The sequence below is a fragment of the Pristis pectinata genome, chromosome 5, assembly GCF_009764475.1.
Source record: "Pristis pectinata isolate sPriPec2 chromosome 5, sPriPec2.1.pri, whole genome shotgun sequence".
NCBI lineage: Eukaryota > Metazoa > Chordata > Chondrichthyes > Rhinopristiformes > Pristidae > Pristis > Pristis pectinata.
This window is the reverse complement of record NC_067409.1, coordinates 68,896,914-70,050,346: the sequence shown is the minus strand read 5'-3', so window position 1 is coordinate 70,050,346 and position 1,153,433 is coordinate 68,896,914. Positions and strand designations below refer to the sequence as shown.

At 43.1% G+C, this 1,153,433-nt stretch overlaps 7 protein-coding genes across 17 annotated transcripts in view; 4 read left to right on the top strand and 3 right to left on the bottom strand.

Annotated features, from left to right (window-relative positions):
• Positions 1-18,611: 18,611 nt before the first annotated feature.
• ccka (cholecystokinin a) lies at positions 18,612-29,393 on the top strand. The gene is given in 3 exon segments (XM_052015444.1): positions 18,612-18,694; positions 18,696-18,853; positions 29,023-29,393. Coding segments are annotated over 3 exon segments (357 nt in total). The 3' UTR covers positions 29,139-29,393.
• Positions 29,394-63,944: 34,551 nt separating this feature from the next.
• trak1a (trafficking protein, kinesin binding 1a) lies at positions 63,945-279,975 on the bottom strand. Of its 2 annotated transcripts, XM_052015442.1 has the most exons (17): positions 279,832-279,975; positions 201,785-202,083; positions 173,081-173,275; positions 105,868-105,944; positions 99,642-99,758; positions 96,860-96,960; positions 95,557-95,665; positions 94,315-94,393; positions 88,895-89,025; positions 86,597-86,671; positions 85,856-85,993; positions 84,172-84,248; positions 80,398-80,637; positions 78,966-79,285; positions 74,789-75,115; positions 71,910-72,012; positions 63,945-65,932 (listed from the first exon to the last, which is right to left on the bottom strand). In XM_052015442.1, exons 3-17 carry the CDS (start codon positions 173,082-173,084, stop codon positions 65,137-65,139), a joined length of 2,694 nt encoding a protein of 897 aa, XP_051871402.1. In that variant the 5' UTR covers positions 173,085-173,275; positions 201,785-202,083; positions 279,832-279,975; the 3' UTR covers positions 63,945-65,136. The 2 variants fall into 2 exon arrangements, with proteins under 2 accessions (XP_051871402.1, XP_051871403.1); XM_052015443.1 differs by lacking the exons at positions 173,081-173,275; positions 201,785-202,083; positions 279,832-279,975 and adding an exon at positions 137,191-137,279 and having other exon boundaries at positions 74,900-75,115.
• A 34,127-nt stretch (positions 279,976-314,102) lies between these two features.
• Positions 314,103-841,486, top strand: ulk4 (unc-51 like kinase 4). 2 transcript variants are annotated; one of them, XM_052015441.1, is made up of 37 exons: positions 314,103-314,171; positions 322,862-323,022; positions 323,252-323,351; positions 331,054-331,193; positions 331,787-331,946; positions 340,379-340,480; positions 341,400-341,480; positions 344,599-344,674; positions 346,110-346,211; positions 361,708-361,826; positions 369,551-369,620; positions 377,875-377,968; positions 394,434-394,511; positions 397,851-397,911; positions 410,274-410,455; positions 413,785-413,831; positions 428,820-428,898; positions 473,578-473,685; positions 481,440-481,523; positions 500,483-500,644; positions 505,669-505,851; positions 518,872-518,999; positions 548,804-548,928; positions 573,784-573,905; positions 585,881-585,937; positions 603,796-603,847; positions 605,270-605,364; positions 629,825-629,876; positions 629,988-630,132; positions 639,032-639,124; positions 671,201-671,249; positions 725,651-725,756; positions 758,406-758,572; positions 770,444-770,542; positions 777,447-777,632; positions 836,376-836,464; positions 840,731-841,486. In XM_052015441.1, the coding sequence occupies exons 2-37, from the start codon at positions 322,885-322,887 to the stop codon at positions 840,792-840,794; spliced, it is 3,795 nt and encodes a 1,264-aa protein (XP_051871401.1). In that variant the 5' UTR covers positions 314,103-314,171; positions 322,862-322,884; the 3' UTR covers positions 840,795-841,486. The 2 variants fall into 2 exon arrangements, with proteins under 2 accessions (XP_051871401.1, XP_051871400.1); XM_052015440.1 differs by having other exon boundaries at positions 361,705-361,826.
• Positions 841,487-862,299: 20,813 nt separating this feature from the next.
• On the bottom strand, positions 862,300-909,986 carry LOC127570271 (catenin beta-1). 9 transcript variants are annotated; one of them, XM_052015646.1, is made up of 17 exons: positions 903,044-903,108; positions 900,053-900,121; positions 878,431-878,485; positions 875,494-875,721; positions 874,988-875,241; positions 874,021-874,259; positions 873,405-873,606; positions 873,184-873,328; positions 872,996-873,099; positions 872,329-872,667; positions 870,866-871,024; positions 870,662-870,781; positions 869,112-869,262; positions 866,732-866,853; positions 864,583-864,643; positions 863,299-863,525; positions 862,300-863,169 (listed from the first exon to the last, which is right to left on the bottom strand). In XM_052015646.1, exons 3-16 carry the CDS (start codon positions 878,441-878,443, stop codon positions 863,317-863,319), a joined length of 2,346 nt encoding a protein of 781 aa, XP_051871606.1. In that variant the 5' UTR covers positions 878,444-878,485; positions 900,053-900,121; positions 903,044-903,108; the 3' UTR covers positions 862,300-863,169; positions 863,299-863,316. The 9 variants fall into 9 exon arrangements, with proteins under 9 accessions (XP_051871606.1, XP_051871600.1, XP_051871601.1 ...); XM_052015640.1 differs by having other exon boundaries at positions 875,494-875,724; positions 903,044-903,092; XM_052015641.1 differs by lacking the exons at positions 900,053-900,121; positions 903,044-903,108 and adding an exon at positions 909,793-909,986 and having other exon boundaries at positions 875,494-875,724.
• A 106,725-nt stretch (positions 909,987-1,016,711) lies between these two features.
• Positions 1,016,712-1,040,637, bottom strand: kiaa1143 (KIAA1143 ortholog). The gene is made up of 3 exons (XM_052015650.1): positions 1,040,362-1,040,637; positions 1,030,789-1,030,933; positions 1,016,712-1,021,508 (listed from the first exon to the last, which is right to left on the bottom strand). The coding sequence occupies exons 1-3, from the start codon at positions 1,040,464-1,040,466 to the stop codon at positions 1,021,297-1,021,299; spliced, it is 462 nt and encodes a 153-aa protein (XP_051871610.1). The 5' UTR covers positions 1,040,467-1,040,637; the 3' UTR covers positions 1,016,712-1,021,296.
• Positions 1,040,638-1,040,657: 20 nt separating this feature from the next.
• kif15 (kinesin family member 15) lies at positions 1,040,658-1,141,553 on the top strand. Its single transcript, XM_052015649.1, has 35 exons — positions 1,040,658-1,040,788; positions 1,041,927-1,041,963; positions 1,045,934-1,046,120; positions 1,059,085-1,059,161; positions 1,066,054-1,066,091; positions 1,069,431-1,069,531; positions 1,069,922-1,070,101; positions 1,070,708-1,070,917; positions 1,073,951-1,074,076; positions 1,077,282-1,077,404; positions 1,078,072-1,078,195; positions 1,079,770-1,079,870; positions 1,082,804-1,083,013; positions 1,084,910-1,085,087; positions 1,085,306-1,085,447; positions 1,089,847-1,089,988; positions 1,090,515-1,090,706; positions 1,094,118-1,094,225; positions 1,096,400-1,096,505; positions 1,096,800-1,096,965; positions 1,098,275-1,098,434; positions 1,099,569-1,099,654; positions 1,100,229-1,100,307; positions 1,101,475-1,101,561; positions 1,101,968-1,102,072; positions 1,107,918-1,108,040; positions 1,110,224-1,110,370; positions 1,113,201-1,113,299; positions 1,114,790-1,114,948; positions 1,123,510-1,123,607; positions 1,127,947-1,128,010; positions 1,131,659-1,131,696; positions 1,134,156-1,134,321; positions 1,139,332-1,139,463; positions 1,140,190-1,141,553. Exons 1-35 carry the CDS (start codon positions 1,040,728-1,040,730, stop codon positions 1,140,256-1,140,258), a joined length of 4,221 nt encoding a protein of 1,406 aa, XP_051871609.1. The 5' UTR covers positions 1,040,658-1,040,727; the 3' UTR covers positions 1,140,259-1,141,553.
• Positions 1,141,554-1,147,465: 5,912 nt separating this feature from the next.
• The window catches only part of LOC127570145 (transmembrane protein 42-like), a 12,625-nt gene continuing 6,657 nt past the window's right edge, over positions 1,147,466-1,153,433 (top strand). The window contains exons 1-2 of the mRNA XM_052015382.1: positions 1,147,466-1,147,613; positions 1,150,081-1,150,224. Of these exons, the coding sequence (XP_051871342.1) occupies positions 1,147,512-1,147,613; positions 1,150,081-1,150,224 (246 nt within the window). The 5' untranslated portion in view covers positions 1,147,466-1,147,511. The remainder of the gene's footprint in view (positions 1,147,614-1,150,080; positions 1,150,225-1,153,433) is intronic.

Genomic DNA, 1,153,433 nt, shown 5'->3' with positions numbered 1-1,153,433 from the left:
CCCATATCCCTCTAAACCCTTCCTATCCACATATTTGTTCAAATGAAACTCCTTCAAGAAAGGACTGCACTGACTTAAGTTGAACTACAATCTCATAATATGAACTATATAAAAGAGGGTTTTTCTTCATAATCACACTACTCACCTCAAGTTCCACATCCTCCCTCTCCAGAATTCTCCTTTGAATGTAATAGTAACTGTCTTATATAAATGGCTTCTGGTTTAGTTTCAAGTACAAGTAGAAATATTTTCTCTAAAATACAGCACTGATACAGGCCCTTCAGCCCAACCAGTCCATGCCGACCACAGTGCCCAACCAGCTAGTCCCAATTTCCTGTGTTTGGCTCATATCCCTCCAAGCCCTGCCCCTCCATGTACCTATCCAAGCGTTTCTTAAATGATACTATTTTACCCACCTCAACCACTTCTTCTGGCAGCTCATTCCATATACTCACCACCTTCTGCATGAAAAAGTTACCCCTCAGGTCCCTTTTAAATCTTTCCCCTCTCACCCTAAATCCATGCTCTCTGGTTTTGGACTCCCCTACCCTGGAGAAAAGACTGTTACCATCCACCTTACCTATGCCTCTCATCATTTTAAACACTTCTACAAGGTCTCCCCTCATTCTCCTACACTCCAAGGAATAAAGACCTAGTCTGGCCAACCTTTCCTTATAAATCAGACCCTCCAGTCCTGGCAACATCCTTGTAAACCTTTTCTGCACTCTTTCCAGTTTAACCACATCTTTTCTATAACAGAGTGACCAAAACTGTACCACAGAACTCCAAGTGTGGCCTCACCATCAACTTATACAACTGCAACATAATGGCCCAACTCCGATACTCAGTGCCCCGATTGATGAAGGCCAATGTGCTAAACTCCTTTTTCATCACCCTGTCTACCTGTGACGCCACTTTCAATGAACTATGCACTTGTACTCCTAGGTCCCTCTGTTCCATTACACTTCCTAGTGCCCTATTATTCATAGTAAAAGTCCTACACTAGTTTGACTTTCCAAAATTCATCACCTCACACTTATCTGTATTGAAATCCATTTGTCACTCCTCGGCCTAATTCCCTAACTGATCAAGGTCCCCCTGTAGTCTACAATAACCTTCTTCATCATCAAAAACACCTCCTAATTTCATGTCATCTACAAATTTACCAATCCAGCCTTGTGTATTTACATCCAAATCATTTATACAAATAATAAATAACAAGGGTCCCAGCACTGAGCCCTGTGGCACACCACTAGTCATTGGCCTCTTTTTCAAAACAAAAACAACCTTCAACCATCACCCTCTGCTTCCTATCTCTGAGCCAATTTTGAATCCACCTAACTAGCTCTCCCTGGATTCGATGGGACCTAACCTTACAGACCAGCCCGCCATGTGGGACCTTGTCGAAGGCCTTGCTAAAGTCTATATAGACAACGTGAACTGCCCTACCCTCATCTACCCTTTTGGTTATCTCTTCAAAAAGCTCTGAAAGTTTCATCAAGCATGACTTTCCATGCAAAAAGCTATGCTGACTCCTCCTAATCAAACTCTGTCTATCCAAATGCTGGTAGATCCTGTCCCTCAAAGTTCCCTCTGGTAACTTCCCTACCACTGATGTCAGGCTGACTGGCCTGTAATTCCCTGGTTTGTTCTTGTTACCCTTCTTAAACAACAGAACAACATAAGCCAACTTCCGGTCTTTGGGAACTTCACTAGTAGCTAACAGTGAAGCAAATATCTCCACAAGGGCCTCCGCAATTTCTTCCCTAGCCTTCCTCAAAAGTCCAAGGATGCACTTGGTCAGGTCCTGGGGATTCATCCACCTAAAGTGTGCTCCTTCCTGGTAATACGAACGTCCTCCAAAACATCTCTACTCGTTTTCCTTACTTCTTGAGCAACCATGATTTTCTCCTCAGTAAATGCAGAGGAGAAATACTCATTAAAAAATCCCACCCATCTCCTGCAGCTCAAGACATAGGCGGCCCTGCTGATCTCTAAGGGGACCTACCCTCTCCCTGGCTACCCTTTTAATCTTAGTATCTATAAGAGCCTCTTGGGATTTTCCTTAATCTTACCTGCCAGATCCACCTCATACTCCCTCTTTGCCCTCCTGATTTCCCACTTAAGTGTATTCTTAATCTTGGTATTGAAAAGCTTGTCTTACAAACCGATCGTACAGGTCAATTCATTACACAGTGCAGTTACATTGAGTCAGTACAGAGTGCATTGATGTAGTACAGGTAAAAACAAAGTGTCACAGCTACAGAGAAAGTGCAGTGTAATGAGGTGCGAGGTCACAACAAGGTAGATTGTGAGGTCGTAGTCCATCTCATTGTATAAGGGAACTGTTCAATAGTCTCATCACTGTGGGGTAGAAGCTGTCCTTAAGTCTTCAGGCTCCTGTATCTTCTCCCCAATGGAAGAGGAGAGAAGAGAGAATGTCCTGGGTGGGTGGGGTCTTTGATTACACTGGCTGCTTCACCAAGACAACAAGAGGTCCAAGGAGGGGAGGCTGGTGTCTGTAATACACTGGGCTGAGTCCACAACTCTCTGCAGTTTCTTGCAGTCCTGGGTAGAGCAGTTGCTGTACCAAGCCGTGATACATCCAGATAGGATGCTTTCTATGGTGCATCTGTAAAAGTTGGTGAGAATCAAAGGGGACAAACCAAATCTCTTTAGCCTCCTGAGGAAGTAGAGGTGCTGGTGAGCTTTCTTGGCCTTGGCTTCTACATTATTTGACCAGGACAGGCTGTTGGTGATGTTCACTCCCAGGAACTTGAAGCTCTCAACACTCTTGACCTCAGCACCATTGACGTAGACAGGTGCATGTACACCTATCTTTTTATAGTCATCAAGGGATTCACTCGTCCCTGAACTCCCAGACCCAATTTATGTTTCCTTCTTTTTCTTGACCAGAGTTTCAATATCTCTTATCAGCCAGGGTTCCCTAAACTTGCCACTTTTACCCTTCACTCTAACAGAAACATGCTGCCCCTGGACTCTTGATATCACACTCTTAAAGGCCTCCCACTTGTCATTTGCTCCTTTCCCTTCAAATAGACTCACCCAATGACCTCTGCTAGATCCTGCCTAATTCCCCCAAAAGTAGTCCTGCTCCAGATTAGAACCCAAACCTGTGGGCCTGTCCTATCCTTTTCCATCACTATCTTAAAACAAATGGAATTATGGTCATTAGAGCCAAATTGCTCCCTGACTACCAATTATTTACTATCAAAATTTAAAAGTTCTCTATTTGCTCATTGCTCAGCCTTTACACAAGAGAGCCCAAGATCTTCACATTTTCCTAGCAGTATTAACTTCACAACTCTGCTCCCTTCCTTAAAGTTCCATTCAATTTGTCAGCATAAATCCAAACATAAACACTCTCCTAATCAGCAGAATTAGGCAGGGTAATTGATCACTGGTTGAGTGGGACAGAAGCATCAACCGGCACCGAGAGAAAAGAGTGGGATTACCATGAAATAAACTTGTTGAGTTGATGGCTTTGTTCTTACACTTTAATTGGCTTCAATTGACTGCTTCAATCTACTTGGTACATGGGAGTATTAACCAGCAGTTAATTGCAGCTCCACAGCTGTTGTTGCTCAACTGTAATTGATAGAATTCAGATTAGTTTAACCTAAATTTAAAGGCATTGAAGGAGAAACACAATAACGTTTGGTTTCAAAGGACGGCTGTTGTTCTTATGTGACCTATAGGGGCCTGAGGTTCTAGGCACAAACAGAAGCAATTGGTAGAAAGTCACGATTCTGGGGCTGCTGAGGGCGTGGAGAGACACACATGAAATGCTGGAGGAACTCAGTGGCAGCATCTATGGAAGAACTGTTCATTGCCCTCCATAGATGCTGTCTGACCCACTGAGTTCCTCCAGCATTTTGTGTGTTACTGCAGATTCCAGCATCTGCAGTCTCTTATGTCTCCAGGGTGTGCTGAGAGCCTGGGGTGGAGACTACTTGCAGACACTGCCAACCAGCAAGAAATAGATACGTTGGCATAAAGTCTGGACATAAGGGACATAGGTGTAATTCCATGCTCTTCAGATCTATTCCAATTCCAGACACGTTACATTGATATCTTTATAGGAATTGGATGGAAACTGCAGGGTATGTAGAGATTCAGAACTCCTGGACTAAAAAAGCACAGCAACATTTCTCAGTGGGGATTTCCTTATTCATTTTCAGGATCTGGGCATCACTGGCAAAGCCAGCATTTATTGCCCATCCCAAATTTTCCTTGTGGATCCACTTGTTTGCAGTGCTGCAGTCCTTCAGTGCTGTTGGGGAGGGACTTCCTGGATTTAGACCCAATGACAAAGAAGGACAGGTGTGTGCCTTGAAGAAGAATCTGCAGGTGATGGTGTTCCCATCCACCTGCTACCCTTGTCCTTCTTGGTGGCGGAGGTGTTTGTGGTTCATGAACAGAGTAGTTCAAGCTCAGCTCTTTCCCTAAACCTCGAGATCAGAAACCTTCCAAAATCAAATTTTCTGGCCTATTGGAAAATTGGGGCTGTCTTTCTATGCAGCTCAGAAAACTGACGAAAGGAATCTCAAATCTTCACCAGAAGGAGCCTTTGAACCAGAGAAGATTGCTTGCTTCTCAAATTGACTTTGATTTTACAAACCTTATTTACTTACCATGTAACTGAGTCGTTGAGATCAAGAAAATTCCAGATCTGATCCCTAGACTGTCCAAAGTTGATGAGGTTGAGCTGTGGGGACAATCTAAAGTCTGGACAATGGATGTGAAAAACAGTGGATCTCCCTCTTCAGATTAGCTCATAGTGCACTGACATTACTGCTGCAATTTTTGGGATTTATTTTTAGATTCAATTAGATTCAAGGTAACATCTATTACTGAATATTAAAAGTACAACCATAACTACATGAGTTAGAAGATACAAAGTTCACGGAGGGTGACTGATGCACCCCATCAAGGAGTCAATGCTTTCTGTAAAAGGGAGGGGCAGATGAATGCAGGTGATCTAAATCCAGTGACTTACCCTGGAACGTAACCTCGACAAAGTTACATTCCAGGGTAAGTCACTGGATTCAAATGGTGTACACTACAACTCCACCAATGATGCAAGCAGAGTAGTGGCAGACTAATTGGATTATTCCAAACAAGTCAATAAACATCTGTGCATTAGATGCACTAACTCACATCTGTTAGTTTGTAATTTGTTTAATTCCACTTGTAACATTCTGCCAATTGTAAATTCATTCTTCTTTCACGATTCAATTAAACTTAACTCAAGGGATCTATTCGTGACCACCACAAGCCACACTGTGTACAGGTATACAGGTTATAAGCACAACCAATTCATTAAGTTGTATGCACTGCAAAGAAGTATTACTGAACAAAGACAAGAGTCACAGTCTGTCCCTCAAATTCTCGACAGCTCTTCCCCATGTGTCTGTCTCTCTTCTCCTCCTGCTGAGTCCTGTTTTCCACAGGTTCTCTTCATCCTGTTGGCTCCCCCTCTCATCACATATTTTTATATGTCCTTTCTCTTTGATTTTATGCAGTAAGTAATAACCTCCTGTGCTGTTTCACCCATCATCATTTGTCATCCTTAACAATCCAACCCCCTATCTTCTCCCACATACATACCTATGCGTTTTCGTATCATTTCTCTTGCACCCTGGGACCAATGTTTTTCTCACTCCAGTACACTTTCTTGCAGATGTTTCAAACCTGCTGCCATTTTCTGTCCTCAACAGCCATCCGTCATTAGCACATCCTTATTGATTTAATTAACATTCTATTTTGAGAATCATCCCTTATTAGTGCATCCCTTGCAGCTTTAATTATTGTTTATCCCTGGTTATTGGTCTGTTTCAAACTTACCACCATTCTGCCTCATCCTGCAGTTGGTATCCTGACCTTTAATGTCCATGGTCCTACTCCAACACATTCTCTGCAGCTAGCATACTTTTGAGTTAAATGACCACCATGCTTTCCTTCCACGTTAATGTGAGTTCTTTTGAAACATTGCTGTACAAGAATAATGATTGTAAGGCTTAGATATGTCAAAAATGTTGCACTGTTTATTTAAGCTACATTTTCAAACATGATAAATCAATACATTAAATTGCATTCCATTTAAATAATACATAGCAGTTATTTGAAATTCACTTTGACAAGATTGAAATGCATTTAAAGTGAATAGTTATATTTTACTCCATTTTTGCCATTCCTCATTTTGTTTACCTTTCAATTGATTCACATATAGTTTATAAGCTCTAAATCCTTCACATATACCATCTGCTCTTTGTAAAGATCTTCTGAAATGATTATTGTAATTGCCGTAAGTACAAGGCATGACATTATTAAGGTAATTATTGATTGCATGCTCTTTTTCCATGCAGCGTTATTAACTAATTGATGGTTGAGATCACACAGTAAGTGCTATTTGGAAGAAACTGAAGAAACACCAACATTTATATAATGGCAAATAAAAGGTGATCTCCTGATCTAACAGCAACAATGAGACCCAGGATATGTATGTTTACAATATTATTGTCATGTCTCTGAAAGAACTGTTTGCACTTTCACAAACTGCATCTAAGTTAATCTTTCATTTCCATTATGACACTTGTATGTAATTGCTGCAGTTTTCTTGATCAAGAACCATGCCAAATTAGATTGGGATGAACATTTATCGCTCTCGCATCCTGGCATCCTGTCCTGAGTGATACCAATACAAAGCCGGGCCCACAATACTAACTGGCATTAAATCAACAGATTCACTTACCACAGGGTTAAGTGGTGTGGGAAATTAAAATAGTACAATAATTGATAGTAATAAGTGGTCAAAGTTACATCCTAAATCACCCCAGCACTAACAGAGAAAAATATTTCCCAATGACAAAATGCCTCAGTTTAATCAGAAGCAGTCACCAAAGGACAGTGCATTCAAACACCAAACACACCTAATCTATTCCAAATAAATGATCATATTCTCTAATACAAGCACCAAGTTTGGCATGGCAGTCAGCACAAGATCAAGATCATCATGTCACTGGACACAAATGTCCTACCTCAAATCTCTATCCATAATGGAACTCCAGACAAAATGGACAATTCGGTTCTCTACTCATACCAGATCACTTAGCCTTGATGTGGAAACAGACAAACCCTCGATCAACTTTAGCAAATGTAACTCATGTCTGGAACCCTAATAGCTATTAAGTGTCCTTAGTACCATTCCTTAAGGCTGTGAAAGGTGGGACACACACACCAGGCAGAAATGGAAACTGATCTGCTCAGGAAAATCTGAATGGAAATCACATGGAATCAACAGGTCACTGACAACAAGATCCTTGGGAGGAAAGACCCAGTTGAAGCAGACCAGGCTGGACCCTTGCAGGCTATGCTGGCTGGAACACATGAACATGTTCCTCAAAATCAACTGGCTCAAGCTGTGCTCTGTGGTCAACTCTAAACAGAGGAAAACTAAAACTCTGAAAGAGCAGCAAGATCAAATGAGTGCTCAAGACATTCCCACTGACAGAACTGTGCACTCAGACTGGACATGGAGAGCTGAGGCTGGTGCAAGCAATGCAAGAGCCAACAAGGGGCCCGGGAGGAATCCCACAGCTGAGATGGAAAGCAGAATGTCCTACAGCCGGCATCTTGCAAGTGGACTGATAGCAACTGTGGGAAGATTTGCTACTTGTGCTTCTGGCATGTCTCCCCATCACTGCCAAGCAACAAAGTCCAACTTCCCTTATCGCATTTCCATTCATCTTTCAAGATGAAGGACAGCTTTCAAACTTGGTATTCAGTATGTGTTTAAAGGAACCTAAAGAGTACCTTATAAAACATTGTTACTTGAACACATGGAATAATGATGGAGCTTTGGAGAAGAAACAAATTGTTGCAATGGGATTGCAACAGCTGGTTCTTGCAACATCAGAAGGAAGTTTCATTAGAAAACACAGGAAACCGTGTCCATTGATAAATGATTGGAATTATACACTGAGAAAAAGAAAAACTAAACATTTGTGTAATTTAAAATATGACTCTGCTGCAATGGTAAAATTAATGTACTAAGGTCTTCTCTTACTATTTAATCCTTGTTTCCTTCTCCCACCACAGTGGGGGCTGGGATTGAATGCAGAGCCCACAAGTTAAAAATATTTCTGATTTAAATCTTTTTTGCCATGAAAGTGTCGAAGAGATCAACATCCTAACTGGAGTGCTTGTCAACTCTGTGCGTGCTTTCTCCACATTCTACTGAATCATATCGTGCTATCAGATCTGCGGTGCTTGAAAGGCAGATTTTAAAAAAGTGTTTATCAGATTCATCATAAAAATTAAAAGCAATGTTCAGCTGTTGAAAGGCAAGGCTAATTGTCTGTTAAGGAAAGTATCTCCTGTTAGTGCAGTTGGAAAGATAAAGGCGCAGAACCTGCAGCACAACTGAACAAGTCTGTATCAAGGTTTCAATCACTGCAGAAGGTATCCAGACTAATATAACCTGACACTTGATCTATTCATCTACCTCCTCTCTGACTGATAGAGTAATAAAGCCATAATATTTGGGAGCGGTTCCTTACGGTTATGCTAATACATGGAAAATATATAACCTACTGCTGCCGGTGTAATGTTAAACCATTTAATGTGATCCTCGTAAACAACATCCTGACAAAGATATGTCAAAGTATCAAATTAGTTGTTCTGATTCAATGCAGAATTTATTTTTTGGAATTTGTTGCTTTTATTTCAGATTTCCAGAATCAACATTTTGTTTTATTATTAAAATAAATCTTTGTTTACTCTCAACACTCTGACATATTGCTCCAAGTAAATGTTCCTGAACGCATGATCCTCACTCAGCTCTGCACCAGAATTGTTACTCTCCTTTATTCAACTGACCCCTTCGATAGGTTTAGTTCCATAAACCCAAGGCTGTCCCTGCCCTAACTCACACTGTCCCCTGTACCTCCCACAGTTTGATGACTTACATTGGTTCCACCTGAAACAGCAGTTTGTTTTTTAAATTCTAACCCCTCCCACCCATCTCTGCAATTTCCTGAAGCCTTGAACCCACTGAGATCTGGGCACATCACCAATTCTGACTTCTTAACCATCCCCAAATGTAACTGCTCCACCACTGGTAGTGGTACCTTCATCTGCCTTAACCTGAAAATCTTCCCACCTCTCCACCTTTCCTTTCTTTACGTTGGTCTTCTTTGACCAAGCTCCTGGTCATCTACCCTAATATGTAGCTTTGTGTCAGTGGGCCGAATCTTCCTCATTCCTGGTGAAGATGCCCTTCAAGGTCAATGCTCTCTGAGTCGGTGCCTGCCCGTTCCACATACCCACCACCATCTGTGTGAAAAAGTTGCCCCTCAAACCTCCTTTAAATCTTTCCCCTCTCGACTTAAAGCTATGTCCTCTACTTTTAGACTCCCTACCCTTGAAAAAAGACTCTCCCCATCTATCCTCTCATAATTTTATAAACCACGATAAGGATGCCCCTCAGCCTCCTGTGCTCCAGTGAGAACAATCCCAATTTATTCAATCTCTCCTTGTAACTAAAGCTCTTCATTCCAGGCAACAACCTGGTGAATCTCTTCTGCACTCTCTCTATTGCTACCACATCCTTCCAGCAGTGCGGTGACCAGAACTGCACACAATATTCCAAGTTTGGCCTAATTAATGTTTGGTATGGCTACAACATGATGTCCCATATCTTATACTTAATGCCCCTTTTATGAAGGAAAGCAAGCTAAGCATCTTATTCACTACACTATCCACCTATATCGTCGCTTTCAGGAAGCTGTGGACTTGCACCACAAGGTCCCTCCGTACATCAATGCCTCTATGGTCACTGCCACTTGTTGTATATATCTGGCCAGTATTAAATGACCAAAATAATTAAAGTGTGGTTGAGATAATTGGTCAGATAATTGACTGGTTTAATTGAGCATTGCCTTCAAAGAGCCAATGGGGATCCCCAGGCACCATCTTATCATGTGGGATACACACCCCAGGAGATATTAGGATTTCAACAAGTGGTGATGTACCCCAAATTTAAACACTGAAATATCACATAGCAGCCAAGTTATTCAGTTGAAGTTGGGGTGAGTGCACCATCACTTTGGATATCAGATATCTTCCCCCAGTGGTGAGTTGACTGGGATGAGGCAACTGTCCCCAGGAAAAGAGGGTACACAAGGACACCCATTCCCCAGGGCAGGGTATACACAGGGAGACCCAGTCCCCAGGGGAGGGTGTACACAGGGAGACCCATTCCCCAGGGGAGGGTATAAACCCATTCCCCAGGGCAGTGTGAACACAGGAGCCCCATTCCCCAGGACAGGGTGTACACAGGGACACTCATTCCCCAGGACAGGGTGTACACAGGGGTCCCATTCTGTAGGACAAGGTGTACACAGGGAGACCCATTCCCCAGGGGAGGGTGTAAACAGGGAGACCCATTCCCCAGGACAGGGTGTACACAGGGAGACCCATTCCCCAGGACAGGGTGTACACAGGGGTCCCATTCTATAGGACAGGGTTGACACAGGGAGACCTATTCCCCAGGGTAGGGTGTACAGCTTCGCCCTCTGGAGGGAGAGGTCCTTGCGACAGGGTCGGGTGTTGTGGGGGCGGTGTGGACAAGAGCAGCCGCAGCTTCCGGAGCGCCCTGACCGGTTGAAGCAGCGGTGTCTGCGTACGAGGATATCAATAGCGAGACTTCTCGCAGCGGTGTCTCAGTTAAAAGGAAGACTTGAATTTCACTTTGTCCCAGAGCACTTTGCAGCCAGCCAAATATCCATGCGTAGGACCAGATAATGTATGCACAGCAAGATCCCGCAGGCTTTAGCGCGGTCGTGACCACATAGTCTGCTTGCATGGTATTGTTTGGGGATGAGGAGGTTCCTGGGGAGAACTCACCTGCTCTGTTTCAAGGAAGTACTTGGAGTTTTATTTTACATTCACCCCGGTGAGCAGGTCCATCTGAAGGACAACACCCCGGACAGTCGCTCCCTCGGCATGAATCTTTGCGGTGGAGGCTCTGGAGTGGGATTCGAACCTTCGACCTTCGGTAGCAGTGCCGACTGAACCGCAGCTGGCACCTTCGGCAGCCTCTAGTCTCCTCCGGGACAATATGTGCTCAGATACCCCACGGAGCCCTCCCCGTGCAGCCGCTAGCTACTAGAAGCCCTGGGTGTTGGTATTGGCATTGATTTATTATTGTCTAAATCACTGGACTGATGCAGTAAAAAACTTTTGTTTGCGTGCCATCCAAATAAAGCATGCCATACATAAGTATATCGAGGTAGTAAATGGGAAAACAGTGGGGAGTGCGTATCTGTACAATGACCAGTCCTTCTGCCAACTACCGTCCTCGACTTGGCCACAAGTTTATTGCCCTGTATCAGAATAGGAACAAAGTCAGGTCCAACCTCTGCTGGGAGATAGTTGGTCGCACGATAAAGGAGGCATCTGACCGTGGGCGGCTGCCTGCTCCTCCCTCTGGTATCAGCCCTCGCCACCGCCCCACCTTGCCCAACTCCACCACGTCAGAGCCCGCCAACGTCGCTCCCCTTATAAATCGAGCTCCGGCAACACACAGCGCGTCTGCGGGCTCCACCGACAACTGGCTGATTGTACAAGGTCTGGGACCTCCGACACCAGCGGGTAAGACCCCTCTACTCTTCCCTCTTTCTGACATTTGTGTGTCTTTTCCAGGAGCTTAAAAATATCTCCCATCTTATTGCAAGAGAGGTGCTATCCTGTACGGGGAATGGTAGGTCGGTGTCCCAGTTACACTGATCTGTCCTAGGGAGGAGACTTCCCCCTTTTGCCTTCATTCGTCCTGTCGCATATTGCAAGGCACGGTCAGAATTACATCCTACAGAGGATGGACTGGTGTCCTGGCGCTCAGGGTGACTTGTTAGACACAGCTCCCACCCAGCCTCCAAAATAGCGGAATCTCCACTTAAAGCGATTCACTTCCAGCGGGAGAGGCGAAACTGGATTTTTTCCGTGAGTATTACACGTGGATTTAAGGACAGTTTATTTAGCATGGGGCCGATTCGCATTTTTTGATAATTCTGACAAGAAAAAGAAAAGGTTTCAAAGGTGAACGGGTTGGAATGGCAACGCGAATTGAGAAAGTTATTTTGGGGATTTGAGCGATCAAACCCCTGGCCGCGCCTGCTCGCCTTCACCAGTTCTGGTGCCTCCTGTCTGCCCTTTCTCCCCTTTCATTGGTGTTGGGGCAGAGCTTGGTGAACGGTGGCGGGGTCGGAGATGTGCACCGGACCAAATGTACAAAAGCAGGGGCTGGGATGAAGCAGCAGGTCAACGACCTTTCATCGGAACTGGTGAGTGCAGCTGTTTGGGACCCTGAGGGTTGGGTGGGTGGGTAGCAAGGGTGGCTCCAGCTTGCCCGTCTCTAGTAGGGAGCGTGCCACAAAAGTGGCCTTCGTTAGTCAGGGCGGCACCCTCTTACTGGTCGGGAGGTGGACCCTACTGGTCGGGAGGTGAACCTACTGGGCAGGAAGTGGACCCTCCAGCTGGTCAAGAGGTGGACCCCACTGGCTAGACAGTGGATGGTCCTGCTGGTGTGGTGGATTCTACTGGTCAGGAGGAGGACTCTGTTGGTCAAGACGTCGGCCCTACTGGTCAAGGGGTGGGCTATCCAGGTCCCATCTTCTGACCAGGATTTTCTGCCATTACCCGTACATTTTCCCAGTGGTGTTTCGACAACTTGACAGGAAATTAGTAAACTCATCGAGCCAAACGGCACCGAAAGAGCCGCTTCAGCCCATTGTATCTGTTGATCCCAGAATTCTACTTCAGGTTTATGTCACTGACTGAATTTAAAATGCCCTGCAGTTCCTGCCTCAGAATTGGCAGTGCAGATCTCTGGATCACTGGCCCAATGACAGACACTCTGCTACACCACCGCTCCTCACTACAATAAACCGTGGGTTGCAGAGCTCTGGGGTGTAGTGTACAGTTACGTGGAAACTCACTCATCAAATGCACACGGCAAACGAATGTGAAGCTTGGGGGACGTTAGTTCCTGGTAACCTCACGGGCAACGTATCGAATCCTGCTCCTACCTCGGCTGATGCTGAGTCCGGATGATCCACCCACACTAATCGGAGTGCCCGTGAGCTTTTGTAGCAAGTGTAAACTACAAAGATCACATTGGTTGCAATGTGTGCGGTTTTTGTTCGCTCTCCGTCTGATCCAATTAATGTTTTATGCGTATTTGCCAAATAAAGTTTTTAAAATCAGTGTGCTCCTGAGCGGACAATATTTCAACAAATCGGCAGTAGAAAATGTTTTTAATTCACCGTGTACTATTGAATCATCGGGAGGTCTTGCTGGCTTTTCAAACCAGCTTGACCACTGTCGACAGCAGCTGGACTCCCCAAGTGAAAGTGGACCTGGTCAATCAACTAGCGACAATTCACGCCACTCAGCCCCTTTCCATCTTTACTGTAAAATTAGACAGGCAAAACTACACAATGTGTAGAAAGTAGGAAATGCTGATCATGGACGCTCACAGGAGGTACGGGACAGGGTTTATTTCAAACCTTGGCAAGTCTGGATTGCAATTTTGTAAAGGAAGACTTATTAATGTAGGAATAACCTGCACATCATATATCTTCATCAAGATCTGATACTGAATATATTTCAGTACTGGTGCATCTCGGCGCTAGAACTACTGGACGTTTGCATCGGTACCACCGTACCTCTGTACTATAACCACTGTACCTCTGCACTTGAACCACGGTACCTCGGTACTGGTACTAGTGCCCCTCTGCACCGGTACTACTGTGCCTCTGCAATATTACTACTGGACTTCTGCACTGGTACTATTGCACTCATTATATTTAAGAGTAAGAGACGTGTGATGTCTTTGTCCTGGCTATAGTATCAGCATCTCAACGGTCAACAGAAATTAATGTGTAAGCCTATCACAGAAAGGTGTAAGAACAATAGGGTTACAATAGTGGGGGATTTTAACTTTCCCAGTATTGATTGGGATTGCCTTAGTGCAAGGGGCTTAGATAGGGCAAAATATATTCAGGATGTCCAAGAAAGTTTTTTGAGACAATATGTAGAGTCCTACCAGAGACAGGACAGTACCCAACCTTATCTTAGAAAATGAAACTGGGCAGGTGGTGGAGATGTTGGTGGGGACACTTTGGAAGCAGGGATCATTATTCTGTAAGTTTCAAGGTAGTAATGGAAAGAGATAAAGTTGGTCCTCAAGTCATCCTAAACTGGGGGAAGATTAATTTTATAAGCGTTAGAATGGACCTGGCAAAAGTAGATTGGGAGCAAATGTAAAATGAATCTGACAAGTGGGAGTCATTTTTTTAAAAAGAGTAAGAGTTCAGGAACAGCATTTTCTGGTAATGGTGAAAGGAAAAGATGGCAAGATTAGGGAACCCTGGATGACAAAGAATATTGAAGGCTTGATCAGTAATAAAAAGCTTAAGACAGGTATAGATGGAATAGAGTGAGTCTCGAGGAATAGAACAGTACAGCATAGGAACAGGCCCTTCAGCCCACAATGTCTGTGCTGAATACAGTGCCAAATTAAACTAATCCATTCTGCCTGTACAAGATCCATATCCCTCCATTCCCTGCATATTCTTGTGCCTGTCTAAATGCCCCTTAAAGGTTACTACCATTTCTGCTTCCACCACTAACCCTGGGTGGTAGAGGGTGGAGGAGAGAACTTAAAAAATAAATTAGGAGGGCAAAAAGGTGCCATGAAATATCCTTGGTTAGTAACATTAAGGATCTTATTTGTCCAAAGACATCCTATAAGTAAATCAGGAGTGAGGGGTTAGCCGGGGAAAGGGTTGGTCCCCTTAGGGTCCAAAGTGGTAATCTGCTTTTTTTTTGAGCCAGGGATGTGGGAAAGATCCTAAATGAATTCTTCTCATCTGTATCCACCAAGGAGGAGGGCGTGGAGAATCGTGAGTTCAGAGAGAGATACATTGATAGACTGGTACATTATTAAGAAGATGGAAGTGTTAGATGGGATAGAATGTATAAGGGTGGATAAACCTCCAGGGTTAAAACATCTATCCCAGTTTGCTATGGGAAACAATGGAGGAGATAGCTGGGGTCCTGTCAGTGACTTTTCTGTCTTCATTAGCCACAGGTGAGGTGCCAGAAGACTAGAGGATAGTGAATGTTGTTCCTTAATTTAAGAAGGACAGCAGGGATAAGCCAGGTAACTACAGGCCAGTGAGCCTTGCGTCAGTGGTAGGGACATTATTGGAGAAAATTCGAAGGATCTATGTACATTCGGAGAGGCAGGGACTGATCAGGGATCGTCAGTATGACTTTGTGTTGGGGGGGGGGGAATTCTGTCTCGCTAATTTGATTGAGTCTGTTGAGGAGGTAACTAAGAGGATTGATGAAGGAAGGGCGGTAAACGTTGTCTATATGGACTTCAGCAAGGCATTTGACAAGGTCCTACATGGTGGGCTGGTCCAGAAAGTTAGAGTATATGGGATCCAAAGCGAGCTGGCTAATTGGATCCAAAATTGGCTTGGTGATAGGAGGCAGAGGGTAGTGATTGGATATCCATGACCAATGATGTTCCACGGATCTCAGTGCTGGGACCTTTGTTGTTCGTTGCTGGGACCCTTGCTCTTAATAACATACGTTAATGATTTGAATGTGGATGTAGGAAGCACAATCATTAGGTTCACAGAAGGCACAAAAATTGGTGGAATTGTTGATAGTGTGGAAGTTAGTCTGAGGATACAGTGTGATATTGATGTAATGGTGAAATGGGCTGAGAAATGTCAGATGGAGATTCATCCAGATAAATGTGAGGTGATACATGAGGCAAGAACATACACCATGAATGGTAGGGTTCTCAAGAGTATTGAGGAATAGAGGGATCTTGGTGTGGAAGTCTAAAGATCCTTGGAAGTGGCAGTACAGCTAGATAACATGGTTAAGAAGGTATCTGGGGATTCTGGCCTTCAATATATGGGGCAGAGAGCTTTATAGAACTTTATAAAATATTGGTTGGACCTCAGCTGGAGTATTTTTTGCAATTCTAGTCACCACATTAGTAAGGATATGGTAATGCTGGAGGGGGTGGAGAGGAGATTCACCAGGATGTTGCCTGGGATGGAGTGCTTCACTTATGAGGAGAGACTGGAGAGGTTGGGTCTGTCTTCCCTGGAGTGGAGGATGTTAAGAGGGGACAAGATTGAGGAATATAAAATTCTGACAGATATAGATGGGGTAGACTGCAGGAAACTTTTCCCCGTATCAGAAGTACATTAAACTAGAGATTTAGGATAAGGTATAAGGGATTTAGAGGGGATCTGAGGAGGACCTTTCTCATCCAGTGAGTGGTGAGTACCTGGAACATACTGCCAGAGAAAGTGGTGGAAGCAGAGTCACTGGCAGCATTTGAGGTGTCTGGACGAGCACTTGAATTACCCAAGCATAGAAGACTATGGATCAAGTGCTGGAAGATGGATGCCCATTGGTCGGTGTGGACTTGGTGGGCTGAATGGCCTGTTTCCCTCCTGTATGACTCTGTGGTCTGATAGAGATATATAAAATCATGATTATGACAGGGTAGATAGTCAGAATCTTTTTCCCCGTAGTAGAGGTACCAAAAACAAAAGGGCATAGGTTTAAGATGAGAGGAAGGAGTTTTAAAGGGAATCCAAGGCGAAAGTTTTTTGTACGCGGAGAGTGGTTGATATGTGGAACTCGCCTCCAGAGGAGGTGTTGGAATCAGATACAATCACTATGTTTAACACACACTTAAACAGGCAAGGTGTAGAAAAATACAGACTATTATGGCCGAATAGGATTAGTGTAGATGGGCAAAAAGATTGGCATGGATATGGTGGGCTGAAAGGCCCTTTCCTGTGCTCTACAACCTATGGCACCTCTGCACCAGTACTGCTGTATCTCAGCACCAGTACCAGTGCACCAGTACTACTGCACGTCTGCACTGCAACCTATTTGCATTTGACACCTCTACTCTTGGGATGCTCAGGGCTGACATGCTTTGCTCAACTTGTTACAATCCCGAGAGCTGCTATTCCTGGATGAGGGAAAAGAGATTGAAACATGCAGTAACTGTTACCTAACTCGAGCAGACCTGCATGGTAGGGTCACCAACTAAAACTAAGTCAAACTGATAGACGCAGGCAGCTGCTCGTCAAATCTTGCCAAAATCATTGGAATACCAAAACGTGGATCCAGCTGTAAAAGAACATTTTCAAATTATGATTCAGATTTTAAGAATGGATCCACATTTCAGTTTATAGAAAATGGAACTCTGATCTGTAGTCAGGGGGCATTACTTGTATCAAGTGTAATAGAGTTATCCAATCATTCGAATTTACTGCTCTAACGGTTCTGACTACATGCAGTATTATGGTTAGTCTTGCTCTCTCGTTGGTCATCAATGCTCCTCTTTAGTTTGGTTTAAGACTCATGACTGAGACACGAGAGTCTACAAATGCTGGAATCTGGAGCAACACACACAAAATGCTGGAGGAACTCAGCAGGTCAGGCAGCATCTACAGAGGGAAATAAACAGTCGACATTTCAGGTGGAGACCCTTCATCAGGACCGGAAAGGAGGAGGGCAGAAGCCTGAATAAAAAGGTAGAGGGAGGGGGAGGAGCACAAGCTGGCTGACTCTGGGTGAGAGGAGGAAGGTAGGTGGGTGGGGGAGGGGGATGAAAGGGAAGGACTTCCAGGTGAGGCAGGGCTTCACCTGTGAATCTGAGGGTGTCATTTATTGCATCTGGTGTGGCCTCCTGTACATGGGTGAGACCCGACGCAGATTGGGTGACTGCTTCATCAAACACCTTTGCTCCATCCACTACAACAGCCAGGATCTCCCGGTGGCCAGCCAGTTCAATTCCACTTCCCATTCCCATACTCATGTCTATCCATGGCCTCCTCTACTGCCATGTTGAAGCCAGATGCAGGTTGGAGGAACAACACCTCATATTCCATCTTGATAGCCTAAAGTCTGAAAGCATCAACATTGATTTCTGTAACTTCCAGTAACCCATCCCCTCTGTTTTTCCTCCCCCCCCCTTTGTTTTCCCTTTTCCTGTGGCCCCCTCACCCCTTCTCTTTCCCTTTCCCTGCCCTCATACCTGCTCATACCTCCCTCTGGTTCCCCACCTCCTTCCCTTTATTCCACGATCTACTGTCCTCTTCTATCAGATTCCATCTTCTTCAGACCTTTGCCTCTTTCACCTATCACCTCCCAGCTTCTCACATCATTCCCACATCTCCCCCTCCCCCTGCCCGTACCTCCCTCTGGTTCCCTACCTTCCCCCTCTCACCTGGACTCACCTATCACCTACCAGCCTGTGCTCCTCCCCCTCCCTCCCACCTTCTTATTCTGGCTTCTGCCCTCTTCCTTTCCACTCCTAATGAAGCGCCTTGACCCAAAACATCGACTGTTTATTTCTCTCCATAGATGCTGCCTGACCTGCTGAATTCCTCCAGCATTTTGTGCGTGTTGCTTGAAGACTCATGACTGCCTAACAGAGGTTTTACTAGCTCTTGTTTGTGTTTCCTTTTATTCCAGCTATGAACAACGGGATCTGTGTGTGTGCGTTTCTGACTGTTCTGTCCTTGGGCTGCCTTGGTCGGCTCAGCAGTGGGACTGATGTTGGCCCCCCCCAGCAGTGAGCTGCAGCAGAGTGCACCCATGCACCAGAGGCAGATTCGACAAGCTTACTTCACTGGTCAGGTAAAACCAGTCCAGAGCAGTGAGCAAAGAGCCAGCTTGGGAACCTTGCTCACAAGATACCTTGAGAGAGTCAGGACTGGTGAGTACAACAATTCAACCATAAACAATGGCGGACTTAATGATTCAACCATTTCTGCCATTTGTTGCTGAGTACTGGAGTTTAATAGGTGAATTATTGAATTTTTGTAGATTTAATTCTCTAGATCAGTAGATGAGGAAAGCAGACACAAGAGACTACAGATGCTGGAATCTGGAGCAGAAAAACAATCTGCTGGAGGAACTCAGTGGGTCAAGCAGCATCTGTGGGGTGAAGTGCATAGACAACTTTTCACGTTGAGTCCCTTCATCTGGACTGAAAGATAAGAGGGGAAATGGCCAGTATAAAAAGGTGAAGGGGTGGAGCAAGAGCTGGCAGGTGATAGGTGGATCCAGGTGAGCTGGGGTGATGGGCAGATGGAGGAGGGGAGAGTGGCAATAGTAACAGAGGCCAGGAGGTGATCGGTGGAGGTGGCAAAGGGCTGCAGATGATGGGATCTGAGAGTAGGCACGTGGAGCTTGGAATCAAAGGAGAGAGGTGGGTAGGGCAGATGGGGGGAGGGTACCTAGTGGGAGGAGTGTGTGAGTGATGGGCAGCTCGCGCGGGGGGAGGAGGGGGAAGAGACAGGGTGATGAGGGAACAGGATAAGGAAGGCAGGTTGATAGAACAACATAGTTCCACTATTCCCAATCACAGAATCCCGCTCTAAGCAATCCTAGTGCTTCTGTTCATCTATGTGAAATTTATTGAGGAGCTCGGACATCATCTCCTAGGTTACACTTACTTGAAAGGAGAGGACTTGAAGTACAAACGTCACAGCTGTAACTTAATTGCTTGTTGTTGCTCGGCCCTTCAAATTTAGTTATTTTTTAAGCCTTATGTTCACAAAACATGGTGTCAAACTGTGATTGTAGGAAGTATGATTAATAAGTTTGCAAATGACATGAAAATCACTGGTGTTGCTGATAATGAGGAGGGTAGTCTTAAGCTACAGAATGATGTTGCTCAGCTCATATATTTGGCAGAGCAATGGCAGATGGAATTTAATCCTGAGAAGTGTCAGGCGATCCATTTTGGGAGGTCCAATGAGGATAGGAATTACCCAGTGTATGGTCGGGCCTCAGGGAGTATTGAGGAACAATGGGACCTCGGTGTATAAACCCAAAGATCCCTGAAGGTGGCAGCACAGGTAGATAGGGTGGTGAAGAAGGCATATGGGAAGCTTGCCTTCGTTAGCTGGGAGCATAGAATATAAGAGTAGGGAAGTTTTGGTACAAGTTTATAAAATATTGGTTAGGCCACAGCTGGAATATCGTGTCCAGTTCTGGTCACCACACTATGGGAAGGATGTGATTGCACTGGAGAGGGTGCAGAGGATGTTGCCTGGGACGGACTGTTTCAGTTATTGGGAGAGACCAGATAGGCTGAGTTTGTTTTCCTTGGAGCAGAGGAGGCCGAGGGGTGACCTGAAGGGGTGAACATTATGAAGTCATAGACAGGATAGACTGTCAGAATCTTTTCCCCACAGTGAGGGTGTCTAAGACAGGGGATCCTTGGGTTTAAGTTGAACAGAAAGAGCTTTAGAGAGGATTTGCGGAAGGTTTTTCTCACAAAGAGGATGGTTGCGATGCTGAGCACACAGCCCGAGAAGGCGATAGGGGCAGGTAATCTCACACTGGGCATAGAAGGCAGCAGACCAAGTGGTGATAAATGGGCTTAGTATAGATGGGTACCTGATGATGGGCATGGACATGGTGGGCCAAAGGACCTTTTCTGTCCTATCACTCTTATAACATAAACAGAAGAGGACATAATTGATCCAGACCCTGACATCTGCTCCACCATTCAATAAGACGTTGGCTGATCTTTTACCTCAGGACCACAACCCTGCACTAACCCATTATCTCATCATTCAACTTAGCCAAAAATCTATACTTCACTGTCTTGAACATACTCAGTGACTGAGATTCCAAAGATACACCAGCCACTGGGTGAAAGGCCTTCTTCTATCTCTGTCCATTATAATGGCTGACTGTGACCCTGGTTCCAGCCAGTGGAAACAACAACTCCACATACACTCTATTAAGCCCCATAGAATTTTGTACATTGCTGAGAGATCATGGACTTGTATTGTACATTGTGTTATGTTGTACATTGTACATGTACCTCTGCTGCACCCGTACTTACTTTGCTTCTTCCCTTATCCTCAGTTATTCCTTGTTCATCCTTGGAGTCTGCTGAGTGTTGTCCACGTTATCTTTAGTTCTATTCTCACCCCTCAAAGTCACCTTTAATCTATTAACATTGGCGAACTCATAATGTCACGTGACTAGGATTCACAGCAACTGATCTTGTTTACCTTCTCTCCCTTCATGGATTGCTGTACACAGTCAAACTAGGGTTGTTTTCTCTGGAGTGACAGAAGCTGAGGGGAGATCAGATAGAAGTTTATAAAATTATGAGAGGCATAGATAGGGTAGACAGCCAGTATCTTTTTCCCAAGGTCGAAATGTCTAATATTAGAGGGCATGCATTTAAGGTGGGATGGGGTAAGTTCAAAGATGTGCAGGGCAAGTTTTTTTCCATACACACAGAGCGGTGGGTGCCTGGAATGCACTGCCAAGGTGGTGGTGGTGGAGGCAGATACAATAGAGGTGTTTAAGATACTCTTAGATAGGCACATGACTGTGCCGAGAATGGAGGGGTATGGGCATGATGTAGGCAGAAGGGATTAATTTAGTTGGGCATTTAATTACTAGTTTAATTAGTTCAGTACAACATCATGGGCCAAAGGGCCTGTTCCTGCGTTGTACTGTTCTATGTTCAGTTTAAAAGGAAAAGAAAAGCATACAAAAGGTACAGAGATCTAGGTAATGTTAGAGATCTGGAAGAGTACAAGGCTAGAAGGAAGGAAGGAAGAAAGAGATTAGGAGAGCCAGAAGGGGCCATGAGAAGACCTTGGTGGGCAGGATTAAGGAAAACCCCAAGGCGTTCTACAAGTATGTGAAGAGTAAGAAGATGAGATGCGAAAGGATAGGGCCTATCAAGTGCAGCAGTGGGAAAGCGTGTATGGATCTGGAAGAAATAGCAGAAGTACTTAATGAATACTTTACGTCAGTATTCACTACGGAAAAGGATCTAGGGCATTGTAGTGGGGACATGCAGTGGCCTGAAAAGCTTGAGCATGTAGATATTAGAAAAGAGGTGGTGCTGAAATTTTTGGAAAGCATCAAGTTAGATAAGTCGCCGGGACCGGATGGGATGTACCACAGGTTGCTGTGGGAGGCGAGGGAGGAGATTGCGGAGCCTCTGACGATGATCTTTGCGTCGTCGATGGAGATGGGAGAGGTTCTGGAAGATTGGAGGGTTGCGGATGTTGTTCCCTTATTCAAGAAGGGGAGTAGGGATAGCCCAGGGAATTATAGACCAGTGAGTCTTACCTCAGTGGTTGGTAAGCTGATGGAGAAGATCCTGAGAGGCAGAATTTATGAACATTTGGAGAGGTATAATATGATTAGGAATAGTCAGCATGGCTTTGTCAAAGGCAGGTCCTGCCTTACGAGCCTGATTGAATTTTTTGAGGATGTGACTAAACACATCGATGAAGGGAGAGCAGTAGATGTAGTGTATATGGATTTCAGCAAGGCATTTGATAAGGTACCCCATGCAAGGCTTATGGAGAAGGTGAGGAGACATGGGATCCAAGGGGACATTGCATTCTGGATCCAGAACTGGTTGGCCCACAGAAGGCAAAGGGTGGTTGTTGAAGGGTCGTATTCTGAATGGAGGTCGATGACCAGTGGTGTACCTCGGGTCTGTACTAGGACCCTGACTCTTCGTGATTTTTATAAACGACCTGGATGAGGAAGTGGAGGGGTGGGTTAGTAAGTTTGCAGATGACACGAAGGTTGGGGGTGTTGTGGATGGTTTGGAGGGCTGTCAGAGGTTACAGAGGGACATAGATAGGATGCAAAGTTGGGCTGAGAAGTGGCAGATGCGGTTCAACCCAGATAAGTGTGAAGTGGTTCATTGTGGTAGGTCAAAAATGTTGGCGGAATATAGTATTAATGGTAGGACTCTTGGCAGTGTGGAAGATCAGAGGGATCTTGGGGTCCGAGTCCATAGGACGCTCAAAGCAGCTGCGCAGGTTGACTCTGTGGTTAAGAAGGCATATGATGTATTGTCCTTCATCAATCGTGGAATTGAATTTAGGAGTCAAGAGGTATTGTTGCAGCTATATAGGTCCCTGGTCAGACCCCACTTGGAGTATTGTGCTCAGTTCTGGTCGCCTCACTACAGGAAAGATGTGGAAGCCATAGAGAGGGTGCAGAGGAGATTTACACGGACGCTGCCTGGAATGCGGAGCATGCCTTATGAAAGCAGGCTGAGGGAACTCGGCCTTTTCTCCTTGGAGAGATGGAGGATGAGGGGGGACCTGATAGAGGTGTATAAGATGATGAGAGGTATTGATCGGGTAGATAGTCAGAGGGTTTTCCCCAGGGCTGAAATGGTGGCCACAAGACGACATAGGTTTAAGGTGCTGGGGAGTAGATATAGAGGAGATGTCAGGGGTAAGTTTTTTACTTGGAGAGTGGTGAGTGCGTGGAATGGGCTGCCGGAAACGGTGGTGGAGGTGGATATGATAGGGTCTTTCAAGAGACTGTTAGATAGGTACATGGAGCTGAATAAAATAAAGGACTATGGGTAAGCCTAGTAATTTCTAGGGTAGGGACATGTTCGGCACAGCTTCATGGGCCGAAGGGCCTGAAATGTGCTGTAGTTTTTCTATGTTTCTACTTGTAGGTGAACTCAGATATTCAAAACAACCATTGGGATCTTGTTGCTTGTGGAATTTTATTCTGGCACATCATGGCTCCTACAAACTGCTTTCACCAAATTGTCTAATGAATTCTTCAGTTTCCTGCTCCCCTATTATACTCTCTCAGGAGATATCCAATATTTTTCTCTTCAGAATTTTCCATTCCAAAGGGAAATCTTGGATGTCTCAGAAGGAGCATCTACCAATAAAATGATGCAGGCAGGAGCTATAACTGCAAGTGCTGATGGGTTAGGCATCACCCACGCTGGGAATTTCCTGGTTAGGAGAGATGTCTGTGGGGGAGGGGTTTTAACCATCTTGGACTGTAGACCAGGTCTTGACCAAAGTTGAAGAGCCATGATCCATATGTTGACAATACCCTAGAACTACAGAAGTTTACAGGCAAGAAGGTATCTGCTTGGACCCTTGCAGCCATGTAATGTCCAAAGGTTGAATTTCAGCAGAGACCGATGAATCTCAAGATGATGTGTGGGAGTACACAGCATACACGTTGGAAACCCAAAGCCGAATTTGGTTAATTATGATGGGGTAAACGCTTTATGCATCAACTTTAACCATGATTATAATAGAGTGGAGCAATTTGGAGCGGATGATGCAATGTTGGAGGAAAACAATCCGAATGTTACATGCTGGTATTATTGCTCTGGTACAATGTGTCAGTTGTGTGATCACAACCTTGAAGGAAACACCAAAGTGAACTTTCTCTTCACCCCTGGTCTTCCATTGCCCCAAGTTGTTTGTTTCATGGGATTTAGGGAGACAGATAACTGCTCACTGCTGGAACTATACAACATAAATATCATAGGATTCACATTTTGTGTGTGTGTTTATCCTAAAAATGACAACTGAACATTTTCTGGAATTTACAAACACTTTCCCCCATACCTCTGCCCTCCAAAGCATTCCAAAAAGCCAGGATGATCACATAGACTAGGGTTGCACTCCCTGGAACTTGCAGGTGATCTGATGGAGATTTCCAAGATTCCAAGGGCAGCCAGTAGAATGGAAACAATTCAGAAAGCTGGACTAAGTGGACAAAATCTAAAATTGAGTGGCAGGTCATTCAGGAGCAGGGTTTGGAAACACTGCTAAACATTGAGGGTTAGGGCAGACAGAGTGAGCAAAAATTTGGACTTGTTCCCAAGTCAGTTGTTAACTCTATATCTGATAGATTTTTGTTAACCAAAGGTACAAAGAGATTTGTGTTAAAGGAGGACATGAACACAGACAGACATGATCTCATTGAATGGTAGTACAGACTCGAAGGGCTGAATGCTCCCCCTTCCCCCCCCCCCCACTGTTCCACTGCCAAACTGCTTGATGCATCAGATTAATTTGATTCATTTGCGCTGAGTGGTTTGTGATTTGGCTTCAAACTTGGGCGTCAGAGCCAACACACTATGGAGCCAATTGGGGAGGGGGTTTCTGACGGATCACTAGCAATGTTGTACAGAGGCTGGAGGAACTGGAAGTCTCATACACTTAGCTCCTTTTCTGTGTATTTTTAGCATAGAACATAGAACATGACAGCACAGTACAGGCCCTTTGGCCCACAATATTGTGCACTTTAAGGGACACATTTTGCAGCCCCCACCCCCCGCCCACTCCTTTCCCCCTCAATGAATGCTGGCTGTCAAACTGGTAACTTCCAAGTGTACAGACCATGAGGCATCAGCCTTCAGGCTTAAAGCAAAAGTCCCCAACCCCAAATACGCCCCTGCTGGTGCTGGGCTCAGTTTGTCCAGCCTACAACAGTCTAACCAGTCATTCTTTAAGAGACTGTTGGGTGCCAGGATTTAAGGTGGAGCTGGGTGAAGTGTAGCAAGTGCCCCTCCTGAGCTCCCAACAGTCCAGTGGGCTCAAGTTTGCATCACTCTCACACCCACTGCTCTTCCACCCTCTGGCCCTCATAACCCCCCACCCCCACCCCACTTCACCTGACGGAACTGAGCGGAACAGTGGTCACCTACATCTCCCAACCTGCACCCACAGAGAGGTATCACAAGGTAGACCAGCATTCCTGTCTCCTGACACCTTGCAAGAAAGGATCTCTGCATTCTGCCTCTGCAACAGAATAGCCATGAAAATAGATTTACAAGCGGATGTTTCTAAAGCAAATTAAAATGCCGATCATGAATCCTACACCATTTTCAAGGTTTATGTGCCATGATACATCTCTCCCATTAGAAGGACGGAAGAGCTGCTTTGTGCCTGTGGGAAGGTAGTTCATAAGGAAATTGCAGTCATACCATCTGTTTAGAAAAAAGTAATTTTCGTTTAATTCTTTAGTAAATCATGAATGCGTTTAACTCAAATGACAAGACAGTACTAATCCACCTGGGAATTATGGTAGCATTCCAGCTGGAACCTATATAGAGTAATTAGATACTCTCTGCCCTGAGAGTGCTGTGAACATATGAATCAGAAGCAGGAGGATATGATGGAACTTCAACTCTGCATTACCTCCCACCCCTGGTAACCTTTCACCCCTGGTTTAACAAGAAACCATCTCACGCCACCTTAAAAATATCCAAGGACTCTGCTCCATCGCCTCTTGAGGAAGAGAGTTACAAAGACTCTCCATCCCCCAAGAGAGAAAATTTTTCCTCATCTGTCTTAAATGGGCAGCCCCTTAGAACTTTTGTTCCCTCAGTCATAGTGTACTGAACCCTAATGCAGTGGCTCAGTTGGTAGAGTTTCTACTTCACAATGCCAGAGGCCTGGGTTCGATCCTGAACTTGGGTGCTGTCTGTGTGGAGTTTGCATGTTTTCCCAGTGACCAGGTGGGTTCCCCCGGGTTCTCTGGTTTCCTCCCACATCCCAAAGACATGCGGGTTAGTAGGTTGGGAGATACAGGAGACTGTAGGTGCTGGAATCTGGAGCAACACAAAATGCGCTGGAGGAACTCAGCAAGTCAGGCAGCATCTATAGAGGGAAATGGACAGTCAACGTTTCGGGTTGAGACCAGATGAAGGGTTTTGATCTGAAACGTTGACTGTCCATTTCCCTCCATAGATGCTGCCTGACCCACTGAGTTCCTCCAGCACTTCTTGTGTTGCTCCGGGTTGGTAGGTTAATTGGCCACTGTAAGTTATCCCCATTGTGTAGGTGAATCAAAGAGCTGATAGGCCTTTGATACAGAATAAGTGGGGGAATGGAACTGATGGGAATACTCTGAGGGTTGGCACCTACTTAATGGGCCAAATGGCCTCCTTTCCTGCTGTAAGGAAATGTGTTCTTCAAAATCCACAAAAATATCAATTTTAAAGAATAACTATTTTTTAAAAATATAATTAACATGTTTAGAAATTCCTTTGTTTTTGGAATGTCTGGCAGCCTGTTTGGGTAAACTGTGATTACCTTCATTCAAACTTGCATAATGATTCCAGGCAAAATCTGTAGCATTGAGCTAAAAGCAGTTACTTCTCAAGAACCCTTGTTTTTACAGGCACTGGGTTGCTACTGAATAGAGAAGTGGGATCAGACCTAAGGAGTGAGCATGCTGAATATATTCATTAGTTATTTGAGCATTGAAGAATGAAGGAGAGTGCAATTTCTAATCTTTCTCAAAATAAACTTTTGCTTATCGTTCAAAAGCAAAATACTGAAGATGCTAGAAATCTGTGAATATAAAGAGAAAGTGTTGGAAATGTTCAACAGGTCAGACAGTATCTGTGCAGAGAGAAACAGAATTAACATTTCAGATCAATGTCCATTCTGATCGGAGTTCTGCTGAAAGGTCATGAAATATTAACCCTGTTTCTCTCTCTACAGATGCTGCCTGACCCACCGTGTTTCCAGCATTTTCTGTTTTAACTGCTCATCATTATTTGATCTACAGAAAATAAAATAGAAACTTAATTGCCCAATCTTTGGTATTTTCCATTGGAAACAAATGTTTTGAAAATTTGTGCATATTAATTTGTACAGACATTTGCAAAGGCCTAGTTTCTCCTACAATACATCATTGCAAACAGCTGATCTATCTTCCAATGTCAGCCTTGAAGACAGTTGACATCTCCATGCTTAAAAATTTGGAGTCTTATTATAAGAGCGTACAAAATGGGCCGTTCAGCACGCACCACTAGTCAATAAGATCATGGCTGATCTTGACCTCACCAGCAAGTTCCTGAACTAACCCCTTACCCTTTGATTCCCTTAATGTCCAAAAAAATATTGATTTCTGTCTCAAATATTCTCAGGGATTGAGCCTCCATAACTCTCTGGGTAGAGAATTCCAAAGTTTCACCATCTTCCTACTAAAGACATTTCATCTCATCTCAGTCCTGAATGGCTTCCCCTTTATTTTGAGACTTGACCCCGGTTCTAGACACCCTTATCAAGGGAAACTATCTATTGATACCATAATTCTGTATAACATAGAAGGAGGCTATTTCAGTCCCTTAAGTCTATACCAGCTCATAGACTAACTCCATTCTCCTCTAATCTTCCCTGTAACCTACTTTCCCCACATTCCCAACAACTCCCCCCACTATTAACAACCTACATGCTAGGGGCAATTTACGGCAGCCAATTAACCTACCAAACCGCATGTCTTTGGGATGTGGGAGGAAACCTGAGCATCCTACGGAAACCCATGTGGTCACAGGGAGAACATGAAAACTCCACACAGACAAACCTTGCAAGGATTTTGAATGTTTCATGAGGACAACCTCTCATCCTTCTAAACTCAAGAGAGTGCATGGGTTCAGACTGCTTAATCTCCCCTCACAGGTCAAACCTGACATCCTTGGAATCAATTTGGAGAAACTTTGTGGCACTCCATCCATCTCGAGTTTACCCTGCCTTAGGTCAAGGGGACAGACCTGTGCACAATACTCCAGGTACAGTCTCATGTCAGGGGCCTATATAATGCAGTAAGACCTCTCTACTCAAATCCTCTTGCAATAAAGGTCAATATCAAAGTTGTCTGGCTAATTGTTTGCTGTACCTGGATGTTAACTTTAAGTAATTTAGTACAAAAACCACCAACGTTTTCAATCCCTTACCAATTAAAATATACACCACCTCTACTTTCTATCAGAGCTAATGACCTCACATTAATCCAGTTTAGGGTTCTTCCACAGAATTAGTTTGAACTTTTGATTTTCTTACCCACAGTCCTTATGACTTCTTACTGAGACCATCTCTTTGAGACAAGCTACAAGAAGTTGAATTCAACACTAACTAAGTTAGACCCCCCCAAAATTCCTTCAGGCAATGGTTTCCCCTGCCTCATGGGAAAGTTAGTTGAGCATGTGTAAACCTCCAGTCCCATCACTCTTTCAATATTTGATCCCGACAATAACTGAAGCAAGTTTAGAGTAAGTACAATGTCCTGCATATGTAACACTGCCTTTGTCTTTGTCAGGTTCTCTGGGAGGCCTGCAGAACCTGGATCCATCCCACAGAATAACTGATAGGGATTACATGGGATGGATGGATTTTGGTCGACGCAGTGCTGAAGAATATGAATATTCATCATAAAATATAACTATAACCCAAACATGTTTCAAATTCTGTACAGAAGATTTAATTTGTGTCTTGAAAATTAATGTTTAAAATTCTATTTATTATGGTAACTATTGTGAATTTGTTTGTAAGATTGTATGATGCAATTATACATAGGATTTTGCAGAATTGTCTTTAGTTCTGACCAGTTTCTTATGAACACTAATGATACAAGGCTCAAATCATTCGAACCTTCATCTGTCAATGTTTAGTACGTCTCAATAAAAGAAGCAAAACAGAAACTATCTGTAAAGTTTTGGTAATCTATCATGAACAATGACTTTTGTTACTCGTGGGGTAAGGCGCTGAGCAGTGCAGTGGTGGGTGCTGCTGCTGCTGCCTCTCAGCTGCAGGGACCGGTTCGATCCTGACCTCTGATTCAGTCTGTGCAGAGTTTGCACATTCTCCTTGTGGCTGCAGGAGTTACCCCTGTGCATTGGTTCCCTCCCATCTCACAAAGTTGTGCCAGTAGGTCCACTGGCCACTGTAAATTGCCTGCAGTGTAGGAGGGCGGCAAGAGAATCAAAGGGGAGTTGATGAGCGTGTGATAGAGAATACACTACAGGGAGACAAGAGGAGGGGACTGATGGGGATGCTCTTCTGGAGTTTCTTATATTTTGTTACAACGTAGTCATAGAGTTGTACAGCACAGAAGCAGACCCCTCGGCCCACCACGTCCACACTGACCATTGTACCTATCTATGCTAATCCCATTTACCTACATTTGGCCCGTAGCCATCTATGCCTTGGCGATTCAAGTGCTCGTCCAGATGCTTCTTAAATGTTGTGAGAGTCTCTGCCCCCCTCAGGCAGTGTGTTCCAGATTCTAACCACCTTGTGTGTGTGGAAAAAAATCCCCCTCAGATCCCCTCTAACCCTTAAACTTATATCCTCTTGTTTTAGACAGCCTAACCATGGGAAGAGGAATCTACCCTATCTATCCCCCTCATAATGTTGTAGACCTCTATCAGATCATCTCTCAGCCTCCTTCGCTCCTGGGAAAACAAGCCCAGTCCATCCACCCTTATAACTGAAATGCACCAATCCAGGCAACATCCTGGTGGATCTCCTCTGCACCTTCTCCAGCACAACCACATCCTTCCTACAGTGTGGTGACCAGAACTGCACAGAATACTCCAGATGTGGCCTAAACAATGTTTTATAAAGTTGTAATGTGACATCCCTGCTCTTATGTTCTCTGCCTCGGTCAATGAAGGCAATGATGGACGGCACAGTAGCGTAGCAGTTAGCGCGATGCTATTACAGCACCAGCGATCGGGGTTCGATTCCCGTCACTGTCTGTAAGGAGTTTGTACGTTCTCCCGTGTCTGCGTGGGTTTCCTCCAGGTGCTCCGGTTTCCTTCCACGTTCTAAAGACGTACGGGTAGGTTAATATGGGGGTTTAAAATGGGCAGCGTGGACTCGTTGGGCCGGAAGGGCCTGTTACCACGCTGTAAATAAAATATTAAATATTAAAAAAAAACATTCCATATGCCTTCTTCACCACCTTATTCACCTGTGCTGCCACCTTCAAGGATCTACGGACTTGTACCCCAAGGGTTCTTTGTTCATTAACACTCCCTAGGGCCCAGAATGCATCACATCTCACTTGCCAGGATTAAGTTCCACCTGCCATTGCCGTACCCAACTCTTGAGCTGATCTATATCATGCTGTAGCCTAAGATAATCCTCCTCACTATCTAAATTACAACAAATTTTGTGTCATCTGCAAAATATTAATCATACTTCATTCACATTCAAGTTGTTAATGCATATTGCAACCATCAAAGGTCACAGACTTTCAGAAAAGCAACGTTCTGCCACCACCCTCTGCCTCCTATGACCGAGCAAATTTTCGATCCTATTTAGAGACACAAGAGACTGCAGATGCTGGAATCTGGAGCAACAAACAACGTGCTGGAGGAACTCAGCGGTTCATGCAGCATCTGTGGAGGGAAAGAAATTATCAACGTTTCAGGTTGAAATCTTGCATCAGGACTCAATGCAGGATCCTGATCAATCAGTTCTGGAGCAGGGTTTCGACCTGAAATGTTGACAATCTCTTTCCTTTCACAGATGCTGCTTGACCCGCTGAGTTCCTCCAGCACATTGTTTGTTGGATCCAATTTGCCAGCCTGCCCTGGGATCCTTACTATGGGCTATATCCATGGGCTATAACCTTCTGGAGCAGACTACCATGTGCAACCTTGTCAAATGCCTTTCTAAAGTCCATGCAGACAACATCTACCGCACTCCTCTCATCAATGTATTTAGTTACCTCTTCTAAAAGTTCAATCCAAGTAGTAAGACACAACCATGCTCACTATCCCTAATCATCCCTGCCTTTCCAATTGTAGGTAAATCTTGTCCCTTGGAATTTTTTCCAATCATACCTCACCTGTGGCTAGCAGTGATGCAAAAATCTCCATCAAGGACCCAGCTATCTCTTCCTTTGCCTCCCATAAGAACCTCGGATACATCTCAACCACCCCTGGGGATTTATCCATCTTTATGCATTCCAAGGCATCCAGCACCTCCCTCCTTAATGCTAATATACTCTAGAACATCACCGTCTCTCTCCCTGATCTCTCCATCCAGCATACCTTTCTCAGAATACAGATAGGTAGTTCTGATTCAAAACCTCACCCACATCCCCTGTCTCCACACACAGTCCCCCCTTTAGTCCCAGCAGACCCACCCTTTCCCTGGCTAGCCCCTTACTCCTAATGTGCTTGTAAAATGCCTTGGGATTTTATTTTTTTATTATTCATCCCAGGGATGTGGCTTTCACAGGCTGAGACAGCATTTAATTGCCCATCCCCAGTTGCCCTTGAGAAGATGGTGGAGAGCTGCCTTCTTGAACCGCTGCAGTCCTTGAGGTGTGGTATACAGACAATGCTGTTAAGGAGAGAGTTCCAGCAGTGGTGAGGGAACAGTGATATATTTCAAAGTCAGTTTGGTATGTGGCTTGGAGGGCAACTTCCAAATTCTCCTCAATCTTGTCTGCCTGTGATATTTCAAAGCTCCTCTTTGCCCTCCTAATTTCTTTTTTAAGTACTCTCCATAATCAAGTGTATCTCCTGTTTTCAGTCACCCCTACCTGATTTATGCTTCCTTCTTCTCCTTCATCAAGCTTGAAAAACTTTCCGAGATGCATTTTCAAATTCCTCCCCATCTCAGCTCCTTGCGCTAAGGCAGTCCCAGCAATGTTGGGTGAGTTAAAATCCCCCACAACTATAATCCTATGCTATACACAGTCCCTTCTGTGATTTGTCTACATATGTGCTCCTCTATCTCCCACTGACTGTTGGATGGCCAGTAGTACAACTCCAGCCAAGTGATAGCCCCTTTCTTTCTTTTACAATCTTTTTATTAGTTTTCAAATTAATACAGATTGATATATAGCATCAATATTTATACATGTAATACAAAGAGATCAGGATAACAATCATAGCATATATAATCATAAAGAACAATAAAATATAAAAAAAATCTGTAGATCCAACAATCTCTTAGTAAATGAATATAATATAAAAGAAAGGAAAGAAAAAGATTTATTATATAAATTTTAAAAAACCCAAATCAATAAAAAAAATTATAAACAATATAAACTAAACAAAAAAAAACTTTTTAAAAGAAAAACAAACAACAAAAAAAAAGAAGAAAAAAAAACTGGGCTAAAATTTCTCAGTAGAAACAGAGCAATATTATGTCGTCGAGTCCGTTCCTCCAAGTTGGAAAGTTATGGAAAGGGGATCTACATCATGTGAAAATATTGAATAAATGGACTCCAAATATCTTCAAATTTAAGCGAAGGATCAACAGTACCACTCCTAATTTTTTCCAAGTTTAAACATGATATAGTTTGAGAATATAGCCCCTTTCTTATTTCTAAGTTCTACCACATGGCTTCATTGGAAGAGCGCCTTCCAAGGCATCAAAGTCAAAGTCGAGTTTTTATTGTCATTTGCACAAGTACATGTATGCACAGGTGCAATAAAAAGCTTACTAGCAGCAGCAGCACAGGCACATAGTATCATGTAAGCAGCATTCACAAGAAAAACAAATTATATGCAAACTTTTTACAAGAAAAAACACAATTAGAACAAAAACAAAACGAAGTCTATTTTAGTGCAAAGTGATCAAAGTAGTCATAGTGTTGTTAAACTGTAGTGGTGGGTTGTTCCAGTTGGTTCAAGAACCAAATAGTTGAAGGGAAGTAGCTGTTCTTGAACCCAGTGGTGTGGGACTTCAGGCTTCTGTACCTCCTTGTCCGATGGTAGCTGCCTCACATCATCCCTGAATACTGCAGCGATGTCCTCCCTGATCGATATTGTGATGACTCTTCCTCTATTACTTCCCAAAACTTTTGTCTCACCTGAAACATCTGTACCCTGGAACATTGAGCTACCAGTCCTGCCCTGCTTTCAATCACATTTCTGAGATTGTAGTAATATATTTCCCTGTGTTGAGTAATGCTCTAAGTTCATCACTCTTACCCATCAGGATCCTTGCACTAAAATAAATGCAATTTAACCTGTCCACCTTATCATGCCCCCATCTCCTCTTCCTACTGTACTGGCTTGGTTTATACTCTATATTTGACTCCAACTCCCCACCCGCTGTATGACTGCTCTGTGTCCCATCCCCCTGCCAAATTAGTTTAAACCTCCCCAACAGCATGAGCAAACCTCTCTGGTTCCCTTCCAGTTCAGGTGCAACCTGTTTGTACAAGTCCTACATTCATCAGAAGCAGACCCAATGATCCAAGTATGTAAAGCCCTCTCTACTACACCAACCCTTCAACCACACATTCAACTGACTTATCCTCCTATTTCTATACTCACTAGCACGTGGCACTGGGAGTAACCCAGAGATTACAAGCTTGGAGGTCGTATTCTTCAACATTCTATCTAACTCACTGACAGATTCTCATCCTCTTACCACCTATGTTACAAGGCCTGAGTTACAAGGAGAGGTTGTGTAGACTAGGACTTCATTCCCTGGAATGTAGGAGATTGTGGGGTGATCTGACAATGGTATATAAGATCATGAGGGACATAGACAGGATGAAAGCACATAGTCTTTTTCCCAGGGAGGGAGTGCTAAAAACAAGAGGGCATAGGTTTAAAGATCAGAGGCAAGAGATTTAAAAGGGACATCAGGAGCAGCTTCTTCACGCAAAGGGTGGTGCATATTTGGAATGAGCTGCCAGAAATAGTGGTTGAGGCAGGCACATTAGCAACATTTAAAAGCCATCTAAATAAATACATGAATAGGAAGGGTTTAGAGGGCTATGGGCCAGACACGGACAGATGGGACTAGCTTGCTGGGCAACACAGTCGGCATGGACGTCTTAGACCGAAGGCCCTGTTTCCATGCTGTATGACTTTATGACTCTATGTTGTTAGTACCAGCATGTACCACGACTGCTGGCTGATCACCCTGCCCCTTTCAGAGTGCCCTGCAGCCACTCTGAGACATCCGTGACCTTGGCACCAGGGAGGCACAGACCATTTTGGAGTCTCGTTCATGGCCACAGAAATGCCTGTTTACTCCCCCCACCACTGTAGCTCATGAGGTGTATAGAATCACAAGGTGCATAGAATCATGAGGAGTATAGATAGCGGGAATGTGCAGAGTCTTTTTCCCAGGGTCAGGGAATCAAGAACCAGAGGGCATAGGTTTAAGGTGAGACGGGAGAGATTTAATGGGAACTTGAGGAGCAACTTTTTGTTTTACACAAAGGGTAGTATGTGTGTGGAAAGAGCTGCCAGAGGAAGTGGTTGAGGCAGGTACAAGAACAACTTTTAGAAGAAGTTGGACAGGTACATGGATAGGAGAGGTTTGGAAGTTATGGGCCAAATGTCTCCCTGGTGCCAGGGTCAGGGATGTCTCAGAGAGGCTGCAGAGCACTCTGAAAGGGGAAGGTGATCAGCCAGCAGTCATGGTACATGTTGGTACAAACAATAAGAGGGATGAGAACCTGCAAAGTGAATTTAGGGAGTTAGACACACTACCTGCCCTCTGCTCTTCCTGGTGGTCACCCATCACCTTTCTGCCTGCACCTGTGGTATGACCCGCTTACTAAACATGCTCTCCACTGGGTTCTCAGCATCATGGATTTTCTACATTGAGTCCATCCACAGCTCCAGCTGTGCGATGTGGTCAGTCAGGAGCTGCAGCCGGACACACTTCCTGCACATATGGTCACCAGGGACAGTGGGAATGTCCCTGATTGCCCACATGTTGTAGGGGGAGCATTCCACAGGCAAGAGTTCTCCTGCTGTACCATTTAGTTACCTATGCTGGTGACTTTCACCATTAACAACTGCACTAGTGACCTTTCTCTGCTTTAAGCATTAACTACAATCTGAAGTCCTGAAAGAGTTAACGAAAGGAGGAAAATACTACCTGCACTGATACTCACCAATCAGCCGCCATGTGTCACTTTCTGACCAGTGACATCACTCCGAGTTCCACAGACGTTCTCACGAGGCAAAGTGTGTTTGCCTGGCACTCTCTTTAAACCTTCCTGCTGCGGTCTGTTCTCTCCCACTATAGTCGCTCCCACTCTCTGACATAGAAAGAAGCCATTCAGCCCATCAACCTGCTCTGAGCAATATCGTCAGTCCCTTCTCCCCACTTATCCCCTGCAACCTAGCACAGAATTATACAATGGTGACAGTACAGGAGGAAGCCATTCAGCCCATTGTGCTTCTGCTAGCACTCTACCAAAACAACTCAATAGTTCCATAGCCCAACCCTTTCTCTGCACCCTTGCAAATGTTTCCTCACATTTATCCAACTACCTCTGGAAGACCACCATCCAACTTATCGGTAGGCAGTGCATTTCAGACTATGACCTCGCACACTGCTCATAAAACATTTTTCCTCGTATCACTCCTAATTCTTTTCACTTTGTTTTTTACCCGTGACGTTGGTCATCAACACCTCCACCAATGGGAACATCTCCCACTCTGTCCATTGTGTCCAGGCCACTCATCATCTTATACACTGCCAGCAAATCTCCCCTCGAAAGAAAACAGCCCCAGTCTCGCTAATCTAACCTTGAAACTACAGTCTCACATCCCAGGAACCATTCTCGTAAATCTCATCACCCTTTCTAACACCTTCACAACCTTCTTATAATGGGGCGACCAGAATTGAGCAGAGTACTCCAGCTGAGGCTTGACCAGTGTTCATAACTTGCCTGCTTTTGTACTCTGCACCTCTATTGATAAAGCTCAGGATTGTTACTAACTGCTCTCACAACCTGCCCTGCCACTTTCAATGGCTTGTGCATGCATACCCCACATCTCACTGCTCCTGCAACACCTTGGAACAGTATCCTTTATTCTACATTACCTCCACTCGTTCTTCCTACCAAAGTGCATCATCTCACGGTTCTCTGTATTAAACGTCATCTGCCATGTGTCTGCCCATCCACCAGCATGTCCATATCCTGCTGCAATCTATCACTATTTCACATTTCACAGTACCGCCAAGCTTTGGGTCATTTGCAAACTTAGAAATTGTGGCTTGCTCCTGCAAGTCTGGGTCATTAACATTGATCAAAAAAAGTAACGTTCCTAACACTGATCCTTGGAGAATGCCATTATTCACCTTCCTCCAGTCTGAAAGACAACTATTCACCACAATCTTCTGTTGCTTTTACTTAGCCAACTTTGTACCATTTATGGCACATATTTTAACTTTGTTGATATGCCTGTAATGCGTCATTTATCAAGAGTCTTTTGGATGTCCATGTATACCACGTTGACTGAATTATTCGCATCATCCCCTCAAATTTAAACATGATCTGCCCTTAGCAAATCCACATTGGTTTGCCTTAATTCATCCATTTTCCTCCAGCTGGCTATTAATCCTGTTCCACATCAATGATTCAAAATGCTTTCCTACAAACTACCCTGACTGATTGCACCATGGTCTGGTACGGCAATCCATATGCAAAGGAATGTAAGAAGCTGCAGAGAGTAGTGGACTCTGCCCGATACATCACGGGCACATCCCTCCCCACCATCTGCAGTATCTACATGAAGCACTACCTCAAGAAGGCAACATCCATCATCAAAGATCTCCACCATCCAGGCCATGCCATCTTCTCACAGCTACCATCGGGCAGGAGGTACAGAAGCCTGAAGTCCCACACCACAGGTTCTAGAACAGCCACTTCCCTTCAACCATTTGGTTCTTGAACCAACCGGCACAACCCTAATCATTGCAGTTTAGCAACACGATGACTACTTTGATCAATTTGCACTAAAATGGAGTGTTTCTTTTTGTTCTAATTGTATTCTTTCTTGTAAAAATTGTGTATGATTTATTTAATTTATGCTTTTTCTTGTGCATGCTGCTTATTTGGTGCTATGTGCCTGTGATGCTGCTGCAAGTAAGTTTTTCATTGCACCTGTGCATACACATACTTGTGCATATGACAATAAACTTGACTTTGACTGAGATTAAATTGACCAACCTTTAGTTACAGGACTCACCCTTCCTCCTTTTATTGAACATTATTCCCCACTCTCTTGCACCACCCTATATCCAAAAGATGTTGGAAGGTTATGGCCAGAGCCCCTGCGATTTCCTCCTGTAATTCCCTCAAAGTCCAAGGATGCATCTTATCTGGTCCTGGTGACTTATCTACTTTAAGTTCAGCTAATGTTTCTAATTTCTCTGTGCTATCAGTACTTATTCTCTCTCACATACTCAATAGCCCCCTTCTTGTCATAATTCGTAAATATTCAAAGAATTAAACACTGGAGGATAAGAACATAATAAATAGGAGCAGGAATAGGTCATTTGCTCTTTGAGCCAAATCTACTGTTTAACAAAATCATGGCTGATTTTTCACCTTCATTTTCCTGCCCTCTTCTCATGTCCCTTTATTCCTCTAATACTGGAAATCCATTGGGTTATTTTCTATGCTGTCAATGCCTGACCTCCATGATTCTCTGGAGCAGAGAATTAAAAGATTTGATAGAAGTATATATCATTACAACTCATCAAGCCCCGGGGATTTATCTGCAAAGATGTCTAATACCTCCTTTTTACTGTTAACGTGCTCTAGAGTTTCACAATCCTAAATGAAACCTCCAACTACAATGCCTTTCTCTTTGGTGAATACAATTGAAAAGTTTTCATTTAAGACCTTGCCCATATCCTCTGGCTCTAAACACAGATTGCCCCTTTGGTCCCTAATGGACCCCACTCTTTCCCTGGTTACACTCTTGTTCTGAATATACTCAGAAAATGCCTTTGGATTTTCCTTAATCTTATCTGCCAGCGATATTTTGTGGCCCCTTTTTGTCCTTCTAACAACTTTATTAAGCACTCCCCAAACTCCTGAAGGCTGCTCCTCTGTTTTCAGCACTCTGTACTTAACATGCACTTCCTTTTTTCCCCTCAATCAAAAGGTTGACATCCCTTGAGATCCAGTGTTCCCTGAACTTGCTGTCCTTACCTTTCACCCTTTATGGGAACACATTGGCCCTGAACTCTCACTACTTTACCTTTAAAAGACTCCCACTGTAGATTTATCCACAAGTAGCTGTTCCCAGTCTACTTTTGCCAGGTCCTGTCTAATGATATTGAAATCGGCCTTTCCCCAATTCAGACACTAAATTTCCGGACTATCCCTAACCCTTTCCATAACTACTTTGAAACTTACCAAGTTACGCATCCATTCTCACAGTGCTCACCCACTCACACTTCATCCACCGGCCCTGCTTCACTCCCAAAGATACTATAGAACAGTCCAGCACAGGAACAGACCCTTCAGCCCACGACGTTGTGCCCAAATAATTAAGCTAATGATGCCTGATTAAACTGATCCATTCTGCCAGCACATGGTCCATATCCCTCCATTCTCTGCATATTCATGTGCCAATCTAAGAGCATCTTAAACTCTTCCATCATATCCGCCTTCACCACCACCCCGGCAGTGCATTCCAGGCATCAATCACTCTCTGTGTAAAAAGAAAATTTGCCCTGCACACCTCCTGTGGAACACCTCTAGTCATAGACCTCCAGTCAGAATAAGATCCATCGACCACCACCCTCTGCCTTCTATGGGCAAGCCAACTCTGAATCCAAACAGCCAAGTCACCATGGATCCCATGTATCTTATTCTTCTGGATGAGCCTACCATGAGGTACCTTGCCAAATGCCTTACTAAAACCCATGTAGACAACCATTTAGATTAGGTCTAGCACTGCACATATAGTTGGTCATACTTAGCACTGGGAGTAACATGGAGATTCCTACTGTTGAGGTCCTGCTTTTAGCCTCTTTCCCCCTTCTATCTCTGACATCGGTACCAGTGCGGACCACACCTTGTGGTCTTTCATTCTCCCCTTTCAGGATGGTCTGAAGCCACTCAGTGACACCATTGGGCCTGAGAGGCAACACACTACCCTGGAGTCTCATCTATAACCATAGACACACCTGCCTGTTCCCCTAACCCAGAGCTCAACTTGATTAAACTGATCCATTCATTGTCTGGGTCATGAATCATGGAGAGATACAGAAGGGAAAAAGGTCTATCGAGTCCATACTGACCATCAATCACCTGTCTACACCAATCCTACATTAATCCCATATTCATTCTTCCCACCTTCCCATTAACTCCTCCGCCCCAGGTTCTACCACTTACCTACGCACTAGGGGAAATTTACAGTGGCCAATTAACCTACCAACCCACACGTCTTTGGGATGTGGGAAGAAACTGAAGAACCTGGGGGAAACTCACGTGGTCACAGGGAGAACGTGCAAACTCCACACAGGCAGCACCTGAGGTCAGGATCAAACCCGGGTGTGGTGAGGCAGTGGCTCTACCAGCTGTGCCATTGTGCCACCCATTGGGAGTGCCCTCAACTTTACACGTGGCACGGGATGCACAATCCACTCAGCTCGGATGCCCTGATCTGTCTCACCATTATAAAGTACAACCTCAGAAATACTCACCAATCAGCTCCCTGCCTTCCATCAACATAACCTTTGAACTGTGCCATCACCCTTACAAGCCAATGCAGCTGCTGCATTGCTTCCATCTCACTGAAAGCCCCTTATACATGGAGGACTCGGCACTGAAAAACAGCAAATCCAAGGGGTACTTTTTCTGCAAAAAAAGATCCATCTTACTTCACACCTTCAATTATCTGGGAAGTTGAGGAGCATGCACATTACACAGTTTTATTACACCGAACGATTAATCAACAGTGACAGGCAAATTCCAAGTGGATAGAAATCTGAGATAGAGTGAGGTCAGATCTTGACAGTAAGCAAAGAAAATGAAGCACATAGTCAGGATACTGCCAAGAAATCCAAGTGAAGATACAACTAGTTCAAAGCCTTCTGGAAGCTGAACTGGAAGAAGTGAGCACCACACTGCCCCCCTGGATTCAAAGTTTCCACTTCATACCCAGGACATTCCCCACCATGTTGTGTGGCACATCAAGCATACAAGCAGACTCAGACAGATCTGGCAGCTCAAAAATGGGCATCCATGAGGTGCCGTAGATCTGCAGAGCAACAGAAATGTTCACCCCCACAATCTGCATATCCCTGACTACACCATTACTATCAGGTCTGGTTCAATGAGGACTGCAGGAAGGAGAAATCCCAGAGCATACTGAAAAATGAGATGCAAACCTGGAGAATCTACAACACAAAACCAGCACACAACATACAGAACTGAATGATCTTACATCCAATGGATCAGATCAATGCTCTGTGGTCCTAACACCTCTGGTGGAGACTGGCGGTGCACAATTAAAAAGCTAACAGGAGGAGGTTCCAGGAACATCCACAGCCACAGTGGTGGCAAGGTCCAGCATGCTAGAGACAAGGCTGAAACATTCACAACACTTTCAGCCAAAGCATCAACTGGATGAACCACCTCGGTCCTGTACAGGTTGTATCTCTAGGTTGCATCTGTTTTCCCTGAAGCGAAGGAGCCTGAGAGATGACAAGATAAAGGTTTATAAAATTATGAGAGACATAGATAGGGTTGATAGCCAGAGTCATTTTCCCATGGTAGAAGTGCCTAAAACTAGAGGGCATAGGTTTAAGGTGAGAGGGAGGAGGTTTAAAGGGGATCAGAAGAGAAAATGTTTCATAGAAGGAGTAGCTGGTATCTAGAATGAGCTGTCAGAGGAAGTGGTAAACCACATTTCTGAGGCATCTGGATAGGTACTTGAATGAGCAAGGCTTAGGGGGATATGGAATTATTGCGGGCAAGTGGTATACATAGGATAGATAGGCACGATGGTCAGCATTGATATAGTGGGCCGAATGGCCTGTTTCTATGATGTACGTGGTTGGACTCAGTCCTCATTCAAAGGAAGACAGTTGTGGTTGCTAGAGTTCAATCATCCCAGCCCCAGGACATCACTGCAGGAGTTCCTCAGGGCGGTGTCTGAGGACCAACCATCTTCAGCTGCTTCATCAGTGACCTTCCTTCCATCACAAGGTCAGAGGTGCAGATGTTCACTGATATTTGCACAATATTCAATTCCACTCACCACTCCTCAGCACGTGAAGCAGCCTATGCCTGCACGCAGCGAGATCCAGACAACATTCAGACATCGGCTAATAACATTCACATGACAAAAATGCTCACCTCCAGGCAGACAGAGTCTAACCACGTAGTCTTGACATTCAATGCCATTACCATCACCGAGTCCCCAGCATCGATATCTAAGAGGTCATCATTGACCAGAAATTCCACTGGACCTGCCACAGAAATAACCTGGCTACAAGAGCGGGTCAGAGGCTGGGCAGCCTGTATGTAGTGACTCATCTCCTGACACTCCAACATCTTTCCGCCATCGACAAGACATGTCAGGAGTTTGATGGAACACTCTTACACCTGCCTGGATGAACAGGGCCCCAGTAACTATCAAGAAGTTCCAAGCACCATCCAGACCAAAGCAGCTTGCCTAATTGGCTTCATGTCAACCACCCAAACAATTCATTCCCTCCAACTGTGGTGGGCATCATCCATAAGATGAATAGCAGTTACTCGTTCTGGCTACTCCAACAGCACCTCTCAGACTATGATCGCTACAACAAAGAGGAAAAGTGCAACAAGTGCAAGTAGTGACGCTCCCTCGAGTGATTACAGCAAAACTCCACAGACCAATTGCTGGTAAATGGGAGGTGAGTTATTGACAACTGCCTGTTTCTGTGCGGTATAACTATGACAATGAAATCTCAATGGAATAAGCTCCAAAATGTTCTTTCCTTCTGTACTGTAAAATTATTAAATAGTACCGTAGTTGTGCAATGTGTTGCTGAGTGCTAAGAACATGTCACCGAGTATAAAACAAGATGCTAGACAGTGTTACACCAAACATCCAGATTGAAAGCTTCAGCTTTTGCACTATCTGCACACAGAGAGCTGTCTATCCCAGCTGAGTTCACTGACATATCCTTCCAGAGGCAGGAACTTCTGCTCTAACATGTAGTAAAGGGTGATGGGGCTCCTACCCTGGGTTGCTGAGCAGCAAATCCCACACTCTGAATAAGCATGGACAAGCAGTGCGTGGAATGGGCTGCCGGAAACGGTGGTGGAGGCTAATACGATAGGGTCTTCCAAAAGACTGTTAGATAGGTATATGGAGCTGAGTAAAATAGAGGTCCATGGGTAAGCCTAGTAATTTCTAGGGTAGGGACATGTTCAGCACAGCTTTGTGGGCCGAAGGGTCTGAATTGTGCTGTAATTGTTCTATGTTCTATGTTCTATCAGCAGCAGCTCTAACTGCAATGTCTGCATTCATTGCTCATTCATTCAGTTGGTGTTCATGGGTCCAGACCCCTGGGCTCATCCTCCTCTCCCACACCATTCCGATGCAGCTCAGTGTACTGTCAAGAAATAGCTCCTCATCCACTATTTAGGCACATTCCAGTCTCTGGACCTTCACCAATCTGAGATGGTTCTACTTTTCCTACCTACACCTCCTCCAGACTCAGTTGTTGTTCTTTAACTTGCCTTGTTTCCTTTTCTCCCTTGTCCCTTTTGTCTTTTAATCAAGCCTATTCTCCATTCGCCTCAAAATCTTAAACTTGTCTTCAACTGCTCCTGATTCTGATCAAAGGCATCACCCTAAGATGTTAGAGGCATAAGAGACTGCAGATGCTGGAACCTGGAGCAGCAAATAAGATGCTGGAGGAACTCAGCAGGTCAGGCAGCTCCTATTGGAGCGAAATGGACAGTTGAGGTTTCGGGTTGAGATCTTACATTGGGATGTTAACTGTCCTTCTTTCCACCTGTTTACAATATTTCCAGGATCCACAGTATTCTTCTTTCATGATATCCTCAGCTGATTCTGTGCTTGCTGCAGTTGGACAGCACTGATGTGACCACTGTGTAAGGCCCTTGACATAGAAACATAGAAAAAAGCCTGTGAGGTCCAATAGGAAATGCCAAACTGGATCCAAAGCTGACTCAGTGACAGACAGCAAAGGGAGGGTTGTTGCCGGATGTTTTAGTTCCTGGAGCGCCGTGTGCAGTGGGTGCATCAGGGGTCAGCATTCAGCCAGAAGAGTGGCATAGCTGGTAGAGCCGCTGTCTCACAACAAGAGGGATGGGACTGGATTCTTAATGTTCCAGGGTTTTGATGTTTTAGAAAAGATAGAGAGGGAGGTAAAAGCAAGGCGGGAGGGGGTAGGAGGAGTTGCACTATTAATCATAGACAATATCACAGCAGCACTCAGAGGGGACATAATGGAGGGTTGATCCACTGAGATGCAATAGTATTGGTATTGGTTTATGATTGTCACGTACTGAGGTACAGTGAAAAACTTGTCTTGCATACCATTCGTTCAGATCAATTCATTACACAGTGCATTGAGGTAGTATAGGGTAAAAACAATAACGGAATACAGAGTAAAGTGTCACAGCCACAGGGAAGTGCATTGCAGGTAGACAATAAGGTGCAAGGTCATAACAAGGTAGATTATGGGGTCAAAAGCCCATCTCATCGTATAAGGAAACCATTCAATTGTCTTATCACAGTGGGATAGAAGCTGTCCTTGAGCCTGGTGGTATGTGCCCTCAGGCTCCTGTATCACCTACCTGATGGGAGAGGGGAGAAGAGAGAATGACCCGGGTCGGTGGGGTCTTTGATTATGCTGGCTGCTTCACCAAGGCAGCGAGAGGTATAGACAGAGTCCATGGAGGGGAGGCTGGTTTCCATGATGTGCTGGACTGTGTCCACAACTCTCTGCAGTTTCTTGTGGTCTCAGGCAGAGCATTTGCCATACCAAGCCGTGATGCTTTGTATGGTGCATCGATTAAAGTTGGTGAGGGTCAAAGGGGACATGCCAAATTTCTTTTGCCTCCTGAGGAAGTAGAGGCGCTGGTGAGCTTCTTTGACCATGGCATCTACGTGGTTGGACCAGGACAGGCTATTGGTGATATTCACTCCTGGGAACTTGAAGCTCTCAACCCTCTCGACCTCAGCACCCTTGATGTAGGCGATGGATGTACACCACCCCCTTTCCTGAAGTCAATGACCAGCTCTTTTGTTTTGCTGACATTGAGGGAAAGTTTGTTGTCATGACACATGTCACTAAGCTCTCTATCTCCTTCCTGTACTCTGACTCATCATTATTTGAGATACGGCCCACTATGGTGGTATCATCTGCAAACTTGTAGATGGAGTTAGAGCAGAATCTGGCCATGCAGTCATGAGTATATAGGGAGTAGAGTAGAGGGCTGAGGACGCAGCCTTGTGGGGCACCAGTGTTGAGAATAATCGTGCTGGAGGTGTTGTTGCCTATCCTCACTGATTGCGGTCTGTTGGTCAGAAAGTCAAGGATCCAGTTGCAGGTAGAACCCATAAATGAGAAAGCTGCAATCACTCTGATGGGATTATACTACAGACCCCCCAGTAGCACCAGGATATTGAGGAAAAGACATGCAGGCAGATTAGGGAAAGGTGTAAAAACAACAGGGTTGTTGTCATGGGTGACCTCAACTTCCCCAATACAGACTGGGACCTCCTTAGTGCAAAAGGTTGAGATGGGGCAGAATTTGTTAGGTGCATCCAGGAGGGTTGTTTAAATCAGTATGTAGATGGTCCAGCGAGAGGAGGGACCATACTGGACCTGGTGTTGGGAAATGAGCCTGGCCAGGTGTTGTGAGAGAAGGTTATTTTGGGTCTCAAAGGTAGAGGACTCTGGACACAGTCTTTGGCGTTCTTTAAAAATGATTTAATCACAAAGACAAACGTGGGAACAGAATGAATGGGAACGGATGCACACTCGCACACGGGTGATCGCAAAACATGGGGGAAATCGCAACAGGGATGAGGTGTGCGCGCGCACGCACGCGCACACACACACACATGACGAACTGGTTACAAATGATCAGGGAAAACACAATACTATGCCTGACCACCCTGATTCTGGATGAGCATTGGCTCTATGCTACCGGGAATCTACTCAGGATGTTCCTAACCCCTGTGGAAGTGCACACTCTTACCAATGGTCCCTTCGGCGTGGTTTCGATTCCTGCAGCAATCAAAAGGGAAAGAATCACACACATGGGCATTCTTTATGGTGCTGGAGAGCTGGGTAGAGCCAGTTCAGGTAATTCAACAGGTCCAGTAGGTCATGGCCAGGTACAAAAGGTGTGTACAGGAACCAATGGTCAAGAATGTGTACTAATGGATGGGTGAAGCCAGACCTTGTTTGATAGTGGTGTCACTTTCGACCAGTGCTCAATGGTGTCATGTGACAGCCATGACCTTTCACACTACACCAGGTGAACAAGGTGGGAAAACATTTAGGGAATAGTAACCACAACTCCTTAAGTTTTAAGATAACGATAGATAAGGACAAGTATGGACATTGTAGGAGAGCATTAAACTGAAGCAGGGCAAATTACAAGAGTATTAGGCAGGAACTAGGGAGAGTTAATTGGGAACAACTATTTTTGGGCAAGTCCACATCTGACATGTGGAGGGTGCTTAAGACCAACTGCACAGAATACAGGACAGGTATGTTCCAGTAAGAAGGAAGGACAGGGATGGGAACCTTGGATGTTGAGAGAGGTGGTGAATTGAGTCAAGAAGAAAAAGGAAGTGTATTTAAGGTTTAGGAAGCTAAAATCAAATGGAACCCTTGAGGATTATAAACTAGCTAAAAAAGAACTCAGGAAGGGAATTAGAGGAGAGACAGAAGGGGCCATGAAAAGTCCTTGGCAAATAGGATTAAAGAGAATCCCAATGCAAGAGAAAGGGTAGAACCACTTTAGTATAAAGGAGGGAACATGTACTTGGAGGCGCAGGACATGGGCGGGGTTCTAAATGAATACTTTGCGTCAGTATTTAGCAAGGAGGACATGGAGGATTGTGAGTTCAGTGTAGAGTGTGCTAGTATACGAGGGTATGTTGAGATAAAGAAAGAGGTAGTGTTGGGTCTCTTAAAGAACATTAAGGTGGATAAGTCCCCAGAGCCAGATGGGATATACCCAGGTTATTGAGAGAGGCAAGAGATGAGATTGCTGGGGCCTTGACCAAGATCTTTGTGTCCTCTCTAGCCACAGGTGAGGTCCTGGAGGACTGGCAAGTAGCTAATGTTGTTCCATTATTTTAGAAGGGGAAATAAGGGTAATTTTGGAAACTATAGGCCAGTGAATCTCACGTCAGTAGTAGGGAAGCTATTGGAGCATTTGGAAAACCGTGGCCTAACTAAGAACAGTCAGCATGGTTTTGTGCAGGGCAAATCGTGTCTTACCAACGATTGAGTTTTTCGACGAGGTGTTGAAGATGACTGATGAAGATAGAGCTGTGGATGTTGAATTTTAGTAAGGCATTTAACAAGGTCCCTCATGGTAGGCTGATCCAGAAGATTAAGATGCATGGGATCCACAGTGAATTAACCATTCAAATTCAGAATTATCTCGCCCATAGGAGACAGAGGGTAGTGGTCGATGGAACTTATTCTGGCTGGAGGTCTGTGACTAGTGGTGTTCCGCAGGGATCTGTACTGGGAACTCTGCTGTTTGTGATATGACCTGGATGAAAATGTAGATGGGTGGATTAGTAAATTTGAAGATGATACAAAGATTGGTGGCATTGTGGATAGTGTAGAAGATTGCCAAAGGATACAGGGGGATATAGACCAGTAGCAGATGTGGGCGGAGAGATGGCAGATGGAGTTTAATCCGGCAAAGTGTGAGGTGTTGCACTTTGGGAGGACAAATATAAAGAGACAGTACTTTGTTAATGGCAAGATCCTTAATAGTGTTGATGTACAGAGGGATCTTGGGGTGCAAGTTCATAGCTCATGTATGGCATACTTGCCTTTATTAGTCAAGGCATTGAGTTCAAGAGTCGGGAAGTTATGTTGCAGCTTTATAAAATTCTGGTGAGGCCACATCTGGAGTATTGCATTCAATTCTGGTCGCCCAATTATAGAAAGGATGTTGAGGCTTTGGAGAGGGTGCAGAGAGGTTACCAGGATGCTGCCTGGATTAAATTGCATGTACTATAAGGAGAGGTTGGACAAACATGGGTTGTTTTCTCTGGAGCGGTGGAGGCTGAGGGGAGACCTGACAGGTTTATAAGATTTATGAGAGGCATAGATAGAGTGGACAGCTGATACCTTTCTCCCAGGCTCAAAATGTCTAATACTAGAGGGGATGCATTTGAAGTGAAAGGGGATAAGTTCAAAGAATGTGTGCGAAACACAATTAATTTTTTTGCACATGGTGGGTGCCTGGAATGCCCTGCCAGAGGTGGTAATGCAGCCAAATATGATAGAGGCATTTAAGAGTCTCTCGGGCACATGAAAGTGCAGAGAGTGGAGGGATATGGACACTGTGTAGTCAGAAGGGATTAGTTTAGTTAGGCATTTAATTACTAGTTTAATTATTTTAGTACAACATTGTGGGCAGAAGGACCTATTTCTATGTTCTAACTCCAAAGACCAGGGTTCAATCCTGACCTCAGGTATTGTGTCTGGTGTTTGCACATTGTCCCTGTGACCATGTGGGTTTCCACCGGGTGCTCCAGTTTCCTCCCACATCCCAAATATATGCGGGTTGGTAGGTTAATTGGCCACTGTAAATTACTCCTTGTGTGTAGGGCGGTGGTAGTTGATGGGAATAGAGCATAGAACATAGAACAGTACAGCACAGGAACAGACCCTTTGGCCCACAATGTCTGCGCTGAACATGATTCTGAATTAAACTAATTCTCTTCTGCCTGTACATAATCCATATCCCTCCATTCCCTGCGTATTCCTGCCTCTATCTAACTGCCTGTTAAACACCACTATTGTATCTGCTTCCACCACCACCCCGGCAGCCTGTTCCAGGCACCCACCACTCTCTGTGTAAAAACAAAACTTGCTCCGCCATCACCTTTCAACTTTCCTCCTCTCACCTTAAATAAATGCGCTCTAGTACTTAACATTTCTACTCTGGGTAAAAGAGTCGGACCCTACCTATGTCTTTCATAATCTTATAAATTTCTATCAGGTCGCCCCTCAGCCTCCTCCACTCCAGAGAAAATAAGCCAAGTTTGTCCAACCTCTCCTTATACACATGCCCTCTAATCAAGGCAACATCCTGGTAAACCTCTTCTGCACCCTCTCCAAAGCCTCCACATCCTTCCTGTAATAGGGTGACCAGAAATGCACACAATACTCCTAAGTGCAGCCTAACCGAAGTTTTAACTAGCTGCAGCATGACTTCCTGACTCTTGAACTCCATACCCCAACCAATAAAGGCAAGCATGCCATGCACCTTTTTTGCCACCCTATCTACTTGTTTGGCTGCTTTCGGTGAGCTATGGAATTGGACCCCAAGATCCCTCTGATAATCAATGCTGTTAAGGATCCTGCCATTAACTATATACTTTCCCTTTACGTTTGACCTCCCAAAGTGCAACACCTCACACTTGCCCGGATTAAACTCCGTCTGCCATTTCTCCACCCATATTTGTAACTGGTCTATATTCTGCTGTATCCTTTGACAGTTCTCTACACTGTCCACAACTCCACCAATCTTTGTGTCGTCTCAACCAAAAACATTGACAATTCCTTCCCCCCCCCCCCACAGATACTGCTCGACCCGCTGAGTTCCTCCAGCATATTGTTTGTTGCTCCGTATTCCAGCATCTGCAGTCGCTTTGTGTCTCCATATAGACTTGTTAATTGGAAGGATTAACAGGCAATTGGGCAGAAATATATTCCCCCTCTTGAGGGTGGTGGGGGTCTGGAACTCTCAGCCTGAGAGAGTGGGAGAGGCAAGAGACCCTCTTCACATTTGAACAATACTTGGATAAGCACCTGAAGAGTTATGACCAACAGGGCTGGGAAGTGCAATTTGCCTGAAGAGCCCTGATTTGGTCGGTAGGGACACAATGAGCCAAATGACCTCCGTCTTTCCTGTGAATTTCTGCACAGGCCATCCCCAGGAGCAAACTGGTTCTGCTGTTTTTACAGATGTCCATAAATCAGAAAATACACAAAAGTTATGCAATATGGTAACCATAACTCCTCAGTATTGTAATGAATGGCATCAAAAGCACACAACACTGAGAAGAAAGAATAATTACTAAAAGTGAAGAGCAAGAAAGGAAACAAGTTCTGCCGTTCATAGGAATGAACGTATGTGTGTACATAGGATTTTTGAATGTAATAGTATTATGGGAGCTTGTTCATATCTACGGGGTTCTGTAAGTCGGACGTTCCTAACCCAAGATGGCCTGTAATTCTATGATTTTCTTTCCAACAGTGGCCGATAGAACCTCAAATGAAACTGGCCTGGAGACTCCTGCTGGTGATGGACACCCTGAGTACTGGTGCTCATCAGCACATAACCGAGTTACATTCAACTGCTAAATGTGGTCAAACAGTGATCATTAAAATTATCCATCTGCAATTTCAACTAGTATATCTCTTCACAGCTGCTGTCTGACCTGCTGTGTTTTCAGCATTTTCTGTTTTTATTTCAGATTTCCGTCATCTGCAGTTCTTTTTCTGATTTTCTATTAACATACCATTCTTCCTGTAATACAGAAATTTTATAAAAATTTCCCATCATTTCCTTTGTTGAATCAGCAATGAAGATAGAACAACTTTTGCAATGATCCCAGGTGATCTCATGCTAGTCAGCTGGGTCGAGTTTTGGTTTGAACTTGGTCAAAGTTGGGAATAGTGTTCCAATGCAACAATTACTTCAGTCAGCATCACACCTTTTCAAATGGTTAAAACATCCCAAGACATTTCATTGGAGCATTAAAGAGAGGTAGGGAGGGGAGAGACCTTGGAGGGATGTAAAATAAAGGAGACAATTTAAAATCAAGCTGCTACTGAAGCAGGAGCCAGTTTTGGTCAATGAGCAAGGGTGAGGGGCAGATGGGATGACGTAGAATTGCATAAAGTTCTGTCATCTGTGTGCAACAGAACAGTTACAAAAGCCACTGCCTCACAGCTCCAGTGACCCGGGTTCAATCCTGATGACCGGTGCTGTCTGTGTGGAGTTTGCATGTTCTCCCTGTGACTGCATGGGTTCCCCCAGGTGCTCCAGTTTCCACCTACCTGCCAAAGACACGTGGGTTGGTAGGTTGATTGGCCACTGTAAATTGCCCCGAGTGTGTAGGTGAGAGGTAGAATTTGGGGGGAGTTGATGGGAGAAATATAAAGGGATTATTGTAAATGGGTGCTCGATGGTCAGCATGGACCAGGTGGGCCAAAGGGCCTGCTTGCATGCTGTATGACTCTGTGAATTCACACAGATAAAGTTGCAGACCAATTATCTTATTTTTGTGAATAACCTGCTGCTGTGAAAATAGCAAACGTGTTAACCTTGGAGGTTGGTAACAGATGCCTGGTGATAGAGTGCACTCTGCTGGCTTCCTCACCAGCACTGCATCTCAGTGAAGTTCACTGAGTCAAGTGCATCTTTGTAATTAACTGTTCAACTTTAAAATAATCAGTCCTAAACCTGGAAAAGAAACATTTTATGTGGCAATAATATCAACAGGAGTTTGATACCAACAGAGTTGGCAATGTTAAAATGTTAACTCCACCTGTTAAATTATTTTGGGGATCAGGGATGGGTGAGGATCTCTTTGTTACTGGATGCAGCAAACAGACACAAGGTGCAGTGTGGACTGAATCCTGTCCTGTTTCTTATTATTGTTCTATCAAATTAATCCCACAAATTATCGTTGACCACAGCTCAACTGGCAGCATGCTCGACTCTGAGCTGGAGGTTTAACTCCAGTGCAGTACTGAGGGATTGCAGCAGAACTGGAGTGCTGCATTTCAGAGGACACATTTGCTTCTCAAATCAACATAAAAGTTCCACAGTACAAATTCATTGAAAAGCAGAAACGTTATTCTGGTGTCCATGTCGATTCTTACTGCACTACTATTTGTGGAATCTTGCCATGCTGATTTTGCAGCATTACTGCATTGTCACACCTCCCATGTTACATACTTCACAGTGTTGTGATAGGGACTACAGAAATGCAAGATTTTCTTTAAGTGGAAAATGTAATTTACGGCTGCTGCATTTTGCTTTTGCAACTAGGTGGCACTGTACTGATCCAAATTTCAGAAAGCTTTTGATTCAGTCCCACATGAGGTTAATTTGTAAAATTAAAACACAGGGGATTGGGGACAATACACTGCATAGACTGAGAACTGGTTGATAGACAGGAGGCAGAGAATAGGAACATACAGGTCTATTTCCGGGTGACAGGCAGAGATGAGTGGGTGCCACAGGGGTCGGAGTTTGGGTCCCAGCTCTTCATAAAGTGTACTAATGGTTTGGAAGAGGGAAGCTGCTTGTTACATCTCCAGGTTTGCAGATGTCGCAATGCTAGAGGGAAATACAAGCTGTGAGGAGGATGCAAAGAGGTTCCAATGTGATTTAGACAAGTTGGGTTAGTGGACGAGTGCATGGCAGCTGGTTTAATGTGGATAAATATGAGCTGTTTATCATATACATTAATGATCTGGATAAATGATCCACGAAGGTGGCACCAATGTTATTGGTATAGTGGACATTGAAGAAGGTTGTCTAAGGTTGCAACAGGATAGAAATCAAATGGTAAAATGGGCAAAGGAATGGTAGGTAGAATTTACTGAGACCATTGAACCATTGAACCACAGAACAATACAGCACAAAACAGGCCTTTCGGCCCACCATATTGTGCCGACCTTTAAACCACGCCTAAGACTATCTAACCACTTCCTCCCACATATAGTGTAGTGGTTAGCGCGACGCTATTACAGCGCCAGCAAATGGGGTTCAATTCCCGTTGCTGCCTGTAAGGAGTTTGTACGTTCTCCCCGTGTCTGCGTGGGTTTCCTTTGGGTGCTCCGGTTTCCTCCCCCATTTCAAAGATGTATAGGTTAGGAAGTTGTGGGCATGCTATACTGGCTCTGGAAGCGTGATGATACTTGCGGGCTGCCCCCAGAACACTCTACGCAAAAGATGCATTTCTCTGTGTGTTTCGATGTACATATTACTAATAAAGATATCTTGTTTGGTGAGAGCTCATTTGGAGTTTTGGGTGCCTGATGTGACGTGGTGGTCTGCTTCTGTGCTTTATGACCATGAATTGTACATTTGTTGCATCAAATGATGGCCATTGCCTGTCCATGGCCTTTAATATCACTTCCCGACCCACTACACGCAATAAGGTTCTCACGGTTTCATAGTTCCCTTTGTTTAGATCAAAAACTTTGATTTCAGGTTGAATGACATCACTTTAAAACATAATGTAAAATTTTATCTTTCCCAGCTGCCCCATCACAAGATTATTAATTAGGTCTTTCTTATTGGCTGGAAATGAACCTAAAAATAGCCTTTTCTCCAGATGGCTCCTCACCCTAGTGATCCAGACATCCACTGGTGTCATTTCTTGGTTTTCTTACTCTGAAGATTCAATATAAACCTAACATAATGGATTTGTACATGACCAAAACGCAGATAGGCGTTTCTGTGGCCGCAGTCAAGACTCCAGGATGGTGTGTTGCCTCTTTGGTGCCAGGGTCAAGGACGTCCCGCAGCGGATATAAGACATTCTGAGAGGGGAGGGTGAGCATCCAGAGGTCGTGGCCCATAGAGGTAGCAATGACATAGGCAGGAATCGGGGTGAGGTCCTGCAAAGTGATTTTAGGGAGCTAGGTAGGAAGTTAAAAAGCAGGACTTCCAGGGTTGTAATCTCAGGATTACTGCCCATTCCACGTGCTAGTGAGGTGAGAAATAGATGCACAGTGCAGTTCAATACGTGGCCAAGGAGCTGGTGCAGGAGGGAGGGCTTCAGAATTATGGATCATTGGGCTCTCTTCCAGGGCAGGTGGGACCTGTACAAACAAGACAGTTTGCATCTGAACTGGAGGGGAACCAATATCCTGGCTGGGAAGTTTGCTGGTGCTATGCAGGAGGTTTTAAACTAGAGTGGCCGGGGGATGGGAACCATAGCAGCAGGGCAACAGGTGGTAGGGAAAGATGGTGTGACAAGCGAGACTGAAAGGAAGGACAGAAAGGGACAGGCTAATAAACAGGGAGGGACTGATGGGCTGAAATGTGTTTATTTCAGTGCTAGGAGTATTGTGGGTGAGGAGGATGAAGTTGGAGCCTGGTTCAATACATGGAATTACAATGATGTTGTTGCCATTACAGAGACCTGGTTGTGTGAGGGACAGGACTGGCAGCTCAACGTTCCTGGGTTTCGTTGTTTTAGATGTGAAAGGGTATTAAAGAGTTGGAGGGGTTGCACTACTGATAAGCGAGAATGTCACAGCAGTACTCAGAGAGGACACACTGGAGGGCTCATCCACAGAGGCAATTTGGGTGTGGCTCAGAAATAGGATAGGTGCAATTACGCTGATGGGATTATACTGCAGGCCCCCCAGTAGCCACCGAGAGGTGAAGGAAGAGATATGTAGACAGATTATGGAAAGGTACAGAAACAACAGGGTTGTCATAGTGACCACAACTCATTATGTTTTAAGATAGTTATAAGGATAAAATTGGATCTTGCGGGAAGATACTAAATTGGGGGAGGACAAATTACAACAGGATAAGACAGGAGCTAAGGGGCATTGACTGGGAGCAGCTGCTGTCTGACAAGTCCACGTCTGACGTGTGGGAGTTGTTTAAAGACCAGCTGATCAGAGTTCAGGATCGGCATGTTCCGGTAAGGAGTAAGGACAAGGATGGTAAGGTAAGGGAACCTTGGATGACCCAAGAGGTCCTAAGCTTAGTCAGGAAGAAAAAGGAAGCATACGCAAGGTTTAGGTAGTTAAAATCAGACTGGGCCCTTGTGGAATATAAAGATAGCAGGAAAGTGCTCAAACAAGCAATTAGGAAGCCCAAAAGGAGCCATGAAATGTCCTTGGGATTATCCTTGATCCTGCTCACAAAGGCATTTTATACTTGAATTAAGAAAAAGTTAATAACAAAGGTGATGGTAGGTCCACTCAAGGATAAAGAAGGGAATTTGTGCTTGGAGTTAGAGCAATTGGCTGAGGTGCTAAATGAGTACTTTGCATTGGTATTTACTGAGGAGAAGAAATTGGAGGACAGTGAAAACAGAGTGGAGCTTGCTAATGTGATGGGACATTTTGAGATTGAGGAGGAGGTAGTGCTGGGTCTTCTGAAAAGCAAGAAGGTGGATTAGTCCCCAGGGCCTGATGGCTATATCCCAGAACATTGAAAGAATCAAGTGAGGAAATTGCCGTGGCTTTGACAAGGATCTTTGTGTCCTCACTAGCAACAAGCAAGGTCCCGGTGGACTGGGGAGTGCCAAATGTTGTGCCTTTGTTCAAGAAGGGAAATAGGGATAATCCAGGTAACTATAGGCCAGTGAGCCTCGTGTTAGTGGTAGGGAAGCGATTAGAAAGGAGACTGAGGGATAGGATTTATGCCCATTTGGAAAGACATGGCCTGCTTAGGAACAGTCAGCATTGCTTTGTGCAGGACAGGTCATGCCTTAGAAACTTGATTGAGTTTTTTTCGGGGAGTGCTTGTTAAGGGTAAGGTTGTGGACGTTATCTACATGAATTTTGATAAGGTCCTTTATGGTAGGTTGATTTGGAAGATAAAGATGCATGGGATCCAGGGTGAATTGCAAGTTTGGATTTGGAACTGGCTTGCTCATAGAAGACAGAGAGTAGGGGTGGAAGGCTGTTATTCTGGCTGGAGGTCCATGACCAGTGGAGTTCTGCAAGAATTGGTGCTGGGACTTCTGTTGTTTGTGATATATAGCAATGATTTGGATGAAAATGTAGATGGGTGGATTAGCAAGTTTGCAGATGACACCAAAATTGGTGAAGTTGTGGACAATGTAAAGGACCATCAAAGAATACAGCGGGATATAGATCAGTCACAGATATGGGCAAAGAAGTGGCAGATGGAGTTTAATCCAGGTAAGTGTGAAGTGTTGCAGTTTAGGAGGTCAAATGACAGGAGAAAGTACACAGTTAATGGTAGGCCCCTTAATAGCATTGATGTACAGAGGGATCTTGGGGTCTAGGTCCATAGTTCATAGTTCACAGTTCACAGTTCACAGAAAGTGGACAAGATGGTGAAGACATGTGGAATGTCTGCCTTCATTAGTAGGGGTGTTGCGTATAAAAGTAAGGACGTCATGCTGCAGCCATATAAAACTCTAATCAGACCACACTTGGAGTATTTTGTGCAGTTCTGGTCATCCTTACAGTGGATGTGAACAAGAGGACTACATTACTGGCCATAGGGTAGGCCCTCCTGAAACCAATTAACCACTGTCTCTCCTGACAAGGACATCCTTATTCGCATTACATCCTTCCAGTCCAGTTCTTCAGCCATTGGGCTTCTGCTGGGAATCAATAAGTGGCACTTCCTCTCACAACCTCAGACTTTCTGTTCTAATTTGGGGATTATTTATGGCTCAGTTTGTAAGGCTAGGCATTTTCATTACCAGTCCCAAACATTTGGTAGTGTTGATGCTTGCTTAGAAGGACCACAGATCTCTAATTTTATATTATCTTAATAATTAGAGAGCTGACAAATGTTAACTTGTCCAAGTGCGGGGCAGTGGTCACCTGTGATAGTGGCTGCTTCAAACCATTCACTGATTGCAGATGTTGTTACTCTCTTGTTGGTCAAATGTCCTCTACTCACCATTCTTCAATAGGTCATATCAGGCAGGGCTTTATGCACATCTTGATACAAGTAACCCACGCAGACAAAGAAAATCACAATGCCATAGGGTCATAGATAGAGTCAGAGTTGTACAGCACAGAAACAGGCCATTTGTCCCACCACATCCATGCTGACCTTTTTGCCCATCTACACTAATCCTATTTGCCTGCATCAGGTCCAAATCCTTCTACACCTTGCCTATTTAAGATCTGTCAAAATGTATCTTAAATGTAGTGATTGTATTCAACTCCACCACTTCTGGCAGCACATTCCAGATATCAATCACTGTGTAAAAAAAAATTACCCCTCAAATCCCCATTGAAACTCCTTCCTCTCACCTTAAACCTATGCCCTCTTGTTTTTGATACCCCACCATGGGAAAAGATTCCGACAATGGACTCTATCTATGGCTCTCATAATCTTAAATACCTCTGTCTGGTCACCCCTCCGTCTCCTTCACTCCAGGGAAAACAAACACAGCTGATCTAATCTCTCCCCATAACTAAAGTCCTCCACTCCGGCCAACAGCCTGGTGAATCTCCCCTGCACTCCCTCCAGTACAACAAAATTCTTCCTAGAGTTTGATGACCAGAATTGCACACAATGCTCCAAGTGCAGCCTAACTAATGTTTTGTAAAGCTGAAACATTAAGTCCCAACCTATGAAGGCAAGCATGCCACATGCCTTCTTTACCACCCTATCTACCTGTATTGCCACTTTCAGGGAACTATGGAATTGAACCCCAGGTCTCTCTGTACATCAATATTCTTTAATGCCCTACCATTTACTGCATATGTCTTACCCGACTTTGACATCCAAAATGCATCACCTTACACATCAGGATTAAATTCCATTTGGCAACACCCTGCTTAACTTTCCATCTGAGCTACATCCTGCCGTAGCCTTAGACAACCTTCCTCACTATCCACAACACCACCAACTTTTGTGCCATCCACAGACTTATTAATCATACCTCCTACATTCACATCCAAGTTGTTAACATATATATCAAACAACAAAAGTTCCGGCACTGATCCCTGCAGTATGCCATTCATCACTGACCTCCAATTAAAAAAGCATCCTTTCACCACAACCCTCTGCTTCCTCTTGCACTACCACGGACTTGTCTCTGTTTTTTTGCACTAATGTCTTGTTTTGCAGTTTTTTTCGTTCACTGTCTAGTATAATTTATACTCTGTGTGATGTCTAATCTAGATACCTGTGATGCTGCTGCAAGCAAGTTTTTCATTGTACCTCACCGTGTGTACATGACAATAAACTTGACTTAACTTGCTTCCTAGCACCAAGCCAATTTTGGATCCAATTAGCCAGCTCACCTTGCATCTTATGTGCCTTAACCTTCTGGACCAGCCTACAATGTGGGACCTGGTCAAATGCTTTACTGAAGTCCACATAGACAACCTCTACTGCCCTTCCTTCCTCAGTCTTTTAGGTTTCTTTGTCATAAAACTCAGACAAATTAGTGATACAGGATTTCCCCTGCACAAACCCATACTGACCGTCCCTGCCTTTCCAAATGTACATAAATCCTATCCCTTAGATTTTATCCAATAATTTCCCTCACACTGACACAAGGCTCACCGGTCTGTAGTTACCTGGCTTATCCCTGCTGCCCTCCTTTAATAAAGGAACAACATTAACTATCCTCCAGTCTTCTGATACCTCACCTGTGGCTAACAAAAACGCAAAAATCTCTATCAGAGCCCCAGTTATCTTCTCCCTCATTTTCCATAGCAACCTGGGAATGTCATCAAGTCCTGGGAACTTATAAATCCTTATGCATCCCAAAACATTTAACACCTCCACCTCCTAAATACCAACCTGCTTCAGATCATCTACGTACCCCTCTCTGAATTCACTCTCCTCCATGTCCTTCTCCTTGGTGAATACAGTCACAAAATATTCATTTAGGTCTTTGCCCATAGCCCTTCAACATGTAGATTACCCTTTTGGTCCCAAATGGAACCCACTTGTTCCTAATATACTTATGGAATATCTTGGGATTCTCCATCATCTTACTTGCCGAGGATATTTCCTGGCCGCTTTTCATCCTCCTAATCTCTTCCTTACGTTCTCTTTTACACACTTTTTATTCCTCAAGAGGCTCCCTCACCTCCAGATGCCTATACTTGTGACACATTTCCTTTTATTCCCTGATCAAACTTTTAATAACCTTTGTCATCCAAGGTTCCCTAATCTTGCTATCTTTACCTTTCATCCTTACTGGAACATGCTGCCCCTGAACTATTACAAACTCTCTTTCAAAAGACTCCCACTTGTCAACCGTCATTTTACTAGCAAGCATCTGCTCCTAACCTAGTCATAGAATCATACAGTATGGAAGGCCATTCCGCCCAATTCATCCACACTGACCAGTGGGCCCCCTTCTGTATTAAGCCCACCTCCCAGCTTTTGGTCCATACCCCTCTATGCTCAAGGGATTCAAGTGCTCATCTAGACAAATGCCATCAGGGAACCAGCTTTAATCACTCTCTTGGGCAGTGTATTCCAGGTACTCAGCACTCTTGGAGTGAAGATGGTCCCCCTCCTATCACCCCTGAATATCTTCCCCCTTACCCTACATCTCGATACTCTAGTTTCATCTCCCTTTGAGACAGGAGAAAGCTTCCTGCGGTCTATTCCATCCATCTATACCGCTCAATTTTATATACTTCAATCATGTCCCCTTTTAATCTCCAAACAGACCCAGCCTCTCCGGGTTCTCCTCATAACTGAACTGTTCCACCTCAGGCAACATTCTGGTGAATCTCCTCTGCACCCTCTCCAGCACCATCACATCCGTCCTATGGTGCGGTGACCAGAACTGTATGCAGTACTTCTGCTGAGGTCTCTCCAAAGTTTTATAAAGTTGGATATAACCTTGGTGGTATGGTATTCAATGTCCTAATGAAGATCAGTCTCCCATATGCCTTCCTAATCATGTTATCTACCTGTGTTGCCACCTTCAAGGATCCATGGATGTACTCCAAGGTCACTCTGTTCCTCAATATTTCCCTACCATTCATGATGCATGTTCTACATAACCATAGAATAGGCATTGCATCTACATTTTTCAGGTCCTCTCTTGCACTATTGAAATCAGCCTCCACTCAATTCAAGACCTTAACTTGAGGACCAACCTTATCCCTTTCCATAACTACTTTGAAGTTTATAGAATCATGGTCACTGTTCCCAAAATGTTCCCCCACCAACACTTCCACCACTTGCCCAATTTCCTAAGGTGTAATATTGTCTCAAAAAACTCCCTTGGACCCACTTACCAAATTCTGCCCCATCTAAGCCCCTAACACTAAAGCAATCCCAGTCAATGTTGGAAAAGTTAAAATCTCCCACTGCTATAACCTACTGCTCTTAAATCTTTCTGTGATTTGCTGACATATCTGCTCCTCTAATTCCCACTATTGGGAGACCTATAGTATAACCCCAGCAAAGTGATTGCCCCTTTCTTATTCCTAGTTCTACCCATATTGCCTCATTGGATGATCCCACCAGAATATCTTCTCAAAGTACTGCCATGATGTTCTCCTTAATCAGTTGCACAATTCCCCCTCCTCATTTGCATCTCTGTCACATCTGAAATGTCTACACTCTGCACATTAAACTGCCAGTGTTACCCTTCCCTCAACTACATTTCCTCATTATAATAATGGGTTTTAAAGATTTTTCAGTGTTTTTTTTAATTAAACATTTCCATCTCATGGGTGACTGTTGTAATGCATTATCTTTCCTTAGCATTCAACTGTCTCAAACCTAAATCCAATTTCTCTTTATGTGCAACTTTCATGTGTCTTGGGTTCTCATGTTTATGGACATGTTCTGACCCTAACTCAATTATTTCAACATCAGTTTCTCGGTGGGATTATTGTTGGTGTCTTTGTGATTTAAACAGTTCTCTCTCTCTCTCTCTCCCCTCTGCCATATTTCACAAAGTGGTCAAGTAATTGAGAGTATCTGGGATCTATTTTTCAGTTCATTGGGCATTACGAAATGCATGTTGCCTCACTTGCAACCAATCACATTTACACACACTGTGGTGGCCTAATATTATCCCACAAGTGCCATCCAGGGTGAGCCAACTTTTGACTTTCTGGTGATCTTCAACAGAGCACCATGAGCCTGAAGATCTCAGCTTTTCTCCATGTGTCAGGTGGTAGTCAAGTTATCAGATGCAGTTCCTGTAAAATGCTCATAAGGGCCCAAACCATTCTGCATACAAAAAATTAGCTAAATATTAACTACACCTCTCCTGCCTTAAACTTCAAATCCAGAGTGGAAGCTGTTTGAAAATTATAAATAAATTGATACCATTCAAATAAAATTTTGGAAAACTTCCCATTTGGCATAATAACTTGTCTGTTTATGATTGAACTGTCCAACCCTATGTCAATTCTAAACACCGACAGTCCAATCCTGTCTCTTCTAAAATATCCTAATGTAGGATGTTGTTGTAGTAGAGGCAGGTACAATAATGACAGTTAAAAGGACATCTGTATAAGTACATGGATAGGAAAGGTTTAGAGGCATATGGGCCAAATGGGACTAGCTCAGTTTGGCAATAAGGTTGGCACAGATGGGTTGGGCTGAAGGGCCTGTTTCCACAATGTATGACTCCATTCCTTACCCATAACTTTTCACATCCCCAGTCTCACACCCTGGTACCAATATTTCTTTACCCCAGTGCCACATGTTCATAGATGTTTCTATCTTTCCACTCTTCTTTGTCCCTCGATATCCTGGCCCCACATTTGTTTCAACAACCATCCCTCATTAGCACATTCCTTGATGATTTAATTAACATTGTTTTGAAATAAATGCACATTTATTGCATTTCTAATTATAGCTTGGTCGCTGATTATTTGTTTTCAACCTGTCACCATTCTGCTTCTCCCCGTAATTGTTACCCCAACCTTTAGAATCTGCAGGCTTAAACCACATTCCGGCTCCAGCACATTCTCTGCAAGTTTTTTTTGTCTTAATTGGACATCATGCTTTGCTTCCCAACCTTGCCTTATGAGTTAATTATATATTGTAGCTGCTTTAACAGATTTTTGAAATATTGCTCCATAATAATATTGATTAAATGATTTAAATACACCTAAAACATTTCAAGTTAAGCTTACTGTATATATTTAAAACATTACACTTTAAGCTACGTCTTACATTGTGACCCAGACACCTACAGAAGTGACTCAGACCTGTGCAACCTCACCCTCTTTAAGTGAAGGGTGTGGTAACTCAGCCGTGTGTACTACTGGGGGTCACGCCTACCGTGAGGGTAAGAACTTCAAAGCTCCCCAGTTTCTCCAGGTTTCCCAGGGCGAGAAAGGGCCACCAGTTTGCCCAAACTTCTTCAGCACCCACAACAGGAAACAAAACACTCAGGGGGGAGAACTTCGACAATATGCACTGAATGTATAATAGAGATACATGCATTTTGTACTTTGTGAAACTCCATTCCATTGACATCAGTAATGCCAACTTTCAGAAGCAGAGCACAGCATTCACGAGCAAAAGTAGAAAAGTGAGGCTAGTGTACGATTTGGAGAGAAACCTGCAGGTGGTGGTGTTCTCCTGTGCCTGCTGCTCTCATCCTTCTTGGTTGTAGTGGTCAAAGATTATAGAAGTGCTGTCAGAGTAGCCTGGGTGAGTAACTGCAGTGCATTTTGTACATGGTGCACACTGCAACCAATGTGCACCGTTCTTGGGGGAAATGAATGTTCAGGGTGGTGACTAGGGTGCCGATCAAGTTGAATGCCCTGTCCTGGATGGAGCTGAGATTCTGGAGAGCTGTACTCACCCAGGCAAGTGTCCAGATTCACTCCATCACACCCCTGGCTTGTGCCTTGTGGTTGGTGAAAGGCTTGTAGAGGGAGGCAGTCACTTACTGCAGAATACTCTGTTCCTGTAACCACAATACTCATCTTTGCCATTCCTGCTGGTATTGATATTCTATCTGGTAAAACATTTCTTCTGGAGCATCAGGCAACTAAAATGTAAACTGACTTCATAAATTGTCATCAAAACTGCAATGTGTATAATTATACATCAAAGTATTTAATAACTATAAACATGTGTTAATTGCACAATGACTTTGTAAAGTATGCAAGTATACAGCACAACTTCATAAAATGCTACTGTTTTGGCTCGATAATCCAAATTTTAAAAAAGTGTTTTACCCAAACAATTGAGGAATTCACTAAAATGTCAAGACTGACAATTCAACACATTGTGAAACACATCACAGAGCATCGTAGACCTGCATTCATCGCTTCCCTGATTTAGCAGACCCCTTTTTTTTAAGCAGACCCCTTCTTCGACCTTAACTTGTTTCTGCATTGCATCCCCTCTCCTTGCTCTTGCTTCCACATGCTGTTCCAGGGCTCTGTGCCCACCTGCACCTTTTGAAAAAAAAAGAGTTGCCAATATTCATCTCGCAAACATCACATTGCTGTTCAAGGATGCTCAAATACAAATTAGCTGACAAGTTTCACATTCATACACACAAAGCATCCTCAGTGCTCTCTGCCCTTTTTGGAGGAAAGTGAAGACTGAGGGTCAGTCATGATACGACAATAGTCAGGCAAGTAAGGGGCAGAATAGCCTCCTCCCGTTTCTATTTTAATCACTTCAGTATTTTCAATAACTCAGTTTTCAGTTCCTGTTGTAGGAAGCATTGGCTGCTTATTGATTTCCAATATATTAAATGTTTTGAATAGAGTTAGAGTCACTCAGCACAGAAACAGGCGCTTCGGCCCACCATGTCCATGCTGACCATCAGGTACCTATTTATACTAATCTCATTTCCCAGCACTGGGTCCATAGTCTACTGTGCCTTGGTGATTCAAGTGCTTGTCTTGATTCTTCTTAAATTCTCTGCCTCCAACACCGCCTCAGGCAGTGTGTTCCAGACTGCAAACACTCTATGGGTGAAAAAATTCCTCCTCAAATCCCCTCTAAGCCTCTTACTCCTCACCCATGTCCTCTACTTTTAGATACTGCTGCCATGCTAAAATCCCACTCTCTCCTCATTTCCTGTGCCCTTAAAATATCTTACCCTGTCTAAACACCATTCTCCTCACTCCCAACACCCTCTACTATCACACCCAGTCCAATCCCACTCTCCCCTCCTTCCCTTCAATATCTTAATTTAATCAAATATACAGCATTGCATTGAATGTACAGCATTGCAACAAGCCAGTCAGTCCAAGCCATTTCATCGAGAACCTTTTGAATATCTCACATCTTTCCTCATTTAACCCTCTATCTCCTTCTCCCTCGACTGCATATCTGGTCTCCCATTAAATATATCTAGACTAATCATTACAACTCCTTCCTCAACAATCCACAATGTTAACACTCTCTGACCAAAGTTATTCCAAAACCCTTTTTGATTTCTTTATGATCTTTTTAGATGGTCACCAGTTTCACTCTTCTCCAAGTGGAATTCTCTGTGCCCATCATTTAACCATGCTCAAATCTTTTTTGCACCTTCTTCAATGAGAATCAAAGATCACTCTTACTTGTATTTCAGTGGAAAATTAGCATACAGCCAGGTAGTTTACACCGATTTATTTCAACTTTTCAGTAGACAAACAGGTGTTGTAACTTCTCATACATTATATCCCAATCTCGTAAGTGTTGAAGTGTTATTATGTCTGAGCGTATACCCTGATTAGTGGAGAAATTCCCCTTCAAGTTGCATGTTTGCTGTTGGCATTTCTCTTTCTTCAATAGACTGATTGGTACACAATGTACAGAACCACTTGTTATCCCTATACATTCACAAATGATCTGTCCTCCGTGTTAACAGTAACTTATATTACCAGCAATGTGAAAACACATTGTATAAAACTGAAACAAAATTTCAGTATTTACTTAAAAACTTTGCACAATATGAAATAATGAGGCATTTAAAACCCATGCAGTTCTTGTCAGTTTCAAAGACGTACACCATAGATGGAGGTTGAGACATCAGTCCCTTCAGTCTGCAAGATGTAAAAAGGAGTCTGCAGATGGTGCATGATGTGCGTGCTGGAAACGTATCTATAACTAACAGTGCTGATGAGAATGTGTTTTTTTTAAAGAAGGTACCCACCACGCCCCTGTGCATCTATTCAAGTAAATATACAAGTCACACAAACACTGGGTTTTGTAATATTTACGAGCGCTAATCTTACTCCATTGCTCACATCTACAGACTATCATTGCTACCATCCTTCGAACTAGGAACTCAGGGTACTGGGAAATGAGGCTGGCAAAACAACATTTCAAGTTAATAGCAAAACCATATGCTTTAAAAATGAAACGAGTTAATCTCTCCTTAAAATACAGTGCATCAGTTAAAACTATCTTCTCCGTTTTGCCAAACGTCCATAACAGCTACACAACAATTACATCACTATGAGCAGCTTCGATAGCACAAAGCAGCTCCAATTCTCTGATTGTACTGCATGGCCAAGTTGTTATAGTTGTACAGTGCAAAATTTGATTAACCTGCCTTGATTAAAAAGTTTTCTGAAAATATCCACTTCAATGTGAGTGTATGTTTTAAACCAGAGTACTTCCTTAATATATACATATGTATAGATAGGACCTTAAATTAAATTATATGCTTACACTGAATTTAGGGCCATAAATCTATGTACATATTATACAAAGTTTGTTCTAATCCTAAGAGGCACTAAGTCAATGTATCAAACACTGAAAGTGAATATATCAGTAGTTGCTCAATACTACAGTTAACCTTCATTGCAGGTCAGTCTGATTGGGTAACTTGGCTCCCATTAGAATTCCTGAAGTCATTGAGGCAGGTCCTTTCATTTGCATGCTGGCTCCCACCATGGTGGGAAAGCTACGGTTCCGCCGGATGCCAGTGTTCAGTTGGAGTCCTCCGATTGCACCTCGGACCACTTGCGAGCCTAACGCAAGGCTGTCACCAACCAGAGTGCCCTGGGCAAAAGCAGTCATCGACCCTTGGCCCCTATTGAGAAGGGGTCCCTTATCCTCACTCATTGAGGAATCTTGCATGGGCGTTACCCCTGGCTGCACGACTTTGGCAATTCCGAGCCTCTTCACCTTGTCGACCAAGTTGATTCTAGAGATGCTCACGTCTGTCTGGCTCTCAGTGTGCTTTGTTAACTTGTCACCTCTCATCTCCTTCAGCATAGAACTGGCTGGCTTGGAGGCCAGGAAAGTGTCATAGTGGCTGGAAGGGCCTTTGAATTCAGGTGATGGGCACAGGGGATGCAATGGTGAATTGGGAGGGGTGGATGGTATAACTGTTGGCTTGGGAGTGTAGAGGTTAGAACTGGTGCCGAGTCCCATTCTGCCCCAGCTGTATGGGTTGTACACAGCTGCCGAGATACCTCGCTCCTTCAGCAACCTCACCAGCCCCAGGGAGGTGCTCATCGTGGTTGTTGCTTCCCGTAGGTTAGTGAAGGATTCTGCCAAGCTCAATCGACGGGGAGTGCACGGGGTGCCAACTGGAGTTGATTTCAGGTTACCCAAATTCCCACAGGCCGGGGCAGGTACAGAGCCAAGGCTGGGGACAGAGAGAACAGAATCTTAAACATCACTGAAACAAGCAGTTAAAAAAAAGGCAGTTCCTATAACACGAATTGTTCAACACAAGCATCTCACACCGAGTGTTTTTTTTTAAAATAGCTGTGTAGGGCTTTTAAAAATCCTCAGAACTAAATGTAGAAATCATCTCAGAAAAGCAGATACATCTCAAACTACACACAGCAAAACTGTTCAAAGAATTACCTGTAACATGGGCTTGCTTCACTCTGAAGGGAATAATTACAAGGCTGTGCGCTTCTGACAAACAGATGTTAGCAACCACAGTGTGTAACGACACAAGAAAGCAAGTCACAGAGTTGCAAAGGCAACATTCAATGTGGTGAATTCGCAGCCTCAGAAAGTGTCAAGTGGAGGGAAGATGAATTTGAGAGAGAAGTATAATCAAAGAAAACTAATCAGGATCAATTTTTAGACATTGCCACAGCTCATGTTAAGTATTAGCTGCAATTGAGGAGTCTTGGCTGTTGAGTCACTGAGGGGTGATAGGATGCAAAATCCTTGGATGGTGGGAAAAAATGGGAGTGCAGGCAGAAAAAAAAATCAGAAGGAAACAAACACTGGCTCAGCAAGACACACAAAAGAACGTTTAATTTTGTCATTGGTGTTTGGGCAATGAATTTTACTTCAGTATTCAAACAACTGAAGGATGATCATCGATGAGGTGTCTGCTGCTTCGGAAGGTTTATGAAAAGCAAAAGAAAGCACTCTTTCACTAACCAATGAACCTTCCTAAAACTTGCTGAATATATGTCTCTTTGCACAAAGTTTGCAACTTTACCAACACAATACCTGTTGGACTGACTGATGTCATTCTTCAACTGGATATGCAACCCATCAGAAAAATAAAAGACAAACAATGTTGTGAGCTTATTATACTTTCTGCTGTCAAAATGAGAATCAACAAATAGACTGGCATTTTAGGCTTTGGGGAATTCCACGGTGATTAAAGAATAGAATCAATGATCTTTAGAAATGTGATCTTTAGAAATGAGCTGAAGGGCTTTACTCCATGCTTCCACTCCTGATATAAACAATCCAATATGAATGATTGATCACAGAATTGTTTCACAAGATTAATATTGCTGGTTAGCACATATACAACGTAGCTAGATTACTATCTTCACCGCTATTTTAAATCTGAATTTGTCATTTTAACTTAGCAATGTTTCACTGATTTAAATTGAAGGAAAGATTTGGGGGCAATGCCAATTTGTAGGTGTTACTACAACTCGAGGTAAGAATAAACTACAACTTAAGTAACCTTTAACTAAAAGAGAAATCAGATTGACAGAGCACTCACAGACTGGAGGAAGGTGGCAGTAATTGTCACAACTAGACGGCTTGGGGTGCTTTGAAAATGAGAATGAGAGTGAGTGGGAGAGTTTTGAGCACCAAGATGCCAACTAGAACAAATAAAGAACAAGCACAAGTACATTTCACCGTGGTGTTAGCAGCTGCACAATTCATGATTACAAAAGACTGACTGGCAGATAATCATCAATTGTAGGTTAATCCAGAATTCCAAGTATTAAAACAAAATCACCCACAAAAAGTACCCCTATGCATAGTGTAGATGTGCTCTATAACAGATGCAAATCCTTTGCAACAAATTCTAATTTAGCAAGCCTCATTTTATTACTTCGACTAGCCTCTTACCAATAATACTACCAGATAAAGTGGCATGGGGTTCATGGATCTGAGGCATACATGGTACAGATAAACCTCTATTGTTGTTAGCTCTAAGCTGGTGGACAAATCATACCACACAGTGGTTATGTCACTGGACTAGTAACCCTGGGGCCCCGGAATATTAACCAGAGAGAAGAATTCAAATCTCTCCACTGCAACTGTGGAATGTACAACCAGTTAACAAAATATATCAGGAATAAAAAGCTAGTCTCAGTAATTGCAATCAGGAAACAACCAAATTGTTGTAAAGCCCTATCTAGTTTATTAACGTCCTTCAGAGGAGGAGGAAGTCTGCTGACCTTATTACCCTGCCCTATACTGCCTGTGACTCCACATTCAGCAATCTGGTTGACATCTAACGAACACCTGTACCATCCCAAAGGAATTAAGTATGTTGCTAAATAACTTTTAATTAAGACCTTCTGGCTGAACAGTAGAAAATATTAAGATAACTATGATTCAGGACTTAAATTTCTTTAAAAAAATGCACAAGAAAATAAAACTGAAATGAAAAAAAAGATACCTTGAGTTCACTGTCAATACTGTCAGAATTATGAATATTCCAACAGTAATTATTTCCACTTGCTTACTGTGCTACTGCAAACCACAAGGAGAAAGAATGATTAAAACTTAAGTTGTAACCCCAAAAAATAAAGCAAAAATAAATTGAAAATCTGATTTCTTCACTTCCAATATAATTTTTCATTATTAGTGATGAGAAAAATCTTTTATTGAACAAATAAACACAAGTTTTTAAGGTTTTTGAACTCCGAATTCATCCAAAAGCAATGAAGTATCTGAGCAGAGGAATGGAACTTTTGGAATTTGCTGTTGGTGTTAGCATCAAGCATTATAGAACTAATAATCCAGAGGCAGAAGTTCAAATCCCACCCTAGAAACTGGGGAAACTTAAATACAGTTTCTTAAGAGGAATAATTTAGAAAAGGTTGTACCAGGAACAGTAGTTGGAGCTTGGTGATATGATGTCATGACAACAACCTTTCCCTCAATGTCAGCAAAACAAAAGAACTGGTCATGGACTTCAGGAAGGGGGGCGGTGCACATGCTCCTGTTTACATCAACGGTGCTGAGGTCGAGAGGGTTGAGAGCTTCAAGTTCCCAGGAGTGAACATCACCAATAGTCTGTCCTAGTCCAACCATCCAGATGCCACAGCCAAGAAAGCTCACCATCACCTCTACTTCCTCAGGAGGATAAAGAAATTTGGCATATCCCCTTTGACCCTCACCAATTTTTAATCGATGCACCATAGAAAGCATCTTATCCAGATGCTTCAGGGCTTGGTATGCCAAATGTTCTACCCGTGACCACGAGAAAACTGCAGAGAGTTGTGGACACAGGTCAGCACATCACGGAAACCCAGCCTCTCCTCCATGGACTCTGTCTATACTTCTCGCTGCCTCGATAAAGCAGCCAGCATAATCAAAGACCCCACCCACCCGGGACATTCTCTCTTCATCCACCTCCCATCGAGCAGAAGAAACAAAAACTTTAAAGTACATACCACCAGGCTCAATGACAGTTTCTGTCCCGCTGATATAAGACTATTGAACGGTTCTCTAGTACGATCAGATGGATTCTTGACCTCAAAATCTACCTTGTTATGACCTTGCACCTTATTGTCTTCCTGCACTGCACTTTCCCTGTGACTGTAACACCTTATTCTGCAGTCTGTTATTGTTTTACCTTGCATTACCTCAATGCACTGTTGTAATGAATTCATCTGTATGAATGGTATGCAAGACGAGTTTTTCATTGTTCCTCAGTGCATGTGACAATAATAAACCAATTTACCAGTTTAGTAACCACAAAACCAGCTGTGTGCCATTAAAAAAAATCCCACTTGATTCATGAATATCTTCCAGAGACAATAACATGGTCTGGCCCATGTGACCCTTAGCTGTACCTTAAAATCACCCAGTAAGCCACTTGATGAGAAGGCAGCTCACAACTACCTTCCTGAAGAATGTTACTGACAGGCAATAAATGCTGGCTTTGTCACAAAGTCCTTGTTAGGTATGCAAGGTAAAACCAATTCTATTCTAGAACAATGTCCTTTAATCCTCTGGTCAAGCGGATACCTCCCTATCTTAGATTGATATTTGAAATTGTATCTGCTGCTTCTCTGGGAAAGACTTCTAAACTTGCACCATCTTCTGAGAAGACATTTCCTAACCTCTCATGAATGCTGGTTCATATTCAAGCAACCTCGTGGAAAAAAATCTACCAGTGTCAATATCAATTTAAAACAAAATTTACATTTGGAAGTTGAACTGGGTGGGAAAATTCATTGGGCAAGGACAAATCATGGTCTACAATCCATGACAGTACTATATGCTTTTCTAGAAAGGTACTGTTGTTGTTTCCAAATGTTAAAACATCAATTTCATGAAATTTTACATCTACAAACAGAAATTCCCAGCAAGGCAAGTCCATTCTTTGCCAATTAACGGAACTTGATTGGCATCTGGTTGGGGGTGAACAGGCAACCAGAAAAACCAGCTGCTGGAGAAACTCAGCAGGTCAGGCAGTCCAGATAAAAGGTTGCGACCCGAAACATCAACTGCCCATTTCCCTCCACAGATGCTGCCTGACCTGCTGAGTTCCTCCAGCATCTTGTTTTTTTTGGCTCCAGATTCCAACATCTGCAGTCTCTGGTCTCCAATCAGAAAGATCAATCTGAGCAAGACGACCAACCAATCCACATGGGTCTTATGCTTCCAGGGTTTAATTGGTGTTCCATCAGACTGTGGGCTAACAAATCAGGAGCAATGAGTATTCTGGGGTTCTGCACCATCATTGGCTTCAAGGATTAGGGAATATTTCCATGGAGTTTTTCTGCAGAATATTAAATAGCTATGGTAGAATCCACAACTGGGTGTCTGTAGTCTGTGCAAGAACAGGCCGGATGAGGTGAAGATCTTTTCCCTGTGGCATTGCTTTCTTATGTTTTACCTTAATTAAAATTAGTTTAATTAATTAGTGGAAAACAGCACACAAGTAACAGATTATTGCAAGTAATTGCAAATTATCCACAACAGACAACATCCATCACCTGGATACTCTGTTAACCAGGTACTTGTAAAACTAGCTCAGCAGAGAGCAACATTCCAGGTCACAATGGAAGGAGATTCATGGCCCAATTCTTCTAGTTTCTTACAGCCAATGATTTTCAGACATTGTCTCCAAATGCACAAACGGACAATAAAACAGAACTATGTTGAACGGCAGGCAACTACTGTTAGATGGAAAGGATTAGAGATGTAGCTGAACACAATTTGGTTAAGTGTGCTAAACCATTCACATTCCAGCATTCCACTGATCTAGTCCGACCGGGCCAGCTTTGGTCACTGGCTGGTACCTCACCCCACTGGTCAATCTTTGCCCTAAAATTCCTCAAGCACGATGACAAACTGCAATTCCGTCATCCACATTCTCTGACCTGTGGGAAACCATTTGCTATTAAGAGCTGTTCACTGCATTTTGCATCAATCCATTGTGTGGTCAAAGACAAAAACAAATTTAATCTGAAGCAAGGGCCAGGTTTTTTTCCATCTTGTTCTACAACAAAATCAAAAGTACAATTTGAAAAAAAAATCTTCATCGTGGTTTTCAACCGAGATTCTGAACGTAATGTAAACTTTGCAATGTATTAACTACAGATGACTGAAGCAATAATAAATGGGCCTGTTCTTTAGAATTCAATTCTGGGCTTAAAATGTCCATATAGTCCTTCAAAAAAAAACCTTACAAAAGTTTTGAAAGTTCTCTTCCTCCCTTGTTTTTGCACCAAAACGACTTAGAAGCAACAATAATTAATGACGTTTTACTCATCTGCACCGAAGTAATCAGAATTCAAAATGGACAGATTTTCGATATGAATGGTATCACGAGTAATGAAGTTAGATCTGGATAGTGGCACTGAGGTAAAAAACGAAAATCAGCCATGATCTTACTGAGCCAAATTACCTACTCCTGCTTTTATTTCTTACGTTCTTACATTCACCTTATTGTTCCTCATTCCGCCCTACTTGGCTCCTTGATTTTTTTTACTTGACCAATGGTAACAACCTTACACGAGGGAGACAAGAAATTATAATGCTGTGGCATCTCTAAGTCACTGCAAAATGGCAAAATTAAATTGTTCCACTCCAAGGGAAGTGAGAAAGGAAAAGACTGACACTGGCTCGTCGCTCTGCTGCTATGTCGAGAACGAGCCCACACTTACCTTGAAGTGACTTGTGCGAGTTCATCGGAGGGGTGAAGGATGCGGCAGGTGGTGAAGGTGAAGGTGGAGCTGGTGTGTGACATACATTTACCGGGATAGTGAACTGAAGGAAAAGGAGAGAGAGAAAAGAACAGCAAAAAACACACACATCAGCAGCAATTGCAGCAATTTGGAAAAGCCAAGAATCAATTATTGATAAAGTGTGACACCAGATTATCCGACCCTTTCCAATTCCAGTCACAGTTCCTGTGCCAAGTGTAAATGTCTGGTAATTCTTATACCACGTTAATACTGGATTTTTTCAACCTTATAGTTTTTCCTGCAGGATCTAAGATCTGCTTAGGTTGGAAAGGGTGGGGAGCAATTTTAAATTTCATCTTGTTTCTATAACATGTCAAACAGGCATGAAACAGCAGGAAAGACCGATTGGTGCACTTGAAACAGGCGGTAGCTGATTAAATTATACCCTGATTACATTAGTTCACTTGGGATCTGATAGACCTTGTGCTCAGGTTACTTCAGAGGCATACTGAAAAAAAGCCAAGACTATAGAGAGCTCCAGTGTCCCAGCACAGAAGAGACAGAACTTCCCCAAAAACACACACCCAAGTGTTGACAGACAGTGAAAAGGGATGGAAGAGAGTGTGCATTAAATGGAAAAACACAGAAAGATGGTGAAAAAACATTGGGGAAGGAAGGACAGTGATATTGAAATGTTGTGGACAGGTATTAATAATAACCAAAGACTAATGCTATGTTGGCTCTTATATCAACAGGATTAGAAGTGCAATGGCGCAGGGAGTAAGCTCCAGTAACACACAGATCTGGGTGGCCCAACCCCACAGCATCTCTCAGCCTCAACCCTGGAGCACTGGGAGCAGCTCTGGGTCCCACTCCTGGAACATCGGACACTGCTCTGAGACTGTACATGTACAGAATGATACCTGGAACCCATGCATTAATTGCAAAGAGAAATTACACAAGCTAGGAATTTATGTTAAGGATTAATTTGATCTAGGTTTTCATGGTATTCAGATGAACTGTTCAGAGAGAACCAGTTTCTGCTGGATGGGAAGACTGGGACCAGAGAGGCAGTCGAAGTGTTGGAGCCAGACCCTCAGGAATGTAGTTCAGAAACTTCTGACACACAGTGGGTGGTAGAGGTTCAGAACTCTCTTTCATAAAAGCCAACTAATGTCAGTTAATTATAAATCTAAATCTGAGATTAGCGGGTTTTAATTAACCAGAATTGGTCAGATACCATCTCACCAAATAGTGGAACAGACTCTAGGGGCTGAATGGCCTTCTCCTGTTCCTCACCCACACTGGAACTTGTTATAACATTATAATAGCTATGAGTTTCTGCTCATTTACAGGATCAAATCAAACTGTTTTTTAAGTAGAGAAGTTCACTTTCTTGATAAATGCCTTTGAATTGTGGTACTGAAGGACTTCAAGGGAGGGGAAATGATAGCTATTCCTTAATTAGAAATCATTCCATTTTAATCTGCTTTTAAATACTGCAGATTTGTCTTGCCAATTTATTTAAAAGCCTTTCTTCCAAATATAGTTTGAACATCCACAGGGTTGAATCTGGCTAAAGAGCTTTTAAGAAACATATTTTACAAAAAATAGTTTATCATTTGCCAAACCAGCCTGTCAACCACGAATGCTTCCAAATCCCACAGGTAATTTTAATGAAAATACATCAAGTACAAAAAAAATGAATCCAGTGTCATTTAAGAAAAAACACACTGAAGAAATCTGCAAATCAGAAAATGTTCAAGGTAATTAAGCTTTACAACAGATGAGAAACAAGCAATCATCTTGAAACTGGGAAAAATTAACAGTGCTCCCTGACTCAACAATCCAAACTAACTCACAATACACAAACTGTAATGCATAGAAACTCTTAAGTTTATATTTTAAAGAAAAACTGGAGGTTGAACTGAAATGCATACATTTTTGACAGATTCTCCCCATTGAGTCCACTTTTACTGACAGAGTTAGTGGGAGGAATTATTCTTCAAGAGGAGAAATTTAACCTGTCAGCCTTCTTTCACCCATTAATTTACCACCCCTTCCTGGTCTGAAGGCAAACTCCAGCACTGGTCTTGATTCCACAGTTGCTGATCAGAGTAATGCAAGTCAGCGTGTGGCTGAATTATATAGCCCAGATATAATTCCTGGATATGTTAATCTTCCTTAGAGCAGCATTGGGAAGATCCCCAAGCTGTGCAAGGGATAGAGTGGGGAAAGAAGTGTGTCAGGGTCATGCCCTGATCACCACTGGGAAAGCTGCAGTGTCACATGCCAATAATAACCATCGCATGCACTGAGAGACATTAAATCCATAGAGCAATGCAGCCACTCAAAGTCAATGCGTTGAGGTTATCAGAGGGCATTTTCTTTTCAGTGAGCATGGAGATGCAAGCTTGCCTCAGTAGTTTCAAGCACCATCTGGTCTCCAAGCAGATACACCTTCTAATTCAAATTTACCACATTTCCAACTCACAATTCACAACTGCTCATTCCTGCCTGAAGCTACCCGTGAGTGAAAACACAACCAACAACATACCAACCCACCCCATAGTGAAAAACTAACCTGATTAAAAAAGGTAGAGGCAGAAAATAAAGGTGAAAGGTAAATAAATTTGTGTTTCAGAAGTGGCCCGAATGAGAACTTTAAATAAGAAAGGTGGGGTGAGGTTTCCAGTTGAAACATGGTTTCTCGGTAACATTTCTGCTTAAATCAGAAACAAGTCTGACAACAGGTCATTTAACAAGACATGACAGTGGATCAGATATAATTCAATGTGAACCAAACATTTAGCGTCCTGTCAAATGGAAATCTCACGTGACAGGAGATGCTGCCTCACCAGAAGCCTCATCACCTTCGGCTGACTCCTGCGGCTCCGCTGCATTTGGTTGACACTGCATCACTAACGTCTCGCTGCGTGATACTGGCACTTTTGCATTCGACCTCTCACCTGAGGTCTCCCTGTGCTGCACCGGGGTTGAGGTAGCGAGACCCCGGAAAGGACGGGTGCCTGGCTCGTCTTCCTCATAGTCTGTCAAATGGTACACTTGCTCAGTGTCCAGCTCCAGTGGTCTGAAGCCCTTGGTGACAACACCTGGCCGGGGGTCCAAAATCCCACCCAGGTTTGGCTGGGCCAGTTGCTGCCAATGGTGCAAGGTTGCTGAACCTGTTAACATAAATACATCAAACACAATGTCATAGGAGGTGGCTGTTAAAAAATTAATTGCAAATCAATAGCATAATTAATCTATTAATAATTGAAGGCAGTGATAGTTAGCAATGCAATGGTGACATCATGCGTTCAGACTAATTGTACTTGAAACACCTTAATTCTCAAGTACAGCACAGTTTTCATTTCATTCAGAGTCTGGGCATTACCCATTCTTTGTTGTCCTCGAGAAGGTGGGGTGAGCTGCCTTGAGTTGTTGCAGTGCTCCCAATGAGCTGTTTATTTTTGGATGTACTGGTTGAGTTACAATGGGTCATTACAGAAGGCAGTTAAAATTTAAGTATGTTGTGTGGGTTGTGGTTAAAATGTAGGGAAGATTGGGCAAATAATCTTTCCCTAAATAACACCAGTGAACCAGATGGATTTTGGTGACAATCAGTGGTTCTACAGTCACTTCTTTTGACACTAGCTGTTCATTCCAGATTGAACCAACCCATTACATTTCACTAAAACAGAACAGAAAACAAACACTTAAGTCTGTGCCACCCTTGCAGTGAAATTCCATAACCTAAAATAGTACACCATCCAAATATTTTCAACCTATAAAGGTGCCAGTCTCAAGTGACATGTTAGAGATGACAAGACTCACTTCAGTTCAGTAATTTACATATTCCATTTTTAATTTTTCACTGACACATGCTCATCAATTCCTCTTTGGTCAAATGCCTTGACGAGATGACATTTTAGATTTACCCTTTTCAGAGTAAAATTAGTTCAAACCATTGATTATATTTCAATGTTAACAATTAAACATGTAAAGAAATGTGTAAATCAAATTAAGGTAACACTTTCCTTTGCAAACAGAAGTCTTCAACCCCTTAAAACCCTACCATTAGAATCTGTTTCAGGCATTTGTCCATCTCCGGATACAGCAGGCACATAATGCACAAATCCAAAAAGAATATTAATCTGCCCTCTTCCTTACCCCATTGCCCAGCTTTTTCTACTCTTATCATGGTGACTCTAATTGCAGTGTCCTTCCCCACAAGTCCCTAAAGAAATGCTGGTGTTTCACTCAAATGGGCAACTCTTGGATGTGAGCCTCAACATTTCCACAGAAAGCCACAGGCCAGCAATGGGGAGTAGGAACCCCTTGCTCATAAAGGTACACAAATTGTAGCACTTTGATTTCTGCCATGGCACAGCGGGGACAAGTTGGGATAAAACAGGGAAAGGACTCCTGGCTTTAATGCTGGCGTGGGTTGATGCATATCAAAGCAATGCACTTAGGACAATGGGAGCTTCCCAAAATCTCTTTACAAAATTCAACCAATTTACACATTAGTAGTGGGCAACAACGAGACTTATATTGTAATTGTACCTGAAGAATGTTGCAACTGTCAAAAGAAAGACAACGTTATATAAACAGAAATCTAGAAGCAGTCACCAACCATCAAAATATCACTACTATACTTTGCACCATTGTTACTTTGGTGCTTGACGCAATATTTATTGTTGTAATTATTATTACCATGTACAATGTTTACTCTGTGAGATTCATGCAAGGAATTTCATTGCATCCTGGTGTTTGTGGCAATAAACCAATCTGAATCTAATAGAAAATAGTATTTTGCCAATTGTTGCCATTTACAAATTAGCTCCCAGTTATCAGAATTCATGCTCAAATGTTCCATTGCAAAGGAAATTCAGTCATCCAAGATTACATAGGTTGCATAAACAATTACTTAGTTTTCTTTTAAATAAATGAACACAAGCTGGTGGTATTAAAGTACACCTCGGGGGAAATCTGTCATCCACTTTCACCATCATACCAAAATGACAAGTGGTGTCAATAGCAAAACTACTGCTCAAGATTCAACTCAGCTAAGCAAAGCTGGTCTCACTTACAAAACGAAGTACAATGGATGCTGAGAATTTGAAGTAAAAAGAGAAAATGACGACTTGAAATGCTGACTCTGTTTCTCTCTGCACAGATGCTGCCTGACCTGCTGAGTATTTCCAACATTTTCTGTTTCTATTTCAGAGGTCTTTTTTTTTGTTGCTCCTATAATTAGTTCACAAACTGATCCAGCTCTCAGCAAGTCTAACTTTGCATCCCATTTACACAGATCTGAATCACTAAAGGACATGTGGTCTTCTAACCCAAGGCAAAAATCCTACAATTCCCATTGATAATGAGGAAAATCTAGATGAAGAACTTAACTTCAGGAGAAGTGGACTTACTTCCCGAGAAACACCATCCTAACCCCGCACAAAAAAAAACTAAACAGCATGATTAAAAAACCCGGCTACAGGAAGCCCAATTAAATGCACCCATACTGAAATCTTGCTCTCTCTCTCTCACACACGCACACACACACACAGACACTCAAGAAAAACAGTGGATGTCCTATAACAGACACTCTATTCTGAGCACTGCCACAGGAAAAGATGCCAGTGATAGAAGAAATTATTTAAAGATGTTCTCAAAGGCCCCCTCAGAAAATGCAGTAAATTCACTAACTCCTGGGAATCGCTAGCTACTCATTGGTCAAAGTGGAAGAAACGATTGGGACTACACTAACTAGGTGTTGGGAGGACACAGAAGCCCAGTGTAATAGTAGAAGGAATGCACCACGTCATAAACAATCCACCCACCTACTTCAAGTATTTCTCACCCCAGTTGTGACAGGTCCCACAATGGTCTCATCAGCCACCTGGGAACCCATGATAACTGTCCAATGTTATGGAAGTGCTGAAATAAAGTTGCCAACATGGCTGTTCAAGTTAAACAAAAAGTTAACGTCAAAATGAGCACTGGGGCATTTGAGAACGGAAAGATTTAAAAAGGGACCTGAGGGCTAACTTCTTCACGCAGTGGGTGGTGATTATATGGAATGAGCTGACAGAGAAAGTAGTTGAGACAGGTACAATAACAACACTTAAAAGACATTTGGATAAGTACACAAATAGGAAAGGTTTAGGAGGGGTATGGGTCAAACATGGGCAAGTGGGACTAGCTTAGGTGGGCACCTTGGTCAGCATGGACCAGTTGGGCCAAAGGGCCTGTTTCCATGCTGTATTACTCTACAACTCTATGACATGCCAGAGCAGTTCATTATTTATCCAGCTCACTAACCTCAGTTGCATATCTTGGTTTTGCAATGTAATTTTAATAAAGAATGAAAACTTCACTCAAAGTTTACAACCAGAAGCAGCAGAAGCCAGTGATAGAAGACAAAACAAACGGAAAGGAAGAATGAAAATCTGAGATAGAAACCAAAGCAGAAGCAGAAATGAAAAGGAAATCTTTATTTGAAACAAGAACGATGAATTAGGGATATCATGTTTCACAAATGAAAGGTAGTTGAAAAAGTTGAAGCAAGTTAAACAAGGTTGTTTCTCTAATAATATTAAAGATAGTTTTGAATTAAATAAACTGAATTAGTAAGATGCAAAAAGGAAATTAAATTGAAAAAAATGGTATGGACTGAGATGCAGAATATTCCTTCGTACTTCACCCATCAAGGACTAAATTTATGAACACGTTAGTTTGTTAATCAAGACTAGTGAGGAGCCCAGAAGAAGCACAACTGGTATTTTAACCAGCGTAGCAAATGAAAATTTTATTAACATGACAATTTTAATTCCCTGCCCCACTATGATACAACTTAACATGAAGAGTCAAAGGCAGGTTTATGTCAGAGGACCTCAAACCAGCACCGGGGCTGGCTATCTCTGAAATAGAAGGAATATTTGGTGCATAGGGCTCCTGACTTTTTATGGTGCATGAGAGACCAGAGAGAGTCAAAGACGAGGACATAAAGAGGACGTTGCCTCGCATCACCTTCCAAGGGCTTTACAATTTGTAGTTTCTCTGGCAGGTATGAGCGACTGCAGAAGGACATTCCTGAAAAGCCAGTGAAATCGGAGATTCCAGAGAGGTTGGTGCCCAAGGACATAATGCTTTCCGTGGGTGTGGCAGAGCCACCTGACAGTTCCCCCTTCTCTGCCAGCTCCTGCAACTTCCTCTCGCGTTCATCCTCAAAAAACTTCCTTTCACACAGGTAGTTCTCCCTGCGGAGGGACAGGCGCCGGAGAGCCGCTTGCAGATCCCTGGAGCCCGGCGTTCCTGGCTGGCCCAGCTTCTTGTGGCCATCCTTGTCCCTGCAAATGGAAGAATAAAGCAAAACCACCAGAGTCAGTATTTCTGCAGGCAGCCAAGCCAGCATCTGCTGGAAGAACCAGGCCCGTTGTTGGAACTCTATACTGTCAGAGGGGCTACCATTTGGATAAGATGCTAAAAGCAAAACACAACCTGCCTAATAGATCTATCTAAAGCATTGTTTTGGAGGGAATTAGGGGCTTGTCCTGGCTCCATTTAACCCTCAAGCAGCATTTCTAAATGCAGATTGTGTACGGACAGGAGGAATCCCAAGGAACAATGGAATTCATTCAACAGCAGCTATCCCAGTCCGGCACTGCACTGGGAAAACCGCGTGGTCCTTGGATGCCTAACAACAGGCACCACTAGTACAACCAAGATCTGCAACCATCAGGAGCATGTTATAGGGAATGCCATCAGCCCTTGCGCCCGACACAGAAATGCTTGAGGTGCCAGGGCGACTCCTATTAATGCAGAACAAACCTGAAATGTCATCAAGTTTCACTCTCAGAAGCAACATCAATTTGTCAGTGGCATTAACATAGTGTGGTGCAATGGAATCTTTGGGGAGGTATCAGTAATGGTGCCATGAAACCGCTGGATTGTCATAATAAACATCATCCTTCAACATCCTTCAGGGGTTTAAACCTGCCAACCTTGCATGCATCCCGTAAATGAATAAATGAAAAAATATCTTCTGGAACAAATAGTAATCTGGTTCTTTCTTCAAAATGATTTGAACAGAAACGATAACATCAAGGTCAGAGCTCAGTTGGATATATTACCTTACAGCACAGCAGTTGGCCTCTTGCCTCTCAGATAATTCCCTGCAGTTCCATCCCCCCACAGTTCCTTGTAAACTATTCTCTTTCACACTTCCATCAACTGCCATCTAATTCTCCCACCACCCACGCAGTAAAGGTAATTTACAGCAGCTAATTAACTTATCAACCCTCACGTCTGTGTGAAGTGGAAGGGAACTAGAACACCCAGAAGAAACCCACACAGTCACAGTGCAAATTCCACACAGACATCACCCAAGGTCAGGATTGAACCGGGGTTGCTGGAGCTGTGAGGCAGCAGCACCACCTGCTGCACCAGTGTGCCCTCTTACCCCATATCAGATGATTCAGTTTCCAGAATGATGCTGTTGGTCTTGTTGTCAATGACAATGTTGGTGACGTCACCTCCATAGTAGCTGGACCGCGGTGTGCTGACACAGCTGGAGAAACCAGAGTTCATCCTTGAGGACTGGTTCGATCCTGGGATGTTCATTGGCGATGGACCTTGCGACCTCTGCTTTACAACCTGGTTCACTGAGCGCACAGTCTCAAACACTCGCTTCTGCTGATGCCTGGAGGAAAGGGTCAAGAATCTCACTTTTTCAAATACCGGTAACAGATGGATATAATGGCAAGATTTGCATCAAGATAGGCCAGTCATCAAGATAATTTTACTCCAATATTTCAATAATATCATTACATGAACCCGGGTACATTAGGAACACAAGAGCTGGAGGCCACCACTCTGCCTAACGCACCAACTCTGACATTCATCAGAATCACACCTGATCTTCTAACACTGGGCCATTTTCTTGCACTCTCTCTCAATTCCATTAAATATCCCAAGATCTAGTGATCTCTGATTTGAATGAGTTCAATCGCTGAACCTCCACAGTTCTCTGGGGCAGAGAATTCCAAAGATTCCCTACCCTCTTTGCGAAAAAAAATATCCTCATCTCAGTCCTAATGGCCAACCCTTTATTCTCAAACTACTCTCCCAGTCCTAAACTCTTCAGTCAGTACTTTGCAATGTCCTAAGATCATCAAAAGCATTATATATTAATCCTTTATGATTTATTAATGACTTAGATGAGGGGGTGGAAGGGTAGGTTAGCAAGTTTGCAGATGACACAAAGATCGGTGCTGTTGTGGATAGTGTGGAGAGCTTACGGAGGGATATTGATAGGATGCAGAGCTGGGCTGACAGGTGGCAGATGGAGTTCAATCCAGAGAAGTGTGAGGTAGTCCACTTTGAAAGGACAAACTCCAAGGCGGAATACAAGGTAAATGGCAGGATTCTGGGCAGTGTGGAGGAGCAGAGGGATCTGGGGGTTCATATCCACAGATCACTGAAAGTCGCCTCACACGTAGACAGGGTAGTTAAGAAAGCTTATGGGATGTTAGCTTTCATAAGTCGTGGGATCGAGTTTAAAAGCCGCAAAGTAATGATGCAGCTTTACAAAACTCTGGTTAGGCCACACTTGGAGTACTGTGTCCCGTTCTGGTCGCCTCATTATAGGAAGGATGTGGAGGCGTTGGAAAGGGTGCAGAGGAGATTTACCAAGATGCTGCCTGGATTAGAGAGTATGGATTATGAGGAGAGACTAAAGGAGGTCGGGCTATACTCATTGGAGAGAAGGAGGATGAGGGGAGACATGATAGAGGTATACAAGATATTAAGAGGAATAGATACAGTGGACAGGGCTCTTTCCCAGGGCACCAATGCTCAAAACAAGAGGACATGGCTTTAAGGTAATGGGTGGGAAGTTCAAGGGAGATGTCAGAGGGATGTTTTTCACCCAGAGAGTGGTTGGTGCATGGAATGCGCTGCCTGGGGTGGTGGTGGAGGCTGATACATTGGTCAAGTTCAAGAGATTGTTAGATAAGCATATGGAGGAATTTAAGATAGAGGGATATGTGGGAGGAAGGGGTTAGATAGTCTTAGGTGTGGTTTGAAGGGCGGCACAACATGGTGAGCCGAAGGGCCTGTATTGTTCTATGGTTCTAATTTTGTTTCTTAGTATAAAAAGGGGCAGAAACTGCACAAACAGTTTTTAAATGCAAAGCCAGACATAAAAATTATAATAAAAGTAATACAGTTGCACCCCTCACACACAGACTTCAGTAACAACGTTAAAGTCATGAATATGAACAATTACATCAAAAGCAGTTCACTTCAATATTTCCAGAACATAACCATGCATCTGTTATATTTAAAGCCTAACATATTTTAATTACTCTCACTGGTTTAAACAACAGTTTTATTCATCACATAGTAAAGGGATTTAAGAAACTCAACCAAATCAGATCTGTCAGAGACATCAAATTCTACTTCATTAAATATTTCAGTTGAGCTTTTTATTCTTGAATAATGCACCAAACCCCATTCTTTCCCACTCTGTGTATTATGTAGACTGGACAAGTTGTAGAAAGCTCCTGGCTAGTATTAATGAAAATTAGTGACCCAAGTTAGTAGAGTCACATACACAGTTCATCTTTCTTCCATATACACTTTTATTTCTAACTAAAAATGACAAACAACATCTGGAACTCTTTTACAATGCTTCTAAAAACAGACCAAAATGGCTTTGTTGATATTAGAAACTGCTCCAGGCTGTGTTCAATGCATTTCCTCTTCTAGCCACACAAAAGATTCTGTTTTGTAGCAGAGAAAATGAAGGCTGAGTTTTATCTACCTGTTTGCCATCACCCGAGCTTTCGCTCCAATAATGCCGCATTCTTGTTTTTGTATCTCTCCTGCACTCCCCTCTATCCTCCAAATCTGCACCCTCCTCCTGTCCTACAAGCCTTCTAGATCTCTGCACTATTCTGAATCTGGCCTACTGCTCTCTCTCCACACAATCACTGCACTGGCAGACATGCATTGGTCTGACACTCACCAAAAAACTCTCTACTTCCATCTTTACACCTCTCTCTTTGTTAAGGGTTTGATTATCTACTGTGATGTGTCTTCCTGTGTTAACATTTTTGTCTGATATCAAAATGTCTTGGCTCATGTCATGAAAGGGGAAGTGATGGCTGTAATTATGCTCTGGAGATGAACAATGGTTTGGTTTGAATCTTCAGGCATTTTTATACTCAGATATCCACTATGCAAATGCAACAATTCTGAAGCCAACCTCAAACGCAACCAGTGTAATGGTGCACAGGACTTAGATTTGGAAGTGTTCGTAACACAGTTTGGTGGCACAGGAAAAACAGGTGGGTGGAGTTTTAGCTTTGGGGGTAATCGGGGATCCAGCCCATGATACAACAAAAACTGCTGATCTCCTCAATATTCTGTTTATCAGTTACACCATGGCTGAGTACAGAGCTTTCCATGAACAAGTGCAATCAGGAAGTACTATAAAACATCACAAAGAGAAAAGTTCCTTTTTTAAAATACCCTGTAATATATTTTAGAACTTGTATCATATTGTAGTTGAATACAATTCGACAATGCACAGAACCATTTTTGGCTTACTGGGGTACAACAGGCAGATTCTTAGTATATTTAAAATATATTCCATTTAAAACTTCATTTTGGTTGATCAAATGGAAATGTAAAGAAAATTAGCATTGGTCTAACATTGTTAGTGGTGGGTTTTGCATTATTTCAATACACATTTTGACAACATCGGCCCAAACTCTTAAGACATCAGCAGTTCTCCAATTCTGGGTTCCAGATCATCCTCGAGTTAGCTGGTCCACAAATGGCATCCTTGCCTTCCGCTGTCAAGACCCCAAGCTCTGGAGTCCTCTCCCTTTAGACATTGCTGGAATCCCTGACCAATCCTCTGCACTCAGCATCAACATTTGTTTGATAACAGCCCTGTGAAGCTCCTTGGGCATTTTGGCCATACTAACGGTGATGTTTTAATGGAACCTTGTATTAAATTCAAATATTAAGTGAATGTTTTAATTCAAGCTTCCCTATTTAAGGATTGTTTTAAAAATCTAAGGTGTTAAGCAAACATATAAAAGCACTCTCAACCACTAACAAATCCAAGAAATAGTATTAAACAAAAAAATTTCACAAGAGTGGCTTACAATAAACCCAGCATTTGACAATGATACAAGTTAGACCTGGCATTTACAGGACCTACTTCTGTTCCTGGGCAGGTGTTAGATCCATCTGGAGCTCTTTACGCATTGACCCTTCAATTTCAGCTGCTAAAGAATCCTGGTTAAAACAAAACAAGAAAAAAAATATCACTTTCCAGCAAGCACCAGTTACAAATGTTCCACTTACCTTGGGCAAACAGCGGTTCCTGGGCTAACTTCCTTTGCGTTCTTCAGAAACTGACAATGAAAACTGGGGAGTCCAGTTCATCTCTTTCCCTAGAGGCCCACTCTCAGACACCTTGAACAAAGGCTCCTGGCCCTGCAAGGATGTTATTACAAGTCTTAAGGTTCAGGGAATTCTGATGCAGTGCAGGGACCATGGAGTTTGTTGCAATGGTTGAAGGGTGTTTTGATAACTGATGACTGTTACCAATGGATTTCCATCGGGTTCCATACACAGTGGGTCAGTTATTGCGATGTTTATTAATGATGTAGATCTAAATGCAGGAGGAGGTACAATAAAAGAGCTTGCAAATGATACAAAACTGGCTGTGGTTGACAGTGAGGGGGAGAGCTTTAGATTGTGGGAAGATATAGATGGTCTGGTCAATTGGGCAGAGAAAGGTAAATAACCCGGAGAAGTGTGAGGTGATGCAGTTTTGAGAGGTGCAATAAAACAATATTGAGTGGAGGAACCAAGTGACTTCGAGGTATATGTCCACTGATCTTTGAAGGTAGGAGGACAAGAAGATATTCTATCTTTTATATTCTATCGTTCCTTCATTAGGTCAAGTATAGAATGTAAGCGCAGGGAGGTTATGCTGGAACTGTATACAGCACAGGTTCAACCGCAGCTTGAGTGCTCTGTACAGTTCTAGTTACTACTTTACAGGAGAGCTGTGTTTACACGGGAGAGGGTGCAGAGGAGATCTGCACAGATGTTGATAGGAATGGAAAATTGAAACAAAGACATAAGATTGAATAGAATAGGGGTTGTGGCTTGAGACCAGGAGGCTGAAGGGAGACTTAACTGAGATGTATAATATGATGGGGAACCAAGACAGAGGGAATTTTTTTCTCTGAGAGAGGGGTGAAAGTCAGGGGTGGAGGTTTAAAAGTAATTGGGAGAAGGACTGGAGGGGAGATGAGGATAACTTGACTCATCGCACCAACCACCTGCCACCCCCCACCCCCCCTTCCCAGCCCAAAGAGGTTGGTTAGGGTCTGGGATGTGTACGTGCCCTGACCTGCAAGGCTGATCCACTGCTGTAAGGGAAGATCAGGTTAGTTGGATCTTTTTCAACCAACACAGATATTGACAGGTTGAATAGCTGTCTTCTCCGTGTTGTAAATTTTCAATGATTCAACAATTCTAAACTTTGCACGACATTAGTACAATCCAAATACCAGAGATGTGATCCTGCTCACACACCGACCTGCCTCAATCATCTGATGTTGTTACAATACTGTGGAATTTGCTACATCATGTTTGAAGACGGTGTCCATTTAAGAAACTTGTGTTACCTAGAGGCTCCTGAACACAAAGTTGATTTAAACTCTTAATTCTTTACATAGTGCTGGACTAAACTTTGGATAGGACACTCAAAGGCAGCACAAGGGAGCATCAGACAAATGTGTGAATAACCAGCCTGCAGGTGTGCCACTAACACACAGAGCATGTTTGTGTGGGTGGATATGGTGCAGCTTTGTGATAGTTTGTTTTACCAAAGGGAAGAGGCCAAGAGAGTGGTAGCGGCGCGGTGTGCTGTTCGGCATGGTTTTATTTCGCAGGTTCTTGATTTCCTCTTGTGCTTCATGCAGCATTTCCATACATTCTGCATATTTATCCTCCAGCTCCCGCAGCTGCAGACAAAAACATACATATCCTCAAGATACACCATCATCAGGAAAAACTCATAGCTTGGCCATCATGCACTTCAAGAATTAAACAGAACTCTTCAGCAATATCATGTTTTGGGGGCACTCTTACTTTGCCAGCCAGGTGGATGAAAAAGGTCATTTGGCCCTTGGAGCAGTTCTGATACTCAAGACCAAACTCAATTGTTGCCCTTTGATTGCAGTTTCCCAACAAATATCCGCAGCTTCAAATCTACTTTCCCACTCAGTATCCTTGGCCTCAATGCCAATTTTCCCATCTGGATTCCCCTTTGCTCAATTCCAAAAATTGAGCCCCTGAGCATCTCTATTGTAGGATTTCAAAGATTCACAGCTGAGTAATTTTTCACCTTGGTCCTCAATGGATTAACCTTTATCCCTGTCATCTCCCTGAGAACATAACCTGTCACCATCACTCATGTTAAGCCATCTCCAAACTACACGGATCTGCTCCCAGCATTAAATTGGATGGTTACCACCTCTCCAACTATTCTCCACTCTTTTACCATAGGTACATCAATGATTAAACTGCTTCATGGAGTTAGGGTCCAGTGACAGACCAGAACTTACCTCGGCTGTGAGCTGTCGTTGGGCATCTTTAGCTGCACTGAGATGTTGAGTAAGTTCTTCATTTTCCACTCCATACTGCAAGAAAAGACAAACCATTTAACAATTTCATCAGGTTTAAAACAGCAGGTTTTAGTTAACCTGCTCCTCCAAACTCAAACCTGCACGTTTTTTCTCTACTTTCAATGCATTATTCCTTTAGAATGTATTACAGGTGAGTTATAGGGGATGGAAGGTGATCAGAGATGAACGGTGAACAGGGAGTTTTGAGGCTGTGATGGTGGAACCCCTCCCATGCACGTATGATTATTTTGGTGAAGACACGGAGACAGGACTCTCTCTGCCCCCTTCAAATCCAGTCTCAGAGAAGTACAACTAATTCACTTAAGCATCACAACTGCCCCCTCCCATCACCCTTGCTGTTATATTAAATCCAACCAGTTAATACCAACTGATGGAATTACAGCAAGTTCTATGTCATGGCTTTGCATATTTCTATATTTCCTTAGGATTATAGGAGGAGGCCATTCTGCCCATCACTGATTCTCCCCACATTCCTATCAACTCCCCCAGATTTTTACCATATCCCTACAATATAGGGGTGATATACAATGGCCACTTAATGTACTGACCCACACACCTTTAGCACAAGGGGGGAAACTGGAACACCCAGAGGAAACCCACATGGTCACATTGTCATGAGCCATTAATTCTTTCTCCTGGAAGGCAACTTTGAAAGCTACAATTTATATTTTTATTGCTCAAAAACATAATTTGATAACAGATTCAACACATAAACTATCTTGTCTGATCGGGCATCTTCCCAAAGGTAAAGCAAATTCATCCTGCTGCAGGAAAAAATGACATAATACTTTCAGTAACAGAAGACAAATATGCTATCACCTCTATGCCAAGGGGAAAAATTCAGTTTAACAGCATTACTGATTTTTAGTGTCCTGTACTCATACAACTCCCATTCTCTCAGCAACCTCTGTTGAAGGTGGGACTGATTGTTATGGACAAGCTCTCTGTGACAGCATTTGATGGTAATCAGGATTCATTACTCAATTTTCTGTCACTGGCCAGAAATTACAATGACAGGTACAGTGTTAACCATAATTATATTGTGAAACTGACAGCAACTTTGGGATTTCTGCACATGCATGGTTTAAAGCAGATATCCTGAAGGCAGTGTCAATAATTTAGTGTTCCTCCACAGGCAGGGCTGTTTGGAGCCTTCACAATTGGAATTAAAGCTTGAACTGATTCAAGTCACCTCACTGTAAAATGCCCTGGGAGTACAACATCATGGTGCATGAGATACAAGCAAACTTTTAATAGTATATAAAGTTATATTTACTGCTTAGCAAACTTTAGTGGCCTAAATAAGGCTAATTTCATATGCAAATTCCAATTCTCACATAACATTGCTATTTTGGCTTCCAACTTCACTTTATGTGCATATTATAAACACTATTTCATGCTCTATTTAAAATATTCATTAATAAATAATTGGTGTTTCTTTTCTGGGTTGCTCCTGGAAATCTCAAAGTGATTGGCTCCTCAGCCCACCAATGACGTTACTACTACTGGGCACCTGACAGCAACCAGTGTGAGATGTCACTGCCAGAGAGACCACTGGATTTTTGTGGGAAACTTTCTCTAAGCATCAATGAGCATAACTGCTCTGAGCAAAATTCCTCACCAATAATTGACAACTGCCTGGTTCCAATCACCACCACTTTCAGAGCTCTCACCTTGGGTGTCAAGACCCCAGTAGCCCAGGAGGCACCACCCACCCACCCTCCCCCAAAGATGATAGTGCCCTACAGTATACAGTGTTCAATACAAAGAAATAACCCTTCAGTTTCAGTACTGCAAGTGCTACAAACCAAGATCTGGACATTAGGATTAGTCCAAAGAGTACATTTTTAGCCAGCATTCATAAAATGGGCCAAATGCCTATTTCTGAACTGCACATTTCAATGATTCACATATCTTAAATATGAAATCAGGGTTCTACTCACAGAGAAGACCCATAAGCCAGCCATGACTGGAAAGAAAGAAGTAATGTATTGTCACTCACTGGAGCAACAATCTGCTGGAGGAACTCAGTGGCTCCAGCAGTGGCGGGGTGGGGGGTGCAATGGACAGTCGATGTTTTGAGTCCAAACCCTTGGACCCAAAATGTCAACGATTCTTTTCCTCCCACAGATGCTGCCTGAGCCACTGAGTTCCTCCAGCAGGTTGTTGCTCCAGATTCCAGTATCTGCAGTCTCCTGTGTCTCTACTGTCACTCACTGCCTTAGTCTTCCTCTGCAGGTCGACGATTTGAGAGAGCAGATGCGTAATTTCTTCTTGCTGCCGTGCTGCATCTTCCGTCTTCTTCGCCAGTTCCTCAGCCAAGTTAACCAGTTGAATATTTGCATCTCCTGGAGAATTAGAAGGGGAAGGAAAGGTTAATTGTAAATGTTAATTGTCTCTGTCAATGAGTTTGACACAGACAGGAATCTGGTGAGAATAATGAAAAGCACACTACAGATAAAAATCCCAAGGTGTTTGGGAAGCCACCACCTGCCTGTCCATTCCAACCCCAGCAACAGTCTGCCCCAAACCTCCGCAGAAGCCATCCACATCATGCAGGAAGAGAAGGGAAGTGCTTCACTTTGCAATGGGAAGAACACTTTGATTACTTCACTGTTAACCATCCAAAAGAAAACAAAGCTGAAAAGAAGTTTGAACTTCAGCAATGTGCAGCCATCAAAAATGTGTCATGCTAATCTTCTCAAATAGGAACACGAGTGAATTTTTTATAAAAACTTTATGGTAACAGGCCCTTCCGGCCCAGAGAGTCCACACCGCCCATTTAAACCCATGTTAACCTGCCAGTATGTCTTTGGAATGTGGGAGGAAACTGAAGCACCCAGAGGAAACCTACACAGACACAGGGAGAACGTACAAACTCCTTACAGACAGCGACGGGAGTTGAACCCCAATCACTGGCGCTGTAATAGTGTCATGCTAACTGCTACACTACCATGCCGCCCACTTGGCATTAACCAACACACCCACAGTGGAGTCTCCATTAGCCTCCCCAGTCCCAGGGAATGCAATGTGATGGTGATCGTTAAAGTAAGCAAAAAGGATCACAAATGTCAGGTTATGGAGAAAAAAAATCAATTTACAGACAACCATGTACCAAGCCAATTAAACCCAGGATTCTCGATACATTGGGCATGGCAAGTCTATCATCTCAGCTCAGGTTCTCCACACCCAGTTCCACTCACTGCAGCAGATTAGAACATGCAGAGGGAATAGAACAGGAGGTTGATTCTCACAAGGGAACTGTGCCAGCACCAGGATTGTCCTAATGGTCTCCTTCAGTGTCTTTATGACACTGAAGGAAACCATTAGGACAATCACGTCCATGCTGGCTATCCACTTAAGAGTCACAGAATCATATAGTACAGAAACAGGGCCCTTGGCCTAACTGGTCCATGCCAACCAAGATTCCCATCTAAGCTAGTCCCACACCTGTGTTTGGCCCAATTCCCTCTAAACCTTTCCTATCCATGTAACTGCCCAAGTGCCTTTTAAGTGTTGTTAACATACCTGCCTCAACCACTTCCATGTACTGACCACCCTCTGGGTGAAAAAGTTGCCTCTCAGGTTCCTATTAAACCTCTCTCCTTTAACCTATGCTCTCTAGTTCTTGATTTCCCAACCCTGGGAAAAAGACCCTGCGCATTCACCCTATCTATGCCCCTCATGATTTTATACACCTCCATAACATCACCCCTCATTCTCCCATGCTCTAATGAAAAGTGTCCCAACTTGCTCTAGCTCTCTCCAGAATCTAGTCCCTTGAGTCCCAACACCTTGTAAATCTCCTTTGCACTCTTTCCAGCTTAATAGCATGGTGACCAAAACTGAACGTAATATTCCAAATGCGGCCTCACCAACATCTTATATAAAATTGCAACATACACTTTCTCTCTCACATGACCATCAACATGATTCTCCCACCATCCACCTGCATTAGGGTCCATTTACAGCAGCCAATTTACCATCCTTGGGATGTGGGAAGAAACTGAAGCACCTGGATGAAACCCATGCAGTCACAGGGAGAACGTGCAAGGTCCATACAGACAGCACCAGAAGTCAGGATTGAACCCAGGTGGTGTGAGGCAGCAGCTCCACCAACTGTGCCAACGTTCCACCCAATATATTGTTTTGCTCATCATTCTTCTATGTCAAGGCAAATGACAGGCTTCCCTTCAGAGAAAGTGCAGCGCCATCACAAATTCTGAATTTGCAAATGTTATAATGGACCCCATATCACAATACAATGCATATTGGAGAACCAATTCATATTTTGCAAAGATAAAAGGAGCATTTTTGTTGTTAGACTAAGAGAATGTTACATCAGATTAAACAAGATATCAACCATCTGGTCTAACCAATCTATGCTGCATCTGTGCTCCTCTAAAACTACCAGAGAGACCCTCTATTCCCTCTGCCAACCGCACCCCATCACCCTTGCCACCACCCCATGTGCTTGCCCAGGTTCTCCTTAAATGCATCAATACTATTCATTTCTACCTCCCCATGTGAGGAAATTCCACATTGTCACTGCTCTTTGGGTAAAGGAGCTTCTCCCGAATTCTTTGTTGGATTTGTTGATTGTCTGATATGGATTGCCTCTGCTTAAACCATTCCTTGTCAGTGGAAATGGTCTCTCTTCCCTAGATCCTTTAAAAAAGCACTGATGCAATCCATCCAGGCTGGAGCATGAACATAAAACAATACAGCACAGGAACAGGCCCTATGGCCCATGATATCTGTGCCAACCACAATGCCAATTTAACCTGCACATCTGCCTGTTAATTTGTCTGTCTAAATATCTCCTAAATAGAAATTTATTTACTTTTCTATTTTAAAGTGATTTATCACATTACTCATGTCGTCATCCAAATTTCCATCACCTGAAGCCATTTCTGCCATCTCTCTGACATTCCCTGTGACACTGTCCTGTCCCTTTCCATCATTCTGTGGTTTTATCCTGTCTCTTAGTGGCCTCAATCCCATCCCAATCTTCCCTTCATATAGATCTATCGATAAAATACTGTATTGTTTTATGTTCCCCAATGATTTAATTTCATCAGTAAGGATGGGAAACAACACCTCCGGCACGATTATTCTCAAAACTGGTGCCCCACAAAGCTGCATCTTCAGCCCCCTTCTCTACTCCCTATATACTCATGACTGCATGGCCAGATTTTGCTCTAACGTCACCTACAAGTTTGCAGATGATACCACCGTAGTCAGCCGTATCTCAAATAGCGGTGAGTTGGAGTACAGGAAGGAGATAGAGAGCTTAGTGACATGGTGTCATGACAACCTTTCCCTCAATGTCAGCAAAACAAGAGAGCTGGTCATTGACTTCACGAAGGGGGGATGATGCACATGCACCTGTCTACATCAATGGTGCTGAGGTCAAGAGGGTTGAGAGCTTCAAGTTTCTAGGAGTGAACATCACTAATAGCCTGTCCTGGTCCAACCACGTAGACGCCACAGCCAAGAAAGCTCACCACAGCACCTCTACTTCCTCAGGAGACTTAAGAAATTTGGCATGTCCCCCTTGACACTCACCAACCTTTATCAATGCACCATAGAAAGTATCCTATCAAGATACATCACAGCTTAGTATTGCAACTGCTCTGCCCAGGACTGCAAGAAATTGCAGTGAGTTGTGGACACAGCTCAGCACATCACGGAAACCAGCCTCCGCTCCATGGACTCTATCTATACTTCTCGCTGCCTCAGTAAAGCAGCCAGAATAATCAAAGACCCCACCCACCCGGGACATTCTCTCTTCTCCCCTCTCCCATTAGACAGAAGATACAAAAGCCTGAAATCACATACCACCAGGCTCAAGGACAGCTTCTCTCCTACTGTTATAAGACTATGGAACGGTTCCTTAGTATAATAAGATGGACTCCTGACCTCACAATCTACCTCATTATGACCTTGCATCTTATTGTGTACCTGCAGCTGCACTTTCTCTGTAGCTGTGACACTTTACTCTGCATTCTGTATTGTTTTACCTTGTACTACCTCATTGCACTGTGTAATGAATTGATCTGTATGAACGGTATGCAAGACAAGTATTTCACTGTACCTCGGTACAAGTGACAATAATAAACCAATTCCAATTTCATAGTTCAATTCTGGGTTTTTCTTTACTTCTTTCCTAATCCTTTCTTCTAAAAATTTAAATAATTGAAAATAAATAAAAATAAAATTGAATTGTTTTTAAAACATTGAAGCTATTTAAAATTTATGAAGCTGCTCTCAAATGAAAACATACGTATGCATGGAAACAAAGGAAGGTAAAGAAAAAGCTTATCTAATCATCCTTTTACAATGCAGGTCGTTGACCACTTCAACTGCATGGAGCCACGCAGGCTGTGTCAGTCAGTGCTCAGGGCCGGTTACAAGGTGCACTTGTTACCTTAGCTCAGCAACTGCAGGAGGGGGGGTAGGGGGTGGAGTGGGAGGGGTGCCAGAGTCTGTGAACAGCTCCAGAGCACCTTATAGTTCACTGACTGCTTGTGGATTTCTTTTGAGCTGCTGAAGTGTTCTGAGACATTTTATTACCCCCAAGTAATTCATGTCATCACTGCTGCTACATGGTACAGACACTGTAGGACGTCCTCTCCTATCACCCAGATTCCAAAGCAAACACTAAATGTTTGTGAAATTTTATCTCTCCTTTGTTCTCAACTTTTATCTGAACCCAAATGTTCTGGGTTCAAGTCTGAGTGCAGACCAACAAGGAAAACCAATCCAAGAAATTCAGTGGGCTGATTTCTGGAACGAGGAGGTTGTCCTATCACTAGCACCTCTACTCTTTGGAATTTAAAAGAATTACGGGTGGTCTTATTGAAACATGCAAAACCTGAGGGGGAAGAACACAGCAGATAGCGAAATGTTTCCATGTGGGAGGAATTCAAACAAGGGGACATATTTATAAGATAAGGATATAGTCATTTAAAATAGAGGTGCAAGGAACTGCTCAGAGAGTGGCGAATTCTCTACCCCAGGGGTTGTGGAGGCTAGTTCAGTGAGGATTCAGAGTAAGCAGATAATTTTTTGAACAATCAGGAAAATGAAGGCGATGGGGACTGGCACAGAAGAGGTAGATCAGCCAAGATCATAATGATGGTGGGGCAGGCTTGAGGTGCCGAGTGGTCTACTCCGGCTCCTGTGTTCTCGTGCAGTGCTGAGGTGTGCTGTAGCTTCAGAGAAGCTGTGTAGCAGATGAGGCATCAAACAGAAGCCCTGTCTGCTGTAACAACTGTACACAAAGGATCCTATAGAACTGTCATAAAGCAGGGGGTCTCCCCAGAGTCATGGCTAAGCAACATCATGAAAACAGATGATCAGCCTGCATCTGAGAGACTTGATGCACTGTGCATTTACCAAATGTACTATTCAGGGAAGTGAAGGCTTCAGGATCTCCTGGGATCATGATCAATGCGAGAGAAATACAAGTCTTTCTTATCTGTTGCAATCATTTTAACCGCCTGCCCTAAAGTCAATGGTGCTACTAGCTTTGGAAAAAGATGCATTTAATAACATGTAATACTCAAGAGAGAATGATTACTTCCGTTTAGAATTATTAACCTTACAAGATCATTGGGCTAATTATAACATACTTAGCTCCTTCACACAGTCATTCACAAGTTGCTGTTCCTTCTCTTCATACGAAATCGTTTCAGTCTGCAGATGGCATGTCTGAGGAACCAGATAAAATGCGTTACATTACAAACAGGTAATACTGCCATAAACACCCACTTAAGACTAGAACACAACTCAAACAAACTATGGCCACTTTACATTGCCAAGGGGTGAAGGAAATTAACATTAGGGGAGAGGGCCGGGGGTCTGAGCTCAGCCACGGGTCTTGGGCAGTACGACCGCTGGGTCTGGAGAGGGGGCAGTGGGAGGGCGACTGCGGAGGGTCACTGAAGAGGATGAGTGTCAGTGATCAGTGGGCAGAGAGAATGAATGGCTGGAGATCCAGGGAGGTTGTGGGTGGGGTTCAAGGACAGAACAAGGGAACCATGAGGACAATAAAGAAGGTGAGTGAATGGGAGGGAGATGAGGAGGGGGTGGTTAGAAGAAGGGTTTGGAGAAACCGAGGGGATGAGAAGACTGGCTGAGTAAGAATTGTTGGTATGATCATGTGCGGTCAAAGGGCACGTGTACATACTTGCACATATTGGGTCTGTACGTCATTGGACCGTCCTCACTCACATTAAAAGAACATGCACAGGCACCTTCCATTCCTCAGCACTGGGGTGGCAGCAAGTCAGCCTCAACCCTGAGGAATTGCCCAAGGGGTTCCCAGCACTGAACAGAACCAAACACAAGGTTGGGGAACAGCACCTCACCCCCTAACCAGGAACAGTATAGCCCTCCTCACACAACAGTGAAATCAAGAGGTTCAAGTGATGTTTCTGCTACTTCCATCCACACCTCCTCTGGACCACCTCCTCCTCGTCACTCCTCCCATTACCACCTATATTTCCATTGGAGCATTAGTTCTTTCACCATTCAAACTCTCCTCCCTCCACCCACTGCAAACTCAATTTTGTTCCATCTTCTTTCTCCACTTTTCCTGTAACTCAAATCTTGTTTAAACTTTGGCAGCTATAATGAGATCACCCACTGAAATGATAATCATCTCTCCCTCCACACATACACAGCCTGACTCACCACAGAGACCCTACATTTTCTATGTTTATTTCAGATCTGAATATGCATTGATATATGTGGTCCCACGGATTCAATGAACACCCAGAAAGCAGAGCACAATGGGGAGAATTTAACAAGTGAAATGCTTATACTCTGATTTTTAACAGTAACCTAAAGCTAGAAACTAATTTTTTTCCCACCTCTGTTCTTAAAACAACATTTTCCTCTTCCAAATCCTTCAGCTTCTTTTGAAGGGAATCCAGGTGAAAGTAATTTTGTACAGATGGAGCAGATTCATTCCGTCGCAACCTGGGGACAGTCAAATCAAACTCTGAGAACTGAGACCGTCTGAGCTCATGTCTTATAACCAAGACTTTTATTCATGTACAGAATGAGACCTCCCACAATGGAAACTGTGATTAAGTTTCTAAGTATCAGTCAGGCAGAGACAACCAATGGCAAGATTTTTAATTTTCCATGAGCAGCCAATTCAACTGCTCCCCCTGTGGAAACAACCATTTATGCACCTTGTAAAGATTCATGATCTAATAGAAGATATCACTGGCAAGGCCAGCATTTATTGCACATCCCTGACTGCTCTTGAGAAAATGGTGGTGAGCTGCCTTCTTGAACCACTGCAGTCCTTTTGGTGAAGGTGCTGTTGGGGAGCGAGTTCCAGGATTTAGACCCAGCAACACTGAAGCACCAGTGATATATTTCCAAATCGGGATGGTGCACAACTTGGAGGAGAACTCATGGGTGGTGGTGTACTCATGCACTGCTGCCCTTGTCATTGAGTGGTAGAAACCATGGGGTGATGCTATTGAAGCCACCTTTGCATCAGTTTTTTTTTGTTAAAACACTGCTACTGTATGGCTATCCCTGCTGTTTTATGTGCAGTACAACTAGATATCCACTGTCATTTTACATTTGGAGTTGCTCCATTCTCCTCTCCCTAGAGTAAGGCACAGGTGCTTCATTATTGCAATGGTCCTTTTCAATTTACTCATGACAAGGCCAGCATTTATTTCCTATCCCCAAACAGCCCACGAGAAGGCGGTAGGTGAGCCACCTGCTGCAGACCTTCTGAGAATGTTTGCCAGGGATTTCAAGTCCAGTGCCTTGGTGGCTCTCAGGTGGTCAGTCTGATTTTATTCTTATTACATCTCAACATAGCATTGTGTATGAGGTGAGTTGTTTGTGAGACCATTTCAGAATGTATTTAAAAATCAATCACATCGTGAGGGGTCTGGAGTTGCAAATAGGCCAGAGATAGTGAAATCTACCGATCCTTCCCTGTGAGACAAGAGTCAATCAGATGGGATTTCACCAACTATCAGCTGTAGGTTTGGGCCATTACCAAGACCAGCTATTCATTCAGATTTTTTTTTAATTACTTGATACCCTAAACTGCCCCAGTGGGATTTGATCCCATCAGACCTTTGGATTATTATTCTAGCATTCCCACTACCCCATGGTTGCCCGATGGATTAGAATACTCACGGTGTGGAGGAGGTCGAATCACTCTCACTTTCTTCTGCTGCGTTGGTATAGAACTGCAGTAACTCGTCTTTCATGGACAACTCATGACGTAGCTGAGAAACCTGGTGGGTGAGGTCAGGGTGAGAGGAGGGGCAGGGGGAAATGAACAATGAGAACAGAGAGGAAACATGGAGCAAAGTGCCACAGGTGGCCCCCAACTAAGATGCTGTGACTTGTTTATCTATTCACAGACACAACCTGCATTTCTGGCATTTACTCCAGGAAGCTCTGGGCATGTTTATAAATTCAGCATTACTGGTCTTAATACCAGGTTAAACTACATAATTGACAGCCATTCCAACCCAAGTGGAAAGGAAGTCGAGGGTAGTGATGAAGAAAGAGACCAGTGTTTATAGAATGCTTTATAATCCAAATTGTGACAATTGAAGGAGGAATCATTGTAGCACTTGGATCTGAGACAGAGTGGAGCACCACTCCATCAGCGTTAAACCTGCTTCAACAAGCACTCTTCAGTGCTAATCACACATCATCAGGCAGATCTATAAAGTACTGCTCACAATTGCTGAGATTGTTCTGCTGTTTTATCCAGGTTGTATAAATAGGATGCTCTGAGATTAAAAGCAACACAAACTTGTTAAACAATACTGGTCCCCGCGTGATGATTAATTAACAGGTTAGATCTTGCAGGCTAATGTGGAGGATAAGAACATAATCACTGGCATTGAACCACTAACACAGCAGTACATCTGGGACTTCCACATACAGACCATCACAGTTCCCAGACCAAGGACAGATGGCACCACATCTGTCAGTACACTCAACCACTGGACTCCACAATTGCAGAGTTCAATCCGGTTGAGATTCCCCAATACTTAGAAGGGGAATGGCCTCTCTAATCCTGTGCCAAGCTAGGCCTGGTGCAGAGCCTGAAGCCAAGTGACTCCATTGGGGATTGTAGAGCCATGGTTATGAGACAGAGGGGAAGGCACCCTCCTTGCTTCCACAGCTCAAATGTTCTTAATGAGGGCTTTTATGCATTTTTGTCTTTCATATGTTTGATAAGTTAACAACTCACTTCTTTAAAATTAGTTATTACATTTTTAGTGATTTAAAAGTTCCTGATGTTGGAGACATTTAAAAACCACTCAACGGCCATCAGAGCATTACAGCCAGAGAAATATAAAGGGCTGTTATTTCTCCAGGGTACCTCAGCCCAATCTGTATTTCTCTCCCTCGCAGTGTTGCTCCCAGAACATCTCCTTTCCATTTCGTCAGAGTCTTTGCAGACACTCCCACTTATAGGCACCTCCAGTGCCAGTATCTCAGCTGTACTACCATGTTTAATTCACTCACTACCTTGCAGTAAAGTAAATGTGTGGGCAGCTCCTACCAATGGGCACAAACAGCCAACACTGCAACCCCTGGTCTCAGAAAAAACTCACAGTGGTCCATGGCAGTCACAAAGACACCAGGAGGTTCACATATCTCCAGCACCTACCACTTCACAAAACTGCAGATGCTGCAAATCTGAGTGCAGGGTGTTCAACCCAAATGTTAATTCTGCTGCTTTTCCACAAATGCTGACTGACCTGCCAGATGTTTTTAACATTCCCTGTGGCTACTGTAGATATTGCTATCTTCTTTTCACATACAGCCACATTGCTTGATTCTCTATCCTTCCTTGGATCATGACAATATCACATGCTAGCATGAAACAAACTGCTGGAGGAACTGAATTGGTCAGGCAGCATCTTTAGGTCGAGACCCTGCATCAGGACTGAGTGTGTAGAGAGGAGATAGCCAGCAGAAGGAGGGGAGGGAGGGGGAGGCAGAAACTTGCAGGTGACAGGTGGAAAGGAGAGGACCAGGGGAACACTATCCCTGTTCTATCTGGGGGTGAGAGCAGAAGTGCAGGAAGTGGAGGAGATGAGAGTGAGGTCTCCATCAACAGCAGTGGAGGGGAAGCCACATTTCCCAAAAAAAGGATGGGAGGAGGTGTGGTTGAGGTAGATGTGGGAGTCCATGGGCGTACAGTAAATATCAGTGGATAGTTATCTCCAGAGATGGATACAGAGAGATCCAGAAAAGGCAGAAGTGTCAGAAATGGTCCAAGTGAAATTGAGGCTGGGGTGGAAGTTCATAGCAAAGGTGATAAAATTTACGAGTTCTGCATGAGTGCAGTTGTTGATGCAGTGGAAAGAGCATTGGGGAGGGGTGCCAGAGAAGATTTCGAACAAGGACTGTTCCACGTAGCCAATTAAAAGACAGGTGTAATTAGGATCGATCCCATGCGAGTGCCCATAGCTACAACTTTGATCTGTAGAAAGTACATCATGTGCTCTTAGGAACAGCTCCACCAGTTCCATGTACAGAGCACATGGCTGTGATCACTCATACTTTGCCAGTTCACAACATAAGCAGCACATCCCTCCAACTCCTGCTCTATCTACAAAGCACTGCTCACTTTTCCTTCACATTTGCTTCCTACCTGGCTACTTCCTCAGCCGCAACATCCCAATCTCACCACTCAGCATCAATAAGCTCCTTCCCCATACTGCTGGTTAATAAGGAACACCAGCAGGATAAAGCTTTGGTCAAACGTGCTTTATTGACAGTGAACTGATACAACAAGGTATCCAAAGTCAGAAAACACTGTGCAGATAGTTGTTAAAAAAGTACACTCACACCTAATAGATATAAACCCCTCACTGAATGAAGACGTCTGCTCCATCCATTAACCTTTTTCTAAGCAGCCAATGGATATGAAACTCAAGCAACTCACCTCCTCTCTGGCGTGCTCCACCTGCTCTTCAAGGTGCTCATTTTTCTCAGTTAGTGTCTTGTTCTTCTTTAGCAACGACTGGCCAATTCGTGCTGCCAATTCCAGGTCCCGTTCTTTCTGTGCAAGGGATGGAAAGAAGCACTTTATGAGATTGTAACAGAAGATCAAAGAGGAGGGAAAAAACAAACTGAAGCAAGAATAGTTCCATCCAACCCCTCCAGACTGCTGTTCAGTGATTGTTGGGCTGGATCATGTCCAATCTGGACTCTGCCTGCAGTCCCCACCTCCCCCACCAAGCCCAGACCTTTCCCCACAGCCTCACTTAACCTCTCCTGGCTCCATGGAAATGCCTGATCCACAGGTCTGAATTCCACAGCCATCCCAAGAAGCAGAGCCTGTTGCCAGTGGTGAACAGTTCTTAGATGGCAGACCCTAAAGCCCCACCCCCTGACGACCTTTTGACAGCTCAACACTGCCAAAGGGCTTGTTAACTTTTAGAACTCCGAAAATCAGAGACATTTAAAAGCATTTAGAAAATCGTTAAATTAAAAATTATCTAAAGCCACACAGCACATTACATTGGCCAAAGTTCCACTACGTGCAAAACTTCTCCTTGGTTACCAATTTATTGTTTTCTGGTGTTAGTCACAGATTGGCCCTTGAGTAAAAGATTAATGGTGTTCCCCTGTCTCAGTTACCCAAGTCATTAATTAGCTCAGTCAAAGCAAACAGCATTTCTCAGCTGTGTATCGAAGCAAAAACTCAGTTGGGGAGAATGTATCAGGCCAGATACCAAATTCTGGGACAGAGCTATTCATTTATCAGTCTTAACATTTAACTGTGTAAATACGTGCAATAGCTTTCTGATTCACTCCGTATAAAGTTTTCAGGGGGTGGGAGCAGGCAGAGAGGGCAAGTGAGGTGTGGTTGAGTGGAAAGAACAAGGCAGCCTTTCCCATACATAACTTTTCCACCTACAGGTCCTGAGAGAGTCCTGCGCCAAATGTCTCTGGAACAATGCCTCTAAGAGACCACGAAATAAAAGCAGAAAATGTAGGAAACACTCAGTTGGTCAGGCAGCATCTGTGGAAAGAGAAACAGTTAAATTTTCAAGTCAAAGATCCTTCATCGGATCTGGGATAAGCTACAGAGAAGGTGGAGGAGGGTTGGGAATCTCTGATATGGTGAGACCAGTGCTACCTTGGTAGTATGCTGGTCATAAAGCCATCTGGTTGATAGATTTATGGGGGCACTTAGACAGAGGGATAAACAAAGGGATCACTCCCCATCTCATGGTATTTTCCCAGCAACCACAGGAGATGCAACACCTGCCTTCTTACCTTCCCACCATCCAGGAACCGGAGCAATCTTACCAGGTGAAGCAGTGATTCACCTGCACTTCTCCCAATCCACTGCATTCCACTGGATGTTCACAATGTGATCTCTTCTGCAGTGGGGAAACCACAGGCAGATTGGGTGACTGCATTCAACAGCTATAGGTAACTCACTCTGTGTCAGATACTGGTCAGTTCTACTGTAGATTATCCATCTGTAATATTAACCCAGCAGCCATATAAAACATTGGTTAGGCTGTATTTGTGTGCAGTTCTGGTTGCTACATTACAGGAACGACGTGGAGGCTTGGAAGAGGGTGCAGAAGAGGTTCACCAGGATGCTGCCTGGATTAGAGAGTGTTAGCTATAAGGAGAAGTTGGACAAACTTGGATTGTTTTCTCTGGAGCATTGGAGGCTGAGAGGAGATGATAGAAATATATGAAATTATGAGAGGCATAGATGGGATAGATAGTCAGAGTATTAATCCCCAGGATAGAAATGTCAAATACTAGAGGACAAAGCTCTAAGGTGAGAGGGGGAAAGTTTAAAAGGAGATATGTGGGCATTAATTTTACACAAAGAGTGGTAGGTGCGTGGAACAGGCTGCCAGGGGAGGTGATGGAAGCAGATATGATAGTGGTATTTAAGAGGCATTTAGACAGGCATATGAACATGCAGGGAATGGAGGGATATGGATCATGTGCTGGCAGATTGGTTTAATTTAATTTGCCATCATGGTCGGCGTAGGCATCATGGGCCGAAGGGCCTTTTCCTGTGCTGTATTATTCTATGATCTTTCCACAAACGCTACCTGACCTGTTTAGCACTTCCTGCATTCTCCCTCTGGTTTCAGATTTCAGCAATAGTTCTGACCTGCATTTTACAGCTTTAACACATCCCTTTGTTTGATTGTTTACACTCTCCCTCTCTATCTGCCCTCATTAATCAATTAAACCAGACTCAAACATTGGGATCACCCCAGCAACCATGGCCTCTCCCTAATCAGAGATATTCCCCACCCTCTGTGCAATTTAGAACAAACATGTTTTTTCTCTTTCCCAGTTCTGATGAAGGATCTTCAACCTGACGCATTAACTGTTCTTTTCTCCACAGACGCTGCCTGTCCTGCTGAGTATTTCTTGCATTTTCTGTTTCTTCAGTTTTCACCTACAATGACTGAGGAGGTGTGATGAGCACAGAGCAATGCTGGCCTGCGGCTGATCTACAAATTAATTAAAGCTTGTGTTGGGGCAATCCTCCTACTGGGACATCCTGGGAACCAACAGAGTCCTTCCTGGTAAGGCAGTGAGACCTGCCCACAATACCCAAGGTATAATGGTCAAATCTTTGTTACTATGGATAGCTCCTTGCTCCCTGGCCAAGTGCCCAATCTTTATGGGAGAGCTCAGACAGCAAGAACTAGCAGGTGACTCAAGGGTGGAATTCATCCTAATCAAAGTCCACCCCATCCTTCCTGTATCCACAGCTCCCAGCTGTTGACAGTCAGGATCAGAGGCCATGGCTCACTGTCTCCTCTGCAAACCAGGCACCAAATGGCCAACTTCATGTGGCAATGCTGATGAAAAGTCATCATCCTGAGACATTAGCTGTCCTTTCTCTCCACAGACACTCCCTGGTCTGCTGAGTGTTTCTAGTAATTTCTGCTTTTATTTCAGGTCCAGCATCTGCTGCATTTCACCTGTCAGTGCGCTGGGCAAGATGTACAGCTGGACTCGTGGGCTTATCTAAGTAAGGCAATTGGTCTATGAACTCCCCGAGCCAGAATCATGGGAGATCTAGGCAGATGGTGGAAGTACTCAGATACTCACAGATGTGGCAGCACCCGTGGACAGAGAAACAATTAATGTCTGATGTCAAAACTAATTCATCAGGCAAGCATCTTTGGCCTATCTAATTCACTTCTTCCCAAGTTGTCAGCTTTGAGTGAAACCACTGCACACAACACTACATGTTGAACACAACAAAAGACAGCTGGGGGCATCATCACACCAGGGTGCTGCAGAATCATGTTTGCAGAATCACTCAGCTCCATACACTGATCTGAACACAGGTGCAAGAGCATCATCTGCTGCCTTGCTCAGCGAAAGGACAGTGAAGGCCAAATCCCCAGGAGTTACGAAGGATCATGTCCTCAGCCATAACCTTTCATGAGCTCAGAAGTAGAGCCACTGCTGAGAGGGTGACATCCAGCTTCATTCATCACTCCTCTTCCAGCAGTGATGTGCAGACAGCATTTGAATAAGGGTCCACATAGAACCACAAATCTACCCAAAAATTACAACATGAATTCTCTCAATGATGCTACATGCCTATGCGATTTAAAAATTATTTTTTTTCTTTTACATTTTAGGTTAACATGTTGAGATCTGTGTTAACCTGAACAGTCTTGTTAATTTCTAAAAATTAGAATGAAACAAAAGTAACTCTCTCACCCAGTGACAGGGTCCGAGGACTTGGAAAAGGGAACATTCCATGAACTGGTGAGATTTTGTCTCTATTTTATCAATAACATTACCCATAGATTCAAATAGTCACTGCTGAAATGTTACCAGTACATAAACCAAAAAAGCAACAGAAATACTTAACTGCAAGTTATTGAGAAATAAAGAGGGATAATTAAAGGCATCTCTGTTGGTAAAGTGCAAGGTGACGGGGAATAAGAAAACCCTGTGCTTTGCGAGTACCTGCTTCAGCCAAACGGCTAACTTCATCAGGTTACTTCATTCTGAGTTACCTGCTAGGTCCTCACAGACAGTTGCAGAACTGCAGTCAAATCCCACAATGACTAATGAAGCTTTCAAGCTCAAACTATGCAACAGAATGCACAACTGCTGCACTGGTGCTTGCATCATGAATCCTACTTGGCTAATACCATGCTTTATTACAGGCTACCTTATTCTGGATGGTTTGTTCTCTGTTATGTGCACAGACACAGTAGAAGTTCACTATCTGTTTTACAGGTCAGTGTGATAGTAACCCTATTGTGCCCCACAGATCTGTCAAAGCCCAAAACTGAAGCAAGCAACCCACCCCCCTGTACATATGTAAGGATGATGTAAACTTTTAACCATCCACCCCAGCCACTCCAAGTCGAGACTCCCATCTGTGTCCAGATGAAGAGTCTTAACCCGAAACGTCAAATGTCCATCTCCCTCCACAGATGCTGCCTGACCTGCTGAATTCCTCCAGCATTTTGTGCATTGTCCCATCTGTTCTTGCTGCATGCCAGTGAGTTACAGATAACCTGACCCAGTTTCGGCCCCGCTCTCCCATCCCATTAACAGGCCTCCAGTATCTCCTCTTACACTCTGCTCTTCCTTCTCACCTGTGCATGCCCAGATCCCTTCACCAGGTCTGACCAGCCTCAAGGTCCACGAGCAAGAACTTGGGTTTAAAATTAGTACTGAGCATAACCAAGAAATCAACAGCAGTCCTTAAATGGGCCTTAAACCTGGGCCTCCATACCTCCCTCTGCAATTGGATCTTCGACTTCCGCATCAGGAGACCAGTCAGTGCGGAACTGTAATAATATCTCCTCCTTGCTGACAATCAACACAGGTGCACTTCAAGCATGCCCGCTTAGCCCACTGCTCTATTCTCTCTACACTCTTGACTGTGTGGCTAAGCGTAGCTCAAATGCCATCTATGTTTGCCGATAACACCACTGTTTTTGGTAGAATCTCAGATGACGACAAGCAGGCATACAGGAGTGAGATAAATCGACTGGTTGAGTGGTGTCACAACAACAACCACGCACTCAATGTCAGCAAGACCAAGGAATTGATTGTGGACTTCAGGAAGGGGAAGTCAGGAGAACACACACCAGTCCTCATTGAGGGTGAGCAGCTTCAAGTTCCTGGCCATCAACATCTCAGAGGATCTGTCCTAGGCACAACACATTGATGCAATCACAGAGAATATATGCCAGTGGCTCCACTTCGTTCAGAGTTTGAGGAGATTCAATGTGTCACCAAAGACTTGTACAAATTTCTATAGATGTATGGTGGAGAGCATTCTAACTGGTTGCATCACAGCCTGGTATGGAGGCTCCAATGCACAGGATTGCAAGAGGCTGCAGAGGGTTGTAGACTCAGCCAGCTCCATCACGGGCACAACTCTACCCACCATCAAGGTGCCTCAAGAAGGTGGCATCCATCACTAAGGACTCTCACCATCTGGAAAATGCCCTCTTCTCATTACTATCATACCCTCTTCTCATTTCTATCATTGGGGAGGAAGTACAGGAGCGTGAAGACCCACACTCAACAATTCAGAAACAAGCTCTTCCCCTCTGCTATCAGATTTCTGCATGGCCGGCGAACCCATGAGCAATACCCTGTTATTCCTTTTTTTTTGCACTATTTATGTTTGTAATTTATAGTAATTTTATGTCTTTGCATTGTACTGCTGCCACAAAACAGCAAATTTCACATCATCTAAGTCAGTGATAATAAATCAGATTCTGATTCTAAAACCGACTTGTATTTTTGCTATTAGTGCAATCTATAAAAGTGGCCAGAGGGGCAGGTTTTAACAAGGAATAGAGTGTCTTCTGCAATCACAAATCATTTACTAAAGAAAGGGAAAGAGATGTAGGAAAGAATACAACGGCAATGCTAAGAGACTACTCATTACACACTGGACCATGTGCAATGTATGTATACAATTCAGCATTACTACTGCGTTTGATTGTCATTGAGAACATCTTGGTTTGGAGACTGAAGTCCCAGAACACAAACATATCTTTGCAAATTTTTTAAAAAATGAGATGTAATTGTTGATCACTAAATCTGCAACTTGCAACACAACACAGCAGTAACCAATCATAACAACACTTCAGTTATCCAAGAAGTTTTTAAAAACCACTTGCCTCTTCAAGCAGACGTGTGACAGCATCTATATCATTGTATGTTTTAGTCATCTGGCCCACTCGTTCTGCGCACAGGACTGCAAAGGAGAGACATTGAAAGTTAGCCATGACACCATGTACAGAACTTGCTCGCATTCACTGTTACAGGTTCAAAGGGCAGAGGCTTAATTGTATTCAACTATTGAACTAAACTGAAGTAAACAAAATGAATCATTCAAAGATTATTTCAGAACAAAACAAATACATGTAATAAATTCATTACAAAGTGGGTCGTTTGCTCCAGTGGAAAGGAAGTAAATACCACTGGTTCATTCAGCCAATGGAGCAGAGTCTGCCAGACTCCAGACGTCCAACTGCAGCCAAGAAAAACAGGGCTGTTTGCTTGCAGCAGGCAACACAACTCCAATGAACCAATTTGATTTTAACCCTGGATTCTGTCAGTGCAGAGTTTGCACATTTTCCGTAACCATACAAGTTTCCTCTGGGTGCCCCAGTTTCCTCCCACTGGACTCCCCGATGTTTCAGTAATGCTCCTGGTAGCTGGGAGTGGGCAAGACGCAACAATTTCAACATGGAGGTAAGAGAAAGGGAACAAAGGTGGCTGCTGTAAGGAGACTTTATAAAATAATATTGGATACTTTTCCTGCCGTTTTAGTCAGTCATACAATAGGGAAACAGGCCCTTTAGGCTGCTAAATTCATGGCAACCATCAAACACCCACTTACACTAATCCTACACTAATGCCAGTTTATTCACCCCATGTTCACATTAACTCCACCACTCATCTACACACTTGGGACAATTTACAGCAGCCAATTAACCTATCAACCTACATATCTTGTAATGGGAGGAAATCAGAGCACATGGGGAAACCCCCACAGTCTCGAGAGTGTGTGCAAACTCCACAAAGGCAGCAGCAGAGTTCAGGATCGAACCCGGGCCTGTGGAGCTGTGAGGCAGCGGCTCTACCAGCTGCACCAACATGCAGCCCAGGGCAACCAGCTTTCCAGTATGGACAAGATGGGTCAAACATCCTCCTCATATGCCTGGAAGTTTTATGATTACAAGAAGATCAAAGGACATCAATTAACTCTCTTTCAAATTCCTACTAAAATAGCACAAAAACAAATGACTTTCATGAAGTACCAATGGCTGGAAACTGAAAATACAAAATGCTGGAAACACACTCAGCAGGTAAGGCAACATCTGAGGATGGAGAAACAGAGTTAATGCTTCAGGTCGAAGACCCTTCATCAGAGCCAGGAATGTGAGTAAGCATGTTACAGGAAATGGGGGTGGAGGGAAAGAGGGATGGATAGGATGAAGGGAATATCCCTGATCGACTGAGGTAGATGAAGCCACACAGATGATAGTTAATAAAGAAAATAAAAAAAAGGGACAGGTAAAAGCTGTGAAAATAGTGCAGTAGGACATGTGAATGGAGAGAGAAAAACTGCCAATATCACAGATTGAAGACCCATAACAGAACTGGCCAGTTTTGATACAGAGAGAACGAGTTACCTGAAATGGCTGAATTTGATGTTGAACCTGGAAGGCTGCAATGTGCCCACAGAAGTTGAGGTGCTGGGCTTCATTATAACAAGAGGATGCAGGAGGACATGTACAGACAGACAGTCAGAGTGTGAGGAGGTTGGAGAATTAAAGTGACTCTATCCTTATCCCATCCTCTGCAACTTAAAGTGAATTTGCATCCTCTCTTTCCCAATTCTGATGAAGGGTCTTCAACCTGAAACATTGAATGTTTTTCTTTCCACTGATGCTGCCTGATCTGCTGAGTGTTCCCAGCATGTTTTTATAACAATCAAATATTCCATTTTATAACAATGGCTGTCGCAACAAATTAATAGATTTGTGAGAGCATTAAAACCCTGCCTTCTAAAATTAAAACTGTGTCAAGCTGAACTCTCCTGTTCTACTCAGATGAACCGGCTATGACAAGGCAATTCCATTTTTCTCTGACCTACATGCATTCTACCTCAGAATACTGTGTGAAACTAGGTCACAAAATATCCGTATTAGGAACCTTCTTATTCAAACACAAGGAGCCACACTACCCTTCAATTAGAAGATGTAGATATCTCTCCAATTTCATCATTCCTTCAAACAGCGACCAACACACACTAATCTCAGACATGAGGACTATTATTGAAATTGGTCTGCAATTCAGCCATAAATAAATGTGGAAAAATGAGCTTTTAATTTGACTGACTAAACATATGATCATGAATTAGGAACAGGGGTGGATCACCTGGTCCCTGCAGCTTGTAAGATCATGGACTGTCTGACAGAAACCTCAACTAGGCAGTCCTGTCTACCCCCAGTGCACAAAGAGATGAAAGGTTAACACAAATCTATGAATTCTGCTTTAAATATACTCAAAGACTTATCTTCACAAAAGCCAGTGAAAGTAGAGCTCCAAAGGCTCATGACACTCAGAGAAAATGTTTCTTCTTACCTATATTAAATAGATGATCTCTTACTTCTAAACAATGACTCCTGGTTCTGGATTCTCCCACAAGAGGAAACATCCTCACAAAAGCTTTTCTTTTGTTTCAACCCAGTTCCTTTTCACCCATCCAAACTCCAACAAAAATAATCGTTCTCTGTCCAACACTTCATGAGACAACCCACCCATTCCAGATATCGGTCCAGGAAACGTTCTCTGAACTGCTTCCAACACCTCAATAAAAAGAGGCCAATACTGCACACACACAACTCCAGATATCATCTCACCAACGTGCCATATAACCAAAGCATAACCTCTCCTCTTTTGCATTCAATTACCCAGGATCAAATGATAACATCCCATCAGCTTTGGTAGTTACTTGCTGCACCTACATTCTTACCTTTTACAAATCATGCACCTTCTGCATCTCAGAGTTCTGCAATCTCTATTTCAATTTATCTATTTTTCCTGTCAAATCCACATTATACTCCATTTGCCAGATCTATATCCCTTTGTAGCCTCCTTGTTTTCTCTTCACAACTTTGGTTCCTGTCCATCTTGGTGTTATCAGCAAATGAAGCAATCAAACCTTTGGTGCCTTCATCCAAGTCACTTACATAAATTGTAAAAGCAGCAACCTCTGTGACACACTACTCGTTGCATCTTGCCAACCAGCAGAAGACCCATTTATGCCTACTCTCCATTTCCTGTTAATCACCATTTCTCCATCCACACCAATGTGTGACCTCCGACACCATGAGCACTTATTTGATGTTACATCTTATCATAACCCTTCTGGAAATCCAAGTATAGCACATCCACTGGTTCCCCTTTATCCATGGCACAAATTACTTCAAAGGTTAACCTTTGAATTGCACAATTCAGCAAGTCACAAAGAGACCCCTGTGTATTTCAGGAGGAAACAAAGATGGGCTGCTTGAAGGAAATAAAATTGGACTGAGATTGGAGGAGATAAAATTGGACATTTGCACAGAACAGCCACATAAGACTTTGAAAGAGCAGCTTATCCAAAAAGGTGGGCAAATTAGTAACCAACTGCAAGCCAGATTTTAACACTTTGTGAAAAGCTAAGGAAGTTCTCACCTGCCAAATGGATACACTGCACTACAAAACCCTTGCTCGGAAGTAGAGGCAAGGGTACCATGCAGCACCTCCAGCTCACCCCACTGTTCAATCCTGCATCTCAACTTCACTGGTCCACCCAATCCCCATAAATACCCAATAAGATGCCAAAATCCACCAGTCTCAGACTGACAGTGACAGTCTCACAGCTATCTGCAGGGCAGAATTACGAAGGTTCATAAATCCCTACATACCGGATATTTCCCCACCACCACCATAATGGGGTCACCTCTTCCCTTGAAATCATAGCCCCGAATTCTATGCTCTCCAGCCAAGGGACATCCACCCTCCCCATCCCCCTCAGAATTTTGTAAATTTCAATGATATTCTCTCTCACTCCCTGAAACTCTGACTATGGGCCAGCCTTTTTTATTCTCCCCTTAAAAGGGCAATCTCCTTTCCCAAGAAATGATCCAGTGAAGCCAAGCAGCACTGACGCCAAGAACAGAAAAATGGACACCCAAGTGAGATATCACTGAGGTCTGCGATAACTGCAGAATTCTTTATTTTTGTATTCAGCTCCTCACAATAAAGGAGACTGCATTGTACTTGTATGTTTAGCTTCTGTACCTCATGTACTTCAATCCATCTGTAAACCAACAGTTACTAATTTCTCAGTTTAAACTATTTTGGCTTTTTATTTATTCTGCCAGAGTGAATGAGCTCACATTTTTCCACATTATGTCCATCTGCATCTTCTGGCCTTCCTGCATAACCTGGTGATGTCTCTATACATCCTCCTCATAGGGCACATTTCACATCAACAGCAAACTTAGATACAGCACACTAGACACACGGACAGGCAGGAAATGGAGGGACATTGACCACATGCAGGCAGACGGGATCAGTTTGGGTTGGCCAGTCTGAGACTGAGACTGATGAACTCTGGCATCTTATGGCAGTTGGATATTTTGGGGATCAGGTGGACCAGTGAAGCTGAGGGGCAGGATTGAACAGTGGAGCCAATAACTTCGTTAGGAGTTTGAGGACATTCGGAATGTCATCAAAGACTCTTACAAATTTCTTCAGAGGTACAGTGGAGAGCATTCAGACTGGTTGCATCACAGTCTGGAATGAAGCCTCCAATGCACAGGATCGCAAGAGGTTGCAGAGGGTCGTAGGCTCAGCAAACTCTCCCATGAGCACAACTTTCCCCACCATCAAGGACATATTCAAGAGGCGGTATGTCAAGAAGGCAGCATCCATCACTAAGGACCATCACCATCCTGGACATGCCCTCTTCTCGTTACTACCATCGGGGAGGAGGTATAGGAGCCTGAAGACCCACACTCAATGATTCAGGAATAGCTTCTTTCCCTCCGCCATCAGATTTTTGAATGGTCCATTAACTCATGAACACTACCTCATTATTGCTTTCCCCCCCACTCTTTTTGTAATTTTTGTCTTTGCCGCAAGACAACAAATTTCACAACATATAATAAGTTTCACATCATACAATCAGTGATAATAAATCTGATTCCAATTCTGATTCTGGAATCATGGTTGGCCCTGACATCATGGTTGGTACAGACATCATGGGCCAAAGGGCTTGTTCCTGTGCTACACTGTTCTATGTGGAACAAGATTATGTTAAAATTCCACTGCAAAGGTTAAAAGGCCAAAACATTTTTTCTATCTGTCACTTACATCCAAATAAAGCAGGTGATAAGATCATTTCCAGCTTTAAATTCTCTCTTTTCTATTAGGTGGTGTGAATCAAGAATCACTCTCCCTGAACACCTGAAAGAGAAGCCAGCCTGCTTCACCACAGTCATGACAGATCCACTTCCTCAATTCTATTTTCCCACCTAATCCCAACATGCCTTATTTTAGCATCCAGAATACTAATTATTTGTGGGCAATAATAATCTCACACTATAGAAATTTACAAGCATCTGCAAACCAGGTGATTTCAGGTGATATGGATTACAAGAGGACTTCATTGGCATCCATATCATCAGTGGAAATGTTCCTTCATAAGTCTGAGGGTAACAGTGGTGCAAAGCACAATGCTGTAAATGAAGTGTGACTCAGGAGATCTAAACAAGATTCATTCAAAATCTCTTTTTCACCTTCTCATAAGTTTATAGAACTTACAAAATTAAATCAGCCCTCTCCTCCAAATGTAGTGGATTGAAGCTGTATTGAGAGCATTCAGGAACCCAAACTTTAATTCATTCATTCATCCTTAACATTCATTTTCATCCTAAAGAAGCCACTTAAAACCTACCTCTTAGAGTTATAAAGTCATAGACAGGTACAGCACAGAAACAGGCCCTTCGGCCCACAGAGACCATGCCGTCAGCCATCCATTTATCCTAATCCCATTTTATTCTCTTCACGTTCCCATCAACTCCCCCCAGATTCTCTCCCCTCACCTAAGCACTAGGGGCAATTTCACACTGGTCAGTTCACCTACCAACCAGCACATCATTGGGACATGGGAGGAAACTGGAGAACCCAGAGTAAACCAACACAGTCACAGGGAGAACCTGCAAACCCCACACAGACAGCACCTAAGATCAGGATTGAACCCGGGTCTCAGGAGCTGTGAGGCAGCAGCTGTATTGCCACTGTTCAGCTAAAATAAGCTTCTAATCACTGCCCAATCTTTATACAACATCTCTGTGAAGTGACCTTCTCTCTCAAGCTGCTCTCTAGACATTTCTTTGATGGTTGTTTCTGGACCAGTGACAGGCATACAACTCGACATCTCTTGGAAAGACACACTAGTGCAGCCAGACTTGAAGAGAGACTATTAACACCTGCCCGTTTGGGTTAGGCTACCTTCTCTGTACAGGCATTGGAGTGAGGCAACGAGTGGGAGGGTGGGGAATGGCAACCAGGAAGTCAAGTCACACAACAAAACAGGAGAATGAAGGTAGTGTTTCAATAACACTCCTTCACAAAGCAACACTCTTCACAAGGAATATGCACCACAGACTTCTGGCAGCTCCAAGATAATAAACAATAACTTTTTGGACAGCCTTTAATGGGAAGTAGAGGTTATGTTACAGCTTAGTGGCACTTGCTATCAAAGGTCTTTGATTATGCTGCTGTAAGCAAGTTATTCATTGCACCTGTACCTCACAGTACTTGTGCTCATGGCAACAAACTCGACTTGACTTGCACCCACACTTAATTCCTCCCCATTTAGCAAATATCCTATTTATATTATCTTTTATATCTTTCATAAAAATAATCCTAGATTGTACTCTAGATTTCATCTTCTTGCCCACTCACTCAACCTGCCTTTGTTCTTCTGCAAATCTCTGTACCCTGCTCACAGTTCACTCCCTCACCAGCTTTGTTCACCAACATACCTGGTTACACACAGCCCCCGTTTACAAGTCATTACTAAGGATTTTATTTCATACTTTGAAAAAGCTGCTGAAAATCAGGAGACAAAGAATAAATGGTCAACAGCTCTCACATAACAGCCGATTCATTACTGACATCTACCCTGGCCAGGGAAAGAGCAAATCAGACAATGAAACCAGTTGGGAATGGATCGAATTTCTAAAAAAAAACATCTTCTGAAATTGGCTCAGACCCCAGCAGGCAGCTAGAATCATGTCAATTACAGCTTTAATAAAAGCTGTACATGGAAGCTCATACCTGGCCTGGGTTGAGAGATTCGGTCCAAATGGCTTCTAACAATATTGTTTGGAACATAAATATCACATGCAAAAGGCCCATGATATTCAAACTGCAGTACAACATCCAAATAAGCAGAAGCCTTTTGCAGCTGAATCAGATGAGAACAAAGCAAAGATTTGTTTGTTAATCTGCAATCTTCACGGTTTGGGGTGGGGAGAGGGAAAGGGGAGGAAGCTGTGGCTTTGTTTCACTTGGCTTGGCCTCTTCGACTGATTAATGCACGATCCATCTGTGATCAGCCTCAGAGGCAGCACTGTGCAGGATAAATCACAAAGACTTTCCACTTTCCTGAAGACAAAAAGACTGCAACAATAAATTGCATTTATGTAGTCTCTTTAGTGTAATAAACCTCCCATTTATCAAACAGCATTCTAAACCAAGCCACAAGGAGATGCCCGATACTCCTGACTTCGAAGTCTCTACTGAAAAATATATTAGAGGTGAACGTGGGGGGTGGTAAACTGCCCCCTACCACATACTAAACACACAATGTATGATGTGTGCTTATGTCTAAATTTTGGAAACACAGACTTCAACTGAACTCAATGTCAGAATTGGAGTTCAGCTCACGTACAGAACTTGTTTGCATATTTTGCACGTATGATGTAATCATACTTGTTCCCTTCCAATTTTGCTCCTCAGCAGTCAATGTTGGTTCTATTTACTTGCATGGATGATGTTTATGCACAGTAAGCAGTAACAGGTAGGTCAGATAATTTCTCCTGCAGGCTGTCACTCCTGCAAGATGATACGATACGTGTGACCAGCGAGGCCGGAATACTAGTCTGGCCTGGAGTAACGGCTCAGTGTGGGGTGGATAGGCCCCAGTGAAACGAACTTGGGCTTTCTCCATCCATTTTCACAGAATTATACCACACTGATGCCAAAACTTCTCAATGAAGGTTAAACATATCAATCAGGAGCAGGAGTAAGCCACATGGACGCTCAAGACTGTGCCGCCATTTAATATGAACATGGATAATTTGACTGTAAACTCAACTTTGCAGGCATGTCTACTCATGACAACCTTTCACACTTCCCCTTTCTAATATGGAATACATCTCTGTCTTAGAAATATTCAAAGGCTTGCTTCCATTGTCCTTTGAGGAAAAGCTTAACAAAGACTTATGACCCTCAGAGAGAAAATTGTGCCTCATCCTACTCCCTATTTTTAAAATAGTGACCCCAAGTTTTAGATTCACAAGAAACCCCCTCAAATACATCTCTATCAAATCCCTTCTCACACTTCTAGACTCCAGTGGATACAAGCACAGCCTGTCCAAATGTTGTTGATAAAACAAGCCATCCATTCCAGATATTAATCTGATGCACCTACTTGGAACCTTGGAAGCTTAAGGAGACTCAGCATATCACCAAATACTCGAACAAACTTCCACAGATATACTGCTGAAAGTATCCTGACTGGTTGCATTATGGCTTGGCACAGCAATTTCAGCACACAGGGAAGCAAGAGGCGGCAGAGAATAGTGGACACAGCCTGACTCATCAGGTGCACAGCCCTCCCCACCACTGACAGCATTACAGGAGGCACTGCCTCAATAAGATAGCATCAATCATCAAGGATCCCTACCATCTGGGACATGCCATTTCCTCACAGCTATCATTGGGCAACAAGTGCAGAAGCCTGAAGTCCCATACCACCACATTCAGGAATAGCTACTTCCCCTTCAACCACCGGGTTCTTGAACCAACCTGCACAACTCTAATCCTACCCGAATAACACAACACTACAGACCACCTCTTGCACTACCATGGACTTATCTCTGATTGTGCAAAACATTGTGTTTTTTGCACTAGTCTTTTTCTTCACTGTCTTGTATGATTTATGTATAATTTATGTTCTGTGTGTTGTCTGTACCTATGTGCCTGTGATGCTGCTGCGTTTTTCATTGTACCTGTACCTCACCGCACTTGTGCACATGACAATAAACTTAACTTGCTGCTAACACATCAATACCCTTAAATTAGCAGACCAGTACCAAATATGTACACCAGTTATGGTCTCAACAATGCCTTATGCAAGTTAATTTTCTTGCAACAAAATACAACATTGTTAATTTTCTTAGTAGTTGCCAACTAGCCTTTTTAAGTTATGCACAATGGCCATAGAGTCGTACAGCACAGAAACAGTCCCTTCAGCCCATCATGTCCATACTACCTGTTTGCACCCATCTACATTAATCCAATTTACCAAAATTAGGTCTGTAGCTTTCTAAGCATTGGTGACTCAAGTACTCATCTAGATGCTTCTTTATATTGCGAGAGTATCTACCTCCATCACCTTTCAGGCAGCACATTTCTGACTCCAACCACCCTCTGTATAAAAAAAAATTCCTCTCAGATCCCCTCTAAACTACCTCCCTCTCACCTTAAACCCATGCCTCTCATCCTTGACAACCCCATGATGGGAAAGATTTTTTCTGTCTACCATGTCTATTCTCCTCATAATGTTCTGCACCTCTAATCATGTCACTCCTCAGCCTCCTCCACTCCAGGGAAAACAAACCCAGTCCATCCAGCCTCTCATTACAGAAATGCTCCAATCCAGGAAACATCCTGGTGAATCTCCTCTGCACTCTCTGCAGCACAAGCACGTCCTTCCTATACTGTGGTGACCAGAACTGCACACAATACTCCAGGTGTGGCCTAACCAATGTTTTATAAAGCTGTAACACGACATCTCAGCTCTTATATTCTGAGCCATAGCAAATGAAGGAAATCATCCCATTTTCGTCTCCATCACCACCTTATCCAGCTGTGCTACCACTTTCAGGGATCTATGTACATGTATCCAAAGGTCCCTCCGTTTATCAACATTCACTAGGGCCCTACCATTTACTGTGTGTGTCCTACCCGTGTTTGACTTCCCAAAATGGATTACCTCACATCTGTCAGGATTAAATTCCACCTGCCAATGCTCCGCCCAACTTTCCATCTGGTCAAATCCTGCTGTAACCTTAGCCACCTTCCTTGTTATCCACAATGCCACCAAATGTGTCATCTGCAAACTTACTAATCAAAGCTCCTACATTCACATCCAGGTCATTTATATATATATATATATATATATATATATATATATATATATATATATATATATATACACACACACATATATATATATATATATATATATACACACACACATATATATATATACACACACATATATATATATATATATATATATATATATATATATATATATATATATATATATATATATATATATACACACACACACATATATATATATATATACATATATACATACACACACACACACACACACACACACACATATACATCACACCAGCACCAATCCCTGCAGTACACCACTGGTCACAGACTTCTAATCAAGAAAGCATCCTTCCACCACTATCGTCTGACCCCTATCACCAAGCCAATGTTGGATCCAAAGTATGATAATCAGATGCTTCTGTATCAGAGCATTGCAATCTCTCTCCCTTTTTTTGGCCAAGATCATTTCCCACATTATATCCATTTGCCTGAGCTTTGCCCACACTTAACCAATGTATGTACCTTTGTAACTGTCTTATGTCCTCCTGTACAAATTCTCCATCAACCCATGTGTCATCAGCAAATTTAGCAACCATAACTTTGTTGCATTCATCCAAGTCATTTGTAGAAATGGTAAAAGGATGGGACCCCAGCACTGATCCCTGTAGCACACCATTTGTTACAGCTTGCCTACCTTTCTGCCTACTCATTCTTCTGTTGGTCAGCCAATCTTCTATCTGTGCCAATACATTTCACCAGGAACTTTTATTTTCCACATTAACCTTTGATGCTGCAACTTATCAAATGCCTATTGGAAATATAAGCATAGTACATCCACCAGTTCCTCTTTATCCAAGGCACACGTCTTTCCTCAAGGAACTCCAATAAACTCCAAGACTTAAGCCCTCACAAACCTGATCTTTTCATCCCCAAAATGCTGGAACTAAAATTCACAGCTCACTAAGCTGTAGATTCGTCGTCAATTCATTATTTAACATCCAACATCAGGATGAATGAATAGGGAAAAATGTGGTGATAACGGAGTTGGATCACAGACAGGCACGACTTCGTTGAATGGTAGAACAAACTTGAGGGGCTAAATGATTTATTCCTGTTCCCAAGTTCTCTGCAACTCCAATCTCATGTCTGACTACTTGGCCAATATACTGTACACACACATATACATACACATGGCCATTTTCAGAGAAATGTTTTCACAGTTAAGTCCCTTGAGATGCATGTTTCAGCTTAGTTGTCCCTAAAAGCTATTATAGGGATGGGAAATTAATGCTGATCACATCAGCAGTATCTACAAACAATAATGACAGTGCACAGCACCCTGAAATTGGCAATCCAAATGTAATAAATCACCACTCCTTCAGTGCAGCCAACACTAATTGCTGGAGGGGATTCAGAGAGACAGGATCTATCTGCATCTGGAAAGGCAAGGACTGATTAGGGATGGTTAGTATGGCTTTGTGTATGGAAAATCATGCCTTATTATATCTGTTTCAGGTTTTCTTTGATGAGGTGATCAAGAGGATAACAAGGGCAGGGTGGTAGCAATTGTCTACATGGACTTTAGCAAGGCTTTTGACAAGTTCCCACATGGTAGGCAAGTCCAGAAGGTTAGATCACATTGGATCCAGGATGAGCTCACCAACTAGATACAAAATTGGCTTGGTGGTAGGAGTCAGAGGGTGGTAGTGGAGGGTTGTTTTTCAGATTGGAGGCCTGTCACCAGTGGCATGCCACAGGGATCTATGTTGGTCCTCTGTTGTTTATCATATATAGCAAAGATTTGGATGAGAATGTAAGGGGCAAGATTGGTAAGTTTGCAGATGACACCAAAACTGGTGGTGTGGTGAACAGTGAAGAAGGTTGTCTAAGATTACAACAGGATCCAGATCAAATGAGAAAGTGAGCAAAGGAATGGCAGATGGAATTTAACTCAGACAAGTGCAAAGTGATGCATTTTGGAAAGTTAAATTAGGGCAGGACATACACAGTAAATGACAGGACCCTGGGGAGTGTTATACAACAGAGAGATCGAGGGGTACAAGTACACAGTTCCCCGAAAGTGCCGACACAGGTAGACAAAATGGTGAAGGTGTAGGGCATGCTTGTCTTCATCAGTTGGGGCCTCATGTTACAGCTGTACAGGACATCGGTGAGACCGTTCTTGGAGTACTGTGTGCAGTTCTAGTCACCTAGCTATAAGTTACGAGAGGGTGCAGAAAAGATTCACAAGCATGTTGCCAGGACTGGTTAAGAAGAATATGGGCCAAATGTGAGAAGAAGGTATTAGCTCAGGTAGTCAACTTGGTTGGCATGGATGATTTGGGCTGAGGGGCTTGTTTCTGTACTGTATGGCTCTATGGAAATACATAAACCGTGATTAGCAATTACTTACCAACAATCACGGAGTTTCCATTTTTTCTGTCTTGGTCTGGTTTAGCTAACATCAACTCCTTCAATGTGACAAAAGATCCCAAGCTATCTCACTGGAGGACAATCAAATTAAGTTGGAACAGGACCGTAAGGAAATGCAGAAATGGATGACCCAAAGCTTGGTCAAACAGGTGGCTGTTAGGATTGTCAAGAGGCTTCAGTATGGAGTACCTGAGCCGAGAATTTTAAAATGGAGGCGTTGTTTGGTTGGAATGTAAATCTGTAACAACTAGAACTCAGAATGCAAAACCCACTGATAATATCCTAAAGATGAGGAATGGCATTGTCGTGGCATTTTATTGGATCTATGGAATCATAATACAGGTAAATAAAGAAAATTTCCTCAAATGCAAGAACAAGTGTTCATCCTTGTACTGCTATTTCACTTTTATGGTCTGTCAGCACACTTACATCTTCTAGGCAATCAGAAATCACACCAAACTTTGAGTGTGCCTTTGAACCAAGTTGATAGCCAACAACTTCCTCGGTTCAGGCTTCTACTGCCAGCAGCAATCAGATCGGGAAATTGATGAGTCTCAAACAGGCACCATGGCACTATAAAATTAACACAGCCTTTCACAGCCAGCAAGCACTAAAATCTCAAAGAGCTGCCTGTCATGAAGTATTTCACTGGCTAATTATTCACTGTTTTACTTTGCTCATTTTCATACCAGCCTCATTTTATTAATTGGACTGGCTGGTGGTTCAGCTGCAATGAATGGCCAAAGATTACTTCAAATGCAAACAGACAGAACAAGAGAAATCTCAGTGACAGACACTGGGGATTAACGTCATTTTGTTACATGCTCCCTACCTGCACCTTTTAAGTTCAGTGCAACTTGATGCATTACAGCCCATTAAATTGCAATCACCACCATCATGTATCTCAACAGCCATCTCAAACTCAAAGCAGTGCAAATTCTTACTTCAATGATAACAGGCAAAATCAGTTGACGCCCATTGAAAACAAGATTTTCAGATTAATTTTCCATCACTACATAGATTGACATTATGAAGCAGATTATGTCACTGCACCAGTCATCAAATCAATACACCACAGGAGGCCAATCAGACCACTGAGCTTGTGCCAGAATTCACATACCACGGCAAACAAATAAAACCTGGTAGGTTAACAACATTTACACCTTGATGTGAAACAAACTAGGACCAGTCTTAAACTGAGAGATTTTCTTAACTTCCCATTATAAATACAAGCACATTATGTCCATCTACAATGTTTACTACATGTACATAAATACATACACACGGAGTAATCTGATGACTCCCACCAGCCATAAATTATTCCAACAGTGATGACTCAGTTGATCTTAGACCAAAGTACAACTTCCTGACTGTGTTCGCCAACACATTCACTTCTCCACGATATAAACCTGTACTTGTGAAGCAAGCCTAAATTAATTGGCACCGCAACCAACAAAACCACCCCAAACAATATTAAAGCTAGCTGTGGCAGAAACTGAAGACTTTCCAGTTACACAGAGAGTGAACTTGTTTCAATTTGGTGGCAGGCATCAACACCTCAAATCACTGAAAGAGACAAGCAGCCAAAGGCTTGAAAAAATTATAAATCAATAATTTATAAAGTCATAGAGCATTCCAGAATAATTCTACGAATGTTATCCCACTCTGCTGGTATTGGACAAGCAGCATGCAATTACTGTCAGTTCTCCACTCTTTCTACATAACCCTGCAAACATTTCTCTGCCCAAGTCTACATCAGTTCCTTTTTGAAAATACCTTTTGTAGTCTGTGCACTCTCAATGCCTGCTGACTGCAGGAGACTCGAGAAGCAGAAAAGGCAGAGAATCACAGAGAATCCAAAGATCTGGCAATTAAATAACAGCCATCGTCTTTCTATCAGTTTCATTTTGAATAACTGTCTGTAATATACGGTAGCCACAGTTTAAACTTCCCGGCCATTTTACAAGTAATCAACTAGACTCATAAAATTCAAGTTTTATTCATACTGGTCAAATGCACTTCTACATGAAAGACTCTTCATGGTATTTTTACATTATATTCCAAGTCCAGGTGAAGTCCAACTTTTAAATATCTCCAAAATCTAAATGTCTTCCTGATAGAAGTTTACAAAATTATGAGAAGCGTAAAACAGAGTAGACAGCTGGTATCTTTCTCTCAGGGTCGAAATGTCTAATACTGCAAGGCATTCATTTAAGGCGAGGGGGGTAAGTTCAAAGGAGATGTGCGAGGCAAGTGGTGGGTGCCTGGAACACGTTGTTGGGGGGTGGTGGTGGAAGAAGCAGATTAAGAGGCAGAGGTGTTTAAGGGGCTCTTAGATCGGCACATGAATATGCTGAGAATGGAGGGATATGGACTATGTGTAGGCTGAAGGGATTAGGTATCATTAACTTAATTAGTTCAGCACAATGTCATGGGCTGAAGAGCCTGTTCCTGTACTGTTTTAAGCGTGAAACACTGTCCACAGGTTAGGCAAGAAACGGCTTCATGCATTTCGGACTGCATTTTCCAGCTAATTTCACTCCCTCAAACCTCAGTCCACCATCTACAAACTGGACAGCGACAATTTTCCAACAGCACCTGCCAAACTCACGACCTCTAATCCACTGTAACACACAACCAGTAGGCGCATGGGAGCACCATTACCTGCAGGTTCCCCTCTCAGGCCACACCTGGAACACCACCACCAGTGCTTCATCGTCACTAAATTCTAAGTGCAGCCACTCCCTCCACAACAGCAACATGGAGACACCTTCACCAGAAGGACTACAGCAGTTCAAGACTACTCACCCCAAGTATGGACTGTAAACACTGGCCTTGTCAGCAAGTATGCTGTATCATCCTCAAGTACAGAATGATTAAAAAGAATTTTAAAGTTGCTTTTTGAATAAGGTGGAAAGATGATGCAAGACCAAAAGGGTAGATGCGTTCATGGAGATTGAGTAAATCGTTAAATCCTTGTCCCTAATCAAATTTTCCAAATCACAGAAATAGCCTTGAGCTTTCAAAGAATTTAAAATAACTTGTGTTATGAAGCTTTATGAACCTGTGCCGCTGTAATTGAACACTTCCAATGGCTTTTTTTGGTTCCTTCCATGTTGTTTACCAAATGATTTACAGCACAGATACCAGGCACGAGGGCCTCTGGTTTTCGAGTGGGATCATCGAGAGTGGAACTGTTCTTGCTGGAATGGAAAGTGTACAGCAGATATTTAACAGAGGGTCTCAAACATCACAAGGGGCTTCAAGTAACAGAGAGAAATGGTTTTCATTGTCAGAAGGCGAGGAGCCAGAGGACACAGACTGAAGATAATTGGCAAGAAGAAGTCAAGAGATGAAGGAAAAAATTAAGTGTGCACAGCAAGTTGATTGGGAGTGCCGAGCTTGTGTGAGGGGATAGGAGCAGATTGTTAAACGCTAGAAAAGAAATGCAGGAGCCTGGGGAAAGAGAAAGGACTGAAACAAACTATAGAGTTCCTTCAGAGAGTGGGCATGGGGATGCTGCACTGTACGATTCCAAGATCACTCAAGGTCAATACTGTGGCTTGCAGCAAAATGTACAATCAGGATGAAAATAAGGTACATCTCCAACACTTTCGTCTCTTCAGTAATCTACCTTCTGGCCCCGAGTAGTATAACCACAAGGAACAGTAAAATGATAGGGTTGCATTTGCAAAATAAACAGAGAAAAAATGCTGGAAAAACTCAGCTGGTCAGGCAGCGTTTGCATTAAGAGAAGTGGAGCTCACGTTTCAGGCCAGAAACCCTGCATTAGAATTGGGATCGAGAGATAAAAAGGGTAATTTTACTTTGCAGAGAAGGTGACAGAAGTGATGGACAGGTCAAAAAGAATATCTGTGATAGAATGAGGCCATCAAATGGATTAATGGGGGCAATTTGAGGGTGATTATGCTTCCTTGTCTGTGTTACGTATTGTTAATAGCCAGACTGTGGGACATGCCCAGCATGTTAGGTTTTACTGGTGGAGAGGTCACAAACTGACACAGAAATCACCCACAGCAGAAGTGGCCAGTTCTGATACAGAGAAAACAAGTCACCTAGCCTAGAAGGCTGTAACATGCCCAGGCAGAAGTTGAGGTGCTGTTCATCAACCTTACATTGGGGCTCACTGTAACAGTGAAGGAGGGCACAGACTAATTCGTCAGATTGTGAGTGGGATGGTGAATTCAAGTGACAGGCAACAGGAAGAATACGGAGGAGACAAAGGAGCTTGATGAGGATAAGGCAGTGGACATTATCTACATGGACTATAGAAAGGCATTTGATAAGGTCCCTCATGGTAGGTTGATTCAGAAGGTAAAGATGCAGGGGATCCAGGGTGAATTGCAAGTTTGGATCGGAACTGGCTTGTCCATAGAAGACAGAGAGTAGGGGTGGAAGGCTGTCGTTCTGGCTGGAGGTCCGTGACCAGTGGTGTTCTGCAAGGATCGGGGCTGGGACCTCTGCTGTTTGTGATGCAGATCGATGACTTAGATGAAAATGTAGAGGGGTAGATTAGCAAGTTTGCGGATGACACCAAGATTGGCGGAGTTGTGGACAGTGTAAAGGACCATCAAAGAATACAGCAGGATATAGATCAGTTACAGATATGGGCAAAGAAGTGGCAGATGGAGTTTAATCCAGGTAAGTATGAAGTGTTGTGCTTTGGGAGATCAAATGTAAGGAGAAAGAATACAGATAATGGTAAACCCTTTAAAAGCATTGAAGTACAGAGAGATCTTGGATTCCAGGTCCATAGTTCACTGAAAGTGGCTATGCAAGTGGATAAAGTGGTAAAGGCGGCGTATGAAATGCTTGCCTTCATTGGTAGGGGTGTTGAGTATATTGCTATTGGTTTATTATTGTCACTTATACCGAAGTACAGTGAAAAGTTTGTCTTACAAACCGATCATACAGGTCAATTCATTACACAGTGCAGTTACACTGAGTCAGTACAGAGTGCATTGATGTAGTACAAGTAAAAACAGTAACAGTACAGAGTAAAGTGTCACAGCTACAGAAAGTGCAGTGCAATAAGGTGCGAAGTCACAACAAGGTAGACTGTGAGGTCATAGTCCATCTCATTGTATAAGGGAACTGTTCAATAGTCTTATCACAGTGGGGTAGAAGCTGTCCTTAAGTCTGGTGGTATGTGCCCTCAGGCTCCTGTATCTTCTACCCGATGGAAGAGGGGAGAAGAGAGAATGTCCCAGGTGGGTGGGGTCTTTGATTATGCTGGCTGCTTCACCAAGACAGCGAGAGGTAAAGACAGGGTCCAAGGAGGGGAGGCTGGTGTTCGCAATTCACTGGACTGCATCCACAACTCTCTGCAGTTTCTTGTGGTCCTGGGCAGAACAGTTGCCGTACCAAGCCGTGATACATCCAGATAAGATGCTTTCTATGGTGCATCTGTAAAAGTTGGTGAGAGTCAAAGGGGACAAACCAAATTTCTTTAGCCTCCTGAGGAAGTAGAGGCACTGGTGAGCTTTCTTGGCCGTGGCTTCTACATGATTTGACCAGGACAGACTGTTGCTGTTCACTCCCAGGAACTTGAAGCTCTCAACCCTCTCGACCTCAGTACCATTGATGTAGACAGGTGCATGTACACCGCCCCCTTTCCTGAAGTCAATGACCAGCTCTTTTGTTTTGTTGATGTTGAGGGCAAGGTTGTTGTCATGACACCATTCCACTAAGCTCTAAAGGTAAGGAAGTCATGCCGCAGTGATATAAAACCTCAGTCAGACCAAACTCAGAGTACTGTGTGTAGTTCTGGTCGCCCCATTATAAGAAGGATGTGGAGACTGTATAAAAGGTGCAGAAAAGGTTTACCAGGATGCTGCCTGGATTACAGGGTATGAGCTATATGGAAAGGTTGGACAAACATGGGTTGTTCACCCTAGAGCGTCAGAGGCTGAGGAGGGACCTGAAAAAGGTTTTTAAAATTATGATAGATAGAGTAGACAGTCAGAAGCTTTTCTCCAGGATATAAATATCAAACACCACAGGACATGCTTTTAAGGTGAGAGGGGGGAAGTTTAAAGGTGACATGAGGGGCAAGTTTTTTTAAGCAGAGGTGCCTGGAATGGGTTACCAGGGATAGTAGTGGAAGCAGGCAGTTTGGTGGAGCTTAAGAGGCTTTTAGATGGACACATAAACATGAAGGGAATGGAGGAATATGGATGATAAACAGAGGACATTTAGTATAAATTGGCATCAAGATCAACACATCATGGGCCGAATGGCCTGTCCAGTGCTGTACTGTTTTATGTTCTGGGAAGCTCAGGGTCACCTCTGTGGACTGAACGCAGGTGCTTACCCGATCTGTGTTTGGTTTCTCCAACATAGAGGAAACCACCTTGAGTTTCTCATCTCTCTGGATATCATAAGTGTTTTACAGCCAATAAAATGTAATCACTTCATATATGGGAAATGTGAAACACTGTCAGAGAGAAACAGGGACAGACCCTGCAACGTACTGGGTCTATGCTGATTATCAGGTGCCCATTTTTACACCAATCTTCCCCTATTTTATTCTCCCCACATTCCCACAACCTTCCTGCAAATTCCACCTCCACACCAGGGGCTATTTACAGTGACCAATTAACATCAACACATTAGCAAACCAGAGCACCCGGAAAGAACCAACACGGTCACAGGGAGAACATGCAAACTTCACACAACACCCGAGGTCAGGGTCGAACCCAGGATGCTGGAGCTGCTGCCTCACAGCTCTCTCAGCTACACTACTGTGTCACCCACTGCGCACAGCAAGCTCCCACAAACAGCAGTCCAATGATGAGCAGGTAACCAGAAAGGGCAGACAGGACATATCACCGATGAGACATTAGGTCTCACAAGGTAGCATCTCCTCGGGTCACTGGAATGGGGCTTAAGCCTACAAACCATTCGCCTCAAGAAACAACACACTGAGCTGTGACTAACACCTAAAGAACCGCCCTCAGACAGTACCGCAGGAGCAGGTGAAGATGCATGCTACGCCAGTGCATCCACATTCAAGCGCTGTTGCTGGTGTGGTTATACAGCATGAAAACAGGCCCTTCAGCCTAGCTCGTCCATGCTAACCAAGATGCCCATCCAAGCTAGTTCCACGTACTCGCATTTGGCCCATATCCCTCTAAATCTTTCCTATCCACATACTTGTCCAAATGTCTTTTAAATGTTGTTATTGTACTTGCCTCAACCACTTCCCCTGGCAGCTCATTCTACATACCCACCATGCTCTGTGTGAAGCTGCCGCCTTCAAGTCCCTTTTAAATCTTTCTCCTCTCACTATGCCCTCTAGTTTGTGATCCCTTTTCACTGGAAAAAAGACTGGGTGCATTCACCCTATCTGTGCCCTGCATGATTTTATACACCTCTATAATGTCACCCCTCACTCTCCTACACTCCAAGGAATAAAGTCCTAGCATGCATGACCTCTCCCTATAACTCAGACCCTCGAGTCCTGGCAACATTCTCGTAAATCTTCTCTACACTCTTTCCAGTTTAACCACATCTTTACTATAACAGGGTGACCAAAACTGTATACTATCCTCCAGGTGTAGCCTCACCAATGTCTTGTTCAACAGCTACCACACAAACTTCCTTCTGCCCCACGTATTGAATCCACCTTAGTGTCTGAACACTGGAACCAAACATACAGCTATACCTTTCCCTTGGCATTCACAATGTTCTGTGTTCCACTAAGGCCAGCTCTTGTAATCATGATCAATGAACACACAGTGCCAGAAAATCCACACAAATTGGGAGTATTCAGTAGGATTATAAGATTTAAAGCAGATATGCTCCCAGACCTAACCAGTACTCACCTTGAAACAAAACCCACCAAGGTTATTCTTTTCTTTAAACAAACAAAAGGTAGATATTTATTCCCACACCTGACACAGCATTTTATTTTCCTTAGTGTTCCCAGACTGGAGTTGATGGATGCAATGCTATTTGTAAGTTTTTCAATCACAATTAGCATTAAGACTCAGTATTCCAATCTAAAAGTTATGTAATGCTAGCTGGGTTCCTGGATTGTGTGTTCCAATATTAGAATCATGATCTTAAACCAGTTGTTGCATTCACATCAACAAAAAGTCTGCTGAAAACAAAGGCTCAAAGGTTACAGGTGGTCTCGGATTTCTAAAAGGCAGTTCCCACCCCATCAAGGCCCCAGTGCTTTACTGCAGATTAAGAATTTCTTCAAGGGTAGTCAGTGCTCTGCTCCTGTATTTTATGGTCTAAAATGTAGCAGTCAATTTAATCAGAGCAAGCTCCCTCACAGTGATGTGACAATGACCTGTCTTTCTGATATCCTTAATAGAGGATAAAGAGTGGCCTCAGGATAACAGAGAGCTCTCTCCAAAATTGTCCCATGAGAATTATGCTGACCAAAGAAAGGTTACGCCTTGATTTCAGAAGGCCACATCTTCGACTGTGCACCTCCATGCTCAGAGTGTTGAACTTGAAACCTTACTCAGCAGCAACAGAGTGCTACTCACTGGTCTGGGTGCCATGGACTGCACAACCCATCACATTGTTTATTTCTTTTCTGCTGGTGAGCAGGCCATACATTAGTCATGACACTTGAAAAGTACTTCACTGGTTGTGAGATCACTTGGGACATTCTCAGGTAGTAAAAGAAGCAAGCAAAAGGCAAGTCTTCCTTTTAGTGTTGCTGCTGGGATTTCCTCTCAGTATACTTATCCTGACAAATTGAGGTATTTTGCTGCAAAGTTCTGTGTCATCAAACACACACCAAAAAATACACTGCATTTTCAAATGTTCAGGTAGTGCCAGTTCTGAATCTGAACAGTATTTTAGAAACACTCCCAAATGAGCAACCAGCATTACTGAACAATGCCACAACTTGCATGTAGTAATCAACAGAAAGGTACAGCTTCTATTAATGGGACGATAAAGGGCTACAGTGGAATGAATAGTGACTGCATTATCAAATGAGTAGCGAGTTCAAATCCCACCCAATGAAACTCCCGAGTTAAATTTGGATGAAAGCTTGGTAACTCACGATGACCATAAAGTTGCTGAATTATTGTTTATAAACTGCTCCGGTTCACGATCAGCGTAAAATAAATCCGCTGCCTTCTCTATCTGGCCAATATTTGACTCTAGACGACGTGTTTGACACTTGTCTGTTCCCCTGGAAATGGACCAGCAACCCACTCAGTTCAAAGCAAAGAGGCTTTGAAATATTAATATTGAGGCTGTTTCAGTGACCACCCCCCCCCCCCCCACACACACACACAGGTGAATGAATAGGAAAACACAAAACAAAATTAAAAAACTACAGATGCTGAAATCTGAAATAAAACCAGAAAATGCTGGTAACAGCCAGCAGGTCAGGTAGGATCTATGGAGGGAGAAGCAGAGTTAATGCTTCAGGTCTGAGACCTTTCACCAGAACTGGGAAAGTGAGAAAACAAGTTATTCTTCAACTTAAGGGTGTGGGAGAAATGGATAGGACAAATGGAATCTCTCCAACAGGGCGAGGCTAGTCGTGATCATCTGTTGATAAAGTCATCTGCCTGGTAGATTAATGAGGGCAGTTAGAGGGAGAAAGCAAAGGGACACTTTCAAGCTGTGAGTGGCGATCAGAGTTGTAGGATCACGCAGTAGCAGCAGAGAGAGAAAAACAGAGGTGCACGATCTGCAACAGAACTGGCCAATTTTGATACAAACAGAGAAAGCAAGGTGCCTAAAGCAGTTGAATTTGATATCGAGTACTGCAGACTGCAACGTGCCCAGGTGAAAGATGAAGCAGCTGAGTACTAGAGGCTACGGAAAGGTCAGAGTGGGAGTGGAATGGTGAATTAAGGTGACATTAATAGGAAGTTCAGGGCTGCCCCTGGGGACTGAACACAGCTGTTCTGCGCAGCAATCAACCAATCTGTGTTTTGTTTCTCCAGTGTTCAGGAGGCCACACTGTGTACACCAAATGCAGTACACTGGATTGAAAGAAGTGCAAGTGAATCAGTGCTTCACCTGAACAATAATACCCAAAGGATATAAAAATCAAAGCTTGCTATTTGCATCAGAAATACACATTTTATTATCTGGGTGGAGGTGGTGGTGACCGGAGAGAGAGTTTAGTCATTTTTTTTACATCAATCCTACTCTATCCTATTTTATTATTGAGTCATACAGCATGGAAACACGCCCTTCAGCCCAAAACACATCCAGACCAACCAAGGTGCCTATCTAAGCTAGTCCCATTTGCTTGGGATTGACCCATATCCCTCTAAACCTTTCCCATCCATGTACCTTTCCAAATATCTTTTAAATGTCATTATACCTGCCTCAACACTTCATCTAGCAGCTCGTTCCATATACCCACCACCCTCCGAGTGAAGAAGTTGCCCCTCAGGTCCCTATTAACTCTTTCCCCTCTCACATTAAACCTATGCCCCCTAGTTTGTAACAAAAATATTTATGATTGCTGAAAGCAAATTCACCCATAAGAGACACAAAACACTGCAGATGCTGGAATCTGAAGCAACAATCTGCTCGATGAACTCAACAGGTTGAGTAGCATCTCTGGGAGGAAAGGAATTGCCAATGTTTCCCGATGCAGGATTCCTTTCCCTCCACAGATGCTGGTCAACCCAGAGTTCCTCCAGCAGATTGTTTGTGGCTTTACCCATAACGAAAGGCGTCTTGGGGGACATCGTACAATCCTCCTCCTCTCTACAGTTCAAGTTCATTGATGTCAAAGGCATACATACACAGGGTACAAATGCCATGAAAATTAGCTCTTTGCAGCAGTAGCACAGTACATTACAAGGGCAAACATGAGCAACATACAAAACGCTGGAGGAACTCAAGAGGGTCAGGCAGTATCTATAGAGGGAAATGGACAGTCGACGTTTGGGGTCGAAGCCCTTCATCCGGACCAATGACATTCCAGCATCAGCAGTCTCTTGTGTCTCCATAAGTTAACATCAACTTAAATTGACATAAATTATACATAACTGGCAGGTGTGCAAAATAAACAACAAAATAAACATAACGACACTAGTGCAAGATTGAGAAAAATAAAAAAAATATAGTCCAAGGAGTCTGATCTGGAGAAATGCGAGCTTCAAAGGCAAAGCAGACGAAACAGAAGAGAGTGGAGGGAGCCCAGTGCACAGATACCTTCCTCCAGCAGCAGCCACTGCGCGTTCTGGTGACCCTCGAGGCTGCAGCCTTGCTCCGGCTCAGTGTCCGCACCGCTGCCGCTCTCCAGACTGTCCTCGGGACACGCTTCCCTCACCGCCGCCATGCTCGGGCGCTATGGGAGGCTGCCCGGCTGGGAGCCGTGCTGCCATGCCACGAACCCGCCCGGGACTGGCGGCCGGCAGCGCGCTGCACGCCCGTCCGGCAGCACGGAGCCCATGTCGAGGGAACGCCCGGCGGCCAGGTGTCCGGGCACGGCAGGTGACAGGTGGGGCCCGGGCCAGCTCACTGACGGCCCGGGGGCCGCCGCCAGCTCCCCCACCTAATGCACCACTTTATGAAGAAATGGACCTCCGGCAAATCCCCAATAAATAACAACAACTTGCAACTGCAGAACGTGGCTTTCTAAAACGCCGCGTTATCCTGTGCAGTGCTGCAGAACGAGATATATCACAAGTCACCCCTGCGATTGCAGGTGATTGGCACCGCCCGAATGCCATGGCAACCTCCCGGGACACGTCAATCAAAGGAGCAAACTCACCGATCCGCTGAGGCGACAGTGCAGCAACCTCCCGTCTGAGGCAGATAAAAGATTTGACGATTAACCGTAACAATTTTTGTAATGAGGGATTCTGTTCTCCCAGACATAATATAATGACTTATTGTTGATAAACTAATTTAGTATTGCAAGATCAAAAATTTAAAGAAACAGAAAATGCTGGAAACATTCAGGTCAGTCTGCATCTGTGGGAAGAGAAACAAGGTCAAAATTTCAGGTCGAAAACCTTTTGTCAGAAACGGGAAGAAAAGAAGCTTGTTAAGCTGCAGGGAGGGTTGGGGAGGGGATGTCTCTGAAAGGGTAAAACTGGGGAGACCATGGGGATAGCTGTAAACAAGGTTATCTGGTTAATGAGTGAATGGCAATAAGAGGCTGATAAGATCTTACATCGAGATGTACATGGAGACACACAGTGAAATGCACCTTTTGCGTAGTGTTCTGGGGGGCAGCCCGCAAGTGTCGCCACGCTTCCGGCGCCAACATAGCATGCCCACAACTTCCTAACCTGTACATCTTTGGAATGTGGGAGGAAACTGGAGCATCCGGAGGAAACCCACGCAGACACGGGGAGAATGTACAAACTCCTTACAGACAGCAGCGGGAATTGAACCTGGGTCACTGGCGCTGTAAAGTGTTACGCTAACCGCTACACTACCATAAGCAGAAGAATATGGGAGTTGTGAAAGGTTAGAGCAGGAAGACATACCTGGCAGGTCAGGGTGGTCAAGTCCTCCAACTCCCATAGAAAGAGTGGATCTCCTTAAGGGCCAAAGGGGGAATCTTTGTGTGGAGACAGGGGATGTGGGCGAGGTCCTAAATGAAAACTTCTCATCTGTAGTTACAAAGGAGAAGGATATGGAGGATAGAGAGTTCAGGGAGGGGTAACAAGCATAATCTGAAGCAGGTCAGCATTAGGAAGATGGAGGTGTTGGCTGTCATGGGACGTACAAGTGTTGATAAGTCCCCAGGGCCAGATAAGATCTATCCTAGGATGCTATGGGAAGCGAGGGAGGAGATAACTGGGCCCAGATGGAGGATTTTTGCACCTTTGTTAGTCACAGGCCAGGTACCAGAAGATTGGAGGATATCTAATGGTGTTCCTTTATTTAAGGAGAGCAGTTAACTACAGACCAGTGAGCCTTACATCAGTTATTGGAGAAAATTCTTAGGACAGGATTTATATTCAGTTGGAAAGGCAGAGGCTGATTAGGGATAGTCAACATGGCTTTGTGCAGGGGAAATCCTGTCTCATTAATTCCATTTAATTTTTTTGAGGAGATAACAAAGTAGATTGATGTAGGCAGGGTGGTAGATCTTGTCTACATAGACTTCAGTAAGGCATTTGACAAGGTCCTGCATTGGTAGGCTGTTCCAGAAGATACACACAGAGCATCGTTGGTGTCTGGAATGTGCTGCCAGAGGAGGTGTAGAATCAGATACAATCACTACGTTTAAGAGCCATTTAGACAAACACTTAAATAGGCAAGGTATAGAAGGATACGGTCCTAATGCGGTGAGCAGCACCCATTTCTGTGTTCTATTTCTATATGATTCAATAACAACTCTTTTACCACTGAGGAGACCAAGAGCAACAAGCACATGGGAAAACCATGAACCACAGGTAATGCAGGCAAAAGAGAATAGTGTAGATGGGCCGAAAGATCCGCATGAACGTAATGGGCCGAAGGGTCCATTTCTGTGCTGTACAATGCTTTGACTCTTAAGTTTAAAGCACATAGAATCCAATGCGAGCTGGCTAATTGGATTCAAGATTGGCTTGGTAACAGGAGGCACTGGTTAGGCTACAGTTACAGTATTGTGTGCAGTTCTGGTGGCCACATTTTAGGAAGGATGCAAGTGTACTGGAGAGAGTGCAGAGGAGATTCACCAGGATGTTGCCTGGATTGGAGGACTTTAGTTATGGGGAGAGATTGGACAGACTGGGCTTGTTTTCCCTGGACTGGAGGTGGCTGAGGGATGACCTGATGCATAAAATTATGAGAGGCATAGGTGGGGTTTGATGGTCGGAATCTCTATTCCATGGTATGGGAATTTTAAAAAAAAGACAAAATGGCAACGGCTTAAGGTGATAGGAAGGAGTTTTAAAAGAGAATTTGAGAATTTTTTTTCTTCAAAACAGAGAGTGGTTGATATCTGGAACATGCTGCCAGGGGAGCTGGTGGAATCAGATATAATCACTACGTTCAAGAGGCATTTTGACAGATATTTAAATAGGCATGGCACAGAAGGATACAGACAATGTGAGCAAGTGGGATTGGTGTGGATGGGCAAAAGGTCAGCATGGACGTGGTGGGCCGAAGGGCCTGTTACTGTGCAGTACAACTATGACTCTTTTTCCAGCATCTGCAGTATTTTGTTTTTACTTCGTGATTCAACATCATTGCCTTTAATGCTCTTAAATTTAAATTTTTAAATTTTATTTACAGCGTGGTAACAGGCCCTTCCGGCCCAATGAGTCCGTGCCACCCATTTTAAACCCCAAATTAACCTACCCGTACATCTTTAGAATGTGGGAGGAAACCAGAGCACCCGGCGGAAACCCACGCAGACACGGGAGAACGTACAAACTCCTTACAGACAGCAACGGGAATCGAACCCTGATTGCTGGCGCTGTAATAGCGTCGCGCTAACCACTACGCTACAGTGCCACCCAAAAATCCTCTTTTTCCTCTCCAAAAATCCCTGAAAGTGATGTGGCCTCCCAACTCTTAAATAGTCTTCTCTGGACCTCCAATCAGGCATCTGTCCCTGCTACAGGACCTGTCCAATCAGGGCTGTGCCCCTGCCATGGGATCTGGCCAATCAAGAATCCACCAGGGGATCCATCCAATCAGGATTCTGCCTCTGCTGCAAGATTCATCCAATCAGAATTCTGCCCCTACCATAGGGCTGGAACAGCTCTTTATCAATGTCACTCGTGTGACAAAAGTAATCCACCCTTTCTTGTCCTTCCGCACTCCAAGCTTCCCCAACATTTGTCCACCATCGCAGCTGGCTGGGAAACCCCACAGCCAGTTCTGTTCTTATCCATCCAGGTAAAGCCAAAGAACGACCAACAGTAGCTCCCCATCCTGCTCCAGACTGTCCCTTCAGAAGATCCCCAAAGAACATATCTAATCCTATCTCTGACCCACGACAACATGAAAACAAAGCATTGGTTTCCACATAAATGACATTCACCACACACCTCTCTTCACACCTCTATAGTCACAGATATCGATGGCCAAGTACTCAGCATTGGTAATGCCATTGAACATCAAGCGCAGGTAGTTAGACTCTCCCTTTTTGGAGGTGCTCATTTCATAACAAAAAGATTGTGATGCGACACTTGATTGCCAGAAAACAAAGTCAGGATTAAATTGGTCAATTTTGGATCGATTGTAACTAGTGGAGTACCTCAGTGCTGGGGCCTGAACTATTTACAATCTATATTTATTTTACCACTTTGATGGAGGGATCAAGTGTACTGTAGCAAAATTTGCTAATGATACAAAGATAGGTAGTTTGCAAGTTGTAAAGAGGGCACAGAGAGTCTGGAGAGAGATTATAGACAGGTTAAGCAGATGGGGAAGACAATGTGGGAAAGTGCTTTTCCACTTTAGAAGGAAGAATGAAAAAGTGAATCATTATTTAAATGGAGTGAGACTTTGCACGACCTTAGTTTTGGGGAGAGATGGGATAGGCTTGACTTGTTTTCCTGAAGTGAAGGAGACTGAGGGGTGACTGGATGGAAGTATAAAAGATTATAGGAGGCATAGACAGAGTAGATAGTCAGAATCTTTTCCCCATGCTAGGGTATCGAAAACAAGGGGGCATAAGTTTAAGGTGAGAGAAAGGAGTTTTAAAAGGGGATCAGAGGGGTGAATTTTTCTTTTACACAGAGAGTGGTTGATATCTGGAACGCGCTGCCAGAGGAGGTGGTGGAATCAGATACAGTCACTGTTTTAAGAGGCATTTACACAGATATTTAAATAGGTGAGGCACAGAAGGACACAGTCCTAACGAGGGCAAACAGGATTAGGGTCGATGGGCAAAACGGTCGGCATTGACATGGTGGGCCAAAGGGGCCCTTTCTGTGTTCTATTTCTCTATGACTCTATAACACCTACCAAAGCCAATGTGTTGACCACTGAAGAGGACGAGGGCAGCAAGCACACGGGAAAACCACAACCCGCAGGTTCCCTCCAAGTCAACCCCACCATCCCTGGAACCAGTGTCGTACATGTTCATTGCACTCCCACTGTGGCAAGTATAACCTTTTTGTAGGTGATGAGACCAAACCTGTTCACAATACTCCAGGTGCACTCTCACCAAGGGCCTGTATAATTGCGGTAAGATATCTTCAATCCTGCGTTCAAATCCTCTTGTAACATACCATTTGCTCTTCTAGTTACTCACTTTACCTGCATGTTGACCTTCAGTAACTTCAAGAAACAATGCAAAGAGCAAACACATCACAGACAAAACTTAATCATCCCAGGGCAGCAGCAACACAGTTGCAGAGCCATTGCCTCACAGCTCCAGTGACCCAATCCTGACCTTTGGCTCTGCTTATATGGAGCTTACACATTCTCCGTAAATGTATGGGCTTCATCCAGGTACTTGAGTCTTGTCCCACATCCCAAAATTGTGTGAGTTGCTAGGTTATTTGACTACTGTAAATTTCCCCCAGTAAGGGGCAGGATCTGTGGGGAGCTGATGGTAATGTGCATGTGCATACAATGGGATGCTTGTCAGGTTGGCGTAAATGGATATTTAATGGTTGATGCAGACATGATGGGCTGGGGGCCTTTTTCCATTCTGTGAGACTCCATGACTTTAATGCAATGCCACACCAAAACCTTAAATGCTAACATTGGAACACGGAATAAGGTGCATCCCACCAACTACTGGAAGACTGGTCTCTATTCCTAACCAGAGCCATTCACTTGACTTTGTGAAGGGTTAGTCTAATGAGAAAGTTCACTCTTTATGAACTTTACAACTTTCCAACAATTCCATTGGTAATTTAGAGTTGAAATATAAAACCAGATAATCAACCTTTCCTTTCTCTGCATTGATTTCTCTCACTTCCGATAACCCCACCCTTCCTTTCTCTTTTCCCCCCACCCCTCTGTCTTCCCTTTTCCTATGGCTCCCTTCCTCTGCCTTGATGACCTGCCCATCTCCTCTCCACCCCCATCCTTGATTCTATGGTCCACTGCCCTCTCCTACTGGATTCTTCCTCCTCCAGCCCTTTGCATCTTCTACCTATCACCTCTCAGCTTATTACATCTTCTTCCCCTCCCCCACCCACTACCTTCCTCCTCTAACTTGGACTCACCCATCACCTGAACTCACTTATCCCCTGCCTGCGTGTGCTCCTCCTTCTCTCCCCACCTTCTTATTCTGGCTTCTGCCCTCTTCCTTTCCAGTCCTGAAGAAGGGTCTTGGCCCGAAACATCGACTGTTTCCTGATGCTACCTGATCTGTTGAGTTCCTCCAGCACTTTTTGTGTATTGCTCCAGATTCCAGCACCTGCAGAATTTCTTGTGTCTCCTAATCAACTAATAAAATGGAATTAATTTTAAAGTCTCAGAGTATAATGCAGGCCTGTTGTAGGTTCTATAATCACCCAGCAAACTGGGTCTTTTCTGTCGCCTCTTCATAAACTGAAGTGTATTGGACAGGTGCGGTTATAGCTTTGCATATAAGCCATTGGTAAATTCGATGCATATCAGGTATATCAACATCAGGATGCATGTTTTAAGATCACAATTTGTTCAAATAATTAAGCATTATAATGCAAGAAGCAATCTCAACTATGCTTTAAAATCATTGTGTTTTTCCCTTAAAAAGGCAAAACAGCATTGTGTTGGACAAAATTAATACCCATACAGTCCACAATAATGATCCAGCAACAAGGTGTCCCACAAAACAGTTTAGAAAGACATTTGTGTCCTTACACCCGAACACCCTGGATAACGTCACACGAAAAAGTGTTGCATCAGAACCAGGCAGAATGTTGGGAACAGGTCGATGATTAAAATTCTGAGGTTCCACCATTCTGTCATTTTCCCTCATTACACCACCAATATATTAATCACGCAAGGAGATCAAATCACAATCAAATTGCAAAAGAAAACCTCAGTTTAATTTCACTTGAGGTATTCTGTTGGTTAATTGCAGTTCCTGTATAATACGTTACAGCATTTTTATAAAAAGATCTTTACGCACATTATGCACATGGTAATTTGCACAGGCCAATAAAATACTTACTGAAAGAAAATAATATAAAGTATATTTTCAGTGCCATGACACAATGAAAATATCCTTGTTCTGAAGTGCTTCTGGGTTTTGTAGGACAGTGCATTCTGAGCCTCTTTGTATTTATACAATTTGTGTTTATGGTTGTTTTATTTAATTAAATCAAGATGAGAGATTTCTTTTCTGGGAAATGGTGTCTACATGGCCTAATTTATATTATTTTGCCTTCTTTTATTCTGCATCTTGCTCTGTTCTCATGAACATATCTCATATTATTCAAGTCTTTGAAATTCTGCTCCCTATTTCAGTAACCATATTGCAGACAAAAAAAAACACACTATAATCTTTGGCACAAATGCCACTAATTCTCACCGCCACACAGGCATCTGCTGAGCCTGACGCCCTGTTAAAACTGCTTTGCCTGCTGACATTCAGCATCACCAATAAATACAGCAGCCTCCTCACTGCACTGAACGCAGCTGTGTGAGACTCCCTTCTCCTACACCCATTGCAGCTTTTAATGGAATCGGAGCAAACACAAAAGCATAATTACCATCAGCACACTCTTCATAGTACCAGTCAAGCTCGTAATAGTCCTCCTTCACAAACCTCTGCATGCTCAATGCCCTTCAAGAGAGGTCCAGCTATTTTACATGCTGAAGCAAAGAGAGGCAGAACCAGGCCAGTCTGCCAGTGCTACGCAGGGAGGGAGCGAGGAGGGAACAGGAGATGCCAAGTGATCGGCACATAGTCAAATAGTACTGGGAGGGAGGGAGGGAGGGAGGGGGAGAGAGAGAGGGAGGGAGGGAAGGAGGGAGGGAGGGAAGGAGGGAGGGAGGGAAGGAGGGAGGGAGGGAAGGAGGGAGGGAGGGAAGGAGGGAGGGAGGGAAGGAGGGAGGGAGGGAAGGAGGGAGGGAGGGAAGGAGGGAGGGAGGGAAGGAGGGAGGGAGGGAAGGAGGGAGGGAGGGAAGGAGGGAGGGAGGGAAGGAGGGAGGGAGGGAAGGAGGGAGGGAGGGAAGGAGGGAGGGAGGGAAGGAGGGAGGGAGGGACGGAGGGAGGGAGGGAGGGAGGGAGGGAAGGAGGGAGGGAGGGAAGGAGGGAGGGAAGGAGGGAGGGAGGGAAGGAGGGAGGGAGGGAAGGAGGGAGGGAGGGAAGGAGGGAGGGAGGGAAGGAGGGAGGGAAAGAAAGAGGGAGAGAGGGGGAGGGAGGGAGAGAGGGGGAGGGAGGGAGAGAGGGATTCAGGCAGATTTTAGACAGGGAGGGAGGGGGAAGAAGAATTGCATTTGTCTGTCAGGAACTCCAGCCACAGTCTATGCAGTGAATGGCTTTAATTGAGGGGCACGGGTAGGATTCTGAGAGACATCCTATCAGCTTGAATCAGTCCGCTTCATCCTGCCTGCGTCAGAGACACACACCACTGCTGAGCTGTAACTGCCTGGCTGAGAGCAAGCCATCTCATTTGTAGCCGGTTGCCACAGAGACCTGTGCAGAGATGCTGCAGGGGAAGTGTAGACATCTTCCTCTGCCTTTACAGAGTGCGAGGCAAGAGCTGGGAAATTCAATAAACGTATTAAAAGATACACCTTTACACAACTTCTCTTGTGCGTGTAAATGAAATGCCAGCACTGAGGGTCATTGAAAACAGAGAGAACAATACAATTTTCTTCCTTCACATTCACGTGCAGTCTTGAAGCCCATGTGAGCTGGAATTTTTTTTATTTACAGCGTGGTTACAGGCCCTTCCAGCCCAACGAGTCCGCGCTGGCCATTTTTTTTTAAACCCAAATTAACCTACCCGTACATCTTTTTGGAATGTGGGAGGAAACCGGAGCACCTGGAGGAAACCCACGCAGACACGGGAGAATGTACAAACTCCTTACAGACAGCGATGGGAATCGAACCCCGATCGCTCACGCTGTAATAGCGTCACGCTAACCTCTCTCTAATTCTCTCTCATATTTACACGTGCTCAACAATCCTATACATTACGTTAATAGTACTGCTGCACAACTTCCCAGACCCGTACTGTGATGTGGATTCCAACCATTAACTTCCCATTATTCAGCAAGGTCCCTGACCTGGAACATTAACTCCCTGACCAGCTGGGTATTTCCAGCATTCTGTCCTTATTTCATATTTCCAGTACCTTGCGTTTATGCTGCACTTCAACTCTATGGAAACAATTGAGAATGCAGTGATACAGGTGCTAATCAAGCTCTCCCCTAGCAGTTAAAGTGTAGAGCAGAAATCTGACTTTTACCGGCACTGTTAGGATAGTTTTTTGTTGCCTGCAATACCCCCCTCCCAACATTCAATCCCGAGCTGCCCTTGAAGCGGTGCAGGTGAGCTGCCTTCTTGAACCACTGCAGTTGTTCTGGTGAAGGTGCTCCCTTTTGTCCTTGCTTTTCTGGTGGTGGTGCTGTTGGAGTAGACCGGGTGAGTAACTGCAGTGCATTTTGTAGCAGGTGCATGCTGCAGCCACTGTACATTGACAGTTTGGGGGGGAATGAATATTTAGGGCAGTGGATGAGGGTGCAGATCAAGCAGGCTGCCTTGTCCTGGATGGTTTCAAGTTAAAGCGTTGTTGGCATGCCCTCATCCAGGCAAATGGAGAATATTTCATCAGGCTCTCCCTTGTGCTTTGTAGATAATGGAAAGACCTTGGGTTGTGAGGAGGTGAGTCACTCACCACTGGATACCCACCCAGCCCCTGACCTGCTTGTGTATCCACAGTATTTATGTGACCAGTTCAATGGAGTTTCAGGTCAATGATGACCACCCACCCCACCAACCCAGTTATTGACAGGTCAGGCACACATCATTGACTTAAATTCAGTCTGCTGGTTAAGTTTCTTAGCATTATCCTCAGTGTGGGTGCATCTTTGGGGTTGCATCCCAGTCTATACATTAAGAAAAGGTTAACTATGGCTGATAGAAGATGTGAAGGATCGCTGAGACCTTCTGTGGTAGAAAACCCATCGTCCTGAAGGGGCTGGGGTCCATGAAATGGGTGACAGTTAAACGGTCCCAACTATTGCTCATTCCAATACGTCCAGTGTTTCCTGTTGGATAACACACTGACGGACTGGGTGAATAGCAATGGGGACAGACGGTCTGACCAGGTGGTAAGCAGAGAACAGGGCAGCTGCAGATAAATATTGATGACATCGGGACCATCCTTACACCCAGGAAGCTCCAAATACTGGCTGGAGGCAGCAAGAAAGGACACCTTCAGCTGGTCTAACCAACAAACAGCAAAGACCACAGCCCTGGGGCCACAGTAGCACTCAGTGCCTGAGAGGGAAATAATAGCACTTTGAGAGCTGGGCGGGGTACTGATTTGGAGCAATGCTGTGGTGGTCCAGACCAACAAATGCAGTTCCAAGGGAGATTCTTCTGACTACATAAATGAGGAAAATTAGCTGCTGGTAAAGCTATGGCAGGAGCAAACTATCACACATATGGTAGAAGGCAAAGGGGAGATGTGATTCAATATACTTCACAACAGTTAAATCTGAAATTGTTCCTTGTGGGGAAAAGAAAACTGGCATTGATATACATGTACAAAAGTGGCAGTAAAAAGAAGAATAGGAAATCTGAAAAGTTCCAATTAAAAGCCAAGCTGAAAGAAGAAACAAATCAAAATAGATTCTGAGTTTCATGAGGAGAATGCATTTCAAGGAAAAGATCTGATCTTAACTGAATGCAGGTTACAGATTGTGCATCATTTCAAATACTGAGTGCAATTTTGGGCACTGTGTTATTCAGTGTTTTGAAGTATTAGAAAAGGCACTACAAAGATTAATTGAAAAAAGGATGTACAGGCCACCCCCAGGAACAAACAGGTTCCGATTTTACAGACATCCACAAGTCAATTTTATCAACGTCAAAAAATGCTGAAAAGTCACTCAATATGGTAACCATACCTCCACAGTATTGTAATGAATGGCATCAAAAGCACACGAGACTGAAAAAGAAAGAACAATTACAAAGGGGGAGGTGGAGGCGGAGAGAACTGGTTCTGCCATTTGTAGGAATGAACTATGCACGTACATCAGACTTTTGAATTTAATAATATTACAGGAGCTCGTTCATATATAGGAGTGTCCCAAGTTGGGCTTTCATAAACGGGGGCAGCCTGTAGTTATGGTGAGACACACTGGCAAGTTAATTGGCTGATCTAAGTTACCCCATGGTATTGGCAAATTGTAAAGGGACCAAAAGGGAGTTGATGGAAATCTGGGAGAGAATCGGTTTCAAGGAAATAAGTAGGGGAATGGGGCAGATGTGACCCAATTGGCTGAAGGATTTCAGCAGGGAGGAAATAAAGGAGCAACACTGATGGTACAAGTGACTGGGTGGCAGCAATACTGCATGCACATCGCTCACATCTGGAAGAAGCCAGAGGTAGAAACAGCTGATCATTCAGTGAGCTGCCAAGAGGCCCACTCGTGCTCTCAGGTTCTGCTCCCTGCTCTGTCAGCAGGAAACCAATGCTTCACAAGGGACTGCCTCCCACTCTCACTTAGGAGCTGCCTCTTCACTTCACAGCACTGCAGGTACCAAATGACACAAAAGGCAGACTTGAATTTCCATAATGCCTTTCAGCACGTCTCTGAGCACTTTAAGGCCAATGACGAACTTTGGTTCCGTGGCCACAGTGGTAATGTAGAATACAATCAATGCAACTAATGCATAATGGCTCGTGCAACCAATGTAACATCCCAACATGCTCCTGGTAGCATTGTCATGAATGAAACGTGACTCCTTTGGTGCTGGCAGAGCCAATATTCATTGCCTTTCCTAATTCCCCTTAAATTGCTGGTGAATCAATGCAGCCCCCAGTGCTCTTAGGGAGGGAGTTCCAGGGATTAGACCCAATGACATCGAAGGACCGGTGATCTATTTCCAAATCAGAATGATGAGAGTCTTGGTGGGAAACCTGCAGGCAAGTGGTGTTCCTATGTTCTTCTATGTGGCAGAGGGTGTGGGCTTGGGAGGTGCTGTCTGAATAGCCTGGACGAGTTTCTGCAGTGTATTTTGCAGAAGGTGCTTGGGGCAGAGACTTGACGTCAATGGTGAAGGGAATGACTACGGATGGGATGTGCCTACACAGGATACTCAGTCCTTGGATTGCACTGAAGTCTGACATTCCATCTCCATCAACCCAACTTTTCTGCCTAGGATGACATACAGCCTCATACCTAGACTCACTGTCCCTACTGATGAATAAAAACTCAAGGTGGAACCAAGAGCAACAACTCTCGTCTCGAGGGAAGCACCAACTGAACATAAGAAATAAGAGCAGGAGTAGGCCATCTGGCCCATCAAATCTGCTCCGCCATCCAGTAAGATCATGGCTGATCTGGCCGTGGACACAGATCCACCTACCTGCCTTTCCCCATAACCCTTCATTCCCCTACTATGCAAAAATCCATTTAACTGTGTCTTAAATATATTTAATGAGGTACCCTCCACTGCCTCCCTGGGCAGAGAATTCTACAATTCACTACTCTGGGAAAAGCAGTTCCTCCTCATCTGTCCTAAATCTACTCCCCTGAATCTTGAGGCTATATCCCCTAGTTCTAGTCTCATCTACCAGTGGAAATAACCTTCCTGCCTCTATCTTATCTATCCCTTTCATAATTTTATGTTTCTATAAGATCTCCTCTTCTTCTGAATTCCAGTGAGTATAGTCACAGGCAACTCAATCTCTCCTCATAGGCTAATCCCCTCTTCTTCGGAATCAACATAGTGAACCGCCTCAAGCCTGTACATCTTTCCTCAAGTAAGGAGACCTGAACTGCATGCAGTACGCCAGGTGCAACCTCACCAGTACCTGTACAGTTGCAGCATAACCTCCCTGCTCTTAAATTCAATCCCTCTACCAATGAAGGCCAGCTTTCCAATTGCCTTCTTGATAACCTGTTGCACCTGCAAACCAACCTTTTGCAATTTATGCACAAGCACTCCCAAGTCCTTCTACACAACAGCTTGTTTCAATCCTTCACCAGTTAAATGATAATCTCATCTTCTATATTTCCTTCCAAAGTGGATGACCTCACACTTACTAACATTGTACTCCATCTGCCAGACCCTTGCCCACTCACTTAACCTATCTATATCTCTCTGCAGACTCTCCACATGTTCTATGTTCTTTGTTGCTTTTTAAAGTTTTCCCAATCTTCCAGTTTCCCACTACTCTTAGCGACATTGTATGCATGAGCTTTTAGCTTGATGCCTTCTTTTATTTCCTTAGTTATCCAAGGCTGGCTCTCCCCACCCTTACTATCCTTGCTTTTAACTGGAATATACTTTTGTTGAGCACCATGAAAAATCTCTTTGAAAGTCTTCCACTGTTCCTCAACTGTCCCACCATATAGCCTGTGTTCCCAGTCTACGCCAGCCAACTCCTCCCTCATTTAGGCTTAATACACTGGTTTTAGATTGAACTATTGCACCCTCCATCTGTATGAGCAATTTAATCATACTATGGTCACTCTTTCCAAGAGGATCCATAACTAGTTAGTTAATTTTACCTGTCTCATTGCACAGGGCCAGGTCTAAATTAGCATTTTCCCCAATAGGTTCACTAACACGCTGTTCAAGAAAGCTATCACAAATGCATTCTAATGAAGTCCTCCTCAAGCCTCGACCAACTTGATTCGCCCAATCTATGTGCAAGTCAAAGTCCCCCATGACAACTCCCGCTCCATTCTTACATGCATCAAATATTTCTTGGTTTATTGCCTGTGCCACTGTAATGTTATTATTCGGTGGCCTATAGACAACTCCCACCAGTGACTTTTCCCTTTACTATTCCTAATCTCTACCCAGGTGGACTCAACATTCTGCTGCTTCAATCCAGCTGACTGGGACGTTGTGTGGCCACGGGGCCAGGCCTATCCTTCACAACAGCAGAGACAGATACAACCTCGGTACATAGTGACACTTGGTGCCCACGTACTTGGGTTCCACGCACAGCCTGATGCAGCCACAGACGAAGGTGGTCATCAGGATGAGGGCGACATTGGGGACACCTTTACCCCCATTGTCCAGGGACTTGTGCATGGTGACCCGTCGGCCCCACTCCATCTTGGATCCCCAGGTGAACCGGAAGACGGCACGGGTGATTTCCAAGCCAGAGGAGGGAGGAACAGGCCACACCTGCGCCAAGTACAGCAGCCCTGAGAGCACCTCACACCTGATGACTAAGTTCTTCCCAGTTATCGATAGGGAGCACCGTTCCCACAGTCCCAGTTTCTGCTTCATCTTCCCAATCCGCTCCCGCCAATTTTTGTTGCACGCCCTGGCCCCTCCGAACCAGATCCCCAGCACCTTCAGGTAGTCAGGCCTGACGGTGAAGGGGACGTTGGATCGGTCAGGCCAGTTGCCAAAAAGCATGGCCTCGCTCTTCGCGCGATTAACTCTGGCCCCTGATGCTAACTCAAACTGGTCGCAGATGCTGATCAATCTGCGAACTGACCTTGGGTCCGAGCAGAAGCTGGCGACGTCGTCCATGTACAGGGACCTGTCTCTGCTGTTGTGAAGGATAGACCTGGCCCCATGGCCACACAACATCCCAGTCAGCTGGACGCTGCCGCACTACCTGTCCTTCGTGGAAAAGTTCTTCCAGACCAACACCTTTAACCACAATTCCATCAGGCAGTGGTCAGCACGGAATGTCCTGCAGACACTGCAGGAGAAGGACTCAATGGATACTGTGGGGTGGTTCTCTGAGCAGACTGTCCAGACCATCTGGCAGAATGCCTCATCGCCAGAACTCACCAAGCACCAAGACCGCGCTTGGCTGGCGGTGAGAGGGGCCCTCCCAGTCAGATCCTTCCTGTACGGTCGGAACCTCATTCCCAGCACACGCTGCCCCCGGGAGGATTGCTCTGGGGACGAGACAGTTGCCCACCTCTTTGCAGGCTGCGGGTTTGCAAGGAGGGTGTGGCGAAAGATGCAAGGGTCCTTGTCACGGTTCACCCCAGCAGCTGCATAACAGAGGATTCTCTGATCTACGGGCTGTTCCCGGGGACACACAGAGACGGACATCAACTGCTGCTGGAAGGTCATCAACTCGGTGAAAGACGCCCTTTGGTCGGCCTGAAACTTGGTCTTCCAGCACTGCGAGATGTCCGCAGGGGAGCTCTGCCACTCTTTTTTTTGTGCTCCTGTGCGGCAGACCAACTCACGGTGCCATGATCCTGGCTACTGCTGCTTTCCCCTGATGAGCCATCTGCCCCAACAGTCTCTAAAGCAGTATATCTGTTTTGAAGGAGATGACCACAGGGGACTCCTGCACTACCTTCCTGCTACTGCTCTGTCTGTTGGTCACCCATTCCCTACCTTTCCCTCGGCCCTTAATCTGCGGTGTGACCAACTCACTAATTGTGCTATTCACAATATTCTCAGTATTGCGGATGCTCCAAAGTAAATCCATGCGCAGCTCCAGTGCTGTCATGTGGTCTGACAGGAGCTGCAGCTGAACACACTTCCTCAACACGTAGTCATCAGGGACACTGGCAGCCTCCCCAAGTTCCCACATTGCGCAGGAGGAGCACAACACGTGTCTGAGCTCACCTGCCATGACTAAAAAGCTCTGAGGGAAGTTAGAGACAAAAGAAGAATAAGAACCTACCCTCACCTTAACTTAGTTTTGCTTGCCCTGAAGCCTGGCATTCACTGACGCCCATTGGACCATGTTGTCAGAAACATTGCCAAAACAGTCACCTCCCCCACTAAAGAAGCAGTGGGATCCAACCAGCTGCTCACTGCTACCCTGTCAAAGGGACCTGTCTCCACAGCGAAATACATCACATACCTAAGTTAGGAATGCAAGTGGTAGATGACTACAGCCATGGTTGCATCAGTCAACTTGAGTTGTACTTAATTTACTCAAACACCAACTGCCCTGAAAATGTTAGCCTTTACTACAACAACAAAATAGGGAGACAAAATTAATTTTTCCTTCAATACTGAAAGACTCTCCAATGAAATCTACAATTCCGACTGCCTTTTAGAGAAACAAGCATAAGCTCCTGTTGTACAGATCCACAGCAGAGTGAAATATCCTGGGGCACTTCAAACCAGACCAACACCTGACCACACTACAGCACAGTACAAGCCCTTCAGCCCACAATGTTGTGCCGACATTTTATCCTGCTCTAAGATCTATCTAACCCTTCCCTCCCACATAGCCCCCTATTTTTCAATCATTCATGTGTCTACCTAAGAGTCTCTTAAATGTCCTAAATGTATCTGCCCCCACAACCTCTGCCAGCAGTGCATTCCACGCACCTACCACTCTCTGTGTAAAAAAACTTACCCCTGACATCCCCCTTATACCTTCCTCCAATCACCTAAAAATTATGTCCCCTCATGTTAGCCATCGTCGCACTGGCAAAAATTTTCTGACTGTCCACTCGATCTATGCCTCTTATCATCTAGTACACCTCTATCAAGTCAACTCTCATCCTCCTTCTCTCCGAAGAAGCCCTAGCCCGCTCAACCTATCCTCATGAGACATGCTCTCCAATCCAGGCAACATCCTGGTAAATCTCCTCTGCACCCTCTCTAAAGCTTCCACATCCTTTCTATAATGAGGCGACCAGAACTGAACACGATACTCCAGGTGTGGTCTAACCAGAGTTCTATACAGCTGCAACATCACCTCGCGGCTCTTGAACTCAATACCTTGACTAATGAAGGCCAACATTCCATACGCCTTCTTAACAACCCTATCAACCTGTGTGGCAACCTTCGGGATCTGTAGACGTGGACTCCAAGATCCCTCTGTTCCTCCACACTGCTAAGAGTCCTACCATTAACCTTGTATTCTGCCTTTGAATTCGATCTCCCGAAGTGTATCACTTCACACTTGCTGACTGTCCCTTATCAGCTCATGCTTCTCCAAATGCCTATAAATTCTGTCTCTAAGAATCTTCTCCAATAATTTGCCCACCACTGAAGTAAGACTCATTGGTCTATAATTCCCAGGATTATCTCTACTCCCTTTCTTAAACAAAGGAACAACATTTGCCACCCTCCAATCATCCGGCACTACTCCTGTGGCCAGTGAGGACACAAAGATCATCATCAAACGCGCAGCAATCTCTTCCCTTGCTTCTCTTAACAACCTTGGATATATCCCATCTGGCCCCGGTGACTTATCTATCCTAATGTTTTTCAATAGTTCCAGCACATCCTCTTTCCTCACATCGACGTGCACTAGCATATCAGTCTGTCGTACACCATTGTCACAAATGTCAAGGTCTCTCTCTCTCTCTCTGGTGAATACTGAAGCAAAGTATTCATTAAGGACACCCCCTACCTCTTCCAACTCCAGGCACGTGTTTCCTCTTTTATCCCTGATCAGTCCTCTGACTCTAGTCATCCTCCTATTCATCACCTATGTGTAGGACGCCTTGGGGTTTTCCTTAATCCTACTCACCAATGCCTTCCCATGCCCCCTTCTAGCTCTCCTAAGTCCATTCTTAAGCTCCCTCCTGGCTACCTTGTCACTCTCCAGAGCCCTGTCTGATCCATGCTTTCTAAACCTTAGGTAAGCTTCTTTCTTCCTCTTGACAAGATATTCTCCATCTCGTGTCAACCATCTACCATCCTTACCCTGCCTCAATGGGACAAACTTATCGATAGCCCCATGCAAGAAATCCTTAAACAACCTCCACATTTCTGCTGTGCACTTCCCCAATAACATCTGTTCCCAATTTAAGCTCCCAAGTTCCTGCCTAATAGCATCATAATTCCCCCTCCCCCAGTTAAAGACTTTCTCATATCGTCTGCTCCTATCCCTCTCCAAGGCTATGGTAAAGGTCAAGGAGTTATGGTCACTATCTCCAAAATGCTCTCCCACCGAGAGATCTGAAACCTAATCAGGCTCATTGCCTAGTACCAGGTCCAGTATGGCCTCTCCTCTAGTCAGCCTATCCATATATTGTGTCAGGAATCCTTCCTGTACACACTGAACAAACTCTGCCCCATTTATCCCCTTTACACTAAGGAGGTGCCAATCAATATTAGGGAAGTTGAAATCACCCATGACAATAACCCTGTTATTTTTGTACCTCTCCAAAATCTGCCTCCCAATCTGCTCCTCAGCATCTCTACTGCTATTGGGGGGTCTGTAGAATACTCCCAATAGATGATCGCTCCCTTTCTGTTTCTGACTTCCACCCACACTGACTCAGTGGACGATTCCTCCAGGACATCCTCCCTTTCTACAGCTGTGACACTGTCCCTGATCAGCAAAGCCACTCCCCCATCTCTTTTCCCTCCGCCCCTGTCCCTTTTGAAACATCTAAACCCCGGAATATTCAGCAGCTATTCCTGCCCCTGTGACAGCCAAGTCTCTGTAATGGCCACCATGTCATAGTTCCACATACTTACCCATGCTCTAAGTTCATCACCCTTGTTCCTGATACTTCTCGCATTAGAGTAGACACACTTCAGCCCATCTAACTGACTGCAATTTTGCCCTTTCAACTGCCTATCCTTCCTCACAGTCCTTCTACACTCTGCTCTGACCCATCACTCCGGTTCCCATCCCCCTGCCAAACTAGTTTAAATCCTCCCCAACAGTTCTAGCAAACCTGCCTGCAAGAATATTGGTCCCCCTCCAGTTCAGGTGTAACCTGTCCCTTTTGTACAGGTCATACCTTCCCCAGAAGAGATCCCAATGATCAATAAACCTGAAACCCTGCCCCCTGCACCAATTTCTCAGCCACACATTCATCTGCCAAATCATCCTATTCTTATCCTCATTGGTGCATGGCACAGGCAGCAATCCAGAGATTACTACCCTTGAGGTCCTGCTTTTCAGCTTCCTACCTAACTCCTTATATTCCCTCTTCAGGACCTTCTCTTTTCCTACCTATGTCATTGGTACCAATATGTACCATCACCTCTGGCTGTTCACTGTCCCCCTTCAGAATGCTGTGGATCCAATCCAAGGCGTCCCTGACCCTGGCACCAGGGAGGCAACATACCATCTGGGAGTCTCTTTCACATCCACAGAATCTTCTGTCTGGCCCCTTTACTATGGAATCCCCTATCACTACTGCTCTCCTCTTCTCCCCCTTCCCTTCTGTACCACATGACCAGGCTCAGTGGTAGTGCAGGTAGGTCTGGTAGGTCGTCCCCCCCAACAGTATCCAAAGCAGTATACCTGTTATTGAGGGGAACAGCCACAGGGGTACTCTGCACTACCTGCCTATTCTCCATCCTTCTCCTGACGGTACTCTGCTACCTGCCTCCTGCAGCCTCAGAGTGACTGCCTCCCTGCAGCTCTTGTCTATGTACTCCTCGGTATCCCGTAGGAGCTGAAGGTCATCCAGCTGCAGCTCCAGTTCCCTAACACTGTCTGTAAGGAGCTGCAGCTGGATGCACCTCGATGCACCTCATGCAGATGTAGTTATCAGGGAGACTGGATGTCTCCCAGAACTCCCACATCTCACAAGCTGAACACATCACTGACCCTGGAGCCATTCTCACTACTCTGCACTACAGGGAACACCAATTCAGAGTGAGAGGGAGGGAGGGAAGGGAGGGAGGGAAGGGAGGGAGGGAGGGAGGGAAGGGAGGGAGGGAGGGAAGGGAGGGAGGGAAGGAAGGGAGGGAAGGAAGGGAGGGAAGGAGGGAAGGGAGGGAGGAAGACACACTTACCGGAGACTTACCTTTGCCTCTTCTCACTGAAGCCTCTTGAACCAAAGCCTCAGCTCCCCACTCTAACACCAGCCCACTCACACAATGGCCGTTCCCAAAATGGCCGCTCCGCTTATACTTGCCTTCCCTTTATTTGCTGCTGTTGATAAGCCAATCAGCAGGTAATAATTTGCGAATGTGCCTCATTTAGACTCATGCAAGATGAAACTCACCAGCTCAGGCACAGGGACTCTTTACCTCTTTTCAAGCATCCCACCCAAATGATCAACTACTTGCAAATACTTGTTTGAGGTGGTGGTTTTATGGAGTACCTTTAAGGAGGAAGCAGGAAGCAGGAAGGAGGATTCCTGAGTTTCCCGATAGAAGGTCAGTCACCATGGATGGATTAACTTTGGCAATGATCAACAGCAGAGATCCTGGCAGGTGCTGAAGGCTGGCAACAACAATACAAGCAGGGAGAGCGAGACCATGAAAGTGATTGCAAAACAGGGAAGGTAATTTTAAAACTGAGTAGTTGCTTAAATAGTTGCCAATGTAGAAAATGTGAAATTTAAATAAAGCAAGTAGAGTAAATTCTGAGAATGCACTATCCCTATGTTTGGAAATCCTGGTGGTCTGAGATTTGTCTCACTCATCAGTCTGGAATGTGAGCCAGGGGTCAGAGTGCAAGCGGGGTTTGTGGCCGGAGCTGGGAGTCCACAGTGTGGGACAGGGGTGCACTTGGAGCCAGGATTGGGGTCTGGAACACCAGGGGTCAGGAATGGGGTCATGTGACCAGAGGCAGGACTGGGGAATTTGTACATCTCCTGCACCCTTTAAACTCACCGGTCCACTGGGAAATTTATTATACTGCAGCGTGACATGTAAAAAAAAGTGAAATAAAGGATTGTTGGTGTTTTACTGGAGTCCAATAACATCAATAGTCTGGACAATCTGCCAGTCCAACACCAAAGTCCCAAGGGTGCCAGATTTTCAGAGTTTTATTCTATTGACCACGAGCCCAGAACAGAATGAATGAGATATGACCTCGATGTGTCTCCTTGGTAAATGCCACACCTCAAATCATTGAATGCCATTGACAGAGCTCTCTGTTACCAGGCACACAAAGAACCAGATAAATTAATTTGAGTGAGAGCCAATAAGAGCAGCACCCATGGTGTAGTTCCTCATACTTTCATTACAGTCACACCCTATTAAGGGTAATTTTCCATTTACAGCAATTACTTGATCAATAACCTTAATGCTTCATGTGATCACACAAAATGGTCAACAGCTGAAGATTTAGTTGCCCATTGTGCTTGCATCACATATTCCTGAACACAAACATAACATCAACTGAAATTTAATTAAACACCACCAGATGAAATATATTCAATGATATTGCACTGACCTACTTTAAAGTCCTCATGCTTGTATGCAAATCCTTTCACAGGCTTGGTCCCCCACCCTTAACCTTTTGCACTTTTCAATTCAAGCAACTCTTCCAATTCTGATCTCTTGATCATCCGTGAATTTAATCTCTCCAGTGCCTTCAGCTGTCTTAGCCTGAAGCTGCAAATTCATCAGTCAGAATATTGAAATACAAGAGTTTGGACACCATGCTATAGCTGTTCAAGACATTGGCTAGGCTACATTTGGAATACTATGTGCAGTTCTGGTCACAGAGCTATAGAACCATAGAACCATACAGCACAAAACAGACCCTTCGGCCCACCATGTTGTGCCGTCCATCAGACCACCCTCACACTACCTAACCCCTTCCTCCTGCATATCCCTCTATCTCACATTCCTCCATATGCCTATCCAACAAGCTCTTGAACCTGTTCAATGTATCTGCCTCCACCACCACCCCAGGCAGTGCATTCCATGCACCAACCACTCTCTGGGTGAAAAACCTCCCTCTGACATCTCCCCTGAACCTCCCACCCATAACCTTAAAGCCATGCCCTCTCGTCTTGAGCATTGGTGCCCTGGGAAGGAGGCGCTGACTGTCTACTCTATCTATTCCTCTCAATATTTTATATACCTCTATCATGTCTCCTCTCATCCTCCTCCTTTCCAGTGAATAAAGCCCTAGCACCTTAAACCTCTCCTCATATTCAATACTCTCCAATCCAGGCAGCATCCTGGTAAATCTCCTCTGCACCCTCTCCAATGCCTCCACATCCTTCCTATAACGAGGCAATCAGAACTGAACACAGTACTCTAAGTGTGGCCTAACTAGAGCTTTGTAAAGCTGCATCATCACCTCGCGGCTCTTAAACTCAATCCCACGATTTATGAAAGCCAACATCCCATTGGCCTTCTTAACTGCTCTTTCCACCTGTGAGGCAACTTTCAATTAACTGTGAATATGAACCCCCAGATCCCTCTGCTCCTCCACACTGCCAAGTACCTTGCCATTCACCCAGTACTCTGCCCTGGAGTTTGTCCTTCCAAAGTGTACCACCTCACACTTCTCCGGATTGAACTCCATCTGCCACTTGTCAGCCCAGCTCTGCATCCTATCAATATCCCTCTGTAAGCTCCAACAGCCCTCCACACTATCCACAACACCGCCTATCTTAGTGTCGTCCGCAAACTTACTAACCCAGCCCTCCACCCCCTCATCTAAGTCATCTATAAATATCACAAAAAGTAGAGGTCCCAGAACCGATCCCTGCGGGACACCACTAGTCACTGCCTTCCAATCCGAGGGCACTCCTTCCACCACAACCCTCTGCTTTCGATATGCAAGCCAATTCCTTATCCACACAGCCAAGCTTCCTTGGATCCCTTGGCCTCTGACCTTCTGAAGAAGCCTACCATGAGGAACCTTATCAAACGCCTTACTAAAATCCATGTAAACCACATCCACCGCACTGCCCTCATCAATCTTCCTGGTCACCTCCTCAAAGAACTCTATCAGGCTTGTGAGGCAAGATCTTCCCTTCACAAAGCCATGCTGGCTGTCCCTAAGCAGTCCATGATTCTCAAGGTGTTCATAAATCCTATCCCTTAGAATCCTTTCTAACAGCTTACCCACCACAGATGTGATTCTCTGGCCTATCCCTATTACCTTTTTTGAACAAGGGGACAACATTCGCAACCCTCCAATCCTCCGGCACCACCCCCGTAGACAACGAGGACTCAAAGATCCTTACCAGTGGTTCAGCAATCTCCTCCCTAGCCTCTCGAAGCAGCCTGGGGAAAATCCCGTCAGGCCCCGGAGATTTATCTGTCTTAATATTATTTAACAACTTCAACACATCCTCTCTCTTGATATCTACAACCTCGAGAACATTACCCCTACCAGCACTCCCTTCCGCATCATCAAGACCTCTCTCCCTGGTGAATACCGAAGAGAAGTACTCATTGAGAACTTCTCCCACTTCCGCCGCCTCCAGGCAAATTCTCCCACCTTTGTCCTTAATCGGACCTACCTTCACCCTAGCCATCCTCCTACCCTTCACGTACTTGAAAAAGGCCTTGGGATTTTCCTTAACCCTACTAGCCAAAGCCTTTTCATGTCCCCTTCTAGCTCTCCTCAGCCCTTTCTTAAGTTCCTTCCTTGCTACCCTATATTCCTCACGGGTCCTGTCTGAACCTTGCTGCTTATACCTCACGTATGCTACCTTCTTCTCCCTAACAAGTCGTTCCACCTCTCTCATCACCCACAGTTCCTTCACCCTGCCATTCCATCTCTGCCTCACCGGGACATATTTATCCCTAACATCCTGCATAAGATCCCTGAACATCGACCACATCTCCATGGTACATTTTCCTTCAAAAAGGACATCCCAATTTACACTCCCAAGTTCTCTCCTTATAGCCTCGTAGTTCGCCCTTCCCCAATTGAAAAACCTCTTGTCCTCTCTGCACCTGTCCCTGTCCATGACAATTTTAAAGGTTTGGAGCAATGGTCACTGTCCCCCAAATGCTCACCCACCAATAGATCCTTCACCTGTCCCAGTTCATTTCCTAAAACTAGATCTAACATGGCATTCCCTCTAGTCGGCCTGTCGACATACTGCGTCAGGAATCCCTCCTGGACACACTTAACCAATTCCGTCCCATCTATACCTTTGGCACTAAGCAGGTTCCAGTCTATATTTGGGAAGTTGAAGTCTCCCATTATAACAACCCTGTTATTTCTGCTTCTCTCCAAACACTGCCTGCCAATCTGCTCCTCTATATCTCTACTGCTACCGGGGGGCCTATAGAATACTCCTAGTAGAGTAACTGCTCCTTTCTTGTTCCTTAATTCTTAATTAAGGATGTCTTTAAACTGGAGAGGGTGCAAAAAAAGATTCATGAGGATGTTACCGGGACTGGAGGGCTTGGGTTACAAGGAAAGACTGGATAGGCTGGGACATGTTTTCCCCTGGAATGTAGGAGGCTGAGGGGTGCCCTTATGGAGGTTTATAAAATCATGAGGGGCATAGATAGGGTGAATAGCCAAAGTCTTTTCCCCAGGGCAGAGGAGTCTGAAACTAGAGAGCACGAGTTTAAAAGTGAGAGGGGAAAGATTTAGAAAGGGACCCAATGGGCAAGTTTTTCCTATGCAGAGGGTGGAGAGTATATGGAACGAGCTGCCAGAGGATGTCGTAGAGGTGGGTACAATTTCGACATTTAAAAGGCATTTGGACAGTCACAGGGATAAGGAAAGGTTTAGAGGGATATGGTCAGCATGGATGTTGGGCTGACGGGCCTGTTTCCATGATGTATAACTCAAATCCCCTCACTAAACCTCCCTTTCTGCCTTTACAATATTCCTTAAAACTGCTTTGATTACCTTTTGATTATGTGCATCATCTCTTTAACCTCAATGTTTGATCCCACTCCTTGAGAGCAGCTAAGCAGTTGTTTTACATTAAAGTGCTACAGTCACACTGCTGTGGATCATTTCCAAAAGCAAACATTTCCATATTTATCTGACATGCAGGTTTCTACATGTCACAATTCTATGTGTATTGCATTTCTAATTCTTTGAAAGGAACACTTTCAAAGCAAATTTTTGACCACTCACATGAGTAAGTTTGCAGGAGGACATGGTTATGGGGTTTCAGAACTGGCTAAACAAAGGAGAGCAGATGAGCATTACTGATAGTGAAAGGACTGGATTACAAAAACAGGACAAAGAACCTACAGAGAAGCAACCTTTTCAGTCTATTTCTATTCCAACCCAAATTATTTTGCAGACATAATGGAAGCTAGGAGTCACTGTACACACATCTAGCTCGGTGTTTCACACATTACAGCAACCACACATCACAGGTACTTGGTTGGATCTGACTTGCTTTGGGCATTGTGAAAGATGCTGACCGCACAAATACAAATCAATCTTTCGACTGCTGTACATGAGGGGAGAATCTACAGCAAGAGAGAGGGGTGAAAACAATTCAATGTACAGACATACACCATGACATCAAGATCGGCCAAATGGAAGATGATGAAAATAAAAGCAACGGCAAATACTGGAAATCTGAAGTAAGAACAAAAAATAAATACTGGAAAGTGGAAAGTTAATGTTTCCAATCCAGGACCCTCCAACAGAACTGGAGAAAAAGATGGAACACATACCATTTTCCTGTTTAAGCTCTGCAGGTTACTCAACTTTTACCGCTTCAAACGCTTCTGATTTAAATCTGTAGGATCTTTGCTAACAAACTATTTGAGAGGAATCAAAAACCTGCAGATGCCGGAAATCCAAAACAAAAACAGAAAATCATGGCTGTACTCAGGTCAGGCAGCATCTGCAGAGTGAGAAATAGCAGCAACATTTCAGATCTACAAGACCATTCACTGGAAGAGAGGTGCAATTTCTGATGATATCTGGGTAACAACGGCTAACACAGAACACACAATCCATCACAATAAGAGCTTTGCTCTTGAAAATTAACTTAACACCTCAATATCTTATAACTACAGACACATGGGAAGCTTCCCTTTTATTTGAAGGATCAAGTGCGACAGTAAACTCTATGCCCTAAACCAGAGGCAGAACTGATCACAAAGGAAGTATCCTCCAGTCAACACCTTCAGATTTCCATCAGCGTACCACTTCCATCAAAGTACAAGGCCAGAAGGTGCTTGACTTCATTATTATTACTCTGCTGCATCACCTGAAAGTTTACACCGATGGTCATGGTGTAATGATTACACAATTATTCTGCGTTAGACAAACTAGTGTGAGCAGGCACTTCTAATTTGAAATTACTTAATGAGGAAAGGTAAAACAATATATGTCCATGTTATATGTCCCACCAGGGTCACTTTTCCCTGGATTAGAACCCAAGCAATAGAAGCAGGAATGGGCCTTTCAGCACTTGTGCTCGTTTTCCCATTTAATATCATAGCTGATCTTTTCCCTCGGCACTACATACCTGCACCAACCTCACAACCCTCGATTCTATTAATATCCAAAACTCTACCCAGCTCAGGTTCTGAAAGGAAACCCATGAGGCATCAAATCAGCCTTCCTACATTACTTCACATGCTCTTTGTGAGAAAGATCTTACATTTCTACAGCATCTTTACCATCTTTCAGGGTGAAGTGCACAGCCACTGATATAAGTGCAGGAAGGGGCGTCAGCCATTACTGCACAGTAAGCTCCCACAGACTGTAATGCTGGGATTAACATGTTTTTAAATGCTGATGACGGGGGGTAGGGAAACGGTAAATCTCCCTGCTCATTTTGCAGCAGTTTTGTGGGATCTTTCACACTTCTGTGAGTGCACATCAGGCCTCCCACATAAATACAAGTCCTTGGGGGCACATACATTCACTGTTAATCAGACTATCTCACACTGCACTGAAACATGGGAGATACCTTGAAAATCTGTGCCCTCAAATGTGGGCCCACTCACCTGTGCTTCACCGGAAGTAAATGAAAGTGGAGGAAAGCAAATGAGACAGGTGATGCTGCAGACGTTGAGTAACTCACCAACAGAATGTTGCCTGTTACACAAAGTGTTTGAGGATGTTCCCTTTCTTTTCCTGACCTCGGGAATCGAGGATGACTCACTTTCATGAGCTGAGGGAGCTGATGAGGATGACATGGGACCTGCAGACTCTGTCTCAGGATGAGAAAATGGGACGTGGTGTGCTGTCTGTGCCTGGCCACTGGTTATTCCCATCATGGATATCTGAGGGTCTCAGTGCCTTGATGTGTGCTCCTTTCAAGTTGCTCAACCACTGATTTCAAAAGAAATTAAGATAGTTTTAGATCCTAGGAGGAAAAACACAAAAAGGCCAGAAAAAATAGCAAACCAGAGAATTGGAAGCAATTGAGCAAAGGAAGACTAAGTGATTGATTCGGAAGGGGAAGTATGAAAGTAAACTTGCAGACAACATAGAAACTGACTGTACAAGCTTCTGTAAACATATAAAGAGTGAAAGATTGTAGATCCCTTACAGTCAAAAACAGAGGAAAAACGTCCAAGAAATAAAAAAAAAACAAACTACTGGAGGAACTCAGCAGGTCAGGCAGCATCTGTGGAGGAAAATGGACAGTCGACGTTTCAGGTCGAGACCCTTCATATGGACTGGAGACGCTGCAGATGCTGGACCTGGAGCAAATCTGGTGATCCAGATTCCAGCATCTACATCCTCTTCTGTCTGCACTTCCCAGAAATGTTGGGGAACACAGGCTCTAGTGACCGGGGGGGGGGGGGGGGGGGGGGGGGGGGTGGTGGCGGGGTGGTGGAATGAATGCAATCAGTATTGCTAGGGAAATGTTATGAGGGAAATTGTAGGAATTAATGACTGAAATCTCTGGAGCCCAGTAGTCTATATCCCAGAGTACTGAAAGAAATGGCCCTGGAAATAATGAATGTATTGGGATATCTAACATTCTTTAGATTCTGGAATAGTTCCAACAGATTGGAGGGTGCTAACATAACTCCAATATTTTAAAGGAGTAGAGAGAAACAGGGAACTATAGACTGGTTGGCCTGATATCAGTGGTGGGGAAAATGTTCAAATTTTCATTATCAAAAAAATCAAATAAAAGATGTACCAGAGCACTGGGAGAAAAACAATAACAGACAACGTCAACATGGATTCATGAAAGGAAATCATGCTCGAGAAGTTCATTGGAATTTTTTGAGAATGTTATTAACAGAATAGATTAAGTGCATGTGGTGTATTTGGATTTTTGATAAGGTTCCACATATGAGATTAGCATTCGGAGATAAGGCACATGGAAGTGAGGGTAAGGTGCTGCTATGGATAGAGAACTGGTTGGCAGATTATCTGACTGGCGATCAACTGGGAGAGGAGGAGGTACAATAAGACCTGGGTGTCCTTGTGCACCTATCACTGAAGGTGAGCATGTAGGTACAGCAGGTGACTAAGAAGGGAAACTGTTCACTGGCCTTCATAGTGAGAGGATTCAAGTACAAGAGGACGGGGGTGTTATGCTGCAGTTGTCCAGGGCCTTGGTGATACTGCACCTTGAGCACGATGTGCAGTTTTGGTCTCCTTATCTGAGAAAGGTTGGTCATGCAATGGAGGGAATTCAGTGAAGTTTCAGCAGGCTGATCCCTTGGGATGGGATGGCAGGACTGACATAGGGAGAGAGATTGGGTCAATTATGCTTATATTCACTAGAATTTAGAAGACTGGAAAGGGATCTCAAAAAACCGACAAAATTCTTACAGGACTGGACGGATGAGATGCAGGAAGGATGTTCTCAGTGGTTGGGCAGTCCAGGACCAGAGGACAGTCTAAGGATAAGGGGTGGGCCATTTAAAGCTGAGATGAGAAACCAGAGAGTGGTGGACCTGTGGAATTCCCCACCAGAAAGGAGTTGAAGCCAAATCATTGCATTTATTCAAAGAGGTGGATATCATTCTTTTGGCTAGAAGGATCACGGGATACGGAGAGAAAGCTGGAACAGGGCACTGAATCTGGATGATCAGTCATCATCATATTGAACGGTGGAGCAGGATCAAAGGGCCAAATAGCAGGCTTCTGATCCTGTTTCCATGTTTCTCTATCAAGCCACAGATAATGCACCAGGAACATGAGGCGAGGTGGGGAGGGGTGTGTAATGGGGCCCACTCGAGGCGAGGTGGAGAGGGGTGTGTAACAGGGCCCACTGGAGGCGAGGTGGAGAGGGGTGTGTAACAGGGCCCACTCGAGGTAAGTGAAGAACCTGCTGGTGCCCAGGTGCTGGCACATATCTGCACAAACACAGACACACAATTCCTGTACACCGACTGCAGCAGCTCAGGAAGGTCACTCACAACTCAAGACTTGAATGTCTACAGATCCTTTCACACCTTTTTCAGGAGGTCCCAGAGCACTGGGGTACTGTGAAGGGCTATCAGTGTGGTACTGCAGAGTAAACCGACAGTTTACAGCCTGGTGAAAGCAACAACCAACTGACTGAAAGGTAACTACTGTCCTCGACATCACAGATAACTCACTAGATTTGCTTTGGAGAACAGTCATAGACCTTTCCAATCAGCTGAGGGGGGTAATGAGGTCTGGGTCTATCTGCAGGGCAGCACTGATGGTGATAGTGTAGCACTCTCTCAGTAGAGCAGTGGGCCATCAGTGTGGCTTGGTGTGCTCAAGCTTCTGGAGAGGCTCTGAACCCACACTCAGAGGTGCATTCACCCAACAAACAAGTTATAGCCACCACTGCCCGGGGCAGGAAGATTCAAAGTGATTGGTGGAAAGATTGGAGGGGAGATGAGGAAAGCATTCCCAACCACCCCCCGCCAACCCCTGCACCACCAATAGTGGTCACAGGGACCAGCCCAGGAGACTCTCCCAACCGGCAAGGACACAAAGTTCCAAGTGGTCTCCTTCGGCGTTTTTCTGATTCTAAAAGCTGAAGGCGATTTAGTGCTTTAATAAGTACAATTTCCTGAATGACATCTGATCACTGTTGGTCGTTAGCAGCACAGAGGGCAGCAGCCAGCAGGGTAAATATCCTACACTTTTAAACCCAGCCACATACATTGGCTAGTTTTCCCTAATTTTTTGTGCTGCTGACCTGGACCCCGAAGTTTTCAGATTAACCAAATCGGGTGAAACCAGCAGAGAAAACGATCAGAAAGTTTGTCCAGTGAAAGCATTGGGCCATGAATGATCGGATAATCATTTCTTCTCTCCAGTCTTGGGACATGCTGACCATTATTCTCATTCCGAAAGGTTGGTGGGATGTGGACTCCTTTGGGTTTGGATCATCCACTTGTGAAGTTCAATGGGGGCTTTCATCAACCAATGTGATCCCTGTACTGCTCATCAACAGCTCCCATTCAAAACACCAGCCATACTGAGTACTGAGCCACTCAGTTTATTCAACGCAAATACAAAGTCTCTTCGATGAAGGGAAACACTGGCTATGTGACAACAGTAATTCTAAAGAGCTGATCAACTGTTAATCTAGCCAGTGGAAGTGCAGGCTGGAGTTTGGAAGGACACAAAATCCATTTGAAGGGGAATACCTGGAGTAGCCAGTAATAGCCCTCAACAGCCTTAAATACCAAAGCTTAAACATGAACAAATGCAAATGAACACTCTCCCAAATAAGCTCAGAATTTTGCATTGCAAAACTAATAATCCATTCACTAACTTCCTTATCACTGCAAATTCAATGCAACTGCCAGGGCTCAGCTGCAAAACATATTTCCAGGCAATGGCCACATTCACCATGCCCCATTTGCCCCAGCCCACCCATCGTCAGCACTCACTGGTGGACCCTCCGCACCAAGTCTTGGCCCATTCATTGATGGATTCCACCCGGTTCCTCTCACACCAGTGCTGTCAGCAACATTCCTCCCTACAGAGAATGCAACAATGATCCACTTTAGCATTGATTCCATTCCCAGTCATTCCAGGGAAGATATTCTGCATAGCATGCAAGGTACCAACGTGGAGGAAAACTTGCCCTCTCCCCACACTCGTGGATGCACTCTTATCACACATGGCCATAGAAACACAGTTTGCACCTTGCCCCTTTCTATCAACTGCATATAGACCAAGGAGTGGCAAATAGAATTTAACTCTGATAAGTGCAAAGTGTTACATTTTGAGAAGTTAAACCAGGGCAGGACTTACAGAGTGAATGGCTGGGTCCTGGAGAGTGTTGTTGAACTGAGAGACTGAAGGATACAGGTACATAGTTCCCTGAAAGTGGTGACACAGGTAGATAGGGTGGTGAAGAAAGCATTTGGCACACTTGCCTTCAAGGGTCAGGGCACTGAGTACAAGAGTTGGGACATCATGTTACAGCTGTACAAGTTAATGGCCAGACCTCACTTGGAGTATTGTGCACAATCGTGGTCTAGGAAAGATGGCATTAAGCTGAAAAGCATGTAGAAAAGATTCATGAGGACGTTACTGGGACTGGAGGGCTTGAGTTATAAGCAGATACTGCATAGGCTGTTTTCCCTGGAGCCTTGGAGGATGAGGGGTTAACTTACAGAGGTTTATAAAATCATGAGGGGCCTAGATAAGGTGAACGGTCACAGTCGATTTCCCAGAGTAGGGAAGTCTAAAACTAGAGGGCATAGGTTTAAGGCAAGAGAGGAAAGACCTAAGGAGCAACTTTTTCTCCCCACACAGAGGGTGGATGGCATGTGGTATGAGCTGTCAGAGGCAGTGGCACAGGTGGGTACAATTACAACATTTAAAAGACATTTGGGCAGGTACATGGATAGGAAAGATTTAGAGGTACAGGGGCCAAATGCAGGAAAATGGGACTCGGTCAGGTTGGCAACTTGGTTGGCATGGACGAGATGGGCCAAATGGCCAATTTCTGGAGTGTACAACTCTAATACTTAAATTTTACTCTTTTGTCAAGGGGCTATCACATGAAAGCTGGAGCAGTTTACAGTCTTCTTTGGTTGAATGTAGTTACCAGTTCACTGTAGAATGAGACTGCAGTTCCTAGACATCAATCACCTTAAAGCTCGCTTCTTTGTTTGTGAACCAGCTCAGATTGATATCCGTTTTTTAAAATTACAATATAATATCTCAATTAGCAAGTATCTCCTTTGCACATGAATTTTTCTACTGTCTAACTAAACACAGACCAAAGTGCTCTTAATTTGCACAACAGGATCAAGCAATAACATAGAGGTGCACAAACCATTTGATGTGCAGTAACCCTCAGGGTGACAGACAAAGCGAAGGACAGTGGGATGAACTGCGAAAAATAGTTTCCTGTAAATTTCTGTACAAGAGCACTCACTCCACTAATAAAATATCTGCAACATTTTTACAACATGATCTCATATCCAATTTGTATAGAATTTCCATTACCCTTGTCGTTACACCTAGAATCAAAAGTTGTCAAGCCTACACACACCCTGTAAACTACATTTTCAAACCTTGGACTCCCTGTAAAAGGTTCAAAGCATTGAAACTTTTACAAGGCAAAACTTTTATGTACTCAAATGACTCTCAACCTACACAAGTAAACAAACACTCTGGAATATTTTCCTAGCAAAAGATCACAAAGAAACAAACCGTGTATCACATTTACACATTTGTCAAGGAAATATGCAATAGATTATGAGAGATTATTCCCTTTTAAATCCCATGTGCAGAAGTAACTCTCCGCAGATTACTTCAATAAGAAAGATGGCGAGGCACAGTGGCTCAGCAATTAGCAATGCTGTGATCTGGGTTTGATCCTGACCTCTGGCATTGTCTGCATGGAGTATGCACATTCTCCATGACTGTGGGTGGGTTTCCTCTGGGTGCTCCAGTTTCCTTCCACATCCCAAAGGCAAGCAGCTTGGTAGGCTGATCAGCCGCTGTAAATTGGCCCCTAGCATGTAGGTGAGGGGGAGAATCCAGTGGGAATTGATGGACATGGGAGAGAGAAAGGGGAGAACAGGGGAAAGTAATGGGGCAATTGGATGGGAATTCTCTGAAAGCTAACAAAGAATTGATGAGCTGAATGGCATCCTTCCTGATTAGGAACAAAATATTACTTTTTTTTGAATTTGGAACAATCTGCCAGATTTTGTCATTAAAGCAAAGTACATGCATTACTTTTAGAGAATTTGAAGAAAGCTTGATAAATGGAACTTAAATTATTTAGGATCGGGGTGGAAATGTACAAGATAGGATTCACAGAGGAAAACAGAAAAAATGCCAGCTTAGCTTTGATCAGTTTATCTCATTGTGTGAAAAGTAGGGGAGGTGAGTTATGGCAATTTGAAGTCCAAATTTTTTCCCTAAAGTCTTTTCACACACACAGCAGCAAGCAGCTTCAATGTAAGCTCTGGTCTGAAATTCCCATAAACTGCAAAACACACATTGGCTGTAAGTAAATCAGTAAGCCCTGGAAACACTCGGACAAAAGGGTATCTGATCTGAAATGTTAACAGTTTCTCTCTCCACCAATGCTGCCTGACTTGCTGAGTGTGTCTAGCAATTTTTTTGTTTTTATTTCAGATTTCCAGCATCTGCAAGTTTTTTGATTTCCAAATTGGCCCCAACACTCGTTAACAGAACTGAATATTCGAACAACTATTCTATGACAGCTTTTATGCTCATGACTTCTAAAAGTGCATTCCCACTAGTTAAGCAGATTGGAATAACACACAGTTAATTTATGCAGATCAAGCCCCCACCAAAATGGGAGTGACCAGATATTCATTATTCTTTCTTGTTTGGTGACTGACCTGTTGACCTGAGATTGTGGAGAAGTCCTTTGCACTCCACAAGGTCATAGAATATACAGCACACAGACAGGCCCTTCAGCCCATCATGTCCATGAAAACCACACAGTACCCAATGATACTATTCCATTCCACACCTTGGTGATTCAAGTGCATATCCAGATGTTGTATCTAAATGTTGTGGGAATATCTGCCTCCACCACTATCTCAGGCAATTCATATCAGATTCCAGTCACCCTCTGGGTGATAAAATACTTCCTCTTAGCTGTAACTTGTGCCCTCTGACTTTAGATACCTCTGCAATGGGGAAAAGGTATCCTTTTAACATCTCATCTGAGAAGTGGCACTGCTGGCAATGCTGCCTCCCTCTGGTACCTGCACCCAAGCCTCCAGAGAGAGGCTCAAACCATCACCTCTGATTCGGAAGTAACATTGCTACCACACGTTACAGAGTGTGCACACACATATAGTACTGCAATAGCTGTCACCACACATGCCTGTTGGATGTTATCAGCTCATGTAATAATAAAAACTATGTGAATACTAAATAAATATATACATAACTAATATGTAACTAAATAAATGTTATAATCTTGGTGCCAAAATTAGTTTACTTATACATGTCTCTTTGGTTTCCAACGATTATTGGAAAACAAATTCTTGTCCTTCAATTGTGTCACTGGGGAAGCTGATAGGATCAGCAGTTTATTGATGCACACTCCCCTTATGCTGGTTGTAACACCTATAAAACAAACTGGGTGATTTATACAAGTGTAGTTCCCTTCTCCCACGTCCATTTATCACCTGGCGTCCTGGCCTCAACACCAACGCAAACTACCTGGTCATTACCATGAGGGAGCTTGCTGTGCAAAAACTGGCTGTTGCATTGGCTGTAAAGCAACTTCCTGAAGATGCACAAGTCACTTTGTAAATATTCCAACCTGGCATTTCTAAACATCCATAGTCACCGAACTCATGCTGTAATGCCCTGAAAGACACCTTTGAAAGCACTCAGCAGCAGAAAATCCATCTTGTGTTACAGAGTGAAAGAAAAATAAATTTTTATTTGGCTACATAAAAAGGACAAAGATCATTAACACAAAGAGATCAAACAAAATCTCCTGCTAAATAATGGCCCTGAAGAATAATATTCTTATCATCCGTTACAAGTCCATATTTACACAACCTTCCTGTGAGAAGTGTGAGAGGTGGACACAAAGATGGAGGTGGCACCACTGTATTTCTTGCTCCAGGATGTAAAACAATAAAATATCTTAAGCCCAAAATCTCAGACAAATCTTCTTCTATTCCTGCTTGGTTCACAATTCAATCACCCGTACCTATCTTGTCTGAATCTGAAACTTCTTAACATCAGATATTCTGATAAGTTTTACTTTTTCACTTCGGTACTTCCAGAAAAAAAATCAAAGTTTTCTGCAAAGAGCCCTTGATGGTACATACAGCAGACAGACCTCAGTGCATTGAGTGATGAGGGGTCCATCACATCTCCCAGCAGATAACGCTGACACTTTCTTCTAGTGTCAGCTGTGACTCAGTGAGCACACTCCCATCTCAGACTTAAGCACAAGTCTGGTCAATTCAGGTGCAGTACTGAGGGAGCCCAGCACGGGAGCAGGGATCATCTTTCAGACAAGGTATTAAAATTATGCCCAGACGATCCACCGGAGACAAGGACAGGGAGATCAAACTGTTTCATGTGTTCTGGAAAACAGCTCCTTAATCATTTGTGTTACAAAGGTTGAACTCTTCACAATTCAAAACAAGTAATAGTTTGCTAATTAACATACCTTTTGTTTTGTTTTACTGCAGCCAATTTATAATCAATAAATATGGATTTTAATTATTGAACACACGTACTATAATCAAACATACCCAAACTCCTTGTGAACACAATGCTGCTTCAGAATGAGATGGCAATTGGTTAACACTTGAAGTTTAACACACTCATTGCACAGTTTAGCCCCAAGGAACCAAAAGTCAAGTTGGAAAAACAGATCTTCACTGCTTTGGGTCATCTCACAGTGCTTGACAACCAAAGAGGCACTTGGCAGTGCAGTGATAAATGAAACAGGACAGACAATGTGCTCACAGTCAGCTCACAAACAGAAAGGTGATATGATGAGGCACCTTGTCTTGGAGATGTGCATTGAGGGATAAATATCTCCCAGATATTGTAACGGGGTGTTCGTCTGCCCACTGAGACACAGACTAGGGTTAATTTTAATGACAACACCCCCTACCATGTCGGGTTCCCTCAGCGATGCACCAGGGTATACCGGACTGAGGTGAGAATGGAGCAAATTAACCACAGATGACACTAGATTTGCTTTTTTTTTGAGGTGTTCATTTAAAAAAAAGAGCTTTACAGCAATGTCAATAGTTTGGTTTTCTTGGGTTAGGGTATCGAGACCAAAGGGTCACAGAATAAAGGGTCTGCCATTCAGGACACAGATGAGAAGACATTTCTTCAAACAATGGGAAGTGAATCATTGACATTCAATTGGTGGAAGCTCAGTCACTGAGAATATTCAAACCTGACATCAATAGAGTATTGGATATTAAGGGAATTAAGGGATATGGGATTAGTTTGGCAAAGTGATGCTGAGGTAGAAGGTGTTATTAAATAGTGTAGCAGGTGTGAGGGGTGAAATAAAATGGGTTAGTATAGGATTGGTGTCAATAGGTGCATAATGGCCAGTGTGGACAGTGGGCCGAAGGGCCTGTTTCCGTGTTGTATCTCCCTATGGTCCTTGCTTTTACTTTTGTTCTTAATCATAATCACTGCTCTAGAATCCGCATTTCATTGAATGGGGCATACAAGCCCATCACATGAACAGACAGACTAAGAGGGCCAAGTCCATAGTTCCCTAAAAGTGACAACACAGGTGGATAGGGTGGTGAAGGAGGTATATGGCCTGCTTGCCTTCATAGGTCAGGACAGAGAATAAAAAAAGTTGGGAGGTTATATTGTAACTTTACAAAACACCGGTTAGACCACACATGGAGCATTATGTGCAGTTCTAGTCACCATCTATAGGACGGGTGTCATTGCGCTGGAGTGAGTGCAGAGGAGATTCATCAGGATGTTTCTGGTTTGAAGGACTTTAGTTAAGAGGAGAGAGTGGGTAGGCTGGAACTGTTTTCGCTGAAGTGAAAGAGGCTGAGGGGTAACCTGGTGGAAGTATACAAGATTATGAGAGGCAGAGGTAGGGTTGATGGTCAGAATCTTTTTCTCGTGGCAGGAGTATCAAGGAGGGCATAGGTTTAAGGTAAGAGGAAGGGAGTTTTAAAGGGGATCCGAGGGATAAGTTTTTCCACCCAGAGGTGTGTTGATGTGGAGTCGGAGTCTGTTTCTGTGCTGCACAACTCTGTGACTTGAGGACTCTATGACATCAATGCTACAATATGGCACTGGTCTGGTCTTGCCTGCTGTCACAATGGGAAACATTCACTGTCGTCACTCAGGGAATCAGCAGCAACTTTCAGTGCTCCCAGGCGCAAGATTAGAAACAGAAATTGAGGTTGCTGGCAGCAATACCATGCACCCTTACCAGGTATGTTGTATCTACAGTCAGCAAAGAGGCAATGATTTGATGCAAACTGCATTCTTTACACAAACTATTCTCTCTGCTAAAACCATGGCAATATTAAGCCTGTGAATGAAATGTAACAATGTTTACAAAATCATACTACACCACAACTATTGAAAAACCTCTCTGACCCTGATAATCTTCCCATGATTATTTCAAAACTTCCATGTTTCTTCTAACAGGTTTACAAAAATTGTATGCCTCAACTTTCAGATCAATTGCTGATAAAGGATTTTAAAAAACCTCAAAGTTAGAAAAGTTTTTTGTCCCTGGTTTGCAGACCATGAGAATTCTTCATTTGGATTGGCTGTTCAGCTTGCTGGAGGACATACAGTAGCTACTCCTAGTTGCCCCTTTCGTCTACAGAGGCTGTGGGAAGCAGTGTTGGGAAAGCACAACCCCACTTCATCTTTGCAAATGGCTTTCTTTGAGATCAGCATTTAGTGCAACCCCTTCACCACAGACCTCAGCTAAAGCTTACTGGGAATACTGGATATTCACCTCTACTCCATGTCACTGTGTGTGCCATTGGACTGCCTCCTCAGACAGCAAGTCACACACAAGCCACAGCTTCAGTTATTGAAAGATCAGACAGTTGCCAAGGAAATTTAATCCTCCTGCTCCCAATTTCAATTTCGAGTCCCATTCTTGCACATTCCTGCAAATTGTTCCCTTTTCAAGTATTTATTGTTTATTGTTCAATGTCAAGTTTATTGCCATGTGTACAAGTACAGTGAGGTTCAGGTACAATGAAAAACTTGCTTGCAGTAGCATTACAGGTACGTAGGTACAGGCGTCAGTGAATTTGCCTGCAGCCCTCCAAAGAGCCCATACCAAGTCATATTGCTGATAAAATAGTCATCTTCTTTTCAGCTCCTTTGTCAATAATCTTAAATCTATGTACCAACATGAACTTAGTTTATGCAAAAGTAGAGAGAATTATGGAGAATGGGAACACTATTTTAGAAATCTGTTGTCGAAAAGAGGCATTTCAAACTCCTGTCCATCATAGATCAACAATATACTCTCAACAGAGAGTAAGTCTTGGAATAAGATTCCCTCCTTCTTCAGTGCAGGATGCCGAAGATTTGTTTTCAATGGCACTGCTTTCTGAAGTGTAGTCCCTATTGTAAATGGGAAAAAGATTAGCCAACTTACTTATGGTACACTCCCACAACCAGGAATGTACAAATAACCAGTGTGCTTCAGCAACTTTGTTAAGGATAAATAATTTGAAAGGACACCCAATCTGAGTATTCCTTCCGAGAGACTTTTTCTGTCCTCAACTAATAGAGGGGACTGAGCTAAATGTGCCCACCTTCTTTCTACGGGAGCTGACAACGAACAGTTTAGATTGGTTGAGCATGAAATGGAAGTTAAGTGAATGAATGAACAACACTAATTGCACGGGGAACAGACTTCCCCATCAATTGATTGCTCTGTGGCGTAGTTTTCTGGTGAATATCCTTTAGCATCTACTGTTTTACAGCAGTGATACCAAACTTTTCAACACTTAACAATGATTAAAATAACTTATTCCTATGCCTTAATTTCCTGATATAACCATTGACTGCTGCCTCCAGTGTTAGGAATCCTGGAATGTACATCCTGAGCTGAATCCACTGAGAGTCCAGCCTCTCTTGCAGCTATCCCACATCACAAAGATTTCATAAGACTCACAGCCTACATGTTATCTACAGCTCAGTGAGTTTCACTTTCCCATTCAAGTCAGCCTGGTATGGAGGCTTTGATGCACAGGATTGCAAGAGGCTGCAGAGGGTTGTAGTCTCAGCCAGCTCCATGACTGGCACAACCCTCCCCACCATCGAGGACATCTTCAAGAGGCAGTGCCCTCACCACCCAGGACATGCCCTCTTCTCGTTACTACCATCAGGGAGGATGTACAGGAGCCTTAAGACCCACACTCAACAATTCAGAAATAACTTCTTCTCCTCAGCCATCAGATTTCTGAATGGTCCATGAATGCTACCTCATTATTCCTTTTTTTTTGCACTATTTATTTCTTATTTTATTGCAATTTTGTGTATTTGCACTGTACTGCTGCTGCAAAGACAACAAATTTCACATCATAAGCCAGTGATAGTAGTCTGATTCTGAATTACTTATGGCATTTATTAAGGCTCCTATCATCAACATCCTGTGGGTCATTATTGACCAGAAACTCAACTGAGCCATCAAAATAAATACAAGAACAGGTCAGAATTAGCCATTAACTTATCTCTTGACACCCCAAACCCTTCCCTTTGAGGCACAAGTCAGAAGTGTGATAGAATACCCTTCAATTCTCCAAATGGGTGCATTTTAACAATTCTCAACAAACTCATCCATAGCAATAGCAACTCATTTGATTGTCACCCCACTAATCACCCTAAACGTTCCTTCCACCATCAGCACTCAATGGCTACAGTGTGTACAATCTACAAAATGCACTGCAGTTACTCACAACACCTCCCAAGCAGATGACCGCCACGAAGGGCGGCAGACACAAGGCAACACCACCACCTGCAGGTTTACCTCCAAATCACACATTGCCCTGACCCGGAAATATATCACCACTGCATCTAAATCCTGGAACTCCCTATCCAACAGCACTCTGAGAGCACCTTCACCAGAAAGGCTGCAGTGATTCGAGTCACTGGCTCTCATGAACAATTAGGGATGGACAACAAATTCTGGCCTCACCAACAATGTCCAGACGCCAAAAGCAATTAATTAAAATTTGTTGAGAATTCAAGCCCTACTCCAGGGACCTCAATGTGCGACCCAGATGAGCAGTCCAGTGCACGAGTAACTGAGTTCTGATCTTTGGTATTGTTGTCCTTCTGGTGAGATGTTTAACCATGTTCTAAAGTTGCTTGGACACTACACTAGATTTCCCACATTAAGTCAGTGGCTACGCTTCAAACATCCTTCATGGAATATCTGAATTGGAGAAGATACAATGTATATGCCTTCAGTAGATAGTGAATGTTAACATCCTCAACTGTGGCACAGCTGAGATGACTGTCCCCACCACTCACTTTTCCAATTACAAGTGCTCAATAATGGTCAGGATTCTGAAGCTATGGATTATATTTTGCTCAACATTCTCTGCATGTTGAGGCACGGTTTCAGCCAACCCTACCGTACTAGTCAAGCTAAAATAGAACAATTACCTTTCCTAGTGTGAGAAGTGTGGCGGCTAACTGGATCACTGTCGAATCATTTGGCCATTTGGTAGGAGGCACTGCTCTGTCATTTAACAATTTTTTTCTTCAAGTCAGGAATGTGCTCATGAAATATGGGTGAAAGCTGGTTCAACAGTAACATTCAAATGAGAACTGGATAAACAGGTGAAGGGAGAACAATGAAAGGCACAAAGTGAAAGAGCCGGGAGTCATGGGAATATGTGGAAATTTCCAGGACACAGGCAGGATAAGTGGTCTTTCTCGGTGGAATGAAATTAAGCAAAAAAAGCCAATTTGTGGATTCAAAGGAGGAAGACATCTGAGATTAAACATTTTTACTTTCAGTAGCAAGAGGGGATATTTTTGGTAAAAAAAACGTAGGATGAGATACACTTCAGAAGAACACCGAACTTATTGGCTCACTCATGGACAGATCATGGATTGAAACCGTGAACAATCGTTTAGATATTGACAACAATTAAAGGTTTCCAAGCATTAACAGCATCCCTGTTAGGACACGAGCAGAGTGCAGAGCAGAACTTAAGTGAAATATCACAGCTGGCAGTTTTCAGTGAATCCTTCCTCAAGTCCAAGCAGATTAATTTTACACTGTTGCTGAGTCTCTCCTGTTTACAGCATGGGCAAATTTCTGAGCTACACATGCAGTCACTGCCAAGTAACAGGTCTGAATTTAGTGGTTTTGCAAAGCACTGAGTCCAGCCACAGAATGAATGAATAGGCAATGGCCATTTACACCAGCTATCTCAAGAACAGAGGGCAGCATTGTCATATTCCCCTAGTGACTCTGTTGCTGCATTCAGAACAGCTGCCTTTCACACCCTGAAATGTAACAGGGTGCTGTGTGCCAGGATGTGCAAATTAACATGAGCAAAACAGGTTGAGAAAGTGATAGTTGTACAGCACTGAAACAGACCCTTCAGCCCACAAAGTACCCAGTGTGAATGATGCACATGGGATATTCAGAGCAGGCTGCAGGTCAGTCAAGGCATTCTGTTGTATAACCAAATGACGACACCTACAAGTGTCCAATGAACCAGATGAAAACAAGCATTATTTCCAATGTAAAGCATCCCCTTTACAATTAATCTAATAAGTAATTTATTCCATGACTACTGACAGCAACTACAGCACATGATCAGCAGTTATTGTAAATCTGTTGGAATCCTGCCAGTGTCAACCTCCATTCCAGAGTCCAGAGTCCACAACATGGAGTGACCAGCCTGTGCATCTCCAGCCCCCAACTACAAGTTTACTTCCCCTTTAAGTAGTTTAGAAGCCTTTAATTGTGCATCTTCTGCCTGTGGAGAGTTTGTTTCATCAGAATCAAAGGGAGCTTAAGTGTAGGAAATGTTAACCACTGTTTCTCTCTCTCCACAGCTGCTGCCTGGCCCCTTGAGCATTTCCGGCTTCCCTTTATAATTCAGATTTCCAGCAAGAACAATGTTTTGTTTTTTTGTGGTTTCTCTGTCTTTGAAGTGGTCACTCGATTCTTTTTTTTTACACACACATTTCCTTAATGACACAAAAGGAGGCCATTTGGTTCCAAATAGACAGCACCTGAGGTCAGGATTGAACCTGGGTCCCTGGAGCTGAGCAGCAGTCACACTATCTAATGTATCACTATGTTTACTTTCTTACTTTTGCATTTCTACCGATACTCTTGCGACCTTTCAGTTTCCTGTTCCACACCAGTGCCACGTCCAAAACCAGCTCTCCACAAAAGCTGACCCAGACTTTCAAGCTTTCTTCAATATTTAAACATCAAGCTTCAGCACAAAACACTAAACGCATTCTGATCAGCAGAAATGTATGTGAAATTAAATCTTGGAGCAGAGTGGTTGCAGAGCAGGAAAAACTAACCTGACATCGCAGAGGCGTTCGGACAACGACTTGAATTGGTACATGCACACACATCATCAGGGGCTGTCCCACACACAGAGTCTGCAGTCTTCAATGTCTCAGGGTCAGATCCCCAGAAACATTCCCAGATAAGCCCACTAACACAGAAAACTACCAAGCCACAAATCAATGACACTCTTCATTCAACAGCCTTCATATTAAACATTGGTAAGCAATGATTAAATGGATTCAAAGCTCAATACCATGACACAAGCTGCATGAAAAATGTTGCAGCTAGTTGCACCTCATCTCTGTTCCCAAGCAAGATTTTTCTTCAAGAACTTAGTTAATGCAAAATTAAATAGAAAGGAGAAAATGAACAGCTGAATGGTTCAAAATGTTGATGATCAAGGCAATGCTGCCCCCCATTGTCGAGAGGGCATGTTTGCAGCTGGAACCAGAGGCATCCACTGCAGGGAAATATAACCCCTGGCCTGTCAACCAAGCCTTTATTCACTGCAGGTGGGTTCAATCACTTCATGTAAAGAACTGCCAGACCCAAAGGATATACTGTTTACTCCAAAGGAAACTAATATCAGCAGCTCTAAAAATCACTACACTTTTTTTTAAAAGAACTGACCAGTGAAAGGAAATTTTAAACAAGTTGAACCATTGGTAATATCACTAATGTTTTCTATATTAGCATCTAATGCTCACAATTTGTAGAAAACAGCAGCATTTTCAAATAAGCAAAACCTGACATTTTCGCTATTTTCTAGAAAAGGAAAAGAAAAATGTTATAATTTATTGGAGGGCTGGTATAGTCTCACAGCACCTGGGTTCAATCCAGTTTGCCATCAGTGCTCTCGTTTCTTCCCACATCCCAAAGACGTGCAAGTTGATGGGTTAACTGGCCACTATAAATTGCCCCCAGTGTTGGAGAATGGGGAAGTTGATGGGCATGAGACAGAATGGGCTACAGTTACACAAGTGGGGTGGGGGGGGGGTGAAAGGATATTGGATTGACAAACTAAACTGCCTCCTCCCATTTGTGAAAAATAGAAGATCCATTTTGTAAATGCATTACTGCATTAGAATCTTCAAGATTTTACCCAAGGGTGGAGTGAAATTATTAATGATACTTTTCAGGAAAATAAATGGTTAGCTTCCACTCCCATCTTGATATTTGCTGTCTTATAATATGCAGTTTATCAAGCCCTACTGAGGTCAACTTCAGAGACAGAATATCTGATGAACAACATATACAAAACTGCATTGATGAATATCTGATGAACAACATATACAAAACTGCATTGATATTTGATTTACATGTTCAGCACTCCCCTGCCAACTTTCCGTCTGGTTCCCAAGAATTAATAGGCTCCACAGTTCTGCAACTTCATTTAAATCATTCCCAGATCTTACCCAGCCAAAAGGTAAATACCATCAACTATCTCAGACTTACGCATGTATTTTAGTGTTTCTTCTATTTGTTCATTGGTGAGGTCAATATTAACATCTGGAGATATGAGGGGAGTATGAAGCCAGTCGTCATAATCATAACCGTAAATTGTGTCAGCTCTTAGCTTGTAATGAGGCAGCTGTTCTTCCAGGAGACTGATGATTTCAACTTCCGGAAGGTCAGTACTGTTGCACACATCTGACGGAGAAAGCAAAAGGATAGTGTTATTCCAGGAGACTTCAGAACTAACCTCGGGTTAGGGTTAGCAGCAGCCCACTCTGCCCGAGTCTGCTTTGGCATTTCCCCAGCTGCCAGCAGTGAAGCCCCAGTGTTTGCTGTTGACTTCGAAGGAAGCTGCTCTGTGGTCCCACCACCTCTCTCCTGAGGTAGTTAATGTCAGGCACCAGTCACTGGGGTCCTCAAGCTGCCTAAACAGCCAAATACATTGAAGAATTCCCACAGCAAACAAATCAGGGAGGAAAAAAAAAAGAAACATTTAATTAATATTTTACAGAGTGTAAATTACAGATGGGAACATACGTAAATATACAGTATCTAAATACAGTTGAAATATACTTCACGTGACCCATGAAAAAACAGGGGAACTGGGCATCAAAGGACGCCCTACAAATCACATCTGTTAGCAGCTGCTTTTGTGGTTTTACCACAAGAGCAGCTTCAATAATACAGAATAAGAGAAGCTGGTGAGACCAAAAGCCAATAAATGCCAAGGACCCAATGCTCTACATCCCAGGGTTTTGAAAGAGGTGGTTACAGTGACAGTGAACACAGGTTTTCAGGTTCAAAAATACAACAAATTCTGGAATTTTTCTTGCAGATCAAAGGGTTACATTTGCCACCCTCTAATTTCAAAAAGGAGGGAGAGAAAACAGGGAAATACCCACCTGTCAGCCTAACATTCATGATGGGGAAGGTGCTGGAGTCTACAGTGAAGGATGCAATAACATATCACAAGAAGAATTGCAAGATCAAGCACAGTCAACATGGATCTTTGACCTGTCCTGGGCCCAGCACATAGGAAGGCACATTACTTTCTTCGAAGGTTATGGAGGTTTGGTGTGTCACCGAACACTCCAACAAAGTTCTACAGATGTACTGTGAAAGTATCCTGACGGATTGCATCATGGTCTGGTACGGCAATTCAAATGCACAGGAATGCAAGAAACTACAGAGAGTAGTGGACTCGGCCCAATCACGGGCTCATCCCTCCCCACCATCGGTAGTATCTACATGAGGCGCTGCCTCAAGAAGGCAATACCTATCATCAAAGATCCCCACCATCCGGGCTATGCTATCTTCTCACAGCTACCATCGGGTAGGAGGTACAGAAGCCTGAAGTCCCACACCACCAGGTTCAAGAACAGTTACTTCCCTTCAACCATCCAGTTCTTGAACCAACCAGCACAACCCTAATCACTACCTCAGTATAGCAACACTAAGACCACTTGGATCACTCTGCACCACAATGGACTTTGTTTTGTTGTTCTTTCTTGTAAAAATTGTCTGTAATTTATGTTTAATTTATGCTTATCTTGTGAATGCTGCTGATCTGATGCTATATACCTGTGATACTGCTGCAAGTTCTTCATTGTACCTGTTCATACACGTACTTTTGCATATGACAATAAACTCGACTTTGACATCATGCATTTGGATGTTTGAAAGGCTTTCAATAAGGTCTCACAAGGGAGATTAATCAACAAGGTTATAGCACGTGGAACTGGGATAATATATCAGCATGGATTGAGAACTGGTTATTGGATAGAAAGGAAAGAGATGGAACAGACAGGTCTTTCTTAGGCTGTCAGGCTGTGACTAGTGGGGCACCACAGGGATCAATGCTTGGGGCCCAGATATTCACAATCTGTATCAACGATGTGGCTGAGAGGGCCAGACTTCATATTTCTGGGTGTACCAATGATAAACAAGGTGGGATTGAGAGTCCAGAAGCAGTAAAAAGGCTTCAAAGGGATGTGGACAAGCTGAGGGACTGGGAAAAAACATGGGCGATAGAACATAATGTGGGAAATGTGAAGGTGTGAACTTTGGCGCACAAAAGCAAAGCACGGGGTTTTTATAATGGTGAGATTGGGTAATGTTGATGTTGAGAAATTGAATGCCATCTTCCAAAATATCAGGTTCCAGAACCCTTCCCACCAATTGAAAGGCAGCAAATGTAACTGTACTAGAAATGCAAGGTGCAAACAAACAGAACCATAGACCAATTGATCTGACAGCAACAGTAGGAAATTACTCAAAAGGAACCAGAAACAGGCACTTGGAAAATAGTACGTGATTGGGCAGAGTCAACATAGATTTATGAGGGGATCAATGGAACAGAAAGCTAAGTTATTGCCTCACAGCTCCAGTGACCTGGGTTCAATCTTGGCCTTGGGTGCTGTGTGGAGTTTGCATGTTCTCCCTGTGACCGTGTGGGTTTCCCCCAGGTGCTCTGGTTTCCTCCCACATTCCAAAGGTGTGTGGGTTGGTAGGTTAATTAGCCGCTGTAACTTGCCCCCAGTGTGTCGGTGTATGGTTAAAAACAAAATGGGATGAGTGTAGGATTGGTGTAGATCAGTGCTTGATGGTTGGCACAGATTCAGTAGCCCACAGGGCAAGTTTCTGTGCTGTATGACTCTATGAAAGGGAAATCACATTCCATAAATCTGTTGGAATTTTGAGCCAATTGATGTGGGGTACTGGGACTTTCAGAGGCCTTCAATACCACATGGTGTAAATAAACAAAGTTAGAGTACAAAGGCATGGACTGAGGGTTGGGTAACAAACAGCAAACACTGTTGATGCAAAGCCAGCTGAGCTGTGAGAAAGATGCAGAGAGAAGCTTCAAAGGCACAAAGAGGAAAAGGGAATGGATGAGGACTTGTAGGTGACGTACAAGGTGGAAGAATGCGAGGTTGTCCACTTCGTAAGAGAAAATAGGAAAGTTACTTTTTCAATAATGAGAGATTAAAAGAGATTAAAATTACTGAAAACCAACATACAGGTTCAGCAAGCAGCTAGGGGGGCAAACAGTGAGGTGTCCTTTGTTGCAAGGGGATTTAATTACAAGAATAGAGATACGGAGAGATTAAAGCAGAATAGGGCTGTACTCTCCAGAGTTTAGAAGAATGAAAAGGTGATCAAAATTCTTAGACTTGACAGGTCACATGCAGGGACGATCTTTCCCCCTGGCTGGGTGTCTAGAACCAAGGATCACAATGTCAAACAGGGGGTGATTATTCAGGACAGATGAGAAGAAATTCCTTCACCAGAGATTGGTGAATCTTTGGAATCCTCAGCCCAGTGGGGCTGTGGAACTGAGTGTAGTCAAGACAGACATTGACAATAAGGTAATAAGGGGATAGGCAGATCAGGCATGAATGGAGTTAGGGTGCAGAATCAGCCATGATCGAACTGAGTAATGCAGCAGGCACAAGGGCCCGAATGACTTAATCCCTGTGTTCTTTTACTCTTATCAGTTGGCCATTATTGGATGGTGGAGCAGGTATAAAGGGCTGAATGACAACGTGGCCCTATTCCATTCCCACGATGCATGTATCCCCAGACTCCCTTCATGACAAAAAACCTATAGGCCTTTGCCCTGAAAATCATCATCTTCTCGGACACTCCAGTGGGATTGAGGATGACTTGCGTCCACACCAATTCTATGGTTTCTGAGGTGATTAATTTGGGAACCATAGACTGCCAAAGGTGGGGCAGGAGATACCTACAACTGGTGCATAGTTTGGGAAGGGGTGCTGAAAAGGAGAGATGCCATTAAGCTGGAAGGAGTGCAGAGGAGATTTACAAGGACATTGCCAGGACTCGAGAGGCATAGACAGAGTCAATGTGCACAAAAGTTGGGGAAAATCAAGAACTACAGGGCATAGGTTTAAGGTGAGAGGGTGGAGATTTAATAGGACCCTGAGGGGAAACTCTTTTCTTTTTACCCAGAAGGTGGTCTGTATATGGAATGAGATGCCAGAGGAAGTGGCTGAGGCAAGTATATTAACAACATTTAAAAGGTACTTGGGCAGGTACATGGATAGTAAGGTTTTGAGGGATATAGGCCATATGCAGGCAATTCGGACTATCTCAGATGGGAATCTTGGTCAGTATGGACCAGTTGGAACGAAGGGTCTGCTGTATGGCTCTAGGTGCACAAAAGGGGATACACCCAGGGTGGACTAGTAGGAGTGGGAAAGGAACACTGCTACTTCCTTGAATGTGGATTTTGTATAAAGTGTTGGTGGTATCTCTCCAGTGGTTTGAGATGCCTGCTGTGGGTAGTCTCGGAATCAGAAGCAGACAGGAGGGATGGAATCACTGCTGGCCAGTAAACTGTGAGCTTTGTACCGTCTGAACTGTGATCTGCCAACAACCACTTTTCTTCAGATGACTAAAGGATGTTTAGTCATCGAGTACATTGAAGGCTCTTTGATCCTGAGGTAGCTGTTTGGAGATACAAAACTTTGGAATTCTTAGATAGAAAGAAATTTTTCTTCATCTCAGTCTGAAATGGAGCGTCCCTTATCCTGGGGACCAAACAACCTTGGTGATGAAGGTGAAGGTGCGGAATATCAAGAGTGCAGTTGGAGCCATCAGATCAACATCTCAACATCTTCCATCTAAGACCTCCTGAGCATTAAATGAAAACAGCATTATTGATTCCAGCAACTGCAACACATTATATGTCAAAATGCCCCAGATGGAGGTCGTCTGCTCAGGGTGGCAATGCCTTAAAGACCAGATTGCACTATCAAGCTTGAGATCAAATTGGTGACATGTCCAAAAAACATTTCAAAAAAGGAACAAAAATACTTGTTTGAAGAACACCATGATGCTGGAGGAACTCAGCAGACCAGGCAGCATCCATGGAGAAAAGCAGGCGGTCAACATTTCGGGTCAGGACCCTTCTTCGGGACTGTTGTCTGAACCTGCTGAGTTCCTCCAACATCTTAGTGTTTTTCATTTAGATTCCATCATCTGCAGTCCTTTGTTTCTCTAAGAGTACTTGTTTGGCTTTTTGCCAGACTGAGTGAAGCATTAGAATGCCCCTAGGTATCACTGATTGAAGCAAAGTGTGTAAATTCACTGCACTTTATCAGGAGAAGAGCAAACTAAGGGGATGTCCTGTTAAGCATGTTCAGGGAAGACCAACGCAAAGACAGTTTAGAGATCTTGTCCACGTGCCCAACAGCAGCTCAACTTATTTCAGCAGGCACAGCACTGGGAGCTGATACCACAAGCTGCAAATAGCACACATTGGAATCTGAAGCAAGAGTACCAGATGAAGGGTACACATGTTGGGCTCAAACTGCCATCGGGAGCCATGGGCAGACACGCAGTAGCGCGTTTGGAACTACCCACTCGGGGCGGACCCTCCGGGGACAGTCGGACGTCATGTTTGCCCCGCGGGTCACAGAGGCCCATGGGATGGGAGATTTAAGCGTGCGATTTTGAATCAGTAAAGGGTTTTTTCTCAAACTATATCATGTTTAAACTTGGAAAAAATTAGGAGTGGTACTGTTGATCCTTCACTTAAATTTGAAGATATTTGGAGTCCATTTATTCAATATTTTCACATGATATAGATCCCCTTTCAATAACTTTCCAACTTGGAGGAACGGACTTGACGACATAATATTGCTCTGTTTCTACTGAGAAATTTTAGCCCAGTTTTTTTTTCTTTTTTCTTGTTGTTTGTTTTTTTTTTAATTTTTTTTTGTTTAGTTAATATTGTTTACAATTTTTCTTATTGATTTGGTTTTTTTTTAATTTATATAATAAATCTTTTTCTTTCCTTTCTTTTATATTATATTCATTTACTAAGAGATCGTTGGAGCTACAGATTCTTTTTTATATTTTATTGTTCTTTATGATTATCTATGCTATGATTGTTATCCTGATCTCCTTGTATTACATGTATAAATATTGATGCTATATATCAATCTGTATTAATTTGAAAACTAATAAAAAGATTGAAAAAGAAAAGGGTTTTTGAGTTCAGCATTCTCTGCCTCCGTGTGTTCCTTTAGTAGCGCATTGCATGCGGCTACATTGGTGACCCCAACGTTCCAGATGGCATCTGGAGCCGGCGACTCAGCGACCAGCCATGAGTTCGAGCAACTCGCACAGCGCGCTCTCTCTGAAGCTCCTGACTTTCTGGACCATTCAGCCCCACGTTTGGTTCGAGCAGGCTGAGGCCCAGTTCAATATCAGAGACATTACAGCCGATGCCACGCGGTACTACTACCTGGTCAGCACGCTCAACCAGGACACGGCAGGCCAGATCATTGATGACCTACGCCAGCCACCAACAGAGGACAGGTACACTAAGCTTAAGGCACTCCTGATCCATACCTTTGGACTCTCCCGCCGCGAATGGACCGTGCGGCTCCTACACATGGATGGTCGGGTGACCACACACCATCCGAGCTCATGAATGATATGCTGGCACTTATGGACGGTCATAAGCCATGCCTTTTATTTGAACAGTTGTTCCTCGAGCAAATGCCAGAGGACATTCGCCTCCTCCTCGCGAGTAAGGATTTCAGCAACCCATGCAGGGTCACGGCTAAAGCAGACATCCTTTGGCAGAGTAAGCAACGTGGAGCAGCCCCCATTGGCCTAGCTACGAGTGCACACCCCAAAGCCCAGGCCCCGCAACTGAAGCCGTCGAGACCCACAGGGGAAAAAGACGAAAGTTCAGAACAATGGTGTTTCTATCACCAAAGATAGGGTTCGGGTGCACACCTCTGCCATCTACCATGTGCTTTTCCGGGGAACGCCAGGGCCAGCCGTCACTAATGGCTACGACGGCTGGCCACCGAGACAGCCTCCTGTACCTCTGGGACCGACACTCCGGGCAGCACTTCCTGGCAGACACCAGGGCTGAAGTCAGCATACTTCCCCCCTCGAACATGGACACTCATAACACGGTCCCAGGCCCCAAACTCACCGCTGCAAATGGCACCAGTATTCGGATGTACGGCCCACAAACTATCTCACTGCGTTTTAGGTCCAGCCATTTCACTTGGACTTTCACGTTAGCAGCGGTGTCACAGCCACTACTAGGGGCAGATTTTCTACAAGCCAACTGCCTCCTGGTCGACCTAAAAGGCCGGCATTTGGTCCATGCCGAGACGTTCCAGACTTTCCACCTCAGAGAAGCCAAGCTACCAGCCCTCCACCTGGATTCCGTGACCCTCTCGGGTAACGAATTCACCAGGGTGTTGGCGGAATTCCCCTCCGTAGTCACCCCGCAGTTCTCCACGGCCAACCCCAAGCACGGTGTGCAGCACCACATCCCCACGCAAGGACTGCCGCTGCACGCCCAAGCTCGCAGGCTCCCACCCGACAAGCTCCACCTCGCCAAGGAGGAGTTCCGTAAGATGGAAGAGATGGAAATCATACGCCGCTCAGACAGCCCGTGGGCATCCCCGCTGCACATGGTGCCCAAGTCCGCAAGGAGGATGGAGGCCCTGCAGAGACTACAGGAGGCTCAACGATGCCACAACCGCCGACAGATACCCAGTACTCCACATCCAGGACTTCACAGCGAACCTGCACGGAGTGACCATCTTCTCGGAAATCGACCTGGTCAGGGGATACCATCAGATCCCAGTGCACCCCAACAACATGCCCAAGACAGCCCTCATCACCCCATTCGGCTTGTTCAAATTCATGAGAATGCCTTTCAGTCTCAAGAATGCAGCCCAAACTTTCCAAAGGCTCATGGACTTGGTGGGACGCAGCCTGGACTTCGTTTACATCTACTTGGACAATATCCTGGTGGCCAGCAGTTCACACCAAGAGCACGTGGCACATTTGTGCCAGCTCTGCCAACACCTGAGCGACCACGGAGTGGTAATCAATCCGGCGAAGTACCAGTTCGGGCTGACGGAGATCAACTTCTTGGGCCACAGAGTCAACAGACATGGCACAGTTCCCCTACCGGACAAGGTCCAGGCCATCCGCCAGTTCCCCAACCCCAGCATGGTCAAGGGCCTGCAGGAGTTCGTAGGGATGGTCAACTTTTATCATCAGTTTGTGCCAGCGCCGGCACGCATCATGAGACCCTTGTTCAGCCTGACGGCCGGTAAGGCCAAAGAGGTGGCATGGGACGCGGAGTCCATGGAGGCGTTCAAGCAAGCCGAGGAGGTGCTGGCAAAGGCGGCCCTCCTAGTGCACCCGAGAGTCGATGTACCCACAGCACTCACAGTCGACGCTTCCGACACGGCAGTCGGCGGAGTCCTGGAGCAGCTTGTCAAGGGCCAGTGGCGACCACTCGCTTTCTTCAGCCGGCACCTATGGCCACCAGAGGTGAAGTACAGCGCTTTCGACAGAGAGTTGCTAGCGCTCTACCTGGCTGTCCGGCATTTCCGGTACTTCCTCAAGGGAAGGGAGTTCACCGTGTATACGGACCACAAGCCCCTCACCTTCGCACTGGCCAAGGTATCAGACCCATGGTCGGCTCGGCAGCAGAGGTACCTGTCCTTTATTTCAGAATTCACCACGGATGTCCATCACGTCGCAGGGAAGAACAACGTCGTCACCGACACACTGTCTCGCCCCGGCCTCCACTCAGCGGGCACATCGTCCTCAGGACTAGACTACGCAGCACTGGTGGAAGCACAATGGTCGGACACCAAGAACCCGGCTTACCGCACCGCCGTTTCGGGGCTCCAGTTGGAGGACGTCCCCATCGGCCTGGCAGCGGATCGACTCCTGTGCAACGTGTCTACCAGCAAACCCCGACCCGTGGTACCAGCAGCATGGAGGCGCCGGGTGTTCAACATGCTGCACGACCTGGCCCACCCATCCACCCGGGCGTCCATCAAGCTGGCGGCAGACAGATTCGTCTGGCACAGTTTGCGCACAGGTTGGACACTGGGCCAGGACCTGCGTACACTGCTAGACCGCCAAAGTCCAGCGGCACGTGAAGGCTCCCCTCCAGCAGTTCCAGCCGACGCATAGGAGGTTCCAACACATCCACGTGGACATTGTTGGCCCCCTGCCAGTCTCCCAGGGCGCCAGGTATATCTTTACCATGGTAGACAGGTTCACCAGATGGCTGGAAGCCGTACCACTGGCAGACACATCACTGGGTCCTGCGCCAGGACGCTCATTGCAAACTGGATCGCCAGCTTCAGCCTCCCAACAGACATCACTTCCGACAGAGGGGCGCAGTTCACGTCTGGTTTGTGGACAGCACTGGCGCAGCTCCTGGGCACCCAGCTGCCTCACACCACAGCATACCATCCCCAGTCCAACGGTTTGGTAGAGCGATTACACCGGCATCTCAAGTCAGCCTTGATGGCGCACCTCGGGGCCCCAACTGGAGAGATGAGCTTCCCTGGGTCCTACTGGGCATCCACACAGCCCCCAACGAGGACCTGGGCACCGCCTCGGCGGAATTGGTCTACGGCACCCCCTTGACGGTCCCGGGCGAGTTCGTACCAGAGGCCCAAGTTTCAGAAAAAACTCCAGCAGCAGTGCTAACGAGGCTGCGAGACAAGGTAGGGACCGTGGCACTGGTCCCGACCTCCAGGCATGGTCCCACACCATCCTTCACCCCTAAAGACCTCTGAGTATGTTTTTATTCGCAGGGGCATGCACAGGTCACCTCTACAGCGGCCGTACGAGGGACCCTTCAAGGTGATCTGGCCCAACGGATCCACATGTGTCGTGGAGGTGGGTGGCCGGGAAGAGACTTTCACAGTGGACCACCTCAAACCGGCGCACTTGGACATTGAGCAACCAGTGAGGGTACGCGCGCCGCGCCGGCAAGGCCAGCCACCCAGGCAAGCCACACAGACTGGGGACTCCACTCCTCTGATGGACACTTCGGGGGGGGGGGGGGGGCGGTGGCGATCTGCACAAGCGGGACTCAAACCGCCATCGGGAGCTGCGGGCAGACACACAGTAGCACTTTTGGAACTACCCACTCGGGGCAGACCGTCCGGGGACAGTCGGACGTCACGTCCGCCCCGCGAGTTGCAAGGGCCCATGGGATGGGAGGTATAAGCGCGTGATCTTGAATCAGTAAAGGGTTTTTGAGTTCAGCACTCTCTGCCTCCGTGTGTTCCTTTTAGTAGCGCGTTGCGTGCGGCTACAGGTTGTCCATTTCTCTCCACAGATGCTGCCTGACCCGCTGAGTTCCTCCAGCATCTTGTTTGTTGCTCCAGATTCCAGCATCTGCAGTCTCTTGTGGAATTAGTTTGATTTCAGAAATCACGGTTGAGTGTATTTATTATGAGAAATAATTGCCAACTGCATTCACTTTAGCTAGCTCTCAGACACTTCAACTACCAACTTCATAAACGAAACTTGCAGAAGTACTTCCAAAACATCTCTGTAGAAATACAGTGGCATGCAAAAGTTTGGGCACCCCCGGTTAAAATTTCTGTTACTGTGAATAGCTAAGTGAGTAAAAGATGACCTGATTTCCAAAAGGCATAAAGTTAAAGATAACACATTCCTTTAATATTTTTAAGCAAGATTACTTTTTTTATTTCCATCTTTTACAGTTTCAAAATAACAAAAAAGGAAAAGGGCCCGAAGCAAAAGTTTGGACACCCTGCATAGTAACACCCCCTTTGGCAAAGTTCTATTTTAACTTCATCAGTCCACAGGACTTGTTTCCAAAATGCATCAGGCTTGTTTAGATGTTCCTTTGCAAACTTCTGACACTGAATTTTGTGGTGAGGATGCAGGCAAGGTTGGAGAAAAAAGGGTGCAGAATTTCATGAAAAGAACACCTCTCCAACTGTTAAGCACGGGGGTGCTTTGGGCTTGTGTTGCAGCCAGTGGCATGGGGAACATTTCACTGGTAGAGGGAAGATTGAATTCAATTAAATACCAGCAAATTCTGGAAGCAAACATCACACCGTCTGTAAAAAAGCTTTAGATGAAAAGAGGATGGCTTCTACAGCAGGATAACGATCCTAAACACACCTCAAAATCCACAATGGACTACCTCAAGAGGCACAAGCTGTGCCATGGCCCTCACAGTCCCCTGACCTAAAAATCATTGAAAATCTGTGGATAGACCTCAAAAGAGCAGTGCATGCAAGATAGCCCAAGATTCTCACATAACTAGAAGCCTTTTGCAAGGAAGAATGGGTGAAATTCCCCCAAACAAGAATTGAAAGACTCTTAGCTAGCTACAGAAAGTATTTACAAGCTGTGATACTTGCCAAAGGGGGTGTTTGGGACCATGCAGGGTGCCCAAACTTTTGCTTTGGGCCCTTTTCCTTTTTTGTTATTTTGAAACTGTAAAAGATGGAAATAAAAAAGTAATCTTGCTTAAAATATTAAAGAAATGTATCATCTTTAACTTTATGCCTTTTGGAAATCAGGTCATCTTTTACTCGCTTAGCTATTCACAGTAACAGAAATTTTAACCAGGGGTGCCCAAACTTTTGCATGCCACTGTATTTCCTCTCAACTTTTCCATGTCAAGTTCACCAAAAGACTCCAAAGCAGGACACAAACTTATTAAACAAAAGGAAAGTCACATATTTTTGAATAGTCAAATTCCGTCAGGTCAGAGAAAATGCATGGAACAGCTGCCAATACATAAATTGACACAATAAACACATTTAATCTAGTTAATGCCAATTATGCAAAACCATAAATCCACGCCACAGTTTTTAAACCTGCAATGGTACTTCCTTGCCTCTTTTAGGAGGTAAATGATTTGTCAGTTAAACACGGGCATTCCAATCACCTGAGTTCATTGCTTCTCTTAAAAGACCCACGAGGTCGTTGCTAAGTTGAGTTGCAGCCAAACATTTGGAAAACTTTCCAAGGTCAGATTTAAACTGGATTAGTCCCCAAAAAAAACTAAATGTTGTGCAACTGCATTTGTGGGATTAATGGCCTTTTTTAAACAAAAATATGCTCTCAGGCACTTTTTAAACTATGCAACAATATCACACGGCAATTTTATTTTCGTTTTGACTTTAGGGGCCCTGCCTTTGGGGTGATTTCGTCAGCTGGATCTACACGGGCCCAAGTCACATCAGCGGCCAGGCTAAAGTCCGTGGATTCCCCTGTGCCTATTCATTGCTGGGGACACACAACATTGCTATATGCTGCTAGTAGCCCTGTAAAAGGCACAGTGTTCAGGACTCCCAACACCATTCTCTGCTTTGCTAACAAGGAACTCTTTCATGACCATTGCCAATTCGCTTCTAAACAGCCACTGTTGGCATGATACATAATTTAACCCTTCATGTTCAACTGCTGCCTCCATTACTGTTGAACCATATCTCACCATCATTCCTCCTCACCATGTTGAGCATTGGGAGCATTGTCCCAGCTTTTTACATTCCAGCCCTGGCAGACGTCAAGCTGGCACTGGAGGAGCTGAGCACCGTGATCAACAGTCATGAGACAGCACACCCTGAAGCCTTCCCAATCATCGCAGGGGTCTTCAGCCAGGCCAGCTTGAAGAAGTCTCTGACAAACTACCACCAACATGTCACCTGCAGAACCAGAGGAGCCAACACACTCGATCACTGCTGCACCACCATCAAGATCCCACACCGACACTTTGGCAATTCCGATCATCTGGCTGTACTTCTACTCCTGACATATAGGCAGAGACTGAAGACCGCAACACCAGTGGTGAGGACCGCGAAGGTATTGTCAAGGGAGGCTGAGGAGCGTTTACAGGACTGCTTTGGATCAGTGGACTGGACCATATTCAGGGATTCATCTTCAGATCTGAATGAATATGCCACGGCCATCACTGACTTCATCAAGACCTGTGTGGGCGAGTGTGTGCCGTTAAGAATGTGTGTGCCGTTGAGATACTTTCCAAACCAGAAACCCTGAATGAACCAGGAGATTCGCAGTCTGCTGAGGACTAATCTGCGGCGTTCAAGACCGGCGATCCAGAATCAACAAATTTCTTGTCATACAAATCAGTGATATAAATCTGATTCTGATGTAAAGCCTTCTTCCACCAACAAAGCCCTAAGCTGCTTCAGGAGAAGTTTCACAACAACTCATTGACACAGAGCTGCACAAGGGCATTTCACCAGAAGATAGATCAAGAAAGTACATTTTACAGGATGAAAGACAAGGTAGAAAGGGGAGAGATTTAGGAAAGGAAATCCAGGCTCCAAGAGCTGATGGTAGAACCGTTAATTGGGGGGGGGGGGGGGGGGGGGGTTCAAGTGAATGTGGGAAGGTGGCAAGGAGAAATTGGAGGAGATGATCGAGATCTCGGAGAGGCTGCAGGGGGTTACAGAGATAGGGAGGGATGTAGAGGTTGGAGGGGGTCAGAGATAGGGAGGGGCATAAGGAGCTGGGGAGTGACAAAGATAGGGAGGGTGTAGGAACTGGAAGGGATTACAGAAATGGGGAAGGGTGTAAAGGTTGGTTAGACATTGTAGGGAGTGTAGGAGTTGGAGGGAATGGGGGCTTGGAGAGTGCTATGGAGATAGGGAGGGATGTATGGGCCAGCAGTAATGAGAGAGAAAGAGAGAGACAGTGTTATTATTTAACCAAGAGTCTCTGTAGGTCAGTAAGCACAGTATTGATGGGTGAAGAGGACTTGGTCTCATTTAGGACATTGGCCACAGCATTCCATTGTTTGATTAATTTCAGAGAGCTCTGTAAAAATGATCTGTTCAAACACTTAATGCATTATACAACATGGTGTACTATCATAAATCCTCAGAACATTGCATAACCAGATGCAAAATGTGTTTCTACCTCACAGTAGGGCAGTTCAGCCCTGCTCCATCTCACAGGGCAAGTTGGGAATTTTGGCTCTGGTGGTGCGTAGAGCTCCAAGTGGAAAAACTATTGTCAAAGGAGCACTGCCATCAGAATTTCTCGTTCACATAACCCAACAGTCTGTACCACTGGCACAATCCCAGAGACAGCAAGCTGAGCCAGAACCGAACATACATTCAATGTGGAAGGAAAGGGAGAATTACTTTAATCACAGTTACGGGGAAAAAAAACACACATCCTTCAAATTCCTTTTTTAAATGCAAACTACTGGACAAAATGAAAAAAAACTTAAAACAAACAGACTTCAAAAGATGATGCAACTGCATTGTGAATAGAGAACAAGATCTTTCTCAACAGATGTCAAATTTGCTTCCGCAGCAGATTTTTTAACCAAAGCTTGAAGCAAAGTTCAGGATCTCCTTTGCTTAGGGTTCCGATAAATTTAATGGGTGGACTGGATAACAAAGGTTACTCACTCATTATTTTTTCTTCTCATTGCTCTTGAAATTACATTTTAAGAGATGTTGCTTCAAAATACTGCCTCAGAAAGAACAGAACAAAGCAGAGTAGAGCTGCAGCGAGCAATGCCAACAGTGGTCGTCACGTGGCTTATCAATTCCCTGACTAAACAGAGACTGGATAAAAACAACTACCAAACAAATCTGATGTTTCCTTCTTCTACCACCCATCCCATAACACTGGCCCCTCCAGCTTCCATTCGCTGCCTTAGTCTGTGCCTTCTTTAAAGAAGTGAATCACAATTGTGATTAGAACAAAACTACATAGATAATGAGCCACCTTTGCACTCATGGTTTATAAATAACCGTGATGATTCCTTTTCTTCCCCAAAATAAAAAATGTTGGGGATCTAGGCATTGTTAGCATAGTCTGCAGCTGTTGCCCCATACCCAAATATCCCTGAGGTGGTGGTGATGAGCCACCTTCTTGAACTGCTGCAGTCCTTCTGGTGAAGGTGCACCCAGAGTGCTATTGGGAAGGTAGTTCCAGGATTTTTGACCCAGAAATAATTTCCAAGTCCGAATGGTGTGTGACTTAGAGGAGAATCAACAGGTGGTGGCGATCCCTGCACCTGGTGCCTTTGTCCTTCTTGGCAGTGGAGGTTGCAGATTTGGGGGGAGCTGTTGGAATAGCCTGGGCAAGTTACTACAGTGAATTTTGAGATGGTACACACTGCAGCCACTGGGTGCTGGCAGTGGGGGGGAATGAATGTTTGTGTTAGGAGATGAGTTGCTAATCGAGCGAGCTGGTTTGTCCTGATTGGCACAGTTTCCTGAGAGTTGCTGGTGTTCCAGGAACATGGGGTGTATTTCAGACTCCTGCCTTGTACTGGTTATGTGGAAATGCCTTGAGTGGGTGATTCACTGCAGGATAACCAGCCTCTGATCTGCTCCTGTAGCCACTATTTACGTAGATGGTTCATTGAGTTTCTGATCAGAATGGTGATGGTGGGGGAACTAAGCAATGTTTATGTCATTGCATGTTAAGGCTAGATGATTGGACTCTATGTTTGGAAATGAATTTCCCGGCACTTCTGTGGCATGGATATTACTTGCCACTTCTCAGCCCATGCCTGAATCCTGCCGAGGTCTTACATGGGCTACTTTGTTTGCTGGATTTGAACACTGTGTAACCATCAGCAACATCCCCACTACTAACCTTATGATGAAAGGTCACTGATGAAGCAGCTGAAGGTGGTTGGGCTGAGGACACTGCCCTGAGGAACTCCTGCAGTGATGTCCTGGGGCTGGGACCTCACTACCTCTGACAGCCACAACCATCTTCCTTCATGCAATGTACGACTCCAAGCAGTGGAGTGTTTTCCTTTGACACCAATTGACCCCAAGTCAATTATACATGATGTGAAACTGGAAAATAAGTCTGAAAGCTGCTTAACCACAGCTGATAAAACATTTCCCTGCTCCCTATCTTTAAGGGCCAAGGATGGAGACTATTGGAGGTCACAGAACACTGCTGAAGAAGAAGAAAGCTGGAAATCCTCATTTCCAGCCTCAGGACTGGATTCAGTGGAAAGTCATTCAATCTCCAGAGTTTCTCCTGGGCATTGGCTGATCTCAATTTCATTCACTTATTTCAATATTCCTGAATATTGATAGCCAACACAAATTTAACCAACATCGCTGCAAAATTTCAATTGACCCCAACTCTCAACAATTTGAAAAGCAGGAGTTTCACAGCTCCCGACCTGTGTTAAGATGAAATGCTGCCCAGTTTCACCCTGAATATAACAGCTCTAATTTTAAGCTCCTCTGCCCCTTGGTCCAGAATCACTGATCCCAACAGGAATACACGAGCTTTTGAAGAAAACGACGAGCCAGTGTAGATGCAGAGGCACTTCTGATCCATCAAGCTATGTTCTAATGCAATACAGAGCCCTGCTGGGAATTATACAGGTCCTTCATTCAGCTTCACTTCAGGATGTTGCCTGGATTGGAGAGTATGTCGAATGAGGATAGGTTAAGTGAGCTCGGGCTTTTCTCTTTGGAGAGAAGGAGGATGAAAGGTGACTTGATCGAGGTGTACAAGATGATAAGAGGCATAGATCGAGTGGACCATATAACAATACAGCACAATACAGGCCCTTCGGCCCACCATGTTGTGCCGACCTAACCACACCGAAGACTATCTAACCCCTTCCTCCCACATATTCCCCTATTTTAAATTCCTCCATATGCTTATCTAACAATCTATTGAACTTGACCAACGTATCAGCCTCCACCACCACCCCAGGCAGCGCATTCTATGCACCAACCACTCTCTGGGTGAAAAACCTCCCTCTGACATCCCACTTGAACTTCCCACCCATTACTTTAAAGCCATGCCCTCTTGTATTGAGCATTGGTGCCCTGGGAAAGAGGCGCTGGCTGTCCACTCTATCTATTCCTCTTAATATTTTGTATACCTCTATCAAGTCTCCTCTCATCCTCCTCCTCTCCAATGAGAACAGCCCTAGCTCCCTTAGTGTCTCCTCATAATCCATACTCTCTAATCCAGGCAGCATCCTGGTAAATCTCCTCTGCACCCTTTCCAACGCCTCCACATCCTTTCTATAATGAAGCGACCAGAATTGGACACAGTACTCTAAGTGTGGTCTAACCAGACTTTTGTAAAGCAGCATCATTACTTCGCGGCTCTTAAACTCGATCCCACAACTTATGAATGCTAACATCCCATAAGCTTTCTTAACTACCCTATCCACCTGTAAGGCAACTTTCAGTGATCTGTGGATATGAACCCCCTGATCCCTCTGCTCCTCCACACTGCCCAAAATCCTGACATTAACCTTGTACTCTGCCTTGGAGTTAGTCCTTCCAAAGTGTACCACCTCACACTTCTCCGGATTGAACTCCATCTGCCACTTGTCAGCCCAGCTCTGCATCCTATCAATATCCCTCTGCAATCTTTGACAGCCCTTCACACTATCCACAACAGCACCGATCTTTGTGTCATCTGCAAACTTGCTAACCCACCCTTCCACCCCCTCATCCAAGTCATTAATAAATATCACAAAAAGTAGAGGTCCCAGAACCGATCCTTGTAGGACACCACTTGTCACAGCCCTCCAATCCGAATGCACTCCCTCCACCACAACCCTCTGCTTTCTACAGTCAAGCCAATTCTGAATCCACATGGCCAAACACCCCTTGATCCCTTGGCTTCTGACCTTCTGAAGAAGCCTACCATGTGGAACCTTGTCAAATGCCTTACTAAAATCCATGTAGACCACATCTACTGCACTACCCTCATCAATCTTCCTGGTCACCTCCTCAAAGAACACTATCAGGCTTGTGAGGCAAGATCTTCCCTTCACAAAGCCATGCCTAATTAGTCTATGTTTCTCTAAATGCTCATAGATCCTCTCTCTCAGAACCCTTTCTATCAGCTTACCCACCACAGACGTAAGGCTCACTGGTCTGTAATTCCCTGGACTATCCCTACTACCTTTTTTGAATAAGTGGACAACATTTGCCACCCTCCAATCCTCCGGTACCATTCCCATGGACAATAAGGACTCAAAGATCTTAACCAACGGTTCAGCAATCTCCTCCCTCACCTCACGCAGCAGCCTGGGGAATATTCCATCAAGCCCTGGGGACCTATCTGTCCTAATATTTTCTAACAGCTCCAACACATCCTCTCTCTTGATATCTACATGCTCTAGAACATTATCCTTACCAACACTGTCCTCAGCATCATCAAGACCCCTCTCCTTGGTGAATATTGAAGTATTCATTGAGAACCTCACCCACTTCCACAACTTCCAGGCACATCTTCCCACCTTTGTCTTTAATCAGAGCTATCTTTACTCTAGCCATCCTTCTGCTCTTCATATACGAGAAAAAAGCCTTAGGATTCTCCTTAACCCTACTTGCCAATGCCTTTTCATGTCCCCTTCTTGCTCTCCTCAGCCCCTTCTTAAGTTCTTCCTTGCTACTCTATATTCCTCACGAGCCCTATCTGATCCTTGCTGCTTACACCTTATGTATGCTGCCTTTTTCTTCCTAACTAGTTGTTCCACCTCTCGTCACCCATGGTTCCTTCACCCTGCCATTCCTTCTCTGTCTCACTGGGACAAATTTATCCCTAACATCCTGCATGAGATCCCTGAATAATGACCACATCTCCATAGTACATTTCCCTTCAAAAATGTCATCCCAGTGTCAGAGACTTTTTCCCAGTGTGACAATGGCTAACACGAGGGGACATAATTTTAAGGTGATTGGAGGGAGGTATAAGGGGGATGTCAGGGGTAAGTTTTTTTACACAGAGAGTGGTGGGTGCATGGAACACACTGCCAGCAGAAGTTGTGGGGGCAGATACACTTGGGACATTTAGACTCTTAGATAGACACACAAATGATCGAAAAATAGGGGGCTATGTGGAAGGGAAGGGTTAGATAGATCTTAGAGCAGGATAAAATGTCGGCACAACATTGTGGGCCGAAGGGCCTGTACTGTGCTGTAGTGTTCTATGTTCTGTGTTCTAACCCAGTATTCCTTTGAGCAGCTGTGTTCGAGTCCTCCCCTACATCAGTAAGGGTATCTGCCTCTCCCCCTTTCAGGCAATGGGTCTGCCTTCCATCATCTGTCTTCTCTCTAATCCTTCTTTTAGTTCCTTTGTCTCTGTTACTGACCTCTCTGCTAAGAGATATTGCCCCAAGCTACACCTCTCATCCTCCTTTGTTCGAAAGGAAACTATCGCAGCCTCACTAATCTCTCCTAAGGAGGAAGTGGAGGGGCTCAGTGGATGGAATGACGAGCCTGTGATGGGCTGGGCAGTGTTTACCACTCTCTGCAGGATCTCATCACAGCCGAGAGAGGGACAGTTTTGCCAAACCCGAGGTGAGGTGGTATTGTCAGCGGATGCATCAGGCAGGTGGGCACATGGTGATGAGGCTGTTGAGCACGGAGAAGTGTGGGGACACCACTGGCAAGGATCCACAGTTTGGGGGGGGGGGGGGGGTGGGGAGGGTGGTGGGAGAAAGAGAGTTGGGGGGAAATGAGAAGGTGGGGGATAGAACACCCTAACTTGGTCAGGTGAGTGAGAGAAGCAGCTAGACAACAGGAGGGCATTTCATGACCAGGAGCTGCAGCCAGGAAAATAATCGCCCCACCAGAGGGCAACAGGAGGGCAATGCAGAGGGACTGGGCAGAAGGGCACATGATCTATCCATGTGGGAAACAGAAAGTGAACCACCTGCTTTAGACAAACTGAAGAGCAAGGACAGAGAGGAAAATAGCCCAGATCCAAAGTGCAGAAGCACAATTTGGTCAATGACTTCTCAACAAGCTTGAAGATTAGATCAAGTCTAAATTATTACAATAAAAGATTTACCTGACAGGGCACGAGCGTGTATGGACATAAGGGCAGCTCAGGAATGTCTCTACAGATCCACAAATGCACCTAATCAGAAGATACAAGGTCCCAACTAGCTTGGCTTCTCCACTCATGGAATGTCTAAAGTAACGCAGTGCCACACACTCTGCTGACATTACCCAATTTTATTAACAGGAATGCCTAACCAATGTTGTCTGTGGCTGTCCAAAGCCCAATGTGAAAAGGGTGACAGTGCACCTCAGCAAAAACTCACCCATTCACAAATGAGAACCACACACAAAACCCCCGCAGAAACTTCCAAGGATTTTGAGAAACACTGCACATTTCCATCCAGCTGAGTGAAGTACAGAAACTGGAATTGTACACTCCCCCAAAAGTACACATATGCTGGATGGGAAGTCCAGAGCTCTCAATGCTCAGCATAAGACCACACTCAGTGGAGAACCATGTGATAGAGCAAAAGGTCAGAATGCTGCCAGTTAAGGTGATACTCCCCACTAAAAGCCCAATTGTCAATTGACAGACTTGGTTGCACAATCAGTTCAATTCTCCATCTACTCTAACTAAATTTTTGTAACATTGTCAGAATTTCCCATTTCTTTCAGTTTCTTGATTTCGATTCATTTAAAAGAGATGCACATTGAATGATGGAAAAGTATCTGCTGGAGGACCTCAGCAGGTTGGGCAGGATTGATGCAGTTTATTGACCCAAAACATCGACAATTCCTTCTCCCCCCACCAACAGATGCTGTTCGACCCGTTGACTTCCTCCAGCAGATTGTTTGTTGCTCCATATTCCAACATTTGTTTCAGATGGAAAAGTACCCATTCTTTCCTTTCAGTGTTTTTCTTAATTTTTGACTTCTCTCTCCATTTGTTTCTCAAACCTCATTATTTTTTGGTCTCTAAATTCCAGTGCGGAACCTTGGCCTTGTCCATGCCATCACCACTTCCATCCACACCTCCGGTCCAGCCTCAGTCCCCCAGCCACACCGTGTCTTCTGAACTGCCAGATTCACTGTTCCAACCCTCCTTCTGCTGTCTGCCCTCACCACATCCACTGGGAAAGTCTGGAATGAGTGTTCTGGGGGAGCTGGGCAGGCAACATCACGGGGGATCAGCTGATCTTCAGGATGGCACAGGAGAAAGTGCGAGAGTCCAAGCCACGCAGCTCCTGGACGGGAGCATGTCTGGAGTTTTATGGGGTGAACGTATGCCCTGTGCCCGTCTGCCCCTTCCTCATCATGGTCCCCCATTCTGAGGTGGATTAGTATGAGGGGCTTGAGTAACACTGAGCACAATACACCCAGGACACCCACAGAGCTGCATAAGCAGCAGACGGCTCACTTCACTGGAACACACAGCACCCATACGTACTTATCCAGCTCAAACCCACCAACACCCATGCCCCTCCCAGACACAAGGGCTAGAGGAGCTGAGCCCCTCCCCACCGGAGGTGCCTGCAGGCTCACCAGCTGCTAAACCTCTCCAACAGTCAAGGACATCTAAAACCTATTCAGTTTAATTGAAGACACTGCACAACACCAGCAGATAATTCAAATGGTTGAAGCACTTGCCTGCACTGGGTCTCGCCCAGGGTCAGCAACAGGAGGTGGAACCTGCTGCCCCCGCACCTTGCCCGAGGGTCAAAGGTGAAGTGCCCTGCCTGCCTGACCCCACCCAACACACCAGCAGCAGTGATGCCAGCATGGGGCGAGACCACTAGAAAGGTGCTTCCACTCCAGGTGTATTTGCAGCCTGTCCCCACTGGATGGTGGTGTTGGCCAGGTGACTGAACCAACAACGGACCTAGGGCAAGGGTGGTCACACCTCCTCCAGTGGACCAGCTGTGGGACACACACACACCACTCCAGTGGACCAGGGGTGGGACACACACACCCCTCCTCCAGTGGACCAGGGGTGGGACACACACACACCACTCCAGTGGACCAGGGGTGGGACACACGCATACACAAACCTCCAGTGGACCAGGGGTGGGACACACGCATACACAAACCTCCAGTGGACCAGGGGACGGGGAGGGGCAGGGGGAAATTTAAAAAAAATCACACACAGATCCTCATTCCATCGCTCCATTTACATGCTGACACTCATGAGGTAACCGTCTGATTTAATCCCACGTCTCACCTAACCCTCATCCAGAGACACAGCGCAGTGCCCCAGCAGACACATCGTGACCTCATCCGCACCTCTCTACCCCTCCACCCTCTCTCAACAGCCAGGCTGTCCAACATCGAACACTGGAGGGGTGACAGGGAGGGAAGGGGAGAGGTTTTACATTCACCCCATCACCTACTCCAGCCCTGAGACGAGCTCAGTCCCTCTCCCCACGAACCGCCCTGGCAGAAGCAGCACTTCACCCGGTTCTGTACTCCACCCATCCCGGCAGCCAGCGTTTCAACCTTGCCCATCCACAGATCACCCCTGCCTCAGTGCATCTGCTGCTGAATCTCCCAGTCAGGCTCATCACACCCTGGGCTGGTCTTGTCTCCACACTCTGAAGCTCATCCACAACCCCGCTGCCCCCATCCAAACTCAGACTGACCCCCCACCACCACTCCCTCACTCTGATTCCTCTGCTCACCAACCTCAGCACCCTGACACCTGGATGAGCAAGGCCTTGATTTTAAGATTCTCATTATTTTACCTCCCTCCATGTGGTCTCACCCCTCGCTCTCTCTCTACTCTCCATTCCTTTGAGACCTCTACAATCCACCAATGGTCCTCCCCAGTGTTCACCTCTCCAACCCATGCCTTCAGCTGCCTGGGCCCTAAGCTCTGAAATACCCGCTCTGAAAGCCTCCACCTCTATTTCCCCCTTTGGTTAGTCACACCGCACAGAAACAGGCCCTTGCAGCCCACTAACTTGGCACTGACTATCAATCGTCCATTACTCTTTCTTGATTGAACATTGGCTGTCTCCTCAACTTTCTGTGGCTCAGTGTCAACATCTGTTTGGTAATAGTCTTATCAAGTAATCTCTCATGGGTTGCTTCCGTAAAGGCATCAAACATTGTTGTTGAACATTACCTTGACAATGATTCAACTGTCTAAATGTACCAAATCTACAGTGCTGTCTTCAAGAAATGCAACTGTTGCCATTTTCTATTGTGTTACAGAAACTGGGACTGCTTTTCTTCTAATATCATCTTTCCACTAATATCACCTATCTCATTCCACTCAAACCAAAAACTCGAGGTTTCAGATACCAGCAGATCCTGCATCAAAGGGACAGTGGGGAGACACTCCCATGCACAGGTTAAACCAGGATGGAGAAAACATCCTGAGCACTAACGGTGTACCACAGGGCTCTTTAGTAAACCCAAATGAGTTTACTTCATGCGGAAGGGATGAGTTTCAGGCATCACTGGCATCCAGCACATTAGTGAGAAAAGAACTGTGGTTCTCACTCACCTCTGAGTCAATAGGTTGCAAGCTACAGAGACGTAAGCACTGAATTCTCAACTGACTATCCAGTGCAATGTTGTGGGAGTGGCGCACTGAGGTACCATCTTCAGGATGGGATACAATACCACAGCCCTGTCTGGCCTCGCAGGCAAACAACACGGACCCCAAGACATGAGGATTTGTCCCCCATGCCCTGGGACACCATTCATCTCCAATCAGTGTCTATGGAAGTAAACCCTGCTCCCTGGAAAAATGACAAGCACTGTAATGTCAGAGATGTCATCTCCTGGATGAAATGTGGAACCAAATCCATCTACCCTCCCAGGTGGACATCAGAGATCGCATGGCACTATTTCAAAGCACCTGCCAGTCCTCCAGTGTCCTGGCCAGCATTTGTCCACAGGCCAAGTCACTGAAACATGCATCCTATTGGAGCTTGCTGTGCATAAATTGGCCACTATGTTTCCCAGATTGCAACAGTAACCGTACAGGTTAAAAAGCCCTGCATTTGTGAAAAGACCAATGAACATGTGTCTCCTCTTGAAATCCTCCATTTATACCAAATCCAAAACCAGTGTAAACAGTCCCAAAGGTGGAGCAATTTCTCGAAGAGTGCACAGCTAGAACCTAATGATCTTAGACTGCAAAGATCTAATCTAACTGGAAAACAAAACATCTCTAATGCTGTGTGCATTATTCCATTACATGGCATGAGATTTGATGTGGTGGCTCATCACAGGTCAAATAGGGAGACAAAGCTGATGGCAAAAACAGGACAAGCTCCTGTTACAGGGTCTGCATTAACTCACCCAGAGAGAATCGATGGTTTTGCATACAGGTTGTCCCCAGGTTACAACAGGGTTCCATTCCCGTGAACTGTTCATAACCCAGACAGTTCCCAAGTCGGAAATGTGGCTGCGAACTGAGTTCCCACATGGCAGAAGTGGCCTACAGCTCTGAAGCAGCTGGCAAATCAATCCCACCCGTCTCCCAAACACACGCTCGAATTTACAGGCAGTACACAAGTTGGGCATTCGTAAGCTGGGGAGGACCTGTACTGAGACGTGTGGTTCTGCACTAACTTTCATCATTTCCACTGTAAACTAAACAAACACCAATTGATCACAACTTTGTTTTAAATTTCTCATTGGTGTAAAGGCCAGCATTTACTGCCTGTCTCTAACTGCCCTTCAGAAGGTGGTGATGAGCCACTGCCATCAACTTCTTTCAGTGAATTTGCTTCCACAGTGATGTTGAGTTAAGATTCAACTGCGTCAGAACTCAAAAATTAAAAATTTTACAGCATTATACAAACGTGGTTTTAAATAAATTACATCAATCCCCTTAAGCTAAACATGAGACATTAAAGTCCAGGGAAACTTTGCAACACAGGCAACCCCGTGTTATGAAAGGGGTTGTGTTCTGAGAAGACTGTCCACATTGAGATCTTCCGCAGCGCAAAGCCGAATCATCTATGCATTTAAAGTAATGCAAGTTGAAACAAAATTATGTGTTTACTGTTTACTTTCCTTCTCCCCACAAAAAATTCTTTAAGAATGAATATTATTCCATAGAACATAGAAAAACTACAGCACAATTCAGGCCCTTCAGCCCACAAAGCTGTGCCGAACATGTCCCTACCTTAGAAATTACTAGGCTTACCCATAGCCCTCTATTTTACTCAGCTCCATGCAACTATCCAACAGTCTCTTAAAAGACCCTATCGTATCCGCTTCCACCACCGTTGCCAGCAGCCCATTCCATGCACTCACCACTCCGAGTAAAAAACTTACCCCTGACATCTCCTCTGTACCTACTCCCCAGCACCTTAAACTTATGTCCTCTGGTGGCCACCATTTCAGCCCTGGGGGAAAGCCTCTATCTACACGATCCAATACCTCTCATCATCTTATATACCTCTATCAGGTCCCCCCTCATCCTCCGTCGCTCCAAGGAGAAAAAGGCCAAGTTCCCTCAACCTGCTTTCATAAGGCATGCTCCCGCATTCCAGGCAGCATCCTTGTAATCTCCTCTGCACCCTTCTATGGCTTCCACATCCTTCCTGTAGTGAGGTGACCAGAACTGAGCACAGTACTCCAAGTGGGGTCTGACCAGGGACCTATATAGCTGCAACAATACCTCTCGGCCCCTAAGTTCAATCCCCGATTGACAAAGACAATACACCCTATGCCATTCTTGACCACAGAGTCAACCTGTGCAGCCGCTTTGAGCGTCCTACGGACTCGGACCCAAGATCCCTCTGATCCTCCACACTGTCAAGAGTCCTACCATTTAATACTATATTCTGCATCGTATTTGACCTACCAAAATGAACCACTTCACACTTATCTGGGTTGAACTGCATCTGCTACTTCTCAGCCCAACTCCGCATCCTATCTATGTCCCTCTGTAACCTCTGACAGCCCCTCCGAACTATCCACAACACCCCCAACCTTTGTGTCATCTGCAAACTTACTAACACACCCCTCCACTTCCTCATCCAGGTCATTTATAAAAATCACAAGAGTAAGGGTCCAGTACAGATCCTGAGGTAGAACCACTGGTCACCAACCTCCACGCAGAATACGGACCTTCAACAACCCCCCTCTTTGCCTTCTGTGGGCCAACCAGTTCTGGATCACATTGCAATGTCCCCCTGGATCCCATGCCTCCTTACTTTCTCAATAAGCCTCGCATGGGGTACCTTATCAAACGCCGTGCTGAAATCCATATACACTACATCTACTGCTCTCCCTTCATCGATGTGTTTAGTCACATCCTCAAAAAATTCAGTCAGGCTCGTAAGGCAGGACCTGCCCTTGACAAAGCCATGCTGACTATTCCTAATCATATTATACCTCTCCAAACGTTCATAAATCCTGCCTCTCAGGATCTTCTCCATCAGCTTACCAACCACTGAGGTAAGACTCACCGGTCTATAATTCCCTGGGCTATCCCTACCCTCTTTCTTGAATGAGGAAACAACATCTGCAACCCTCCAATCTTCCTGAACCTCTCCTGTCTCCATTAATGATGCAAAGATCATCGTCAGAGGCTCCGCAATCTCTTCCCTCGCCTCCTACAGCAACCTGGGGTACATTTCATCCAGTCCCGGCGACTTATCCAACTTGATGCTTTCCAAAAGTTTCAGCACCTCCTCTTTCCCAATATCTACATGCTCAAGCTTTTCAGCCTGCTGCAAGTCCCCACTACAATCCCCAAGATCTTTTTCCGTAGTGAATACTGATGTAAAGTACCTCTGCTATTTCTTCCGGATCCATACACACTTTCCCACTGCTGCACTTAATAGGCCCTATTCTTTCGCATCTTATCCTCTTGCTCTTCACATACTTGTAGAATGCCTTGGGGTTTTCCTTAATCCTGCCCGCCAAGGCCTTCTTATGCCCTCTTTTGGCTCACCTAATCTCCTTCTTAAGCTCCTTCCTATTAGCCTTCCAGATCTCTAACGTTACCTAGCTCTCCGTACCTTTTGTAAGCTTTTCTTTTCCTTTTGACTAGATTTATTATAGCCCTTGTACACCATGGTTCCTGTATCCTCTCGTGACTCCCTTGTCTCATTGGAACATGCCTATGCAGAACTCCACACAAATATCCCCTGAATATTTGCCACATTTCTTCCGTACTTTTCCCTGAGAACATCTGTTCCCAATTTAATCTTCCAATTTCCTGCCTGAGAGCCTCATAATTCCCTTTACTCCAACTAAACGCCTTTCTAGTCTGTCTGTTCCTATCTCTCTCCAGTGCTAATGTAAAGGAGATAGAATTATGATCACTATCACCAAAATGTTCACCCACTGAGAGATCTGACACCTGACCAGATTCATTTCCCAATACCAAATCAAGCACAGCCTCTCCTCTTGTAGGCCTATCTACATAGTGTGTCAAGAATCCTTCTTGAACACAGTTAAACAAGTCCTCCCCATCTAAACCCCTCACTGTCTGGGAAATTAAAATCTCCCATCACAACAACTCTGTTATTCTCACACCTTTCTAGGATCTGCTTCCCTATCTTCTCCTCAATATCCCTGTTACTATTGGGCGGCCTATAAAAAACACCCAGTAAAGTTATTGACCCCTTCCTGTTCCTAACCTCCACCCACAGAGACTCCGTAGACAGTCCCTCCACGACGCCCATCTTTTCCGCAGCCGTGACACTATCTCTGATCAACAGTGCCACTCCCCCACATCTTTTGCCTCATATCTCAAAGTTTTGGGTAGTGATTTGAGAATTCTGTAAGGACAAATTTCCATAACCTGAATGACTGTAACACAGGGTTCACCTGTACCTGCTTAAGAAAACGTAACCAATAAGAACCTGCAGGTACGTGGACTAACGAAGCTCACAAAACAATCCTAGCAATACAATAGCAGACTTTGCTCAAAAATGGGTAAATAAACCTTCAAAAACATCACAGGACAACCTGGGCAAATGTGGGATCAGGAATGATTGACCTGGCCCACAAATAACTTGAAGACAACTTCAATAAACAAAGGATGATCTTGTCCATAAATATGGCATCAACTAAACTTATCTAAGAGTTGCTTACCAGCATTGTTCACTATTATAGGAAATACATACAATTAATAATTTTAAACTTAGTTAAATCCCTAAACGAAGTATCAACATATATTAAGCAACCCATTAAAAATAGTACAAAAATGCATCAAGTTCAGGGATTTATCTAAAGGATGAAGTGTTTCACAGCTGCAGATGTAACTCTTGGCATAAGGTAACATCCACTTATAAGTTATAAATATATACTTGTAGGAGTTTGCAAAGATTGGGAACTATCTGCCTCAGGAATTATATGCAAAAGCTAAAATTAATATAGTAATTTTAGAAAAGTAGATACTGTGGTTGATGCCTGTTGATTTTATGTAAACTCCTGTAACAATCTCTACCTATTCACGAATTCCCTCTCCACATTCTGTAAGATGATGGGGTGTGTTATTCAGAAATATCACAGACTCTTGTGATATCCGAGAACTTTACCAGCTGGCCGAACTTAAACTCTAGAGAGCAGTGAGAGCTCAGGATGGTAATTCTTTGAGGGAAGGAGAGCTTAAATTTTGTCTCCATCTCTTAGGTCTACCTGTTCAATCCTCAGACAACAAAGGGGATATTCCAGATGGACTCCTGAACTGGGCAATTCCAGGGAGAACAGGGTGGATATGAGTGCTCACACAGTGATGAGGCTCCAGGTTAGGAAGGTGGAGGGGAACGTGGGTGTGGTGAACCCTCACATCTGCTACCCGCGGTCTTCTTGGTGGAAGAGATAAGGGACTCTTGGACTGTTGGATTAGCCTGGGCGAGTAATTGCAGGGAAGTTGGTAGACAGTGCACCAGAGGTGGAGGGGGGGAACAGAGAGAGAGGGAGGGGAGGAGGAGGAAGAGGGAGGAAAGGAGGGGAGGAGGAGGGGGGGAGAGAGGGGGGGAGAGAGGGAAGGAGAGAGAGAGATTAAAGGGTGGGGGAGAGTGGGGAAGTTGCAAAGTTTGGTCGTGTACAGGAAGTGGTCTAGTGTTGTTCCCACTCCTCCGTTCCCCAGGCCAAAGACCACAAGAAGAGTTTGCATGAGTGCAGCACCGAATGCTCAGTGACATACCGGTAATGGTGCAGGCATCCTTGTGCTCCTCACCATGGGCAGCATCTTCTGGCTCTCCTGCCTCCCTCACGTAGTGCACCTCATGGGTGCCTGTGTCACAGGCTGGCAATGGGCGATCCGACAGCTCTGGGGCAGACAGGGTGTCAGCCGAGATGTTTCCACTGAGGGCTGTGGTGTCCAGTTTGGCAAGTTTCACTGGGTCCAGTAAATGGCCATCAGCAGGGCGATCGCTGGCCCCCGGATCAGGCCCTGGGAAAACCACTCCTGGTACCACGCCTGTCCTGGTATCCTCGGTACACCTGAAAGGACAGAGCACACATCATCACTCTCCAGACCCTCACTCCCAGACCTACCATCACTCTCAAGAGTTTCCCTATCACACCATCACTCTCTAGACTCTCCCTCCCAAGATAAGGCCGTAACTAACAAAAAGTGATTTAAACAACCAAAGACTGATCACAAAGCAGAAATGTGCTTCAGAATGGGATGGAAAAGCTTTTGTTGACCTCCTGCCCTCCATGCCTGTGGAAGCACACTAAAAGACCTCAGGATACCTGGCAGCCATTTTCAACAACATAGAGCAGTACAGCACAGGAACAGAGTCTTGGACCTACGAGGTTATGCCGAACTAATTACTCTAGTAATTAAACACCTAACTAAACTAATCCCTTTTGTCTACACAATGTCTATATCCCACCATTCTTGTATATTCATGTGCAAATCTAAGAGCCTCTTAAATGCTTCTATTGTATCTGCCTCCATGACCACCCCGGCAGCACATTCCAGACACCCACTACTCTCTGTTTAAAAAACTTAGCCCACACATCTCCTTTGAATTTACCCCTTCTCACCTTAAATGCATGCCTTCTAGTATTAAACATTTTGAACCCTGGGCAAAAGATACTGTCTGTCTACTCTATGCCTCTCATAAGATATCTTTATTAGTCACATGTACATCGAAACACACAGTGAAATACATCTTTTTGCATAGTGTGTTCCGGGGCAGCCCGCAAGTGTCACCACGCTTCCAGCACCAACATAGCATGCCCACAACTTCCTAACTTTTACATCTTTGGAATGTGGGAGGAAACCGGAGCACCCGGAGGAAACTATCAGGCCTCCACTCAGTCTCTGCCACTCCAGAAAAAACAACCGGAGTTTGTCCAACCTCTCCCCATAACACATGGCCTCTAATCCAGGCAGCATCCTGATAAACCTCTTCTGCACCCTCTCCAAAACCTCCACATCCTTCCTATAATGGGGGCGACCAGAATTGAATGCAAAACTCCAGATGCAGCCTAACAAGAATTTTATAAAGCTACAACACAACTTCCTAACTCTTAACTCAATGCCTCAATTAATAAAGGCAAATATGCTATACGCCTTCTTTACCACCCTATCAACCTGTGCAGCCACTTTCAGGGAGCTATGGACTTGGACTCCTAGATCCCTCTGTACATCAACACTGTTAAGGATCCTGCCATCAACTGTGTACTGTCCCTTTACATTTGATCTCCCCAAATGCAACACCTCACACTTGGCCAGATTAAACTCCATCTGCCATTTCTCCCCCCCATATCTGTAACTGATCTATATCCTGCTGTATCTTTTGGCAATCTTCTGCAGTATCTACAACACCAATCTTTGTATCATTTGCGAACTCACTAACCCACCCATCTACATTTTCATCCAGTCATATATATCACAAACAACAGAGGTCCCAGTATGGATCCCTGTAGAACACCTCCAATCACGGATCTCCAGCCACAATAAGTCCATGGATCACTACCCTCTGTCTTCTATGGACAAGCCAATTCTGAATCCAAATGGCCAAGTCAGCAGGAATGAACGTCCCATGAGGGACCTTGTCAAACACCTTACTAAAATCCATGTAGACAACATCCACAGCTCTACCTTCATCAATCACTTTCCAAAACTCCATGGAGTCTAGAAGTGTTCTCATGCACTGGAAGGTAGTAAAGAAAATCTATTAGAATTTTTGAGGCCATAACTAGCAGTAAGGATAGGGCATATTTGGGCTTTCAGAAGAATTTCAAGAAGGTTCTACCACAAATCTAAATTCCATGGGATAGGGCATAATATAGCATGGCAGACTGAAGACTGGCTAAAAGACAGAAAATGCACAGGAATAAGTGGGACAATTTTGGTTGGGAGGACCCGGGATTGGGTACCTGATCACAATCCACAGCAATAATGTGTGAAATACCCAAGTACGAAGATGACGCTAACCAGGGGACATTGTGGATTGTGAGGAGGTGCAGAGCGATTTCAGAAGGATATTGACAAGCTAAGTGAATAGGTGAGGTTGTGGCAGATTGAATAAAAGGTGAATAAAATGTGAGGTCAATCACATTGGTAGAAAACAGAGAAGCAGAGCTATTTTGTAAATGCTGAGAGACTGAGAGGTGCTGGTGTTCAGAAGGGTCTGCATCAGAGACTGAGGGGTGATCTCATAGAGGTATAAAATTACAAGGGGCATAAATAGGGTGAGCAGTCTTTTTCGTTTTGCAGCGTTGGGGTATTGAAAACTAGAGGACATAGTTTTAAGGTTAGAGGTGAAAGGTTTAATAAGAACCTAAGGGGCTACTTTTTTTTTACACACACAGCGGACAGTAGATATATGGAACCAGCTTCCAGAGAAAGTGGTTGAAGCAGGTACATCAGATACATTAAAGAATTATGTGGACAGATATATGGATGACAATAGTTTAGAGGGATAAGTGCTGGGAAACGGGATGAGGAATAAATGTATAGGCCAAAGGGCCTTTTTCCATGCTGTAGGACCCTGCATGAGTTGTACACGGTTCACTGAAAGTTAACGTGCAGGTATAGGAAACAATTACAAGACCAGATAGTACATTAGTCTTCATTGCAAGAGGGTTTGATACAATAATTGAGACATTTTGCTCCAATTATACAGAGCTCTGGTTAGACTACTGTGTACAGCCTGGCCTTCCTCCCAAAGGAGGGGTGTACTTGTGATGGAGGGAGTGGAGGTTTACTCCTGAGATGTCCTCTGAGAAGAGATTAAGCCAACTGGGCCTATTCTCTCCATAGTTTAGAGGAATGGGAGGTCATCTAATCAATAATCTGAATTTCTTACGGGGTTTGACAGGGTAGGCTTGCAATTTAATGTTTCCTCTGCTTGTCGTGTCAGAACCAATGATCAAAGTCAAAGTTTATTGTCGTATGCACGTACATGTATGCACAGCTGCAATGAAAGGCTTACTTGCAGCAGCATCACAAGCAAAATAATATCTCACAATAGTCTCACAATAAGGGGTCGGCCATTCAGGACAGAGATAGGGAAAAGTTTCTGCACCCAGAGGTTGTGAAACTTTGGAATTCTCTGCCCAAGAGTGCTGTGGAGGGGTTGATGCTGAGTACATTCAAGACAGTATCTAAAAATCTACCTCTGGAAGGAAATCAAAGATTATGGGATTAGTAAAGGAACACTGTATTGGTGGTTAAAAATCAGCTGTGATCTTACTGAATGGTGAAGCAGTCTTGAAAGGCTGAATAGCCTCCTCCTGCTCCCCTCTTTTAGCTGACAGGAGTTTTATGTCCAACAGGCTTCCCCAATGAGGCAAATTGTGGTTAAACAGTATCCGAGGTCACCGTTAATGTCAAAATAATGGCCTATAATACTGTTAAACTTGACTATTACACAGGTTTCTCAATGTGCACCTGAAGCAGCAAGTGTCAGGTAGATCGTGTTTAACGTCAACCATCCATGCACATCATCACCAGCACCGCAACAACTCTCTGGGTTAAGAAAGATCTTGTTGTTGTGCAAGCTTCCGTTTCACTCTGCCTTAAACCATGTATTACAGCATCAGCAATTGCAAGAGCTACAAGTAATCACAGTTACCCAAAGTGGTAATTAATTGCCATGTCTTTATACACAGGCAAGACAACAGGACACATATATAATTAAAGCTCAGAGTCATTGGCCAAATGTGACTAAAAATAAACTAGATATTCATTATCCTAACAGTAATATCTGATACATCTGTCACTTCTGTGAAAAGCCCATGTCAGATCCACGTACGATAAATACCATTGAATGTTTCCATCCAAGTCATGCACTGGAAGCTTTAATGACACATCCAAGTGTGTCAATGATCCATAAGTCAATCGTTTGAGGTAGAAATGCCAAACTGCATTCTAGCTGTGTGATCCGCCTGTGGGTGTGCAAAGAGGGCGAAAATGATTCAAAAATCCTCAACCAAACAAGTTGAATCTTATCTACAAGGTGAAACTGTACTGCATCAGGATTTGGAAGTCTCAGTCCATTCAGATGATCATGCTGTTAAACTACTCAAACATGCATTGCACAAAGGTGAAATCTGTCATCTATATTTAAACCCTACTTCGTAAACTGTTCCATTACCCAAGATCACAAGATTGGCCAGAGTCTAAAGTGACAGCTCACTCCATGTGCTCTGACCATCTTTCTAACATGCCCACCATTGGCCCAAATCAGCAAGTTGTGTGTATCCCACTGTAGAAACCCGAGCACTGAAACGTGGACTGTCACCCCGGCCTGCTCTCAGGCAGACAAACAGAGTCCTTTGATAATACTTCCCCTCGAACAACAACATAGTGTGAGCATTTAAACCCCTGGAGAGGTACAAGTCTGGTCTCCCAATCAGCAAATGATGGTTCAAAAGATTGGATCCTGAGATGTTGCAATTACCCAAAGAAGAAATTAAGCAGACGAGGCTTGCATTAATATGAATGAGGGGAGAGCTCTTTGAAATTTTTTTTTTAAAGACAGGGCTTGATAGGGTGGATGCACGATTGATGCTTCACCCAGCTGGGTGTCTAGAAACAGGAGACAGCCACTTGGGACAGAGGAGAAGAAACTCCTTCACCCAAAGGTCAGTGAATCTTTCACATTCTTCTCCAGGGAGGCTATGTTGACAATTCCAGACAGCGAGTGGTAGATTGTTAAGATATTCAGGGAATTGAGAGATGTGGATGAATGCAAGAAAGTGGAACAGAGGGAGATCAGCCATGGCAGAGCTGATAGGAAGTGTCAAATGGCCTACACTCCTGGTTCACATCTCACATCCCTGCCTTCCTGTCACTGAGCCAATTTTCTATCCATGCTGTTACCTTGATGATATGAGCACTTTATCAATGCATCCAAATACCACAGGGGCTTCATTTCCCTCATCAACCCTTTTTGTTACATCATCACAAAAGTTGCAGTTGGACACAATTGGCCTTAAACGACTCCTTGCTGGCTTTCTCTCATTCATCTACACTTGTCCGAGTAACAAATAATTCTGTCCAATTATTTCTTGAACTTTCCCTACCTGGTCTGTGTAATTAGGTTTACCCCTACACCATTAATTGCACAAACCTGTAACGTGTGCAATTTTCTAGTCCTCATGCACCATCCAACCTTAACCCCTCTATCATATCCCTGCACTGCTCAGAACATATGTAGGGGATGGGAGGTTTAAGCATTTTGTAAAGTGTGTTTTGTTCCTTCTCTTTGTACACTTCGAAACTGAGTTGTCATATGAAGATCAGTATCAATTATATCTTTAATTGCCATCATTATTAGAAGGTAGCAGCCTGGCATTTATTTACTGCATTCTGCTGTCATTAAAACAATGTTGTGTCAGCTTAACTTGGTTTGGGAGGCTTACAAACAACTCTGAGATTCCCAGAACAGCATTGGTGGGTTTCCTGTGGAATACCGTATTACATCAGTTTATTGAACTGTTGCAAGGCCCCACAGTTACTTGGCCTTGCAGCTGACACCGCGGGCAGCCAGCTCAAAAAGGTCATACTGCAATACAAGCAGCACTCTTCCTACTACTGGGAAGTGTTACTGCTTAAAGAAGGGATATTACATTGCTGCAGCAACACACAAGATGCTGGAGGAACTCGGGGGGGGGGGGGGGGGGGGGGGGGTGGGTGCACATCAGGCAGAGTCTGAAGAGGGAAATGGACAGTTGACATGTTGGGTCAAGACCCCTTCATTTGGGCAAGGTGAGTGGGTCTCAACGCCAAGTATTGACTGCCCATCTCCCAACACAGAGGCTGCCTGACTCACTGAATTCCTCCAGCATTTTGTTTGTTGCTCCAGATGCCAGCATCTGCAGTTTCTTGCATCTCTGCACTGCATTCCTGGGCAGGGATGGAAGACAGCTGCCACTCCTAGGGACACTGGGATCAATACGAGAAACAGGGCCTGATGGAGACATGTTTGAATGTCCCTTGTACAAAGGAGCTCCCGAGGCAGGAGAACGTAGGGTGGTCTCTCTCTGGAGTGCCACGACATGAGTGTAGTCTATGAATGCCAGGAGAAAGCAGTCCAAGTACAAGACAAGGGCCTGTACAGAAGGTCACAAAATACAGATGGAGTGCTAGCATTTTAAACAGCATAGTTTCAAGATTGCAGCAGCTGATTCTTGTGGTTTTTCTGACTAGCAAGGTTGCTCATCAGGGTGGAGATGAATTCTGGGCACAGATCTACTGCTGATGTCACACGGGGCCAGAGGAAAGTTTCCAGTACATAAAGGATCCGTAACCAAAGTTGGGAGTCGAGTTTCCTGATGAGAAGTCAGGGGCCAACAGATGGGCGTGATATTGCTCTGCTACAGGGTGAGTCGATTTTCAAATACACAAGTTCTGTTTAGGAGTTAACTGGCCTTTGTCACTGAATACTGAGAATCTCTGAAGGAAGCTTGACATCCCTCAGCTCTTTTGCCCACAAAGTTAGATTTGCAAACATTTCTTAAAAAGCCTTGCATGAGTTATTTAAGAAAAAATTACTTTTCCAACCAAACATCTGAATTCTGAAAATTTAAAGATTTGGCCCATACTCCAGAGATGGGAGTGTAAAAATCTCCGAGGGGTACTGAGAGACCTCTAGACTGTTGGAAGTGTCATCTGTCAGGTCAGATGTTCCACCACGTTCTACCGAGTCATTCAGGTGGACATTAAAGATGGCACAATTTGAAAGAGGTTTCCCCATTTAGCCCCGTGTTTACAACATTAAAATCAGAAAATTAATTTTAATACTTGAATTCCCCATCCCCTCTGAACTATCAGTATGGGCCAAGTCTTTACATTTTCAGAATTCAGATGTTTGGTTGGAAGAGTAATTTTTTCTTAAATAACTCGTGCAAGGCTTTTTAAGAAATGTTTGCAAATCTAACTTTGTGGGTAAAATAGCTGAGAGATATCAAGCTTCCTTCAGAGATTCTCAGTATTCGGTGACAAAGGCCAGTTAAAGAGAGGCCCAACTGAAGTTTGAAAAGCAACACCTCATCTTGTGTCTGAGCACGTTGCAGCCTGCAGGGCTCCGTGCTGAATTCTTCGTCTCTATCAGTCATCCATCTATGACGTTAGCTCAGCTTGTTTGTTTCTTCCCCCCCTTTTATTTGGGAGTGGAGGACACGTCCAGTCTGCCAGGCACATTCTCCTGCTCTGCATTTCACAAGTCCCACCTTTTTTTTGAGGACACAAGAACAAACTCAGTGGGTCGAGCAGCATCTATAGGAGAAAAGGAATTGTGGACGTTTTGGGTCGAAATCCTGCATTGGAACCCTTTACTCCCACAGAAGCTGCTCGATCCTTTGAGTTCCTCTAGCAGATTGTTTGTTGTCTGTTCCCACCCACTAACTGACCCAATTGGCCAGATAACCTTGTTTACAACTTATCCCCACGGCCACCCTGGTTTTACCCTATCAGAGACATCCCCCTCCCGCACCTCCCTGCAGCTTTTTGTCTCCTTTCCCGTTCTGACGAAGGGTGTTCAACCCAAATCATTAACTCTGTTTGTCTTCCCACAGATGCACCTGGCCTGATGACTTAACCAGCATTTTCTATTTTTATTTAACATTAAATCAGACTTTTGATCACATTGTCATTTGTGGGAGTTTACTGTGCCCAAACAGACACCCACATCTCTTATGTTACAGCAGTGACTACTCATGACAATACTTCAGTGGCTGTAAATGATTAAGAATTCAGTCAAACATAAAACTTCCATTTGTGGCTTCCTAGCAAATCATGGACAACGACCAACTAGTCCCAGACGATCTCATTGCTCCACACACAGTACCTCCAACATTACACAAGGCAGGCAGAGAAGCAACAAAATCACCTATTGTTGCACAATCATGCGCAACTAATTTATTCAAATTGATCCTGAATATTCTTCCATTTTTGTTCTCCACTGTTGAAGGAAACAAGGTAATGATTCATCTCCCTACTCAAATATCAGTGTATTATTTAGCATTTCTTCTACACTTTATATCTTTACAACTTGATAATCACCATGACTAATTGTTTTTAGTGCTCAACAAGCAATTATTTTAGGTCAATGTCACTGACAATTGAATCACACAGCTTTCCAAGATTCTGTAATCTGCTGGAGTATTCAGATAATATTTCAACCTTTCAGCTGGGTCGGCACAGTGGCACAGCTGGTAGAGCTGCTGCCTTACAGCACCAGAGACCTGGGTTCAATCCTGACCTCCGGCACTGTGTGGAGTTTGCAGATTCTCCCCATAACCCTGTGGGTATCTTCTGGGTGCTCCAGTGTCCTCCATATCCCAAAGATGAGGGGTTTGCCCCTTGTGAGTAGGCAAGTGGTAGAATCTAGGAGTTGATGAGAATTTGAAGAGAATTACAAAAAAAAATGGGATTTATGCAAGATTAGTGTAAAATAGGCAGTTGATGGTCAGTGTGGACTTGACAGGCCGAAGGCTATTTCTGTGTGCTCTCTCTCTCTCTCTCTCTCTCTCTCTCTATGACTCCAACACTCTCCAGTTTTTGCAATATTCTCATAAGTTCTGCCTTTTTTTTCCCCTCTTACACCTGTAAAGTTTTCTTCATGTTTAAGTGAAGAACTTGTATTGGAGCATTCCATTTCTGACCCAAAAGATTCAGGAAGGGAGAGTGGGCTTTCATTTAGTTATGGAAGTGTCATTTTTCAGGCTTATAAACACAAACAAATCCACTTCGAGAAAAAACTTATGATTATGACACAGAACTCACAGTTGCAATGACTGCAAAACCACCATCCTTCCATAAACCCTAGAGTGACATTAGGAGCTCACAGTTAAACAGCAAAATCCAGGGCTTGCTGTCAAACCCACAGCCTACGTATCCAAAGCATCATCCTCCGCCACTTCCACCCTCTCCAACGGAACCCCACCACCAAGCATATCTTCCCCTCCCCACCCCTTTCTGCCTTTCACAGGGACTGATCTCTCCATGACTCCCTTATTCACTCCTTTCCCCCACCCACCCACACCCATCCAGCTCCCACAATGGGAACTTTCCATTGTCCCTGCTGTAGGTGCAACACCTGCCCCCACACCATCTCCGTCACAGGACCCAAACAGTCCTTTCAGGTGAGGCAGAGATTTACCTGCACCTCCCTTAATATCATCTACTGCTTTCGGTGCTCCAAGTGTGGCCTCCTCTACATTGGTGAGATCAAATACAGAAGGTGACTGTTTCACAGAACACCATCCGTAACTGCGATCTGCATCTCCCTGTTGCCAGTCGCATCAACTCTCCCTCCCACTCCATCACTGATATGTCAGTCCTTGGCTTCCACCACTGCCAGCAGAATTCTAAGTACAAACTGGAGGAACAGCACCTCATTTTCCATCTTGGAAACTTGCAGCCTAACGGCGTGAACACTGAATTCTCCCACTTGAAGTAATCCCCACAATTCCACCCCCCACCACACCCTCTCCCAACCATACCTCTTTTCTTCACTTTCCCAGCCTCTCTTTTTTCTACTCCCCCCCCCCACCTTTTTCCTCCTTACCTTTCACCCATCCCCTGGTGGATCTGCTCTCCCCTCCTTCCCCACACCTGCCCATCACTATCTCTTACCTGCATCTACCTACCACCACATTGTGCCCACCCTGCCTCCCCTCTTCTGTCCACCCGTCATTGCTCTACTTTTCCCTCCTATATATTGGGCTTCTCCTTTTCCTATCTTCAGTCGTGAAGAAGGGTCCTGACCAAGAACATTGACCACTTGCTTTTCTCCACAGATGCTGCCTGGCCTGCTGAGTTCCTCCAGCATCATCATGTTTTTCATCTTGCTGTCAATCATTTCCCGCTCTTACACAGTAGACTTCAATGCTGCAACCTGAGCACCAATAAGTTGATGGAATTTTGACTCCATGTGAACAGTGCAAAGACATTAGTCCCTGCTGCATGAGACGTTACAGAGGACTCATGACGTCATAAACTACAGCTCAATCCCATTTGTTTTATTCTCTCCACACACCCTTCAACACTCCCCTTCTACCATTCATCTCTGTTGAACCACCTCTGACTCCAAAAGCTAATTTTGTCAATGAGGCATCGCTTCCACCCTTGCAAGATAAAAATTACTCAAAATTATTTTTAAAATCTTTGTTTTACAGCTTCTAACTTAATCCTGGTTTACAGCCCAATCTGTTTTGCTTTCTGTCAAACATTTCCAAGTGTAACTGAAAGTCAGTGGCTGAGAGCTCAGTATGGTGGGGTTACTTATTTCACCTGATCACACTTGCTGGAGGAGGCACAGTCGAAGAAATTAGATCAACTGATGCAAGGAACATAGTTCCCTGGTCATTCCCGGAAGCCATGCATTCGGCCCTCTGGTCCAGTGCCCCATGGAGTTAAGTTCCATTCTTACCCTTCTAACCGTCAGCAATTGTGGGGATTACTTCAAGTGGGAGACAGGCAAGTCGGTCACAGTCAGGAAGGGGAAGGGGAATAGTCAGGTACTAGAGCACCCCTGTGGCTGTACCCCTTGACAATAAGTACTCCTGCTCGAGTACTGTTGGGGGAGACAGCCTACCTGGGAGAAGCAACAGTGGCAGTGTCTCTGGCACAGAGTCCGGCCCTGTGGCTCAGAATGGTAGGGAAGGAGAGAAGAGGGCACTAGTGATAGGGGACTCTATAGTTAGGTGGGCAGACAGGCGATTCTGTGGATGCAAGTAAGAAACTCGGAAGGTAGTTTGCCTCCCAGGTGCTAGGGTCCAGGATGTTTCAGATCACGTCCAAGATATCCTGAAGGGGGAGGGAGAACAGCCAGAGGTCGTGGTACATATTGGTACCAATGACATAGGTAGGGAGAGGAAAGAGGTCCTGAAAAAAGACTATAGGAAGTTGAGAAGTAATTTCAGGATTACTGCCTGTGCCACGCCACAGTGAGTATAGGAATAGAATGAGGTGCAGGATAAATGCGTGGCTGAGGGATTGAAGCAGGGGGCAGGGATTCAGATTTCTGGATCATTGGGACCTCTTTTGGGGCAGGTGTGACCTGTACAAAAAGGACAGATTGCACTTGAATCCCAGGGGGACCAATATCCTGGCGGGGAGGTTTGCTAAGGCTACTGGGGAGAGAAACTAGAATCGTTGGGGGGTGGGATCCAAACTGGAGAGACTGGGGAAGAGGTGTTTGGCTCTCAAATAGAGAAAGCTAGTAGTAGGTACAAGAGGGAGGATAGGCAGGTGATAGAGAAGGGACGTGCTCAGACAGGTTTGAGATGTGTCTATTTTAAGGCAAGGGGTATTGTGAACAAGGCGGATGAGAGAGCTTGGATCAATACTTGGAGATACAATGTGGTGGCCATTATAGAGACTTGGATGGCTCAGGGACTGGAAATAGTGCTGGGTTTTAGATGTTTCAGAAAGGACAGGGAGGGAGGCAAAAGAGGTGGGGGAGCGGCACTGTTGATCAGAGATAGTGTCACGGCTGCAGAAAAGGTGGACGTCATGGAGGGACTGTCTATGGAGTCTCTGTGGGTGGAGGTTAGGAACAGGAAGGGGTCAATAACTTTACTGGGTGTTTTTTATAGGCCGCCCAATAGTAACAGGGATATTGAGGAGAAGATAGGGAAGCAGATCCTAGAAAGGTGTGAGAATAACAGAGTTGTTGTGATGGGAGATTTTAATTTCCCCAGACAGTGAGGGGTTTAGATGGGGAGGACTTGGTTAACTGTGTTCAAGAAGGATTCTTGACACACTATGTAGATAGGCCTACAAGAGGAGAGGCTGTGCTTGATTTGGTATTGGGAAATGAATCTAGTCAGGTTCAGATCTCTCAGTGGGAGAGCATTTTGGAGATGGTGATCATAATTCTCTCTGCTTTACAGTAGCATTGGAGAGAGATAGGAACAGACCGACTTGAAAGGCGTTTAGTTGGAGTAAAGGGAATTATGAGGCCCTCAGGCAGGAAATTGGAAGATTAAATTGGGAACACATGTTCTCAGGGAAAAGTACGGAAGAAATGTGGCAAATAGTCAGGGGATATTTGTGTGGAGTTCTGTATAGGCATGTTCCAATGAGACAGGGGAGTCACGAGAGGATAAAGGAATCGTGGTGTACTAAGGCTATAATAAATCTAGTCAAAAGGAAAAGAAAAGCTTACAAAAGGCACAGACGGGTAGGTAATGTTAGAGATCTGGAAGAGTATAAGGCTAACAGGAAGGAGCTTAAGGAGGAAATTAGGAGAGCTAGAAGGGGACATGAGAAGGCCTTGGCGGGCAGAATTAAGGAAAACCCCAAGGCATTCTACAAGTATGTGAAGAGCAAGAGGATAAGATGTGAAAGAATAGGGCCTATCAAATGCAGCAGTGGGAAAGTGTGTATGGATCTAGAAGAAATAGTGGAGGTACTTAATGAATACTTTACATCAGTATTCACTATGGAAAAAGATCTGGGGGATGGTCGTGAGGACTTGCAGCAGGCTGAAAAGCTTGAGCATGTAGATATTAGGAAAGAGGAGATACTGAAACTTTTGGAAAGCATCAAGTTGGATAAGTTGCCAGGACCAAATGAGATGTACCTCAGGCTGCTGTGGGAGGCGAGGGAGGAGACTGCGGACCCTCTCATGATGATCTTTGCATCATTGATGGAGATGGGAGAGGTTCCAGAAGACTGGAGGGTTGCAGATGTTGTTCCCTTATTCAAGAAAGGGAGTAGAGATAGCCCAGGGAATCATAGACCAAATGATTCTTACCTCAGTGGTTGGTAAACTGATGGAGAAGATCCTGAGAGGCAGGATTTATGAACATTTGGAGAGGTATAATATGATTAGGAATAGTCAGCATGGCTTTGTCAAGGGCACGTCCTGCCTTACGAGCCTGATTGAATTTTTTGAGGATGTGACTAAACACATCAATGAAGGAAGAGCAATAGATGTAGTGTATATGGATTTCAGCAAGGCATTTGATAAGGTACTCCATGCAAGGCTTATTGAGAAAGTAAGGAGACATGGGATCCAAGGGGACATTGCAATGTGGATCCAGAACTGGCGGGCAAAGAGTAGTTGTTGAAGGATCGTATCCTGAGTGGAGGTCAGTGACCAGCGGTGTACCTCAGGGATCTGTTCTGGGACCCTTACTCTTTGTGATTTTTATAAACGAACTGGATGAGGAAGTGGAGGGATGTGTTAGTAAGTTTGCAGATGACACAAAGGTTGGAGGTGTTGTGGATAGTTTGGAGGGCTGTCAGAGGTTACAGAGGGACATAGATAGGATGTAGAGTTGGGCTGAGAAGTAGCAGATGCAGTTCAACCCAGATAAGTGTGAAGTGGTTCATTTTGGTAGGTCAAATATGATGGCAGAATATAGTATTAATGGTAGGACTCTTGACAGTGTGGAGGATCAGAGGGATCTTGGGCTCCAAGTCCATAGGACGTTCAAAGCGGCTGCACAGGTTGACTCTGTGGTTAAGAAGGCATATGGTGTATTGTCCTTCATCAATCGGGGAATTGAATTTAGGAGCCGAGAGGTATTGTTGCAGCTATATAGGACCCTGGTCAGACCCCACTTGGAGTACTGTGCTCAGTTCTGGTCACCTCACTACAGGAAGGATGTGGAAGCCATAGAAAGGGTGCAGAAGAGATTTACAAGGATGCTGCCTGGAATGCGGAGCATGCCTTATGAAAGCAGGTTGAGAGAACTCGGCCTTTTCTCTTTGGAGCGACGGAGGACCTGACAAGGGGGACCTGACAGAGGTACATAAGATGATGAGAGGTATTGATCGGGTAGATAGTCAGAGGCTTTTCCCCAGGGCTGAAATGGTGGCCACCAGAGGACATAGGTTTAAGGTGCTAGGGAGTAGGTATAGAGGAGATGTCAGGGGTAAGTTTTTTACTCAAGAGAGTGGTGAGTGCGTGGAATGGGCTGCCGGAAACGGTGGTGGAAGCGGATACGATAGGGTCTTTTAAGAGACTGTTGGATAGGTACATGCAGCTGAGAAAAATAGACGGCTATGGGTAAGCCTAGTAATTTCTAAGGTAGGGACATGTTCGGCACAGCTTTGTGGGCCGAAGGGCCTGAATTGTGCTGTAGGTTTTCTATGTTTTCTAATGCCATCCACAATGCCCACTCACTGGTCTCACACCCAGATCAGTCCAGGTACCAGCCTCAGAGGTCATGGTCTCTATACCACTGCCCATGATATGGCACTCCAGCCAGTCCAACCCACTACTTCTACATGTTCCCATCAGCCCTCGCCATAATCCCCAACTCCAATCAACATCAACGCACCCTCCCCCAACACCAGCCATGATCAGCTTCCTCACCACCCTCTGGACCCCAAGGGCCCAAGCAGTTGTCTGATGCCCACAGCACACACCTCTGATGTCCACACAAAAGACAGCTACACAGGGATATAGATGGGTTGAAGGAGTTGGAAAAAGTCTGGCAAATGGAGTATACTGTGCAATAATGTGAATTTGTACAGATTTGCAAGAAAAGTGAAAAAGCACACAATCTAAATGGTGAGACAGTGCAGAGCTCTGAGATGCAAATGGGATCTGGGGTTCAAAGTTATCAGTGATTGTTTATTGCAAAGGGAATTGATATCAAGTCGGGAGGTTGTGCTTCGGTTACATGGAACATTGATGAGACCACAGTGGAACTGTGTACAGTACTGGCCTCTTATTTTAAAAAGAGAACACAGGTGCTTTGAAAAGCTTTTGGAGAAGATTTACTCAACTCATAACTAAAACAAAAACAGAAAATGCTGGTCTTCCACCTGAAACATTAAGCTCAGTTTCTCTTTCCACAAAGCCTGCCCGACCCACTGAGTATCACCAGCAATTTCATTATTTCACATTTCCAGTATTTGGATTTCCAATATCTGGAATTAGTGGAGTGTCTCATGAGGACAATTAGCAGAGGCTGGGTTTATATCTCCTGGGGTTCAGAAAAGTGAGCGTGATCTTGATCCAGAGGGGATGTGGGGAGGGCGGTTCCTCTTGTGGGAGAATTTAGAACCAGGGGTCACTATTTAAAGGTTCACCAGCATAAGACGGAGATGAGGGGAAGTTATTTTTCTCTCAGAATCTTGTGGATATTTGAAGTTATCTTCCTCAAACAGTAGTGGAAAGATAAGGGGATGAAAGGTTACCGAGAATGGGAGGGAACGTGGAGCTAACCTTACAGATCAGATCAGCCATGACCTTGCTTTATAGTAGAGCAGGAGAGGGCCCACTCCTGCTCCTAATTCACAAGCATCACCACTCATCCACCCTACATGTCCACACACCAGCATCCGCTCTTTCTCCTTGCCCCTGCTCTCTTTCCCTCCTCCCCACCCCACAGGCTTTCAGGATGATCAGCTGTTCACGAGGAGTGGATGCAGATGAAATCTAAACATGCCCACATCACCAGGATTGCGACCTAACTGTGTGATCAGATAGCTGCGTCACATCTCAGCACATACCCAAGGTTAGGCAAGCCAATGAGGTAGTCAGCTCAGTGTCATCTGTGGAAGCCTGCAACATGCATGGGTCAGAAGTCACCCGCAACACAACACAACCACGTCCTTCGTCACCTGCACCTCAAGTATGAGTGGTTAGCAACAGAGCACTTCACTCATAATAAAAAGCCGCAGAACTGGCACAAGAATTCTTATTCTTTGACAACCTTCTGGCCAAAGATTAGTGCTCGCATGTAACAACTATGTCATTACTGTTAAACGTAGAATCTAAATGCTCAAATATGTGACACCCTGTAACGTTTCAGAGAGGATAAGGGTTGGCCTCAGCAATGAAACACAAGGTCCGTGTGGTACGTGCACCGTGACATTTTATTTATTATAGGAGGGTTAAACAGCACTTAAAGGTGACTTTGCTATTTTGAACAGCAAAGCTATTAAAGAAATGATATAAATGGATGTCATTAACTTTCCCTGCATGGCTACAATGTCAGACTGACAACCGTTAAACATAGTGTAACCAAGGCTGTATGGTCAATGAATTCCATTCCAAATCCTCAGGCAACAACCACGTTTATAAGGAACAAGCACCCCAGGTCAACATATCACAGAAACAATGTCATTGCAATTTGTTTTGCAAGTACGGTTCAGATGTGAGAAACATTCAGAGCTAATAGTTCAAAGTTTCTAGATTGACAAGCTGGTATCTTTTTCTCCAGGGTCAAAATGTCTAATACTAGAGAGCATTTAAGGTGAGGGGGCAAAGTTCAAAGGAGATGTGCCCAACACAGAAAGTGGTGGGTGCCTGGAATACGCTGCCAGGGGTGGTGGTGGAGTTAGATATGACAGAGATGATTAGGAGGCTTCTCAGTGGACACATGAATGTAAAGAGAATGGAGGGATATGAACCATGTGCAGGCAGAAGGGATTTGGTGTCATTAGCTTAATTAGTCTGGCACAAAATCTTGGACCGAGGGCCTGTTCCTGTGCTGTACTGTACTGTTCTATTTTAGTTTCAAATCAACAGTGCTGACTACATAAACTTTAACTGTCTATTGCACTTCAACTTTCAAAATGCAATCAAGAAATGATTTCTATCTTACCTTTTGAAATGATCAGTTTTAGCACATCCAGGCTGTGAATGTCAGAAAATGAGAAATTAAAGCAGTGATTCTGCCCCAATCTTCACTCACAGCCTGGCCAATCCCGTGCCTCCAGTTTATTCTGCCCAGAAACCACATTCCCAAAGTCCCTTAATATCCATTGATCTCAATCTCAAAAACTCACAGAATTCTTCACTGAGAAGGCCTGAAAGATCCACAACCCTCCAAGTGAAAACATTTTCCCTTGCCTCAGTCCTGTGGCTAGCCCCTTCCCCTGAGACTATACTCACATTGATTCTCCCTGGCCAGAAGCAGCCTCCCGTGCCTTAAGAACTCAAAATTTCACCACATTTGCTGCCCATTTCCACCTGCTGTCAGCTTCACATGATGCATCTCCGATTCTCCCCTTTCTGGGTCTCTCCCTCTCATTATCACAAACATCCATTACAAGCTCACATACTCTCATCACTCTTTTGACCATACTTCTTCACACCCTGCCTCCTGCAAGGACTCCATTCCACTCTCCTAGTTCCTCTGTCTCCATTGCACTTGCTCCAATGAGAAGATTTCCTTCTTCCTGAACCATGACTGGCCCTCAACCACTGTTGACAGAGCCCTCGGCTACAACTCATCTATTTCCTGCGCCTTTACTCTCCCCGCCTCTCCTCCGGAGAGAACAAGAATTCCCCTGGGCTGCACCCTTTCAAGCGCCAACATCCATATTCAACAGATCATCCTTCGCAGCTACCATCATCTTCAATGAGATGCCGCCACCAGGCAGAGACTCCACACCGCCCCCCCCTCCACACACACATTTTGAAGGGCCTCTTCCCTTCATATCTCTCTGGTGTGCTCTTCCATCTCCACTAACCACTTCCCTTTTCACAGCACTTTCTCATACAACCACAGGAGATGGAGCAGCTCACCCCTTCCCACCATCCAGGGACCTCAACATCCTTCCCAGGTGAAGCAGTTCTTCCAATCTAGGGTACAGCATTTGACATCGACAATGTGGTCTCCTCTACACTGTAGAAACCAAAGCCAGATTGTGTTGCTTTGCAGAGCACCTGCATTCAGTCCGTGGGGGTGACTCTGACTTTGTGTTGCCTGCCACTTGAAGTCCCTGTCCCAATCTCAACTATTGCTCTGTGACCTCCTGCACTGTGACAATAAGGTCCAATGCAAGCTTGAGGAACAGCACCTCATCATCCATCTGGACACATTATAGCCTGCAGGACTCGATACTAAACATGACAACTTCAGGGACCTCGACATTTTTGCTGATAGTCATCCATCTGTGACATGGGCTCAGTTTCTCTCTCTCAACTGGTATAGTCTGGCCTGCTCAAAATTTTGCTTGTCCTTTCCTCCCTCCCATTCCCCCCTCTGCACCCACCACCCCTCCCCACCATGAACCCACAACTCATCTCCATGGCAACTCTGTCCTCACTATCCAGATACTCCCTTTGTCCTCTCCCTCCGAATTAACCTTCTACCTCTCTTTCCCAGTTCTGATGAATGGTCTCCAAGCTAAAAGGTTTGTTGTTTCTTTCTGCACAGATACTGCTCGACCCACTGAGTATCTCCAGCAGTTTCTATTTTTATTTCCAATTTCAAGCATCTGCAGATTTTTGATTTCCATTGTTGAAGCGGTCCCTCTTCTCACAAGTCAATCTAAAAGCCTCTTAAACACCACCATATCTGTCTCCACCTCCGGCAGCCTGTTGGAGACACCCACCATTCTTTGTGTAAAAAAAACTGCCCCGCATATCTCCGTTCAACTTTCCCCTCTCACCTGAAAAGGAAAAAAAAGAGAAAGGAAAAAGGAAAAAAAAAGAGAAAGGAAAAAGGAAAAAAGAAAAAAGAAAGTCAAAAAGAAGACATGAGGTTGCTCTGGCAGATAATGTGAAGGTAAACCCCAAGGGTAAGGAATAGTAAGGGACAAAATTGGTCCCCCAGAAGATCAGAGTGGTCGGCTATGTGTGGAGCCTCAGGAAATGGGGGAGATCTTAAACAGTTTTTTTGCATCAGTATTTACTCAGGAAACTGGCATAGTGGATATGGAAGGAAGGGAAACAAGGGGTAGTGTCATGTAACATATAGAGATTAAAGAGGAGGAGGTGCTTGCTGCCTTACAGTGAATAAAGGTAGATAAATCTCTCAGGCCTGATAAGATATTTCCTCAGACATTGAGAGAGACTAGTGAAGGAATTGCAGGGGCCCTGGCAGATATATTTAAAAGTCCTTAGCTACGGGTGCGGTGCCGGAGGACTGGAAGGTAGCTCACGTTGTTCCGTTGTTTAAAAAAGGATCTAAAAGTAAACCAGGTAATTACAGGCCGGTGAGCCTGACATCAGTAGTAGGTAAATTATTGGAAGGTTTTCTGAGAGATCGGATATACAAGTATTTGGACAACCTAGGGCTGATTAAGGATAGTCAGTATGGCTTTGTGCGTGGTAGATCGTGTTTAACGAATCTTGTAGAGTTCTTCGAGGAGGTTACCAAGAAAGTAGATGAAGGAAAGGCTGTGGATGTTGTCTACATGGACTTCAGTAAAGCCTTTGACAAGGTCCCATATGGGAGGTTAGTTCAGAAGGTTCAGACACTAGGTATCCAAGGAAAGGTTGTAAACTGGATTCGAAATTGGCTGTGTGAGAAAAAACAGAGTGGTAGTGGATGATTGTTTCTCAGACTGGAAGCCTGTGACTTGTGGTGTGCCTCAGGGATCTGTGCTGGGACCATTGTTGTTTGTTGTCTATATCAATGATCTAGATGATAATGTAGTAAATTGGATCAGCAAGTTTGCTGATGACACTAAGATTGGACAGCGAGAAAGGCTTTCAAAGCTTGCAGTGGAATCTGAACCAACTAGAAAAGTGGGTTGCATTTTGGAAGGACAAGTCAAGGTAGGACATACACAGTAAACGGTAGGGCACTGAGGAGTGCGGAGGAACAAAGGGATCTGGGAGTTCAGATACATAATTCCCTGAAAGTGGCGTCACAGGTAGACAGGGTTGTGAAAAAGGCTTTTGGCATCCTGGCATTCATAAATCAAAGTATTGAGTATAGGAGTTGGGATGTTATGGTGAGGTTGTATAAGACATTGGTGAAGCCAAATTTGGAGTATTGTGTGCAGTTCTGGCCACCTAACTATAGGAAGGATATCAGTAAGATTGAAAGAGTGCAGAGAAGATTTACTAGAATGCTGCCGGGTCTTCAAGAGTTGAGTTACAGGGAAAGATCAAACAGGTTAGGACTTTATTCCTTGGAGCGCAGAAGAATGAGGGGAGATTTGATAGAGGTTTACAAAATTATGAGGGGTATAGACAGAGTAAATGCGAGTAGGCTCTTTCCACCTAGATTAGGAGAGATAAGTACGAGAGGACATGGCTTTAGGGTGAAAGGGGGAAAGGTTTAGGGGGAACATTAGGGGGAACTTCTTCACTCAGAGAGTGGTGGGAGTGTGATGTTGTAAATGTGGACTCACTCTTAAGTTTTAAGAATAAATTGGATAGATACATGGATGGGAGAGGTCTGGAGGGTTATGGACTGGGTGCAAGTCAATGGGACTAGCGGAATAACGTTTTGGCACAGACTAGAAGGGCCGAATGGCCTGTTTTCTGTGCTGTAGTGTTCTATGTTCTATGCATGTCCTCTAGTACGTGTCACTTCTGACCTGGAAAAGGCTCTGACCATCTACCCTATCAATGCCTCAGAATTTCCCACAAGTTTTACACGAATTTCTCCCATCCTGAAATAATTGACAAGCACAAACTGCCACAGGCGCGTGCTCACTGGCCATTCTTCAGAACCAGTGATTCCTCATCTCCTCGAACAAAACAGTCAATCCAGCTGGCACTGCACCCATCACCTTCAATGTTCATTCCCTCCACTACTGATGCGCATTGGCTGTTGTGTGCACCATCTGCAATATGCACCAGTGACATGTCCAGACCACTCCAACAATGCCTTCCAAACCCATTACCCCTACCACCTGGAAGACCAACAGCAGTAGGGGATCACCACCACCTCCAGGTTCTCCCTCCCAGTTCCGAATTGGAAGTGTATGGCCAGTACTTCATCATTGCCAGGTCCAAATCCTGGAACTACTTTCCCTAATAGCACCGTGGGAGCACCCGCATTGCAGCTGTTCAAGGTGGCTCATCATCATCTTCTGATGGGAAAAGGCATGAAATAAAACAAATGTAAAATGTGTCTGACAGTCGTGATCGTTATTTAAAAGAAAGCTTTCCTGTGTTAGATGTTTCTGCGTAATATGTACAGAGATTCACCAAGGCTCGAAGTACGTACTGTAATTCCTTTCTTAAATCCCTTGCCCCTCTCCCAGTCCTTCCTCATTTAAAACACTCTTAAAAAAACATTTTCTTTTGTTAAAAGTCACTGGCAACATCAGCACTGTGACCCACGGTCCACACCAAACAGAATAGTTTATGAAGACAAATCAGTCAGCACACTGCCACAGATCTGGAGGTACATGCAAGTTAGGCTGGCTGATGGTGGTTATCCTTTCTTAAAGAACATTAATGAACCAAATAGGTTTTATTCCAATAACTTAGTCAGTTCATGGTCACCTGAAGTAATAGCAGTGTTATAATTACAGATTTATTTCAATAACTGAATTTAAGTTCATCAGTTGCCATGTTGGGACACAACATATCTCCAGATCAAGAGCCCACATCTCTGGATTGTTTGTAATAGTTCACACCTAGATATTTCCAAGATACAAGTGAAAACATGAGTCAGGATTCCTGACTATAGTTGCTAGTTCCATTGATTAATGCCCCCAGTATTTTGGGGCAAGTAGCTAGCACAGAACAGTACCACATAGGAACAAGCCCTCAGCCCACAATGTCTGTGCCGAACACGATGCCAGATTAAACGAAATCTCTTCTACCTGTACTTGATCCACGTCACTTCACTCCCCGCATACGTATCTATCTAAAAGCCTGTATCGTATTTGCCTCCACTACCACCCCAGAAAGCCCATCCCAGGCCACCCACCACTCTGTAAACAAACTTGCCCTGTACATCCCCTTTAAACTTTCCCCTCTGCATGCCCTGTGGTATTTGACATTTCTACCCTGGGTGACAGATTCTGACCGTCTACTCTGTACATCCAAAGCAACTTAAACCCACAATTGTAAAGGAAGCACATTATTAACAGAAAACTTGAACAATGTGCAGGAATGTGAGGTGGCTATACAATTCAGTCATGTGCTCATCTACTGCAACCAGTCTAGTGTGAAGAAAACCATTTGTGTGGTACAATACATTTTGCATGGTTCTTTAACTACTTTGCAGATTAACCTAAATCAAATTCCCATATACAAATCAGCAAATAAGCATCAGCATTTTGTCATGCAAAACTTAAAAATAGAGCCATTAAAAGTTAAACAGCCAAAACCAAGGCCACACACGCATGTTTTCCACAGATATATCCAGACACACACTCGCACCCAACTGTAAAGGACGATCAGGTGCATTTCATTGCTGGTCTTCCTTCCTGGTGATCTCCAATCCCAGCCCCACATGGGAGTAAAACATTTGTACATGCATCAGCTTTGACACCTCATCGAGCATCTGAACCTCCAGAACAACTTATCTAAAATCAGAGTGTGAGTGAACATTAATCCCTTCCTCAGAATGGTTGCTGTATATCTGAGCCATCTTAGGAATGTCGGGATTCAATGGGAAAGAGGGATTGGATGCCGATTGGGCTTGAGCAAGAGGATCATCTGTCACCTTTCTGAATGGTGGAGCAGGCTCTGGAAGTCGATTGGCCATTTCTGTGTTCTTTCTCACTGGAACTTCCCCATCTCTCCAAAATCATTCAGTTGGTATCCACTCACGTCTGCCTGACCAATGGCAAACCTTTGTGCCCTTCAGGCAGATGGGCAAACAAGCCCTTGTGATCAAGGCAGTTGAATGATGACCTGTCTGGTGCTGGGTCACCGAAGTCAAATGGATCATTTTGTACCTTTTGCAATGCCACACTGGAGCTCAGCGGTCAGCTGACACTGGTCTAATCGACCTGGCACATTGCTGGGATCCCAACCTGACATGGACCTTGAGCAGCAGGGGGCTGGAATCCTTCCAGCTGCAGAGAACATGAAAGCCGACAGAATAACACAAACCACAGCGTTCATCAACTGAGTAATGGAAAACTCACCAGGGCTCTGAGTGCACAGCTGCAGTTGGCTAAACTCCCCATTACTGTTACTGATAGTTAAGAGAATTAACTCTCCTCAAATATCTGGGCATCTTGGGTGGGTTAGTGGTGGGGTTGGGGGGGGGATGAAGGAAGACAGCAGTCCTTTCAGGAATGAATAATCCATTTATTCATCATCTACACTGACCTTCAAACAGCATTTTACAAGGAGATGCTCCCTCAAGTGTAGTTGCTGTTGAAATGCAAGGACAGCAGCCAAACTGTACACAACCAGCTCCTACAATAAGTAACCGATTACAGCCAACATCTCACTTCTGTAAGCTGGGTGAAGAAACTCATCCCTTCCAGTACAGTGGGAGAACTCCTGTCTCCTCCTCAAAACAGCCCCACACAATCAATTGCAAACACTCAGCAGGGCAGCTGAGGTTGCAGTTTAACACCTCATCTAAAGAAATGACAGGGCAACACTCCATCAGTACTGCACCGTGTGTCAGCCCACGTTAATGTGCCCAAGTCTCTGAAGTAGGACTTGAACCTGTGAACCCCAGTGCCAGCAGCAAGGCAAGGTTAAATGAGTGAGCATTCAGCACCAATCACACAGAGAGAAATGTACTTCAACTTGCCACTAGCTTGGATGGAAAACTCAATCGTGCATTTGGCATCAGTGAGTAATAAAAGAAATTGAGATTACGTTTGAAGCCATTTTACTCTGAGCTGGCTGGCAGAGTGATTCGACACCCTCTGGGCCAATAGGTCATGTAACTGCGATAACAGTCACCAAGGAGTTCCATAGAAGCTTCCACACAGAACCAGGCCACTCAGCCAGGTTGGACTGTGGGTGCTTACACCCCACAGGTCACTCCTGTCCAACCCACCAAAACCTCTCTCCACTCCCTTCTGAGTCAGCCTCAGCTCACATGCAGCTCCACAATTCATGTCAACCTCTCCCTACAGGAGAGTTTCACTCTCCCCTGCACCCCCCACCCCATTCTCCTAAATCCCCAAGAGGGCTTCTTGGCATCCATCCTCTGTTCACAGCCTCTGGATATCCTCTTCAAGGAGAAACACGTCCATCACATCTACTGAAACATTGGGTCACCCCCAGCCTTCTCCCTTCCATTCTTTCCTGCTGGGAGAACCATGGGATCTGCAGATGTTGTGTGCCCAAAACAGGAGCAGCTGAAAAGAACAGCAGCTAAGCGGATCAGGTGACCACAGGTTTGTACCTGTGCAGGCTTCCCCAGACACCCAGCAGTCACTGACCCTCAGGATATAACCGGCATTATTTTTGAAATTAGAACTGGGATTTACAAGAGCAGAGCCGTTTCCCAGTGCCCTGCTGTGGGAAAAGGTCACTCCAAGGGTGCCCCTGTATTACCATCTGGAAATCACCAATTACAAATACACAATGCTGGGTCATCACGCTTCCCTGCCTACTCTTTGTACACCCATCAGAAAGGGTGCTTAAACCCACCAATCTCACAAGCAATCCAAACACCATCCAACAGACTCCAAGTATCACATCCGCAACCCCCCAATCACCCATCAACTTGTTTTCTGAAGTACCTCAACCCTCCATCTTCTGGCACCAATCTGCCTGTCACTGGAATCAACTTGTCCATATTTACTCCATTAAAACTCCCAGTGAATTGGATCAGTTCTATTAAATCTCCTTCCAGCATTCTCTGGTCGCCTCCAGTCCTCCAGAGCTCCAACCCACTCGTCACTGCTATCAGTCAGCAGCTGCCTTGGCTCCAATGGAAACAAACAAGCAATGCCCAACTAAATTTACTGCAGTCTACACCATAAGACTACACGGCTAATCTCATTTCAAAACCCATTTACAAGATGCATTGCCTGAGCCACAAGATGACAGGAGGAACAATGGAACATTGTCTCACGCAGGATCCCTGTGTACCTTCAGTGGGTAGAAACAGTTCACCTGGAATCTGCATCAGATCAAAAAATGGCCACGTGGTTTAAACAGCCACTTTATGACCATTTTAACAGCCAAATGTGATGGGATATTACAAGAATTGCTGGTGATTTGACTTTTTGCAGTTGCTGCCTTGCTGTTCACTCCCGAGTTCATCTTGGATTGATAATCCTCGTCAGAACTCAAGGGACTTTCAGCATCAGGTGGCATGTGTGTTTTTGGGGAACAAAGGAGTGGTGTTTGGAGCATAAACACAGGAGGACAAAAACACAGACCACAAGGTCTTGCTGGAAAAACCAGTGTGCTCACTGCTGCCAAGGATATGATAGTATCCAGGCACATGCAGAGTACACTGACATCACAGATTTAAAGACACACACACCTCCAGAGAGGGTTGTGCATTGAATGAGCGAATTGTTTAAATTGTTCCTGGGCCAGAAACTTTGATCAGCAACGCATTAACATTAAACATTACTAAATGTTTAATGACCTTTAGAATAAAGGTCATTAAATTTCACCTCCTTGGTCTGTCCTCTCGAGATGAGCAACACAGATGCCTGGTTCACAGGGTAGTACTCCCTGCTGAATCAGAGGGGTTTGGATTGAAGCCACACTCCAGAGAGTTGAACACAAAGTCCTGGGCTGAGCCTCCAGTACACTACTCAGGGAGTACTGAACTGCCACGAATCAGACACCCACAAGTAGATTCAACTTTGTTCCACCAGGTCGGGTGGGTGCTAAGCACAAGAGAAGCCAAACCAGGCCATTCGGCCCCTCTGACCTGCTCTGCCATTCAATTGGATCATTGCTGATCTTCTGCCTCAGTGCCACTCTTGGGCACTAACCCAAATCACCAGATTCCCTAAATTCCCAACACGGTAGCGTAGCAGTTAGCGTGACGCTATTACAGCGCCAGCGATCGGGGTTCGATTCCCATCGCTGTCCGTAAGGAGTTTGTACGTTCTCCCGTGTCTGCGTGGATTTCCGCCGGGTGCTCCGGTTTCCTCCCACATTCTAAAGACGTACGGGTAGGTTAATTTGGGGTTTAAAATGGGCGGCGCAGACTTGTTGGGCCAGAAGAGCCTGTTACCACGCTGTAAATAGAATTTTTTTAAAAATCTAAGCTTGATGTTGAATATTTTCAGTGACTGAACCTCCACAGCCCTCTGGGGGAGAGAATTCCAAAGATTCCCCACCCTTTGGATAGAGAAATCTCACCCAGCAGGTGGTGCTACAGAACCCAGGCATCTTGACCATTAGTTACAGAGAAACAGCATCACTGGAACAGGTCACCCAATTACTACCACAATGTTCTTCTGTAGGATCTGATTACCCACCACATTTTCCACAATGCTACCCTGGCTAAACATCAGAAGAACTTTTGGACATCAAGAAATGCAACTCAATTTAGTCTCCCCTTCAGGACGATAGACCTGTTTGCATGGAACTAAGGAGTGGTGTTTGGAGCATAAACACAGGAGGACAAAAATACAGCTCACAAGGTCCTGCTAGAACAGCCTGTGTGCTCACTGCTTAAAGGTCAAGAGGAAATTTAATGACCTTTATTCCATGGAACAGCCATTAAATTTACCACAGCAAATTCAGTAATGTTAATGCAGTGCTGATCAACATTTCCGGTCCAGGAAATGGAACAGTTTAAACCACACACTCATTCAGTCCACAATACTCTCTGGAAATCTAAACATCACCCACAGCATTAAGATAATATACTTCACAGTTAATTGCCCCCTGTACAACAGGACTCAAAAATACACACTTGGGACTTGTGAAGAAGACTGCACAGATCACTGGGAACAAGAGCAACGTTGTACTTCTGTGACCTTGACAGTCATGTACAAGGTCAGCAAAGCATTTTGAAACACTGCCCTCTTTGGCATTTCTCCTCTACAGCATTTTTTTTAAGGCAATCTATTAATAAACCTTTCACACACTCAGTGTCATGAGACTACAGACTGCAGCAGCTCGAGTATGGATGCTTAAACGGCCATCCAATGGGAAGAGACTGAGCCACCCAACAACTGAACATTGTTTTGTTGGAATACAAACAGAGTGAGGCCAGTCAGCCCCTTGAGCTTCTAGCACCCTGCTGATTTCCAACCCAATCCACACTTGTCCTTAATCCAATCCCTCAGCAAAACCTGTCAATCTCAGACTTACAATTAACAATTTATCCAGCAACCATTACCATTTGTTGAAGGGGATCCTGAACTTCAACTACCCTCCTTATTTCGAATGATTTCCTAATTTTACTCAGGAAGAGACTGGCTTTCATAGTTATAGAGCCTGCCCCCAAGTCTCAGACTCCGCAACCCAAGGAACTCATTTTTCTCCAACAACCCTGGAATGCAAGTGATGCATTTTGCAAAGTCAAACCAGCAGAGGACTTGAATGGTAGGGCACAAGGGAGGGTAATGTTACAGAGGGACCTGGGAGTACAAGTGCAGAGTTTGTTGAAAGCAATATCACAGGCAGACAGGGTGGTGAAAAAGGTGTTTAGCATGCTGGCCTTCATCAGCCAGGGCATTAAGTATGGGAATTGAGACATTATGTTGCAGTTGTACAAGTCATTGGTGAGGCCGCACTTGGAGCCCCGTGCAGTTTTGCACGCCCTGTTATAGGAAAGACGTGGCTAAATGAAAAAAGTACAAAAAAGATTTACGAGGATGTTGCCAGGACAAGAGGGACTGAGTTATAAGGAGAGGTTGGCCAGGCTAGGTATTTATTCCTTGGAGCGTAAAAGAATGGGGGTGACCTTATAGAAATATTTAAAATTATGAGGGCATAGATAAGGTGGATGGTAACAGTCTTGTCCCCAGGGTTGGGGAGTCCAAAAGTAGGGGGCATTGGTTTAGGGTGAGAGGGGAAAGATTTAAAAGGGATGGGGGGGGGGGGGGCAACTTTTCCACGCACAGGATGGTGAGTATATGGAATGAGCTGCCAGAGGACGTGGTTAAGGCAGGTACAATAGTATCATTTAAAAAGCTCTTGGAGGGACATGGGCCGAACGCAGGAAATTGGGATGAGTGGGGAGTATGGTCAGCATGGACTTGTTGGGCCGAAGGGCCTGTATCCATGCTATATTGCTCTATGGCTCTAAGCAATCTCAACTGTGCTCCTACTGTTGATCTCATTATGCTCGTGTGATTTTTTAAAATTTGATTATGAAAGATGGAAGTTGGCATTTTGTCTGTTTTTTGTCAAATTTCCAAGTAATTAATTCTTTATTCCAGTTTAAGTTTTTGTGGCAGTAATGTTATCGTTTTTAATTTTAATGTGTGATATCTGAGGCTGCCTTTGGCCCTGGGATGAGAACCACCGTGGGAACAAATTTTGGGTCATGATCAATTCCTTTATCTTTTTACTTTGGGCTACTGGAAAACATTGGTGGTGTTCTGCAGTGGAGCCAAAGCATCCTAACTTTGAAGCATGTTAAATGTCGTCGTCTATCGCTGACTTTTGCTTCTGAGGCCTGTGTTGTGTTATAAAGATTCCAACTTGCATCTTGTGAGCCCAACCAAAAACCAGTGTTTGTGCCCAAGCTGTTAATCATTGTTTGTTTGGCAGAAACCCAGACAGGAACCTACTGGTCCCTGGACACAGGAGCTGGTTTGTCAATCTAAATCAGTAAGTGAATGGTCAGTGATGCAAATGAGATTGCAAGGAGAAAATAAGCAGGAGCTACAAATGTCACATTAAAGAAAGGAAATTTAGCTACACAGAGTGCCATCTTTGACTTATTATCCGCAGCCTGCTGGTGACAAAGTCGAGTTTATTGTCATATGCACAAGTACATGTGTGCACAGGTGCAATGAAGAACTTACTTGCAGCAGCATCATAGGCACATAGCATCACACATGCAACATTCACAAGCAAAATTTTAAATATAATTATATGCAATTTTTTTTTACAAGAAAGAACACAATTAGAACAAAACAAAAACAAGTCCATTGTAGTACAAAGTGGTCATGGTGTTGCTATACTGAGGTAGTAATTAGGGTTGTGCCAGTTGGTTCAAGAACCAAATGGTTGAAGGGAAGTAGCTGTTCTTGAACCTGGTGGTGGGGCTTCAGGCTTCTGTATCTCCTGCCTGATGGTAGCTGCGAGAAGATGGCATGGCCCAGATGATGGGGATCTTTGTTGATAGATGTTTCCTTCCTGAGGCTGCACCTCCTGTAGATGTATCTGATTGTGGAGAGGGATATACTAGTGATGTACTGGGGAGAAGAAATTGAAGCTGGAGGTCCTAACTAATGAAGGGGACAGGGTGGAATCTCCATGCCAACATGATGGAGGAGGAGCAAAGGCTGGAGCTTTGACCCACTTGACCCAAACAGAGGCCAGCAATAAGATGTCCATGGCTGACCCAGAAACTTTCCAATGGATTTTGTGGGATCTACGAACTCTTGTTTGAGAATTGTGTTAATTAATAGTTCTCAAAAACCTTGGTGGATTTCTGACATTAGATTTTAATTTTATTTGGAAGAAATTATCTACGCAAACATATCTGACAAATCCTGCTTTGCGATTGCATCATTGGCATGATTTTTTAAAAATATTTAATAAATTAGAATTTAGAGGATAAATCACTAATTGAAATTAGTGTGCAGTTGAGCTTTCTGCAGTTAAAAAACATAATTATTCATTTTCTGACATTGTAAATAATAAAAATTAGACTTGGAACAACAGTAGGAAATGCTTCCTCATCTCAGTGCAAAATGGCTTAACCCTTATTCTCAGACTATGTATCCTGATCCCAGCATCCTCAGTGGAGCATCCTCCCCACATCCAACCTATCCAGCCCTTTAAGAATGTTGTACGTTCATTGAGATCTCTCATTCTTCTGAACTCTAGTGATTACAGTCCCAGTCTACCCACTCTCTCTTCAGACAGCAAACCCGCCATTCCTGGAACCAGTCCAGTGAACGCTCATTGCACTTCCTCTGTAGTGAGAATATCCTTTAAGTAGGAAGACCAGAACTGTACACAGTACTTCATGTGTTCTCAGAGGTGGTACATAGTTACAGTAGATATCTTTATTTGTGTACTTGTATTCTCACATAATAATGGCGAACATACAACCTGCCCTCCTAATCACTTGTTGCACCTGCATGTTGGCCTTCAGTGACTTGTACAAACACACCCAGGACCTGTTAAACAATGTTACCCAATTTCGCCATCTAAAAACTTCTGCTTTTCCTGTTCCATGCACCCAAGTGGATGACTTCACATTTTTCCACATTATATCCCATCTATCAAATCCTCACCCACTTGTTCAGCTTGCCTATATCCTCTGTAAGCCTCACTGCATCCTCCACCCTATTCACAGTCCCACTTTTGTTTTTCATCAGCAGATGTGACATCTGACCCTCTCAGTTGATTTTTTTTGGTTTCGATTGTGAAACAGCTAGAGCTACTCTATAATGCCAACCCAAGAAGGATGCAGTTATTTCCCATCTTTACTTTCTTTCTGATTAACCAATTCTCAATCCATATCAGTACCTTACCCAGAGTTCTTTGATTACCACCTCCTGTGTGGAAGCTAGTCAACAGTCTTCCAAAAATCCAAATCCCCCGCATTCACTGGTTCCTCTGCACCTATTATCCTTGTCATATGCACTAATAACTGCAATAGATTTGTCAAACATGATTTTCTTTTCATAAATCTTTGTTGATACTGCTCATTCCCTTTTTTTTGTGTTTTGTTATTGCATCTTTCATTATAGATTCTAGTATTAAGATGTTAAGATATCATGGGGAACTGATGGAGTAATAGAGCACAGATGCAACCACCTCCTCTGGCAGCTCGTTCCATATACTCACTACCCTCTGCATGAAAAAGTTGCCCCTCAGGTCCCTTTTAAATCTTTCCCCTCTCACCCTAAGTCTATGCCCCCTAGTTTTGGCCTCCCCTACCCTGGGGAGAAAACTGCTACTGTCCACCTCATCTATGCATCTCATCATTTTAAACACTTCTATAAGGTTGCCCCTCATTCTCCTACATTCCAAGAAATAAAGACCTAGCCTGGCCAACCCCTCCCTATAAAATCAGGCCCTCTCGGCCTGGCAACATCCTCAAATCTTTTCTGCACTCTTTCCAGTTTTAACCACATCTTTCGAAAGACAGGGTGACCAAAACTGTACACAGTACTCCAAGTGTGGCCTCACCAATGACTTGTACATAAAAGTTATGTTGGAACATAATGTCCCAACTCCTATACTCAATGCCCTGACTGATGACAGCCAGTGTGCTAAATGCCTTTTTCACCACCCTGTCTACCTGTGACACTGCTGTACCTTGGAGACCTCATTGAATTATCGTGACTTGTCACATTAATCAGGCTTCACTAAAGGAAGAACTGATAGAGGAGGGAACATTATGCTCCACTGCACTCATTAGATAACAGACAGTGCACTTTCCAGTCCACAGTACACTTTATCCAGCACCCCATTATGGTCAAGTTGAACTACGAGTCAGAGGGTTTCTCATGATAGAAGTAAACACTTGAAATAAAAGAAAACACACTGAAGAGACATGTTCAGATTGTGACGAAACACTCTGCACTTGCCTGGATGAGTACAGCTCCAACAACTCTTCAGAAGCCTGACACCACCTAGAATACAACGGGGTTGATTTAACCTCACCCCAAATACAAACTCCATCCACTATTGCGGCAGTGTGCAACAGTTACAAAATACACTGCAGTTACTCACCCAGGTTACTCCGACAACACCTCCCAAACCTGCCACCTCTCCCAAAAGAAAGCCAATGGCAGCAGGTATATGAAGACCCCACCACCTGCAGGCTCCGCTCCAAGCCCCACACCACTTGGGTTCTGAAATACATGACAGTTGACACTTTGGTACAGTACCCATGAATGTGAACTGTTGAAGGTGCCATCTTTCAGCAATGTTTCTCCCAGGGGACACAAGTCATCTTATGGTACTATTTTGAATCAGAGCCGGAGAGCTCCTCTCAATGTCTTGAGGCCAGTAATTATCCCTCACCCAAATGTCAAAGATAGCCAAGGATCATTTTCACACTGCTGTTTATGGGACCTTGCTGTGCACAATGAGAAGCAATCTGACAGGAACTTGGAAAATTCTTAAAGGGCTCAACTGGCCAGTTTCAAGAAGATGTTTCCTTTGACTAAAGAGCAAGGAACCAGGAATCGTCACCTCAGAAATAAAGAGGTGAATCTTCAGAATTCTCTACTCTGGAGGTTGCTGTTGGTAATCGGTCCATTATTGTCACATGTACTGAGATACAGTGAAAAGCTTTTGTTTACGTACTTTTAGTTTACGTACTTGTTTACGTACTAGACATACACAAGAACACTGAGGTAATGAAAAGGAAAAACAGAATGCAGAATCTAGTGTTACAGTCTCAAGGCGGCGGCATCCATCACCAAGGACCCTCACCATCCGCGCGATGCCCTCTTCTCGTTACTACCATTGAGCAGGAGGTGCAGGAGCCTGAAAATCCACACTCAATGATTCAGAAACAGCTTCTTCCCTTCCACCATCAAGTTTCTGAACAGTCCATGAACACTACCTAGTTATTCCTTTCTCATGCACTATTTATTTATCTTTGTAATCGATAGTAATTTTATATATTTGCACTTCACTGCTGCTGCAAAACAACAAATTTCACGTCATTTAAGTCAGTGATAATAAATCTGATTCTGACAGAGAAAGTACAGTGCAGGCAGACAATAAGGTGCAAGGCCATGATGAGGTAAATTGGGAGATCAAGATTTCACCCATAGTGTACAAGAGGTCAGTTCAAGAGTCCGATAACAGCAGGATAGAAGCTCTCCTTGAACCTGGTGGTTTTGTGTGCTCAGACTTCTGTATCTTCTCACTGAGTTCATTTTACAACACTGATCCATAGATTTCTTGATATGAAGGGAAACAAGGGATATGGGGGTAATGCTGGAAAATGGCACTGAGATAAAAGATCAGCCATGGGTCTGATGAGCGCTGGAACAGGACTGAGCAGCCAATGTTCTTAGAAACAGCTGGATTAGTCATAAGGTCATTAAAGGTAATTCCTACTCAAGGAAAGAACTATAATAAATAGCATTATAATAAACCAGGATTAGCAGTGTTATAATGATATTGGGGCTTAAGGAGAGTTTATAATTTGTAGAAGTTCATTCCCTTTTACACACCCACACACATTGGGTTATACATTGTTTGTGCTGATCTGACCCATGCCAGCCTGGTCCTAGAAATGTAAAAAAAAACAATGCTGGACAGACTCCGCAGGTCAGGCAGTTTCTGTGGAGAGAGAAACAGTTAAAAAGCTTCAGCTCATTGACCCTTCATTCTCAAACAAGGTTTGAAATTCTTCACAAAAGTCATCAGTGCAGAACTACAAAACACACCTTGGTGCAGGAAACTTCGGACTAATCAGGGTTACCACCTGCTGTTGAACTAACTGCCCATCAGGTCCCAAACAGGAAAGGTGCTGAAGTGGGTGCACAAGCTAAGAGCAGTCCATCTTGTTACCTGTATGCTTACAGTTGGAGAGGGAGCAGCAAAATGAGCAATGAAGTTAGACACCTCACCTGGCCCCAAAACCTCCCATAGAAGCAGGTGGGACAGAACAGAACCAGGATGAAGCCTTTACACTGTGACCACAGAGGACAATGCAGACTGCTGCTCATCACAAAAGGCATCAGCCCAATGCAGGTAAAACCTTCCATTGGTCATTAATAGAATATTAATATATTCTATTCATGACCTGGGGGCAGTCAAAGAAAAAGTAGGGAAAATAAAAGGCAGGATTGATGTCAGATTGGTGTAAAATGGGTGGTTGACAGTCAGTGCACACTTAATGGGCCAAAGGATCTATTTCTGTGTTATCTCTCTCTACGACTGTATTCTTATCTGTATCATTGTTGATTCTCAATAAATTACCATACTTTTCTCACACTTTTAGGTAACAATCATAGAATTGTATACCACAGAAATGGGCCCTTGTGCCCACCACGTCTGTGTTGATGTTTGTGCCCATTTCCACTAATCCCATTCACTTGTATTAGGTCCATATCCTGCTCTGCCTTGCCTGTTGCTGTGCTTGCCTAAACGCCTCTTAAACATCACGATTGTATCCAATTCCACCACCTCCTCTGGCAGTGACTTCCAGTTAACTGCTGTGTAAAACTAAAATTACCCCCAAAATCCTCTTCAACCTCTAACCCCTCATCTTAAAACTATACCCTCCTCTTTTTCGATACCCCTGCCATGGGAAAAATATTCTGACCATCTACCTATCTGTGCCTCTCATAATTTTATCTACCTCAGTCAGGTATGCATGACTATTAGGTGGTAGTACAGAAATATCAACAAACACAGGAAGGTAGGAACAGGGCTGAGATATATTCCTCATAAGCTACTCTGCCATTCAATGAGCCATGCAGCTGATCAGTGACCTAACTCCACACTTCCTTAATAGCTTTGGTTAACAAAAATCTATCCATCTCAGTTCTTCCTCTCCATTGCCTCTGAAGCCTTCCACTGTGTCTCACAAGGTATAACCCTCTGACTTTTCCAACCCAAGCAGAGTTATTTTATCCCACTCCCTTAAGCCAGCGGACCAATTTTTATCATCCTGGGGTCATCCAAAATCTGTTGTGCGTTTCCCAAAGTCATGGTTCGCCATCATTATTACGTTCTGCAGTTGGCATTGATTATCCCTAGCAGGGAATATTCAGAAATATCCTTGGTGGATAAGATTAAGGAGAATCCCAAGGTATTCTCTCAGTACATCAGGAGCAAGAGGGGGAAAGAGTGGGTCCCCTTAGGGACCAAGGGGTAATCCACGTGTGGAGCCAGGTGATGTGGGTGAAATCCGAAATGACAATTTCTCATCTTATTCACCAAGAATACAGAGGAATAGCGAATTCAAGGAGGAGTATGTCGATTGTCCAGAGAATGTCAGTATTAAGAAGGTGGAGGTGTTAGATGTCCTGGAACAATAAGGGTGGATTAATCCCCATGGCCAGATGAAATCTATCCCCTTCAGGGGAGGAAAAGGCTTGGGCGTTTAAGAAATTTTTGCACCTTTGTTAGCCACAGGTGAGGTACCAAAAATCTGCAGGAGACTTAATGTTGTTTCTTTATTTAAGATCAGTAGGGATGAGCAATCTGTCAATGAAACATGCTGCCAGAGGAGATGGCAGAATCAGATCCAATCACTACATTTAAGGGATATTTAGACAGACACTTGAATAGGCAAGGCATAGAAGGAAATTGACCTATGCAGGCAGATGGGATTAGTGTAGATGAGCAAGTAGGTGGGCATGGATGTGGTGGGCCGAAGGGCTCGTAACTGTGCTGTACGACTACGACTCTGACCATGAAGTACTAACATCTTGCACATATATTAAAATGCATTAACAGATGTAATTATGCTATAAAAAGCAGATCTGCATGTGAAATTTCCTCATTCTACCTATCCATTTAAATTTTACAAAATATATCAGCTAAAGGTGAAATTTTGCCAAGATGCTTGTGGACTACACTTCTACAACGACTTCCACAGAACCACGACTCCACCTGTTTCAGCAACCTAAAACATTCTCGCTGTTTCTCATTCCACAGGTGCCGCCTGACCTGCTGAGTGTTCCCAGCATCAGCTGTTCTTGTTCCAGATTTCCACAATGGGAGCATTGGAGATAGCAGGAGGAGGCCATTCAACCCCGCAACGTCTGCTCTGCCAGTCAATATGATCAAGACTGATCTTCAACCTCAACACCATCTTCTAGCACGGTGGCATAGTGGTTAGCACAACGCTTTACAGCGCCAGCGACCCAGGTTCAAATCCGGCCACTGTCTGTAAGGAGTTTGTACGTTCTCCGTGTCTGTGTGGGTTTCCTCCGGGTACTCCAGTTTCCTCCCACATTCCAAAGACGTATGGGTTAGGAAGTTATGGGCATGCTATGTTGGCACCAGAAGCGTGGCGACACTTGCGGGCTGCCCCCCAAAATCACTACACAAAAGATGTATTTCACTGTGTGTTTCGATGTACACGTGACTAATAAAGATCTTATCTTATATCCCTTCATTTCTAAAAATCTATTGATCTGTGACTGAGCCTCCACAGCTCTCTGGGGTCAAGAATTCGAATGATTCACCAACCCACTGGGTGAAGAAAGTTTTTCTCATTTGTGACCCCAGAACATACCAGCCAGGAAAAACAACATCCCTGTCAGGTCCAGTAAGACTCTTGCATGTTTCTAGAGTCACCTCTCATTCTTCTGAACTCCTGAGACAGTTGGCCCAGTCCCCTTCATCTCTCCTGCGACAAACCCACCATTACCAGAATCAATCTCGTGAACTATCTTTGCACTCCTATCATGAGACTAGACCAATAAAGTGTTCCAGGTGGGTCTCTCCAGCACCACAGTAAACTACTCCTGGGTAATAGGGCAGGGCAAGGTGAGAGTGCCGGAGCACTTTGGGACCACTGACCATGATTCTATTACTTTTAAAATAGTTATGGAAAGGGACAGAACCGGTCCACAGGTTCAAGTGCTAAATTGGGGCTAAGCAAATCTTGACAGTATGAGACAGGAAGCTTGCAAAGGTTGATTTAAAAAAAACTTGAAAAATTTATGCAGCACGTTAACAGGCCCTTCCAGCCCAACGAGTCCATGCCGCCCAATTACACCCATGTTAACCTCCTAACCTGTATGTCTTTGGGAATGTGGGAGGAAACAAGACTACCCGGAGGAAACCCACGCAGTCAAAGGGAGAACATACAAACTCCTCACAGACAGCGCGGGAATTGAACCCTGATCGCTGGCACTGTAATAGTGTTACAGTAACTGCTACGCTACCATGCCGCCCTTTACTACCAGGCTTCATGTCTGCGGGCAAAGGGACCACAGGCAAGTGGAAGACTTGTGAAGTTGAGATAGTGAGAGCTCAAGGTCTGCATGTTCCTGTTAGAATGAAGGTAGGAGTAGGGAACCCTGGATGATGAGGGATATTGAGGCCCTAGCCAGGAAAAAGGAGGCATGGGTCAGGTACAGGCAGCTGAGATCACGTGAATCCCTGGAGAAGTATAGAGAATGCAGGAGTGCACTCAAGAAGGAAATCAGGAGGGCAAAAAAGGGGCATGAAATAACTTTGGCAGAGAAGATTAAGGAGAATCCAAAGAGATTTTATAAGTATATTAAGGGAAAAAGAGTAACTAGAGAGAAAATAGGGCCCCTCAAAGACCAAAGGGTACACCTTTGTGTGGAGCTACAGGAGATGGGCAAGGTCCTTAATGAATATTTCTCCTCTGTTTTTACCATGGAGAAAGACATGAAGACTTTGGAACTAGGATAAATAAATGGGGAGATCTTGGGGATAGTCTGCATTAGAGGAAGTGCTGGATGTCTTAAAAGGTATGAAGGTAGATTAGTCTTCAGGGCCTGACCAGGTATATCCAAGGACACTGTGGGAGGCTAGAGAAAAAATTGCAGGAGCCCTGGCTGAGATATATGCATCATCGTTAGTCACAGGTGAGGTGCCGGTAAACTGGAGGGTAGCGAATGTTGTGCCTTTATTTAAGAAGGGCAGCAAAGCAAAACCTGGGAACCATAAGCCAGTAAGTCTAACATCTGTGGTAAGTTACTGGAGAGGATTCTGAGGGGTAAGATATACGCACATCTGGAAAGACAGAGGTTGGAGATTATGTCTTACGAACTTGACTGAGCTTTTTGATGAAGTGACCAAGAAAGTTGATGAGGGCAGGATGCTAGATGTGGTTTATATAGATTTCAGCAAGGCATTTGATAAGGTTCCACATGGTAGGCTGCTCTGGAAAGTTAGATCACATAGAATCCAGGGAGAGCTCGCTAATTGGATACACATTTGGCTTGATGGTAGAAAGCAGAGGGTGATGGTGGAAGGTTGTTTCTCAGACTGGAGGCCCACGACTAGTGGTGTGTCTCAGGGGTGGGTGCTGGGCCCACTATTGTTTGTCATCCATATCAACGATTTGGATAAGAATGTACAAGGCATGGTTAGTAAGTTTGCAGATGACACTAAAATAGGTGCCATAGTGGACAATGAAGGTGGTTATCAAAAATTACAGGGTGATCTTGATCAGCTAAGTGGGCCAAGAAATGGCAAATGGAGCTCTTATTTGGATGTGCGAGGTCCTTGGAAAATCAAATCCAGGTAGGACTTACACAGTGAATGGAAGGGCCCTGGGGCGTGTTGTAGAACAGAGGGACCTTGGAGTACAAGTACATGGCTCACTTAAGTTGAGTCACTGGTAGACAGGGTGGTGAAGGTGTCTTTTGGCATGCTAGCCTTCATCAGTCAGAGCACTGAGAAGTTGGGAGGTCATGATGCAGTTGTAGAGGACATTGTTGAGGCCTCACTTGAAATAGTGTGTTCAGTTTTGGTCGCCCTGCTGCAGGGAAGATGATATTAAACTGGATAGAGTACAGAAAAGAATTACAAGGATGTTGCCAGGACTTTTGGGACTGAGTTATAGGGAGAGGTTAGATAGACTAGGACTACTCCTTAGAGCGTAGGAGACTGAGAGGTGATCTTATCGAGTTGTATAAAATCATGAGCATAGACAGGGTGAATGCCCTCAGTCATTTTCCCAGGGTTGGGGTATTAAGAACTAGAGGGCATTGGTTTGGTTTGTGAGAGGGGAAAGATTTAAGAGGAATTTGAGGGGCAACTTTTTGTTTATATATGCAAAGGGTGGTATCTATGTAGAATGAGCTGCCAGAGGAAGTGGTTGAGGCAGGTACAATAACAACTTTTAAAAGACAATTGAAAAGGTTTAGAAAGTTATGGGCCAAATGCTGGCGAATGGGATGAGCTTGGATGGGGCATCTTGGTCAGAATTGACCAGTTGGGCTGACGGGCCTGTTTCCATGCTGTATGACTCTATAACTGCTGTAAGATGCCTTTACTCTTGTCCGCAAATCCTCCCCTTCTCCATAAAGCGTTGGAGTGCTGACACAGCTGGCAAAGATTCACATACAAAATCACCTCAGTCCCTCTGAAAACTTCTGACTTCTCATTATCTATGGTCAGAGATGTACAGCACTGAAACAGGCCCTTCAGCCCACTGAGTCCACACTGACCATCAACCACTCATTATAGACCAAAGTCAAAATGAAAGACACCACCCACCTCAGACATTCTCTCTTCTTCCCCCATCCCATTGAGCAGTAGATACAAAAGCCTGAAAGCATGTTCCAAATTCTTAAGTACAGCTTCTATCCTGCTGTTATAAGACTATTGAACAGTCCCTTAGTACGATAAATGGACTCTTGACCTCAATCTACCTCATTATGGCCTTACATCTTATTGTCTGCCTGCACTGCACTCTGTCTATAACTGTAACACTTTATTCTGCATTCTGTTATTGTTTTCCCTTGTACTACCTCAATGCACTGTTGTAATTAAATGATTGGTATAGATGGCATGCAAAGCAAAGTTTTTCACTGCACCTTGGTACACGTGACAACGATAAGCAAATTTACCAACACTAAATCACATTTTTATTCTCCTTACATTCCCATTCACCTGCACACTTGGGGCGATTTACAGTGACCAATTAACCTGTCAAACCGCAAGTCTTTGGGATGTGGCAGGAATCCAGGACACCCAGAGGAAACCCACGTGGTCAAATTCCACCCAGGCACGACCAGAGGTCAGGATTGAACCAAGGTCACTGGTGCTGCGAGGCAGTGGCTCCATTAGCAACCCCACTGCACTGCCCGAGTTAGTAAACTTTTATTTCTTACCAAAGGATAGGACTTCATATTTTTCAACACTCATTGTTGCTGCCACATCCTCACCCATTTACCCAGCCTGCCCATATCCAACTGATGCCTCTTTGCACCCACACTGCCACCCAGCTTTGTACCATCAGCAACCTTGGATCTATTACACTTGATCTCCACTGATAGCATGTGAACAGCTGGGGCCCCAACATTGATCCCTCTGACACCCAATGGTCACGGCTTCCCAACATAGAACTAAGCAGTTTGATCCCATTTTGTAATCTGCCTGTTAACCAGTCCTCACTCCTCCCCACTGCATTACCCCAAGCATCTACAGTATTTTGATTGTAGTTTAACTACAATGACAATACGGTCTTGATTTTTTGAATTTAAACTTTTTATCCCCAGCTACACCTCGTACTAAAGTTTCTGAAATATTAGCACCCTGGGGAACTATGGGGGAAACCAGCCACAACCCAAGACTCCAACAATAACTCAGGGAACTGTTCGTTTGATGTCATGGGTCACTCAGCAGAAGTGTATCTGGCATTCATAAGGCATCCTTGGACGAGCCAAGAAATCACTGGCGAGTTGCCACACAGCCACAAATTGAAACATTACCTTGTGATATACAGGGGTCAGGAGGGTAAGAGGCATGAGTAAGAAGTGGAGACATGGAGAGATTGAGGGTCAGGGAGTTCCAGAGCTTTGAGCCCTGACAGCTGAAGTGGCAACTGCTCTCAAGATGGTTGGAAGGGAGAAGGAAGGAATGTTCAAAACCAAATAACAAGCACTTCTTAAACATTCATCTTCAAAAGCAAGTATTTTAAAGAGTAGAAGTTTGTTCCCTGCTTCATGAGGTGCAGACATAGTTGTAAAGTAAGGGGAATCTTTGGGACTGCAGGACCTCACAGTGCCAGTACCTCACAACCCTTCTGCCAAGTTTAGGCCCTTACTTTGGAATTCACCTTTAGGAGCCTCAGTGTCAAACAGTTCACCCTGAACTGCAAATGTGTGAAGCCACCAGGAAACAGACTGAGAACCAACAGTAACAACCACCAGCTTGACTTTGGTTCCTTCAGCTGAAACTCCACACTTTCGAAACAGTAAAAAGACCTGAAATCACACACACATTGTTGTGTCTGATAGCATGTTGACAGAGCACCTTTCTCCCTCACCCTTTCTCCTGAACCAGAATTGCATTTTTAGTTTTTTTCTTTCCCTCAAAAGGAATTCTCATTTGCTGAATTATTACAAATGCAATGTACAAAAATGGAACCCATGCCACTCAGTCTCAAGTGAAGTTTACTGGAGACACAAGAGACTGCAGACTCTGGTGACGCACTGGGCTTTTGCTGTGTTCTCAGGTCTGGGCTAACCACAAACGGGGTGCTAACTGATCTGACAGCACATCAACCAGTTAAGCTCATACATAGGGAAATAGTGATACATTCATACATACTTAACCAGTATATCCTTGGAATTTAAAAGTTGTTTGATTAGCTTAGTCTTCAAAAAGATAACAATTTAAAATAGTGCAAAGATGAAAAGGGACCATCTAGCAAGGGTGAGGTGCACTTCAGACTATAAAATATTCCTTAGGTAACGAGAAACATTTAACTTTAAAAATGCAATGATCCAAGTCTTTGTCACCTCCCATACTTGACTACTATCTCTCTTGCTATGACACGAGATTTTTAAAACTCATTTTTTTCCTAAGCTGGGAGATAAAAAATGAAAATTGCACCATCAAGTGAACAATCCAGCAAGAATCAATTGCATTCAAAACAGAGCCAGCAGTCCCAATCACTGAAGTCACCACAGCTTTTTGTGATTAGCTTCAAACAAATCCACATCACTTCTGAACATTAATAGGTGAACCTATAATGTGACCACTGTACATGCACATTCGATGCACATTTTTTTTCCCCCACCCTATTGATTGATGGGACATGGGCATCACTAGAAAGGCCAGCATTTATTGCCCATCCCTATTTGCGCCATGTGATGAATCAGTTTCTTGAACTGCTGAAAGTAACTTGATCCAACTGAGTGGCTTCTGAAGCATTTCAGAGATTAGTTAACAGCCAGGTCTAGTGTCACATGTACCAGACACTCCTTTAAGGTTATCCACAAACCAGATGGTTTTTTTTAAAAACAATCACAGAGTCAGAGCAATACAGCATAGATATAGGCCATGCTGACCATGGTGCCCACCCAGCTGTTCCCAATTTCCTACATTTGGACCATATCCCTCTAAGCCCCACCTATACAAATGCTTCTTAAATGATGCTATTGTACCTGCCTCAACACTTCCTCTGGCAGCTCATTCCATACACTCACCACCCTCTGTGTGAAAAAGTTGCCCCTCAGGTCCCTTCTAAATCTTTCCCCTCTCACCCTAAACATATGCCCCCTACTTTTGAACTCCCCTACCTGGGGAAAAGACAGTTATCATCCACCTTATCTATGCCTCTCATAATTTTAAACATTTCTATAAGGTCACCCCTCATTCTCCTACACTCAAAGGAAAAAAGGCCTAGCGTGGCCAACTTCAATCCTGAGAGTCTTATGATCACTATTACTGATACTCACCCTTTATAACACATTTTTTTTAAGTATTAATTAAAATTTCAATTAACCAGCTGCAGTTTGGGATTTAATCTTGCCTCTGTGGATCATTTGTCTGGTTCTGTGGACTGCTGTTTCAGTAATTTCAGCATTATCCTGCTCTTATCAATAAGGGTATATTACCTCCCTCATTCTAACTAAATTCACTACTTTAATTGTCCAGATCTTCACCATCTTAAAAAGTTTAAACACACAAAATACAGAAAAGAAATGGCACATTTTAATAGCTTAACTGAACTGCTTGAACAGTCTGTGATTTATTCACAGTAATAAACTACAACTGTGCTGGGCAAGTTGCAATTGGTTTTCAAGACCTGTTTAACAAAACTCGCCCAGTTCTCTATCCTCTCCACCCTTCAAGCTGAACATTTCTTTTCCTTTTACATCATGCTGAATCACCCTCTGTTCCCAGTCGAGTGGGCACACATACTTTTTCCTACATCTCTGCCAGGCTGCACATGACAGCTTCTGAGAATGTGGAATTGCTCAGTATTGGGCAGTATCCAATGCTCAACTTAACTGGCCTATTTCAATTTCAAAGATGGTGAATTTCTGAAAAAAAAAGAATGGAAGGTTTTTTTTTAATTATTATTTATAGCTCATGGTCAGGGAGTCATACAGCACAGAAACAGGCCCTTTGGCCCTTCAAGTCCACGTTGGCCCCTTTACACTCATCCTAAATTAATCCTTTTTTTTAATTCTCTCCAGTTTTTTCCCCATTAATATTCCTTTCAGTTGAAGGGTCACCAAATTAAATTCCCAATTACACAAAAATATTATCATTTTTTTTTACTGAAGTGCCTGTGTTATTGCAGTCATGATGGATTGACCGTGTCAATTGAAAGGAAATATTTCAGCATTTACCAAGCGCCCTAGTTATTGCGAGGGCGATTTTCGCAAAGTTGCATCTCTGTGAGGAACCAATCACCTTTTCAAGTCCTGTCCCCCTCTGTACACTGCTGGCTGATGCTTGTTACCACGTTCTGACCAGATGATAAACAGCCCAAGAGATTTCAATGAGGGATTCTCTTCTTTCCTGCACTGTGGGGCAGGACCAGACTCAGCAACAATAGTTAAAAATAAAAATACAATTGCCCAAAGTTCGAAATTAAAACAGACAATACAGGCCAGGCAGCACCTGTGTTAAGAGAAACAGTGAATGTTTCAGTCTGAAGACCTTTCATCAGACCTGGTTAAGTTTTCAGCACACCTGGCTTTTATTCTGGACCAGGATTTATTCAGGATTCACAGAGGGATAGTCCTAATTTCTGCACTCAGTGCTCTAACTGATGAAGGCCAGCATGCCAAAGCCTTCTTTACCACCTTGTATACCTGCGGCAGCACTTTCAGAGAACTGCGTACTTGTACTCCTAGGTCCCTCTTGTTATACAACACTCCCCAGGGCCCTGCCATTCAATGTGAATGTCCTACCCTCATTTTTCTAACCAAAATGCAACACCTCACAGTTATCTGAATTAAACTCCATTCCTCAGCCCACTTACCCAGCTGATCCAGATCCCTCTGTGAATCCTGATAACCAACTACGCTGTCAACAACACCACCTATTTTAATTAGGGAATTCTTAAGTAAGGGCCTTTACAGCCCAAGACACAGCCACTGGTGATGGAAGAACCAAGTTCAGAATGAGCAAGAGGCCAAAAATAGAGGCCCTTCAGGGCTCAAGGAGATCACACAGGCAACGATCAGCAAAGCCATGGAGGGAGGTGAAGAAAGCGTGTTGGTGAACAGGAAGCCCGTGTAGGTCAGAGAGTACTGGGGCTGTGGCAAGACGGCAGCTCACTCTCGCTCACAGAAGGGCCAAACAATGGAGTAATGAACAACATTTTCCAGGACTAAATTCCTCCCTTCCACCAAAGAAGGCAAGTGATGTCAGATGATCTCAACCCTATTAACTGAAAGAGGGACGTCTGCCCTGCAAGCATCAACACCCCACTCCGAAAACCATGGACTGTGTGCAACTCAACGGCACAAGAATTTTCAGATTAAACTGTTACTAAAAAAAGACTCCATTGTCCACACACAATGCATCTCCTCCTGCAACTTGTGATAAAACATTATTAATCATTTCCACAGAGACAATGGCAGCATTTCTCCCAATCACTCCAAAAATAGCAGTGCAGCTCCCAAGAGCTCTGGAGCCAACACGTCACCAAAACCTGCGACAACAAGCTGGCTGATTCTTCAGTCCTTTGCCTTCGTCCACTTACAGGTTGGTTTGTTGCCATGTGGCTTAGCACCATGCAAACCAATAGGAGGGCCAAACAGAAGAGGAATGCAGCAGCTGTGGAAATAAACTGCAATGGAACTGCAGATGCAGGAGGTCAGAAACCAAAACAGCATGGTGGAAGAGGAACAATGCCAGTGTTTCAGGTCAAGGAGCCTTCATCAGAACTGGAAACACAGGAGAATGAATGTGTTAAACTGCAGGGTGGGCAAGGGGTGAGGAGAACAGAGGAAATGTCTGTGATAGGGTGCAGACTAAAGATAATATTCAATTTTAAAACAGGAGCCAGAGACAGAAAGAAAAAAAAAGAAACAAATTGAAACAAACTGGTACAGCCACATCTGTCAAGAGAGAAGAAAATAAAAAGATTTAAGTGATTAACTATTGAAGCCATAGCCAACAACTTGTTCCCAATTTCAGCCCATTTCTCTCGTCCTTTTTAAATGAGAAATCATCTCAACAATAACCATTTACACAGCACCCTTCAAGTTGTTAAGTTTGGTCAGCCACTTCACAAGAGCAACCCCAACCAACAACTGGTATACAAGTGATAGGAATGAAGTATACGAGAGCCACATATTACGAGGAAGCCATCAAATTCATACAGGTTGTCCCCACGTTGCGGCTGGGTTCCCCTAAACAGTTCACAAGTCAGAAGTGTGGCTGTGAACAGAGTTCCCACACGGCAGATGTCTGCAGCCCCGCAGCAGCCAGCAAACCCACCCCGCCCGTCTCCCAAATGTTCTTTTGTATGTATGTACACAAGTCAGGGAGGGACCTGTAAATCAGTGAACCAATAATACCCAGCTACGGATATAAGTGTTGGGAAAGCACAGAGGCAGTCTTTGTATGGAGCAACAATCAGCAAAACTTTAGATTTTGAGAAGATTATGTCTTGTACTAAATCTTTACATTTATAACGTGAATTCATTTGTGAGTGATAATAAGCAGATTCAGAATAATGTCTCCTTGGCATCATGTGCCAGCAATAATGTACTGAGTACAGGCAGCAGGATCATGGAAACGTCAATTCCAAAATTAATCAGACTTGAGTTAAAAGTTACTACCAAGCTCACGGAAATGAAAACCTGTCTCCCGGAAACAAGCCTCCAAGTGTAAAGCAAATGTAACCACCACCCAAAGCGACAAAGTTGCTACCAGCAATAGCAGCAACAATGAACATGACAAGGATCTTCTAAGCCAACATAGATGGGGTGAAAGGTCATACATTTAAATATCATTGAAGGATAAATCTTAATAGACAAATAAGATGAACAAGCCAAAATAGGAATGACATTTTAAAAATTAGATTGGTTCGAGGGGAGAGAAAAAGTTGTCCCTTCAGCCAGCCCCTTGAGATCAAGGAGAACTTGTTTCCACTCCGGTTTTGTGGGTGCTGAGCTGGCTGGTGAGACCAATGTGTGACTTGCTGACTGCCACAAGTGGAGCAAGAGGTACCAGATGGGAGGGAGGGTGAAGAGAGGGGGCAAGGTGCTACGCTCCCTTCTACCATCTTCACTGGGTTTCCACGTGCTCCCAGAGGAACTTGAGGTCCTCCTCACCTCTTGAGTAGAGGCAGGCCAAGGATTCCCCGACATTAGTGGGAATTTGTTAGAGTCATACAGCACAAAAACAGGCCATTCAGCTCAGCCCACCACACCCACACCAACCCGTGGGCACCCATCCATATTAATCCTATCTTCAAATCTGATGTGTGTCTTCCACCCCCGCCCCCCCCCCCCTCCACCCCGGAAATGTTGGGAACATCATCAAATCATGTCCTCTGTCTACCTGGTAATCTCTTGCTGTGATAAAGCACAGAGTAGAATGTCACTTGGGAGTCTGGTGTTAGGATGGAAACAACACAGCCCCCCAGCAGAGCCAATGCTGATGTTGGTTCACATGCTGCCCTAGAGAATTTTACGGAAATAACATTGGCAGTATCTCCTGTACTTAAGTATTACTTACTCTAGGTCATCTAGATCTCAGGACCATATTGGATGCCCGGGATCACTACTGTCCAGCAGACCACCTGCTTTGTGGAGCGTTTGATGTCTCGAGGACAGTAAATCGGGTCATTAAACAATGATTAAATAAAGTGTTCAGGAACTCCACTGCAAAAGGTTGAAGTACTCAAGAATTCTCTGAACCTTGAGGACCTAATTGGAGAGAGTGTAGTGCAGGCTGATGGCATGGTCAAGGAAATAGTCCCACAATGTGGGAAGTAGAAGAATAGATTGATATTTGGAATGATTCTCAGTGGACATCAGGAGAACAGGTGGGAGTTCACGGTACCATCCAAGGTTCTGAGACAGTCTGACAAGGTAAATGCCAAGAGGCTTGAAAGTCTGGAATCCAGGGCCACATCTAGATCAAGTGCAGCTGTTCACAAGCGAAAGGTGGAGAAAGTCGGAAGTTTGTGAATCTGCAGAACCCTATTCCTTGGAGAGCTGCACGTACTCTGTGGAGGAGTGTGTTCAAAGGGGAGATCAATAGATCAGGGAATCAGCAGATGGAGGCAGGATGGGACAGTGGACTGAGGTAGAGGATCAGCCACACACTCTCAATGAACAGAGGAGCAGAACTGAGGGCTGAGGAGCCCACGTGACAACTGACTTTGCTGCAACAGGGGCAATGAAAGAGATAGTTCCATACCCTTCAGTAAACACAAGGATCAGGGAGTCAAGCTGCTCACCCACAACAATTACAGTTTATCTGCTCAGCACCAGTTTATCTACACATGGGAAGGAGATGGACCTCCTTTTGAGATTTCACCTATTGTTTGCAACATATCCTGTGAAAATACAACTTGATGTAATAAGTAGTACTAAAGTAACCCACGCTGAAATGCTGGAGTTCAGATGTGGGGGTGTTTAGCTGCACTGTCATCAAAGATTTTATTCACGTCGCCACACATTCAGGGTGTGTCCCACTGAGTTCCAGCTTCATCACCCCGTCTCTGACTCAGCTCTTGCAATACATCAAACACCAAGCTACACCTAACATTAGACATTGTCAGAGTATTATGGGACTCAAGGAACAGAGTAATGGAGAGAGGTTGAGCAGGTTGGGACTTCATTCCTTGGAGCTTTGGAGAATGAGGGGTGATCTTATAGAGGTGAATAAAATCATGAGGGGCATAGATAGGGTGAATATCTTTTCTCCCCCGCAGAGTTGGGGAATCAAAAACTAGAGGGCATAGGTTTAAGGTGAGAGGGGAGCGATTTAAAAGGAACCCGAGGGGCAACTTTTTCCACACAGAGGGTGGTGAGTATATGGAGTGAGCTGCCAGAGGAAGTGGTTGAGGCAGGTACATTAAGAACATTTAAAAAGATATTTGGACAGGTACATGGATAGAAAAGGTTTAGAGAGATTATGGTCCAAACACAGGCAAATGGGACTAGCTTAGATGGGAATCTTGGTTGGCATAAACCAGTTGGGCTGAAGGGTGATTACCATGCTCTATGATTATTATCTTCATGCTATTGAAGATATTTCACTATGATTCAGAAGCTTGAGAAATCATGCTCATTTCAAGGATTTGTTTCCCCTATTTTAGACAGTTACAGTTTAAAGAGGGCAGTAATTAAGTTAAGCTTCCTTGCAATTTGAAAATAATAACAACTGGCAAGTCTACAGTACATCAGCAAATGGAACACACCTCACATCCACCACTTTTATGTACTTTCTGATACCTCTAAACAGAAGATGACAATATGTTTAACAATAGGTTTTTAAAGTGTCAGCCCATCCATGTAAAGAAGGAAAATTGGAAGATAAAAGAAAGACAATTTTATGGAACATATAACAGTACAGCATCCCACTATGTTGTGCCGAACTAATTAAACTAATGACACTGAATCCTTTCTGCCTGCACATGATCCATATCCCTTCATTCTCTGCATATTCATGTGTCTATCTTAGAGCCTCTTAAACGCCTCTATCATATTTGCCTCCACCACCACCTCAGCTGTGCATTCCAGGCACCCACCACTGTGTAAAAAAAAACTTGCTCCACACATCACCTTTTAACTTGCCTCCTCTCACCTTAAATGCAAGCCCTCTGGTATTAGACATTTCAACACTGGGAAAAAGATACCAGCTGTCTACCCTATCTATCTATCATAATCTATCAGGTCTCCTTTCAGCCTCCACCGCTCCAGAGAAAACAACCCGAGTACGTCCAACCTCTCATTATAGTACATGCCCTCTAATCCAGGCAGCATCCTCGTAAGCCTCTTCTGCACCCTCTCCAAAGCCTCCAAATCCTTCCTGTGACAGGATGACCAGAATTGAATGCAATACTCCAGATGCAGCCTAACCAGAGATTTATGAGATTGAGAGTTATTTTCTTTAAATTGCACTAAGTAACTCACCAATGCAGAAGCATCACTTTGCATTGTAATAACATAGGTTGTTCTGGCTTAACCAAAGCAGTCTGATCATGGCTGCTCTTCTTTACATTGATTAGAGCTTCCAAGCAGTATCTCAGGGGAAACTATTCTCAGTGGCAGGTGGCTCAGTGACCCAGCACAGAAGGGCTGATGGATTTTGTTCTTGCAAAAGCTGTTACCTCTCACATTCATGCTTGTATTTCCAAGAACTCCATATATCCACAAATTCCAAACACATATCCATCCAATCAGACTTCTGCCACAAACCAAATCCCAATCCAGCCTTCAAAGTCACAGTTGAGGGGAGTCATTGGAGGAAACTGGTTTTGTCAAACTTGTCAAAAGCTGTACCAACACACTTTTGACCAGATCTACTCACCATAAACAAAGTTACCCAAACTCTGCTGCCTGTTCACCACTCACCTCTGTGCTCAAAAGCCCACACTGGCTCCAAGTTAAGTAACTTTTATTTAAATTCTCTTCCTGGATTTCAAGTTCATCTTCGGCCACGCCCCTCTAGTTCAATCTCCCAAACTCAAAATCCTCCACCAATAGAGCCACTTACTTATGCCCATATATAATCCCTCCTCCAAAGGCACATTGCCTTCAGGTGCCAACGAACCAAGCTCTGGAATTCCATCCCTAAACTTCACCCCTTTTTCTCTTCCTACCATTCTCCTCTTTTAAATGGCTCCTTAAAACCTGCCCCTTAAACCAATTTGGTCATCCAGCTGAATACTTTGTGGTTTACTTGCAATTTTTTTTAAAACAATGTTTTGGGAAATCTTATTAATCAGCATCTATCCAAGTCTACACTTAGTCATCATTTTATTTTAAATTTCACAATAGCCTTCTGTCTATGACTGCATGGGTTGCCTCCAGGTACTCCGGTTTCCTCCCACATCCCAAAGATGTGCAGGTTGACCACTGGAAACTGCCCCTCATGTGTAGGTGAGTGGTTGAATCTGGGGGAGTTGATGAGAATGTGGGTAGAATAAAACAAAATGGGGTTGGTGTAGGGACGGTGAAAATGAGTACCTGATGGTCAGCATGGACCCCATGGGATGAAGGGCTTGTTTCCCCTGTTGTACAACACCAAGAACTGTCTGTAAACCTAACCACATTGGAGGAAGTTTACACATACACTTGGTGTTGCAAACCTCAACTGGGAAAGGAGAGGATATTATTTCTGGTATAACAAGTTGACAAAGGTCATTTCTCTCGAGATAGAGATAAGAGCAAATTAAATTTGATAGGAAGACAAAGGTGATGGCAAACAAGCCTCAACTGTAAAAGTTTTGCAAACTTCTGAAATATGCTCTTGCAATCAGCATCATTCCACTTAATTTCTTGCATTGTGTTTACAGTTGTGAAATTTGAGGTCAATTTTATTATTGCTAAAAAGGCCAGTAAATTGATTACTTTTGGAAGTAACAATGTGTGATCAAGTTTGCAACAGTTCATCTGCGAGTGAGAATGCTGTAATGCATTGTTTACCCTGGGGAATCTCAGTGTGACATGTGATTAAAGTCATGTCAAAAATCAGAACAAATCTTCACACATAAGGCAGTTTGAAGGTGGACAGCCAGCTTGGTTAAAGAGGCAGGTTTTAAGGAGCATCTTAAAAATTATATCCTGTTGAATTTTAATTAGCACTAAGTAGCATGGTCAATTAAGGAAAATGTATTTATTCTTGTGATGAGATCTAACAACACAGTGCAAATCTCACAAAATGACTGGCCTCAGTTGAGTTATAAAGTAGAAATTAAAATGGGAAATGCACAATACAAATGTTCACAGGAAAAGATTATCCTTTGAAAGTGCATTAATAATGCATTTAATGCATTCATCTTACTTAGGAAGTATTTAGAGAAGGCAAGGGTCTTGAGTGATTTCCTGAGGAACAATTGAGGGGTGGATTTCATGAAGTTAAACAGGATAAATAGATACACTGTGTGGATTATGGAGGATTCAATGTGGTCAACAGGAGCAATCTGGATGAAAGTAAAGTGCTCAACAAAACAAAACGTTTTTTTTAAATCAGTCTTGGCATGAGGAACTAATAATTTCAACTGCATAATATCTGATAATCAACTCTAGGAAGGGAGAAGAAATAACAGCTTTCTTTGAATGAAGATGCAGTTGGTTCTTTGCCCTGCCCCCTTCAAGAAATGACATGGTTTAGTGAACCATCATTTCTCAGCTGAATTTGGCATTCTGAAAGAACTGGTTACATCTCAATAACCCTCCAACATCAACTCTCTTCCCCTGCCTACCAATGTTGATGTTGTCCAAGTTTGATACTCCACAATGAATTTCTTCAGTGCCACCTTCAAACACCAGCTGTCACCCTCCTTGCCTCACTCATAGCCCAGGAACATCATTTAACCTGTTGCTTCTTACCTCAGTACTCAGTCTCTTCAATGGCAGGCTTACTAAAATTCAGCTCGCATAGCTCTCACATCAAGTTTTGTGTCTTGCCCAAGGGTCAGGGGTACAGTAGGCAGCAGACTCTGCTCCATCAAGAGGCTATGGGTTCACATCACACACCAGAACATGGACAGAGGGAGTGCTGCTCTGTCAGCGGAGACACTAAATGAAGCTTGCCTGGCCAGTGAGATGCACAAAGATCCATCGCACTTCTTTCGAGAAGAGGACATCCCCGACATCCTGACCAATATAAATATCTCAATCATTATCAATAAAACAAATATACCATCACTGAAATAATGCTTTTGTGGGAGCTTGCTGTGCACACATTGGATGCTGCAATCCCTGCACAACAACTGTGACCTCCCTCCAAAAAAGTATTTAATTGGGATATCCCAAAGGAACAAAGGCATTGAGCAAATCAAACCCTTTCTAGTATATAAAAGAGATACTCATTCTTACAATCCTCCAGTGGCTTTTCACTGCACCACACTGGCTCCACATTCCCAGTTCACGGTGTGGTTCACTTTTCCCTCCCTTCACTCTTGGTGCTGCTGGTTGAGTCTTCAGCTGTCTTGCAGTTATCTTGACAAACCAATCCATTGGTCTCCTTCAAGCCTTGGTCTTCATCAAGGGTTCCTGTCATTATCCTTTCACTGGTTGAAGTGTGCCAAAGAAATTCATAGTATGCAATATCAATGTATGAAAGAAATTGGAACTCGTCCATTTGATAACCAACCCATTAGCTTAACATCTGGCATCATTCAAAGAATTGACGATTGATCCTAGCACTTGGTCATTTCACGCTTGAGGAAAAAATAATTAGGAGCATTGGTTTTTAAAGGAACACATGAGACAACTTTCAAGAAATTCCTTGGAAATTATCCAAACAGTTGATAAATAAGCTGCAGAGGATCTGACGTACCTGGACTTCAAAAAAACCTTTGAGAAGGCACCACATTAGAGACAGAAGGAAATATCAAGGGAAGCAGAATGAAGGGGAGGATTGGTTAAAAATAGAGAATACAAAAGATTAATTTCCCCAGAGCAGTTGGAACCCTCAATGGGTTCTGTTCTGGGACCACTTCTGTATGCGCTGCACATCAATGATGACTTGGATATCATCTTTTGACAATAACACCAAAACCATCTGCAAACTTCTCCCCGCTGATCCCCAAGTTGCAAGTTTGCTGAATGAAAGTGATGGGATTTTGATCATTTGCAGAAATGGGTTAAGATGAATGGAGTTCAAATGCAAGTACTGTGTAAAATCTTCTGGTAAGAACAACAGTGATTGCACTCCAATTGCAAATGATGCTCGGTGTTGTGGACAGATAGGAGGATTTGAAGATATAGTTTCCTTTACATTTGGGAGAACCACTTTAGTCCTTCCAGTGAAGATGCTCCCACATTACTATTGGGTGGAGAGTTCCAGGATTTAGACCCAGCAAAAATGAAGGATCAGCCATACATTTCCAAATAAGGATGGTGTAGGTCTTTGGATGGGAACCCGAAAGTGGGTGGTGTTCACAAGCACCTGCTACCCTCATCCTTCTTGGTGGAAAACATCACAGGATTGGGAGATAACATTTGACAAAGCACTTGGTACATATAACACATCACAGTTGCAGTGTGTCAGTGGAGGAAAGGATGCCAAACCGAGCAGGCTGCTTTGTCCTGGAAGGTGCTGATTATTGGGAAGCTCCAGATCAACTATAACCCAATTAACTCTGGTTTCAAAATGTCCACAGTATCTTCAGTTGATCAATTCCAAATATACTTCAGTATAGGCTACAGTCTTCATTCTCAGAATTCACACAAGGGTGTCCAGACCTCAGAGGGGATAAAGTAACTTTACTGAATTATTGCCTGCTGTGAGGAAATGAAGAAATACACCGAGACTTGGGGCTTTTATCATTTGAACACAGAACTATAAAATGACAATAACATTGTGCAGAATAGATAAAGATCAGACTGTTCCTTGGGGTTGACAGGTCTAGAATCAAGGCTGAATGCAAGAGATTTCAAACCAAGAGATTTTGAACCAAATTCTTTCATGCACAAGAAATGTATTCATGAAAAAAATTTGGTGACATAAAACCAGTATACAATATTTGTGGTTGAGCAGAGATTTCATCAAATTGAAGATACATTGGGAATTGGTTATTGAACAGAAAGCCAAGAGTAGGAGTAAGCAGATCCTTCTGTATCTGGCAGACTGTGACCAGCGGGAGCAGTGTTTGGGCCCATCTATTGACTACCTCTATCAATAATTTCAGTGAGCGGTGAAATATCGTAGTTCCATATTCGTTGATGATACAGTCGAGGTGGAATCACAAGTACAGGGTAGGATATAAACAAGCCGAGTGAATGGGCAAAAACAGGGCAGACGGAATATGAAATGGGGAAAAATTAGGTCATCACTTCAGTGCACAAAGCAGAAGAGTGTTGAATGGTAAGAACTTCGGCAGTAGTGATGTTAAAGAGACCTACATGTGTTTGTACACAAATTACTGAAGGCCATTGGGTCCCAGTGATTTGTCTGCCTTTAGCCCCATGAGTTTCTCTAATACGTTATCCCTTGTGATCCTTGCCTAACTGAGGAGAACAAACTGTCCACGATCCTCCAGGTGTGGTTTCACCAAGGCTCTTTGCGACTGCAAATTGACTTTATTACTCATTTATTCAAATCCTCCTGTAATAAAAGGCCAATGTACCATTTGCCCTCCAAATCACTTTCTGCACCTACATGTTGGCCTGTTAGGTGCATCGAGTTTTAAAGTAGTCGCTCCAGAGAGAGTGGACCCATTGGTTGAAATTTTTCAAAACTCTAAGTTCCAGGAGGGTACCAGAAGATTGAAAAACAGCCAATGTTCAAAAAGAGAGGAAGTCAGAAGGTGGGAATTATAGGTCAGTTAGTTTAATATCTATTGCTGGGCAGATGCTGGAGTCAATAATCAAAGAGGAAATAACCAATGACTTAGGAAAGCTGGATATAACCAAAGTTAGTCAGCATGGTTTTATGAAAGACAAATTATGTTTGACAAACTTGCTCAATTTCTTTTGAGGACGTGACAGGGAGAGTTAATAGAGGGTACATAGTGAATTTATATTACGGCATTTAACAAGATGCCACATAAGAAACTGGTAGATAAATTAAGAGCCCAAGGTGTTGGATTGTTTTCTATGTGACAACCTGTTTTCTATGTGACAACCTGTTTTCAGAGTTGGAATAAATGGGTCCTTTTCAGGGTGGAGGGATATAACCGGGAGTACTGCAGGGATCAGTTCTTAGCCCTCGATTGTTCACTATTTATGTTAATGACCTGGAAGGAAGGAACAATCTGTAAAGTTTCCAAATTTGTCATTGATAAATAGGTGGAAGGGCATGTTGTGATGAGGACATTGTGATTCTGTAACGGGATATAGATAAAATGATTGGGTGAAAACCTGGCAAATAGTGAGATCATCCACTTTGATAAGAGGAATCAAAAGGCAAATTATTTAAATGGAGAGAGATTTGCAAATGAGTGAAGTTCAAAAGGGATCTAAGTATTCTAGTGCATGAATCACAAAGTTAGCAGGCAGATCCAACAAGTTAAGACAGCAAACGACATGTTGGCCTTCATTGCAAAGGGCCTGAAGTTTAAGAATAGGGAGGTTTTGATCCACTTTGTTGGTGAGGCCACACCTAGAATACGTTCACTTTTGGTCCCTTTACCAAAGGGAGGGTACAGTAGCACTGGAGGAAGTCCAAAAGGAGATTCCCCAGGGTAATTCCTGAGATGAGAGGGTTGTCCTATCAAGGGAGGCTAGACAGTTCCTTGGAGTTCAGAAGAATGAGGGGGTGATCTTATTCAAACACAAGATCCTAAGGAGGATTGATAGGGTAGATGTTGAAATGTTCGTACTAGTGGGAGAGTCACAAACAAGGGAATATAGTTAAAAGCTGGTTATTTAAAACAGAGGTCCATAGAAATTTCTGCTCTCATGAATCTCCAGAATTCTCTGCCCCTGGCAGGGGTAGAAGCCAGATCATTACATCTATTAAAAGGTGGAGATGGATAAGTATTTAAAAGACTGAAGAATCTGAGGAGTTTGGGGTACTGCCACAGAATAGCAGAGGGCAGCATCGATCAGCCACAATTATATTGAATGGTGGGGCAGGCTTGAGCAGCCTGGTGACCTACTCCTGCTCCTATTACCTTGGATGTACTTACTTTAGAGGGGGTGCAATGAAGGTTCATCAGACTGATTCCAGGGATGACAGGTTTGCCATACAAGGAGAGTGAATAGGCAGGGCCTAATCTCTGGAGTTTAGAAGAATGAGAGAGAGATCTCATCAAAACTTGTAAAGGATAGAGGCAGAAAGATTTCCCCTGTCTGACGAGTGTAGGACCCGAACAATGGTTTGAGAATAAGGTATCAGCCACTTAGGATGAGATGAGGAGAAATTTCTTCAGAGGATGGCAAACCTTTGGAATTCTCTATCCTGGTAGACTACAGAAGCTCATTCATGGAGTTTATTCAAAAGTGATCGAAATATTTCTGGTTATTAAGGGAATCAGAGGGATATGAGGATAGTGTTCAAAAATGGCCCGAGGTCAAAAAGCCATGATCTTCATGAATTGTGGAGCAGCCTTGAAAAGCCAGACAGCCTACTCCTGCTGCTATTAGTATATTCTTTGAAAATATGGCAAAATAAAAAGCACAGGAAATACTCTGCAGATAAGGTAGCATCAGTGGAGAGAGGGAGAAACAGAGGTAATTTTTCAGGCCGACGATTCACCCTGAAGGATGGCCGTCAACTAAAGCACTCGTTCACTACCTACAGAGTCCTCCCAAGAATTTCCACCTTTTCCCATTTACACAAAGGAGACATCAGCACAGACCTCCAGCCTGATTGGCCGGTTTGTTTTACCTTCAAGAGCTTTCGTCTGTGGTCCTTCCTCAGAGCATAATCCTTCCCAGAAATCGGGCTCCAAGAAGTAATGGTAAATTGGTAGCTACCTCGTACATTTTCACACAAGATCCTTTCCTTTTGCCAGCTTTTTAATGCCATCAATAGATCATATTCCCCACGTAGAATATTTTAGTAACTTCAGTTTAAACAAAAGATAGGCACAAAAATAAAATGAGATATGTTTAGACTTCATTCCAGGATTATTTGCTCTGAAGGCATCCTGTGTGCTTTCTGAAAACTCCATCCTCTGAAGTCAGTGAATGGCCCCTATCAGTGCTTAGTCCGACATTTTTAACTTTATTTATGACTAATCTAATGACCAAATACATCTGTTCTCTATAAAACAGATCTTACTACAGTGGGTCTGTCTGGCAACCAGAGTAAATGACTGCCACTGAGACCTGATTTATGCTGTGTCTATGCCGTTGAAGCACACAAACCATATTGAGTCTCCTGTCAGAATAGCAGGAGCCTGGCCAGGGCTATATCTGAACAACAAATACAGTACATTAAAAAAAAGGACAGTGGTGGCTCAAGTTATTCACATCATTATTCTGTTTGCAGTTGATCACCACCGCCAGACACAAAGGAGAAGGAGAGGTTCCCCCACCACGTTGAATTGAAAAATTTACAGAGAGATCATTGAAGGACCCATGGAGGGAAATGAATGCAGACTTTCCAAGTGAGATAGCTTTCATTTCACACACAAGATGAACATCATGAAAGCTGGATATTGATCACAAGCACCAAAGCAAGTGCTCTTCTAATTTTTCAGCAAATTCTGATTTTAAAACATGGGGGGCAATTTTGGAAGAGGTGTTTTACTGAAGCTTATAGTTTGCAAATGACAGTTCAGTCTTCCAATGCTAATATTCCAAATGTAATTTGCTCTTCTCACACAGTGCCTTTCACACCCTTTACAGAACCACAGAAGACAATGGCCCAGTAAAACAATCACTGCATCACATTGGAAATAAGGAAGCAATGTACATAGAAAGATCCCAGTCAGCAACATGTTACTGTCCTAATTAACCAACCAAATAATCTGCTGAAAATTAATTTGCTACTTACAGTTTTGTATTAGAATGTATGAAAGTTAAAAGATCAACGGGTGATTTTCCCTCATTAATACACCAAGAAATTCCAAAAGGCACCAACATGTGGACCAATGACTAGTCTCATCACTCTCCCACCACAAACTTGGTGTAATTGAGGCCCAAGGTCTCGGACACAAGTAACTAAGAGTTGCACATTTTCGCCAAGTGCCCCCAAACTGGGGCTTTGGCCGAGGAAAGCAACTGTGGCCTCTCCTTGAAACAAAGGTGACTGTGTCTCCTGGCACTCAAGGTCAGGATGGTGATGGAGGAGAGATCAGCCAAGACTGGCCCAAGATTTGCTGGTGGTGGGGAGAGCAGGGGAGGCAGGGAAATGGGCCAGAGATATTGAAAAGCAAGGAGGAGCTAGGGCAGGGGAATTTGGTACATACAGGCAGGACAGGGGTGAAAATATCACTGCAGTTAGTGAGGGGTTTGGGAGGCCAGCTGTACAGTAGGGAAGGGGGAGGGAAAACAAAACAGATTAGGAGGCAAGATATTGACACAAAAGATGGGAGGGCTCCAAGGCTTTTGCTCCATAGTTGACTGCGCTGTAGACATGTGAGGCAGGTGTTCTGGGAGTGAAAGCCCATTATCCCAGGAATGTTTGCCAACACCCACCCCAACTCAATGTGGTCTATGCCCCTATGCAATGCTGTCAATAGGGGTGGCATCACTCCATACTAGCTCGACCAATAGGACATGGCACAAGGGATGACATAACCTAATGCAGGCCTGATCAATAGGGCGAGGCACGAGGGATGACATCACCCCATGCGAGCCGGATGCAAATATTACAACGGGGATCACTCAAGTGACCCACAACCCGTGGTGTCCAATGGAATTTACCACTTAGTGCAATTTGACCCAGACATATTGCAAATGTGGTTTGCTCTGGATTAAATCAATTGTCAATGGTGCTGATAAATCCAGACTCTGGAATGAAGCAAACAGTTCCAGCCACATTGGTGTACGGACCAAGGTGAACTGGAGTAGAAAGCCTGCTGTCAACTTGGCAGCAAATTAGTCGTTCTCCAAGAAGACAAGAACGTGGATGTTGAAGCTCGCTGAGCATCTGCAGCCAGCAAGACTGTCTGTCTTCAAAGAACTGGCCCATACAGATACCTGTCAATGTACTGACATCACTCGGCAGCTGTGTCACAGTGAAGAGGGAAGGACAAGTGCACAAAATGTCCTTGGGCTGCTCTCCAGCATCCACACATTGTTGCAGACTAAACACGAAAACCTATGTTCACACTGGGTGGGAATGAGTTGCTACCAATTCCTCCTCCCACAGTGACAACAGAACCTGAGGCACATGGTACTGTAGGTGCAATACAACAGAACAGTGTGTTGGTGGAAAGTGCAGTGTATTCCAGCAACAACTAATGATGAAAAATAAGGTGTATTGGGCTGCAACTGATCACCAGATTTATAAATGACCTGGACAATGAGATAGAAAGTTACATATTCAAGATTCCCACTGACATTGCTGCCTTATACTTCCACCCACATCACATACAAAGATATTTCTCCCCTCAGGATCGATAAGGACTTGCTCAAACTCAGGTTTTTGGGTTCCAAGTTGACTGATGAGATAATAGGGAAACCACAGACTCTGTCACAGGTGGGTCAGGAGGTGGCTGACAGGGTGGGTAGCCAGCAAGGTCACACACAGGGTCTCTGTGTGCTCCTGATGCATGGACGTCCTGAAAGCTCCTTCGCCACTGAGTTTTAAAACTCCGAAGACTTGTTACTTTGCCAGTTGGGCGTTAGCAAGGCTGAGGCAAACAGGTTTCTGTGGGATGACTGAGTTTAAGGGCGGAGTTGCCATTAAGGAGCTCTGTGGTGTTATATGCAGAAGTCATACAGCATGGAAATGGGCCTTTCAGCTCACTGTGCCTAGCAGCCCATACTATTCCCATTTACCGGCACTTGGCCTGTCACCTTCTACATCATGACATTTCAAGTGCTCGCCTGGATACTTTCCAGAACATTTTAGAATCTGTGCCTCCAGGCTGAGGCAATGTCCTCGAAGTTTCAATCACCTTCTGCATGAAACACAAATTCCTCCTCTAAATCAGCCACCTGTCAAACCTATACCCTCTACTAAAAGACAAGGTTTCTCACCATCTATCCTACCCATGCCCTCATCCTCCTTCCGAGGAAAACAAACCCAGCCCATCCAGTTTCTCCACATAACCGGGACCCCCATCCCATGGAGAACAGTACACAGTACTCCAGTTCTATTTTCATCAATGTTTTATAAAGCTCCACCAGGACTTCCCTGCTCTTTTATTCTATGCTCCAGCTAATGAAGACAAGCAAACTGCATGCCTTCTTCATCATTCTGTCCACCTGTACCGCTACCTTCAGGGATCTTTGGACATGTTCACCGGGGTCCCTTTGTTTCTCACTGTACCTCGGTACAAATGACAATAATAAACCAATACTCCGAGGGCCCAACCATTCATGGTATTATTAGAACTCCCAAAGTGCAGCACCTCACACTCATCAGGATTAAAATCCAACTGCCATTGCCCTGCCCAATTTACCAGCCAATCAATAACATTCTGTAGCCTAAAACTTGCCTCCTCATTTAAAAGATACTTGGACAGGAGCATGGATAGGAAATGTTTAGAGGGATATAGGCCTAATGTGGGCAAATGGGACTCACTTTGATGGAAGTCTTGGGTCGACATAGACCAGTTAGGCAGAAGGGCCTGTTCCTGTGCCGTATGAGTCTTATGATTCTAACAAAAGTGTTACACAGTCAAAAAGCTGTTCCTTCCTTCCAGTAAGCATTGACTGCCTTTCTCCCTGATGAATTCACCCCCATTCTTGGCTCTCAGTGGGTTGGGGACTTGTGTGTACCAGCTGTAGTTGGGTTTGACTGTGCTTTAGAAGCCAGACTTCTCATGGCTGAAATCACGTTGCTGAGGTGTTCATAGGCTGAACAAATAGGCAAAACTGAAATGGATTTCCACTTCCACTTAGAACTTGAAAGAATAAAACAGAGGATCATCCGAATTATAAGAGTCAGTGGACGTCAAAAGACTTGGGTGGAGTTGGGTCCATCTATATTGGTATAATGTCATAACAGGGACAGAAAATAACAGCAAAAATTTGCCTTTGTCTGCAGGCCAAGTGTACACATGGGTGTACTAACTTCTACCTCATGCTGTACAAAGCTTTGAATAAACTGTACCTGCATGGTTGCCAGCAGTTATGGCCAATACTGTTCAGAATGGCTACATTGGTTTTAGCAGCAATGCCACAGAGAATGATGCAGAGTGATACCTGGCCTTTCCAAGGGTTAACTTGCAAGGAGATCATGCAAACCAGGTTTGTGATCCCAGGAATGTACAAGGTTAAGAGGTGATCTGACCGAATTATTATCTAATCATTCACAAAATATTAAAAAAAAGCACATATCACACTGTCAGTGGTGTTACTGAAAAAAATTTAAATCAAGGGATACCTGCAGAGGGCATTGGTGAGCACCATGTACACTGTTGGTGTCCTTCTTCTCGGAAGGATGCAAATTCATTGGAACAGTTCAGACCAGGTTTATTGAACTGATACCTGGACTGGGTTAATGAGGAATGTTTGGAATAATGAGGTTTGTATCCACTAAGAGAGTCAGAGTCAGACAGAACAGAAAAAGGCCCTTCAGCTCAACTGGTCCATGCTGACCAAGATGACCTATCCAAGCTAGTCCCATTTTACAGCGTTTGGGCCATATCCTTCTAAACCTTTCTGGTCCACGTACCTGTCCAACTGTCTTTTAAAAGTTGTTTATGTACCTGCCTCAACCACTTCCTCTGGCAGCTCATTCCACATAAATATCACCCTTTGTGTAAAACAAGTTGCCCCTCAGGTTCCTATTAAATCTTTTCCCTCTCACCTTAAACCTATGCCCTGTAGTTCCTGATTGCCCAACCCTGGGAAAAAGACTGTGTGCACTCACCCCATCTCTGTCCTTCATGATTTTATACACCTCTGTAAGATCATCCCTCAATCTCTCATGCTCCAAGAAATAAAGTTGTAGCCTGTCCAACGTCTCCCTACAACTTGGTCCCACAAGTTCTGGCAACATCCTTGTAAATCTTTTCTGTACTCTTTCCAGTTTACTAACTTAAAGAGCGACCAAAACTGAACACAATGCTCCAAGTGCAGCCTCACCAGCATCCTGTACAACCACACCACAACCTCCCAACTTCTGTACTCAATGCCTCAGGCAAGATTGGATTGAGAGATTGGATATGAAGATGATGTTTCCCATTGTGGGAGAATCTCAATCTAGTGGTCACTGTTTAAAAATAAGGGATCACCCATTTAAGACAGATGAAACAAAACATTTCTTTCAAAAGATGCTGAGTCTTTGGAACTCTAAAAGGCAGTGGATAGAGTGTCTTCAAATATTTTTTAAGGCAGAGGTAGTTATATCTGTGGTAAGGAAAAGGTGAAAGGTTGCTGGGGAAGACAGGAATGCAGAGTTAAGGTTACAATCAGATCAGTCACAATCACATCAAGTGGTGACACAGGCTTGGAGAGCCGAGTGGTCTTCTCTTGCTCCTAATTTGTCTGTTTCTATGGAGTTGGATCAGAGCCCACCCTTGCTCCCATTGAACACCAGCACAGGCTCAAGATGCTAAATAGTCTGACCCAATACAAATTCTACCAGCACAGATAAAGCACAGATCTCACTTAAAAACAGAATTTCTATCCTTTTTTGTTAAAAGACTTGAGCAATGCCCAAATCCTGAAAAATGACGATCACCTCCAGCAATTTTTGTCAGTCCCAAACTGCCCTTGAGAAGGTGGGGCCGCGCTACCATCTTGAACCACCGTAGGACCTGCTGGCAAAGGTGTTCCCAGTGCTGTTGGGGAGCGATTCCGGGGTTTAGACTCAGTGATGAAGGACCAACTATAAATTTCCAAGACAGGATGGTGTTGGACATGGTGGGGAACCTGCAGGTGATGGTGCTCCCCTGAGCCTGTTGCCTTATCTTCCTCAGTGGAGGAGGTTCTGTTAGAGTAGCCTGGGTGAGTACATTTGGTAAACATGCAACCACCATGTGCTGGTGGTCAAGGGAATGAATGTTTAGGGTGGTGCATGAGGTGCTCATCATGCAGGCTGCTCTATCCAGGCAAGTGGAGAGTGTTCCATTACACTCCTGGATGGGACCTTAAAGACAGAGAGAAGTCCAAGGTATTGGGGGTAAGTTACTCTCTGCAAGATACCCAGCTTCTGACCTGCTCTTATAGTCATGATATTTACTTGGCCAGTCCTGTTAAGCTTTTGATCAATGCTGACCTGCAGGAAGTTGATGTTGGGGGACTTGGCAGGGGTACTGCCAGTCAATGTCAAGGGGAGGTGGTTACACTCACTTTTGCTGACAATCATTGCCCGGCTGTTTATGGCACGAATGTTACTGGTCACTAATCAGCCCATGCCTGAATGTTGTCTCAAAATTGCTGCATGCAGGCATGGGCTGCTTCACCTGCTGAGAGATACGATTGGAATTAAACATTGTGCCATCTTCAGTGAACATCTCCACCACTGACCTTCTGATGGAAGGAAGGTTACTAGCTGAATATGGTTGGGCCTAGGGCACTGCCCTGAGGAACTCCTTCAGTGACATCCTGAGGCTGGGATGTTTGACCTCCAACAACCACAGCCATCTGTAGTCTCCTTCCCCACATCGTATTTCCAGCAACTGACTCTTTGAAATCTGAATCAGTTTTGCAGCTTGACTGCATCAAGCTTAATCCAACAATCCATGGCAGATCTGTGATCCAACTCCCTCTAACAGCAAATCGGCTGGAGTGTCTCTTAAATAACAGTGACGTCACTTCAAATTACCTCAGTGGTTGTGAAGTTCTCGGGAGCACAGTGAAATAAGTTATATAAATGTGTGTCTCTCTCTTTATAAAATCATTACAAGACAAGAGAAGGCCACTTGGTCCATTGTGTTCATGCCACCTCCTCGAAACAATCCAGTCACTCCCATCCCCCCTTCTTTTCCCACCGAATCCCTGCCTATTATTTTCTCATGCCTATCCAATTCCCCATTAAAAGCCCTGACCGTCTCTGCTTCCATTGCCCTACAGCCACTGAGTTCGGCATCAGAACTACCCCGTGGAAATGTGTTTTTCTACAAACCAGAAGCAGGGCATCATAACCACTTAATTCCACAGTGCTGTTGTATCTTATGACCCGCCACCACACAACGTGCCTATAACTTAAAATCTGTCCCTCCTGGTCCCCAAACCACCTCCTGATGACAACAGCTTCCCACTCTTTATCCTGTCTAAACCAGTCACCATCCTGTGCGTCTCCATCAAAGCACCTCTCAAGATTCTTCTCCATATTTTCTACCAGCATCCAAGCCAATAGATTAACATTTCCAATTATACATATCCTGATGTTATTTTAATGATAATCAAATTAATAAATTCAACTTTATTTTGCACAGTTACCCTGATGGGATTCAGACACATCCCTGGACCTACACTGAGAGTTGTTGAACACTGATGTTGTTCATCACTCAATTTTGAGCAAGACCATGACATCTCGTCTGTGCCGTTGCAATGTGTATGGAGATGGCTGATTAGACCAAATTGGGCTTGAAAATTGCTAACCCAGTAACAAAACCACAATCCTACCATGTGCCTTAAAACATGGAGGAAATGAGACAAGGCATGTGTTTTTTTTTTAGGGAGAACTGGTTTAGAATTTAATAGCATCAATTATTTCAAATGCTAAAGAAAAATCAAATTTGGAAGAAAAGCACAAACAAAAAATTAACTAAATAGTGAACTCCAAAAATGTTTTACATATTACCGAATGTGATGGGTCATACATTCTGAAAGGTTTTTCTTGTCAGGGAAATACCAGAAACACTATTTTGCATGAACCCACGCAACTTCCTTTTCATGTATTTGTAGAATCTGTCAGTGTTTTGGTCGAACATATTGCGGTATAAATATTGTGGTATAAATATTAAATCCCCTGTCCTAAGCCCGAGTGATTGACCTCTCCTGAAATACAATTTGGCTGCTGTCCCAGACGAAAGTGGTTCAAAGCAAGTAGCAGTTTATTCCATCCTGTACTGTGCACTTAGTCCCTGATGCAGCTATAAACCAGAAGTAGCATTTCATAATCACTTAATTCCACAGTGCCACTGTGTCTTACTACCCACCAACACATAAGAGCTCTGACAACCTGCTATTTGTGGCCGTGTCAGAAAACAGACCAAATAAGTACATTGTTGAAAAATACTGCTTTCTTTTAAAATAGATTTACATGCAATACCCACTAACCAGTATTCAGATTTGAAACATCGATCTCATGCTAACCATGATGGAGTAACAAGTGTACACTAAACAGAACGATATTTTGTCAGTGTTATTTAGAAACAATGGAACATGGGAACCAGCGGTGGTCATTTAACCCATTCTGCCATTCAGTGCAGCTGTGATCTGACTCCATGCAGCTGCCATTCCCACCCCAAAACGGTTCACTTTTAATTCTCATTTGCAGTACAGAGTTATCAACTCACTCCACCCTCTGCACGAGGAAGTGTTTCCGAAACACTCCTGAAGCCTGGCGCTAAGTTTTAAATGATGCCTTCCAGTCCAAGTCTACCCAAAGTAGAAACAGATTCTATATTTTGGAAACCTCACTAATATCAATCCTCCACCTTCTAGTCCAGGGAACATCCCTCATGGTTTGTGTGTTGGCTCTTCATGAGTTACCCCTTCGAATCCATGTTTTATTCCATAATCCCATTCTTGCCCTCTCCAGAGAATGTGCCTGCCCTAGAACTGCTCACAGCACTGCAGGTGTGGTCTGACTAGTGGCATTGGAGTCTGAGAGTACAGCAGTAAGCTCTTCAGCCCAGCAAGTGTACACTGACCATCAAGCATCCATAGACACCAATCTCATTTTACTGTGACCACGTTGCCAAGAACTCCAAAATTCTACTACTAACGTACACACCAGGTTCAATTTACAGTGACCAATTAACCTACAAACCATCATGGTTTTGTGATATAGGAAGAAACCAAAGCACCTGGGGGAAACCCATCACGGGGAGAACGTGCAAACTCCACACAGACAGCACTGGAGGTCAGGATTGAATACAGGTCTCTGGCATTGTGAGGCAGCAGCTCTACTGGTTGTGTCAAGACTTAAATTGTTTAGGAAATAAAAATCAAAAATGGCAGCTGCTTTACGAGATGTACATGAAGCTCTTTACATGGTTTTCGACAGCCTGACTGACTGAGATGCAGCAAGATTCAACCCAGGCGGCAGTACTTTGAGGTGGCTATGGCCTCCATCTTCGCAGGCAGAAGATTTCCTGCAGCCAGTCGCTGCCTTCACAATTCAAGCTACACACAAGCTTCACTCTCTCTAGATCTAACAGCTCATACACGAAAGGACTGGAGGGACGATCGATTATCACCATCAATATTTCTGAATTTATATACAGCACACTTTAGCTAATGAAATTTCAAGTACACTCTATCAGAGTGTTAACAAATGAAATGTCACTGAACACAAACTGGGAAAATTGAATAAAAACAAAAAGATGGAAATAAGCAGCAAATTAGACAGCATCCATAGCAGGTACAAGAGCCAACCTTCCAGACCAAAGACAAACCCAGATAACCAAAAACCCCTGGTCAAGAAGGAAGCTTTCAATGGGCACCTTTGTAGAGAAAAGAGACAAATGGTTTTAGGAGAAAAAATTCAAGAGCTTGGAGCCACTGTAGCTGAAGGCATGGCTGCCAATTTTGAACAATTAAAGTCAGGGTCAACAAAGAGGCCAGAATTAGAGGAGCTCAAAGATCTGGGAGGGTTGGAGGAAATTAGAAAGAGGGGGACTGTGAAGACTGTGGAACAGTTGACAAATCAGGATGCGAACTTCAAATTCACAACATTGCTAGACTAGAAGGGAATGTTTGGGACCAAGTGAGGATGTGGGCAGTTGATCTTTCATCAGCTTAGAGAATTAAAATAACCCTGATGTAACTCAGGGATGATTAAGGATTTCATCTGAAGAGAATGAGGTGAGGAGGAGTTGAAGTTACAGATGTTAGACAGTCATGTTGATGGCATGAAATGGAATTAGAAAGTCATCTTGGCATCAGATTGGAGGCTGTGGTGGGACATTGTCTATTTCAGTCTCCAACTGTTAGCAGGGACAATGACTGAACTGTACCCGAGACCAAAGGCAGAGACTTGGTCCAAAGGAGTATGGTCTTCAGGGTAACAAAGTGACTTGGCATTGTAACCATTAAAACTGCACTTTGACAAAAGTATTCATTTCTGGACTCTCTGCTGACTTACACCACACTGTAGCAAATGTGAGCATATTATTGCCAAAAGAGAGGCGTAAACGAGGAGGACCAATGAGGGCAGTGTATTTGATGCAGTCTATATGGATTTTAGCAAAGCTTTAGACAAAGTCCCACATGTCAAAGAAAAGCAACAAGCATATTATGGGATCTGAGCGAGAGAGTGACAATTTGGATCCAAAATTGGCTCAGTGATAGGAAGCAGAGGACAATGGTTGGTGGTTGTTCTTGTAAGTGGACAAGATGCCCATTACCACTGGGGTTCCACAGGGTACACAGTCCCTCACATTTCATTCAATAAATGAGGCACAATCACAAAGCTTGCAGATGTAGCGGATAGCGTAATGCTTTACAGCGCCAGCGACCCGAGTTCAAATCCGGCCACTGTCTGTAAGGAGTATGTATGTTCTCCCCGTGTCTGCGTGGGTTTCCTCCAGGTGCTCCGGTTTCCTCCCACATTCCAAAGACGTATGGGTTAGGAAGTTGTGGGCATGCTATGTTGGTGCCAGAAGCATGACGACACTTACAGGCTGCCCCCAGAACACTACACAAAAGATACATTTCACTGTGTGCTTTGATGTACATCTGACTAATGAATATCTTGTATGATATGAGAATTGCCTTTGTGGTTGACAGTGGGCATTTATAACCTGGAGAGGACATGTATTAATGAGTGAATAAGCTTGAAGGAATTTACTTGTCCCAACCATCAGAGTGATGCATCACCCTTGGACCTACATTCCATTATTTACCATTATTCATTTCAGTCTCTCCTCCTCTGCATGACATCAGCTTTCATTAGGCAACTATAAACTAATTCAGGAAGAACATTTAAATCTCAACACAAGTTCTGGCAGATAGATTCCCTCCTTCACTAACTAAATAAAACAAGACAAATTCAATAGTCATTGGGGAAAGCAAAAATACAACCCAACAGTGATGACTGTAAATCAGATCTGGTCCCACCTTGATCAGCTTTTTATGAATATGTTTACTCTGTGAGCTTCCCGTGGGCAAGGAATTTCATTGCACCCTGGTGTACATCACAATAAACTAATCTGAATCTGATCACATGAGAACAAAAAAATCATTAGTAAGGACACGTCTTTCCCCACAACATCAAAATAACTGGAAAAAAATTCTGAAGAGTAGGAAAATAATACAAAACACATCTTAAAGATAGTTGTCCCTTATAATCAAATGTTGGATCAAACACACACAGTGTGAGCTGGCTCTCTAAGATCACAACCACACAAAGATCACTCAAGTTACCACTTTTTCAGACAGATCTTGGCTGGATTCACAAACTAGGGACGCCTTAAGTGTCCTCATTCAGCACAAGCAGCCTTCCCCCTATACAACAACCTGCAAGTATTGTGTTACCCAGACTTGAACTGGCCAACAAGGAAACATTTAATGGCTCAATAAATCATTGTTACCTCACTTCCAAAATCAATTCAGAAATGGAAAATGATACCAAACATTTTGGCACGAACACTCACTGGATAGTAATGGTAACATTTTGTGAGATATTCCTTAAATAATCAGTGTGGGAAAATGACCTTTCATCTTCATGAACACATTCCAGTTTGGAAAAGCACTACATCAGGACAACATAGATATGGTGCTAAAAGCAGTCCAGGACTTAGACAATATGAAGGTTTGGACTGATCAGTGACAACTGTCAAGCAATCACCATTTCCTCTTGATATTACCAACATCCTGACAAGAGTACAAAGCAGCCAACAAGCCTTACAAATATAATTTATGGACGTAAAAGTGGATCAAACGATGGGTATTCTGTAGAGACCAACTCACCTTTGACCACCAAACACAAGAAACTTCAATAAACACTCTCCACATGCCTGACAAGTGCAGCTCCAGTAACTGTCAACCTGTTCAAAACCATGAAAGACAAAGCAGCCCACTAGATTGGTCCACATCCACTACCCTAAACATTCTCTCAACCACCAGGGTATGGTGGGTGCCATGCACCTCATCCATAGCACTTCCTAACCCAATGCTTGCTGCTGCTGAGAAAGCACCAGCTCCAGGTTACACCCATCACACACCACCAAAATTTGGGTCCAAATCCTGGGAATTCCTTCCAACAGTACAGCAAGTACCTTCACAGGGACTTCAATTGTTCAAGGCAGCAGCTCACCACCACCTTCTCAAGGGCAGCTATGGATGTGCAATAAATACTAGCTTTGTCACAATCCACAAGAGAATAAAAACAAATCAACTGCCTCATTTCAACCTTTATTCAAAAGTACTTTGCCAATTTCCTTGCAGCTCAGGACAGATTACTTGTACAACTCATTGGATAATTGGGATTACACATGATGAAGAATGTCCTTTTATTTTCAGAATGCGATTGAAACCAAATTCCATCAGCTATTTTTTAAAAAAAGAATCCAACAACGAAAGTGGAAAACTCAGAGTCACTTCAGAGCATGTGCTCTAATCATTAGGAATTCAGCCCATGCCGACCAGTGGGCACCCATCCCTAATTAATCCCATTTTCCAGCACCTGGCCCATAGCCTTTCACATCTGGGTAATTCAAGTCCTCATCCAGACACTTCTTAAATGCCGTCAGTAACTCCGCTTCCAGCACTCCTTCCAGGAGCGCATTCCAGGTACTCACCACCTTCTGGGTGAAAAAGGTCCATCTCAGATCCCCTCTAAATCTGTGACCTCTGGTTTTATCTACCTTTGAAATGGGAAAAAATTTCTGCAGTCTACCCCATCTATACCCCTCATTTTTATATAGCTCAGTCATGTCCCCTCTTAATCTCCCCAGCTCAAGGAAGAACAGACCCAGCCTTCCCTCATAACTGAGACATTCCACTCCAGTCAATATCCTGGTGAATCCCCTCTGCACACTCTCCAACACTACCACATCTATCTTATAGTGTTGTGACCAGAACTGCATGCAGTACTCCAGCTGCGATCTGACTAACGTTTTATAGATGTGGAGCATAATGTCCCTGCTCTTGTACTCAGTGCCCCAACTGATGAAGGTCATTGTCCCATATGCCTTCATCATCTATACCAGCTCTCAACAAAAGCAACTCAAACTTCTCCACAGCCTTGTACATGTTTCCTCACATTTATCCAGTTTCCTCCTTGGCTACAATGGAACCAGACTCCACATGATTTGCAGGTAGTGCATTCCAGATTCCAACCACAGTGTTACAAAGCTTTGCCTCACCTTCCTCTTCCTTTTATTCTTGTGACCTCTCGTCCTTGACCCCTCCACAAAAGAGAACACCTCCCTCTACCTATTCTGCCCAAACCCCTTATCATTTTTATACTCAATCAGATCTCTCCTCAAAGTTCTCTGAAGAAAACAGTCCCAGCTCCTCTAATCTTATGACACTAAGATTGGAGGTATCGTGGACAGCGAGGAAGACTTTCAAAGCTTGCAGAGGGATCTAGACCAACTGGAAAAAATGGGCCAGAAAATGGCAGATGGAATTTAATGCAGACAAGTGTGAGGTGTTGCATTTTGGAAGGACAAATCAAGGTAGGAGATACACAGTAAATGGTAGGACACTGAGGAGTGCGGAGGAACAAAGGGATCTGTAAGTTCAGATACATAATTCCCTTAAAGTGGCATCACAGGTAGACACGGTTGTAAAGAAGGCTTTTGGCATCCTGGCATTCATAAATCAAAGTATTGAGTATAGGAGCTGGGATGTTATGGTGAGGTTGTATAAGATATTGGTGAGGCCAAATTTGGCGTATTGTGTGCAGTTCTGGTCACCTAACTATAGGAAGGATATCAGTAAGATTGAAAGAGTACAGAGGAGTATGGAACGAGCTGCCCTCTGACGTGGTAAATACAGGCTCATTCTTAACTTTTAAGAATAAATTGGATAGATATATGGATGGGAGCGGTCTGGAGGGTTATGGACTGGGTGCAGGTCAATGGGACTAGTGGAATAAAGTTTCAGCACAGACTAGAAGGGTCGAATGGCCTGTTTTCTGCGCTGTAGTGTTCTATGGTTCCGTCCTTGTAACTGTAGGCCCTCCTTCCAGGAGCCATTCTCATCAATCTGTTCTGGACCCTCTCTAACACCCTCACATCTTTCCTCTAAAGAGATAATCAGAATACAGCACAAAACTCTAGCTGAGGCTGGATCAGTGCTTTATAAAGGTTCAGCACGACCCTTCTGTTTCTGTACTCCAGCCCTCAAGGGCAATGAGACAAAGGCCAGAATAGTGCATGCCTTATTATTTCTCAACCTTCCCTGCAACTTTCGGTGTCTTGTTCACATATTTCTGTCCAAGGTTTCTTTGCAATTTATACATTGATTAAAACAAAACACTTTGTAACAAACACTCCGCATATACATAACCCTGCACTTCAAGAGAGAGAGCGATATTAAGTCATATTTATTAACCAGATAGGACAGAGAAACATTTACTTTAAGGACTCCATGAGTTCACAAGCATTAAATAGTGAATTTGGCTTAGGTGCTCAATATAAAGTTACTTTGCAAATAATGTACATAGAGCCTTACAGCACAGAAACAGGCCCTTCCGCCTACTGAGTCTGCACTGACCATTAAGCACAATTTTTTTTCTAAAATAGTAATCAGACCTCAGTCCATTTTATTCTCTCCACCTTCCCATAAACTACTCCACCCCTGCAGATGCTACTTCTCACCTACACATTAGGAATAATATAGTAGCAAATGAACATACCAACCCTGAGGATATGGGAAAACCCACGTGGTCACAGATAGAACGCGCAAACGCCACACAGACAGCACCGGAGTCAGGATTGAATCCGAGTCATTGGCAGTATGAGGCAGCAGCTCCACCAGCTGTGCCACCTTGTCACCCCAACTCTCCACTTTCCTGAACAACTGCCTCTCAAGAAGCCCAACACCATCCAAGACAAAGCAGGCACGCCACCCACCACCCAAAGCATTCATTCCCTCCATCACTGAATCTCAGTAGCACTCCAGTTACCAGCTCAGGCTTCTCCAACTCCATCACTGAGAAGGACAAGGGTAGCAGGTTCCATGGCAACACCACCAGGTGCAGGTTCTGCTCCGAGTCAAACCCCATCCTAATTTGGAAATACACATATACTGTTCAGACTCAAAATGTTGAGATCTTATCAGATCACGTGCAAGTGAGTTTTCACAGTGCACTGGGATATTATTACTGCTTAATAACTTCCCCACCAATGCCGAGAGGTTAGTTCTTTCAAAAGGACTTCAAAATTCCATCAATTTTAAGATACAAAACAATTTTAGTTTGTTTTATTTGTGTTAGTGGTATTTTAGCATTAACCTTAATGTTATGTTTATGTCCCAATCTTTATTTCATTCTACGTAAATTATTTAAACAGCTTTTAAAAATTTAGACTTTTTAAAACTTCTCAATTTGTTGTCTTGAGAAATTTTCCAACATGAATAGCTGCTTAACTGCTTGATGGCATTATCGTTGCTAACACCAGATTGATATTCATGTTAGGAAAGGGAAAATCCATACTAGTAATTGCTGAATCTTGAGCTTGCTGCAGGGTTACCGACAAGCATCACCTCAATGATCATTGGAAAATCTATGCTATTTTTATTCATTGTACCCAAAACATGATTAACAACCATCACATCATTACTGCAAACCTCAAGTCAGAGTCATACAGCACAGAAATAGGCCCATTAGCTCAAATGGCCCACGCCAACCAAGATTCCCATCTAAGCTAGTCCCATATCCCGCTAAACCTTTCCCATCAATGTACTTGTCCAAGTGCCTTTTAAATGTTGTTAATGTACCTGCCTCAACCACTTTCTCTGGCAGCTCATTCCATGCACCGACCACCCTCTGAGTGAAAAAGTTGCCCCTCAGATTCCTATTAAATCTCTTCCCTCTCACTTAGATCTATGCCTCTAGTTCTTGATTCCCCAAACCTGGGAAAAATACTGTGCACATTCACTCTATCTATACCCAACAGCAAAACTGATAACCCAGCACCCTCAGGACATTGGAAAATCTGTCGGTCTGGCACCACCAAACAAGTAGATTTGACCCCCTTTGATATCCCAGCACATTTTTCATTCACTTTTCTTCAATTACAGTTGCTGGAAATCTTAACTAAAAGAGAGTACAGGAAATACCCAGCAGATCAGACAGCATCTCTGGAGAAGGGAACATTGAGTTAATGTTTATGGGAACCCAAACATCAATTCACTTCAACTTCTTATTCAATACGTCTCTCCAGATCACCAGTAACTGCTCTGTCCTGCAGCCGACCATTACAGCACATTACAGCTCCTCTCTCCCTAATTGCTGGCTCCAAAAGTTACCTGACCACCTTGCTCTCCAACCCATCACAGACATTCCTCCTGTTCCCTCCATCCCTCCCTCTCCCGGCAACTTAAAACATTTATTTTTGCATTTTTCCAGTTCAGAACAAGTTTCATCAATCCAAAACACCAACTTGGTTTCTGTCTCCACAAACGCTGTCTGACCTGCTGCTTTTCTGTTATTCTTCCCCATATTTCCAACCTCTCCAGTTTTTTGTTGCTTCAATGACTGTTCAGTAGCAATGCTGAGTGAGGGATAAATATCAGCCAGGACACTGGCGTAACCCACCCCCTCTTCTCTTCTTCAAAGTCATGCCACATTCTCTTTACATTAGATGGGGCCTGGTGCAATGGCTCATCCAAAAGGTAGCTGCTCTCACAGTGCAGCACTCTCACTCCTGCACCTCCTGTCAGCACAGATCTTTGCACTCCAACCTCAAGAGTAGCCCATAACCTTCTGCATAAAGGGACATGTAAACCCAGAGTCAGAAGTGGCATGAAGCATCTTCAGAAAACAGAAGAGAGAATTGTGGAATTTTGGATCAAGTGCATGAACTGAAAGTCACCAGATTTGTTTTGGCAAGTCCCATCAAGTGGCTCAATGACTATTGCCCAGTAGCATTCATATCTACTGTGATGAAGTGTTTCAAAACGTTGTTTATGGCTAGAATTAACTCCTGCCTGAGCCAGGACCTGGACCTGCTGCAATTTGCCTCCCACCACAACAGGTCTACAGCAGATGCAATCTTACTGGCTCTCCACTCTTCTTTGCAGCACCTAAACAACAGCAAAACATTTATCAAGCTGCTACTTTTTGATTACAGCTCAGTGTTCAACACCATCATCCCCTTAGTACTAATCAGCACCACGCTTCAAAACCTGGGCCTCTGTACCTCCCTCTGCAACTGGATCCTCGACTTCCTTATTGGGAGACCACAGTCAGTGTGGATCAGTAGTAAAATCTCCTCCTCGCTGACAATCATCACAAGCGCACCTAAAGGATGCGTACTTAGCCCACTGCTCTGCTCTCTCGACAATCCTGACTTGCGTGGCTAAGCACAGCACAAATGCCATTTATAAATTCGCCACTCTTGTTGGTAGAATTTCAGATGGTGAAAAGGACACATACAGGAGTGAGATAGATTGGCTGGTTGAGTTGTCACAACAACAACCTCGCACTCAACATCAGTAAGACCAAGGAATTGATTGTGGACCGGCAAGGAGAAGTCAGGAGAACACACGCCAGTCCTCATTGAGGGGTTAGCGGTGGAAAGGCTGAGCAGCTTCAAGTTCCTGTGTGTCAACATCTCAGAGAATCTATCCTGGGTCCAACACGTGATGCAATCATGAAGAAGGCATGCCAGTGACTTCACTTCATAAGTATTTTGAGGAGATTCGGTATGTCACCAAAGACTCTTGCAAATTTCTATAGATGTACAGAGGAGAGCATTCTGACCAGTTGCATCGCAACCTGGTATGGAGGCTCCAATGCACAGGATCGCAAGATCTGCACAGGGTTGAAGACTCAGTCATCTCCATCACAGGCACAACCCTCTCCACCATTGAGGATATCTTCAAGAGGCAGTGCCTCAAAAAGGCAGCGCCCATCACTAAGGATCCTCACCATGCCTTCTTCTTGTTACCACCATCAGTGAGGAGGTACAGAAGACTGAAGACCCACACTCAACATTTCAGGAACAGCTTCTTCCCCCTCCACCATCAGATTCCTGAATGGTCCATGAACACTACCTCGTTATTCCTTTTGTTTTTGCACTGCTTATTTTTGTAACTTATATTAATTTCGTGTCTTTGCACAGTACGACTGCCACAAAACAACAAATTTCACATCACTTAAGTCAGCGATAACATCTGATTCTGATTGTGGTTTACGTTATAACAAGCTTGAAGGATTTGATGCTGCATTGGATGTGAATGTAGGAGGCACGATTTCTAAGTTTTCAGATGACAGTGAGGAAGGTTGTTGAAGGCTACAGCAAGATTTAGAACAGATGGAAGGTTGGGCAGAGCGTTGGCAGAGGGAATTCAATCCCAACAAGTACATGGTCATGCACTTTGGGAAGAAGGAAGTATACAGTAAATGGTGAAACCCCAGGGAGTATTGATGAACTGAGACACCTTGGGGTTCAAGGCCATAGTTACCTGAAGGAGGCAACACAGGTAGATAGGATAATGAAGGTAGCATTTGGCATACTTGCCCTCAATAGGTAGGGACAGAGAATATAAGAGTTAGGACATCACGTTGCAACTTTATGAAACAGTGGAGCAACAAAAAACCTGCTGGAGGAACTCAGTGGGTTGAGCAGCATCTGCGGGCGGAAAGAAATTGTCGACCCTTCAGGTCAAAACCCTGCATCAGGACACTGGTTAGACCACACTTGGAATATTGTGTGCAGTTCTAGTCACCACGTTATAAGAAGCGTGTGGTTCTTTGGAATGCATGTGGAGGAGATTCACCAAAATGTTGACTGTATTGGAGGACATTAGTTATGTGGAGAGAATGGATAGGCTGGATTGGTTTTCCCTGGAGCAGAGGAGGCTGATAGAGGTATACAAAATTATGAGGAATAGATAGGGTAGATAGTTAGAATCTTTTTCCATAGTAGTATCAAAAACAAGAGGGCATAGGTTTAAGGTGAGAGGAAGGAGTTTTAAAGGGGAGTTCGGGACATTTTGATTGTTAACACAGAGTAGCTGATATCTGGAACATGCTACCAGAGGAGGTGGTGGAATTAGATACAATCACAAACTTGGGAGACATTTGGACAGGCACTGAATAGACAAGGCATAGAAGTATGTGATCCTAATGCAGGCAAATGGCATGAATGTAGATGGGCAAAAAGGTCATCATTGACATAGTGGGCAGAGGGCCCTTTTCTGTACTGGACAACACTACGCTGGATGATATTATTGCAAGAGAATCAAAATCTGGATCTCTGTCACAAGATGCGAGTGTGAATCCTCCCATGGCAGGAGACGAAGCTAGCTTCAAGTAATTACATAAAACCTGGAAACAGACAAAAAAAAAGCTCATCTCAAGAAGCCTAAATGTGAAACCCTGAATCTTCTGGACCGTTGTCAAAAACCCCTTAAGTTCACTGAGGCCCTTCCAGGGAGGGAGCCCCCAGCCTTTAGCCCATGCCTTACACAACTCCGGACCAACCAACATGTCACTGAAACCTTAACTCATACTTCATTGTCAATTAGGTATGGATAATAAATGCCAGCATCACCAGCAACACCCTTAAATGATTAAATCTTTTTAAAAAATGTGCAGCCTCTGCCAACATCTGCTTTTTTTAATTTCATATATGAGGTCTGATACAAACTTGTTGATGTATAGAGGGGACTGAAACACATCTAACATCCAACTTCATTTTTTTTGATAGTTTCCCTTCCAGATGTATTATTTAAATAAATACTTGGGTCATGAAAATAATCCATTTACAAAAAAAAAAATAGCAAAGCATCTCTTACATGCACATGGTGGCTACAATTCAAGTGTAAGTATCATCAACAAATCTCCATTTATAAAATGTCTTTGACATAGCAATAACCCTTCAAGGTGCCTTATGAGATGAAGTAAATTGATGGATCCACACCAAGAGATATTGGAGCAGATGTCAAAACTCTTGGTCAATCACAGTTTTGAAGAAGTTCATGTTTGGGGGAGAAATTAGGACAGCCAGGCATGGATTTGGGCATAGTAAATGCCAAAACTGGAGAATCACTGATATACAGAGGAGGGACAGGGAGAGGAAAGGACAAGACAATGGGGGGGGGGGGGGGGGCATTTGAAAATAAGGAGGGGGTGAGAGTCAGGACGTGAGCAGCAGCTGACCACTACAGATCACTGCAACCAAATCCAGCTCTGCCCTTATACCCTGCAAAACCTTGGCTCAGTTCCAAGCAGTTTATCAGGACACAATGAGAAAATGGATCTAGCATCTGATCCCTTCCTGGACACGGGCTTTGCCTTTCCACCACTGCCCCTACTCTGCTGAAAGCCACTCGGCAAAGGCCGCTTGCTTCAGGCTTGAAACCATTTACTTGTGAAAGCAACTGAACAGTCTGGCCTGTTCTGGGTTCTTCTTCCCCAGCACGGGTCAGTTCAACTCCAGAGTCCGAGAAAAAAGCCAGTTCCTACTTTGAAAGCGCCATTAAACAGGGGTAGAACAAGAACAAATGTCAGCGGTTCGGCGGGGAGATTGAACATCTGGGAATGCTACAATTGGTGAGATCTGTTTAATCCTAAAATGGCCCTTAAAATTCATTTCAGGACCCGCACTCCGGAGCCAGTCTCACCCATAACCGAATATGGAGCGTGCAATGCTGCACATGTCTCGGTATTCAGTTACCGTGAACCCAGTCGCAGTATAATTAGCAACAGACAATCTCTGGGGGACAACCTATACCCCAGAACCAGGCAAGTAATCCACAACTCACTTCCGCGTCAAGGGGCAGCATTGAACCCCCATTGTGCAAACTTCTCTCAGCGGGAGGAGCTGGCAAACAACGTCGCCTTTGGCCAGAGTATAACGGCACCTTCCCCTGCAGCAGGACAAACCATTCACAGTGCCCCTGCACACACAACTCCCCATGTAGTGAAACTGAGCCCCGCGCTTGTTCTAATGTCGCTGTATCAGTAAATGGCATGCAACAACACAACCTGGTTCTCTAGTTCACCAACCTTATCAATCTCCCTCAACTGCAAGCCAGGCTCCTGATAATTGAGTTAGGCTCATTACAGTCATTGTTCTGTGCCGGCACCGCCACAATCCCCTCCGCCCCCCGGCCACACAGGCAGGTGAAACCTTCCCCCACCCCCTGGCACTTACCGCCTGACCGGCGGATCAGAAGAACGCTTCACCCCGCTCCGTTTCCCTCCGTTGTCCTCTTCGACCTTCCCACCACTCGGTTTGAAGCGCCCGCTTTCCCCGGCGCCCAATTCCTCCCGACACCTCGGCTCCCCGCCTGCCTCGGCTCAGCGGCCGCCAGTACCCAGCTTCACAGCATCAGTGCCCGGGCAGTGGGTGTGGAAGACGCCGGCTCATCCCTCCACTCCACTCCCTCCTCTGTCACTCGCACCCCTTCGCCCTCACACAGCCCGGCTGTAATCCTTCCCCTTCTACAATGCAAACAGGCACAAGCCCCGGCTTTTCTTCTCCATGCTGCTGTTGCTAGGATCTATTTCCCTGTCAAAGGCGGGGACTGCACTCCGAGTTACGTCACCCAATGGGGGATGGGGAGGAAAGGGTGTGTTGCAGCCCACTCTACAGCTCCTCCTGCGCTCAGTGTCCCTCTGATAGTGTTGTACAGCTATCTTGTACCTTCCTGTCTTAATGCCATCTGTTCATCACTGTGGCTGAGGACATTTAACAGAACGGTCTGATCCACCAAACATCAAATTTGCACGTGTTTCCTTTTGAAATGGTGTCCCCAGGCGATGTGTGTGTATAAATGCGGAGCGGTTACAAGATAGTGCACAGAGCTGGTGGTTTGCGTTTATGGTCCACATTTCTCTTGGATTGCAATGTGACTGTCGGTCTGGTGGATTGCTAGCAATGTTATAATACACACGCGGCTGGAAAATAAACCCTAATCAGGGTTCCAATGTCTTTTGTGTCAGGATCCTTGGACAGAGTAATGCATTACTCACTCATGGAGAATGAAATTGTCCGCCTGCAGGATACCAAGTATTGAATGAGCAAGAAATGTCTCTAAATAAATATGGAGAGGAGACGGCAGGAAGTAGGACCAGGAGCAGGCCCTTCACCAAACTGTCTACTGACATTTACTACAAACCCACTGACTCCCAGAGCTACTGAGACAACACCTCTTCCCACCCTGTCACTTGTAAGCACGCCATCCCTTATCTCATTTTCTTTGTCTCCACTGCATCTGTTCTCCAGATGAGGCCTTCCACTCCAGGACATGGAGATGTCTTCCTCTTTCAGGAAATTGGGCTTCTCCCCTGTTGTGGTTGATGGAGCCCTCACTCGCATCACCTCTGTTTCCTGCACTTCTGCTCTTACCCCCACTTCCCTCCAGACAGAAAAGGGATCGAGTTCCCCTGGTCCTCACCTTTCACCCCACCAGCCTCTGCATCCAACATATCATTCTTCACAACATGATCCCACCACCAGCCACATCTTCCCCACCCCACGCCTTTCTGCTTTCCACAGACATCGGTCTCTCTGTGACTCCCTGGATAATTTTTCCTCCACACCCACCCATCCACCCCTCCCCATCCCTCGCACTTTCTCCTGCAGCAGTAGGAGATGTAACACCTGTCCCTACACCTCCTCCCTCACCACTATCCAGCAACCTAAACAGCCCTTCCAGGTGAGGCAGACATTCACGTGCACCTCCTCCAACCTTGTCTATGTCATTTGGTGCTCTCAATGTGGCCTTCTCTACGTCAGTGAGACCAAGCGCAGACTAGGCGACCGTTATGCCAAGCACCTGTGCTCTGTCCGCCATGGCCATCTGGAGCTCCCAGTTGCATGCCATTTTAATTCCTTTTCCCATTCCCACACCAATCTGTCTGTCCTCAGCCTCTTCCACTACCAGGGTGAGGCCAAACACAAACTAGAAGAAGAGCATCTCATATTCAACCTGAGGAGTCTACAACTCAACGGCATTAACATTGAATTCCCCAGTTTCAGGTAACCTGCTGTCCCTTTCCCTCTTGTCCTGATGTACACAGGTCCTGCCACACACTCCCATCTTTCCAAACCAACCCTGCAGCCCCCAATCTCCGAATTTCTTTCCCCTGCCCATCACCCACACACTCCTCCCATTAGGTACCCTCCTCCCTACTGTTCCCATCTGCCCTCCCCTCCTATCCTTCAGGAAAAATGTCCCAGCCTATCCAGCCTCTCCTTATAATTTAAGCCCTCCAGTCCCAATAACATCGTTGTGAATCTTTTCTTCATCCTTTCAAGCTTAATGACATCTTTCCAATAGCAGGAAGATCAGAACTCCACACAATCCTCCAAGTGAGGTCTCACCAATGTCTTGTACAGTTGCAACATGACGTCCCAACTCCTGTACTCAATCCCCTGACTGATGGAGGCAAGTGTGTTAAATACCTTCTTCACCATCCTGTCTACCTGTGTTGCCACTTTCAGGGAACTATGTACCTGTACCCCAAGGTCTCTCTACTCTACAACACTCTCCAAGGCCCCTCCATTTACTGTGTAAGTCCTGCCCAAGTTTACCTGACCAAAATACAGCACCTCGTATTTGTCCATTGTTAAATTCCATCTGTCATTCTTTGGCTCACTTCCCCAGTTAGAACATAAAACAGTATAGCACAGGAACAGGCTCTTTGGCCCACAATGTCTGTGCTGAACACAAATGAAACTACATCTTTTCTGTCTGCACATGATCCATATCCCTCCATTTCCTATGTATTCACATGCCTGTCCATAACTCTCTTAAATGCCACTAACGTATTTGCTTCCAGCACTACCCCTGACATGTTCCAGGCACCTACCACCCTCTATGTAAAAAAATTGCCCTGCACATCCCTTTTAAACTTTTCCCTCTCACCTTAAATGCATGTCCTCTAGTATTTGACATTTCTACCTTAGAGAAAAATTCTGACTGTCTGCTCTATCTTATCTTTTCATAATTTTTAGAAACTTCCATCAGGTCTCTCCTCAGCCTCCAGTGCTCCAGAGAAAACAACCCAAGTTTGTCCAAGCTCTCCTTGTAACTCATACCCTCTAAGCCAGGCAGCATCCTGGTAAACCTCTTCTGCATCCTTTCCAAAGCCTCCACGTCCTTCCTGTAATGAGGCAACCAGAATTGCACACAACACCCCACGTGCGGCCTAACCAAAGTTTTATACAGCTGCTACATGACTTCCTTACTCTTATATTCAGTGCCCCAATCAATGAACGCAAGCATGCCATGTGCTTTTTACCACTATGCCTACTTGCTTGGCCGCTTTCAGGGGGCTATGGACTTGGACCCCAACATCCCTCTGTTAAGGGTACTGGCATTAACTATCTTCACTGTCCACAACTCCACCTATCTTTGTGTCATCTCTACCATTAGGAATCTTGTCAAATGCCTTACTAAAGTCCATGTAGACAACATCCCCTGCTTTACCCTCATCAATCACGTTTGTCACCTCCTCAAAAAATTCAATAGAATTTAGAGGACATGACCTTCCCTGCACAAAGCCATGCTGACTGTCCCTAATCAGGCCATGCTTTTCCAAATGCACATAATTCCTCTGCCTAGAAATCCTCTCCAATAGTTTCCCTACCACTAATGTGAGACTCACTGGTCTATAATTTCCAGGATTATCCTTATTTTCCTTCTTGAAAAAGGAACAACATTGGCTACTCTTGAGTCCTCCAGGACCTCGCCTGTTGCTTGTAAGGATACAAAGATCTTGGTCAAGGCCCCAGCAATCTCATTTCTTGATTCTTCCAAGAACCTGGGATAGATCCTATCAGGCCCTGGGGACTTATCCACCTTAATGCTCTTCAAGAGACCTAACACCACTGACTTCTTGATCTCAAAATGTAACAGCACATTATAATGCCCCACACTGCTCTCAATATTCTCCATGTCTTTCTCCTTGGTGAATACCAATGCAAAGAACTCATTTAGTACCTCACCTATGACTCCAAGCATAAATTCCCTCCTTTATCCTCAAGTGGTCATACCCTCTTCCTCATTATCCTCTTGTTTGTAATGTAAGTATAAAATGCCTTGGGATTCTCTGTAATCCTACTTGCTAAGGACAGTTAATGGCCCTTTTTGTTCCACCTAATGCCCTGCTTGAGTTCTTTCCTGCTTCCTTTATATTTCTCAAGGGTCTTGTCTGATTTTAGCTTCCTAAACCTTCCATATGCTTCCTTTTTCTTTTTCCCTTACCTTGCCATCCTCGTCCTTCTTTCTTACTGGAACATGCTGGTTCTATAGTCTGATCAGCTGGTCTTTAAACAAACTCCACATGAAAGATGTGGACTTATGCAATAACAACTGCTCCCAATTAACTCTCCCTAGTTCCTGCCTAATACTTTCGTAATTTGCTGTCACCCAATGTAGTCCTTTCCCACAAGGTCCATACTTATTCTTATTCACAAGTATCTTAAAACCTAACAAATTGTGATCACTGTTGCTTGACCTTACAAAAGTCCATGTAGGCAAAGTTTACCACTCTGGCCTCATCAATCTTCTTCATTACCCACTTGAAAACTTCAATCAGGTTTGTGAAGCCCAATTTCCCATGCACAAAGCCATGAGGACTATATCAACCTATCACTTACCATTACTTGGAACATAAGACCATAAGATATAGAATCAGAATTAGGTCATTTAGCCCATTGAGTCTTCTCCGCCAATCAATCCTGGCTGATTTTTTTTCAACCCCATTCTCCCGCCGTCTCCACATTACCCTTAACCCCCTGACCCATCAAGAACCTATCAATCTCTGCCTTAGATGCACCCAATGACTTGGCCTCCACATCCCTCTGTGGCAACGAGTTCCAAGGATTCACCACCCTCCTCATCTCAGTTTTAAAGGGATATTCTGAGGCTGTGCCCTCAGATCCTAGACCCTCCAACTAATGGAAACATCCTCTCCTTGTCTACTCGATCCAGGCTCTTCAGTATCCAGTAGGTTTCCATGAGATCCCCCTCATTCTTCTGAACTTCATCATGTACCAGCATAGAGACATCAAACACTCCTCATATGTTAAGCCTTTCATTCCTGGGTTCATTTTTGTGAACCTCCTCTAGACCCCCTCCAGGGCCAGCACATCTTTCCTTTGATATGAACCCCAAAATTGCTCACAATAGTCCAAATATGGTCTGACCAATGCCTTATAAAGTCTTAGCAGTACATCCTTGCTTTTATATTCTGGTCTTCTTGAAGTGAATATTAACACTGCATTTTCATTTTTTACTACTGACTCAATCTGCAAGTTCACCTAAAGGGAAGCCTGAAATAAGATGCCCAAGTCCCTTTGCACCTCCAATTTCTGAATTCTCTCCCCATTTAGAAAACAGTCTACTTCTTTATTCTTCCTACCAAAGTACATGAACCCACACTTCCCTACACTATAGTTCACCGGCCACTTGGTATTGGTTTATTATTGTCACTTATACCGAGGTACAGTGAAAAACATGTTTTCATACCATTCATACAGATCAATTCATTACACAGTGCATTGAGGTAGTACAGGGTAAAAACAATAACAGTACAGAGTAAAGTGTCACAGCTACAGAGGAAGTGCAGTGCAGATCGACAATAAGGTGCAAAGTCATAACAAGGTAGACTGTGAGGTCAAGGGTCCATCTCATCGTATAAGGGAACCATTCAATAGTCATAACAGTGGGATAGAAGCTGTCCTTGAGCCTGGTGGTCTCTGCCCTCGGGCTCCTGTGTCTTCTGCCTGATGGGAGGGGAGAGAAGAGAGAATGACCCAGGTGGGTGGGGTCTTTGATTATGCTGGCTGCTTCACCAAGGCAGCAAGAGGTACAGACAGAGTTCATGGAAGGGAGGCTGGTTTCTGTGATGTGGTGGGCTGTGTCCACAACTCTCTGCAGTTTCTTGTGGCCCCGGGCAGAGGACTTGCCATACCAAGCCATGATGCATCCAGGTAGGATGGTGCATCGATAAAAGTTGGTGAGTGTCAAAAGGGACATGCCAAATTTCTTATCCTCCTGAGGAAGTAGAAATGCTGGTGAGCTTTCTTGGCCATGGTGTCTACGTGGTTGGACCAAGACAGGCTATTCACTCCAAGAAACTTGAAGCTCTCAATCCTCTTGACCTCAGCACCATTGATGTAGACAGGTGCATGTACGCCACCCCCTTTCCTGAAGTCAATGACCAGCTCTTTTGTTTTGCTGACATTGAGGGAAAGGTTGTTGTCATGACACCATGTCACTAAGCTCTTTGTCTTCTTCCTGTACTCCGACTCATCATTATTTGAGATATGGCCTACTACAGTGGTATCATCTGCAAACTTGTAGATGGAGTTAGAGCAGAATCTGGACACGCAGTCATGAGTATATAGGGAGTAGAGTAGAGGGCTGAGGACGCAGCATTGTGGGGCACCAGTGTTGAGAGTAATCGTGCCGGAGGTATTGCTGCCTATCTTCACTGATTGAAGTCTGTTGGTCAGAAAGTCAAGGATCCATTTGCAGATGGAGGTGTTGAGTCCCAGGTCTTGAAGTTTGGTGATGAGTTTGCTTGGAATTATAGTATTGAAGGCAGAGCTGTAGTCAATAAACAATAGTCTAACGTAGGTGTCTTTACTGTCCAGATACTCCAGAGCTGAGTGTAGGGCCAGGGAGATGGCATCCACTGTAGACCTGTTTCGACAGTAGATGAATTGCAGTGGGTCAAGGTTGTCTGGGAGGCTGGAATTAATATGTGCCATGACCAGCCTCTCAAAGCACTTCACGATGGTGGATGTCAGAGCCACCAGTCGGTAGTCATTAAGGCATGTTATCTTGTTTTTCTTTGGTACTAGGATCATAGTGGTCCTCTTAAAGTAGGTGGGGATCTCAGATCTGGGCCAGATGCTGTCCTTGGGTTCAGTCTCCGTAAGACTGATCTTACGTCCTCAATGGTGACTACGGGTTTAGTTGCATTGGAGGCTGTCAGGGTGGGTGCTAACAATCCACTCCCCTTATGTTCAAATCTTGCATAGAATATGTTAAGCTCATCAGGAAGGGACGCATGTATTGTGGAGGGCCGAGGCTATCACAAGGTCACAAGACAAAGGAGCAGAAGTAGGCCATTCGGCCCATCGAGTCTGATCCATGAACTAAACTAATACTATTCCTATCTAGCCCCAAATTCCGGCCTTATCCCCATATCCCTTGATACCTTGACTAATTAGATACCTATCTATCTCCCCTTTAAATGCCTCCAATTATCAAGCCTCCACAGCTGTATGTGGCAAAGAATTCCATAATTTCACTACCCTCTAGCTAAAGAAATTTCTCCTCATCTCTGTTTTAAACTAGTACCCTCTAATTCTAAGATTGTGCCCTCTGGTCCTGGACTCACCCACCATGGGAAACAGCTTAGCCACATCTACTCTGTGCAGTCCTTTCAACATTCTAAACGTTTCTATGAGGTCCCCTCTCATTCTTCTGTGCTCCAGTGAGTACAGTCCAAGAGCTGACAAACGCTCATCATATGTAAGCCCTTTCATTCCGGGAATCATCCTCCTTAGCCACATCTCCTCTGAACCCTCTCCAACATCAGTACATCCCTCCTAAGATATGGGGCCCAAAACCGCACACAGTATTCCAAATGAGGCCTCACCAGTGCCCCGTAGAGCCTCATCAACACTTTCCTACTTTTATACACTATACCTCTTGAAATGAATGCCAACATAGCATTCGCTTTCCTTACCGCCGATCCGACCTGGTGGTTAACCTTTAGGGTATCCTGCACGAGTACCCCCAAGTCCCTTTCTCCGCTTCTAGATAATAATATGCCCATTTATTTCTTTTTCCAAAGTGTACCACGGCACATTTCTCAACATTGAACCTCATCTGCCATTTCTTTGCCCATTCTCCTAAACTATCTAAGTCTCTCTGCAACCTTTCTGTTTCTTCAATACTCCCTATTCCTCCACCTATCTTGGTATCATCCGCAAATTTAGCCACAAAACCATTTACTCCATAATCCAAATTATTAACGTACAAAGTAAAAAGAAGCGGCCCCAACACCGATCCCTGCAGAACACCACCAGTAACTGGTAGCCAACCAGAACAGGATCCTTTTATTCCCACCCTTTGCTTTCTGCCCACCAGCCAATGCTCTACCCATTCTACTATCCTACCTGCCGGCACCTGGTCGAAAGCCACACTACTGTCAATCAAGGCCTGGCTCCACCCCCACCCATCAGGGCACACCTGATGATTGGCTTCGGTAAACACCTTTGTACCTGGGCCCGGGTCATTGGCCTGTTCGAACTACCTGGGCTGGGCCACCCCCAGCCCTCCAGCACTATAAAGAGTGCTCCATGTGTTGGTTCTGTCTCTTTGTTGCCCCAGAGGAAATGTGCAACAACGCTGGAGAGACCACTGGTAAGCTGTGCACCTCGACAGGTTTAGAAGCATCTTAAGTTAGGATTCCCGGGACATGGATCCATGCCTGCACTGAGTCAAGGGGTGGCGGGTAGTGTAGTGCTTTTTCCTTGATTGTTTGTACCCAGTTCGTTTTTTGTGTGTGTTTGTGTGTGTGTGTGTGTGTGTGTGTGTGTGTGTGTGTGTGTGTGTGTGTGTGTGTGTGTGTGTGTGTGTGAATTTTACCCCATTACGATATCACCAGTGCGTGTGTGCATGTGTTGCCCTCATCACCTTTTCCCACATTTGTCTTTGTAAATAAAATCCTTCTTTGCCAGACTGTGTTCAGAGTCCATTACTTTCGAGACCTCAAACTTGTCTCATAACAACGCGCTGCTATTGACTATGTTGGCCAACTTCGTTTTGTAGGCCGTTATAGCATGTAAGCCCAGCCACAACTAATGGCTGGTCTGGGACTCTGTTTTGAGCTGGTATTGTCTCTTTGCATCGCTGATAGCTTCACGGAGGTCAGTGTCACCTGATTGGAATGCTGCAATCCTCAACTTCAGTCGGAAGTGGATCTCCCAGTTCATCCATGGTTTCTGGTTTGGGAACACCTGTATTGCCCTCTTTGGTACACAGTCCTCAACACACTTGCTGATAAAGTCCATGATGGTGGTGACATACTCATGAAGGCCTTCTTTACCCACTCTTCTTTGCCCAGTCTTCTAACCTGTCCAAGTCCTTTTGCAGGCTCCCTTCCTCCACAAAACTTCCTGTCCCTCCACCTATCTTTGTATCATCTGCAGACTTGGCCACAGTACCATCGGATTCTTCATCCAGATCATTAATGTATAAAGTGAAAAGTCTCTTGACCCACCCCTACCCCTCACTTCTTTATACTGACTATCTCCCCTCTTCTCCTTCAGTCCAGATGAAAGTCTCAACCCAAACATGTCCCTCAAAGTTCCTCCAGCAGCTCATTTTTTTCAGTCCCTCAAGCCTGCTCTGCCATTCACTTGAATCATGGCTGCTCCAACATTCCTCAAATCCACTTTCCCACCCTTTCCCACAAGCCTTGATTCCTTTACTGATTACAAATCTGTCTACCTCAACCTTAAATATACCCAAGGCCTCTGCCCCCAGAACTCTTTGTGGCAAGGAGTTCCAAAGAACCTCAACTCTCTGAGAGAAGGAATTCTTCCTCACTTCAGTCTGAAATGGATGCCCCTTTATTCTGAGACCACAGTCTCTGATTCTGGACTCTTCCCTGAGAGGAAACATCCCCTCAGCATTTACTCTGTTCAGCCCCCTTGGAATCTTGTTTGTATCACTAAGACCACCTCTCATTCTTCTGAACTCCAATGAGTATAGTCCCAACTTTCCCTTGTTGGACAATCACTCCATACCCAGGACCATTCTATTGTAACTTCAATGAACTACCTCCAATGAAATAATATCTTTCCTTTAATTTAGGGGCCAAAATTGTTTACAATGCTCTATATGTGGTCTCACTGGTGCCTTGTACAGTTGCTTTAGGACTTCCCCACTCATATACTCCAATCCTCTTGAAATAAAGCCCAACATTCCATTCACCTTCCATGTTACCTGCTGCACTTGCATGCTGTCTTGCTGTGTTTCATGCACAAGGAGCCCCAAAGCCCTTTGTGCTGCAACTTTCTGCAAGTTTTTTCCATTCAAATAATACTCTGTTCTTTTGTTCTTCCTTCCAAAATAAACACATTTTCCCACATTACACTCCATTTGCCAACTTTTTCCCACCCATATAACCTATCAATATCTCTTTAACTGGATACAGAATTGACTGCAGATGCTGGAATCTGGAGCAATAAATAAGAAGCTGGAGAAACTCAGCGAGTCGGACAGCTTCTGGGGAGGTAAATGGACAGTCAACATTTCAGGTCGAGACCCTTCATCTGGACTGTAAAAAAGAGGGAGATAGATGGTGATAGCCAGTGTAAAAAGGTGACGGGAAGGAGTGGAGCAAGAGCTGGCAGGTGTAAGGTGGATCCAGGTGAGGAGGGGTGATAGGCAGATGGCCGAGGGGAGATTGGGAATAACGACAGAAGCTGAGAGGTGATAGATGGAGGTGACAAAGGGCTGCCGATGATGGGATCTGATAGGAGGGGAAGGTGGAGCATGGAATCAAAGGAGGGAGGTGGGGAGATCAGATGGGAACAGTAGAGGGAGAGAAACCAGTGGGACTGGTGTATGGTGATGGGTAGATGGAAAGGGTGGAGGAGGGGAAATGGACAGGGTGATGGGGGCTGAGGTGAGTGTAGGAAGAACTGCGTAGATCAGGAGGAGAGAGAAAAGGGACAGAAGGGGAGCAGTTTACCTGAAACTGGACAATTCAGTTTTCATACCGTCAGGTTGTAGACTACTCAGGCGGAATAAGAGCAGCTGTTTGCAGATAGAACAACATCCAATAAGTGGGAGTCTTTTAAACAGGAGATAGTGAGAATTCAGGGCCAACGTGTTCCTGTGAGAGTGAAAGGCAAGGATGGCAAGTTTTGGGAAACCCTGGATGACAAAGGAAACACCTGACAAGTGTAGACAACTGAAAACAACAGAGTCCCCTGTGGAATATTGGGAGAGTAGGAGGGTACTTAAATAGAAATTGGGAGGGCAAAAAGGGGCCATGAAATATCATTGGCAGTCAAGATTGTGGTGAATCCCAAGGCATTCTATAAATATATGAAAAGGAAAACTAACTAGTGAAAGAATAACCCCCTTGGGGACCACAGGGACAATCTGTGGGTGGAGAAGGGGGATATGGTCAATGTCCTAAATGAATATCACTCATCTGTATTCACCAAAGAGAAGAACATTGGAGAAGGAGAGTCCAGGGAGAGGGTCGGTGACGTTCTCGAGCAAGTTAATATTGGGAAGCAGGAGGTGCTGGATGTCTTGGGGTGCATAAAGGTGGACAGATCCCCAGGGCCTGATGGGAAGTATCCCATGCTGCTAATGGGAGAAAAGGGAAGAAACCGCTGGGGTCCTGATGGACATTTTGCATACTCGTTAGCCAGAGTTGAAGTACCAGATGACTGAGGATAGCAAACGTGGTTCCTTTATTCAAGAAGGGCAGCAGAGATAAACCAGGAAACTACAGCCAGTAATTGGGGAACTATTGGAAAAAATTTCAAAGGAACAAGATTTATCTTCACTTGGAAAGGCAGAGATTGATTAGGGATAGTCAGCGTGGCTTTGTGCATGGGAAATCATGTCTCACAAATTTGACTGAATTTTTTAAGGAGGTAACTAAGCATATTGATGAGGGAGTGTAGTAGATGTTGTCTACATGGACGTTAAGCCCTTTGACAAGGTCCCACATGATGGGCTGCTCCAGAAGGTTGGAGCCCATGGGATTCAGGGCAAGACAGGGCTACAGTACATAAAGTTATGAAGGTGATGGACAGGGTAGATAATAAGTAAAGGTTTAAGATGAGAGGGAGGAAGTTTAGAGGGAATCTGAGGGGGAATTTTTCCACACAGATGGTGTTTGGTGTCAGGAGTGCGCTTCCTGAAGAGGTTTGGGGGCAGATACTCTCACAGTATTAAGAAGCATCTAGACAAGTCCTCAAATCACCAAGGCAGAGGAGGCTACAAGCCCACTGTGGGTAAATGGGATTAGTTAGACAGGCACAGTGGGTCCCATGCATGACTCTAAATATCCCTGAATATTAAGTTCCTACAGTGATTCCCTTGCAGCCATTGTCATGGCTTTCAGATCAGATATTTGTGTATGGAGCTGAGTAAAATAGAGGGCTATGGGTAAGCCTAGTAATTTCTAGGGTAGGGACATGTTCGGCACAGCTTTGTGGGCTGAAGGGCCTGAATTGTGCTTAGTTTTTCTATGTTCTATGTTCTATTTTCTATGTTCTTATTACACAAGAGAAAAATTAGTGGCTTCAATTGCTATGAAAAACACTGTTCCCAAATCATGACTCCACTCTACTCTCTATGTGTGTACTGGCTTCTCCTATCTATTCTGTGGAGTATGACACAACTCATCCAGACTGCAAGAATAAGGGAACCATGTCTGTTTAATGTAAGTGTGGGTGTGGATGCTCAGCAGCTCCAGCCTGCTCCACATAATGTGGCAATAGATAACTATGTGACGTTATGTCTGAAGGTAAAAGTGACCCCACTAACCTTACCTCACTTACATTTCACTCTAACCTCTGCCTCCCACTCTGCAAGACTGGATGTCAAGCAAACATTAAGTTGTATTTTGCATGAATATCCATTATGGAGGATAACATTCTTAGGAAGAGCAGTAAATTGGGAATTGGAGAGGAGGGAGGAACATTGTAAATTCTGGTGTGGGCTGAATAAGTCCTTGGGTCCTCATGGACCTCATCCTTTGATCTTAAAAAACTTGGTTGGTGAGATAGTTAATGCATGGTTTAAATTTTCTAAAATTTCTCTGATTCAGGAAAGGTTCCAGAAAATTGGAAGTAGCAAAGTAATTCCTTTCTTTTTAAAGGGAGGGAGACAGAAAGCTGGAAACTACAGGTCAGTTAGCTTAACATCTGTCTGAAGGAAAATATTAGATGCTATTATTAAAGGCATCGTAGCAGGGCACTTGAAAATATTCAAGGTAATCAGGCAAAGTCAATGTGGTTTTGTAAAAGGGAAGTCAGGTTTGACAATTTTCTTGGAGTTCTTTGATGAAGTAACATGTGCTGTGGAGACAATGGATGAACTATGCTTAGATTTCCAGTGACATTTGATAAGTTGCCTCAACAATGATTATTGCAGAAAATAAAAGCTCACGGTACAGGAGGCAGCATGTTATCATGGATAGAGGAAAGGCTGACCAACAGGAATGTGAGAGTCGGCATAAGTGGGTCTTCTTTTTGGCAGACAATATGTGATGAAGAGGGTGATGGACTGATGCACTTTTTACAATTTATAGCAAGATATGGATGAAGATAAATTTGCTGATAACAGTAAGATATGTAGGGAGAGTAAGCTGTGCATGTAAGGGTGTTACAAGGTGATATAGATTGGGTAAGTGAGTGGAAAAAGATGTGGCAAATGTGGGAAAATAAGAAATTGTCCATTCTGGAGAGAACATAAAAGAAACATAATATCTAAACGATGAGATTGCAGGCATATCTCCCTGATACATGTTATTTGTGCTCAGCCCTTAACCCATCTGGGCCGGCTAAAGACAGCCAAGGCTCAGAGCTGTACAACTCAGAGCTTTTTATCAACGTTTATTGAAGCTTGTACAGTAATGAAAAATATGACAAATAGTACAGCATAAGATATTCTAAGAAACTGCAAGAGAATTATATGACAGAGAATTAAATGATAAGAAATGCCACAAATTATAATAAAGTTGTACACACTGTAGTACTTGTTGGTCGGATCTGACAGAAGTTTCTCTGCCCTGGATCACTCCCCAAAGCCCTTCTGTACAGTATGAAGGTATCACGCTGCTTGACACAAGCTCATCCCTTTGTGATTGCTTCTTCCGTACCCAGTTTATCCCTTTTAGTGCCATGCATCACACCCAATTAGTCCCGTATCATTAATTTTCAAATTAAAGGTTGTTCTCATGGCGAGGAAGTCCAAGTTTATCAGCAGCTTGAAAAATTCCTACTCTGCTGAGATTCCACAGATGGTCAGATTGTGGAGAAAACAGATAATGTAAGTTGTATCTTTGTGTAAATCTGGTTTGTGAATGGAAAGAAATATTCCTTGCAGCTTTTTCAAATCTCAGCATGTTCTGTTTGTAAATGTTGCTTTAAACAAGAGTGCCGTGGTCTCTCACTGCATGCTGGTTAGAATTCTGGTAAATTTTTGGTCAATGTTGATCAATCAGCAGTTTAAATGCACATCTTCCTGAAGGTCACTGCTTGCAAGAGATTATAGAGCTCTGAGATGCAGAGGGATCCAGGTATCTGGGTGTATGATTTGCAAAGGGCTAGTGTGCAGGAAGAGAAAGTAATTAGTAAAGCTAACAGAATCTTATTGTTCATTGAAAGGTAATTGCATACCAAAACAGAGAGGTTAAAGTGTTATTGCATTGGGCGAAGTTCAGAGATGGTGTTTTAATACCTGGACTAGGGGGGTTATCTTGTGAGGAAAGGTTGGACAGGCTAGGCTTGTATCTGCTGGAGTTCAGTAAAGTAGGAGGGGACTTGATTGAAATCCATAAGAACTCCAGGGATCTTGACAGAGTGGATGTGGAGAGGATGTTTCCTCTTGTGGCAGAATCTGGAACGAGGGATCGCTGCTTAAAAATAAAGGGTCACCCACTTAAGACTGCAATGCGGGGATTTTTTTTCCAGATGGAACTCTCTTCCTCAAAGGACAGCATAAGTAAAATCTTGTTTTAAAGCATAGATGGATTCTTGGCAAGTGAGGGCTGAACAGGACTGAAGGTTACACTCAGATAAACCATGATCATATTAAACAGTGGAGCAGATTTGAGGGGCCGAGTGGTCTCCACCTGCTCCTAATTCATCTGTTACTTTGTCACAATTACAGATTGAAACATATCTTCAGTTAACCAATCCTGTGAGACCTTCTCAATAGTGGAGGTACATTCAGTCCTTCCTGTAGTTAATGTTGATTAGATGTCTTCCCCAGGGATTCTCACAGAACCTTCTGGTTTCAGTGTCACCACATCACTCTGGATTGCCTCCAGTTCTTCAGTGACCCCAACCACAGGATTACTGTTGACTCATATTGCTGGCCTGGACCAGCTCCAGCCTCTCCATCAGCCTGGGTTGACACTACAAGAAGGTTCCTGTCTCTGCTGTTGAGTGTCACCATGTAACTTCTGGCCCTGGGCAGGTCTACCACAATTCCAAGCTGCCACCCAGACAGTTGCACTTGCCCAGGAGGTCTGAACACCCTCCCCAGTCTCCAACCTGGAAATGTCTCTCTGGTCCCTGTTCCAGGAACTGCCTCATTTGTCTCCTCTCTTCTCTCCAAAGTGGACTGCACAAGACTCAAGCTTGCTCTCAGGCACTGAGCTATAAGCAGCTCAGATGGGGAGTGTCTGGTGGTAGAGAGAGAGCCTGACCTGCCCATAAGAAGGAACAATTCATTCGGAGGCCAGCCCATCAGTTGGATCCATTGTCCACCAACTTTTCCTTCAGTGTTCAGACCAAGGGCTCAGCCTTGCTGTTGGATACTGGATGGTCAGGAGATGTCTGACTGGGTGGGTGCAACTAGTACACATGGAAGTTACAGACCAAGGACTGTTATCAGAGGCTAATACCCCAAGCTTTCAAAAATGTATCGACCGCCACTTTAAATACCTCCACAACTCTCAGGGGCAGGGAATCCCAGAGGTTCACAACCCTCTGAGAGAAGAAATTTCTGTGTACCTTGGTTTTAAGGGACTGGCCCCTTATCTTGAAACCATGTCCTGCTTGTAAAAACATCTCAATATCTACCATGTCATCCCCACTTGGAATATTATATGTTTCAACAAGATAATCCCAAGTTCTTCTGAACTCCAAGGAGTGCAGACCCATATTAAGCTTTCCTAAATTATTATGTCTTTCTTCTTTGATTATTGACTCCAGCCAAACCTCTGGAATCCTCCTGGAATTCAATGAGTTTTGGAAACCTTCAACCAATGGATCCACTGTCTCTGCAGCCACTCCCTTCAAAAGCCATGGGTGCTGGCCTTCAGGTCTCAGTGACCTGTCTGTCTTTTGTGAGTTGTTCCAATACCTTGATCCTCAAGATTGGGATTTGTTCAAGCTTTTCCATATTATTTGAAATGAGCCCCTCTGTTACCTTAGGGATATTTGCAGTGTCCTCCATGGTGAAAACTGATACAAAAAACTGATTTAACATATCTGCCATTTCTTTGTTTTCAGATATTAATTCCTTAGCATTCTCTAGAAGTCCCACACTTACCTTAGCCACTGTCTTTCTTTTTGTATTCCCATAGACGCTCTCACTGTTTGCTTTGATGATACATGCATCTGTCAACTTACTCCCTTCTTATGAGCCTTTTAGTGTTTTGGTGCTGGATCCTGAAAAATTCTCAGTCCTTTGGTTCACCACTAGCCTTTGCTACTTATATACCCAATTTTTTGAATTGAAGGGCTGGATGTCCAGCCTAACAGGGTCAACTCATGGACTTGTCTAAGTCGAACATCTCACCATGTGGCCTGACAACGTCAGCAGCCAAAACCGGGAAACCATCCTCAGTAGCCTGGGTGTGAACAGTGGCTGCTCCTGGTTTGCAGCAATTGGAATATGAGAAATTGAAGCAGAGGGAGGCCATTCATCCCCTCAAGCCTGCTTTCCCATTCAATAACATCATGGCTGATCTTTTACCTTAGCACCACTTTCCTGCATTAACCCCATACCCCATATTCATTAATATCTAAATACTGATTAATGGTTACTTCTTCGTATGGCAGCTGCCATGGGCTGTCAGCTGGAGAACTCTCTGGAGCTGAGACACCCCTTGGAGTTATCATACAGCAAGAGCAACACAGTCCCATGTTGGAGTCAGGAAGCTGCTGTCATTGGATTGGCTACTTTCAGGCCAGAGGTGGTCAATCGTGCCTGACAGCAACCGGAGTGAAAGGTGGCTTGTGAAGGAATTTATAAAACCGTGTGAACCCAGAAATAAAGGTTAGGACCTCCTCCTTCACACGGTGGAAGTGAGAGTGTGCACAAAGAGTCCGACGCGTACCCATTGGTGTTGGGTGAGCTCAGCGCATGTTGGAACAGGGAAAGAGTGCTGGTGTGGGTCTTGGACCATCTGCTGCCTCCTCCACTTCCAAGGTCAACTTCCTGCAATAACGGATGATTCACAGTGATGAGATTGGTCAGAATCAAGTGTAGTGTCAAAGCATCCCGAGGAAAGGTCAGACCTCTGCTGCATTAGTCAGCTCCCCATCTAATACTGAACTCCTCTCAACCTGGCCCTAATCCTGGGCTCACAACATCACCTCGTGCTGCCTGCACTTCAAGCACTTAGCCCACCTGACTACTTCCTCCAGCACCTTCAAGTCCAGCCTGGAATATCGTCCCTACTACACAGGCAGCTAGAAACCATTCTGAACTGAAATGTTGTCAGTGCTGATTTCACCCCAAACGCCCACTTACTACGTGTCGCTTGTCGATGTTCACTTTTACCCAGCACTGAGAGGCTAGATCTACATAAGCATGGGACAATTCCAACCAGGAGACGTTTGCTGCCCACCACCTGGGCATTTAGGTCATGTAGCATGGGCAATGGGTATAGCTCATTGTCCACAGTTTCATTCAGTCCGACCTTATACTCACTGCATTGCTGTACCATTTCATCTGACTTTGGGACCCAATCACTGTGTAGGACCTCAGTCACCACCCCACACTGTTCCAGCTCCACAGCCCTACCTCCAGCTTTGCCATGGGAATAGGACACAAGTCTGGGCCAGAACAGGTGACATTTTATCTTGGCAGATGTGCATATATTGCCCTTTAACCCAGTTTTCCAACTGTATGAGTCATTGAACAAATTTGTACATCATGGAAACTGTTTATTTTGCAATGATCATGCTGAACACAAGCTGCAAGTCCACACCTAGAGTAGGTGGAGTCTCTGTAGCCAATCTTTACCCAGGAGCATTGATTCTTGCTTATAGACTGCTACAATCGTCAGTGAGTTTATCCAATTTCCATCATGCAGAACCTTGCACACGATGTCCCCCAAGGTCTTCATTAGTACCCCTGAGTCAATTTGCACCACGCAGCTACTGGAGGACAGGGGATCCTGCTGAATTTGTGCTGGTACATATCCCATCCCAATACCCTGCATTCTGCAGTCATGCCAATACTCATTATAAATGAGACCATTTACTGTCATGGTGATTTAAAATGGTTGCCATCTTCTATCGCAACCATAATTTGCATAAGTGGCATTTATCATGGACAATTCTCTACTGCAGACCTTGCCTTCAGATGCTAAGACTCTCAGCTCTGGAATTTGCTCCTTAAACCTTATCACCCCCTCTACCTCTCCTTTTCAGGAGCTACTTAAAGCATACCTATTCAACCAAGGTTTTGATCATCTCCTGAGATGCTTTGTAACATTAAATATGCCATTACAAGTCGAGGATGAAAAAAACAAAGTTTAAGACAAGGGATTTGAAATGGCATGACTGATATTAACTGAGTTGTGCAGGTGAGGGAGATTATACGTCCAAGTTGCTAGCCTGTGTTCAGTTGTCAGATCCCTACCAGGGCAGTGGTAGAAGCAGCAGAAGGTTTGCAAAAGGACAGAAGAGTCCTTGTCGAGGTTTATCCCCAGCAATTGTGTAGCAGAAGACTCTCTGACCTATAGGCTGTTCCCAGGGACAAACATCAAGCTGCTGGAAGATCATCAACTCAGTGAGACCATTTTGGTCTGCCCGAATCTTATTGGCCTTCCAGTGCAATGCCATGTCCGTAAGTGAGTGCTGCCGACTGGCTCATTCCAGGCTGCAGGAGTACATGCTGAGGGATGCACTGAAGCTTGGTGCAGCCAATACAAAGGCTTTGTGGGGAAGGACTGCAGTCGAAGTTCCTGCTGCCACTGGGCACTGCGGGTCTGAGTCCAGTGTAACAGCCTCTCAAACACTTCAAGAGTGTTTTGTTCAAAGAGGCCACGTGAGTGGCATTGGTGCTTTGTATGTAGAACATATTAACTTGATGACATGACAAATGTAGTGACTTGACAACACTATGAAATTATAGGCCAGACAAAACTTTGAATGCAAGGAAAGCCATGTACTATCTTATATCTCTTGTATATATTTTTTATGAATAAAATTTACTTTTGAAATTAAAAACAGGGATTATCAGTCACTGTGTAACTGAATTCAGGAAAGAAATGTTTGACTGAAGTTCCCAATGCTAATTGCCACCTTCTTAAAGTACAATCTGGTGAGCATTTAGCGAGGGCTAAGCTGTAATGCGTTCCACAGTGAAATAGCTGCTGGCACTCGCTGTAACTTGTACATTATAATGTGACTTTTACGTTATAACACAATTGTGACTTGGTAGGGAGTCATCTCACCTCTGTCTCAAGAGGATTGAGACCCAGTCCAAACCTTTTACACAAAATTCTTCCCTAATATTTTAACACAGTGCTGCTCTTCTGGAGGTTCTCTCCCAGATCAGCCCTATTCATTCGCTTGTACACCTGGAAGGTTCCAAGGCACAATTAAAGAGGAAAGGAGAGCTGCCTCCAAGGGATCAATATTTATCCTTCAGTCAATAGTATCAAAATAGGTTACCCATCAAACCTGGAATAAAAACTGAAAATGCTGGAAACACTTGAGAATTAGAGTTAATGTTTCAGGTCAAAGACTGCTCATCAGAGATAGGAAGTCAGAAAACAAGTGAGTTTTAATTTGCAGGGAAGGGGGAGGGGTGAGAACAAAGGGAATAGAACATAGAACATAGAACATAGAACAGTACAGCACAGGACAGGCCCTTCAGCCCATGATGTTGTGCTGAACTAATTAAACCAATGACTCCAAATTAATCTAATCCATCTTCTCCGCACATATCCCTTCCTGCTCTGCATATTCCCATGCCTATCAAAGAGTTTCTTAAATGCTCCAATGCTATCTGCCTCTACCACCCCCTGGCAGTGCATTCCAGGCCCCCACCACTCTCTGTTTATATAAAATAAAAACTTGTCTCACACATCTCCTTTTGTACTTTCCCCCTTCACCTTAAGTACATGCCTTCAAGTACTAGACATTTCAATCCTGGGAAAAAGATACTGGTTGTCTACTCTATCTATGCCTTGCATAATTTTATAAGTTTTGATCAAATCTCCCCTCAGCCTCCACCACTCCAGAGAAAGCAGCCCCAGTTTGTCTAACCTCTTGTCACAGCATATGCCCTCCAAACCAGGCAGCGTCCTGGTAAACCCCCTCTGCATCCTCTCCAAAGCCTCCATACCCTTCCTATAATGAGGCGACCAGAATTGAATGCAATACTCTCAATGTGGCCTAACCAGAGTTTTATGAAGCTGTAACATAACTTCCTTGCTCTTGAGCTCAGTGCTTCAACTAGTGAAGGCAAGCATGCCATATGCCTTCTTTACTATCCTATCAACCTGTGCAGCCACTTTTAGGAAGCCATGTACCTGGACCCAAAGGTCCCTCTGTTCCTCAACGCTGTTAAGGATTCTGCCACTAACTGTGTACTCTCCCTTTATGTTGGATCTTCCGAAGTGCCTCACCTCACACTTGCTCCATCTGCCATTTCTCTGCCAATATCTGCAACTGATACTGACCCGCTGTATCTTTTGACAACCTTCTATGCAATCCACAACACCACCAATCTTTGTGTCGTCTGCGCATTTACTCACCCACCAAATCATTTTCATCCAAATCATTTATATACATATGACAAACAACAGATGACCCAGTGCAGATCCCTGAGGAACATTACATGTCACAGACCCTCATCCAGAATAAGACCCATCCTTCTGTCTTCTATGGGCAAGCCAATTTTGGATCCAATCAGCTGAGTCACTGTGGATCCCATGCATCGTGATTTTCTGGATGAGCCTCCCATGTGGGACCTTGTCGAATGCCTTACTGAAATCCACCTAAACAACATCCATTGCTCTACCTTCATCAATCACACTCGTCACCTCCTTGAAAAACTCAATCAGATTTGACATATTATTCTCTACAACTTTCGCCATCTCCAATGGGATCCCACCACCAGGCAGATCTTCTCCTCCCCTCCCCTCTCTGCTTTCCACAGGGATCACTCTCTCTGTGGTCCACTCATCCTCCCCACCGATCCCCCTCCAGGCACTTATCTCTGTGCTAAGTGCTAAACCTGACCCTACACCTCCTCCCTCACCACTATTCAGGACCCTAAACAGTTCTTCCAGGTGAGACAGCACTTCACCTGTGAATCCATCAGTGTCATGTATTGCATCCGGTGCTCCAGGTGTGGCCTCCTCTACATTGGTGAGATCCAACACAGATTGGGGAATCGCTTCGTTGAGCACTTTTGTTTTGTCCGCCAGAACAGCCAGGACCTCCTGGTGGCCAGCCATTTTAATTCCACTTCCCATTCTCACACTGACATGTCCATGGCCTCCTCTATTGCCAAGTTGAGGCGAGATGCAGATTAGAGGAACAACACCTCATATTTTGTCTTGGTAGTCTCCAACCTAACATCGATTTCTCTAACTTCCGGTAACCACTCCCCTCTGTCCCCCCCCCCCCCCCACCCACCCCCACTTTGTTTCCCCTTATCCCTCTGGCCCTTTTACCCCTTCTCTTTCCACTCCCTGCCCTCACGAGCTGCCCATCACCCACACCTTCCTCCCTCTTGTTCCCCACCTCCATCCCTTTATTCCACGGTCTGCTGTCCTCTCCTATCAGATTCCATCTTCTTCAGCCCTTTGCCTCTTCCACCTATCACCCCCAAGCTTCTCATATCATTGCCACTTCCCCCCCCCCCCAATCTACCTACCTTCCCCCATCACCTGAACTCACCTATCACCTGCCAGCTCATTCTCCTCCCCTTCCCCCCACCCTTTCATTCTGGCTTCTGCCGTCTTTCTTTCCAGTCCTGATGAAGGGTCTTGGCCCGAAACGTTAACAGTTCATTTCCCTCCATAGATGCTGCCTGACCTGTTGAGTTCCTCCAGCATTTTGTGTGTGTTACTCCAGATTTCCAGCATCTGCAGTCTCTCTTGAGTCATCAGATTAGTCAGACATAACTGCCTCTAATTACAGTACTTCTCCAAATGCTCATAAATCCTATTCCTAAGAATCCTCTCCATTAGTTTCCCTACCACTGACATGAGACTCACTGGTCTATAATTTCCAGGTTTATCCCTATTTCCCTTCTTGAACAAAGGAACAACATTAGCTATCCACCAACTCTTCCACCACCACACCTGCAAATAACAAAGATACAAAGATCTTGGTCTAGGCTCCAGCAATCTCATCTCTTGCCTCTCTTAGTAGCCTGGGATATATCCCATCAGGCCCTGGAGACTTATCCACCTTAATGTTTTTCATGAGACCTGGGATCTTTGCATGTGACACTCTGATCTCATTATCCTCCATATCCTTCTCCTCGGCAAATACCGACGCAAAGTACTCAATTAGGATCTCGCCCACATCCTCCCCCTCTGAGACCCATATCAAAGGAAGGATGTGCTGGATTGGAGAGGGTCCAGAGGAGATTTATGAGAATGATCCTGGAAAGGAAAGGGTTAATGTTATGAGGAGCATTTGATGGTTCTGGGCCTGTACTCGCTGGAATTTAGAAGGATGAAGGGGGATGTCATTGAAACCTACTGAATATTGAAAGGCCTGGATTGAGTGGATGTGGAGAGGGTGTCTCCAGTAGGGGGAGAGTCTGGGACCAGAGGGCACAGCCTCATAATAGAAGGATGTCCCTTTAGAGCTGAGATGAGGAGGAATTTCTTTAGACAGAGGGTGGTGAATCTGTGAAATTCATTGCCACAGACGGCTGTGGAGGCCAAGTCATTGGGTATACTTAAAGTGGAGGTTGATAGGTTCTTGATTAGTAAGGGTGTCAAAAGTTATGGGGAGAAGGCAGGAGAATGGAGTTGAGAGGGAAAAATAAGTCAACCATGATTGAATGGCAGAATAGATGAGGGGCCAAATGGCCTAATTCTGCTCCTATGTCTTATGGTCTTATGGTCTTATGGCCTAAGCACAAGTTTGCTCCTTTATGCTTGAACAGACCTCCCCTCTCCCGAGATATTCTCTTGTTCTTGAAGTATGTGTAAAATGCCTTGGGACTCTCTTTAATTTTACTCACCAAAGACTTTTGATGACCCCTTCTAGCTCCCCTAAGTCCCTCTGGATTTCCCTTCTGGCTTCTTTATAGTTCTCAAGTGCCCCGTTTGATTCCAGCCTCCCAAGCCTTACATATATTTCCTTCTTCTTCTTGACTAAATTAACTACCTCTCTCGTCATCCGAGGTTCCCTTACCTTGCCATCCCTTCCTTCCTCTTACTGGAACAAACCAGTCCTGAACTCTTATGCAGCTGGTCTTTGAACAACCTCCACATGTCAAAAGTGGATTTGCTGAAAACAACTCTTCCCAATTAACTCTCCCTAGCTCTTGTCTGATGCCCTCATAATTTGCCTTCCCTCAATTTAATACTTTCCTGCAAGGTCCACTATTAACCTTATTCATAGCTACGTTAAAGTTTAAGGAGCTGTGTTCACCCACTGAAAGGTCAATCACCTGGCCAGGCTCATTCCCCAGTACATGATCCAGTATAGCTTCCCCTCCAGTTGGACTATCAACATACTGCTTCAAGAAACCCCCTTGGACACACCTAACAAATTCTGTCCCATCTAAACCAGAACTTAAGGAGTTCCCAGTCTATGTCGGGGAAGTTGAAGTCACCCACCTCTGTTGTTATGTGTCTGTGTTGAGGTGGAGACCAAAATTGTCCAGGTGTGCTAGTATTCATATACAGCTTGAAGGCTGCCAATTTCCACCCTGCTCTCACTTCCATGTAGTTCATCCTGACTCTCTCCTTCCCTTTCCTGATTTTTTTCAATGTTCTTCTCAGGCAGAATGTTCGCGGCCAATATGTATTACAATCCACATCATGACTGTACTTCCTTCCTCCCTTCTTCCTGTAATGACTTCATTAATAATTCTTCATAATTTCTTCTGCATAGGAGGCCATTCAACCCATCATGCTGACCCTCAGAGCAACCCCATCAATCCAATTCCCATTCTCATCTCCCTGTAACCTATTCGCTCTCACATGCTCAACTTCCCCGACTCTCCTGCCAACTGCAGCAAGTAACATCCCAACCCGCAAGTCTTTTTGATGTGGGAGGAAACCAGAGCACCCAGAGGAAATCCACACAGTGACAGGGAGAACGGGCAAGCTCCACTCAGACTGTACCCGTGGTCAAGATTGAACCCAGGTCACTGGAGCTGCGAGAAAGCAGCAGCACTACCCACTGTACCATTGTTTCCTCCCTACATTAACCTACTGACTAGCACATCTTTAGGTTGTGGGTGCTCCAGGTGTGCCAGTTTCCTCCTTTCGCCCAGATTTTCCAACTCCATTATATCTGCTCTGACGATGAGGCTTTCCACACCAGTGCTTGTGAAATGTCTTCCTCTCTCCTAAATCATAGCTTCCCTCCACGATAATTGACAGGGCTCTCCTTCCCATGCCTGCAGCTATTTGTTTTTCAATATCTTTAAAGGCCATTTGTGTGACAATTACCGTGTGCAAACTTGCTTCCTTGTTTCCCGTATTACAACAGGTGCACTTCATGACGTGCTGCATTGGTTGTAAGTTGCTTTAAGACGAAGCAGAAGGCACCATAGAAGCATAAGTCTTATTCTGGGGCAGCACAGTGGCACAGCTATTAGAGCTGCTGCCTCACAGCTCCAGTGACCTGTGTTCAGTCCTGGCCTCTGATGCTATCTGTGTGGAGTTTGTATGCTCCCCCTGCACAGTCCATCCCCCTCCCCCGCCACCCCACATCCCAAAGACATGCAGTTGGTAGGTGAATCGGCCACTGTAAGTTGTCCGAGGGTGAGTGGTAGGATCTAAGGGGAGTTGATGAGAATGTGGGGAGAATAAAATGAGACTAGTGCAGGATTAGTGTAAATGGATGTTTGATGGTTAGTGAGATCTCAGTGGACTAAAGGAACTCTATTACTCTGAGGAAGTTTTGAGTTCAGAATACATTGCTAATGCAACACACAAAAGAACCAGGGTGCTGGGCCATTGTGGTCTTTCTATTTATCACTCTTATTATCTTGGTATTTCTCTACTTTGCCTCTGGTGTGGATTTTCTGCTGTGAATCATATCAGTGTGAATATAATTGAGTCTGCCTCATGTTTATTGTATACTAAGGATATCATGGGTCACAGAGGAATGTGTAATTTAATCTGTCTGGTGTTCAGGACATGAAATTGCTGTAGCACTGGAGGAGAGAACTTCCTATTGAACAATTGTTAAATGGCTCCCAACAGTATTTCCTCCAAACTTTTATTCATACTACAATACTGGGTGTAAGGAAGAACTTGCTGTAATCTAGAAAATATTACTTGTTGTGAAACTCATTAAGGAAAATCCCCTGTAATTTTTGCAGTATTTTCAAAATGTTTAGTGTTGCAGAATATTTTAGAAATGTGTTACCATTCAAAACACACTAAATTAAAATTCCCGTAATAGACGTTAACCTTTGCAGCACCGTCAGAAGTAGGAAATGGTGACTCATTATTATGAGGGGGAATCAAGCTGGGAATTTCTCCTTTTTGACATCATATCTCCGGCACTATGATGGTGACCACACTTCAAAAACATTTCATTGATTGTAAAATGCTGTAGGACATTCAATGAGAGACATGAAATCCTAGTATTCATTTGAAACAAAGAACTCCACATTTAACAAGCATAGTCCTTGGGTTTGTTCTGATGCTGTCTTTACGTTGCAACACATAAAATGTACTGGAAAAAGGTGAACAAGCTGGATTTCCTTTATTTCACTGGAAAAGACAACACTGCAAGGTGACCTAATGGAGGTATTAAAAATTGATTAGGTATTGACAGAGTAGGCACAGAGGGAGTGTTGCCCCAGGAGACTCATGTAAAGTTGTTACTCCCAATTTACAAGAGGCACCAAAAATTTAGCTGAGTCTTCTTTACCGACAGGGTTGTGAGATTGCTCTTGGAGGGACAAATGAGATGAATTGTCTAAATGCATTTCAGTGGCACAGGAGACAGAAATGAAAGTGACCATGGAAGATTCTTCTTTCGTGGAGATAGGGGAGGGAGGATGGGAGGAGGTTTGTGTTGAGCATTAGTGCCAGCTTGTGCTCGGTGAGATGAATGGCCTGTTTCTGTGTTCAATTTTTGATATAACTATTTACATAAATTATTCTAAATAAACATTAGGACAAAAAGAGTAACACTGTTTAAATTTTGAAATCTATTAGTCTGTGGATTAATCTAAAAGATGCTTCACAAAAAAATGTAACAATGTTTTATCACTGCCCAAGCAATTAGATTTTGGATGGTCCGATGACAGGATTTTGGTTTGTAAATTGTCAAGGAATATCAGAAGCAATTGTGCATGGATATCAACAAGCAAAAATCTGCAGATACTGGAAATCTGAAATATCATAGAAAAAGCTGAAAATGTGTAGCAGGTCAGCAGCACATGTGGGAGGAGAAATGGAGTCAATATTCCAGGTCAATAATCTGTCATCAGAACTCAACTAAAGTTACAGATTAAAATAAATTTAAGGTTGCAGGGAAAAGGAGAGAGGCAGAGAGAACAAAAGGACAGGTCTGGGATAGGGTGGCCAGAGAGATTCAATGGCTCCATCATCAGTTTCTTTAATCAATTATCCCACCCTCCATCTCACTACAGACCTCCTCATTTCCTTCTCGCTGCCCCTCCTCCTTTTCTCTCCAACTTAAAACATATTTATCCTTTACTTTTCTGACTTCTGATGAGGGGTCATCAACCTGAAATGTTAACTCTGTTTCTCTCTTCACAGATGCTGTCTAGCCTGCTGAGTGTGTCCAACATTTTCTGTTTTATTTTTAGCACTTCCTTTGAGTTTACTAATTAATTTCAAATGTTTGTTAATACTTTATTGCTCACCATATTTAAATAAAAAAAGACATTTTTTGAATCATAGAATCATACAGAATGGAAACAGGCCCTTGGCCCACAAAGTCCACACCAACCATCAACTATCCATTTTTACCCTAATCTTATACTAATTCCACTTTATTCTTCCCATATTCTCATCAACTTCCCCCCCTCCAGATTTTTTTAAATTTTTTAAAAAAATTTTATTTACAGCGTGGTAACAGACCCTTCCGGCCCAACGAGTCCGCGCCGCCCATTTTAAACCCAAATTAACCTACCTGTACGTCTTTGGAATGTGGGAGGAAACTGGTGCACCCGGAGGAAACTCACGCAGACACGGAAGAATGTACAAACTCCTTACAGACAGCGGCGGGAATCGAACCCTGATTGCTGGTGCTTAATAGCGTCGCGCTAACCGCTACGCTACCATGCCGCTCACCAAGAGACGGGACATTTTACGGTGATCAATTAACACGTCTTTGGGATGTGGAGGAAACTGGAACACACAGGGGAAAACGTGCAATCCCCACACAAACAGCAACCGAGATCAGTATTGAACCCAGATCTCTGGCTCAGTGAGGCAGCGGGTCTACCAGCTGTGCCACTGTGCTGCCTGTACGTTGAATTGCATGATCATGAAGAACCAAGAGCAAAGATGCCTTTTCTTAGAGATGATTACTGCAGAGACTGGACTGAAGAGTGAACAGCTGAAACAGTATTTCAATTGTTTAATGTTTTCTTTTCCATGATTGGGCTCCTTATTGGTTGTAAAAGAGAGCAACTTTGTCCACTATTTTTCTTTGAAAGGCTGCTTTCTCCTCTTTATCTTTGGAATCAATCAGCAAACAAATTGAAAGAGCTTTTTATGTTAGGTACCAAACAACAAAACAAACTTTAAATAAAACAGGTAACATACTTACATTCACCTCCATCATCTTTTTTAAATTGCCAATTACAACAACCAGAAAAATTTGTTTTCATATATAACCCTCAATGTAACAACACTATCCAAGGACCTTTCAGGAGCTTTATCAGACAAAATTTGATTCTGACTTACATGTAGGATTAAGGCAGATGACCAAAAACGATCAGAGAGAGAGGTTTTAATGACTATCTAAAAGGAGGAAAGAGAAGTGGAGAGGTGGAGCAATGAAAACCGGGGTTGTGAAAGAGGCCAGTATTGGGAGAGGACAATTTTAGGGTTGATTAAAATGACATTGCCATCAACCAAAGATCAAATGCATTTTTGGGGGGCATTCAGAACAAACTCAAAATCACAATTAAACAAGAGGAGGTTATCATGTCATATGCCAACACATACCCTCATTTCACAGCTTCTATGTCCCTTTGTTCACGTTCTCTTCCTCTGACTGCCCTCATTAACTTATCAACTAGATCACATCATTGCAGCTTATTCATGCGGCAATTTTGCCCAACCAGTGATATTCCTTTTGTTTAATGCCATTCTCCCCCACCCTCACTGCATCTTAAAACTAAATTATTTTCTCTTTTTTGCAGTCTTGATAAAGGGTATTTGACCTGAAACTTAACTCTGTTTCTCTTCCCACAGATGCTGTCTGACTTGCGAAGTGTTTCCAGCATTTTCTGTTTTTTATTTCAGGTTTTCTAACATCTGCAGTCTTTTTTAATTTCCCATGAATCATGCTGTTTCTTTTGTCAACAACTCTTTTAAGCATATATGATTGATTCTTTTCTCTTGAGAAGACTGAGGGGTGACCTGTGATATGTCTCTAAAATGATGAAAGATTTTGACAATCTTTTATTTTTGAGGGGAAGAGCAGAACAAGAGGTCATCATTATAAGCTTGTCACCTAGAAGTCCAAGAAAGGATTCAGAAGGAACTTCTTTACTTGAAGTGTGGTGACAATGTTGGATGTAGTGCAACAATAGCACAGATGATTTAAAGGGAAGGCTGCACACGCATATGAGGGAGAAGAGGATAGATTTAGTGGAAAAGAGGAAGGAAGATCGAATGGGAATAACAGCCTCTTCTTGTGGGGACATTTCATGTAAACCACCTTTCTCCTTATGTAATCCTAATCCTTGGAAAGTGTGGTTCCAGCAATGTCCAGTGAGTTCTTGTTACTGTGAAAATCTGGGGTAGATGGTGTGAGTCTTGTAGCAGGTCTCCAAGGTGATCAGCCTCCGGCACATTGAAATAACGTAGGTAAGTTGACAACTTCAGGATAAAGATTAGCTCCAAAAACTCCTTGCGCAGAATAGGCACTGTGACAGAATGGGTATGCTAAATTGCATCTATTTAAATGCTGGCAAGGCTGGTTTGACTGGTAAAGTGGATGAATTTAGAGTGCTGATTAACACATGGGGTTATAAAATTGTAGCTATCGCAGAGACATGATTGAGTTCATTGGCATATGCACAAGTGGCATACATGTACTTGTGCATGTGACAATGAATTCAACTTTGACAAAGAGACCATCACTGCAGTAATGAGGGAGGATATCTGAGAGAACTCTTTATATGAGGACCTATAAGTGGGGATTAGAAATAAGAGGGCGGAAAATATTGGTTGGGATTATACTGCAGGCAGCAGGAGGTAGAGAAAGCAGACACTTAAGCAAAGCACAGTGAGGTGTAAGAGCAATCGGATTATAACTAGTAGGGAAATGAAACTTTCCCATTGTTAACTGGGATCATAGTGTAAAAGGTTTAGATGGGGTGGAATTTCTAAAATGGATTCAGCAGAGCTTCTTGTGCCTATACATTGATAGTCCCACGAGGGATGGGGCAGTGCGAGCCTGAATCCTAAAGTCAAAGTAGAGTTTCTTGTCATATGCACAATTACATGTATGCACAGGTGTAATGAAAACCTAACTTGCAGCAGTATCACAGATACATAGAATTAGATAAGCAGCATTCAAGAAAAACATAAATTATACACAATTTTTAGAAGAAAGAACACAATTAGAACAAAAACAAAGTCCATTTTAGTGCAAAGTGATCAAAGTGGTCATAGTGTTGCTAAACTGTAGTGATTAAGGTTTTGCTGGTTGGTTCAAGAACTGAATGGTTGAAGGGAAGTAGCAGTTCTTGAACCTTGTAGTGTGGGACCTTAGGCTTCTGTAATGAAGTCAGGCAAGTAGTTGATGTGTCAGTGAGTGAGCACTTTGGAGATGGTGACCATAACTTTGTAAGTTGCAAAGTAATTGTGGAAAGGGATGAGGCTGGTAAGGAAATTAAGGTTCTGAGTTGGGGAAAGGCTGATTTCACATCATTAGATAGGACTTGGCAAATGTAGACCAGGAGCAGCTACTAGCACCTAAATCTACATCTGACAAGTGGTTGGCTTTCAAAGATATAGTGAGAGTTCAGGTCCAATGTTGTTCCCTTCAGGGTGAAAGGACAGAATGGCAAATTCCAGGGAACCCTGGATGTTAAGGGACATTGAGAGTTTGATTAGGGTAAACAATGAAGCATATGGAGAAATGGAGGACACCCTTCAGGAGCAGGAGTAGAGCCACTGCCTCACAACGCCCGAGATCTGGGTTTCACTCTTAACCTTGGGTGCTCTTTATGTGCAGTTTGCATGTTCTCCCTGTGATTGCATGGGTTTCTCCTGGGTGCTCCGGTTTCCCCCCACATCCCAACGATGTGTGGGTTGGGGAGATTAATTGCCACTGTCAATTACCCTTGTATGTAAGTGAGTGGTAGAATCTGGGGAGAGTTGATGAGGATGTGGGGAGATTAAAAAAAAGGTATGTGTGTCAAATTAGCATAAATGGGTGGTTGATTGTCGGCACAGACTCGGTGGGCCGAAGGGACTGTTTCTGTGCCATTTCTCTCCATGACTCTATGACTCTCACTATTAGAGGCATAAAGGCTCAAATAACCACCTCTAGTGCTGAGTGTAGAGCGTAGAAGGATGCTTAAAGAAATTACAAGGACAAAGAGGGGCAATGAAATATCATGAGCAGATAAAATTAAATAAAACCCAAAGACATATTTTTATATATGTTAAGAGCAAGTCAGAGACTGAATGGGGCCCATTAGAGACCTAAAGGTCAATTGTGCATTAAGCCACAGGAAGCGGGTAAGGTCTTAAATGAATATATTTCTTCCAGATTCACTGAGGAGAAAGATGTTGTCATTGGAGATTTTGGGGAAGAAGATGAGGATACTGTATTTTAGAGCATATTATCACTAAAAAGGAGATATTGGATGTCTTAGCAGATATAAAAGTGGATAAATCCCTCAGATCTTATGTGTCCCAGGCTGGGAGGCAAGGGACGAGATTGCTAGAGCCCAACAGAGATTCAATCCTGACCTCGGGTGCTGCCTGTGTGGAGTTTGCATGTTCACCCTATGAATGCACGGGTTACCTCTGGGTGCTCTGGTTTCCTCCCACATCCCAAACACGTGCAGGTTGGTATGTTAACTGGACACTCTAAATTGCCGCTAGTGTGGAAAAAGTCTTTTTCCCATGATAGGGGTATCAAGGCAGGCACAGTAGTGTTGCAGTTAGCTTAATGACCAGTGACCCAGGTTCAATTCCGGCCACTGTCTGTAAGCAGTTTGTATGTTCTCCCCATGTCTGCGTGGGTTTCCTCCAGGTGCTCCGGTTTCCTCCCACATACAAAGACGTACAGGTTAGGAAGTTGTGGGCATGCTATGTTGGCGCTGGAAGCATGGTGACACTTGCGGGCTGCCCCCAGAACACTCCATGCAAAAAGATGCATTTCACTGTGTGTTTCGATGCCTGTCACTCTCTGCGTAAAATACTTCCCTGCTCTAACCTTAAAAGCATGTCCTCTGGTGTCTGACATTTCTACCCTGAGGAAAAGATTCTGACTGTCTACCCTATCTATGCCTCACATAATTTTAAAAACCTCTATCAGATCTCCCCTCAGCCTCCGATGCTCTAAGGAGAACAACCCAAGTTTATCCAACCTTGCCTTATAGCTCATACCCTCTAATCCAGGCAACATCCTGGTAAACCTCTTCTGCACCCTCTCCACAGTCTCCACATCCTTCCTTTAATAGGGTGATCAGAACTGCACCCAGTACTCCAAGTGTGGTCTGACTAAAGTTTTGTATAGCTGCAGCATGAGCTGACTTCCTTACTCTGAAACTCAACAATCCTACTAATGAAGGCAAGTATTCTTTACCACTTTATCCACTTGCATAGCCACTTTCAGTGAACTATGGACCTGGACCCCAAGTTCCCTCTGTACCTCAATGCTATTTCGGGGCCTCCAGTTAACTGTATATTTTCTCCTTTCACTTGACCTCCCAAAATGCAACACCACACATTTGCCTGGATTAAACTCCAACTGATCTATATCCCACTGTATTCTTTGATAGTCCTTTACACTGTCCACAGCTCCACCAATCTTGGTGTCATCTGAAAACTTGATAATCCAGCCATCTACCTTTTCATCCAAATCATTGCTATATATCACAAACAATGGAGGTCCCAGCACTGATCCTTGTGAAACATCACTAGTCACGGACCTCTAGGCAGAATAACAGCCTTCCACCCCTACTCTCTGTCTTCTATGGGCAAGCCAGTTCTGAATCCAAACTTGCAATTCACCCTGGATTCCATGCATCTTTTTTTTAATCAACCTACCACAAGGGACTTCCTCAAATGCCTTACTTAAGTCCATGTAGATAATGTCCATTGCCTTACCCTCATTAAGCTCCTTTGTCACCTTCTCAAAAAACTTGATCAAGTTTGTAAGGTGTGACTTGCCCAGCACAAAGCCATATCGACTGTCCCTAAGCGGCACATGCCTTTCCAAATAAATCCATCCCTCAGTATGTTCTCCAATAGCTTCCCCAACACTGATGTGAGGCTCACTGACCAATAGTTACCTGGATTATCCCCATTTCCCTTCTTGAACAAAGACACCACATTTGCTGCTCTCAAGTCCTCTGGAACCTTGCTCATTGCTAGTGAGGACACAAAGATCTTTGTTAAAAGCACCAGCAATCTCCTCACTTTTTTCTTTCAGTATTCTGGGATATATTCTACGAGGCCCCTGAGACTTATCCAATTTAACACTTTTCAGAAGACCCAGCACTACCTCCTCCTTAATCTCAAAATGTCCCAGCACATTAGCATGCCCCATTCTGCCTTCACCATCCTCCAAATCCTTCTCCTCGATAAATACCGACACAAAGTACTCATTTAGTACCTTGGCCACATGTTGTGACTCTGACTGCAAGTTCCTTCCTTTATCCTTAAGTGGACCTACCCTCTCCTTAGTTATCCTCTTTTTCTTAATATAAGTATAAAATGCCTTGGGATTATCCTTGGTCCTATTCACCAAGAACATTTAACAGCCCCTTTTGGCCTTCCTAATCGCCTGCTTGAGCACTTCCCTGCTGTTTTTATATTCTACAAGGGCCCAATCTGATTTTAGCTTCCTAAACCTTATATATGGTTTCCTTTTCTTTCTGACTAAATTTTGGACCTCTCGGGCCATCCAAAGTTCCCCTACCACCCTTGTTCTAACTTCTTACCGGAACATGCCTATCCTGAACTCTGATCAGCTGGAGGTAGGAAATTTAAAGGGGATCTTGGGGTAATTTTTTTTACAGAGAGTGGTTTATATCTGGAATGCACAGGCAGAGGAGGTGGTGAAATCAGATACAATTATGATGTATAAGGGGCAGTTAGAGGGGCACGAATAGGCAAGGCATAGAAGAATACAGTTCTAATGTGGGCAATTGAGTTTAGTGTAAACGGGCAAAAAGGTTATCATGGATCGAGGGCCTCTTTCTGTGCTCTACGATTCAATGATTATATAGGTGAGTGGCAGAATCCGGGGGGGGGGTGGTTTTGAGGGGCATGTGGGGAGAATAAAATGGGAATAGTAGAGGATGAATTTAAATGGATGCTTGATGGTAGGTGTGGACTTGGTGTGCTGAAGGGCATATCTCTGTGCTGTTTGACTTTAAGACTGTGCATTTCCTTAAACACATAGTACAACACCTTGAATGCCTACTTTTTAAAGGGGCAATTAGTAAATTTGTTTGAATGTCTGTGTTTTCATCCACTCTTCATCCACTCTGCCTGCAGCGCCCGTGGAGTCCTCTGAGGGCAGGGCTTTGAGTGACAGCTCCTGTCTGCCCGGCCTCGGTTACCAGGGGTAACGGCCTCAGCGGTAACCAAGGAATGAAGCCATTTTTGCACATTGGGAGGGGGAAACTTTCCTGGAAACGCAATACAACAGAGTTTAACCTAGAGAAAGCAGACATAAATTACACATAGACAAATAATATTATATTTTGATTACGGTGGAGGGGATAGTGGTGAAACCGGTGGGTTTAAGGTCCAGGAAGCGAGTGTAGGGAAAGCTGATTCCCCCTCTAGTCTGCAGTAAATACTCCGGCCTCTCACACTTCCGGCCATTCGGGGGCGGGTCTGAGCAGCTCCAACGGTCGAGGTAGTGGACGGCTGGCGGTGGCTGTGAGTTGGTGTTGGAAGGTGGGGCTGATATCCCGACAGGCGTGTTGCTGTCAGCATCGGGCCGCTTCCGACGTGCTGTCTGTTAAGGGAGCCAGAGCCAGAGCCCGAGCCCGAGATGGGCAGTGGGGAAATGGGGGAAGAAGCACTGAAGGAGGGCAGCACTGCTTGGGGGTAGTGGGGAGGCCGTTTTGCGGGGGAGGGTAGAGTTGGGTGGGCAGTGGTGCTGGGGGGAGAGTTGGGGGCAGTGCTACTGGTGTGGGGTGGGGAGTTGGGTGGCAGCACCGCTGGGGGGGGGGGTGGAGAGTTGGGGGGCGGAGTGTTGGTGGGGTAGTGCCGCTGGGGGGGGGCGGAGTGTTGGTGGGGTAGTGCCGCTGGGGGGGTGGGCGGAGAGTTGGTGGGGTAGTGCCGCTGGGGGGGCGGAGTGTTGGTGGGGTAGTGCCGCTGGGGTGGGGGGTGGGGGGGGGGCGGAGAGTTGGGGTGGGCAGTGCCGCTGGAGTTGTGTGGAGAGTTGGAGCACTGCTCGGAGTGGAAGATTCTGCAAACCCCAGGACCTGTCAGCTTTCTCGGGTGGTGGGGAATGGTGCCAGGATAAGGCCAGAGGGAGTGTAACTCTAGCCACTATCGTGGACTCAGGTAATGCCTGGTCCTGCTTTAGGAACTGCACCTCAGAAGTACTTAAGTACTTTGGGGCTTCCTGTTTTTTATGGATAGTTGTGGAACAACTATTGGTTATCTCACTAGGGAGAGGTTCCTGATTCATCTGAGAGGGGCATGGGAGACCTTGCCAGACGTTCTGAGCTGGGGAGGGAGGTTAGTGACCAGAGACTGTGGGTGAAAAGTGAAATGAGCTCCTGCAGGGAGATCACAGGAACCTCCTAATGTGTTTAAGAGCTGGACTTCAAAGATAGTATTTTCTTGATTACTCTTGAGGTCATGTGCTGAAATAGAGTAATGCAAATGAAAAAATGGTGCAGAAAGGAGATCCTTCAATTCTTGGGGCACTGGGAACAATTCAGGAGAAGGTGGAATTTGGACAGACCTGATTGGGGCAATTGTTGTTATGGGAAGGATTGCTTGTGTTTTTGGGGAAAATTTAAATTAACTTTGCAGGAAGAAACGAGTCTTGTTGCAGTCCCAGGAGGGAGATGGACAAAACTGGATGTAGAAGGTTTTGTAAATCAGTCTGGAATAATTTAAGATCGAAGAGGAAACAAAGGTTTGGGGCGGGGGCAGAGGGGGAGGGATAAATAATATTTTCGAATGCTTATGTTAGTACAAGAAATCTGCAGAGTAAGTGTGATGAACTAGGGTGACAGATGTGGGAGTCTGAGATTACTGAAACATTGAGTCAAAGAGGCATACAGCAAAGGAGCAGGCCATTCTGTCCACCACCTCACACCAACCATTGCACCCATCTATAGTAATACAATTACCCACATGTGCTTAGTTACATTCTAAGTCTTGGCGATTCAATACTTGTCCAGATACTTTTTAAATGTGAGAGTATCTGCCTCCACCTCAGTCAGCACGTTTCAGATTCTGACGACTGTCTGGGAAGAAAAAAGAGTTCTCCCTTGGATACTCTCTGAATCAGCCACCTCTGTTTTAAACCTGTGCCCATTTGTTTTAGACACCTTCATCATGGGGAAAAAGATTTTTACTGTTTATACTATCTCTTCCTCTCATAATGTTGTATACTTGTATCAGGTCATGCCTCAGCCTCCTGCTCCAAGAAAAACAAACCAAGCCTATCCAATCTCCTTATAACAGAAATGCTCCAATCCAAGCAACATCCTGGTGCATCTCATTTATACTCTCTCCAGTGTAATTACATCTTTCCTGCAATATGGTGAACAGTGCTCTAAGTATGGTCTAACCAATGTTTTATGAAGTTATGCTGAGACTTCCAAGCTTTTATATTCTGTGCCGTGGCCAATGAAGGGAAGCATCTCATGCTGCCTTCACTGCCCTCTCCACCCATGCTGTCACTTCCAGGCATTTATAGACTTGTACCTGATGTCCCTTTGTTCATCAGTCCTCCCTCGAGCCTTGCCATTTACTGTATATGACCTACCCTTGTTTGTCCTCCCAAATGCATTGCTTCATGGTAGCCATAGCCCTGTCCAACTTTCCAGCTGATCTCTATTGTGCTGTAGCCTCAGGTAACATTCCTCGTTATTTACAACACTATCAATTTTTGTGTCATCTGCAAACTTCTTAATCATATCTCTAACATTCACATCCAAGTTGTTTCTGTATATCACAAACAAAGGTCTCAGCACTGACTGTTTTGGTTTATCACATTGGGGGAAAAAAGAACTCCACCACCACCCACTATCTCCTATCACCAACCCAATTTTGGATCCATTTTGCCAGCTTGCCCTGGATCCTACGTGCGCTGACTTTTTGACAAAGTCCTGCCTACCATGCGGGACTTGGTCAAAAGCCCTAAAGTCTGTGCAGAGAATGTCTCCAGCACTCCCCTCACCAATACTCATTGTTACTTCTTCAAAAAATTCTATTAAATTAGTGAGAAAGATGCACCTCATCAGGCTTTGGGGATCTGTCCACTGTTACAAACCAGCAACAAAAGAACACACTGAGTCATGATTCAGTGTTAAAAACTACTTTATTAATAGCTACTTATGATAATAAGAAAAATAAAAGTAAAAATGTTAATGTTAAACCTTAAACATTAACCCCAAAAACTAAACTCGTAGTGTGTGTGTGTGGCAAATTCCCAAACTCCAAGTCCCTCTAGGAATGGTTCTTAAAGTTCCAGTCAGAAAGCCATAAGGTGAAACATGAGCAAAGGCCTCTTCAACAACCACCGTTGTCTGAAGATAAGACATAGATGTAGAGAGAAAATAGAGATATTACAAAATCCAAATGTTCTACGACGGAACCCATACAACACCTCAGTATTTACTCAGCAGTGACCACTCCACCGCATCTGCTGTGATGCCGTCCACACAAGTACCTGTTTCCCTCCGCAGGTTAACGACAAAGTGGACTCCACCGGATTACTCTTTAAATCCATACGTGGATTGTAGTGACAGGCACAGTTATTGTTTCTCATCCATCGACAGAGAAGCTAGCAGGCTGGTGTCTCTTGCTCTCTTCTCCCTCTCTCTCTCTCCTCTGACTGACTTCTTCAACAACATCCTTTATCTTTTGTTGACGTAAGCACGCCGCACGCGCGCACACACACACACACACTATGCCCTATCTTAAAGGGACATTCACCAATAGTAACCTAGTCCATAACACCACCTTTATTCATTCCAAGATATCTAGCACCTCCATGTTCCTAACATTCACGTGCTGCAGGACGTCATTGGCCTGCTTCTTAAACTCTCCTTCTCCAATATCCTTCTGCTCAGTGAATACAGACAAGAAGTATCCATTAAGGACCTTGCCCACATTCTCTTTCTGCATTGTCCAGATTGCCTGTTTGGTCTCTGAGGGGACCTTCTCTTTCCCTGGCTATCCTTTTGCTCCTAATGTACTTACAAATATAGTAAAACATTGAGAATCTGCTATCCAGCCATTTGGAAATCCTGATGGTTCAGCATTTGGCTCACTGAGTAATGTTTGCCACACTCCCTGCTGGGGCCAGTTCCCAAGCTCCTTTTCTTTTTCAATATTTTTATTAATTTTCAAATTAATACAGATTAATATATATAACATCAATGATTATACATGTGATACAAAGAGATCGGGAAGACAATCATGACATATATAATCATAAAGAATAAAAAATATATTCTAGACCCCATGGTCTCTTAGTAAGCAAATATAATACAAAAAAAATCACAAGGGAAAGGAAAAGATTTATTGTATCATAAAAAAAAGAACCTCCAAATCAAAAAAAATTATAAGTAATAAATCGAAACAAACTAAAAAAAAAATTTCAAAAGAAGAAACACTGGACTGATATTTCTCAATGAAAAAAGAGCATTATTATGTCGTCAACTCCGCTCCTCTAAATTCAAAGGCTATTGAAAAGGGATCGATATCATATGAAAATATTGAATAAATGGACTCCAAACTTCCTCAAATTTAAGCAAAGAATCAACAGTGCCACTCCTAATTTTTTCTAAGTTTAAACATGATATGGTTTGAGAAAACCATTGAAAAGTAGTAGGAAGTATTGGATCCTTCCAGTTAAACAAAATGGATCGCTTGGCCATAAATGTGACAAAGGCAATCATATGGCAGGCAGAAGCAGATAAGTGGCCAGATTCCATCCTTGGTAGCCCAAAAATTGCAGTGATAGGGTGAGGTTGTAAATCAATATTCAATGCAGTTGAAATAATATTAAAAATGTCTTTCCAATATTTTTCCAAAAGAGGGCAGGACCCCCAAGCTCCTTTTCAACTCACAAGAGCTTCAGTTCCTGTGCTCTCTTGGAATGAACCAGAATCTTATATGCTGTTCTCCCTTTAAGCTAACCTGGTTCATTGTGAAATTTTAGAATAATACTGTGTAATATCTAAGAAAATCAAATTAAAAATATGTTGGGTATTGATAACATCCAGTAGTCCAGAAAAATTGCTAATCTGGCACCACCAAAGTCCTGAGTATGTCAGATTTTTTAAGTTTTACTGTACCTTGGGATTCTAATTAATCTCATCTGCCAATGGCATTTCATGACCCCTTTTTCTTTCTAAGGTACTCTCCTACACTTTCAATATTCCTCAAGGAGTATTCCTGTTTTCAGCTGTAATATGTTTCCTTTTTCCTTCCATCAAGCCCTCAATATCTATTGTCATCCAGGGTTCCCTAATTTTGCTAGCCTTGTCTTGCACCCTTGTGGGAACATGTTGGCCCTGAACTCTCACTTTCTCCCTTTTTAAAGATTCCCACCTGTTGGATGTTGTTTAACCGGCAAGCATCTACTCCCAACCTACTTTCACCAGGTCCGGTGTTATTAAAATTTGGACCTTAACTTGCCAACCCTCCTTATCCCTCTCTGTGACCATCTTGAAAATGGCAGAATTATAAAGCAGAACTTAAAGATGTCCAGAAGTGAGATCTGAACACTCCTAGTTACAGGGTTTTTGGATGAAGTAGAAAAGGGGGTTAAACCAGAGATGGCAGAGCAATATTGTTAGGAAAGAAAAGTGCTGCTGCAATGAGGCAAACTATACTAGGTAACGACTGAGGCCATATGGGTTGAATTGAAAAAGAAAAATGGGACAGACATCATCTTGATAACAGTCAGAGAGGTAGAAGAACAATTACATAAACACATTTCTAAAAGTGCTAAAAACAATCAAGGTAATCTAGGATTAACTAACTAGCAGAATAAAATGTTGAGAAGGAGCAGAATTCTGGAAATGAATTCAAGTGAACTCTGTCTTACTCAGTATGGCACAAACCCAATAAGATAGTTGGTATGAGGTATGAGACTTTGAGAATTAAACTGTGTAAATGGAAGAAGTGGCACTGGGAGAGTGAAAAAAGGGAAGTAATCATGACTAATGTAGATTTAGTACAGCTATGGAATTGATAAAAGAAAGACTTGGATGAAAGGTTCTCAATTAGGGCACAACTAATTTTACACAACTGAGATGTGGCAAATTCTGATACTGGAAACAGCGACGTGGAGGTAAACTATTCACAGGGTGGCACAGTGACACTAACTATGCTGCTGCCTCGCAGCTCCAGTGAGCTAGATTCAATCCTCACTGAGGGTGATGTCTTTGGAATTTGCATACATGGGTTTCCCCCCGTTGGCCTGGTCACCTCCCACTTCACAAAGACTTCTGGGAGGGTAATTGGCTATGGTAAATTACGCCTTGTGTGGATAAGTAGCAGTGGTATCTCAGCAGACTGGATTGGCATGTGAGAGAAACTAAGTTGCAGGGAAATGAGGGGGGGAATGGGAGAAATGAGATTGTTCTGCTGGAACTGGCATAGACCCGATGGGCTGAATGGCCTCTTTGTGTCATAGTAAGTAAGTAAATCAGAGCCATGGGAGGCATTCAATGAGGAGATGTCTACTTGCTAAAATAAAAAGGTAGAGCTTTGGATTCTAGACTCCAGTGGATGTTGAAGGAAACATGGTAGGACAAAAATAAAAGATCTTGACAGGTACCAAGAGCTCTGAACCACACAAAGCCAGAATAAGTATGGGAGGTGCGGAGCTGAAATTGATAAGGAAATTAGGAAGACAGTATCATGAAAAACTATTGGCAGGTAAAATCAAGGAATACTATTAGATACTCCATAAACATCTGAATGGAAGGATTAGAAAGGAAAGATTAAATTGGTAGCCTGAATCTGGAGACTGAAGGCACATTTAAAGTTATTAATGAGTACTTAGCACCTGTTTTCATAGAAGAGGGTTGACATAAGTATTGACATTGAGGAGGAAGAATGAAATATTCTAAATGATAAGCAAAGAGTGGACATATTGAGAGGATTCTTTCTGTATCATTTCCAATAAATCAGCAACCTCGATAAAGTGTTTCCCAGGATCTTCAAGGAAGCAAGAGAGGCAATAGCACTGGCTTGCAACCAGAATTTCCAATGCTTTTTGGCAATAGGTAGAGGATTGGAAGGATGCTCATGTGCTCCCATTTGAAAAGGGCAAAAGCACCAGGCCAAGTAACTATGCCAGTCAGTGTAATAGTGTTTGTAAAATTTTGGAAAAAATTCTCAGATTGTGTAAATCAGCATTTAGAAAGAGACAGGTTAATCAAAGACAGTCAGCAGAGATGGTTGTGTCTGAAGAACTTAACTGGAATTTTTAAGGAGGTATTCCTTAAAAGAATTGGCTTCTTTCCAATCTTGCACCAAGTTCTTGCATTTCATTCAGCCCTGTCAATTCATTGGTTTATGATTCCTCAGTGCTGGAGATTTGAAGTTCTTTTCCTTGAGTTTAAATTAGTTAATGGTTTTTCCTTTCTCAGACTCTGTTGTCTCCTCTTGCAAAGGAGATACAGTATTTCATGCAGTATTCATGGATTTTTGCAAGGTTTTTGATAAAATATCATGGCAGATTGATCAAGAAAGTGGCAAGTTGGATTAAAAATGGGCACCTTGGCAGAAAGCAAAAAGCTGTTGAAAGGAATTCTAGTGACTGGTGGATTCGTCAGTGGAGTTCCACAGGGATTAGTATTAAATACCCTGCTATTCATGGGATACATAAATAATTTGACTTGAATATAGGGGTCACAATAAGTTTGCCAATGACACCCAAACTGGCAGTTGAAAGTGAAGAAGAAAGTACTTCCCATCATACATTCTTTCTCACTTCCGACCTTACTGCCAATTTTTGCATCATTGGCAAATTTCTTGTGGTCCCTGTATTTGTCAAAGTATTTGTTTATTCCCATGGTTGGAGTGGATTGGCTAGCCAAAGTGGCAAATGGAATTCAATCCAGAGAAGTGCCAAATGGAATTAAATCCAGATAAGTATGAGTTATTGCTTTTGGGAGAGTTTTATCCCATCCAACATCTTGACAAGCAAGGTAATATGAAATAAATAACAGGCCACTTGGGTATTGAGGAAAAGGAGCCCACTGACAAGATCCCTTAAGGTGGTAGGTCGGGTGGTTCAGAAGGCTTATGTGATACTTGCCTCTATTGGCCAAGGCACAGAGGGCGAGAGCAGGAAAGTTATGCTGGAACTGTATAAAACACTTGTTAAGCTATAACTGAAGGCAGTTCTTATCACCATACGAGAGGAAGAACGTGGTAATGCCAAGGGAGGATTTACAAAAATGTTGTCAGGACTGGAGAATGGCAGTTACAAACATGGACTGTCAAGGCTCGAGTTGCTTTACTTGGAATAAAGGAGGCTGATGCCAGATTGAATAATGAAGGGCTGTGTCAGAGTAAAAAGAAAGGAACTATTTCCCTTAGTAGAGAGATGAGTATAAGGAGTATAAATTTAATTAGCAGGACATGGGTGGGGGGGTTGCGGATTGAGAAAAGAAAAACTTCATTGAACAAGTAATGAGGGTCTGGAATTCCACTGTATAAAAGAGTTGTGGAGGCAGAAACCTTCAAAGCATATCCCAAGTACCTGGATGAAGCATGAAGAATCATAAACTATGGGCTTAGAGTTGAGAAGTGGGATTAAAGTTATGCCCATTTGTGGCCAGCATGAACATTGAATGGCCTCCTGTGCTTTAAGTTTCTATGATCCCAACTGAGAGATGGTACCTCTATCTGTGCAGCACTCTTTCAGTCTTTTACTCTGAACTTCGCTTCAGTCTTCCTTGTTCCAAAATAAGAACTGCACTCTTGACAGTTTCTAGCATTGTTTCTATCATGCTCCAGCCCTGGCCAAGTTCTCATAAATCTTTATGGCTTCTTTCCAATCTTGCACCAAGTTCTTGCATTTCATTCAGCCCTGTCAATTCATTGGTTTATGATTCCTCAGTGCTGGAGATTTGAAGTTCTTTTCCTTGAGTTTAAATTAGTTAATGGTTTTTCCTTTCTCAGACTCTGTTGTCTCCTCTTGCAAGCCCTACCTCTCATTCTCATTCTCGTGATGCTGATTCTCATACTCTGACGATTCCAAAAACGAATGCATCCCTTTTTAACTGAGCTTTCCAATACTTCCAATTCATTTTGATTTTTTTAAATGCGTATCTAAAGTACCTTTAGAAATTTTTTATATGTTAAGTAGTGAAACGTTGGCTGTAAATAGCGTGTATCTGTGGGTAATTATTTGTTTTGTCTTATTTCAGTTGATATACTCAGAATACTCAAAATGGAAAACTTTGTCCTTTATGAAGAAATTGGAAAAGGAAATAAATCGACTGTTTACAAAGGCAGAAGAAAGGGAACTATTAATTTTGTAGCTATTTTATGTATTGACAAATCAAAAAGGCCAGAGATCACTAATAGGGTGAGTTTTCCATGATAATATCAGCAATCATTCGGCACTTTAAACACTGCACAGAATATGCAGACCTACCATATAGGTTTGTCCTGTGTTTGCACTTAGCCCGTCTCTGAGTTTGTGTTGCTTGAGGTATTGCTTTATTGGTACAGATAACTATTATATGTAGTGCTTTATATTTTGTTTTCACAATATGCAATAAGGCAAATGTTTTCAAAATATATATTTAATGTAGGTCCGACTTACTCATGGTATTGAACACCAGAATATCGTATTATTTCATGAGTGGTATGAGACAAGCAATCACCTATGGCTTGTAGTGGAACTGTGCACAGGTAAGAATTCAAATCATTGAAATAAAAACATGAAAAATTTACAAAACAGAAGGATCCCATTCATCCCATAGTGTATCTACTGGTTGAAAGAGTTAGCCAGTTTAATACTTTCTTCCAGGCCTGGGTTTGTAGTCCTGCAGGTCAAGGCTCATCGAGTACACATTCAAGTACTTTTCAAATATGGTGAAGGAGTTTCTGCCTATGGAGTCATAGAGCACTACAGCATAGAAACAGGCCCTTCACCCCATCTAGTCCATGCCAGCCTGGTTTTCTGCCCAATCCCATCTACCTGCACCCAGACCATAGCCCTCCATACCTCTCTCATCCATGCACCTATCCAAACGTCTTAAATTTTACAAGTGAATCCACATCCACCACTTCAGCAGGCAACTCATTCCACACTCATACTGCACTCCTTCAAGCTTATTGATATCTTTCCTGTAGGTTGGTGACCACAACTGCACACAATACTCTAAATGTGGCCTCACCAACATCTTGTACAACTTCAACATAACATCCCAACTCCTGTACTCAATGCCCTGATTTATGAAGGTCAATGTGTCAAAAGCTCTCTCTACGACCCTATCTGCCTGTGATGCTACTTCCAAGGAATTATGGATCTGTATTCCCGGGTCCCTTTGTTCTACCACACACCTCAGTGCCCTACCATTCACTATTGGAAGTCTTACCCTAGTTTGTCCTCCCAAATTGCATCACCTCACACTTGTCTGCATTAAATTCCATCTGCCATTTTTCAGCCCATTTTCCCAATTGGTCAGATCACTTTGCAAGCTTTGATAGCCTCTCTCACTGTCCACTACGCCTCAGTCTTGATGTCATCTGCAAATTTGCTGATCCAGTTTACCACATTGTCATCTAAGTCATTAATGTCCATGATAAACAACAACGGGCCCAGCACCGATCCCTGCGGCACACCACTAGTCACAGGCCTGCAATCAGAGAGACAACCATCTCCTACCACTCTCTGGCTTCTCCCGCTAAGCCAGACTTTCTGGTCCTTTCCAGCAGTGAGATCCAGACCCTCACCAGCCTCTGGGTGAAAATATTTTTCCACAATTCCCTCTGAACCTTTTAATTGATGACATTTAATCTATGCCCCCTGGCTTTTCACCTTTCAGCTAAGAGAAATAAATCTTTCCTATTAACTCCATGTAAACCCCTCATAAATTTGTGCACCTCAATTAATTCTCCCATCAGTGTCCCCGTTCCAAAGAAAACAACCCTATCCATTGTTTCCTTGTAGCTGTAATTTTCCAGTCCTGACAACGTCTCATAAATCTGCTCTATAACATCACCTGTATAATCACATCTTTTCTCCAACTGAGACAACATTCGATCTGTGGCCCAGCAAGCATTGTATATCATTCTACCATAACCTCTCTGCTGTTGTATTTTATGCCTTGCTGATAAAGGAAAGGTTCTTGTAACCCTTTTAACTGTCATCAACCTTAATAACTTGTGGACATAGACTCCCATTGTTCCTCCGCATTTCTCAATATTTTATTTATTGTGCATTCCCTGGTTGCCATTCCATACGTGCATTACTTCGCCCTTCTCGGGACTAAATTTAATTTGCCACTTTCCAGTCCAACTGATTGGAGCATTGAAAGCTTTCTTCCTCCCAGTCAACCATTTGTCCAATTTTTGTAATATTTTCAACTTTCTTTGTCGCGCCCCTTGTATTTCTGTTTAAATTATTAATGTATGCAAGAAAATGGGGAATGAGCATTAGCTTTGTGAAATCGGTAACAGCCTTCCAATCACAAAAATACCCATCAATCACAACCTTTTCTTTCTTGCTAAATGCTGTTTAAAATATTAATAAGGTTTTGGATGTACAGAAATTGGTAAATAATTTAACATTTTAATTTGTGTTGAATAGTTAACATAGTTGGGCTGCATTTCTTTATGGTTTTGCCACATTTTCATGTATGAAGTTGTTGCCATGAAGAAAAACAGTCGATTATTTGTAAAATAAATTTTTAATTGTCTTTTCTCAGTTGATTGAGTTTCATGTCTGAGCAAAAAGGTTTGTGTTCCAGTCCCAATGAGGGACCTCAGCACAGAGCTGCCAGAAATACCATATGGTCCAAGACTTCTGTATTAGAAAGGAAAGTTAACTGTTGTCTGTAATTGAGATGGAACACCAATTTTCTTGTGACAGCAGTAGTAGCTGCTTTGGTATACTGGGAATCTCCAATACACCCCAACTTTTAAAAGTAGCACACGGTGATGCTGGCATTCAATATAGACTGGAGTGCTGCACTGCATGTTGAGGCAGTATGTGAGGTATGAAATTGGTGAATTGGTTTATTATTGTCACATGTACTGAGGTCCAGTGAAAAACTTGGTTTTACATGCCATCCATACAGATCATTTCATCACATCAGTACATTGAGGTAGTACAAGGGAAAAGCAACATAGAATGCAAAATAAAGTGTTTCAGTTACAGAGAAAGTGCAGTGCAGGCAAACAATAAGGTGCAAGGCCATGATGAAGTAGATTGTGAGGTCAAGAGTCCATCTTATTGTACAATGGGACTATTCAATAGTCTTAAAACAGCAGGATAGAAGCTGTCCTTGAGCCTGGTGGTACGTGCTTTCAGGCTTTTGTATCTTCCACTCAATAGGATGGGGGAGAAAAGAGAATGTCCGGGATGAGTGGGGTCTTTGATTATGCTGGCTGCTTTACTGGGGCGGTGAGAAATGTAGACAGAGTCCATGGAGGGGAGGCTAGTTTTCATTATATGATGTGCTGAGCTGTGTCCACAACTCTCAGCAGTTTCTTGTGGTTTCAGGCAGAGCAGTTGCCATACCAAGCCGTGATACACCCGGATAGGATGCTTTTTATAGTGTATCTATGAAAATTGGTGCGTGTCAACAGGCACGTGCCCAAACTCGAGGCCTATCCAATGTTCACCTGGAACAGGCGCTGGCTGGGTCCCCAGTGTCATACTGGGGGTCCAGTTGATGTTCACCCAGACTAGTGGCCCATGATGCTGGGCTTAGTCACTGGCACCTGCTTGGGCCCTTATGCTGCTGATGCTGGCCACCTCTTGGGGCCCCACTCAATACCAGGAGAGTCACTCTAACATGGATATAGTACAGGTTGATACAGGTCTTTAACTGGCACCAGCTGATACCATTATGATGGCACTAGCTGATAATAGACAACTAATGACAACAAAGCTTTTTTAAAAAAAGGTCAGGTTTCAACAATGCCCAACTATCAGATCCTGCATGATATCTTCTTTTTCCTTTCTCACTTGCTTAAGATTGTTTCATGACATATCCAAGGTTATGGGAGACAATTTGGTTAATTGACTTTGTGCTATTCCCAGGACCTTCTGTTAAATAGAGGGGGTGTGGCTACAATAAACTCCAACCATAATCTGCCCCTTATTTTTAGAATGCAATGTTAGAATTCAGCATACTGTTCAGACTGACTGCCTCCAGGGGCACTGTGAATGCTACGAAACACAAAATGTGATTTATGTCATAAAGATTCTAGGAATTATGTTTGAGGAACTAGACTATAGTTTAGGCTAATTTATTGCATAATATATTTTGAGAAGCCATTGATACTAAGAGATTCTTATTTTATAATTTCATAATGGCATATTTTATAATGTCTTCTATGGTCTATTAAATATCACTCAATTTGGATTTCTTCTCAATGTTTAGTGCAGAGTTTCAGCAGTAGTTTTAAAAACTACTTCTCATTCAAGATGGCATCTGACTCGCACAAAGTTTTGCTCCAGACTTCAGATTCAGATGAGTTTATTGTCACATACACCCGGGTGCAATGAAATTCCTTGCTCGCATGAACTGAACACTGCTTTGGTATACTTGCAGACAAACTATTAAACATTGAACCTTGCTTGAGAAGTTATCCACATGTTATTAATTAACTAAAAATGTCTTGTGCTGAGGGGACTATTGAGAATCCTGGAATGCATCCATAGTGAGTCATGAATATGAAAAATGATAGACAGGGAAAAGATCTCTGGTTCATCCAGCAACTACAGTAAAATGAAGAATTTTATTGTAGGCAAGAACTAAAAACTGATTGTAGAAATACTTTTTGTTCTTGCTCAAACCAAGGCGAGAGGCTAGAGACCAAGGATTAGAGACCAAAAGAGTAACCCATGTGTAAAGACAGGTATGGCTAAGGCTCTTGATCAATTCTTTTGTGTTTCTTTGTCAAAGAGAAGGGACAGTGAAAAGTTTTAGACAGCTATTAAGTTATGGCTAGGATAAACATAGTAAGAGAGGAAACAATGGAGTGAACCTTGGTGGTTTCATTCAGAAACTTCAGTAGACCTCAGATTTACCTGCATGTGCACTGCTTTGTGGAGTCCCGTCAGCAGAATTCAGTTACACTGTGATTCCTCATTATGCTGGTCCTAGCTAAATTACAGCATGAATTTCAAAGCAACTATGGTTGAGTTGTGTTGGAACAAATTATGGAAAATAATGTTGATTTTTATTAATGGAGCTAATATGCTCATCAATTGGTACTCTTTTCCTGTGGAGAAAGAAATCTGTGGGAGGCATGGTCCAAATATGTGGTCTGATCAGGATGAGTGTCTGCAGTTGAAAACATACTGAGTTTTCCCAAACTAGAAGCCCTGGATGAACCAGGAGATTCGCAGTCTGCTGAGGGCTAGATCTGTGGCGTTCAAGACCGGTGATCCAGAACCCCACAGAAGTCCAGGTATGACCTATGGAAGTCCATCGTGAGAACTAAAAGGCAATTCCGTGTGAAGTTAGAGACACAATCGGACGCACGACAACTGTTGCAGGGTTTGCATGCCATTACTTCCTAAAAGGCGAAGCCTAACAGCATAAATGGCGGTGATGCTTTACTCCCTGATAAGCTCAGTGCCTTTTATGCATACTTTGAAAGGGAGAATAGTGCTACATCTGTGTGAATCCCCACAGCGTCTGGCGACCATGTGACATCAGAACATCCTTCAAGAGGGTGAACCCTCGCAAGGTATCAGACCCTGATGGTGTACCTAGCAGGGTACTGAAAATCTGTGCCGACCAACTGGCTAGAGTGTTCAAAGACATCTTCAGTCTCTCACTGCTGCAGTCAGAGGTTCCCACCTGCTTCAAGAGGGCATCAATCATACCGGTACCCAAGAAGAGCAGCGTGAGCTGCCTCAATGATTATCGCCCGGTAGCACTCACATCTACTATGATGAAGTTCTTTGAGAGGTTGGTCATGGCTAGAATTAACTCCTGCCTGAGCAAGGACCTGGACTTGCTGCAATTTGCCTCCCGCTGCAGTAGGTCTACAGTGGATGCAATCTCACTGGTTCTCCACTCTGCTTTGGAGCAGCTGGACAACAGCAAAATGTACGTCAGGCTGCTGTTCATTGATTACAGCTCTGTGTTCAACATCATCATCCCCTCAATACCAATCAACAAGCTTCAAAACCTGGGCCTCTGTACCCCCCTCTGCAACTGGATCCTCGACTTCCTTATCAGGAGAACACAGTCAGTGCAGATCAGTAATAATATCTCCTCCTCGCTGACAATCAACACAGGTGCACCTCAAGGATGCTTGCTTAGCCCACTGCTTTATTCTCTCTACAATCATGACAGTGTGGCTAAGCCCAGCTCAAATGCAATCTATTAATTTGCTGATGACACCATTGTTGTTGGTAGAATCTTAAGTGGCAATGAGGAGGTGTACAGGAGTGAGATTGATCAGCTGGTTGAATGGTGTTGCAGCAACAACCTCGCACTCAATGTCATCAAGACCAAGGAATTGATTGTGGACTTGAGGAAGGGGAAGTCAGGAGAACACACATCAGTCTTCGTTGAGGGGTCAGGAGTGGAAAGGGTGAGCAGCTTCAAGTCCCTGGGCGTCATCATCTCAGAGGATCTATCTTGAGCCAAACACAATGACGCAATTACGAAGAAGGTGTGTCAGCGGCTCTACTTCATTAGATGTGTGAGAAGATTTGGTATCGCCAAAGACTCTTGAAGATTTCTAAAGATGGACAGTGGAGAGAATTCTGACTGGTTGCATCACTGCCTGGTATGAAGGCTCCAATGCACAGGATCAAAAGAGGGTGGAGAGGGTTATAGACTCAGCCAGCTCCATCACAGACAGAACCCTCCCTGCCATCGAGGACATCTTCAAAAGACGGTGCCTCAAGAAGGCCGCATCCATCATTCAGGACCCTCACCACCCGGACATGCCCTCTTTACGTTACTACCACCGGGGAGGATGTACAGGAGCCTGAACACAAACACTCAATGTTTCAGGGACAGCTTCTTTCCCCCTCTGCCATCAGATTTCTGAACTGTCCATGAACGCTACCTCGTTTTTCCTCTTTTGTACCATTTATTTTTGAAACTTATAGTAGTTTTTATGTCTTTATGTCTTGCACTGTACTACTGCCGCAAAACAACAAATTTCATGACATATGTCAGTGATAATAAACCTGATTCTGATTGCCCCCCTCTCTCCCAAAAGGGTGTGTTGATTCCCGAAGTCTGTGCAAGCATTTCACCATGCTCATCTTTTATTCTCCCTTCTGATGGTTGCTGTCCCTGGACTCCACACACTCCCTTGTTTGCACTGCTGTCTCTGTCCTCTTTGTCTCTCTCCCTCTCCCTTCTTTCCAGATTGGATGTCTCAAACAGAAAGAGTCAGAATCTGATGGGGAGTGTATGATGGAATTTGGCATTGATGACCAAGGGCAGAAAACTATGGGAAAGGTCTAATATAATGGAATAGGTACCTTTGTCAAAATGCAGTTAAGGGATGTCATTTGGGACGAGCTAGGAGAATACTGTGTGGTTTCTGAATTCCGCAGGAAGGACGTAGTAGCACAGCGTACAAATAAATTTTAAGATATATCTTAGTTTGCTTCAAGTGAGTGTTGCTAAGGCTGAGCAAGTTTAGTTCGTAAAGATTGGATAGGATTGGGTTGATTTCTTTAGAACAGAAATTAGAGGGGAGTTACAAATGTTGTACATAAAATTCAAAGGAGCTAGATGAAGTGAGTGGGACCCAAAACTAGGCATAGATTTCAAGTAAGTGATGGAAAGGAGGGGATCTGGAACTCGGTCCGTGAAAAGAAGGCAGAGGTAGAAACGGAATTCATTTTAACAAGTGCTGAAACAAACAAGGCTTAGAATACTGATCATGAGCTGGAAAAAAGAGAAGTAATCAGAATAACTTTTTCTTGTCTTGTAAGTATCCGATAGGCCAAATTGCTGCCTCTGTGTTCTAAACATCAATGCTTTAATTCCCTTTTAACTTGGAGCACGCTACACATTGAATACAAAAGCTGAGTGCGAAAATAATGTTCATTCATTTCCCAATGCACTTAATACTCAAAGTACATCTGAAGCGATTTATTCAAGATTCAATGTAGGTTCGGGAAATGTGAAATGAGGGCTGAAAATGCTGGAAGTACTCAGCAGGTCAGGAGAGAGAAAAACAGTTAACTTTTTAGGTCATTGCCCCATTATCCAATGAATAGATGAGGAATGACTGAGTGCCTTCACTTGTTGACAATACCTTTATCTCCACAAATACTGCTCGACTTGGTGAGTATTTCCACTTCTTCCCAGTTTTTGCTTAAAGATGTCAACATTGTATTCATTTTTTGATTTTTGTTGCATCCAGTCTGTTCATCCTGTGATGTCTGTTGCAGGAGGCTCTTTGGCAATGATTATCGCCCAAGATGAATACCTACATGAGGATGTAGTTAGACAGTTTGGTATTGATCTAGTGATGGGTTTGCACCACATTCACGAGCTGGGCATCATATTTTGTGATCTTAATCCTGCTAAGGTAAATGACACTTCTGAATTATATAAGGGTTAATTGCATCTTTGGTTCAATAATAAATATGATTGGTTCCTTTTTTTTTGTAATTGACCTTATTTCTGCTGTATTTTTTTCCTTGCCATCCCTAATCAAATGGCTAGTTCCCTTAAAAGACTGATTTGACTTGGGCACTTTCCACATTTTGCCTTTTCTCTCAGAATTAGTTGTCATTGTTTTTAATTGCCCTGTGGTCTCCACCTTGGAATTCCCTCCCTTTCTCCTATTGCTTCACTTCTCTCTCTTTTTAAAGATGTTGATGTATCAACCAATTGCAGAAAGTTTTTGGCCGCCCATCTCAACATCTTGTTTGATTGGGCATCATTTTTTCCCCCCTTGTGCTTCTGAAATACAGTTTGACATTTTATTGCTATGTGCTTGATAAGTAAAAGCTGTAAGAGCAAATGATAAACTGGTTTGTCAGATTTATGGCTATAAATTTAAATCATAATGTGGCACAAAAAGTGTACTTTATATGGTATTTTTCTGAAGATTGCACATCATTTTACAAAGTTATTTTATATTATTATATTCTCTAAATTTCTTTTGCTGTTCTACAGATATTGGTCGATGGACCAGGCACTCTGAAGTACAGTAACTTCAGTCTAGCCAAGGCAGAAGGAGAGAATCTAGAGGAGTTCTTTGCACTGATTGGCACAGATGATGATGTAAATGAAAATAATGAAGACACGTGGAAGAAATCCCAAAGTCGAACTCGAGGTAACAATCTGTTTAAAAACATGCCTAAAGAAGTTTCGTGGATGATGAGAAACTTGAGACTTCCTGTTAAACTTGGGACATAAGAGATTATGGTTGTCTAATCATAGTTAACCATGAAATACAGTAAATGGTAGAAATGCTCAGCAGGCATGACAATATCTGGGGGCGGTGGGGGGGTGGGGGAAGAAAGTGTTAGTTTTTCAGGTTACTGCTCTTCATTCATATCTTTCCATGATGCTATCCTTACCCTTTCCGGCCATACGTGGAGACCTCAATGTTCCTTTCGAATACAGGTAACCACCGTGTTATGGCTGTTCAGGTCATTGAAATCTGCCCTTATAGAATTCATAAATCACTGCCCAAAAATTCGAGGTACTGAATAAAATTCACTCTCATGGTATTTATGTGGGGATAAAAAAGTAAATACAAAAAACACAATTTATTCTTTTTCAACTTGCATTTCTTGATGCATGTGCATATGCTGCGGCTTCACGTTCTGGAGAATTGCAATATAGACTTTTCTCGGAACACAGTCATCGATAATGGAACTCTGAGGGATATTGTAGCACCTCTGTAATCATTCTATTTGGGGCTGAGTATTGCAACAGAGTGTATATCCTCTAAGTCTGAGTATTTGCCAACAGAGTCATTGAGAAAGCCAACTTTAGCAATAATTGTTTTCTTGAACTGTTACACACAAGAAATTTGGCACGAGTGTAGCTGATGTGCATCCTACTGTGCATTTGCCCCTTGAGGAATATCTGTCATCTTGGTTATCTGAGTATCACTGGATTTTAGCCTAATGATTTTCACAGTATCCTGCAAAATTTTTTGTTAATCCAATTACGTAAGAATTTATTCTAAAGAATTGCACTTATTGAATTCTATTTCTAACAAAATATAAGTAATAAGTTAAATAAAAGTGTTAATCTCTCAAATGTAGCATTCAGGTTGCTGAATTTGCAACTATTATAAGATTTGAACACAGAATGTAGATTGATGCTTTGTTGCGGTTCACAAATCGTCCAAAGCCATTCTTTTATGTTCAGGGCAAAAGGTGGGTTCAAAAGTAGACCAACTTTTTTGTGAACTAAAATCTGCCATTTTGGTTTTAACATGACCAGGTTTAACAACAATGTTCTTCAGCTAGATTAACAGATAATAAAAGTGTGTTTGGGTATTAACAGGAAGAACATACAATAATATACACAGTTACACAGTCGTGTAATAAACTTCCGTATGTATCTGGTGGGTTTAAAGGGAGCGGGAAGTGTGCAAGCACTCCAGACCCCAGCTCTGGCCACAAATGTACCTACACTCCTGATAAGTGATGTTCTGGAACCAAACCGTGGCTCTGGCTACAAACACACACCCTATTGGCACTCTGGAATGCAAGTGGGGCTCAATCCCTGCTTGGGTTCAGGGCTAATGGGTAAGCCAGATACTGGATCATCACAATGTCTAATCAGATGCCAGGTTATTGGAGTTTTACTGCGTAACCTTTCTTTGGTGCACAGGCTGCAGTCTGTACCATGTATAAAGTGCACTGAGGTTGCTCCACTTGGCTACTCTGATATCATCTCACAAATCTACAAATTAGAAGGACCTGGGCAGTAGTTTCTAATCCCACCCTCCTCCCCCTTACCTGCCAAAATGCATGTCATCCTGACCTGGAAATATATCACTGTTCCTTCATTGTTGCTGGATCCCTATATATCAGCACTGTGGGAGCACCTTCACTAGAAGGACTGCAGCAGTGTAACAAGGCAACTCACCACCTGCACCACCTCAAATCTAATTAAAAATGGTCATATGTGCTCAGCAACTCCCAGATCCTGAAGAAAATGAATAAGTAAAAAAACTTCAAGGAGAAAGATTTGCATTTATATGGCTTCTTTCATGAACCAGCCAGCCAACTGATAACTTTTTTCCCCAAGAGTGCTTACCATTATCATGCAGGAAATGTCCGAGCCAAGGTGTAGGTAGCAAGCTCTTGTAAATAGCAATTTGATAATGACCATATAATCTGTTTTTCTGATGTTGATTGAGAGAGAAATATTGGCAGGAGTATTCGTGAGAACTTCCCTGCTCTCTGAAATAGTGACTTTGGTTCTTTCATGATTATCTTGGAAACCAGATGCACACTTTGTTTGATACTTTACTGAAAGTTGGCACCTCCAATAGCACAGTGCCACTGCACTGTTGTGTCAAGTTAGATTGTGTGCAAGGCATCTGGATTGTGGTTTGAATCTGTAACCTCCTGGTGGTAGCGACTGAGCCACAGTTAACTCAAAGGTTTGTTTGACATTCACCACTTTCTCTTGTCCATTGTGGAAGGTGAAAACTAACTAGTTGTCAATTCAGTGCACTGGCTAAGACAACTTGCTCAAATTTACTTGCTGAAAGGTGGACTGAAGCAATGAGAGACAAGGAGATACTGAAACAGCACAATATTTATGCAGAAAAAAGCGTAAATTTTCCAATGTATTTATTTTAGAATCTCATGAGGAGGAAGACTTTGTATGAAATACTTGGACAGTTTTATTTACTTTTATTTGATGAGCTTCAAGAAGCAACATGCATGGATTTTGCAATGGCCAAAAGATATTTAGTCTTGATCCCTGAGAACTTTGTGACACTTTATACATAAAGTGCATTTTGCATTGCAAAATAAAAATACACTGTTGGAAATATTATTTTTCTGGTGCGTAGGACCAGGCATTGCAGCTGGATTATTGCCTGATCCTGTAGCCTTTGCTATTATCTATGCAGGTGCTCATGAATCACAGACATCCAGATTATATTCTTGAGGCAGTTTTTTTTACTGGTGAAAGTTTCTTCTTAACTGATATAATGCATTTCCATGCTGTCATCCACAACCATGTTTTATCCTAATTTGGGCATTTTCAACATTGTTCCCTGTTCTTCAGATTCAGATTTGAACAGTTACACCGCCATGGTTCAGGATGGAGGACTTGCCTTGTTTCCATTTTAGAGGCATGGATATCAAATATTTTCTTTGTTGTGAATGGCGTTACATTGATTTTATACATTTAGTTCAGACACACGACTAACATGGGAAAGGTCAAGATAGAATTGTGCAGCATAGAAATGGGCCATTTCGGCCACCTCATCCATGCCAACCTTTATGCCGATCTACACCAATTCCATCTGCTCCTTTCCTACCCAAGAAGCTATCCAAACACCTTTTAACCATAGAACCATACAGCACAATACAGGCCCTTCAGCCCACCATGTTGTGCCGACCTTCAAACCACTCCTAAGACTAACTAACCCCTTCCTCCCACATATCCCTCTATCTAAATTCCTCCATATGCTTATCTAACAATCTCTTGAACTTGACCAACGTATCAGTCTCCACCACCACCCCAGGCAATGCATTCCATGCACCAACCACTCTCTGGGTGGAAAAACCTCCCTCTAACATCTCGCATGAACTCCCCCCCATTACCTTAAAGCCATGCCCTCTTGTATTGAGCATTGGTGACCTGGGAAAGAGGCACTTGCTGTCCATCTATTGCTCTTAATATTTTGTATACCTCTATCATGTGTCCCCTCATCCTCCTCCTCTTCAATGAGTAAAGCCCTAGCCCATTTAGTTTCTCCTCATAATCCATACTCTCTAATCCAGGCAGTATCCTGGTAAATCTCCTCTGCACCCTCTCCAGCGCCTCCACATCTTTCCTATAATGAGGCGACCAGAACTGTACACAGTACTCTAAGTGTGGTCTAACCTGAGTTTTGTAATGCTGCATCATTACTTCGTGGCTCTTAAACTCAATCCCACGATTTATGAAAGCTAACACATCATAAGCTTTCTTAACTACCCTATCCACCTGTGAGGCAACTTTCAGTGATCTGTGGATATGAACCCCCAGATCCCTCTGCTCCTCTACACTGCCCAGAATCCTGCCATTTACCTTGTATTCCGCCTTGGAGTTTGTCCTTCCAAAGTGTACCACTTCACACTTCTCCGGATTGAACTCCATCTGCCACTTGTCAGCCCAGCTCTGCATCCTATCAATATCCTTCTGTAAGCTTCGACAGCCCTCCACACTATCCACAACAGCACCGATCTTTGTGTCATCTGCAAACTTGCTAACCCACCCTTCTAACCCCTCATCTAAGTCATTAATAAATATCACAAAAGTAGAGGTGCCAGAACCGATCTTTGTGGGACACCACTAGTCACAGCCCTCCAATCCGAATGCACTCCCTCCACCACAACCCTCTGCTTTCTACAGGCAAGCCAATTCTGAATCCACACGGCCAAGCCTCCCTGGATCCCTTGGTCTCTGACCTTCTGAAGAAGCCTACCATGCGCAACCTTGTCAAACGCCTTACTAAAATCCATGTAGACCACATCTACTGTACTACCCTCATCAATCTTCCTGGTCACCTCCTCTAAGAACCCTTATCAGGCTAATGAGGCAAGATCTTCCCTTCACAAATCCATGCTGGCTGTCCCCAATCAGTCCATGATTCTCTAAATGCTCATAGATCCTATCTCTTAGAATCCTTTCTACCAGCTTACCCACTACAGACATAAGACTCATTGGTCTGTAATTCCCTAGACTATTCCTACTACCTTTTTTGAATAAGGGGACAACATTCGCCAACCTCCAATCCTTCGGTACTATCCCCATGGACAACAAGGACTCAAAGATCCTAACCAACGGTTCAGCAATCTCCTCCCTAGCCTCCCTAACAGCTCCAACACATCCTCTCTCTTGATATCTACATACTCTGGAACATTACCCTTACCAACACTGTCCTCAGCGTCATCAAGACCCCTCTCCTTAGTGAATATTGAAGAGAAATATTCATTGAGAACTTCACCCACTTCCACAGCTTCCAGGCACAGCTTCCCACCTTTGTCTCTAATCAGACCTACCTTTACTCTAGCCATCCTTCTGCTCTTCACGTACGAGTAAAAAGCCTTGGGATTCTCCTTAACCCTACTCGCCAAAGCCTTTTCATGTCCCCTTCTTAAGTTCCCTCCTTGCTACTCTATATTCCTCACGAGCCCTGTCTGATCCTTGCTGCTTACACCTCATGTATGCTGCCTTCTTCTTCCTAACTAGTTTTTCCACCTCTCTTGTCACCCATGGTTCCTTCACTCTGCCATTCCTTCTCTGCCTCACCGGGACAAATTTATCCCTAACATCCTGCAAAAGATCCCTGAACATCGACCACATCTCTATAGTACATTTCCCTTCAAAAATGTCATCCCAATTCACACTCTCAAGTTCTCGCCTTATAGCCTCATAATTTGCCTTTCCCCAATTAAATATCTTCCCTTCCTCTTTGCTCCTATCCTTGTCCATGACAATTCTAAAGGTTATGGAGCAGTGGTCGCTGTCCCCCAAATGCTCACCCACCGATAGATCTATCACCTGACCGGGTTCATTACCTAAAACTAGATCAATATGGCATCCCCTCTAGTTGGCCTATCAACATACTGTGACAGGAATCCGTCCTGGACACACTTAACAAACTCCACCCTGTCTAAACCTTTGGCACTAAGCAGGTGCCAATCAATATTTGGGAAGTTGAAGTCTCCCACTATAATAACCCTGTTATTTTTGCATCTTTCCAAAATCTGCCTCCCAGTCTGCTCCTCATTATCCCTACTGCTACCGGGGGGCCTATAGAATACTCCCAGTAGAGTAACTGCTTTCTTGTTCCTAACTTACACCCATATTGACTCTAGAGAGGATCCTTCTACATTATCCACCCTTTCTGCAGCTGAAATAGTATCGCTGACCAGTATCGCCACCCCTCCTCCTCTTCTTCCTCCCCATCCCTTTGAAAACCAGGAATATTCAATATCCATTCCTGCCCTGATGTCAGCCATGTCTCTGTGATAGCCACAATATCGTAGTCCCATGTACTTATCCAAGCCCTCAGTTCATCTCCCTTATTCCTGATGCTTCTTGCATTTAAGTAAATGCACTTTAGCCCATCCACCTTACTACTTTTATAGCCTGTACTCTGCTTCTTCTTCCTCAAAGCCTTTCTACCTGTTAGATCTGACCTTTCCCCATCCTCTTCTTCCTCTGACCTACTCCTCCGGTTCCCATCCCCCTCGCAAACTAGTTTAAACCCTCCCGAATGACCCTAGCAAACCTGGCTGCAAGGATATTGGCCCCTCTCAGGTTCGGGTGTAACCCGTCCTCTCTGTACAGATCCCACCTTCCCCTGAAGAGATCCCAATGATCCAAAAATCTAAAACCTTCCCTCCTGCACCAACTTCTCAGCCACACATTTATTTGCCATCTCCTCCTATTCCTACCTTCACTATTGCGTGGCACTGGCAGCAATCCCAAGATTGCTACCCTTGAGGTCCTATTCTTCAGCCTTCTGCCTAGCTCCCTGAACTCACTTTTCAGGACCTCATCTCTCTTCCTACCTATGTCGTTCTGGCTGTTCTCCCTCCCTCTCAAGAATCCTGTGGACCCGATCAGTGACATCCCGGACCCTGACACCTGGGAGGCAACATACCATCCGGGATTCATGCTCACTGCCACAGAACCTCGTATCTGTTTCCCTGACTATCGAATCCCCTATCACTACTGCCTTCCTCTTCTCCTCCCTTCCCTTCTGAGCAGCAGGACCGGTCCCAGTGCCAGAGACCTGGCTACTGCTGCTAGGCCCCTGCAGGTCATCCCCCTCAACAGCTTCCAAAGTGGAAAACCTGTTATTGAGGGGAACAGCCTCCAGGGTCCTCTGTACTATCTGCCTGTTCGTTTTCTTTTTCCTTTTCTCTGCCCTGATAGTCACCCTTCTATCTACTTCCTGGACTCCAGAAGTACCTGCTGTAAGGGGGGTGACTGTCTCCTGATGTACAGTATCTACATAATTCCCTCCCTCCCTGATGCTCCACAGTGTTTGAAGCTGCAACTCCAGCTCATCAATTTTGAACCGAAGTTCCTCCAGCCTCAAGCACTTACTGCAGATGTGGCCATTGTGGGCTGCAGCAAGGTCCACGATCTCACACGTCTAGCAGCTGCAGCACACCACCATGTCCTCCATGCTGTAATTGTATCTGCCCCTACCACCTGCTCTGGCAGCTCATTCCAAGATATTCAGTACACTGTGTTTGGAAAAACCTACCCCTCAGATCTTCTTTAAAGTTCTTTCATCTCACCTCAAACCTGTGTTCTCTGGTTCTTGTCTCCCCTTGTTGTCTCGAAATTAAGTTCTCACTTCTGTCCGCTGTAAAGTAACACAGTGCCACGAGGTCAATTCGATAAAACACGTTTATTAGCAGTGCACTGCTAAGGAAAGGTCTCTCAGCACTTGTTAAGAGTCGCTTCCCGAGATCACCTTGTACAAAGGAGCAGACAGAAATTTATACAGATATTGTTACGCACACTTAATGCATGTGGCGCCGTGAGTTTCGGTCAAGCCACAGAGATCCCGAGACAGACATCGCACCTATTGTCCAGCATAATTGAGTTATAATCAAGAAATTCAAAGACAGGTATCACCCCTCATTGTTTAGGACAAGCTTCCCACTCGTTGTTTATTACACCCAGTACCCCTATTGTCTAGCATAACGGGGCTGAAACCAAGGTTCCGGACACAGTAATTAACACCTTATCCATTGTCAGCAGCTTGCGTGCTCTTGCTTGCGAGGTATTTTTTTCTATCAGCTATAGGTATGGTTACAGTTTTTAACCCTTTACTTCCTCACCCTGCCCTTGGAAAGAGATTCGATCTGTCCTATCTTTGCCCTTCATAAGTTTATAAACCTCCATAAGCTCACTCCTCAGACTCCTATGATCCAGTGAAAATAAACCTAGCCTGTTTATAACTATCACCCTCCATTTCAGGCCACATCTTGGTGAACCTCTTCTGCACTCTCTCTGTTGCTATCACATCCTTCCTGTAGTATGGTGACCAGAACTGTATACAATACTACAGTGTTTTGTACAACTGCATCATAATGTCCCAACTCTTATATTCAATGCCTCGGCCTATGAAAGTCATGTGTGAAGCACTTTGGGCTTGGAGATAATAGGGGACTAGTTTAGCAAAAGGGGAAAAATTGCATGGCATATTCTTTGAGATATGGGGTAAAAGATTACAGTCAATTTGAGAGGTCTGTAGGATGGGGAGGGATAAATTGAATGTCCTGTTAAGCAATGAAGATAAAATGATGGAGAAAATGTGGTTAATTCAGATTATTTAACTGTTGGTGCTAGATGTGATTCCAAATTACTTGAGCAGACTGTAAATGGCTAATAAGCACTGGGCTATTCTGGATATGATTACTACAAAGATTTGAGTGATATTGAAGTTGACTTGGCAAAGTACCCACTCCCCCATGAAAAGCATGTGTTTCAAGAAACTGAGTGCTAGTCAAGATATTTTGATGTGTTATTTGATAAATCTGTCCTTTTCAGGGTCCACAATGTATATGGCTCCTGAAGTTGTGAAGGGTGAAGATTATTCTCCAGTCAGTGATTTATGGTCTCTGGGCTGTGTACTGTACGAAATGTTTACAGGTTTGTTTTGATTGATGTTCACTTCTTCTCCATCAGCCTGATCCATACAAGATTTATTTGTGTGTTTGTTGTTGGTGCCAATCCATATAACCATTTTGATCTTTATTTGCAATTTTTTTTTAAAGTCTGAGGTGGGAGACTCAAGTCAAGGCTGTAACAATACTGCTGTCTTGTATTATTGCTGTAATTTAAGATGCTTAAAATACAAAACATAAAATGCAATTGCTAGATGGAAAGTCAATGTTATAATATTGACTGGAATGTTATAATAGAATGATCAGGGAAATATTGCATTACATAATTTACTTCTCTGTTTTTACATTTCATATGTATGTAAAGTCTACAGTTGTGACAGTATTTGGCTGTAATGTACCTTGTGCTAAATAAAATGCAAAGTCTACAAATTCAACAGGTCTTGACACTAGTCAATAACTAACAACAGTAATTAACAATTGCACTTGGGAATGTCCATGGGAAGTTGGAGGAATTGTCCCAGCTTACAATAAGTAGATGGTGTTCTGAATCCTTTGGGCTGAGGGACATTGGGCATTTTACCTGTGCCTTTACTGTGCAACTTGGTATTACTTATTGATCAGGAAATACTTGTGCTATCCCAAGGTGAAATGGGTGGAATTTAATGATCCACTGTTATCATTATTTGATTTATTGACCATAATAATCAAACTTATAAATAACTGGTTTGTTAATGTAAATATTGATAGGTAGATATAAAGAATCCAAAGCCAATTTTTTGTGTAATTCAGCAGCACAGTTAAGTCATGCTATAACTTATAGAGATTGAGAAAGCAAATGATCAAAGGTGTTTTTGGATTGGTGCAGGGAGATTGTGATCATGTGGTATCACTTGCATTGTTGGTAACATTCAAAATTGTTCATAGTTGTTTATTTTTACTCACAGGAAAACCACCATTTTTCTCAGAAAACTTGTCTGAGTTGGTGGAGATGATTTTGCATGAAGATCCACTACCACCCAAACAAGGTTCAGAAAATTTTTAAGATATTTTGTGAATTGTTGAAGTTGATGCTTGATAATAACTGTTCCTGTACTGACTCAGTAGAACAGCTGTCTCAGTGTCAGAGCCCAGTTTCAATCCTGACCTTTGGTTTTGTCTGTGTGGAGTTTGCACGTTCTCCCTGTGACTGTGTGGGTTTCCTCTGGGTGCTCTGTTTTTTTCCCATATCTCAAAGGTATGCGGGTTGGTAGGTTAAGTGGCCACTGTAAATTGCCCTAGTGTCTAGGGTAGTGGTAGGATCTGAAGGGGATTGATGATAATGTGGCAAGAATGTTTAAAACAAATATAGCTGACTTCCCAACTGATCAAGATTCCCCTGTAATCTACGATAACGTTCTTCACTGTCAACAATACCTCCTAATTTCATGTCATCCGCAAACTTACTGATCAAGCCTTGTGCATTTGCATTCAAGTCATTTATATAATGAATAACAAGGGTTCCAACACTGATCCCTGTGTCACACTACTGGTCATTGGCCTCCATTTCGAGAAACAACCTTCAACCACTACCCTCTGCTTCCTACCTTTAAGCCAATTTTGAATCCACCTAACTAGCTCTCCCTGGATTCCATGGGATCTAACCTTCAAGACCAGCCTACCATGTGGGACCTTGTTGAAGGCCTTGCTAAAGTCCAAGTGGACAACCTCCACTGCCCCACCCAAAACTACCTTTTTAGTTACCTCTTCAAAAAAAAACTCTAAAAGGTTTGTTGAACATGAGTTTCCATGCAGAAAGCCATGTTGACTCCTCCTGGTTGTGGAGTTCTCTTTTTCCAACTTGAAGGCTTATTTGCCCACCTTGGCTTTTTATTATTTGAAAATGGTAATTGGAGATGCATGAAGCGAGTCTGGTTGAGGAACAGGACAGCAGTACAAATCAGAGGGGGAACAGTGAGAGATGGTCTTAGAACTCCCTATGAAGAGAGTAATTGGAACTTATTTGTTCCTCTTCCACTTTTTCTTTCAAGTGTGTATAAATCTCAGGGTGGCACTGTCCAAATGTACCCTGCACTTGTATTGCATATAGAAATGCAGTAGAAAATGGAGTTTCTTGAGGAGGTGACCAAGGTGATTGAGGGTAAGGAAGTGGATGTTGTCTACATGGACTATCATCCATAAGGCATTTGACAAGGTCCTTCGTGGTAGGTTGAATAGGAAAATTTAAGATGCTTGGGATCCACTGTGACTTGGTAGTTTGAATTTAGAGGACTAAATTCTGGCTAGAGGACTGTGATCATTGGTGTTCCACAGCGGTCAGTGCTGGGACCTCCGTTTTGATGTCTATAAATGATGTGGATGAAAATGTAGATGGGTGGGTTAGTAAGTTTTCAGACGACATAAAAATTGATGGGGTTGTGCAGGGTGAAGAAGGGCATCAAAGGACACAGCAGGATATAGATCAGTTTCAGATATGGGCGGAAAAATGGCAGATGTAGTTTAATCCAGACAAGTGTGAGGTGTTGCATTTTGGGAGGTCAGATATAGGGGAACGTATACAGTTAATGGTAGGACCCTTAACAGCGTTGGGGTCCAAGTTCACAAGTCCTTGAAAATGGCAATGCAAGTAAATAGAGTTATAAATGAGGAGTATAATATGCTTGCCTTCATTGCTAGGGGCACAGAGTATAAGAGTCAGGAAGTTATGTTGCAGTTGTATAAAACATTGGTTAGGCAACACTTGGGTTGTTTTATCTGGAGCTTTGGAGGCTGAGAGGAGACCTGATAGAAGTTTAAAAGATTATGAGGGGCATAGATAGGGTAGACAGCTAGAATCTTTTTCCCAGGGTAGAAATGTCAAATACAAAAGGGGATAGCTTTAAGGTGAGAGGGGGAAGTTTAAAGAAGATAGGCAGGGCAAGCTTTTTTATTCAGAGAGTGGTTTGTGCTGGAGCAGGCTGCTAGGAGTAGTGGTGGAAGCAGATATGATAGTGGCTTTCAACAGGCTTTTAGATGGGCACATGAATATGCAGGCAGAAGGAATTATTTTAATTTGGCATCATGCTCGGCACAGATGTTATGGGCCAAATGGCTTGTTTCTGTTATGTACTGTTCTATGTTCTAAGGTAAATTGATCTTGAAGCATCCAGATTCTGTGTGCTATGCTTGTCATGGTATCGTCTTCAGGTGTGGTTGAAAAAGAGCCACTTCTTTTACTGTCCTCCCAACACATTTGAAAGGGACCATGTTGAGTCATCAATGTCCAGGACAGGATATTACCTTTCAGATGTGGAAAGTTTATAATTTTTACGTGGTTTGTGTTTCTATACAGGCATTCCCCGGGGTATGGACATCCTGCACATGCAAATGAGCTTCCATAAATATTATTAAACTCAAATGAGAGCCAATCTTGTAAAAGAAAACCTGTTTTATGTAACCTCCCCTCAGTAATCAGACACCATTGCCTCTTCAGAACACAGGCTGCCAGTTTCACTGCAGGAGACCTCTTAAGAGAATTTTGTAGGAAATTGACAAGCAGTTGCTTCTACTGAATACTTGTGCAACCATACTCTATTAAACAATGTGACATCCACTGATATTTCAAGCCTATTGAAACCAGCCACTGAATGTGGGACATCCTGATTCTGTACCATTGTAACTAGGTAGGGGAAGACTATAAATAAATGTGAATGTTAATTGGCCTTTATCAACACCATTCATTACAATACTGGTTGTGGATCAAATGATTTTGTGTATTTTCTGATTTATGGACAAAATCAACATGGCATCTGTAAAAATGGAACCAGTTTGTAACCCGGGGTCAGCCCATAGTGTCACAATCTTTTATTTCTTTAAATGCTTCACCACCAGGTGCACTTCACTGTTGAAATGTAGCAAAGAATGAATATGCAAAATGCACCACTGAACTTGCAGGTCTGATTCCCTGCGCATGGTTTTCATGAGCAGAAGTCTAGTTTTCTGCATTTGATGTCTGAATTGTATGACTGGCAAACTGTTCAGCTGCAGCTGCAAAGTTGGTTAATTTCCCCAGTTTTGCATGGCAGGTTGCTTGGTGGAAAATGTTCTGATTCTTGTAATTTATATACAAACTGCTATTGAGTTTAAAATACATATAATCTCTCTTAGGACCCACTGGACAAAAACCTTCTCCTGCATTTCTTGGTTTGATTGAAGACTTGCTTCAGAAGGACCCTTCAAAAAGGTACTTGCATAGATGAAGTGGGGTTTTAAGAAAAATCACCCAATTGTGAAGTATGTGATTGTTACTGTAGCAAATGATTCAAGTGGGATTGCAGCTAATTATAGAATTGTACAGCACAGAAGTGGCCTGTTCACCTACCATGTCCATGCTGACCGTGATGCTAATCCCATTTTTAATTCCTTTCCTCTATCTAAGAATCTATCCAAATGCCTTTTCCTTTGCAGTTGTGTCTGCCTCTACCAGCTCCTTTTGCTGCTCGTTCCAGATAACTGCCACCCTCTATGTGAAAAACCTACCTTTTTTTTTTAAATTTCTCACCTCTCACCTGATACTTGTGCCCTTTTGTTCATTCTCCTCTGCCTTGGTGGTAAAGAAGGCAGATGGCATGCTTGCTTTCATTGGTTGGGGGATTGAGTGTAAGAGTCAGGGAGTCATGTTGCAGCTGTATACAACTTTGGTTAGGCTGTATTTGGAGAATTGTGTGCCGTTCTGGTTGCCTCATTACAGGAAGGATATGAGGCTTTGGAGTGGGTGCAGAAGAGGTTTACCAAGATGCTGCCTGGATTAGAGAGCATTAGCTACAAGGAGAGAGTGGACAAACTTGGATTGTTTCTCTAGAATGTCAGAGGCTGAGGGGAGACCTGATAGAAGTTGATAAAACTATAAGAGGCAGAGGTTGGGTTAGGAGGCAGAGGTAGGGTTAATAGTCAGAGTCTTTTTCTAGGGTAGTAATGTCAAATACTAGCGGGCATAGCATTAAAGATGGTGTGCAGGGTAAGTGTTTTACACAGTGGTAGGTGCCAGCGGTGGTGGTGGAAGCAGACACAATAGTGGCATTTAAGAGGCATTTAGACAGACACATGAACGTGCAAGGAATGGAGGGATATGGATCATATGCAGGCAGATAGGTTTGGTTTAATTTGGCATCATGGTACAGGTATTGTGGGCCAAAGGACCTGTTCCTGTGCTGTACTATTCTGTGTTCTAATTTTCAATATATCTTTCTCAGTTTGTCATACCCCTGAAATTTTTGTTTATGCACCCCAGTTATCTTATGTTCTTGCACCCCCTTTTCAAATTGTAATATTTAGGGGGTTTTGCCTTCCTCACTAATATGAAACGCATCCCATTCCTCTCCTTGAAATTTCATCTGCTGTGTATCTGCAAGTTTCACCAGTCTAGTTGTGTCCTTTTGAAATCTGTTATTTTCCGTCTCATTCTTTGCTAAATTTTCAAGTTTCATGCCATCTCTGAACTTGGATATTTTTTAATGATCTTTCTGTTCTGTACATGATCAAAAAGAACAGGGTCTTTACACGGACCCAGGGGAAGTATCACTGAAAAGCAACAGTTCACCACAACACTTTGTTCCGCATCCAAGTTTGCATAAAATTCCATGGACTTCAGTGACTGAATAAAGATTTTTCTTCTTTAGACCAAAATGGAGTAGCCTCTTGGAGCATCCTTTCTGGCAGGGATCCTGTGCTGAATTTGACAAGGCCTTCAGTGATGATGAGAAGAGCTGCAGCAGCATGAGGTCAGGAACAAGAGGGTTTGATGAATTAACATTGTGCCTCACAAAATTTGACCATTTGTAAGCTGATCTGGTTCTTTTCCTTGCATAATTTTCTGACTCGCAATGTTTTTCACAATATCTGAAATAAGTTTTCCTGTTGGCTTTAGGGTTAGGGTTCCAATTTTATGCTTATTAACTCAACTTAATTTTAAAACAATTGTAATTGTTAGTGCATTTGATGTGATAACTTTATACGCCTTGCAGTTAAGAAATATGAATAACCTCGTGATGAAGCACTCTACATAAACCATATGGCTGAAAAGTTGTGGAATTTTTTAGAAACTTTACTAACTCTGTTAGTTTTAAAGTGCAGGAGGTTATGAGTAAGCTGCCAGACTATTGTGAAGTCTGTGTATTAAGTGTATTGCTGTTGCCATGGTACTTTCTGTTATGTTGCCTAGTTGATGTCATTATTGAGTGTTTTGTCAAGTGAAATTTGCAATTGGGGCTTTCCTGGTATTGAACTAATATTAAGGCTTCCCTATTTTTATAGAACTGTTGTAATGATATCTGCCAAGGAAGGTGGGTCTAAAACATTTATTTAGGACTTTTTTATGTGTTTCAATTTTTACGATCAATATTGAATATGGAAAGACATATGTGATCTAAGAAAATACAAGGTAGCTATCAATTTTGAAGCGTGAACAAATCTCCCACTTAAATTCAGTTTTGCCTTTTGCCTAAAAATTTTCAAATTGATTTATCTTCGTTTTGAAATAGAAATGTTCTTCTAGAATGTTGATTTCAAAAGTGAGGCTCTCTGCCGCAGTCAAAATTAAATAATCTAACCGAAGTTCCAGTATTTGACCCCAGTATCTGTTTGGAAAAATCACTGTTTACACGATAGGTACATAACACATCAACTACTTTGTGAGAGGAAATGATCAGTTATAAATTGTGAATCACAGCAAACTGTACAACTCTGACTTTTCCCGTGCAAAAATGGAAAATAAAAGCGTCCCTATAAGTTCCAGCGTCCCTATAAGTTCCAAGAAATTGCTGGATCCAAACTGAAAGTACAGATGAAATGCTGCAGAAAGTGATTTTGTTATTTTGAGGCATAAGGGCTCTTGTGGAGGTGTAATTCATGATCCTGGCACATTCCCAAGCTATCCAAGGAAGGAAATTGTTGAAATTGGAGACTCGTTTCTGTTGATTGTTATTTGTTGCTGGAGTTTTTATTTTAAAAGAATTATTAATCTTTTTTTCTTGCTTTTTCATTTCCTGTCAATCTTCACTATAGATTTTTCTATATTTGATTCGAATTTGCATTGTTTCCTTCATCTTTTCATTCCTAAGTTTCATTAGTTGATGAAAAGGACTATTGCTCCCGCTGTTCTCCAAGATTCCAGATGCTCTGTTAACTTCATCTTGCTATTACCACTCTATAGTCATGGCAATTTTCACCAAGATAATTCCAGCTGAAGAACTGATTTAGAAAAGAACTGATAGTGTACAGTTCAGAATTACATAATTCTGGGCCAGTGTTAATCTGCGTGCAAATCTTTCTTGCTCAAAGAAATAAGGTTGATCAGTTAGAGTAGTTTAATTCATCTTTGTATGCTTGAGTTCAGACATATCAGGGCTAGAAAAATTTGTTCCTGAGCCAATTCTCATGTAGCAGAAACAATGGATTCAAGGTTGTTTGAATGAATCATTTTCTTTCTGAAGTATAATAAATAAATGATAGGCTTATGACTCCTGTAATTATGTTGAGACCATAATATTAATGACAACTGTTCCTGAACAATATCTTAATTCACTGAATCAGAATAGCTTCTGTCTGTAATCGTGCAGCAGAACCAGTTATATGGTATCAGATTTTTAAACATGTGAATTAGAAGAATTAAGAAAGTAAGTTATAAAGGTACTGTTTTAATTGGGACTTGATAATCCAATGGTTACTTTTCTGCCTGTGCATTCTATTTAATATTATGTCAGTGAAATAAATAACTGGGCTAAGCAAGGGAGTAGAAAGATTAAGGGGTTTCTGCCCAAAAATCACAATCCAGTGATTGATTCTGGAAGTCCATAAATATACATAACAGCTGAGAATATGCTCTGCTGTGACACTTGCAAATAGACTCCTACTGTTCAGGTTTTTTGCATAAAATGTGTATGCTTAATATCGTAAGCCATTTGCATGTGGTGTTGGGACTCTCAACCATCAAGGCATATTCCACTTTTGATATTCATTCGTGGGATATCATGTCTGGTGAGGCTTTCATTAAGTGATTGAGTGATTTTTCCTTCTTGAGCTGCGGTAATCATGTCATCCATCGTGTTGTGTGGACGAACCATCATGCTGAATGGGGCAGACTGCGAACAGATCCAACAATTTGGGACTAGGCATCCATGAGGTGTTTCAGTCCATCAGCAGCAGCAGAATTGTACTTAACCACAATCTGCAACCTCATGGCCTGGCATATCCCCCATTCAACCATCATCATCATCAAAGCAGGGGATCAACCCTGGTTCAATGAAGAGTACAGGAGAGCATGGCCAGAAGTGCAGAGTGGATGATCCACCTTGGCCTCATCCAGTGGTCCCCAGCGTGATAGATGCCAGTCTAAGGCCAATCTGATTCACTCCACATGATATCAAGGAAGGGCTGAAGGCATTGGATACAGCAAAGGCTATGGGCCCTGACAACATGCTAACAGTAGTACTGAAGACCTGTGCTCCAGAACTTGCCGCACCTATGGCCAAGCTGTTCTAGTGCAGGCTGTCTCTGGGTTATGAGCAGGTTTTGTTTTTATAGATGTCCATAAGTCGATTTTGTCCATAAGTCAGAAAATAAAATCACTCAATATGATAACCATATTTTCATAGTATTGTAATGAATGATGTTGCTAAAGGGCCAATTAACATGAACATCTATTTATTGTCTTCCCCTGCCTAATTACAACAGTACAGAATCAGGATGTGACATTGTTTAATAGAGTGTCGTTGCACAAGTATCAATAGAAGCGATTGACGTCAACTTCCAAAGAAACTCTAAGTGGCCTCCCGTGGTGAAACTGGCAGTGACAAAGGTGTCTGATTACTGCCGGGAGGTTACATGTAAATGTTTTTGTTTACAAAGCTGGTTCTTGTTTGAATTTAGTGATATTTATGGGAGCTTGTTTGTATATACGGGGTATACAGAAGTCAGGAATTTGTAACCTGGGAAGGGCCTGTACAGCTACAACTCTGACATCTAGGAATGTCCTGTCTACAAAAAGTAGAACAAATCCAACCTTGTCAGTTACTGCCCCATTAGTCTACTCTCGATCATCAGCAAAGTGGTGGAGGGGATAATCGATTGTGCTATCAAGTGGCACTTGCTTTTCAACAACTTGCTCACAGAAGCTCAGTTTGAGTTCTGCCAAAGTCACTTACTCCATAATAGCCTTGGTCCAAACAGCTGAACTCCAGAGGTGAAGTGCGTGTAACTGCCTTTGACAGCATGGCAGCATTTGATGGAGTATGGCATTAAGGAACTGGAATCAGTGAGGATCGGGGTAAACCCTCCACTGGTTGGAATCAAACCTAGCACAGAAAGATGGTTGTGGTGGTTGTTCAATCATCTCAGCCACAAGACATCTCTGCAGGACTTCGTAAATCCCCACCTATCACTATCCTGGGGGTTACCATTGACTAGAAACTGACTTGGAGAAGCCATTTACACAATATGGCTACAAAAGCAGGTCAGACGCTAGTAATCCTGCAGTGAGTAACTCACCTCCTAACTCCCCAAAGCCTGTCCACCATCTGTAAGGCTCAAGTCAGGAGCATGATGGAATATTCTCCAGTTGCCTGGATAAGTGCAGTTTCAACAACACTAAAGAAGGTCAACACCATACAGGACATAAGCAGCCCACCTGATAGGCACCTGAACCACAACCATTTACTCACTCCACCAACACACAGTAACAGTTGTTTGTACCATCTGCAGGATGCACTGCAGCAACTCACCAAGACCCCTTAAAGCACCTTCCAAACCCACAACCTCTACCAGCTAGAAAGACAAGGGCAGCAAAAGCATGGGAACCCTCCACACACCATTGTGACCTGGAAAGTATCACCGTTGACTGTCACTGGGTCATAATCCTTGAACTTCCTCCCAAACTGCATAGTGGGTATACCCACACCTCCCAGACTGTAGCAGTTCAAGAAGGCAGCTCATCACCACCTTCTCAAGGGCAACTGGGGATGGGCATTAAATGCTGGCTCAGCCTGTGAAGCCCACATCCTCCAAATGAATAGAAAAATGTACTCTCTGGTGCACTTCAGGAGATGCAGAAGTTTGACCCAGTGATGATGAGCAGTGATATACTTCCAAATGAAGGCATTGTTGGGCTTGGAGGGGAATTTGTTATTGGTTTATTATTGTCACATGTACAGAGATACAGTGAAAAGTTTCTGTTCTGCATGCAAACTAGACAGATCATGCCATACATAATTACATCGAGATAGTAAAAAGAAAAGAGAATGCAGAACATAGTGTTGCAGTTACAGAGAAAATGCAACACAAGTAGACAAGTAAGGTGCAAGGGCTCCAGTAAGGTAAATTGGGAGATCAAGAATTCATCTTTTAGTGCATGAGAGGTCAGTTCAAGAGACTGATATCAGTGGGATAGAAGTTTTGCTTGAGTCTGGTGTTATGTGTTCTCAACTTTTGTATCTCCTGCCCGATAGGAGAGGGGAAAAGAGAAAATAACCGGGGTGGGAGGGGTTCTTGATCATGTTGGCTGCTTCCTTGAGGCAGTGGGGACAGAGTCGGTGGAGGGAGGCTGGTTTGCATGATAGACTGGCACAACTTTGCAGTTTCTTGCGGACTTGGGCAGAGCAGTTGCCATACCAGGCTGTGATGTATCCAGATAGGATGCTTTCTGTGATGCATCTATAGAAATTGGTGAGAGCCATCAGGGACATGCCGAAATTCCTTCGCCTTCTGAGGAACTAGAGGTGTTGGTGTGCTTTCTTGGCCATAGCATCCACGTGGCTGGACCAGGACAAATTGTTACTGATATTTACACCTAGGCTCAACCATCTCCACCTCAGCACTATTGACACAGTACATACAGGTGCATGTTACTCCACCCTGCTTCCTGAAGTCAATGACCAGGTCCTTCATTTTGCTGACATTGAGGGAGAGGTTGTTATCTTGACACCATGTCACTTGGCCCTCTATCTCCTTCCTGTAATTTAAAATAGATGCTATTCTCATGTGGTTTCCACCACAGAGGAGCTTGACGCCTGCACGTTTGGAAGGTACCACCAAAGAGGCCTTGGCAAGTTGCTGCACAGAGTACATGCTTCAGCCACATTGATCAACAGGATTGCTTTGTGCTGGATAGTATGGAGTGTTGTTGGAGTGTGCTTATCCAGGTAAATGAAAAATATTCCATTCCTGATTCTGCAGGATGTGAAAAGGCTTTAGAGACTCGAGACACTGTGACTTGGGTAGCACAGTGGCGCACATAATCGAGTTGCTGTCTCACAGTTCCAGCGACCCAGGTTTGATACTCACCTCTGGTCCTGTCTGTATGGAGTTTGCACAATTTCACTGTGACTGAACAGGGAAATTGAGCACCCCAGGTGATCCCATTTCCTCCCAAAGACATGGGGGTTGGTAATTGGTAATTGTAAATTGTCCTTAATATTGTAGGTGAATGGTAGAATCTGGGAGCAAGTTTTGGAATTGTTGGGGGAGGGGGGAGAGGGGAATAATACGCGGTCAGTGGAGGATTTAAATTAAGTGGGTGCTTGATGGTCAGCACAGACTCAGTTGGCCAAAGGCTTGTTTCTGTGCTGTATGATTCTGTGATTGTATGACTCTTGTAACCAGCTCATTAAATGCTCTTGTGACTTCTGTTTATGAAGTTTGTCCAATTATATTTCTGGTCAGAGATGTCACCTAGAATGTTTGGAGCGTCATTCATCAATGCTAATGTCATTGAATATCAAACTTAGATGTGCTGACATTGGCAGTCATCATTGTATGGCACCTGTGAACTCATGAATTATTTCACTATCTGAGGAGTACATTTCAGCATGGTAAACTGTTTCAGTGTACCACATTGAAAATTTACTTTGTTTAACCTAACAATTGGAAAAAAAGAACCCAGAATTGAAACCCCCAAAATCTGTGGTTTTGTTCATCGCTGATTGTAGGCCCTAATTAATTGAGAAATAATTTGCCCATTAAGGTGACATTGGTTTCATTGTAGAGTTTCATGGAATGTGCAGTGTACATGCTACTATTTATGCTCTATATCAGACTCTTCCCTTTCATCTAATGTTATTTCCATAACCTAGTACCCTGTTTTCTGTAATGTGTTTGTTATATGTCACACATTCGTTGCCTTAATAAATATGTGTGCAGGGATAAAAACTGAAAATGCTGAAAATGATCAAGTCTGACAGCAAGCGTGGAAAGAGAAACAGGTCAAAACTTATACAAGAGTTTATCATTCTTTGGACAAAGGAACTAGCTGTTCGATATCTTATATTATCTTTAAGGTGGTGCCCTCTAGTTCATGTCACCCAAGCCAGTGGAATTCTCTTCTCAATCTCATCATCTTAATCTGTCTGCCCTTTCTTAGAGAAAAGAGCTTCAGTCAGTACAGTCTTTCCAAATCTGCATGAGCCCTCAGATCATGTATAAAACTCTGTGGCCTTATCCTTTGTACAACACAGGGAGCAAAAATATAAGCATTCTTTCATATATGTGGCTTTATCTTATCCATTCCAACTCTCATTCCGTTTTGTTTCCTAGTTTCTCAAATCTTGATTGAACTAAATCTTTCTGTTTGAAGCACCTGGTCATGATAAGGGACACAGAGATTACTAACTACCATCCTTTAAAGTAGTCAAAGTTTGTTTAAATTCCTTTTGGACTGCAAACCGAAATGTTAACAATGCTGTGATGTAATGACAGATTCAGTTTGCTGACCTCAGTGTTTTTCTCTTGATCTCTTGTCTTCTGGGAGCTGCTTTTATTTTCAAATCTGGATTCACTCAAAAGTGCTGATAAGACCTCTCATAATGAATTACTACATGCTAATTTAAAGACTTGTATTCATTGCAAATGTCATCACGATGGTGCTCATAAATTTAAATGAGAATTGAATTGAAACAACTTTTGTTTTAGCTTAGTATCATTTCCCTTGATTCAGCCATTATAACTTTAGAATGAATAATCCCAGAAGCCATGATTTTGATAAACTTTTTGCTATCTATGTAAAGTGGAAGGAAGATAAAAAAAATACTTTCAAATAACATAGTCAGTCACATAATCTATGCATGGGCAGGTAGGAAATGGATTTATTTGAGTTAAATTTGCCTGAGTACTGAATGTCAGAAAGGTATGTTTCAGTTCTCACCAGATTGAGAACTACAGGACAAGAAGCAGACTTGTGTGCATATACTTGTTCTTTACAAGAAACTCAATACCTGGATTTCAAGAACTATTCTTTTAGGACCAATAACTGCGGCACCTGTAATCCTATTTTACGTTGGCCAAGTTTCCAGGATACATGTACTCTTGGTGGGGTCTTCAGTTTCTACCATTAATACCATGGATAAGCTTAGAAATAAAAGAGGGTGATCAGTATGGTGTGGGTATACTGTACTACAGGCCTCCCAACAGTTAGCAGGAGATAGAGGAGCAGGTATGTAGACAAATCACAAGAGTTGCAAGAGTAATAGTGTTTTGCAGTACTGAATTTCATCTTCCCTGATATTAACTTCAATGTGAAAGGCTTTGAGGGTAGAATTTTAAAGTGCATCCAGGTGAGCTTCTTAAGCCAGAACAGGGATGGTCTGACTAGAAAAGGGGCAGTATTGAACCTAATCTGGGAATTTAGCTGGGCAATTGTTTTAAGTGTCGGTGGGAGAAGGCTGACTTCAATATCATAAGACGGGATCTGGCAAAAATAGAGTGTGTGCAACTATGTGCAGGTAGGCCTACATCTGAAATGTGGGAATATTTCAAAAGTGAAGTAGTGAGAGTTCAGGGCCAACATGTTCCAATAAGGGTGAAAAATAAGGACTGCATGTCTAAAATAAAACCCAGGATGTCAAGACATAAAGGGTGGGGAAAGAAAAAATGGAAGCAGATGGCAGGTAAAGAGTACTGAAGACAGTGGAGGCCCTTAAGGTATACAGAATATGCATTGGGCTACTTAAATGAGAAATAAGGAGGGCAAGGATAGGGCACAAAATAAAGAGGTATAGAGTCCAAGAGACATGCAGCAGGAAAACAGGTCCTTCAGGCCCCCAGCTACGTGCTCACCATCACCACCCATTTACACTATCCTCATTTTTTATTCTCCCCACATTTTCATGAACTCCCTCCAAGTTCTAACTACATACCAGGGACAATTTACGGTGGGCAATTAAACCTACCAACCGGCACTTCTTTGGGATGTGGGAGGAAACCCGTGCGGTCGCAGAGAATGTGCAAACTGCATACAGACATCACCTGTCAGGATTGAATTCAGTTGTCTGGCATTGCGAGGGAGCAACTCTACTAGCTGTGCCACTGTGCTGCACCATTTGTGGAGAAGATTAAGGAAAATCTTAAGGTATTTCATAAGGATATTAATGTCCAGAGGGTATCCAGAGAGTGATCAAAATGGCAATCTATGCATGGAGCCAGAAGGCATAGTTGAGGTCCAAAGTGAATACTTCTCATTTCTATTCACTTAGATGAAGGACATTGAAATTGGAGAATTTAGGGAGGGGATGGTGAAATTCTGTATCAGTAAAAAGGAACTGTTAGGTGTTTCAGTGGGCTTAAGAGTGGATAAACCCCTTGGGCCTGGTGAGATATATTCTAGTTGCTGTGGAATGCAAGGGAAGAGATGGGATCTGAAAGCAAATATGGTACCTTTATTAAAGAAGGGCAGCAGGCATGTGCCAAGTAATTAGAGGCTGGTGTCAGTGGTGGGGAAGGTATTGGAAAAAAATATTGAGGAATAGGAAAGGTGATTAATCAAAAATATTCAGCTTGATTTTGTTAACAGGAGATCCTATATGACCAATTTGATTGAGTTTTTTGAAAAGATAAGATGTATTGATGAGGGCTGTGTCATTTATTTGGACTTCAATAAGTCCTTTGAGAAGAACCCACAGAAGAAATTGGCTGAAAAGGTCAGAGGCCATAGGATCCAAGGCAAGTTGCCAAATTGGATCCAAAATTGGCTTGTTAATAGAAGGCAGATGGTAATGGTGGAGGGTTATTTTGTGATTGGAAGCCAGTGACTAATGGGGAGCCACGTAGATCCAATACTTGGACACTTGCTGTTTGTTATATTCATTCATAATTTGTATCTGAATGCAGGAAGTATGATTAGTAAGTTTGCAAATGCCCAAAAATTGGTGGTGTTGATATTCAGGAGGATGGTCATAGGCTTCAGGATAATATTGATCAGTTTGTTAAATGGACAGGACAATACCAGATGGAATTTAATCCTGATAAGTGCAAGGTTATGCTATTTGGAAGGACTAATAAAGGTAGGGCATAATCAGTGAATGATAGGGCCCTAGGGAGCATTGAGGAACAAAGGGACTTTGGTGTCCAAGTCCAAGGATCCCAGAAGGTTACAGCATAGCTGGATAGGGTGGTGAAGAAGGGGTATGGGATATTGGCCTTCATTAGCTGGGGCAAAAAATATAAATTATTCTTCATTAGCTGGGGCAAAAAATATAAAATCAGGGAAGTTATTGTTACAACTTAGTAAAATATTGGTTAGGCCATAGCTGAAGTAAGGTTTGTAGTTCTGATTGCCACATCATTTATCTTAGCAAATCAGTACTTGAATCACTTTTCAGTGTTCGCGCAATACATTTACAAGTATTGTCTCAAAATAGAAAGGATGTGATTGCACAGGACGGTGCAGAGGAAATTCCCTAAGATGTTGCCTGGGATGGAATGTTTCAGTTATGAGTAGAAACTGGATAGGCTGAGTTTGTTTTCATTGGAGTGAAGGGGATTGATAGGCTTTTGATAAGCTTACACAAAATTCAGAAGGGCAGAGATAGAGTAGATAGTAGGAAACTTGCCCCCAGCAGAGGTATCTAAAACTGGAGGGCATAGGTTTCAGTTAAGATGTAAGAGGTTTAGAGGGGATCTGAGGAAGTGTATTTTCACCCAGAAGATGGCACATCCTGAGTGGATGGTGGAGGCAGGTAATCTCAGAACACGTAACAATTATCTGGATGAGCACTGAAATTATCAAAGCATTCAGCCAAACTCTGTGAAATTTTATTAGTATAGATTAGTATTTGATGGTTGATGTGGTGGGCTGAAGGGCCTGTTTCTGTGCTGTATAAGTCTGCTTCTAAGATCTGGAGTGTACTGGTCTGGGAGAAACCCAAGCAGGGCATTGGTGAGAAGTATTATTGGTGACTAAGTGCTGCTCAGACTTTACACCACCAGTTGTCTACCTTGTCAGGTAGATGCAGCACAGGCAACCCTTGTGAACGGCTGTTCGTGTAACAGATATTTGCCTTCACAGGATTCATAAATCACTGCCCAAGAATTTGAGAGATGGAATAAAATTTGCCCTCACAGAATTTATGCAAATAAGTAAACATTTTTTTTTTGTAACTTGTGTTTCTTGATGCATGTGCAGATGACGCAGCTTTGTGTAAGACAAAATTGTGATATGGACCGTTTTCGAGGAATGCAACCCAACACCACCTCCTCCCCCTCCCCCCCCTCCACCCACCCACCCACCCACACACCCACACACACACCTGTATTGTAATTGTACAGGGCAGCTTGGTGAGAGGTACAAATAGTTTGAGCGCATGTCTCCAGCTGGTGAGATTATTTGGTCCCATGGACTTTGCTGTGTTAATTGCTCTCAACTTTTACATTATACCATGGGAGTTCATCAAACTGGATGAAAGCTGGTTTTTGCAGTGGTGGGGATCTCTGGACACTGATCACGTTGTGTTGACTGGCACAGATACAATGAGCTGAATGGGCCTCCTTTTGAGTCATATGGTTTATCTGAGTCTGTGAGCATTTACTTGACACTTCAAAGTGACACAGTGGTTAGTGAGTTCCAGAGACCCAGGTTTGATCCTGACCTCAGGTGCTGCCTGTGCAGTTTGCATGTTCTCCCTGTCATAAAACAATAAGATCATAGAGTGGAACAGCACAGAAATGGGCCCTTCAGCCCACCATGTCATGCTGACCTTTTACTCAACTACACTCATCACATTTGCCCAAGTTAGGATCATATCCTTGCTGTCCATTCACTGTTTCTCCAGCAGTTTGTTTATTGCTCCTCTTCCCAGGATCTGCAGTCTCTTGTGTCTCCAGGATCATATCCTCCTTTGCCTTGTCTATTTAAATGTCTGTCGAAATGCCTCTCAAACATAGAAATTGTTTCTGATTTCTCCACCTCCTTTGGCAATGTCTTCCTGATATCATCCATTCATTGTGAAAAAAAAACAACTTTCAAAACCTCATTAAAAGTTATTCCTCTCACTTCAACCCTAAGTCACCTTGTTTTTGATACCCCTACTATGGGAAAAAGGTTTTGACTATCTACCCTATCTCTGCCTTTTTATAATTTTATATGAACATAGAACAGTACAGCACAGAACAGGCCCTTCGGCCCACAATGTTGTGCCAATGTAGCTATTCCCTGCTACCAACAGAAATGCCCATATCCCTCCATTTTCCTCTCATTCCTGTGCCCATCCAAGCCCCTCTTAAAATCCCCCAATGAATTTGCCTCAACCACCCTATCATGCATTTCAGGCATCCACCACTCTGAGTAAAAAAACATACCCTTCGCATCTGTTCTGAACTTACCTCCTCTCTCTTCTTAAGTGCATGCCCTCTGGTATTGGATCGCTCAATAATGGGATAAAGATGTTGCTTGTCCACCCTATCAATGCCCCTCATAATTTTATGCACTTCCAACAGATCACCCCTCAGCCTCCTCCGGTCCAAAGAAAAGAGCCCAAGTTTGTCCAGCCTTTCCTCATAGCACATGCCCTCTAATCCAGGCAGCATCCTTGTAAACCTCTTCTACGCCTTCTCGAAAGCCTAGCCATCCTTCCTATAGTGGGGAGACCAGAATTGCACGCAATAGTCTAAATGCCACCTAACCAGAGTTCTATAGAGATGCATCATAACTTCTCGACTCCTATACTCAATACCTCGATTAATGAAAGCAAGCATTCCATAAGCCGCCTTAACCACCCGATCTACCTGTGTAGCCACTTTCAATGAATCATGGACGCACCCCAAGGTCACTCTGTTCTTCAACACTGTTAAGGCTCTTGCCCTTAAGCGTGTACTGCCTTTTGACGTCAGTCCTACCAAGGTGCAACACCTCACATTTATCTGGGTTAAACTCCATCTGCCATTTCTCTGCCCATATCTGCAACTGATCTATATCATGCTGTATCAGTCGCTAGTCTTCTACACTATTCACAACTCCACCAATGTTGGTATTATCTGCAAACTTACTAACCCATCTATCAACATATTCATCCAGGTCATTTATGTACATCACAAACAGCGGAGGTCCCAGTACAGATCCCTGCGGAACACCACTACTCACAGGCCTCCAGCCTGACTAAGTTGCTTCAACCACCACATTCTGTCTTCTACGGGCAAGCCAGTTCTGGATCCACACAGCCAATTCTCCGCTGACCTCATGCATCTGAACTTTCTTGATTAACCTTTTATGTGGGACCTTGTCAAATGCCTTACTTAAGTCCATATAGATGACATCCACAGCTCCACCTTCATCGTTCTCTTTTGTCACCTTGTCAAAAAACTCAACCAGGTTACTGAGACGCGACTTGCCCCGCAGAAAGCCATGCTGGCTTTACCTAATTAAGCCACTGGATTCCAGATGCTCGTGTATCCTAATTTCCCTACAACTAATGTGAGACTCACCGGTCTATAGTTCCCTGGATTTTCCCTTGTTCCTTTCTTAAATAGAGGAACAACGTTAGCCATTCCAGGACCTCACCCTTGGTCAAAGAGGACACAAAGATACTGGTCAAGGCCCCAGCAATTTCCTCTCTCGCCTCCCTCAGTAACCTGGGGTATATCCCACCCGGCCCCGGGGACTTATCTGCCTTAATACTGTTTAGGAGACCTAACACTACCTCCTCCTTGACCTATAAATGCCCTAACATGTTTACACCCTCAGTTCCAATTTCTGTGTCCTGCATGTCATTTTCCTGGATAAATACTGAAGAGAAATACTCATTCAGAATCTCACCCATATCCTCTGCATCCAAACATAGATTCCCTTCTTGATCCTTCAGTGGTCCTACCCTTTCCCTCGTTATCCTCTTATTCCTGACGTAGGTATAGAATGCCTTTGGATTCTCCTTAATACTACTTGCTAAGGACCTTTCATGGCCCCTCCTGGCTTTCGTAATTCCTTTCTTGAATTAATTTCTAGCCTCACGTGCTGTATCAGATGCTAACTTCCGAAGCTCGACTTACTTGTCCTTTTTCTTCTTGACTAAGTTCATCACTTCTCTGGACATCCAAAGTTCCCTTACTTTGCCATTCATGTCCTTCCTTCTAATCGGGACATACCTATCCTGTACCCGATATATTTGATCCTTAAACACTTCCCACATGTTCGATGTGGACTTACCAGCAAAAAGGTGTTCCCAGTTTACTCTACCTAGTTCCTGCCTTATGCCTTCATAATTAGCCCTGCTCCAATTTAAAACCCCCCCGCAAGCCCCATACCTATCCTTATCTATAGCTATCCTGAAAGTTAATGAGCTGTGGTCACTGTTCCCCAATTGCTCACCTACTGACAGGTGAGTCATCTGGCCAGGCTAATTGCCCAACACCAGGTCCAGAATAGCTTCTCCCCTTGTTGCACTGTCAACATGTTGATTTAGGAATCCCTCCTGGATACACCTAACAAATTCTGCCCCATCTAACCCCCTTGCACTAAAAAGGTCCCAATTTATTTTAGGAAAGTTGAAGTCTCCCATGACCCCAACCCTGTAATTTTTACACATTTCCCTAATCTGTTTGCATATCCATTCCTCAATGTCCTGGTGGCTTGGGAGGTCAATAGTACACCCCCAAGAGAGTGATTGCACCCTTTCTATTCCTGAGTTCTACCCATATAGACTCTGTGTCCGAGCCTTCCATAATATCTCCCCAGACTGCAGCTGACATATTATCTCTAATTAGTATTGCAACTCCTCCCCATCTTTTACCCCCCTCTCTATTCTTCCTAAAACTTCGAAACCCTGGTATATCTATCACCCATTCTTGTCCTTCCCTCAACCAAGTCTCTGTAATGGCCACAACATCATAGTTCCATGTACTGATCCATGCTCTAAGTTCATCACTCTTGCCCACAATACTCCTAGCATTAAAGTACAAACACTTCAATCCATTCGTCCCTTCACATCTGTTATTAGGCTTCTGCGTACTGGATTCTGCTGGGGGGGGGAATCTCCAAGCAAGTGGAGAGAAAAAAAAACTCACCGGTTCAGGTGACTCTCTGCTTGCTTCCCACGTTTGTGCACTGGCTTCTGCTGGGGGGAACATAGTTATGCTTCTATCATCACTTCTCAGTCTCCTTCACTCCAGGAAAAACAAGCCCAGCCTATCCAATCTCTCCCCATAACTAAAGTCCTCCAATCCAGGCAACATCCTGGTGAATCTCCTCTGCATTCTCTGCAGCGAGCCACATCCTTCGTATAGTATGGTGACCAGACCTGACTGTCCTGCCACATCCCAAAGATGGGCTGGTTGCTAGGTTAATTTGCTTCTGTAAATTATCCCTAGTGTATGTGGGTGAAAAGAGAATCAAGGAGGAAAGCAAGAGGAAAAATAGGGTTAGTGTCGATGTGTGTTTGGTTGGGACAGACATGGTGGCTCATGAGCCTGCTTCTGTGCTGCATGAGTCAAATGCTTCAGCCTTTGGCATTCGGATCACAGGTGCTGCCATCATTGAGGATGGAGATCAAAATGGACGAGTGGTCTTTGTCCTGAAATGTTAGCACTGTTTCGCTTCCCAGAGATGCTGCCTGACCTGCTTAGTGCTTTGAGTATTTTCGGTTTTTGTTTCAACTGCTTCAGCTGGATAGTTGCATATTTAGCCTAAGGAACCAATGACAAAGGCTACAATATTTTGCTTAATATTTGAAATCTGCCCCAATAGTTTGCTTTTTCTTTTTGTATGGCCTTTTAAGATGGAGCAGAGCTGTTGAAATACCCTCACTGCGGGAAAAAAAAGTTACAAATTCAATTTAGTTCATTTTGGTTAATTTTTGGTTTTAATAGTGGATATTTTAATTTATTATGACTACTGATCTCCAAAGTGAGGGATCATGACAGCAGATTACAGATATGCATACTAATTTTCAATATATAACAGAACAAGTTTTACTATTTTGACTCGAGAAATAGTCTCTGATCTTGATTCTGATTTTTTTTTATTAGCAGTAGTGAAATTTGTTCCTCAGTCACTGCCAGTGAGCTGCAACAAAGCAGAGGAAGCAAAAGTCTGCAAGCATCTAGCATCAAAATGGACAGCAGCCATCAACCGAAGTCATACAAATTAGGTAATATAAAGACTTTCATCATTGTCTACTCTCCTCCTTTTAGATTTATTTGAGAAGGATGAGGGTGAGAACAAACATTTTTAGCTGTTTAGAATGAGAAGATTTGACTGATTAGTGTTCGTGGGTATTTTTACTTGGAGAATGATGATAAGATTGAAATAATGCCAATAAACTATATATATGAAAAGAGTTCGGTTTGATGGCAACAACTGTTTCTTTATGAACATGTGATGAATAAAGTTTCCATGAACTCTCTTTAAAAGTGAAGTTGACTCGTGAGTGTAGGGCAAATTTTCATTTGGGAAAGGAGCTGCAAAATGGGTTTTTGCCTGTGTTAAGTGTTTCTAAATAAAAAAACATTTATTTATAATTTTTCTCAATGTGCTGGTTCATTTGTAATGTATACAAATGGTTTGAAATGCTTGTAAATCAATGTGGAATGTTACTTAAAATCCCAGATATATTGTGGTATTGTTGTAGCTTCTCATGGGTATTATTGTGCCATATGATTATGATACTTAATTGAATTTGCAGAAATATCATTGATAAATAAGTATTGTTATGAAAAAGCATGCAGTTCTCCAGTGTCTCTTATGATCTCAAGCCATCTCACAGTGATCTACATTGAAGTGTTAGCATTGTACTCAAGTCTTGAATGTGATTTGAATTTTTGGCTCTTGGGTGAGATTAGAGTCATAAGACCATGATATGTAGGAGCAGAATTAGGCCATTCGGCCCTTTAAGCCTGCTCCACCATGCAATCATGGATGATTTATTTTTCCCTCTCAACTCCATTCTCCAGCCTTTTTCCCATAACCTTTAACATCCCTATGAATCAAGAACCTATTAACCTCCGTTTTAAATACCCCCAATGACTTGGCCTCCACAGCCATTTTTGGCAATGAATTCCATAGATTCACCACCCTGCAGCTAAAGAAATTCCTTCTCATCTCTGTTCCAAAGGAGTGTCCTTTTATTCTGAGGCTGTGCCCTCTGGTCCCAGACTCTCCCACTACTGGAAACATCCCTTCCACGTCCACTCTCTCCAAGACTTTCAATATTTGGTAGGTTTCAATCAGATACCCTCCTCATCTTTCTAAACTTCAGCGAGTACAGGCCCAGAACCATCAAACGCTTCTCATATGTTAACTCTTTCATTCCCGGGATCATTCTCGTAAACCTCCTCTGGACTCCCTCCAATGCCAGCACATCCTTCCTTTGATATGGGGACCAAACCTGCTCTCAGCACTCCAAATGTGGTCTGACCAATGCCTTATAAAACCTCAGCATTACCTCCTTGCTCTTATATTCTAGTCCTCTCGAAATGAATGCTAACATTGCATTTGCCTTCCTGACTACCAACTCAACCTGCATGTTAACCTTTAGGGAATTCTGCACAAGGACTCATAAGTCCCTTTGCACCTCCGATTTCTGATTTCGCTCCCCATTTAGAAAATAGTCTACGCCTTTATTCCTTCTACCAAAGTGCATGACTATACACTTCCCTACACTGTATTCCATCTGCCACTTCTTTGTCCATTCTCCCAACCTGTCCAAGTCCTTCTGTAGACTCCCTGCTTGCTCAACACTACCTGCCTCTCCACCTATCTTTGTATCATCCACAAACTTGGCCACAAAGCCCTCAATTCTGTCATCCAGGTTATTAACATATAACGTGAAACGTAGCGGACCCAACACCAACCCCTGCGGAATACCACTAGTCACTGGCAGCCAACCAGAAAAGGCTCCCTTTTTTCTATCCATGCTAGTACCTTTCCTGTAATACCATGGGCTCTGATCTTGTTGAGAAGCCTCATGTGCGGCCTTCTGAAAATCCAAGTAAACAACATCCACTGACTCTCCTTTGTCTATCCTGCCTGTTACTTCCTCAAAGAATTCCAACAGACTTGTCGGACAAGATCTCCCCTTAAGGAAACCATGCTGACTTTGGCCTATTTTATCAAGAGCTTCCAATACCTCGAACCTCATCCTTAATAATGGACTCTAAAAATCTTACCAACCACTGAAGCCAGGCTAACCGGCCTATACTTTCCTGTCTTTTGCCTCCCTCCCTTCTTAGAGTGGAGTGACATTTGTGATTTTCCAGTCCTCCAGAACCATTCCTGACTCTAATAATTCTTGAAAGATCGCTACTAATGCCTCCACAATCTCTTCAGCTACCTCTTTAAGAACCCTGGGTTGTAGTCCATCCGGTCCAGGTGACTTATCGGCCTTCAGACCTTTCAGCTTCCCAAGCACCTTCTCCTTAGTAATAGCAACTCCTGCCCCGACTCTCTGGAATTTCTGGCATGTTTCTGGTGTGTTCCACAATGAAGATTGATGCAAAATACTTATTCAGTTCATCTGCCATTTCTTTGTTCCCCATTACTATCTCTCCAGCATCATTTTCCAGTGGTCTGATGTCCACTCTTACCTCCCTTTTACTCTTTATACATCTGAAAAAACTTTTGGTATCCTCTTTTATATTATTGGCTAGCTTACCTTCATATTTCATCTTTTCTCTCCTTATTGCTTAGTTGCTTTCTGTTGGTTTTTAAAAGCTTCCCAATCCTCTAGCTTCCCACTAATTTTTGCAATATTGTATGCCCTCTCTTTGGCTTTTATGCTGTCTTTGACTTCCCTTGTCAGCCACGGTTGCCTCATCCTCCCTTTAGTATGCTGCTTCTTCTTTGGGATGAACTGATCCTGTATCTTCCAAATTACTCCCAGAAACTCCTGCCATTTGCTACTCTACCATCATCCCTGCAAGGGTCCCTTTCCAATCAACTTTGGCCAGCTCCTCTCTCATGCCTCTGTAGTTACCTTCACTCAACTGTAATACCGATACATCTGATTTCAGCTTCTCCCTCTCAAACTGCAGGGTGAATTCTATCATATTATGATCACTGCCTCCCGAAGGGTTCCTTTACCTTAACCTCCCGAATCAAATCTGGTTCATTACACAACACCAAATCCAGAATTGCCTTTTCCCAAGTGAGCTCAATCACAAGCTGCTCTGAAAAGCCATCTCGTAGGCATTCTACAAATTCCTTCTCTTGGGATCCAGTACCAACTTGACTTTCCCAATCTACCTGCATATTGAAATTTCCCATGACCACTGTAACATTGCCCTTTTTACATGCCTTTTCTACCTCTTGTTGTAATTTGTACCCACACATCCTGGCTACTGTTCAGAGGCCTGTATATAATTCCCATCAGGGTCTTTTTACCCTTGAAGTTTCTTAACTGCAGCCACAAGGATTCTACATCTTCTGATCCTATGTCACTTCTTGCTAAGGATTTGATTTCATTTTTTACCATCTGAGCCAACCCCACCCCCTCTGCCCACCTGCCTGTCTTTTCGATAGGATGTGTATCCTTGGATGTTTAGCTCCCAGCTGTGATCTTTTATGACCACAACTCTGTGATGCCCACAATTTCATATCTGCTCATTTCTAAACTGCGTGCATTCAAATATAACACCTGTATTCACCACCCTTCTCAAATTTGTCTCCATGTTGCCTGAAGTTAAATTCTTATCCCTTTCTGAACTTTTCTCTTATTCTTTATTCTGGAGACTTCAATAACCTCTCCTGCACTCTCCTTCCCTTTTACTTTATCCATACTTTTACAATCTGTTGAACCCACCCCCCTACTATTTAATTTAGAGCCCCATCTACAGCCCTAGTTATGCAATTTGCCAAGACCCTGGTCCCAGCGTGGTTCAGATGGAGCCCGTCCCAGCGGAAGAGCTCCCTCCTTCCCCAATACTGGTTCCGATGTCCCATGAATTCAAACTCACTTCTCCCACACCAATCTTTGAGCGATGCATTTAACTCTCTGATCGAGTTCACCCTGTGCCAATTTGCAAGAGGCTGTGGTAGCAATCCAGAGATTATTACTTTTTTCGTTCTGCTTTTTAATTTAATCCCTAACTGCACAAATTCCCTCAGCAGAATCTCTTTCCTTGTTCTACCTACATCGTTGGTATCCACATGGACCATGACAACTGGATCTTTCCCCTCCCACACCAAATTCCTCTGCAGGTCAGATGAGATGTCCCAAACCCGGACACCAGGCAGGCAACACAGCCTTCGGGTCTCTCGATCCTTGCGACAGAGAATTGTGTCTATTCCCTTGACTATACTATCCCCAATCGCAATTGTATTTCTCTTCTCTACCCTGTCTTGAATGGCTCCTTGAACCACGGTGACATTTTCGGTTGCTCATCTTTCCTACAGCCCCCACTGTCATCTGCACAAGGAGCAAGAATCTCAGACCTGTTGGACAAGCTCAAGGGCAGAGACTCCTCCAGCACTACCTCTTGGATCCCCCTACCTGTCTCACTCATTCACACAGTCACACCCTCTTGTCCCTGACCACAGACCGAATTTGAAGTAGTTAATCTAATGGGTGTGACTGCTTCCTGAAACACAACTTCCAGGTAACTTTCCCCCTCCCTGATGCGTTGCTGTATTTGAAGCTCAGATTCCAGGTCATCAACTTTGAGCCTGAGTTCCTCGAGCAACCAACATTTGCTGCAGATGTGGTCATCAGGAACTATAAAGGGGTCTATCAGTTCCCACATCATACAGCTACAACACATCACCTGATCCTGCATCCCTACTTTATAAGTCATAGAGCCATCATGTTAACACGACTGATCCCATTCACCAGTAATTCTTTGCCTTGGCAATTCAAGTGTTCTGAATACAACTGAAATGTTGTGAGAATAGCCAGTTCCACCACCCACCCAGGCTATGTGTATCACACCCTAACTAATGGGTGGCACAGTGTGGAGCTTTAGAGCCGATGTCTCACAGCACCTTCAACCTGGGTTCAATCCTGTAGAGTTTGCACGTTGTCTCTGAGTGTGTGGGTTTTCTCTGGGTGCTCCGGTTTTCTCCTACATCCCAAAGATGTGACTTGGTAGGTGAATTGGACACTGTAAATAGTACCTAATATGGAGGTGAGTAGTAGAATCCAGGGAGGATTTCAAAGACCATGGGATTAGTGTTGGATTAGTGTAATGGATGCTCGATGTTCAGCATGGACCTGCTTTCATGCTTTAAAACTCTATGATGCCCTCTGGGTGAAACAGTTCTTCCTCAGATCCTCTAAGCCTAATTGTTCTTAAGTATCTCCATTACCAAGAAAAAAATTCTTAAAATATCTAACCTGTCTGTGCCCCTCAATTTTGTATATATTTGTCAGGTCCCTCCTTAGCCTCCATTCCAAGGAAAACAAACTCAGCCCATCCTGTTTCCTTGTAAGTGAAATGCTCGTTCCCAGGCAGCATCCTGGTGAATCTTGTCTGCACCCTCTCCAATGCAAACTTAAATACAATTACTGAACAACAGCTAACACTTGCTGAAAGCCACTTAATTCACAATGAAAGGCAGTCCCATATTGAATTTAAATTGCAGGATTTTTAATTGGTTTCAGTTTTCTATAATTGATAGCTTGAGAGCAGGAGATTCATGTCATTGACTTTATAGGTAAGTCTTCAAGATGCACAGAGATATGAAGGCAAGAAGCATGCTGACAATGTGCAGTCCGAGTGTTAAGTTTTTTGCTAAACTAATGGGTAAAATCAGGTTAATATGAGTAGCAAGTATTGAGATTACATTGAGAGGTTAATAAATTTGAGCCTTGTTCTGTTAGAAAGTAATGATGAGGTATTATATAATATATTACATAATAGAAACCATATCTATAGCAATGGATGTGGTTTATATGGCCCTTGACAAGGTCCCACATGGGAGACTGATACAAAAAGTTAGGGCCCATATGATCCAGGGCAAGTTGGTAGATTAGATGCAAAATTTGCTTGGTGATAGGAGGTAGAGGATGATACTGGAGGGTTGCTTTTGTGACTGAATACCTGTGACTAAGTGTTCCACAGTTATTGGTGGAGTTGCTGATAATGTGGAATCTTAGGCTACAGGGTTTTATCAATGTGTTGATGAAATTATGGCAGATGGAGTTTAATTCAGATAAATGTGAGTTGAAGCATTTTGGCAGTACAAATAAGGCTTGGATGTACACCATGGATGGTGGGGTCCTAGGGGTCGACAAAGAGAGGGACCTTGGTGTGCAAGTTCAAATATCCTTGAAGGTGGCAGCATAGGTGGATAACATGGTTAAGAAGGCATCTAGGGTACTTGCCTTCATGAGTTGGGACAGTGCAGGAGCAGGGAAGTTAAAATATTGGTCAACTGAAATACTCAGTGCAGTTCTGATCACACTATCAGAAAGATGTGGTAATGCTGGAGAGGGTGCAGAGGAGATTCACTAGGATGTTGCTGGGATGGAGTGTTTCAGTTATGAAGAGAGACTGGAGAGGTTAGATCAGTTTTCCCTGGAGCGGAGGAGGATAAGAGGGAACATGATTGAGGAATATAAAATTGAGGGGTATGGATAGGGTAGACTGCAGAAAACTGTTTCCCATATCAGAGGTAGATAAAACCAGAGGACACAGATTTAGAGTAAGGTGCAAGAGATGAAGAGGGGATCTGAGGGGACCCTATTTCACCCAGAGAGTGGTGTGTACCTGGAAAACAGTGTTAGAGAGAGTGGTAGAAGCAGATTCACTGACAGCATTTAAGAGGTGTCTGGACAAGTATTTGAATTACCTTGGCATAGAAGGCTGGAGGCCAAGAGTTGGAAAATGGAATTTAGGTGGATGGGTCACCACTGGTCAGCATGGATATGGTGGGCTGAATGGTCTGTTTCCATGCAGTGACTGATTATTAACTAAGCTATCATTCTGTAAACAGTCCCACTTATTTACCTTATAAGTGGATAAGTGCACTGCCAATATTGCTTTGATGAAAAAAATTAGTCATTGATGACACTTTGCCCCAACAACACAAGTAATTCCTATTTAGAGCCTAACATATTTTAACACCAAAACATACTCCATGAGGATGTAAAGACAAAATTTGACATCACATTGCTAAAGCAGATACCTAAGTAGGTCACCAAAGCTTGGTCACAGAGGTAGGTTTTAAGAGGCATTTTGAATAATGTGAGAGTTAGAGACAAATAGATGTTCAGGTTGGGCATTCCAGAGCTTAAACTGTTGCCATTCACAGCTTTCAGTGGTGGAACAATTAAAATTGAGCATGTTCAAGAGGCCAGGATTGGTGAAGCAGAGAATAATCAGTAACTTCCAGGTCTGGCAGAGTTTACAGTGATAGAGAGGGGTGATTTAAAAATAAGCATGAAAATGTTAAGATTGGGGACTTGCTGTGACTGTTGTCAATATAGGCCAGCAAGCATAAGGATGAGGAGCCAATATTACTTGGTGATGGATAGGATTGTGATGGTGATTGGAAGCTCAGCTCAGTGTCACATGGCAGGGTTACAAGTGGGCTCAGTCTCAGACAATTAACGGAGAGCATTTGAATCATGGGCTTAGAGAATGGTTCAGGCAATGGTTTCATCCTGCTAAAATTTAATTGTTGCCTGTGTTAGCTATTTGAGAGAAGTTTTCCTCTTGCTTTGTTCCCAGATTTATCCCATGAGAGAACAGAAATATCAGTAACTGTCCTACAAAAACACTGGTTGTTCTCCTCACTCTAGATCTTAAAGAATTATGTTCTGTCATGCTGTGTGATTTATTTAGCTCATTTCCAGAAAACACTAATTTCTGTATGAATATATCACCATTCTGCAGCATGAAGTTTCGGTGCAAATTTACATCCTCCATTAATTTGCAGAAAATCTTGCTGATTTGCAGCCAAAGAATGCTCTGGACATGAATTCCAAGGAGTCCATCTTCTTACTCAGGTAGTTATATTGCTATTGTACTATTGGACCATTTCTTACAACAGAAATGAATAAGACTTGCATTGCATGAATGTGTTTGCTCTTTTAAGGTTGTCAGATACAGGGTCTCACAAAAATATTTCAGAACCTGAACTTGGATGTTCAAAGTTAGTTGGACAGTGGCCAGCTGAGATGTTGGTATGGAAATATCTTTTATTTTCAGAGTGAAAAAAGGTTGTACTCAACAAAATGAAATATTTAGAAAATTGGCATTGAAGCAAATGCATAATTGTGCAAAGTGGCAGTGGATTCTTTCCCCTATTTGTTCCAGAAGTTTGTTTCACCACATTTTAAGTACATACTAGTGTCACAGAGAGACGGTGCAGAATCAGGCTCTTGCAGTCCATGTTGACCATCAGCTACTTATTTTTACACTGTGCGTACAAATCCTATTTTTTTTATTCTCAGTACATTCTCATCAACTCCACCCAGATTCTTCCACTCGCCTGCATACTGGGGGTAATTTGGAGCAGAATTTTTTCAGTTATATTGAAGCATTCTTTAGTCAAAACAGAACACTGCAAGATTTGAGTATCCTATGGTAAACGATTCACCATATATCAATATGGAGAAGGGCAGCTTGTGTTATTTGTACAAGGAACTGATGAGGTGGAGGTAACCCACTTGTATTTGATGAACAGTTATGAACACTAGAATAAGACATATTCCAATCCAGTACTTGATGGAGAGCGTATCTGCCATTTGTATTTATTGGGACCAAAGTCTCTGAATATTTGCCTGCAATTCGCCTGCCAGTCATTGCAATTTGCCTATCGGCGAAACAGGTCTACAGCGGATGCCATCTCCCTGGCCCTGCACTCAGCTCTGGAGCATCTGGACAGTAAAGACACATACGTTAGACTATTGTTTATTGACTACAGCTCTGCCTTCAATACAATAATCCCAAGCAAGCTTGTCACCAAAGTTCAAGACCTAGGACTCAACACCTCCCTCTGTAACTGGATCCTTGACTTTCTAACCAACAGACTACAATCAGTGAGGATAGGCAGCAATACTTCCGGCACAATTATTCTCAACACTGGTGCCCCACAATGCTGCGTCCTCAGCCCTCTACTGCCTATACACTCACGACTGTGTGGCCAGATTCCGCTCTAACTCCATCTACAAGTTTGCAGATGATACCACCGTTGTAGGCTGTATCTCAAACGGCGATGAGTCAGAGTACAGGAAGGAGATAGAGAGCTTAGTGGAATGGTGTCATGACAACAACCTTTCCCTCAATGTCAACGAAACAAAAGAGCTGGTCATTGACTTCAGGAAAGGGGGCGGTGTACATGCACCTGTCTACATCAATGGTGCTGAGGTAGAGAGGGTTGAGAGCTTCAAGTTCCTGGGTGTGAACATCACCAACAGCCTGTCCTGGTCAAATCACGTAGATGCCACAGCCAAGAAAGCTTACCAGTGCCTCTACTTCCTCAGGAGGCTAAATAAATTTGGTTTGTCCCCTTTGACTCTCACCAACTTTTACTGATGCACCATTGAAAGCATCCTATCACGGCTTGGTACGGCAACTGCTCTGCCCAGGACCGCAAGAAGCTGCAGAGAGTTGTGGACACAGCCCACGGAGAGTTGTACATCACGGACACCAGCCTTCCCTCCTTGGACTCTGTCTTTACCTCTCGTTGTCTTGGTGTAGCAGCCAGCATAATTAAAGACCCCACTCACCCAGGACATTCTCTCTTCTCTCCTCTTCCATCGGGTAGAAGATACAGGTGCCTGAGGGCACGTAGCACTGGACTTAAGGACAGCTTCTACCCTTCTGTGATGACTATTGAACCTTATACAATGAGATGGACTATGATCTCACTATCTACCTTGTTGTGACCTTGCACCTTATTGCACTGCCCTTTCTCCGTAGCTGTGACACTGTTACTGTTTTTACCTGTACTACATCAATGCATTGTACTAACTCAATGTAACTGCACTGTGTAATGAGTTGACCTGTATGATCGGTTTGTAAGACAAGCTTTTCACTGCACCTCGGTACAAGTGACAACAATAAACCAATACCAATATTTATCAGCTGATCCTGGCCAGCACCCACCTATTTCCCACATTGATCTCTCTTGCTAGATTGATGTTAAATACTTGATAAGCCAAGAAGTTATGATTGTGTTGTCAATACAAAGTAAAATCTTCCCCTGGAGTAGCAAAATAAGTGAAAATATTTTCCCATCAGAGCTAATAGTTTATCCTGATGTTTAACAATAATTTAATTCTTAAAGTATTCTCCTGTGCTGCCTCTCTGTAATTAGAACTTTGTACAGCACTCATTTGGTCTAAGTTTGAGCACTCCAACCTTCTCACAGAATTCAAACCTAGCCATTTTACCCAGCACTTGACTGAGTTTTCTCCATTTTATGGCTATAGAATTTTACTGTCTATATACTTGCAACACAAGTATAAGTTAAATTGTGAATTGAAAAAGAGACTTCGAGAGACTTGTATTCAACTGGGCTTTTCATAAGCTCGGGATGTTCCAAAGCATTTTACAACAGATTGGCATGATATTTCCACTGTAGAACAATGAGGAGGTTTTGTAGTTTGTTGTTTTTAAAATTCATCAATATAATGCTTCGGAAATTTTAACATAGGAAATAGAAGCAGAAATAGAAATATTCAGCCCCATGGTCCTGTTCCACGATTCAATAAGGTCATGGCTGATCTTTTACCTTAGCGCCATTTTCCTACAGGAGCCCATAGCATGGTTCCCTTAATATACAAAAATTTATCAACCTCTGATTTTGATACATCCTCCAGTTAGTGCAATTCTTTTTTGGTCCCACCCTATTCAATCATGCACTGGCACAATTCAATGAAAGAAAAAGTTAAATTTGGAAAGTAAAGGGAAGGAATGGAAAACACATTGGCAAGGAAAATCCAACAAAATCTAAGCATTCTTTATCAGCATATAAAGAGTAAGAGGATAGAAAAGAAAACAGTAGGACCTATCAGGGACTTGAAGGTTCACCTGTGAATGGAGGTGGATAGTGTGGCTAAGGTTGTAATGGATATTTTATGACTGCCTTTGTACAAGCAAGGTGAGATAATGTAGTTAAAAAGGATGAGAGTGAAATGTGAGAAGGAAGAAAAATAAAAAAAGGGGAAATATTCAGGGAGTTATCACCTTTGAAAATTATTAATTTGCCAGACCTGATTGAAATGTAGGACACTCTACTCCTCAAGCGGCTCAAGTGCTGAATCAAGCGGATTCTGGCCAATCCAATTGTAATCTCAACTCCACCTTCCCATCTACGTGTAGTGACCTTTCACCATCTTGCTTATTAAGTATCTATCCATCTCTGCTAAAAAATATTCAAAGACTATGCTTTCATCACCCTTTGAGGAAGAGACTTCCAAAGACCTTCCATAAAAAGGGGGTGATCACCTTGTTGGGGTTGTACTATAGGCCCCCCAAATAGTCAACAGGAATTAGAAGAACAAATATATGGGGAGATTGTGGAGAGTTGCAAGAATCATAGGGTTGTGATTGTAGGGATTTGAACTTTACAAACATTGATTGGGACTGCCATACTTGTAAGGGCTTCGATGGGGTGGAATTTGTTAAGTGTGTTCAGGAAAGTTTCCTCAGGCTATATATAGAGGGTCCTATCAGAGAGAGGGCAAAGCTCGACTTACTCTTGGGTAATAGGGCGGGGAAGTGACTGAGGTGACAGTGGGGTAGGACTTGGGGACTTGTGACCATAGTTCTATTAGTTTTAAAATAGTTATGGAAAGGGACAGAACTGGTCCACAGGTTCAAGTTCTAAATTGAGGCATGGCAAATTTTGATGGTATGAGACAGGAGCTTGCAAAAGTTGATTGGAGTAGGATGTTTGCAGGCAAAGAGACCACAGGGAAGTGGGAGGCTTTTAAAAGTGAGATAGTGAGAGCTCAAGGTCTGTATGTTCCTGTTAGAGTGAAGGGCATAGCTAGTATGAATAGGGAATCCTGGATGATGAGAGAGATTGAGACCCTGGCCAGAAAAAAGGAGGCGTGTTAGATACAGGCAGCTGAGATCAAGTGAATTCCTGGAGGAGTATAAGGGATGCAGGGTGTACTCAAGAGGAAATCAGGAGGTCAAAAGGCGGCATGAGATAGCTTTGGCAGAGAAGATTAAGGAGAATCCAAAGAGATTTTATGAGCATGTAAAGGGATAAAAGATAACTGGAGAGAGAATAGGGCCCCTCAAAGACCAAAGAGGACATCTTTGTGTGGAGCTGCAGGAGATGGGCTCAGTCCTTAGTGAATATTTCCCCTCTGTTTTTACCATGGAGAAAGATATGAAGACTTCAGAACTAGGGGAAGTTAATGGGGATGTCTTGGGGATAGTCTGCATTACCATAGAGGAGGTGCTGAACGTCTTAAAATGTCTGAAGGTAGACAAATCTCCAGGGCCTGACCAGGTATACCAACGAACACTGTGGGAGGCCACAGAAGAAATTGCGGGAGCTCTGGTTGAGATATTGTTTGCCATGGGTGAGGTGCTGGAAGACTGGAGGGTAGTGAATGTTGTGACATTGTTACTTGAGAAAGTCAGCAAAGAGAAACCTGGGAACTATCGACCAGTAAGTCTAACATCTGTTGTAGATAAGTTGCTGGAGAGGATTCTGAGGGTTAAGATATACATGCATCTGGAAAGACGGGGGGGGGGGGTGAATTCGGAGTAATTAGCATGGCTTTATGCGTGGGAGATCGCTTCTTCTAAAGTTGATTGAGTTTTTTGATGTGACCAAGTAGGTCGATGAGGACAGGTTGGTAGGCCTGGTCTACATGGGCTTCAGTAAGGCTGTTCTGGAAGGTTAGATTGCATAGAATCCAAGGAGAGCTAGCTAATGGGATACACAATTGGCTTGATGGTAGGAAGCAGAGGACGATGGTGGAAGGTTGTTTCTTGGACTGGAGGCCTGTGACTGGTGGTGTGCCTCAGGTCAGTGCTGTGCCCATTGTAGTTTGTCATCTATATCAACGATTTGGATAAAAATGTACAAGGCATGGTTAGTAAGTTTGCAGATGACACTAAAATAGATGGTATAGTGGACAATAAAGAAGGTTATCAAAAATTATAGAAGAATCTTGATCAGCTGAGTACGTGGGCTGAGGAATGTCAAATGGAGTTTAATTTGGATAAGTGCAAGCTGTTGCATTTTGGAAAGTCAAATCAAGGTAGGACTTACACAGTGAATGGTAGGGCCCTGGGGAGTGTTGTAGAATGGAGGGACCTTGAAGTTCAGGTGCATGATTCCCTGAGAGTAACAGGTAGACGGAGTGGTGAAAAAGGCTTTTGTCACACTGGCCTTCATAAGTCAGGGCATTAAGTATAAAAGTTGGGAGGTCATGGTGCAGTTGTGCAAGACACTGGTGAGGCCGCACTTGGAGTATTGTGTTCAACTATGGTCACTGTACACGAAGTGGAAAGAGTGCAGAAAGAATTTACAAGGATGTTGTCAGGACTTGAGGGACTGAGTTATCGGGATAGGTTGGACTTTATTCCTTGGAGCATAGGATCTTATAGAGGTGTATAAAATCATGGGGGACATAGATAGCGTGAATGCACTCAGTGTTTGCACTCAGCAGGCAGACATAATATTTGTTCTTTTTTGCTCCCTATTTCTGTATTCAATTCCCCGGCAGGAAACAATAACTGTATTTCCTGGAGAGTTCAAAGGGTCCAGGTGAAGAATCTTGACCCAAAACATCAACTGTCCATTTCCCTCCACAGATGCTGCCTGACCCGCTGAGTTCCTCCAGCAGTTTGTTTTTTGCTCCCTATTTTAGCATCTACAATCTCTTGTGTCAACAGTAACTTTCTGTTAGCTTTCGTAATTTCTTGTGTACCTGCACAGTCATCTTTTGCAAATAATTCTCCAGGACACCGAGAACCATCAAACCACAGCAAAAAGTTCCCTCTGACCCCATGAGCTTCTACTTTCTGCATTTCCTTGGTAGGTCACCTTACCGAATGCCTTCTGGAAATCTAACTATAGTACACCCCATTAAATGAAACAAGGAAGGAAATAGCAGAGGCTTGTATGAAAAAAATGTCATTCCTCATTAAAAGCCCATTAGTTGAACTTCAGTGGTGGGCAAATTATTGGAATCCATTGTAAGATTTCATTTGGAAAAGCAGATTAATTCGGGACAGTTGACAGGGAGGTCATCTCTGACTAACTTGATTAAAAAGGATTGATGAGGATAGTGCATTCGGTGTGGTGTACATGAATTTTAACAAGGCTTTTGATAAGATCACACAAGGCAGTCAGGTCAAAAAAGAAGTAAAATTTCATGAGCTCCAACTGCCAGTGGCAGGAAGCAAAGGATAATGTTGGTTGAGCATTTATGTGACAGGAAGGCTGTTACCAATTGGGTTATTAATTACTTGATCCCTTGTCTTTTTTTGTTTATATACAGTTTAATGATTTATATGTAAATGTAGTGAGCATGATAAGAGAAAATTGATTGTGTGGTTGACAGTGAGGAGGAAAGTTTTAGACTGTGGGAAGATCCTGATGGTCTGCTCAGTTGGACAAAAAAAGTAGCAAATGGAATTTAATCCAGACATGTGTCCAGACAAGACATACTTTGGATCCACACACCACCTGATACAGCCACACATGAAGGTGGTCATCAGGATGAGACCAATGTCGGGTACCATTTTGCCCCATTTTCAGGGGACTTGTGCATCGTGGACTGGCTCTGTCTTGGACCCCCAGATAAACTGGAAGATGTCCTGGGTGATTACTGAGGCAGAGGAGTGAGGAACAGGCCACAGCTGTGCCAAGTATAGCAGCCCTGAGAGCATATTGCACTTGGTAATCAAGTTCTTCCCAGTTATTGACAGAGAACGCCATTTCTGCAGACTAATTTTTGTTTTACTTTCCCAATCCGCTTCAGCCAATTCTTGTTACATGCCTCAGCCCCTCCAAACTGGATCCCAAGCACCTTCAGGTAGTCAGACCTGACGGTGAAGGGAACATTGGATCGGTTGGGTCAGTTACTGAAGAGCATGGCTTCGCTCTGTCTGCATTTGACTCTGGCCCCTGATGCCAACTCGAGCTGGTCACAGATGCTGATCAATCTGTGGACTGACCATGGATCTGAGCAGAAGACAACGACATGGTCCATGTACAGGGAGGTTTTTACTTGTGTGACTCCACTGTCCAGCAACTTCACCCCTCTTATGCTCTTGTCCTTCCTGATGGATTTGGAAAAGGGTTCAGTGCAGCACACAAACAAGACGGGAGAGTGGACAACCCTGCCTGACTCCAGACTTGATGGGGAAGCTATCTGTTTCCCACCTATTAATTTGCACCTTATGTGGTATAGAATATAAGAGCGGCATTTTATGCTAGAACTGTATACAGCGTTAGTCAAGTCACAGCTTGAGTAAGTGTACAGTTCTGAGTATCACATTACAGCGATGATGTGATTACATTGGTGAGGGTGCAGAGCAGATTTTAAGAGTATTTTGCCAGGTCTGGAAAATAGTGGCTGAGGAAAGATTGGGTTGCTTTCTTGAGATCAAGGAGGCTGAGGAAAGAGTTAATTGATGTGCATACAATTATGAGGGGCTCAATTGAAATAAATAGGGAGGACCTATTTCCCTTAGCAGAGGATTAAAAATCCAGAGTGTAAAAGTTTAAACGAATTGGTAGAAGGATTAGAGGGGAAATGAGGAAACATTTTTTTTACCCAGAGGATGGGAGAGGTTTGCAACCAATTTCCTGAAAGGGTAGTTGAGAAAGAAAAGGTTATCATATTCATATTGTACTTGGAGATCCATGGCCTGCAGAACCATGGATCCTGTGCTGGAAGGTGGGATTAGGTTGGGTTGTTCTCTTTTGACTGGCATAGACATGATAGGCTGAATGGCTTCCTTCTGTGTCATAAGTTTTCTGTGTTTCTAGATGGGTAGGCAATTTGTGTGTATCTTCTCTTTCTTGAGGTATTAACTTAGGTGGTGACATTGAGGTTTGTGCTAATTTTATCTTGATCATTGTACTTTTACATTTTATCAGTCTAACTGGGATTGGAGCCTTGTGTGGTGAATTGCAGCCATAGGTCTTGTCAATCTATGCTGCAGCTGTGCACTGTGCCAGCAAATGGCTTTTTGTGATTTGTTATGGCTTGTTTATTGTAAAATGTGAAGGGGAACAAAATCAGATTCATCTCATGTTTCTTTCATGTGAAACAGTTCCCATCCAACACCAAGAACTAGCTTGAATGTATGCCAGAATGACATCGGAACCCAGAATGCTCCACCAAAAAGGGCCTCCATTTCAATACAGGTACTTTAAAGTCTGTCACCTGCTTGTTTGTGCTGAATTTGCAGTTTGCTTTTCATGGTTAATCCATTGTTCCATTTGAATATTCAGAATAAATTTTGCTATTGGAATAAATAAGAGATTGTGATATGATTGTGTTTGGAATTAATACTCAGGAGGTCTTTGGAAGGCCTGTTAATTTTTTTCCCATTCTGTATAGTTTCTGAAGAGGTACTGGGAGGGAGTGAGAGACAACATGCTATTTGGATTTTAAGAAGATAGTTTAACTAATTGGTCCCTGTTTAAAATACTTTTATAAAGTTGAGCAGGGTGAGGCTCAAGATGTTGAAGGGCACTGAAAGAGTGAGGCAATGTTTCTGCTGTCTGGGCAGTCATTGCCAGAGTCAAAAAACAGGGCTTTCAGAAGTGGCTAGGAAACGCATCTGTATAGGTTTAAAATGTGGAACTCTCTTTCGCAGTTATAATTGATGCAGGATCAATAGTTAATTTTAAATATGAGGTTGATAGATTTTAGTTAACCAAAGGGGAACCAATATCCTCACTTGGATATTTGCTGGTGTGACTTGGGAGGGTTTAAACTAGAGTAGCAGGGGGATGGGAACCACAGCAGCAGGATTAAAGGTGGTAGGGTTGAGGGCAAGAAAGATAGTATGACAAGTGAGACTGAAAGGAAGGACAGCAAGGGACAGGCTAATAAACATGATTTGACTGATGGGCTGAAATGTATTGGTTTATTATTGTCACTTTTACCAAGGTACAGTGAAAAACTTGTCTTGCATACCGATTGTACAGGTCAATTCATTACACAGTGCAGTTACATTGAGTTAGTACAGAGTCCATTGATGTAGTACAGGTAAAAAACATAACAGTACAGAGTGAAGTGTCACAGCTACAGAGAAAGTGCAGTGCAATAAGGTGCAAGGTCACAACAAGGTAGATCGTGAGGTCATAGTCCATCTCATTATATAAGGGAACCGTTCAATAGTCTTATCACAGTGGGGTAGAAGCTATCCTTAGGTCTGGTTGTACGTGCCCTCAGGATCCTGTATCTTCTACCCGATGGAAGAGGAAAGAAGAGAGAATGAGCCGGGTGGGTGGGGTCTTTAATTATGCTGGCTGCTACACCAAGACAATGAGAGGTAAAGACAGGGTCCAAGGAGGGGAGGCTGCTGTCCGTGATGCGCTGGGCTGTGTCTACAACTCTCTGCAGTTTCTTGCAGTCCTGGGCAGAGCAGTTGCCGTACCAAGCCGTGATATATCCAGGTAGGATGCTTTCTATGGTGCATCGGTAAAAGTTGGTGAGAGTCACAGGGGATAAACCAAATTTCTTTAGCCTCCTGAGGAAGTAGAGGCGCTGGTGAGCTTTCTTGGCCGTGGCATCTACGTGATTTGACCAGGACAGGCTGTTGGTGATGTTCACTCCCAGGAACTTGAAGCTCTCAACCCTCTTGACCTCTTGACATTGATGTAGACAGGTGCATGTACACCACCCAATTTCCTGAAGTCAATGACCAGCTCTTTTGTTTTGTTGACATTGAGGGAAAGGTTGTCGTCATGACACCATTTCACTAAGCTCTCTATCTCCTTCCTGTACTCCAAGTTATCGCTGTTTGAGATACGGCCTGCAACAGTAGTATCATCTGCAAACTTGTAGATGGAGTTAGAGTCGAATCTGGCTACACAGTCATGAGTGTATGTATGAGTCAAGAGTAGAGTAGAGGGCTGAGGATGCAGCATTGTGGAGCACCAGTGTTGAGAATAATTGTGCCGGAGGTATTGCTGCCTATCCTCACTGATTGTGGTCTGTTGGTTAGAAAGTCAAGGATCCAGTTACAGAGGGAGGTGTTGAGTCCCAGGTCTTGGAATTTGGTGACAAGCTTGCTTGGGATTATTATATTGAAGGCAGAGCTGTAGTCAATAAACAATAGTCTAGATGCTCCAGAGCTGAGTGTAGGGCCAGGGAGATGGCATCCGCTGTAGACCTGTTTTGGCGATAGGCGAATTGCAGTGGGTCAAGATTGTCTGGGAGGCTGGAGTTGATGCGTGCCATGACCAACCTCTCAAAGCACTTCATGATGGTGGATGTCAGAGCCACTGGTCGGTAGTCATTGAGGCATGTTACCTTGCTTTTCTTCAGTACCAGGATGATGCTAGGAGTATGATGAATGAGGAGGATGAACTTAGAGTCTGGATCACTACATGGAATTACGATATTGTTGCCATTACAGAGACCTGGTTGTGTGAGGGACAGGACTGGCAGCTCAATGAGCCAGGCCAGGTGACAGACCGGAGAGTGGGTGAACATTTTGGAAATAGTAACCACAGCTCATTATGGTTTAAGATAGTTATGAGTAAAGATAAAATAGGATCTTGCAGGAAGGTACTAAATTGGGGGAAGGCAAATTACAACAGGATAAGACAGGAGCTAAGGGGCGTTGATTGGGAACAGCTGCTGTTGGACAAGTCCACGTCTGACATGTGGGAGTTGTTTAAAGACCAGCTGATCAGAGTTCAGGATCAGCATGTTCTGATAAGGAGTAAGCACACAGAAGGTAAGGGAACCTTGGATGATCGAAGAGGTCCTAAATTTAGTCAGAAAGGAAAAGGAAGCTTATGCAAGGTTTAGGAAGCTAAAAATCAGACTGGGCCCTTGTAGAATATAAAGATATTAGTTTATTGTTGTCATGTGTACTGAGGCACAATGAAAAACTTGTCTATCGTCCATACAGATCAAATCATTACAACAGTGCATTGAGGTAGTACAAGGTAAAGCAATAACAACGTGCAGAATGAAGTGTTACAGTACAGAGAATGTGTAGTGCAGGAGGACATTAAGGTGCAAGAGATGATATCAGGAAAGTGCTCAAGCAGATGATTAGGAAGGCCAAAAGGGGCCATGAAATGTCCTTGGCGAGCAGGAGCAAGGGGAATCCCAACACATTTTATACTTGTATTAAGAAGAGGATAACTAAGGCGAAGGAAGGTCCCCTCAAGGATAAATGAGGGAATTTCTGCTTGGACTCAGAGCATGTGGCTGAGGTACTAAATGAGTATTTTTACCAAGGAGAAGGATTTGGAGGATAATGAAGGCAGAGAGGGGCATGCTAATGTGCTGGAACACTTTGAGATTAAGGAGGAGGTAGTGCTGGGTCTTCTGAAAAAGCATTAAGGTGCATTAGTCCCCAGGGCCTGATGGCATATATCCCAGAATACTGAAAAAAAAACAAGTGAGGAGATAGCTGGGGCTTTGACAAAGATCTTTGTGTCTTCACTTGCAACAGGCGAGGTCCCAGATGACTGGAGAGCAGCAAATGTTGTGCCTTTGTTCAAGATGAGAAATAGGGATAATCCAGGTAATTATATGCCAGTGAGCCTCACATCAGTGGTAGGGAAGCTATTGGAGAGGATACTGAGGGATAAGATTTATGAACATTTGGAAAGGCATGGCCTGCTTAGGGACAGTCAGCATGGCTTTGTGTGGGACAGGTCATGCCTTAGAAACTTGATTGAATTTTTTGAGGAGGTGACAAAGGAGCTTGTTGAGAGTAAGGCAGTGGACATTACCTACATGGACTTTTGTAAGGCATTTGATAAGGTTCCTCATGATAAGTTGATTCAGAAGACAAAGATGCATGGGATCCAGAGTGAACTGCAAGTTTGGACTCGGAACTGGCTTGCCCGTAGAAGACAGAGGGTAGGGGTAGAAGGCTGTTATTCTGGCTGGAGGTTCGTGACCAGTGGTGTTCTGCAACGATTGGTGCTGGCACCTCTGCTATTTGTGAAATATATCAATGATTTGGATGAAAATGTAGATGGGTGGATTAACAAGGTTGCTAATGACACCAAGATTGGTGGAGTTGTGGACAGTGTAAAGGACTATCAAAGAATACAGCGGGATACAGATCAGTTACAGATATGGGCAGAGAAGTGGCAGATGCAATTTAATCTGGGCAACTGTGGGTTGTTGCACTTCAGGAGGTCAAATGAAAGGATAAAGTAGAGAGTTAATGGTAGACCTCTTAATAGCATTGAGGTACAGAGAGGTATCTTGGGGTCTTGGTCCAGAGTTCACTAAAAGTGGCATGCAAGTGGATAAGGTGACAATGAAGGTGTATGGTATGCTTGCCTTCATTGGGTATAAGAGTAAGGAAGTCGTGCTGAAACTATGTAAAAGTTTAGTCTGACTGCACTTGGAGTATTGTGTGCAATTTTGGTCGCCGTGGATGTGGAGACAGAAAATCGTGCAGAAGAGGTTTACCAGCATGCTGCCTGGACTAGAGGGTATGATTTATAAGGACAGGTTGGGCAAGCTTGGGTTGTTCTCCTTAGACTGTCAGAGGCTTAGGGGAGACCTAATGGAGGTTTTTAAAATTATGAGAGGCATAGATAGAGTAGACAGTCAGAATCTTTTTCCCTAGGGTACAAAAGCATGTCCTCTGGTGTTTGACATTTAAGGTTCGGGTGGGGGGGGGGCGGGGTGTGAAGTTTAAAGACGACATGAGGGTCAAGTTTTTTTGTGCAGAGAGTGGTAGGTGGCTGTAATAGGTTACTGGGATAGTAGTGGAAGTAGGCAGTTTGATGGAGTTTAAGAGGCTTTTAGGTAGATACATGAATATGAAGGGAATGGAGGGATATGGATGATAAACGGGAGGAGAACATTTAGTATAAATTGGCATCAAGATCGGCACAACATTGTGGGCTGAATGTCCAGTGCTGTAGTGTTCTATGTTCTACAGGTATAATGGGATGTGGGAAAAGGTGGTTATGTAGGCATGATCTGAGCATAATAATGAATGGCATAATAGGAGAAATGGCAAAATGCTTTCTTTCTGCTCCAATATTCGAACAAGGTCAACACTTCACCTGTGGAAACAGTAAGTGTGGATCATTTTGTAGTGCTGTAAAAAAAATTTCAAATAATTTACTATGTTGCATTCCATCATTGACATCTCTCCCTCCTTCAAAGAAAAGCCTTGAACCTGCCCGTGTACTCTTATTCCTATTCTTATTCCTTCTGTTCCTTTTAACCATCTCCATCTGTCACTGGCAGCTGGTTGGAGAATTGAATCATGGATGTCAATGGCTGCCATATGTCAACATAAACCAGTTTTGGTGTTAAAGATTTTTTGGTATAATTTACTTATGTTTTTTTTGACCCCCTATTTTCCAACAGTGGCACTCTCAAATTCTTCCTTAAGTGAAATTTTGTTTATCCAGGAGGCTGGGTGAAGTAAATCAAAATATCATGGAACAAAGAACACTACGGAACAAAGAACACTACAGCACAAGAACAGGCCCTTCAGTCTATGATGTTGTGCTGAACTAATGATGCCTAATTAAACTAAATCCTTGTCTGCATGTGGTCCATATCCCTCCATTGTATGCATTATTGATCAGCCTATCTTAGAGCCTCTCCAACACCTGTATCGTATCTGCCTCCACCACCACTCCGGGCAGCACATTCCAGGCACCCATATATAACAATTATGTGTGTGTGTATACAGTATGTGTATATATATTTAAAAAAAACTTGGTCAGCTCATCTCCTTTGAACTTTCCCCTTCTCACCTAAAATGTATGCCCGCCAGTATTAGACATTTTGACCCTTGGAAAAAGATACTGACTGTCCACTATATCTGTGCTTCTCATAACCTTGTGTATTTCTATCACGTCTCCCCTCTGTCTTCCCTCAGCCTTCACCGCTCCAGAGAAAGCAACCCGAGTTTGTCCAACCTCTCCTTGTAGCATATGCCCTCTAATCCAAGCAGCATCCTGGTAAACCTCTTCTGCACCCTCCCCAAAGCCTCCACATCCTTCCCATAATGGGGCAAACAGAATCGAATGCAATACTCCAGATGCAGCCTAACCAGAGCTTTATAAAGCTGCAGCTTAACTTCCTGACCTTTGAACTCAGTGCATCGACTAATAAAGGCAAGCATGCCGTATGCCTTCTTAACCATATTATCAACCTGTGCAGTCACTTTCAGGGAGCTATGGACTTAGGCCCCATGATTTCACTCAACGCTGTTAGGGTCCTACCATTAACTGTGTGCTGTCCCTTTATATTTGATCTCCCAAAGTGCAACACCTCACATTCTCCTGGGTGAAACTCCCATCTGCCATTTCTCTGCCCATATCTGCAACTGATCTATATCCCACTGTATCCTTTCGCAATCTTCTACACTATCCACAAAACCACCAAACTTTGTGTCATCTGCAAACTTACTAACCCATCCATCCACACTTTCATCCAAGTTATTATATATATCACAAACAGGAGAAGTACTAGTACAGATCTCTGCAGAACATTACTGGCTACGGACCTCCAGCCTGAATAAGACCCATCAACCACGACCCTCTGTCCTACAGGCAAGCTAATTCTGAATCCAAACACATGCATCATATGAATCTTAATCTTCTGGATGAGCCTACCATGAGGCACCTTCTCGAGTGCCTTATTAAAATCCATGTTGACAACATCCACTGCCCTACCTTCTTCGACCACCTTCTTCACCTCCTCGAAAAGCTCAATCAAGTTAGTAAGACGACTTCTCCTGCACAAAGTCAAGCTGACTGTCCCTAATTGGGCCATAGTTTTCCAAATGCTCATTAATCCCTAAGAATCCTCTCCAATAGCTTCCCTACCACTGATGTGAGACTCACCAGTCCAGGATTATCCCTATTTTCCTTAAACAACAGAACAACATTAGTCCTCTGGGATGTTGCCTGTGGCTAGAGAGGACACGAAAATCTTGGTCAAGGCCTCAGCAATCTCATCTCTTGTCTATCTTAATAATGGGGTTTCTGCCATCAGGCCTTGGAGACTTACCCATCTTAATGTTTTTCTAGAGACCCAATACCATCTCTTTCTATATCTCAAAATGCCCTAGCATATTAGCATGCTCCATACTGATCTCACTATCCTCCATGTCCTTCTCCTTGGTAAATACCAATGCAAGGTACTCATTTATTCATAATGAACCTCATCCAGATGCTTTGCTTCACAATGTTTAGTTTCAGCAATAAATAAATTGAATGTGGTGCATTGTTCATTACGGCAAAAGAACAATTCTGTAAATTGAAGTCTCACACCATATCTCCTAAGGAGTCAAAATGATGATAGGTAGAAATGGCCAGTACTGATACAGACAGAAAGAGTGAGTGAGGGAATTCATCATGCCCAGAGAGAAGGTGAAATGCTGTTTCTCAAGCTTCCATTGGTTTCAACTTATTTTCTGCTTTCTGCTTGTCATTTTGGCTCAATTTTTCTTTTTTCTATTTGTATTCTGGCCTGGTTAATATTCCCATTGCCTTGCTATTAGCAACAAATTACACAAAGAAGAAACTTAACTACCACATTAAGTTACTTGTTCCACCCATCCCTTGCCCACTTTCTCTTCTGGAAACTAATTTTGTTTCCACTCAGTTCTGATGAAGAGTCCCAGGCCTGAAATACTAACTATTTCTCTTTCCATTGATACTGCCTAACCTGAGTGTTTCCAGTATTTTTTGTTTTTATTTCTGACTCGGTCATTGTGGATTTCTGAAAGGGAAATAGTGCTTGGAAGTTTTGGGGAGTTGACCAACAATAGATGAGGGAGTACTAATAGATATGGAACATTTGGATTTTGAGAAAGCTTGTTCTAAATGGGATCAGAGCCTTGTCTGGTGAATAGCAGCCACAGCCCTACCAATCTATACTGCAGTAAGTTTCCCATATAAGAGATTAGTGTGCAAAATTAAAGTACAGGGAATTGGAGGTTAGGTACTGATATGGATAGAGAATTGGTTGGCCAACAGAAAGTAGGAATGATTGGATCTTTTTCTGAGTGTTCGTCAGTGACCATTAGGGTACCACAGGGATCACTGCTTGGTCCCAGCTACTTGTCATATCAATGATTTGGACAAGGGAATTAAATGCGATATCTCCAGATTTGCAGATGAAACGAGGCTGGGGGAGGCTTGAGGAGGGTGCTGGGGAAGCTCCAGGTTGATTTGGACACAGTGAGGGAGTGGGCAGATGTATGACAGATGAAGTTTAATGTGGATAAACGTGAGGTTATCCACTTTGGTGGCAATAACAGAAAGGTATATCATTATCTGACTGGCGATAGATTGGGAAAGGGGGAGGTACTATGAGATCTGGGTGTCCTTATGCAGGTGAGCATATCGGTGCAGCAGGTGACTGAGAAGGGAAACTGTAGCCTTCGTAGTGATAGGATTCGAGTACAGGAGCAGAGATGTCTTGCTGCAGTTCTCCAGGACCTTGTTGGGATCACACCTTGAATGTGACATGCAGTTTCGGTCTCCTTATCTGAGGATGGACGTCGATGTGGTGGATGGAGTTCAGTGAAAATTTGCTGGACTGATCCCTGGAATGGCAGTACCGATGTATGAAGGGTGATTAGATCAATTGGGCTTAGAGTTTAGAAGATTGAGAGGGGATTTGTAAGAAATTCTAATAGGATTAGACAGATTAGAAGCAGGAAAGATGTTCCCGATGACAGGGGAGTACAGGATCAGGGGTCAAGTCAAAGGATTAGGGGTATGCTGTTTAAAACTGAGATGAGAATTTTTTTTTCCCAGACAGTGGTGAACCTGTGAAAGCAGCTGAAGCCAAATCATTGAATATTTTCAAGAAGCATTTGAGTATTGTTCTTCGGGCTAGAGGGATCATAGGATACAGGAAGAAAGCTGGAACAGGGCACTAAATTTGGATGATCAGCCGTCATCATACTGAATGGTGGAGCAAACCTGAAGGGACAAATAGCATACTCCTGCTCCTATTTTTCTTTTTTTCTGTTTGAATTGAATACGATCCGGCAGTTATAGGTTTACTATAGAATTAATGTCACTTTGGCAGCCAGAATCTTCTCTTCACTTTGTTATCGATTGAGCAAATTGTTAGCTGCAAATTGTTACCTGCATGTAAAAAATCTTTCAGCAAAAAATAAAACGCTAGAAGAACCCAGAGGGTTGACCCACTGAGATCTTCCAGCACTACCTTTACTCCAAATTCCAGCTGCTGCAGTCTCTTGTTCCTCCTAGAAATTCCTTCAATTTGTCATTGAATTCTTGCTGTCAAACAGCTCCTTTCTCCCCTCTAGTGGCTTGAAAAGGTATTGCGGTTAATTTTTTTTGGCAGAGTGAGAAAATGCTGGAGATACGAGAGACTTCAATGGCTGTAATCTGGAGCAAAAATAAACTGGAAGAACTCTGCAGGTGGAGCAGTCTTAAAACAATGGGATTGAAGCTGTTCTTGAGCCTGGTGGTACATTCTTTCAGGGTTTTTTATCTTCTGCCTGATGGGAGGGGGAGAGGAGAGAATGTTCAAGGGGGTGGTGTCTTTGATTATGTTGGCCGCTTTACAGAGGCAGCGAGAAGTGTTGACAGAGTCCATGGAGGGGTTTCCATGATGTGCTGAGCTGTGTCCACGACTCTCTTGCAGTTTCTTGCGGTCACAGGTAGAGCAGTTGCCATAATCCAGATAGGATGCTTTCTGTAGTACATCTATAAAAATTGATGAGGGTCATCGGGGGCATGCCAAATTTCTTTAGTCTCCTGAGGAAGTAGAGGCTCTTGTGCACTTTCTGTCTGGCAGTATGATAGTGCTTTGAGTTTGACTCGACTTTTTTTTTAACTATGAGTTCTGTATCCTGATTGCTTTCGGGATGCCACAAAACAAAGTAAATATCACTAGAATACTGCTGGACAGGAAGCAGTTTGATATTGAATCTTTGGTTTCTGTTTGTTGAGTTTGCACTGTGGTAAAATGATTGTCTGACATAAAAAATAAAGTATATAAACATGGGCACCACCAGAAATGTAAAAGTCTTAATATTTGATTGGATCTAAATAGTCCTTTATATAATCTGCAGAACACTGAATGTAAAGGGGAGGAAATGTTTTGGAGTATCTTTTATCTCCTTTTGTCTTGTATGCAATTTAAATGGAAAGATATGCCTTGATAGATTTTTTTAAAATATGTAATTTCTCACTCTGGCAAAGAACTACTACATTGGGTCCCATTGCCTCCAGTTCACTTTGGTGATATCACTGAATTGGCAGATCATGTGTTTCCAGAAAATGCTCGATTGAATATATTGGGTCCTCAGTGCCAAACCATAGCTCCTAACTTCAGGATAAACTGTGATTATGTTAATTCTAATTGAATTTTAACTTGCAATCTCTATCCATTGCTTGGTCATATTGAATGAAGTACCTTAAGTGTTGCGAATATTGGAGATGTACATGACCATCCAATAGTTTGCAAGGTGGACTTTTCTAGTCTGATATGTGAGAAGCACATCGGGATAAGATCCAAAAAGATTTCATTAAAGGCACAGTTCCCCAAAAGGAGCATTCTCCTACTCTCACGTTGGAATCGTTAACACTTCTGTAAAGTACTCATGCTGTTCCCCCTGAATCATTCTTGGAATGGAAGTAACATTGCCTCTTGGCAGGTTCAGTGCAGAGTTCACATATCAGACCATCTCGTGTTTTCAATTCAAAACAGGAACTGTGATTTCGGTCACTATCAGTATAAGTAGGATATAACTGTCCATAGCAGTTTCATGTAGTTAAATCAAAGCCATGTTTCTTCTCCAGGCAGGTGCAAATAATCCATGACACTATTTCAAGGAGCAGAAAAGTGACCTGTGGTGTTTCATCACTACTCAATGTTATCACATTGTTGTTTGTGCAAGTTTGCTGTGTGCAAAGTGGCTGCCATGTTCCCACCATTACAGCAGTTGACTATACGTCAGCTGCACTTGATTGGAATGTACTTTGGAATGTCATACAGCACTACAGCACTGAAACAGGCCCTTTGGCCCATCTAGTCCATGCTGGCCTAATTTTCTGCCTAGTTCCATCTACCTGTTCATGGACCATAGCCCTCCATACCTCTTCCATCCATGCAGCTGTCCAAACTTCTCTTAAATTTTACAATTGAACCCGCATCCACCACTTCCACTGGCAGCTCATTCCACACTCGCACCACCCTCTGAGTGAAGTAGTTCCCCCTCAGATTCCCCTTAAATACTTCACCCTTCACCTTAAACCTATGACCTCTAGTTCTAGTCTCACCCAACCTGAAGGGAAAAAGACTGCATGCATTCACCGTATCTATACCCCTCATAATTTTGTATATCTCTATAACATCTCCCCTCATTCTCCTGCGCTCCAGGGAATAAAATCCTAATCTATTCAACCATTCCCTATAACTCAACATCCTTGTAAATTTTCTCTTCCAAGCGTATTGATATCTTTCTTTGTAGGTAGGTGACCAGAACTGCACATAATATTCTAAATTCAGCCTCGCCAACGTCTTTTACAACTCAACATAACATCCGAACTCCTGTACTCAGTGCCCTGATTTATAAAGGCCAATGTGCCAAAAGCTCTCTTTATGACCCTGTGTGAAAATGTGGTGTCATTTTCAAGGAATTATGGATCTGTATTCCCAAGTCCCTTTCTTCTACCGCACACCTCAGTGCCCTACCATTCACTATGCAAGTCTCACCCTGGTTTGTCCTCCCAAAGTGCATCACCTCACACTTGTCTGTATTAATTCCATCTGCCATTTTTCAGCCTATTTTCCCAATTGGTCCAGATCACACTGCAAGCTTTGATAGCCTCTCATGCTGTCCACTACACCCCCAATCTTGGTGCCATCTGCAAATTTGCTGATCCAGTTTACCACATTATCATCTAAATCATTAATATAGATGATAAACAACAACAGGCCGAGCACCAATCCCTGTAGCACACCACCAGTTTGCTTCCAATTAGAGAGACAACCATCTACTACCACCCTCTGGTTTCTCCCGCTAAGCCAATGTTGAATCCAATTGACTACTTCATCCTGAATGCGAAGTGACTTAACCTTCTGGACCAGCCTCCCATGTGGGATCTTGTCAAAGGCCTTGCTAAAGTCCATGCAGACAACGTCCACTGCCTTCCCCTGATCAACCTTCCTGGTAACCGCCTCAAAAAACTCTGTAAAATTGGTTAGATGAGACCTGCCATGCACAAAGCCAGGTTGGCTATCCCTAAGCTGACCCTGCCTATCCAAATACTTGTATATCCTGTCCCTTAGAATACCTTCCAATAATCTACCCATGACTGACATCAGACTCAACTGGCCTATAAATTCCCGGCTTATTCTGAGGGCCTTTTTTAAACAACGGAACAACATTAACTATCTTCCAGTCCCATGGCTAAGGACATTCTAAATATCTCTGCCAGGGCCCCTGCAATTTCTCCAGCAGCTTCCCACAGGTTCTCAGGGGACACCTCATCAGGCCCCGGGGATTTATCCACCCTAATTCGCTTCAAGACAGCAAGAACCTCCTCTTCTGTAATTCAGATATGGTCCATGTCCTCACTACTCTTTTTTCTTAGTTCCGTGAACTCTTGCGTCTGTCTCTGGAGTAAATACAGATGCAAAAAATTCATTCAAGATCTCATCCATCTCTTTCAGCTCCACGCATAGATGATGACGCTGATCTTCAAGAGGACCAATTTTGTCCCTTACTATCCTTTTGCTCTTACTGTAGCTTTTGGAACCCCTGGGATTCTCTTTCACCTTTAGCCCTCTTGATTTCTCTCTTAAGTGTTCTCTTGCATTTCTTACACTCAAGCGTCTCATTTGATCCTAACTGCCTATACCTGATACGCACCTCCTTTTTCTTCAGGCCTCAATATCCCTAAACCTGTTAGCCTTGCCTTTTATTCTAACAGGAACACACAGATTCTACACTCTCAATATTTCACTTCTGAAGGCCTCCCACTTACCAAGCATCTCTTTGCCTCAAAACAACCTATCCCAATGCACGCTTGGGAGATCCCTTCTGATGCCCTCAAAATTGGCCTTCCTCTGGTTTAGAATCTTAACCCTCGGACCAGTCCTATCCTTCTCCATAGTTCTCTTGGAATTATTATCACTAGATCCAAAGTGTTTCCCTACACTCGCTTCTCACCTGCCCTGTCTCATTCCCAAAGAGGAGATCCAGAGTCATGCTCTCTCTAGCTGGGACCTTTACATGTTGATTAAAGAAACTTTCCTGAACACATTTTACAAACTCTATCCCATCCAGTCCTTTTACAGTATGGGAGTCCCAGTCAATATGTGGAAAGTTAAAATCACCTACTATCGCAGCTTTATATATTCTGCAACTGTCTGCTATCTGTCTACAAATTTGCTCCTCTAAATGCCGCTGACTATTGGGAACTCTATGATATAGTCCCATGAACGTGGTCATCCTATTTTAATTTCTCAGTTCCACCCAAATTGCCTCAGTAGTCGAGCCCTCTAATATGTTCTCTCTGAGCACTGCCATGACATTTTCGCTGATGAGTCATGCCACCCCTCCCCCTTTAAATACCTCCCTCTCTATCATGTCTAAAACAACGCAACTCCAGAACACTGAGCTGCCAGTCCTGCCCCTCCTGCAACCAAGTCTCACTAATGGTGACAACATCATAATTCCACGTATGGATCCATGCTTTAAGTTCATCTGCCTTACCTACAATACTCCTTGCTTTGAAATAGATGCAACTCAGAACATTAGTCCCACCGTGCTCAACCTTTCAGTTTCCATCTTTGCCTTTAGTCTAAACATGCACTATCCCCACAGTCTCTCCACTTGCTGCCATGCTACTCTGGTTCCCACCCCTCTGCAACTCTAATTTAAACCCCCCTCCCCCCGAGCAGCACTAGCCGAAGGCTGTGAAAGGTGCTTTAGAAATGTAAATCTTAATATCACATTTGATTTATGGTTTTGGAGGATTGTAAAGTTTCAGGCTAAATAAACATTGCAATGTTTTCATAAAAACTTTCTGTGGTCATAAAAATGGGCAGTTTGGATGAAAACAAGGAGTTATTTGAAGAGATAAGGCCCACAGTGCAACTCCGCACTAAGAAAGGATTCAGTAGCTTGGTTGTATGTTCAAATGGAAGTGCTACTGTAGGAGTGAAAAATTTTTAAGATGAGTGATTGAATTCAAGTTCCACTTTTGAAAATATAATTTCAGAGAAAATATAGTATTATTGATCAGGACATTTTTGTGTGTGAAGAGGTTAACTGAAGTGATTGGAAGTATTTTGTAATTTATTGAAATGATTCATTCATTCTACCAGTCAGGAAATTTGGTAATAATCCAGCTCTTATTGGACCCAAGTCAACATTCAGAATCTCTGCTCGTGGTGCCAAATACCTGAACTTGCTTGGATTGGCTGCTGTTTTGCCAGTCCAAATGGCAGCTTTGTCTCGGACAGTATTATGGGGGTTTGATGGGTGATTTTCCCCAGCATAACCCTGGGGTGTCCAGCAGTAAGGCAAACAGAGATTTGGTTCTTTTTAATGTCACAGAGTTCTGGATTGACAGTGTGAGTGCTAAGTTTGGAACTTGCTTCAGTTTGCATGGCTGAATGCTGGTCACAGCCAGCGAGGTATGTCCTTCGTCTTTCAGGGCAAAAATCAGGTTGATGTGAAAATTGGGAAAAGTGTCATTTTTGAAAATATTTTAGTTATTGTATTGCCCACCAATCTCCAATGTTGTGTTTAGAAATGAACCAGTTAATTTTTATTGAAGAAACCTTCAAGCTTCAAGAATAAAAAGTTTACCAGTGCAAATCAGACACTGTGATTGTAAAATAGATATTGTAGTAAATGCTGCCTATTAGATGGTTCTGCAACCATATTGTAGTATTTATTAATATTGTCTGTTGTTGAAAGATAGCACATGAGTTTCTGCAGTGCTTTAACTGTTAGGTGCTTTAAGATCAGCAGAGGTGTAAAAACAGAGGGATTTAGTGGGGTGAAGCTCCTGATTATGTTGCCCAGATGAGATGGGTTGGAAAATGGTCAAGGTCAAACTTGGAGGAACAGCAATTTCTGTGAATGGTGGAGGGCATTAGCCAGATTGATTGTAGATGGGGTGGGTGCCAGGCAGGGCAAAGCCCATGTCAGTGCAAACATGAGTTTTTAAGAATTTTAATTTGGAAGCAATGGGGGAGCAGGAGCCAGTCAACAAGGACTCAGTCCAGAATGAATTATTATTGTTGAAATGAGCTGAACTAAATTGAGGGTGAAAGATTGTGTGCTTTGTCTGAGTCACTTCCCGACCTGACGCAGGCATGATGATGGTTTCTGTGGCAGGTAAGCTGAGGTAAAGTGAAAGTTCAGCAGTGAAATGAATGTAAAAATAGGCACTCGTGACAAATGGTTGGGGTCGGTTAGAAATCATGGTTATGAGAAATCTGATTCTAATTGCAACAGTGGTCAAGGATTGTGGTTGAAACAGATGAGGCAAGGGTGATTATGGGCTAAGTGTGACGATTTCAGTCTTTGCAATATTTAGTTAGAGGTTGCAGCTCATCCGGTAACACAAGGGAAATTGATAACATTGACTGCAGCACCGTTATTTGGCATGATGATTGAGCAGTTACCAGCAAGTTTGGATTTGTTCTCGTTTTGAATCTTCAGTGTTAGCACGGTTCATCCAGTAATAACTTAGTTATGGGGACAAAAGAGACTGCAGATGCTGGAATCTGGAGCAACATCTGTGCAAGGAAGGGAATTGTTGAGGTTTTGACCTAAACGTTGACCATTTCCTTACACCCACAGATGCTGCTCGATCCACTGAGTTCCTCCGACAGATTGTTAGTAACTCTGTTGTGTCTCATACTATTGCCAGTGAAGTACACTTGGAGAATAAGAAAAATTTCTTTTCTCTTTTTCATTGTTTGCTCAGTGTAGCATTGTTTATTGCAAATTCAGTTCTAAGATTCTGTAAAACTTAAACATGACTTGAATAGTTTGCAGGATCAACAACATTGCATTTTTGTGGGGAATTTATGGTTTTGTTTACAGATTTTAAATCTACAATGATAATCACATTTACCTTAAGATGTAAACCTGTGCTATCGGTTAGTCACTGTTGTATGCAAATAGTAGACTTAAAAGCAAAATACAACAGATGCTGGACATTTGAAACAGAAAATATTGGAGATACTGGTCAAACAGCGTCTGTGGAGAGAGAAACCAAGTTGATGTTTCAGGTCAATGCCCTTTCTTCTTTCTTGTTGTGTTCATTTGTAGTTTTATGATTCTCTGAGTTTTCCAGAAGATATAACAGAATCGCTTTATGATATTATCAAAATGGGATTTCGTTAGAATGGTTATGCCCATGTCAGGAACTTCTCTTAACCTGGAGATCAAAAGTCCAAGCTAGTAACACATAATTGTACCCATTGTGTTCACCTGTAATTACAACACAATAAAGTTATCCAACCAGTCTCCATTGTAAATGTATAGGTATGAATAGTAACGGGTAACATTCACAGCAGTGTGTATAGATGTGACTTTTTAATGTATTTATGGTTATTGTTTGCAGATTAATTTCATTATATGTTTTGTACAGTTTTGTTCTTGTGAAACTTTATATATTTGTCAACCATTAGGATATGACCTCCGAGATCAAGCGGCTTACGTACACTGATGCTGATCTTATAGTGACACCCATTATGGACAACCCCAAGGTAACTAAAAGTTTGCTTTAATATAACTTAAAGATTTGTTTTTATTTGCATTTCTTTTTAGCTTAGTTGATTTTTCTTAGTGATTCAGTTTTCTTCCAGGAATATTTATTAGTGTTATCGGATGTACACAAACACCCTCCTCCTTTCTGCAGACCAGTTTACTGAAGTATTCATGTTAGACACTAAGAACTAGGAATATTTCCTTCCTTTGTTAATGCATTGATCTGCAAGGATAAATTGCTTCGAAACCAAAGGATTTGAAATTGCGGGAAAGGAAGCTGTTTATAGTTACACAGTAGCTCAGTGTTTCTGCACAATATCATACAAATGATGCTAAATGTAAACCATTTCGTATGTGTTTGTGTGTGTGTGTGTGCTTGATAACTTTTGGGTCCGTCTTTTATACTCTTTCTCTCAGTGACACTGGCTGTTTCCTTTTTAAAGACAAAAGCACAGTGGTCTTGCAATCAAGTTTTGTGTATCCAGTCCCCAATATCACATTCGACATCTGGGACATAAAAATGGTATTTTCTTCTGGCTTGTCCTAGATATTATGGTTTTCTTTTGTACTCAAAATGCTCTTCAGTCGTTTGGAAGGTGGGCTGATAGTGTTTTGACGAAGTCAGACAACTGTTGAGCTACTTCATTTGTGGTAAATGATCAGATCTCTCCCTATCATAACTCACTACTTTCTTGTCCACACAGAGGGAAGTAATGAAAAAAATACATCACACTGATTTTATTTTCTCATCAGCCAATTTTTGCTTCCTGATCCTGGCCAACTGAGACAAAAGTGGAACCAAAACAAAACAGAAATGCTGAAAATGATGAGCAGGTCATGCATCATTTGTGGAGTCTGTGTTTCAGGTCAACAATCCTGATCAGAACTGGGGAAGTGAAAAAACAGTTGTGGGGGGCGGTGTGGTCGGGGGAGAGGCTGCAGTGAGAGATTGTGGAAGGGGGAAGGGACGGAATGTTTATGTTAGGGTGGAAACCAAGGGTTTCCTGGGATCAATTACTTCCAGTGCTCACAGTTAGAGCCAGAGAAAAAACAAAGAAAGCTATAGGAACAGTGACATAGCAGTTGCTGGAAATCTGGAACAAAATACTGGAAATATTCAGCAGATCAGGCAATATCTGGAGAGAAAGATCATGTTGCACCTGCACAGCTCTGATGCAAGGAAGGGCCAGTTACCTGAAATCATTGAATTCAACATTGAGTTCTGAGCCCAGTGCCCAAATGGAAAATAAACTGCTGTTTCTTGAACTATCATTGGGATTCGTTAGAGCAGCGTAGGAGGCAACACAAAAATCAGAGTGGGACAGGGATAGAGAAGATAAGTGGAGGAGTAGGGAGCATAGAGGAAATAGAAAGGATGCAGAGGGACCTAGACAGTTTAGGAGAATGGGCAAGGAAATGGCAGATGAGATTCAATGTTGAGAAATGTGCAGTTGTATGCTTTGGAAGCAGAAATAAGCGGGTAGATTATTATCTAGAAGGAGAGAAGATTGAAAGTACGGTAGTACAAAGGGACTTGGGGGTACTCATGCAGGATACCTTAAAAGTTAACCACCAGGTTGGATCGGTGGTTAAGAAAGCGAATGCTATGTTGGCATTCATCTCGAGAGGTATAGTGTATAAAAGTAAGGAAGTGTTGATGAGGCTCTACGGGGCACTAGTGAGGCCTCATTTGGAATACTGCGCAGTTTTGGGTCCCGCATCTTAGGAAGGATGTGCTGACGTTGGAGAGGGTTCAGAGGAGATTTACGAGAATGATTTCGGGAATGAAAGGGCTTGCGTATGATGAGCGTTTGTCGGCTCTTGGACTGTACTCACTGGAGTACAGAAGGATGAGAGGGGACCTCGTAGTGACATTTAAAATGTTGACAGGAAAGGATAGAGTAGATGTGGCTAGGCTGTTTCCCTTGGTGGGCGAGTCCAGGACCAGAGGGCACAATCTTAGAATTAGAGGGTACAGTTTCAAGACAGAGATGAAGAGAAATTTCTTTACCCAGAGGGTGGTGAAATTGTGGAACTCCTTGCCACGCACAGCAGTGGAGGCCAGATCAGTGGGGGTGTTCAAGGAGGAGATAGACAGATATCTAAATAGTCAGGGTATCAAGGGATATGGGGATAAGGCTGGAAAATGGGATTAGAATAGTTTTTTTTTCCCACCCCATTTCTTTTTCCCTTTTCCTTGGAGCAGACTCGATGGGCCGAATGGCCTGCTTCTGCTCCCTTGTCTTGTGATCTTGTGATTACAATGACAGGGAACTGGAAGCTTGGTCACTACTGCAGACTGAATGGAGGTGTTCTGCAAAGCAGTCACTCAATTTGTACTTAGTTGCTCTCATTGCAGAGGAGACCACATTGTACGTTACAAATGCAATATATTAAATTGGAAGAAGTGCAAGTTTACTGCTTTATTTGGGAAGACTGTTTGAGTCTCTGGATGGTGGGAAGGGATGAGCTAAAAAGGCTGGTGTTTGCATCCACCCTGCTTCCTGTAAAGGCTCCATTCCATGCTTCAAGTTTCTCTGTCTCCTCACTTCTGTTCTGATGACGAGACATTCCACACTAGTGCCTTTGAGATGTATTCCTCCTTCCTTAACTGCGCTTCCTCTCTTGTGTAGTTGACAGGGTTTTCAAATGTCTCCCCAGTTTCCCATACTTTTTTGCTCCATTACTCTCTCTTCCCATCCAGAGCAAGGATAGTGTTCCCCTTGCCATCATCTTCCACTCCACCAGTCCTTGTATTCAATTGTAAGCTGTGGCACTTTCAAATCAAACGGCAAGACTGAGCAGCCATTGCCAATTTTCTTTGAAGGAGCAATTTACTCAATGTGACAGCCCCATTTGAAAAGAGGTGATTTTGTTGGTTGTATCATCTGATCAGATTGGAAGAGGGTTTCATGCCCACCATCAGTATAAAGAAAACATTGATGCCAAGGCAGGGAGTTTCATCAGATCCATGAATCATCCTTGATGAGAATCTGTTGGAAGTGGTTCAAAATCCTTATTTAATGAACTGAGTTGGCATCTTGAATTTCATGCTAGGACTTATTTGCTTTCTGTTTCCATTTTTTCTTCTGAATTAGTTTATTTTTTTGTGGTGTTAAACATATTAATCTTTATAGAACATAGAAGAGTGCAGCATAGGAACAGGTCCTTCAGCCCACGATGTCTGTGCCGAACATGATAGGAAATTAAACTAATCTCTTTTGCCAGCACATGATCCATATCCCTTCATTCCCTGCATATTCATGTGCTTGTCTAAATGCCTCTTAAACTGTAAATTGTCACAGTAAACTTATTTCTTTGTGAATTTTGTGTTATAGATTTTGAAGCCAGCGCCCATGAAGTTCGATGCTAAAACTCTCAGTGTTCCAGCCTATTCAGGTAAGCTTTAGGAGCAGCTTCCTACACAGGTCACACTCAACATTATACTGAACATAGAACACAGAAAAACTACAGCACAATTCAGGCCCTTCGGTCCACAAAGCTGTGCCGAACATTTCCCTACCCTAGAAATTACTAGGCTTACCCATAGTCCTTTATTTTATTCAGCTCCATGTACCTATCTAACAGTCTCTTGAAAGACCCTATCGTATCCGCCTCCACCACCGTTTCCGGCAGCCCATTCCACACACTCACCACTCCCTGAGTAAAAAACTTACCCCTGACATCTCCTCTATATCTACTCCCCAGCACCTTAAACCTATGTCCTCTTGTGACCACCATTTCAGCCCTGGGGAAAAGCCTCTGACTATCGACCCAATCAATACCTCTCATCATCTTATACACTTCTATCAGGTCCCCCCTCATCCTCCATCTCTCCAAGGAGAAAAGGCCGAGTTCCCTCAGCCTGCTTTCATAAGGCATGCTCCGCATTCCAGGCAGCATCCTTGTAAATCTCTTCTGCACCCTCTCTATGGCTTCTACATCTTTCCTGTAGTGAGGCGACCAGAACTGAGCACAGTACTCCAAGTGGGGTCTGACCAGGGACCTATATAGCTGCAACAATACTTCTCGGCTCCTAAATTCAATTCCCCGATTGATGAAGGACAATGCACCGTATGCCTTCTTAACCACAGAGTCAACCTGTGCAGCCGCTTTGAGCGTCCTATGGACTCGGACCCCAAGATCCCTCTGATCCTCCACACTGCCAAGAGTCCTACCATTAATACTATATTCCGCCAACATAATTGACCTACCAAAATGAACCACTTCACACTTATCTGGGTTGAACTGCATCTGCCACTTCTCAGCCCAACTTTGCATCCTATCTATGTCCCTCTGTAACCTCTGACAGCCCTCCAAACTATCCACAACACCCCCAACTTTTGTGTCATCCGCAAACTTACTAACCCACCCCTCCACTTCCTCATCCAGGTCATTTATAAAAATCACAAAGAGTAAGGGTCCCAGTACAGATTCCTGAGGTACACCACTGGTCACTGACCTCCACTCAGAATACGACCCTTCAACAACCACCCTTTGCCTTCTGTGGGCCAGCCAGTTCTGGATCCACACTGCAATGTCCCCTTGGATCCCATGTCTCCTCACCTTCTCCATAAGCCTCGCATGGGGTACCTTACCAAACGCCTTGCTGAAATCCATATACACTACATCTGCTGCTCTCCCTTCATTGATCTGTTTAGTCACATCCTCAAGAAATTCAATCAGGCTCATAAGGCAGGACCTGCCCTTGACAAAGCCATGCTGACTATTTGTAATCATATTATACCTCTCCAAGTGTTCATAAATCCTGCCTCTCAGGATTTTCTCCATCAGCTTACCAACCACTGAGGTAAGACTCACCGGTCTATAATTCCCTGGGCTATCCCTACTCCCCTTCTTGAATAAGGGAACAACATCCGCAACCCTCCAATCTTCCTGAACCTCTCCCGTCTCCATCGACGACGCAAAGATCATCGTCAGAGGCTCCGCAATCTCCTCCCTCGCCTCCCACAGCAACCTGTGGTACATCCCACCCGGTCCTGGCGTCTTATCTAACTTGATGCTTTCCAAAAGTTTCAGCACCACCTTCTTTCTAATATCTACATGCTCAAGCTTTTCAGGCCGCTGCAAGTCCCCACTACAATCCCCAAGATCTTTTTCCATAGTGAATACTGACATAAAGTATTCATTAAGTACCTCCGCTATTTCTTCCGGATCCATACACACTTTCCCACTGCTGCACTTGATAGGCCCTATCCTTTCGCATCTTATCCTCTTGCTCTTCAGATACTTGTAGAACCCCTTGGGGTTTTTCTTAATCCTGCCCGCCAAGGCCTTCTCATGTCCTCTTCTGGCTCTCCTAATCTCTTTCTTAAGTTCCTTCCTTTTAGCCTTGTACTCTTCCAGATCTCTAACATTACCTACTTTTGTATGCTTTTCTTTTCCTTTTGACTAGATTTATTATAGCCTTCGTACACCACGGTTCCTGTATCTTCTCGTGACTCCCCTGTCTCATCGGAACATGTCTGTGCAGAACTCCACACAAACACCCCCTGAATATTTGCCACGTATCTTCCGTACTTTTCCCAGAGAACATGTGTTCCCAATTTACTCTTCCAATTTCCTGCCTGAGAACCTCATAATTCCCTTTACTCCAAGTAAACGCCTTTCTAGTCTGTCTGTTCCTATCTCTCTCCAGTGCTAAAGTAAAGGATCATAAAAATTATGATCACTATCACCAAAATGTTCACCCACTGAGAGATCTGACACCTGACCAGGTTCATTTCCCAATATCAAATCAAGCACAGCCTCTCCTCTTGTAGGTCCATCTACATTCTGTGTCGAGAACCCTTCCTGAACACACCTAACTCCACTCCATCTAAACCCCTCACTGTCTGGGGATGCCAGTCGATGTTTGGGAAATTAAAATCCCCCATCACAACAACTCTGTTATTCTCACACCTTTCTAGGATCTGCTTCCCTATCTGCTCCTCAATAACCCTGTCACTATTGGGTGGCCTATAAAAAACACCCAGTAACGACCCCTTCCTGTTCCTGACCTTCATCCACAGACTCCGTAGACAATCCCTCCACAACGTCCACCTTTTCCGCAGCCGTGACACTATCTCTGATCAACAGTGCCGCTCCCCCCACCTCTTTTGCCTCCCTCCCTGTCCTTTCTGAAACATCTAAAACCCGGCACTTGAATCAACCATTCCAGCCCCGGAGCCATCCAAGTCTCCGTAATGGCCACCACATCATAGCTCCAAGTATCGATCCAAGCTCTAAGCTCATCCGCCTTGTTCACAATACTCCTTGCATTAAAATGGACACATCTCAAGCCTGTCTGAACACTTCCCTTCTCTATCACCTGCCTATGTTTTTACTCCTAGCTTCCTCTATTTGAGAGCCAAACACCTCTTCCCCAGTCTCTCCAGTACAGATCCCACCCCCCCAGCAATTCTAGTTTAAACTCTCCCCAGTAGCCTTAGCAAACCTCCCCGCCAGTATGTTGGTCCCCCTGGGATTCAAGTGCAACCCATCCTCTTTGAACAGGTCATACCTGCCCCAAAAGAGGCCCCAATGATCCAGAAGACTGAATCCCTGCTCCGTAATCCAATCCCTCAACCACGCATTTAACCTCCTCCTCATTCTGTTCCTATACCCACTGTCACTTAGCACAGGCAGTAATCCGGAAATTACTAGAGGTCCTCCTTCTCAACTTGCTTCCTAATTCTCTATAGTCTCTTTTCAGGACCTCATTCCTTTCCCTACCTATGTCGTTGGTACCTATATGTACCACGACCTCTGGCTGTTCTCCTTCCCCCTTCAGGATAACTTGGACGCGATCAGAAACATCCCAGACCCTGGCACCTGGGAGGCAAACTACCTTCCGAGTTTCTTTTCTGCGTACACAGAATCGCTTGTCTGCCCACCTAACTGTAGAGTCCCCTATCACTAGTGCCCTCCTCACTCCTTCCCTACCCATCTGAGCCACAGGGCCGGGCTCTATGCCAGAGACACTGCCACTGTTGCTTCCCCCAGGTAGGCTGTCTCCCCCAACAGTACTCAAACAGGAGTACTTATTGTCAAGGGGTACAGCCACAGGGGTACTCTCTAGTACCTGACTCTTCCCCTTCCCCTTCCCCCTCCTGACTGTGACCCAATTGCCTGATTCCGATGGTCCCGGTGTTACCACCTGCCTATAACTCCTCTCTATCACCTCCTCACTCTCTGACCAGACGACAGTCATCGAGCTGCATCTCCAGTTCCCTAACACGGTCCCTCAGGAGCTTCAGCTTGACACACCGGGCGCAGACGTAGCCTTCCCGGAGGCAGGGAGACTCCGGGAACTCCCACATCTGACACTGAGTACAGGAAACCTCACTCATACTCCTTCTGTAACTTGTCACCTACCTTTCCTCGCCCCTTTACGCCGAAGCCCCTTAAGTCAAAGCCCAGAACACTCTGCTCCCTCTCGCTCCACTGCCCACTCCGACGCTGCCCGCTGTATAGGCTGTTTGCCCTTTAAACTGCCTGTGCCGCGCCTGCGCAGTCCAGCCCCCACTCTACCGCTCAAAACTTTTAAAACACTTATAAAAGTACCTTATAAAAAATCTAACCCTAATAATTACAACCCTATTTAAAACTAACCCTTATAATTAATACACTAATAAAAATGATAAAAAAAGAAAAACTTTTCTGCTCTGAAGCGAAACCCACAAAGCCTCTGGTTTTTTTTCTGTCCCCACTTTTTAAACTGCCTGCACCGCGCCTGTGCAGTCCAGCCCCCACTCTACCGCTTAAAACTTTTAAAACACTTATAAGAGTTAAAACTGTACCTTAAATTTTTCCATTTTCAATTCCTTTTTGATTGCAATATAAACTTTCTGCAGAGCTGAGGAGGGTATTGGGGAAATGGAGTTTCATGGTAATGGAAAGATGAATAAAGGAGGAATGTTGGGGTGGAAAACCATAGCTTTGGGAATTGAGACTTGGGTTTCTACGAAAGCTTCTGCATTGCGTGATTCGGCCTGAGTGAATAGCTGGGGGAAGTAACAATTTCACTGGCAAAGCAACAGAGTTTATGACTTGCTAAAATATATGGATTTAGCTTTCCCATCCTGATTCACCTTTTGATTCATCCATGACAATATTTGGAAGGTTGTGACATTGTATGGAGTTGCTTCTGGAAGTGTTGGAGATGGCTTGGATTGAATAGTAATCATTTGTGTATGATGTTAATCAGGACACTGGCCACAACATAATTTGAATTGTCCTTTCATCCCTAAATAAACTGGAGACTGGATTTAAAATCTCAAAAATGTGCATCTTTAACTGTTGAGTGCTGTATTGCTAATGTTAGTTCACGCTGTGTGCTTGAACCTGAAGTCAGACCTGACTCCATAACCTTCCGATTTAAGGGTGAGAGTCCTCTTGTATCATGGGGGAAATTGAACAATTAATATTCTGCCTGTGTAAATGATACATTTAATTCCTTTATAGTTTCTATTTCTAATCTTTATAGTTTCTATTTCTAATCTTAAAGAATAGGTTGACTGTGGGAGAAAAACCAAAAATTTGATTTGCCACCAAGATAACCAATTTAATCAACAAAATCACCATTACTGAATAAGCAGAAGAGTGAAAAATGTGCATTGTTAATTACTAAATAATTCATTACAATTTGCCCTTGTGTTTCCCGTATGATTTAACATTCAGCCCACTGTTCTGAGCACAATAATGCAACAATCGCCATTCACCACTCAAGTTGCACTTACCGAGAAGTTGATTCCACTGGCCCTCTGCAACTTCGCTATGGGCTATGTAATGGTGAACTTGAACTCCTGTGCACTTGAACTCCTTCAACAGGCTTTGACTAAAAACAAAGATAAGAACTAGGGTTTTTCTGTCAAAGATGTGGAAGTAAATGGTTAAAAAGACTATTTCAAAATTAATTAAAAATAAAAAGGAATAATTACAACATACGAAAAATCTGAAAATGGTTATAAATGTGTCACTTCAGAACAATTTATTTATTTTTCTTTTTACATCTTTAACTGTGGACCTAGACTCTCCAAAAAAAAAATCATTGGAGTATCTCGTCTTGAGATCTCACCTGGTGTAGGATCAGGAAGATAATTTGCCATACTGGGGTATGCCAGCCAGACTGGGCCCACCACTGGACTTCACATGGAGCACAATGACTTGTGGCACCATATGTCATTCATTCTGTCTCAGACTCAGAAGGAAAGGCTATGGATGTTGTCTACGTGGACTTTAGTAAGGCCAATGACAAGGTCCCACATGGGAGGTTAGTTCAGAAGGTTCAGACACTAGGTATCCATGGAGAGGTTGTAAACTGGATTCGAAATTGGCTGTGTGGGAGAAGACAGAGAGTGGTAGTGGATGATTGTTTCTCAGACTGGAGGCCTGTGACTAGTGGTGTGCCTCAGGGATCTGTGCTGGGTCCATTGTTGTTTGTTGTCTATATCAATGATCTAGATGATAATGTGGTAAATTGGATCAGCAAGTTTGCTGATGACACTAAGATTGGTGGCGTTGTGGACAGCGAGGAAGACTTTCAAAGCTTGCAGAGGGATGTGGACCAACTGGAAAAATGGGCCAGAAAATGGCAGATGGAATTTAATGCAGACAAGTGTGAGGTGTTGCATTTTGGAAGGACAAATCAAGGTAGGACATACACAGTAAATGGTAGGGCACTGAGGAATGCGGAGGAACAAAGGGATGTGGGAGTTCAGATACAAAATTCCCTGAAAGTGGTGTCACAGGTAGACAGGGTTATAAAGAATGCCTTTGGCATCCTGGCAGTCATAAATCAAAGTATTGAGTATAGGAGTTGGGATGTTATGGTGAGGTTGTAGAAGACATTGGTGAGGCCAAATTTGGAGTATTGTGTGCAGTTCTGGTCACCTAACTATAGGAAGGATATCAGTAAGATTGAAAGAGTGCAGAGAAGATTTACTAGAATGTTGCCGGGTCTTCAGGAGTTGAGTTACAGGGAAAGATTCAACAGGTTAGGACTTTATTCCTTGGAGTATAGAAGAATGAGGGGAGATTTGATAGAGGTTTACAAAATTATGAGGGGTATAGCGAGTAGGCTCTTTCCACCTAGATTAGGAGAGATAGGTACAAGAGGACATGGCTTTGGGTGAAAGGGGAAAGGTTTAGGGGGAACATTAGTGGGAACTTCTTCACTCAGAGAGTGGTGGGAGTTTTCGAATGAGCTGCCATCTGACGTGGTAAATGCGGGCTCACTCTTAAGTTTTAAGAATAAATTGGATAGATACATGGATGGGAGAGGTCTGGAGGGTTATGGACAGGGTGCAGGTCAATGTGGAATAAAGTTTCAGCACAGACTAGAAGGGCTGAATGGCCTGTTTTCTGTGCTGTAGTGTTCTGTGGACTTCTGTGTTTGATTGAGCATGTGCAGAAAGCTGAGATCTTCTGAAGTTTCAATGGCTGAACAGATACAAAATTGCAGAGATTGACAAGTAAAGTTAATAGATTTGCTTTCCCTTTCTTCCTTTCAAGTGTGTAGTGAAAAACTTGTCTTGCATACTGTTCATACAGATCAATTTATTACATAGTGCAATGAGGTAGTATGAGGTAAAACAATAACAGAATGCAGAATAAGATGTTACAGTTCCAGAGAAAGTGCAGTGCAGGCAGACAATAAGGTGTAAGGTCATAACGAGGTAGATTGTGAGGTCAAGAGTCAGGTACTCAGGAACCAGTCAATAGTCTTATAAGAGCGAGATAGAAGTTGTCCTTGAGCCTGGTGGCGCATGCTTTCAGGCTTTTGTTTCTTCTGCCCGATGGGCGGTGGGGGGGGGGGGTGGTTGGGGGGAGGGGGAGAAGAGAGAATGTCCGGAGTGGATGGGCACTTTGATTATGCTGGCTACTTTACCGAGGCAGTGAGAAGTATAGACTTTCCATGGAGGGGAAGCTGGTTTCCATGATGTGCTGAGCTGTGCCACAACTCTGCAGTTTCTTGCGGGCATGGGCAGAGCAGTTGCCGCACCAAGTCCTGATGCATGGGGATAGAATGCTTTCTATGGAGCATTGATAAGAATTGGTGAGGGTCAATAGGGACATGTCAAATTTCTTTAGCCTCCTGAGGAAGAAGAGGTGTGGTGAGCTTTCTTGGCCATGGTGTCTACGTGGTTGAACAGGCTATTGGTGATGTTCACTCCTCGGAACTTGAAGCTCTCAACCTTCTCGACTTCAGCACCATTGATTAGACAAGAGCTTGTACACTGCTCACATTCCTGAGGTCAATGACCAGCTCTTTTGTTTTGCTGACATTGAGGGAAAGGTTGTTGTCATCACACATGTCACTAGGCTCTCTATCTCCGTCCAATACTCCGAATCTTCGTTATTTGAGATATGGCCCACTAGGGTGGTATCATCTGCAAACGTGTAGATGGAGTTAGAGTAGAATCTGTCCATGCATTCATGAGTGTATAGGGGGGTAGAGTTGGGGGCTGAGGATGCAGCTTTGTGGGGCACCAGTGTTGAGGATGATTGCTGGCTATCCTTACTCATTGCGCTCTGCTGGTCAGGAAGTTAAGGATCCAGTTGCAAAAGGAGGTGTTGAGTCTCAGGCCTCAGAATTTGGAGATGAGATTGCTTGAAATTATAATCCTGAAGGTGGAGCAGTAATCAATAAGCAATCGTTTAATGTAGGTGTCTTTACTGTCAAGATGCTCCAGAGATGAATGTAGGGCCACGATGATGGCGTCTGCCATGGACCTGTTTCAGTGGTAGGCAAATTGCAGAGGGTCAGGGTTGTCAGGGAGGCTGGACTTAATGCGTACCATGACCAGCCTTTTGAAGCACTTGATGGTGGATGTCAGTGTCACTGGGCAGTAGTCATTAAGGTATGTTACCTTGTTTTTCTTAAGTACCGTGATGATGAATTGAGAATTAAATTCATTTTAAAAAAAACAAGTTACAAACTGTTGAAGTGGTGCAGTGCTGTATTGAGATATATGCATTACTATTTATATTAAATAGTAATGCATATATTTCAGTATTTTGAAGTCCTGTACTGAAGATACAATTATTTTTTATAAAATTATTTGATAAGGTGCAAGTTTTCAAAAAGCATTGGCCATGTTTGTGATTAGACATGAGTAATATCTGTTTGTCGACACAGTAATCTGGTGCAGTGTTTATCAGTAAACTAACTTCAAAACTATAATGTAATATAATGTTTATCAATATAGTGTCGCTATTTATCTTCAGCCCAACCTGTCTTTCTTATATGAACTCCCACAATGGACTAGGGAATTAAACAGAACAGTCCTGAATAATATTTATACTTTAATACTCATTTGGTGCAAGCTTCCTGAATCGTGCTTCAGTTCTAGTTATTGGGAAGTTGTTTCTGAACATTATTGTCAAGCATTAATGGAATGAATTTTTTAATTACTTAAAATGGTGTGAATTACATTATTATTCAAGAAATACTCCACCGTAATTAGTGATTTACTATTTTAGCTAATAATTTAGTGGCACCTTGTCTATAACTTGTTCAGACTTTCCTGTTGTATCAGGTCAGTGAAAGGGTTAAAATTTTGTACCTGCCTTCATAAGGAAAAGCTATTTCTTGGCATATCATTAAGCTAACAGGCTAATCAGCTAATGGGACTTAATCGAGGCTCAGTGTAGGCTTTGTTTAATTGTACTAAGGATTCATGGAAATGTCGGAGTAATTTGTCAACTACCTGCTGAACAGATTCTTCTATCAGCATAATTTGAAATAAATCATCTGGTAACTTCAGTGATTAAGCTCTTGGCGAGAATAATTAATTCAGTAGAAGTCTTTCATTTGGAATGTACATTTGTGAAAAATGTGGATTGTACAGCATTCAGATTTGCACCACATGCACATTTATCTTAAGGCATATTTTTACATCTATACAGTTCATAGCTTTGAATTTTGCTTTATAATATTCCATGTGATTATGTAGTAGTGTGCTTGAAATTGTTTACTCCATCACTTCTGCTCCCAACAGCCATTAAATGGTCCAGTCAAAGTGCTGAAAGAGGAGGTGAGAGGAAGATGTGTCTGGTGGAAGTTATGTAGGATGATCTGTTGAATGTGATGACTGTTGGGGTAGAAGGTGATGGTGGGATCCGGATCTTTCTTCTTGGTGGGAGGAGAGTAGGTGAGAGCAAAGATGCAAGAAATAGAGAAGATACGGCTGAAAGCCCTGTTGGCTCTGGTAGAGGTGAAGGGTCATTGGCATGAAAAGTTAACTGTTTCCCCCTCCACAGATGTTACCTGATCTGCTGAGTATTTCCAGTGCTTTCTGTTTTTATTTCTGATTTTATAATCTGTAGTTTTTGCTTTCCCCTGACTTGTTCTTGTTACTAATAGTTTTCTATCTTGGGTCTGTCCAGTTCCACTCAAATAATTGGTATCTAGTTTGAGGGAGAGATAGAAGAGGAGCTAGGTAAAATAATGCTGCAGACATGGGAAATGGAAATAGTTCTGCATGAGATGGTCCAGCAACAAGTATGGAGAGCTGAGGAATGATGCTGGACAAGCCAGGGTGCAAAGTCCTCCCATTTAATCACCATGTTTGCTCACTCACTTGTGCCTAACAGAGGTTCTTGACTCATCTAATTCCTTGCTCACTATGAAGTCATGTCCAACCTTCTCATGCACTCGCCCCATCTGCTTCCTGCTCCTTGTGTGCTGTATGCTTGCAGTCACCAACTTGCCCAACTTACTCTGCTACTTTTTTTGGACTCTGCACCAAAATGTTTTTTGACTATTCAGTCATGTGAGCTTTTCAAGACCACCTCCCCAAAGTGGCCTCTGACTGGCCTGTTAGCTGATACACCCTGAGTTGTATTTCGTCTCTACATCTCTCGTGTGTTTTGCCAAGCTGAGGGTTATCAACCTACCTGCTTGACCACTTCCTGGCTTGCTTGCTGCACTGAAGAAGTATTTCCCAGTCCACTGCTTTGTGAGAGGCAGAGGAATAATGTTGAAGGGAGTGACAAATGAACTCCTCCTATGTTCTTGTCAGAGTCTGGTGAATCTCTGGAATTCTATCCTGGAGAGTTGTGAAGTTTAAGTTACTGGAAGTATTTAAAGAGGAGCTAAATCATTTGTTGAAATAGCAGGCAATTGAGGGCTATGGAGAACTGGCTCAAAGAGGAGTTGATGCATAGGGCAGATTGTATTGAATGGTCAGTCAAGGTGACCAACTCTTGCTCATATCTTGTGTTCTTGTAGAGAATGAAAGAAGACAGAAATTGGTATTGGTTTATTATTGTCACTTGTACCGAGGTACAGTGAAAAGCTTGTCTTACAAACTGATCGTACAGGTCAATTCATTACACAGTGCAGTTACATTGAGTTAGTACAAAGTGCTTTGATATAGTACAGGTAAAAACAGTAACAGTACAGAGTAAAGCGTCACAGCTACAGAGAAAGTGCAGTGCAATAAGGTGCACGGTCACAACAAGGTATATTGTGAGGTCATAGTCCATCTCATTGTATAAGGTTCAATAGCCTTATCACAGTGGGGTAGAAGCTGTCCTTAAGTCTGGTGGTACGTGCCCTCAGGCACCTGTATCTTCTACCCGATGGAAGAGGAGAGAAGAGGGAATGTCCCGGGTGGGTGGGGTCTTTGATTATGCTGGCTGCTACACCAAGACAACGAGAGGTAAAGAGGAGGGGAGGCTGGTGTCCGTGGTGCACTGGGCTGTGTCCACAACTCTCTGCAGCTTCTTGCGGTCCTGGGCAGAGCAGTTGCCGTACCAAGCCGTGATACGTCCAGATAAGATGCTTTCTATGGTGCATTGGTAATAGTTGGTGAGAGTCAAAGGGGACAAACCAAATTTCTTTAGCCTCCTGAGGAAGTAGAGGCGCTGGTGAGCTTTCTTGGTTGTGGCATCTACGTGCTTTGACCAGGACAGGCTGTTGGTGATGTTCACACCCAGGAACTTGAAGCTCTCAACCCTCTCGACCTCAGCACCATTGACGTAGACAGGTGCATGTACACCACCCCCTTTCCTGAAGTCAATGACCAGCTCTTTTGAAGAAATTGAAGGAGTGGAATAGAAAAAAGGGAAGGGAATAAATTAGAGGAAGAAAAAATCAGTAGATAAGAGTGTGACATCTGATGGAGGTTGAATATCATCAGCCTTGAGCAAGGTTGCCAGAGAAAACATTTCTCTGGCAGATTTGGTTCCAAAAAAGAGAAATAATTAATTTTTGAGAGTCTATGTGATTAGGACCCACCCCCAGGGTGAATCAGTACATGCTCAACTACCTCCCGCTATGTGTAGTTATGTGGGACCTCATAGTTTCAGTGTTGTTCATCTGTTTCCTGTGTACAGCTGTGCCCCAGTTATTCCATCGTCACTGAGGCAGTGATTTTCCCAGCAGAATGCAACAGACCTTTGTTTATTCGGGTCCTTCTGACCACAATATTGGGGAGGGAGCAGTATATTCTGGTAAGCATTTCAACTTCGGTGAGATAGTTTTGTGTTGGCGAAGGTATAGTGACCTGGAGATCTCTGTCATGAAAATGGAACTGTGTTGCAGATCTTTGAGGAAAAAGGGGTTCCAAACTTCACAGATTGCTTAAATTGGTGATGATAAAATTGTCCCCGGCACCTGCGTTATATTGAGCATGTATTGTATTTTCATTGATGGCAGAGTTCTTATTAGAGAATGTGTGAAGCCTGCCTAAGATATCCACTACGTTATAAGAGTAAAATTAACATTATCCTTGTGACTTTATAACTTACAGTTGAGAAACTTGTGTCCCTAAAGGGACAGGACTGGAATCTTTTCATTAGGCAGCTGTGCTCACTGATGGATGTTGGGGAGAAGGCTGCAGGGGCACCAAGAGCCAAGTTGAACTTGATGTGTTATCTCTGCATGGTCGCTAGTCACAGGGAAGTGGCCACAAGAATGATGGACTCACAGTTGGTAAGTGACAAACCCTTCAGTGTTTAGTGACGTCCCAGATACCAGCCATTCCATTAGTGCATCAGACGTATTCTCAGAAATGTGACTGTCTCCTGCTTTTCAACAACTTGCACTTACTGATCACATATTAAGGACCTTTAGCTTGATGTGGGTTCTGAGAGTCTTTTTCAATGCAATCTCCATGCATTTAATTTCCAAGGCTTGTGCACTAACATTCTATTGGAACTGTTTGCTGTGCAGGTACTTAACAGAATAGTGGTTCTTCCAAATACAATGGTCAGACTGAAAGATTTTTATTTACTTTGCTCATTAAGGCAACAATAACCTGGCAAAGAACGTTCTACAGGAGAATCAAAATGACTGATATTAGCCATGTTGTGAAGGTGCATACAGAAATGAGGGACAGATCTGCTGGACCATCAGCCTCTTCTGTATGGTCAGAGTACACATCACAATCCCTATCCACTAATCAGCTGTATAATTCCTATCAGTAGAAGATAATGAAGAAGGGCAGTATAAGAAAAAATGAGGGTGAATTCTACCCAACCCTGCACAGTGAATGTTTATTCCAGCTTTCATATATACTTTAGCCTTGGGAGTTGACCAAGATTCCAGCCTTTGCATCTGTCTTATCTATATAGTGCCCTCAGGTACAGCGCCTAAAAGTTGGATAACAATCAGCTCAACCTGCCTCAGAGACCCCCTCCCCCTACCAACACTCCTCCAATTTGTCAGACTTTGTCCAATGGCCAGTAGAAATTATGTAACAGGAGAAAAAGGTTGGCCAGGGAAAGAGTGGGTCCCCTTTGGGACCAAAGGGGTAATCTATGTGTGGAACTAGGGGATGTGGGCAAGGTCCTAAATGAACACTTCTCATTTCTATTCAACAAGGATTAGGATGTGGCGGATAGTGAGTTCATGGAGGGATACGTGGATGACCTGCAGCAAGTCATTATTAAGAAGGAGGAGGTGTTTGATGTCACTGATCACATAAGCATTGATAAATCCTCGGATGAAATCTCTCCCTGATTGCTTTGGGAAACCAGGGAAAGATATCTGGAGCCTTGACAGAGATTTTTACATCTTCGTTAGCCATGGGTGAGGTGTCAGAAGACTGGAAGAGAGCTAATGTTGTTCCTTTAAGAAAGCAGCAGGTGTAAGCCATGTAATGACAGTCTGATGAACTTTGTGTTGGAGAATTATTAGAGAAAATACTCAGTGATAGGATTTTTGTACGTTTGGAAAGACGGGGGCTAATTAGGGATAGTCACCATGGCTTTGTGAGGGGGAATTCCTGTATCATTAATTTGAGAAGGCAAAGGCAGAGCGGTAAACATTGAACATATGGACTTTAGTAAGGCATTTGGCAAGGTCCCACATGGTAGCTGATCCAGATGGTTAAGGCTTATGGCATCCAAGATGCGCTGGCTAATTGGATCCAAAATTAACTTGGTGATTGGGGACAAAGGGTAGTGGTTGAAGGATACTTTTCTAATTGGAAGTCTGTGACCAGTGACGTATCACAGAGGTTGGTACTGGGACCCTTGTTATTTGTGATATGTATTAACTTGGATGTGAACATAGCAGGTATGATGAGTAACTTTGTAGATGACAGAAAAGTTGGTGGTGGTGTGTAAAGCGAGGAAGGTTGTCCAAGTCTACAGCAGGACAATGATCAGATAGGAAAGTGGACAGAGCGTTAGCAGATGGAATTTAATCTCTTCCAGTGTGAGGTAATGCATTTTGGGAAGTCAAATAGAGGTAGGACAAGCATAGCAAATAGTAGGGGATGAGGGAATGTTGATGAACAGAGAGACCTTGGAGCTTGTCCATAGTTCCCTGAAAGTGGCAACACAGTTAGCTGAGTGATGAAGAAGGCACATGGCATGCATGCCTTCATAAGTTGGGGTATAGTGTTTCAAAGTTGGTTGATCATGTTACAACTTTACAAAACTCTGGTTAGACCACACTTGGAGTATTGTGTGTAGCTCTGGTCACCACACTATAGGAAGGATGTGGTTGCACTGGAGAGTGCAGAGAGATTCACCAGGTTGTTGCCTGGATTGGAGGACTTTAATTATGGGGAGAGATTAGATCGGCTGGATTTGTTTTCCCTGGAGCAAAGGAGGCTGAGGGGTGACCTGCTAGAGATATATAAAATTATAAGAAGCATAGGTATGAAATATAGTCAGAATCTTTTTCCCATGGTAAGGCCACCAAAAACAAGAGAGCAGAGGTTTAAGGGGAGGGATAGGAGATTTAAAGGGGATATACACAGGGAGTGGTGATATCTGGAACTCATTGCCAGAGGTGGTGCTGGATTTAAATACAATCACTATGTTTAAGAGATATTTAGGCAGGCACAGGATACAGGCAAGGCCTAGAAGGATATGGACCTAATGCGGGTAAGTGGGATTGGTGTAGATGGGCAAAAGGGTTGGCATGAATGTGGTGGGTCGAAGGGCCTTTTCTATACTGTACAATTCTGAGTCTAAATTTCTTGCTGGTTAACCTAGTGGTTAACCTAGTGCATTAGCAGTCAGAGCACTTCATCAGTAATTGATTTAAAGTTGAAATTAAACATGAAAACACTACATGTATTAAAAAAGGAAGGAAATCTACCATCTTTATTGATGAGGAGTAAACACACTAATGTGGCTGGCTGTTCACTGCCTTCTGAATTCAGGGGCAATGGGAGATGGGTAATAAGCATTGTCATTGACAGTGACATCCATATCCTTTGAATGATTAAATTAAACAATTGGAAGTCAAAAAGGCTGAATCATCTGACTATGGAAAGTGACCATTTGAGCTGGTCACATGACACCCCCACATGTGGATGGACATCGAGTTGTGCGGAGTGCACTGTGGGGTTGACCTGCACAGTTGGGAATTTGGCAGGCTCGTCGTGAAACCCTGAGCAGCATTGTGTTGCACCTTTAACTTAGTGGTAGTTAATGGGTAGGTGTCAGGCCAGATGATTGGGCTTTTGTGACCTCCACAAACTCTGCTACCCAGCTACTGACTCCAACTGCCTTCATATTTTTAGAGGGACATCATGCATAAAACTGCTGAAAATGTTGAAATTTAGTTTCCAAATTAATAAAAGTAGTACTTATGTCAGTGAGGAATTGTACATTATGGACCAAGTGGAAGGCTACATTTTAGCCCCATAAATGGCCTCTATAGAAGTGCTTCAGCACCTTGTTATAGACGGTATTGAGTAAATACTGTTACAACGATCTGCATTCATTAAATACTAGAGTTATAAATACCATGATGGGTGTGAAACTTATTTTAAAAAAATTGTCTTTTTTTTTCCTCTCCAGTTCCTACTGTTAACACAACAATTGCGTGCAGCTCCAAACTGGGATGTGTAAGTATGGTATGCCTCAATCAAGAATAGAAAACATCTGTTTAATGCATGATGATTACCAGTTCTGGGAATGATTCTTTAAACAGCAAACCTGACATCAGCCTTTCAGATTTAATTTACTTCATGTTGCTAGTAGAGGGCATTCAAATAAAAGTAAATCTCCATAAGGTTTTATTTGTAAAGCTATTAAAACAACAAGGGCAACTTGTATTCATATCTTTCAACTTCACAAAATGTCCCAAGGTGATCTGCAGGACCCATAGCAAGCTAAATTATATTAGGGCAGATTATCAACAATTTAGTCATAAATGTAGGCTTTAAGAAGTGCCTTAACTGCTAGAGTCATTTCATTAAGGGATGACTGAGAAGCCAGAATTTAGGTGTGTAGATACCTTGGAAGGGTATAGGAGTGTTTAGATCAAGGTTGTGACTATCATTTATAAATTGGTAAATAGATTTATTATTGTCAGATGTACCGAGGTACAGTGGAAAATCTTTGCTTTGCATGCCATCCATACAGATCATTTCATCACATCAATGCATTGAGGTAGTACAAGGGAAAACAACAACAGAATGTAGAATAAAGTGTTACAGTTACAGAGAAAGTGCAGTGCAGGCAGACAATAAGGTGCAAGGCCATAACGAAATAGATTGTCTGGTCAAAAGTCCATCTTTATCATACTAGGACATTGTTTAATAGTATTATAACAGCAAGGTGGAAGCTGTCCTTGAGCCTGGTGGTATATGCTTTCAGGCTTTTGTATTTTCTGCCCAACGTGAGGGGGGAGAAGAGAGAATGTCTGGGGTGGGACAGGTCTTTGATTATGTTCGCTGCTTTACTGAGGCAGTGAGAAGTGTAGACAGAGTCTGGGAGGGGGAGGCTGGTTTCCATGATGTGCTGAGCTGCATCCACAACTCTCTACAGAGATCTCTTGTGATTGTAAAATGAACGACAATGTGCTGCTGTGTATGGTTCAGGACTTGCTACAGGACTGGCTTGATTGAGGAATCTATACTGTGGTTGGGTAGTGGGGCTGAAACAGAAATATGTTGTTTTTAGTTTAAGCAAAATGTGCTTTGGAGAAAGTCAGAGTACAACAGGAAAGTTGGACTTTAGAAAGATAGATTTTGGAGAAACAAATGAGAAATCAAGAGGCTGGACTAGATCGTGTTAGTACAAGTGTGAAGAAATAAGGAATGGTTGAGTCAAAAACACACTAAACAGACTCTTTGGCCCACTGTGTCCATTGCTGACCATCAATTACCCATCTGCACTAATCCCACTTAGTCTGTAGCCTTGGCAATTCAAGTGTTCATCTGGAAAGTTAAATGTTGAGAATGCCAATTGTCATACTTAAGCGGTGGAAGTGGGTATTCTCTTCCAGGTTCCAACCACCCTCTGGGGGGGACAACTTATTTCTTAGATCCCTTGAAATCCGTTTCCCCTAAGCTTGCGTCCTCTTGTTTTTAACATCTCTGTAATGGGCAAACATTTCAAGTTTAAGTTTATTATTGTCGCAGGCATAGATACCGTGACAATTAGCTTTTTGCAGCAGCAGCACAGTACCTTACAAGGTGAGGGCAAACATAATTAACATAAACTTAAATTTACATAAATTATGGATAACTTGAATGTGTGCAATATAAACAACAAAAATAAACAATGACTCTAGTCCAAGATTGAGCGAGGGGAGAAAAAAAGGACTGATAGTATTGACCTACTATCCATGCCCCTCATAATTTTGTACGCCTACTGTATGTCGGGTCTTCCCTTGGTCTCCTCCACTCCAAGGAAGACGAGTCCAGCCTATCCGGTGTCTCCTGAGAACCGAAATGCTCCGACCCAGGCAATATCCCGGTGAAGCTCTTCTGCACCCTCGAGTCCAATCACATCTATCCCATGGTCTGGTGACCAGAATTGCACAAGGAACTCCAGTTACGGCCAAGGCAATGTTTTATAAAGCTGTACCATAACCTCCCTGCTCTTGTATTCCATTCTGCGGTGAATGAAAGCAAGTATCCTGTATGCCTTCACTACCTTGTCTTCCTGTGCTGCCATCTTCAGGGATCCTTGGACTTGTACATCAAAGTTCCTCTGTACTCTCTAGGATCCAGCCACTTATTGTGCATGTCCTACCCTTATTAATCTTTACAAAGTGTGTGACAGGAATCTATATATACTTGAAGTACAGCAGAAGAAAAAAATGAACTATTCCTCAACTACATGAGAAGGAAATTGTTTTTTTTCATTTTTATTTCACAGTGATACCACAGTTGCGATGTAAATATTACTCAGACATGGCATGTCAGGGGCGTAAAGAGGGACACACCAGGGGTCGAAGTACCACTTAAGTTTGGGTGTTGTGAAGCATTTGATACTTAACATTCAGTTTTTTGATTTAATACCTGTGTAAAGCAGAAATTTCTATATACTAAGCTTGTGTTAATATACTTTAAGAAGCTGGTCAGATGCAGTAAATCAGAAAATGGGATGTGTGTTTCAGGCAGTAGAAGATGCTGCATGACTGACTTTTAATTAGTAATAGTGGGTCCTCATGGTGGTGCTAAGATTAGTTTGGTGCTTGATTAATCAAATGCTCTCACTCCAGAGAGATGAGCACAAAAATGTAGACTGACACTCCCTGCTGAGCTGCCAACTTCTACGCAAGAAATTAAACCTTGGCACTGTTGGCTCTCTTGTGCCACTGGTTTGAAAAAACAGAGGAGTGATCCATCAATGCAAGTCACCAAAAAAGTGTATGATCATTACATTTGGCGGGAGCTTGCTGTGCATGTTTCTCAAACATGGAGACACAAGAGAAACTGCAGATGCTGAAAATCTGGAGCAACCCACACTTAATGCTGGAGGAATTCAGCGGGTTAGGCAGCATCTATGGAGGGAAATGAACAGTCAACATTTCAGGCTGAGACCCTTCATCAGTACTGGAAAGAAATAGAGCAGAAGCCAGAATAAAAGGGGTGGGGGGAGGGAGAGGAGCACGAACTGGTGGGTGATAGGTGAATCCAGGTGAGAGGGGAAGGTGGGTAGGTTTCCTCAAACATGATAAAATCATGCAACAGGGTTTGATTGCATTAATTTTTCTCTAACTGACTACCTGTTTTTTTCTTTAATTATAGCATCTCGCTAACAACAGATATCTTATAGTTTTCTGGCTTTTAGTTTCCCTGCCTGCTTGAATAAGGGAGTCACATTTGCTATTTTCCAATCTGCGAGTACCCTATCAGAACTCAGTGAGTTTGGAAAACTTCAACCGATGGCTCTTCCATTTCTGCAGCCACTTCCTTTAGAACCCTTAGATGCAAGTCATTGGGTTCTGGTTACTTAACTGCCATTAGTCTCATTAATTTTTTTCCAATACTTTATCCTCTACAATAGGGATCGTTACAAGTTCTGCCCTCATTTGAAACGAGTCTAAATGTTGTCCTCCACCACGAAGACTGGTGTGAAGTATTGGCTTAAATTACCTGCCATTTTCTTGTTTCCCGTTATGAATTCCCCAGTCTTTCCCTCTGGGAAGTGGGGGTCTGTTACTTAGCTTTGGTATTTTTTTTTGTAATGTCCACAGAAGCTCTTGCTGTTTGTTTTGATATTAGTATTTACTTTATTTTCATAATCAATTTTCTCTCTCATTACCTTTTTTAAGTCTCTAACAGCTGGTTCCTGAATAATTCCCAGTGTTCTGGTCAACCACTAGCTCTTGCCACTATATATGTTGTAGTCCTTGACCTTCTGCATTAATCATAAATTGTTCAACTTTATCATTAAGTCCCTCATTCTAATTGCCCTCTAGTCTCTGTGCTTGCTTGATTTGTCCCACCCACCTCCTCCCCAGCTCTTTGCACTCCCTCGATTTGTCCCCATTAAATATCGTGATTCATGGAGACACTGAGTTCAAGAGTCAGGAATTTATGTTGCAGCTTTATAAAACTCTGGTTAGGCTGCATCTGGAGCATTGCATTCTTGCCACCCCATTATAGGAAAGATGTGGAGGCTTTGGAGAGGATGCAGAAGAGGATGCTGCCTGGATTGGAGGGCATATGCTGTGAGGAGGCGTTGTCAAACATGGGTTGTTTTCTCTGGAGCAGTGGAAGCTGAGGGGAGACCTGACAGAAGTTTATAAGGTTATGAGAGGCATGGATTGAGTAGACAGCTGGTATCTTTTTCCAAGGGTTGAAATGTCTAATACTAGAGGGCATGCATTTAAGGTGGCGGCGGTAAGTTCAAAGGAGATGTGCAAGGCAAGTTTTTTTACACTGAGAACAGAGCGTGCCTGGGAATGCGGTGCGAGGAGTGGTTGTGGAGGCAGATACGACAGAGGTGTTAAAGAGGCTCTTTGATCGGCACATGAATATGCAGGGAATGGAGGGATATGGACCACGTGCAGGCAGAAGTGATTAGTTTAATTCGGCGCCATTAGCTAAATTAGTTTGGCACAACATTGTGGGCCATAGGGCCTGTTCCTGTGCTGTACTGTTCTATGTTCTAACAGCCAATGTTGTGGCACCACGGCTGTCTCTACTACACAACAGGAGAGGAAAAGCACTGAGAGAGCTCTAGGCATAGGGGACTCAATTGTAGGGAGAGCAAACAGGTGATTCTGTGGCTGCAAGCAACTCTGTGGACTACTCTGTTGTTCACCTGGTGCCAGGATCAGAGACATCTCAGAATGGCTGCAGGCATTCTGAAGAGAGAGACTGACTAGCCAATGGTTGTGGTCTATGTCATTACCAATGACATGCATAGAAGAAGGGGCAAAGTCCTACAACATGAATTTATGGTGTTAATTAGCTGATTAAAGAGCAGGATCTCTGAAGTTGTAATCTCTGGATAACTTTTGGTGCCATGTGCTTCTGAGTAATGTGTGACTAAAAGAATGGTGTGGGAGGGAAGGCTTCAGATTTGTGGCTGATTGGGAACCTGTACAAACAGGATGGGTTGCACCCAAACCAGAATGGTCCAATATCCTTGTATGGAAGTGTGTGTTGTTGGAAAAGGTCTTAACTAATTTGGCAGAGGGGATGTGCAACTGGGGGTAAGTAAAGTCAAATATAGAAGAAAAGCTCGGTCAGTCCAGTAGGCAGAGCAGACATTGGTATGATAAGGTATGTGGGAGGATTGGAAAGCTAAATTGCACCTAGTTTAATCCAATGAGTCTTACTGGTAAGGCAGGTGAACTTTGAGTATTGTTCAGCATAATCTTGTTGCATTCACTGAGACATGGTTGAAAGGAGAGAGGGACTGGCAACCCAACATTCCAGGGTATAGAAGTTTCAGCCATGTTGTGGGGGGGGGGGGGGGGGGAATGTGGGAATATGAAAGCGGAGGGGGGATTGCATTATTGATCATTGAAATCATCACTGAAGTAATGAGGCAGGATATCTTAGAAGGCTCTTCAAATGAAGCCATATGGGTGGAGCTTAGAAATAAAAAGAGGATAATCACTTTACTGGATTTATACTAAGGCCTCACTACAGACAGCAGGAGATAGAAGAATAGATACCCACACAAATTACAGAGAGGTATAAGAGGAATAGGGTTGTAGCAGGAGGGGATTTCAACTTCCCCAATTTCCCCAGGATTGCCTTAGTGTGAAAGGATTAAATGGTGGAATTTTTAAGTATGTTAAAAGTAAGAAGGTAACCAGGGAAGAGTGGGCCTGTTAGGGGCAAAATGGGCAAACTGTGAATGGAGTTGGAGGATGTGGGCAAATACTTTTCATCTGTAATCTCCAAAGAGAAAGGTGTTGTAGTTGGAGATTTCAGTTGGGATGGTAAAGTCTGGATCATGTTAAGATTAAAAGGGAGGTATCAGATGTTTTAGCGGGCATAGAGGTGGATAAATCCTAGGGCCCGATGAGCAGTATCCCATGCTGCTATCGGAGGTGAGGGAGGAGATTGCTGGGGCCCTGATGGAGATATTTATATCTTCGCTGACCAGAGGTAAGGTGCCAGAGAACTGGAAGACACTTTATTCAGAATGGCAGCTGGAATAAACCAGGTAATTATAGGCCAGTGAGTAGTGGTAGAGAAATTATTGGAAGAAATCCTTAAGGACAGGATTAATCTACACTTGGAAAGTATTAGATCAGAGATAAAGCACGGATTTGTTGGTGGGACATGCAATCTAATTTAATTGAGTTTTTGAAGAGTTAACTAAATATATTAATGAAGGCGGAGCAGTTGATGTGGTTTTTATGGACTACAGTAAAGCCATAGTAGGCTGTCCAAAAGTTTAGATCCCATGGAATCCATGGTGTTGGATCCAAACTTGATAACAGGAGACAAAGGGTGATGGTGGAGGGTTCCTATTGTGATTGGAAGCCTGTGACCAGTGGTGTATCACAGGGATGGGTACTGCTCTTTGTTATATACATTAATGATTTGGATATGAATGTGGGATGTATGATTAGTAAGTCTGCAGATGACCCAAATTGGTGGTGTTATTGATAGTGAGGAGGATAGTCTTGGGCTACAGAATGATATTGATCAGTAACTAAGTTAGGCAAAGCAATGTCAGATGGAATTTAGTTCTGATAAGTGTGAGGCGATGCATTTTGGATGGCCTAATAAATATTGGACATTTACCATGAATAGCACTGCATCCTCAGCCCCCTACTCTACTTCCCATACATTTATGACTGTGTGGCCAGGTTCTGCTCTAACTCCATCTGCAAGTTTGCACATGATATCACTGTAGTGTGCCATATTTCAAATAACGATGAGTCAGAATACAGGAAGGAGATAGAAAGTTTAGTAACAACAACCTTTCCTTCAATGTTAGCAAAACAAAAGAGCTGGTCATTGACTTCAGGAAGGGGGGTGGTGCATATGCTTATGTCTACATCAACGGTGCTGAGGTCGAGAGGGTTGAGAGCTTCAAGTTCGTTGGAGTGAACATCACCAATAGCCAGTCTTGGTCCAACTACATAGACAACATGGCCAAGAAAGCTCACCAGTGCCTCTCCTCCTTCAGGACGCTAAAGAAATTTGGCATATACCCATTGACCCTCACCAATTTTTATATGGATGCATCACGGTTTGGTATGGCAACTGCTCTGCCCGTGACCGCAATAAACTGCAGAGAGTTGTGGATACAGATAAGCACATCACAGAAACTAGCCTCTCCTCCATGGACTGTGTCTATACTTTGTGCTGCCTTGGTAAAGAAGCCAGCGGTCTCTGCTGGCCGTTAATGGAGTAACAGCTATTTGCTGCTGCTCCCACTATATTTAACTTTTTCAACCCGGTTTGAAATCCTTCTCTTTCATCCTCAGTAACAAATTTAAAAGTGATTTTATCTCATTATGAATACAAGGAGCGCTAAAGCTACAAAAACCACTAAGGAAGATGATCCTCCTGTAACTCTGGAATCTATTTTTGAGCAGCTTCAACAGCTTAATTCCAAGTTTGATTCTATTCAAAAAATCTTAGACGACCATGACGAATGAGTTAAAGTGAATGAAACGGTTCTTTTGACCTTGGATGGGAAAATTGAGGACTTAGAGAAACTCTGTAAAAAGCAAGCAAAAGCTGATGAAAAATTAAAGCAGAAGGTTACTGACTTAGAAAACAGAAGCAGAAGAAACAATCTCCGTATTTTGGGTCTTGCAGAAGCGGTTGAAGACAATCAACCTACGCAATTCTTTGCAAATCTGTTGGCTCAACTATTTCCTAATATTTTAGAATCTTTGCCTAAGATTGATCGAGCACACAGATCACCGTTCTTTAAATCTCCTATGCAAGTCAGACCCAGGTCAGTTATCATCTCTCTGCATGATATTCAAACTAAGGAGCTTCTAATTCGTGAATCCTGTCGAAGAGGAATGATTAATTACCAAGATTGCAAGATCAGAATTGTTGAAGATTACTCACCTGAGGTTATGAATGAACGTGTGAAATTTAGAAAGGTCATGTCGGAACTCTATCAAAAAGGCTACAAACCGTCTCTCCGTTACCCTGCAAGACTTAGAATTATTCTGAAAAATGTTTCACAGAAATGGCTTTGATCCCCTGAAGAAGCATAACACTTTCTGGAAGCTGAGGAGTGAATGATTTTGTATTTTTCTCCATGAGCATTCAATGTTTTTATTTTTGGTAACCCCTTACTAATACTTTGAATGTCTATGTATTTTGATTTTTTGATCTTTTCTTTGATATGTTACTTTAAATATATTTTGAAATTTGGTACTAACAAGACTTAGTAAGGATACTTGTGTTATTTACAATTTTGTAGCCGTGGTCTTTTTTCGATTCATTGTTTTGACTGGGTTGAACATACTAACCTTGAAAATTAATGAGCAGAATATTTGGGTTAATCTGTCTCTAGGTAGTTGTCGGCTGTCTATTGGCTGTCTTTGGGTGGTGGGGGGGTTCTTTCTTTGGAAGCTGTTTTAGGTTCTCTGCCAAATCTGTTGCTCAGTTACCTTATCTGGACGTCCACAGTTTGTCTGAATCTACATTCCAGAATGGTCTGTTCATTATCCTTTTTTTTTTACTTACATTTAAACAACACTATAATGGATCGAGTTAGTAATTTACTTAGTTTCAACGTGAAAGGGCTAAATCACCCTGTGAAACGTAACAAGATTTTTTGCCTATATTAAAAAAATAAAAGCCCCTATTATCTTTTTACAAGAAACTCATATACGTAACTGTGATATATCACGCTTTTTTAGTTGATGGAATGGGTTCCAATTTCATTCTTCTTTTCGAGCTAAATCTAGGGGGTCTCAATTTTTATAGATAAGACAGTTTCATTTGATCAACATAAGGTAATAACTGATACTAATGGTCGTTTTGTTATAGTATCAGGGAAAATAGATAATAGACTAATGGTATTAGCTAATATTTATGCTCCAAGCATGGATGACCCAGGATTTTTTTGACGACTTTTTGCACTTTTGCCAGATTTGAATCTTTACTGTCTGGTGTTAGGAGGAGATTTTAATTGCTGGTTAGATTCAAGATTAGATATGTCATCTACTAAACCAACTGCTCCTAATAACTCAGCTTTATTTCTTCGATCGTTCTTAATGAAATCTGGTGTCACTGACGCCTGGCGTTTTTTACATCCAGAAGACAGAGAATATTAATTTTCTCTCATGTTCATCATATGTATTCCAGGATTGACTTTTTTTTATTGATAATCAAATGATTCCATTAGTTCAATCCTGTGAATATAAAGAGATTGCTCTTTCAGATCACGCTCCCTTGCTTTTATCTCTAAATCTTCCTGGATTTCCTCAGACAAACAGATTTTGGTGTTTTAATCTAACTTTGTTACCTGATAAAGACTTTTTAAAATTCTTGGACAAACAAATTACTCTCTTTTTTAAAGAGAATACGTCGGAAGAGACTTCCAGTCTTATTATATGGGCCGCTTTTAAGGCCTTAGAGGACAAATTATTTCTTATACAGCAAGCGTTAGCAAAAAAGCTAACAGAGAGAGTTGACTTAGCTAATCAGTTGAAACTATTAGACCAAAAATATGCTCTGGATCCAGATTCTGCTCTATCTAAAAGGCAAATTGAAATTAAAACTAAATATGATCTTCTTTTAACATATCCAATTGAAAGTCAACTTTTAAAAGATAAGAGTCAATTTTATATTCATGGAGATAAAACAGGTAAATTACTGGCAAACCAATTAAAAACCTCTATTGCTAGACAGCAAATTAAAGAAATCTGTAAAGCCAATGGTGCGAGGACAACTGATCATTTAAAAACAAAGTATACTTTTAGAGAATTCTACTGTAAACTTTATAGTTCTGATTTTCCTAAAGATGATACTGTAATGAATAATTTTTTTGACTAATTAAACGTTCCGATACTCTCTGCCGATAACCGAAAACAGCTGGATCAACCTATTGCTTATGAGGAAATCACCGAGGCTGTATGGTCTTTGCACTCTGGAAATACTCTGGGTCTTGATGGATTTCCTGGAGAATTTTGTAAGGCCCTTTCCTCATTGCTTATACCTCATTTATGTTCTCTTTTTTCAGATTCTTTCAAATTGGGTAGGTTACCACAATCTTTTTATGAAACTTCTATTTCACTCATTCTTACGAAAAATAAGAAGCCAACAGAATGTTCTTCATACAGACCAATTTCGTTACTTAATGTAGATGTTAAAATTTTATCTAAAGTTCTGGCTCGCAGATTGGAAAACATCTTACCATCAATTGTATCCGATGATCAGACTGGTTTTATTAAAAATCGATGTTCTCATTTTAATATTTGTCGTTTATTGAATATTATCTATTCTCCCTCTAAGGAAATATTGGAATGTGTGCTATCTTTGGATGCTGAGAAGGCCTTTGATCGGGTTGAATAGAATTACTTACTTAAAAGTTTAGAGGAATTTAACTTTGGGCCCGATTTCATTCAATGGATTAAATTACTTTATTTATCCCCCTCTGCTCGAGTTCTTACTAATTTCAAAATTCCAAGCCTTTTAAACTTCAGTGTGGAACCAGACAGGGATGCCTTTTGAGCCCTTTGCTCTTTGATTTGGCTTTAGAACCCTTGGCCATTTCTTTTCGAGAATCTAGAGGTATTGCTGGTACCTCTCGAAGAGGTATTACCCATAAAGTTTTGCTGTATGCTGATAATTTATTACTTTTTATTTCTAATGTTGCGACCTCGTTACCTCCTATGCTTTCTTTACTTTCCTGTTTCAGTCAGTTTTCAGGATACAAATTGAATTTACATAAGAGTGAACTTTTTCCTTTGAATAATCTGATATCACTTGATATTAACCTTCCTTTTAAAATTGTAAGAAATCATTTTACCTATTTAGGCGTAACGATTACTAAAAACTATAAACATTTGTTTAAAGAGAACTTTCTTACCTTACTGTATTATGTGAAAAGGGTTTTATCAAGTTGGTCACCTCTCTCTATATCATTGATTGGCCGAGTTAACTCTATTAAAATGAATATTCTACCTAAATTTTTATACCTATTTCAGGCTTTACCTGTTTTTATTCCTAAGTCCTTTTTTGATTCTCTTGATTCAATTATATCTTCTTACATTTGGAAAAACAAACATCCCAGATTAAATAAAGCTCACCTTCAGAAGGTTAAAAAGAATGGAGGTTTAGCCTTACCTAATTTTAGGTTTTATTACTGGGCAGTCAATATACAAAATCTTACGTGTTGGTTACATTACATTAATTATGAGGCTTGTCCAGGTTGGGTTTCTTTGGAAGCTAACTCTGTTAAAAAAATTTCTATTATTTCTTTGCTTGGCTCTTCATTTCCTTTATCATTAAACAAACTAACTGATAACCTAGTAGTTAAACATGCTTTGAGGATTTGGTTACAATTTAGAAAACATTTTGGTTTATCGAGATTTTCTTTGTCTCGTCCCATTTTTTCTAACTTTTTTTTAAACCTTCTATGACTGATGTAGTTTTTAAAGAGTGGGACAAATTGGGTATTACGTGTTTTCAGGATCTGTCTGTTGGAGGAAATCTTTCTTCATTTGAACAATTGTCAACCAAATATAGTTTACCTAAAACTCATTTCTTCCGATATTTACAAATTAGAGACTTTCTTCATTTCAATTACACTCTTTTCCTATGAGTCCTGATAAGAACTTACTAGATGTAATTTTTAATTTGAAGCCTTTTTATGATGGCTCAATATCTAATATTTATGACAAGTTATTAGGAATGAGTAAGGCTCCTTTAGATAAAATTAAAAATGCTTGGGAACAAGACTTGCAGATTTCAATCTCTGAGGATACTTGGAATGAAATTTTTAAATTGGTCAATACTTCATCATGATGCGCCCGTCACCCTCTCCTTCAATTTAAAGTGGTCCATAGAGCTCACTTGTCTAAAGACAAGTTATCCCATTTTTATTTGGATGTATCTCCTTATTGTGATAAATGCAATAATGGAGAGGCTTCTTTAATTCACATGTTTTGGACATGTCAGAGTCTCAAAAAATATTGGACAGAGGTGTTTCAAACTTTTTTTGTGCTCTTTAAAATAAATTTTAAACTTAATTCTCTGACTGCATTATTTTGGATTGTTGGAGAAAAAGATGTAACTTTGGAGGCTTGTGACCTACACATTGTGGCTTTCATTTCTCTGTGTTGTTTAAATGGAAGGAAGTCACTCCGCCTACTCATGCTCAATGGTTACGGGATGTTATGTCATACCTAAATTTAGAGAAGATCCATTGTTCAATTTCTGAATCTAACTTAGATTTTCAAATGTTGTGGGGACCTTTTTTGAAGTATTTTCAAAACCTTTGATTTGGTGACTAAAATACAGATATTGGCTGATATCGCCACGTGTCAAGGGTTTTTCCTTGTCCTTTCCTTTATTAAACAGCTTTGGTCTTGGTAGTGGGTTTAGATTTTTTTATATTAAAATTATTCCAATTTATTTGTCATTAATTAATTATCGTGTGTGATTATTAATATAGAGTATTGTGATTTCAAATATGATTTAACACAATGTATTTAGTAGTACTTTTACCTTCTTGATTCACGTGCTCTGTATTTTCTTTGCGGAATTAATAAAAATAGTGTAAAAAGAAAAAAGAAGCCAGCATAATCAAAGAGCCCACCCACCCCAGACATTCTCTTCTTTCCCCTGTCCCATCGGGCAGAAGATACAAAAGCCTGAAAGCGCGTACCACCAGGCTCAAGGACAGCTTTTGTGCTGCTGTTATAAGACTATTGAACGGTTCCCTAGTACGATAAGATGGACTCTTGACCTCACAATCTACCTCGTTATGACCTTACACCTTATTGTCTACCTGCACTGCACTTCCTCTGAAGCTGTTATACTTTATTCTGCATTATGTTATTGTTTTACCTTGTACTACCTCAATGCACTGTGTAATGAATTGATCCGTATGAACAGTATCCAAGACAAATTTTTCACTGTACCTTGGTACATGTGACAATAATGTTCCAATTCCCCAGGGAGTACTGAGGAACGAAGGGGCCTTGGTGTATAAGTGCAAAGGTCCCTGAAGATTGCAACACAGGGTGGTGACGAGTGAACGCTTGCCTTCATTTGCTGGGACATAAAATATAAGAGCAAGGAGAGCTTGGTACAGCTTTATAAAACTTTGGTTAGGTTACGGCTGGAGCATTGTGCGCAGTTCTGGTCGCCACACTATAAGAAGGATGTGATTGACTGGAGAGGATGCAGAGGAGATTTACCAGGATGTTGCCTGAGATGGAATGTGTCAGTTAATTGGAGACACTGGAGAGGCTGGATTTGTTTTTCTTGGCACAGAGGAGGCTGAAGGGGGACCTGATTGAGATGTACAAAATTGTGAGAGTCATAGATAAGGTAGAAAGCAAGAAATTTTCTCCCTATGGCAGAGGTGTGGGCAAAGGTTTAAGGTGAAGAGTAGGATGTTTAGAGGAGGTGTGGGGAAGAATTTTTTTCACCCTGACTGTGGTTAGAATTTGGAACACACTGCCTCGGGCGGTGGAGGCAAGTACTCTCACAATATTTCCAAAGTATCTGGACAAGCACTTGAATTGCCATGGCAGAGCAGGCTGGAGATTGGAATCACCTCAGAATATGTGAAGATTCATTCTCTCAGTGACATTACTCAGTAAACAGATCAGAATTGCACAAATGATAGGAATGATTACAAGCTGCTGTATGCTCAATGAGTTATCTAATGCAATTTGGAGACACGAGAGGCTGGAAATCTGGAGCAACACACAAAGGTGCTGGAGGAACTCAGTGGGTCAGGCAGTATCTTTGGAAGAAAATGAACAGTTGACATTTCGGGTCTCGAAACCCGAAACGTCAACTGTCCATTTCCCTCCATAGATGCTGCCTGTCCCGCTGAATTCCTCCAGCACCTTTGTGTGTTTCATCGAAAATGATTTTCCTGCTTTGTGTTTCTGATTGTTTACTTTTTTGTGACAGTTCAAGCTCACAAAGGTATGAATAACATTTAAGGTGGTGGGTAATAGGCATCAGAGAGAAAGGGAAGAATTAAAGGTTAGTAAGGATTAAAGGTATGTTGGAACTTCAGGGAATCTCCAAAGTATGAGGCTAATAATGAAGGGAATTAACTGAAGTGAAAAATCCCTTATTTTTCAAAGATATTGCCTTTCAGTGAAGGTGGCCAGAAAGATTAATATTGTCATCCTAAATGATATCTGAACTTTGCTCCTTTCAAGAACACAATAATGACTACCTGCAATTTGGTAATGAGTCTGGTAATGGCAATTTGGTAATGAATGTTGCAAACTATATGTTTAGTTCGGCCACTGGAGGGCAGTAATAACTTGCTGTTGAAAGGCCTGTGTGTTATTATTTTTGCATCATGTACTTAAACAGGGAGAATGCCCTTGTCATGAACAACTTTTTAATATTTCTCTTGCAACAGTGTGTTTTGTGGCTATTCTGTAACTCCAAGAAAGTTTTCCAAAGAAGTTTATTTAGGGTGGCACAGTAGTGCAGAGGTTAGCGTAACGCTGTTACAACGCCAGCGACCTGGGTTCAATTCCTGCTGCTGTCTGTAAGGAGTTTGTACGTTCTCCCCATGTCTGCGTGGGTTTCCTCCGGGTGCTCCAGTTTCTTCCCACATTCCAAACACGTACGGGTTAGGAAGTTGTGGGCATGCTATGTTGGCGCTGGAAGCGTGGTGACACTTGCGGGCCGCCCCAGAACACTCTACGCATAAAATGCATTTCACTGTGTTTCGATTTACGTGACTAATAAAGAAATCTTATCTCATTTTCCTCACTGGCATTGCAATTTAACAGTTAAGAAAAGTTGGCACAAATACAGGCAAACTATAAAATTAATCCCAAGATTGCTGAAATTGCATTTTAATACAAGTATATTGAACTTGGTTTATTATTGTCACATGTACCAAGGTACAGTGAAAATTTTAGCGAGAATACTTGCATAAGGATACTGTTGGTATTGTGATTTTGTGTTCCCAATAGTTAACATGTATCCTCTTCGTTTCAGTCGTGCTAAAATGGTCCGTCTGATTGGCTTGCTGGCTTGCCACACAGCTGAATTGAAGGATGATGTCCCAATAACTGAAGTAAGAATATTATTTGTAATATCTGATATGGCAACATACAGTTTTTAATTAGAGTGGCTTAGTTTTGATATCTCAGATATATCATCTAACTATTAGAACCATAGAACATTACAGCACAGAAAACAGGCCATTCAGCCTTCCTAGTCTGTGCTGAAACTTTATTCCGCTAGTCCCATTGACCGGCACCCAATCCATAACCCTCCAGACCTCTCCAGTCCATGTATCTATCCAATCTATTCTTAAAACTTAAGAGTGAGTCCGCATTTATCAAGTCAGACGGCAGCTTGTTCCGCACTCCCACCACTCTCTGAGTGAAGAAGATTCCCTGATGTTCCCCCTAAACCTTTCCCCTTTCACCCTAAAGCCATGTCCTCTAATACTTATCTCTCCTAATCTAGGTGGAAAGGGCCTACTTGCATCTACTCTGTCTATACCCCTCATAATTTTGTAAACCTCTATCAAATCTCTCCTCATTCTTCTACGCTCCAAGGAATAAAGTCCTAACCTGTTCAATCTTTCCCTGTAACTCAACTCCTGAAGACCCGGCAACATTCTAGTAAATCTTCTCTGCACTCTTTCAATCTTACTGATATCCTTCCTATACTTAGGTGGCCAGAACTGCACACAATACGCCAAATTTGGCCTCACCAATGTCTTATACAACCTCACCATAACATCCCAACTCCTATACTCAATACTTTGATTTATGAATGCCAGGATGCCAAAAGCTTTCTTTACAACCCTGTCTACCTGTGATGCTACTTTCAGGGAATTATGTATCTGAACTCCCAGATCCCTTTGTTCCTCTGCACTCCTCAGTGCCCGACCATTTACTGGGTATGTCCTATGTTGATTTGTCCTACCTTGATTTGTCCTTCCAAAATACAACACCTCACACTTGTCTGCATTAAATTCCATCTGCCATTTTCTGGCCCATTTTTCCAGTTGGTTCAGATCCCTCTGCAAGCTTTGAAAGCCTTCCTCGCTGTCCACAACGCCTCCAGTCTTAGTGTCATCAGCAAACTTGCTGATTCAATTTACCACATTATCATCTAGATCATTGATATAGACAACAAACAACAATGGTCCCAGCACAGATCTCTGAGGCACACCACTAGTCACAGGCCTCCAGTCTGAGAAACAATCATCCACTACCACTCTCTGTTTTCTCGCACACAGCCAATTTCGAATCCAGTTTACAACCTCTCCATGGATACCTAGTGTCTGAACCTTCTGAACTAACCTCCCATGTGGGACCTTGCCAAAGGCTTTACTGAAGTCCATGTAGACAACATCCACAGCCTTTCCTTCATCTACTTTCTTGGTAACCTCCTCGAAAAACTCTACAAGATTTGTTAAACATGATCTACCACACACAAAGCCATGCTGACTATCCTTAATCAGCTCTTGGCTGTCCAAATACTTGTATATCCGATCTCTCAGAACACCTTCCAATAATTTACCTACTACTGATGTCAGGCTCACTGGCCTGTAATTACCTGGTTTACTTTTAGAACCTTTTTTAAACAATGGAACAACACGAGCTACCCTCCAGTCCTCCGGCATCGCACCCGTGGCTAAGGACATTTTAAATATATCTGCTAGGGCCCCTTCAATTTCTACACTAGTCTCTCTCAAGGTCCGAGGAAATACCCTGTCAGGATGGGGGATTTATCTACCTTTATTCGCTGTAAGGCAGCAAGCACCTCCTCCTCTTTAATCTCTGTATGTTCCATGACACTACTGCTTGTTTCCCTTCCTTCCATATACACTATGCCAGAGTCCTGAATAAATACTGATGCAAAAAAGCTATTTAAGATCTCCCCCATCTCCTGAGGCTCCACACATAGCCCACCACTCTGATCTTCTAGGGGACCAATTTTGTCCCTTACTATCCTTTTAATATACTTGTAGAAACCCTTAGGGTTTACCTTCACATTATCTGCCAGAGCAACCTCATGTCTTCTTTTTGCCTTCCTGATTTCCTTCTTTGGTATTTTCTTACATTTTCTATACTCTTCAAGTATCTCATTTGTTCCTAGTTGCCTATACCTGCTATACACCTCTCTCTTAACCAGATCGCCAATATCCCTTGAAAACCAAGGTTCCCTATGCCTGTTAATTTTGCCTTTAATCCTGGCAGGAACATGCAAACTCTGCACTCTCAAAATTTCACCTTTGAAGGCCTTCCACTTATTGAACACATCCTTGCCAGAAAACAACATCCCAATCCACTCTTCCTCGATCCTTTCTCATTTCCACAAAATTGGCCTTTCTCCAATTTAGAACCTCAACTTGAGGACCAGACCTATCCTTATCCATAATTAACTTGAAAGTAATACAACCCTATTAGTGTGGTCACACCTAATATTCTTGGGTTCCGATTCAAAAACAGGAAATGCTGGAAAAACTCCAAAGGTCAGGCAGCATTTATGGAAAGAGAAACAGTCAACATTTTGGGTCTGAACCCCTTTGTCAGAACTGGGAAAGAGGGAGAAGCAAGTAGTTTTCAGTAAGAAAGATGTGGAGAAATGAGGGGAGTGTCTGGGTTGAGTCGAAATGACTTAATGGGGACAGTTATCAGCACATTAAGCCACAGGGCCTGTGTAATCAGTTGTTAATGGTGAGACTTACCCAGTTGGCTCGACCTACGTGAGTAGGATAAAGAAAAAAAGACGGAAAATGCAGGAAAGACCAAGCAGATCAGGCAGCATTTTTGGAAAGTTAAATGTTCAGATAAGGGACCCTTCATCAGACCTGAAAGAGAGAAACAAGTTTGTCTGGGTGGCAGTGATATGTGGGTGAAACCAAGAGAATTTTTCTGACAGAATGAACACATATGACAGATGGGATAATGTGTTATGGTGGTGCAATTTGTGGCTGATATGGTTCTGGCGTACCGGGACATGTTCAGCAGCCCAGAGTAGAGACAGGAGAAGAAAAACAGGATGCAGGTGGAAATGGTTCTGATATAGTCAGGAAGAACGAGCATTTTATCTAAAGACAGGATTCATTATTAAGTACAGAAGGCTGCCATATGCTCAGATGGATGATGAGGTATTGTTCCTCGAGTTTGCATTGGGTGTTGATGTAACAGTGCAGTAGCTGCAGACAGGTCAGAGTGGGATGGAGAATTAAAACAGCAGGCAACTGAAAGCTCAGGGTCATTCCTGCAACATGAGTGCAACTGCTCTGCAAATTGACCACCACCCAATGTACGTTTTGTTTCTCCAACATAAAGAAGGTCCCATTGTGAACAACAAATACAGTACACCAGATTGGGAGAAGTGCAGGTGAATCACTGCTTCACCTGGAAAGAATGTTTGGGTCCCTGGATGGTGGGAAGGGAAGAGGTGAAAGGGCAGGTGTGTCACGTCGTGTTGCATGGGAATGTCCATATGATGGGGAATGGTAGTTGGGAACAGATGTCACAAAGGCCAGGGGTCACAAAGGGAGTAATCCTATTGGAAATACTGAAAGGGGAGGGAGGGGCAAATGTGTCTAGTGATGGAATCTTGTTGGAGCTGGCAGAAATTGCAAACAATGCTCTGTTGAATGCAGGGGCTGGTGGGATTCAAGATAAGTACCAGGGGTTCTTGTTCCATCTGGGGAGAAGGGGTAAGAGCAGAGGTATGGGAAATAGATGAGAGAATTCTGATTAGTTGGCTGGACTGATTCAGTATGTAGACACAAGAGATTCTGCAGGTGTTGGAATCTGGAGCAATACGCAAAAAGTGCTGGAGGAGCTCAGCAGCTGAGGCAGCATCCATGGAGGGAAATAAACCGACATTTCGGGCTGAGACCCTTCATCAGGACTGGAAAAGAAGAGGGCAGAAGCCAGAATAAGAAGGTGGGGGGAGGGGGAGGAGCACATGCAGGCAGGAGATAGGTGAGTTCAGGTGATAGGCGAGCCCAGGTGAGAGGGGGAAGGAAGGTAGGTAGATGGGTGGGGGAGGGGGGAGATGTAATAAGCTGAGAGGTGATCAGTAGAAGAGGCAAAGGGCTGAAGAAGAAGGAATCTGGTAGGAGAGGGCAGTGGACCATGAAATAAAGGATGGAGGAGGAGAGGAGATGGGCAGGTCATCAAGGCGGGGAAAGGGAGCCGCAAGAAAACGGGAAGACAAAGGAGTGGGGTGGGGGGGGGGGAGAAAAAGAAGGGGAGGGGTTACTGGAAGTTAGAGAAATCTATGTTGAGGCCATCAGGTCGAAGACTCCCAAGGTGGAATATGAGGTGTTGTTCCTCCAACCTGCGTATGGCCTCAACGTGGCAGTAGAGGAGGCCATGGATAGACATGTCAGTATGGGATTGGGATGTGGAATTGAAGTGGTATTATTCGGTGGCCACCAGAAGGTCCTGGCTGTTGCGGCAAACGGAGCAAAGCTGCTCGACGAAGCGATGTACAGGAAGCCGCACTGGATGCCATAAATGACACCCTTGGACTCATAGGTGAAGTGCTGCCTCACCTGGAAGGACTGTCTGGGACCCCGAATGGTGGTGAGGGAGGAGGTGTAGGGACAGGTGTAGCACTTGGTGCGGTTGCAGGCATAAGTGCCGGGAGGGTCATCAATGGGGAGGGACGAGTGGACAAGGGAGTCGTGGAGAGAGCAATTCCCTGTAGAAAGCAGAGAGAGGGGATGAGGGGAAGATGCCTGGTGGTAGGATTCCATTGGAGGTGGCGGAAGTTGCGGAGAACGATGTGCTGGATGTGGAGGCTTGTGGGGTGGTAGGTGAGGACACGGGGAACCTTGTTCCTCTTATGTTGGGGGGGCGAGGGGGTTGAGGGCAGACGTGTGGGAAGTGGAGGAGATACGGGCAAGGGCAGCATTGATGGTGATGGGAAACCTCGGTTCCTGGAGAAGGAGGACATCTCTAATGTTCTAGAATGGAAAGCCTCATCATGGGGACAGATGCGGCAGAGTGGAGGAACTGGGAGAAGGGGATGGCATCCTTACAAGTGACAGGGTGGGAAGAGGTGTAGTCAAGGTAACTGGAAGTCAGTGGGGTTTGTAAAAGATGTTTGTGGTTAATCTGTCTCCAGAGATGGAGACAGAGAGCTCGATCCAGAAAGGGGAGAGAGGTGTTGGAATTGGACCAAGTGAATCTGAGCGCAGGGTGGCAGTTGGAGACAAAGTTGATGAAATTGACGAGCTCAGCACGGGTGCAGGAAGCAGCCTCAATGCAGTCGTCATTGTCGTGGAGAAAGAGTTGGGGGGCGTTACCGGTGTAGGCTTGGAGTATGGACTGTCCCACGAAGCTGACAAAAAGGCAGGCATAACTGGGGCCCATGCAAGTACCCATGGCTACACCTTTAGTTTGGAGAAAGTGGGAGGAGCTGAAAGAGAAGTTGTTGATGGTGAGTACCAGTTCCGTCAGATGGAGGAGAGTGGAGGGGAACTGGTTGGGTCTGTTATTGAGAAAGAAATGGAGAGCCTTAAGGCCTTCCTGTTGGGGGATGGAAGTGTACAGAGACTCAACGTCCATGGTGAAAATGAGAAGGTCAGGGCCAGGGAACTGGAAGTTGTTGAAGTGATGAAGAACATGCGAGGTGTCATGGATGTAGGTAGGAAGGGACTGAACCAAGGGGGACAAAATGGAGTCAAGATATGAGGACACAAGTTAGTGGGGCAGGAGCAGGCAGAAACAATGGGTCTACCGGGGCAGTTGGGCTTTTGAATCTTGGGTAGGAGGTAGAAATGGGCAGTGCAGGGTAGGGCAACTATGAGGTTGGAGGCTGTAGAGGGGAGGTCTCCAGAGCCGATGAGGTCAGTGATTGTGATAAAGCTTTTGCATTAAGAGTTGGTACTTTGTATATTCCCAATAATAGACTTGTCCATATTATTCTTCACTCTGGGACCTGGTAATATTGTTTAGTTTGTCAGTAGAGAGGAAAATGCTGGAATCTATTATAGAATATGCAATGACAGAACACATGGAAAATGTAAAAGGGATTGGACAGAGTTAGCATGAGTTTATGAAAGGGACAGCACGGTAGCATAGTGGTTAGCACAATGCTTTACACCGCCAGCGACCTGGGTTCAAATCCGGCCACTGTCTGTAAGGAGTTTCCTCCCACATTCCAAAGACGTATGGGTTCGGAAGTTATGGGTATGCTAGTTGGTGCTGGAAGCGTGGCGACACTTGCAGGCTGCCCCCCAAAATCACTATGCAAAAGATGTATTTCACTGTGTGTTTTGATGTACATGTGACTAATAAAGATCTTATAATAATCTTATTCAACTAATTTTTGCTGCTGGAGATTTTGAGGATGTAACTTGTAGAATGTGTTAAGGGAGAACCTCTGGCTTCTGTGTATTTAGAATTTGAGAAGGTCCCACATAACAAGTTAGCATGAAGAATAAAAGCACATGAGATCTTGGGGTAACATACACAAAATGCTGGAGGAACTCAGCAGGTCAGGTAGCATCTATGGAGGGGAATAAACAGTCGATGTTTGGGGTCGAGACCCTTCATCAGGACAGTTCCTCCAGCATTTTGTGTGTGTTGCTCCATATTCCAGCATCTGCAGAATCTCTTGTGTCTTGGGGTAATATACTGGCATGGATTGAAAATTGGCTGACAGATAGGAAAGGGAGTAGGAATAAATGGGTCTTTTTCTGGTATTTTTGTCATGCAATAAATTTGTTGAAACCTTTTGGTAAAACTGCAGTATAATTTAGTATAAAGCAGTGTAATTTTTTCTCTGAAGATGTTTTGGTGCAACTATCATTGTGGCATCATGCCCAAGCATTGCTTTGTGTTTGGCTCCTGTCATAAGATGATGACAGAAGACATAGATTTAAGGTGAGAGGGGAAAGATTTAATTGGGATGTGAGGGGCAAATTTTTCCATGCAGAGGATGGAGGGTCTACGGAATGAGCTGTGAGAGGAAGTGGTAGAGGTGGGTACAGTTGCAATGTTTAAAAAACATTTAGACAGGGACATGAATAGGAAAGGTTTCGAGGGATATGTGCCAAACGTGGGCAAATGGGACTAGCTCAGGTAGGCAACTTGGTTGGCATGGATGAGATGGGCTGAAGAGCCTGTTCCTGTGCTGTAAAACTCTGATTCTATACCATCAGCTGTAATCCTGCTGTAAATGGTTTACATAGATTCACACTAAAGACAAGCACAGATATTTTCCCTTAGTTTTCCCTTAGTGTTATAGAGTCACAGAGTCATACAGCATGGAAACAGGCCCTTCAGCCCAACTGTTACATACTGACCAAGATGCCCATCCAAGCTAGTCCCATTTGCCTGTGTTTGGCCCATTTCCTGCTAAACCTTTCCTGTCCATGTACCTGTCCAACTGTCTTTTAAAAGTTGTTATTGACAGCAGAATCCACTCCAGGTCTTCCAAGCTTACCTCCCAGTCCAAGTCTGTTCACTGGCAGTCACTTACCTTCCAGTCCAGGTGAATCCGGTTCAGGTCTTCAAAGTCTAGCAAGGAGAAGTTACTTACCATCCAGTCCAGGGGAATCCACTCCAGGACCAAAGAGTTGCCGCCGTGTATCTCGGAAATGTGGCAAGAGGGCTGGGCTGCAGGCGAGGCTGAAACAACGTGGATACAAGACCCCCCTCCCCAGCATACTGCTAGCTAACGTCCAGTCCATTGAGAACAAAGTTGATGAACTGAGGGCAAGACTGACCTACCAAAGAGAACTGAGGGACCGTTGTGTATTATGTCTCACTGAAACATGGCTTACACCTGCCTCACCTGACTGTGCTATTCAACCTGAGGGCTTCTCAATTCATCAAATGGACTGTACAGGGTCCTCGGGCAAAGTTGAAGGCAGAGGGGTCTGCTTCTTAATCAATAACTTATGGTGCTTGGACGTGATGGTCCTGGCGAGCTCCTGCTCACCCAACCTGGAATATCTAATGGTGAAGTATCGACCATTCTATCTGCCAAGGGAGTTCACTTCAGCTATCCTGATGGCAATCTACATCCCACCACAGATGGACATGAAGCCTGCACTCAATGAGCTATACTCCGTGGTCAACAACCTTGAGACAGGATACCCTGAGGCCCTCTTCATTATTGCAGGCCAACCTCAAGAGTGTGTTACCAAAATACTATCAGCACATCTCCTGCTCCACCAGGGGCACCGACACCCTTGACCACTGCTATACAACCATCAAAGTTGCCTTCCGAGCCACCCCTCGTCCTCACTTTGGGAAATCAGACCACCAGGCTGTGCTCCTTCTCCCTGCGTACAAACTGAAACAGGGTGATCTGGTACAGAGAGTCGTGCAGTGCTGGTCTGAGAAAGCAGATGAGCTCCTACGTGACTGCTTTGAGACAGTGGACTGGTCCACATTCAAAGACTCAGCTGCCAGCCTTGATGAGTATGCCACCACCATCACAGACTTTATCAGCAAGTGTGTGGAGGTCTGTGTACCAAAGAAGACAATACGGGTGTTCCCAAACAGGAAACCATGGATGAACCGGGAGATCCACTCCCTACTGAAGATGAGGACTGCTGCACACAAATCTGGTGATCCTGATCTGTACAAGATATCGAGGTATGACCTTCGGAAAGCTATCAGGGATGCCAAGAGGCAATACTGACTCAAAATAGAGTCCCAGACCAGCCATCAGTTATGGCAGGGTTTACATGCCATAATAGCCTACAAGACGAAGACATGCTGCATGGTTAACAACAGCGCATCCCTTCCTGATGAACTTAACGCATTCTATGCGCGTTTTGAACAGAGGGACGTGGATTGTCACCATCCACCCTGACAGCCTCCAATGCAACTGAACCTGTGATCACAGTTGAGAATGTAAGATCAGTCTTCCGGAGACTGAACACGAGGAAAGCACCTGGCCCAGCTGGTGTCCCTGGCCGTGTGCTCAGATCTTGTGCTGATCAGCTGGCAGAAGTATTTGCAGACATATTTAATCTCTCCCTGCTTCAATCTCAGGTCCCCACCTGTTTTAAGACCACCACTATCATCCCGGTACTGAAGGAAAGCAAGGTCACATACCTCAGTGACTACCGACCAGTGGCTCTGACATCCACCATCATGAAGTGCTTTGAGAGGTTGGTCATGGCACGCATCAGCTCCAGCCTCCCAGATAATCTTGACCCACTGCAATTCGCCTATCACCGAAACAGGTCTACAGGGGATGTCATCTCCCTGGCCCTACACTCAGCTCTGCCTTCAATACAATAATCCCAAGCAAGCTTGTCACCAAACTCTGAGACTTAGGACTCAACACCTCCCTCTGTAACTAGATCCTTGACTTTCTAACCAACAGACCGCAATCAGTGAGGATAGGTAGCAATACCTCCGACACGATTATTGTCAACACTGATGCCCCACAAGTCTGCGTTCTCAGCCCTCTACTCCACTCCCTGTACACTCATGACTGTGTAGCCAGATTCTGCTTTAACTCCATCTACAAGTTTGCAGATGATACTACTGTTGTAGGCTGTATCTCAAACGGCGATGAGTCAGAGTACAGGAAGGAGATAGAGAGCTTAGTGACACGATGTCATGACAACAACCTTTCCCTCAATGTCATCAAAACAAGAGAGCTGGTCATTGACTTAAGGAATGGGGGCGGTGTACATGCACCTGTCTATATCAATGGTGCTGAGGTCATGAGGGTTGAGAGCTTCAAGTTCCTGGGAGAGAACATCATGAACAGCCTGTCCTGGTCAACTCACATAGCTGCCATGGCCAAGAAAGCTCACCAGTGCCTCTACTTCCTCAGGAGGCTAAAGAAATTCGGTTTGTCCCCTGTGACTCTCACCAAATTTTACCGATGCACCATAGAAAGCATCCTATCTAGATGTATCACGGCTTGGTACAGCAACTGCTCTGCCCAGGAGCACAGAAAACTGCAGAGAGTTGTGGACACACGGACACCAGAACTCCTTGGACTCTGTCTTTACCTCCTGTTGTCGTGGTGAAGCAGCCAGCATAATCAAAGACCCCACCCACCCGGGTCATCCTCTCTTCTCTCCTTTTCCATCGGGTAGAAGATACAGGAGCCTGAGGGTGCGTACCACCAGACTTAAGGACAGCTTCTACCCCACTGTTAAGACTATTGAACGGTTCCCTTATACAATGGACTATGACCTCACGATCTACCTTGTTGTGACCTTGCACCTTATTGCACTGCACTTTCTCTGTAGCTGTGACACTTTACTCTGTACTGTTATTGTTTTTTTTACCAGTACTACATCAATGGACTCCGTACTAACTCAATGTAGCTGCACTGTGTAACGAATTGACCTGTACAATCAGTATGCAAGACAAGTTTTTCAATGTACCTCAGTACAAGTGACAATAATAAACCAATACCAATACCTGCCTCAACCACTTCCTCTGGCATCTCATTCCATATATGTACCACCATCTGCAGGGGAAAAAATGCCCTCTAGTTCCTATTAAATCTTTCCCCTCACACCTTAAACCTATGCCCTCTAGTTCTTGATTCCCCAACCCTTGGAAAAAGACTGTGTGCAATAATATCACCTCTGTCTCCTACACTCCAAGGAAAAGCATCCAAACCTGCTTAACCGCTCCCAAAAACTCAGTTCATTGTAAATCTTTTCTGAACTCTTTCCGCTTTAATAACCTCTTTCCGATAGCAGGGTGACCAAAACTGAACACGACGCTCCAAGTGCAGTCGCATCAGCATCTTGTCCCATTGCAACTCCCAACTTTTATTCTCTAGGCCAGTGTGCCAAAAGCCACCTTCACCACCCTGTCTATCTGTGAATCCACTTTTAGGAAACCATGTACTTAAACTCCAAGTTCCTTCTGTTCTGCAACACTCCCCAGGGCCCTGCCATTCACTGTGAAAGTCCTACCTGGATTTTACTTTCCAAAATGCAACACCTTGCAGTTACCTGAATTAAACTCCATTTGCCATCCAATGAGGTGTTACAGATACGTCACCCAAACTTTATGTGCAATAAGGACTCAAAAGTTTTTTGATTCTGGCATAACTAAACCAATTATGGTTTTTCTTGGATCTGAAGCTTCAATTTTTTTCCTGGATAGAAGAGACTTGTCATAAAATGTTTTATCTTGTTTTTTTTTCAAATTTACTTTAATTGTTACTGCAAAATGTAATAACTGTCTTGGAGTTTCATATGCTTTTTCTGAGCTCTTCAAGTGCACCATTAATTTGTTTAACCTGGTCATTTTCCATTCAATGACATTGTTGTAAATGTATAATTTCTTTAATTCAAATATATGTCCTGTCAATAACTAAAGCAGTTCCTTTCATAACAAGCAATTCTATAATTACTTAAATAGACATTGATGCACTGCAAGTGTTGATCAGCAAAATCAAATATTGATCCTATTCAATAATAGAACTACAAAGATCATTTGTTGGCAAACACAAGATACAAATGCAAGTTCTATCCATACCTGGTTTTCAAAAAATTGAGGTCTCCTTGATTAGTTTTACCTTTTGAGGACAGAAGGTTGTGCCGAAGTTTTAGTAAAATTATTTGAAAAAACACATAAAATGAGATTAAAACATTGCTTTCTATATCATTTTAATCTTAATCTTAATTTTACCATAAATTTCATCCTCTATGTGGCCTTTCATAACACTGAAATCAGAATTGGTATTGGTTTTATTGTCACTTGTACCAAGGTACAGTGAAAAACTTGTCCTGCATACTGTTCATTCAATTTATTACCCAATGCATTGAGGTAGTATAGGATAAAAACAATAACAGAATACAGAGTAAAGTGTCACAGCTACAGAGGAAGTGCAGGTTGACAATAAGGTGCAAGGTCCTAACAAGGTAGATTGTGAGGTCAAGAGTCCATTTCATCATATAAGGGAACCATTCAATAGTCTTGTCACAGTGGGATAGAAGCTGTCCTTGAGCCTGGTGGTATGTGCCCTCAGGCTCCTGTATCTTCTGCCTGATGAGAGAAAAGGGAATGACCCGGGTGAGTGGGGTCTTGAATTATACTGGTTGCTTCACCAAGGCACCAAGAGGTACAGACGGAGTCCATTGAGGGGAGGCTGGTTTCTGTAATGTGCTGGGCTATGTCCACAACTCTCTGCAGTTCCTTGCGGTCCCAGGCAGAGCAGTTGCCATACCAAGCAGTGGTGTATCCAGATAGGATGCTTTCTATGGTGCATTGATAAAAGTTGGTGAGGGTCAAAGGGGACATGCCAAATTTCTTAGCCTTTTGAGGAAGTAGAGGCACTGGTGAGCTTTCTTCGCCGTGGTATCCACGTGGTTGGACCAGCACAGGCTATTGGTGATGTTCGCTCCTCAGAACTTGAAGTTCTCAATCCTCTCGATCTCAGCACCATTGATGTAGACAGGTGTATGTATACCACCCCCATCCCTGAAGTCAATAACCAGCTCTTTTGTTTTGCTGACACTGAGGGAAAGGTTGTTGTCATGACACCATATCACTAAGCTCTCTATCTCCTTCTTGTACTCCAACTCATCGTTATTTGAGATACGGCCAACTACCGTGGTATCATCTGCAAACGTAGATGGAGTTAGAGCAGACTCTGGCCACACAGTCATGAGGGTATAGGAATGCAACTTAATACCAGTGAATTTTTGGTCATTTTATGCCAATTTATGGGTTCCAGAAAAGATGGGAATTTCTGTATAAATATGATATAGGAAATTAGTCAGTGCATTGCTACAATTCTTTTAAACTGCTTCAACCATTCGTGGAACCATAGAACCATACAGCACAAAACAGGCCCTTTGGTCCACCATGTTGTGCCGTCCATCAAACCACCCTCACACTACCTAACCTTTTCCTCCCGCATATCCCTCTATCTCACATTCCTCCATATGCCTATCCAACAAGCTCTTAAACCTGTCCAATGTATCTGCCTCCACCACCACCCCAGGCAGTGCATTCCATGCACCAACCACTCTCTGGGTGAACAATCTCCCCCTGACATCTCCCCTGAACCTCCCACCTATAACCTCAAAGCCATGCCCTCTCGTCTTGAGCATTGGTGCCCTGGGAAGGAGCTGACTGTCTACTCTATCTATTCCTCTCAATATTTTATATACCTCTATCATGTCTCCTCTCATCCTCCTCCTTTCCAGTGAATAAAGCCCTAGCACCTTAAGCCTCTCGTCATATTCAATACTCTCTAATCCAGGCAGCATCCTGGTAAATCTCCTCTGCACCCTCTCCAACGCCTCCACATCCTTCCTATAATGAGGTGACCTCATCTGAGACTCATCAGAACCACTCAATTATTTTAATACCTTGCAACTTGTGTTTAGCATTCTGTTTGTGCAATAACAATCCAATTTTCTAGTAGTTAATTAAATGAATTATTAAAAGAGCTTTTGTTGAAATGACAGATAGTCAAAATCTTTCTTCAATTACATATTTGTTTTTCCACACTTCTGAAGGTGTGTACTCAAGAATTCACAACATTATTCTCCATTCAGAGCCACATTTGAGTAACATTTTTAGGTCTTTTACAGTAGTAGTCCAAGTTGCTGCTTTAATGGGCTTAGCCTTTGCACAGATGTTGAATTTGAAGTATTTGATTGCTTATAATGGTTTTAATAAAATCTTTTGTATATTCATTAACAACCAAGGAGTGAAATTCCTGTTTAATTTTGGCAAGATGTTAATATTATCAGACATGCTGTTCAAAGCAGAATTGATTATTTTTCTTTTTTAATTTGATTATTCAAGGTAATTCCTGGCATAAAGTGGATATTAAAATATTACCAATTGTGAGTTTATTTTGCATAAGTGGTCATTAACTTTTGAAATAAAATTCATTTTTACCTTTTGTACTGTAATATTCTGCCATACAAAGTTTATGAAATGCTGCAGACACATAGAAGCTGTAGGCAGTTTTTGAGGTTGTGTGGATAATCTGCTGGGATGTAGAATGCTGGTGGTTACTTCATCAAAGGTGTTCAGTGTTGTTGTGAAAGCATTGCTCATGTGGAGTGACTTCATTTCCACAAGCTGTACATGGAATTCAGCAATGAGAACAACCATAACAGAAAATGCTGGAAATGCTCAGCAACTTTAGCAGTATCTGTGAAGAGCAAGAATAAATGTTTCTGATTGATGACCCTTCATTAGGCTGGAAAATTGAGAAAGGAGGGCTAAAAGGTGAAGTTGTGGAATTCAATATTGAGTCAAAAAGGCTGCAGAGTGCCCAGATGGAAAATGAAGTGCTGTTCCTCAAGCTTGTGTTGGGCCTCATTGTAACAGTGCAGGAGGCCACAGACTGATAGGTCAGAGTGGGATGGATTTGAGAGTATTTGCTCTAAGGAGAGTTTCAAGAAACTTGGATTGTTTTCTCTGGAGCATCGGAGGCTAGGGGACGAACTGATTAGAAATATATAAAATTATGAGAGGCATAGGTAGCATTGATAGTCACACTACATTTTTTTTTGCATTTTCTGTTGAAACATCAAACATTGTTCCTAGTCCTGACTGTCCCGCAGCTCTATATCTGTGATAGTTGCTAATTCAAACACATGTTTCTATTTTGTGCCATCAACTTGTCTAACTTGTTACAAATGCTACATGCATTCAGATAAAGGGTCTTAAAACCTTGACATTTTACATGTTTCACTAACTCCTGATTTAATTTCTACCTACACTTTTGCTTGTATTTTCTGCCACTTCCTGTCATGCTTTGATTGGCTTTCTTCCCTTAACTATCCTGTGCCTCTGCTCTCTCATTTTTCTGATTTATTAAATTTCTCATCCTCTAATTAGTCTAAAGCCTTGTCTATTGAGTTACTTATGTCATTTGTCAGGATATTGGTCCCCGATTGGTTCCAATGGAGCAGCACTCTCCTTCCCCAGCAGAGTGCCCCATGAATTGGAACCACACCAACTCTGAGCCACTACTCTAATTATATTTACCCTCTGCCAATTTGCACATGACTCAGGTAATAATCACCTTCCTGCTGTCCTGTGACATCACACTTTGACACCTGGATCAGACCATCATGGTGTCTTTGTTCCCTATTCTTTTTAAGCCGAACTCGGCTTTCTGCTTCAGCCTCCTGTTCTTTTTAAATTCTGACCACTCAGAATGCTGCAAAAAGCCAATTAAGTAACATCTGTGGACAGAGCAAAACAGTTAATGTTACAGGTGGATGATACTGTGTTACAACTGGCCACTTCTTTCGCAACAAGAAAAGGTGGTGGTCTGAAATTGTTGAATTGAATACTGAATCCTGAAGGCTAAACATTGCCCAGGTGGAAGATGAGGTTTCGAGCTTTGTGGGAACAGTTTGGGCAACCAAGTCAGAGGTCAGAGTGGGAGAGGGATGGAGAGAGGTACTGAAACCTTTAAACTTGAAACTTACTTTGTTTTTGCTGCTGGTTTCTACCCTGCTTTCACTTTCACATAATCCATATCTGTATGTTCCCTTCCCTTTCTTGACCTCTCTTCCATCTCAGGATTGGTGAGCAACTACAGATTTTTAGCAAAATTTTCACAAGTATCTTGATTACACCTCCTCCCATCCAATAAGGAAAGAAAGAAAACAGTTAGTGCTGTTATACTAGAGAAACAAAGGACTGCAGATGCTGGAATCTAGATCTGGAGGAACTCAGCAGGCCAGGCAGCATCCATGGAGAAAAGCAGGCAGTCAACGTTTCGGGTCAGGACCTTTCTTCAGGACTGAAGATAGGAAGAGGGGAAGCCCAATATATAGGAGGGAAAAGCAGAGCAGTGATAGGTGGACAAAAGAGGGGAGGCGGGGTGGGCACAGGGTGGTGATAGGTAGATGCAGGTAAGAGATAGTGATAGGCAGGTGTGGGGGAGGAGAGGAGAGCAGATCCACTGGGGGATGGGCCAAAGGTAAGGAGAGAAAGGAAAGAAAGGTTTAAAAAAAAAGAGACAGAGGCTAGGAAAGATAGGATACAATACCTTTATTAGTCACATGTACATTGAAACGCACTGTGAAATACATCTTTTGTGCAGAGTGTTCTGAGGGCAGCTCGCAAGTGTTACCACACTTCCGCTGCCAACACAGCATTCCCACAACTTCCTAACCCGTACATCTTTGGAATGTGGGAGGAAGCTAGAGCACCTGGAGGAAACCCACGCAGACATGGGGAGACAAACTCCTTACAGAGGGTGGCCGGAATTGAACCCGGGTCGCTGGCGTTGTAATAACATTACGCTAACCGCTCAGCATGGTGCGGGGGGTGGGGTTGTTGTGGGGAAGGGGGGGCAGGGATTACTTAAAATGGGAGAATTCAACATTCACGCCGTTAGGCTGCAAGGTTCAATCCCCCACACACATACCCCCACACACCAACCCCCAGCTCCACCCCCACCTATTGAGGCAGGTACAATAGTATCATTTAAGAAGCAGTTGGATAGGTACATGGAGGGGTGGGGTGGGGCTTGGATGGATATGGGCTGGATGCAGGAAATTGGGACTAGCTGGGTGGACAACGTGGTCGGCATAGACTGGTTGGGGCCGAAGGTCCTGTATCTGTGCTGTATTGCTCTATGACTCTGTCACCCTCCCCCATGTTCACTGCAACCTAGAGTAACATGTTTCTCTCTTTCTCAGGTCTGAATGGCACCTCATCTGAAACGTTAACTGCTTCTCTTAGCACAGATGCTGCCTGACTTGCTTAGTTTTCCCAACATTTCTATTTTCTGTTTTGTCATGTTGACTTAGTTTTTCTAATGCCACTTACATAGTCTGGCAGGTCTCACAACTTTAAGCATCAACAACACATTATACAAACCAAGAAGCTCAATGCACTGGTAACTACTGTCATTGAGCCATTTGGACTCTCCCAATCAGAGCCATTCACGTTACTCTACGTGCCTCCCCCACCTTCCCTTCTATGGAAAACTAACCTCTTGCTCTTTTTCCCCAGTTCTGACAAAGGTCTGAGACCTGAACTATTGACAGCTTTTCTTTCCACATGTGCTGAGCACAACTAGTAGAATGTAAACTAGTTTTGCACACACTTCTATTTGCCTTAGCCATAATGCCTTTACCAATTCAGTTCACAAGAGACGGTGTGACATGGCATCTCCTACCAAACTTGTTCACAGGGTATCAGGCATTTTTCATGCTTTTATAGTTTGGGCTCATTTCAGGTTCCCACTACTGAAGTCTTGTGTGTCATGCAAATAACTCAAAAGTTTTGTAAGACAATTTAGGGAGAAAATTGTTTTTCTACACTGACCCATGACTTAAAGAACATGGGAATTCATGATGAATGTCAGTCTTAAATGATGTCAACACTCGCAGGGATTGCTTTAATCCATGGGTGACTGCTGATTTATTTGCAGTAAAGCTAGGACTTAATCTCTTTGACTTTCCATTTCTTACAAGGACAATTTTTTGTTCATTTAAGGATTACTAAGGAATTTCTGAACAAGGGGAACTTGAGCTTGAACCATAAGCGACATCACAGTAGGCACTATTCAATACTGTCTGAAATTCTTCAACTAAGCAAATTCGTTACTTTTTCAAAGGACTTTTACCTGTCCTGTAATGGGCGGAGTGCTCTTAGAGTATGACAGGGTTCATGCAGTTCCATGAAATGTTGGTCCTACATGGTCCCTGGCACAATGTCAATACCTACAATGAGAGAGAAGAATTCAGCCTTTTCAAAGTTAAGATCATTTGTAACAACCAGCATTGAACTGTGCATATTAACAACTCCAGCCTCCTCCTCCTCATAAACCTCATCAGAAACCTGGCTTTTATTCACTTTTCCTAATCTGTCTCCCTCCTTTAAAGAGGTGATGGTTTTAGATGTTCAGTGGATGTTCAGATTAAGTGTCCAGGTTGCCCATGGTCAAAATCTTAATTGAGCTGTTAAAATGTAGGAAAGAGCACAGATTGGGGAAGTTGGTACACATCATGGATGTCGACGAAAGGGAATTAGAATCAAAGAATAATACAGCATGGAAATGGCCCTTTCAGCCCAACTTGTCTGTGCCAACAAACATGCCCACCTAATCTAGTCCCATTTGCCTGCATTTCACCCATATCCCTCTTAACTTTTCCTATCCATATGCTTATCCAAATGTCTTTTAAATCTCGTTAATTTACCTGCCTCAACGACTTCGTCTGGCAGCACATTCCATATATGCACCACCCTCTGTGTTCCTTCAGGTCCTTTTTAAATCTTTCCCCTTGACCTTAAACCTATGCCCTCTAGTTTTTGGTTCCCTTTCCCTGGGAAAAAGACCATGTGCATTCACCTTATCTATGCCCCTCGTGATTTTATACACCTTTATAAGGTCACCCCTCAGTCTCCAACATTCCAAGGAATGAAGTCCTAGCCTGTCCAACCTCTCCCTATAACTCAGGCCCTCGACTCCTGGCAACATTCTTGTAATCTTCTTTGCACTCTTTCCAGCTTAATGATGTCCTTCCTGTGACAGGGTGACCAAAAATGTACATGATACTCCACTGTCTAAGCAGTGGTTTGCTGATGGCAAACGTTGGGATCATCAAATGTGGGAGACAGGAAAGAATGTTGGGAGGTCTACAGTTTGGTAAATGTAGAATTAAGAGAACAGGTCAGTCTTATGGACAAGCTAGCAAAAGGAATGAGGAGAAATCGGAGAGAAACTTGGGAAAGATGCCAGTTTGGGTCGCAGGGGAGGTCACCTTCGGGGCAGTGAATAAAGAAAGCTGAGGGCTTGCTGAATTGAGATGGAGATTGAAATCAAAGATGAGAAGTCGCATGGATCAGAGGTTCCAGAGTTATGCATGGAAATGTGAGACAGCATGGAAATGGGCCGTTCAGCCGAACATGTACATGCTGACCAAGTTATCTACCTCAGCTCGTCACATATTCCTCCATTTAGCCCATATCCTTCTAAACTTTTCCTATCCAAGCACTTGTCTAAATGTCTTTTAAACAATGTAATTGTCCCCACCTCTACCATTTCCTCTGGCAGTTTGTTCCATATACCCACTACCCTCTGTGTAGAAAAAATTGCCCCTCAGGTCCCTTTTAAATCTTTCCCCTCTCATCTAAGTTTATGCCCTCTAGTTTTAGATTTCCCTACCCTTGGAAAAAGACTGTGACCATCCACCTTGTCTACGTCTCTCATGATGTATAAAATACCTCTATAAAATCACCCCTCAATTAATACATGCTGTACTGTGAGCTCCATCAGTTCCAACCACACAGATTCAGCGGCAATTTTGATATCTTTGAGACATTGTTTGTACAAACCCACATTTTGCCTCCAATACCTTCCAGCAGCTGCTTTGAATTAGGAGCAAACTCTGCAGAGTGCAGTCTTAAGAGTTTGCTCTTAATTTGCTGCAGGGACATAAGTCCCAAGCTCTCCGTTCCTCTTTATAACTTAAGCCCTCCAGTCCCATAACATCCTCGTGAACCTTTTCTGCACCCTTTCTAGCTTAATGACATCCTTCCGATTAGAACTGCGCACAATACTCCAAGTATGATCTTACCAATAACTTGTACGGTTGTATCGTGATGTCCCAAATCCTGTACCCAATGCCCTGACTGATGAAGGCAAGCATGCCAAACGCCTTCTTGATGTTGAGGGAGAAAGTAAGAAACTCAGTGAGAAACTTTACATTTAAGTGGAATGTAGAAAGCAAAGAGTTTAAAGAATAGACAAAGTGGGAGGGTTGGGCTTTGGGGAAATACAATGAGAGGCTCATAGGTGTCATAGAGTTATACAGCACAGGAGCAGGCCCTTCAGCCAGCATGTTCTGGCTAGCCATTGTACTTATCTCTACTAGTCTCATTTACCTGCATTTGGTCTGTAGCCTTCTCTGCTTTGTTGATTCAAGTGCTTGTATGGATGTTTATGGAATATTGTGAGAGCCCCCACCTCCACCATCTGCTTTGACTGTGCACTCCAGATTTGAAGCATTCTCTGTGTGAAAAAATTCCCCCTCAGAACCCCTTAAACCTATATCCTCTTGCTTTAGACACCCAGAGATTCTTACTATCTACCCTATCTATCCCCTTCGTAAGTTAGTATACCTCTATTACATTGCTCCTCGGCCTCCCCTGCTCAGGGGAAAATAAACATAAGAACATAAGAAATAGGAGCAGGAGTGGGCCATCTGGCCTGTTGAGTCTGCTCTGCCATTCACGGCTGATCTGGCTGTGAACTCAGATCCACCTACTTACTGCCTTTTCACCATAACCCTTAATTCCCCTACTGTGCAAAAATCTGTTTAACTGTGTCTTAAATATATTTAATGAGGTAGCCTCTACTGCGTTCCTGGGCAGGGAATTCCACAGATTCACTGCTCTCTGGGGAAAAGCAGTTTCTCCTCATCTGTCCCAAATCTACTCCCCTGAATCTTGAGGCTTTGTCCCCTAGTTCTAGTCTCATCTACTAATGGAAACAACCTTCCTGCCTTGATCTTATCTAGCCCTTTCATAATTTTATATGTTTCTATAAGATCCCCTCTCATTCTTCTGAATTCCAGCGAGTATAGTCCCAGGCAATTTAATCTCTCCTCATAGGCTAATCCCCTCATCTCCCAATCAACCTGGTGAACCTGCCTCCAAAACCAGTATATCTTTCCTCAAGTAAGGAGACCAGAACTGCATGCAGTACTCCAGGTGCGGCCTCGCCAGTACCCTGTACAGTTGCAGCATAAGCTCCCTGCTCTTAAATTCAATCTTCTAGCAATGAAGGCCATCATTCCATTTACCTTCTTGATAACCTGTTGCATCTGCAAACCAACCTTTTGCAATTCATGCACAAGCCAGCCTATCCAATCTCTCCTTATAATTGAAATGTCCCAATCCAGGCAACATCCTGGTGAGATGGGGGTGGTGGGGGAGTTAGTTTGATCTGATGATGTGAGTCACACCATTATTGCAATATTCGGAGTAGGGCAGTTACTGGAAGGTACATCCAGACTGGGAAAACAGATCAAGAAACCTATCATACTGTTTAGACTTGGGAAGTAGCTGCTGGAAGTTGATTGGAGGCAAAATGTGAGTTTGTACAAACACCTATCCAATGTTTAAAAGCTGTCAAAATTGGTGCTGAATCTATAACTGATGGAGATCACATTCCAGCATGTATTAGCTGGGCTCTGAAGAGTAATGGCAGTCCACTGACATATTTGATGTGAGTTGTTTTACCAGACTTCTTAGAAGAGCTCTTGATATCTCCTAAAGTTGCAAACTTGTCTGTCAGTTGCCTAAAGGCCAGGAGATGAGTGTCCTCATTGGAAAGGATGGGGTAGGCAGAGCTTGCTTATGGTTAACATTGCACACATAGTTCACTCACAGAGTTCTCTCCCCTCCCCCCATCCGGTTCTGGTTCCACTTGCCATGCACCTCTCCACTAATGGTTCCCATTACCACCTCCCTTACTTAGCAGATTCCAGCAGTGGTGGCCTTTGTTTTCCTGCTTGTCAGCCTCCAGCAGCTATGTCCATTTTCACTCTCACCTCCTTGTTCCATCTGCTTCTCCTTTTTTTTCTGCCTCTGTCTATCATCCACCTTTCTCTGACTCCCAACTCCACCCATCCCCTCCTGACCTGGCTTGACCTGCCTGGCATCCTTCACCCACCCCCCCCCCATCCCTCTCCCTACCCGGTCCACCAATCACCTCTGGCCCGTCTCACCACTCCCTCTTGTCTCTTTATACTGATCATCTCCACTCTCAGTCCTGATGTAGGATTTCGACCTGAAACTTTGACAATTCCTCTTTGCACCCCCCCCCCCCACAGATGCTGCTCGACCCGTTGAGTTCCTCCAGCAGATTGCTTGTTGCTCCAGATTCCAACATCTACAGTCTTGTGTGTCTCCCTTGCTTATGATTAAGTTGGTCTTTTTGTGATGGTGGAATAGTCAATATTCCCTCGGCTCCACATGGACATGGGCCTTCAGGATTAATTTGTAAGGTGCACTTAGATGGACAAACTCGGTGAAACTCATCAGTAGTTTAGTCAGACAGGAATGTGGGACATATCATAAACAGTTTATCTCATATTTCTCACATCTGATATGTTCTTTTAGTAATTACAGGATCCCTTTTGTCGCTTGCTTCAGCTCCCCAGCTTTGGTTAACTGGGGAATATCTGCAGGATGATATTGTACATTTCGTTAAAAGCCAATCAATTGCACCTAATGTGTTGGTGAATGGTAAAATCTGGGGGACTTGATGAGAATGTGGGGAGAATAAAAATGGGATTAATGTAGGATTAGTGTAAATGGGTGGTTGAATGATCAGCACAGACTTTGGGCTGAATGGCCTGTTTCTGTGCTTTGTGACTCTTTGGCTTTAAATAGCTTCTTTTCATCCAAGGTGTTATATGGCTAGTGTAGTTTTGGAGTTTATGCAATGTGGTAGCCAACCTACTTTGTTGACAAAGCTTTTGGTCACCTGACTTCATTAAGCTTGATGCAACCTAGTGTCAGATGTCTGGAAATGCACTGTGAAGGGCCTTGGGATGTACTTTGCATGCAGTCAATAATACTGATTGCTAATCAATAAGGGGGATAGACATTTTGGGCAGCCCACAGATGCAAGAAAAACATATTTACAACATACTTTTTACCCTATATTTGAATAACATATCTAAATAACCCATGTACCAATGTAATCCTGTGAAGAAAATTGGATAATAAATCAGCAAATCTGAAAACTATTCTTTTTTTCCCTCCACCAATTTTCCTTGTCCCTTCTTCTCCTTAATTTACTGACAACTCATTGATTCTAGTTTCAAAGGAGCCAGCAAAAACTTCTAGTACATTGTCCAAGTAGCCAATCTCATTTTGCAAGCTGACAACAAATGTTAGAAGGCTTTCTGATCATGGGACCAAAGCAATGGATCCTGTTGTTGGATGTATTTACAGCCAGAGTCACTGATGCTGGGCTGGAAAGTAAACCCCAGGTGATTTTCACCATTCCAAGTCCTGAACTTAAATGTCATCCCCCTTAAATGATATGGCCAATGATGAGATAAACTCAGTTCCAATGAAAGGTCTTTGACCTGAATTGTTGACTGTTCCTCTCCATAGATGCTGTCTTGTTTTTGTTTTAGTTCTGGTATCTGCAGTTATTTGATTTTCACAAGATAAAAGGGGAATTCTTGGGAGCAGTCCTTGTTTTAAAATAGAGAAATGGGTCTCCATTTGATGCTTGTCTACAGCCTTTTACAGGCTTTGAAAATTGCATGTCCCATTCACAGAGTCATCGAGTTGTACAGCATGGAAACAGGCCCTTCAGCCCAACTCATCCATGCTGACTAAGATGTCTGAGCTAGTCCCATTGCCTGCATTTGGCCCACATCCTTCTAAACCTTTCCTATCCATGTACCTGTCCAAATATCTTTTAAACGTTGCAATTGTACCCGCCTCCACCACTTCCTCTGGCAACTTGTTCCATATACCCACCACATTCTGTGTAGGGGAAAACCTGCCCCTCTTGGTCCCCTTTAAATCGTTTCCCTCTCACCTTAAACCTATACTTTCTAGTTTTAGACTCCCCTACCCTGGGGAAAAGACTGTGACCATCCACCTTATCTACTTCCCTTATGACTTTATACAACCTCTGTAAAGTCAACCGTTGGCCTCCTGTGCCACAAGGAAAAGAAGTCCCAGCCTACCCTGACTGAGAAGACTTGAAAGGAAATGTTTCAGTGATAGATTTCTGCCCATCACTTTTACTGAGAATGTATTTGCTAAGTGAATGGATGGTTTCTGCAAGATCACATGATTTTGTGGTATGGCCCTTTGCCTTTCATATTTTACTGCTGGGACACTGAATAAAGGCAAAATACAAAAATTTGAATAAAGTAAGTCACTGAACGTGGTTGGGTAACACAACTGTGGCCAAACTATGTATATGCTGTACCCTAACCTTGTAAATTTAAATCAGATTTTCCCAGGAATTTTTAGAGATATTTGGACAAAATATTGGCCTGGAAATTTAATTACATAGTGCTGCTTATTTCATTGCCAAGCCAATGCCAATGTTTCTGGGGTTAAAAGTGGTAATGATAATTTGTGGGTTGTTTCACACCACTGCAGAAATTTCAGCTGGAACAGTAGCAAAAATTGTTTTCTGTGTTGGATATACACTTTGTCTCAGTTTCTTCTAGATGAAATTCCCTGATGCTTTCTCATAGTTTGCTTACTGTTGGCCACTTAGGTTGTCATAAAGCTTGTCCTGAAGCTCCATGATTTAAAGGACCACACACTCCCATTTGTAATTTTTGCTGTCTGTTGCTGAGTGGTCTGGAAGCTCTTGCTCATTCAAAAACATATCCCTAATTACCACTGAGATTTACCAAACTCATCTACCATTTCAGTAGGTTTAGCTCGAAGACTTGGAGCATGGGCAGCAAACATCAACAAATGTATCATAGAAAGGTACAGCACAGAAACGGGCCCTCTCGGCTCACCTCGTCTGTGCTAACTTTGATTCCTATCTATAACTCATTGCATTTGCCTGCACTAGTACGGTATCCCTCAAAGACTTACCTATCTAAGTACCTGTTCAAATGCCTTTTAAGCATTCCAATTGTAAATGTCTTTACCATCACCTCTAGCAGCTGGTTCCAGATAACCACCAACCTCTGTGGAAAAACTTACCCCTCAGATCTCCTTTAAATCCCCTCTTGCCTTAAACTTGTGCCCTCTAGTTCTAGACTCCCCTGCTCTGGGAAAATGTCTCTGATGATCTATGCTATCTATGTGCCTCACAATTTTATAAACCTGTATAAGTTCACTCCTCAGCCTCCTATATTCCAGTGAGAATAAACCCAACCCATCCAGTCTCTCCTTAGAACTCTATTAATGGTAACATCCTGGTAAATCTCTCCTGCACTCTCTCTGTTGCTGCCATATCCTTCCTATGGTGACCAGAATTGCACACGATAGTCGAAGTGCGGTCTAACCAATATTTTGTACAACTGTAACATGATATCTCAACTCTTATATTCAGTGCTTCAGCCTATGAAGGCAAGCATACCAAATGTTTTCTTCCCTATTCACTGTGTCGCCACTTTTGCAAGCTATGGACTTGCATCCCAAGGTACATCAAAGGTCTTAAGGTTTCTTCCATTTACTCTATAGATCCTGCCAAGTTTGACTACCCAAAGTGCATTACCTCACACTTGTCTGGATTAAATTACATCTTGCACCACACCGCCCAACTTTACAGCTGATCTACGTCCTGCTCTATCCTTTGCCAGCTGTGTTTGCTATCTGTGATTCCACCATTTTCATGTCATCTTCAAACTTAATAATCAGACCACCTAGATTCTTACTCAAGTCATTTATATACATTAAAAACAATGAAGGTCCCAGCACCAATCTCTGCAGTCAGAAAGACACCTGTCCACCTCTGCCTCCTATCACCAAGCCAATGTTGGACCTAGTTTGCCAATATACCTCAGATCCCTTGTGCCTTAAGCTTCCGGACCAGCCTGCCATGCGAGACCTTGTCAAAAGCATGATGACGATTTCAAGGGAGTGTGCCATTGGATGCACTTATCACTTTATTCAACTGCTTTTAGAGCATTTCTTCAATTTGATTGCATTCTCAGTTGCCATTCTTTGGCCCTAAGTCCATTATTTCATACTTTGCTTCATTATGCTGTATCTGCTATTCAACCACTATCTTCTTTAGTTCTTTAGCACTCTTTGAAATTTATTATATCTTCTAGATTTAAGATGTATGGGATCCATCGTGACTTGGCCATTTGGATTCAAAATTGGCTTGCCATAGCAGATAGAAGGTAGTGGTCAATGGATCTTAATCTGGCTTGAGGTCTGTAACTAGTGGTGTTCCGCAGGGATCCATACTGGTACCTCTGCTGTTTGTGGTATATATAAATGACTTGGATGAAAACGTATGTGGGTCGGTTAGTAAATTTGCATATGATACAAAGATTGGTGATGTTGTGGATCATGTAGAAGATTGCCAAAGGAGACAGTGAGATATAGATCATTTGCAGATATGGGCGCAGAAATGGCAGATGGAGTTTAATACTACCAAGTGTGAGGTGTTGCACTTCGGGAGATCAAATGTAAAGAGACAGTGCACAGTTAATGGCAGGGCCCTTAATGGCATTGATGTACAGAGGGATCTTGGACTCCAAGTCCATAGTTCTCTGAAAGTGGCCACACAGGTTGATTGGGTGGTAAAGATGGCATGCTTGCCTTTATTAGTTGAGGCATTGAGTTCAAGAGTTAGGAAGTTATGTTGCAGCTTTATAAAACTCTGGTTAGGCCGCATCTGGAGTATTGCATTCAATTCTGGTCACCCCATTATGGGAAGGATGTGGAGGGTTCAAGAGAGGTTTACCAGGATGCTTCCTGGTAGAGGACATGTGCTATAAGGAGAGGTTGAACAAACTTGGATTGTTTTCTCTGGAATGGTGGAAGTTGAGGGGAGACCTGATGGAAGATATGAGAAGCAAAGGTAAGTAAACAGCCAGTATGTTTTTCCCAGAATCAAAGTGTCTGCTACTAGAGGGCATGTGTTTAAGGTGAGAGGGCGGAGGTTCAAAGGAGATGTGCGAGGCAGGTTTTTTTTACACAGGGACTAGTGGGTACCTGGAATGCGCTGCCAGAACTGGTATTGGAGGCAGATATGATAGAAGCATTTAGGCATATGAGTATGCAGAGCATGGAGGGATATGGACCATGTGCAGGCCAGAGGGATTAGTTTAATTAGTTTGGCGCAACATCATGGGCCAAAGGACCTGTTCCTGTTCCTGTGCTGTACTGTTGAGTACAAAAGCAAAGAGATTCTTTTGCATTTGTAAAGGGCCCTGGTGAGACCACTCCTGGAGTATTGTGTACAGTTTTGGTCTCCAGGGTTAAGGAAGGATATCCTGGCTATAGAGGGCGTGCAGCGTAGGTTCACGAGGTTAATTCCGGGGATGTCGGGACTTTCTTATGTTGAGAGGTTGGAGAGACTGGGATTGTACACGCTGGAGTTGAGAAGATTGAGAGGCGATCTGATTGAAACATACAGGATTATTAAGGGATTGGACAAGATAGAGACAGGAAATATGTTCCAGATGTTGGGGAAGTCCAGGACCAGGGGGCATGATTTAAGAATAGGGGCTAGGCCATTTAGGACAGAGGTGAGGAAAAACTTCTTCTCCCAGAGGGTTGTGAATTTGTGGAATGCACTGCCTCAGAGGGCAGTGGAGGCCAATTCTCTGGGCACTTTCAAGAAGGAGCTGGATAGGTTTCTTATAGATAGGGGAATCAAGGGATATGGGGATAAGGCAGGAACAGGATATTGATTGTTGAGGATCAGCTATGATCTCAAAATGGCGGTGCGGACTCGAAGGGCCGAATGGTCTACTTCTGCTCCTATTGTCTATTGTCTGTTGTCTATTGTTCTATGTTAACATCATTTATTTTATTCCATTCTTTTCCCAGATAGACATTTAGTGTGGGAAAAAATTAGAAACCCACCACCGTTCTCTGAAGGATAACTTAATTTTTATCTGAATTTTATCTTTGATTTTTACATCCAACTTCTCAGTCATTTTAATGGGATTGCTGGGAGCTGGCATGAACCTGATGGTCCAAATGCCCTCATTCTATGTTGTGACAAATGTGTGGTAGGTTTCCCATCAATATTACTGTCTGCAACTCCACAGAGCTTGATTTTAGTTGGAAGTTCCTTGCATAGTACCTTATCCAATGTCTTCTAAGAAGTTTCATAAAATGGTTGCAGCACAGGAGGAGGAGGCCAGTTAGTTCATTGTGTCCACACCAGCTCCTTACCAGAAGAAAATCACTAGTTCCAGCCAATAGCACCTACCTCCCCCCTCCCCCCCACCATGCCTTTCTCCATAGCCTTACAAATTTTACCCCTCAGTGAGGGACGTAAATAGGTAGTAGCATCCCACTCTTAGACAAGGAATGCATTCCTTCAGAATTGAGGGGGGACATTTCAGAAGGCTCCTCAAATGAGGCCATATGTGTGGAGATTAGGGACAGAAAGAGTGTTGTCACTTTGCTGGGGTGTATTACAAATCTTCTAACAGTCAACAGGCATATATCAGAGAGATGTGATAAAAATAGGGTTATAGTACCAGGGGATTTCAATTTTTCAAATATTAACTGAGATTCCCTCAGCATAAAAGGCTCAGAGGGGGTGAAATTTCTGAGGTGTGCCCAGGAAAACTTTTTTGACACTGTATATAGATAGACCAATGAGAGAAGGACATTTTCTTGGAGAATGTAGCCGATCAGGTGGAGGGAGTGTCTGTGGGGGAATCATTTTGGAGATAGTGACCATAATGCTGTGTATTTCAAAGTGGGCATGGAAAAGTAAGGGATAGATCAGGAATAAAGGACTTAAATTGGGGGAAGGCCAATTTCATGAAAACAAGACAGGGCCTGACAAAGTTAGATTCAGAGCATCTACTTGCAGGTAAGTCTACATCTGCACGGTGGGAAATATTCAAAGGAGAAATAGCAAGAGTTTAAGTCCAACATGTTCCTTTAAGGGTAAAAGCCAGGGGTAACAAGTATAGGGAGCCCTGGATATCAAGGGATGGATAAAGAGAAAAATAGGAAGCATATTAGCAGGTATAGAGAACTAAATACAGTGGAGGTCCATCAAGAGTATAAAGTCTTGGTCATTAATGTAGATTAGGAAAAACAATGGCCATAATGCTTATCCTTGGGCTAGTATTCACCTTCTTCTAGTCCAAAAGACAACCCACTTACTTAGCCTATTATTTCTATCAATGCCCCTTTTGTGCACATGCTTCAGCTTTGCTGATAAACCTGTAATACAGCATTTTATCAAAAGCTTTCTGGAAGTCCATGAGTATACACTCCATTAATCAAATTATATCAGTTACCTCATCAAATAATTCTATCAGATTGATTAAACATGATGCGCTCTTAAATCCTTACTGGCTGGCATTAATTAATCTACTTCCAAAAAATTTTTTCACTGGCATTGTTAAACTTTCTCATCCTCTGACACCATCTTGTACCCAAAAAGCAATGAAAGATTATGGTCAATGCCTGCACGGTTTCCTTAAGAAAACTTCCTTCAAAATCCCGGGATGCATCCCATTTGTTCTTGGTGACTTAGCAATTTTAAATTCAACTAACTTTTCTGATACCTCCATCTAATCACTTTTTAATATATTTGCTGCTTCAACTTTCTTCTTTCCTATTACTTTGGAAGCATCCTCTTCTTTGGTGAACACGCATGTAAAGTACTCATTTAATACCTTTACTGTGTTCTCAGTATCCATGTGCATGTTTTGTTCCAAGACAAGACTGTATATTTTAATTTAAAGTTAGCTATGCTCCTGGTCTAGCATTTATGTAATCATTGCTATTTAATTTATAAAGGTTAGCTGATTACAAAACAAATTGCACAGTAGTTAATTGTACTTAGGTGTTCTACCTCTCAACCATTGCACTGTTTTACCTGATGCCCAACTGTGATTCTCAGACCTTCATATTGGCTGATGAAATTTGGGCTGAACTTTGTGTTGCTGGCCCCTGATGTTTTGCAGCCAGAGTTTTCTGGTACAACTATCTTGTGTATTTGTTTGATACTTCAGCTTTTGTTAGCAATTGCGCAAGCTCCGGCAATACCAATCTACTTTCCAAAAGGTTACAGTCCTGAATTGATGAAGTGTGTCCCTGGTACCAAGATTGCAAGATAAAGATACACGAAGAAGTCCATTCCATTCATCTTTGCTTATCTGTAATGAAAGACCTTACAGTCCTCTCTTGTTAGACCACACAAATTATTTTTAGATAATTCCAGGCTTTTGCTTTGCTCTACTCCATCTGAAAATGCCTTTCACATGTTGGTCACTTTTTGTCTAAAGGTTCATGACTGTGATCTGCGTCCTAGATTTATCTTGTAGTGGTTTGGATTTGTGTTACTTTGTTCTACTCCTGAAGTTGATGTTGGAGTTATTCTTGCCATTGATCTGCTCCACATTGCGTACTTCTTAATATCTTTCAATGAAGTCCTCTTTGAACCTCCTCTTTTGAAGTAAATTGTACTCAGGGGCTTTAACTCTCAACTATTGCACAGTTTCACCTGATATTCAACTGTGATTCTCAGAGCTTCATAGTAACTTATTGGTCTTTCTTCATCCCTCTGCTGGGATTCCCAAGGCAGAGAAATATGTGTCATGCTGAGAGCATCAAGATCAGGAATTTCAGATGGTTAGGATAAAGTGACTGAAGAAGACCCCCTTCCCCCCCACCATACCTATGCTTTCCTCCCCTGTAACGCAAATGAGTGCTATCCATGGATGCAAGAAGAGGCCCAAGAGTAGGCAAGAGAGTAAGGCCTTACAGGGATTTGTAGGGAAGGCTGTGAATCATTATTTGATTCTGTGGTAAGATGGTAATGCCGTACACTGGTCACAGAATTGATGTTTATAAATAGGCATTTAGTAAGAAAGTCAATGGAGAATTGTAAGTTGATAATGACATGGACTTACTCTTGAGACAGATGAATAGAGTTGAGAACAGAAGCACAAAAATGGAGTCATGGAGTCTAACAGCACAGAAGCAGGCCCTTCGACTATGTTGAAGCCAACCATCAGGTGGTTTCAGAAATTAAAGGAATTGTCATAGTTATTCCTGATATTGAACACGGAAAATCTTTGGTTTGTGTCGATCATAATGGCCAGAGTCCATGGGTCAGTGGAGGAGTCAGGTGGAAGAAAGGATCTTATAAATTCATCTTGGAAAACTGGATCTGGGCTTCTGAATAATGTAGCCAAGGGAAAGTATATGGTGAGTAGGAGAGTACCTAGAGATGGAACAGTGGGTGCATGGAAGATGACTACTTGTACATGCGAGCAGAGCTATTTGTGGTAAGGTACTGTCAGCAGTATATGTAGGGGTGAGCAGGCGGAAGCAATTTTGTAGAAATGGAATGTGGATGGAATTAATTGAGGAGCATGGCTGTTTGTACCAAAGATCGTTCACAGGTTAAACAGTGTGAGAAGCAAAGGTGAACTGAAAACAATCATATTGGCCAAATTTGGGAGCAATTAAAGTTTTCTATATGCATCATATTTCCACTGTGAATGTTGACTTGTAACAGTGAAGCACTACTTGGAAGTCATTGGTACAGCTCCCCCACCATAGAGGATATCTGCAAGAGGTGATGTCTCAGGAAAACGAAATCCATCATTAAGGATCCCTCACAATTTGGGCCATGCTCTCTTCTCAATGTTGCCATCAGGCAGGAAGTACAGGAGTCTGAAGCTTCACACCTTAAAGTTCAACAACTGCTTCTTCCCCACTGCCATCAGGTTCTTGAATCGATCTGGAAAACCCTAACACAGGGTTTTTTTTGTTCTTCTCTCTCTCAATCTTGCACAAGCGCTATTATATTTATATTGTTGTTTATTTTGCACATTTGTAAGTTATGTATAATTTATGTGAATTTAGTTTTATGTTACCTTATGTTTGTCCTTGTCTTGTAATGTACTGTGCTGCTGCTGCAAAAAAACCTAATTTTCATGGCATTTATACCCTGTGTATGTATGCCTATGACAACCATGAATTTGAACTGGAAATGAGAGCTTCAGTGAGGGAAAATGGACACCTGGGACCTGAGTGAAAAGGAAAAACAATTACTTATCTCATTAACTGGTCAGATTGAAAGATTGTTAAACAGAAAAAAGATAGAAGATGTGTAAATTTAAGTGAATTAATTCAAAGTCAAATCAGGTGGAGAAGGAAATATGGATAGTGAAAGAAACTTTGGAAGGAACCAAGTGGCACACCAATAATAGTGTATCTTCAGCACCAGAGAGGTGATTTGCAATAAATAATACATAATCTGTTATTCAAATATGTACTTCCATCGTGAAAAACATTAACTTTCTGTGGGGTGTTGATTTATATCTATTGTGCAAATATTAAATGCCCTTTTAGTGGTGTTGACTTAGGCACTAATGTTATCTGGTACTGAAGGAAAATGAATGTGAATCCTGCAGACAGGGACTGTAATATTGAATATTTTAGAATCAACATCAAAGTATTATCCAAAGGAGGAAGAATGTGGAAATGAGCTACATTTATACAATGTGGCAGTGTAGTATATTTCTGGTATAATATATATAAGAGAGCAGTTACAAGAAAGGTAGAAAAGTATGCTGAATGTAATTGAGGGTGATCATAAAAGTTAAATATGTTTTAAACAATTACTTTCACATGCTTGCATTGTGGTGCAGGAGTTAGCACTGCCACCCCACAGCTCAAGGGTCTGATCCTTTCCTTCAGGAAGGTCTGTGTGCACTTTGCATTTTCTCCCTATGACTGTGTGTTTTTCCTTTGCATGCTTTAGTATTCTCCCACATCCCAATGATGTGCTGAATTTTGGTAAATTACCATTTAATATAATTTAATGGCAGAAGGAGTCAAAGGGGAGTTGATGGGTGTGTGTGAGAGAGAATAAGTTGCAGAGTGCAGAGAAATGGCGGTGTGGGGGATGGGATCAATTGGAATGCTCCCCTGAAAGCTGACTTGGACTCAATGGGCCATGTGGCCTCCTTCTGTGGTTTTTTGATATAAGATAAGGTAGCTTCATTGAGGAAGGCAGCAATGGTCTCTTTCTTTAATTGGGTAATACAATTAAGACCATCAACTTTGTTGTAAATGACCTGAGATTTTAAAAGGCCTGTACACTGAATGCCAGGTTATTTATTGCAAGACATTAATCTGGAGCAGGGATGGTATTTTTGAGAAGCTGTTGAACAAAGAATGCTGGGAATACAGCACTAGACTGGAAGGAAGATAATTTTTCACTGGTCTTGGTTAAAACAATGTAGTAGCCTGAGGATTACCTATATACAAGGAACCTTTTAAATAGAAGTCGATGTAGTAAAGAGATTGTTAGATAAGCATATGGAGGAATTTAAAATAGAGAGATATGTGGGAGAAAGGGGTTAGATAGTCTTAGGTGAGGTTTAAAGGTCGGCACAGCATTGTGGGCTGAAGGGCCTGTATTGTGCTGTACTATTCTATGATTGTTTGATAGATTGGGAAAGATTGAAATTCAATGTAAATCCTGGGAAATTGGTAGGGAAAATAGTATAAGTATTGGATGCTATAGCAGAAAGATAATACTAAGTAAGATGCCCACAGGGCTGTTATTGGGACTGCACAGTTTTATAACAATTGCTCAAATTATATGGCCAATACAATGGAGACATGAGACTGCAGATACTGGAATCTAGAGCAAAAAATAGACTGCTGAAGGAACTCAGCCAGTCAGGCAGCATCTGTGGAAGGAAATGGACAATCAACATTTTGGTTGAGTCCAGTTGAAGGGTCTTGACCCAAAACGTCGTCTGTCCATTTCCCTCCACAAATGCTGCCTGACCTGCTGAGTTCCTCCAGCAGTTTGTTTTTTTACTTTACGACTAATACAAACTGCCCCAATTTTGTGTATGATTCTGAATTACTGAAGGAGCAGGAAAAGTGAGTTGAAACTGAGGAATTCAGACTAATGTTGAAACAGCAGAGGAAGGAGTTGAGAGAGATGTGGAGGTTTAGAACATTACATTGCAGTCACCATCAAGCAAAAATCAGCCAAGCAGATAGAACTTTGAACTGCATAGTCAGGGTTGTGGAGCAAAGTGTGGAGATTCTCTTGCCAGAGCTTCTGAAGTTTCACACGTCTAATAGAGCTGTTAGACCAATAAGAGGAAAACGAGAAAGGTGGATTTGAAGAATCATGTTTCCCAGAATTAGATGATATGCTGAATAATTTCTAAGAAGCATTTTGGGGTACAACTTGAAATTAACTTATGGCAAATTTGTTTTTCATTCGAAAGGCTGACTGCCACATGGAACTGGGATCTTTATGAAAACTATAGGAATCTGTGATTTGACACTCAAACTTTCTGAATGGATGAGTTAGCATGGATCAAAATTCCAAATCTATGATGGAATCTTGAGATAGTTTGAACTCCAGGTAAATTTACTTAGTGAAAATAAAAACCCCTTTGTTACACATGGCTTTTCTCCCATTGATTGTATTGGAACAAATCTTTCAAGCTGGGTTTTGTGGGGAAATGCCATGAAGATCATGACTTTTGCATTTTCACATGAGCCTGCTTGTCTTCAGCAGACTTTTCCCAACTGCTCTCTAATGTTGGTCTGGCCATGGTGTACAATGGAGGAGCGAGACCTTGCAATGATCAACCTGTGTTGGGTTGTCTTCATTCAAAGGACTGAGGCGTAATAAAGAGGGGTAATAGCTAAGGGGTCACCACAATATTGAATAGGGAGGATGTCTTGGAAGGCTCTTCCAATGAGGCCTTATGGGTAGAAGTTAGAAATAAGAAAGGAGTGATCACTTCTCTGGAGCCCTCCAACAGTCAACAGGAGATAGAGGAGCAGACAAAAGGGAGAGAGGTGTAAGAGCAATATAGTAGTGCGGGATTTTAACTTCTCCAATATTTACTTGGATTGCCTTAGTGCAAGGGAGTGAGATGGGGAGGAATTTGTAAAGTGCATCCAGGAGATTTTTTGAGGGAATAGGAAGGTGGTCCAACGAGAGAAGGAGCAATACTGGATTTAATGTTGGGATATGAAGCCAGACAAATGGAAACATCAGTGGGTGAGCATTTTGGGAACAGTAATCATAATTCTGCAAGTTTCAAGGTAGGTATGGAAAAGGATAAGGCTAGTGACAAGTTCTGGTCCTAAATAGGGGAGGGCTGATTTCAGTAATGTATGACAGAACCTGGTGAAAGTAGATTGGGAGCAGCTGTTTGAGAGTAAAACAATATCCAATAATTGGGAGCTTTTTTTTAAAGGGAGATAGTGAAGGTTCAGGGACAACATATTCCAGTGAGAATGAAAGGCAAGGATAGCAGGATTAAGGAATCCTGAATGTCAAGGAGCTGATGACAGAAAAAGGGAAGCATTTGACAGGAGTAAGCAACTGAAAATGGCAGCAATATGGAGAGTGTAGGGAAGAACTTAAAAAGGAAATTAGGAGGGCAAAGAGGTGCCATGAAAAGATTGAGGTGAATCCCAAGACATTCTATAAATATATCAAAAGGAACAGAGTAACCAGGGAAAGAGTAAGGCCCCTTTGGGATCACAGGGAAATCTATGGATGAAGCTGGGGGCCCGCCCCCCTGTTTAGGAATGAATAAGGATATGGTCTTAATGCAGGCAAATGGGATAAGTTTAGATGGGTAAAATGCTCAGCATGGTTCTGTGGGCCAAATGGCCTGTTTCTCGCTGTACAGCTCTGGATCCAACATTTAACCAAGGAGAAGGATATGATGCAACAAGAGTTCAGAGCATGGGATGGTGATCCTCTGGAATGCATTAGCAGTAGGAAGGAGGAAGTGCGAGATATCCTCGGGCACACAAAGGTGGACAAATCCTTAGGGCCTGTGATATGTGCCCCAGTCTGTTATGAGTCAGCTGGAGCCCTAACGGACAATTTATGTTTGCTACAGGTGAAGTGCTAGACGACTGGAGGATAGCAAATGTTGTTCCTTTATTCAAGAAGAGCAGCAGGAATAAGCCATATAACTACAGGCCAGTGTGTCTTGCATCAGTGGTAGGGAAACTATTGGAAAAAATTATAAGGGACAGGACTTGTTCACTTGCAAAGGAAGGAATTGATTAAGAATAGTCAACATGGCTTTGTTCATGGAAACCCTGCCTCACAAATTTGTTTGAATTTTTTAAGAAGGTACCTCAGCACATTGATGAGGGGAGTGTGGTAGATGTTCTCTACATGGACTTCAGTAAGGCCTTTGACAAGGCCTCATGGTTGGCTGTTCCAGAGGTTAGAGCCCATGGAATTCAGGGCAGGCTGCTAATTGGATGCAAAATTGGCTTGGTGATAGGAGCAGAGGGTGGTGATGGAGGGGTGCTTTTCTGATGGGAAATCTGTGACCAGTAGTGTACCACAAGGATCGATACTATGACCTTGGACGTTTGTGATGTACATTAACAACTTGGATGGGATGTGAATTGCAGATGATATGAAAATCAATGGTGTTACAGATGGCGAGGAAGTTTGTTTAAGGCAATTGCATGATATAAATCAGCATGAAAATTAGGCGGAGCCATGGCAGATGGAATTTAATCCTGACAAATACAAGGCAATGCATTTTGGGAAGGCAAACAAGGTTAGAATGTTCACAGTAAATGGTAGAGCCCTAAGGGAGTGTTGATAACTAGTTTGTGAGGGGGAAGGGAACCAGAGGAGTAGGTCAGAAGAAGAAGGGGATGGGGAAAAGTTAGATCAAACAGGTAGAGAGGCTTTGGGGAAGGAGAAGCAGAATACAGGCTATAAAAGTAGTAAGGTAGATGGACTGAAGTGTGTTTACGTAAATGCAAGAAGTGTCAGGAATAAGGGAGATGAACTGAGGGCTTGGATAAGTATGGGGGACTATATTGTGGCTATTACTGAGACGTGGCTGACGTCAGGGCAGGAGTGGATATTGAATATTCCTGGTTTTCGGTGTTTTAAGAGGGATAGGGAAGGGGGGGAGAAGAGGAGGAGGGGTGGCGATACTGGTCAGGGACACAGTTACGGCTACGGAAAGGATGGATGTTGTAGAAGGATCATCTCTAGAGTCCATATGGGTGGAAGTAAGGAATAAGAAAGGAGCAGTTACTCTACTAGGAGTATTCTATAGGCCCGCCGGTAGCAGTAGAGATATAGAGGAGCAGATTGGCAGGCAGTGTTTGGAGAGAAGCAAAAATAACAGGGTTGTTATAATGGGAGACTTCAACTTCCCAAATATAGACTGGAACCTGCTTAGTGCCAAAGGTTTAGATGGGACGGAATTTGTTAAATGTGTCCAGGAGGGATTCCTGATGCAATATGTCGACAGAGGGAATGCCATGCTAGATCTAGTTTTAGGAAATGAACCGGGACAGGTGAAGGATCTATTGGTGGGTGAGCATTTGGGGGACAGGGACCATTGCTCCATAACCTTTAAAATTGTCATGGACAGGGACGGGTGCAGAGAGGACAAGAAGATATTTAATTGGGGAAGGGCGAACTATGAGGCTATAAGGAGAGAACTTGGGAGTGTAAATTGGGATGTCCTTTTTGAAGGAAAATGCACCATGGAGATGTGGTCGATGTTCAGGGATCTTATGCAGGATGTTAGGGATAAATATGTCCTGGTGAGACAGAGAAGGAATGGCAGGGTGAAGGAACCGTGGGTGACGAGAGAGGTGGAACGACGAGTTAGGGAGAAGAAGGTAGCATACATAAGGTATAAGCAGCAAGGTTCAGACAGGGCCCATGAGGAAAATAGAGTAGCGAGGAAGGAACTTAAGAAAGGGCTGAGGAGAGCGAGAAGGGGACATGAAAAGGCATTGGCTAGTAGGGTTAAGGAAAATCCCAAGGCCTTTTTCACGTATGTGAAGGGTAGGAGGATGGCTCGGGTAAAGGTAGGTCCGATTAAGGACAAAGGTGGGAGAATGTGCCTGGAGGCGGCGGAAGTGGGAGAAGTTCTCAATGAATACTTCTCTTCGGTATTCACCGAGGAGAGTGGTCTTGATGACGCAGAAGGGAGTGCTGGTAAGGGTAATGTTCTCGAGGTTGTAGATATCAAGAGAAAGGATGTGTTGAAGTTGTTAAATAATATTAAGACAGATAAATCTCCGGGTCCTGACGGGATATTCCCCAGGCTGCTTCGAGAGGCTAGGGAGGAGATTGTTGAACCGCTGGTAAGGATCTTTGAGTCCTCGTTGTCCACAGGGATGGTGCCGGAGGATTGGAGGGTGGTGAATGTTGTCTCCTTGTTCAAAAAAGGTAGTAGGGATAGTCCAGGGAATCACAGACCAGTGAGTCTCACGTCTGTGGTGGGTAAGCTGTTAGAAAGGATTCTAAGGGATAGGATCTATGAACACCTAGAGAATCTTGGACGAATTAGGGACAGCCAGCATGGCTTTGTGAAGGGAAGATCTTGCCTCACAAGCCTGATAGAGTTCTTTGAGGAGGTGACGAGGAAGATTGATGAGGGTAGTGTGGTGGATGTGGTCTATATGGATTTTAGTAAGGCGTTTGATAAGGTTCCTCATGGTAGGCTTCTTCAGAAGGTCAAAGGCCAAGGGATCCAGGGAAGCTTGGCTGTGTGGATTAGGAATTGGCTTGTCTGTAGAAAGCAGAGGGTTGTGGTGGAGGGAGTGCCCTCGGATTGGAGGGCTGTGACTAGTGGTGTCCCACAGGGATCAGTTCTGGGACCTCTACTTTTTGTGATATTTATAAATGACTTAGATGAGGGGGTGGAAGGCTGGGTTAGTAAGTTTGCAGACGACACTAAGATTGGCGGTGTTGTGGATAGTGTGGGGGGCTGTCAGAGCTTACAGAGGGATATTGATAGGATGCAGAGCTGTGCTGACAAGTGGTAGATGGAGTTCAATCCGGAGAAGTGTGAGGTGGTACACTTTGGAAGGACAAACTCCAGGGCAGAGTACAAGGTAAATGGCAAGGTACTTGGTAGTGTAGAGGAGCAGAGGGATCTGGGGGTTCATATTCACAGTTCACTGCAAGTTGCCTCACAGGTGGATAGAGCAGTTAAGAAGGCTTATGGGATGTTAGCTTTCATAAGTCGTGGGATTGATTATAAGAGCCGCGAAGTGATGATGCAGCTTTACCAAACTCTGGTTAGACCACACTTAGAGTACTGTGTTCAGTTCTGGTCGCCGCATTATAGGAAGGATGTGGAGGCGTTGGAGAGGGTGCAGAGGAGATTTACCAGGATGCTGCCTGGATTAGAGCGTATGGAATATGAGGGGAGGCTTAAGGTGCTAGGGCTTTATTCACTGGAAAGGAGATGAGAGGAGACATGATAGAGGTATATAAAATATTGAGAGGAATAGATAGAGTAGACTGTCAGCGCCTCCTTTCCAGGGCACCAATGCTCAAGACAAGAGGGCATGGCTTTAAGGTTATGGGTGGGAGGTTCAGGGGAGATGTCAGGGGGAGGTTTTTCACCCAGAGAGTGGTTGGTGCATGGAATGTGCTGCCTGGGGTGGTGGTGGAGGCAGATACATTGAACAGGTTCAAGAGTTTGTTAGATAGGCATATGGAGAAATGTGAGATAGAGGGATATGTGGGAGGAAAGGGTTAGATAGTGTGAGGGTGGTTTGATGGATGGCACAACATGGTGGGCCGAAGGGTCTGTTTTGTGCTGTATGGTTCTATGATAAACACAGATACCTTGGGGTACAATCCCATAGATCACTGAAAGTGGCAATGCAGGCAGATAAGGCAGTGAGGAAGGCATGTAGGATGTTAGCATTCATTGGCAAGAGCAGAGATGTCATGTTACAAATTTATAATGTTGTTCAGACCACACTTGGAGTATTGTGTGCAGTTCTGGTCACCACACTATAGGAAAGATGTGATTATGCTGGAGAGGGTGCAGTAGAGATTCACCAGGACCTTGTCTGGATTGGAGCATTATGGTTTTAAGTTGAGACTAGATAAATTGGATTTGTTCTCCTTGGAATGGAGCAGGCTGATAGGGTAGATAGTCAAACTCTTTTTCCCATGGTGGGGGTGTCAAAGTTCTATAGGCTTGTGAGAGGGAGGAACCATAGTACAATACAGCACAATACAGGCCCTTCGGACCACCATGTTGTGCCGCCTTCAAACCACACCTAAGACTATCTAATCCCTTCCTCCCACATATCCCTCTATCTTAAATTCCTCCATATGCTTATCTAATAATCTCTTGAACTTGTCCAACATATCAGCCTCCACCACCACCCCAGGCAGCGCATTCCATGCACCAACCACTCTCTGGGTGAAAAACTTCCCTCCGACATCTCCCTTGAACTTCCCACCCATTACCTTAAAGCCATGTCCTCTTGTTTTGAGCATTGGTGCCCTGGGAAAGAGGCTCTGGCTGTCCTCTCAATGTCTTGTATACCTCTGTCATGTCTCCCCTCATCCTCCTTCTCTCCAATGAGAACAGCCCTAGCTCCTTTAGTCTCTCCTCATAATCCATACTCTCTAATCCAGGCAGCATCCTGGTAAATGTCCTCTGCACCCTTTCCAACACCTCCACATCCTTCCTATAATGAGGCGACCAGAACTGGACACAGTACTCTAAGTGTGGCCTAACCAGAGTTTTGTAAAGCTGCATCATTACTTCGCGGCTCTTAAACTCGATCCCACGACTTCTGAAAGCTAACATCTCATAAGCTTTCTTAACTACCCTATCTACCTGTGAGACGACTTTCAGTGGTCTGTGGATATGAACCCCCAGATCCCTCTGCTCCTCTACACTGCCCAGAATCCTGCTATTTACCTTGTACTCCACCTTGGAGTTTGTCCTTTCAAAGTGTACCACCTCACACTTCTCTGGATTGAACTCTATTTGCCACTTGTCAGCCCAGCTCTGCATCCTATCAATATCCCTCTGCAAGCTTCGACAGCCCTCCACACTACCCACAACACCACTGATCTTTGTGTCATCTGCAAACTTGCTAACCCACCCTTCCACCCCCTCATCTAAGTCGTTAATGAATATCACAAAAAGTAGAGGTCCCAGAACCGATCCCTGTGGGACACCACCAGTCACAGCCCTCCAATCCGAATGCACTCCCTCCACCACAACCCTCTGCTTTCTACAGGCAAGCCAATTCTGAATCCACACTGCCAAGCCTCTCTGGATCCCTTGGCCTCTGACCTTCTGAAGAAGCCTACTATGCGGAACCTTATCAAACGCCTTACTAAAATCCATATAGACCACATCCACTGCACTACCCTCATCAATCTTCCTCGTCACCTCCTCAAAGAACCCTATCAGGCTAGTGAGGCAAGATCTTCCCTTCACAAAGCCATGCTGGCTGTCCATGATTCTCTAAATGCTCATCGATCCTATCTCTTAGAATCCTTTCTGACAGCTTACCCACCACAAATGTAAGGCTCACTGGTCTGTAACTCCCTGGACTATCCCTGCTAACTTTATTGAATAAGGGGACAACATCTGCCACCCTCCAATCCTCCGGTACCATCCCCATGGGCAACGAGGACTCAAAGATCCTAACCAACGGTTCAGCAATCTCCTCCCTCATCTCACGAAGCAGCCTGGGGAATATCCCGTCAGGCCCCAGGGACTTATCTGTCCTAATATTTTCTAACAACTTCAACACATCCTCTCTCTTGATATCTACATACTCTAGAACATTACCCTTACCAACACTGTCCTCAGCATCATCAAGACCCCTCTCCTTGATGAATACTGAAGAGGAGTATTCATTGAGAACCTCACCCACTTCCACAGCTTCCAGGCACATCCTCCCACCTTTGTCTCTAATCGGACCTACCTTTACTCTAGCCATCCTTCTGCTCTTTATGTATGAGAAAAAAGCCTTGGGATTTTCCTCAACCCTACTCGCAAAAGCCTTTTCATGTCCCCTTCTCGCTCTCCTCAGCCCTTTCTTAAGTTCCTTCCTTGCTACTCTATATTCCTCATGAGCCCTGTCTGATCCTTGCTGCTTACACCTTATGTATGCTGCCTTCTTCTTCCTAACTAGTTGTTCCACCTCTCTCGTCACCCACGGTTCCTTCACCTTGCCATTCCTTCTCTGCCTCAGCGGGACAAATTTATCCCTAACATCCTGCAAAAGATCCCTGAACATTGACCACATCTCCATAGTACATTTCCCTTCAAAAATGTCATTCCAATTTACACTCCCAAGTTCTCGCCTTATAGCCTCATAATTCGCCTTTCCCCAATTAAATATCTTCCCGTCCTCTTTGCTCCTATCCCTGTCCATGAGAATTCTAAAGGGTGTGGAGCAATGGTCACTGTCCCCCAAATGCTCACCCACTGATAGATCTGTCACCTGTCCCGATTCATTACCTAAAACTAGATCTAATATGGCATTCCCTCTAGTCGGCCTGTCAACATACTGTGTCAGGAATCCGTCCTGGACACACTTAACAAACTGCGCTCCGTCTAAACCTTTGGCACTAAGTAGGTGCCAATCAATATTTGGAAAGTTGAAGTCTCCCATTATAATAACCCTGCTATTTTCGCATCTTTCCAAAAACTGCCTCCCAATCTGCTCCTCAGTATCCCTACTGCTACTGGGGGGCCTATAGAATACTGCCAGGAGGGTAACTGCCCCTTTCTTGTTCCTGACTTCCACCCATATTGACTCTGGAGAGGATCCTTCTGCATTATCTACCCTTTCTGCAGCTGTAACCGTGTCCCTGACCAGTATCGCCACCCCTCCTCCTCTCCTACCCCCCTCCCTATCCCTTTTAAAACACTGAAAACCAGGAATATTCAATACCCATTCCTGCCCTGTCAGCCATGTCTCTGTAGTAGCCACAATATCATACTCCCATGTACTTATCCAAGCTCTCAGTCCATCTCCCTTATTCCTGATGCTTCTTGCATTTAAGTAAATGCACTTTAGCCCATCCGCCTTACTACTTTTATAGCCTGTACTCTGCTTCTCCTTCCTCAAAGCCTCTCTACCCGTCAGATCTGACTTTTCCCCATCCCCTTCTTCCTCTGACCTACTCCTCCTGTTCCCTTCCCCCTCGCAATCTAGTTTAAAGCCTCCTGAATCACCCTAGCAAACCTGGCTGCAAGGAGCTTTTGAGGAAATGTGAGGGGGAACTTTTCATATAGTTTGAGCCTGGAACACACTGTCGGAAGGGGTAGTGGAGACAGATACTCTCAGAACATTTAAGAAACATCTAGACAAGTACTTGCATTGCCAAGGCATAGATGGCTACAGACTTAATGTAGGTAACTGGGATTAGTATAGCTAGGTACAATGGGTGGCATGAACAGTGTGGGCTTATTTCTATGCTGTACAACTGAGTTTAGCTAAATGTTTTTGCATGTTCTTATGTGCTTTTAAAGCAATTTTTTTTCTTGACTTCTGAACTTGTAAAAAAAATGTTTTTGTTTGATTTTAATAGTTTCTGAAAGTGTCAATGTCAGGAACATTCTGAGCCTGTGGAAGTTTTTGTCAGATTCCACAGCTGACTAAACAGGGGAGCGCCTGAGCTGTTTGTTGAAGTTTTCTACAGCTGTTCCCTCACCCTTCTCTCCATCCCCACCCATCAAAAAAAATTAAACTTGCAGACTGTTACCATTGAGAATCAAGCCACTACAGAAAGTTTGCATGTGAGGATCTGCAAAAGATCAATTAGGATTTAAAGTGTGGTCAGCAAAAAACATGGGTAGCTCAATGCTGGCAGGAAATTTAGAGCGTTTATATTCAGGCTTTCATGTTAGCCTGGTAATCAAGTCAGCCTTAATGAAAGAAGTTACTAAAACCACTTCAAGAAATGTATATGAACAGCCTGTCTGTTTGTGAAACTTCTCGTAGTTCTGCTGACTTTGATTGATTAACTAGCTTGGAGAGAAAAGGAGAGCATGCAAACTTCTGCCCACAAATCATTAGGGTAAGCCTTTAACTGAATATATTGAAGACACCAGATGCTCAGTACTGGCTGAAAGCCTCAGATGTTTTGTGTTTTTTAAAAATCCTTGAGGGATGGAAAGTGAAGCAAAATACATTGCCACAATTGCAGACCATGTAATTTTGGGATTTAAGTAAAATCTCTATTTAATGCATCTTGGGTCTTCCTTGCCCTGAAGTGAACTGAAGTGCTTAATTTCTGCTTGTCAGTTGAACGAAATCCTTGAGTCAGGATTCCAATTTGTAATCTAAAAGCAACTAAAGACGAGTTGAACACACAGGCACAAAGTAACAAAAGTTTACTGCTTAGGATCTCCAGATTATTTGATCTTTTTTTTAAACAGTTAGAAGCATTGGAAAGCAATCAAAGGAAAATATTTGATATCTCATTGAACTCCTTTTCTACAGTGTACCAGCATGGCCAAAGGAAGAGGTAGCACCAAGCTGAAAACAAATGCTTGTCCATATGCAACTTAAAGTAAACATGGGATGATCTGTGCAAGTTATTAAAAATAATAAAAAAACAAAGCAATTGAAAAACAAAAGAAACTGCAGATGCTGAAATCTGAATTAAAAACAAAGGCAGCATCTATGGAAGGAGAAACTATTAATGTTTCAGGAATGTTTCATAGGCATTATGGGGCCAAATGGCTATCACCTGCACTGAAAGATTTTATAAAGGGGGATGTAGGATGTTATAAATGTGTTGGAGTTCATTGTCATGAAGTCTGAAATAAAAGCTTCAAATCTTAGAGAGAAATTTTAATACTTTCTTTCGGTGAAAACTATGGGCCATGCAAGAATAAAGAGAAGAGTGCATTCATGTGCACAAGTTTGCTTGGGTACAAAAATAATTCAGAGAAGTTTAATGAACCATTGGCTACTGTCCCAAGGGTGTTGAAATTAAAAGTGAGAAAGTGAATCAGAGCATTATAAATTGTGCAGAGTCCTGCCAGACTTCTTCAATAGTGTTAAAGCCATTTGAAAGCAAAAATATGGGACTGAGTGATCTGCTCAAAAATCTGAGTAAATTTTATCCGTATCTCAAACTTTTGGGTAGTGATTGTGAATTTTGTAAGGCAATTTTCCATAACCTGAACGTCCGTTATGCAGGGGTCACCTTTATTTGGCACCTGAAAGAATGCACATGTATCCAAAATAAAAGTAGCTAATTTGGAACATGTAGCATGGTTAATTAGCATGGATCAAGTATATTGTGAATTTTTAATGCAAGTATTGGCATAAAATGTAACCTATGTTCCTAATTCTCCTTTATACTTCAGACCATCACCATTCTAACTGAGTTGATTCGAGAGAACTTCAGGAACACCAAACTGAAGCAATGCCTATTACCTCCTCTAGGAGAACTTGTGTATCTCGTGGCCATCCAGGTAGGAGGCACTGGAGATTGCATTTAGTGTTGCATAGTACATTCTTACTCTGACTTATGGAATCCTGTAAGGATAGAGCTGATGTGGATGTTATTGATTGGGGAAAAATTGAGACAAAGTCGTGCAAGATAGACTTGAAACTTCATCTTCATAGGACCATTCTTAAAGGAAAGGGAAATATGGTGACCCTTGAAAACGGCCTGCATTTACCTAGTTTGCATTGGAATCCTTATTAATAGGTTGTACGTCCTACCGCTTGTGACCAGGGCCAGGGCTGTAAATGGTTTGGATGCTATCACCAAACAAGTTTCAGATCACTTTATAAGAAAATCAGGAGATACTTCCACCAACAGTTTCAGTGGAATAAAATCAGACACTTTTATAGCTAAATTTTCTAATACAGTGTGCTCAAGATGGCTTTAGATATTGTTTAATCACAAAGTCACAGAAATTTTCAATTGCTAATGTCTAATAATAGATATATTGTGAAGGCAATTCATGCTGGACCAAATAGGTACATGAATAGGCCATTTGACTCCAAGCCTGTTCTGCCAGTTAAGTAGATCACATTCGATCTATATCTTAATTTAATTTCATATTTTGTTTAATTGCCATTGCTCCATATCTCATCGTGCTCATACTTAATAAAAAAAAATCTGCCAGTCTTAGTTTTTAATTGTTCACTTGTTCCAGCTTTGACCTTGGAACAGGAATTTCAGATTTCCGTTACAACAGCCGAACCACAAACCTTAGAATAAACAGTACCTTCAAGTTTATTTTAAAAGGATCAGAAAACTTAATTTTTCTTGTTCTAATTGTGTTCTTTCTTGTATAATTTTGTGTAATGTATGTTTAATTTAATGCTTTTCTTGTGAATGTTGCGTGTATGATGCTATGTGCCTGTGATGCTGCTGCAAGTAAGTTTTTCATTGCACCTGAGCACCTGTCATATGTACTTGTGCATATGACAATAAACTCGACTTTTGACTTTTTATTTGAAATCAATAATGTTTGAACGGGTGTCTCTGCATGTACCCCAGACTGGTTTTATCAGAGTTCCTTATTTTCAGTATTTTGAAGACCTTGATAGCAATTTACTTGCACCTGGAGATTGGAACAAAAAAGATTGCTTGCCCCAGTCTGTGAATATACTGCAGGTTCCAAAATAGAAACTCCCTTGCAGCCTGACTAAATTTTCTTTCTGACTCAGTGCATCTTGAAACTTGTTATTTTGTTTTGGTATGATGAAACATGGATTTTCTATTGTGCTTTCTGCTCAATAATGAATGTGCAGTTTGGAACAAGGAGTTTTATAGACATTGGGAATGGCAAGAAACCTGACAGAAATAGATATGACAGTATGCACACTATTAAGATACCTTCCAGGATTTTCCTGTTATTTATGCAAGAATAGGGACTGGGACTGGTCCTGCTGCTCAGAAGGGAAGGGAGAAGAAGAGGAGGGCAATAGTGATAGGGGACTCAATAGTCAGGGGAACAGACAGGAGGTTCTGTGGACTTGAGTGAGAATCCCGGATAGTATGTTGCCTCCCAGGTGCCAGGGTCCAGGATGTCTCTGATTGGTTCCACAGCATTCTTGAGCAGGAGGAACAGCAGCCAGAAGTCGTGGTACATGTTGGTACCAATGACATAGGTAGGAAGAGGGATGAGGTCCTGAAAAATGAGTTTAGGGAGCTAGGCAGAAGGCTGAAGAACAGGACCTCAAGGGTAGCAATCTCAGGAATGCTGCCAGTGCCACGTGATAGTGAGGGTAAGAATAGGAGGAGATGGCAGATAAATGCGTGGCTGAGGAGTTGGTGCAGGGGTTAAGGTTTTAGATTTTTGGACCATTGGGATCTCTTCTGGGGAAGGTGGGACCTGTACAGAGCGGATGGGTTACTCGAGGGGGACCAATATCCTTGCAGGCAGGTTTGCTAGTGTGGTTTGGGAGGGTTTAAACTAGTTTGCAAGGGGGATGGGAACCAGAGGGATAGGTCAGTGGAAGAAGTGCATGGAGTAAAGTCAGATCTAACATGTAGAGAGGCTCTGAGGAAGGAGGAGCAGTGTTTTGGGTATAAAAGTAGAAAGGTGGATAGGCTAAAGTGCATTTACTTAAATGAAAGAAGTATCAGGAATAAGGGTGATGAACTAAGAGCTTGGATAAATACATGGAGCTATGATATTGTGGCTCTTGCAGAGGCTTGGCCGTCACCAGGGCAGGAATGGATACTGAATATTCCTGGATTTTAGTGTTTTAAAAGGGATAGGGAAGGGGAGAGAAGAGGAGGAGGGGTGGCGTTACTGGTCAGGGATACTATTACAGCTGCAGAAAGCTGGATAATGTAGAAGGATCCTCTCTAGAGTCAGTATGGGTGGAGGTTAGGAGCAAGAAAGGAGCAGTTACTCTACTGAGAGTATTCTATAGGCCCCCTGGTAGCAGCAAGGGTACTGAGGAGCAGATTGGGAGGCAGATTTTGGAAAGGTGCAAAAATAACAGGGTTGTTATCATGGGAGACTTTAACTTCCCAAATATTGATTGGCACCTGCTTAGTACCAAAGGTTTAGGCGGGGCAGAGTTTGTTAAGTGTGTCCAGGATGGATTCCTGTCACAGTATGTTGACAGGCCGACTGGAGGGAATGCCATATTGGATCTATATTAGGTAATGAACCGGGTCAGGTGCCAGATCTCTCAGTGGGTGAGCATTTGGGTGATAGTGACCACCGGTCCATAACCTTTAGCATTGTCATGGATAAGGATAGGAGCAAAGAGGACAGGAAGATATTTAATTGGGCAAGAGAAAACATAGAACATAGAACAATTACAGCACAATTCAGGCCCTTCAGCCCACAAAGCTGTGCCGAACATGTCCCTACCCTAGAAATTACTAGGCTTACCCATAGCCCTCTATTTTACTCAGGTCCATATACCGATCTAACAGTCTCTTGAAAGACCCTATCATATCAGCTCCCACCACCATTTCCGGCAGCCCATTCCACGCACTCACCACTCCCTGAGTAAAAAACTTACCCCTGACATCTCCTCTATATCTACTCCCCAGCACCTTAAACCTATGTCCTCTTGTGGCCACCAATTCAGCCCTGGGGAAAAGCCTCTGACTATCTACCCTATCAATACCTCTCATCATCTTATACATCTCTATCAGGTCCCTCCTCATCCTCCGTCTCTCCAAGGAGAAAAGGCCGAGTTCCCTCAACCTGCTTTCATAAGGCATGCTCCACATCCCAGGCAGCATCCTTGTAAATCTCCACTGCACCCTCTCTATGGCTTCCACATCTTTCCTGTAGTGAGGCGACCAGAACTGAGCACAGTACTCCAAGTGGGGTCTGACCAGGGTCCTATATAGCTGTAACAATACCTCCCGGCTCCTAAATTCAATTCCCCGATTGATGAAGGACAATACACCATTTGCCTTCTTAACCACAGAGTCAACCTGCGCAGCCACTTTGAGCGTCCTATGGACTCGGACCCCAAGATCCCTCTGATCCTCCACACTGATCCTTAATACTATTTTCCGCCAACATAATTGACCTACCAAAATGAACCACTTCACACTTATCTGGGTTGAACTGCATCTGCCACTTCTCAGCCCAACTCTGCATCCTATCTATATCCCTCTGTAACCTCTGACAGCCCTCCAAAACTATCCACAACACCCCCAACCTTCGTGTCATCTGCAAGATTATGAGGCTATAAGGCGAGAACTTGGGAGTGTAAATTGGGATGACACTTTTGAAGGGAAATGTACTATGGAGATGTGGTTGTTGTTCAGGGATCTCTTGCAGGATGTTAGGGATAAATTTGTCCCAGTGAGGCAGAGAAAGAATGGCAGGATGAAGGAACCATGGGTGACAAGAGAGGTGGAACATCTAGTTCGGAGGAAGTAGGCAGCATACATAAGTTGTAGGCAGCAAGGATCAGATAGGGCTCTTAAGGAATATAGGGTAGCAAGGAAGGAACTTAAGAAGGGGACATGAAAAGGCCTTGGCGAGTAGGGTTAAGGAAAACCCCAAGGCATTTTTCAGTTATATGAAGAGCAGAAGGATGACGAGAGTAAAGGTAGGACCGATTAGAGACAAAGGTGGGAAGATGTGCATGGAAGCTGTGGAAGTGGGTGAGGTCCTCAATGAATACTTCTTTTCAGTGTTCACCAAGGAGAGGGGCATTGATGACGCTGAGGACAGTGTTGGTAAGGTTAATGTTCTAGAGCATGTGGATATCAAGAGAGTGGATGTGTTGGAGCTGTTAGAAAATATTTGGACAGATAAGTCCCTGGGGCCTGACGGAATATTCCCCAGGCTGCTCCGCAAGGCGAGGGAGGAGATTGCTGAACCGTTGAATCTTTGAGTCCTTGTTGTCCACGGGAATGGTACCAGAGGATTTGAGGGTGGCAAATGTTGTCCCCTTATTCATACAAGGTAGTAGGGATAGTCCAGAGAATTATAGACCAGTGAGCCGTACATCTGTGGTGGCAAAGCTGTTGGAAGGGATGATCTATGGGCATTTAGAGAATCATGGTCTGATCAGGGACAGCCAGCATGGCTTTGTGAAGGGCACATCATGTCTCACAAATCTGATAGGGTTCTTTGAGGAGGTGACCAGGCAGATTGATGAAGGTAGTGCAGTAAATGTTGTCTACGTGGATTTTAGTAAGGCATTTGACAAGGTTCCACGTGGTAGGCTTCTTTAGACGGTCAGAGGGCATGGAATCCAGGGAAGCTTGGCCATGTGGATTCAGAATTGGCTTGCCTGTGGAAAGCAGAGGGGTGTGGTGAAGGGAGTGCATTCGGATTGGAGGGCTGTGACTAGCGGTGTCCCACAAGAATCGGTTCTGGGACCTCTGCTTTTCGTGACTTTTATGAATGACTTGGATGAGGGGGTAGAAGGGTGGGTTGGCAAGTTTGCAGACGATACAAAGGTTGGTGGTGTTGTGGATAGTGTCGAGGATTGTCGAAGATTGCAGAGGGACATTGATAGGATGCAGAGCTGGGCTGCGAGGTGACAGATGGAGTTCAATCTGGAGAAGTGTGAGGTGGTACACTTTGGAAGGACAAACTCCAGGGTGGAGTATAAAGTTAATGATAGGATTCTGGGTAGTGTGGAGGAGCAGAGGGATCTGGTGGTTCATATCCACAGATCACTGAAAGTTGCCTCACAGGTGGATAGGGTAGTTAAGAAAGCTTAGGGGATGTTAGCATTCATAAGTCGTGGGATCGAGTTTAAGAGCCATGAGGTAATGATGCAGCTCTACAAAACTCTGGTTAGACCACACTTGGAGTACTGTGTCCAGTTCTGGTCGCCTCATTATAGGAAGGATGTGGAGGTGTTGGAAAGGGTGCAGAGGACATTTACCAGGATGCTGCCTGGTTTAGAGAGTATGGATTATGAAGAGAGACTAAGGGAGCTAGGGCTTTACTTTTTGGAGAGAAGGAGGATGAGGGGAGACATGATAGAGGTATACAAAATATTAAGAGGAATAGATAGAATAGACAGCCAGCGCCTCTTTTCCAGGGCACCAATGCTCAATACAAGAGGGCATGGCTTTAAGGTAATGGGTGGGAAGTTCAAGGGAGATATCAGAGGAGGGTTTTTTACCAGACAGTGGTTGGTGCATGGAATACGCTGCCTGGGGTAGTGGTAGAGGCAGGTACATTGGTCAAATTCAAGAGATTGCTAGATAAGCATATGGAGGAAGTTAAAATAGGGGGATATGTGGGAAGAAGGGGTTTGATAGTCTGAGGTGAGGTTTAAAGGTCAGCACAACATTGTGGGCCGAAGGGCCTGTATTATGCTGTACTGTTCTATAATTCTATGATTCATCAATTATGGAATTGAATTTAAGAGCCGAGAGGTAATGTTGCAGCTATATCGGACCCTGGTCAGACCCCACTTGGAGTACTGTGCTCAGTTCTGGTCACCTCAGTACAGAGAGATTGTGGAAGCCATAGAGAGGGTGCAGAAGAGATTCTTCTTGGAGCGACGGAGGATGAGAGGTGACCTGATAGAGGTATATAAGATGATAAGAGGCATTGATCGTGTGGATAGTCAGAGGCTTTTTCCCAGGGCTGAAATGGTTGCCACAAGAGGACACAGGTTTAAGGTGCTGGGGAATAGGTACAGAGGAGATGTCAGGGGTAAGTTTTTTACTCAGAGAGTGGTGAGTGCGTGGAATGGGCTGCCGGCAACAGTGGTGGAGGCGGATATGATAGGGTCTTTTAAGAGACTTTTGGATAGGTACATTGAGCTTCGAAAAATAGAGGGCTATGGGTAAGCCTACTAATTTCTAAGGTCGGGACATGTTCGGCACAACTTTGTGGGCTGAAGGGCCTGTATTGTGTTGTTGGTTTACTATGTTTCTATTAAAGTGGATAAGGTAGTAAGAAGGCATATGGAATGCTTGCTTTCATTGGTAGGAGCATTGAGGGTAAGAGTAAGGAAGTCATGTTGCAGCTATACAAAACTTTAGTCAGATCACACATGGAGTATTGTGAGCAGTTCTGGTCACCTCATTACGAGAAGGATGTGGAGACTGTAGAAAAGGTGCAGAAGAAGTTTACCAGGATGCTCCCTAGAATAGAGGGTATGAGCTATCAGGACAAGTTGGACAGACTTGGGTTGTTTTCCTTGGAGTATCAGAGGCTGAGGGGAGACCTGATAGAAATTTTAAAAATTATGAGAGGCATAGGTAGGGTAGGCAGTCATAATCTGTTCCCCAGGGTAGAAATGTCAAACAGCAGAGGACATACTTTTAAAGTTCGAGGGGGAGAAGTTTAAAGGCAATGTGAGGGGCAAATTTTTATGCAGAGTGGTCGGTGCCTGGAATGGGTTACCAGTAGCAGCAGTTTGGTGGAATTTAAGTGGCTTTTAAATAGACACAAGAACAAGAAAGGAATAGAAGAATATGGATGATAAACAGATGGAGGATATTTAGTATAAATCGGCATCGAGGTTGGCACAACATCATGGCTGAATGGCCTGTCCAGTGCTGTACTGTTATGTGTTCTATGTACGTGTCAGGGTTACTTGAAGAGAAGGTGGAGTTAAAGGTGAAGATTACCACCACCTCAGAAATTTAAGAGGGCATTGGCAGGACTGGAAAACTTGAGCTACAGGGCAGCAATGGTTTGACTTGGGTTGTTTCTTTTGGAGTGGTGGAGGCTGAAGAGAGATTTCATTGATGTGTAGAAAATTTTGAGGGTCCCAGATGGAGTTGATAGGAAGTACAGACTTCCTTTAGCAGATGCCAAAAATGTAATGTAACTGACAAAGTTTAGAGGGGAAATATATTTTCACCCAAAGACTGTTGAGAGTCTGAACTTGGTCTGAAAGAATGGCAGAGGCAGATTCACCATTGAATTTAAAAGATACATTGGATGAGCATATGTTAGAACATGCAAGGTTGGGGGCAAAGTGAAATTCACCTCTATAGGTCTGTTTTGTCTGGGCTTGATACAATAGCTGTATTATTTTCTATTCATCAAATTTCAGTGATTCTAATCTCACACTAGCCATACAGGAGCAAATCTTGGTTCTCTTACCTTTTCCATTGCAACCATCCCTGCTGAACTACTGTCTTTGGAAGAATGGGTTGAATAACTTCCTTTCTTGAAAAAGAGGACTGTGAATTATGTTGTTTGTGTTTTTTAAAAAAAAATCATTTTAAAAATGTATCAACTGGAAAAATTTGCAGACTAACTTCATTTGCACTGATGTTGCTTCATTTCCTTCATTGAAGGAGGAGAGAAGACCACACTCAAGAGACCATTGGACTATCCCCTCCGCAGCCTACGCTGTGGTAATGAGATGTATTCGGGAAGGGGTAAGGCTGCTTTTTGCCTCCTGAGAAATAAATAGTATTCTTTGGTGTGCTTCAGAGATTTCATGCATGTTGTAGTCTTCATATTTACACATGCATAATTTGTGCTTGTCATCTGCTGAATTAGAATTATCTAGGGAGTGTCTCACTTGCCAAGTCCCAGAAGTGTTCTTTCTCTTTGTTTTCACCATATTTGTTTGAAAACATAAAGCTTTAAGAAAATAAATACACAGATGTTTTAAAATCCCATTGAGTGCAGTGATTCCCACAGGAATTATGAATTTATCAAAATAATGGGAAGTCATCCTGAAAGCATAAACACTTATCTGGCACGTTTGCTAAAACAAATCACCAGTGATGCATGTAAAAATTTTGAACCAGTCTGTTCTAATGTGCTAAGTTGGTTGTGTACCCAGACATGACTTGATTGTAGTTAACATTGTTGACTATTATTTAAATACAGATTTATTTCCTTTCTGGCCATAAACTGACAATCACTCACCTACCAACTATACTGTAACTGTGATTTGACAAATGCTCCCTGAATGCAAATTGTTCAGATCATTTTCATTGGATTTTAAAGATAAAAAATATTTATGGTTCAGTGTTAGTTTGTTAGTTAAGCAACTCATTGATGGTACTTAAATTTAATGATGCTAATTTGCAATATTTAATCTTTGCAAATTGAATGTTTGCTCTTTTAAACTGAGTTTTTATCACTTTCAGGGCAGAGAATAAGAGAAATTTGCAGTGAAGGTACTTCACCAGAGATAATTAAGTAAAAATGGTCCGGGTGACTGGTGTTTCTACAGGCTAAGGAAATTTTGATCCCAAAGGGGATTGCAATAACAAATCTCCAGTGGTGACAGATTGAATTAGTGTGACAGTCTTATTGAGAATGTGGAGTAGCGAAACAGACTTTGACCTTTTTTTCCATCTGTAATAAGTGGTCATCATTACCTGGCATTCAGATGCTGTGGCTCAGGGTTTGCTGATGGAAATTGAGAGCTGCAGCCTAAGGTAGAAGCAAAAGTGTGCTGGAGAATTATGTTGGTAACATTATACATGAATATATTTGCATATTTATGAACACTTTCACGAAGAACTCTGATTTTAATTAAATATTATTAAAGAATTAATGTATTTTTATTGGATCCTGGCAGGTGATTTAAGATGGGTAAGATGTATTTGAAAATAAGGAAGAACTTTCACTTGCCAATTATATGTTCCATTCTGTTTAGTCTTATTTCAGTTGCATTTAATGATGCGCATTGCTCCTATAATTTGTGATGGTGGCAAAATTGTTTTCTCAATCGACTACACTAATAATTTGATGTAGCTTCAAGCAACACTATTTTATAAGACAATGGTTAGATTTGAATGGAACTCAGCAGACCAGCAAATAATAGTGAATTGTGCATTCCTTTTAAATGAATGTTGGCAAGTTGACTATTGTAATAGGAGGAGGCCATTTAGCTCCTTAGGACTGCTCTGCTGTTCGGTAAAAACATGCTTGATCCATCATTCTGGATATCATTCTGGTAAACCCATGCTGTATTCTCCCCAGCAAAAGTTCCTGTCTACAGTCAAGGTTGTGGATTTGCTATGTTGCTGTGGTATTATGGTGTAGTGGCAGGAGAACCCCCAATTTAGAAAACTTGTTGAATTGATAGGAACCCAAGTGAACAGAGCAAAATTTTATTTCTGACTTCTGTCTTTGTGTGAAGGGCCACCATACTCTGCAGAGTACTGCAAAGCTTGGTAACTAAAGTAGAAACAATTCTGTGCAGTAACACTCATTATTCATTCACAGTGATTGTGCCAGTTTTGAATTCTACACATTGCTGAAACGTAATACTGCTGAGGGGGAGTAGCCCCACAAATTGCATTGAAAAGGTACAGACTCATTCTGTAAAGGAAAAACACTGAAATTGTGTTCAGTCAAAGGAATAAATAAGAGGGAATCACATTTATTTGGGATATTGTTGTATCTTCAGAACACCCAAGAGCAGATCACATCCAATGAATTACTTCTGAAAACTACTTATGTTGGCAAATGCAGCACTGATATTTTCCCCCAAAATATACTTTATTCATAATATTTGTAATTGTACATTCATTTAATGTTGTTCTTAGTATTTAGTATATCATTACACTTGCTTACAAGATTTACAATATGTCAACATGGCATTAATTTTTTCTTTCCCAAACATTTCATTTGTGGTAAGTTTGAGATTTATTTCACAGGGCCCAATGTAATAGCAGGAGGACCCCAAGCTGGGTATTTCCTCATAAAGCAAGCTTCAGTGCTCCCCTGACACATAGTCCTCCAACCTGTAACATTTGATTGTGGACTGCTCCATGCACTGGAAAACCAGCAAGTTTTTCCCAGATCAAAGTGCATCTTCCACCTTCCATACCTCCAGCAGTGGTCAGTGTTTGTCTCAGTTGTGACCCAGCTGCAACAGGCAAATTGAACAAGCAAGTTAATGTTATTTAGCTTGAGCCCCATGATTGTGAAGATAACAATTCAGTCTACCAAAGCATGTTAAATCTAACATTTTAATCAATACTTATCAGTGAATAAAACATAGGCTACTGCTAACAAGGTAGCAGTGGTGATACCTGGGACAAATAGTGATAACTGTGCCCAATACTTTAACAGATGATAACAATGATAATTCCAATGATTTTAACAAAAATGGTAATAAATACTCCCACTAGATGGCAATAACTATGCCCAATATAGCAATAAATATGCCTAAAAAGTTAGCAGTTATATGGCCATGGTTGATTATACAAACTACTTCTCTTGGATGTTCCACTGTGTCCTGTTGGGTCTCATTGACCAAACTGGCACCCTTCCTCTGATTATATGAACAAGCAGGCCCAGAGTTATTGGTCAGTTAGTTTACATCAATTGCTGAACCTTCTCCTAAATGCAGTAATTGCATTCTAGTTGGCACCTCTCCTAGGACTAGGTAACAACAGCAGATGTCACTACAGTCCTGTATATCATTATAGTCTTGGATATGACTACCCTACCTTCTACCTTTGGACCTTTATTAAGCTGCAATTCAATGGGCAATTTATTTTACCATTTACAATTTTGAAATCTATTTTTGAATTTATCCATTCAATTACAGAGAAGGCTGTTTAACCGTCACAACTCTGACAAAGATGCATCATATTTGATGTCCACTTTGCCCACTTTGGTAGAGGTTTTCCTCCTCTCTTAGATGGGAGTTCTGTGAGATCCTCTCTCCCCATCTGTGAGCAGTCCAGATGAAGGGTTGTAACCCGAAATGTCGCCTGTCCATTTCCCCCCCACAGATGCTGTCTGACCCTCTGAATTCCTCTAGCATCTTGTTTGTTGCTCATCATTTTTCTCAATCAGGTTAACTTCCATCCGACAAATCAATGGGGCACTGGGATGTGTTGTAGAACAGAGGGACCTAGGAGTACAAGTACATGGTTCCCTGAAAGTGGCATTGCAGGTAGACAGCGTGGTGAAAGAAGGCTTTTGGCATGCTGGCATTCATCAGACAGAGCATTGAGTAAAACAGCTGGGAAGTTATGTTGCAGTTGTACAAGATGTTGGTGAGGCCGCATTTGGAATATTGTGTTCAGTTTTGGTCACTCTGCTGTAGGAATGATGCCATTAAGCTGGAAAGAATGCAGAGGAGATTGACAAGGATGTTGCTGGGACTCAAGGGCCTGAGTTGTGGAGAGATGTTGAGCAGGTTGGGACTTTTTTCATTGGAGCGTACTAGAATGAGGGGTGATTTTATAGAGGTTCATAAAATTATGAGGGGCATAGGTAGGGTGAATGTGCACAGTCTTTTTCCCAGAGTTGGGAAATCAAGAACTAGTGGGCATAGGTTTTAGGTGAGGGGAGATTTAATAGGAACCTGAGGGGTAACTTTTTCCATCCAGAGGGTTGTCAGTATATGGAATGAGCTGCCAGAGGAAGTGGTTGAGGCAGGTACATTAACAATATTTAGAAGGTACTTGGACGGGTACATGGATAGGAAAGACAGAAGGATACGCAAATGGGACTAGCTTAGCTGGAAATCTTGGTCAGCATGGACCAGTTGGGCTGAATGGCCTGTTTCCGTGCTGTATAACTCTATGACTCTAAGTCATTAAATATCCTGCTGATACTTCAAGGAGAAATACAAGGGAAAATGCTGTTGGATATTGTCAGTTACTGCCATATAACAGGTAGGTTGAGGGTTGATGCCGATAATCTTGGGCTCACTGATGCTTTGGCTATGTGATGAGTAGGTAATGGATCAAATAGAGTGTCTTGTATGAGAGGGAAGGAATCTGTAATTGGATACAGTTGCTCTACATTTACATCAGTAGTCCAATCCACCTTGACATCTGGGAAGCAGAAAGCTTTTCAATCAAATCTGTTGAGCAAGGCTGCCCTCTCTCCTCTGTCTTGTTTGTGTGATGTATTGAGGCTTTTGCCAAATCCAAAAGGAAGGACAAGGCATAAGAGGGGGCGACATTCAAAGCCTCCTTATATGTGGGCAGAATCACCATCTTCTGCTTCAACTCTCAGTCGATTGTCAGATTGGTGAGCATCTGTGATGGTGCTGGGAGTTTGATTTTGAGGAGCTAGGGCCTGCATCAAAAAGCCAAAGTGAAGCAGAAGTTGGGAATGTGGTAGCAGTGCTCCCTCTCCATGGCAGGGAAGAACCTTGTCATCAGGTGCAGGGTGCTTTTGGTGTTGCTGTATGAGTCATCTGTGTAACCCATAAGCCACTCCTCCACCACAGCAGTCACTTGAGTTGTCTTTCATTTCAATGAGAGATGCAAAATAGATTGTGTCAGTGAAGATGTGGTGTACAGCCCTCCAGAGAAAGGGCAGAGAGAAGACCCAACATGAACCTCATCCTGATGGTTACCTTTGTGTGTTGCTGCATCGAGCTGTGCATAGAGCCTGAGTACGCAAAGCAAGTGCCACTATGTGCTGAGGTTCTACCCTAACCAGTGCAGTGAAGGATGGGCCTGGAATTTCAGTCATTTGGACCATGCCACTACACCTGTTGCTTGTAGAAAAGTTTCTGTGCAAAAGCATCTTTGACGACATCATCAGGCAGTGCATGATGATCAGGCAGGCACAGGCCCTGCATGAGGAGAGAGTGGATCCTGTTGGTTGGTTCCTTGAGCAGACTGTCAAAATCATTTTGCAGAGTGTCTCATCCTCAGAGCTTCCAAGCAAGCACCAAGACCTTGTTTGCTAGTAGGTGAGAAGGCCCCCTCCACCTCAAATCCTTCATGAACGACTGGAGTATTAATCTTTCTGCGTACTGCCCACAATGTGGATGTTGTGCAGATGAGGTGGTCACCCACGTCCTTGTGAACCATGTGTTTGCCAAAAAAGTCTGGAAAGGGATATGGTGGTCTTTGTTGAGGTTCATCCCCAGTAGCTGCATAACACAGGATCGATGAAAGAAGCAGCTTGTTCTGCCTGAGTTTTTCAGCATAAAAAAAGGTACTTTGACCACCTTATCCATGCCAACCATCAAATATCCCATTTTCCAGCACTTGGTTCGTAGCATTCAGGTACTCATACAGATAATTTTTAATGTTATGAGAGTACCTGGCTCCATCAAGCACTGTTTTTATTCAGATCCCCTCTGACCCTCTTAGAGTCGTACAGTGTGGAAACAGGCCCTTTCGCCCAACTGGTCCATGCTGACCAAGATGCCCCATTGAAGCTAGTCCCATTTGGCAGCATGTGGCCCATAATCGTCTAAACCTTTCCTATCCATGTACCTGTCCAACTGTCTTTTGAAAGTTGTCATTGTACCTGCCTAAACCACTTCCTCTGGCAGCTCATTCCACATACAGACCACCATTTGTGTAAAAAAAATGTTGCCTCTCAAGTTCCTTTTAAATCTTTCCCTTTTCACCTTCAGCCAATGCCCTCTGGTTCTTGATACCCCAACCCTGGTAAAATAAAAAGACTGAGTGCATTCACCCTACTCTGCCCCTCATGACTTAATACACCTCCATAATATCACCCCTAAGTCTCGTACACTCCAGGGAATAAAGTCCTAGCCTGTACAACCTCTCATAACACAGTCTCTTAAGTCCTGGTAACATCCTCAAATTTTTTCTGCACTCTTTCCTATAGCAGGATGACCAAAACAGAACAGAAGTGCAGGCTCACCAGTGAGGTTGTACCTTGCAAGGTTGTACCGCACTATGACTTCCCAACAGTGCTCTGACTGATGAAAGCCAGTGTGCCAAAAGTTGCCTTCTCCATCCTGTCTGCCTGTGACTCCACTTTCAGGAAACCATGTACTTGTACTCCAAGGTCCCTCTGTTCTACAACATTCCCCAGGGCCCTACAGTTCACTGTGAAGGCTCTACCTTGATTTGACTTTCCAAAATGTAACACCTCGCACTTATCTGAATTAAACTCCATTTGCCATTCCTTGACCCACTTACTCAGCTGAATCAGAATCCCCCTGTAAATTTTGATAACCTTCTTCACTGTCCACTGTACCAATGATTTTAATGCCATCTGCAAACTTACTAACCATGCCTTGTACATTTTTATCCAAATCATTGATCTGATGACAAACAGCAATGGGTCCAGCACCAACCCCTGTGGCATACCACTAGATACAGGCCTCCAGTCTGAGAAACAACCTTCCATCATCACCCTCTACTTCCTACCATCAAGCCAGTTTTGTATCCAATTAGCTAGCTCTCCTTGGATGCCATGCAATCTAACCTTCCAGAGCAGCTTACCATGTAGAACCTTATCAAAGGCCTTACTGAAGTCCATATAAATTACGTCAACTATTCTGCCCTCATCAACTTTCTAAATCACCTGATCAAAAAACTCAATCAAGTTTGTAAGACATGATCTCCAATGCACAAAGCCATGCTGACTACTGCTAATCAACCCCTGTCTTTCCAGATGCACATATGTCAAATCCATCAGAATCCTCTCCAGTAACTTAGCTACCATAGATGTTGGACTTACTGGTTTATAATTCCCAAGTTTTTCTTTGCAGCCCTCGTAAATAAAGGGATAACGTTTGTTACCCTCTGCTGGCAGCTCACCCATGGCTAACGATGATGCAAATATCTCACTCAGGGCTCCCACAGTTTCTTCTCTAGCCTCCTGCAGTATTCTTGGATAGGCCTGTTCAAGCCCTGGAGATTTATCTACCTTCATACGTTTTAAGACGTCAGGCACCTCCTCTACTGTATTGCAGATTATCCCCAAGACCTCCCCATTAATTTTTCCTAGTTCCATAGTCTTTGTGTCTTTCTCCATGGTAAAAACAGAGGAAAAATATTCATTAAGGACCTCACCCTTCTCCTGTGGTGCCAGACAAAGATGTCCATTTGGTCTTTGCAGGGTCCTATTCTCTTTCTAGATACTCTTTTTTCCCTGAATGTACTTAAAATCTCTTTGGATTCTCCATAATCTTCTCTGCCAAAGCTATCTCATGCCCCCTCCTGATTTCCTCTTGAGTACATCCCCTATTTTATCCCAGGGATTCACTTGATCTCAGCTACCTGCACCTGACCCATGCTGCCTCTTTTTTCCTGACCAAGACCTCAATATCTCTCATCATCCAGGGTTCTCTACTTCTACCAGCCTTGTCCTTCACTCTAACAGGAACATGCAGTCCTTGAGCTCTCACTATCTCACCTTTAAAAACCTCCCACTTGCCAGAGATCTCTTTGCCCACAAACAAACTTCTCCTATTGATTTTTGCAAGTTCCTGTCTAATATGGTCAAAATTTACCTTGCCTCAATTTAGAACTTGAACTTGTGGACCAGTTCTGTCCCTTTCCAAAACTAATTTAAAACTAGTAGAAGTGTGGACACTGGTTCCAAAGTGTTCCCCCAATGTCTCCTCAGTCATTTCCCCCACCATATTACCCAAGGGTAGGTCGAGCTTTGCCCTCTCCTTAGTAGGGCCCTGAGCAAACTTTCCTGAACACACTTAACAAATTCCACCCCATCTAAGCTCCTAACACTATGGCAGCCCCAGTCTATGTTAAGAAAGTTAAAATCCCCTACTCTGACAACTCTCCACAATCTCTCTGCGTATTTGTTCCTCTAATTCCCATCGACTATTTGGGGGCCGGAAGTACAAACCCAACAAGGTGATTATCCCCTTCTTATTTCTCAGCTCCACCCATAAAGCCTCACTGGATGATCTTTCAGTAATTTCACCTCTGCTGTAATGTTCCCCCTAATCAGAAATGCAACTCTCCCTCCTCTCTTTCCTCAACCTCCATCCTGCCTAAAGCACCTGTACCCTGGAATATTAAGCTGCCCGTCCTGTCCCTCCTATAGCCATGTTTCTTCAATGGCTATAATATCCAAGTCCACTTAGCTAACCATGCTCTGAATTCATCTGCCTTGCCTGTCAGACCTCTTGCATTGAAATAAATGCAATTTAATCCGATAGACTTACCTCGGTCCCTGCCGTGCTCCTCACTGACTTGCTATCACTGACCTCTGTATCACTTTTCAGCCTCTCGTTTGCCTCTGTGCCGCTTAGGATCCCACCCCCTGCCAAATCTCCTCATTTACATCTCTGATTTTATACGTCTTTATTATTACCTCACTACCCACCCTATCTATGCCTCTCAGAGTTTAGAATACCTCTATCAGGTCCCCCATCAGTTTCTTCCACTCCAAGGAAAACAAATGCAGCCTATCCATAGAGTCGAAAAACTGCAGATGCTGGAATCTTGATTAAAAAAACACAATAATGCTGGAGGAACTCAGCAGGCCAGGCAGCATCTGTGGAGAAAAGCAGACGGTCAACATTTCAGGTCAGGACCCTTCTTCAGGACTGAAGATAGGAAAAGGGGAAGCCCAATACATAGGGGGAAGAAAACAAAGCCATGATAGGTGGGCAAAAGAGGGAGGCGGGTGGTGATAGGTGGATGCAGGTAAGAGATAGTGATAGGCAGATGCAGGGGAGGAGGGGAGAGCAGATCCACTGGGGGATGGGTCAAAGTTATGGAGGCAGGCTGCATGGGGGGAGGGGAAGAAAGAAAAGTGAGATAGGTTAGGAAAGAGAAGAAAAGAAGAGGCAAGATGGGGGGTGGGTGTGTGTTTACTTAATGTGAGAGAATTTGATGTTCATCCTGTTAGGCTGTAAGGTCCCAAGATGGAAAATGAGGTGTTGTTCCTCCAGTTTGCTTTTGGATTTCTCCCAGCAGTGGAGGAGGCTAAGGACTGACAGATCAGTGATGGAGTGGGAGGGGGAGTTGAAGTGACTGGCAACATCGTGATGCAGATTGCGGTTTTGGACGGAGAGTTGGTGTTCTCCGAAATAGTCACCTAGTCTGCGTTTGGTCTCGCAAGACCATGGAGTCATACAGCAAGGAAATAGACCATGCTGTAGGCAGTTTATAGGAAAAATGTGGTAGCAGTGGAAAGGGTGCAGAGGGAATTCACCAGGATGTTGTTTGGGATGGAGTGTTTGAGCTATGAGGAGATTCTGGAGAGGCGGGGCCTGTTTTCCTGTAGCAGAGGAGGTTGTGGGGACATGATTGAGGTATATAAAATTATGAGTGATATTCATAGGGTAGACTGCAGGAAACTTTTACCCTGATCAGAGGTCGATAAAACTAGAGGACACAGATTTCAGGTAAGGGGTAAGAGATTTAGAGTGGATCTAAGGGGGACCTTTTTCATGCAGACAGTGGTGAGTACCTGGAATGCACTGCCTGAAGGAGTGGTGGAAGCAGAGTTGCTGACAGCATTTACAAAGTGTCTAGATGAGCACTCAAATTACCCAAGCATAGAAGGCTTATGGGCTAAATACTGGAAGGTGGGATTAATAGGGATAGGTGTCTATTGGCATGGACTTGGTGGACTGAATAGTGGGCCTTTCATTTTAAGGAGCAGGAGTACATGCTAAGGGCTGACCTGAAGCTTGGTACAGCCAATGAATCAGAATCAAGTTTATTATCCCTGACATATGTCATGAAATTTGTTGTTTTGTGGCAGCAGTACAATGCAAGACATAAAGACATAAAAATTACTGTAAGTTACAAAAATAAATAAATAGTGCAAAAGAGGAATAATAAGGTAATGTTCATAGGGTCATGGACCATTCAGAAATCTGATGGCGGAGGGGAAGAAACTGTTCCTGAAACGTCGAGCGTGGGTCTTCAGGCTCCCTGATGGTAGTAATGTGGAAGAGGGCATGTCCCGGATGGTGAGGGTCCTTAATGATGGATGTTGCCTTCTTGAGGTTATGCCTCTTGAAGATGCCCTTGATGGCGGGAAGGGTTGTGCCTGTGATGGAGCTGGCTGAGTCTACAACTCTCTGCAGCATCTTTCAATCCTACTCATTGGAGCCTCCAATCCAGGTGGTTATGCAACCAGTCAGAATTCTCTCCACTGTACATCTGTAGAAATTTGCAAGAGTCTTTGGTGACATACCAAATCAATGCTAAATCTCTGTTGGGAAGGACCGCAGTCTAGGATCCTGCCGCCACTGGACTCTGCAGCACTGAGCCCTGTGTAACAACCTCTCATTTACTGTACTGGTGAAATGTTTGGTAATGAAACATTAGTGAGATTGACATGTTGTGAATATACAAATTGTATTCATACAGCAAATGAGGATAATGGCATGTCCCAATTGCATTGCTCTATATATGTTATTAATTAAATATTTTTGGAAAAATTATTCCAAAAATAATCTTGCCTGATTATGAGTGGAGATACACCTATTTTTTCACACCTGATGGAAATTCCATCAATAAAACTGGTTTCACTGAATTTCTTTAAGTTCAATGAGGCCAGATTTTGATATTAAAAATCTAAATTAACAAGTGTTTCAAAAAAATATTGTCAAATGTTATATGAGATACTACAAAACTATGTGTTTGAAACACAAATATAGAACTAGATACTGATACTGCGACATAGAGAAAGCTGTAGTTCACCATGTAGTCCTAAATAAGGGCATAAATTCCTCCAGTGCTTGTAATGGTATCTACTACTTCACTAATTATCATTTAGCTTTAGCTTCCTTTAGCCCTCAATTTTAAATCTAAACCCTACATCTCTGTCTTCCCTTTCATTGTCCCCTAAATCCCGCTGGCTGGTGCATTAGTGAAAATAATTAGGTGAACTTGTCTTTGGGCAGGTTAATGTCCTGATAATGTAAAATACTATGCTATGTCCAAGACGCATCCTTCATTGCAATTCACAATACATTACCACAGCATTAACTTGCATATCACCAATTATATTTGCCTGGACACTTGTTCAAAAAATATTCATGGGCAAGAACACAATGTTCCCAATAGAAAGTGGTCAACCACCAATTCTTAATGATACTTTGCTGGCATTCTTTATAATTTTGTCATGTGTGCAACCATACATTTTAAAAAATCAGCTGAATCATAATCCTAGGCCTGTCTGGTACTGTGACTTACTAATCTTTATTTTAAAATATCCTCTGTAACATTCTAGCCTAGCCTATTTATTTGGCTATTTAATAGGCTTCCTTATTTACAGCTTATTTAATAGGCTTCCAAGCCTATTTATTTGGAGCAATCTGAAATATGGTGTGATGCCTTCATCATCTTATAAATTTATATCCTCATCAAAGCCCTTTTGCCACACGAAGAAGGCCACTAATGGTAAGTCTCTCTGCATTCCCTTGTGCCCTTGTCCATCTCTGCAGTAGAGATTGCAAGTTTGGGTGCTGCTGTTGACAGAGGCTTGAACAATTACTACAGTGGGAATGATAGAGGGGACACAACAACCACAGTATTCTGGTGGAGGAGGATTGTGGATGGATTGCCTCCCAAGCAGTTTGCTTCATTTTTGTCAGAGGTGCATTTATCCAGGTTAGTGGAGTGTGTCCAATTACACTCCTGACTGTGACATGCAGATGGTAGAAAGGGTTTCGGGAGTGGGTTGCTTACAAAGGAAACACAGCCTTTGACCTTCTCTTGTAGCAATGATATTTACGCGGCTGGCCCACCAAGCTTCTGGACACATAACTCCCAGGATGTTGTTCGTAGGTGGAGGGTTCAGCAATTGGAACACTTGCCGTGGGAGATCGTTAGACTCACTCCTGTCGGAGATGTTGGAACTTGTGTTGCATGTACATTACTTGCCACATATTAGCTCGTGCTTGAATGTTATCCAGGTCTTTTACATATTGACGTAGGCCTCTTAAGTATCTGAAGTGTTGTGAATAGTACGTTCACTGTGCATTGAAAATAATTGGAAAAACAAAAATAAATTATGGGGATTAAATGAGATTGATCCATCCACCCGTAAGGCATAGGTGTGATTTTGAAAATGAGCACTTTATCTGGTTGGTGATGGAGCATTTCCAACACGCAGCCAATATAATTAGCAAAGGTTTGGAACTGTTTTTGAAGGTCTGGTTTATTTTTAGCATGGAAATGGCAAGCTTCCAGCATAAACTGTGAGTCACCAGTATTCCAGGGGTGGTAAAATGTGTCCTTAAAACTGAGGTGGCAGGACTTGGTCAGCGAGGTCAGGCTGTGTATAAGAGAATGAGCAGCAGAAATAAAACTTAATACTTCTGATGATGTTTAAGCCAGCTTCTGTGGAGCAATTATAATCTCATTCTGATGCCAAGAAAATACTCACCAAACCATCATCTTCATTCTACTGCATGGCCACCAATGCATATTCCTTAAAGGTACACACTTGGTGCCTGATTTCTGCTTGGGGCAGTGGATAGTTTGCAGCACTATGGGCATTGTGTTGTCCTGAAGGGAAAAATGACACACAAGTCAAATAAACCTTACAGGGCTCTGCTGTGCTTTGCCTAATAATGTCCCAGAGCGTTGGTCACCTATATCCAGGTTCATTCAAAAACTGGAGCAGGTGGGTCCTAGACAGGGAGATAACAGTGCTTTATTGGGTCGCTTTTCAATTCTGTTGGAAAACAAGGCAGGAGAGATCATGATCATTTCCATATATAATGAATCTGATTCAGATTTATTGTCATGTTTAAACAAAACGTGCAAAGACTAATTAGGTCTAAAAGCAGCAGGTGTAGATAGAGTTAGTCAGCCTGTGAGCACAATTTAAATCATAATGATGATTAACAAATATTGAGTATTTAAACACTCAGTGTGCCTTTTACTTGTACTTTTAATGGAACACCATTGCATAGATTGAAATAGGAAAAATAATTGGCTTTTGAAATACATATACGCTTAATGCTCCCTTAACAAGTATACACTTAAGCGGAGTAGGCAGTATAATGAAGCCAACTGTTCTTTATTAATACCACATTGGAAGCCAGTACAGAGCTCCCCTGTGTGCTAATTATGGCAGTATCTTATTACATTCCTGCAGCAGCTTTAAGGTGATGAGCTCCTGCTGTGCTGTCTGCATAAAAGTTTTATCCAGTCACATTTCAGTGCACAATTAACTAAACTGACAGCATCTGTTAGTAGTGTTAAAGGTTGTGTCTTTCAGTTTTCTACTTAATGGTTAATCATCTCGTTTTCCCCAATAGGCTCAATGAACAGACATTACAGATGGCTGATTAAAAATGCATGTGTATGATTAGGCTGCTACTGTTGCATATGAATGGGACTCCTTTACCCTACTGTTCCTCTCCAATATCATCTGATGCATGATGAGTTTTAAAATCAGTTTTGCTGGAATGAGCAAAAAGAGAGTTGCTGCAGATGCTGCAAATCCACAACAAAAGTGGAAAATGTTGGATTAACTTAATAGATCATGCAGCATCCATGCAGGGCACTGGAGATGCATTTTCAGGCATAAGATCTTCCTATTAACCCTCATCTGCTGAAATTCATTGCACTTTCATAATATGCCCCACTGAAGGCTGACACAGCCATAAAGTCATGGAGTTTCTAAACAGTGAGTGAAATCCATGCTGTGTTCCAGTTTGATGGATCCTTTATGTCTGGCAATTGACAGGCGACAATTCAGGGTGACCACACACAAAATAATATCAATAGTTGATACTTCTGTTTGTTCATATAAGGTTGCTGCATAGTGACTTCCTGCCACCAAGTCCAACCAGCAGCCTCACAAAGGCTAGTGAGTTTCACTGAGTTCTGATTCTGTTGGTTCAGAGAGGATTTCCAGCAGCAAAACGTATCCATCCAGATAACAAAAGTGATAATTGCCATAGGAAGCATTGCTGCTGATCTAGGGGTGGTAATATCTACTGCAGCATTTAATTGGCATTCTCTGTGTGATCAGCCAATTCATTTAAGTCATGGATCAAACTTGGTGATTTTTGGACTATTTGCCTTCAACTTTGATTTACTAGTGGTATATCTCAAATGTTTGAGGTTTCATAACAAGATCTGTCAAGTCAGTCTTGATGTGCCCCAAAGAACTTGACGTGGCATGCAGTCAAAAAGCTAATTAATTATTTAGTTTTTTTATATTGGCTAAACATAATTATGAGCATTGGTGAGAGGAAAAGAGAGAAACGTTTTAGGAATTTCAAGGATATTGAGACTATTCACACATTTGAAAGAGCAGTTTAGTTATGTTTAGTTCTCTATCTGTGCTTTATGTTCGCAGCCTGCAAATTTCTCATTGTCAAGAAGTCATTCACACTGAATAATATGTTTTATAAAGTTGACTTCCAAAATCTTTTCAGGCCCTAATTTTGTTAATTAGAGAAATAAAAAAATGAAAGTTCTTTCTCTGAATGTTATTGGTGCAGTCTTTCAGTCTCTTTGATTAACATTTTTGAATATACCTTGTAAAAGTTGGGTCTGCTTTGCCATGAATGAAGTTTAATATTGAAAGGAAGTTATCATTTTAAAATTTGAGAAACTGTCCACATTATGCTTCTACGTATTATTCTTAACTGTCTGGCCAGCAAGTAAAATTCTTGCTTCTTTGTACAATGTCACACCAAACAACTTCCTTGAAGCCCAGAGCCAATACTTTGTTGATTTTTCAGCCACTGACTGGCATTGTCTGGATTCTATCTCGATAAAATGAAATAAGATGAAGATAAAATTGCCAGCTTTGTTTGCAACTTATTTTACCTGGCACCTGCTGTTGCTTTAATTCTTACCACTGCAGTATGAATTTGGATTGGTATTTGCTAATGTCTTGGTATTGTTTTCCAATTCTGTAATTATTAGTAGATCTGTAGGACATATAGAAAGGATAATTTAGAGCAGAGTTAAAAATTGGGAGCCATGAATATAAGATAAAATTAATAAGAAATTCAGAAGGAACTTCTTTACTCAGATGGAGTGATGGAGGGGAATACAAAAATACATTTAAGGGGAAACTGAATATGTAGATCAGGTACAAAGGATATGTTGATTTGGTGAGGTGGTCAGGAAGGAAGTGGCTTGTGTGGAGTTTTGTGCTTGCATTGATGTGTGTGTGTCTTAATATTCAATCTCATGAGAAATTATTTTAAAATAAACACTTGCATTTATATTGTGCCTTTCAGAATGTCCCAGATATTTGTAGCTTATCAAACCTTCTAAGGTGTAGTTGCAGTTGATAATATGTTAATAGGAAATGTGGCAGCAGGTTTTCACAAAGACCATTTTGATTATGACCCGAAATTCTGCTAGAAATGTAGGTTAAAGTCACAATACCAGTGATAACTCCCCTGCTCTTCAAATTACCAGTGCCATAGATTCTCATGTACACCTGACAGAGCAGGAGGAGCCCTTTCCAAACACAGCCCCCAACAACACAGACGTCTGTCATTACTGTATGGAAGTGTCAGTTTAGATTTTTGTGCTCAGATTCCAGGATTGAGGTTTCAACCCAAACCCCTCTGACACACAGGCAATAGTACGACTAGTTAACTTGGTACAGCCAACTTTTCAGAGGGACTAAATAATTATTTAACTCGTAGGAAAAAGGAGTAACCAAGGTACTTGGTGATAAGGTCTATCCCTGCTTTCTTTTTGAATTGAGTGTTACATTTTCCATTTTTTTATTCAAAGCCAAAATGTTGAATTATGGCACTAGTATAAAAGAATGATTATTTTTCTGTATCAAAATGTAAAGTTTTGCATTTTGAATTTTGGAGTGGGAATATCATGTAAGCGGGAGGAACTATGTTGGAAGATGAACAAAATAGTTGAGAGGCCTCATATGGATTGATATATCACCTTTGCAGATTTGTTGTGATTCTACCAGAGGTGAAAAGTGTTGTGATGAAATTTGAAGGTGAAAAGAAAATCTGATTAAAGTTTTTGAAGTTGTGAAGGCAATTAATAGGGCTGATGGGAAAACTCTTCCTGTCTTGTTGGGAAGCCCAGAAGAACTGAATGTAATTGTAGGATCTTGTGTTTTTGAAAGCAAGTATAAGGTGGTTAAAATGTGGAGCATTTTGCCCTGGAAGGCCAGAGGTGCAAACATAGAATCATAGAATTGTTAGGACATCAAAGGAGGCCATTCAGCCCACTGAGTTAATATTTACTGCCTGTTTGTGTGTGCTCTTTCCCAATAATCCTGCAAATTATTCTCTGTCAAATGCCTTTTTGCTTCCCCTTTGAAAGACCTCATTGATTCCTTGCACCCCATTTTCAACTAGAATATTTAAATCTCTGCTCCTGTTTCTTACAGCATTCACAGATTGATACAGCTCCCCTCCATTTGCTTTATCCGAACCAAAGTAAATTGGTTTCAAAGACAAACTAGACCTTACTGGGAAATAAGGGTTCTGTAGAAGGGTTGCACATAGTGATAATGCTGTTCCCAGCCAAGATGGAAATGTTTTGGTGGTTGTCTTTTCAGTCATGGCTGATGACTACACTGCTGTAAGTGGCTGAGATTGATATTGTGTTCATAATTTCTTGACAACTGCCCTCCACTCCATTCTACTGTAGAATAGACTCTGATATTATTGGGAGAAGAAGTTCTAGTTTTGTTTTATCAGTCCTTTAAGCAAACTCTTTTCTGAGTAAATTGGCTTTGTTTGATATACAGCAGTAGTTTACTTTGAGTCAAGACATATATCATGCCACCTGCCCAATTCATTCAATGACACAATAGCCTGTGTCTGCTGTCTAGAAGTGCTGCCAGTGGTTCCCCTACTCATACCTGTCAGATCCGGATGCAGAAGATTGACGCTGCGGGTGCAAGGCATTCCGTAGTGCAGTAACCTGGCCTGCGAAATGGCAGGGCCTTTAGTCACATACTGAGGAAGCCCCACTCTCAAAACCCCTTAAATGGAATAAATGCCATTCAGAAATATTGGCTGATTCTGGGCAATATTGTTGATAGTCTGAAGCACAGAATTAAAATTAGTTGACAGGATAGCTCCAAGGTGCGAAATAACTTCTTATCGTCCATATGAGCATGAGAGAAGTTGGGCCTGAAAGCGACAGAGGTAGTGATTAGGGTTTTTAGAGGCTAGAAGTAGCAAGTATTGTGATAGACAGGATGATGGGCTTGAAGAACAGGTTAAGACCGAGGCACAAGAGACTGCAAATGCTGGAATCTGGAGCAAAAAACAAACTGCTGGAGGAACTTAGCAGGCCAGGCAGCATATGTGGAGGGAAATGAATAGTTCTTCCAGCAGTTAAGACTGAGTGTAACACCAAGGTTCTGCACTGATTCTGTCTGAACAACAATCATAGATGGAAGTGAGATTGCAGATTAATGCAAAATACATGCAGTATTTTTCGCAGGTCCAAACAGCTACTGTATGTTCTCATTAAGTTCCAAACTAGACAATGTATTTCAGCATTCTAAGTAGTAGATAAGTGGCTGAAGTAGTATTTTTAATTTTACTTCCAAATTGTTATCTGAAATGATATATACCTTATCATCTGCATTGTGTTACGTGTGCCTACAGCTCTTCATCCTTTGCAGCTTGTTAAAAAAAATAACCAATACAGAATCTCTATTTGCTGGAATAGCGCTTGGGGCTATATTGCAATGTTTCAAGGCTGACAGCCTCGAGGGATATTTAGTCAATGAGTTGTGATCAGATATTGTAGGAAAAGGCAAAAGAAATCACTTTTTAAATTTTTTTCATGAATTTTCTCTATTAATAGTATCCTTTTTGGGCTATTAGGCAGTGCCAATACTTTATTGCAAGAGATGATACTAAAATTATTTTCCTGAGAAAATTTTGACAATACATAAAAATTGTTTTTCAGTATTGGCACTATAAGGAACTCACTTACAAGTATTCCCTATCCCTGAGCTTGGAGTTCAAGTTTCATTGATGAGCGGAAACTGCGGTGACTGCTGAACGCCTTACCATTAGTTGTATTCAGGGAGTGCTCAGCAAAGTACTGCACTAAATGGGTATGATATTATTGGTGATTTCGTTACTGGACCATTAATCTGGAAATCTCGACTAATTACCTGGAGATACAAGTTGAACTATGATCTGTCAGATATGAAATTTCAATTCCATTAATTAATTTGGAATAAAAAGTACTTTTGGTGATGACTGTACTGCTGGAAATCTGCAAAGGTTCATCTGATTCATTGATGTATTCACCCGTCTGGTCTATATATATTCCAGACTTGAAGCAAGATGGCTGACGCTGCTATCTGAAAATGCCACTCAGTTGTCAAGAGTGCAGTTCACCATTAAGTGTTTTAGGCAATTAGGGATGGCCACAACTGCCAGCTTTGCCAATGAAATACACATCTTGTGAATGACTTAAAGGTGTGACAACTATTTAAAATTCCTGAATTTTTTAATAAAAAGTAATGAAGTTGCATGTGTGGTTGTAAAAGAATTATACCAGGCATTGGAACCAATAGGCCTATGTATTCTGAAAGGTATGCATTGTGCTTTTTGTGAAGTTAATGTGTAGTAGCTCACTGTAACTTGGAGGCTACAATTTGAACAAAGTATGCATATTGTCTGCTGCATGCCATTGCTACTGTTCCAACTTTAACACAATTATTAAATGATTCTGAAAAGGTTATTTTTTTCTTGTTGTTTCCCTTTTAGGGAGATCCTGTTACTAATCATTTAGCAGCAAAGATTGTGGAGAATGTCTGCACCACAAATTCATCCATAGTCCAAGGATTTATTACTGGAGAGATTGGTCAGTTGCTTTGGTACCTGTTTACACATTCCACTGTGGACTCTTTACGAGTGACAGCCATTTCGGTAAGCTTTTAGTGCCCATAATCTATTACAGCACATCTATAAATATAGGTCTTATGAAATAATCTTGAGCTGTTTCAAATGAAACTTCATTTTAAACTTGAGGCATGCATCTTCCATTAATGGCATGGTTCTTATTTCCTTGCTCTCCCTTTTTCTTCATCGGTTTCTCGAAAAATCTTTCCAGGAAGGAGAGGAGCAGGTAACCCATTCCAATAACATTGCCAGTGTTACTTTTCCAATTTGACAGGAGACATGGAAGAAGATTCAGCTCAATAGCCTCATCCTATTATTTCCTCCCCAGCTCCCTCATATCCATACAGAGGAAGTTAGCGGGCTCACCCATAATGTTAAAAATGAAAAGACTTGCAGCTGCTGGAAATCTGAAATAAAAACAAAGTGCTGGAAACACACAGCAGGTCAAACAGCATCTGTGGAAAGAGAAACAGAGTTAACATTCTCCAGATGCTGGCTGATCTGTTGAGTTTTTTCAGCACTTTCAGTTTTAACTCTAACCACGAAGTTCTCTGGCACCAGTATATCTTGTGATATCTCAGTAGGGAGACCACCTGCGTCCCTGGTGCTGCAGTTCAGTGCTACAGTACACAGCACTGTCATGCTATATTTTCAAATCGTTAAGTGTATCAAATTTAACTACTCGATGTCAAAGAATACCATCATGTATGTCTAGTTGTTGGTTTAAAATTAAAATCAGTAACTCAATAATTCAACTTTGATTGCTGGAAATCGGAAATGAGAATGTTTTGTATCTGAAAGCATTGATCTCATAGTCAGGTCAGAAAATAAGATGCCCACCTCACACCTGCAATTTATTACTCATGTTAACATGGGATAAAGATAGATTCATAGAGTTATACAGCACGGAAACCATCCCTTTGACCCCACTTCTCTGTGCCAACCAAGATGCATACCTGCACTAATCCCATTTGCCTATGTTTGGCCCATATCCCTCCAAATCTTTCCCATCCACGTACCTGTCCAAATGTCTTGTAAACCACTTTCTCTGGCAGCTTCATAACCCACAATCCTCTGTGTGGAAAAACTCCATGTGGCCTAACCAATGATTTGTACAACTGTAATATGATATCCCAACTCTTGTGCTCAATATTTTGTCCAATGAATGCAAGCATACCATTTGCCTTCTTTACCACTCAGTCTAACTGTGTTGTCACTTTCAGGAAACTATGTACTTGTACTCCCTAGGTCCCTCTCTTGTATAACACCTCCCCAGGGCCCTGCCATGTTCTATATATGTACTGGCCTGGTTTAACTTCCCAAAATGTGTCACTTCACAGTTAAATTCGATCTGCCATTCCTTCACCCATTTTCCCAGTTGATCTGGATCCTGTAGTAACTTTAGACAACCATCATCACTGTCCAAGATGCCACCAACGTTGGTGTCATCTGCAGACTTACTAACCATGCCACCTATTTTCTCTTCCAAATCACTAATCTATATGACGAACAATACAGGACCCAGCACTGCTCCTTGCGGCACACCACTGGTTACAGACCTCCATTCTGAAAAACAATCCACCACCACCACCCTCTGTCTCTTACCACCAAGCCAATTTTGTATTGAATTTGCAATCTCACCCCAGATCCCATGCTTTCCCCTTCTGGACCAGCCTATCATGCGGGACCTTGTCAAAGGCCTTGCTGTGTTCATGTAGACAATGTCCACTGTCCTGCCCTCACCAATCCTCTTGGTTACCTGCTCAAAAAACTGAATCAAATTTGTAAGGCATGATTTCCCACACACAAAGCCATGCTGACTATCCCTAATCAGTTCTTGCCTTTCCAAATGCAGATAACTTCTGTCCTTCAGAATCCCTTCCAGTTACTTTCCCACCACTGATGTAGGGCTCACCAGCTTGTAGTTCCCTGGCTTGTCCTTGCAGTCCTTCTTAGATAAAGGCACAACATTAGATACAGTATCCTCCAGTCTTCTGGTACTTCACCTGTGGCTAACAAAGACACAACAGTCTCTGCCAGGGCCACAGCAATTTCATCCCTTGCTTCCCATAATGTCCTCAGATACACCTGGTCAGGCCCCATGGATTTATCTACCTTTATGTGCTTCAAGGCTGCCAACACCTCATGCTTTCTAAGGTGATATGTCATTGTTCTCTTCCCTGAACTAACCAGCTTCCATGACCTTCTCCACAGTAAATACAGATGAGAGGTATTAATTTAAGACCTCGCCCATCTCCCTTGGCTCCACACATAGATTAACATACTGATTCTTAAGGGGATCTACTCTCTCCCTAGTTATCTTTTTGCTCTTAATATACTTACAGAATCTTTTACGATTCTCTTTTACCTTATGTGCCAAGGATATCTCATGTCGTCTTATTGTTATCCTGATTTCCTTCTTAAGTGTACTCCCACATGCCTTGTACTCAAGGTACTCATGATTTCAGCTGTGTTATGAGAAAGGTTCTTTTGGATCTTAAAGATAGAGGTATCTGGACACACTGTCTTTGTGCTTCAAAAAGGAGAATTTTATTTACAAAGACAAACACGGGAACAGAATGAGAGGGAACAAATGCACACTCGCACTCGGGTGATCGCGAAACACACACACGCAACGAACTAGTACAAACGATCAGGGAATGAACAAATATGTTGTCTGAACCCCCGAATCTGGACAAACAACGGCTCTACGCTACTAGGAATCTACTTAGGACGCTCCTAGACCCCTGTGGAAGTGCACCCTCTCACCTGTGGTCTCCACCCCGGCAGCAATCGGAAAAGAGGGAGAGCTGCCCACGCGTACCATCTTTTATAGGGCTGTAGCTGGGTGGAGCCTGCTCAGGTAATTCAAACAAGCCAATGATTCAGAGTCAAGAACAAAGGTGGGTTACAAGCCAATCCTTTAATGGGTGGGGCAGAGCCGGACCCTTGACTGACAGTGGTGTAGCTTCCAACCTGATAGGCAATGCTATCATCCGACCATGGGGGTCAGTAGTGTTGTCACTGTCATCTGACCCCTGGCCTTTCATACTACAACCTGACATATGCCTCTTTGTCCTGACCAGAGGCTCAATATCACTCATCATCCAGGGCTCCCTAATCCTGCCAGCCTTGCCTTTCATTCCAACAGGAACATGTTGACTCTGAACTCTCCCTATGTCACCTTTAACAGCCTCCACTTGCCAGACATCCTTTTACTTCCTAATAGCCGCTCCCAATCAACCTTTGCAAGTTCCTGTCTAATGCCATCAAAATTTGTCTTGCCCCAATTTAGGACTTGTGGACCAGCCCTATCTTCAATCTTGAAGCTAATAGAATTATGGTCACTGATCCCAAAGTGCTCCCACTGACATATCAGACACTTACCCAGCATCATTTCTTAAAAGGAGGTTGAGTGTAGCCCCTTCTATAATAGAGCTATCTGTATGTTGCTAGAGAAAACTTAACTGGACACACTTAACAAATTCTGCCCCATCTAATCCCTTAACACTATGGCAGTCCCAGTCTATATAAGAGAAGTTGAAATCACCTACCATTGCAAGCATATTATTCCTACAGCTATCTTTGATTTCCCTACATATTTGCTCCTCTCATCCCCACTAACTATTGAGGCCCCATAGTGCAATCAAAGTAATCTCCCCGCTTTTTTATTTCCAAGTTCTAGCCATATGGCATCTCTGAATGTTCCTCCCAGGATATCCTCTCTAATTATTGCTGTAATGTTCTCATTAATCAACAGTGCAACTCTCTGTCCTGTTTTACCTCTACCTCTATCACGCTGGAAGCATCTGTACCCTGGAACATTGAGCTGCCAGTCCAGCCCATGCCTCAACTGTCATGGCTACAATATCCCAATCTTTCCATAATGGCAGCAACACACAAATTGCTGGAGGACCTCAGCAGGTCAGGCAGCATCTATGGGAAGGAAATGGACAGTCGATGTTTTGGGTTGAGACTACTAAGGCACGATATGAGATGCTGTTCCTCTATTCTGTGTCTAGCCTCAACTTGGCAGTAGAGGAGACCGTGAACAGACATGTCAAAGCACTTTCGCTCCATCCACCAACACAGCCAGGATCTCCTGGTGGCCAGCCATTTTAATTACACTTGCCATTCCCACACCGACATGTCTGTCCACAGCCTCCTCTTCTGCCATGTTGAGGCTAGACGCAGGTTAGAGAATCAGCACCTCATATTCCGCCTTGATAGTCTCCAACCTGATGGCATGAACATTGATTTCTCTAACTTCCAGTAACCAATCCCTCTGTGCGTCCCTTTTTATTCCCCTTATCCCACTGGCCCCTTCATCCCTTCTCTTTCCTCTCCCCCATTCTCTCGATTTGCCTATCACCAACATATTCCTTCCTCTTGTTCCCCTCCTCCCTTTATTCCATGGTCCACTGTCCTCTCCTATCATATTCCATCTTCTTCAACCCTTTGTCACTTCTACCTATCCCTCCCGGTTTCTTTCATCATTCCCACTCTCCGCTCCCTCACTTGCCTATCGTTCCCCTCTCATCTGGATCCACCTATCACACGCCAGCTCTTGCTCCACCCCTTTCTCCCACCTTTTTATACTGACTATCTCCCCTCTTTCTTTCCAGTCCTGTTGAAGGGTCTCGACCCAAAATGTTGACTGTCCATTTCCCTCCAAAGATGCTGCCTGACCTGCTGAGTTCCTTCGGCATTTTGTGTGTTGCTCCAGATTTCCAGCATCTGCAGTCTCTCTTGTGTTGCAATATCACAATGAAAGGGGAAAGAAATAAAAGGAAAACATACAGCAAAAAAAAGCCCACAATAAAATTTATTTAAATAAGGCTGCAGTAAATGTACTTAAATCTCAGCTGATCTCCTGGTCCATAAGTTGAATTCATTTCTTATTATAAAATAGTTCTGGTGATAAAAATACCATTGCATATTGGTCAACTAGTTTAAAATTGAATTGAACCACAAATAAAATTCACATCATTTAGGTTGAAAAGTTTGTATAATCAGATTGAATCTGTGATGTATTTCTCTGGTCCCTGCAGGCTTTGTGCAGAATTACCCACCATTCTGCTAGTGCTTTTCAAAGTGTCATTGACAAGGTCGGCCTTACGGCAGTAGTGAACTCCCTGCAGGCAGGAGTAAGCCGTATTCAACAGTACATATTGACCATGTTTATTGCAATGCTCTCATCTGGCGTGCACTTACAAAGACTGGTGCAGGAAAAGGTATGGCATAAGATTAATTTCATTTAGTTAATATTTACTGGCCCTTTGTGTCTGTTTGCAAAATGTCTTCATATGCAGTTTTCTTACACTCATTTACAAGCTGTGGCTATTGCTGCCAAGACCATAGTTATCCATCTCTAATTGCCCCTGGGAAGATGATGGTGAGTTGTTGCCTTGAGTCATTGAGTTCATAGCTTTTCACTACCAGAGAGCAGGAATTGTTTTCATTTCTTTATATTTTAGTTTGCTCATTTTCAGTAAAGTTCGAAGTGTGAGCTGCAATTGATTTCATAGCATATATAATTGTATTGAGGAACAAAGTTTTTTGTGTTCATTTATGTCACCTAAAAACTACCAGGATAGTTAAGTGCTTTGCAGTAATACACATTTTTTCTCATAATGCAGCCATAGTGAAAACTCAGGTCAAGCATTAAGTAAACAATTAATGCTCCTGCTGTGTGGCGCTCACCACACAGCAGGAGGCAGAGCTGCACCCACGTGGTGTCACAGTCGTACACCAGGTGGCCCAGGACAAATCTTAACTGCTGTTGTCTTGGTGCAGTGGGGTTACTTCAGAGTGGCCAAGGAGAGCAAATGGGTTTCAGCATGCCAATGGCATGATCCATGTACTCTGTTGTGGTGGCACGGTAGCGTAGCGGTTAGCGTGACACTATTACAGCGCCAGCGATCGGGGTTCGATTCCCGTCACTGTCTGTAAGGAGTTTGTACGTTCTCCCGTGTCTGCATGGGTTTCCTCCGGGTGCTCCGGTTTCCTCCCACATTCTAAAGACGTACAGGTAGGTTAATTCGGGGCGTAAAATGGGTGACGCGGACTCGTTGGGCCGAAAGGGCCTGTTACCACGCTGTAAATAAAAATTTTAAAAATTTAAAAAAGTTTTAGGTATTGACTGTGCAAAGGGGTGTTTAGGATATATTGCACAGGGGGATTTACGCTATTGTTATCCTATGTATATTTCAACCACTTCTTGACGCTTTCCTCACTTCAGGAAAGTAGGGTTGGAAAGTTTTGTGCAAGCTGCACTTGCGCTTTACTTCTGGTTGAATCACAGTACACGTGCCAATGGTGTTGTGAAGCTCTATCTTTTACAAAGATTCCATTAACATTTCTCTCTGAGGGCATCCTGCAGGCATTTCTTTGTCCATATATTTATAGAATCACAGAGATATTCAGCCATTTATTTTTTTGTGACCATGCTCACAGAGGAAGTTAATTGAGACTAATCCCAGTTTTCAGCTTTGGCCTGCAGTCTCATGGGATACTGCATTCACAGTGATCATCCAACTAATTTTTAAGTGTGGGGAGAATTTTTCCTTCTAGCGCATTTTCAGGCAATGACCTCCAAACTGCAACTCCTCTTTGAGTGAAAACATTTTCTCTCAAATTCTTCTGCCTATAACCTTATACTTATGCTCCTAATTACTGATCTCACTCCTAAAGTAAATAGATCCTTTCTAATCACCTTGTCTGTTCTCACTGTGTTGAAATTAATGTTCATTGCTCTGTTCCTAAACAAACTCATTCTCATGATTGGCCCTTGCCAATCTCTATCCCCTTCTTGCAGAGTTTTTAAACTCATTTGGCTGATCTTAATAACCTTCGTGATATCCTGCATCAGTGTTTTCTTTCTCTGCCAAGGGCTTTACTCCGTTGCGGAAAGACGACTAATGCCAATCTAAACAGAGTGATTACATGATGACTTTAATATATCGTGCAGCTTCCAAGCCGCCATGGATTTGGGAGTTTTTATTTTATGATATTCCCACACGATTTTGTCTGCCTATATTTTGAAAAGTACACAAAATGAGGAAATAATTTGATCAGAGCCACTTTTCTCGCTGAACCATGTACAGAAAGAAATAATTTGCAATTTTGTCTTACCAAGCTTCAGGTATCAAGGTGCAGTGCTGTTGTTAAATGTGTAGCAGTAGCACACATGTGAAAGAATGGCCAGATTCTCTGCTGGTAGATGGTATAAGCTGAAGGGTTCTGTTTACCAAGAATCCAGACAATCTTCATCGTCCTCTTCAAATAGAGTCATGGGATCTTCTGCATCCAATTGAACTAAGAGCCTTCAGGTTAATGCCTCATTGAAAGGATAGAACTTTAGACAACATGGTGACTCTGATGTCTACTTTGGTGTACATGCTGGGGTTCACTGTGGGACATTCATTTAGGGGTCTGGTGCTAGTTCATGATGTGATATGTGTTATGAGAAATGTTTCCTTCAAAATTCCATCTCTAAGCAATGTAGTCAAATTGTTTAGTATGTAATCATGTCCAGAACTCCACTATTCAGCAATGTATGCTGGAGCACTGCTGTACTGAAATGTAGGAGAGGGTTAAAGCAGGAAGAAAAATTAAGTACACAGTGGGAATGGCAGTGGTGGAAAAAAGTCTTCAATTCTCTGAATAGTGGAGATCCTAGACCGTTGAGGGGATTGTGGCATATTTCGCAAGCAGTGGGGGTTAAATCCCCATCGTCGATGGTCTCCCGGTGGAGTTGTTCCAGTGATAAAAGCCTGCCTGACTGTGGGAAGTTGACAGAGCTGACATTCAGCAATGATTTTCCCTTGTTGTTTGGTGAAGGAATGCAAAGAATGCTATTTAGAGACCAGGCAATCCCTGCAACAAAGGCATAACAACAAAGGCATAGTGTTTGGGGGATGAAGGGAAGAATACCTAAAATAGAAATTAGGAAGGGCAATGAGGAATCGCAAAATACGACTGGCGGACAAGATTAAAGAAAATCCCAAAGCATTTTATGAGGCTAAGAGTGCAACCAGGGAAGGAGTGGGGCTCATTAGGAATCAAAATGGCAATCTGTATGTGGCACCAGAGGGCGTAGGTGAAGTCTGAAGTGAATACTTCTCATCTGTATTCATGAATGGAATTCTGGTCTTCATTACCTAGGGCATAACATATAAGAGCAGGGACAACTTTATAAAACTTTGGTTAGACCACAGCTGGAGTATAGTTTATAGTTCTGGTTGCTACTCTGTAGAAAAGCCCTGGAGATTCACCAAGATGTTGCCTGGGATGGAGTTTCTCAGTTATGAGTAGTGAATTGTCTGGGTTGCCTTAGTGGACGAAACTGAGGAGGGACCTGACAGAGGTGTAGAAAATTAAGAGGAGCATAGATATAGTAGCTGGTAGGAAAATCTTTACCACTGCAGAGACATCTAAATCTAGAAGGTAGAGGCTTGGGGTAAGGAGTACGAGATATAGAGGGTCTGTGAGGAAGAAGGTTTTCACAGAAAGAGTGGTTGGAATCTGAATGGGTGGTGGAGACAGGTACTCTCACAACATTTAAAAGATCTAAGCGAGCACTTGAATTGCCGGGGCAAAGAAGGCTACACACCAACCGCTGGTAAATAGCATCGACATGGTACGCTGAACGCTTCCTGTGCTCTCTGACTCTTTGTCTGAGTGAAGACATCACTCAGCTGAGCCATTGTGAAACAGCTGCACTTGAGTATGTATGTGAAACTTTGGGATCCATTACCCCACAAACAGCATGCTGAATCATTTGAAATGCTGCTGCTTGAAATTGTATTCCTATTTTTGGTAAGAGGCCCACTTTTTCCATGGGCAGAATAAATACTGGTGAAAATGGATCATGTGGGGCTGTCATTTATCAGTTGTCTTGAACGTTAAAAAGTGATTATTAAACAGACTTGCCTCTCCACGGAGTCAACCCATCTGTCACTGTACTCATGGAGCTTGTGAGATTTAATTCTGCTGATTTTAAAACCTGTGACCCAGTACTGCTAATAATTGTCTTTCCCACTGCCCATGATGTTGCCAGATATCTCTCTGGTGAATCCAACAGAGCAGCTTACATTGCAGTTTATTCAGGTCCATCTGCACCATAAGAACTCAGATTCACAGAGAGCAGAGTGGATCAAACACAAGGAATAGTGCTGGAAGGGTCAGTGTTAAAGAGGCCCATGCCTACAATATTTCTTACAGATTAACTCTGATGCTTCACCATGATATCAAGCTGCAGTATCTTAGATAAAGGCTGCTGTTGCAGTGCCTATTGTGGAGACATAATTTCTGTCCTATTAACAAGAGTCATCATGTAACTGAGCTGAGCTTTCTTTCTCAACAGCATCACAGACCCAGAGAAAGTAGTTTTGACAAATATGCTGTTGGTTTCTGTAATGTAAATAAAAAAGAGCTGGTCTTGTACATTAGTACAACGACACTATTATACACTGGAGTCCAGCTGTCCAACAACCCTCACAGTAGATTTAGAGAAAAGTCACTCCCAAAACAGGGTCACAAGATAGGAGAACAAATAAAAGTACTCTCAAAAAAGTAAATACTTATTGAAATTACACCATAGGCCAGAAGGGGGGAAATGATTGTAAGTTCATCTGAACTGATGAAGCATTTCTACAGAGTCTTCCCTCGTGACAGTTGATGAAAGATCAGTGGAACCGCAGAGGAATACTGTAAGTAGTCACCGTGTGCTGCAAAAATTCTACCTGTAGTGCCAAACAAAGTTGAGTTTTAATCTAGGTTTATTTCTGGTACTATAGGATGGCATCAACAATATTGTATTATTTTTATGTTGACTGGTAATGATGTATCTATGTAAAATCTTGCTCCATCAAGTGGAACAGGACATGCAGCACAGGTGGATTTAGTGTTTTATGATAGCCTCTGTTTCTTATTGAGCTGCTCAGTCTTGAATACCACACAGTCTTTGAAATGATTTACTCAGGAGGCTGGGGATGCTCAGTTTTTAACATATTCAAGACTGAGATCAAAGCATTGATGAGGTGGATGGTCACAGTCTTTTCCCCAGGGTAGGGGGAAAACTAGAGGGCATAGGTTTAAGGTGAGAGATTTAAAGGGAACCTGAGATGAAACTTTTTCACACAGAGGGTGGTGCGTATATGAAACTAGTTGCTAGAGGAAGTGGTAGAGGTGGGGACGATTACATTTAAAAGATATTTGGACAGGTTCATGAATAGGAAAGGTTTAGAGGGATATGGGCCAAACACAGAGAATGGGATTAGCTTGGCATGGACGAGTTGGACTGAAGGGCCTGTTTCCATGCAGTGTAACTCTATGACTCTAAGGCTTTTGGAACACAAAGAGAGTTGGATGTGGAAATCAGCTGGGAAAATGGACCTGACATGCAAGACCAGCCATGATATTGAATGGTTGTGCAGGCTCAAGGGAACCATATGGCCTATTCCTGCTTCTCTTTTTATTGTACCTGTGTTCACATCCCAGTCCATCTGCAAAATGGCCTATTTCCAGTGTTTTCCTAGATACCAGAAATAAAGCTAGATTAAGGCACGGGTATGTTTGAGACTGCAGCACAAGCTACTTACAACATTCCTCCATGGTTTTATTGATCTCTCAACCTGCTCAACTCCAGTCAACGGCATGTGTTCCTGTGGGAAATGGAGGTTCCATCAGTTTGGGGGGAGGGGGGTGATGTGGGAGACAGAGGCCCCTGGGTTTGGTGGTGGGGGGGGGGGGGGGATGGACTGGGATCTCCTGGTTTGGGAAGGGTGCGGTGATGGAAGCCCCTTTCGTCTGGGAGAAGGTGGGGAGGAGCCCCTGTGAGTCTGGGGAGGGGATGGAGAGGAGCCCCCGATTCTGGAGTCAGTGTATGTACAGAGTGCTGATGGTGACTGAGTGAGAGGCTGAGGCTCCGGCTTTCACAGGATGAGCTTTATCCATCAGCTGGGACCTACAGCACCGGGAGACCGGGATCTGCCAACCTCTGGCAGCACCATGTGGGGGCTGGAGATTCTCCCGAGATTTCCTGGGAGAGAGCTGAGGTTCTGAGCTCAGCCACAGGTCTCTGGCAGTACAACTGCTGGGACTGGGGAGGGGGCGGTGGGAGGGCAAGTGTGGAGGGTCCGTAAAGAGGTCGAGTGTCAGCAGTCAGTGGGCGACATCACTCTTGGAGGGAATGAACAGCTAGAGAGGCAGGGATGCTGTGGGTGAGGATCTGGGGGAGAAGACATGAGACCCATCCCAAGTTGCCATGGGAGGCAAGGGAGGAGATTGCTGGGGCAGTGATAGAGATTTTTGCATCTTTGCTAGCCACGGTTGAGGTAGATAAGAATGAAGAAAGGAGATGAGGAAAAAGCTGTGGGCAAGAATATGGGTCTGTGTATGTGTGGTCAGGATGTTGTGCATGTGTGTGTTTAGATATAGGACAGTACAGCACAGGCCTGTCGGCCCACAATGTTGTACTGAACTAATTAAACCAGTAATTAAAAGCCTAACTAAACTAATCCCTTCTGCCAACACAGTATCCATATTCCTCCATTCTCTACATATTCATTACTGCCCCGGCAGTGCATTCCAGGTACCACCACTCTGTGTGTAAAAACTTGCCCTGCACATCTCGTTTGAACTTACCATAATGAAGCACTTCGAGAGGTTGGCTATGGCGCAAATCAACTCTTGCCTCAGAGATGACCTGGAATCGCTTCAATTTGGCTACCACCACAACAGGTCAACAGCAGATGCAATTTCTCTGGAGCTTCACTCTGCTCTGTCCCATCTGACAACAGGAACTCATTTGTCAGGTTGCTCTTCATCGACTACAGCTCAGTGTTTAAGAAGGTTATCAAAAATTACAGGGTGATCTTGATCAGCTAAGTGAGCCGAGGAATGACGAATAGAGTTTAATTTGGATGAATGCGAGGTGTTGCATTTTGGAAAGTCAAATCCAGGTAGGACTTTCACAGTGAACAGCAGGGCCTTGGGGAGTGTTGCAGAAAAGAGGGGACGAAGTATAAATACATGGTTCCCTGAAAGGAGAGTCACAGACAGACAGGGTGGTGAAAAAGGCTTTTGGCATGCTGACCTTCATCAGTCAGGGCACTGAGTATAATACTTGTGAGGTCTTGGTGAGGTTGTACAGGACACTGGTGAGGTTGCACTTGAAGTATTGTGTTCGGCTTTGGTCTCCCAGCTATAGAAAAGATGTTATTAAACTGGAAAGAGTGCAGAAAAGATTTACAAGGATGTTGCCAGGACTTGAGGGACTGAGTTACAGGGAGAGGTTGGACAGGCTCGGACTTTATTCCTTGGAGTGTAGGAGACTGGGAGGTGATCTTACAGAGGTGTATAAAATTGTGAGCGGCTTAGGTAGGGTGAATGAACTCCGTCTTTTTCCCAGGGTTGGGGAATCAAGAGCTTGAGGGCATAGGTTTAAGGTGAGAGGGGACAAATTCAATAGGAACTTGAGAGGCAACTGTTTTATACAAAGAGTGGTCTGTATGTGGAATGAGCTGCCAGAGGAAGTGGTTGAGGCAGGTACAATAACAACTTGTAAAAGACAGTTACATGGATTGGAAAGGTTGAGAAGGTTATGGGTCAAATGCTGGCAAATGGGACTGTATAACGTGCGGTATAACTCAATGAACTCAAATCATCCTATCCACACTCATCATCAAGCTTCAAGACCTGGGCTCCCTCGGCAACTGGATACTCGACTTCCTCAGTGGCAGACCTCAATCAGTGAGGATTAGTAACAACATCTCCTCGCTGACCATCAACACAGGTGGACTTCATTGAATGAACGTTGTCCTCCCACTTTAAGTAATCCCCACCCCCCTTCCCCACAACACCCACCTCCCCCCATCACGTTTCTTCTCTTCTTCCTTTTCCTAGCCTCTCTCTTTTTTCTATGGTCCCTTTTTTTTCCTTTCTCTCCTTACCTTTGACCCATCCCCTGGTGGATCTGCTCTCCCCTCTCCCCCGCACCTGCCTATCACTATCTCTTACCTGCATCTACCTATCGCCACCTTGTGCCCACCCCACCTCCCCTCTTTTGTCCACCTATCACTGCTCTGCTTTTTCCTCCTATATATTGGGCTTCTCCTTTTCCTATCCTGAAGAAGGATCCTGACACAACAAATTAACTGCCTGCTTTTCTCCACGGATGCTGCTTGGCCTGCTGAGTTCCTCCAGCATCGCAGTGTTTTTCATCTAGATTCCAGCATCTGCAGTCCTTTGTTTCTCTTGGACCTCAAGGCTGTGTGCTTAGCTCCCTGCTCTACTCTCTATACACACATGACTATGTGGCTAAGCACATCTTCCATGCCATATGCAAATTTACTGATAACATCACTGTTGTTGGCACAAATGCCAGTGAGTCTGACATCGGTGGTGGGTAAATTGTGGGAGGGGATTCTGAGGGACAGGATCTACCAACATTTGGAGAGACAGGGTCTGATTTGAGACAGCACAGGTTTGTGCGTGGGCAGTTGTGTTTGACAAATCTCCCAGAGTTCTTCAAGGAGGTAACCAAGGGTAGGGCAGCGCATGTTGTCTATATGGACTTGAGCAAGGCCTTTGACAAGGCCCCTCATGGCAGGTTAGTCTGGAAGATTAGGTTGCATAGGATCCTGGGGGAGATTGTGGATTAGATTCATAAGTGACTTAGTGGTAGGAAGCAGAGGGTGATGATTGAGGGTTCTTTCTCAGACTGGAGGTCTGTGTTTAGTGGTGTGCCACAGGGGTCGGTGCTGGGACCTTTGTTGTTTGTAATTTATATAAACTACTTGGATGTGAATGTACAAGGCGTGGTTAGTAACTTTGCGGATGATACTAAAATAGGTGGTGTTGTAGATAATGTAGAAGTTTATGAAAAATTACAGGGGGATCTTGATCAGCTCGGTATGTGGGCTGAGGACTGGCAAATGGCTTTCAATCCAGATAAATGTGAGATATTGCATTTTGGGAGATCAAACCCGTGTAGGACCTGTACAGTGAATGGTAGGGCCCTGGGGAGTGTCATAGAACAGAGGGACCTAGGAGTGCAAGTACATTGTTCGTTGAAAGCAGTATTACAGGTAAGGTGGTGAAGAAGGCGTTTGGCATGCTGGCCTTCATCAATCAGGGCACTGACTATAGGATTTGGGAAGTTATGTTGCAGTTATATAAGACGCTGGTGAGGCCACACTTGGAGGATTGTGCACAGTTTAATAACACAGATGTTATTAAACTAGAAAGAGTGCAGAAAAGATTTACCAGGACGTCGCCTGGACTTGGAGGCCTGAGTTACAAGGAGAGGTTGCATAGACTAGGAAGTTATTCCCTGAAATGTAGGAGATTGAGGGGTGACCTCTTAGAGGTATATAAAATCATGAGCGGCATGGACAGGGTGAAAGCGCATACACTTTTTCCTAGGGCGGCGATGCTAAAAACAAGAGGGCATTGGTTTACGATCAGAGGCGAGAGATTTAAAAGGGACAACTTCTTCACACAAAGGGTGGAGCATATTTAAAATGAGCTGCCAGATATAGTGGTTGAGGTGGGCACATTAGCAACATTTATAAGCCATCAAGATGTACATATGGATAGTAGAGGTTTAGAGGCTATAGGCCAAATGTGGACAGATGGGACTGAGTAACTGGGCAACACAGTTGGCATGGACATATTGGGCCAAAGGGCCTGTTTCCATGCTGTATGACTCTCCTTATAGCACATGTCCTCTAATCCAGGCAACATCCTCGTAAGCCTCTTCTGCACCTGCTCCAAAGCCTCTACATCCTCCCTATAATGGGGCAACCAGAACTGAATACAATACTCCAGATGTGACCTAACCAGAGTTTTATAAAGCTACAACATAACTTCGACTCTTGAACTTGATGCCTCGACTAATAAAGAAGGTGTATGGCATGCATGTCTTTATCTTCCTATCAACCTGTGCAGCCACTTTCAGGGAGCTATGGACTTGGACCCCAAGATCCCTCAGTAGATCAACGCTGTTAAGGGTCCTGCCATTAACTGTGTACTGTCCCTTGACATTTGATCTCCCAAAGTGCAACACCTCACACTTGGCTAGATTAAACTCCATCCGCCATTTCTCTGCCCATATCTGCAACTGATCTTTATCCCACTGTAACCTTTGGCAATCTTTTGCACTATCCATAACGCCACCAATTTTTGTATTGTTTGTGAACTTACTAACACAGCCATCCACGCTTTCGTCCAAGTCATTTATATATATCACAAACAGCAGAGGTCCCAGTACGGATCTATGCAGAACATTACTAGTCATGGACCTCCAGCCAGAATAAAACCCTTGACCACTACTCTCCGTTTTCTATGGACAAGCCAATTCTGAATCCAAACAGCCAAGTCACCATGGATCCCATGCATCTTAATCTTCTGGATGAGCCTACCATGAGGGACTTTGTCAAACGCCTTATTAAAATCCATGTAGACCACTTCCAAAGCTCTATCTTCATCAATCTCCTTCGTCACCTCCTCGAAAAATTCAATCAAGTTAGTAAGACATGACTTGCCCCACACAAAACCATGCTGACTGTCCCTAATTAAGCCAGGATTTTCCAAATGCTTATAAATCCTATCCCTAAGAATCTTCTCCAATAGCTTCCCTACCACTAATGTAAGATTTACCAGTCTATAGTTTCCAGGATTATCCCTATTTCTCTTCTTGAACAATGGAACAATATTAGCTACTCACCAGTCCTCTGGGACTTAGACTGTGGCTAGAGAGGACACAAAGATCTTGGTCAAGGCCCCAGCAATCTCATCTCTTCCTTTTCTCAATAACCTGGGGTATATTCCATCAGAGCCTGAGGACTTATCCACTTAATCTTCTTTAAGAGACCCAACACTACCTCTTTACTAGCACACTCCACACTGATCTCACAATCCTTCACATCTTTCTCCTTGATAAATACCAACACAAAATACTTGTGTGTTAGAGAGTCACAGAGTTGTACAGATACAGGCCTCTCAGCACACTATGTCCATGCTGACCTTTTTGCTCATCTCCACTAATTAGATGCCAAAATTAGGTCCATATTCTTCCAAACCTTCTCTGGAGGGAAATGGACAGTCAACGGTTCAGGCCAAGACCCTTCATCTGGTCTGGATGAAAGAGGGGAAAGGTGAAGGGAATGGGTCGAGCAACACCCTGGCAGGTGATAGGTGGATCCAGATGAAGGGGGAATGTGGGAATAATGTCAGAAGCTGGGAGCTGATGGGTGGAAGTGACAAAGGGCCCTGGAGCTGTGGGAGAGAAAGAGACAAGGCCAGCGCATAGTGGAGAGGGTAGAGTGTAGAATATGAAGGAAGAAGCAATCAGTGGAACATATATACATTGGCTCCTTGCTGGGGCCAGACTGGGAGGTTTAGAAACTGAGCTTTGTATGTTGCTCCAGATTCCAGTACCTGCAGTCTCTTGTGTCTCCTTCGAAGCCTTGCATATCTAAGTATCTGTCTAAAAGCCTCTTAAACGTACTGATTGTATCTGACTCCTCCATCTCCCCTGGAAGTGAGTTCCAGATATCAATCAGCCTCTTTGTTAAAACAAAAATTCCTCTCAGATCCCATTTTTAAGGAAACTCCTTAAAAATGTGAAATGATGTATTTTGGGAAGTTAAGCCTGACCAGGACATACCCAGTAAATGGTACAGCCCTGGGGAATGTTATTGAACAGCGAAACCTTGGGATACAGATACATAGTTCCCTGAGTGGCAACACAGGTAGACAGAGTGGTGAAGAGTTTGTGTAGTACACTTGCCTTCCTTGACCAAAGCATTGAGTACAGGAGTTGGACCTCATGTTACAGTTGTACAAATCATTGGTTCGGCTGCATTTGGAGTATTGTGCACAGTTCTGGTCTTCAGCCTATAGGAAGGATGTGATTAGAGTGGGTGCACAAAAGATTCACAAGGATGTTAACTGGACTGGAGGGTTCAAGTTATAAGAAGGGATTGGATAGGCTGGGACTGTTTTCTCTGGAGTGTAGAGGCTGAAGGATGACTTTATAGAAGTTTATAAAATCATGAGGCACATGGATAGGATAGATAGTCACAGTCTTTTCTCGCCAGAGTAGTGGAGTCTAAAACTAGATGACATAGGTTTTAGGTGAGGGGGAAAAGATTAAAAGGAGATCTGAGGGGCAACTTTTCACAGTGGATGGTGGGTATATGGAATGAGCTGACAGAGGAAGTGGTAGAGGCAGGTACAATTGCAACGTTTAAAAGACATTTGGAAGGTACCTGGATAGGAAAGGTTTAGAGGGACATGGATCAAAAGCAGGCAAATGGGACTAGCTCAGGTAGGTACCTTGTTTGGCGTGGACAAGTTGGACTGAAAGGCCTGTTTCATGCTGTATAACTCTGTGAATCTATAAACTTCCTTTCACCTTAAGCCTATGCCCTCTTGTTCTTGATGCCCCTATCATGGGAAAAAGATCCTGACTATCTACCCTATCCACGCTGCTTGTAATTTGATGTACCTCTATCAGAGGAGGATGTCACCCCTCATCCTCCTCTGCTCCAGAGAAAAGAAGTCCAGCCTATCTGACCTCTCCCCACCATTCAAGTCCTTCAGTCCCAGGCAACCTGCTGGTGAATCTCTTTTGCATTCTCTTCAGCGCAACCACATCCTCCCTATAGTGTGGTATGTTTGTGTGTTTGTGTCTGAGCCTGTGAAGGAGAGCCTGGTCTCCAGCTCTCTTGACTCATCTTGCCATTTGGCCAAGACCTTGCTCCAGCAAGCCACCTTGTTGGCTAGTGTGCAAAAGCCTCTCCACGTTATAGGAATTCACAGATGGGCATCTTGCACTCTTCAGATTTTGAGTGGAAGCTAACTACCCTTCATGCTGAGGGACTATGTAAAAAGACAATGACTTTCAGTCACCTTTATGAATCCTGTAGTTCTTTCCATAGTCTGCTTGGGTTTATTGTTTGACTCTGGTGCTAAGTGAAGCATTCTATAATCAATCCACGTTACTGTGATAAACTGCTGTAGACCTGTCCCTTCATGCAAATAAGAAAAATGTGTAGTTAAGTCCAACTCTTATAAGCACTGTTGGTGATTATATCTATGGAGGTACTTGTCTTCTTCAAAGAATGCTTGAAGCTATTGTCAAAAGTTGATACTTTCAATTGTATAAGCATTATTATTCTTAAAGGACTATGCATGTTGAGACGGATCCAACTTTATCTCACTGGATTGTTCCTTTTCTGCAGGATTTTGTCACAAAAATTGTCCGTTTATTGGAAAGCCCTTCAACAGTAATTCGAGCAAAAGCTTTTCTTGTCTTACTGGAAGTTTTAAGGAATAACAAGGAGATGCTTCTGCTTTGTTGCCAGACCAGGTAAGGGGAGCAGTGATCCAAATGAACAGTAGGATTATAATCAAAACTGCTTTAAGAGAGGATAGAGGAGGAGGGATGAAAGGGGGAGGTGTGGTGTAACTAGTCAGGGAAAATATCACAGCTGTGCGTAGACAGGACAGCCTGGAGGGCTCCTCTACAGAGGCCATATGGGTGGAGCTGAGGAACGGGAAAGGTGTGACCACACTAATAGGATTGTATTATAGACCGCCCAATAGTCAGAGAGAATTGGAGGAGCAAATCTGTAGAGAGATAGCAGACCGATGTAAGAAACAGGAAGTTTAATAGCAGGGGATTTTAACTTTCCACATATTGACTGGGACTCCCACACTGTGAAAGGGCTGGATGGCTTGGAGTTTGTCAAATGTGTTCAGGAAAGTTTTCTGAATCAATAGATAGAGGTACCAACAAGAGAGAATGCAATACTTGATCTCCTATTAGGGAACCAGACAGGTCAGGTGACAGAAGTATGTGTAGGTGAACATTTTGGGTCCAGTGACCATAATGTCATTAGTTTCAAGTTAATTATGGATAAGGATAGGTCTGGTCCTCGAGTTGAAGTTCTAAATTGGAGGAAGGGCAATTTTGTGGAAATGACAAAGGATCTAGTAAGAGTGGATTGGGATAAGTTGTTTTCTGGCAAGGGATGTGTTCAGTAAGTGGAAGGCCTTCAAAGGCAAAATTTTGAGAGTGCAGAGTTTACATGTTCCTGCCAGGATTAAAGGCAAAGTTAATAGGCATAGGGAACCTTAGTTTTCAAGGGATATTAGCGATCTGGTTAAGAAAAAGAGAGAGGTGTATAGCAGGTATAGGCAACTAGAAACAAATGAGGTACTTGAAGAGTATAGAAAATGTAAGAAAATACCAAAGAAGGAAATCAGGAAGGCAAAAAGACATGAGGTTGTTCTGGCAGATAATGTGAAGGTAAACCCGAAGGGTTTCTACAAGTATATTAAGAGTAAAAGGATAGTAAGGGACAAAATTGGTCCCCTAGAAGATCAGAGTGGTGGGCTATGTGTGGAGCCTCAGGAGATGGGGGAGATCTTTTTTGCATCAGTATTTACTCAGGAAACTGGCATGGTGGATATGGAAGGAAGGGAAACAAGCAGTAGTGTCATGGAACATATGGAGATTAAAGAGGAGGAGGTGCTTGCTGCCTTACAGTGAATAAAGGTAGATAAATCCCCTGAGCCTGACATGATATTTCCTCGGACCATGAGAGAGACTAGTGTAGAAATTGCAGGGGCCCTGGCAGATATATTTAAAATAGCCACGGGTGCGGTGCCGGAGGACTGGAAAGTAGCTCATGTTGTTCTGTTGTTCCATTGTTTATAAAAGGCTCTGAAAGTAAACCAGGTAATTACAGGCCGTTGAGCCTGACGTCAGTAGTCGGTAAGTTATTGGAAGGTGTTCTGAGAGATCGGGTATACAAGTATTTGGACAGCCAAGGGCTGATTAAGGATAGTCAGCATGGCTTTTTGTGTGGTAGATCATGTTTAACAAATCTTGTAGAGTTTTTCGAGGAGGTTACCAAGAAAGTAGATGAAGGAAAGGCTGTGGATGTTGTCTGCATGGACTTTAGTAAGGCCTTTGACAAGGTCCCACATGGGAGGTTAGTTCAAAAGGTTCAGACACTAGGTATCCATGGAGAGGTTGTAAACTGGATTCGAAATTGGCTGTGTGGGAGAAGACAGAGAGTGGTAGTGGATGATTGTTTCTCAGACTGGAGGCCTGTGACTAGTGGTGTGCCTCAGGGATCTGTGCTGGGACCATTGTTGTTTGTTGTCTATATCAATGATCTAGATGATAATGTGGTAAATTGAATCAGCAAGTTTGCTGATGGCACTAAGGTCGGTGGTGTTGTGGACAGCGAGGAAGGCTTTCAAATCTTGAAGAGGGATCTAGACCAACTGGAAAAATGGGCCAGAAAATGGCAGATGGAATTTAATGCAGACAAGTGTGAGGTGTTGCATTTTGGAAGGACAAATCAAGGTAGGACATACACAGTAAATGGTAGGGCACTGAGGAGTGCGGAGGAACAAAGGGATGTGGGAGTTCAGATACATAATATCCTGAAAGTGGTGTCACAGGTAGACAGGGTTGTAAAGAAGGCTTTTGGCATCCTGGCAGTCATAAATCAAAGTATTAAGTATAGGAGTTGGGATGTTATGGTGAGGTTGTATAAGACATTGGTGAGGCCAAATTTGGCATATTGTGTGCAGTTCTGGTCACCTAACTATAGGAAGGATATCAGTAAGATTGAAAGAGTGCAGGGTAGATTTACTAGAATGTTGCCGGGTCTTCAGGAGTTGAGTTACAGGGGAAGATTGAATAGGTTAGGACATTATTCCTTGGAGTGCAGAAGAATGAGAGGAGATTTGATAGAGGTTTACAAAATTATGAGGGGTATAGAGTAAATGCGAGTAGGCCCTTTCCACCTAGATTAGGAGAGATAAGTACGAGAGGACATGGCTTTAGGGTGAACGGGGAAAGATTTAGGGGGAACATTATTGGGAACTTCTTCACTCAGAGAGTGGTGGGAGTGTGGAACAAGCTGCTGTCTGACGTGGTAAATGCGGGCTCACTCTTAAGTTTTAAGAATGAATTGGATAGATACATGGATGGGAGAGGTCTGGAGGGTTATGGATTGGGTGCAGGTCAATGGGACTAGTGGAATAAAGTTTCAGCACAGTCTAGAAGGGCCGAATGGCCTGTTTTCTGTGCTGTAGTATTCTATGGTTCTAGGAGAGTTGGAGTTTTAGGCTAATGACCTTTCAATTGTACCCTGCTGAATATTTCCAGCATGATCAGTATTGTGAAATAAAAACAAGATGCTGAAAACATGCAGCAGGATAGACAGCATTGGTGGACGGAGAAAAACAGGGTTAACATTTCAGTTTGATAGTTCATCAGCTCTAATGGATGTTTATTGACCTGAAACATTAACCCTGTTTCTCTCTCCACTGATGCTGCCCAAGTGTTTTGAACATTTTCTGTTTTTATCTTAGATTTCTAGGACCTGCAGTTTTTTTGATTTCCACAATAAGTATTTTGCTTCAGTATAAATGACCACTGGTTCCATTCGATTCCTTCAACATAATTATGATGAAGAGGATATTTTTGCACAAAATTGTGATTATTGTGAATTTTTGGATTCCTCTGAGCATCTGTTTAGCTGCAGTTGGATTATTTATATAATTCTTTATAAACATAGAAAAATTATTCATGGTTCTTTGAAATTTTATGCATCAAATATGTTTTTCAATTGTGAAATCAAGATGAGGGTTTCAATGCCTGAGTTCTAGAGAACTTGTAGGAAATAATTTATAGATTTGTTTCATTAGAGTAATTGAATTTCAATGGTGGGTAGCATGAACAAGCTTTTCTTTACTTCATGTGATGTGTTGCTGGAGTTATTACTCTTCCATTGGTTACTTTGTAAGTGTAAACCAGAGTTTAAAAAAAAGCAGAACACTAAGTTTGCAGGGTGAGGTGAGAAATCGATTTGCACTTAAGGGTAGGAAACTGAAGGGGGACTGGTAGGGGGCATTATTGTTTTATTGGGGCTGGGGAAACACTCATGCTCATTTTGCCATTATCTCTTTTTGAAACAAAAGCTCAGCATCATGTAATCCCTAGCGGTTTCTTTTGCATTCAGGGCTTGATTTAATACATGCCTTCACTGATTTGAACTCTCGAAAATAAAAAGACCTGCATTGCTATTTTGCCCTCACATCCCTTTCAAAATGATCCCTGAACACCTTATAGCCAATTACAGTAAGCTCTTGTTTATCCAGTATTTATGTATCTGGAATTCTCATGCAACTGGCAAAGAATTCTGAGAATATTCATAAGCAATTTCATAATTTTTTTTTAAAATGCAAAATTAGGTTTTTTTAGTTTATTTACATTTATACATAAGGGCAGTGCAGTTGTAGGCTGATTTGCAGGAACATCCTCTTAAAATTTGGAACTTCATGTGCTGGTGGGTAGTCATTCATTTGATTGATTTTTGCTGTATTTTACATTAAGACTTTAGACTTAAAAATGTTTTACATTCCAATTCTATATTTAAAAAGGATAAGGAGATGACATGTCGTTCGGTAGTTTATTTGAAGGTTTATGCAACTGGTGTGTGATGTATGTTATATTTTTTTGCAACTGACTTGGTTGCAGGAGGGGCAGGACTGGCAGCTTAATGTTCCAGGGTTCCATTGTTTCAGATGTGATAGAGGGGGAGGGATGAAAGGGGGAGGAGTGGCATTACTAGTCAGGGAAAATATCACAGCTGTGCGTAGACAGGACAGCCCAGAGGGCTCGTCTACAGAGGCCATATGGGTGGAGTTGAGGAACGGGAAAGGTGTGACCACACTGATAGGTTTGTATTATAGACCGCCCAATAGTCAGAGAGAATTGGAGGAGCAAATCTGTAGAGAGATAGCAGACCGATGTAAGAAACAGAAAGTTGTAATAGTAGGGGATTTTAACTTTCCACATATTGACTGGGACTCCCGCACTGTGAAAGGGCTGGATGGCTTGGAGTTTGTCAAATGTGTTCAGGAAAGTTTTCTAAATCAGTATATAGAGGTACCAACGAGAGAGAATGCAATACTTGATCTCCTATTAGGGAACCAGACAGGTCAGGGGACAGAAGTATGTGTAGGTGAATATTTTGGGTCCAGTGACCATAATGTCATTAGTTTCAAGTTAATTATTGGATAAGGATAGGTCTGGTCCTCGAGTTGAAGTTCTAAATTGGAGAAAGGCCAATTTTGTGGAAATGACAAAGGATCTAGTAAGAATGGATTGGGATAAGTTGTTTTTTGGCAAGGATGTGTTCAGTAAGTGGAAGACCTTCAAAGGTGAAATTTTGAGAGTGCAAAGTTTGCATGTTCCTGCCAGGATTAAAGGCAAAGTTAATAGGCATAGGGAACCTTAGTTTTCAAGGGATATTAGTGATCTGGTTAAGAAAAAGAGAGAGGTGTATAGCAGGTATAGGCAACTAGGCACAAATGAGGTACTTGAAGAGTATAGAAAATGTAAGAAAATACCAAAGAAGGAAATCAGGAAGGCAAAAAGAAGACATGAGGTTGCTTTGGCAGATAATGTGAAGGTAAACCCGAAGGGTTTCTACAAGTATATTAAGAGTAAAAGGATAGTAAGGGACAAAATTGGTCCCCTAGAAGATCAGAGTGGTGGGCTATGTGTGGAGCCTCAGGAGATGGGGGAGATCTTTTTTGCATCAGTATTTACTCAGGAAACTGGCATGGTGGATATGGAAGGAAGGGAAACAAGCAGTAGTGTCATGGAACATATGGAGATTAAAGAGGAGGAGGTGCTTGCTGCCTTACAGTGAATAAAGGTAGATAAATCCCGCAGGCCTGACTTGAGAAAGACTAGTGCAGAAATTGCAGGGGCCCTGGCAGATATATTTAAAATGTCCTTAGCCACGGGTGTGGTGCCGGAGGACTTGAGGGTAGCTCATGTTGTTGTGTTGTTTAAAAAAGGCTCTAAAAGTAAACCAGGTAATTACAGGCTGGTGAGCCTGACATCAGTAGTCGGTAAATTATTGGAAGGTGTTCTGATGTTGTCCCGATTTTAAGTTCCCACTTCTGTCTGCTACAAAGTAACACAGTGCCACCAGGTTGATTCAGTTAAAACGTTTATTAGTAGTATACTACCAGGGAGGGGTCTCTTCAGCACTCTTTGAGAGTCACTTCCCGAGGTCTCCCCCGTACCAAGGAGCAGACAGATATTTATACAGATATTGTCATGCACACTTAATGAATGCGGCGCCGCGAGTTTTGGTCAGGCCTCAGAGATCCAAAGACAGACATTGCACCTATTGTTTAGGACAAGCTTCCCATTCATTGTTTATTGCACCCACCACCCTAATTGTCTAGCATAACTGGTCTGCAACCAAGGTTCGGGACACAGTAATTATCACCTATCCATGAGTCAGTAGCTTGCGTGCTTTTGCTTGCAAGGTATTTTTCCGTCAGTTATATGTACAGTTACAGTCAGTCACAGTTTCTTAACCGTTTACTTCCTCACTGAGAGATCGGATATACAAGTATTTGGACAGCCAAGGGCTGATTAAGGATAGTCAGCATGGATTTGTGCGTGGTAGATCGTGTTTAATGAATCTTGTAGAGTTTTTCGAGGAGGTTACCAAGAAAGTAGATGAAGGAAAGGCTGTGGATGTTGTCTACATGGACTCTAGTAAAGCCTTTGACAAGGTCCCACATGGGAGGTTAGTTCAAAAGGTTCAGACACTAGGTATCCATGGAGAGGTTGTAAACTGGACTTGAAATTGGCTGTGTGGGAGAAGACAGAGAGTGGTAGTGGATGATCGTTTCTCAGACTGGAGGCCTGTGACTAGTGGTGTGCCTCAGGGATCTGTGCTGGGACCATTGCTGTTTGTCGTCTATATCAATGATCTAGATGACAATGTGGTAAATTGGATCAGCAAGTTTGCTGATGAAACTAAGGTTGCAGGTGTTGTGGACAGCGAAGAAGGCTTTCAAAGTTTGCAGAGGGATCTAGACCAACTGGAAAAATGGGCCAGAAAATGGCAGATGGAATTTAATGCAGACAAGTGTAAGGTGTTGCATTTTGGAAGGACAAATCAAGGTAGGACATTCACAGTAAATGGTAGGGCACTGAGGAGTGCGGAGGAACAAAGGGATGTGGGAGTTCAGATGCATAATTTCCTGAAAGTGGCGTCACAGGTAGACAGGGTTGTAAAGAAGGCTTTTGGCATCCTGGCATTCATAAATCAAAGTATTAAGTATAGGAGTTGGGATGTTATGGTGAGGTAGTATAAAACATTGGTGAGGCCAAATTTGGTGTATTGTGTACAGTTCTGGTCACCTAGCTATAGGAAGGATATCAGTAAGATTGAAAGAGTGCAGAGAAGATTTACTAGAATGTTGCCGGGTCTTCAGGAGTTGAGTTACAGGGAAAGATTCAACAGGTTAGGACTTTATTCCTTGGAGCATAGAAGAATGAGAGGAGATTTGATAGAGGTTTACAAAATTATGAGGGGTATAGACAGAGTAGATGCAAGTAGGTTCTTTCCACCTAGATTAGGAGAGATAAGTACGAGACGACATGGCTTTAGGGTGAAAGGGGAAAGGTTTAGGGTGAACATTAGTGGGAACTTCTTCACTCAGAGAGTGGTGGGAGTGTGGAATGAGCTGCCATCTGACATCGTAAATGCAGGCTCACTCTTAAGTTTTAAGAATAATTGGTTAGATACATGGATGGGAGAGGTCTGGAGGGTTATGGATTGGGTGCAGGTCAATGGGACTAGTGGAATAAAGTTTCAGCACAGACTAGAGGGGCCGAATGGCCTGTTTTCTGTGCTTGGTGTTCTATGGGTCTATTCTCCTTCCCCACCTCCAGCCCTCCTACTCCCCATGGCTGGGAGTAAACTGTACATATTTTAAAATTATTTTCACAATTTTATTGTAGGAAGTAAAGCTGCCAATTTGTGATAGGATAATTTTTTTTTCCAGAACATAGGGATAATTCCCTGCTCTTCGAAATAGTGCCAGAGGAGCTTTTATGTTCATTTGAAAGAATAAACAATATCTTAGTTTAATTTCTCATTTGAGAAATAGCACCTCAGACAATGCAGCTCCCTTAGCGCTGCTCAGGAGTGTTAGCTGAGACAAATGTGTTTAAGTCTCTAAGTGGGAATTGAGTCTTTTGACTCAGCTAAGAGTGCTGCCAATTGGACAATGACCAACATTGATAAACAACAGTAGCCCTGGACAGAAACGCAATGATAATAGCCTAGAAATTGATTTTTTACTCATTTTTGTTGTGTAGAGCAGGGTATTACATTTTGCCCTTGGGCTCAGATGGTGGTCACCAAAGAAGATTGTAAAATTGGGACACCTTTGCTTTTTAAACTTGTTAGTGTGGTTACTCCCTTTAAGAAGCATTAAAACCTGACTTGCTCTTTCACAGATGGTAGCTGCTGTCACATTTGCGCTTGCTCATGGAGAACATGTCAGTTAAAGGGATCTCCCCATAGGTGCCATGCCCAGTGGACTGCTGCATTACAATCACAGGAACCCATCCACAGATGAGGGAAGGAGTAATGGCTCAAGACACAGATATCCTTGCCTCAAAAAAAAGAGTAGGCTAATTACACCCAACTCCACGGGTGGCTGGTCAAAGCACATGGGACTGTGCTCAAGGCTATCAGCTCTTCAATTTTTAATTCATTAAACTGACTGGGAGATTTGCAAAATATAAAAACAGTGCCCCAGGGAGACAGTTCAAATTAACAATATTCACTACTTTCAGTATGATGTATGATTGAACTTCATGTTAATTACTCTTCATAGAGTTATAAGAATCATACAGCTATACAGCATGGAAACAGGCCCTTTGGCCCACTAAATCTGTGCCAGTTGTCAAGCACCCATTTACACTGATTCTATTACTAATCTCATTTCTTTCATTTCACATTCCTATCAATTTCCTCCCAGATTCTACTACTCACTCATTTGCAGCTGCCAATTAACCTGCCAACCTGCATGATTTTGCAATGTGGGAGGAAACTGGAGCATCTGGGGAACCTATGTGGTCACAGGGAGAACATGCAAACTCGATGCAGATAGTGCCAGAAGTTCAGACTAGAACCTGGGTTGTTAGTTGAAACTTTTTGATTCAGTTCTTGTCATTAAGTAATTAATGGACAATATGAGTAAAAGAAAAACAGCCACAAAGGATACAGTTTCCAGGCAAATATTATTTCCAATATTTTACTTGGTAAATCCCTGCTTGGACTGAAATTTTCTTCCATTATTCTGATTGCACCTCTTTCCTAAATAGAGTCATAGAGTTACACAGCATGGAAGCAGGCTCTTCGGCCCAGCTGGTCCATGCCGACCAAGATGCCCCATCCAGGCTAGTCCCATTTGCCAGAGTTTAGCCTGTAATCTTCTGAACCTTTCCAATCCATGTATCTGTCCAACTCTGGCAGCTCATTCCACACAGATACCACCCTTTGTGTTTAAAAAAAAGTTGCCCTCGTTCCCATTAAATCTCTCCCCTCTCACCTTAAATCTGTGTCCTCTAGTTCCTGATTCCCCAACCCTGGGAAAGAGACTGAGTACGTTTATCCAATCTGTGCCCCTCTTGATTTTACACAGCTCTGTAAGATCAAATGATTACTTGTTAACTGCAACTACTTTCTAAGTTGGCACAGTTGCAAAATGCAGGTCTTATGCAGTCAGACTACCATATGTCTATAAATTCCTTTAGTGTAATGTTTTACTGAAGTGCTACAATAATTTACCAGGACTTTTCACTTGCATTTTCTTTTAAAGTAAATATTGAAGATGATGTAGATAACCTTCATAGTACATGTTTATATATTCTTCCTATTTTCATTCATATCAGAGTGCAGGTCTTCATAGGTAAGGTTTTCTTCCTGTCTGTGTTGACAACTGTTCTGAACTTTGAGTGTCAGTCACTCTCTGGTACCTCCTCAGTCTGGTATTTCTTCACAGGCAAGTCTCTTTGGTGCACAGTATCAAATTATTTGTCTGCAGAAGTTTGGAGAGTGAATGAAAATTTTTTAAAAATCTGCAGATGCTGGAAATCTGAAATAAAGACAGAAAATGCATTAAGGATTGAAATGAAATACTATATCAGGAGAGTAAAACCTGATCTTTTAGTTGTTTAACATATTTCTGTGTATTTTACCCTTTCATGATAAACCAGCATCCAAAGTACCTCACAGTACCAAAAATGTTGTTAAACACAATTATTAGATGGTAGTCTTTCTCTGCATTATGTTATAGATCAAAACAAAGTACTCACACATCCTCACAATTTATAAGGCATGATTATTTTTTCCAAATGTGAATACTTTGTGTAGTTTACTGTTTATATTTCTGCTTTTTTCCTTTAAGTAACTTTTTTTCTATCACACTTCATTGTATCCCTCCTAATGATACCCAATTTATTCGGATTACTATTGAAATTGGAAATCTCTCCAGAGGAAAATTGCTGTATTGAATGTTAGCTGACATTCAGAGATCTTCTCTTTAACTCTTAGTGATCAAAAGGGAGCTGATTGCTGACCACTCTCAGACATTTCCAGACAGCTAGTTCAGAGCTGAATTGGCAGAGAACTAGCATTTATATTATCTAACATTGTCACAGTAATCATTTGTCACTTTCGCTATTCAAAAAACCCGCACTTTAAGATATTTAGTCATTCATCAACTTTGAATTAATGTGGGAAATAATTTTAATTTAAAATTCAGTTTCTGTTTGAGTCATGTTTGAGGCTATGGAAATGGACAATATCTGAGCTGCAGTACTGAAAACCAGAACTAACAGTGTCTCTTGCAAGCTGTTGCAGCACAGTTGCAACCCAACAATGTGGAAAATTGCCCAGGTATGTCCTGGGCAAAACAGGACAAATCTAAAGTGGCTAAGTGCCCAGTCAAATCTCAATCATTAACACGGTGATGGAAGGCAGTGGCACTTGCTCACCAATAACCTGCTCATGATCCCCAGTTTGGTTTAATCAGGACTAACTGGCTCCAGGCCTCATCACTGGCTGGGTCCAAACATGGACCAAAATACTGAATTGAGGGGTGATTGACTGCCGTTGACTATAGGAAAGATGTGATAGCGCTGGAGAGGGTGCAGAGAAGATTGATCAGGATGTTAGCTGGGATGGAGCTTTTCAGCTCTGAGGAGAGAATGGAGAGGCTGTGTCTGTTCTTCCTCAAGTGGAGGAGGTTCAGAGGGGACATGATTGAGATACATAAGATTATGAGGTGCATGGATAGGGTATGATGCAGAAAACCTTTCCCCTTATATGAGGTGATTAAAACTAGAGGACACAGAGTTCAGGTAAGGGGTAAGGGATTTAGAGGAGATCTGAGGGGGACCATTTTCACCCAGAGAGTGGTGAGTACCTGGAAAACACTGCCTGGGAGAGAGGTGGAAGCTGAGTCACTGCTTCATTAATGAATGTTTCATTTCTCATTTAATAAGTCTCTAGATGAGCAATTGAATCACCCAGGTGTAGAAGGCTATGGGCCAAGTGCATGGATGGGTGCCTAGTGGTCGGCGTGGACATGGAGGGCTGCTGACCTGTTTTCATGCTCTATGACTCCATGACTCAAGGCAACATTTTTCTGAGTGTGGCAGCATCAAGGAGCCCTGATAAAATGGAGTCATTAGGCTCTGGTTGTTGCCATCGTACCTTGCATGAAGGAAGATGATTGTATTTGTCAGAGGTCAGTCATCCCAAATCCAGGCCACCACTGCAGGGGTTCTTTAGCACGATGACCTGGGCCCAATCATCGTCAGCTGCTTAATCAATGATATTCCTTCCATCAATCAAGTCAGAAGTGAGAATGTTTGCTGATGACTGCACAGTGTTCAATTCCATGCTCAACTCTGAGCCAATGAAGCAGCCCACGCCACTGTGCAGCAAGCCAACATTCAGGCATGAGCTGATAAGTAACTTGTGTCACAAAAGTGTCAAACAATGACCATCTCCAACAAAAGAGAGTCGAACTACCCACCCTTGATATTCAATGGCATCACAATAGCTGAGCCCCATAACATCAATATCCTGGGAATCATCATTTACCAATAGCACAATTGGACCAGCCAGATAAATACCATGGCTACAAGAGGCTGGGATTCTTGCAGTGAGTGACTCGCCTTCTGACACCCCAAGGTTTTTCCATTATCTACATGGTACAAATCAGGAGTGCAGTGGAATACTCTCCACTTGTTTGGATGATTTCAGCTTCAACAACTCAAGAAGTTCCACACCATCCAGGACAAAGCAGCCCGCTTGATTGGCATCCTATTTCCTTTATCACCAGTGCATGGTGGCTGCAGTGTCTACAAAATAAACTGTGGTTACTTGTCCAATCTAATCGATGTCATCTCCAAAATCCATGACTCCTGCAACCAAAAGGACAAGGGCAGAAGGCACATGGGAACAGCACCACCTGGAGATTCCCATCCAAGTCATACAACATCCTGATTTGGAATGATATCACCGTTCCTTCTTCATTGCTGGGTCTAAAATCCGGAACTTCCTTCTCAATGGCATTGAACAAAAAGACTGCAGTGCTTCAAGAAGGTGGCTCACCACCATCTTCTCAGGAGTAAGTAAGGATAGGCAATAAATGCTGGGCTTGCCATCAACATGTAGATCCTGAAAGTCAAACAAAGAACAAAATCTCATTCAGTTTTCAAGTAGCATTAAATAACTGTTTAAAAATTAAAACAGTTTTGATATACTATGGAAAATTATGATTTTTTTAATATAAATTTCAGAATAAAGAAATATTTAGTCCTTGAAAATGAATTCCTTTTGCTATAAACATAACAAAATCTAACATCATTTATCATAATATTGTTTCTGGGAAAGGGTGAAAGGGAAATGAAAAGATACAAATACCAAAACTTAATCTGTTTTTTGCCATTTATGCTATTGCTGTTAATCCCCAAATTCAGGACATAGCTTGGTAATGAATGTATTTTGGGATGATGCCAATTTAATGTCTATCTTCAGATTGTGAAGATTAAAGCCATATTCAGGAACTTGGCTGATGATAGTGTAACAGTAACCCTGGTGACAAAAAACATCAATCTTATTTTGCTGCTTATACTTGTGGGATGAAAATGATTTTTTTTCATCTGTTACATAGGCATGTTAAGGATAATGTGGCTTTTTGAATGTCTTTTACTGAAAGTAGTGATGCATTACATTTATATGTAATGTTATCCCTGTGTTCATCATTTCTTCCCGTCCAAGTCGCACAAAAACCTGATTTGGAATGATATCACTGTCCTTCTTCATTGCTGGGTCTAAAACCTGGAACCTTCTTAAATACAGATATTATGTTAACTATTGGTCATTGGACCTTTACTTAACAAATAATCCCTCTGCAAAAATCCCTCTTTGATTTGGTTCTTTTTGAAAATATGTGGATGCTGTCAATGTGGAAGGTTCATCCTCTGTGAGTCAGATTGGTTTATTTCATATGTTTCCTTTTTCTCATTTAGTGCCCTTTTCTCATGATTCGTCTCATCATCCAATGTCATGTCCACTTATTCTCCTCTTCTGAGGCGTTCCCTCAGGGTCAAGAATGATTTGCTTCCACCCCTGCTCTGAGGAGTGAAAGATGCCTTTGTGCGAATTCTCTCTTGTGGTAGTCATTTCCCATTAGCAACCACATCATTTTGGTCCAACTGCAAGGTTGTCCAAGATAATTGGAGACCAGGTGTACGCACACTCACACATGAAGCACTTTGAGCAATGGGCTGCCGAAGAGTGTCCCAAGATTTTCTGGGAGTCTGGCTGTGGGAGGTTGGGTTTGGGGTGTGAGGACGATGATTGGCAGTTGTGCAGTGATCCTGGAAAGGGTGAGAAGTGGCGATCAGTGTGGATTCCAGGAGAGAGCGAGTGGCTGGAGTGGGTGAGGTGGTGCCGGGAAAGTTGAATGGAAAGAGCTAAAAAGATGCAAGGAAATGAGGAATAAGGTGGGAGCTGGAAGGGAACTGAGGGAGGCCGTTAAGAGCAGGGACAAAGACAGTGAGACTGAGGGAGGGGGACTGAAAGGGAACAGGGTGAGTGAGGGAGGTTGGCTGAGGATGACAGCAAGAATGTATTATAGTGCATGGCGAAGTCGATAGTTAACATGTCGAGCTTGGCAATGATAAAGTGTTGTGAGAATCTGAACGAATTAACATTTAATAATGACAAAGTAAAATACTAAATTTCAGGTCTAAACTTCAATTAAATTTTACTTTTGCTACAAAGTTCTGTGCCAGTGGGGAGATTTCTTGGTTTGTTTTCCCTTGGTTTGTGAATTATTTGTGCTTTTTAACTAAATGTTACTGTTATGCTGCAGTTTCTAGCTTGGAGAAGGATAATAGACTTTCATTGCATGGTTGTTATCCCCTGGGTATTTAACTCTTGCGATTTCCATTGAAAGTAAAATTATATTTTTCTGCTCGAGCCTTGCTAAGTGTAATGTGGCACAAGTTAGCATCACTTGGTCAACCTAATGTGACGTTACCAATTTAGAAAACTGTTTCAAAAATGATTTTCTCTTGCAGATTTAATGATCTGGGGTAATCCCTACTCTGTCTGCATTCTCCCAGTGCATGATAGCCTTCAACACCTCTGCTCTATTACAGACAATGTGCTCATTGATATAAGATTTAATGTGGGCAAATTGTTACAGAGGGATTCACGTGGAGAGGATGTTTCCTCTTGTGGGAGAATCTAGAACGAAGGATCACTGTTTAAAAGTAGGGGGTCACCCACTGAGGAAAGAAATTTGGCAGTTTTTTCCCCCTCTAAGGTTTGAGTTTTTGGAACCCTTCCTCAAAAGGCAATGGGAGCAGAATCTTCATCACCTTGTTCGATAAGCAAGGTGGTGAAAAGCTACCAACTGTTGACAGGACTATGAAGTGGAGGTTGCAGTCAGTTCAGACGTGATCTTATTAAATGGCTAACCAAACTTGAGGGGCCAAGTGGCCTAATCCTGATCCTAATTCATAGTTTTTATAGGATACCCTTTTACTTTTGTGGTTAACCATTATTTTAGATTTCCTTTTCTGTAACTTTATTTGCTGCTTTGCCAGCATAGAGTCATAGAGGGATGGTTCCCCCTAATAGTCTTTGGGAATTAGAGGAACAAATATGCACGGAGGTTGGGGAGAGTTGTAAGAATAATAGGGTTGTCACTGTAGAAGATTTTAACTCTCCTAAGTTAAAATCCCCCTGCAACTTCCCCTCTCTTCCACCTCTTATCTTGCCTAAAACACCTATATCCCAGAACATTAAGCTGCCACTCCTGCCCTTCCCTTAGCCATGTTTCTATAATGGCTATAATATCCCAATCCCACGTACCTATCCATGCCCCAAGTTCATCCGCCTTACCTGTCAGACCTCTTCAACCCACTAGCAAGTAGGTTGAAGATTTAAAGGATTATATGGCAAAGTAATAATTGGCATAAATGAAAGCAGTAGTTTTTGGTCATTTGGCCCATTCGTGCCCATTTGACTGTTCAGTAGGATCAGGTTGATCCTTTGCTCAGCATCACTTTCCTGCACTGACTCCATACCCCCTTAATTCCCCTAAAATCAAACAACCTGCCGACCACTGTCTTGAATATCCTCAGTGACTGAGCCATCACATCCGTCTTCAGTAGAGAACTCCAAAGATTCACTACCTCTGGGTGAAGAAATTTCTCCCTGTAACACTGGCAAATGACTGCTTCTTGCCCTCCTGATTCCCTTTCTAGACACCCTAGCCATCTACTCTGGCAAGCTCCTTAAGATTTTTTGTATGTTTCCCTGGGATATCTCTCATTCTTCTAAACTGAAGAGTGTTTCAGCCTAGTCTGCTTCATCTCTCCTTATCGAAAAAATCTGCCACTCCACAATCAATCTGGTGAACTTTTGCTGCACTCCCTCTGTAGCAAACATATCTATTCTTTGGTTGGGAGACCTGATCTGTAAATGACATTCCAGGTGCAGTCTCACCAGGGATTTTTTAATTTAGCAACATATCTCTTGTACTGGTATCCTTTTGTTATTACTCCTAATTGCAGCATATTAACTTTCTGTCATTCACGTGGAAGGCCCTCTTAACATTAACATTTTTCATTCTCTTACACTTTAAAATATTATGCAGAATAGCAATATTTTTCTCTCAAAGTGGATGACCTCATTTACGTAGCCTGTCTATATCCCGCAGAAGCTTCTGCATCCTCCTCACGTTCCACACTGTCACCCAGGTTAGTGTCCTCAGAAAATAGGAATATGTTACTCCTGGTCCCCTCATCCAAATCATTGTAGATTGTGAATAATTGGGCACCAGCACCAATCCCCACTTGTTGCAGCTTCCCAACTCAAAAGTCAAAATCAAAGTCAAGTTTATTGTCAAATGCACAAGTACATGTATGCATAGGTACAATGAAAAACTTAATTGCAGCACCATCGCTGGCACATGGCATCATATAAGCAGGATTCACAAGAAAAAGATAAATTAAGCATAAATTATTTACAAGAAAGAACACAATTACAACAAAATAAAGTCCATTGTATTGTAAAGTGGTCATAGTGTTGCTAAACTGTAGTGATTCAGGTTGTGCCAGTTAGTTCAAGAACTGAATGGCTGAAGGGAAGTAGCTGTTCCTGAACTTGGTGGTGTGGGACTTCAGGCTTCTGTACCTTCTGCCCAATGGTAGCTGCGAAGCAGAGGCCCTATCAAGTTGGACACCCTTCCTCAGAAGGACCCATTATAACATGCAACATTGAACAGTACAGCACAAGATAGGCCATTCAGCCCACAATGTTGTGCCAATTTTGCTGCTGATTTATACCAAATGTCCTCCTCCTGTGTATCATCCCTATCCATCCATTCCCTTCATATTCATATGTCTATCTAAAAACCTCTTAAACTACACCAAAATGCCTAATATCACTACTACCCCTGGTAACCCATTCCAGGCACCTACCACTCATAGACATAGTACACAGGCCCTTCGGCCCACAATGTAGTGCCGACATATTATCCTGCTCTAAAATCTATCTAACCCTTCCCTCCGACATAGCCCCCCATTTCTCTAGCATTCATGTGTAGTGAAAGAATGGTGATAAAAAAGAACAAACTTGCCCCTCATGTTGCCTTTAAGCTTCCCCCCTCTAACCTTGAAAGCACGTCCTCTGATGTTTGACATTTCACCCTGGAGAAAAGTTTCTGTCTACCCTATCTATGTCTCTCACAATTTTCAAAACCTCCATCAGGTTCTGAAGCTCTAGGGAGAACAATCCAAGTTTGTCCAACCTTTCCTTACAGCTCATACCCTCTAATTCAGGCAGCATCCTGGTAAACCTCTTCTGCACCCTTTCCACAATCTCCACATCCTTCCTATAATGGGGCGATCAGAACTACACACAGTACTCCAAGTGTGGTCTGACTAAAGTTTTGTATAGCTGCAACATGACTTCCTTACTCTTATACTCAACACCCCTACCAATGAGGGCAAGCATTCCATACACCTTCTTTACCACTTATCCACTTGCATAACCACTTTCAGTAAACTATGGACCTGGACCCCAAGATCCCTCTGTTCCTCAATGCTATTGAGGGGCCTATCATTAGTTGTATACTTTCTCCTTTCTTTTGACCCCCAAAGTGCAACACCTCACTTCCATTCTTCTAAAATTCCATCTGCCACTTCTCTGCCCATATCTGTAACTGATCCATATCCTGCTGTATTCTTTAATAGTCCTTTATGCTGTCCACAACTCCACCAATCTTGGTGTCATTAGCAAATTTGCTGATCCACCCATCGACATTTTCATCCAAATCATTGCTATATATCACAAACAACAAAGGTCCCAGCACCGATACTTGCAGAACTCCACTGGTCACGGACCTCCAGCCAGAATAACAGCCTTCCACCCCTACTCTCTGTCTTCTATGGACAAGCCAGTTCCGATCCAAACTTGCAATTCACCCTGGATCCCATGCATCTTTATCTTCTGAATCAACCTGCCATGAGGGACCTTATCAAATACCTATAGTCCATGTAGGTAATGTCCACTGCCTTATCCTCATCAAACAGCTTCGTCACCTCCTCAAAAAATTCAATTACATTTGTAAGGCATGACCTGTCCCACACAAAGACATGCTGACTGTCCCTAAGCAGGCCATTCCTTTCCAAATGCGCATAAATTCTATCCCTCAGTATCCTCTCCAATAGCTTCCCTACTGCTGACATAGGCTCACAGGCCTATAATTACCTGGATTATCCCTATTTCCCTTCTTGAACAAAGGCACAAAATTTTGTACTCTCCAGTTCTTCAGGATCTTGCTTGTTGCTAGGGAGGACACAAAGGTCCTTGTCAAAGCCCCAGCAATCTTCTCATTTGCTTCTTTCAAAATTCTGGGATATATGCCATCAGGCCCTGGGGATGTATCCACCTTAATGCTTTTCAGAAGACCCAGCACCACCACCTCCTTAATCTCAAAATATCCTAGCACATTAGCATGCCTCACTCTATTTTCACTATCCTCCAAATCCTTCTCCTTGGTAAATACCGACACAAAGTACTCATTTAGTACTGCAGCCACTTGCTCTGACTCCAAGCACAGATTCCCTCTTTTATCCCTTAGTGAACCTACCCTCTACTTAGTTATCCTCTTTTTCTAATATAATTATACAATGGTTTGGGATTATCCTTGATCCTGCTTGCTAAGGACATTTCATCGCCCTTTTTGACCTTCCTAATCATCTGCTTGAGCACTTTCCTGCCATCTTTATATTCTACAAGGGTCCAGTCTGATTTTAGCTCCTGTTAAAATCATTCCTTCTTGGTTAGTTTCTGCTCTCCCTCCCTGTCCATAAACCAGTCAATAATCCACTTATTACAAAGTGGATATGCAAATATTCAGTCAGTAGATGTCAGGCTAATTGCTCTGTAGTTCCCCATTTTCTCTCCTGCCTTTCTTTCCTGCACTCTTGTCAGTGGGACCAGTTCTAGAATCAAATCGAATTTGAAAAAAAGAAACCAGTGAATCCACTATCTCCACTATTTCAAAATTGAGGAATACAGGTCATCACTTACTGGGGATCTATTAATTGCCCCATTAATTTCCTCATTATGTTTTTTAAATCAATGTTAATTTCTATCATATTATGGTCACTCTTTGCTATAGGTCCCTTAGCTATCAGATTATTAATTAATTAATTATTGTTGCACAATATAAGAGTAAGAAATGTTTACATAGTAGGGAAATCAAGGGATATGCAGACCCTGAGGTAAAATAGACCCTGAGGATAAGGCAGTGGACATTATCTACATGGACTATGTGAATATATTGTATGGTGGGGCAGGCACGAGGGGCCAAATGGCTTATTGCTGCTTCTATTTCTTATTTTCTTATTTTTATATATAAGATTATCTTTCCTTTGGGGTTCCTCAACATAACTGATTTAGAAAATCATCTTTTACACACTCCATACACATCCACAAAGATGTCAGAGCACAGCATGTGAGTGCTAAAGATGAGGCCAAAGCACTTGCAACCATGTTCAGAGGTGCAGAATGGATGAAATGTCATGGCTTCCTCATGAGATTCCCATCTTCACAGAAACCAGTCTTCAGCCAATTTAATTTGTTCCACATGATGTTAAGCACTACCTGAGAGCACTGGGTACAGTGAAGGCTATGGACCCAGCTGTAGCACTGAAGACTCGCACTCTAGATTGGTAAATCCGTTTATTACTGTCACATGTACCAAGGCACAGTGAAAAACTTGTTTTGCATACTGTTCATACAGATCAATGCATTGAGGCAGTACAAGGTAAAAACAATAACAGAGTGCAGGATAAAGTGTTATATTTACAGAAAAAGTGCAATGCAGGTGGACAATAAGGTGCAAGGTCATAACAATGTAGATTGTGAGGTCAAGAGTCCATCTTATCATACTAGGGAACCATTCAATAGTCTTATAACAGCAGGATAGAAGCTCTCCTTGAGCCTTGTGGTACGTGCTTTCAGGCTTTTGTGTCTTCTACCCGATGGGAGTGGGAAAAGAGAGAATGTCCAGGGTGGGTGGGGTCTTTGATTGTGCAAGTTACTTTACCGAGGCAGCAAGAGGTATACAAGAAGTATGGAAGGGAGGATGGTTTCTGTGAAGTGCTGAGCTGTGTCCACAACTGTCTGCAGTTTCTTGCGGCCATGGGCAAAGCAGTTGCCGTACCAAGCCATGATGCATCCGGATAGGATGCTTTCTATGGTGAATTGATAAAAATTGGTGAGGGTCGATGGGGACATGCCAGATTTCTTTAGCCTCCTGAAGAAGTAGAGGCACTGGTGAGCTTTCTTGGCTGTGGCGTCTCTGTGATTGGACCGAGACAGGATATTGGTTGATGTTCACTCCAAGGAACTTGAAGCTCTCAACCTTCTTTACCTCAGCACCATTGATGTAAACAGGAGCACATGCACCACCCTCTTCCTGAAGTCAATGACCGGCTCTTTTGTTGACATTGAGGGAAAGGTTGTTGTCATCACACATGTGACTAGGCTCTCTGTCTCCTTCCTGTACTCTGACTCATCATTATTTGAGATACGGCCCACTATGGTGGTATCATCTGCAAACTTGTAGTTGGAGTTAGAGCAGACTCTGGCCATGCAGACAAGAGTGTATAGGGAGTAGGGGCCTGAGGATGCAGCTCTGTGGGGCACCAGTATTGAGGATAATCATAGCAGAGGTGTTGCTGCCTCTCCTTACTGATTGCGGTCTGTTGGTGGGGAAGTCAAGGATGCAGTTGCAAAGGGAGGTGTTGAGTCCCAGGATCTAGCTGTTTCTTTAGCCAGGCAGGTTTAGTACAATTACAACATTGCCTTTTACCTGACAACATACAAAATGCACATCGCACAGTGGTGCAGCTAGTGTCAAAGACCTGGGTTCAAGCTGGGTTTGGGTGCTACCTGTTTGGAGTTTGTACTTTTTCCCTGTGACAGAATAAGTTTCCTCCGGGTGCTCTGGTTTCCTCCCACATCCCAAAGACGTGGGTTGGTAGATTAATTGGCCACTTAAATTATCCCCCAGTGTGAAGGTGTGTGATAGAATCTGGCAATAGATGAGGAGAATGTGTGGTGAATAAAATTGGGGTTTATGAAGGTGGTTGATGGTTGGAATGGCCTGGTGGGCCAAAGGGCCTTTTTCAGTGCTGAATCTCTCTATGACTATTGGATAAGTACAGGGATAGGAGGAGTTTAGATGGATATGGGCCAAATGTGGGCAAATAAGACTATCTTTATGGACACCATGGTCAGCATGGACGATTTGGGCTGAACAGCCTGCTTCCATGCTGTATTGCTCCATGACTCTATAAAATTGCTCAAGTTCATCCCATTCACAAAAAAGCAGGACAAATCCAATCTATCAAAATAGTGCCTAATCAATCTACTCTCAGTTGTCAATAACACGATGGAAGTAGTCATTGATAGCGCTCTGAAATGTTACCTACTCACTTGTTCCAAGTTTGGGATTCACCAAGACCACATGGCTGCAGACATCATTATTGCCTTGGTTCAAATAAGGTCAAAAGAGCTGAAATCATTGGTTCCTGGCATTCAGCTGCTTGCAGCTAAGTCTGACCTGGACTTGCATGGGCCTATGGAAACACTCCCAATCTAAGCACTGGCATCTGTTAGATTTTATCATTATCACAGCGAGCGAGAAACAGCAAGGATACCTGCATCATGATTGTTGGAGTGGAGTCAAGGGCAGTCGTGTCGTAGGCAGAGTTTCAGTTGACCACTGGCTTGTTCCTTCTGCCATCTTCGTCAGTCTGGCCCTAAAATAATGGTGGAAACAGAATCTTTGCCCCAAGAAAGTCAAAGTTGAAGTTCTCAAGGACCCCACAAGAGAAAGGTTTCTCAAAACAGTGTTCCACAGACAACTAGCTGACTCTGAACCTACAGGATCTAGTGCCCATGGTGTCTGGTTTTCCCTGGTTCACCATAATTAGCACCAATGAAGAGACTCATCTTTTCTCCCAGTGATGAGAATGACGAGGAGGTTCGGCAGCTAATTATCCCCAAAAGCAAGAAATTCTTGGAATGGCTTTCCAACAAACCAATGCAGACAGCTGCAGGCTAAGTTCCAATGGAGAGTTCAGGACTAAAGGAACATCTGGTAGATGGAAAGTGCATAAGAAGTCCAGAAATTGCTGACAGACATGATGTGCATGGATTCTTCAGCAATGTCATAGCCATATACTGCCCAAACATGCCAGTTCCCACCCTGCCAAGAGTCAAGAACAGAAGCAAACATCAATAGTAGAGATGCAGTCAGCCCATGCTGGAAAGAACATTTTGAAGAAGTAGTCAACTGAAACTCTGACTATGGACATGACTGCCCTTGACTCCATTCCACTGCAGACTTTACAGTCTATTCCTGACTGACGATCCCATATACCAGATGAGAACAAAGACCATGGGAGCAGACAACATCCCTGCTGGTGTTCCAAAACTTGGCAGAGAGGAAGAAAGGAGACAAATCAGATTGTCTTAATCACACAGGGATCTCCCTGCTGACTACCAAATGATAAGTTATCATCAAGGTCTATTAAACCACTTCCTCCCAGAGCTGCTTCATGAATTACAAAGTGAATTTTGTCCTCTGGCCATGATCCTCACTTCACACCATCTCCAAGACGAATGCACCATAATGCAGGGTCTTTTATAACCCCACAAAAGCTTGTGACACTGTCAGATGAGAGGGACTGTGCAGCACCTTCTCAAATTTGGCTGCCTGCGGAAATTTGTCTCCAACTTATGTTTGCTTCAAGATTCTATGCAATCCATGATCTCAGTGAAAGCACAGAATGATGATGAAATTCTTCAACTCTTTCAATGCATACTCTGAGGAAAAAATTGTTTAAAGGTTAACCCAGTATAAAGCTCAAGATCTACTAGTTGTTTGTAAGTGATCTTGCAGATCATATCGGTTGACCTGATGAGTACCAGCACTCTTGTAAGAAACCGAATGAGCATATTGTTCTAACAAGGTTGGGTCAGTGTTTTAAATTTAAACTGTTTTAATTGACCCATTCAATTTTATAACAATCTTAAAAGGAAAGTGAAGGTTAACTATATTGGTACTTAATAACTTTTGCATATTTGCAGAGGATAATGTTTCTTATTATTATATGTTTCTTATTTCTGGTCACCTAGCTATAGGAAGGATGTCAGTAAGATTGAAAGAGTGCAGAGGAGATTTACTAGAATGTTGCCGGGTCTTCAGGAATTGAGTTACAGGGAAAGATTGAACAGGTTAGGGCTTTATTCCTTGGAGCGTAGAAGAATGAGGGGAGATTTGATAGAGGTTTACAAAATTATGAGGGGCATAGACAGAGTTAATGCGAGTAGGCTCTTTCCACCTAGATTAGGAGAGATAAGTACAAGAGGACATGGCTTTAGGGTGAGAGGGGAAAGGTTTAGGGGGAACATTAGGGGGAACTTCTTCACTCAGAGAGTGGTGGGAGTGTGGAACGGGCTGCCATCTGATGTAGTAAATGAGGGCTCACTCTTAAACTTTAAGAATAAATTGGATAGATATATGGACAGGAGAGCTCTGGAGGGTTATGGACTGGGTGCAGGGAAGTGGAACTCGCGGAATAACGTTTTGGCACAGACTAGAAGGGTCGAATGGCCTGTTTTATGTGCTGTATTGTTCTATGGTTCTATTGCTATTGTCACTGTAAATCAAAAGATAGAAAGATCAGATTGAACAGATTCAGATTATGGCTTTTAGGCTGCTGCTTGTCATCTAAGGTGTGCTTTAATTAGTGTTACTCTGATAGAGGTTTAAAAATTTCAGTTTAACAAACCTCTATTGAAAAATACTAACATCTGGTAGTCTCAATTAAAAAAAAACGATTTCCCTGTGTATGGCTTTTCACCCTTTGATTTTTCAGTCTTATCCATGTGGTATAAATATTTCTGTTTTTTGAGCTTTCAATAGCTGAGTAATATTACTGGGGAAATACTTTCAACCATCCTTTCCATCTCCCAACTGATGCATTTTATTAAAAGGTTTAGTAAAACAACTAATCATAATTTGGAAAACTTGGGTGTCTTTTTAAGTGCATTCCATGTATTACCTCATCTTTTCTTGCATCTTGCCTGTTTCTGCAGTAACCAGACAGCCTTACTGAACATAGTACTACTACACCTGAAAATACAATTTTAAAAAGTTGCTAGCAACCTATCCATATTGTAGCTGATGATTTATGAAAGAGTTATTGGTTGATTACACATTTACTTTAGAGTCATAAAGTGATAGAGTCATGCAGCAGATTAATAGGTCCGTCAGCCCACCATGTCCCTTCAGTATCCATCTACACTAATCCCATTTACCAGCACTTGGTCTGTAGCCTTCTAGGCCTTGGTGATTCAAGTGCTCGTCTGGGTACTTCTGAAATGTTGTGAGAGTCTCTGCCTGCATCACACACTCAAGCAGTGTGTTCCAGATTTTAACCAACCTCTCGGTGAAAAAGTTCTTCCTCAGAACCCCTCTAAACTTCTTACCTCTTGCCCTAAAACTATGTCCTCTAGTTTTAGATTCCTCTGCTATGGGGGAAAGATTCCTACTAACTGTCCTATCTATGCTCCTCATAATCTTGTATGCCTCTATCAGGCTCCCACTCAACCTCCTCCACTCAAAGCAAAACAAACCCAGCCTATTCAGCCTTTCCTCTTAACTGAAACATTCCATCTGAGGCAACATCCTGGTGAATCTCCATTGCAATTTCATCCTTTCTATGGTGTGGTGACCAGAACTGCATGCAGTACTCCAGCTGTAGTCTAACCAAAGTTTTATAAAGTTGTACTGTAACCACCCTTCTTTTTCAGTCTATGTACTGGCTAATGAAAGCAAGTATCCTCTATGCCACTTCATCTACCTATCCTGCCAGGCTTCGGGGATCCTTGGACTTGTACACCAAAGTCACTCTGTTCCTCAAGCCCCAGCATTCATTCTACATTTATTAATCCTCCAAAATGCAAACTTTACATTTATCAGGATGATGTTCCATCTACTACTGTCCTGCCCATCCAACCAACTGATCAATATTAACCTATATCCTATGACTATCCTCCTTGCTATCAACATTTTTGTGTCATCTGCAAACTTACTGATTCTACCTATTGCATTCATATCCAAATTGTTAATGTACATAACAAACAGTATGAGTCCTAGCATTAATTCCTGTTAACGCCACTGATAACAGATTCCAATCACAAAAACAACCCTCTGTCTTCACCCTCTGCCTCCTGCTACCAAGCTAACTTGGGTCTAATTTGTCAACTTGCCTTGGATCCCATGGGATCTAACCTTGTGGACCAGTGACCTTACTGAAGTCCATTCAAATTACATCAACCACACTTCCCTTATTGCTACATTTTGTTACCTCTTCAAAAGAATTCAAATTGGTCAAACAGGATCTCCTCCGAATAAAACCGTGCTGACTATCTTTGATGAATCCCTGCCTTTGAAAGAGCAGATTACTCCTGTCTCTTAGAATTTTTTCTCCTTGGAACATTTTGAAGTTTATCCAAAGCAAGCAAGTGTGTCAGTATTCTTATTCTTACATGCACCCTTTGGTTTCAGGGTGATTCATTTGGTTGCACAGTGTAAGATGTGGGTTCAAATCCCATTCCTGCAATCACACCACAGAAGTCCACCTCGGTAAAGGACTGAAGCAATTCTGTTTTATCTGAGTTGCTGTCTTCCAGATGCAATGTTAAATTGACACACTGTCTATTATATCAGTAGTATGTCAAAGAGTCCATCGACATATTTTGAAGAACAGGAAGTTTTCCGCTGGGGCTTGGCCAAACTTTATCCCTCAGTTAACATCATAACCTTGTTTATGGGAGGTGCAAACTAGTTGGTGCTTTTCATACCATTACCACGAGAACTACACTTTAAAAGTGTTTCAGTGTTTGTAATGTGCTTTGGGACGACCTAAGGCTGTGAAAGGTGACATGGAAATACATATCTTTTTTTCATGCATTAGGCAAGTCATGGCCAAGATTTTTCTGAATGGGGGCCTACTCCTACACTTGATACTCGTGTTTCATGCTGTCCTGAACTTAACGTTTCCACATCCCGACAGATGATCTGGTGTCCAAGCTCAGGCCTGTGTGCTGCATGGTGTGAAGGGAGTGGGTCAAAGCAAATCCTGCCTCTGGAGCTCCTTTTAAACTCTTTGGCAACGGATAGAACATAGAACAATTACAGCACAATTCAGGCCCTTCGGCCCTCAAAGCTGTGCCGAACATGTCCCTACCCTAGAAATTACTAGGCTTACCCATAGCCCTCTATTTTACTCAGCTCCATGTACCTATCTAACAGTCTCTTGAAAGACCCTATTGTATCAGCCTCCACCACCGTTTCCGGCAGCCCATTCCATGCACTCACCACTCTCTGAGTAAAAAACTTACCCCTGACATCTCCTCTAAATCTACTCCCCAGCACCTTAAACCTATGTCCTCTTGTGGCCACCAATTCAGCCCTGGGGAAAAGCCTCTGACTATCTACCCTATCAATACCTCTCATCATCTTATACACCTCAATCAGGTCCCCCCTCATCTTCCATCTTTCCAAGGAGAAAAGGCCAAGTTCCCTCAACCTGGGGAATAAGGCATGCTCTGCATTCCAGGCAGCATCCTTGTAAATCTCCTCTGCACCCTCTCGATGGCTTCCACATTCTTCCTGTAGTGAGGCGACCAGAACTGAGCACAGTACTCCAAGTGGGGTCTGATCAGGGACCTATATAGCTGCAACAATACCTCACGGCTCCTAAATTCAATTCCCCGATTGATGAAGGACAATACACCATATGCCTTCTTAACCGCAGAGTCAACCTGCGCAACTGCAACATCTGACTTTGAATATATATGACATTCAGAAACAATAATGAAATTATACAATAATTTATAACATTCTTATTTTTTGAAAAATACAAGTAATAAAGGCACCTTGTAAATAAAACTTGTAAATAAATTAAAGAAAAATTAAACAAAGATAAACAACTACAGCAAATATAACTTACTTTATTTTTTAAACTTGTCTTTCTTCCTGGCAAGCATGCAATTGCACAGAAATGAATAGGCTCACTGATCCTGTACCAGGTCTAACGTGGATTCCTCCTGTTTGATTCCATGTGGAGTCCAGCAGTAGAGCGCAGCCAGGAATTTGGCTTAAGTCTTGACCAGCAAGTTCATTGGGCTCCCAAAACTTCCTGACAGTTACTTAGCTTAATACCAGCAAAATGGAGCCCTCAGTTTAATTAAGTATATCAACTCTAAAAGTTCATAGTTTACCTTTTGCAAATGTTAACAATATGAGTTTTCACTGCATATTTTAATTATGAAGTCCTGTCTGTGTCATCATTGCCTTGTGAATATTAAGAACATCTCATTTGACAGGATTGAAGAAAAGAATGTAAAAGGCATAACAATAATGGAACACGATTAGAAATCAGAATGTGAAAAGTCATACTAAGGATGGGAACAGAAACCACATCTGTTACTGTACACCACTGAAAGCTTTAGCCAAGCTGGAGAATAATTTCTCCAAGCATTTGTTATCTTTTATTTCCTCTCTTAATAGATGTGTGTTGTTGACAAAGTCTGAATTTAGTGCCTGCTTTAATTGCATATGAGAATCTTGGTGTTTCATCTTAACTCATTGCAGTCATTCTAATGAAGGCACGACTTGGACCCAACAAGGATGAAGTAATGGCCAAAAATTTCCAAGTAAGGATGATATGTGACTCAGACGGGAACCTGCAGCTGGTGGTGTTTCCATGCACTTGCTGCCCTTGAACCTTCTTGGTGGTAGAGGTTGAGTGGTTGGGAAAAGCTGTCATTGTATCCTTGCTGCAATTCACTTATTTCACTACCAGTGCACTGCTGCTGCAGTGTTTTTGTCTAATCAAAGTCAAAGTCGAGTTTATTGTCATATGCACAAGTACATGTATGCACACGTGCAATGAAAAATTTGCTTGCAGCAACATCACAGGTACATAGCATCATATAAGCAGCATTCACAAGAAAAACATAAAACATATGTGTACTTGTGCATTTGACAATAAACTCTACTTTGACTGGACAAACACACTGCAGTAGCAGTGCACTGTTGATGAAGGAAGTGAATACTTAGGGTTGAGGATGGAGCACCATTCGAGCAGACATATTTCAAAAATAAGCTTTATTCATAATAAGAAATATGTACAAAAGAAGAAACAGTGCAAAAACTTTTACATTCATGGTCAATACATTCAGTAGTGTTAGTTTTTTTTAAACCATAGCACCATTGCCACTTACATGGTCCTGTGGGGTGATACATCATTTCATTGTTTGAGGGGTTTCCCCACCCGACTCTGCCCCTCCATGTCGTGTAGCAGAAGGAGCCGAAACTGTGGTCCTTTGCCACAGAGCTTTTGCATTAGCTGCACCAAGGTTTAGTGCATGCCTCAGCACGTACTCTCGCAGCCTGGAGTGTGCAGTTGGCAGCAATTCTTCACAGACATCTCGCTGTGCTGGAAGACCAACAAGTTTCAGGCAGACCAAAGGGTGTCCTTCACTGAATTGATGATCTTCCAGCAGCACTGGATGTTTGTCTTGGTGTGTGCCCATGGGAACAGCTCGTAGCTCAGAGAGCCCTCTGTTACGCTGCTGCTGGGGATGAACCGAGCCAAGGACCCTTGCATCCTTCTCCACACCCTCTTAGCAAATCCACAGACTGCAAGTAGGTCTCTTCCCCACCACAGCCATCCAGAGGGCAGCATCCAGCACTTTTTGTGTATATGCTGAGTTCCTCCAGCACTTTTTGTGTATAAACCACACCAAGTGCTATACCTGTCCCTACACCACCTCCCTCACCACCATTCAGGATCCCAGAAAATCCTTCCAGGTGAGGCAGCACTTCACCTGTGAGTCTGAGGGTGTCATTTATTACTCCCGGTGCAGCCTTCTGTACATTGGTGAGACCCAACGCAGATTGGGTGACCGCTTCGTCAAGCACCTTCGGTCCGTCCACCGCAACAGCCAGGACCTCCCGGTGGCCACCCACTTCAATTCCACATCTCACTCCCATACTGACATGTCTATCCGTGGCCTCCTCTTACTGCCACATTGAGGCCAGATGCAGGTTTGAGGAACAACACCTCATATTCCGCCTTGGGAGTCTCCAACCTGATGGTCTCAACATCGACTTCTCTAACTTCTGATAACTCCACCCCTTCTATTTCTTCCCCTCCCACTCCTTTGTCATTCCTATGGCTCCCTTCCCCCACCTTGACCTGCCCATCTCCTCTCCTCTTCTCCTCTCCCCCATCCTTTATTCCGTGGTCCACTGCCCTCTCTTACTGGATTCCTTCTCCTTAAGCCCTTTGCATCCTCTATCTATCACCTCTCAGTTTATTACATCCCCCCCCCCCCGCCACTCACCTACCTTCCCCCTCTCACCTGGACTCGCCTATCCCCTGCCTGCGTGTGCTTCTCCCCCTCCCCCCACCTTCTTATTCTAGCTTCTGCCCTCTTACTTTCCAGTCCTGATGAAGGGTCTCAGCCCGAAACATTGACTGTTTATTTCCCTCCATGGATGCTGCCTGACCTGCTGAGTTCCTCCAGGATATTTTGTGTATTGCTCCAGATTCCAGCATCTGCAGAATTTTTTGTGTCATGCATTGGGGAAGACTGTTTTGTCCTGGATGATGTCAAGCTTGTGTTTTGCTTGACCTGCACTCATCCAAGCAAACAGAGAGCATTGCACCTCACTCCTTTGAGATGGTGAAATGGCAGTGGTGAGTCAGATTGTGAGTGACTCAGAGCATTATGCTATTTTCTGTGGTTTCTGTTTTAAATTATAATTAAAATTTTGTTATCTATATTATCTGATACTAGCTTAGAATTTAATGGAAATATTTTTGTGCACTTCAGATATTAATCTGAGACAGCATTCACCACAAGGAAATAAATATATGTTACCGGATCATATGCCGTTGACTATTGAGATATGTGCATGCTGTAAACCAAAAGTTATCAGTATGGCTTTGGTGACTTAGGGATTATGGAATGTGTAAAAAGTGTGAATCATGCTGAGAAACCTTTCAAAGAAAACATATTCAAGATTTATCATTGATACTAATCAATTCTGTTTTGTTAATTGCAGGTTAGTGATGTATATGGAAAGAGATAGCAGAAAAGGAAAGGAACAGCGAAACACCAATGAATACTTGTCCAAATGTCTGGATCTGCTAATCTGTCACATTATTCACGAACTGCCAGGAATTATAGGTAAAGTGATCAAATAAGATATGAAAGGTGGGAATAGCAGTTTATTTGCCTTATTCTGACCTTGTTCTATGCAGTTTGTGCATGGTTGCTGTTGTCAAGAAATTGGAAGCCTCCAATAACAAGTACCTAACTAAGTGTGAGACCAGTGGATTTCTCCAGGCTCCACTGCAGTACCAAAGGCCATTGATGTGCACCCTTGATGGGCTCCCTATTATTCACAACTACCATTTTCTCCATTATCATCCCAATAACCCCCTCCCTTCCAGTTGCTCGCCCTGTCCATAACAGAGCAGATTGCTGCTATTGGTAATGCAGCAGCTTGTACTTTGAAATCTATTTTGCCGGCAGGGTGGCCAGCAGGAATCAGCAGCTGGTCAGTCTCATGCATATGAGGTGCAAAGTTGGTTGAATTTTGTGCCTGCACATTCTGATCAATGCCAAAACCTGTTTTGCAATCCATCGTGACCCATTGTCAATGCTTAAATCTGCAGTGAAATTTCTGTGCAAGTTGTAATATCCAGAGTAATACCTTGGTACATTCAGTATGTTGTGAACATTAATAACAATATTTCTAATATTCTAACAATATTTCTAATATTCTAACAATAATTCTATTATTTTTAAAATTGGTATAGAAAAAAGATAGGACTGATCTACAAGTTTAAAAAGATAGCACTGATCTAAAAGCCCTAAACTGGGGCAAAGGCTAATTTTGATGACGTTAGAGAGGAACTTACAAAGGTTGATTGGGAGAGGCTGTTTGCAGGTGAAGGAATGTCTGACAAGTGGGAGGCTCTTAATAGTGAGATTGGGAGAGTTCAGGGCTTAGAGTGAAGGGCAAGGCTGGCAGGATTAGGGAACCCTGGTTGATGAGGGGTATTGAGGCTCTTGTCAGGAAAAAGAAGGCGGCATGGGTCAAGTATAGGCAGCTGGGATCAAGCAAATACCTTGAGGAGTGTGAGGAATGTAGTAGTACACTTAAGAAGGAAATCAGGAGGGGAAAAAAGGGGATATCCTCAGCAGATAAGGTAAAGGAGAACCCTAAAAGATTATTTACATAGATTAAGAGCAAAAGCTCACCTTAAGTATCATCTATGCTTGGAGCCACGGGAGATGGGCAAGATCTTAAATGAATGCTTCTCATCTGTATTTACCTTGCAGAAGGACATGGAAGCTAGAGAGTTCAGTGATGGCCACTGGTGTGGTACTGGAAGTCCAGAGGGTGGCTAATGTTGTGCTTTTATTTAAGAAGAGCTACAAGACTAAGCCAGGGAACTACTGGCAGGTCTACTGGCAGGTGAGCCTAACATGAGTGGTGGAAAAGTTACTGGAAGGAATTCTGAAAGAGAGGATCTATCTGCATTTGGAAAGGCAAGGATTAATTAGGATAGTCAGCCTGGCTTTGTGCATGGGAATTGGAGTCTCATGAATTTAACTGAGTTTTTTGAAGAGGTCACCAAGAGGATTGATGAGGGCAGGGTGGTAGACATTGTCTATATGGACTTTAACAAGGCCTTTGACAAGGTTCTGCATGGTAAACTGATCTGGAAGATTAGATCACATGGGATTCAGGGTGAACTAGCCAACTGGATTAATAATTGGCTTTCTGGTAGGGAGCAGAGGGTGATGGTGGAAGGTTATTTCTTATGACCAGTGGTGTGCTGCAGAGATTGGTGCTGGGGGCCTTGTGTTTATCATATAAATTATCAATTTGGATAAGAACATCGGTAGTGTGATTAGTAAGTTTGCGGATGCCACTAAACTTGATGGTGCATTGGACAGTGAATAAAGTTAATTAAGGTTACAACAGAATCTAGATCAACTGGAAATGTGGGCAAAGGAGTAATAGATGGAATTTAACTCAGACAAATGGGAAGTGTTGCATTTTGGAAAGTTAAACCAGGGCAGGGCTTGTGCAGTAAATGATAGGGCCCTGGAGAGTGTTGTAGAACAGAGAGACCTCAGGATACATATACATAGTTACCTGAAAATGGTGACACAGTTAGACAGGGTGTTGAAGAAGGCGTGTGGCATATTAGTCAGGGCACTGAGTACAAGAGTTGGGATGTCATTTTACAGATGTACAAGTTATTGGTGAGACTGCACTTGGAATATTGTGTGCAGTTCTGGTCACCACACTATAGGAAGGATGAGATTAAGCTAGAGAGGGTACAGAAAAGATTCACATGAATGTTTCCAGGACTTGAGGGCTTGAGCTGTAAGGAGAGACTGGTTAGGCTGGGATTGTTATCCCTGGAGCAAAGGAGGCTGAGGGCTGATCTTATGGGGGTTTAGAAAATCATGAGGGATGTAGGAAAGGTGGAGGGACACAGTCTTTTTCCCAGGTAGGGGAGTCTAAAGCTAGAGGGCATAGGTTTAAGGTGAGAGGGGAAAGATTTAAAGGGGACCTGAGGGGCAAGTTTTTCACACAGAGGGTGGTGGGTTGATGGAACGAGCTGCCAGAGGAAGTGGAAGAGGTGGGTACAATTACAATTACAATTACAATGTTTAAAAGAAATTTGGACAGGTACGTGCAGAGGAAAGGTTTAGAGAGATGTGGGCCAAAAGCAGGCAAATGGGACTAGCTCAGTTAGACACCTTGCTTGCCATAGATAATTTGGGCCAAAAGGGCGGCACAGTAACGTAGCAGTTAGCGTAATGCTATTACAGTGCCAGAAACCTGGGTTCAATTCCGGCTGCTGTCTGTAAGGAGTCTGCGTTCTCCCCATGACTGTGTGGGTTTCTTCCAGGTGCTCCGGTTTCCTGACACATTCCAAAGACGGGTTAGGAGTTGTGGGCATGCTATGTTGGTGCCAGAAGTGTGGCAACACTTGTGGGCTGCCCCCAGAACACACAACGCAAAAGATGCATTTCACTATGTGTTTCGATGTACATATCTTATTTGTTTCCATGCTGTATAACCCTATGACTCAATAACTCTGGAGAGCTGATGCAATTTGATAGTCTCCATGGTTTGGCTGGAATGAGGAATCACTGTACTTTCACACACTGTTATAGGCCTTTATCATCGGAGCATTGTCCTTTAACGTGAGAAGGAGAGTTGAAATTCGACTTGTTACAATAGTACTTCTCGTCGGTGTTGTCTGGGTTTGTTTATGCAGGTTTATACAGGTTTTTGCCTGAGGTGAACTGGAATGCAATACATTTCCATTCAGAAGTTTTCCATGTTATGTTGAGTGTAACATTCTGAAGATAAGAAAATATCAATCTGGATTTTGTGCCCCCGTCTTCCTTTCTTGAATTCTGAAATTTTCCCAATCTTCAGGCTTAGTTTTTATTTGTGTGGGATCATGGTAAGCATTTTCTGACCTAATGCTACTGTTAATTTCTCTTCATAGCAGGGACTAGCTCAGTAGGGTAATTTAGTCAGCATAGGTGAGTTGGGGCGAAGGGCCTATTTCCGTGCTGCATAGCTCTATGACTCTATATCTTCAACTACTATATCATTGCGAATGTCATTAAACATTGAGGCTGCACAGAAGCTTTCATGGCCTTGTGCTAATTTCAGTTGGCTTTACTTTTCCTTTACATTTTTCAAGTGAGTGGGCTCTATTTAATTCTTCACCATGTCCTTTGAGCTGTCTGAATAGTTTATTTGCATTAGATCATTTTGTGCAATGAGAAAGGTTTAATTGATTATTATATTGTTGTCAACGGGCCTGGGGAGGGGGTGGGTGGGCGAGGGGGTGGAGAGTGACTATAAAATTGAAATAGGCCCTTCAGCCCAACTCGTCCATGCTGACCAAGATGCCCACCTAAGCTAGTCCCATTTGCCTGCGTGTTGCCTGTATCCCTCTAAATTTTTCCTATCTGTGTACCCGCCTAAAGGTCTTATAAATGCTGTTATTGTACCTTGTACCTGCCTCAACCACTTCCTCTGGCAGCTTGTTCCATATGCGCATCACCCTCTGTGTGAAGAACTTGTCCCTCAGGCCCCTTTTAAAACTTGCCCCTCTCACCTTGAAAGAATTTTACATTGAGTTTGAAAATGATGTAGTTCAATGCAAAACAAGGGTCAAATCTAAAAGGAAACTAAAAAATGAGAGGAAGGTTAGCTGTGGTTAATTGGGGGAATATATTGAAAAGAGAGGGAATGATTTAGCATTTGAAGAAATATTACATGTTGCAAAAAGAAATTCCTTTGAAGTACAAAAACCCTGAAGAAAACTTGATTCGTTCATCGCTGACCAGAGAAATTAAAGATGGTATAATTCAAATGAAGAGGTTTATAAAGGTGCCAGAAATAACAATCGGCCTGAGGATTGGGAGCATTTATCAATCCAGCAAAGGAGGACCAAGAAATGAATTAAAAAGAGAATACAACGTAAAATATGAGAATAGTCAGGCGAGAAACAGATTGTAAGAGTTAAAGGTACGTGAAAAGGAAAAGACCAGTGAGGGCAATTGTGGTCCCTTCACGGACACGGACCGGAGAATTTATAATGAGGACATAGGGAAATGGCAGGGGAACTAAGCAATTACTTTGTGCCTGTCTTCACAGGTGACACGTTAAGCCAGCTGGAGATATTTGAAAATCAAGTGCATAGCTCGGATGGACAACTGAGGGAGTTAACTTTTATTTAAAACACAGTACTAGAAAACTTGCTAAGCTCGAAAGCTGATAAATTCCAAAGACCTGATGATCTACATTTGGCGGAGGTGGCTTTTAAAACAGGGGCAGCACTTTGCCACAGTTAGTAAAGCTGCTGCTGCACAGCTTCAGCAACCTGGGTTCAATCCTGACCTCCGGTGCTGTCCGTGTGGAGTTTGCACATTCTCTCTGTGACTGCGTGGGTTCCCTCCGGCTGCTCCAGTTTCTTCCCACATCCCAAAGACATGCACATTGGTAGATTAATTGGCCACTCTAAATTACCCCTAGAGTGTAGGAATATGGAGAGAATAAAATGAGATTACTGTAGGATTAGTGTGAATGGGCGCTTATTGGTCAGTGTGGAATTGGTTGACTGAAGTGCCTGTTTCCATTCTGTGTGACTATGATTCACCTGGTGATCATTTGGGTTATCAGGGTTCCGCAGATTCCGGAATTTGTCCTGCGGATTGGAGGGTAGCAAATATAACCCGACTATTTAAGAAAGAAGAGAGAGAGGAAATAGGGAACTGCCAACCTGTTGGCCAAATGTCAGTGGTAGGGAAAATGTTGGAGTCTATAGTGAAGGATGTACTCAGCTGGTACAAATCCTCGAAATTTCTTTCCACCGCTCTCTATTCACAATCACACCAAGTTTAGTATCATCATTGAAAAGAATATAAGGATCAAGCAGAGGCAATATAGATTAATGAAGGGAAAATCATGTTTGACTAATTTGTTGGAGTTGTTTGAGGTTGTGACTAATAGAATGGATAAGGAGGAACTCGAGGATGTGGTATATTTGGATTTCTGGAAGGCTTTCAATAAGATACAGCACAGAAGGTTGCTTAGCAAGGCTAGAGGATGTGGAAATGGTGGTAATGTAATGACGTAGATTAAGAATTGGTTGTTGGACAAAAGGCAGATTCTTCTCAGTCAGGTTGGCAAGCTGTGACATGTCGTATCGCAAGCTCCAAATACTCAAGATTTTTAGCATTGATTTGGCTGAGAGGACGACTGCTAAATGATGATACTAAACTTGGTGTGATTGTGAATAGAGAGCGGTGGAAAGAAATTTCGAGGATTTGTACCAGCTGAGTGAGTGGGCGAGAACAGGGCAGATAGAATGTAATATGAAAAATGTGAGATCATCACTTTGATGTAAATAAGTGGAAAACAGTATTTGTTAAATGGTGAAAGATTGCATCATCTTGATGTTCAAAGGGAAGAGGGTGTGCTTGTATACAAGGCCAATGTGAATGTGCAGCATATGTTTAGGAGACCAAATGGTATGTTAGCATTTATTGCCAGAGAGTTTGATTACAGGAATAGGAAAATCTTATTGCAATCACGTAGAGCCTTGGTGAGACAGTGCCTGGGCTATTGTGTACAGCTTTGATCTCCTTCCCCAAGAAGGAATGCACTTGTCATACGTGAAGGCAGTGAAGATTTACTAGACCGGTTCAATGATGGTGGATTTGCCATATGAGGAGTGATTGTATAGACTGGGGCTGTGTTCATGAGAGTTTAAGAGAATGAGAGGTGATCTAATTGAAACTTCCAAAATTCTTAGAGCCTGGCAGGTAGAGAGGATCTTTCCCCATGACTGAGGAGTCTGGGACCTGCGGTAACAGTTTGGGAATGGTTTGGTTGTTTAGCATTGAAATGAGGAGGGTGATCTGTCTTAGGAATTCTCTCCCCAGATGTCTGTGGAGGCTGAGTCATTGTGTTCTTTCAAAACAGAGATTGGTGGATTTCTGGGTATAGTACTGGAAGATGGTGCTGAGACAGATCAGCCTTCAGTATAGTGAGTTACGCTGGTAGTGAGCTACTGATAGGCCAATTTTAAACATTCCTTGATCTTGATGAATGATAGAGCAGATTCGAAGGGCTGGATGGTCTACTTGTGCTCCTAATTCTTATGTTCTTAAGTAACTCTGGCTAAAAATTATTCCTATTATTGTATATTGTTAATGAAAAACTTAGTTAGTTCACCACTTCTGGTATTGTATTAAAAAGGCATCATTTTCAGAAGAATCAAACTAGCAGCTGCTCCTGTTAACAGAAGTTCTAAAGATGGCAGCATGTATCAAAACTTTCATACCACAAAGAAGTTCTGCTTGATGCCTAAACTGTTGCATGCACAATAGTATAAATGCTGACATGCTGTTTCCTTCCCTTTGTCGTGACAGTAGGCGTTCCCAGTAAGATTTCATTACTGGGATAATGTTTCTAGTGTGGGGCTTAGTTATTTGCTAATACTGCAATTTAAATTTTGCCAAGTTTAAGAACACATGATTCATTCACACTCAAAATTGTTCTGCCAACAAGTTTTTCACTGCAGATTTACTTCAGGACATAGAAAATGTATATGGAAATTTACTCGAGGAAATGATTCTGAAGGGATATTTCTAAAACTGTAGCTCTACTCATTGAATACAAAAATAAAAATTATCCATGTGTGGCGACTCACCATCTAGTCGGGCGAACCGGCTCGGCAGTCGGGTCGCGCGGCATCGGAGCGACGAGGCCCAAGATGGCGGCGGACCTCGTCTTTCCGAGCGACGAGGAGAACCCGCGCGCGGGTAAGTCCTGATGACGTAGGACTTACGTCATTGCCGGTTGTTTTGGGCGGGAACATTCTCCCTTAAAGGGCCCGCGCAAGGCGGGAAAATAAACCAGTTCTGTTTGACAATGCTCCGAGTAGAGTCTTGTTTTATTCCGCGGTAGCAACCGCTACATTGATGATCCCGACGGTCCAAACGGCTTTTGGACCCGCTAAATGGACGACAGCGCCGCAGCCAACACAGTGGCCCTCAAGCTGCCCACCTTTTGGACACTTCGGCCCAGCGTCTGGTTTGACCAGGCCGAAGCGCAATTCCACCTTCGGCAGATCACCTCCGACTCCACGAAGTACTACCATGTGGTTAGCTCTCTGGACCAGGAGACAGCCGCCCAGGTTGGAGACTTCATCCAGTCGCCTCCGGAGGAAGATAAGTACCCGGCTTTCAAACACCTTTTGATCCGGACCTTCGGCCTCTCCCGTCGTGAGCACGCTGCCCGCCTGCTTCATCTGGATGGCCTGGGGGACAGATCCCCATCTGCCCTAATGAATGAGATGCTGGCATTGGCCGAGGGACACAAGCCATGCCTGATGTTCGAACAGGCCTTCCTCGAACAGCTCCCCGATGACATCCACTTGTTGTTAGCTGACGCCGACTTCAGCAACCCCCGTGAGGTGGCCGCCCGGGCAGATGTCCTGTGGAGGGCCAAGCGCGAGAGCGGTTCGTCCGTCAGTCAAATCACCAGGCCGCGAGCCCAACGCCCGCCTCGCCCGGCCCCAGCAACCGAACAGCCACGCCCCAGGAACGCAGACGACGACACGGGTGACCAGCTGTGCTTCTACCATCAGAGGTGGGGTGCGGAGGCCCGTCGATGCCGCCCACCCTGCAAGTTTCAGGGAAACGCCAGGGCCAGCCGCCGCTGATGGCTACGGCGGCTGGCCGCCGACAGAGCCTCCTCTTCGTTCAGGACAAGAAATCTGGATGGCGTTTCCTCGTTGATACTGGAGCGGAGGTCAGTATTTTGCCCCCGACAGGCCGCGACGCTCGTGACAGGCCGCCAGGTCCTCTACTCAATGCCGCCAACGGTACAACGATACGGTCTTTCGGCACCCGTACGCTTCAATTACACTTTGGCGGCAGCCGTTTTACCTGGACCTTTACCCTTGCCACCGTCGCCCGACCACTCCTAGGAGCCGATTTCCTTCGGGCCCACAACCTGTTAGTCGACCTGCAAAGGAAGCGGTTAGTCCACTCTAGCACTCTCCGGACCTATCCCCCGGGAGAAATCAGCCCACCAGCCCCGCGCCTGGACTCCATTTCCCTTTCTGGCGACGATTTCGCCAAGCTCCTAGCCGAATTCCCATCGATTTTGGCACCTTCGTTTACAAATTCTAGGCCCACACACGGGGTACGACACCACATCATTACCACAGGGCCACCCCTTCATGCCCGAGCACGACAATTACCTCCAGACAAGCTCCGCCTGGCAAAGGAAGAGTTCCGTCACATGGAGGAGCTGGGGATCGTTCGCAGGTCAGACAGCCCCTGGGCCTCCCCCCTGCACATGGTCCCCAAAGCCACCGGAGGGTGGAGGCCCTGTGGCGACTACCGCAGGCTGAATGACGCCACCACCCCGGACCGCTATCCCATCCCTCACATCCAGGACTTCACAGCGAACTTACACGGGGCCCGCATCTTTTCCAAAGTGGACCTCGTTAGGGGATACCACCAAATCCCGGTCCATCCGGATGACGTCCCCAAAACTGCGATTATCACCCCATTCGGCCTGTTCGAATTCCTTCGGATGCTGTTCGGCCTTAAGAACGCCGCGCAGACCTTCCAGCGGCTGATGGACGCGGTAGGCCAAGACCTGGACTTCGTGTTCATTTACTTGGACAACATACTGATCGCCAGCCGTAACCGCCAGGAACACCTTTCCCACCTCCGCCAGCTGTATTCCCGCCTCCATGATTTCGGCCTCACGATTAACCCGTCCAAGTGCCAATTCGGACTTGACTCTATCGATTTCCTCGGCCACAAAATCACCAGCGACGGGGCAACACCCCTACCCGCCAAGGTGGATGCTATCCGCCATTTTGCCCGCCCCGACACAGTCAAAGGCCTACAGGAATTCCTTGGGATGGTCAACTTTTACGATCGTTTCATCCCTGCAGCAGCCCGTATCATGCGCCCTCTGTTCTCGCTGCTGGCTGGTAAGGGCAAGGACATCACCTGGACTGACGAGGCTGCGGCTGCTTTCGTTAAGGCCAAAGACGCCCTGGCAGACGCCATGATGCTGGTACACCCCAGGACTGACGTCCCGACTGCCCTCACGGTAGACGCGTCCAACACCGCGGTGGGTGGGGTACTGGAACAGCTACTCGAAGGCCGCTGGCAACCCTTGGCATTTTTCAGCAAGCACCTTAGACCGCCCGAACTGAAGTACAGCGCTTTTGATCGGGAACTTCTAGCACTGTATCTGGCGGTCCGGCATTTCCGATACTTTCTAGAAGGCAGGCCTTTCACCGCTTTCACCGATCATAAGCCTCTGTCCTTTGCCTTCTCCAAAGTCTCCGATCCCTGGTCAGCTCGTCAGCAGAGACATTTATCCTACATTTCTGAGTTCACAACTGACATCCAACATGTCTCCGGAAAGGATAATCTCGTTGCTGATGCACTTTCCAGACCAACCATCCACAACCTATCCTTGGGTGTCGACTACACGGCCCTAGCTGACGCACAGCAAGCCGACGACGAACTGCCCAGCTACAGAACCGCAGTCTCGGGTCTGCAGCTCCGAGATTTCTTGGTTGGTCCAGGTCAGCGGACCCTACTTTGCGACGTTGCGACTGGTCAGCCCCGCCCTATAGTCCCTGCAGCCTGGCGGAGACGCGTTTTTGACTCGGTACATGGGTTGGCGCACCCGTCCATCAGATCTACTGTCCGACTGGTCGCCAGCAAGTTTGTCTGGCATGGCCTGCGCAAACAGGTCAGTGAGTGGGCCAGGACTTGTCCGCACTGCCAGACGTCAAAAATCCAGCGACACACCAAGGTCCCACCACAGCAGTTCGAGCCTACCCGTAGGAGGTTCGACCACATACACGTCAACCTCGTGGGCCCTCTGCCGGTTTCAAGAGGAGCCCGGTACCTCCTTACCATCGTGGACCGGTTCACGAGGTGGCCTGAGGCAACCCCCCTGGCTGACATCACAACTGATTCCTGCGCCCGGGCGCTGCTCACAACCTGGGTCTCACGTTTTGGCGTTCCGGCCCACATCACTTCAGACAGAGGCACCCAATTCACTTCCAGTCTCTGGGCTGCATTAGCGAACCTGCTAGGGACACAGCTGCACACCACCACGGCCTACCATCCTCAATCAAACGGGTTGGTGGAACGTTTTCACCGCCATCTGAAATCGGCCTTGATGGCCCGCCTGAAGGGTCCTAACTGGGTTGACGAGCTGCCTTGGGTCCTGCTCGGCATACGCACTGCCCCCAAAGAAGACCTCCGCACTTCGTCAGCTGAGCTTGTATACGGGGCGCCACTAGTTGTCCCCGGGGATTTCATACCTGCCCTTCGGGACCAAGGGGAACAACCCCAGCAGTCCTACAAAGACTGCGCGAGAAGCTTGGCGCCTTGGCCCCGATTCCCACCTCACGGCACGGTCAAGCCCCATCCTGCCAGCCCAAGGAACTACGGGACTGTAAGTTTGTTTTCGTTCGCAGGGGCACACCTCGGGCACCATTGCAACGACCATATGAGGGACCGTTCCGAGTCATACGGAATAACGGATCCACTTTTATTTTGGACATTGGAGGCAGGGAACAGGTTTTCACGGCGGACCGCCTCAAACCGGCCCATTTGGATCTGCAACAGCCTGTCGAGGTTGCCACGCCGCGACGCAGAGGCCGCCCCCCTACGCGGCAGCTGGCACAGCCCACGGACCTTGGGGACTGTCTCGCCGGTTCTGGGGGGGGGTTGTGTGGCGACTCACCGTCTAGTCGGGCGAACCGGCTCGGCAGTCGGGTCGCGGGGCATCGGAGCAACGAGGCCCAAGATGGCGGCAGGCCTCGTCTTTCCGAGCGACGGGGAGAACCCGCGCGCGGGAAAGTCCTAATGACGTAGGACTTACGTCATTGCCAGTTGTTTTGGGCGGGAACATTCTCCCTTAAAGGGCCTGCGCAAGGCGGGAAAATAAACCAGTTCTGTTTGGCAATCCTCCGAGTAGAGTCTTGTTTTATTCCGCGGTAGCAACCGCTACACATGTTTGAATTGCAACATTCAAGCAACCTGTTGCTTCCTGCTATCATTGGGCTTAGATCATTTAACTTCCCTGACACCATAATTGTTACAAAGGCTTTTTACAAAATCATATTTTTGTCTTCTATTTCTGCTGTCCACTCCTATTATTACAAAAATACTGCTATTCACACTACTCACTAGCTCAATATGCCTGCAAATTAGAAAATGATAAATCTGCTTAGCATTTATGCTTATGTTTTCTGATTCCACACTGTTCTAATAAAAGTATGACAACATGTGTTGATTAAATTATTGTTTATATTTGGAAGGAGCTAACCTGTCTTGATTCCTTTTATGGTGATGTCATTGCGAGCACTCTGTGTCTTTATGTTTTAAATTCAAAATGCCACACCTTAGATTTTAACAAGTCAGAGCAGGTAATTTTGATTCCTTGTCATGACCAATGTCTTTACTTTCCTCTACAGATGAACAAAAGGTTTAGGTTCCTTCTCTCTCCCTCCAAGGGACTAGATTCTTCTGCAGCATTCATTATGTAGTGTGGTTGATCCATTGGGATCTGTATTCCAATGCACTGAGATTAAACCAGTTAGGTCCTCTCACATGAGAGTTTCTCAGAATGAGAATTTCAAGTCTCATAGTATGTACTTCTTTAAATGACATAGTTTTTAAAGGGTGCTGATTGATATATTAATGTAAAGAGGGAATAGTGAGGAATTTTGGTGCAAGTAAACATTTGCCAGTTTCTAATTGCCTGCTGAATGATTAATTTTATGACTTCATTAGCTTTACACATAGGGTCAATGACCAACAAAAGCAGCTGTCACTATTTACGTAACTCTTCACATCCCTGAAGTCATTCCTCAACTTTTTTAGTTCCAGAGAATTTGTCTTCACAATAACCAATCATTATTGACACCAGTCTAGTGAATTGACACTGCATATTTTCCATTGTCTTTATATCCTTTGTAAAACTATGTGCCCAAAGCTATACATACTATTCCAGCAGAGTCTAACTGTCTCATAGACGTTTGGTGTTTCACTGTAGTGAACCGTGTCTTCCATCTCCCTGCCCATCATTCGGATGGGAGGGACCAATAAAGCAAAAGCAAATGTGGGAGCCAACACATGATGAAATACAAAAATGTCACAACAGTGCTGCTGAAAATGAGGAAGTAAATCTGCTGTATTTTGCTTAGTCTGGATTCTCCCAAGCATTACACCTTGACAAATATGCTTTTTTAAATTATTTGTTCCTTACCGATCTCTGAAGGGTAATTCTTATAGCTCTGTTCCTGTGTAATGTCTCATTCTGAGTCAAGCCCTTCCATTCATGTTTCTTCCAATTTTGGTTCAGTCTTCCTGGGGGGTCTTCCTGACTCAAAGTTCTCTCTTTGTTGTGGTTTCATAATTCTTCACAAATTCCGTGATGCTCCTGACTTTCTTTCGCAGAATTGCTGATGTTGTATGTTTTTGTGCTCTTGGACTCTTTAACTGTAAATTTACTTCCTTAATTCCCTCTTTTATATTTATCTCTACGTGGCTTTCTCCTTTCTCTGTCCATCTTCTGCTTCTTAGGCAGTCCCTCAGAATTGATGGTGACTTGCTTCCACTCCAGTTCTGAGGAGTAGAAGATACCTGGTGCATAAATTCTTTTCATGTTGCATGGCTATTGCATACCAGCTTACCAGTGGTCTTGACTGAGCAAGATCTTTGTCCAATGGCAAGGGAGGGAGGAGTGAGCTGGGAGGGAGAAGCACTGAGGCAGAAGGCAGTTGAGGGGAGGGATCAGAGGTAGGGGATACTAAAGGATGAGGGGGATCCAGGATGGTTAGGTGCGAGAGAAAGGGTGTGGGCAAGGTTGCATGTCTTCAAGAAGGCCTTGACTCCATCAGTTGAAAGGGATTATGGAACATCCTCATTAAATTTTGCTGCTTGCAGAAATTTGTTTCCATTTACATTTGCTTGATGACTGCATACAAGTCATGACTAAACTCAACAGGTCTATAACAGGACCACTCTCAGTGAAGACCAGTTGTTCAACAAGGCTGTGCATTACCCCAATATTTTCTCACTGCTTTCTTGCATCATTTTTCCAGCCAACTTTGTGCAGGAGTGGAGCTAATCTTCAGAACTAATGGAAAGCTGTTCAACCTATCTTGACTATAGTTCACCCAAATCTCAGTAAGTTGAACTGCAGTGTACAGATGATGCTTGTAGTGTGGCATTTGACTCACTCACTGATGCAGATAAGAGGATGGACCATCCGTTATCCACAAGACCAAGGTCCTCCACCAACCTACCCCTCCTGCCCTCCAACAATAAGGACCCTGGAATGCAAGGACCACTTCCCATATCCTGGAAGTCATTTTTCGGTAAAGACAGGCATTAACAATGAAATTCACCAAGGGCTAAAATGTGCCAGAACAGCCTTTGGTTGATTGAGAAAAGAGATGTTTGAAGATCAAGACATTTGACCCTCATGGTCTACTTGTCCTCCTGTGTGCTTCTGAGACCTGGACTACTACAGCAGGCATCTCCAGCCATTTGAAAGATTCCACCAATGGTGTCTGTGCATAATCCTTCAAAATCACTAAGGATAAACAAACCAACTTCAGTGTTCTCTCTCAGGCCAACATCCGAGCATTGACACCCTGGTTAAACCTGGTTGGATCCATTGGGCAAGAAGTATTGTTTGCATGCCCAACACCAGACTTCTGAATCAGTCACTCTATTCTGTGCTCTGTCACAGGAAGAGAATACCGAGTGGACAGAGGAAAAGATTGAAGAATGTATTCAAAGCCTTCTTGGAAAATGCAACATCCCCACTGACTCTTGGGTATCTCTGGCACATGATTGATCAAATGGAGAAGAAACATTGGGGGTGGGATTGAGAACCTTGGATCAGGGGCACACAGAAGCACTGCATAAATGGCTGAAGGAGCACAGCACTTCAAATTATTCATCCTCCCCAAGCCATCTGCTCCATCTGTGCAAGAGTCTGCTGCTCCCACATTGACCTCATCAATCACCTCAAAACCCACAGAACTGGAAGCAGATCATCCTTGATACTGAGGGTCTGCCTATTGAAGGGAAGTGTGTGGTTAAGATGCGTTGGTGTGCTCTTGGAGCGCATGTCTGTGTGTGTGCTGGGTCTGTGCTAGAGAGCCTGGTCTCCAATCACTTCGTATTACTGTGCTGCAATTCTGACTTCATATGAATGCCTATTGATCAACTTCTGAGGATAGGCTCAATTATTAAAATCATATTATTGGCAAATTTTCCTTGTGTAATGCTGAGGAGAGTTTCCAACTCACTGGCTGATAAAGGAGATTTTCTCATTTAACTGAAGAATGATAATTAGAAGCTTCTGACTGAGTGCAGTTAAGGACACTTCTCATTCATTGGTATATGCTGATTCAGATATTTACCTTTACTGGCTGTAAGTGGTCTAGGAGAGGCTCCCATTTAACAAGAAAGCAATGTAAAAACACCTTCTCATTATTGGGCAGTCAATGTACCAGACCAGGATCTTATTCACCAATAGTGAGTGAAAAAGGGAAGCTCCTTATTTGTTGGTGATTCAGGCTTGTAGTTTACTGACACTGCAGCATCTTCATCCATCAGATATACATTATAGTCAAGACTTTCAGATTTAATTAGATGTTTGTGAACCTTATTCACCTTGCTTTTAGTTTTGAAGGTACTACTTCCTCTTCCCAAGCTCAATTTACGCCCCCATCTCACCAGGTGTTCTTTCAGTGTGACAGGCCTGCATTGGATGTGAATCATTCAGTTTGTATTCAGGCTATTGTTGTTGTCAGATTGCAATGCAGTTGACAAAGTTAATAACTGCTTAATTTATATGCTTCACACGTTATCTGAATATGATTCTATATGGCTATCACTTCCATCAAGGATATTGGAAGTATATGTTTCTTAAGTTTACCTACGAGCAAGTGGTGTAAGAATCAGTAGTTGTCGTGATACACTGCTTAGATATTGCTGTAAAATGAACTGTAAACCTAATGAGATTGAATGGTACAGTGACAGGTTAGGAGGAGACATGAGGTGAGATGGCCATACCTAAATATTGCTGAGCTAGATGTGCACTTCTGCCATTAATTTCCCAAAAGCGGCAATGCACCATTTGCCTCCCTCAGGACAGGTGTCAATTGTGGAATTGCTGTATATGTGCAGTAACCATTATCTAAATCCATCACAGTTAGTTACAGCTAATAATTACAAGTAGAAGATTTCTACAAACATTATCACCCTTTTTAAGTCCATGCATCATCTCTCCAACAGGTCCACCTGAAGGTGCAGTTGTTCCCTGTTCCCCAGTTAGGCACCCTACTAAAATTGTAGATGGGACCTCAAAGCAGCCTTTCCACAGGTGTCCTGAATATTTTCTCTAAAGGACAGGAAAAGCAGCGCAATCAAATGTTGATAATTGTTGATAATTCCTTTCCTCCCACAGATGCTGCTTGGCCCAATAAGTTCTTCCAGCAGATTGTTTGTTGCTCCAGATTCTGGCATCTGCAGTCTCTTGAGGTCCAGTTCTCCCTTGGACAGCACAGTGAGCCAGCAAAGTAGACCTGCTGCCCAAAGTTCCAATGGCCCAGGTTTGATCCTGACCTTGGGTTCTGTCTGTGCAGAGTTTGCACATTCTCCCTGTGACCGCGTGGATTTCTTCTGGTTTCCTTCCTCATTTCAAAGACGAGTGGGTTAGTAGGTTAATTTGCCATTGTAAATTGCCCCTGATGTAGGTGGGTGGTAGAATCTGGGGGGTGTTGATGGGAATGTGGGGAGAACAAAATGGGAATAGTGTAGGTGACTGCTTGATGGTGGGCTGAAGGGCCTGTTTCTGTGCTCTTTGACTTTAGAACTCTAGTTAGCACAATTGCCAGTTTCTGGAGGGAGGGTTGTATGTTAAAGAGAGGAGTTGTGGTTCTCCCTCTTGGACTCCAGGCTGTCTGGGCCACCGATATGATTCCACATGATGAACTTCCTGCCCACTCAGCTGCCAGCCATAGATCATATTGGACAACATAAGCCCTGGGTCATTCACCCAGCAATCCATTGTCACATAGGCTGTAACTTGAGCAGAGAGTTTCCCTTAATGCTGGATTTCCCTCTGCTCTTGTCCCTACTTGCCTCAACTTACCAGGGTCAGATATGAGGTCCTGATGGAGCTGACCTTCTGACCTAGGAAGCATCCAGTGAGGCATACTGAAGTCACTGCGGCAAGAAGGCCTCATGTGGAGTATTACTGAAGCATTTCCTCTAGAACATTCTCACAGCCCTCTGCACAGAGGAGGAACCTTGCCTCCTGTCGCTAGGAGGCTCTATACATTTTATAAATACCTCTAATATTTAGGTGCATTTAAAATCTATTAAAATTGCTATAAAACAATAAAAATCTATTAGATTAGAGAAAACAGTAAATTAGAAATATTAAACAAATAATAAATAATGAAAACCACAAAAAAAAAATAACTTAGCTTTTTCCTTCTCATCCCCAGGCCAGGAATCTCCTGTTAAATGAATGGGGTCTCCAGTGCTGCACCAGGTCTAACTGGCATTGGTCAGAGAGGTAGATTACCCAGGGTAATGCTGGGTAATCCCACATGACTGCTGTTGGACTCCATGTGGAGTCCAGCACTGGAACAGAGCGGCTGATTTGCTGGCACCTGTCACTCCCCGTGTCCTGGACTTAAAGCAGGTCCGATTTGGTCCAGGGCTTACTCAGAGAGAGCAGCTGAACACTGGTGCTTCCCTTCTGAGCTGTCAGCTGCAGCAAACTTGACTCAGCCCATTGTCTGGTTAGCTGTTGCCACATTAGGAAAATTGAATAGAACAGCAGCTATCATACCAAGATGTCTCAGTACTAGTTTGAAGGAACAATATGTGCCATTTATATAGGAGCACCTGAGACTGCAACTAGTGCCCAGCACATCTAACCAATTAATATCTGAGATTGTTGTCCTGTCTATGAGGAGATAACTTGCTGCATTGCGAATATTATGCCTAGCCTTGGCACATAATCCTTGGATGCTGATTGCAGAAATACAGGTTGAAAAGATAATCAACCAGGGCATAAAATACATTTCCATTAGTAATAAAGTATTTTTGTAAGTTTTCATGATCACCATTTCCTTAAAGTAGAACTACTTGAAGAACCTGTAACTTTAGCTATCGCCAAGATCTGGCAGTTATCAATGGGTTGCCTACTGGGAACTGGAAAGTTTCGTGCATGGCAATAGATGAGTCTAAAAGGAAATTTTTAAAAGATCATGAAAGCAAATGCTGCTGTCTGTAGATTTTGTTGAATATTGTAGATTAATCTCTCTAGCTGGGAGTCAGTCTTAAAAAAAACTTGGATTCGGGGAATCAGCATTGCAGAGTTGTAAGCCACCTCCAAGAAGTGCTCCCTTTGCAGTTTTCTGTTAGCAATGGCAAATTTATCTTGTAATCTGCCCATACCATGTGTGATTGCTACACCAAGAACTTGGCTTTTATTCAGTACTTTCCTATAGTGATGTGAACTGCCAGACAGATAGGTGAAATATTCTATTAATCTGAACAGCTCAAGGCTGTGTATACCTGGGCACTGAGGTTCCAAGCTACCTTCAAAATAATGTGCTGGTGTTTTCCTTGGAGTTTTGCACTGTTTACGCATAATTTATTTTCATATGGAAGATCATATCTATTATTAATATGACCTGCACACCTCTTGACTCCTTCTTTCTCTTGGAGTATCTGGAGCTTCATATTTTTCTCTAATTCATTCTCCTAAGTACTAATTCAATCTTTATATTATCACACCTTAAAGTACCAGACCTGAACTCTTTGAAGCAGCAGGGACTGTTGAGCAAGCTCAGCATTTACATGATGCCAAGACCTTAAGAAAGACTGTATAAATATTTCAGACACCTACCTCTCCTATTTAAGGCCTTAATTTATGTGTGAAATTGGTATGTTTACCAAAAATAAGGCAGATCCTAACACAAATAACTGTTCAAATGGACTGAAAATACATTATGAAGTCTTCTGTTAAAATTTTGGCTTTAAATTGGTAATGATCATTACTTTGATCACTCGATGCAGAAATTGGGTTTCATCTTGTAAATAAGATGTCTTGTCAATATGTTCCCTCACACTGAAGTAACTGATTCAAGGGTGTTCATGTATTTAAATTGTTGTGCACCTTGGTGGATGGGCACAGGAACATGGTGTTAACAACCACTTCAGTTGCTGACCCTCTGCTGAAAACTTTAGTTGTGTCTGAGGCAGGAGGCTTTGGATGTAACTGAGTGGCTGTTGCACATTTTTGGCACTGCAAATTTTACTGTGTGGTACTTGTGGTACTTCAGAGGCAAGGTTCAGGATGGTGGCAGCCACAGACTTGACTGGGTGGAGAGCTGTTTCAGGGAGCGCAGCATAGTCATAAGCAAGCTCTTTGAGTCATAGAGCATAGAAACAGGCCCCTTGACCCACCAAGTCCATTGCTGACCATCAAGTCCATATCTATAGTAACCCCATTTACCAGCACTTTGTCCATAGCCTTCTATGCCTTGGGGATTCAAATGCTTGTCTAAGTACTTTCTGTCTTTACCATCTAATCATTTGGTGGAAAATAGACTGGTAGTTTGTGTTATGGTATGAGCAACAGGCCAACACTTTGGATGGGAGGAAGTCGGAGAGATTGGGCTGATAGCATGGATGGTGGATATTGTGGGTTTGTAGGCGATAGATTGGGATCTGGGATTAAGGCACTTGGGTGAAGATATGAAAGTGGGCAGCAGGTTGAAACTGGGAACTTGGGTGACTCAGGATAGGGAGAGGGGTGGAGAGGAGGTAGTGATCAAAGGAGGAGAGCAAACAAGTTACTTGACTTGCATTCTCAACTGACACTATGCTAAGAAGAAGTAGTCATCTGAGGAATGCTCAAGACTGGCTCCTGTATAACACAGGGGTTCACATCATTCTATATGCCCCTGTAGTGGAAATTGCTTTAGGGACATAAGTGTTACTCAAACCCAGAGGAATTCAACAGACTTTCCAACCTAGTGCAAAATGACCCAGATGTGGTCAAGTTTGTGTTTCTGTCTGGGGAAAAAAATGATTTTCAGTTACATAATACTGAAAGAGAGTTGTGCAAATTAATTTTTTAGGCTAATAAGAACAGCCAGGGATTTATCCCTGGTGCTCTGTCCATGATTGATCCTCATGCAAAATGGCCAAAACAGATTTGTGGGTCGTAATCAGATCTCTGTTTGTGAGACCTCACTGAGTACAAACTGGCTTCTTGTCTTGCCTGTATCACCAAAGTGACTGCACTTCAGAAGCAATCGGGGTTGGTTATAAACCTTTTGGTGTAAACTTAAATGGTGGGGAAAAGCTCTTGATCCGTTCAAAACTTTCATTTTACGCCTGAAAAATAGACCAATTTCTATGCCGTGGCTTGATGAAGTTCTCAAGAGCACTGTCAATAAGGTATATGTTTAGATAAGTGGTGGTTAGGTTGTTGGAATGGAGAAATTTATGACACCTGTGGAGAATGTTCAGTCCATTGTGTCTATGCCAGTCAAAAGAACAGCTATTAGGCTAATACCATTTCCCATGTCACGGTCTATAAGTCTGCGCTCATCAGTACACTGGTGGTAATTTACAGTAGCCAACTCATCTACCAACCTGCGTATTGTTTGGATATGGGAGGAAGCTGGTGCAGCAGGGGAAAATGTACGTGGTCACAGGCGAATGTGCAAACACACACAGCACCTGAGGTCAGGATTGAACCTGGGTCTCTGGAGCTGTGAAGCAGCAACTCCACAGGCTACACCACTCTGCCAATTACATATCCAGGTATTTATGTAATGTGATGAAGGTTTTTTTCTCCACCTCCCAATTAAACGGTGTGGTTCACATCCCCACCACCTTTTGAGTAAAAAAAATATGGATAAAATTCTATCAAAGAAAATTTACAAAGCAGAATGAGGCCATGGGCCCGTCATATCCAACATGGTTGCAAAAGATATGCCTACTTTAGCTCTACCTTCCCACATTAGGTCAGTAGTCCTGAATGCCTCAGCTCTTCACGATCACATTCATACACTTTTTAAATGTGTTGAAGGTTTCTACCACCACTCTTTCAGGCAGTGAGTTCTGGGTAAAAACAGATTTCCTCATTTCTCTTTTGATTCTTTGACCAATTACTTCAGACTTCACTCCCCTGGTTTTCAATTCCTCTGCTTAGAGAAACAGCAGAAATAATATTCCTTGTTTACTCTCTCTGGGTCCCTCATAATTTTATGCAACTCATTAAGTCCTCCTCAACCTCCCCTACTCCAAGATAAACAACCCTAGTCTATCCAACCTTTCCTGATGCCGAACATTTTCCAGTCCTGACAGCATCCTTGTAAGTCTCCTCTCCAGTCTTATCTTTCCTGTAATGTGATAATCAAAAATGTACAAAATACTCAGACTGTGGTCTAACTAGCATGTATACAGCCCTGGTACATTATATCTGCTCTCATAACCTTTGCCTTTGTCACTAGAGTTTAGGAGAATGAGAGGGGATCTCATGGAAATCTACAAAGATCTGACAGGATTAGACAGACTTGTTAGGGACAGGATCTTCTTGATGGTTCGTGATCCCAGGATCAGGGTCCACAGTCTAAGGATAAGGGGTCAGATATTTAAGACTGAGATGAGGAGAAATTTCTTCTCCCAGAGAGTGGTGAACCTGTAGAATTCTCTAGCACAGAAAGCAGTTGAAGCTAAATCACTGAATATCTTAAAGGAGGATTCTGGTACTCTTCTAAGGGCTAGAGAGATCATGGGATATATGGGAAGAAAGCTGGAACAAGGCACTGATCAACCATCATCATATTGAATGGCGGACCAGACTTGAGGAACCGAATGGCCTACTCCTGCTCATAACTTCTATGTTGTTTTGAATGTCTCATGAAGGAGATTATTCCATAAACCTTGTTAACCACATTAATGACCTGCCCTGCTGCCCTTAGTCTATAGTCCAAGGTTCCTTTGTTCATCCACACCACACAATATCTTCCTAATTATTGTGTATTCCATTGCTTTGAAGTACTTCATACCCCTTTTGCCACTTTTCTGCCCAACTGAAGGAGGGTCCTGACCTGAAACGTTGACCACCTGCTTTTCTCCGCAGATGCTGCCTGGCCTGTTGAGTTCCTCCAGCATCATAGTGTTTTTCATCTAGATTTCAGCATCTGCAGTCCCTTGTTTCTCTGTGACCGGAGTATCAGCATTTTCTTGCAGTCTAAAGCCTTCCTTCTCCCAGTCCATCTCATGACCAGTTTTGGTATAATTTGTAAGCTTTTTTATTGTGCCCCCTACGGATAAGTTCAAATGATTAATCTATACTATAAAAAGAAATGGACCAAGTACTGAACCCTGTGGTAACAGCCTGCAGTTACACTTTGATTCTCAATTGCTGAACAATTTTGGATCTAGTTTGAACCCTTGAGCGTTTTTAAAGCGCCTGAAGTGTGTGCCTTTGTCAAAGGCCTTGTTATTGTTGACTCTCCTTATCACCTGCTCAAAAAACTCAAGTTAGTCAGACAGGACCTTCCCATAACAAATTTATACTGATTGTTACTGCATAATCTGGGGGTTCCTAAGTAGGTTAACTATTGCATGAATTAAACCAACTGGTCTGTAATTACTTGATTTATCCCCAACTTCTGTTTTAAACAATGGTTCAACTCTCCTGCAGCCACGGAGGATTTAAAAATGATGGTCAGATTCTCTGCAATTTTCTCCCTGCTTTATTGAACCTGGGATATATTTCATTTGAGCCTGGTGATCTATCTACTTTTAAAGATGCTAAACCCCTTAGTAGATTCACTTTTGCTTGATTATCCATTCTGTAAAGGGTAGGCATGGTAGTGTAGCGGTTAGCGTAACGCTTTACTGCACCAGTGATCCGGGTTCAATTGTGGCCACTGTCTGTAAGGAGTTTGTACGTTCTCCCCGTGTCTGCGTGGGTTTCTTCTGGGTGCTCTGGTTTCCTCCCACATTCCAAAGACGTATGGGTTAGAAAGTTGTGGGCATGCTATGTTGGCACCAGAAGCGTGGTGACACTTGCGGGCTGCCCCCAGAACACTCTGCGCAAAAGATGCATTTTACTGTGTGTTTCAATGTACATGTGACTAATAAAGATATTATCTGGATAATAATCTTATTTTATATCTAATCTATACAAATTATTTTAAATGTATTATTCTTGCAATTTAACCCCACTGTCAGTGTTTAATAATATGTAATTTAAAGCTCCTCTTTCTTTCAAAATGAACAGCCCTAGCCTTAGCCAGTCTCAACTCATAATCAATATTCTTCATGGTCTGCTACAGCATGCCACTTTGTAACCATTCCTAGGTTGGATGAAAAAGCAGTGATTTCTGTTTTATTATTCTGCATTTGTCAACAACTGCCTGAGGCCTATGTAGGATAGCTGTTAATGCAGCAATAAATACCTAATCTTTTTTATTGAATGTGTATATTCATACCAATAGAGTTTTGAAATTGGTCCTGCAAGAATCTGTCACTTGAGAGATGGTTGTGAATTTACAGGTGAACAGTTAAAAGCCCAAGCCCCTCACAGCTGAGGAGCACAGTAGCTGCATGAACTAGCTGTTTAGGCACTGGAAGAATAGACAGCGTCACCTACATTAAAACATTGGGGAGATGCAGAATCATCAGTTGTGCCACTCCACTCTGTTTTGTTTCTGACTCTGACTTCCAAGCATTTCCTAGTTCTGGTATTTCACGGGTGGCGTGCAAACAGATTTAACCCTGGTCAGTTTTTCCTAACTAGGATGGCCTGGCGATTCAATTAGCAGGAATACTTCACTGTTGGAACAGATTACTAGCTAATGCTGTAGCAGTATCTGATAGGTCTGAAGTCACCTCCTTGAACCCCTGCCAACCTATCTCATCCCATCAGCTATCCCATGATATTCATCCTTAAAAAGGCAGCTAAAAATAAGAGCATATCTGCATTGGACTTTATATTTCAGGCTTTGTCAGCATCTCAGGTGCTAATATGTACCAATCTTCACATCCTCCCCCTGGTCATCATACCCAGCACTGATTGTCTTCACCAAAAGGTGGTGAAGAAGGCTTTTGGCATGATGGCATTCATCAGTCAGAAATTGGTATGTAATATTGCAGTTGTACAAGACGTTGGTGAGGCCACATTTGGAGTTTTGTGTTCAGTTTTGGTCATCCTGTTATAAGAAAGATGTCATTAAACTGGAAAGAGTGCAGATGAGATTTATGAGGATGTTGCCAGGACATGAGAGACTGAGTTATAGAAGAGAAGTTGGGCAAGTTGGGACTTTATTCATTGGAGCAGAGGAGAATGAGGGGTGATCGTATTGAGGTATATAAAATTATGAGGGGCATAGATAGGGTGAATGCGCATGGTCTTTTTCCTAGGGTTGGGGAATCAAGAACTAGGGGACAGAGGTTTAGAGTGAGAGGGGAGGGATTTAGTCAGAGGGGCAACTTTTTCACCCAGAGGATGATGCATATGTGGAATGAGCTGCCAGAGGAGGTGGTTGAGACAGGTACATTAACAACATTTAAAAGATACTTGGACAGGTACATGAACAGGAAAGGTTTAGAGGGATAAAGGCCAAATGCAGGAAAATGGGACTAGCCTAGATGTGAATCTTGGTCAACGTGGACTGGTTGTGCTGAAGGTCCTGTTTCCGTGCTGTATGACTCTGACTCCATGACACACTATGATGATGTTCTCTAGCTCTGGTGGCCAGGCCACATTGTCCACAAATCTGACACCAAACTTTCAAATCAAGCACACTGCTCTAACCTTCATTGTGGCAAGCAATTTCCTGAAGAATCTTCAAGAATAATTGCAAAATCTTCTCGAAAAATTGTAACATTCTCACTGACGCATGGAAATCTCTAACCATGACTGCTCAAAATGAAGAAGGTACATCTAGTAAAGCATTGGGCATATAAAGTCTATCATGTCAAGCACAAATAGGTAAAGGAGCACACAACATTCCAAATAATCATCTGCCCATTGCCTTAAGCACCATCTCAGGCAATCTGTGGTTCCCTCATTAACTTTATGAACTTTGTTAACTTTATAACCTAATGAACTGGAGTGGAAGCAAATCATCCTCAACAATAAGGGGCTGCTTAAGAAGAAGAATGTGCACATGGGGGAACCCCATGTGGTCACAGAGAATGTGCAAACTCCGCACAGATAGCATTTGTGGTCTGGATTGAACCCAGTTCACTGCCACTGTCAGGCATCAGCTGTACTAGCTGTGCCACTGCATTGGCCATAACTTTGTTCATGAAACTGGTTTATCAATAAATTTATAAATACCTCTTTTTTACATCTAGGTGGTGTTCTTTCTGCTTTGTGTAATGTCTCTGGACGCAAACATCCTTCAACAATTCAAGCCAAACATTTGAAGACTTGCCTTCCAATGATGCCTATAATGCTCCATCTTGTGACAGCTCAGGTAATTCAGCTTCTTGACACTTAATTGGTGACTGTTTTGATTATTAAATAATTGGACTACCTCTGGGTGGGTGAATGGGTGGTGGTGAGGGAGAGGGTGAATTGGTTCAGGGTGGTGCATGGATTAGATGTGTACTAGTGGCAGTTGGTTCAGTAATTGATGCAAAAATAGACATCACTTTGTTTTATCGGAAACACTGCCTGACAATGAATGGAGTAGATTTGTTTTACTGACCATTTACAGCAGACTCTCGATCAATGAAACAAACCTTAGCCAAAGGATTGACACATATTAGCTCGAGTGTTCCACCCTATCTGGGCCACTGCCGAAGAACTGGATGTCACCGTTAACTTCACCAATGCTACCTTCCCAATCCCCTGCTTGGTCATCTCCCTAACCCCCACCCCTCAGCTAATCGACCTGACTCCCACTTACCTCCTTTCCTCAACTCAGTTCCTCTGATATCTTCACTATGGAGGGATATTATGAAGGAAGGGCTTTTTCCACCACACATAATATCCTGGGGCTTGTGTGTGGTACCATGTTGGAAGCTTGTCAAATTCTCAAGTATTTTGTTTTCTCTTCATCTTAAAACTTGAGTGCACTCATGAAGCTGCCTGTTTGATCATATCTCAAAGTCAGCCAAAGTATTATCATTTTTAGCAGTTTATTTTGTAAAATTTGTTAAAACTGTGGGTATGTGGGCAACCAGACATCACTGTATATCATTGCATGATTGCTCCATCCCTGGAACCAATCTAGCCTAGTCTCATGTTATTTTCTTTTGCTTGTTTTAAGGGTACTGCATGAATTTATTTTGGCCTTCATCAATACAATCTGACCGACAAAACACATGCTATTTTACCAAGAACTGGCATTAAGTTGCCATTCTCAGTCACAGACCCACAAGGTTAGCTGGTGCATGAAACTGCTGCAGAAGTCAAAGCCTTTATTGTCTTATGCACAGGTGCAATGAAAAACTTACTTGCAGCAACATCATAGGCATGTAACATCATATAAGCAGCATTCACAAGAAAAACATAAATTAAACATAAGTTAGACACAATTTTTACAAGAAAGAACATAATTAGAACTGAAAAAACAAAGTCCATTTTAGTGCAAAATGATCAAAGTAGTCATAGTGTTGCTAAACTGTAGTGTTTAGGGTTTTGCCAGTTGGTTCAAGAACCAAATGGTTGAAGGGAAGTAGCTGTTCTTGAACCTGCTGGTGTGGGATTTCAGGCTTCTATACCTCCTGCCTGATGGTAGCCGCAAAATGATGGTGTGGCCCAGATGGTGGGCATCTTTGATGATAGATGCTGCCTTCTTGAGGCAGCGCCTCCTGTAGATACCACCAGTGGTGGGGAGGGATGTGTCAATGATGTATTGGGAAGAGTCCACTGCTCTCTGCAGCTTCTTATGTTCATGTGCATTCGAATTGCCGTACCAGATCATGATGCAACTAGTCAGGATACTTTCAACAGTACATCTGTAGATGTTGTCCCTTGCCACTCTGCCTGGCAATCAGGACATGATTTTTCACTGGTAATCCACACTTCCAAGGATTTTAAGTTAGGCATGGAAGCTCTAGATGATTTTTTTTGTTTCAACTCCATCATCAAGAAGTGTTTCAGTGACTGCTCCTTCAGCTTCCAGTACAATTCCCGTACTGGCTGAGGCCATTGTATACTGCTGGTTGACAGGTTACATTCAGTTCACTGCTGATGCTTTCCGTCCTGGTGCCTGTAACTTGAGTGAGGGTGCAGAAGGCTATGAGTACATGAAACCTTATCTGTGCATGATCCAGAAATTCAGCCAGGAACTTAAGAAAAGTAAATTAAAAAGCGATTTCCAAGATGAAGAAAGATGGTGGTATGTCATGGTAACTAACACTTCTTACAATATTTGAACAAGTGTTCTAGTTGTGTACTGTATGTTATCCTAATGTGCTTCATGTTTCCATGCAAAACAGCTAGAAAGAGTTCCAGTCCAATGTTCTTACAAAGCATCTTGAACCCATTTTTTCGAACTGCCGTGTCAAGTCTGTTGTTTCTACTTCATTGAAAAGATACCAAAAATAATATTAGAAAATTACATACATGGGGAAATATTCATGGAAGTTAGGATGCCATTGAGGGAGGAACTTTCTGAGGAAAAATATTCAAAAACAGCTCCATTGATTTTCTTTGCACTGACTCTATAAAACCATGAATGGTTTTTTTCAAATAATGCCAAAACTAATATTTGAAAAGGTGTTTTGCAGTAAAGCCAATTGCCCTTTCATTTTGGATTAAATGTAATATTGCTATGAAGTGTTAAAGATCATCAATTAGGAACTTGATGGTTTTAAATACTGTTTGATGATCTGTGGCATTGCTCAAGGTGAAATAAAAAAAGGAATTGCAGTTAGAACAGCTAATGTTTGAACAAAAGATGAAGAACAAAGCAGATGGAGGGAAGAGCGGACAGAGATTGGAGAGAAAAGAGGGAAAGGGGAAGTGTAGAAAGTGAGCAGGGAAAAGAGGATCTGGGAGGAGTTCCAATTATTGAAATGCTGTTCATGGCATGAAAATCCTCTGATGGAAGAGATTCTCTTAGCTCAAGCAGCATTACTAGCGAAAGAAAATGATTCACGTGTCAGAGCAATGACTTTTCATCAGTTCAGATGAGAGTCGTCGTACTGAAACATTGACTCTATTTCTCCCTACAGATGCTGCCTGATCATTTGAACTCTTCCAGCGTTTTCTGTTTTCATTTCAGACCTGATCTCAGGTGTTGTCAGTGTGCATTTTGCACATTCTACGTGTGAACACGAGGGTTTCACCCGGGAGCTCCAGTTTCTCTTCACATCCCAAAGACAAGTGGGTTGGCAGGTTAATTGGTCACTGTAAATTGCCTCTGATGTGTAGCCGAGTGGTGAAATCTGTGGGGAGTTGATGGGAATGTGGGAAGAATAAAATGGGACTTGTGTCGAATTAGTGTAAATTGGTGGTTGATGGTTAGTGTGGACTTATGGGCCAAGGGGCCTGTTTCTGTGCTGTAGGACTCTATGACCTCCAGCTTCTACAATGTTTCACAGTTGCTTGATGGAGGAGGTGGGTACTCAATTGGGTCATAGTTACAAAATTTCTCTGTGGGGGAGGGTGGAATTTACTGGTTAATTTATTTTCTATTCATCAAAATGAAGACTGTTAGGTGGATGAATGAATTTCTTCTCATTCCTGGTATGCCGTGCCAACATCAGCCACTGGCATGTATGGTGCAAACAAAAGGTTCCCTTTGCTATATCCTTGCAATATGCTTCAGCCTCAAATTCAGCACGCTACCCCTTTGTGTATCACTGCAAAACATATTTTCTCTTTCTGCAGCCAGCCAACCCTTGGTTTCTCTGACTGAGATTTCCAAATATATCTGAATTAGGCAGTGTTTTAGAGTCATAGACTTATACAGCACGGAAACAGTCACTTCAGATCAACTCGTCCATGCCAACCAAGGTGCCTACCTAAGCTAATGCCATTTCCCTGTGTTTGGATCATATGCCTCTAAACCTTTCCTTTACAATATTTTTATTAATTCCACAAAGAAAATACAGAGTACATGAATCATAAAGGAGATAAAATACCACTAAAGTTAAATCATACTTGAAATCACAATACCCCATATTGTAATCAAAAATGATAATTGATTAATAATGAATAAATCGGAATAATTTTATTATTAAAAATATCTAAACCCACTACCAAGACCGAAGCTGTTTGGTTAAAAAAAAAGACAAGGAAAAACCCTTAACACATAATGATATTAGCCAATATCTGTACTTCAACAACCAGATCAAAGATTTTGAAAATAGTTCAAAAAAGGTCCCCACAATGTTTGAAAGTCTAAGTTAGATTCAGGAATTGAACAACGGATCTTCTCTAAATTTAGGTATGACATAACATCCCGTAACCATTGAGCATGAGTAGGCGGAGTGACTTCCTTCCATTTAAGCAACACAGCCCTCCTGGCTATAAAAGCCAATATGTGTAGATCAGAAGTCTCCAAAGTTATATCTTTTTCTCCAACAATCCCAAATAATGCAGTCAAAGGATTAGGCTTAAAATTTATTTTAGAAAGCACAGAAAAAGTTTGAAATACATCTATCCAGTATTTTTAAAGACTCGAACATGTCCAAAACATGTGGATTAAAGAAGCCTCTCCATTATTGCATTTATCACAATAAGGAGATATACCCGAATAAAGACGAGATAGCTTGTCTTTGGACAAGTGAGCTCTATGGACCACTTAAAGTTGAAGGAGAGAGTGACAGGCGCATAATGATGAAGTATTGACCAATTTAAAAATTTTATTCCAAGTTTCCTCAGAAATTGAAATCTGCAAGTCTTTTTCCCAAGCATTTTTAATTTTGTCTAAAGGAGCCTTACTCATTCCTAACAACTTGCCATAAATATTAGATATTGAGCCATCATAAAAAGGCTTCAAATTAAAAATTACATCTAGTAAGTTCTTATCAGGACTCATAGGAAAAGAGTGTAATTGAAATCGGAGAAAGTCTCTAATTTGTGAATATTGAAAAAAATGGGTTTTTGGTAAACTATATTTAGTTGACAATTGTTCAAACGAAGAGAGATTTCCTCCAACAAACAGATCCTGAAAACAAGTAATACCCGATCTGTCCCATTCTTTAAAAACTACATCAGTCATAGAAGGTTTGAAAAAACAATTAGCGAACATGGGACTATACAAAGAAAATCTCGATAAGCCAAGATATTTTCTAAATTGTAACCAAATCCTCAAAGTATGTTTAACTACCAGATTATCAGTTAGTTTATTTAATGATAAAGGAAGTGAAGAGCCAAGCAAAGAAATAATAGAAAATAGAGAATTAGCTTCCAAAGAAACCCAACCTGGACAAGCCTCATGATTAATGTAATGTAACCAACACGTAAGATTTTGTATATTGACTGCCCAGTAATAAAACCTAAAATTGGGTAAAGCTAAACCTCCGTTCTTTTTAACTTTCTGAAGGTGAACTTTATTTAGTCTGGGATGTTTGTTTTTCCATATGTAAGAAGATATAATTGAATCAAGAGAATCAGAAAAGGATTTAGGAATAAAAACAGGTAAAGCCCTGAAATAGGTATATAAATTTAGGTAATAGAATTAATTCGGCCAATCAACGATATAGGGAGGGGTGACCAATTTGATAGAACCCTTTTCACATAGTTCAGTAATGTAAGAAAATTTTCTTTAAATAAGTGTTTATAGTTTTTAGTAATTGTTACATCCAAATAGGTAAAATGATTTCTTACAATTTTAAATGACATCAGATTATTCAAAGGGAAAAGTTCACTCTTGTATTAAATTCAGTTTATATCCTGAAAACTGGCTAAAACAGGGAAGTAGAGAAGGCATGGAAGGTAACGAGGTCTCAACATTAGAGATAAAAAGTAATAAATCATCAGCATAGAGCGAGACTTTGTGGGTAATACCTCTTCTAAAGATACCAGCGATATCTCTAGATTCTCGAAAAGCAATAGCTAAATGTTCTAAAGCCAAATCAAAGAGCAAAGGGCATCCCTGTCTGGTTCCGCGTTGAAGTTTAAAAGGTTTGGAATTCTGAAAGTTAGTGAGAACACGAGCAGAGGGGGATAAATAAAGTAATTTAATCCATTGAATGAAATCGGGCCCGAAGTTAAATGTCTCTAAAGTTTTAAATAAGTAACTCCATTCAACCCGATCAAAGGCCTTCTCAGCATCCAAAGATATCACACATTCCGATACTTCCTTAGAGGGAGAGTAGATAATATTCATTAAGCGACAAATATTAAAGTTTTAAATAAGTAACTCCATTCAACCCGATCAAAGGCCTTCTCAGCATCCAAAGATATCACACATTCCGATACTTCCTTAGAGGGAGAGTAGATAATATTCAGTAAGCAACAAATATTAAAATGAGAATAACAATTTTTTGATAAAAACCAGTCTGGTCATCAGATATAATTCATGGTAAAATATTTTCCAATCTACAAGCCAGAACTTCAGATAAAATTTTAACATCAATATTGAGTAAAGATATTGGTCTATACGGAGAACATTCCATTGGGTTCTTATTTTTTTAAGAATAAGTGAAATGGAAGCTTCATAAAAAGATTGTGGTAACCTACCCAATTTAAAAGAGTCCAAAAAAACAGAACATAAATGAGGTTTAAGCAGTGAGGAAAAGGCCTTATAAAATTCTCCAGGAAATCCATCAGGACCCGGAGTCTTTCCAGAGTGCCATGAGCGTACAACCTCGGCGATTTCCTCATAAGAGATAGATTGGTCCAACTGTTTTCGGTTATCAACAGAGAGTGTAGGGATGTTTAATTGGTCAAAAAAATTATTCATTACAGTATTATCTTTAGGAGAATCAGAACTATGAAGTTTAGAATAAAATTCTCTCAAGGTATCATTTATTTCTAAATGATCAGTTGTCCTCTCACCATTAGCTTTGCAAATTTCTTTAATTTGCTGTCTAGCAATAGAGGTTTTTAATTGGTTAGTCAGTAAATTACCTGTTTTGTCTCTATGAATATAAAATTGACTTTTATCTTTAAAAATTTGACTTTCAATTGGATATGTTAAAAGAAGATCATATTTAGTTTTAATTTCAACTCGCCTTTTGTATAAAGCAGGATCTGGATTCAAGGCATATTTTTGTTCTAGTAGATTCAACTGATTAGCTAAATCAACTCTCTCTCTGTTAGCTTTTTTCTTAACGCTTGCCATATTTGTCCTCTAATGAAGGCTTTAAAAGCATCCCATATAATAAGACTAGAAGTCTCTTCCGGTGTATTCTCTTTAAAGAAAAGAATAATTTGTTTCTCCAAATATTTTTTAAAGTCTTTATCAGATAACAAAGTTAGATTAAAATGCCAAAATCTGTTTGTTTGAGGGAGTCCAGGGAAGTTTAAAGATAAAAACACAGGAGCATGATCTGAAAGAGCAATCTCTTTATATTTACAGGATTGAACTGATGGAATCATTTCACTATCAATAAAAAAAAAGTCAATCCTTCAATACGTATGGTGAACGTGAGAGAAAGATGAATATTCCCTATCTTCTGGATGTAAAAAGCACCAAACATCAGTAACGCCAGATTTCATTAAAAACAATTGAAGAAATAAAGCTGATTTATTAAGAGCTGCTGGTTTACTAGATGACCTATCTAATCTTGAATCTAACCAACAATTAAAGTCTCCTCCTAAAACCAGAGAATAAAGATTCAAATCTGGCAAGAGTGTAAAAAATTGTTCAAAAAATCCTGGATCATCCATATTCAGGGCATAAATATTGGTAAATACCATTAATCTATTATCTAATTTCCTGATACTATAATGAAACGTCCATTAGTATCAGATATTACCTTGTGTTGAACAAATGAAAATTTACTATCTATAAAAAAATTGAGAGCCCCTAGATTTAGCTTGGAAAGAGGAATGAAATTGCAACCCTTTCCATCGACTACAAAAGCGTGAGATATCACAATTATGTATATGAGTTTCTTGTAAGAAGATAATTGGGACCTTAAATTTTTTAATATAGGCAAAAATCTTATTTTGTTTCACAGGGTGATTTAACCCTTTCACGTTAAAACTAAGTAAATTAATAACTTGATCCATTTTAATATTATTTAAATGCAATTAAAGAGAAAGGTTAATAAACAAACCAAACTAGAATGTAAATTCAAACCAAACGGCAAACTTTCAGATAAGGTAACTAAGCAACAGACTTGGCTAGGAGCCCAAAGCAGCTTCCAAAGAAAGAACCCATCCCCCCTCCCACCACCCAAGGACAGAAAACCGACCAATAGATGGCGGCGGCTAATCCTACAGACAGCTTTAACCCAAGCAGTCCTGCTCCTTATGTTTCAACGTTAGGTAATTGCATCCCAGTCAAAACAGTAAATTGGAAAAAAAACACGGTTTCAAAGTTATAAAATAATAAGTGTGCATATTAAGTCTTGTTAAAAAAAGAACCCCCCTCCAAAAAAATATATATAAAGTAACATATCAAAAAAAATCAAAAGTCAAAATACATGGACATTCAAGGTATTAATAAAGGGATACCAAGAATAAAAACGATAATATGGAATCAATTAGTCCTCAGCTTCCAGAAACTCTTGAGCTTCTTCAGCCAAACAAAACCACTTCTGCGCACCATTTTTCAGAATAATTCTAAGTCTTGCAAGATAATGAAGAAAAGGCTTAAAGCCTTTGTTATAAAGTTCTAACATGACCTTTTTAAATTTAACGCATTCATTCATAACCTCAGGAGAGAAATCTTCAACAATTCTGATCTTGTAATCTTGGTAATTAATCATCCCTCTTCGACGGGAGTCACGAATTAGAAGCTCTTTAATTTGAAAGTCATGCAGACAAATAATGACTGACCTGGGTCTGTCCCCCATAGGAGGTTTGTACAGTGGTGATCTGTGTGCTCGATCAATCTTAGGCAGAGATTTTAAAATAGTAGGAAATAATTGAGCCAAAAGATTTGCAAAGAATTCCATAGGCTGGTTACCTTCAACTGATTCTTTAAGACCCAGAATACATAGATTGTTTCTTCTACTTCTGTTGTCTAAATCGATAAGCTTCTGCATTACTTTTTCATTAGACTTTGATTGCTTTTTACCAAGCTTTCCAAATTCATCAATTTTCCCATCCAGAATCAAAAGAGTCGCTTCATTTTCTTTAATTCGTTTGTCATGATCATCTAAGGTTTTTTGAATAGAATCAAACTTGGAATTAAGCTATCAAAGCTGCTCAGAAGAGTCATCTGTGTGTTTTCTAAGCAATTGGAAAATAGATTCCAAAGTTACAGGAGGATCATCTTCCTTAGTAATTTTCATAGCTTTGGCACTCCTGGAAGTAAAATCACGTTTAGAATTATTACTAAGGATGAGAAAAAAGCATTTCAAACCGGGTTGAAAGAGTTAAATAAAGTAGGAGCAACAGCAAATAGCTGTTACTCCATTAATGACCAGCAGGCTTCTCCAAACCTTTCCTATCCATGAACCTGTTCAAATATCTTTTAACATTGTAATTGTACCTGCCTCCAACACTTCCTCTGGCAGCTCATTCCATATACCCATCACCTGTGTGAAAAATATGCCCCTCAGGTTGTCTTTAAATCTTTCCCCTCTCACCTTAAACCTGTGCCCTCTAGTTTTAGACTTCCCTACCCTGGGGAAAAAATCTGTGAGCATCCACCCTATTTATGCCTCTCATGATTTTATAAACCTCTGTAAGGTCACCCCTCAGCCTCCTTTGCTCCAGGGAAAACAGTCCAGCTGATCTAATCTCCCCTTGCAACTCGGCAGCATCCCTGTGAATCTTTTCTGCGGCCTCTCTAATTTAATCACATCCTTCCTTCGTATGGCAGTCAGAACTGCACACAATATTCCTAGTGCATTCTCACCAATGTCTTATAAAGCTCCAACATGATGTTCCAACCCCTGAACTCAGTACCCTGTCCGATGAAGGCAAGAATGCCATATGGCTTCTTCACCACCTTGTCTACCTGTGCCGCCACATTGAGGGAACTGTATACTTACACTCCTAGTTCTGTCTACACTCCCCAGGGCCTTGTCATTTACTGTGTAAGTCCTGCCCTAGGTTAATTTCCCAAAATGCATCACTTCACACTTGTCTGAGTTAAATTCCATCTGTGATTCCTTTGCCAACTTTTCCAGATGATCTGGATCCTGTTGTAACCTCAGCCAACCTTCTTCATTGTCCACTACACCACCGATTTTGGTGTCATCCACAGTCTTACTAACCATGCCACCGACATTCTCATCCAAATTGTTAACAAATAAGACAAGCAGCAGAGGACCCAGCAGCAATCCCTGTAGCACACCACTGGTCACAGGCCTCCAATCTGAGAAACAACCCTTCACTACCACCCTCTGTCTCCTTCCACCAAGCCAATTTTGGATCCAATTGGCGAGATCACCCTGGATCCCACGTGATCTAACCTTTCAGACTAGTCTACCATGCCGGATCTTGTCAAAGGTCTTCCTAAAGTCCGTGAAGACAACATCTACCACCCTGCCTTTGTCATTCTTCTTGGTCACCTCTTCAAAGAAACTGAATTAAATTCGTGAGACACAATTTCCCAATGCATAAAGTCCAGCTGATTGTCCCTAATCGGTCCTTGGCTTTCCAAATGCTGGTTGATCCCATCCTTCAGAATCCTCTCCAGTAACTTTCCCACCACTAATGTTAGGCTCACCAGCCTGTAGTTCCCTGGCTTGTCCTTGCAGCCCTTCTTGCATAAAGGCACAACATTAGCCACCCTCTAGTCCTCTGGTACTGCAGTCATGGCTAACAATGAAACAAATATCTCTGCCAGGGCCCCAACAATTTCTTCCCTTGCTTCCCATTACTCAATTCACATAGAACTCCTACTGTCATTTGATAGAGGGCTTGCACCTCATCATTCATAAACATAAAAGGAATAAGAGAGGGGCTAGCACGGTGATGAGGTTACACTATAGGCCTCCCAGTAGTCTGTGGGAATTGGAAGGGTGTTAAAGCGATCTATGTAACTGACCAAAGCTCAACATTACTCGATTCCTAACTTTTTTGTGTCTGCCTGTTTTGCTATAAGTTAAGAAGGGTTTTGAGTTTATCAAGGTACAGTGCTGGATACTTGAGCAATTTTGTTGTTATTTATTGTAGCCAGTGCAGCAGTTAAGTATCTAAGATGCCACACAGGTCAGCTGTAGAGTACAACTCAACTGGCCCAACAAATGATGTACTTTGGACTGGTCACAGAAAAATATTGCAGTTTGATTTTTGAGCTTCCATCACAAACCATTGTTTATACAAAAAGTTTATATTTGCATCAGTCTTGTTTTTATTATGTTCAAGTCAAGCCACCTCTCATTTTTCCAAACTCCAGTGAGTTGAAGGCTTTTTTTCAAATGCTTCTAAAGCATAACTACCCTTCTTTAAATAAGGAGATTTGGATTCTACAATGTACTCCAGCTGCAATCTCGCCAATGCCCTATATAACTGAAACATTATCTCCTGACTTTTGTATTATATTTCCCTGGCACTAAACAATAATATTCTGAAAATCAAATAACTGCACCTGCTGGAAATCTGGAATAAAAACAGAAAATGCTCAGGCAGCACTTGTGGAAAGAGAAACAGGGTTAATGTTTCAGGTCGAAGACTCATTGTTAGAATTGAGACAGAAATAGATGCGTTAGCTTTAAGTTCCAGTGAGGTAGGGGTAGAACAATTTCTGTTCAGGTGAAGCCAGGGATTGCAGTGGGAATATGCTGTGGATGAAGCATCTGGTTGATAGAGAAATGAGAAAACAAAGGGATGTGTAAAAGCTAGGATGTACAGGCCATTGATCTAGGAAATGCCCAGCAAATCAGGTGGCTCCTCCCCTTGGAACTGTTCATTCTTGTTGGAATGCATTTATTCTGCATATTCTGAAAGGTCACCTTAAATGTCTGCCACTGCATCCCGTTTGGCTGATTCCTTATCCTAATTTCCATTGATTTCAGAGGAAAAGAAAACCATTCACTGGTTTGCTGTTGCCCAATTTGCATGACATCAAAGTCAAAATTTACCCTCAGTATATTTACTGATTCCACCTAACTCATCTAGAATGAGTAGTTTAAGGAGAGGCTTTGTTTGTGTCTGTATAATACCAACTTCTGACTGCAAACTGAAAGAATCCATTTAGAATGTTTGTCCTGATCTTTATTGTTCATATGGATGCAAGTTTTATGCAGCACTTTATCAGATCTCTCAGATACAATGGAGATACATTACTTGGATGTTGTCACTGTTACCTGGGCAAGTATGTGTTCTGTGCATCTTAGTAGTATAGAAACGTTCAGAGAAGTTTAATATTTGGCACTGGCATTATTTACAAAGATTGTGAATTATCAATTATCTATTTTTCAGGTATTTAGACCACAGATTATCAATGAGGAATTTCTTATCAACTGTGGAGCATTGCTTGTAAGTAATGGATTATTACTGTAGCTGACTTTAGAAAATGGGAACAAAGTTGGATTTATATAAACTTGCTATTTACCATCCTAAGGTTGTCACAAACAACCATCTTTGCCTCTCTAATTTTTACACCTCTATCAGGTTCCCCACTGCCCCCCTCCCCCCCCCCCCCCGCCCCAACCTCTTCTGATCTAAGGAAAACAAGCCCAGACTCTCTAGTCTCTCCTCATAACTGAGATAGTCCATCCCAGGCAACATCCTGGTGAATCTCCTCTGCACCCTCTCTAGAGGAATCTGTGGTGATCAGAACTGTACACAGTGTCTAGTTCTGGCCTAACCAATGATTTATAAAATGGTACCATAATTCGCTGCTCTTGTATTCTCTGTAATGAAGGTTAGCATCCCATATGCCTTCATTATACCCTACCTACCCATGCTGCCACCTTCTGGGATCTCCAGACTTGTACATCAAGATCCGTTTGTTCCTCAATGCTCCCTAGGGCCCCACCATTCATGGTATATGCTCTTCCCTTATAGGGTTACCTTCTGACTGTATATGAATGTGCCTCTGCATCTTGTACATCTGAACTGACAGTGGGACCAGACTTACCAAGGAATTGTGAAGGGGAGTTTAGGGACACTTGACTTTAAGTTATAGTTATGTCATATTGCTTGACTCGTCTGTCAGACAGCTCTCCCAATTTAGAGGCCAGCCCCAGATATTTGTAAGGACAACTCAGAAAGTTTAATTTGGAAGGGAGCATGTCTGAATTTGGTGACTTGGTCATTGTCGGGTGATCTATCAAATGTTATTCTTGCTGTGTTTTAGTGTAGCAGCTCATTTGTTAATTTTTTGTGATACAGTGTTGGTGTTTATAGATAAAGCTAATTCTGTTTCTAGGATTTAAATGTTTTACTTTTTACTCTTGCTTCAGTTTTGGTTTTTCTCAAGTTTTAATTAGTGCCCACAAAATTTGATTTATTTTAATTATTCAAAAAATTTGCCAATAAAATTTATTAACTTTTAGTTTCAATAAGTGCAGCTAAATCAAATGCCAAGCAGGTCATGGGCTGAAATGTCATGATTCTACATCTATTCTGCAGCTTTAGGGTGAACTTTGCCATGATTTGGTAAAAAGAATTAAGAAAAAATAACAGCATCAGAGACAATTTGGACAGACACATGCCAGGTCGACTTATCAAAGATTGGGTGATATTGTTTTACTGCATCTACAAACCAAGCCCTACAAACAAATGATAGCCCCACCCCTTGACATCACATCTCTTGGCTGTTTGCAAATATTACCAATCATAATCTGGTAACTAACCCAAGCATTCCAGCCTTTAACCTTCCAAGGAAAATCTGGACGACCCTCAACTACTTGAAGACAGGTCAAGGAACATATAGCCGCCTATCCCACTGGTGAAGCATGAGGAACAGCCCAAGTTGTAACTGTGGCTGCCCAGGTCAGGTCATTGCTTACATCTTGAGCTCCAGCACATTGAGGAACATACCCGGCATCATCACAGCCATTTATCTGAAAGGCATTGGAAATGGATTGAAGCTTGGTATTGAACTGTGACTGCTTCTACAGCCAACATTATTCTGCTTGTACAGTGTTGTTTTGTAACCATGTGACTGGCACAGTTTTTGAACTTCATGCAAGGAAAAGGAATCTAGCTTCCAAAATGCCTTCAGATTTTAAATTTCCATATGTTGGTACATGCCTTCTGTTTAAGGTTCCATTTTATTTCCTTTTCTTAGCTCTTTTAACGTGACTTCCCTCTGTAGCACTGGTGACAAAAATAAGCATTTTTGTCTATGGATTGTATTCTTGTTGCTTGGTCAGAACACACCTGTAAAAAAGGATCACACAGAGCAGAAAACCAGGAGACTAGAATGTCCACTGGTGGATTTCTTAGTTTAAATTGTACGGGTGGTGTGGGAACAAATTTCTGGCAGCTTGCCAAACACCACTTGACTGTTAACCCATTCCCTCAAGTCAGCCATCATTCCAAGGCAGGGAACACACCACTATCTTGCCTCCAAATGAATTCCATGTTGAAATTTGTTCTTCCTGAATAATTCTGCATCAGTGTCGCAGTTTCAGAATTATTACCTTGTGTAAGAAAACCTTTGCTTCAGGGACAACGTCATCAGTCTGTTGTTTTGTCCTATTCTAACTTGTTTTCCACAAGCAACATTTGTATTTCCGATCTGATAATAAATGTAGGTAGTACGCCTCTGAAGAAGTTTTGATGTTAGTCATTTCCTTGGAACATGAAGAGGCTGTTCAGCCCCTTAAGCCTGTTTGTTCATCCATTGTTGATGGATAAGCTATTTCTTAACTCCATTGATCCTCCTTGTGCACAAATCTATTGACTTTCTGTTTGTTAAGTCAAATCTGAAGCTCAATAACTTTTAGGGAAAGGAATGCCGGATATTCAATGAGATATTCACTAAGGTTAAGCAGGCTAAACTATAGCACATTGGTTAAATTGCAGGACTAGCAATCAGAGTTCTGGACCATTCATCCAAAGATGTGAGTTAAAATCCCACCATAGCAGCCAGTGAAGTTCAGTTCAGACAGTTACTGATCTCATTTCCTCTCAAGGTCTTCCTTCCTCTGCCTCCAGCCTCATCCCCACCAACCAGACACAAACTACTTTTCCCTCCTCCTGAAAATCCACAAGGAGATCAGTCCTGGGGAACCTATCACTTCAGTCTATTCTTATCCCAGAGAACCTATATCTTCCTAGCATGATTTTGTTCATTCTAATAGCCTCTTCCCACTTGTATGATAAAACTGATGTCAACGGGCATCAAAGGATAACCTTAAGGTCAGAAGTGAGAATTTTCACTGATGATTGCACAATGCTCACTTCTTTTTCAATTCCTCAGCAAGCAAAGCAGTCTATACATACTTGCATGTATCAAAGCTTGATAAGTGGCAAACAACATTCATGCAAAAGTGGCTGCAATGACAATCTTCATCAACAATCTTCACCACATAGCCCTGATATAACCATCACCATGAACACCACCATCAGCGTCCTGACCAAGAAACTCAACTGGACCATCCTGATCACCCTGACCACCCTGACCAGAAACTCAACTGGACCATCCACATAAATACTGTGGTTACACGAGTAGCTCAAACACTGGATATCCTGTGACGAGTGACTCATCTCCTGATACCCTTTCTATCATCTATAAGGCAGAGGTCAGCAGTATGCTGGAACCACTGTTGACTTTTCTGGATGAGTGGAGCTCCAGCAACTCTCAAGATGCTTCATACCATCTAGCCCATTTGACTGGTAGTTCAACAACCACTTTAAATATTCATTCCCTCCACCAAAATGACTGCAGTGCGTACTGACTACATAATGCACTTTAATTACTCTTCGAGGCTACACTTCCCCTACCTCTGATTTCTACCACCAGAAAGGATGAAGGCAACAGGCGCATGAAGACATCACCGGTTGCAGGTTCTCTTCCAAGTCGCACACGATCTTGTCTTGGAAATATATTGCTGGTCCTTCATTGTTGCTGGGTCTAAATTCTGGAACTTCTTGCCCAATAACACTGTGAGAGTACCTTCACTAGAGGATTGCAGTGGTCCAAGGAGGCTGCTTCTCAAGGGCAATAAATACTGGCCTGCCAGATCCCAAAAAATGAATAAAAAAATGTTCATGGCACCTCTGATGCTCTCTGCCACTTTGACATTTTCCAGTTTCCTGGTCTGAGCTGGCTCATTTTCACCATGGATCTCTAATCCTTGTACATCCTTGTCCCACATCAACATGGCTGGTGGGGCCTTCACTTCTTTCTTGAACAGAGGCCCAAGCAGGCCCCCTCAACACTACCCTCCTCCTCCTCCTGGATGAACGTATTGTAACATTGAAAAACTTTTCCTTTAATTCTTCATTTCCTCCAAACCAAAAGGAACATACATGGATCCAAACTACACCTCAGTGTCAGTTCTATGCAGGGCCTTCCCTCACCACTTCCTCTGGTACAGTGATGACTGCATTGGTGCTCACACAGAATGTGCCATCGCAGTCAATTTCAATCCTGCTGTCACCTTTGCATGGTTCATCTCTGGATCTTCCCTTTGCTTTATTGACTTCTCTGTTCTCATCTGGAGAAAGATAAACATCCATTTGAAGTACACAGACCCTTACAGCTATCTTGATTATACATCCTTTCACCCTGCTTCTTGTCAAGACTGCATTCCATTCTCCCTGGTTTATCCTGCTCCATTGTATCTGTCTTGGTGGTGATAAGTTCTGCATCAGTGCTCCTGAGATGTCTTTCTTTCTGCATATGCTGTTTACCACAGTTGACAGGGCTCTCAACCATGACTGTTCCATTTTCTGCAATCTGCTCTTACCCCTTCTCCCATAAATGGCAAGGATATTGTTTCCCTTATCATATACTGTTAATGTATATTAACAAATACTGTTAATTTTCAATCCACTAAATTAATCTGGCAAGATCAGCATTTATTAAAAATCTTAACCTATCTCCATATAGTCCTTTGTCTTATTCCTCCTCCCACTGTACTTTGAAAACTATAAACCCTCCACTCTCCCCCATTCCAAGTAAGAGTCCCTGACTTGAAACATCGACTGGTTTCTCTTTATACGATGCTGTTTGATCAGCTGAATTCTTCCAGATTTTCTAGTTTTGCTGAGATCTGTAGTTTTATTTGTTTCTGACATTTATTATCCATCCCTGATTTTGCCATGACATGGAGGTGACAAGGCACCAACTTAATGCTGTGTGTGGAAGATCGTGTCATCATGCTGTTCGACAGGAAATTCTGGGATTTGGGCTCTGGCAGTGAAGGAGGAGGTGGTGTGTGACTTGGACCAGAAATTGGTGGTGGTAAAGTTCCCTTCACTTGCAACATCCAGATGGTAGAGGTAGTTGGCTTGGGAGATACTGCTAAAGAAGGCTTGAAAAGTTCTTGCAGTGCATCTTGTAGATAGTATTGACTGCACTAAATGCAGATGGAGTAAATGCATAAGATGATGGATGAGGTGCCAAAAAGGTGGGTTGGTTTGTTCCAATAATTTGTTGAGTGTTGGTGGAGCTATATTCATCCAGTGAGTGGAAAGCCTTACCATCCCAGTCCAAATTTGTAGGTGGTGGAAAGGCTTTGGGGAGGAATGCCAAGAGATGATAGTAGCTGCAGAATATTCAGCCTCTGCCCACGCAGCCAGAGTTACTGTGAAAATAAAAAAAGCTGCAGATGATGGAAATCTGAAATTAAAAGGGACAGGGGTAGAGGTAAAAGAGGTGGGGGAGTGGCTTTGCTGATCAGGGACCGTGTCACAGCTGCAGAAAGGGAGGATGTCCTAGAGGAATCGTCCACTGAGTCAGTGCGGGTGGAAGTCAGAAACAGAAAGGGAGCGATCACTCTATTGGGAGTATTTTCACCACCACCACCCCCCCCCCCCACCCCCAGTAGCAGCAGAGATGCTGAGGAGCAGATCAGGAGGCAGATTTTGGAGAGGTCCAAAAATAACAGGGTTGTTGTCATGGGTGATTTCAACTTCCCTAATATTGATTGGCACCTCCTGTAAAGGGAATAGATGGGGCAGAGTTTGTTCGGTGTGTACAGGAAGGATTCCTGACACAATATATGGATAGGCTGACTAGAGGAGAGGCCATACTGGACCTGGTACTAGGCAATGAGCCTGATCAGGTCTCTCGGTGGGAGAGCATTTTGGAGATAGTGACCATAACTCCTTGACCTTTACCATAGCCTCAGAGAAGGATAGGAGCAGATGATATGAGAAAGTCTTTAACTGGGGGAGGGGGAATTATGATGCTATTAGGCAGGAACTTGGGAGCATAAATTGGGAACAGATGTTATTTGGGAAGTGCACAGTGGAAATGTGGAGGTTGTTTAAGGAATACTTGCATGGGGCTATCGATAAGTTTGTCCCATTGAGGCAGGGTAAAGATGGTAGAGTGAAAGGATATCATGTCAAGAGGAAGAAAGAAGCTTACCTAAGGTTTAGAAAGCATGGATCAGACAGGGCTCTGGAGAGTTACAAGGTAGCCAGGAGCGAGCTTAAGAATGGAATTAGGAGAGCTAGAAGGGGGCATGAGAAGTCCTTGGCAAGTAGGGTCAAATAAAACCCCAAGGTGTTCTACACATATGTGAAGAATAAGAGGATGACTAGAGTGAAGGTAGGACTGATCAGGGATAAAAAAGGAAACACGTGCCTGGAGTCGGAAGAGGTAGGGGAGGTCCTTAATGAATACTTTGCTTCGGTATTCACCAGAAAGAGAGACCTTGACGTTTGTGAGGATGGCGTATGACAGACTGATATGCTAGGGCATGTTGATGTGAGGAAAGAGGATGTGCTGGAACAATCGAAAAACATTAGGATAGATAAATCACTGGGGCCGGATGGGATGTATCCAAGGTTATTACGGGAAGCAAGGGAAGAGATTGCTGCGCCTTTGGCGACGATCTTTGCATCCTCACTGGCCACAGGAGTAGTGCCAGATGATTGGAGGGTGGCAAATGTTGTTCCTTTGTTTAAGAAAGAAATTAGGGACAACCCTGGGAATTACAGACCAGTGAGTCTTATTTCAGTGCTGGGCAAATTACTGGAGAAGATTCTTGGAGACAGGATGTATGAGCATTTAGAGAAGTGTAGGCAGATTAGGGACAGTCAGCATGGCTTTGTGAGGGGCAGGTGATGCCTCACGAGCCTGAGTGAATTCTTTGAGTATGTGACAAAGCACATTGATGAAGGTAGAGCAGTGCATGTAGTGTACATGGATTTTAGTAAGGTGTTTGATAAGGTTCCTCATGGAAGGCTTAATCGGAAAGTCAGGAAGCATGGGATCCAGGGAAACTTGGCTGTGTGGATTCAGAATTGGCTGCCCATAGAAGACAGAGGATGGTGGTAGTTGGAGCGTATTCTGCCTGGAGGCCGGTGACCAGTGGTGTTCCGCAGGGATCTGTTCTGGGACCCCTGCTCTTTGTGATTTTTATAAATGACTTGGATGAGGATGTGGAAGGGTGGGTTAGTAAGTTTGCTGATGATACAAAGGTTGGTGGTGTTGTGGATAGTGTAGAAGGTTGCTGTAGATTACAACAGGATATTGATAGAATGCAGAGCTGGGCTGAGAAATGGCAGATGGAGTTCAGCCCAGTTAAGTGTTAAGTGATACACTTCAGGAGATCGAATTCAAAGGCAGAATACAAGGTTAATGGCAGGACTCTTAGCAGTGTGGAGGAACAGAGGGATCTTGGGGTCCACGTCCATAGATCCCTCAAGGTTGCCACACAGGTCGATAGGGTTGTTAAGAAGGTGTATGGAGTGTTGGCCTTCATTAGTCGGGGTATTGAGTTTAAGAGTCGTGAGGTGATGTTGCAGCTCTCTAGAACTCTGGTTAAACCGCACTTGGAGTATTGTGTTCAGTTCTGGTCGCCTCATTATAGAAAGGATGTGGAAGCTTTAGAGAGGGTGCAGAGGAGATTTACCAGGTTGTTGCCTGGCTTGGAGAGCATGTCTTATGAAGATAGATTGAGCAAGCTTGGGCTTTTCTCTTTGGAGCGAAGGTGGATGAGTGATGACTTGATGGAGGTGTACAAGATGATAAGAGGCATAGATCAAGTGAAGAGTCAGAGATTTTTTCCCAGTGTGACAATGGCTAACAGGAGGGGACATAATTTTAAGGTGATTGGAGGAAGGTATAAGGGGGAAGTTTTTTTACATAGAGAATGGTGGGTGCGTGGAATGTCCTGCCGGCAGCAGTTGTGGGGGCAGATACATTAGGAACATTTAACAGACTCTTAGATAGACACATGAATGATAGAAAAATATGGTCTATGTGGGAGGGAAGGGTTAGATAGATCTTAGAGCAGGATAAAATGTCGGCACAACATTGTGGGCTGAAGGGCCTGTACTGTGCTATGTTCTAAATCAGAAAATGCTGGAAACACTCAGCAAGTCAGGCAGCATCTGTGGAGAGAGAAACAATCAATATTTCCGGTCTAAGACCCTTCATCAGAACTGGGAAAGAGAGAAATACAAGTTAGTTTTCAGTAAGACAAGGTAAGGGAGGGATGTATAGAACAAAGGGAATGTTAGGGTGATAGGGAGAATTCCAATGGTTTAATGGGGGGCAGTTACCAGCACATTAGGCCTCTTGGTAGGTGTAATGAGTTGTTAATGGTAAGTTGGTGGGATCTACCTGGCAGGCCAGTCTGTATAAGTGGGATAAGGAAAACTGAGCCAACATGAAATAAAAATGGAAAATGCTGGGAAAATTCTGCAGGTCAGGTAGTATCTGTGGAAAGAAAGACACAAGAAATTGCAGCTGGTGGAATTTGGAGCAAAAGCTATCTGCTGGAGGAACTCAAGAGGGTTGAACAGCTTCTGTTGAGGGAAAGAAATTGTTGATGTTTCGGATTGAATGTCCTGATGAAGGGTCTTGCCCTGAAACATTGGCAATTGCTTTCCCCCTACAGATGTTGCTTGACCTTCTGAGTTTGTTTTTTGCTCTGTGGAAAGAGAAACAGTCCAACAATTTAGATGGACCCTCCATTACACCTGAGAGAGAGAGAGAGGGGGAGAGAGAGAGAGAGAGAGAGGGAAACGTTAGTCTAGGTAGCAGCAAAGGTGGGGGGGGGGGCAATGAGTGGATCAAAGGGAATTTCTGATCAAGTGAAATTATGTGGTAGGGCATTCAGAGTGACAATTTGGAGGTTCTGTCCCAGGTTTTCATGAAAAATCTTAAGAGAAACAAAAGAACATTTATTTTCCCAAGCTACTTATATTCTGCTAATGATCTTAATTTGGCATTTTCCCCTTGAGTTTCAAATTCATTAATGTAATGTGGTCATTACTAGCAAGACCAATATTTATTGCCTGTCATTTTGTATGTACATGCCAGATAAAATGCCAATCTCACTGTTTTCTGTTTATGCACGAGGCCGTTACCAAACATCACAATATTCACTTCTTACTTGACAGAATTTCATATATTGCAGCATGTAGAATTTTTCCTCTTCAAAATTTTCAGATTTTACCATGTAATATTAACATGAAAATGCTGACACCTGTCTCTCCTAACATAGAATGCTCACCAGACTTCAATGAAAAAGCTGTCTTTTGCATCTAGTATTTCAGCTGAGAAACTGTGTTTAATATCCACTTAATATTATTGTTATTAAAATTTTATTTTAATAACATAATAATAAAATAATATTTTTAAATTATTATTAAATTATTAAAAAATAAATATCCACTTAAGCATTTTTGAAATGCAAGTATTAAGAACAACTTTACCTGTGGTGTATTGCGAGGAATTGCTTGCAGCCAAAGTTATGTCGATCATGAAGTTAGCCCAGGCACTTATGTTTCTAGGTGTCAGTTACACAGTTGATGAGGTCACACATTGCTCACCACACTATTCCTCCATTATTGGCATGAACTAGAAATATTGTATGCAATCTGTAACCTTTGCTGAAGTCTCTCAAAAAAACCAGGAGCACATCATGCTACTTTGTAGCACTTCTGTCCAAAAGCACATAATATAAACACTGGGAGATTTAACTGGACTGCTGAGAACTTCCTGCAAGTTATTCAAACAACTTAAAGTTCACTGAACATGCTCAAACTAATGGAATGCTTTCCTCTGCTGCTGATGTACTCGTTCCCTCACTAATGACACCATTGGCATTGCTCCATCATTAGCCTTTCTAACTGAGGCATGTTAGGGTCTGCAGCAATACCAACAAATGCCACGCTAGTGTCTGTTCTCCCTGCACAATGCAGGATGTTATTTTCCCTAAATGAGAACAAATTTCAATACTGTTGGTGTGTTTAGAATCACTTAATGAAGGTCAAAAGTAATAACATCACACACCCCAATGTCTTTCCAGTTTCATTGCCTTGTGTGTGTTTAAAGCTTTTGTTCTATGTCACAGAGTTCCCTGCATGGATGTAGTCTGGCTGCTGGAAGGCTGCACACTTTCATTTTGATTCTGCACAAGTTCCCTGACCCTCAAGAAGTTATTGCATGGGTTGGCAAGCTATGGACTGCTGCCTGAGGCTAACTGAGGGAGCAGTCTGGGATGGTTGGCTATGGGGCACAGATGACACAGATACTTAAGAGGCTGTGGTGAGAGTTGACATTACTTTCATTTGTTTTTGTAGCTTCTGTATTTGTATGTTGGTCCCATTTCTCATCTGTGGTGATACGTAGGATTTTGATGATGGTAATACGATTGGACATCAAGTGTACTACTCTGTCATATTGGAGATACTTATTGCCTGGCATTTTTGTGGTACGAATGTCACTCGCCACCCATCAGCCCATGCCTCATTATTATTCAGGGTTTTGTTGCATGCAGGCATGGACTGCTTTGCTTACATGGAGATCCAATGTAGTTGAACATTGTGACATTGTGCTATCACCAATGAACATCCCCACTTCTAACCTTATGATGGAAGGAAGGTCATTGATGAAGCAGCCAAAGATAACTGGATCTAAAGTACTGTCCTGGGGATGATTGATGTGGAACAACCAGAACCACATTATTTGTGCAGGTTATGAGTTCAAACTTAGAAATCCCTTACCCTTTGAGGCCCATTAACTTTAATTTTACCAAAGCTTCTTGATGCCACACTTGGACAAATGCTGTCTCTGTGTCACTCTCAACTCACATCTGGAATTCATGTTGTAACTGAGGTGGTGCTGGTAAAATCAAAGTAAGCATTGATGAGAAGATTATTGGAGATTAACTGCTATCTATTGATAGTACTGTTGATGATACCTTCCACCATATTGAGAGTAGACTGATTGGATTTGTCCTGTTTTTGTGAATGTGATATACCTGAGCAATTTTCCATACAGTCTGGTATGTGCCAGTGTTATGACTCTACAAGAACATACAGTACTTAGTGCCATTGTAAAGGGGATATCAGCAACTAGAATCTGTTAACCGAGTGCTCTCTCAGTGACATGCTACCATTTGGACTGCTTCACCATTGTTTTGGCCTCCAACTTGAACTGAGCTGGCTGACACCTGATCTCAGGAGCCCGTTTCCTACTGTCACCACTATTCTGAGCAGGACTCTGCCTGTGACGAAGAGGAGTTTAAATGGTGGGAAGCATGTCTCTGTTCCTGCTCGAAAGAAATGTGTTCCAGAATGCCTTTTCTCTGCTCTTGCAGGAGAACAATCTACTCATGAGTAGCATCTCTGTGTTCATGGAGAGCAGTTAGTTGCTCTTTGTTCAGGTAGTGCTGGGTCGTCTGAAAAGCATTAATGTGGATAAGTCCCCTGGGCCTGATGGCATTTAACCCAGAATATTGAAAGAAGCAAGTGAGGAGATTGCTGGGGCTTTGACAAGGATCTAGCAACAGGTGAGATTCTGGAGGACTGGAGAACAGCAAATGTTGTGCCTTTGTTCAAGAAGGGAAATAGGGATAATCCAGGTAATTATATGCCAGTGAGCCTATGTCAGTGGTAGAGAAGCTATTGAAGAGGATACTGAGGGATAGGATTTATGAACATTTAGAAAGGCATGGCCTGCTTAGAGACAGTCAGCATGGCTTTGTGTGGAGCAGCTCATGCCTTACAAACTTGATAGAGTTTTTTGAGGAGGTGACAAAGCTGCTTGATGAGAGTCAGGCAGTGGACGTTACCTACATGGACATTAGTAAAGCATTTGATAAGGTCCCTCATGGTAGGTTGATTCAGAAGATCAAGATTCATGGAATCCAGGGTGACTTGCAAGTTTGGATCGGAACTGGCTTGCCCATAGAAAACAGAGAGTAGGGGTGGAAGGCTGTTATTCTGGCTGGAGGTCTGTGACCAGTGGTGTTCTGCAAGGATCAGTGCTGGGACCTCTGCTGTTTGTGATAAACAGGAAGTCCCTGATTTACAACCGCCTGACTTACGAATGCCCGTACTTATGAACCGACCTTTGTGGTTGGTTCGTAAGCGGGCCTGGCCCCCGATCCTACCACGGCGGCGCTACACCTTCTTTGGCCCAACCCCGGGCCAAGTGTGTATGTGTGGCTGGGGCCATATGCGGCCACGATCCCCGGCCCAAGTGCGCATGCGTGGCCGCGATCCCCAGCCCAAGTGCGCATGCACAGACGCTGTTCCGAGTTACATACAAAATCGGGTTACAAACAGTCTCAAAAACGGAACTCATTCGTAACCCAGGGACTTCCTGTATAGCAATGATTTAGATGAAAATATAGATGGGTGGATTAGCAAGTTTGCAGATGACACCAAGATTGGTGGAGTTGTGGACAGTGTAAAGGACTATTGAAGAATACAGCGGGATATAGATCAGTTACAGATATGGGCAGAGAAGTGGCAGATGGATTTTAAGCCGGGTAAGTGTGAGGTGTTGCCCTTTGGGAGGTCAAATGAAAGGAGAAAGTATACAGTTAACGATAGGCCCCTTAATAGCATTGAGGTACAGAGGGATCTTGGGGTCCAGGTCCTTAGTTCACTGAAAGTGGCTACACAAGTGGATGAGGTGGTAAAGAAGGTGTATGAAATGCTTGTCTTCATTGGGAGGGGTGTTGGTAGAAGAAGAAGGAAGTCGTGCTGCAGCTATGTAAAACTTTAGTCAGACCACACATGGAGTATTATACGTGGTTCTGGTTGCTCCATTATAGGAAGGATGTGGAGATTGTGGAAAAGGTGCAGAAGTTGTTCACCAGGATGCTGCCTGGATTAGAGGGTATGAGCTGTAAAGACAGTTTGGACAAACTTGGTTTGCTCTCCTTAGAGCGTTGGAGGCTGAGGGGAGACCTGATAGAGGGTTTTAGAATTATGAGAGACATAGATAGGGTAGACAGTCAGCATCTTTACCCCAGGGTAGAAATTTTAAACACCAGAGGACATGCTTTTAAGATTAGAGCAGAGAAGTTAAAAGGCGATGTGAGGAGCAAGTTTTTTATGCAGAGAGTGGTATGTGCCTGGAATAGGTTACCAGGGGTATTGGTATATTATTGTCACTTGTACCGAGGTACAGTGAAAAACTTGTCTTGCATACCGATCAATTCATTACACAATGCATTGAGGTAGTACAGGATAAAAACAATAATAGAATAGAGAGTAGAGTGTCACAGCTACTGGGAAGCACATTGCAGGTAGACAATAAGGTGCAAAGTCATAACAAGGTAGATTGTGAGGTCAAGAGTCCATCTCATCGTATAAGGGAACCGTTCAATAGTCTTATCACAGTGGGATAGAAGCTGTCCTTGAGCCTGCTGGTATGTGCCCTCAGGCTCCTGTATCTTCTGCCTGATGGAAGAAGGGAGAAGATAGAATGACCCAGGTGGATGGGGTCTTTAATTATGCTGGCTGCTTCACAAGGCAGCGAGAGGTTTAGTCCATGGAGAGGAGGCTGGTTTCCGTGAAGTGCTGGGCTGTGTCCACAACTCTCTGCGGTTTCTTGCTGTCCCGAGCAGAGCAGTTGCCATACCAAGCCATGATGCATCCAGATAGGATGCTTTCTATGGTGCATCGATAAAAGTTGGTGAGTATCAAAGGGGACATGCCAAATTTCTTTAGCCTCCTCAGGAAGTAGAGGCGCTGGTGAGCTTTCTTGGCTGTGGCATCCGCGTGGTTGGACCAGGACAGGCTATTGGTGATGTTCACTCCAAGGAAATTGAAGCTCTAAACCCGCTCGACCTCAGCATCATTAATGCATTCAGGTGCATATACATCGTCCCCATTCCTGAAGTCAATGACCAGCTCTTTTGTTTTGCTGACATTGAGGGAAAGGTTGTTGTCATGACACCATGTCACTAAGCTCTCTATCTCCTTCCTGTACTCCAACTCATCATTATTTGAGATATGGCCTACTATGGTGGTATCATCTGCAAACTTGTAGGTGGAGTTAGAGCAGAATCAGGCCACGCAGTCATGAGTATATAGGGAGTAGGGTAGAGGACTGAGGATGCAGCCTTGTGGGGCACCAGTGTTGAGAATAATTGTACAGGAGGTGTTGCTGCCTCTCCTCACTGATTGCGGTCTGTTGGTCCGAAAGTCAAGTATCCAGTTACAGAGGGAGGTGTTGAGTCCCCGGTCTCAGAGTTTGGTGATGAATTTGCATGGAATTATAGTATTGAAGGCGGAGCTGTAGTCAATAGACAAAAGTCTAATGTAGGTGTCTTTACTGTCCAGATGCTCCAGAGCTGAGTGTAGGGCCAGGAGATGACATCCACTGTAGACCTGTTACAGCAGTAGGTGAATTGCAGTAGGTCGAGGTTTTCCAGGAGGTTGGAGATAATGCATGACCAGCCTCTCAAAGCAGTTCATGGTGGTGGATGTCAGAGCCACCAATCAGTAGTCATTAAGGCACATTACCTTGTTTTTCTTAGGTACCGGGATGATAGTGGTCTTCTTAAAACAGGTGGGAACCTCAGATTGAAGCAGGGAGTGGTTAAATATGTCTACAAATACACCTCCTAGCTGATATCTATCAGCTAGCAGGTGTATTTGTAGACATAGTTAACAGGGCCAGGTACACCATCTGGACCAGATGCTTTCCTTGGTTTCACTCTCTGGAAGACTGATATTACATCCTCAACGATGATCATGGGTTCAGTTGCATTGGAGGCTGTCACGATGGATGATGACTCCCCTTCTGTTCAAAACTTCCATAGAATATGTTAAGCTCATCGGGAAGGAATGCGCTGTTGTTGACTATGCTGCCTGACTTTGTTTTGTAGCCCGTTATAGCATGTAAGCCCTGCCACAACTGACGGCTGGTCTGGGACTCTATTTTGAAACGGTATTGTCTCTTGACATTCCTAATAGCTTTATGGAGGTCATATCTTGATTTCTTGTACAGGTCAGGGTCACCTGACTGGAATGCAGCAGTCCTTGACTTCAGTAGGGAGTGGATCTCCCAGTTCATCTATGATTTCCAGTTTGGGAACACCCATATTGTCCTCTTTGGTACACAGTCCTTAACACACTTGCTGATGGTCCGTGATGGTGGTGACATACTCATCAAGGTTGGCAGCTGAGACTTTGAACATGGACCAGTCCACTGACTCAAAGCAGTCATGTAGAAGCTCATCTATTTCATCAGACCAGCACTGCACAACTCTCTGTACTGGATCCTCCCATTTCCATTTCTGTTTGTATGCAGGGAGAAGGAGCACAGCCTGGTGGTCTGATTTACCAAAGTGAGGGTGAGAGGTGGCTCAGAAGACATCTTTGATGGTTGTATAGCAATAGTCAAAGTTGTTAGGGCCCCTGGTGGGACAGGAGATATGCTGGTAGTACTTTGCTAACACACTCTTGAGATTGGCCTGGTTGAAGTCACTTGCAGTAATGAAGAGGGCCTCAGGGTATCTTGTCTCAAGGTTGTTGACCACAGAGTATAGTTCATTGAGTGCAGGCTTGATGTCATTCTGGTGTGGGATGTAGACTGCCACTAGTATAGCTGAAGTGAACTCCCATGGCAGGTAGTATGGTCGACACTTCACTATTAGATGTTCCAGGCTGGATGAGCAGGAACTCACCAGGACCGTCACGTCTGAGCACCACAAGTTATTGATTAAGAAGCAGCCCCCTCCGTCTCTAACTTTGCCCAAGGGCTTCTCAGTCCATTTGGTGGATTGAGAAGCCCTCAGGTTGTATGGCACAGTCAGGTGAAGCAGGTGTAAGCCACGTTTTGGTGAGACAGAGCACACAGCAGTCCCTCAGTTCTCTTTGGTAGGTCAGTCTTGCCCTTAGTTCATCAACTTTGTTCTCAATGGCTTGGACGTTAGCTAGTAGTATGCTGGGGTGGGGGGTCTTATATCCACACTGTTTCAGCCTCACCTGCAGCCCAGCCATCCTACCACAGTTCTGAGGTAAGTGACTGCGACTCGTCGGGCCTGGAGTGATTGCTTAAGGACAGACCTGGAGTAGTAGTGGAAGCAGGCAATTTAGTGGAGTTTGAGAGGCTTTTAGATAGACACATGAATAAGAAAGGGATGGAGCGATATGGATGATAAATAGTTGGAGGACATTTAGTGTAAATCAGCATCAAGATCGGCACAACATCATGGGTGAATGGCCTGTCCAGAGCCGTACTGTTCTATGTTCCTGGAGAACTGTGAGCTGCTTGTGGTTTGCTGCCCTGTTTCCACTGAGAACAGCAGGCTGCTCGTGAATGGAATCTCTCAGCTTAATGAGAACACTAAATTTCTCTACTGGTAGTATTCCACTGTTCACAGCAAAGACCAGATCAGCATAAGACCATGTCAGTATAAGACTATATGGAAACAGCCAGACGTTGTGTCACTCGAATTTATACTGCACAGAAACAGGTCCTTCCAGCTCATCAGGCCCATGCTGGCAGATGACATTAGTTAGATTGGCATCACAGTTGATGCAGATACAAGATCATAATAAGACCATAAGATATAGGAGTAGAATTAGGCCAGTCAGCCCACCAAATCTGCTCTGCCATTCAATCATGGCTGATTTTTTCTTCAACCACATTCTCCTCATAACCCTTAACCCCCTTACCAACCACATGGTGGGCCAAAGGACCATGTTACTATATTGTACAAATGTTCAAAACAGTCATGAGGGTGTCTTCTGGTGACCTACTTAAAGGAAGTAGGGTGACAGAAACGAAACATTATTGAGCAAAACTGGCAGATCGCATTTCACAAGTGGCACTGATGGTATGTGGCTTGGAGGTCTCTGAGCTGGTCGAGATTCTTCATATTTCGACCATATTTTTTGTGAGGTCATGTAACTTGTTCCACTCTTTCTCCCTTCAGTGGGGATTCCCACTTCTTCGGCCACAATCTTTGAATGATAACCCTGGTGAGTCCCCTGGATCTCCAGTAAAATGGACTTCCCTCCTGGGCCCTTCCTTTGTCACTGGGATACCAGTATCCCTCCATGAAAGTCTAGTGCTCTCGCCATCAGTCCTGCCACTTTGCTTTCTTCCATGGTAGTAGAAATGTGTGACGTTGTTATCAGGCCTCAATGTGATGTATGTCTAAGTTCTCAAAAGTGCGGGAAGCAGGGCTGTGGGTGAGTGGGGAGTGCAGGTACTGGGGCTGTGGTGTTTGGTTGGGGAGTGCGGAAAGTGAGGCGCCATGGTGGGTGGGTGGGAACTGAGGCCATGTGGGTGGGTGGGAGAGTGGGAACTGGGGTCATGGTGGCTGGGAATTGGGGCCATGGTGGTTGAATGGGGAGTGCAGGAAGTGAGGCCATGGTGGGTGGGTGGGAGAGTGGGAACTGGGACCCTGGTGGGTGGGAAATGTGGGAACTGAGGCCCCAGTGGGTGGGTGGGGTGTGCAGGAACTGGGGCTGTGGTGGATGGAGATGATACACCAGAACTAAAATCCTGGTGAGTGTCATAGAGTAATACAGCACGGAAACAGGCCCTATGGCCCAATGCGTCCATGCCGACCAAGCTTCCTACCTAAGCTAGTTCCATTTGCCTGCATCTGGCCCATTTCCCTCTGAACCTTTCCTGACCATGTACCTGTCTAAGTGTCTAAGAGTGGACGGGGATTGCAACAAACATCACCTGGTGAGCCAGATGCTTAACCATCGGGGATTCCAAATGTCAGATTATTGGAATTTTACTGTAGTATTATAACCAGCCCATGTTCAGAGCACCAAAATAGGTGAACTACATTTTTTTATCCATATGTCTTTTGAAGGCAGAGTTGTAAGAAACTTTGGCATATTTAAGACCAAAAGCTTGAAGTAGATAGGTTTTAGTTTTCCTGAAACTGTAATTCTATACAGTTTGTAAATGATTCACCATTTACTGTAGGAATGAGAACGGTATGTTTCAAATTGCTTTATGTTAAACCTGTGTTTGTTTGCAGAGTCATATCAAATCTATTGATTCTGGAGAAACAAATTTAGAAAGTGCAGTGGGTAAGTGCATCATTTCAAATTTTAAAGGGATATTAATTTTATTTTTCCTCGTTCTTTCAAGGTGATGTCTTGCTGTAGTGGATGGGGAGGAAAGTTAGAAATAGATTAAATATAGATACTTGACCATTCCAGATGTTTATTGCTACCTTATGAACTGGAACACTTTTTGATAGGTTTCAGCTGTTGCACTCTGCCACACTTCTTAAGAAGCCAGTGACTGTGTTGTATATTGGTTCTCAGTTGACAAATAAGTTCATGGTGTTAAGTGGAAGTCCTGTCTGCTTTCTGTAGTGGACAAAAAGGATATGAAATGTTATTTGAAGAGTATAGCTGTCACCCATCATTACTCAAATATGTTGTCTGGTTATTAACTTGGCATTTGTGGGATCTTGCTGCATGCAAACTAGTTTCCATATTTCCTACTTTACAATGGTGGCTATTCTTAAAAATATTTTGCTGGATTTAAAATGCTTTGGGATAGCTTGAGGCCGTGAGAGGAACAGTATAAATGTGTCTTTCTAGTTGCTTGGTCTGTCTGGGAAGCTGGAAAGTGGTTGTCAAGAAAATCTAAAAAAATCACTATTCCATTCAAGCAGTAAGTGAAATTCATGGACAGGAACCACGCTATCCATCTCTATAATCAATTTACAGTCACCAAATGCTGCAGCATTTTAAAATAAACTTTGTGGCAGATCAGACCAGGTGAGATGCAATTGAGACTAACCTCATAAATAATTTTAAAATGCACTGAAGATCTTCTGAATGATCTTCTGGGGCGGCACAGTAGCGTAGCAGTTAGCGTGACGCTATTACAGCGCCAGCGATCAGGGTTCAATTCCTGTCACTGTCTGTAAGGAGTTTGTACGTTCTCCTGTATCTGCGTGGGTTTCCTCCAGGTGCTCCAGTTTCCTCCCACATTACAAAGACGTATGAGTAGGTTAATTTGGGGTTTAAAATGGGCGGCGTGGAATCGTTGGGCCAGAAGGGCCTGTTACCACGCTGTAAAAAATAATTTTAAAAAAATGAAAAAGAAAATCATGACAGCTTACTCATTCTCTTTGATTTGCTGTTGGGTACCAGTTTTAACAGAGTTCAGTGTCCAAGCAAGTCCACCACTGGATTTTTGGGATTGTTCCTGTGCAGCAACAAGAGATGAGCCAGAGAAAGCCAACACATGAAACAGCTCAGAAAAATTAACTTGATGGTCAGCAAAGTTTTGCAGCAGTAAAATAAAATTAACAGTGAAAAAGTGAAAAACTCTTAAAACACAGACAGTTTAACAACTGATGAATCAGGGCACTGTCAGTAAGTGGTGGGTAAAATTTGAAAGAGTTCATTGCAATCTGATGTGCAAATAATATTTCGTACTGTCAGAAAGTTCACTTCTCAGATACTGTGATATTTTTGTTGATTCAACTTTAGGTCAAACTGGTTCAGAAGAACTTATCAGAATAGTCTTTTCATCATGGGAGGCTGTGACACAGCATCCATCACTCCTGAGTTCACATCTTTCCACAGTAAGTAAGGAGCATCATTAGGCATGAATGTGTATAATTTGCAATCTGGCAGGACAGATTAATGACTTAGTAAATCAACCATGTTGTACCAAGATTACTGAAGTTCCTCAAAGGACATCTTCACTCCAGGCAGAGCTCTTTTCTGTGTCGTAGTGGCAGAAGCTTACTCAACTCAACACTGATAGAACACATGAATACACTGGATTGCAAATAAGAGCAGGAACTCTGATTAATTTTCCCATCACTGGCCCAACATATTGAAGCCTTACTCCCATTCTGGCATTTAACTCTGCTTAACACATGGATCAAACATGAACCCTCTTGGCTGATGATCTGCAGCAGCTGTTACTGCTGTAATCAGGTATATAATGGGACTGAGGTAAAATTGTGTGGATGTTGGAAACCTGAAATAAAAACAGAAAAAATTGAAAATATGCAGCAGATCAGTCAACCCCCCTCCCCATCTCTCTTTCCCAGATTTCCCAGGTGCAGTATTTTTACACTGTTTTTATTGCACATTTTTGATTCCTTCTTCTGGTCATTATTTTATCTCCATTGTACAGTGGGAGCTCTATAATACCTTCTCTTTTATTTGTACTGAAGATGTTACAGGTATGACATCTTCAGTATAAATGAATTCAGTATGTAAAAATACCAGGAAAACATGTAAAATATGTGGGTGAGGGGAACAAAATGAATTTGACATTAATTATATATGTTTTGCTACTTCTGCTGCTTCATGTTTAAGGAGATCAAAATAGATGGAAGTAACTCCTGCACACAGTTAGGATTGATCCCACTATCTTGTACATATCAATTTGTTCCTCTCTCATTTCTTCCTTTTCAAGTCTAAAGAATTTAATTTTTTCACTGTTTTCTCACAGCACAGTCCTATAACAATTGGGGTCAGTTTCTTGAGTGTCACCACAGCTTTTCACCATCAAAGATCAGAACTGAATGAAGTGATGGAAGGGCAGCCCAACCAGAGCTTTGTATAGTTTCTGTAATGCCATCAAACATGGGCTCTATTGTTTTGGCAAGTGCATCACTTCCATTAACTTTGATTGCAGTTTTGCATTGCCAATATCAGGTCTTGTCACTCTCTCCTCCAGCTAGTTTAATGCTATTCTTTTGATAATTGCCACTTCCAATGTGGATTGTTGTATGTTATTTTCCACTGCTGAAGTTCTGTTCATGTAGAATTAATTATTTTCTCAGTCCTTGTGCATGGTAACATAGCGGTTAGCGCGACGCTATTACAGCGCCAGCGATCGGGGTTCAATTCCCGTCGCTGTCTGTAAGGAGTTTGTACGTTCTCCCATGTCTGCCTGGGTTTTGTCCGGGTGCTCTGGTTTCCTCCCACGTTGCAAAGACGTTCGGGTAGGTTAATTTGGGTTTAAAATGGGCAGCACGGATTTGTTCGGCCGGAAGGGCCTGTTACCACACTGTAAAATAAAAAAAATCTAAAAAAAAAATTTGACTGCTTCATGTGACTGCATTGTGTTTAATGGCTTTGTTTCAGTGTTTCATCCTGTTCACTCTCCAACACCATTGGCTCATAGAGCAGCCTTTATTCGGGAACTTTGTCACAGGCTGTCTGTAACATCACAGCATCTGGAATAGGAACAGAAGTAGACAAGTTGGGATTTGAAGCCTGTTCCACCACTCATGGTCATGACTGATCTTCTATCCCAGCACCATTTGCCTGTGCTATCCCCATATCCTTTGATTCCCTTAATGCCCTGAAATCTCTTAATCCCTTTACTGAATGAACTTAACGAGAGACCTTCCACAGCCTTCCAGAGTACAGAATTCCAAAAATTTACAACTTTCTCTGTGAAAAAACTTTCTTCTCATTTCAGTTCTAAATAGCCTACCCTATATTATGAGACTCCTCAGTGAGGTGAACCATCCTCCATACATCCAGCTTGCCTGTAAGCATTTTGTAGGTTTCAATAAGATCTCTTACTGTAAATTCTAGAAATTACAGTCCCAATGTACTCAATCATTCTGCAAATCTGTCATCCCTGGAGCCCGTCAAGTTAACCTTCACAGAACTTCTTCTTTGGCAAGTCCACTCTTCCTTAGATAATGAGATCAAAACTTTACATAATACCCCAGATGTGGTCTCACCAAGGGCCTGTATAATTGCAGTATGGTATCTTTACTCAAATCCTGTTATCTTAAAGTACATGTTATTTGCCTTCCTGATCTCTTGCTGCACCTGCATATTGGCTTTCAGGCCCCTTTGAATCCTATCTCTCAATAAATACTCCATTTTTCTGTTATATGGACTTGCAAGGAATGGGATAAGTTGTTGTTGTTCGTGAGTAAAAGTTGCTATACTTTCTTGTGTGATCTTGCACTTCCTCAATAACAAATTTGTTGTGAGGTGCTTTGGGACGTAATCAGGACACCATGAGGTGCTGGGTCAGAACTTGCATGTAATGCTTGCTGCCAACGTATGCAAAAACGCAAGGACTTAGCTTTTACAGATCCCCATTGTTGATTTGTGTTTAAGGTCTCGATCCAAAATGCTCAACTCTTGCTCAGTGACAGTGGGGGTGTCAGAGAAAGCTCTGCCCATGAAATAGCTGAAAGAACTGCTGACAGTTGGCAAAGTGATATCGCTGGATGTAAAATTTACTGAAAATTTATAAAAAATTAAATCAGTTAAAAACACTTAAAAGCCATTTTAAACAGAAGAAATAAAATTCCTTCTCCTTCCCAGCTATTCCCCTCCATTGAAGTGATAGACTTAATGGTGCAGGTACAGCAGACAGCTTCCCCAGAGTAATGTAGGGGATTCCAGTAACTTCATGCTTCTGTCTTGAACTCCATAACATATCTAATGATGGAATACTCAGTCAACAAATTTGTCGTCTCTGCCTTCATGAAGGAGTCCCAGAATTTTTGGCATTTTAAGTGGAAATGTCAGTTTGGCATAAAATGGCCAGAATTTTCCAGCAGGTACCAGTCCATGACATCGACCTTTCGTTTCTTGTTGATACCATTGCGTTTTAAAGTGGAGTAAATTGCCTGAAGTCTTCTTGTGTATGTCAAACTATATAAAATGTACAGCACAGGAACAGGTCACTGAGCCCAGCTGGTTCTTACCAACCTTAATGCTCAATAGGAGCCTCTTCCCATCATTCCCCTTTTAAATCTCTCAGCATATCCTTTGCTTTCTTTTCCTTCATGCCGATCCAACTTGCCATGAACTACATTTACACTGCTCACCTCATCTACCAGCCTGTGGTAGTAACTTCCACATTCTCACCACTCAATGGATAAAGCTTCTGTTGAATTCCCTTTTAGATTTCTTGGTGACTGCCTAACATCGACTGCCTCTGGTTTTGTTCTTCCTAATAAATCAAGGCATAGTCTGTACCTTAAAGGTAAACTATTGAAATCGCTTTAGTACATGATTTTTTTCCTAATGCTCCATGAAATTATTTTGTTATCTTTACTTGCAACCTTGCAGTACTCTACATTATGACAATATTGTAGTCTCTTCTGACTTCATCATTGTCACTTGCCTCCACTGTGATTCTTCTGAAATTCTGACCTTCCTTGCACATGTTCTTTGCTGAGCACACAGAAAGATATATCTACGAGGAGAGATTGATGAAGCATCTTTTCCACCCCTGCCTTGGTTACTGGGCCTCTCTGAGGAATATCTCACCTAATGAGAGCTGTCAGAAGTAATCACTCATAAAGCTGGCAGGTTCTGTTGTGTGATCCCACTGGGACAGCAACTAAAAACTTAAGACATGATGAGTAACTTAATGTTGCAGTCACGTGTGTCTGTCAAACTGCTATAGTTCATTATTGTATAGCATAAATAGTCTCACAATAATCACACCTGAATCAAGCCAGCAGCAACAATGCACTGAGTCCACAGCTTGATGGTCTGTCAGTGTTTATGCTCCACACCAACCTCTTTCCACCTCTCTATGATTGAAGGATGTGTACTTTAATGGAAATATTAATTAGGATACAATGTATTAATTAACGGGCAGGCAATTTATTTTTTGGAAGCCAGATTCTGTTGCTATCTTATGCTGATACTTTGGATAGCATTTTGTATTGATGTTGTGGCAGCATACTGCAATCATCCCAATACAGGCAGGAAGGCAGATGCAAGGATTGTCATCTTACATTGATTCCCACCCATAGTGGAGTTTTTGTTATGTATTTGCTTTCTCAGATGTCCTGTTGGAGGTCATAACCAGTCACCATCTTGTGAATTTGTTGGCACTTTTTAAAGGTTGATGTGAGCAGAGGCATGAGTTTGTTTCTGGTCACCATCCCAGTTGTTTTATACTCCAGGAGATAAATATTGTTTGTAAGTTGACTCAACATAGTTTATGTTCCCTCTGTTGTGGGACAGGCCTGACTGCTGCTACAGTGGGAACAATTGCTTACTGATACAGGGTTCACTCAGTCACTTACCTCGATGGGGGAGGAGCTGGTGGGGATCAATATCAAAGTCAAGTTTATTGTCATATGCACGAGTACGTGTATGTACAGGTCCAATGAGAAACTTACTTGCAGCAGCATCATAGGCACATAGCATAATAAAAGCAGCATTTTTGAAATGTTGGCCCAGTCATTCTGAGCATAGTTTTATCATTTTTATGAGACTTCTTGCAGACTTTGTGACTGCCCTGAACTGTGCCCAGACTGATTGAAAATAAGGCATGTCTACATTCAATTTTCCAGTATAAGCCTTTCAAATGATGACTGCATTTTTGTGACTTATGATGCATTTCAAGATAACTTTGAACTAGTCTTTTAACCTATGACTGCTTGTTAAAATCGTGATCAATCATCCTTTTACCTCTTACAATTGTTCTTCAGTTATATAGCAACCCGGATCTTATATCCAGCTTTCTGTGTGATCTGCTTTCATATAGGCTAATGGGTTTTGTATTAGAAAAATGTTGTTTGGAGAATCTCTTAACTTGCGATGGAAGAGCCCTAAGGGATCATTTGGCATGATGTTTGCAGAGTATTAGTAGACATGAAGGTAATATTTGATTTGGATGTTGCTGAATAGTTCAGGCTATGCAGGCTAGAATGTTACAATCAAATGCTTTAAATACATGAGCTGATCCTTGTGGAGAAGCTGTCTTTTTGCTGTTGATTTTTTTATGCAAGCTATTAATCCAGGTTTATTTCTGTGTTACTGCTTCCAGTAGTGCAAGGAAAGGGCTCATCCAGGCAAGGAATCCACAGTGACACAGGATTATTGTCAGATTTTTAGAGAGTATGTAACAATGAGGAGCTAAGCATTTTTAAAATATTTTTCATTCTGGTATCAAAGAAATTCAGTTTTATTAAGAATCACTTAAAGCATTGTAACAATCATCTGAGGACAATAAAGGTACCTCAAACAAATCTATTTCCAGTTGCCCTGCATTGACAAAATAAAGCAGATGGTCTCCCAGACATTGACTATCTCATCATCTTGAGGTGTTATCGTAAGTAAATGTAGGAAGGAAAATACTGGAAAACAAAAATTGCAAATGCAGGAAATCTGAAATAAAATGTTGGAAATGCTCATCAGGTGAAAGGAAGAAACAGAATTAGCATTTCCAGCAGTTAAGCTTTCTTCAAAGCCCCTGATAAAAGGAAAGCATTATGTTGGATAAAGGAATACTGATTTATCCACTCATTGTGATGATGGGACTGACACCCCAAAATGTTTCAGTGAATATCTGCCTGGATATTCTTTGCTGGCTGTAGATGGAAACTCATTTGTTCCATTCCAACAAGTATATGTTCTTCAGGTAAACAACGTTTACCCAGGTAACCCTTTGTAGATGACAGGAAAGGACAGTAAAACTTTTTTAAAAAGAACCTGAGAGTTTCTGCTCTTTATAAATGAGAGTGCAGACCACAATGGTTAAGTTAAGTCATTGGGCCAAATGATACTGGCCTTTACCATGTACACCCAAGAAAACCACTGGCTCACTGCAAAACACTAGTTAGCTCATTCCCAACTTCTGTGCCTGCACACTGCAGTATGAAACTCAGAAATGTGCACCTGTTTCACCACTGGACTCAGCTATCCATGCAGACTCACTTTGCATCTGGCCCCTTAGTGTTATCCAGGATTGGCCAGCAAATGGAGCACAGTGCTATTCATTTGAAGAGGGTCAGTCACCTTGATTGAAATGTTAACTGCAAGAAAAGTTTTTTGCTTTCGTTAATGTTTTTAATTAATTTCTACCACTTAAAGGTGTTTTACATCCATTTGAACAGTTTCCAAATGTCTCTGATGCTGGACATTTAAAAATGTTCAAAAGCCTTTGACAGCAGTGAAGGATTAGAAGATCGTCAAGAAGATCTGAGGTAGTTCATCGGGATCCATCTTCTGAGGCTTAGTTGCTGCTCTCAGGAGATTCTGTTTCACAGAATGACCACCACAACCAAGCCATTGCACTCTGGGGCTACAGAAAGTATGAGGGTGGCAAGTGTGTGTGATGGGCCATGGCTAAAGCACAATCTAGTCCATTATAAGTTACTGGTTACTCTTCAGTTGAAGTATTAAGTTATGGGCAGCGCACTTTAGGAAGCATATCAAGGTAAAAGGATGATTGATCACGAGTTTAACGAACAGTCATAGGTTAAAAGACTAGTTCAAAGTTATCTTGAAATGCATCATAAGTCTCAAAAATGCAATGCAGAGGAAATATACTGGAACAGTATCAGGATTGAGGGGGACTTAAGTTTGTGAAGTAGGTATTCAGTTTGCAGTAGAAAGGGTTAAGAAGAAATTTAATATTAAGAGCTTTGATAGTATAAACAATGTTTCCACTGACTGGAGAGTCAGTAATTAGAAGACACAATTTAAGGTAATTGGCAGAAACAGCAGAGGTAACATGAGAAGGACATTTTTGTGCAGTGAATCGTAATAACCTGGTTATTACAATTGCCTAAGTTGGTGGTGGAAAGAAGCTCAACAGTAGCACTCCAAAAGGAAATGAACCTAAACAAAAATTGCAGGGCTATAGAGAATGAGCAGGAGAATGAGGTTAATTTGATGATAGTGGATCACCTGGGTGGCACAGCAGAGCAGTTAGTAGAGCTGCTGCCTCACAGTTCCAGCATCCTGATTCAATCCCAAGGTCTGGTTCTCCTGTGACCACCTGCTTTTCTCTGGGTACTCCAATATCCTCCCATATCCCAAAGTTGCGCCGGTTGGTAGGTTAATTGGCTATTGTAAAAGAATGTATTGATGAATGGTAGAATCTGGGTGGAATTATTGGGAATGTGGGGTGAATTAGTGGGGGAATGGGATGATAGGATTGTTCTGTGAGCTGGCGTGGACTTGATGGGCCGAAATAGCTTCCTTCTGTGTCATAAGGAAATATGGAAACATGGAATATGGATTCTTTGAAAGCCAGCACTGATCCAATAATCCATTTGCCACATGCTATAATTCTGGAACTAAATTTGCATTACATGGTACATATACAAAACAAAATATGTAAATGCAGAAAAACTGAAACAAAAATGGAAAGTTCTTCAGTGACAGGTTCTCTAAAGAGAATGCTGATGGTTGATGGTCAAAATAGTAACACATCCTTTCCTTTTCATGGAAGATTTGTTATGTTTTTCAGTGATGTAGTTAACAGTTACATGGAGATAATGTTTTTCAGTATAATAGCATTTCACTTTAAGCTTTTTATTCATCAAGCCTTTGCTTCTTGTCAGCAGAAAGATGGGATTATTAGACATTCTGGCCTTCAGCTCACCCCTGTACCACTTCCCCTCTGTCTCAAGAGGGATGGTCTACTGCTGAGCTAGTGCCCCCTCCATTCCTTCCCTTGTGGGTTTTTTGTAATCTTCCTATAACCATGAAAGCTGCTGTAGCTCCTTGGTGATACGCAAGCAAACATTTCCCCTGGACGGGAGTTTTGAAATTACCATGGCAAACGCTCAACCACCACACCCTTCTGCATCTCCCCACCACCCCCACCCCGGGACACATACCCTGCTCGTCAGTATATCCTTCACACTGCTCTGTCTTCTGTCCATCTCCCAATTTACTGTTATAACTTCTAGGACAGCACTTACTCAGTTCTTGCTTCCCTCTAATTTCAGTTACATATGTTTTTTTTCTAAGCTAATGATTACATCTGAAATGTCTTCCTTCCAACTTTGGATCTGCCACCCTCCTTTCCAGGTTAGTCACAATACTGTCATTGCTTCTCAGTTTTTCTTGTGTTTTGAGAGCGTTCATTCTTAGTTGTGGTGTTTATGTGCATATGTGTGCACATGATTGTTAGATTAGGGTAAGGCAAATTTTGAAGGCATTAGATTGGGAACTTGAAAAGGTTGTCTGGCAGAGGCTGTTTGCAGGTAAAGGAACGGCTGGCAAGTGGGAGGCTTTTAAAAGTGAGGTACAAAGAGTTCAGGGCCAACATGTTCCTGTTAGTGTGAAGGGCAAGACTGGCAGAATTAAGGAACACTAATTTACAAAGGATATCGATGTCCTGGTCAGGAAAAAGGAGTATGTCAGTTATAGACAGCTGGGATCAAGCAAATCCCTTGAGAAGTATAAGAGATTTCGGAGTTCACAAGAAGGAGATAAGGAGGGCAAAAAGAGGACAGGAGATAGCTCTGGCAGATAAGGTAAAGGAGAATCCAAAAAGATTCTGCAAGTATGTTAAGAGCAAAAAGGTAACAAGGGAGAGAATAGGTCCCCTTAAGGATCAATGTGGTCATCTATATGTGGAGCCACAAGGGATGGGTGAGATCTTGAATGAATATTTCTTATCTGTATTTACTGTGGAGAAGATCATGGAAGCTAGGGAATTAAGGGATATGAATAGTGATATCTTGGAACCTATTCACATTACAAAAGGAGAGGTTCTGGAGGTCTTAAAGCATATTAGGGTAGACATCCCCAGTCCCTGACCAGGACCATGAGGGAAGCTAGGGAAAAAATTGCAGGGGCCCTGGCAGAGATATTTTTATCTTCCTTAGCCATGGATGAAGTATCAGAAGACTGGAGGGTGGATAATGTTGTGCCAGGGAACAACAGGCCAGTGATCCTAAGATCAGTGGTAGAGAAGTTACTGGAGGGGATTGTGAGAGACAGGATCTACCAGCATTTGGAAAGGCAAGGGCTGATTAGGGATAGTCACAATGGGTTTTTGCATAAGAAATTGTATTTCACAAACTTGATTGAGTTTTTTGAAGAAGTGACCAAGAGGATTGATGACAGAAGGGTGGTAGACATTGTCTTTAGCAAGGCTTTTGATAAGGTGCTGCGTGGTAGGCTGGTCTGGAAGGTTAGATTACATCCAGGGTAAACTAGCCAATTGAATACTAAATTGGCTTAGTGGAAGGAGGCAGTAGAGGCGGTGGTGGTGTGTTGTTTTTCAGATTGGAGGCCTGTGACCAGTGATGTGCTGTTGGGGTTGGTGCTGGGTCCACTTGTCATGTATATTAACAATTTGGATGATAATGTTGATAACATGTCTGTTAAGTTTGTGGATGACATCAAATTTGGTGTAGTGGACAGTGAAGAGGGTTTTCTAAGTTTACAAGGGGATCTAGACCAACTTGGGAAGTGGGCCAGTAAATGCAATTTAACTAGGACAAGTGCGAGGTGTTACAGCTTGGTAAATTAAACAAGGGCAGGACTTGCACAGTAAATGATAAGGCCCTGGAAGGTGTTGTAGAACACAGGAACATAGAGGTACCGGTACATTTTCCCTGAAAATGGAGACACTGGTAGACAGAGTGGTGAAGAAGGCTTTTGGTACGCTTGCCTTTATCAATCTGAGCATTGAGTAAAGAGTTGGGATGTTACGTTACAGTTGTACAAGACGTTGGTGGGACCGCACTTTGAATACTGTGTGCAGTTCTGATCACCTGGTTATAGGAAGGATGTCATTTAAGCTAGAAAGAGTGCAGAAAGGATTCTTGAGGATATTACTGGGACTGGAGGTCTTGAGCTATAAGGGGAGGCTGGGACTTTTTACCTGGAGCGAAGGAGGCTGAGGGTGACCTTATAAAGGTTTATAGAATCATGAGGGACTGGGTAAAGTCAATGGTTGCAGTCTTTTTCCCAGAGTAAGGGAGTCTAAAACTAGAGACCGTATGTTTAAGGTGAGAGGGGAACTTTTTCACACAGAGGATGGTGGGTAAATAGAATGAGCTGCCAGAGGAAGAGGTGGGTAGAGTTACAATGTTTAAATGACATTTAGACAGGTACCTGGATAGGAAGGGTTTTGAAGGATGTGGGCTAAACTCAGGTAAATGGGACTAGCTCAAGTTGAGAACTTGGTCGGCATGGTCAAGTTGTGCTGAAGGGCCTGTTTCCATGCTCTATAACTCCATGACTCCATTTTATCTTTGTGCTGTGAGGGCTTGCATGTAAATTTCAAATTTCTGCTCAAAAATGAATGTTTGACAACAGCTGCAAAACATTCACCTGATGAATAAAAGTAATTCTATAGTCAATTTGAAACTGAAGCATAGATTACTTACATCTGAGTAGCCACTTGGTTGTAATGTTCTGAATAATATTAAAAATAAAATATAGGATAAAAATTTCTAAACAGTCTTTCCTGTTAAATTTGCTCTTTACAGGAAGAAAGCAACTAAATCTGTTTGTAATATTTTCCCTTCTCATTTTATGGAGAGGGTACAGAAGAGGTTCACCAGGTTGCTGCCTGGATTAGAGGGTACCGGCTCCAAGGAGAGGTTGGACAAATTTCAAATGTTTTCCCTGGACTGTCAGAGACTGAGGGCATGGATAGGGTAGATAGTCAGAGTCTTTTTCTCAGGGTGTTAGTACTAGAGATCATAGGTTTAAGATGGGAGGGGGAAAGTTTAAAGGAGGTGTGCAGGACAAGTTTTTTTTTACAAAGAGAGTGGTAGCTGGAAAGCTGGATCGTGCTGCCGGGGGTGGTGAAAGCAGACACAGTATGATAGTGGGATTAAAGGGTATTTAGACAGGCACATGAACAGGCAGGAAATGGAGGGAGATACAGGAGACTGCCAATGCTGGAATCTGGAGCAACACATAAAACACTATCAGAACTCAGTAGGTCAGGCAGCATCTATGAAGGGAAGTGGACAGCTGACGCTTTGGGTCAAGACCCTTCATCTGGACTGGAGGGAATCTTCTTCAAAGTGGGTATACTTTGAAGAGACTTCACAGTGGAGTAGCAGAATGGAGACACAGGAGGCTGCAGATGCTGGAGTAACAGTCCAGATGAAGAGTCTCAACCTGAAGCATCAGCTGTCCACTTCCCTCCACAGGGAATAAAGGGACATGGTTCATGTGCAGGCAGATGGGACTAGTTTAATTTAGCATCATAATCGGCACAGACATTGTGGGCCAAAGGGTCTGTTCTGTTCCTGTGTTGTACTGTTCTATATTCTATGGTCCTTTTCCAACCACCTTTCCCTTGGCCTCAGTACCTTATATTGCAATACAGCTGAGTGCTGACTTAATAATTTTCATTAAAGGACAATCTGAATTCAGTTGTACAAATAAACAAAATCAAACTCTGCTGACTTCCCACATAAACAAAAAGAAGAAGATTAATGAAGGCATATGTAGGTTCCTTACAATGAAGAGCTGAAGATTTTATTATGTGGATGAAAGGTAGCTGGAAAGAATGCAGAGGAGATTCATGAGGATGTTGCCAGGGCTCGAAGAACTGAGTTATGGCGAGAGATTAAGCAGGTTGTGACCTCTTTCACTGGAGTGTAGGAGAATGGGGTGTGATTTTATGGAGGTGTATAAAATTATGAGGGGCATAGATAGGGTGAATGCGCATAGTCGTTTTCTCCGGATTGGGGAATCAAGAACTAGACGGCATAGGTTTAAAGTGAGAGGGGAGAGATTTAATAGGAGCCTGAGGGGCAACTTTTTCCACCCAGAGGGTGGCCAGTGTATATGGAATGAGCTGCCAGAGGAAGTGGTTGAGGCAGGTACATTAACAACATTTAAAAGGTACTTAGACAGATATATGGATAGGAAAGGTTTAGAGGGCTATGGGTCAAACACAGGCAAATGGGACTAGCTTAGATGGGAATCTTAGTTAGCATAGACCAGTTGGGCCAAAGAACCTGTTTCCCTGCTGTATGACTCTATGACTTTTAGAAATAACAGAGCAGTTAAGGAAATACCTGAGTTCTGTATTCACAGAAGAGGAAGCAAATATCTTCCCAGAAAAGCTGGGGAACCAAGATTCTAATGAAAAGGAGCAAGTAACAAAATTAGTATGTCTTTAAAAAAAATTGATCTCATAAGCCTGATAATCTGCATTCCGGACCACTAAAAGAAATAGCCATTGAAATAGTCAATGCATTGCTTGTCATCTTCTGAAATTCGGTAGGTTACAGAACAGTTCCTGGAACATAGGACATAGAACTATACAGGAACAGGCCCTTCAGCCGACAATGTTGTGCTGAACTAATTAAACTAATTAATTAAATGTCCAACTAAACTCATCCCTTTTGCCTACACAATGTCCATATCCTTCCATTTCCTGCACATTCATGTGCCTATCTAAGAGCCTCCTGAATGCCTCAATCATATCTGCCTCCACCACCACCCCTGGCAACACGTTCTAGGCACCTGCCACTCTCTGTGTGAAAAAAAAACTTGACCCACTCATCTCCTTTGAACTTGCCCCCTCTCACCTTAAATGCATGCCCTCTTGTATTAGATATTTCAACCCTGGGAAAAAGATACTGGCTGCCTACTCTATCTATGCCCCTGACAATCTTATAAACCTCGATCAGATCTCCCCTCAGCCTCCACCTCTCAAGAGAAAACAACCCAACTTTGTCCAACCTCTCCTTATGACACATGCCCTCTAATCCAGGCAGCGTCCTGGTAAACCTCTTCTGCATCCTCTCCAAAGCGTCCACATACTTCCTATATAGAGGCAACCAGAACTGAATGCAATACCCCAAGATCCCTCTGTACATCAACACTGTTAAGGGTCTTTCCATTACCAGTGTACTGTCTCTTTACATTTCATCTCTCAAAGTGCAACACATCACATTTGGCTGGATTAAACTCCATCAGCCATTTCTCTGCCCATATCTGCAACTGATCTATATCCCGCTGTATCCTTTGCCAGTCTTCTACGCTATCCACAACACCACCAATCTTTGTATGGTCTGTGTGTTGAGGACTGTGTACCAAAGAGGACAATACTGGTGTGCCCAAACTGGAAACCGTGGATGAACTAGGAGATCCACTCCCAACTAAAGTCGTGGACTGCTGCATTCCCATCAGGTGACCCTGACCTTTACAAGAAATTGAGATACAACCTCCGTGAAGCTGTCAGAGATGCCAAGAGATGATACCAGTTCAAAATAGAGTCCCAGACCAGTCATCAGTTGTGGCAGGGCTTAAAAAACAAAGTCAGGCAGCATAGTCAACAACAGCGCATCCCTTCCTGATGAACTTAACGCATTCTATGCACATTTTGAACAGAAGGAGATTGGTTTGTCACCACCCACCCTGACAGCCTCCAATGCAACTGAACCCATGGTCATTGTTGAGGATGTAAGATCAGTCTTCCACAGAGTGAACCTGAGGAAAGCATCTGGCCCCGATAGTGTCCCTGGCCGTGGCCTCAGATATTGTGCTGATCAGCTGGCGGGGGTATTTGCAGACATATTTAACCTCACCCTGCTTCAATCTGAGGTTCCCACCTGCTTTAAGAAGACCACTATCATCCCAGTACCTAAGAAAAACAAGGTAACATGCCTTTATGATTACCGACCAGTGGCTCTGACATCCACCATCATGAAGTGCTTCGAGAGGCTGGTCATGGCATGCATTAACTCCAGCCTCCCAGAGGACCTTGACCCACTGCAATTCACCTACCACTGAAACAGGTCTAGAATGGACACCATCTCCCTGGCCCTACACTCATCTCTGGAGCATCTGGACAGTAAAGACACCTACATTAGGCTATTATTTATTGACTACAGCTCTGCCTTCAATACTATAATTCCAAGCAAACTCATCACCATACTCCGATACCTGGGATTCAACACCTCCCTCTGCAACTGGATCCTTGACTTTCTGACCAACAGACCACAATCAGTGAGGATAGGCAGCAATACCTCCAGCACGATTATCCTCAACACTGGCGCCCCACAAGGCTGCATCCTCAGTCCCCTGCTCTACTCCCTATATACTCATGATTGCATGGCCAAATTCTGCTCTAACTCCATCTACAAGTTTGCAGATGATACCACCGTAGTGGGTCAGATCTCAAATAACGATGAGTCAGAGTACAGGAAGGAGATAGAAAGCTTAGTGACATGGTGTCATGACAACAACCTTTCCCTCAATGTCAGCAAAACAAAAGAGCTGGTCATTGACTTCAGGAATGGGGGCGGTGTACATGCACCTGTTTATATCAATAGTGCTGAGGTCGTGAGGGTTGAGAGCTTCAAGTTCCTGGGAGTGAACATCACCAATAGACTGTCCTGGTCCAACGACATAGACGCCACAGCCAAGAAAGCTCACCAGCACCTCTACTTCCTCAGGAGGCTAAAGAAATTTGGCATGTCCCCTTTGCACCCACCAACTTTTATTGATGCACCATAGAAAGCATCCTATCTGGATGCATCACGGCTTGGTATGGTAACTGCTCTGCCCAGGACTGCAAAAAACTTGCACAGAGTTGTAGACACAGCCCAGCTCGTCATGGAAACCAGCCTCCCCTTCATGGACTCTGTCTCTACTTCTCGCTGCCTTGGTGAAGCAGCCAGAATAATCAAAGACCCCACCATCAGGCAGGAGATACAGGAGCTTGAGGGCATATACCACCAGGCTCAAGGACAGCTTCTATCCCACTGTTATACGACTATTGAATGGTTCCCTTATATGATGTGGACTCTTGACCTCACAATCTACCTTGTTATGACCTTGCACCTTATTGTCTACCTGCACTGCACTTCCTCTGTAGCTGTGACAGTTTACTCTGTATTCTGTTATTGTTTTTACCCTGTGCTACCTCAATGCACTGTGTAATGAATTGATCTGTACAAATGGTATGCAAGACAAGATTTTCACTGTACCTCAGTACAAGTGACAATAATATACCAATACCAATACCAAACTTACTTACCCACCCATCTACGTTTTCATACAGGCCATTTATATATATCACAAACAGCAGAGGTCCCAGTACAGATCCCTGCAGAACACAACTAGTCACAGACCTCCAACCAGGATGTCCTATTGACCACTACCCTCTGTCTTCTATGGGCAAGCCAATTCTGAATCCAAACAGCCAAATCACCTTGGATCCCATACATATTAATCTTCTGGATGAGCCTCCCATGAAGGACCTTGTCTAAAATCCATGCATATAACATGCACAGCTCTACCTTCATCAATCACCTTTGTCACCTCCTCAAAAGATTCAATCAAGTTAGTGAGACACAACTTGCTCTGCACAAGGCCAGGCTGACCATCCCTAATTTGGCCATGGTTTTCTAATTGCTCTGACCCTAAGAATTCCCTCCAGTAACTTCCCGACCACTGCCATGAGACTCTGGTGTATAGTTTCCAGGATTATCTCTATTTTCCTTCTTAAGTAATGGAACAACATTAGCTACTCACCAGTCCTCCAGGACCTCGCCTGTGGCTAGAGAGGACATGAAGATATCCGTCAAGGCCCCAGCAATCTCATCTCTTGCCTTCCTCAATAACCTGGGGTATATCCCATCAGGCCCTGGAGACTTATCCACCTTAATGTTCTTTAAGAGAACTAACAATACCTCCTTCTTTATCTCGAAATCTAAAGTATAAAGCTTCAAACTATCACCATAACACATGACCCTAAAGCATCAGCAATCATATTGTAAAATGCTGGATATGGTCAGTAGATCCAGCAATGCAAAAAGAATTTCCATTCAATGATCCTTCACCAGAAGTGTGAAAAATTAGAAATAAATAAAATAATTTTCAGCAAAAGGGGAGAGGAACAGAAAGGAAAAAAGGGACAGAGTGAAGATGACATTGAATGAAACAAATGATGGTAAAGGCTGGAAAAAGGAGATAAAGGTCATTATTGACAAAAGGGAATGCAGGGAGGTTAAACTAGGAGGAAATGAATGAAACCTGAAATTACCTGAAGTGAGGGAAAGAACATGAATACTGAAATAAGAAGCTGGAAAAGCTGATCATCCAAAGTCATTGAGTTATGCTTGAGTTGGAACGAGCTGTCATAAGGTGAGGTGCTGATCCTCAAGTTTGTTGCAACACTGTGGGAGGTGAAAGATAGATCAGTCTAAGGGGGAGTGCGGTAGTGCCTTAGAGTGATCAAAGGAAGCTCAGAGACACGGTTGTGGACTGTCCTGCAAAGTGGTCATCCAATCTGTGTTTGATTTCCAAGGTATAGAGAAGACCACACTGAAAGCCATACACTAAATTGAAAGAGATAGAAGTGAATCACTGCTTCACCTAGGAGAAAGATTCAAGACCCTGTATGACAAGAAGGGAGGAGTAACAAGGGCAGACATTTCATTTCCTGCAATTGTACCGGAAGGTGACATGAGTGAAGAGTGGTTATTAATGGAGTTAGAAGAGTGAGCCAGAATGATTGTACATAATGTCCCTATGGAATGTTGAAATGAGATGGGAAGTGAAGATGTGCCTGGTGATGGTATCATGTTGGAAGTGTTGAGAATTACACTCGCTGATCTGTTGAATGTTGAGGCTGGTGTGATGAAAGATGAGGACAAGAAGAACCATCTCCTTGTTCTGGTGGGCGGAAGGGCCACCATATTTAGGATAACAGATTGATAGTTCCCTGTTATTTTTCTCCTTCCTTTCTCAAATAGTGGGATCAAGTTTGCTAATCTCCTATCCACAGGAACAATTCCAGAATCTATAGAATCCTGGAAGATGTTGACCAGAGATTCCACTAGCTCTATATCTACTTCTTCAAAACTCTGGGAAATAGATCATCAGGTTCTTGGGATTTAAAAACAGCTTTCAACCTTACTAACTTTTCCAGCACTATTTTTTGACTAATGATTAGTTTTTTCAGTTCCTCATTCTTGCGAGACCCTTGATTCTCTAATATATCCAGCAGCGTTTGTATCTTCTTCCTCAAAGATAGGTGCAAAATAATTGTTTAATTCCTATGCAATTTCTTTATTTTCCATTATAAATTCTCTTTTCTCTGTCTTGGTCAGATGTAGGTGAGGGACCATAATCTATGGCAGAGGTGTGGTTTTCCTCAACTGTGGTTAAGGGAAAAGGAAGGTAACCAAGATGCATTGGTTTGAAAGTAGCATTATTGGAACAGATCCAAAAGAGAAGCTGGGAGAAAGCAGGTTTGGGGGGAGAAGTGTGATCAAGCCAGCTGTGGTGAATACTGATAACTGATCCCCTGAAATGGAGATAGGGAAAATAAGAATGGGAAAAGTCAGAAGTGGGCTATGTGGAAGTGAGTACTGGGTAGAGAACATTCCAGCTACATTTTTAGCACTAAGCACTTTTTTCCCTCTCCTTGTTGTTTCAGATTTATTTTTCTTCTCCTATTTATACCTCCACAGACACACCTTTCTTCATTCACTAGCCTTTCCCACCCTCTCAGTGGCACCACTCAGTGGGCTCAATGATGGTAATGCCAAATGTCAAGACTCTTTGATGAAGATGGTCATTGCCTGGCACTTGTTTGATGATGGTGCCACTGACCACTTATCAGCCCATTAATCTTATCCAGGTCTTGCATTCACGTAGTGGTTTCTTCATTATAAGGAACTGTAGTTGTGACTGAAAGTTATGCAATCATCAAGCAAACATCCAGATTTCTGACTTTATGATGAGATTGTTGATAAAGCAGCTAAATTTGGTTGACCGAAGACAGTGAAACTCATGCAGTAATGTCCTGGGGCAGAGGTGATTGCACACCGATCACAACAATCTTCCATTGTGCGAGATATGACTGCAGCTAAAGGAACATTTCTATTGATTCACATTGACCTCAATTTCACCAGAGCTCCAATTGCCACATTTGCACTGTTGCCATTTTTAAAAGGACGATCACTCCCATCTCAGATCTTTTGACAAGGTTGTTGAGTCTTGGTCTTGAGCCAAGTATTCCTGCTGAAGCCCAAAATTTAGTACTAAGCACTTTTTTCCCTCTTCTTGTTGTTTCAGATTTATTTGTCTTCTCCTATTTACGCCTCCACAGACACACCTTTCCTCATTCACTAGCCTTTCCCAGGCTGGATGTTTGCTTGATGATTGCATAATTTTCAGTCACAACTACAGTTCCTTATAATGAAGAAACCAAGCATCAGGGAACAAGCACTGGTGAACTGATACTGTCAATGACACCTCCTAGCTATTGATTGAAAGTAGGCTAATTGACTAAATTTATTCTGCCTTTTGTTGACAGACCTTCAGTGGGCAATTTTCCATACAGTATGGCACATACTGTGATCCCAATCTAAAGGAAACTCAGGAGGCTGCCAGAGTGAAACATCCAGTCAACACTTCTGGCAGAAGATGGTTGCAAACATTGTTTACTCTGCACATATTCTTGCAGCTTCACTTGGTTAACACCATAACTTAGCTACTCCCCTTATTGATCTTCACATGCCTTCTGCATTCTTCATTGAACTAGGGTTGGTCCACAGCTAAAGTGAGGGATATGCTGGATATTAATGTCATAGATTGTGATAAAAAAAACAATTACTACTGTTGATCAAGTCATTGAGTTTATTGTCATGTGCACAAGTATGGTGAGGTACAGGTACATTGAAAAACTTGCTTGCAGCAACATCACAGGCACACAGGTGCAGAAACACACAGAGTATAAATTATGCATAAAATTAAACCACAAAGTGGGGAAAAAATACATGATCGAAGACAAGTCCATGGTAGTGCAAGACGTGGTTTGTAGTTGCTGAGGTAGGGTTATGGTTGTGCAGGTAGGACCTGATGGCCTACAAAGCCTCATGGAACCCAATTTTATCTGTTCAAAGTCTATTTACCATGGTTGTAGTGACACACGAAACAGTGGAAGATCAGTGGAAGACAGGATTTGTTCTGCCAGCAATATTCATTGCCAGCAATACTGCCATGGATGGATATATTTGGGATGGATGTAGATTGGTAAAGGAAGGTCAAGTTGGCATTAAAGAAAATTATTTTATGTGATTACACGTGAGGGCTGAAGGGAAAGCAGGATTTGAAATTTGTCAGATATTTAACCAGGAGACACAGAGAATGCAGATATTGGAGCATCAGATATTTAACCAGCTTTGTGTTTCTAGAGAGTAGTTAAAGATAACCAGATTAAACTCACTTGAGGGAAGTTTTTAATTGATACGTTTGCTTAAATATTTTTGAATTTGGATTCCAGGGTTTATTAATGTGTACAAAACTGTGCCCAATGTGTTAGTTTAAATGTAATGTAGTCAAGTGCATTTTAAGACTGGAATGAAAACTGTTCCAGAGGTTCTACTCCAGTAAATTAAAATTTAAACATGATATATGCTCAATTAAAACATCCAGCCCAAGGGTGTTCATTTAGGTCGTCTCCCAATGGGTTTCTTGATGTATAGCTTTTGGCTGGCTGCCAAAATAATCATTTATCAAAGCAGCCCTTTGACCTCATGAGAATTCCCTTCATTTACTGTTGGAGCAAACGCAGAATTTAAAAATGTACCGGTTTTCCATAAGATTCAGGAGACCAGTGGAATCATTGATAGTAATTTACTCAATAATGAAGTATGTGCTCTCACAAATATTGTTCCTAGCCAAATAATCTTTTGTTTTTAGCTAAAGCTGTGTTTACAAAGGATGTAGTGAGGTTTGGGAATAATCGCATTCTCTTCTAATTATTGAAATACAAGAACGTTGAACATGTTTAAACCATCTGAGTAATATTGTGCAATGTTGATGCTTCACAACTTGCTTTGGTAATGATTTTCTGTTTTCTTTTTAAAATCCATTCAGAAATATTTATTAATTTGCTCCTCATCCCTTAAGTTGGATTTTCTTTCACTTATTTTACCTGCAGTGCAAATCAATTTATGGTACTTCAAGTTGAAATATTTGAATTTATGTGAATAATCTCATACTTCTTCTCAGATGTAGGTTCTGTTGAATCACAGAAATTTCAAGCACAGGATGCCATTGAGCTCACTTTGTCCCTGCATGGCAATAAAGAGTTATGCAGCCTAATCCCACTGTATGGGACTGTATGGGTATGGGACAAGTACATATCCAGGTACCTTTATATGTGATGAGGGTCTCTGCCTCTGTCACCTTTTCAGGCTGTAAACTCCAGACCCTTGCATCTTTTGGGCTGAGAACATTCTTCTCAACTCATTTCTAATCCTTTTACCAATTACTTTACATCTATGCCCACAGGCCATTTGATAAGGGAAGAAAATCCTTCCTATGCACTTTATCTCGAGCCTTCATAAACTTATACACCACAATTAAATCTTTGCTTAGGCTCGACTTTCACAAAGTAATTAACCTTCACTTAACCAGTCATTTTAGTTACAGTTATAGAGTTGTTCAGCACAGAAATGGGCCCTTTGGTCCAATACGTCCATGCCACCCTTTTTACCCATCTACACTCACGTTAAGTCGTCGTGGAAAAGTCTTTAGAAATCTGCTCTCCATCATCTCTGTTCCTGGCTGATATCTTGCCTGTGCTTCAGCCATATTCATTGTAAGGAGATCACATTTTACAATTGTGGTGGGTGGAATGCACCTTTTGTACCCCGTGGCGTTAGCTGCAACATCCAGTTTCTGCATGACCCCTTCAGAGAATAATCATCTGGGAGTGAAATTGAAAAGCAAGAAACTGTAGATGCTACAAGTCTGAAATAAAAGTATAAAGTGCTATGTTGATTTGGCTTGGTTAAGACTCAAATATTCTGCTCTCCTATCTTTAGCCCTCTAAAGACATATGCTCATCCAAATCTCTGGGGTCCATCCTGAAGCACACCGAGTCATGTACCCCCTCACTGGCTCTTGTTTCACAGATGCCTCAAATTTAACTTTCATCTTAAAATCTGTGGCCCTGTTCTTGCTCAACTGTGTAAACTCCTCCACTACAATACTTTCCTTCAACTCTGGGCTCCTGTGGCCGTGTCTTCATCAGTTTACACCCTAAGCTCACCAAGCCATCTCACCTTATAGCGCTTCATGCTTTCCAATATTGCTGTAATCTGTCTCTTTAACCAAGAATTTGGTCAATTGTCCTTATGTTTCCTTCATCATTGTATTTTTTTGGCAGCTGATGTTCCTTGTGATGTTTTATTTTATTAAAGCTGCAATATAAGTGAGTTGTTATTGATGAGGAAAATCCCTATGTCCAGGCTCTCTAGTAAACAGAGCTTTAGCAACATATATAAAGAGTATACATTTTAATTACTGACCTGTGAATTGGTATCCTGTTTACCTGCATTGAAAGGATTGTTTTATTTTCATGAAGTGTCTTAACACAAATAGAAAATTGAAATATATCGAATCAACACAGTTGTTGTCTTAAGTGGACTACACAATAATTGAGTGTTAAGCCAGCTTTCCATGGGCATCATTTAAACAAAGTCTGTTCCTGTGTGCTGAACCTAAACAAAACTATCAAATTATGTTTATTTGTGACATGATTGAATCTTTGCTTCGGAATACAGTCCAAATATATCCTCCCTTGTTGATTTCCTTTCAAGTCCCAGACAATAACATGGAAAAACTAATTTTTCTTCCCACAGATGAACTGTATGAAAATGAAGGTATTGATACCAATACCAATACCAAAAGAGGCAGTAACTTCAAAGTGTTGTTGCTGATCAAAGAATCTTGATAATACTGGTCAGCTGAACACAGTTTGATGGGAGAAGGAAAAAAGGACAGCATTGTGACAGAGAGAAGGGCATTGGGTGGGGGACAGTGGGAGAAACAGAGAGCCATATTTACTGAGAATTTACTGGAGAAGAGGAAAAATTTGATTATCCTCAGCACTATGCCTTGATGATACTGGTGCCCAGTCTAATCATTTATACTCAATAAAAAAGCTAATAATATTATTTCTCATGAGGCAAAAGCCTAAATTCTTTCTGAATGTGAGGCTTCTTGAGTTTCTGTTATTTTACAAACTGATTTATTAATTTCCTTTGACAAATTTGCTAGAGTTCTTTGAGAATGAAATAAACTGGGTGGATAAAGGGGATGGACCAATCTTGCCATCCTTCCTGATCAGCAAGAAGTCAGGAAGGACATATGCCAATAAAAAATAGCAAGGCTGTGGGAGCAGATAGCATCCTGGCTGAAATTCTGGAAGTTGTTGGTAAAGAGCTGCAATCACAAATCCTCAGCCTCATTGCCCGCATCTAGGAAGGATAGAGTATTCCAAGGGACCTTAGAGATGCTTTAATTGTGACCATCTTCAAGAAAGGAGACAAGTCCAACTGTGGTAACTACAGAGTGGTCTCCCTGTTGCATGTCACTGGGAAAGTCATTGCCAAGATCCACCTGAACTACTTCCTCGCAGTGGCTGAAAAACTGCCCCCTTTCCCAAATCACCTGATCTTTAGACTTCAACAACTCCAAAAAGAAAACAGAGAACAACTTGCAGCAACAGCACAAGAATTCCCAAAGTATACAATTGGATTTTTTACTAAATACTATCAGGTTGTACCTAAAATCGTTGTGCTATATGACTAACTAAGGGTACTTTAATCTAAAACCTGTGAGAGGAGATAAATGTGAGAGGAATATTTTCCAGTGATTCTTATGAGCTGTTATTAAGGTTGATAAGCTGAGTTTTTTTCCCCCACCCCTTTCTGTTTCGAAACTGAGCCATATCAGCATTTTAGTTTGATATTAATCTTGCTGAGGGAAAATTATTATGGTATCAAAGAATATATATTTAAGGTAGTGAGATTGTTGTGGAGGAAATTACCAGCAGAACTGTTTACTTTAGTTCAAAGCTAATGAAGGAAGGAATTGTCAGAATATTGTGAGAGAGTGGGGAGTGAGACTGGCTAATTTGCTGTTACATAGAGCTGAATTGGACTCAACAGGCTGAATGGGCATTCTGAGATTCTGTAGTAGAGTGCTCCTATTGGAAGGGCAAAGGGATAGATTTTCCAACCTGGGCATTCCATCAAAAGAGTTGGAAATGGTATTAGGCAGTTCCTGGGGCAGGTGGTCTAGCTACAATATTCATTGTTACACACGTGGTCAAAGTAAAAATCTGCCTCCCCAACCCCAGATATCAATCATAGAACCATGGATGTTCATTGTTCTAGTTGGCAGGGGAAGAGCCTCATGGACTTATCCAACTTCTCAGTTCTTAGTCTGCAGCCTTGTGGGTTGTAGCACATCAGGAGCTTATCCACACACCTTTTAAATGTGATGGGATCTCTGCCTTCACCACACTTTTAGATGACAAACATAGAAGAGTAGGAGCAGGAGTTGGCTTGGAGCTCAGCCTCTGAGCATGTGTACGAGGTGTAGTCTGCATGATGCAGCTTGACTACTGAGGTTTGAATAATTTTGCTTCTGAAATGTAGTTGGTGTAGGTTAAACAATTTCTCATTAGTGGTGAAGGTTAGCTGTATGACCCAGGCAGCTTATTGGCAGTGAGGTGTAGCATTGTGGTAATGATGCTGCCTTGTTTAACACTGGCCTTCACTAAACTTGACTGTTTTAGAGCCAGTGGTTAGTGGCATGGCTTGCATACTATCATGAAGCAAAGATAAGATGAAGGTGAGAGGAAGGTGATATCTGAATTTGAAAAGAGTGCTTCAAAGAACCTCCTGGTTGATAGAGTCAAAGGCTTGAGGTTGATAAAGGTGGTTGCAATTATTCTGCACAACACAATTGAATCACACTTCCATTCCAAAGAGACCAACTCCATCCTGTGAGGAAGCCTACAGCTGAGGAAAGATTCGCAAGGCTCGTTTTTTTTGGAGCAAAGTCTTCTTTTAGAACTGGATGCAAGTTGGATGATGAAAGAGTTCCCACCTGTGAGTGTGGAAGCAGTCTAGGAATGTCAACTGTTCCTAATTGTTATCTATCTGGCTGGCAGAGTGAGAAAGTGTTATTGCGTTTGTGATAGAAGGTCAGGATTGGGTTCAGTTACAATCTGCCCTCACACCGTCGCTTCTGACAGTGACTGTGTCACATCACCATTAGATGGGAATCTTGGTCAGCATGGACCAGTTAGGCTGAAGGGCCTGTTTCCGTGCTGTATGAGACTATGACCCCAGTGCCCAACTCAGTGAGGATCTGTGAAATCATATCCCATCATGAGGCAACACCTTTGAGGAAAAGAACAAATGGCAATGAAAATTGGCCAAGACACATCAAAGTAAAGGCAAATCTATATAATGTGCTATATTTTAGTTAATGTAGTCAAATTAGCCACACATTTTCCTTTAATCTCTGCTTATTTCTGCTTTTCAGATTGTTGACTGTGTTCTCCCTCCCTTAGTTTCTCTGGTGCTTAGTCAGAATGGTAAGGACTGCCAGAAATGAAGTGCAGTGGTCATTACATTTTCCATTGCTTCTGCCTTTCAATTTTTCTGACTTTTCATTACCTCTTTAATATGTGCCTGTGTCTTTGAAGTGGAGTGGCGGATCTTCAGCTTGCGGTTGCTGTCAGAGACTACATCTCTTGTGGCAAACCATGAGGCCACGTTGGAAGAGAAAGAGGAGTATCTTGCTGCAAACAACAAATGGCTGGCCCTCATCCGGGAATCCCTGCTCCCTCAGTAAGTAAATGCTCCGTTGTCAAACTGGGCTCATTTAATTGTGCTGGGTCTTAGTGTACTAAAATTATAAAAGAAACAGGAAGAATGCAGTGGAGCTATGAAGGATGTGGAGGAGAGTTGCAAAGATGCTGCCAACCCTGATAAATTTTTGGTTCAAGGAAAGATTGGCAAGGTTTATGATATTCTTTGGAGCAGTGAAGGCAGAGGGGAGATGTAATTGAGGAGAATAAAATTATGAAGGGCCTAAATAGGGTGGAAAAGAAAAACCTGTTTCCCTCAGCAGAGAAATCAGGAATTGGGGGCATAGCTTTAAAGTAATTGTTGAAAGGTTTAGAGGGAAACTATTTTCATTGGAAGGGTGATGGGCTCTTGTTCTCTGCTCATTATTCAAAAAAGTAGTTGGATATACATAACATATTGTATCCTTTAAGGCTACAGACCAAGAACTGAGAAGAGGTATAAGGCTGGTAAACGGCAGCATCCTGTGTTGTAAATTTTCATGATACCATGATTTGCAGTGTTTTAGAATTATTAAAGTCTACAGCTATACAATTGTTTCAAATATGTGTGACATATTTAGAGAAAAGAAAGTTTAAGGGTGCTGGATTATATTTTCAAACCTGCCTGACAAAAACATTAAAGTGATGACAGCAGTCTCCCACCCTTAAGGAGAAATTCAAAATGTTTCTCAAAATGCTTGGGTCAAAAGCAATGGGAGGTGCAGTTTGCAACCCCCTTAAGTTGCCCTAAATGCTCCAACGTGGGCATGATCAAATAAACTAGATGGGTAGATAGGGTGGAAGAGGGGTCCAGTAGAGAAATCTATGAATGACACAGTGGCACAGCTAGTAGAGCCGCTGCCTCAGTGCCAGAGACCCAGGTTCAATCCTGACCTCCGGTGCTGTCTGTGTGGAGTTTGCATGTTCTTCTTGTGACTGAGTTGGTTTCCTCTCACGTCCCAAAGAGGTTTTGATTAGTAGGTTATTTGCTGCTAGTGCATAAGTGAGCGGTAGAATCTGTTAATGGGAACATGAGGAGAATAAAATGGGATTAATGTAGGATTGGTGTAATGGCTAGTAATGGTGCAATGTAGGATTGCTGTAATTGGTGCAATGTAGGATTGGTTAATGTGGCACAGACTTGGTGGACTGAAGGGCCTGTTTCTGTGCTCAGTGACTCTATGACTTTGGAATGCTGGAGAGAAAAGAAAAGGAAGTAGTGGAGGTATCTCACTGGGGCTAGTATCTCAACAATACAAAGGGACAGAACACTCAAACAAAAGATTGGACTAGCAAAGAAAAAAATGGTAGTAAGACAAATCGAGCCAGAGTACAAAAAAATTCTAAGATGTCCAAAAATGTTAAAAGACGAATATAAGGGTGTGTGAAGTATCCATGATAATGTGGATGGATTAACAGTGCAAATAGATGGATATGTTATAATTGTCCTTGTGGAGACATGGCTGCAACGTGACTAAGGGTATTCGATGTTTAGGAATGATAGGCAAAATGGTAAAGGAATTGGGGTGGTGCTGTTTGTAAAAAATGAAAACTGAGCAATATTGGAAAAGGAAATTGGCTCAAATAATCAAGATATAGATCAGTCTGGATGGAACTAAACAGGCTCCAAGGGGCACAAGACATTGACTTCAAATAGCCGTGGTAATGTAGGGGACTGCTTCAAACAGAAATCGGAGATGTATATCTGATAAGGATATGACAGTAATCATAGTTGCTTTAACCTACAGAACAAATTGTCAATAATTCTATGGAGGATGAATTTTTGTAGTGTATACAGGATTGTTTTAGACCAATACATTGAGGAACCAACTGTTTATCCTACATTAAGTGCTGTGATATGAGAAGAGATTAGCTGCAGGGTGTACTTTAGGAAGAAGTGATCTTAGCGTGTTTGAATCTTTCATTATGATGGAAAATGTAGTTATTCAATCTGAATTTAGGGTCAAAACACCAAATAAAGGAAATTGCAGAAGTATGTGGAGAGGGTTGACCATGAGAGTTTGGGGAGGTTCATTGAAAGGCATGGTGATTAAGCTATGGCTAGCATTTGAGGAGCAAGTATAGTTATACATTTCTTTCAAATGAAACACAAACAGAAAAGCAATCCACCTATATCTACAAACAACATTAAAGATATTATTAGAACCAAAGAGGAGTCATGTTAAGTTGCCAGAAAAAGTCACAAAACTAAGGTTAGAGAGCAGGTGAGAATTCAGCAAAGATTGACTGTGAGAGCAAATATAGAGTATGAGAGTAAACATGCAAGGAACATAAAACCAGGCTGTAAAAGTTTCCAGTCATACATAAAAAGAAAAGAATGAGTGAAGTCAAATGTAGGTCCTTTAGAGTCAGAAATGGAACAATATGTAATCGGGAACAAAGAAATGGCAGAGCAGTTAAACAAATTCTTTGAATACGTGGGCCTTGAGTATAAAAATCAGGAAGTAATGTTGCAGCTGTATGAAACTTTGGTTAAGTCATATTTGGAGTATTGTGTGCCGTTCTGGTGGCCCCGTTACAGGAAGGATGTGGAGGCTTTGGAGAGGTTGCAGAAGAGATTCACCAAAATGCTGCCTGGATTAGAGGGGATGAGCTATAAGGAGAGGTTGGAAAAACTTGGGTTGTTTTCTCTGAGCATAGGAGGCTGAGGGGAGACCTGGTAGAAGTTTATAAAATTATGAGAGGTATGAATAAGGGAGATGGTCAGAATTTTTTTCCCAGGGTGGAACTGTCAAACTAGAGGGCACAGCTATAAGGTGAGAGGGGGAATTTTTTTATGCAGGGTGGTAGGTACCTGGGACATGGTGCCAGGGGAGGTGGTGGAAGCAGATACAATAGCAATGTGTAAGAGGTATTTAGACAGGCACATGAACAGGCAGGAGATGGAGGGATATAGACTGTATGCAGGCAGCACTAGTACAGTCATTCATCTGCTGGGAAAGGAGATGAGAGAGAGGACCTGTGTAGAATTGAAACAAGGACCAATCCATATATTCTACACAACAGTGTGGGCCCGCGAACACACTTTGGATTTGGCGAAAATGAGAGAAGGTAAGATTTCTTTATTATTTAAATGTACATTGAAATACACAGTGAAATGCATCTTTTGCGTAGAATGTTCTGGGGGCAGCCCGCAAGCGTCACCACACTTCCTGCGCCAACATAGCATGCCCACAGCTCCTGACCCATATGTCTTTGGAATGTGTGAGGAAACCCACACAGACACGGGGAGAATGTACAAACTCCTTACAGACAGCAGCTGGAATTGAACCTGAGTCGCTGACACTGTAATAGCGTTATGCTAACTGCTACGCCGTGAAGTTGAAGGAGAAAATTTTCAGTGTAAAAACAAGTGAACCAGGGTGGTAGTGAAGGAGGCTTGCCTGGCCTCCACTGAAGGAAGAACCAAAGGGCACTGGGCAGACAGGTGTTGGATGGAGGCAGAGATGCTACATTAATTCAAATCCCTGGTAATTAGCTTTTTCTTTCAAAATTTTCTGATTGTCAGCCGGTGTTGCTGACACACTCTGCAGTAATGTTTCTTTTCTTTTTCAATATTTTTTATTAATTCCAAGTCGAAAATACAAAGTACATGAAACAAAAGAAAAGACAAAATGTTACAAAATACATTGTATTGAATCACACTTGAAATCACAATACCTCATATTGATAAACTGAAATGATAACTAATATTAATAAATTGGAATAATTTTATTATAAAAAAATCTAAACCTACTACCAAAACCGAAGCTGTTTGGTAAGAAAAAAGACAAAATAAAAGCCCTAAAGACATAATAGTATTAGCCAGTATTTGTACTTTAAGCACCAAATCAATGGTTTTGAAAGTAGTTCAAAAAAGGTCCCCATAATATTTGAAAGTTCAGATTAGATCCGGAAATTGAACAACGGATCTTCTCTAAATTTAGATATGACATAACATCCCGTAGCCAGTAATGTTTCAGCATTATGAAGTTTACTATGCTTTATGTAAATTGATGCTTGTCATTGCCTGATTTTTACTGCCTATGTTAAAAAGAAAGAACTTTTCACGTCTTTTCACGTCCCCTTCAGTATGTTGGGAAGCACTGTATAGCCAGGGAAGTACTTTGGAAGGCTAGTAACCATTGAAATTTGGGAAGCCAGTTTTGATTTAGAGATTTTTAACTGTTAGCTACCCCAGTGATCTGAAAATTGGAATGAAAAAATGAAAATATTTCAGGATTATTCGAAGACTATGTCTACATTTCCATTTCTGTTTTATATACGGCAATACAAAGCCTGCGCACAGCCATGCAAGCTGCCCTGTGACCCAATACAAATCAGACATCATGGCTAAAATGTTCTCTGAAGTTGCATGATGTTATAAAATTATTTTATTTAATGCTGTTAATATTGTACATTAATTATTCCCTTTAGTTGTCTTCTTTTATTATAATATGTTCATACTGATGAAGTCATGCTTCCTAAAATTGAATGGATGGAGACCTCTCCTGGCCAGCGAAGTATAAATTCCAGATTCCAGTGTTTTCTAGATCCCTCAAAATCAATTTTGTTAACATGTAAAACTGTCCTAATCACATTTTTGAAACTATGTCCTGCTGAGGAGGGATACTTGTCCAAAACTGGTTTCCCATACACAAAAAGAATTCCAGTTCAATTTGACAAGGAGAAGGAAATTATCAGGGAGCACTTTGGATGAAATCAGCTCATTGTTACATAGAGGCCATTTGACTGCAGCTGTGTAAATCAAACAGTGCAGGGCAGTAAACCAACTATAACATAGGGTTTCAGAGACCAGTGGTTGTGGTCAGTGATCCTCCTGGAAAATGTTTAGGGGCTGTCATTTATTAAATAGGCCATGGGTAGCGGTAGTAAAGTCTCATTGTGAACACAGACCAAATTTGGACAGACCTGACCTTTAAATTTATAGTTATAAATTCAGATGTAATTCATTCTTCAAGCCTGAAGAACCCCACAATCTCCAGAGCAAACTGTCGGCTCCTTATCTGAATACACAGAGTATTAACAATGGAGGTAAATTAATGGCTTGTATTGAAATAAATAGGTACAGTATAATAGCTACTGCAGGGACATGGTTGCAAAGTGACCAAGGTTAGGAATTAAATATTTCATATAAGAGATAGGCAAGATGAAACAGGAGAGGGGTGACTCTGATAATAAAGATTTGGACAAAGGCAGTAGAGAGCAAGGATCACAGCTGGAACAATCAAGGTAGGATTCACCAGGATGTTGCCTAGATTAGAGAGTATTCGCAACAAGGAGAGGTTGGATAACCTTGAATTGATTTCTCTGGAGAACTGGATGCTGAGGGGAGACCTGATAGATGTCTATAAAATTATGAGAAGCATAGATAGGGTAGACAGTTTTTTTTTCCCAGGATGGAAATTTCAAATGCCAGAGGGCACGGCTTTAAAGTGAGAGGGGGAAAATTTAAAGGAGAAGTACAAGACTTTTTTTTACACAGAGAATGGTAGATACCTAGAACGTGCTGCCAGGGGAGGTGGTGGAAGTAGATAGGACAGCAATGTTTATGAGGCACTTAGACAGACACATGAAAGGGCAGGAAATGGAGGGATATAGACTATGTGCAGGCTGATGGGACTAGTTTAAATTAGCGTCATGGTCGGCACAGATATGGTGGGGCGAAGGGCCTGTACCAGTGCTGTACTGTTCTATATTCTATCTCTTTTAAATTTCTCCCATATTTCCATAAACTTATACCTTCTAGTTCGAGACTCCCCTGCCCTGGGAAGAAGATTCTATCTATCTTTTCTATGTGCCTCACAGTTTTATAAACCTCTGTGAGTTCACCTCTCAGCCTCCAGTGTTCCAGTGAGAGTAAGTTCACCTATCCAATCTCTCCTTACAACTATTGTCCTCCAATCCAGGCACTATCCTGGTGAATCTCTTCTGCACTTCCTACCACATCCTTCCTGTAATGTGACAACCAGAACTCCAAATGTGGTCTAATGTTTTGTACAACTGCAACAGGATGTCCCAACTCTTATACTCAGTGCCTCGGCCTCTGAAGGCAAGCATATCAAATGCTTTTTTGACTATCCCATCCACCTGTGTTGCTGCTTTCCGGGAGTATGGACGCACCCCAAGGTCTCTCTGTTCATCAATGCTCTTAAGGTCCCTGCCATTTTCTCTATATGCCCCACCAGAATTTGACCTCACACTTGTCTGGATTAAATTCCATCTGCCATCACTGCACCCAACGTTCCAGCAGATCTATGTCCCTCTGTATCCTCAGACAACCTTCTTTGCTATTTCAGTGAATGCATTTATTCCAGTCTGAAATTAGCATCTTAAATCAAAGTAGGCTGCCAGTGTATATAGTGTGAGTTGGCTACAGTATTTGGAAAACTACTTTAAAAGATATGAAAGAAACAAGCAATGACTATCATTTAACGAATTAGTATATAGATTACAGATATATGTTCTAACAAAGGAGAAAAACCCAACAGGAAAAGTGGTGCAGCAAGAGATACTACTTGTTATGTTGCCAAAAAGTCTGAGGACTGGGAAAATTTCAGAACTTAACACTGGAGGGCCAAGAATTCATGATAAAGGGGAAAATAGCATATGAGAGTTGTTTTTTACCTTCTTCGTAGCTGATCCCTTGGATTGAGGATGACTTGTTTCCACACTGGTTTTGTGAGTTCTGCTGTGGCTGATGATTCAAGTGTGGGACTCACAGACCATTGCATAGATAGGGTAGGAGGTGCATGAATTTTTGGTTTGTAAGAGGGTGCTTAGGCAAGGCTTTCTGTGCTTTGCATCCATGGCTTCAAGGTTCTCAATGCCATTCCGAATGCTTCTTCTCTGCTTAGAACGGTTATGGGCTTGTTATGTTATATTGTTATATGTGATATGGGGGATGCTGCATTCCTTCAAGGAAGCATTCAGCACACCCCTGAATCTTTTCCTCTGTTCACCTGATCATCTCTTCCCATAGCAGTGCTAGGAATAGAATGAAGTCTAAGAGACAGATGAACTTTTCAATTTAATGTTATCCTTGACCTCCTTTGTTAGCCCCTGGTGGTGCCTATTTCTTATGGAACCCCTCATTCTAACTGGGATAAATTCCTGCTGAGTGTTATGGACCATCTGTTTGAAAGGGATTCTGTAAGAAAGACACAATCTGTCTTTAACAAAGAATGTCAAGGATAATGTTTAAATGAAAAATATGGCATACAAAATGGCAAGGAGAAGTGCTGGTGGTACATCAGAGCACTGGAAATTTTTCAGGATCTGGCTGCGAAAGAGTAAAAAAAATTGATTTTGAAAGAAAACTTGCAAAACAAACTATAAGAGTTTCTATAAATTCATAAATATAAAGATCATGGCTAAGGTAGGTGTGGGACCTCTAGAGAACAAAGCCAGTGAATTAATAACAGGAAACAAAGAAATGGGAGACATGTTAAATCAATTTTTACATCAGTCTTCACCATGGAGGACACTGCAAATATCCCAAAGATAACAGATTGGCTAATTTCAAATAACAAGGAGGAACTTGTAAAAATCCCAATCACATGGAATAAAGTATTAGAGAGAGTCATAGGGCCAAAGGCGGACAAATCACAGGAAGCAATGGCCTGCACCCAAGGGTTTTAAAGGAAGTGGCTGCAGAGACAGTGAACGCATTGGTTGAAATTTTACAAACTCGCTAAACTCTGGGAGGGTACCATAAGATTGGAAAACAGCCACTGTGACTCCCTTGTTCAGAAGGGAGGAAGATAGAAGGTGGGAAACTATAGGCTGTTATTTTAACATCTATTATAGCCAGAGTCAATAATCAAAGAGAGAATAATTGATCATTTAGGAAAGCTGAATATAATCAAACCTAATCATCATGGTTTTATGAAAGATAAATCATGTTTGATAAATTTGCTCGATTTCTTTGACAATGTTGCAAGAGAGTCGATAGAGGGGGACCTGTAGATGTATTAGATTTCCAAAAGGCATTTGACAAGATGCCACAAAAGATGCTCCTGGATAAACTAAGAGCCCATGGTATTGAAGGGTGTGTGTTAGCATGGATTGTAAACTGGCTGTCACATAGAAAACAGAGTTGGGGTAAATGGGTGATTTTCAGGTTGGAGGGATGTAACTAGTTGAGTACCCTAGGGATCAGTTCTTGCCCCTCAATTGTTTATTATTTACATTAATAATCTGGAGGAGGGAATGAAATGAAAGGTTCCCAAGTTTGCCGATGATATAAAAATAGGTGAAAGGACATTTTGTGATGAGAATATTGTGATTCTGCAACAGGATAGATTGAGTTGTCTGGAGGGATATGGGCCAAACATGGGCACATGGGACTAGCTCAGCTGGGCATCTTAGTCAGCATGGACGAGTTAGGCTGAAGGGCCTGTTTCCGTTCTGTATTACTCCATGACTCTATAAGTGATTGGGTGAGTCTAACGTGGGGCAGTGGAATCAAAAGGCGGATTATTATCTAATAGGAGAGAGACTGCAAAGGGGTGAAGTTCAGAGAGATCTAGTGCATAAATCGCAAAAGGTTTTCAAGCTTGTCCAGCAAGCTTGGCCTTTATTGCAAGGGGGTTGGAGTTAGTCTTTGGACTTCCCTACCCTAAAAGGCTATGGAGATTTTTGACTATGAAAGAAATGGTGGGATTTGGATCTAGTGCAAGAAAGTGGTGCTCATATAGAAGTTTGACCACGATCTGTCTGTAATGGACTTGGGTAGAATATTGAAATATCTGGCCACATAGAGCTTATGGGTATGATAGTCAATGTAGCCTGTTGGCTGCAAGGAATGAATTACCAACAATCTGTGAGGAAAAAAATATTCTTTTCCCAAACTGCTTAAGATTTTCTTTTTATTTCAGTTATGAGCAGATCTTGATGGAACCTGATCCAGTACCACTCTACGCCTTGAAGCTGCTTGTCACCCTGACTGATTGCAGTCCAGTTTTCATAAGGTATGTTATTCATATTGAAATGAAAATGGAGCAAGAATTTCCCTGCTCATTATTTGTAACCATCATTGCTGCATTTGTGAATGTTGTCTGTTTGCTGTTTCACTAGGAAGATAGGACTCAGAATAGGCCAATCAGCCCTCAGCATTGGAATATATAAAATTATGAGAAGCACAGATAGGGTAGAGACACAAGGAACTGCAGATGCTGGAATCTGGAGCAGATGCTGGAGGAAGTCAGTGGGACAGGAGGCATCTATGGAGAGAAATGGACAGTCGACGTTGTGGGTCGAGATCCTTCATTTGGGTAGAGTCTTTTTTCCGGCGTGGGGGATATGTCAAATTCTAGGGGACATAATTTTAAGGTAAGGGGGGAAAGTTTATTTTTTCGCTAAGAATAGTAGGTGCCTGGAACGGGCTACCAGGGGAGGTGGTGGAAGCAGATAGGATAGTGGTGTTAAAGATGCATTTAGACAGAAACATGAACATGCAGGAAATGGAGGGATATGGATCACATGCAGGCAGATGGAATTAGTTTAAATTGGCATTATGGTTGGCACAGATATGCTGGGCCAAAGGGCCTGTTCCTGGGCTATGCTATGTTCTTTGTTCTATGTTCCAATTCCATCTCTGAACTACACCATCTTTAAGCTTTTTAAAAGATGCCCCTTAAACTATACAGTATCTCTATCTTCTTCATTGTTTCTTTGTGGCACAATCTAATAACATTGGCCAACACTTCTTTGAAAGCTCAGTATATATGCAAATGGTTCTTTCTAGCTACTTTTAAAATGGAAAACAAACCTATGGTCCTCATTTTTACCCATGAGTGTAAAGTAAAAATAAACAAAATTTTTTAACTCCAGTTGAGCCTGTGAAATTCCTGGGACCATCCAGTGGTATGTGTATTTTATATTCCTCTGTGATATTAAGGCAAGAGAAACTGAAGTCAAAGTTGGATTTTTCCTGAGGAATGATGAATCTTTTTGTCTATTTTGCCCAGAAATGTGAGATGTCATAGAAGAGAAAGGAGGTAGCTTTCTTTTTCAGAGCTGGACGTTATCTTAGCTGAACATCACTGTAGAAGGCACCTCACATCTCATGGATTGAAAATGCCACACTTCTACTCCTGTCAGCCCTGTATTCACACATTAACCTGAGTTTGTTTTGATGGAAAGTTAACAGTTGCTGAGAAGAAAGGGTACTGGACATAAAAAAGAAAACAAACTTTTTGAAGTATACAAAGTAGATCATAGTTATGTTTAATAATCACAGCAAGCAGCTAGCTCACACTCCAGAGCTCATTTTCAGTTTTGTTAGCTGTCCTTTGCAACTACTTGCTTAATTTAATGCATCTTTTTATAAAAATCAGCTGTAGAGGCATACCTGTGTGCTTCAGTTGCACCTTGCCCTTTCCACTGGGTAGGACAATGTTACAAGAATTTGTAAGGAGGCTCCACTGAAAGTTTCCTTAGGAATTGTTAGTCGGTGAGGAAATGTGCTTGGAGTATTACTTTAAGCAGTTGTGAGATTCGAGTTTTTGTACACATCCCACAAGACATGGAGAGCTTAATTTTGTCAGATGAGTTACTTTCTTGGAAAGAATTCTTCATAGAATCATAGAATTGTACGATTCAGAAATGGGGTCCTTCAACCCGCCTTGTCCATGCTGACTGTGATGCCTATGTATGCTGATCCCATATGCCTGTGTATTATTTTTCTGACACCAGACCAAAGTACAACACCAGAGGAGTTTTACTCTATATCTGACCTGCGAGGTGATTATGGTACCTACCTGTTGCATTGGCTGCACTAAAGAGCAACAAAATTGCTCTAATATCCAGCATTGTACCTTGATAAGCTCAAAACCTTTCTTAACTTAGGGCAAAACATAAAAAAATTCTCACTTCAGCAATTATTTAGGATAGGGTAACATTCAGCATTGATCAGTTACATAGAATCATATAATTCTACAGCACAGAAACAGGTCCTTTTGGCCCACCTCATCTATGCCGACCCTGATATCCATCTATGCTAATAACATTTGCCTTCACTAGGCCCATATCCCTGTATACCTTTCCTATCTAAGTCCAAACTCCTTTTAAGTATTGTAATTATATCTGCCTCTACTACCTCCTCTGGCAGCTCGTTCCAGATGACCCTCTGCGTGAAAACCTTAACACTCAGATCTCCCTTAAATTTTTTGCCTCTCACCTTAAACGTGTGCCCTCTCATTGTAGACTCCCCTTGCCTAGGAAAAAGACTCGTTATCTCAATCCTATCTGCGCCCCTTACAAATTTTATTACCTCTATAAGATCACCCCTCAGTTTCCTATGTTCCAGTGAGAATAAACACAGCCTATCTAATCTTTCCTTATAACTACAGCCTTCCATTCCAGGGAACATCCTGGTGAATCTCTTCTGCACTCTCTATTTCTACCACATCCTCCTGATCAGTCCCTGCCTTTACAAGTGAATGTAAGTCCTGTGCCTCACAATCTTCTCCAACAACTCCCTTCCCAGTGATATAAGGCTCACCAGACTAGTTTCCAGACATGCCTACTGCCCTTTTTGAACAAGGGGACAACATTAGTTGTCCTCCAGTCTTCTAGTACCTCACCCGAGGTTAATGAAGATGCAAAAATCTCCATCAGATCCTCAGCAATGTCCTCCCTTGCTTCTCTTAGCATCCTGGGATAGATCCCATCAGGCCCTGGGGATTTATCCACCCTAAAGTGTTAGACATGCTCCTTTGTGATACAGATGTGCTCCAGGATATCAGAGTACCCCTCACTTGACTCTATAGCCTCCACATACTTATCCTTGGTGAGTACCGATGAGAAGTATTTATTCAGGAGCTCACTCATGTCCCCTGGCTCCACACATAGATGACCCCTTTGGTCTCTCAGGGGACCTACTCTTTCCTTAGCTACCCTCTTGCTTCTAACATAGTGAGAAAGGTTTCAGGATTCTCCTTAATCCTACTTGCCAAGGCCATTTCATGCCTCTTTTGTGCCCTCGTAATTTCTTTCTTGTTCTCTTCTATACCCATATAAACCTCAAGGGCTTATTTGATACCAATTTCCTATTTTTGACATACACTTACTTCTTTTCAGTGATCAGACCTTCAATATCCATTGTTAACCCAGGTTCCCTAAATTTACCATCTTTATTTCTTACCCTTATAGGGGCTTGCTGACTCTGAATTCTTACTATCTTGTTTTTAAACATCAACCACTTATTGGATGTTGTTTTCCCCTCTAGCAGCTGCTCCCAATCAACCGCTCCCGGGTCCTGATCTACACAATCGAAGTCCACCTGCCCCCAGTTTAGGACCCTACCTAGGGGACCAACCTTATAATTTTCTGTGACTGCCTTGAAGCATTGTGCATAAAGGGTTCCTGCACAGACACTTCTATGATTTGCTCATCCTCATTTCCTAAGGTCTACGACAGCCCTTTCCCTATTTGGACAATGTATATATAAGTGAAAATAAAAAAAACTGCTTCTGCTGAAAATCTAAAACAAAAACTGATGAAGTCCTGATGAAGGGTCTCGACCTGAAACGTTGACTGTTTACTTCCCTCCTTAGATGTTGCCTCACCTGCTGAGTTCCTCCAGTATTTTGTGTGTGTTGCTCCAGATCCTAGCATCTGCAGAATCTCTTGTGCCAACAAAAACTAAAAGTGCTTTGACCTGAAACATTGATTCTGCTTCTCTTCCCGCAGATGTAGCCTGACCTGCTGAGTATGTACAGCATTTTCTGTTTTTGTTTTAGAACTCTCTACACACTGCTTCAAAAAAAACCCCATAGAACCATAGAACCATACAGCACAAAACAGGCCCTTCGGCCCACCATGTTGTGCCATCCATCAAACCACCCTCACACTACCTAACCCCTTCCTCCCGCATATCCCCCCATCCCACACTCCTCCATATGCCTATCCAACAAGCTCTTGAACCTGTTCAATGTATCTGCCTCCACCACCACCCCAGGCAGTGCATTCCATGCACCAATCACTCTCTGGGTGAAAAACCTCCCCTGACATCTCCCCTGAACCTCCCACCCATAACCTTAAAGCCATGCCCTCTCGTCTTGAGCATTGGTGCCCTGGGAGGAGGTACTGACTGTCTATTCTATCTATTCCTCTCAGTATTTTATATACCTCTATCATGTCTCCTCTCATCCTCCTCCTTTCCAGTGAATAAAGCCCTAGCACCTTAAGCCTCTCCTCATATTCAATACTCTCTAATCCAGGCAGCATCCTGGTAAATCTCCTCTGCACCCTCTCCAACGCCTCCACATCCTTCCTATAATGAGGCGACCAGAACTGAACACAGTACTCTAAGTGTGGCCTAACTAGAGTTTTGTAAAGCTGCATCATCATCCCGCGACTCTTAAACTCAATCCCGCGATTTATGAAAGCCAACATCCCATTGGCCTTCTTAACTGCTCTTTCCACCTGTGAGGCAACTTTCAATGAACTGTGAATATGAACCCCCAGATCCCTCTTCTCCTCCACACTGCCAAGTACCTTGCCATTCACCCAGTACTCTGCCCTGGAGTTTGTCCTTCCAAAGTGTACCACCTCACACTTCTCCGGATTGAACTCCATCTGCCACTTGTCAGCCCAGCTCTGCATCCTATCAATATCCCTCTGTAGCTCCGACAGCCCTCCACACTATCCACAACACCGCCTATCTTAGTGTCGTCCGCAAACTTACTAACCCAGCCCTCCACCCCCTCATCTAAGTCATCTATAAATATCACAAAAAGTAGAGGTCCCAGAACCTATCCCTGCGGGACACCACTAGTCACTGCCTTCCAATCCGAGGGCACTCCTTCCACCACAACCCTCTGCTTTCTACAGGCAAGCCAATTCCTAATCCACACAGCCAAGCTTCCTTCGATCCCTTGGCCTCTGACCTTCTGAAGAAGCCTACCATGAGGAACCTTATCAAAAGCCTTACTAAAATCCATGTAAACCACGTCCACTGCACTGCCCTCATCAATCTTCCTGGTCACCTCCTCAAAGAACTCTATCAGGCTTGTGATGCAAGATCTTCCTTTCACAAAGCCATGCTGGCTGTCCCTAATCAGTCCATGATTCTCTAGGTATTCATAAATCCTATCCCTTAGAATCCTTTCTAACAGCTTACCCACCACAGACGTGAGACCCACCGGTCTATAATTCCCTGGCCTATCCCTATTACCTTTTTTGAACAAGGGGACAACATTCGCAACCCTCCAATCCTCCGGCACCATCCCCGTGGACAACGAGGACTCAAAGATCCTTACCAGCAGTTCAACAATCTCCTCCCTAGCCTCTCGAAGCAGCCTGGGGAAAATCCCGTCAGGCCCCGGAGATTTATCTGTCTTAATATTATTTAACAACTTCAACACATCCTCTCTCTTGATATCTACAACCTCGAGAACATTACCCCTACCAGCACTCCCTTCCGCATCATCAAGACCCCTCTCCCTGGTGAATACCGAAGAGAAGTATTCATTGAGAACTTCTCCCACTTCTGCCGCCTCCAGGCAAATTCTCCCACCTTTGTCCTTAATCGGACCTACCTTTACCCTAGCCATCCTCCTACCCTTCACGTACTTGAAAAAGGCCTTGGGATTTTCCTTAACCCTACTAGCCAAAGCCTTTTCATGTCCCCTTCTAGCCCTCCTCAGCCCTTTCTTAAGTTCCTTCCTCGCTACCCTATATTCCTCACAGGCCCTCTCTGAACCTTGCTGCTTATACCTCACGTAACCCTTGGATGCATTTTACGAATTCCACCCTATTTAAGCCACTTGCATTAAGGCAGTCCCAGTCAATATTGGGAAAGTTAAAATCCCCCACTACTACAACCCTGTTGCTTTTAAGCCCTTCTGCAATATGCCTACATATCTGTTCTTCCAAATGCTGCTGACTATTGGGAGGCCAAGAGTATCACTGCGATCACACATTTCCTATTCCTAAGTTCTATCCATAGAGGCTCAGTGGTCGGTTCCTCCAGGATACTTCCCTGACTACCTCTGTAATAATCTTCCTGATCAGCAGTGCACTGCCCCTTCTTCTTTTGCACCCACCTCTCCCACCCTGAAACATCTATACCCCAGAATATTGAGCTGCCAGTCCCACCGTTCCTTTAACCTTGTTTCCATGAAAGCAACAAGAATGTGCATATATTAAGTTATGAGAATCCATAATGCTCTGAAGTTAAACAGTAAAAGTCATCTTTCTTTAAAATTCATAATGAACTGTCAGGTATAGCTATGAGAATCAGCATGGGCACAAGCTATAATAAAATAAAAATAGAAAATTCTGGAAACACTCAGCGGGTCAGGCCGCAACTGTGGGAAGAGAAACTGAGTCAACGTTTCAGGTCAAAGACCTTTCATCAGAACTGGGAAGGAGATGTACAGTGCTGGAACAGGCCCTTTGGATGAGGATGTCAGTGCCAACCATGATGCCAATCTAAACTAATCCAATCTGCCTGCACATGGTCTATATCCCTCCATTCCCTGTCTGTTCATGTATCTATCTAAATGCCTCTTAAGTGTGACTATCCTATCTACTTCCACCACCTCACTTGGCAGTGCATCCAAGGCACCTACCATTCTCTGTTTAAAGAAAACTTGCCTCATAAATCTCCTTTAAGCTGTCCCCCTTTCACCTTAAAGCTATACCCTCTAGTATTTGACATTTCCACCCTGGGAAAAAGACTCTGACCATCTACCCTATCTATGCCTCTCATAATCTTATAAACTTCTATCAGGTCTCCCCTCAGCCTCTGACACTCTAGAGAAAACAATCCAAGTTTGTCCAATCTCTCCTTATAGCTAATACTCTGTAATCCAGGCAGCATCCTGGTGAACCTCTTCTGCACCCTCTCCCAAGCCTCCACATCATTCCTGTAATGGGGCGATCAAAACTCTAACCAAAATTTTTAAAATAGTCAGTTGAATGTAAGAGTTGCAAAAATGCAGAGCAGAAAGAGGTGCCCAGCAGTTTAGGCTGGGCATGTCCTACACTCCCAGAAGTAAAAAGACGAACAAAAATCAATCAAGCTGAGTCACTATCACAGATGGGTGACAGATACGGACAGAAATCAAGTTATCTGATGTGGTAGAATTCATTACTGAGTCCTGCAGGCTGCAACATGCCCAGATAGAAGATGAGGTGTTGTTCCTCAACTTAAGTTGGGCCTCATTGATAGATTAGAGTGGGAATGGGATGGAGAATCAGTTGCTTGAGAGAAAAATGTAAGTGGGAGATCTGGAAGGATAAGTCACGACAGAGGAGTCAGTTTTAATTTATTTCAGCTGCTCACATCCGCCACATTAATTCAGATGTAATATCCGAAGTGCAACGGACAAATAACATACCAGATGCAAAACATGTAGGTATAACAGTGGTAGTAGTGTGGCTGAATTATGCACTGAGTTTTGTTGGTTGTGTTGGAAGGAGGACCTTACATCCACTAACCCCTCCCCCCAGCACCTCCACCCCCAAAAATTCCTTAACTCCAGATGGTTTCTATGGAATGGACCCAAAATGCTCACATTCAGTACAACCAACACCTTCAACAGATTTCTGTAAAATATTACAATATTCAACAAAATATAACTGCTCGGATCATCATTAGTAATAGAACCTAATTGATCCATTTGTCACCAGAGGCTTGATTGCTCCGCAGACAGTAATATTGTGGGTAGTGTTTTACAGAACATAGTACAGCACAGGAACAGGTCCTTCGGCCGATGGCTTCTTTGCTGAACATGATGCCGAACTAAACTAAATCTCTTCTGTCTGCACATGATCCCTGCCGCCCCATTCCCTGCATATTCATGTGTCTATCTAAAAGTCTTTTAAACACCACTATTGAATCTGCTTCCACCACCACCCCAGCAGCCCATTCGAGTCACCTACCACTCTCTGTGTAAACAAAAACTTGTCCTGCACATCTCCCTTCTCCCTTAAACCTTCCCTCTCTCACCATAAATGCATGTCCTCCTGTGGCTTAAGTCCATTTTCTGATGTGTAGAAATGAGCAAATCAGAACAAAGCACAAATAGTAGCACTGTTCTGTCACCATCAGGTCACCTTAACTATATTATCCTTTCAAATAAGGATACCAGTTTAACAAATAGGCTAGAGTAAACATTTGGATATAACGTGTATGTGAACAGGACATCAGAACACTAACACAGTGACATCAAGTGGTAGGAGATGGGTTTGTGTCTGTTTTCACCCACCTTTGCTGCTGGGCTATTCTGTTATGGGTTTTGTCAAACAGAAGGAATTTATTGGGCTAGCATTTTCTCTCAAAGCTAATTCATAGCTGCATTGATGAAGAATTGGGCTATTGACATTCCTTTTGGCTGTAATATGTCTTGGTGAGAGTAGACCAGAGGGGTTAGAGGGGTTTGAAAATAATAGTTCAAGCCTATTGACATATTTTCTTGTTTAAGACTGACATTTTCCTTAAACAAGATCATAAACTACATGAAATCTTGATTTCCAAGGCATTTTAGGAATCATTATTTAGTTTTATGCCATTGCTGACAGTGGCATTGCACTATGAAGGAGAGGCATACTTACAAGTGATATGGATCTTGTGAATGATTGATTTCTAGAAGCAGGAGAGGACTTTATAGAGGTAAACTAGGCAACACATTGAATTAATTATGAAGAATATTTCAAGCACAATTGAACATCAAGGGGACCAGAGGCATAAAGTGGAAACTGGGGCTTAATATCAAAAAGACTGATCTATAAAAGATAAACTAAGAGGAAGCCTTGAATTTTACAATCGTGTAAATTTCCAAACTACTTACAACCATTGAAATACAAAGTGTAGTCACAGTTGTAGGAAACACAGCAGCCATTTATACATGGCAAGTTCCCATAAACAACATCTCTAGATTACTCCTGGTGCTGTGTGCTAGTGATGGTAGGAATAGGAGGATAAAGCAGATGAATGCATGGCTGAGGAACTGGTGCAGGAGGGAAGGATTCAGGTTCTTGGACCACTGGGATTTCTTCTGAGGCGAGGTTACATCTGAGCTGGAGGGGGACTGATATCCTGGAGGGGAGATTTACTAATGCTGCTTGGGAGGGTTTACACTCGTCTAGCAGGGGGCTGGAGCCCAAAGCAGTAGTGTGGCAAAAGGGCAAGTTAAGTCAAATATAAATGTTAAAGCGAGCAAGTTCAGTTGACAGTACAGGCAGGAGCTAGACAGGGAGTGAGGAAGGTCTGATAGATTAAATTGCATTTATTTTAATGCAAGAATCCTGTCAGGTAAGGCAGAGGAACTCGGGCATGGATTGGTACATAGGACTGGGATATTATAGCCAGGGTTGAGGGAGGGGCAGGACTATCAGTTCATTGTTGTAGAGTGTAGATGCTACAGGCATGATAGAGGTGAAGGTATGAGAGGAGGGGGAGTTGTGTTTTTGATAAGGGAAAACATTACACCTGTACTTAGAGAGGATATTCCTGGGGATCATCCAGTGAGGCTATATGGGTGGAACTTAGAAATAAGATGGGGATATTCACTTTGATGAGATTGTATTATAGGCCCTCAATAGTCAGCAGGAATTAAAGGAACAAGTATGTAGGGAGATCGCAGATAGCTGTAAGAATAAGAGGGTTGTAATTGTAGGTAATTTTTAACTTCCCTCAGATTGCCTGGGACTGCCAAAGTGCAAAGGGATTGGATGGGGCATAATTTGTTAAATGCATTCAGGAAATTTTTCTCAAGTGGTATGTAAATGGCCCTACCAGAGAGAGGTAACATTGGACCTTCTTTTGAGAAATGAGGCTGGGCAAGTGGCTGAAGTGTCAGTGAGGGAGCACTTTGGGTTTAGTGACCATAATTCTATTAGTTTTAAAATAGTTATGGAAAAAGCTAGGACTGGTCCACAAATTAAAATCCTAAATTGAGTCAAGGCAAATTTTGATGACATTGGACAGGAACTTGCATAGGTTGATTGGGAGAGGTTGTTTGCAGGTCAAGGGACGCCTAGCAAGTGCAAGGCTTTTAAAAGTGAAATGGGGAAAGTTGAGGGACAGCATATTCCTGTTAGAGTGAAGGGCAAGGCTGGAAGGATTATGTAACCCTGGCTGATGAGGGAGGTTGAAGCTCTGGTTAGGAAAAAGGAGGAGGCATGTGTCGTGTGCAGGCAGCTGGGATCAAGAGAATCCCTTGATTTGTAGGAGTACACTTGAGAAGGAAATCAGGAGGGCAAGAAGAGGACATTAGATAGCTTTGGTAGATCAGGTAAAGTATATTAAGAGCAAAAGGGTAACGAGGGAAAGAATAGGTCCCATTAGGCATCAATGTAGTCATCTGTGTGTGGAGCCACAGGTGATGGGTGAGGTGTTAAATGAATAGTTCTCATCTGTATTTACTATGGAGAAGCTCATGGAAGCTAAGGAATTAAGGGAAATGAATAGTGGTGTATTCCACATGACAACAGAGGAGCTGCTGGCAGTCTTGAGGCACATTAAGGTGGATAAATCCCTGGGGCCCGATCAAATGTGTCCTTGGACATTGTGGGAACTCAGGGAAGAAATTGCAGGGACTTGGCAGAGGTATTTGCATCATCTTTAGCCTCAGGTCAGGTACCGGAATACTGGAGAATGGCTAATATTGTGCATTTAAGAAGGTCTGCAAGAGCAAGCTAGGGAGCCACAGGACAATTAGCCTAACACCAGAGATCTGAAAGTTACTGGAGGGGATTCTGATGGATGGGATCTACCAGCATTTGGAAAGGCAGGGACTGAAGAGGTTTACCGTCAGCAGGGCTTTTTGTATTGGAAGTCGTGACTCACAAATCTGATTAAGGTTTTTGAGGAGATAACAAAGAAGACTGGTGAAGGCAGGGCAGTAGATGTTGTGTATGTGGACTTTAGCAAGGCTTTTGACAAGGTCTGGAAGGTTAGATCACATGAGATCCAGGATGAGTTAGCCAACTGGTTACAAAGTTGGCTTGGTGGAAGGAGTCAGAGACTGGTAGTGGAGGGTTGTTATTCAGATTGGAGGCCTGTGACTGGTGGTGTGCCACAGGGATCTGTTCTGGGTCTACTGTCATCTATATTAACAATTTGGATGAAAATGTTGTTAACATAGTTAGCAAGTTTGCGAATAACACCAAAAATGGTGGTGTAGTAAGTTATCTAAGAGTACTGCAGGATTTAGATCAACTGGCGAAGTGGGCCAAGGAATGGCAGATGAAATTTATCTCTGACAAGTACAAGGTGTTGCATTTTGGTAGGTTAAACCAGGGCAGTAGTTACACAGTAAATAGTAGCGCCCTAGAGAATGTTGTAGAACAGAGACCTAGAGGTACAGATACATAGTTCCCTGAGAGTGGTGATACAGGTGGACAGGGTGGTGAAGAAGGCATTTGGCACACTGCCTTCATTGATCAGGTCATTGAGTACAGGAGTTGGGATGTCATGTTTAAACGTACAAATAATTGTTGAGACCACACTTGGAGTATTGTGTGTAGTTCTGGTCGACAAGCTATAGGAAGGATATCATTAGGCTGGAGAGGGTGCAAAAAAGATTCATGAGGATGATATCAGAACTGGAGAACTTAAGTTATAAGGATAGGCCTGGACATTTTTACTCTGAAGGATAGGAGGCTGAGAATTATAAGAGAATTATAAACCTTATAGGGGTTTATAAAATCATGAGGGGTGTAGATAAGATGAATGGTCAGTCTTTTCCTGAGGGTAGGGGAGTCCAAAACTAGAGGACTTGTAAGTTTAAAGTGAGGGGGAAAGATTTACAAAAGACCTGATGGGAAACTTTTTCACACAGAAGGTGGTGGTATATGGAATGAGCTGCCAGAAGACGTGTTTGAGGTGGGGTATAATTACAATGTTTAAAAGACTTTCAAACAGGTACGTGATTAGGAAGTGATTAGAGGGGTATGAGCCCAAACACAGGCAAAGACATCTTGGTTGGCATGGACAAGATGACTCTGTGAGATCATGACCAGATATTCCACTTAATTGTCATTTTGAAATTTCCTCCAGCTAAATATTGTGAGGGATTACTATCAGGCAGGACATAAATGAGCTCCCTGGTCATCTTCAAAATAATATGATGGGATCTTTTATGTTTGCATGAGTGAAAGGTTTTGATTTAATGTCTCATCCAATGTGTGCAAATACAACAGCAGTATTTTCCTCGCACTGCATTGGTCTTCTAACCTAGATTTAGTGGTCTAGTTTCAGGTGTGGCTGTCGTATATGTAACCTTCTGAATGAGGCAAGAGTACTATCAGCTGCACCAGAGCTGACACACAGTGGAATGAATGTCAAATGCCTAGAAATGTTGAAGAGGTGTAAGTGGCAGCTGGATAGGCTTGAATGGTTTTCCCACAAATCTCTATCTCACTTTTTGATCTTTGGTTGTGCCCAGAGAGGTCTGTTGACAAGTACAGTAGAAAAGGACAGGAGTACTCTTGAAGGTCGCTTGCCTGATGCCTCACAACAATATAAAAATGTTTCTTAAGCAAGCAATCTGGAATTAGCACATCTGGTATCTAATATAGTGGGAATTTTAAAGCAGTGAGATGAGTATCAGAATTAAGGTGAGTCTTTTGAAAGAATAAATGAGCTAATCAAATAATGAGTGGACAGTGTGGTGCCAGTACTGTTCTGTTTGTACTTCTGCATCTCCTTGTTTTTCAATAGCAATGTAAGAGGTGATGTCAAAAAAAATGCCTCTACTTTAGAGCATTTAGAGAATCATAGACTGATTAGGGACAGCTAGCATGGATTTGTGAAGGAAAGGTCATGTCTCACAAGGCTGATAGGATTCTTTGAGGAGGTGACCAGGAAGATTGATGAGGGTAGTGCAGTAGATGTGGTCTACATGAATTTTAGTAAGGTGTTTGACAAGGTTCCACATGGTAGGCTTCTTCAGAAGATCAGAGGGCATGGGATCCAGGGAGGCTTGGGCGAGTGGATTCAGAATTGGCTTGCCTATAGAAAGCAGAGGGTTGTGGTGGAGGGGGTGCATTCAGATTGGAGGGCTGCGACTAGTGGTGTCCCACAAGGGTCGGTTCTGGGACCTCTACTTTTCATGATATTTATTAATGACTTGGTTGAGGGGGTAGAAGGGTGGGTTAGCAAGCTTGCAGACGACACAAAGGTTGGAGGTGTTGTGGATAGTGTGGAGGACTGTAGGAGATTGCAGAGGGATATTGATAGGATGCAGAGCTGGGCTGAGAAGTAGCAGATGGAGTTCAATCCAGAGAAGTGCGAGGTGGTACACTTTGGAAGGACAAACTCCAAGGCGGAGTACAAGTTTAATGGCAGGATTCTGGGTAGTGTGGAGGAGCAGAGGGATCAGGGGGTTCATATCCACAGATCACTGAAAGTTGCCTTACAGATATATAGGGTAGTTAAGAAAGCTTATGTGATGTTAGCTTTCATAAGTCGGGGGATCAAGTTTAAGAGCCACGAGGTAATGATGCAGCTCTACAAAAGTCTGGTTAGACCAGACTTAGAGTACTGTGTCCAGTTCTGGTCGCCTCATTATAGGAAGGATGTGGAAGCGTTGGAAAGGGTGCAGAGGAGATTTACCAGGATGCTGCCTGGTTTGGAGACTATGGATTATGAGGAGAGACTAAGGGAGCTAGGGCTTTACTCTTTGGAGAGGAGGATGAGAGGAGACATGATAGAGGTGTACAAAATATTAAGAGGAATAGATAGAGTAGACAACCAGCGCCTCTTTTCCAGGGCACCAATGCTCAATACAAGAGGGCATGGCTTTAAAGTAATAGGTGGGAAGTTCAAGGGAGATATCAGAGGGAGGTTTTTCACCCAAAGAGTGTTTGGGGCATGGAATGCGCTGCCTGGGTAGTGGTGGAGGCAGGTATGTTGGTCAAGTTCAAGAGATTGTTAGATAAGCATATGGAGGAATTTAAAATAGGGGGATATGTGGGAGGAAGGGGTTAGATAGTCTTAAGCGAGGTTTAAAGGTCGGCACAACATGGTGGGCCGAAGGCCCTGTATTGTGCTGTATTGTTCTATGGTACTATGGTACTTAAAAGAGCATGCATTTTTCAGGATTTTTCAGGATGGTCTAGGTTTGTCACAGAATGAGGTACAATCTATCCTTGAAAGAGAAAGCACCCTGGTACATCAAATGCCCTATTCCATAGATTTTTTGGGGTAAGTCTATTTTGGGGTATGATACAGAAATCTTCTAAGATCTGCCAATAACATAATTGAGGCCAGCTTTATCATAGAATTCACATACTTAATGCTAATGGGTAAATTAGTAAAATTAGTATTTTGTGGATCTTACCAGTACTTTCCTCTTATATTTTCAGTAGCTGAAGAATGTTAGCGAAAGCAATATTTGCAACAGCAGAAATTACTAAAAACAGACCTTATCTTATCTTATCTTATCATCCCTGAAGCTTTACTATTAATTCAGATATGACCTAGAAACAGAAGCAGATAATTCAGCCAATTCTACTTGGCTATTTAAGTTAGCAATGCATTTCAATGGGGTAATTCATTCTTAAGGTAGTGAAGATGAGAAGGTCGTGTGTTGGATGTTTCAGAAGTTGCGTCAGATTCATACCTCTAATTTACTTCAACAAGACAGAGCCATCTTCTTGACATGGAAGTAAAGAAAGGAGTGTTTATGCTATAGATAGTTCCTTAAGGACTACATAGACTGCAGCATAGGAACAGGCCCTTCAGCCCACAATGTTGTGTAGTACTAATTAAGGTAATGATGCCTAATTGCCTAATGTCTAACAAAAAATGCCTAATCCCTTCTGCCTACCTATGGTCCACATCCTGCCACTCACTGCATATTCATGTGTCTATCTAAGACCCACTTAAACGCCTCTATCGGATCTGCCTCCACCATCACCCCGGGCAGCACATTCTAGGCACCCACCACTATGTAAAACTTGCCCCACATGTCCCCTTTGAACTTTCCCCCTCTCCCCTTAAATACATACCCTCTGGTATTACACATTTTGACCCTGGGAAAAATATACTGGTTGTCTATTCTATATGTGCCTCTCATAATTATATAAACTTCTATCAGGTCTCCCCTCAGCCTCCACCACTCCAGAGAAAACAACCCAAGTCTACCCACCTTCTCCTTATAGCACATGCCCTCTAATCCAGGCAGCATCCTGGCAAAGCCTCTGCATCCTTCGTCTAATTGGGTGACCAGAAATTAATGCAATACTCCAGATGCAGCCTAACCAGAGTTTTATAAAGTTGCAACATAACTTCCCAACTCTTGAACTCAATGCCTCGACTAATAAAGACAAGCATGCCATACACCTTCTTTACCACCTGATCAACTTGTGTGGCCACTTTCAGGAAGCTATGGACTTGGACCCCAATATCCCTCTGCACATCAACACTTTTAAGGGTCCTGCCATTAACTGTGTACTTTCCCCTTACATTTGATCTCCCAAAGTGCAACATCTCACACTTGCCTGAATGAAACTCATTCTGCTGTTTCTCCGCCATATCTGCATTGTCAGGAATTTATTTTAATTATTTAGTACTGGTGTTGCTGTAAAAGGCATTTTTCTGGTGAAGCATCTCTCAGGATGTTGTTGGGTAGGAAGTTCCAATGTTTTCCAGTGACAGCAAAGGAATGACAAGATACCTGTAAGTCAGGATGGTATGCAGCTGGTGGTGTTCCCATGCTGCCTTTGAACTTCTTGATGACAGTTTTGTAAGGGGCTGTTGGAGGCACCAAGGCAAGTTGCTGCAAGTGTACTTTATTGGTGGTACTCACTATATCCATATAGTGCTGAAGGTGTAGGGAGTGCAGGTTCAGGGTGGTAGAATGGGTGTCATTCAAACAGGCTCCTTCAATCTGGATGGTATTGAACTTCTTTCGTGTTGTTAGATATGCACTTACTCAGATGAGCGGAGTGTGTACCATCACTCTGCTGATTTATTTGTGACTTGTGGATGGTGAGAAGGCTTTGTCCCTGAAGGAGTTTGCTCACTACAGATTACCCAGCCTGTGGCCTGCTCTTGCTTTGGTTAAATTTAGTAAATCTGCAGAGAGCAGCTTGCAGCAAGTCACCATGTCCAGCGTCATCTTGCACCTTTCTAGACAATGATAGTCCTAAGGATCTAATGTTGCAGAACTCAGTCATGGTAGTGAAGCGCTGTGGCAGGATGAAAGATTAAAAGCATCTTGTAGAAATTCTGTTGTAGAAGAATGTGAGTGGGAAGCTGACGAGCTAAAATATATGCCATTTTAGAACAAAATGAATAAAATCTTGGAGGATCCTCTTTCTTGGTGGGTAACTTTCAGTAACACAGTCTGAATGGGAAATTGCAAGAGAAGCAATTGAAAAAATATTTAGGTTAGATGATGTGCAGAATCTACTCTGGCAAGGTTTATTTCAGTGTCAGACAAGCAGAACGAAGGTTTCTTCATTGAATGACATCAGGCAATTATATCCATCAGTGGAGTGGCAGTAATTTTATGAAAACATTGGTTCGCCTACTAACCAGTTGGATTGCTAGGTTAGATAATAAACTGAGTGGGAAAGTCAATCAATAATGATGATTACTCAACAGAGATTTAACCACTGGAATTCATTGGATAAGAGCTGTCTACTCAATTAGATGGCACTGAGAGCTTACTGATAATACCAAGGTACATGATTGAACAGCAATTCAAAAGACCTGGTGTGTTGACAGATTCAGATACATTTGTTTAGAAATTTTAGGCTAGAAATTTGATTGCAGAGCACAATAAAGCAGTATATGATAGTTTTGGAACTGAAAACAAATTGCTGAAGGTGATCAATACCTTGAAGTGAGTAAATCGTTTCGGTCTGTATAATAAGCTTATATGTCATACTGGCTCCAGAGCTACAATAATAATAATTAGCATGAGTATATGTTTCAGAGAAGGTTTTGACTTCAACTGTGGGTGACAGTGTGTTTCATGCTATGTTAAGGGATCTATCCCATTTTTAGCCAGTGTTGAGGAGTCCCACAATATAGCAAGTTCTGGAATTCTCACCATGTTTCCAATGTCGTTCATCTCAAAAGTAACTCTTTCCTTGTTTTTGTTGGGTGGGGAGGGGAGAAGTAGGAGGATATCCATATGAGTTATTGTCCAGGTGTTCAGTTTTGAAGGTCCCATCAGCAGCTGTATGGCACTTAGTACACAAGAGACATGACAGCCCAATTAGCCCCAATGTACTTTCTGTGCATAATTACGCAGGAATTGGAATTGGTTTATTATTGTCACTTGTACCGAGGTACAGCGAAAAACTTCTCTTGCATGCCGTTCATACAGACCAATTCATCACACAGTGCATTGAGGTAGTACAAGGTAAAACAATAACAGAATGCAGAATAAAGTGTCACAGCTAAAGAGAAAGTGCAGTACAGGTAGACAATAAGGTGCAAGGTCATAACAAGATATATTGTGAGGTCAAGAGTCCATCTCATCATATAAGGGAACTGTTCAATAGTCTTATAACAGTGGGATAGAAGTTGTCCTTGAGCCTGGTGGTATATACTTTCAGGCTTCTGCATCTGATGGGAGAGGGAAGAAGAGGGAATGTCCCAGGTGGGTGGGGTCTTTGATTATGTTGGCTGCTTTACTGAGGCAACAAGAAGTATAGACCATGGAGGGGAGGCTGGTTTCCGTGATATGATATGCTGAGCTGTGTCCACAACTCTCTGCAGTTTCTTGTGCTCCTAGGCAGAGCAGTTACCATACCAAGTGGTGACGCTTTCTATGGTGCATCAATGAGTGGTGAGTGTCAAAGGGGACATGCCAAATTTCTTTAGCCTCCTCAGGAAATAGAGGTGCTGGTGAGCTTTCCTGGCCGTGCAATCCACGTGGTTGGACCAAGACAGGCTATTAGTGATGTTCACTCCTAGGAACTTGAAGCTCTCAACCCTCTTGTCCACAGCACTGTTGATGTAGACAGGAACACCATTCCCCTTCCTAAAGTCAATGACCAGTTGTTTTGTTTTGCTGACACTGAGGGAAATGCTGTTGGCATGACACCATGTCACTAAGCTCTTTATCTCCTTCCTGTACTCCAACTCATCATTATTTGAGATACAACCCACAATGGTGGTATCATCTGTAAACTTGTAGATGGAGTTAGAGCAGAATCTGCCCACACAGTCATGAGCGTAAAGGGAGTAGAGTAGAAGGCTGAGGACACAGCCTTGTGAGGTACCAGTGTTGAGAATAATTGTGGCAGAGGTGTTGCTGTCTGTCCTTACTGATTTCAGTCTGTTGGTCAGGAAGTCAAGGATCCAGTTGCAAAGGGAGGTTTTGAGTTCCAGGTCTTGGATTTTGGTGATGAGTTTGCTTGGAATTATAGTATTAAAGGTGGAGCTGTAGTTATTAAACAATAGTCTAACATAGGTGTCTTTACTGTCCAGATGCTCCAGAGATATGTGTAGGGCTAGGGAGATGGCATCCGCCATAGACCTGTCTTGATGGTAGGCGAATTGCAGTGGGTCAAGATTTTCTGGGAGGCTGGAGTTAATGTGTGCCATGACCAGCCTCTCAAAGCACTTCATGATGGTGGATGTCAGAGCCACCGAGCAGTAGTCATTAAGGCACGTTACCTTGTTTTTCTTAGGTAAACAAGGATTATAGTGGTCTTCTTAAAACAGGTGGGAACCTCAGATTGAAGCAGGGAGAGGTTAAATATGTCTGCAAATACCCCCACCAGCTGATATCTGAGGACATGGCCAGGGACACCATCCGGGTCAGATGCTTTCCAAGGGTTCACTCTCTGGAAGACTGATCTTACGTCCTCGGTGGTGACCATGGGTTCAGGTGCATTGGAGGCTGTCAGGGTGGGTGGTGACAAACCAATCCCCTTCTGTTCAAAACATGCATTGAATACGTTAAGCTCATTGGGAAGAGATGCGCTGTGGTTGGCGATGCTGCCCGACTTCGTTTTTTAACCTGTTATAGCAATGTAAGCTCTGCCACAACTGTTTTCTGGACTGATATTGTCTCTTGGCATCTCTGATAGCTTTACAGAGGTCATATCTCGATTTCTTTTAAAGGTCAGGGTCACCTTACTTGAATGCTGCAGTCTTAGAGTGGATCTCCGGGTTCATCCATGGTTTTCAGTTTGGGAAACACCCTGATTGTCCTCTTTGGTACACAGTCCTCAATGCACTTGCTGATAAAGTCCGTGATGGTGGTGACATACACATCTAGGCTGGCAACTGAGTCTTTGAAAATGGACCAGTCCATTGACTCAAGGCAGTCATATAGAAGCTCAGTCTCGTATGTGCAACGCAGTAGCACTGCTGGTAGTGCAGCTGACTCCAGCTGCAGTGACCCATGTTCAATCCTAACCTCCAGTGCTGTTTGTGTGGAGTTTGCTTGCTCCCCCTGTGACCATGTCGGCCAGGTGCTTGATTTCCTTTCCCATTCCAAAGATGTATTGGTTGTTAGGCTCATTGGCTACTGTAATTTACCCCTAGCATATGTTGTTGATGGGAAAATCGGGATTTGAGGAGGAGTTGGTTAAGGGGAAATGACTGGGGGTTGACAACTGGCATAAACTTGAAAGGCTGAATAGTCTCCTATGTAATAAGGAGATTTGATTAATGTACTACACATTGTGCAAGTAAAAATTTTTGTCATCGCAGCCCTGTACAACAGTGGTACAGGACACTATGCAGCAACCTCTAACCATGTTTTATCTCCCTGTTTATAAACTGGTCTATTGCTGGTATCGAAGAATTGGCTTGATGACAACAAAAATAGGAAAGTTGACCAATACATTTGAATATTTTGCTAACCTTACTGTATACCGGAAGAAAATGACCTTCATGATAGAACAGAATATGGATGACATTCAAAATAAAATTTTATTAGGTACACTTGAACTGGTTGTTTAAACCAGTAGACTATTTTGAATCTTTTTTTTTGTATTACAAGGGAAGCCTTTGTAATTTATGTTCACAATATCCCTGGACTTTCTCTACCTCCACTCCTCTTTAAACACCTGAAACTTACCAGTCAACTGCCTCCTTTTGTGGTTTGGTGTAAACAATGTGTTTTCAAACACTCCTGCAAAGATCTTACAATAGTTTTGCTTTATTCTGAATGCTACATGAATGCAAGTTTTTGTTATGGAATCATAGAAATTTACAGCATAGGATTCAGTCCATTGCACTTCGCTTTTATTGTTTCACTACAAAAAATATTATTTGAAACACTTTTAAAATGTTTCAACAAAAGCCACTATATAAATGGAAATATCCTTTGCACCACGATTGTATTATTTTCATTGCATGTTACAGAGACTTAGTAGTTATTGTGTGGAATGTAAATTTTTCTCCCACATATTATTGTAGATTATGAATTGCTGTTTCTGAAGTGTTCATTTTAATTTAAATGTTTCTTTGTACCTTAACATAAAAACACAGAAAACATAATGAGGTGCACTTCCAATATATGTTTATATTTTTCTTTATAAAGCGTTATCCACCTAGTGCCTGTACTTCATATGCTTCTTGGCCATGGAACGTGCACACCTCTGGCTTGAAGTGCGCCATGTGTGGACAAGTAGCAACCACGCTTTACCCCTATCGACAGCAAATACTGGGCCTTTTGCACATGACAATAAAGGATGCAGGTTCCTTCCACCAACTTTGCTTTGCCATAAATTAACTAGTACTACACCACGCGGTAGCCAGTTCCATTAAATGCCTTTAGAAAAGGTGTTTATTAATTAATGTGTCCACTTATCACTTCCCACCCTCTGTTTCTACCTCCACCTGCCCCTCCCCCCACCTGGATCCATCTGTCCATCAACCCCCTCCTCACCTGGTTCCACCTATTGTCTGCCAGCTCCTGCCTCACCCCTCCCTCTCACTTCTTTATACTAGCTCCACTCTCAGTCCTGATGCAGGATCTCGACCTGAACCGTCAACCATCCCTCTGTCTCTACAGATGCTGCCTGACCAACTGTGTTCCTCCAGCAATTCGGTTTTGCTCTGGATTCCAGTGTCTGCAGTTTCTTGTGTCTCTATTTGTAAATGACGGCATTGTTGTAATGTCAGTACCATGATTGGTTGGAAGAAAATGTCAGTTAATATAAAAGGCATTTTTGTACCAACCAGCTCTTGTTGGCACAATAGAATGAGCAGTCATCAATAACATCAATTTTAGGTATGCTATTCCTTTAGGGAATGCCAAGCAAATAATCTGCAAAATGTTTAGAGTAGCATCTTTGGTGACAGCAATGTTAAAAGCACGTGCAAGATAAGGCATAGCAGATCTTTTGTGGAACGCAGATAGTGCTCATTCCTCAAACAATTCCTCAGTTTAAGCACACAGCTATCAGCGATGCTGTTTCCAGGGAGATGCCCTTTAGATCCTTATGAATTACCCTCCAGTGTGCAGTCAACTCATGATAAACATTTGACTGATGCAAGGATAAAATTCTCATCTAAACTGCTCCCTTTGCTTTCTGATTGATCAGGTATTCTGACCCTCCATAACTCTCGGCATGTATTTGCAAAAAAATCAACCAACTTATTTTGGATTCTATTTTCTCTTCTCCCTTCCAAGTTTCTGAAGTTCTCCGAAAGAATGCATTTACAGCTGTCCAGCTGGGTTCTCTGCTCTACAGCAGGATACTGTTATTTTCAGCAGATGACTGAAATGCTTTGTGCTATGAATGGAATGAGCTAGTGAGTCATTTGTAACATATGCTGCACATTCCAGAGCTCTTGGTACTTTTCAATTGGTGCTATCTTGTTGCATCTTGTGAAAAAAACAAACTGGTTTATCACAAGTGCTTAAAGCTAATTATGCATAACTGAGGTGAACCTGTTGAGATAGGGTGATCACTGTCTTCTATCCAGAACCATGTAATTGTGTTTTTAATTGCTGCCTGAGCTGTGAACTGTTATAAATCAGTGTCTAAGGCTTAAGAACTTGATCACCTCATTTGTTTCTTTGTCATGAGCTCCTAGAAGACAGAGGGTAGTGGTGGAGGGGTGTTATTCTGACTGGAGTCTGTGACCAGCAGAGTTCAACAGAGATCAGTTCTGGGACTGATATGTATATATATATATGTATATATATATACATATATACATATTCTGGGACATATATATATGTATATATATGCATATATAAAAGATCTGGATGAAAATGCAGGTGGGCTGATTAGTAAATATGCAAACAACACAAAAATTGGTCTGGATTGTTGTTAGTGGGGAAGGTTGTCAAAGGATGCAGCGGGATATAGACCAATTGGAAATATGGGTTGAGGAATGGCAGATGGAGTATAATTCAGACGAGAATGAGGTATTGTATTTTGGGAGGTCAAATGCAAGAGAAAGTATACAGTAAATGGCAGGACCCTTGGAAGCATAAATATGCTGAGGGATCTTGAGGTGCAAGCCCATAGCTCCTTGAAAATGGCAACACAAGTAAATAGGGTGGAAAATAAGTTGTACAGCATTCATCAGTTGGGGCATTGAATATAAAAGTCAGGAAGACATCTTGCAGTTGTATAAAATTCTGGTTAGGCTACATTTGGAGTATTGTGTGCAGTTCTGATTTGCCACATTACAGGAAGGATGGGAGGCATTGGAGAGGGTGCAGAAAAGGTTCACCAGGAAGTTGGTTGGCATGGAGTGTATTAGCTATAAGTCGAAGTTCAGCAAACTTGGATTGTCTTCTCTGGAGTGTCAGAAGCTGAGGGGTAGATAGACTCTTTTTCCCAGGGTGGAAATATCAAATATTAGAGGGTAGAGGTTCAAAGTGAGTGGGAGAAAGTTTAAAGGAGATTTGTAAGGCATTTTTGTTTTACACAGAGTGTGGTAAGTGCCTGGAATGTGCTGTCAGGGAAGGTACTTAAAGCTGATACAATAGCAATGTTTAAGAAGCATTTAGACAGACGTACAAACAGGTAGGGAATGGAGGGATATCGACCATGGTGGGATTAGTTACATTGGCATCATTAGTTACATTTGCAATCAATAGTGAGTGGAGTGTCACAGGGGTTGGTGCTGGGCCTGCAACTGTTAACAATATACATTAACGATTTGGAAGAGGGGACCGAGTGTAGCATATCTAAGTTTGCTGATGACCCTTAACTGAGTGGAAAAACAAATTGTGCTGAGGATGCGGAGAGTCTGTAGAGAGATATAGATAGGTTAAGTGAGTGGGCCAGGGTCGGGCAGATGGAGTACAGTGTTGGTAAATGTGAGGTAATTCACTTTGGAAGGAAAAATAGAAGATCAGATTATTATTTAAATAGTGAAAGGTTGCAGCATGCTGTTGTGCAGAGGGACTTGGGAGTGCTTGTGCATGAATCGCAAAAGGTTGGTTTGCAGATGCAACAGGATATCAAGAAGGCAAATGGAATGTTGGCCTTCATTGCTAGAGGGATTGAATTTAAGAGCAGGGGGGTTATTGCTGAACTGTACAGAGTACTAGTGCAGCTGCACCTGGAGTACTGCATGCATTTCTGGTCTCCTTACTCGAAGAAAGATGTACTGGCTTTGAAGGTGCAGAGGAGGTTCAGCAGGTTGATCCCGGAGATGAGGGGGTTCACTTATGAGGAGAGATTGAGTCACCTGGGACTATACTCGTTGGAATTCAGAAGAATGAGAGGGGATCTTACAGAAACATATAAAATTATGAAAGGGATAAGATAGAGGCAGGAAGGTTGTTTCCACTGGTAAGTGAGACTAGAACTAGGGGGGATAGCCTCAAGATTCAGGGGAATAGATTTAGGATGGAGATGAGGAGGAACTGCTTTTCCCAGAGAGTAGTGAATCGGTGGAATTCTCTGCCCAGGGAAGCAGTAGAGGCTACCTCATTAAATATATTTAAGACACAGTTAGATAGATTTTTGTATAGTAGGGCAATTTAAGGGTTATGGGGAAAAAGCAGGTCAGTGGAGCTGAGTCCATGGCCAGATCAGCCATGATCTTATTGTATAGTGGAGTAGGCTCGAGGGGCCAGATAGTCTACTCCTGCTTTTATTTCTTTTGTTCTTATGTTCTTATCATGGTTGGAACAGACATGGTGGGCCACAGGGCCTGTTCCAGTGCTGTACTGTTAAATGTTCATAGTATATTTTTTCACTTTTTTTTATTTTTAGGTTGTCATTTTGTCCCCTGATGTAAAATTTGACAGAAAGATTGGTTATAGAATCCCAGACCCTCGATAAAGGAGGGAAGAAAGAAAACTCAAATGGGGGAATGAACTTTGGCTGTGATTTTGTGGATATGGGGGTAAAGCTGGAAGTCAGTCAATTTTAGAAAATGATCGACTGCTGAAGGGTTCCTGACAACCTTTTTCTGTTTTTTAACTGTCATTTTGGCGTTCGAACTGAATTTTAAAGTAAGAAACCTCCACATGTTGTCTTCAACATGGGTGAACTCTAAAATGCTCCTCAGGTCATTTGTCCCTTAGATGTGGCCTTACCAACCCTAAAGAACCCCAAATAATCTGTGGCAGCAGTTGGACGGCATATTTCACCTGGGAATGATATAAATGGCCAGTTGAAACATAACTTCATATTCATTTATAGGAGAAGGCTAATGAAGTAGAATTTGTCCTTAGTTACTAGCATCATTAATTTCCAAGAACAAAATTTCAGAAGCATAGTACGTTGTGCATATGCCACTATATGTAGAGTTCAGTGTATGCAGCTGAGGATGAAGTCCTACCTCCTTGTGTTTTGAATTTATATGATTTATGCTTTGGCTAATATGGATCGCCTGTGACAACATTTGAGCAACTGAGTAAGTATGATTTGAAAGGAACTGCGTGTATGTGGTTACACACAAAGAACATTTCAACTTTCAAACTGGGTTCACGACTTTGAGATTCTGGCCATCGATATTTCCCAAAGAATAAAATGTTGGTTACCATCCTAACATTGCTTCATCCACCTTATGCAATGATGTTGTGCCTCTGGGTATGTGTCTGCCACCTCCATTATATTATAATACTGCCACCAATAGTTACCTCCAGAGGATTCACTGTAACAAATATAGTGTATGAGTCAAGCACAAAGTATAGCCTTCACTGTGACACATGACAGCCAAATCATTAGTTGCAGTGCTGAAGGCATGTTGCTGGTCAGAGTTCTACCTTCACAAATGCTTCCCATTTTGCATTGGAAAGTCTTTGAGTGTACCGAATTCCTATTGAAGTGATTTTACTAAGGCAAAGATTTTGATGAGGAAAAAACAATGCCAAACTCTTATTTCAGATTCTTTAAATTACTTTGAAGCTCTTGCATTATGCTCTTCAAGAGATCTCTAGATACATTAGTTTATACAGTTTTTATTGCAATTGTTCAGAATAACACAGGGATTGTGAAATCCCATAAGAGAGAAGAGTACATGCTATTTTGATTACTTATAAAGTGCTTTAGTTGGCTGTATTAATAAGAAGGGGAATTTTGAAACTTCTGATTCACAGCCTGGGTGTAAAATGCAGTTTGTCTGACCACAGATGCATTACTTTTCAAAAACAGATTTAAAATATTGTTTTGTGAATTAAATGCAAATCTCAGTCCAAAATCAGACAAGTTCAAAATTGGTGGTTTGGTATAACTTAAATAAATCCGCCATTTACTAGGTTTCAAGTTAGATCAGTTGACAGCTTTCTCATTTTAAAAGCAATGAATGCAAAATATAATTACAGGGCAGGAAAGAGCGGGGGAGTAAAATTAATTGGCCAACATAGTTAGTTTCAAACGTTTTGCTGTAGTTGTTGCTAAACAGAACAGGAGATATTGAGATATAGTTGATAATGTGCTGGTGTACCTATGCAACTTTCTTCAATAAACAAATATGCTTTCTGGGAATTTTGGTGTGGGTTTAGTTAGTCTGAGAGTAAGATTATTTGTTGGAACAAAAGCTTGGTGAAGTATGTAAAGTGGAAAGTTTTCAAGAAGTGGACAAATGTAGAGAGGAAGAAGGGTGTAAGGAGGAAAATCCAGAGTGTGGATCCAGGATTAGTGTTAGAGTCCATGACGGATATGCTAGTAAAGCAGAAGTGGTATGGGATTAGTAATGTAGAGTTATACAGCAGAGAAACAGATCCTTTGGCTCACCCTGTCCATGCCAACCATCAAGTACCCATCTATATTAATCCCATTTACCAGCACTCGTTCAGAGCCTTCTATGCCTTGACAATTCAAGGGCTCATCTAGATACTTCTTAAAGGTTGTGAGTGTCTCTGCCTCCACCACTCTCTCAGGCAGTGTATTCCAAAGTCCAATCAGCCTCTGGGTGGAAAAGAAATCCCCTCTATATCCCCTATAAATGCCTTACTCCTCAGCTTAAACTTGTCCACTCTGCTAGCCAATACTTCTGCCAGAGGGAAAAGTTTACTATTGTCTACCTTATCTATGCCCCTCATAATTTTATGTACCCCTATCAAGCCCTTCCTAAGCCTCCTCCACTGCAAGGAAAACAAATCCAGCCTATCCAATCTCTCCTCATAACTGAGACAATCCATCCCAGGGAACATCCTGGTGAATCTCCTCTACATCTTCTCTATAATGGTCATGTTCTTTCTGAAATGAGGCAGCCAAAGGTGTACACAATATTTTGGATGTGGCCTCACCATCGTTTTATAAAGTTGTATCATAATTTTCCTGCTCTTATATTCTGTGTCTTAGTTAATAAAGGCTAGCATCCCATCTACCATCTTACCGCTCTATCTACCTGCACTGCCACCTTCAAAAATCTTTCGATGTATGCACCAAAGTCCTTCTGTTCCTCTGGGGTCTGCCCATTTATCATGTATGTCCTATTCTTATTTGACTTCCCAAAACGCAACACCTCACATTTATCAAGATTAAATTCCATCTGCCATTGCTCTGCCCAACTTACCAGCTGACCAAAATTTTTCTGTGGTCTGACTACCCTCCTCACTATCCACAACACCACTAATTTTTGTGTCATCTGCAAACTTACGAATCATACCTCCTTTATTAACATATAAGTTCTTAATATACTGTATATAGTAAACAGTAAGAGTCCCAGTACTGATCCACGGGGTATATCAGTGGTACACACAAATTAGGACCAGGAATCAGCCACTTGGCCCCTCACGCAGATGTCCCCATTTAATAACAACATGGGTCACCTACCTACAACCTTAATTCCGCTTTCCCATCTACCCGCTTTCATTCTCTTGCTTATCAAACATCCGTCTACTTCCGTCTTAAAAATATTCAGATTCTTCTTCCACCACCCTTTGAGGAATAAAGTTCAGAGACTCATGACCCTCTGAAAGAAAAAAAACACCTCATTTCTGTCTTAAATAGGTGACCTCTTATTTTAAAATAATGACTCCTAGTTCCAGATTCTTCTTCAAGATAAAACATTCTCTCTACATCCAGCTTGTCAAGGCATCTCAGATAAAATGTGCAACTGTCTTAATCTACTCATTTTGTACTGTTTCTGGAAAAATTAATCCGAGCTAGTTCTCGACAACTCTCAGATCTCCGCTTCATGTGTTCTTCCCTCTTGATCCTCCCAACCTTAAATTGCTCCAGGATTGGAGGCTTACCTTTAACTGTACCATTAAGCTCTGAAAATCTCTCTCTAAACCTTTTTGGCTCTCTGCCATTCTTTCTTTCTTAAAGACTCTCCTTAAAACCAACATGAGCTCTTGGTCATCTGTCCTAATATGTTATTAGATTTTGTTTAATTATGCTGATGTGAAAAGCCTTGGGAATTTTTATGTTTTTGAAATTTATTCTTTATCCACTCATGCAATATGTAGCTGAAGTTGCCGTTTTTGTCAATGTAAAGATTAAAAAGGTAATGATGTATGAAATGATAACTTAAAAAGATCAGTCAAAATAAAGATTATGACAAGTCTGTAGATTTGTGAAATGGGAAAAACTGTAATTCTGAAATGCAAATTTATTCCCAAAAATAAGTATCATGGTGATCACAAGTTGGTGATGGACAAATTCAGAAGCAAAATAAAATGTGGGATTGGGTAAGCACGCAACCTTGAAGCTCAAGATAGCCTTAGCTTATTAAATTAAAAATATGAAATCAAAAATGACATAATAAATTTACAGCTGACCAGTTTTAAATCATTCTGTTTTGAAAGAAAGTTGCCTTGAAATTCAGCCAATATGAAGGAGAGAGGGAATGGGGTGAGACTGGAGCCCAAGGTGATTGGTGGACTATAAGATGCTGGGCAGGTTGCGCTGGGTAGGGGATGAGAGGGGGTGGAGTGGGGAGACATCAGCAGGTGAATGAGAGATAGAGGCAGACAGAGAAAAATAAATGAAGGGCAGATGGAATGAGGTGGGGGGAGTGTGAATATTGGAGACAGCTGCTGGGGGGAGATGAGCAGGAACACAAAGGGCTACCAGTGCTGGACTCTGGTAAGTAAAGGAGGTGAGAATGGGAACCATTAGGGAAGAGGTGAATGGCAGGTGGAAGCAGAACCAGATAGGGGAGGAAGCCTGTGGGTGAACTGTGTGTGTAGTTGGTGGATGGAATCAGAAGGAGAAGGGGGACAAGGGTGGATGATAATGGGGCTGGAGGGGGGTTTGAGAAAAAGGCAACAAAAATGAGAAGACCTGAGGAGGATCCGAAGGGGTGGTGGGAAGAACCCACTGGAGAGGGTTACCTAAAATTGGAATTTAAGTAACACTCTCCTCCAATCGATTCTTGCCCCCTTCTTCGCTCACCCCCATTCCCTTTCCCCCACCCCGTCTTCAAATCCCAGTCCTCCCACTTTTGTCCCCTTTCTCTCAAACCCCCCTCCAGCCTCCCTATCATCCATCTTCGTCCCCCTTCCCCTCAGTGGTTCTATCCACTGACACAGTTCACCCACAGGCTTCCTCCCCTCTCCCCTATCACCTCTCCTCTAATGGTTCCCATTCTCACCTCCTTCACTCATCAGAGTCCAGCACTGCTAGCCCTTCGTGTTCCTGCTTATCTTCCACCAGCAGCTGCCTCCAACCTTCATCGTCCCTTCCCCCCACCTCGCTCAATCTGCCTCTTCTCTATCTGCCTCCATCTGTCATCTGTCTCCCAACTCTACACCCCTTCCTTTCCCTACCTGGCACAACCTGCCCATCAGCTTTTGCCCCTCCTCAGTCTGCCAGTCACCTCAGGCTCCTGTGTCACCACTCCACCTCTCCTCTTTATACTGGCCATCTCCCCTCTCCACTCCTCAGACCTGATGCAGGGTTTCGACCTGAAATGTCAACAGTTCCGTTCCCCCCACAGATATTGCTCGACCCGTTGAGTTCCTGCAGCAGTTTGCTGCTCCAGCTTCCAGCATCTCATGTCTCAATTTCCTCAACAGTTGTCCATGGGTTGAAATTGTTTCCCAGGGACTACTATTCATGCGAGCAAGGAATTTCATTGCACCCTGACAATAAACTGATCTGATCTGAGCTGACGAACAAGATTAAACTAATCTATTTTTGTTCATTACCACTGAGACAAACATATTTTAGTATCTCAGCACTGGATTCTGACCCCAGTATATCGTCCTTAATTTACCTATTCCCCAGCATCACCACCCCTTGATCTCACTACTGAATATCTCAACAACTCTTCAGATCTCCTGACCCTTTTGGGACCCCGACAGAGGCCTTTATCTGAATCACTGTCTAGTCTTGGTCACCTGTATAATTGCCATCCTCACCTGGGGCTCCTCATCCTTCCCAATTCTAACCTCCCCATTATTCCCCTCACCATTGTCCCTCCCAACCAGGTCGACCACTGGATCTCCATTCCCTCTCCCTCTCCCCCACCCACACATCCCTGAACATGGGGCCACATTTTCGAAAACAGAAATGTCCAATACCCATTCAATTGCACCTGACGCTTGCAGCCAGGAACCACAACTAAAACAGTCATAGTACCTCACTAAAAAGCCATTGTATCACACCATTGGTGCACATGTATTCCTGGATAAGTGTACTTTTTGACTTGAAGCTATCATAAGGAATACGCCTTAGAGATCTTTAAACCAAAAACAATGACACTCTGTATGTTTTAAACTGCCTTTGCACTCTCAACAATGGCTTCTGTTCATATTGCTCTGTTAACATTGTTAAAAAAAACACAAAATATGCTTCATAGGAGCATTAGAAATCTTTTTTCTTTAAATGTGTTGTCTTGTTTTCAAACTGAGCCTCCCTCAAGTATCTTTTTTAGGTTATTATTGTGAAATGTTTCTTTCTTTTATTGTGATTGGCTCTCATGGCAGTAGGTTGTTCTTAAAACAATTTTTCCAATAAGAAGCAACAAACAATTGGCTGCAGGAGGTCAGTGGGTCAAGCAGCATCTGTGAGAGGGGGGGAAGGAACTGTTGGCGTTTTGGGTCGCAACTCTGCATGCAGGGTTTCAACCTGAAACATCGACAATTCCTTTCCCCCCACAGATGCTGTTCAGTCTTCTGAGTCCCTCCAGCAAATTGTTTGTTGCTCCAGATTCCAGCATCTGCAGTCTTTTTTGTCTCTGTTTTCCAATAAGAATTGTGTATTTATTTGGAAAGAGCCCTTTTGAGAGAGGATTGGGTAATGGAGGGGGCAAACTTCCCAATGACCTGGTCAATATTTAGGAGTACGTTTGGTATGGGGAATGGTGCCAGCAGAAACTTGACTCCTTCCTAGTAATCATTAGACACATCAAGGATGCTTGTGCAGAAGATGGATCTGTTTAAAATGCTCCTTCAAAGGCAGTCAAATCTAAATTCCTCCATAGGTCCAGGTCCATTTATACATTAAACAACATAGCTCATACAGATAGGTCATTGTCACGTTGCTCTTTGTGGGACCTTGCTATACACAAATAGGCAGCCCTCTTTCCTAAAATGCAACGATGACCATGCCACAAAAGTTCATCCCCAGTTGGAAAGGGCATGTGAAGTACTCAAGCCTGTGAAAGGTGGCTTTGTGTCTCTTTCTTTCCCGGGCAAAGAGGTAAAAATTCCCCACAGGTTCCCCCTCATCCTCAGCGTACACTCAGTTTTTTTGAGGGTCTGTATACCTGCACAGCAGTTAGTGCCACTGTTTCACAGCTCCAGTGACCCAGCTTCGATCCTGACCTCCGGTGCTGCTTGTGTGGGGTTCAAACATACTGCCCACGACCACGTAGGTTTCTCCTGGTGCTCTGGATTCCTCCCACATCCCTAAGCCATGTGAGTCGGTGGATTAATTGGCTGCTCTAAGTTGAGTGTAGCTGAGTGACAGGAGAGCTGACAGTTGATGGGCATGTGGGAGAGGAGGTTACAGGGCTTTGGGGTTTTGGACTGATGGGAAAGCTCTGACAGCTGGCATAAACTGCAGGCCATGTAGCCTCCTTCCATGACATAATGGAATATGAACACCATCTGCAACCACATTAACACCTGCAGACCTAGCCAGATGGGGAAACCACATTGTGGTGGGGACTCGGGTCAGCGTTTTCTTCATCAGCCACAAGCTGCAGCTGCTTTCAGATGCACATGTTATGAAAAAAGACTTTCAGTAATATAGCATGTTCCATTTCCTCTGGTGTCTCCAAAGCCTGTACATTAATTTTATTTTTCCCAGTGTCGTCTCAGCTAATGTGCATGCAACAAGATCTCACAGAAAGCAACAATTGAAGTGACTTTTTTTATATAGTTCGCAAATGAAGTCTGTTGCATATTCCTTGTAAAAGAATTATTCTACTTGTGTATTGTTAATAGCTTGATTGCAAAGACCAGATTTTTACTTAATTTACAATTTGTACCTTTTTACATTTTAATCTTGACCATTTTTGCTCCTGTCCCTAGTGCCACAGTATGTTTTGACTTCCTAATTTGATCAATAAGGCAGGCAGTAAGTCATTTCTAATAAACTTTGGCATTGCTCACATTTATTGGGTATGTAGAAGCTTAATTACAAACTGCTTTAGTAAGAGGTCAGTGTTCTTGATAGAACTTGGCAGCACATCCATTCACTTCAGCATCAGCTACAACTTTAATGGACCTTTAATGAAGATGAACCTGTTTCTATCTTGCAATTAATGCAATGTTAATAATTTTCATTTTCAGATTGATTGAAGAAAGTCAGATTGTGCCCAATCTTTTCCAGGTTATGTTGGTGAGTACCAAATATTTTCCCCATTTTAGTCTTAAATAACAGCACATGCAGGAATTTAAATATGACCACCTTTCAAGAGGCAGGTTAAACACACATGGATGGGGGGGGGGAGTTAAAACTAAACTGCTGGAAGAACTCATTGGGCTAAGCGGCAACTGTGGAGGCAAAACAACTGTCAACATTTTGGGTCAAGGCCCTGCATTAGGACTGGGGAGTTGGGTTTCGCTCCTGCTTGCCCTCAACCTCCTCCCCCATTTCCCCAAATCCCTTCCCTTTTGCATCCTTCCATTAAAGGTATTGAACTTCTCTTTTGTGACCCGACATAAACTACTTCATCATTCAACTTCCATTCTGGTTGGTAGAATTATCCAGTGGTTCAGCAGGTGTTTCTGAACTACTAATATTTTTTCAAGCATGATATGAGAATTGTTCAGCTGATGGTTTATAATATCAAATGGCTAAGGTATAAGGAGATCACTAGAGAAACAAAGGAGAAAGTTAGGAAGAATCTCTATCACTGAACGTTATAACAGCCATGGGAACTTTGGGATAAGTGGCTTTAAAGAAAGGATAGTCACCAGACCTTGCTGGTCCTTTCAGTTTTTTGTTTCTTTAGTGAGCTTTATTCTGCACTCTTTGTCTTAAAAATGTTTGTGTTATACCTTGCCGCAAGTACAAATGGATAACAGAGAGGCAAGGGCAAGTGGGTATCTGGGGTCTTAGGAAACATTGGGGTCAACAGTTTATCTCCTTAACCAACAGGATGGAAAGATTATAAAGAAACAGAAACAATGGACATGAAGGGCAACCTGGATCAAATCAGGTTCTGAAAGATAAATGAATGGAAATAGTAAATTAAGTGTACCAAGTAGAATAGAAGTTTTATGATTATCAAGAAATTGATAACAGAGTGGAAGTTAGCCTACTGAGGGACCAGTTGTTGGCAATGTTTACTTTAAAACTTTATATCATGATAACAGGTCAATGGGGAAACTACACTGAGTTGTACTTGGTTGCAATATTGGAAATTCAAATCTTAGTCCTTAAGGAAGTCTGTTACAGCAACCTATATACAGGTCCTCCCCAGGTTACAGTAGGGTTCCGTTCCTGTGAACTGTTCGTAACCCAGACAGTTCCCAAGTCGGAAATGTGGCCGTGAACTGAGTTTCCAGGTGGCAGAAGGTGCCTGCAGCCCCACAGGAGCTGGGAAATCCATCCTGCCAAATCCTCATTCATATGTATGGGCTGTACGTAAGTCAGGCATTCCTAACCTGGGGAGAACCTGTAATATTTTTTCCCAAGTTGGTCTTTGTCTTTTCCAATCCTGAAGAGCAGAGCTCTTGCTCTACATAGATTTACATGGCTTCCAGTACCTTATTCAACTTTCTGCTCCCTGTTTGAGAGCCTTATCTTTTGTGTTTCTCAACTGACCCCAATATAATCCAATCCATGAACATCCTTCAGTAGCTGTCACTGAGAAACACTAAGATTTTCTTCTAGCACTGGCACCAACTGTATTACCAAATGTAATGCCCTGGTTGGAGTCAACTACTTACTGAGCTGGATGACTGGCAGCCCCAGGAAGGCATTGTTTGTTCATTGTTTTCCCAGGCTCTGTCTAGCAACACCATGCCAGCATACGATTCTTCTGCCTGTAAATGGCTGGCTCTTGCTTCTGAGTACCCTTGACATTCTCAGTCTTGTGAGACTCCCTGTCCTGACCTGCCTCTCACATTGTCAAAACTGTCAAAAATAAATAGGTGTGCAATCCACTTGGTGAGTAATGGTGTATTCTTTTCTTTTTCCCCTGTGTTGTCCTGTCCCCCACTCTCCCCCTTCCCTTCCGCACTGCCCTTTATGTGTGGGGAAGTAAACCTTTTGCTTTTAAAAGGGAAATGAAGTCATGCCACAATAGTGAGAGCTGCTGGCAATAGATTAAATGGAAAGTATTATTGAAGTAAGACGGTGAGATGGAAAGTGAAGGAGAACCTAATGACAAGGGTTTAGAGAAGTAGTTTCTTCTTGGAGTTTTTGTTTTGGCTGTAATAAGTATGGGCTTATCCTTATGGGGAAAGCGAGTGAAGTAAATATAAAACAGCAAAGCACAGCAGATACCAGAAATCAGAACAAAAGCAGCAACTTCTGGAAGTACTCATCAAGTAGGGTAGCATCTGAGGAGAGAGAAATAGAATTAATGTTTCATCCCAATGACTTTTACTTGGGACAGTACAGGCCCTTTGGCCCACGAAGTCGGTGCCAACTGTGATGCCAATTTAAACTAATTCCATCTGCCGGCACATGATCCCTATTCCTCTGTTCCCTCCCTGTTCCTGTGCCTGTCTAAATGCTCTCTTAAATGTCACTGTCATATCTGCTTTCATCTCTGGCAGTGCGTTCCAGTCACCTACCATGCTCTGTGTAAAAAAAAAGTGCCTCTCACATCTCTTCTAAACTTTCCCCCTCTCACTTTAAAGCCATGACATTTCTACCCTTGAAAAAAAACTGTCAACTCTATCTATGTCTCTCATAATATGATAAACTTCTATCAGATCTCCCTTAAGCCTCCAACACTCCAGAGAAAACAATTCAAGTTTGTCTAAGCTCTCTTTATAGTTAATAAGCTCTAATCCAGGCAGTATCCTGGTGAACCTCTTCTACACCGTCTCCACAGCCTTCACATCTTTCCTGTAATGGAGCACCCAGAACTGCACACAATACTCCAAATCCAGCCTAACCAAAGTTTTATACAGTTGCAACATGACTTCCCAACTTTTATACGCCGACTGTTGAAGGCAAGCATGCCATATGCCTTCTTTACCACCCTATCTACTTGTGTTGCCACTTTCAGGATGCTATGGACTTGCACCCCAAGATCCCTCTATACATCAATGCTCCTAAGGGTCCTGCCATTTACTGTGTATGTTCCCTTTTCATGTGACCTCCCATCGTGCAACACCTCACAACTTCTCCGGATTAAACTCCATCTGCCATTTCTCTGCCCATATCTCCAACTGATCTATATCCTGCAGTATCCTTTGCAAACTTTCTTCGTTATCCATAACCCTACCAATTTTGGGTCATCGGCAAACTTGCTAATCAGCCCATCTACATTTTCATACAAATAATTTATGTATATCACAAACAACAGAAGTCCCAGCACAAATCCCTGTGAAACACCACTGGTCACAGATCTCCAGTCAGAATAACACCCCTCCAACTCTACCCTCTGTCTTGTATGGTCAAGTCAACTTTGAATAAAAGCTACTAAGTCGCTGCAGATTCTATGTGCCTTAATCTTCTGTAACAGCCTACTATGAGGGACTTTGTTGAATGCTTTACTGAAGTCCACATAGATAACTTCCACTGCCCTACCCTCATCAATCATTTTTCATTGGAGTACAATAATATTGGGTCAGATTGTTCATAGTATGATGGCCAACTGCACTCAACCACTGTAATTTTCCCACTGCGGCATGTAACTTCTGCAGCTCGGATCCATTGACCTGGAGCCTTGGCTGAGATAGCCATCTTGTCAAGTTGAGTAGGCCACAAACAGCCCTGAACAAACACAAGACTGTACTGATGGCCTTTGATGGTTTATAAGTGTCTCTGATAATCAGGAATGTAACAACAGTTCAAATAGATTTAAATCATTTTAAAATATTATTTAAAACAAACTATTAGAAATAAATCATAAACTAAAATAAGGAGAATAATTATATAAAGAAAAATAAACAAACCATTTCACAGCACTTCCCTTCACAACTGGTCGTCCCATTCAAACCTTCTTGCACCTGTGTCAGAGCAGGAGGTCAGATGTTCTGGTATGTATGTTGGAGACAAGCTCACTTGCAAGGTGGTTGTCACTGAGAACTGTCACCACTTGCAACTGCACAGTACCTTGGCTTCCTTGACTCCCTTTCCAGCTGCACTGACACAGGTCAGTTCAGGCATTGTTAAGGACAAGAGGACTTTGAATGGAAAGGAGGTTCATGCTGAAACACTGAGCTCAACACAGGAAATCTCTCATTAGTGTCCAACAAATCAGAAGATTGGCATTCCAGCATAAATGTAACTGTTGACATAGGTTCAGAGGATCTGATTCATTACTAACCAGGGATGAATTTTGTACATGGAATTACATTCAGCCCAGCCGGTCTATGCTGGTGCCTGTGCTTCAGCTAATCTTCCTCCCATACTCCCTCATCCAGATCCCTTCTCTGCTTGGTTAACCTCACTCTAAGCTCATCTCTGCTATTCACATCAGATACTTTGCTTTGTGTAGATATGGAGAGTTATTTGAGGTGATTTTTATATTGAAGAGAGTAGTGTGATCAAACCTTGCTACTTAGAAATACAATCTGCACAATTTTTACAGTGATGTATAAAGAGAAAGGTTGTAAAAGTAATACCTCATAACTGAGCTAACAACTAGTACTTCAAAGAGGACAAAAACTAATAAACTGCAGATGCTGGAAATCTGAAATTAAGAACAGAAAATGCTGCAATTACTCAGCATCACTATCTGCGCCTGTGGAAGGAGAAGCAGAGTTAATGTTTCTGTTCTGATTAACTGGAAACTGTATATCTGTTTAGAATCAAATCCATTCAGGCCCTTTGGCCCACCAAGTCCATGCCAAACATCAAGTACATATATATACTAATCCCATTTACCAGTACTTGGTCCATAGCTTACTCTCCTCTAAACCTCTTGCTCTTCAACAAATCAATGCTCTTTAGTTTTAGACAACTTTATTATGGGGAAAAGTTTCCAATGATCTATCCTAACTGTCCCTCATAATTTTCTATACCTCTATCGGGTCTCCCCTTCAGCTTCCTCCACTCCAAGGAAAGCAAGCTCAGTCTATCCAACTTCTGCTGATAACTGAAAGGCTCCATTCTAGACAACATCCTGGTAGATCTCCTCTGCAGCCTCTCCTGTGCAATCATATTCTTCCTGTAGTGTAGTGACCAGGACTGTGCATCTTACTCAGGTTGTGGCTGAAACAATATTTTAGAAAGTTGTACCATAACTTCCCTGCTCTTATATTTTGTGCCCCTAGCTAATGAAGGCAAGTATTCTGTATTATTCCTCAGCACCTAATCTACCTATCCTGCCACTTCAGGCATGCTTGGACTTGTACACCAAAGTCCCTTTGTGTTCAGTATTCCTTAGGGCCCTACCTTTCATTCTGTACGTCCTATCCTTATTAGTCTTCCCAAAGTGCATCACTATGCACTTATCAGGATTAACTTCCATCTGCCAAGTGATCAATATGATCTTGTATAATATCTAACCTGCAACTAAACCTTCACTTACAACTTGTATCATACATTGCAGTTCCTCATTGATCATTAGGTTGCCAAAGTCTTAATGGTATTTTGGATCAAATGTTCCAATGGATATATTAGAATAATAGTGCAACATTAAATAATTACTTATGCAAACTAGTAGCTCTGTTAACAATGCTAATTTACAATTATGTAGCACTTTTTATGTAGAAGAATATACCAAGAGAGTACTACAGAGGTGCAATATACAAAAATAGATCCCAAGTTAATGTAGGGATAATTGAAAGCTTCGTCAGACGGTTTCCAAGAAGCCTACCAGGAGGATAGATAGAGGAGAGGTCAAGCAATTTAGGAAGCAAATTCTAGGCATCAACTGCTGAAGACAAGGTTGACTGTATTGGAGCAAAGCCAATTCAGTGCCTTGCAGGGTACTAGGATCGTAAAGAAAGAAGGGGCAATGACATATGAGATTTAACCTAAGATGAAGATTTTAAATTCAAAGCAAGGATAAATAGGAATTAAATTATTGAGTGCAGGGATGATTCACAGACAACAAAAATAATGCAGGCATTGATTCAGTGCATTCTGAGCATGTATATTGAAAACACATTTTTAATTGCAATATTACATATAAATTAAAAGTTTACAGAGTAGTTTTATTCAGTTTGTGTCCATCACTAGTGCATTGGGTCAGTGTGAAATGTCTGGCATAAACAAGTAAAGCTTGTGGCAAAATTGTCGCATTCAGTTAGGAAATGGTTTACAGTTGATTACATGTTTAATATTATTAACTTGATGTTACTTAGTCTAGATTTTAGTGCCTTTGAAAACAATTAAGGAACTAAAATCTAGATCATCTTGATACTGCTTACCTGAAAGTACCAAAAATTCAAATGCAGCAATTGTACATTCATAACACATGGCAGCAACAGTATTTGTATGTGTATGGCATTTTAGGAGCACAACAGCTAAAGCAAACAACAGTATTTTGATCGATAACAATGAAGTCTGTGAAAACACTGGAGACCTGGATTATATTCCACTCTTTTAAAAAAGGATAGCTCTCATACCATTCTCATGTTGTCTGCTTTTAGTGCAAAGCCCCGGGAGAATGATTCTGGGTTTATGTCTGCCCTCTGCCTCATTAGTGTGCATAATGGAGATCTTGACTGGGTGAATGGCATTTCTGTTTCACAAGCTGTTACTTGTGCATGTCACCACAGAATGGGACTTTAATGATGTCTTAACGAACTTGAGTATGATCAGAAAAACAATCTTCATCTGTGCTAATGCTTGTGTGTCATAACTGACGGACAGCCAGCTGTATAGTTCAGCCTCTGGGGCAGGGTTTTAATAGAAGTAAGAAGGAGCTTTGCTGATTGCAGGAAACAAACTTGCTGTAAAATATTAAACACAAAGAAACTGTATGTTGGTGGTAATTAGCATGCTGTAGAACTGATCATTACTGCGGTCAAATAAAACTTGTCTCAAGATAAAATATATGTTACTGCTATTTAAACTGAATAGAGTACAGTGTATGAAGCTAGCATTATCTTTGTTACTAAAGCATGTAATCCCCTCCCTCCCTTAAAAGATTTCTGTTCTTATGACTCATTGAAGATTATTGCTCATTCCATGTACAAATTCCACTGATTGACTGAATACAGATTATGGGAGGTTACTAGAGGAAGGAATCCACAGCTCTGTGCCACCAGGTCAAGCAGTATTGAGCAAAATTTTGAATCTTTTCCTGCTGTTGCACTACGATGTTTGATTTATGGGCTGTAGTTTGGTAGACCATCACATTGCAGTTTTCTCTATGGAATGTTGAATGATTAAGAGATGAAGTTATAAAGTTATAAGGGATCAAAAGTTTTTTTTAAGAATAGTATACACATCAGTGTGCCCATCACTCATGTATTATAGATCCTAAGACTGCTTATGCAAATCAAAAAACTGTCGATGCTGGAGATCTGAAAGAAAACCAGAAAATGCTGGAAACACTCAGCAGGTCAGGCAGCATCTGTGGAAAGAGGGTCCTGTGCCTTTAACGTTATCTATTACTCTTTCCACAGATGTGGGGGGATGCAAAATTATTGGAAACTCTTTTCTGTAGATTACAAGGATATATAGGTGAAGTGCATCAGAATAAATAAAGTAGTTCTCCAGGGTCTCACTCCTCTGTATCTCCAGATATGTACCCTTCCTACACAATCTGTGCTCCTCCAAATCTGGCTAGTTGATCATCCCTGAATCTAAACACTCCACTGCTGCCAGTCGTGCCTTCAGTTGTTGAGGCCTTAAATTCTGCAACTTCCTCCCTAAACTTCTCTGCTGTTCTAACGTAAATACAAGAAAACCCTGATAATGCACCATCCAATTGTTCAGTTATCCAGATGTTTCACCTGCTCCCTTCAAACTCACCTGGTCCCCACTTCCCACGCTCTCTTTAAATTTATCCATCTTTGCTAGGCTGATAATAATATCCAATAGAATCACAGAATGCTACAGCACAGAAATGGGCCCTTTCTGCCCACTTTGTCCATCCTGATCTCGATACCTATCTGCATTAGTCCCATTTGCCTGCATTAGGCCTGTACCCCTTTATTTCTGTCCTATCCAAGTCCCTGTCCAAATGTATTTTAAACATTGTAATTGTAACTGCTTCCATCACCTCCTCTGACAGGTCGTTCCAGATAACCACCACCCTCTGTGTGAAAAACTTGCCCCTCAGATCTCCATTAAATTTTCCCTCTCTCACCTGAAACCTCTGCCCTGCAGTTCTAGACTCTCCTGCCTGGGGAAAAGGATTCTGACTATCCATCCTTTCTATGCCCCTCCTAATTCTATAAACCTCTATAAGGTCATCCCTCATAAAGTTACACATTCATAAACGGGCCCTTCAGCCCAACTGGTCCATGCTGACCAAGATTCCCATCTAAACTAGTCCCATTTCCCTGCATTTGGTCCACATCCCTCCAAACCCTTCCTCTACATGTACCCATCCAAGTACCTATTAGATGTTGTTAATATACCTGCCTCAACTACTTCCTCTGGCAGCTCATTCCAATATACTGACCATCCTCTTGGAGAAAAAGTTGCCCCTCAAGTTCCTATTAAATCTCTCACCTTAAACCTATGCCTTCTAGTTCGTGATTCCCCACCCTGGAAAAAAAACTCTGTGCATTGACCTTATCTATGCCCCTCATAATTTTATACATCTCTATAAGATCACCCCGCATTCTCCTACACTCCAGTGAAAAAAAGTCCCAACCTGCTCAAACCTCTTTCCATACTTCAGTCCCTCAAGTCTCAGCAACATCCTCATAAGATTCCTCTGCACACTTTTGAGCTTAATGACATCTTCCCTCTAGCAGGATGACCAAAACTGAACATAATATTCCAAATGCAGCCTCACCAATGTCTTGCACAACTGCAACATAAGCTCATCCTCCTACGTTCCAGTGAGAATTACCCCAGCCTATCCAATCTCTCTTTATAACTACAGCCTTCCATTTCAGGCAACATCCTGGTGAATCTCATCTGCAATCTTTTTTTTGCTGCCACATCCTTCCTGCTGTGTGGTGACCAGAACTGTGCACAACATTCCATAAATCCAGAAATCTGTCAGTTGACACCACCAAAGTCCCTAGCATACCAGAATAACAACTTCTAATATATGCAGTCTCGTACTATTTTGAAGAACGGGGAAGATATCCCTAGTGTCCTCTTTATTCAATCGCTATCAATAAAACAGGTTGTTGAGTTATAATGTTGGAGTTCGCTGTACAAAAGTAGGCTGCCACATTTCCTACAACACAATTATGACAATACTTCAAAAGTACTTCATTGGCTCTGGAGTACTTTGGGACATCCAGAAGATGTTCCAAAGTGCTCCAGTGAAGAGCTGTAGAAAAGCATATGTGGTGTGTGTATGTGTGTGAGTGTGGTGCATGTATATGTTTTCTGCTTTTACAGGATGCATGCTTGGCCCATGATACAGTGAAGATGTGTGTTGGGCACAACTACATGAGTTTGCAGTTCATTGTTTCTCAGTGGCACGGTAGCGTGGCGGTTAGCGCAATGCTATTACAGTGCCAGCGATTGGGTTTCAATTCCTGTCGCTGTCTGTAAGGAGTTTGTACGTCCTCCCGTGTCTGCATGGGTTTCCTCCGGGTGCTCCGGTTTCCTCCCACATTCCAAAGACGTATGGGTAGGTTAATTTGGGTTTAAAATGGGCGGCACAGACTCGTTGGGCCAGAAGAGCCTGTTACCAAGCTGTAAATAAAATTTTTAAAAAGTTAAGTAAATGGATCTGTTGGGCACGTGCTGTTTAATGTATACTTCCCTGACTCTTAAACCACTTGCCCCCACCGCCCCCCCACTCAATATACAGATGTGGTACAGATAATTCATCTCAAGCCAGACCTGATTGATATACTTCTGCCCTCTCAGAAGAGTTGAACAAGGCAATCCCACTCGCACCTATCTCATGCAACAAGATACATGGTTTGTCAGCCATGGAATCAGGGATTGGGTGAGAGTGTATTTAATACATCCACAGTGGGCCGTTTTTCAATAAATGCTTAGTTTGATGCCTGCACTGTCAGAAAGTTGCAGGTTCAACTTCTGATCAGAGCACTGAACACATAATCTAGGTAATCCTTTCAGGACATTACCTGTGGATGAAGGAGGGGAAGATTGGGAATGTTAAACCAACGCCTCATTAGTCAGCTCAACAAATTCCTTGACACTAGTTGAAAGAAGATAAGAAATGCTCTGTGACCTGCCCAGAATTCAACATCAACAAAATAGATTAATGGTCCTCCTGGGTTAAGACAGGGTTCTGATCTTGTGAACTATTTGTAACCTGAACGTTTTGCATCTGAAATGCAGCCACAAAACTGAGTTTCCACATAGCAGAAGATCCTTGCAGCCCTACAGTAACCATCAAATCCATCCCACTGGTCTCCCAAACATATGTACAGGCTGTATGTAAGTCAAGCGCCTGTAAGCTGGGGAGGACCTGTACTCTCCCTGTTGCTGCTTGTGGGACCTGTCTGTGTGTGTGTGGGAGTAGGCCATCCAGACATTCAAGCCTGCTCCACCATTCACTTGACCAATATTCTGGCGGGCAGATTTGCTAGTGCTACTAGGGAGAGTTTAAACTAGATTAGCAGGGGGGTGGGATCCAAAGTAGCAGTGAGGCAGATGGGAGGCTGAAAGTTGATACAGAATTAAATGGAAACCAGAGCACCAGGTCAGAAAGTGGAGGGATTGAGGTAGATGTCATGATCAGTAAGGCAGGAGCAAGGTAATAGACAAGATGGGACGGACTGATTAAAGTGGTTTATTTTAATGCAAGGAGTATTAAAGGTAAAGGAAATGAACTTAGAGCATGGATCAGTACATTGAACTATGATGTTGTGGCCATTACAGAGACTTGGTTGAGAGAGGAACAGGACAGGCTGCTTCATGTTCCAGGGTTTTGTTGTTTCAGAAGAGATAGAGAGGGAGGTAAAAGAGGGGGAGGATTTGCACTATTAATGAGGGACAATATCACAGCTAAACTCAGGAGGGACGTAATGGAGGGCTCATCCACTGAGTCTACGTAGGTAGAACTCATAAATAAGAAAAGTGCAATCACTTTGGTGGAATTATACTTTAGACATCCCAGTAGCCACCAGGACATTGAGGAACAGATATGCAGACAGATTAGGGAAACAGCAGGGTTGTTGTCGTGGGTGGCTTCAACTTCCCCAAGATAGACTGGGACCTCCTTAGTACAAGAGGGTTAGATGGGGCAGAATTTGTTAGGCACATCCAGGAGAGCCCAGCTAGAGGAGGGGCCATACTGGACCTGGTGTTGGGAAATGAGCCTGGCCAGGTGACTGGCCTTTAAGTGGGGGAATATTTAAGAAACAGATCTCAACTCATAACTTCTAAAAATAGCCATGAATAAGGGTAAGAATGGATCTTGTGGGGAAGTACTAAATTGGGGGAGGGCAAATTACAAGACCATTAGGAAGGAACTAGGGAGAATTAATTGGGAACAGCAAGTCCACATCTGAGATATGCAAGTTGTTTAAATACCAACTTCACAGAGTACAGGACGTAAGTTTCAGTAAGAAGAAAGGTCAAGGATGGCAAGGTAACAGAACCTTGGATGGCGAGAGAGGTGGTGAATTTAGTCAAAAAGAAACAAGAAATATATGCAAGGTTTGGGAAACTAAAATCGAACCCTTGAAGAATATAGAGAAGCTGGAAAAGAACTCAAGAAGGGAATTGGGAGAGCCAGAAGTGTCCATGAAAAGTCCTTGGCAAGTAGGACTAAAGAGAATCCCAAGGCATTCTATACATACATCAAGAACAAGAGGATAAGTAGGGAGAGGGAGGACTATTCAAGGCTACAGATGGTAACTTGTGCTTGGAAGTGGAGGATATGGGTGAGGTCGTGAATGAGTACTTTGCAATAGTATTCATCAAGGTGAAAGACATGGAGAATGGTGAGATCAGTGTGGCATGTGCTAATATGCTAGGACATTTTTCTCTTTACAATATTTTTATTGAATCCATGAAAAAAAGTACAGAGTACATGCATCAAGAAAGAAAATAAAAATACTACTGAATACGTTGTATTAAATCGTACTTAGATTACAATACTCTAAATTAATAATCACATATAGTAGTTAGTTAATAAAGGAAGAAAAAATTGGAAGATTTTATTATATAAAAAAATCTACTCCCACTACCAAAACCCAAAGCTGTTAGATGGAAGAAACAACAAGGAAAAACTTTTAAAAACATAACCGTGTCAGCCAATATTTGCATTTTAGTCCCCAAATTAGAGATTTTGAAAATAATTCAAAAAAGGTCCCCACAGGGTTTGAAAGTCTAGGTTAGGTTCAAAAACTGAACAGCGAATCTTCTCTAGATTCAAGTATGATGTAACATCCTGTAACCATCGAGCATGAGTAGGCGGAGTAACTTCCTTCTATTTAATCAATACAGCTCTCCTGGCTATAAGAAAAATAAAAGCCAGAATATGTAAATCAAAAGCCTTCAAAGTTATATCTTTTTCTCCAACAATTCCAAATAGTGCAGTCAAAGGATTAAGTTTAAAATTTATTTTGAAAAGTACAGAAAAAGTATGAAAGACCTCTGTCCAATATTTTTTAAGACTCTGACACATCCAAAACATGTGAATTAAGGAAGCCACTCCATTATTGCATTTGTCATAGTAAGGAGATATATCAGAATAAAAACGGGATAATTTATCTTTAGACAAGTGAACTCTAGGGACCACTTTAAATTGAAGGAGAGAATGACGAGCACATAATGACAAAGTATTAACCAACTTGAAAATTTCATTCCAAGTTTCCTTAGAATTGACGTCTGCAAATGTTGTTCCCAAGGGTTTTTAATTTTATCTAGTGGCACCTTACTCATTCCTAGTAATCTGTCATAAATATTAGATATTGAGCCATCCTGAAAAGGTTCCAAATTAAAAATTACATCTAATAAATTCTTATCAGGACTCAAAGGAAAAGAATGTAATTGAGGTCGAAGAAAATCTCTAATTTGTAAATATCTAAAAAAATGAGTTTTTGGTAAATTATACTTGGTAGACAATTGTTCAAACAAAGAAAGGTTTCCTCCAACAAACAGATATTGAAAACAAGTAATACCTAATTTGTCCCATTCTTTAAAAATTACATCAGTCATAGCAGGTTTAAAAAAGTCATTAAAGAAAATGGGACTGGACAAAGAAAAACTCAATGAACCAAAATATTTTCTAAATTGTAACCAAATCCTCAAAACATGTTTAACTACTAAATTATCTGTTAGTTTATTTAATGATATTGGAAGTGAAGAACCAAGCAAAGAGATAATAGAAAATTTTTTAATAGAATTAATTTCCGAAGGGACCCATACTGGACGAGCCTCTTGATTAATGTAATGTACCCAAAACGTAAGATTTCGTATATTGACTGCCCAGTAATAAAATCTAAAATTAGGTAAAGCTAAACCTCTGTTCTTTTTAACCTTCTGAAGGCAAACTTTTAGTCTAGGATGTTTATTATTCCATATATAGGAAGAAATAATTGACTCAAGCGAGTCAAAGAAAGATTTAGCAATAAAAACAGGTAAAGCCTGAAATAGATGTATAAATTTAGGTAAAATATTCATTTTAATAACATTAATTCAGCCAATCAATGATATAGAAAGGGGAGACCAACTTGATAAAACCCTTTTCACATAGTGCAGTGAGGTGAAGAAATTTTCTTTAAATAAATGCTTATAATTTTTAGTAATTGACACCCCCAGATAGGTAAAATGATTTCTTACAATTTTAAAAGGAATGTTAATATCAACTGGTACCAAGTTATTCAGAGGAAAAAGTTCAATTTGTAGCCTAAAAAATGACTAAAGCGAGAAAGTAAAGAAAGCATAGGAGGTAAGGAGGCTTCAACATTAGATATAAAGAGTAATAAATCATCAGCAGATAGAGAAACTTTATGGTTAATACTTCTTCTGGAGATATCAAGGATATCTCTAGATTCTCGGAAAGAAATAGCTAAAGTTTCTAAGGCCAAATCAAAGAGCAAAGGGCTCAAAGGACATCCCTGTATGGTTCCACATTGAAGTTTAAAAGACTTAGAATTTTGGAAATTAGTAAGAACTTGAGCAGAAGGGGATAAATAAAGTAATTTAATCCATTGGATAAAATTGGGCCCAAGATTAAATTTCTCTAAGGTTTTAAATAAGTAATTCCATTTAATCCGATCAAAGGTCTTCTCAGCAGCTAAAGATATCACACATTCCAATATTTCCTTAGAGGGAGAATAGATAATAGTCAATAAATGACAAATGAGAATATCGATTTTTAATAAAAACCAGTCTGATCATCAGATATAATTGAAGGTAAAATATTTTCCAATCTGCGAGCTAGAACTTTAGATAAAATTTTAACATCCACATTAAGTAGCGAAATTGGTCTATACGAAGCACATTCTGTTGGGTTCTTATTTTTCTTAAGAATGTGAAATAGAGGCTTCATAAAAAGTTTGTGGTAATCTACCCGATTAAAAAGAATCCGAAAAGACAGCACATAAATGAGGTATAAGCAAAGAGGAAAAGGCCTTATAGAATTCTCCAGGAAATCTGTCAGGACCCGGAGTCTTTCCAGAATGTAAAGATCACACAACCTCGGCGATAGATTGATCCAACTGTTTTCGATTTTCAGTGGAAAGTATAGGAATGTTTAATTGGTCAAAGAAATTATCCATTACTGTATTATCTTTAGGAAAATTAGAACTGTAAAGATTAGAATAGAATTCTTTAAAAGTATCATTTATTTCTAAAAGATCAGTTGTCCTCCCGCCATTGGCTTTCGAAATTTCTTTAATTTGCTGTCTAGCTCTGGAGATTTTTAATTGGTTAGCCAGTAATTTACCTGTTTTATCTCCATGAATATAAAATTGACTTTTATCTTTTAATAGTTGACTTCCAATTGGATATATTAAAAGAAGATCATATTTAGTTTTAATTTCAACTTGCCTTTTAAAAAAGCCGGATCTGGATCCAAAGCATATTTTTGATCTAATAGTTTCAGTTGATCAACTAGATCAGCTCTTTCTCTGTTAGCTTTTGATGCTTGCCGTATAAGAAATAATTTGACCTTTAATAAAGGCTTTGAAAGTATCCCAAACAATAAGACTAGAAATCTCTTCCGACGAATTCTCTTTAAAAAAAAGGGTAATTTGTTTCTCCATAAATTTGAAAAATTTTTTATCAGATAACAAGGTTAGGTTAAAATGCCAAAATCTATCTATCTGAGGGAGCCCAGGGAAATTTAAAGATAGAAACACAGGAGCATGACTGAAAGAGCAATCTCTTTATAGTCACAGGATCAAATTGATGAAGTCATTTGATTATCAATAAAAAAAAATAATCAATCCTGGAAAATGTATGGTGAACATGAGAAGAAAAGAAATATTCCTTATCCTATGGATGCAAAAAACGCCAGGCGTCAATGACCCCAGTTTTCATTAAAAATGATTGAAGAGATAAAGCTGATTTATTAGGAGCAGCTAATTTAGTGGATGACCTATCTAATTTGTGATCTAACCAGAGGTTAAAATCTCCTCCCAATGCCAAAGAGTGGAAGTTCAAATCTGGTAGGAATGACAAAAATCGTTCAAAAAATCCTGGGTCATCCGTATTTGGAGCATAAATATTAGCCAGTACCATTGGTCTATTATTTATTTTCCCTGATACTATAACAAAGCGACCATTAGTATCAGTTATGACTTTATGTTGGTCAAATGAAACTGTCTTATCTATAAAAATTGAAACTTCTCTAGATTTGGCTTGAAAAGAAGAATGAAATTGGAGCCCATTCCATCGATTAAAAAAACGTAAAATATCATAGTTGCAAATATGTGTTTCTTGTAGAAAGATAATAGAGGCTTTAAGTTTTTTAATATAGTCAAAAATCTTTTTCCGCTTCAAAGGATGATTTAAGCCTTTTACATTAAAACTAAGTAAATTAATAACTCGATCCATTATAGTATTATTTAAATATGGGTAAAAAAAATAATGAGCAAACCGTTGAAAAGTACCTTTAAAAAGTACTACAGTAGAATTACAGATAAGGTAACTAGGCAGCAGATTTGGCTGACAGCCCAGAACAGCTTCCCAGGAAAACCCACCACCCCCCTCCCAACACCCAAAGAAAAGAAGCCACCTAAGAAACAGCTGGCAGCTAGCTAGAGACAGCATAACCCCAAATTATCTCTGCTCAATAGCTTCAAGGTTAATAAAATTCCAACCCAGACATAACAATGAGATAAACAAAGAAACCACAGTTAACAATTGTGAAAAAACAAGTGTTCTTAGTTCAATGCAACTTAAAATGTTGTTTTTTTCTTACTTCAAGCTATATTGAAAAAAAGATTCAAAAAAAAACAAAACAAAAAAGAATCAGAAAAAATAATCATCCCAAATATTAGTGAATGATTACTAGAAAAAAAACGAAAGAAAAAAATAGAAAACAGGAAGTGTTCATAACGAGGAATATGAAGTCATTCAGTAGGAGTTTCCAGAAAAATCTGGGCTTCTTCCGAGGATCAAAACCATTTTTGCGAACCGTTTTTAAGTATGATCCTAAGTCTTGCCGGGAATCAAATTGACGGCTTGTACCCTTTCTGATACAGATCCGACATAACCTTTTTGAATTTAACCCATTCCTTCATAACCTCTGGTGAGTAATCTTCAACGATTCTAATTTGACAATCTTGGTAATTAAACATACCTCTACGACATGCCTCCTGAATTAGAAGCTCCTTAGTTTGAAAGTCGTGGAGAGAGATAATAAATGATCTGGGTTTAACTTGCGTAGGAGGTTTGAAAAAAGGTATTCTGTGTGTTCGATCAATCTTAGGCAAAGATTCTAGAATACCAGGGAATAACTGAGCCAAAAACTTTGCAAAGAATTCCATAGGTTGATTACCTTCAGTCTTTTCTGGTAATCCTAGTATTCTATATAATATTTAGATTGGATCTTCTGCTCCTGTTTTCTAAGTCAATAGTCTTCATCTTTAATCTTTCGTTGTCTTTGGTTTGTTTTTTTACAAAGGTTCTGTAAGTCATCAATTTTCCCATCCAAAACCGAAAGAGAGGCTTCGTTCACTTCAATTCACCCTTCATGATCTTCCAGTCTTCTTTGAAAAGAATTGAGTTTGGCATTAATTTGTTGAAGCTGCTCGAAAATAGCTTCCAAAGTTACTGGAGGAACATCTTCCTTAGTGGTCTTCATAGCCTTAGCACCCCTTGTATTCATAGTAAAATAAAATCATGTTTAAATTTACTACCAAGGGTGAAAAGGAAGGATTTCAAGTCGGGTTGAAAAGGTTAGATATAGTGAGAGCAGCAGCAAATAGCTGTTACTCCATCAACGGCCAGCAGAGACTCCTACGGCCAGCAGAGACTCAGGACCTTTTGAGAAAAAAAGTAGTGTTGTGTCTCTTGAAGAATGTTAAGATGGATAAGTTCCCAGGGCCTGATTGAGAGAGGCAGGAGATGAGATTGCTGGGGCCTTGACCAAGATCTTTGTGTCCTCTCTAGCCACAGGCAAGGTCCCGGAGGACTGGCGAGTAGCTCATGTTGTTTCTTTGTTCAAGGGAAATATGGATAATCCTGGAAATTATAGACCAATGAGTCTCACATCAGTGGAAGGGATCCTTTTGGAGAGGATTCTTAGGAATAGGATTCATGAACATTTGGAAAAGCAAGGCCTAATTAGGTACAGTCAGCATGGCTTTGTATGGGACAGGCCACATCTTATTAAATTGATTGAGGTTTTCAAGGAGGCAACCAAAGTGATCGATGAAGGTCGAGCTGTGGATGTTGTCTTCATGGATTTCAGTAAGGCATTCGACAAGGTCTCTCATGGGAGGCTCATCCAGAAGATTAAGATGCATGGGATCCACGATGACTTCGTAGCTTGGTTTCAGAATTGGCTTGCCCATAGAAGACAGAGGGTAGTGGTATATGCATCTTATTCTGGCTGGAGGTCTGTGATCAGTGGTGTTCTGCAGATAGAGATCATTTGCAGATATGGGCGGAGAAATGGCAGATGGAATTTAATCCGGGCAAGTGTGAGGTTTTGCTCTTTGGGAGATCAAATGTAAAGGGACAATGCACAGTTAATGGCAGGACACTTAACAACATTGATGTACAGAGGGATTTTGGGGTCCAAGTCCATAGCTCCCTGAAAATGGCCACACAAGTCAACAGGGTGATAAAGAAGATGTATGGCATGCTTGCCTTTATTAGTCAAGGTACTGAGTTCAAAAGTTGGGCAGTTATGTTGCAGCTTTATAAAATTCTGGTTCATCTGCTTCTGGAGTATTGCATTCAGTTCTGATCACCCTCCATAGAAAGGATATGGAGGCTTTGGGGAGGGTGCAGAAGACGTTTACCAGGACGTTGCCTGGATTAGGTGGCATGTGCTATAAAGCGAGGTTGGACAAACTAGGGTTGTTTTCTCTGGAACGGCAGAAGCTGAAGGGGAGATCTGATAAAACATTATAAAATTATGAGAGGCATGGATAGAGAAGACAGCCAGTATCTTTTTCCCATGGCCAAAAGTCTGTCACTAGAGGGCATGCATTTAAGGTGAGGTGGGTAAATTCAAAGGAGATATGCGGGGCAAGATTTTTACACCAAGTGATGGGTGCCTGGAATGTGCTGCCAGGAGTGGTGGTGAAGGCAGATACAATAGAGCTCTTAGATAGGCACAGGAATATGCAGAGAATGGAGGGATATAGACCATGTACAGGCAAAAGGGATTAGGTGTCATTAGCTTAATTAGTTTGGCACAATGTCGTGGGCCATAGGGCCTGTTCCTGTTCTACTGTTCTATGTTATATGGCTCAGTTCTCTTTCTTGCCCTTTCCCACAAGCCTTGATTTCTCTACTGATTACGTCTACCTCAGCCTTAAATATACCCAAGGCCTTTTCCAGAATTCTCTGTGGCAAGGAGTTCCAAAGGTTCTCAACCCTCTGAGAGAAGAATGTTTCCCTCGACTCAGCTTTAAATGGGGCTCCCTTTTTCCAATACCATAACTTCTAGCTCTGGACTTTGCCATGAGAGGAACCATACACACTTAGCGTTTACCCTGTCTGGTCCCCATAGAATCTTAAATATTTCAGTAACGTTGCTTCTCATTGATTCCAGACCTGGGGTGTGGCTAAGTGTGCAGAATACCAATCAAGAACATTGGCTTATAGAATGGAAGACATGTGGTAAATGGAAGAGAAGGGTGAAGTGATACATTTGTCAGCAGGAATGGGAAGAGTAATATATACTTATTGACACTGTTCACTATGCAGGAAGAGAGAGACCACGAGGTTCATGTGCATAGATCTTAAAAGGTGGCAGGATATGTTGAGGGAGTAGTTAATAAATGAGTACAAGAGCAGAGAAGTTACACTGAACCTTTTCAAAAGTCTGGTTAAGCCATGGCAAGACTATTGCGTCCTGTTTTGGCCACCTATTCCCAAGAAGAATATGAAGATACCTGAGAGGGTGTAGAAGAGGTTTACTAGAAAAGTTCCAAGGATGGTAGGTCTCAGGTACACAGTTAGTTTGGAGAAGCTGGGTTTCCCTTGCAGCAATGGAAGTTAAAAGGAAATTTGGTAGTGGTATACAAGATGTGGCATGTTTAGATAAGGCTCTGTCCAAAGCAATATAGCCTCTGGACAAGTGGTTCAATGGGAATGTGAGGAAGAATGCGTTTTGTAATGATGTGGAGTTTTTGCCTATGAGGGAAATGGAAGCAGAGACGATTAATGATTGCAAAGGGAAACTGGATGGGCACTTAAGGGAAATGAACTTACAGAGCTGTGGAAGTAGAGCAGAGCAATGGGACCGATGGGATTGTTCTGTAGAGAGCTGGCATGGACTCAATGAGCTGAATGGCTTCCTTCTGAACCATTATGACTCTATGACCTCGTTGACTTTTCTGCTTTCTAATTCAACACATTCCCCAAGAATTAGCAAGGTACAGAAAGCAATTTTGAATTTATAATATTGACCTTAAGTTGGCAAGTATAGCACTGTAAAAAAGATACTGCAGATCTACATGGAGTCAGAATACAAATGAGAATGAGCTGTTCCTGTAGGCATTCATGTCCATTGTAAAAAAAGGCATGTCAAGCCACATTTTAAAGTCTATTTTTTAGCCAAATACAATGTAGTAATGGTTTCAGCTTAAAGGAAAATTGCAAGTTCAGTGCTGTTGATTGAAGAAGTAAATAGGGTAGAAACAAATCTCCTTCCAGATTAATTATTCAAGCCTGTCATTGCACAGCCAGATCAGAATTTTTTTGTTGCATTTTATGTCATGGATGATATCAGCTGCATCAAAAGTTTATTAGGCACCATAAGAGTGTTACTATCCAGCATATTGTGTAGTTAGAATGTTAGCAATTTGAAAATGGATTTTTCACTTCGATCTTTACTTACGTTTAATTTTGGGAGTGTAAAAATACCTGTTGTATTCTGGTATAAAGTTTTCGGTTTTTATCTAGGTTATTGGTCAGGTCTTTCAGAAGGGAACCAGTAGCTGAACTTGTACGTTAATCTCAAATTCATCCCATCCCCTTTTTTCCTTCTCATGAGGAGTTTAATTTTCTTTGGTGCTCTTTAAAACCATTAATTTTTGAATAATTAGGTGACAATTAGAATAATCATCTGTTAAAAGTTTCTGACTTGCCACAAGTGTGACTGTTGTAAAGTAGTTTTAGTCAAAAATGGACTGCATAGGTGAATATTATTGACCTTTATACCTAATTATTAAGCATCTACTGAGATTCAGGAAGTGAATTAATCACAGTGATTGATCAAAAAAGACCTGTGCACCCTACTTTTCATCTTGAAATGTTCCCAACAAGTGCTCAAAAAGCTTATCGTGCATGAGCACAAACTGTGATGTTAGAAGTATTGAGATTATAATACCTGTGATCATTATTTTTTGTTAATTTATTTATCAGAGTTGCAATTAGCCACATCGGAATTCTCAGTTATCTACATGTAGTTAATATAATGCCACTACTGGACTAGAAATGTAGAATTTATCATAAAACTGTCAAGCCCTGTGCTGAATATTGAAGTGAGGAAACTAACTTTGTGCTGAGGTACTTGTCAGGTACCAGCAGGCAACCATAAAAGACCATTTAGTTATGCCAAGTATCTGATCTAGTTCAATAGTAGAGCAGGCTGGAGGGCCAAAAGGCTCACTCCTTTAAGTAGGGCAAATAAATGCAGCTGCTGAAAATCCAAGACAAAAACAGAGAATGCTGGAAGCATTCCCCCTAGCAGAGAGAAAAACATTTGATGTTTCAGGTCAAGGACCCTTTGTCAGACCTGAAAAAGAGAGGACACGTCTATTACGTTGCAGAACAGAGGGGGAGTGGAGAGAACATAGGGAATATGTAAGGGAATAACTTGATGATATTTATTTTTAAATGTAATTTATTTTTATATATTGAAATGTAGTATAAAATTCTGTAATGATAAAGACAAAAACTGCTGGAAACGTTCAGCAAGCCAGGCAGAATCTGTGGAAAGAGAAACAGAGTTAATGTTTCAGCTCAAAGAACCTTCATCAGAATCGGGATGGAAAGAAAACAAGTTAGTATCAAGCTGTAGGAGAGGGATAGATAGGGAAGACGGAATATCTGACAGGGTGAGGACAGGGTTACCCTATGGATAAGTTGCAAACAAGATCAGCTGGTTGATGGATTAATGGATGCAGTTAGGGAGAGAACATGGTCCTTTGTTCATAAAAGCTATGAAATCAGGGCAGTCTCAGGGTGAGAACACAGACAAAGAAACGTAAGAATTGTGAAATGCAGGGCTGCGGGGCATGCCCAGTAACTTAGACTGTGCTAGTGGAGAGAGGAAAAATGAACAACATCACAAATGAATTACCAGGCCCTTTCCAATAAAAATAGAGAAATCTAGCTAGCTGAAGTTAAAACTGAGTTCTCCAACTTAAAACTAAGTCTGGAAGACTACAGTGTGCTCAGACAAAAGATGTGTTGATCCTCAAGCTTATATTAGGCCTTGTTGGAACAGACAGAGAGGTCAGGATGGGAGTGGGATGGGGCATATAAGTGGTAGGCAACAGAGAACTCTAGGTCATCCCTGTATATTGAATGCAGATACACCAAAGCAGTCACCCAATATCGAGGACACCACTTTGTGAACACTGCACTAGATTGAAAGGTTTCACCTGGAAAGAATGTTTGGGTCCCTGAATGATGGGAAGGGAAGAGCTGAAAGCACTGGTGTTGCATTTCCCTTCTGGTCACATCCTGCATTTCCATTGTTTGTGTTTTCACTTTTTAACCACACCCATTAACCAGATACCTTAATGTACAGCTTCTGCCCATGTTAACTTTGCCCTCCCCTGTCAGAGATATTCCCTTTGTCCTTTCCATATTCCCTCACCAACCTCCCCTTCCCTTACCTCCCCTCCCCTTCCCTCCCCTCCCCTCCCCTCCCCATCTGTAGACCTTGATACTAAAAACCAACTGTCTTAGATCTGAAATATTAAACCTGTTTCTCTTGATAGACACTGCCTGACCTGCTGAGTGTTTCTAGCATTTTCTATTGATATTTCAGATTTCCAGCATCTACAGTTTTTTGAAATTTTATTCAGAAGTAGAATTCTGTTTTTGTTGCTCCAGTTTTTGTGTTTCTATGTGGTCTGAGATTAGGTAATCCAAGGTAAACCTGAGGCTGGTTATGCAGGTTTATTGATATTTGTATCTCAGAGCTAATGGCAAATAACGGCATGCATTTTGCCATCAGACAGCTGGCGGTAGGCAGCTGTGAGTATGCTTTCAAGACCGAGTTAAATGATTGCGAGCAGATGCAAGTTCTAATAACGCAAGGGGATTGAACACTAAGGTTTCATCTTTATTTGTTTGAAGCTTTGGTCACCAATCTATATCAAAGAGGGTTAATAAATGACCATGACCATTGGAGATCACCTAACAGGGTTAGGGAATGTTTCCATCCATGCCACCTAACATTTAGTTAAACCCAGGTCACTGCTGAAATATTTTCATACATGTACAGATATAATGGGCAAGCTGATCCTTGCTACAGCCTGCTGCCCAGCTCAGCAGACATGGTGCCCACCTATCTGCTCTGATTGAATGGACTGTATAATTTGAACACGCCAAGTATGTCAGATCCTGAGGTCTTAGTTTTGAATGAACAAGAAAGAGATAACTGTGAAAAGAGAAGCACAAACCAACTCATAATTTCCCTTTGCTGCCACAGCCTATAATTTTGCTAATAAGTGCATTATATGGCATTTTCTCAGACACCTTTAGGAAGTTCACATCAGCTACACTACCCTTCTCAATACTTTCCATTACTTCATCTAAAACACAATTAAGTTGATAATTTACTTATAATAATCTAATCACCACCCAATATTATAATCAATATGATGATAAATGAAGTTTGCATGTATCAGGTAACCTGTTTTAGTTCCAATTAAGACCCACATATTGTCATACGCGTAAATACGGTGAGGCACAGGTACAATGAAAAGCTTGCTTGCAGTGGCATCACAGGAGGATTGGTTCAGACAACACACAGAACATAAATTGTACATAAATTATATTTAAATTGCACAAGACTGAAGAAAAGCAAGACTGTAAAACAAGGCAATAACACAATGAGGCAAGCCCATAGTAGTGCAAGAAGTTTCTATTGTCCACCTGTGATATTGGCTCAGCTGTTTTTTTTCCCCTTTTTTCCTCTGGGACTGGAGGATGTGCCCAGCTTGATCTGCTAGGCACGTCTTCCTGCTCTGTATTTCGCAACTCCCACATTCTTTTATCTTTGATCTCACTCTCTTGGTGCTCCCATTCACTTGTTAAACAAATAACCTTTAGTCTATGCCCATGGTCACCTCAGTTTTACCCTATCAGAGATTTCCTCTCCCCCACCCTCCCTGCAGCTTAATGAGCTTTTTTTTGTCTCCTTCCCAGTTCTGATGAAGAGTCTTTGACCTGAGCTGTTAACTTTGTTTCTCTTCCCACAGATGTGGCCTGACCTGCTGAGTATTTCCAACAGATTTCAGATTTCCAGCAGATTTCAGATTTCCAACAACCACAGTTTTTTTGGATTTTCACTTGATCGGCTGGAATATTGGGCATGGCAATGACAGATGGAATTTAATCTAGATAAGTGTGAGGTGATACATTTTGGGGGCAAGGGAGGGGGTCAGATAAGGGAAGGACAAATGAAAGGGACCTTGATGTACAAAGAAGGTGATAGCATGGGTAGATGGAGTGGTGAAGAAGGCATATTAACCTGATCTTAAAGGGTAAGTGCAGGGAGGCCTTGGTACAACTTTATAAAACTTTGGTTAGGCCACAGTTGGAACTTCATGAGCAGGAGGAAGGAGGTGATGGTGCAGAGGAGATTCATCAGGATTTTGGCTGGGACAGAGCATGTCACTTATGAGGAGATGCTGTGTAAACTGGATTTATTTTCCTTGGAGCAAAGGAGGCTGAGTGGGGACATTATAGAGGCATACAAAGTTTTGAGAAGTATAAATAGAGTAGATAGTAAGAAATTTTTCCATATGGCAGAGATTTCGAAGGCCACTATGCATTGGTTTACGGTGATGGGTAGGATATCAAGAGGGATCTGAGAAGTTTTTTTTACCCAGAGGGTGGTTGCATTCTGGAATGTACTCCCTGAGGGGCTGATGGAGGCAAGTAATGTCACAACACTTATGAATATCTTGATTCTCCAAGGCATATAATAGGCTACAGGCCAGGTGCTGGAACATAGGATTAATGTAGATGGTACTTGATTGTGGGCCAAAGGGGCTTTCTGTGTTGTATGACTCAGTGACTAAGACTGTATGACTCTATGACCTCAAATCACTGAAATTTATCTCCAAACCACCCTGCCTTTGACCCTCTATTTGTGCAGTTGTCATTGATATACAGCCACTACCTCATGTCTACCTGTAATGTCCTTGTGCTGTAAATCCTTCCACTCTCTTGTCCCAATTATCTCCATGGCATAGCTCTTATCCCTGTCCCACACATTCAATGGGCATGGATTTGCCCATATCTGGAATGTAATTCATTGAGCTATTCACGACCAGATCTGGCTCGGCCCACGTGACTGGTTTTCATTATCATCTTCCTAAATCGCTCACTATTACCGGATTGTCACTGGGACCAAAGGATGTCTTCTCAAACCTAACGTCTTTCATCCTGGAAAGCTCTTCTTTCCCCCAGCTATGTGTTTGGGGAACTCCGTGGGGGTCTTTGTTTTCAACTTCCTGAGAGCCTTTGACCCCATCAGTTGGGAGGCATTGTGGAACACCATTCTCAAATTTGGCTGCCCACAGAAATTCATCCCTATCTTACTGGGAGAACTTTGGCAGTTAATACTTTGGATAATATTTCAGTTAATATTGAAGGGTTACAGTTTTCAAAATAGAGCTAGGGTGGGGGAGTGAGGTGCAAGATAAAGAAGTATAAGGAGGTTGGTTAAGACAACTCATACTGATTGTGAGGGAGGCATTTAATAGAAACAAGGTGAGAAAGAGACGTAAGCAGGATAATGGAAAACAATGAGAGAGTAGTTTACCTGAAGTTGGACAATTCAATGTTCATTCCGGAAGGTTACAAAGTGCCCAGATAGAGGATAAGTTGTTCTTCCTCTCGTTTACACTGGGCCCCATGTGGACCTGGCAATGAAGGAGGCAACACCAGGCAGGTAAGAACAGGAGTGTGCTTGAAAGTTAAAGAAGCATGCAGCAGGAACCTAGAATCACTCCTGTCGATCGATCTTAACACTACAAAAAGCAATCACCCAATTTGCATTTGGTTTCGCCATTGTAGAGGCGCATTGTGCAGTACACTAGATTGGAAGAAGTGCAGGTGAATCACTGCTTCACCTGGAATGTATGTTTGGGCCCCTGGATGGCGGGAAGGGAAGAGGTGAATGGACCGGTGCTACATTTTCAGATCAAGTCCAGGTGAATGGTCTCAGCTGGAAATGTCAACTGTCCATTTCCCTCCACAGATGCTGCCTGACCCACTGAATTCCTCCAGCAGCTTGTTTTTTGCATTGAATTTTCCAACTTCAAGTTAATTTCTCTCGTTTCCATTATCCTGCTTATGTCCCTTTCCCACCTCATTTCTACTAAATGCCTTCCGAACAGTCAGTGCTCATGCTCCTTATCACCTGATCTGTTTGAATCATTGTTTCCTAGGCAACAGTGATCCCTGCCTTCCTGAGACCTGGACTGCCAACATCTGCATAATCCACCAAATCTACTAGAAGTGTAAACAATATAATGTTAGTAATCCCCCTCCAGCCAATAGCCCCAGCATTGAGGACAGAGTGAAGCTCTGTCAACTGTGTTAGACAGAGTACGTCAGTCATTTACCTGACACCAAACTCCGGAAACAGACACTGTTCTGAACTCTGTTATGGGAAGACATTTCCAATTGGACAGAGGGAAAGATTCAAAGAATTGTTTAAAGCTCAGGATCATAGCATTGTACAACAAAGAAACAGGCCCCTCTGCTCACCATGCCAATGCTGCCCATTGTACCTACCGACACAAATCCCACTTACCCACATAAGATCTGTAGCCTTCTATGCCTTGACGATTCAATTACTTGTCTGCCTCCATTACCTCCCAGGCAGTGTGTTCCAATTACCCTCTGTGTGGAAAACTTCCCCTCATTTTCCCCTCCTATCTCTCAGCTATGTCCTCTTGTATTGGTATTGGTTTATTATTGTCACTTGTACCGAGGTACAGTGAAAAGCTTGTCTTCATACCCCCCAAAATACTTTTACTCTCTACCTTATCTGTGCACCTCATAATGTTGTAAACCTCTATCAGGTCACCCCTCATCCTCCACAGCTCCAGGGCAAACAAACCCAGTCCATCCAGTCTCTCCTTATAACTGTAATGCTCCAATCCAGGCAACGTTCTGGTGAATCTCCAGCACAATCACATCCTTCCTATAGTTTGGTGACGAGAACTGCACACAATCTCCAGGTCTTGCCTAACCAATGGTTTATTAAACTGCAACGTGATGTCCCAACATTTATATTCTATGCCAAGGCCAATGCAGTCAAGCATCCCATTTACCTTCTTCACTACCTTCCAGCTGTGCTGCCACTATCAGGGATCTATGGACTTGTACCCCAAAATCTCGCTATACATCAACACTCTTTAGGGCCCTGCCATTTACTATATACGTCCAACCCATGTTTTCCTTCACAAATGCATAATGTCACATTTGTCAAGATTAAATTTCATTTGCTATTGCTCTGCTCACTTTCAGCTGTTCTATAACACACTGCAGCCTTAAACAACCTTCCTCGCTATCTATAATATCACTAATTTTCAAATCATCTACAAACTTACTAATCATACCTTGTACATTCATATCTAAGTTGTCAATATGTATTACAAACAAACAAGGGTCCCAGAACAGATCCCTGTGGTACACCACTGGTCACAGACTTCCAATCCTTCCACCACTACCCTCTACTTCCTACCAGGTCAATTTTGAATCCAGTTAGCCAGCTTGCCTTGAATTCCATGTGCTTTAACTTTGTGGGCAAGCCTGCGATGCAGGTCCTTGTCAAGTACATTACTAAGGTCTACATAGACAACGTCTACCACCCTGTCTTCATCAGTCTCCTTAGTTACCTCAACAAAAAACTCAATCAAATTAGTGAGACAGGACTTCCCCTGCACAAAATCATATTGACTATCCCTGATCAGTCCCCGTCTTTTCTTTAAATTTTTCGTAAATAATTTCCTTACCACTGACATAAGGCTCACCACCCCGTAGATAGCTGGTTGATTCTTGCTGCCCTTCTTAAATCAAGGAACAACATTAGCAATCCTCCAGTCTTCTGGTGCCTCACCTGTGGCTAATGAAAATATAAAAAAATCTGTCAGGGCCCCAGCTATCTTCTGCCTTTGTCCTAGAGCATTCTGGGATAGATGTCATCCAGCCCTGAGGATCTGTCTCTTCCACCTTCTGAATACTGACATGTTCTGGACTATCAATTTATCCCTCCCTGAACTCATAATCCGCCACATCCTTATCCATAGTGAATACAGACACAAAATATTCATTTAGGACTTCTCCCATATCCCCTGGCTCCATGCACAGATTACCCCTTTACTACCCAAGGGGACCCACTGTTACCCTGGCTACCCTCTTGTTCCTAAAATACTTATAGAATGACTTAGAATTCTCCTTAATCTTACCTGCCAAGGATATTTCATGACCTCTTTTTGCCCTCATGTGCACTCCTACACCCTCTATATTCCTAAACTTGATTGTGGTTGCCTGTACTTGTCATATGTTTCCTTATTTTCCTGATCAAAACTTGAATAACCTTTGTCATCCAAGGTACCCTAATCTTAGTATATTTTCTTTGCATCTAACTGGAACCTGCTGCCCCCGAACTCTTACTAACTCTCTTTTAAAAGACTCCAACTTGTTAGATAGAGACACAGACTGCAGATGCTGGAATCTGGAGCAAAAAACAATATACTGAAGGAACTCAGCGGGTGGAGCAGGACTGATGCAGGGTTTCAACCCATAACGTGGACAATTCCTTTCCTCCCACAGATGCTGTTTGATCTGCTGACTTCCTGCAGTATATTGTTTGTTGCTCCCACTTGTCAGATGCTGTTTTACTCGCAAGCATCTGCTCCCAATCTACTTTGGTCAGGTCTTCTCTTGCACTATCAAAATCAGCCTTCCCCAGATTACTTTCTATGACATAAATGAGGACAACCTTATCTCTTTCAATAACAGCCTTGAGGCTACCAGTCCACCCCCTCCCCTTCCCCCTCCCCCTGCTCCCCAACCTGCCTGGACTTGCTTGATTTATCCTCTATATCCTCATAATATCCTCATAAAATTTCCTCACCTGCTGCACTGCTACTGAGTTTCCCACCCCCCCCCCCCCCCACCAAATTAGTTTAACCCTCTCAACTAGCATGAACACATCTTCCTGCAAGGATATTGGTCCCCTTTCAGCTTAGATGTAACTTGTCCATCTTGTACAGGTCCCACTTGCCCAGAGCAATCTCAATGATAAAAGTACATAGAGTCCTCCCTCCTGCACCAGCTATTTAGCCATGCATTCTATCTTCCTATTTCTAGTACATGGCACGGGTGTAATCCTGAAATTATGACCATCAAAGTCTTGCTCTTTAACCTGCTGCTTAATTCCCTAAATTCACTCTGCAGGACCTCATGCCTTTTTCTACCTGTGTCACCAACGTGTACTATGACCTCTGTCTGTACTCCCTCCCCCTTAAGAATGTTCTGCACCAACTCCGAGACTTCCCTGACTCTGGCACCAGGGAGGCCACAGATCATGCCGGAGTCTTGCTTTCAGCCACAGAAATGCCCGTTTGTTCCCTTCATTGATGAATCCCCCACCACTAACCTCCACCTAAATATTTCCCTTGCCTGTGGTGCATCTGAGCAAACCATGCTGCCACAAACTTGGCTTCTGCTGCTTTCCTCTGGGAGACCATCCCATGGAATGATGAACTCGCTAAACGTACTATCTACCACACTTACAGCATCCCACATGCTCCAAAGCAAGTCCAACCACAGCTCTAACTGCTTCCTGCGGTCTGAATGGAGCTGCAGCTGGACACACTTCCTGCAGGTATAGTCACCAGGGACACCAGAAATGTCCCTGATCTCCCACATTCTGCAGGTGAAGCATCCCACAGCCTTAGCTGCCATTATCCTTTATCCTAAGAGAGAGAAAAAAAACCTAACCTGATCACTACTCTCCTTCCTTAATGAAGCCCAACGCTTACCAATATCCAGACTTTGACCTCAGCAGCAGCACTTTGATCTCACAGTCCCTCTCAGAATGGCCAATCCCATTCTACCTTCTGTAACTCAATGTTGACCACCTCGCCACTGTTGCCAGTCTCCCTGACGCCTCACCTCTAGACAATCCTGTAAGTGCTGCTGCACTCGCTGCTGCTTCTGGACCCTGCCTCTGCTCCACCATTCCTGGCGTTCCTTTTATAACTTGCTGTCAATGATCCCATAAGTGCTGCCAGCCTTGCCTCTCTCATTTGATCCACAGGTGCTGCCAGTCTTATTGCCACTTCCAGGCCTTTAGCTCAAATCATTGCTCACATTCTCCAGCTCCATACAGTAATTACCCCGGTGGGTCCTAAGGGGGCCTACCCTTTCCTGGTTATTCTCTTTCTCTTAATATATGTATAGAATGCCATGGGACTCACCTTGATCTTATCTGCCAATTATATCTCGTGACCTCTTTTTGCCCTTCTAATTTACTTTGAAGTTCCTCCTACATTCCCAATATTCCTCAAGGGACTCTGCCATTTTCAGTAGCCTGTCATATGTTTCCCTTTTTTTCTTTATTAAGTCCTCAGCTCCCTTATCATCCAGAGTTCCTAATTTTGCCATCCTTACCTTTTAACCCTCCTGGGAACATATTGACCCTGAACTCTCACCATCTGCTCTTTAAAAAAAAGCTCCACTTATTGGAAATTATTTTACCTGAAAGCAACTCTTTTCAGTCTACTTTCGCCCAGTTCTGCCATATGTTATTGAAATTGGACTTCCTAATCTAGGATCCTAACTTGCAGACCGTCCTTAACCCTCTCCATAACTACCTTGGAACTTACAGGAATGTCATCACTGTTCCCAAGATGGTCACCCACTGACACCTCTACCACCTGCCCAGATGCATTTCCCAAGACTAAATCCAGTGGAGACCTTTATCTTGTTGAATTACCTATGTATTTCCTCAAAAAACTCTACTGGATACACTTTAAAAATTCCTTCCCATCTAAGTCCCTCACATTTAGAGACTCCAAGTCAATATTGGGGAAGTTAAAATCCCCCATAACTAAAATCCTATTATTCTTACACCTTACTGTGATTTGTCTACATACCTGTCTCCCACTGACTGTTGGGTAGCCTTTAATATAACCATAGCACAATGATAGCCCTTTTCTCATTCCTAAATTCTACCATATGGCCTTTTCAAAGAGCTTTCCAAGACATCCTCCTGTTCTCCCTGATCAATATGTAAAAAAAACTTTATAATTTTATTTATACAGCACAGTAACAGGCCTTTCCAGCCCAACGAGCCTGCGTCGCCCAATTACACCCATGTTAACCTACTAACCCGTATGCCTTTGGAATGTGAGAGGAAACCAGAGCACCCAGAGGAAACCCACGCATTCACGGGAGAACGTACAAACTCCTTACAGATAGCGGCAGTAATTGAACCCCGATTGCTGATGCTGTAAATATTGTTATACTAGCCACTATGGCTACCTTGCCACCCAATATTGTGATGACCCCTCTTCTATGACCTCCTAAACTTATATCACACCTGAAACTTTGGAATATTGAGCTACTAGTCCTGCTTTGCTTTCAACCACGTTTCTGAGGTACAATAATATATTTCCCTAAGCTGATTGACGCTCTAAGTTCATAAGTCTTACCCATCAGGGTCCTTGCATTTAAGATGAATGCAGTTTAACTTATCCACCTTATCATGCCCCTATGTACCCTTCCTACTGTACTGGCTTGTTTATACTCTATATTTGACTCCAGCTCCCAACCGCTGTACGACTGCTCTGTGTCCCATCCCCCTGCCAAATTAGTCTAACCTTCCCACAGCATGAGCAACCTCTCTGGTTCCCTTCCAGTTCAGGTGCAACATGTTGTACAAGTCCTACATTCATCAGAAGGCAGTCCCAATGATCCAAGTATGTAAAGCCCTCTCTCCTACACCAACCTTCAACCACACATTCAAACTGACCTATCCTCCTATTTCTATACTCACTAGCACGTGGCACTGGGAGTAACCCAGAGATTACAAGCTTGGAGGCCGTATTCTTCAACATTCTATCTAACTCACTGACAGGTTCTCATCCTCTTACCACCTATGTTACAAGGCCTGAGTTACAAGGAGAGGTTGTGTAGACTAGGACTTCATTCCCTGGAATGTAGGAGATTGTAGGGTGATGAGGGGCATAGACAGGATGAAAGCACATAGTCTTTTTCCCAGGGAGGGAGTGCTAAAAACAAGAGGGCATAGGTTTAAAGATCAGAGGCAAGAGATTTAAAAGGGACATCAGGGGCAGCATCTGAACATAAAGGGTGGTGCATATTTGGAATGAGCTGCCAGAAATAGTGGTTAGGGCAGGCACATTAGCAACATTTAAAAGCCATCTAGATAAGTACATGAATAGGAGGGGTTTAGAGGGCTATGGGCCAGACGCGGACAGATGGAACTAACTTGCTGGGCAACACAGTCGGCATGGACGAGTTAGACCGAAGGCCCTGTTTCCATGCTGTATGACTCTATGACTCTATGTTGTTAGTACCAGCATGTACCACAACTGCTGGCTGATCACCTTCCCCTTTCAGAGTGCCCTGCAGCCACACTGAGACATCCCTGACCCTGGCACCAGGGAGGCAACAGACCATTTGGGAGTCTTGTCCATGGCCACAGAAGTACCTGTCTACTCCCCTCACCATTGATTTCCCCACCACTGTAGCTCACTGGTCCTTTTTTTCCCCCTTGCCATCCAGCAGAGCCAACTCTGGTGCCACAGACTTGGCCCTAACTGCTTTCCTCAAAAAGGACATCCCCCCAGTGATATCCAAAATGCTGTACCTATTTGAGAGGGGCATGGCCATAGGGGACCCCTACACTATCTGCCTTCTGCTCTTCCTGGTGGTCACCCGTCACCTTTCTGCCTGCACCTGTGGTATGACCCGCTCACTAAATGTGCTCTCCACTGGGTTCTCAGCATTGTGGATGTTCTACATTGAGTCCTTCTGCAGCTCCAGCTGTGCGATGTGGTCAGTCAGGAGTTGTAGCCAGACACACTTCCTGCACACATGGTCACTGGGAATGTCCCTGATCTCCCACATGTTATAGGAGGAGCATTCACGGGCAGAGTTCTCCTGCCATACCCTTGAGTTCAGCACTGTTACTTTTTATAATTCAGTGTACTATGCTGGTGACCTTAAACTCTAAAATACTAATACACCAGTCACCTTGCTCTGTTTAAATAAAAATCTACAACCCTAAGTCCCTGAAAGAGTTAAAGGAAGGAGAGGAAAGAAAAGAAAAACTTAAAAAATACTACCTTCCCTGAAGAAATGCAACATCTATGTATACTCTCTCCTGGGAATCCCTGGCCCATGATGGCTCAAAGTGGAGAAGGAATATTTGGGCTGATATTGAGGACCCTAACCATGCATTGGGAGCCCTCGGAAGCCCAGCATAAGCAATAGAAGGAGAACATCCAACCTATCTGTGGAAGAGTCTGTGGTTCTGTTATTGGGTTCAGTAGCTGTCCCAGGGCCCACAAAATTGAGTCATCCTCAGTCCTGAATGGCTGCCCATAAAGAACAAGATTGAGCTCATGAATTACTGCTACCTCTGTTTTTTTGTCTTTTCCGCCTCAACCTCTCCCCATCCAGGACTGCTCCTGCAATACTTCATCCCACTCCAGCCCTGAGACTATAAAATTCCTACCTTGTCTCCACACATGCCATCTCTGAACACAGCCTAAATGGTCTATACATCAGTCCTATCACCACAACATTTTCTTTCCTTTAGAAACTTCTGTTTCCTCCCAGCTAAAATGTAATTCCTTTTCGACGCCCCTATTCTTGCAAAGTCCCGTTCCACTTCCAAAATGGATATCTGACCTGTTTTTGGTCATGATCTCATTTCTGGGCCCTGTGTTTTAATCTTGGATAACAACATGCTGCTCTGTGTAAATTAAAACCTTTCCGTAAGTCTGCACAAAAAGCACATTACAGTAAGAAATATGTGATGACGAGGGTATTTTGGATAATTTTTATACCAGGAGCAGAGCCAAAAGCAATTTATTTGTCTCTATTTATAACATAGTCTGTTGTTATGGCAACAGTATGTTATTATAGTATTGAATTTTGTAAAGTCTTTAAGTAGGTAATTGTTCACCAAACATTAACACATGCAGGCAAAAAGTACACTGTTCATTAAAACAGCTGTTAAACCTTGAACAGGAAAAGGAGGAAACTCCACCTCCACTGAACTGTTATTGAACTGTTAAGGACCATTCATTGGAGGTAAAATCATTCATCCCAGTTTAAAAAATATCACTTTTTTGATGTAAGTCTCTGATAAGTAAACAGAGTTCCATATGTTTGATTGGAATACAGCATCTAGATATATTGAGGCGTGCAGTGCTTGAAGGAATGGTAGAAATAGATTCCACAATACCTTTCAGAAGGAAATTTGACAAGTAGAAAGAATCATGCTTAGATGGAGGTTGTTCAGCCCAACTGGTCTCTGCTAGCTCTGCCAAAGGACAGTCCACTTAGTAAGTCCCACTCTTGTGTTCTTTACCCACTTTTCTGCAATTTTTTGCTGTCATGAACCTATCCAATTTCCTTTTGAATGCTACTAGTAAATCTATTTCCACTGATTCCAAATCCTAATCACATAGTTGACAAAGGTTTTCCTTATGTCACTAATATGATACTAATTGTCTCACTAAATTGATTGAGATTTTTGAGGAGGTGACTAAGAGGGTTGATGAAGGGCAGGGCAGTAGACATTGTCTACTGAGAACTGAGGGCTTGGATAAGTATGGGGGACTATGATATCGTGGCTATTACTGAGACGTGGCTGACGTCAGGAGAGGATTGGATACTGAATATTCCTGGTTTTCGGTGTTTTAAGAGGGATAGGGAAGGGGGGGAGAAGAGGAGGAGGGGTGGCGATACTGGTCAGGGACACTGTTACGGCTGTGGAAAAGATGGATGTTGTAGAAGGATCATCTCTAGAGTCCATATGGGTGGAGTTAAGGAACAAGAAAGGAGCAGTTACTCTACTAGGAGTATTCTATAGGCCCGCCGGTAGCAGTAGAGATATAGAGGAGCAGATTGGCAGGCAGTGTTTGGAGAGAAGCAGAAATAACAGGGTTATTATAATGGGAGACTTCAACTTCCCAAATATAGACTGGAACCTGCTTAGTGCCAAAGGTTTAGATGGGACAGAATTTGTTAAGTGTGTCCAGGAGGGATTCCTGACGCAGTATGTTGACAGGCCAACTAGAGGGAATGCCATGTTAGATCTAGTTTTAGGAAATGAACCGGGACAGGTGAAGGATCTATTGGTGGGTGAGCATTTGGGGGACAGTGACCATTGCTCCATAACCTTTAAAATTGTCATGGACAGGGACAGGTGCAGAGAGGACAAGAGGTTTTTCAATTGGGGAAGGGCTAACTACGAGGCTATAAGGAGAGAACTTGGGAGTGTAAATTGGGATGTCCTTTTGAAGGAAAATGTACCATGGGGATGTGGTCGATATTCAGGGATCTTATGCAGGATGTTAGGGATAAATATGTCCCTGGTGAGGCAGAGAAGGAATGGCAGGGTGAAGGAACCGTTGGTGACGAGAGAGGTGGAAACGACTTGTTAGGGAGAAGAAGGTAGCATACGTGAGGTATAAGCAGCAAGGTTCAGACAGGGCCCGATGAGGAATATAGGGTAGCGAGGAAGGAACTTAAGAAAGGGCTGAGGAGAGCTAGAAGGGGACATGAAAAGGCTTTAGCTAGTAGGGTTAAGGAAAATCCCAAGGCCTTTTTCAAGTACGTGAAGGGTAGGAGGATGGCTAGGGTGAAGGTAGGTCCGATTAAGGACAAAGGTGGGAGAATTTGCCTGGAGGCGGCAGAAGTGGGAGAAGTTCTCAATGAGTACTTCTCTTTGGTATTCACCAGGGAGAGGGGTCTTGATGATGCGGAAGGGAGTGCTGGTAGGGGTAATGTTCTCGAGGTTGTTGATATCAAGAGAGAGAGGATGTGTTGAAGTTGTTAAATAATATTAAGACAGATAAATCTCCGGGGCCTGACGGGATTTTCCCCAGGCTGCTTCGAGAGGCTAGGGAGGAGATTGCTGAACCGCTGGTAAGGATCTTTGAGTCCTCGTTGTCTACGGGGGTGGTGCCGGAGGATTGGAGGGTTGCGAATGTGGTCCCCTTGTTCAAAAAAGGTACTAGGGATAGGCCAGGGAATTATAGACCGGTGAGTCTCACGTCTGTGGTGGGTAAGCTGTTAGAAAGGATTCTAAGGGATAGGATTTATGAACACCTTGAGAATCATGGACTGATTAGGGACAGCCAGCATGGCTTTGTGAAGGGAAGATCTTGCGTCACAAGCCTGATAGAGTTCTTTGAGGAGGTGACCAGGAAGATTGATGAGGGCAGTGCGGTGGATGTGGTTTACATGGATTTTAGTAAGGCATTTGATAAGGTTCCTTGTGGTAGGCTTCTTCAGAAGGTCAGAGGCCAAGCGATCCAAGGAAGCTTGGCTGTGTGGATTAGGAATTGGCTTGCATGTAGAAAGCAGAGGGTTGTGGTGGAAGGAGTGCCCTCGGATTGGAAGGCAGTGACTAGTGGTGTCCCACAGGGATCGGTTCTGGGACCTCTACTTTTTGTGATATTTATAGATGACTTAGATGAGGGGGTGGAGGGCTGGGTTAGTAAGTTTGCGGACGACACTAAGATAGGCGGTGTTGTGGATAGTGTGGAGGGCTGTCGGAGCTTACAGAGGGATATTGATAGAATGCAGAGCTGGGCTGACAAGTGGCAGATGGAGTTCAATCCGGAGAAGTGTGAGGTGGTACACTTTGGAAGGACAAACTCAAGGGCAGAGTACAGGGTAAACGGCAAGGTACTTGGCAGTGTGGAGGAGCAGAGGGATCTGGGGGTTCATATTCACAGCTCATTGAAAGTTGCCTCACAGGTGGAAAGAGCAGTTAAGAAGGCCAATGGGATGTTGGCTTTCATAAATCGCGGGATTGAGTTTAAGAGCCGCGAGGTTATGATGCAGCTTTACAAAACTCTAGTTAGGCCACACTTAGAGTACTGTGTTCAGTTCTGGTCGCCTCATTATAGGAAGGATGTGGAGGCGTTGGAGAGGGTGCAGAGGAGATTTACCAGGATGCTGCCTGGATTAGAGCGTATTGAATATGAGGAGAGGCTTAAGGTGCTAGGGCTTTATTCACTGGAAAGGAGGAGGATGAGAGGAGACATGATAGAGGTATATAAAATATTGAGAGGAATAGATAGACTAGACAGTCAGCGCCTCCTTCCCAGGGCACCAATGCTCAAGACGAGAGGTCATGGCTTTAAGGTTATGGGTGGGAGGTTCAGGGGAGATGTCAGGGGGAGGTTTTTCACCCAAAGAGTGGTTGGTGCATGGAATGCACTGCCTGGGGTGGTGGTGGAGGCAGATACATTGAACAGGTTCAAGAGCTTGTTGGATAGGCATATGGAGGAATGTGAGATAGAGGGATATGCGGGAGGAAGGGGTTAGGTAGTGTGAGGGTGGTCTGATGGACGGCATGACACGGTGGGCCGAAGGGCCTGTTTTGTGCTGTATGGTTCTATGGTTCTAAATGTAAGGTAATGCATTTTGGGAAGTCAAATAAGGCTGGGACATACAGAGTAAATGGTAAAGCATTTATTTATGGTGATGAACAAAGAGACCTCGGGATCCATGTCCACAATTACCTGAAAGTGGCAACACAGATCAACAGAGTGGTAAAGAAGACATATGGAATGCTTGCCTTGATAAGTCAGGGCATAGAATATAAGAGTTGGGACATTGTGTTGCAACTTTACAAAACACTGGTTAGTCTGCACTTGGAGTTCTAGTCACCATACTATAGGAAGGATGTGATTGTGCTGGAGAGAGTACAGAGGAGATTCACTAGGCTGTTGCCTGGATTGGAGGAATTTAGTTATGGGCAGAGATTGGTCAGGCTGGGCTTGTTTTTCCTGGACCAAAGGAGGCTGAGGGGTAATCTGGTAGAATAAAATTATGAAAGGCATAGATAGGGGAGATAGAATCTTTTCCCATGGTAGAGGTGTCAAAAACAAGAGGACATAGGTTTAAGTTGACAGGAAGGAGATTAAAGGGGATCTGAGGGGTAAGTTTTTCACACAGAAAGTGGTTGATATCTGGAACGTGCTGTCAGAGGAGGTAGTGGAATCAGATACAATCACAACATTTAAGAGACATTTAGACAGGCACTTGAATAGGCATGGCATAGAAGGATATGGTCTTAATGTGAGCAAATGGGATTAGTGTAGATGGGCAAAGTGGTCACTGTGGACGTGGTGGGCCAAAGGGTCAGTTTCTGTGCTGTACGACTCTATGTCACTTCTGGTGCTTTGGCCAGTGCCCTTAAATTTACGCTTTCTGGCACTGCCATCAAATATCCTCTTCACATCTCTACTTTCTGGAGAACAACCCAGTTTCTCTGATCTATCTATACATTAACCTGTTATATGCTGAATCATTCTAGCACCTTCTCAAAGCCTTCACCAGTGATCCCTATGTTGCTTTGAGCCAATGTGGTTCTTTATATGGGATGAACAAAATTCCGCAAATGTTGCATTCTACAACTCTGTTATGATGGAATAGTTACAATGTTCCCATTGAGTCTGTACCAGTTTATGTAAGAGCACCCCACTGCCTTCCCCTCCCCTCCATAAGTTCTCCCCTTTCAGATACTTATCCAATTCCTGGAATGTACCTGCTTTCACTGCTAACCCCTGGTAATGCATGCCAGACCCTAACCACTTGCTGCATAAAATAAGGTTCTTTTCAGGTTAGATCTTTTGCCAATCATCTGTAATGTCCCTTAGTTCTTGACCACTCTCCACATATACACACCCCCACCTATCTCTTTCCCCGTGATTTTAAATACCGACATCAGACTCCCGTACTATATCTCAGCTTCTCCAGTCTGTCCACAGAACTAGAGTTCCACATCCCTGCAATCATTTTAGTAAATCTTTTCTGCGTTATCTCCAAAGTCTTTACATCTTTACCCATGTATGATGCCCAAAACTGAATCCAGTATTCCAGCTGTGTTTTATAATGACATTATTGCTCTTGTCCTCTGTATCTCTGTTTATAAAGCCCGGAATCCCATATGCTTTTTTAACCACTTTCTCACTGTGGTTATGCCATATCATGAGCTATGCACATGTGCCCTTTAGTTTATATTGCCTGCTCTCATTTTTCCCACCAAATGGTCATGCTTTGCTTTCTCAGCATTAATTTTAATCTTTACTAAAACTGCTGTATAACATGACTTGGAGGTGACTGAATAAAATTCATGTAAATATTCATCCATTCCACTAGTGTATCTATATTTTCTTGGTCCATTGCTACCTTCCTCACAGTTCAAATTTCTCTAAGATTAAATAAATACAGAAAATGTTGGAAACACTCAGCAGATCCAGCAGTATCTATGGAGAGAGAAATAGAGTTAGAATTTTAGGTCCAAGTGAAAACTAATTGAGTAAAATCCTTATACAGACAACATGCAGAGATGAAGAATTGATTATATGACTGGATCTTCGTTTTGAGAAGTGCACAACTGAACTTACAGCAAAATCCTCAAGTTTCAATTTAACACGGGCTAAGACAAAGCATCCTTCAACTATTTTAAATGATTTAATTATAACATATCTCCAAGTGAAGGATCATGTCAATTCAAAGCAACCAAAATTCATGTTTTTGTTAGATCTCTGTCATGAAAGTACAACACAATAGAAATGTCATGCTTTCAAACCAAGTGGGTATCAAGCATTTAAAGGAAAAGACTTGGCTGTGCATAAAAAGAGTTATTAATATGCCAGGTAGGTGATAAAAGGAATTCAAACATGCAATAATTTTTGTTAATATAAAATGTTCACTTTCGTCTCATCTGTTTTGAACAGTGCCAATTTGTTTAATAATTGAAGACTGAATATTTTATGAGCCTCTCTGTTTGAAAGAAAAGACTAAAGGGAATTAGAAAGGGATCCTCACCTGTATGATTACTGCACTCTTCACACCTCGTCCTTGCACAACAATGGGGGAAACTGCTTTCATGAGTATTTTATTTACATGAATTTTAATCAGACACCTCCAAGTCACATCACACATAACAGCAATTTCAGTAAAGGACTTTATGTAAAAGGGACAGTACAGAATTGAAGAAAATTGTTATATAGCCAAGATATTAAATTCAGGTTTGGTCTAAATTTAGCCCGTTATTATCCATAACTTGAGCAAATAAAGCTCCTGCATGGTGCTGAATATCTGCTTAATATATTATTAAAGAAATTGGGAGTGTATCCTTTCTGGTCTGACAATTTGTCCATAGCAACAACATGAATGTTATAGTAAGCAAGCAACTGTTTTCTCTAATTATGTGTTTACTAAATTTCTTAATTCTGGGATTTAAGGTCAGGGATCATTATGACTAATAACCAGTTTAAGGCAAGGTTCACATCCAGATTAACTCTCCTTGTTAATTCCCAATTTTGATGAGAGGTCATAAACCTGAAATGTTAACTGTTTCTCTTTCCACAGAAGCTGCCTGACCTGCTGAGTACTTGCAGCATTTTCTGTTTTTATTTTATAATTCCACCATCTAGAGTTTCTTGCCTTTCTTCTCTAGTTTTACTGTTCTCTTTTATAAATGTCTGTTCAGAAGTTTAATGTTGCCTTTGCTAAACTGTTCTTAAGGTCCTTCGAATCAGATCCAAAAAAATCTGGGATTTTATAGCCATGGATATTTCATTCAACCTTCTTCCATCTTTCACCTTTCCATACTTCTGTACAGCATAGAAGGGGCCCACGGAGCTGGGGAATATGGGGACAATAGCTTACAGGGATGACTGAGGAAGGGGCTGTAACCTATTGCCCCGCATTCCCCAGCTCTCCTAGATTCTGCCGCTCACCCACACTCTAGGGACAACTTACAGTGGGCAATTAACCTACCAACTCACATGTGGGTTGAAACAGGAGCACCAGGGGAAACACAGTCACAGGGAGAACATGTAGACTCCACACAGACAGCACCTGAGGTCAGAATTGAACACATGTCCCTCAAACTATGAGCCAAGCTCCACCAGCTGTATCAATATACTGCCCACTGTGCTGGCTGTATAAAAGTAGTTGACCAGCTCACAAAGAAACGTTGTGGGTTGCTGCAGCTTCAAGAATATTTTAGACTTGGAGTGTTCTTCCCTTTGTTTTTTTTTAACTTTTTTCAGCATCATTACCTCATCAGGCCTAAATAAGAATTACTTGAATGTGCTGATGCTGTTGCTGACATTTCAGCTCATTTAGATGAACGAAATATCTCTGAGATAGTCTTCAGTTCTAAATGTTCAGACACCTGGAGGAAAAATTGGTGCTTGAAACTTTCGGCTGTTTTAATTTGAATAGTTAGATGTTTGATTCAATTTATATTTATGGAGAAATTATGCAGATGAATTTGTTAAAATAGTAGATCCATAAAATTATGTAAGAACTTCAGAGGATAGATGTTTCTTTCTGCATATGAAACAGGACAAGAGGCTATGAATACAGGAGTTACTAATAAGCTCTGGAGAGATTTCTGGAGAAATTACTTCATCCAAACTGGTTGGCCAAAGAAATGGGCATGGAGACAGAGGCGGCAGAGGAAGAGTTCACCATTGTGTTGGGCTCAGAATACATTAAGATGAGGATGTGGTGGGACAGAGCAGGGACCAGTTCTGAAGGAGGATCCCAGACCTGAAACATTAACTCTGACTCTTTCCACAGATGTTGCCTGATCTGAGTACTACCAGTATTTTCTGTTATTAAATAATTCAAGGATGTCCTGATAACCTTTTTGAAAAATATGTAACATAGATTTAGACTCAGTGGTCATAAAGCAATGATTATTTATTTCCAAGTCAGGATGGTATGCAACTTGAAGGAGAACATGAAGTAGCAGTGTTCCTATGTGCTTCTTGGTGGTACAGGTTTTGAATTGGGAGATGCTGTCAGAGTAGTTTCAGTGCATTTTATAGATGGTGCACCAGTGGTGGAGGGAGTGAGTGTTGAGGGTAATGGATGGGAAGCCGATTAAGCAAGCTGATTTTCTTGGATGTTATCAAGCTTCTTGAGAATTATTTCAGCTGCACACATCCAGGCAATGGGAAGATATTCCATCACACTCCCAAATTGTTCTTTCTAAGTGGTTGAAAAGTTCTGGGGTGGTGAGTCATTTGCCACAGGATACCCCAGAGTCTGATTTGCCCTTGTAGCCACAGTATTGATGTGGGTGAACCAACTGAATTTTTGGTCAGTGGTGATCTCCAGGATGTTGATGGTGGGGACAAATGCGTTAGTAATGCTATTGAAAGTCAAGGATATATGGTTAGACATTGTCTTGTTGGAGATGATCATTGCACAACACCTTTATAGCATGAAAATTACTTGCCACTTGTCACTCTCTGCCTGAATGTTGTCTACATCTTGCTGTATGGAGGCAAGAATTGATTTATTTGCTAAGTAGTTGAGGAAAGAAAGGAACAGACCTCCCACTTCTGACCTTAAGGTAGGAGGCAAGTCATTGATAAGGTAGCTGAGGATGGTTGGGCCTGGGACACTGCCCTGAGGAACTTCTGCAGTGATGTTCTGGGACAGGGATGATTGACCTTCAACAAGCACAACCATCTTGTAGCAGGTTTGATGCCAACCACTGGAGTGTAGTGCCCTTGATGCCCATCAACGTCAGCTTTACTAGGGTTCCTGGATGCCACATCTGGCCAAATGCTATCTTAATGTCGTTCTCACCTAATGTCTGGAGTTTAGCTCGTTGGTCCAAGTTTGGACCATGGTTGCAATGGGGTGTGGAACCAAGTGGTCCTGTCAAAATCCACACTGGGTATGCATGAACAGGTTATCTGTGAATAAGTACTACTTGATAGCATTGTCGATGACACCTATTTAATGATTAGGAGTAGATTGACTGATGGTAATTAGCCAGACTAGATTTGTACTACTTTTTGTGATTAGTGAAAAGGGAACAATTGCACCATCTTCCATGTTACCCATTCACCTATCCCGTTACATACCACCTGTCTGCATCCACCACTGCCCCACCTGTGGTGATCTGCAGGTCCCTCATTGGTCTCCTCAATCATCTCAGAACCCACAAAACTAGAGTGAAAGCAAAGCATCATCAATTCTGCAGGAAAACCAAGGAGGGAGAACAGATTCACTCAAGAAACAGTGAAATGCAAACAGGGAGAAAGGGGTTTATGGTGTGAGATGAGGAAGGGTGGGAAGAGGTTTGTGTGAAGCATGGATTTGTTGGATGAAATGTTTTCTGTTTCTGTGCTGTTACTACTTTGTAATACCAATACGACTTTCTCATTTTCTTAGTGAGCAGGAGATCAACTAGCTTTTCGCATAAAACTAATTATTCAAGGTTCAGTCTATTTGCTATTCATTCATAGACAATGAGAGACTCAGTACCGCAAGCAGTACATTTTAATGAGTAAATGAAACCTACACACAAACAAGGGGAAGATGGTAATTTCAGGTTTAATTAGGTTGCACAGTAGAAGCAATGTTCGACCAAAACCGCTCTTTGTGTTCATCACGCATCAGTGTCTCTAGCCTAACAACGCAACCCTGCATTTTAGAATATTTTGTTGGTTGACACAAAATAAAAGTTTACTTGTGTCTGAACATTCTAATTTTGATATGGCCCATAAATAGAACATACTATTAAACTGGAAGAAATTATATTTTAAATTGCATGTTAAATAAATGCTGTCGGCTGGTACAGACTATTAAATGTGAAGTTACAATCACATGTATTGCATAGAATTATAAAGACTATCTATAAGTGCAATGGCAATGGGTGTGTAAGGAGACTATGTGGCTCCTTTAGCCGGCTTCACCATTCATGATTTACCCCATGCCTCAAGTCCACTTTCTGACTCAGTCCCCATTTCCTCTGATTCCCTTGGTGGCCAAAAATCTATCTCAGCATCGAAAATGCTTAATGACTGGGCATCCATGACCTCTACAGTAGTGATTTCCTAAGGATTACAACCTTCAAAGAAAGAAAGTTCCTTCACATCTTAAAGTTAAATACTGACCTTATATCCTGTCAAGATGTCCCCTGGATCTGGATTCACCTACCTCTAAGCATCAATTCCTCAATCCCTGTTAGAAACCTGTATTTATGAATGAGGTCACTTCTCGGTCTCCTAAACTCTAGTGAATTTAAGCCAATTTTAATCTATCTTCATTGAACAATCACAATCCAACCTCCTAACAATTCCAGGAATGAAGCAATTGAATTGATACTGCGCCTTCTCAAAGGAAATTATATCTTTTGGACAACCTGTTCAACTACACTTAGAAAGCAGGAGCTTAACTGAGCAATCATAATTAAGTTCCCATTTTGAAGTCTTATATCTTGTCTGTATTTTAAGAATTTGGGAAGCAGAAATGTCAAGTTGGATGATTTAAGTATGGGTTGAAGTGCTGGATGGTGCTTTTCTGCACATCATAATAGTGGGAGAGACCAGCTGCAGCATGACTGAAACCTATTATAAATGTAGACATGGGAATTTAATGTTAAAACGTCCTCCTAAAACAAGCTGTCAATGCACGCAAGTTTGAGATTATTAAATTAGTTATGGATTCATGCACTTGGTGGAGGAGTTGGCAGGGTAGGGTAGTCACTGTGTCTCATGCTGGTAACAGTATTCTGAATACTCTACCCTCAGTACAGCGATACCACCGATAATCTTTCAAGTCTCAATTGCTGCCCCACCTCAAATTGCAACACATACAAAATGCTGGAGAAACTCAGAAGGTCAGGCAGCATCTATGGAGAGAATTAAACAGTCAACGCTTCGGGTCGAGACCCTTCATCAGGACTAGTGCAGGCGTTACCAGGCAGCATCAGATCCTGTGAATGAATGTCTCATTGATGTAGCTGTGCCTCACTAGACTGTGTAAACATCAACAAGGACATTTGTGGTTCCAATGGACCCTCAATTCCCTTGACCTCATCCTCCACTCTGTAGATTCCTAATCCACATCCACTTCCTGCTCATCATTCAAACCTGTCTTCATGGACATTTCCTCTTGGTGATCACCTTGGTGTTCAAAGCCCCTTATCATCATACTTCAGCATATTGTAGGACCTCCTTTGCCTCCACAGCTTGCAATAACTGAATTCCTCCAGTTCTGGTCCTGTGCATCCCCATACCCTCTGCACCAATTTTGATTATCAAGCCTTCACCAGAATTACCTCTCTAATTGCCTCTCTAATCCTTTACACCTCTCTACATGTCTTTCGTCTTTCAGGAGCTCCTTAAAAGAACCTCTTTGAACAGGTTTTTGTTCATCTACCCTAATGTACCTGAACACAGTATTTTTCATTACTCCCAGAACTGTGCACCTGTATGATGAGGTATAAGAAGGTGAGGGAGGTCAATGTGTGGTTTGAAGCATTTTTCAGAGGGGATGATCTTTGAATTCTTGGACTGCTGAGGCCAATTCTGGGACAAGAAATGCCTTTTCAAAGGGGATGGGCTGTACCTCAACACAACTGAGAGCAATGTCCTTGTGAGAAGTTAGTTAGTGTGGTTGGAAAGGACATGAACTATATTGTCAGGGAGGTGGACACTAATATATGAATAAAAGAAAGAGGAATAAGGTACATTAAGAAATGAGGGGTTGGATAGCACTAGAGAAGGAAGTTGTTCCATGCTATTAAGAGGAGTCTAATTAGCACTGTGAGAAATACAAAGACAGGTTTAGAATACATATATATAAACACAAAGTGTTCTACATGAGCACAGATACTGTGGGAATAAGATTTGGTGGCAATAATAGAAATGTGGCTTAAAATAATGACTAGGTACTTAATGTTCTCCAGAGACAAAATATTCACAAAAGATAGGGAATTAAAAAGGGAAGTGACGTGGCAGTATTGATCAGAGGAGGTGTTATAGTGTTGAAAAGAGAGGACGTCCTTCAGAGGACAAGGACAGAAAACTTTTGATCAGAGTCGAGAAACAAACAAGGTATGATCACACAATGGAGGATTTCTACTGGCCTCCAAATAATGCAAGAGAAATAAAGCATATCTGCAAAAAAATTGCAGAGTTGTGCAGGAATAGTAATACTGGGGACTTTAATTTCAAAAGCAATAATTGGGATAATGTTGGAGTTAAGGGAAAGAAGGGGAAGAATTTCTGAAATGTATTCAGGAGAACTGCCTTGACTAGAATACTTTCATTTCAACAAGGAAGAAGGCATTGCTGGATCTGGGAGTGAGGTAGCCACATGCACCAAATCTCAGTGGAAGAACAGTTGATAAAGAGTGATTATCATATAAGGATAGGGTTAATAAAGGAGAAGGGCAAAGAGCAATCTCAAGTACAACCTAAATTGGAAGAGGAGTAACTTCAATGGAGTGGGAGGAGATCCGAGAGATTAAAACAAAAGACATTCAGGTAAGCTGTAAGAGAATGATTAGTGATCTCGAAGGAGGAAATATTTCAGGTACAGGCCAGATAAATTTCCACAAAAGGGAAAGGCTAAGGAACCTAAATCTGGGATCCTTGGAAGAGATAGAGAATATGACGAGGAATCAAACAGGTGGTGCCTGTCAGGTAAATTCTTCAAAGGAGAACTGACCTAATATTATGTATGTTCAGAGAAAATAAAATTTGTAAAATGAGAATACAATAGAATGGGATTTAACATAAAATGGATCCCCAAAATCCTCTGCTGGCATGTAAACAAAATAAAGGGATTCAGTGGGACCTCTTGAAAGAAATACTTTGAGGTGCATGGTAGGGCTCGAATATCAGTGTTTATGAAGGAAGAAGATGCTGACAAAATATTGTTAAAACCAGGGGTGGTACAGTAAATAGTTAGGAAGGTGAATAGCATATTGGTCTTTATTGCAAGAAGATTGGAATTTAGAAATAGGGAAGCATTGTTACAACTGCACATGGTACTGGTGAGAACCCACCTGGAGTACTAGGTGTAGTAATGGTCCCTTTGTTTACAAGTGGATATACTAGCATTTGAGGGAGTGCAAAAGAGATTCACTTGGCAAATTCCTGGAATGAGAGAGTTGTCCTATCAGGAACAGCTATGGAAGTTGGATCTCTATTCTTTGGAATTTAGAAGAATGAGGGCTGATTTTATTGAAAATCAAAAGATTATAAGTGGGTGTGACAGAGCAGATGTTGAGATGTTTCCACAAGTGGGAGAGTCTCAAACAAGGGGACACAATTAGAAGATTAGAGGGCCACTATTTAAAACTACGGTATGTAAGAACTCCCAGCAGAGGATGTGAATCTCTGGAATTCTCTATCTAGGGAGTTTGTGAAGGCTGGATGATTGAAGGTATTTAAAGAGGGGGTAGGTAAATCTTTGAATAATCGGTGAATTGAGACTCTAGGGAACTGGTATGGAAGCAGAGCTGAGGCCTGGGGCAGATCAGCCATGATCATATTGATTCATGGGACAGGCTTAAGGGGCTGAGTGGTCTACTCCTGCTTCTGTTTTAGAGTCATTGACTCAGAGAGATACAGCATGGAAACAGGCCCTTTGGCCCACCGAGTCCATGCCGACTGCAAACCACCCATTTTGAGTTAATCCCATTTTTTATTCTTCCCACATTATCCTCAACTACCCCCCACATATATACACTGGGGACAATGTACCTAATTAACCTATCAACCTGCATGCCTTTGGGATGTGGAAGGAAACTGGAACATCCCATGTGGTTACAGGGAGAACATGCAAGCAAATTCCATGCAGACAGCACCCAAGATAGAATTGAACCCAGGTCTCTGAAGCTGTGAGGTGGCTGCTCTACTTGCTGCATCACTGTGGCACCCTGTGAGAGATCCTTATGTTCTTGGATTCTTGATAGAGGCAATGGATTGGTGGGCCGGGTGTATTAGAAAGGCTGGCTCTGTGGAGGATAAATAAGCCTCCTGGCTTGGATGGTTAGCATCACAGATTGCTCAGGAAAGCAGAAGTGCTTGCCATAATCTTCTTGTCATTCCTAAATATTGGAGGGGTGCCATCAGAATGTCAGAATGTGATGCCCTTGATCAAGAAAGGGTTAAGGACATTCCCATAAGTCAGGCAGCTCAGTTTATCGTTGGTGGTGGGTAAGGTTTTAGAAAAAGTAATCAGAAAAAAATTCACAAGCACTTGGAGAGGTTTAAGTTAATAAGGGAGGGTCATATGGATTTGTGAAAGGCATATAGTTTTTGAATGATCTAATTGAGTTTTGTTTGATGAAGTAACTGAGAATATTGATGAAAGGCTTGTAGTGGATGTTGACCATATGGATTTTAAGAAAGTATTTGACGAAACACCACATAAAAGGCTGGTTAACAATACTGAGACTCATGAGTCTCAGGATCAGTGTCAGATTGGATTAAATATTGGCTTAAAAACAGAAAGCAGCAATTTGTGGTAAATGGTTGAGTTTTAAACTGGAGGCTGGTAGACACTGGTCAGCACTATTGAGCTATATATATATATGGGGATCCGAACCCCTTCATCAGAAAAGTTAAGATATTTATTAGTCACATGTGCATCAGAACACACAGTGAAATGCGTCTTTTTGCGTTACTGAGAATGTGCTCGGGGCAGCCCGCAAGTGTCGCCACTGTTCTGGTGCCAACATAGCATGCCCACAGCTCCTAACCCTTTGGAATGTGGGAGAAAACCAGAGCACTCGGAGGAAACCCATGCAGACATGGGGAGAACGTACAAACTCCTTACAGACAGCAGCGGGAATTGAACCCGGGTCGTTGGCGCTGTAATAGCGTTATGCTAACTGCTACACTACTGTGCCAAGGTCCAAACCCCTCAGCCTGCAGCAGGGCATGGATAGGATCACAGAATGTACAGACATGGGTGTAGGAAATTTAATACTGAGAAACGTGAAATGATGATTTTGGCAGGTGGCAGAACATATTCACTTTCCCTGAAAGAGATAGACAGGGTGGTGAAGAAGGCTTTTGGCAGGCTGGTCTTCATCAGTCAGGGCACTTGAGTATAGAAGTGGGATGTTATATTATAGTCATAGCGTACTACAGCACAGAAACAGGCCCTTTGACCCATCTAGTCCATGCTGACCTGATCTTCTGCCTAGTCCCATCTACCTGCATCCAGACCATATCCCTTCAAACCCCTCCCATCCATGTACCTATCCAAACTTCTCTTAACTGTTACAATTGAATCCGCATCTACCACTTCCGCTGGCAGCTCGATCCACACTTGCACCACCCTCTGAATGAATAAGTTTCTCCTCAGATTTCCTTTAAATATTTCACCTTTCACCCTAAACCTCTAGTTCTAGTCTCTCCCAACCTGAGGGGAAAAAGCCTGCATGCATTCACCCTATCTATAGCCCTCGTAATCTTTGTGTACTCCATAAGATCTCCCCTCATTCTCTTGTGCTCCAGGGAATAAAGTCCTAACCCATTCAACCTTTCCCTATAACTCAGGTCCTCAAGTCCCAGCAACATCCTTGTAAATTTTCTCTGCACATCAAACATCGATGTCTTTTGTGTAGGTAGGTGACCAGAACTGCACACAATACTCTAAATTCAGCCTCACGTCTTGTACAACTTCAACATAACATCCCAACTCCTGTACTTAATGCCCTGATTTATGAAGGCCAATGTGCTAAAAGCTCTCTTTATGATCCTACCTTTCAACGAACTGTGGATCTGTATTCCCAGGTCCTTTCATTCTACTGCACACCTCAGAGCACCACCATTCACTGTGTAAGTCTTACCCTGGTTTGTCCTCCCAAAGTCCAACACCTCACACTTTTCTGCATTAAATTTCATCTGCCATTTTTCAGCCCATTTTCCTAGCTGGTCAAGATCACGCTGCAAGCTTTGATAGCCTTCGTCGCTGTCTACTATGCCCCCAATCTTGGTGTCATCCTCAAATTTGCTGATCCAGTTTACCACATTATCATCTAAATCATACTAATATAGATGATAAACAACAACAGTCATACAAGACATTGGAGAAGCAGCATTTGGAACATTGTGTTCAGTTTTGGTCACCCTGCTATAGAAAATATGCCATAAGATGGAAAGAGTGCAGAGGAGGTTTACATGGATGTTCCCGGGACTCAAGGACCTGAGTTATAGGGAGAGGTTGGGCAGGCTAGGACATTATTCCTTGGAACATGGGAGATTGAAGGGTGACCTTATAGATGTGTATAAAACCATGAGGGGCATAGATAGGGTGAATGTACACCATCTTTTTCCTAGGGTTGGGGAATGAAGAACTGGAGGTTTAAGGTGAGAGTGGAGAGATTTAATAAGAACCTGGGGGACAAGTTGTTTTTTTTACACAGTGGGTGGTATGTTTATGGAACAAGCTGCTAGAGGAAGTGGTTGAGGTAAGTAGAATAACAACATTTAAAAGACATTTGGACAGGTACATGGGTAGGAAAGGTTCAGAGAGATATGGGTTAAACATGAGCAAATGGGATTAGTTTAGATGGGTATCTTGGTCAGCATGGACAAGTTGGGCCAAAGGGCCTGTTTTGATGCTGTATAACTCTATATAGAGAAAGCAGATAAAACAGCATGTGGGATCTTGGGCTTCATTAATCAAGGAATCAAGGTATAGGGTACAAAAGCAGGAAGATGATGCTGAATCTTTATAAAGTTCTGGTTTGGCCATGAGAGTATTGTGGTCAGGTCAATATTGGAAGTATGCGAAAGTCACTTAAAGGGTGCAGAGGAGGTTTATTAGAATGGTTTCTGAGATGAGGGAGTTTAGCTGCAGTTAAGGATGGAAAAGCTGGAAAGGAGATTGAGGGGAGATTTGATGGAGGTGTACAAGATTGAACACAGTTTAGATAAGGTAAAGGAAAGCTGTTCTCATTAGCTGATGGTACAAGGATTAGGAGATACAGATACAAGGCTTTGGGCAAGAGATGCTGTACATGATGAAGAACTTTTTGACACAGCAAATGGTAATAATCTGTAACTCTCTGCCCTTAGAGACACGAAGAGCCTCTTTGGAATGATTGCTACATTAAAGTGCAAGTCAATTTTTTAAAACTTTTTTTCCCTTTGTTTTTTCCCTGCGATCTCTGGTCCCCAACCCCTCCACCAAAGAAAACATTCTCCCACTCCCACCCCTCATCATTTTATATAATTCTATTCAATCATCCCCTCAAAACTTTTCTAAAGAAAACAGCCCCAGCTTCTCTAATCTATCCTTGTATCTGCTGTCCTTCACCCCAGAAACAATTCTTGTAAACCTTTTCCGGACCCGCTCTAATACCCTCACATCCTGTGGTGACACAGGTGACCAGAATTGAACACAATATCTCAGCTAAGGCCAGACCAGTGTTTTTCAGCATGCCTTTTTTAACCTGCCACGTCACTTCCAATGATTTCTGCACATCTACCCCCAGGTCTTTCTGTTACTGCACTCATTTTGGAACAGTATTCTTTATTCTACATTGTTTCTTTTCAGTCTTTCCTTCAAAGTACATCACCTTGTTTTTCTTTCCTGTGTTAAATTTCATCAGCCATGCACCTGCCCATTCCACAAGCCTGCTGCAATCTGTCACTAAGTGTGAGGTGATGCATTTTGGGAGGCCTAGTAAGAGTAGGACATGAATGATTGTGTCCACGGGAGTACTGAGGAATTGATGGATGTTGGTGGACAAGTCCACAGATTCCTAATGCAGAAGTACAAGTAAATAAGATGGTGAAGGAGGTATACAGGATGCTTGCCTTCATTAGCCGGGGCACAGAATATAAGAGCATGGAGGTCATAGTGCTTTGGTAAGCCACAGCTGGAATTTTGTGTGCAGTTCTGGTTGCCACATAAGAATGGTGTGATTGTACTAGAGAAGGTTCAGGAGAGATGCACCTGGATGGAATGTTTCAGTTATGAAGAGAGACTAGAGAAGCTGTATTTGTTTTCCTCAGAGCAGAGGAGGCTGAGGGGGTATCTGATGGAGATGAACAAAATTATAAGAGCCATAGATAGAGTGGATAGTGAGAAACTTTTCCCAATAAGGGAAGGTATAAGGCCAGAGGGCATAAGTTTAAGGTAAGGAGTAGGAGGGTTAGAGGGGTTCTGAGGATTTTTTTCATCTAGCTGGGGGTTGCATTCGGGAATGCTCTGCTTCAGAAGGTGATGGAGGCAGAGACTCTCACAACATTTAAGAAGTATCTGGGCAAGCACATGAATCTCCAAGGTAAAGAAGGCTACAGACCAAATGCTGATAAATGAGATTAGTATTGTTAGCATGAGATTGGTTGGCATGGATGTTGTGGGCCAAAGGGCCTGTTTCTTTGCAGTATAATACTATGACATAATCCTCCTCACACTTCACAATACCGCCAAGTTTTACGTCATCTGTAAATTTAGAAATTATGACTTGCACCACCAAGTCTAGATCATTATTTTAGATCAAATAATGTAATGGCCCTAAAAAATGACCCCCAGGGAATGCCACTATTCATCTTCCTCCAGTCCAAAAAAAGTATTCACCATGATCCTCTGTTGTCTATTACAAACCCATCTTTGTGTCCATGCTATCAGTGTCCCTTTTGTGCCATGTGTTTTGCTGATGCTTATTATACGGCATCTTAACCAAAGCCTTCTGGAAAACTATGTATATCACAGCGACTACATTACCCTCATCAACTCTCATCTGTCATTTCATCAAAAAATTCTGTCAAATTATTTAACCATGATTTTCCCTTGGCAAATCCACGCTGGCTTGCCTTACTTAATCCATTTTCCGCCAGGTAGCTATTAATCCTGTCCCAAATCAATGATTCAAAAGGCTTTCCCATCACTGGCTAAACTGAGTGGCCTGTAATTACAGGGTTTATCCCTTCTCCCGTTTTTGAACAAAGTAGGAACTTTTGCTGCTCTCTAGCCCCTATCCAAGATAGCCCCTATCCAAAGAATGTTGAAAGGTTATGGACGGTGCTCCTGCTGTTTCCTCCCGTAATTCCCTCAAAATCCCAGGATGTATCTTATCTGGTTCTGGTCGCTTACCCACTTTAGTTTCAGCCAAATTTTACTTTGTACTTGGCCTCATCCTCGATATGGCATCCATCCATAATGCCATTGATAGAACTAATCACTACACAGCCCTTGTGGAGACAAAGTCCCACCGGCATACCAAGTGCCCCTCCATTTGTAGTGTCGTACTGCAATCGTGCTTCACTGGGTAGAGCCACCACAGATGTTGCAGCTCAAAACTGGGCCCCATGTAGGCCGGCAGCAGAAATGTATAACAAAACAATCTGTACCCTTCTGGCCCCCCATTTCCCTCACTTACTGTTACAATCAAGTCAATGGGTCAGATGGTTCAGTGCAGAGTGCAGAAGGGCAATGCCAGTATATAGAACATAGAACATTACAGCATAGTACAGGCCCTTCGGCCCACCATGTTGTGCCGATATTTTATCCTGCTCAAAGATCTATCTAACCCTTCTCTCCCACATAGCCCCCCATTTCTTTATCATTCATGTGTCTATCTAAGAATCTCTTAAATGTCACTAATGTATCTGCCCCCACAACCTCTGCTGGCAGTGCGTTCCATGCACCCACCACTCTCTGTGTAAAGAAACTTACCCCTGACATCCCCCTTATATCTTCCTCCAATCGCCTTAAAATTGTGTCCCATCATGTTAGCCATTGTTGCCCTGGGAAAAGTCTCTGACTATCCACACGATCTATGCCTCTTATCATCTTGTACACCTCTATCAAGTCACCACTCATCCTCCTTCTCTCCAAAGAGAAAAGCCCTAGCTCGCTCAACCTATCCTCATAAGATATGCTCTCCAATCCAGGCAACATCCTGGTAAGTCTCCTCTGCGCCCTCTCTAAAGCTTCCACATACTTCCTGTAATGAGGCGACCAGAACTGAACACAATACTCCAAATGTGGTCTAACCAGAGTTCTATAGAGCTGCAACATCACCTTGCGAATCCAGTTTTGCCTCTCTCTGTTCTGAAACTCTTGTCAGGTTCCCATCTTCCCACCAAGCTAGTTTAAACCCTCCTCAATAACATTTGAAAACCAGCCCAGAGGAATGTTAGTCCCAGCCCTCTTGCAATGCAACCCAGCTGGCTTCTAATAGTCCCACTTTCTCAGTGCTTTAGGAATCTCAAGCCTCCTCCTTCCACTGTAAATTTCTGTTATTTCTTTTGCCATCAGTGTTACAGCACAGGTACAAGGAGGTGAACTGTAGCCATGGTTCAGACCACAGGTGACAGTTACCATCACTGAATATGTTTTATACAGTTGTCCTTGAAACTCTGCATATACTTCTGTGTTGAACCAAACCCTGCAAGATAATTTCTTGTGATCATTACCAGACTGATGTTACAGAGACTACAAATAAATTTGATTGTGGCTTGGCAAGTGCATGGAACTAGTGATACTGTTGAACCTGAGATATCTTTTTTCCTCTGGTACCACATGTGTACACAGGCTGTGCATTGCAAGCATGTATGTTCCTGTGAACCTATATACTTCTCAGGATGCATTTACAGCTTTTGCTAATGGCTTGTTTATTTCATTCACAGGAACAACAGGACAATCTTCTAGGTACTGCCATGCAGAGTGTGGTATTATTGGTCAACAACCTAGTTGCCTATAAAGATGTCAACATGAAAGTGCTTTACGAACAAGGTATGCAGTGGGCTTTTGTCTCTTTATGTTAAAGACAATTTTTGGCTTCATATCAAAAACACATTACGTTTCACAAGTTCACATTAAGCTACTGAAAAATCTTAATGTTTAGATTTGGAATTTTTGCAAGCTGGTTTGGTGAATGTTCCACTTGATCACAGTTTGCATAACTGCTGGAATGTATCATAATAACATACTTATGCAGCTTCTTTGAAAATTAAGCTATCAACCATCTGGTTTCAGTCGTAAATGCCATCATTCCTAGTATTATTTTCATAATTTAATATACATTAATTCTAACATTTTAACTGATATTAATAATATTTCAAAATACTTTTTCACTTTTTTTGTTGAGTTAGTCCACAAGCTCTTGATCTGCAGCTTGCATTTAGGGACCCTCCTCCTGTTCGGATGATTGCTTCTATCCCATTCTCGACTTCCCTTCTGGAGGTTCTGTACTCTTGCACATGTGGACTCTCTTCTGATGGCAATATTCTGAGTGAGAATGGGAGTCTGTTCTCCTTAAAGCTGGATTTAGTCATTGATTCATAAAATGTATTTAATTTACAAGGGTGTCTTTGAAAGTCGGTGGCAACTGAGCAGCACACAAGACTACTTAAACTTGAAGCTCATTTTTACATCCGTTAGTGTTCACATTTTTTAAATTTAAAAGCTTGTAAGTGACACTGGAAATGTAAACAGAGAACTTTCAGTATGTTTAATTTTCTACAATGAATACTATGTTTAAAACTCAGGAGTGAATCAGGCAATAAAAACAAAATGCTGGAAATACTCAGCAAGTCAGGCAGCATCTCAGAATCAACTTTATTATCACTGACTGGTATAAGATTTGTTGTTTTGTGGCAGCGGTATGGTGCAAAGACATAAAACTACCATAAATTATAAAATAACTAAATAGTGCTAAAAAAGAAGTAATGAAGTAGTGTTCAGGGGGTTCATGGACTGTTCAGAAATCTGATGGCAGATGGGAAGAAGCTGTTCCTAAATCGTTGAGTGTGGGTCTTCAAGCTCCTGTACCTCTCCCCGATGGTATACTACCCCGATGGTAGTAATGAGAACAGGGCATGTCTCAGATGGTGAAGGTCCATAGTGATGGAGGTCACCTTCTTGTGGCACTGCCTCTTGAAGATGTTCTCAATGGTGGTGAGAGTTGTACTGGTATTGGTATTGGTTTATTATTGTCATTTGTACCAAGGTACAGTGAAAAGCTTGTCTTGCATACCAATCGTACAGGTCAATTCATTACACAGTGTATTTACATTGAGTTAGTACAGAGTGTATTGATGTAGTACAGGTAAAAACAATAACAGTACAGAGTAAAGTGTCACAGCTACAGAGAAAGTGCAGTGCAATCAGGTGTCTGTGATGGAACTGGCTGAGTCTACAACCCTTTTGCAATCCTGTGCATTGGAGCCTCCATGCCAGGCTGTGATGCAACCATTCAGAATGCTCTTCACCGTACATCTAGAGAAACTTTCAAGAACCTCTAGTGACATACCAAATCTCCTCACACCCCTAACAAAGTAGAGCTGCTGGCGTGTCTGCTTTGTGATTGCATCAATGTGTTGGGCCCAGGATAGATCCTCCGAGATGTTGACACTCAGGAACTTGAAGCTGCTCACCCTTTCCACCGCTGACCCCTCAATGAGGTCTAGGGTGTGTTCTCCCGACTTCCCGTTCTGAGGTCCACAATCAATTCCTGACATTGAGTGCGAGGTTGTTGTTGCGACACCACTCAACCAACCGATCTATCTCACTCCTATACCCTTCCATGTTACCATCTGAGATTCGACCAACAACAGTGGTGTCATCAGTGAATTTATGGATGGTGTTCAAGCTGTGCTGAGCCACACAGTCATGAGTGTAGAGGAAGCAGAACAGTGGGCTAAGCACGCATCCTGGAGGTGCGCTGTGTTGATTGTCAGAGAGGAGGAGATGTTGTTACCGATCTGCACTGACTGTGGTCTCCCGATAAGGAAGTCGGAGTATCCACTTGCAGAGGGAGATACAAGGCCCAGGTTTTGAAGCTTGTTGATTAATACTGAGGGGATGATGGTGTTGAATACCAAGCTGTAATCAATAAACAGCAGACTGATATATGTTTTGCTGTTGTCTAGGTGCTCCAAAGCAGAGTGGAGAGTTAGTGAGATTGTGTCCGCTGTAGACCTGTTGTGGCAGTAGGTGAATTGCAGCGGGTCCAGATCCTTGCTTAAGCAGGAGTTAATTCTAGCCATAATCAACCTCTCAAAACATTTCATCACTGTAGCTGTGAGTGCTACCGGGCAATGGTCATTGAGGCAGATCACTCTGCTCTTCTTGGGCACCGATATGATTTTGAAGCAGGTGGGAACCTCAGACCGCAGTAGTGAGAGGTCGAAGATGTCCTTGAACACTCCAGCCAGTTGGTCAGCACAGGTGTTCAGTATCCAGCCAGGTACACTGTTGGGTACCTGAGAGATATCAGTGGAAAGAGCAACAGTTAATTTTCAGGTCAAAGACCTTTTGTCAGAACAGGGAAAGATAGAAAACTAATTAGTTTCAAGTTGCATAGAGTGTTGGGATCGGATGAAGAGTCTGCAATCTGAAACATTGACTCTGTTGCTTTTTCTACAAATCCTGGCTGCTGGGTATTTCCAGCATTTTCTGTTTTTATTTCAGATTTACAGCGTCTGTACTTTTTTGATTTTTCGTGAATCAGGCAAGTTGCAAAGACTGAGTTGCAAAGAAGCGATGTTTACAATAATTTTGCAAAGTTAAGTTTTACAGTGTTGTGATTTGTGAACATAGGAATTAGGAACAGGAGTAGGCCACTCAGACCTTTAAACCTACCCTGCCATTTAATAAAATCATGATTGACTTTACTGCTTACCCATGGTAACCTTTCACCCCTTTGCTAATCAAGAATATATTAACCTCTTCCTTAAATATACTGTTTCCGTGGCCTTTGATGAAGAGAGTTCCAAGACTCACGATAATCTGAGAGAACAATAACCCAGTAGTTCTTGGTCCGCCCACAAGAAAAAATGTCGTCTTCACATCCACCCTGTCAGGATCTTGTCACAGAGTTGTACAGCATGGAAGCAGGTCCTTTGGTCCTCCCAGACTGTGCTGACCTTAAAGCACCCATGAATACTAATCCCATTTTATTCTCTCCACATTCCCACAAAATCCCTCCCAGATTCTACCCCTCACTTACACACTGGGGGCAATTTACAGTGGCCAATTTACATCTTCGGGATATTGGAGGAAACCAAAGCACCCCAAGGAAACCCACTCAGTCACAGGGAGAACGTGTAAGGTCTACACAGACATAACCCGAGGTCAGGATTGAACCCAGGACTCTGGCACTGTGAGGCAGCACCACTGTGCCACCTCCAGTTTTTCTAAAGAAGACCAGTCAATGCAACCTTTCCTCTGACAACAGTCTGGTTAAGGCCTTCCATCAGAATTGGGAAAAATTAAATGTCCACAGAGATAATAGCATATAGCAAAGGAGACTGGCAATGGATGCAAAGAAATAAACTACAGGTCTTGAATTGACAAGTACAAGGCCTCAGTACAATACTCTCAATCCAGGCATTGGCACCTGTTCATAGAGTCATACAGCACAGAAACAGGCCCTTCAGCCCACTATGTCCATGCCTACTGTCAAGTACCTATCTATACTAATCCCATTTACCAGCATGAGGTCTGCAGCCTACTGTGCCTGTTAGACCTTTTCACTGCCCACAAGGATGCCCATGTCATCTGTGCCCTAACAGGAACCTACAAGCATTCAACAGGACATGGATCAGCTGGAAAGTTGAACAGAAAAGTGGCAGATGGAATTTAATCCAGATGAGTGTGAGGTAATGCATTTTGGGAAGTCAAATTCTGGTAGGTCATATAGAGTAAATGGCAGGGACCTTAGGAGGATTGATGTACAGAGAGACAATGGGGTACAAGTCCACAGCTTGCTGAAAGTGATGACACAAGTGGATAGAGTCGTGAAGAAGGTACTTGATGTGGTTGCCTTCATAGGCTGAGGCATTGAGTATAAGAGTTGGCCGTCATGTTGCAGCTGTACAAAATATTAGTTACACTGCACTTAGCGTGTTGTATACAGTTCAGGTCGCCACACCACAGAAAGGATGTGGTACCTAAAGAGGGAATGCAAAGGAGATTCACCAAGATGTTGCCTCGAATGGAGGGCTATAGCTATAGGGAGAGATTAGAGAGGTTGAATTTATTCTCACTGGAATGTAGGAGACTGAGGGGTGACCTTACAGAGGTATATAAAATTATGAGAGGCATAGATAGCATAGATAAAGTCCTCTTCCCAGGGCAGGAGAGTCGAGAACTAGAGGGCATGGATTTAAGGCGAGAGGGAAGAAATTAGAGGATCTGAGGGGTAAGTCTTTCGCACAGAGGGTGGTGGTTATCTGGAATGAGCTGCCAGAGGAGATGATGGAGGCAAAAACAATTACATTGTTTAAGAGGCTTTTGGACAGGTACTTGGATAGGAAAGGCATAGAGGGATATGGGCCTATTGGAGGCAAATGAGATTGGTGTAGATAGGCATCAGGGTCGGCATGGACGAGGTGGGCCAAAAGGGCCTGTTTCTGTGATGTACAATTCTATGATTCAAAACTGCAGAACAAAGCATCACTAGTCCTGTCTCTCTTCTCCATCAATCTGTCCCTGAAAAGGTAACAGAAAAGCTGCCACAGGAAATCAGTATTGAAGGACTTACAGATCCTACGAATAAAGGTCTATTTTTTAATACCTCACAGCCAACATGATAACTCCCAACCAACAGAAGCTGCAGGGTCCTTGAAAGTCCACTATCAGAGAAGAAACTGTTGGTTTCTGTCAGAAAACACCAGAACTGGTTTGATGAGCAACCTAGGAGCAAGCAAATAGTTTTGGTGTCGAAAACACCATTATAACTCAAGGATAAAAAAGTAAATGTACAGGTGATTGAAGGCTGAGCTCCAACTAGAAATTTGTGATGTAAAGAATACATTTTGGGAGGAATGATCCAGCAACTCGTCAACAGCCACAACATGTGGCATTCTTTAGTGTTGTCAAGGACATCTACAGCCCAGAAACCCCTGATCAGACCTCGCCACAGACACCAAAACGTGGCATTGAAGTACTTCTGGTATGATTTCATGACCTCACTTCTAAGAAGAGAGAAGCATGCCAGGGGATCCTTGTTAGCCTTAGGCTAAACGTGAAGCAAAGATTCTTCACTTATCTTCCTCAGGATCCATGTCCAGAGTCTAGTGAATGTAGATCTCTTCCCATTTCTTAGGAGCAACCTCTCCACAAACATAGACATTGAAGTCAAAAATCAATTTCCTCCTCCAGCCACCTCTGAGGAAATGTAGGACCTCAAACTCAGCACAAAGTTCTTGGTCCATCAGGCAGCAGAGATCCCTCTCTCCTCTACCCATCGGAAACTGAGACATCTAATGGTGGAGAGAGATCACTAATGCTGCCTCCAGAACATCCTCCAAATCCACCGCCAGACAGGACAGGCAGTTTAGTCTTTCTAGTACACCCAGCCCAACAATCCATTGCCTCTATCAAGGATCCAAGAACATAAGAATCTCTCATAGGATGGCACAGTAGTGCAGCAAGTAGAGCTACCACCTTGCAGCTCCAGAGACCTGGGTTCAATTCTACCTCAGGTGCTGTTTACATGGGGTTTGCTTGCACATTCTCCCAGTGACCACATGGGATGTTCCAGTTTCCTTCCACACTCCAAAGACATGAGTCGGTAGGTTAATTGGCCACTGTACGTCATCCCCAGGTCAGCATCCCCAGCATTGGGGCATGACCACACTCAGCAAGCTCTGGTGGGCAGGTTCCATCAGTCACAGGTCTACATATCTACAGACACCCAGAGCAACCACTCTACTCTCAGCTTTGTAATGGCAAGAGTTTTCAAGAGGAAATGTCTCCAGGACATTCTCAAAGCCTTCTTGATGAAATGTAAGGTCCTCCAACTCATGGGAATTCCCAGCCCTCGACCACACAAATGGGTGGAGGAGCATGCAGGTAGGCACCAAGAACTTGGAGGCCAAGTACATCCAACAAATGGAGCGCACAACCTCCCACCAACCCACCCACCCCGCTCCACCTGCTGATCCCACAGAGGAATCATTCATCACCTCTGAGCCCACAGAGGTGGAGTGGAAGCAAGTCATCCTCAGCCATGAGGTACTACCTAAGAAAGAAGTTACAAGGCAAAAGAGAGTAGTATTGGGTGTGAAAACATAAATAATAGATCTTGAATTGAATTGTGACAAAAACTGAACTATTACTAGCATCCATCATTCCCAAAAATGGGAACTGTGGTTAACTTCAAAATTATTAAATTTAATGCTGAGTGTAGAAGACTATATGTGTCATGCCTAATCAAAGTTGAGATGCTGTTCTTTGAGCTTAGAAGATGCCTAAACAACAAGTTCAGTAGAGCAATATAGGAGATGAAGAATAGAGTTGTCAGAGTGGGAGCTGGACAAAGAATAGAAGTGTTCACGAGGTTGGACACAAGTATACCAAGCCAGGATAATGATGAAGAGTGCATCCTGCCTCCTATTTCCACTCCCTAGAAATAAAAGCTGTGTCTTCACTTATATTCATTAATATTTATGATGACCCATGTTGCTGAAGCATATTATCTAGTGATAATCATAATGCTGTTTGTAGGAGCTTGCTGTGTGCAAGTTATCTGCTGCAGTTTGAAGTACTTCATTGACTAGATTCTTTCAGGTGTACTAAAGTTGGAAAAGGTGATTGTAGAATTGTGAATTTGTTTTTTCCTTTGCAATCATTATTCAGGCATTTAACTGGATCACTGGTTCCAAGAGACTGTTATTAAATCCTAATGTCAGTCAAAGTAAGGCTTTCTCCACAAGGCATACTTTCTAGCACAGATTTATGTTGTCCAGGGAATGAGAGTAGAAAGGCTGCCTCTTTCAGGCAGATAATCTGATTGGCTGACAGCATCATAACGTAGTTTTATCATTTGGACAGTTTGCAGATTTTCCAGTAGCAGAACAGCTCCAATGTAGGATACATGTGATGGGAAGGGAAAAAAAGAGCACAGCAATAAAATGCAGAAGCAAATTTACAACATTGTACAAAAGCATGAATTTGGAAGAAATGTTGATTATTTCACAAAATTGTGGCCACAGGTTTTAACAAGATATGGAAGCAAGCTACAAATCTCAATGGTCATCCTTGCTTAACCATTCCATGTGATGTTAGAATATTCCAGTGACATCCCAGGAGTGTCCAGGAAGGATTCCTAACACAGTATGTGGACAGGCCAACTAGAGGAGAGGTCATACTGGACCTGGTACCAGGCAATGAGCCTGACCAGGTTTCAGATCTCTCAGTGGGAGAACATTTTGGAGACAGTGACCATACCTCCTTGACCTTTACCATAGCCTTGGAGAGGGATTGGAACGGATGATATGAGAAAGTATTTAATTGGGGGAGGGGGAATTATGATGCTATTTAGGCAGGAACTTGGGACCGAAAATTGGGAACAGATGTTCTTGGAGAAGTGTGGAGGTTGTTTAGGGAGTACTTACATGGGGTTCTGGATAGGTTTATCCTGTTGAGACAGGGAAAGGATAGTAGAGTGAAGGAACCACAGTTGACAAGAGACATAGAATGTCTGTCAAGAGGAAGAAAGAAGCTTACCCGAGGTTTAGAAAGCAAGGATCAGGCAGCACTCTGGAAAGTCACAAGGTAGCCAGGAGGGAGCTTAAGAATGGATTTAGGAGAGCTAGAAGGGGGCATGAGAAGGCCTTGGTGAGTAGCATTAAGGAAAATCCCAAGGCATTTTACATATATGTGAAGAATAGGAGGATGACTAGAGTGAGGGTAGGACCGATCAGGGATAAAAGAGGAAATGTGTCTGGAGTCAGAAAAGGTAGGGAGGTCCTTAATGAATACTTTGCTTCAGTATTCACCAGAGAGAGAGACCTTGATGTTTGTTAGGATGGCGTACAACAGGCTGATATGCTAGAGCATGTCGATGTGAAGAAATAGGATGTGCTGGAACTTTTGAAAAACATTAGGATAGATAAGTCACAAGACAGGATATATCTAAGATTATTATGGGAAGCAAGGGAAGAGATTGTTGCACCTTTGGGGATGATCTTTGCATCCTCAATGGCCACAGGAGTAGTGCCAGATGATTGGAGGGTGGCAAATGTTGTTCCTTTGCTCAAGAAAGGGAGTAGGGATAACCCTGGGAATTACAGACCAGTGAGTCTTACTTCAATGGTGGGCAAATTACTAGAGAAGATTCTTAGAGACAGGATTAATGGGCATTTGGAGAAGCATAGGCTGATTAGGGTCAGTCAGCATGGCTTTGTGAGGGGAAGGTCATGCTTCACGAGCCTGATTGAATTCTTTGAGGATGTGACAAAGCACATTGATGAAGGTAGAGCAGTGGATGTGGTGTACATGGATTTTATTAAGGCGTTTGATAAGGATCCTCCTGCAAGGCTTATTCAGAAAGTCAGGAGGCATGGGATCCAGGGAAACTTGGCTGTGTGGATTCAGAATTGGCTCGCCCATAGAAGACAGAGGATGGTTGTAGATGGAGTATATTCTGCCTAGAGGTCGGTGACCAGTGGAGTTCTGCAGGGATCTGTTCTGGGACCCCTGCTCTTTGTGATCTTTATAAATGACTTGGATGAGGATGTGGAAGAGTGGGTTAGTAAGTTTTCAGATGACGCTAAGGTTGGTGGTGTTCTGGATAGTGTAGAAGGTTGCTGTAGGTTACAACAGGAGATGGGTGGTGAGTTGATGGAGGTGTACAAGATGATGAGAGGCATAGATTGAGTAGACAGTCAGAGTCTTTCTCCCAGGGTGAAAATGGCTAACACAAGGGGACATAATTTTAAGATTATTGGAGGAATGTACAGGGGGGATGTCAGAGGTAAGTTTTTTACACAGAGAGTGGTGGGTGCATGGAACGCACTGCCATCAGAGGTGGTGGAGGCAGATGCGTTAAGGACATGAATGATAGAAAATTGGAGGGCTATGTGGGAGGGAAGGGTTAGATATATCTTAGAGTAGGATAAAACGTCAGCACAACATGGTGGGCCAAAGGTCCTGTACTGTGCTGTAATGTTTTATGTTCTATAATAAGTTCTGACAATAGGCCTTTTGTGAGCTAATTCTGAAAAAGCTGCAAGTGATGGCTGTTGGCATATTAATATGCTACAGCAGTAAAAATTCATCTTGGTAAGTGAATGCAGCTTTGCCCAAATAAAAGTTTGTTTTTGACAGTGAATTATATTACATTGCTTATTGATTATTTCAAAACTCTAAGCAATTTTGTTGATCCTTAACAAGTGTTTCCCTATTTTGCACAAATGTTTCCTTGATGCACTGTTGAGCATACATCATTCAATCCCTGTGCAACAGTTCATTTCATAGAATCCACAGCACCGAAACGTATCATTTTCTCCACCGGAGCCTGTTCTTCCTCTGATTACTTGCCCACCTTCCTTCTACTCCCACTCCATCATCCCGTCTTCTTAAGCGTTTCACTACTATCCCCATGAACGAGGTTGATTCCTGACAACCTCCTCACTTCAGGGGTGGAGAGTGAATGCAGGCATTACAAATGATGCCCAAATTGCGTGAATGAATAAATTAAAAACACCCCCAGTGGCATCAAGTTCCACACTGTCACACCACTTCTGTACTAAGAATTTCCTTATAAATTGTTTGTTTGGTGCATTAGCAGCTATCTTATGTTTATATCCTGGTGAAGCTGACATGCCCCAGCATGAACACAGTGTGAATGTCACCTAAAAATGGACAATTCAAGGTATTGGATGGATGCCAATTCCAATGGCATCCTTGTCTTGTTATGAATCAGTGCTTTCAAGAGAAAGAACTGGGCTTGGGAAGAAAATAGAAAGAAATAATGTACCTTTTATTTCTAGACAATGTACTGTCCAGTATATATTATGTTGCATGAACAAAAAACTCATTGTAATTTAACTCATTGTAATTTAATTCATTGATTGCTCGTGGCATTATGATCTCGTTTACTTCTGTTTACCCCACATCCACCAAGCATATCTACATGGAACATAGAACAGTACAGCACAGGAACAGGCCCTTCGGCCCATGATGTTGTGCTGAACTAATTAAATTCGTAATTAAATGCTTAACTAAACTAATCTCTTCTGCCTACACAATGTCTATATTCCTCAATTCTCTGAACATTCATGTGCCTGTCTAAGAGCCTTTTAAAAATCACTATTTTCCTCCACTACTACCCCGGCAGCACATTCCAGGTACCCACCACTCTATGTGTAAAAAAAACTTTCCTCCACCAGCGCGCCCCCCCCCCCCCCCCACCGCTCACCACATCTCCAAAGGAATGCATGCTCTCTACTATTAGACATTTTGACCCTGGAAGGAAAGTACTGCTGTCTACTTTCCTCTCATAATCTTACACACTTGTATCAGGTCTCCCCTCAGCCTGCAGAGAAAACGATCCAAGTTTCTCCAACCTCTCCTCATAGAACATGCCCTCTAGTCCAGGCTGCATCCAGGTAAACCTCTTCTGCACCCTCTCCAAAGCCTCCACATCCTTTCTATAGTGGGGCAACCAGAATTGAATGCAATACTCCAGGGCTTTATAAAGCTGCAACATGACTTCCCGACTCTTGAACTCAGTGCCTCGACTAATAAAGGCAAGCATGCCATAACCTACAGCCACTTTCAGGTAGCTATAGACTTGGATCTCAAGATCCCTCTGTGCCCAACACTGTTAAGGGTTCTGCCATTAACTGTGTACTGTCCCTTTACATTTGATCTCCCAAAGGCAACACCTCACACATGACCTGATTAAGCTCCATCTGCCATTTCTCCTCCTATCTCTGCAACTGACCTGTATCCCGCTAGGTCCTTTGGCAATCTTCTACACTATCCACAATGCCACCAATCTTAGTACTGTCTGCAAACTTTCTAACCCACCCATCCACGTTTTCGTCCAGGTCACTTATATATCTCACAAACAGCAGAGGTCCCGCTACAAATCCCTGCAGAACACCACTAACCACGGACCTCCAGCCAGAATAAGAAACATCGAACACTACTCTCTGTCTTCTATGGGTCAGCTAATTCTGAATCCAAATGGCCAAATCACCATGCATCTCAATCTTCTGGATGAGCCTACCATGTGGGACCTTGTCAAATGCCTTATTAAAATCCATGTAGACAAAATCCACAGCTCTACCTTCATCAATCACCTTCATCACCTCCTTGAAAAACTCAATTGTTAGTAAGACATGACCTGCCCCACACAAAACCATGCTGACTAACCCTAATTAAGCCATGGTTTTCTAAATGGTCATGAATCCTATCCCAAAGGAGCCTCTCAAATAGCTTCCCTGCCACTAACATGAGATTCACCAGTCTATATCCCTATTTCCCTTCTTGAGCAATGGAACATTAGCTACTCGCCAGTCCTCTGGGACCTCACCTCTACCTAGAGAGGACATGAAGATCTTGTCAAGGCCCCAGCAATCTCATCTCTTGCCTCCCTCATTAACCTGGGGTATATCCAATCAGGCCCTGGGAACTTATCCACCTTAATGTTCTTCAAAAGACCTAGCATGAACTCTTTCTTTATCTCAAAATGCCGTAGCATATTAGCACACTCCACACTGATCTCACGATCTTCTACGTCCTTCTCCTTGGTAAATACCAATGCAAAATACTCATTTAGGACCTCACCCATGTCCTCTGCCTCCAAGCACATGTTCTATCCTTTATCCTTGAGTGGTCCTACCTGCTCCCTTGTTATTCTCTTGCTCTTGGTGTATGTATAGAATGCCTTAAGATTCTCTTTAATCCTACTTGCCAAGGACTTTTCAAGGCCCTTCCTGGCTCTTTTAATTCCCTTCTTGAGTTCTTTTCTAGGTTCTTTATAATCCTCAAGGGCTCCATTTGATTTTAGCTTCCTAAACCTTACATATGCTTTCTTTTTCGTCTTGACTAAATTCACCACCTTTCTCGTATTCCAGGCTTCCCTTACCTTGCCATCCTTGTCCTTCCTTCTTACTGGAACATACCTGTCCTGTACTCTGTGGACTTGTCAACCTCATCATGTCAGATGTGTCACTGTGATAAGTTCCCTTATACAATGAGATGGACTATGACCTCACGATCTACCTTGTTGTGACCTTGCACCTTATTACACTGCACTTTCTCTATAGCTGTGACACTTTACTCTGTACTGTTATTGTTTTTACCTGTACTACATCAATACACTCTGTACTAACTCAATGTAACTGCACTGTGTGATGAATTGACCTGTACGATCGGTTTGTAAGACAAGTTTTTCACTGTACCTTGGTACAAGTGACAATAATAAACCAATACCAATACTTACCCAAAAACTGCTGTTCCCTATTAACTTTCCCTAGTTCCTGCTCTGTAATTTGCTCTGATCCAACTTAATACTCTCCCGCAAGGTCCATATTTACCCTATAGCTATCTTAAAACAAGGTGTTGAGATCACTGTTCCCACAAAAGGTTAGTCACCTGGCCAGGGTCATTTCCCAATACCAGGTCCAGTTTGGTTCCTCCTCTAACTGGACTATCTATATACTGATTTAAGAAACCCTCTTGGACGCACCTAACAAATTCGGACCCCTTCTAAACCTCTTGCACGAAGGAGGTCCCAGTCTGTATCAGGGAAGTTGAAGTCACCCATGACAACAACCCAGTTGTTTTGCCTCCTTTGCCTAATCTGCCTGCATATCTGTTCCTCAATGTCCCAGTGGCTATTAGGGAGTCTGTAATATAATCCCATCAAAGTGATTGTACCTTCCTTATTTTTAAGTTCTATCCATATAGACTCAGTGGATGAGTCCTCCATTATATCCCCTCTGAGTGCAGCTGTCATATTGTCCTTGCTTAATAGTGTAACTCCCCACACACCCATTTTTACCTTCCTCTATCTTTTCTAAAACATCAAAACCCTGAAATGTTAGGCATCCAGTCCTGTGCCTCTCACAACCAAGTCTCTATAATGACCACAGCATCATAGTTCCATGTGCTGATCCATGCTCTCAGTTCATCATCCTTACCCTTAATACTCCTAGCATTAAAATAAACACACTTCAACCCATCCATCCCATCATGTCTATCACCTTGCTTCTGCCTGTTCTTCTTTACAGACTTGCTGGTCATAACATCTACCTTCCTTTCAATCCCTCCACTTTCTGACCTGGTGCTCCAGTTCCCATCCCCCTGCCAAACTAATTTAAACCCTCCTGAGTAACACTAGCAAACCCCCCACCCAGGATATTGGTTCCCCTCCAGTTAAGGTGCAACCCGTCCCTCTTGTACAGGTCACCCCTGCCCCAGAAGAGGTTCCAATGATCCAAAAACTTGAAACCCTGCCCTCTGCACTAGCTCCTCAGCCACACATTCATCTGTTCTATCTTTCAATTCCTGCCCTGACTAGCACGTGGCACTGAGAGTAATCCAGAAATTACTGCCTTCCTGCTTTTCAGATACTTTTCTAGTTCCCGATACTCACTGCACAGGACCTCATCCCCCTTTCTACCTATGTCATTGCTGCCAACGTGTACCACGACCTCTGGCAATTCACCTTCCCCCTTGAGAATGTTCTGCAGCCGCTCCGTGACACCATGGACCCTGGACAAGTCCTTCCCTGTGAAATGACTTTTACAATGTCTTCTCCCCTCTGCTGCTAGGGCTGCTGGGACTGGAAAATATTCTGGAGAACACAATCTCTTCAATGATGATGCAGTCTGGAATCTTCTGAGAGCCAGAAAATCTCCCTTAGAGTCAGGCCAAATGCCAGTTTCTGCTGTGAATGAATTTTAGTTTTTATTGCACTGTGTGTTATATTGAATATACTGCAAGTAGTTTGTTGCCCATCCAACAAATGGCTGATGCATTAGAATCCACTGTGTATATTTCCCTACATTTAATCCTCATAGAATCATAGAGAGTTATAGAATCGTACAACATGGAAACAGCCCTTCAGCCCAATGAGTCCACACCAATCATCAATCTCCCATTGATACTAATCCAACACTAATCCCATTTTATTCTCCCCACATCTCCATTAACATCTACCACCCCGCCACCCATCCGCAGGTTTTATCATTCACCTGCACACAAGAGGCCAATTAACCTACCAATCCACACATGTTTGGGATGTGGGAGGAAACCAGAGCACCGGAGGAAAGTCACAGGGAGAACATGCAAACTCCACACAGACAGTATCCAAAATTCCAAGTTGAAGCTGGATTACTGGAGCTGTGCCATTGGATTGGACTGGTTTATTATTGTCAAAAGTGCCGAAATACGAGAAAAGCATTTGTGTAGCATGCCATCCAGGCAGATCATTCCATACATAATTACAATGTAATTAAAAATAAAAACAGAATGCAGAATATAGTGTTGCAATTACAGAGAAAGTGCAGTGCAGGTAGACAAATAACTGTACCACCCACTAGGATGTTTTGCATTGATTTCATTCTATAGGATGTTCACATTGGGAAGCCATGCTCCCTTTGATGTCCAGTGGGGAGGACTCTCATGAGTCAAAAGGTTCTAGGTTCAAGTTCTGTTCCTTGAGCAAAAATTATAGGTAGATGGTGTTGTTCTGAGCTGAACACTGGATTGTCAGAAAAGACAGTTTTTGGGTGAGACAACAAACTGAGGCCCTATCTGTTCTCTCAAATGGACATAGAAGGCAGGGAAGTGTCCTGGCAAATAATTATTCACTTAAATAATATCACTAAATATTATTTTGTTTATTACTTCATTGCTGTATGTGGGAGCTCACTGTGTGCAACTTGCCTGCCAGAATTCCCATAAGTGCCTGCACTATCCCAGCTGCACGTCCAGAGGTTGTGAATGACGCAGTATAATGCAATTTTTCTCGTTAGTGTAAAATTTTAATCATTACATTTCATTCAACTTGTTTTTTACATAATTGGAAGCTGCCATTGCAGGAAGGGCAGAGATGTTCAAAGCACATGAAAGTGTTGAAAGTAATTTATGCAAGCATCTGAAGCCATGTTTTGTGATATAAACATGTAACCATAGCCTTAGAAAATGCAATCAGCACAAAGATTAAAATTTATAAATATGCTGCAGCCACAGTATCATTTTCATATTTACTGAGCAGAACAGTCAGAGTTCACTGCTGTTTCCTGTCCAGTTACTACTGTACATAAGAGAATTGATTTACTTTCAGTCCTACTGTCCTACAGGCATCAATTACATAGAGAGCCACTTGAACATCTTTAGGGTGTGGCTGATTTGGATAATTCAGACAGCTGTAAAACCATCTTTACTGTAGCAATACATTCCAAGGTGCTTTGCAGGAGGATTATGTGATAATTGCATAAAAAATGCATGTGCTTGTGGTGAGTTGTCAGATAATTTAGTGAACCTTGTGGACAGAATTAAAAATCCAGATCAGAATTATCCTGTGTATTGGAAAGAACAAAACTGTGTCTGATTTTATGGGAATTAGAGAAGCGGAGATTGAAAGGAAAGTGGGTTATTGCTGTACAAAGATTTTAAAGCAGTGATATTACTCATCTGTGCTATGTTAAAGGCCATCTTTAAGCCTTTACTCCCTGTCCAAATGACTCACTTCCTGTTGTCAGAATTTGTATATCACCCTTATGTCACCCTTTGGTTAGCGTGCAATTGCAGAATTCCAGGGAGAACATAGAAGCTCCACACAGAGGTTAGGATTCACCCTGGATTGCTGTAGCTGTGCCACTGTGCTGCCCACTCAGATGCTTTGTAGTAGTTTCCTTCTGTAGGATTTCTACATGGGGAAGAGGGAGAGAACAAAATTTTTATATGCCAATTGCGCTGCATCATGAGTCATTCAAAATGATGCCACAAAGTTGGAATTTGCAAATCTTTTCTCAGTGTTTCCCCAAATACACTGTCATTGTTAGCTGCCTAATGTCCTCCAATCCAGGCAACATCCTGGTGAATCTCCTCTGCACTCTCTCCAGTGTAACCACATCCTTTCCATAATGTGGTGACCAGAATGCCCACAATGCTCCAGGTGCAGTCTAAACAGCGTTGGTAAAGTTGCAACATAACTTCCCAAGTTTTATATTCTTTGCCCTGACCCATGAAGACAAGCATGCCATATGCCTTCTTCACCACCCTATCCACCCACGTAGCCGCTTTCAGGGAACTACAGAAATTATATCCTGCTCATTTCAATGTTGAAAGTAATTAAAGAAAGTAATTAAAAAAAGCTTGTCAAATTGCAGTACAGCTGTTTTATGAAATTGCTCAGCTCCCACATACTTCCCTCCTTAATAGTATTTTATTAGCCCTGAGGGCCAATTTTCATAAAATTGCCCCTTATATTCTTTGAGTAAATATTTGAATATATTCTCAATACATTCAAAAATTGAGTATATTCTTGAGTGTGATAGGGAAACCAATTTTCCACAGATTCAGTTAAAACCAGTAGATTGGCAATCCCACTTTTACTGGTGCCCCAACTCTCAGCCACTCTGGAGAGGTTTCTTCCAGCCTACACAATTTTGAATCTGTACTAAAAATGAAATGATTCACCACACTGTAATAGTGAAGCCTTTATAAATTCAGGAAATGATTGCACTGAAAATTTCCTTTGGTGATTGATAATATTTAATCATTTTTCTATTCAATGGATAGTGGATTGTTAAGAAGTAAGTGCTTTGTCAAATGCAATTTTATTGTGTGAATATTTTTTGGTGATTTTAATTGCAATGTAATCATTTCACAGTTATGTATTCATTCATGGAAGATGTAGTTAGTTTGTTTTTACTGCTGTTTTAATTATAATTCATTTAAATTAGTTGGAGGCTCATTATTCATATGTATTTATATTCATACGTAGTTCAAATAATCATTAATGTGGGGAAACTGAATATTTCTGATAATGAATGTAGAATCATATTTTCTCCAGAGATGATAGGTAACACTTTATGAGGCAATGCTATACCAAGGGACATCTGTTGAGATCCATAGCCACAAAGGCAGTGTTCCGTCAGTTACATGACTGACCGTAGCAGGCCATGTCAAGGGAATAGTTCTCAGATTAGGTTTCAACAGGTGACGAAAGAACCAATGCAAAGGAAAGGTCTACTTGGGAGTGTGTGGCCACTGTGCCATGTTTGTGGAGATGGAAGTCCCATCTTCCTTCCATTGTGTTGTGTGGCACTCCCACCACGATAAATGGGGTAGATTAGGAACAAGTCTAGCCACACATAACTGGGCATCTATGAAGCACTGTCAACAGCAGCAGCTGAATTGCATTTCACCACAATGTGTTCCCTCATGGCCCAGCATATGCCTCATTCTACCATTAGTATCAAACCAGTGTGCCTTCCTTTGTTCAGTGCAGAAGAATATTGCCAAAAGCAATACCAGATGTGCCTAAAAATGAGAAGCAATCCTAGTGAAGTTATAATTATAGCATGTGATCGAAGCTCTGTTGGCCTGCCACTTCCGGTGGTGAATGATGGCGGACTATTAAACAAGTAATGATGAGAAGATGAGGCTCCAAGAACATTCCCTTCCTCAACTATAGCAGAGCTTGAAAGTAGGCAGAATAGACAAGGCTGAAACATTCCCAAATGTCTTGAGTTAGATGTCCTGAGTTAATGATTGAACTCCTGAGGTTCCCACCATCACAGAAACAAGTCTTCTGCCAAATTGATTCATTCCATCTGATCTAAAGTGTGCTGAATACAGCAAAGGCTGTGAATCATTCCGACTGTTGTGATTCTGTGGACACGTGCTGCAGAACTAGTCATGCCTCTAACCAAGTTGTTGCAATAAAAACTGGCATCGAGTCAACAGATTGAAAATTACTCAGGTGTCTCCTGTATGCCAAAAGTCAAACAAATCCAATCTGGTCAGTCATCATCTTATTGGTCAATGCTCGATCATCAAAAAAGTGATGGTAGATATTGTCAGTGGTGCTATCAGTGCCATCTCCTTACTAAAATAAGACTAGTGTTGTGCATGGACCACCCTGCTCAGGATTTCTTTTAACTACCTTGTTGCAAACACAGATAAAAGAGCTGAATTCTAGAGCGAACATGAAAACAGCTGCCTTGACATAAGGCAGTGTTTTACCAAATGTGGTAATACTGAGCCCTGTGAATAGAGGGGCTGGAGTCATGTAGAGCATAGGGGAAATTGTTGGAGGTCAGTCATCTCAACCCTGACACATTGCTGCAGCTATACATCAGGGGCACATCCTAGCTCGACCATCTTTATTTATTTTTTTCAAGGATCTTGAAAGAACAAGGAATTAAGGGCAATGAGTATCTGGCAAAGAGGAGGAGATGAGGCCTGGGTAGTTCATTGAATGGCGGGCACACTTGAGAGACCAGGTATCCTACTCCTGCTACTATTTTAAGGGCAGAAGGAGAGATATACACTGATGATGGTATAGTGTTCAGTTCTATCTGCAACCCCTCAGCTGAGGGCTTCGTATCCAGATGCAGCAAGATGTGGATAGTATTCAAACTTGGACTGATCAATAGCAAGTTCAAATGCCAGTTAATAGCCATCTCCAACAAGAGGGAGACTAACCTCTCCCACCAGTCAACACAATTACCATCACTGAATTAACTACCATCAAATCTACTGTCACCATTGATCAGCCGTAACAAAACTGTGACTATAAGGGTAGGGTAGAGGCTGAAAATTTCATAGCAAATTACTTCTCACCATCTCCCTAAAGCATAATCACCGGTCTTTTTTTTGGTGAAATACAGTTTCAACAAGGTCCTTAATGAATACTTCTCATCTGCCTGCACCAAGGAGAAGGACACGGAGGATAGTGAGTTCAGGGAGGGATATGTGGATAGTCTGGAGCATGTCAGCATTAAGAAGATGGAGGTGTTAGCTGTCAAGGTACGCTTAGGATGGATAAATCCCCAGGGTCGGATAATATAATCCAGGGATGCTATGAGAAGCAAGGGAGAAGTTAGCTGGGAGCCTAACAAAGACTGGAGGTTAACTATTGGTTTTCCTTTACTTAAGAAGGGCAACAGGGATAACTACAGGCAGGTGAGCCTTACATCGGTGGTATTGAACTTACTGGAGAATGTTCGAAGGGACAGGATTTATGTATATTTGGAAAGGCACTGGCTGATCAGGGATAGTTAGCATTGTTTTGTGCAGAGGAAATCATGGCTCACAAATTTGTTTGAGTTTTTTGAGGATGTATCTAAGAAGACTGATGAAGCCAGGATGGTAGACATTATCTATATGGACTTCATTAAGGCATTTGACAAGGTCCCACACAGTAGGCTGCTTTGGAATGTTAAGGCACATGGGATTCAAGGCAAGCTGGCTAATTGGATTCAAAACTGGCTTGGTGACAGGAGGCAGAAGGTAATGGAAGGAAGATGTTTTTGTGATTGGAAGTCTGTGACCTATGATATACTGCAGGGATCAGTACTGGGACCCTTGTTGTTTGTGATAAATATTAATGACTTGGATGTGAATGTAGGAGGATTGACAAGTAACTTTACAGATGACATGAAAATTGGTAGTGCTATGAATAGAGAAGGTTGTTCAAGACTACAGCAGGATATAGATCAGATGGAAAGTTGGGCAGTGCATTGGCAGATGGAATTTAATCCCAACAAGTGCAAGGTGCTGCATTTTGGGAAGTCAAATAGGGGTAAGTCCTATACAGTAAATGGTAGGACACTAAGGAATGTTGATGAACAGAGAAACCTGGGGGTTCAAGTCCATCGTTCCCGGAAGGAAGGAACACAGGTAGATAGGGTGGTGTTGGAAGGCATATGGCATACTTGTCTTCATAGATCAGAGCATAGAATATAAAGGTTGAGGTATTATGTTGTAACTGTAGAAAACATTGGTTAGACTGCACTTGGAGTATTGTATGCAGTTCTATAGGAAGGATATGGTTGTACTGGAGAGAGTGCAGAGGAGATTCACTAGGATGTTGCTTAGGTGGAGGACTTCAGTTACAGGAAGAGATTGGATAGGCTGGACTTATTTACCCTGGAGCAAAGGAGGCTGAGGGGTGACCTGATAAAGGTTTATGAGATTATAAGAGGCACAGAGTGGATAGATAATCAGAATCTTAATTTTTCCCTGGTAGCACAATCAAAAACAAGAGGGGACACAAGACATTACAGATGCTGGAATCTGGAGCAACAAACAATCTGCCGGAGGAACTCAACGGATTGGGCAGCATCTGTTGGGGGAAAGGAATCGTCAATATTTTGGGTCCAAGGGTTTTGACCCAAAACATCGATTGTCCATTGTCCCCCATAGATGCTGTTAGACCCATTGGGTTCCTCCAGCAGATTGTTTATTGCTCCAAAAACAAGAGAGTGTTGGTTTAATGTTACAGGAAGGAGCTTTAAAGGGGATCTGAGGGGTAAGTTTTTTTACACAGCAAGTCATTGATATCTGGAACTCACTGCCAAAGGAGGTTGTGGAATCAGATAGAATCACTACATTTAGACAGGCATTTGAATAGGCAAGGCATAGAAGGGTACAGTCCTAATATGAGCAAATGGGTTGGTGTGGATGAACAAAAAGGTCGGTAAGGACGTAATGGGCTAAAATTCTGTATGACTCAAGAGATTCAACAGCAACCAGGACAAACCTGTCCATTTGGTTGGCAACCCATTCACAACTTCTACCTGCATTGTTCTGCCTAAAGTGAACACCATTTAATGCACTGTAGCAACATACCAAAGCTTCTTAAAGAAAACCTCCAAGATCTTGGCTTCTACCACCTAGTATGCCAAGGCAGCAGATAAGTGGGAAAGCCGTTGACTTGAATGTTCCCTTTCACCAATCAAATTACAGCCAGCTCCCTGTGAATGCTGTAACTGTGATTTCATTCTCACTTTATTTGCTTGTGATTTGCAGCATTCAACACACTTTCTGTCAGCTCAGATTCAATCTAATTAACATAATAGACACGCCTATGGAACATGGTTACTGTAATGCCATGGAACTGTTTCTTCACATTATGAAATGAACAGATCTTTAAAAAAAAACTATGACAAATACTGGAAAAAAATTACAAAATGAAAGTAAAAATGCTGAAATATAAACAGGTTCATTATTATCTGGAAATACAGGTTAACATTTGGACTAAGATGTTCGACTGGTTCTGACAAAGACTCTCTACACAATGTAATAACTTTCCTTTTATCTTTCTTAATGTATTTCCAGCATTTTTTTCAGATTTCCAGATTTTATTTTAGTTCACCAGATTCCATGGTATTTTGCATTACAGTGTTTATAAATCTTTATTAAACTTTGGTTAGGCAACAGCTGAAGAAATGTGTACATTTCTGATCACCACACAATAGGAAGCATGTGATTACACTGGAGAGGGTGCAGAAGAGATTCACCAGGGTGTTGCTGGGATAGCATGTTTCTGTTGTGATGAGAGGTTGGGATTGTTGTCCTTTGAACAGAGGAGGTTGACGGGGATCCCATAGTGGTGTACAAAATTATGAGAGGCATAGATAGGGTAGACAGAGGTGTATGAAACTATAGGTTTATGGTAAGGAGCAAGAGTTAGTGTTTCAAGTCATTGATACTAGCCTGAAATGTTAACTCATTATCTCTATTAGTAAGTTAGTTCCTGGAGAGGGTGCAGAAAAGACTTACCAGAAAAGTTCCAGGGATGATGGATGTCAGCTGTTAAGTTAGAATGGAGAAGCAGGGGTTGTTCTTTCTGGAGCAAAGGAGATTGAGAGGAAATTTGATGGATGTGCACAGATCATAACTGTTTAGATAGAGTAAATAGAAGTTGTTCCTGTCAGCAGATCCAGAGACCAAGGAACAGGGTTTCAAATTGTGAACAATTACGCTCTTCAACAGTTTTGAAAGTGTTGGGGGTGTTCTTCCTTTTAAAGAGGGGGCAGAGAATCCCAAATCATTTTATATATATAGAGGGAAAGAGGGCACATAGAACATAGAACAGTATAGCACAGGAACAGGCCCTTAAACCCATGATGTTGTGCCGAACTAGTTTAACTGGTAATTAAATGCCTAACTATACTAATCCCTTCTGCCTACACAATGTCCATATCCCTCCATTCTCTGCATATTCATGTGCCTATCTAAGAGCCTCTTAAACACCTCTATCGTATCTGCCTCCACTACCATCCATGGCAGCGCATTCCAGGCACCCACCACCTCCATGTAAATAAAACTTTTCCCACACATCTCCTTTGAACTAACCCCCTCTCACCTTAAATGCATGCCCTCTAGTATGAGTCATTTTGACCCTGGGAAAAAGATACCAGCTGTCTGTTCTACCTATGCCTCTCATAATCTTATAAACTTCTATAAAGTCTCCACTCAGCCTTCATCGCTCCAGGGAAAACAATCCAAGCCTGTCCAACTCTCCCTATTGCACATATCCTCTAATCCAGGCAGCATCCTGGTAAACCTTTTCTTCACCCTCTTGAAAGCCTCCACTGCGTAGCCACTTTCAGGGAGCTATGAACTTGGACCCTAAGATCCCTCAGTACATCAACGCTGTTAAGGGCCCTGCCATTAACTGTGTACTGTCACTTTACATTTGATCTCCCAAAGTGCAACACCTCACACTTGGCCGGATTAAACTCCATCTGCCATTTCTCTGCCCATATCTTCAACTGATATATATCTTGCTGTATCCTTTGGCTATCTTCTACACTATCCACAACACCACCAACCTTTGTATCATCTGCGAACTTATTAACCCACCCATCCACATTTTCATCCAAGTCATTTAAATATCACAAACAGCAGAGGTCCCAGTATGGATCCCTGTAGAACACCGCTAGTCACGGACCTCCAGAAGGAATAAGACTCATCAATCACTACCCTCTGTCTTCTACATGCAAGCCAATTCTGAATCCAAATGGCCAAGTTGCTATGGATCCCATGCATCTTATTCCTCTGGATAAACCTACGTAAGGGACCTTGTCAAATGCCTTACTGAAATCCATGCAGGCAACATCCACAGCTCTACCTTCATCAATCACCTTCATTGCCTCCTTGAAAAACTTAATCAAGTTAGTAAGATGTGATCTGCCCCGCACAAAGCCATGCTGACTGTCCCTAATTAGGCCATGGTTTTCCAAATGCTCATAAATCTTATCCCTAAGAATCCTCTCCAATAGCTTCCCTACCATTGACATGAAACTCACCAATCCATTGTTTCCAGGATTATCCCTATTTCCCATCTTGAACAATGGAACCAGATAAAGGGTAGGTCCCATCTAAAACCAAAGTAGCAATCTGTGCATATAGCCAGAGGACATGAGTGAGGTCTTAAATGAAACTTCCCATCTGTGTTCACTAAGGAGGAGGACATTTCAAATGGAGAATTCAGGGAGGGGGACAATGAACATCTTGAACACATTATCATTAAAAAGGGGGCATTAAATGTCTTAGAAACATAGAAGAAACGTAGAAAAACTACAGCACAAAACTAAAGCTGTGCCGAACATGTCCCTACCCTAGAAATTACTAGGCTTACCCATAGCCCTCTATTTTATTCAGCTCCATGTACCTATCTAACAGTCTCTTGAAAGACCCTATCGTATCCGCCTCCACCACCGTTGCCGGCAGCCCATTCCACGCACTCACCACTCTCTGAGTAAAAACTTACCCCTGACATCTCCTCGATATCTACTCCCCAGCACCTTAAACCTATGTCCTCTTGTGGTCACCAATTCAGCCCTGGGGAAAAGCCTCTGACTATCTACCCGATCAATACCTCTCATCATCTTATACACCTCCATCAGGTCCCCCCTCATCCTCCGTCTATCCAAGGAGAAAAGGCCGAGTTCCCTCAGCCTTCTTTCACAAGGCATGCTCCACATGCCTTATGTCTTAGAAGACATAAAAATAAAAAATTCCCCAGGACCTGATCAGAAGTATCCCAGGCTGCTACGGAAGGCAAGTGAGGAGATTTCTGGGGTCCTGGAAGAGATATTTTAATCTTCACTGACCATAGGTGAGGTGCCAGGTGACTGGAGGTACCTTTTTTAAGAAGGGCAACAGGGATAAGTCAGGTAATTACAGGCTTAAGTGCAAAATCAGTGTCAGGGAAATTATTGGGGAAAAGAAATCTTAGAGACAGGATTGATCTATATTTGGAAAGACAGCAATTAGTCAAAGATGGTCAGCGTGGCCCTCGGGAGTACCATAGAACAGAGGGACCTTGGTGTACAAATCCAAAAATCTTGGAAAATGGCAGCTTAGGTCAATGCGGTGGCGAAGAAGGCATATGGGATACTTGCCTTCATTAGCCAGGACATAGAATACAAGAGCAGGGAGGTTACGGTACTATTTCATAAAATATTATTTTGGCCACATCTGGGTACTGTGTACAATTCTGGTTGCCGCACTATAAGAAGGACATGATTGTACTGGAAAGATTCATCAGGATGTTACCTGGGATGGAATGTTTCAGTTATGATGAAAGTTTGGTTTTAAAGTAATGGCTAAGAGGTTTATAGGGGATCCGAGGAGGAAGAATTTTTTCACCTAGAGGGTGGTTGAAGACTAGAACACACTGCCTGAGGGGGTGATGGAAGTAGATGCTCTCACAACATTGAAGAAGTATCTCGATGACCACTTGAATTGCCAAGTTAGAGAAGGATACAGACCAAGAGCTGGTAGGTGCTGAGATTAGTATAGATGGGTATTTGATAGTCAGCATAGACATGGGCCGACAGGCTTGTATCTGTGCTGTATGACTCTGTGACTGTGACTCTGAATGACACAATGTAGGGAAAAGCATTTTTTGCAGAGTGTAGTTACAATCTGGAGCTCACTGCCTGGAAGGGTGGTGGCAGCAATCAACCAGGACTTAAAGAAATGCCTGAGATACTCAGCAGACCAGGCAGCAACTTTCGAAACAGAAACAAAGTTAATGTTAATCCCAGAGAAGTAACTTCATAGTCAATTAAGTTACTTCACTTTGACATTAACATGCCAACCTTAGATGAGACACTAACCAATGTTCGTTTTGTTTGTGATTCTACTTTGTGCTAATTAACAACCACATTTACTTTCGGAATTTCATTTCAAAAGTGCTTGAAAAGTAATTTTGTGATCAGCCGAGGATATTAAAGATACCACATGAATGCTGTTGGACAGAAATACTCAGCAAGTCAGGCAGTAACTCTGGAGAGAGAAACAGACTTAATGTTAACTCTGAAATATTAACTGTGTTTCTCGTTCTAATCTGCTGAACGTTTCCAACATCTTCTGTCTTTATTTCAGAGTTCCCAGCACCTACACTTTTTTTTTGTTCTTTGCTTTAAAAGAGAATTGGATAGACACTTGAGGAAAGATAATTTGGAGGGCTACAGAAGAGGAACAGAGAAATGGGACTGGAGCCAGCATGGATTTAATGAGCCAAATGCACCCATTCTGTGCTGTATTGATTCTGTAGTAGTTGCTGCCTGACCTGCTGAGTATTTTCTTTCAATGAACATTCATATAGTATCTTTTACATTTCTGGGTGATCCTAAGTGCTTTTCAGCCAATGTTACTTTTGAAGGTCTAAAGCATGGAACAGAATCCCAAGCAAAACTCACATTGGTTAATGTCTTATCCAAAGAATGGTATGTCGCTACTACAGTGAAGCACCAAAATTGATTTTGAGTTCCCTTCTCTGAAATCAGGCTCCAGTATCTCTTTAAGTGGAATTCCCAAGTTATGTGAAAAGATAAAATCCAACCATGCCATACTTATAACAAGTTGCATATGAGTAGGTTTAGTAAATGTCAGTGCTTCTGTTATTAACATGCTGATCCTGAGTGAACATGTATTCCCAATGCAAAGGTTACATTTTAACTAAATCTACCACTGTTGCCTACTTAAGATTACATATGCTCTATAATAATTAGCTGTATCTTTTCACACCTGTCTTGATATCCTTGATGCATGCAGAGTTTTTCTGCACATTGCCTGCCTCTGCCTGAGAATCCACATCTCATAATCTAGTTTTATCACCAAGGATCATACAGTGCACTTTCCAATTCTTTCTACAGTGACGGTTGGGTTTGACTGTCTCTCTAACCTCTCTTGGTAAAAGTCATGTCTGGAAGGCCACCATCTTCCACAATGATCAAGTTAGCACTATTCTGTGTACTGGGTACATGTCCCTCATGGTAAAATAAAGCTTCCTCACAATAAACCTGGATGAAGCACATCAATGCACACGTCAATGATTCAGGCTCTGTCTGAAGTTGTGGAAATGACAAGCAGTCGGGGTCCATTCTTGGAGAATCATTTGAAACAAACTGCGCCCATCACCACCAAATACATTATTCTTTCCTCCAGAAAGAAGTGATGATGCAACCAGTTAAATGTAATGATATCGGGGGAGGGGTTGATCTCTCCCACCATCCCTAGCTTTAACATATTAAGAAACAGACATATTAAGAAATTTGAAATGTATAAAGGGGGAGTTTCATTCAAAAGTGAAATAATAAGGATTTAGGGCAAGTGTGAAAGGACTAAGGATAAAAGGTAAGAACAGGATGTCAGGTCCCTTTTAAATCTCTTCCCTCTCACCATAAACTTCTGCCCTCTAGTTTTTGATTCTCCTACGCTGGGAAAAAGACTGTGGCCATCCAGCGTATCTATGCCCCTTATAATTTTATATACCTTAATAAGGTCATCCTTCAACCTCCTGCGCTCCAGGGAAAAATGTCTCAGCCTATCCAGTCTCTCCTTATAATTCGAGGCCTTCAGGCTTGGTAACATCCTCAGGAATCTTTTTACATTCTTTCCAGCTTAATGGCATCCTTCCTATTGCTGGACAACCAGAACTGTGCACAATACTCCAAATGTGGTCTCACCAACAATTTGTAAATGACGTCCCAACTCCTGTACTCAATGCCCTGACCGATGAAGGCAAGCATACTAAATGCATTCTTCACCATCCTGTCTACCTGTGTCTACACTTTCAGGGAACTATGTACCTGTACCCTAGCTCTCTCTATTCTACGACACTCTCTGGGGCCCTATGTAAGTCTTGCCCTTGTTTAACTTACCAAAGTGCAACACTTCACACTTGTCCAAGTTAAATTCCGTCTGCCATTCTTTGGCCCGTTTCCTCAGTTGATCTAAATCCTGTTGTAACCTTAGGTAGCCTTCTTCGCTGTCCACTGCACCACCAGTATTGGTGTCATCCACAAAGTTACTAACCATGCCAACCACATTCTCATCCAAATCATTAATATAGATGACAAACAACAGGGGACCCTCCAATGATCCAAGAGGCACAGGTCTCCAATCTGAAAAACAACCCTCCACTACCACCCTCTGACTCCTTCCACCAAACCAATTTTGTATCCAATTGGCGAGCTCACCCTGAATTCCATGTGATCTAACTTTCCACACCGGCCTACCATATGGGATCTTGTCAAAGGCCTTACTAAAGTCCATGTAGACAACATCCGCTGCCTTGCCTTCATCAATCTTCTTCGTCACCTCTTCAAAAAAAAACTGTGAGACACCATTTGCCTCACACAAAGCCATGCTGACCATCCTTTATCAGTCATTGCCTTTCCAAATGCAGGTAGATCCTGTCCCTCACAATCCCCTCCAGTAACTTTCCCACCACTGTTCTTAGGCTCACAGATTTGTAGTTCCCTGTAAGTATGAGAACTGAAAGTGGAGGGTGGTGGGTGGGGGCCGCTAAGGAATGTAGAGAGTGTCGGGGGTATTTAAAACAGAAATTAGGAGAGCAAAGAGAAGTATGAAATACCACAGATTCTAGAATGTCATCATTAAAATGAAGGTGGTAAAACAAAGCTCTTAGCAGGCTTAAATCCCCAGTCCTGATGAGATGTATCCCAGCAGGCTATGGGAAGAAATGGAGGAGATAGCTGGTGCCTGACAGAGATTTATTAATTTTTTTCTGGCCACAAATGAGGTGCCAGATGACTGGTGGACAACAAATATGGTATTAAAATTGTATTGACGAGGGCAGTGTGGTTGATTAGTCTACATGGACTTCAGGCCTTTGACAAAGCTCTACTTGGGAGATTGGTCTACAAGGTTAGAACCCATAGGATCCAGGGCATGCTGGCAAACTTCCAAAATTGGCTTCATAATAAGAGGCAGATAGTGGACAGTCACTTTTTGTGACCAGTGGTGTACCACAGGGATCAATGCTAGGACCCTCACTGTTTGTTATATACAGTATATTAACAATTTAGATGTGAATGTAGGAGGACTGATTAGTAAGTTTGTAGATAACACAACAGTTGGTGGTGTTGTTGATAATGAGGGTAAGTCTTAGGCTGCAAGGTGATATTATTCGGTTGGTAAGATGGGCAAAGCAATGACAGATGGAATTTAATCCTGATAAGTGTGAGGTGATACACTTTGGGAGGTCTAATAAGACCAGGACATGCACTGTGGGATGCAGTTAATAAAGCTGCTGCCTCACAGCCCCAACGACCCTGGTTCAAAGCTGATTTCAGGTGCTGTCTCAGTGGAATTTGCACATCCTCCCTGTGCCTGCGTGGGTTTTCTCCAGTTGCTCCGGTTTCCTCCTACATCTCAAAGATGTGAGGGTTGGTAGATGAATTAGCCACTGTAAATTATCCCTTTTGTGCATTTAAGGGGTAGATTCTGGGGGGAGTTGATGGGAATGCGGGGAGAATAAAATGGATACTCATAGGACTAGTGTAAAATGGGTAATTGATGGTCAATGTGGACTCAGTGGCCCAAAGTTTCTGTGCTGTCAGACTCTGTGACTCCATGACAATGAATTGTAGGGCCCGAGGAAATATTGAGGAACAGAGAGTCCTTTGTATACAAGTACCAGGATCCCTGAAGGTGGCAAAATAGGTAAATAAGATGATGAAGAAGGCATATGGAATATAAGTTCAGGGATGCTATGGTAGAACTTTATAAAATATTGGAGACACAAGGGACTGCAGATGCTGGAATCTGGGGCAAATAATAAACTCTGGAAGAACTCAATGGGTCCGGCAGCATCTGTGGAGGGAAACGGACAGTCGGCATTTCAGGTCACGATCCTTCATCTGCACTGAAAAAGGGTGGAATGGGCTCTTTCTATGCTGTATATTCCATGTGAGAAAGGTAACAGAATCAGAGTAGTAGAGTCATAGAGCACAGAAACAGGCCCTTCGGCCCTCCATGTCTATGCCGACCACCAAGTAATCATCTATACTAATCCTACAGATGATTCTTATAGATAGTCCTCAGGTGACAGACCTCTTGGTAGGCGAGTGTTTCGGAGATAGTGACCACAACTCACTGACCTTGAGCATAGGCATGGACAGGGATAGAAGCAGACAGTATGGGAAAGTTATTAATTGGGGTGGGCTAATTATGATGGTATTAGGCAGGAACTTGAGATTGTAGATTGGGAACAGATGTTCTCAGGGAAATGCATGGCAGAAATGTGGAGGCTGTTTGGGGATCACTTGCATGGGGTTCTGGATAGGTTCATCCCGCTAAGACGGGGAAAGGATGGTAGGGTAAAGGAACTATGGTTGACAAGAGACGTGAAACATTTAGTCAAGAGGAAGAAGAAATCATACTTAAGGTTTAGGAAGCAAAAATCAGGCAGGGCTCTTGAGAATTATAAGGTAGTCAGGAAGGAGCTTAAGAAGGGACTTGGGAAAGCTAGAAGGGGACATAAGAAGGCCTTAGCGAGTAGGATTAAGGAAAACCCCAAGACATTTTACATGTACGTGAGGAACAGGAGGATGAATAGAGTGAGGGTAGGACTGCTTAGGGATAAAGGAGGAAACATATGCTTGGAGGCAGAGGAGGTAGGGGAGGCCCTTAACGAATACTTTGCTTCAATGTTCATTAGGGAGAGAGACGTTAATGAATGTGAGGTCTGTGTAGAATAGGCTTATGTGCTGGAGCAGTTTGAGGTTAAGAAAGAGGCAGTGTTGGAGCTTCTGAAAAACATTAGGATAGATAAGTCCCCAAGGCCGGACAGGATATACCTCAGGTTACTACGGGAAGTGAGGGAATAGATTGCTGGGGTGTTGACTATGATATTTGCATCCTCCCTGGCCAGAGGATTGGAGTGGTACCAGAGGATTGGAGGATGGCAAATATTGTTCCCTTGTTCAAAGAAGGTAATAGGGATAATCCTGGGAATCATAGACCAGTGAGTCTTATGTCAGTGGTGGGCAAACTATTAGAGAGGATTCTTAGAGATAGGATTTATGAGCATTTGAAGAAGCATAGTTTTATTAGGGATAGTCAGCATGACTTTGTGAGGGGCAGGTCATGCCTCATGAGCCTAATTGAGTTTTTCAAGGAGGTGACAAAACAAATTGATGAAAGTAAAGTGGTGGATGTGGTGCATCTGAATTTTAGTAAAGCATTTAACAAGATTCCCCATGGCAGACTCATCCAGAAAGTCATGAGGCGTGGTATCCATAAAGATTTGGCTGCATGGATTTGGAATTGGCTTGCCCACAGAAGGCAGAGGGTGGTAGTAGATAGAAAGTATTCTTCCTGACTAGTGACTAGTGGTGTTCTGCAGGGATCTGTTCTTTGTGATTTTTATAAATGACTTGAATGAGGAAGTAGAGGGATGAGTTGGTAAATTTGCAGATGCCACAAAGGTTGGAGGTGTTGTGTATAGTGTAGAAGGTTATTGTAGGTTACAACGGGATATAGACAGGATGCAGAGTTGGACAGAGAAGTAGCAGGTGGAGTTCAATCCCGACAAATATGAAGTGATGCACTTTCGAAGATCGAACTTGAAGGCAGAGTTTGAGGTATTAGCAGGATTCTTAGCAATGTGGAGGAACAGAGGGCTCTTGGGGTCCAAGTCCATGGATCCCTCAGAGTTGCTATGCAAATTGATAGGGTAGTTAAGAAGGCATATGGTGGGCTGGCCTTCGTTAATCGGGGGATTGAGTTCAAGAGCCACGAGGTAATATTGCAGCTCTATAAAACTCGGGCTAGATCACACTTGGAATATTGTATTCAGTTCTGGTCACCTCATTATAAGAAGGATGTGAAAGCCTTAGAGAAGGTGCAGAGGAGATTTACCAGGATGCTGCCTGGATTAGAGAACATGTCTTATGAGGAAAGGTTGAGTGAGCTAGGGCTTTTCTTTTTGGAGTGACGCAGAATGAGAGGTGACTTGATAGAGGTGCATAAGATTTTGAGGGGCATAGATAGAGTGGACAGCTTTTCCCCAGGGCAGCAATGGCCAATACCAGAGGACATCAGTTTAAATTCAGAGGAGGAATGTTCAGGGGAGATGTCAGAGATAGGATTTTTACACAGAGATTGACGGGTGCCTGGAACATACTGCCAGAGGTGGTGGTAAAGTCTGATACAAAAGGGACATTTGAAAGACTCTTAGATAGGCACATGGATTTAAGAAAAATGGAGGGTTATGGGCTGTGTATGAGGGAAGGGTTAGATTGATCACAGATTAGATTTATATAAGTCAGCACAACATCGTGGGCCAAAGGTCCCATACTGTGCTGTACTGTTCTATGTTCTATTTGCTAGCACTTGGTTCGTATCCTAGTGCAGTTGAAGGGCCTCAATCCGAAACATTGACTGTCTATTTCCCTCTACAGTTGCTGCGTGATGTGATGGCGTGGACATGGAGAGCTTGAAGGGCCTGTTTTTGTGCTCTATGACTCTACTACACTTTATGATTCTATTACCTTTTTCACATTGAATATACAGCATAGAAAGAGCCCATTCAACCCAACAACACATGACACTTTACCTTTGAACCTAACAATGAACATTTATATTGTGACTTTAATGTATCAAAGACGTCACACAGGGAAAGTTGATGCTGAGCCACACAGGTCATATTAGAGCAAAGGACTAAAAGCTTGGGCAAAGTGTCGCTTTTAAGGAATATCTTAATGAGAAAGAGTGGCAAAGACACTGAGGGATAGAATTCCAGATCATGGAGCTTTGGCAAATCAACATGTGGTCACCAGTGGCAGAATTAAATTCGGCCAGAATTTAAAGAGCACCGACATCTCGGGAGTAATGGGGCTCAAGGTGATCACAGAGAAAGGGAGGATTGGTCTAAACATATGACTGCATCTACAATAGCTTTTACGGAGGGGGGGGGGGTAATTTTTTTGGGAAGCCCATTTTCCTATCTTCTGTCCTGAGGAAGGTCCTGACCTGAAACGTTGTCCACCTGCTTTTCTCCACAGATGCTGCCTGGCCTGCTGAGTTCCTCCAGCATCATCGTGTTTTTCATCTAGATTCTAGCATCTGCAGTCCTTTGTTTCTCTTCCAGCAGATTGTTTGTTGATCCAATAATACTTTAAAGTGTTTCTTATCAACTTAATTCTGATATTCAAGAATTACCATAGGAGTGGAGATGCAGTTGATAGTGTGGCATGGAGCAAAGCACTAAAGCACAACTAACACACTAGTTAACTCTAATGTACACAGCAAATCAGCCCAATTATGCTTTGTAATATGTGTGAAATGATCAATACTTATGTATCTGTATTGAAATATCACAGGCAGTTTCTGTTTTTCCTCTTCCCACAGGTCTTGTTGATCACATCCGCAACTTATTCATTGAAGCAACAGCCCTGTACCTTGAAACAGATGATAAAAGAAGTGTGAAGACTACAAGCAATCTGCTGTTATCCCTAATTGATATTTTACATAGTATGCTAAAGCACGTATCCTGTATTGTCCGCTTTGCTTTGCAGGTAAGATGACGTGGCCATTCTTGTCTGAATTCCTAGTTATCCCATTCTTAGGCTTAGCTAATATTTTTCTCCATCTAAGTATTTTATTTATTTCCCTTTCTCATAAGTGATTGTGGCCAACCCTCCTCTAATTAGGCATAGGCTCAGGAATTAACTTACTTCTACTCCAGTTCTGTGGGTTCTCAGGTGTCTGATGAGGCCAATGTGGAGCCAGCAGACTTTGCCACAGGTAGAGGTGAAGGCAGTTGACAGGGTGAACTGGAGCTTAGTTTATAAGATAGTGCACTCTTCAATAATTAATGCGAGGCATCTGTGTTTTTCCAATGAAAATCTTGAGATTCTCAGTATCATCCTGAAAGTGCCCCCTCTATTTTGATCATGGGCCAGGGCTTCCCAGGGTCAATGTGGATGTAGCACTTTTTCAAGGAGGTTTTGAGAACATGCTTGAAACTTTTCCTCTTTTCACCTGATCTTGCTGTGACAAAGCTCAAAAAAGACTTCCTGTTTTGGGAGCCTGGTGCCAGGCAAGTGAAGGATATTATCTACCCATCAGATTAGAGCCTCATTTCTAGGAATGTTGGTCTGGGAGAGGATCTTGACATTGATCTGCTCATTGTCAGATGGATTTGGAGGATTTTGCAGAGATGATGTTGCTTTGAGATACCTGTTGTAGATGGTCCATGTTTCAGAAGCACATAGGTGAATATGGTTATCAGGATTTACAGAGGGATCTTGATCAGTTGGGTAAGTGGGCTGAGGAATGGCAAATGGAGTTTAATTCAGATGAGTGTGAGCTGCTGCATTTTGGGAAGACAAATGAGGATAGGACCCTCACAGTGAACGCTAAGGCCCTGGGGAGTGTTGCAGAACAGAGGGACCTAGGATTACAAGTACCTGGTTCCCTGAAAGTGGTGTCACAGGTAGACGGGGTTTTGGCATGCTGGCCTTCATCAATCAGGGCACTGAGTATAAAAGTTGGGATGTTATGTTGTAGTTGTATAAGACATTAGTGAGGCCGCATTTGGAACATTGTGTTCAGCTTTGGTTACCCTGCTATAGGAAAGATGCCTTTAAACTGGAAAGAGTGCAGAGGAGATTTACGAGAATGTCGCCAGGACTTGAGGGACTGAGTTATGGAGAGAGGTTGAGCAAGTTGGGATGGTTTTCATTGGAGCGTGGGAGAGTGAGGGGTGATCTTATAGAGGTGTATAAAATTATGAGGGACATAGACAGGGTGAATGCGCACAGTCTTTTTCCTATGGTTGGGGAATCAAGAACGAGATGGCATAGGTTTGTGGTAGGTGGGGAGAGATTCAGTAGGAACCTGTGGGGCAACTTTTTCCACCCAGAGGGTGGTCGGTATATGGAATGAGCTGCCAGAGGAAGTGGTTGAGGCAGGCACATTAACAACATTTAAAAGGCACTTGGACAGGTACATGGATAGGAAAGGTTTCAAGGGATTTGGACCAAATGTGGGCAAATGGGATTAGCTTAGATGGGAATCTTGGTCGGCATGAACCAGTTGGGTTGAAGGGCCTGTTTCTGTGCTGTATGTCTCAATGACTCTATGCTGTGTGGTACCGCTAGGACAGGTCAGTAAAGCATCTTTGTTTTGTAGATGTTAAGTGTAGGCCCATTCTCTCCATTACTTCAGTGAAGGAGTCAACAATGGTTTGGAACTCAACCTCCAAAAGTGCACATAAGCAAGCATTGCCGGGGTACTGCAGTGACTAAAGATGAGGTGACCCCGGTTCTGGAATGGAAGCAACAGATAGCAAAACAGTCTCCCTCTTGACCTGTAGCTTAACTCCATTCTGGCAGACATCTTATTGGTGCTGAGGGTCAACATGACACCATAATAGATTGAGGAAAGTGTTGGTGTCATAACACAGCCTTGCCTAACAGCAATCTGCACTGAGATTAAGTCTGTGGTGGACCATTGGTTTGCATCCTGTGAACAAGTTGGCTGTGTCCAGAAATTTGTTTCCATTTACGATGTGTTAGTCATAGAGTCACAGGAACAAGCACTTCAGCCCACCATGCTCATGCCAGACATCAGGTACCTACCTACACTAATCCCATTTACCAGCACTTGGTCCACAGCCTTCTGTGCCTTGGTATTTCAAGTGCTTCTTGAATGTCGTGACAGTCTGTGCCTCCACCACCTTCTTAGGCAGTGCATTCCAGGTTCCAACCACCCTCTGGGTGAAAAATTTTTCCTCAAATCCCCTCTAAACCTCTTACCCCTCAACTTCAGCCTATTCCTCTGGGTCTTAGACACTTTTGCCATGGGTAAAAGTTTCTTACTTCCTGCACAATCGATGCCTCTCCTAAATTTGTACACCTCTGTCAGTATCCATATCCCTCAGCCTCCAGGGGTGAGTCTCCTCTGCACCCACTCCAGTGCTATCACATCCTTCCTTTAGTGTAGTGAACAGAACTGTGCACAATATTCAAAGTGTGGTCTAACCATTGTTTTGTAAAGTTCTACCAAGACCTCCCTGCTCCACTATACTTGTGCCTCACTTTACTAATCATATTTACTGAACGACCACCAATGTCCTTCCACAGAATCTCACCATATATCTAAATAATGGCTGAGGAAAGACCAGCTAGCCTAATAAGGCTAGTCCATGCTGTCATGGTGCATTGTACTCACCTTAAACCAAAAACTACCCACTCACCTGGGAGCAGCCAATAAAAGAAAACAAAAAACCAAGGTCAGTGGAGGTGGTGGGAGCAGGAGGATGGAATTGTAAACTTCGAATCTGTCATGATCCCAACAATGACCAAGTTCCTGGAGACCACAATGGCCATGAGGCAGATACCATCCAGTATTCCACCCACAATTTGTGTGTTGTGAAATAAGCTTCCACCACGTATGATTCCGGCACCCATTTCTATATTAGCTAGAAATCCACACTAACTGAAAAGCTGGCAACAACATGCTCGAAAAAGCAATGACCTCCTTTCATAAAGAAAATCCTCCTGACACCTAACCCAGTTCCATTCTCATTTATGGATTTTCCTAGCTGACTGACTTTGAAATTCAGTGTCATAATTGGGGACTTTCAATCTATCAGATTCAGCCTTTCTGCTTCAGAGTGCTGGTGAGGACTGGCAGCAACCAGGACTGCAGGATGCAGCCTTAAAATCAGAGTTAGTCCATTTAGAGATTATATTTTGCTTATTCATTTACGGGATGTGAGCAATACTTGCAAGACCAATACTTATTGTTCTTGAGAAGGTGGTAGTGAACCACTTTCTTGAATTGCTGCAGTACTAGTGAAATTATTCCAATAGTAAGTCCAGGATTTAGGCCTAGTGATGATCAATTAATGGCAATATATTTTCAAACCAGGATGGTGGATGACTTGGAGTTGTGGTGTCCCAGCCTATCCAGCCACTCCTTATAACTCAAGCCCTACAGTCCTGGCAACATGCTTGTGAATCTTTTATGAACCCTCTCTGGCTTAATCACATCTTTCCTGTAGTGTGTACTCCAGGTGCAATCTCAGTAACATCTTGTACAGCTGTAACATGACATCCCAACTCTGGTACTCAGTGCCCTGACTCATAAAGGCAAGCATGCCATACACCTTCTTTACCATCCTGTCTCTCTGTGTCACCACTTCCAGAGAACTATGCACTTGTACCCCGAGATGTCTCCAACACTCCCCAGGGCCCTGCCATTCACTGTGCATGCCCTGCTCTGGTTTAACTTCCCAAAATGCAACACTTCACACGTCTGAGTTAAATTTCATCTACCATAGCTTTGCCCACTTTCCCAGTTGATTTAGATCCTTTCATAACTTTAGACAATCTTCTTCACTGTCCACCATACCGCCAACTTTGGTGTCATCCGCAAACTTACTAACCGTGCCACATACATTCTCATCCAAATCATTAACATATATGACAAACAACAGGGGACCCAGCACCAACCCCTATGGCACACCACTGGTCACAGGCCTCCAATCTAAAAAACAACCTTCTACTACCACTCTCTGATTCCTACCACCAAGCCAATTTTGTATCAAATTGGCTAGCTCACACTGGATCCCATGTAATCTATCCTTCTAAACCAGCCTCCCATGTGGGACCTTGTCAAAAGCCTTGCTGAAATCCATGTAGACAATGTCTACCACCCTGCCCTTGTCAATCCTCTTGGTCACCTCTTCAAAAGACTCAATCAAACTTGTGAGACGCTATTTCCCATGCTCAAACCCATGCTGACTATCCCTAATCAGTCCCTGCCTTTCCAAATGCAGGCAGATCCTTTCGCTTAGAATCCCCTCCAGTAACTTTCCCACCACTGATGTTAGGTTCACCAGCCTGTAGTTCCCTGCCTTGTCCTTGCAACTCTTCTTAAATAAAGGCAGAATATTAGCCAATCTTCCAGTACCTCACCCATGGGCTAAGGAAGATACAAAAATCTCTGCCAGGGCCCCAACAATTTCTTCACTTGCTTCCCACAATGTCCTCTGATACACTTGGTCAGGCCCTGGAGATTTATCCATCTTTATGTGCCTCAAGACCACCAATACCTCCTCTTTCGTAATGTGGATATGTTTCAGGACATCACTGTTCTCTTCCCTGAACTCCCTAACTCCAGTGTCCTTCTCCATGGGAAAAAAAAGGAGAAATATACATTTAAGACCTCACCCATCTCCTGTGGCTCTACACATAGATGAACACACTGGTCCTTAAGGGGACCTATTCTCCGAGTTACCCTTTTGCTCTTAATATACTTATAACATCTTTTAGGATTTTCCTTTATCTTATCTGCCAAGGATATCTGGAAGCTGGCATGCACTGCCTTTGGGGGTGGTGGAGGCAGGTGCTTTCATAATATTTTAGAAGTATTTCGATGAGCACTTGAATCACCAACAATAAAAGGCTAAGGACCAAATTCTGGGATTAGCATAGGTAGGTACCTGATGGTCAGAATGGATTGGTGGGCTGAAGAACCTTTTTCAGAGTGGTGGGTGCCTAGAATGCACTGCCGGGAATGTTGGTAGAGGCAGATAGAACATAGAACAGTACAGCACAGGAACAGGCCCTTTGGCCCATGATGTTGTGCCGAACTAATTAAGCTAGTAATTAAATGCCTAACTAAACTAATCCCTTCTGGCTGCACAATGTCCATATCCCTCCATTCTCTGCATGTTCATGTGCCTATCCAAGAAGTTCTTGAACGCCTCTATCGTTTTTGCCTCCACCACCACCCCAGCAGCACATTCCAGGCACCCACCACTCTCTGTGTAAAAAAAAACCTGCCCCACAGATCTCCTTTGAACTTAACCCCCTCTCACCTTAAATACATGCCCTCTAGTATAGACATTTCGAGCCTGGGAAAAAGATACTTGCTGTCTATCAACACCTCTCATAAACTTATAAACATCTATCGGATCTCCCCTTAGCCTCTGCCACTCCAAAGAAAACAACCCAAGTTTGTCCAGCCTCTCCTTATAGCACGTGCCCTCTAATCCAGGCAGCATCCTGGTCAACTTCTTTTGCCCCCTCTCCAAAACCTCCACATCCTTCTTATAATGGGGTGACCCAAACTGAATACAATACTCCAGATGCGGCCTAACTGGAGTTTTATAAAGCTGCAGCATAACCCCAAGATCCCTCTGTACATCAACACTGTTAAGGGTCTTGCCATTAACAGTGTACTGTCCCTTTACATTTGACCTCACATTTGGCTGGATTAAACTCCATCTGCCATTTCTCTGCCCATACAGTATCTGCAACTGATCTATATCCCACTGTATCCTTTGGCAATCTTCTGCACTATCCACAACACCACCAGTCTTTGTATCGTCTGCAAGCTCACCCATCCACATTTTCATCCAGATCATTTATATATATCACAAACAGCAGAGGTCCCAGTACGGATCCCTGCGAAGCACGACTAGTCACGGACGTCCAGACAGAATAAGTCCCATTGAATAAGCCAATTCTGAGTCCAAATGGCCAATTCACCATGGATCCCATGCATCTTAATCTTCTGGATGAGCCTCCTATAAGGGACCTTGTCAAATGCCTTACTAAAATCCATGTAGATGATATCCACAGTTCTACCTTCATCAATCACCTAGAGGCATTTAAGAGGCTTGTAGATAGGCACGTGAATGTGCAGAGAATAGATGGAAATGGACATTGTGTAGGCAGAAGGGATTAGTTTAGTTAGGCATTTAATTATTAATTTAATTAGTTTGGCGCAACACTGTGGGCCGAAGAGCTTGTTTCTATGCTGTTCTATTCTATGTTCTGTGTTCTGTGCTGTATGTCACTCTGATAGCAGTATTATTTAAATAGAGAAAAATTGCACAAGCTACAGCATGAAAGGATTTGGGGTTCTTTGAAGCACAGAAAGGTAGCACACAAGTGCAGCAGGATACAGTGAGACTAATGGATGGCTGGCCCTTATTTCAACTGGTCTGGAGTATAAAGATAGGGAAGTCTTACTGCAGCTCTACAAGGCAATAGTGAGAACACATCTAGATCGCTGTGACCAATTTTGGTCCCTCTTTTTAAGGAAAGATATTATTTCATTGAAGCAGGTTCAGAGAAGGTTCATATGGATGATTCCAGTGGTTGCCCTACGAGAGAAGGTTGGCATTGTACTCATTGGAATTTAGAAGAATGAGAGGTGGTCTTACTTATACCTACAGGATTCCCTAGGGGGCTGGATGGGGTAAATATGAGAGGATGTTTCCTCTAAGGGGAAAGTCCAGAACCAGAGAACATGGTCTCAGAATAAAGAATTGCTGGCAAGTGGACTTGAGGAACGTCGGATCAGTCAAGCAGGTAAATGGCCAGGCAGATGCAGATTGAGGGAAAACACCACATCCAAGACCAGTGTCTCCAAATTAAATAAAGGATTTATAATGGTCTGAAAGTGGAGTTGCCTGGAGTGAACTGGGTAAATAAGCTAAGAGTAGGTCAGTAGATGAACAGTGGCAGACATTTAAACAGGTGATCCACCACCCTCAGCAGGAATATACCCCAATTAGAAAGAGGAACCATCCGTGGTTAACAGCAGAGGTCAACGATAATGTTAACTTGAAAAGTAGGGCATACAAAGTGGCAAGTCCTTGTGGTAAACCTGGGCACTGGGATTTTTTTTAGGAACCAGCAGTGAAGGACTAAAAAACTCATAGGAAGGAAGTTGACTTTGAGAGAAAACCTGCGTGTAATATCAAAAGAGTTTCAATTGACATATAAAAAAGAAGAGGGCGGCTAATGTAGGTATGGGACCTCAAGAGAATGAGGCTGGTGATATAACAACATAGACATAGCAGATATATTAAATCAATTGTTTGTGTCACTCTTAACCATGGAGGACATTGCAACTATCCCAGAGATAACAGATGGACTAATTTAAAATAACAGGGAGGAACTTGTAAACGTCCCATTCACAAGGGATATAGTATTAGATAACTCACAGACTAAAGAGGGACAAGTTGCCAGGACCCAATGGCCTGCATTCAAGGATTATAAAGGAAGTGGCTGCAGAGATAGCTTGCCCATTGGTTGAATTTTTTTAAAACTCTGGGAGGGCACCAGAGGATTGGGAAACAGCAAATGTAACTTTCTTTATCAAGAAGGGGAAAAGATAAAAGGTGTGGAATTATTGACTGGTTAGTGTAACATCTGTTGTTGGCAAGATACCAGAGTCAATAATGAAAGAGGAAATAATGAATCATTTAAGAAAACATAATATAAGCAAAACAACATGCATGGTTTTATGAGAGGTAAATCATGTTTGACAAATTTTCTTGAGGATGTAACAGGGAAGGTTGATAGAGGAGAGCCTGTGGATGTAGCATATTTAGATTTCCATAAAGCATTTGCCACTTAAGAGGCTGGTGGATAATTAAGAGCTCTTGGTATTAGAGGGAGTGTGTTAGCATGTACTGAAAACTGGTTATCACACAGAAAACAGGGAGTTGGAACAAATGGGTCTTTTTCAGGTTGAAAGGATGAAATTCATAGAGTATCCCAGGGATTAGTTCTTGACCCTTAATTATTTGCTATTTATATTAATGACTTGGAGAAGGGTGTAAAATGTAAGGTATCCACATTTGCCGATGAGACAAAAATAAATGAAAGGGCATGTTGTGATGAAGACATTTTTAGGTGGTACATACTGTGTGCTGATTGGGGGTATGAATGTTTAGGAAGGTGGATGGATATCAGTTGAATTGGCTGCTTTGTCCTGGATGGTATCAGTGCTAGAATTGTGTTTATTCAAATCAGAATAGTTTGTAATTTACAGGAAAATTTGCAAGTGGTAGTGTACCATTTTCATTTCTTTACACCAAGTGTAAACACTTGCAAGACAGTGCAATACTGCATGAATACAAGCCCTTAGGCCCAACTAGTCCATACTGACTATGGTGCCCACCCAGCAGATCCCAATTTCCTGCCCCTTCATGTGCCTGTCCAAGTGCTTCTTAAGTGATATTATTGTACCTGCCTCAACCACTTCCTCTGGCAGCTTATTCCATATATTCACCACCCTCTGTGAGAAAAAATTGCCCCTCAGGTCCTTTTTAAATCTTTCCCCTCTCACCCTAAACCTATGCCCTCTAATTTTGGACTCCCCTATCCTGGGGAAAAGACTCTTACCATCCACCTTATCTATGCCTCTTACAATTTTAAACACGTCTATAAGGTTGCCTTTCATTCTCCTTACATCCAAGGAATTTGAGTAATGGGGAGAGGTTGACCTGTCCTGGCCAACCTCTCCCTATAACTCAGGCCTTCTAGTCCTGCCAGTATCCTCGTAAATCTTCTCTGCACTCTTTCCAGTTTAACTACGTCTTTCCTATAACAAGGTGACCAAAACTGTACACAGCACTCCATATGTGGCCTCACCAATGACTTATACAACTGCAACGTAATGTCCCAACTCCTATACTCAGTGCCCTGACTGATGAAGGCCAGCATGCTAAACGCCTTTTTCACCACCCAGTCTACCTGTGACGCCGTTTTCAACGAACTCTGCACTTGTACTCCTAGGTCCCTCTGTTCCATTACCCTCCCTAGTGCCCTACCATTCATAATATAAGTCCTATGCTAGTTGGATTTTCCAAAATGCATCACCTCACACTTATCTGTATTGAAATCCATTTGTCACTCCTCAACCCACTTCCTTAACTGATCAAGATCCCCCGTAGCCTACAATATCCTTCTTCACTATCAACAACACCTCCTAATTTGATGCCATCTGCAAACTTGCTGATCAAGCCTTGTGCATTTGCATCCAAATCGTTTTTATAAATAACAAATAACGAGGGTCCCAACACCAACCCCTGCAGCACACCACTGGTCACCTGCCTCCCTTCCAAGAAACAGCCTTCAACCACCACCCTCTGGGCCAATTTTGAATCCACCAAACTAGACCTACCTGGATTCCATGGGACCTAACCTTCCAGACCAGCCTAGTATGCTAAAATCCATATAGACAACATCCACTGCCCTACCCTCATCTACCCCTTTGGTTACCTGTCGAAAAACTCCAAAAGATTTGTCAAACACAACTTTCCATGCACAAAGCCATACTGACTCCTCTTAATTGGACTCTATCTATCCAAATGCTGGTAGATCCTATTCCTCAGAATTCCTTCTAGTAACTTCCCCACCGCTGATGTCAGGCTGACCAGCCTATAGCTCCCTGGCTTGTCCTTGCTACCCCTCTTAAACAACAGAATGACGTTAGCCACCTTCCAGTTTTCGGAAACATCACTAGTGGCTATCGATGATGCAAATAACTCCACAAGGGCCTCTGCAATTTCTTCTCTATCCTCCCACAAAATCCAATGATGCACTCAATCAGGCCCTGGGGATTTAGCCACCTCAATGCACTGTAAAGCTGCAAGTACCTCCTCCCTGGTAACATGAATGTTCTCCACAACATCCCTACTTGTTTCCCTTATCTCTTGAGCAATCATGATTTGCTCCTCAGCAAACACCAAGGAGAAATATTCATTAAAAATCCCTCCTATCTCCTGCGGCTGGAGACATAGGCGGCCCTGGTGATCTCTGAGGGGACCTACTTGCTCCCTAACCACCCTTTTACTCTTAATATAACTATAGATCCACTTTAAGTTCTCCTTAACCTTCCCTGCCAGATCCATCTCATACCCTCTCTTTGCCCTCCTGATTTCCCTCTTGTGTATTCTTAATCTTTTTATAGTCATCAAGGGATTCACTCATTCCTGACCTCCTAAACCCAATGTATGCTTCCTACTTTTTCCTCATCAGAGCCTCAATATCTCTCATCAGCCAGGATTCCCTAAACTTTCCAGGTTTACCCTCCGCCCTAACTAGAAAATGCTGCCCCTGGACTCTTAAAAGGCTCCCACTTGCCATTCATTCCTTTCCCTTCAAACAGGATCACTGAATCGACCTCTGCTGGATCCTGCTTAATTCCTCCAAAATTAGCCCTGCTTCAATTTAGGACCTATCCTTTTCCATCACTATCATAAAACTAATAGAACTATGGTCACTAGAGACAAAGTGCTCCCTGATTGCCACTTCAGTTACTTTGCCCTGCCTCATTCCCTAAAAGGAGGTCCAGTATTTTAGAGAATACTTGAAATTCTCTTCTCCCAGGACCAGATGAGGCTAGTGGAGGTCAGATGAAAATTTCCAGCTGAGATTGATATGTTTTCAAGCTGAAATGAAAACAAGGTAGATGGATGAAATTAAGGTACAGTTCACCCATTGTCTGATGAAACAGATATAGATGAGACTGAGTATCAGGGAAAATGGGGAGAACAGGATATAGGAAAGAGACTAGCAGTGGCCTTTAGATGGGCTGGAGGGTGCAGCTTTTTTACAACCATGAATCTTGAACCCTCAATCAAGAGGTCAGAATCAGATTCAGATTTATTATCACTGACTTGATGACGTGAAATTTGTTGTTTTGCGGCAGCCATGCAGTGCAAAAACATAAAATTACTGTAAAATAAATAATAAATTTACAAAAATAAATGAATAAATAGTGTGTCCGGGGGGGGGGGGGAGGAATAACGAGGTAGTGTTCATGGGTTCATGGACCGTTCAGAAATCTAATGGCAGAGGGGAAAAAGCTGTTTCTTAGTCATTGAATGTGTGTCTTCAAGCTCCTGTACCTCCTCCCCAACGAGAAGAGGGCATGTCCCGGATGGCGAGGGTCCTTAAGAGATAGATGCCACCTTCTTGAGGTGCCGCCTCTTTAAGATGTCCTCATTGGTGGGGAGGGTTGTGCCCATGATGGAGCTGGCTGAGTCTACGGCCCTCTGCAGCCCCTTGCAATCCTGTATATTGCAGGGTCCATACCAGGCTGTGATGCAACCAGTCAGAATGCTCTCCACCGTACATCTATACAAACTTGCAAGAGTATTTGGTGACATACTGAATCTCCTCAAACTCCTAACGAAGTAGATCCCATGACATTTGGTCTGCAAAAGCAAGTGACAGAGACTTGTATTAGAAATATTTGAAAGCTTTCTATCCATTGCCAACATTTATTTCTCAATTGCTTTTAATTTCCTTGCTCTTCATATGAGATAATTGCTTTCCTTCATGTTAAACAAGTGCTTGCATACACTGGACATAAATCCTCGACCAGTTACCAACCAATTTCTGCTTGTAATGTTTTAATGTCTGAGAAGGTGCCCAATGATGATAGTGTTTCTGTGCAAATATTGGTAAAAGACCATAAATTAACGGAGCTAATTATGGGTTGAATATATACTATGGCATGTTTCTCGCTATCTTCCACTGACATTTTTCACCACCTGCTGTGACTCATTTGTACCTCAAAAGAGAACACGCTGCAAGATTTCTTTTCATTTCTGTTTTGTCACTAAGGCACAAAAATCAGGCACGGGAGGGGACACCCAAGCTGCTGAAGACCTTCTGCTTATCAATAAACCCCTGACAGGCTTAATTAGCCTGCTTATTCAACTGGTAAGAATTCACTTCATTTCTGGTCCGAAGGAATGTTTTGGAAAGATTGGCCACTGTGTATGTGTATTGAACTTGTTCACAAGTAGAATTAACAGAAATGAGAATTTTCAGCTAGACTTCAGATAAACAGGTTTCTTTAAAACAATAATGACATACATTAATTTTTTCAAAATTAGTTAAAATCAAATTTAATGGAGTGGTATACCCAAAATGACTCTTTGTTTGCAAATGGTCTAAAGACAAGGTAAAGTGCAAGGTAAGATAAGGTAAATTAAGAATATGTGCTCATTCAGTGCCAGGGTCAACACTGCAACATATTCTTGAAGAGTATTCAATCGCAATTTTGATATAACTCCACTGGCCTTCACTGGAACATGGAAGAAATGTGGAGAGGTCTACAATTCCTATTGTCACCCTGGTGGCCTCAATCCAGCATCTAGACCTCCACATAGCAGTGGCTCCAGTTGGAGCAGAATGCGATGAGATCATCCTATTTACAGTGCAAAAGGTAAATAATTCCCTATAGGAACTGTTTTACCTGATAACTCTTGAAGCTGGTAAATAGGTGCTTGATAAAAATGTCAATTACAACTTTCCTTCCAGATTCCCTTCTTTCTTTTCCTTATCTCTGAAGTTAGTGATTCATAGTCAAGTATTACTCTACAGATATTGGAAGCACACCTGCATCGTGCCCAAATGCTTGTTCATTTGCGAGCCTAGATTCATTGGGTGGGGGGAATTATTAGTGTTAAGCACTGAATTGTAGAGTGCAGACAGTAAAATTGGTTTTACTACAATTTAGTTTGTGTTAAATCACGCAGTTAGCTCAATCAACATAAGAAAGTAAGCCAGAGGAGCTGAAGTAGGCCTTCCAACCTTGTGGGTAGGCCATATGGGTAGAACTTAGAAATAAGAATGGGGCTGTCACTTTGCTGGGGTTATACTACAGGCCCCCAATAGTCAGTGGGAGATAGAGGAGCAGATATGTAGACAAATCACAGAAATGTGTAAGAGCAATAGTTATAGTAGTGGGGGATTTTAACTCTCCCAGTGTTGACTAGAAGTGCCTTTGTGCAGGGGCTCATATGAGGAGGAGTTTGTAAAGTGCATCCAGGAGATAGGTCTCCCAGAGAAAGAGCTGTACTGGAGAGTCTTGGGAAATGGAGCCAGGCAAGTGGTGGAAGTGTCAGTAGGTGAAGCATTTTGGGTACAGTGGTCATACTCCTGTAAGTTTCAAGGTAGTTATGGAGAGGGATAGGATAGTCCATAAGTTAGGTTTCTAAATTGGGGGATGGTCGATTTCTAAAAATTAAGGCAGAACCTGGTGAAAGTAGATTGGAAGCAGCTGCATTGGTCAGGGGAATTGAGAAATTGCAATTTCTCACTTTTATGCAATTTCCCCTCTGGTGCTTTCAATTGCCAGGGATATATTCCAATTTATCCTTTTTTCAAAGATGCTAAACCATTTAACATTTCCTCTTTCAGCACGTGCACGTGTATACCTCAGACACTTTCTCATTAACTACAGCACCGGCAACATGCCTCCCTTTCATAAAGACATTTGCGAAATACTAATTTACAGCCCAACCCACATCATTTGTCTCCACTGATAAATTATCTTTTTTGGTCCTTATAGGCTTTTTTGATGTCCTAGCTTGCTCTTTATGTATTTAAAACATGTTGTATTTTTTATTTTTATCTACCAGATTTTTTGCCCTTTGTTTGCTTTCCTAATTTCCCTCTTTACTTCACCTTTTCTGTTGAATGAAATTATCACTCTCTGAAATCAGCTTCCCTTTTGCCTCCACAGATGCTCCTCTTTAGTAACATTAACTATATCTGCCTCCTTTCTTGAAGATGGTCCATGATTACAGTGTCTCAGAGGCCTCCTGGCAGATCCTCCTCTTCGCAGATGGGAGAGATGAGCTTATGAATTTGTGACTTAATTCTTCCCCCTCAAGTTTTGGTTTTTCAATGAGAATACCAACTGCTCCTGAGACTTTGTGGCCCAATACAGGAAGGCAGGGTTGATTGAGTGACAGTGTACAACTGAAACCAAGGCAGGAGGAGGTCAGGAGGCAGCAGGTTGGAGGAGGCACTGAAGCAGAAGAGATTAAAGGGTCATGAAGTTCAGCTGAGACAAAGTTCAGGGGAAGGGCACATGGTGGGTGGGGAAATGAAGAGAAGGTAGTGGTGGACAAGGGTACCCGTGCCTTTACCCCTCTGTGGTTGTGTATGAGTGCATATGTGCTGACAGCTGTTCATGTTTCCACCTATATGTGTGTGATAGTGTAGCAGATGGAACTTCAGTCATAAATCCACAACCTCATAGAGTCATAGAGCTATACAGCACAGGCAACAGACTTCTCATTATGAAGTTCAAGATCTGAACCCTCATGGACATCCCCAGCGGTGACAGATTTAAACATCCCTTCTTCCATCACAGCGCAGGACTTCAACATTAATATCACTGCCCTGAGTGAGGCAGAAGATGACCAGCTCAAAGATCCACCCTCCTCTAGAGGGGTAAACCAGAAGTGGAACACTGTCTTCATGAGGTGGGGTTTTGTTAACAACAATGAGTTGGTCTGGGGTGGGTCACAGTGACTCCTGCTGTAGGATAAGTAAACGTCCAACACACTCTAAAACAGAACCAGCAAGCTAAGGTCATCAGCAAAGCAAGTAACTACAATGTGGCCAAGGAGTTGTTTTCAAACCTTGTGAAAACCGTGACTTGCATTCCTGATCCTCCTGGCAGACTTCAATACCAGGGCCGTACCAGATGCAATCCTCTGACAAGGTGAGGTTGGAAAGGAAGAAGTAAGGAAAATGTTTCAAGTGACAAAATGCTTGAAGCCTGGTCTTTTCACAACCAAGACCCTGTTTCATCAGGGAAACAAGAACAAGACCTCATAACAACACTCTAATCCAGGCACTAGCACATGGGATTACCTTGGTACCTGAGCGAGGGACCCCAAGGATGTCCAGTCACTTGTACCGGGTACCAATGATTGTTGAACTGATCATTGGCTAATTCTCTCAGTTATCTCCGACAGCCTGGTCCCAGAAAGACAGCGACAAAAGTGTTGAAGATGTAAAGGACCCGCAGAAATAGCTCTTCTCATATAGTTCTTCACAGACAGCTTGATGACACCTAACCAATGGGAGTCACGGTGCCCCAGTGTCTTGTTCACCATAATTTTCACCTGTGGAGAAACTCTTGCCTCCTCCACCAGAAAACGTAGGACTAGTTTGATGAGAATGACCTTGAAATCCAGAAGCTAATTAAATGCGAACACAACACATCCTTGGATTTGAAATTCCACCATGCCCCAAGGGAAAAGAAACAGGCACAAGAGGGCTGAGGTTCAGCACAAAATCCATAACTAAGGAAAAGATGGTGGATGGAAAGAGCACAGGAGGACCAGCAACTTCTGGTAATGACATCCACGGATTCTTCAGCGCTGTCGAAACCAACTATGGCCCAAACACCCAAGGTCCCACCCTGCTGGAGCCAAGAATAGAGACAGTCAACATCTGCTACAAAGAAAAATTCAAAGAACTTCTCAAACATTACTCAGTCCTTGATGTAGGCACCTTCAACCACCATCCCACCACAGGTCAAAAAGGCATGTGGCAACTAGAAAATAACAAACCAATACATCATTGAGTACAAGTTTTGTAGTAAATTTGATATAGGGAAGTGGGAGTTGGCTATTTGCTCCCTTGTGCTTGATCTACCATTCAATAAGGTGATTTTCATCACAGTGCCACCTTCCTGCAGTAATGCCTCTTTGTTCATTCCCTTAACGTCTAAAAATTTATTGATTTTTATTTTCCAAACTTGGTTTCCGTACTTTCTTACTAATTTTGTGTCCATTTCGACTTCTGCTTTTCTCTGTTCTGAATCTTCGCTCAGCTTCCCATTCCCCCGCCAAGCAAATTTACTTGTCTTCCCAACAACAGCAACAAACCTGCCTATGTGGTTATTTGTCCCAGTCCTGTGAATGTGTAACTCGTCCAGCCTATACAGCTCCAACTTTCCCAGAACCCATCCCAGTGCCCTAATAATCTAAAACTCCCTCTCCTGCACTATCGTTCATCTCAGTTCTGTACTCAATTTCTTCAATTATGGCATGTGGCCCTTGGGGTAATCCAGAAATTTGAGGTCCTGCTTCTTAATCTCTTTCCTAACTCCTGAAACTCTACCTGCAAGACCTCATCCATCTTCTACCTTTGGGGTTGGTACCAAAATGGACCACGGCCTCTAGTTGTTCGCGCTATCATCCAGAATGGCCTGAAGACATCCAATGATATCCTAGCATATGATGATTTATGAGGTACTTTTTTTACACAGAGAATGGTAGGTGCCTGGAATGTGCTACCAGTGTAGGTGGTGGAAGCCGATAAAATTTAAGAAGCATTTTGACAGACACATGAACAGGCAGAAATAGTGGGATATGGGCCTTTGTGCAGGCAGATGGGATTAGTTTAAATTGGCATCATGGTCGGTGCAGACATGGTGGGCCAAAGGGCCTATTCCTGTGCTGTACTGTTCCATGTTCTATGCTGGACTCACATCTGCAACCATCTGTTTGGTCCCCTGTCTATAGCTCTCTCCAGCTTCCTCCTCCCTCCTTGTACTGCTGAGCCACCCATGGTGCTCTGCTACACTTCCAAGTGGAACCTCTCCCCCATCCATGCTCAGAGCCAAATACCTGTTAGAGAGTAAGATGCCCTCAGGACTCTCCTGAACTACCTGCCTGCTCTCTTTTGTCTCTCTGGAAGTCACCAATTCCCTTTCCACTGCTCTCTCTCAAGCTTTAGGGTAGTCATCACCTGAAGCATGCTCTCCATGAAGTACTTTCAGCTTCACAAATGGACCAGAGCTCTCATCAGCTGTTACTCAAGCTCTAAGACCGGAGCAAGTGCCCCCGGCTGAGGTCTCTTCCTGCACCTGTGGTTGCCCAGGCCAGAGGACAATATACATTATAATGTTACTGTTCAGCAGAGAACAGCAATTAATCTAATGGACCTTTTCTGGTCTGTGAAGTTCAGTAGGAAACAGAATGACACCGAAATCCCAACCAAATTATACAGATAGAACAGTCAATTGCTGTAAAACTGTAGATGAAATAATTTTTAAAATAATACTTGGTGGCCATCCTCAAGATTTGTTCCAAGCCACTCCAGAGTATGCAACTATGTCCAATGATGCAGGTGCAGAACCTGCTCTGAGACCTCTGCCAATGTGACCAGCTGTTTGCAAATGTATGTGAAATGCCCATGGGCAATTCTGTTCCCACTCTAGAGCTCCAGACAAATAAACAGAAAAAATAATTTGCCTTAGCAGAGAGGGAATAGAATTAGAGACACAAGATCAGAATCAGGTTTATTATCATTGTCTTATATGACATGAAATTTGTTGTTTTGCAGCAAATGACATAAGACATAAAATTACTATAAATTACAAAACAAATGAATAGTGCAAAAAGAAGGAATAATGAGGTAGTGTTTATGGGTTCATGGACTGTTCAGGACTCTGGTGACGGAGGGGAAGAAGCTGTTCCTGAATCATTGAGTACTGGAGATGCTGGAATCTAGAATGACAAACAATCTGCTGGATGAACTCAGTGAAACGAGCAAAATCTATGGGAGGAAAGGAATTGTCAACATTTTGTCCTGATACAGGATCTCAACCCGAAACTCCTTTCCCCCCACAGATGCCGCTCAACCCACTGAGTCCCTCCAGCAGATTGTTTGTTGTTGCAAGGAATAGATTTAAGCTGGATCATATGATCATAAGAAATAGATACAAGGGGAGGCCATTTGGCCCTTCACTGCTATTCAATAAAAATCATAGCTGATCTACTACCTCAGCATTGCTTTCCTGCACTAACTTCATATCCCTCACTTTTGTCAGTATCCAAAAATCCAACCATATATTTCTTCAATATGCTCATTGACTGAGCCTCCATAATCCTCTTGGTTAGAGAATTCCAAAAGGTTCACCACCCTTTGGGTGAAGGCAATAAATTACTTGGTAGTGGGATGTTGAGAAAACACATACTTTACTCAACAAATAGTGGGGGTCTAGAATTCCAGAAAGGATGAGGGAGGAATAATTCCTCATTAGATTTACAAAGTACCTGGATGAACGCTTGAAGAGCCATGACTTACAGGGCAGAGGAATAAGGCCTAGGAAGTGGGATTAGTATAAAATCCATTTTGCTCACAATGGACATGATGGGTTGAATGGACTCTTTCTATGCCATAAATTTCTACAATTCACATTTGACTAACTAAGATCAGAGCAGTTGACTAGTCTGGAAACTTTACGCCCAGATCATTGTGCTTTATAATGCTGGCTCTCCCTGTTTCATCAAAACAAAATAGACTTTTGTACCAGCCTTACCTTCTTGTCTCCTCCACAAACCCTGGAGTGAAAAATCATTACCCTTCCACTCCACTCCACAATGTCCACATTTGCCACTGCATCTTTCTCTGGACAATCCATAAGAACGGTCTTTCTCCAAAAGTAAAATATTGCAGATGCTGCAAATCTGTAATATTATGCTGGAAATTCTCAGGACTAGGCTGAAACAGGATGAACAATTCAGAATCCACATCAGAATTGGTTAAGCTTAAAATTATGGTGTAGTGAGGTGTGAAGGATGCAAGTCTATCAATGTATTTCAGGACAGAAACAATAGTTTGGTTTAAATTGAAGATAAATATTGCAATTGTCAGAGGCACTAAAGAGAAAGCGATTTGCTTTTCCTGTGGATTTTGAGAGGAGCTGCAATCCCAGGAGATCCTGGGAGCAGTTTTGAAAAGGGAATCATTGATCTGTGAGAAATATATGATCTAACCTATGTTCTAACCAGTCCCTGTCAATCTTCAGCTCTCCAGTGATGACCCAGATGTGCAGGAGAGTTCTCTGCATTCTCTGTCACTTATGGTTCAGCTTTACGGAGGTGAAAACCAAGATAGCCTGTCTCCAGAAAACATGGACTCACTTGCAGAAGCACTGAAATGTAGAAGAGATCCAAAACAGCAGAAAATTTTACTTAGGGTCATCAAAAGGCTGGTGAGTAAAATTTCCTGACATTGGGCAGTATGTATTAACAAGGAAGTTGGTTTACTGACACTCCTAGTCTCCTGTTTGTTTAAACTTGTAAATTCATATTTCACCAATCTGTGTTGCACCCTGATTGAAGAGATAAAGTAAATGCTAACAAATGAAGAAACAGACCTTTTGTCCTCCTCTGGTTGCTTGTTGTCGACAGTGTTGGGCAGCGGAGGGAGTCAGTTACCTTGTGTACACTTAGGTGCATCAGATTGATCCAGGGCTGTATAATTTATCTTCAGCAAAGGAGTCCTGCAGAAGTTTCAGATGAACATAAGGCAAATGATATAAGGCAGCTGTTGAACATAAGGCGGCTGTTTTATATTCCAGTCCCACAAACACTGACAAAGAACTTGGTATTTGGACAGGTACTTGGATAGGAAAAATGTAAAGGAATTCGGGCCTAATGAGGGCAAATGGGATTAACATAGATAGGCATCATGGATGAGATGGGCTGAAAGAAGCCATTTCTGTACATTTCTATGATTCTATGAAAATTAACAATCCATAGGGATACCATATACACTACAAGCAATCAAAAAGCTAAAGTACTGCAGTTGGTTGAAAATCTGAAATAAAAACAAAAAATGCTGGAGGTATTCAACAGGTCTGCCAGTGTCTATGGAGAGAGAAACAGAGTTAATACTTAAGGTAAGTGAACCCCTCCAGAAATGCTGCCTGACCTGCTGTCTCCAACATTTTCTGTTTTGTTACTAGATAAACTACATAGCCTAGACGTGCTTCTGGAAGGGATGGACTGGATATATCTGGCAGAGATGGGTGAGAGAGCAATTTGGAGGTGAACCTGGAAATTCTCCCCAGCTTGCCCCTCGTAAACCCAGGAAAGGCACCTGCACACATTGCAGCCATTCCTTACCAATAAGGTAAAGTCAAGCAGACCCTCCAAGAGAAAGAAAAGCCAAAGTGAAATCTTTCCCTGGAGCCTAATCTTAAATTGCGCTCCCTTGTTTACCCCAGTGTGGGGCGGGCACTGAACAGGCAGAGAGTATTTCATCTCATCTAAATAACTCCCAATCCTGAGAGTTAGGGCAAAATCACTGGGCTGTAGAAAATTACCAGCCCACACAGCCCCCCACCGCCCCCTCCCCTCAGCCCCCAACTCCCTCACACCCACCCCTTACTCGGGTGATATTTCAAAGTTTCCAACTCAAAGATATAGTTCCAGAATTAATGAGCTTTGAAAGACTGGAAGCATCAAACATGCATTTTTTTTGAATGAGGGAGTAAGAGTATGAGTGTGTATGTGTTCGTGTGTGTATGTGCATGTGTGTCTGTTTTGTGTGTATGTGTATGTGTCTGTTTTGGATCCTCCCAACACCTTGCATCCTCAAGAACTTCCAGGAACCCCATAGTCTCATTTCCTAAAATGAACCTATAGAGAACATTTTGGGAACAGAGTAAATCTGTGCTCTTTATAGACAAGGGAAGAATAATGAATCTGCCACAAGAATGGAGTTTCACAACTGAAAGGAGAGTTGATGATCCAACCATTCATTTCCCCTGCACTCTGAACTGTGCATACAAATTATGTGAGAAAGGCCATTTATGACAAAGTCTTGATTACTTCCTTGACTTTGTTGTTCACATTATCTCTTTGATTTCACATTAGATTGCTGTGTTGATTTAACTAACAGATGTAACAAACTCATTGTTCTATCTTAGAGATTTTATGCTTGCTGTAGAAACACTTCTTATGGTTCACATTAGGTATCTTGTGAATTAAGTGTTTGTTTGTTTCCTCTAGTTAATTGATTAATCTAGTAAAACTGGCATCTTATAGTTCTCAGAAATTTTGCTTTTAATGCTTAAGGTGTTTTATGGTTTGTGCTGAAATGAATATTCACAAAACTTGCAAATATGTGAATAATTCCTTACGTTTCTTCCTGAGAAACATAAGGAATTATTCACATATTCTTTGTGTTACTGGTAGGTAATCAGCATTTGCACCCCATTTAAGAAGAATGTTACTAAACTTGAAGGAGTGCAGAAAAGATTTACCAGGATGTTGCCTGGACTTGGGGGCCTGAGTTACAGAGGTTGCATAGACCAGGACTTTATTCGCTGGAATATAGGAGATTGAGAGATGACCTGACAGAGGTATATAAGACAGGGTGAAAGCACACAGTCTTTTTCCCAGGAAGGGGAAAACAAGAGGGCATAGGTTTAAGATCAGAGGTGAGAGATTTGAAAGGGACAAATATGCTTCTTCACGCATGTTTGGTAATGCGTATTTGGAATGAGCTGCTAGAAGTAATGGTTGAGGTGGGCACATTAGCAACATTTAAAAGCCATCTAGATAAGTACTTGGATAGGAGAGGTTTGGAGGGCTATGGGCAATCGCGGGCAAATGGGACAAGCTCACTGGGCAACACAGTCGGCATGGACGAGTTAGACCAAAGAGTCTGTTTCAATGGCTCTGTGACTCTATGATTCACAGATATGATACTAATATTTTGTTTGGCAATGCTCCTGTGAAGTGCGATAGGATAGTTTTGCTATATTACATGTGCAACACAAATGTACATTTTTGCAGCTCTACTTACTTATTCATTAATAGATTTAGTCACTGTGATGTTACTTCTCATATTTTTCATGTTTCCTTACAACATAAGGAGACTAACTGGCCGGTCAAGTCTGTGCCAGCTCTCAGAAAAATCCCATGAATGCCATTGCCCCACTTATTTCCCTGTAACCTATTGCCTCTTACATGCCCACCCAACACCACTGATTCTCCTGATTTACACCAGGGTCAATTTACAGTGGCCAATTACCTACTATCAGGAAATGTGGGAGAAAACCAGAGTACCCAGGAGAAATCCACGTGGTCACTTGGCGAACATGCAGACGCCACACAGACAGCACCCAAGGTCAATTGAACCCAGGTCTCTGGAGCTGTGAGGCAATAGTACTGCTTGCTGCTTTTAATTTTGAATAGCACAATATGAAACTCTTAAATCCAGTGTGCACTTTACAGAAGTGTTAGCTCTCATGTTGCATCTCTGCATCTATGGGAAAGGCGTAAATTTTGAACAGTAGGGGACCTAGTCCAGTCATGGGAACAGATGTTAAGCACTGAGACATCATAATATAACACTAAATCTGTAAGTCTTGTTGAAAAATTAGTCTTACTCTACATCTATTAAATAACTTTTGCATAATTGTGTATTGCTTTTAGATAAAAAGAAATTTTACAGAATTATCATCATAAAAAAAAGAGGGTTCAAATTGACAATTACCCTGATATGGAGAAAGTTACAATAGAACAACTTTTAAATAGTTAGGAGAGGGAGGTAGTAGAAATCTAAATTTTGAGGGGTTTTAATTGGAGAGAGTTGGGGAACTGCAATGGTTTTGTGAAGCAGCCAGACAAGAAATTGACTGACTAGTTTCTAACAGTTGAATTGAGCAACAAGGAATAATGCAAAGTCAGAGGAGCAGATGGTGTGGCCAGGACCAATGATTAGAGGTGATCACTCAAACAACATGGAAATATAAGCATGAGAAGCAATGGCCAACACGTACAGTAAAGAATTAATACATAGTTTACAACAGCTATAACAACAACGACAATTCTAAGGCAAAAAAATAAGGAAGAATGACTCAGCTATGGCAAACGAGAGGTTAAGAATAGCATTAGATCAAAGGAAAAGGCTGCCTGCCTCCCGTGGCCTCGGTGTGACCACCTGCCTATAACTCCTTTCTATCACCTCCTCATTCTCCATGTTGTCAACTGGAGAAGTCTGACGATTAGGAAAATTCCAGAAATCACAAAAGGAGCAACAAAAAATGGACAAGGGAAAGGAGAATGCAGGAGTAATCTAGCAAGAAAAATAAAAAAAACTTTAAAAAGCTTCTGTAAATATGTAAAAAAAGAAAAGATAGCAAAAGCTACTGTAGTTCCTTAATACTGAGACAGGGGAAATTATATTGGAGAATAAGGAATGGCCAAAAGAGAAATTAGACAAATCAGAATCAGATTTATTAACACTGATATATGACGTGAAATTTGTTGTTTTGCAGTAGCAGAACAATGCAAAGCCATAAAAATCTATAAATTACAAAAATAAATAAATAGTGCAAAAAAAAGCAATATTGAGGTAGTGTTCATGGGTTCACGGATCATTCAGAAATCTGATGGTGGAGGGGAAGAAGCTGTTCCAGAATTGTTGAGTGTGGGTCTTCAGGCTCCTGTACCTCCTCCCTGGTGGTAGTAACGAGAAGCTTGCGAGAAGCGAGCGAGCGGAATTGACTGAGGACTTCCGAAAAGCTAAGTTTTTTTTCACGATTTGGGAATAGAGGGGATAGATTGCACAGACACATGACGTCAGATGGTAGCACACGAACAGTTTAAAAAGAGAAAGAGAGTCTTTGGCGGTTTCGATCCGGTGCGAGAAGCAAGCGAGCGGAATCGACGGAGGACTTCCAAAAAGCTAAGTTTTTTTTTCTCATGATTCAGGGATAGAGGGGATAGACTGCACAGGCGCATGACATCAGATGGTAAAGCGCAAACAGTTTAAAAAGAAGACCGCCACATCCAGCGGGCAGCATCGGAGCGGGCAGCGGAGTGAGAGGTAGCAGAGTGATTGGGCTTTGGCTCAACGGGTTTAGGCGGTAACGGGGCTAGGTGAGGTAGGTGCTAATTGAGGAAAGGAAGCAGTATGAGTGCGGTTTACTGTGCTCAGTGTCAGATGTAGGAGGTCCTGGAGTCTCCCAGCTGCCAGGATGGCCACATCTGCACCCTGTGTGTCGAGCTGCAGCACCTAAGGGACCGTGTTAGGGAACTGGAGATGCAGCTTGATGACCTTAGTATGGTCAGAGAGAATGAGGAGGTGATAGAAAGGAGTTATAGGCAGGTGGTCACACCGGGGTCACAGGAGGCAGGCAAATGGGTCACAGTCAGAAGGGGGAAGGGGAATAGTCAGGTACTAGAGAGTACCCCTGTGGCTGTACCCCTTGACAATGTTCTCCTGCTTGAGTACTGTTGGGGGAGACAGCCTACCTGGGGGAAGCAACAGTGGTGGTGCCTCTGGCACAGAGTCCAGCCCTGTGGCTCAGAAGGGTAGGGAAAGAGAGAGGAGGGCAGTAGTGATAGGGGACTCTATAGTTAGGGGGGGTCAGACAGGCGATTCTGTGGACGCAGGAAGGAAACTCGGATGGTAGTTTGCCTCCCAAGTGCCAGGGTCCAGGATGTTTCAGATCGCATCCAAGGTATCCTGCAGAGGGAGAACAGCCAGAGGTTGTGGTACAGATTGGTACAAATGACATAGGTAGGAAAAGGGATGAGGTCCTGAAAAAAGACTATAGGAAGTTAGGAAGGAAGTTGAGAAGCAGGACCTCAAAGGTAGTAATTTCCGAATTACTGCCTGTGCCACGTGACAGTGAGTAGGAATAGAAATGAGGTGGAGGTTAAATGCATGGCTGAGGGATTGGAGTAAGGGGCAGGGATTCAGATTTCTGGATCATTGGGGCCTCTTTTGGGGCAGGTATGACCTGTACAAGGACGGGTTGCACTTGAATCCCAGGGGGACCAATATCCTGGCAGGGAGGTTTGTTAAGGCGACTCGGGAGAGTTTAAACTAGAATTGTTGGGGGGTGGGATACGAACTGGAGAGACTGGGGAAGACGTGTTTGGCTCTCAAATAGAGGAAGCTTGTAGTAGGTACGAGAGGGAGGATAGACAGGTGATAGAGAAGGCACATGCTCAGACCGATGGTTTGAGATGTGTCTATTTTGTATTGTGAACAAGGCAGATGAGCTTAGAGCTTGGATAAATACTTGGAGCTATGATGTGGTGGCCATTACAGAGACTTGGATGGCTCAGGGACAGGAATGGTTACTTCAAGTGCCGGGTTTTAGATGTTCCAGAAAGGGCAGGGAGGGAGGCAAAAGAGGTGGGGGAGTGGCACTGTTGATCAGAGATAGTTGCAGAAATGGTGGACGTCATAGAGGGATTGTCTACGGAGTCTCTGTGGTTAGGAACAGGAAGGGGTCAATAACTTTACTGGGTGTTTTTTATAGGCCGCCCAATAGTAACAGGGATATCAAGGAGCAGATAAGGAAACAGATCCTAGAAAGGTGTGATAATAACCGAGTTGTTGTGATAGGAGATTTTAATTCCCCAAATATCGATTGGGATCTCCATACAGCAAGGGGTTTAGATGGGGTGGAGTTTGGTAAGTGTGTTCAGGAAGGTTTCTTGACATAAGCCTACAAGAGGAGAGGCTGTGCTTGATTTGGTATTGGGAAATAAACCTGGTCAGGTGTCAGACCTCTCAGTGGGAGAGCATTTTGGAGATAGTAATCATAATTCTAACTCCTTTACAATAGCATTGGAGAGAGATAGGAACAGACAGATTAAAAAGGCATTTAGTTGGAGTAAAGGGAATTATGAGGCTCTCAGGCAGGAAATTGGAAGCTTAAATTGGGAACAGATGTTCTCAGAGAAAAGTACAGAAGAAATGTGGCAAATTTTCAGGGGACATTTGTGTGGAGTTCTGCATAGGCATGTTCCATTGAGACAGGGAAGTTACGATAGGATACAGGAACTGTGGTGTACAAAGGCTGTAATAAATCTAGTCAAAAGGAAAAGAAGAGCTTACAAAAGGTACAGAGAGCTAGGTAATGTTAGAGATCTGGAAGAGTATAAGGCTAACAGGAAGGAGCTTAAGAAGGAAAGTAGGAGAGCCAGAAGGGGCCATGAGAAGGCCTTGGTGGGCAAGATTAAGGAAAACCCCAAGGCATTCTGCAAGTATGTGAACAGCAAGAGGACAAGACATGAGAGAATAGGACCTATCAAGTGCATCAGTGGGAAAGTGTGTATGGATCCAGAAGAAATAGCAGATGTACTTAATGAATACTTTACATCAGTATTCACTATGGAAAAAGATCTTCGTGATTGTACTGAGGACTTGCAGCAGGCTGAAAAGCTTGAGTATGTAGATATTAAGAAAGAGGAGGTGCTGGAGCTTTTGGAAAGCATCAAGTTTGATAAGTTGCCGAGACCGAATAAGATGTACCCTAGGCTACTGTGGGAGGCGAGGGAGGAGATTGCGGAGCCTCTGGCGAAGCTCTTTGCCTCATCAATGGAGACGGGAGAGGTTCCAGAGGATTAGAGGGTTGCGGATGTTGTTCCCTTATTCAAGAAAGGGAGTAGGGATAGCCCAGGAAATTATAGATGAGTGAGTCTCACTGCAGTCGTTGGTAAGTTGATGGAGAAGATCCTGAGAGGCAGGATCTATGAACATTTGGAGAAGTATAATATGATTAGGAATAGTCAGCATGGCTTTGTCAAGGGCAGGTCCTGCCTTACGAGCCTGACTTGAATTTTTTGAGGAGGTGGCAAAGCACACCGATTATGAAGAGCAGTAGATGTAGTGAATATGGATTTCAGCAAAGCGTTTGATCAGGTATCCCATGCAAGGCTTATTGAGAAAGTAAGGAGGCATGGGATCCAATGGGACAATACTTTGTGGATCCAGAACTGGTCTGGCCCGCAGAAGGCAAAGAGTGGTTGTTGACGGGTCATATTCTGCATGGAGGTCGGTAATTAGTGGTGTAACTCAGGGATCTGTTCTGGGACCCTTAGGCTTTGTTATTTTTATAAACGACCTGGCTAAGAAAAGTGGAGGGATGGGTTAGTAAGTTGCTGATGAAACAAAGATTGGAGGTGTTGTGGATTGTATGGAGGGCTGTCAGAGGTTACAGTGGGGACATAGATAGGATGGAAAATTGGGCTGAGAAGTGGCAGATGGAATTCAATCCAGATAATTGTGAAGTGGTTAATTTTGGGTATCAAATATGTTAGTGGAATATAGTATTAATGGTAAGACTCTTGGCAGTGTGGAGGATCAGAGGGATGATGGATCCGAGTCCATAGGACGCTCAAAACAGCTGCACAGGTTGACTCTGTGGTCAAGAAGGCATATGGTGAATTGTCCTTCATCAATCCTGTAATTGGATTTAGGAGCAGAGAGGTATTGCTGCAGCTATATAGGACCCTGACCAGACCCCACTTGGAGTACTGTGCTCAGTTCTGGTGGCCTCACTACAGGAAGGATGTGGAAGCCATAGAAAGGGTGCAGAGGAGATTTACAAGGATGCTGCCTGGATTGGGAAGCATGCCTTATGAAAACAGGTTGGGGGAACTCGGCCTTTTCTCCTTGGAGAGACGGAGGATGAGGGGGGACTTGGGAGAGGTGTATAAGATGATGAGATGCATTGATCATGTGGATAGTCAGAGGCTTTTTCCCAGGGCTGAAATGGTTGCCACAAGAGGACACAGGTTTAAGGTGCTGGGGAGTAGGTATAGAGATGTCAGGGGTAAGTTTTTTACTCAGAGAGTGGTGAGTGCGTGGAATGGGCTGCTGGCAACGGTGGTGGAGGCGGATACGATAGGGTATTTTCAGAGACTTTTGGATAGGTACATGGAGCTTAGAAAAATAGAGGGCTATGGGTAAGCCTAGTAATTTCTAAGGTAGGCTCAGCTTTGTGGGCCAAAGGACCTGAATGGTGCTGTAGGTTTTCTATGTTTCTAAGAGGGCATGTCCCGGATGGTGAGGGTCCTTAATGATGAATGCCACCTTCTTGAGGTGGGGAGGGTCGTGCCTGTAATAGAGCTGGCTGAGTCTACAACCCTCTGCAGCCTCTTGCAAGCCTGTGCATTGGAGCCTCCATACCAGGCTATGATGCAGCCAGTGAGAAACTCTCCACCGTGCATCTATAGAAATTTGCAAGAGTCTTTGGTGACATACCAAATCTCCTCAAACTCCTAACGAAGTAGAGCTGCTGGCATGCCTTCTTCGTGATTGCATCAATATGTTGGGCCCAGGATAGATCCTCTGAGATGTTGACACCCAGGAATATTCACAGAAGATTCACAGAAATATTCACAGAAGATGACACAAACTTCTTAGAAATGGTGGAGAACAGATCTCTAATAAGTGATGAGCAGAAAGAAATTAGCAGTAGTGTTGGAGAAATTAGTGGGGCTGAAAGCTTGTGATGAAAATTGGTTTTTGACCAGAATGCAGACAGATTTCAAGGGGCCATAGACAGGCTATGTGAATAGTCAAGGACATGGCAGATGGAATATAATGTGGAAAATGTGAAGTCATCCACTATGTTAGAAAATTAGAAAGGCGGAATTTTTTTTAAATGGTAAGAGATCGAAAGGTGTTGGTGTTCAGAGGGACTAAGATGCTCTTGTACATGAGTCCCTCATACAAGTTTAAAAGGCAGTATAAAGATAAATAGTATGTTGGCCTTTATTACAGAAGGATTTGAGTGGCAACATCTTCCTGAAATGATATAGGGCCTTAGGAAGCTTCATCTGGAATAGGTCTGGTCTTCCTACCAAAGAAAGGATATAGAGGAAGTACTATGAAGGTTTACCACATAGATTCCTGGAATGAGGAAGTTTTCAGTATGAGGAGAAATTGAGGAAATTAAACAGACTGGGTTTATTCTCCTTTGTGTTCAGCTGAATGAGAGATGGTGTTATTGAAACATACAAAGCCCTTATGATGCTTGGGATACTGAGGTCTTTAGAAGAAGGGTTGCTGTTGCAAAGTAAGAGGTCAGACATTCAGGATTGAGATGAGAAGAAGTGGTGAACCTTTGGAATTCTCTACCAAAGAGGGCTGTGCAACCTTTGTGACTGTGCATTTGCAAGAATTTGACACATTTTTGGATATTAAAGCAATCGAAAATTATGGGGTTAGTGCAGGAAAATGGGTCTGGGTAAAGGATCAGGTTTGTCTCATTGAACAGCAGAGCAAGTACAAGGGTCATATAGCCTTCTCCTGCTTCATGACCTCTGACTCTCCTTCTAGACCACACCTGGGATCTCTGTCCTTCCTCTCACCCCTGGGGTCTCTGACTTCCCTCCAGACCATTATGGTGTCTCTGATCTTCCTCGTTGCCAGTTCCAGGATCTCCATTGCTCACGGGATCTCTGGCCTCTTTCCCTCTGGTCTCATGGTGCCTAGCCTTCATTTCAGCCACTCAGGGTCTCTGTCCTCTCCCTCCACCACCCCTGCAGTTTACCATCACCACTCAGTCCCATGCCCACTTGCTTCTACAGCAGACCCCACAATCCGAACCATTCATCCCTTGATTGGTGATGAACTGCTGTGTACCAAGGGATGTGTATTGAAAAAATGTAGTTTCTGAGCTGAAACACCCAATGGGTGTAACTTTACTGTTTTCAAAAAATATGAAAGATGAAAGTGTTGACATAGGTTAAGCTGAAGCAGGTAGGAGCTTTATGTAGTTTCAATTTTTGTAGATTCAGACAACACACAGAACATAAATTATGCACAAATTATACCAGAAAATAATCGTAAAGCATCGTCCGACCAATAACCTCTTACACCTCCAAAGTAACTGTGGTGCATGTTGTATTTGCAGTAATCATCACTACATATATCCAAATGAGATATTCTACATCAGACAGCTGAAATTTTAAAAACGAGGAAAGTTTTTTTTTACACTCAGGAGTTCGGGCATCTCTGGTTCCCACCTTTATAAGAGAATGGTTCAACTGCGACTGGAATGTTATGTCCAATTCTGAGCACTACACATTAGGAAATATGTCTGAGAAAAGGTTCACTAGAATGGGTCCACAGCTAAGTGACTTCAATTACATGGATGGACTGGAAAAGCTGGGGTTATTCTCCTTAGAGCAAGGATATTTATGAGGTGATTTGGTGAAGACATTCAAAATCCTGAAGGCTCGAGATGAAGCAAATAAAGAGAAACTGGATTGAGAGAAGAACCAGAGAGCACAGATTTAAAATGATTGGCAAATAGAACTAAGGGCAAAATGCAGATAAACTTCTTCGTGTAGCAAGTACCTACAATCTGAAAATCGCTGCCTAAAGGACCTACAATGACCCAGGAGTCTAAAGCCCTTATTTGAAAGAGTGTTCCCTGATTTCTCTCGAGACATGTTTTGAATTTCACTTCTCAGAAAGAATAGTTTGTCTCCATTTACAACATTATCATTATAACACCTCAATTCGATCATCCCTCAACCTTCTAAATTCATGGGGGTACAAACCACATTATGTAAAGTCCTCAATATTTTAATTATTAAGCCCTGATATAATTCTGATGAACCTATGCATCCCCTCAAGGGCAATATGTCTTTCCCAGTGTTTGATGTGCAGAACGGAATAGTTACTCAAGTAGAAATCTTCACAAGGTCTGTGTACAATTAAAGTATCATCTCCTTGCAAGGAAAGGAAATGATCTCAACTTCAACTAATTGTTTAGAATATTATAAAAATAAATGGCATGAAAATACCTCTATGTATTTTAAGATTACAGAAGTGTGTTAGAGCACTGTAAGGGTTAATAATCTGACTCATAATGCTTTGTATACTTTGCCACAAGACTGACGATGCCACTTACCAATCAAGAATTTGAGATTTCTTCTATTCATTCATGAGGTGTTGATGTTGCTGTAAAGACCAGCATTTATTCCATTATTAATTGCCCTCGAGAAGGTTATCCATCTTCTAGAATCACAGCAGTCCTTCCGATGGTGTAGCAAAAAGTGGGGATTATTTATATGCATATGTTAAAGATTAAGATAATTCCTTGTAATAGTGGATCTGAGAGAATCCTTCAATGCTTTACAACTTAACACATCTGAAATGTACAGTTAATACATTATGAAGCTAATGCATTTTTGATGCAGTACCAAAACATTTACAGTAAAACCACAGTTTACCAGAATGCACTAAACTTTATAATACTCCTTAAGTGGATGTTATTAAGTATTTATATATAGTTGAAGCAATTGCCATCTGAGCCATGATAGTTGAATATTTTATTATATTCATTCACTGATATGGGCATCATTGGCAAGGTGGGCATTGATTCCCCATTGCTAATTGCTCTTGAGAAGGTGCTGGTAGGTAGGCTCTTTGAACTGAGACACAAGGGATTCTGCAGATGCTGGAATCTGGAGCAATACACACAAAATGCTGGAGGAACTCAGCAAGCCAGGCAGCATCTGTAGAGGGAAATAAACAGTTGATGTCTCAGGTCGAGACCCTTCATCAGGACTGGTAAGGAAGAGGGCAGAAGCCAGCATAAAAAGGTAGGGGGAGGAGCACAAGCTGGCAGTGAGTCCAGGTGAGAGAGGGAAGGCAGGTGGGTGGAGGTATGAAAGGGAATGATGTGAGAAGCTGGGAGGTGATAGGTGGAAGAGGCAAAGAGCTAGAGAAGAAGCAATCCTCTACATTGGTGAGACCCAACGCAGATTGGGTGACCACTTCATCAAGCACCTTCACTTCATCTGCTGCAACAGCCAGGATCTCTTGGTGGCCAGCCTTGGAGGTTGTCAGGGTGGATGGTGACAATCCACTCCCCTTCTGTTCAAAGCACGCATAGAATGCGTTAAGCTCATCAGGAAGGGATGCGCTGTTGTGAATTATGCTGCCCAACTTCATTTTGTAGCCCATTATAGCGAGTAAGCCCTGCCACAACTGACGGCTGGTCTGGGACTCTATTTTGAACCAGTATTGTCTCTTGGCATTCCTGATAGCTTCCCGGAGGTCATATCTCAGTTTCTTAGCGGGTAGAATGCCCATTTGGCATCTAAAAGACAGAAGGGGTACAGCATTGGAGGCTGGATTAGAGAGGAGGATGGGAAGGATGCATTGGGAGCCAGGTGTGAAATACAATTGTTCATGGAGTATCACCTTTTTGTGGTTGGATGGTGGGATCAGGAGTATTGGTACAGCTCACAGAGTCATAGAGTCATACAGCACAGAAATAGGCCATCAACCTAGTCTGTCCATGCCAACCATCAAGTATCCATCTATACCAATCCTATTTACCAGCACTTAGTCCATGGTTTGCTATGCCTCGGCAATTCAAGTGCTCATCCAGATAGTTCTTAACTGTGGTGAGAGTCTCAGCCTCCACCACCCATTCAGGCAGTGCATTCCAGGGTCCAGCTGCCCTCTGGGTGAAAAATATCTTCCTCATATCCCCTCTAAACCTTTTACTCCTTACCTTAAACTGATGCCCTCTGGTTACAGACACCTCTGGCATAAATAAAGTTTACCACTGTCTACCCTACCTATGCACCTCATAACTTTGTATACCTCTATGAGGTCCCCCTTCAGCCTTCTCCAGCCAAGGAAAACAACATCAGCCTATCCAGTCTATCCTCATAACTAAGATATTCCATCCTCAGCAACATCTGTTGAATCTCCCTGCACCCTCACCAGAGCAATCACATTCTTTCTATACAGAGGCAACTAAAACTGCACACAATATCTGAGATGTGGCCTCACCAATGTTTTATAAAGCTGTACCATAACTTCCATGCTATTATATTCTATGTCCTAGCTATTGAAGGCAAGTATACCTTCTTCATCACCCTGTCTACATGCACTTCAGGATAGGGGGAGCCTTCAGGGATCTTTGTACACTCTGATCCCTCTGTGCTTCAATAGAGACAACTCCCGCATTACAGCTGTTCAGATTACAGAAATTTGCTCTTACAGAATTCACAAATCACTAACTGAAAATTTGAGATACAGAATAAATTTGCTCTCACAGAATTTATGCGAAAAACAAAAAAAACAAATCTACATAAAATTTATTTGTTGCATGTGGAGATGATACGGCTTCATATTACAGAAAATTGTGATATGAGTCCTTTCTAGGAATGCAACCCAGCCCCTGTAACCTGGGTCACCTGTACTTCCCAGGGCCCTACATTCATGATGTATACCCTCAATTGACCTCCCACAATGTATCACTTTATACTTTTGAGAATTAAACTCCATCTGCCATTGCTCTGCCCAGCTTACCAGCTGATCAATATATTTCTGTAGCCTGAGACTGCTCTCCTCACTGTCGATGATTTCCAGCCTCTCAGTCTTGATTCTTGATTTCCACCACCCTTCCTACCTCCGTACATTTACACTTTTCGGAAACTTGCTCTTCAATCTGCATCTGACTGCTTGGGGTGAATAGTCCACTCCCCCAACATTGTGAGTTTGTTCAAGCCAAAAAGACTGATATGCTGATCTTTCTCACAGTCGTGATTGTTTCTTTAATCAATGTTGCCAACCCCCCTTTTATCTCATCTGAAAACTCTGTAACTGAGGTTAAGCTGCCAGTTTGGTCCATGTTTCAGTCATAGCTAAAATATCATGCTTCTATGTGTGTCTATCTGTACCATCAGCCCAGCTGCTTTATTCACTAATCTCCTTGCACTGAGGTATATACCAGGAAGCACAGCCAAATTCCTTCCTTATTCATTTTTGAACCTTTGTTTGTTCTGGCCTTCAAACACTCCATCTCCAAGCGAGAGTAAACCCTTCACAACAGCACAAGTAAACCAGCCAGCAGGGACATTGGTCCTGGTCCTGTTGAAGTGCAACCTGTCTGATCTACAATGACCAGGAATCTAAGGTCCCCACTCATGCATAGATTCATCTACTCTAACCTCTTATCTCTACACTCCCTGGTTTGAGGTACCAGCAGTAATCCAGAGATTTCCACCTTTGAAATGCTATTTTTTAATCTCTTTCTTAGCTCCTTAAAATCTGCCTGCAGGACCTTATTCCTTTTGCTCCATGACCTCTGGATGTTTGTCCACCTCCTCCAGAACGTTTTGTATCTCTACTCCAGGGAGGAAGCCTACCATTCTGCAAACACAGGAATGGCCACCAGCTCCTGTAACTTTTGAATCTCCTATAACTATTGTTGTCTTGACCAGTCTCTTTCCTCCCTTTACCCATGGACTAGGCTGTACTGTACTTCCACCATCTGTATTCAGAGCCTAGTGCAGTTTAGCGAGCTGAGATCTCCTGAACTACTTCCCTGCTTCTACTTGTCTATCTGGAAGTTACCTATTCTCTCATTGCCTGCACTCTCTTGATCACCTCCTGCAATCTGCTAACCACAAAACATTCAGCCTCCCAAATGGATTACAGTGATATGAGACACAAGAGACTGCAGATGCTGGAATCTGGAGCAAAAAGTAAACTGCTGGAGGAACTCAACAAGTCAGGCAGCATCAGTGGAGGCGGAGGGGTTATTAATGTCAACACAGTGAAATGAGCTTTTGCTCAAGCTCCTAAACCCAAAGCTGGAGATGGTCAAGCTGATGGCACTTCTTGCACCTCATGTCCTGGAGTTCCCATATGACACAGTATGTGCACTGCCTGGCTCTGAGATGTCCTTTCATGCCTCTAACTTAACTCACTAGGTAGAAATAAAGTACCAGATCTGTACCTCTTGTCTCATTACCCCAAATTTCTCACTGATTAATATCCGAAGAAATTACATTTCCCATTGCATAATGCTGAAGTAAACTGCACTGTGTGATTAAAGGTCAGGGCAAACAAATGCAGCAAGCACACGTACGTGAAGTTCCACCTGGTACCTAGATCAACAGGTTTTACACTATGTTCCCTTTCATTTGTGTTTATTTAAATCCACTTCAAATCTTCAGCATTTAGTCCAGCCTGAATTATAATCGTTTTTTTGCAAATACTTAACCAGATCAAAACAATTTTAAGCAGTGAACCATAGTGATTTGGCCCACAGAGGTGTGGTTAGTAAAGGTATTGCAGACCAGAGGACCTGAATTTTAAATAAAAACTTAGCTAAGTCGTGTGCTCATACATACTAACGTTGCTGTACATCATTCAGATCTAGTTGATTATTATCATCCCCTCTTTCAGCGATGATCTCAAAACATCTCCAGTACATTCCAGGCAATGACTATTAACTCAGCACAGGACATGGGAATCTTTGGCTTGTATGACTCAGTTGCATACCGTATTTACCAAGGAACCTTTATAAAAAGATTTGCATTTATATAGCACTTTTCATGATGCTATAAACACATGCCAGAGCTCTTTGAGGTACTTCTGCTTGAAGTGTAGTTATTATCAGACTGCAAAAGAAACATTTCCACAAACAGCAGTGCAATCAGTTCTTCAAGATGATGAATGTTGGATAAAGCAACAAAACACTCAGGATAGCTGCCACTCTACTGTAATGTCCATTTCCGAGAGTAGACTGGGCCTCCGGATAATGGTGTCTTCCTAGATTTTGTGCTCAAGTCTCTGAACCCACAAACTTTTGTCTCAGAGATCAAATTGCTACTCAGTGAGCCAGAGCTGGCAAGGAATTGAGCTGCTCCCAATTGAGCTATTGCGATTTTCTTAACTTCTTGATTAATATAGACTCTACCACAGCTGAAAGAAGAAATTACAACCCACTTAATGTTTAAAATGAAGTTCAATTTTCAATTCCTGATAATAGAACCTACCAGAAGTCATATTTGTTATACACATTTGTAAAAGATGGTTCATGACTTGCAGAGTTATTGATCTCCTATTGAATGAATAGGTTTAGTGAAGGGCGCCTTTACTGGGTTTAATGGCAAATGAAGTAGAAAAATAATCATTCTGAATGATAAAATGTCTCAATTTCCTCTCTCTTATTCCTATGGAGCAATTTTAATCTAACTTGACTGGCTGGAATTTCAAGTTTTCCCCTCCTCTCATTATTACTCTTCATTATCTTCATGCTTTTATGGTCAATTGTGTGCTTATTTGACGGTGAATTCCAGGAGTGGTGATGGTTGTTGTGCACTTTAAAAGGAATTTAATGACAGTAGTGTTCCCATCATATAGACTGTGAGTCTGGGGGGTTCTGTTTAAGGACATCTCTCCCTAGACTCGCTGTGAGTTGCAATTCATCCTGTGGGCAAGTTATACATTGACAGGGACCATGTGATGGACGGATTTGAAATTGAGTCCATGGCTGCAGGTTGGGATAAGTGGACTGATTTCTCCCAGATGATGATGATGTGCTCCATTGTTTCTCCACCAGCATCTAACTGCGCAAATAATGAGTTACTCATCATTGACTCTCTGCCCTGCTTTGAAAGTTACATTCTTTAGGTGGCTTTCCATTTGTTCCCCACGATGCTGGGATTTCCAGTGATTTTAATTCTGGTTATTTTATCACTGGCTTTCCTTGCATTTTCCAGGACATTGTAAAGGTAGTATTTTAGTATGTTCAATCACTGCAGAACAGCAATCAACAAGAATGCTGAACAAAGTTCCAAAAGCAGTATTGTGGACTCCAGGGAGTTCTTGTTCAAATTGCAGTTTTCTGGCTATGTCACTTCCATGGTGAGTGATTAAACTAGGTTAAACATGATCTTCTGCTCTGCCTATACAATATGAGCTTCAAAATTCTATGGTGACCACTTACTAGAAGTGAGCTGAACTTTCAACCATCCTTTTTGGGCTCCGGACTTTATGCTGAACCTTCTGTGTCAAATGAGATGATTACTTCTGTGCCAAGGGTATAACCTATATATTTTAAACAAGTACACCTTGAAGCCAATCTCAGGAAACTCTGCATGCTGCATTGTGCTTTTCTGATCATTAAAATTAATTAGAGAAAAATTCTACGGACATAGAACATAAACAGTACATGGTACATAGTACAGAACAGCAACAGGCCCTTTGGCCCATGATGTTGTGCTGAATTAATTAAACTATTAATTAAATGCATAACTAAACTAATCCCTTGTGCCTACACAATGTCCATATCCCTCCATTATCTGCGTATTCATGTGCATTCTGAGAGTCTTGTAAACGCCTTATTGTATATGCCTCCACTACCACCCCTGGCATCGCATTCAAGGCACCCATCACTCTCTGTGTAAAAAAACTTTCCCTGCACATTTCCTTTGAACTTACCCCCCTCACCTTAAATTCATGTCCTCTAGTGTTAGACATTTCGACCCTGGGAAAAACATACCCGCTGTCTACTCATACCTATGACCCTCATAATTTTATAAACTTCTATCAGGTCTCCATAGAACGATAGAACCATAGAACCATACAGCACAAAACAGGCCCTTCGGCCCACCATGTTGTGCCATCCATCAAACCACCCTCACACTACCTAACCCCTTCCTCCCGCATATCCCCCCATCCCACACTCCTCCATATGCCTATCCAACAAGCTCTTGAACCTGTCCAATGTATCTGCCTCCACCACCACCCCAGGCAGTGCATTCCATGCACCAACCACTCTCTGGGTGAAAAACCTCCCCCTGACATCTCCCCTGAACTTCCCACCCATAACCTTAAAGCCATGCCCTCTCGTCTTGAGCATTGGTACCCTGGAAAGGAAGTGCTGACTGTCTACTCTATCTATTCCTCTCAATATTTTATATACTTCTATCATGTCTCCTCTCATCCTCCTCCTTTCCAGTGAATAAAGCCCTAGCACCTTAAGCCTCTCATCATATTCAATACTCTCTAATCCAGGCAGCATCCTGGTAAATCTCCTCTGCACCCTCTCCAACGCCTCCACATCCTTCCTATAAGGAGGCGACCAGAACTGAACACAGTACTCTAAGTGTGGCCTAACTAGAGTTTTGTAAAGCTGCATCATCACCTTGCGGCTCTTAAACTCAATCCCACGACTTATGAAAGCCAACATCCCATTGGCCTTCTTAACTGCTCTTTCCACCTGTGAGGCAACTTTCAATGAACAGTGAATATGAACCCCCAGATCCCTCTGCTCCTCCACACTGCCAAGTACCTTGCCATTTACCCAGTACTCTGCCCTGGAGTTTGTCCTTCCAAAGTGTACCACCTCACACTTCTCCGGATTGAACTCCATCTGCCACTTGTCAGCCCAGCTCTGCATCCTATCAATATCCTTCTGTAAGCTCCGACAGCCCTCCACACTATCCACAACACCGCCTATCTTAGTGTCGTCCGCAAACTTACTAACCCAGCCCTCCACCCCCTCATCTAAGTCATCTATAAATATCACAAAAAGTAGAGGTCCCAGAACCTATCCCTGCGGGACACCACTAGTCACTGCCTTCCAATCCGAGGGCACTCCTTCCACCACAACCCTCTGCTTTCTACATGCAAGCCAATTCCTAATCCACATAGCCAAGCTTCCTTGGATCGCTTGGCCTCTTGACCTTCTGAAGAAGCCTACCATGAGGAACCTTATCAAACGCCTTACTAAAATCCATGTAAACCACATCCACCGCACTGCCCTCATCAATCTTCCTGGTCACCTCCTCAAAGAACTCTATCAGGCTTGTGAGGCAAGATCTTCCTTTCACAAAGCCATGCTGGCTGTCCCTAATCAGTCTAGGTGTTCATAAATCCTATCCCTTAGAATCCTTTCTAACAGCTTACCCACCACAGACGTGAGACTCACCGGTCTATAAATCCCTGGCCTATCCCTATTACCTTTTTTGAACAAGGGGACAACATTCGCAACCCTCCAATCCTCCGGCACCATCTCCGTGGACAACGAGGACTCAAAGATCCTTACCAGCGGTTCAACAATCTCCTCCCTAGCCTCTCGAAGCAGGCTGGGGAAAATCCCGTCAGGCCCCGGAGATTTATCTGTCTTAATATTATTTAACAACTTCAACACATCCTCTCTCTTGATATCTACAACCTCGAGAACATTACCCCTACCAGCACTCCCTTCCGCGTCATCAAGGCCCCTCTCCCTGGTGAATACCAAAGAGAAGTACTCATTGAGAACTCCTCCCACTTCCGCCGCCTCCAGGCAAATTCTCCCACCTTTGTCCTTAATCGGACCTACCTTTACCCTAGCCATCCTCCTACCCTTCACGTACTTGAAAAAGGCCTTGGGATTTTCCTTAACCCTACTAGCCAATGCCTTTTCATGTCCCCTTCTAGCTCTCCTCAGCCCTTTCTTAAGTTCCTTCCTCACTACCCTATATTCCTCACGGGCCCTGTCTGAACCTTGCTGCTTATACCTCATGTACGCTACCTTCTTCTCCCTAACAAGTCGTTCCACCTCTCTCGTCACCCACGGTTCCTTCACCCTGCCATTCCTTCTCTGCCTCACCGGGACATATTTATCCCTAACATCCTGCATAAGATCCCTGAACATCGACCACATCTCCATGGTACATTTTCCTTCAAAAAGGACATCCCAATTTACACTCCCAAGTTCTCTCCTTATAGCCTCATAGTTCGCCCTTCCCCAATTAAAAATCCTCTTGTCCTCTCTGCACCTGTCCCTGTCCATGACAATTTTAAAGGTTATGGAGCAATGGTCACTGTCCCCCAAATGCTCACCCACCAATAGATCCTTCACCTGTCCCGGTTCATTTCCTAAAACTAGATATAACATGGCATTCCCTCTAGTCGGCCTGTCAACATACTGCGTCAGGAATCCCTCCTGGACACATTTAACGAATTCTGTCCCATCTAAACCTTTGGCACTAAGCCAGCCTCTGCTGCTCCAGAGAAAACAACCCTAGTTTGTCCAACCTCTCCTCATAGCACATGCCCTCTAATAAGAATATAAGAAATAGGAGCAGGAGTAGGCCATCTGGCCCGTCGAGCCTGATCATTAAGATCATGGCTGATCTGGCTGTGGACCAGGCAGCATCCTGGTAAACCTTTTCTGCACCCTCTCTATAGCCTCCACATCCTTCCTATAAATGAGGCAGCCAGAATTGAATGCAATACTCCAGATGCAGCCTAACCAGAGTTTTATAAAGCTGCAACATAACTTCCTGACTCTTGAACTCAGTGAACTCTAACTATGGTTTCATACAAAGTATCACTTTTCTTAATCTCATTTACTACGCCCATATTATAAAATCAAAAACACTACCATCTTTAAGACTTTGGCCACTTACCTGTTTGAACCCTTCAGTCCACTCAACAACTTTCCAACATCTTTCCCATAATCCCATAGTATTTTCCCCCCGATATCACTGCAGTAAATAGCTACCACTACTTCACAATGCACTCCTCCCTAATCTGCCTATATTTTTCTGATATCCTCATCCTTCTTTTCAAATTCCCTACTTTTGTGTCATTGAAAGGCTTTGAATTCCGGATTGCTGCCTGTGCCATGCGCCAATGAGGGTAAGAATAGGATGATTTGGCAGATGAATGCGTGGCTGAGGAATTGGTGCAGGGGGCAGGGTTTCAGATTTGTTGATCATTGGGATCTCTTCTGGGGAAGGTACGACCTGTGCAAAAGGGACAGGGTACACCTGAACTGGAGGGGAACCAATATTCTTGCGGGCAGGTTTGCTAGAACTGTTGGGGAGGGTTTAAAGTAGTTTGGCAGAGGGATGGGAACCAGAGTGATAGGTCAGAGTTTCGTTCATTTCGTGTACAAATGCAGTGTGTAGAAAGACTGTGAGGAAGGATAGGCATTTGAAAGGGCAAAATTGCAGTCAGTTGGATGGGCTGAAGTGTGTCTAATGCGAGAAGTATCAGGAACAAGGGTGATGAACTTAGAGCACAGGTAAGTACGTGGAACAATGACGTGGTGGCCATTACAGAGACTTGGCTGTCACAAGGGCAGGAATGGCTGCTGGATACTCCGGGGTTTAGATGTTTCAAAAGGGACAGGGATGGAGGTAAACGAGGTGGAGGAGTGGCTTTGCTGATCAGGGACAGTGTCACAGCTGTAGAAAGGGAGCATGTCCTGCAGGGATCGTCCACTGAGTCAGTGTGGGTGGAAATCAGAAACAGAAAGGGAGCGATCACTCCATTGGGAATATTCTACAGACCTCCCAATAGCAGCAGAGACACTGAGGAGCAGATCAGGAGGCAGATTTTGGAGAGGTGCAAAAATAACAGGATTGTTGTCATGGGTGATTTCAACTTCCCTATTATTGATTGGCACCTCCTTAGTGTAAAGGGGATAGATGGGACGGAGTTTGTTAGGTGTGTCAAGGAAGGATTCCTGACACAGTATGTGGACAGGCCGACTGGAGGAGAGGTCATTCTGGACCTGGTACCAGGTAATGAGCCTGATCAGGTTTCAGACCTCTTGGTGGGAGAGCATTTTGGAGATAGAGACCATAACTCCTTGACCTTTACCATAGCCTTGGAGGGATAGGAGCAGACAATATGGGAAAGTATTTAACTGGGGGAGGGGGAATTATGATGCTATTAGGCAGGAACTTGAGCGCGTAAATTGGGAACAGATGTTCTTGGGGAAGTGCACAGTGGAAATGTGGAGGTTGTTTAGGGAGTACTTACATGGGGTTCTGGATAGGTTTGTCCCATTGAGGCAGGTTAAGGATGGTTGAGTGAAGGAACCGTGGTTGTCAAGAGACGCAGAATATCTTGTCAAGAGGAAGAAAGAAGCTTACCTGAGGTTTGGAAAGCATGGATCAGACAGGGCTCTGAAGAGTTACAAGGTAGCCAGGAGGGAGCTTAATATTGGACTTAGGAGACCTAGAAGCGGGCATGAGAAGTGCTTGGTGAATAGGATCAAGGAAAACCCCAAGGCGTTCTACACTTATGTGAAGAATAGGAGCATGACAAGAGTGAGGGTAGGACCAATCAGGGACAAAAGAGGAAACTTGTGCCTGGAGTCGGAAGAGGTAGGGGAGGTCCTTAAGTCTTAAAGACTTAACTCCTTAAGGACTTAAGCAAAGTCCTTACTTTGCTTCGGTATTCACCAGAGAGAGAGAGACCTTGACATTTGTGAGGATGGCGTACAACAGGCTGATACGCTAGGGCAAGTTGACGTGAGGAAAGAGAATGTGCTGGAACTTTTGAAAAACATTAGGATAGATAAGTCACTGGGGCCGGACAGGATATATCCAAGGTTATTGTGGGAAGCGAGGGAAGAGATTGCTGCGCCTTTGGTGACGATCTTTACGTCCTCATTGGCCACAGGAGTAGTGCCAGATGATTGGAGGGTGGCAAATGTTGTTCCTTTGTTTAAGAAAGGGAGTAGGGATAACCCTGAGAATTACAGAACAGTGAGTCTTACTTCAGTGGTGGGCAAATTAATGGAGAAGATTCTTAAAGACAGAATTTATGGGTATTTGGAGAAGCATAGGCTGATTAGGGACAGTTAACATGGCTTTGTGAGGGGCAGGTCATGCTTCATGAGCCTGATTGAATTCTTTGAGGATGTGGCAAAGCACATTGATGAAGGTAGAGCAGTGGATGTGGTGTACATGGATTTTAGTAAAGCGTTTGATAAGGTTCCTCATGGAAAGCTCATTCAGAAAGTCAGGAGATATGGGATCCAGGGAAACTTGGCTGTGTCGATTCAGAATTGGCTCGCTCATAGAAGACAGAGGGTAGTGGTAGATGGCGTTTGAGCTGTGCCTAACCACACAGTTATGAGTGTATAGAGAGTAGAGCAGAGGACTTAGCACACATCCTTGAGGTGCGCCTGTGTTGATTGTCAGCGAGGAAGAGATGTTATTACCAATCTTCACTGACTGTGGTCTCCCAATAAGAAAGTCAAGGATCCAGTTGCAGAAGGAGGTACAGAGGCCAGGGTTTTGAAGCTTGTTTGTTAGTACTGAGGGGATGATGGTGTTGAACGCCGAGCTGTAATCAATAAACAGCAGCATGATGTATGTATTGCTGTTGTCTAAGTGCTCCAAAGCCGAGCGAAGAGCCAGTGAGATTGCGTCCACTGTAGACCTGTTGTGGTGGTAGGCAAATTGCAGCAGGTCCAGGTCCTTGCTCTGACAGGAGTTAATTCTAGCCATGACCAACCTCTCAAAACATTTCATCACAGTAGATGTGAGCGCTACCGGGCAATAGTCATTCAGGCAGCTCACCCGATCTTCTTGGGCAGCGGTATGATTGATGCCCTTTTGAAGTAGATGAGAACCTCCAACTGCAGCAGTGAGAGATTGAAGATGTCCTTGAACACTCCAGCCAGTTGGGTGGCACAGATTTTCAGTACTCGGCCAGATACACCATCGGGGCCTGACGCCTTGCGAGGGTTCACCTTCTTGAAGGATTTTCTGACGTCGGTCTCCGAGACAGAGATCACAGGGTTATCAGATGCTAAGGGGATTCGCACAGGTGTAGTGTTATTCTCCCTTTCAAAGCATGCATAAAAGGCATTGAGCTCATCGGGGAGTGAAGCATCACTGCCATTTATGCTGTTAGGTTTCATCTTATAGGAGGTAATGGCATGCAAACCCTCCCACAGCTGTCGTGCATCTGGTTGTGTCTCTCACTTCACTGGAATTGCCTGTTTGCTCTCACGATGGCTTTCCATAGGCCATACCTGGACTTCTTGTGGGATTCCGGATTGCCAGTCTTGAATGCGATAGATCTAGCCCTCAGCGGACTGTGAATCTGGTTTGGGTAGACTTGGTATGTTCTCAAAGGCACACATTCATCCATGCAGGTCTTGACAAAGTCAGTGGCATATTCATTTAGATCTAAAGGTGAATCCCTGAATATGGTCCAGTCCACTGATTCAAAGCTCCTCTGCCCCCGTTGACCATACCTTCATGGTCCTCATCCTTACTTGGTATCATCAATCATTGCATGTACATTGTTCTTGTAAATGTTTATTTGTTTTATTCAGTGAATCCTCCCTATTGTCATCTCTGTTCAGGTAAACCTATCTCCACAATGCTCACTCTGGCACTTTCTTGTCATTTTGCCCCAATACAAGTGTTTTGAGCTCCCCAGCACATAAAAGTGACAAGAAAAACAATGCAAAATTGTTGTGGCAATGTTGACAAAAGTGAGTGACTTTCTTCAAGGTGGTTTAATAGCAAAGAAATACTGTTCAATCTTTTTCCAAATGACAATTACATAGAACAGTGCAGGACAAGAACAGGCTGTCCTTCAGCTCACGATGTCTGTGCTGACCATTGATGCTAATCCAAACTAAGCCCATCTGCCTGCACATGGTCTGTTCATGTGTCTGTCGAAATGCCTCTGAACTGTTGCTACCATGTCTGCTTCCACCACATCCCCTGGCAGCACATTCCAGGCACCTACCGCTCTCTTTGTAAAGAAAACTTGCCTCACACATCTTCAAATTTTCCCTCCCTCACCTTAAATGCACGCCCTCTAGTATTTGACATTTTTACCCTAGGAAAAAGATTCTGACTGTCCACCCTATCTATGCCTCTCATAATTTTATACACTTCTATCAGGTCACCCATCAATCTCTGACACTCCAGAGAAAACAGTCCAAGTTTGTCCATCCTCCCCTTATAGCCAATATTCTCCAATCCAGGCAACATCCTGGTGAACCTCTTCTGCACCCTCTCACATCCTTCCTGTAATGCAGCGACCAGCACTGCACACAATACTCCAAATGTGGCCTAACCAAAGTTTTATACAATTCAACATGACTTCCCAACTTGTATACTCATTGCCCCAACCAATGCCACACATCTTTTTTACCACCTTATCTACTTGTGTTGCCACTTTAAAGGAGCTAAAGACTTGCACCCCAAGATCCATCTGTACGTCAATGCTCCTAAGGGTGCTGCCATTAACTGTGTACATTACATTTATACATTTGACCTCCCAAAGTTCAATACCTCACACTTGCCCAGGTTAAACTCCATCTGCCATTTCCCTACCCACATATCCTGCTGAAGACAGAGATGGAGTCATACAGCATGGAAACAGGCTCTTCGACCCAACTCATCCATGCTGACTGTGTTGCCCAACGAGCTAGTCCCATCTGCCCACGTTTGGTTCATAGCCTCTAAACCTCTCCTATCTATGTACTTATCTGGATGGCTTTTAAATGTTGTTAATGTGCAACATTTATTATTTCTGGCAGCTTATTCCAAATACACACCAGCCTTTGCATGAAGAAATTGTCCCTGATGTCCCTTTTAAATCTCTTGCCTCTGATCTTAAACCTATGCTCTCTTGTTTTTCCCTCCCTGGGAAAAAGACTATATGCTTTCACCCTGTCTATGCCCCTCTATCAGGTCACCTCTCGATCTCCTACATTCCGGGGAATAAAGTCCTAGTCTATGCAACCTCTCCTTGTAACTCAGGATCCCAAGTCCAGGCAACATCCTGGTAAATCTTTTCTGCACCCTTTCAAGTTTAATAACATCTTTCCTATAATAGGGTGACCAAAAGTGTGCACAATACTCCAAGTGTGGCCTCATCAACATCTTATATAACTGCAACATAACTTGAGGTCTTTGACAAGGTACCACATAGGATGCTGATCCAATAGGTTTAGAGCCCATGGGATCCAAGGCAAGTTGGCAAATTGGATCCAAAATTGGCTTGGTAATAGGAGAAAGAGGATAGCGGTGGAGGGCTGCTTGTGATTGAAAGCCTGTGACCAGTGGTGTACCACAGGGATTGGTACTGAGACCCTTACTGTTCGTTATATACATTCATGACTTGGAGGAGATATGATTAGTATGTTTGTGGATGACATGAAAATTGGCATTGTTGTTGATAGTGAGGAGGGTCATCTTAAGCAGCAGAATGATATTGATCGGCGGGTAAATTGTGCAAGGCAATGGCAGATAGAACTTAATCCTGATAAATGTGATGTCATGCATTTTGAGAGGTCTAAGAAGAGTAGGACATATCCCACAAATGGTAGTGCCTCAGGAAATATTGACCAGCAAAGGACCTTGGTGTACAAGTCTAAAGATCTTTGAATGTGACAGCACAGATAGATAGGGTGGTAAAGAAGGTGGTGATGCTTGCCTTCATTAGCTGGTGCATAGATTATGAGAGCAATGAGGTCTTAGTACAATTTTGTTAAACACAGTTGAACTATGGTGTGCAGTTCTTGGTCACCACTCTGAAGGAAAGATGTGATTGCATTGGAGAGGTTGCAGAGGAGATTCACCAGGCTTTTACCTGGAATGGACTGTTTCAGTTATGATGAGAGATTGAATAGGTGGAATTTGTTTTCCTTGGAGCAGAGAAGGCCAAAGGGGGATCTGGAAAGTGAGAACCTTTTCCCCATAGCAGAGGTGTCTAAGACCAGAGAGCATAGATTTAAGGTAAGGAGAAATATGTCTACAGGGGATCTGAGGAAGATTTTTTTTTGCCCAGAGGATAGTTGGAATGTGGAACACACTGCCTGAAAAGGTAGTGGAGGCAAGTACTTCTAAAAAGTCTCTGGACAGCACTTGGATCATCAAGCATAAAAGGCTATGGACCAAGTGCTGGACCAAGTGGGGTCAGTACATTTTACACTTGATGGGCATGGACATGGTGGGCCAAAGGGACTATTTCTGTGCTGTATGACTCTTTGGCTCTAATAACTACAGTTCACAGATCACTGACCCCCAGAAGACCAAAGTGGCATCATCCACAATCCCCTCACAATATTCCCAGCAGACCTCATCTCCATGATAGTCTGAGGTTGCCATGGAGAATTCACTTAACACCACTGACCCACCGCCCATGCTTTAGCATGTGTTACTGCTGCCTGCCTAGCAAACAATAGCACCAATGAAGTGTATAGGATGTGTTTTACATCTCCATAAAGGGCGTAAAGGACAATAATAACCTCAAACCAAGGTGCCCCGAGTTTGTTTTTTTTTGGTGACTTCCGTCTTGGCGATAACACAAGATGTAGCACCTGTGTAGCACACTAAATATCGGAGAAATCCCATTTCTAGCCGCTTATGTGCCTTACGGATGGATTTTTAACTTGTTTCTTCAAGTTGAGTTTATTATTATATGCACAAGTATAGTGAGGTACAGGTACAATGAAAATCTTGCTTGCAGCAGCATCACTGGCATGTAGGTTCAGACAACATGGGTTTGGGCACCAAGGTTAAGCCAGTACTTCCCATTAGTAGTTGCCTTGAGAAGGTGGTGGGGATTTGCTGTAGTCTTGAGGTTAAGGTGCTTGTCAGGCTCAGGAGTTCCAAGATCTTATCCCAGTGAAGGTAGTGGATTGTGCATGTTTTGGAGAGTAATGCACTGAGGCTGCAGATTTGGGAGGTGCCCTTAAAAATGTCTTGGCAAGTTACGGTGTTGCAGCTTGTTGATTATACGCACTGACAGAAGGCAGTGGGTATCCATTACCTTCAGCAGACAAGGGGGGGAAATTTTTAAAAGAATTAAAAATTTTTCATGCATAAAAGCAAAATTTGTAAATATACTTTCAGCAAAAAAACACAAATGAACAAGTTCCACACCTCTGGGATTTAAAATGTCTCCCTTCTTAGAACTTTGATTAAAAATGTTCTTTGATTCTGTTGTTAAATTTCCCTGGCAGAACAGGCCTTTAACCCTTTGTAATTCATTCCCCTCTGGGAAGAATTGTAGCACATGTTATACACTGCCTTTGTTAAATTTTGTGATCTTGTATTCATTTATAATCGAGCTCAAGAATATTGGCTGCCAGTGCCGTGAAGTACAAAGAGAGAGCCACACCGTCAGTGGTGCCAGCCTTCAGCTGAGATTTTAAACCAAAGTTTAAAACCTTTTGAACCTTTTGTTCAAAAGAGCTCTGATGTATGCTTTATACCTGCTTTATACCTGTTCTCTCAAGCAGGTATAAAGTATACCTCAGAGCTCTTTTGAACAAAAACAAATCCCTGATGTCCTGATAAATATTTCTCCATCAATCGGCATCACTGGAACAGTGAGAGGGTTGTGTTCACATCAGTGAACAGCAAAGTGCTTGTGTCCTGGATCAGATCAGAAATCTGATAAGTGGCAGATGGAGTTCAATCCGGAGAAGTGTGAGGTGGTACGTTTTGGAAGGACAAACTCCAAGGCGGAGTACAAGGTTAATGGCAGGATTCTGGGTAGTGTGGAGGAGCAGAGGGATCTGGGGGTTCATATCCACAGATCACTGAAAGTTGCCTCACAGGTGGATAGGGGTAGTTAAGAAAGCTTATGGGATGTTAGCTTTCATAAGTCATGGGATCGAGTTTAAGAGCTGCAAGGTAATGATGCAGCTCTACAAAACTCTGGTTAGACCACACTTGGAGTACTATGTCCAGCTCTGGTCGCCTCATTATAGGAAGGATGTGGAAGCGTTAGAAAGGATGCAGAGGAGATTTACCAGGATGCTGCCTGGATTGGAGAGTATGGATTATGAGGAGAGACTAAGGGAGCGGGAGCTAGGGCTTTACTCTTTGGAGAGAAGGAGTATGGGGGGAGACATGATAGAGGTATACAAAATATTAAGAGGAATAGACAGCCAGCGCCTCTTTCCCAGGGCACCAATGCTCAATACAAGAGGGCATGGCTTTAAAGTAATGGGTGAGAAGTTCAAAGGAGATATCAGAGGGAGGTTTTTCACCCAGAGAGTGGTTGGTGCATGGAATGCGATGCCTGGGGTAGTGGTGGAGGCAGATACGTTGGTCAAGTTCAAGAGATTGTTAGATAAGCATATGGAGGAATTTAAAATAGGGGGATATGTGGGAGGAAGGGGTTAGATGGTCTTAGGCGTGGTTTAAAGGTCAGCACAACATGGTGGGCCGAAGGTCCTGTATTGTGCTGTATTGTTCTATGATAAGAGGCCTGAAGGGGGTAGGATGGCAGTGAGGGAAAGGGACAAGGATCAGACAAGGTCAGTGATCAGATGGGGCCCAAGGGAGAGATTGGGGGATAACTGTTATCCAATGAGGGCTCTATATGGGTAGGAAGGGTGGAGATTGGGATCTTTATCAGGCCCCTGAGATCCCTCGAGCCCAGAGACTAGGGGATGGGGGAGATTGAGCAGTGTGATTGGTGGGGGCTGGGGTCACCAGAAGGTTGTAGTGGAAATCAGTAGTTGGAGGTTGTTACTGTTGTGGGAGCTTTCTTGAAATACAGAAGTCATTTATGTGTCTTACTTTGGTTAGGTCTCAGTCAGGAAGATCACAACAAAACCTTGTTGCCCCAGGACTTCCAATGGTTGGTCCAGGGACAAGATTATCTGACTTCCTCTGCAATGAACCAATAGGAACTTTGCACAAGGGACAATGTAATTTAATGTCTGACTGGCATGAAAATCTTGTTGACACTTGATGCAATTAGTGCCTGATCAAGTTTCCAGCATGGGTGAAGTAACTGGGAATTGGTTGTTATCATATTTCACTCCACGATAAGTACATTTTCAATCACATGGCAATCACATCGTCGCCTTGCTGTTCATGGGAGTTCGTGGTGTGCAAACTGGCTGCCATTTCCACAACATCACAGCAGCTGATGAAAGTGCAGTTTGACTGCATTTCACAAAGTAACTCATTACGTCTAGAGTGCTTTCCCTGGAAGAGATGTGAAAGGTGCTATCAAAATGCAAATCTTTTTCCTTTCCTCTTTTGCTTTGGCAACATTACACTGTAATGAATGGAGACCTTGTTCTATGTTTCCCTCGGCGGAATTGACAGCATTAATTTATTTCTCAGCACTCTACGATTTTGACTGTGTAATCACTGAAGAGCATTCTCTTAATATCCACTTGTATTTTCAGTTAATAAATGAAGTCACCAAGGAATTAGCAGCAGAGCAGCTTTAAAGAATCTCATTCTGTAGGCTCTTCATATCGATTGGAAGAGAAAGTTGCATTCATACTTATCAAAAACTACTTACGCAGACAGCAGATTAGTGATAAGAGATGACCCATGGTCAGCTTTGCTCCGCTGAATCCCAGTGAGTGGAGCTAATCTTCCTGTCCCAACTCCCTGTGGAGTCCTAATGCGTTACTGCACATTTAACGAACACTGTTACATTCCAACTTGCATTGCTTATGCTAAATGTAGTGGCCGAGGGACACACTTGCTTCAGCATGTGACCTTGCTTGAACTCCCAATAAATAGAGAATATCCTGCAGAGAAGAGAAAGTGCTGCCTTCATGAATAATTCAGATATTAGCATGCCTGGGCTGAACAAAATTCAATGCAGTTCAAAGTAAGGGTGGTTTCAAACTTTCAATTTCTCATGCATAATCTCTTTCCACTCTTTAGATTAACTTTCTCACCTTTCTCAGGTTGATCTGGCATCCTGTGTTTGAGAAGAAGGCACACATTGCCCCTCATTATGCCCCAAGGAAATATGTCCTCCCGTGCCCAATGAGTAAACGTTCATTCTGTTTACCAGAGAATGCTGGAGATAACTCAGCAGGTTGGGCAACATCTGTGGAGAGAAAAAAACTGAGTCAGTGTAAAACAGTGATTCGGTTTCTCTCTCCACAAATGCTTCCTGACCTGCTGAATGTTCCAATGCTTTCTGTTTATATTTCTGATTTCCAGCATCTGCAGCTTTTTGCTTTCCACTTTCTTTCCATTTGCTCTGTTCCTGGCAGGGTGGCAACACTTAAGCCTCGCCACTTATTTTAGGAGCAGTAGAAAGCATTACAGAATGAAGATTGAATCTGTTCTGCTGAAGCATCTGTTTCCTTTTCCACAGATGCTGCCTGACCTGCTGAGCATTTCCAGTGTTTCAGATTGCCAACATCTGATGTTTTTTGATTTTCATTCAAGGTTTGAGCATACCTCTCTCAGACTGTGACATTTTGCATTTCTGTGTTGTTTTTAAGTGTAGTTTATGTTTATATGTCAAAGCAGCAACAGACTATTGAGACCCTGGCACCTGCTCCACCATTCAGCAAGGTCTTGACAGATCTTCTACTTCATACTAACTCCATTTCTCATGTTTCTCTTAATATCCAAAATCCATCAATCTCTTCCTTAAGAAATATCTGCAGCCCTCGTGGTTGACACTGAATTATATTGTTGCACCATTGGCTTTCAGCTATCTGATTCTAAACCCCTGGAATTCATTCCCCATACCTCTCCACCCTCTTTATCCTATAAGGTACGCCTTGGGTCATCTGCTTGTGTGGCTTGATGTCAAATTATTTTGCTGCACTTCTCTGAAGCACTTTGTGTTCTGCTACATTAAAGTCTGTGCAGAAGCTGCAGAGAATTGTGGCTTCTGCCCAATACATCACAGGCACATCCCTCCCCACCATTGGTAGTATCTACAGGAGGTACTGCCTCAAGAAGACAACGTCTATTATCAAAGATCTCCACCATCTGAGCCATTCCATCTTTTCGCAGCTACCATTGAGCAGGAGGTACAGAAGCCTGAAGCCCCACACCAGGTTCTAGAACAACTACTTCCCTTCAACCATTCGGTTCTTGAACCAACCAGCAAAACCTTAATCACTAGAGTTTAGCAACACTATGACCACGTTGATCACTTTGCATTAAAATGGACTTGTTTTTTTTGTTCTAATTGTGTTTTCTTGTAAAAATTGTGTATAATTTATGTTTAATTTATGTTTTTCTTGTGAATGTTGCTTGTATGATGCTTTGTGCCTGTGATGCTGCTGCAAGTTTTTCATTGCACCTGAGCGTACATGTACTTGTGCATATGACAATAAACTCTATTTTGACTTTGATGATGTTTTTATATTCCAGTGGCTGTTTTTCATGTAAGTTGTTCTTGGCATTAGATCTAAAGGTGGTAGAAGGAAGTTGAAGAAACCAGAAAAGTAGTCTTGTCTATCCTTACTGTTAAAAATGATTCAGATGCATTATTTACTGATACCAGTGGAGCAATTGACCAGTTTTACAATTGACATATCAAAGAAACATACATAAATACTGCAATAGAAAGTTAGAAGGTTATCCCGTTAGCCAAAAAAATGAATAGTTCAACAGCAAGAGTGATCCAGACTTTGAATTCTTGAGATTGGGGTGATAATCACAGACCAGTGAGTTAGCATTGGCCTGTTTTTTTAAGCTATATTGTTAATTGGCATCAAGTGCAAGAGAACTAACGAGGGTAGAATTAATTTGTCTGTGCTCTAATTGTAGTGCATCTTCAAGGGATTACTGGATATTTTTAATCACCTTTTAAATGACAATTCCAAACTTCACACACATTTGTAAATGATTCAAGACCCTTCTGTTGACTTATGTTATCTTCATTTCTTGACAAATTGAGGAAACTTTCTGAGATTCAATGGGCAGCATAGTCACAGCAAGTGATTTTCCCTGCACAAGTGAGATCATGCTATTGAAAATTATAGGCTTTATTTACAACAAATATAGTCCAGCGGCTCAACCACAGGTAGGCAGGAGGCAAGGTGTGTGCAAGGGACTGCACAGTTGAGCAACTTTTGCCGAGGGACTGTGCCATATTAACCAATGGTATTAACCTGATCAATCAACCTGACATTAGCAGGTACAAAATTCCCAGAAATATCATCTCAAGATGAGAGATAGTCCATCTGTATATCCAGTTGAAATAGTGACCTGGGCCTCTTAGTCTATAAGGGACTTCAACAGAAATCAATTTATTTAGCAGTTTCTGCTTAATGTTACAACATTTTAAACTATGTGTTGGTTTGCTTTATTGTTAGCAGGTTACTTCTGTAAGTTAGGATTTTTTGCTATAATTATCATTGCTCAGTGTGCCACCTGTATCCCCATCAATAAGCAGTCCACAATAGTCTCTGTGAATGGGTTGTAATTCACAACCTCGCTGAGGTCCTGCAATTACATCCCATTCACAGAGACTATTGTGGACTGCTTATTGATGGGGATACAGGTGGCACACTGAGCAATGATAATTATAGCAAAAAATCCTAACTTACAGAAGTAACCTGCTAACAATATAACAGCAAAGGAGGATCATAAGAGAAAGCTGGCAAAAGAAGTAAGATGAGGAGTAGGTCAAAAGCCTATGAAATTGCTCCAACAGTTCAGTGCATCTAAGATGCATGGTGTTCAAGGCAAGTAAAACCTTCCTTTGGTAGGAAACCAGAGCACAACACGAGCAATGGTTTCACCAAAGTTCTATATAGCAAGACCTTTAGCCCAACCCCCTTTCAAATAAAGGCAAACATATCATTTGCCTTCTCAATCACTTGTTTCTTCAGGTTTACTTTTTATGATTCATGAACTAGCTCACCAATATCCTTCTGAATGTAGAGCTTCTAGTCTCATTCTAATGCTATTTTTCATGGTCCAGTGAAATTGATGCAGTATTGTAAAGCAGTCTTATCATTAATGTAACATCAACTAACTTTTGCAAGATCTTGGGTACTTGACTGCATGTCACACCTGAGGAGAATCCTCTTGCCCACCTCTAGCAAACCTCCAATAACAAAATCTCCAGTGATTCAGCATTAAAGTGACTATTACTGTTCACAGGTTCTTGTGGGCTATTGTGATCAATTAGTTACTTTGCTATCCCCACCACGGTTTCCCCTTGCTCACTACAGCCTTCAGAAACAGGTGGATTCCAAGATTCACATCCAAATTATCTCATTGCATTCTTCCTGCACCTGGAGCCTATCAGTTTGACAGGCAACTGATACTCAGTAGCATGGTGGACGAGGCCAGCCTTCCTGCTGCAGGCATAGGTGAGCTTGCACCTCGAGCCATCTCATTCCCATTCTCCCCACATAAAACTGGCTGATTAATTGTGCTGTCTGCAAAAATGAACCAAAATGACAGTTTTACTTTAGTTTAATTCCATCCCAGCAGACCTTGGCTTTCATGAAATCTGTCAGAGAGTAACAGCAAACAACAAGTGTCTTCTGATGTTTTAAATATGAGTCTGTAATCAGAGACACCAAGTTCCTCAAAACTCTGGCTGGTAGCCCATTAGTGGAACGGATAAAAATGTAAGTTGTTGGCCAATGGTAGGCTGTTCTTTTGCCTCTGGGAGCTGGATTTGAAATATTTTCTTTGACATATTGTCTATGTCTGTAAAAGAGACTAATTAAAATAATCGTGAAATCTGTAGTCTGTAAAATCACGTGATTTTAATTTTTCATGCTGCAAGCTTCTTAGAATATTAGCAGAGAGACAAGTGAAATAATTTATTTGCAAAGGAACCCAGATTGGTACTGATAAGAACAATACTAATTTGCCTAAGAACAGTGGACAGGTGGGAGAATTTAAATATTGGGAAATTAGCGATGTAATTGCTTCATTTGCCAAACGTCTATGTGATGAGCACAAGTCAAGTTGTACATTGCTGACTTTAATTGCTGTACCATACATGACAGTCTCTTCAGCTGCCAAGCACCTAAACTCCAGAATTTCCTTCCTAAATCTTTCTGCCTCTCCAGCTCTCTATCCTTGTTTGAGACACCACTTAAAACCTACCTCACTGACCAAGTTTTTGCTTCTCTATCCTAAGAATAGCTTTGTGGCAGATTTTCACATACTTCTACATTAGATGTGAAACTTATCTGCTATTCTATTTGTGAGAACAGGTACAACCTGTGCTCTAAACGTGAGTTAGTTAAGACTATAGAGTTGGAAGATCAAAACATTCCCTGACTTTTAATCAGGTGTACACAGCTTGCTGCTCTTCAATAAACATGCCTAGGACAAATCAATAAGAGCAATACAGCAGAAAATATGAATAATTGAACCTTTGTGCTGTACTAAACATCATTCTTTCGGTCTGTCAATAGGCAAGCTGAGCTGAAAGTTGACATTCAAGCTGAGCTGAACATTGACATTGTCGGGTTTCCATTTTCAGGGGGTCGTTGTGTTTGGCTGGGATTTCTCTCCCAACATAATGAGTAAACCATAAGATGCACTTATTTCTCACGTGTTCACTCAGGTGTTCGGTGCAGGAGCTGTGACCAAGGATCTTCAATAGCACCAAAAGGCACCTTTATATTTTAAGCCCACCCGCCTACCCCCACTGCACCATTCACTAACCCTTCACTGTCCCACTCACTGCTTCCCCTCACTTCCTCCTCACTCCCCCTCACTCCTTCACTCTCCCCTCACTCCCCCTTCACCCACCCTTACTCCCCTCACACCCCCCTCACTGTGGTCTACCGTCAGGGACCCAAGGTTTGATCAGTAAGTTTGCAGACAACACAAAATTAGGAGGTGTTGTTGATAGTGTTCCGACAGTTGTCCGACAGACCACTGGAGAAAATGTCTGTCAGGCTCATGATCTGTGCAACAAATGCAGTCCAGAAGTGGGAGTGCCTCTTTGCAATGGGTGGATGGTTACTTCAGTGACAAGGAGATTGTGGACTGCTTTGCCACTAACACTGAGCCCATCTCATCTACTGCATCTGTTGCTTCCTTCCTCTGCCTTTGCCCACCACGTCCAACTTTTAAATTTCCTCATTGACTCCACTGTTGCAATACACCCCGGCCAGTCTCCCTCATCCTGCTCAAGTCCAGATGCACTCCTTCCCACTTACCCACTGACCTATATTATCTCCAGATTAAACAACACTTCAGTTTTAAAATCTTCACTCATTGTTTTAAATCCCACCATGGTCTGACACTCTCCTATCTCTGTAATCTCCAGGCATATAACTCTCTGTGCTGGTAGATTAAGTGGCCATTGAAAAGTACCCCTTTATGCAGGTTAATGGCAGAAAGAATCCAAGGGGAGTTGATGGGCATGTATGATAGGGAATATGTTGCAGGACTATAGGGTTCATGATCTGTGGGAGCTAGCATGAATCCAAAGGCTCAAATGGCCTCTTTCTGTGTTGTAATTCTGCATTCTGTGTTGTAATTCTACATTCCTCCTGATCCAGTTAATTCTCCCACATTGGTTGCTGTGCCTTCACTACTCCAAGCTCTGGAATCCTTTCTCTAAACTTGTCTTCCCTGTCCTTCCCCTCCCTCCTTTAAAGCCCTTTGGACCAAGTTTTTATCCTTTCAAATTTTACTCCTCTGATGCATCTATGGATTTTGGCTCTGTTGGATAATTACAAGTTGGTGTAGTTATCAAGTTGGTTGTAACCACAGGATAGGTGTCCTTATAATAACCATTTCCCAAGGTCGGGACCATGTTGAGCTGCCTCATTTGGTTATGAGTAACGTTAACAGTGAGGTTATTTGTTCTTATGTTGGGACACATTGCCAATTCTCTTCCAGTTCATTGGTTTGACGGTGGGTCACTAGCGGGATTGATTAGAGGTAGATATTTTATCTTCATATGGTGGGAATGTAACCAAGCAACCTAAAGGTTATCTGGTATCAAAGAGGTTTTGATTTTTTTAACAAAAAACTGGTGTGTCTTTTCTCTGGGGAGCCCCTCCAGCCAGTTAGATATTAAAGCCCATTCTCAGTTTCCCCCCAGAACACTCTGGCAGATTGTTTTGACACTAACACGAGTGTAGATCGAGTAAACTCAAAACAGCCTTGTATTGCCGCTGACTCCAAACGGATAAAAGTTCTCAGTAGGTCACACTGAAACAAGTTGCCATTATGTTGGTATTCTGCCTGCTTGTCTTCCAGATTGGGTTATTGATCTTTAGTGTTACAGTCTTCGATGTCCTTGCTTTGTAAGAGCTTTGAGGCACTTCTCAATGCACATCTTGGTAAGGGACACCTCCAACCTGCTCTCCCTGATGGTTTTATTCACTTCTTTGACACAACACAAGGATAAGGGTGATTTTCAGCTGTCACCACCCCTTCCTAAAACTTCAGTGGACTTTTAGTGTAGGGACACCTAATGAAGCCCAATTCCTAGGCAAGACTGTCAATAAGCCACAACACACACAGCTGCATTGGTAGGTGGCTGGACACGCATGGACATGGTGGGACGAAGGGCCCGTTTCTATGCTGTACAACTCTGTTGCTCTATGATTACAGCAGCTCACCACCATCTCCTCAGGGAGAATTCTAGATTGGCAGTACATGCTGGATCTTGCCACTGAAGCCCAGAGTCCAAAAAATGAATTTTAAAAAATCTAACTAAAATCTGCTAAGAAGGGAGAAGACAGGTTGAGTGATGATGAGCTATAGGAAGGGGACTCCAGGGTTTAGGGTCTGAGCAGCTGAAGCCATCTTCCATATGGGGTGATCAATATGGGAGAGTTAAAAGTGTGCAGATTTGTTGGGTTGTAGGTCTGGAGGGGATTCCAACAAAGGGAGGGGTAAGACATCAAAAGATTGAAAATCAAGGGTGAAAATTGTAAATCACAGTAGAAATTGGGAGGCCAGCTGGATTTTGAGTCTTGTTAGACATGGATGGGTGTTATAGCAGCAGATGAGCTCAGAGAGAGCAGAGGTGGAAGTAGGAAGACTTAGTAATTATGTCCAAAGCTCAAGAGAGTGAGGTGCAGCAAAGAGCCTTGCAGCTTGTCTTTCCCCACGTTCCTTGCATTGCTCCTGCTTGTGCACAGGCCTGATAACAAGTCTGGGACTTACTGCAACATCAAGGAAGCTGCTCAGTGAATTAATTTACTGAGTGGTGAGTGAGCTTTCTTGTCATATATCTTCAACATCTTCAACCTTTTTTTAAATGTTTTAACAATAGAATTTTTCTCAAGAGTATGTATGACATTAATTTCAGTTTAGGAGGGATATGGTGCTTTACAAAGATCTTAGCTTCAGTACCACTGCTAACCTCTCTCTGGGGAATAACATTTGCAGCCATGAACGCTCCTAGTTCATTCTGTGCAATGCACTGGTTCTCCTTGATCATATCTTCCACACATGTTTGCATAGAGGAAAGCATGACATCATCTGACAATCTGTCATAGTTTAAACAGTCATATCCTTTTAGCTTCAAGGCTTATAACCTCATCCCCTTCATCTCTCCTGGTCTGTTATTAATCTAAATTGAAGTTGAAAGTGTTCAAAGAAAGAGGTGTGGAAAATAGACTTTAATCCTTAACTCACTCGCCATGAGAGAACAATGAATCTTTATTAGTAGATTACTTTTGAAAATCCGCATGATTTAATTAATCATAATTAACAAATAATGTATAACCTACATTTCAGGAAGTATCTTAACCACTTATTCAGATAATCACAAATACAGGGAATGCTGGATACGAGTGGCCAGTCAGGTAGCATCTGTGAAAAGGCACAGAGTTAACGTTTCAGCTTATCATGTGCCTTTGCACAGTGCAGGACATGCAGCCAGAATTCATACTTCAGGTACATTTAGTGGAAAGCTAGAAGAACACAGCACAGAGAGATTACACTGGTGAGGTGAGGTGAAGAAGGGTAAGAGGACTTTGCTTGTGCACCATAGACTCACCTTATCTCTAACTCCTCCTCTGGTCCTGTCACTCACCTAGGTATTTATAATCCTCAAATTCCAGCTGCTTGCTTATCCCCAGATTTAATCACTGAACTATTGGCAGCCATACTGTAACCTTGAGCTTTTGAATTTCCACCCTAGGCTTCTCCACCTCTCCTTTTTTAAGCCACTCCTTAACACCCAGCTCTTTGGCTAAGCTTGCCCTTCTGCGGTTAATGGGCTGAATCCTGATACAGCAGAAGTCCCAGGTAGTGACATCCTGTGGAGTCTGTCAGATTACTCTGCCACTGGAGTCCACAGCAGCGGAGGCTAGTCTCACTGAGGTTCTCCAGCATTTATAGTGGGGAATCACCTCTCACATCTTGTGTCAAGTCCCGATTTCACTGAAGTATGTGGGGCTGTGGGTTAGGAGGCAAAAGAGAATGGAGGTGAGGTCGTTTTTTATTATCTCATTTTCATTAAATGGTTTAATCAATCTAGTGTTTTCAGTTAAAAATTTTTAACATTTTAGTTATTTGTTATTATTGTTTAAATTTCAATAATTTTTATCTGAATGTCAGAAGAATTTAAAAATGATTAAAAATCAGTTACAGCTTTTGCAGTTACCGAAGATGGGGGGGGGGGCAGGATTTCCCTGGCTGTCAAAGAGTTCGGGGGCATTGCCCTGACTCTGCAGTGCAAGGCCCTACTGCTGCTAGGACTGCTGATGATGTCCAGGGTGGTAAGATAGGCTCTCAGATCTGGACAAGGTAAGTATAAAAGTGGAGGGACCATGGGAAACAATTCTGGGCCCAGGGTTGGGAAGAGTAAGATCTGGCCCAGCTTCACACTTCGTTTGATATTGTGTTGTGCAATGGGAGGTTTTGCAGTCATGGAGTGATACAGCACAGAAACAGGCCCTTTGGCACACCATGTCTATGCCAACCATCAAGTACCCATCTATACTAATTCCTTTTACAGCACTTGGTCCATAGCCTTCTATGCCTTGGCAATTCAAGTGCTTATCTGGCTACTTCTTAAATATTGTGAGAATCTCTGCCTCCACCACCCACTCAGGCAGTGTGTGCAAACTCCATCCACCCTCTGGGTGACTTATATCTCCTCTAAACCTCTTATTCCTTACCTTGGTTAAAGATACCTCTGCTATGAGGAAATGTTGACTTTCATCTGTCCAATAATTAGTCTACCATAATTTTGTATACCACTATCAGGACCTCCCACCCCCCTTAGCTTCCTCCACTCCAAGGAAAACAACCAAGCCAATCTAGTCTCTCCTCAGTACTGAGACCTTCCATCCCAGGCAGCATCTGGTGAATCTCCTCTGCACTCTCTCCAGAATAATCACATCCTTTCTACACTGTGGTGACCAAAACTCCACACTGTGTTCCAGATGTGTTTTATAAAGCTGTGCCATAACTTCTCTGTTCTTATAGTGAGTTTGTAAGTAAGGTTTGTAAGTAAGTATATTTAGTAAGTTTGCAGATGACACCAAACTAGTTGCTGTTACTGAGAGTGAAGAAGATTATCAGGATTTACAGAGGGATCTTGGTCAGCTGGGTAAGTGAGCCAAGGAATGGCAGATGGTGTTTAATTTGGATAAATGTGAGATGTTGCATTTTGGGAAGATAAGTGAGAGTAGGACTTTCACAGTGAACGGCAGGGCCCTGGGGAGTGTTGTAGAACAGGGGACCTAGGAGTATGAGTACCTGGTTCCCTGAAAATGGCGTCACGGGTAGACAGGGTGGTGAAGAAGGCTTTTGGCATGCTGGGCATTGAGTACAGACGTTGGGATGTTACGCTGCAGTTGTACAAGACGTTGGTGAGGCTGCATTTAGAATATTGTGTTCCGTTTTAGTCACCCTGCTATAGGAAAGATGCCATTAAGCTGGAAAGAGTACAGAGGAGATATACAAGGATGTTGCTGGGACTCGAAGGACTAAGTTATGGAGAGAGATTGAGCAGTTTGGGACCTTATTCATTGGAGTGTAGGAGACTGAGAGGTGATCTTATAGAGGTGTATAAGATCATGAAGGACATAGGTAGGGTGAATGCAAACAATCTTTTTCCCAGAGTGGGGGAATCAAGAACTAGAGGACATAGGTTTAAGGTGAGAGGGGAGAGATTTAATAGGAATCTGAGGGGCAACTTTTTCACCCAGAGGGTGGTCAGCATATAGAATGAGCTGCCAGAGGAAATGGTTGAGGCAGGTACATTTGGACAGGTGTGTGGATAGGAAAGGTTTAGAGGGATATGGGCCAAATGTGGGCATATGGGACTAGCTTAGATGGGAACCTTAGTCGGCATGGACCAATTGGGCCAAAGGGCCCATTTCTGTGCTGTATGACCACTATATTCTATGCCTCCTTTACCACCCCATCTACCTATTCCGTCACCTTAAAGGATCATTGGACTTGCACACTAAGGTCCGTATGTAATGATGTTTAAATCATTGTTTGTCAGTACTCTCTAGGGCCCTACATTCATTGTGTTTATCCTACTCTTATTTGACCTCCCAAAATGCATCACTTTGCATTTTTGAGAATTAAACTCCATCTGCCATTACTCTGCCCAACTTACCAGCTGATCAATATCTTTCTGTAGCGTAAGGCCACCCTCCTCACTATCCACAGCTCCACCAAATTTTGTGTCATCTGCAGGTTTACTGACTATATCTCCAATTTAACGTCGTCATTAATGTATGTAACAAACAGTAAGGGTCCCAGTACCATCCCTGCTAGTACACCTCTGGTCACAGACTTCCAATCACAAAGCAACCTTCCACCACCATCCCAGCTACCTTTCTTGAATAAAGGATCCACATTTGTTGCACTCCAGGCATCCACACCAGTGTCCAATGAAGATTTAAAAATCTCTATCAGGGCCCTGCTCTCTCCACCCTTGCTTCCTGTTGCAGCTTGGGATACATCTCATCAGGGCCTGTGGATTTATCCCCCCTTTATGTCCAATAAGACATCCAATAGCTTCTCCTTTTAATAAAAAATATGCTCCAGAATATAACCACCTCCCTCCTTGAAATCTCCAGCTACATCTTTCTCCTTTCTGAATACAGAGGTTCCCATTTCAGACCTCGCCCACTTCCTGTGGCTCCACACAAACATTGACCCTTGGGTCCCTGATGGGCCCCACTCTTTGTCTGGTTTCTATCCTGCACTTAATATATTTATAAGATGGCTTGGTATTTTTCTTAGTCTTATCTGGAGTTCAACCCAGAAAGTGATACACTTTGGAAGAACGAACTTGAGGACGGAGTACAAGGTTAATGGCAGGATTCTTAGCAGTGTGGAGGAACAGAAGGCTCTTGGGGTCCAAGTCCATAGATCCCTCAAAGTTGCCACGCAAGTTGATAGAGTGGTTAAGAAGGCGTATGGTGTGCTGGCCTTCATTAGTTGGGGGATTGAGTTCAAGAGCCGCGAGGTAATGTTACAACTCTTATAGAACTCTGGTTAGACCACACAGAGTATTATGTTCAGTTCTGGTCACCTCATTATAAGAAGGATGTGGAAGCTTTAGAGAGGGTGCAGAGGAGATTTACCAGGATGCTGCCTGGATTAGAGAACATGTCTTATGAGGAAAGGTTGAGCGAGCTAGGGCTCTTCTCTTTGGAGCAACACAGGATGAGAGGCTACTTGATAGATAGACTTGACTGAAAGATTATGAGGGGTATAGATAGAGTGGACAGCCTGCACCTTTTCCCCAGGGCGACAATGGCCAATACCAGAGGACATCAGAGGAGAAACGTTTAGGGGTGATGTCAGAGGTAGGTTTTTTACACAGTGGGTGCCTGGAATGCACTGCCGGGGGTGGTGGTAGAGGCTGATACAATAGGGGCATTTAAAAGACTCTTAGATAGGCACATGGAAGGATGTAAAATGGAAGGTTATGGGCTGTGTAAAAGGGAAGGGTTAGATTGATCAGGGAGTAGGTATCAATATAGGTCAGCACAACATCATGGGCCGAAGGACCCATACTATGCTATGTACTGTTCTATGTTCTGTTGTAATCCCATGTGTTAATCAGCACTGTAAGTTCATAGCCCTTATCATGCCAATGTCTGCTCTGCCTACTGGACTGATCTACTTTTTCTTCTGTATGTGACAGTAGCTCCCCCAACCCTCACTCCCAGCTGTTCAATCACTCTGTGTCCCATCCCCCTACCAAGTTAGTTTAAACCCTCCCCAACAGCACATTCTGGTTCAGGTGCAACCCATCCTGTTTGGACAGGTCCCACCTTCTTCAGAAACATTCCCAATGATCCATAAATCCAAAGCCCTCCCTCCTACATCATCACTTTGTTCACACATTCATCTGATCTCTACTCCTATTCCTATTCTCAGGAGCACACGTCACCATGTTATCCAGAGGTTACAACCTTAGAGATCCTGCTCTTTAATCTGCGACCTAACTCCCTAAGATTATGTTGCAGGATTGCATCCCTTTCTTCGTGCATATCATTATACTAATGTTTACCATGACTGCTGACTGTTCACCCTCTCCCTTCAGAATGTCCTGCAGTCCCTCTGTTATATCCCTGACACTGGCACCAGAGAGGTAACACACCATTTTCATTCAGTGGTTGCAGCTGGGTCGCTGGTAGCATTCAAGAAGTGTCTTGATGAGCTGTTGCTGCTTTCCGCTGAGAGGCCGTTTCCCCCTCAACAGTATCTGTTTGAGAGGGAGATGGCCACAGGGGACTCCTGTACTACCTGTTTGCGCCAACTACTCTTCTTGGTGGTCACTCACCACTTCCCTGCCTCTGCAGCCATTGCTGGCAGTGTGACCAGCTTACTAGATGTGCCCTCCACAATGTCCCTAGTGTTGTGGATGCTCCACAGTGGGTCCACGTACAGCTCTAGTAGCCCTACAGTGTGGTCAGTCAGGAGCTGCAGCTGGACACACTTCCTTCATATGTGGTGACTGGAAATCTCCCTGATCTCCCACAGGAGGAAAATTCCATGGCTCTGAGTTCTCCTGCCATGAATTACCCTTGAATTACCTTAATTACTCCCTTTAAATTAGAAGACTGATTACGCTAGAGGCCTCATACCACTCCAAGTACTACCTCCCTGTCTGTACTTTTATTCAGAGAGTTGCAGTATTAAGGGAGCTAGGTTAAGGCAGTTGTGGTTATTGCTATGACCCTGGCAGACCGTACAGCCAGCTCCTGTACTGTAGACTCCATATTACAAATGTAGAACTGGCAAGGCACCAGTATATTTACTCCAGTTGTAGTTAATTTGAAGCTAAATGTGTCTCATTTCCAGGCATTGGAAATTTTGAAGTGTAGACCATGTTGTAATGAAAGAAATGCGGCAGCCAGTTTGTACACAGCAAGATCCCACAAATAACAATGTGATAATGACCAAATAATCTGTTTTAGTTGACATTGAGTGAGGGATTAATATTGCAGTGGACATCAAGAATAACTGTTCTGCTGTTCCTCAGAATAGGACTCGACTTAAAGGCAGGACTGCTAACCACTGGGGCATCGCTGACAACAACTTCAATTAGAACAATATAAATGTTACTTAAATATCTAAAGTTCACTTCTAAGCATTGAAATAAAGTCGAACCCTTCATTAAAATTAACCTTTGAAGGACAGAAGTACACTGAGTGTAAAGGTTTGTTATTGAATTACCTGAGAGATGCCAGGACTGTTGTGGATTTTTGGAGTTCCACTGAACCACTTCTGTAATATTCAAACAGTTAAAACAATCAAATAGATAATTATCTTTGAAATATACCTCTAAAATTGTTAAAGTTCTGCCCTTATCCCTTCCCAAGTTAAAAGGAAAAATAATTGATTTAAAAATAAGCTCGTAAATACAGTTCTCCTCCTGCCATAGTTCCTGAGCCAGACTGGTTTATTGATGTCAAGCAGCTGCTTGAATTAAAAGTAACTGGTAATTTCCAACCACTGGATTTTCATGCTACATGTCAGTCATATTAAACCTTAAGGCAAATTGTGCTTTCCCCATGCTGTACACTGTTTGGACATGCTGTGTGTTGATTGACAAAAATGGCAGGAAGATGAACATGTTTACTATTATCTCTTTGAAGATTATTCCCACCACACTCCCACTCTTCCCTGCAGTCTCTGATTAAAGCTATGATCTGTTTCTGTAGATGCTTCATGCATACGTATGTTGAAACCAGAATCAGATTAGCCATGATAAATGAGTGGTAGGCCAGTAGGCTGAGTGATCTACTGTTCCATATTATGATGTTCATACATATGTTCTAATGTAAAATTTCAGCCTTCTATCTAGCCTCATAAAGCATTGCAACCGAACCTATCAGGTGCAGATGTGGACGGCAAGTGTCAGAGCCTGGAAGTCAGTCAGGGGTGCAAAATCTGAAGTCACCAGAGCATTTGTTGCATTGCAATACATGATTACACACAGGCAAATAGAATCATAGAGTTATACAGCACGGAAACGGGCCCTTCAGCCCAACTGAACCATGCCAACCAAGATGCCCATCTAATGTAGTCCTATTTGCCCACATTTGACCCATATCCCTATAAACCTTTCCTATCTGAATGTACCTGTCTTTTAACTGTTGTTAATATACCTGTCTCAACCACTTCCTCTGGCAGCTCATTTCACATACTCACCACCCTCTGTGTGAAGAAGTTGCCCCTCAGGTCCCTTTTAAGTCTTTCCCCTCCTGTCCTTTAGTTTTTGATTCTCTTTCCCTGGGAAAAAGACTGTGTGCATTCACCCTATCTATACCCCTCATCATTTTATACACAACTGTAAGGTCACCCTTCAGTCTCCTATGTTCCAAGGAATAAAGTCTTAGCGTGCCTAACCTCTCTGTATAATTCAGGCCATTGAGTCCTGGTAACATTTTCATAAATCAAATAGAGAAAGTAGGTTGTAGTGGTTCAAGTCTGCATCTGTTCCAAAGGCATGAAGGAATAGAGCCCTTTTAATTCCAAAGTTCAATCTAAAGTGGCTGCTTTGGAACTGAATATACAGTAGTCTGCTTCAATAACCAACTTTTGCTGTTTCACATTAAGGGTCTGGTTCTCTTGTAAAACCACACTACAAATGCTATAAGCTTTAAAATGCATCTCAAACAACCTTGCAAAGTGACAAAAGGCCACGCTTCCCATAGGCTGCCAACTTGACACAGTGAGATGCCTTTTCTTGCCACACATCAGCAATTTTAAAGCTTTTGAAGGAACAAACAAACTGCTGGAGGAACTCAGCGGGTCAAGCAGCATCTGTGGGAGGAAAGGAACTGTTGATGTTTTGGGTCAAAACCCTGCATCAGTCCTTTGTTGCTCCAGATTCCAGCATCTGCAGTCTCTAGTGTCTCCTTTAAACCTATTGGTGTGAATTAAAGCACAGGAAGACTCCATTGGGTGTAATGTACTCCTGATGTGGTCACCTAAAGTAGCAGGATGCTAAGGTGATACAACAGAATGGAGACGTATATCCCAACAGAAGCAAAGGCTGAAGGCAGTAACAGAACAAACAACTCCAGTCATCTGGGCCGTCCTTACCACTGGATACAGGCTTCTCCTCCAGCATGATCGGTGTGGTTGGCCACACATGAAACAGCTTACCCAAATGAAATAAATCACCCAGAGGTTTCCTCCACTAGGTCCAAAAACTCCAAATCCAATTGCAGATGGTGATGCAGCAGTTAGTGCCACTGCATCACAGCTCTAGTGACCCAGGTGCAATCCTGATCTTGGGTGCTGCCTGTGTGGAATTTGCACGTTCTCCAGGTGCTCTGGTTTCCTTCCACATCTGAAAGATGTGCAGGTAGGCTAACTGGCCACTATAAATTGTCCCTGGTGCAGGCAAGCAGTAAACAAGCCAAAGGAAGTAAGTTAGAGAAGGTACCGGGAAATCTGGAGACGAGGAATGGAACTGCTGGGATGCTTTGCTGGGTCATAATAAGTAGGTAATTACCAAGTCCTGTGGCAGTGGGTGAGTGGTGAGAGGGTCAGGTAAAGTGGTCTGTGGGAGTGTCCCATCATGGACCTGTGCACAGTATGTGGTCCTATTTAATGTCATTTAGCCCTTGGAAAGGAACAGAGACTATCATGACCACCTCCGCTCACACCATATAGGGAGAGGACAAGAAAAGGTGCCTCAGCCATAAGCTGTCCCACCTAATCTAACCTGACTCTATAACTGCACCTGGATGGATGACTCAAAGTGCAATCAAAACACCCTTTACATTCTGCAGGTACAAACCTACTGGACAACCCAGGCAGTAGCAGACCCAAACCATGTGACCCAAACCATGGAACAGCTTTTGATGCCCGAACACCATCTTAGGTGCTCTTAATGAGACTAGACACACAGGTAAAGACCAAGTGTGACTCTGTGATCAATGGAAGAAGGAAGTGGTTACACATCTTTCTGGAAAGGGAAACCTAAAGTTGACCGGCGAGGAGGTAACATGGGCTTGTATATTCGGTCAAATGACTGACCTCCCTGTAGGTATCAATAAGCATCTCATGACCCTGTCTCCCTTTTGATCTGTTGACACAAGAGACTGCAGATGCTGCAATCTGGAGCAAAAAACAAACTGCTGGAGGAACTCAGAGACACAAGCACAGTGAGGCAAATGCTGATGTTGATGGCAAAAAGAATAATTTAATGCTGACTTTGTCCAAGTCCTGACTCAAACTCTGAACAAAGGTAAAACAATCTTCCTTGGAGATTTCAGTGTGAGAGTTGGCCAGGCTTCAAACATGTGGAGCAGCACTTGTGGGAAGAACAGATGGGCAACAGCATCCACCCACTCAGCAAATGTGCAGAGCATTAGCTTGTCATCACAAACACCATTTTTAGACCATGCGACAGGTACAAAACAACATGGGAACACCCCCACTCAAAGCAATGGCAACTTCTTCACTGTATCTGTACAAGAGCCTAAGATCTAAAGGAGAGGAGTCAGTGATGGATCCTACAAACATTTGATTTAGAAGCAGGAGTCAGCTACTCCATCCCTAAAGCCTGCTGCGCTATTTAATAAGGTCATGGCTGATAGGATTGTAACCTTAACTCCACATCTCACATCTATCTGTAAAATCCTTTCAACTCTTAGCATCTATCGAATTCTGCCTTAAAAATATTCAAAACTCAACCTTCTGAGAGAAAGTTTTTCACCTCATTTCTATATAAAATGAGTGACCACTTATTTTAAAATAGTGACCCTTAGTTCTTTATTTTCCCACAAGAGGAAACATTCTCTCTACATGCAACCTGTCAAGAATCCTCAGGATCTTATGTTTCAGTCAAGCATCCTCTCACTCTCGTAAACTCCAGCAGATACAAGCCAAACCCTGTCCAACCTCTCCTCATAAAACAGCTAGCCCATTCCAGGTATTCATCTAATAACTGTTCTCTGAACTGCTTCCAATCCACTTATGTCCTTCCTCAAACAAGGAGACAATATTGAACATGGACATGGTCTCACCAGTTCTCAATACAAGTGAAGCAAAACCTCCCTCCTTTTGAATTCAGTACCCCTAGTAACAAACAATGGCATTCTGTTAGCTTTCCTTATGACCTGCTGACACAAGAGACTGCAGATGCTGGAATCTGGAGCAAAAAACAAACTGCTGGAGGAGCTCTGTGAGCGGGTCAAGCAGCATCTGTGAAAGGAAAGGAATTGTTCATGTTTCAAAGTCAAGACCCTGTGTATTTTAAAGGCAGTTTAATGGGTTGAAATCCCCAAGCATGCCTCAGTTATCTTTAAAACTTCCAAATGCAGCTCAGTAACAAATTTGTCAAACTTTGGTATGCCTTGGAAGTCATAGAGTCATCAATTCGTTCAGTACGGAATCGAGCCACTTTTGCCCATCTACACTAATCCCACTTGCCCGCATTAGGACCATATCCTTTTATGCCTTGCCTATCTAAATGTCTTTCTAAATGCCTCTTAACCATAGTAATTGTATCTGATTCCACCAGATCCTCTGGCAGCAAGTTCCAGATATCAACCACACTCTGTTAAAAACTTTCCTCTAAAATCCCCTTTAAAACTCCTTCCTCTCACCTTAAACCTATGCCTTCTTTTTTGTGTTACCTCTACCATGGGAAAATTATTCCGACTATCCAGCCTAGCTATGCCTCTTATAATTTTATCTACTTCAGTCAGGTTGAAATCAGTCTCCTTCGCTCCTGGGAAAACAAACCCAGCCAATTTGATCTCTTCCCATAACTAAAATCCTCTAATCCAGGCAACATCCTGGTGAGTCTCCTCTGCACTCTCTCCAGTGCAACCAACTCCTTCCTATAGTGTGGTGATCAGAACTGCACACAATACTCCAAGTGTGGTATAATCGATATTTTCTAAAGTTTCCATCTTTGTGACAAAGGAGCAATTGGCGTCACCTCCTGACAGCCCCACCTTCCACCAAGATGGCACCAGAGCGTGGCGACACGTTGCAAGCTGCTCTCTCTACAGCCCCCAGGACTGGTTTAATGAAAATTAAGTTGAGATTAAATTATTGGAAGGGGAAATCTTTCCTCAACTGGCAAAATTCAAGCCGAATCATCGAAAATATTAAAGAATTAAAGCTGAAACTGAGAAGGATATTTGGGAAATTATAGCATTGCTAGATGATGAAGGCAAAAGAAGTTCAGCAATTTGCTGCAAATCATGACAAGAAGAGGTCCTTCGGTGCAGTCAAGGCTGTGACTGGACCAAACTCTCATGGATTCACCCCACTTGGATTTGAAAATGGTAATGCACTTCTCAAAAGCAACCCACCAGAGACCACTGAAAGGAGTAGAGCCAAAAATCCTGAACAGGAAATCGCTGGAGATGGACGCCGCATCCAATCCATTCCACAATTTCCAGCACAACGTTCTATGAGGAAGTCCATCAGGCAATAAAACAAATCAAATCTGAGGTCTGTGGTCTTTTATGTTGGTGGTAAAACGAAGTTCAGAAAATTCCACCCTGTTTCTCAGAGTCCAGAAAACTGAGGGAATTCTTGCTGACCTAGTGAATGCCAATATTACCAACATTTTCAAAAGGGGAAATAAGCCTGCCTTCAGAAATTATCCTGGTTTTAGCCCCAATCCCACTGAATTGGCTTCTTGCCAAGGAAGTCCTCCCTGAGTCACAATGTGGCTTCTGACCAGATTTTGGCAGACAGCAGACCAGGGAAAAATGCCAAGGACAACACCAGATACTGTTGGTGGTCTTTACTGGTCTCACCAATGCAATTAATCCTGATCCCACCCTGTTGGAAGATTGTATAGTTTGCGACCCAGAGAAAATCATTACCATCTTGAGACTTCTTTGTGACCAATTGACCGCCTTTGTCCTTTGCAGTAACTCTGCTCCAGAACCCTTTACCGTTCAACTGGTGTTAAGCAGGGCTGCATGGTAGAACCAGTTTTTTTTTTCATATCTTTCTTGCTTTCATCAAAGTGACATTGGTGGCAACCTGCCACATGGAGATGATATCAGGTAGCGGATGGATGATTACCTCTGCAGCCTCCATACCAAACCAAGGTGACATCAACCTCAGCTCCAGAACTGGTGACTATGTGCTGTTGCACACACTGAGGTGGATGCACAAACAACCCTAATCTGCTTGGAATTCACCTCCAACATAGGAAAGACTTAAAGGACTCCATGGGTCTGCCCAACTAACTAAACCATCTTCATCTTCCTGCTTTACATCCTCACCACCACCCACACAACCAATTTCTGTATCATCTGCACTTTTTTTTTATCAGGGCCCCAACATTTAACTCTACATCATCAAAATCAAGGTACTGGGTACTGTAATACCCCACTGTTAACAGCCTTCCAGTCACAAAAGCATCTAACAACCTTTGCTTCCTGTCACTAAACCAATTTTGCATCCGATTGGTCACTCTCCCTTGGATCCTGTGAAAATTTACTTTTTCAATCAGCTGCCACATTAAAAGCTTTGTTAAAATCCATGTAGACTACATCAAGTGCACAGCCCTTATCAATCCTCCTTGCCTTCTCAAAAAATTCAACATAGTTAGACAAGACTTTCCCTGAACAAATCCATGCTGATGGTCCCTGATTAATCAGTGCCTTTCTGAATGAATACTGTCCCCTAGAATGGATTCCAATAATTAAAATAGCTGGCTTGTAATTACTTGGTGTGTCCCTTCCCTTTAAACAAGCACATCGTATCAGTCCTCCAGTGCTCTAACGCTGCTCCTGTAGCCAGGGAGGGTTGGAAAACCGCAGTCTGAGCCTCTGCACATTCCTCCTTTACTGCTTCTAACTGGGATAAGTTTCATCCAGGCCTGTGATTTCATAGAGTCATAGAGTTGTACAACATGGAAAAAGGCCCTTTGGCTCTTACGTGTCCATGCTGACCGAGATATATATTCAAACTAATCCCATTTTCCAGCACGGCCTATATCCCTCTAAACTCTTGACATCCATATACCTGTCCACATACTTCTTAAATGTACCTGCCTCAACCACTTCCTCTGGCAGCTGGTTCCATATAGCTACCATCTGCTGTGTAAAAAAGTTGTCCCTCAGGTTCTTATTAAACCTTCCACCTCTAACCTTAAAACTATGTCCTCTAGTTTTCAATTCCCTCCTCCTGGAGGAAAGACTGCTCACCCTATCTATGCACCTCATGATTTTAATGACCTTTATGAAGGTCACCCCTCAGTTTCCTACACTCCACGGAGTAAAGACCTAGCCTGTCTAACCTCAAGTCCTGGCAACATCCATGTAAATCTTTTTTGCACTCTTTCCAGTTTAATCACATCCTTCCTTTGGTCATCACAGGATGACCAAAACTGAACACAACACTCCATATGTGGCCTCACCGTCTTGTACAATCACGAAATAACCTCCCAACTTCTCTACTCAATGCCCTAACTAATGAAGACCAGCATGCCAAAAGCCTTCTTCACTGCCCTAAAGTGACTCCACTTTAAGGGAATATGCACCTGTACTCCAAGGTCCCTCTGTTCTACAACAGTACCCAGGCCCTTCCATTCAATGTAAAAGTCCCACCTTGATTTGTCCTTCCAAAATGTAACACTTATCACATTTATCTGAATTAAATTCCATTTGCCATTCCTCAGCCCACCTACCCAGCCGATCAAGATCCAGCTGCAATTCTTGATACTCTTCTTCACTGTCTACAACACCATCTATGTTAGTATCATCTGCAAACTTACTAATTATTCCTACATATTTTCATACAAATCATTAATATAGATGATAAATAACAATGGGCCCAGCAACAACCCGTGGGGCACACCATTAGTCACAGACCTCCAGTCTTTCAAAAGTGATAACCCCTGAACATTCCCTTTCTACTAGTTTATTCCGTCCAACATTTCACACTCATCCTCCATCACTACAGCATCACTCCCCTCTGTTCTGGAGAGAGTTGTGAAGTCTTCATCCAGAATCTTATCAAAGCGAGCACCAGTGGGTAAAACCTAGGCTGGCAGGAATTAACCCAGGACAAGACTACATGGAATCATCTCTTGAAGGAGGGAATATCTCATTTTGAAGTCAGCCATCTTGCCTTAAAGGTAGAAAAATAGCAGAAAAGGACAGGAAGGAAACAAGGCTTAGACACAATGGTCTGACTATCTCTTCAATCACCATCTTGTGCTGTCTGCCAGAAAGTCTGTAGCTGGAGAATTTTACTCTTCAGCCATCAAATGCACTCACCTACAACACTGTACCTAATCCACAGAAGAGAATGTACTCAACCTTGAGGGATTGCTCATGACAGTTTTGTGCAATCAATTGCTTTCCCTTTTCAACCAGTCTATGCAAGTGGTACAACCATAAACAAAGAACTACTGCTTCCTTTAATTAGCTGCAAATTTGTCTGCAGGCTGCTTGCACAAGTGCCAGAAACTACTCACTGGTCTTGTTTAAATTTTTAAATTTTTTTAAAATTTTATTTACAGCGTGGTAACAGGCCCTTTTGACCCAACGAGTCCGCGCCACCCATTTTAAACCCCAAATTAACCTACCTGTACATCTTTAGAATGTGGGAGGAAACCGGAGCACCCGGAGGAAACCCACACAGACACGGGAGAACGTACAACCTCCTTACAGACAGCGACGGGAATCGAACCCCGATCGCTGGTGCTGAAGATAGATCGTTAAAACATTGATGCTGAAACTGTTAAAACAAAGGCCCATATTCTCATGGTGTCTTTCAGGACATCCCAAAGTTCCTCACATCCAATAAGGTACTTCTGAAGCATAATTACTGCTGTAATGTAGGAAGTACACAGCCAATTGGCACAGCAAGATCCCACAAATAGGAATGCCATAGCAACTCATAAACCTGTTGTAGTGATGCTCATTGAGGAATTGTCCAGGAGACCAGGGATCTCTCTGCCGCTGTTCTTCACAGTAGTGGTATGGGGTTGTCTCTGTCCAGCTGTGATCCTATAGGCAGCACTCCCAGCACACAGCTGGCCACGTTCCTCTGACTCAGTGGACAAACTGCTACCCTCTCATTCACAGCTGACATCTAGGTGCTACCAAACATCTGCTAAACCGATAGCCCAATTTCTTAAGCAGTAGTTCGACAGCAAGGTTTAATACTTAATGCTTACCAACTTGGGTGCTTGGCTGCAAATAAATGCTCGGGTTCACCAGGGTAACAGTTAGTAATTGTTGTTCACAAGAAGGGGTTCTTTTGCACAAATCACTCTGCGGTTACTGCAGTCCCAGATTAGTTGAACCATTAGTAGCTATAAACCAGCATTTTGTTTCGGACAGCTGCCAGGGTTTCATTGTAATGTAGAAAGCTGTCTGGAGCCAGATTTCGAGCTATTAGATGAACCGCACGTGAAAACATTGAGGAAGCTGTTCCTGTCAATCACAAATCGAATGAAATGCAGGGCAACATCTAGTCATGGTGCTGAAATCTTCATGCGTCACCAGTTTAGGATTCGACAGAAAAGATAATCTGCCTGCATAATCCACACGTATCTGTAAAAGGAAAGCAACTTTGCATTCATTTCTTCTCAAAATCACGGGGTACAGATTCATCTTTGGTTCTCGATCAGGGACTAAAAAGCAGGTTTACTCATGGAGACAGAGGGCAGGCTCGAGGTTGTAAATGAGTATTTACGTCAGTTTTTCACCAAGGAAGTTACTGCTGGATGTGGTTGAAATTCTGGTTGGGCCAAATATTGAGAAAGAGAAGGTACTGGAAACAGTCTCCACACTAAAAGTGGGTAAATAACCTGGACCAGACGGAAGACCAAAAATGGCGCAGGGATGAACCGAGTAACTACAGACCAGTTTACCCTCAGTGTGGAGCTCTAGAAATGATAATCAGGGACAGTCACTTGGACAACAGTGGAGAAAGCCAGCAAAATTAGTTGTTAAGTAGGCTCGCTCTACGAGTTGGCATGGTCTTGATGGGCCAAATATCAAGAAGTATATATCAGGAAGTATGGAAGCAGAGGAGTTGATGAGGGCAATGTGGTTAATGTGATGGATATGGATCAAAAGGCATTTGATATTATAGGGTTGTCATCAAGATGTGAAGGCCAAGGAATAAAAGTTATAGCAGCATGAATATAAAACTGGCTCAGTAACAGGAAAGAAAAGGTTTAATTAAAAGACTAGATGGAAGTGTGCAATAGAGTTCCCCAAGGGAGTGGGTGGTGGAGGAGACTTTCATAGCATTTATTAAGTATCTGGAGAAGCAGGTGAACTGCAAAGGCATAGAAGGGTATGGACCAAATGCTGGTAAATGAGATTGGTATAGATGGGTACTTGATGGTTGGCATTGAGATGTGGGCCAAAGGGCCTGTTCCTGTTGTATGATTCTATGACTCTATGACCATCTGGATATCCAAATACTTCTTCCAGGTGAAGAAACAATTCACTAGTACTCCTGTGATCTTCACCCTATCACAGACATTCCCTCTAAATGTTCTGCAACTTGAAACATGCTTCCCTGTTCCAATGAAGGGTCATCAATCCGCAATATTGACTCACACTTTTCTCCACAGATGTTGCTAGACCACTAAATATTTCCACCACACCATTTCTAAATTGTTTTGAAAACATTGGCATAATAACAATAAACTAGATGCACTTGGATTGAATTATTTGGAGGACACAAAGTGAATAGCTTCAGTATTGAATATATAAGATTAGAAATATTTCACTGAGTAAATGGAATAAATCAGCAACAATGAATTGTATTTAAATTGCATCTGTAGCAAAACAAAAACTCCTAAAACACGTCAGTGCTGGGTCGCATAAGCCATTGGGGCAGATATCCAAAAGCCTGAGCAGTTTACACATCACATCAGGTTCTGAAGCTCAACCATGGAAAGTTTGTGACAACGTTCCAGATTAGGGTTATCTCACTGAGGTATCAAGATAGCCCTGCAGTTCGGCAGTGGGCTCGTAATATAATTCCCTCCAAACTTATCTAATTATTCCCCTTGCTACTGCCTATCCAAAAGGTTTGTATGCACATTGCAAAATGACTTTTCAATAAAACTGACTTAGCCTGGATCTATCTACACACCTAGATTACAAGCTGCATCTGGAGATAATGAGAATCTTTGGTTAATGCAATATAAACTGCAAACCAATGTCAAAAACATATGAAAGCAGAGGTACAATTTAGAAGCAATCACATGGCTTTGCAAACAGGATTATCAAACATGATGAATTTAATCCTGACAAGTGCAAGGTAATGCATTTTGTGAAGTCATATAGGGGTAGGTCAGATACAGTAAATGATAGGGTACTGAGGAATGTTGACAAACAGAGGGTCATTGGGGTCCAAGTCCATAGTTTCCTGACAGTGGGAACACAGGTAGATACACAGGTAGATAGGGTAGTGAAGAAGGCACATGGAATGCTTGCCTTCATAGGTCAGGACATAGAATATAAAAGTTGGGATGTTATGTTACAACTTTACAAAACACCGTTTAGACCACACTTGGAGTATTGTGTGTAGTTCTGGTCACCACACTATAGGAAGGATGCGGTTGCGCTAGAGAAGATGCAGAGGAGATTCACTAGGATATTGCCTGGAACGGAGGACTTTAATTATGGGGAGAGATTGGATCAGCTGGGCTTGTACTGTAAATGGGTAGTGGAGGAGACTTACATCACATCACGACAGAAAGATCAGCATGGGCGTGGTGGGCCAAAGTGCCCATTTCTGTGCTGTATAGCTCCAGGACTCTATGATATTGATACCTGTGGCACTGAAGGTTTTACATTGGGGAAAAATTAATCGTTTTGTATTTTTACACAGACATCGACCCCTCTGCTCTTATGTTATGAACATGTAGACTAGTCATTAAGACTCAGCAGCTGTTATAAACACTGAGCTTTCTTTCATCATTACACATTGAGTATATTGTGGGGTCTGGTATCATTATTCTCAGTTCCTAGTGTATCAGGGATGCTCCACTGTGAATTCCTTCACTGGGGTGCTGTACTACGTCATGGTTTTGTCTACCCTGTTTCAGACTCCTGTAAATGAAGTGCAGAAAATCATGTCCATGGATCTAAGGAATAATGCATCCAAAAATGTGTCGTTCAAACCCCACCAGAGCAATTGGGAAATTTAAATTCAGTTAATTAAATAGGTATCTTGAATTAAAAACTATTACTAGTAATGGTGACTGTGAAACTATCGGATGGGTGTAAAATTTCATCCGGTGTTTTGGAGGATATCTGCTGATCTTATTTGCTCTAGTCAGCTTAAGTCTCCAGACTCAGAGAACTGTGAATGATTCTTAAATACCCCCTGAAGTGACCCAACAAACTACTCAGCTCAAGGGTAATCAGGGATACCCAATGACTGTAGAGTCCATGTCCTGTGAATAAATCAGAAAGGTATACTTGGATTTGCTGTGCATCCAGTTCCAGGAGAGCATCATTCCCAGTGCCTGTCTCACACATGAGAGACCTCTGTTGATGTCTTTTGTAAAGGACCAAATCTCTGTGATTCTACAATAAAAGCAGGCTCCTCTTCCCTTTTAAAGAGGTATCAGGGGTCTGCATAATTCTACCACACTAAAGGAAGAAGGTCCTATTCCAGGTTCTGAAGCCACATGGTAGTTACCATTTTCAAGCTACTCCTGGAGCTCTGACCAGTGACAGCCAAGCCTCTTGACAGCAGTAATGGTTTCCAACATGGTCAACAAATAGAGGGAGACTGAAGAATCGACCAGCTGCTGAATACTGAGCCTTTGTTCATTGCAGGAGGAGGAGGATTCAGTGCCACAGAGGGAGACCATTTGGTCCACTGAGGCTAATCCCACTGATCTGTAGACATGTAGAGATGCAGTGTAACCAGAACTTTGTCTCCACCACCCTTTCAGGCAGTGGGTTCCAGTCTCCACCACACTTAATCAAGAAATCATTCTTCAACTCCTCTCTACTACTACCCGAATCTTCAGCCCGAATTACTGACCTCTTTGCAAAGGGAAATAGGTCCTTTCTGTCTGTTACCTTAATACTTTAATACACCTTGCTTAAATCTTCCGCATCCTCACAAATCTCCTGGCATCCTATCCAGTCCTGCTACAACCCTCGTGCAATGCAATGACCAGGACTGGACAGAATTCTCCACCGAGGATCACATTTATTGATCCTTTGCACAAGGGGTGGTGGTGAAGGGATGTTTTTCTGATTGGAAGTCTGTGACCAGTGGTGTACCATAGGGATTAATGCTGGGACCCTTGATGTTTATTATATTCACTAATGACTTGAATGTGAATATAGGAAGTATGATTCACAAGTTTTCAGATCACTCGAAAATTGGTGTGGACAACCAGGATGATTGTCGTAGGCTACAGCTGGAATGTTGGGTGGAGCATTGGCTGATCAGATTCACTCCTGACAAGTGTAAGGTGATGCATTTTGGAAGGGTAACTGAGGTTAGGGCAGACACAGTAAATGGTAGGGCCTTGGGGAGTGTTTTTGAACAGAGAGACCTTGAGGTACAAGTCTATAGATCCCTGAGGCTTACAGCACAGGTGGATACCATGGTGAAGAAGACATATGGGATGCTGTGACATAGTCTATATGAGCAAGAACGTTATGTTACAACTTTATATAACATTAGTTACATCACACATGTTTCTGGTCATCACAATATAGGAAGGATGTGATTGCAGAGGAGATTCACCAGGATGTTGCTGGATTAGAGCAGTTATGAGAGACTGCATAGGCTGGGTTTGTTTTCCCTAGAGCAGAAGAGGCTGAGGGGAGGACCTGATAGAGGTTTATAAAATTATGAGGGGATAGATAGGGTAGATAGTAATTTTTTCCCATGGTAGGGTTATCAAAGACTGGCAGGTATAGGTTTAAGGGGAGAGGTGGAAGGTTTAGAGAGAATCGGAGGGGGAGTTTTTCACCCAGAGGGTGATTAGAGTCTGGAACACATTGCCTGAGGAGGTGGTGGAGGCAGAGACTCTCATGACATTTAAGAAACATCTTTGAACCATCAAGGCATGGAATGAACGGAGCAAAGATAGGTAAATAGGACTCATATATCGAAGTACAACAGTCAGCATGGACGTAATGGGCCAAAGGGCCTGTTTCTGTGCTGTACAACTCTGTGTCTCTGACATTCTACCTGGGATTTTCTCTTTTGGCAAGGACCTCTGCTGAGGTCATAGAATCACAGTTATACAGCATAGAAACAGGCCCTTCGGCCCAACTCATCCATGCTGACCAAGTTGTCTACCTGAGCTAGTCCCAGCAATGTACAGGTGTGAACAGTGTAAAAATAATTCTGGAATTTTTCCTTCCACTTCACCGAAATTCCAGCAAGGAAGTGGTGTCCCAGCAGTTTCTTAAATCACATAAAAGGATCATGTCATCAGTGAACACTCCCCTCATTCATTTGGTGAATGTTGTTTCTCTGTTTTTGTTACCCAGGTGAGCTCCAATGAAAGACATGGAGAAAGCATCAAGAGTGAAGGAGGGGTTCTTGTTGAAATCCTTCAAAGACTGGCCCGAGCTGACAGGTGAGAACCCTCAGGCCTAAAACATTTACAAAACATTGAATGAGTATCCAACTTCTGTTTAATATACCAGATTCATACTCAGGACTATTGTGTTGATGTGTTTTAGTTCTGGGTAAGACTACATATGAACCAGCCTGCAGCTTTTTACTGAGGCTGACTTTGATTAATTGCACCCATAAGTCAGGGTTGGCTGCACGATGAAAGGTTCTGAGAGCTGTTGCTTTCATTTGCAGCCAGTTGCTGGTTTACTATCTGCTACTTCTGAACAGAACTTCTATAATTTCAAACTGAATGGATTTTGAAGTGTCAGAAGGGCATGGAAATTCTTCAAACCCACATGGATGCCTTTGACAAAGGAACTGTGTATATGATTAATCGCAAATAATAGCATAGATCCTTAAAGAGATACAGCACAGAAACAGGCCCTTCGTCCCACCTAGTCCATGCCAACCATCAACCACCCATTTACAATAATCCTACCCTAATCTCATTTTATTCTCCCCATATATTCTCATCAACTCCCCCAGATTCCACCACTCACCTACGCACTAGGGACAATTTAAGCAGCCAATTAACCTACCACCCCTCCCTTATTTGGGATTGGGGAGGAAACCGGAGCACCCAGAGGAAACTGACACAGTCACTGGGAGAATGTGCAAACTCCACACAGACAGGACCAAAGGTCAGGATCGAACCAGTGTCACTGGAGCTGTGAGGCAATGTGTCATCTACAACATTGTTGGCTGGGAGGTGTTCAGAGAGTAAAACGATACTGGTCGTCCCATTATAGGAAGGATGTGGAGACTCTGGAGAGGGTGCAGAAGAGGTTTACCAGGATGCTGCCTGGATTAGAGAGCATGTGCTATAAGGAGAGGTTAGACAAACTAGGGTTGTTTCCTCTGGGGTGGCGGAGGATGAGGGGAGACCTGATAAAAGTTTATAAAATTATGGGAGGAATAGGTAGAGTAGACACCCAGTATCTTTTCCCCAGGTTCAAAATGCCTAATTCAAGAGGACATGCATTTAAGGTGAGGAGGGGTAAGTTCAAAGGAGATGTGCAGGGCAAGAGAGTGGTGGGTGCCTGGAATGTGCTGCCAGGGATGGTGGTGGAGGCAGATACGATAGAGGTGTCTAAGAGGCTCTTAGATAGGCACATGAATGTGTAGAGAATGGAGGGATATGGACATTGTGTAGGCAGAAGGGATAAGGTGTCATTAGCTTAATTAGTTCAGCACAACATTGTGGGATGAAGGGTCTGTTCCTGTGCTGTACTGTTCTATGTTCTATGACACATTGAAGCAGCACTGCACCACACTACATGTGCCTTTGAGTAAGACTGCAGGGAAGTAATAAACGTGCAGTGAAGCACACTGGAAGTACAATTCCCAGGCTTATGAGCAAGAATGCATCAAGTGCACAAGTGTGAACTTTGTGGCATGACCTCCACACATGGAGGAGCCACTTTGGATCAAGGGGATGATTTGGGGCAGATTTGCCCTGGAGTGGTAGCTGGGCGACATCAGGGGCAGGTATCCTGGTACTTGGAGCCCCTCTAGCAATAGAGAAAAGATATAACAGCTTGGCTTTAGGAGGAATCAGGTCACTGTTTACCTGCCAGTTAAGGCCTCCTCCTGCAGCTGAAGCTCACAGCAATCACAAAGCACAGATTCACACCACAGCTTTGCTAACAGTGACATCAGTCATGCATTGCAATTCATCTGGGTCACTGCAACCTTGCCAGCTCGTGCTCATCACTTACACACAGAAATATCTCCATACAGGCACAGAATAAACCTTTCTTTGCCATTCAAGAAAATCATGGTTTCTCTTTGCTCTTGCTCAAAAAACTCTCCTGGATACACTTCATAAATTCTACCCCTTCTGAACCGTTTAATATTTGAACTGTCCCAGTTAATATTGGGGAAGTTGAAATCACCTGCTACCATAACACAGTTCCTCTTATATCTCTCTGTGATTTGCCTGCATAACTGTTTCTCAATCTCCTGCTAACTAATAGGAGCCTGTAGTATACCCCAGCAAATTGATCAGTTTTGTTCCCAAGCTTCACCCATATAGCCTTTGAAGAGCCTTTGATGATATCCTTCCTCATTACCACAGTAATGGATTCCTTACTCCTCTCGTACCCCACCCCTAACTGCTGAAGATTATATAATGTGGAACATTATATACCTTGCCAGTCCCACCCTTCTTTCAACCGTATCTCAGTGATTGCAAACATATCAAATTCCCACATGCTGATCAACATTCTAAATTCATCTGCCTTATCGGTCAGACTCCCTGCATTAAAATATATGCAGATTAGCCTTCAAATCCTCACACATGCCTAATATGCCCATGTCTGCTCTGCTTGTACAAGGACATGCTCCACCATCCTGGATTCACAAACATACTACAGAAGAGCCTATCCATTCCCCTCACCATTGAGTCTCCTACCGGTGTTGCCCTTGGACTCTTGCTCCTTCCCCTTGTGCAGTTGAGCCACCCACAATGCTGTGATCTTCGCTCTGGCTGAACTCTTCAGAGATACGTACACACCCACAATTTTCCAACAGGGAGAAACAGTTCTGGTGTGAGGTGCACTGAGGTTTCTCTGCCTTCCTCCCACTACGTGGTGGTCACACCTTCCTTCTAGGAATGCCTTGCCTTAAGTTTAAGGGTGACCACCTCCATGAAAGTGTCAACTTCATGGAGGCACTGTGGTGCCTACAATGGGTACTCGAGCTCCAAAGCCCGGCATTCAAACTGGTCAAATTGGAGCACCTCCCACAGATGTGTTTATCCCAACTGCAGGGACTACCCCTGAATTCCCACGTACTGTAGGCTGTACAACACATGGGACTGAGCTCAATGTAATACTTTTAATGTGATCCAATCTGCTCCCACACTTTATATGAACTATAAAAAATAAAAATACCAAGCACCCAAATACCAAGACTGCCACCAATGTCACACTGCCCATCCAAAGGCCAGTGTTGAGAAGATTCCATGGGCCCTCCTTACTGAAGCCCCTCACCCACCAAAGCTCACACTCAGAGACCCCTGCACTCCTAGATGCACAGTCACAGGGAGACTAGACCCACACGACAAAATTCCATGTTGATTTCAAATATGGCCCGTGAACACAGAAATGTGATGCTGGATGTCAACCTGAAACATTGACAATTCCTTTCCCCCAACAGATGCTGCTTAACCCACTGAGTTCCTCCAGCATTTTGTGTGTTGCTCCAGATTCCAGCATCTTCAGTGTCTTGTGTCTCCAACACAGAAATACTTACCTGCTCCCCAAAGTATAGAATCCTCTATCACCATTGGTCTCTTGATGTTCCTCCTCCCTCCCTGTACAGCTGAGTTTTGCCCTTAGCTCTGCTCCTTCCACCATCCACCCCTCCCCCCCAGGAACCTCTCCTCCCTCCGTACTCAGAGCAGAACATTTAGGGAGTAAGATGCCCCCTTGGGCTGTTCTTTCTTGTCTGTCTGATGTTCACCTGTTCCCTTGCTGCATGCACTCCCTTGAGCTGCTGGTTGCCACCATCGCTGCAACACTATCCCAAAGTCCACAGCTATAGTCAGCCATCCATGAACAGTATTTGAACATGTATACGGGATACAGAAAGATGCATTGATAAAAACAGATGAACTGCTTTTCAGATCTACATATTCCTGAAAGAAAAGCAAGTTCATAAACGTGGTGAATACCTAATGAAAGGAAGTACAATAAAGCGATTCATTTCACTGCTGTGGGCACTAAATATGAAGCTCGGTTATGAATGAGACATTGTAACTCCAGTTAACAAAAATCTGCCAGGCCACAGCTTAAAATTAGCAACTGATCCAGCAAAAAACAAACTGCTGGAGAAACTCACCATACAAATGCTGCCTGGTGCACTGAGTTCCTCCAGCAGTTTGCTTTTTGCTGCAGATTCCACCATCTGCAGTCTCGTGTGTCTCCAGCATATGGAAGCAACATCCAAATTTCACTCACCCCTACAAGTACAAATGTCCCTAGTTTCACTTCCAAAACACTGGTTCTTAATGTTTTGGACTCTGGCCCTTGTTTCTGGATTGCTTTCTACTTACCTGGTGTTTCAGAGGCAAGACAGAGGGGACCAGATGTGGCAAACAGATGCCTCACAAACTCAAATCATCACATTTTCAGTTTAAACTCTACAAACCTGTTTGATTCTGTCCTGTGTAATGTGGTTTCATTTCAAGTTATTGACAGCATTTTCTTTGTTTTTATCCCAGTTCTCACACCGATATTGCCATTGCATCATTGGCCTCTGAAATCCTGAGGCTCATTGGGCAGTGACTTGATGCCTACTCCAGGATCTCTATTCACTATAGACCCAGTGCTACAGAACCACCAACTGCTCCATACCACTACTTGTTACAGTAAATATGTCATTATCAGCACTCGCTACAGAACCACTAAATACTCCAGTATCAGTACTCACAGCCCTCAGGATTAAAAGTGAAATAAGAAGGATCTTAATGGAGGAGAGAGATATTCGATTGCCTTTTGCGTTGACTGGTTTTATCATGGACTCAAGAAAAGCCAGAAACAAGAACGTTTTCTTCAAGGAAACTAGAGTAGAGTTGGAGGAAAGGAACTGTACCAAAAATAATTTTTAAAAATATTGCTCTTCTCAAGAACATCTTGTGATCTTCTTTGACATGATATGAAATTAAGATGCAATTGAAACTAAATACCTGTCCTCAGTCATTAACACTTAATTTGCATTTTGTCAAGCTTAATGTCAGTGGAATAGGTATTTTCGAATCTCTCTTGCATGTTTGACTATCCAAAGCCAAATGTCTCAGCAATTGTTTTTGTGTTCTCTCATCAGTCTCTGATCTACTGGGCCTGTAACAGACTTCCACTCGGCTGGAATATTTTTCCTATTGTTTGATACTTAGACTTGTGAATTTCAGTCTGGGGATGGATGTTTACTGAAATCTTGCACTTCTCTCTTCCTTTGCAAATGGATAAGCATTAGTAATTCTGGCAGGAAATAAACACGTATTTATTTGATTGCAGTTGCTGCCTCAGTTTTTGTCAGCCATGGATCTGGAGTTTACAAAGAACCACAAATTTATGTTAAAACTATTTCAACCCATCAAGGTATCATTCAATGGCTGACAGCTCCTACGACTCCATTCATCCCTCAGTTTATTTCTCACACTCCACATCACTGAAACAAACTTTGTAATATCAATATATGTCAGGAAAATATTCATATGTGTTTCAGGGACATTGTTATTGCATTTTTAAAATATAATTTTAAGTAGATTGGAAATAACTATTCCTGTTTTCCCTGTGACCATGCAGAACCAGGCAGATCCCAAAATTCCTGGGCCTTCTAATTGTCCTGGGCTAGAAGTGCCATATCTGGCCTTATTTACCTAGACTGGTGGGAGGGGTCTGACATCTGCTGGCTGTCCTGTGATCTACTCTGGGGATGTGCCTGTGACAAAGGATCAGTCTCAACCGCCAGTACAGAGAATCGTGCAGTGCTGGTCTGAGGAAACAGATGAGCTTCTACGCATCATGAAGTGCTTTGAGAGGCTGATCATGGCATGTATCAACTCCAGCCTCCCAGACAATCTCTACCCACTGCAATTTGCCTATCACTGAAACAGATCTACAGCGGACACCATCTCCCTGGCCCTACACTCAGCTCTGGAGCATCTGGACAGTAAAGACACTGATGTTAAACTATTGTTTATTGACTACAGCTCTGCCTTCAATACTATAACTCCAAGCAAACTCGTCACCAGACTCCGAGACCTGGGACTCAACACCTCCCTCTGTAACTGGATCCATGACTTTCTGACCAAATGACCGCAATCAGTGAGGATAGGCAGCAATACCTCCAGCACGATTATTCTCAACACTGGTGCCCCACAAGGCTGCAGCCTCAGCCCTCTACTCTGCTCCCTATATACTCATGACTGTGTGGCCAGATTCTGTTCTAACTCCATCCACAAGTTTGCAGGTGATACCACCATTGTAGGCTGTATCTCAAACAACGATGAGTCGGGGTACAAGAAGGAGATAGAGAGCTTAGTGACATGGTGTCATGACAACAACCTTTCCCTCAAAGTCAACAAAACAAAGGAGCTGGTCATTGACTTCACGAAAGGGGGCGGTGTACATGCACCTGTCTACATCAACAGTGCTGTGGCTGAGAGGGTTGAGAGCTTCAAGTTCCTGGGAGTGAACATCACCAATAGCCTGTCCTGGTCAAATCACATAGATGCCACAGCCAAGAAAGCTCACCAACACCTCTACTTCCTCAGGCGGCTAAAGAAATTCGGAATGTCCCCTTTGACACTCACCAACTTTTATTGATGCACCATAGAAAGCATCCTATCTGGATGCATCATGGCTTGGTACAGCAACTGCTCTGCCCAGGACCGCAAGAAACTGCAGACAGTTGTGAACACAGTCCAGCGCATCACGGAAACCAGCATAATCAAAGACCCCACCCACCTGGGTCATTCTCTCTTCTTCAATCTGGTAGAAGATACAGGAACCCAAGGGCACGTACCACTAGGCTTAAGGACAGCTTCTATCCCACTGTGATAAGACTATTGAATGGTTCCCTTATACAGTGAGATGGACTGTGACCTCACAATATACCATGTTGTGACCTTGCACCTTATTGTCTACCTGCATTGCACTTTCTCTGTAGCTGTGACACTTTACTCTGTACTGTTGTTTTTACCTGTACTACCTCAATGCACTCTCTACTAACTCAATGTAACTGCACTGTGTAATGAATTGATCTGTACGATCAGTATGCAAGACAAGTTTTTCACTGTACCTCAGTACAAGTGACAATAATAAACCGATACCCCATTGGAGAAGATACAAGACAACATGGTACCCCCGGTAGACAGGGAGACAGTCTTTGGGAGAAGAAAGAAAGTTAGCAGGATATGTACCTTCCCCACATGCTCTCATTATAATCTTCAGTGAATGTATATTTAACTATTTTTTGACATTTTATTAGGACTGCAGTTGGCTGTGGCTGTATCATAGAGTCAGAGAGTTATACAGCTCGGAAACAGGCCCTTCGGCCCAACTCATTCATGCTGACCAAGGTGTCTTTATGAGCAAGCCCCATTTGCCCCCATTTGGCCCATATCCTTCTAAACCTTTCCTATCCATCTACCTGTCCAAATGCCTTTTCAATGTTGTATTTGTACCTGCATCTACCACTTCCTCTGGCAGCTCATTCTATATACACACCACCCTCTGTTTGACAAAACTGCCCCTTAGGTCCCTTTTAAATCTTTCCCCTTTACCTTAGACCCATACCCCTAGTTTTAGACTCCACTACCCTGGGGAATAGACTGTGACTTTATCTATACCCCTCATGATTTTATAAACCTCTATAAGGTCACCCCTCAGCCTCCTTCGCTCCAGGGAAAATAGACCCAGCCTATCCTGTCTCTCTTTACAACTCAAGACCACCAGTCCCAGTAACATCCCTGTGAATCATTCCCTTTTGACTCAGTCACTGGCTTAGGAAATGGCTTCAAAGATTTGTTCTCAACCAACCAACAGACTCAACATGGTCCTTTGACTCAGCAGTTGTGGTTTGGTGGCTTCCACTTACTTGCTTCTAAGTTGGGATGTTGTGAGTTCAACTCCAGCTCCAGGAGTCTGAGGCCAGAAGGCTGGGTTGACCATGCAGTACAGTACCAAGGGCATGTCATACTGCTGAAGGTCCCAGCATTCAAATGTGTTGTTAAACTGAGGCCAAGGCTGCCTTCTCCATTGCTTCCAAGAAAGCCCGTGATTTTGTTGTGAACTAGGACAATTTTCCCTCATTGTTTTCCCTAATCAAGCTGCCTGTCAGCAGCCCCAAAGAAATTTACCTGGTCCAGGTTAATAAGGCCCAGGCTCACCTTAGAACAGCCTGAGCTAGCCAGTGGCTCCTTATCTGAGCACCAGAGCTGAAGGTTTACTCACCGATCCTCAGTCAATCACCAGACGTTTGATTCTCAACCTGTGGATTCCATGGGAAAAGTAGGATCAATGTTTACTTTTTACTTTGATGTTTTCAATTATTTCTCAGTGTTTTAATGTTTGTAATTAACTAAAGCTTTAGAATTATTTTAGTTTAATTATTTAAAATATTTAATAGTTAATTTCAGTCGTACAGCAAGAAAGCAGGCCTTTCGGACCAAGATGCCCCATCCCATCTGCCAGTGTTTTGTCCATAACCTTCTAAACCTTCCTAATTCAAGTACCTGTACAACCCTTTTAAAAGTTGTTTCTGTACCTGCCTTAACCACTTCCTCTGGCAGATCATTCTACATAGATACCACCCTTTGTGTAAAAAAGTTGCCCCTCATGTTCCTCTCAAATCTTTTCCCTCTCACCTTAAACCTATGCCCTCTAGTTCTTGATACCCCAACTCTGGGAAAAAGACTGAGTGCACTCACCCTATTTACGGCCCTCATGATTTTATACACCTCTATAGTATCACCTCTCAGCCTCCTATGCTTCAAGGAATAAAGTCCTAGTCTGTCCAACCTCTCCCTATAACTCAGTCCCACAAGTCCTGGCAACATCCTTATAAATTTTTTCTGCACTCTTTCCAGTTTAATAATATCTCTCCTATAGCAGGGAGACCAAAAGTAAACACAGTACTCCAAGAACGGCCTCACCAGTGTCCTGTACAACTGCACCATGATCTTACAACTTTTAAACTCAATCCCCTGACTTATGAAGGCCAAGTGTGCCAAAAGCCTTCTTCACCACCTTGTGACTCTACTTTCAGTGAACTATGTATTTCAAGGTCCCTCTGTTCTACAACACTCCCCAGGGCCCTGCCATTCATTGTGAAAGTCCTACCTGGATTTGACTTTCCAAAATGCAACACCTCGCACTTATCTGAATTAAACTCCATTTGCCATTCCTCAGCCCATGTACTCAGCTGATCAAGATCACCTTGTAATTTTTGATAACCTTCTTCATTGTCCACTATACCGCCTATTTTAGTGTCGTCTGCAAATTTAATAACCATGCCTCATACATTCTTGTCCAAGTCGTTGATATAGATGACAAACAACAATGGGCCTAGCACCGACCCGAGGCACACTACTAGTCACGGGCCTCCATTCAGAGAAACAACCTTCTACCATCAAGCTAATTGTGTATCCAATTAGCCAGCTCTCCCTGGATGCCATGTGATCTAACCTTCCAGAGCAGCCTATTACGTGGAATGTTATCAAAGGCCTTAATGTAGTCCATATAAACCATGTCTACCACCATGCCCTCATCAACTTTCACCTCATCAAAAAATTCAATCAAGTTCGTAAGACATGATTTCTCGTGCACAAAGCCATGCTGACTACCCCTAATCAACCCCTGTCAACCCAGATGTACGTATATCTTACCCCTCAGAATCCTCTCCAGTAACTTACCTACCACAGATGTTAGACTTAGTGGCCTATGGTTCCCAGAGTTTTCTTTACCACTCATCTTAAATAAAGGCACAACATTTGCTACCCTCCAGTTTACCAGCACCCCACCTATGGCTAACGATGTTGCAAATATCTCAGCCAGGGCTCCTGCAGTGTCCTTGAATATACCTGGTCAGGCCCTGAAGACTAGTCTACCTTCATACCTTTTAAGACATCCAGCACCTCCTCTAATGTAGACTATCCCCAAGACCTCCCCATTTATTTATCATAGTTCCAAAGTCTTCATGTCTTTCTCCATGGTAAAAACAAAGGAGAAATATTCATTAAGGACCTTGCCCTTCTCCCGTAGCTCCACACAAAGGTGTACCCTTTGGTCTTTGAGGGGCCCTATTCTCTCTCTAGTTACTCTTTTTCCCTTAATATACTTATAAAATCTCTTTGGATTCTCCTTAATCTTCTCTGCCAAAGTCATTTCATGCCCCCTTTTTGCACTCCTGATTTCCTTTTTGAGTGCACTCCTGCATTCTCCATACTCCTCCAGGATTCACTTGATCTCAGCTGCCTGTACTTGACCCATGCCTCCTTTTTCCTGGCTAGGGCCTCAATATCCCTCGTCATCCAGGGTTCCCTACTTGCCCTTGCCCTTCATTCTAACAGGAACACGCAGACCTTGTGCTCTCACCTTTAAAAGCCTCCAACTTGCCTGTGGTCCCTTTGCCTGCGAACAACCTTTTCCAATCAACCTTTGCAAGCTCCTGTCTCATACTATCAAAATTTGCTTCAATTTAGAACTTGAACCTGTGGACCAGTTCTGTCCAAGACCATAACTAGTTTAAAACTAATGGAGTTATGGTCACTGGTCCCAAGGTGCCCCTCCACTGTCACCTCAGTCACTTGTCCCACCCTATTACCCAAGAGTAGGTCAAGCTTTGCCCTCTCCCTAGCAGGGCCCTCTACATATTGCCGAAGGAAACGTTCTTGAACACACTTAACAAGTTCCACCCTATCTAAGCCCTTAACAGTACGGCAGTCCCAGTCTATGTTAGGAAAGTTAAAATCCCCTATGACAACCCTATTATTCTTACAACTCTGCGCAATCTCCCAGCCCATTTGTTCTTCTAATTCCCATTGACTATTTGGGGGCCTATCGTGCAATCCCAACAATCTGATCATCCTCTGTTTCTCAGCTCCACCCATAAAGCCTCACTGGATGATCCTTCAGTAATTTCATCTCTGGCTACTGCTGTGACATTCCCCTTAATCAAAAATACAACACCCCTCCTCTCTTTCCTCCACCTCTATCCTGCCTAAAGCACCTGTGCCCCAGAACACTAACCTCTACCCTCCCTTAGCCATGTTTCCGTAATGGCTATAATATCCCAGTCCCACATAGTTAGCCAAACCAGAAGTTCATCAACCCTACCTTTCAGACCTCTGGCATTGAAATAAATGCAATTTAACCCAATAGGTTTTCCTGTTCCCTGCCATTCTCCTGCCTGTCATGCCTATTCAACTTGCTGTCACTGACTTCTGCATCACTTTCCAGCCTCTCATTTGCCTCCCTGATGCTTGGGATCCCAACCCCCGCACCCCCCACACACACAATCTAACTTAAACCCACCCTAGGAGCGCTCACAAATCTGCCTGCCAGGATATTGGTCCCTCTCCATTTCAGGTGTAATCCATCCCTCTCGTACAGATCACATCTGCCCCAGAAGAGATCCCAATGGTCTAAAAATTTGAAGCCCTGCCCCCTACACCAATTTTTCAGGCACACGTTCACTTGCCATATCCTCCTATTCTTACCCTCAGTAGTACGTGGTACTGGAAGTAATCCAGAGATTACTACCTCCGAGGTCTTGCTTTTTAACTTCTTCCCTAACTCTCCATATTCACTCTTCAGGACCTCATCCCTTTCTCTACCTATGTCAGTTGTGCCAACGTGCACAACAACTCTGGCTGCTTACCCTCCCCCTTGAGAATGTTCTGTAGCCGCTTTGTGACATCCTGGACCTTGGCACCAGAGATGCAATGCACCATTCGAGTCCCTTTTGCAGTCACTAGAGTCCCCTGTCACTGTAGCCCTTTCTGCCTTCACCCTTCCCTGCTGAACCTGAGGACCAGTCCTGGTGCCACAGACCTGGCTACTGCTGCCTTCTCCTGAACGGTCTCCCCCCTCCCACCAACAGAATCCAAAACGGTTTACTTGTTTGAGGGGAATGGCCACAGGGGATCTTGCACCATCTGCCTACTCCCTTTTCCTTTCTTGGTGGTCACCCAACTAATATCAGCCCATACCTTAGGTGTGACCATCTCACTAAAACTCGTGTCTATGAATCTCTCAGTATCTCAGGTGATCCTGAGTGCCTCCAGGTCCAACTCCAACTCCTTCACACGGTCAGTCAGGAGCTGCAGCTGGACACACTTCACACAGGTGCAGTCCTCAGGGACACTGGAAGTCACCCTGATCTCCCACATCCTGGAGGAGGAGCCTGCCACTGCCCTAACTGCCATCGGAATGCTCTAAAATTTAAAAAGGAAATTCAAGGAACCTTACTTGTGCCTCTGCTCGCCGAGGACTCTCGAGCCAAGGCGTCTCAACTTACCAATCAAACACTGGCCCACTCTCACAACGGCCATGCGGCTAGAGCCTGCTTTTCGTTTATTGGCTGATGTGTCTCACAATTAGCCAATAAGAAATGCTATTCTGAAAGGCTCTATTAGCCAATCAGAAGGCCTCTTTCTTTTTTAAGCTTCCCACTGCCTCCTGCCTCTCAGCACCTCAAAATGCGCACAGTAATGTGCTGGAACATTAGAGATATTTAAAAACCACTGTGGGACCTTGACTGCTCTGACCAGATGCAAAGTCTGCACCCAGCAATGCCTCGCGTTGGAGGGTATCAGGGCTTTGTTGATGTGGGGCCTCACCACTTCCCCACCTGGGGCTGCTCACCAGTGGATGGGGCAGGTGGACAGGGCCCTGGGGACCAGGCCAGACACTGCTCAACTGAGCCCCCTTATTTCAGTCTGTGAGAGCTTGCTGTGCACAAACTACATTTCAAAGTGTGTTTCACTGACTGTAAACTAACTTGTGAGACCTGGAGGTGATTACAGGTGCAAGGGAAATGCAAGGTACGCAGAACACAGTGTGCAAACCTGGTGATGACACAAGGGCCAGAGGGCAAGTGATGCAAGGTGCCTGAGTGATGCTGCAACACAGGTTTAGTGATACAGTTACTCCATCAATTCAAACACGTTGTACCTGCTGGAAGATTGATTTGTGGTCAGGCAGGTTAAGATGGCCAGTTATCACAGTACACTGTTTCTTCAGACAGTGCTGGGTTATTTAACTGAATTACACCTGCCATTGTAGACCTTAGTGGTACAGAGAGACCATCACTTTTTGCATTTGTTTACTTTCAACTGGTGACAACACCCAACTTTGTCCTGCCTCTTCGGCATGCTGCCAAAATCATTCCTGATTTTAGATCAAGTCACAGGCCTTTTGGCCCATCAAATCCATTCCAACCATCCATACCATTCCCACTTACCAACTCTTAGTCCAGCGCCTTCTAGACCTTGGCATTTCAAGTCTAATCTTGTTACCTAAAGAGGCCCTGTTAATGCAAATGATGTTGCTGTTATTAATATTTCAGTTTAGCACATACAGATGATTGTATTAATAGCAATAAGTTGTGTTTGTGTTTTATGGCCCCTTTATTGCATGAATTCCTGATGCAGCACAGCAGTGAGCTCCCAGTGGTACTGAACCCTGTTCATTAACATACAGCACATGCAAACTTCAAATCCTAATTGAACCCAGTGAAGCAACTTCCATAATGCCTGCAGATCACTCAGGTCAGCAGTGTGAACACTGTGCTGCCAACCTGTGGAATTGAGTTGGAAGTTTAATCTGCCCACAGCCATGAGATATTTTAAGCCACACTTCTGCCAGCTTCATTGGCTCCAGAGGAACTTCAGATAAGCAGCTCACTAACTGTGGCTCTGCTAACCTGAAGGCATCAGTACCTGATTTGTTCCAGCCCACTGCTTGACAGAGGAAATAGGAACAGAGTCATACAGCACAGCAACAGGCCCTTCAGCCCTTCACATCCATGCCAACCTTTTTGCCCACCTACACTAATCACGTTTGCCTGCATTAGCACTGTGTCCTTCTGTGCCTTGCTTATTCATGTGCCTATCCGAATGTCTGTTAAACACAGTGATTGTGCCTTGATTCCATCACCTCCACTGGCAGCAAGTGCCAGATACCCTTTTGTTTTTGATACTCCTGCCATGGGAAAAAGATTCTGACCATGTCTCAAATAATTTTATGCTCCTCTATCGGGTCATCCCCTCAGCCGTCTTCACTTCAGGGAAAACAAGCCCAATCTCTCCCCATTACTAAAGTCCTCCAATCCAGGCAACATCCTGGTGAATCTCCTCTGCACCCTCTCCAGCGCAGCTGCATCCTTCCTATACTGTGGTGACCAGAACTGCACTTGGTGGCTTAACTAGTATTTTGTAAAGTTGAAGCATAACATCCCAACTTTATGCCCCGCCCTATGAAGGCCATATGCCTTCTTCACCACCCTATCTACCTGTATGGTCACTTTCAGAGAACACTGGTCTTGAACCCCCAAGGTCACTCTGTTTATCAGCACTCCTCAGCACCCTTCCATTTACTGTTTATGTCCTACCCCTTTTTGACTTCCCAAAATACATCACTTCACACTTATCGTGATTAAATTCCACCTGCCAACGCTCTGCCCAACTTTCCCTCTGGTTTATATCCCATGTAACCTTAGACAACCTTCCTTGCTCAACAAAATACCACCAATTTTCATGTCCTGTGTAAACCTTACTAAGGTCCATATAGACAACATTTACTGCCCTGTCCTCAGTCTTTTAGTTTCTTCCTCAAAAACTCAAATTAGTGAGACAGGATTTCCTCTTCACAAAGCCATACTGACTATCCCTGATCAATCCCTGCCTTTCCAAATGTACATAAACTAGGTCCCTCAGAATTTCTTCCAATAATGTCCCTACCGCTGACATAAGGCTCACCGGCCTGTAGTTACTTGGCTTATCCCTGCTGTCCTTATTAATTAAAGCAACATCAGTTTAATACTTTCTAGTCTTCTGATGCCTCACATGTGGCTAATAAAGATGTAAAAATTTCTTCCTGAAGTTGTGTCCTACACATTCTCGATTCCTCAAGAGACTCCCTCAACTCCAGATATCTATACCTGCCATATCTTTTTTTTTCCTGATCAAACCCTCAATAACTTTGTCATCCAAGGTTCCCTAATCTTGCCATCTTTGCCTTTCATCCTTACCGGAACATACTGCCCCTGAACTCTTACAAACTCCTTTTAAAAGACTCCCACTTGTCAACTGTCATTTTACCCACAAGCATCAGCTCCTGAATCCTGAGTCATAGAATCGTACAGCATGGAAACAGGCCATTCAGCCGAACTTGTCCACACCGACCTGTGGGCACTCTTCTGTACTCACCCCATCTCCCAGCTCTTGGTCCAAGCCCTCTATGCTTATCACATCCTTCCTATAGTGTGGTGACCAGAACTGTATGCAGTACTCCTACTGAGGTCTAACCAAAGTTTTATAAAGTTGGACCAAACCTCACACTTGTATTCAATGCCCCAACTAATGAAGGTCAGTATCGCATGTGCCTTCCTAACCACATTATCCACCTATATTGCCACCTTCTAGAATGCATGGACGTACTCCAAGGTCCCTCTGTTTCTCAATACATAGTGTATGTTCTACATAGCCATAGAATAGGCATAGAATCTACTTTTGCAAGTCCTGCCTTACACTATTGAAATCAGCCTCCCCACCCCCAATTATAGACCTTAACGAGGACCAACCTCATCCCTTTTCATAATTACCTTGAAACTTACAGAACTATGATCACTGCTCCCAAAGTGTTCCCCACCCACACTTCCACCACCTGCCCAGTTTCATTTCCTGAGATAAGGCTGAGTACAGCCCCGTCTCTAGTAGGATTCTTGTCTCAAAAAACTTTTTTGGATACACGTAACGTATGCCTTCTTCATCACCCTATCTACCTGTGCTCCATCTTCAGGGATATCTTTCTAGGCCAATATCAATATCTTTCTGTAATCTGAGACTGTCATCTGCAAACTTCCTAATCATACCTCCTCCATTAACATCTAATTTGTTAATATTTATAACTAACATTTGTGTTTAACAACATGTGAGGGTCCAGTATCTCCATTTGTTGAGATGTAAATGGAATTGAACTTTTCCTTAATTCAGACCTGATGATGGATGTTTCGAGAAGTGTGCTGGAGAGCATCTTTGTAAAGGCAAACATCCCTGTTGTGGTGCCAGCCAGCTGGATGCTGGTGAAGAGACATTTGAGGGGAGTGACGTGGTCAGTCAAGTTAAAGGCTATATTTACCTTACTAACTGTGGTGCAATTAATCTCAGGTGTGAATCAATCACACACTGAATCATAGAATCGCACAGCACTGCCTTCCAGATTCCAGCATCTGCAGTCTCTTGTGTCTCCACCTTTGCAAAAGGATTGGTGTGCACACCTGATAACTGCTGACATCATGACTGAATGTCCAACTTGAGCTTGGAGACAGTGGAGCTGTTAAGAATGGTGTGATGGCAAAGAGCTGGATATTGTTAGAGTACCTTGTGTTGTATTTTCAGATGATATCACCAAAAAGCACCATGTAGGTGAGAAGAAAGAAGGTAAGGTTCGATACCTCCAAAGGAGCAAAGGTGACAGCTGGGGAGGGAATAGTTGTGTAAATTGTTTTCTGCCGACAACTGGATGGATAGGAATGCAAGCTGTGTGCTCCCACCCAGCTGGATGCTGCTGAAAAGGCATTTGAGGAGACGGGAAAAGTCAGTCATGTCGAAGACTATGTTTACCTTGCTAACTGCGGCGCAATGCTAGGGTGTGAATTAATCACACACTGAACCATAGAATCATACAGCACTGCTATTCCCCCACACCAATGTTTTTGTTTATTCATTTTTTGAATGAAGTCAGCATTTATTGCCCTTGAAAGGAATGGTCTGCTGGTCAGACTGCACAAGGATGGCAGATTTCTTCTCCTGAGGGGCAATCATAAACCTGTGGGTTTTAATGATCACAAGTTTTATGATTGTCATTACAAATTACCAATGAGCAGTTAACCAATTGCTCCCCCATTGATTACATCTATGAAGTGAGTTTTATGGACGGATTAAACTCAGTATGAAAAGTGGAAAAGCTAGGAGAATTGGTGAGGATTTGAGTGGGGAGCTTAACTGTTGTCCCCAGCTTGTTGACATTATTTGGGGAATATACTTGAGAGGAATAGCATAATCATAACTGGTAGACTGGGATTGCTGGGCTCCCAGCTCCCACTCTCCCTCCCCACTCACCGGCTCCCAGCTCCCACTCTCCCTCCCCACTCACCGGCTCCCAGCTCCCACTCTCCCTCCCCACTCACCGGCTCCCAGCTCCCACTCTCCCTCCCCACTCACCGGCTCCCAGCTCCCACTCTCCCTCCCCACTCACCGGCTCCCAGCTCCCACTCTCCCTCCCCACTCACCGGCTCCCAGCTCCCACTCTCCCTCCCCACTCACCGGCTCCCAGCTCCCACTCTCCCTCCCCACTCACCGGCTCCCAGCTCCCACTCTCCCTCCCCACTCACCGGCTCCCAGCTCCCACTCTCCCTCCCCACTCACCGGCTCCCAGCTCCCACTCTCCCTCCCCACTCACCGGCTCCCAGTTCCCACTCTCCCTTTAAATTTACCTGTTTCACTGGAAAATTTATTATAATGTAATATTCAAAAAAATGAATTAGAAGTGTTAGGGTATTAACAAAAATAACGTCCTGCCAGTCCAGCACCACATAAAATGGACTCTTGACCTCACAATCTACCTCGTTATGACCTTGCACCTTATTGTCTACCTGCTCTGCATGTTCTCTGTAGCTGTTACATTTTACCCTGCATTATTTTGTTTTACTTTGTACTACCTCAATGCACTGTATAATGAATTGATCTGTATAAATGGTATGCAAAACAAATTTTTCACTGTACCTCTGGACAAGTGACAAAAATAAACCAATTCCAATATGAGCCAGATTATCAGAATTTTACTGCAGTTGTCATTGAGGTTGGACAGACTGAAATATATCTGCTCAAGTTTAGCAGACAGAGGGGACTTGATTAAAAAATTCCTGAGTGGTCTCAATAGGGTGGATGTGGAGAGGATCTGGAATCTACAACTTGGAGTCAATTTTTAAAAGTAAGACATCATTTAAAGACAGAGTAAAGGTGAAACGTTTTCTCTTCCTCAAAGGGCAGTGGAAGCAGGGTCGTTGAATATTCTTAAGGCAGAGGTGGGTTCTTGGTAGTCTTTCATGTGAATTTGTTACAATCAGATTGACTTGTTGGCAGTGGTGCGGGTGAAATAGCCTAATCCTGCTCCTAATTCTAGTCATAATGATCAGGAATTTAAAAAATAACTTGTCTCAGTAATGACCATGAAACTACTGGACTGTAAAAGCCCATCAACTTCACTGATGTGTCTTTCAGGGGAGGAGCTCTGCTAATCATACCTGGTCTGGACTCCAGATCCACCAATGTAAAGACTCCTACCTACACTCAGTTGTATCATAAATATTAAAAGTAGAGATAGGATAAAACCGAATGGAGCACCCAGCATAAGCTGGCCACCAATTGCAGACACAGTAAAGTCACTCCCAGCCTAGTCAACCTTTCAAGTTCCTCCTCACAAACACCTGGGGGCTGCTGTCTAAATTTGGAGACACATCCCACATCAAGCAACAGCCGGACATAGTCTGGGCTAGAACCTAGGAGGAGTTAATGAGATTGTGGGGATTTTTAAAAATTGGGATTAATGTAGTATCCATGTAAATTGGTGGTCGATGGTCTGTGGTGACTCCAGGAGCTGAAGTTTGCGCTTCCACACTGCATCTCTGACTCTGCAGTCATGCTCACAGAATCAGACCCCGCAAACAATTTTCTCAGTTCCTCCATCACATTCTCTAGATACATGCTGTTCCACCACCAGGACAGACACTCCAAGGATGGGACATAGTGGTACACAGACAGGGAGTCACCCTGGAAACCAGGCCCCATGAAGTCTCAGGACATCAAAGAAAGGTCCTCCTGCTTACAACCTTCCTCAGCTGATGGATCTGCACTCCTCCATGTCGAACAACTCTTGAAAGAAGTTCAAAGTAGCAAAAGCATAGAAGGTACAGTGGGTGGGTAGCTTCAATGTCCATCAGCAAGACTGGTTTGGATACACCACCACAGACCAAGCTGACTGAATCCTGATGGACAAGATTGGAGCAAGTTGTGGGTAAATCAATACGAGGAATAAACCTATCTGACCTCATCCTTAGCAAACTACCCAGATGAAGGGTCTCAGCATGAAACAGCAACTGTCCATTTCCCTCCACAGATGCCGCTGGACCTGCTGAGTTCCTCCAGCAGTTTGTGTGTTGCTCCAGATTCAGAACAGATCTGCATCTCAAAACTGGGCATCTCCGAGGTGCTGTGGACCATCAGCAACAGGAAAAATGTACACGGCCTAATGTTACTTCACTCCACCATTACAATCATAAATCTCTTGTTTTACTGTGACATAGAAAGAGACCAGTCAGCCCAAGAAGTACATCAGATAGAGGATTCCCACCAGTTGTGTTCCCAAACTTATTTCCCTGTAACCGATCCCCTTTCTCACCTCTGATTCTCCTGCTACCTACCCACAAACTAGGAATATACCTAACCACCACCCACAAATTAGGAATAATATACCCAATGCTAGTTAACCCATCAGCATACCTTTGGGATGTGGGAGGAAAACCAGAACTCCCAGAAGAAACCCGCACCGTCACAGGGAGAATGTGCAGAGACCAGGATCGAACTGGGCTGTTGGCACTATGAGGTAGTAGGTGCCAGCTGTCATCCTTGGCTCAATGAGGAAAGCACCAAGCATTTCCTAAAACTAAGGTGTCAACCTGGTGAAGATGTAGCAGAGCTAAGCAACATCACAACTAACTGATCAGGTCAAAACTATGGTCTTACCATATGCAAATATCCCCATCCTCTGTGGTGGAAACCCCGCCCCCCCTCCCCCCAGCATGTGGGTGCTAGAGACGAGTCCAGGTCTTGCTTTGTGCTGCCATGGGCTGCTTTATTTGCTGAGGAATTGCATTCACAACAAAATTCATCTAGCAGCACCAAGATGATGATCCAGTCATCTTTCTCCCAAGATTCTCACCATTATGAAACCAGTTTTTAAACTTATTCAACTGAGTGCACTGGATACAGTAAAGGTTACGGGACTAGACAACACACCATCTCCAGAATGAGCTGCACCCGTAGCCATATGGTACAAAGGCAACACTGACAAAACACAGAAAATTGCTGAGATATTGCTGTTTTCAAATTAAAAGACAATATCCAATCTGGCTCATCACCACCCAATCAGTTTACACGATCATCTGTAAAGTGATGAGACACAGCTTCAGCAAGCAGCATTTACTCACCAGTAACCTGCTAACTGGTGCCCAGGACCACTCCACTTGAGATCTCATCACTGCCTTGGTCCAAAAAAATGGATCAAAGAACTTCGCTCTTGAGGTGAGGTGAGGTGAGAATGACTGCACTTGAAATCAAGGCATCCTGGTACAACTGAAGTTGATGGGCATCAAAGGGAAGCCATTCCAATACAGGCCATCCCTGGGTTAGCAATGCCCGAGTTATGGACATGCCTACATACTAAAGAGCTCCCATTCAAAACTCCAACATACTTGCATGTTTGTTCATTCCTATTAATGGCAAAACTCTCTCCACTTCTAGTAAATGTTCTTTCTTATTAGTCTTGTGTGCATTTGATGCCATTCATTTGGTTACCATTGAGTGATTGTTGTACATTTTCCAACTTATGGACAAAATTGACTTATAGACATTTGTTATGCAGGGACAGCCTGTAGTTGGAGACATACACAAAAGAAGATGGTTGTGGTTGTTGGCAGTCTTTCATCCCAGTCCCTGGCCATCACTGCAGGAGTTCCTTAACACAGTGACACAGGTCCAACCACCCACAATAACCTTCCTATAAGGTCATGTGGGGATGTTTGCTGATGATTGCATAATTGTTTGATTGATGATTGTTCAGTTCCATTCACAGCCCATGCCTGAATGCAGCATTCAGCCGTGGTCTGATAAATGACAAGTAACATTCACATAACAAGAGTACCAGGCAATGACCATTTCCAACAAAAGCCAATGGCATTACCATCATTGAGCCCCCTGTCAGCAACATCCCAGGAGGTCACCATTGACCAAAAACTCATCTGGACCAGTCACACAAATACTGAGGCAACAAGAGCAGGTCAGAGGCTGGATATCCTATGGCGAGTGATTCATCTCCTGACAGCCAGAAACCTTTCCATCATCTGCAAGGGATAAGAATGAGAAAGAATACCTTCAACTCAGCAGGATCAGTGCAGCTCCAACAGCGTAGCAACATCCAGGACAAAGCAGCCTATTTAATTGGCTTCCCACCCTCCATCCTAAACATTCATAGTACATCATAGAACATATGCACCATCCACACAATGCACTCACACAGCCCACTCTTGCTGGGTCCAAATCCTGGAACTCCCTCCCCAATATCATTATGGGAGCACCTTTAGCAGAAGTTTTAAGGACCATTTCCAGAAATCCTTATACCATGGGAGGCCAGGTCCACATCAGCTCCTGCAGCAGTCACATTTCCCCACTGTTTGCTGTAACTTATTTCCCCAATATTCCCATCAATTCTACCACCCATCTACACGGGGGCAATTCACAGTGGCCAGATAATCTACCAACCCACATATCTTCAGAACATGGGAGCAAACTGGATCAGGAGGTGGGAAGTGAAAACTCCACACAGACACCACCACAGGTCAGGATTAAACCCAGATTGAAGCTGTGCCCAGATTCTAATAAATGCCAAGTGCTGGGCAGCGAGTCCTATAGTTCTGGTCCAGAAATGTATCAGTGCCCCTTTTAAGCCTGGAGGTGCCTCCAAGCTGAAGCACAACTCAATACTGAGGCACTCAGGAAATATCTCAAAGTAATATTGTAGGTGCTTAAGGTACTGGTATAGCACAATTTCAAAGTAAATCACCATAAGTGCTATCTCTGTACCTTATTAGGACATTGATGATCAATAAGAATTGGTAGATAAAAGGATTGTTGTGAAGGTTTGTTTTCTATAAAGCTGTTAATATATTGATTATTGACCTCAGCTCCAGATGTCCATTAGCACAGGCAAGATTATAGAAGTAATCTAGTTAAATCACCCTCTTCTGTTTTCTCTCCATCTCTCAGTATTTTATTTAAATAACTATTTGAAACTTAGCATCTGCATGATCCTCTGGTCCATTCCAATCCTAATAATTCATTTCTAAAAATGCTTTTGTCACCTTAAATCCATGTCTGATTATTGACCGTGACCAAATCCTTCCTGGTTTTAAAAATTTTTACAAATCTTCTTGTAGTCACGAATCCAGCAGCAGTTATCACAAGGCCTTCACTCTGCAGTCCATTATCCCATCTACATTTGAACTACAGCAATGAACCTACAGGTGGGGGTGAGGGTGAAGGAGGGAGGGGATAGGGGCAAGGGTTCCTGATTGTTAAAAACATTTATGGAATCACTTCTTACAGCATAGGTCATCCACATCATGGCCATGAGCAACTTGCTCCATTAGTGTGCAACCTCTACACGTGAACATGCATACATATGTTGTCAAATAAAACATGATACAGCTGACCACTAGCATATTTAGCATCTGCCTTTGAAGTGTTTTGGAGAAGCCCTGCAGTATTTAGCAAAGCTAGTCTAAAGCAAGCACTCAAACACACAGGCTGTCTTTACCCTAGCTATTTCCACGTGACTCGTCATATAGAGACACCCCAGCCCTCGACCTGATCTTTGATCATGTTACTGTCAAAAGCCATTACCAAGGACGGACATATTAGGAATTTAGCAGATTTCCTGTCTTTATTGAAGAACCAAAGACCAGATATCATCTATTCATCATGTACTGTCATTTTTCTTAATCATTGCTAAAATATTGGCCACCAGACAAACTGCACAATTTATAACTTAGGGAAGAACATTAATGTAGCCCATGTGGTGTCTGGAGGCTGCTCTGTGAATGAAGTCACTGCTGATCACATCTTGGCTTTGATTCTGGTTTCCTATCTTTTCCTCATCACTCCAGACCAAAACTCTGAATCTCTGCACAAAATCTCTGGTGATAATTTGAAAGATTCATGACCGTACCAAATTCACCCTAATCTCCAATTGATATTCTGAAACCACACCCCCTAGTTCTAGATACCTCCAGCACTGGGAACAGCATTTTAACAGTACCCAAGACCCCCTGACCCCATTTTGAGATTGCCCCTACATTCTTTTAAACTCTAGCAAGAAGTCTCATAAAACAATCTTTCCAGAAATAATGTACCTTCCCCGATCTACATCCAAGACAAATATACCCTTCCTTAAATGAGATCAAATCTATAAAGTGCTCCAATGGTGGCAAGACTTTTACACCCCCATTACCTTTATTCGAAAGGTCAACATTTCATTAGCCTTTCAATTACTTGGATCTGTGCTGTTTATGTAGGGGAACTCAAGTTCCTCTCCATTTAAACAATTTTCACAATCTTTGATATTAAGAATGGATAAGTATACTTAGAGGTTATTTATAATTGGGAAGAATGTAGTGGTGCCAGAGGTCAAACAAAGCTGTTGACACCTATTTACAGAAATAGATTTAGCAGTTTTCAGTTATAATGGTCATGCTGTTAGGTACAAGTATGGGGAGGTTAGGACACAAGCACTTGACTTTTTAGGGAGGGACAGTCTTCTTACCCAAGTTCCAATGATAGAAATTTGCAGCACAGGCAACTGTCCCATCTCCAAACTGGCCAAAAAGGCAAATTTCACTTCCCATCTTTGGAACAATTCAGAACTGGGAAAAGGTTAGTTTTCAGTAGCAGAGTGAGACATCAGTTGAACAAAAGGGAATATCTGATAGGGCGAGACCAAATGAGTAAATGTAGTAGTAAAACTTAGGATCAAATTACACTTGTCTGTGTATGCTAAGAGTAAGGCTGTGGGATATTCTCTTTTGCAGTTTCTTTGTTCTGAAAGGATTCTCAACCTGTTGTCTTTCCACCAATGCCACTTGACCCAAGTTTGTTTTTATTTCAGCTTTCTAGCATCTGCAGTTTTGATTTTCATACACTCAATTGATGATTTCATGGTCACCATTTCAAAGAACAAGTGTCATATCCTCAGTAACCTGACCCATACGAAACCAACATCATATGCAGCATCATGGGAGCTTGCCACAGGTAAATTTGCCATGTTTTTCTATATTAGAAAAGTCAGAGGACTTAAGGCCATAAAACCCTTCAACACAACATGGAAATCACTCAAATTCAGGAAGGAATACGAATGAGAATGATGGTGTCTCTACCCCTGCACACTACCTTATCCCTTCAGAGACAGGCCTGTTTACTTCTACTACTACTGTTGACAGGTTTGAAATACATATCAAAAATTCAGTGCCTCATTCAGTTATCACCTCCACTCTCCCAAACATCATACGCAGAAGTTACAGGCTCTGAGACTATTTTGACAATGCAGTCCTAATTGCCAAGTCTCAGCAACAGACTTGCATTTTTATAACTTTGGTACAATCCAGAGCACTTTACCACCAGTGTTATAATGCCAGGCAGAAAACCAGTTGACTTAGAAAGGACATACGCATCTGTGTGGCACATGGATCAAGGGCCCATCACCTGTATTCTATTTTAGATTCTACTCTTTGAATGTAATGAGTTTCTTATCTCAGTTACCTTATTGCTGCTCTCCTGTCAAACCTACACATCCCAGAAAGATGCAAGAAACCCTTTCAGGATGACTGCAGTCCTGGACCTTTAGACATCCATATCCTTACTGCCAGGAACCACCATTCTGACCTTAGTACTCTGAGTTCTCAGGCTGCAGATGACAAACAGTCAGTGAATGCAATGCCAAGCACCTCCACAATTACCCTCAACAATGGTGCCTCACAAGGCTGAATCCTCAGCCCCTGACTCCACTCCCTATACACTTATAACTGCATGGCCAGATTCTGCTCTAACTCCATTCACAAGTTTGCAAATGACACGACTGCAGTGGTCCAAATCTCAAACAACAGAGTCGGAGTACATGAAGGAGATAGAAAACCTAGTGGCATGGTGTCATAACAACCTTTTCAAGGTCAGCAAAACAAAAGAGCTGGTCATTGACTTCAGGAAGGCAGTGCACACACTCATTTACATCAACAGTACTGAGGTAGAGAGGGTTGAAAACGGAGTGATCATCACCAATAGCCTGTCCTGGTCCAACCATACTGATGCCACAGTTAAGAAAGCTTGCCAGCATCTTTACTTCCTCAGGACGCTGAAGAAATTTGGCATGTTCCTTTGACGCTCACCAATTTTATTGATGCACCATAGAAAGCATCCTATCCAGATGCACCACTGCTTGGCATGGCAACTGCTCTGCCCATGACAAACTGCAAGGTGCTGCAGACACACCTCAGCATATCACAGAAACCAGTGGATGCTTCTGACTGCCTCATTAAAGCAGCCAACGTAATCAAAAACCCCCACCCACCCCAGATATTCTCTTCTCCCTCCTCCCATTGGGCAGAAGATAGAAAAGCCTGAAAGCACATACTACCAGGCTCAAGGGCAGCTTCTATCCTACTGTTATAAGACAGTCTCCTCACAGTAAGATGGACTCATGACCTCAATTACCTAGTTATGGCCTTGCACCTTATTGTCTACCTGCACTCTGTAACACTATATTCTGCATTGTTATTGTTTTCCCTTGTACAGTGTAATGAAATAATCTGTATGGATGGCAAAGCAAGTTTTTCACTGTACATGTGACAATAATAAACCAATTTACTTGTGGCGAACTACTGTCAATGCCCAAGTTATCCCACATTCACGTTTAAAAGTTGGATCCAAATAGCTCAGAAAAGAGCACTGCTGTCAGCAAAAAAAAACTTGAACTCAGGTCAGGCAGCACCTGTAGAGCCAAAGGCATTGTCAATATTTCGAATCAAAACTATCAGGATTGCTGCCTGCAACCAGACCAAAGTGAAAACGAAGTTTAGTTTGTATGTTTAGGAACATTTGCCCAAGCAGCTGTCGTCAATGTCACTAAATAGGGTGACAAATATTCTACATACAAATAAACACCCTAAAGAAAGACAATGGCAAATTCCAACCATTTTTATTTAATCAACTTATACATAAAATTATGTAAGAGACAAAATTCCTTAGACTGCATATAAACTTAATATTGGTGCTCTAGTAATTAAGCCACTCACACAAAAATGAAGTCAGTCCAGTTTAATTCTGTTTCTACAATCGCATTATTTCCATGAAGCATCTGTGTTGCAGGATACAATAACTCGGAGAAGGGGTGGGTGGAGGAGTGTCCTCTCATTAAACTATTATAACCATTGCGAAATGACAGTTCTACTTAAACCCTCCTGAAAATCCCTAGCATAAAGCAATATTGATCAAACACGTCGTCTCACCTGCTCGCATGTCAGCCTATTAAAAGTGGACTTTTATCTAATTTCACATTTTATACAAAAAGCTACACAGTGTTACACTTCAGAGTACAATTAAATCTATTATGAATGAATTAGTGTTCTACACAATTACTTCAGTTTTTAAAAATCAAGAACGGCTATTGCAATGCCACTACAACTTAAGACTACAAGACTATGTTAAAAAATATCATTTACTGGTCTACTCTACTTCAAAGCAAGCTACATCAGTACAATTACAGATTTAAAAAAAAATAAAAAAATTAACAGGCAAGGCTAGAGTTTTTAATGTTCCATCTCTTGTTCCAATCTTGAGCATTCTTTAAAAGTAGGCAGCCATTTCGAAATCCATTCGCTTTGATACTCCTCGACCAAAAGGACCAGAACAAAAAGTTTACTTTGACTGTTCCCATAGGAAACTGAGCTTTTTGTTAGTGTCAGGCACTTTCTGAGATACTAGCCCACCCCTCGAGCCCTCTCAGCAATTCTACAGGCCAATCACAATGCAAGTTCATTCAGACAGTACAACTGCAGAAAGAAGAAAAAAAGTTGTGACTACAAATAGAAAAAGTTAACAGAAGATTTAAATGGAGTTAAAAGTTGCAAACCCAAATAATAAAGGTGATATCTTCCCACACCTATAAATGATTGCCATACCTATAATGCAGGTTATATTTACAAGTCTGTATCAAACCAGGCCAGCTGATTACTGTCACCTGGAGGAAGCCCATCCATCAAGTCCTGGGCATGTCCAAGGTCTGGGAGCCCATCAACCGGGTACTCAGCACCAGGGTGGTGACCACCCATATCGTGTTCCATCATTGGGTCAATCCCCATGGTATCCTGTCCATAGCCGCCTGGATGGTAAGAACGAAAACTAGGATCTACATTCATGGAAAGGGGTAGAGAGAGTGGTATGGGTAAGGTGGCAAAAAAAGGCACAGAACAAATGAGACAAATACATCAAGTGGAGAAAACATTCCATACCTTCCAGCACCCTCTGCCAAGTTAAAAAGCAAGACCGACCAAGACATTCTCTGCTCAGTTACTCCACTGTTCTGAGCTGAACAGCCTTTCCTTTTTCTTAGGTGGCTGCATAACCTATTGTTGTCAATATCATACCAATAAAGGACAGGGAAGGAGGGGGAGCAGTGTTATTAACAAGAATATTCCAGTGCTGGAGAGAGGTGGCACAGAGAGATTAAAGACAGAACCTGGCTAAGAAACAGTAGAGCGAACATTAGACAGCTGGGTGTATTCTACTGGCAATCAAATGTGTGAGGGAGATGGACAACTGCACAGAGAAGTGCAAAAACTTAGGATAGTTACATTGGGGGATTTTAATAATCCCAATGCAAACTGGGACAGTAAGTGTTAAAGGCAGAGTGGTGAACCGTTTCTAAAATGTGCCCCAGCTAATTTGAGAGTAGAGGTCATGAAGTTATTTTTCAGAAAGAAGGTAAATAATGGCATTCCCACAAGTATCAATGTGTCCATTGCTTACTTTGATCCATATTAATGAGCCAGAAAAGCCACAATTTGTAGACACCAAACTTAATATTGTGAACTGCGAAGAGGATAGTGCTAAACCGTAGCAGGATATCAACAGATTAGCAGAATGGGCAAATGCACAGAAAAGTTTGATGTTAAGAAATGAGGTGGGGAAAATGAAGAGGCATTACAAAGGGAACAGTTCTAAAAGGACAAGGTCCAGCTTGTAAATTTAGCCACTCATTGTCAACTTCAATGCTGAACCACAAGTCAGATAACTTCAAAAGGAAACTTCTGGCTCACCCAGATAGGTAGTCAGGACCAATGTGATGCTAGGCTATAGCAATTTGCTCAATCACACTTTTCTAAGTAATTTAAACATTTCAAGTTACTCTTTCTGGAAGGAACTCCAAAGCTAAAACACTAACTGCTGGGATAAAACAGACGTACCATCTGGACGGTATCCAAGAGGCTCCCCCTGGCTTCCCATGTCAATTCCAAGATCTCCAGCCTGTTTAAACAAAGTTGCAAGAAACATTATGTTTGCTATTTCAGATAATTTCCAAGCATAGAACAGTACAGCACAGAACAGGCCCTTCGGCCCACAATGTTGTGCCAACATAGCTATTCCCTCCTACCTACAGAATGCCCATATCCCTCTATTTTCCTCACATTAACAAGCCCATCCAAGCCCCTCTTAAAAGCCCCTGATGAATGTGCCTCCACCACCCTCAGGCAACACATTCCAGGCATCCACCACTGAGTAAAAAATGTACTCCTCACGTCTGTTCTGAACCTACCCCCTCTCACCCAACACCCCTGGTATTCGATCGCTCAATAATGGGAAAAAGGTATTGCTTGTCCACCCTATCTATCCCCCTCATAATTTTATACACTTCCAACAGATCACCCCTCAGCCTCCACTGCTCCAGAGAAAAGAGACCAAGTTTGTCCAACCTGATAGCAAATACCTCTAATCCAGGCAGCATCCTAGTAAACCTCCTCTGCACCCTCTAAAGCCTTGACATCCTTCCTATAGTGAGGTGACCAGAATTGCACACAATACTCTAAATGCAGCCTAACCAGAGTTCTATAGAGATGCATCATGACTTCTTGACTCCTATACAACGCCCAATTAATAAATGCAAGCATTCCATAAGCCTTCTTAACAGTCTACTTGTGTAGCCACTTTCAATGAATCAGAGACTTGCACCCCAAGATCTCTCTGCTCTTCAACACTGTTAAGGGTCTTGCCCTGAAGAGTGTACTGCCTTTTGACATTAGTCCTACCAAGGTGCAACAACTCACATTTATCTGGGTTAAACTCCATCTGCCATTTCTCTGCCCACATCTGCAACTGATCTATATCACACTGTATCCGTCAGCAGTCTTCTACACTTATTCACGACTCCACCAATCTTGGTATCATCTGCATACTTACTAACCTATCCATCAATATATTCATCCAGGTCATTTACGTACATCACAAACAGCAGAGGTCCCAGCACAGATCCCTCTGGAACACCACTACTCACAGGCATCCAGCCCAAGTCCCTTCAACCATCACCCTTGGTCTTCTACAGGCAAGCCAGTTCTGGATCCACACAGCCAATTCTCCACTGACCCCATGCATCCAAACGTTCTTGATTAACCTATTATGTGGGACCTTGTCAAATGCCTTACTGAAGTCCATATAAATGACATCCACAGCTCTGCCTTCATCAGTCTCTCTCATCACCCTGTCAAAAAACTCAACCAGGTTAGTAAGACACGACTTGCCCTACACAAAGCCATGCTGGCTTTCCCTAATCAACCCATTAGATTCCAGATGCTCATATATCCTATCTCTAAGAATTTTCTCCAGCAATTTCCTGCAACTGATGTGAGATTAACCGGTCTATAGTTCCCTGGATTTTCCCTTGTTCCTTTCTTACAGAAACAACATTAGCCACTCGCCAGTCATCCGGAACTTCATCCGTAGTCAAAGAGGACACAAAGACACTGGTCAAGGCCCCAGCAATTTCCTCTCGCCTCCCTGAGTAACCTGGGGTATATCCCATCAGGCCCTGGGGACTTATCCACCTCTTTAGGAGACCTAACACTACCTCCTCCTCGACCTCTAAATGCCCTAACATGTTTACGCCCTCAGTTCCAATTTCTGCATCCTGCAGGTCTCTTTCCTGGGTAAATACTGAAGAGAAACTCATTCAGAACCTCACCTACATCCTCTGCATCCAAACAGAGATTGCCTTCTTTATCCTTAAGTGGTCCTCTTTCCCTCACTATCCTCTTATTCCTGACAGGTATAGAATGCCTTTGTATTCTCCTTAATCCTACTTGCTAATGACTTTTCATGGCCCCTCCTGGCTTTCCTAATTCCTTTCGAGTTCATTTCTAGCTTCTCTATAGTCCTCACGTGTTCTGTCTGATCTTAACTTCTGAAACACTTCGGTTAACTTTCCCCTAAAGCACACAATCGGAAAAACATTAATCTGCACAAAATATTAACCTGTAGTTCTTAAAACTGCAAAGTTAAAAAGCCTTCAAAAAGAAAAGTAAGCACGTGTAATGCATGCCCAGTTAGCCCTTATAACCTTACCTCATTCCACGCCATAGGCTCAGTTCTAAACAGAGAGCTCGTAAGCTCAACTGAGAGACGCTTCTTATAATCTTGCGGTTTGTCTTCAGACATACGGAACAGCACAGCCGCAGCATAGGTAGCTATAGAAAGAGAAGTTGGGATTTATAAACCATTCCAATTTTATTTGCCATAGTTAACACAATCCCTTGGTGTTCCAAGAACATCCTTAAATCCTCAAACCTTTGGAAGTATTTAAGATATAACAGACGAGGACCATCTAGCCACTGGAGTCTGCTTCATTGCTAGTTTCATGATCTTTCACCTCAGCACTACTTAACTGCACTAACCACATGCACCTCGATTCATCTATGGATGTGTCTTGAATATACTAAGCAACTGAACCTCCTCTTGGATAGAAAATTCCAACGACTGGAGAATGTCTCCTAATCCATTCTGAATAGCCACCTCATTTTGATACTATAAAGTGTTTCTTGACACCACAGCCGGGGAAACATCTTTGCATCTACCCTGTCCAATTTATTAAGCATCTTACCCTTTCATTCTTGTAAACTCCAGAGCAATCTATTTCTTTTCATGACAATCCCACCACCCCAGAAATCAATCTACACGAATAGTAAGAAGTCAGGGACAATGTGGACCCATTGGTTGAAATTTTTCCAGAACGAACTCTGGGAGGATACAGAAAGATCAGAGAACAGCCAATGTGACTCCTTTGTTCAAAAAAGCCTGAAGGTGGGGGAACTATAGGCTAGTGAGTATAACATCTATTGTTGGGAAGATGCTAGAGACAAATCAGAGGAAATAAACTAATTTTGGAAAGCTGAATATAATCAAACTTAGTCCACATGGATTTATGAAAGGCAAGTCATGTTTGACAAATTTGCTTAAATTGAGGATGTGACAGGGAAAGAAACCTGTAGATCCTGGACTTAGATTAAAAAATGGCACTGGACACAATGCCACGTAAGAAGCTGGTGTATAAATTAAGAGCAAAGGTATTAGAGAAACTGTCAGCACGGACTGAAAACTGGCTGTCACAGAGAACAGAGGGTTGGAGTAAATGGGTTCTATTCAGGCTGAAAGGACATCACTAGTGGAGTACCCCAGGGATCAGTTCTTGGTCCTCAATTGTTCACTATTTGCATTAATGACTTGGAGAAGGGAATGAAATGCAAGGTTTCCAAAGTCTGCTGATGATACAAAAGTAGGTGGAAAGGTATGTTCTGAGGAGGACATTGTGATTCTACAACAGATCGAGTGATTGGGCTAAAACCCAGCAAATGGAGTTTAATGTGGGGAAGTGTGGTCATGCACTTCAATTAGAGAAAAAGGCAGATTACCAATATGGAAAAAGACTGAAAATGAGTGAAGTTGAGGGATACAGCCGTTGGAGTTCATGGCAGGTCCAACAAGTAGTTACAAAGGCTAAGAGCACGTTGTCCTTTATACAAAGACGCTGGAGTTTAAGAATAGGAAAGTTTTGCTGTGATTGTACAAAGTGTTGGTGAAACCTCACCTGAAATACTGTTAACAGTCTGGTTCCCTTCCCTGAAAAAGGATATTACATTGGAGGAATTCCAAAGGAGATTCACCAGGCTAATTCCTGGGATGGGAGGATTGTCCCATCAATAGAGCTTAAACAGTTTGGGTCAGTATTCCTTGGAGTTTAGAAGAATGAGAATTCAGACACACAAGATCCCAAGAGGGCTTGACAGACAGATGTCATGATTCCACCAGTGGGAGAGTTACAAACAAGGGGACATAGCTGCAAAATTGTGGGCTGAAGGGCCTGTATTGTGCTGTATTGTTCTATGGTTCTAAAATAAGGAGCCAGTCATTTAAAACTAAGGTGCATCAAAATTTCTTCACTCAGAGGGTGATGGAGGCCAGGTCATTAGATATATTTTAAAGTGGAGACAGGTTAAGTATTTGAGAGATCAAAGAATTTGAGGGTTATGAGGAACTGACCTACAAGAGGTGGCCACAATACATCAGCCATGATTCATATTGAATGGTAGGGCAGGTTCAAGGAGTCTGGTAGCCTACTCCTGTTCCTATTTTCTTCTGTTCTTCAACAGTTAAAACAGCAACAGTCCATGAGCTTACAGGGAAATACAATCTATTGGTTAAGTTTAGTGCCATCAATTCTATTCAGTCTTTTACTGGACTATTAAAGGTCTGGCCATTCCTGGGGTAGCATTACCACACCAGGTGGCTTGAAATCTGATGTGGCAAGTTCACATTGTAGTCGCTGGATTCTTGGCTCATTTTGCAGAACAAACCAGTGCATCTCATTACACTCATTAATGGGTAGCCATCAGTCTCTGAATCAGGCCTTTTACAAACAATTTCCCAACAAACTAAAGACTGTACTCACCAACACCCTCGTTTCTTGAGTGCAGCAGCTCTGTCAGAGGAGCTGTGGCTCCTTCAGCCTCAATAGCTTCGGCTGCTTCTTTATCCTGAGCCAATTCGCACAGTACACCAGCAGCCACCCTCTGGATATTTTCAATTGGAGAGTATAGCAGCTGCAAAAGAAAAGCATTTTACCACAAAGATCTATTTCATCCATCACCATTAAAATCTAAGTAGGCATTTTGGTAATTATCTAATCACCAAATGTCTGAATTGACATCGAGACAAAAACATAGCACCAAGGGGTCTCGGCAAGGTGGATGCAGACAGAATATTTTCTCATAGGAGAATCTAGAGCCCACTGTTTAGAAATAAGGCCATCTATTTTAAAGCATACAAGCCAAAAGTCATTCTCAGATTTCTGGGACTTTCATTGAGTATGAGTCTTGGAACTCTTCCTCAAAGGATAGTGGAAGTAAAGCCTTTGAATATTAAGGCAGAGGTAGATTGATTCTTGACGAAGGGGAGTTGTGGGGTAGATGGAAAGATGGAGGTGGTTACCATAAGATCAGCCATTAAATGGCAGACTGGGCTTGAGGGGCTGAATGGCCTACTGCTTTTAATTTGTATGTTCAGGTACAATTGCTCAGAGATACAAGACTGCAGTGTATGACTGGTATGTTATATACTTCAGGCTTAGACACTTTAAAAATGGTTGTGCAGATTTAAAATTGATCATCACAAGACATTAAACAATCTCTCCAGTAAAATATCGAGATCATTTCCAAATTAGGGGAATTACTCTTGGTGCTCTGTTCAATAGCTGAAATCAAGAGCAGATTTTCATACTGCTGTTAACAGGAGCTTGCTGTGCACACATTCAAGATGCCTCTGACTACAGAATGTTTGAGCCATCAGGCAGCCACAGACAGTTTTTTTTAAATTTCAGGGAAGAGGGATTGTGCATATAAAAGGTTGTTAAATGTTGGGATGGTTCCCTATAAGTAGGCTTGTCACATGGAACAAATCAATCTACTTTGTGCTGATGCACAATTGTGTGAAAATTGTATGAAAGTTGGAATGCTGAATATGTACCAACAGCCACTGGTCTGAACACACTTCGATGGCCTTGGATCATCTGACTGCAAGCCGACTGAAACACGAACACACACCAGCTCGATAACTGGTGTCTGGGACAGGCTTAATGAACTATTTTTACTCCATTTATACCAAATTCAATAAGACTGGTACAAAATGCAGAGTCAATACATTTAACAAGACAGACTGAAAGGTTTATCCAAACAAACCAAGACATCATGGGTTCAATTCCAATTCTGTGCTCAATTAGTTGACACCAGGCAGGCAGTTTGGATTAGCACCAGGAACAGTTATGGATAACTGTGCAACTCCTGCTTGTTCTACACATACCAAAAAAAACACGAGTTGGACATCAGGACAAGGTTGACATGGTCTACACATGAACCATGGTGGCCAGTTGATCATGCCAGAGGATGCCACCTCCTGTCCACCAATCCAGTGAAGAGGAGCATAGGATAAGGAAAACAAAATTACCTGGACAAAGAGTGGAATGGTATTAAGTCCTCTAATAACAATCCTGTTGTGAACATCACGTGCAAGAATATGAAGGGCTCCAGTACAACCTTCCACAATCTCCTCCATTCGTACTCCCTCCTACCAAACCAAATTTAAGAAATTGTAAACATACACTCCTGTGAATTAGAATATGCTTAAAGGTATATTCCAAGATCAGCTTACCACAAACTGCTGTTGTGTACCTCCCATCGACGTGCGGCGCTGAGTATCCTGGTGTGCTCTCACCAACAGCTGAACCAACCTTGGAATAGCACCTTGTTCACGAAGTGGAGCATGGTTAGCTGGACACAATGCCAAGTTGCGGATCAGACCAACAGTAGCCTAATCAGGGCAAAGATCAAGAAGCCATTACATTCATAGCCATGATTAAGTGAAGTTCCGAAGTCTCAAATCCTTCAGTATCAATATAACAATACTTAAGCATTTACTGTTTCAAACATCCCCATCAAGCATTTTTGGTACAGCTGTATTATTCTCAGTTGCTAGCTGAATTTCATGTATTAAATTTGCTGAAAGGATCAAAGCAAATGACTGTTATGGAACGACTCACACGCCAAGTTTGAAGCTACAATGGACTTTTTTTTTTGCAGTGAAAAGCTTATTTATTATACCACAGTTAAAGTGGAAAAGCTTCCGAGTGAGGAAAATTAAGAATGAGAAACCTAGTCCTATTTGGTATCTCACTGGCGCCAGGTTTCAAATTTACTGTCATCTGATCTTTGTTGGGCTTTGTGTACTTCACTCCAGCAGAGACTCAAAGACCAGGAAAGTACCAACTCAATTCCTAAGGACTACTGCTGCACAGGCACACAGACACAAATGATCAGGTTCTGATACTAACTCCTTGTAGTCCTGAAGGTCCACTACTTGTCCTTATGGATGGAAGTATTCACAGCTACTGCCCAACCAAAGAACCCCAATATCTGGAGATAAATCCACTGACAGCAAGAGCCTTGAGAAATAAAAAGCTTCTATGGTACAAAATATGAATCTGGTTTCACAAGTACAAATCCTAAAAGATGGAAGTTGAAGAGTGGCAATGTGCAAGGTTGTGAAAGCATATCCAATTTTAAATTAGTACCTCAGGGGGTAGCAGTCTTGCCCCAATTGTAAATTCATGCTCCACTGCAGAAATTTGAGGGGAAAACACTAGTGTCAAAGAGTGTGATACAGAGAAAAGGCTGCACTATCAGAGATGCTGCCCTGTCTGCCCTCAAGGGTGAAGAAAATTCTGTGGAACTACTTAATAGCACATGGTCATCCCCAAGTTAAGGACATTATTTCTCTCAACATCACTAAAGTACCTGCTTTAGAACCTAGCTACTCAATCCAAGCTTGACAGGACCTAACTATACTTAGAACATTTGATACTTGACCCCAAACCCACTAAGTTCTCTGGCTCAGGTTGAGTTTTATTTCATATCTGAACCACTAATGTGGTTGCCTTATTGCTTTCAGAGCTTGTTGTGGATATTGGCTAACACATCTCTTATATCAGTGGCAATTTTTCCAGAGATCTTCATTGGGAAATCCTAAAGAGACGATATATAAACATAAGTCTTATTTTCCAAAACACTAATGCGTGTGCATACAGATCAGTGGAAAATTCAGTTGTAGGAAATTACCTTAATCAGAGGCCAGTGAGATGGAGGATGCAGGAGTTTAACCACTACAGGCAGCCCATAATGCAGTCGGACAGCATTTTGGGCCATCTCTGCATCTTGATGTCTGCTTGTTAAATGACGAAGGGCACAAATGGCAGGTTCAGTGATATCTTCTCGGTCACCAGCTCGGAGGACAGTGCGGACCAAAGCCTCAATACCTCCAACTTGGCAGACCATCATCTTGTTCTTGTAGTTATTACATGTCAGATTGGAGAGGATACCTGCTGCGCATGTTACAACATTGATATCATCTGATCCCAGGAGCTGGACAAGAGTTCCTAGAAGACCTTCCATCCCCTCCTAAACACAATAAATCAGTATTAAAATATGCTTAAATTAGCTCAACAGGACTCCTTCAGATGTTTGAATTATCACAAATAATCAAAAAATGCCAAAGATACTGCCACATGCACGACCCCTTGTCCAACCTTAATCTTCAGATGAGCATGGCCAATACACCCAACTAAATCTCCCCAATCTCAGACAGGTTTTCAAAACCTAACTCCAATCCATTGATATACAGATTTGAAAAAGCTGCTAAGCATTCAGCTTTAAGAATTGATTCTACAGTTCAGTGAATCTCCACCTTACTTCTCTCACACTCACATCAATATTAACCAATTGTTACCTGCTTAGTAGCAGCATCTGACAGATTCCTTAAGGTCCAGAGGCAGTTCTGAACAAGTCGCTGACTTGGGTCTGTAAGGTGCAATCCAAGGGCCTGCATACCACCTACAAAGGAGTGCAAAATCATTTACACATTGTCCACCTGCCCGAAGTCAACCAGAATAACACCAGAACATCTGAGGCACTCACCAGCTTCTACTATTGCAGGCTTATTGCTGGAGCAAACAGACAGCACCTTGAGTACACGGCTGGTAGTCCACAACAATTTCTCATAGGTGTAGGTTCTCATGATATTCACAAGTGCCTGGGGCCCTCCACTTGCCAGAATGATCAACTACAGAAGAAATAGGACTTTTAGCATAAATGAGTTAAGACACAGTTGCTTTCTGTTTTATTATTAAAGCACTTACTTTGCTTTCTTGGTTGCCGTATGCCAAAATCTGAAGACAATCTGTTGTGATGGCCAGAAATTTGACATTGGTCTTATTTAGCAAGGCAACCATTTTCTGCAACCCACCAGCCAAACGCACTGCCATCTTGGCTCCTTCTTGGTGCAGCAAAAGATTATGAAGGGTTGTTATAGCATAGAACAGGACAGAATCCACTGGAGATCTATAAAATTAAATACAAATGTATCTATTAAATGTTACAGTATTTAAATGTCTTTGATTCAATAACAGAAGTACTAACTCCACCCACCATTTGAATTTTTTTGGCAAGTCTACTTTTCCCCTCCCCAGTTAAATCTTCAAACCATTATAGCTCTTAAGATAAAGATCAGTGACTATTTTCTCCCTAATGTGTGCCACTTGGATCCTGCTCTATAAGTTACCCCAGGAACAAACTAGAAACTGCTTACACAGCTGCAAAAAAAAAATGACAGCTACACAGGATTACACAGCTACAAAAAATGACGCATTACAAGATTAGAATCATCACCAATAAGCAATAGCAAACAGTTAAACCAAAACTGTATAAAATATTGTAAGTGATCATTTTAGAACTTGTGTTGATGCTAATACCCACCCTAGCATTTTCACCAGAGCAGGGATGCCTCCAGATTTGAAGATAGCCAGCAAGCCTTCACGATGATGTGACAGATTATGCAATGTTCCAGCTGTGCAACGTGCAGTCTCCACATCATTAGTGTTCTGCATGGTACGAACAATAGCTGATACCATCTGAGGGGAGCGCATAATGGCATGGCGAGAGGCTTCTTTCTTTGACAGCTGATGTACCATTACAGCAGCTTTGTTTACCACAACCTGGAGATATAGAGAGGTAGAAATTAAAAAGATGTATGCATACAGTAGATCTGGACTTTAAATTCCCATTAAATTATAGAAGTTTATGAAACAGCAGCAACTTTAGACTGAATTAATCATTGCTTGTTGTACCTGTACATAATATCCACTACATCTGCCTGGTCAAGAAGAACAGAACACAAATTGTAAGCTTTTGGCACAATTTGTGGGGGACATGAGAATAAATGGAAAAAGAACTTGAGTTATACCATAGCTCCATACTTAATACATCCTCTGCAAGGGATAACCTATGACAAATGACAACTCTTAATAACTTGCACTACATGGGCAAAAGTTGTCTGTAGGATTCCACACCAAAAACCAAAACAAATCTTAAAGTTACAGAAAATGATATTCCAGTTATCTAATATCACTTAGAAGTTTGCTTTAATAAAAATCAAATTGGAAATACTAATTTCTGCAATGCAATCAGAAAAGACTAATTTCAAGTCACAAATTCAGAAAATCTTGTTCAGTAGCAGTGAGCAGAAGTAACAATTTACTAGCTTTTTGTTCAATTTTTTGAGATCTAAGCATCACAAGCAAGAACTAAAAAATGGAAAGAATAGTTATACCAACAGAATGGAGCTTCCATACTTGCTTCTTTAATACACAAAGTAGCTTAAAGAATGATAAATCTGAGGCATGCAATTTACTTTATATCTACAACGTAATAAATGTTCCTCTACCTGGTCCTCATCATTGAGCAGCTTTGTCAGTTCTGGAATAGCTCGGGTAGCCAGTTCTGCGTCATCTTGATAGTTAATTAGGTTAACAACGGCATGCTTCAGCATCTGTGAAGGTTCAGCTAAGCGTTGAACATTGGTTGGGTGTGCTGCATCAAACTGTGTGGATGGGATCTGCATGCCTTCATCTAGTGTTTCAGGAAACATGGCAGCACGAACCCGCTGGGCTCTTGTCATAGCATACTGTCCATCAATGTCTAAATTACAGGAGAACATAATTGGGAAGGAAAATCAAAAAGACTCGTGAAACAGCTAAATGTAACTATTAATCATTATTTTAACCTGACAATGAAAAGTATCATGGAGTCATTCCTTGCACAATTTAGTGAAAAATTAACCATGGAACTTTTGCAGAACAAGACAATTAAATAATTATTCCAATTCACTGGAGTCCAATACTGAACGGACTAGCAATAACACTTAAAATGCATCTGAAAAATCAGACTTACCAGTCACTTGTTCCGGTGTGAAGGACTGGGAGAAACCTTGTTCCCACTCATATAGCACATGACTGGTATCCACTTCCTCTTCTTCTGGATTACCCTTCCCGCTTAGTGAAGGAGCAGTAGTCGTGGCTCCAGAGTGAATGCCTGAATCCAAATATGACTGCTGCTGCCAGTGACTGACCTGGGCTTTACGATCTGGCTCCATGGCCATGTCCAGTTCCATCAAATCAGCTGCTGCCAAAGAAAAAGGTGGAGACTGCTTTTACAATGCATTATGTTATTTAATACACAGGCCACACTACAAATCAGATCATAGCCAGGATATCTCCAGAAACAGCATCTCTTCCTGTATCCACATCATCAGTCCTGACACCCCAGGACACATTGTTGATCCTCTTCATCGTCAATGCTACCTACAAAAATGAAGGAAGCTGCCATGGCACAATGACAACATGCAGATCTACCTCACTATACCTCAACACATTTGCAGGGGCCTATCTGACTTTCAGTCTTCAATAAACTTAATTCTATGTTCTTTTCAGTTTAGATGAACAAGGGATGATCTTATGAAAGATGCAAGATCCTCAGGGGACAGGACACTGTAGCTAACTTCACTGGTGGAAGAACAGCAAACAAAGGAATAGTCATATAAAATGGAGATGAGCATTACAATTGAGAGTGTGGAGGCTTGGTCACTAGAGATATTTAGAGGAATTTTTGGATGATCAGGAAGAGGGCTATGGGAAACTGGCAGAGAGATGAGGCCTGGGGCAGATCAGCCATCTCATTGAATGACAGGACAGACTAGAGAGGCTGTGGCTGACTCCTCCTCCTGTTCTAAGCTACTAATTCTGCTGGCTCAAACTGATGATTGAAGCCCCTTCCCCTCAAACTCCACACAACTTGCCAGCTGAACCAGCCATTAGCTCAAGCTTATAAGCTTGGCAGCTGTCCTAGGCTCACTCAAATCATTCCACTGCAGAAACCACCCACATCTAATCACATCCCCACCCCCACACAAGCCTGCCAGCTATCGAAGTATCCATGTTATTTCCACACCTGACTATTCCAATAACCAGCTCACCAACCTTCCATTTTCTAACCATACACTTTCGCTCACCCAAAACTCGTTTCCACTCCATCATCTTCACCCACTTTAGGTGACACAGCAGCACTGTCAGTAATGCAGCTGTCACACACCTCCAGCAACCTTGGTTCAATCCTGACCTCTGGTGCCTTGGGAGTTTTTGTATTCTCCGTAACCACAGTCTCCCTGGATGCTCCAGTTTCCTCCCACATCCCAAAGACATGCTGGCTGCTAATTTATTTACTGTAAACTACTCCTACCATGGGAGAATCAAGAGGAAAGGCAATAGGTTACAAATAAATGGGATTGGTCAGATTACTCTGGGAGATAACAGACTCAATGGGCTGAACTGCTCTTTATGTTGTAAAATATAATGAAGCTGCATTTCCCAGTTCCTAATGGAACAATTTAAAATTACCACCTGTGTCATCTCTGCCAGCCCTTACAACCTTCAGTTCTGCCACTAGTACTCCCTGGACAAGCTCTCCCATTGCCAACAGACAGGTAGATAGTACATCAACAGAAGGGAATCTATTCTTAATAGATATTCCTCCATGGACTAATAACTTGAAGTAAAAACTACAAAATTCGGAACAAAATATGACCCCTAATCAGAGAAACCCAATATTTTGACTAACATAAACATAGCTTCCATGCTAAAATCAGTAGTATGAGTACGCATGAACTGCATTGACTGAAGCAACATTTTTACTGACAATCTGCCCATTTTCCAGGCAACAAATAGTACAAAGATGAAAAACAAAGGACTGCAGATGCTGGAATCTAAATGAAGCACGATGATGCTGGAGGAACTCAGCAGACCAGGCAGCATCCGTAGAGAAAAGCAGGCAGTCAACATTTCGGGTCAGGACCCTTCTTCAGGAATGAAGATAGGAAAAGGGGAATCCTAATATCTTCCCCTCCCCACCCCCTTCTGCCTTCCGCAGGGACCACTCTGTGACTCTTTTGTTCACTCCTCTCCTCCCACACCAGGAACTTTCCGCTGCCCCCGCCATAGGTGCAGCACCTGCCCCTACACCACCTCCATCCAGGGACCCAAACAGTCCTTTCAGGTGAGACAGATTCACCTGCACCTCCCTTAATATCATCTACTGCATTCAGTGCTGCAAGTGTGGCCTCCGCTACATTGTTGAGACCAAACGCAGACTAGGTGACCATTTGGCAGAACACCTGTGCTCTATCCGTAACCGTGACCTGCATCTTCCTATTGCCAGTCACTTCAACTTCCCCTCCCACTCCATTGATATGACAGTCCTCAGCTTCCTCCACTGCCAGCAGAATTCCAAGTGCAAGCTAGAGGAACAGCACCTCATTTTCTGCCTTGGAACCTTGCAGCCTAACTTTAGTAAACCCCCCCATGCTGCTTCTCTTCTTCCCTTTCCTGGCCTCTTGTTTTCTCTTCTTAGCTTTGACCCATCTCCCAGTGGATCTGCTCTCCCCTGCACCTGCCTATCACTATCTCTTACCTGCATCTACCTATCACCACCTTGTGCCCACCCATCACTGCTCTGCTTTTCCCTCCTATATTGGGCTTCCCCTTTTCCTATCTTCAGTCCTGAAGAAGGGTCCTACCCGAAACGTTGACTGCCTGCTTTCCTCCACAGACGCTGCCTGGTCTGCTGAGTTCCTCCAGCATCATCGTGTTTCATGGCACAAGGATAATGCAGGTGCAATACTCACCAGATCAGTACACAGGACTATGCAAAGGGTTCAGTAGGCAAAAACATTTTTAATGCATCAAACCTCAAACTGCCTTCAGGTGTATAAATCAAGATACATGAAGATATGGTGCACAAGACAGTAACTTGAAAGTATGTGAAGAAATTCTGTACCTGATGTGGTCATCTCTTCAAGCTCAATTCAGCCTTAGGTTTTCACTTCCAATACCTGAAACATAGAACTGGCATCAAGATCAAAAACAATAGCATAAATATCATTTACAAATATAGCTTATTCTTAGAGAATACATATACACCAATGACAAGTGAAGACCAACCTTAATCCTCCTCAGGACACAGGACAGAATTCAGGGAACCATTTTATCCACTTTTCCTGCAATCCTGACATTTCTAATCTAGTTGCAGTAGCAGCGTTTATGACTTTTGACAAGTATTATGAACATCTCTAGACCACAGTTGACAGGACTATACTTTGACAAACACCAAAGTATACAATGTAAACACAATAAGTTTCAACTGAAGCCCTATCATTTCTACACAACTTTGCTAATCTGCTATAAATTCGATAGTTTGTGTTAGTTACCAAAACACTAAAACATGTATAATGCATTGGCAAAAATGCATTACACAAATTGTGGTAAATAAACACTTGCTTGGAGATCTAATATCTGCCAAACCAGTGTTACACTGGGCTTCACTAGTTTTTATAAATAATCCATCTCATTTGTATAGTTTTGATATAATTACATTGACATTTGTCGATACCAAAATTTGCAGTGCAATTACTAGATAGCCAGAGAGGCATTTACTGGTACCCATCAATATAAAATGACTAGTAATCCAAAGTCAGGGCAGCCATAAAAGTCGTCCAAATGAATCTTATAGTCTCCACAAACAGAAAAGGGTTTTTACTCACTGGTGCAGTTTCCAAGGTACATGCAATCTTTGAATCTTTAAGCCATCCCATTAATGTAAAATCCATTCCACAAATAGAAAACAGGATTACTTCTACTGGACTCAGGACCAGCATTGAACAAATAGTGTTTGAAAACAGCTTCCAGTCTTTTCAACCTAATGTTCTCAAACCCACAAACTTAGACTCCAGTTAACTCATTTTACTCTCTCCATAAATGCTGCCTCACCCACTGCGTATTTCAGGCAATTCCTGATTTTGTATTTCCAGCATCAGCATTTTGCTTTATGTGAACCATTCCATTAAGAGAACCGTGAAAATAAAGTAAAACTTTGAGGAAAAGATCTATAATAAAAAATATTGCCCACATTATTCAAAATGAAGATTACCAGAATTCATCAAGTTTGACTACTAATTGCTATGGACAAATTAAACTGCATTACCAGTGCAAATGAAGGCATTTTGGAGCAGCGAGGTAAACTAAAAATAGGTAGTTAACTCCAGGGTGTACCACAATGCAAAAGGGTACATGACAACATGCTCAATAACTAATTTAGAGCCATTGAGATACAGCACTGAAACAGACTCTTCAGCCCAGAGTCTACGCTGACCAAACCACCCATTTACACTAATCCCAAATAGCTGTCATTTACACTAAGTTCAAGGACAGCTTCTATCTCACTGTCATGAGACTCTTGAATGGATGTCTTTTACATTAAAGATGAACTTTTGACCTCACAATCTACCTCAACTTGGCCCTTGCACCTTATTTGTCTATCTGCGCTACACATTCTCTGTAACTGTAACATTAGCTTCTACATTCTTATTGCTTTTCCCTTGTACTACCTCAATGTGCTTAGTTTCCCAAGCCATCCATACAGATAATTTCAAAACACAAGTTGTTCACCTTCTTTGGGATGCGAGAAGAAACCAGAGCATGGAGGATAGCCACATTGTCACCAGGAGAATGTTCAGACAGCACCCAAGCTCAGGAATGAGCCTGGGTCACAGGCTCTAAGACACTTTGTTGCCCAGTTCTCAGGAAAACAGCAGCTTTGCCCATTTTCCATTAACAGTCTATATCACAATGAGACAACTAAATTTCAGCACCAGCTTTGAAGCTGAAAAACGGCTGCTATTTTAATAAATCACTATCTTGATGCAGGTTTTAATGTTAGTTCTCTTCATGGAATACAGGTTCAGGGAACAAATAGGCACACTAAGTTGACTGTAAACACTTCACAAAATATTTCTTATCTGGAAGAATCTGCCAGAGGTAGTGGTGGATTCAGATACAATTACTACACTTAGGCCATTTAGACAAACAAATAAGGCAAGGAAGGATATGGTCCTAATGCAGGCAAATGGAATTACTATAAATGGGCAAAGAAGTCAGCGTGGATGTTGTGGGTCAAAGGGCCCATTTCTGTGCTGTATGACTGTCCAAAACTGCTATCACCACAACCTTGTTTTATGTTGCGCACACACACACACACCATACACAATACATTTTGGAAAATGCCACCAAGCTATCCTTCTCACAGAAGCATTCTGCTTCGGTTCATGACTTGCAAGACACACCTATGGAAGAGCTCTTCAAACATAACCAAACCGAATTCTCAAACAAGAGCCAACTTGTGTAATAAGTTTAGACAATACATAAAAGTCTTTTCATCTTTTCAATGAGGACTAGATCGTGACAATCTGATAAGACCATCACTAATCAAACAGCAACAACTGATCTGGGTATCAAACTGTGGGGACTCTGCTTAAAATCAGTACAGCACAAGAACAGGCCCTTCAGCCAAGACGCCAATTCAAAATGATCCCATCTGCCTACAATGATCTATATCCCTCCATTGCCTGCCTGTCCAAACACCTCTTAAATGGTTATTGTTCTGCTTCTACCACCTCCCTGGCAGTACATTCCAGGCTTGCCTCAAATCTTTTAAACTTTACCCCTCACCTTAAAGCTATACCCTCTAGTATTTGTTATTTCCATAACAATATGCAAATTTTAATAGACTTAGTGTTTTGACATTAATTGTCTTTGCTTGCTTTCTCATGATTAGTGGCTGCTTAATAGACTCAGTGGGCCAAAGGGCCCATTTCCATGCTGCATGACCGTTGCCCTTCCCTTCCCACACATTTTAGCCAGGCAAGTACTTCACAAAGGCAAACAATATCCAGGTATACTAGAGTCAACTTGCTCACTGAAATTTGAAAGAACAGCCCTTAACTTACCATATGTAAAACAAAGATCTTCTACTAACCTGCCCTCCACTAATCTTTGACAATAAAGGTCCATAATTAAACCCTGTCAAAAATAGACTGCTTCCCACATCTCAGAGCTACCCTTCAAAGGTAAGCCGACAAAACTCACCATTGCTGTGAGGCATTGGCAGAGTCAATGGTTGCAGGAGTGGTTGAAGATCAAACCTCAAACCCAGCTCATGATCTACTGGGCACATTTGAGAGATGGACACAGTAGGTACCTCGAAGGACTAGAGAGAGATCAATGCTGGCCACAAAATCCACATTCTTTCCTAGGTCAACTCTCCAGCATCAAGACCAAAATTATACTCAGTACCAATGATTGTCAGGACTTCTTTTTAAACCTAACAAGCTCCTATAAAAAAAGATTTCTTTGTCAACAGGGGAAATGATTTAGAGATTCTCAAAACCACCTTGGAAAAAGTAACATCCCCACTACCCTGGAGTCTCTGACCCAAGATGGAACAGCTTTGTACTGAAAACCACAAGTTCATTGATCAGGAACAAACTATCACACAAACTGCAGTCAGATTCTGGCTTCAGAAATCATGTCAGAACATGAATTGAAGCAAATTATCTTTAATCCTGAGGAATGACTTGAGAGTAGAAATTAAAGCCACATTCCTTATGTGCACTTTTCAGAAAGGTCTGTATGAGTGAGCCAAAATATCATTCTGGCTGATGTTCCTCTTCATCTAGTCTAAGCAACAATGCAGCCAAATCTTCAGCTGGGATCAGATAATTAAGGACAAGATGATGATCCTGAAGATCCATCATGCAATTACGGAAAATTACTGATCAGTTAGAATTGTATTATGTTTACCGAGGATGACTGTCAAATATAGCCAAATTATGCAAATATTAATGTTTTCAAAGATACTCAAATTGCACAGCAGGTTTACTCATGGCAGGTGGTGGAAGCTCGCTGAAAAAGAATGCAGTTGTAGAAATGGGTCCCGCACTCTCTTTGGACTTGCTGTAGCTCTTGCACATTTTACAATTTCTACTACCCTGGAACAGTTATTTCATCCAGCAACAGTCAAAAATGACAGGTTGTGAGAAATTAATTTTCTGCAGCAGACAAGCCAATTTTTATATTGCTGCCCATGTACCAATTCCCGCAACCATTTCAAGGAAAACCAGCTAGAATGTTTAGGACAGCAGAGAACCAATTTTCCCACAATGTTATCTAGATTGGCAGATATCACTGGAGTAAATCTGGAACAAATGGGTTACATCACAGCAGTTATTAAGTCACTCAAGCTTTTCCCATTGTCACAGGACTTAAATCATTATTTAAGTTCAATTAGCTAGGTTATGGCTTTTCACAGCTATGGTGTACTGGAAGGCCAAATATATAACCTTCTGAAAATGTTCCCCATGCTCTTATTGTCTGACTGCACTGCACTTTCTTTGTAGACTCAGCCAGCTCCATCATGGGCACAACCCTCCCTGCCATCAAGGGCATTTTCAAGAGGCAGTGCCTCAAGAATGCAGCATCCATCATTAAGAACCCTCACCACCCAGGACATGCCCTCTTCACGTTACTACCATCAGGGAGGTGGTATAGGAGCCTGAAGACCCACACTCAACGTTTCAGGAACAGCTTCTTCCCTTCTGCCAGATTTTTGAATGGTCCTTGAACCCATGAACACTACCTCATTATTCCTCTTTTGCACTATTTTTGAAACTTAGAGTAATTTGTTTTTATGTCTTGCACTGTATTGCTGCCACAAAATGACAAATTTCATGAAATACAAGTCGGTGATAATAACCCTGATTCTGATTTCCCTTGTACTACCTCAATGCACTGTTGTAATGAAATGACCTGTATGGATGGTATGTAAAACAGTTTTTCACTGTACCTCGGTACATGTGACAATAATAAACAAATTTACCACTATTACAATATTTCACTGAGTTTTAAAATGCAGAGCATGCAAAGTATTAGTCTCTCAGCTTCTCGAAGGACTGTAATTCTATAGCAGAAATGATCTATAAGATTTGCATCAAGACAGTGGTAGTCTCTCTCAACGTTAGTTTCCTTAGACAGCACCTTCCAAACTCATGACCTCTAGCATCTCAAAGGACAAGGGCAGCAAAAGCATGGGACCACCACCTGAGTTGCCCTTCAAGCCACACACCATACTGACCTGGAAAAATATCACCTTTCCTTCACTGTCACTGGATCAAAATCCTGGAACTCCCTCCCTAACAGAATTGTGGGTATATCCACACCTCAAGGACTGCAGCAGTTCAACCTGGGGTGAGCAATTAAAATGCTGGCTCAGTCTGTAAAACCCACAATGTCTTGAATGAATATTTAAACAAAGTATGAAATGGGGAAAGCAAAAGACTTAAGGACATTAAGGCAGAACAAATTTTAGAGTAGGAGCAATGGAGTTGGGATGATGAGATTTAAGGTGAAAGAACCAAAAAACATAGGAATAGTAAGCAATGGGACTATATATTGAAACTTGCACAAAAATATGCTAATTCAGCCCAAGTCCTTTCAAGACACCAATTTATCCATCCTGGCTCTAACTTTTAATACATTGGCCCAAAATACAAGCAACCCTGTATCATGGCAGTGTGGATAATGGCAATTCACCCTTATGGAATCCAAACATTACCACCCAAGAATTTGAGACACCCAATAAAATTTGAACTAATGGAATTTAAGGGAAAAATAAACTAAATGTGAAAGAAACATAGTTAATTTTTAATTTTAGTCACTCAATATTGTGGGGCAATATATTTGGATACAAGTCACCACGTTGACTGGGCTGGCAGTCAGTCTTGTCCCTCTTGCCACACCCTCGCCAGTCCGAGGACATGTGAATGGACATGAGTGCAGCACTGTTACACTCCATCTGCGAGGCATTTTCTCTGATGCGCCGCATTGTAGGGAGCTGTAGTAGCAATGGCCAGCTCTTGCACCAGCTCCTTAAAGTAATCCCTCAGACTTTACTCCACTTCTATTCAGTCACTATATTTTAACCCATTATCCGTCTGAACTCCTACACAGCATGTCACTTTGTCACAGGCAATAAAATGGCTTAATGAGAAACTTTCCACAGGAATGCATCTCCACTTATAACATGGGATTCAACAGGAAAAGGAGTTTGCATTACAGAACATTGTGATACAGATGGTTTTCTAGGAATGCAAACCCTCCATAACAATGGGAGTTGCCTACATACAATCTTCAATAGACAGGGATCAAAGGTTTACTAATGCAAAAATTTCAGAGTACAAAGGATTGGGTCATTATGTTGCAGCTGCATAGGATGTTGGTGAGACTGCACCTGGAATAGTGTGTGTAGTTCTGGCTGCCATACAATAGGAAAGAAGTGATTAAGGTAAGAGAGTGCAAAAAAGGTTCTCAAGGATGTTGCTGAAGGGCCTGAGTTATAAGGAGAGATTGGATGAGCTGGGACTACCACCCCCCCCCCCCCTAGTGGAGGTGGCTCGGGGTGACCATAGAGATTATAAAATTATGAGGGGCACAGATAAAGTGGACTGTCACAGTTCTTTTCCCAGAATAGGGGAGTCTAAAATTAGCAGGCAAATTTAAGGTGACGGGGAAACATTTAAAAGGGAACCCAGCAGAGGGTGGTGGGTATATAGAACATGCCAGAGGAAGCTATAGAAGTTGTGCAACACTTCAAAGACATTTGGACAGGTACATGGACTGAAAAGGTTTAGAGGAATATGGAACAAATGAGGGCAAATGGGACTAGCTCAGGGAGGTCAGAATGGAATTGGGCCAAAGGGCCTGTTTCAGTGCTGTATAACTATGACTGGATGCAAGCAACATTACAGGAGAGCGTAACTGGAAAAAAATACAGATTCTGGAAAGAGGATAAAAATGCTACAAACATTCAGTGATCAGACAGCATCTATGGAAAGAGTTCTGGTTCTAATCAAGGATCTTCAACACAAAGCATTAACCCTGTATTGTTCCAGAGTAGTTCCAGCACTCTTTTTTGAAGATTTAAAGTAAGCCCACAAAATGGTTTGACAAAGTATGTCATAAAATTCAGATACCAAGCCTAGAGTTACACCAGCATCTGTGTCAAACAAATATTTAGGGAAATGGTGAGGGGAAGGAAATGGGATTAGAGCCTTGCGTTATTTGGGAAAATGCTAGAATCTGTTAATTGTTAATGGACATCTGAAAAATAAGAGTGGAGAGGTAACATGGATTTATGAAACAATTCATTTGACAAATCCATTATAGAGTCCTACAGAGATACAGCACAGAAACAGAGCAATCAGTCCATGAACTCTGTGGCAATCATCAACCACCCATTTACACTAATCTTGCATTAATCTTGATTTTTCCATACATTTGCATCAACTCCCTACAGATTCTATAACTAACCTACACATGGGAAATTTAGTGGATGTGGGTTCAACTGCAATATACTCTATAGTTTGCTGATGATACAAAACTGAATGGCACTGAGCACTCTGAAAATGATGCAGAGGGACTTCAGAAAGATATGGGCATGTTAAGTGAATTGGAAAGAACATGGTAAATGGAGTTTGGGCAAAAATTAGGTGCCATCCTTTTTTCTAAGAAAAATTGTTCAAATGTTGAGAGATTGAAAGGTTTTGCTTTTCAGAGGGATATGCTAGCACACTAATCAGAATGAATGTGCAGGAACAGCAGGCAATTTACAAGGGTGGCCTTTGGAGTCATATAGCACAGAAAGAGGCATTTTGGCTCACTGAGAACATGCAGACCCCAAAAACCCATTTAACCTGAGGCAGCAGCTCTACCAACTCTCCCACTGTTTCACCCTCAACTGCAAGAGGACTTGAGTACAACAGTAAAGGCATCTTACTCCAATTAGGTAGACACCTGATGATTCTGCATATGGAATACTGAATTCTGGTTTGGTCTCCTCAAGGGTGTGCAGCATGGGTTCAGGTTAAATCCTGGGATGCAAGATTCACCCTCAGAATAAGACTGAGGTAGAGTCTAGAATTTTGAAAAACAAGGTGATTTCAATGACATGCACAAAAATCTCTACCTTGAATATCCTCCATGATGGTCCTCCTGATGGATAATTTCAGATTTACCACACTTTGGACAAAAAGCAGTCTTTCACTTCAAGTCAAAGATTTATTTTGACATGGTTTTAAACATCCCAGGAAATGAAAATATTTCCATATCAACTGTACCAAACCACTTCAGAATTTATGCATTAGTAACTAACTGCCCATATTCTGAGCCTGGTGGCACCTTTGTGGAACAAATGAGCTGCTTTGTTGGCAGATGTTGATTTTTTTTTAAATTAATTTTTTTTTTAATTAAATTTTTTTTTAAAATTTACAGCATGGTAACAGGCCCTTTTGGCCCAACGAGTCCGCACCGCCCATTTTAAACCCAAATTAACCTACCCGTACATCTTTGCATTGTGGAAGGAAACTGGAGCACCTGGAGGAAACCCACGCAGACATGGGAGAACGTACAAACTCCTTAGAGAGCGGCGGGAATTGAACCCCAATCACTGGCACTAATAGCGTCGCGCTAACCACTATGCTACCATGCCATTGTCCTTTTCTCATTTCACCATCTCAATTCCTTGATAAATCCATTTACAATCAACATTTTACTGTTCAGATGAAACATTAACTGTTTCCCCTCCACAGATGTTGCCTGCCCATAGTACTTGGAGCACTTTCAGATTCTCTAACATTACTAAACTGTGAAAACACTAAACAGCCCTGGTGCACATAGGTGATAAGGTCCAGATGGTGGCAAAGGGCATCGTACTCTTTGCCAAACTCACCCAAGTATGAACATCATGGAAGAGCAGCAGCCCCAAAATTCAGTTGGGCATTTCTTTTCCCCCCAGGAAGTGCATTTGAAGACAAACACTTCCATTCCATCCCTGCTTTTTATGCAAACCAAATGACTCAAAGCACATCAGCAGGACAGGAGTTAATTACCAACAGTAAGAAATGAATGCAAATATTCATTAAAGGTACACGCATATCTGACTGACTAGGGCAAGATCAGTGATCAACAAGCATATCCTGGAAGCTCATCATTTCACACATTTCCACTTAGTAGCAGCTTGACACCAGTTACAGGCATATCAGTCTGTTTTTTAAATTAAAAACAATCACAAGTGGGAAGTAGGGGGAATGAGGGGGAGTAGGGCAGATGGAAATAGAATTCACTTTTTTCCCCCCTCCCCCCCCCCCCCCCCCAGAGATTACATCACACAGGAAGGCACTGGTCTGTCAGGTCTATATTGGCTTTATGCAACAGCAATCAGGCTAGTCAGACTTCATGCCCTCTCCCTATTCCCATGCAAATTATTTCCTTTCAGATACTCGACCAGGTCCACTTTGAATGGTACAACTGTATCTGCCTCCAATACCACTGTTGGTACTGAAGAGGTAGTTTCAAATTAAGGTTGTGGCCCAAAGCACAGTATTTCAGAACTTCAGCTTTTAAACTGCTCATGTATTTTGTTACACCAGTTAAAACATAGCCAACACCCATAGATGTATTTTCATTGCTCCACATCTTGCCAATCTGGCTTGATTTTAGCTATGCATACACAGACACCGTTTTCCTGTTGATCCAGGTGCAGTTATACCCAAAGTAAAAATCACCTACAAATGTCTCAACAACACGTGCAGTTGACTAATCTGTCAGGAGAGTAACACTTGGGCTATAATTGACTTCAATATCTGCATTAAAGGAGGGAAAACAAAAAAAGCCAGAATTCCCTCCCCTCCACATTACCAGTGACTCCTGCTGAAACATCAAAAAGTAGGATCAAGATCAAAATAATCTTAATTGATGCTTTTCATCAGGACTTCATTTGGAGAATGGTTAACTTGAAATGTTAAATGCTTCTGTCCACAAATGTTAACTGGCCTGAGCACTTCCACAATTTCTTGCTTTTATTTTGGATTTTGAACCTCTGCCACACTTTGCTTATGTGCTAAATGTAATGAGAATGGTGTGTGAATTGATTTAAAAGGCACCTAGTCAGTGCAAAACCAGATAGTATGCAAACTTAATTTAATCCTACAAGTAACAAGCACGATCGTAGAACCACAGAAAACTACAGCACAGAAAACAGGCCATTCGGCCCTTCTAGTCTGTGCCGAAACATTATTCTGCTAGTCCCATTTACCTGCCCCCAGCCCATACCCCTCCAGACCTCTCTCGTCCATGTATCTATCCAATTTACTCGTAAAAGTTAAGAGCGAGCCCACATTTACCACATCAGATGGCAGCCCATTCCACACTCCCACCACTCTGAGTGAAGAAGTTCCCTCTAATGTTCCCGCTAAACCTTTCCCCTTTCACCCTAAAGCCATGTCCTCTCGTACTTATTATCAGTTTTGATCAACTTATTTATCATTGGACAGTTCAGAAGGTTCACCAGAATGATCCTAGATATGAAATAATCTTACTAGGGAAGGCTGCTCAGGGAGCTCCAGTTTCCTTCCACATCCTAAAGATGTGCAGCTTGATAAATTACCCAGATGTGTAGGCCAGCATCTGGGCAAAACCCAGTCATGGGGAGAAAATGTAAATTCCACACAAGACAGCACCCGAACTCAGAATTAAATCTGCATCCTTAAGGATGTGACAGACCAACTGTACACCATTCAGCCACAGTTACAGAAGGAAGTTTTCCCCACTGTTCTTGGAATGCAACAAAACTTTACAGAAAGGATGAGAGATTCAAAGAAGTGTAAGAAAGGCTTGAAAACCCCACTAATTTATCTTTTACCCATGTAGAAATGTATCAAACAACTCAAAAAAACAATTATACAGCAAAATATCTTCTGCTTTTGGCTGAAAGCACAGTACTTAAACTCTAGATTTCTACTATTACTGATTTACTCAAAGCAGGATGCAATACAGACACACAAGACTTCCTACCACAAACCACCGGAAGACCAGCTGAGGTGTAAACAAGCCAACAGATTGATGCACACATCATGTCAGACCAAAGCAGGGATATGTTACCTTTAAATTACTGTCCAAGTTGATATCAAAGTGACATTTAAATTTCTAATTTTCCTTGCTTCAAATTAGTTACTACAAAATTAATTGGAAAGAATCAAAATAGCATGTTTTTCCACAATTCTGAACAGTCCAATTTCTTCCAAAATGGAGACATGAATTACCTCTTCCATGTCTCAGCTGTCAGAATCACAGGGACATTATACAACTGAATCTACTCGTACAGATTGAAACTTTAGTTCATGTTTTGAATCTATAGTACAGATCTGCACTAATTAACTAATTCTAAGATCTAAAATTAACTAAGATCTGTACTAATCAGTAGCTAATTATCGTACCAGTGCAACTTTTGCTATCTAGAGGGACATCGTGCAAATGCAGGCAAATAGGACCAGCTTAGGTGGGCACCTTGGACAGCATGGACGAGTTGGGTTGAAGGGCCTGCTTCTGTGATGTATTACTTTATGACTCAGCCAGCAGCATTTTCGACTTAGAAATTTTCAGTTGGGACAGTTCTCGAAACGCTTGCGTAACCCAGAGAGCATCTATATTTAAAAGTTCTCCTGCTCAGAGAATGATAACAGGGGGTAATGTCTGTGGTCCAGCACCGGTCAGGTCAAAAGGGTACCAGACTGGAATTTCAATTTGTATTTTCTCCTTTTTTCACCCTTTTCCCAATTCAAGTGTTTGGGATAGTCAGTCAACAAAACTCTTAGAACTTCAGTCAAGACCAATTCTCCCTACATCCATAAATTATAAATTCCATCTGGAATTACTGATCAATTCTAGGTCCTCTAGTACCACAGAAAGAACGAGTACTCCAATGAACATCAGAACAAACCTGCTTAGAGTGCGATCTTCCACATTCACGTGACTTAGTATCCCAAGCTGGAAAGGCATTGGTGCTATATTTCTAAATATTCACATGACACTAATGTATTTTGAGAAAATGTTCATCAACTGAATTTAACCACACTTTGTAATGTTCACAAAGACAAATCTTAGACCATTTCAGATTAGCATCACATTAAAGCTGGTTACAACATGCAAAACAATGATAGCTGAAAAAAACAATTTTCTAACCTCACTTTTGAAGATACTAAAATCACAATGGTTAATTTCTGATTTGACATTAACAGACATTTAAAATTAAGGAAACTATTTCTTAAAAAAATCCTGTTTGATCTCTCCAAATGCACCAACATGCAACTTCTAAACAGAGGGAAATCAAAGTCAAAATACCTGAAAATAAAATCACTAAACATAACTGGCATTTAATAGTAGGTATGGTTTGCTGTACTTAGTCAATATAAATTCCCAAATCATTACTCACACCAACCTCTATCACAACTGATATCAGCTATTATTAATCCAGTCCACATCTGCTTTAACCCGGGACAATTCTCTCCACTTGGCATTTAAAAGGTAATCATGTTTAGATCTTCAAGTCAGTGAAAGTATCAAGTTTCACCTCTAGTTTTGAATTCCCTCCACACCCATATGAGTCACCGTCCCCAAGTCCAATGTACAGACTTGGTTTCATGCACATGGTTTACTCATTCAGCAACAAATGCTAGACAGCAGTTCAAAATTGCCTATTTACTAAACTTTAATCATAACTCTTTAGTGAAGCAATACATTCAAACCATATATGAAAAGACAGATCCAAAATAAACTCAAAGTAAAATCACTACAAGACTGAGTAATCATTCTGTTACAAACAATCTGAGGCATGTTCTCCCAAAAGGAAATGGTACAAGAGCTGTAGGCACAATAGTCTCAGGCCCTGATTAGTCAGGAAGGCAGACGTAGGAACACATTTATTCATTCACTCGTGGATACGATGCCACTGCCAAGTCTGATATTTATTGCCCATGACTGCAATGAACCTAGGTTTGTTAGGCCATCTCAGAAGACAATTAAGAGTCAAAGAGATTAAGACATTAACTTTCCTTTAACATTCCCTTCACAACATAGCACTGCTGTCAATATGGAAAAGCTGATATGGAGCAAACATGGCCATAATTAACATCCCCTCCACATGAAAAGTCAACTGCAGTCAACATGAAAAGGTAACACAAGTTCAAGTCATTAACAGATCTGAACACTGCTCTACGATAAATCACACAACATAGTCAACTTTTCTATTTTCTCTCCAGAATAATGCAAGCAGACAAAATTGAATATTTAGCCCAATGTATACTATTGTTACTAAAACAAATATTTCAAAACAAGAGGGCTGAGTAATCTACAGTTAATGAGGGTACAGAAAACCAATTACCCCTCTGTAATTAATCTGAATTAAATACTATACTAGTAGCTCAGTCATGCCAAAACAAACCCTAAATAGGGCCCCATGACCCAAAGTTGAACTTTGACAAAGTATCAGATAAACTTCATTTTACATTGTTTGCTTTTAAACTTTAAAAAATATTTCAGTTATACAAATTCACTATCCCTAAAACATTATCTTTTACAAACAAGCTTGACTAAAATACTGATAAGAAATATAGCTGGCGATTTACAAATAAACAAGAATGTTAGATCACATTTTAATAAAAGCTGCAAGTCTGTAGCCCTTGAATGGAAACCCTTATAAAAAGGACATGGCACTAATTCTGACAAAAGACACTGCCCACTTGACTTTCAAAGTTCCATTAAAAAAATAAGTTTCCATTAAAAAGTTATCTATTTTAACCAGCAAATAATTCTAATTTATTCCCTTTCATCAAACTATTGGTGGATGATGCAAAAGCAGGCAAGAGGCTGACCGTGGGCAATATGGGTTGCCACTCAAGAGATTGACCAAGAAAGTAGGTAGAGTTGTCGCAAAATTGGTGCCCTTCATATAGTTGGAAAGGTGCAGCTGATATGGGACTGGGGTCGATGATGAGAAAAGGGAGGGAGAAAGGGTAAGAGTTTTAACAAAACTGAATATGTATCATGCAACTAAAATTGAGCCAGATTACACTTGATCCAGCCTGCCATCCTCACTAATCCCCAACAAAAATCCACCAGCTGCTCCTACCTGCCAGATCCATCCATCAACTTAGATGCCTCCACTCCATGGCCTAGGACTGCACTGTGATTACCCTTTGACAGCACACTATCATTGACATTTTCGCTGTTCCTGATATTGAGTGAGATTTTATAACAAAAGCCATGGGGCCAGATGAAAGCACATCTGGGACACAAGTTCTCAAGCCTCTGTTGTGGTTATCAAGGAGCACAGCAAATTAGTTGCATCAGCCCACACCAGAGCTTGATCTGGCGCACTGCTGACAAGCTCCAATATTCAAAGCATAATATACAAAGTTATTTTGGAGTAAAATAATAAAAAATTTGAGAATACAAAATCCATTTTTAAACTGCACCACAGAATGTTGTATACTTGAATCTTCACAATGTGAATTCTAGCTTGAGAACTTGGAATCAAATTACCAAAAGAGATTATAAAATTCAGAAGAAACTCAATTACAGATTAGAAACATGATTTAGAGGTTAAGGATTTTAAGTATGACATGTACATTTTAATTATATCTCCCAAAATTATGTAGTATTTTTAGTTGCCTCAAAGTACTAGTTCATCCTGGATTTTGAGGTCTGATAATTCCCTAGAGGTAGTGAAGTATTTTTTGAAAAATATTCTATCAACTTCTTAGAAAATCAATCTCAGAAGTCTATGTATGAGATCAAATGAATCAGAAGGTCAGACAACCTTGAGAAAAAGACAGTTAACATAGTTGATGACTATCTGAAGTTTTGGAAGGGTCATTTACCTGAACTATTTCTCTTTGCAAAATGCCACAGAGTATTTCCAGCATTTTTGTTATTTCAGATTTCCAGTATGTGGATTTTTAAACAAAAATAACCCACTTGTTTCAGGCTAAGAAACTGCACCACCAATGCCAAACCAAGAATTTCCAATCAATCCTGTTCTTAAAATAACTGAAACTAAATGAACCATGAATTTTGACAAATTGGTTCAATTGGAGAATACATTTCATTTAGTCAGAATTTTCTTTTGAAGTCAAATTTCCAGTAAAGTATGTCAAATGTCCATTGACTCGATACCAAAGTACAATATATATCCATTACTGAACAATCGTTCACTGCACGTGCGCTAAGGTGCTACTAATTTAATGCCTCCATCCAAAATATAACAGAATCATTGGATCAATGTAAATCATTAGGTCCTGAGTCTGTATCAGCACTCCTGCTCTTTCCCCTCATTTTTTTTTAAAAAAACACTGAACTATTTCATCAACAAACATGGCAGATCTCCAAAAATCTTGAAGTGCTGTGAACAACCAAATTTGACAACCAATAGCCCAGCAAAATAACGCATTAACAGGCTGCCTCATCCCTCAGCTGACAAATAGCATGCTACTAAAAAAACTGCAAAAAGGGAAACTAAGTTAAAAATTCCAAAAAGTGAAAGTAATGTGCAAAAGTATTTACCAAGCCCTACAAACGAAACCTGGATAGCATTAAGTTCAGAATTAAATGGGGTTTCCCTCCAAGGTATTCCTTCCTCCCCCAAAATACCATGGTCAAAACTGCTTAAAAATCATAGCAACAATTAAGAACTCAGAAGCATAGTTCTGAAGATTGGTGTCACCACAAAACAAATGCAAGATTATACAAGTTAAACCGGTGCAAAAATAAATTCCAGTCAAGATTCTTGGTCATAATTGACCAAGGTTTTGGTTAATCAACTTAATAGCACTTTCAATATCTGAAGCACCTCTCTGAAAATTCAAATGTATTACATTAAAAACATTTGACTAGTTGTGTGTGACAGAAAAACTATTAAAATAACAAAATGCATTGTGTAAATGTATCTGTCAGTCAAAACTATTGTATTTTTCATTTCCCCAGCCACCATTAAGCCAACTTCGATGTCCAATTACACCCAAGACCGAAATCTATTACTGCCTTGAACAATACTTGCTCACTAAGTAGTGAGCAACATTCCATTTGCCACTTATTACGAGGTGCAAGGCCACCAGAAAACCAAGTTCTTGGGAAAAACAAAAGCTCGTCCAAGTCACTGCAATCTCTACTGCAACGTGGCCAGTCCAGAAGTACTTTAGCACAAGATTCCCAAAACCAAACTATGCCGGAACCCTGTGATCCTAGTTTGAAACCAACAAAAGTGAGTGCATAATCTAAGAACGTCTTCAGCATAAAAAGCAAACTTGTTGTAACACAATAGGTTTGATTTAAAAATCAGCAAAGCAACCAGTCACCATGCAGCCTGGCGCAACAATTCATGCCCTATGAATCAGACAGCAGAAAAAAACTCCGTAATAGTTTTCCATAACCCCAATGGCAAGCTTAACCTTTTCCAGAAGTGCTGACGGTGGACTGTTTCTAGAAAAACATGAACCAAAATATATCAAGCACACATTTAAGGAGCCATTTCAAACAGGAGCACAGACACAATCAGATATGCAACCATTTGTTAGAAAACATTCAGCTTTTACTTTGGCCTTTTTTTCATCTCCACAATGAAAAAATCTCAATTACCTTGGCAGCAATCATGGCCGGTGCTGCTCCAGAAATGCAATCTACACAGGCTTTTATAGGACAAGGATGTCCCTCTTTCCCCCACCCCCCAAACACCAACTAAAGTACATTGCTCCTCCACAGAGGGCAATATTCAAGAGTTAACTGAAAGTTACAAGTATAAGAGCAATCTACAGGAACTGAAATCTGACACCTCATTTCTCAATTTTCAAAATTCTAAATATTTTCAGACGAAGTGCCTAAGTGACGATAATTGTAAAATGTAATAACAAAATCATTAGAAGTGGCAGCAAATTAATGGAATCCTGAATTTAGATCAAAACCCTCAGCCTTGCAGTCAACTAAAGTCAAACTGGACATCCTGAGGTGGCCTGCCAAATGTACAGGAAGTAAATTTATGCCAACCTTGAATACAAATCAAGTCTACTATTTTAGTCCAACATACTGCAATCAAGCAAAATACAAATAGGCTGGTAAATTTTTTTAATTGACTTAATTGAGCCCATCATTAAACATACTTAACCCATTCACTAACTGCCCTTAAAGTATTCACTAGACACCCAGGCCAGGGAAGAATCAACCATGTAACAGAGGGTCCAATATCATCACTCCAGTTAAAGATAATTATACAGTGTAGGAAATCTGCTATGGTAAAACAGTTAGGGTTTAAGCTTTATGTTCAACCTAACTGATGAAGGCTGCGTCTTTCAGATTAGTTAAGTTCAACATTTCCAGCTCATACCTTCAGAAAATTGTAAAGCCTCTGGATTGTTAATCTAGTAACCAGTAGTGTTATTTTGTTATTTACAATCTCTGGGAATGCACAGGGTTAACAGCCATGTGTTTATTCTTTTATTATTGATGAGCAAAATCTGTAATATTCCAGTGACTGCCAACTAACCACATCCTTTAAGCTATCCAGCTGACAAAAAATATCCCACTAATACCATATTTTCCCAGTTTTTAAGAGTACCCTCATTTCCCCCACCCCCTATAAAGTGATTAGAATGTGCTATTAAAATAAAAGCATTTAGTTCCCAACAATGTGCATCACTTTACAGTGTTGTCTGTTCTTACTCCTCCACACATATGGAATTCATCTTACAACTTCAAAGGACCAGCAGTCTCTATACACCTCACTGTAACCACACAACACTTACATTCCTTCCAGTGTGCCATACCGATTGCATTTCCAGAACCACAACTTTAAAAGCAGTCTTCTGCTGGTATTGGCACAAGTTAAAAATTCTTTGAAATAAAGTAGGCATTGTACAAAGACCAACTTTACAGCCTTTATAAACTGCAAAGCAGGAAGCCATTATGAAAATGAACTATGAAAGCAGTCTGAATTAATTTGAAATCTGTTCGAACTCTACTACCAAGACAACTTGACGACTTACTGCTGAAAATCAAAACCTAAACCTGTATCTTTAAAAATAATTACAAAATTATCAGCAAAAGTCTGCATTTTATTAATTCACTATGATTCCATCTTTCCAATTGCTTACACAAGAAATATCCAAAACTGAATTCAACTTTGAAACAATCATTCCAAAGTTTTTTTTCCCCATGATTACAGACAAAAATACTGGTAAAAATTTCAGCATACAATGAAACTTTTTCTGGCCACACAAAATGTGGATTTCAGTAAGACCTTTGACCATTTCCACATGGCAAGCTGATCAAAAAAGCAGAAGTCCATGGAATCCACAAGAGTGTGGCAAATTGGATCCAAGAATTAGTTCAGGTCAGGAAGCAAAGGATGGGTGCTTTTACTGTTTTCATTGGGGTTCCAAGGGGCTCAGTACTCAGCCCATTGGTTTCCACAGCATACATTTTGAATTCACTCTTAAATGTAGGGGGCATGATAATGACATTTTCACATGATACAAACAATGGCAGTGTGGTTGAATAAGAAGGAAACTTTAAAATCAGCAATGTGATTGGCCAAATGAAATCCAACCCAGATATGTGCAAAAGTGATGCATTTGATCAGATACAAGGCAAAAGAATAAACAATAATAAGACCATACTGAGTACTGTGAAGAAGTATTTTGAAAATCCTTAATGACGCAGTGGTTAAAAAGCCATTCAGGATTCTTTCCTTTTATTAGCTGTGGCAAAGAGAACAGGAGCTGGGGCCTTATGCAAAAACTGTTCACAACACCAGTTACACCACAGTCCAAAGGTAACATGCAATTCTAGCAACATTATAGGAAAGATGCAAGGTGCAAATGAGATTATGGAGATATTGCCAACAGGCAGACTTTAGCCATGAAGGAAGGATTTATAGATGCATAGAGTTATACAGCACAAAATCAGGCCCTTCAGTTTACTCATCCATGGCATCCAAGATGCCTATCTAAACTAATCCCATTTACCTGGACTTGCATATATCCTTCTAAACCTTTTCCACCTATCTGTCCAAATGTCTTTTAAACATTGTAATTGTATCCACCTCTACCACTTCCTCTGGCAGCTCATTCCATATACCCATCACCTTCTGAATAGGAAAATCTTTCCCCTTAAGCCTATGCCTCTAGTTTTAGACTCCTCTGCACTGGGAAGACTATGACCATCTACCCTATGTCCCTCATGATTTTATAAACCTCTACAAGATCACCCATCAGCTTCCTTCACTCCAATGAAAACAGTCCCAGCCTATTCAATCTGACCTTAACTCAAGCCCTCCAGTCCCAGCAACATCCTTGTGAATCTTTTCTACCCCTTCTCCAGCTTAATCACATCCTTCCTGTATCATGGCAACCAGAACTAGACACAATACTCCAAATGCAGTCAAACCAACATTTTGTACAACTGTAACATGACATCCTAATTCTTGTACTCAATGAAGGTAAGCATTCTGTATGTCTTCTTCACCAGTGTCTACCTGTGTTAGATTGGAGAAGCTAGGACTATTTATTTCAGAACATGCTGGGGGAGACTTAATTGAGGATAATAAACTTGAGGGACCTAGCTAGATGGACAGGAAGGACCTATTTCCCCTGGGAGAAGGATCCAATTAATTGGTAAAAGGGGGAAAACATCCAGAACTTCATTATCACACCCCTTACATTTGTCCAAACCTGACTTGCAGGATTAAGGGCCAAATGGTATGTGGCAGAACTAGGTTGGGTTGTTCTTTTTCACCAGCAATGAAACAACAGGTTGAATGGCCTCTGTCATAAATTTTATGCAACCTTAAGCAAAATATTCATGTATGCTATGCCATCCATAGTCTCAAAAGCCAAGCAACTGCACGTAATTTGTTCAAGTAATTAAGTCTGACAGCTGTTCGCACAAACAAAAAACTGGAAATACTGGATCAGCAAATGGTAAAAAAAATGGGTCTGTGTTTTTGAGACATTCACTTCAAGGTATTCTACCTTGGGTTAAGGTTAAGCCCATCTTTTTCAGATGTTGAAAGGCTGAATACCTCCAAGTAACATGGCATGTTTAGATTAATATTCAGCTCCATAACCAAGATTCACTTTAAAATATTTCACATAGCTACAATATTTTAACAACTAGATATTATATCTTGGATTGCTGGCACATGTCAGCAAGCTGCTTCTCCTTAATGAAGAAAAATTGGAATGGGTATAAAGATATAGCTAGTCTGGAAACCATTTACATTCCATTAGCTCAAATCAAGAGTATTCCATTTAAATACATTACCAAGACCATATGAAATGTCAGCCATTTCACCTCAGTACCTCAATATACTTAGGCCAATCATTCTGAAAGTTTCATAGCATGACATTTACAGCACAAAAACAGGCCATTCAGTCCTACAGTGCCCAGCCTCCTCAGAGCCCTTCTATTCCTAGCCTGTTTAGCCAGCTTCCCCTCAAATACCTCTTTTTTTTAATTACATGTTCTGAGGTCCATATTTCCATAGAGAAAGATAATTTGGCCAAATACTGTTCTCACAGGTACTACCCAGGAGTACATACGCTCAATGCCCACCAATCAACCCTCCTAAAATCTCACATCTCCATTACTAAATATGTGAAAGCTTTTTGATTGGAGAGTATTTACAAAAAAGTTTGGAAACCTTGAAGACACCAGATTTTTTAAAAATAGTAAATGGTAGAAAGAAATGGTATCTGCACAGAACAAGCAGATGAATGACTCAGGATCCAACAAAATCTGATGCAACTTGCAAACAAAATCTGTCATTCCTCCAACCAAAGCTCACTGGCAACATTTCATGACCATTTCGGTTGTTGTTTTCTATTGGCTGAAGGAATGTTGCCTTAGAACAAATGATTTGCAACCACTGGGACCAACACTCAGATGGAGGAACTCAGCATGTCAGGCAGCATTAAGGGAAATGAACAATGGACGCTTCAGGTCGAGACCCTTCATTTCAGTGACATTGGGAATAGGCAGGTGTGCCTTATTTCAAAAGGTACTTCACTAAAGTGGCAGTCTGGATTACATATTAAGAGTCAAAAATCCATCAAGTGAAACAAAATTCTCTGACTAAATACTACATTTTATAATTTCCATTTTCAAGTCCAAAGCCTTTGCCTACATTTAGAACACAGCATTAACTGAACAGTTTAGTTTCCTGCATACTAGCTAAATAAAATTAGAGATCCAGTCTACCAGGCACCATTCTGAAATCTTAGTTCCCAATAAAACAAAATCATCCAATTTGGTGTAGGGATTAAGTGGTAAAAGAATGAAAAACAAATCTTTCACCTCCCCCAACTATTGGCAGCAACTTATCTAAAGGTGACTAGATTTGTGAAAAACAACAGGCATGGTTAATAACTAACTCAACTCTTTAGCATACCAACGTTTTTTGTGCTCCAGCAGCTCTTGGATTCGACAGAACCACCTAAAGTTGCTGCAAAACAACTAGGAATTCAGCAAAGAACAAAAGTGAATTTTTTCTGCTCTCTCAAACAACTGCCATATTTTGTATTATATATTATGCATTATAAATGGTGGAAAACATACTATATTCTACTTAATTACCCTCAAATAGAGTGACATTTCACTAGAAAGCAAAAGAAAGGGTCACATTGAATTACCAAATTCTTCGTCACTCTCCTTATTGTTTAGACTTTCCAAATATAGTCCAAATGGATTATGACTGTGAGCTAGAGATGAGATAAAAAGGGTACAAATTACTAAGTTAAATTCATCAATGCCATTCAGACATCTATGTTACAGGTAATAATAAAATGAGATTTCAAGTGTAGAAGGTACTTCTGCAGTATCAGGCTAAACATGAAAAGAATGCAAATTATACGAAGTAAATTTTTCTTTCAGTTCAAACAATTCTGATGTGACACTGCAGCTGAATTCAAGTAACCTTTATGATGGTGAAACTACATTGATTTTATTTTTTAAAAATACTTTCCCTGTAAGTTCTCACTCAATTGGAAAGTTAAAACAAACTGCAATTTTAAACTGCAAGTAATGGGAGTTAAAATGCAAACTACTGTGAGCTCCAAGAGTTGCAAATTTTGTTCTATTTTCTTGAATATATTTACTTTCTTTTACTTGTAAAACACATCAAACACAATAAACTTAAATCAAAGCAACATATTCAAATATATTATTCCAACAAAGCAAATTAGTGTTTAAGCAGCACTGTAAAAGAAAATCAAATTTCAGCAGATTAACACAAACTCACATAAACTCCTCTACAGCAAAACACTGCTTTCCAAACACTGCATGCCTGGCAATGCATCTCAATTACCAATAGCAAACTATCCATATCACAGAACCTGGTCAGCCTAATACTCATTAATGAATCTCTCTCAATTACTGTGGCAAGGGCACAATTTGAACCGTTATAACAATTTGCAACTACAGAAATAAAATTAGCTATATATCACCACTGCTTACACAGTATTAGCAATAAGAATATTAACATAAAGCACATTAAAACTAAGAAATATTCCTACAGAAAATCAAACTTGTCTAATCAACTGTCTATAAATGAACCACAAAACTAGAACCTTGAATTATGATCACAGATCTATGCTGAAGGAAAATCTGATGAGGATGCCAGAATGTTAAAAATAAGCTCTTGGGAGTTTGGAATTCGTGGTTACAATCCATTTTTGAGGCAACTGGTAAATTATACAACTGATATATAAAGGTTTTACCAAAATTGCACAAGGAAAACCATCAAGCCTAACAGCTGCACATTTCAATAGTTTTAAATCAAAAGTGTCCATATTTGAACTACATTATTTGGAGCTCAATGGCAAAACAGAAGAAAACATCATTTTCTTATTTAAAGAATATCAATAGTCACTAGATCCTTGCTTTCATGTGCCCTTCCTTCCTCAAAACTAATGAAACTCCTTAAATAAACATGTAAAACAAACATGCAGGAATAAATTCAAGCTCAGATTCTGAATTCACATAATATACACACAGAAACCTGAATTTTCCCAAGGATTTAAATCAATGTCCACCAACTCAATTTGGGGAAGGAATTAAAGTTAAACACAAAACAACCCATAATTATTTCAGTTCTGGCAAAAAAATTAATTAGTAAGAACACAAGAACTTCAAGAGAAAATGTCAGACACACATTTTAACTTTATTTCTACCAAAATGAACTTGGGCATGGACTTTAGCAAAGGTTTTTTTTAAACATACACTTTAAAGCTAAATCTGCATCAGCTCATTTGCTCCTATTCCCTCCTTCACAGGTAGATAACTTTTCACCAACTGCTTATGTTAGCAAATCTCTATTTGCCCATCACTCAAACCATTCCTTCAGTTACCAAAAATTCTTTTAAAATGCAAATTCCCAACTGTCTGATTCTGGCCAACTCATTTGAGTGTTAATGAGCAAGTTAAGTTTTGCACAACAATTTGATTCTCACACTTTCCCTTCCAGCTCCAACCCAAGACTAATTCCATGCCACAACCTGTACACTTCCTGAGCATAGCCAGTTCAAGTCTCCTTATTGAGCTGAAAGAACAAGACCACACTCTAGCACACTGCTTACCCCATCAGGTAAATGGCTACCTCCAGTCTGGGAACTCATCTTCACAAAGACAAACTGTCCAGGAGTAGATAAACATAAATAAGCCCTTCCCCTCAACAAATCATGTAAATACTATATCAGCTGTATACAGAAGATAACTGATTTTTATATGTATCTAGAGATCAGCTTATTTTCTTTCAATTCAATGACACTGTTTAAACCATCAGAAAAATCTATTTGCTTATCACTCAAACCATTCCTTCAACAAAATTTTCCCTAAGGGGCTGGGGCAATAACTACCCCCTTTACCTCTCCAGCATATATGTGCCAACATCCCAGAGCAGGTACGCCACAACTCCTCAGCATGGATATTTAGATAAACCATTCTTTGCAACCCAGCAAAACACAACCCCACCTACCCAAACGCACCCATACACTGGGTAAACACCAGGAACCCACTTCCTCCCTAATAAATAAACATCTGCACCCCAAGTCCAGATAAATAAGACTGCCAGAGGACAAGTAAGCCACCCAGTTACACATAAATACTTCGGATCACCTCTTCCCACAGCCCTCCTCCACCCAATAACCCAGGCAAATGCCCCAACCCACCACCCAACGGCACTGGGTAAATGTCTACTCCTTTCACCCAGCTGTCCCATTAATCCCAACCCAGCACACCTGGTAAACACTTGGCCCGCACGCCCCGGCGAACCCCCCCCCCCCCCGGTAAACACCACTCCCCCCTCCCCCGCGGACCCCCTTCCCCCCAGTACACACCCGCTTCCCCCCCCCCCCCAATAAGCACACTCTCCCCGCGCTCCGGAGAGTCTGGACACCGACTTCCCCAGCCCCCAACGCCGAGACCAGCCCAGCGCCCTGCCCCGCGGGAGGAACTGGGGCAGTCGCCCGGCCCGAGGCCGCGCCTCCCGGGCTCAGTCTCACCCGCGGCCACCACACCACGGGCGCCTAGCCCGGCAGCGACGGCGCCCCTTGGCTCCCGCTGAACAGCTGCTTATCTAATGCTGCCCGCCGTACGGCTCCAGGCCGGCAGCGCCCTGCCCTCACCGTGCGGCCGTGTATCACCGCCACTCCCTCTCCACCAGCCTCCGCCACCGACACCCACACCAAGCAAAATGGCGACCGGCAGCAGCGCTGCTTTTAAAGGAACGACCGCGCGGTCGTGCAACTCCGCCAGCGACAAGTAGTGCGTGCGCCAAACCAACAGCTGGGAGGAGAGGGGGGAGTGATAACTGCACGGCCGCATAAACCTGACTTGCAGCTCTTCATTTCCAAGAACAGTAGAGCAGAGAAGATAAATGAAATATAATATTTCAAGTTAATCATAAATGGATTTATTCTGTGCTTGAGGAATTAGAGCGTCTATCACTCCCGCTCTACTTCTTACCACCCCCCCCTCCCCGTTAACTCTGTTCCCAAGGGCCGAGGCTGGCGGCTGGATGTGGGGGCGCGGTGCTGCGGCCTCCCCCAAGAGCGGAGGTGCTCGCGCTGAAATGTCGGCAGCCGCTCGCGAAGTGGACGGGGAGGTGTGCAAGTTGCAAACTCCGGCCGTGTACAAAAGGGCGGTAGTCCTCCCGTTGTTTGCATCCCTCCCCGTCTGCATTCCAGTCTGCCTTTATCGCAGACTCTTTTCAACTTCTTTCGTCCATTTTCCTGCCTTTGCACAAGTTTGTTATCCGACTGAGAGACATTTTACTTAGTTTAAAAAGTATTTTCCGAACTTCAAAGAGTTCGCTTTGCAACACAAAAGACGGCAAGGATTGTAGAGTTACGGAAAACAAAGCTACCCAGTGCATTCCTTTGCACTTTGGACAATTTTATAATTTTGTTATTTGCATCACTGATTTATTTAGTTCGTTTTTTAAAAAAATGTTTTAAACCCTTCCAACTATTTTCAACGTAAAACATAAAGTCTATTGTACGTGAGAGATTTTCATTTTGCTGGAGCAGTGTGCTAAATTTGCGGATATAGTCGTCTTAAAGGCTTCGGTTACAGCTTCCCACACAAAGGAAAATACAGAAGAGTGCGTGGAGCATTGTTGCGTTCAAATACTAAACATATTGCAATCTTATTACCGAAAACAAAAGTGATTTATTTTTAAACAGAGTAAAACAACGTGATGCGTTATTTACAAGTTTGCATAGATCGCCTGACAGGCTGATATAGCAAGGCAAAGGAACATCAACTTGTGTCCCTATTCTATCTTTGTTAATACACTCGCATAAATTCTACTTTAAGCCGCATAAAAACACTTACACTCATTTAAAAAGGGAGGATCTTGTAAAACAAATAAAACTGCAGATGCTGGAATCTGAAACCAGGACTAATGCTGGAAGAACTCAGCCAGTCAACTAACATCTGTGGAAAGAGAAACCAGTCAACGTTTTGGGTAAAAGACCCTTCATCAGAGCTGGGGGCTGGAATCAAAACAGGGTCTTATTTCATATTTGCAACACTGAACCTGGAAGCTTAACATTTAGATTTTTATATATTTGTGGCAACATGTTGAAAATTTCATTTTTATGTCATAAAAAGTTCATTAAAAGATGTATGGTGTTGAAGAATAAATTTAAAAGCTTTATGACACTGAGCTGCACATTAAATTTATTCAATCAAAGTATGAATGTGTCACTGGCAAATCCAGCATTAATTGCCCCTAATTGCCTTTGAGAAAGTGGGGGTGAGCTGCCTTTGTGAACCACCGCAGACCTTCTCCAGTACTGTTGGAGAGGGGGTTCCAGGATTTAGACCCAGTGGCAAGGAATGTTCATATCCCAGATCATGTATTTAACTGCATTGTGAATGATCATGATTGCCTATTAATTATTAACTAATGCAGATAGAACCTTTGTGATTTTTTTTAAATTTTCAAGAATTTTAATGCAGAAATCTCTCTCACTGTCTTGCAACTCAGTATTTTCTGAAATAAGAACAGGAAGTATTGGAAATACCTAGCAAGTCAGGCAGCATCTATGGAGAGAGAAACATTTCAGGTCAATATCCCTCCATCAGAACACACTGGTTTTCTCCCAATAGATGCTGTCTGGCCTGCTGAGCATCGCCACTGCTTGCTGCAGTGCTTGGAAATCACCAGATTTCCAAACATCTGCAGTTTTTTTTATTTTCAATTTGTGTTTTCTGAGTTCATCTTAGAGATGGCGTTATAGGATGTGACAAGCTGTGACTCTCCGATCCATGACCTCACTGAGCGCATCTCCAGTATGAGTATGGGAACATGTCATAGTCTCTCAAAGACTATGGGAATGAATCTCCCTGGGCTTATTTCAAAATGGATTGGGTGACAGCCTATTTCATTCCTGAGTGTTGTGCCGAGTTCTTTTTGGAAGCTGTATTTCAATATTTACTTTTTTTTAAACCCTCTTTCTCTCCTGTCCCAATTCACTGCTGCCCTTCACCCAGATAATGGGAGAAGATTAGCATGAGGTACTCGCGTTCTGACAGCCATTTCTCAGAGTGAAAAGCTTGGACCTTCCTTGTGGAACTGTTACCAAGATGTGGAACTCAAGTACATGTGGAACCCAAACACTCAGGACTGGACTAAGATAATGGATTTAATTTTTCTATGTCTCCTATTTTGATATATTGGTACGTTCTTGGTTATGGGTAAGCTGCATTTCAGTTGGTTAGAAGGTTGTGGATTCAATTCCAATACCAGAGATTTGAACACAAAGATCAAGTGCAGCACTTAGAGAGGACTAGATTGTTGAAAGCACCATGCAGATGCGACGTTAAACCAGGGCCTTGTCTGCTCTCAAAAGGTCATAAAAGAGCCAAAGGCTCTATTTCAAGGAAATCCTTTTTTTTTCAGCTGTGTACGATCTGTCTCCTAACCAGCATCACAGAATTATCTGGTCATTGTGATTTATGGAATCCTGCTGAACATAAAATGGCTGCTGCTCTCTCCTGCTCTGCAACAATGACTAGACTACAAAAAGAGCTTCTTCACAGCAAAGGAATCCCTGAGTCAGACCTGAACACTGTCAAGTAAACACAAATCTTGTCATACGAGATTCACATGAAAATAAATTATTTTTAACTGACTTGAATGTATGTGATTCAATTCAAAGAAAGATCAGTGCATTAAATTACACCCAACCACAGTATTGTCCTTTCATGGAAGTCATGAGGTTTGAACCTTAGCAGAAGTTCTCATTCTTTAAAGGCAGAGTGACATAAGATATTGCAATTAGAGACAAGTGAATGGCCTCTCATGAAATTAATCCCTGCCATTTCTCTGTGCACAAAGGGATCTGGAGAAATTGGACAACCAAAAGGTGAATCACACATTTCCAGGAGCCAGTGCACTTTGCAGCATCTTTGTGCAACAATTATCAGTTGAAGAAAGAGTCAAAGAAACAACTCAAAGATTCAAATATTACTCCACCTGCATGGACAAAGCTCAGGCAGTTGATACCAAACACAATCAAATGATTTTAAACTTTGGACATTTCAAGATTCTGGTTAGCTGCTGTATGAACAAAAGTCATTTCTCCTCATTGAACCTAATGATTTGTTTCCTGCATAAGAACAAAATGCTTTAAATCTTTGGGAAATTAGAGGAAGGAGAAGGTCATTAATCCTGCGAAGCTGTGCCAGTGATTACTTCTGTAAGACTATTGATAATTATCGATCTGGAAATGCTCGTGCACCCATCAAGGAAAATATATACAAACCAAATTTACCACAATAAATCAGGATACTGAGCAATAAAACTGTGTGACGATAATAATTTTCCTGCCAAGATTATGAGGGAGTTATATCAGCCATGAAATAAATTGACATTTCTGAAATAGTTTTTTCCAGTATTCTATTTTCTCACAGTGAGAATGTGTGAGTCAGAGCATTGTGGTTTATATAGAATTAGGATTGTCGATGCACTATGAATTTTAATAGGTTGTGACATAACTAGCATACAACTTAAACCAATATATTTTAATACTGTACCTATGTGTGTTACTTTCACTGATGAAGTGTATTAAAAAACTCACAAGGCCATTTTAATGTTCGTGGTAGGAGATTACAGCCCTTTGTTATAAATGCTAATGTATAATATTGATCATATAACAATGATTTCTCACTGTAGCATGGTAAGATATGCCACAATTTTTCAATTGTAACATACATTCATTACAACTCTTACTTAAATACAGCCTAAAAAAATTGAATAGCATTTTTCTCTGGTTCCCAAAAAGAGATTGTATCTTACATCAAGATGTGTAATTGAGTCAGATTAGTGCTTATTGTAGTTACTAATTTAGGTTAATACACTGATATGTTTGGAATTGGAATTTTTAGCTATCGTGAAATATTAAATATAATGAAATTTGATTATTCCATTTGGTTAAATATGGTTCAGGAGTAATGTAATGCTGAGCAAAATAGCCAGATAAGTATAGACTCGGTTTTAACTCCATGTCATGCTGAAGAGTGGAAAAATAAAATCACTCAAGTATTTAATATTTTTGTTACTAAACTTGCTAATAACTGCTCTGCCTATACATTAACTCTCCAAATAATAGTACTGCATAGAATAATTATTGTGTGCTTTTTTTTTCAAGAGCATGTTAAATGAAGGCATTACAGGGATATGTTACTGTTCTTTGCTATTTATAGTGGAGTTGCAAACATATTCCTTTAGAGTTTCTAAAAAAAACAACACAATGCGGAAATTGAAACTAATTAATGCTGGCTTGTAGCTTATGTTTGTATTGCCAATATGTGCTGATTTCTTTTAAAAACGTAAATCAAAAATATATTTATATATCAATGTACTATGGACATTGCAAATTCACCCCTACTGCAGTGTTAAGGAAATCTCGGAGAGCACTAATTTTATTTAGTTCAATATTTCTATTTTTGTGGACTAGAATACACATTCCACCCAAAAGAAAAGCTCGGTTGTTTGATCTGGTTGTTGGTTCATTCAAACTGCATTTCTCTTTCACTCTGTAGTTCAAGGGTTTAAAGTGATAACAGGTTTGTCACATATATTCGCAAAATCAAGTAACTCTCATTTGGAAAGAAAATAACAGAATGCCTATAAAACAAGAAAAAATAATATTTTTTGTGACAGATAACCTTTGTTCAAAATAATATTTTAAAATGTAGAGCTTGCATTATTTCTATATACCAACAGACAAAAGGTATCTCACAAATATTTTTGAGAAAATAAAGCTACATTAAAGAAAGATACTAAAATGTGTTTAGCACAAGGTGAAAATATTAACTGCTTATTTTCTTCAAAATTAGAAAATATTCTACATAGATAATTGGAAAATATTTGTATATCTAACCCAATTAAACAGCATTAATCTTGAACCTCTTAATGCTCTTTAAGATAAAATAGATTTACCCCAGCCCTATTTATTCATTGATGTATCTACTTTTATGAAGCATTGTTGTATTGTTTCGTAGATATATGAATGCCACATATTGATATATTTTGTACCTATCCCTAAGTATTAATGTCTTTGAGCTACCTAAATAAACTACCAATATTCATAGATATACATATTTACTGACAGAAGCATTATCCACCCTAATGCATCAAAGGTATTAGAGGCATGCTGATTAATCACCACTTACAGATAGATGATCAAATTTATTTCACAGATTTCATGTTACCACAATGTCTACCGCCTATTGTGCAACTGGACAAGCTGTGTTGACAAAGACAAACATGAAGTTTTAGGGATTACTTCAGTCATTTAAAAAGCTACGTCGGATGTTCGTTGTGGTTACAAAGCAAATACAATTTCTGAAAGCATAATTGTATTTTTAGCAAGATGATGCTTTTCTCTGATAAATATCTTTGTTCATGTTAAGGACAAATAAACTTTATTTCATTAATATTGCTAAATGCTACATGTATTTCACAGTTTCGATTAGAACCTTCTGTGTATAAATATTGAAAGGAAGTCTTCGGAGCACTGGCTTTGTGACCTTCACATGAAGATTATTAATAAAATCCGCATAGTCCCCTATTTAACTCCAGGAGTGTTCCACGGAATAGTTTTTAATTAATTCCAATCAGGTGATATTTGAATTAAAGCACACTACATGGTTTTTCAATTCATCTTCATCATTTTAAGTGTTATGACTATAAAGAATAATGATGTTTTGAAAGTTGTGTAACTGGAAACTTACCTTCTGAATGCTGTAAAGCAATAGTTGGGTAAAATACTATCGCCTGCGCACAAAGAGAGTGACTGCGGCAATGACCAGTGCCTTTATTCAGATATCCAAGAGCAGCTTTGGAAAAGCAGTCCCAGAGTCTAATATTTCAAGGTAGCACTCATGCTTGGAATGTTGTATTCACCGCATATTTGAAATAAAACCGAAAAATAGCGTGTCAACCAACTTGACAAAGAAAAATAATAAAGGGAATGTGACGCGTCAAAAGAAAATTGGGAAAGTTTCATATTCCATTATCTGTTAAATATTTCTTTTACTGGCTTGCCGCCGAATACGAAACAAGAATGCCTTAATTTTAAGTTATTGGTGTCCGTCTTTCACATTTTGAGTCTTTAATCCTTGAAAAGATTGAAGACATTCCAATTGCAAGAAAGATTAGATACACAAAGGATTCTGGGACTGCAGATGTGGACTGCGACAAAATGTTTCAATAATCTGTGTGAATATTTCAAATCAAAGCATGTTAAAAATAAAGTCGAAGAGCACCACCTGAAATGCAACATTAATCAGACAATTTATTGTTTTTACAAAATGTACCGTTTGTGTTTTTACGGTCTAGCCACATTTAAAACTCACTTACGTATCCAGAGCACGCAGTTGCATGAAATCGATAATTTTTGATCTTCTGGTTAGCAGGCAACATGGTGAGCTATTGCGGAGACTGCAGGCAGTAGACACGTTCTTGTCAATCACTAAATATATTTTGAACAACAAAGCTGCCCAGCATCTCCTCAAGAAAATGGCATAGTAATAAGTGCGTATTTATAAATCCCCGGCAACATGAAAATGTAAGACTCATTCATCGATTTAAATTATAACACTTTTCATAGGGAGTGAACAGCTGATCTGAATATAATCACATCTCACTAGGTCTGTGGCTTCTGTTTAGAGAAATTACGCAGAGGGCAAGTTCTTAAGAACATCCCTGCTGTGCAGAGTGAAAACCATGAACAAACCAAAGACAGAATTCATCTGTGTTTATGTATTATCGACAATGAAATCCTAGCCTTGTACGCGTTTTTTCATTATATTGTGAAAACTGCACCATTCTTTTTCTCTTTCCCCACTCACACCCCCCCACCCAAAACCTTCGCCATCTTTCCTCTGCGCATATTAGAATAACATTCGCCCGCACAAATTTAACCTGCGCCATCTTTGTTTCAATGTTCTTTCACTCTCACTGTTGAAATCAGCAAGAGAAATCACATTTATGGAATAAAAGCAGGCCCACTTTGCTGCCGCCTCTCTCTGAGTGAATGCTCTCTTTTCTCTACACATAAAAGGAAGGCAAAAAGAAAGGGAACGCTACAAATTTTTCTCTGGGAAATATAACCTGGTGCAGACAATGCAGATTGATATATGCTTCTCAGAGTAGGTGAAGCAGCAGCTGCAATCCAGATAGGAGTAATAAGCCAATTAAAGTGCAAGATAAATTAATTTGCTGCTCTTTGGACTTAACAACATTTATTAGGATTTCAATATAATTATAATTTTATTAAATTAGATACAGAAAGAATTCTAAACTTCCTTTTTATTTTCCTTTCCTGTTTGGTAGTTTTAATGCAGTGGGACTGATAGACAATAGGCATTTTGGATGTCATAACGACAATTTGGCTGACAAATATGTAAAAGTCAGAGCTAATTGTGACAAGTTGCACTCTGCTTCCTGCTCTAAGGGGAGCTGACACACCATTATAAATGATATGATGCTCTGACGCACTATGGAGCTGTGAGTGATAAAAGTCTCACAGAAGATTTAGGAAAATATGAATGGTACTTCCTCCAAATAAAGACCATGAAATTAAGCCATTAGGAAGCAATCAAGTAACTTGTGACATTAGATTTTAGGACTGTTGCAAAAATGTTGCTTTATAGTGATTCCCTGCACTTTACATTTGTGATATGGTGCAATTTGGTTATTCACAAAGGCTTTCTACCAGTAGCTAACCCATAGTGTTTAACTGGACCTTTTTTTCCCACTCTATTATCAGAAGATTAAGATCTTGGATGTAAGAAAGATAAAGCTAGTGGGATCGTGTGGACTTGGCTCAGCAGGAACAGATTTAGGCACGGTTTGCCTGCCTGAGTGAGAATACATGAAAGAGTTCAGCTCCTGACAGGGGAAAGCTGGACTGCAGAGAGTCCCTGCTGTTCTCCTGCTGGATATAAAGGGAGCCCAGCAGTCTGGCTTCCTTAACTTTCAACAGCATGCACGCTTCCCTTCCCCCATGACTTTTCAGCAACTTGTAGGAAAGCACAGTGCTGTGTCTAACTGGAACACATGGGGTCTTCGCAATACAACTTAAGCAGAACTTACGGTATTATTGTTTGCTTTGGAATGTTGCACTACCCACACTGATTAAAGAAATAAGCTTATTGATATTTAGATATTTGTTTATTGTCACATGTACACTGAAACACACAGTGAAATGCCTTTTTTGCATTACTAAGAATGTACTGGGGGCAGCCCGCAAGTGTCGCCACTCTTCTGGTGTCAACAAAGCATGCCCACAGCTCCTAACCTGTACGTCTTTGGAATGTGGGAGGAAATCAGAGCACCCGGAGGAAACCTACGCAGACACATGGGAGAACGTACAAACTCCTTACAGACAGCGGTGGGAATTGAACCCGCATCGCTGACACTGCAATAACATTATGCTAACTGCTACACTATCGTGCCACTCTATTGACAGGTGGCATTTCCAAAATACGTAGAAAAAGAAAGTTCAATGTAGTTGTGATTATTTCTTTGCTTCACAATGTTGCAGCTGCAATAGATGGTCAGAGAAAATAGAGACAAATTCCTACAGTGTCTCTCACAACTTCGGGACATCCCAAAGTGCTTCACAGCCAATGAAGTACTCTTTGAAATGTTGCCGCTGTAATGTAGGAACCAGCAGCCACACCAAGTGTACAGGAGCAGCAATGTGATACTGATCAGATAATCTGTTTCAGTAGTAGCAACGTAGGGATAAATATCGGTCTGTACATCAGGGAGAACATCCGTGCTATTAATTGAAAACAGCACCACTGAATATTTTATATACACCCAGGAGAGCAGGCAGGGTATAACATTTTAGCTGAAGGACTTGGTAGAGAGTCCTCAATATTACAGTACACCTTCAGTATAACAGTACTCCCTTAGTATGACATTGTAGCATCAGCCTCAATATTTAGAACCTAGAACATAGAACACTACAGCACTGGACAGGCCATTTGGCCTACGATGTTGTGTGATCTTGATGCCAATTTATACTACATGTCCTTCTCCTGTGTATCATCCATATCCCTCCGTTCCCTTCATGTGTCTGTCTAAAAGCCTCTTAAACTCCACCAAACTGCCTGCTTCCACTACCGGTAACCTATTCCAGCCACCTACCACTCTCTGTGTAAAAAGCTTGCCCGTCACGTCACCTTTAAACTTTCCCCCTCTAATCTTAAAAGCGTGTCCTCTGGTGTTTGACATTTCTATCCTGGGGAACAGATCCTGACTGTCTACCCTATCTATGCCTCTCATAATTTTAAAAACCTTTGTCAGGTCTCCCCTCAGCCTCTGACATTCTAGGGAGAACAACACAAGTTTGACCAACCTGTCCTTATAGCTCGTACCCTCTAATCCAGATGGCATCCTGGTAAACCTCTTCTGCATCTTTTCCACAATCTCCATATCATTCCTATAATTGGGGGACCAGAACTACACACAGTACTCCAAGTACGGTCTGACAAAAGTTTTATATCGCTGCAGTAAGACTTCCTTACTCTTATATTCAACAACCCTCCCAATGAAGGCAGTCAATGAAATTACGGCATTCCTTCTTTACCACTTTATCCACTTGCATAACCACTTTCAGCGAACTATGGACCTGGACCCCAAGATCCCTCTGTACCTCAATGCTGTTTAGGGACCTACCATTAACTGTATACTTTCTCCTTTCATTTGACCTCCCAAAGTGCATCACTTCACACTTGTCCAGATTAAACTCCATCTGCCACCTCTCTGCCCATAACTGTAACTGATCTATATCCCAACTTTATTCTTGAAAGTCCTTTACGCTGTCCATAAATCCACCAATCTTGGTGTCATCTGCAAACGTGCTAATCCACCCATCTAGATTTTCATCCAAGCCATCGATGTATATCACAAACAGCAGAGGTCCCAGCACTGATCCTTGCAAAACACCACTTGTTGCAGACCTCCAACCAGAATAACAGCCTTCCACCCCTATTCTCTGTCTTCTAAGGGCAAGTCAGTTCCGAATCCAAACTTGCATTTCACCCTGGATCCCATGCATCTTTATCTTCTGAATCAACCTAACATGAGGCAGCTTATCAAATGCCTTACTGAAGTCTATGTAGATCCCGCTTTACCCTCATCAAGTTCCGTAGTCACCTCTTTAAAACACTCAATCAAGTTTGTAAGTTTATCATATTTGGACAAGTATCTGGAGAAGGATTTGAACCCACAATGTTCTGATTCAGAAGAAAAGTGCCTGCCCACTGAGGTGGAGCTCACACTACCCTCAGTGGTCCACTTTACCTCTGTGTGAATGAGGAGCATTGTATAATAAGATGCTGTGTTACGTAATTATCCAGTGCGTGTGCTGACAGCCTTGAACCCTAGAATAACCAGGTGAGGCAACGGTATCACATATTTGTGCTGGTGACTGTGCTTGTGGAGTTATGTTGAGAGCTCGGAGGTGCAGTTAGTGTGTCACAAAAGGAAACTAATTTCTTTGTGGCACTTACTGAGGGGTTTCCCTGCTGTTCACCCCTCCAGCTGCCTCCTTCCAGTGAAGGAACAGCTTCTCCCAGAGTTGCTGTGTGGATTCACAATAGACTGTGAACTTCACTGTGTGTCAAATCCAAGACAAAGGTAGGAAGCGCCATCAACCATTGCACATGGCCTTCACAGCCTTCAACTGAGAAGGGTGATGGAGGATCATCCTTAGATATGGTTGCATTGGATGGTCATCTCTTCTACACTGGCTACTTGATGACTTGCAAGTCATGGTCCTAACAAACAGGTCCACCACAGAGCCAGTCATGGTGCAGACTTGGGTCAAGGAAGGCTCTATCATCGCTCCAACCCTCTTCTCAATCTTCCTCACTGCAACGCTACATCTCAACTGCAACAAGCTGCACACTGGAATGGAGCTACTCTACAGGGCGAGTAAGATGCCACTCAATCCTCTGGTCAAACTTCATGTATCTACTCCAGAACCAAGAGACCCCAGCGTCAGTCAATGAAATTATGGCATGCAGATGACACTGGCATATGTACACAGGTGGAAACCAAGGTCCATATCATCAATGGCTCCTTTAGTGCTGTGTCAATAGGCCTCACACAAAACATCAGGAAGTCAAAGGATCTTCACCAACCCACTCCCTGTCAAACAACACCACTCCAACATCAAAATCCAGGATGAGACCCTGGAAAAGATGGACTGCTTCCTGTACGGAAGGCAGATATGGATGATGAAATTCACAATCACATTCAAAGCTCCAGCACAGCTTGTGGTCGATCAAAGGGAAGGGTATTTGAAGATCAAGACCTTAGACTTGGCATACATCTCATCTGCCCACCAGGCAATAGTGGTCCCTGCCCTCCTGTCCCTTGGACTACATACAGAAGGCACCTCAAGGTGCCAGAGAGATACTACCAATGCAGTCTCCACAAAATCCTTCAATCCACTGGCAAGATTAGTAAATTAACATCAGCGCCCTCTCCTGACCAACATGCCCAGCAAAGGGGTTATGGTCATGTGCAGGCAGGCCACATTGTCTGTGTGCCCAATATCAGACTCCCAAAATAGGCACTATTCCAACTTCCATCACGGTAGGAGATGACCAGGAGGGCAGAGGAAGTGATTCAAGAATGTTCTCACAGCCTCCTTGAGAACATGTGGTATCTCCATGTGAAATGTAGAATCCCTGGCCCAGGATCATTCAACATGGGGAAAGAGCGTTTCTGACAGTACTGGGCCCACTCACACAAACCACAGGAGGAGCAGACCACCTCCCAAACTACCCACCCATCTGTCCCAAAGCAAAAAAACAAACCACTCCATTTCCATTTTCCTCCATAGATGCTGCCTGACCTGTTGAGTTCCCCCAGCAGCTTGTTTGTTGCTCCAGATTCCAACATCTGCAGTCTTGTGTGTTCCAACCACCTGTTCCGTCAGCTCTCTCCTGTCCTACCTGTAGAAGTCTGTGGTTCACCCACTGGCCTCATCAGTTACCTCAGAACTAAGAAAAGCCAGAGTGAAGCAAGCCATCCTCAACCCCAAGGGACTGCCTAAGAGAAGAAAGCTTTTATGCAGCAAAGTGATTCACTTGCAGAATAATAAAAGAGGAAAACATTATATTCTGGTTGAATTTCACTGTTAATTGCCTTAGCATCATCTACGTGACAGTCATGGGAAAGGTCAGATTTTCCATTTCAGCATTTCCAGTCTTCTCTAATTCCTTCATGTCCTCACTTCATCATACCTCTGTAACCTCATCATCAGTCTGTAACTTCATCATCAGTCTATAATCTTGTCATGACTCTATAACCTCTCCATGACTCTATAACCTCTCCATGACTCTATAAACATCTGTGCCTTCACCTACTGAGTTAAGCTCTAGAACTCCCTCCCTAACCTCTCTGCCTCCTATCCACCTTTCAGATTTCCCCCTAAATCCTGCTCTTTTTCTCAGCTTTCAGACGCCTGTCCAAATATCTCCTCCATGTGGCTCAATGTCCGATTTTGCTTGATAGTGCTCAGGGTATGATATAAAATGGTTTTTAGTGTGGTTCAACATCCTTTGTGCACCAGTTATCCTTGCCTGCTCCTGTCCATGTTGCCCCCACTAGCCTTTGCTTTCTGTCTCTACCCTGTCGTCTCCTCCGCGGAGCAACACACAACCTGCTGGAGGAACTCAGCAGGTCGAGCAGCAACTGTGAGGGGGGGGGGGGAAGGAATTTTCAATATTTTAGATCGAAACCCTGCATCAGATGCTGCTAAACCTGTTGAGTTCCTCCAGCATCTCGTGTGTTTCTCCAGATTCCGGCATCTGCCACCACTTGTGTCTCCTCCTTCATGGACATTGGTTAGTTTCTCATACCTCACCCAACTGACCACCTGTGCCTTGTTATGACAATGGTAGACTGTGAAAGCTCTAGTGTATGAAGTGAGGTGACCTGACAGCTTTCTCCTTGACCTTTGAATGCATTTTCCAGTAGTCTCTCTGGATAACAATGACTAGAAATCAAAGCTAATTTTCCTTTGTCTCAGCTGAAAGGTATTGAGATTTCTTCGAACATAGAACATAGAACAATACAGCACAATACAGGCCCTTCGGCCCACCATGTTGTGCCAACCTTCAAACCACTCCTGAGACTATCTAACCCCTTCCTCCCACATATCTTAAGTTCCTCCATATGCTTATCTAACAATCTCTTGAACTTGACCAACATATCAGCCTCCACCACCACCCCAGGCAGCGCATTCCATGCACCAACCACTCTCTGGCTGAAAAACTCTGACATCTCCCTTGAACTTCCCACCCATTACCTTAAAGCCATGCCCTCTTGTATTGAGCATTGGTGCCCTGGGAAAGAGGCGCTGGCTGTCCACTCTATCTATTCCTCTTAATATTTTGTATACCTCTATCATGTCTCCTCTCATCCTCCTTCTCTCCAATGAGTAAAGCCCTAGCTCCTTTAGTCTCTCCTCATAATCCGTACTCTCTAATCCAGGCAGCATCCTGGTAAATCTCCTCTGCACCCTTTCCAATGCCTCCACATCCTTCCTATAATGAGGTGACCAGAATTGGACACAGTACTCTAAGTGTGGTCTAACCAGAGTTTTGTAAAGCAGCATCATTACTTTGCGGCTCTTAAACTCAATCCCACGACTTCTGAAAGCTAACATCCCATAAGCTTTCTTAACTACCCTATCCACCTGTGAGGCAACTTTCAGTGATTTGTGGATATGAACCCCCAGATCCCTCTGCTCCTCCACACTGCCCAGAATCCTGCCATTTACCTTGTATTCCACCTTGGAGTTTGTCATTCCCAAGTGTACCACTTCACACTTCTCTGAATTGAACTCCATCTGCCACTTGTCAGCCCAGCTCTGCATCCTATCAATATCCCTCTGTAAGCTTCAACAGCCCTCCACACTATCCACAACACCACCGATCTTTGTGTCATCTGCATACTTGCTAACCCACCCTTCCACCCCCTCATCTGTCATTAACAAATATCACAAAAAGTAGAGGTCCCAGAACCGATCCTTGTGGGACACCACTAGTCACAGCACTCCAATCCAAATGCACTCCCTCCACCACAACCCTCTGATTTCTACAGGCAAGGCAATTCTGAATCCACATGGCCAAGCCTCCCTGGATCCCTTGGCCTCTGACCTTCTGAAGAAGCCTACCATGTGGAACCTTATCAAACACCTTACTAAAATCCACGAAGACCAAATCTACTGCACTAGCCTCATCAATCTTCCTGGTCACCTCCTCAAAGAACACTAATCAGGCTTGTGAGGCAAGATCTTCCCTTCACAGATCCATGCTGGCTGTCCCTAATCCATGATTCTCTAAATGATCATAGATCCTATCTCTTAGAATCCTTTCTAGAAGCTTACCCACCACAGATGTAAGGCTCACTGGTCTGTAATTCCCTGGACTATCCCTACTATCTTTTTTGAATAAGGGGACAACACTTGCTACCCTCCAATCCTCCGGTACCATCCCCATGAACAACAAGGATTCAAAGATCCTAGCCAACGGTTCAGCAATCTCCTCCCTAGCCTCACAAAGCAGCCTGGGGAATATTCCATCAGGACCCGGGGACTTATCTGTCCTAATATTTTTTAACAGCTCCAACACATCCTCTCTCTTGATATCTACATACTCTAGAACATTACCCTTACCAACACTGTCCTCGGTGTCATCAAGACCCCTCTCCTCGGTGAATACTGAAGAGAAGTATTCATTGAGAACCTCACCCACTTCCACAGCTTCCAGGCACAGCTTCCCACTTTTGTCTTTAATCGGGCCTACCTTTACTCTATCCATCCTTCTGCTCTTCACTCTTCAGATTAATTGAATGCCAACCCTTAAGGTCATGTTGGGTGTGTTTTGCCAACTCAGTCTGTACTGAGGCTTGAACCAGCCTTGGTTACGTACCTGCCATGCCAACCAATCCAATGTGCCTATTGTTTCACAAAATCAGGCTTCAGTTTAATAGAACACTGGAATATTTCAAAGGAATTGCTATGCGTTGTTGATCTTTATACCAATCCTTTTAGATTAAGCTGACCATACATGAGTTCACACAAACTGCTCAGCGCACTGGGAGAGTTGTGCTAGGGATTAATCTTTATGTCAGTTTCTACGGCTGGGTAAAATAGTGTCATTCTGCTGCTTTTTGATCACTGGTGGTATATCCCTTGCCAGCTCAGTGTGTGGCTGATTGCTCTGCGAGCTCGGTTGAAATATTTTTCCATGCCTAACTGCAGAATATATATTGTCATCAACTCTGCATGCTCAACGAGATTGTGTTTGAGAAATCGTGTTACCGTGTTTTCTAATTACTGAAACCTGGCCTGGTTTTATTTTACCTGAGTCTTTCTGGAAGAGTCATTTAACCAAGGCCCCTCAGGTTCTCTCAGTAGATATAAAGCACCCTGAGGCACTATTTGGGAGATGAGGAAGGAGGTACCTCACAGCCCTGGTATCTATCAAGTTAGTGAACTTTACAAAGGGTTTTTAACCTGGTCATTATCACTTTGCTGAACAGGAGCTGGCTGTGTGCAAATTAGCTGTTGTATTTCCTGCAAGATCCTGCAAGATGTGGGTCCTTAAAGGAATGTGAAATACACACTCTTATTTTGTTTTTTTGGTATACCATGTGAAAACTCAAACTGCAACTCTTCTTCAGCGATGCTCCCTTGGAAAGAATCCATCACAGGTGGAGAAGTAGAGACTCATACAGCACAGAAAGAGGCCCTTCAGCCCACCATATCTATGCTGATTATCAGGTACCCATCTACACTAATCCCATTTATCAGCAGGAGGCCCGTAGCCTTCTCTGCCTTGGCAATACATCAGCATACTTCTTAAATGTTGTGAGACAAGTTCTTCTGTGGATCCCCTCTATGCCTTTTACCTTTTCCCCTAAACTTATTCCCACTAGCTAGAGACTCCTCTGCTATGGGAAAAGTTTTCTATTATCTACCCCAGAGCCCCTCATACTGCAGGGTTTCACTGAGCATTGAATTGGTTCCAGGAAGCCCTTTCACTACATTTGCAGATCATCTACAATTTCCTCTATGATTCCCTCTGCAGTACCCTCGAGGATTCCTTCTACTATTCCCTCTACAATTTCATTTGGAATTCACTCCATAATTTTCTCTGAAATTCCTTCTGATTACACCTGTTTTTCCCTCTAAAATTCCCTCAGCTATTCTCTCTACATTTCCCTCCACAATTCCCCTCTACAATTCCCTCCACAATTCCCTCTACAATTCCCTCTACATTTCCCTCTACAATTCCCTCTACATTTCCCTCCATAGAACCATAGAACCATAGAACAATATGGCACAGTACAGGCCCTTCGGCCCACCATGTTGTGCCAACCTTCGAACCGCACCTAAGACTATCTAACCCCTTCCTCCCACATACCCCTCTATCTTAAATTCCTCCAAATGCTTATCTAACAATCTCTTGAACTTGACCAACGTATCAACCTTCACCACCACCCCAGACAGCGCATTCCATGCACCAACCACTCTCTGGCTGAAAAACTCTGACATCTCCCTTGAACTTCCCACCCATTACCTTAAAGCCATGCCCTCTTGTATTGAGCATTGGTGCCCTGGGAAAGAGGCGCTGGCTGTCCACTCTATCTATTCCTCTTAATATTTTGTATACCTCTATCATGTCTCCTCTCATCCTCCTTCTCTCCAATGAGTAAAGCCCTAGCTCCTTTAGTCTCTCCTCATAATCCGTACTCTCTAATCCAGGCAGCATCCTGGTAAATCTCCTCTGCACCCTTTCCAATGCCTCCACATCCTTCCTATAATGAGGTGACCAGAATTGGACACAGTACTCTAAGTGTGGTCTAACCAGAGTTTTGTAAAGCAGCATCATTACTTTGTGGATCTTAAACTCAATCCCACGACTTCTGAAAGCTAGCATCCCATAAACTTTCTTAACTACCCTATCCACCTGTGAGGCAACTTTCAGTGATCTGTGGATATGAACCCCCAGATCCCTCTGCTCCTCCACACTGCCCAGAATCCTGCCATTAACCTTGTACTCTGCCTTGGAGTTTGTCCTTCCAAAGTGTACCACCTCACACTTCTCCGGATTGAACTCCATCTGTCACTTGTCAGCCCAGCTCTGCATCCTATCAATATCCCTCTGTAAGCTTCGACAGCCCTCCACACTATCCACAATATCACCGACCTTTGTGTCATCTTCAAACTTGCTAACCCACCATTCCACCCCCTCATCTAAGTCATTAATAAATTTCACAAGAAGTAGAGGTCCCAAAACCAATCCCTGTGTGACACCACTAGTCACAGCCCTCCAATCCGAATGCACTCCCTCCACCACAACCCTCTGCTTTCTACAGGCAAGCCAATTCTGAATCCACACTGCCAAGCCTCCCTGGATCCCTTGGCCTCTGACCTTCTGAAGAAGCCTACCATGTTCTCTATTATCTCTATTTGCTATTCAGCTATTCCCTCTACATTTCTCTCTACAATTCCCTCTATATTTCCCTCTACAATTCCCTCTACAATTCCCTTCACATTTCCTCATATTCTCTGCAACGTTCAAGTCTGCAACAGCTGGTTGGAAAATAGAACATATAGAACATAGAACAGTACACCACAGCAATAGGCCCTTTGGCCCATGTTGTTGTGCTGAACTAATTAAACTATTAATTATACTCCTAACTAAACTAATCCCTTCTATCTTTACAATGTCCATATCCCTCCATTCCTCATTCCTTTTAAATGGCTCTATTATATCTGCCTCCACACCACCCCTGGCAGGACATTCCAGGCATCCACCACTCTCTGTGTGTAAAAAAGCTTGACTCACACATCTCCTTTGAACTTACCCCCTCTCACCTTAAATGCATAGAGTCATAGAGCAATACAGCACGGATACAGGCTCTTTGGCCCAACAGGTCCATGCCAACCATGTTGTTCCACCCAGCTAGTCCCAATTTCCTGTGTGAGGCCCCTATCCCTCCAAGCCCCACCCCTCCATGTACCTATCCAAGTGCTCCTTAAATGATACTGTTGTACCTGCCTCAACCACTTCCTCTGGCAGCTCCTTCCATATATTCACTACCCTCTGTGTGAAAAAATTGCCCCTCAGGTCCCTTTTAAATCTTTCCCTCCTCATCCTAAGTCTACGCCCCCTAGTTTTGGCCTCCCCTACCCTGGGGAAAAGACTGTTGCCATCATCATTTTGAAAGCTTCTATAGGGTCTCCCCCAATTCTCCTACGTTCCAAGACTTCGCCTGGCCAAACTCTCCCTATAACTCAGGCTCTCCAGTCCTGGAAGCATCCTTGTAAATCTTTTCTGCACTCTTTCCAGTTGAACCACGTTTTTCTTATAACAGTGTGACCAAAACCATACATAGTTCTCCAAGTGCGATCTCACCAACAACTTAAGCAAATGCAAATGATGTCCCATCTCCAATGCTCAATGCCCTGACTATTGAAGGCCAGTGTGCTAAACACCTCTTTCACCACCCGTCTACCTGTGACGCTGCTTTCAACGAGTTGTATTCCTCGGGTTCCTCTGTTCCATTACACTCCCTAATGCCCCACCATTCATAGTATAAGTCCTGTATTTACCTGTATTGAAATCCATTTACCACTCCTCGGCCCACTTCCCTAACTGATCAAGATCCCCCTGTAATCTACGATAACCTTCTTCACTATCAACAACACCTCTTAATTTAATGTTATTCCCCACTACTGATGTCAGGCTGATTGGTTTGTAGTTTCCTGGCTTGTCCTTGCTACCCTTCTTAAACAATGGAACAATATTAGCCACCTTCCAGTCTTCGGGAACTTCACCAGTGGCTAACAATGAAGCAAATATCTCCACAAGGGCTTATGCAATTTCTTCTTTAGCTTCCCAAGAAGTCCAAGGATGCACTTGGACAGACCCTGGGAATTTATCCACCTTAATGTGCTGTAAGACTGCAAATACCTCTTCCCTGGTAATATGAATGTTCTCCAAAACTTCTCCACTTATTTCCCTTATCTCTTGAGCAACCATGATTTTCTCCTCAGTAAAACACTGAGGAGAAATATTTATTAAAAATCCTACCTATCTCCTGCACAACCTGAGTTGAATGCAATACTCCAGATGTGGCCTAACTAGAGTTTTATAATGATGCAACATAACTTCCTGACTCTTGAACTCAATGCCTCAACTAACAAAGGCAAGCATGCCTACCCCTTCTTTACCACCCTATCAACCTGTGCAGCCACTTTCAGGGAACAATGGACTTGGACCCCAAGATCCCTCTGTACATCAACGCTGTTAAGAGTCCTGCCATTAACTGTGTACTCTCATTTACATTTGATCTCTCAAAATGCAACACTTGACATTGGTCAGATTAAATTCCATCTGTCATTTCTCCGCCCATATCCGCAACTGATCTATATCCTGCTGTATCCTTTGGCAATAGAATAGAACAGTACAGTACCTATATAAACCTACCTCACAATCAATCTAACCCTTCCCTCCTAAACAGGCCTAATCTTCTATACTATCCATGTCAATCTTTGTATCGTCTACAAATTTCCTAACCCTCGCATCCATGTCTTCATCCAAGTCATTTATATATATCACAAACAGCAAAGGATTCAGTACAGATCCCTGCAGAATACCACTCGTCACAGACCTCCAGCCAGAACAAGTCCCATCCACCACTACCCTCTGCCAATTCTAAATCCATATGGCCAAGTCACCATGGATCCCATGCATCTTAATCTTCTGGATGAGCCTACAATGAGAACACTTGTAAAACGCATTAAGAAAATCCTTGCTGACAACATCCACAGTTCCACCCTCATTGATCACCTTCGTCATTTCCTCCAAAAGCCCAATCAAGTTCGTAAGGCGTGACTTGCCCCACACAAAATCATGCTGAATATCCCAAATCAGGCCATGGTTTTCTAAATGCTCATAAATCCTATCCCTAGGAATCCTCTCCAATAGCTTCCTTACCACTGATGTGAGACTCACCAGTCTATAACTTCCAGGAATATCCCTATTTACCTTCTTGGAAAATGGAACAACATTACCTACTTGCCAGTTCTCCAGGACCTCACATGTGGCTAGAGAGTACACACAGATTTTGGTCAAGGCCACAGCAATCTCATCTCTTGCCTCTCTCAATAAATTGGGATATATCCCATCCGGCTCTGGGGACTATTCACATTGCTGTTCTTCAAGAGACCCAACACTACCTCAAAATGCTGTAGCATATTAGCACCCTCCACACTGATCTCCCTATCCTCCATGTCCTTCTCCTTGGTAAATACCGACACAAAGCACTCATTCCGGACCTCACCCACATCCCCTGTCTCCAAGCACATGTTCCTTCCTTTATCCTTGAGTGGTCCTACCTTCTCCCTAGTTATCCTCTTGCTCTTGATGCATGTACGGAATACCTTGGGATTCTCTAGCTGACTTGACAAGGACCTTTCATGACCCTTCCTGGCTCTCCCAATTCCCTTCTTGAGTTCTTTTCTAGCTTCTTTATAACCCTCATGGACTTTTGTTTGATTTTTTCTTCCTAAATCTTCCATATACTTCCTTTTTCTTCTTGACTAAATTCACCACCTCTCTCAACATCCAAGTTTCCCTTACCTTGCCATCCTTGTCCTTCCTTTGTACTGGAATGTACCTGTCCTGTGCTTTGTGCAGCTGGTCTTTAAACACCCTCCACATGTCACATATGGAGTTGCCAAAATCAGCTTTTCCCAATTAACTCTCCCTAGTTCCCACCTAAGATTTTCCCTGCCCCAATCTTCCGCAAGGTCCATACTTATCCTTATTCATATCTATCTTAAAACCTATGGTTTTAAACCTAACCTTCCTAAGTAAGGTTAGTCACCTGGCCAGGCTCATTTCTCAACACCAGGTCAAGTATGGCCCTTCCTCTTGTTGGACCATCTACATATTGATTTAAGAAACCATCCTGGATGCATGTAACAAATTCTGCCCCATCTAAACCTCTTGCACTAAGGAGGTCCCAGTCTAGATTGGGGAAGTTAAAGTCACCCACGACAACAATCCCATTGTTTTTGCACGCTTCCCTAATCTGCCTGCATATCTGTTCCTCAATGCCCTGGTGGCTATTGGGGAGTCTGCTCAGGGTAATATCTCAGAGGAATATCTCAGAGGGTGTTGTGGGGTCTCTGGAAGTTGCATCATTCAATGCAAACAGGGTTCCCGCAATCCCCTGCCCAAGTTACACTGGCCAGTTGGACCATCTCCACCCATGGGAAATTCACAGTGACTGGCTCCAGGGAGATGAGTGAGGGGGTTGTCCTGTTCTGGTGTAGACTGTTTAATCCTCACCCATTAATACATGGGAGCAATTGGAAAATCATGGGGATCTTCTATAGTAAAGAGAGCTAATTCAGACTCTGTGCTGTAGCACTATGATTAAAAATCCACTAAGCATCTGTAATTAGAACATGTCAGCAACAATTAGAGGCCTTGCCCATGAATTAGAAAGGGAAGACCTGTGTTCCCACAGCACTTTTCACTATCCCAGGACATTCTGAAATTGGTCGCAACCAATGGAGAATTGTTGTTTTTGTGATGTGGGAAATGTGTGCATAGTATCCCACAATTAGCATTGTGATAATGACCAGATAATATGCTCTGGTGATATTGACTGGTGGATAAGAAATGGCTCCCGTTGTTCATTGAAATGGTCCCTTAGGAAATGTTACATGTAGGTGAAAGAGCCAACAGTATAAATCTCCCTTCCAACAATGAGTGGTTCCACAGAAAAAGACACTGAAGCCTCAAGTGGAATTTACTCTCCATTCCTGGGGTGGGTGTCAACCTCATACTCACAGCTATCAGACCACTGCTGATCTGTCTTTAATATAGTAAATGTCCCAAAGCTCCTTACAAAAACATGTCAAATGAAAACTGAAGCCAACATTCGTAGGAGGATCTTTCGCAAAGTGCCTGACGCAGTTACGGTTGTGAGGTAAATAAATTGGAATGTAAAAGGGTGTTGGTTGAAGGAATGCTGGAAACTGCTAACAGTGATGTGTTAAGTAAACCAGTGACATACCAAATGCTTGAACTTTCTACTGATAGTCACATGACATCAGGTGCTGCTCTCCCTGATTGGACAGCAGGCTTGAAGGACTGTGCTGGGTTCCTGTTGTGTGACCTTGAAAGTTAAAGCAGATTGATAAGGAGAATGCAATCAGTGGTTTTGTTCTTTAGATCGTTCTATGGATAATTGCAAAACGCAACTTTGCTGCAATTTTTGTGTGGAGAAGCCAGGTCCTACTGCACTAGTGGTCCCAGTGGAAGTAGGTATCCCAAGAGAAACAGGTTCTCCAGTCATTATCATGGAGTTATTTGTGGGATCTTACTGTGTACAAATTGGTTGCCATGTTACCAATGACTCCACACTTCTAAAATTATTCCATTGGCTGTGAAACATACAGTATCCTGAAAGAGATGTGAAAGGCACTCTAGGAATGGAAGTCTTTCAATAAAATTAGCACAATGTACTGGGCTTCTACAGTCAGAGACTTTGGCTGATCTGTGACCGAACTCCACTGAAATGCCCTTGTCCACTATACCTAATACCTTTGGTCCTGGAAGAGCAGGCTGAGCCTCTGTCTAATATCTTATCTAAAGGAGAGCGTTTCCAACAATGAGGCATTGCCTCAGGGCAGCCTGGGTTTTATGCTCACCTCCAATGTGGGACATGCACAGAGAAATCTGATGCACACTGCCTTTAACTGAAAGCACAGGACCTTACAGCTTAGACAGAACTTTGCAAATCTGAAATATCACCCACTCCAAACCTCTATTCATCCAAGCCCAATGTTCCATGACCCAACTATACTAGGGTGCTGTGTACGCAGTGGTGTCAGCAGCGAATTTGTATATGGTATTGGAGCTGTGCTTAGCCTCACAGTCATGTATGTATAGAGAGTAGAGCAGGGGCTAAACATGCAGCTTTGAGGTGCACCTCTGTTGATGGTCAGCATAGAGGAGATGCTGTTACCAATTCTCACTGATTGAAGTCTGCCGGTGAGGAAGTCGAGAATCCAGTTGCAGAGGGAGGTACAGAGGCCCAAGTCTTGAAGCTTGATGATGAGATTGAATGGGATGATTTTGTTGAACACTGAGCTGTAGTTGATGAACAGCAGCCTGACGTACGAGTTCCAGTTGTCCAGATGGTCCAGAACAGAGTGAAGAGCCAGAGAATCGCATCTGCTGTAGATCTGTTGTGGCAGTAGGCAAACTGGAGCAGGTCCAGGTCATCTCTGAGGTAGGAGTTGATTCACTCCATAACAACCTCTCGAAGAACTTCATTACAGTTGATGTAAGTGCTACTGGACGGTAGTCATTGAGGTAGGTCACCACGTTCTTCTTGTGCACCACTACAGCAGATGCCTTTTTGAAGCAGATGGGAACCAGAAGTGTAAGGTTGAATATGTCCACAGCTTTTACAGGAGCGAGAGTGAGAGTGGGAAGCCGTTTGGAGAGCAAGTCTCATTGCTAAGCTAATTGGGCTAATTGGGCAGCAGCAGCCAATAAAGAGAAGGTAATCTAAAGTGGAGCGGCCATTGTGGAGCGGCCATTGTAGGAGTGGCTCAGTGTAAGAGTGGGACCTTGAGGCTTTGGCTCAAGAGGCTTCGGCAAGAAGAGGCAGAGGAGTGAGCAGAGGCTAAGATAAGGTTCTGGTAAGTTCTCTTTTTCTCTTTGTTATTGCACAGTTAGAGCAGTGGGAATGACACCCAGTGTGCAGTGGTGTGCTCCCCTTGCAGGATGTGGGAAGTCAGGGAGACCTCCAGTGTCTCTGATGACTACCAGACAACCTGGACCCATTGCAATTCGCCTATCACCGAAACAGGTCTACAGCGGATGCCATCTCCCTGGCCCTACACTCAGCTCTGGAGCATCTGGACAGTAAAGACACCTATGTTAGACTATTGTTTATTGACTACAGCTCTGCCTTCAAGTAAGCTTGTCACCAAACTCTGAGACCTAGGACTCAACACCTCCCTCTGTAACTGGATCCTTGACTTTCTAACAAACAGACCGCAATCAGTGAGGATAGGCAGCAATACCTCCGGCACAATTATTCTCAACACTGGTGCCCCACCAGGCTGCATCCTCAGCCCTCTACTCTACTCCCGACACGCTCACGACTGTGTGGCCAGATTCTGCTCTAACTCCATCTACAAGTTTGCAGATGATACCATCATTGTAGGCTGTATCTCAAACAGTGATGAGTTGGAGTACAGGAAGGAGATAGAGAGCTTAGTGGAATGGTGTCATGACAACAACCTTTCCCTCAATGTCAACAAAATAAAAGAGCTGGTCATTGACTTCAGGAAAGGGGGCGGTGTACATGCACCTGTCTACATCAATGGTGCTGAGGTCAAGAGGGCTGAGAGCTTCAAGTTCCTGAGAGTGAACATCACCAACAGCCTGTCCTGGTCAAATCACGTAGAAGCCATGGCCAAGAAAGCTCACCAGCGCCTCTACCTCAGGAGGCTAAAAAAATTTGGTTTGTCACCTTTGACTCTCACCAACTTTTACAGATGCACAATAGAAAGCATCTTATCTGGATGTATCACGGCTTGGTACGGCAACTGCTCTACCCAGGACTGTAAGAAACTGCAGAGAGTTGTGGACGCAGCCCAGTGCATTACGGACACCAGCCTCCCCTCCTTGGACTCTGTCTTTACCTCTCGCTGCCTTGGTGAAGCAGCCAGCATAACCCCACCCACCTGGGACATTCTCTCTTCTCTCCTCTTCCATCGGGTAGAAGATACAGGAGCCTGAAGGCACATACCACCAGACTTAAGGACAACTTCTACCCCATTGTGATAAGACTATTGAACAGTCCCTTATACAATGAGATGGACTATGACCTCACGATCTACCTTGTTGTGACCTTGCACCTTATTGCACTGCACTTTCACTGTAGCTGTGACACTTTACTCTGTACTGTTATTGTTTTTACCTGTACTACATCAATGCACTCTGTACTGACTCAATGTAACTGCACTGTGTAATGAATTGACCTGTATGATCGGTTTGTAAGACAAGCTTTTCACTGTACCTCGGAACAAGTGACAATAATAAACCAATACCAATACCAATACACCTGCAAGATGTGCATCCGGCTGCAGCTCCTTACAGACTGTGTTAGGGAACTGGAGCTGGAGCTGGATGAACTCTGGATCATTCGGGAAACTGAGGAGATGATAGGAGTTATCAGGAGGCAGTTACATCTAGGTTGAAGAATGCAGGTAGCTGGGTGACCGTCAAGAGAGGGAAAGGGGATAGGCAGTCAGTGCAGGATACCCCTGCGGCTGTTCCCCTCAATAAAAAGTATATCATTTTGGATACTGTTGGGGGGACGGTGCCTACCAGAGGAAAGCCACAGTGGCCAGGTCTCTGGCACTCGGTCTGGCTTGATGGCACAGAAGGGAAGGGGGGAGAAGAGGAGTGCGGTAGTGATTGGGGATTCACTGGTTAGGAGAACAGATAGGAGATTCTGTGGACAAGAATGAGACTCCTGGCTAGTATGTTGCCTCCCAGGTGCCAGTGTCAGAGATGTCTTGAATCGAGTCCACAGCACTCTTAAGGGGGAAGGGGAGCAGCCAGAAATTGAGGTACATATTGGTACCAACGACATAGATAGGAGAAGGGATGAGGTCCTGAAGTGGGAATATAGGGAGTTAGGAAGGAAGCTAAAAAGCAGGACCTCAAAGGTGGTCACCTTTCGATTGTTCCTGTGTCATGCGCCAGTGAGGGTAAGAATAGGAAGATATGGAAGACGAATGTGTGGCTGAAGAGTTGGTGCAGGGGGCAATGTATCAGATTTGTGGATCACTGGGACCTCTTCTGTGCAAAGGGGACAGATTACACCTGAACATGAGAGGGACCAATGTCCTTGCAAGCAGGTTTGCTAGAGCTGTTGGGGAGGGTTTAAACTAGGTTGGCAGGGGGATGAGAACCAGAGTGTTAGGTCAGATGATGGAGCAGTTGGTGTAAAGTAGACGCATTGTGCAGAGAGACTTGTAGATAGGCAGTAGATAGGCAGTAGATAGGGTATAAACACAGTCTTTGGATGGGTTGAAATGTGTTTACTTCAATGGGAGAAGTATTAAGAATAAGGGTGGCAAACAGAACATGGATCAGTACGTGGAACTACAATATTGTGGCTATTACAGAGACTTGGCTGTTGCAAGGGCAGGGTTGGATGCTTGATGTTCCAGGGTTCAGATGTTTCAAAAGGGACAGAGAGGGAGGTAAAAAAGGTGGGGTAGTGACATTGCTAATCAGGGATAGTATCACAGCTGCAGAGAGGGACAACATTATGGAGGGATTGTCTACTGAGTCAGTGTGTGTAAAGTCAGAAAGAGGAAGGGAGCAATCACTCTATTGGAAGTATTCTATAGGCCCTCAATAGCAACCAGGACACTGAGGAGCAGATCAGGAGGCAGATTTTGGAGAGGTGCAAAAATAACAGGGTTGTTGTCATGGGAGTCTTCAACTTCCCTAATATTGATTGACACCTCCTTGGCGCAAAAGATTTAGATGGGGCAGAATTTGTTAAGTATGTCCAGGAAGGATTCCTGACACAGTATGTTGACAGGCCGACTAGAGGAGAGGCCATACTGGATCTAGTACAAGACATTGAACCTGGTCAGGTAACAGACCTCTTGGTGGGCAAGCATTTCAGAGACAGTGACCACAACTCCCAGACCTTTAGCATAGCCATCGACAGGGATAGAAGCAGACAATAGGGGAAGGTTTTTAATTGGGGGAGAGCTAATTACTATGGTATTAGGCAGGAACTTGGGAGCGTTTTTTTTACACAGAGAGTGGTGGGTCCACAGAACACACTGCCGGCAGAGGTTGTGGAGGCAGGTACATTAGGGACATTTAAATGACTCTTAGATAGCCACATGAATGACAGAAAATGGAGGGCTATGTGGGAGGGAAGGGTTAGCTAGATCTTAGAGCAGGATAAAATGTCGGCACAACATTGTGGGCCGAAGGGCCTGTACTGTGCTGTAATATTCTATGTTATGTGTTAAATTGGGAACAGATGTTCTCAAGGAAATGCACAGAAGAAATGTGGAGGGTGTTTAGGGAACACTTGAATGGAGTTCTGGATAGGTTTGACCCACTGAGACAGGGAAAGGATGGTGGGGTAAAGGAACCATGGTTGACAAGAGAGATGAAACATTTAGTCAAGAGGAAGAAAAAAGCACACTTGTCTAGGAAGCAAAAATCAGGCAGGGCTCTTGAGAATTATAAGTTAGTCAGGAAGGAGCTTAAGAAGGGACTCAGGAGAGCTAGAAGGGGACATGAGAAGGCCTTAGCGAGTAGGATTAAGGAAAACCCCAAGGCCTTCTACACATATATGAAGAACAGGAGGATGAATAGCGTGAGGGTAGGACTGCTCAGGGATAAAGGGAATAAAGACATATGCTTGGAGGTGGAGGTGGTAATATTCATCCCTAATGAATACTTTGCTTCAGTGTTCACTAGGGAGAGGGACTTTGACGAATGTGAGGTCAGCATAAAACAGACTAATGTGCTGGAGCATGTTGATGTTAAGAAAGAGGCATTGTTGGAGCTTCTGAAAAACATTAGAATAGATAAGTCCCCAGGGCAGGATGGGATATATCCCAGGTTGCTACGGGAAGTGAGGGAAGAGATTGCTGGGATGTTAGCGATGATATTTACATCCTCCCTGGCCACAGGAGTGACACCAGAGGATTGGAGGATGGCAAATGTTGTTCTGTTGTTCAAGGAAAGTAATAGGGATAATCCTGGGAATTATAGACCAGTGAGTCTTACATCAGTAGTGAGCAAGCTATTGGAGAGGTGTATTGTGGAGGGTCGTGGCTGTCACGTGACAGCACTGCCCACTACCTGGTCGGAAGACACACCACTGCAAATCAAGGTTTGGCTCTGCCCCACCCATCAGCGCACACCTGACCATTGGCCTGTAAGTACCTTTGTACTTTCCCTTGGGCCAATGGCCTTTGTAATCGATTAGTCCTTGCTGGCACTGAGCCATTGGCCCCCTGTAAATTACCTGGGCTGGACCCCCCAGCCCTCCAGCACTATAAATGGCGCCACGTGTGCTCGGCTCGCTCTCTTTTGCCATCTTCAGGGAACCACCCTGCTTCACTCCAGGCCGAGTACTGTGGAATGGCGCTGGAGAAATCGTTGGTGAGGTGTGCACTGTTAAAGGGTTGGGAGCATCTTAGTTAGTGTCCCTGGTAGCATAGAGTCGTGCCTGCACTGAGTCAAGGGGTGGCGGGTATCGTATTGTTTTTCCTTGATGTATGTCCCTAGTTTGTTGTGTTTGTGTGTGTGTGTGTGTGTGTGTGTGTGTGTGTGTGTGTGTGTGTGTGTGTGTGTGTGTGTGTGTGTGTGTGTGTTTTATCCCCGGTGTGATTTTCCCATGCTTGCTATAAACTGTGCACGTGTGTGTGTTAATCCCGTTACCATTTTCCTACGTTCGTCTTTTGTAAATAAAATCATTTACTGCCAGACTGTGTTCAGTTTCCTTGCTTTTGAGACCCATCAAATCTATTTTCTCACTCACAATAATTGGCGCTGCGAGCAGGGTCTCAAAGGTCTTGGCTGAACACAGACGTGGAGAGGGATGTTCTGGAACAGGGGCAAGAAAGCCAGTGCAGACACCTAGGATAGGATTCCCGGGTGGACCGACGAGAGGGATTTGGGAGCTTGGCCAGCATGCTGGCAGACCACGGTAAACCAGTAGGCTGGGCCGAGCAGTTAGACCCGTGTGGTGAGAAAATGGGGCACCACGTGATCTCCCTCCTTAAGAAGTCAGGGTTCCCCAAGGCTAAGGCGAGTCAAAAGGGTGCCTTCTGGCTGTTTGTGTCCCTCCTGAGATGCCAGGTCGGGATTACTGGTCAGATACAAGATATGTGTCACCAAAAATACAGGGAGATAGAGGTGCACCAGCAGCGCTGTTGTATGCTGCAGGAGGCAGTCCAGGCTGTCCAGACCCGTCCAGACCCGAGCCAATGACCTCGAGGCCAGAGGTACTGAGGTCATCTGCAGGCTGATCCAAATGCAGCAGGCACAGGCAGCCCACCGGTTTGGCTGGCAGCCAGACCCACTCAAAATCTGAGCCCTAGTCTGGCGCGGCGACAAGCTGGATGCATGGCTGGGGAATGGGGATATATGGATGGATAATGATGAGGAGGGGGTGCCCGAGGAGCCTGGGTCCCATCACACATGGCCTCCCCTCTACCCACCTGAACCCCTGCATGCTTGACCCGTCACCACGCAGTCCCAGGTCCGCCACAGAGGGGAGGGGGGGTGAGGGTGAGGAGGCCGCAGGGGAACGTGCCCATAGTCCCTCCGAGACAACAGAGACCCGGGATTTCTCAGCCAAGGAGCTGACCCAGCTGGTGGATCAGTATGAGGATGGGATGAGGGGGGTCCCAATGTGAGCCCCTCTCACCAGGAAGCGAGCGCCCTAGGAAGCCTGTCCGACCAGCAGAGTGTCAACAATGCCCTACGGGCGCCACGGAAAGGGATCTGGGACGGCACTTCCCTGTGGAATTGGGTAGTGACTGCCATGAGAATCCGGTACCCTATCCTTCTTGAGTGGGACTTACACGGGCGACCGCAATGGAACACGGTCAGTGAGTGCATGAGGGTCATTGGGGAGTGGGCGCTGGTGAATGGCATTTACAAGGGAGCCCACGATTGCAGCTTTTTAGAAAACACCAGGGTGACCAGCGCGCTAGTGGGATATCTGGTCACCACTGCGCGCCCCGATTTGAGGCCAGTGGTCTTGCCCCTCATGGGACCAGCTAATGGGAAGACTGTGCGGGACACCATCACCCTCCTGGAAGGGCTAGAGTACATGCAGCGGGGGGGGCGCCCACCCAGGTCCGTAGGGCGGAGACGAGGGCTGGAGACACAATCCCTCATTTTACACACAAACAGCTATACTTGGATCTGCTGCACGCAGAGTGGACCGCGCCAGCATAGATGGGATCCCGACCTCCGTCATTTACACGCTGTGGAAAGAGCTTTGCAGGGGGAAATCTAGCCGCAGGAAAACCCACAACCACCCTGGGATCAAGCCCGTCACAGGGGGTGCCCCCAACCTCCGGACCACGTGGCCGTGCCCAGAGGTCCTCCATAGTAAATTGGAAATGGTATATCACCGACCGAGCCGAACCCGGTCCGGAAGGGGCCAGCCGCCTCCACAAGCAGGTCATGTCCTTCCCACAGTCCCAGGACCCAGCACCAGATATACCCGGAATCCAGCCCTCCCTTGTGTCATAGGGCCAACCCTTCGACTCCCTCAACCCTGAAAAAAAATTGCACACCTGGTTCACAGACAGCTCCAGCCGCTGGAAAGGAGGGAAGCAATATTGGAAAGCAGTGGCACTTCATCCCGCCACGGGGAAAATTTTAACCGAAGAGGGAGTGGGTGGGTCCAGTCAACTTGCCGAGCTGACGGCGCAGTAACACTCACCCTACGGGACACCACCGGGCCGGTCCACACTTATACCGACTCTTGGGCAGTGGCTAACAGTATGTTAATGTGGATGGCCTGGTGGCACGAAATGGGGTGGGAAATTCATGGATGCCCCCTCTGGGGACAAGAACACTGGCATTTTATTTGGGACCTGGCAACCCACAGAAAAATTTCAGTCCACCGTGTGGATGCCCATACTCACAAAAATACACATGAGGTTATACACAATGCTGCTGTGGACCAGGCTGCCCAAATATGCTGTGCCACTGCTTCCCCAGATGAAACCGACCTCAGTGCTTTAGCTGTGTGGGCACACCGCAAAAGTGGGCATCTAGGGGCCAACGGTACACGGCATTGGGCAGAGCAATTCGGGGTGGCTCTGACATTGGATCAATGTAAGACCACTGTTGCTAACTGCCCCAACTGTCAGCAGGTGAAGCCATGAGGTTGGCCAGCAAGGCCGCCAGGTCACATTCTCCGTGGCACGGGAGCAGGTCGCGTTTGGCAGATTGATTATATCAGACCGCTCCCACGCCAAAATAAAAAACAGTACGCCCTGACGATGGTGGACACATACTCTGGTGTCCTGGTGGTGGTGCCCTGTGAGAGGGCCGACCAGAATAACACCATCAAAGGATTGCAGTACCTCTCCTCCATCTATGGAGTCCCTTTGGAGGTACAATCCGATCAAGGCTCACACTTTGCTGGGGCTAAAGCTCAGAACTGGGCTGCTGAGGGGGGGATCTCATGGCTGTTCCACATACCCTGTCACCCACAGGCATCAGGGCTAATGGAGAGAATGAACAGCCTGCTTAAGGAAAAAAAATGCACGCTAATGCCCTCCTGCGCACTGCAGAGGTGGTTGAGCATACTGTAGCAGGCCATTGACCAGTTGAATACACGGCCCACTGGCCAAGGGGGGTCCCCACCGTCCCTCCATCTGACACACTCCCCACCTCCCAACTTAGAAGACACTGAACCCCCCAAGACCAAGGACTCGGGGAGAGTATGGGTACAACAGCCACAAGGTCCCCCTCAGGAGGGAGAAGTTGTTGCACGTGGTCCCAGGGACACCTGTTGGGTCGCGATTCCGGGTGACACTAACCTGCCTTGTCTGCATACCCGACACCTGACCCAACGAGAATGAGTCAGTTCCCCCACCCCCTACAGGACAACGGCACTACTCCAGTCATCCCTTCTGTTCACCACGATGATCAGCATCGGGACGTCTGCCAACACCTTCCTCAGAGTCACCTATGAATTTGCCAGCACCACTAATAGACTCAACTGCTGGATTTGTGTGCGAACCCCAGCACACACCGATGAAGCTCTGCCACTTATGCCGATCCCGCTGGATGACTTTCAGATAAACTGTTTACATAGACTTTTCGCTCCTGTGGGTTTTGACATATGTGTTTGGGGGGGGTCCCGAATGGCAATCCCCCACCACTCCCCTCACCACTACATAACATCTCTTCCAGCAATCCCCAATGGGGTGGGTGTTTCAGGAACTGGTATTTCCCTCCCTACAATTTGACCTCCACCTGAGTCCCGACTCTCAGGGTCACTCCACAGCCAGTGAGCAGACCTAAGGAATGCTGGTACAGGCTCCCAAATGAGCACTGTTCCAACCTTTCAGTTGGTCACAGTGACTGCGAGCGAGACTGGTACCCAGGTTCCCCAGTGACCACTGCCTATGGTGCTGCTAAGCTGGGGGATCCCTGGACTTTGAACGGGACCCACTGGATTTGCGGCCACCGTACCTACCCATGGGTCCCTGCAAGCTGGTACCGTTGCTGCTTTCCAGTGTTTGTGGTGCCCTATATCCACTCCCTAGACGACCTTGGGGAGCACCTGGCATACAGCGGCCACCGGGACAAGAGGGCCATTACGGAGGCAGAGAGGTTTCAGATGATAGCCTTCCTCATGTATGGCACGGCCTGATTGTCCCATGAGGTCATCCAGAGGACCAGCGTGCTTGAGAAGCCGGCCAACGAAATGGCAGTGGCACTGCAACACACCGAAGTCGCCCTGACACTGACAGCGGCAGAGCTGACGTCCGTCAGGATGGTCGCCCTACAGAATCGAATGGCCCTGGATTACATACTCGCTGCTGATGGTGGTATCTGTGCAGTGATTGGCAAGGAGTGCTGCACATTTATCCCTGATGAGTCAAGGAACATCACCCACTTGGCTGCTCACATTTGGGACTCGGTGGCTAAAATTCAAAAATCAAGGGACCAGCTCCTCTAGCACGACACCTCATGGGGAAACTGGTGGTTGTTTGGGTCTCTGGGGGAATGGTGGGCAACTGTCATCCACTGGGCGACTGCTCTCGTTCTCATTGTTATTGCTGTCTGCATATTATGTTGTGCTTGCCAGATTATCAAGAGCACGTCTGCCTTTCATTAGTGCTGTATACTAACATATAATTTTAAGCTTAGAAATAGTTGTTACCATGACTTATCGGTCTGTTAAGGGGAAGACTTCTCTTATGATATATGGGTTTTCTTTTCACTGTATTCCATGTAATGATTGACGAGTGGTGTGACTTCCGAGGGGTGGATTGTATTGTGGAGGGTCGTGGCTGTCACGTGACAGCACTGCCCACTACCTGGTCAGAAGACACACCACTGTAAATCAAGGTTTGGCTCCGCCCCACCCATCAGCACACACTTGACCATTGGCCCCTTTAAGTACATTTGTACTAGGCCTTGGGCCATTGGCCTTTGTAATCGATTAGTCCTTGCTGGCACCAAGCCATTGGCCCCCTGTAAATTACCTGGGCTGGAACCCCCAACCCTCCAGCACTATAAAGGTTGCCACATGTGCTCGGCTCGCTCTCTTTTGCCATCTTTGAGGGACCATACTGCTTCACTCCAGGCCGAGTACCGTGGAATGGCGCTGGAGTAATCGTTTGTGAGGTGTGCATTGTTAAAGGGTTGGGAGTGTTTTAGTTAGTGTCCCTAGTTGCATAAAGCTGTGCCTGCACTGAGTCAAGGGGTGGCAGGTATTGTATTGTTTTTCCTTGAATGTATGTCCCTAGTTCGTTGTGTGTGCATGTATTTTATCCCTGGTGGAATTTTCCCACGCTCGCTATAAACTGTGCGTGTGTGTGTGTTATTCCCGTTACCACCTTCCCATGCTTGTCTTTTGTAAATAAAATCATTTACTGCCAGACTGTGTTCAGAGTCCTTGCTTTTGAAACCCATCGAATCTGTTTTCTCACTCACAACAAGAGGATTCTTAGGGACAGGATTTACAAGTAGTTGGAGAAGCATAGTCTTATTAGGGATAGTCAGCATGGCTTTGAGGGGCAGGTTGTGCCTCAAGTGGAATTGAGTTTTTTGAGGAGGTGACAAAACAAATTGATGAAGGTAGAGTGGTGGATGTGGTGTATATGGACTTCAGTAAGGTGTTTGACAAGGTTTCCCATGGTAGACTCACCCAGAAAGTCATGAGGCATGGGATCCATGAAGATCTGGCTGCGTGGATTTGGAATTGAGTTGCCCACAGAAGGCAGAAGGTGGTAGTAGATGGAAGTCGGTGACTAGTGGTGTTCTGCAGGGATCTGTCCTGGGAACCCTGCTCTTTGTGATTTTTATAAATAACTCGGATGAGGAAGTGGAGGGATGGGTTGGTAAGTTTGCAGATGACATGAAGGTTGGAGGTGTTGTGGATAGTGTAGAAGGTTGTCGGAGGTTACAACTGGATATAGACAGGATGCAGAGTTGGGTGGAGAAGTGGCAGATGGAATTCAATCAAGAAAAGTGTGAAGTGATACTCTTTGGAAGAACTAATGTGAAGGGGGAGTACAAGGTTAATGGCAGGATTCTTAGCAGTGCGGAGGAACAGAGGGATCTTGGGGTCCAAGTCCATAGATTCCTCAAAGTTGCTGCGCGTGTTGATAGGGTGGTTAAGAAGGTGTACAGTGTGTTGGCCTTCATTAGTTGGGGGATTGAGTTCAAGAGTCGCAAGGTAATGTTGCAGCTCTATAAAACTCTGGTTAGACCACACTTGGAGTATTGTGTTCAGTTCTGGTCACCTCATTATAAGAAGGATGTGGAAGCATTAGGTGCAGAGGAGAATTACCAGGATGTTGCCTGGATTAAAGAACATGTCTTATGAGGGGAGGTTGACAAAGCTAGGGCTTTTCTCTTTGGGGTGACTCAGGGTGAGAGGCAACTTGATAGAGGTGTATAAGATTATGAGGGGCATAGATAGAATGGATAGTCAGCACCTTTTCCCCAGGGTGGCAATGGCCAATACCAGAGGACATCAGTTTAAGGTCAGAGGGAGATGTCAGATGTAGGTTTTTTACACAGAGTGGTGGGTGCCTGGAATGCACTGCTGGGGTTGGTGGTAGAGGTTGATACAATAGGGGCATTTAAAAGGCTCTTAGACAGGCACATGGAAGTAAGTAAAGTGGAAGGTTATGAGCTGTGTAGGAGGGAAAGGTTTGATTGATCAGGGAGTAGGTGTTTATAAAGGTTGGCACGACAACGTGGGCCGAAGGACCAGTACTGTGCTGTATTGTTCTATGTTCTATGTCTGTAAATACTGCAGCCAGTTGGTCTGCACAGATCTTTAGTACTCAGCCATTTGGACCAGATGCTTTTTGTGGATTCACCCTCCTGAAGGATGCCTGGATGTCAGCCCCAGAGACTGAGCTTACAGGGTCATCCAGAGATGTGGGGGCTTGTGTGGGTGTGTCACAGTTCTCCCTATCAAAACATGCTTAAAAGGCATTGAGCTCATCTGGGAGTGATGGGTCGTTGCCACTCACACTAAATATTCTCGCCTTGTAGGAAATAATATTGTGCAAGCCCTGCCACAGTTATTGAGTGTCCGTCCATGATACCAGTTTAGTCCTAAGTTGCCTCTTTGCACTCGCAATGGCCTTCCGGATTGTACCTGGACTTCTGATGCAGCTCTGGGTCGCTAACCATAAACACCACAGATCTAGCCCTCAGCAGATTATGGATTTATGGGCATTTGGAGAAGCATAGGAATATTAGGGACAGTCAGCATGGCTTTGTGAGGGGCAGGTTGTGCCTCACGAGCCTGATTGAATTCTTTGAGGATGTGACAAAGCACACTGGTGAAGGTAGAGCAGTGGATGTAGTGTACATGGATTTTCGTAAGGCGTTTGATAAAGTTCCTCATGGAAGGATCACTCAGAAAGTCAGGAGGCATGGGATCCAGGGAAACTTGGCTGTGTGGATTCAGAATTGGCTCGCCCATGGAAGAGAGAGGGTGGTGGTAGATGGAGCGTATTCTGCCTGGAGGTACGGTGACCAGTGGTGTTCCGCAGGGATCTGTTCATGGACCCCTGCTCTTTGTGATTTTTATAAATGACTTGGATGAGGATGTGGAAAGGTGGGTTAGTAAGTTTTCTAATGATACAAAGGTTGGTGGTGTTGTGGATAGTGTAGAAGGCTGCTATAGATTACAACAAGATATTGATAGAATGCAGACCTGGGCTGAGAATTAGCAGATGGAGTTCAACCTGGAAAAGTGTGAAGAGATACACTTCAGGAGATCGAATTTGAAGGCAGAATACAAGGTTAATGGCAGGACTTTTCATAGTGTGGAGGAACAGAGGGACCTCAGGGTCCATGTCCATAGATAGGGTTGTTAAGAAGGCGAATGGTGTGTTGGCCTTCGTTAGTCAGGGGATTGAGTTCAAGAGCGCGATGTGATGTTGCAGTTCTATAGAACTCTGGTTAGACCACACTTGGGAGTATTGTGTTCTGTTCTGGTTGCCTCATTGTAGGAAGGATGTGGAGGCTTTAGAAACGATGCAGAGGAGATTTACTAGGATGCTGCCTGGATTGGAGAGCATGTATTATGAGGATACGTTGAGTGAGTTAGAGTTTTTCTCTTTGGAGAGGAGGATTAGAGGTGACTTGATAGAGGTGTACAAGATGATAAGAGGCATGGGTCGAGTGGACAGTCAGAGACTATTTCCCAGGGTGAAAATGGCTAACATGAGGGGGCATAATTCTAAGGTGATTGGAGGAAGGCATAAGGGGGATGTCAGAGGTAAGTTTTTTACACAGGGAATGATGGGTGTATGGAACGTACTGCCGGCAGAGGTTGTGGGGGCAGATACATTAGGGACATTTAAGAGACTCTTAAATAGCCACATGAATGATAGAGCAATTGAGGGCTATATGGGAGGGAAGGGTTAGATAGATAATAGAGCAGGATAAAATGTCAGCACAACATCGTGGGCTGAAGGGCCTGTACTGTGCTGTAATGTTCAATGTTCTATGGATCTTCTGGTTCATCCAGGGCTACTGGTTGGGGAAGACTTGGAATTTTTTTGTGGGTACGCACTTGTCAATCATGACTGTGACATTTTCATTTAGGTCCGCTGACGAATCCTTGACCGTGGTCCAGTCCACCAACTTAAAGCAATCCCGAATTCACTTCTCTGCCTCTGCTCTGCATATTTCTCTTCACCGGTGCTGCGCTCTTCAGCCTCTGTGTGTACGCAGGCAGAAGAAGCACAGCCAGGTGGTCGGATTTACCAACGTACCAGCGAGGAATGGAGCGGTAGGCATTCTCGCTGGTGGAATGATGGTGAGAGAGAAACAGAATTCATCCCCTTCTTCCGGCAAAGGATCTACAACCTGAAACGTTAATTCTGTTTTTTCCTCCACAGACACTGCCTGATTTGCTGAGTGCTTCCAGCGTTTTCTGGTTTTGCTTCAGATTTCCAGCATCTGCAGAAATTGCAACCTTGGAAAGCCCCAGAAGGTTCTTGTGCTCAGTCTTGCATTACAGAAACCTGCTCTCAACCTGCACATGAGAAGGTCCCACAACAGTAATGTGACAATGAGCAGGTGCCCTGCCTTAGTGAGGAATAAATGTTGGCCAGGGCACCAGGGATATCTCCTCTGCTCCCATGAACTTTTTCCCTTCCTGAGAGACAGGCAGGGACCTTTCTCACAATGCAGCATTCCCTCGGTACGGCACCAGGAATGTCGACATGGGCTTTTGTGCTCAGCTCTGAATGGGGCAGACCCACTACCTTCTGCCTCAGTGCTATTAGTCTTCTCACGGATCCTTAACTGAAAGCTGGCCAAAGTATTGGTTTGGCTGACATCACCCACACTCCCAGCGAACTGCTGCAGAAATGTGCGGAGTTGAAGTGTGACAAAGGAATCTAACAAAGTGGGCAGGTGTGTGATGGCCTGCTCAGGAAACTCAGGTCGTTCTCTGCAGGTTCCCTTCAGTAACTCTGGAAGTGCAGCATCTTTAATGCAGTAGTGTTTATCTGCTACTGGAAATCAGTCAAAGATTTATTAAAACAAGGCTCTTGATGTTTTTCTGTGCTGTGCTGAAGCAATTCAAGATAGGAAGCATTAATATTTGCCATCTATGTCAGCACTCAGGCTTGTAATAAAGGAAGCCTTTCACTGCACAAAGTCCACAAACACTTGTGGTATGGCCAGGCCAGCCAAAACACGGGGGCCCTTACATCCTGCATCAGGGCTGCTTCAGCTTGTCTGTTTAATGTAGGACAAAAACAAAGTGGTGCTGACTGCAGAGGTGAAAGGCTGATGGGTAGAGCACAGCTGGCTACAGGTACGTATGGTTTTCAGACAAAGGAACTACAGCTGGGTCTCAGCAAACCCAGAGGTGCCAGGTAATGGGATCGATGTACCATGACCAAACATCGCATCCTCAGCTGACCTACTGAAGCATAACACTGAAAAAAAGACCCACATCTTACACACACACGCACACAATCCTCACACACACGCACACAATCCTCACACACACAACACAGTCCACACACACCCGCACACAGTCCACATACACACCCATACACAGTCCACATACACACAGTCTGAACACACACACACACACACACACACACACACACACACACACACACACACACACACACACACACACACACACAGTCCACAGTCCACACTTACCTTTGCACACAGATACCAGTTTGCACATACACATCCACATGCGTGGCAGTCATCCAGTCTACACAGCCCTACAGACAGATAAACATAAACTCTGGGTTTATGTTTTATGCCCCAGTGTGGATGAGCTCACATTTCCACATTATATTGCATCTGCAAGTTCTCCCCACTCACTCAATTCATCCATACTCTCCCAGATCCTCTCTACACCCTCCTTCCCATCACTACCCTGCCTGGGTTTGTGTTGTCACCAACTTGGAAATGTAACATTTGGTCCCTTCGGTCAAGTCATCGCCTCAGATGTGGATAGCTGGGGACCCTGTAGAATGCCTCTGGTCACAGTCTGCCAACCCAAGATGGATCTATTTAGTCCCATCTTTGCTTCCTGATAACCAATTCTCAATCCATATTAGTATATCACCCACCCCCAAGTCCATGTGATCTAACACTGTTGACCAAACTCCTGTGTAGGACCTTTTCAGAAGCCTTCTGAAAATCTAAACACACCACATCCACTGGTCCCACTTTATCTATTCTACGAGTCACATCCTCAAAGAAGATAAGATAAGACACACAGTGAAATGCATCTTTTGCACAGAGTGTTCTGTGGGCAGCCCGCAAGTGTTGCCGCACTTCCGCCGCCAACATAGCATGTCCACAACTTCCTAACCCATACGTCTTTGGAATGTGGGAGGAAACCAGAGCACGCGGAGGAAACCCATGCAGACACGGAGAGAACGTACAAACTCCTTACAGACGGCGACAGGAATTGAACCCAGGTCGTTGGTGCTGTAATAGCTTTACGCTAACTGCTACACTACAGTGCGGACTCTAGTAAATTAGTCAAACATGATGCGAGAAAACAAACTGTTGGAGGAACTCAGTGGGTTAAGCAGCATCTGTGGAGCCAAAGGGATGATGGATGTTCTGGGTTGTGTGTGCTACACACAGTGCCACCTGCACTTATGTTCACACCCCAGTCCATCAGCAAAGCCACCGATTTCAATCAGGGAGCATTGCCTGTCCCAGTCCACCTCACCAACATTTGGTTTGAAACTCTCGCTAAGCTGTTGTATCAGGACTCAACCTTGCAGGTACCCAAGTACCCAATGTACATCCTGTTCATTCAGTCTCCTGCCAGCCACTCACGTCACCCAACCTGTCTTTCAAATCATTCACCCTCTTTGAACTTCAGTCCCCAACGTTTCCTTCCTTCACGATTGCTCCTGTCTTTTATTCCTGTCAACATCCACTTCTCTCAACTCTGCTCAGCTCCACATGTTCCTGTGGAAGATGGAGGTCCCAGGGGCTGGGGAGGGTGGGGACCGAGGCCCTGTGGGTTTGGGGAGGGGGTGGGGAGGAGACCCTTGGTTCTGAGGAGGAGGTGGGGAGGAGGTCCCCTGGGTCTGAAATCAGTGTACGCGCGGAGTGCCGATGGTGACTGAGTGAGAAGCTCCGGCTCCCACAAGATGAGCAGCCTCCATCAGCCAGGATCCACATCACCCACAGCACTGGGCGACTAGGATCTGCCAACCTTGGGCAGCACTGGGTGAGGACTGGTCCTTCAGCCCATCGAGTCCATGCCGGCCATCAACCAAATATTCTCTTTGATCCCCTGTCTACAGCACACTCCCTGTAGGGTGAGGGCCCTTTTGTTGTTTAGATCAGCCCATTCCAACACATATCCCCTGCCACAGGGGTGATTGGGTCATTAATACTGTCTCCCTCCCCCGACTCCTCTCTCCCCCCTCTCTGTTGTCGGAAGACCCAATCACCAGGAGTGTAAGGCTGTCTGTCCAGCCCTTCCCTCAGTGTTTACTGCTGAAGCTCACACAAGGACACTTAAACGGGATAACAAAAAGGTCCCATACCCTTGCACAACACTGAGTCAAACTTCAGGAGAGGGACAGAGACTCTTTCAAGAGGAATTAAAGAAAGCTTCTTATTTATATTTAAATTGATGGGGATGGAGGGAGGGAATATTAGATTAACAACCCTCACACAGGGCTCTCCAGCATTAACGCACTGAGGGTAGTTAGTAGTGGAGGGTTGCTGCTGCTTCACTCCCTGTGCACTGATAATGTCAATGGAAGGCAGAGGTGGGAGCCGAGCTGACACCCACTGCGTAAGACACCAGCCCTTTGTTGGAGTCCCCAGCCAGTATCTCTGGGTGAAAGGTCAGAGGAGGGATGAGAACCTCGCCAATAGAGGTGAGGGGAGCCCTCCCAGTCAGATCCTTCCTGTACTGTCAAAATATCATCCCCAACACAGCTGCCCTCGGAACGAGACAGACAGGAGGAGACAGGCACCCACCTCTCTGCAAAGTCAAAGTCGAGTTTATTGTCATATGCACAAGTATATGTATGCACGGTGCAATGAAACACTTACAGCAGCAGCACAGACACATAGCGTCATATAAGCAGCATTCATAAGAAAAATATAAATTAAACAAGTTATACCCAATTTTTACAAGAAAGAACACAATTAGAGCAAAAAAAGGTCCATTTTAGTGCAAAGTAATCAAAGTGGTCATAGTGTTGCTAAACTGCAGTGATTAGGGTTGTGCTGGTTGGTTCAAGAACTGAGTGGTTGAAGGGAAGTAGCTGTTCTTGAACCTGGTGGTGTGGGAGTTCAGGCTTCTGTACCTCCTACCTGATGGTAGCTGCGAGAAGATGGTATGGCCTGGATGTTGCCATCTTGAGGCAGTGCCTCCTATAGATACTACCGATGGTGGGGAAGGATGTGCCTGTGATGTATTGGGTTGAATCCACTACACTCTGCAGCTTGTTCATTCCTGTGTATTCGAATTGCTGTGCCAGACCATGATGCAACCAGTCAGGACACTTTCAACAGTACATCTGTAGATATTTGTTAGAGTGCTCAGTGACAAGCTGATGTCATGAACCTCCAAAGAAGGTAAGACACTGGTGCGCTTTCCTTGTGATTATATCTATGTGCAGACTGTGGATTTGCTAAGACGGTGTGGAGAAGGATGCAAGGGTCCTTGTCTCGGTTCATCCCAAGCAGCGACATTATGGAGGACTCACTGATCTGTGGGCTGTTCCCAGGGGTACACAGCGACACAGACATAAAGTACAGCTGGAAGATCGGTGAAAGACGCCCTTTGGTCTGCCTGAAATTTGTTGGTCCTCCAGCACAGCAAGATGTCCAGAAGGGAATGCTGCTGACTGGCACATTACAGGCTGCAGGAGTACGTGCTGAGGGATGCACTGAAGCTTGGTGCAACCAATGCTATGGCTCTGTGGGGAAGGACCACAGTTGAGACGCCTTCAATTACTGCACATGGAGGGGCTGAGTCGGGTGGGGAAGCCCCTCAAACATTGAATGGTATATAATCCCGGGGCCACATGTTAACAGTACTGAATGTATTGACCATATGACACTAAGAATGCAAAAAGTTTTGCACAGTTAATTACTTTTGTATGTATTTTTTATTGTGAATAAAGTTTATTTTTGAAATTAAAAAAAGAGTAGGGATGAGAACCGGTAGTGCTCACTGCACTCAGCACCCATGTGAGGTTTTTGGAGGCCTTTTGGCTGTCAGGTCGTGATTGGACAACTTGAGAAAACAGCATCTGTCACAAAAGGCAAGAGTTTGAGCATGAAATCTGGCCCCTGCTCATCAGTCCAGTGAATCCGCTTGAGCAGATCCATGGCTCTGTTTATGACCTGCTGTACCAGGGGAAGGAATGGATTCTTTGCTTCCGATTCCAGTTACCTCAATACTTCTACCGTGGGCAGGAAGTCATTGGCACCAGTTGATGACAAGTTCAAGGCCCAGTCTGTGGATGGCCAGGTAGCTTCCTCAGTACACTTGAAGAGAATGCTGCTCTGTCTGAGATGCATGGTTCACAGATGATTTTAAACCAGCTCCCAGCAAGGATCCCAGTGTGCTGTGCGAGAGTCATGGGGTAGTGTTGTAATCAGTCTTGAACCTGTCATCAACAGTATGAGAAACAAATTATGCCAACACACTTTGTAACTGGTGGATAATTACCAGCCTTGATTAAGTCCTTTACAAAGGTGATTACACATCACAACTCCTTCACTGATGTGACAAGCAATGCAAAGCTGGAAGATTGTAAAAAGTGCTTTACAAATGCAAGTCTTCCTTTCACCTTTGGGTGAAGATAAACCCCAGCCTGAGACAAGGGGAATATTTTATTCACTGCATGTATCCCATGTGATGCCATTTTAGACAAACACGTCTCTTATCAGACCATAAAATATAGGAGAAAAATTAGGCCATTCTGCCCATCAAGTCTGCTCCGTCATTCAATCATGGCTGATTTTTTTTCAACTCCATTCTCCCACCTTCTCCCTGAAACCCTTAACCCCCTTACCAATCAAGAACCTATCAATCTCTGCCTTAAATACACCCAGTGACTTGGCCTCCACAGCCCTCTGTGGCAACGAATTCCACAGATTCACCACCCTCACTAAGAAATTCCTCTTCATCTCAGTTCCAAAAGGATGTCCTTTTATTCTGAGGCTGTGCCCTCAGATCCTAGACTCTCCTAATGGAAACATCTTTTCCATGTCCACTCTATCCAGGCCTTTCAGAATCTGGTGGGTTTCAATGAGATCCTCCTCATCCTTCTGAACTCCATCGAGTACAAGCCCAGAGACATCAAATGCTCTTCATCCATTAAGCCTTTCATTTCTGGGATCGTTCTTGTGAACCTCCTCTAGACCCTCTCCAGGGCCAGCACATCCTTCTTTAGATATGGGGCCCAAAATTGCTTACAATATTCCAAATGCAGTCTGACCAATGCCGTATAAAGCCTCAGCAGTACAACCTTGCTTCTATTTTCTAGTCCTCTCAAAATGGTGCCTTATGGTGCATAAAAGCCTCTGAGGAATCCACTTAAATTTGTTACTAAAAGACAGGTGATGCTGTGAAACTGTGTCCTAATGTGAATCAGTTACTTCAGGGAAAAGTGGCAAACCACAGGTAACTTCCATTGCCGAGTCCTCCACCATCAACATCCAGGGAGGTCACCACTGACCAGAAACTCAGTTGGACCAGCCACATGAAGACTGTAGCTACCACAGCAGGTCAGAGGCTGGGTATCCTGTGGTGAGTGATTCACTCCCAGACACCACAAGGTCTTTCCACCATTTACAAGTCAGGAGAGTGAAAGAACACTCCCCACTTGCGTAGATTAGTGTGACTACAACAACTCAAGACACCATCCAGTACACAGCAGTCTCCTTGACTGGCACCCTACCAACACCCTGTCTCCTCTAGCACAGTTGACTGACTGCAATGTGTACCATCCACAAAATTCACTGCTCGCCCAGGCTACTCCATCATCAATTCCCAAAACTGCAACCTCCACTGCCGGGAAGGACAAGGGCAGCAGGTACAGGGGAGCACCACCACCTGCAGGTTCCTCTCCAGCTGACACACTGCCCTGACTTGGCAATATATCACTGGTCCTTTATTGTCACTGGGTCTAAACCTTGGAACTCCCTCCCCAACAGCACCGTGGGAGCACCTTCACCAGAAGGACTGCAGTGGGTCAAGGTGATGGTTCACCCTCATCTTCCCCTGGGCAGTTAGGGATGGGCAATAAATGCCAGGCTGGTCAATGCTGCCCAGAAAGCAGCATTTCCTTTGAAAGCTTTGACTGAATCTGTTCCCACTACTCTTCCAGCCAGTGCATCACAGACGGTTAAAAACTTGAAGTGCATTACAGATGCAGAAAGCAATTAGAAAGGCAAATGGAATGTTAGCTTTTATTGTAAGAAGATTTGAGTACAAGGCTAAAGGTGTCTTATACATTTACGTAGGGGTAGTGAGACTCACCTGGAGCATTAGCACAATTTCTGCCTGCTTACCTAAACCCTTGCTTCAGAGGGAGTGCAGTGAAGATTCAGCCAACTGGTTCCTGGGATGGCCAACCTGAGGAGAGATTGAGTGGGCTAGGCTTTTGTTCTCTGGTTAACATAAAACATAGAACAGTACAGCAGTGGAGAGGGCATTCGGCTCATGATGTTGTGCAGATCTTGATACCAATTTATACTGAATGTCCTTCTCTTGTGTATCATACCTATCCCTCCATTCCCTTCATATTCGTGTGTCTATCGAAAAGCCTCTTAAACTCCACCAAACTGCCTGCTTCCAATATTACCCCTGGTAACCCATTCCAGGCACCTACCACTCTCTGCATAAAAAGCTTGCCCCTCACATTGCCTTTAAACTTCTCCCCTCTAACCTTAAAAGCATGTCCTCTGGTGTTTGATATTTCTACCCTGGGTAAAAGATTTTGACTGTCTACCCTATCTATGCCTTTCATAATTTTAAAAACTTCTATCATGTCTCTCCAATGACCCTGTAACCTCAGTCTCTGAGGCTGATATCCGGGCATCCTTCAAGAGGGTGAATCCACGAAAGGCGTCTGGTCCAGGTGGCATACCTGGCTGAGTACTAAAGATCTGTGCAGACCAACAGGCTGGAGTATTTACAGACATATTCAGCCTCAGACTTCTGCAGTATTATGTTCCCATATGCTTCAAAAAGGCATCTGTTGTACTGGTGAAAAGCGTGGTGACCTGCCTCAGTGACTACCATCCAGTAGCATTTACATCAACTATAATGAAGTGCTTCGAGAAGATGGTTATGAAATGAGTCAACTCCTGCCTCAGAGATGACCTGGATCTGCTTCAATTTGCCTACCACCAACAGGTCTACAGCAGATGTGATTCTCTGGCTCTTCACTCTGCTCTGGACCAGCTGGACAACTGGAACTCATACATCAGGCTGCTGTTCGACTACAGCTCAGCATGCAACACAATCATCCCATCCAAACTCATCATCAAGCTTTAATACCTGGGCCTCTGTACCTCCCTCTGCAACTGGATCCTCGACTTCCTCATTGGCAAACCTCAGGCAGTGAGGATTGGTAACAACATTTCCTCCTCACTGATCGTCAACACAGCTGCACCTCAGAGCTGTGTGCCTAGCCCCCTGCTCTACTCTCTATACACACATGACTTGAGTGGCTAAGCACTACTCCAATGCCATATACAAATTTGCTGATGACACCACTGTTGTTGGCCGAATCACAGGTGGCGATGAGTCAGCTTACTGTAATGTCAGTAAGGGCTGATTGTTGACTTCAGGAAAGGGAAGAAGGGTGAACATGCATCAGTCTACATCAGGGGGTTGGCAGTGGAAAGGGTAAAAAGCTATAAATTCCTGGGATATACAACATATTGGATGACCTATCCTGGACCCAGCACATAGATGCAATCACAAGGAAGGTGCGCCAGCATCTTTACTTTCTTAGGAGGTTAAGGAGGTTCAGCTTGTCACTGAACACTCCAACAAACATCTACAGATGTACTGTTGAAAGTATTCTGACTGGTTGCATCATGGTCTGGTACGGCAATTCGAATACACAGGAATGCAAAGAGCTGCAGAGAGCAGTGGACTCAGCCCATTGAATCACGGGCACACTCCTCCCCTCCATCGGTAGTAGCTACAGGAGGCACTGCTTCAAGAAGGCAACATCTATTATCGAGGATCTCCACCATCCAGGCCATGCCATCTTCTCACAGCTACCATCGGGCAGGAGGTACAGAAGCCTGAAGTCCCACACCACCAGGTTCAAGAACAGTTACTTCTCTTCAACCATTCAGTTCACAAGATCACAAGACAAGGGAGCAGAAGTAGGCCATTCGGCCCATCGAGTCTGCTCCAAAGAAAAGAAAGGGGAAAAAAAGGAAAAAAAATGAGAAATGGGGGAATGTTCATGAGCAAAAAAAAACTATTCCTTTCTAGCCCCAATTTCCGGCCTTATCCCCATATCCCTTGATACCTTGACTAATTAGATAACTACCTATCTCCCCCTTAAATGCCTCCAGTGGTCGGGCTTCCACTGCTGTACGTGGCAAGGAATTTCATAAATTCAGTACCCTCTGGCTAAAGAAATTTCTCCTCAACTCTGTTTTAAACCTGTACCATAGAAACATTGAAACATAGAAAAACTACAGCACAATTCAGGCCCTTCGGCCCACAAAACCGTGCCAAAAATGCCCCTACCCTAGAAATTACTAGGCTTACCCATAACCCTCTATTTTACTCAGCTCCATGTACCTATCTAACAGTCTCTTGAAAGACCCTATCGTATCCGCCTCCACCACCGTTTCCGGCAGCCCATTCCACACAATCACCACTCTCTGAGTAAAAAACTTTCCCCTGACATCTCCTCTATATCTACTCCCCAGCACCTTTAACCTATGTCCTCTTGTAGCCACCATTTCAGCCCTGGGGAAAAGCCTCTGACTATCTACCCTATCAATACCTCTCATCATCTTATACACCTCTATCGGGTCCCCCCTCATCCTCCATCTCTCCAAGGAGAAAAGACCGAGTTCCCTTAGCCTGCTTTCATAAGGCATGCTCCGCATTCCAGGCAGCATCCTTGTAAATCTCCTCTGCACCCTCTCTATGGCTTCCACATCTTTCCTGTAGTGAGGCGACCAGAACTGAGCACAATACTCCAAGTGGGGTCTGACCAGGGACCTATATAGCTGCAACAATACCTCTCGGCTCCTAAATTCAATTCCCCGATTGATGAAGGACAATACACCATATGCCTTCTTAATGACAGAGTCAACCTGCGCAGCCACTTTGAGCATCCTATGGACTCGGACCCCAAGATCCCTCTGATCCTCCACACTGCCAAGAGTCCTACCATTAATACTATATTCCGCCAACATATTTGACCTACCAAAATGAACCACTTCACACTTATCTGGGTTGAACTGCATCTGTCACTTCTCAGCCCAACTTTGCATCCTATCTATGTCCCTCTGTAACCTCTGACAGCCCTCCAAACTATCCACAACACCCCCGACCTTCGTGTCATCCGCAAAATTACTAACCTGCCCCTCCACTTCCTCATCCAGGTTGTTTATAAAAATCACAAAGAGTAAGGGTCCCAGTACAGACCCCTGAGGTACACCACTGGTCACCGACCTCCACACAGAATACGACCCTTCAACAACCACTCTTTGTCTTCTGTGAGCCAGCCAGTTCTGGATCCACACTGCAATGTCCCCTTGGATCCCATGTCTCCTCATCTCCTCCATAAGCCTTGCATGGGGTACCTTATCAAACGCCTTGCTGAAATCCATATACACTACATCTACTACTCTCCCTTCATTGATGTGCTTAGTCACATCCTTAAAAAATTCAATCAGGCTCGTAAGGCAGGACCTGCCCTTGACAAAGCCATGCTGACTATTCCTAATCATATTATACCTCTCCAAATATTCATAAATCCTGCCTCTCAGGATCTTCTCCATCAGCTTACCAACCACTGAGGTAAGACTCACCAGTCTATCCCTGGGCTATCCCTACTTCCCTTCTTGAATAAGGGAACAACATCCACAACCTTCCAATCTTCCGGAACCTCTCCCATCTCCATTGATGACGCAAAGATCATTGTCGGAGGCCCCGCAATCTCCTCCCTCGCCTCCCACAGCAACCTGGGGTACACCTCATCTGGTCCCGGCGAATTATCTAACTTGATGCTTTCCAAAAGTTTCAGCACCACCTCTTTTCTAATATCTACATGCTCAAGCTTTTCAGGCCACTGCATGTCCCCACTACAATCCCCTAGATCCTTTTCCGAAGTGAATACTGACGTAAAGTATTCATTAAGTACCTCCGCTATTTCTTCCAGATCCATACACGCTTTCCCACTGTTGCACTTGATAGGCCCTATCCTTTCGCATCTCACCTTCTTACTCTTCACATACTTGTAGAACCCCTTGGGGTTTTCCTTAATCCTGCCAGCCAAGGCCTTCTCATGTCCTCTTCTGGCTCTCCTAATCTCTTTCTTAAGTTCCTTCCTTTTAGCCTTGTACTCTTCCAGATCTCTAACATTACCTAGCTCTCTGTACCTTTTGTATGCTTTTCTTTTCCTTTTGACTAGATTTATTATAGCCTTCGTACACCATGGTTCCTGTATCCTCTCGTGACTCCCCTGTCTCATTGGAACATGTCTACGCAGAATTCCACACAAACACCCCCTGAATATTTGCCACATATCTTCCGTACTTTTCCCTGAGAACATCTGTTCCCAATTTAATCTTCCAATTTCTTGCCTGAGAGCCTCATAGTTTCCTTTCTAGTCTGTCTGTTCCTATCTCTCTCCAGTGCTAACGTAAAGGAGATAGAATTATGATCACTATCACCAAAATGTGCACCCACTGAGAGATCTGACACCTGACCAGGTTCATTTCCCAATATCAAATCAAGCACGGCCTCTCCTCTTGTAGGTCTATCTACATTCTGTGTCATGAACCCTTCCTGAACACACCTAACAAACTCCACCCCATCTAAACCCCTCACTGTCTGGAGATGCCAGTCGATGTTTGGGAAATTAAAATCCCCCATCACAACAACTCTGTTATTCTCACACCTTTCTAGGATCTGCTTCCCTATCTGCTCCTCAATAACCCTGTCACTATTGGGTGGCCTATAAAAAACACCCAGTAAAGTTAACGACCCCTTCCTGTTCCTAACCTCCACCCACAGAGACTCCGTAGACAATCCCTCCACAACGTCCACCTTTTCCGCAGCCATGACACTATCTCTGATCAACAGTGCCGCTCCCCCACCTCTTTTGCCTCCCTCCCTAATTACCCTCTAATTCTAAAATTGTGGCCTCTGGTCCTGGACTCACCCACCAAGGAAAACAGCTTGGCTACATCTACTCTGTTCAGTCCTTTCAACATTCTAAATGTCTCTATGAGGTCCCCTCTCATTCTCTGTACTCCAGTGAGTACAGTCCAAGAGCCAACAAACGCTCATCATCATAAGTAAGCCCTTTCATTCTGGGAATAATCCTCATAAGTCTCCTTTGAACCCTCTCCAACATCAGCACATCCTTCCTAAGATATGGGACCCAAAACTGCACACAGTATTCCAAATGAGGCCTCACTAGTGCCCCGTAGAGCCTCATCAACACCTTCCTACTATACACTATACCTCTTGAAATGAATGCCAACATAGCATTCACTTTCCTTACTGCTGATCCAACCTGGTGGTTAACCTTTAGGGTATCCTGCATGAGTACCCCCAAGTCCCTTTGTACTTCTTTACTTTGAATTTTCTCCCTTTCTAGATAATAATCTGCCCATTTATTTCTGTTTCCAAAGTGTACAATGGCACATTTCTCAACATTGAATCTCATCTGCCATTTCCTTGCCCATTCTCCTAAACCATCTAGGTCTCTCTGCAACCTTCCTGTCTCCTCAATCCTCCCTACTCCTCCACCTATCCTGGTGTTGTCTGCAAACTTAGCCACAAAACCATTTACTCCATCACCCAAATTGTTAACGTACAAAGTAAAAAGAAGCGGCCCCAACACCGACCCTTGCAGAACACCTCTAGTAACCAGTAGCCAACTAGAACAGGATCCTTTTGCTTTCTGCCTACCAGCCAATGCTCCACCCATTCCAATATCCTACCTGTAATTCCACGACCTCTCATTAATCAGCCTCTTGTGCCTCTTGTCGAAGGCCTTTTGAAAGTCTAAATACACAACATCTACAGCTTCTCCCTTATCCACCCTACCTGAGATTTCCTCAAAAAACTCCAGTAGGTTGGTCAGGCAGGATCTTCCCTTCACGAATCCCTTCCCTTCACGCTTGGACCTATCTTGCCTTGCACCTCTAGGTATTCCATAACCTCATCCTTGAGGATCGATTCTAATAACTTTCCACCACCTAAGTCAGACTAATAGGTCTATAATTTCCTTTATGCTGCCTCCCACCTTTCTTATACAGCGGAACTACGTTTGCAACCCTCCAATCCTCCGGAACCATGCTGGAGTCTATCGATACCTGGAAAATATTTTAAAAATTTTTAATTTTATCTACAGCGTGGTAACAGGCCCTTCCGGCCCAACGAGTCCACGCCGTCCATTTTAAACCCCAAATTAACCTACCCGTATGTCTTTAGCATATGGGAGGAAACCAGAGCACCCGGCGGAAACCCACGCAGACACGGGAGAATGTACAGACTCCTTACAGACAGCGATGGGAATCGAACCCCGATCGCTGGCGCTGTAATAGCGTCGCGCTAACCACTACACTACCATGCCGCTCTTATCACCAGTGCTTCCGCAATCTCTAAGGCCACCTCGTTAAGAACTCAGGGATGCACCTCATCCGGTCCTGGAGACTTATCTGTCTTTAGTCCATTTAGCTTTCCTAGCACCTTCTCTCTAGTAAACTTAAGTGAACTCAGTTCCATTCCTTGAGACCCCTGACTATCCGATATATTGCTGATGTCCTCCACAGTGAAGACCGATGCAAAATACTCATTTAGTTCCTCTGCCACCTCTTTATCATCCATTATAATCTCTCCCGCACCGTTATCGATTGGTCCTATATCAACCCGTGTCTCTCTTTTACTCTTCATATATTTAAAAAAACTTAGTATCCTTTCAAATGTTATCTTTCAACTTCCTTTCATAATTTATCTTTTCTTTCTTAATGACCTTCTTAGTTTCTTTCTGCAGGTTTTTAAAAGTTTCCCAGTCTTCTGTTTTCCCACTAATTCTTGCTTCCTTGTATGCCCTCCCTTTTGCTCTTATTTTAGCCTTAACCTCTCTCGTTATCCACATTTGTGCCTTTTTTCCATTCAAAACCTTCTTTTTTCTTGGAATATATCTATCCTGCATTTTCCTTATTTCTTGTAGAAATTCCATCCATTTCTGCTCTGCCGTCCCTCCAGCTAGCTTACTCTTCCAATCAATTTGGGCCAGTTCCTCTCTCATGCCACTGTAATTTCCTTTGTTCCACTGAAATATCGATACACCAATTATCAGCTTCTCCTTCTCAAATTTGAAACTGAACTCAATCATATTGTGATCACTAGTTCCTAATGGTTCCTTTACCTTTAGTTCCCTAATCACCTCCGGATCATTACACAGCACCCAATCCAAAACAGCCAATCCCCTGGTAGGCTCATCAACAAGCTGCTCCAAAAAGCCATCCCATAGACATTCTACAAACTCACTCTCCTGAGATCCACTGCCTTGCTGGGTTTCCCAATCCACCTTCATGTTAAAATCCCCCATAATTATCTTAACATTGTCACTCTGACACACTGTTTCTATTTCTAACTGCAACTTATAGTCCACATCCTGACTGCTTTTAGGGGGCCCATATATAACTGCTATTATTGTCCTTTTACCCTTGCTATTTCTTAGCTCCACCCATAGGGATTCCACTTCTTCTGACCCAATGTCCTTCCTTTCTATTGATTTTATATCATTACTAACCATCAGGGCCACACCAAACCCTCTGCCTACCCGCCTATCCTTCCTATACGCTGTATACCCCTGGACATCCAGTTCCCAATCACATCCGTCATAAAGCCATGACTCAGTGATTGTCACAATGTCGTATTTATTAATCTGTAGTTGTGCCACTAGATCATCCACTTTATTCCTAATGCAACGTGCATTTAAATATAGTACATTTAGGCCGGTATCTGCTACTGATTTTGTTGTACTTCTATTGTTCAGCAAATTGTCCTGACTTTACACCTGCCTGTCCTTCTTACCATCCTCACTGCACACTATCTTGGACTTGTTTCTATAAACCTCCTCCTCTATCCTAACATCTTGTATCCTAACATCCTGGTTTCCATCCCCCTGCCAGATTCAGTTCTTGAACAAACCGGCACAACCTTAATCACTACAGTTTAGCAACAAGATGATCACTTTGACCACGTTGCACTAAATTGGATGTGGTGTTTTTTTTGTTCTAATTGTGTTCTTTCATGCAAAACTTGTGTATAATTTAAGTTTAATTTATTTTTCTTGTGAATGCTACTTATCTGATGCTATGTGCCTGTGATGATGCTGCAAGTAAGTTTTTCATTGCACCTGTGCACATATAGTATGTACTTTTTCATATGACAATAAACTTGACTTTGACCCAAATTCTAACCCTAACCATAACCCTATTTCTAAGCCTACCCCGAACCCTAACCATAACCATTACCCTAATTCCAACCCTGACTCACAGCCTAACCTTAACCATAATTGTAACCCTAATTCTAACCCAAACCCTAACCCTAATCTTATTCCTGACCCTAACCCTGGCTCTGGCCCTAACCTCCCCCCTAATGTACAATAATGCCTGGACCCCAGTAACGGTGACCTGAACTGGACGAGGGTAATGAAGGCATGGGCCAGATCACAGTGGCATTTTCTAGTGAGACTGAATCTCCAGTAAACAGAAAAGTAAACACAAGAGGGATAATTAATCCACTGCCCACAAACTGACACCCTATTCCTGGGGATAAGTTGTAGAGGTCTTGAGGTTGTTGGTTAATATGGGCTATTCACTAGGGAGAAAATCGACAAAATGTATGAGACAAGGGGGTTAGAGAGAAAACGTTAACAGTGAAGAATAAAAGGTGCAAAATGCACTGGTCAATCACCAGCTGTATGCATCCCCTCATTCCTCCATTACACCAGCAATCCCTGCCTCCAGTGGATCATCTCCATGTGGGAGGGATCTGTGGAATGTCCGTGACCATTGGCTCTTCTCCTGTCCATCACTATTGGGGGGCCTATTGTATAACCCCAGCAAAGTTGGGTTGAGCCTCCCAATAAGCAGAGGGGTTTATAATGTGGACTTTTTCACACAGTGGGTGGTCAGTATATGGAAGGAGGTGCCAGAGGAAATGGTTGAGGCAGGTACAATAGTATCACTCAGGAAGCACTTGGATAGGTACGTGCAGGGTTGGAGGGATGTGGGCCAAATGCAGGAAATTAGGACTAGTTCGGTGGGCACTGTGGTCAGCATGGACTCATTGGGCCAATGGGCCTGTATCCATGCCATATTGCTCTCTGACTCTAATCAATGGGCTGTGTGAATCCTCTCCTTTTGAGACAGTGACTTGGGGTTGAGGGTGACCCGTTTCCAGTCCTCTAGGTTCTGAGGTGTCTGGTGACCAATATGGGAACAGCAGACCCTGCCTAACCAACCTAATGGGGTGGTGGTGTTTGTGAGGTGGGCTGCACTTTCCACTGTTTGCCATCTGTGTGCTCCTGATGAAGACCCTTGAGGTTCTCGTTACCACCAAGAATGCTCCTTCTCCACAGCCAGGGATTCCCAGAAATTATGAGGATGTTGCATTTTTTCCAAGGAGGCTTTAAGAACATCCTAAACATCTACAGACCACACTTTGTGCTCTCTCCTTCAGTACACACAGAAGCTTGACCTTCCTCCCTCCTCACCAAAGCAGCAAAAGCAGAGTTTTTGGGAGGTTCTCAGCTGGTTTCACCGGGCAGCAGAAACAGCGTTGCCTTTGAGGGGAAATTGTTGCGAACCATGGACGCCAGAAGCATGTAAGGTGGTAGCTGTTGACACCTGTATTTCAGAGTTACGGCCTCACTCTGGAGACCGCAGCACAAACACCTGACCAATTTTTAAAAAATTAAAATGTTAAATTCTTTTAAAAATTTTATTTACAGCGTGGTAACAGGCCCTTCCGGCCCAACGAGTCCACGCCACCCATTTTAAACCCCGAAATTAACCTACCTGTACGTCTTTAGAATGTGGGAAGAAACCGGAGCACCTGGAGGAAACCCACGCAGACACAGGAGAATGCACAAACTCCTTACAGACAGCAATGGGAATAGAACCCCAATCGCTGGCGCTGTAATAGTATTGCACTAACCGCTATGCTACCGTGCGAATGTCATCTTCACGGGATGGGGAGTGACTCCATCTCTGAGGAATGGAAGGTCCCTGCCGTATGGTTCCTTTTGACTAGGGTGGCTGTTGCCCACCAAATACTGGAGTGAGCTCTATGTCCAATGGTTACGAGGTGGGGACAACAGAGGTGTGCTCATTGCCCTATGCGGTCTGATCACACACAAGAACACAAAACTATGACCTTACCTACAGCCTTCTCTCCGCCCACCCTCTCACACCCACCTCATCCTGATCCCCTCCCTCCCTCAGTCCTTCCCTCACTCTCCCTACTTCTGACCCCTTCCCCTCACTGCCCATCAAAATCTCCCCCTCCCTTGATCCCCATCCATCTCAGATCCTTCCCCTACACACACCTCCTTCCTCTGTAGCCTCTTCCCTCTTGATTCCCCCCCAGTCTCCCCACCTCCTGCCCACACACTGGCCTCCCCTTTGAGCCTGCTCCACAATCCCGCACCTCATGGCTCATCCCTCACCTCAATACCACATTCCCACTCTTTCCCCAAACCCCTCGCTGCCTTTTGTGTCTTGTAAATACACTCAGCAACTCTGATAATCTGCCTCTGCTCCAATTGAAAGATTACAATTACATTCTGTAATTACAGCTTCTGAACTGTCTCTCTGAGTGATGAGCTGTCTCGGGGTCAATCCACCAATGATCCAGTGATGTACGTCTGGTGGTGACTGAGCACTCACCCTATTACTGAGGGGGTTTAGATAAGGTGTTACATGGAAATAAGCAAGGATAACAGAATGGTGCGGGCATAGAGCAAGTCCACTTGGGCCATCAAATCAATGGTAGAACAATCCTAGCAGTCCCATTCAGCCCAAGTGTGAAGAAATGTTTCAGGCTGTTCATGCTGACTTATCTTGGGATGGCAGTGTAAAGGAGGTCACTTGGACAGGTTTCCATCTCTTCCCATCTTTGTTTCCAAAAGCACAGAGTCATGGAGCAAGCCTCACCCTCTGCCTATCCCGTGAAACTGCACACACGGAGACTGACAGAGATGTGAGAGGAGGGTACAGGGTGAACTATCTGACGTACAGTAGGTGTCTGCCTCTGTCACTTTATGTACAATCAGCATTTAGATTTGAACATCTGACCTTTGCAAGCAGCCACTACTTGCAATGGAGATAATAGCTACTTTAATCTGATTACAGAAAAATAATCAGAGAGGCTCACAGCAAGCACTGATTCTCAACTCACTTACATTGGATGTGACAAAATCAGGGATAGTATCACAGCTGCAAAAAACGAGGATGTCATGGAGGGATCATCAACTGAGTCAGTATGGGTGGAAGGCAGACACAGGAAGGGAGCAATCACTCCATTGGGAGTATTATATAGGCCCCCCAACAGCCACAGAGACACTGAGGAGCAGATAAGTAGGCAGATTTTGGAAAGGTGCAAAAATAACAGTATTGTTGTAATGGGAGACTTCATCTTCCCTCATATTGATTGGCACCTCCTTAGTGCAAAAGGTTTAGATGGGGCAGAATTTGTTAGGTGTGTCCAGAAAGGATTTCTGACACAGTTTGTGGACAGGCCAACTCAAGAAGAGGCCATACTGGATCTAGTATTAGGCAATGAACCTGGTCAGGTAACAGACCTCTTGGTGGGTAAGCATTTCGGAGACAGTGACCACAACTCCCTGACCTTTAGCATAGCCATGGACTGGAATAGGAGCAGGCAATATGGGAAAGCTTTTAATTTAGAGAGGGCTAAATACAACGGTATTCGGCAAGAACTTGGGAGCATAAATTGGGAACAGGTGCTCTCAGGGAAACGCACAGAGAATTGTGGAGGTTGTTTAGGGAACACTTGCATGGGGTTCTGGATAGGTTTGACCCACTGAGATGGGGAAAGGATGGTAGGGTGAAGGAACCATGGTTGACAAGAGAGGTGAAACATTTAGTCAAGAGGAAGAAGGAAGCATACTTAAGGTTTGGGAAGCAAAATCAGGCAGGCTCTTGAGAATTATAAGGTAATCAGGAAGGAGCTTAAGAAGGGACTTAGGAGAGCTAGAAGGGGACATGAGAATGCCTTGGTGAGTAGAATTAAGGAAACCCCCAATGCGTTCTACAGGTATGTAAAGAAGAGGAGGATGACTAGAGTGAGGGTAGGACTGCTCAGGGATAAAGAGGGAAACATGTGCCTAGAGGCAGAGAAGGTAGGGGAGGTCCCTAATGAATACTTTGCTTCAATGTTCACTAGTGAGAGGGACTGTGATGTATGTGAGGTCAGCGTAGAACAGGCTAATATGCTGGAGCATGTTGAGACTAAGGAAGAGGCAGTGTTGGAGCTTCTGAAAAATATTAAGATAGATAAGTCCCTGGGGCCGAATGGGATATGCCCCAAGTTACTATGGGAAGCGATTGCTGGGGCGTTAACAATGATACTTGTGTCCTCTCTGGCCACAGGAGTGGTACCAGAGGATTGGAAGATGGCAAATGTTGTTCCCTTGTTCAAGAAAGGTAATAGGGATAATCCTAGGAATTATATACCAGTGAGTCTTATGTCAATGGTGGGCAAGCTATTGGAGAGGATTCTTAGGGACAGGATTTACAAGCATTTGGAGAAGCATAGTCTTATTAGGGATGGTCAATGTGGCTTTGTGAGAGGCAGGTCGTGCCTCACAAGCCGAATAGCATTTTTTGAGGAGATGATGAAATAAATTGATGAAGTTAGAGCAGTGGATGTGGTACTTATGGACTTTAGTAAGGCAAGGTTCCCCATGGTAGGCTCATCCAGAAAGTCATGAGATCCATGGAGACCTTGCTGCGTGGATTTGGAATTGGCTTGACCACAGAATGCAGAGGGTTGTAGCAGATGGAGGGTATTCTGCCTGGAGGTCAGTGACCAGTGGTGTCCTACAGGGATCTGTTTTGGGACCCCTGCTCTTCATGATTTTTATAAATGACTTGGATGAGGAAGTGGGGAGATTGGTTAGTAAGATTGCAGATGACATGAAGGTTGGAGATGTTGTGGATAGTGTAGAAGGTTGTCGTAGGTAACAACGGGATATAGACAGGATGCAGAGTTGGATGGAGAAGTGGTAATCCGGAAAAGTGTGCAGTGGTACACTTTGGAAGAACAAACTTGAAGGCAGAGTACAAAGTTAATGGCAGGATTCTTAGCAGTGTGGAGGAACAGAGGGATCTTGGGGTCCATGTCCATAGATCCCTCAAAGTTGCCGTGCAAATTGACAGGGTGGTTAAGAAGGCATATGGTGTGTTGGTCTTCATTAGTCGGGGGACTGAGTTCAAGAGCCACGAGGTAATGTTGCAACTCTATAGAACTCTGGTTGGACCACACTTGGAGTATTGTGCTCAGTTCTGGTCACCTCATTATAAGAAAAATGTGAAAGCTTTAGAGAGGGTGAGAGGAGATTTACCAGAATGCTGTCTGGATTAGAGAACATGTCTTATGAGGAAAGGTTGACAAAGCTAGGGCTTTTCTCTTTGGAGCAATGCAGGATGAGAGGCAACTTGATAGAGGTGTATAAGATTATGAAGGGCATAAACAGAGTGGACAGCCAGCACCTTTTCCCCAAGGGTGGCAATGGCCAATACCAGAGGATATCAGTTTAAGGTCAGAGGAGGAAAGTTTAGAGAAGATTTCAGAGGTAGGTTTTTTACACAGAGAGTGGTGGGTGCCTGGAACACACTGTCAGGGGTGCTGGTAGAGGCTGATACAATACGGATATTTAAAAGACTCTTATAAAGGCACATGGATGTAAGAAAAATGGAGGCTTATAGGTTGTGTAGGAGGGAAGGGTTAGATTGATCAGGGAGTAGGTGTTAATATAGGTCGGCACAACGTCATGGGCCGAAGGGCCCGTACTGTGCTGTACTGTTCTATGTTCTATGCATGGGAATGAAGAATTTTATAAGCTACAGGAAGCACCATGGTGCAGCTAGTAAAGCCACTGCTTCACAGCACCAGAGACCTGGGTTTGATCCTGACCTTGGGTGCTGTCTGTGTGGAGTTTACACATTCTCCCTCTGACCACTTGGGTTTCCCTCAGGTGCTCCGGTTTCCTCCCACATCCCAAAGACGTGCATGTTGGTAGGTTAATTGGTCACTGTAAGTTGCCTCTGGTGTGTAGGTGAGTGGTAGAATCTGGGGAGAGTTGATGGGAATGTGGGGAGAATAAAATGGGATTCTGTAAGATTGGAGTAATTGAGTGTTTGATGGTCAGCATGGACTCAGTGGGCTGAAGGGCTGTTTCCAGGAAGTACAACTCTGTGACTCTTCTTAAGGTGCTGTGGTAACACATAAGCCATGTTATAGGTTCATATAGGGGTAGGACGAATAATGTAGGATACTGAGGAATGTTGATGAATGTTGGGCTTCTAGTTGATAGTTCCCTGAAAGTGGCAACACAGGTAGATAGAGTGGTGAAGAAGGCATATGGAATGCTTGCCTTCATTGGTTTGGCACAGAATATAAAAGTTGGGAGGTTATGTTGCAACTTTCTGGATGTGCAGCATTCTGGATGTGGCTGTGCCAGAGAGAGTGCAGAGGATTCACCAGGGTGTTGCCTGGATTGAAGGACTTTAGTTATGGGGAGAGATTGGATAAGCTGGGCTTGTTTTCCCTGGAGCAAAGAAGGCTGAGGGGTGACCTGACAGACGTACATAAAATTATGAGAGACATTGATAGGATAGATAGAACCTTTTTCCCATGGTAGGGGTATCAAAAACAAGAGGACAAAGGTTTAAGGTGGGAGTTGGGAGATTAAAGGGAATCTGAGGAGAAAGTTTTTTACACCGAGAGTGGTTGACATCTGGAACATGCTGGTGATGGAAGTGGTGGAATCAGATACGATTATTACATTTAAGGGACACTTAGATGACATTTAAATAGTCAAGGATACTGTCCCAAAGTGGGTAGAAAGGTCAGCATGGATATGGTGGGCCAAAGGGACTATTTCTGTGCTGTACAAGTCTATATGAACACAGAACATTACAGCACTGGACAGGCCATTTGGCCCACGATGTTGTGCCGATCTTGATGCTGGTTTGTACTAAATGTCTTCCTCCTGTTAATCATCCACATCCCTCCACTCCCTTCATATTCATGTGTCTATCTAAAAGCCTCTTAAACTCCACCAAACGGCCTGATTCCACTCCTACCCCATGTAACCCATTCCAGGCACCCACCACTCTCTGTGTATAAACTTGCCCTTCACATTGCCTTTAAACTCCACCTCCCCCCCACCACCCAACCTTAAAAGCATGTCCTCTGGTGTTTGGCATTTCTACCCTGTAAAATTTGGAACAAAAAGACATGTCAAGTAGGGATAAGTAGGAAATTGTGCTCGCCTGGGGCCTCCCACAAATGACACTTATTTCCTCTGCTGGTGTTGGTAAACTCTACTTTTAAAAATTAAATTCAATCAAATTGCTTCTCAATGGAAAGAGCTGTGCTAAATATTCTAGGTGACAGCTTTAGAAGTCTGTGCTGACATGTTTTCCAACTTATCATTGAAAGAAAGCTAAACTTATGTGCAGATTCTATTGCATTTTATCCTGGAGATTGTGGTTTTGGAAGTGGGGGAGAGGGCAAGGGATTCAGATAAATGGCATGTGGTTGTGCAGTGGTTATGTTACAGGGTAAACAATCCCGAGATGCCACCAACTGGTAAATTTAAATACAATAAATACATCTTGAATTAAAAAGCTTTTTCTCAGTTAATAGTGACTATGAAGCCAGGTTGTGGTAAAAACAAGTGAGCTGGATTTAACCTACTGCCTCAGGTCAAAAAAGTTTATTGTCATGTGCACAAGTACATGTGTGCACAGGTGCAATGAGTAACTTTCTTGCAGCAGCATCACAGCCATATAGCATCATATAAACAGCATTCACCAAAAAAAACATAAATTAAACATAAAATACACACAATTTTTACAAGAAAGAGCATAATTAGAACAAAAACAAAGTCCATTTTAGTGCAGTGATCGAAGTGGTCATAGTGCTGCCACACTATAGTGATTGCAGTTGTGCCAGTTGGTTCAAGATCCAAATGGTTGAAGGGAAGTAGCTGTCCTTGAACCTGGTGGTGTGGGACTTCAGGCGTCTGTACTTCCTACCCGATGGTAACTGCGAGAAGATAGCATGGCCTAGATGATGGGGATCTTGAAGGCAGCGCCTCCTCTAGATACTACCAGTGGTGGGGAGGGGAGTGCCCCTGATGTATTGGGCAGACTCCACTACTTTCTGCAGCTTCTTATGTTCCTGCGCATTTGAATTGCCATACCAGACCATGATGCAATCAGTCAGGATACTTTCAACAGTACATCTGTAGAAGTTTGTCAGAGTGTTCGGCGATTAGCACCCTACCTGCTAATGTTCACCGGATGCAGAGTACCACAGTGTTCTTGGATACACCTGATCAAGCCCTGTCTATGCCTCTCATAAACTTCTATCAGGTCTCCCCTCAGCCTCCACCACTCCAGAGAAAACAACCCAAGTTTGTCTAACCTGACCTTATAGCTCATACCCTCTAACCCAGGCACCATCCTGGTAAACCTGAGACTGCAGATGCTGGAATCTGGAGCAACAAACAATCTACTGGAGGAACTCAGTGGATCGAGCAACAACCGTGGGAGGAAAGGAATTGCCAACATTTCGGGTTGAAACTGTGCATCAGGACCGAGAATGGAGAGGCGAGATGGCCAGTGTAAAGGGGAGAAGGGGAGTAGTGAGAAAGGATTCCGAGGCAATTGGTGGTCAGTGAAGCCAAAAGTGAAGCCATAGCAGGAAATGTGGCAGCTAATCTGTGCACAACAAGATCCCACAAATATCAGTGATATGATAACTTCCTTTTGCTGCTGATCAACGGATAACTATTGGACAGAGTTCCAGAAAATCTCTCCTGCTCTTCTTCAAGTAGTACTGGGGACATTTTCCACCACCTCCGACACCAGACTGTTGAGGGTCTCACCTGAAATGTCTCGTGGCCCAGAGAGCAGGACTCAGATTTTAAATTGTAAAACCACCCTGCAAAATTTGGAACAAAAAGATATGTCAAGTAGGAATAAATAGGAAATTGTGTAAGTCTGGGGCCTCCCTCGAATTCCCTTTGGCAAAAAAACATGACAAATCTTGTTCTTTTGTCGAGAATTAATGAGCTGTTAACAAACCCAGTCCTCAGAGTAGGCACATTTCAAAGCTGCCTGCTCCATGATTCTGTTAGCAGATCGTTAATGAGGGAACAAACGCAGCCAACCTCCTGTACTTCTTTAAAACGACCCATCAGATCCCAGCTGTTTCCTTATTTTTTAACACAAACTCGACTGCCCACAACATCGTCCTCTTGTCATAGAACTATCAAACCCCACTCAGTCCAGGTATAAAGCAGGTTTCATGTATCCGCCAAATGATGAATTTTCCTAGACACAAAAAATTCTGCAGATGCTGGAATTTTCTTGTCATCCACTGTGGTGAAATAGTGCAATAAGGATACTAAAGGAGTGTGGCTGTCATGTGATCCAGTATACCTCCAGGGACTAACTCATAAACTCAGTAATACACTTTATCCAGCATCACATAGTGTGACTTTCATCTGTCAAACCCATTGCAAAAAGTTTCACATCAAAGAAACTCTCAATTCTAATAGAAACTGACAACACAGAACGGGGGGAGGTGGTCATTGTACATCAGGCATTGAAGCAACAACAATCCTTAGTTAGAGGGATATAACGTTACCAAGAGGTGGGGATTTCACCGTCACCATTCTGTATCCATCGTGCCTCTACCATGGCAAAGATATCCCAATCACAAGTTGTTTTTAGTGGGCTTTAGTGTCCAGGTTTGGACGAGGACATAGGTGTTAAAGAATTCTTAAAGAAGGAAAAGAGACTGAGATAATAATAAAAAAAACGCAGATGCTGGAAATCTGAAATAAAAACAGAAAATACTGGAAACGCTCAGCAGGTCAGGCAGCTCTGTGGAGAGAGACACAGAGGTGACAGTTTATAGGCCGGAGACACTTCAGAGCTGTTTGATAGCGATATCCGGATTGGTTCTTAGCGAACAGAGTGCCTGCAAGATCAGGAGAGGGCAGGCTAGAGTGTGTTAGGCTGACAGTTAGTGATGGATAGGTCTAGGGCAGAGGGGTCCAGATGGATCAGGGTTCCTGGAGCTGGGACAGCGTGAGAGAGAGGTAGAGGTAGAGATTTAGGGAGATAATTCCAGAGCTTGTGGAGAGTTACCATTTCAGATCAAAGACCTTGCATCAGAAGTGATGCAAAAGATCAGTGACTGAAACTCTGTGTCTCTCTCCACAGATGCTGCCTGAGTTGCTGAATGTTTGGTGCCTTTTGCTACTTTCATCACCCATGGACATCCCTCTGAGTTCCACAGCAACAGCATTCATCTACTCAGGTCACACACCTTGCTGTGGCAGGCACAGTAACTTTGGTTACCTGGGTGAGGGCAGGACCAACTCCCAGCGCACAAGCAGATGCTAGGTGCATTGGATTCCGTTCATTAACAATACTTTAGCTGCAGTGGAAAACAAGAAGAAAGACTTGCATTTCCCGAGTGCCCTCATTACCCAAAGATGTCCCAAAGCACTTTACAGCTAATGAACTACTGTAATGTAGCCAATTTGAACACAGCAAGCTCCCATAAACAGGAATGTGAGAATCTGCTTGGTTGTCCAGAACACTATTGACCAGCAGCAAGTTTCACAGATGTGGAAAGTTCAGTCCCAATCCACCAATGAAAATAAATCAGTTGAGTCCAGCAATGCATTGTGGCTAATGGTCAGGTAATTGTTTCACTTGAGAGGAAGATGGAGGAAGAATGAAATATTAGAAGGCAAAGTGCTTCTGAGAGTATTGCTTTGTTATGTGTTTCTGCAATCATTGAGAGAATTCCTATGCAAGGCACACTCGAGCAGTTCTGGGCACCAACGCGTGGGAAGAATCATTAAAGTGTAGATTTATCCAATTAATATTTGGACTTCATGGGTTAAATGATAAGGAAAGATTAAACCACCCTTCCCTCTACTGACTCTGTCTACACTTTCCACTGCCTCAAGAAAACAGCCAGCATCATCAAGAACCCCTCCCATCCCAGTCATTCTCTCTTCTCCCCTTTCCCATTGGGCAGAAGATACAAAAGCTTGAGAACACATACCACCAGGCTCAACGACAGCTTCTGTCCTGCTGTTTTCCGACTCGTGAATGGACCTCTCATACGCTAAAAGATGAACTCTTGATCTCCTAATCTATCTCGTTGTGGCCCTTGCACTTTATTTGTCTACCTGCACTGCACTTTCTCTATAACTGAAACAGTATATCCTGCATTCTGTTTTCTTTTAATTACCTTGATGTACTTATGTATGGCATGATCTGTCTGGAGTGCACGCAAAACAAAAGCTTTTCATTGTATCTCAGTACATGTGACAAAAATAAATCAATACTAACAATGCCAAATCAGGGTCCATCCCCGGAAGTTAGAAGGTGTTCCATTGAGATTATCAAGAAAATGAGAGGGAGTGGGAGGGTAGATGGAGAGAATCTATTTTCACCGATCAGGTAGTCGAGGGGGCAGAGTCTCAACACTGGGGCCAGACCTCTCAACAGTGGCGTTGGGGAACTCTTCTACACACAGGGTACCAGAGTTGATTATGGGTTAGATGTCAACTGTGAAAAGGAAAAGAAATACAGGCTTTTGTGCAGCTACTCTCAGCCAGAAAGGCCCAAAGTGCTTTGCAAACAATAAAGTACTTCCAAACTGTGTCATCTCTGATGTTATGCAGGAGACATGGCAACAATTTGCACAAGCAAGCTCCACAAACCGCAGTGAGCAGATAAAGTGCTTCACTATTTTGATGGAAGGATTACGATTGGCCAGGACATCTTCAAACCAAATGCCCCAAGATAGGGCAGATGAGACTCAGATTAACATCTCTGAACTTCAACATCTCCTGTTTTCACACTGGGGCAAAAACCTAGTTACCTTCAAATCTCCAGGGTGAGATTTGAACCCATTAGCTTTGCAACTCAGCACTGAGAGTTCTGCCCTCTGAGCCACAGTGACTGAGGTTCTGGGAGGTTTGGGACACAAAAGACACTATCCAAATTCAAGTGCTGGTCATTGATTAGCCAGAGTTCCCACTTGTAACTAGTGACATCAGTGATCCATACTTTTTGCAGCTTTTAAGCTTCTGTCAGAACCCAATCCACTCAGTGCAGGTCCTTGGCTTTGAAGTGGAGCAGGAGCCACAAAGCTGATCTCCAGGGTGGATGGTGAGACTCTGGAGTCTGGGGCGTGATCTTGCAAACCAGACTTTCAATAAATCTCCGCAATGCCGTGCCAAAGTCTGGCTGGATCCACAATCAGTCTGACAGTGAGGGCAAGGAGGTCCTACAGGTGGGTGCACTCCTTGAAATTCCCACAGAGAAAAGGGTCTAGAGTTGTTGCTATCTGTAGATGTGACGTCCCACACACTACAGTCTGCACTCTCTCTTTCTACTCTCTGTACACTCCAGGTCATCCATATCCGGCTATCTCTTTCTGCCCTCACCCCTGAGCTTGCTGAACTACACTAGCACCTCCTTCAGTTATGTGTTGACCTTGAAGTAAAACCCTGAGAGGGATACAGGCCCTTCTTGTGGTAAAACCCTGTGGTGTTGCCCTACCCTATCTCTGCAGCTCCTTCACCCAAAGGACACACTGAGCCCTTTGTATGTCTCTGACTCCAGCCTCTTCATCATCCTAGGTTTATTCCCTCCACCACTGATGGATGTGCCTTCAGCTGAGCTCTGGAATTCCCTCCCAGAACTCTTGAGGTGCTTCTTGAGCAAGCTTTTCTCCTTCTGGCCAAGACATATGTGGCTTGGTGTCAGACTTTTTCTTGGGTCATTGTGCTATGTTGAAAGCATGATGTAGATGGACAATGTCATTGGATATTGGCAGTGGTTTTTTTTTAAATTTAAATTTTACTTACAGCGTGGTAACAGGCCCTTTCGGCCAAACGAGTCCGCACCGCCCATTTTAAACCCCCAAATTAACCTACCCGTACGTCTTTCGAATGTGGGAGGAAACCAGAGCACCCGGAGGAAACTCATGCAGACATGGGAGAATGTACAAACTCCTTACAGACAGCGACGGGAATCAAACCCCAATCGCTGGCACTGTAGTAGCGTCGCGCTAACCGCTATGCTACCATTGCAAAGTGAATTCACAGCTACATTGAACATTAAATTAGACAACTGCTAAAGCTTTTAACTGACATCCATTTATTCAGAACCTCGTTAATGCAAACAAGAGCAGCCCATTTGACACTAATTGGAGCAGTTCACACTCATCCCATCCTGATGTGAATGGGATGGTGGACAAAAGGGTGTGGAAATGTCACATATCTGAAGGAAGGAATTCCCCCTTATTGTTGGCTGGAGAAAGGGTGAGGGGCAGGAGCTCCACCACACCACATCGTCGACACTCATCTGTCACAGACAAAACCCTGCCTGGACATTTCTTGGCAACACAAAGAACAGAAGCAGCTGCAAAGAGCCGGGAGTTTCCTGGGTGTCTCTCCAGTACCTTGAAGTTGAAGCTCTCCCTCGGGGAAGAAACCGAGCTTCTGATTCTTCTCTCTGCCTCATGTTTCAAAGAGAGCAGTGTCTCCCACACCCCTTCCACACCTGACACCATTCCTTTCATCACTCACCTGTCTGTTTTCTGTTTTCCAACTTGATTTGCAGCCTGTCTTTTTGTCTTGTTCTTTCAAACCTTTCTGCCATCTCACCCTCCCCCACCTGACAACTTTCAAAGGTCATAGAGTCATAGAGCAAGGCAAGATGGTTACATGCCCTTCGGCCCAACCAATCCATACTGATCATGTTGTCCGCCTGGCTAATCCCAATTTCCTGCATTAGGCCCATATACCTCTAAGCCCTGCCCCTCCATGTACCTATCCAAGTGCTTCTTAAATGATACTATTGTACCTGCCTCAACAACTTCTGGCAGCTCGTTCCATATATTCACCACCCTCTGCGTGAAAAAGTTGTCCCTCAGGTCCTTTTTAAATTTCTCCCCTCTCACCCTAAACATACGTCCCCTAGTTTTAGACTCCCCTACCCTGGGGAAAAGACTGTTGCCATTAACCTTATCTATGCCTCTCATCATTTTAAACACTTCTATAAGATTGCCCTTCATTCTCCTACGCTCCAACCTTTTCCCTATAACTCAGGCCCTCTAGTCCTGGCAAAATCCTCATAAATCTTTTCTGCACCCTTTCCAGTTTAACCACATCTTTCCTATAACAGGGTGACCAAAACAGTACTCCAAGTGCGGCCTCACCAATGACATATACAACTGCAACATAATGTCCCAACTCCCATACTCAGTGCCCTGACTGATGAAGGCCAGCATGCTAAATGCATTTTTCACCACCCTGTCTACCTGTGATGCCACTTTCAGGGAACGATGGACTTGAACTCCAAGGTCCCTCTGTTCCATTACCCTCCCTAGTGCCCTAATCCATAGTATAAGCCCTGCTCTGGTTTGACTTTCCAAGATGCATCACCTCACACTTATTTGTATTGAGCTCCTCACGCCTGCATTGAATACTCCATCACTGGTGGAAGCAGAATCAGTTTTATTATCACTGACTAATATGACATGAAGTTTGTTGTTTTGCAGCAGCAGGACAGTACAAAGACATAAAAATTACTATAAATTACAAAAACAAATAAATAGTGCAAAACAAAAGGAATAACGAGGTAGTGTTCATGGGTTCATGGACTGTTCAGAAATCTGACGGCAGAGGGGAAGAAGTTGTTCCTTCCAAGCTCTGAATTTCCTCTCTGCCATTTTGTTTTCCTTTAAGACCTTCCTTAAACCTTATCTCTTTAAACAAGCTTTGAGTCATAAAGTTGCAGAGTCATACAGCACAGAGGCAGGTCCTTCAGACCAACTGGTCCATGTCGACCAAAGTTCCCATCCAAGTGAGTCTCACTTGTACATGTTTGGCCCATTTCTTCTAAACTTTTTCCATCCATATCCCCGTCCAATTAACTTTGCCTGCCTATAATATCTCCTCAGCTGGGTAACACTCTTGTGAAGTGTCTGTTTCTTGGATTGTATTTGAACTACCTGCCTCTCCCCCACAGCATATGTCATGCACAGTTGCTGCTTTCACCCAGTCACTCCCTAAAGGAGTGGACTGACCCTCACCATCCAAATACCAGTCCAAAGTCAAGTCCCAGACCAGCCGTCAGTTGTAGCAGGGTTTACATGCTATAACAGGCTTCAAAACAAAGTTAGACAGCATCGGCGACAACAGTGCATCCCTGCTCGATGAGCTTAACGCATTCAATGCACATTTTGAACAGAAGGGGATTGGTATGTCACCGCCCACCCTGACAGCCTCCGATGCACCTGAACCCACAGTCACCATCTGGAGAGTGAACCTGCGGAAAGCATCGGACCCAGATGGTGTCCCTGGCCGTGTCCTTATATCCTGTGCAGATCAGCTGGTGGGGGTACTTGCAGACATTATTAACCTTTCCCTGCTTCAATCTGAGGTTCCCACCTGCTTTAAGGAGACCACTATCATCCCAGTACCTAAGAAAAACAAGGTAACGTGCCTTAATGACTACCAACCAGTCGATCTGACATCCACCTTCATGAAGTGCTTCAAGAGGTTGTACATGGCACGCATTAACTCCAACCTTCCAGACAACCTCAACCCACAGCAATTTACCTACTGCCAAAATAGGTCTACAGCAGATGCCATCTCCCTGGCCCTACACTCATCTCTGGAGCATCTGGACAGTAAAGACACCTACATTAGACTATTGTTTATTGGCTACAGCTCTGCCTTCAATACAATAATCCCAAGCAAACTCACCTCCAACCTCCTAGACCTGAAACTCAACACCTCCCTTTGCAACTGGATCCTTGACTTCCTGACCAACAGACCACAATCAGTAAGAATAGGCAGCAGCACCTCCGCCATGATTATACTCAACACTGGTGTTCCACAAGGCTGTGTCCTCAGCCCCCTGCTCTACTCCCTGTACACTCATGACTGTGTGGCCAAATTTTACTCCAGCTCCATCTACAAGTTTGCAGATGATACCAATGTATCTCAAATAATGATGCGTCAGAGTACAGGAAGGAGATAGAGAGCTTAGTGTTATGACAACAAACTTTCCCCCAAGGTCAGCAAAACAAAAGAGCTGGTCATTGACTTCAGGAAGGGTGGCAGTGCACGTGCTCCTGTTTACCACAACAGCCTGTCCTGGTCCAACCACATATTGGTATTGGTTTATTATTGTTACTTGTACCGAGGTACAGTGAAAAATATGTCTTGCATACCATTCGTACAGATCAATTCATTACACAGTGCATTGAGGTAGTACAGGATAAAAACAATAATGGAATACAGAGTAAAGTGTCACAGCTACAGGGAAGTGCAGTGCAGGTGGACAATAAGGTGCAAGGTCATAACAAGGTAGATTGTGAAGTCAAGAGTCCCTCTTATCGTATAAAGGAACTATTCAATAGTCTTATCACAGTGTGATAGAAGCTGTCCTTCAGCCTCGTGGTACGTGCCCTCAGGATCCCGTATCTTCTGCCTAATGAGAGAGGGGAGAAGAGAGAATGACCCGGGTGGGTGAGGTCTTTGACTATGCTGGCTGCTTCACCAAGGCAGCGAGAGGTATAGACAGAGTCCATGGTGGGGAGGCTGGTTTCCATGATGTGCTGGATGCGTCCACAACTCTCTGCGGTTTCTTATGGTCCTGGGCAGACCAGTTGCCATACCAAGCCGTGATGCATCCAGATAGGATGCTTTCCATGGTGCATCGATAAAAGTTGGTGAGGGTCAAAGTGAACATGCCAAATTTCTTTAGCCCCCTGAGGAAGTAGAGGCGCTGGTGAGCTTTCTTGGCCATGATGTCTACGTGGTTGGACCAGGACAGGCTATTGGTGGTGTTCACTCCTAGGAACTTGAAGCTCTCCACCCTCTTGACCTCAACACCATTGATGTACACAGGTGCATGTACACTGCCCCCTTTCGTGAAGTCAATGACCAGCTCTTTTATTTTGCTGACATTGAGGGAAAGATTGTTGTCATGACACATGTCACTAGGCTCTCTATCTCCTTCCTGTACTCCGACTCACCATTATTTGAGATATGGCCGACTACGGTGGTATCATCTGCAAACTTGTAAATGGAGTTAGAGCAGAATCTGACCATGCAGTCATGAGTATACAGGAAGTAGAGCAGGGGGCTGATGATACAGCCTTGCGGAGCATCAGTGTTGAGAATAATCGTGCTGGAGGTGTTGCTGCCTCTCCTCACTGATTGAAGTCTGTTGGTCAGAAAGTCAAGGATCCAGTTGCAGAGGGAGGTGTTGAGTCCCAGGTCTCGGAGTTTGGTGATGATTTTTCTTGGAATTATAGTATTGAAGGCAGAGCTGTAGTCAATAAACAAAAGTCTAATGTAGGTGTCTTTACTGTCCCGATGCTCCAGAGATGAGTGTAGGGCCAGGGAGATGGCATCCACTGGAGACCTGTTTCAGCAGTAGGCAAATTGCAGTGGGTCGAGGTTTTCCAGGAGGCTGGAGTTAATGCATGCCATGACCAGCCTCTCAAAGCACTTCATGATGGTGGATGTCAGAGCCACCGGTCGGTAGTCATTGAGGCATGTTACCTTGTTTTTCTTAGGTACCAGGATGATAGTGGTCTTCTTAAAGCAGGTGGGAACCTCAGATTGAAGCAGGGAGAGGTTAAAAATGTCTGCAAGTATCCCCACCAGCTGATCTGCACAGGATATTAGGACATGGCCAGGGACACCATCTGGGTCAGGTGCTTTCCGCGGGTTCACTCTCCGGAAGACTGATCTTACGTCCTCGATGGTGATCACGGGTTCAGTTGCATTGGAGGCTGTCAGGGTGGGTGGTGACAAACCACTCCCCTTCTGTTCAAAATGTGCACAGACTGCATTAAACTCATCAGGAAGGGATGCCCTGTTGTTGACTATGCTGCCCGACTTCGTTTTGTAGCCCGTTCTAGCATGTAAGACCTGCCTCAACTGACAGCTGGTGATGTAGATACCATGGCCAAGAAAGCTCACCTGTGCCTCTATTTCCTCAGGAGGCTACAGAAATTTGGCATGTCCCCGTAAACCCTCACCAATTTTTATCAATGCACCATAGACAGCATCCCATCCAGCTGCATCACTGGTAACTGTTCTGCCCGTGACCACAAGAAACTACAGAGAGTTGTGGACACAGCTCAAGACATCATGTAAATTAGCCTCCCCTCCATGGACTGTCTATACTTCTCGTTGCCTTAGTAAAACAGCCAACATAGTCAAAGCCCCCACCCATCCCGGCATTCTCTCTTCCTTCCCCTCCCATTGGGCAGAAGATACAATGTCCCACTGTTATAAGACTATTGAACAGTTCCTTAGTACAATAAAGTGGACTCTTGACCTCACAATCTACCTCGTTATGACCTTGCACCTTATTGTCTACCTGCACTGTACTTTCTCTGGAAAGGTGACACGTTATTTGCACTCTGTTATTGTCTTACCTTGTACTACCTCAATGCCCTGTTGTAATGAAATGATATGCAAGATGAGTTTTTCACTCTACCTCTGTACATCTGACAATAATAAACCAATTTACCAATATAATGAGATTGAAGGATAAATGTTGGCCAGGAAAATGGGGATAACTCCGCCGTCCCTCTTTAGGCATGGAATCTTTTACAAGCACCAAAGCAAGCTGGGTCTCACATTTAAAAGTGTGTTGTGAGAGACAGCAACTCTCCCTTGGCACTGCACTGGCATATCCACTTTGGTTTTGGTGTCTTTTCCAGGGACCTATGCCTCAAAGCTAGGGCCAGGATTTTCAAGAGGACCATTAGAAAATGCAGGGGATGGAGGAAATAGAGTCAATGTACAGCATGGAAACAGGCCCTTCGGCCCACCAAATCCATGCTGACCATCAACTACCCATTTACTCCAATCCTGGGAGAAGATACAGGAGCTTGAAAGCCCAGACGACCAGACTCAAGAACAGTTTCTTTCCCACTTCTATCGGACTTCTGAATCAGTCACCTCTTTCACATCCCCTCCCCGGTGGTGCTGCCAAGTTATCGGACTCTTATTTAAACCTCTCTCAGTTATTCCGTTATTGTCACTTCTTCTTTTCTTTTAGCACTACTTCAGATTGCACTAAATTTATTCTACAGTTCTACAACAATAAAAACAGCTACATGCTGTATTCATTGTTGAATTTATTATCACCATGTGTAATGTTTACTCTGTGAGCTTCACGCGAGCAAGGAGTTTCACTGCACCCTGGTGCATATGACAATAAATTAATCTGAACTGAATCTGATCTGATCTGATTTAACCTGACTGTGTTGAACCAGGTAATCTCAGGCTAGAGGCTGAGCTCAGTGGAAAGTTACAAATGGGACTGGAAGGGGATATCGTCCCCTTTCCTGTGTGTTACCCTGGAACAGTGGGTGATGGAGGCTGAAGGGCAGCGGAGTCTGGAATCTGCTGAGTCTGTGGCTGACACAAGTTCAGCAGTAAATGGGGCAGTGCCGGCTGGTGTTGAAAGAGGACATCTGGTTTGAAAGCTCAACAATTTTCAAAGGTTACTGGGCTTGTGAAAGTTCTGAGACAATGGTCAGCAAATGGCTGGAAAAATGACACCTCTACGCAGATCTTCACAGCTGTGGATTACTTAGAAATGTAGTCACTGTTGTAATATAGCAAATTCGCAGCCAATCTGTGCACAGCAAGATCCCAGAAACAGCAACGTAAATATAATGAGAAAATTTCTCTTCGTGATTGGCCAGGGCATCTCCTTATCCTTCTCACATCCTTGTTAAAATTCTTGTGAGAGAACAGGTGGGATTTTAGTTTAACATTTCATCTGAAAGACTTCAGCTCCTTTTCACTGTCACAGGGCAGAATCAAGGTGGACCTCCAGTCCTCTGACACAAATGAGTCAAGGACTGAGCTCCTCCATCACTGACCTCTGGACTCCCTGACAACTTGCGGGAAGTCAGTCAACAATGGAGCAACACACGTAGATAAATGTTTCACCTGGCAACCATGCGTCAGCAAAGATAAGGTGGATTGCAAATGTGCAATGGCTTGTTGTGTTACAGATACTCACCTACCCTCAGCACCCAAAACATCAACTGTCCATTTCCCTCCACAGATTCTGCCTGACCCGCTGAGTTCCTCCAGCATTTTGTTTGTGGCTCCAGATTCCAGCATCTGCAGTCTGTTGTGTCTCCACTTTTTTGACATTTATTGTGTCAGTAAACCAAACCACTATGCTGGACTGAAGCTGTATCAGGCTGCAAAGGATTAACCACCTTGCAGACTAATCATGGCTTCCTATCACTTACAAAGGATGGTTTTACTTTGGATATGCACGCTACATCCAAGTAGATAACTAGAGTGCGGATTTTGTGGTTTCAGTGCAGAAGGGCTTCATCCCTCTGCTGAAGTATTTTAGTTTCAGGCATGTCTGCAGCTGCACAGAGACTAACAATCGATACTGAATCACCCCACCCACCCTGAATCACAGAGACTGCCCCAAACACCAGGAAATTTCTTTACACCAGTTTTTGTACACATCTATTAGCTGTTCAGTTAGTGTGTGTGTGTGTGTGTGTGTGTGTGTGTGTGTGTGTGTGTGTGTGTGTGTGTGTGTGTGTGTGTGTGTGTGTGTGTGTGTGTGTGTGTGTGTGTGTGTGTGTGTGTGTGTGTGTGTGTGTGTGTGTGTGTCATGGTTCTGAGTGCTGGCCCTCGATTTGGCTCCATTGATGGTGCCTCGTTGTGCAGCACATGGATTCCATGCACTACTAATCACATAACAACACACACCTGAGCCCCATCAGGAGACTAGCATAAGAGCCCTGGTTTCACTGGAACTAGTTGCCAGAGTATTGGTCAACTTTTGGGTATACTTTGTCTTCTGGCTGCTTAGAGCCATCAACTCTAGAGCAGTCCTGGTTTCACTGTTCCTCTTAGGATAACCAGTTTTCTTGTTGGGACCCCACCTCAAGAGCCCTGAGGCAAGATTTCTTCTGGTTGCTGCCTGCGTTTGGTTCTGAGGAAGCATCCTGACTCCAGTCTTGTACCAATGTGCTGCATTTGGCTTCTCTGTGAGCTTGCTCTTTGCTTGACATTGTGACAGTATAAGTTTGTCTGTGTGAGTTGGTTTATTATTGTCATATGTACTGAGGTACAGTGAAAAATCTGTCTTGCATACAGTTTATACAGATCAATTCATTATATAGTGCATTGAGGTAGTACAAAGAAAAGCAATAATATAATGCAGAATAAAATGTAACAGCTACAGAGTGCAGTGCAGGTAGATGATAAGGTGCAAAGTCACAATGAGATGGATTGTGAGGTCCAGAATCCATCTTGTCATACTGGGGAACTATTCAATAGTCTTGTAACAGCAGGATAGAAGTTGCCCTTGAGCCTGGTGGGATGTACTTTCAGGCTTTTGTATCCCCTGTCTGATGGGAAGGTAGAAGAAAATGTCTGGAGTAGGTGGGGTCTTTGATTATGCTGGCTGCTTTAGAGGTAATGAGAAATAGACAGTCCATAGAGGGGAGCCTGGTTTCTGTAATGTGCTGAGCTGTGTCCACAACTCCCTGTAGTTTCTTGCAGTCACAGGCAGAGCAGTTGCCATACCAAGTGTGATGCATCCAGATGGGATACTTTCTATGGTGCATTGATTTTTTTAAAAAATGGTAAAGGTTGATGGAGATGTGTCAAATTTCTTCTGAGGAAGTAGCGGTACTGGTGAACTTTCTTGCTTGTACTAAGCTTGCTATCTCCTTTGACTCACTCTTTATTTAAGAAAGGGCCCACTACAGATGTATCATCTGCAAACTTGTAGATGGAGTTAGAGCAGAATCAGGCCACACATGAGTGTACACAAAGTGCTGGAGGAAGCGTCCATGGAGGGAAATAAACAGTCGCCATTTCAGGCCAGGACCCTTCATCAGAACTGGAAAGGAAGAGAAGAGATTCCAGAATAGGGAAGGGGAGGAGCACATGCAGGCGGGAGATGTGTGTTCAGGTGAAAGGGGAAGGTGGGTGGGGGAAGATGTAATAAGCTGAGAGGTGATAGGTAGAAGAGGTGAAGGGCTGAAGAAGGAATCTGGTAGGAGAGGGCAGTGGACCATGGAATAAAGGATGGAGGAGGAGAGGAGATGGGCAGGTCATCTAGGTGGTGGAAGGGAGCCATAGGAATAAGGGAAGACAAAGGTGTTGGGGGGGGGGGGGAATGAAAAAGAAGAGATGGGGTTACCAGAAGTTAGAGAAATTGATTTTGAGGCCATCAGGTTGGAGACTCCCAAGTCAGAATATGAGGTGTTGTTCCTCCAACCTGCATCTGGCCTCATTGTGGCAGTAGAGGAGGCCATGGATAGACGTATCAGTATGGGAGTGGGATGTGGAATTGAAGTGGATAGCCACCAGGAGATTCTGGCTGTTGTGGTGGATGGTGTGAAGGTGCTTGATGAAGTGGTCACCCAATCTGCATCAGGTCTCTCGATGTACAGGAGGCTGCACCAAGAGCCCTGGATGCCTCACCTGGAAGGATTGTCTGGCACCCTGAATGGTGGTGAGGGAGGAGGTGTAGCACTTGGTGTGGTTGCAGGCATAAGTGCCAGGAGGTTCATCAGTGGGGAGGGACAAGGGAGTCACAGAGCGATTCCTGCGCAAAGCAGAGAGAGTGGGTGAGGGGAGGATGTGCCTGGTGGTAGGATCCAGCTGGATGTGATGGAAGTTGCAGAGAATGATGTGCTGGATGCGGAGGCTCGTGGGGTGGTTGGTGAGGACAAGGAAAACCCTGTCCCTGTTATGTTGGTGGAGGGAGGGGGTGAGGGTAGACATACAGGAAGTGGAGGAGATATGGAGTGTATAGGGAGTAGAGTAGGGGGCTGAGGATGCAGCCTTGTGGAGCACCAGTGTTGAGAATAATCATGGTGGAGGAGTTACTGCCTATCCTCACTGATTGCAGTCTATTGGTCAGGAAGTCAAGGATCCAATTGCAGAAGGTGGTCTTGATTCCCAGCTCTTGGAGTTTGGTGATGAGTTTGCTTGGAATTAGTATTGAAGTTGGAGCTGTAATCCATAAATAATAGTCTAACGTAGGTGTCTTTACTGTCCAGATGTTCCAGAGATGTGTCGAGTCTGAGAGATGGTGTCTGTCGTAGATCTGTTTTGGTGGTAGGCAAATTGCAATGCATTGAGGTTGTCTGGGAGTCTGGAGTTAATGTGTGCCATAATGTGTGTTTGTGACTGAGTGTGCATGTGTGTCCTCTACAACCTACTCTGCTTTCTCTCTTTTCTTCTCCCCCCACCCCCTGTTGTCTGACAATAAAGATCCAACACAGGATGCTGGAAAATGAGGACCACTTCCCACACTTCAAAGTACCTTCATGCCAACACACACTTGAGCTGTCTGAGAGAAATAGTGTTTGAAGATCAAGGCCTCAAACTGCACAAGGAATCATCTCAGACAGCAGTGACCCCTGTCCTCCTGTACCTTTCTAATACCTGGATGTCCCACAGCAAGTCCCTGAAGGACTGGAGGAACCACCAATGCTGTCTGGAAGGATGAGTAAACAGTGTTGGTGGTCCAGACCACTGCCCCAGAACTGAAGCCAAAGTTATACTCAGTTACCTAGGGCAGGCAATATCAACACAACAGACACTATCCCAAGTTTTGCTGTGGGAAGGGATTACTGGAGAATGGAAACAATTGAAGGATGCACTCAAAGCCTCCTTGAATATCCCCACTGATTGCTAGGAGTTTCTAGCCCATTGACTGCTGGTCAGTGAAGGGGCATTTCATACAAAGTGTGAAAATTGCTCCCCTTCTTTCTCTCTTTCTTCTCTTCCCCCCCACACACACACATAAAAGTAAGTAGGGAGAGGAGTGGACCAGCTCACAAATTGCACACCCAGTAGCCACCACCTGTCCCAATTGTGATGGGCTCTGCAGGTCCCACCTCGGCCTCATCAGTGGTGTCAGAACCTTGGGAGAGGGGAGTGATGAGTGGGGTGTGGATATGTGTGTCTGGGTTGGGGGAGAGGGCTATGTGGGAGGTGTGCACTGTCATAAAGTCATGGAGTCATACAGGACAGGAACAGGCTGTTCAGCCCACCATGTCCATGCCAACCCTCAAGTACCCATCTACACGAATCCTATTTACCAGCACTTGGTCTGTAGCCTTCTGGGCCTTGGTGATTCAAGTGCTCGTCTAGATATTTCTTAAATGTTGTGAGAGTCTCTGCCTCCACCACCTGCTAGGGTAATGTGTTCCACATTCCAACCACCCTCTGGCTGAAAACATTCTTCCTCAGATCATCTCTAAATCTCTTACCTGTCACCCTAAACCTACTGCCCCTGGACTTAGGCACCTCACCTTTACTACTACCTTCTCTATCTCTGCCTCTCGTAACTTTTACATCTCTATTAGGTTGCCCCTCAGCCTCCTCTGCTGCAAGGAGAATAAATCCAGTCTGAGACACTCCATCCCAGACAACATCCGGGTGAATCTCCTCTGCACCCTCTCCAGTGCAATCATATCCTTCCTATAGTGTGGTGACCAAGAACCGCACACAGTTCTCCAGCTGTGGCCCAACCAATGCTTTATGAAGTTGTACCACAATCTTCCTGCCGCAACAAATAAAGGCAAGTAATACCATTCACTCTGTATGCCCTACTCTTATTAGTCCTCCCAAATTATATCACTTCTCACCTGTCAGGGTTTTCTAGAAGCAAGGTAGAGGAAGCAATTCTGATTGGCTAATCGTGAGGCACATCAGCCAATAAATAAAGGTAACCACAATTGGAGTGGCCATTTTTGGGAGCAGCTGCTGCAGAGATCTGGGTGCTGTAACTGAGGGTAAGGGTTTAAACTTGAGTGCCGGGGGATGGAACCACAGCAGCAGGGCAACAGGTGGTAGGGTTCAGGGTAAGAAAGATAGTCTGACAACTGAGACTGAAAGGAAGGGACAGGCTAATGAACAGGGTGGGACTGATGGGCTGAAATGTGTTTATTTCAATGCTAGGAGCATTATGGGTAAGGAGGATGAATTTAGAGCCTGGATCAGTGCATGAAATTACGATGTTGTTACCATTACAGAGACCTGATTATGTGAGGGACAGGACTGGCAGCTTAACATTCCTGGGTTTTGTTATTTTAGATATAATAGAGAGAGGGTTAAGAGAGATGAAGGGGTTGCACTACTGATGAGGGAAAATGTTGCAGCAGTTCCCAGAGGACACACTGGAGGGCTCATCCACAGAGGCAATTTGGGTGGAGCTCAGAAATAGGATAGATGCAATTATGCTGATGGAATTATACTGCAGGCCCCCCAGTAGCCACAGAGAGGTGGAGGAACAGATATGTAGAAAGATTATGGAAAGGTGCAGAAACAACAGGGTCATAGTGGGGGACTTTAACTTCCCCAGATATGGACATTGTGTAGGCAGAAGGGATTAGTTTTCATTAGCTTAATTAGTTCAGCAGAACACCTGGGCCAAAGGGCCTGTTTCTGTGCTGTAAAAATATAAAAAAAACATCCAGGCAAAATCCTGATTTCCAGTGCTCTGTGTAGAGTTTGCTCATTCTCCCTCTGAATGTGTGGGTTTCCCCCCCAGGTCCTCCAGTTTCCTCCCACATCCCAAAGATGTGTGGGTTGGTAAGTTAATTGGAGACTGTAAATTTTCCCTAGTGCGTAGGTGAGTGGTGGAATCTGTGGGGAGTTAATGGGGGAGAATTAGTATAAATGGGTGGTTAATGTTCAGCATAGACATGTTGGGCCAAAGGACCTGTTTCTATGCTGTGACACTACGACCAAGACATGAAGCTTAAACACGTGCAGGTATTTGTGTGGATCTGGTACAAGGGTTATTGATTCATTATTATTATTGTCCCATGTACTGAGGTACAGTGAAAAACTTTGTTTTGCATGCCATCCATACAGATCATTTCGCCACATCAGTGCATTGAGGGGAGAAACAACACAATGCCGAATATAGTGTAACAGTTACAGAGAAAGTGCAGTGCAGGTAGACAATAAGGTGCAAGGTCATAATGAGATTATGAGGTCAAGAGTCCATTTTATCATTATAAGGGACCATTCAATAGTCTTATAACAGTGGGATAGAAACTGTCCTTGAGCCTGGTAGTACATTTAAAGTGAACATTTCACCATCCTGGAATGTCCCAAAGCCCTTATTAGACAAAGAAGTGCTTCAAAAGAATTGCCATTGATAATCAGAAGGACAAGGGTTAAATACTGGGCCCAAGGTCCTGCAGTGGCTATAATGAAGTTTCCTACCACGCCATTAAAGTGAGTGTGAAGACAAAGTGGGACTTTTGGTGGCAATTTGCAGATGCAAAGGAATATCAGAAAGTACTGAGCATCAAGAATGGAGAGGACATGAAATGGAGATGATGGGAGGAGAGGGTGTGAGTGGCCACCAGAGGGAATGTTGAGGAGGTTTTCACTGGCTGCATGGAGTGAGTTCCAGGCAATGCTGATGGCTGCTTGAACAGCAGTGACACCAGCACAACATAAACAGTGTGCTGGGGTGCAGCAGCTTTCAGAGATTATACAATAGTCTGTACAATCCCTTAAAGATGCCTGCTTGCATTTTCACTACTCTTCTAAAGCCAACATGCAGCTGATACAGCATCAGGGATAAGTGAACATGACCCATGACAGGACTTGGCCACCTCACCCATTGCAGTGAGCCATGCACTGGAACAGATCCACCTCTCACTGAGCACAGAGCTCCACACCCAGGAAGCACCTCAGCCAGATGTTGAGCATCTGCAGAGTGGGGATGGTTGAGGGAAGCTCAGTGAACTCAGTCAGGCCTGGGCGTGCCTCTACTTGCACAGCAGTGCTAACCTGTCTCATCTACACAGCCATTATTTATGTGTTGCCCAGCAATTTGGGTCTCTCACTAGTTCACTTCAAGCAAGGGTCACTGGCTGATTTTTCAGACCCTCATATCCCCTAGTCCATAGCCTCAGGACAAAGAAAGCAACCAGCAGAGGCTCAGAGAAACTAGCTAACACTGCATACCAGAGGGTGAAGCTTGTGATCTGTTTGGCTCTGTTCCAGTTTATCTGTTTTTTTAGGCTCCCAGACAATGACATGAAACTGACTCATGTCAAATGCTACTGCATTAACACAACATTACATCTCTGTGTCTGGATGGAGTTGCTGCAACTTGTATTGGCTTCACTGGCTGCTGCCAAAAGCTCACTCTTCACTGACCTTATCAAATGCCAGATCATGTATACAAAGCCATGGAACTTGCAATGTTCCTGATGTCAGTCAGCTGTTAGGAGGAAAAACATTTAAACAATTGCGAAAGATTGGCAGCTATGCAAGCAAAAATAATCAGAATAACTGCAACTACATGGAGCAGGACAGTGGCCTGTTGGTTACTTCATGGGCCCAGCAATCCAGAAACCTGACACCATGGAAGCTGCGTGTAATTTAACAAAAACATTTGTAATTAAAATAGCTAATGGTGTCTGTGAAATACCAGATCACTGTAACCACGATTCACTCATATATTTTCGAGTGACTCCAGATCCATACGTGGCTGGAGGACATTAAGTGATAGCTTGTTGATAATGTCCACACTGTGAATGGATGAAAAAAATGTCAGCCAAGTCAAAGTCAGGTATATTTTCACCTTTATTAAGTTTCCAAAACAACCTGATGGTTGGCATGGACATAGTGGGCTGAAGGGCCTTGTTCTGTGCTGCGTGACTCTGTAACTCTATGACAAGTTACAAGAAATCCATAAACAAAGACCCACTGCAGATTTTAGCTCCCAGGTAAGACAGCTTCATGAATATGTTCTTGTAACCAGATTTTAAAAACATAAAAATGTTTGGACACTTCCAATAGAAGGGCAAATATGTCAAAGGAACAAGAATGAAATGATGGGATACTTAGGGATAGAGTCATAGAGTAATACAGCATGGAAATAGGACCTTTGGCAAAACTGGTCCAAGCTGACCAAGATGCCCATCGAAGCCAGTCCCACTTGCCTGTATTTGGTCCATATGAGGTTCCCCTCATGTTGAACTCCATCCTGACTTAGAAATACATCGCTTGTCCTTCATCATATCTGGGTTTAACTCCTGGAGCTCCCTCCCCAACAGCTCTGTGGGAGCACCTTCACCAGAAGGGCTGGTCTTGACAAGGTTGGTCTTGTCAATATTGGCTCTGACAAAGGATCTTTGAACTAAAACATTAACTCTTTCTTTTCACAAATGCTGCCTGATGTGCTGAGTCTTTCAAGCAATTTCTGTTTTTATTTCAGTATCTGCAGTTTTTTTTGATTTTCATTAGTCTTACTAATGATGCCTATGCCACAGAAATAATTTCTCTCTGAAGGGAGGTTATCCAAACCTAGTGAGACCCTGACTTCTGGACAGGAACAGTGTGATAACACAGGAGAGTGTACAATGATGCTGCCAGGACTGATGAATTCCACCTATGAGATTTTGACTGTCCTTCGGTTATTTTCTTTGGAACAGAGTTGGAAGGTGGAAGATTTAGTCATAGTATTAAATTATGAGAGGCCTAGATGGAGTAGAGAGAAGGAACTATTTATTTTGCAGAGAGATCAACATCCAGGGAACATAGGTTTAAGGTCGGTAGACAGTCAGTAGAAATGAGGAAATATTTTCACCTAGAGGTGCAGAAGTCTGGAACTCACTGCCTGAAATGGTGGGAGAGGCAGAAATCCCCATCACATTTCAACCTACTGATGTGGGACAAACTGCAATGGCACGGACTGAGACCCAGGAAGTAGGATAGGCCGAGCTAGCTGTCCTCTGGCTTGCATGGACACAATGCCCTCCTTCTGTGCCAAAACTCCAAATAGTGAGAATGTGCACACTCTGTTCCCACGGTAACCTCTCTGCCTCAGTTCCTCTCATTCCACCAAACTTTTGCCCATATCCCCAAATATTTCCTCCTGTCAGTTTTGGTTCAGTAAGACTGTGGTGAAGTGACTCAGAATACCTGGCTCTGTTGACAAACTGTATCAGTTGTTGGTCCACAGTCATGTAAAAGATACAGCAGGATGGCGAGCAATGTGACAACCACCAGATGGTCCAAGGTTTGATGCTGTTGGACTGGAGACAGAGGATTCCGCCGTTCAGTGTCAAGGTCATCACTCAAAAATATTGTCCTGCACAGTTCTGACAGAGGACTGGTCCCTGGGCTGAGCTCTCTGTACCCTTGAACTTGTATGGTGTGGGGCGGTCCCATTGACAGAGGCCTGGTGTCTATTTCATAGTTCTGCAGATGTTCTATTGTGAAAAGATCTTTCAGTTTTACACAATGCTGACACAACAAGATTCAAAATAAGCTTGTGGAATATTCTGCGGGACACGATTTATTTCAACATGGTTCTTGACTATTCTTCTGTAGACTCCTTGGGGAAGTCATAAAGTTTGGAGAGGAAGATGTTTTATTGGGACAGGTTATGCACAGATGGAGTATTTATCAAAATAATATTTAACAAGAGATTGTCAGAGGCTCTGTAAAGCATGGCCCAACTGTGAGACATTCACTGCAGGGGTATTGTTACCTGTTACAAGTTCTGGTTCAGAGAGTGTTCGGCGAACTCTTACTGGGCTTTGAAAATCCAGGGGAGATGGTGTAAGTCTTGACCCATATCCACAACGAGTTGGGCCAAGGTGTCTGTTTCCATGCTGTATGGCTCCATTACTCTGAAGTATTTTCAGTAGCAAGCACTTTGACTAATTTCACAAGCAATTAGGATGCTGGTTTGGAGCCATTCAATGTGGAATCATTCAAAATGTGGCATTAAGCTGATAGTCAGGCAGACTTCTAGAAGGATGGCCAAAGGGTTTAAGGAATGTGTCAAAAGATTGATGGGGACGTTGAGAGACAGAGATTTAAGCAGGGAATTCCAGGCAGCTGAAGTCATGAGCAGCATGGTGTAATGATTAAATCTTGGGCAGTTGGTGTTCCAGGTTGTAGCGGGTTAAATGCTCTGTCAGCAACTACCCACGTTCCTCTCCATTATCTTGGGATGGCATCACTGATGAGCTTGTCCACATTTGCCAGTAATGTCATAGAGTAATACAGTACAGAAACAGGCCCTTTGGCCTAATTCCTCCATGCCCACGAAGGTGCCCACTTAAGCTAGTCCCATTTGCCTGCGTTTGTCCCATACCCCTCTAAACCTTTCCTATCCATGTACTTGTCCAAATGTCTTTTAAATATCATTATTGTGTGCATGTACATGGCTTCCAGTCACTGGATAGGGCGTGGATTGATCCTGGCTAATTTTTCCCAGTCCTTAGCTAATCCAGGATAATCAGTACTAATTTTAACATCCAATCCACCACTTAGCTGCTGCCCATGTTGGTGTGGGTCTAGAGTCACATGTACATGCAGACCAGGGTAAAGATGGCAGGTTTCCATCCCTGAGGGATGGTGGTGAACCAGATGGATCGTTACAATGAGTTGATAGATTTATGGTCACCATTACTGATGCTAGATTTTTATTCTGGGTTTTTAGTCCCAAGGTGAAGTTTCAATTTGTATCTCTGGTTTTATAGGTTCCGTATTGATTTTATAACACTATAATCTCAACCACTTAGCCTGGTGCACTCTATGCCTAGGCAATTCAAGTACTTGCCTAGACACTTCTTTAACTACTACACGTGACTCTGCTTCCACCATTCTCTCAGGCAGTGTATTCCAGGTACTCACCACTCTCTGGATGAAAGAGGTCCCCTCTACATCTCTTCCCCCTTACTCTAATTGACAGTTTACTTCCCTCCATAGATGCTGCCTGACCTGTTGAGTTCCTCCAGCACTTTGTGTGTGTTGCTCTAAGTTTATGCCATCTGGTTTTATTCATCTCTGATACGGAGAAAAGTTTCCTGCAGTTGACCATATCTATACCTGTCAGAATTTTATACACCTGAATCTTGTCCCCTCTGAACCTCCTCCACTCCCGGGAGAACAGACCCAGCCTCTCCAGTCTCTCCTCATAACTGAAACGCTCCACCCAGGCAACATCCTGGTGAATCTCCTTTGCACTGTCTCCTTGATAGTCAATGGATTTACCATTACCGAGTCCCTACCATCAGTATCCGGGGCGGGGGCTGGGTGGGGGGAAGGGGTCATCATTATTGGGAAGATCAAATAGACTAGCCAGACATGTACTGTGGCCACAAGAGCAGGTCAGACTGGGTATCTGATACCCCAAGGCCTTTCCACCATCTACAAGGCACAAGTAAGGAGTGTGATGGAACACTCTCTACTTGCCTGGATGAGTGCAGCTTTGACAACACTTAAGAAGCTCAGTGCCAACCAGGGCACAGCAAGCTGTTTGACAGGCAACCCTTCATCACCTTCACTTCTTCCACCACTAGTTGCATGAACAGTGGTTGCATTGTGTGTCCTCTACAAAATACACTGAGGTTACTCATCCAGGCTCCTCTCAAACCTGCCACGGTGAAGAATGGCAGCAGGCATATGGAAACATCATCCTGACTGGTCCTTCACTGTACTTGGGTCAAAATCCTGGCATTCCTCGCCCAACAGTAGGTCTTCAACCTGAAATGTTAACTCTGTTTCTCTTTACACAGAGTCCCTCCGGCGTTTATTGTTTTTATTTCAGATTTCCATCATCTAGAGTGATTTTGATTTTCAGTGCTGCGGGAGGACTGCAGCAGTTCGCCGAGGTAGCTTACCCCCACCTTCTCAAGATAGGCAGTGAATGATACTCAGATCCTGTAAGTGATTGTAAAAGATGCCAATGATTTTTTAAATATATATATGTAACACAGAAGTCAGGATCCTTCCCTTTAATGATTCAAATTTAATTGTGGAGCATAATGCAAAGGATTTTGCTGTCACATTGTGATCAGTGGGTAACAGGGGATTTGACCCAATATCATTAGATGGTGAGGAAGGTGCAATATCTTTATACACTGAGTTCTGTACAGTATTGGAACAGGTATTTCTGCCCCTCACTCTCTGTATTCAACAAAGGCAACCAAAGACCACCACAATTACCACTGAAACAGAGCAAGGTACTGGGTGGGAGCAAACACATGGAAAGGGTAATGAATGACTCTAAGGCAATGGATGACAGTGGAAGAGAGAGAATGTGGGTGAATGAAGGGGAATTGGATGGACAGAGAGAGTGAGAAGGAACATCCAGCATGAAGTGAGGTAGACAACAATAGAGGGAGGGTGGATGGGTGGCAGTGAAAGAGAGGGTAAACAGTTTTAGGGCAGGTGGGACATAGTGATAACAAAAGGATGAGGAGGAAGAGAAAGGAAGTGGACTGGAGAAGTGACATTTTAGAGAGTGGGAACTGCTGGCTTCATCTGGGAAGCAAAGGAAGAATGTAGTTTAAAGAAGAGTGTAAGTTTGAATTCAGAAACAAGGGGGAAAAGATGCTGGTAGGGACAGAAGAGCTGATGAAGAGGATGTCTGCGAGAAAGGAAGACGGACATTCTGCAGCTCCTTTCAGGGAATTTCAAAAGGGCTTTGGCTGCTGATGACTTGCTTCCACTCCAGCTCTGTGGGCTCAGAGGTGACGAGTGATGCAGGATGTGAGATCAGCAGACTCTGACGTGGGTGGGTCAGATGGGGTTTGGTGGAGCGGGCAGGTGGGTTGTTTGGAAGGTTGTTCACGCCATTTGCTGGGGTGCTTGGCCTCCAAGTGCTCCCATCAGAGAGACTTCAAATGCTTGGTGCCTACCTGCATGCTTCTCTACCCATTTGTGCAGTCTAGGGCTGGGAATTCCTGTGAGTTGGAGGATCTTACATTTTGTCAAGAAGGCTGTGAGAATGTCCTGCAGACTTTTCCCCTTGAAAACTCTTGCCATTACAAAGCTGGGAGCAAAGTGTTTGCTCTGGGTGTCTGTAGACATGTAGACCTGTGCCCACCAGGGCTGGCTGAGTATGGTCAAGCCCCAACGCTGGGGATGCTGATCTATCATTTTGCCTATCCTGGCAGTGGATTTGGAGGATGTTCTGGAGGCAGCATCAGTGATCTCTCTCCACCATTAGATGTCTCAGTTTCCAATGGGTGGAGGAGAGAGAGATCTCTGCTGCCTGATGGACTAAGAACTTTGTGCTGAGTTTGAGGTCCTGCACTTCCTCAGATGGTTGGAGGAGGAGATGGATTTTGACTTCAACACCTACCTTTGTGGAGAGGTGGATCCTAAGAAATGGGAAGTAATCCATATTCACTAGATTCTGGACGTGGATCCTGGGGAAGGTTGGTGAAGAACCTTTGCTTCCAGTTTAGTCTAAGACTAACAAAGCCCTTAGGAAATGAATCAGTGATGGTTTGGATCTTGGTCACCTTCGGGTGCACATAAGCAAGTCTTGTATATGTAGTTAATTCGACAACTGAGGTTGGAGTGATCTGGATTTTGATGTGCAAGTGATGAAACATCTGTCCTGTGGCAAAATCCAGTGCCAAAAGTGAGGTGAAATATTGTGACAAAGAAGATGAAGAGAGTTGGAGACACAGACATACTTAACCCTGTCTAAAAAAGGATTGAATCTTTCATGGGCCTACTGATAAGGATCATGACCCACATAATATAAAGTTATAGGAAAATAAGATTATGAAAGGCATAGATAGTCAGAATCTTTTTCCAATGCTAGGGGTGACAAAAACAAGAGGGCATAAAAGGGAATTTGAGGGGAAAGTTTTTTACACAGAGTGGTTGATATCTGGAACATGCTGCCAGAGGAGGTGGTGGAATCAGATACAATCACAGATGTTAAGGAGACATTTAGATAGACAATTAAATGGGCAAGATATAGAAGGATATGGTCCTATTGTGGGCAAGTGGGATTAGAGTAGATGGGCAAAAAGGTCAGTATGGAAGTGGTGGGTTGAGGACCCCGTTTCTGTGCTGTACAAATCTGTGACTCTGCGACATCAAAGGTAATGGATTTTGATGAAAGATCAGTTCTGAGAAGGATCCTCCATAAACCTGCTCATTTGTGGAGTTGACCACTTTTATGTGATTAAAAAATAATGGTTGATGTCACTTCCTACATCCCTTGTTATCTGGCAGTGAAGATCATGTCTGCTCTGCCTCTGGTTGAACAGAATCCACACAATGATTCAGGGAGCTGGAGGAGCTGGTTGAGGAGGAGCCTGATCATGACTTACCCTGGGGAAATAGTAGGGAGACCCTTCTGTGGTCATCACTTAGACCTGTCTCCTTCCTTGAGGATGGTGACACAATTACACTACCCCTGAGGTGCCCTGGCAGATGAGAGATGTGAGGTCATGAATTTGTGCCTTGAGTAATTTTCAACCATTTTCAACCATTCCACCCATTCATTAGTGCTTGCGTGGGATTTCGTCTGCTCCAGAGGGGTCTCAGTCTCTTGCTGGGCTGGAGTAGCACTGAGACAGTCGTAACTGAAGCAATAGGAGCAGGAGCTAGCCATTCAGCCCTTGAACCTCCACTATTCAACAAGATCATGGCTGATCCTCCAGCTCAGACTCAATTTTCATGTGCTGTCCCCATACCTCTCGTGTTTCAATGTGATTCTCTCCAGAGAATAGAGGGCCTGCCTCCTCAAGCTCTCCTTCCACAACAGACCTGCCATCCCAGGAACCAACCTTGTGGAGCCTTCAATGCACTCATTCTGGTATGCAAAATAAAATGTTACAGACACTTAGCAGGACCCCAACCGCAATTGGGGAAACCATCCCTCAGCCACTGGGGAGAGGACTCTGGTTACAACTTTCAGTTCTGACAAAGGTTCTTTGACCTGAACCATTAACTCTGTGTCTCTCTCCACAGATGCTGCCTGACCTGCTGAGTGTTTCCAGCATTTTGTTTTTATTTCAGATTTTCAGCATCTGCAGTTTTTTTGATTTCTATTTATTACAGCATGTATGTCCTTCAGTAAGGAGACCAAAACTGCACAATAATGCTCCAGGTGCAATTCCTCCATTTCATATATAATTGCAATATGACATCTTTACTCTGATATTCAAATTCCCTCAGAATGAAGGCCAGCATATTGTTTGCTTTCCAAATTATCTCCTGGACTGGCACATGATCCATATCCCTCTAGTCCCTGCCTGTTCATGTGCCTGTCTAAGTTTTTCTTAAATGTTGCGATGGTATCTGCTTTCACCACTTCCCTTGGCAGTGTGTTCCAGGAACCTACCACTCTCTATGTAAACAAAAAACTTGCCTAACAAATCGCCTTTGAACTTCCCCCCTCTCATCTTAAAGCTATGCCCTCCAGTACTTCACATTTCCACCCTGGGAAAAACACTATGACCATCTACCCTTTCTATGCCTCTCATAATTTTGTATACTTCTATAATGTCACCTGATAATCCAAGTTTGATCAACCTCTCCTTATAGCTAATTCTGTCTGATCCAGACAACATCCTGGTGAACCTCTTCTCCACACAATACTCCAAAGCCTCCATATACTTTCTGTAATGCAGCAACCAGAACTGCACACAATACTCCAGACAACACACACAGAATGCAGGAGGAACTCAGCAGGTCAGGTAGCATCTATGGAGAAGAATAAACGGTCAACATTTCGGTCAAGACCCTTCATCAGGACTGGAAAGGAAGATAGCAGAAGCCAGAATAATAAGGTCAGGGGAGGGGGAGGAGTACAGGAAGGCAGGTGATAGGTGAGTCCAGGTGAGGGGGGAGATGTAAGAAGCTGAGGGGTGATAGGTAGAAGAGGCAAAGGGCAGAAGAAGAAGGAATCCAGCAGGAGAGGGCAGTGGACCATGGAATAAAGGGAAGGTGGGAAATAGATGGGCAGGTCATAAAGGTGGGGGAACGGGAAAGAGAAGAGGGGAGTATGCCACAGGAATGAGGGAAGACCATAGAACAAAACAGCACAATACAGGCCCTTCGGCCCACCATGTTGTGCCAACCTTCAAACCACTCCTAAGACTATCTAACCCCTTCCCCCCACATATCCCTCTATCTTAAATTCCTCCATATGCTTATCTAACAATCTCCTGAACATGACCAACGTATCAGCCTCCACCACCATCCCAGGCAGCGAATTCCATGCACCAACCACTCTCTGGCTGAAAAACCTCCCTCTGACGTCTCCCTTGAACTTCCCACCCATTACCTTAAAGCCATGTCCTCTTGTTTTGAGCATTGGTGCCCTGGGAAAGAGGCGCTGGCTGTCCACTCTATCTATTCCTCTCAATATCTTGAATACTTCTATCATATCTCCCCTCATCCTCCTCCTCTCCAATGAGAACAGCTCTAGCTCCTTTAGTCTCTCCTCATAATCCATACTCTCTAATCCATGCAGCATCCTGGTAAATCTCCTCTACACCCTTTCCAATGCCTCCACATCCTTCCTATAATGAGGCGACCAGAATTGGACACAGTACTCTAAGTGTGGTCTAACCAGAGTCTTGTAAAGCTGCATCATTACTTTGTGGCTCTTAAACTCGATCCCACGACTTATGAAAGCTAACACCACATAAGCTTTCTTAACTACCCTATCCACTTGTATGGCAACACTCAGTGATCTGTGGATATGAACCCCCAGATCCCTCTGCTCCTCTACACTGCCCAGAATCCTGCCATTTACCTTGTACTCTGCCTTGGAGTTAGTCCTTCCAAAGTGTACCACCTCACACTTCTCTGGATTGAACTCCATCTGCCACTTGTCAGCCCAGCTCTGCATCCTATCAATATCCTTCTGTAAGCTTCGACAGCCCTCCACACTATCCACAACACCACCGATCTTTGTGTCATCTGCAAACTTGCTAACCCACCCTTCCGCCCCCTCATCTAAGTCATTAATAAATATCACAAAAAGTAGAGGTCCCAGAACCGATCCCTGCAGGACACCACCAGTCACAGCCCTCCAATCCGAATGCACTCCCTCCACCACAACCCTCTGCTTTCTACAGGCAAGGCAATTCTGAATCCACACTGCCAAGCCTGCCTGACCTTCTGAAGAAGCCTATCATGCGGAACCTTGTCAAATGCCTTACTAAAATCCATGTAGACCACATCTACTGCACTACCCTCATCAATCTTCCTGGTCAACTCCTCAAAGAACACTATCAGGCTTGTGAGGCAAGATCTTCCCTTCACAAATCCATGCTGGCTGTCCCTAATCAATCCATGATTCTCTAAATGATCCTAGATCCTATATCTTAGAATCCTTTCTAGCAGCTTATTCACCACAGACATAAGGCTCACTGGTCTGTAATTCCCTGGACTATCCCTACTACCTTTTTTGAATAAAGGGACAACATTTGCCACCCTCCAATCCTCCGGTACCATCCCCGTAGACAACGAGGACTTAAAGTTCCTAGCCAATGGTTCAGCAATCTCCTCCCTCACCCTCCCGAAGCAGCCTGGGGAATATTCCGTCAGGCCCCGGGGACTTATCTGTCCTAATATTTTATAACATTTCCAATACATCCTCTTTCTTGATATCTACATAGTCTAGAACATTACCCTTACCAACACTGTCCTCAGCATCATCAAGACCCCTCTCCTTGATGAACGTGGAAGAGAAGTATTCATTGAGAACCTCACCCATTTCCACAGCTTCCAGGCACAGCTTCCCACCTTTGTCTTTAATTGGACCTACCTTTACTCTAGCCATCCTTCTGTTCTTCATGTACGAGTAAAAAGCCTTGGGATTCTCCTTAACCCTACTCGCCAAAGCCTTTTCATGTCCCCTTCTCACTCTCCTCAGCCCTTTCTTAAGTTCCCTCCTTGCCACTCTATATTCCTCACGAGCCCTGTCTGATCCTTTCTGCTTGCACCTTATGTATGCTGCCCTCTTCCTCCTAACTAGTTGTTCCACTTCTCTTGTCACCCATGGTTCCTTCACCCTTTCATTCCTTCTCTGCCACACCAGGACAAATTCATCCCTAACATCCTGCCAGAGATCCCTGAACATCAACCACATCTCTATAGTACATTTCCCTTCAAAAATGTCATCCCAATTTACACTCTCAAGTTCTCACCTTATAGCCTCATAATTCGCCTTCCCCCAATTAATTATCTTCCCGTCCTCTTTGCCCCTATCCCTGTCCATGACAATTCTAGAGGTTATGGAGCAGTGGTCGCTGTCCCCCAAATGCTCACCCACCGATAGATCTGTCACCTGACCCGGTTCATTACCTAAAACTAGATCTAATATGGCATTCCCTCTAGTCGGCCTGTCAACATACTGTGACAGGAATCCGTCCTGGACACACTTAACAAACTCCACACCATCTAAACCTTTGGCACTAAGCAGGTGCCAATCAAAATTTGGGAAGTTGAAGTCTCCCACTACAATAACCCTGTTATTTTTGCATCTTTCCAAAATCTGCCTCCCAAACTGCTCCTCAGTATCCCTACTGCTACTGGGGGGCCTATAGAATACTTCCAGTAGAGTAACTGCTCATTTCTTGTTCCTAACTTCCACCCATATTAACTCTAGAGAGGATCCTTCTCCATTATCCACCCTTTCTGTAGCTGTAATAGTGTCCCTGACCAGCGTCGCCACGCCCGCTCCTCTTCTCCCCCGCCCCATCCCTTTTAAAACACTGAAAACCAGGAATATTCAATATTCATTCCTGCCCTGATGTCATCCATGTCTCTGTGATAGTCACAATATCATAGTCCCATGTACTTATCCAAGCTCTCAGTTCATCTTCCTTATTCCTGATTCTTCTTGCATTTAAGTAAATGTATCTTAGCCCATCCACCTCACTACTTTTATAGCCTGTACTCTGCTTCTCCTTCCTCAAAGCCTCTCTACCTGTTAGATCTGACTTTTCCCCATCCCCTTCTTCCTCTGACCTGCTACTCCGGTTCCCATCCCCCTTGCAAACTAGTTTAAACCCTCCCAAACCAACCTAGCAAACTTGGCTGCAAGGATATTGGCCCCCCTCAGGTTCAGGTATAACCCGTCCTCTCTATACAGGTCCCACCTTCCCCAGAAGAGATCCCAATGATCCAAAAATCTAAAACCCTCCCTCCTGCACCAACTTCTCAGCCACGCATTTATTTGTCATCTCCTCCTATTCCTACCTTAACTATCGCGTGGCACTGGCAGCAATCTCGAGATTGCTACCCTTGAGGTCCTGTTCTTCAGCCTTCTGCTTAGCTCCCTAAACTCACTTTTCAGGACCTCATCCCTCTTCCTCCAACATGAACCACGACTTCTGGCTGTTCTCCCTCCCACCCTACAATCCTGTGGAACCAATCAGAGACATCCCGGACCCTGGCACCTGGGAGGCAACATACCATCCGGGATTCATGCTTACTGTCACAGAACCTCCTATCTGTTTCCCTGACTAGCGAGTCCCCTATCACTACTGCCTTCCTCTTCTCCTCCCTTCCCTTCTGAGCAGCAGGACCGGTCCCACTGCCAGAGACCTGGCTACTGCTGCTAGGCCCCTGCAGTTCATCCCCCTCAACAGCTTCCAAAGCAGAAAACCTGTTGTTGAGGGGAACAGCCTCTGGGGTCCTCTGTACTATCTGTCTGTTCATTTTCTTTCTCCTTTTCTCTCCCCTGACAGTCACCCTTCTATCTACTTCCTGGACTCCAGAAGTACCTGCTGTAAGGGGTCTCCTGATGTACAGTATCTACATAACTCTCTCCCTCCCTGATGCTTCGCAGTGTTTGAAGCTGCAGCTCCAGCTCATCAATTTTCAGCCGAAGATCCTCCAGCCTCAAGCACTTACTGCAGATGTGGCCATCGTGGACCACAGCAAGCAGCTGCAGCACACCACCATGTCCTCCATCTGAACTAATTCTTTTTTTCCCCCTATCTAGTTTTTTCCTACTTACAAATTTATAACATATAACAGGTAAACCTTACCTTTACTTACCAGCTACTCACCTGCCTCACCCCTTTAAGCCAAAGCCCCTTGAGCCAAAGCCCAAATCACTCTGCTCCCACTCACTCAGCTGCCCGCTCCGACGCTGCCCACTGGATATGGCACTTTACCTGCTGACATCACGCACCTGCCCAGTCCTGCCCACACTATTCCCGATGAGAACTTAAATTAAAAAACTTATAAAGAAGAACCTTATAGAACAAAACCTCGAATAATAAAAACCTTATAACAAAAAAAACTTATCTGTTCCGAAGTCCAGACGCCTGCCGAAGTGAAACCCGCGGAACCTCCGAAGATTTTTTCTACCCGCTTTTTAAACTGCCCGTGCTTTACCTGCTGATGTCACGCACCTGCGCAGTCCTGCCCCCACTATTCCCAATGAGAACTTATATTAAAAATCTTATAAAAAGGAACCTTATAAAACAAAGGAGGGGTTGAAAAAAGGAGGGGAGAGAAGAGGGGAGGGGTTTCCAGAAGTTAGAGAAATCAATGTTGAGGCCATCAGGTTGGAGACTACCAAGGTGGAATATGAGGTGTTGTTGGCCTGTGTCTGGCCTCAATGTGGCAGTAGAGGAGGCCATGGATAGACATGTCATTATCCTAATAAGTGACACATTTATTGTATCCGCTGCTCCCAGCGCAGCCTCCTCTACATGGGTGAGACTCGATGCAGATTGGCTGACCACGTTATTGAGCACCATCGCTCCGTCTGCTGCAAAAGCAAGGATCTCCCAGTGGCCATCCACTTCAATTCCACTTCCCACTCCCATACTGACATGTCTATCCCTCATTCCTGTAGCCCCATCTCCTCTTCTCTTTCCCCTTTCCCCACCTTCATGGCCTGCCCATCTCTGTATCCTTTCCTCTTGTATTTGACGCCCAAAAATGCAACACCTCAGACTTGTCCAGATTAAACTCTTTTCTTTCTTTCTTTTTCAATCTTTTTATTAATTTTCAAATTAGTACAAAATAATATATATAACATTAGTAATTATACATAAGGTGCAAAGAGATCAGGATAACAATCATAACAGTTAATAGATATAATCACAAGGAGTAAAAGTAATCTAGACCTCCCAATCTTTTATTAAGTGAACATAATACAAAAGGAAGGATTGAAAAGAAATTTAATTATATGAGAAAAGAACCCCCAAATCAAAAAAAGTATTGACAATAAACCAAAAAAAACCAAAAACTTCAAAAAAAAAACTGGACTGATATTTCTTCAATTAAAAAAAAACATTATTATGTCATCAACTCCGCTCCTCTGTATTCAAGGGTTATTGAAAGGGATCTGAAAAAGGTCAGTTTATATCATATGGAAGTATTGAATAAATGGACTCCAAACTTCCTTAAATTTAAGCGATTTTTTCTAAGTTTAAACATGCTATAGTTTGAGAAAACCACTGAAAAGTAGTGGGAGGTATTGGATCCTTCCATTTGAACAAAATGGATCACTTGACCATTAATGTGACAAAGGCGATCATGCAACGAGCAGAAGCAGATAAATGGCGAGATTCCATCATTGGTAACCCCAAAATTGCAGTAATAGGATGAGGTTGCAAATCAATGTTCAATACAGATGAAATAATGTTAAACATGTCTTTCCAATATTTTTCCAAAAGGAGACAGGACCAAAACATATGTGTTAGGGAAGCCACCTTGGAATTACATCTGTCACATATAGGATTTATATGATGATAAAAACGGGCTAACTTGTCCTTGGACATATGGGTCCTGTGAACTACCTTAAACTGTTCCAAAGAGTGTCTTGCACACATTGAAGATGTATTAACTAATTGAAGAATTTTCTTCCATGTCTCTGTAGGTAAAAGTATCTGGAGTTCTCTTTCCCATTCATTCTTGATTTTATCAAGTTCCTCTGAATGTATTTTCCTTATGGAAAATGAAGGGAATAACTGTTTTTTTTATCTTTTGGACAGTTGTCTAATAAATACAATCTGCCTAGATCACATTTTTTTCAATATTTACAGATTAGAAATTTTTTAAAAGTTTCTTTACCTTCTTTTCCGACACCATATAAAATTGAAATTACGGTAAAAATTTTAGGTTTTAGTCCTTATCAGAAGGGCCTCATAGCAATAATTTATGATCAGATTAAACTCTATCTGCCATTTCTCCGTGCAAATTTCCAACTGATCTATATCCTGCTGTACCCTTTGACAACCTTCCTCACAATCCACAACTCTGCCAATTTTTGTATCATCTGCAAACTTACAGTTTCATTCAAATCTTTATCTATATTATAAGCAACAGGGATCCCAGCATTGATCCTTGCGGAACACCACTGGTCACGAACCTCCAGCCAGAATAACTCCCCTCCACCACTACCCTCTGTCTTCTATGGCTAAGCCAATTTTGAATCCAATTTACCAAGTCTCAATGGATCCCACGTGCCTTAATCTTCTAGACATAAGGGACCTTGTCAAATGCTTTACTAAAATATCAAACTCCTTCTTGGATGTATCTAATCATTTGGCTTCAGCTGAGAATTCCACAGGTTCACCGCCCTCTGGGAGACCTTTTACATCATCCAGTGTTAAGTAGCCTAATCCTCATCCTTACACTGAGAGTTGTACAGCAAAGAAACAGGCCATTCGGCCCACCATGTCCATGACGACCTTTTTGCCCATCTACACCAATCCCACTTGTCCGCATTAGAACAATATCATTCTGTATATTGCCTATATAATTGTCTGTCTAACTATCTCTTAAACACAGTACTTGTATCTGATTCCATCACCTCTTCTGGCAGCGTGTTCCACATATCAGCCACTCTCTGTGTAAAAAAAAACTTACCCCTCAGGTCACTTATAAAACTCCTTCCTCTCAGTTTAAGCTTATGCCCTCTTGTTGTTGATACCCCTACCATGGGAAAAAGATTCTGACTACCTACCCTATCTATGCTTCTCACAATCTTATATCTCTCCAATGCAACCACATACTTCCCATAGTGTTGTGACCAGAACTACACACAATACTCCAAGTGTGGTCTAACCAGTGTTTTGTAAAGTTGCAACATAACGTCCCAACTTTTATATTCTGTGCCCTGACCAATGAAGGTAAGCATTCTATATGCTGCCTTCACCACCCTATCTACCTTTGTTGCCACTTTCAGGGAACTATCTACTAAAACACCAGGTGTCCCCGTTCATCAACATTCCTTAGCACCCTACCATTCATGTATATGTCCTACCCTTATTTGACTTCCGAAAATGCATCACATCACAGTTGCTGGGATTAAATTCCATCTGCCAATGCTCCGCCCAAAACTTCATCTGATCTTTATCCTGCCTTAGACAACATTCCTTGCTATCCACTACACCTCCAATTTCTGTGCCATCCACAAACTTACCAATCATGCCCCCTACATTCACATCCAAGTCATTAATAAATATCACAAACAACATAAATCCTATCCCTTTGAATTTCCTCCAATAATTTCCCTCACACTGACGTAAGGCTCACTGGCCTGTATTTTACCTGGCTGCTGCCCTTCATAAATAAAGGAACAACATTAGTTGTCCTCTAGTCTTCTGGCACCTCACCTGTGGCTAATGAAGAATGGAAAAGATCACGGCCAGTGTTTATCTCTCAATCAGCAGAATTAAGATAACAACTCCTCTCGTCTTTATCACCAGAAAAGACTTGTATTCATGTCACACTTCTCATGACCTTAGAACAATGGAACCTGTGATTGTTGAAATGCTGTCCCACTACGTCACTGCAGGGCCTTTTGGTAGGGTTCTTAAAGATCTTCTGATGCTGGGAACCATTTAGACATAGTCCCTGATGGAAGTTACTGATATATATAATAGTTTCTCCTTTAAAATTTTCATTGCCAAACAATATTCAAGATGAGCATGAGTGAGAGAAATAGAAGAGTGCACCGATGAGGTTCGAAGGGAGGCAGGATGGGGCTGATGCACAGCAGCACTGAGGCTGGGCACGTGGCCTGCCTCAGTGCAGAAACTCCACACAGAAATTCATCCTCTGCTAAATCCAAAGGTAGTGACTTTCAGTTGTGCCTTTAGCAGATAAAACCTTCCCCACTTTATAACCAATTAAACTCTTAAGTGTCATCACTATTGTAATGTGGGAAACATGGGAACAGCAAGCTCCCACAACTACAGTGTGTCGATGACCAGATCATCAATTTCATTGCCCAAGAGCTCCCTCTGTAAACTTAGTCATTCAAAAAATTTCCACTTGTGTTCTAATTAAGTTCTGCTCACCTATTCCCTCCTGTGACTTACACAATTCCTGGTTAAGCAGCACATTAAATATTCAAATCCTTCTGTGGTCTCACCCTTCCCTATTTCAGTAGAGAAACCAGGAATTCTGCATTTCAGGTAATGCACACCATCCTTTTCTTTCCAGTTACAACAACAGCTTCATAAAGTGAGCCATCTGGCCCCTTGTAATTAACAATTTTACTGTCTGTCATGACAAATAGCTGGATGCTTCTGAACTTTTATGTCTCCATTTTGAGGTTTTCAACCAATAAATTTGCTTGTTCCACTTCACCTACTCATAGCACTTCATAGTGCACCTACACAGAGCAAAGTTGTCCTGTGATGATTGAATTCTTCATTTATTCTTCTATAATGATTTGGGCACCATTTATAATTGCCACTGTAAGTGTGTGGGTGACACACTATGTCCATCTGCCTGTTTTTGCTATTTTTAATGTTGATTTCTCACTTTGATGAATATGCAACTTGAAGAAAGTAAATATAACTTCTGAGTTTCCTGTTTAATCCTCATGATGCAGAAGTAGATCAGATACATTTCCCCATTCTTATAAAGTGCAGCAGTAATATTAAAATAATTAACAATACAGTGGAAATACTGTCAAAAGGACCACAAAGAGTGAATGGAAAAACATGCTTGGGATGAACTAACTTGCCAGTGAAGGCTGTGGCATCCTTGGCTTTGAGTCAGAAGGTGGTGGGTTCAACATCCACGGCAGAGTCCTAAGCATAAAGTATTAGCCAGGCCAGCTTTCTGAGGTGGATGTAACAGATCCCATGACAGTTTTTCGAAGAAGATCAGGGGAGCTCTCCAAGCCAATATATACCCCTCACTGCACATCATTACAACATTATCACATGGTTGTTTGTGGGATTCTGCTCCAGTCAGCAGTGAAATCACCAAAGGATGTACAGCACCCTGGGAGAGGCTGAAGCTGTGAGATGTGCCAGATAAATGTATGCCTTTCTTTTTCCTTTATGGGGTGCTGTAGACTTATCTTTCTTTACCTTCAGATGCCTGTTGTACCCATCTACACTAATCCCATTTACCTGCATTAGGTCCATAGCCTTCTATGCCTTGGTGATTCAAGTACTTGTCCAGATGCTTCTTAAATGTGAGAGTCTCTGCCTCTACCATCCCTTCAGATAGTCTGTTCCAGACTCCAGCCACCCTCTGCGTGGAAAAACTTCCACTCAGATCCCCAGATGAAGGAGAGTTGTCCAGTCTCAGCAGTTAGTTCCATTTTCTTCCATCACTGCCACTTCCTCTTTGATGCAGAGGTGCAACTTTTTAATAGCTGCTGCTTGTCCCAAGTCAGGATCCTACTGACATGATCCCATGTCAGAATCAGGACAAAATCCCAAAGAACTTCATGGGGTGTAGGCAGAAACTGAAAGGTTCTGCAAGGTGCTCTTTATATTAACTTTCAGGCATTCCCTCCAACCTCGGCCACACTGGCCTCTCACAGGATGCTGCACTTACCCAGTGTGGCTGCATGGCTCCTGCATTGGAATTGGAGTTGGAACTGGTTTATTATTGTCACTTGTACCAAGGTACAGTGAAAAACTTGTCTTGCACACCATTCATACAGATTAATTCATTACACAGTGCAATGAGGTAGTACAAGGTAAAACAATACAGCATGCAGAGTAAAATATCACAGCTACAGAGAAAATGCAGTGCAGGTAGACAATAAGGTGCAAGGTCATAACGAGGTAGATTGTAAAGTCAATAGTCCGTTTCATCATACTAGAGAAACGTTCAATAGTCTTACAACAACAGGATAGAAGCTGTCCTTGAGCCTGGTCGTACGTGCTTTCAGGCTTTTGTATCTTCTGCCTGATGGAAGAGGGGAGAAGAGAGAATGACCCGGGTGGGTGGGATCTTTGATTATTCTGGCTGCTTTACCGAGGTAGCGAGAAGTGTAGACAGAGTCCATGGAGTGGAGGCTGGTTTTCGTGATGTGCTGAGCTGTGTCCACAACTCTCTGCAGTTTCTTGTGGTCCTGGGCAGAGCAGTTGCCAGACCAAGAAGTGATGCATCCAGATAGGATGCTTTCTATGGTGCATCGATAAAAGTTGATTAGTTTCAAGGGGGACATGCTAAATTTCTTTAGCCTCCTGAGGAAGTAGAGGTGCTGGTGAGCTTTCTTGGCCATGGTGTCTACGTGGTTGTCCAGGACAGGCTATTGGTGATGTTCACTCCTAGGAACTTGAAGCTCTCAACCTCTCAACAGCACCGTTGATGTAGACAGGTGCATGTGCACCGCCCTCTTTCCTTAAGTCAACGACCATCTCTTTTGTTTTTCTAACGTTGAGGGAAAGGTTGTTGTCACGACACCATGTCACCAAGCTCTCTATCTCCTTCCTGTACTCCGACTCGTCGTTATTTGAGATACGGCCCTCTACGGTGGTATCATCTGCAAACTTGTAGAATCTGGAGCAGAATCTGGCCACACAGTCATAAGCGTATAGGAAATTGCTGCTGCAGCAGTTGCATCAGGTAACTAGGCCTCAGTTGATGGGAATCAAGGCACATTTAACTAACATTAAAAATTAAAAAAAACAACGAAATCACATTCATCTTAGTAAATTAATTAAAATGTATTAACTAACATAGAGTGAAAAACAAATCACTTTCAAATGTCTCGGGCTGTGCCATAGCACTCAGACACCAGGCACAGTGTGTGCACTTCCTGGGTTCAGTAAGCAGGTTAGTGAGCCTGGACTTAATGATGGCTGCAGGGGTAGAGCGAGGGGTCAGATGCCACACTTGGGGTCAGATGTCATACCTGAGTTCAGATGCCACTCTTGAAGTCAGATATCACACCTGGGGTCAGATACCATGCCTGGAGTCAGATGCCTGAGGTCTGATACCACACCTGAGGTTAGTTATCACACTTGAGGTCAGATGCCACACCTGGGGTTGGATACTAAACCTGGGGTCAGATGCCACACATGGGGTCAGATATCACACCAAGGGTCACTTAGCACACCTGGGGTCAGGTGCACACCTGGGGTCAGATATCACACCTGGGATCAGATGCCATCAGTAACAGGTTTACTGAGTAAACCTGTTTACCCTCAGTAACAGGTTTTCCGCTTTGGAGACTGTTGAGGGAGATGACCTGCCGGGGCCTAGCAGCAGTAGTCAGGTCTGTGGCACTGGGACCGGTCCTGCTGCTCAGAAGGGAAGGGAGGAGAAGAGGAAGGCGGTAGTGATAGGGGACTTGATAGTCAGGGAAACGGGAGGTTCTGTGGCAGTAAGCATGAATCCCAGATGGTTTGTTGCCACCCAGGTGCGAGGGTCGGGGATGTCACTGATCGGGTCCACAGGATTCTAGAGCGAGAGCGAGAACAGCCAGAAGTCATGGTTCATGTTGGTACCAACGACATAGGTGGGAAGATGGATGAGGTCCTGAAAAGTGAGTTTGGCGAGCTAGGCAGAAGGCTGAAGGACAGGACCTCAAGGGTAGCAATCTCAGGATTGCTGCCAGTGCCACGCGATAGTGAAGGTAGGAATAGGAGGAGATGGCAGAAATGCATGGCTGAGAAGTTGGTGCAGGAGGAAGGGTTTTAGATTTTTGGATCATTGGGATCTCTTCTGGGGAAGGTGGGACCTGTACAGAGAGGACAGGTTACACCCAAACTTGAGGGGGGGCCAATATCCTTGCAGCCAGGTTTGCTAGGGTGGTTCAGGAGGGTTTAAACTAGATTGTGAGGGGGAAAGGAACCGGAGGAGTAGGTCAGAGGAAGAAGGGGATGGGGAAAAGTCAGATCTGACAGGTAGAGAGCCTTTACTTTCAGGCTACAAAAGTAGTAAGGTGTATGGGCTAAAGTGCATTTGCTCGAATGCGAGAAGCATCAGGAATAAGGGAGATGAACTGAGAGCTTGGATAAGTACATGGGTACATATTGTAGCTATTACAGAGACATGGCTGACATCAGGGCAGGAATGAATATTGAATATTCCTGGTTTTCAGTGTTTCAAAAGGGATAGGGAGGGGGGGAGAAGAGGAGGAAGTGTGGAGATTCTGGTCAGGGATACAGTCACAGCTGCAGAAAGGGTAGATAATGTAGAAGGATCCTCTCTAGAGTCAATATGGGTGGAAGTTAGGAATAAGAAAGGGGCAGTTACCCTCCTGGGAGTATTCTATGGGCCCCCCGGTAGCAGTAGGGATACTGAGGAGCAGATTGGGAGGCAGTTTTTGGAGACATGCGAAAATAACAGGGTTATTATAATGGGAGACTTCAACTTTCCAAATATTGATTGGCACCTACTTAGTGCGAAAGGTTTAGACGAGGCGCAGTCTGTTAAGTGTGTCCAGGATGGATTCCTGACACAGTATGTTGACAGGCCGACTAGAGGGAATGCCATATTAGATCTAGTTTTAGGTAACGAACCAGGTCAGGTGACAGATCTATTGGTGGGTGAGCATTTGGGGGACAGTGACCATTGCTCCATAACCTTTAGAATTGTCATGGACAGGGATAGGAGCAAAGAGGACGGGAAGATAATTAATTGGGGGAAGGCGAATTATGAGGCTATAAGGTGAGAACTTGGGAGTGTAAATTGGGGTGATGTTTTTGAAGGGAAATGTACTATGGAGATGTGGTCGATGTTCAAGGATCTTTTGCAGGATGTTAGGGATAAATTTGTCCCGGTGAGGCAGAGAAGGAATGGTAGGGTGGAGGAACTGTGGGTGACGAGAGAGGTGGAACAACTAGTTAGGAAGAAGAGGCCAGCATACATAAAGTGTAAGCAGCAAGGATCGGACAGGGCTCGTGAGGAATATAGAGCTTTACAACACTCTGGTTAGGCCACACTTAGAGTACTGTGTCCAGTTCTGGTCACCTCATTATAGGAAGGATGTGGAGGTGTTGGAAAGGGTGCAGAGGAGATTTACCAGGCTGCTGCCTGGATTAGAGAGTATGGATTATGAGGAGAGACTAAAGGAGCTAGGGCTGTTCTCATTGGAGAGAAGGAGGATGAGGGGAGACATGATATACAAGATATTGAGAGGAATAGATAGAGTGGACAGTCAGCGTCTCTTTCCCAGGGCACCAATGCTCAGAACAAGAGGACATGGCTTTAAGGTAATGGGTGGGAAGTTCAAGGGTGATGTCAGAGGGAGGTTTTTCACCCAGAGAGTGGTTGGTTCATGGAATGTGCTGCCTGGGGTGGTGGTAGAGGCTGATACATTGGACAAGTTCAAGAGATTGTTAGATAAGCATATGGAGGAATTTAAAATAGGGGGATATGTGGGAGGAAGGGGTTAGATAGTCTGAGGTGTGGTTTGAAAGGCGGCACAACATGGTGGGCTGAAGGGCCTGTATTGTGCCGTATGGTTCTATGGTCGTCTATGGTTCTATGGTTTATATCTAGGGTCAGATGCCACACCTGGGATCAGATGCCACACCTGGGATCAGATACCACACCTGAGCTTACATACCACACCTAGATCAGATACCACACCTGGGGTCAGGTGCCACGCCTGACCACCAGTGCATTCTGTATGGAAATGCTGCAGTGCATAGTACAGAAGTCCACAACGCACAGACATGCGCACTGTAGTTAGCCAGAACTTCCCTACACACCAGCCGGACAGTTTCCCCAGGCCCAGCATCAACATTTGTCTGCTTTCGAAGGCATTGTTCTATGGTTCTATGGTTCTATGAAACACTGGCAAACACTTTTCTATTTAAAATATAAATTGGATATAAGTGCAAATTGTTCTTTTGTAATCTACTACACAGTCTCATTACTCAGCTGACCATTGTAAACATTGATCTGATGGTATATAAGATAAGGTATATAAGATGGTATATATATGGTATATAAGATGTGGGCAGCTTCATTCACAACTGAGGACTCATTTTCCTAGTAAATCTCCATGTTACTTCATCCAATTACAAGAAGAGTTTCCAAGTATTGTTGATCATAATGATGTGCTTACGCATTCTACACCAGCCGGTGCTTTCACTGTAAAGTGTTAGAGAGCTGTTAATAAGGGAATTTCTTCATTCCCAATAAATACTCCTGTTGTTCAGCTTTTGTGCATAGCATTATATAAGCAGCATTCACAAGAAAAACATAAATTATGCACAATTTTTACAAGAAAGAACAAAATTAGAACAAAAGAAACAAAGTTCATTTTAATGAAAAGTGATCAAACTGGTCATAGTGTTGCTGTAATGAGGTAGTGATTAGGTTGTGTCAGTTGGTTCAACAACCAAATGGTTGAAGGGAAGCAGCTGTTCTTGAACCTGGTGGTGCGGTTACTTCACTGATACAGATTCAAATTAATTTATTATCATAAACCAGGGTGCAATGAAATTCCTTGCTCACATGAAGCTCACAGAGTAAGTTGTATGCATGGTAAAAATAAATACAACAATAAATACAGCGAGTACAAAACAACAGATGGTGCAAAGACAGTAGTGCGATCTGAGGTAGTGCAAAAAGAAACACTAAAGTGGCAATAACAGAAGTGGTTGAATGAAGAGACTGAGAATGTGGCAGCACCATCGGGAAGGGGATGAGAAAGAGGTGACTGGTTCAGAAGTCTGATAGCAGTGGGGAAGAAGCTGTTCCTGAGTCTGGTCATCTGGGCTTTCAAGCTCCTGTATCTTCTTCCAGAAGGCGGAGGAGAGAAAAAGGAATGACCAGGGTGGCAGGCATCCCTGACAGTACTGTCAGCCTTCCTGAAGCCACGCACAGTGAAGAGGGACTGGGTGGAAGGCAGTGATGAGCCTGTGATGGAGCTGGTTGTGTTTACCACTCTCTGCAGGTTCTGTTGGTTCAGAGAAGCTGAAAACAATTCATATTGCACATATAAAATGACTAGCATTTCCATAGCACCTGTCACCATCTGAGATGTCCCAATGTCTCTCACAGCCAATGAAATATTTGTGGAATGGAGCCAATTTACACAGTAAGCTTCCACACACAGCAGTTTGGTAATCATAGATGGTGAAGATGATGAGAAAAGGATAAATTAGTAGTTTTCATTTCCACTTCTCAGGATCTGGATGTCAAAGCAAAGCTGGCATTTATTGACCTTGAACAGAGAGCACTCTGAGACACAACCCCATGGGTGGGTCTGGAGTCACATATAGACTAGACACAACCCAAATAAGGACAGCAAATTATCTTCCCTGAAGAACATTAGTGAACAAAATGGGTTCTTCAACCTGAACCATTAGCTCTGTTTCTCTTCCCACAAATGCAGCCTGACCTGCTGAGTGCTTCTGATATCTTATGTTTTTATTTTAGATTTCCAGCATCTGCAGTTTTAAAAAATATTTTCTTTTACAACAATCTGGTAGTTTGTGGCTAACATTATTATTGGTTTTTAAATTTAAATTCCTTATTGTGAACTGAATTTAAACTTCAGAGTGGAACTTGATCACTGAATTGTTAGTCAAGGTCTGACTGGAGTATCATGGAATCTTTCCTACCCATCTAACAGTGGGTCCTGGGTTAAAATCTAGTCTGTGAAATTGTACCTCTGACAGTGAAGCACTCCCCCAGTACTGGTTCATGACCTAACTCAATGTTTTCCGTCAGAAGTCGATTGAGAGGCAGCAGGTTTTCCACTTAACGTCTATTTATAAGTCATCAACACATTTAACATTTGTCTAGTAACTGGAGCCTTGCTCTTCCTTGCACACAATAAATGACTGAGGGAGACAAGAGTTTGCCTGGGCACACTTGAACTGCCAAGCATACTTCTCATCTGATAAGGTCAAGGGTCTCCCTCCATTTCCAATTAACATTACTTAGTTTATTTTTAAGCTGGCTTGGCACAATGTGAATAGGAACTGTGATATTGTTTCTCTTAATACTGTAACATGGTCAATAAATTACAATGATTCAGAACTTCCCCACAGAATTACTTGTCAACAATCAGCAGGCACAGCAGGGTGTGTGCACTCTCCATTAACCTAAGAATTGCCTCACAATGCAGGAAGAAATTTATTGACCTCACATGATAGTCCAGGTGAAGATGAGGAACAAGCTTGTATTTTATGCAGTCCCTTTAAGAACTTAGGACATGCCAGAGAACTTTGCATTCAATAAAGTACCCCTCAAGTGTAGCCACTGTTGTAATGTTTGGAACACAGCAGCCAATTTGTGCATCACAAGCTCCCACATACAGCAGTGTGATAATGACCTAATAATCTGTTCTAGTAAAACTGATTGAGGGTTCAGTACTTGCCAGCACTCCCTCTGCTCCACATTGGAACCTTGCACTCAAGTCTCCAGAATGGGGCTTGAACCCAAAAACTCCTGACCCAGAGATGATGTCTGCACAACATAGATTATTGTTTTCTGAAGCAGAGTGACGGAGAGTGGGAGGTGTATTTACATTTTTATATATTTCGATATATTTATGGATATTTAAGTACGTAGGTATTTTTTTATTTTTGGCATCATCCTTGTAAATTTTTTTTGCGTCCTCTCCAGCAGTTCAATACTTTTCTTTACATGATACAAAGACCATAATGCACATAATGCTTCATTGTGGTCTGACCAAGGACTGAAATAAGCAGACTTCTAAAACTTCTGAAATCTAAAAGTAAACTTGACAGGGTTACTGGAACCGACAGCGATTTAAGTATTAGATCAATAGTTTTTGAAAAGGTGTCATTTTGAATTAACATTTCTTAAAAAAATAGTTTAACTGGGTTTCTGTAGACACATTTAAGTAGCTGCCTTACAGTCTCAGAGCTAAATTACACCAGGTAATTACAGCAGATGCATAAACCACCTGCATGGATTCTTTGAAGGTGAATGCAGCCCTTTTATGTGGGACAAGATGGAATGTTTGCAGGACACTACATGATGATACCCATCACCTGGGATCCTCTGGCAGGCTACACTGCCTTTTGATTTGTCATCAGACACTTTCAAATCTTAAAAAAGAAAATTGCAGAAACAACACCCCATTGAGGCAAATTAATCTCACAAAATGCAGCAAAATTCACATCAGACTGGCTCACCGTCCCTGCCCTGGTTAGACCGGCTGCAGCTCCTCTCCTTTCACTTCAATGGAGAAGAAGAGCTGTGAGCGAGAGAGGTAAGTTTCAGGTAACTGACTTGTTTTGTGTTAACTGAGGTAATTTAGATGTCTTTATCTGTTTTAAAGTGTATTTTGTGCCTTAATGTTTCAATAAATAATTCATACATTTAAAAAATTATTTTAATTGATCATTTAAAGTTTTTGAACCCTTGTGTATGTCAGAGATGCACAAAGTTTCAACAGTGGTTCAGCTGGTGGGGTGTTGAGCTGGGTGGGTGGGACTCAGAAGGGGAACCGATCAGTGACCTGGAATCGAGGTCCCCTGTGATAAGTGTGCACAGTTGGCAATGAGTATGGGGTAGAGAGCCCAATCAGATTGTTGCTGTCAGCAAATTCCAGGGCAATAACATCACTGACCTACGTCAGGAGCACCCAAGGCACATGCCTGGTTTGTGGAGCCTGTCCAATTAGAGAGGAGCTTTGCTAGACAGGAACATTATTAACTGAAGTGTCACACTGGCCTCTGCTGGATTTTCAGCTGAACTTCTGTCGCTTATACTTCGCAGACAAAGATTTGTATTTCCAAAGCACCCTTCACAGACTCAGAACAGCTGGAAGCACTTTACAGTCAATGAAGTATTTTTGGAAGCAGAGTCTGTGTAGTATTGTAGAAAACACACTTGCTGATTTGTACGGAGTGTGATCCTACCAACAGCTAGGATTTCTCTGGGTCTGGAGGTTGAGGGCTCAAGTTGCAGTCCAGTGGCTTGAGCATAAAAATCCAGGCTGACATTCCAGTGGTGTACTGAGCGAGCTCTGCATTGTCAGAGACCTTGTGTTTTGGATTAGATATTAAACTGTATATTCTTCTGAGAGAAGGTTAAAGATCAAAGTCGAAGTCGAGTTTATTGTCATATGCACAAATACATGTATATTCATGTAGGTAATACATGTAGGTGCAATAAAAAGCTTACTTGCAGCAGCATCACAGGCACATGGCATCAGATACACAATGTTCACAAGAAAAAACATAAATTAAACATAAATTATACACAATTTTTCCAAGAAAAACAAAGTCCATTGTAGTGCAAAGTCGTCATGGTGTTGCTATACTGAGGTAATGATTAGAGTTGTGCCAGTGTCCCTGAGGACTACACCTGTGGGAAATGCGCCCAGTGACAGTTCTGTAAATTTTTTTTTGTAAATTTTTGTAAATTTTATTTACAGCGTGGTAACAGGCCCTTCCAGCCCAACGAGTCTGCGCCGCCCATTTTAAACCCAAATTGACCTACCTGTACGTCTTTTAGAATGTGGGAGGAAACCGGAGCACCCGGAGGAAACCCACGCAGACACGGGAGAACGTACAAACTCCTTACAGACAGCGACGGGAATCGAACCCCGATTGCTGACGCTGTAATAGCGTCACGCTAACTGCTATGCTACCGTGCCGCCAGTCAGTCAGTTCCTCACTGACTGTGGAAGTTAGCAAAGGGATTGGAGGTGGATGTACTGAGGACCATACAGAATGCTGAGAGTATTATAGATCAGAGTTTCAGTGAGGTGCTCACTCCTAAAGTGCAAGTGGCAGATAGTTGGGTGAGCTCCAGGAGAGGCAAGGGGAACAGAAACACAGTGCAGGGGTCCCCTGTGTTCATTCCCCTTAGTAACAAGTATTTACCTTTGAATACTGCTGGGGGGCATGACCTTTCTGGGTAAAGCACCAGCAGCCAGGTCAGTGAGACTGTGGCTGGTTCTGAGGTTCAGTGGGTAAGGGAGAAGTCAGGGAGGGAAATAGTGGTAGGTGACTCGATAGTTAGGGGGGCAGATAGGAGATTCTGTGGCCACAAAAGAGATACCAGGATGGTGTATTGCTTCCTGGGTGCCAGGATCGAGGATGTCTTGGAGTGACTACAGAACATTCTCAAGGGGAAGGATGTGCAGCCAGAAGTCGTGGTGTTTGTTGGTACCAATGACATAGGTAAAAGGGGGATGCAGTTCTGCGTAGTGAGCATAGCGAGTTAGCAAAGAGGCTGAAAAGCAGGACCTCAAGGGTAGTAATCTCTGGATTACTCCCAATGCCACATGTTAGTGAGGGAAGTAACAGAAAGTTAGAGCAGATGAATGCGTGACTGAAGAGCTGGTGCAGGGGGCACGGTTTCAGGTTTCTGGATCGTTGGGACCTCTTCTGGGACAGGGGTGACCTGTACAAGAGGGACGGGTTACACCTTAACTGGAGGGGAACCAATATCCTGGCAGGGAGGTTCATTGCTACTACCAGGGAGCATTTAAACTAGAGCGGCAGGAGTATGGGAACCAGAGCACCAGGTCACAGAGTGGAGGGATTGAAGCTAAGTTAGATGTCATGAGCAGCAATACCTTAAGGAAGGACAGGCAGGGGATAGGAGATATAAACAACTTGACAGATGGATTGAAATGTACTTATTTCAATGCAAGGAGAATTAAGAATAAAGGTGATGAACAGAGCATGGATCAGTACATGGAACTATGATGTTATGACAATTACAGAGAGATGGTTGAGGGATGGACAGGACTAGATGCCTAGTGTTCTAGGGTTTTGATGTTTTAGAAGAATAGGAAGGGAGGTAAAAGAGGGGAAGGGGTTGCCTTGCTAGTCAGGGACAATATCACAGCTGCATTCAGAGCAGACATAGAGGGCTAATCCACTGAATCAATAGGAGTAGAACTCAAAGATAAGAAAGGTGCCTGATGGGTTTGTACTATAGTCTGCTCTGTACTATAGTCACTCTGATGGGTTTATACTATAGTCACCCAAAGAGCCATAGGGACACTGAGGAGCATATGTGCAGGCAGATTATGGAAAGGAGCAAAAACAACAGGGTTATCATTACGGGTGACTTCAACTTCCTCAACATAGACAGGGAACTAGAGAAACAATAATACCCAGCTTTTTCCCCCCATGGCTTCCCCCCTACTGTGGTCAACACAGCTCGCACCCTCATCTCTGCCGTTTCCTGTACCTCTGCTCTCACCCCCACCCCTCCCAGACCCAACAAGGATAGGGTCCCCCTCGTTCTCACACTTCATCCTACTATGTTATGTATTCAACACATCATTCTCCGCTACTTCCGCCATCTCCAAAGGGACCCCACCACCAAACATATCTTCCCCTCCCCACCCCTTTCTGCCTTTCGCAGGAACCGGTCTCTCCGCAACTCTCTAGTTCACTCCTCCCCACCCATCCCGCTCCTACCCCGGGAACTTTCCAATGCCCTCGCCATTGATGCAACACCTGCCTCTACACCACCTCCATCCAGGGACTCAAAACAGTCTTTTCAGGCGAGACAGAGATTTACCTGCATGTCCCTTAATATTATCTACTGCATTCAGTGCTCCAAGTGTGGCCTCCTCTACATTGGTGAGAGCAAACGCAGACTATGCGACTGTTTCGCAGAACACCCGTGCTCCGTCTGTAACCGCGATCTGCATCTCCCTGTTGCCAGTCATTTCAACTCCCCCTCCCACTCCATCACAGATATGTCAGTCCTCGGCCTCCTCCACTCCAGGAGAATTCCAAGTGCAAAATGGAGGAACAGCACCTTATTTTTCATCTTGGAACCTTGCAGCCTAATGGCATGAACATTGAATTCTCTAAGTAACCCCCAAACCCTCCACACCCACCATGCCTCTTTTTTTCTTCCCTTTCCTAGCCTATCTCTCTTTTTTCTACCCCTCCTTACCTTTGACCCATCCCGCAGTGGATCTGCTTTCCCCTCCTCCCCCGCACCTATCACTGTCTCTTACTTGCATCTACCTATCACCTCCCTGTGCCCACCCCGCCTCCCCTCTTTTGTCCACCTATCATTGCTCTGCTTTTTCCACCTATATGTTGGGCTTCCTCTTTTCCTATCTTCAGTCCTGAGGAAGGGTCCTGACTGGAAACATTGACCGCCTGCTTTTCTCCAATGGATGCTGTCTGACCTGCTGAGTTCCTCCAGCATCATAGTGTTTTTCATATAGACTGGGAACTCCTTAGTGCAAAAAGTTTAGATGGGGCAGAATTTGGTCAGTGTGTCCAAGAGGGTTTCTTGAAACAGTATGTGGATAGTCCAACTAGAGGGGAGGCTATACTGGATCTTATACTGGGAATGAGCCTGGCCAGGTGACTGACCTTTCAGTGGGTGAACACTTGGGAAACAGACATCACAACTTCTTCAGCTTTAACATAGCTATGAATAAGGATAAGAGTGGACCTTGCAGGGAAGTATTAAATTGGGGGAAGGCAAATTATGAGGGCATCAGACAGGAGCTAGGGAGAGTTAATTGGGAAGAGTTGTTTTTGGGCAAATCCACATGTGGAGGTTGTTTAAAAACCAGCTGCAGAGAGTCCAGGACCGGTTTGTTCCAATAAGAGGTAAGGATGGCAAGACACCGGGAATGTTGGATGACAAGAGAGGTAGTTAATTTAGTTAAGAAGAAGAAGGAAGTGTCTGTAAAGGCTTAGGAAGCTGGAATCAAACAGGGTGCTTGAGAACTATAAAGGAGCCAAAAGGGAACTCAAGAAGGGACTTAGGAGACCTAGAAGGGGACATGAAAAGTCCTTGGTAAGTAGGATTAAAGAGAATCCCAAGGCATTCTACACATACATCAAGAAGAAGAGGATAACTGAGAGGGTAGGACCACTCAAGGATAAAGGAGAGAACTTGTGCTTAGAGGCAGAGGATGTGGGCAAGAGGAGGGGCAGCATGGTAGCGTAGCTGTTAGCACGACACCATTACAGCACCAGCAATCGGGGTTCGATTCCCGTCGCTGTCTGTAAGGAGTTTGTACGTTCTCCTGTGTCTGCGTGGGTTTCCTCCGGGTGCTCCGGTTTCCTCCCACATTCCAAAGACTTATGGGTAGGTTAACATGGGGGTTTAAAATGGGAGGCGTGGACTCGTTGGGCCGGAAGGGCCTGTTACCATGCTGTAAATTAAAAAAAAGATCCAAAGTGAGTACTTTCCATCAGTATTTATTGAGGAGAAAGATGTAGAGAATAGTAAAATCACAGTGGAGCATGCTAAGATGCCAGGGCATTTCGAACTCCATCTATAAGTCTGCAGATGATACCACCGTAGTTGGCTGTATCTCAAACAACGACGAGTCGGGGTACAGGAAGGAGATGGAGAGCTTAGTGGCATGGTGTCATGGCAACAACCTTTCCCTCAATGTCAGCAAAATAAAAGAGCTGGTCATTGACTTCAGGAAAGGGGGCGGTGTACATGCACCAGTCTACAACAATGATGCTGAGGTCGAGAGGGTTAAGAGCTTCAAGTTCCTGGGAGTGAACATCACCAACAGCCTGTCCTGGTCAAATCATGTAGATGCCACAGACAAGAAAGCTCACCAGCACTTCTACTTCATCAGGAGGCCAAAGACATTCGGTATGTCCCTTTTGACACTCACCAACTTTTATCGATGCATCATAGAAAGCATCCTATGTGGATGCATCACAGCTTGGTACGGCAACTGCTCTGCCCAGGACTGCAAGAAAATGTAGAGAGTTGTGGACACAGCCCAGCGCGTCACGGAAACCAGCCTCCCCTCCTTGGAATCTATCTTTACCTCTCACTGCCTTGGTGAAGCAGCCAGCATAATCAAAGACCCCACCCGCCCGGGTCATTCTCTCTTCTCTCCTCTTCCATCTGGTAGAAGCTACAGGAACCTGAGGGCATGTACCACCAGCCTTAAGGCCAGCTTCTATCCCACTGTGATAAGACAATTGAACGATTCCGTTATACGATGAGATGGACTATGACCTCACAATCTACCTTGTTGTGACCTTGTACCTTATTGTCTACCTGCACTGCACTTTCTCTGTAGCAGTGACACTTTACTCTGTACTACCTCAATGCACTCTGTACTAACTCAATGTAACTGCACTGTGTAATGAATTGATCTGTATGATCGGTATGCAAGACAAGTTTTTCACTGTACCTCAGTACAAGTGACAATAGTAAACCAATAGCAATACCAATAAGAAGATAGTGTTAGGTTTCTTGAAAAACATAAAGGTGGATAGGTCTCTGAGGCCTGATGGGATATACCCCAGGTTATTTAGAGAGGCAAGAGATGAGATTGTTGGGGACTTGACCGAGATCTTTGAGTCTCTCTAGCCACAGGTGTGGTGCTGGAGGACTGGCAAGTAGTCAATATTTCATTATTCAAGAAGGGAAATAGGGATAATCCTGGAAACTATAGACCAGTGAGTATCATGTCAGCGGTAGGGAAACTAATGAAGAGAATTCTTAGGGATAGTATTTATGAGCACTTGGAGACCATAGTCTAATTAGGGACAGTTAGCATGGTATTTGTGTGGGGCAGGTCATGTCTGACTAATCTGATGGAGTTTTTCAAGGTGATGAATGCCGTTGATGAAGAAAGAGCAGTCGACATTGTTTACATGGATTTTAGTTAGGCAATTGACAAGGTCCCGCATGGTAGGCTTATCCAGAAAATTAGGATGCATGTGATCCACAGCGACTTGGCTGATTGGATTCAAAATTGGCTTGCCCATAGAAGACAGAGGGTAGTGGTGGATAGGTCTTATTCTGGATGGAGGTCTGTGACTAGTGGTGTTCCACAGGGATTTGCACTGAGATCTCAGTTGTTTGTCATATATTATATATAAAATATACAGTATATGTGGTAGGGTGGGTGATTAAGTGCACAGATGGTACAAAGATTGGTGGTGGTGTGGATTGCATAGAAGACAGCAGGATACAGATCAGCTTCAGATATGGGCAGAGTATTGGCAGATGGAGTTTAATCCGGGCAAGTGTGAGGTGCTGCACTTCGGGAGATCCAACATAAAGGGAGAGTACACAGTTATTGACGGGATCCTTAACAGAAGGACCCTGGGGTCCAGGTACATGGCTGCCTAAAAGTGGCCGCACATGGTGGTAAAGAAGGCATATGGCTGCTTGCCTTCATTAGTTGGGGCATTGAGTTCAAGAGCCAGGAAGTTATGTTACAGCTTCATAAAACTCTGGTTAGGCCATATTTAAAGTATTGCATTCAGTTCTGGTCACCCCGTTATAGGAAGGATGTGAAGGCTTTGGAGAGGCTGCAGAAGTTTACCTGGATGCTGCCTGGTTTGGAGGACATGTGCTATGAGGAGAGTTTGGACAAGCTGGGGCTGCTTTCTCTGAGTGGCGAGGCTGAGGGGAGATTTGATAAAAGTTGATAAAATTATGCAAGGCATAGGTAGAGGAGCCAGTATCTTTTTCCCAGGATTGAAATGTCTGGTACTAGAGGGCATGTATTTAAGGTGAGAGGGGGAAAGTACAAAGATGTGCGTAGCAAGTTTTTGTTTTAAACAGGGAGTGGTGGGGGCATGGAATGCACTGCCATTCTATGGGTGATGATAGAGGCAGATAACATAGGAGCATTTAAGAGACTCTTAGATAGATACATAAATATGCAGAGAAGGGCAGAATATGGTCAATGTGGGGGGAAAAGGATCAAATTAATTAGGAGTCATTGGTTTAATTAGTTTGGCACATCCTGGGCCGTAGGGCCTGTCCTGTGGTGTTCTGTTTGATGTGGGTAGAACTCAAAAATAAGAAAGGTGGAATCACTCCGATGGGATTATATCACAGATCACCCACCAGCAACCCCCCCCCCCCCCACTCCAATAGCCACCAGGACATTGAGGAACAGATATGCAGGCAGATTAGGGAAAGGTGTAAAAACAACAGGGTCATTGTTGTGTGCGACTTCAACTTCCCCAATACAGACTGGCACCTCCTTATTGCAAGACACTTAGATGGGGCAGAATTTGTTAGGTGCATCCAGAATGCTAATAGTCCAATGAAAGGAGGGACCATAGTGGACCTGGTATTGGAGGCTGGCCAACTGACTGACCTTTCAGTAGGAAAACATTTAAGAGTGACCACAATTCCTTAAGTTTTAAGATAGCTTTGAATCAGGGTAAATATGGACCTTGAGGTAGAGTATAAAATTGGAACAGGGCAAATTACAAGAGTATTAGGCAGCAGCTAGGGAGAGTTCTCCCTCTCTATAGAGAGGCTTTTATTTTTAAGGTGTACCATTATACTGCTGTAATGAATGATGCATTTTATTAAGTAAAATTACAGCTTAATTCATACAAGTCAATCTTTCAAAGATGTAAAGTACACTTACAATACTATCATTTCTGAATTATATCACGTGCTATGTACAATCTAAACAAAAATTGAAAATTTGTAGACTCCATGAATGATAAAATCCAATCATAATGCACCACCATATTCCTCAGCTTTTAGAGAGAAGCTGATTACACATATTCCCATGAGCACAATATTCTAAGGAAGACTCCAGCAACAACTCTTATTTATTATAGCAGTTCATGGCTCACATTCCATCACCAAAACACAAATGTTATCAATTATTCAAATAGTTAACCATAAAAAGGAATTCTCAAAACAGCAAGGGGTAAAACCCACTTAGAAGCACAATGGATCCTCCAATTACTATAAATGACTCATGAATTAAGTGAAGAGTTGGATTCTGATACAAATGATTACCAATCTCTAGGCATGAAGTTGGTAAAGACAGAAGCACTTCTACACAGAGGGATGGTGGAAGTCTGAAACTCTTTTGTAAAGTGATGCTATTTCAATTGTTAAATTTAAACTCAAGATTAATAAATCTTGTTAACTTATGGTAAAAGAGAATAATGGCTTTTGTTGAAAGGTGTACATGCATGAGCTTTACAAGAGGACAAGGTTGTACTTAGCTGTGACTCTCTTACTTAGATGTTTTTGGGTTCTGCATCACAGTGAGTCACGCCTCCCCGCTGGTCCCACCAGTAACACCTGACTGGTGGCTAAAGTGACTGAGTCCCAAGTGAGGGTGGTATGGCTGCACCCTTCCTTAAATGAAAATTGATGAACATATGGATTGTTCGCAGAGCCGGTTGGGTAGATAACTGGACAAAGAACTGCCCTGCTGCAATGCTAGCAATGGCGTTCTCCGAAAAATGCAGTAGTTGCAATTATTATAGTGCCCGGCCTGCACTAGAGAAAACATCCTCCTTCACTCAAACCGGAGAGGATCAGAGAATTATCTTTACTGTGGGCGGTCTGAAGATTCCAGGATGTAGCAGCATTCCAGGAAGAATCAGGTACGAGATGTTTAAACCCACTTGTGTGACAGAGTCGGGAAAAGATCGAAGAGGCACCATTAAATCGGTTGTGTTTTACAACTCGAGATATAAGAGCGATAGGGGCTCATACATACCTCCGTAACCGGCACCTGGAGGTAATGAAGAAAGACACAAGATGGGCTGTATGAATGGAAGACAAAAAGCCAGAAATACGACTGAGACGTGTATAAAGATCCTGTTCAAAAAACTACGTTGTGCATCTGAGGGTTGGCTAGATGTTTTTACCACCAAGATCTTTATCGATCTCATATCTCTGTAGCAACATGACAACTGTTGTGGAGGTCGAGAAGGAGAGGAAGGAAGAGATTAACATCAAAAGAGGTGTTAAGCAAGGAGAACCCCCCCCCCCCCCCCCCCCCCCCAATCCTACTCAACATTGCCATGGACCCGCTCATTTGCACTCTCGAGAGCAGGGGAAGAGGAGTCCAGTTGGAAACGGCGGATGGGGCAATCAGGTGCACAGCACTTGCAATTGCCAATGATATTGAAATATTAGGTGACTCCCATGAAGGATTGGTCAATAACATCAGAATATTATCAACCTTTTGCAGGTCTACCGGACGAGGTGAATGTAAAGAAAACAAAAGGTTTTCATGTCACCTGTCAGCACAAGACTTACTTGTACAACACTGGAAAGGAATGTGTCTTTGGTCAAGAAAACAAAAAAAAAGCACCTGGAGAAACTGGAAGGTACCTCACAGCAAGGATAGACCCATAGTGTGGGATCTCTATGGTGCAGTGGAAGGTGAAGCTCGAGGTTTGGTTTGAGAGACTGAAAAGAGCAAGGCTGAAACCCATTCAAAAAAAATCAAAATACTAAAGACCCACATGGGCCAAGAGTGTACCTTCATCTGATTCTAACCGAGGCTTCACAGAACTGCCTCATTGAACTGGACTGTCTCATCAAAAAGACGGCTAAGGAAATACTACATCTCCCTTCAGATACAACTGATGAGATCCTGTACGCACAGAATAGAGATGGAGGTCTTAGCCTGCCCAAACTTGAAACTCAAATTCCCGCAGCCATTGTAAAGAAGTGACAAAGTCACGAATTGTCCAACAACATAGTGATAAAGGCCTCATAGTGATAAAGGCAAGGTTATAGAAAAACTTGTAAGTTCTCAAAGTTATTGAGGACCAGTACGGTGGTAACATGAGACCAAATCCACCGAAGGCACCTCTAACGGAACCTGACGAGGAGCTGGAAATTGAAATTGAACAGGGGAATGGCAGAAGATCAAAGCCTCCAAATATACATGCCAACTGGAGAGCTAGGGAATTCGACAAGTGGGTCAGCCTTGCACGTCAAGGAGCAGGAATAAGAGAATTTAAAAATGACAAGATCTTAAACTCTTGGATAACAGCTAACAGGCAATGGAAAGGGTATCAGGCCGTCAATGCCCTCCTGCTTAAATGCAGTCAATATCCAACAAGATGTACAAGAAGTCGTGGTAGACCAGATGCTGTGAAAACCTGCAGGAGATGCAGGATTGCCAACGAGACTTTGGCGCACATTTCCAGTCGGTGCTTGAGCGTAAAGAATACCCAGATAAAAAGGCATAACAAAATAGTGGATCGTCTAAAGATCAAGGCAGATCAATACAGATGGGCATCATATGTTGAAGCACACCTGATTGCGGACGATGGAACACTGTGGAAACCAGACCTGATCTTCATTAGAAACAACAGTGGTTGTAGTGGACATTACCATAAGGTACCAGGACAACAACCAAGGAATAAAGCAATCCAGCTCTTTCTCAATCCCAGATTTAATTGCTCTATCATTGACTTCCGGACAGCACCCTCAGTCAGCTCTGGAATTCCCTAATTCCTTCCGGTCCTCTATCCTCACTTAAGATGCTCCTTAAAGCCCAACTCCAACTATGCTTTTGGAAATTCATCCTGATATTATATAGTCACCTTTTGATAGTGGTCCTGCTAAAGCTGTTATATGAAGAGAAACTGTTGTCAAAGTGGCAATATTCTGCCACCATTAGTGGTAAAGGCTCACAGATACAATTACATCATTTAAAGGGCATTGGACAGGTGGTTGGATAGGAAGGACAAAGAGCTATACGGGTCTAATGCAGGCCAATGGGATTAGCATAGGTAGGCATCACGATTGGCATGGATGAAGTGGGCTGAGAAGACCCTGTCTGTGCTGTACGATTCTGTCATTCTAATCATTAAAGAACATCTGGATGAATGAGGGCAGGGGATCGCTGTGGTGCTGTAGCCCAGATATGGAGAAGACTGGTGTAAGGAAGTAGCTTAACAGTTAAAAGAAACACAGTCTAACTCTGGGCAAAATATTCCCATGATGGTGCAACAAAGGGCCTGTTTCCATGCTGCATGATTCTATGCACTGGTTCAACATACATCCTATTTCTGCTCATAGAATTTCATAAGTTTGAACGGGCCACTTTATTACAAAGCTTTTTTTAAATTAAAGAAGAGCTCAATTTCCTGCAAGGAGAAATACTTTACACCTATTACACACCCATCATGATTTGGTGCTGCACCTAGATGATGATACACTCAAGTAACAATACACAAGGTCAGCCCAATCTTCAGGAGATTCAAATGCAATGAAAACATGGCTTGCTACTCAGTTTCTTTAACCATGCAAAAACACTATCAAGATTGAAGATAATAAGACAAAAAGATAGGGGAAATAGAAAGTATTCTACCGGTTCGGAGTCTAGTCCCAAAGAATATTATCTAAAAGTTGAGTCAGGCGTTACAGGACTGAAGTTGAGCCCTTCTGCATAGAGAGGTGGAGGAGGTCTGGAACTCCTTTAGTCACAAAAGATCATCTACGTACAGGATATTGGTCACCAGCACTGAAAATTTCCCAGAGCATTGGCTGCATGTTATAGGCACCTCTGCACATTCAGTTTCACTAACCTCATTGAAAATAACTGTGCAACACAGGACAACACAAGTCAATACTTGGACACCCATTCAGCACAAGTGCCCAAAGAGATATGTCTCCCAACTTCTGCGCCGACCTGCACCACAACTGCACCTTCAGGCTTCTGATATTAATGAGCATTTGATGCAGATACTGTGCTTCCTACTTTATTCATCATCGTCATCCCCAAATGAAAGCAAACTGCTGTTCTTTATTTGCTTGGATTTGTTTCCCGAACTTTTAAATTCTGTTTGCCCACTATCATCATCTTTCTTCTTTTTGCTGGATGTGGCGAACACTCCTGTGACTTTGTCATCTGAAGATCGCTTTGGCGGCTTCCTAAACACAATCTTTCCATCACCAGGCTGTGACTTTTCAGCTGAAGCAGAGAATTATACATTTAGGATAAATGGTTCGAGACTTTTTTTTCAGGAATCAAAAAAAATGCTCATGATAGTAAGTATGTGCATTAACATTCTATATACTGTAGAGTCCCAAACGACCCAACTATAAGAGATCAGTCATTTGGGACTGAGATGAGAAGCAATTCTTTCACTCTGAAGGTTATGAATTACTAGAACTTTTATCAGAAGCTGTGGATCTTTAGTCACTAAACATATTCAGTGTAGAGATTATTGGACTGTGGGGAAATCAGCAGATCTGGGGATCAAGTGGGAATGTGAACAAAGTAAAGGATCAGAGTGATTAGTTTGAATGGTCAAACAGGTTTAAGGATTATATTATCTAAACAGAAAGAAAGATGAACCTGCATTTTTATACCCCCTTTATTGAATTTAGGATGTCCCAAAGTGCTTTATAGCAAATTAAGTGCCTCTAAAGTGTGGTCATTTTCATAACACAGGAAACTCTTGCTCTTAATATATTCCTTTTCCTTCTACATTGTGTGTGGCACTGTTTTTATTGATGACTAATTTGTGGGCTATCACCTCTTAAAAACATAATGTAACAGCAAAGTAGATTGCAGAAAATGGTCACAACAATGGATTTAGGTGTTTAGTCAGTGAAGAAACAGTAGTTCAATTGCCTTATCTTTGTATCGTCACTATTTTATAGAAATTTGTTCCCAAGCATTACTACAGCTTGATGCATTATAAACTGTAAATATTGTATAATCCATCTGCACTGGTGGCACACCATACCCATGAGCTAAATTGGAATCAAATGCCCAAGTGTTAATATGCAAATATACCTAGAGCCATGCATAATAGATAATTTGAAAGCAAATTTCTAACGCAAGTTGTTTGCTGATCTTATCTGTGTCAACAACTTGGTTGGTGGCCATTGTCCAAGTCCAGTTGCTGGGTGTTTGATATCCTGTAATTTTCCAGTTAAGAAGCAGCCTCTACCAGCCTGCAAAAAGACAAGGTCTAATAGCTTCCCTTCTAAACACAAAAAACTGCAAATAGTGGAAATCTGAAATAAAAATAGAAAATACTCAAAGCATTCAACAGGATTCTTTTTGCCTAATTTTAATGAAGAGTACTTGGTACAATTAATGACCTTTAAAATTAAATAATCAAATCATACCAACTTCTAAAAAACTAACATGGATGCTGTTTCACCAAACATTGCAAACGATGAGCAACTATGAGCCTGGCTCAGCACTTCAAACTGACCTCACCCAAGCTAGGACTTTGTTTACAGCAGGAGGGTGGGGGGGGGGGGGGGTGGTGGTGGTGAGGGGCAGCAAGAGAGAGAACAAGAGAAAGAGTGAGTGAAAGTGACAGCGAGAACTATACCATTAACCTTTAACCCTGGTATAAATGTAGAAAATGCTACAACTATGCACGTTTTGAACAGAATGGGATTGGGATGTCACCACCCACCCCGACAACCTTCAATGCACCTGAACCCACAGTCACTATTGCGGATGCAAGATCAGTCTTCCAGAGAGTGAACCCATCTGGAAAGCATCTGGCCTGGATGGTGTCCCTGACCATGTCCTTAGATCCTGTGCAGATCAGCTAGCAGGGGTATTTGCAGACATTTTTAACCTCTCCTTGCTTCAATCTGAGGTTCCCACCTGCTTTAAGACTACTATCATCCCGGTACCCAAGAAAAACAAGGTAATGTTGCCAGTGGCTCTAACATCCACCATCATGAAAAGCTGATCATGGCACACATTAACTTTAGCCTCCCAGACAACCTCACCTACCACCGAAACAGGTCTATGGCAGACGCCATCTCCCTGGCCTTACACTCATCTCTGGAGTATCTGGACAGTAAAGAGGCCTACGTTAGACTATTGTTTATTGCCTTCAATACTATAATTCCAAGCGAACTCCGAGATCGGGAACTCAACACCTCCACCACAATTATTCTCAACACTGGTGCCCTACAGGCTGCGTCTTCAGCCCCCTATTCTACTCCCTATACACTCATGACTGCATTGCCAGATGATACCACCATAGTGGGCTATATCTCAAATAATGATGAGCCAGAGTACAGGAAGGAGATAGCTTAGTGACAGTGTCATGACAACAACCTTTCCCTCAATGTCAGCAAGACAAAAGAGCTGGTCATTGACCTCAGGAGCAGTGTAACCACCCCCCCCCCCCCACCCTGTCTACATCAACAGTGCTGAGGTCGAGAGGGTTGAGAGCTTCAAGTTCCTAGGAGTGAACATCACCCTGGTCCAACCATGTAGATGCCATGGGCAAGAAAGCTCACCAGCACCTCTTCTTCCTGAGGAGGCTAAAAAAATTTGGCATGTCCCCTTTGATCCTCACCAATTTTTATCGATACACCATTGAAAGTACCTTGTCCGGATGCACCATAACTTGGAATGGCAACTGCTCTGCCTGCGACCGCAAGAAACTGCAGGGAGTTGTCGCACAGCTCAGCACATCATGGAAACCAGCGTCTCCTCCATGGACTCTGTCTATACTTCTCACTGCCTCAGTAAAACAGCTAGCATAATCAAAGACCCCACCCACCCCTAACATTCTCCCTTCTCCCATTGGGCAGAAGATACAAAAGCCTGAAATGCACTTAACACCAGGCTGAATGACAGCTTCTATCCTGTGGCTATAAGACTATTGAACAGTTCCCTAGTACGATAAGATGGACTCTTGACCTCACAATCTATCTCGTTATGACCTTGTACCTTATTGTCCACCTGCACTGTACGTTCTCTGTAGTTGTTACAATTTATTATGTATTCTGTTATTGTTTTATCTTGTACTACCTCGACGCACTGGGTAATGAATTGATCTGTATGAACAGTATGCAAAACAAGTTTTTCACTGTACCTCGGTACATGTGACAATAATAAACCAATTTTAATATTCAGCAGGTTAGGCAGCATTAATAGAAAGAGAGTTAATGCTTTAGGTCCAAAACCATTTCAGACCCAAAACATTAACTGTTTCGTTTCTACAGATGCTGCCTCACCTGCTGAGTGTTTCATTTCAGGTTTCCAACATCTACAGTTTTTTGACTTTCATTCACTGGTACAAATGTTGTTTCCTGTAGATTTAGGTTTCCATTTGTGGGTGGGATAACACAAACTAGCTTAATCCATAGGTTCACAAAACAATACAAAACTCTTAATAAAACTCTGCATCCCATTATTTAAATTATACAGTTCATGAATAAATGCCATGCAAGTCTCTAATGCTTGTCTGTATTAATTTATCCAAATCATATAAGTAAGTTAAACATTTCTGAACTGGACTATTTGATTATAAACAATAAATGAAAATTAAAATTCCACTCTAGCTGAATTGCAATAGCATTCTATCTGTATTTAAAATCCTGAGAAGGTAAGTTCCAATGCAGGCTCTCTTGCTAGCCTTTGTCTTGTTCACCACTTGAATATTTGTCGGGGTTGTGGGAGGGTGGGGGAAAAATCTTAGATGACAGATATGTGTAATTACTGCAGCATCAGTTTCCATACCGAGCGGGAAATACTGACTGAAACATTATTTTCTGCAATATTACCATGTGATATCAAGAAATGGCTGAGAGCACTGGATGCAGTAAGGCTAAGGACCAGACAACAATACAGTTTTGATACTGAAGATCTGAGCTGTGGAACTAGCCGTGTCTCTAGCCAAGTCAGTTATGGGACTGGTATCTACCCAACAATGTGGGAAATTGCCCAGGTACGTCCTGTTCATAAAAAGCAACACAAATCCCATCCCGCTAATTACCACCCAGCCTACTCTATATCATCAACAAAACGATGGAGGCTGTCAATATCAGCGCTTTCATGTGGCACTCACTCACCAGTAACCTGCTCACCAATGCCCAGTTTGGGTTTTGCTAGGATCACTTTGCTTTGGACTTCATTACAACCTTGGCCCAAACATGTACCAAAGAGCTGAACTGCTGAGATGAGGTGAGGTCTGTTAGTGATTATTCTGAAGTTATGAATCAAAATGAGAATCAGTCTTCAAGAATTAAAATCTGTTCACAATTTAACTTTAACTGGTGCTTTGGAGTTATTGAAACCAATCATTAGGTGTGGGACATTCTTATACTGTACCATTGAAATTATGCAGGGGAAGAGGTGAATGTTTATGTTAATTGGAGGTCATTGAAAACTTCAGGATCAGGGAAGGCATTAAGTGGCCATCTCCTATATTAACACACTGTTAAAGGTGGCACGGTAGCATAGCGGTTAGCGTGACGCTATTACAGCGCCAGCGATCGGGGTTCGATTCCCATCGCTGTCTGTAAGGAGTTTGTACATTCTCCTGTGCCTGCGTGGGTTTCCTTCGGGTGCTCCGGTTTCCTCCCACATTCTAAAGACATACGGGTAGGTTAATTTGAGGTTTAAAATGGGCGGTGTAGACTCTTTGGGCCAGAAGGGCCTGTTACCAGGCTGTAAATAAATAAAAAAAAATCCCTGCCACTTAATGTGCAGTTCAGGTCAGGTCTGTTTTGTTACTTAATATTCTGGCTACCATAGAACAATACAGCACAATACAGGCCCTTCGGCCCACCATGTTGTGCCGACCTTCAAACCACACCTAAGACTATCTAACCCCTTCCTCCCTCATATCCCTCCCTAAAATTCCTCCATATGCTTATCTAACAATCTCTTGAACTTGCCCAACGTACCAGACTCCACCACCCCCGGCAGTGCATTCCATGCATCAACCACTCTCTGGGTGAAAAACCTCCCTCTGACGTCTCCCTTGAACTTCCCACCCATTACCTTAAAGCCGTGCCCTCTTGTGTTGAGCACTGTGCCCTGGGAAAGAGGCGCTGGCTGTCCACTCTACCTATTCCTCTTACTATTTTGTATACCTCTATCATGTCTCCCCTCATCCTCCTCCTCTCTAATGAGTAAAGCCCTAGCTCCTTTAGTCTCTTCTCATAATCCATACTCTCTAATCCAGACAGCATCCTGCTAAATCTCCTCTGCACCCGCTCCAACGCCTCCACATCCTTCCTATAATGAGGTGACCAGAACTGGACACAGTACTCTAAGTGTGGTTTAACCAGATTACCTCGCAGCTCTTAAACTCGATCCCACGACTTGTGAAAGCTAACATCCCATAACCTTTCTTAACTACCCTATCCACCTGTGTGGCAACTTTCAGTGATCTGTGGATATGAACCCCCAGATCCCTCTGCTCCTCTACACTGCCCAGAATCCTGCCATTTACCTTGTATTCCGCCTTGGAGTTTGTCCTTCTAAAGTGGACCACCTCACACTTCTCCAGATTGAACTCCATCTGCCACGTCAGTCCAGCTCTGCATCCTATCAATATCCCTCAGTAAGCTTCGACAGCCCTCCACACTATCCACAGCACCACCGATCTTTGTGTCATCTGCAAACTTGCTAACCCACTCATCTAAGTCATTAATAAATATCACAAAAAGTAGAGGTCCCAGAACCAATCCCTGTGGGACACAACCAGTCACAGCCCTCCAATCCGAATGCACTCCCTCCACCACAACTCTCTGCTTTCTACAGGCAAGCCAATTTTGAATCCACATGGCCAAGCCTCCCTGGACCCCTTGGCCTCTGACCTTCTGAAGAAGCCTATCATGCGGAACCTTGTCAAACGCCTTACTAAAATCCATGTAGACCACATCTACTGCACTACCCTCATCAATCTTCCTGGTCGCCTCCTCAAAGAACACTATCAGGCTAGTGAGGCAAGACCTTCCCTTCACAAATCCATGCTGGCTGTCCCTAATCAGTCCATGATTCTCTAAATGCTCATAGATCCCATCTCCAAGAATCCTTTCCAATAGCCCACCACAGACAGAAGGCTCACTGGTCTGTAATTCCCTGGACTATCCCTACTACCTTTTTTGAACAAGGGGACAACATTTGCCACCCTCCAATCCTCCGGTACCATCCCCGTGGACAACGAGGACTCAAAGATCCTAGCCAACGGTTCAGCAATCTCCTCCATACCTCCCGAAGCAGCCTGGGGAATATTCCGTCAGGCCCTGGGGACTTATCTGTCCTAATATTTTCTAACAGCTCCAACACATCCTCTCTCTTGATATCTACATATTCGAGAACATTACCCTTATCAACACTGTCCTCAGCGTCATCAAGACCCCTCTCCTTGGTGAATACTGAAGAGAAGTATTCATTGAGAACCTCACCCACTTCCACAGCTTCCAGGCACATCTTCCCACCTTTGTCTTTAATCGGACCTATCTTTACTCTAGCCATCCTTCTGCTCTTCACGTACGAGTAAAAAACCTTTTCATGTCCCCTTCTCGCTCTCCTCAGCCCCTTCTTAAGTTCCCTCCTTGCTACTCTATATTCCTCACGAGCCCTGTCTGATCCTTGCTGCTTACCCCTTACATATGCTGCCTTCTTCTTCCTAACTAGTTGTTCCACCTCCCTTGTCGCCCATGGTTCCTTCACCCTGCCATTCCTTCTCTGCCTCACCGGCACAAATTTATCCTTAACATCCTGCAAGGGATCCTTGAACATCGACCACATCTCCGTAGTACATTTCCCCTCAAAAATGTCACCCCAATTTACACTCCCAAGTTCTCGCCTTATAGCCCCAATTAAATATCTTCCCGTCCTCTTTGCTCCTATTCCTGTCCATGACAATTCAAAAGGTTATGGAGCAGTGGTCGCTGTCCCCCAAATGCTCACCCATCGATAGATCTGTCACCTGACCCAGTTCATTACCTAAAACTAGATCTAATATGGCATTCCCTCTAGTCGGCCTGTCAACTACTGTGACAGGAATCCGTCCTGAACACACTTAACAAACTCCGCCCCGTCTAAACCTTTGGCACTAAGTAGGTGCCAATCAATATTTGAGAAGTTGAAGTCTCCCACTATAATAACCCTGTTATTTTTGCATCTTTCTAAAATCTGCCTCCCAAACTGCTCCTCAGTATCCCTACTGCTACCGGGCGGCCTATAGAATACTCCCAGTAGAGTAACTGCTCCTTTCCTGTTCCTAACATCCACCCATATTGACTCTAGAGAGGATCCTTCTACATTATCCATCCTTTCTGCAGCTGTAATATTGTCCCTGACCAGTATCGCCACCCCTTCTCCTCCCCTCCCCATCCCTTTTAAAACAGTGAAAACCAAGAATATTCAATATCCATTCCTGCGCTGATGTCAGCCATGTCTCTGTGATATCATACTCACAATATCATAGTCCCATGTACTTATCCAAGTCCTCAGTTCATCTCCCTTATTTCTGATGCTTCCTGCATTTAAGTAAATGCACTTTAGCCCATCTGCCTTACTACTTTTATAGCCTGTACTCTGCTTCTCCTTCCTCAAAGCCTCTCTACCTGTTAGATCTGACTTTTCCCCACCACTTTCTTCCTTTGACCTACTCCTCTGGTTCCCATCCCCCTCGCAAACTAGTTTAAACCCTCCCGAACCACCCTAGCAAACCTGGCTGCAAGGATATTGGCCCCCCTCAGGTTCGGGTGTAACTCCCTCAGGTTCGGCTAGCTGTATATTCATGGAGCTATTTGTCAACACTGTAACAAAAGGGGTATATTTTGGGTGTCTGGAGTTTGTGCTCAGAGGCTTTTGGAACAGAAATCAGTTTTGAATATTCAAAGAGCTTCTGCTAATTGGGATGAGCTACCATTGTAAATATGTAATTCTGTAAAGTTACCCGACTATATTCAAAATGTGAAAATTAAGTAGATGATTTTAGCCACTGAGACTGTAATTAATAGTTTGTTATCTTTGTGTTACAGGAGAGTGAGATTCTCTTAGACTCGCTCTCTTCCCAGAAGATCTGCTGTGTGAATAAAGACTTCTATATCTCCCAGTTACAGCTTCTGCGTGGCTCAGTTTAGTCAGTCACAACAAGGTCAACTGCTCTTGATGCTAAGGCAGCATTTGACTGAGTGTGGCATCAACATACCCTGGTGAAACTCAAGTCAATGGGGTGCTAAAGGGCAAAAAAACCTCTAGTGGGTAGGTCATAACTCACACAGAGGAACTGCAACTCTTTCCCAGTTCTGATGAAGGGTCTTGGACCTGAAATGTTAACTGCTTTTCTCTCCATGGATATTGCCAGAACTGCTGAGTATTTTCAGCATTTTCTGTTTATATTTCAGATTTCCCAGAACTGTTTTTTTTATTTTCACACAACAGATGGCAGCTATGGTTGTTGGAGGTCAACCATCTGTGATCATTGCAGGAGTTCCTCAGGACATTGACCTAGATCCACCCATTTTCAGCTGCTTCATCAATGACCTTCTTTCCATCACAGAGTAAGAGACATGGTTTCCTGATGTTAAATTCCATTTGGGACTCAACAAATGAAGCGGCCCACGCCCACATTCAGCAAGACCAAGACAGCATTCATGCCCAAGCTGATGTGGCAAGCAACATATGTACAACAGAAGAACCAAGCAATGACCATCTCCAACAAAAGAGAACTTAACAATCTACCCTTGACTTCAATGGCATTACAGTCGCCGAGCTCCCTATCAATATCCTGGGGTCATCATGGACCAGAAACTCGATTGTATCCTCCACATAAACAATGTGGATGTGAGGGCAGGTCAGAGGCTGGGTATCCTACAGCAAGCAACTCATCTCCTAAGACTCCCAATGCATAGTACAGGAGTGGAGGAGCAGCTCAACTCCAGCAGCCCGCTTGATTGGTACCCCATCTATGAACCTAAACATTTGTTTCCTCCATCACCAGACCACAGTGCACTATCTACAATTACTTGCCCAGGTTACCCTGACAGCAGCTCCCTAACCCACAACATGTGCCACCAAGAAGGACAAGAGCAGCAGGTGCTTGGGAACATCACCACCCGCTGCTCCCCCTCCAAGTCATTTGCTATCCTGAGAGGGAAATATCGTAGCCAAGAACAGTAGCAATAGGTGATGGTGTTCAGGTTTACAGAGAGTACTGTGAGGGAAGCCAGCCTGGAAAGCATTGGAATAGTCAGGTCTGGATGAGGGTTTCAGCAGAAGATGGGCTAAGGCAGGGAAAAATTGGGCAGTACTATGTTAATGAAATAGATGGTGTCACGGATGCTAAGGATACATGGTTAGAACGTCAAATGACACCAAATTTGCAAATCGTCTGGTTCAGTTTCAGACACTTGCCAGAGCTGGAAGCTGCTGTGCAAACTAGCAGCTGAGCAAAGCTAGAAAGAAAATGTAGTGAGTGACACATTCCAGGATTAAGTACATTACAATTACATACATTTCTCTGAGCTTTCTGTACTCTGTTTGAACTTTGCAGCTTCTTCAGCAGTCAGGTCTCCCTGACGGAGCACTACTACTTGTGGCTGCTCATCTTCCGCATCACTTGGTCCACTGTCACTATCAACCGGGGCCAGCTGCTGCTTCTGAAAGATGGACGGAAAAGAACTTATGGGATTAATTTGAAGATAACATTTACTTATTAATCAAAGTCACCAAAACACATTCGTTCATTATCAGAGAAACAGAGGACTATAGGCTCGATCAACTGACTCTCTCCTCACATGTCTGTCCTGCCATCCCAGGAGTTCCTCCAGCATTATAGTGTTTTTCATCTAGATTCCAGCATCTGCCAGTCCTTTGTTTCCTGCCTGGCCTGCTGAGTTCCTCCATCATCATCGTATTTTGTGTTCATTATCACGTTGATGCTTAAGGCATCTCAGTGTGGGCAAACTGCCCGTCACAATTCCTGCCTGCAATGGTGGCCCTATCTCAGAAGCACATCGCAGAAGAATTTATTTTGCTAGGAAGCACATTGGGCTGTCAAAATTACAGAAACGTAGAAAATAGAAGCAGGAGTTGGCCATCCAATGTAACCACAAGTGATTATCCATCTTATCCCCTGGATCCCTTTGGCATTAAGAAATATATCCACCTCCTCCTTGAACACATGTAATGACTTGGCCTCCACTGCTTTCTGTGGTAAAGAATTCCACAGGGTCACTGCCCTCTGGGTGATGAAATTTCTCTTGGTCTTGGTTCTAAAAGGCAGACCCCGTATGCTGAGGCTGTGACTTCTTGTTCTGTGCTCTCCATCCATCAAGAGCCTCCTCCTTACATCCTGTCTATCTCGTCCATTTAGAATTTTATAGTTTCTACATGGTCCCCTCTCATTGTTCTAAATTCCAGTGACTACAGGCTCAATCAACTGACTCTCTCCTCACATGTCTGTCCTGCCATCTCAGGAGTCTGGCAAAGTACTAGCAAACCTTTCTTCCACCTCTGGTGGTGGGGTGATTGGCTGCTGTAAATTACCCTTGGGGTGTTGGTAAGTGGTAGAATATGAGGGGAATTGACGAGAATGTACAGCGGATACAAAAAAATTGGGATTAATGTAGGATTAGCGTAAATGAGAATGACAGTCGGCGTGGACTTGGTGCACCAAAGGGCCTGTTTCTGTGCTGTATCTATGACTTCTCAGATGAGGAGACCAAAACCGCACTCAAAACTCCAGCTGGGGTCTCACCAATGCTAGGTGAATGGTCACAACCCAAAACATAGATGCTGCCTGAACCACTGAGTTCCTCCATCTGTAAATAAGAACTGGTTATTGTTGCTCTTACCCAGCAACACTTGAAGGGTCAACAAAGACTTGATCATTATAAATGAAATGTTAGGAGTCAAACCTTATGATCAAAGGGATAAGGTTTCCACAAAATTTGGCAGTAGCAGAAATGTGAAAGAAAACACACAGGCAAGTCCCATGACAGAAGTGCCAACAGTGATTACTACTCTAACAGAAAGATTCGTGATTAAGGATTATCATCAGTACAGGTCAGTTGTTATGCCAAAAGTCACTTACAAAGAAAACATTTTGGCAGCAGGTCACACAGAGGATGGTCTGCCATCTGAACTGTGACACCACTGCAGTACATTCACCTCAATTATACCACGTAGGAGGTTATCCAGCCCATTCTGCCCATCTCAGCTCTTTGGTTCAGCTGTGTAATTTTGTCCCACATGGATCAGCTCTGAGTCAGAAGGCTGCGGGTTCAAGTCGTACTCTAGAGAGCTCAGCACAAGACTCTCGCCAGTGCAGTGCTGAGTGAGTGCCGCACTGTCGGAGGGGTTGTGTTCCGGTGCTGACTATGGGATCCAGGAAACAGGTTCTTCGGCCCACCAAGTCTGCACCATCCATCATTCCCATTTACACCAATCCTACATTAATCCCATTACACTTGAGCCAGGAGGTGGAGCAGCAGCAGGAAGTTTAAAAAAGAGCCATTGTGATTGGCGAAAAGAGCCATTTTTTGGAAAGCTTTCTGATTGGCTAATTGTGAGACAAATCCACCAACAGAAGGAAGGTATGGTCTAGCAGAGTAGCCATTGTTTGAGTGGTAAGTAAAGAGGCTTTGGCAAGAGGAGACTGAGCAGAGGTACAGGTAAGGTTCTTTAAATTTTCCTTTTTTGTCATAGCAGTTAGGGCAGTGGCATGCCCCTCCTGTAGGATGTGGGAGATCAGGGAGACTTCCAGTGTCCCTGACCACTACACCTGTAGGAAGTGTGCATAGCTGCATGACGATGTGAAGGAGCTGGAGCTGGACCTGGACACACTCAGGATCACCTGAGATCGGTACAGCAACTGCTCTGCCCAGGGCAGCAAGAAACTGCAGAGAGTTGTGGACACAGCCCAGTGCCGTCATAGAAACTAGCCTCCCCTCCTTGGACTCTGTCTTTACCTCTCGCTTCCTTGGCGAAGCAGCCAGCATAATCAAAGACCCCACCCACCCGGGTCATTCTCTCCTTTTCTTTCAGGTAGAAGATACAGGAGCCTGAGGAAACATACCCCCAGGTTCAAGGACAGCTTCTACCCTACTGTGATAAAACTATTGAACGGTTCCCTTCTACAATGAGATGGATTCTGACCTCATGATCTACCTTGTTGTGACCTTGCACCTTATTGCACTGCACTTTCTCTGTAGCTGTGACACTTTACTCTGTACTGTTATTGTTTTTCCTGTACTACCTCAATGCACTCTGTACTAACTCAATGTAACCGCACCATGTAATGAATTGATCTGTAGGATCGGTACGCAAGACAAGTTTTTCACTTACCTTGGTACAAGCGACAATAATAAACCAATATCAGGATGCTGAGAGTATCATAGATGCTAAGAGTTTTCAGCAATGTGGTCACACCAAAGGTACAGGCAGAAAATAGTTGGGTGACCACCAGGAAAGGAAAAGGGAGTAGGCAGAGAGTGCAGGATTCCTTATGGCTATTCCCCTCAAACAAGTATACTGTTTTGAATACTATTGGGAGGGATGACCATTCAGGAGAAGGCAGCAGTAGCCAGGTCTGTGGCATCCGGACTGGCTCTAAGGCTCAGTAGGGAAGGCTGAGGGCGGACAGGACTATAGTGATATGGGACATGATAGTTGGGGGGGGGGGCAGACAGGAGCTTCTGTGGCTGCAAAGGGGACTCTGGAATAGTGTGTTGCCTCCCTGGTGCCAGGGTCCAGGTTGTTTCAGAGTGGCTGCAGAACATTCTCAAGGGGGAGGGTGAGAAACCAGAAGTCGTTGTGCATGTTGGCACAAATGGTGTGGGTGGAGAAATGGATGAAGTCCTGTGAAGTGAATATAGAGCTAGGGAAGCAGTTTAAACAGCAGGACCTCAGATGCAGTAATCTCTAGATTACTACCAGTGACACGTGCTGGTGAGGTTAAGAATAGGAGGACATGGCAAACAAATGAGTGGCTGAAAAATTGGGGTGGGGATTCATATTTTTGGACCATTGAGATCTCTTTTGGGGCAGAGGTGCCTGTACAAGAGGGTCAGGTTGCACTTAAACTGGAGGGGGACCAATATCCTAGCAGATTTATTTGTGTTACTAGGGTGGGTTTAAACTAGTTTGCCAGGAGGTGGGATCCAAAGCAGATGGGAGGCTAGAAAGTGATGCAGAAGTCAGTGACAGCAAGTTCAATAGACAAGCAGGAGAATGGCAGGGAGCAAGGAAAGACTGTTGGATTAAATTGCATTTATCTCAATACAAGAGGTCTGATACATACGGTGGAGGTGGAACTGGAATATTAAAGAAACGTGACTAAGGGAGGGACAGGACTGGCAGCTTAATGTTTCAGGGTACAGGTGCTTTAGGCAGGATAGAGGTGGAGGAAAGAGAGGAGGGGTGTTGTATTTTTGATTAAGGGGAATGTCACAGCAGTAGCCAGAGATGAAATTACTGAAGGATCATCCAGTGAGGCTTTATGGGTGGAGCTGAGAAAAAAGAAGAGGATGATCAGATTGTTGGCATTGCACTATAGGCCCCCATATAGTCAATGGGAATTAGAAGAACAAATGTTCAGGGAGATTGTGCAGAGTTATAAGAATAATAGGGTTGTCATAGTAAGGGATTTTAACTTTCCTAACATAGACTGGGACTGCCATATTGTTAATGGCTTAGATGGGGTGGAATTTGTTAAGTGCATTCAGGAAAGTTTGCTCAGGCAATATGTAGCAGGCCCCACTTGGGAGAGGGCAAAGCTCAACCTACTGTTGTGTAATAGGGTGGGATACTGAGGTGACAGTAGGGGAGCACTTTGGGACCAATGACCATAGTTCTTAGTTTTAAACTAGTTATGGAAAAGGACAGAAGTAGTCTACAGGTTCAAGTTCTAAAATGGGCAAGGCAAATCTTGATAGTGAGACAGGAGCTTGCAAAGGTTGATTGGAGGCAAAGGGATCTCTGGCAAAGTGGGAGGCTTTTAAAGGTGAGATAGTGAAAGCTCAATGTCTGCATGTTCCTGTTAGAGTGAAGGGCAGGGCTGGTAGGAGTAGGGAACCCTGGATGATGAGATATTGAGGCCCTGGCCAGGAAAAAGGAGGCATGGGTCACTACAGGCAACTGGGATCAAGCGAATCTCTGGAGGAGTACAAGGGATGCAGGAGCGTACTCAGGAAGGAAATCGGGAGGGTAAAAAGGGGCCATAAGATAGTTTTGGCAGAGAAGATTAAGGAGAATCCTTATAAGGGAAAAGAGTAATTAGAGAGAGACCAAAGGGGACACGGTTGTGTGGAGCTACAGGAGATGGGCAAGGTTCTTAATGAATATTTCTAATTTTTTTTTTACTGTGGAGAAGGCCATAAAGACTTTAGAACTAGGAGAAGTTAATGGGGTGATCTTGGGGATAGTCTGCATTACTGTAGAGGAGATGCTGGACATCTTAAACTATATGAAGGTAGACAAATCTCCAGGGCTGACCAAGTATATCCAAGAACACTGGGCTATCAGAAGTAATTGCAGGAGCCCTAAGATATTTGCTTCATCGTTAGACATGGGTGAGGTGCTGGTAGACTGGAGGGTAGCAAAAGTTGTACCTTTACTTGAGAAGGGTGGCAAAAAAGACCTGGAAACCATAGACCAGTAAGTCTGACATCTGTGGTAGACAAGTTACTAGAGCAGATTCTGAGGAGCAAGATACAAGTGTATCTGGAAAGATGGCGGGGGGGGGGGGGGGGGTGGGTGGGGGCGGGAGTGGTGGTGATCAGGAGAAGTCAGCTCAGCTTTGTGTGGGAGATATGTTATGAATTTGAACTGAGTTGTTTGATGTGACCAACAAAGTAAATGAGGGCAGGGCGGTAGACGTGGTTTATATGGACTTCAGTAAGGTCTTTGAGAAGGTAGGCTGCGCTGGAAGGTTAAATTGCATGGAATCAAGGGAGAGCTGGCTAACTGGATACAGAATTGGCTTGATGGTAGGAAGCAGACAGTGATGATGGAAGGTTGTTTCTCAGACTGGAGGCCCATGACAAGTGGTGTGCCACAGGGGTCGGTGCTGGGCTCATTGCTTGCCATCTATATCAACCATTTGGATAAGAATATACAAGGCATGGTTTAAGTTTGCAGGTAACACTAAAATAAGTGGTATAGTGGACAGTGAAGGTGGTTATAAAATTACAGGGGCATCTTGATCAGCTGAGTAAGTGGGCTGAGGAATGGCAAACGGAGTTTAATTCAGATAAGTGCAAGGTGTTGTATTTTGGGAAGTCAAATCTAGGTAGGACTTTCACAGTGGTAGGGCCCTGGGGATTATTGTGGAACAGGGACTGAGGAGTTCAGGTCCATGGCTCCCTGAAAGCAGAGTCACAGGTAGACAGGGTGGTGAAGCCAGCTTTTGGCACGCTGGCCTTCATCAGTCAAGTGTAGAAATTGGGAGGTTGTACAAGATGCTGGTGTGACTGCACTTGGAGTATCATGTTCTGTTTTGGCTGTCCTGCTATAGGACAGATGTTATTAAACTGGAAAGAGTGCAGAAAATTTACAAGGATATTTGCCAGGAGTTGAGAGACTGAAATATAGGAGGTTGGACAGGCTAGGACTTTATTCCTTGGAGCATAAAGACTGAGAGATGATCTTGTAGGCTGTATCCTCAGCTTCCTACTTTTCTCCTATACACTTGCAACTGCAAAGACAGATTCTGCTCTAAATCCATCTACAAGTTTGCAGATGACACCACTTTATGGGCGAGTGTAAATTGGGATGACATTTTTGAAGCGAAATGTACTATGGAAATGTGGTCATTGTTCAGGGATCTCTTGCAGGATGTTAGGGATAAATTTGTCCCAGTGAGGCAGAGAAAGAATGGCAGGGTGAAGGAACCATGGGTGACAAAAGAGGTGGAACGTCCAGTTAGGAGGAAGAAGGCAGCATACATAAGGCTTAGGCAGCAGGGATCAGATAGGGCTCTTGAGGATTATAGGGTAGCAAGGAAGGAACTTAAGAAGGGGCTGAGGAGAGCAAGAAGACGGCATGAAAAGGCCTTGGCTAGTAGGGTTAAGGAAAACCCCAAAGCATTTTTCACTTATGTGAAGAGCAGAAGGATGACGGTAGTAAAGGTAGGATCGATTAGGGCCAAAGGTGGGAAGATGTGCCTGGAAGTTGTAGAAGTAGGTGAGGTCCTCAATGAATACTTCTCCTCAGTATTCACCAAGGAGAGGGGCCTTGATGACGCTGAGGACAGTGTTGGTAAAGTTAATGTTCTAGACCATGTTGATAATCAAGAGCGAGGATGTGCTGGAGCTGTTAGAAAATATTAGGACAGATAAGACCCCGGGGCCTGACGGAATACTCCCCAGGCTGCTCTGTGAGGCGAGGGAGGAGATTGCTGAACCATTGGCTAGGATCTTTGAGTCTTCGTTGTCCATGGGAATGGTACCGGAGGATTGGAGGGTGGCAAATGTTGTCCCCTTATTCAAAAAAGGTAGTAAGGATAGTCCAGGGAATTATAGACCAGTGAGCCTTACATCTGTAGTGGGCAAGCTGTTGGAAAGGATTCTTTGAGATAGGATCTATGGCCATTTAGAGAATCATAGTCTGATCAGGGACAGCCAGCATGGCTTTGTGAAGGGCAGATCATGTCTCACAAGCCTGATAGTGTTCTTTGAGGAGGTGACGAGACAGATTGGTGAGGGTAGTGTGGTAGATGTGGTCTACATGGATTTTAGTAAGGCATTTGACAAGCTTACACATGGTCAGCTTCTTCAAAAGGTCAGAGGGCATGGGATCCAAGGAAGCTTGGCTGTGTGGATTCAGAATTGGCTTACCTGTAGAAAGCAGAGGGCTGTGGAGGGAGTACACTCAGATTGGAGGGCTGTGACTAGTGGTCTCCCACAAGGATCAGTTCTGGAACTGCTGCTTTTCGTGATTTTTATTATGACTTGGATGAGGGGGTAGAAGGGTGGGTCGGCGAGTTTGCGGACGACACATAGGTTGGTGGTATTGTGGATAGTGTAGAGGATTGTCGAAGATTGCAGAGGGACATTGATAGGATGCAGAGCTGGGCTGACAAGTGGCAGATGGAGTTCAATCTGGAGAAGTGTAAGGTGGTACACTTTGGAAGGACAAACTCCAAGGCAGAGTACAAAGTTAATGGCAGGATCCTAGGTAGTGTGAAGGAGCAGAGGGATCTGGGGGTCCATATCCTCAGATCCCTGAAAGTTGCCTCACAGGTGGATAGGGTAGTTAAGAAAGGTTATGGGACGTTAGCATTCATAAGTTGTGGGATTGGGTTTAAGAGCAGTGAGGTAATGATGTAGCTCTACAAAACTCCGGTTAGACCACTCTTGGAGTACCTGGTCGCCTCATTATAGGAAGGATGTGGAAGCATTGGAAAGGGTGCAGAGGGCATTTACCAGGATGCTGCCTGGTTTAGAGAATATGCATTATGAGAAGAGACTAAGGGAGCTAGGGCTTTACTCATTGAAGGGAAGGAGGATGAGAAGAGACAATGATAGAGGTGTATAAAATATTAAGAGGAATTGATAGAGTGGACAGCCAGTGCCTCTTTCCTAGAGCACCAATGCTCACTACAAGAGGGCATGGCTTTAAAGTAATGGGTGGGAAGTTCAAGGGAGATATCAGAGGAAGGTTTTTTACCCAGAGAGTGGTTGGGGCATGGAATGAGCTGCCTGGGGCAGTGGTGGAGGCAGGTACATTGGCCAAATTCAAGAAATTGCTAGATAAGCATATGGAGGAATTTGGAACAGAGGGATATGTGGGAGGAAGGGGTTAGATAGTCTTAGGTGAGGTTTAAAGGTCGGCACAACATTGTGGGCCAAAGGGCCTGTATTGTGCTGTACTGTTCTATGATCTATATCATCATAATGATGAATCAGAGAATAGGAAGGAGATAGTGGCATGGTATCATGACAATCTTTCCCTCAACGTCAGCAAAAAAAAGGCTGGTCATTGACTTCAGGAAGTGGGGCAGCACACACACTTGTTTACATCATTGGTGCTGAAATTGAAATGGTTGAGAGCTTCAAGTTACTACTGGTAAACATCGCCAGTAGCCTGTCGTGGTTCAACCACAGACGCTATGGCCAAGAAAGTGCACCAGCACCTCTACATCCTCAGGAGGCTAAAGGAGATTGGCATGTCCCTGTTGACCCTCATGAATCTTTAAAGATGCATCATAGAAAGCATCCTAACCAGATGCATGACTGCTTGGTATGGCAACTGTTCTGCCTGAGACTGCAAGAAACAGCAGAGAGTTGTGGACACAGTTCAGCACATCACGAAAACCAGCCTCCGCTCCATGGACTCCGACTACACTTATTGCTGCCTCAGTAAAAAAGCCAACGTAATCAAAGACCCTTGCCACCCTGGACATTCTCTCTTCTTCAATCCTCCCCTCCAAAAATTAGGCAGAAGATACAAAAGCCTGAAAGCACATACCACCAGGCTCGGACAGCTTCTATCCTGCTGTTATAAAACCATTGGATGGACCTCTTGTACAACAAGATGGACGCTTGACTTAACAATCAACCTCATTCCCTTGCGTACTTACACTGCAGTTTCTCTGTAACTATAACACTGCATTCTGCTATTGCTTTTCCTTTTTACTACCTCAATGTACTGCTGTGATAAAACTATCTGTATGGATGGCATGTGAAACAAAGTTTTCCACTGTACCTCAATACATGTGATAGTAATAAACCAATTTATAGAAGTGTATAAAATCACAAGGGGCATAGAGAGGGTGAATGCGCACAGTCATTTTCCCAGGGCTGGGGAATCAAGAATTAGAGGGCATACGTTTGGGGTAGAGATTTAATAGAAACCTGAGGGGCAACATTTTCACCCAGAGGAAGTGAGTGAGGCAAGTACAATTTACAGCGTTTAAAAGACATTTGGATAGGTAGTTGAATAGGAAACGTTTAGATGGATAGGGGCCAAACGCGAGCAAATGGGACTCGCTCAGACAGGACTCTTGGTCAGCATGGACCAGTTGGAACGAATGGCCTGTTTCCGTGACTACAATCTGCGGGAGGCGGGCCCAGGTCGGACCCACCTTGGTCTCCACGGTCGGCCCCAGCGAGTAGCCCACACCCTCCTTGAACTTGCGGATGAAGGCGGGCTCCGGTCTCACGAACGACACATTACTCTTTCGGTTCATACCGCCGCTTCTCTCCGACAACCGAGGTCAGCACAGAGCGCAACTCCACTCACAGCCTCTGGTTGATGGCGGTCGCGTCACGTGAGGGGGGAAAACAGGCCGCCCGTGTCACATGATCAGGATGGCTACAGCAAGGGCGATGACGTGAAAATCCTGGTCACGTTGACCCGCTGCAGCTTCAACCGCGGAGCCCCATCACGTGACTCCAGGCTGGCGCCAAAATTTAAACAAAATTTTCCTGTCTTGTTTGGGAGGAAATAAATGGTTGGAGGTGGCGTTGGGGTCGTTCAATGTACGGTGGGGATGTCTCCGAGTGGTAAAGGTGAGTGTTCACCGTCATCGGGTATCTGTGGGGTAGGTCTCGGATCTGACCCCATCCCACCAGACATCAGTATCCCTCCCTCACCGCCAGACCCCCCCCCTCACCGTCAGTACCCCTCTAACCCCCCCTTCACCGCCAGATTTCTCCCCCTTCACCGCCAGATTTCCCCCCCTTCACCGTCAGACCCCCCTCACCGTCAATACCCCTCTAACCCCCCTTCACCGCCAGACCCCCCCTCACCGTCAATACCCCTCTAACCCCCCCCTTCACCGCCAGATTTCCCCCCCTTCACCGCCGGACCCCCCCCACCGTCAATACCCCTCTAACCCCCCCTTCACCGCCAGACCCCCCTCACCGTCAATACCCCTCTAACCCCCCCTTCACCGCCAGATTTCCCCCCCTTCACCGCCGGACCCCCCACCCACCGTCAGTACCCCTTTAACCCCCCCCCCCCCTCACCGCCGAACACTCCTCACCGTCAGTACCCCTTTAACCCCTCTCACCGCCGGATTCCCCCCCCCCCTCCCCTCACCGTCAGTACCCCTCTACCCCGCCGTCGCGGTCAGACCACCACCTCCCGGTTTTCGCCTCCCTGCAGGTTCGGGACTGGATGATTTCCTCACTCGGAGCCTCCTCTATACCCCACCCCCAGACCATCCCAGTACCTTTAACAGTCTCTCATGGCTACTGTCTTTTTCGGTGATAAGTATTGCCAAAGATAACCGTGGGAATTCTTTTATCTTCATGAAAGCAGATAGTGCCCGGTTTATCACCACATCTGGTTGCAAAACCTTTGTACGTAAATAGTGGACAGACAACTGAATATTTTATGATAATCTCGGGGACAGAGTGAAGCCAGTACATTTGAGATTGCTGAACAAATAATCCACAACTGATGCCATTGTGGATGAGAGGAGGTGAATAAGCACCTCCCCCACAACCAACCAACCAAACGTAGTTCAAACACAAATGTTGGGATGCATTTGTGGGAACAGAGAACTTGAAAGGAAAATAAGAATTCCAATATGATGTCTATAATTAGTGATGGTTCCTATTTGTTACAAAAGCAAAAGTGTGACAAAGTATGAGATTTGTTTCGTAACCTTCACAAAGTTACCATCAACTTGTGTTTCTTCAGGTGATGTGACTGATGCACCGCCTACCCAGTCACTGAGGTAAGGAATGATTTTTGAATTAAATATACTTTCAGCCACAGTGAGAAACTGCAGCAGCATCCACGTCAGACATCTATTCACTGTTCTTGGTTACTAATTGCTGTATGACATCAAACTGATTTTTGTTTTGGATCCTTTGGAACTGTGGCAAATTAATGTTGGTGTGCTATAACTGTATCATGCTTTAGTTTCAACTGTCCTAAATACATTCTGTTTAGGAAAGGGGATTAAGTAAATTAACAGAGACATGTTTTGTGGATAATATGATGGTAGGTTTTCTCTCCAATGATATAACTTGGGTATGGGTGAACAACTAAAGGAAGCCACGGTATCTCTTTCCAAGTGGCTATTTGAGTGGCTTGTTTGAGCCTATTTGACTGACAGATCAAAGTCGAGTTTATTGTAATGTGCACAAGTACATGTATACACAGGTGTTATGGAAACCTTACTTGTAGCAGCATCACAGGTACATAACATCATATAAGTAAATATCAGAGATGGACCTCTAATGGTTGTAATCTCTAGATTACTTCTGCAGCAATGTGCTAGTGAATATAGGAGTAGGAGGAGAGATCAGATGAATGTGTGGCTAAAGGGATGGTGTGGACCATTGGGACTGTTTCTGGGGAGGGTAAGACCTGTACAAGCAGGACAGGTTACACCTAAACTGGAACTGGCCCAATATCCCCACCTATCAGCCTCTTACCAGCCCATCCCTCCCTCTTACCTCTAGACTGGCTATCTTCCCTCTACACGCTCAGTCCTGATGCAGGGTCTTTACCCAAAATGTTGATCATCTCTTTACCTCCACACATGCTGCTTGACCAGCTGAGTTCCATCAGTAGTTAGTTTTTTTTGCCCCAGATTCCAGCATTTGCAATGTATTGTCTTCTGAGGTCCAATGTCCTTGCTGGGAGGTTTGCTCATGGTGTTGGGAAGAGTATAAACTAATGTGGCAGTGGAATGGGACCCCCTGTAGATGTAAAGTTGGTGGGGGTGGAGGAGGGTAGCTTATAGCCTAATATGGAGGGAAATTACAGTTGGTCCAGTAGGAAGAACAGACCAGGTGTGATAAAGCACATGGGAGAAGTGCATTGCAAAATTGCTGGGGCCTTGACCAAGATCTTCGTATCTTTACTAGCCATAGTTGTGGTGCCCGAGGACTGGTGGATAGCTAATGTTGTTCTGCTTTTCAATAAGGGAAGCAGGGATAATCCTGGAAACTACAGGCCAGTGAGTCTCGCGTCAGTGGTAGGGAAGCTATTGGAGAGGATTCTTAGGGATAGGATTTATGAGCATTTCCAGGAGCAAGGCCTAATTAAGGACAGGCAGCATGGCTTTGTGCAGGGTAGGTCATGTCTGACTAATTTGAGTTTTTTTGATGAGGTGATGAAGGTGATTGATGGTAGAGCAGTGGATGTTGTTTACATGGATTTTGGTAAAGTGTTTGACAAGGTCCTGCATGGTAGGCTCATCCAGAAAATTAGGGTGCATGGGTCCATGGTGGCTTGGCTGGTTGGATCCAAAATTGGCTTGCCCATAGATGACAGAAGGTAGTGGTGGATGGGTTTTATTCTGGATGCCAGTCTATGACAAGTGACATACTGGGACCTCTGTTTGTCATGTATAAATGATTTGGATGAAAATGTGGTAGGGTGGGTGAGTAAGTGGGCAGACGACACAAAGATTGGTGGCACTGTAGATTAGGAGTAGGATGAGAGCATTTTGGGTAGAGACCCTGCATCAGGACTGAGAGCGTAGAGGGAAGATAGCCAGTATAGTGGTAATCATAGATTGCCAAAGGATACAGTGGGACCTAGATCAGTTGCAGATATGGGCAGAGAAGTGGCAGATGGAGCTTGATCCAGGTAAGTGTGAGGTGTTGCACTTTGGGAGGTCCAACATGAAGGAGAGTACACTGTTAATTACAAGATCCTTAACAGTGTTGATATACGGAGGGATCTTGGGGTCCAAGTCCATAGCTCCCTGAAAGTGGCTGCACAGGTTGATGGGGTGGTAAAGAAGGCATATGGGCATCCTTGCCTTTATTAATCAAGGAAATGAGTTCAAGAGTTGGGAAGTTATGTTGCAGCTTGATAAAACTCTGGTTAGGCCACATCTGGAGTATTGCATTTAATTCTGCTTGCCCCATTATAGGATGTGGAGGATAGGAAGTCCATGTAAACTATATCCATCACTCTGCCTTCATCAATTTTCTTAGTTACCTCATTAAAAACTTGATCAGAATTGAGAGACAAGATCTTCACTGCACAAAATCAGTGACTCCTCCTAATCAGTCCTTGACTTTCAAAGTGAACATAAATCCTGTCCCTCTGTTTTGTCCAACAACTTTCCTACCACTGATGTTAGGCTCACTGGCCAGTAGTTCCCTGGCTTGTCCTTGCAGTCCTCCTTAAATAAACCTGTGGCTAAGGAAGATACAAAAATGTCTGCCGGGTTTCCAGCAATTTCCTTTGCTTCCCACAATGCTCTAGGATATACTTGGTCAGGCTCTGGGGATTTATCCTCGTTTGTGCCTCAAGACTGCTAATGCTTTTTCCATCCCTGACCCTGGCACTAGGGAGCCAACACACCATCCTGGAGTTTCACATACAGCCACAAAAACATCTGCCTGTCCTCCAGACCGTTGAGTCCCCTATCACTACTGCTCATCTAGACTTCATCCTTCGCTGCTGTACAACAAAGCTACTCATGGTACCACTGATTTGCCTGCTGCTGCTTTCCTCTGAAAGGCTGTTTTCCTGACCACCCCCTCACCCCCACAGTATCCAATGTCGTATACTTGTTAGAGGAAAGCCACAGGGGAGACTTGCACTGTCTGCCCCTTCTGGTGGTCACCCAGCTTTTATCTGGCTGAACCCACAGAGTGACCACCTTCCTGACATTCTTATCTATGATACTTTCTACCACCTATGCTTCTCAGTGAGTCTATCTGCCACTCCAATGGATCCATGAGGTCTGACAGGAGCTACAGTTGGACACACTTCCTGCACACGTGGCCCTCGGGCTCACTTGACTTCTCCCCAATCTCCCATTTCACAGGAGGAGTTCACCACACCACTGCCATTCTAATCCTACTAACTACTGATTTAAATCAAACAAAAAGGAATGAACTTGTCTTAATGTATTGCAGTTCAGCCGTCTTGTCCAAGATTGAATGTAGTCAAATCAGAGGTGCAAGAGCAATTGTGCTACGGTAGTAGGGATTTCAACTTCTCCAGTATTAACAAGAATCATTTTGGTGTGAAAGATGTACAGGGGGTATACATTTTAGTGTGTCAAGGAGAGTTTTTTGAACCAGAATGTCTATATTCCTACTGGGGAAGAAGCAGCACTGCACCAGATCTTTGGGAATGAAGCTGAGCAAGTTGAAATGTCAATGGAAGAGCAGTTTGGTGATACAGTAGAACTCTACAGAATTTGAGATGTTAAGTTCCCAGTGGCTGGTTCAATATGGATGTTACCACACTGCATTTCTTTGGATGTATCCAGCTCCACAGTGATATGGGTTCAATCCTGACCTCTTGTACTATCTGTGCGGAGTTTGCATGTACTTCCTGTGATCACCTGGGTTTCCTCCAAGAGCACTGGTTTCCTCCCACATCTTAAAGACGTGGGTTGGTAGGTTAATTGACTACTATAAATTGCCCCTAGTGTATAGGTAAGTGGTAGAAGCTGGCAGAGTTGTTAGCAATGTGGGGAGAGTAACATGGGATTAGTGTCAATTGGTGCTTGATGGTTGGCACATACTTGGTAGGCCAAAGGGCCTATTTCCTTGCTGTGAATGACTAATTTCTGTCTTGTTTTTATGGCCTTGAATCAATTTGTGTTTAAACCTAAAGCCTGTACTCATTTTCGTTTGGGAATATTGTAGGGACTGTTAAGCCACAGTAATTCTAGCATAGTTTGAAATGCATAACACTGTGTGACCGGAGTTTTGTCATTGCAGTGCTGAAGGTGATTCCATCAAGGTTTATGTAAGGGTGCGTCCACCAGTGAAGAGCACAAGACTATGTTCAGATGGAGACCATGGGCTGTGTTTGTCAGTCCCCTCGCCAAATACCATTCGTCTCAGCTCAAAGCCCGAACCAAAAGTTTTCACATATGATCATGTGGCCGATATGGACACTACCCAGGTACAGTTTAAAAAAAAGATAAAATGTGGATTCTTACAAGTAAAGACTAAACAAAATATAGCCAGATAACAGGATCGCTTCCTCAATGTTATGAACTTGTTACAAATTCTGACTTTTGGTTCACATGTTAAACTGAGGTCCCATCTATTCCTTTGGATGGGTGTATGAGGTCCCATGGCTCTTTCTAAATGGGAGTTAACCCTGTGTTATGGAAATATTGACCCCTCTACATTCTTTAAATGTGTGCATATGTGAGCATAATAACTGAGGCCTGAGTGATCTGGGTTCTGGAGTGGAGGCAGTGATTTGTCCTGTAGATTAGTGGGGGCAGGACTGCGCAGGCATGTAATGTCAGCAGGTAAGGCGCGGGCAGTTTAAAAAGCAAACCGCCATATCCAGCTGGCAGTGTTGGAGTGGGCAGTGGAGTGAGATGGAGCAGAGTGATTTGGGCTTGGCTCAAGGGGCTTCGGCTTAAAGGGGTGAGGCAGGTGAGTAGCTGGTAAGTAAAGGTAAGGTTTACCTGTTATCTGTTATAAATTTTTAAGTGGCGGGGGGGGGGGGGGGGAAGAGAGAAAAAGAATTAGTTCAGATGGAGGACATGGTGGTGTGCTGCAGCTGCTTGATGTGGGAGATCGTGGACCTTGCTGTGGTCCACAATGGCCACATCTGCAGTAAGTGCTTGAGGCTGGAGGAACTTTGGCTCAAAATTGATGAGCTGGAGTTGCAGCTTCAAACACTGTGGAGCATCAGGGAGGGAGAGAGTTATGTAGATACTGTACATCAGGAGACAGTCACCCCCCTTAGATCAGGTACTTCTGGAGTCCAGGAAGTAGATAGAAGGGTGACTATCAGGGTAGAGAAAAGGAGAAAGAAAACGAACAGGCAGATAGAGCAGAGGACCCTGGAGGCTGTTCCCCTCAACAACAGGTTTTCTGCTTTGGAAGCTGTTGAGGGAGATGAACTGCAGGGGCCTAGCAGCAGGAGCCAGGTCTCCGGCAGTGGGACCGGTCCTGCTGCTCAGAAGGGAAGGGAGGAGAAGAGGAAGGCAGTAATGATAGGGGACTCGCTAGTCAGGGAAACAGAAAGGAGGTTCTGTGGCAGTGAGCATGAATCCCGGATGGTATGTTGCCTCCCAGGTGCCAGGGTCCAGGATGTCTCTGATTGGGTCCACAGGATTGTAGGGTGGGAGGGAGAACAGCCAGAAGTCGTGGCTCATGTTGGAGGAAGAGGGATGAGGTCCTGAAAAGTGAGTTTAGGGAGCGAAGCAGAAGGCTGAAGAACAGGACCTCAAGCAATCTCGGGATTGCTGCCAGTGCCACGCGATAGTTAAGGTAGGAATAGGAGGAGATGGCAGATAAATGCGTGGCTGAGAAGTTGGTGCAGGAGGGAGGGTTTTAGATTTTTGGATCATTGGGATCCCTTCTGGGGAAGGTGGGACCTGTACAGGGAGGATGGGTTACACCCGAACCTGAGGGGGGCCAATATCCTTGCAGCCAAGTTTGCTAGGGTGGTTCGGGAGGGTTTAAACTAGTTTGTGAGGGGGATGGGAACTGGAGGAATAGGTCAGGAAGAAGGGGATGGGGAAAAGGCAGAGGTAGAGAGGCTTTGAGGAAGGAGAAGCAGAGTACAGGCTATAAAAGTACTAAGGCTGATGGGCTAAAGTGCATTTACTTAAATGCAAGAAGCATCAGAAATACGGGAGATGAACTGAGGGCTTGGATAAGCACATGGGACTACGATATTGTGACTATCACAGAGACATGGCTGACATCAGGGTAGGAATGAATATTGAATATTCCTGGTTTTCAGTGTTTTAAAAGGGATGGCGGGGGGGCAGTGGGGGAGAGAAGAGGAGGACGAGGGGTGGTGATACTGGTCAGAGACACTATTACAGCTGCAGAAAGGATGGATCATGTGGAAGGATCCTCTCTCGAGTCAATATGGGTGGAAGTTAGGAACAAGAAAGGAGCAGTTACTCTACTGGCAGTATTCTGTAGGCCCCCCGGTAGCAGTAGGGATACTGAGGAGCAGATTGGGAGGCAGTTTTTGGAAAGATGCAAAAATAACAGTGGGAGACTTCAACTATCCAAATATTGATTGGCACCTGCTTAGTCCCAAAGGTTTAGACAGGGCGGAGTTTAAGTGTGTTCAGGATGGATTCCTGTCACGGTATGTTGACAGGCCGGCTGGAGGGGATGCCATATTTTAGGTAATGAACCGGGTCAGGCCGGCTGGAGGGGATGCCATATTTTAGGTAATGAACCGGGTCAGGTGACAGATCTATCGGTGGGTGAGCATCTGGGGGGACAGCAACCACTGCTCCATAACCTTTAGAATAGTCATGGACAGGGATAGGAGCAAAGAGGACGGGAAGATATTTAATTGGGGAAAGGCGAATTATGAGGCTATAAGGCGATAACTTGACAGTGTGAATTGGGATGACATTTTTGAAGGGAAATGTACTATAGAGATATGGTTGATGTTCAGGGATCTCTTGCAGGATGTTGGGGATAAATTGTCCTGTGGTGAGGCAGAGAAGGAATGGCAGGGTTAAGGAACCATGGGTGATGAGAGGTAGAACAACTAGTTAGGAAGAAGAAGGCAGCATACATAAGGTGTAAGCAGCAAGGATCAGACAGGGCTTGTGAGGAATATAGAGTAGCAAGGAGGGAACAAGGGGCTGAGGAGAGCGAGAAGGGGACATGAAATGGCTTTTTATTCGTATGTGAAGAGCAGAAGGATGGTGAGAGTAAAGGTAGGTCCAATTAAAGACAAAGGTGGGAAGATGTGCCTGGAAGCTGTAGAAGTGGTTCTCAATAAATACTTCAGTATTCACCAAGGAGAGGGGTCTTGATGACGCTGAGGACAGTGTTGGTAAGGGTAATGCCCTGGGGCCTGACGGAATATTCCCCAGGCTGCTTCATGAGACGAGAGAGGAGATTGCTGAACCATTGGCTAGGATCTTTGAGTCCTCGTTGTCCACAGGGATTGTACCGGAGGATTGGAGGGTGGTGAATGTTGTCCCCTTATTCAAAAAAAGTAGTAGGGATGGTCCTGGGAATTACAGACCTGTGAGCCTTACGTCTGTGGTGGGTAAGCTGCGAGAAAGGATTCTAAGAGATAGGATCTATGATCATTTAGAGAATCATGGACTGATTAGGGAGAGCCAGCATGGATTTGTGAAGGGAAGGTCTTGCCTCACAAGCCTGATAGAATCATAGAACAATGCAGCACAATACAGGCCTTTCGGTCCACCATGTTGTGCTGCCCTTCAAACCACACCTAAGACTATCTAACCCCTTCCTCCCACATATCCTTCTATCTTAAATTCCTCCATATGCTTATCTAACAATCTCTTGAACTTGTCCAATGTATCAGCCTCCACCACCACCCCAGGCAGTGCATTCCATGCACCAACCACTCTCTGGGTGGAAAAATCTCCCTCTGACATCACCATTGAACTTCCCACCCAATACCTTAAAGCCATGTCCTCTTGTTTTGAGCATTGGTGCCCTGGGAAAGAGGCGCTGGCTGTCCACTCTACCTATTCTTCTCGATATCTTGAATAACCTCTATCATGCTTCCCCTCATTCTCCTCTCCAATGAGAACAGCCCTAGCTCCTTTAGTCTCTCCTCGTAATCCATACTCTAATCCAGGCAGCATCCTGGTAAATCTCCTCTGCACCCTTTCCAACACCTCCACATCTTTCCTATAATGAGGCGACCAGAACTGGACACGGTACTCTAAGTGTGGCCTAACCAGAGTTTTGTAAAGCTGCATCGTCACTTCGCGGCTCTTAAACTCGATCCCCTGAATTATGAAAGCTAACATCCCATAAGCTTTCCTAACTACCCTATCTACCTGTGAAGCGACTTTCAGTGATCTGTGGATATGAACCCCCAGATCACTCTGCTCTTCCACACTGCCCAGAATCCTGCCACTTACCTTGTACTCTGCCTTTGGAGTTTGTCCTTGCAAAGTGTACTGGCTCACTGTACTGCCTCACACTTCTCTGGATTGAACTCCATCTGCCACTTGTCAGCCCAGCTCTGCATCCTATCAATATCCCTCTGCAAGCTTCGACAGCCCTCCACACTATCCACAACAGCACCAATCTTTGTGTCATCTGCAAACTTGCTAACCCAGCCTTCTACCCCCTCATCTAAGTCCTTAATAAATATACAAAAAGTAGAGGTCCCAGAACTGATCCCTGTGGGACACCACTAGTCACAGCCCTCCAATCCGAATGCACTCCCTCCACCGCAACCTTCCGCTTTCTACAGGCAAGGCAATTCTGAATCTACACGGCCAAGCCTCCCTGGATCCCTAGGCCTCTGACCTTCCATGCGGAACCTTGTGAAACATCTTACTAAAATCCATGTAGACCACATCCACTGCACTACCTTATGTATGCTGCCCTCTTCTTCCTAACTAGTTGTTCCACCTCTCTCGTCACCCATGGTTCCTTCACCCTACCATTCCTTCTCTGCCTCACCAGGACAAATTTAGCCCTAATGTCCTGCAAAAGATCCCTGAACATCAACCACATCTCCATAGTACATTTCCCTTCAAAAATGTCACCCCAATTTACACTCCCAAATTCTCACCTTTATAGCCTCATAATTTGCCTTTCACCAATTAAATATCTTCCCGTCCTCTTTGCTCCTATCCCTGTCCATGACAATTCTAAAGGTTATGGAGCAATGGTCACTGTCCCCCAAATGCTCACCCACTGATAGATCTGTCACCTGTCCCGGTTCATTACCTAAAACTAGATCTAATATGGCATTCCCTCTCGTCAGCCCGTCAACATACTGTGACAGGAATCCGTCCTATACACACTTAACAAACTGCGCCCTGTCTAAACCCTTGGCAGTAAGTAGGTGCCAATCAATATTTGGAAAGTTGAACTCCCATTATAATATCGCTGTTATTTTCGCATCTTTCCAAAAACTGCCTCCCAGTCTGATCCTCAGTATCCCTACTGCTACCAGGGGGCCTATAGAATACTCCCAGGAGGATAACTGCCCCTCTCTTGTTCCTAACTTCCACCCATATTGACTCTAGAGAGGATCCTTCTACATTATCTACCTTTCTGCAGCTGTAACAGTTCCCCCCGATCAGTACTGCCACCCCTCCTCCTCTTCCCCCCTCTCTATCCCTTTTAAAACACTGAAAACCAGGGATATTTAATATCCATTCCTGCCCCGATGTCAGCCATGTCTCTGTAATAGTCATAATATCGTAGTCCCATGTACTTATCCAAGCTCTCAGTTCATCTTCCTTATTCCTGATGCTTCTCGCATTTAAGTAAATGCACTTTAGCCTATCCACCTTACTACTTTTATAGCCTGTACTCTGCTTCTCCTTCCTCAAAGCCTCTCTACCTCTCAGATCTGACTTTTCCCCATCCATTTCTTCCTCTGACCTACTCCTCCGGTTCCCTTCCCCCTCACAATCTAGTTTAAACCCTCCCGATCCACCCTAGCAAACCTGGCCGCAAGGATATTGGCCCCCCTCAGGTTCGGGTGTAACCCGTCCTCTCTGTACAGGTTCCACCTTCCCCAGAAGAGATCCCAATGATCCAAAAATCTAAAACCCTCCCTCCTGCACCAACTTCTCAACCACACGTTTATTTGCCATCTCCTCCTATTCCTACCTTAACTATCGCGTGGCACTGGCAGCAGTCCCGAGATCGCTACCCTTGAGGTCCTGTTCTTCAGCCTTCTGCCTAGCTCGCTAAACTCACTTTTCAGAACCTCATCCTTCTTACCTATGTCGTTGGTACCAACATGTACCACGACCCCTGGCTGCGTTCCCTCCCGCTCAAGAATACTGTGGACCCGATCGAAGACATCCCGGACCCTGGCACCTGGAAGGCAACATACCATCCGGGATTCATGCTCACTGCCACAGAACCTCCTATCTGTTTCCCTGACTATCGAGTCCCCTATCACTATTACCTTCCTCTTCTCCTCCCTTCCCTTCTGAGCAGCAGGACCAGTCCCAGTGCCAGAGACCTGGCTACTGCTGCTAGGCCCCGGAAGGTCATCTCCCTCAATAGCCTCCAAAGCAGAAAACCTGTTATTGAGGGGAATAGCCTCCGGGGTCCTCTGCTCTATCTGCCTGTTTGTTTTCTTTTTCCTTTTCCCTCCCCTGACCATTGTATCTACTTCCTGGACTCCAGAAGTACCTGCTCTAAAGGGGTGGGGTGGGGGGGGAGTGACCGTCTCCTTATGTACAGTATCTACAAAGCTCTCCCCCTCACTGATGCTGCACAGTGTTTGAAGCTGCAATTCCAGCTCATCGATTTTGAGCCAAAGTTCCTCCATCCTCAAGCACTTACTGCAGATGTGGCCAACATGGACCACAGCAAGGTCCACGAGCTCCCACATCAAGCAGCTGTAGCACACCACCATGTCCTCCATGTGAACTAATTCTTTTCTCCCCCAAGTTTTTCTACTTAAAAATTAAAGGTAAACCTTGCCTTTACCTACCTACCAGCTACTCACCTGCCTTGCCCCTTTATGCCTAAGCCCATTAAGCCAAAATCTGACCACTCTGTTCCCTCTCACTCCACTGCCTGCTCCTTACCTGCTGACGTCATGCACCTGCGCAGTCCAGCCGCCACTATTCCCGATTTTAAAAACTTATAAAACAACGTAAAAAAAGAACCTTATAAAATCTAACCCTTATAATAAAAACCCTATTTTTAAAAAAAAAAGAAAAAACTTATCTGCTGCGAAGTCCTGACATCTTCCAAAGTGAAACCCACGAAGCCTCCGAAGGTTTTTTTTCTACCCGCTTTTAGGGGGCAGAATAGGGGGGTATTCTAAGGGGTAGATAGGGTTCTTTGAGGAGGTGACCAGGAAGATTGATGAGGCTAGTGCAGTAGATTTGGTCTTCGTGGATTTTAGTAAGGTGTTTGATAAGGTTCCACATGGTAGGCTTCTTCAGAAGGTCAGAGGCCAAGGGATCCAGGGAGGCTTGGCCATGTGGATTCAGAATTGGCTTGCCTGTAGAAAGCAGAGGGTTGTGGTGGAGGGAGTGCGTTTGGATTGGAGGGCTGTGACTGGTGGTGTCCCACAAGGATCAGTTCTGGGACCTCTACTTTTTGTGGTATTTATTAATGACTCAGATGAGGGGGCGGAAGGGTGGGTTAGCAAGTTTGCAGATGACACAAAGATCGGTGGTGTTGTGGATAGTGTGGAGGGCTTGTTGTGAGGTTCTTTTGGTATCTTAAAGATAAAGGTCTGGACACAGTCTTTGTAATTTAAAAATGGTTTATTAACAAAGACAAATGCAAGGACAGAATGAATGGGAACACATGCACACTCTCAAGCAGGAGATCACGAATGTGGAGGAGAATCGCAACAGAGGGTGAGGTACACATACACACATACACATACACACATACACATACACATATACACATACACACATACACATACACACATACACATACACACATACACACACACATACACACACACACACATACACACATACACACACACACACATACACACACACACATACACACACACACACACACACACACACACACAATAACTGGGTACAAATGATCAAGGAATAAACAATACTACGTTTGGACACCCTGATTCTGGACAAACATTGGCTCTTTGGTCTCGGGAGTCCTTAACTAACTGCCCTGAAGTAGTGCACAGCTTACCTCAACATCCTCGGAGACAGATAAGAGAGAGAAAACCAAACTTGCAGCACTTTTATAATGCTAGGGGGCTGGGTAACCCAGCAAGGACAAAGGTGTTTAAACGGGCCAATAGCAGATGTGCCCAGGAACAAAGGTGCTCGCACAGACCAATCCGAGTGGTCCAGCAAGACAAAGGTGTTTACCTAATGGGGTGGAGCCAAACCTTGATCGACAATGGTGTAGCTTCTGACCTAATAGGCAATGCTATCATCCGACCATGGGGGTCAGTAGTGTTGTCACTGTCACCTGACCCCTGGCCTTTCATACTTCAGGGCTGTTGAAGCTTACAGAGGGATATTGATAGGATGCAGAGCTGGGCTGACAAGTGGCAGATGGAGTTCAATCTGGAGAAGTATGAGGTAGCCCACTTTGGAAGGACAAACTCCAAGGTGGAATACAAGGTAAATGGCTGGATTCTGGGCAGTGTAGAGGAGCAGAGGGATCTGGGGGTTCATATCCACAGATCACTGAAAGTTGCCACACAGGTGGATAGGGTAGTTAAGAAAGCTTATGGGATGTTAGCTTTCATAAGTCGTGGGATCGAGTTTAAGAGCCGCGAAGTAATGATGCTGCTTTACAAAACTCTGGTTAGACCACACTTAGAGTACTGTGTCCAGTTCTGGTTGCCTCATTATAGGAAGGATGTGGAGGTGTTGGAAAGGGTGCAGAGGAGATTTACCAGGATGCTGCCTGGATTAGAGAGTATGGATTATGAGGAGAGACTAAAGGAGCTAGGGTTTTACTCTTTGGAGAGGAGGAGGATGAGGGGAGACATGATAAAGGTATACAAAGTAGTAAGAGGAATAGATAGAGTGGACTGCCAGCGCCTCTTTCCCAGGGCACCAATGCTCAATACAAGAGGACATGGCTTTAATGGGTGGGAAGTTCAAAGGAGACATCAGAGGGAGGTTTTTCACCCAGAAAGTGGTTGGTGCATGAAATGCGCTGCCTGGCGTGGTGGTGGAGGCTGATACGTTTGTAAAGTTCAAGGGAAGGTCGGCACAACGTGGTGGGCTGAAGGGCCTGTATTGTTCTATGGTTCTATCTCCTCCACTCCTTGTTGGAGGAGAGGTGTAGTATTGGAGTGAGGAAGATTTCAGGAAACTGTTGGGGCAATGATGTAATTTTGCCAGTACACAGACATGCACTGAGATTAGGTCTATGTGGATCTGTTGGATAAGATCACAGTTTGCATGCTGTCATGTGGCACACAGCAGGCTTGGAAGAAAAGCAAATGCAGGAATAATTTAGCAGGTCAGGCAGCATCTGTATAAAGAGTAAAAGTTCATGTTTCAGGACCAAGACCCTTTGTCTGAACAGTTCTGATTTGTGAGTGTTTCCAACTTTTTAAGATTTTATTTCAGATATGCAGCATCTGGAGTATTTTTGATTGGTTTTATTCAAGCAGGCTTGGAGTTTGGAGGCTCCAGGCCATCATTGACTTGTTCACTGAAGCATAGCAAAATAATGGGTCTTTCACTAAACAACAATCTTCTACCAACTTGCTCTAATGTCCAACACTGACCTCTAACAATTGTCCATGAGAAGACCATGTGAAATGTGGACCAATTCTCATTCTTGCAGGAGACCACTCAGACGTAGAACATAGAAACCCTACAGCACAATTCAGGCCCTTAGGCCCACAAAGCTGTGCCGAGCATGTCCCTACCTTAGAAATTACTAGCCCTCTATTTTTCTAAGCTCTGTGTACCTATCCAACAGTCTCTTAAAAGACCTTATCTGATCTGCCTCCGCCACCGTTGTCTGCAGCCCATTCCACGCACTCACCACTCTCTGATGATGAAATTCACCATCACCTTCAAGGCACCAACACAGCTTTTGACTATCTGAGGAAATGAGTATTTGAAGATCAGGGCCTCAACTGATCTGAAGTTCATGATCAGTTGGGCAGCAGTGATGCTGCATTCTTGTGTACTTGAGACTTGGACAATATACAGCTGGCACTTTCAAGTACTGGAGAGATATCAGCAGTGTTGTTTTGGCAAAATCCTTCCAATCCAATGCAAGTTAACTGAACCAATGTTGGCATCCTCTCCCAGGCCAAAATTGCCAGTGTTGAAATCCTAATTATACTTGATGGGCAAGTTGTGTTGTTCTCATGCCTGACACCAGACTCCTCAAACAGCTACTCTTCTCTGAGCAAGAGATTACCAGGTAGATAGTGGAAGTGATTTGAGGATGATCTCAAAGCCTCCTTGAGAAAATGTCCTATCCTCACTGACTTGTGGGAAGCTCTGGGGAGAAGGAGCATCTGGGATGACACACACAATCCTGTTGGGTGCACACAGTGTGAACAGTAGGAGTGCACCACCACCCAAACTGCCCATTCACTTGCCCTGTCCAACAGCCTCTGCCTTAATGTTCAGGAAAAAACAAACCCCTGGAAATAATCGAGGAACTCAGCAGGTCAGGCAGCATCTATGGAGGGAAATAAACAGTCAATGTTTTGGGTTGAGACCTTTCATCGGGACTCTTGACCCAAAAAGTCAACTGTTTATATCCCTCCATAGATGCTGCCTGACCTGCTGAGTTCCTCCGGCATTTTGTATATGTTTCTCCAGATTCCAGCATCTGTAGAATCTCTTGTGTCTCCTGAAAATCATCAGTAGGTCAGACAATATCTGTGGATTGAGAAACAGTTGGCGTTTGGGCTCAATGCTGAGTTCTGATGAAGGGTCTTCAAGCCTGCAGATAGGGGCATTGTTATTGTTTGAACTGACCTGTACCTTACAAAAAGTAAACCCCAAATGTGATTCTCTTCTCATTTCCCCTTGATCATGACCATGACCACTGAACATCAGGCCATTATCTCCCAAACAATCATTAATATCACTTCCTCTGGAGATCTTCTGCAGCCTCCAGCCTTGGTAGACCCCCAACCCCATACAGCTTGCTTCTTTCTCCTCTCCAGTATCTATAGGCTGCACTGTCCTCATTGACTCATTGTTTTGCACAGATTGTCCCACAGAAACTGTCTCTTTCTACCTCTGGCTCCATTGCATCTGTTCTGATGACACTTTCCACACCAATGCTCCTGAGATAATTAATGGAAAAGAAAACCGTGTTTTCCCCTTGACCTTGGTTGGCAAGGCTTTCAATAGCATGTTCTATTTCATTCACTTTTGCTCTTGCCCCCTTTCCTCCCATCCAGAGCTATGATGCGGTTCTGCTTGAACTCTCCTTCCATCCCACCAGCCTCCTCGCGGAACAGCTCAACCTCTGTAATCTTTGCCATCTTCAATGTGAAGCTACCACCTGATAAATAGTCCCCTCTCTTTTCAGCATCTGAAGGGATTGTTCCTCCCACAACCCCCAGTTCACTCCTCCATCTCCACCTGCACTTATTCCTTTTCTTGCACCATCTTCCCATGTGACCACAGGAAATACAGCACCTGCCCTTTTACCTCCTCCCTTTCCGCCATCCAGTTACCAACCATAGTAGGCTTTGGCATTAAGAAATGTATCGACTTCTAGAATTTATTTAATGACACAGCCTCCTGTCTTCTGTGGTAGAGAATTCCACTGGTTCACCAATTTAATCTGTCTAGTCCTGTTTAAATTTGGTAGATTTTGGGGGGGTCTCATTCTTGTCAATTTTACATATATAGGCCTGCCATTCCAGGAACCAGTCTAGTAAACTTTCATGGCACTCCCTCTGTGGCATTTCCAGATGAGGAGACCAAAATCCAGACAGGGTTTCACCTAGCTGTACAGCTGCAGCTAGATATCCTTGCTCCTGTACTCGATGCCTTTTACAATGTGATTGGCCTTCCTAACTGCTTACTGTTTCTGAACTCGTGTTCAGTGACAGGTGTACTAAGGCACTTGGATCTCATTGCAGCTCTCCCTTTCCCAATCCATCCCCATTCTGAGAATCTTTCTTTGTTTTTTTAGCATCCGTCATGCATTTTCCCAGTTTGTCTAAATTACATTTAAGTCTCTTTGCATCCACCTTGCAGCTCAGTTCTCCCCAGCTTAGAGTGGTCGTCAAACTTGGAAATGTTGTATTTAGTTCCCTCATCCAAGTCATTGATAGCTGGGGCCCCAGATACATCACCCCACTGATCACTGCCTGCTCCCCAGAAAAAGACCTGTTTATTCTGACTGCCTAATTCCTATTCTCGACCATTTCTCCACCCATGCCAGTATATCTGCCACAATCCCATGTGGTTTTAATTTTGCACATAACTTTTTGTGGGACCTTTAGGGTCAATGATCTTTCATCAAAATGTTTTTTTCTCTCCACAGAAACTACTTGACCTGCAAGGCATTTTCAGCATGTTTTGTTTTTATTTCAGATTTACAGCCTCTGCTTTTGTCTATTGACTTTTTTTTTGCTGAAATATTTTGAGGGTACCCTTCTTTTTCTTGCTACTTATGCTAAATTTTAAAAAAATATGCTGACTAAATTCTGACCTCAACCCTTTGAACTTTCAAAGTATGAAGGATACTTCCTGATAAGGCAAATCCTAGTGGGAATGTGAGTTAGGAGCAGATGTAGGTTACTTGCCCCTCAAGTCTGCTCTGTCATTTAACAAGGTCATGACTGGTCTGATTGTGACCTCAACTCTGCACTGCGTCTCCCAGTATTGATCTTTCACCCCTTGCTTATTATCTAAATCTGCTTTAAAAAGAAAATTCAAAGACTCTGCTTTGAAGAGTTTCAGAGTCAAGTAACTCTCAGGAAAACATTGCCTAATCCTTGTCTTAAGTGGAACACCTTTTTTCCCCAAATGGTGACCCCTTCTTCTAGATTTTCCCACAAGAGAAAACATCTTCTCCATGTGTGTTCCATTTAAAAAAAACCTCTGATCCTTGTCAAATCCTCCTTGCTCTTCTAAACTCTAGCGGATGCAATCCTAGCCTGTCTAATCTCTAGTAATGTTCTCTCTGTAGCAATTGCTATATTTTTTTTAAATATAAAGCACTTAAATTTATGAAACCTAATGACTTGTAGCCCTTTATAGCTGATGAATTTTGAAGTCGTCACTTAATATTGAAAATGCAGTGGTCATAGTTTATTTAAAATAAAAACAATTTAATAATGCTAGCTAACCCATTTTAGTTTTTGGTAGTAGAATAAATATTTATCTGATGTTGAATTCATGCTGTTCATCTTTTTCTTTTGTTTAAAAAAAGTGCAGTATTACAAGAAGATCCAGATACTCAGGAATTTGACGTGAATTTCTCTTTTATTCTCTATTTTGTAGGAAGCTGTTTTTTCAGCTGTTGGACGGGGGATTATTGAGTCCTGTATGAATGGATACAATGGTACTATTTTTGCATAGTAAGTGACACTTTTATCATTGAAGTTTGTTTATTGAATTTGTAGAAGTGTTTCCACATAGTTAAATTAGTAAAGCTGCAATACAGGTCATGATGCAAACATCTGGAGATCTGTTTTTTTTTGGTGAATTAAGAGTTTCTGTAGTGCAGCTGTTGATGCTGGTGCCTCTGATCCAGGGACTTGGTTCAGTTTTAACCTCCTGCTGTCTGTGTGGAGTTTGCATGTTCTTTCTGTGACCACATGGGCTTCCTCTTGCATCCTAAATATGTGCTGGTAGGTCAATTGGCTCCTGTAAATTGCCCTCTTTGTAGATAAGTGGCTAAGGAATCAAAGGGGGAAGTTGGTGGACATGAGAAAATAAGCTTCAGAGCCATGGATTTGTATTAAGAAGTGGAACTGAACAGACATGATTGCTCTGCTTGGAGCTGATGTGGACTTGTTGGCTGAATGGCCTCTTGTTTCATAGTAAGTATGTAATTAAGGAATTTTTTTTAGATTCCATGGAGTTTTTGATCTAGTAAGCATCTGATTATGTAATGGTTCTTATCTTACATTAATGTCTGCTGTTGACTACAAGAGGTGTACAAAGCAAAGCTGTTGCAATAATAAAAAAAAAGACAGACATATTGGTGTAATAAAACACAATTGGCCTGATTAGGACTACAGTGAGTTCTAATGAAACATGGGAAATGGGATTAGCATGGATCGGCATCACAGTCGGTATGGACAAGGTGGGCTGAAAGGGCCCATTGTCTGCTGTACAGTTCTGATTCTGAGCTGACCTGTGTATCAGATGTGAGAATATTGGTGTTAATATTAGAAGCTCTTTTTCAGGCTACAAACTGAACTTATACAAGAGTGAACTTTTTCCTCTGAATAACTTGGTACCAGTCGATATTAGCATTGCTTTTAAAATAGTAAGAAATCATTTTACCTATCTGGGGGTGTCAATTACTAAAAATTATAAGCATTTATTTAAAGAAAATTATTTTACCTTACTGCACTATGTGAAAAGGATTTTATCAAGTTGGTCTCCCCTTTTGATTGTACAAATTAATGTTATTAAAATGAATATTTCACCTAAATTTATATATCTATTTCAGGTTTTACCTGTTTTTATTCCTAAATCTTTCTTTGACTCTCTTGAGTCAATTATTTCTTCCTATTTATGGAATAATAAACATCCTAGACTAAAAGTTTGCCTTCAGAAGGTTAAAAAGAACAGAGGTTTAGCTTTACCTAATTTTAGATTTTATTACTGGGCAGTCAATATACGAAATCTTGCGTTTTGGTTACATTACATTAATCAAGAGGCTCGTCCAGTATGGGTCTCTTTGGAAATTAATTCTGTTAAAAAATTTTCTATTATCTTTTTGCTTGGTTCTTCACTTCCAATATCATTAAATAAACTAACAGATAATTTAGTAGTTAAACATGTTTTGAGGACTTGGTTACAATTTAGAAAATATTTTGACTGATGTAGTTTTTAAAGAGTGGGACAAATTAGGTATTACTTGTTTTCCAGATCTGTTTGTTGGAGGAAACCTTTCTTTGTTTGAACAATTGTCTACCAAGTATAATTTACCAAAAACTCTCATTTTTTTTAGGTACTTACAAATTAGAGATTTTCTTCGATCTCAATTACATTCTTTTCCTTTGAGTCCTGATAAGAATTTATTAGATGTAATTATTAATTTGGAACCTTTTCAGGATGGTTCAATATCTAATATTTATGACAGATTACCAGGAATGAGTAAGGTGCCACTAGATAAAATTAAAAACGCTTGGGAACAACATTTGCAGATGTCAATTCTAAGGAAACTTGGAATTAAATTTTCAAGTTGGTTAATACTTCGTCATTATGTGCTCGTCATTCTCTCCTTCAATTTAAAGTGGTCCATAGAGTTCACTTGTCTAAAGATAAATTATCCCGTTTTTATTCTGATATATCTCCTTATTGTGACAAATGTAATAACGGAGTGGCTTCCTTAATTCACATGTTTTGGATGTGTCAGAGTCTTAAAAAATATTGGACAGAGGTCTTTCACACTTTTTCTGTACTTTTCAAAATAAATCTTAAACTTAATCCTTTGACTGCACTATTTGGGATTGTTGGAGAAAAAGATATAACTTTGAAGGCTTCTGATTTACATATTCTGGCTTTCATTTCTCTTATAGCCAGGAGAGCTGTATTGCTTAAATGGAAGGAAGTTACTCTGCCTACTCATGCTTGATGGTTACAGGATGTTATGTCATACTTGAATCTAGAGAAGATTCGCTGTTCAATTTTTGAATCTAACCTAGACTTTCAAACCCTGTGGGACCTTTTTTTGAATTATTTCCAAAATCTCTGATTTGGGGACTAAAACGCAGATATTGACTGACACAGTTACATTTTTAAAGGTTTTTCCTTGTTTTTTTTCCATCTAACAGCTTTGGGTTTTGGTAGTGGGAGTAGATTTTTTTTATAATAAAATATTTCAATTTTTCCTTTATTAACCAACTTCTATATGTGATTATTGATTTAGAGTATTGTAATCTAAGTATGATTTAATACAACGTATTCAGTAGTATTTTTATTCTCTTGATGCATGTACTCTTTTTTTCATGGATTCAATAAAAATATTGTAAAAGAAGCTCTGTAGGAATGATTTGTTCCTGCTACAACATTCCTTGCTGGGATACAATGTGAATTAGCCATTCCACTGTAGGCATTTATTTTTCAGTCATTTTCATAAGATGCTATACAAAGAAATTCAGTTTCACCACTAATGGCAAGTTGAAAAATGTTTTACTGTGAAACTTCAGGTTGAAAGTTGCACATCTGATAGTGACCATGAGACTGCAGATGCTGGAACCTGGAGCAACGAACAATTTGCTGGAGGAACTCAGCAGGTGGAGCAATGTCTGTGGAAGGAAAGGAATTTTCAACATTTTGGGTTGAAACACTGTATCAGTCCAAAATATATCTAGAACATTGAGCAGTGTAGCACAGGAACAGGTCCTTTGGCCCACAATGTTGTGCTGAACTAATTAAGCTAGTAATTAAATGCCTAACTGAACTAATGCCTTATGCCTACACAATGCCCATATCCCTCCATTCTCTGCACAGTCATAAACATTTCTATTGTATTTGCCTCCACTAGCACCCCTGGCAGCACATTCCAGGCACCTACCATTCAGTGTGTATTTAGAAAAAAAACTTGCCCCTCCCATGTCCTTGAAATTGCCACTTCTCACCTTGCATGCATGCACTCTAGTATTGGACATTTCCACCCTGGGGGAGAAAGATACCGGCTGTCTGTCTATGCCTTTCATAATCTTTTGAACCTCCACTGCTCCAGAGAAAATAACCCAAGTTTGTCCAACCTTTCCTTATAGCACATGCCCTCTAATCCAGGCAGCATCCTGGTGAACCTCTACTCTACCCTCTCCAAAGCCTCCACATCCTTCCTATAATGGGGTGAGCAGAATTGAATGCAATACTCTAGATGTGGCTTAACCAGTGTTTCATAAAGCTGCAATATAACTTCCTGACTCTTGAACTCAGTGCCTCGATTAATAATGGCAGATATGCTATAGGCCGCCTTTACCACCCTATCAACTTGTGCAGGCACTTTTAGGGGGCTGTGGACTTGGACCCTAAGATCTTTCTGTACATCAACACTGTTAAGGGTCTTATTTTTAATCTCCCAAAGTGCAGCACCTCACATTAGGCCAGATTAAGCTCCATCTGCCATTTCTTTGCCCATATCTGCAACTTATCTATATCCCATTGTATCCTTTGGCAATCTTTTGCACCATCCACAATGCCACCAATCTTTGTATTGTCTGTGAACTTACTAACCCACCCATCTACATTTTCATCCAGTTCATTTATATAAATCACAAACAGCAGAGGTCCCAGTACAGCTCCCTGCAGGGCACCACTAGTCACGGACCTCCAGCCAGAATAAGTCCCATTGACCACTACCCTCTGTCTTCTATGAGCAAGACAATTCTGAATCCAAATGGCCAATTCATTGTGGATCCCATGTATCTTAATCTTCTGGATGAGCCTCCCACGAGGGACCTTGTCAAACGCCTTGCGTAAATCCATGTAGACAACATCCACAGGTCTACCTTCATTAATCATTTTCCAAAACTCCATGGAGTCTAGAAGTGTTCCCATGCACTGGAAGGTAGTAAAGAAAATCTGTTAGAATTTTTGAGGGCATAACTAGCAGTAAAGACAAGGATAGGGCATATTTGGGCTTTCAGAAGTATTTCAAGAAGTTTCTACCACAAATCCAGATTACATGGGATAGGGCATAATATAACATTGCAGACTGAGGATTGGTTAAAAGACAGAAAGTGCACAGTAGGAATAAGTGGGACAATCTTGGTTGGGAGGACCCAGGATTGGGTACCACTGTGCAGCTGATCACAATCCACAGCAATAATGTACCTAAGTACGAAGATGTTGCTAACCGGGGGACGTTGTGGATTGTAAGGAGATGCAGAGGGATTTCAGAAGGATATGGACAGACTAAGTGAATAGGTGAGGATGTGGCAGATCGAATAAAAGGTGAATAAAATGTTCTGCTAATTCCCCTCTTGAGTTCTTTTCTAGCTTTATAATCCTCAAGGGCTCCGTTTAATTTTAACTTCCTAAACCTTGCATACTCTTCCTTTTTCTTCTTGACTAAATTCACCACCTCTCTCAACATCCAAGGTTCCCTTACCATGCATCCAGATAGGTGCAACCTGTCCCTCTTGTACAGGTTGCCCCTGCCTCAGAAGAGGTTCCAGTGATCCAAGAACTGAAACCCTACCCCCTGCACTAGTTCCTCAGCCATGCATTCATCTGTTCCATTTTCCTATTCCTGCCCTGACTAATACGTGGCTCAGAGTAATCTAGAAATTATTGCCTTTTGAGGTCCTGCTTTTCAGCGTTTTCTTTTCCTAACTCCCTATGCTCACTGCGCAGGACCTCTTCTCCCTTTCTACCTCTGTCATTGGTGCAGTGAGCACCACGACTTCTAGTGCTCACCTTCCACCTTGAGAATGTTCTGCAGCTACTCTGAGACATTCCTGACCCTGGCACCTGGGAAGCAGCACGCCATCCTGTTGTCTGGCAGCCACAGAATCTCCTGTCTATCCCCCTAATTATCGTGTCTCCTATCACTATTTCTCTGCCTGACTTTACTCTTACCTGCTGAGCCTCAGGGCCGACCACAGTGCCACTGACTTGGCTGCTGCTGCTGTGCCCTGATAGGTCAGCAGTATTCAGAAGGGTTTACTTGTTGCTGAGCGGAATGACCACAGGGGAATCCTGCACTGTCTGCCCTCTCCCTCTACCTTTCCTGGTGATCACCCAGCTATGTGCTGCCTGCATCATAGGTGTGACCACCTTGCTAAAACTCTTGTTTAAGATGCTCTCAGCATCCCAGACGAACCTAAATACATCTAGTTCCAGTTTCTTAATGTAGACCATCAGGAGTTGCAGCTGGACACATTTCCTACAGGTGAAGTCATCGAGGACATTGGGAAGCGTCCCTGATCTACATCCTGCAGGAGGAGAATGCCACTGCCCTAACTGCTGTCCCAGCTGCTCTAATAGGGAGAGTAATTCTAAGGAAAACCTCACCTGTTCAGCCTCCTCTCACTGAAGCCTCCTGAACCAAAGCCTCTGCACTTGTACTCAAACACAGCAGTTGCAGCTCAAAAACAGGCATTCCAAATGGCTGCTCCACTAAAGCCTGATCGCTTTTTGTACATGGAAAAATGACTTTTCAAATGCTGCTGGCTCCTCCCTTCTGCTGCTCAGGCTGCTGGGACTGGAAACACAAGTCCTTACCTGAAAAACAACTTCCAAGATGTCGACAATTCCTTTTCTCCCACAGATACTGCTCGACCCACTGAGTTGCTTCAGATTGTTTGTTGTCAGTAACCAGTGTTATAAGTGATGTGCTTTGTGAATGTGACCATGTTGTAACATTCTCCCCTGTTTCCCTTAATCAATCTGCAAAGTTGAGTATTGATCATTCTGTCCTTCACCACCACCGTGCTTTGGTTGCCCAGCTCATTGGGACTGCCACTGCATGGCTCCACTCCTAACTATCTAGCACTTTTCTAGTCACCTCTTCAGTTCTGTTCCCCGAATTATGACTTTCTGAAACATCCCAGGGCAAACCTCCTGTATCTACTTTGGGCTTCCGTGGATGTTGCTGTTCATTTGCAGACCCAACCCCACCAGAATGCAAAACCTTCTGCAACATGGGCATCCTATTTGATCTAAACTGAACACTCATGCCTCATTCCTAGCTGCTTTTTTCAATCGTTCTATCTGCACAGCATCAATTCTGCTAAAACCATAATCCTTTTTATTTTATTATTATGCCTCCAGATTTGATTAACGTTAATACCATTTAAACCACAATATCTATTGAAAATATAGCTGGCTGCCACTTGTACTTTGTGCCTTGTTTTCTCAGTACTCCTATTCTTGCAAAAAGGCATTGATTCTGATTCCACCATATATTAAAGTTTGAATATTTTGTATTTAAAAACCCTTCCTTGTCTTTTGCACTACCTCAGCAACCTCCAGATATTTTCTTGCAATTTTCTGCCAATTCTGACTGACTTTTCACAACATGTGAATATTTGTATTTGAAATAGGAGTTAAATTCTTGGATAAAATTGATGTTTAGTGTGATTTTTTTTTTAAAGCAGTTAAAAAGAGAAATTTTTGGGTAGCTTTCCTTTTATAACCTCTTCAGGTTATAAAAGGAAAGCTACCCAAACATTTCTCTTTTTAAATGTTAACATCATCAAAATTCACTCATTTAGTCCCCTATAGCTATCCATGATATTGCAGAGAAACTTACTAACACTTGTTTCTTTTTCTTAGTGGACAAACTGGTTCAGGGAAGACATTTACAATGTTGGGTATGTACACAAACATTTTAAACACTTGAAAGCTTTCTGGTGAGGAAAATTGTATGCTTTTGCAATGTTTCTTGTATAGAAATTTCTATCATGATAGGTGGGGAGGCAGATGTGGAGGAGTTATCATAATGTTGATTAAGGAAACCATCACTGCATTACTTGGGGAGGACGTCTTGGAAAGCTCTTCCAATGAGGCCACATGGGTAGAACTTAGAAATAAGAGTGATCACTTTGCTTGGATTACTTAATAGGCCCACCAACAGTTGGCAGGTGATAGAGAAGCAGATATGTAGACAGAGCAGAGAGGTGTAAGGGCAATAGGGTTATAGTTATGGGGGATTTTAACTTTCCCATTATTGACTGGGAATGCCCTCATGTGAAGGGTTTAGATGGGAAGGAATTGGTAAAGTTAGTTATGGGGAGGGATAAGGAGAAGCTGCAAGTTGAGGTCCAAAGTTAAGGGATGGCCAATTTCAAAAACTAAAGTAGGACCTGACAAAAGTAGACTAGGAGCAGCTGCTTGTGTGTAAAACAGTTTCCATTAAGTAGAAGCCTTTTAAAAGGGAAATAATGAAAGCTCAGGCCAACATGTTCTCATGAGGGTGAAAGATAAGGATGGCAAGATTAGGGAACCCTGTTGAGCTGATGAAGGAATAAAGGAAGCACAAGACAGGTATGGGCAACTGAAAACAGCAAAGTCCAGTAATAAATATAGGGAGAGTAGGAGAGTACTTAAATAGAACATTAGGAGGGCAAAAAGGGGCAATGAAATATCATTGGCAGTCAAGATTGTGGTGAATCCCAAGGAATACTATAAATATATTAAAAGGAGAAGTAACCTGTGAAAGAATAACCCCCTTGGGGACCACAGGGACAATCTGGGTGGAGCAGGGGGATGTGGGGGATGTGGGCAATGTCCTAAATGAATATCACTCATCTGTATTCATCAAGGAGAAAAACATTGGAGAAGGAGAGTTCAGGCAGAGAGTCAGTGATGTTCTGAAGCATTAGCATTGGGAAAGGGGGAGTGCTAGATGTCTTGGGACATAAAGGTGGACAAATTCCCAGGGCCTGTGAGATGCAAGGGAGAAGATTACAGGAACCCTTTTTGCATCTTTGTTAGCCACGGGTGAAGTACTGGATGACTGGAAAATGGCAAATGTGCTTCCTGTATTCATGAAGTGCAACAGGGATAACCCATGTAACTGCAGGTCAGTAATCAGTGGTAGGGAAATTACTGGACAAAATACTAAGGGAGAGGATTCATCTACACTAGGAAAAGCAGAGATTGATTAGTGAATGTCAGCATGGCTTTATTCATGGGAAATCTTGTCTCACAAATTTGATTTTTTTTGAGGTAGTAACTAAGCATATTGATGAGGGTAGCACGATAGATGTTGTCTGCATGGATTTTAAAGCCTCTGACAAGGTCCTGCATGGTAGGCTGCTCCGGAAAGTGCAGGTTAAATCCAAAATTGGCTTGGTGATAGGAGGCAGAGGCTGGTGGTGGATGGATACTTTTATGATCGAAAATCTGTGACCAGAGATGTACCATGAGGATTAGTGCTGGGACACTTGATGTTTGTGAGACTTGGATGTGAATTAAATACAAAAATTGGTGGTATTGTAGGTCGAAAGGAAGGTCCTTTAAGACTAAGCAAGATGTAGATCAGCTGAAAAGTTGTGGAGCAATGACAAATGCAAGGTGATGCACTTTGGGAAGTTGAACCAGGGTAGGACATACACAGAAAATAGTGGGGCCCTAGACCGTGTGGATGAAAAGAAGGACCTTTGAGTACAACTCCATAGATCCTTGGAAGTGGTGGCACAGGTGGATACAGTAGTGAGGAAGGTATATGGGATGCTCACCTTCATTCCCGTGGCATAGAATTTAAGAGCTGTTACAGCTTTATAAAATATAGGTGAGGCCACACCTAAAGCATTGTGTGTAGTTCTGGTCCCCTCACTATATATAGGGATGATGTGGTTGTGCTGAAGAGAGTCCAGAGGAGATTCACCAGGATTGGAGCAGTATGGTTATAAGGAGAGACTAGATCATCTGGGGACACAAGACTGCAGATGCTAGAACCTGGAGCAACAAACAATCTGTTGGAGGAACCTGGTAGGTTGAGCAGCACCTGTAGTGGAGAAGGAATTGCTGCCCTGATGCAGGATTTCAACTTGAAACGTCAATAATTCCTTTCCCACCACAGATGCAGCTTGACCCGCAGAGTTCCTCCAGACTGTTTGTTGCTCTGGATAGGTGGGGTTTGTTTTCCCTGGAATGGAGAATGCTGAGGGGTGACCTGATAGAGGTGTATAAAACATGATGAAGATAGATAGAATAGATGGTAAAAGTCTTTTTCCCATGGTGGGGTTGTCAAAGACAAAGGGCATGGTTTTAAGGTGAGAAGGACAAAGTTTAGAGGAGATCTGAGGGGGAGTTTTTTCGCATGGGGTAGATGGAGTCTGGAATGTATTGCCTGAAGTGGTGGAGGCAGTTATGGACCTAATGTTGGCAAATGGGATGGTAGATGGGCAAGAAGATTGACATGGATGTGGTGGGCCGAAGGGCCTGTCTCTTTGCTGTATGACTGTTGTAATCCCAACATCACTGGGAAATCTATAGGTGTCAATAAACTTTTAGGTATATTGCATATAAATCGACCTATTAACAAATGGAAAGGGGCAATTTGACTTGGAAGGTATAATAACATGCTGTTTCATTAACATCTTTTGCATATTATCAGTACTTGAGGCATAAATATAAAACCAGTATTGATATTGTGAGCAATGGATTTAACAAATCTGTTTATTAATATAACTTTTCTGTACTTCAAATCTGTGCTTGTTATGGTTACAAATGATGCTCCTGTACTGCTAGTTATCAGTCATGCATAAATGTAGAGAAAGTAGTAATCTCAGTTGTGATTCTAGTATCTATATGTACTGATCCTATATGGTGTTAGCTCACGGATTGGTCATGACCTCAATAAATCTTATGGGGGTTTATTAGCCTGTTCCTGCCATGCTATAAGAAGGTTCATCAGGTTCCCTTTTACAATGTTATTTGGTCCTTCTCGGCCACCTTCCTGTGGAGTTTGACCAAAGTGGAAACTTGTTGTAATGAACTGAAAGTAATAGTACAAGGTTTTGCTTTGCATCCTTGATTTGGAAAACAGTTGAAAATAAAACTGAAATGATTCTGAAGCCTTGTGTTGTGTTGCCAAATTATCCCCTGTATTTAATATACAGAAACTTGTTTCCTTCATCCATATTCTCAAAATTGCAATCCTGAACTTTTATTATGTTATTAATTATGAAAATATGTGTTAACAGGTCCCTCTGATGACTCTGACAACTTCACTCACAATCTGAGGGGAATAATCCCTCGCAGCTTTGAATACCTATTTTACTTGATCAATCGTGAAAAGGAAAAGGTATTTTTTTTGTCTTGGTACTGCTTTGTTATTCATTTCCTTGTACAAATAATTGTGTTATATGTTAGATTTTTTAAAAATCACAAAGTAGTTCACACAGTGACTTTGCATGACTTGGATGAATGCCTAGTTAATCTTCCCTATCATCTGAGGGAAGAATGTTGGTCAGCACCAAGAGAATACCATTTGAATGACAAGAATAAGTGAACAGTACTCCAGTTCACCATCTTATTTGAAGGATGCCTCCCTGAAGATGCACCATCCTTTTAGTGCTGATACCACATCATGTCCAAATGTGTGCACAATTTTCTATTCCACAGATGGGTGAGCTATGAATGGAGCCAAGCTACTAAACTGATTATTGACATTTCAAATTTGTTCACCTAATAGGCTGGAGAAGGCAAGAGTTTTCTGTGCAAGTGCTCCTTCATTGAGATTTACAATGAGCAAATATTTGACCTTCTAGACCCTGCTTCAACTGGTCTGTTTCTTCGAGAAAACATAAAAACTGGTGTTTTTGTAGAAGGAGTGATTGAACAGGTTGTAACATCAGCAGCTGAAGCCTATCAGGTAATTTAGTGCCGTTTAACTTGCAGTGATACAAACTAGTAGATATTTGTTTAGTAGTGCTCACAATAGCAAATCCTACCACTATATTTCATAATATTGGCTAAGTTCTGTGCTAAAGAGGTTTGTATATTAATGTTTTGAGCATTTTCTGTTCATTAAAAATGTGGATTATTGTGAAAATCCATTCAATTTTAATACATCAGCCACTGTAGTGAATTTTGCAGCAATATTTGTTGAAATTTCTTCTGATCCCATCCAAATTTTAAACATTTAGTCTTGGCATCAGTCCAGTGAGTTTGCTGGTAACCATAGCGATTTGAACATTTCTCAACAGTTCTTGAAATGCTTGGGTCCTTTAAACTTAAATTTGACTATACTTGACAAATTGGATAATCTGAAATGGCATTAAAATGTCTGTTTTAATTGACCTATGTGTAGCCCACAGATTACTAACAAGGATACAATACATTAAAGCATGTGCCCAAACAAGAAGAAAATAGTATGGTTATAATTTTAATAAAATCAATGTTTGAACTAAATGTGGGGATTATGGGGACGGTGGATAGTGGTGTGGGAAAGAAATTAAACATTTAAAATTCCTGACAGGTGTTGTCTGTGGGATGGCGGAACCGAAGTGTTGCTTCTACTTCAATGAACCGAGAGTCATCACGGTCCCATGCTGTCTTTGCACTTGGTATAGAGTCAAGGGAAAGGATCAACTCTCTGGTTAACATTCGAATGTCACGGCTAAACTTGGTTGATTTAGCAGGATCAGAACGACAGAAAGATACACAAGCTGAAGGGCTGCGATTAAAGGTTAGGACAATTTGGTATCTGCTATTCAGAAATCATCAACTACATAATTGTAGTTTTTCATAATTCAAAAAAAATTTGGTAAGGAATTTTACCAGTTATTGAGATTTTGTTTTGGTAGAACAGCACAGCACAGGAATGAGCCCTTTGGCCCATGATGTTGTGCTGAACTAATTCATTAAACTAATTCATGCTCATGATAACTAATCCCTTTTGCCTTTGTGTGGTCCATTCTCTGCTTATTCATATGCCCTTCTAAGAGCCTCTTAAACGCCTCTATCATATCTTCCTCCACCACCACCTGTGGCAGTGCATTCCAAGCACCCACCACTCTGTTGAGGTTGTTGGGGGGGGGTGGGGTGGGTTAGGGGATGCAGAGAAACAGAACTTACCCTGTACATCTCATTTGAACTTGCACCCTCTCACCTTAAATGCATGCCTTCTAGTATTAGACATTTTGACCCTGGGGAAAAAGATATTGGCTGTCTAATCTGTCTATACTTCTCATAATTTTATAAACTTCTACCCTCTGCCTCTGGCACTCCATGGGAAAACAACCCTAGTTTTTTCGACCTCTCCTTGTAGCACATGCCCTCCTAATACAGGCAGCATCCTGGCAAACCTCTTCAAAGCTTCCACATCCTTGTTATAATGGGGCGACAAGAATTGAATGCAAAACTCCAGATGCGGCCAAACCAGAGTTTTATAAAGCTGCAATGTAACTTCCTGACTCTTTACCTCAATGCCTCGATTAATAAAGGCAAACATGCCATATGTCGCCTTTACTACTCTGTAGACTTTTGCAGCCACATTTAGGGAGCTATGGACTTGGACCCCAAGATCCCTCTGCACATCATTGCTGCTAAGGGTCCTGCCATTAGCTGTGTACTTTCCCTTAACATTTGATCTCTCGAAAAGTGCAACACTCACACTTGACCAGATTAAATGCCACCTGCCATTTTCCACCCATATCTGTAACTGATCTGTATCCCGCTGTATCCTTTGCCAACCTTCTGCATTATCCACAATGCTGCCAGTCTTTGTGCCATCAGTGAACTTGCTAACCCACCCATCCACATTTTCATACAGACCATATATCACAAGCAACAGAGGTCCCAGTACGGATCCCTGCAGAACACCACTAGTCACGACCTCCAGCCAGAATAAGACCCATTGATCACTATCCTTTGTCTTTTATGGGCAAGCTGATTTTGAATCCAAATGGCCAAGTCACTGTGGATCCCATGTATCTTAATTTTCTAAATGATATGAGGGACCTTGTAGAATGTCTTACTAAAATCCATGTAGACATCTACTGCTCTTCCTTTATCACCTCCTCAAAACTCAATCAAGTTAGTAAGACGTGACTTGCTCTGCACAAAGCCATACTTGCTGTCCCTAATTAGGCCATAGTTTTCCAAATGCTCATAAGTTCTATCCCTAAGAATCCTCTCCAATAGTTTCCCTACCACTGATGTGAGGCTTACTGACCTATAATTTCTAGGATTTATCCTTAGTTCCCATTTTGAGCAAAAGAACAATATTAGCTACTCTCCAGTCTTCTGCGACCTTGCCTGTAGCTAGAGAGGACATAAATTTCTTGGTCAAGGCCCCACAGTCTCATCTCTTGCCTCTTCCAATAACTTTGGGTATATCCCATCAGGCCCTGGGGACTTATCCACTTTAATGTTCTTCAAGAGACCTAACACCACCTTTTTCTTTATCTCAAAATGCTTTAGTATATTTGCATGCTCCAGATGGTATCATGTTCATGGTAGAAATTTGCATGGCAAGTGACAAGTCTTGATTCCAAAAATCCAAATAACACTGCAGATGCTGGCAATCTAAATTAAAAACAGAATGCTGAAAATACTTAGCAACACACAAAATGCTGGAGGAACTCAGCAGGCCAAGCGGCATCCATGAAGGGAAATGAACTGTCAACTTTTCGGTCGAGATACTCGGCAGGTCAGGCTGCATCTGTTCTGCCTAAGGGTCTTCAATCTGAAATGTTAACTCTGTTTCTTTTCCCCACAGATGTGACTTGACCTAAATGTTTCCAGCTTTTTCTGTTTCTATTTTAAATTTTGATTTCAGATTTGTAGTTTTAAAAGTTGTCTTCTTAATTACTTGTAGCAAATTTCGTTTAAATCCACCAATTTATCATCAAGTTGAGGAAAGAGTCACTGCTAAAGGATATACAGTAAATGATAAGTGAGTGAGCAAGGAGCTTGTTAGGTGGAGTAGAATGTGGAAAGTATGAGGTTATCCACTTTAGTAGAAACAATAGGAAAGTAGAATCTTGTTTAAGTGGAGAGGAACTATATAGAGTTCTGCTATGCAGAGGGAGCTGGGTTTCTTTGTACACAAAACGCAGAATCAACAAGCAGGAAGGCAAATGGAATGTTGATCTTTACTGCGAAGGGGGTGGAGTAAAGAAATCTTGCAACAGCAGTACGAGTGATGGTGAAACCACACCTGGAGTACTATACACATTTTTGATCTTAATTCAAGATGGGGCAGGGGGACTAAATATTCTTGCATTCATGCAGTTCCAGGAAGGTTCACTAGGATGATTATGGGGTAAAAGTGTTCTATTGAGGTTGACGAAGTTGGACTTGTACTTATTGGAAAATGAGGTGATCTTTCTGAGACACTAGGTTCTGAGGGGGCTTGACAGGGTGGATGCTGAGAGGATATTTCCCTTTATTGGGGAGGGTGTCAAGAAATATGAAGCATAGCCTTAGAATAAAGGTTTGCCCATTCCTATTGAGGAGTTCATCCCTGGGTCGTGAATCTTTGAAATTCTCTACCTCAGCTATGGAAGCAGTCTCATGGAATGATTTTAAAGTCGAGATCTTTGGCAGGAAGGTGGAGCTGAGACCAAAATCTGATCATATTAAATATCTGGTTAAGCTCAAGGGAGCCATGGAGGCTACTGCTATGATTCTGTTATGTCCTTATTTGAACAATTAGGAACCGATAAATGCAAGTTCTTGTCCTGTAATTATTTGTTACCTCCCATATTTTCTTTAGGAGGCAAGCAGTATAAATCGATCACTGAGTTGTCTGGGACACGTTATCATGGGGCTTGTTGATGTGGCGAATGGAAAAAGTCGGCATATTTCTTACAGAGATTCTAAGCTGACATTCTTGTTAAGGGTAATTCAATATTTTGAAACATTTTAGAGATTTAAACTGATTTTTAAAAAAAATTGATAATAAGTTAAGTCACTAATTTTACAACATTGGAGAATGTCATTAACTTTGGAAGTGGAAGATGAATTTAAGCTGCTGGCTGGAAAAAAAACTGATTAGGTTTACTTGGTCTACTTGAAAGAGCCATTTGGATCCACCATTTAGTATTTGCTTTTGGTTAGGATATATTAATTGGATTTGATAATTTAGATAACCTGAAAATAGTTCACCTTGGAAATGTTAATTTTGTTCCTAATCATTAGTATTAAAACTTGAAGATTGCTGGGTTTGTACATCCATCAATGCAATGCAATGCATAATGCAATGGTTTGTTCCATTGGGAGTGTGCATTTTTTCCTAGACAGCTGCTTGTTGTGATTTTGTTCTCTTTAAAAAAAAATGTTGCTGCATTTTCAGATATTTTGTGCCTTTATGATTGAACTAATTTCCCCCATAAGTATTCTTTTGCATGAAATATTAATTGTCCATTTTTTTATATTACATAAAAAGTAGGAGCAGGAGTTGGCCAGAGGATGATTCAAACCTCTCCATCAATCTTGGCCTCAATGCCACTTTCCCATCTCTCCCTATACCATCTGATTCCTTTGTGTTTCAGATGTTTATCGACCTCTGCCTTGAACTCCATTGCTCTATAAGTAGAGACATACAGCAGAAAAACAGGCCCTTCAGCCTACTATGTCAATAATGACCAAATACCAATCTATACAAATCCCATTTACCACCACTTGGTTCATAGCCTTCTCTGCCTTGGCAATTCAATTGCTCGCTTGGATACCAAAATGTGAGAGTAATTGCCATCACCACCCCCAAGACAGTGCACCAAATTCCAACCACCTGCTTCCTCTGATCCGCTCAAACTTTTACCCTAACCTATGCCCTCTCATTTTAGACACCTCTGGTATATGGAACAGTCTCTCATCATCTATGCCTCTTGTACTTCCGTATACATCCATCAGATCGCTCCTCAGCCACCTCGACTCCAAGAAAAACAAGCCTGGCTTATCCACTCTCTCTTCGTAACTGAGAAGCTCCATTCCAGGCGACATTTTGGTGAATCTCCTCTGAACCCTCTTTGATGCGATCACCTCTTTATATTGGCTATCTTCCCCCACCACTCTGTCCCAATACAGGGTCTCAGCCTGAAACCTGACTATCCCTCTGCCTCCACAGATGTTGCCTGACCTGCTGAGTTCCTCCAGCAGTTTTGTTTCAATTCATTCAAATTAATCAGAGGACCCCACCACTAATGAAGCTGTTCTTGCTATCCTTGATCAACCCCTGCCTTTTCAAGTCAAGGTTCATCTAGTCCATCAGAATTTTTCCAATAACTGCCCTACCACTGACATTAGACTCTCAACCTTGCTTATCTGCTGCCTTTCTGAATAAAGGTACCACATTTGTTGTCTTCCAGTAATCTGGTACCTCCATTGTGGCCTAGCATATGCTTATCAGGCTGTGGTAATCTATGCACCTTGAATACCTACTTTTTAATAACATGCTCTAGAAATTCACCATCTCACTCCACATCCCTCCATGAATTATCCAGCCACAATGTCCTTCTCCTTAATGAAGATGGATGAGAAGTATTCATTGCCTATATCCTCTGGCTCCATGCACATTTTCCACTTTTGTTCTTAAAGTGCCCTGTTCTTTCCCCAGGTACCCTCCAGTCAAAAATCTTTATAAAATGCTTTGGAACTTTCCTTAATCTTTTCTGCCAATGATAAATGCTGTCTTTTAGGCTACCAATCCTCCCATGTGCCTTGTATGTATTTGTTCTGCTTACTGGACTGACTTGGTCTCCCTTTTATATTTCACTACACCTGCCTCACCCCGATACATCCCCATCTGCACATCTATTAAGTCCCAGTCCCTTGTCAAATTAGTTTAAATCCTCGCAAGTGACATAAGCAAACCTTCCCACAAAGATGTTGATCTATTCTGGTCCAGGTGCAACCTGTCTTGCCCTTCCCAGAAATGGTTCCTGTGATCCAGAAGTTTTAACACCCTCTAATTTGCTAAGCCTTTAGCCACACATTCATCTGACTTATCCTCCTATCCGTTTATTTACCAGCATATGGCACCAGAAGTAATCTGGAGATTACAGCTTCAGCAGTCTTGCTCTTTAATTTGCTATTTGGCTGCCTAAAATCACATCACAGGACTCGTCCCTGGGACCGTTCTGTGACATCCTTGACCCAGGCTCCAGCATCCTGGATTCACGAACGTACTACAGAAGAGCCTGTCCATTCCCCTCACCAACGAGTCTCCTACCACTGTTGCCCTTGGACTCTTGCTTCTTCTCCTTGTGCAGTTGAGCCACCCACAATGCTGTGATCTTCGCTCTGGCTGGATTCCTCAGATACATACACAATCACAATTTTCCAATAGGGAGAAACAGTTCTGGAGTGAGATGCACTCTGAGGTTTCCCTGCCTTCCTCCCACTGCCTGGTGGTCACACATTCCTTCTGGGACTGCCTTGCCTTAAGCTGGAGTGTGACCATCTCCATGGAAGTTTCCGCCTCACAGAGGCACCATGGTGCCTACAACAGGTACTCGAGCTCTGATGCCCGGCATTCAAACTGGTCAAACTGGAGCACCTCCAACAGATGTGTTTATCCCAACTGCAAGGATTATCTCTGAATTCCCACATACCGGGAATAACACACGGGACTGAACTCCATGCAATGCTTTTAATGTAGAAAGGACCTTTTGAAATGTGATCCAATCTGCTCCCACACTTTATATGAACTATAAAAAATGAAAATACCAAGCACCCAAATACCAAGACTGCAACCAATGTCACACCGTTCATCGAAAAGCCAATGTTGAGAAGATCCCACAGACTTTTCTTAACAAAACCTGCTTTTTGAAACTACTACACTCTATGGACCATTGTGAAAAACCATTGCTCTGTGGGGTAGAAACTTCCAAAGATTTGCAATCTTCAGAAGAAATTCCTCCTCATCTCCATCTTAAGTGCATGACTCCTTACACCAGTAGTTTGATGTGGAATTTTTGGCATTTGTTAGAAAAGTCCTACTCATAATAATGTCGACAAATAAATGGCAGATCTTGGGGAAATTAGTTACCAGTTTTCAGTTGTATTATTAGCTATCATCAATTAGTAAATTAATTTTGTTACAGGACTCTCTTGGAGGAAATGCAAAGACCTACATTATTGCAAATGTTCACCCAGGGTCAAAATGTTTTGGTGAAACGCTCTCAACACTTCAGTTTGCTCGAAGGGCTAAGTTAATCAAAAATAAAGTGAGTTTAAGTCTTTGATTAATGCGTATCTCTAAATATTGATTAGCCAGCCCACAGTTGTGTATCTTTGTGATTGTGATTGAACAGGCAATTGGGTTACACTGAAATTTATCTGTGGAAATCAGAAACTATCTTGGTTCATTAATTTAAAAAAAAATCCCCCTTTTTTAAGCTGCTTTCATCTTGGGGCAATTGGCCTTACATATAAACCAGCAGTAGGAAATAGCTGGGTTTGAGCTGCCATTTAATAGTTTAACCATGTACATATGAGTTATTCAGTGCCCTACAATTAAATAGGCTGCTGGTATTAATTGACTGGATCACAAATTAGATAATGGGGAATCCCATCCCTCTAAACTTTCAAGAATATTATGTTCAGAGAGGCCAGGAACAAGTAGATTTTTTTTTTCAAAAAAAAATATTTTTTTATCAGTAGTGCACCTCTAGTTTATGCTGTTGTGCATAAACTGACATATTGGTAGACTTTGATTAATCTGGAAATTAACCATGTGAATGCTGTCTTCTAAATAAGTTGACATAGAGAATTAACTGTTTTCAATATTCTGAGAACAATTTAAAATTGTTGCTCTTGTTATAATTATTAATCTGTTGCTATCAGTCTGTAAAATATTGTGGCAGAAAAGTGTTCATTCTTTTTTGTTTCTAGGCTATAGTAAATGAAGATACTCAAGGCAGTGTCCACCAACTACAGGTTGAAATCAAGAAGTTGAAAGAACAGCTTTCTGAGCTGTCAAAGTGCCAAATAATCCAGGAAGTAGAGGCTAAGAGAGGTAAGGCAGCTGGTTAAAACAGATTTCTTGAAAATACAAAATCAAAATACAAGCCATAACCAACTTGGAATCATGCAGAGAAACGGATCCTTTGGCTCACCCTGTCCATACTGACCAAGTACCAGTCTACACTATCCCATTTACCAGCACTTGATTTATAGCTGCCTTTTGCCTTGGTGAATCAAGTGCTCATCTGGATGCTACTTAAATGTTGTGAAATTTTTGGCCGCCTCCATCTCAGGTATTGCATTCCAAATTTTACCTCCAGGTGAAGGAAAATTCTTCCTCTTAAGCCTCTTACTCACATTAACTCTTGTAAATAGCAATGAATATATATATATTTTTTAAAAATATGCAATGAATATGATATATATATAAGCAACAAATATATATAAACAATGAATACACACACACACACACACACACACACACACACAGTGCATTGAGGTAGTACAAGGAGTTTTCTAAACTGCTTATATATATAAGCAGTTTAGAGAACTCCTTGTATTACCTCAATGCACTGTGTAATGAATCGATCTGTATGAATGGTATGCAAGACCAGTTTTTCCCTGTACCTTGGTACATGTGACAATAATAAACCAATTCAAAGTAAACAATGTTGTCATCAAAATCATTCATGTAGATGACGAACAACAGAGGCCCCAGCACCAATTTTTGAGGTGCACTACTGGTCATAGGCCTTGAATCTGGAAAAACAATCTTCCACTACCTCCTTCCAGCAGGCCAATTTTGTATTCCACTGGCCAATTATGCCAGCCTACCATGCGGGACCACGTCAAAGGCCTTGCTAAAGTCCATGTAGGCAATGTCTTCTGCCTTGATCTCATCCTCTTGGTCACCTCTTCAAAAAAAAACTCAATCAAATTTGTGAGATTTTCCATGTACAAAGCCATGCTGATAGTCACTAATCTGTCATCGACTTTCCAGATGTGTTATCTGCTGATTTGCTATCCTTGTTCTTCAAAAAAATTTCTACACGTATACATGCTGAGGAACCAGTCATTGCATAAAAATGATGATCAGTTTCCACACCACTTTTGTAAAGTGGCTCCCTTCTCTACGCTATTTCTAATAAAGAGTGAACCTTGTTCACGTAGCTGCACCTTGCAGTTTCAAAGCCCACCATTGCTTCAGTTTCAATGGAAGTAGTTTGTAGTTTTTCTTCTCTGCTTTAATGTGTTAATGTTATCAGAGCACCATAGGGTTTGTTTGCTTAGGGAAAGGGGGAAGTGTGGTGTACAAGGAGAAAATTGACATCTGTGTCTTTTATCTGATGAATTACGAGGACTTGGTGTGTTGTATTTAACATTGAGAACTTTGAGAACGCTGCCAAATCTAAGGAAGAAACTTTGTTGTCACTGCACTGCACACCCTCCAGCTCTGGTCCCTTCAGCTGGTCATAAACAGCAACTGCAAGGATCATCTTGCTGATCACATTTGAGTTTGGTTTTAGGCCAAGAAAATGGGGAGTTTGCTTTTTCTCATAGAAATAGAAAATGCTTTTAAAAATCTCAACGAAGAAAGTCTATTCATATGTCTTTTTTGCCTGTTAGATGCTGTGCCTGTGAAAGGACATGACGTTGATGGTGGTGAATGGAAGGATCGCTTTCTGCAAGCCATGATCCTCTGGGAGAAAAGTGAAAATCAAAACCAGGTTAGATTGTATCCAGGAGAAGGCAGGGAAATCTGGCTGACTTCAGCAGTCTAATCTAAACATTTACCTGACTGATTGATTGTACTGGAAGATGAAATGCTTCATTATTTAAAGTAATATTGCCCTCAGGCTTGCATAGTGTAGGAATCAAAATAAGTCATTGTAGAATCGATGATAGGCACAGTAAATGTCATTGCAACAGTACAATGCAAATGCTGAAAATCTGGAATAAAAATCTGGAAATACTCAGCAGCTCAGGGAGTGCTGGCGGATAAAACGCTCCCAGTCGATGACCTTTCATCAGAATTGGGCAAATATGAAAATTGTGGGGAAAGGAAAGGAAGAACAAAAGAGATGGTGGGTGGGTGGAATGCAGGGGAGCTTGTATGACAACAGTGATCACGCTGCAAGCTAAATATCTAAATTAAACATTGATGTGCTCCTGTCAAAAAGATGCAAGGGGGGTGATTGTTGGGCCTCTGACAGAGATTATTGCATCTTTGTTAGCCACGGGTGAGGTACCAGAAGACTGGAGGATAGCCAATGTTGTTGCCTTGTTCAAAAAGAAGCAGTATGGATAAGCCTGAAAACTGCAGGCCATTGTGCCTTGCATCAGTGGTAGGGAAGTTGTTGGAGAAGATTCTGAGGAACAGGATTTGTGTTCACTTGGAAAGCCAGATATTGATTAGGAGGAGTCAGCTTGGTTTTGTGCAGGGGAGATTGTCTCTCACCAATCTGAGTTTTTTGGGTATGTAACCAAGGAGGTAGAAGAAGGTAGGGCAGTAGATGTTGTCTATATGGACGACAAAATATGGACGACAAAACTGGATCCAAAATTGGTTGGGTGATGGGTAGCAGAGGGTAGTGGTGGATGGGTGATTCTCCAGTTGGAAATCTAACCAGTGGTCTACCGCAGCAATCAGTGCTTGACCATTGTTTATAATATAAAGGGAGCAAGAGGGAGATAGGGGCAAGAGAGATAAGCAAGAGCGTGATTAACAAAAAGCAACACCTTTTGTACCTGAGATAAGAGGTACTCCTTAGCTAACAATAGTCCAATTAGGAAACCTATTAGATACCTGTGGCAAAACCAACCAATGGGAAAACACATTCACCTGATGGTTGAACCAATAAGCTTATGCAGCCACTTGAGGTGTATTAAACACTATATATGTTGAAAAAACTACTTAAAACAGTTGAATCCAAGAAAAGGTTAGAGCTGGACGTAGGTCACCTGAAAGTTGGGCAGAGTGGTGGCAGGTGGAATTTAATGCAGTCAATGTAAGGTGATGGAATTTGGTAAGCCAAATTCTGGTCATGCAGAGTAAATGGCAGGGACCTTAGAAGTGCTGATGTATCAAGTGGCCATGGGTTGCAAGTCGATAGCTCTCTGAAAGTGGCGACAGGTGGATAGGATAGTGAAAAGGGCATTTGGTACATTTGCCTTCATAGGCCAGGGCATTGTGTCAGGGTTGAGATGTCATGTTGTGGATATACAACACATTGGTTAGACTGCACTGGATTATTGTTTACAGTTCTGGTTGCCACACTGGAAGGATGCAGTAGCATGAGTGCTGAATAGATTCACCAGATGTTGCCAGGAAGGGAGGGCCTTAGCTGTAAGGAGAGATTGGATGGGCTGGGTTTATTCTCACTGGAATGTAGGAGGCTGAGGAGTAGCCTTATAGAAGTTTATAAAATTGAGGAGCATAGATGATAAGAATCTTTTTTTCTCAGGAGAGTGGAGCCGAGAACTAGAGGGCACAGGTTTAAGGCAAGAGGGGAGAAATTTTTTTCACAGTGGTTATCTGAAATGAGCTGCCAGAGGAGGTGATGGAGGCAGATACAATTACAATGTTTAAAAGGTGTTGGGACAGGTACTTGGATAGGAGAGGAGTAGAGGCATTTGTGTCTAATGCCGGTAAATGGGATTAGTATAGATGGGCTAATCCCATTTAAGGTATCTTTATTAGTCACATGTACATCGAAACACATAGAGAAATACATCTTTTTTGTGTAGAGTGTTCTGGGGGCAGCCCGCAAGTGTTGCCACGCTTCCTGCGCCAACATAGCATGCCCACAACTTCCTAACCCGTATGTCTTTGGAATGTGCGAGATTTACCTGCATTTTTTACCTGTTACTTGTGTTCTGTACTCAGAGTTTGAAAACTTCATCACTTTTGCTGTCAGTTTTGACCTTGCTCTCACCATGACAGCTTCTTCCCCTTCACCATCAGATTTCTGAATGGGTCGTGAATTCTACTTTGTTATTCCTTGTTTTTTCCACAATTTATTTATTTTGTAATTTATAGTAATTTTTATGTCTTTGCACTGTACTGCTGCTGCAAAACTACAAATTTCACGTCATGTAAGACAGTGATAATAAACCTGATTCTGATTATGGTCTATCTACGCTTTCCTTCAGTTTCCATCTCAGGATAAGTTGGGTTGGACAAGGGGGCAGTAAGGCCCGTCTCTATTCTGTACAGCTCTGACTCCAAATCAAACTGACCAACTGTCTGGTCTCTCATTTAATCTTAGCAAGTTTATTTTGATCAAGCAGTGGTTGGCATCAGTTCCCTTGGGTTATAGTGAGTAAAATTCAGCAGGTGGTATAGAATCGTGGAAATTCCTGCTCTCAGTCACTGTTCAGTGAACCTTGTGCAATGTGTGTGTATATCTGGTGACTGCAGGGTCAAGCCTGGCCATTGAAATTTGGGTGCTATTTTAACATATTGTGCTCAACTAAGTAACTTGATTTTGATCTTGGGGAAACATCTTTGACTCTGGGAGCTGTTCAGATGGTGATTGACACCAGTGAGGTTGTCACTTACCTTGAGAAGAGGGCAGAAAATTGGTGATTTTTTTATGGTACCTATATCCAATGAACTTATCTGTTAATATTTGATTTTATATTCCATTTTGTTTTCTAGACACTGAAGGAAAAAATTGGGCAACTCAAGGACTTGTGCGGTAAAAAAGAAAAGATAATTCAGTCAACCAAGATGATTGTAAAGTTCAGGGAGGCAAACATAGTGCATCTGGAAAAGATTCTGAATAGTTCCCACACTAACCTGTCTCCCGATGAAAAGGATACAGTGATCAATGAACTGAAGGAAGAAATCCAAATTTTAAAAGAGCAGGTAAAACAACCAGTAGGAAAGTTGCATGCATAGAATTTTTAATGCACACATTTGTCTTGAGCAATTTGCATTAGAACAGAGTAATTTGAATTGCTAGTCTTTATGAATTGCATTTTTTTTAAGTAGTTTACCAACTCTGGTTAGGAGCTATGCATTTGAAGTAAGCTGTATTAGATATTGTTTGTAAAATAGTATAACAAAAGTGAGAGTTCACACGGGCCAAATTGATATCTTTCTTTGTGAGATGTGTGGAACAGCTCCCGTTTCAGTAATACTTAAAGGGCCCCCCACCTCAACTTTTTACCTGTTACTTGTGTTCTGTACTCAGAGTTTGAAAACTTCATCACTTTTGCTGTCAGTTTTGACCTTGCTCTCACCATGACAGCTTCTTCCCCTTCACCATCAGATTTCTGAATAGGTCATGAATTCTACCTTGTTATTCCTTGTTTTTTCCACAATTTATTTATTTTGTAATTTATAGTAATTTTTATGTCTTTGCACTGTACTGCTGCTGCAAAACTACAAATTTCACGTCATGTAAGACAGTGATAATAAACCTGATTCTGATTATGGTCTATCTCTGCTTTCCTTCAGTTTCCATCTCAGGATAAGTTAGCCACAAACATGCATTACAAGCCCACTGCTATCTCAACCACACTTCCTCCCACCCTGCCTCTTTAAGGACTCCATTCCATTCTCCATGTTCCTCTGTCTCTTCTATATTTGCACTAATGATACAATGTTGCTTACAGCTGCCTCTGAAATATCTTCTCTCATGATCAGTGGTGTTCCCACTGATGTAGTGGACAGAGCCCTTGACTACATCTCATCTATTTCCTGCACCTCTGCTCTCACGCCTCTCCTCCTGGATAGAGTCTGTATGGTATTTGCCTTCTACCCACCAGCTTCTGCATTCAACAAATCATCAATTTCCACCAGCTCCTACAAGATCGCATCACCAGATCCATCTTTCTCTCCCTCCCCTTTCAGCATTTTGAAGGGACTATTCCCTTTGACTCCCTAGGCGGCTTTTTCATTCCCACGTACCACTCCCCATACTATGGCACTTTTCCACTCAGCTACAAGAGATGCAACACTTGTCCTTTGACCTCTAAACTTTCTACCATCCAGAGATCCAAACAGTCCTTCCAGGTGATTCAGTGGTTCACTTGCACTTCTTTCAATCTGGTCTACTGCATCCAGTGTTCACAATATGATCACTACTAAACTGGAGAAACCAAATGCAGTTTGGGTGATTGCTTTGCCGAGCACCTGGCCTGAGTTTCCTGTTACCTGTCACTTTAATTCTTCATCCCGGTCCTACACTGTTGGACTCCTGCACTGTTGCACTGAGGTCCAATGTAAGGTTAAGGAGCAACATCTCGTCTTTCATTTGGCTGTGATACTTGATATTGAATCTTCCAACTTTGTGTGACTCGTGCTCTGTGTTTGCATCAGCACTGACCACTTCTGTCGTCATCAATCTGTGATTTTTGGCTCAGTTTGTCTCCATTAGTACAGCCTTATCTGGGCATGATCCATAGCCCTGCTATCTGCAACACATCACATTTTGTATTATCAGCCTCTTAACGGCTCCATTTAACCTGTTTACCTAGAGGACCTATACAACTTGTCCCAAGGGCAACCTTGGCTTCACACAATCACAGATATTCCATTTGTCCTATCCATCTTTCCTCCACCATTTCTGTTATACAAACTTGTTTTCTCTCTTTTCAGGTCTTTGACCTGAAGCTTTCATTTCTCCTTCCACAGATGCTGCCTAACCTGCTGGGCTTTTCCAGCATCTGGAGGGTTTTTTTTGATTTTCACTGCAAAATTGTACCTGTGTTTCATGTAACAATCCTTGTAGAAGATGAGCCTGATTTGTGTTATCAGATTGAGCAAGACTCTCGGGTGGCCAGTTATGCAATGGAGAATCGTGCCCTACGAGAAGAAAACAAATATCTGAACTCCTTGGAAAATGTGAAACATGCCAAGGAAATGACTTTACAAACAGTTGCAGAACTGGAAAGGGCATTTTTGGAAGCCTCTACCATGGAGAAAAATGCTGGAGGTAAAACCTATTTCATGCATTGTTTGAAATGAAAGGTTAATTTGCCGAACAAGTTTGCAGTTGGAGAAACGACTGTATTCATTAACAATATATTTCAAATAGAAATTTTGCTCAGTAATATTGAAGGCCATGCCTGTCTTTTACCATTCCTGATTTGGCTCTTGTATCCAATATGGTGTTTGTTTCGAATTATTAGAAAGTGCTTTGAAAATTCTTAGGTCAGGCCTTGTACCTGTCTCCTATCAAAGTTGAGAACATCTCTGCGGTCTCACAACAAAGGCTTAAAGCTCGACTTCTTCAAGCACAGAATGAATTATCCTCTGTAAAGCAGGAATATGAGGAGTTCCAGGAGCTGACCAAGTAAGTAATTTGGAAAAGTCTCTCCCAGATCAGTAAACATAGATCAGTCAAACCTATATGTTTTTATGCTCTCTATTCATTTTACATATTTTGATTGGCAGGCAGTGTTTGGAGAGAAGCAAAAATAACAGGGTTGTTATAATGGGAGACTTCAACTTCCCAAATATAGACTGGAACCTGCTTAGTGCCAAAGGTTTAGATGGGACGGAATTTGTTAAATGTGTCCAGGAGGGATTCCTGATGCAATATGTCGACAGGCCGACTAGAGGGAATGCCATGCTAGATCTAGTTTTAGGAAATGAACCGGGACAGGTGAAGGATCTATTGGTGGGTGAGCATTTGGGGGACAGTGACCATTGCTCCATAACCTTTAAAATTGTCATGGACAGGGACAGGTGCAGAGAGGACAAGAGGTTTTTCAATTGGGGAAGGGCGAACTACAAGGCTATAAGGAGAGAACTTGGGAGTGTAAATTGGGATGTCCTTTTTGAAGGAAAATGTACCATGGAGATGTGGTCGATGTTCAGGGATCTTATGCAGGATGTTAGGGATAAATATGTCCTGGTGAGACAGAGAAAGAATGGCAGGGTGAAGGAACCGTGGGTGACGAGAGAGGTGGTATGACTTGTTAGGGAGAAGAAGGTAGCATACGTGAGGTATAAGCAGCAATGTTCAGACAGGGCCCGTGAGGAATATAGGGTAGTGAGGAAGGAACTTAAGAAAGGGCTGAGGAGAGCTAGAAGGGGACATGAAAAGGCTTTGGCTAGTAGGGTTAAGGAAAATCCCAAGGCCTTTTCCAAGTACGTGAAGGGTAGGAGGATGGCTAGGGTAAAAGTAGGTCCGATTAAGGACAAAGGTGGGAGAATTTGCCTGGAGGCGGCAGAAGTGGGAGAAGCTCTCAATGAGTACTTCTCTTCGGTATTCACCAGGGAGAGGGGTCTTGATGATGCGGAAGGGAGTGCTGGTAGGGGTAATGTTCTCGAGGTTGTAGATATCAAGAGAGAGGATGTTTTGAAGTTGTTAAATAATGTTAAGACAGATAAATCTCCGGGGCCTGACGGGATTTTCCCCAGGCTGCTTCGAGAGGCTAGGGAGGAGATTGTTGAACAGCTGGTAAGGATCTTTGAGTCCTCGTTGTCCACGGGGATGGTGCCAGAGGATTGGAGGGTTGCAAATGTTGTCCCCTTGTTCAAAAAAGGTAATAGGGATAGGCCAGGGAATTATAGACCGGTGGGTCTCACGTCTGTGGTGGGTAAGCTGTTAGAAAGGTTTCTAAGGGATAGGATTTATGAACACTTTGAGAATCATGGACTGATTAGGGACAGCCAGCATGGCTTTGTGAAGGGAAGATCTTGCCTCACAAGCCTGATAGAGTTCTTGAGGAGGTGACCAGGAAGATTGATGAGGGCAGTGCGGTGGATGTGATTTACATGGATTTTAGTAAGGCGTTTGATAAGGTTCCTCATGGTAGGCTTCTTCAGAAGGTCAGAGGCCAAGAGATCCAAGGAAGCTTGGCTGTGTGGATTAGGAATTGGCTTGCATGTAGAAAGCAGAGGGTTGTGGTGGAAGGAGTGCCCTCGGATTGGAAGGCAGTGACTAGTGGTGTCCCGCAGGGATCGGTTCTGGGACCTCTACTTTTTGTGATATTTATAGATGACTTAGATGAGGGGGTGGAAGGCTGGGTTAGTAGGTTTGCGGACGACACTAAGATAGGCGGTGTTGTGGATAGTGTGGAGGGCTGTCGGAGTTTACAGAGGGATATTGATAGGATGCAGAGCTGGGCTGACAAGTGGCAGATGGAGTTCAATCCGGAGAAGTGTGAGGTGGTACACTTTGGAAGGACAAACTCCAGGGCAGAGTACTGGGTGAATGGCAAGGTACTTGGCAGTGTGGAGGAGCAGAGGGATCTGGGGGTTCATATTCACAGTTCATTGAAAGTTGCCTCACAGGTGGAAAGAGCAGTTAAGAAGGCCAATGGGATGTTGGCTTTCATAAGTCGCGGGATTGAGTTTAAGAGCCGCGAGTTGATGATGCAGCTTTACAAAACTCTAGTTAGGCCACACTTAGAGTACTGTGTTCAGTTCTGGTCGCTTCATTATAGGAAGGATGTGGAGGCGTTGGAGAGGGTGCAGAGGAGATTTACCAGGATGCTGCCTGGATTAGAGAGTATTGAATATGACGAGAGGCTTAAGGTGCTAGGGCTTTATTCACTGGAAAGGAGGAGGATGAGAGGAGACATGATAGAGGTATATAAAATACTGAGAGGAATAGATAGAGTAGACAGTCAGCGCCTCCTTCCCAGGGCACCAATGCTCAAGACGAGAGGGCATGGCTTTAAGGTTATGGGTGGGAGGTTCAGGGGAGATGTCAGCGGGAGGTTTTTCACCCAGAGAGTGGTTGGTGCATGGAATGCACTGCCTGGGGTGGTGGTGGAGGCAGATACATTGAACTTGTTGGATAGGCATATGGAGGAGTGTGGGATGGGGGGATATGCGGGAGGAAGGGGTTAGGTAGTGTGAGGGTGGTTTGATGGACGACACAACATGGTGGGCCGAAGGGCCTGTTTTGTGCTGTATGGTTCTATTTACATGGACTTGAGTAGATCAGTTTCAGTGGAAGTAACGTTTTCTCCTAAGTTGACATTTTAAGAGGTTGGAAAATTGCTGACCCATTAATTCACTTCCAACAGAGTCATAGACTCATAGTTGTACAGCACAGAAATATGCCCTTCAGCCCAACTCGTCCAAGCTGACCAAAATGTGTATACAAGCTTGTCCCATTTGCCTGTGTTTGGTCCATATCCCTCCAAACCCCTTTCTATCCATGTACCTGTCCAAGTGTCTTTTAAACGTTGTGATTGTGCCTGTCTTTACAGCTTGGTCTGGCAGTTCGTTCCAAATACCCACAACCCTCCGTGTGGAAAAGCTTGCCCCTCGGGTCCCTTTTTAAATCTTTCTCCTCTCACTTTAAAACTGGAGGACATCGATTTAGACGCCCCTACTGTGATAAAAAGACTATGACCATCCACCTTATCTAATCCCTCGCATGATTTATATACCTCCCGTAAATTCAGCTCTGGCTCTCACCTTCCTGTTGTTTGAGATCCTGCCCACTACGGTTGTGTCACCTGCAAACTTGGATTTAGAGCAGAATCTGGCCACACCATCATGATTGTATGTGGAGTACAGCAAGGGGCTGAGGACGCAGCCTTGCAGGGCATCAGTGTTGATGATAATCGTGGAAGAGGTGTTGTTACCTATCCTTACTGATTGTGGTCTGTTGGTCAGGAAGTCAAGGATTCAGTTGCAAAGGGAGGTGCTGAGTCTCAGGTCTAGGAGTTTGGAGATGAGTTCAAGCATTCGACATGTACAGCACCACAATCTGTAATTTTGTGACATGGCTTATCCCTCATTTTGCCATTACAGTCAAGCCAGGGGATCAACCATGGTTCATTGAGGAAGAACATAATAGGAATGGCATCAGGCATCTTTAAAATGAGGTGCTAATCTGGTATGGGGGCAGTTGAACTCTGCAGTCCTTCTGCATCTAGGTGTTTAGATTGATGAACAATTGAACAGTTACCAAGAAGAGGCTGTGCTTAAAAACAGCATTCTTAACAATGGCTGGGCTCTGCATGTGAGTACAGAAGATAAGGCTGAAGCATCTGCAACCACGTTCAGCTTCCTGCCATCACAGAAGCCAGTCCTCTGCCAATTTCATTCATTCCACAATATATAGTGAAGTGGCTAGGAGCACTGAATACAGCGAAGGCTGTAGGACTAGACAATATCGCAGCTATAGTACTGAAGACTTGTGGTTCAAAGCTACTGTGTCTCAAAGTGTGATTACAGTGCTGTCCCTCATTTTGCCTGACAATATGAAATAAATCCTCCTTCCAAGAAGGGCAGATCCAATCCAGCTAATTACCATCCAATCTATCTGCACTGAATCATTGGCAAGTGATTGCCTCGTTGACAGTTTTATTAACCTGCTCATGTACTTACTTTAGGTTTTGCCAGGACTCATCGCAGTCATGGTCCAAACATGGACCAAAGAGCTGAATTCCAGAGGTGAGGGTGATTTCCTTTGACATCTGACAGGATTATACAGAGTGCAGTCTCAAGAAGCCCTGGTAAAACTGTAGTTCATGGAGATTACAGGCAAAACAACACAGGTTGACATCATAACTTGCACAAAGGATGATGTTTGTGGTTGTTGAGGGTCAATCATTCCAGCCCTATGACATTGCTACAGGAGTTCCTCAGGGTTGTGTCTGAGGCTAACCATCTTCAGCTTTTCATCAGTGACCTTTTTCCATCAGAAATGAGGTCTTATTCTGAAGTTCTGATTTTTATTTTGCTGTAAACCATTGCTATAAATGGAGTTTTGTGTTATTCAGGAAGAAACAAATGGAGTTGGAATCTGAAGTCCATACCCTTGAAAAGGCCAATCAGCATTTAGAAAATATTTTGGAGGCAACTAAAGCTCACAAACGTCAGGAAGTCTTCCAGCTGAATAAAATGCATGTTGAGACAATCAAGGTACAAACTGACAAATTCATAATCTATTTAAAATAATCTTTACATCAGTAATGCATATTCCTCATTTTTTTGAAGTATAACTGATGATTGTGAAATTCAATGATTGGATCATTTGCATTTTTATTGCTAAAACTTCTATGATTATGAAATTTAGCAGTATTGTCAAAAGAGGCATGGAAGGAAATAAGCTATTTCCTGCTACAGTTAATGCAAAGCACTGCACTGCATGTGTTGGAAATGTGAAAAAAAAACACAGTAGGGTTACCCAGCAAGATAACAGCATATGTGGAGGGGAGAGAAGCAATTAACATTTTGGGACTGGTCTTTTCATCAGTATTTAAGGCATTGGAGTGAGTTGCTATTCGCTTTATGTCTGTTGGGAAGTTTATTCTTTATGATCTGAGCTGATATGTTTTTAAAGGGTTCTGACATGCTTTATGGATCATGTTTTTGTTTTTCCCTTGCCCTCTTATCTGTCATGACTATTACAAGGTTTGACTCTAATACCCGTTTTATGATGCAATAGAATATGACCACGCCAACCAGGTCTGCTGGCAACCTAACACCTCAAGTGATTTTACAAATGAGTCCTGAGGGAACACCTGGAGTCTGTGCAGAGAAAGAGGCAGGAGGTCATACTGTCATGAATGAGTCTCTGCCACTTGATATGAATGAACAAGCTTATGAAGCTATTGCTGAAGAACTTCGAATAGTTCAGGTTAGTGTTCAGTTAAGCATTTTTCTGTTGTTTTCTATATAGAAGCCTGTATTCCTGACCTAGTTGACGCTGAATATTAAGATTCATGTAAACTTTGTTTTCTATTATCATAATCTTAACACGAGGCTTCCAGTACAAGAAATTTTCTTTCTGAATTTGAGTTGGCTAACAATTCCCATGCCTGGTCCAAAAAAAAACACTATTAATATTCAAAAAGAGAAAGGTGCATATATAAGGTTTAGAAAGCTAAAATTGGCTTAAAATTGAAGGCCTTAAAGGAAGCAGGAGAGAAGTTAAACAGGGAATCAGGAGGGCTAAAAGGCATTATGCAATGTCTTTGGCAAGTAGGATTAAAGAGAATCCACAGGCATTTCGTACATCCATTAAAATCAAGAGGGTAGGACCACTCGAGGACAAATGAGAGAACTTAGGCCTGGAGCCAGAGGAAGTGGGTGAGGTACTAAACGAGTACTTTATATTGGTATTCACCAAGGAGAAGGACATGAAGGATAGCAAGGTCAGGGAGTGGTATGCTGATATTCTAAGGCATGTTGACAACGAGGAGAAGGTATTGGGTTTCTTGAAGAACTTTAAGGTGGATAGGTCACATCAGGCCCTGGAGACCTATCTCAGGTTATTGAGAAAGTCAAGGAAGGAGATTTACAAGGGCCTTGGCAGAGATCTTTGCATCCTTTTTAGTTCCAGATGAGGACCCAGAAGGTGGGAGAATAGCCAATGGTGTTCCTCTGTTTAAGAAGGGCGACAGGGACAAACCAGGAAATTATAGGCAGGTGAGAGTTACCTCAGTGTGGCGAAATTATTGGAGAAGATTCTTGGGATAGGATCTACTCTCATTTGGAAAAGCATAGACTTATTAGGGATGGTTAGTATGGTTTTGTGTAGGGAAGGTCATGTCTTACAAACTTGAGTGGTTTTTTTTGAGGAGGTGATGAAGATGATTGAGGGTAGGGCAGTGGATGTTGTCTACATGGCCTTTTAGTAAAGCTTTCGACAAGCTAGGTTAATTAAGGCACATGGGATCCATAGAGACTTGGTAGATTGGTTTCAAAATTAGCTTGGCCATAGAAGACAGGATGATGGTGGAGGGGTGTGATTCTGACTGGAGGTTTGTGACCAGTGATATTCTGCAAGGATTGGTGCTGGGGCCTCATATAGATATATATGTATATATATGATTTGATTAGTAGGTTTGCAGACAGCACAAAAATTGGTGGAATTGTGGACAGTGAGGAAGGTTGTTGAAGGATACAGCGTGATGCAGACCAGTTGGAAATATGGGCAGAGAAATGGCAGATGGAGTTTAATCTGGACGTATGAGATGTGGCACATTGGGAGGTCAAATGCAAGAGGAAAGTAAATGGCAGGACCCTTGGGAGCTTTGATGTACAGAGGGATCTTGGGGTGCATATCTGTAGCTCCCTGAAAGTGGCAACATGGGTAATGAAGAAGGCGTATGGTATGGTTGCCTATGGTTGGGGTGTTGAGTATAAAAGTAGGGAAGTCATATTTCAGTTGTATAAAACTTTGGTTAGGCCACATTTAGAGTATTGTGCGCAGTTCTGGTGGCCCCTTTATAGGAAGGATGTTGAGGCTTTGGAGAGGGTGCAGAAGAGAGACACTAAGATGTAGCCTGCATTAGAGAGTATTAGCTTGTAAGGAGAGATTTATAAAACTATGAGAGACATAGAAAGGGTTGATACTCTTTTCCCAGGGTGGAAATGTCAAGTACTAGAGGACGTGGGTTTGAGGTGAGAGGGGGAAAGTTTAAAAAAGATTTACAGTCAAGTTTTTTTTTAACTGAGTGGTAGTGTCTTGAACATGCTGCCAGGAGAGGTGGTGGAAGCAGATACGATGGCAACATTTAAGAGACATTTAGACAGGCACGTGAATGGGTAGGGAATTAAGGGATATAGACCTCGTGCAAGCAGATGGGATCTGTTTAAATTGGCATCCTGGTTGGCACAGACATTGTGGGCCGAAGGGCCAGTTCCTGTGCTGTACTGTTCTATGATCTGTTGCATAGTTTAGTTTGTTCCATTCAAAATTTCCATTTGAAAGTTCCTTTTATGAGAATTTCCCATATTTCTAACAACTGCAAGAGCAATAAGCTTTACCTATGAGATGCCTCTTGGTCTTGAACTTCAGTATTATCCTGAATTATGTTACCTCTGCCCTTAAATGCTACTACTGGTATTGCTGACCCACAGAAATGAATAGTCCTTGCCTAATAATGTGTAACCTCTTCATTTAACTATTTTAATGTTGTTTCCTGCAGATAAAGGTCTGGAATATTTACTCTGCTGTTGGGTTTACTCATGCCCTTTCTGCAATTAAATGAGCAGAATAAATTATGCATGGTTAGCCTCCTGGCAACTGGTGTGCACCAGATGTGTAAATTGTAATGCTTTTCTGTCTCCTGTTAAAACCGTAAGCATTAAGGAAGACCTGATGTCAGTGCTGAAGTGTCTTTGAAGAATTTTGATCGGGTAAATGGATGTGGAGAAGCAGTTCTGCTGAGCAGTGAGAAGAGGGAAGCTAATTGGGGAGAAAAAATTCATCAGAAGAATAAATGTAGCAGAATATTTTTAAAATTCATATTGCTAAGAAAATCCCACTAGAGACAAGTGGAAGTAAAATTCATAATCCTTACAAAGGGGAAGTGGATAAATATTTAATAAATGACACAAAGAGAGAAGGAACCAAATGGAATGTCATTGAAAGGTGTAAGACCCTGACAAACCTGAAGATCTGGGCAGTTGATCCTATCATGTTTACAATGTAATTTTGGTAAACTAAATTAGTTTATTATTGTCACATGTACAGAGGTACAGTGAAAAACAGTTTTATATGCCATCCATACACATCACTTCATCACATTAGTACATTGAGACAGTACAAGGGAAAACAGCAATGCAAAATAAAGTTTTGCAGTTAGAGAGTGCAGTGCAGGCAGACAATAAGGTGCAAGGTCATAACGAAGTAGATTGTGAGGTCAAGAGTCCATCTTGTCGCACTGGGGATGGTTCAGTAGTCTTACAACAGCGGGATAGAAGCGGTTCTTGAGCCCAGTGGTATGTGCTTTCAAGTATCTTCTGCCTGATGGGAGGGGCTAGAAGAGAGAACGTCCAGGGTTGGAGGGGTCTTTAATTATGTTAGTTGCTTTACCGAGGCAGCAGGGAGTGTAGACAAGAGTCCATGGAGGGGAGGCTGGTTTTCATGCTGTGCTGATCTGTGTCCACAACTCTGCTGTTTTTTGTGGTCTTTAGCAGAGCAGTTACCATACCAAGCTGTGATGCATCCAGATAGGATGCTTTCTACGAAATTCATTTGAAAATTATGTTGAGAAATGATGTAATAGAGCAAGAAGTTAAAGCTGTTTTTGGTCTTCAGGAACAGTTGATTGACCTCCAGACCAAGCTGGATGAAGAGGAGAGCAAAAATGTAAAGCTTAGGCAAAACATTGACAAACTGGAAAACCAATCCGCTAAGTTGAATGAGGTAGACAATTTACTTAAAGCACGCTTAAAATATAGATTTATGTTCTTATTTCTGTGCTCTTTGATAGTTTTTCTATTTTTAAAAAAAAACTTAATTTTAACGCATAATTGGGTGATAAGCATTTATCTAAAAGTATGACGAACATGATTTTTGACATGAAGCTCTCCTCCCTTTATTCATTGCTGCCACCTTTGTCCTTGCCTCTCTGTTCCCAGGGTCTCGATCACTGATAAGGCCATCTCCAGCTCTTAACTTCTGTTCTTCACTAACCCTACCCCTTTCTAATCCCATTTCTTCAAGCATCCCATCTCAGAAGTACTTTAAACTCATTACACATTTAGACAGCCAACTACCTGGTATTTGTCTTCCATTTGCCATAATCCTTCTGCCTAATTATTTCATCTCCTTTTCCTGTGTTTCCCTTGTTTCAAATAAACCATACTCTAGCCTATTGATCTTTCTTCCAGTATGATCCACCTCTCTCCATCCTCTAGTGTAAAACAATGGTGAAAAATTTGTATTGGGGGAGTGAATGAGAGCAAAAGACTACATCCACAGGAGTCAATGACCTGCATTCTGGGGTATTGAAGGAGGTAACTCTGGACATGATGGGTTTACTGCTTGTCATCTTGCAAAATTCCATGGATTCCAGAACATTTCCCACAGATTGGAAGGAAGCAAATGCAGATCTACAACTTAAGAAAGGGGGGGAGAGAAAATGGGGGAACTTACAGACCTGTTAGCCTGAAGGCAGTAGGAAAAATAGTGGCATTTATAATTAAGGAAGTGGCAACAGGGCACTTGGAGGAAAAATAATAGGATTGGGCAGAGTCAACATTTGTTTATGAAGGGGAAAACCATATTTGACAAATCTGTTGGAAAATGTTCATGTTGTAACTAGCAGAAGAGATGAGGAAGAACCAATTGATGTGTGTTTGAACTTGAATGAGGTCTTTGCTAAATTTAATAAATTATTAAATAAAATTTGGAGTATGTGTAATTGAAGTAATATACTGGTGTGGATGGAGGATCAATTAATGGACCGAAAACGGTAGGAATAAATGGATCATTTTTAGTTTGGGCTGTGACTAGTTGGGTATTGCAGAGATTGATGCTGGACCTTGTGCTGTTCACATTAATGATTTAGATGAGGGTATCAAATATAATGTGTCCAAGTATATTGATAGGTTGCAGTGTGGATTGTGAGGAGAATGAAGATAAGATGGACAAATTATATGAAGGGGTTGAGCACGTGGCAGATGGAATATAATGTGGAAAAATGTGAAGTCATCCACTAGAAAAAAGGGTTTTCAAATGGTAAGAGATTGTAAGGTGTTGTTGTTCAGGGGACTTGGTATTCTTGTATATGAAAATCAACATTGAGGTATAATAAGCGATTGGGAAGGAAAAGGGATTTGAGTGTGAGAGATGTCTTACTCAGGTGTGTAGATCTGGCCAATACCAGAGGACATCTGTTTAAGGTGAGTGGAGGAAGGTTTAGGGGAGATGTCAGAGTTAGGTATTTTCCCCATAGAGAGTGGTGGGTGCCTGGAATGCACTGCCAGGAGTGGTGGTAGAGGTTGATACAATAGGGACATCTGAAAGACTTTTAGATAGGCAGATGGATATAACAAAAATGGAGGGTTATGGGCTCTGTGGGAGGGAAGGGTTAGATTGATCATGGTGTAGTTTTATTCAGGTCGGCATAATATCGTGGGCCTATACTGTGCTGTACTGTTCTAAAAAATACAGGTCCTGCCCAGATTACAGCAGGGTCCAGTTCCAGTGAACTGTTTGTAATCCAGACAGTTCACAAGTTGGAAACATGGCTGTTAACAGAGTTCCCACACAGTGGATGATGTCTGCGGCCCCGCAGCAGCCGGCAAATCCATCCCAATGGTCTCCCAAACATTCGTTTGTATGTACAGGCTGTGTGCAAATCAGGCGTTCGTAAATTGGGAAGGACTTGTACAAGGGACTAGTCTTTAAATTTGTCCACAAACCCTGGCAATCTGACATCTTTTTATTTGTGAAGTCTTTGTTTTCTCTCTGCATGCATTTATTTTAAAATACACAGATGTAAAAGTTATGTACATGATTGCAATTAAAATTGTATTTAAAAAGCATATCCTAATTCATATCTATAAACCTTTTTCTGTGTAAATTACTCTTAGCTGCTCATCTCTGAACGAAATGATAGGAACAAAAACCAGCAGGAGCTCATTACAAAGAATAAATCATTGGAGAATGAGCTGCAGGACTGTCTGAATAAAAACAATAGTAGGTGAAATATACATTTCATTTATTGCAATAGTGTAATACTTCATCTGTTCTGATATTCTAAATACCCAGTTCACATATTAGCTTTAGTTAGTACTCCAGCATCCCATTGAGCTAAATTTTAAAGTGCCTCTGTTGACGTTGCCTTGTACATGTGTTTTCTGTTTCTAATTAAGCTTTGTCTAGTTGTTGCAAGAGCATGACTGCAATCTGTGGCTGAGTAAAGATCTGCTGTTGAATATCAAATCACATGCTCTTTGTCCTGATGATGCTAGCTGCTTTCTACTTTGACAGTATTGCAGAGTGAAGTGCATGACTTGCGTGTTGTGCTGCAGTCAGCTGACAAGGAACTTCTAACTGTAAAGGCGGAATACAGTTCCTATAAGACCAAGCAAGATGCTGAGCACATTCAACTTTCAGACCAGTTTATAAAGATCCAGTTACAGTTGGATAAAATCAGGTGAAGTTTATGACATGCCTATCAGTACTTTGTAAAAACAATCTGTTGTGGTATGGTGGTTAAATCGAAAAAGGTGGTGGAATGAGTTGTAGAAATTTAGTGATGGTCTGTCTGCTACTTATTTACATTTGTTCCCAAACTCCTCTGAAACATAATTTATAGCAATCTCTGACGTAGTACAGAGCTCAGAAGCCATTTAATGAAGTGAGTTTGAGTATCTCTAGTAATAATGAAGTTTCCTACTTTGTGAACACCTGTTGAAACTTGGCTTTGAGGAAAGATATGCCTTTAGCAACTTGACATTAAGTATCCAGGTTTATATTTTACCCTTGGGATGGGATGTTGTTGATCTGGCCACTTACTGCAAAGCCTGATGATTTTGAAAGGCGATGCATTGCCTTGAATTGTTGCAGTCCTTGTAAAGGCATTCCAACTGGAACATTGGGAGGGAAATGCTAGGATTTGACTCTGATTCTAATTACATTCTGTGCTATTTGAAGTGGAACTGACAAATGAACATTTCCTGAGCTTGTTAATCATGCCCTCCTTAGTGATAAAGGGTAGGGAGTAATTGTAGATCAGATATGCTTCAGCTGTTATGTTTGGAAGATGGGCACTGGCATGTGTGTAGATGAGGACTTAGCCTTGCAGGATGGTCCTTTCTGCACTTGCCTTCTCTTCCACCTGAGCTCCACCTTAGTTGGGTCTACTGATAGTTTACACCATGTTAGTTGGCACAGTTGTCAACTGAGCCCCTAAGTTCTGCCTTTGTTGTTAGCATTCAAGCAGATCTTCGTAGCAGCTTTATTAGATTAGTACTTGATTCTATGGTAATTTTGGTGCTGTTACAACTGCAGACATGTATGATAGGATGGTGAAGTTGAGTTTAAATGGGGTGCTGTAGCAGAGATGCATGCCTAGTCTAGAAGGCAGGTCATTCAGACCACGGCCAGTTGAATGGTATCACCGTTAGGCTGTTTGTAGTCAGATGTTTCCCACCCTATGCCTTTACTTCCTTCAAGAAGTGCTCAGAAGTTTTAATTTGTTCATTAGAGGAGAGCTGGAATAAGCTGCAGGTCTCCTTGGCTTTATTCAATCTGATGCCATTCAGATGAAAGTGTGCTAAACAAAGTTTTTTTTTATCAGTTTTGTGGCTTTCATAAGTGAATTCTGTAAACTTTTATTTGAATGCCCTCTTTGGAGCAGAGTCTGAAAATCCAGTGTCAGTTTCTTGCTAACCAGTTGAACTGTTAATATTTCCCCCTTAATAGGATCTAATCTGATGCTCCTTTTGTTTTCTAAATACAAGGTTAGAACATGAAAAAAGTCTGGAGGAAAAGCGTTCTCTCCAAGATACTAATGACAATCTACAGGAGGTTGTGAAATTTAAAGAGTATGAGAGTGAACAACTGCGTAAAAATCTGGAACAAATGAAGGAGGAAGCTGAAATACTGAGGACTGAAATTAGTGTGAGTGAAAAGCAACGTGTATATTTTCTGTTGAAGGATCTTTGACCTGAAGTATTACTGTTTCTCTTGACATGGGTGCTACCTGACCTGCTGAGTTTCCAGCATTTGATTTAAATATCTCATTTAGAAAGCCACTAATTTTCTTGACTTTCACCAGATTTCTCTGAGTATGTTTTGGTGGTTTAATCTCCTGATCTTGCTTGATGCTACAGTTAAAGGAGGTGGGGAAAAGAGCATCCTTTCAAATGTTGTAACTGCTCATAATTAATTTGGAGAGCAGGAAACTATGCATTCTAATGAAGTGCCACATTAAACTTCATTCGTCTTAGAGGCACAAGAGACTGAAGATGTTGGAATCTGGAGCAAAGAACAAACTGCTGGAGGAACTCAGTGGGTTGAGTAGCATCTGAGGGAGGGGGAGGAATTGTTGATGTTTGTTTGAAACCCTGCATCAGGACTATTTTTCCTAGTTTTGGGATTGAAACCCTTTGTTCCCAGAATACGCTTGAGAGAGTTATCCACCCATATTGTCTTGAATCTTGTGCTATCTATTGGAACATTAATTTTTCCTGTGAGAAGCAGGCTAAGCATAGCCTCCAAGTCTAGCTCCCAGTCAAGATGAATTCTCAATATATAACCCAATGGATCAATCGTGTATTTTCTTTGGCTCTAATTAACAAATGTGAGAAATCAATGGATTTGTGCTAGATTAAGTACGGTTTAGAGTTAGTGCTTTTATATACTCTGATTAGCTCAGGGATAGAGTAAGATTTACTGTACATAATTTGTGAATTGAGTTATACACCATTTGAAAAATAACTTGAATACTCAACAGATTAAAAGCTGCCAAAATGTTGATTTCAATGTCATAATACTGTCCATTTCTACCAACTATTCTGGTTCAGATCTGCATATGTCATAGCATGTTAAAACAATGCCAAATATCTGCTCTCATCTTTTTAAGCAAATTCCCCCTAACTTCTTAAAGCTATACTGAATATATGGATTGTTTCCTTTTCCCAAGTGTGTATTGATGGTTGATCGTTAGAGAGATACAGCATGGAAACATCGAGTCGGCACTGACCATCACCCGTTTTGAAGTATTTTCTTAAATATCTCTTGTATTAAATATAGTCACTAATGGAGCTTCCAGAAGCTGAAAAGGAACAAAACCAAAAGTTTGCTTCACAACTTCAACAAGACATGGAAAACAACTCCAAGTAAGTATTAGTTGGTGACTGACCATCCTTCCCTCCTCCTCAAGCCCCCTGGTTTAGGGCCAGAAACTGAAGAAACGACACGTTCCAGATTGATGAGAACTCTTGCCTCCGTATGTCTTGTCTGAGCAGAATGTCAGTTAGATTATTAGATTTACAATGCCATGGGCATAGTTTTTACTAACTAACCTGTGAGTGTGGCTGTCATTGAAAGTACAGGTGATTTATTCAGCATGTGCAGTTGGCAACTCTGCCCTTGGTCTAATTCCACCCATTCATTCTGTCAGGCACCACTGCCTTCCTTCCTTCTAAACCATGTAGTCTGTTGGGTTGGAGATAAATGGAAGAGAAGGAAGATTTAATATTTTCACTTGCATTTATGACTACATGAAAACACTGAGAGCAGACAGGAATACTATCTTGTGTTTCCAATGTATAACCTAATGCAAGTCAAATGGTATTTGTGTAACCAGTTTAACTGGTTTATTAAAAATTACTAAAAATTAATGACAGTTAAAATATTTCTCTTAACTGTAATTCTGTTTCATTACTGAACCATTAATGTCTCTTGACACAGGGAGCTTTTGAAGGCTTTGAATGAGAAAGATCTCCTAAAGAAAGAATCTTCTGAATTATTGTTGAAGTCTGAACAGCAGGTACATGATCCAGAACATGTGCCTCTTTTAAATGTTTATTTTTCTGCTACTCCTTTGTTCGTAGTCTTGGGTTCTATTGTTTTATTCTTATTCTATAGTTAAACATATAACCTGAAAAGTATTTCCCTAGGTTGCTTTATGCTACATAGGCACTGCTTTCTTTTGTAGCACTGCTACAAAATCATGTACAAGATTTGGTTACACACAGGGCAAGTTTCTTAAACATATGAGGAAGCAATCTTTATGCTTATGGCATTTGACTGGAGGCGGTGGATGGGGTGGGGGGAGAGCTGGTAAAGACTGACACTAATCGAAGGATAGCTGTTGTCATTCCCAGCCTCAGAGGGTAGTAACCAACTTGTACAGGCACTTAAATTAGAAATGTTTAAGTTTTAAGAGAATTCAAGAAGGTAGTGCTAGATAAAATTAAGTAGCTACATCGATAAGTGGCAAGATGGATCCTGTGGAAGAAAGTACATCCAAGTCATTTGGCAAGAAACAGTCCAAGGTCAAAGGAAAGTGGTGCAAGTGTGATTGTTTAAATCTGCCTGTTTCACACTTTACAAGCATATGCCTTGGGCAGTATTTTTCAACTGTATATCAGGCAGAAGAAAATATCCATAGTGTAAAACAAATCTCAGAACTTTTAAGCAAATCCAATTATACTTGTCACATTATGCTATTTCTGAGTAGATTTCATTTAAATGTCTCAATGCTCTTTGGCTTTCTTCCTGTGATACCCTTGTGGCTGTTTTTACAACCGACATACCCTAGGATATCCCTATAACATAATCTCAAAACTAATTCTTAGAAATGATTAAACACTTCATATTGACTTGTTGATAAACTCTGTGCTTAAATATCTCTCTGGTCCCATGACTTTTTTTTCTCAAACCTGAGTACATTTTAATGAAAACGTATTCGCCTGGTCTGTTTATGCATGATTGGACAGGTTTACTGTACCTCCTATAGTGTTGTCATGTTCTATTTGACATTGCAGAATGGTAACAATGTATTGTCAATGCTGAAGTATTTCTTCACTTTTTGAACTGAATTTATTTGTTGGCACAATTGTACATGCCCATACGGAATCTCTGGCAATACAGAGCGTTTAACCTGGTATTCTTCATTATTTGGGTTTATGAATAGTTTGTTTTGCTGTTTAAGGCACTGGAGCTGAAACATATGGAGCAGAGCCTGTCTGATGCCAAAAGGGTTATTGCTGATCTAGAGAAGAAGCATACAGCTGATCAGGTTTGAGAGTTGTAACTTAAAACCACTTGTGCATGATCCAATTGTAGGAAAGTAGAATGTGGACCCCAATATATTTTAAGCCCCTGTTATTCTATTCTCTGTTATCTTGGGTACATAATGTTGGGTATAATGTTATATAATTGGAGTAAGATATTTCTGCTTTTGTACACAAAACCTCTTATAATAAAGACTAACATACTATTTGCTCCAACAAACAATCTGCTGAAAGAACTCAGTGGGTCAAGCAGCATCCGTGAGATTTGCCCTCCTAATGGCTTGCTGTTACTGCACATTATCTTTCGTTTGGTGAAAGATCTGATGCATTCAGAGTTGGAGCTGATCAGTGGCTCCAAACTGAAGGCTGTTGATTTATTTTTAATAGAGAAATTTAATCAATTTGTTTTAGGATGTGGTGAGGATCCTGAAGAATCAAATACAAGAAGTGAGAAGCATTTGCTGTCAGAAATCTGAAAATGTTTCTGCCTTGACTCAAGAACTGGAGGACATCAAAGTGAGTTACATGATACAGACAATAGCTGATTTTATTCATTGACTTGCCTTTCTTGACGGTAAATCTGTGAGTTAATTGTCCTAACAGTCAGCAACTTTAACCAGCAGTGTGCCTTCATGTTGAACTACTGTGCATGAAGATGCTGTATCAAAGAGCATTGATCGTGAATCTTAGTTTTGGTTGTGCCATATGATAGTTGATACAAACAATGAAGATGAGTGGTTTTGCACAAGAGGATTAAAGATGTCAATAGAATATTCTACAGCATTTTTGAGGTTTTGTTGGTTTGAACGCCAGCCTGGAAGGGGATAAGGTGTGAAATTTACTCCAGTAACTGTAGGAGTCCAAGCAGCCCACTAAATCTGCACCTGTGTCTATAGAACCATAGAACAATACAGCACAATACAGGCCCTTCGGCCCACCATGTTGTGCCGACCTTTAAACTACGCCTAAGACTATCTAACCCCTTCCTCCCACATATCCCCCTATTTTAAATTCCTCCATATGCTTATCTAACAATCTGTTAAACTTGACCAATGTATCTGCCTCCATCACTACCCCAGGATAGCACATTCCATGCCCCAACCACTCTCTGGGTAAAAAACCTTCCTCTGATATCTCCCTTGAACTTCCCACCCATTACTTTAAAGCCATGCCCTCTTGTAGTGAGCATTGGTGCTCTGGGAAAGAGGCACTGGCTGTCCACTCTATCAATTCCTCTTAATATTTTATACACCTCTATCATTGTCTCCTCTCATCCTCCTTCTCTCCAATGAGTAAAGCCCTAGCTCCCTTAGTCTCTCCTCATAATCCATACTGTCCAATCCAGGCAGCATCCTGGTAAATCTCCTATGCACCCTTTCCAACACTTCCACATCCTTCCTATAATGAGGTGACCAGAACTGGACACAGTACTCCGTGTGGTCTAACCAGAGTTTTGTAGAGCTGCATCATTACCTCACGGCTCTTAAACTCAATCCCACGATTTATGAAAGCCAACATCCCATAAGCTTTCTTAACTACCCCTATCCACCTGTGAGGCAACTTTCAGGGATCTGTGGATATGGACCCCCAGATCCCTCTGTTCCTCCACACTACCCAGTATCTTGCCATTAACCTTGTACTCCGCCTCACACTTCTCCAGATTGAACTCCATCTCAGGCCAGCTCTGTATCCTATAAATATTCCTCTGCAAGCTTCAACAGTCCTCCACACTATCCACAACACCACCGACCTTCGTGTCGTCTGCAAACTTGCTAACCCACCCTTCTACCCCCTCATCCAAGTCATTAATAAATATCACAAAAAGTAGAGGTCCCAGAACTGATCCTTGTGGGACACCACTAGCCACAGCTCTCCAATCTGAATGTACTCCCTCCACCACAACCCTCTGCTTTCTACAGGCAAGCCATTTCTGAATCCATATGGCCAAGCCTCCCTGGATCCCATGCCCTCTGACCTTCTGAAGAAGCCTTCCATGTGGAACCTTGTCAAACGCCTTACTAAAATCCATGTAGACCACATCTACTGCACTACCCTCATCAATCTTCCTGGTCACCACCTCAAAGAACCCTATCAAGCTTGTGAGGCAAGATCTTCCCTTTACAAAGCCATGCTGGCTGTCCCTAATCAGTCCATGGTTCTCTAAATGCTCATAGATCCTATCTCTTAGAATCCTTTCCAACAGCTTGCCCACCATAGACATAAGGCTCACTGGTCTGTAATTCCCTAGACTATCCCTACTACCTTTTTTGAATAAGGGGACAACATTTGCCACCCTCCAATCCTCCGGTACCATTCCCATGGACAACGAGGACTCAAAGATCCTAGCCAACGGTTCAGCAATCTCCCCCCTCGCCTCGTGGAGTAGCCTGGAGAATATTCCATCGGGCCCTGGGGACTTATCTGTCCTAATATTTTCTAACAACTTCAACACATCCTCTCTCTTAATATCTACATGCTCCAGAACATTACCCTTACCAACACTGTCCTCAGCATCATCAAGGCCCCTCTCTTTGGTGAATACTGAAGAGAAGTATTCATTGAGAACCTCACCCACTTCCACAGCTTCCAGGCACATCCTCCCACCTTTGTCTTTAATCGGACCTACCTTTACTCTAGCCATTCTTCTGCTCTTTCTGTACGAGAAAAAAGCCTTGGGATTCTCCTTAACCCTACTCGCCAAAGCCTTTTCATGTCCCCTTCTTGCCCTCCTCAGCCCCTTCTTAAGTTCCCTCCTTGCTACCCTATATACCTCATGAGCCCTAACTGATCCTTGCTGCTTACACCTTATGTATGCTGCCGCCTTCTTCCTAACTAGTTGTTCCACCTCTCTTGTCACCCATGGTTCCTTCACCCTGCCATTCTTTGTCTGCCTCACCAGGACAAATTTATCCCTAACATCCTGCAAGAGATCCCTGAACAATGACCACATCTCCGTAGTACATTTCCCTTCAAAAATGTCATTCCAATTTACACTCAAGTTCTAGCCTTATAGCCTCATAATTTGCCCTTCCCCAATTGAATATCTTCTCGTCCTCTCTGCTCCTATCCTTGTCCATGACAATGCTAAAGGTTAGGGAGCGGTGGTCACTGTCCCCCAAATGCTCACCCACCGAAAGATCTGTCACCTGACCCGGTTCATTATCTAATACTATATCTGATATGGCATTCCCTCTAGTCGGACTGTCAACATACTGTGACAGAAATCCGTCCTGGACACACTTACCAAACTCTGCCCCGTCTAAACCTTTAGCACTAAGTAGGTGCCAATCAATATTTGGGAAGTTGAAGTCTCCCATGATAACCACCCTGTTATTCTTGTACCTTTCCAAAATCTGCCTCCCAATCTGCTCCTCAGTATCCCTGCTGCTACTGGGGGGGCCTATAGAATACTCCCAGTAGAGTAACTGCTCCTTTCTTGTTCGTAACTTCCACCAATACTGACTCTAGAGAGGATCCTTCTACATTATCCACCCTTTCTTCAGCTGTAATAGTATCCCTGACCAGTAACGCCACCCCTCCCCCTCTTCTTCACCACCAACCAGCCACCCCCCCCCCCCCCCCACCATCCCTTTTAAAACACTGAAGTCCAGGAATATTCAATACACATTCCTGCCCTGGTGACAGCCAAGTCTCTGCAAGAGCCACAATATCATAATCCCATGTACTTAACCAAGCTCTCAGTTCATCACGGTTATTCCTGATACTTATTGCATTTAAGTAAATGCACTTTAGCCCATCCACCTTTCTACTTTTATACCCTGTACTCTGCTTCTCCTTCCTCAAAGCCTCTCTACATGTTAGATCTGACTTTTCCCCATCCACTTCTTCCTCTGACCTACCCCTCTGGTTCCCATCCCCCTCGTAAACTAGTTTAAACTCTCCCGATCCACCCTAGCAAACCTGCCTGCAAGGATATTGCCCCCCCCCCCCCTTTGGGTTTGGGTGTAACCCGTCTTCTCTGTACAGTCCCACCTTCCCCAGAAGAGATCCCAATGATCCAAATATCTAAAACCTTCCTTCCTGCACCAACTCCTCAGCCACACATTAATCTGCCATCTCCTCCTATTCCTACCTTCACCACCACGTGGCACTGGCAGCAATCCTGAGATTGCTACCTTTGAGGTCCTGTTCTTCAGCCTTCTGCCTAGCTCCCTCAACTCACTTTTCAGGACCTCATCCTTCTTCCTATCTATGTCGTTGGTACCAACATGTACCACGACCTCTGGCTGCGTTCTCTCCTGCTCAAGAATACTGTGGACCCGATCGGAGACATCCCGGACCCTGGCACCTGGGAGGCAACATACCATCCGGGATTCATGCTCACTGCCACAGAACCTCCTATCTGTTTCCCTGACTATCGAGTCCCCTATCACTACTGCCCTCCTCTTTTCCTCCCTTCCCTTCTGAGCAGCAGGACTGGTCCCAGTGCCAGAGCCCTGGCTACTGCTGCTTGATCCCTGCAGGTCATCCCCCTGAACAGCTTCCAAAGCAGAAAACCTGTTATTGAGGGGAACAGCCTCCGGGGTCCTCTGCACTATCTGCCTTTTCTCTTTCTTTTTCTTTTTCCTTCCCCTGACAGTCACCCTTCTATCTACCCTCCTGTACCCTCGAAGTATCTGCTCTAAGCGGGGGTGACTGTCTCCCGATGCACAGTATCTACATAACTCTCTCCCTCCCTGATGTGTCGCAGTGTTTGAAGCTGTGTCTCCAGCTCATCAATTCTGAGCTGAAGTTCCATCAGCCTCCAGCACTTACTGCAGAAGTGGTCACCGCGCACCCCAGCAGCGTCCACTAGCTCCCACATAATGCAGCTGCTGCACACCTCCATGTCCTCCATCTGAATTAATTCTTACCCTACTTAGTTTTATCCTACTTAAAAATTTATAACAGTAACAGGTAAACCTTACCTTTACCTACCAGGTACTCACCCGCCTTGCCCCTTTATGCCGAAGCCCCTTAAGCCAAAGCCCGACCACTCAGCTGCCTGCTCGATATGGTGGTCTTCTTTTCAAACTGCCTGCACGCTAACCGCTTATGTCACGTGCCTGCGCAGTCTTGCTCCGCTATTCCCGATTAGAGAAGAAAAAACCTAGCTTCTCCAAAGTCTGCTGAAACGACCCGAATAACGAAAAATGAAACAGTGTCAGCTTTTCAAGTACCTGCTCCCTCCATTTCCTTGTCCTTTCCCTATGGCTGCTTTCATCCAAATTCAACTTTTTGTCCAATTTCCTTTTTAGTTACCATCTAAATTATTACTTAAGAAAACAATTTCCTGTTCCGTAGCCAATGAGAGTAGAATCAGATAAAATTCTTAACTTCATTCTTACTGATCTTGTTTTTGCCTTATTGGTTTTTGTTTTTTTGCCTTTATTTTTACTGATCTTTTACTGCTTTCAGACTCAGGTACTCTTGATTTATCTTCCTGAGAAAAGTCAATCTCTTTGCAAGTGTTTAACAAGACCATTCAATATTTGAAATGTAATGAATCTTTGCTGTTCCCTTTCCATGGCTCTGTTATGGGAATGATTTTAGTGCTGTGCAAACAATTCAAATTGTGAGTTCAATCACCCCTAAGTTGCAAAATTTAATTTTGTAATTTAGGTCAGATCTAGCTATCAATAGGGAAGACTATCTCTGTGAAACCTGTCTGTTTGCTGATTTTAAAATACAGAATAATAGTGTTACACTGTAGCACTACCCTCAGTGGGCGACTTTTGCTGTCCACCCCTCGTATCACAGTCTTCCAGGAGTTCATACCCACCAACGACTGTATTGTCCAAACCCTTTGCCCGAAGAACTTATAATAAACAAGCAAAATAAATACATTTCTGCACCATTCCATTAGATAAGAGTTGACTCCAAAAGGTGCTTGTGTTGACCTGTAAAGCTATTCAGATTGCTGCCTTTTAATGTGTCCACTGAACAGTGGAATCCTGGTACAATTTCTTGGACATTGTATTCTGACGTGCTATTGCTTTTGAAATTGTAGAATCTTTATAGCACAGAAGAATGTAAATTGGCCTATCATTTGTCCTTTTAGAACAAGCTATTTGTCCATTTCCCTGCTCTTCACTATCGCCTCCAAAGTATTTCCCTATCTAATTATGTTTGGAAAGCGCTGCAGATTGTTTCTACTGCCATCACAGCAGTGAGTTCAGTTCATAACCACTTGTGCAGTCAAAGAATGTTCCCCCACCCCTCCCCACTTCTCCTATGGCCACTATTTTAATCCTCTCACTTTGAAGCTTAGAATTTCAACTCAGTAACTATGCTTGGTACGATTTATCATGGCAAGCCAGTGTGTGTTTAAAAAAAACTAACATCACTACTGTTCTTTCAGTTGAAGTACAGTGCTGCTGTGGCTACTAAGGAAGAAAATAAAGACATGATTGAGAGAAAGGAGCAAGAAATTATGGAGATGAGAGAGGCCATAGAAAGAACGAAAAATTCCTGTAATGTTCAGGTGAGGCTAAATGTCATCAGATTCTACACTGAGATTTAACTACGTAGCATTGAATTACATTTGAACATTTGTGATGGCTCTTCTATCGTGAAGCTCAATATTAACTTAAATTTTTTGAATGAAAGTGCTTGCATTGGTGAATTTCTGACATTTTCATAGAGCTATTTGAATTCCCATACTCCTATATGCATGAATATTTTTGTTGTATGTTTTAGATTTAGGGCACCTTGAATAGTTTGGAATGTTAATTTCTGTTGCACCATGTTGGTCGGTTGCCCTAATTACTTGTTTCTAGCTTTCAATTACATTTTCATATAAAGATGTGAATTTCATTTTTAAAAAATACTTTTCAAGGTGCACGTGTTAGCTTTTCCTGTTTGTTTCTCAAGTTACTTAAGATCTGACTTGTAACCTTCATTCTATCACTTAGGGGTGGATGAGCAACCTCCTCTTCATACTCGTCACCAATCCACCGCCTCACCCCCCCCCCCCCCCAGTAAAGTAACATTCCAGGACGTTTTGTCCTTGTTCCCAAAAAGATTTTGCATTAATTTTTTAAGCCTGTAAAAATGGGTCTGGCTTTGAGTAAATGGGTTGAAGATTGGAGTTCAGTTGAGTCAAAGAGGGACTGAGTCCTGCTTATTTTCCCACTGCATTAATGGAGATGGGAAGTTTCTCTGCTATGTCTTGATGAAACTCATTGAGCAGGTACAGACTATTTGCATCAAGCAACAACATTAGATTGGTGATCAGAGACCTTATTTTGGGGGTTCTACAGCTGTGCTACCATAGTTACCTACAATCAGTAAAGATTGTGTTTCCCTTTGCTCTTTTTCCACCTTTTGAAATAAGCTATGAATGTTTTATTGTATTTCTATTAATTACATTATTCAGCATCATTTATCAAATATTGTTAAGACATCTCTGCCTGCATTAGGGTATTAGCTATAAGGAGAGATTGGATAAACTTGGTTTGTTTTCTCTGGAGTGTTGGAGGGGTGACCTAATGGAAGTATATACAATTATGAGAGGCATAGATAGGGTAGACAGCCAAGAGTCTATTTCCCAGGGTAGAAATGTTGAATACTAGAGGGCATAGGTCTAATGTGAATGGAGGAAGTTTGAAGGAGATGTGTGAGGCAGGTTGTTTTTCTTTTTAAAGAGTGGTAGGTGCCTGGAACGGGCTGCTAGATAAGGTGGTGAAAGCATGCACCATTTAATGCAAATAACATTTAAAAGGCATTTAGACAGCCACATGAGCAGGTAGGGAATGGAGGGATGTGGATCATGTGCAGGCAGATGGAATTAGTTTAATTTGACATCACGATTGGTACAGACATGGTGGGCATGTCATAGCTGCTGACTGCCGAACCCATGTGACTTTCTCAGATTTGATTTGAGGTCTCTAGGACATGTTGGTGCATGTCAGATATCTGACTGACAAGAAAATAATAAATTAATTTTAGTGAGCCAATTAATTGAAGGTGAGATGGAGCACATGATTCTACAGTCAGCGGGCTGTTGGAGAGTAAAAGAAAGAAATGGTAGCAACTTCTCTCCACAAAGAGAAGCTAATTTCTGTAAAAAAAAATGCAGTGAGTGAAGAATAAAGAACAGTGTACATAAAAACTGTAGTGTAGAGCAGAGTGATTTCTAGGCTTGATTGACAGGGGAATTACCTAATTATCTTCATCCTGTTTAGTACAAAGTAGCGTGTTGAATTGGATTTTACTTTTGGGCAGTTTACTAAGAGGATCCAATATGTGTACAGACATGTTTATGAACTAGAATGTTTAGCTGTAAAAGATTGCTGGAATGAAATGCAAGAGTGGTCTGATGTTGTCAGTCTGGGTGATCTGCAGATGTGTGGGAGCAAAGCATATTCAGTCATCAGCAAAGTGATAAGAGGTGCCGTCAACAGTGCTCTCCATGCTGCCTATCTACACTGATCCCATTTACCCACATTAGGAATGTAGCTTTCTATGCCTTGGCGAATCAAGAGCTTGTCTAGATGCTGCATAAATGCAGTGAGAGTCGCTGCCTCCACCACCTCTTCAGACAATAGATACTGGCTTTGCCAGCAATGTTCCAAACAAATAAAGGTAAGATGTAATGACCAGTGGTCTGATGTATAAATCTATACTATTGCACAGTGTTCTCACACCTTGTTTTCAAACCGTCAGATGGAGATGCTGTACGAAGATCTCACTAATGCCTCCCAGCAGCTGGATCAGCAAACAGAATACTCTAAGGAACTGACAGCAAAATTGCAGCTGATGCAAGAGGAAGCAGAGAAAAATACAAAAACCATTAAAGAACTTAACAATCAGGTAATGAAATCAAAAACTGCTACTCTGGTTGCTAAAATGAAGCAAGGCATTGTCCCTTAAATTCTTGCTCACCCTGGTCTTCATAACTGGTATATTTTCTGAGCACACTGCACTAAAGCCATTTTGAGTAGAAACATGAAGCAAATGAAAGTTATAGATTTATTGTTTGTATGTTTTAATTCTGCTTAAAAAAACACTAAAATAACTTCTCAAAAACCTTTTGGTACTTGGGTTGATATTGTTAACGTGGCCCATTCTATTAAAAGTTGATGGTAACCTTAATTTTCTGAAGGAATGAAAGTTTGCTGTGGAGCTGATGATGCAATTGTCTTGTATTATTAAACCAATCAATTGGAAGAGAGGGTGTTCTAGTTTAAGATTTGGGAAATTATGGGGGAAGTATCTACTGGACTTTTCAGGCATGAACTGAATGAAGACAGGATGGTAAATAGTTGAAGGGTGTGGTGGAGGAGGTGGTGGTGGTGGTGGTGGTTGGAAGGTCTGCGGGGCTGCTGAGGTGTGGCCTGGCAGAGGCTCCAGTTTTGCTGTGGAGCCAGGAGGAGCTGCCACAGCCTCTCTTGTTTTCACGTCAAGACCAGTTTCACAGCTAAACATCCTTTCTGCTTAGAACCACAGAACACTACAGCACAGAAAACAGGCCATTCGGCCCTTCTAGTCTGTGCCAAAACTTTATTCGGCTAGTCCCATTTACCTGCACCCAGTCCAGAACCCTCCAGACCGCTCCTGTCCATGTATCTATCCAATTCATTCTTAAAACTTAAGAGTGAGCCTGCATTTACCACATCAGATGGCAGCCTGTTCCACACTTCCACCACTCTCTGAGTTCCCCCCTAAACTTACTCCCTTCACCCTAACGCCATCTCCTCTCATACTTATCTTTCCTAATCTAGGTGGAAAAAGCCTATTTGCATCTACTCTGTCGATACCCCTCATAATTTTGTAAACCTCTATCAAACCTCATTCTCCTATGCTCCAAGGAATAAAGTCCTAACCTGTTCAATCTTTCCCTGTAACTCAACTCCTGAAGACCTGGCAACATTCTAGTAAATCTCCTCTGCACTCTTTCAATCTTACTGATATCCTTCCTATAGTTAGGTGACCAGAACTGCACACAATACTCGAAATTTAGCCTCACTAATGTCTTCTACAACCTCACCATAACATCCCAACTCCTATACTCAATACTTTGATTTATGAATGCCAGGATGCCAAAAGCCTTCTTTATAACCCTGTCTACCTGTGACACCACTTTCAAGGAATTATGTATCTGAACTCCCAGATCCCTTTGTTCCTCCGCACTCCTCAGTGCCCTACCATCTACTGTGTACGTCCTACCTTGATTTGTCCTTCCAAAATACAACACCTCACACTTGTCTGCATTAAATCCCATCTGCCATTTTCTGGCCCATTTTTCCAGTTGGTCCAGATCCCTCTGCGAGCTTTGAAAGCCTTCCTCGCAGTCCACAATGCCTCCAACCTTAGTGTCATCAGCAAACTTGCTGATCCAATTTACCACATTATCATCTAGATCATTGATATAGACAACAAACAACCATGGACCCAGCACAGATCCCTGAGGCACACCACTAGTCACAGGCCTCCAGTCTGAGAAACAATCATCCACTACCACTCTCTGTCTTCTCCCACACAGCCAATTTCGAATCCAGTTTACAATCTCTCCATGGATACCTAGAGTCTGAACCTTCTGAACTAACCTCCCATGTGGGACCTTGTCAAGGGCCTTACTAAAGTCCATGCAGGCAACATCCACAGCCTTTCCTTCATCTATTTTCTTGGTAACCTCCTTGAAAAACTCTACATGATTCATTAAACACGATCTACCATGCACAAAGCCATGCTGACTATCCTTAATCAGCCCTTGGCTGTCGAAATACTTGTATATCCGATCTCTCAGAATATCTTCCAATAATTTACCTACTACTGATGTAAGGCTCACCAGCCTGTAATTACCTGGTTTACTTTTAGAGCCTTTTTTAAACAATAGAACAACATGAACTACCCTCCAGTCCTCTGGCACCACACCCGTGGCTAATGACATTTTAAATATATCTGCCAGGGCCCTTGCAATTCACCCCCTGGGTGAATAGGTTGCTCCTTGGGTTCCTATTAATCTCTCCCCTCTCACCTTAAACCTATGACCTCTAGTTCTTGATTTCCACAATCCCCCTATCTGTGCCCCTCATGATTTTATACACCTCTATAAGTTACCCCTCATTCTCCTCTGCTCCAATGAAAAACTCTCTATATTTCTCCGTAACTCAGTCCCTCAAGTCCCAGCAACATCCTCGTAAATCTCCTCTGCACTCTTTCCAGTTTATTGCAATCTTCCCTATAGCAGGGTGACCAAAACTGAACACAATATTTAAGGTGAGAAAAGGAAGGTTTAAAGGAGATGTGGGAAGCATGTTTTGTTTTAGAGTGGTAGGTGCCTGGAACATGCAGCCAGCGGAAGTGGTGGGACCAGATGCAATAGCAACATTTAAGAGGCATTTAGATAGAAACATGAACATGCAGGGATACGGACCATGTGCAGACAGATAGGATTAGTTTAAATTGGCATCATGGTTGGCACAGACATGGTGGGCTGAAAAGTCTGTTGCTTTGCTGTACTGTTTTATGTTCTATTATTGTAGTTCAACATGAACGAAATTCCAAGTATAAAATTGTTAGTAGAAATCAGTCGAAGATAAGTTTGTTGCTGCTGTATTTGCAATTGTGTATATAAAATACAGCTTTACTATTATTATTAAGCAATTCGCCTTTATCAATGTGATTGCGGAATTTACAGCTGCAGGTGAAAGATGTTGAAAATCAAGCAATAAAATGTGAACATGAAAAGAATCTTCAGCAGATCGAGTCCTTGAGAGAAATTTCGTCTGATAATCAGGTGAGATGACTGAAGAACTAACCTTACCTCATGACCACCACTCTACTTTTCTCTTCTTTCTGTAGGCAGGAACTGGCAAAGGAGAAAAGTTCTATTAGGCCCTTACCCAAACTATTGCTTTGTAGTAGAACCTCGGTTTGTGGATTGTAGGTTGGCATCATGAGGTTCCTACAGTTCTAACCGAAATATTATTCATGGTTCCTTATCTTTAACAGGATTCTCATGTTGTGGAGGTATATCTTTCCTCCAACTTATACATTCAACCTCCAGGTGAATAACAAAAGGTATGCACAGTGCCTGTGTTACTGGGCAGCAGTAGCAGAGAATCCAAGGACCTGGATGATCTGGAGAAATTCTGATCGCATCACATTTGGAATTGTCCAGAAAGACGAAGCTAGTACCAGAAATGGTGACTGTGAAGCTACCAATTGTTATGAAAGCCCATTTTGGTTCATTGATGTGCCATATGATGCAAGTTCACATACTCTCGTCAAGACTTGGCAAGCAAGGGGGAGCCATTTCTCACGAAGCAAAAAGAGCAAAAATTGATGCTGCTTGGGGCCCTAAACCGGCGTAGGGCATGGAATGAATACAAAGGAAGGTGTTGGCAGAGAAGCAGAAGTATCTGCTTTTTGTGCAGGAACTCAAGGCATCCAAATCCTTTTGTTTGATGAGGTAGGGGAGTGCAGTCTCACCTCAACCCTCTACTGTCTTCTTCATTCTGCTTGTTTGCATCAGTAGTCATTGTGGTCCGACTATAATTACTGCAAATTCACCATTCTGAATGGCCAAAATCCCTTTAATCCCTAAAGTAAGTTCATAAAAACAATAAATAAAATAAAAGAAGGTTAAAGAAATTTGGCACATCACCGAATACTCCAACAAACTTCTACAGATGCACTAAGAAAGTATCCTGACTGGTTGCATCATGGTCTGGTACGGCAATTCAAATGCACAGGAACGTAAGAAGCGGCAGAGAGCAGTCGACTCAGCCCAATACGTCACAGACGCATCCCTCCCCACCGTCAATAGTATCTACATGAAGATCTACATCTACAAGAAGATCTCCACGATCCAGGCCATCTTCTTGCAGCTGCCATTGGGTAGGAGGTACAGAAGCCTGAAGTCCCAGATTCAAGAATAGGTACATCCCTTCAACCATTCGATTCTTGAACCAACCGGCACCACCCTAACCACCATCTCAGTAATGCAACACGATGGTCATTCTAATTGTATTCTTTCTTGTATAATTGTGTATAATTTGTTTAATTTATGTTTTTCTTGTGAACGTTGCATATCTGATGCTACGTCCCTGTGATGCTGCTGCAAGTAAGTTTTCCATTGCACCTGTGCATACATGTACTTGTGCATATGACGATAAACTTTGACTTTGAAATAGCAGTAGTTGTCTGTGCCCATACTGTGATGGCAGCAGAATAACTTTTATTTTTAAAACATTAATTGTCTTTGTGTTTTTTGCTTCCCCACAGACTCCACGTACTCCAAGATCCCCAGCGTTTCCAATTAGAACCCCAGAGCAGCACCAGAGGCTATCGGATGATCGAAATGCAATTCAAGCCTCCTTTGAAGTGTTGGCTGAGATGGAGTTAGAAAGGGAATCCAAGAACAAACAGATTCTACAACTCAAAGTAGTGTACAAGAGCTTGAATTCATTTTGGTTTTTAATGATTGTTAAGCCATGGGGTGTTTTTTTTTATGGACTATTGGAAAATTCTAAAACTGCAACTGAACAGAACAGTACAGCACAGGAACAGGCCCTTCAGCCCACAATGTCTGTGCTGACCATGATGCCAATCCAAACTAATCCCATAGTCTATATCCTTCCATTCTTTTCCTGTTCATGTGCCTGTGGCTATCCTATCTGCTTCCACCAACTCCCCTGGCAGTGTGTTCCAGGCATCTACCACTTTGCCTTGTAAATCTCCTTTAAACTTTCCCCCTCTCACCCTACAGGTATGCCGTCTTGTATTTGACACTGCCACCCTAAGAAAAAGGCCTTGACTGTCTGCCTTATCTGTCCCTCTCATAATTTTATATACTTCTGTCAGGTCTCCCCTCAGCCTCCGACGCAGCAGAGAAAACAATCCAAGTTAGGCCAACCTCTTATAGCTAATATGCTCTAATCTAGGCAACATCCTGGTAAACCTCCCTCTCCAAAGCCTCCACATCCTTTCTGTAAGGCAGCGACCAGAAATGCACACAATAACCCCAATGTGGACTAACCAAAATTCTATATAGCTGCATCATGACTTCTCGACTCTTAGACTCGATGCCCCAACTGATGAAGGCAAGCATGCCCTATCCCTTCTTTACCACCCTATCTACTTCTGTTGCCACTTTCAGGGAGCTATGGACTTGAACCTCAAGATTCTTCTGTACATCAGTCCTGCTCAGGGTCCTGCCGTTTACCATAGACTTCTCCCTTCCATTTGACCTTCCAAAGTGTAACACCTCACACGTGTCCAGATTAAACACTACCTCCCATTTCTCTGCCCATATTTCCAACTGTATATCCTGCTGTATCCTTTGACAACCTTCTTCACTATCCACAACTCTGCCAATTTTTAGTTTGTCTATAAACTTGCTAATCAGACCACCTACATTATCATTCAGATCTTTTTTTATATTTATATATATCACAAACAACAGAGGTTCTAGAAAACCACTGGTCACAACCTGTAGTGAGAATAACACCCTTCCCACAACTACCTTCCGTCTTCTATGATCAAGCCAATTTTGAATCCAACCTGCCAAGTCTTCGTGGATTCCATGTGCCTTCTGGATCTTTTGGATCCTTTTGCTTTTCAAGTATCATAGCATATACCCCCTTTTAGCTTGGGATTCGCTTTGCACATAACAACCTAAAACAAAATAGATTCCAGATTGATCTGAGTGGACATGATATAGCTCCCTGAAAGTGGCAACAGAAGTAGATAGGGTGGTAAAGAAGAGATAGGGCACGCTTGCCTTCATCAGTTGGGGCATTGAGTCTAAGAGTCGAGAAGTCATGATGCAGCTATATAGAATTTTGAGTGGACGTGATGGTTGCAGCTTGTGGAGCTGCTGCCTCACAGCACCAGAGACCTGGGCTCGATCTGATCTTGGGTGCTGTCTGTGTGGAGTTTGCATGCTCTCCCTGTGACTGTGTGGGTTTCCTCCAGGTGCTCTGGTCTCCTCTCACATCCCAAAAACATGCGGGTTGGTGGGAAAATTATGTTGGTGTGTGGGTGAGTGGTAGAATCTGGGGGAAGATGATGGGTCTGTGGGGAGAATAAGAAATGGGATGAGTGTAGGACTGGTGTATATAGGTGGTTGATATAGGTGTATATAGGTGGTCAGTGTGGACTTGATGGGCCAAAGTGCATGGAGACAGGCCTTATTTCTCTGATCTCAGCTGGGGATGGGGTAGAAGTATTAGAAGATTGATCTGAGTGAAAGCTGAATCTCTTGGGCACTGCAGCTCTCAACCTGGAGAAGAGTAGAGCTTTGTTTCTGGATCTGTTCCTCAGATTGGAAGGTAGCAAATGCAATCGCACTGTTTAAGAGAGGCAGGAGAGGAAATGGGGAACTGCAGACCAGTGACCTTGACATCAGTACTAGCGAAAATTCCTCTATTGCTAAGGAAGTGATAACAGATTCTGGCAAATAATAGGACTGGCAGAGTCACCATGGATTTATAAAAAGATAATCATATTTGACAAATCTTTTGGAATATTTTGAGGTTGCGACCAGCAATATAGAAAAGGGCAAGCAAGTTGATGGGATGTATTAGAACTTACAGGAAGTTGGTGGTAAGATGCCAGAATCTGAGCACAAAGTATTGTGGATAACAAAGTAGATTGAAGACTAGTTAATAAATGGACTATATAGTAGGAGAGTTGGGTGTTCCAAGTGCCCTGGCTGTTTTGGACGAGGAGCAACATATCCAAGTTTGCTGATACAAAGCTGGGTGGCAGTATGGTTTGTCACAAGTGTTGGTTGCTCGAGGAACTTGGGCTCAAAGTTGAAGACCTGGAATCTGAGCTTCAAACACTGCGACACATCAGGGTAAGGGAGAGTTACCTGGATGCTGTGTTTCAGTAGGCAGTCACACACATAAGATTAACTACTTCAAGTTTGGTCTGTGAGTTAGGTAGGTAGGGGGATCCAAGAGGTGCTGGAGAAGCCTCAGCCATTGAGCTTGTCCAACAGGTCTGATGTTCTTGCTTCCTATGCAGATGAGAGTGGGGACTGTAGGAAGGATAAGCAACTGAACCTTGGCACCATTCAATAGAGGGCAGAGAAGCAAAATGTAGTTGGGACTGGGGATAGTATAGTCAGGGGAATAGACACAATGTCAGCATTCATTTCGAGAGGACTGGAAAATAAAAGCAAGGATGAATGCTGAGGCTTTATAAGGTGTTGGTCAGTCCACATTTGGAGTATTGTCAGCAGTTTTGGGCCCCATATCTAAGGAAGGATGTGGTGGCATTGGAGAAGGTTCAGAGGAGGTTTATCAGAATGATCCCAGAATGAAAGGGTTTACGTATGACGACCATTTGATCGTTCTGGGTCTGTACTCGCTGGAGTTTAATAACATAACATAAGAAATAGAAGCAGGAGTAGGCTATCTGGCCTGTCGAGCCTGCTCCGCCATTCAATAAGATCATGGTTGATCTGACTGTGGACTCAGATCCACCTACCTGCCTTTTCCCCATAACCCTTGATTTCCCTACTATGCTAAAATCTATCTAACTGTATCTTAAATATATTTAATGAGGTAGCCTCGACTGCTTCCCTGGGCAAAGATTTACTACTCTCTGGGGGGAAAAGCAGTTTCTTCTTAACTCCGTCCTAAATCTATTCCCCCGAATCTTGAGGCTATGTCCCCTAGTTCTAGTCTGACCTACCAGTGGAAGCAACCTTCCTGCCTCTATCTTAAATATCCCTTTCATAATTCTATATGCTTCAATAAGATCCTCTCTTGTTCTTCTGAATTCCTGCAAGTACAGTCCCAGGCGTCTCAATCTCTCCTGATAGGCTAACCCCCTCATCTCTGGAATCAACCTGGTGAACCTCTGCACCGCCTCCAAAGCCAGTGTATCTTTCCTCAAGTAAGGAGACCAGAACTGCACGCAGTACTCCAGGTGCAGCCTCACCAATACTCAGTACAATTGCAGCTTAACCTCCCTGCTCTTAAATTCAATCTCTCTAGCAATAAAGGCTGTTCCACCTGCAAACCAACCTTTTGCAATTCATGCACAAGCACTCCCAAGTCTCTCTGCACAACAGCTTGCTGCAGTCTTTCATCATTTAAATAATAATCTGATCTTCTATTTTTCCTTCCAAAGTGGATGACCTTGCATTTACCCACATTGTACTCCATCTGCCAGACCCTTGCCCACTCACTTAACCAATCTATATCTCTCTGCAGACTCTCCCAATTCTCTGCACAACTTGCTTTTCCATTCAATTTAATGTCATCAGCAAACTTAGATACACTACACTCAGTCCCCTCTTCCAAATCTTTAATGTATATCCTGAACTGTTGCAGGCCCAGCACCGACCCCTGCGGCACGCTGCTCACCACTGATTGCCAACCAGAGAAACACGCATTTATCCCAATTCTCTGCCTTCTATTGGTTAACCAATCCTCTATCCATGCTAATACATTACCCCCAACTTATCGAATGCCTTCTGGAAATCCAAGTATACAACATCCACCTGTTCCCCTCTATGCATTGCGCTCATTATATCCTCAAAGAAAACTCCAGTAAGCTTGTCAAACAGGACCTGCCCTTCCTGAATCCATGCTGTGTCTGCCTGATGAAACCACTTCTATCTAGATGTCTCGCTATTTCTTCCTTAATGATAGCTTCAAGCTTTTTCCTGACTACAGATGTTAAGCTAACAGGCCTATAGTTACCTGCCTTTTGCGTACATCCTTTTTTAAACAGTGGCATGATATTCTCTGTCTTCCAGTCCGCTGGGACCTGTCCAGAGAATTTTAGTAAATTTTGCTAAAATTGAAAATTTTATCCTACATCCTTCTAAACCATAATCTTTTGGTTTAGAAGGATGAGGGGGGATCTCATTGAAACCTACCGAATATTGAAAGGCCTGGATAGAGTGGACATGGAGAGGATGTTTCTAGTAGTGGGAGAGTCGAGAACCAGAGGGCACAGCTTCAAAATAGAAGGACGTCCCTTTAGAACACAGATGAGGAGGAACTTCTTTAGACAGATGGTGGTGAATCTGTGGAGGCCGTGGAAGGCAAGTCATTGGGTATACTTAAAGTGGAGGTTGATAGGTTCTTGATTTGTAAGGGCATCAAAGGTTATGGGGAGAAGGCAGGAGAATGGGGTTGAGAGGGATAAATAAATCAGCCATGATCAAATGGCAGAGCAGACTTGAAGGACTGAACAGCCTAATTCTGTTCCTATGTCTTATGGATAGGGTTTGTGGGGGAGAAAAAACAAGATATGTTTTAAATGGTGGGAGATTGGAAAGTGGTGTCCAGAGGAACCTGAATGTCCTTGTAACAAGAATCACAGTTAGTATATAGGCTCAGCAGGTAATGAGGAAGGCAAAACACATTAACTTTTATTGCAAGAGGATTTGAGTGCAAAAATAGAGGCATCTTGCTCCAAGCATACAGAGCTCTTGTGAGACGGCATCTGAAATGTATCCAGGTCTGATACCCTTCTGGTTCAGGTTTAAACTAGATTGCAAGGGGGAAGGGAACCAGAGGAGTAGGTCAGAGGAAGAAGGGGATGGGGAAAAGTCAGATCTGACAGGTAGAGAGGCTTTGAGGAAGGAGAAGCAGAGTACAGGCTATAAAAGTAGTAAGGTGGATGGGCTAAAGTGCATTTATTTGAATGCCAGAAGCATCAGGAATAAGGGAGATGAACTGAGAGCTTGGATAAGTACATGGGACTATGATATTGTGGCTATTACAGAGACATGGCTGACATCGGGGCAGGAATGGATATTGAATATTCCTGGTTTTCAGTGTTTTAAAAGGGATAGGGAGGGGGGGGAGAAGAGGACGAGGGGTGGCGATTCTGGTCAGGGACACAGTCACAGCTGCAGAAAGGGTAGATAATGTAGAAGGATCCTCTCTAGAGTCAATATGGGTGGAAGTTAGGAATAAGAAAGGGGCAGTTACCCTCCTGGGAGATTTCTATAGGCCCCCCCGGTAGCAGCAGGGATGCTGAGGAGCAGATTGGGAGGCAGTTTTTGGAGAGATGCGAAAATAACAGGGTTATTATAATGGGAGACTTCAACTATCCAAATATTGATTGGCACCTACTTAGTGCCAAAGGTTTAGACAGGGCGCAGTTTGTTAAGTGTGTCCAGGACGGAATCCTGATGCAGTATGTTGACAGGCCGACTAGACGGAATGCCATATTAGATCTAGTTTTAGGTAATGAACTGGGTCAGGTGACAGATCTATCAGTGGGTGAGCATTTGGGGGACAGTGACCATTGCTCCATAACCCTTAGAATTGTCAAGGACAGGGATAGGAGCAAAGAGGACGGGAAGATATTTAATTGGGGGAAGGCGAATTATGAGGCTATAAGGTGAGAACTTGGGAGTGTAAATTGGGATGACATTTTTGAAGGAAAATGTACTATGGAGATGTGGTCAATGTTCAGGGATCTTCTGCAGGATGTTAGGGATAAATTTGTCCCAGTGAGGCAGAGAAGGAATGGTAGGGTGATGGAACCGTGGGTGACGAGAGAGGTGGAACAACCAGTTAGGAAGAAGAGGGCAGCATACATAAAGTGTAAGCAGCAAGGATTGGACAGGGCTCGTGAGGAATATAGAGTAGCAAGGAAGGAGCTTAAGAAAGGGCTAAGGAGAGCGAGAAGGGGACATGAAAAGGCTTTGGTGAGTAGGGTTAAGGAGAATCCCAAAGCTTTTTTCTCGTACGTAAAGAGCAGAAGGATGGCTAGGGTAAAGGTAGGTCCGATTAAAGACAAAGGTGGGAGGATGTGCCTGGAAGCTGTGGAAGTGGGTGAGGTTCTCAATGAATACTTCTCTTCAGTTTTCACCAAGGAGAGGGGTCTTGATGATGCTGAGAACAGTGTAGGTGAGGGTAATGTTCTAGAGTATGTAGATATTAAGAGAGAGGATGTGTTGGAGTTGTTAGAAAATATTAGGACAGATAAGTCCCTGGGCCTGACAGAATATTCCCCAGGCTGCTTCGTGAGGCGAGGGAGGAGATTGCTGAACCGTTGGTTAGGATCTTTGCGTCCTCGTTGTCAATGGGGATGGTCCTGGAGGATTGGAGGGTGGCGAATATTGTCCCCTTATTCAAAAAAGGTAGTAGGGATAGTCCAGGGAATTACAGACCAGTGAGCCTTGTGTCTGTGGTGGGTAAGCTGTTGGAAAGGATTCTAAGAGATAGGATCTATGAGCATTTGGAGAAACATGGACTGATTAGGAACATTTGTGAATGGAAGATCTTGCCTCACAAGCCTGATAGGGTTCTTTGAGGAGGTGACCAGGAAGATTGACGAGGGTAGTGCAGTGGATGTGGTCTGCATGGATTTTAGTAAGGCGTTTGACAAGGTTCCGCATGGTAGGCTTCTTCAGAAGGTCAGAGGCCAAGGGATCCGGGGAATCTTGGCCGTGTGGATTCAAAATTGGCTTGCCTGTAGAAAGCAGAGGGTTGTGGTGGAGGGAGTGCATTCAGATTGGAGGGCTGTGACTAGTGGTGTCCCACAGGGATCGGTTCTGGGACCTCTACTTTTTGTGATATTTATTAACGAGTTAGATGAGGGGGTGGAAGGCTGGGTTAGCAAGTTTGCAGATGACATAAAGATTGGTGGTGTTGTGGATAGTGTGGAGGGCTGTAGAAGCTTGCAGAGGGATATTGATGGGATGCAGAGCTGGGCTGACAAGTGGCAGATGGAGTTCAATCCAGAGAAGTGTGAGGCAGTACACTTTGGAAGGACAAACTCCAAGGTGGAGTACAAGGTAAATGGCAGGATTCTGGGCAGTGTCGAGGAGCAGAGGGATCTGGGGGTTCATATCCACAGATCACTGAAAGTTGCCTCGCAGGTGGATAGGGTAGTTAAGAAAGCTTATGGGATGTTAGCTTTCATAAGTCGGGGGATCGAGTTTAAGAGCCGCGAAGTGATGATGCAGCTTTACAAAACTCTGGTTAGGCCACACTTAAGAGTACTGTGTCCAGTTCTGGTCGCCTCATTACAGGAAGGATGTGGAGGTGTTGGAAAGGGTGCAGGGGAGATTTACCAGGATGCTGCCTGGATTAGAGAGTATGGATTATGAGGAGAGACTAAAGGATCTAGGGCTGTTCTCATTGGAGAGAAGGAGGATGAGGGGAGACATGATAGAGGTATACAAGATATTGAGAGGAATAGATAGAGTGGACAGCCAGCGCCTCTTTCCCAGGGCGCCAATGCTCAAAGCAAGAGGACATGGCTTATTGGTATTGGGTGGGGAGTTCAAGGGTGATGTCAGAGGGAGGTTTTTCACCCAGAGAGTGGTTGGTGCATGGAATGCGCTGTCTGGGGTGGTGGTGGAGGCTGATACATTGGACAAATTCAAGAGATTGTTAGATAAGCATAGGGAGGAATTTAAGTTAGAGGGATATGTGGGAGGAAGGGATTAGATAGTCTTTGGTGTGGTTTGAAGGGCGGCACAACATGGTGGGCCAAAGGGCCTGTATTGTGCCGTATGGTTCTATGGTTAACATAACAAGACACAGCAAATGTTCACCAGACTGGTGTTAACTAAATCCTGTACTGTCAACCAAATAATGATAACCCACCACCATGACTCGTGACTCTTACAAACAAGTACCAATGCTAGAGCAGGATAGCAGCATCACTTAAAAACAAAATGAAACTTTTAGATATGATAGAAGTAGTAAATTAGGATTTCTTTTACTCAATTCCCTACATGTTCTTCAATAATTGGCAAAATTAACACTTGTGAAATTGTGTGGTTTTGGCTATAAACCCGTTAACTAACCAGATAAAATGTTGTATACACTTAGATAAATCTCTGGGAAGATGATAAACGTTGTGGTGAAGCAACCTGAAAAATCAGTTTTGCCTTCCCATGCAAGCCCTTCTGAAATGTGTGATTTTCAAAAACCCTCAAAAATATGGCATAAGGGATCTCGGATTGCTTCAGTTTTTGATTCTTCTTTTCTTTCTCATCATGAACATTGCAGAGCCAGTTGCATGAGTTGAAAAAGCAGTGTTTGGAAATAGATGCTTTGGAGAGACGCTGTCGGAGTTTGGAGAGCCGTCTCGAAAGAGCAGAGAAAAGGTACCAAGTTCTGATTTATAAGTTTTTCTCTAGCTAATATGTTTCACATTGATATCTTCCTCATTTTAAAAAGTTGCTTTCTTCAAAAATAATACATTTTAACCTGTAAGCCCAGAGCTGGCATGTTTTTCTTTTTGAGGTCTTTTAATTGAAATCCCAATGCAATGCATCACTTATTGGGAAACTAATATAATCTACTGATTGATACCAGATCTCTAGGCAATATTTTGGACTTAAGGAGACTGAAACAATGTTCCTTTTTTTTAAAAAAAATATGCCAATAGTTTTAAAAATGTATTGAAATTGTCAATTTATGCATAACAAAAAGAAGCCTGCCCACTAATTGGTCTGCAGTTCTATAGCTAATCAAATTTGGCGGTGCAACAATTTTACCAAATGTACAAATAAATATGCATGCACAAAGTGCAATTAATAAATATAATTCTCCTGGTCTGATTCCCAACTTGCAACGTGGGTTGAAGTGTAGATACTGAGCTGCTATAGTCTTGGATTTCATATTTTATTCTTTTGGGACATGAAAAAGGTACAAATGTGAGTGCTTCAAAAGAAAATATTGCAGTTTAATTCAGTAATGTGGCAGATCAGGTTGTATTTATCCTGTGCCTTTGGAGTTGGGGAGGAAGCTGAAAGAATTGCCCAAATTTACTGGGTGCACTGCAGTGCCATTGTGGGACAATTAACTAGAATGGAGAGCAGCACTCGCAAGTTGGAAGGATGGTTCTGTCATCCCAAAATGTTAAAATTGTCACATTATCCTCTACCACAAGTTAACAGGAACAGATCTTCTATCTACCTTACCTAAACATGGGACACCTCCATTAAATCTCTTCTCAACTTTTTTGCTCCAAGGAGAACAAGCCCAGTTATTCCAATTTAACCTTTATGCCTGAAAGGAGCGTCATATCCTTCCTGAAGTGTGATCAGAACTAGGTACCACACTCTAGTTGTAGCCTAATTGGAGCTCTATAAATACCAACAGTGTGATAAAATTGCAGTAGGAATGCAGTGAGAGTTCACAGGTGGATTTCTGGGATTAGGTGGACTATTCAATGAGAGACTAAGCCTATACTTGAGTGAGAGGTGATTTTATTGAAATATAGTTTTTATGGAGAAATGAGGTAGAAATGAAGATCCTTTCCCTTGTTTGGAGTGTCTAGAACCAAGGGGTTATAATCTCAGAATAAGGGATGAGTTGAGTAGACAAATGAGAGGAAGTTTCTTTATTCAGAGAGTGGGGAATCTTTGGAATTCTCTATTCAAGGGCTGTGGTGACTCAGTCTTTGTGTATATTCAAGACAGGTTTTGGGATATTAAAAAAAATCCAGGAAAATAGGTTTAGTACAGTGTGGTTAAAGATAAACGGTCAACCAGACCTTGTTGGATGGCAGAGAAGGTGCAAGGGACTCAGTGCCCTACTCCTATTTGTGTTGTAATGATGCTTCAACTACTACTTAATATGTTCTGCACCATCAAACATCTATGCACAGGAACTTCTAGTCCCTTTTGTTCCTGAACACTCACTAGAACTGAAAATCAAAAAAATAAACTACAGATGCTGTAAATCTAAAATAGAAAATGCTGGAAATACTGAACAGGTCAGGCAGCAATTGTGCAAAGAGAAAATTAATGTTTCAGGTTCAGAATCCTTCAGTCTCTCAGTACCATTTAGTCTGTGTTGCTTCTCCCTAGCCCTTCTGCCAAGAAGCATGAGCTCGTCCTTCTTGGTGTTAAGCTCCATCTACCACTTCTCTACCCATTCAGCTACGATGTGGTCAATCCATTCCATGTTTAATTTCACTGGCAAATTTTGACATGTTATTCTCTATTCCAATATCCGTAATTATTAAATCAAAAAAGCAGTGGTCCTAGTACTGACCCTTGGAGAATACCATTGTCCTCCTATCCAGAAAAACAACCATTGACCGTTTTGTCTTTAGTTTTAATTTTTAACCAGGCTGATGCCAAGGCTCCCTTTCTATGAGCCTCAATATTGTTAAGCAGTCTTGGTCAATTTTTTTTAAATCCATATAGACAACCTGTACATGTCCTTCAAATTTTCTCAGTTACTTGATCAAAATTTTCACTTCAGATGCAAACTGCCTTTTAATTAGAGACAGAGAGTGTAGATTTTTAATTCTCCACAGCATTAGCTTCTCCAAGATCCAGTTAATTTATTTTCCTGGTTCTTGCTTTTTTAAATTTTATTTACAGCGTGGTAACAGGCCCTTCCAGCCCAACAAGTCCGCGCCGCCCATTTTAAACCCAATTAATCTACCCGTGTACATCTTTGCAATGTGGGAGGAAACCGGAGCACCCGGCGGAAACCCATGCAGACGCAGAAGAACGTACAAACTCCTTACAGACAGCGACGGGAATCGAACCCTGATCACTGGCACTGTAATAGCGTCGCGCTAACTTGAAACTTTACTCACCATTGCTCTTAAATTAACCCCCTGCAGTTACTGGGAATGAACAAGGGTCATTTACGACTTTCCAGTGCCAAGGCATCTCCCCCATATCTGGGAAAGTTACTTTTATTTCTTTCCCACTCCCACCAGTCCATCAAGGTCACAGAGGGGAAGACATTTCCTGAAGGAGGATGTTTCAGAAGTCCAAGAGTAGAAAGCCTCATCTTGAGAACAGATGCGGCAGAGACAGAGAAACTGAGAGTAGGTTATAGTTGATATCAGTGGATAGTTTGTCTCCTGTGATGAAGAAAGACTCAGAAAAAAAGAGTCCAGGTGGAGTTGGTGGCAAAGGTGATAAAATCAACAAGTTGTATATGAGTTAACTTCCAACTATGTTAGACCCAACTTCATAATAGACAGTTTCGTTGGGGTTAAATAACAACTTATTTTGAGATTTGTAAATTGTATATCAGAATATCCATTTTGTTGTAATATCGTCTTCAGCTCAATAGAAGTTTGTATTGATTAGAACATAGAACAATTACAGCACAATTCGGGCCCTTTGGCCCACAAAGCTGTGCCGAACATGTCCCTACCCTAGAAGTTACTAGGCTTACCCATAGCCCTCTATTTTACTCAGCTCCATATACCGATCTAACAGTCTCTTGAAAAACCCTAACGTATCAGCCTCCACCACAATTTCCGGCAGCCCATTCCACACACTCACCACTCTCTGAGTAAAAAACTTACCCCTGACATCTCCTCGATATCTACTCCCCAGCACCTTAAACCTATGTCCTCTTGTGGCCACCAATTCAGCCCTGGGGAAAAGCCTCTGACTATCTACCCTATCAATACCTCTCATCATCTTATACACCTCTATCAGGACCCCCCTCATCCTCCGTCTCTCCAAGGAGAAAAGGCCGAGTTCCCTCAACCTGCTTTCATAAGGCATGCTCCGCATCCCAGGCAGCATCCTTGTAAATCTCCTCTGCACCCTCTCTATGGCTTCCACATCTTTCCTGTAGTGAGGTGACCAGAACTGAGCACAGTACTCCAAGTGGGGTCTGACCAGGGACCTATATAGCTGCAACAATACCTCACAGCTCCTAAATTCAATTCCCCGATTGATGAAGGACAATACACCATTTGCCTTCTTAACCACAGAGTCAACCTGCGCCGCCACTTTGAGCGTCCTATGGACGGACCCCAAGATCCCTCTGATCCTCCACACTGCCAAGAGTCCTACCATTAAGACTATATTCCGCCAACATATTTGACCTACCAAAATGAACCACTTCACACTTATCTGGGTTGAACTGCATCTGCCACTTCTCAGCCCAACTCTGCATCCTATCTATGTCCCTCTGTAACCTCTGACAGCCCTCCAAACTATCCACAACACCCTCAACCTTCGTGTCATCCACAAACTTACTAACCCACCCCTCCACTTCCTCATCCAGGTCATTTATAAAAATCACAAATAGTAAGGGTCCCAGTACAGTTCCCTGAGGTACACCACTGGTCACCGACCTCCACGCAGAATACGACCCTTCAACAACCAATACGACCCCTCAACAACCTTTGTTCTTCAAGGTTCTGTGCTTCAAGGTTCTGATTCTGTGTGTTAGCAAAGTAGAATCTCACTCTCTTGATTATATTGTGGTAGAGCAATGGGTTGACACCAGAAGTGGCAGGAGAAACCAAAAGCAGAGAAGATGGCAATATATTACACAATAAGTCTTGGAATTGTAATGCTCACTGGTATTCTTTGGATAAGTTCAATTATTGAAATAAGTTGTTAGTCTACAGGTAGTAAATGTGACTTTTTAGATTCTTCAGAGCAGTTTTTAATTTTTTTTATTTCTTTTGTTTGAAATAATTGCATGAATATCTTGTTTAAAAAAAAGTACAACTGAGCCACAACGTCTGAATGAGTTGGAGAAGAAATTAAAAGAAGAATTAAATGTCAAGGTACTACTACTTTATTACTCTTTCTTTGCTTAAAAAAATCATGTGATTTTTTTTTTGTAATTTATCTTTTTAATGAACTCTGATTATGATGCACAAAGGACCTGTACCACTCCTGAAGTGATTGTAGCCAATCATTGCTTTGCATTTACACAATAGCAGGTTGTAATTTTTGGGAGTTCCTTTCTCAGCTGTAAATGGTGCTGAAAGTGATCCAGCACATCTTCAGAAGGGAGGAACTGATTAACTCCTACTGGGAACATTTTACAGCATGTTCCCTGCAATGCTGGTGAGCCAGACACAGCAGCAGATTCTTGGCTGCATTGGAGCTTTTGGTTGAAAGATTGGAGCACAAGAAAAACACATGGAAGCTCAAGAATTCCTCCAGGTCTTAAATGAGGTGCTATTTGGGTGCAGATTGGCAAGGAGATCAATGCCAACAGGTGAAACCTTGGATGAATGGTCAGTGAATGCATCTACAACCCCCAACAACTGAACAGTTACTTGCATATATTGCTTCATGCTTGGCACCTCCAGCGCTTAACTAACAACTGTCTCTATTGCTGTCTAACATGCAGATGCCCCACCTCACGCTCAAACTCAATACTTCTCCAGCACTGAAACCTCTCACAGCTTCAATGTATCTATCCATTCACAATGAAAGCCACACAAGTCACACACCTGGCAACACGCACACACTAACACTACTTTCCTCCAGTACTGACACAAACACAGACAGGAGGGTGAATAAGCAGTCTGACCAAGAGCCTGTGGCACAAGAGATGTTCAAATGGGAGGAAGGAAAAGGAACTGAGTAATGGAAGGGAACAGTGTACTTAGGGAGATTGATTCTGTTCTTTGCCGCCTTGATTGGAGGTCCAAAAGCTGGTGCCAAAGTTAAGGATGTGTTGACAGGGCTGGAGAAGGTGATGTTGGAGTGGGAGGGGAGGAATCCATTTTTTTAATCCACGCAGAAACAAAGAGCATAGGTAGAACTAGGAATGAGATTCTGCATCTAAACTTCCGGGGGGTGGGTGCAGTCCTGGCAATCAATAAGAACACAAGAAAACAGGAGCAGAAGTAGGCCACTTGGCCCCTCAAGCCTGCTCTGCCATTCAATATGATCATGGTTGATCCATACTGGCCTCCTCTTCTCTGCCAGCTCCCCATAACCCTCAATTCTCCAATCTCTCAAATAGTTATCTATCTCCACCTTAAGTACATCTCATGTTCTGTCCTCCACCATGCCTTGGAGCAGGGATTCACTACCTCTGGGAGAAAAAAGCTAACCATTTAACATACAACTGTTCATTTATGGAATTTAGCAATCTTTTCCGGTTTGGGCGCACAGAATGTCTTGTAATTAACTAAACCTTCCAGCTTGTGACAGCCGCACTCACTGCTGAGTGGAAGCACCTAAGACTGGTCCAGACCACTGAGCTTTGGTGATACTTGTGATTTGTTCCTTGACTCCAAATAATCACTAGAATTGAATAAAAATCAGGTTTATTGTCACTGACGTATGTCGTGAAATTTGTTGTTTTGCAGCAGCAGTACAGTGCATACAAATTACTATAGTACATACAAATTACAAAAAGCAAAGTGTAAAAGAGGAATAATGAAGTATTGTTCATGGACTGTTCAGAAATCTAATGGCAGAGGTGTTCTTGGGCAACTACACTGGGTCTCTGTTGAGCTTGAGAAGACCCTGGCTGTTGTGTTTTGGATCTGGTGATGATGCTGTTGGAAATTTCTGCAGGGGAGGGGATAGGAGGTTGGATGGGTGGAAGAGGGTTTTCCCATTCAGCTGCTGCAGTGTCTGTAGAAGCAATGTTGACCTGGTCTCTCCAATGTAGAGCAAAAGGGAGAATTCCCAGTCTGTTTCCATGGAAAAATCTCCATCAGAGTTAAGCACCCTTCTCTGCCCAGTGGAACCAGTTTTACTAGCGCACTGCTGGGTTAAGGTGTTTGATTCTAGTTGACCGGACCTGTACAAACCTGGAGCACTACATCCAGTTCTAGTCACCTCATTTGTGGAAGGATGTGAAGGTCAGATTTGCTGGAATGGATCCAAGGACGAGGAATTTCGGCCACAAGGTCAGACTATATAAGACGGGGACCATAGAAAGTTGAACCATAGAACAATACAGCACAATACAGGCCCTTCGGCCCACCTTGTTGTGCAAACCACTCCTAAGACTATCTAACCCCTTCCTCCCACATATCCCTCTATCTTAAATTCCTTCACATGCTTATATTGAGAGCAGAAAAGATGCAGTGATAACTGGCCTAGCAAGGGTGCATGGAAGGAAGCTATTCCTGTTTAGTGGGTGGTTCAAGATCTTGGTGGGGGAGAGAGAAGGGTGAAGACTTATAATTTTGGGCAAAAGGTATGGGAGGGAAGTGAGGGAGAAGTACTTTATGCACAGGCTGGTTATGATCCAGAATTTGCTGCTGGGTGACCGCAAGTTGATCAGGACTTTCAGAAGGGAATTGGATATATACTACAGGGGAATTGTACACACCTGTGGTGAATGGCTTCCTTCTGTGTCTTGAGACAATAAATTGTGATTTCATATGGTCCGGTAGCAGGCCTGTGTGTATTCCCTGTCAATCTGTTGTAATCAGTTAATCTGTTGTAACTCGCTGGGTGAATGCAGAAAGCAATGTAGGATTTCAGGACAAGGACTGTGGGGGAGAGGGTAATGGGGGCTAAGGGAGCCTATCAGGGAAGCTTGTAATAGTTCAGTCTTTCCAGAAACTTGAGCTGTAACCTAATAAGGGGAAGGCTGCTTGTGTCAGAGTTGAGTGGACATGATGACTGCAGCACGGTGCAGCAGCTGGTGGAGCAGAGACATGGGCTCAATTCTGATCTTGGGTGCTGTCTGTGTGGAGTTTGCATTTCTCCCTGTGACTGTGTGGGTTTCCTCCAGGCACCCTGGTTTCCTCTCGCATCCCAAAAACGTGCAGGTTGGTAGGTAAATTATGTTGGTGTGTGGGGGGTAAGTGGTAGAATCTGGGGGAAGATGATGGGTCTGTGGGGAGAATAAGAAATGGGATGAGTGTAGGACTGGTGTATATAGGTGGTTGATATAGGTGTATATTAGGTGGTCAGTGTGGACTTGATGGGCCAAAATGCATGGAGACAGGCCTTATTTCTCTGATCTCAGCTGGGGATGGGGTAGAAGTATTAAACTTGGCCTCTGTGTACTTGAGTTAGAAAGGAAAATTGGGTTGTTTCTTGGTTGTTGTCTGGCAGTACCTTCTGAGGACAACTGATCTTGTAATGATCCTGACTTAGGTTTAATAGGTAATTGGTGAGATAACATATCATGTCCAACACCCATGAAACTTTACCCCAGCAAGGAGTCAGTGGAATTAAGTGTGTTCACTTTTGTATGTGCAAACCCTTTTCAATGCATGGATGTTCTTATGTTGTGCATGTAAAGCACACAGTATCAACATGAGGGTAGAAATCCTCCAGTGAGGGGAAGAACATTTGGCAATTGGTTCAGGGAAGAAATGGTGACGTGAATCTATTTATTGTTCAGTGTAAAACCTGTGGACTTGGAAATGCCTTTAAACAAAGATGGCTATTAAAGATGCTACTATTGTGTGATCACAAAAGTGATATTCATTTTAAATTTACAGGAAGCTCTAACAGAAAAGCTGGCACGTGTGGAAGCTGAGTGAGTATTTTCTTTAATGACATCCGGTAGTAATATTTGTTGACAGATTGATAATGGCACATGTGACTGAGTTAGAGTGGCCAGGAGAGAACCTGATATTGTCACAGGAGCTTGCAGAGGTTGATTGGGAGAGGCTGTTTTCAGGTAAAGGGATGTCTGCCAAGTGGGAGTCTTTTAAAAGTGAGATAGGGAGAGTTCAGGGACAAGGGCAGGGTGGTAGACATTGAATACGTGGACTTTAGCAAGGCCTTTGACAAGGTCCCACTTGGTAGGCTGGTCCAGAAGGTTAGATCACATGGAATCCAGGGTGCGCTAGCCATTTGGATACAAAATTAGCTTCGTCGAAGGAGACAGAGTGGTAGTGAAGGGTTGTTTTTCAGATTGGAAGCCTGTGACCAATGGTGTGCTTCAGGGATCTGTGCTGACTGGAAACCCTGTTTGTCTCATGTAATTTTGAATGAGGTGGTATGATGCGCAAGTTTGTGGATGACACCAAAATTGGTGGTGTGGTGGACAGTGGAAATGTTTTCTAAGGTTACGACAGGATCCAAGATGAACTGGAAAGTGAGCAATTTAAAAGGCAAGTGTGAAGAGATCCCAAAAGGTATCTCTTCGCACTTGTCCGAATTTAACTCGGACAAGTGTGAAGAGATGCCTTTTGGGAAGTTAAACCAAGGTAGGACATACACAGAAAATGGTAGGGCCTTGGAGAGTGTTGTTGAACAGAGAGACCAAGGGGTACAGGTACATAGTTCCCTGTAAGTGGAGACACAGGTAGACAAGGTGGTAAAGAAGGCATATGGTATCCTTGCCTTCATCGGCCAGGGCACTGGGTACAAAGAGTTGGGAGGTCATATTACAACTGTACAAGACATTGGTGAAACTGTATTGTGTGCAGTTCTGGTTGCCACACTATGGGAAAGGATGTGATTAAACTGGAGAGGATGCAGAAAAGAAAAGATTAATAGGGATGTTGCTGTGACTGGAGGGCTTGAGTTATAAGGAGAAACTGGATAGGATGGGTGATGACCTTTTATAGAAGTTTATAAAATTATGATGGGCATAGATGGGATAGATAGGGAGTCTAAAACTAGAGGGCATAAGTTTAAGATAAGAGGGGAAAGATTTAAAGGGGATCAGAGCAGCAACTTTTTCACAGCGTGGTCAGAATATAGAATGAGCTACCTGAGGAAGGTACAATTACAGCATTTAAAAGGCATTTAGACAGGTACGTGGATATGAAAGGCTTAGGCGGCACAGTAGCGTAGCGGTTAGTGTAACGCTATTACAACGCCAATGATTGGGGTTCAATTCCCGCTGCTGCCTGTAAGGAGTTTGTATGTTCTCCCCATGACTGCATGGCTTTCCTTCAGGTGCTCTGGTTTCCTCCCACATTCCAAAGATGTGCGGGTTAGTAGATTAACATGGGTGTAATTGGGTGGCGTGGGCTTGTTGGGCCGGAAGGGCCTGTTACCGGGCTGTATGAATAAAGTTTTAAAAATAACTACAAATGCTGCACAAGTTTGATGCAATTTCTTCACCAGGAATTGTGCTCCTAAATTACATATACCATCTCTAAAATTGGTGATGTAGTGGACAGTGAAGATTACAAAAGGATTTTAATCAACTGGTTCAGTGTGCTGAGGAATGGCAGATGGAGTATAATTCGGATAAATGTGAGGTGTTGCATTTAGGTAAGACAAACCAGAGCAGGGCATGCACAGTAAATGTTAGGGCTCTGGGAGTTTTGTAGAACAGAGGGATTTAGGGGTACAGGTAAATAATTCCTTGGAAGTGACAACACAGGTAGACAGGGTGGTGAAGGAGGTTTTTGACAAGCTTGCCTTCGTTGGTCAGGATACTAAGTACAGGAGTTGGGACATCATGTTACAGCCATACGAGGTGTTGGCAAGGCTACATTTGGAGTACTGCATACAGTTCTGGTTGTCCTGCTATAGGAAGGATGTCATTAAACTGGAGAGGTGCAAAAAACTTTACGAGGATCTTACTGGAGCTGGAGGGCTTGAGTTATAAGAGAGGCTGGATAGGGCTTGACTTTTTTCCTTGGAGCACAGGAGGTTTATAATATCATGAGGGGCATAGATAAGGTGAATAGACAGTCTTTTCCCAAAGAAAGGGAGTCAAAAACTTGAGGGCATGGGTTTAAAGTGAGATTGGAAAGATTTTAAAATGGACCTGAAGGGCAACTTTTTCCACACAGGTGGTGATGGGTTTATAGAATGAGCTGCCAGAGGAAGTGGGTAGAGGTGGGTACAATTATGATATTTAAAAGACATTTGGACAGGTACATGGATAAAAAAGAACTTTAGAGGCAAATGTGTCAAACAGGCAAATGGGACTAACTCAGTCAGGCAACTTGGTCAGCATGAACGAATTGGGCCACAGGGCCTTTTTTGGTATGGCTCTATGACTCTATACCATCTCTTATCTTTGTTCAGATTAACTGTGAATAAAACGTCATTGGAATCTATTCAGCGCAGCATTACAGAGTACCAAGAGGAACTTGAACGCACCAGGAGTTTAGAAGTGAAAACCTTCAGTGAGAAAGAAGTGTTTCGATCGGCTCTCGAATCAGCAAATGAGGAGAAAGAGAAACTTAGCTGGGTAATTATGAAAGAGAAAGTCTTGAAGTGTTCTTATTTCAGGATTCCAGCATCTGCAGTTTTGACATTTTCCTTACTGACTCTGGGCTACATAATTCCACACCCACAAATGTTCTTGGAGATGGCCCAGCAAGCCCTGCTGTTGGGTGGTGGGAACTTGCTGGAGGAGATTCATTTGGAATGGCAAGGTCTAATTAGGGATAGCCAGCGTGGTTTTGTGAACGGGATATCATGCCTCACAAATTTAAGGTTTTTTTTTTAAAGAGCTGGTCACGAGGATTGATGAGGGCAGGGTAGTAGATGTTGCTACATGGACTTTAGCAAGGCCTTTGACCAGGTCATGGCTGGTCTAGAAGGCTGCATCACATGGGATCCAGGATGAGCTAACCAATTAGATACAAAATTGGTTTGGTGGAAGGAGGCAGAGACTTTTCCAGATTGAAGGCCTATGACCAGTGGTGTGCTTCAGTGATTGGTTCTGGGTCTCTTGTTTGTCATATAATGGTTTGGATGAGAATGTAGGTGGCATGATTAGTAACTTTGTGGATAACACCAAAATTGGTACAGTGAACAGTGAAGAGGGTTGTCTAAGGTCACAACGAGATATAAATCACCTGGGAAAGTGGGCCAAGGGATGTCAGGTGGAATGTGAAATGATGGATTTTTGAGAAATATTATAGAACTGAAAACTGGACCTACAAGTACGTAGTTCCCTGAAAGTGGAGATACAGGTAGACAGGGTGGTGAACAAGGCAAATGGCACTCTTGCCTTCATCGGTGAAGGCATTGAGCGCAGGAGTTGGGATGTTATGTTACAGCTGTATAAGACATTGGTGAGAGCGCATTTGGAGTATTGTGTACAGTCCTGGTCATCATGCTATAGGAACGATGTAACTAAGCTAGAGAGGGTGCAAAAAGATTCACAAGGATGTTACCAGGACTGGAAGGCTTGAGTTACAGGGAGAGACAGGATAGCGTGGGACTGTTTTCCCTGGAGTGAAGGAGGCTGAGGGGTGACCTTGAGGTTTATAAAATTATGATGGTCATAGATAAGGTGGATGGTCACAGTCTTTTCCCCTGGGTAGGGGAGTCTAACACTGGAGGGCATAGGTTTAAAGTGAGGGGAAAGATTTAAAAGGGACCTGAGGGGCAAGTTTTCCACACAGTGATGGGTATACGGAATGAGCTGCCAGAGGATGTGGTAGAGATGGGTACAATTACAATGTTGAAAAGATATGTAGACAGTTACATGGATAGGAAAGATTTCGAGGGATATGGGCCAAATGCAGGCAAAATGGGACTAGCTCAGGTAGGGACTTTGGTTGGCATGGAAGAGTTGAGGTGAAGGGCTGTACAACACTCTGACGTCTTGAAATAATTTCAGCACATTCTGTTCAGAAGACAATGTCCTTGCACAATATCTTTTTTAAATTATAGAAAATGCTGGAAATACTCAGCAGGTCAGGCCACATCTGTGGGAAGAGAAATAGAGTTAATGTTTCAGGTTGAAGACCCTTTGTCAGAATGGATATTCATATTTAAGGGTGTGGATGCTGGCAGGACAGCATTTAGTGCACATCCCTCATTGCCCCTGAACAGTGGGGCTTGCTGGGCCATCTCCAAGAACAGTTGCAGGTGTGGAATTACATAGCTCAGAGTCGGTAAGGACAGCGGATTGAAAATGTCAAAACTGCAGATGCTGGAATCCTGAAATAAGAACAAAACACTGGAAATGAAGTACAAGCGACCCCCGCCCCCCCCCCCACCCCCCCACATTAGGTGGTGGTGTGGGTGGGGTTAATGTATTCCTTGAAAACGGTCTGTACCGTGATTTTCCGTAATGCAAAGCTGAGTTGTCTGCACGAGTCGGGAAAGACGAGTTTTTAAAAAAAAAAAATTTTTTTCACAAATTCTCTGAGTGAATTTCATTCTGTATCACAAATTTTGGGGTAGTAATTTGTGAATTCAATAAGGGTGAATTTCCATAACCTGAATGGCCGTTATGCGGGGTTGCCTATAACTTGCTTTCTTCCACGGATACTTCAGGACAGTCAGCATGGCTTTGTGTGTGGTAAGTCATGTCTGACAAAGCCCTTGCAGTTCTTCAAGGAGGTAACCAAGATGGTAGACAAGGGTAGGGCAGTGGATGTTGTCTATATGGACTTTAGCAAGGCTTTTCAAAAGATCCCTCAAGGCAGGCTAGTCTGGAAGGTTAGATCGCATGGGATCCAGGGGGAGATGGCGGATTGGATTTGTAATTGGCTCGGTGATAGGAAGCAGAGGGTGATAGTTGAGGGTTGTTTCTCTCGGACTTGGAGGCCTGTGTCTAGTGGTGTGCCATAGGGGTCCGTGCTGGGACCCTTTATTGTTTGTAATTTTATAAACAATTTGGATGTGAATGTACAAGGCATGGTTAGTAAGTTTGCGGATGATACTAAAATAGGTAGTGTTGCAGATAGTGTAGAAGGTTATGAAAAATTACAGGAGGATCTTGATCAGCTAGGTATGTGGGATAAGGATTGGTAAATGGCTTTCAATCCAGGTAAATGTGAGGTATTGCATTTTGGAAGATCAAACCAGGGTAGGACTTGTACAGTGAATGGTAGGGCCCCTGGGGAGTGTTATGGAACAGAGGGACCTAGGAGTGCAAGTGTATAGTTTGCTGAAAGTGGTGTCACAGAGAAACAGTGTGGTGAAGAAGGCATTTGGCATGCTGGCCTTCATTGGTCAGGGCATTGAGTATAGTGCGTATTTGGAATGAGCTATCAGAAATAGTGGCTGAGGTGGGCATATTAACAACATTTAGAAGCCATCTAGATAAGTACACGAATGAAAGAGGTTGAGGGCTATGGGCCAAACACGAGTAGATGGGACCAGTTCGCTGGGCAACACAGTTGGCATGGACGAGCTGGGCCAAAGGGCTTGTTTCCATGCTGTATGACTATGCTGCCTGACCTGTTTTCCAACACTTTGTTTTTAAGAACACCAGATTTGTCCTCCTGGAGGGCATTAGTGATCCTGATGGGTTTTAAAATCAATCCAGTAGTTTTGTAGTCACCATTGCTTTGACCAGCTGTTTTGATTGAAAAAATCCAGGCCATTAACTGGGTTTAAATCCACAGCTGCCATGCTAGTTTGAACTGAGGTCTATAGATTGTTAATCTAGTGTATATCTGCTGTTTACTCGAGTTGTAAATCCCTTTTTGAATCAAGTATGCACCGATGGAATTTGTTAATACATGTTTTACTTGGTTTAAATTTTGTGTGCATATTTATGAACATTTGGAGAAGTTTAATATGATTAGGAATAGTCAGCATGGCTTTGTCAAGGGTAGGTCCTGTCTTACCAGCCTGATTGAATTTTTTGAGGATGTGACTAAGCACATCGATGAAGGGAGAGCAGTAGATATAGTGTATATGGATTTCAGCAAGGCGTTTGGTAAGGTACCCCATGCGAGGCTTATGGAGAAGGTGAGGAGACGTGGGATCCAAGGGGAGATTGCAGTGTGGATCCAGAACTGGCTGGCCCACAGAAGGCAAAGAGTGGTTGTTGAAGGGTCGTATTCTGAGTGGAGGTCAGTGACCAGTGGTGTACCTCAGGGATCTGTACTGGGACCCTTGCTCTTCGTGATTTTTATAAATGACCTGGATGAGGAAGTGGAGGGGTGGGTTAGTAAGTTTGCGGATGACACGAAGGTTGGGGGTGTTGTGGATAGTTTGGAGGGCTGTCAGAGGTTACAGAGGGACATAGATAGGATACAGAGTTGGGCTGAGAAGTGACAGATGCAGTTCAACCCAGCTAAGTGTGAAGTGGTTCATTTTGGTAGGTCAAATATGTTGGCAGAATATAGTATTAATGGTAGGACTCTTGGCAGTGTGGAGGATCAGAGGGATCCAAGTCCCTAGGGCGCTCAAAGCGGCTGAGCAGGTTGACTCTGTGGTTAAGAAGGCATATGGTGTATTGTCCTTCATCAGTCGGGGAATTGAATTTAGGAGCCGTGAGGTATTGTTGCAGCTATATAGGTCCCTGGTCAGACCCCACTTGGCGTATTGTGCTCAGTTCTGGTTGCCTTACTACAGGAAAGATGTGGAAGCCATAGAGAGGGTGCAGAGGAGATTTACAAGGATGCTGCCTGGAATGCGGAGCATGCCTTATGAAAGCAGGTTGAGGGAACTCGGCCTTTTCTCCTTGGAGAGATGGAGGATGAGGGGGGACCCGATAGAGGTGTATAAGATGATGAGAGGTATTGATAGGGTAGATAGTCAGAGGCTTTTCCCCAGGGCTGAATTGGTGGCCACAAGAGGACACAGGTTTAAGGTGCTCGGAAGTAGATATAGAGGAGATGTCAGGGGTAAGCTGTTTACTCAGAGAGTGGTGAGTACATGGAATGGGCTGCCAGAAATGGTGGTGGAGGCGGAAACGATAGGGTCTTTTAAGAGACTGTTAGATAGGTACATGGAGCTGAGAAAAATAGAGGGCTATGGGTAAGCCTGGTAGTTTCTAGGGTGGGGACATGTTCGGCGCAGCTTTGTGGGCTAAAGGGCCTGAATTGTACTGTAGTTTTTCTATGTTCTATCAACATGAAGACTATAGGCATTGGGAGTTTACATTTCAGTCAAGTATTATTATAATGACAGCAGGGTCAAAGCAAATCGTAGAAGCACCTGTCCTCTGCTGATCAGTGAGATGCTTCCATTGTTTTCACACATACACCATCTTTTATAGCTTATCTGACCGTGATGACATTGAGGGATTTTAATGTAAATGCAAGTCCACTAAGAATTGGGTTATTGAAACCTCCTTTCATACAGAATCTTTATAGCCAGCCTACAAGAGGCTTTGTTGGATCCATGTGGGTTATTTTGTAGCCAGATTTCATGTATGAAAGTATTGTGCACCACTTATCTCTGAAGCGATGAAGTGTTTCATGTAGTTTAATAAGCCACAAAATAGTTTTTCTCATTTCCTAACATTTTTGAAAATATGTGCTACACTTTTGTAAAACTGCAGGAGGTTAACACTCTTCGGAGCCAAGTAGCCAGACTTGTTGAAGAGAACGGAAAGCTGGTAGGACACAAGAACTTGCATCAAAAAATTCAATATTTGGTTAAAGTCAAGAAAGAAAATGCTCAACTCTGTGAGGTACAATTTCTTAAAACTGAAAAATATCAGATTTATTATTGGGAACATTTTGTTGGAACATTGATCACTTGCCTTTTTCAGTGTTTGTGTAGGAAATTACATTCGTTTATCCAGGATGCTCCCTTATGACAATGACATTGATATCAGTGGGCACTGTGTTGCCCTCCTGTACTCTGCCTAATTTGCCATCAATTCTGAGTCTTCGATTGAGGCTAATTGATTTGGGGGGAGGAGGGGAGTTGGTGGGCATGACTGAACCTTTCAACATAAGCTGTCTTCATCCAATATACATATGAATCCACAAAGTTGAAAGGATCCATATAAGAAATGGGAATCCTGATTTCTTTAGTGAAAGTGCTCTATGTCAACGGGTTGGATCATGCCTATCGATAGGAAAACATTGCTAGGTTAATTGGCCCTGATGTGTAGGTGAGTGGTAGGATGCAGGGTAAATCAGTGACGGGAAATTAACGGAATGAAATTGCTCTCTGAGCTGGCATTGACTCGATGGACTGAATGGCCTCCTATATCATAAAGAAACATACTTTGCAAGTTCCCATCAACCTTATCCACCTTTGTTCAAATGTAACTGCTGTATACTGTATAACTGAGTCAATGAAATGTACTTTTCTGTGCCTCCCTCCACTTGTCACTTGGAGTGTGATGGTTGTTCCACACTTTAGCATGTATTATGTTGTTAATTTGCATTTTTATTTTTGTTTTTAGGAAGTTGGGTTGCTGAAATTGGAGATTCTGAAACTGAAGGAACTCAAGAAAACTGACGAATTGATTTAGTTTGCTTGACACAACGGACTGTTTATTATGGGGTCATGATGAAAATGTACAGCAATAATGTATGGAGTCAGAGCATGGAAATGGGCCATTCGGCCCGCCATGTCTATACCAAACATCCATGTTAATCCCATTTTTCAGCACTTGGCCCACAGCCTTCTATAACTCTGTGATTCCAGTGCTCATCCATACCCTTAAAAGCCACTCTGCTTCCACCACTCTCTCCAGCAATGTATTCCAGGTACTCACTGCTCTCTGGGTGAAAAAGGTCCCCCTCAGATCCTCTCTAAATCTCTTGCCCCTCAATCTAAATGCATGTCCTCCCATTTTGTTCAACTCTAAGGAAAAAAGTTTGGTGCTGTCTACCTTGATCTGAGTTTTATATATCAGAACCCTCAACAGCTCTGGGATTCCAATAGCCCTCCTAACCTCTTCTTCACAGTACTCCAAGTGTGGTCTAACCAATGTTTTGTAAATTTGCAACATAACCTCCCAGTTCTTTTATTCTATTCCCTGACCTGTGATGGCAAGCATGCCATATGTCTTCACTGCCCTATCTATCTGTGTTGTCAATTTCAGTGAACTCTGGACTTGGACCCCTCAGCACTGAGGAACGTTGTTCGTTCAACATTGACTTCCCAAAATGCATCACCTCAAACTTGTTGGGATAAAATTCCATTTTACAATGAGGCCCAATGCAGGCTTGAGGAACAACATCTCATCTTCTGCCTGGGTACCTTGCAACCTCTGGGCTCCATATCAAATCTGCCGACTCGGTAATTTGCTCTTTCTGTCTGTTTCAGACCTGGCCATTTATCATGTTGGCTCAGTTTTTCTCTTTCTATTGGTATTGTCTGGCCTGCTGGGCAGGTCCCATTGTCTTACTATTAGCATTACACAGACAAGGAACATAATAGGCTTCCAACTGCCACATTAGGTTATCTAGTCTTCCTCTATCAGAGAGGTTTCCTCCTCCACCTTCCCTGCTACTGGGAACTAAGTTGTATTCCTCCCTTTCCCAGTCTCAGGCCTGAAAGGTTAACTCTTTTTCCTACCGCAGATGCTGTCTGACCTGCTGAGTGTTTTCAGCAGTTTCTGTTTCAGTTTAAAATTAATTCTGCATTACTCTATTTGGCAGTGACTCAATGCAAATATATGGTATTGAATCTAAACAAGTCCATAGCAGACTGTAAATGAGCCTTTTTAAAATGCTTTCCTCTGCTCTACTTTGTGTCTAGCTGGGAACTATAGAAAATATGTTTGGCTCAAAGGATTAATTTTAATAAACTTTTTAAAATGCTGAATCAATGTTAAAATCTGTTAATTTCACATTTTTGATTAGTAAAACAGCACTTTTGCCATAAGTTTTAATGGTTTTTGTCAGTGTTGAATTGAATAGAACCATAGAATAGTACAGCATTGGAACAAGCCTTTCAGTTGTACATAGAACAGTACAGCACAATAGAGGCCCTTTGGCCCACAATGTTGTGCCAACCTTTAAACCTCACCTAAAACTATCTAACCCCTTCCTCCCACATATCCCTCTATAGAACATAGTATTGAGCTGAACTAACTAAGTTAGTAATTGAACACCTAAACTAATACCTTCTGCCTACACAATGTCCATATCCATTCTTTGCACGTTCACGTGCCTATCTAAACACCTCTATCATATTTCCCCCCACCACCACTGCTGGCAGTGCATTCCAGGCACCCACCCTTCTTGCCCTGCACACCTCCTTTTGAATTTAGACACTCTCACCTTAAATACATGCCCTCTAGCATTAGACATTTCTGCCCTGGGGGAAAAGATGTCTACTCTATCTTTGCCTCTCATAATCTTAAACTTCTAACAGGTCTACCCTCCGCTTCAGCCATTCCAGGGAAAACAACCCAAGTTTGTTCAGTGTCTCCTTATAGCATGTGCCCTCTAATCCAGGCAGCATCCTGGTAAACATCTTCTGCACCCTCTCCAAAGCCTTCACATCCTTCCTATAATAGGGCAACCAGAATTGAATGCAATACTCCAGATGTGGCCTAACCAGAGTTTTATGAAGCTACAACTTCCCAAATCTTGAACTCATTGCCTCAACTAATAAAGGCAAATATGCCATACGCCACCCTAACTACATTATCAACTTGTGCAGCCTCTTTCAGGGAGCTATGGACTTGCACCCTGAGATCCTTTTATATATCAACACTGTTAAGGGTTCTGCCATTAACTGTGTACTGTCCCTTTACATTTGATCTCCCAAAATGCAACACCTCACATTTTGCCGGATTAAACTTCATCTGCCATTTCTATGCCCATATCTGCAACTGATCTATATCACGCTGTATTCTTTGGCAATCTTCTACACTATCCACATAACCACCAATATTTGTGCCGTTTGCAAACTTACTCACCCACCCATCTATATTTCCATCCAAATCATATATATCACAATCTGCAGAGGTCCCAGTAAGGATCCCTCCGAAATACTACCAGCCATGGACCTCCAACCAGAATAAGTCCCATCGACCAGTATCCTCTCTTCTATGGGCAAGTCAATTCTGAATCTAAATGGTCACGTTACTGTGGATCCCAGGCATCCTAATCTTGATGAGCCTACCATGAGGGACCTTGTCAAATGCCTAATTAAAATCCATCTAGACAAATTCACAGCTCTACCCTTAATTGATTTCCCTTCTTGAACAATGGAACAACATCAGCTACTCACCAGTACTCAGGACCTCACCTATGGTTAGGGAGGACGTGAAGATCTTGGTCAAGGCTCCAGCAATCTCTTGCCTCTCTCAATAACCTGGGGTATATTCCATGAGGCCCGGGGGACTTATCCAAGAGACCCAACACGACCTCCTTCTCTATCTCAACAAAAGGAAAGTGCAAGATTTAGGAAGCTTAAAGCAAACAGGGCTCTTGAGGATTATAAAGAAGCTAGAAGAGAATTCGAAGGGAATTAGGAGAGCCAGGAGGGGCCATGAAAGGTCCTTGGCAAATAGGATTAAAGAGAATACCAAGGCATTCTACACCTACATTAACAGCAAAAGGATAACTAGGGAGGGGGTAGGACCTCTCGGGGACAAAGGAGGGAACGTGCTTGGAGGTGGCGGATATGGGTGAGGTCCTAAATTACTTTGTGTAGATATTTACCAGAGAGAAGAAAGTAGAAGATTGTGAGATTAATGTGGAGCATGCTAATATGCTAGGGCATTTTGAGATTAAGGAAGAAGTAGTGTTGGGTCTCTTGAAGAACAAGATGGATAAATCCCCAGGGCCTGACGGGATAAATCCCAGATTATTGAGAGAGGAAAGAGATGAGATTGCTGGGGCCTTAACCAAGATCTCCTGTCCTCTCTATCCGCAGATGAGGTCCTGGAGGACTGATGAGTAGCTAATGTTGTTCTGTTGTTTAAGGAAATGGGGATAGTCCTGGTAACTGCAGGCTGGTAAGTCTCACATCAGTGGTAGGGAAGTAATTGAGGGTTCTTAGAGATAGGATTTATGAGCATTTGGAGAGCCATGGCCTAATTAGGGATGGTCAACATGACTTTGTGCGGGGCAAGTCATGTCTACTAACTTGATTGAGTTTGTCCGAGGAGGTGATGAAGGTGGAGCTGTGGATGTTGCCTCCATAATTTTAGTAAGGCGTTTGACAAGGTCCCACATGGTAGGCTCATCAAGAAGATTACGATCCATGGTAACTTGGCCATTTGAATTCAGAATTGTCTTGCTCCTAGAAGACAGAGGGTAGTAGTCAATGGGACTTATTCTGACTGGAGGTCTGTGACTAGTGGTGTTTCGCAGGGACCTCTGCTGTTTGTCATATATATAAATGACCTGGATGAAAATGTAGATGGGTGGGTTAGTAAGTTCGCAGACAATACAAAGGTTAGTGGTGCTGTGGATAGCGTTGAAGATTGCCAAAGGATAGAGTGGGATGTAGATCAGTTGTACATATGGGTGGAAAAATGGTATTTAATCCGGCCAAATGTGAGGTGCTGCGCTTTGGGAGATCAAATGTAAAGGGACAGTACACAGTTAATGGCAGGACCCTTAACAGTGTTGATTTACAGAAGGATCTTGGGGTGCAAGTCTGTAGCTCCCTGAAAGTAGCTGAACAAGTTGATAGGGCGGTAAAGAAGACATATGGCATATTAGTTGAGGCACTGAGTTCAAGATTCGGAAAGTTATGTGGCAGCTTTATAAAACTCTAGTTAGGCCACATCTGGAGTATTGCATTCAGTTCTGGTTGCCCCATTAAAGGAAGGATATTGAGGCTTTGGAGAGGGTGCAGAAGAGGTTTACCAGGATGCTGGCTGGATTAAAGTATGTGCTTTGAGGAGAGGTCAGACAAACTTGGGTTGTTTTCTCTGGTGTGGAGGAAGCTGGGGGAGATGTGATGGAGGTTTATAAGATTATGAGAGGCATAGATAAACAGCTGGTATCTTTTTCCCCAGTGTTGAAATGTCTAATACCAGGGGCATACATTTAAGGTGAGAGGGGGTAAGTTCAAAGGAGATGTGCAGGGCAAGTATTTTATACAAGGAATGGTGGGTGCCTGGAATGCACTGCCAGGGGTGGTGGTGGAGGCAAATATGTAACCTGGAACGTCTCTCACTCCATCAGTATCAACAAGCCAGGTGATCAACTGTGGTTCAGTGAGGGGGGTTGAGGGAGTATGCCCAGAACAGCAGCTGTATCGAAAGATGGAATCAGAATCAGGTTTATGATCACTGCCATATGTTGTGAAATTTGTTTTGCGGCAGCAGTGCAGTGCAAGACATAAAAATTACTATAAGTTACAAAAATATATAAGTAGTGCAAAAGAGGAATAACAAGGCAGTGTTCATGGACCGTTCATAAGTCTGATGGCAGAGGGGAAGAAGCTGTTCCTGAAACGTTGAGTGTGGGTCTTCAAGCTCCTGTACCTGCTCCCCAATGGTAGTAACGAGAAGAGTGCATATCCTGGGTGGTGAGGGTCCTTAATGATGGGTGCTACATTCTTGAGGTACCACCTCTTGAAGATGTCCTTGATGGCAGGGAGGGCTGTGCCTGTGTTGGAGCTGGCTGAGTCTACAACCCTCTGCAGCCTCTTTCGATCCTGTGCATTGGAGCTCCATACCAGACTGTGATGCAACCAGTCAGAATACTCTCCACTGTACATCTATAGAAATTTGCAAAGTCTTTGGTGACATACTAAATCTCCTCAAACTCCTAATGGAGTAGAGCCACTGGCGTGCCTTCTTTGTGATTGCATCAATGTGTTGGGCCCAAGATAGATCCTCTTAGGTGATGACGCACAGGAACTTGAAGCTGCTCACCCTTTCCTCCGTTAACCCCTCAATGAAGACTGGTGTGTGTTCTCCCGACTTCCCTTTCCTAAAGTCTACAATCAGTTCCTTGGTCTTGCTGATGTTGAGTACGAGGTTATTGTTCTGACACCACTCAACCAGCTGATCTGTCTTACTCCTATAACTCCTCATCGCCATCTGAGATTCTGCCAACAACAGTGGTGTCATCAGCGAACTTATAACTGGTGTTTGAGCTGTGCCTAACCATACAGTCACGTGTGTAGAGGGAGTAGAGCAGTGGGCTAAGCATGCATCCTTGAGGTGCGCCTGTGTTGACTGTCAGCGAGGAGGAGATGTTTCTACCAGTCCGCACTGACTGTGGTCTCCCAATAAGGAAGTCAAGGATCCGGTTGCAGAGGGAGGTGCAGAGGCCAAGCTTTTGAAGCTTGGTGATTAGATGATGGTGTTGAATGGCAAGCTGTCATCGATAAACAGCAGCCTGACATATGTTTTGCTGTTGTCTAGGTGCTCCAAAGCCAAGTGAAGAGCCAGTAAGATTGTGTCCACTGTAGACCTGTTATGGTGGTAGGCAAATTGCAGCGGGTCCAGGCCTTTGCTCAGGCAAGAGTTAATTTTAGCCATGACCAACCTCTCAATACACTTCATCACAGTAGATGTGAGTGCTACCAGGCAATAGTCATTTAGGCAGCTCATCCTGCTCTTCTTGTGCACCAGTATGATTGATGCCCTTTTGAAGCAGGTGGAAACCTTTGACTGCAACTTGAAGATGTCCTTAAACACTCCAACCAGTTGGTCGGCAAAGATTTTCAGAACCCTGCCAGCAGTAACGCCGGGGCCTGACGCCTTGTTCACCCTCTTGAAGGATGCTCTCTGACGACAGCCTCCAAGATAGAGATCACAGGGTCACCAGATACTGTGGGGATTTGCACAGGCGTGGTGTTATTCTCCCTTTCAAAGCGTGCATAAAAGGCGTTGAGCTCATCAGGGTTCATCACTGCCGTTAATGCTGTTAGGATTGCCAACCTGGTGAAGCTACAACACAGGACTACGTATGTGAAACAGCAGAGTCATACAACATGGAAATAAGCCTTTCGGACCAACTCATCTGTGCTTACCAAGTTGACTACCTGTGCTAGTCCCATTTGCTTACATTTGGCCCATATCCCTCTAAAGCTTTTCTATCCCTGAACCTGCCCAAACGTCTTTTAAATATTGTAATTGTACCCACCTCTACCACTTCCTCTGGCAGCTCATTCCATAAACCCACCACACTGTGTGAAAAACTTGCCCCTCAGGTCCCCTTTAAAATCTTTCTCTAAGAACACTCATTAGACAGAGGTAAGCAATCCATAAGATGCTCGAGGAACTCAGTGGGTCAGGTAGCATCTCTGGAGGGTAATGGACAGTCGACATTTTGGGTCCAGACCCTTCATCTGGACTGAAAGATATAGGGGAAGTAGCCAGCATAAAGTGAGGGGAAGGGGTAGGGCAAGAGCTAGCAGGTGATAGGTGGATCCATGTGAGGAGGGGGATGGGCAGCTGGAGGAGGGGAGAGAGGGAATAAGGACAGGCTGGGGGGTGATAGCTGATGGGATCTGATAGGAGAGGAAGGTGAAGCATGGACTCAAGGGAGCGAGGTGGGGAGGGCAGATGGGAACAGTCGGGGAGGTGACCCAGTGGAGGAGTGTGTGGGTGGGTGAGGGAGGAACTAGGTGGATCAGGAGGGGGAGCAGTAACCGGAAGTTGGAGAATTCAGTGCTCACGTTGTGGACAAGGCCCCCCCGCCCTCGAACCAGACCCGGCCTGTTCCCCGCCTCTCCAGTCCCCCGGCCCCGCCCTCCGCGCTGGGAACGGCCTGATAGGAAGTGACGCCTCCTAACACCGCCCCCCCCCCGTTCCCAGGAAGTAACGCTGCGGGAGCGGCGGTTGCCCGGCAGTAAATGGCGGGGAGTCGGGGGACCAGTGTGGCGATGGCGCTTGGAGCTGGGGCCTTCGGAGCGCTGGCTGGGGCGGCGGCGAAGTTAGCGCTGGGGGGAGAGAGGGTGAGGCGGTGGGCTAGAGGGAGGGATAATGTGGAGTGGTATTAGAGCGTGAGATGGGTTAATGTGGGGGAGCGGGAAGGGCCAGGGGTGGGGTAACTGGGAGCGGGAAGGGTTTCCGAGGGTGGAACAGGTTGATGGGAGAGTGGAGCTTAATGGAGGAGGAGGAAAGTGGTGAGATTAACGGAGGTGGAAGGGGTTGGGTTGAAGGAAGGGGTTAATTGAGTGGGGTTGTGAAGATGAGAAGTGGGAGAGGTAGGGATAGGAATGGAGGGGAACAAAAATGGTGGTGAGAAAATATGGAGGGTGGAGGAATGGGTAAAGGGGAGAAGGTAAGGGTTATGGAGGGAGTTGGCAAGGTGGATGAAGAGTGGGGAATGAATTCATTAATAATCTTGTTGAATTAGGGGCTTTTAGCAATGACTGAATTTACATTGTTTGAAAGTAGTGTATAATGCATGATTTGCAAAGAAAACAATCTTTAAGACATATAAACTCCTCAGGGAAAGTGGGCCTTCTGTGGCTGACAGGAGAAATTAAAGAGAATGTGAAATCAAAGGGATGCTAAAATAGCAGAATTGGAAGCATTTTTAACACCAAAGCAGGACCAAGAAATTCATGAAGTGAGGCAGGTGTGGTCCCTTAAAGATAAAGACAGGGGAATTTACAATGGGAAGGAATGTAATGGCAGTGAAATTAAACAAGTCCTTCATTAAACTCTTCACAGAGAAAGACAGGAAAAAGCTCCCAGAAATACTGAAGAACCATGGGTCTAATGGGAATGAGGAACTGAAAGAAATTAGTAAAAATATAATCCTAGAAAAGTTGTGAGACTGAAAACTGATAAATCCCAAGGATTTTATGATCTACATCATAGAGGTGGGAAGGAGGTGTCTAAAGGGATAGTAAAGGCTTGGCTTATTATTTTCCAGGGTTCTGTTGGTTCTGGAATTATTCTTGTGGATTGAAAGATAGCAAACTTAACCCCATTATTTAAGAAAGGAGAGAGAGAAAAATGGGTCTGCTGCCCTTCATCAGTTGTAGAGAAAGTGTTGGAATCTATAACAAAGGGTGTAACAACAGATCACCTGGAAAGGAATCACAGGATTGATCAGCGTCAGTATGGATTAATGAAGGGCATAATCATACTTGATTAGTCCACTGGAGATTTTGGGGGATGTGATGCATTTAGATGTTAAGAAGGCTTTTGGTAGCTGAGGTTGGTTGCACATGCAATTGGGGTTTATATAATGGTGTAGTTTGAGTATTGGTGTATGACAAGAGGCAAAAACTGAGTTTGAATGGGTCTTCCTCAGGTTAGCTGTGACAATTTGTTAGCTGTGACAATTTGGATACTGCAGGGGTCGATGCTTGGTCACAGCTGATTTCCAAGTTTGCTGATGACACTAATCTGGTTGTGAATAAGAAGAGGATGTAAAGATGCTCCAGGGGGATTTTACAAACTGAGTGAGTGGGTGGGAACCTGGTAGATGGAATATAAAGTGGAAATGTGAGATCATCCACTCTAGCACACAAGACAGGAAAACAGTTTTTTTTAAACAGGTACAAACTGGGAAATGTTGATGGTCAAAGGGACCTGGGTGTCCTTGTATACAAGTCACTGTAAACCAACATGTACATGCAGTAAGTAATTAGGAGAGCAAATTGTATGATGACCTTGCTCAAGAGGTTTTGAGTACAGGAATAAAGTTTTACTGCAATTGTATGAGGCCTTGATGAAACTGCACCTGGGGTACTGTGCACAGAATTGTTACATAGGGAATGGTTTACTTGTCATAGAGTGAGAGCAGTGAATATGCTCCCACCAGTTTTTGGGATGACAGGTTTGCAATTACAATCCCCGTCTACTCAACCTCTCCTCATACCAGAAACCCACCAGAGTTTAGAAAAGAGAGAAGAAACCTTATTGACACTCACCAAGTTCTTACAGGGCTTGACAAGCTAGATTTGGGGGAATTTTTCCCCTGGCTGAGGGTCAGAACAAGGGATGCTCATTTAGAACTGAGATGAGGACAAACTTCTTCACTGAGTGGATGGTGAATCTTTGGAATTTTTAAGAGGATTGTGGAGGCTCAGTTATCGAGTTTGTTTAAAATTGATAGGTTTTTAGATATTAAAGGGATAGAAGGACCAAGGATCAGCTGTGATCTTGACTTGAGCAGAACAGACTGGAAGGGCTGAAAGGCCTACTCCTGCTCTTGCCTCTTGTATTCATAATCTTCCTGTGCAAATTCTATGCCGATGTCTGAATTGTTCAGTTGTCTAAGTGTCACTCTGCATTTATGGGTTTCTGCAGACGACATTTGTCTTTTCACCGAGACATGAAGTGGTCCCATCCTGCCAGGTGCATTATAACACCACCTCATTGAGTGGTCATTACGTTTGTAGTGTGTTAACTGGTGACTCCTGATTTTTTTTGATAGAGCTTTGAGATCTTACTGTTTTGCAGCTGCACATACTACTTCGGGTAGGCTGTGGAGGACTAATATTCTTCTGCAATGCTTTGATGTGGACATTTTTTGCAAAAGCCCTGCGATATTCTTCTTCAGCACGAGCTTCCCTGACCACTGTTGCTTCCAATTTTCTCTCATCAGTAAGTATGGAAGTTGTTTCATTACTGAGCTAACATGACATAAAAATGGAAAATTCTGGAAAATTGCAGCAGGTCAGACAGCATCTATGAAAAGAGAAATAGTCAATATTTTGGAAGAGAGTCCCTCCATCAGACCTGAAAGAGAGAGAGAGAGAGAGAAAAGCATTAGTCCAGGTAGCAGTGAAGGTGGGGGAGGGTGATGAGTGGAACAAAGGGAAATTCTCTGACTGGCTGAAGTCATCTGGCAGGTGGGATCAGATTAAGCTGCTGTGGAATTTGTGGCTAATGTGGTTCTGCTATACTGGGACATAGCCAGCAGAGTCATATAGAGGCCCTTTGACCCAACTGGTCCATGCTGACCAAGATTCCTATCTAAGCTAGTCCCATTTGTTCATGTTTGGGCCATATCCCTCTAAACATTTCCTGTCCGTGTACTAGTCCAAGTACCTTTTAAATGTTAATGTACCTGCCTCAACTACTTCCTCTGGCAGCTCATTCCATATACTGACCACCCTCTGGGTGAAAAAAGTTGCCCCTCAGGTTCCTGTTAAATCTCTCCTCTCTCACCTTAAACCTGTGCCCTCTAGTTCTTGATTCCCCAAACTTGGGAAAAACACTGTGCGCATTCCCCTCATGATTGTATACACCTCTATAAGAATACCCCTCATTCTATGCTCCAATATAAAAAGTCCCAACCTGTTCAATCTCCCTCTCTAATTCAATTCCTCGAGTTCTGGCAACATCCTCCTAAATCTCTGCACTCTTTCTAGCTTAATGGCAGTGTGATCAAAACTGAACACAATATTCTCAATGCAGTCTCACCATCGTCTTGTACAACCGTAACATAACATCCCAACTTCTGTACTCAGTGCTCTGACTGATGAAGGCCAGTGTGCCAAAACCTCTCTCACCACCCTGTCTTCCTGAAATGCCACTTTCAGGGAACCATACACTGAGGAGACCATACATACAAAGGGAAAGACACAGCACAGAAACAGGCCCTTTTGGCCCACCTCGTCCGTGCCAACCATGATGCCTATCTACGCTAATCCCACATAACCCACCCTTTGTGTGCGAAAAACTTGCCCCTCAGATCTCCTTTAAATTTCTCCCCTCTCACCTTAAACCTATGCCCTCTAGTTTGAGACCCCACTGCCTGGGAGTCTTACTATTTCTACCCCTTATTACTTTATAAACCTCTATAAGGTCACCCCTCAGCCTCCTATGTTCCAGTGAGAATAAACCCAGCTCATCCAATCTCTACTTAGAACTACAGTCTCCATTCCTGGCAACATCCCAGTGAATCTCTTCTGTACTCTCTCTCTTGCTACCACGTCCTTCCTGTAGTGTGACCAGACCATACAAAATACTCCAAGTGTAGCCTAACCAATATTTTGTACAGCTGCAACATGATGTTCCTAACTTCTAATACTCAATGTCTCAGCTTATGAATGCAAGCATACTGTACCAAATGCCTTTTTCACTTCACTATCCACCTGTGTCACCACTTTCAGGGAGCAGTGGACTTGCACCCCAAGGTTTCTCTGTACATCAGTGTTCCGAAGGTCCCTAACATTTTACTCAAAATATTCTATGGTATTTGACGTACCAAAATGCATCACCTCACATTTGTCTGGATTAAATTCCATCTGCCACCGGTCTGCCCAACTTTCATGCTGATCTATGTCCTGTTGTATCCTTTGACAACCTTCCTCGCTATGTCTCTACCAATTTTCATGTCATCTGCAAATTTATCAATCATACCCCTACGTGCTCATATATATACATGTATATACAAGCACTGATGTCTGCGATACACCATTGTTACAGATTCCCAGTCAGATAAACACTCATCCACCACCCTTCTGCCTCCTATCCAATGTTGTATCCAGTTTGCAACATACCTTGGGTCTTTTGTGCCTTGACCTTCTGGACCAGCCTACCATATGGGACCTTGTCAAAACCCTTACTAAAGTCGATGTAAACCACTTCTACTTCTGATTTCATAAATTTTCTTAGATATCTCCTCAAAAAACTCAATCAGATTTGTGAGACATGATCTCTCTGCTGACTCTTTCTGCCTTTCCAGTTGAACACAAATCCTGTCCCTCCGAATCTTCTCTAACAACTTCCCTACCACGGTGTCAGGCTCACTGACCGATATTTCCCAGACTTATCCCTATTGCCCTTTTTGAACAAGGCGACAACATTGGCTGTCCTCCAGTCTTCTAGTACCTCACCTGCGGCAAATGAGGATGCAATAATCTTCGTCAGAGGTCAAGTAATCACCTCCCTTGCTTCCCTTAGAATCCTGGGATAGATCCTGTGTTCCACTATTTCTAGCCACCTTCCTGATACAGACATTCTCCAGTGTATCCCTCCCTTAATTCTCCAGCCTCCCTGTTGAATACCAATGGGAAAAATGATGGCAGGTAGAAATGATTCTTGTATAGGCAAGAAGAAAGAGCATGTTATCTGAATTACAGAATTCAATACCAAGGCTGGAAGGCTGCTACATGTCCAGACAGAAGATGAGAAGTTGTTCCTCAAGCTTACGCTGGGTCTCATTGTAGCAGTGCCAGAGGCTACGGTCAGAGTGGGAGTGGGATGAGGAATTAAAATGGCGGCAACTGAAACCTCAGGGTCACTCCAATGTAGCATATTGTGAACACTGGATTGGAAGAAGTGCACGTGTGTCACTGCTTCACCTGGAATGACTGTTTAGAGTCCCACCTGCCACATGACTTCACTCTGTCAGGGAAATTCCCCATGTTCCACTCACACTTTGCTGCTACCCAGACTAACATGTTTCTCTCTCTTTCAGGTCTGATGAAGGGTCCCTGCACAAAACCGTGCTGACTCCTCCTAAGTTAGTCCCTGCCTTTCCAAGTGAACATAAATCCTGTCTCTCTGAATCTTCTCCAGCAACTTCCCTCCCACTGGTGTAAGGCTCACCAACAAATAGCTTCCAGGATGCAGAAGAGGTTCACCAGGATGTTGCTTGGATTAGAGAGTACTAGCTAGAAGGAGAGGTTGGACAGAGTTGGATTGTTTATTCTGGAGTGTTGGGAGGCTGAGGGGAGACCTGATAGAAGTTTATAAAATTATGAGAGGCATAGATAGAGTAGACAGTCAGAGTCTATTTCCCAGGATGGAAATGTCAAATACAAGAGGATATAGGTTTAAGGTGAGATGAGGGAAGTTTAAAG

Coding starts and splice junctions, on each gene's coding strand:
- trak1a (XM_052015442.1), bottom strand. Junction 85,994..86,596: donor AACGACAGCTCACAGCCGAG/GTAAGTTCTGGT, acceptor TTTTGTCTGCAG/CTGCGGGAGCTGGAGGATAA. Junction 84,249..85,855: donor CTCTTGGCCTCTTCCCTTTG/GTAAAACAAACT, acceptor TGTTTTAACCAG/GATTCTTTAGCAGCTGAAAT.
- ulk4 (XM_052015440.1), top strand. CDS start 322,885: ATGGAAAACTTTGTCCTTTATGAAGAAATTGGAAAAGGAAATAAATCG. Junction 346,212..361,704: donor AAGAGCTGCAGCAGCATGAG/GTCAGGAACAAG, acceptor TTTTTTTATTAG/CAGTAGTGAAATTTGTTCCT. Junction 758,573..770,443: donor TTGTCCGCTTTGCTTTGCAG/GTAAGATGACGT, acceptor TTTGTCACTAAG/GCACAAAAATCAGGCACGGG.
- kiaa1143 (XM_052015650.1), bottom strand. CDS start 1,040,466: ATGAACCGAAAGAGTAATGTGTCGTTCGTGAGACCGGAGCCCGCCTTC. Junction 1,030,934..1,040,361: donor GGCCGACCGTGGAGACCAAG/GTGGGTCCGACC, acceptor TCCATCTTTCAG/AAGCAGCAGCTGGCCCCGGT. Junction 1,021,509..1,030,788: donor TACAGAAAGCTCAGAGAAAT/GTATGTAATTGT, acceptor TCTCTGCTTCAG/CTGAAAAGTCACAGCCTGGT.
- kif15 (XM_052015649.1), top strand. CDS start 1,040,728: ATGGTTGGAGGTGGCGTTGGGGTCGTTCAATGTACGGTGGGGATGTCT. Junction 1,089,989..1,090,514: donor TGCATGTTGAGACAATCAAG/GTACAAACTGAC, acceptor ATGATGCAATAG/AATATGACCACGCCAACCAG. Junction 1,101,562..1,101,967: donor AGAAGCATACAGCTGATCAG/GTTTGAGAGTTG, acceptor AATTTGTTTTAG/GATGTGGTGAGGATCCTGAA.
- LOC127570271 (XM_052015641.1), bottom strand. Junction 873,329..873,404: donor ACGGCAACCAAGAAAGCAAA/GTAAGTGCTTTA, acceptor TTTCTTCTGTAG/TTGATCATTCTGGCAAGTGG. Junction 873,100..873,183: donor GCCTGCAATAGTAGAAGCTG/GTGAGTGCCTCA, acceptor ACTCCTTTGTAG/GTGGTATGCAGGCCCTTGGA.